Below are 975,175 nucleotides of genomic sequence, written 5' to 3' on the forward strand. Positions count from 1 at the left end.
GAGTTGGTAAATGGCAAGTGCAGGGACCTCAAGTCACGTCTTCTTGATTTTGTTTGGACATCTCTGTTATGTCCCTATCTCATAAACAATAGCACAGCATATTAGAGTTGACAAAGATCCTCTAAATCAGCTAGTGTAATCTGCTAATCTACAGGTAAGGAAATGGGGCCCAGAGAGGTGAGGTTCTTGCCAAAGGTCAGAACAGAATTCAACTAAAATGTATTGACCTCTAGACCAGTGCCCTCACCTTATTGCCATGGATAAACATGCTTTATCAAATTTAGTTGTAATTACAAGTCATCCCACCATTTAATTTCTATCAAAGGATGAGCAAACTCACAAATACTCAGTCATTATCAGGGAAATCCTGGCAATGTGTAAAGTCTGGTAGTAAAATCCGTGAGAGTAACAGGGTCTCTGAATCAAGTAAGTGCATGGTCAAATGTAAGTAAACAACTGAGAAAAACTATAATCTTCCAGGTGTGTTGCGGTACTTTATCTCTTTCCACAGTCACTGAGATCTATGAGCTGCAGCTATTTCTGATACTGAAACCTCATTGGCTTTGGCAAGAAGACCCTTAAATGGCCTAAAGCATCAGTTCCCTTCTCAGTTCTTAGTTCCCAATTTATTCTGGCACAGTAGACAAGATTAAGCACAGAGTATTTGTGTTGTTATAGTTTAAAGTTCACTGCTTTCTAAATTCCTGTAGGATATGTGTTATATCAAGTAGAGACTGCATAACTGTAAGTAAGTCTCTTTCTGTGTGTGTGTCTCTCTCATTCTCTCTCTAAAAATTAGGGGAGTTACGTCGTTCTAGCTAAGGAATGGGGGAAGGTGAGAAGCAAGCCTCTGAGTTGCCTGTCCGCCTACAGGAGAACATTAACATTGTTAATCAGCATTACAGGCTTGGCCTTGCTTCCCAGGGAAATGGTTGGTAGAGATATGAAATGTTTCAATCCTTTCCAAGCAATGTTGTCCTTGGTGATAGCCAGGAAGGAGGGATTTTTTCCCATTTATACCTTTTTGCAACCTTGTAGTTTTGAAGGGCTAACAATAAGAACCAAATTAATGTCAAATCAGGTTAAAGAAGAATTACCAACTGCTTGTTCTATGCTCAACATGGGGCTAAACCCTACCAGACATATGAAAAATAATATGGTCTCTGCTCTTGAAGAGTTCACTATTTCCTGGAACAACAATATTTAATAACAAAAACAATAAAATGTTGTTGTCCCTTCAGTATAGTGAATTCTGGTAGGGCTGACCCCTATCCCATGTGGCATGACTCAGAGAGGCAGTCAGAAGGGCAGGGAGGAAACATGGTAGCTCTGAATAGTGAACACTGGGGTTATCTCACAGGAACTCATGAGCAGATCCAACCCAGATACCTGTGACTTCAACCACTGTTTTTTTCTAACCTGCTTTGGCTTTCTGTGACCAAGATTCTTGAGGCTGCAGTGTAAAGGATTCCTCTCCCCACGTTCTGTTCCTTAGTCCATCTGGGGCCTGTTGTTATTTGGTCTAAAAGAAGTGTTCCCAAAGTCTTGGAAAAATACTATGAGTGAGCCCCTTCATTACTTGCTCATAGCACCATGACTTTGGACTCAGGGACTGTTGTGAATCTGAACAGACCTTTCCTGTGATCCTGAGTGATTAGCCTTAGATCAGATCTGTAGTCTTCATTGTCTCATTCCTGTGAGTGAAATGTGATTTTTGTTTTTTGTTGCTGTTGTTGTTTTCCTTATTTTTCATCTCCCCAGCTAGTACCTTAGTCTTTTATGCAAATAATTTTCCTGATGAGTCCACCTATTTGTTCTTCAGTTACATTCTGACTTGTCTGAGTCTTGGGTAAACAAAGTAGAGACTACAGCTACCATCTTGGAATAAAAAATTGTGGTCAGTCAAACCATTAATCCCCATTGGAGCAAAGCAGATGTGCCTACCTGCCCTCAGTTCTAACCTATTGTCTCAGGCTCTGTTGCCGTTACTTTCAAGAGTTTTGGAGACAGAGTCAAGTTGTTGTTTTCCTAAATAAGGTATTTAGCCTCTTAGAGTCTGTCTTTCCTCCTCTCTAAATAGAGACAATAATAATCCTACCTCCTAACAATGTTGGGAGGATTAAACGAAGTACTACAGGCAAGGTGCTAAATACTGCACTTGGCCCATGGGTGAATATGCAATATTGTCTTTTATCTTCATCATTGTCCTTAATCTTGATCTGAGTATTCATTTCAATTCAATTTTACTGTATCAAAAAATGTTGTAAGTCAGAGGAAAGCTAAAATGTGATCAGCCAGCAGTAAAGGAAGGGAGCATGCTGACTTCAGTCATTCACAGGCATGAACCTGTAACAGATAAACTCTAACAGAACTTTTTATTTGTCGATCAGCACTGTAACAATACCAAAAGACAAAAATGTCAGTAAAGTACTTACTATTTCTCCACTCAACAGATCAACCATTATTTTCCTATATTCTTTATCAACGTTGTCTATATTCAACCATAATTTTGCAGTTGCTCTTAGAGCAATTTGGATTCATCCAAAAGGCAAATAGTCCCCTGATGAGCAAGTATTGATTGCCTGCTAAGTACCAGGCCCTATCCTAAGTAAATAGGAACACACCATTGCACTCTAGCTGGTGAGAATGAACACTTTGAAAAATTTACAGCCAACCTAAATAAAATATTGTTTTTTGTTTTGCTAGCATGTCTTTTCTTTCACAGCATAAGGAATTCCATATAGTGCTATGGAATTAGATGAATAGTTAAGAAACAGAAGGTAATGCCTATTTCAGGGCTGGTAGTAAAATAGAGAAGTGACTAAAGAATGCCTGACAAATTCATGTATACTAGGGTCCCATGGTAAGAGGCATCAGGAATTAATTATATTACAGAAAAGGTAAAGGTAAGAAAAATAATATTAAAAGAAAAAGAATGAAAGTTGTTCATGTAACATACTGTGAGATCCAGTGCATCATGGGATATCGACAATAGCGATGTCTTAGAAATAAACAGAAGTAAAGAGACAATTACAGTATTAAAAAGGGACTATTTATAAAATTGGGGCCTTAAGGAAATAAAAGAAAAGAAAAAGAAGCTCAGAAACTTAAAATTAAAATTATTTGTATTCACTATTACCTTAATGTTGATAGGTATCACAAAATAGGGATGTCAACCAAAAAAGAGAAATCTATCTATTAAGAGAATGGTAAGAATAAAATTACAATTTAAAAAAAATTGTTAGATGCCCAAACAACAAAAACTCCCTAAAAATAAGTGGGAACCTTTTTACACATTTAGTAAGACAATTTTTGAATCTCCTTTTTTACTTTGAATTGTCTTGCTGCTATTGCATTTCTTATGGGAATCACACAAACAATTACAATGTATGCAGGCTACATTGAGATCTTACTGATCCATGGTCTTTCTGAGAAGTATTCATTCTCATCAAAAAAGAAATGGTATAATTGATCATCAAGATAATTAACCTTCTTAAATCTTAGCAAACTCTCATCCAGAAATGAGAGAGTAAATGTATTTCACTTGCCTTAGTTAGATGACTACCTAACACTGCTAGAGAAGCAGAATACGAATTATTTTTGGTACAGGGGATGCCATAGGTTGAGTATTGGTGAATTTTATGTCTTTCCTCTGGTCAGTTGATGTCTGTTACTCACTAATAGGAGGGACAGTTTAATTAATGTCAGTCATTTTTATTAAAAGTAATCTTGCAAAAAATATCCCTTAAACTATCTTAAATCTTCATTAATTGACACAAAAAACTATCATTCCAATGTAATGGGATACAAATCAGCTGTTAACACAGACACACACAAATGTATTTTAAAATGTTATGGGAATCACATGAATAATTAGTATATATACACATCTCACAGATATGGAAAGATATTCAAGATAGGTATTAAATTTAAAAATTCTAGTTATATAATGGTATCATATGCATAATTTGATACTCTTTAAAAAAAAATACAGGCCAAGCATGGTGGCTCATACATATAATCCCTGCACTTTGGGAGGCCAAGGTGGGAGGATTATTGAGGCCAGGAGTTCAAGACCAGCCTGGGTAACAAAGCAGGATTCCAGCTCCTGAAAAAAAAATAATAATTAGCTGAATGTGGTGGCATGTACCTGTAGTCCTAGCTACTTGGGAGGCTGAGGCACGAGGATTCCTTGAACACAGAAGTTCGAGGTTACAGTGAGCTATGATCATGCCACTGTACTCTAGCTGGGGCAACAGTGTAAAACTCTGTTTCTAAAAAAAATTAAATTAATAAAAGGAAAATACATATATATAATTATTTCTGGAAGGATACACAAGAGATTATGAACAGTGACAATCTCTAGGAGTAAGACTGTGGCAAGAGGTGTATTTCTGCTTTTCAGTTTATATACTTTCATGTCTTTGAGTTTTTTAATTATGAGCATGAATTACCATAATATAAGCTATTTTAACACGAAAAATAATACAAAATCTGCAAGTGCAGCAAATGGCAAATATCAAATATATCAAAGAAAAAATTGAAGGCTTACGAAAGTGAAATCATTATTTAGTCCAAAAAATGAGATAATTTTAAATAAAAAGAAATGTCTTATGACTCTAAAATAAAACAACCAGAACATAAATGCTAAACAATACATTAAACACATAAGTTGCCATGTGTTAACAGCATTAAACTACAAACAAAACTATGAAGCGAACGGTTCCCTTTCAGTCAATTTGCTTTAATTATCAAGAATCAAATATATAAATGGAACTTTTCTCAAAGAACTTTATGAGTTTCCCCATGAATATGCATCTAAAAGACAGAAGGCCTCTTTTCCTTCTTTCTAACCACACTCACGCACACACAGCTCTGCCATGCACTATCAACATATGCTCACTCCTGAAGAGAAATTTAATTTCATGACCCACCTAAAATATCGACATCTAAATGTAGACATTCTTTTCATTGGAATAGCTGCTGCAACCATACCCTTACAAGGTAAAAAAAACACTTCAAATGAACATATACATTTCTGTGGCATGTCAAATGGTCGTTTAACATGTGACACATGCAAAAGGATAGACAGGCTTCAGGATGAGAGAAGCTGTTCCACTGCTTTACCCGCACTGGGCCAAATTGTGCCTGTTGTCATGACGTGTCAACTTTTGCACTCCTTTCAGCATTCATGTTGAAAACCACAGGAGATTCTCATAAATGCCTTACTTTGTTATAACAATGGCAAGACCAAAATAAGAATGCCTGAATTCTTATTTTGGCTTTTCAATTAATCTAATTAGTATTTACGATCCTGCCTATTTATTCCCCAGTCCACAATGGGGAATAAATAGGCAGGATCGTAAATAGTAATTGGACCTACAAGTATCATATGTTATTGTTCTGACCCTAACCTCCAAATCCTTCACCAAAGGATTGGTGAAGCCTTGAGCTGGTCCCATTTCAATCTTCTCTCATGTCCTTTTCTGCTCAAGTTACACACTGGCATAAGAAAAATTCCTCTTCCTTATATAAAAGATTTTGTGTGTTTATTGGTAAATATTATTACCAAAGATGAATCTTATAACCATTTATTGGTAACCTACTATATGTCAAGCACTGTACCAATGAAACTGCACATATTTTCCAAATTCTTTTAAAAAAATGCTCAGAGAGGTCACATAGTTTAATAATTGCCAAAACTATGAAGGCAAGGAAGTTAGTTACCTACAATAGGATCAGGAAATAGGATGGAAGTGATACAGAAGGGATACAGATATACTCTTTACATAGTTTTGACTTTTGAAAGCATGTTAATGTTTTACTAGTCAAAAATAAAATTAAATCAACCAAGATGAGAAGGGGAAATAACTAAAACAAAAAATAAACTGCAATTTTAATTTAAATGTAGGCCACAGCTAAACTGAAGCAGGCCAAAGAACTAATCTAAGTAATTTACAAACACTTAGTATTCTATGTGTTTGTAAATTATTTGACTATGTATTCTGTCTTGGTTGGGGGATGTAATGGGATAAATACTGAAAACAAATCCTGAATTCTGTTTAGTAGGTCTATTTGTTTATTTTGTAGTGATATGAGCAAAGCAATTTGGGGATCATTTTAGGCACATTACAGAATGAATAAGTGTGCTGATGTTGTTGAGATCCATGGTTCTCACTGTAGAAGAAGGAACTTACAAATATAGAACTGAAAAAGACAATAAAGAATCCTATGGGAATGAATTAAAATGAAAGCATCACTGTGAATTTATGATTTCTAAAATATTCATATGTATGTATAGGCATATATAAATACCCATGCATATGTACATGTGTGTATAGAGGTGTGTATGCCTATATCTACCAACATGCATATATTTCCTAGCTCTGGCTGGTGAAAGCACCTAGAAATAAAACCACCACAGCAGCAATGAGCACACTTATCTTGCCTATTTTGGTGTCTAATATTTCTCCCTAAAAGGAACCAGGGCTTCTCAAAGAGATGATTGATTACAAGAGTGGAGTGGGATAGGTACAAGATGTACCTACAATGTTTTGTTATAACAGAAGTAAAGTACCAGAAAAAAAAAAAGATGGAGGCCAGCTTGAAGGAGCTGATACTGGCCAAATCTGGAAAAATTTTAGTGACAAAATAAGTGAGTATAGTAATGAATTATAAACCAAATTACAAGACTGAAGTTCATGCATTCATACTGATAATAAATATTAGTAGAAAAATCCATAGGTAAAAAGTAAGGCCTTTTGCTTACAGTAGAATACTGTGTCAAGTGGCAAATGTGAAAGAAACACTGGAGTTGAATAATTATTTGCTGGCAAAGATCGATTCAGGCAAAAGTCACCAATGAATGCTAAATATAGGGGAAATTTTTATGAGGGGCAGGATGTTTTTTAAGCAAGTCTCAGGTTACTTACTAGTCACAATGGAAAAAATAATAATTATATAGTGAAAAAATAGTGTAACACCTTCACTGTGTCATCAAAATTAATATCACTCATGAAGGACAAATAGACATCATTTGTTTCCAGATGTGATACACTGAAGAAGGCACAACACTGCCTATGTGGTATTCTAGCCAGGAGTTTATAATTTGAATTAAGTCATGAGGAAATATCAAATAACCCCAAATAAGGAATATTGTATATTTTTGTGTACTTTAAAAACATCAATATGAGGGAAGACAAATAAAGCCTGTAAAAATATTCTAAAGAAAGATTAATAATTGAATGCAATATTTAATTATAGCCTGAACCCCACCCCCCACATACTAGAAGAAAAAAATGCTGTAAAGATGTTTAGTTATTGTGTTAATGGATAAAACAGACATCTAAATGGTAGACTAGGTAAAATTCATTGTTATATTTATTGAAGTTGAACATCATATTGCAGTTATATATATAAAAGTGTCTATTATAATGATATATACATTAAAATGGGGGTAAAGAGCACGATGTGTATGTATTACAAATTGTTCAGGAAAAATATGTATATGCACATACATACACACACTATGGAGATAGATGATAGATATTTTCTTACATTGAGGAGTTAGCTCAAGAATGAACAAAATTTTAACAGGAAGAACATGAGATTGTAAATTATAGCACATTTATATATAGCTTCAACATTTTATGTTAAATAAATGATAATATGTGAGAGTAAACAAACTACTTCACTTTCCATGGTACAGATATATCTTGAGAAGACAAAAAGCAAAATTTACAATGCTTCTTTAGAAACAGTCATTGTCCTCTTGTATTTTCCTGTGAGTTACCTCAGAAATTAATCCAATTCTCTGCTCCATTTTAATTGTGTCTTTCCTTGTGTCTCCTGTCCTCATTGTGGGTTAACAATAATGCAAAGATTCTCTGAATGCCAGGAACTGCAAACATGCCCACGTGCTCATCCACTTAGATTTGTTTTATTTCTGTTTTAGGATTATTTGATGGCAATTTCATGAAGCCACTAATTTGTAATTGAACTAGTCCCAAATGAAGGAGTAATCTCTAAGATCAATCAGTTAGAATCTTTAAAAATAGTCATATTCAGGTATATAAAATTGATTAAAACGCCACAAACCCCATGTAGACTATAGTATCCTAAGGCAATTTTAAAAATATTTATATTCCTACTGTATACTTTAGACGACTTAAGTTTTAAAACTATTTTATTATGGAAGAGCAGAGAGCATCATATAATGAACTCTCATGTACCTATAATGCAGCTTCACCAGTTATCAACATGGTTTCAACTATAAGCTCAATTCTTTTTTTTTCTTTTCCTTTTTTTTTTTTTTTTTTTGAGAGGAAGTTTCACTCTTGTTGCCCAGGCTGGAGTACAATGGCGCAATCTCGGCTCACCGCAACCTCCGCCTCCCAGGTTCAAGCAACTCTGCGGCTTCAACCTCCTGAGTAGCTGGGATTACAGGCATGCACCACCACACCTGGCTAATTTTGTAGTTTTTTGTTTTTTAGTAGAGATGGGGTTTCTCCATGTTGGTCAGGCTCGTCTCAAACTCGCAACCTCAGGTGATCCGCCCACCTCAGCCTCCCAAAGTGCTGGGATTACAAGCATGAGCTACCGCGCCCAGACTGCTTTTTTTCTTTAAAAAAACTTTCTATCTCTTGACCTTCTCCCCACTGCACTCCTCCCCTTCCCCTGATAACCTTAATTCTACTCTTAACTTGTAAGTTCAACTGTTTAGGATTTCATGCTAGGTGAGGTCATGCAGCACCTGTCTTTCTGGGCCTGGCTTCTTTCTCTTAACATAATGTCCTTCGGATTCATCCATGTTGTTACAAATGACAGGATTTCCTTCTTTTTTTAACGCTGGATGGTATTTCATTGTGTATATACCCTGACTAAATTATTACTGAAGCAAAGCTCAGATACTGTATCATTTCATTTATAAATACTTCAGCATGTATCTATTAGGAAAAAGTATCATGATTACATCAAATATTTTAATATTAATTTTAAAACAATTTTAAATTGAAATTGTACTTTCTTGTTTTTGTCTTTGTCTTGATGGCAATTCTTAATCTTTCTCTTTGATCTCTAACCCTCTCAGTATAATATTGAGACATACAAAGGCAGAGGCATTGCTTAAAGTCCAAGAAACCTCCTCCAGATTATAAATAGCCTACAGAGTTATGCTCAGAATCTGAAGCTGCATAGCCTTAACATTTTAAAAATCACTTTATTGTAAAATAAATGCAGATAGAGCAGTCTAGATGAATGCATAGCTCAACAATTATTAAAAGACAAACATCCTTTTAACCATCACCTCCTTGGTTACCTCAAAAGCCTCTCCATGTGATCAGTCTCAACCACAGTCATTCCCTTCCCAGAAAAGCAGCCACACACTTGATCTTTATAATTATTCTTATTCCCTCTTGCTTTGCTTTATAGTTTTATTATTCAAGCTTGCAAACCTAGATTCGATAGTTTAGTCTTGCACATTTTTTTAAAATCTTGGTATATGTTTCTGAAGTTCCAATCCCTTAAGACAGACTGCATGCTTATCCCATTGAATGTTCACTACCTTTCCCATCTATGAAAAGTAATTAGGTTTTATTGCTTTAAATATTTTTTCCTTCAGTGTATCATTACTACTGCTAAAATATAGTCAACCAAACCCACACAATGATTAAAAACAAACATTTTTTCCTGATGTAAGCAGACAAATTAGTCCAAAACACTTTGATTTAGATTGAGGTGGGAAGCACAAAGCACATTTTATAATCTCAGCCAACACTAGAAAAGCCTCACAGTAAGTATTCCATTGTATTTTGAATAATTTCTGATGGCAAAGTTTCCTTAGTTGTCATGACAATATTCACAATCTTTACAATACCAAAGCAATTACAGATTACCTTGGAGATTAAAAGAAAAAAAATAAAGAAATGAAAACTTCTAGAAAACAGTGTTGATTTAGGATAATTAGGGAGAACATGGACAAATACTTTTTTTTTTTTTTTGAGACGGAGTTTCGCTCTTGTTACCCAGGCTGGAGTGCAATGGCACGATCTCAGTTCATTGCAACCTCTGCCTCCTGGGTTCAGGCAATTCTCCTGCCTCAGCCTCCTGAGTAGCTTGGATTACAGGCACACGCCACCATGCCCAGCTAATTTTTTGTATTTTTAGTAGAGACGGGGTTTCACCATGTTGACCAGGAAGGTCTCGATCTCTCGATCCACCCGCCTCGGCCTCCCAAAGTGCTGTGATTACAGGCTTGAGCCACCGCACCTGGCCCGACAAATACATTTTTATCAGTTTGGAATACAACATTTTTTGAAAATTCTTCCATCTACACTATCGTTGATTAGGATAGCAATGTGGTAAAAATGACATGTGTGATTGAAGAAAAATATGAAAAAGGGCATACATTAAACTATCAATCCCCATTTTTGTATCCTGTCTTTTGACTGTCTGTTATGCTTACACATCATGAGAAAAAGTTCAGAAGCACAGCTTATGCTGCAAAAGATATTCATTTCAGGCAGGGTGTCAGCAAAAGCCTTCTTCCAGTAAGATAGTAAAATAACAAATTGTAAAATACTTTTCTTCATTTATGTTTTAGAGTCAGACCTAGATTAGAAAAAAACTGGGGAAAAAATATCTAACATTAGTCTTGATATTTGGTAAAGAGGATAACAATAACATTACATCAGTTGATTCTTGGCAAACGTTTTGTATCTTGGTGAAAGTAATAGGTCCTAGAATTTTATTCTTTTGTTTCCCTTCAAATTTCCTTCCTGCTACAACTCTAATGCACTAGAAGAAAAAAAAGTCTGCAATTTATTATCTATTAGCTCTAACATTATACTATTAACATAAAAGTTATTCCCCCCTTTTGAAATAGTTTTATGAGACCTGAAAAATTAATCCAGATTTTTAAATTCCTGAAGGTGCTAATAAACAGTAGCATTGTTTAATTTTCGTCATACTTATTACCCAAAACAGTACGAGGTGGGGAGATAACTATGATACTATTATGCATTTACATCAACTACGTTTATGTTAAGCTATATTTTCCATCAATATTAAATATGAAAATACAGGCACAACTGAGTAAACATATGAAATGGTGACGCATTTGTTAAAACGTGCTATAAATGTACTTCTCACTAAATCCTATCACGTATTTTTCCTTAAAAACTTAATGATTAGAGGTCATTGTTTATCTCTTGGATCTTGATATTACTTTAAGCTCTTGAAGAGCCTAGCAAAGATATGACCTCTGTCCTAAGTTTTATATTTCAAATTCCTCTAAGAGGGAAAAAATGACTTCAAGATCTGGTCACTATTTCCCAGCTGTGACAAATGTCTTTTTTCTGGTGGTAGAGAAATATCATATTGCACTGTTCTGTTTCAAGGTCATCTGTCAAGAGTCTCAATTTACCTGCAAGTCTTGATGGATCTTAAACATCAATAAATGACCCATTTCTACTTTGCAATATAAAACTGAGTCTGTTCTTGTGTCATCTAATAAGACTATGAGTGCTTTTTTAGCAGCATTGGCAGTAAATACTCAAAAGTATCACATCTAGTTCTTTTTTCTTTTTCTCTTGAGAGAGGACAAAGAGATCTCCTCCTAAGGAATAGGCACTCTCTGGCCTCATCTCTTTGTCAAACGATTCACCTCATAATGAAGCAATAACCTTTCTATATACAGAATCTTTTTTTAAAAAAGTTGTTCCTATTGTGAGAGAGGCACTATCTCTGCCTGGATTGTCCATAAGGCATTCCTTTTGTGTGCTTCCTCTCTATTCTCATGGAATGTAAAGCACTCTTTCACATTGATACACCAAAACAGCCATCTGGACCACACAGTAGTGAGCAGTTTATTAAAGGGAAGTTTTTAAAAAGGAAACGACAAGAGCACATTTTATTCTTTACATTGTAAGTGTAAGAACATCAAATGTCAATGAAATTTATTTTTGCATGATCCTGAGTACCTCTTTGCTGTTGTATGGAACACTCAGCATTTCTTTTCACCCAGGAAGCCTAAATAGGCTAATATATGACTGGATAAGTTATTAAATGTTTTTTTCATAATTATCATTAATGGTAATCATTGTCAAGGCACTATATTTTAAGTAAACTGAGTCTCTCCATCATATCCCCATCAATGCCATTATTTTTTATCCAACAGAGGTCCAGAAAATTCATTTATTTATTTATTCAGCCATCAAAAATATTTGTACTTCACGCAAGGCGTTCTTCTTAGTGTTAGAGAATACTCAAATAAATTATTTTTTAAAAGGCCCTTGTTTTCAAGGACCCTAGGCTTTTATAGAGACAGTAAGATGTGCTCTCAATAGAAAGCAATACTATCTGAGTGGTAAAGGGAAGAGAACTGTGTATTGATCATCTAAGTGTATTCACATGTGATCTCATATAATTCTTACAGCAACCCACCCTCAGGAGTATTATTATCATTCCCTTTGTTAAAAGATAAAAAATGACAGAACTTGCTGAAGCTCGTGGGATTTTAAAGTGGATCTCTCTGAGTCCAAAGCTCATGCTCAGTCTAGAAGGAACAGGCTTAAACTTTCAGGAAACGAAAAGGCTATGCCATGCTGATGTGGTCAGGGGCACCAAGACTAGAAAGAAAAGTGAGGTTTAGAGAGAAAGTATTCCAGGACTAGGGCACAGGGAAGGAAGTGAGGTGGGAGAGAGAAAGAACTCACTTAAGGACAGCAAGAAATAATGCAGATAAATAATGGAAAATGAGGCTAGAACTAGTAGCTGTGGGCCTGAGGAGTAAGACCATTTAGTGGGCAACTGTGAAGGTTGCACTTTTTCTGCAACCAGCAGTTTCACTGGAACATTCTGATCAAGGATAAACAATGCCGATTTTCAAAAAAAAAAAAAAAAAAAAAAAGAAAGAAAGAAAGAAAAAGAGAAGAAAAGAAAATTCTGCCAATAGAGTACAAAACATGACAGAGGGAAAAGGTACAAACTATTCCATCATTCCTGGTGCAAGCCACATTTCTGGTTTCTAGGTTGGCCCAGGAAGCTGCCAGTCATGCTTCCTGTGCTCTGTGGTGAACATGTTCATTCCTTCTTGTGTGAAACTGGCAGTTCCCTCTTAGGTCTAAATGTGTCATGGGGAAGTGCTCCTGTGGTGACAGGAAAAAAGCAGCAAGGCAAGAAAAAGAGTCAAACTTCTTTTGTTGTAGTTCAAATAATAATTTTACTCCCTGAGTAAGCTCAATTTTTGCATGCATTTTTTTTTTTACAAAAAGGTCGACGTTTATTCTAGGCATGATAGGAGGAGAGAGTCTGGGGTCATTGTCACTTCATAAATACCTTTCACAAAATCAAACCTAATAAAAGTTCTAGAAGGTCTAGATGGAGAGATTTAGAAGGGTAGCAACCAGCTTAAAAGGAAATGGCATTATTGGAGCTTCTGCAGCATACTAATTGAGGTTGAGGGAGGAGGTCAGTGCTAAGAGACATAGATACATCCAGATATTGCAGGAGTGCCCAAACCCTGAACCTAAACCACTCTCAATGTTCCTTTATCATAGGGTATTGGTTCTTTCCGCTGATTGCATATTAGAGTCACCTGGAGATTTTCGAAAATATACCTGTAATCCAGGCCCCACTATGAAGAGGTTCTAAATTACTTGATCTTGGGCATTCCTCCCCATCAACCCACCCACTCCCTTTTAAAAATGAGGTTTAATTTACATAGGGTAGTACACATAGATTTTTTGTCTAAAGTTTGATGAATGGGTACAATTTTTTAAACTTAGATGCCATAAAATTCAGAGGTGAACATTCTTTGACCTTCAAGTTGCCAGCTGTGTCTATAAGGATAGATGAAATTCAGAGACCTGGCAGAAATGGGAATAGCTGTTCAAATTACCTTTAAAATATATTTTGGACTGCACTTAGCCAGTACAGTTAGGCAAGGATCACTATATAGAATCGTTTGCATTTTAGGTTATGTATACTGAAACACTGGATTCACACTGCACATCAGTGAACTCTGAAGACAATGCATCAGGAGGACAGAAGATTCTTTCCCTTTGTGAATCATCCCACCGACATAACCTGAAAACTCATTATGGAGGAACCAGATTGTATAAAAAAGTGAGTCTAGAGGGCTGTTCTTGGTAGTACAATCTTGGCCCCAATGCTTTAATAAAGATCCTTGGATAATCCTGTTATTATGTTTGGAAATGATGGAAAAAGGAGCTCAGAGGGAATTCTGGCAGCAACAGCATATCTAAAGGCAAAAGCCTTGCCTTGTGTTGTGCTTCCAAACATAAAATCATCTGTGTGTAAACATACAGGGAGTATAAAGGAATCAAACCCAGAGGAGCACTAAGGTCGGGAAAACAGAATGAGGAACTTAGGACATTGTTTGATTGCCTTCTCACAATTAAAACTGCTTTGGAAACACTGATAAGAGAGAGGATCAAGAATTTTATAGGTATGAAAAGAGTGATTTTGGTAAACATGTTAAGCAATTAAACATGCAAGATATAACTTTATTGTTTGATGTTTATTTCTGGCATTCTTTCTGGGAGAATTGATGACACACTAAAACCTAATTTCTGGAACCAGTTTTTGGAAGCTCAGATTTTAAATTCTTATTGGTTATTGACAATAAGCAAACAAACTCTTAACAAAGCAAAGAAACCACACAGGATTTTCATTTCAACATTAGGCCTAGAAAAATATTGTCATAATTTTAACATTCTAATTTCAAAGGGATGGCTAAAATGAGTGAATAAATTTTATGTGTAAGTTTAGTTATCTAAAAGGAAGATTTTAGTATTTGGAAACGTAGGCACACCAATGAAACATCATAGAGTCATCATTTTCCTCGGTGACTATATATATAATTCACTATAGTTTACCATAGTTTTACCTTGTTTACCATACTAGGCCAGTTTTGAGAAAATTCTGATATAAATTATCTCATTTAATACAAGCTTTTATGGTGTTGGTCCTGTTTTTATTATTCCCTGTGTTACAGATGAAGGAACTGAGAAATTAAATAACAAATCCAAGGTCACCTACCTAGCAGAGGCAGATGCAGGACTGGACTCCAGGCGGTGCGATTTCAGACCCAGGGAGAAGCACAGAATTAATATGTCAAGTCCCCTCAATCATGTTCAACATACAGCATAAGTAATATACTCCGTGGCCTCCAGTGTAGCCTGTTCAGAAGCAGGATTGGGAAGGCAAGGAGTTGAAGCTCAACCCTGTCTTCATCTCCCCTCACCCTCTAGGGCTTGGCCAATCCTCACAAGAAGTATCAAACAATCAGGTAGTTGTTTTCTTTTTTTTCTCCAACCTCTCTCTTCAAAACAAGCAGAAGGACGGTCATAGCTGTGGACAAGGCCAGCAGTTGATGTGGTTCCCCTCTACATATGACCCTGGAAAGCAGAGGATGGATGATTCAGAACAGTGTCAGCAGCAGGCCCTGGGCTGTACCTAGGCTTGGATGAGTAGTTCTAAGGAGGCCTCTCTGTCTCTGCTGTGATTTGTCCCTGTGCTCTTAAACTAACTATTCAATTTTTGGACCAAAAAAATGTTTCCAGAGAAATGATAGTGAGACATAATACTAACTGCAGGTGTTGTTCAAAGCACTTCACATTTATAACTCCTCTCATCTTCATTGCAATCCTGTGAGGTAGGTAATAGGGTCACCAGCTCATCCCTCCTTGGTTAGGACATTCCTGATTTCAGCACTGAAAGTCCTATCACAGATAAACTGGCATGGTTTTTAGTTCAGGGATGTACTTTTCGCTATAAAGAAAACAGACTGAGAGAAGTGCAGTGACTTGCTCAAGACCACAGCATTAGCAAGTGCAGAGCCAGGACTGAAGCCAAGTGGTCCTACTCTAGAGCCTGCAGGCATAACCAATAATAATACATAAATTATCTTTCTTGAGGACAGGGGAAATTTAAGGATGGACCACAAAGACATTCGAGCTGGGAAATCAGAAAAGGGAAGAGATTATTGGGAACCTGACATTGTTTCACTGAACTCTCACAACTTTGAGTGTTAGGGGGTATTATTTTCATTTTGAGGATGAAGAAACAGAAACTCAGAAAAGTTCAGTCTTGCTTACAATCATAGAGGTGAATTTCAACTAACTCTTGCCATTTCTGAAGTCAAAGATACTTCATTGCATCTGTCTACTTTTAACAAGAACTAACATTTATGGAGCACTTTATAGTCTACAAAGCCCTGTCACATGCACCAACTCCTTTCACCCTCAGGAGCCCACCTGAGGTGAGCATAGCAGTAATAACATTTTCACTTTCCCGTGAAGGCACTGAAGATCGTAGAGGCTGCAGTTCTCTGAGGTCACAAGGATATCATGTGGCCGAACTGAGACTAGAAACCGGGTTTTCTGAAAAGGTAAGATTCCTTCATTCTTTTTTCCTAACCTTATTAGAATATATTCTGGAGGATATGCGTGAGCAAGGGGGCAATACAGTGGATAGTGAACTCTAGTTCCAGAAATAAAATAATGAAAGAAGTGGTAGGCAAGGAGGTAATTAACCATGGGAACTTCTAAATAGGCAAACAGGAGCAAGGAGAGAAGAGGCCTTGAGTTTTTGACATTTTGGCAAAGATGAGAACAAATAGTACACACTGTGTAAAAAAACTCTTCTGTCTCAAACTCTTCATTCATTCATTCAACAAATTCTTAATGAATGCTTAACATGTGTGAAGCAAGTGGGGTGGTCCAAGAGTGAGAAACGTGGATGCAGGACAACTGAGCATGCTGAGCTGACAGTGCGGTGAGGAAGCAGCCACTGCTTTTCATACCAATCCTGGCTCTTCTCACGCTGGCTAGAGGTTGGGGGCAGCTAGTTTGTGTAGCTAGTTTGCTAGATCATGGTGTAAATTCTCCCACCTATGGCTAATTGTAAGCTATCGAGGTGATGGGAACTGGCTCACAATTCCTGAGAATTTAACAATCAGTTCTCCAGGTTCAGCCCACCACTGAAACCATTCCCTACTCCACTCGTCCTACCCTCCTCACATAGTTAACAGTGGAAATTATTATTTCTTACAAGTTCTAAAGGATTTCAGGAACTGTTTCCAATACTAGGAAGGTAACATCAAACTGCACAGTAGTTTTGATTTCAGCCCAGAGGGATAGAAGTCAGGGCAAAGAAATGCAGTAATATTCCAAAGCATATCTGTTGAGTCTTGCAAGAAGAGAAGCTGAAGCGAATTTAGAGCCTGCCAAAGACATAGAAGTACGATCCCCTCTCCAGGAGATGGGCCACTTCAGTAAGCCCAAGTTTTATCGCATGAGTCTTAGCTGGGAGACAAAACACAGTGATCCACGAATGAACCACGTTGGTTTGCATTTGGCTGAAAATACATCCTTAAAATTGCCAGTAAGTAGATTGGACAGAGAGCAGGGTCTTGGTTCAGGAAGTGAGAAACTTGCGGGGAGAGAATGCAGGCGAGGGCCCAGAAGGCAGAGCAGGGAAAACACCAAAGCCTCATGAATCCTACTTCATAATTTTGCCTGAGGCTGGTGAAATATGCACATGTTGAGCTATCAACAGATATAAAGGGGTAATGATAATAAAATCCAGTCAAAAAATAAAGTAAGCTAACATGGAAGGATTTCTGGTCCCCCATCTTTTCTAATAACCTTGCAAAAGACATTTAACAACAAATAAGAGTTTACAGCTGTATGGCTTCCCATAGAGATTAAAGGCTAGGCTTGGCAATACTCTGCAGTACTTAGCAGCATGTGTGAAATTACTCATCATGGAAATGCTTCTCATTTTGTGCATTTTATTTATTTATTTTAACCACGGTATGAGACTGAATTCTTTCTAGATGCAGTAAAATTAACCGCCAGATTGTTTTCAGGGGTAGCACAAAAATTTCTACACACTGAAGGAAGTTAAAAACACTAAAAGTAATGTTTGCTATATAAAAGTTCCCGAAGACCTGCTCAATTGGAAATTGTTTATGTAATGCTTGAAGGCATTTAATAATCAGAAAATGTTGCGAATTCATAATGAGAAATTGGTTAAATGAGTTGGTGGTGACAATATATTAATTCTTTCATTAATACAAAATATATAAATAAAACAGTACAAGATCTTTGTTTGTTAAACAAATTACAAAAAAAAAGACAAAAAACCTAGACGAGTCAGCATTTAGCCTCAAGATGATCCCACAGCCTCTGCTATTCACACAGATGAAAAGATGATGGCAAAGGAGAGAAAGCACAAAATTCCAATATAATAGTTTATCATCATCTATTTGCCAATAACACTCACATAATGTTCGACTGGTTAAATAGCATAACTGACATACGCATAAAGACTCTTCTGAAACAATATATTATTGTAAATTTTGAGCACCTGGGATGGGTTCTACAACAATGTCTTGAAAAATTAGACATCAGTATATGAGGATATATTTTGTAATTCTTGGCTACAGTATCCACTTCTCCCTCCCCATAATTAGAAATTACAATTTGACAATATAACAAATGAACATCAAAATTCAATAGGTGCTTCTTTTAGAAGCTAGATTCTTCTTTTTTTATGTATTTATTACTACAACCATCCCCAGCTGTTATTCCAAATGACACTAAGTTCCAATACTCAGATAATCCAAGTTCCTAATAAAAATTAGAAAAAAACTGCACACCACTACAACAAAAAAATCAGAGACCCTCACAACATACAGCTCAAACAAGTTACCTGGGGAACCTTATTTAACTACTATTTTTATATGTTTCTTTTCTTTAAATTATAAAATCAACATCAAAGGAAAGTTTTTGAAAAGTTGAAAAAGTTAACTGTCTTTCTGGATACCAATATAATTATTTTCAGTTGTGTATCTGCTATTGCTTTCTTGGGCCTGGTGCATACATATCTTATATAGTCACAATTGTAGCACAAACTCAAATGTGTATTACTTTGATTATTTTCATGAATGCCTTTTAGTGGTTATTCGCTGTTTTTATTTTCCCCTCGGTGAATATCCATTAAGTACCTAAAACTGTACCTGGCACGTTGTAAATGTCATAAATAAATACTCTAATAAAAGATGCCTAGAATGTTAAAGTGCCCAGAAGCTCCTAAAAGGATGTTCAGTTTTATGCTAAACTGAATGCCCTCAGGTTCCAGGCAGAGCAGAGCCACAGTTGCTACTGAGAGAAAGAGTGAGTTAATGAATCACTCCATCCTTTGCACTTTCTTCTGAGCTGTTTCAAGTCTTTCCTCTGGCAGGATGCAGCAGCTTCAGGCCTGATAAGAGCTTCAGGTTCTGCCAGTGTGGCCTTGGGCTTGTTATTGAAGACTGTGCCTGCCATTGATTGTCATGGCTTTAAGGGGACAAGGAGGACACATTCTTCCTTTGCAACTACTGTTTGCTTTCCTCTGATAATGAGATCAAGCAGCCCACACTCTGGGCAATTGATGCTTGTGGGAGCAAACAGGGAGAGTTGATAGGAGTGGCAGGTGATAGTGAGGACTGCTGGGGCTGAAAGAAATCCATGCCACTTCAGTGTGGTGCAGCATGAAAAATGAACACCATGGGCTTCACCTAAATAAGCCACACTTTCCCAGTGCCAATGTAACTCTCTGCTTCAGGTGGTCTCCTGTGGTGGCTGCCTGAATCCACTCTACTACATTGTAAGGTGTATGAGTGTATTGAAATCGCAGGCACGAAAACAGTCCTGTACACATTCTCCCCTGGCCTGGTTCTCAATTAGGGTTGCGCATATTAAGAAAGTAAGTAGATTATTCTGATCACTTCCTATTGAACAGAATAGCTCAACAGTATCTCAAATACCACCTCAATGGACTGACTCAATTAATGTAATACTTCTTGGCTATTTAGAGGAACGAGTCAGGACATAGGATTTATACAAATCCAGGTTCAAATTCTGTCTCTGACACATAATACATTGTTTGTATTATGTCATATGACTAAACTTCTTAGCACCTCAGTGTCCCATCTTGGAAAATGGAAAGAATGCCAACACTGTAGAAGTGAGTTAAATAAGATAATTTGAAATAGCGTTAGTAGCACACAGTTTGCACTCAATCTCAGTTTTCCCCACATTTCCAGAGACAGTGGTCTTCCAGTTTGAAAATCATCACAAAAAATAGAAGTCTACAGCTATTTCAGAAATTTTAAAAGCTTGTTAGAAGTCTCTAACGCCCACTGCCTCTTTGTAATTATGTGAGATCAGTTGAGAGACTTGATTGTATTTATAGCCATGTGTGCAGCTGATCTAAGAAAACACCGGACTCCACCAGAAGACAGATCTTAGGCCTTCACGGGGTAACTTACACAAAGAGAAGCCCGACAGCAAATCCTGCAGAGCTCAGATTTCCTCTGATAGAATTCAGCTCTAGACATAAATTACATGGTGCTTACAAGGCAAATGAAACACAATCTATCAAGGTGGAATCACCAAGCTTGCACCTCGCAGCCAAAATGGATGTGATTGAAACAAGTTTCTTTGTAGAGTCTCATTTCGGATTCTGACATTTTCTTAGAGTTTGTTTAAAAGTTTTCTGAAGTAACTGAAGAGTAATTGTATTTTTTGGCAACATGGAATCCCTAGGAAAGCACTTAAAATGCAGCAACTGCTGGCATAGAAGAGGAAACTTTGCTTGATTGTAGATTTTCTGCCAGAGATTTAAAAGTATACTGAAAAATTGCAACTGAATTATCTGACTTTATGCAAATAACACTTTCTTTGCCTTCAACACAGAATGTAGTTAATTTACCAGTCTGCCAACAATTCTTGACCAGCCTATTCTCAGAATAAATAATAAAAGATTTGAAGAAAATCAGTGATGAGTAATAAAAATGCGAAGTTTTCAGAAAATAAGTGAAAGGATAAAACTAGAAGGATCTCCTTTATATATATATTAGTCAAGTCCAAAAGTCATGGTGATAGAAAGCTAAGCTCAACTGCTCTACTTGGTTTGTCTCCTTGTTTACTTGGTTTGTTTTGTGTTTAATTTTTCCTGATGGACTATTTGATTGTTTTTTACTTTGTATGGGTTTTTAATTCTACAAGTAATACATGTATATATTCTTTTCAAAAATAAACAGAACATTAATTTGAAAGGTAATGTCTCCATTGACTACCACTATTAATTTTGGTGTCTGCTCCTGCCCCACTAACAAGTTGGCATATCTCTCTCAAAACACAGATAATATATATTACTTTTTTTTGGTTGGGCTTTCTGTAAATGGAACTATACAATATGCATCATACTTAAACTTACTTTATTCACTCAATAAAAGTTTTTAGATCATTCCCTGTTCACATATATTCCATCCCTTTGAATTATTCTGTGGTACTCTATCATACGAATATGGCAACTTTTAGTTGGTCATTCCATTATAAACATTTAGATTGTTTCCAATTTTGCTACAATTAGCATCCATACATACTTCCTTAAACATATTTGTTAGTGTTTCCCTAAGCTAACTATACAGAAGTGGTAGGAACATTTAAAAATTTAAAATTTGTAGAATGTCCTCTGAAGAGACTGTACTACAACTTACTAGCCATGCGACTTTGACATAGTTACTTCCCTTTTCTGTGCCTCAGTTTCCACATCTCTAAAATGAGGGTGATTAGTATCTACCTCATGAGTTGTTCTGAGGATTAAAACTGTAAATGCATGTAAAGTGCTTAAAACAGTGCCCAGGACATCATAAACTGATATATCATTTCTTATTATCAATATTTCTGCTAACATGCATGAGAGTGCCTATAGCCCCACATTGTCTCCAGCACAGTCAACTATTCAGTTGTTTGATGTTCTCCCATCACATGGGGAAAATGTTGTATCTCCTTGTATCAACTACCAGGTATGAAAAGGTCCTCAGCTTCCCTCTCCAGCATCCTCATATGTCTCCATGGGAGGAAGGGGCTAGGCTTGGCAACCGGTATCCTGGCAGCTCATGTGGGATTCCTTATCACATCTGCAGTGACTTGGCAGGACACTCATCATCTACACAGCCTGTAAGGAGTGGTCCAGCTTGTCTTTATATTGACTGTGTGTTAGGGAAGGGCTGAGCTAGGGGCAGCAGTGGCTGGTATATGGTGTGGCCCTCATGGTGTGTCAGGGCCATAAAAAGGGAGCTCAAGTACAGAAATGCACTTCCTTCGGGCTGTTCACTCTCCTTGCACCAGAATCTATTCGTTAGAAATTAACGGGACAATCATGCCTGATAACCCATTTCACCTTTGTTATGTGCTCCTGGTCAAATGAGAGAAGACAAACAAGGAGATACCCTACCATGGGGCAGGGTAGTTCTTTAGGTAACTCCTATCACCAGTGTATAGGCAGGTAGATGATATTCTACTCTCTCACTTGCAAAGTCTCATCTATTGAATTTCTTATAATAAAATAATTTCTGTTCTACTAGAATGTAGCTCACTATGCTCTTGTTTCCTGAAATGATATCAAGTTTTAAAAACTATCCTTAACATTACTGTAAGATCAATTATCCTCTCCATTAGTTGACAGGTCTTAGCATCCACTATTTTGGCCTGACCGAGAGCTATTTTATCCCCCATGCTGTATAAGTATCTAAAGGTAGATTTGAGAAATCACCTTAGCATTCATTAATTCATTCAACAAACATTATTAAATACCTACTCCATGAAAAGCATTGTGCTAGGGTCTAGCAATAATAGCAAAAAATAAAATTTTGTTCTTGGCCTCAAGCAACTCATAGTAAAGGGCTGCCTTTCCTAAAGTGCATTGCAAAGAAAACATGTTTCTACCATTTCTACACACACATATACACACTCCCTGATCAAACATATTTAGGAAATGCTATACACAGGGCACATTAGCATATTAAAAGCTCTGAGTGTCTGGAGATAAAGGATCATGGAGCATTTAATTTGATTTCACCCGGGTAAGTTTAGGCATACCTTTTGAGTAACACCTGTTGACAGTCCAAGAACTAGCATTTCTCAAAATGCTTTTCTGGACATCTGGCCATTCTAGTGGAGGAAGACTATGAGGAAAACTCCAGGATCCTAGATTTCCCAAATAGATTACTGGATTCAGAGCGTTTTGAAGAGAGAATGTGTGTTATATATTTGAGAATATTGTATGTATGTTCAAGTTATGCATTATTGTCACATACGTAATTGCATTTGAAATTTCTAAACTCCTGTTAGGAAGGTTAAAAGGATGTCATAACAGACTACCTTTTGCTGAAAGCATGTAACTGTACTTCAGTGGTTTTCTCCTAATTTTGTAGATCTCTGGGCACAGTAAAGTGTCTAGGCCTTTATTTTTCATTATTTTCACTGTTGTAATTAACAAGATCTCAGAAAGATCATATGGTTAGCTGCCTGGCATGGGTTGGAAGCAGGAGTCCCCATCCTTTTGGGGAGCAAGGCTTACTGTTTTCTAATGCCTGGAACTCATTGAGGGATTCCTGATAGCATCTGGCTCTGTCACTTTCCTGCTTGAAATACTCTTGAGCAGCTGCCCCTCACAGCAGGGTGGCTCCATGTGACTGGCTGGGGATCCCTGTTATAAATGGCAGCTGCAGGGTGATTTTGGCCATGGCTGCCAAGAGGCAGAAGTCGAGTGAAAACATTATAGAATTTTTATTATTCACTGAGACAGTGTGTGCATAGCCAAACAAAGAGGGCACCAGTTGAATACAGAAAAAAAAAAAAAAAAAACATTGGGTCTGTTTCTTTTTTGAAAGCCTCACTGATTTCTTTCATTGCCAGAAAGTGGAACACAAACAAAAGAAAACAGAAGACACATTGAATATTTTAGCCCCCATCTATCCTGCCTAGTTTATACATTGTTAGCCTGAGAAACTGAATACCACTGCTGCTAATAACCCCTACCATTTATGGAGCATTTACCAGATAATCAGGCATCACTGTTCATAACAATTGTCTGAATATCTCTTCCCAACGTGCTTGTAGGGTAGCTGCCATAGCTGCCATTTTAGAGCTGAAAAACCTGAGATTTAGGGAAGTGCATAACTTGTCCAAGGTTGCATAGCCAGTAGCTGATAACGCAGATTCAAAGTGAGGCCAATTCAAACAAGGACTTACTCAGAAGTCCACGGCCCTGACCCACAACGGAGTGAGTTTCTAAAGTCCAAAAATAGTGACTGTCATTTAAATAGAGATGGCTTTTCTGGTCTGATCACAGAACTAAAGGAAGATGATATTTGAGGAAAAGATGAACAACAGAAGATGAATTTAGTGATGAAATTTCATTTTGGGCTGCTTTCCCCTTCAGTAAATAAAGCTAAAGATATTAGGCAACCATTTTGGACATGAAAATCACTACAGAACATCTCCCAAACCTCACGGTTTTCTTTAAGATGAAGGCAGCCTGATTATTGTTTGTTTGAGTACCTTGAGCACCATCTTGTCCCCTGACTGCATTGACAGGAAAGGGGGATCAGTCAAACTCTAGTCTCCCGCTGAGGGCACTGGGCTGGAGAATAGAATATATATGTGTGAATTGAGCCTGAAGTTTGTAGAATACAGTCATTATGGGAGGCAAAGCTCGGAAAGGTCATGATTCCTGCGGAAATGGAAGATACTGTGAGAGAAATGAAATTCAGGTTTCCATCCATGCTGAAAGTGTCACATTAACGCTAAGAGGTGGCAAGTGGGTGCGTTTCCTGGGAGTGCTTTTCCCTCTGAATCCTGCTTAGGATTTTCCTTATAGTTGCTCAAAGATTTCCCTTTCTTTTTCTTCCTTTTAGAAATTAAAAAACAAAACTATTTTATTTTTAAAGGACTCAGTTCCAGTGTGAGAAGTACAGCAATGTCCCGTTCTCTTTCACATGCCCCTCAGAGAACAGAAATTGGAGACTATTCTATTTATCTTCTGGCCACCACAGACGGTTTGACAAAGGTATTAGGTCTTCAGAAGACCTTCTGGCTGAGAAATCACATACTGCTTCTCTGAAATTGTGAGGTGAGGGGCTCAGCCCAGAAGTAATTGTGTTTTCTTGTGCTCACGGTTCTCACAGTTCATCCTGATTTCTTCATTGCCAAGTTTTGACACTGAAGTTTCTTTTCGATAAGGCTGAATGCTGAAGGCTGCTGCCCACCATTCTCACTGCAGCCAGAGATAAAGTACTGGTCAGTATTTGAAATAAACTTTTATTAGAGTATTTCCATTAAGATGCTTCAAGGCCATTACGTCAAGGAATGAGACACATCTATCTTGTTCTGGTTTAATTGCAGAAAGGAAGGTTGGTTTTATATGCTGTAAAGCCACTTTCAGGGAACATAGAGCTTGATATCTATAGTTACAGGGTTTCATTTTGTTTAAACCTTCAGTTTCTCTTCACACTGCTGAAATTATAATGCAGTTTCACTTTATGAGATTCCTACAATGGTGGCTACAGTCACTGCCCAGTTTACCAAATTGACAATGACATGTACAATATGAAGTGTTAGGAACCAGCTCAGCCAGATTCACAGCAGCAGTCCACAGGATTTGCTCGCACTGCCCTAAGAAAATGCAAGGAGAAAAGGGTTTATGCTAAAGGCTCATGCTGCTGCCTAACGGAGTTCTCTTCCCGTCCTTGACAATGTTGCTTTTCTCCTTAGCAGCTCAATAGAGTCCACCCACACCACGTTAGTGTGTCAGTCTTGAGTTCTTGACAAAGGTGCTCTGATGAACTCATCACCTCTACTTTTTCCTCTTTAGCTTTTCCTCATTCTCTTAGCCCAGATCAACTGAGTGTTGACTGCTGATAAAGGACATACCCAGGTGAAGAGAAGTCAGTGTCCTCACCTCCTAGCCCATTCAGCTGGCATTTTTGCCTCTAGTTTCACCCAAGTTTCCATGAATCCTAGAGAGAGTTTGAGCCACGGCAGTTTCAGCTACTGCTGCCATGACTACCCGTCTCTAGAGCACCATCATGTTTCTTGACTGCACTGACTGAAACGAGGATCAATCAATCCCCAGGCCATTGGTTCACTGAAGCAGAATTAACACGTTTTTTTTCAAAAGGAATTTTTTTATTTGAAAACCGAGTGAACATCAAACAAGTATCAAAGCATAGAATCTGACAAGTTTAAGACCTTTGCCCTGGCCCTTTCCACTTCAGAATCAGTGTTTTCCTATTGGACTAGTCATAGAGTTCTATTTTTTCAGATTATGAGAAGAGATAATTGGCATTCCTCAGGGTTGTCAATTCCCATTCAATTCTCTTAGTGCATCCTTAAGATATACCTAGAGAAGCCCTTTCCAAATCCATCATTAATCATAAAATGGCAAAACTGTGCATACTACAAGTATGTCAGGTCATTTCTATCTAGTTTTTTAAAAAAGGGATCTTTCTCTCCAATGCCCCAAAACAGGAACCTATTCATCTTCTTTCATTAGAGCTAGCTTAAAGTGCCAGAGTACCCAGTTAAATCGCATTTTGAAGGTAGCTCTATTCCACCCTTTGCATTAACCAAAATCCCAACTCTTATATAAGATTTTCCTTGATATCAAGTCTGGTTCTATCTCCCCTTTATTATACGCCAATTCATTGGTCCTGGTAATGGAAGAGCCTCTAAAGATGTCTATGTCCGTTCTTATTTCATTGTTGTTAATAACAGTAAAGGAAGTTCCATTATACCATTTATATGTATATTCATAAATTACTTGATATCCTACTGAGATTCTCAACTCCTTAAGGCCAAAGACTGTGCGTATTTAACAGTCTAATCTAGAGTTATAACATATATATTTGGCCTCTAAAAACATTATTTAATGACAATTGCATGGAACTGAAGAATTGAGAAGTACCTTAGTAAAAATATAGAGTTAATACTTTAGAATAATGAGTTATTTCCTTTTATGCATAATAGACTGACTCTAGGAAGTTTAAACATTTAAGAATAATATCATTTTGGGAAGAAAACATCAGAAGGCCACTAAACTAGGAATTAGTATAAGTAGAAATCAATCTATCTTATAAAATTCCATAGTGGCTGTACCTTTTCTGGCAAATATTAATTTCTATGTAGTTGAAGGTACAGACATAAGATTCCTAAGGGCAGTATCCCTGTTGTATCTTGATACATCTTGATCAAGTTACATCTTGATATCATCTTGATACACTCCTTGTATTTACATAGACACTATATTAGTCCATTTATCATGCACCAATAAAGACATACCTGAGACTAAGAAATTTACAAAAGAAAGAGGTTTAACTGGACTCACAGTTCCACGTGGCTGGGGAAGCCTCACAATCATGGTGAAAGGCAAGGATAAGCAAGTCATGTGGCATATGGATGGTGGCAGGCAAAGACAGAGTGAGAGCCAAGTGAAAGGTGCTTCTCCTTATAAAACCATCAGATCTCATGAGACTTATTCACTATCACAAGAACAGTATGGGGAAAACTGCCACCATGATTCAATTATCTCCCACCAGGTCCCTCCCACAACAATGGGAATCATGGAAGATACAATTAAAGGTGAGATTTGGGTGGGGACAGAGCCAGACGACAACATTCTACCCCTGGCCCTTCCCAAATCTCATGTTCTCACATTTCAAAACCAATCATGCCTTCCCAACAGTCTCCCAAAGTATTAACTGATTTCAGCATTAACTTAAAGTTCACAATACAAAGTCTCATCTGAGACAAGGCAAGTCCCTTCCACCTATGAGCCTGTAAAATCAAAAGAAAGTTAGTTGCTTCCTAGATACAATGTGGGTATAGGCATTGGGCAAATACAACCATTCCAAATGAGAGAAATTGGCCAAAACAAAGGGTCTACAGGCCCTCTGTAAGCTCGAAATCCAGCAGGACAGTCAAATTTTAAAGTTCCAAAATGATCTCCTTTGACTACATGTCTCATATACAGGTCGCACTGATGCAAGAGTGTGTGCAACATCACATGATGTTCCCATGGTCCTGGGCAGCTCTGCCCCTGTGGCTTTGCAAGGTACAACCTCCTTCCCAGCTGCTTTCATGGGCTTGTGTTATGACTGCAGCTTTTTCAGGTGCACAGTGCAAGCCGTTGGTGGATCTATCATTCTGTGGTCTGGAGGATGGCTGCGCCTTATCACAGCTCCACTAGGCAGTGCCCCCATAGGGACTCTGTGTGGGGGCTTCATCCCCACATTTCCCTTCTCTACTTCCCTAGCAGGGGTTCTGCATGACAACCCCGCCCCTGAGGGAAACTTTTGTCTGGACATCCAGGCATTTTCATACATCTTCTGAAATCTAGGTGGAAGTTCTCAAACCTCAATTCTTGACTTCTGTGTACTGGCAACTTGGAAGCTTCCACCACTTGGAAGCTTCTAAGGCTTGAGGCTCACACCCTCTCAAGCCATAGTCCAAGCTGTATTTTTTATAATAGTTACTTTTTCTGATCCTCTCCCTCCTCAATAGTTATTTTTTCTGACACTTTCCCTCCTCCCACCTTCCACCCTCAAGTAGGCCCCAGTATCTATTGTTCCCCTCTTTGTGTCCATGTGTTCTCATCATTTAGTTCCCACTTATAAGCGAGAACATGCAGTATTTGGTTTTTTGTTCATGCATTAATTTGCTAAGGATAGTGGCTTCCAGCTCCATCCATGTTCCTGCAAAGATATGATTTTATTCTTTTTTACTGCTGCAGAGTATTCCATGGTGTATATGTAGTACATTTTCTTTATCTAATCTTCCATTGATGGGCATTTAGGTTGATTCCATGTCTTTGTTATTGAGAACAGTGCTGCAATGAACATACACATGCATGAGTCTTTATGGCAGAATAATTTGTATTCCTTTGATATAACCAGGAGTGGAATTGCTGGACAAATAATAGTTCTGCTTTTATATCTTTGAGGAATCACAACACTGCTTTCCACAATGGTTGAACTCCTACACACTCTCACCAGCAGTGTGTAAATGTTCTACTTTTCTCTACAACCATGCCAGCATCTGTTATTTTTTGACTTTTTAATAGTAGCCATTCTAATTGGTGTGAGATGGTATCCCACTGAAGTTTAGATTTGCATTTCTCTAGTGACCAGTTATATTGAGCTTTTTTTCATATGTGGGTTGGTTGCATATATGACGTCTTTTGAAATGTGTTTGTGTCCTTTGTCCACTTTTTAATGGGTTTTTTCATTGTAAATTTTCTTATAAGTGCCGGATATTAGATCTTTGTCAGACACATAGTTTGAAAATATTTTCTTCTGTTCTGTAAGTAGTCTGTTACTCTGCTAATAGTTTGTGTTGCTCTGCAGATGCTCTTAAGTTTAATTAGATCCCATTTGTCAATTTTTGCTTTAGTTGTGATTGCTTTTGGCATCTTCATCCTGAAACCTTTGTCCATGCCTGTGTCCAGAATGGTATTGCCTAGTTTGTCTCCCAGGATTTTCATAGTTTGGGGTTTTACATTTAAGTCTTTAATTCATCTTGAGTTGATTTTTATATTTGGTATAAGGAAGAGGTCCAGTTTCAATCTTCTGCATATGGCTAGCCACTTATCCCAGCACCTACTTCTTGAATAGGGAGTCCTTTCTCCACTGCTTGGTCTTGTCAGCTTTGTCAAAGATCAGATGTTTGTAGATGTGCAGGCTTATCTGGGGACTCTCTATTCTGTTCCATTGGTCTATGTGTCTGTTTTTGTATCAGCACCATGCTGTCTTGGTCACTGTAGCCCTGTGGTATAGTTTGAGGTGAGGTTACATCATGTCTGCAGCTTTATTCTTTTTGGTTAGATTTGCCTTGGCTATTCAAGCTCTTTTTTGGTACCATATGAATTTTAAATCGTGGGTTTTTTTTTATTTCTTTGAAGAATGTCACTGGTATTTCCATAGGAATAGCACCAAATCTATAAATTGCTCTGAGCATTGTGGCCATTTTAATTATATTGAGTCTCCCTATCCATGAGCATGGAATATTTTTCCATTTGCTTCTGTCATCTCTGATTTCCTTGAGCAATGTTTTGTAGTTCTCCTTGTAGAAAACTTTCACCTCCCTGGTTATCTGTGTTTCTAGGTATTTTATTCTTTCTGTGGCAATTGGAAATGAGATTATGTTCCTGATTTAGCTCTCAGCTTGGCTGTTGTTGGTGTATAGGAATACTAGCGATTTTTTTATATGTTGATTTTGTATCCTGAATTTTTGCTGAAGTTGTTTACCAGCTGTAGGAGCTTTTGGGCTGAGACTATAGGAGTTTCTAGATATAGAATCATGTTGTCTGCAAACAGGAATAGTTTGACTTCCTCTCTTCTTATTTGAATGCCTTTTATTTCTTCTTTTGACTGATTGCTCTGGCCAGGACTTCCAAAACTACATTAAATAGGAGTGGTGAGAGACAGCATCCTTGTCTTGTGTCAGCTTTCAAGGGGAATGCTTCCAGCTTTTGCCCATTCAGTATGGTGTTGGCTGTGGGTTTGTCATATGTGGCCCTTATCATTTTGAGATATGTTCTTTCAATACCTAGTTTATTGACAGCTTTTGACACAAAGAGATGTTGAATTTTAACAAAAGCCTTTTCTGTATCAAGTTAATCATGTAGTTTTTGTCTTTAGTTCTGTTTATGTGATAAATCATATTTATTGAATTGTATATGTTGAACTAACCTTGCATCTCAGGGATAAAGCCTATTTGATTGTGGTAGATTAGCTTTTTGATGTGGTGCTGAATTCAGTTGGTAAATATTTTGTTGAGGATTTTTGTATCAATGTTCATAAAGAATATTGGCCAGAAGTTTTCCTTTTTTGTTGTGCCTCTGCCAGGTTTTGGTATCAAAATGATACCTCATAGAATGAATCAGGGAGGAGTTCTTTCTCCTCAATTTTTTGGAAAAGTTACAGTAGAAATGATACCAACTCTTCTTTGTACATCTGGTAGAATTTGGCTGTGAATCCATCTGGTCCTGGAAATTTTTTGTTGGTAGGCTATTTATTGCTGACTCAATTTCAGAGCTTGTTATTGGTCTGTTAAAGGAAACAATTTCTTCCTAGTTCAGTGTTGGGAGGGTGTTTGTGTCCAGAAATTTATCCATCGCTTCTAGGTGTTCTAGTTCATGTGCATAGAGGTGTTCATAGTAGTCACTGATGATTGTCTGTGTTTCTTTGGGGTCAGTGGTAACATCTTTTTATCATTTCAAATTGTTTATTTGGGTCTTTTCTCCTTCCCTTATCTATTCATCTATCTATCTTATTAATGTTTTCCTCTATCTTATTAATGCTTTTAAAAAACAAATTCCTGGATTTGTTGATATTTTGAGAGGTTTTTGTGTCAGAAACTCCTTCAGTTCAGCTCTGATTTTGGTTATTTCTTGTCTTTTTCTAGCTGTGGGGTTGTTTTGGTCTTGCATCTGAAGTTCCTTTAGTTGTGATGTCATATTATTATTTGAGATCTTTCTAACTTTTTGATGTGGACATTTAGTGCTATATGTCTAAACACTGCCTTAGTTATGTCCCAGGGATCCTGATACATTGTATCTTGGTTCTCATTACTTTCAAAGAACTTCTTGGTTTGTTTTCTTAATTTCATCATTTACCCCAAAGTCATTCAGGAGCAGGTTTTCAATGGGTGTCACTGCATGTGAGATGGGTCTTTTGAAGACAGCATACCATTGGGTCTTGCTTTTTTATCCAACTTGCCACTCTGTACCTTTTGATTGGGACATTTAGCTTGCATGATTTGAGGTACTTTTTTTAGTTTAGTTTAGTTTTTGGTTTTTTTTTTTTTTTGCTTTCTATTTATCTTGCACTGTGGTCCAAGGGTGTGTATGATATAATGTCAGTTATTTTGCATTTGCTGAGGATTGTTTTATGCCCAACTGTATGGTTGATTTTAGAGTATGTGCTATATAGTGATGAGAATGTATAGTCTGTCGTTTTGGGGTGGAGAGTTCTGTAGAGGTCTATCGCATGCATTTTGCCCAAGATCGACATCCTGAAAATCCTTGTTAATTTTCTGCCTTGGTGATCTTTTTAATAATGTCAGTGGTGTGTTGAAGTCTCCCACTATTATTGTGTGGGAGTCTAAGTCTCTTTGTAGATCTTTAAGAACTTGCTTTATAAATCTGGATGCTCCTGTGTTGGGTGCATATATATTTAAGAGAGTTAAGTCTCCTTGTTGAATTGAACCCTTTACCATTATGTAATACCCTTCTTTGTCTTTTTTGGTTCTTTGTTGGTTTAAAGTCTGTTTTGTCTGAAATTAATATTGCAATTTTTGCTTTTTATGATTTCTATTTTCTTGGTAGATTTTCCTCCATCTCTTTATTTTGTGCCTATTGGTGTCATTGCATGTGAGATGGGTCTTTTGAAGACAGCATACCATTGGATCTTGCTTTTTTATTTAGCTTGCCACTCTGTGCCTTTTAATTGGGGCATTTAGCTTGCTTACATTCAAGGTTAGTATTGATATGTGTGGATTTGACCCCATCATTGTACTGTTAGCTGGTTATTATGTTGGAGTGTTTCTGTGGTTGCTTTATAATGTCACTGGTGTGTGTATTTAAGTGTGTTTTTATATTGGCTAGCAAAGGTCTTTCCTTTCCATATTGAGTGCCTCTTTCAAGATCTGGTGGTAATAAACTCCCTCAACATTTGCCTATCTAAAAAGAATCTTGAGGAAGCTTAATTTGTCTGGATATAAAATTCTTGGTTGAAGACTTTTTTCTTTAAGATTATTGAATATAGCCTCCCAATCTCTTCTAGCTTGTAGGAGTTCTGCTGAAAGGTCTATCACTAGCCTGAAGGGGTTCACTTTGTAGATGGCCGGTCCTTTCCCTCTAGCTGCCTTTAACATTCTTTCTTTCATTTCAACCTTGGAAAATCTGATTATTATGTGTCTTGGGCATGATCTTCTTGTGTAGAATCCTGCAGAGCTTCTCTGTATTTGGTTGTTGGCAACTCTAGAAAGGTTGGTGATGTTTTCATGGACAATATCCTGAAGTATGGTTTCCAAGATGTTTGCTTTCTCCCTGTCCCTTTCATGGATGCCAATGTAATTTGGCATCTGTCAACTTGTCCTCTTTACATAATCTCATATTTCTCAGAGATTTTGTTCACTCCTTTCCATTCTTTTTTCTTTACTTTTGCCTGACTATCTTATTTCAGAGGGCAAGTCTTCAAGTTTCAAGATTCTTTCCTTGGTTTGGTCTATTCTGCTGTTAATATTTATGGTGACATTGTGAAATCCTTGTAGTGTGTTTTTTTAGCTCTATAAGATCAGTGAGGATCCTTTTTATACTGGCTATTTTGTCTGTCATCTCCTGTAACATTTTTTTTGAGATAGAATCTTTCTCTGTCACCCATGCTAGAGTGCAGCGGCATGACCTGAGCATATTGCAACCTCCACCTCCTGGGTTCATGCGATTCTCTTGCCTCAACCTCCCAAGTAGCTAGATTATAGGCGTGTGCTACCACACTCAGCTACTTTTTTTATTTTCATTAGAGATGCGGTTTCACCATGTTGGCCAGGCTGATCTCGAACTCCTGACCTCAGATGATCCACCTGTCTCTGCCTCCCAAAATGCTGGGATTATAGGCATGAGCCACCACCCTCAGCCTCCTGTAAGATTTTATCATGATTCTTAATTTCCTTACATTGAGTTTTGCTGTTCTCCTGACACTCAATGATCATTCCTATCCATATTCTCAATTCTATTTCTGTCATTTCAGCCAATTCAGCCTAGTTAAGAACCCTTGTTGGAGAACTACTGTAGTTGTTTGTAAGACATAAGACATTCTGGTCATTTGAGTTGTCAGAGTTCCTGCATTAATTCTTTCCTATCTCTCCATGTGTGTGTTCCTTTAACTGCTGGGCTGTCTCTGATTGAATTGGTCAGGCAGGGTCAGGGTGGCTGTGCTGGAGTCCCAGGTCAGACAGCTCTGCCCAGTGAGGAGAAGTGAGGACTGGGACCTTTTCCCTGAGCAAGATAGGCTCCTCTGGCTTCATATTTCTCTCAAGTAAGCAGGCATTGCTTTCCTCAATTCTCTGTGGGTTGAGTTGTTTTTTTTCTTTTTTGATGAATCCCAATGAGCATACCTGGATGTTTCAGTTTAAGGTTCTGTATTTACTCACCCCTTCTATTTCTCTCCATGAGAGTAGAGTACATTGATTACTTCTAGTCAGCCATCTTGGCCAGCCTCCTCTCTCTATTTCTAAAACCATTCCTCCCACACTGATTCCATTTCTTTCTACAGAGATGAATCATAAAGAGATGAAAAAGAGATAAAATAGGTAGATAGATACATTTATGGAGTGGGATGAAATATACCATACAGTTACTGGCCCAGTTTGTGTATACTTTAATGTCCTTTTCATGGGATATTTATTTGGTAATTTTAAATTAGCAGTTTATTTTCATGACAGGCTCTCCAGTTGTGTGATTAAATGCAGTATAATATGACAAAAACAGTTATAGGATGTTCAAGACATTCCTGGGTAATTGAAAAAATCTTAAACTTAGGTCGGGCACAGTGGCTCAAGCCTGTAATCCCAGCACTTTGGGAGGCAGAGAAGGGTGGATCACAAGGTCGAGAGATCGAGACCATCCTGGTCAACATCCCGTCTCTACTAAAAATACAAAAATTAGCTGGGCATGGTGGCGCGTGCCTGTAATCCCAGCTACTCGGGAGGCTGAGGTAGGAGAATTGCCTGAACCCAGGAGGCGGAGGTTGAGGTGAGCCGAGATCGCGCCATTGCACTCCAGCCTGGGTAACAAGAGCTAAACTCCGTCTCAAAAAAAAGAAAGAAAAAGAAAAAACCTTAAACTTAATTTCTCCTTTACTTTCACAAACCATTATTAAATACCAACTATATGCCCAACAACATATAGAACAATGAGTATACAAAGCTTTGAAGATATAATGTTTTTCCTCAGTAAGCTCCACAAAGTGGGAGGGTGAAGAAATGACAAAATCCCACCTCGAAAAGCCTAGGAAAATACTAGCTCTTCTGTCAAATTTTCTAGGAACCAACTTTGTTTTGTGGGAAAGTAATGCGCAAAATTTTTATCCCAGCACTCCAGGGTGTGTGTGTGTGTGTGTGTGTGTGTGTATGTGTGCGTGTGTGTGTGTGTGTGTTTTGTGGGAGAGTAATGCACAAACTTTTTATTCCAGCACTCCAGGATGTGTGGGCGGGGTTGAGGTTGGGTGGCAGAGAGAGAGAGAGAGAGCCTCATTCACCTGGAAGACACTGCCTTCAAATAGCTCTCCATGGAAGCTGGTTTTATGTGTACAGAGATTCTAATGCCTGAAGAGAGCATGGAAATGAATGGAGATGAAATGAAGTCACTGCAAATTCACTGGGGAAACCATGTAGATGAGTAAGGGGTAAGAATATGAGAAAAATAAGGAATATTCTCCTTAATATGGTAGGAGAGGGGTATTGAAATCCAAGTAAGATGTTTCTTAGGAAGCAGTTCTGAATTCTCTACACCACTTGAACCAGTGCTTAAGACCTCATTTCTACACTAGAGAGTAAGCTAAAATAAGTTTATGCCTCAAAAACATTTAGGCCCATGCTAAGCCAAAGGTAGGAAAAGTATTTGCCATAGATATTGTATCTCTTTCTATAAAGAGCTCCTTCAAACTAAAAAGAGCCAATACAAATTGAGTGGAAATTTCTATATGAACAATTCATATAAATGGACATACAAATAGCTCTTTCAAAAGGTTAAAAATACTCAACTTCGTTGACAATAAAATAAAAGCAAATTAAAATTAATCTGCTTTATCATTTTTATCTATTGGATTGTTAAGATCTAAACATTATATAGGCTGTGAGGAAACATGCACTCTTGTACATTACTGATAGGAGTGTAAATTGACATAACCTCTTTGGAAGACAATTTGTCAATATCTAACAAAATTACAATGCACATTACATTTTATCCAGCAATTCACCTTCTGGAAATTTAACCTACAGAAATGTACAAGGTTACTGCTGCAAGACTAAATTGCAAAATGAAAAAATGTCTGTATAGTAGCACCATTATATGCTATATCCATGCAGTAGAACACCAGGAAGCATTAAAAAGCATAGGGGGACTGTTTAATCTACTGATTTGGGATGATTTTCAAAATATATTGTTATTAAATATAGTTGGTATATATGTTTAACATGTACCCCTAAAAAGTTTATTGTTAAGGTATGTATAATGTTGTTTTTGACTTTTTAAATTTTTTAAGATCATGACTGAATATAGTCTATTGAAAAATCAATTAAAAACTAATGTTCCAGGCATTATTGCCAGTTGTCAAAAACAATCACAGAAATATTCTTTCACGAAATCCCATCCTAAGGCAAAATAACTTCCTTTGCCTACCTTCCTGGGTGCAAATGCAGTACCAAGTCTTCTTGCATGTTTACTTGCTCTGTATAAATATTAGCTATTGACCATTTCTACATGGGCAAATGTCATCAAAAATATTGACTGAAGTTTGGCTGCTCTAATTAATGGGAAACCACCCCTTCTCTACTGCCAACAGCAGAAGTACTAAACACACCGACTTCCTGAAAAGCTCTCCCACATTCCTCAACTTCCCCCTCCTTCCCTAACTTCTGATCCATTCTGGTCTTAGCCTACACATGAACTTCTCTGGAGAGTATTTCCTGACCCCTTCCGCACACTAAGCTTAGATTTCCCTTCAGTGTGCTCCCAAGTACCCCGTTATTAACTATCAGAGCGACTCTTATCCTTCTCTATTGCAGTCCCCTATTAATCTGTCTTTCTCTCCCAAAACCCTAGGTTTCCCAAGGGGCAAAGACCAGATTCCTCACTCACTGCCACATCCTTTGCATTTGTCACAGAACCTACTCAATAATTTGAATTCGATAAGCATTTGTTAAACAAAAGAGTGAGGAATAGTTTTGTCACCAAGGATTATTCCTAAGTCAGGATAAGAAAATCATGCTCTCAGCATAAGCTCTTGTTTATTTTTGGAGAGCAGGAAGGACATGAGGGAAAAGGTTGAATTTCTCAAAGAAAAACAAAACAAAACTCTTAGAAGCCATGTAATTTAAAATTATCAAAGATTAAATAGATCTTTACATTTTAAAGTTTATAAATAGACTTTAATTCTTAGAGCAACTTTAGGTTTGTAGCTAAATGAAGGAGAAGGTACAAAGATATTCCCCTATAGCCCCTGCCTCACACATGCATATCCCCCCCAAGTTACCAACATCCACTACCAGAGTGAGACATTTACTACAACTGACAATTCTACATTGACAAAGGATAATCTTCTTAAGTCCACAGTTTACATTAGGGTTTACTCTTGGTGTTACACCTTCTATGGGTTTGGGTAAATGTCATTTTTAGAGCAATGACCTATGTATGTATCCACCATTATAGTATCATATAGAGATGTTACACTACCCTAGAAGTCCTGTGCTTCACTTATTCATCCCTCCCTCCCTTAACCCAAGGTAACTACTAATTCTTCTATGTTTTAAAAAGTGTTGTCATTTATCTTGATTCACACACTCATACTTCTCTGTTTCGGGGGGAAGAAATGCTGACAGTGACATCTGCTGTATCCGTCTCTCCATTCCCAAGATAACCTAAACAGGGACCCAGAGCCCCTGTACTGAACTGAGAATATTGTGCTCACTGTGTTTGTATCCCTTCTATTCAAACAAATGGACTATTAATTTGAAGCATGGCATTTTTCAGAAGTTAAATAAATTTATGGAAAAGCACTTAAAATTAACGTTCAGAATTATTGTTAGAGGACCAATTTTCCTCCAACAAAAGTTTATGCAGCAACAGAATAATTGCAAGTCATGACAGGGCATGGAGCCAGTTTCTCATTCTTTCAAACTTTAGTGCTGACAATAATCCTTAAATTTTATGTTTATGTACACATGCACACTGCCCAATTTGGCTGCTGTTTCCTAAAAAGCTGGTAAACGTATGCTGACCAGTGTCTTCAGGCACAGCCAGAAAAGAAGAGAAACTTAAGCAGATAGATGCTGTAGTAACCAGAGCAAAAACTAACATTCATAAATTCTCTCTGACGTATACTTTTTATGATTAAGCCAAATACATAAGGGAAGGGAAGGACGATTTGTGGATGACTCTTTTGCTGTATCAAATACCTCTTGCCTTCTTAAGAATAGGTGTTAGCTCCAAAGCCTCAAGTTTGTGCTTCAATTTTAGCATGGGGTTTCCTTAACTCTCACTGTCTTTGGAAGTTCTTCCTTTAGAAGAAAATGTTTCAAGCTAACTTGACCGCTTTCTCTTGGCTGAATATTTTCTTTGCAATGGAAAGCCAGTAGAAAAGGTCTGGGAAGGCTTTAACCAAATAATCAAAACTACCTCCCTCTCCTCTCTATCAACTTTTGGTCTTGACTTTAGTTACTGCCAGAGGGTAAATGAGGCACAAATGAAGGAAATGCTCAACTCTTTTCTCTCTGCTTGAACTCATCCCTTAAGAGGCTGGCTCATGCCCTCTAGACCTCAGCAGGCAGGACTGTGCCTTCCTTCCCCACAACTCTCTGCAGGATTTTGTACATTCCCTGGGAGTAGAATAAGTGCTTTTAAACAGGCAGTGTGATGGTTGAAGCTTGGAGTGAAGCCCATTACAAGCTGAAAAGAATTCCCAGCTGCATTTCACTAGTCCCTGATCCCAGCTGCAGAAATGCACAGGGGACTCTATTTCTTAAGCCCTGTACTTATGTGTACATATTCACATCCATGTGTATAAGTGCACGACTTTGACACAGTTGGGAGGCCTTGAGCCTTAGAGATGAATTAATGTTCTTTGTAAGATAGGCTTGAGTATCTATAGGTATAGGATAAATACATTATACTTCTCTGTCTGTTAAATTGTAAAGGTTCTCAGTATGATTTCAAACATTCGGGGTATTAAAAGAAATCACAAGCACAGGTCTCCATGTCAAAGCAGATAAGGGCATGGAAACAAAAAAATAATTTTAGGTAAGTCAAAGAGTAGCAGCATACATTAAGAAAAAAGCTATGAGGTATAAAGTAGATTCAGGATTAGTGTATAAAGGGACTTCTCTCTGGCCTGAGATAACATAGAGGAAGTATGAATTTCTTCCTTACTGGGGGAACTTACTCTGATAAATACATGCCAAATTTCCCCTTAAGATTATTCTTAAGCAAAGGAGAGCTACTTATATCAAAACAAAAAGGAGAATTTGGAAGTGAGGTAAAGAAAGAAGGCAATATTCTTCTAAAGAAATAGGAAAATTAAAACTTTGGGTGTCCATAATTTTTCACTGGATTAACAGCTAATAAAGCTCAGGAGCCTAATCCAAAGACAAAGTGAGAGTTAAAGGAACATGATCTCCAACGTTCTTAGACAGTGTTTAACTGATAAGCAATGAAGCCCATCATTTACCACTTTGGTTTACAAAGTATAATCAGTCAAAATAAAAGCATCTGACCCTACATCCCCCATCATCATTCAAACATGATGCCATTTGTCTCTTGAGCTGTATTCCCCATCATCTGGCACCGCCAGTAACCCATGAGCGGTTTCTAACTGCCTGATCTTTTGACCTCCAATTTCTCTACCAGCTTTGAATGCCAATTTTCCCCAAACCCTAGGATGAATTTTGCTTTCTTTGCTTTATTGCTTTACCCAAAGTCATCACTATCTGTCAATTTAGGAGCTTTTGAAATATTGTCCCGCATGGGATCATTCACATCCTCGTAGAAAATCTTAATATATGAAAGAGGTCTTAAGGCTAAAGAGCAAACAACAAATTCCTCAACAAATATCAGGTAAAAAACTTAACAAAAGCTAAAATGATCAAATATCTAAATGTCCTCAAAAAACCTGAACAGGATGGAGGAGGAAGAAAGCAGTCTAGAAAAGGCATTGCTGTGCCTGGAAAGACAGTGATGATGTTTCAGCCTTAATTGTCCATAATTTTCTCTACATTCATTATGCTGATTCACAAGCCCAGTATTATTTTGATGTCATTATTCTGAAGATAGCTTTGTTTTTTAAAATACAAGAAAGGGATAAAAAAATCATCCTAAGTCTGTCAGGCAAACTGTTCTCAGAGCGAAAGAGTGGTTGACTCTATGTCACCAGAACTATTCATTACACACTATTTCTCCAGAGCTAGAAACCCAATGTCCAGAGTATGACTTTTCATCTCTTTGTCCTCACTATTGACAGAGGGGTTAAATTTGTGGTTTGATTCCTGAGCCTGTGTTGGGTCAAAACTCCTTGGCAGCAGCATTTTTATGATGAGAGCAAAACATGTAGCTTTAGAGTTTTGCTCAAGGTCAAAAGGGGCACCTTCATGCAACAAGATTCCTGGGAAAGCCCAGGGTACCAATAGAGTCAAAGCTATCTGTTAAGGCATATCAGCCAATCAAAAGCATCCATGAAGCACTGTTTGTAGAGAATTTAGGGAATTAAAGTGAAATAGAAGATTTGGCCTTGTCCTTTTAGGAGTGTGAAATCTAATGGAGGGAATAAAATACAGAGGCAAGAGAATGGGACAGTTACAAATGAAAATAGAAACATTTACAAGATAGCGCAGAAACATGCAAAGACGTTCACTGCTAATTGGACATGCATGGAGATGTACACTGTTGTGCTAAAGCCACCTGAGAGTGACTGAAGAACAGTCTGTGAAAATATGACCTTCATAGTTGAAAAATATGATTTTTAGAAGGATATTGCAGCCTCAGGTCAGATCCCCCAGCTGTGTATCCCCCCGTCCTCTGTCTGGTGTAGAGAATGACTGAACCCAAGGCCAGAGAATGTAATAGGAGAGGAGGCAGATACTTGGGATAGAGTGGATGAGGAAGGAGTTAAAAGAACATGAAGGAGAGGCTCCATGGGGAATCTGTAAGTAATTGATATGGTAAACACGTGTAGCTCCCCAGAAGGCTAGAAATGTGTCACCACCCCTACAGACAAGTTAGGGGAACAGTGTCAGCCCAACTAGAAGCACCCATACACTGTGGATTCTGTCCACAGTAGGTTATATTATCTGAATGTAAAGAAGTGATGGAATAATCTTAGGAATTTTTTTAACATTTGCCTGGCTGAGGGAGGAGAGAAACTGATTTCCCCCTTCCACTCCCTGTCCCTGGTGTATAGACATGCTCATTTCTACCAGAATGGATGGTGGATCAACCAATCCACTGCCTGGTGGAGACCAGCTGACTGTACCACCTGCACCACTTCTTGGTATGAGGCATAAGGCCCAGATTACAGAGATGCCAACAGATGTCAGTGTTAGGCATGTGGTGGAGAGAGGAGCTGACCTGGCTACAGCATGCTCACAGAGCACAAGGAGCATGACTTAATAAATCTACCCTTGGTTACATTTCCTGAGGTGTTTTCCAAGATCTTTCTGCACAGTTTAAACCACAAGCTGGATTTTGGTGAACAATTCTGGTTGGTTATGATAAAAAGCATGCCAAGATAACCTAGGCAATACCATCCAGGACTTAGTCATGGGCAAAGCCTTCATGATTAAAACACCAAAAGCAATGGCAACAAAAGCCAAAGTAAACAAATGGGATCTAATTAAACTCCAGAACTTCTTCATAGCAAAAAGAAGCTATCATCAGAGTGAACAGGCAACCTACAGAATGGGAGAAAATTTTTGCAATCTACCCACTTGACAAAGGACTAATATCCAGAATCTACAAAGAACTTAAGTAAATTTATAAGAAAAAAAAAAACAACCACATCAAAAAGTGGGCAAAGGATATGAACAAACACTTCTCTAAAGGAGACATTTATGCAGCCAACAAACATATTAAAAAAAAGCTCATCACTGGTCATTAGAGAAATACAAATCAAAACCACAATGAGATACCATCTCATGCCAGTTAGAATAGCTATCGTTAATAAATCTGTAGACAACAGATGCTGGAAAGGAAGTGGAGAAATAGGAACTCTTTTACAGTGTTGGTGGTAGTATAAATTAGTTCAACCATTGTAGAAGACAGTGTGGCAATTCCTCAAGAATCTAGAACTAGAAATACCATTTGACCCAGCAATCCCATTACTGAGTATATACCCAAAGGATTATAAATCATTCTTTTAGGAAGAGGCATGCACATTTATGTTTATTGTAGCACTGTTCACAATAGCAAAGACTTGGAACTAACTCAAATGCCCATCAATAATAGACTGGATAAAAAGAATATGGCACATATACACCATGGAATACTATGCAGCCATAAAAAAAGATGAGTTCATGTCCTTTGCAGGTACATGGATGAAGCTGGAAACCATCATTCTCAGCAAACTGACACTAGAGCAGAAAAACAAACACCACATGTCCTTACTCATAAGCGGGATTTGAACAATAAGAACATGTGGACACAGGGAAGGGAACATCACACACCAGGGCCTGTCTGGGGGTGGAGGACTAGGGTAGGGATAGCATTAGGAGAAATACCTAATGTAGATGACAGGGTGATAGATGCAGCAAACCACCGTGGCACGCTTGTACCAATGTAACAAATCTGCACATTCTGCACATGTACCCCAGAACCTAAAGTATAATAATAAAAATAAATGAATAAAATAAAATAAAATAATTAAAAAGCATGCCATTTTTATTTGCTTTGGAATTACATCCTAAACATACTCCATCTGGGGCATAATTCCCTGGGGTATGAACTGCAAAGGAGAAGGAAAAGGGCCTACAATTCCTCAGGCTGTGGTTCTCCCTCTTCTTGAGGCTTCACCATGAAGTAACCTTGTTTGTCCTAAATTCAAGGTAAAAAAATAGTGTAAAATATTCCATGAACCCACTCCAACAAGTTTCCATACAAATTTTGCCTAATAAAACAGTTCATGGTAACTGGATGTGGTGGCTCATGACTGTAATCCCAGCACTTTGGGAGGCTGAGGTGGGTGGATCACCGGAGGTCAGGAGTTCGAGACCAGCATGGCCAACATGTGAAAACCTGTCTCTACTAAAAATACAAAAAATTAGCCAGGCATGGTGGTGGGCACCTGTAATCCTAGCGACTCAGGAGGCTGAGGCAGGAGAATTGCTTGAACCTGGGAGGCAGAGACTGTAGTGAGCCAAGATTACACCACTGCACACCAGCCTGGGCAACAAGAGCAAAACTCCATCTCAAGAAAGAAAAAAAAACCACTTAACTGGTTTACACTGAGGATTATGATTATGTCAAAAAGTACACATTAAATAGTTCCTTAAAAGTATTATCCAGTTTATTTCCAAATAAATCCCCCCAAGAGACTTCAGGGACAGAGTTCTTCTCCTGTTGCCTTTTTATACAAAATCAATTGTTTTATACTTCATAGACAAAATTAATACTAAACACCATCAGAAAACGGTATGCCAAAAGGAGAATTAATCATATATCTTTGAAAAGATGCATCTATCAATACTTCTTTTTAAGTCATTAAATTATTTTTGTTTTCTTTCATAATGTTTGCATTTCAGAAAACAACTTTTAATTAGTAATCTTTTCTTAATGAGGGTTATTATGGGAAAATAATTTGTTCTAACAAAGAATGTTTTGAAACTTGTGCTTTTGCAAAAATGAACACTACAAGTGACATCAGGAATAATGAATTGCAAAACAGCAGTGGCAGAAAGCTTGGAGATCTTTCATGAAAGGGTGAGAATTACTACAGGCTTCCATTCTTAGCACTAGCAGCCTTCAACCATGACAGCCTTGAGATCATGTCATGGCCCCAAAACATTATGTGGAGAACCTCATCTGCAGAGCAGGTGTCAGGAAATAGCCCAGAATCCATATAATTGCCTTCACAATTAAAATTCTTCCTAACAGTTTATAAGTGGATCCATAAGAGGTTAATTCTGCAGTGAGCAGGAGGGAAATAACTATTAAATACAGGACAATCACAATTCACCACAGGAACATTTGCCAACATAAAATTTGGGCCCAAGGTACTAATATTGAGCTATGGATTATAGCCTTTAGTGTGACTATGGCCATCTACAATTAATTTAAAGGAAATGATTTCCTAATTAGGATTGCCACCCATCTAGAGCCTGCGGTTACAAAGTGGGAAAGGGAAAAAGAAAAGGAAAAAACCCACACACCTCTGCACACTAATTTCGTGATCTTTTCTATTTTTAATGTTCAGCTGGCTTAAAGTAGCTCTAAGAAAATGAGATCTATGACCTTAAAATTTAAGTATGGCATTAATTCTCTTTTTCAAAATTAGATTATTGATTCTCTAAACATTTGGTTGCTAATCAGCACTTGTCCCTAGGATAGAGTTTTATTGCATGATACTGAGTCTGTATTGAAATTAGGAAGGACTGAATTTCATTCCATGACTTTTAAGCATCCAAATATATGGGGCACTTACTCTTTGGGGCCCTATCTGTTCCTCCTTCTGTGGAAAGAAGTAAAGAGCATGGTGAAAAGAACACAGGCCTTGTTGTCAGGGGATCAGGGTCGAGGGTTCAATTTCCTAAAACCTTAGGCAAATCACTTAATCTCTTGAAGCCTCAGCTTCCACATTCATACAAAGGGGATAATTACCATCATTGATATCTATCTGAAAAATCATAATGAAGATTAACACATGCAAAACCGACTAACACAAAGAGGAGCAGATGACTTGGTTGCAGATGTTTATGCTGGCGTGCAACAGGTACTCGAAGAGTCGTTTGTTCCCTTGCCACCAAAGAACAGTGAGCTAGCCAGGAATCTTTTTACTCCAAATAATAGCAAACACACCTCAAAATGGCTTGCCCAAGAAAGAAAGTCATCAGCTCACATCTCAAAAAATCTGGGGATAAGATTGGCTTCAGGCATAGCTTAATCCAGAGACTGAAGTTATGTCCTTCAGCTCATTTCTCTATGTCCCAGGCTCAGTTTTCCCTCTGCCGGCTTCACACTCAGGCACTAGTCCAAAGCTTCACATCTACATGCTGGTATTAATATATTCTATAAGCAATGACAACAGCTACTTATTGATCCGTGTGTCAGGTGCCTTTCTGAGCAATATATAGGCATATTCCCTACTGCAATCTCATTATGTCTATTTTACAGATGACGAAACCAAGACACAGAGAGGTTAAGTAACATCCCCAAAGACCTTCAGCTAGATGGAGAGCAACCAGGACTGGAACCCAGTCTGGAGCTAAATTTCATGCTCATAACTTCTTTCCTGAGTTCCTCCTCTTATAACCCAAGCTAAGAGCTGCTGACAGCTATTGGTTTGGATTGGGTTATGTGCCCCTTCTTGAACTAATCACTGTGGGCTACTGATAACAGGATATGTTGATTGGCTTAAAGCAATTAGGACTCAACCCAGAGCCAGGAGTGTGGCCAGTCTATTGACAACACATGACTAAGGAAGGTGGAGAAATACTTGCCCACAGTGACTGTTAAGAGAAGAGGAATGGATACCAGGCAGCAAACAGCAAATGTTCCCTAAAGGGACATACATAGAAGCTGTAGGTGGAGTCTCCAATAGGCTTACAGTTTAGAAGGAAAGCAAAAGAGGTATGCAACAGCCACAATAGAATACACTCAACCATGTTCCTTTTAGCCCTGCAGCAGGCTACCCACTGTCATGCCATCAAGATGCCTACAGGTGGTCACTGGATGGTAAGGCCCCATTCCTGGCCTTCATCTGCCCTGAATGGCTTCTCGCCTATTTTTATACATCCATTCATTCTACTGATAACAGAACATCTATCTTGTGTCAGGCATTATTGACACTGGGAGTTCCAGAGTGAACAGTTAAGGGCACAGTCTCTGCTCACAAGCAGAAGGTGGAGGAGCTGTATTACAGTGAGAGTGCAACAAGCAGTTCCAATAGAGAGCCATGGTTGGGAAGGTACAGGGGAATGTACAAACCCGTAACAGTGGAATCTGACCCAGGTGTGGGTTCAGGACTGGTTTCCTGGAAGAAATGATATCTGAGAATCAAAGGACACTAAGGAGTTGACTAACCAAAAGTGGATGCAAATAGGAGCTTAGAAATATTACCCCCTCAATGCTCTGGCTGGCTCACTCCAGTGGAACCCTGAAGCAATGGCCCATGGCCTCACCATCCCCAAAGCTTCCATTGGAGCTCTCCTAAAGAAATCTAAAATGTGTGATTAACTTAATCCTGTATGCTATGTAAATCACATATCTTAAAGATACACATATGCTTTGTGTCGGGTAGGGCTGTGTTTTATTGAATCAAGTTCCTGAAACCCTAGGGTTCTACCAAGTTCTTGGGGGCTAAAGGAATGAAAGTGAGGGCTGGAGATGGAAAATTTATTACTTGGAAAGGGCAATGATACTAAGCTGGAAGACTTGTGGGTCTCTTTTTCCTGATTCAAACAGATAAGCTCTGCTTTTATGTCTAGTAAAATGTTATAGTGGAAAATATAGTTATATGTTATTGCAGGACAAGGTTCAATGGCTTAAAAAATAAAGTTTAAATAGCTCTGAGGTAAAATATGAATTTATTAGACAGCATTCCTTAAATGTGTTGTTTCTGAACATTTATCCATATACTTCAGTGATTAGGTTCTTGGCTAGAAGAATAACCATCATCATGACACAGTCTCCATGAGAAAGCTCTGACTTGGCTTAGATATGTCAGATTGCAACGCCTCCTCCACGATTGCAGCCCTCCATAAAACTGTCTGGGTGTAGCAAGGAAAACTGAGAGGTTCCAATGTGTGCTTTTCGATTTCAATGAAGAAGAGGTGGACTTTTTGCTGGTAGTGATCAGTGAGGCTTTCACAGAACGAGTGGCCTCAGAACCGCATTTTGCTGGATTTACATTGTTATAGGTAAGAAAAAGGAGAACTTTTCAGCTGAAAGCAAAAAAACGGAGAAACAATGGTGTTGGGAATGCAAAGCCATGTTTGGACAACAACAAGCAGAATAACTTGGCTGGAACCTGAGTATTGTGTGGAGGACTTGTCTGAGATTAAACCAAAATGCTAGCTTGGGTAAACACTGTACGGGGGCAAGAATGACAAATGATTCACCTGCCCTCCTCAGGGCATTTGCACGTGCTATTCTCTCTTTCCCCAGATCTCTGTACAACCTTCTCATTGATCAAGTCTTTAATTAAAGTCATTTCTTCTAGAGGTCTACCTTGATCAACCTGTTAAAGCAGTGCCGCCTCTCCTCTACAGTTTACCCTCTAATATAAAAATAATTCCATTATGTTTCACAGCATTAAATGATCTTGTTTGTTTGGTTACCTGTTTACTATCTTTTTACTAGAAAGCAAATGCCATGAAAACAGGAATCTTTTCTGTCTGGTTCATTGCTGAAACCCTAGCACTGAGCAAATGCATGGCACATAGTAGGTATTCCGTATATATTTGTTCAATGAATTAGTGTATAAGTTTTTTTTAGTCAATGAGTAATGAAGAGACATACAAGTTTTGAGTAAGGGAATGAGACAATCCCAGAAGTAATAAAGAAAAGTTCATTTGACAGCATATCTTATGAAAAAAGCAATATGAGATTAAAGGCAAGGAGATTAATTAGGTGGCCATTTTGATTGTCCAAATAAAGGTGGATAAGAGTCTAAACTCAGGCAGTGGCAGTAAGCATGGAAATATGGGATAGCTAAGAGAACTCTGAAGGTCAAAGGCACATTATGTGAGGACTGATTAGATATGGAGAGCAAAGGACCCCTGAGAATGGAGGGAACAGTGATGTCTTGCTTAGAAAGAGAGACTTCTAGAAAAGGAACTAATTTGGACAGAGTTCAACTTGAAGCATCTTGAACTTCAAGGGCCACAACGTGTGGAAATGAAGTAGGAAATCAAGTAGGCAATGTGTGCCCTTGCCTGGGAAGAGAAATTAGGGGAGGAAATAAAGATTTGAAAGTGGTAGTTGACCCCTTAGTAGAGCATAAGGTCTCAGAGGGAAGGTGTAGAGTGAAAAGAGCAGACAGCTGAGAATAGAAACATGGAGAGGGCTATATTTCAAGGATAGGAGAAAGGAAAAGAGCCAGCAGGATATGGGACGTGGGAGTGGTATGGTTCAGGAAGGAAAAAGTAAATTGAGAGGAAAGAGCATTTCAAGGTTGCCACAGGACAGATCTTATGAAAAGAGGCAGTATGAGATTAAAGGCAGGAGATAATTAAGAGGCAGAGGGCAACACAGGTTGAGGACAAGAGCCCACCCTTCCTATCCTTGAAATGGGGAGAGCATTGTGCAATGCACTGTTCCGTTTCTCATCACTAAGACCCTCTGCCGCATTGCCACTCTTCCTGGAACCCACGCCCATTTACCTGTCAATTGTACAGCTTTAAACCCCAGTTGCTCCTTAATGCTTTCCTGCACGTGATTTTTTTCTTAATACCCAAAGCCTTATGTTTGAAATCTAGTTTCAGTGTCTTAATTGCTAGACATTACTGAATACATCAAGAACAGAACCATGTAAATCACAATAACCATAATAATGATCCATAATAGTTATCATTTACATCTAGTCTCATTAACATTGCTATGGTTTATCCTCGATGTGGACGTATTATACAGGACATAAGAAGAAAATGATAATGACTTCTTTTTCCTTTTACAAAGTCATAGGCTATGTTTTGAGTCTTTTCTGGAATGTGTCCCTCTAACTCTTTTTTTTCTCTTTGCTGAGATCTCACTGAATTTAAATGAAAGTGGAAACTTTGGTTCAGAAGAAAATATGATCACACAAAATTTATGCAGAGTTATAACTAAGGAATGTTAGAGCTTTCACCCCCATCTTCAGGGTCCCCCTACCTAATATCAAGTTGTATGAAAACAACTGGTGCGCTACAGGAGTTTTTAAATTAGAGTAATCCAATTTCTCCTTGGTCAGAGCATGTTACACTTACTCAGCACATGCTATGTGTGTGCACAGGAAGTGTGAAGCATTTGAAAGGGAAGCACCAGCCGTGGGCAGCTCTCAAGTCTGAGGAAGAGCATGCTTAATACAACAATAATTATATCATGAGAAGTGAGTAGAGATCTGCGGCCTATGTCCCTGAGACCTTGGGGTGCTTTCTAGTACCAGTTTATGGGCAGCAAAAGATGGGACAGTTCGGCCATCAGTCAGGCTTGGTAGAGCCAATGTAAAAGCCAGAGAAGAATGAGGGTCTTTGTCAAAGTCCTGGATTCTTTCAATTCAAAACATCATGTATCACTAGGGACAACATGGATGAGAGTACAAGACTTAGGCAGCAAGTGGGCTAAACTACTCCTTCTGGAGAGTGAATACCAGTGGGGGCAGGGAAGCTGAAGTCTAGTGCCAGAGAGGAAATACAGTTCTGGTCTTCATTTTTATAACTCTTGGCATTGGTCCAAGAAGGATGCAGGGCAGGCATGTTGGCTGGTGTTCAAAAGATAAGAAGGTAGTTGTTGCCTGAAGTATTTGTCCTTTCGAGGTCTTCTAGGAGTCACTTGCAGTCTTTTCTGCCCTCTGAAGTTTAGAAAAACTTTCCTCATATCCCTAAGCTCATATGTAGAGTTTTGAAGACCCCTACCATGATTAATACACATTTCCAGACTTATTTTTTACGGTTTTCTCTGTTTCTACTCCTGCATCTATGTATGCATTTTAGGTTCCCGCAGAACTAACCCAGGAGTAGTACCCCGTCCTCATTAATTTTTACAAGAAACTCAGTCACACAGAGTATATGTATTTTAGGTTCCCACAGAGCTAACCCAGGCACAATACTCCATCCCTCATCAAGTTTTACAAGAAAGTCAGTTACAGAGAATATATTATAACTTCTGTAGTTTATTGAATATTTGTGGGGTCAAAAGGTAAGGGTTGGTCACATCCATTCATTTCTTGAGCACCCACTATGTTTTAATTGCTATAGATATAGTAGTGAACACAACAGACAAAATCCCTGTCTTCCTGGAGCTTCCAATACAGTGGGGGAAACAGATAACAAATTCCAAGGAGGGTGTGGCCACCTGCCAGCTTCTTTTTCTCCAACCATTTCCCCTCTCCTTCTCTAGAGAGGCTCTCTAAAGCCCGTGATCTGATACGTGACTCTGTAGCCCCACCACATTGCTTTTTTTTTTCACAAACCTTGAAATTCTGACAGAATGTCAGAATTCTGTTACATAAGTTAAATGTCTCCATTTTGTTATACAAGCTTCTCCAGTTCCACGGAGCCAGACTGACAAGAACTGACAAGTCACTGGGCCACCCCACTGCCAACTGGCATTGTTTAGGAGGCTGTGTGGGACGATGGAATCAACAGATAAATTTGGGATCGGAGGACTCTGGAGTCAAATTTCTGCCTCTTACGGATTGTACAACATTGAGTATGTTACTTATTCTTTCTGGGCTTTGATTTTCTCTTCTGTAAAGTGGATCATAAAAACTTCCTCTTATGATGGCGAAGACCAAATGTGATAACAAATCAAAGCCCCCAGCATAGGATAACTGCTCAAACATGACTAGTTCCTATACCCGGGGTTCTAGAAAGACTCTGAAGTATACAATGAAGATGAATTAATCAGAACTCTGGATGGGAGACAAGAAGAGTCACATGGTCAATATGAGAGGAGGAAGGTTAGCACTTCCTGTCCTTTGAGGCACAACATGAGTATTCATAGATCACCCTCATGGCCCTCTACTGAGCCCCAGGGTGACTCCCCTCCTGTACCATGAACTGAGTATGGGGCTTAACTAAACCTGCTCTACAACCTGGGGCTTAAGGTTGTAGCTCCCACTCCCGTTCAACAGGATTGTCTTAAGATAGAACTGAGGCAGAGGTGAACCTGCAAAGGCAGCCCATCAGTGGGCCCATTAAGTGAAATGCTGGCAAAGACAGAGAGGCAGGGCAGGTTGAGAAGATACCTTAAATGCTCAGAAGAAAGTCCCATCTAAGTGAGAGTCAAAGCCACGAAATGTGCCCCAAGAGGGAAGGATGCCCCAGGTAGCCAGGCTGGCAGAATTCTTACACAAGGGTAGAAGGAACAAGTGACTGGCCTCGTGGTGAATGGCTCGCCAGGGCCTGAGAAGCTTAGAGCTCCAGATTACAAGGGCTCTCTGGAAGATCATCCAGCCAAAGAATGACCTTCCAGAGCCCTTGCAAACTGGAGATTCTAAATTCATTCAGTTCCCAAACCTGCCCTGGACCCAGCACTACTGTATAAAAAGCCCCACGTTTGAACCAGGCCAAATACTTAAATACTCAGGTGATTCTCGTGGCCTGGGGTGAGGACCAGAAAGTCTGTATTTAAAACAAGCTCCAAGGAAATACCTATGCTACCAGTTCACGGACCACATTTTGAGTAGCAGGGTCCTAGGCTGACTCTGGCAGGTGCTTGAATCTTCTCTACTATATTCCCATCAAGAAGTCATTAGATGGACGCTGATTATCTCCTATTAAAGGAATCTCATTACCTCTGATGGGGCCCATTCAAACTTCATCCCTCCTAGCTGAACAGCTTGTGTGCGTATGCGAATTTCCTAGGTCCTGTTATTAAGTTTTGCAGCCTAGTCAATCCTTTTGTAGCTCTGGCAGAAAATGCTTACTTATATCTTTACACCATTTATCACTTCAAAGGTTATAACATTAACTATAGGTTTTTGGTAGAAAATACAGATGAATAAAGGGAAACATTCAGAATATCCATAATACTACCAATTAGTGATACCTGCTACTGAAATATTGGAGTGTTTCCTTCTAGCTCTTCCTTATTTTAATCTAAAATCTGATTCCTGTGTCTTTTCCTGGCAAAGTGTCACAGAACAAAGCCCAGCCTGAGGCCTTTTTTCTTACAGCTTAGGACAATGGCAACAATTCTCCACTGGCTGATGCAGGACAGCCAGCCTTTCCCACTAACCCTGAGTCTCCCAGTCCTCACAGGAGCAAAGTATGGGCGGAGATGACAAGAAAGAAAACTCAGGCCCACTGGGTGAAGATGACAATGCTGACATTGAGCTGTGGGCTGTTTTTCTGGTCATCGGGATGGCTTTACAATGAGCCATTCTGTTTCTTTTGCCTGATACTGCTTGTCACCAATAAGCATATATTTTAAGGAGTCTGTGACCCATCAAACAGAATATTTTTCAATGGGCAAAGTAGATTGGCTCATGGCCAATTATTTCCTCACCCTCACTTGGTTTCATTAGCATGATGATCAATTGAGTGTGGACTCCTGTGCTGGAATGCCTGCATTTACATTCTGTCTCCATCATTTATTACTAACTCTGAAAAGTTAGACTAGTTATTTAACCTCTGCTGCACCCCAGTTTCTCATCTTTAAATGAGGATAATGATACTAACCTACCCCACAGGATTCTTATGTGGATTAAATGTGTTAATATGCCTGTTTCCGAGAACAGTGTCTGACTTGTGGGAAGACTTAAGTAGATGATATCTAAAATGCATGCATACATGAACAGCCATAAAGTCAAGCTTAATGGTTAAAATATATTGGGACAAGGAGATAAGCTTGGTACTTATTTGCATATTTTAACCTCGAGAAATAATTTGGTAAGAAAAGGCTACCAAAGTTCCCAGAACTAGCTGTGATAATGAGTACATTCTGCCTCAGAAGTCAGGACCAAGCTTGTTATCCATGGCCCCAGACCTACAAGGAAGGGGCTAAGTGGCTGGAACAGTGCAGGGGCTCCATAAATGTTCAGCAGGAAGGACTGCTGTGGCCACCTCCCTTTCTATGGTTGGATTGGTTCTGCTTAGTAGGCAGCCTTAGAGATGGCCCCCAGTGCACAATGAGAGATCCAGGAAACCGGTAACATTTTTCAATTAGTACAGGTTCTCTAGGACAGGCCACTGAGGATTCCATGTCACTTTCTCTGCATGCTGCTGAGACCTCTGGCCAAGCAGCAGATGCTCCAAATCTTGAGAGCTGTGCCGAGACCCGTGGGAGTCACTGGCTTCTCTCTGGGCAATTAGAGTATTACTACAATTATAGCTGGTTTTCTAGAAAACCACTAAACGGTACCCTGATAACTAGAAAACGATTATGTTAGATCCTACATACCTAACCTTCCTATTAGAAAACTACTTAGCTACTAGACACAATCTGGATCATTAATAAATAAATTTGTTTCTATGTTTCCCAATCCAGACTATAAATAGTTTACCCCATACACTGATTCTTGGATTTATAACCCTTTTTTTTTCCCCATTTATCCTTCCTTTTATTTATTTTTTAACAGCTCGATTGAGGTATAATTGACATACAAAAACTATATGTATTTTAAGGATACAATCTGATAATTTTGAGATACAGATGTTTCTCAGTATCTGCCAGGGGTTGGTTCCAGGCCCCCATGAGGCGACCAAAATCTATTTAGTCATGTCCCACAGTCAGCTTTTTGGAACCCACATATAAGAAAAGTCAGTCCCCCATATATATGAGGGTTTCTCATTCTGTGAATACCGTATTTCTGATCCAAGTTTTGTCGAAAAAATTGACGTAAGTGGACCCATGCAGTTCAAACCCATGTTGTTCAAGGGTCTACTGTATTTTAAATTATCTCTAAACTACTTATAATACTCAATACAATGTAAACACTAATAGTGTCATACTGTGCAGTTTTTTATTTGTATTATTTTTACTGTTGTATCGTTATTTTTTGCTGTTTTTCCCCCAAATATTTTAGTACCTGGTTGTTTGAATCCATGGAGCCATTTTATTTCAATCCCATGGATATGGCTGGCCAACTGTATGTCATCTGTGAAAGCAACAGCAAAATCAAGTTAATAAACCTGTCAAGTCCATCACCCCCCAGAGTTTTCTCATGCCCCTGTGTAGTCCTTCCTTCCTTCCTACCTACCATTGTCTCAGGCAATCATCAGATCTGCTTTCTGTCACATTGGATTAGTTTACATTTTCCAGAACTTTATATAAATGAAACCATATCATAGGCACTCTTATTTCTTTCTTTTTTTTTTTTCTTTTTTTTCGGTCTTAGTGTTCTGGCTGGGACCTTCAATATGATATTGAATGGAATATGAGTGGTAAAAGCAGAAATCTTTGTTTTGTTTCTTATCTTGAGGGGAAAGCATTCAATTTTAACTCTTACCTGTGCCATTTTGATATCTGCTCTCTGAGGAGGCTCCTTTTTACTTCTTGTTTATTGAGAATTTTTAGAAATCAGGAATAGACACTTGATTTGTTCAGTAATTTTTCTGCATCTATTAAGACAACACAGAATAGGTTCATTAAAAGGGTTCATGACCTGACTTTTGAGTGCATAACCAAGTTTGCATTCTTGGGATAAACATCACTTGATCATGACATATTATTCTTTTTATCTATTGTTGGATTTGATTCACTAAAGTTATGCTTAGAATTTTTGTATCTATGTTCATGAGGAATGTGGATTAGTAGTTTCTTACAATGTCTTATTTATGATATCAGAATAATATTCTGGCAGCGTAAAATGAGTTGGGAACTATTACTGTCTTTTGTGTTTTCTGGAAGAACTTTTATAGAACTGATATTATTTCTTCCAATGCTTTATAGAATTCACCAATAAAGCCATCTAGACATGAAAATTTGAGAAAGGGAATTGTCAGGGAAGGGGGGTTTTAATTATTAAATCTATTGCTTTTCTTTAACAAATATACGACTATGTAGGTTGCTCATTTCTTCTTATGTAAAGGAATATGTTGTCTTTCAGGAACTTTGCCTATCTTAGCTAAGTTTTTAGATGTATTAGCTTATAGTTGTTTATAATATTTTAATATTTGTAGAATTTCTAATTATGCCACCTCTTTTATTTTTGATGTTGGTATGTATTACTCACTGATAACTCTCTTTTTATCTTGATTATTGAGGTTAAAGGTTTATCATTTCTATTGATCTTTTCTAAGAACAGGCTTATGATTGTGGTAGTTTTTTTCTATTGTATTTTTGTTTTCTATTTCATTGATTCCTACTCCAACCATTATTATTTCATTTGCTCTTCTTACTTTCAGTTTTAGCTGCTCTTCTCTTTCTAGTTTTTTAAGGTAGAATTTAAGATCATTGATTTGAGAACTTCCCTTTTTTTTTTAATAGATGTTTAGTGATGTAAATTTTCCTACCAGTAATACTCTAGTGGCATTGCAAAAACTAAAATGTATTTTTTTTCTTTTCTATTAGTTTGAAATGTTTTCCAATTTATCTTTTGATTTGTTCTTTGATCCATTGATTATTTAGAAGTACCTTATTCAATCTCAAAATATTTGGGAATTTTACAGAAATACTTCTGTCGTTTCTTTCTGATTCAATTATACTAGCTCTAGAGAACATACTTCATGTGACTTGAATCTTTTTCAACTTTATTAAGATTTATTTTATGGCTCAGAATATGGTCTACATGTCCAGTATGTATTTGAAAAGAATGCGAAATTTGTATTCGGCTGTTCTATAAATGTCAGTCAGGTCAATGGGTTAAAACTGTTTTTCAAATCTAAATACTCACTAAATTTGTCATCTTGTTTTATCCATTACTGAGAGAGGGGTACTGAAATCTCCACTATAAATGTGAAGTTTTATATTTCACCTTGAAGTTCTCTCAGTTTTGCTTCATGTATTTTGATGTTTGGTTATTAGGTGAATTAATGTTCAGGATTTATATATCATCTTAATAAATTGACCCCTTTATAATAAAGAAATAATCTTCTTTATCCATTATAGTATTTTGCTGTTCAGGAATCGATTTTAGTTTATAGAATAGTAGTAACATAGTAGCTGGTATCTTGCTACTTTTAAATTTAATCTATGTGTGTCTTTATATTTAAAGTAAGTTTATGGTAGGTGGAATTCATTTGGGTCCAACAATTTTTATCTTTTAATTGGGGTAGTTAGGTGATTTGCAATTAATGTGATTACTGGTATGGTTAGGTTTATATCCATTATCTTATCTGTTTTCTATTTTCCTCATTGTTTGTTTGCTCTCTTTTTCTTCCCTTCTGCTTTGTTGTTTTTTAAATAATTATTAACCTATTTAATTTTTTATTATTTTCATTTATCTCCTTAGTCATATTAAGAGTTAGTCTGCTCTGGCTCCTATAACAGAATATCATAGAATGGCCATGCACAGTAGCTCACACCTGTAATCCCAACACTTTGGGAGGCCGAGGGGGATGGATCACTTAAGGTCAGGAGTTCCAGACCAGCCTGACCAATATTGGCAACATGGAGAAACCCCGCCTATAATAAAAATACAAAACTTAGCTGGGAATGGTGGCACCGGTAATCCTAGCTACTCAGGAGGCTGAGGCACAAGAATCCCTTGAACCTGGGAGGTAGAGGTTGCAGTGAACCAAGATCACACTACTGCACTCTAGCCTGGGCAACAGAGTGAGACTCGATCTCAAAAAAAAAAAAAAAAAAAAAAAAAAATCATAGACTGGGTGGCTTAAACAGCAGGTATTTATTTTTCACAGTTCTGGAGGCTGTGAACAAAGTCCAAGATCAAGGTGCTGGTCAATTCAGCTTCTGGTCAGGCCCTCTTCCTGACTTGCAGATGGCTGCCTTTTGCTGTATCCTCACATGGTGGAGAGATGAATCTATGGTGTCTCTCTTCTTATAAGGGCACTGATATCACAAGGCTTCACCTTCACCCCATTATGAAGATGGAGCTTTATAACCTCATCTAAACCTAATTACCTCCCAAAGTCCCCACCTCCTAATTATCATTACATTAAGAGTTAGGGCTTCAATATATAAAGTTTGGAGTTACAAGAGTGTAAATATTCAGTGCATCCCACTTCCATTTCTTGCCACATGGTCTTTGTGCTATGGTTGTTCCATGTTTTGCTTCTCCTGTGTTTTAAACTGTATACTACATTGGTATTATCTGTGTTTAAATACTCAATTCTCTTTTAAAGAAATTTAATTAGTAAGAATATATATATATATAAATATATATTTACCCCTGTAGTTACCATTGCTAGTGTTCCTCAATTCATTTTTGTACGTCTTTTTTTTTCCAATCTGGCATTATTTTTTTTCTGCCTAAACAGGCATCATTTTTTTTCTGCCTAAACACTACCTTTAATATTTTCTGCCTAAACACTACCTTTAATACCACAAATATTTAAAAAAGCTAAAATCCTTTTAGCTTTTGTATGTCTGAAATTAATACTATTTTTCCTTTATTTTTGAAAGATATTTTCACTGCACATATAATTCTAGGTTGGCAACTTTTTTTTTCCAGTACTTTAAATCTGTTGTGTCACTGTCTTTTAGCTTGTATTGTTTCCAGTGAGAACATTCTCATCTCTACCTTTTTTCCACTTTAGGTAGTGTAACTTCCTTTACTGCCTACTTTTTAATATATTCTATTTATCTTTTTAAGCAATTCAATTACAATGTGCCTTGATGGAGCTTTCATCATGTTTCTTGTGTCTGAGGTTCATTGAGCTTCTTGGATCTATAAATTTATAATTTTCATCAAATTTAGAAAATGTTTAATTTTATTCCCTCAAATATTTTTTGTCTTCCTGCCCTTCAGGACTTCAGTTACACATATATCAGTTTGCTTAAAATTGTTCCATAGCTCATTAATGCTCTGCTCATTTAAAAATTAATCTGTTCTCTGTATTTCATTTCACATAGTTTCTATTGCTATGTCTTCAACTTCACTAATCTTTCCTTCTGCAATATCCAATGTGCTGATAATTCTGTGTAGTGTATTTTTCATCTTACCTATTGTAGTTATAATCTCTAGAAATTTGACTTGAATCTTTTTAAAATCTTAACCTTTTGAACATATGAAATGCAGTTATAATTGTTTTAATGTTCTTATCTGCTAATTCTAACATCTGTGTTAGTCCTGTGTCAGTTTAGGTGGGTTGATTTTCCTCCTTATCATGAGTCATATTTTCCTGTGTCTTTGCATGCCTTGCAATTTTTTATATGTGCCAGATCTTGTGACTTTTACCTTTTTGGGTCCTGGATATTTTTGTATGCCTATAAATATACTTGAGCTTTATTCTGGAAGGTGTTATTTTGAAATGGTTTGATCTTTTCAGATCTTACTTTTAAAATTTGGTAGAATTAGAGCAATGCTCAGTCTAGGGATATTCATTCCCACTACTGAGGTGAGATTTTTTGTGTATTTTGCTCAGCTCCTTACAAATGCTGAGGTTTTCTGTTCCAGCTGGAAGGACAAACACTGTTCCCAGCTCTGTGGGAGCCAGGTGAGCTTCCCTCTAGTCCTTTTGAAGGTTTCTTTCCCTTGCATCAGGTAGTCTCCTCACAGGTAATCTGCTCAGTGCTAACAAAGCCAAGTCTGCAGATCTCTGTAGTGTTCACTCTGTACAGCTGTCTCTCCTCTGGTATTCTGTCCCATGATCCCTCGACATCCAGCGCGCGCTCGCTCTCTCTCTCTCTCTCTCTCTCTCTCTCTCTCTCTCTCTCTCTCTCTCTCTCTCTCTCTCTCTCTCTCTCTCTCTCCTTTTTGAGATGGAATCTGGCTCTGTTGCCCAGGCTGGTGTGCAGTGGCGCGATCTCAGCTCACGGCAACCTCTGTCTCCCAATTCAAGCAATTCTCTTACCTCAGCCTCCCGAGTAGCTGGGATTAAACGCATGCACCACCACACCCAGCTAATTTTCGTATTTGGGACAAGCTGGTCTCGAACTCCTGACTTCAGGTATCTTCCCACCTCGGCCTCCCAAAGTGCTGGGATTACAAGCATCAGCCACCGTGCCAGGCCCCAGCTCCATCTCTTCAGCTCTAGGACGTTACAAGGATCTAAGTTCCCTCTCCCTTTGCCTCACCCTAAAAACACCCTCAAGGCAGTATGCTCTGACAACTGCAGGGCTCACCTTTTTGTTTCCCATCTCTCAAGGATCTTGGTCCTGTGTTGCCTTATAACCAGTGTCTTGCAAACCATCATTTCCTATATTGTATCCATTTTTGTTGTTTCATGTGAGAGAGTAAATCTGGTCCCTGGTATTCCATATTGGGTAAAAATGGAAGCTTTCACCATTTCTCTTTAAATGTACCTGATTATTTCTACTTTTGACAAATTAGCCTCTCACAGTTGGGTAGAATCTTTGAATGTCTGGGATGGTGTTTTGCATATAGCTTTTGTACAACTCTCTGGGAGTTCCTTTTGAAATTACCAATATGATCTAGAATGTGTTTTATTTCCCTAAGGTCTTTGTTTCCTTCCTTTGCCACTTAGCTAATGCTTCTCTTCTAATGGGTTCCTCCCTTACATTTGTAACATATGTGTCAGCTAAGCTAGTTATTCATAGCACAGGAGCTTTAAAGTTGTTATTGATTTTTTGATCATTTAAATAAGAAATATATGTATGAAACTACTTATGTGATTAAGTGTTTAATGGCTGATGTCCTTGTCTAGTGTCCTTGTACTCACTAGTGCCCAAGGGCAGAAAGACATATTAAAATCCTCTTGAAAGCAACTGAAATATCAACATTCTTTGATACATACTTTGTATCAAATGTCTTTTCTTTCTACATCCATCTCTGAACCTAATTTTTTTTTCTTGTTTTGGTGACAAGGATCTTGCTCCATCACCTAGGCTGGAGTGCAGTGGCACAATCATAGCATACTGCCTGAAAACCCTGGGCTCAAGCAATCCTCCAGCCCCAGCCTCCTGAGTAGCTGTGACTACAGGTGCACACCCCTGCAACCAGCTAGTTAAAAACAAATTTTTTTTTGTAGGGACAGTATCTCGCTATGTTGCTCAGGCTTGTCTCAAAATCCTGGCTTCAAGTGATCCTTCCACCTCAGCTTCCCAGTGCTGGGATTATGAGTATGCACCGTTATACTCAGCCACAACCTGAGTTATCTTTAAGCAACAGATAACTTAATAACTTCAAGTAATAAAGGCAGTGAATGAGACAGAACTTTTTTTTTATTTAGAAAAAGGTTTATTTGGCTCATCTAGAGTCAGCCCCGAAATAAATGCAAATGAATTAAATATCTAAGCATTAAAAATCGAAGTCATATTCAAATAAAATATTAGTAATTTTTCATAATCTAGACTTGTAAAATACGTTTCTAAGAATCAAAATCCAGATATCATACAAGGAAACAATTGACAACTGTGTAACATAATTTTTAAATTTACATTTGTACCAAACATACTCCAAAAACTCCAAAGGAAAATCAAGCAATAAAACTGAGAAGAACTATTTGTGACACTTATAACAAACAAAGAGTTAAATGTCCTTAATTGGACTGTCTTCAGCTTTATTCCCTAATGATTCTCAGAATTAACTTCAAACTGAGGCACCTGCTACAAGGAACTTTGTCTCCAGGCCACCATCCCTCTGGGTAAGTTCTTGAGTCTCTCCTCATCTACAGTTCCTCCCATCTTGAGGAATGTTAAACAAGCCTGGGATGAATTTCTGGCTCTGCCATTCGCAAGCTATATGGCAGTGGGCAAGCCTGTAAATCTCAGCTTGTTTAATGACGTGTGGTGGAGAGCAACAGTACTCAGCTCACAGGATTTTTGTTTGTTTCTGTGAGAATCACCTAGCATCATCTCTGGTTTATTCTAAGTATTAAACAAATGCTAGTCATTGATCTCTGTTAGAGCCTCAGTGCCAGGACATAGTCTGGCACATACAGACATACAGTAAGTATTTGTTAAATAAATACATAACTTTTATAAATCAATGAGAAAAAAAGATAACCCATAGAAAAATCAGCAAAAGATATGGTAGGAAATATACAGAAAAATGCAAATGTTTGTAGACACATGGAAAAAAGCCCAATTGCAGTAATTATAATAGAAATGCCAACTTCTATGAAATAACACAATGACAAATTGTCTTCTTTTTAACCTTCTAGATTGAAAAAAAAAGTTTTATTAACTGATCATCTCCGGTATAGGCAAGGTTGTAGGGAAATATTTTTATAAATGTTGATGAAGTTGAAAGTTATGGACTAGCCCTAGGAAGAATATTTGACAGTAGTTTTTAAAATTTAAATGTACACATTCAGCAATCCCATGTCTAGGAATCTAGCCTGCAGGAATAATACATGGGTATGGAAAACTCCACCTATAAGCATGTTCGCTGCACATTGTTTGAAATGGGAAAAAAAATTAGAAATAACCTAAATGTTCATTAACTGAGAACTATTTAAAAAGTAGAGATACATGGATGTAACTGGATGAACTAAACCAAGAAAAACTCTCATAATATATAGTTTTAAAGATATATATTTCAAGAGAGAGCAAACTGCAGAACGATATAATAACAAGCTAATAATTGTTGAGCACTTATGTGTTAGTGTGGGCAGCAATCTACATGAACTATCTTATTTAGTCACCCCCTATGGATTTCAGTATCTTCATCTGTAAAATTAGGGGACAGGACCAGATAAGCTCTAAGATTCTTCCCATCTTAGCCATAAAGTGCTACCTATACCAAGCTACATTTCTGAAAGCCATTTAGCCCTGGAAAAGGGTGAGCACAATGATGCCTGTGGGAGTTGGACAAGTAAACTGATACCTGTTCATTTGGTTCTTCCCATGGATTGGAAGGATCTTAGAGTTTATCTGGTCCCATCCCCTAATTCTGCTTCCTAGAAAGTATTCACAAACTTGTTTTCAAATGTTAAATGAAATGAGACCACTGTTAATTGGTAGAGAGTAACTTTTTTACTTTAGGGGGAACTGGCTTCTCCTGAAGTCCACCTATAAATAAAACAAAGTGAGCTTAAATCTCCTAAATGTGCAGGAAATCCCAACCACATAGTCTAATGAGTGTCTAACCACCTCAGGACCACCCAGTTGTGTGGAGGCTGACCTCGTGGTAGTCCTGGCTCTGTGATGTTGGCAAACATCACATTTCACACTGGCAGTTGGGCAGTGGAGAACGAGAGAGGTGAGGCATAGCCAGCTGAGAGCCAATTGCATGCCCACAGCAGATCTTTACCCGTGACCCACTCCCCATATATATCAGGAAGTGTGCAGAGATTTCTGGGTACCCTTAGGTCTGCCTTGTGGAGAAAGGGCAAGTAGTTTGAGTTGTGAACATGTGTAGGAATACAGAAAAGTGAGTAGTGAACTCAAGATTTTGACCACATACATTTCAGGAAGAATTTTATTATCTTTTGTGGAAATAAAGCCAAAAGGTTACTCTTACAAAGGCCCTAATTTGGATTTTTTTTCTTTTTTTAGCAACATAGGTGTATTCTGGATTAGTATCTGACAAAAATGTGTTTATCAGTAACTACAAATTCAAAGCAAGCACAAAATAGGCTATGATTTTTGTCTATTTGATGGAGGCTCTTTGTCAAATAAAAAACATTTATTGGCCAGGTGTGGTGGCTCACGCTTGTAATCCCATGACTTTGGGAAGCCGAGGTGGGTGAATCACAAGGTCAGGAGATCGAGACCATCCTCGTCATCATGGTGAAACCCCATCTCTACTAAAATCCAAAAATATCGCCAGGTGTGTTCATGCATGCCTGTAGTCCCAGCTCAGGAGGCTGAGGCAGGAGAATAACTTGAACCGCGAGGCAGAGGTTGCAGTGAGCCAAGATCACACCACTGCACTCCAGCCTGGGCAACAGAGCAAGACTCTGTCTCAAAAAAAAAAAATTACTGTGTAGTCATGTGCTAGACATTGCTTCTCCAGTTGTGCAATCTACTGGGAATTTTTTTGGATGCCATTAGTAGTACCAGCTTGGAAAATGGCCATCAGAAAGACTGAAAGATTTGGAATCACCTCTCCCCATAAGAATAAAGCTCACTTTCAGCACGTGTCAGGTGATACCGTCAATTTGAAAATTAATGATTGCCCCACTGCCAGCAGAGAGAAGCACAAACTTCTTTATGGACTACAGTCAACCCGTCCAAAAGTGGTGCTACCTAACTACAAGTTAAAAAGAAGGTGAGGCAGGAGGATGGAACACAAGCCAGTTTTCTAAAAAAAAATTTTTTAAGTTTAAAAATTCTTCTAGAAAATTTTAACTGCTTTATATACAGATCATTTCTACCAATGCTGACTCTCATGGTAGTATTAACATGCAGATACTGCAAGATTATCAATAATCAGGTATCTACATGATGCCTAAAGCTAATTGCTGTCTTTTGAGCCAAAGATTGAATAAAAGCCAATAAAATCACAAATAAATGAATACTCTTGCTGGTAGGTTTCCTTCCAAAGGCAATAGAGTATAACAGAAATCTATAGTGAACTAGCCATGCCTAAAGGCCACATATTCTTCACATAAGATGTTGGCTTTGAGAATTGCAGAACGCAGGTTAGTTTTCTCTGCTGTCAACAAGCTAATAATCAGGGACAAGATAGAAACAGGTGGTTCTGACATGAGGCAGAGGCTCTATGGGCCTCCTCTACTTCTCATTTGTATTATCTATCTATCATCTATCTATTTTTGAGACAGTCTCACTCTTTCACCCAGGCTGGAGTGCTGTGGCACAATCGTGGCTCATTGCAGCCTCCGCCTCCCGGGTTCAAGCAATTTTCCTACTTCAGCCTCCCGAGTAGCTGGGATTACAGGCATGTGCCACTAACCCAGCTAATTTTTTTATTTTTATAGAGATGTGGTTTTGCATGTTGGCCAGGCTAGTCTCGAACTCCTGGCCTCAAGTAATCCACCCGTCTCTGCCTCCCAAAGTGTTGGGTCTGCTTCTGACACTAGCCACATAGACCTGTGGCCATTGTAAAGACGTAGTTTGTTGCTAATTTGAACTCACTGCCAAGCCTCTGCTTCATACTTCACCATTCCCCAACTAGTTTTTCTGAAGGGGATAACATATCTCAAACTCACACCACATTTATGTGCCCCTCTGTTATATAAGCCAGAAGCAGGGCTACCTTGGGTTCTCAGGTTTCTCTTCCTTGAGTTTAGGAGCAAATCTCAAGAACAGAAAAGGATGGGGACAGAGGTGGAAAGACCAGAGAACATTCTAGCAGTGCACACTCATTATTGCATGCAAAATCCATCTGCAGAGATGATGTGCCTGCCTCAGTTCTGACTTCCTTAGGCTGAATTCCTTCCCATAAAGCTTATTCTCTACTCTTTGTCTACTCCAAATGTAATTATTCCCCTGGCGCTTCTCTGGAAACCTCACATACCTCTTGAACATGTCTGAATCTCCCAAGTAAACCTGGCCTAGGGCCTTACACTTGGGTCCCAGACAAATAGTAAGAACCATCTCCTTGAATTATGAGGATTGAAAGAAATACTGGCTACAGTGTTTTTTTGAAAAGGCTTGAAACTGTTAGCCAACTTGCCTAAATATTCTAGATCTGCTGTTCTTATTTACCCAGATGGAAGAATTCATTTCTCTTCAATTTTCCCAGTTCCATTTCAAACACAGTCCATCTTCCAAGGGTGCTCAGGAAGATGGACCATTTAAGTTTCCCAGTGCTATCAACAGTGGCTCCATTTTACAAGAGAATAGAAAGGCACAGCCATCTTTGTATCAGATAGAGGCTTAGGAGAGGGAAAAAGTGCTGTTTTCTGAACTTAAGCTTGTATTTATTTCTGTTGCATTATCAACTGATTTAAATTGAGAATAGTATTTTAATACAGAAAAAAATTAAAACAACAGCATATTTGACATTGAAATTATGCTGATTGGCTGCCACATTTTAAAGCATATTAAATAAGACAGGCATCAGTGTTTGACAGATTTTTATACAAAGTATATTGTAAAAAAACAAGTAAAAGAGAAAGTGTCAAGAAATTATTTTATGGAATTTAAAAGACAAATGCACAGAATTGCAGTAGGTGTATTAAGTCCATGCAGAATTTAAAATGACTTTTGTGGTTTATAATCCTTTTAAGATTCAATCTGGAAAATTGCGTTGGAACAATGAAAACCTGAAATCAAATCATAAAACAGACTAACGGATAAAGACTGTAATACAAATGGACATATTTTATCCTGCTATTTCAAAGTGAGAGCACATTTCTATTCCTTTTATAAGCACAAAGAAAGGTCCACATTAATTTTCTTTACAATAGTCATTATTTCCTTTGCAAAATTTTAAGTTATATTTTAAACTAATCTAGGTGTCATTTTTCTTTTCACTGTTATTTACTGATTTAATTTTTGTATGTATACCATAAAAAGAGTCAAAAATCAATGAATATTGATGGACGTAAAGCTGTGTGTTACAAAACAAGGATTGGATTGTATGCAGGGTTTTTAAGGGAGAGATTTTACTTCGAAATTATCATCTTTCGGTTTGAATTTCACTCATAATCAGCACCTACCAGGCAAAGACTAGGTAGAACAAGATCAGAAACCACCTCTTCTTGGTGGGCTTTTTTTCACCACTGTTTCTGTGCAACTTTTCAGAACACATTGAAATTCTCTGCTATAGTCTCTGTGTGACTGGATTTTAACGTATGGCAGCATGTCCCAAGGGCAGAGCAAATTATGCTACCTGAACACTTTATCTGTAAGCAGCAATACAACAGGGTGATGTAAAATAGAAGACAGATTTATTTAGACATAAACAATGTAAAAAATATTATTCGATACAAGAAACATAAAATCCAATATCCCAATAAATCTAGCTGGCAAGCCTTACCTTATTGCTAAATGATTGCACAAAAGAACAAACTTTCCTTTAATGTTTCCAGGTTGACAAATGCAATCTATTCTGTCTACAGCCTTCTAACTTTGTCAGAAGCTATAAAGTCCTTCTCTCTCGGGCGCTAGTGTTTCCGAGGAGGTTTACAGGATTTCAGTCTATCCTGTTGCAGCTTATTGGGGCCCTGGCCTTGTTTTTTGTCCCCTGATGTTTATAAAATCTACAGACACTGTTAGAGTGTAGTATTATAGAGTCGATCACATTTTGTCTTAAAATTACTAATCAATTATAAAAATGATTGGGTCCGGTGTATCTTAAACATTAATGTGCACACAAATCACCTGAAGATCTTGTAAAAAAAAGAAAAGAAAAACCAGACTCACAGTTGTTTGAATGAAGCCTGGGATTCCTTGTTTGGAAAAAGTTCACAGGTGTAGCCAATATTGTGTATCTGTGGTTCACATTTTGTGTTGTAAGGATCTATGACCTCGTTTTCAGAAGAAAACTATGACCCAGATGGTTTTAGAAACATAAGTTTCCACAAATACTTAGAACGTTTATTTTGGAGTGTTTAGACTCTTTTTATGTGCCAAGCCTGGCTTAGTCCATAGGGATGTGCAGATGAGGGGGCCACAGTCCTGTCATCACATAACTTAGAAGGTAATGGGGAGTCAGGGAAGAAAAGTGAATAACTTATATGTTGCTCAAAGCTGCAGACAGAATTCATGCTTTCCTGAACTCTAGTCCATGGCCCTGCATAGACTATCAGCCTCCTGCCTTCTTTACAGCTGTCTCCCACCCTCCCTGCCTTCTCCCACCTCATCAAGTCTCCTATTTTTAGCACGTTCTCCAAACTATATGATAAATTCCTCTAAATTACTAATTATTCCTTCGTAAGGGGTGTAAATATTAACCCGTAAGTAATGGGGCACCCTTGAAGGATTTTAGCAGGAAAATAGCACCAGAGGAGCTAAAGTATGGTCTGTGTTGTTGATTATTGTATCAGCACACTTAGGGCAGTATGTGGCAGTAAGAATTCCCCAAGTATCTGTTGAATGAAGGAATGTTCATATTCTGGATAGGCTAACTCCTTGAAGTGAGGGGAATGAACTGGTTGAGAATAGTTCTTGTTGTGAAAACTTAGGGAGAATGAGTTGACCATCTGTTCTATACCTCTACACCAAGCCCTGAGGCTGATTGTAATTTAACCTCATTAAATATTTCCAATAATCAGAGAGAACAGTAGCTACAAACTAGTCCTGTCTGGGTTTGAACCCTGGTCCCCTAATCCTAGCACTTTTGTTTCTTTAGCCCCCACTACTTCAAAAGCATGGTACATGTACAGTGTACATGTACCACAGTGCTGTGCACAACAAAGGCATATTGGACGCAACTGTAAAATGGCAACAGAAAGTGTGGCAAAATGAGTAAGCATCAGGCTTATGAATCAAACAGACCTGGTTTCTAATTCTGCCTCTACCACTTAGTAAGGAACGTGGGCAAGTTAATTAATCTGAATCAGGCTTCTCTTCTGTGAATAGTAGTAACAAGACCTACTTCACAGAACTGTTGTGAGAGAAAAAGTAATACAATGAACGGAACAAGTTTAGTAGCACTTAGCACATATCCAGTGTTCAGTACATTGAAATCTTGTATTAATTATTATTGTTGGTGATAAATGTGCTGAAATTTTATTTGAAGAGATATAGACTGAATTTTTTTTAAAAGAAAAACACTTTTCCATTAGAAGGTTGCAAATCAACCTTCAAGATTTTTTAGAATAAAATGCAGAACAACTTATTCCTGATGACTTAATTATGGTCTTACGAGGACTGTGCCTTGAAAATGCTTCCTAGGGCTACAATCCTTTGTTTCCTCAGCTAAATAAAAAGGGCAATCAGAATACTGACCTACAGCATAAATTTTGTGAAGAATGCCAAGCTTGAATGTCAAAATAGTTTGAAAAATGCAAAGTAATACATGCATTCTAACTAATCATTACCTTTTTCTCTGAGGACCAATCCGAAACTACTCTGGTAAGCTACCAACTGAACAGTCTTTCTCTATCAGCCACTTGTCAATCAGTACAGTGGAAATGCCCCCAAATAGTGTATGAATACATTTTGGGAAGTTTCCATGGCAACCTATACACCACTATAGAATGCCTTAAGTCTAGAAAGACTCAATTCTGTTATAATCAAGATAATCTCTCACAATATTAGACCAATTCCTAGTATAATTCAAGCCCATTTCCATTTTTACTGAGTACATCATACTTTATATAAAAATTTTTCCTCAGAGTATGCCTTTTACCTTATGTGAAAACACAATAACCTGCTCCATTTGACAACTACTATTCCATTGTTTATATCTAACCATATCTCATAAATAAATATTTATTTCTTAAATGTCTCTTTTCCTTGAAGATACCTGCCAGACTGAAATTTTGGAATACTGTTAAATTTCTCTATGTATTTTTACGCAAGACCAAAAGAAAACCTACTTATTTTTACAATTTTTGCAAGAAACATGATTTGATCATATCATGAGAGTTGTGTATTTTCCTTGAATTCAATTCTCAGTTAATCTAACTGATAATTGCTATTCATAGATCTACATATATAGAGAGATGACCAAGACAATAACATATGTAACACACTAACAATGTATGTTCCTAGCTGAGAAGAAGGCACAATTAAGTTGTTCTCATGAATCACACTACAAAAAGAGCACACAGTAGTACGCGTGTTGACAGTCTTAGTACCCATAAATAGAAAGAAACAATTCATTTAAAACCAATACTTAACTTCCAGGAAAGTTTTTGCATCATTGAGTAAGTTATGCCCTTAGAACATATTTCAGTTACACATCACAGCCCACTTTAGACAAATTCGAAAGCCTTTGTGGGCAGCTTTGAGTATATTTACCTATAGGTTCTGTGTGAACTTTAGGCTGCTTCTCCTCTCCCTCAGGAAAGCCTGTTCATGACAGTTGAAGAATTTTTTTTCTTTATGTTACTCTTAAAAATATTTACTAGATTTAAGAACTGTTACGGTTTTTAAATATTTATATAACAAGATCAAAATATTTAATTTGCCACAATTGCAGGGGAAAAAATACTTTTTCCAAGGCAGTTGAAGCAAGAAAGCAGGAAATAGAGTGTTGCAAAGCAGGAAAGAGGCTTTGGGAAGGCAGGAGGATCTGAGGAAGCAGACACAAACAGGGGCCAGTAGGATGGCACCAATGTGTTCCTGCCCTCAGAGCCCACAAACCTGCAGGGAAGCTCCAAATATTGTGATATAATTGATGGTTTGGAATTTCTCTTGGAACTCAGAAAGATGCTGTTGTTTGGTGGTTTGGAGCAAGAGCAGATTGGAAGAATCCTGCAAGGACTCAGAAGGGAAATCCGAAGGGCACCTGGAGAAATACATCAGGGGCTGGGTGGGCTAAGACTGTAAGGAAGACGATAGATGGCGAGATGGTTTATGAGGCCTTCCGGTGACAATGAAGAACAGCCCGTATGTGGCCAGAGGTTTGGAGGACTCTTTATTCCTACCTTTGCAATTGTTTCCAGATGGGAAGAGGTCGAAAACCATGTAAGCAGTTAAGGATCCAGAACAAATTATCCAGGTACTCAGAGCTTGAAATAATGTTCACACAAAAGCAGTTATGTTTAAATTAACATAAGGGACAGATTTGAAAGAAAAATATGGGCGCTATTTGACTTCAGAATAGGAAAAGGAAGGGGGGAGATCCCTTGAGTTTTGCTTTGGTGATAGTATATAAGTTTCAAATGGTTTTTATGTGCACTAAACTCTCATCTTCCCAAGTTGATGGAGAAGATTCTGCCTGCTCCATGTCCATTCATCACCATCATGTCCCCTACCCCAATTATATGTATGTGAGAATGCCCTGACTCATTTTATACTAAACAGAATGCCCTGACTCATTTTATACTAAACAGAATGCCCTGACTCATTTTATACTGAACAGAATGCCCCGACTCATTTTACACTAAACAGAATTATTTTCATCCTCATTATATTCACAGGGAATATACTAATTTTTCCCTCATGTAGTATGTGGGACACTAGACAAAGTACCTACTATGGGGATTACCTGCTTATCAAATATGCTTTAAAAAAATGGGTTGCTAAGGCAGGCATTTTTTCTGGAATGGGTTGTTAAGGCAGTCTCTTGGTGCCCCCTTCCTGGAAACTCTAAGCAGAACACCTTCCACTTTGACAGGTTTCAGACCCTGAAATCCGACCTTCTGGACTTGAGACATCTTCCCCATATGCTTTATTTTATTACACTCCAATGATGCTACCAAGGGTATATTAAAGCACATCACTTTCAAGTTAATTCTGAGTATTGAACTTTTCACCTTGTGATTCCCTGGATTATATGTGGGATGCCACAAAAATAAATGAAAATTCCTGGTCTAGGGATATTCACGTGGATTGATCCAACAGATGATTCAAGATTCTTTTGAGTTCTGCTATTTCATGAAATCTGAGCTCCAATGTTCAGCTTCCATTTAATCAGCAACATATTAGTCTTGGTATTTAGAAAGCAAAGGTAGAATACTTATGTTGGTTATATGGAATGAAGAGGAAAATATTCTGATTGGTTGTTAGGATAATAAAATCTCTGAAACTCTTCAGCACTATTTTTAGTGGCCAAATGTTCTAGTTCTCATCCAGCCATGAATCATCAACCAGTGTTTACCTAGGTACAAGATTTTCCAGAGATGAGAATGGTTGAATGGGGCCTGATTATAACAAATTGTTCTGTTTAAAAAAATTATCCTTTGAAAGCACTCTAGTTGTCTTCATATGGAAGCTGCAGATAAAGTTGTTTCATTTCTCGAAAACACTGAAACTTGCCAGACACTATGTACCCTAATAATAAAACATAAACCACCTCCATATTAAAACTGGCCTACTCAGGAAGACAGTTGTATTCTCTGATGAATTTTTAAAAGCCCAAGTAAATGGTCGTAAAGATGGCCAGGTTGGGAATAGAAGGTGCTCCACCTCTTATTTCAAAACTCTTCTCCTTAGAATTACTTCCAACTTGATTCTTAGTCTAGCCAGGAAACAAATCTTGGACCAGTGCTGGACTAAATTATGTGCTGCAGCAAACAGACTAATAATCTGACACTCCTTCACACCTATATTTTCTTAAACATTTTTTCCAATATTTATTTAAACATGGGGAGTGGAGGGAGACAGAAAAGAAAGAGCTGGGGGTCAGCTTCCTCCTTCTTCAATTTCCCTAGACAATTCAACTCCAGCTCAAACTCTCTTCCCCACTCAGCGAAAGGAAACTCATGTTGCTGTTGTTAGTTTCTCACCATCAACTGTTACTTAAGCATACTCCTTGATGTAGCCTTGACATAAAAAAGTGGAATCAAATAGGATCCAAGGAGAAAACAATGTTATTCTTTTACTTACTGTCCCTTAAATCCTCTCATGGGCTAGTTCTTTCCCTGGCCATGAATGAAATTTTGGCTTTTCTGTTCACTTGCAGATAATATCTTAAAAGTCCTCCAGGGCCAGGCGCAGTAGCTTACACCTATAATCCCAGCACTGTGGAAGGCTGAGGTAGGTGGATAACCTGAAGTCAGGAGTTCAAGACCAGCCTGGCCGAAACCCTGTCTCTACTAAAAATACAAAAATTAGCTAAGCATGGTGGCAGGCACCTGTAATTCCAGGTATTCGGGAGGCTGAGGCAGTAGCTGAATCCAGTAGGCAAAGGTTGCAGTGAGCTGAGATCGCGCCATCAAGCTCCAGCCTGGTGACAGAGCAAAACTCTGTATCAAAAAAAAAAAAGGTCCTCCAGGAACTTCTAGTCAAAGCTCAATATCATTTGTCATCAAAAGTGCAAACTTCCTTGTAAAGCTTCTCTCTTACTCCATATTGGGTGACTTCCAGCTGATAATCTCTAATGGCAAAGAGGATGCATGATCAGCCTTTTCTTTTTTCTCTGTACTTCTTTCAGAGAACTCCATTCTCAGACAGAGTCTGACTTCTGCTGTGGGGTGCTGTTGAAAGAGAAAGGCAACAGGAGAAGCTGTACTTGTTGGTACCTTATCACTTGTTGTGATAAGACATTCAGTCTCTGGGCTTGGTGGATGCTCAAAGCTGACTTTTTTCTTGTTGGTGGTTTCTGAGAGTTTTTCTGAGATTTCCCAATTGAGAACCTCCAACAATACTCCTTGTGTACCTCCTTCCACTTGCAGCTCCTGATTCCTGCCCTAGCCTCTGGTCTCTGCATGCAGTGGATCCCCACCCTGGGGGATCCCATCAACCCTCCAGACTATTCGTTCAAGCAAAATTTAAAGCAACCACTTCCCAATGCAGCCTTCTTCTACCTGTCATACCAAAGCAGACTGTGGGAAACAGCATCACCATAGCTCCTTGACCACCTTGAATGTTTCCACATGGGCCACAGTATGCAAGGTTTTATCAGTCTGACCCAAGTCTTTGCTGAAAGCCCTGTGATTCCTCCCAGAAGCAGAGGAAGAGAAGCAGCCTTACAAGGAGCTGCCGTGAGACAGCTTCACATCTGTCTTTCCATTTGGTGGGAGATAGCCACTATTTCTCATACATCTCCCTAATTTCAGTTGAGAACAGGGGTCTCTACCAGCTTCTCCCCTCCCCCACCCTCCTCTTAGAGTGTGGCTGCAGGATTCTGTGTACGTCTATGAATGTTCTGGGCTGTAGTTTAGAGTCTGCTCCTCAGCAGCAGAATATCCACTACCATACCACCACTCTCCTTCGGTGTCACCACCCCCTGGCCCTGTATTCCAGCATTAGAGCAGTGGGGAGCTAACACCATGCTGATCTTGCTTTTGCTGGTAGGAATCTACCTGAAACAACTTGGAAAAAACATTTCATGAGAGTTTGTAGCCTTACCTACTACCAGCTAAATCTCAAAGTGTGACCAGCCAGCCCAGCAGTCTGCATACTAGCCTCTGTGAGCCTTGTATCCACTGTGCTGCTTCGTCTCTTGATGGCAGCAAGCCAGCCGTAGTCTCCCACCTTTATACTTGTCCAGTCACAGCTCCCTACAAACCTCAGGAACAAAACTTTTTAAGTAATTCTCTTTAAATTCTTCTTCCTTAAGGTGGGAGTAAACACACTCTACCACCCTAACGTTGCCTAGGATGGGACAGCCACTGTACTCCTCTAACCTTCTCCAAAAACCACGACTCTTCCCCAACCCAACGTCTTCAACTCACGCCTGTCTATATCCTCAAATGGGTGTTTCCCTAAACCTGCAAAATTGGCGGACCTTCTTTGCATAATGGATTAGCACTTTAAGAATATGAGCAAAACTTGTTACCTGTAGCTCATTGTGTTATTCTCAGCTTTTGAAGTGTCAGCTTAAATGAAGACAGAAAGGGTTTTAAGAAAACTCTTTGGGTACTTTATCATCAACCTTATATAACATAAAAAGTTTCCTTCTAGCCCTAGAACAGTCTTCCTGAAAGAAATTCTGGTTCGAGACCATGTTTACTCATTTTGTGACGTCATGAGTGATGGTTTATCAGCCCTCACAGATTGCAAGTCTAGGTTCACACCCTAACTGGCCACCACTTCATCTGGCTCTGCTGCCAACCATGAAAAGGTTATATTCTAGGAGCCATGTTTTGTTTTAGCCCACCAAGCAGGCAGATTTAGTTTAAAGAATTTTTAATGTCTGATGTTCTCTTCTCAGTTGCCTGTGAAGGGAAGAGTTAACATCTGAGCACATTAATCTCAATCACAAAGTTGTTGAATTTATAACCCTCTTGTTTGCCTTGATTAAATAACTGCAAAGTCTGGAAATTGCACTGAGCTTTTTAAAAGCTTAAAGCCCTGGGAGCTTTCATGCACCTTATTTGTCTCTAGCTAAACGTGGGTGCAGTAAAGCTAAAATGTGGTTGGCCCTTTGGGGGAAAAATGTGAAATGGCTGCTTTGATATCAACACCTCTAGTGCCCCCTTTTGTTGCCTTCCCTCCCATCAGAAGCACCTAATGCCCACATATTTTCACTAAGACCTGCCCTCTCAGGGCTGAGCCCTGGCTCTGAACCAATTTTCCCCACTTCCTATGAAACTCACCTATTGTGCCTTTCAGTTGTTCTGATAAGTACCTGTTCTGGCCCTATAAACAAGGCTCTAGCTTTCTTTGCTTAGTTTTCTCTTTTCTCCTCTCAAACTAAGAAATTTTGCTTCTCCACATAAATTCCTTTGGGTTTTCACAATGAGAATGCAGGAAAAAGAAGAAGGAATGGAAAATATTACTAAATTTGTTCTAAAGTGGTAATATCCCTTAATTACAATGTATTATTCATTCCCAGCATATTCAAAGAAATTGGACCTAATGGTATCAACAAGTGGTACACTTGTTACAATTGATGAACTTACACCGTCACATCATTATCACCCAAAATCCTTAGTTCACATTACAAGTCACTCTTGGTGGTGCACATTCTAAGGACAGTCTGGGCAAATGAACAATGACATATATCTACCATCATAGTATCATTTTGTTGACCTCTGAACTTTTTATTGGCCTCCTGCTCCCTAAAGGGTACCCCGCTTCTGCTGGGGTACCTTCAGAACTTTGGTGTTGTTAGTCTCAGACATCGCTTTGCCATCTACAATCCGGCAGGTAGTGGTCTTTTGGATGGTTTGCATGGAGTTGCTGCTGTCCAGGCATCACCAAGATTGAAGTGCTCGCCATATTCCAGCAGGTGGCGGTAGGTGGCGATCTCTGCCTCCAGCTTGACCTTGATATTCAGCAGGGCCTCATACTCCTGGGCCTGGCACTGCCCCTCTGCCTGGGTCTGTGCCAGCTCTCACTCCAGGTGCAACGGGATCCTGGTGAGCTGCTCCATCTTCAGGGTATAGCGGGCCTCCACCTCCCTCAGGCTGTTCTCCAAGCTGGCCTTCAGGTATCTCACGGAGTCCCGGTCAATCTCCAAAAACTGGACTATACGTCTTAGTCCCGTGAGCGTCATCTCAGCAGCTCCAACCTCGGCGGACTGCGTGGTGACCACTGTGATCCTCTCCTCAATCTGCTGAGACCAGTACTTGTCCAGCTCCTCGCTTCTTCCAAGCCAGCTCATCATATTGGGCCGGATGTCGGCCATGATCTTGGCGAGCTCCTGAGATCTGGGGGCATCTTATCTCCACGGTCAACCCAGAGCTGGCAATATGGGCTTGTAGGCCTTCTACTTACTCTTCACGGTTCTTCTTCATGAAGAGCAGCTCCTCCTTGAAAAAGCCTCGATCTCTGTCTCCAGCTGCAGACGAGTGACATTGGTGTCATCAATGACCTTCGCGGAGCCCATGGATGTCGCTCCCCACAGACCGGCGCATTGTCCAAAGTATTTGCAAAGATCTGAGCCCTCAGGTCCTCAATGGTCTTGATATAATGGCTCCAGTCTCTGACCCAGGATCCCTTCTTCTCCAGGTGCTCTGGGATTTTGCTCTCCAGCTTCCTGTTCTCTGTCTCCAGGCTCCTTACTCCGTCCAGGTAGGAGGCCAGGTGGTCGTTCAGGCTTTGCATGGTCTCCTTGTCATTCTGGATGCCTCCCATTCTTGCCAGACCCACGGTCATTCCCATGCCAGGCCCCTGGACCCCATGTCGCCCCAGAAGCTGGTGGAGCAGAACATGGAGACCTGGGAACCAGAGCCCCTGGCACCTGCATAGACGCTGGCCACACTGCTGACTAGTAGGGCGCCGTAGCTGGGCACCTGGACAGAGCCCAGGGACCAGTAGTTAGTGGAGAAGGTGGAGCTCATGCTGCCCAGGGAGGAGAGTAAGAGGACAGGACTCAGGCTTTGCCGGATAACAGTATCGTGTACTCTTTTTACCCTAAAAATTCTCTGTGATCTGCCTATTCATTCTCCCAACCACAACCCCAACTTTTGGTGACTAGTGATCTTTATACTGGTTCCATAATTGTGCCTCTTCCAGAATGTGATAGAGCTGGAACCGTATAGTAATGTAGCCTTTTCAGATTGACTTCCTTCACTTAATAATATGCGTTTAAGTTTTCTTCACATGTGTTTGTGCTTGATAGCTTATTTCTTTCTAGTGCTGAATAATATCCCACTGTGTGGATGTACCACGGTTTACGTATTCATTTGCTTTTGAAGAAGGTCTTGATTGCTTCCAGGTTTTGACAATTATGAATAAGATTGCCAGAAATATCCATGTGCAGGTTTTTGTGTGGACATAAGTTTTCAACTCCTTGTAAACGCCAAGGAGCATGATTGTTGGTTCATATGGTAAATGTTTAGTTTTGCAAAAAACTGCCAAGTATGTTGATAAGGGGGAAGTTTATGCATGTGTGAGGTAGGGAATACAAGGGAAATCTCTTTATCTTCTGCTCAGTTTTGCTGGGAACCTAAAGCAATCTCTCTATAGAAATAAAGTCTGTAAAATAAATAAACATGTGTGTGTGTGTGCATATTTAGAGAAAAATAATTTTACTTTATTTATTTATTTTATTTCTGGGCCTGAGAATTAAATTGACAGACGAATTAACAGGAGAAAAGCATACAAAATTATTTAACGTTTTACATGATACTCCATAAAGAAACGAAGACACAAAAAAGTGACAAAATCTAAATGCATTTCTAATAGGTTCCACAAAGGTAACTTTGATGAAAAAGTTACTAAACTATGAGCAGAGGATAAAGAAGACATGAATTATTAACAGAGTCTGTACAGAATTATCTTGGCCACAAGTTCCCATCCTTGTGGATGATATTACTTTCCTTCTGACACAGGGAGAACATCTTCCATATGGAGGTTTGATCTCCTGATTTCAGGAAGAAAAACAGGGGGCCAGAGCACACTTCTTGCACCTGCTGTTGGTGGTGGTGATTTTTTACGTGCTTTGGCTCACAATAATTATCTGCCAAAGTGGCATATTTTGAGGTGGCATATTCTGCTATGTCTATATATACATATACATGTATTCTAATCTCAAACAGATATGTGGTTGAAAAAGAAATAAATATTTTAATAACTATTTCAGATAGCTGTGGATATTCTTCTTTGATACTACACCAAAATTCAGTAAGTTGCGGTTAGTTAAAAGTGAGTTGTAATGCAGCATATGAAACTATATCAGTGACCTCTCAGCACTCCATTACATTAAAATCTATTAGTCTGTTTTGTCCACTCTGATGGCATCTTTCACCCATACTTGATTTTGTGACATTATGCATTGATCATTTGGAAAATATTAGTTCACTGAGTTATGCACGTCTTCTAAATGTTGACATACTTCATTATCTAATACAAAAACATCACATAATTACTATCACCACTAATCCCATCATAAAAGTCTTTAAGTACTGGGAAGCTGTACTTAAAGCTCATAGTTTTGGCACAAGATTTTTTAAATGTTAATTTTTATTCAAAATCTTGAATTTTATCATTGGCAACACGTAGTGTAAATTATTTTTCTTAAAGTAATAGACTCATTTTGTTCATTTTGGAGACCGTGTTTGCCAAATCCCCTAGTCTGAATAATGATAGTCTGCCTTAAATTGTTCTTTCAAATAAAAATGATGGTCTGTGAACTGGGTAGTTTGGCTCACAACACAGTCACAGGAGTGCATTTCCTTGAGATATTATATGTTGATATGCCGCAGAAGCACTTCACAGAGAGACTTCTCATTTTGTCCCACAGAATGCTAAAATGATGCATGTCCAAGGATTGAGATTCAATAAAATAATCTTCACTACTTTATCATGGATATTAAGTGGAATTTAATTCACTTTGTTTCCTTTTTGAAATGCAAATGCATGGTGCTGAAGAACATACTGACTCAGGTACAGCTTGGTGCCATTGCTATGGTTCTTGCTAAATTGCCAGTATTTTTTACCCACCATTGTTTTTGCACATTAGTAGAAATTTTGGCATGCTGAGTAAAGGCAAACAATATCTTCATGTTACAAAGAAGGTAATTTTGACCTCATAGCATCCCTGCAAGCTTGTTGGGGACTTCTAGGGACCTGTGGAGCACACTTGGAGAATCTCCGCCATAAACAAACATACAAACAAAATACAACCAAAAGGTATTTCAAAATGACTAAAATCATTTGTGTTTCTTAAGCACCATGAATTAAACATATATTCAAAACAATGGTTCTAAAAGTCATTTTCCCCTTCCATCCAAAGCTCTCAAATTGTAACTAAGCTTGTGCCTTTCTCTCCACCCCTTCTAAAAGCTCCCCCTTAGTCACTGCCCAATGTCCCGAAATCCTTTCCTATATACCTCTTACCTGCTTAGTCTCATCTTAAAGGCTCAAAATAACTGGTCAGAGACAGGAGGAAAATAAGCAGCAGATCATGAGAACACTATAACCCTATACATATTGGAAAGGCAATAAGAAAAATGAATGGTCATATATTATCTTGGATGCCATATTTTAAATATTTTTGAGACACTGGTGGTTATATATTGTGCCAAATATTGACTGTCCATAATGTCTATTTGAATATCCATAACTCTTCCCTACACAACAGGGTCTAGAAGCCTGCAAAAATATATTACTTCAACTCTCTCACTGCTAGTAACAAAGTATCTTGCATAATATTTGGAAGGCAGAAGAGAACACAGCCATTATTCTTCCCTAGCTGTGGCTGGTAGATACCCGAGTTGATAGCAAACATGAAGTTTACAGCTCCTTTTGAGTGAGCTCTTGTGAATCACCTACTTGAGTTCTTCAAGCAGTTGTAATAACCAGTCACTTACTGTGGTTCCTCAATTTTCACATTTCTTCAAAGCAAGCAGTGTTTCTATGAACCTTAATTGCCCCAGTCCTCCAACAGCTTTATAAGTTAGTAATTCCCTTTGTATTTAATCATCTCTTCCTGCTGAGCCTAGAGAAGCAAGTACTTTCCTGGGGAAACTCTGACTGATAACAGTTTGTTTCCAAAAGTAGTTCCAAGATGCAGAAGCTCAAAGACAGGAATTAGGGATTTAGTTATCTGACCTTGTTAGATTGCAAAGCAATTACGACCTCATCACCAGTGAAAGATGGGATACTGGCCATCTACGGAAAGCAGTGGCAAAATAATTATCTATAGCTTTGAGGAATGAAGTGTTTATTGTAGAAGAACCTTTGAGAGATTGCTATTACAATAGGATTTTAAGAGGAAATAAAGACTGTAAGGACTGTGAAATGGGCTGGCTGCATCTAAATAAAAGGTTAGGATTTCATATTCTCAGCTCAATGCTCAGTCAGAGAACCAGAGAGCTTCTAGGACTGCCCTAAAAATATCTCTGTCTTATAGCCATATGGCTAATGTAAAAAATTTTTTTCATCTGTAGGTTGGATAATTATAACTGAAATGAAATTCACAGACTTGCCAGGTCTCTTATGTAAAAGTTAGGGCATTGATTGAGAAAGAGTGAAAATTGGAATGAGGACATTTGGATAGATTCCAATGACTCTGAGAATCACGAACTTCCAAATGCCTATCAACTTCCCCTCTTTTCTATTTGAGATTAGCCTCCCCTTGCCTTAAGACCTGAAACAATTACCTTGCACAGGGATACAGTCATGATTCACCTCCATCACTTCTTATTGCCCCCAGATTTATAGTTAGCATCACAGACCAATATACCCTGGGAAGGTAAGTATGGAGTCTGACAAAGAAGGATGTAATGTGCTCACTGAAGAATTTCAATATTTATATTACCAGAAACCTGGAAAACAATTGTGGGAATGCAATCTAATGATTTTAGACAAGAGAGGAAGAAACAGTTTTGGATATAACCAAATTTGTTAATGTGAATGCAGTTACCATAAATTTTAGATTCAGTAATTAGTTTGAGGGCTAGGAATAAATTATAAAGAATTGGTTCAATTGGTTGACTAAAACCTGACCCAACAATGGTCTTTGTTAAATAAAATTTATATAGTAAGAAAAAATGCAAATGTTTAGGAAGATTAAATTTTTGGTGTAGATCAATCATATGTAACCTTATACCCACCCCTTCTTATGGCCCAGAGGACACTCCAATCGTGAAGACATTAAGAAATATATTTGTGAAAGGATAACAAGTATCCTTGAAAATCTCAGTGGTTTTTGTCCTTTTGCAGATCAGAGGTGATCATATAGTATAACACTATTCAGATTGGCTACCAATAGTTACAGAGGCCAGTTGACAGCACTTAGCCACAAGAGATAAGGTGGCCAAGTGGTCTTATATTGTTGAATAAAAGACCAAAGTCTCTATCCAAGTGGATATTTGGATTCACAGATATCTTTGGCAGTGACTTCTTTTTTTTATCATAGTGTTTCTGGAATTCAAATGGTTTTCAGCCTGATAAAGTCTTAGTTTACCTGCAAACATTTTAAAAATTAAGTCTAGTGTACAGATATCTGACTTAAATAGCCGTAATGAAGAGGAGAGAACTCTCACCAGTTTTGAGAAATGAGCCAGTTGATAAAATCCCTTAAAAGAAAGGGGGGTTGGACCTCTTAAGAAAGGATCCAATAAGGTTACAACAAGAACATAAAATTTCCTTGTAGCTTTGCCCAAAAAGAAGTGTACCTATTTATCAGGGTGATTATACTCTGGGGAAAGGAAAATACCCAGATGATTCTAGGTTTCTGGACACTGGCTCTGAATGACTAATCTTTAGATAACCTCCAAATTTTAGGACCAGCCAGTTAGACTCTGGCTTATGGATGTCAGATAACACAAGAAGTTTTGGCTTAAATACATCTTCCAGTGGGCCAAGTCGGTCTCTCAGAGATATTTTCCCAGGTTCCAAAAACATATTTGGCAACTGGAAGAACTCCCACTTCCTGACCCTTGAAGTAAGAGCTATTGCAATAGGAAGAGCCAAGAGGAAGCCCTTGAACCATCCCCCTTCTACCAAAGTAACACATTAATAATAATTACACAACCTGGGAGACCTTCAGAGATTAATATCATCATCAAAAATCTGAAAGTTACAGGGGCAGTGATTTCTATCTCATTCACATAAATCTCTCCTATTTGTCTTGCGTAGAAGAAAAATGAATTTTGGAGAGTAACAGTAAATTATTTTAAACTTAATCAGGTTGTGACACCAATTATAATTACTGCCCCAAAACACTGTCTTTTCGGAGCAAATCAATGCATCCTCTGGCATCAGGTATGCTACCATTGATCTTGTAAATGCTTTCTTCTATATACCAATTCATAAAGACTACTTGTTGCAAATAGAAATGCTGCATTAAGCCTCTGCAAATCCAGATAAGAGAATTACAGTGCAGACCCTTTGGAGTTTTTGAGAAAAAAATCATGTTCTTTTCCACAGATGATTCTTCTCTTTGTAAGGAATAACTTCTGGAGTAGTTCTGAACCCAAGCAGAGATTGAATGACTGAACAAGGTCCATCAAACAACCACAGAGCCTGAGCTGCCCATCAGGAACTGGAGTTACCTAATGCCCCAGACTTGGGTTCGGCATCAGCACTCCAGAACCAAGTGCAAGTACCATTGACGGTTAAACAACACAGGTTTGAACTGCATGAGTCCACTTAGATGTGTTTTTTTAATAAATAAATCTCCCCTGCCTCCCTTTCCACTTCCTCCATGTCTTCCTCCTCTGCCCCCCTGAGATGGCAAAACCAACCCCTCCTTTTCCTTCTCCTCTTCAGGCTACTTAATGTGAAGACTATGAGAGTGAAAACTTTTATGATGATCCACTTCCACTTAATGAATAACAAATATATTTTCTCTTCTTCATGATTTTCTTAGTAACATTTTCTTCAGCTTATTTTATTGTAAGTATATAGCATATGATACATATATCATAGAAAATAGCTGTTAATTATTTATGTTCTTGGTAAGCCTTCTGGCCAACAGTAAGCTATTCATAGTTAAGTTTTGGGGGATTCAAAAGACATCACAAATTGTCAGCTGTGCAGGGAGTCAATGCCCTTAACCCACTCATTGTTCAAGGGCCAACTCTAGTATAAGCAAGACCATGCTCAAGCAGGACTTGAAGGTGCAGATAAGCTATGCGAGCAGTTGGCTCAGATTCCTGGGTACCTACTCCCTGCTCATTGTCACTTTTCCCCTGGCCCACACTTATAGCCCTATGATCAGTTGGCTGAGAAAGAAACAACTTGGATCTGATTCTGAGACGATCTGATTTTGAGATAATTCTGCATGGTGTATGGCACTACCCCAAAGGGGAGTGGTAGGGCATTTCAGCTTTCTTCATGGGTGGTCCTCAAGAGCATAGTGAATGGTCCGTGATGGATATAAGAAGGAGCCACCGAAAGAATCAGAAAGAGATACTTACATTAGTCTCCCTGATGCCCAGATTCAACATTACATCTTATGTATCAGAGCTTAAGACTCCAGTGTTGTCCTATCACACACCCACTGCTATTCCCCTCCACGGCCCTTGAATCTGGCTACCATTTATTCACTACTATTCACTTTCCCACCTTCAGGACTTGTTTCAAGATGGTGCTTCTCTCTGATTGACCTTTCTCACCCAACTCACAATGCCATCACCTGATTAGCCTTTCTAGATTTCCCACTAATTACCACTCTCTTTCTTATACCTATACAATTTCTTCCATGTGTTCCTGTCTTGCACCAATACGCCCTAAACAAGGGGCCTGAAATTCAAATGCTTCAAGAGATGAGGCAGGTTGCTTAAATGTGTGACAAAGGCCTGGCAGTTGCACCTTATATCCATTGGGTTATTTTTATTTCTCTATGGGATATGCTGTCTTCCATATTTCTTAAAAGATTGGGTCCTTTGGACCTTTCATTTCCCACTTTTGATACAGACATGGGTACAAAAATATTTCCCTAGTGTTTTTTCATACTTGTTAACAAATGGCCACTAAGATGCTACCTCCACGCTGGGAAACAAAGACTGGTGATGACTGTGGCAGATTGAAAACCTCATCCAGTCAAAATGGAGAGGCTGCACTCAGTTCCTGGTGAGTGGACGGTGGAATAATGGGACCAGATCTTGTTGTGTGTGTGTGTGTGTTTTTTTTTTTTTTTTTTTTTGTAGAAACTGGAAATTCAGATTTGAATTTATTTGAAATAGTACAATTTCGAGTTCAGTCTCAAACTTCCTACAGCAGTGTGCCAGTCAGAAAGGAAAGGAAAGGAATCCACAGGCAGGAGTGGACCTCCAGGCAACAATTTGCAACTTCTGCCTGTGGTAGCATGAGTTCCTCGAGGGCAAGGACTGGTTCTTATTCGCTTGTGTATAAGAGCTCAAGACAATAACTGGCACATAATACCTTCTCATTAAATATTTGTTAGCTTTAGTTAAGTTTTCAAAGCCCAAATAAAATTGTGTCTTGTCTAATTCTATAGCTAGAAACCCTTACCAAAAGGATTTTTTCCTACTCTTTTTATATACGCCCCAGAGCCTAGCACGTCTCCTATACACTGTAGATGCTCAAACAAGGTTTGAGTTGCTGAAGTGTAACATGCCAAGTGTCATTAACAACTAGGTCTGATTTTGCTTATAAGATGAAAAGCAAGCTACGTCCTAAGGCTTAAGGTTAGGGAACCTAAGACGGATGATTTTGATAAGGAGAAACAGGTCAAAAGAGATACTAAATACTGCCCTCAGGAGGTTTAATAAGCATCTCAGTGATTTCTGAACAAGAATGGCAATGTGTGAGAACCCCTGGGCCTACGGGGGACTTGGTGACACAATTAACCCTGCTTACTGTTATTCATTTGGTTTCCTTTGTAAATGCACTGCTTGCTAATTTTATTTTTAAAACATCATAACTTTAGAGTTATTGTTCTTTGAAAACATTTATAACTCTAGGCATTTTTTTCAACTTGAAAAACTCAAAAAGCAAGTCCCCAGGTCTTGTACAAGTGTCTTCGGCCCCGGGGTTATAGTGATGCTTAAGGCTTTGCTTCTGCAATCCCAAGCAGTGCTGTGGCTGCCACTGCTGAATATGACTTATCAGGAAGGCTGCTGATTTGCGATGGTCACCTTAAACATAGCTTTAAATGTCCACTCCGAATGGAACCATAACATGAAGAAAGGTTTGCAAAAAAGGCTAAAGAAATGGACTTGCTTTTTGAATTTCTCAAGTTGAAAAAAACAGCCCAGAGTTATAAATATTTTCAAAGAGTAATAACTCAAAAATAATGATTTTTAAAAACAGAATTAGCAAGCATGTATTTACAAAGGAAACCAAATAAATAATAGCAGTATATCTACTCATATACACTACTGCTATATAATGCGGCTAAAAGTGAAAAAAAAAACGATATTAAATAAACTGCAAAGAAGACCGATAATTTGTTGTGTCAATATTAAGTTGCACCCAATTTATTTTAAAGAGATCAATTGCAAATATTTCCTGTTAAATTATCTTACTGTACATCAAGTATTTGCCTTGTCTAATATACAATGAAACATTTTTTGTAAATTTTGCCGTGTTATGCATTTCAGATTCATAATAGTGACAGTACTTTATTATGCATATACAAAACTCATATGAATTTGACGACCATATAGAATATGGAAATTTTGGTAAGCAAAACTTTGGTTCCAAAATGTCATTTTATGGGACTTTAGATCTTATTTACTTGTGATAACTAGCCCCTCACCCTCTACAACAAATATTTCTAATTTTATACCATATAAGCAAGAAAATATTCAATTGAATACAGAATTAAATAATAGTTCTTAGCATATGAATTTAGATCAAAACATCTTAATATCCCACAGTAGTCATGCTACCTTATAAACTGGCACATATTCAATAAAAATTAGCCAGGCATGGAGGCGTGTACCTGTCATCCCAGCTACTAGGGAGGCTGAGGTAGGAGGTTCACTTGAGCCCAGGAGTTCAAAGTCAGGCTCGGCAAACCAGCCAGACCTCATCTCAAAAAAACTTACTTTAATAAATATTTGCTGAGTGCCTATTGTGTGTTGGACACTGTAGGCACTGAGACGGTATCAATGTACAGACAAAAAGTCAGCCCACCTGGAGCTTAAATTCTAAGCCATTAGATGTTTTTAACCCTGTTTGCTATTTTGTGCTTATTAGATATTCTGAAATAATAATATAATTATTTATAATTTATATATGTTTATAATTAGAATCATAAAATATAGTGCTTAAGTTTTCAAAGTTAAATTTGAAAACTTTCAAATGCAGGCACAAAGTGTCTTATTGTGTTTCACTTCGTTGTGCTTTTCAGACATTGGTTTTTTTACAAATTGAAGGTTTGTGGCAATGCTACGTCAAGCAAGTCTATCAAGAGCACCATTTTTCCAACAGCATGTGTTCATTTGGTGTAGCTGTGTCACATTTTGAGAATTCTCGCAATATTGCAGGACTCTTCATTTTTATTATATCTGTTATGGTGATCTGTATTCAGGGACTTTTTGTGTAACTATTTAAATAGTTTTGGGGTTCCATGAACTACATCCATATAAGATGGCAAACTTAATGGATAAGTGCCACGTGTGTTCTGACTGCTCCACCGATTAGCCTTTGCCCCATCTCTGTCCTCCTCTTCAGCCCTCCCTATTCCCCGAGATACAATGATATTGAAATGAGGCCAATAAACAGCCCTACATTGGCTTCTAAGTGTTTAAAAGAAAGAGTTGCATATCTCTCTCACTTTAAGTCAAAGCTAGAAATAATTAAGCTTATGAGGAAGACACATTGAAAGCTGAGATAAGCCAAAAGAAAGGTTTCTTACATAAAAGAGCTGGCCAAGTTGTGAATGTAAAGGAAGAATTTATGAAGGAAATGGAAAGTGCTACTCCAGTGAACACATGAATGGTAAGAAAGCAAAGCAGCCTTATTGCTGATATGGAGAAAGTTTGCATGGTCTGAATAGAAGATTAAACCAGATCCAACATTCCTTTAAACCAAAGCCTAATCCAGAGCAAAGCCCTAACTCTCTTCAAATCTAGCAAGACTGAGAGAGATAATGAATCTGCTGAAGAAAAGCTGAAGCTACAAGGGGTTGGTCCATGAGGCTTAAGGAAAGAAGCTGTCTTTATAATATAAAAGTGCAAGGTGAAGCAGCAAGTGCTGATGGTGACTGCAGCTAGTTATGCAGAATATGTAGCTAAGATCATTGACAGGGGTGACCACTCTAAACAACACATTTTCATTGGGATGAAACAGCTTCTATTGGAAGAAAATGCCATCTAGGACTTTCATAGCTAGAGAGGCGATGCCAATGCCTGACTTCAAATCTACAAAGGACAGGCTGACTCTTGTTATAGATAATGCAGCTGCTGACTTTACCATGAAGCCAGGGCTCATTTACCATTTGAAATATCCTAGGACCCTAAAGATTGATGCTAAATCTATTCTGCCTGTGCTCTAGAAATGGAACAACAAAATCTGGAGGGCAGCACATCCATTTTCAGCATGGTTTACTCAGTATTTTAAGCCCACTGTTGAGACTTACTGCTCACACACACACACACACACACACACAAACTTTCAAAATATTACTATATTGATAATGTACCTTTTCACCAAAGAGATCTGACAGAGATGTACAAGGAGATTGATGTTGGTTTCATGCCTGATAACACAATATCCATTCTTCAGCTTGTGGGATCAAGGAGTAATTTCAACTTTCAAGTATGATTTAAGAAATACATTGTATAAGGCTATAGAAGCCATAGATAGTGATTCTTCTAATGAATCTGGGCAAATTAAATTAAAAGCCTTCTGGAAAACATTCACATTAAGGCCATTCATGATTCGTGAGAGGAGGTTAAAATATCAACATTAAAGAATTTGGAAGAAGTTGATTTTAACCCTCATGAGTGATTTTAGGGAGTTCTGGACTATGGTGGAGGAAGTAACTACAGATATGGTGGAAATAGCAAGAGAAATGGAATTAGAAATGAAGCCTAAAGATCTGACTGAATTGCTGCAATCTCACGACAAAATGTGAGTAATGAGAAGTTGCTTCTTATGGATGAGCAAAGAAAGTAATTTCTTGAGACGGAATCTACTTATGGTGAAAATTGTTGAAATGACAACAAAGGATTTACAATACTACATAATCTTGGCTGGTAAAGCAGCAGAAGGGTTTGAGAAGAGTAAGTTAATAACCAAGATCACACAGCTACAGATTTTGAAAGAAGTTCCACTGTGAGTAAAATGCTATCAAACAGCATCACATATTACAGAGACATCTTTTGTAAAAAAATCAATTAATGGGCTAACTTCAATGTCGTCTTATTTTAAGAAATTGCCACAGCCACCTCAACCTCCCACAACCACTGCCCTGATCAGTCAGCAGCCGTCAACATCGAGGCGAGACCCTCCACCAGCAAAACGATTACAACTCACTGAAGGCTCAGATGATCGGTAGCATTTTTTAGCAATAAATAACTTTTTAAATTAAGTATGTTTTTTAGACATAATGCTATTGTACACTTAATAGGCTACAGTATAGTATAAAAAATTATAATCCATTTAAATTTTTATGGATTTGGAAACCAAAAAAATTGCATAACTCCCATGGTTACAATATCATTTCACTGTAGTGGGCTCAAACTGAACCTGCAATATCTCTGAGATATGCCTGCACATTCTCAGTTAATTTTCACATGTCCCTGGCCTTGAGGTAAACTTGGCAGATGTTACTATCTCTCTGTTACAGGTGAGAAAACTGTAAATGATCTATTTCTGTAGCCACTGTCCTAGGACCCATATCATCTCTCTCCAATCTACACAACTGTGAGAGCACTACAAAGAGGCAGAGTCAGAGGTTGAATAAAAGCTTGAAATAGTTGCCACAAAGAGAGAGTGAGAGCAAGAGAGAGAGAAGGAGAAAGTGTTAACTGGAGAAACTTATTAAAAATGCCAGGAACAGTTGAGATTGATGGCTGTGGCAGTCATTGGCTGTTCATAAATACTAGTATTTGGTTCTTATTATTCCTGGTCCCTGATAAGATTTTACTTTTCCAAACTCTTGAATGCAGAAAAGGCTACTTGAAGTTCTTTGGCTGATGAAAGATGAACAGAAGCCTTTCCCCTTGTTGCAGGGGCTGTGGATAGTGAGCTGAGGTGAGCGTCCATCATCCTGAATCCTTGAATGTCTAAGAGGAGCAGAGCCCCTGCCAGCCCTCTCTGGACTGGCAATATAAGAAAGTAATTTGTATCATGTCAAGCCCTTGATTTTCAGATTTATTGTTTCACTTATGTTTTGTTTTGCTTTTTCTTGTTTTAGTTTACTTGTTACTGCAGCAGAACCTAGTCTAACCTGATAGATAAAAATGATGGGTTTATACTGATATGTTTGTCCGGTTGTGGGATTTCTTATCCTACAGCTGTGTTCTGCAGCTCAGTTGTAGGTTGTAGGCACAGTGAGCAGATAGTGAATTCATCTGGGGCTGGAATTTTGTCAGGTGATTGTAAGAAAAGGATTTTAGGATTTTGACAAGACAGTGATTGAAACTATAGACCATGAAATCACAGCTTGACTAGGAAGGAGGTCAAGCAAGAGGAGGCCAGTGAGCAAAGAGAAAGTAGATAGGTCAAGGGACTGGCTGGTTTGTTAAAGTGGACAATTACTTTTGGGGAAAGTAAATGAAGAGTCAAGCTTTTAAAATAAGGAGTTGTGATCAAACCATAGGGTGGTTTAATTTGAGATTTTTGAAGGTTCTGAGGTTCTAACAAAACCTATGGTCATGAAGAAGTATAAGATGTGAAAATGGAACTGAGTGGTTCAGCTGGAAAGGTGTTTGAACAACAAAGGTCATAGAATAAAGAGGCTGTGTGCTAAGCAGGACAGCAGCATGCACACTTGAATTCCCCACATGCACATTTGAATGGTGCCAGGAATTAAGGTAGAGAAGAAGACAGTGAGCTTGTTGCCAATGTCATCAGTTGATGAGTGGGGAGAGGTATGTGGGCTACAGACCCTACCTTTCAATTCTGAGCTTCACAGGGTATGGCAGAGAAAAAGCAGCCTGTAAGCAAAAAGGCTGTGGGACAAGTGGTCTTACCAGGTGATGGTCAAATATCTGTGACGGTGAAACAACTGAGGAAATGCTCCCTGAAGAAATGGGTGAAGGCCATGATTTGGGGCCATGGAAGTGGAGTTTAAAGGGTTTAAGGAAAGAGTTTAATAGGTGTGGGGAGAAATGAGAAACTGGACCAGGGAGAAGAAGGACAAAGCATTATTTAGTATGGAAGTCAGTGAGGTGAAGCATGACCAGAAAGGTGTCCTTGGGCAGTGGCCAAGGAAAATAGGCATTTGTGGCAGGAAGGAATTAGGTAGTTCTTAGGGCTGTAAAGAAGGTAGAGTCAGTTAGGACAGTGTGCTCTCAGAGTCTTTTGAGCTCAGTTGTGCGCTGGCAGGGAGGACTAGTAACTATGCTCTGCAAATACACATTTCTTTTCTGCAAGCACAGATCTCATACAGGCTTGAAGCCTGTACCTGTCAAGGGATGCTTTCAGGAAACTGATCTTTGTTTCATTCAATCTCATATAAAATATTCAGCAAAGTGTTAAGATTGCTTTGCACTGGTTGCTAGAAGTCAGTCTCCAGAACAATCAGGTGGGAGATGATTAATCTGAACCTCTCGTTTATTAGATGAGAAAACTGAGGCCCTAAGAATGGTTCAGACTGTATCAATAGTTTGTCACAGAGCTGGGTTTACAGCTCAGGTCTCCTGATTCTTGCTCTCTCTCCACTCAAAATACCCAGTCTCCTGGAAGTGCAATGGCAGGCCATTGTCACAGAGTAATAACTGAAAGCTACAGCTAATACTTGTTAAGAATTCACCAATAGCCAAGCTCTGCACATTCCACCGAATTCTCCTAACAACCCCATGTGATGTAGGTCCTGTCATTATCTTTATTCTAATACATACGTGGCCACCCAGTATTAAATAAGTTAAGTAACCAAGATCACACAGCTACAAAGTGGCAGATCTGGGATTCACCCTTCCACTACAGAGGCCTTGCTCTTAGCCAATATAGTATGCTTTATCAGTCACTGTCACCTATGTTATGGTTTGCTCAACCTCCTTTTTTAATGGAGTCAGATAGAAAAATAGTGGGTTTCCTCCTTGATAAATATATAATTTCACATAACAGTACATGCTCTACTCAGACACCTCCATAACTTGGACATGCAAACATCTGCTTGGGGACAAGTGTAATTCCTGAACATCACTTGGCTATCAGTTTCAGGAGCTACTCAATTCTGGGGAATGAAGCAAGAAGGGAGAAGGGTACTAACATAAGTTTGAGGCACCACATTTTAAAGATTTCTTTTGGTTTCTGGATTTATCAGTATTATCTGAGAGTGGTACTTCCCTCCTCTTTCATTGTAGAAAAGTAGCAGAGTGGCTTTAAAACTGCTTGCATTTTTGGAATTCTTAGGTAGTCATCTATAGTTTCCATAGTTTGGGGAGAGCTGTGCCGAAGTCAGCTTTGGGATAAAACTGGAAGGTGTTGGAGAAGGCAGGCACACATCCAAGATGTCTGCTGTTTCCTAAAGTCTCTTCCAAGACAGAGAATCTCTGACTAGCGGAAAGAAGGGCTGTCAGTTGCAACAGAAGCCAGTCTGCTTCTTGGCACAGGTGGTATTTATTCAGCAAATGTTTAATGAAGTCCTTTTGTGTTTTAGGCACGTGCTAGGTGCCCTTCAGAAATCACATTCCTGTTGGGCAGACCAAATGAGTGAACAGAAACCTGCAATGCTATGTGGCAACTTCTACATGATGAGCACATGCAGGATGTTAGAGAAACCCAGAGGAGCAGCTTAGGCATCCTCAGAAGCCCCCTTCCCAGAGATATCATGGAACCATAATGACAAGAAGGCAACCATCTTCCCTCACAGAAGCAGAATAAGCATACCATTGGGCAATTTATTAGTTTTTAATTCATTGGGATAGGCAAAGTCACATTTTGATCATGAGCTGATGTTTGTATGCAGGTCCCAGAACCTACAGTGTGCACTAGAGGAAAACTGGCAGGCAAGATACTACATCCACTCCCCCAGCCTTTCACAATTAATAAAGTTACCCTCTTTTGTTTCCCTGCCACTTGGAAGCCATGCGGGATTGCCTCTGAATTGTTTCACGGATGTGCTGTTTTGTTCCTTTGAGTACTCCATACTTTAGGTGCCAATTTACTTTTTCCTCTCATAAAGAACAGTCAGGAAAAAGAACAAGAGGAATGGCTGAACAATTGAAAAACCAGCATATTGAAAAGGTCATGGCACCATCACATACTATTTTACTTTCTAAATGTTTTAGGCTTTGTAAGTATTTTTTTGACACTTTATTCTACTGACAAATACTAAAAAGGGAGTGGGAAGGGCACATATTTTTTCAACTGGTTGTAAAACATAATGAGAAGAGTAGAAATGGTACCCAATTAATCCATTATTTATGTAGCATTTTCATTTGGAGTTCTGTTTTGAAATTGTCGTTCTGTGAAAAAAGGTAACAGTTGTTACCTATGGTACTTACCACAGTGATAGAGAAGAAAGTACACATTCCTTTAAGTAAGTCAACATTTAAACCTTCTTTTTTTCTTCTTCTACTAGTTTATATTACTGGTTCTCACAGAGCACATGCTTAGCAAGTGCTTAGCTTCCCAGAAACTTTCAACTAGCCCAGGAGTAATTAACATTTGCCCAGAATTATCATTATACAAAGTGGTTATGGCGGACAGTGTTACCCAGTCTCCTTCTGTCCCTTGCTCTCTCTGAATAGAGGCTGAAAAACCAAATCCTGTTGAATCTTTCTTGCACAAGGTGGGGAGCCATGCCATCCAGTTCTGGACTATAACACATAAGTGAAAGTCTGCTGAGAGGATTCTGAGAAAAGGGAAACAGAAACAATGCACCCTTTAACCTTCTTCCTGCATGGGACTTGGGAATGATTTCTAGAGATTCAGCAGCTATGTTGTGACCATGAAGCAATTAGCCAACTTGCTAAGGAAGCTGGAATAGAAAGATAAAAGGATCCTGAGTCACTGATGCTGCCATGGAGCTCTGTAATTACCTGCTTACCTACCTGGGAGAAAAGGATAAATGCCTGTTTGTTCAGGGTATTGGAATTTTGATTTTCTGGTACTTGTAGTTGGTCCAAGATTTAGGTTCTAGGAATCTCAAATTCTGTTTTTTCTACCATTCCCTTGTCCCCATCTGGACTAAGAACTTGAATCTACATTGGAAGGAAAGACAAATAATCTGTTAGTAAACTGTTTGATCTATCCACTGAATGACTTCAGCCTCTTCTCTCACTCTTCAATTACTGAAGTGGTAGTTGGTGCGTCATGCCTCTGCTTCCTCTATTTGGGTGCCATGTTTATGCAGTATTTTTCCCATGAAGTTTAAGAGCCTAGGGTTAAATTAAAACTAGACACATAAAAAATTTCTCTGAATGCAGGTAACCACAATGAACCTTTTTCATAACTAGAAATAGGGGCAGTATTATGAATATATCTTATTGAAGATAGTCAAAATGAGCAGTCAAAATGAACGGTTTATCCTACAGTGGATGCTGTTGGTGACCAATCCAAGATCCTCCTCTCTTCCCTTTGCCAGCAGAGCAAGGTGTTTGTCTATCCTTCCTCCTGGTGACTGAAGAGATTCCCCAGTTACAGGGCTTCTGTCAACTCTAATCATAGCAGTTCCATTTCCCTTGCCGGTGGTTGGCCTAGGAGTTACCTAGTTCTCATCAATAAGACAGGAGAAAAGGTCTTCTATAGAAAATGATTTCTTCTTCCTCTGTACATTATCGGATCTGGCTGTAACTCCTATCCTGTGACCAGACAAAACCAACTCACTATGGATGGCAGAGGGTTAAAAGGGAAAACCCAGATCCTCGATGATGGTGTTGAGTCACTGAATTTAATCCTGAAATTCTCCTAACTTTAAACATCTTTTTGTGTTAAATACTACATTTTGTAATTGTTTAAACAAAATTGAGTCAGCTGAAGGCATTGTATCTGACTACAGTTTTCTGATCGCAGTGGAAATTTGGCACAATTTAAAAGCACTGCAAGTTGGTTGCTTTCTGAGACCACTCAGCCTCAGACAACATGGGGAAGCTCCCTTCAGGCAAGATCTGAAAATCTCCCTGCATACTGGTTCTTCCAGGTGGTGTGAAAATTCATCACTGCTCCACACAATAGCCATGGCACCACCCCTGGCTGGAGAAATCCAGCAGACAAATTGCAAAACTGAATCTAACTATTGTGAAGTAGAATTGCTTAAAATAGAACAGTTACTGCTGGAAGCTGAACTGAGTAGGTTGTAGAACACACCTCATTTTGTGCACCAAAGTCTAAATGGTTTATTTTCTTAAGAATTAACACAATGTTTGGATATTTTACTTTCTTGAAAATAGGATAGTGGGCCCAGTGTGGTGGCTCACACCTGTAATACCAGCACTTTGGGAGGCCAAGATGGGCAGATCACATGAGATCAAGAGGTTGAGACTAGCCTGACCAAGATGGTAAAACCCTGTCTCTACTAAAAATACAAAATTAGCCAGGTGCGATGGCGGGCGCCTGTAATCCCAGCTACTTCTAAGGCAGGAGAGTGAACTGAGATTATGCCATTGCACTCCAGGCTGGGCAACATGAGTGAAACTCCATCTCAAAAAATAATAATAAAAAGAAAAAGAAAAAACAGAAATTAGCTGGGCGTAGTGGCACACACCTATAATCCCAGCTACTCAGGAGGCTGAGGCATGAGAATCACTTGAGCCAGGGAGGCGGAGGTTGCAGTAAGCGGAGATGGACCAACTGCATTCCAGCCTGGATGACAGAGCAAGACTCTGTCTCAAAAACAAAAAGAAGAAGAAGAAAGAGAAGGAGAAGGAGAAGGAGAAGGAAGAAAGAAGAAAGAAGAAAGAAGGAAGAAGGAAGAAGGAGAAGAAAAAGGTGTAGAATATGAGTCTGGTTTTGAGTGAAAGCTGCCGGGATTCAAATCCCATCATTAAGCACTGTTACGCTGAGTAGGTTATAGTACTTTTCTGTGCCTCTATTTCCCCATCTATAAAATGGGCATAATAATAGCACTTTATAAGTAATAATGAGCATAAAAATAACAACTGCAGAGGATTGTTGTGAGGATCTAATCATTTTTATCATGTAGTAGCTGCCATGTAATTGTTCGCTAGCATCATTATGCATGGGCTGGACTGCAGATATCTTCTTTCTTCACTATCCTCTTGGGTGACAAGTAGTCTTGCATTCATTAAGCTCTGAATTAATGCAGCTTGGATTTAAGTTTTCTATGCCTCTGTCTCTGGAAAATTTTGACTACAGTATGATTTACCTTATCATTATCTACTTCATTACTGGAGAAAATAATATCTTGAATATGAATTATGCTATGTTCTACCTTTTATAATTAATGCTGTTACTACTAATAGCATCACTAAAAAGTGCTTTTGATCATAGAATCTTTACTTTTGTCAGCTGGTAAATAAGTCCTGGATTACCTTAATCTTAATTTTTAAAGTTATGTAAATGATAATTTATTTCTGTAAAAGACTATGGCAATTTCCCTCACTTGAGCTCATATTTCTCAGTGACTCACTATTCTTGTGGTAGCTATCATTCATCTCTATGCTGTAATTTAAAATTTTCTCCTCAAAGTGTAGCCATGACCCTGACAAATGCTTTCTCAATGGGATATCTTTCCTCGATGGTCTAACAGTCTACTCTTCTTTGCATATAATTTAATTGTACACTTTGGAGAAAATTGTTTCCAAATACCTTGAAAGCAAAAAGTCTGGAAGGAAAATTATAGTACCTGGGTTTTCTTTCTAAGCACTTGAACTGCAGAACTCTACAGCAGAATAAAGACTCCTGTTTATTACAGTCATCTTATCTGTAGAAAACAGTAACTCACATTTTTAGATAAGACCACTGGATGTTTTGGCATTAAAACCATAATTACATTGTAAAGATTAATCTCTTTCTTGGATAATTTTTTTCTTTCATATAGCTTCAGTTTTTTCCATAAATTCTTACCCATAAACTTATAAGTACTGACATTTTTGTTCTGCATAAAAATCCTTTATTTATTCATTTAAAATTATACTACTTAGTTTATTATACCAGGTGTTATATTAAGCACTGGGGACAGAAAAATGAAGTGAACATACATATAGAATGTATTTTCTATAACTTCTGTAATTAATTAGAATATTAGAATTAGGAATACACATAATCACCTCTTAACTATGAGAGTGCAAGAGAATGGCATAAATACTATTTAAATAACATGCAAATATGTTTCTGAATTCCTAGCTTCTACAAGAAACATCTTTTTCTAAATGTTAAAAGAAAAAAGAAAAGCTGTTCTCTGTTGTATTTAAATGTTTCTAAAGAAAAAGCAGGGGCAAATTTAAGAATGGTCCCCCCAAAATTTGGGAAGAGCCATGCTGGTTGTAACATTTTTGCAAAAGGTAGAAATTCCATCTGTTATAGAATGGCAAGATTGAAGATGTGGAATAACAATACAATGATGCAAGAGACACAGATAATTTTTTCATGACCAAGGAAACAGGGTAACAAATGTTGTAAAAATAATAGTTTGATTATTTTTTTAATTGATGGAAGAGAGAAAAAATGGCAATATGTTCTATATGACAGGGAAAAAGGCCAAAATGGCCCGAGAGACCCATAGATAGCAAGCAACAAGAGCTTATCTCTGAGAGATTTAGAACATTAATTAAAAGTCATCATTCCATCAACAAGAAATCCTAGCTACAGGCACAGCCTGAACCCCAGAGTTGGGGAAGCAGGGCAGCTCTTGGGCATCTGATTCTAAAGGAGGGAAAGGAGAATACGGGGCATCTACTATGTGGCAGGGACTGTGTCAGTGCTTACCTATCATTTCATTTACATCCTCCTCTGAATGATCCTCAGAGATCATTATTACCAATGAGAAAACTGATGAGCAGAGAGGCCATGAGACTTGTGCAAGCTCACTGTGGAATTTTAACATGTAGTTTGGAATCTCCTTCGAGCCTCTCTCACGTGGGACATCTCTTCAGTGCCTCCTTCAGAGATTCTCCTTTTCTTCTTCCCACCTTACTTACATATCTGCATCCTGTGGATACTCTTCCAGGTCCAGCCAGAGACACTAAAGGGCCTTCAGGGAATACACCTGCCTTTTCTGGCTGTAGGAATTTATCTCTCCCTGTCTGTACAAGAAGCAGATCAGTGCTGACTCCTGTTAAAGCAATATTCATGCAAAATAATTGTGTCTCTCAAAGACAACTAATGTTATTTAGGGGTTGATCACCCACTCTGTGAATTGAGAGTGGATGATGAAACCTTGTCAATAATATTTCTTTGAATTCATAATCTGTCATCTAAAAGGGTTTTGTAGTTAAGAGGTGAGTGATTACTTAGATTTTTAGTAAGTTCTAGGTTGGAGCTGAGAAAATAAATTAGAGTTATGGATTTCCATAACATACTTTATGTGCAATGTATTTGCAATAATTTCTACTTCTATGCTGAACTTTTCTAACTATTCACGAAAGGTTTAAAGTGTTACAGTCCTTTCTTCAGTTGAGAGTTTAGCAACATGGTTTTGCTAAGTTCTTATAAATCAATAAGGATAATAATAACTAATGTTTGTACAGTGCTTTTAACTTGTAGTCCTCTTTCCCTGGCAGACAAGAATATTGCTTCATTTTTCAGATGGAAAAATGAAGGTGGACAATATACCCACGTTCGCCCAGCTAATAAGTGTCAAGTCTGGTTCTTTCTATTGTGCATGAATGACCTTTCTCCTGCCTCCCACTCCCCTAAGTTCCAGTGTATGATACATTCCTCGGATGTGAGTTAGCTCCTCAAGTCAGAGATATTTCCTGGCAACAGATGGGCATTCAAAACTGTTTGTTTAATAACTAAGTAAATGAATAGTAAAGCATTGTTACTTGTTTCCATTTAGTTCATTTTCATATTTCATATTCCTGTCATAACCAGAAGCCTACCTGTATAGAAAGCAACGGAGATCCAGAGAGGTTAATTAAGTGCCGAGAGCCCTGCATGTGATTTAGTAGCAGAACAAGAAACACTGAGCTCTAGTTCTATCTCATCTGAGTCAATCTTGGCCAGTCTACTTCCAGCCTCCTGTTTTCCAGTGCATTCACTTTCCTGGTAATAGGTAACCAGGAAATGCTTTCTTTCTAGGATACCTAGCCAAAAATACATTAATGGAAGAGCATGATACATACTATGTTAACAAGATAGCATTTGTTGCTGAGTGTTTCCCATTTGGATCTCAACATCTCATTCTAACCGAACAGCATCAGTAAGGTTTGTTGATGATCAAGTACCAGGCAAACAACTCCATTTTAAACATTACTTACACTACAAAAAAAGGATTTGTGGAAAATAACCAGTACAGATTTTTTAAATAAAGCTAAAGAATTTCATATAATTGCAGGAGATAGTGGCAACTTGCATTAGGTGAAACACATTACTTGGATTTGTATAACAATAAAAAATATGAGTAATAAATATATCTAGTTTTGAAAAGTCTCTGGCTCCACAAAACATATTGTAAATAGCAATAAAAAAAAAACAGATATTTCTCATTATTTTAATGGAGTAAGTAGCAATCAAGATGATCCAAATTAATTTTCTCTTCTAAAAAAGATAAGTTACTTTGAATGAATACTGAGTAGTGAGATTGCTGGGTAATGCAGTTGTTCTATTTTTAATTTCCTGAGGATCTTCCATACTGTTCTCCATAATGACTGTATTGATATATGTTCCCACCAACAGTGTACAAGTGTTCCCTTTTCTCCACATCCTTGCCAACGCTAGTTATTCTTTGTCTTTTTTATGATAGCTATTCTCACAGGTGTGATGTGATTTGTCACAGATATCTGCACTCCCATGCTCATTGCAGCATTATTCACAATAGCAAGATATGGAATCAAAGTGTCCGTTAACAGATGCCTGAATAAAGAAAATGTACAGAGCAATCTACAGATCCAATGCAATCTCTATCAAAAATACCAATGACATTTTTCACAGAAATATTTTTAAAATCTCCAAATTGGTAAGGAGCCATGAAAGGCCCCAAATAGCCAAAGCAATCATGAGTAAAAAGAATAAAGCTGCAGGCATCATACTAGCAGCCTTCAAAATATATTACAAGCTGCAGTAACTAAAACAGCATGGTGCTGGCATAAAAACAGACATGGAGACCAATGGAACAGAACAGAGCACAGAGCGATTAATTCATGTATCTACAGTCAACTGACTTTCAACAAAGACACCAAGAACATACATTAGGGTAAGGACAGTTGCTTCAATAAGTGGTGCTGGGAAAACTGGAGTTTCATATGCAGAAGAATGAAGCTAGACTCTCCTTTCACTTTATATAAAAATTAACTCAAAATGGGTCCAAGACATAAATGTAAGACCTGAAACTATAAAACTACTGGAATAAAACAGCAGAAATGCTCCAGGACATTGGTCTTGGAAAAGATTTTATGAATAAGACCTCAAAAGCACAGGCGACATAAGCACAAAGAAACAAATGGATTATGTCAAACTAAAAGGCTTTTGGACAATAAAGGAAAGAATTCATAGAGTGAAAAGACAATCTACAGAATGAGAGAAAATATTTTTGAACTACTCATCCAACAGATTAATATCCAGAATATACCAAAAACTCAAAAGAACTCAACAGCAAAAAAACAAACAAGCAATATGATTTTAAAATGAGCCAATTGCAGCACTATTTACAATAGCAAAGACTTGGAACCAACCCAAATGCCCGTCAGTGATAGAGTGGATAAAGAAAAGGGGGCACATATACACCATGGAATACTATGCAGCCATAAAAAAGAATGAGTTCATGTCCTTTGTAGGGACATGGATGAAGCTGGAAGCCATCATTCTCAGCAAACTAACACAGGAACAGAAAACCAAACATCAAATGTTCTCACTCATAAGTGGGAGTTGAACAATGAGAACGTGTGGACACAAGGAGGGGAACATCACACACCAGGACCTTTGTGGGGTGGGGGAAAAGGGGAGGGAGAGCATTAGGACAAATACCTAATGCATAAGGGGCTTAAAACCTAGATGATGGGTTGATGGGTACAGCATATAAGATGGCACATGTGTACCTATGTAAAAAACCTGCATGTTCTGCACATGTATCCCAGAACTTAAAGTATAATCATAATCATAATCATAATAAATGAGCCAATAATCTCGACAGACATTTCACAAAAGAAAACAAAGAGTGGCCAAAAAATATATGAATAAATGCTCAGTATTACTAGTCGTCAGGGAAATACGAATCAAAATCACCCCAGTCAGAATGGCTACTACCAAAAAGACAGAAAATAACAAATGCTAGCAAGTATGTGGAGGAAGGAGAATGCTTGTACATTGTTTGTGGAAATATAAGCTAGTACAGCCACTATGGAGAACAGTATGGGGGTTCCCCAAAAACAGAGCTACCATATAATCCAGGAATCCCACTGGTAGCCACTTATCCAAGGGAAAGGAAATCAGTATATCAAAGTGACATCTGCACCCTAATATTTATTGTAGCATTATTAACAATAGCCAAAGCATGGAAATTTAAATGTTATATATACATATATGCAGATAGATAGATACGCACAATGGAGTACTATTCAGCCATAAAAATAAGGAAATCCTGTCATTTGTGGCAACATGGATGGAACTGTAAGACGTTATGCTATGTGAGATAAGCCAGGAACAGAAAGCTAAACACCACATGTTCTCATTCATATGTGGAAGCTAAAAAAAAAAAAAAAAAGTTGTTCTCAGAGAAGTAAAAGACAGAACAGAGTATTCTAGAGGCTAGGGTAGTGAGAAGGGGAGGAGAGGGAGGAACCTCTTAAGGATACAAAATTACAGCTAGAAAGGAAAAAACTTTCTAGTGTTCTATGGCACTATAGGATAACTATAGTTAACAATAATGTATTAGCTTCACATCACTAGAAGGAGGATATTGAATGCTCCCAACACAAAGAAATGATATATGTTTAAATTATCGATATGCTAATTACCCTGATCTGATCACTATACACTATATATATTGCAACATCTCTACATGCTATACCCCATTCAATTATTATGTCCAATTTAAATTTTTTAATTAAAGAAAGGAAAATGTGGTATAGACACACAATGAACTATCTTTAAAAGAAGGAAAGTCTATCATTTAGCAACATGGATGAACCTGGAGGACATTATGCTAAGTGAAATAAACTGCAAAGGGAAAGACAAGTATCACATGATTTCACTTCTATGTTGAATCTCAAAAAGTTGAGCCCACCGAAGCAGAGAGTAGAATGGTATTTACCTGGGGCTGGAGTGTCAGGGTCACTGGGGAAATGTTGGTCAAAGGATACGAAATTTCAGCTGGACAAGAGCTATGAGTTCAAGAGATCTATTGTACAACAGGTTGACTGTAGTTAATAACAAAGTATAGTATCTTGAACATTGCTGAGTAGATTTTAAATGTTCTCACCAGAAAAAAAATGTTAAGTACATGAGATAATGCTTACATTATTAAACCAAATTTAGTTATCCCACTGTGTATGCATATTTTAAAACATCATGTTGTATACCATGAATATCTACTATTTAAAAGAATAATTAAAAAATGGAAAAGGGAAGTTGGAAATTAAACCCAGTTTTATTTAAAATAACACTTGCCTTAATAATAAAGTGTAATAAATCTAGTGTTCTTCTGTTTTCCTTCTATTGGAGAATTCGAATTTACAAATAGAATAAAAATGATTTATACCCCATGCTCATTAATTTCCTTTGTACCAGTCACTTTCATTTTTATGTTACTGATATTTCTGTTACAAATGGTGTCCTATAAAAACGAGATTTTACTTTTTTTATCAAAAGAAGGCGATTTCATTTTCTACCTCGGAGAGAATCCAATGCAAAAGAGAGCCAGCATAATTATATACATACTATTATAACTTCAATATCATAATATTTTGATTTTGCTTTACATCGCACACTTTCCCAGCTGGTGGGCAGCTTCTGTTTTAGCTTTGTGGATTATATTAGTAACGAGGAAAGAGACATCATACACATTGTGAAACTAATGAGCCCGACATTTTGGTGTCATTTGAGGATACAATAATACATCTGTTTGATAAGTCTTTGACTTGTTTTGTTGTTATAACTCCTGGAATCCAGGCACAGTGACATTTATAGCATGCTGGGGCTCAGGCAGCAGCAGCAGAGTGTAAGGGCAAAGTGGGTAGGCAGGAAAGGAGAAAGGCTTAGGAAGTCCTGATGACGGAGGCTTACACCTGGAGAGAGTCAAACCAGACAATGCAAACAAAGACAAATCCCTGGTGTATATGACAAAAAACCAGGACGGCAGCACCAGAGAATACTTGGAGAGTAGGTCTCTATCTTTAGGGCCAAATAAGGATTAAGAGTAGAGACGATTTCTTGTTTCACCTTTAGAAACAGGCTGGTCTCGCCTGGGTAACATAGTGAAACCAGTGTCTACTAAAAAATACAAAAAAAAAAAAAAAATTAACTGCACATGGTGGCATGCGCCTGCAGTCCCAGATACTCAGGAGGCCGAGGCAAGAGAATTGCTTGAAACCAGGAGGCGGAGGTTGCAGTGAGCTGAGATCGCACCACTGCACTCCAGCCCAGGCGACAGAGCCAGACTCGGTCTCAAAAAAAAAAAAAAAAGAAAAAGAAATAGAAAAAAAGAGACAGGCTGATCTCATGGGAGGTAAATCTTCAATCTACTGCTTCTAAACCTTGATGTGAATCTCACCCCAGTTAGAATGGCTATTTTCAAAAAGGCAAAAAATAACAAATGCTGGCAAGGATGTGGAGAAAAGGCAGCTTCTATACACTATTGGTGGGAATGTAAACTAGGACAGCCATTATGGAAAACAGTGTGGAGGTTTCTCAAAAAACTTAAAATAGAACTACCATATGATCCACCAATTCTACTACTGGGTATTTATCCAGAGGAAAGGAAATCGATATATCGAAGAGATATCTGCATCTCCGTTTATTGCAGCACTCTTCACAATAACTAAGGTATGGAAGCAACCTAAATGTACATCAACAGAGAATGGATAAAGGAAATATACTATATATCCACAATGAAATTTTATACTATTTGGCCCTAAAAAAGACTGAGATCCTATTATTCGTGGCAACGCGGATGAGCGTGGAGGACATTATGTTAAGTGAAAAAAGTCAAGCATAGAAAGGTAGACGCCATATGTTCTTACTCTTATGGGACTAAAAAACATGCTGGAGTTCATGGAAGTAGAAGGTATACTGTGGATACTAGAGGCTTGGAGGTGTTGGGATGGGAGAGACTTGGAAGAGGTTGGTTTATAGACACAAAACCACAGCTAGATAGGAGGAAAAGGTTCTGGTGTTCTGCATTACAGGGTGAGTACGATTAACTAATTTAGTGTATATTTTCAAAAAGCTGTGAGAAGATTTTGAATGTTCACAACACAAAGAAATGATAAATGTTTAAAGTGATGGATATATACTTATTTCCCTGATTTGATCATTATACATTCATAATGTCACTCTGCATCCCATAAATATGTACAATTATTACAGCTCAACTAAAAATAGAGAGAACAAAAAGTGTACATGTGAATACTTCAGAGATCTTTTAAAATGCAGATAATGATTCCGGAGGTCTGAGATGGGGCCTGTGATTCTCATTTCTAACAAGCTTTAGATGACACGGATGTTGCTGCTGATACAAGAACCATGTATTGTTCAGAAAAGTCTTAAACCAGCCCAGAGACAGGCAAAGCAGAAAAGGAAAAGAGCCGACTGGGGTGAGGGGAATGAAGTTGGTGGGGCAGAGGTGTTGGGGGAGTACAGTTCCTAAAAAAAAGGCAGGATTTGAAAATTTAATGTATCTCAGATGACAAAGTAAACTTTGTTGATGACTGCTTGTTATGGGTTGAATTGTGTCCACCCAAAAAGATATGTTGAAGTCCTAATCCCAGTACCTCAGAATGTGACCTTATTTGGAAACTGGGGCTTAAGAGTTAATTGAGTTAAACTGAGGTCATTAGCATAGGTTCTAATTCGATATGCTTGATGTTGTCATCAAAAGGGGAAATTTGGATACAAAAACAGGCATGCGCAGAGGGAGATGATGTGAAGACCCACAGGGAGAAGATGGCCATTTGATTTCAGTGAAGCAACTACCAGATAACGCGTGCCAAGGATCGCCAGGGAACAGCAGAAGCTGGAAGAGGCCAAGAAGGGTTTTCCCCGAGAGCCGCCCCAGAGTGCAGCCCTGCTCACATCTTGATTTCTAAATCTTAGCCACCAGAACCATGAGAAAAATGTTGCTGTTGTTCTAAGCCACCTAGTTTTGGGTACTTTGTTATGGCCAGCCTAGGAAATTGATTCACTGAATAATAAGAATATTGACTGGTCATTCTTTGAACAAATATTAAACAAAGAAGAAACTTCAAATCTAGAAATACTTGATTAATGTACCAGACTATGTACTATATAATAGAAGGCCTGGAAACCAGGCATCCTAGTTGTCAGTCAAAACCGTTGCACTGTAATACCCTGCTTCCCAAGAACAGGCACTAATGGACTAATCAATAACATCTCCCAAACTGGTGTTCTGCGGAAGCTTTTTCAGGGTTTTGTTAACGGGCACTACAAAAGGCTGAATGGTTAAGTAAATTATAAAACACTCCAAATTCACAATACATCACAATGTAATAAAAGATCTACGTAAAACCCACCAGAAAACCAAATCATAGGAAAAATTTATGAAATCTGCAAAATGTGTTGAGCTAGCAGCTCCCTAATTTTCACAGCACAGAATACTTTTCCTGCCATACTACTCTTAGCAGCCTACAGAATACCACTTTGGGAAATGCTGGAGGAGAGGATAAGGTTCACAGCAACTGAGAAAATTCATGCCAACAAAACGGCTACTTTCAAATTTAATTATATTTTACTCTAAGTTATCCAGGAGACTACCTGGGTTATTTGTTGTTGTTTCCTCAAGGCAGGAAAAATGATGCTTTCTGGGACGAACTTAAAGAATGAATTTAAAGGTTTATCATAAAAATGAAATAAGAGATCAGTCAGAGTGATATGGGCAAAATGGAACCGAGCAAAACTGATGGGGTTTGGGGAGAAGAAATGAGAAAAGGGAAATCAAATATTTACGTCCTGTGTATGTGGCTACAGTTTTTTTCAGAAAAATCCCACTGATCATAAAGAAAGATTTTTGATATTTACTGTTCTTTGTATCACTGGTGAAGAAAAACCACTGCAAAGTATGCAATGGGCCATACGTTTTTGGTGTTATATCTGGTACACATCCCAGGGTGCACCACTGTAGACATTTGGGCAGATACAATGGCACCACTCATGGGGCACTATTGACATTGTGGGTGTTATACACTTGTGGAACTATCAGGACAATTTTGGCAGCACAATTCTCTTTTTTTGTTAATATATATTTTATTGCATTTTAGGTTTTGGGGTACATGTAAAGAACGAGCAGGACTGTTGCATAGGTACATACATAGCAATGTGGTTTGCTGCCTTCCTCCTCATCACCTATATTTGGCATTTCTCCCCACGTTATCCCTCCCCAACTCCCCATTCCCCCTGTCCCTCCTCTGTCTCCCCCCAGCAGACCCCAGTGTGTGATGCTCCCCTCCCTGTGTCCATGTGTTCTCATTGTTCAACACCCACCTATGAGTGAGAACATTCGGTGTTTCATTTTCTGTTCTTGTGTCAGCTAGCTGAAAATGATGGTTTCCAGGTTCATCCATGTCCCAATAAAGGACACGAACTCATCGTTTTTTATGGCTGGCAGCACAATTCTAACAAAAGTAATAGTAATATTACAATAACTTGCAGAGAGAAGTAAAGTATTTTGAGGAAGAGGTGCCTTTTTCTAAGCCACCAATGTCAGTGCATGAGTTAACAGCAGCCTTGAGATCCCTCCTCACTCTCTATAAAGTTCAGAACCCCATTTTAACTAGGAAAATATTCTGATACCACCATTTAACACTTGGATAACAAAAGAATGCAATAAAGAAAAATATTGTTGCATCACCCAGCAAACTTTCACTTTGTGTGGAGATCTGGGCCATGTGCCCTCCCTCACCCTGTGGAGTCAAGAATCTGACCAGACGTAAAGAAAACAATTCCTGTTATGGAACATTCACGAATTCTTCAAAAATGTTTATTCTAGATCTATTAATAAAAGATGCTGTGTTAGGAAATAGAAGCAGTTGCTACAGAGCTTGAGTCCTAAATGCCATTTTCATATACTAAAATGTTAAAGGCAAGAATTTTGAACACTTTCATCATATTACTTACTTACAACAGAAACGTGAAATTGATCAGTACATGCCAGGCATTATTTTACCTGTTGGAGACAGAAAGGCGACAAAATAGGCATAACCTCACCGCCATGGAGCTTACAAGCTAGTGATGAAGACAGACTTTAAGCAGATTGTCACACAAACAGTAGAGCTACAATTACAAAAATCTTAAGGAGGAAAATTGCACAGTACTCTAAAAGCTTATGAGAGAAGGTCCCATGAGGACCAGGGGGTCAGGAAATCCCTTCCTGGAGAAGGCATCTTTAAGCTGAGATGTGAAGAATGAGCAGAAGCTAAATGGTAAGGTGTGGGAATGAGGGTTCCAGGGTCTGAAGACAGCAAGAGTTGATGCTGAGGCAGGAAATGGCTGAGGGTATTTAAGAATCAGAATAAACCTCACTGACCACAGCATTATAAGTGAAAGGGAAGGGGTTAGAGGAGACCAATGAATGAGATTATTCAGGTCCTTCTAAGATAGGTTAAATAGTTTCCATTCTTTCATGAGGGCAAAAGAAAGCCTTTGAAGCTTTTTAAACAGAAAAGAAATACCAGATTTTTAAAAGCCTGTTCTGGCTGCTGTGTACACAAATGTTGAAAGACCCAAGAATAGAGCAGGGAGACCAGTTAGAAAGCTATTCTGATTGTCCAGGTGGAAGATGGTAGTTCAGTCTTGCATTGTGTCAGTAGAGATGGAGAGAAGTGGACAGGTCAGAGACATATGCTGCAGGGAGAATCTATGGAAAATATAATTAGATATAAAATGAGTTAGTTGTGCTAACAAAGGAGCATGAGCAAAAATAGGATCTTTATTAAATGTGTATATTTACTCTGTTATTAATATAATGATAATTCATATTTCTATGGTGCATGGCAGTCTACTAAGCATTTTTGCAAAGATGAAAAATATTAATTGAGTGCCTCTGATGAGCCAGATGATGTTGTAAGCACTGAAAATACAGGTGCACATAACATAGAGAAAGTCCATACCCTCATAAAGCTTGCCTTCTGATGATGGAGACAACAGTTTAGAAAGAAGCCAACAAAGGACAAAGGTATGCAAGAAGGATTATAAGACAAGGTAAAGCAGAGTAAGGAGATGGGGGAGATTGGACAGGTCTCTCCTCGCTCCTGTACATGACAGGGAAGGCCTCTCTGAGGAGGTAACATTTGGACTAAGACCTGACTGAAGTTAGAGAATGAGGCATGCAAAGATGTGAGGAGAGAATAGTAGGAGATGAGATTGAAGAGTGAGATGGAACCAAATTCTGTAGAATCCTGTTGTCAGGAAATTTATTCCTTAGCATCCTCCCTGTGAAGTTATCATAGACTGGCTGGGTCCCTCCATCCAACATCATTGTTCTCCCAGGGTGCTCTAGTTCCAACACAACGAACACTCTTTCTTCCAGGACTGGAAATGGGGGCAGCCTTGCCCATGCCGGCCCTGGGGTCCTGTGCTGTTGCTTAAAGTTTCCTTCTACCCTACCCTCCTCTTTGTAAATACACTCTCCTCAAATTATGCTACTTGCATGTACTATCTGTTTCCTCTTGGAAGTCCAGCTGAAACTATGTTCAACAAATGTTTAGATAGGAAGTGGAACAGAATGGTGGTCCGGAATTACATTTGGATTGTAATTATTTTATGGAAAATCCACAAAGTACATTTATAGATGCTGATTCAAAGTTAAACACAAGGCCACCCATCTTTCCTTGAGTGCTTTAATTTTTTCTATTTACTTAAATTTAAAACAAACATATTTAAGATAACTCTACACTCCCAGTAGAAACTTCAAATTTGCTTCAGTTCTTGATTTGGAACACTGAATACCAAGTTATTTTCATTTCTACTTTAAAATGTTAGGCTTTTACTGAATTCGTATTCCATATAAAAGCAATTTCTCTGATAGAAAGAAACCATTCACTGATGAAAATCTGTTCAACCTAATTGGTAATCAAAGAAATGCATTTATCAAAATAATAAAATTGACCAAAATTGGCTTACGATTATAATATTTACTACTATTTGGTGGCAATTCAGGAAAACTGGGAGTCATACATGCTGGTGCTAGAATACTTTGACAAAACATTTCTAGAAGATAATTTGGCAATCAAAAACCTTCAGTTGAACTGAACCAGCAATTTTACTCCTAAAAATTTAATCTTAGTAGATAATCAGAGTTGTATACACAAATAGATACTCACCACAGAATTACTTATCTTCTCCTCCCCAAAAAAGGGAGAACAACATAAATGTCTAATAATATTGGAAACAAATTAAGTTATGGTATATGCATAGGATATAATTATATGCATCTATTTATAATGTTACCCAACCTCTGCCTGAGTAGTCTAAATCCTGGCTGTACACTACTGTATTATTATAATTATTATTTTTTGAGATGGAATTTTGCTCTTGGTGCCCAAGCTGGAGTGCAATGACGTGATTTCAGCTAACTGCAACCTCCACCTCCCAGGTTCGACCGATTCTCCTGCCTCAGCCTCCCAAGTAGCTGGGATTACAGGCAGGTGCTGCCACACCCGGCTAATTTTTGTATTTTTAGTAGAGATGGGGTTTCACCATGTAGCCAGGATGGTATCGAACTCCTGACCTCAGGCGATCTGCTCATCTTGGCCTCCCAAAGTGCTAAGATTACAGGCATGAGCCACCACGCCCAGCACTACTGTATTTTTTAAAAGTACAAATGCCTAGCTCCATCTAAAGAGAGTCAAATCACTAGAACTGTAGTAAAATCCAGATTTCTGTATTTTTAAAAATTCACACAAGTGATTCTATGAAGAACTAAAAACCATTAAATACAGTACAATACATAACAACATGGGGAAATGTTCCAGAATAATACCAAAGGTGGAAAGCCTGTTATAATGAAACCTTCCTAAATGCAGGCTCAGAAAATAAACTGTGAGGAATAGACTCAAATTCTTACACTGGTAGGTTTTAATCTCTGGGTAGTAGGATCATGAGTGATTTTTACATTTTTTATTCCTCCCTGTAGTTTTCAAATTTTCTACAATTAGACATATTCTTTTTAATTAAAAATAGAAAGAAAGCATCCATTCTTAGTTCATATTGTCGTTTATGCTTCCCCAAGACCTTCTGTCACTGGCCTTATTTCTATCTCTATCTACAATTGTAGTTATAAATTTTTAATAAGTTAAAGAACATGCCCACTAATTTTAGGGGCATTTAAAGCCTAATTCCAAATCTGACAATGCATGTTTTTATATCTGTCCCTTTCCCTTCTTTTGTGACAAGCACTTTTATCAACATGGGATATTGTTTTTCCGCTGGCCCCTCTTCAGTAGCAGGACAAATGTGATTAAACAAGAAATACTTCAGCTCTCTTTCACTTTTTTAGAACATAGTGTTCACAAGGAAATAGTCATTTCCTTAAATGCACTTTAAAGAGACACAATAAAGAACAAAGGAAATGCTCATTATAAATGTTAAAAAGTATTTTTCTATAATGTCACATTAACGTACAACCTGCCTTTCCTATGAGAGAAATAAAAATTCCTAGATGATAAGGCTACTTAGCACTTTGGATAACAAACATTTTTAACTTTTATGGGGAAATAATTTTGTTGCTCTGCTATTCCTTTAACTGGCAGGTGCTCCTACCTAGGTCTTCCTATGAGTCTTATTCAAACAATTTTTATTGAAGTAATACACACACACACATGCAAAACTCATAAATATACAGCTCAATTAATTCCTGTGCTGTGAGCACAACTTTGTAATTGCCACACAAATCAAGAAACAGAGCCTTCCCAGCACAACACGAGTAATCTTTGTGTTCCCTTTTAGCAGCCCTTTTATACTCCAAAGGTAACACCCATTCAGATCTCCAGTGCCACAGATGAGTCTTAACTGCTTTTGACCTTTGTATAAATGGAATTATACACTATTTACTCTTTTATATTTGTCCTTCTCCCTTAATACTACATTTTTGAAGTGAGTTTATGTTGCTATGCATAGCAGTTATTTGTTCTTTTTCATGAAGACACATGCACACATGCACACTTACCTTCCTTGCAGCACTATTCACAATAGCAAGAACGTGGAATTAACCTGAATTTCCTTAAATAATAGACTGGATAAAGACAATGAAGTCCATATACACAGTGGAATACTGTGCAGCCATAAAAAAGAATGAGCTGGAAGCCATTATCCTTAGCAAACGAATGCAGGAACACAAAACCAAATACCACATTTTCTTACTCATAAATGAGAGCTAAACAATAAGAACACATGGACACCCATAGAGGGGAACAACACACCCTATTGGAGGGAAGGGAGTGGTCGGAGGGAGGGGGTAGGAGGAGGGAGGGCATCAGGAAAAATAACCAACAATTATTAGGCTTAATCCCTGGGTGATAAAATAATCTGCATAACAAACCTCCATGACACACGTTTACCTACGTAATAAACCTGAGCATGTACCCCTGAATTTAAAATAAAAGTTAAAATAATAATAGCAATAATAGACCAGGTGTGGTGGCTCATGTCTGTAATCCTAGCACTTTGGGAGGCTGAGGTGGGCGGATCATTTGAACTCAGGAGTTCAAGACCAGCCTGGCCAACCTGGTGAAACCCATCTTTACTAAAAATACAAAAATTAGCCTGGTGTGGTGGTAGGCACCTGTAATCCCAGCTACTCAGGAGGTTGAGGCAGGAAAATCATTGGAACCCAGGAAGTGGAGATTGCAGTGAGACGAGACTCTGCCACTGCAATCCAGCTGGGTGACAGAGTGAGACTCTGTCTCAAAATAAATAAATATATTAAAATAATAATAATTTTATGTCTAAAAGAAACCCTCACTGGTATTTTGATAAGACTTGTGTTAAATGTGTATATAATTTTGGGGAGGATTGACACTTTTACTATATTTTGATACAATGATAATTGACATACTATATATTACTATATCTTAAATATCTGTACTCATTCAAATTATGTCTTTAATTTTATTTAGATCTTTAATTTTTAACAACATTTTTTATTTTTTAACATACAAGTACTATACATGTTTTGTTAGATTTACACCTATTTCATTTTCTTGGAGCAATTATAAATGGTAGTGCATTTTAAATCTTGATGTACATATGTTCATTTTTAGTATATGTAAATACAGTTGATTTTTTGTTTCAATGTTCACCTTATATCCTGCAACTTTACTAAACTCACTTATTAGTTGTAGGAATTTTTCTACAGATTCTTTAGGACTATATAGATAGATAATTATGTCATCTGCAGATAGAAACAGTTTTTTGTTTGTTTGTTTGTTTTGAGACGGAGTTTCGCTCTTGTTACCCAGGCTGGAGTGTAATGGCGGGATCTTGGCTCACCGCAACCTCCGCCTCCTGGGTTCAGGCAATTCTCCTGCCTCAGCCTCCTGAGTAGCTGGGACTACAGGCGTGCACCACGACACCCAGCTAATTTTTTGTATTTTTAGTAGAGATGGGGTTTCACCATGTTGACCAGGATGGTCTCAATCTCTTGACCTCGTGATCCACCCGCCTCGGCCTCCCAAAGTGCTGGGATTACAGGCATGAGCCACCGTGTCCGGCCAGGAACAGTTTTATTTCTTTCTTTCAAATCTGTATTTTTATTTCCTTTTCTTGCCTTATTGCACTGGCTAGAACAGCAAGCACTATACTGAATATAGTTGGTAAGAGTGAATATCCTTGCCCTGTTCTGAATGTTAGGGAGAAAGCATTCAATCTTTCACCATTAAGTATAATTTTAGGTGTAGGTTTTTATAGATGGTCTTTATCCCATTTTTCCTGAGAGCTTGTATCATAAATTAATTTTAACTTTTGTCAAATGTTTTACCTGTATCAACTGATGTGCTCATGTAGTTCTTCTACTTTAGCCTGTTAATATGTTGAATTATATTGAATGATTTATAAATACTGGACCAGACTTATATTCCTGTACTAAACTCCACTTGGTTAAGATATAGAATTCTTATACTTCTGAATTCTATTTGCTACTATTTTACTAAGGGGTTTTGCATCTATATGCATTAAGGTTATCGTTCTGTAGTTTTCTTTATATGTGTTTTTTCTGGTTTGGGTCCAAGGTAAGACTAGCTTCATGAACTAAATTGAGAAGTGTTCATTCCTCTTCTATTTCCTGGAAGACATTGTATAGAACTGCTATTAATTGTTCTTTTAATATTTATACAGGTTCTTTAGTAAAATTATCTGAATCTAGAGGTTGCTTTTGTGAAAGTTCGTAATTATGAATTTAATTTTCTTTTTTTTTAATTGCATTTTAGGTTTTGGGGTATATGCGCAGAACATGCAAGATAGTTGCATAGGTACACATGTGGCAGTGTGTTTTGCTGCATTCCTCCCCTTCACCCACATTTGGCATTTCTCCCCATGCTATCCCTCCCCAGCTCCCCCGCGCTGTCCCTCCGCTATTCCCCCCAAGAGATCCCAGTATGTAGTGCTCCCTTCCCTGTGTCCATGTGTTCTCATTGTTCATCATCCGCCTATGAGTGAGAATATGCAGTATTTCATTTTCTATTCTTGTGTCAGTTTGCTGAGAATGATGTTCTCCAGATTCATCCATGTCCCTACAAAGGACACGAACTCATCATTTCTGATTGCTGCATAATATTCCATGGTGTATATGTGCCACATTTTCCCAATCCAGTCTATCATCGATGGGCATTTGGGTTGGTTCCAGGTCTTTGCTATTGTAAACAGTGCTGCAATGAACATTTGTGTGCGTGTGTCATTATAGAAGACCGATTTATAGTCCTGTGGATATATATCCAGTAATGGGATTGCTGGGTCAAATGGAATTTCTATTTATAAGGCCTTGAGGAATCGCCAGACTGTCTTCCACAATGGTTGAACTAATTTACACTCTGACCAGCAGTGTAGAACTGTTCCTATTTCTACACATCCTCTCCAGCATCTGTTGTCTCCAGATTTTTTAATGATCGCCATTCTAACTGGCGTGAGATTGTATCTCAACGTGGTTTTGATTTGCATCTCTCTAATGACCAGTGATGATGAGCATTTTTTCATATGCTTGTTGGCCTCATGTATGTCTTCTTTTGTAAAGTGTCTGTTCATATCCTTTGCCCATTTTTGAATGGGCTTGTTTGTTTTTTTCTTGTAAATCTGTTTGAGTTCTTTGTAAATTCTGGATATCAGCCCTTTGTCAGATGGGTAAACTGCAAAAAATTTTTCCCATTCTGTTTGTTGCCAATTCACTCTAGTGACTGTTTCTTTTGCCGTGCAGAAGCTGTGGAGTTTGATTAGGTCCCATTTGTCTATTTTGGCTTTTGTTGCCAATGCTTTTGGTGTTTTGTTCATGAAGTCCTTGCCTACTCCTATGTCCTGGATGGTTTTGCCTAGATTTTCTTCTAGGGTTTTTATGGTGCTGGGTTTTATGTTTAAGTCTTTAATCCATCTGGAGTTAATTTTAGTGTAAGGTGTCAGTCAGGAAGGGGTCCAGTTTCTGCTTTCTGCACATGGCTAGCCAGTTTTCCCAACACCATTTATTAAACAGGGAATCCTTTCCCCATTGCTTGTTTTTGTCAGGTTTATCAAAGATTGTATGGTTGTAGATATGTTGTGTTGCCTCTGACGCCTCTGTTCTGTTCCATTGGTGTATATCTCTGTTTTGGTACCAGTACCATGCTGTTTTGGTTACTGTAGCCTTGTAGTATAGTTTGAAGTCCAGTAGTGTGATGCCTCCTGCTGTGTTCTTTTTGCTTAGAATTGACTTGGCTATGCGGGCTCTCTTTTGGTTCCATATGAAGTTCAAGGTGGTTTTTTCCAGTTCTGTGAAGAAAGTCAATGGTAGCTTGATGGGGATAGCATTGAGTGTGTAAATTACTTTGGGCAGTATGGCCATTTTCACGATATTGATTCTTCCTAACCAGGAACATGGAATGTTTCTCCATCTGTTTGTGTCCTCTCTGATTTCGTTGAGCAGTGGTTTGTAGTTTTCCTTGAAGAGGTCCCTTACGTTCCTTGTAAGTTGGATTCCTAGGTATTTTATTCTTTTTGTAGCAATTGTGAATGGCAGTTCGTTCTTGATTTGGCTCTCTTTAAGTCTGTTATTGGTGTATAGAAATGCTTGTGATTTTTGCACATTGATTTTATATCCTGAGATTTTGCTGAAGTTGCTTATCAGTTTCAGGAGTTTTGGGGCTGAGATGATGGGGTCTTCTAGATATACTATCATGTCATCTGCAAATAGAGACAATTTGGCTTCCTCCTTTCCTATTTGAATACCCTTTATTTCTTTTCGTGCCTGACTACTCTGGCTAGAACTCTCAGTACTATATTGAATAGGAGTGGTGAAAGAGGGCATCCTTGTCTAGTGCCAGATTTCAAAGGGAATGCTTCCAGTTTTTGCCCATTCAGTATGATATTGGCTGTTGGTTTGTCTTAAATAGCTTTTATTATTTTGAGATACGTTCCATCAATACCGAGTTTATTGAGGGTTTTTAGCATAAACGGCTGTTGAATTTTTGTCAAATGCCTTCTCTGCGTCAATTGAGATAATCATGTGGTTTTTGGTTTTGGTCCTGTTTTTTTTTTTTGAGACGGAGTTTCGCGCTTGTTACCCAGGCTGGAGTGCAATGGCGTGATCTTGTCTCACTGCAACCTCCGCCTTCTGGGTTCAGGCAATTCTCCTGCCTCAGCCTCCTGAGTAGCTGGGATTACAGGCACACGCCGCCATGCCCAGCTAATTTTTTGTATATTTTTTAGTAGAGCCAGGGTTTCACCATGTTGACCAGGATGGTCTCGATCTCCTGACCTTATGATCCACCTGCCTCGGCCTCCCAAAGTGCTGGGATTACAGGCTTGAGCCACCGCACCCAGCCTTTTGGTCCTGTTTATGTGGTGAATTACGTTTATAGACTTGCGTATGTTGAACCAGCCTTGCATCCCCGGTTTGAATCCTACTTGATCATGACGGAAAAGCTTTTTGATGTGCTGTTGCAATCAGCTTGCCAATATTTTATTGAAGATTTTTGCATCTATGTTCATCATGGATATTGGCCTCAAGTTTTCTTCTCTTGTTGAGTCTCTGCCGGGTTTTGGTATCAGGATGATGTTGGTCTCATAAAATGATTTGGGAAGGATTCCCTCTTTTTGGATTATTTGGAATGGTTTCAGAAGGAATGGTACCAGCTCCTCTTTGTGTGTCTGGTAGAATTCGGCTGTGAGCCCATCTGGACCTGGGCTTTTTTTGTGTGGTAGGCTCTTAATTGCTGCCTCAACTTCAGACCTTGTTATTGGTCTGTTCATAGTTTCGGCTTCCTCCTGGTTTAGGCTTGGGAGGACACAGGAGTCCAGGAATTTATCCATTTCTTCCAGGTTTACTAGTTTATGTGCATAGAGTTGTTTGTAATATTCTCTGATGATGGTTTGAATTTCTGTGGAATCTGTGGTGATTTCCCCTTTATCGTTTTTTATTGCACCTATTTGGTTATTCTCTCTTTTCTTTTTTATCAGTCTGGCTAGTGGTCTATTTTGTTGATCTTTTCAAAAAACCATCTCTTGGATATATTGATTTTTTGAAGGGTTTATTGTGTCTCTGTCTCCTTCAGTTCAGCTCTGATCTTAGTTATTTCTTGTCTTCTGCTAGGTTTTGAGTTTTTTGATCTTGCTCCTCTAGCTCTTTCAATTTTGACGATAGGGTGTCAATTTTGGATCTCTCCACTCTTCTCATGTGGGCACTTATTGCTACATATTTTCCTCTAGAGACTGCTTTAAATGTGTCCCAGAGATTCTGGTATGTTGTGTCTTCGTTCTCATTGGTTTTGAAAAACTTCTTTATTTCCGCCTTCATTTCATTGTTTATCCAGTCAACATTCAAGAGCCAGTTGTTCAGTTTCCATCAAGCTGTGCGGTTCTGAGTTAGTTTCTGAATTCTGAGTTCTAACTTGATTGCACTATGGTCTGAGAGACTGTTATGATTTCAGTTGTTGTACATTTGCTGAGCAGTGCTTTACTTCCAATTATGTGGTCAATTTTAGAGTAGGTGTGATGTGGTGCTGAGAAGAATGTATATTCTGTGGATTTGGGGTGGAGAGTTCTGTAAATGTCTATCAGGTTTGCTTGTTCCAGGTCTGAGTTCAAGCCCTGGATATCCTTGTTAATTTTCTGTCTGGTTGATCTGCCTAATATTGACAGTGGAGTGTTAAAGTCTCCCACTATTTTTGTGTGGGAGTCTAAGTCTCTTTGTAAGTCTTTAAGAACTTGCCTTATATATCTGGGTACTCCTGTATTGGGTCCATGTATATTTAGGATCATTAGTTCTTTTTGTATCGATCCTTTTACCATTATATAATGTCCTTCTTTGCCTCTTTTGATCTTAGTTGCTTTAAAGTCTATTTTATCAGAGACGAGAATTGCAACTCCTGCTTTTTTTGCTCTCCATTTGCTTGGTAAATCTTTCTCCATCCCTTTATTTTGAGCCTTTGTGTATCCTTACATGTGAGATGGGTTTTCTGGATACAGCACACCAATGGGTTTTGGCTTTTTATCCAATTTGCCAATCTGTGTCTTTTAATTGGTGCATTTAGCCCATTTACATTTAGGGTTAATATTGTTATGTGTGAATTTGATACTGCCATTTTGATGCTAGCTGGTTGTTTTGCCCGTTAGTTGATGCAGATTCTTCTTTTTGTTGATGCTCTTTAGCATTTGGTATGTTTTTGGAATGGCTGGTACTGGTTGTTCCTTTCTATGTGTAGGGCCTCTTTCAGGAGCTCTTGTAAAGCAGGCCTGGTGGTGACAAAATCTCTGAGTCCTTGCTTGCTTGCCAAGGATTTTATTTTTCCTTCACTTCTGAAGCTCAGTTTGGCTGGATATGAAATTCTGGGTTGAAAGTTCTTTTCTTTAAGGGTGTTGAATATTGGCCCCCACTCTCTTCTGGCTTGTAGGGTTTCTGCTGAGAGATCTGCTGTGAGTCTGATGGGCTTCCCTTTGTGGGTAACCCAACCTTTCTCTCTGGCTGTTTTTAGCATATTCTCCTTCATTTCAACCCTGGTGAATCTGAGGATTATGTGCCTTGGGGTTGCTCTTCTTGAGGAATATCTTTGTGGTGTTCTCTGTATTTCCTGGACTTGAATATTGGCCTTCCTTGCTAGGTTGGGGAAATTTTACTGGATAATATCCTGAAGAGTATTTTCCAGCTTGGATTCATTCTCTTCGTCACATTCAGGTACACCTATGAAACGTAGATTTGGTCTCTTCACATAGTCCCACATTTCTTGGAGACTTTGTTCATTCCTTTTTGCGCTTTTTTCTCTAATCTTGGCTTCTCATTTTATTTCATTGAGTTGATCTTTGACTTCTGATATGCTTTCTTCTGCTTGGTCAATTCAGCTGTTGAAACTTGTGCATGCTTCGCGAAGTTCTCATGTTGTGTTTTTCAGCTCCTTCAATTCACTCATATTCCTCTCTAAGTTGTCCATTCTTGTTATCATTTCCTCAAATCTTTTTTCAAATCTTTTTTCAAGGTTCTTAGTTTCTTTCCATTGATTTAGAACATGTTCTTTTAGCTCACAGAAGTTTCTCATTACCCACCGTCTGAAGTCTGATTTCGTCATTTCATCACACTCATTCTCCGTCCAGCTTTGTTCCCTTGCTGGTGAGGAGTTTTGGTCCTGTGTAGGAGGCAAGGTGTTCTGGTTTTGGGTGTTTTCCTCCTTTTTGCACTGGTTTCTTCCCATCTTTGTGGATTTTTCCACCTATCGTCTGAGTTGTTGCTGATTTTCTGATTGGGTCTCTGAGTGGACGTCCAGATTGGTGATGATGAAGTATTTCTGTTTCTTAGTTTTCATTCTAACAGTCTGGCTCCACTGCTGTAGGACTGCTGAGGTCCACTCCAGGCCCTGCTTGCCTGGGGAACTCCTGTAGCAGCTGCAGAACCATGAGGGTTGCTACCACATTCTTCTTCTGCTATCTTTGTCCCTGAATGATCCCCGCCAAATGTCAGTCAGATCAGTCCTCTGTGAGGTGACTCTTTGGATATACGGGGGTCAGGGAGCTGCTTGAGGAGATTGCCTGTACTTTATAGGAGCTCAAGTGCTGAGCTGTGAGCTCCATTGTTCATTCAGGGCTGCTAGGCAGGTACGTTTAAGTCTGCTGCAGCAGAACTCATAAAGCCCCTTTTTTTCCCTCAGGTGCTCTGTCCCAGGGAGTTAGGGCTCCATTTATGAGTATCGGTTGCACTGTCCTGCCCAGCAAGGGGGCAGTTTAATCACTGCTTGCCTGCAGTGGCTATGCTGAGCTGCCATGGGCTCCGCCCTGCTGCTGTGGGCTCCACCCTGCTGCTGTGTGTAATTTCCTGTAGTCCTGTTTATTTGGGTGTGGTTAGAGCTGCCCTGGTGATGGTGGCTGGCCTCTGTAGTGGCGGACTCTCTCTGTTATTGCAGGTTGCCCTGGCAATGGCAGGTTGCCTCAGCAACGGCAGGCTGCATCAGCAATGGCAGTGTAGCTCTGTAGGGGTCCAGTGCCTCGGTAATGGCGGACACCCCTCCCCCTCCGAGCTGTACCATCCTGGGTTCCGCTGTGCTTGCTGTGAAACTCTCAACCCCAAGCACTTCCAATTGCTGTTTTGTTTGTTTTTGTGGGGGTGGGACCCGCCGAGCCTGATTACCTGGCTCCCTGCCTCAGAGCCCTTTTTTTTTTTTTAAGTTGAATGGTTGACTCTCTCCCAGGTGTTCCAGTCACCTGCTGCAAGGGCGCCGGGATCTGTGTGATTTCCCTTGCAGTGACCCACTGCGCCCGCTCAAACCACGTTGCTGCCTGGGAATCTCCTGGGCTGGCTTTCTGTTTAAGTCTCATTTAATCAGATAAATGTGCTAATCTGCCTTCCAAAATCTCCAATGGCTGGTTTAACAGGGCAACCAAACCAGTGTATTTTGTATGGAGTGTCGCTGTGCTGCAGCCTTGGCCCAAACAGCTGCGCTGGCCCAAACAGCTGCGCCGGCCTAAACTGCTGCGCTGGCAGCCCATGGGAATCTCCTTACACCTGGGAATCTCCTAGTCTGTGGACAATAAAGATCCATATGGAAATGCGGCGTCCACTCACCCTCTGCGGATTGACTGGGAGCTGCAATCCTGAGTTGGTCCTACAGTGCCATCTTCCCTCTCCTTTCGAATTTAATTTTCTTAATAGTGAATGAACAATTCAAATTATTTCATGTTGGGTAGATTTCAGTAGTTTGTATTTTTTAAAGAACTGATACATTTCACCTAAGTTGTCAAATTTATGAATGTGAAGTTCATAGTATTATCTTATTATCCTTTTGATATTTGCAGTGTCTGGGATGATATCCCTTGTTTTTTTCCTGATACTGGTAATTTGTGTCTTCTTTTTTTTTCCTCTGTTAGTTTTGGTAGAAGTTTCTGAATTGTATTGATCTTTTTAAAGAACCAGTTCTTTCACTAATATTCTCTGTTACTTTTTCATTTTCAATTTCAATAACTTCTGCTTGTATTTTTATAATTTCTTTCCTCATGCTTGCTTTGAATGTATTTTACTCTTTTATGTTCTTGAGGTGAAAGTTTAGATTATTTATTTGAGACATTTTCTCTTCTCATATATGCATTTAATGCTATAAATTTCCCTCTTGGCACTACTTTAGCCGTGTCCCACAAAGTTTGATGTTGTTGTTTCCTTTTAATTTTGTTCAACTTTTCTCCCCTGAGACATTCTCTTTAACCTATGCATTATTTGGACGTGTGTCATTAATTTCCAATTGTTTGGAGACTGTTATTTTTAAACTATTTGTTTCTAGTTTGACTTAATATTGATTCTTCTGAATAAGTCAATTCTTTTAAGATTTTTGGATTTGTTTAATGGCCCAGGATGTAGTGTAACTTGGTATATGCTCTGTAGACATTTGAGAATAATGTGTATTCTACTGTTGCTCACTATAGTGTTCCATAAATATAGATTAGATCCTATTGGTTAATGATGTTGGGTTTTCTACATTCTTGATTTTCTACTTGTTTTTTCAATTGTTGAAAAATAAGTGTTAAAGATTTGAATATAATTGTTGATTTGTCTATTTCCTCTTTCAGTTCCATCAGTTTTTACTTAATATATATTTTAGCTCTCTTGTTTGTTGCATACAAATTTGGGATTGCGATGTCTTCTTGGTAAAGTAATCCTTTCACTATTATATAATGTCACTCTCTTTCTTAATATTCCTTTTATCTGAAGTCTACTGTATCTGATATTAACATAGCTATTTCTACTTTCTTTGCTTAATATTTGCATAATAGAACTTTCATCTTTTGACTTTAAACCTCCCTATTTTGCTACATTTGAAGAAAGGTTTTTACAGATGCAGATGGGTTATATTTTAATCCACTCTGTCAATCTCTATCTTCTAATGAGTGTACTATACTATTTGCATTAATGTAATTATTGATCTGTTAGGGCTTCAATTTGCCATCTTATTTTTTTATTTTCTGTTTGTTTGATCTTTGTTGTTCTGTTTTCTTTTTTCTGTTCTCCTTGTGGGTTATTTGAAACTTCTTTAGAATTTCTTCTTAATTTATCTAAATTGTTGTAATATGTATCTCTTTATATAGCTTTTCCAGTGGTTGTATTATCTGTTACATCATTACATTATACTTACATAACTGATCACAGTCTATTGGTGTTTTTCCTTGGTACCCAAGGTCCCTAGCTGGTGTGCTTTCTCTCTACTTCTCAGTCTTATGTTTGTTTTATGCATTAAAGGCCAGAGTTTTTCATTGTAATAGTGAAGAATGTGTCTATTTATGTTTAAATATGGCTTGGTGAAAAATGTGTTCCAAGAAGGAGAAATTCATTTCTGAGAATTGTGACAAACACATATAGTCATGTAACAACTACCACATCCAAATTTAGCTTTAATTTAGCATTTAATCATTCCCCGAACTCTCCCATACCCCTTTTTGTTCAACTCCTTCCTTCACTCTGCTAATCTGTTTTCTGTCCCTATAGTTTTGCCTTTTCTAGAATGTCATATAAATAGAATCACACAACATGTATGTGATCTTTTGATACTGGCTTCTTTAACTCAGCACAGAGCATGTGAGAGTCATCCATGTTGTCATGTGTATCAATACCTTGTCTTTTTCTATTGCTGGGTAGCATTAAATTCAAAGTTTGTACTGTAGTTTGTTTATCCAATTCCAGGTGAAAGATATTTGGGTTGTTTCCAGTTTGGGATAACTATAAGTAAAGCCACTAAACATATTATAAGTTCTGGTATAAATATAAATTTTCATTTAACATGGGAAAATAAGAAAGGCATAGGATTGCTAGGTCATATTTTAACGGTATGCACAACTTTGTAAGAAACAGTGAATTTTGTTTTCCAAAGTGACTATACCATTTTCCTTCCCGCCAGTAATATATGACAGTACCAGCAACTTCACATCCTTGCAAGTATTTTGTTTTGTCTATTTTTGGCCATTATAACTGGTATGTGGTAATATCTTGTGATTTTTATTTAAATTTTCCTAATGACTGATGATGTTGAACATTTTTATGGCTTAGTTGTCATCTACATATTGTTTTGGTGAAGTGTCCTTTCAAACCTTTTGCCCATTTTACAAATTGAATTGCTTCTTTTCCTATTACTGTGTTTTAAGAGTTCTTTACATATTCTGGATACAAGTTCTTTATGAGAAAAGTGATTTGCAAATACTTTCTTCTATTCTGTAGCTATCTTTTCATTCTCTTAACAATGTCTTCTGAAAAACAAAAGGTCTCATTTTTAAGAAAGTTTAATATATCAATTTGTTCTTTGATAGATTGTGCTTTTGGAACCATGTTTAAGAAATCTTTGCCTAAACCAGACTGATAAAGACTTTTTTCTGTATTTTATCCAGCGAATTTGTTATTAAATGCCAGACATTGTTTTTGAAAGACTGTAGAGATAATTTGAGGTTCTGGATGATGTCACCTTCCTCCTAGAGAGAATATACTTCAGCTTCTGTCAGGCAATTAGGTTAGAAGCAGATCACTTTAATCTAATTGGGGACTGAGGTGACTCAACTCTTGGTTTTTGTCTTTGTGAGGCCTGGTCTATTTCTTACATGCTTTAAGGTTTAAGTCATGAAGTGCGGGGGAGTCAGTGAAGGGTGGGGATTGAAAGCCTGAAGTTTCTAATGAGCTCTCTTCTTCCTTGGGTCTTATACTCCAATTTTTATCTCATCATCCCTGTGAGCTTGCCAAAAGCTCCACTTGGCTTCTCTGTTATTTCAGCCACTGCTTATAAATAAGAAAATGGCTCCGATGAAATTTTGAGCCAAATGTCAGCCTCTTTCTGTGCTTCCCTTCTGTCTGGCATCACAGTCTCTCAAGCACGGAGAGAAAGCTCTTGGATCCCTTCAAACATTTTTCTTTATCTAGCTTTTATAATTTTATTGAATGGGAGGGTTGGTTTAATACAAGCTAATTTGATATGACCAGAAGCAGAACTCTTCCCATCAATTTTTACATTGAGGTTCTAGAGGTGTATTTTTAACTCAGCGTCCCAGAGATTAATTTCCCTTTAGCTCAATTAGCCTATATTGGAAACTGAGACATTATAAACTTATAGGTTCACTTAGCTGTGGGAAATGACTTTAGTTCCATGAGGAAGCTGAGGTGAAGAAAAGTGTGTATTCCTCTCTGTTTCTGGGAAAATGTGTTTTACCAGCTTAGAATGAGAGAATCTGGTATTTAACCACCTGCATCAGTTAACAACTTTCTTCACCTAAGTAGCATCAAAAATTTAATTACTTTCTCCTTCAGTTATTTTATGTGCTTATTCCCCCACCTCCTATCCTCTCTAAAAGGTTACTGCTAGCAAACAAATCTGTCAGGTAATATCTGGCATTCCATCCAGTACCTGATAGTGTGGTTCCCCAGGACGATCCAGGATAAAGGAATTTGTCTTCAAAGTGTCAGATAAGAGAGATCAAAAGTTTCAACAATCAACATTAAATTTTTGATAGCAACTCAAAAATAATTGAAATAAAAAATACCAGGTATGAATGCACATGCACCAGCCTTCAAAATCAAAAGTAAAATCCTTCTAAGAACCCTGAATAAAGATGCCATAGAGCTCATCAGGCCTGCACCGCTACTTGGACCAAGTCCAGTGAGATTAAAAGTGAAGGGAGAAGTAAAGGTAAATATGCAAGATGCAGAAATAGAAACAAAGACAAAGGTAGAAAAGAAACTGTTAAAGGTACAAGGAGTATTTGGTCATAAGAAGAAATAATATATATAGCTGAGGAATGAGCAGTTTGACAGAAAGAAATAGCTAAACAAAGATCCATAAAGTATGGACATTCTGAGCTGTCTGTAAGGCCTGTTGCCTCGCCGGGAGGCTGGACACACCCACCTCTGCACTCAGCACCTGACTCTGCACCCAGCATCAGGCTCTGCACTCTGCACCTAGCTCTGCCGCATGACTCCCCTGGAAGGCTCCAGCTAATGCAACCCACCGGAAAACCCACCCAACAACCCGCCAACCAATAGCAGCCTGCCCCATCCCAATCCCACTCCCCTGGAGCCAATCAGAGCACCCAGCTGTTGCTGGTTCCTCATAGCCATATAAACCCCACACCCCAGGAAGTCAGGGCAACTTCTCTGTTTCCCCCAACCAGGGAAACTTTCCCGGGAGCTGAATAAACTGGCATTTAATTTTCTTATACTGGCCTCAGTTTCCTCATTTTAAACTTGGCAATAACCCTTACACTGTCTAAACTGTCTAAACTGTCTAAACTGAACACCTTTAAAAGACCAGTAGCAGATATTATCTGGGTCTGTTTTCTCCACATTTCTTCACAAAGTACAGAATCTTAGGGATTAATTGACTAAAGAAGAGAATTAGAATCCTAGCTTTGCTATTAATTCATGGAGTGACCTTGACAAGGTCACTTATTTTTCTTTAGGCTCTGCAAAATGGCAGATTTTTAATGAACTACCTTTTAGGTTTCTTAAAGTTCTGTGTGGGTATAACTCAATTTTAAATATTGACATAAAGAAAAATTGGGGACATATTATATACTTTCCCTGACATTTTTGCATTTAACAAAATTTATTATGGTGAGATTTAGGTTGTTTTTATAAACATAGAAGCATGGTTTATACAATGTATACTTTTCTCACAATTGTCAGGCATTTAATAAATACAAATCAAACTGTAAATACAAATATGTATAATTTGTAGAAAACTTGCATCCATACACATAATTGTCCATGGAAGTCATTACCTCAGACTCATACTGAGCTAAGTTTTGTAAATAATTTTATCCTCTATGTAGTGATTTTTGGATAAGTGGCATATTTACCTTTCTCAGAAGAAAAGAGACTTTGTCACCAAATACTTACAAAGAAACTACAATTTCATATCAGCTGCTTTAAACGACCCAATGTTAACTCCATGCTGTACCTGATGTTGGCTTAATTCACTTTTCATTTTTATATTCTAATTTTGAAACAAAAATCTTATCACTGAGGCTATGATAACTCAAAATCGATCTACAAAACTTATCCTAAAGACTTTCATGTTCCTTTTAGAAATGCTACGATAATTTATGTTATCAAAGTCCTGCCCTCTCACTTAAAACGCAAGTTACACTAATATACCTGCCTTAAAATTTCACAACCATTTAGAGCACACAGGGATCTTTGAAGACAATGTAAGCCAAGCCTATCATCATACAGCTAAGGAATCAGAAACCCAACATAGGTAAGTCACTTAGCCAAGGGGACACACCCTTGTTGCCATGATAATTCTGTCCTGGCTTCCTGTTAACTGATCTTAAAGTCTAACAAGCTTATCAAAACCCATTGTGTGTAAACCACCTTACCTGGGGTTTAGAGGACATTACACAACAAACAAAAAAAGCTGTCCTGAATGCCCCAGGACAACTAGATCCATACTTGGCTTATTTATTACCCGGCTTAGTGCCTGGCACATGATAAGTGCTCCATCAGGGTTTAGGCTGAGCTAAGCCTTCCAATTCTTATACCCATCATCTCGTTCATATGAATAATCATCTTTTTAGCCCTGATTGTGTATAAGATGCACACTTTCATTTCATGAACAGTGAATGAGTAATGGGAACCACTTTCATTTCATGAACAGTGAATGAATAATGGAAACTGCCCCCTTCCCTGACTATCCACAGGCAAGGGGCCTGGGGCTCTCCATGGAGCCTGAAGAAACTTGTTTGATGAGTGTGATAAGTGAATATTTAGGAGCTGTACTGACAAATTGTGCAGGTGAACAAATACAGAGTTTGGCTAATTAGAATGGGAACTGGAAGAGAAGAGATGCTAATGTGTATTGAGCACAATTACATGCTAAGCATTTTACCTAAACTAGCTCATTTAGTCCTCATAGCAATCAGATGAAGTTAAAAACTGTTATCCCCTTTAAAGTTGGAGGACTGGCCAGCCTCGGTGGTTCATGCCTATAATCCCAGCACTTTGGGAGGCTGAGGTGGGAGGATTGCTTGAGGTCAGGAGTTTGTGACCAGCCTGAGCAACAGAGTGAGACCCCATTACTACAAAAAAAATTTTTTTTAATTAGCCAGGCATGTTGGCACATGCCTGTAGTCCCAGCTACTTGGGAGGCTGAGCCAAGAGGATTGCTTGAGCTCAGGGGTTAGAGGTTGGAGTGAGCTATAATCACACCAACTGCATTCCACTGGGCAACAAAGTGAGACCCCACCTATAAAACAATATATATAATATTATAATATATTTACATATATTACATATATTATCTTAAAATATATAATATATACATATATATATATGTGTATATATATATATAGTTGCCGTTGTTAGAGGGAGTCTCACTGTGTTGCCAGGCTGGAATGCAGTGCCGCAATCTCCACTCATTGCAACCTCCAACTTTTACATTTAAAGTGATTCTCCTGCCTCAGCCTCTGGAGTAGCTGTGATTACAGGCACTCACCACCATGCCCAGCTAATTTTTGCATTTGTAGTAGAGATGGGGTTTCACCATGATGGCCAGGACAGTCTCTGTCTCTTGACCTTGTGATCTGCCCGCCTCAGCCTCTCAAAGTGCTGGGATTACAGGCATGAGTCACCATTCCTGGCCCAAAACAATATATTTTTTCACAAATTTTTAAGTGGAGGGTTGAGAGGGTTAAGTATTTTGCAAGATTGCACAACGTCTATAAACAGCAAAAGTAGGGGTCAGAATTTGTCCTCCTACTTCACTAGACCAAATGCTGCATCAAGACAAGGAGATGAGTTGAAGGCAGGCATGCTGTGGACTATAGTGCAACGAACTAATACAGAACACATCACATCTCTCTTCCAGAGACAAGCAGGACCAGAAAAGGAAGCAAACAGCACAATGCATAGGCCATGATGTGGCTCATAAGCTATGGCTGAGTGCAAAGAAGTCAAGAAGCCTATGAAAAGGCACCAGGCCAAAGGCGGAGCCTGCAGCTCGGCTTCCTGCCAGAGAGAACAACTGGACTGGTGAGGCTTCTTGGAGACTGCAGGCTATTTTTTTTTTTGAAAAAAGCGCAGTTGAGTTCCTCTTCAGCAGGCACAACATGGAGGGAAGCCCAGTAAACAGAACTGAACTTGAAGGGCCCAGTGAAATCATAGTTGGAAGCACTGCCCAGACCTGCAGCAGCTTTTTCCACTTAGACCATATGTAAACAGAAGAAATGAAGTCAGAATTTAGTGATCTCCTGATTCAAGTTTTTAGACCAACTCTGTTTGTTTCCATATTATTTCTACACTCTGAGTAATTGCCCTAACTTTTGAGTTTGGGATTGGATCTTATTCCTGCTTTCATGCCCTTACTTCAGGGCACTTCTTATGGTAAGGTTTAGTAAGCATGGAATGAATGAATAATATTCCTATTACGTACTGCATACCTTGAAATTTTAATTATACAACCACTAGAAAAATCAGACTAGGACTCTATAGGCTGTTTCTTGCCTTTCCTTCACCTTTAATGGAGACTTGAGGCTCAGAGTTTTCACTTCATATTGGTTCAGTGGATGAATGGGACCCAATTTAGGTGTACTTCTGATGTTCGCTATTCATTAATAAGCCAGAGGCCTTTAAAAAAGTTCTCAAATATATATATCACAAATTTAACATAATATATGATACCATAAATTTACATATTTTATATATATGTTGCCACAAGGCCAATTTTTTTTTTATTTTGAGATGGACTTCCACTGTGTCACCCAGGTTGCAGTACAGTGGCACAATGTCAGCTCACTGCAACCTCCACTTCCCAGGTTCAAGCAATTCTCCTGCCTCAGCCTCACGAGTAGCTGAGACTACAGGCACACACCACCATCCCCAGCCAATTTTTGTATTTTTGGTAGAGACAGGGGTTTCATCATGTTGGCCAAAACTTCATGTCCTTAGATGATCCACCTGCCTCCCAAACTGCTGGGATTATACGCATGAGCCACCGTGCCCAGCCCCATGGCCAATTATGATGAACTGCTACTTCCAAGATGACTTCTCTCATGCAGCAAGCTTCTTCAAAGAGGAAATTCATCAAGGAACCACAGCAAGCACAACCCCAGGAGCTCTCATGGCCTTTCCAAATGTTGCCAAAATAATCCCTCATTCAATTGTGTCACTTTCCACCTGAATAAAACTGAATTTTTCTTTACTTCCAAAATTGTTATCAAAATTGTGCATGGCTAACAAATATCTGCTATTAATACTTAATGCCAAAAAAATTAATGGTCATCTGAATGCTCTCTTTGGTATCACCATCAAATTTCAGTCTTTAAACATCTAGTTCTCAAACTCACACACTAGAGATTGAATGCAGTAAATACGACAGGAAAGGGCTTTTGTTCCAAGAGGTTGCAGAAACTATTTCCTTAGCAAATAAAGTCTTTTTTGGTTTCATTAATCTCTTACTCAGCAAATTATTTAAGATCTTTTCTTAGCAAGTTGTTGGAGACCCAAATGTTACAAATGCTCGTAAGACTTTCTAACTCTAATATAAATCCATGATACAATGAATAATGAGGCTTCAATATAGCATTACAAATATAATCTATAGTCAGCATTGCCAAAGGTTATCCCAAATTTACCAACAGAAACAAAGAAATGTGACACATAAAGGCAATGTATTTGCCTCAATGTGACTACATGAAGAAGGAACTATTATAAAAACATTCATAAGATGCCCCCCAAAGATCTCATGGTTTGTTCCTGAAACTTATGCAAGCAATTTCAATTATTTTCTTGTTTTTTTAAAAATGAAGTCTTAGGAAAAGAAATAAATTAAAGGCATATGCCTGCATGCAGGACTAATCCATGATATAAAATAGCCTGTCAGACTGAAATTAAAATGAAAGCAGTATTATAAACATATAAATTTCAGCTTTCACTTGGGACAATTAGTAACTGGGATTAACAATATTAGAGACCCAGAAACTGATTTGGCCTAATTTTTTTTGTGCTGAATAAATGCTTATTAAGGGTAGTGCCTGTGTGTTATCCTTGAGGCAATTAGGCAGTTGTCATCCCTAGAGTTGAAGCAGCTCTTATCTGTCAGCCACTTACTCAACAAACATTTCAGCATCATCCATGTGTCGTGGCAGAGGGATACAATAATAGGCAGGTGTGACCCTCACCTCAAGAAACTGCCAGTTTGGGATCCACTCAGATCCACATTTGCAGCCCTGTATGAGGAGGACTGTCTGTAAGGGTTTGGAACTGACTCCTACAACAGCCCCTCATAGGCTCAAGAGGAATATTTACATTCATTTTATAGACAAGAGAAGCACAGAGACATTTTCACCTCCAAATCACACAACTATTAGTGGTGAGATGAGACTCTGTTTCTGTCTCCTGGTTCTGGCCTTGGCTTGAATCTAGTAAAGTCACCCCTCTTTGATCTCAAGGTTTTGAGTTTAGACTTGAGAATGGAGGCACCAACATCAGAAACATGGTATCTGAGAAAAGAACCTGGCGATCAGGTGAGATGGAGACATAAATCTAAAAGCTATGAAGTGATCATGACATTTATGCATATAAAAAGCAAACTCTAAGAAGAAAATCCAATGCTACTGGGTAAGAATAAAAGCAGCATTCACTACGTCATGAATTTATATTAGATTTAGAAAGTCTTACAAGCACTGATAACATTTAGGCTTCCAGTAGCATGCACATGCCTGGCACTGTTGTAAGAATTTTTGTGTGCATTAATTCCCTCTAAAAAAAAAACCCTGTGAGATAGTTTTAATCCCCACTGTAGAAATGAGGAAATGAAAACACAGAGAAGTTCAATAATTTTCCCAAGATCACACAGCGAGTAAACGACCATGGCAGATTTGGCACTAGGTAGTTTGACCCTGGAGTCTATGAGTTTAACCGTTATGCTGCACCGCCTCTTCTAAGAAAGAGGCAAAAGCTCTGGAATGATATTTGTCTGCCACTCACATGTGCTTTTATTCCTTCAGTTATGGTGTACAAGATGACAACCACCATTTCTTTCTCTCTGCTTCACAGCACTGTTATGGGCTTTTATAGGTGAATATACATTCTTCTCTTGTCTCCTAGGGAAAGCTCAGTGCCCTTTACCCAGGAATGGGGGAAAGTTGTTCCTATATTCCATTCACTTACAACTAGCTTTGCCCTAACTGCACATTTCTTTGTATTCCTTTTCCAGCATTAGCCTTTGTGACCTTCAAAATCAATAGTGTCTTATCCTGAAGGGATATCAGAAAATCAAAGCTGTAGGCAAGTATAGGACTGTCATTGGCTAAGAAAAATGCCATGACCTTAACAGCACTGTGGCCACACAAAATGGAATTGACCTGCATAGAAAGCAAAGGGCTTTGCTCTAAAATAAGAGAGCTAGAATTCTTTTGGTTATTAAGAAATGGAATTTATAAAATCACATTACCAATAAGTCCAAGAGTAAACTCGTTTTTCAGGTATCTTGATATAAGAATCATTGTGTTTGAACTTGCTAATTAGCCAGTCATGGGGCCAGTTCCACTTTGGTACCAGCCACCTAAATCTGATGGCCAAGAGTCAGAGAAGAGTGGCTTCTAAAAGTAAAATCATTGCTTTTGCTATTTTAAAAAGCAAATAAAATAAGAATGGATGAAGCAGATAAAAACCCACAGCAGGCCATTATGGGAGCCCCATCTCCAACTCCCAGCTTGAGAAACTGAAGCAAACTGAAGCAAACTTTGCTTGCCTGATAGCATATTGGAGAGTGTGGGTCTAGCCAATGACTTTCCCTATGCAAAGTAGATCAAACGGAGGAGGGAAGACAACAGTTTAGAGCAGTCTAGTGCCAAGCACAGTACTGGGTGGGGGATTGTTCACCTACTCAGAACTACTTCTGGCTTTACCACAATTTTCTTTGCAAATTATCACAAGAGACTGTTTTGTTATTCAGCCTGAATAACTATATTGATACTTAGAATTCCCTAATTGTGTTGAGGAAAAAAATCAACAATCATTTGGTTTTCATGAAATGAATATTTGATCATCTCAAAAAGACTATGAAATGGTAAAGTTGCATTTTGATTTTTATGTTGTTTCTGCTGTCAAGTCATCAGAGGCTGTATCTGGTTGGAAATTAAGTCAATGCCATGGGATTGGGTGACCAAAAAGTCCATTTTTGAAAGTGTCCTCATTAATACATCTGTCAGGCACAAAAAAGGGTCCAGCCACTTCAATCCAATCCTGAATGGTCTCTCTGAAGACATTTGTCAAATCTTGATAGGTCCTCACTAGACTCCATGCAACCACCTTTGCCTACATGTTTTAACTGTTTCAGTTGTTGTGAGTCTCTTGATTACTCACAAAATCTAAATACTAAATTTGAAGGAGATGTAAAAAATTTACAGATGAGAGACCAGAGGCCCTAAAAGCTGGGAATAAAATTCAGGGCATTTCATATCAGGGGAAAAATTCAATGTAAACAAACAAGTATTAGCATTTAGCCCTAGCCTAAGATTAGGTCTAGCATAGTGGTGAAGAGTGAGATCATCTTTCTATGATATAGTTTTATATTCCACTTTCTTTGGGAAAAATCAGTTTCTCATCAAACTCTAAGCATTTATTAACTCAGAACCTTACACTGAGCAAAGGTGAGATGAAGCACTCATGCCACTCAACATGCTGGGACCACATTCCCAGAGAGCAGAAATATTAATACAGTTTCTGTGGATAGAGGTAAATAAACAGAACACATCTTCCTGGTCTGTGGTCCATCTTCATGGCCTCTGGATTGTGTGGGCTGGACCAGCCCAAAGCACACTGTTTCCTCTGCAGGAGGGCGGGGCTCAGTGCATGGCTTCTCTATGCAAATCCATTAGACTGCACACTCTAGCCAGCCCTACACGGAGGGACCATTCTTGCAAAGCATTCAGTATAATTTGCAATGACAGCTTCTTGTGGCAACTGGGCAATTGGTGCATGCCCAAAGTCACTCTTGAGGTATGTCCAGTGTTTATGAAATTATGTGACAGAAGAATGACACAATTCTGCTTTTTCACCTTTGTTGGATTTCATTTGCTGCCATTATTTTTATCTGCCATTGGTCTTGAAATGAGAAGAGAAATGGACTCTCGAAGATAAAATAGCCTTCAAAGCCTCATTCCTACATTCTTACTGTTTTGACTGAAGACACTGCTGCTAACAAGATTAGTACTTTTGCTTCTGCTCATCTTCTAGCAGAATTAGTTGCTGCTTTTACACCCTCTGCTGCTAATTTTGCTGGCAAATCTCTGGAGGATTCTAGCCTAATTTTCTGCTACTAGAAGCAGAACTGCTGTTCTAGTGGGTTGCCTAATGTTATTTAATTCCTTTAGGGGATATTGAAGAATAAAACATATAGAAGTAATTCAGACACAAACATCAAATACAAATTAGGGACTAATTTTTCAGACAGACAGGAAAATTAATTGCTTTGAACCAGATAATTCCTATTTCCCTTGATCTTTGTGCCATAGTGTTGATGTAAGAAGGGTGTAGATAGATAGCTAGAGATGTTATATTATTAATAATATTCTATATGTTATGTTATACTATATTACATTATGCCTTAGTATGTATTCAAATATAACAATTACTGTTTCTGACACATTAAAATAAATTTTAAAGCTTTTAAAGCAACAGGACCAGTTTAAGTTCTCTAATTATATATCTAAGTAATCCTTTGCTCATTTGGGTCTTGAAATATGTAGACTACATAGAATAAGGATTTTGCAAGCACCTTTCAGTTTATTCTCTGCTGTTGATTCTCCCTTATTTTTTTTTTCATTTCTTATACTTCAAAAGTGCTGTCAAAAAGAATACAAGAAAAGACACATGTGAAGCATTTTAAATTTTGCCAGACCAACACTATCAATGGAATATGAGATGTCTTGACAAGTATCTGTATTGCCAGGTATGATGAAAACTGGGAACTGGCAAAGTGAAGGATGTCCAAAATCCATGCTGGTATGCTCCGTTCGATGTCCATTTGATCCACACCCCAAGGCAGTGTTTTGTGAAAGAAAGGTATCGGTGATGGGGACTTAGAATGAGTCATGAAGAACCATTACGGTAAGGAGGAGAAATTTAAAATGTATCAGGAAATATTCATAAAAAATGGAAGGAAACATGCCCAGAATGGAGATGGGGATCATTCATGGCACTTCTATGCTAAATTCAGACAAATGTCTTTATCTTTTTGGAGGTGAGAGCCAATGACAAACACAGGGGATTTTGCCCTAGGTTATTAAAACCACTGATCAGTCTCTGGCAATACCCTTGACAAGATACTGGTTAAGAAACATTTGTGAGAAGGTTTGGTGCCTTGTACCTATAGTCCCAGGAAGGCAGAGGTGGGAGGATTGCTTGAGTCCAAGAGTTTGAGGCTGCAGTGAGCTATGATTGCACTACTTTACTCCAGCCTGGGTGACAGAGTGAGACCCTGTACCTTAAGAAAAACAAAGAAGCAAACAGAAAACATTTTGTCTTAAGTAACTACCACATGTTCTCACTTATAAGTGGGAGCTAAACATTGAGTACACATAAACATAAAGGTGGCAACAGTAGACAGTGGGAACCACTCAAAGAGGAAAGGAGAGAAGTGAACAAGGGTTGAAAACTAACTGTTGAGGACTAAGCGCAGTACCTGGGTGATAGAATCATTCATACTCAAACCTCAGCATTATGCGACATACCCAGGTAACAAACCTGTACATGTACCACCAAATTGAAAATAAAAGTTGAAAAAAATCTGAAAAACAAAACAAAACAAATATTAGAAGATTAACAAAACACTAATTCTGTTTTTTTTTTTAAGAGAAACACACACACACACACACACACACACACACACAACTCCACTGGTAAAGCATGGAGCCGTAGCTAATTTATACTAAATGATGTAAGACTTGTGGCAGCAGGGCCATTAACAGGATAAAAGCTCAATAAGGTGATCGTATAACTCACAAATCAGCACTACCAGATGCCACAGGATGATTTGTAGATATAATAGACTAGAATGGAGAGTGTTGTACATTAACTAGCTTATGGACTGAATCATTTGGGAAACATTATAATTGTGGAAAGTAGCAATTAATGTTAGCTAGTTATAAAGTTGTGTTTAAATTTGTAGTTATTTAGAATTTATTGCAGATTACTTAGAAAGATACTGGAAGCTTAAGTGGACATCACAACAAAGGAATATCAGCAATAACATAGCCTGATCTCCTCAATAGAAAGTAAAGAAAGGAAGGAGGATGTAGCAAAACACGCTGGGGTCTTGGCTGAGTGTTAGCGTTGCTCACAGAAAAACTTCCAACCAGGATATTTTAAGACTGTTTTTCTGATACTGTTTAACCTAAATCCACATGCTTCAGTCATAACATCATGACTTACTGTGTTTTAATATCAACTATTGCCTAATATATTTGCTGATAATACTCAATACATACCAAACATATGTAATGGTTTATCTTTTTATCTGAAATTAGAGAGACTTCAAAATTATCTTTAGCCTGATGCCATTACCTTTTACTAAAATACCAAACTCTTTCTTGAGTGAGAAGAGAAAGAAGTTTCCTGAAGAATGAGAAGATTTAAGTGAGGTGAAAGTAGAGAAAGGGGGTGGGGTAGGGGGAAGAAAGAAGGGGAAAGAGGATTTTCCCAATTTAAGAGTTAATTTTAAGTATTAACTTGACTGGGCCATGGAATGCCTAGATATTTGGATAAACATTATTTTTGGATGTGTCTATGGCAATATTTGTGGAGATATGAACATTTGAATTGGTGAACTAAGTAAAGCAGATGACCCTTTCCAATGTGGGAAGGCATCATCCGATCAGTTGAAACCTGAACAGAACAAAAAAGCCGAGGAAAGTTGAATTCACCCTCTGCCTGACATCTTGAACTAGAACATTGATCTCTTGCCCTCAGTGCTACTGATTTTCAGGTTTTTAAACTCAGACTAGAATCTACACCATTGTCTCCTTGGCTCTCAGGCCTTCTAACTGCACCACTGGCTTTCCTGGGTCTGCGCAATCTCATTTTGTGTGATATATATGTGTGCACAGATATAGACATGTATTAGATATAGATGTAGATACAGATGTATCTCCTATTTTCTGTTTGTTTCTCTGGAGAACCTGGACAAATACACCCAATTGACTTGATTATGGAATATGCCCCCCATTATTTCATGCAATGTATACTACACTTCCTTGTAGCAGGGCACGTCCCAGACAAAACCTCTCAGATACCAGGTCTATTAAGGAAGTGGCTTTTTATTCAGCCAGGAGTCTCGGCAGACTCGCTTCTCAAGAACCAAGCTCCCTGACTAAAAACTCGTGGCCTGTTTTAAAGGCTCACAGTCTTTGAGAGTACATGTGAGAGGGTCATGATCGATGAGGTAAGCAAGGGGTATGTGACTTAGGTGGGGGAGCGGGGTTCATTGTGATTAAGCAAGAACAATGCCTTTCCGGGAAGATTCCTCCATACCCTGCCTGTGATCTATAGATAGGGTGGGAACTAGGGTGGGGGATTTGATCTTTAAACTCTGGGTCCGGCTAGAGGCACTGGTTTTGTCTCCTCCACTGACCTTGTGCCTTCTATTTTCAACTTTTACTCCTCCTTTTGAAATGCAATGCAGAAGGCTAAGGAGAAGCAGTCTTAGAAGCTTAAGAGGGAGGGGTCTCCTTCCTCATCCTGAAATTCTGTGGTAGGCATTTCTCATTTTTATTGACTGACAAGTACCTGACCCTCTTTCCTATTTTGAGAGACCCCACTTTATGAGACATGGTTCAATTCCCCTGAGATAAATCGAAAAAAATCTCAGACATTTTTCCAGCCTCCTCTGTAGCCAGTGCACAGACAAAAGCTGTAGGCTTGGCTAATCTGATGAGTCTACTTAGAATTTGGTTCAGAAGCTGCTGACATGAAGAATCACAGATTGCCAAGGCCTCAATTCTGCCAAGGTGACACCTAGAGACCACAAGGTGGGTGATCTGGTAGTGTCTTTCTGTCTCCCAGATCAGAAAAGCTGCCTGTGCCCACTGCAAAAGCAGGGGTGTGGCTCTCAATAGTTCTCAGGCTTATTTTGCAGCATTTTTTCCTGATTATGTAGTCTCCAAGTCTGGTTCTCAAGATTTCCTGGAAATTGTATAATCTGCCCAATATCCATTAATTAAATAATTTTCTGCTTGAATCAGCCAAAGTTAAAGTTTCTGTTGCTTGCAGTCACGAACCTTGACTGAGACAAATGACCTTAGGAAACTCAGTTATGTGCAATTTTAAAAAGTACTGATAGGGCCAGGTGCCATGGCTCATGCCTATAATCCTGTCACTCTGAGAGGCTGAAGTGGGTTGATGGCCTGAGCTCAGGAGTTCAAGACCAGCCTGCGCAACATGGTGAAACCCCATCTCTACAAAAAATACAAAAATTAGCTGGGCACGGTGGCATGCACCTGTAGTCCTAGATACATTTGGAGCTGAGGCAAGAGGGTTGCTTGGGTCCGTGAGGTTGAGGCTACAGTGAGCTGTGTTTGTACCACTGCACTCCAGCCTAGGTGACAAAGCAAGAACCTGTCTCAAAAAGAAAAAACAGTGATAAAATATAAGATCCCACTGACTACAGAGGAAGATTAAGTACAAAGAAATGGGGGAGGCCAGGTGCGATGACTCAAGCCTGTAATCTCTGCACTTTGGGAGGCCAAGACGGGCAGATCATGAGGCCAAGAGATCGAGACCATCCTGGTCAACATGGTGAAACCTCATCTCTACTAAAAATACAAAAATTAGCTGGGCATGGTGGTGTGTGCCTGTAGTCCCAGCTATCAGGGAGGCTGAAGCAGGAGAATTGCTTGACCCCGGAAGTAGAGGTTGCAGTGAGCCGAGATTGTGCCACTGCACTATAGCCTGGCTCCTGCAGACAGAATGAGACTCTGTCTCAAAAAAAAAAAGAAGTGGGGAAAGTTGATTTATTAAATGTTACTGGTAATTAGCACTATGATTTAGGTTTTATTATAAACAATTATACAATTATTAGTATTCCAAGTTTAGAGATGGAAAAAACAAGATTCAGAGAGGTTTTGCCTAAAGTCAGTAAGCAAAAATCAGAATTCAAATACAGCACTAATTTTGTGGCCTATTCCGAGGAATCAGGCTAAATAACACTAGCAACTTACATTAAAAGGTTCAAATTTAATAGAGTTACACAGGACATATGGCTTATGGTGATAATAAGTCTTTGTAGCAAATATGGCAAAATGCAAGCCACCAAGTGTGAAAAAAGGCGGCTCCTGAACTGGTTTAGTAATTGCACACAAAAGATGAAGTGCGGAGTATACGAGTTCCCCGTGTCCCCCTTGTCCTTCTCCTGTGATTGCATCACAAACTGAAGATAATTTCTTTTTTGAAATTTTATTTTTAATTGACAAATAATAATAATATATATTTGTGGGGTACAACGGATAGGGACCATAATAAATACTAATGTACATTTTAAAATTGCTGAGAGAGTAGATTTTAAATGTTCTTGCCACAAAAAACTGAAGGTAATTAACAGCAGTTAGTGCTCAGAGAGACAGAGGAACACATTAAGGAGGTAATTAACCCCTGCACAAAGTCAACCAGCTGAAAATTAGCTAGTTTGATTGTCCAGAGCTGTGAAAAGTGCCTGGGGCACCTTGTGGGTGTTAAAAAGGATTGGTTATAAACTCGTAATTGACAGATTAGAAATAAAATTATTCATTTGGTAGTTAAAAATTGATTTTTCTTTTAACCATTGCTCTAAATAGAGTATTAGTTACTCTCAGATTTAAAAATCTAGACAAAGAACTATACGCTGTTTTATAAATGGAATCTAGTTTGTGTGAAGAGTGCAAAAGTAAGGAGTGAGTGTTGTATCCCTGGTGGCTTCCTGTGTCCAACCTTGAAGAAAACCTGGCTGTTGGCCTCAAGTCGTGCTAAACCAACTGTCAGGCCATGGGTTCTGAGAGTCAGCGCTATATATTAAGGCATACTTAGAGAAGTATCATTTTCTTCTCATCCTTACTACTCCATTTCAATTTCAGCTATTCTTTCTTCCCCCATGCCCCATAGGTAACCAGTTTCTTTAGGGTCAGGATTATCTTTTCTTTTTTGTACAAATTGGCAGATGCACATACATTTTCTTATGCAGGCATACCTTGGAGATATTGAAGGTCTAGAATAAAGTGAGTCACCAAAAACCAAGTTTTTGGTTCCTTAGTATATATAAAAGTTGTGTTTACACTACACTGTAGTCAATAATGTACAATAGCATGTCTAATAAAGCAATGTAAAAATATTTTGGGGCATGGTGGCTCATGCCTGTAATCCCAGCACTTTAGGAGGCCAAGGAGGGAGGATCACTTGAGACCAGGAGTTCAAGGCCAGCCTGGGCAACATAGTGAGACCCCCCATCTTTATAAAAAAATTTAAAAATTAGCCAAGTGTGACTGTAGTACCAGCTACTTGGGAGGCTGAAGTGGAAGGATCACTTGAGCTCAGGAGGTTGAGGCTGCCGTAAGCCATGATCACACTGCTACTCCCACCTGGGTGACAGAGAAGACCCTGCCAAAAAAAAAAAGAGAGAGAGAGAAAGAGAAGAAAAGGAAGGAAGAATAGAAGGAAGGAAGGAAGGAAGGAAGGAAGGAAGGAAGGAAGGAAGGAAGGAAGGAAGGAAGGAAAGAAGGAAGGAAGGAAGGAAAGACAGACCTAAAACAAGAAAACTTTATTGCTAAAAATGCTAATGATCATCTGAGCCTTCAGCAAGCTGTAAACTTTTTGCTGGTGGAAGCTCTTGCCTCGACATTGATGGCTACTGACTGATCAGAGTGGTAGTTGCTGAAAGTTGGGGTGTCTATAGCAATTTCTTAAAATAAGATAATGATGAAGTTTGTCATGTAGATTGACTTTTCCTTCCATGAAAGAGTTCTCTGTAGCAATGCTACAGAGAATGCCGTTTGATAGTATTTTACCCATGGTAGAATTTATTTCAGAATTGGAGTCAGTTCTCCAATCCTGCTGCTGTTTTATTAACTAAATTTACGTAATATTCTAAATCTTTTGTTGCCATTTCAACAATATTCATAGCCTCTTCACCAAGATTCACTTCCATCTCAGACAATCACTTTCTTTGTTTATCCCATAAGAATCCTGCAATGTTCTAAGGCTTTCCAGTTGGACTATTTTATTATCTACATATAGAGATAGTTCTTTTTTCTTTAATCTATTGTTGTGCCTCTACTTGATTTCTCTGGTATATTTGCATTGGCTAATGGCATACTATAGGGTTAAATAGGAACAGAGGTAGTGGGCATTCTTTGCTTGTTCCTGGGATTAGTGGAATTGCCGCTAGTGTTTCCCCATTACATAATATACTAGATTGAAGACTAAGGTGTGTACGTGTGTGTGTGCACATCAATTTTATCATGTGAGAAAGTATTCCTCAATTCCTGTTTCTGAGTATTTTTATTGTGAATGGGTTTTAAATTTTGTCATAGACTTTTTTAGCATCTATGGAGATAATCATGTGATTTCTTTTTCTTTAGAACTATTGATACAGTATAGGATGATATCAATGGATTTACTAATATTGAACAAACTTTGCATTCCTAGAATAAATATGACTTGGTTAGGTGTATTTCTTAATGTGGCATTGGATTCTGCTTGCTAATATTTATTTGGTATTTTCATATTGAAACTTAAGAATATATTACTCTGTAGTTTTTTATGCACTGCCCTTCTTTGCCTTTCTTCCATTTCTATTCCTTTCTCTTGACTATTTTTACTTTTATTCTCTCATTTAATTTCCTGCTTTCCTTCTATGCCCATTGAATCTTCTTGTGTGTCTATTCTTCCTCGAGTATTTTGTAATTTATTCTTTCTTTCTTGGATAATTTTATATTTTTCTTCCATTTCTTTCCTGAGTTCAGTCAATTCTGTTTTTATTTTTTTCCCTTGCGAAGCCCTTGTGAAGTTTTTATTTCCGTTCTTAATTTTTGAGTTTCTAATTCAAGCATTTTTTCCATATTCTCACATGCTTGAATGAGTGTACATGATCCGGTTTAGAATGCTGGCTTACAGAATTTTGCTGCTTCGGGGTTTTACTCAATGGAGTATGGGGGTTGTTACTTGGAGGATATATGTAGGATTGTCTTCCCTGCTTTTCTGGCCATGGCTCTGGATGAATCTCTTGATGTATCTTTTCATTTTTATGGTATTATAATCATAGGATTCCTAGTTTAACAGCTTCATTCATTAGCAATATAGTGAAATTTATATGCTTCAGTGGTCATTTGTACATTGTTTTAGTGGTGGGAAGAAGAGCTACAAACCTTCCAATGTTGCATTTCTCTTTGATTTTGCAAGACCCTAAACTTTATACCTATTGCTTATCTCCCCTTCACCGTCCAATTACAAAGAGTGCTTCCCCCTTCCTTTTTGTCTTTTTTTCTGCCATTTAACAATATGTTTTGAATAATGCCCTTTAAATAACTCCTGACCTTGTTAATCACATGTACTCTGAAGTTCTTTCCCTGTACTCCACTCTGTGCTCTGCCAGGACATTTTTAAAGTATTCCCATAAGTAAGGTCAACTTGGTCTTTTTGATGGTACTTTTTTGTGAACTTTAGGCCCTTTTGCGTTTCCCTTTTTTTTTTAACTTTCCTGAAGTTTTTCTCAGTCTGTCTTTACTCTCTAAAGAGCCTTGTGCAATACAGGGATCAAGCCAGAGTACAAGAGATCTTACATTGGAATGTGGTGATTTTCTCTGTTTAGTCACAGTCATTTTATTTATTTTATTTTTGAGACAGAGTCTTACTCTATCATCCAGGCTAGAGTGCAGTGGGGCTATCTTGGCTCACTGCAAACTCTGCCTCCTGCATTCAAGCAATTCTCGTGCCTCAGCGTCCCAATAGCTGGGATTACAGCTATGCACCACCATGCCTGGCTAATTTTGTTCTATTTTTAGTAGAGAAAGGGTTTCACCATGTTAGCCAGGCTGGTATCAAACTCCTGGCCTCAAGTGATCCACCTGCCTCAGCCTCCCAAAGAGCTGGTATTACAGGTATAAGCCACTGCACCCAACCTAGTCATGGTCATTTTAATATTTTGGCATTCTCTATCTTCAGGTTACACTGAAGGCATGGTTTTGTCTATATTAACGTATTGGTCGGTTTTAATTCTTTAGGAAGGCAATATAGGGAGGCATATAGCTAAATGGTGCAGCTGTTAGGCCCTTAGCTATCCAGACGTCCCAATTATGGTTGTTTTAAAGTTCTTGTCTGTTAACTTCAATTATGTGGATCATCTATTTGCTTTTATTGCCTTCTTCTCTTGATTATTGGTCATATGACAGTGCTGCTTTGCATGTGTAGTGACTCATATTTGTAGGTAGAATGTCATGTGTAAAGGACTGGGGCGATTTCAAATATTATATTTTACACAAAAATAATGTGTCTTCTTGCTGTAAACTGAATTATGTTCTCCTAAATTCATATGTTAAGGCCTTAACACCCAATGTGACTCTATTTAAAGATGAGGCCTCTGAGGAAGTAATCAAGGTTAAATTAGGTCATAAGGGTGGGACTTTGATCTCACAAGATTGGTGGCCTTATAAGAAGAAAAAGAGAGAGAAGTCATCTCTCTCTCTCTCCCCACCCCCCACTGCCCCCGTGAGCATACACCGAGGAAAGACCTTGTGAGGGTGTAATGAGAAGGCAGCAGCCTGCAAGCCAGAAAGAGAGCCCTCCCCAGAAACCCAACTAACCAGAATGCTGACCATGGACTTCCCAGTCTTCAAAACTGGGAGAAATAAATTTTCTCTTGTTTCAGCCACCCAGTCTGTGGTATTTTGTTATGGCAGCTCAGGCAGACTAATACATCTTTGTTAGGCACATAAAAGGGTCCAGACACTTCAATCCAATCATGAATTGAACAGAGATAAAGTTTTAGTAAAAGTCAGTCTACTTCTGGCTTAATTATGTTCCTGAGGCATGGCTCTCCCAGGCTTTTCATTGCAAACATAGTGGGTCTTTGCCTCTTCCACGTATTGAAAGGCTGTAGGAGATACATTTCTGCCCTTCAGAAGTTTTTATCTTACTTTTTGGCCTCCTTCCCCATGCAACTTCAAGATTTGATAAATGTCTTCAGAGGGAGATTGGGCATGTGTTTGAAGCAGGGCTCTTCCTGAGGAGTCTTTGTTTTCCAAGCTCTATGAGCTTTCAGTACAATGGAGAGAAACAGGCATGCGATTGAGTTTCCAGTGCTCCACAGGATTGTTAAAAGTTTCACTGGTTTCTCTTTGTTCAGCAGAGTCCCTCTATCTGGGTGAAGCCCAACACATCAGTGTAATCCCACAACCAACAAAATATCCTGAGAGAAAAATAGCTGCCAATCATCAGATCACCTTGAAATTGTTCTCTCTGTCTCTCTCTGGAATTTTAGTTCATTTAGTCTTCGCTGCTTTTACAGCTCTCAGGTGCCTTTGAAAATGACTTCTGTAATGTTTTCCATTTGTTCCGATAAGAGTATTGGCCTTTCACATCTTGCCCAAAAGCAGAAGTCTTTCTGTATATAGTTTTTAATCTTTACAATTCAGGTCTTCCAAAAGTATGTAACATGGCGAATACATGTTTGGATGAATAAACTATTAATGCTAATTTTGCCTGTTTTGCAGTTTTAGCTGGGCCAAGTTTTGCCACTCTGTGAGTAGACAGTGTTATTTTGGTGAGACAATAAAAGTGCTATGGCCAAGATTCAGGAATTTGTGGTACAGGGAATCTTTTTTAAGTACGAACCAGTGGGACCCAGTTAGTCTTGAACTCTCAACCTTAATTTTCACCTGTTTTTGCTTTTTAGCTTCTCCTTTACCACCCCAAGAGGGGAAACAGTGGGTGGGATACTTGCTCATTAGATGCTTACCGTCTAATGTTAGTGTGTTCCCCACTGAACTCTATGAGGGTAAGGATTTTGTCTTGCCTATTTTATCCTCAGTATCTCGTACAGTGCCTCCTGTAATAGGCACTCAAATCATTTCAATGAATGAATGGATATCACAGTCTGGCTTGTTAGCAGATTAACATAATTATATGCAGAAAATAGAAGATGAACAAGAGTTTAGTAGAATTTATCGACAATAATTAATACTATATATAATATGTCTTTTAGAAACGTAAGGGCCAGGTCTGGTGACTCAAGCCTGTAATCCCAGCACTTTGGGAGGCAAAGAGGGGCAAATCACTTGAGATCAGGAATTGAAGACCAGCCTGGCCAACAGGGTGAAACCCCATCTCTACTAAAAATACAAAAATTAGCTGGGTATGGTGGTGCACGCCTGTAATCCCAGCTCCTCCGGAGGCTGAGGCAAGAGAATCGCTTGAACCCAGGACGGGGAGGTTGCAGTGAGCCAAGATTACACACTGTGCTCCAGCCTGGATGACAGAGAAAGACTCCACCTCAAAAAAGAAAAGGAAACAAAAGAAATGAAAAGAAAAGAGAAACTTGAGAAGCACTTCAGCAGTAACTTTGATCTTAAAAAACAGAAGTTCAGGGATATATTCTATTTTAGAATCAAGTATTATTTATGTGATTAGAAAGAATCCTTTAAATAAAATGAAATCCTGTTCACAGAATAAATGGCAACCAAAACTTCACAATATAGGTAAACTTAGAAATATGTTCAGCCTACAGTGCTAACTATAGTTATTGGCCATTTGGAACCTGGCATAGGATCTTTTTCAATGGTTGTATTTACACATACTAATGCCACTAAGATCATACAAACTAAACTAATGGCAGATGTTATTTTCGCAAAACTAGAGTTAACCTTGTACGTTACGTATTACTTGATTTTTCTCCCCTGGAGGGTATATTTTGACAAGATCTGTATGTAGAAGCAGCATAATTTTCTAAAAACTTTCAAGGCTCTATTTAGTAATTCTTATTAAAAGTCTGAAGAGAAAGCAAATCAATTTTAGCTGAAATAATAATAAATATGATAATGTGTGAACATGTATACTTTATTTATATGTTATTGAAAATGTTCCACAGGAGGGTAATTGGCCATAGAGTATGATTAATGTTAAGTAATCAAAAAAGTCCAATCTCTTGTAATTTAATTTCCTAAATCAACCATAAATGAACCAGTCATGAGCGGACCACAGAGTATGGAGTAAAGCCTGTATGCTTTGTAATAAATCAGTTCTGAATTGGAATGTTTGCTCTACGTTCTGAGTCATGTAACTAACTTCTCTGAACCTCACTGTCTTCATTTGTAGCATGGGAATTATTGAGAGAGCTCAGAAGGGCCACCTGCAGTTCAGGAGGAAGATCAGGGTAAACTAATAGGAATAGTGGAAGTTGATCTAATTAAAGAGAGAAGTGGGTCGAGCAGGCAGAACACAGGGAGAGAGAAAGACAAAACAAGGAGAGGATGTAGGCAGAACTATGCATGATTTCCATTTTGTAAACTCCAAGACAGACAGAAATGAAAATCTTGGTCAAAAATCTGTACAGATTGCCCTGACAGTAGGATCCTGGCTTTAACATAATGACGGTTCAAAGAAAACAGTTCCTTCTAATGGAATTCACTTTGCTTTAAAAATTATCTGTGAGGGAATTTGAAAGAGGATTACAGCAGAGACAAAAATTCATGTCAGAAGGAAGAATACCATTTCTGTAGGAAAGTGTTATCTCACGCCTCAGCATGGGAGGACATGTGGTACTGATAACCTACTGCTTCTTGGGGCTGATTTTTGGGGAGTCAGAGGTAAGTCATAAGTTAGGTAGGTGAACATGTACATTGTGCCATCTAGTCTAATCAGAATACTGCTTGGAAGGAAACCCCAGAAATCAGGAGGACTGGAAATGGCGAGGGCTCACTCTCCTGCACCTGCCTGTCGAGGTGTGGAACATCCAGGCCTGTAGAGAGGGCTCCTCTACGCTTTAAAACTGCCTTAGAGGATGGAGCCTGCCTAGTGGGGAGAGGAGAATGGGTCCACATGGATTATACAGCGCCAGCCTCACAAGGTGTTGTGAGAGCTAATAACGGAAATTTATTATAAAAGTACTTAGCACGCTAGCACATAGCATGTGTTGGCCTCCTTGCCACTTCTCTTTTAGCATTACCATGGTTACACATTTACTCTCCTATAAAGTATCAATAGTGTTTTCATGTTTTATTTTAAACCCTAGCCTACTCATCAAGGCAATGTTAGAGATATATGTTTATGGGTTACCAAAACCAGACAAGCCAGCTTATTTGCCTTATGAAAGGCCTTATGAAAGTTTCTAATTTAAACTGCCTACCTAAAATTCAACCTATAATGTGGGATCTGGGAATTTTCCAACGAAAGCATTAAAAATATCACTGGGATGTTTAAAGTAAAGAAAACCCTGCAATAATTGACATATTCACTCTTCTCTGCCACTACTCAATGGTGAGAATGTGTCTCACTAATGTGTGTACCGAGTCTGTAGTTCCTCAGAAACTCTGTTGCTGCCACTGTTGGATGAAGGAAATAATTAATGAACAAAGAGAAAAGAAAAGCTAATTGAGAAACTATTTCTACCATGGGGATTTCAGATGCAATTCTCTAGAGACCTTCACTTTGAGAAACAATTCCTTCCTTTTCAGTTCCACATATTAAGCAAACCATATAAAACTAGGTTCTCATGGAATTTGACTGAAACCTAACATACTTTTTTTTTTTCAGAGAAATTAGCAGGATTAAAAAGATTACAAGGAAGAGAGTAGAGTATTGAGATGAAATCAGTGTAGCAGATTTATTGGGTAAATTTTAAATGACTGTGATCTTTAAAATTAAAGATTGTATTTTATTATAGTGTCTGAAAATGCCATTAACTTTGTAAGCATTTAACTGTTTCTGGTCTCAGGATTTCATAATAAATTTTACTTTTCATTAGGAAATAAAATGATAAATCTTTCTAGGCTACGTTTTCCCAAGAACATATTTCAGTTGCTCACTAAACGTCAACAAAAGGGGCAAGGCTGAGTCTTGTGGATTGCACACCATGTATGGATCTAAGGATTCATGGTCTCAATGGTCACTGTCTCAAATAATATATAATTTTTCCAACAGAAATATATAACAGCTTTCCCTTATAATCTATAATTTTTTAAACAAAGAAAGAAAATCACTGGGATGAATTCTTAGTGGCAAGTGACAGAAACACATGGAACTTGTTGAAAGAGAAGGAGAAAGAGAAAATGAACAAGAAAAGGAATTTACTGACTTACGGATCTGAGTAATACAGAGATAGCTCTCACTTCAGACATGGCCAGGCCCAGAGTTTCAAATGATGATATTAATAATTGGGACCCAGTTTTCTTCATTTCTTAACTCAGATGTTCTCTGTATTGGCTTAACTCTCAGACACGTTCTATGTTGTGGCCCTTATAACCTCTAGATTTATGATCGCCCTGTGGCAAATTGAGCAAGAGAGAGAGAGAGAGAGAGAGAGGAAAGAAAGAAAGACCAAAGGAAGAAAGAAAAAGAGAAAAAAGAAGAACGAAAGAAAGAGGGAAAGAAAAGCTTTTTTTTTTTTTGAGACAAAGTTTCACTCTTGTTGTCTAGGCCGGAGTGCAATGGCATAATCTCCAGCCTCCAGGGTTCAAGCAATTCTCCTGCCTCAGCCTCCTGAGCAGCTGAGATTATAGGTACAAGCCACCATACCCAGAAAATTATCTTTAGTAGAGACAGGGTTTCACCATGTTGACCAGGCTGTTCTTGAACTCCTGAACTCAGGTGATCCTCCCGCCTCAGCCTCCCAAAGTGCTGGGATTACAGCTGTAAGTCACTATGCCCAGACTCTTTTTTCTTTATAATACCTACAACATACAGAGCATAAATGAGTCCCAAAAATTGAGCTTCATTGCTCTAGCTGTACAATGTATCCAATGGTATCCAGAACGCGGAAGCCTTTTTTTGGTCAATTCTAGGCTATATCATACATCACCCCAGAGGTGAGAAGGTAGAAGATAAGGGTGAAGTCCTACCCAAACCTGATGTTATTTGTTTATAATTCCAGGAACTATGTGTGTGTTTTTTCCAGCCCAGGCCTGGCCTCTCCACCATGCATGTTTAAATTCTATTTTTGGGTAAATCACTCCTAAGCAGTCAATCAGCTTCTATTGTTATATCAGTGATACATACCTAGCCTTATCTCTTTCTCAAGTTTATCACAATTTGGTTTGCTGTATATTAAAATTTGGCTCTGCAGGAAACACCATAATAATTTTGGTTGTTGCAGGAAAGGAAAATACATGGTAATGATAACATCATTAGGAAGATGTACATTAGTTTGCTTTGAGAAATGATCTGATTCTTCCTGCATGGGGCTTAATTAGATTTTGAAGCTTTCTTCTGCTGAAAAGCCACAGCTATAGAAAGTTTTGGGGCATAGTATACGCTTGTTTTTCTGTTATTAACAGATAAAGGGAATAAAATAATATCATATTTAGTGAATTTGTCCTTCTATGAACATACTTCATGGTTCATGACACAGATGTCAAGAGTCAGTAAAGTGATCACATCAGCAACGATGCCCCCAGGAGCTTCTCAGGGAAGAACATTAGCACCGTGTAGCATAGCAATGAGAGGCACGTTGACTTGGAGCTATAAGACTGGGTTTGTGTCTTAGTTCTACACTCACTATTTGCAAGGCCCTGAACAATTCACTTTACATTATGCAAGCCTCCATTTCTTTATCTATAAAGTAAGAATAATAACGTCTGTGATCTCTTGAGAATAAAAAAATGTTTTTAACGTGAAACAATACTCCCCTGATATTTACCAAACTTCATTTTAATTGTAATTGATTTGTGCCAAAAGATAAAAGAAATGAACTAGGGCATGCTATTAGAAATACTGGCAAGGGAATATATTTGATAAAACTAGCAATGATTGAGTATGGAATGAAAGATTGTCTTAAAATCAGAAACAAAATAAATTTTAAATTTTAAAATTTTTTATTTAAAAAAACTACCTAGGTCTATAAGGATTAAAATTTTATTTTTAAAAAATATTTTTCATATCCAGAACATATAAAGTAATCTTCTATAAAAAAAATTCAGTACCACCTGTACTTTGGACAATGACAACCATGTGTTCATTTTATACAGGAAATTCTGCCTTGGTTTGAACCATGTCTCTGCACATAGGAAAAGCTACTTATTTACAGTCATTACCCGCATGCTACAGCGGCAGGAGAAGGGTGTCTCTGTGTCTTTGTTATACTTATTTCTCTGGGTTTTCACTCTTCCTTGTTTTCCATGCACCTATTTTTACATCCTTGGAACTAGGCATTGCCATGAAGGGTAAACAGTTGTGGGATGGAGTGAGGAAGGGCTTCACTGAGGCAGAATAATTCTAGTATGGCAATTAGCAAAAATTGTTGGACATAATCCTTTTCCTAAAGGACCTCTTACAAACTACTTAGGAGAAAATATTTGGATACATATAATGGAAAATAATACAATACTGGATTGCTAAGTATAAATAAAATATATTAAAGTATATCTACTATGTAGAAAAACAATAAGGGTAGTATGTGTTGTCTCCAAAGATTATTGCTCTTTGTTGAATTTATTTTTCCTGGAAACTCAAATTTTACATTCAATTTTTACATTCATTTGTAACATTTAAATGTGAGAATTAAATGAACATATTTTAAGAAAGAAAACGTTTTATATTTAAAATAGAATAACAGCATCTGTCCCACCCAACAGGGTTGGCATGAGGTTCAAATGAAATAAAGTTTGTTCATTCCCTTGTTCCTCCTATAAATGAAATGCCTCATAGACTGTGACCTATTCATCTTTGTGAGTATCAGTGTCTAACCCTGTGCCTGGCAGTCAAAGTCTGATCACAAATGTTTGTTGGATGAACAGATAAATAAGAAAATAAATGATCAAACAGATGAATGAATGAATGATAGCCATGACATAGAAGAAATAACAAATATTGTTCAGCACTGGCTCAGGGTGGTTCTGGTTCTGAGGTTAAACAATATTTTAACAGTATTGCAGATTCCTGAATTTGACTCTGCACATTTTTTCCTGGGCTTCCTTTAGTAGAAAAGAAGCTAAAGTTCAAGATTTAGAAAGGACAGTGACTGCCGTAACAAGGACATCACCAAGAAAATCACTGCTCTTTTAACTCAAACAGAAACATTAATTAGGTAAGACATGGGCAAGAAATAAGACGTAAGACTTATAAGAGTGAACTGTATTATAATTAACACATTAATTTTCCTAAATTTTAGAGCGTGACTATCTTTTTGCGGGAGTTTTTGAATTATTTAATGTATTTCTGAAAGAAGCCTTTGAAATCCCTGAAGATGACGTTTTAAGTTTTTATACAGGTTCTTTCCACTCCCATCTAGATTCTCTATGTGAGTTCACGTATGGAACATGTGCAATAAGTACCCTGGGAAAATTGGAATGGATTTAGGTAAATCTGAAATGGCCCTGCTTATCGATATTAACATTGACATTGACTAGGCAGTCTCCGCCATGGAAAAATATTCCATATGTGTGATTGTATGATTTCCAGAATTATGTAGACCGAACATAATTTCATAATTCTTAAATTTTTCTTTGTTTAATCATTTCCAATGAGAGACATAGCTCTCCGATTACTCTTTTTAAATTTGGGTGAGCATAGAGTCCAATATCTATACAAAACTGAGTGTGTGCATTTTGTGAATGGGGAAGTAAATGCTGCTGGTGGGGGAGTAAGGCAGAAAGATTTTGAAACATATACTAAAAGATATTGTACTCTTACTCTTGGTTCTTCTGATTAAAACATTTGTATACTATTACTATACTGCACTGTGGCTATAACTACATAGAATACATAGTAGAAACACACTCATGTGTTTGTCCAGTCACAAGCACAAGGGCAAAACAGATTTCCAGCAAAAACCTCTACAATTTGTGTCAAGGAAGAGAAACACAAGGAAAGAGGAAAAGATCACAATCGTATTTTCTCAGAATACCCTGTAAGAAGGAAATGTTTCTTAGCTCCATACCCGCAATTTAGGATGTGGAGGTGGAAGGGAGAATCTTGGTTTTATGCCTCCTAAAAATATTCTTTTTCACTTTCCCAGCACAGAGTATCTAGGGAAGAATCAGAATTGTCATGACAATATCTAGACTGGTAGCAAAGTCAATGTCTATGAAGGGTGAGGGGGGTATGCAGGTCTTCATCACCCACTTTCATTTATAGGGATAATAACTTGCTCCATGGATTTGTGGGAGGAGTCAACAAATAAACTCATTACAGAAATAAATTTCCCCATCCAATGAAAATGGGCAAAGAAGAACTAACAGTTCACACACACACACACACACACACACACACAAATTTAGTGGATTTTAAACACATGAAAATTAACTAGATCTCTCTAATAAAGAAAAAACAACATAAAAGAATATTAGCACAGTTACTAAGACCCAAACATTTAATGGTTCATTGGATGGAAGAGGGTAAACACGAGTAAGTACTATTGTGATGGGGATGGAAATTGACAAACTTGTTGAAAATCTATTTGGAAATATATACAAAATATATAATGTACACACATCTCTAGGGCTTTTCTTATATATATAATCACCCTAATGTGTAAAACTATATTTACAATGATATTTATCATAGCACTGAATTCTGTTTGTGAGAATAAAAGATTATGGACAATTTAAACATCTGACAATGGTAAAACGGTTCAATAAACTAAAAACTTATACAATAGAATATTATGTAGTCACCATATAGAAGGAGTGTATTAGCTCAGGCTGTTATAACAAAATATCACTATTAAGACTGGCTGGCTTAAACTACAGGCATTTGTTTCTCACAGTTCTGGAGGCTGGGGTGTCCAACATTAGAATGCAGCAGAGTTGGTTCTAGTGAAGGCTCTCTTCTTGGCTTATAGATGGCTGCCTTCTTGCTCTATCTTTATTTGGTGAAGAGAAGAAACCCTGGTGTCTCTTTCTATTTTTATAAGGGCACTCATCCCATAATAGGGGGCTTCATTCTCATGATGTCATCTAAACTTAATTACCTCCCAAAGGCCCCACCTCCTAATGCCATCACAATGGGGGTCAGGGCTTCAACATATGAATGGGGTGGAGGGATACAAACATTCAGTTTATATTATAGAAGTTCTGATATGGACGGATTTCCAAGATCTTTTGTGAAATGAAAGGAATCAGATGCAGGACAATGTGCGTGTGTTCTGTCACCTTCCCATCATTCACTGTCTTCTAGCCACACTGACCTTTCTGTCTCAGATATGCCAAGCTCATTGCATCTCTTCTGTCTGGAATGTCGTCCTGATTTTCATATACCCAGCTTCTGCTCATATCTCAGGTCTCAACACAAATTCCACCTCTTTAAAGAGGCCTTCTAGGCACTAGCAGCTTTATCTTACTGAAAGAATCAGCCCATTTTGCTAGAAACTGTGTCTGTCACTAACATGTTTATAAAGCAGAATTTATAATAGCTAGAGTGCACCACCCTCATCACTTGTATTGAGCCACACTCTTCAATTTTTTTATAGGCATTAATTGAAAATATCTCATTTTTAAATTTGTTTTGGCTGAGTGTGGTGGGTCACACGTGAAATCCCAGTACTTTGGGAGGATCACTTGGGGCCAGGAGTTCTCTACAAAGAATAAAAACTATGCAGCCATAAAAAATGATGAGTTCGTGTCCTTTGTAGGGACATGAATGAATCTAGCAACAATCATTCTCAGCAAACTGACACAAGAACAGAAAATCAAACACCACATGTTCTCACTCATAGAGGGGTGTTGAACAATTAGAACACATAGACACAGGGAGAGGAGCATCACACATCACACACTGGGGTCTGTTGTGGGTGCTACGGAAGGGACAACAGAGGGTGGGGAGGTTGGGGAGGGATAACATGGGGAGAAATGCCAGATATAGGTGACAGAGGGATGGAGGCAGCAAACCACCTTGCCATGTATGTACCTATGCAACAATTCTGCATGATCTGCACATGTACCCCAGAACCTAAAGTACAATAAAAAAAATTAGCCAGATGTGGTGGTGGACCCTTATAGCCCCAGCTACTTGGGAGGCTGAGGCAGGAGGATTGCTTGAGCCCAGGAGTTCAAGATTACATCAAGCTATGATCCTACCACTATACTCCAACCTGGGCCACAGAGTGAGACCGTGTCTCTAAAAACAAACAAACAAATAAATTGTTTGACATGTTGATTACTAATCCTTCCGTCCAACCCACTCCAGCTTCCTAGGCTCTAAGGTCCATTAGGTCAGGAATATTGTCATGTTCATCCACATGCCTCCAACGTCTAGACCTATAGAGTAGGCTCCCAGTTAATGTTGAATACATGAGCGAATATGTGAATAAAGAGATAAATGCCTACACCAATATATACAAAAAACATTTCCAGAAAGTTATCAAGAATGTTATGCTGGTACTTTCAGGGAAGGAACCGAAAGGAATCTCATGTTGTGTTTTTAGCATGAGAGAGAAACTAGGTTAAACACCACGCCTGAGTTAGGTCTGCTCCGTAGGTGAGGAGGTTTCACTTTGCCCTTGCAGAGCCATCAGTATAATGCCTCCATTCTATATTCATACAAGAATTGCATACCTATCATGAAAGCAGTTTTCCCCCCACTTTAAAAATTATGGAATCATAGAAGCTGTCCCTCAGCTCAAGCCCACCATCTCTATACACTGCTCTACTATGCAGGGCTACAACTACTTAAACTACATTTCTCAAGCTCCTTTACCAGATGAGTCCCTGTTAGCATTTACCAATGGAAATCACCAGAAAATATTGGAAGCCAGAAGGAGGAGAGGAGGATCTTACTTCCTATTTTCTATTTCCTGTTAGGAATCTTCAGTAGCAGCCTCATCTGGCTGCAACTTCCAATTCTTCTGGTCCTCCGATTTTCACCAAGCCACCTAGGAGCAGCCAACCCAAGACCCCTAGCAGCCTCGGTATCGTCCACACTGCATTCCCTCACCAACCAAGCTATCCTTCCTGAGCCCAGGGAGAACCCTCTAGACCACATCCCTCCTCAGACAGTCAGGCACCAGCTTCATGGGGTTTTCTCCTAGAGGCCCAAGCATTAGTTCTTTAGTCTCCTCCCTGCTCATAGGTTCTGCTTATAGGCGCTCTTCCTTATATTCTCTAGTCTCGAAGATGGGAGGTGCTTCCTGTTGTCATTAATCTCAGTGTTAACTCGCTGTCCTCCTTTTGCTCTTTTAGCCTTTCAGCATATGTATAACAAATTCCCAGTAATTATAACTAATATGGTTTCTGGTTTTCTACTTGAAACATTACCAATGCAATAGTTCTTTGGGGCATTCTCTTGGTCTACATTCTTTCCCTGGGTAAACTTAACCTAGTCCCATTTATATGTTCAAGATGCATATCCAACTTCTTATTTGTGATTTACGTATAAAAGTCTAATTGCTCAGATTTATCTTGTCAAAAGATGAGCTCCTAGTCAGGCATGGCGGTTTGTGCCTGAAATCTCCGCTATTGTCAGGAATATCGTCGTGTTCATCCCCACGCCTCCAACGTCTAGACCTATGCCAAATACAGAGTAGGCACTCAGATAATGTTGTTTAAGAATTGTTTAAGGCTGTGAGTTTGAGGCTGCAGTGAACTATGACCATGCCACTGCACTCCAGATTATGCATCAAAGTGAGATCTGTCTAAAAACAAACAAAACAAAACAAAAAAACGAGAGCTTCTGATACACCAACCTCCAACCTATTCTACCAGCAGAATTTTCCATCTCAGTAAGTAGCATCTCTATCCATTTATTTCTTCAATTTGAAAATCCTAAAATCCTAGAAGTCAGTCTTGCTTCTTATCCTTCCCTGATTATTCATATTCAGGGCATTAGTATGTCATCGTTATATCACCAAAACTACACGTTATTTATTTCTCTCCATCTCTTCTGTCATTACCCTGATCCATCCCTGTCTATCACCTTCCTTGACTACTATGGTTGTCTTCTAAGTGATCTCCATCTTTCAACTCTTACCTTCCTAAGGTTGTTTTCTACATCATAGCCATAATAATACTTTAAAAGTGAACATCACAATGAAAGTTAAATTGAAACTTCTTACAATGGCTCTATAGGATCTGCTTCCTGCCAACACCTCTAACTTCATCTCCTTCCACTAACTTTGCTCTGGACACAGAAGCCTGCTACCTTGAATTTGTCTTTTTCTCTGTTGGTTGTCCAACTCTACAGAATAGGCATGTTGTTATTTACAATTGCAGCCCCAGCATCTCCAGATTATGCATCAAAGTGAGATCTGTCTAAAAACAAACAAAACAAAACAAAAAGACAAGAGCTTCTGATACACCAACCTCCAACCTATTCTACCACCAGAATTTTCCATCTCAGTAAGTAGCATCTCTATCCATTTATTTCTTCAATTTAAAAATCCTAAAATCCCTATTCCCTAAAAGATGCTCAGCAAATATTTATTGACCAAATTAATAAGTAAATGCTTTTAATATCCTCCTGTTTGTGTTTAAAGTATCTCAGCATAAAAGACTTGGAAGTATATAAAACTTCTACCACTTTGGAATGAAAATCTGCAGTACTAGATTTGTATCCTATTTGCTTTCCTTTCCTTTCACACTTCCTAGGAAATTTCTTGAGGAAAAGGAGCTTACAGAATCAAGACTTAATAACACGGCTGATATTTCCTTTGGATAAATAATACATGAATCAAAGAGGCCAAAGAATCTACAAGATTTTTACGATAGTGAGATTCATGGCCTTTAAAAATATGTAGAACAAGATGAAACAAATGTTTTCAGTAGATGTTCAGGTGCTCTTTTCTAAGAATAACATACGTAACCACAAATCAATGTTTAAAGCCAGATGGTTAATGAAGGCCAGCCAGGAAACTCCTATAATTCACGATAATGAGTATGGTAATGAGCTCCCATTATAAACCAAACTGCAGCATGACACACTGTATCTATTTCAAATAAGAGCAATTTGATTATTTCATATTTTTCAAAGCTCCAAAGCTTGATTTACAGGGAAAAACGTTAGAAAGTCTGAGTGATTTAGTTAATCACACCCAGTTAATTATATGGAAGGTAGCCTAAATTTTATTAACAAAACCTCTTTAAATGTCAGATGTCATCACAAAGAAAATAATACTCAAAGCCATATAAAGGTTAAAATCTTTCAAAACATGAAAGAAGTATCATTACTATGGTTGAAAAGAAATGTTTTTCCTTCAACTCTGTGATTTCTTTCCTTTTCAAATAGGACCCTAGGAAAGGTTATGTTCTGTTGAGCAGAATGCATTAGGGACCCTGTCACAACAAAAAAAATGCCAGGGATTGAAAAAGCAAATAAATATTTGCTTTTGATACTAAAGTTCACCTAAATCTAAAGTTCACCTGATCTCAGAAAGGTAGCCTGAAAAGCATTTCAAGACACTTAAAATGATATGGTCAGAAGCACAGCACATGTACACACCCAGTGGTTCTTGGGAGACATGACACACTGGGCTACCTTCTTATAAAAGGATAGGATGCTCAGAGATGAGTGTGAGAAAGCAAAGGTTTCAATACCCATCATCATTTCCATCCAATGTGAGTTAGGCTGCACACTGTGTGTTTGGAATACAAGCCGTTACAACTGACATGTATATCTGATGCTCCGTATTTTTATATTATTTTTATTAAACTGTTATTTGCTGTGAGGAATTCTGAAGTATGTTTTCCCCCAAAATGTGACAGGGCTGCAGATAGACAAGCTTGGATAAATTCTGACCTATACAGTTTCTGAATAGACCTAAGTTATATTTACTGAGGACTGGAAGTTCATTTTCTGAAGTGTATGAGACAGAGGGTTTCTGGTCTAAAAGCAAAAAGATAAAATCAAATTTCTGAGGACTACATTGAAAACTAGAGGATTACGTGAATGTACCCATCTTCTCCCATTCAACTCCCTATGTGCTGGATAGCCAGCCTTTTACCATCATCCAGAGAAAAGATTGACAGTCTCTGGAAAATCATACCAACCCAAAAAGAAAGTTCTAAAGATTTTAATATCAGAAGTTTCTCAAGTAAATAGCCCAACTTGATCACCCCATAATGAAATTCACAATCCATAGGCCTATTTATGCAAAGTGGCCAGTGACTGTATTTAAAAATAACTAGAGGAGTGGAATTGGAATGTTCCCAACACAAAGAAATGATCAATGTTTGAGGTGATGGATATCCCAGTTACCCTAATTTGATCATTACACATTGTGTGCTTGTATCAAAACATCACATGTACCTTACAAAGATTTACAACTGTAATGTATTCATAAAAATAAAAATAAATCAAAGAAGCTTGCTTAGAGAAAACATTGGCCAGTGAGCTAGAAAATAACTATAAAATATGAATAGACAATACGTGTCAAATAATATATACATATATATGTGCATGCATAATTATATATAAAATACTATAAAATATGAGAAGACAGCCTCTTATTAGGCATTGGAAGCCAACATATAACTTGAAAGACAAAAACCAAAACAAAGAGATTGAAAGCAACATGGAAAACAGAGAGTATGCAGGAAAAAGAAACCCAAAAATAAAAACAAAACAGCATCAATCTGCAGAGAGATAAGAGAAGATCATGCAAACAAAAACAAGAATAGGCTGCTATAATAAGGAAATACTCAAATAACAAGAGCTTTTACAAAATAAAACTATTACAGTTAAAAATAAAAACTCAGTGGTAAGATTTCTCAGGAAGCCTCCAGAGAGAAGATTTAGAAAATTGTTGAGGTGTGAGAAGTGGAGTAGTGATTAAAGACATGAGAAACACAGAAGCACAGGAAAACAACTTTAACTCCAGGGAAAACAAAACGCTGTGCAGGAAAGAAATCGTGCTCAGAGGTCTCCACTATGAATTGAATTTACGCTGTCATAATATATTGATATGTAATATTAACAAAAATTATAACATAGCTCTACTGGAGGAAAAGGGAATGAGAAGATTACACATGTGGAGAAGACTGGGGGAGTGGAGAAAAGGGAGCCAGATAGAGCCTCATCTTACATAGCTGGAAATCAGTTAACAAAGCCAGAAACTGAAAAATCAACAAGAATGCTATTTGGAGTCGTGAAGCCTAGATGAGAATATAGTCAGTAAAAGAGATCAAAGTGATTGCTTAGGGAAAGGATGAAAACTTGAAAAGGGGTGAGGCAATACTGCGTTTCGTAGCAAACCTTGTGGACAACTGGAGCCTTTAGATGTGTATGATTAACCTTAATAAAAATAAAAATTAAAAGAAAAAAAGGATGAGGCAAGGTTGGAAGCAGTAACAAGCCTCAGCAGAAGAGCACGCACAGGGAAGATGAGATCTGGGTTGGTGATGGCTGGTACAGCTCTGTCTCCAGGACCAGTATGATGCATGGCAAAAGTGGGTGCCCACGTGGTGAGCAGAGGTACCTGAGGTAGTACAAGCCAGCAGTGGGATTGAAGGATCCCTGGCTTCCAGCTGTGTCTCATTTATTAATTCCTAGCTCTGCCTCTGAATAGATGGGTGACCTTGGACAACCTCTGTGTACCCTGACAGCCTGGCTGTTTCTCATCCTTCTCACATTCTTCACAGCTGGCAGCAGAGAGCTTTGTAGAGAGTAAGCACCCCAATGCTTCCTTACAGATTATTTGGATTGCTGTTTTCTTTGGGAAAATGTCCCCTAAATGTAAATAAATTGATAAAATGAATTTGTGTAGAATAACCTATTTGGAGACTGACAAAACACAGAAAGTTTCAAGTAATCATCCTATGAAGCTTATGACATAATCATCTAAACATGGTAGCATGTTCGAAATTTCTATGTTGTAATATACTTTAAAAACCAAATCATTTTTTAATGATTTGTGACTATTTTTTGAATTGTGAAATATACACACTTATTACTGAAAACTTTGGAAAATACAGAAACACATACAGAATTAATGTTGATTCCACCACACAAAAATAATTATTAAAATGTTTAGGGATAAACTTTATCTTATTTACCTGTATATGCACATATATGTTTTACAAATTTGTAAATAGACTACACATATTCTATAACCTGATTTTTCAATTAATATAAGTATTTTTCCTTATCATTAAATGTTATTCTCACCACCATTTCAGTGGCTTCATAGTGTTCAAGATGTATGATAATTTATTGCTGGGTACGTCTCAGTACTTTCCCTGGTTTGCTTTTATAAATAACACAGTAGCTGTGCAACCTTGTACATAAATTTTTGCACCTATCTGTTTGCTTTTATGGACAAAATTCCCACAGGTAGAATTTCTAGAAAAAAAGAGAATGTATATTTTTTAAAACTCTTGATACTTAACTACCAAAATATGTCTCCAATTGACACATTTATCCACAGCCTGCACTTAATACTTTTTAAAATGGAGAAATATTTGTGCACATTTATGAGGCATAATGTGATGTTTTGATATATGTGTACATTGTAGAATGACCAAATCAAATTCACTAATATAGCTATCACCTTCTATACTTTTTTTTGGTGAGAACATTTAAAACCTCTTTTAGCAATTTTGAAATATACATTACTATTAACCATGATCATAGAATCCAAAAAAGTCAAACTCATACTTTTGAATACCCTCAAACTGGAAAAATCTTGATTTTTGGAAACAATTCAATTCATCACGAGATACCATATTTCCACCACTAGAGTATAAACTTCTTGAACTCAGAGAACATATCCTAAAAATTCATGTTTTGTATTCCCCAAAATATGAAGAAAAATAATTTTATGTTAATACCCGATAGATAAGGTCAGAATCAAACTGGATGATGCTGTTTGACTCAAATCAATGTGACTATAAAATAATAACACTGATTGTGTATATTGCCAACCAGCTTTGAAACATCAACAAATTCTTACTCATAAGCACAGAGAACCATTATTATTGAAAACAAATGGAAGATACATGGGCTTACCTGTTTCCTCAGGTAGTGTCTTCAAATTGGTGAGATTTTTTCTGATTATTCGGAGATGATACTCATAAAAAGAAATCCCAAAAGAACCGAGCATGCAGATAATGACAGAAGCGCATTCTGGTAAGTGTTATTTTACACAATGAGACAAAATTGAAGTACACACATAAACATAGATGAATAAAACAAATCTCAATGAAAGGTCTGGCAGAAAAATAAGTATTGCTTTTTTCTTGTGTTTTTGTCTTCTAACAATGACAAAAAAAAAAAGACCACAGTTGAATTCCAAAAGTGGCTTGCAAAACAAGCTTCCTTCAACTGCTGCCTAAGAGAGCTACCCAGGACTTCACAACACTAGGATGTGTATCCGTGGGCATTTGCACCACAGCAGGACAAACAGAAGCCAGAGCCATACTTTTCCAGGTCAGTGAGAAGGTGGTTGGAAGTCAGACCCAGCTGTTAAAGATAAGCTATTTCTCCTCAACACAGTGGCAACAGGGCTTTGTGCTTCATAAATCTGTTCAGCCTCTGGAAAGCCCTGGAGTTTTACCTTGTCTGACCTCTCCAACTGAAGTCATCGTTAGCAATCAACCTGGGGCACCTGCCTCAGATCTAGGTGGTACAAAACCTTTCTTCTGTAACTGGAACCTTCTTTCCTTCATCTCTCTTGACTATATCCTAGATCAAACCAACCAAGGGTGATGTTGGAAGAAACCAAGCTCACACTTTGGTGAAGAGAGAGCAGCGATATTTCTTGCCTTCTGCACAGGCAGAGCCCTGGTAGGCTGCCCATCGAGAGTTCAGTCTGCAAGGTGAATTATGCAAAGAGATAGGGCTGAAAGAATGTATCCTGTACTTTATTTAAATGTCTGTGGCTAGGTGTTGAGGTCTCTGAGTCAGTAAAACATGGCCCTATGGTCAAAATTGTAGAAAGGATAAAGTTTGTCTTCAATTAGGAAAAAATTAGGGATCCTTTAGCACCTACTTTAGTTCAGTTTTCACATTTCTCAGCTCCTTTGAATCTGACAGCATTCCAGGGAGATGAGCTTACTATTCCCACTTTAGCAGATGAAGAAACTGAGCTAAAAAGGAGGAAGTCGTGTATCCAAAGTTAGCCAGTTAATAAATGGAAGGGCCAAAATACAACCTGTGTGTTATTATTTCTAAGATCCCTTTTAATATACCCTCCTCATTTTCTATTCGCTTCTTGGTGTCTTTTTTCTGAGCTTTTCCTGTTCAAATAGACTTTCAGCCAGCTACCATGTTAGAATGCATTTGATAATACAGTTCTCAGGGTATTACCTTTCTAAAGTTTTGATTGCGGCTTAGGACGAAATTCCAGTGGTAAAATGTTATAAATCAGTTTAATACAAGAGGTATTTCAAGATTATGGTCTCAAAAGAGGAAGCCAAGTTTTCTAGTGGGACAATTGATAGTCTCAATTCTAGGAGATGTCTAAGACAAAAATGTCTTTGTCCATCTCTGTTTTGTGACATGGACAGAATGTGCTTTAAAAATGCTTTTGATAAGAATTATGAAAAACTGGGCTTGGGTTTCAAAGAAAAAATATATCTGAAGGAAAAGAGAGTAGGAGAATAAGAATTCCGTTGTATGGATATCAACATAATTTGCACCATTTTTTCCAGCCTCTCAAAAAAATCACTATAAACTTAAAACCGCACCTATCTCTTCAATCCTTGGTTCATTAACATGAACACTAAGGATAATAGAGTGGGAGAAAGTGAAACATTTTTCTTGTCACTAGACAAGAATATGTGCTACGCAATCCTCTTAAGTGTACATTCTGGTAATGCTAAAAGAAATTGTGAATTAGAAGTAAAAGAAAAATGATTTTTTTCCCTGATTTTACATAGAAAAATGTCAATGCAGACATAATATTAAATATGCAACTTAAAAGTCCATAGAGCAGATATTTAGCACCCAGGGGGAAAAATAAGTATATGAGATCTGAGCCCACTAGGGAGAATTTAGTTGTCGTCCTCAATAACCAAAAAAAAACCATTATTGAGCATCTAATATGTATAAAACTCTGAGCTAGTGAGTGAAAACTTAAAGGTAGATGGTCTTAAACTCGATTTTGAGAGACAAACTGTACTTACTGACCCACTTGCACAAAGCGAAGTGGATGTTACTGTGTTAAATGTCTTTCTATAAGTGACCTCATTTTAACCTCTGTTTCCATGATATTACATAAGCATTCTTGCTTATGAAATCTGTTGTATTTTCATTTCTTTACTTTATATCCTAACATAAAAAAATAAAACCAAAGTTTTATTTTGATTAATAAACTCACAATTTTCTTTTAAGATCGCGTTAGGAAGATTTTTAAAAAACTAGTACAGAGAGTTTCCATGTACCCTTCATTCAGCTTCCCCTGTGTTAACATCTTACATAACCAATGCACTTATCTCTAAGAAACTACTCTATGTACAATGCTATTAAACTACAGATTTTGTCTGGACTTAAATTTAGTTTCTCTACAAACATTATTTCTGTAAATAGTACAGGATCTAATTTAGGATCCTACATTGCATTTGGTTTGTCATGCATCCTTAGCCAGATCCCGGATTGACAGTTCCTCAGTCGTTTTTCATCTTTCATTAATGCTTCTGAAGAGTACTGGTCAATTATTTTTTAGAATGTTCCTCTACTTAGGTTTGTTTGGTATCTTCCGCTACTTAGACTGAGATATGCATGACTAGGAGAATACCACAAAAGTGATGTGGCCGTCATCACCGTAGCATATCAGGGGCACATGATGTGGACATGTAAAATTATTGGTTATGATAATCTTGATGAAGACTGTCTGCCAGATTTCTCCACTATAAATTTACTATTTTTCCCTTTGTAATTAATAAGTATTTATTTACTTACCAGAGATACCATGAGATTATGCAAATGTCCTATTTCTCCTTCAATTTTATCCACCAAACAACTCACTTTTGGGAAAAAAAAAAAGGCAGGGGCAAACTTAATCTATAAGAGTGAGGCCAGAAGCCAGAAGTGATTGGTGGCTGTTATGGCAATCCTCAAGTAAAGAATCTTAAAATTGCTAAACACAGGGCATGTAAAACCAAAAGCACCCTCAAAAGGGAATAAAGGCTGGGTGCAGTGGCTCACACCTGGAATCTCAGCATTTTGGGTATCTAAGGCAGGTGGATCACTTGAAGTCAGGAGTTTGAGACCAGCCTGGCTAACACGATGAAACCCGGTCTTTTACCAAAAATACAAAAATTAGCCAGGCATGGTGGTGCATGCCTGTATGAGAATTGCTTGAAGCCCAGAAGCACAGGCTGCAGTGAGCCAAGACCACACCACTGCACTCCAGCCTGGGCAAGACAGTCAGACTCCATCTCAGAAAAAAGACTGAGGGGTTGCGGGGAATAAAGAGTCACACAATTTGCCAGTAGTGTCGAAGATTCCCTCCTCTTTTCAGTAATTTGAAGAAAAAGCTAAAATAAATGGATAAGATGCAAAATGAAACAAGTTATTCCAGACGATTCCTCAGTTATCAGAGCTACGTAATCATTTGTATTTCTTAAATCATTTTTGTATCAGTAAGTTATTATGGTTCACAGATGGTTTAAATTTATATTTCCAGTATTCCTCAGATCAAGTACACCAAGAACTATAGGCTTTGGGTTTTTGAGTCACTCCAATTTGGCAGGCTACTGAATGATGCTTGTTTGATTGGTTTATTAATTTTCTCCTTCAACACTGAATGTTGCAAAATTGATATTCAAGTTACACTGTAAATCTTTTTCAGAGTTATTTCTATACCACCTGCTTTAGCCATACAGATAAAATATTCATAAATTCAATCTTTTCAGAATGTACTTGACCCTCCAAGAATTCCGACTGAACCAACTGAAGCGTACACAAAGTAATATCACTATTCGGTAATTTATCACTTGAACAAAAGCAATCTGAAGGTAATTCATGTAACATACCAAATTACCTACATTATTAATGGACTATTTATGTCTATTTTTTATCTAGGACAGTACTACCATCACTATCCAATATATATTTTATACTTTGTACCAATCCCTAAGTAAGTTCTTTACATAAATTATTTCATTTAATTGGCACAGCTAGATGAGGTGGCAAGAACTGTGAAGATTCTGTGATTTTACTCTACTTGCAAGCCAACAAGTTTAGCCTGTTAGAGTTTCCTGAATGCTGGCAGAGCACCAGATACTCTTGGGTTAGAGACCGAGGACTTTATCACTCACAGAAGTAGCAGTGACCAGAGGATCAGCATGTTCTTGCACCAGGTCTTCAAACTCCAATTCCCACAGACAACACAAAGAGAGTTCGATGAGCCCTGGGCAAACAGTAGGCTGCATTACAGAAAAGGAAAACATTCAGGGAACGAAAATCTTTTAAAATGGACAGTAATTATGCTGTTATGTACTGCAGAGGGAGTCACTGTCAGTATCTTCCAAGGCTATTTACTGAACACACATAAGTGGACAAATAGTCCGGAACGAAGGCAGTTAGTGCGAGTGCTTGCAAGACGTGCAGAAGTGTGAGGCTCATCCATGGAGAATTATCTCCCAACATGACGGGATATTATCACTATTCCTCTTACAAATGAATAACTTTAAGCCTAGAGAGAACTATATGAATTTAAGGAGACATTCAAATGTAAGGTAAAGGTATTTGCTTTTTTGTGGATACGTTTTAGTATTTATGAGTTTGTTTAGTTTATTACATGAAATATGCTCCCCCTAAGGTATTGCAAATTGCACCCACTTGCAAACTGTAAAGAAGTAAGGTTGCAAAGGTACAGCTTGCAAACTGCGAAGAAGTAAGGTTGAGCATAAAGATACACCCAAGATAAACTTTTCCCTGGGTGTTGTGAAAAATATATTGTCCTTTCCTCTCTGTGAGATAATTTTTTGAATGTAAATTTTAACTTCCATATATAATTTCAGACATACTATGCTCAAGGAGGAAGTAAGCTGCAGTGGAAGAAACACGAGCCCTGAAGTCAGACAATGATCACGTTGGGATTCCAGTATACACTTACTAACCTCCCTCAGACTCAGTTTTCCCATCTCTGAAAAGAGAATCTCTCGTAGTGTCACTGCAGGAATTGAATGAGATCATGGCTGTGAAGCTCCCACCACAGTATTCTGGTGCACAGTTAGGTGGTCAACAATAGACAACAGTAATAATGACCGGTAGGATGGTTGTAAGCAAAGTCCCTGTAACATCCATTGATTTCAAAATTTGAAAAATTCAAGAATAAAACCAGAAGATTTTTAAAGCCCAGTTTTTCTATGTAAAAGCTTTTTCAGGCATTGGGGTTGTGTCATTTGTGTTTAACTTTTTTCATTCAAAGATTAATTTTAAACGCGGGGTAAAAACTCTTCCAGCTGTCAAAGCATTAGCTTTTAGCAATGGAATGGATGTTGATCTTTTAAAAGGTCTCCTAGTATTTCTTTTAATGACTTCAAGCGGGAAAGCTGGTCATTTTCTCTAACACAATATGAATAAAACGCAAATATATGGTGGGACCCAGAGTCAAGAGGAGCTCAGCAATCTACATTTGCCATAATGTGTGTCCTAGTGATCAATTGAAAGGGCCTTGTGACTTTACATAGAACATTGCGCTATGTTAGAGACAGCTCTGTTGATCTTTTATCCATTCACATGGAGAACTGTTAGAAGATGAAATTGTTTTTTATATTCACTTAAAAGTTACACCACAGCCATTAGATAAAAGCAAGAATAACTGCTTGCGCAGTGGGCAGGCTGCTACAAAGCAAGCAACATGCTCATCAAACAGTTGTGTTCTTCAGCTTTGGCAGATGGAACATCACGTTCTTTGGTGCGTTCTTCTACCCTGTAAAACTTAATGATTTGCCCTCCCTGCAGATTGCTGAAAAAATTATTGTCCACGATAGCTTGATGTCGATTTGCTTTGGAAAGCCTCTCAACTTTAACTAATAGTTGCAATCCAAATTAACAATAACCAAGGAAGGATGGAAATTATGGGTGCATTCTGGTAATTCACTACAAACTAAGCTTGTTATCTGCATGAAATACAACTGTGGATCCATGAATAATTCTCAAAATTGTTGAATTTAAAATGAGCACTGGGTAGGATAAATAATGCTTAAATTCCACCATCTGGTATTCTAGTATTTTAATGTGAACTGAATTCTTTTATTAGGTGTTTATTTGAGATTCTTTCTGTATGGATTCTTTCCTTATGCAGAAAGAGCTCCATAAATTGGGACGTAGTAAGAGTTATGATTCAGGACAGCTTTCTTTTATAGTAATTCTCTTAAAGGGAAACACAAGTGTTAAAATCTCAGCTGTTTTCCCAAAGGGGCTACTGAATAATTCCTGAGAGAGTTTGTTTAAATTCAGAGAATTGATTTGTAAGCCTTCATAGGTTGGTGCATTTAGAAGAGAATGTCACTCAGGCAGTAGGGGAAAAATGCATAGTAAAGATTAATGACAGGAAGCAAACAAAAATGATTAGTAATAGGAGCACAGCAAGATACCAAAAAATAATATGCATTCATGATCTTGGGAGAAAAATGAAAGAATAAGATAAAAAATATTTTTAAAAAGGTGAAAGAGGCATCATAAAAAAAAAGATTTAATGGTCTCATCACACTTGGAAAAAATGTCAAAGAATATATTTTCCTAAAAGTTTTATACCAAGCTATTCCAATGACTTAATTTGAATTTCACATGAGAATTGGTTTTTTTTTTTTCCTGATCTGAGACATTCAATACAAAGTTACATGAAAGAAGCAGGAGACAGTAATAATGACATTTACATAGTTCCTTACTATTTTCCAAAATATTTTAACATGCATTATGCCCTGTGATAGACACAGTGTCTGGAGAGGGGAAGTGGAGCTGATCTTATCATTCCCATTCCACATATGAAGAAGTTCAGCCAGCTGCCTGCTGAGTGACAGTACCTTAAGGTCAGTCTTATTTTTCAATACACTTAACTTTATTTGTTATATTTCAAATTCATACTAACCAAAGTGGGAAGATATTCTGGGTATATGCCAAGCAAATTATGATCTACTTGAAACCCACCTTCTTTCAGTACTCCAAATTCAATATTTATTTAATTACACTGTACCTCCTGAAGAAATTTGGCTCTGCCACTGACTAAAAAAGATGCTCATAACTTCTCTACACATCAGTTTCCTGGATTGGCATTGCTAGAGAAGTTAAAATTTCACAATGCACTTTGGCATTCAGCATCTCATTTAATGCCCACCAAAACCGTAAATATTTTTAAATGGAGTAAATTTTAATTCAGTTGGTTATTTATTCTCCCAACATCATACTAATAATAAATGTTAGATCCAGATTTCTGGTCGACTGCCTTACTATGAAACCTGGAATTGGGTCAGGTGCTTCTAAGATATCTTCCAGTTCTATCTTCCCTGACTTCAAAGACTGGGAGAATATAATGTTATTTATACATCAATAGTATTTTACTGATAAATAGTGTAATTCTTGGAACAAAAATAAAATATTTTACTGACTCATTATTAAAGTAATTCCTGACACTGGCTTTCTGCAAGAAATTGTGCTTTCAAGTATGTTGGGAAGGACAAAAGATGAGCCAACACCCATTTCTACCCTTGAGGAGTGCATGCTCTAGTTTGAGACATAATAACATCAACTTCCATAAAAGCACCACAAAGTGCTCTGAAAGTTAGAGAAAAGAGGTGGCCTGAAGCCTTAAGCCACATAATGAGTTTAAACATTCAGACATTGGAGCAAAGGAGCAGAAGAATGATAACCCAGAAAAACTTTATGTGCCATCCGCCTGGTTAGCATACCTCGTCAGTACCAAAAAGACATTAGAATGTGTCTTCTTGTAAATGAGAATAAAAACAGCATTATTGTCATCTTTTTTATTACTATGAATGTAGCCCTCCTGGCAAAATTAAGTTAGGCAACTGCCATTTGATACCTGAAATATGTTAACACATGTTCTCAAATCTACTGAGAATCACAAATCCTAGAGCATGAAAGTTTTAGGTCCCAGCTTCACCACTGTCTTCAAAGCAATATATTCTTCTGTTTTCTGGTGTCTTTATCTAGATCTGCCAAAAGCCATTCCGATGACCAGTTCAAATTTTTCTTCCTTTTTATCTAACTTCCAAAATTACTAAAGAACATTGGCATGAATAAAAGGCAAAGGGAAAGGATGAAAAAACAACAGAAACAAAGGGCCAAGGCCAATTGTCACCAAATAATTGAGAACGGACAAACTTTTCCACTATCAATAATAACTGTGTGCCCTTATTAAGTTGTAACCTAAGAAATGATTCCAAAGCCAAGACAACTTGCCCATTTATGCTTAACTTGTAACAATGTACATACTGCAGATTTTCTCCATGAAACAAGTAAGATGGATGTCAGAGCAGGCCTTGGGATATATTGAAAACTGAAAACGTGATAGTGGATTGCACTGGCAGCAGATTAAATAAGTAATACATGAGTATCAATTCCAAACACCCTTTCCATTTAAATTTCTGCACCGAATCCAACATCTGGCAACTGTCTAAGATGAAGCAGGACCAAAGCAAGAAGGAAATTATAATAATGTAGCTTGCAATATAACTTCATTTCAAACAGCATCTCTCATATGAACTGGTATCTAAAGTGCTTTACCGAATAAAATAGTACAAGAAAATGGACAGAGTGTGGTATAAATTACAGAAACGGTGTGAGGATATTATATGTGGAGCAAATTAAAGCATTCCATTATCAAGCCAGGAGCAATGGGAGAAAACATGAAAAGGTACAGCAAAGTGTACAATTTTAGATGAGGTGTAAGAAACTTGGACGTTGATAAGAAAGCCATTTTTATCCCCACTTGTGTTTTTAAAAATGAAGTACTTTACCATTCTCTTTTAGTAGAAGGCTTTAAGCTGTATTTGATAAAGCTGAATTTTAGAGTGCTTTAGCTTGAACATTGCAATCAACCAGAAAGAATGAGGAATCCTGTGTGAATAACCAAACACCCCCCAAAATAGGATGATTATCTAGAAGTACCAAGTCTTCAGGTGGCAAAATCCTCCTACAGGCATTTACAACACAAGTAGTTTAGAGCATGGGCATTGTAATCAAGTGAATCAGATTCATGCCTTAACTCTGTCACTTAAGAGCTGTATGGCTCTATACACTGTATCACCTCTCTGTGCCTCAATTTCCTTGTCTCTAATATGAGAATTTCAATAGTACCTATGTAATAGGATTGTCATAAATTAAAATTCAGCCTGGCATAGTGGCTCACGCCTGTAATCCCAGACCTTTGGGAGGCCGAGGCAGGCAGATCACAAGGTCAGGAAATCAAGACCATCTTGGACAACATGGTGAAACCCAGTCTCTACTAAAATACACACACACACAAAAAAAACAAAGATTAGCCAGGCATGGTGGTGCGTGCCTGTAGTCCCAGGTACTCAGGAGGCTGAGGCAGGAGAATTGCTCTAACCCAGGTGGTAGAGGTTGCAGTGAGCCAAGATTGTGTCACTGCACTCCAGCTTGGCAACAGAGAAAGACTTCATCTCAAAAAATAAAAATAAAAATAAATTTAAAATATTTAAAAAACAAAATTCAAACAAAATATTTAGCATAGGGTCAGTAGCACAGCCATTTAAAATGTTAGCCACTCTAAATATCAGGTAGAAAGACAATGTCTGAGTCCCCGTCAGAACTCCAGAAGCACAGGTGAGAACCTCCAGGTTTGTCACAGCCCAGTGGTATTCAGATAAAGTAGCCAGGATTCACTTCAGAACACTCCTCCACAAGGCTAAGCCACTCACACACCTATTTCCAGGGGTGCTACAGCAAAGCCCAGGCACTGAAGTACATGAATTGGCCAGTCGTGGCGGCTCATAGCTGTAAATTCCAGCACTTTGGGAGGCTGAGGTGGGCAAATCACTTGAGGCCAGGAGTTTGAGACCAGCCTGGCCAACATACTGAAACCCCGTCACTAAGAAAAATAAAAAAAAAAATAGCCGGATGTGGTGGCATGCATTGTAATCTCAGCTACTCTGGAGGCTGAGGCAAGAGAATTGCTTGAACCCAGAAGGCAGAGGTTGCAATGACCGAAGACCGTGCCACTGCACTCCAGCCTGGGCAACAGAGTGAGAGTCCTTCTCAAAAAAAAAATAAATAAATAAAGAGTGAATCGCTGATGTCACATGACTTTTAGTTTTGTGATCAAGAATCTGAAACAACAGAAAACAGACACTCCTTACATTCCAGTAGAATACCTTGAACAGGTGTTTTGTTAAAAGAGGTTCATGAAGCGACGTTAGGGCATGGGAGCGCAGATGCCCTAGATTATGACTCTGTTGCGTGGCCTTGCTTAATCCTCTCTTCTTAGGTGACTTTCCTGAGTGTACTCCCTGTGGCGACCCGCAGTGTCCACCATTCTACGTGGGATTAGTTACATATCCCTGAGTAACGAATTTGCCCTGAACTCAGCACCTTAAGACAAGAAACATTCATCACTTACCTAGCACTGTGTCTAAGGGCCAGGAATCTAGGAGTGGCTTGGTTTTGTGGTCTGGCTCAGGGTTCCTCATGAGGTCTCTACAAAGTCAAGCTGCTGGCAAGGACTGCAGGATCTGTTTCCAAGTTCACTGGTGTGGCGGTTGGCTGGAATCCTCAGTTCCTCACCATGTGGCCCCTTTACAGGACAGCTCATATATGCGAGCTAACTTTCCCCAGCACAAGTGATCCAAGAAAGTGAGAGACCGAGGCAAAAGCCACAGTGTAATCCATAACCCGATCTCAGAGTGACATACCATTATTTCTGCCATATTCCATGAGTCACAAAAACACACCAAGCCTGGTAGAATGTGGAAGCTGCTACACCAAAGTGTGAGTAGAGGAGGCCAGGCATATTGAGGCTGGCTCCCACACTCCCTTGGTGGTTAACTGTCCTTCTACCTGGGTGACATCTGGACATTTTTAGTCTATTGATAACTATGCCACAGTCTGTGTCCATTTTTCTGTTCCTTCCAGACTAACCTATTATTAAACTACTGTCTGATGCTGAAGTTTTCCTTTCTCAAGGCACCAAGCAAAACATTGACCCTATTACCTATAGCATGAGGACCTGAAGGCCTTTCATCTGTTGTTCCTCCAAGTAAACCTGAATATGTTGATTGAAATGCATTTGCTTCTAGAACCCAAGGATCACAGGGCTGGGGATGACTATACAGCATGTAGCATGTCACCAAGGTAAAGAGGTAGTACTGGAAGTCAGTATATTTAGTGAGGCATGGTGAAAAACCCCACAGGAGAAGGAGTCCCAAACCATTATTTTTAAATGTGAACTTTGCAACAGTCATAGGAAATTTCATTCCTAGGAACCTAGCATAATGGGTTTCCCTTACTGGAACCAGTAAATGTTTACTTTCCCGCAATGCCTGACTGTCAATGAGACAGCATGATATTTCAAAGCTGCTTGCTCAGTGACCTCATGGACTCCATCCAAACTTGGCTTTGCATCAGGCAGAGCTTAGCATGTTCCCAGCAGCAATGGGGGCAGTACTGATCCTAGTTTCCACGGCCTGACCCGGGGTTTCCTCAGCCTTTACTTGCTCAGCACTTCTCAGGGACTGAAACCCTGAACTTGTCTGCTTCTGTGTATAGGATATTCTTATCTCTCTTTTGATTATAAAAACAATGTAGCAGCTTTCAAGCACATTTAAAAAAAAATACTGGGAGAAAACAAAACTCTAACAGTTCCATTACCCAACTACCCAAGGGCCAGAGTCTGAGAGTATCTAATCCTGTGTTCTGTGTGTTTAGCAAATAAGTGCAAGTTCACTAACTCCTTTTGCTTTCCCTGTTAAAATCGTTCCTTGTGTCTGCATGCACCTGTAAACCACACCCACACACCCTCCTTTTCTTTCCTTTTCTTTTATGAACTGTTTCCTGATTTTCTTAGTTTCTGGGACACAAAAGTGAGTAGCACACAACATGTGTTCCCTTCCAATTCTTTCTGCATCTGTAAAGGAAGTTTTCACATCACTGAATCACAGTGTGCAGACAGTTTTCTACTCTTCTTTTTGCAGTTAACATAAAATCATAGCAATTTTTCAATGTTGCTGCAGAACCTTCATAAATCAGTGCAGGAATTTTTGGTTTTTAACCGACCTGGGGTCAGGTCTCACCTCTGTCATTTAGTAGCTGTGTTACCTTGGACAATGAATTAACCTCTCTGGGAATCATTTTATCTCTAAATGGGTGTTTACACTATCTGCCTCATGCTGCTGGGAGTAATAAATGAGACGCAGGATGCAAAGTCTCAATGTCCAATCAATTCTAGCTAAAAATAATAACCTTCTTAAAATATGTTTATGGTTGCACAATATTCCATCAAGTGGAAAATAAAAGTTATTTTTGAGATTATAGCCACTCTGAGACATGAGGAGGAAATGTTTATTATGCACCCACAAACTCTTTAAATTCCAATTTTAGCCACTTGAGTTGATGCCAACCTATTGTCCCTGAGTGTAGTGACCTCTCTCTCTAGGCACAGTCCTTTCATGTGGGAATGTATTTCAATTTATTCCAGTCTGTTCTTTCCTTCCTTCATCCTGCATACACATTTCTCTCCAGTAGAGCTAATAAAGAATATTTGCCTGCTGCATTAATGTTCACATTGAGGGTAGTCACAGGAAGATTCCGAAATTTTTTGTGTGATAGTCAACATTGCATGTAGTTTGAAGGTAGAATTTCAGAATATTTATGTATTATCCCAATAAATGGTTAAGAACTTGGCAAGTGAATGGAAGGCCTTGCAAGGTCAGACGTGTTAATGAGGAAGTTGTTAACTTCACAGGTTCCCTTTGAAGGCTCTGTGAAGGATTTGTGAAACCACAGAAGCAGGAAGAATGAATTCTGCTGATCACTGCAGAGGGAGGGGAAGAGCTTTTGGCTGGAAAGCTCTGAGTTTTATTTTTATTACTAAACCTCTGCAAGTAAATAAATAGCACCAATTTACATTAAATTATCTTGTCAATATCTATCAATTCTGGTGATAATTAAACAATGAGCAGTGAAATTTTACTAGGGTTGGGCTCTATTTTGTCTTGTTTTCAGGGGGGAGGAAGTGTTGCCATTGGAATGATAGGCTGGGTAGAGCCTATCATCTTACTTGTAACCTACAGAATCCACTTTTGCAAATTTGAGCCGAAACAGAATTGATGGATGGATGTTAGATAGCTCACAGAATATTTGGTAGGACCAGAGGATCAGATGACAAGTTTGAGCATCCAAGAGCCATGATAACCACCCCTTCTCTAACAGAAACACCACAGATGCTAGCACTTGGCACTTATGATGCTCAGGACTGAATTCCAGAAACACTGCCACCCCCAGCCCCAGAACTGAATCCCTGCACCAGGCCTGCCAAAAGACTAATTTTCCTAGCTGCTTCTGCCTCCTTCCAAGAACTCTTCCCAGTATGTCATTCCATTGCTAACACTCCCTTCCTCCTCAAAATAAAACAAAATAAGACCCAACCCTAATAAAACTTTAATTGCTCCTTGTTTAATTAATTCAAGACTGTCTTTCAGGGACAGTCTGATTAGAGTGAGTGAGGTCACATGGCTGTACCCTAATACAAGGGGTTTGTGAATGCAAATTTTCTGGCTCCCACTTTAGGAATGTGAGACACATTATGTAGGAAATTATCACAGTGTAGGCCACATGTTCAAAGACACTGAGTAGCTCAAGCGATGAATGAACATTATAGGGTCAGTCATTTTGAGTGTTCTGCATACAGTAACTATGGATTTCTGTCTCTGAGAAGAAACTTCTGCCATCAAGTACTTCTCAGCATGCTAGTGATGGACTCTACATTCCTCAGATTCCAAGACTGTTCAAACCCTTTGCTGCCACAAAGTCATGAAACATATAGCCCCACTCCCTTCTTTGCTCCCATCTCTAACATACATGAAGATAATCATAAAACAGCATTAGCATGGAGCTCTAAAGATGATACAAATTAATGTGTGTGTATGTGTGTGGGGATACTACTAAATATCATATGTTGTCAGGGATGGCAGGTTCATCACCTCACCTCTGGTGTATGGTTAGATATAGTTGTAACAATAGAAAAAGGAATATATTATTTCTTAGAAAAAAAAATTTTTTTTGAGATGGAGTCTTGCTCTGTAGCCCAGGCTGGAGTGTAGTGGTGTGATCTTGGCTCACTGCTACCTCTGCCTCCCAGGTTCAAGCAAGTCTCCTGCCTCAGCCTCCAGAGTAGCTGGGACTGCAGGCATACCCCACTACAACCTGCTAATTTTTGTATTTTTTGTAGGGACAGATTTTTACCATGTTGGCCAGGCTGGTCTCAAACTCCTGACTTTAGTGATCCACCTGCCTCGGCCGCCCTAAGTGTTTGGATTACAGGCATGAGCCACCACAACCCAGCCTGTTTTTCATAAATTTGGTGGCATAAGAAAGAAATAGAATGCATGGGTAAGATAATTAATTATAAAATGTCTTGGAATGCAAGAAAATCATATAAGATTTCACCATTATTAGGCATCCAAATCTAAGGCAGAATACTAATTACTCACTCTAATTTAAAATATAATGATTAAAATGGTTAGTGTTTCCAAATAATAACTGCAGAATAGATAGGAGGAAAATAAACCTATTCTTCAGTAGTGTATTTCGAAACCTTATCAATCTTTGACATTCATAGCTAAGAAGGATTCAATCTGCTTTGCAAATTTAATTGCAAGCCAAATAATTAGCATAAGGAGAAAATTAATAAAAATATGTCGAGGTAATCACAAACCAGCTTTGAATAACTGATTTAACTAATGATGAGTTTTTCATTGAATCATTTGTATACACTGGAGAGTTTCTCTAATATTATTTAATAGATTTTAAAACATCTTGTAAAATTACAAATGCAGTATGTTTATTACAGAAAATTTAGAAACCTAGATAAGCAAAAAAAGAAATTACTCATTACCTCATGTATATTAGTCTGCTCAGGAGGCCACAACAAAATACCATAGACCAAGTGGCATAAGCAGCAGACATTTATTTTCTTACAGTTCTGGAGGCTAGTCCCAGATCAGGTGCCAGTCAATTCAGTCCTGATGAGGGTTTTCCTCCTGGCTTGTGGACGGCCACCTTCTTGCTGTGTTTTCACATGGGTGAGTGTAGGGAAAGGCTGGAGAGCGTGTGCCCAGAAGCTCTCTGATGTCTCAGAAGCATTATTTCCACCCTGAGAGCCCCACTCGTATGACCTGTTTTGACCTTAATTGCTTTTCAAAGGCCCTGTTACATTGGTGGTTCAGACTTCAACATATGAATCTGGGAGGACACAACATTCAGCATATATCATGTTCAGAATATAATTCCTGTTGTATGTCATCATTCTGCATTTTGCATAAGGAAGGAAATAAATTTTGTAAAAAATGAAAATATACTGATTTGAAACTCTCTGCTTTTCATCTAATACTCTTCTGAGAATATCTTTCCACTTAATTGAGTAACTACATAATTAAATATGTAAAAAGTATTTTAAATGTCTTCCACAATTATTCTGTAATATTAGGGTTAATAACAGCATAACTGTTAATAATAATGTATAGTTAGTAACTTCATGCTGTTATTAGTTTTCCAGTTCACCTCTTGATGAACATTTCCATTTTTCTAATTTGTAATATTTTACAAATAGTTCGATGAAGTGCTGTGAAGAACATTCTTGTGACTATTTCTTTGTTGTATCCCTATAATTATTCTGAGTAGCAGATTTCTGGGGCAAAGACTATACATATTTTAAGACTTTCAATAACATTGCCAAATGTCCCTTGATAAAGTTTATTCCAAATACATTCCCAAGTAGCAAAATAAGAATGCCTATTTTTGATGCATTTGCCCTTAACTTTTGCTAAGGCAGGGCATTGCCGTTTAAAAAATTTTACCAGAGATATTACACTGTCACTTTCGTTTAATATTTAAATGTCCTATGGAAATTTTAATCAACCTTTACTCTTAGAGGTTCTATCATCAGAAAAGTCTTCCCCACCAAAAAATTAAATAAGCTTTCATATATATTTTGCTCTAAAATTTTAAAGCCTGGTTGCATACACTTATATTTTTAATTCATCTTGAATGTATTTTAAACTTTTTTCAAGTGATTAGTAAGTTGTTCCTATTTTTTTGAAATTGAGTTGAATTATGCATAATATTTTGTTATTTCCCACACAAAAAAGGACTCTAATTAGTAAGATATAAAAATAGGCCTTATGTTAAAGGATCCTTTATAAAGTAGTCCTCATGGTATAGACTCATAGGATCAGTTTGTTATAAAGACCATGTAGATTGACTCCAGCCAGCTGTTGGTAATTTTATTTTTTTTTAAACATGATGTGAACATGAACTATGATAACTCCCTGAATAACAATCTTGAAAATTAAATCTTCACATACACTATTGGGCTTCAAAATGAAAGATTGTAGATAAGTTTCTCATAAGCATAACCTCATTCTAATCTTGAAATCAGCAACATTAAAGACTACAGGCATAATTAATTTTGATATGTCAAATTAATTCTTGCTGTTTCTTGGCATTTCAAGAAGGATATTGATTGCTATCATAATTTTTTTTAACACAAATAGTTATCCAGCAAAATCTGGAAATGCATTTTACAATTTACTTAGAACTTCAAACTGCCACTAGATGGTGTCATTAAGTCTTTGCCAAACTAGGTCCAATATAATGTAAAGCAAAAGATCTGAACTTTTTACTTAGCACTTCTATGTAGTTAATGATTAAGTCATCTCTAGACAACTGTGACTTTAGCTGAATTAAAATGGATGTCAAATTGTTATTAAAAGTGTGTGCTAGTAAACAATGCAAGTGGCCTTAACTTATTCTTACAATGAGTATATAAAAATTAATATTGCTATATATATTCACAAGAACCAATTTAAAAACAATATACAAGATGATCCCATTGATTATGGCTACAAAATGTACAAGGCACCCAGGAATAATTTTAACAAAATATTGCAATGCCTTTATACAGAAAATTCTCAGGCATTATTAAACAGCATTTTGAAAGTCCTAAAAAAAAAGGAATATACAATGTTCATGGATGGAAACACTAAATAGTGTCTCCAAATTATCAAAAAGAAATTGATTGAAATGGTGTCTAATACAATTGTATAAATTAACAAGTTGTTACTTAATTCATGCATAATAACACAAGACTTTACATAATCTGTTAAACTTGAAGAACAAAATGGGAGTAACTTGTCTTACTTGACCAATAAAACAGTATATAAATCCAAGAAAAAAAAATCTATGGTGGCATCCCAAAAATAAGAGAAAAGGCAGAATTGGTTATTCATATGAGAAAAAATTAAATCTAAACAAAATTAATTCCAAGACAACGAAGAACTTCAATATTTTAAACCATAGCTTTAAAACTGTAAGAAGAAAATGTAGACATTTGTTGTGTTATCTAAGGATAAGGAAGAATTTATTAAATAAGACATTAAAAGCACAAAATAAAAAGTGATAAATTTTTCCATGTTAAAACTCCTGTGTATCAATAGATACCACAAATAAGGAACAACAGACAAACCCTGGACTATAAAGACATTTTTGGAAACTGTAAGTATCAAATTAGTGGTAGTGGTTGTTTCCAGGGAGCTTAGGAAAGAAAACATAGAAAACTTTGTTTCATTTCTTTTACAAAATAAATTTTTAAACAAATAGGCAAAATGTGCAATATGTTGAGAATTGATAAAGTTGTGTAATAAGTACATATTTTTATATATTTAAAAATCTTAAGATTTTATTCCAACCAATTTTTATATTTAAAGAAATAGAAATGTATTTTGACATGACACAACAGTTCAGCCAGCTGCCCCTAATAGCTTTACAGTGGGTTTTTTTTCTTTTACAGTCACTTTTACAATGCTATCTTATTTTTACATTTGGGGAGAAATTCTTGTCAAAAATAATAAAGTGAGTCCTTTTGGGTTTTTAAAAATGATTACTTCTAGCACTTTCTCAAAGGAACTAAGTTTTCATTTTGGCTTTTCCATTTGAGAAACAGTGATACCTCTAGAGGCATGCAGACTATTAAAATCATGTTTCCAAAGTCCTATTAAATCATTGCAAGTTTTTTAAAAGTATAGTTTCTGTTATCTGATTGGTTATCAGAGCTACTTATCTTGCAGCTACCCTTGGCCAGCCACAAAAAATACATTATAATTTTACCCTTTGTGGAGCAAAGCTGCAGCTCTGCTGACCAGATTCCTTTGTATCATGCTTCTTTCTCTTTCATACTCACGACTTGCCGTTTTTATATAACAAACTTAGGGCTCCAATATGCAAATAACTATACTACATTATACACTAAGTATAATAGAAAAAAACAAAAAACTTAGCGATAGCTCTCCAGAAACTTGAATCGAGTGACAAGAGCTATTTTTCTCAAATGGTTATCGGTCTTCACAAAATACAATCAACTTATAAGAGGTATTTTGCTTTTAGCATCCCATAAATTTTACTCCAGTAACCTGAAGTCATGGGAGAAAAGTTTTAGGAAATCACTTTTATTTATGAGGGAAAAAAATTGACATTTTTATTCCTTCATACTATTCTCACCCTAAGTCAACTATTCTCTGTGTCACTGTTCCTCAAAAACCATGAAATTTATATACCTTTTGGTATGATCAAGGGAAAATTTTAAAGCATAAAGGCCAACTTTGTCTCCCATCTTAGAAATCTGTGAGGAGGAAAAAAAGGCAAATATGAGAATCACTGAGGGAGAAGATGCTTGTATGAAAGAAAATTTTCTTTTCCTTTTAAATATTGCTTTGAAGAATTATTCATTTGCTTAAGAAGTATATTGATTTCAGGTGTTCAACTATGGCTGAGGTTTAGGAGAACATGAGATGGGTCCTTTCCTGGTTTCTGGTTTACATGGTATACTAAGTTACCATTAATGATGAGTCAAATTTGCCATTTAGACATACTGTAAGAGTTGCCTGTGGAATTATTTATATACAATCTTTTTCTGATTATTGTAGAAAATTTGGAAAACACAGTTCAATGTGTTCACTTAGCACTGCATGGTGAAGAAGACATTTTAAATAGAAGTAAATGTTTAAAATTTTCAGATTTGAAAATTGAATCAAATGGAAAATTTAAGTAAAATAATATGTGCTCTAGTCATGTTTTACTGGAATGGCTACATAGAAGGTAATTAGTCTAAGAAATTATCTACTCCATTCTGTCTTGAACATACTTCTCAAAAATCATTTGTTTAAGTAAAATTCTATTACATTTCAAAGCATTTAATTGTTCTTGATGCAATACATTGTTTATTAAGAATTCATTGTAATCCCAGCTACTTGGGAAGCTGAGGCAGGAGAATCGCTTGAACCCGGGAGGTGGAGGTTGCGGTGAGCCGAGATGGTGCCATTGCACTCCAGCCTGGGCAACAAGGGCGAAACTCCATCTCAAAAAAATAGTACACTGAGAGCCAAATTGTTCCAGCTCTTCCTGATCCTTCCAACTCTTTTTGTCACAGGATTAAGAAAAACAATTATCCACCTATAGAATCATAAACAAAGATAAGTCAGGGAACAATATGTTAAATTCCTTTTAAAAGTGCTTTTATCCCAAGTTGCACTAAGACCATCATTTGTCTTGCACCCTGAACCAGTGGTTGGTTTCAGCATGCATTTCAGTGTTCATTCACTCAAATGCTGGTTTGTATCATTTCCACCCCCTGCAAGAGTACAGACAGTTCTTGTTTGTGTTCACAATGCATTCCTGGAAATTATAACATACAGGGATCAGTGGTAACACAGACCACTCCCCACTGCCACCTTCCAGGACCAGTATTATAATTGAGGATCATAAACCTAAATAATGGTTATAAAAACAAATAAACTGTAGCTATTTCCAGAACACTTGCCGTAAAAACAAAGATTCAACAATGAGATACATCCATAATAATTTTAAACAGTAAAATTCATAATCCACATCTTATACTGTTGTCAGGAGGCTTACATCTACATTGATGAAAAAATATACTTATAGCACATACAAGAAATAAAATTCTGCTATAATACATTAACCATAAGTGAATTTAATGAATTCAATCAGCCAAATTTTCTCTTCTCTTAGAATTTCAAGGAATAGGGTAATTGGTGGTTTTTTGGCCCAGAGCTTTTTAAAAAGAAACCCAAGTTATCCACAACTGTTTCTTCTTTTATTTCTTTATAAATTTCCATATACAGTCATTTAAAATAACTCCATAAGCCAGGTGTGGTGGCTTATACCTGTAATTCCAGCACTTTGGGAGGCCAAGGCAGATGGATCACTTGAGGCCAGGAGTTTGAGACCAGCCTAGCCAACATGGTATAAAAAAAAAGCCCTGTCCCTACTAAAAATTAAAAAAAAAATTAGCTGGGCATGACGGAGGAAACCTGTAATCTCAGCTACTCAGAAGACTTAGGCAGGGGAATTGCTTGAACTGGGAGGCGGAGGTTGCGGAGAGCTCAGATCTTGCCATTGCACTCCAGCCAGGGCAACAGAGTGAGACTGTCTCAAAGGAAAAAAGAGAGAGAGAGAAAATCACGAGTAAAAATAAAAGTTTAGTGAATGATTTTATGGGTGATTATAAGAAAAAAGATGACAATGGCAATGGTGGAACCTCCCATGAAAGCGTCTTTTTCCTTCAACCTCTCCCAGGGTCTCAGTTAATTCAAAGTTGACTTTGTGTCATTTTGAGTCAGTCCAGCACATTCCTGAAAGGGTCTTATACATCTCCTTCCCTGATTCATTGGCACTGCTGATGAAGTTTTTTTCTGGTCTGTACAAGAAAATTTGAGTGGATAATAGCATGAAGAATGGATTTGAGAGATGTTGTGATGGTAGACGTAGCAGGACTTGGATAAAAACAGGACATGGTAAATTACAAATGTCTTGAAATTCTGTTACTCTTTCCTTTAAGAGACTCCTTTTTCCTGCCTTGAATCTCAGCTAAGTGACTCGCTTGATTGATGTGGCAAAGGTGGCATTCTGAGACTTGAAGCTGGGTCGGAAGTTTTGTAGCTTCCTGCTGGGCCTCTTGAAACACATTTCTTTTCTGAGTTTCCTCTACTCAGCCTCCATTTTGTGAAGAAGCCAAACAAACTCAGAGGAGGGGTCCACACAGAGAGGAACAGAGGTCCCCAAATGACAACCCAGCTAAGCTCCCAGCCTACAGCCAGCACTATCTTGCTACATGTGATTGAGTCATCTTGAGCCCCGCCAGCTGACACCACGTGGAGAAGGGAGGGGCTATCCCTGCTAGCCCTACCCCAATCGCAGATTCGTCAGCAATTAATTAAAAAGTAATACATAATAGTTGTTTTGAGCTAACAGGTTTTGGAGTGGTTTGTTTCACAGCAGTAGATAACTGAAAAGATATGAGGGGCAAAGAAAAGAATAAATTTAATATTTCAAATCTGAAGTAACGAGAAGATAATGCTTTTTTAAAAAAGAAAGTAAAGGGGGAAGTAGAACATTTGATTGAAATAGTGTGGAAAAACCTAGTGTATGAAGAGTTCTGCTGGAGACTAGTGAAAATTATAATTTGGATTTAGTCTTGTTTATTTTATTAGCCATGATATCATATCTACCTCTACAAAAACCAAAGCTCAATGAAATCTACAGGGAGCTGCAAGTTTATTCGAGAATATACATGGTAGAGAGTTAAAGCTTTTAAAGTAAGAGAATATTAAATCCATTATTAAATCATTTCACTGCATGGTATATTATAATTATCTTCAATAGGATATGAATTGTGTAAATAATGTGCAAGATTGACATCGATCTCCAGTTCTTCCCAGGAAGTAAATCAGCTCAATGTGCATGAAATAGTAACATCCAAAACTACCCTGATTTTCTGTTTCTAACGGGTTTAAGGAGGCTTTAAGATTTTGTACATTCAATCAATACCCTGAAGAGGTTATTCTTATGAGAATATACAATCCCAAAAATGAGTCTCAAGAGACAATTCTTGTATTTCAGGAAAAATATATTTTGCTGTAATCAAGTGATGTATCTATTAAATGGCATTGGCCAGGATTATGCCTATGAAGGTATTATTTAAATGTAGCCATATGAAAACAGTAGCCCTCTTTCCTCCAAAAGTAGGCAAAATGCCCAAGTAATTTGCTACTTTAATCAATGTTTAGAGAAACACTATTGCATAATAACATGAAGATAAATAGGTAGAACTACAACTTTTATGCTTACTCATAGCTCATACTACCAAATGGTTTCCAATAAATGACTTGTCAACCCATTCAGTAGGGAAGGTTTGCATTTTGCACGCCATCCACTTTCTTAAGGAGGATGATGGCAACTATTTTTTCAAAAGGTTTCAGTAAATAGACTTTAAAGTTTAAATTGGAGTTATTTAATATTTTTCATGTGTCAAAAGTTTTGGGGACATAACTCATAGCATCTCTCCAGTGAACCAAAAGTTAATGCATTTTTACAGTACTTAACTTTTCATGGAATGGCTTTCACCTTTTTCACAGCAGGTCAATAAAGAAAAAATATTGGAATCCATTTCATCTGCTATTTCATCAACTGTAAATATTCCTTATATGTACAGTGCCTGGCACACTTTACAATAGTAAGGGAGGGAAGCAAGGAGAGAGAGGGGAGGAATTCTTTAGAAATCTACTGCTGCATCACACTGAGAATTAACCTGAGACTCACTCTTCTGCTCAGTCACTGTGATTTACAGTTCCTGTAGATAATACATGCAGGGCCAGGCACGGTACCTCAGGCCTGTAATCCCAGCACTCTTGGAGGCCGAGGCAGGTGGATTGCTTGAGCCCAGGAGTTTGAAACCAGCCATGGGCAACTTGGCAAAACTCCATCTCTACAAAAAATACAAAAAAATTAGCCAAGCTTGCTAGTATGCACCTGTAGTCCCAGCTACTCCAGAAGCTGAGGTGGGAGGATTGCTTGAATCTGGGGGGTCAGGGCTGCAGTGAGCCAAGATTGTGCCACTGCCCTTCAGCCTAGGTGACATAGTGAGCTACTGTCAAAAATGAAACAGAAAGAAAAGAAAGAGACAGAGAGAGAATGAAAGAAAGAGAGAGAAGAAAGAAAGAAAGAAAGAAAGAAAGAAAGAAAGAAAGAAGAAAGAAAGAAAGAGAAAGAAAGAAAGGAAGGAAGGAAAGAAAGAAAGAAAGAAAAGAAAGAAAGGAGGGAGGGAGGGAAGGAAGAGGAAGGGAGAAGGGAAGAAAGACAAAGAAAGGAGGGAAGGGGGGGAGGACTCAAGATGGCGCTGTGAGAACATCCCAGGATTGAAGCTCTCATTGAATCCTCGGAGAGGTGAGTCTGAGCTGCATTTCCAGACTGATCTTTGTTGCCCACAGAATGGGGAAATTCCAAAGTATAAAAGAGACGCGGGACGCCAGGCAGAGTTACCGCCTGGCGAAGCTGGCAGCCGGGGTGGTGGTGGCCAGCTTTTCCCAGCGTTCCCCTCAGGGCGCGCTTGTCCGGGTGCCCTGTTGAACCAGCAACCTGAGACTTGAGAGGGCTGGACTTGAGACTGAACGGGACTCGGAAAGTGGGCCAGCCCAGGGGATTGCAGGGACAGAGGGTTTGGGGTAGCCCAGTGGGACGGACAAAACCGCGATTCCAAACGCTTCCCTGCAGACAGTCCCAGAGACGCTCTGTGGGGGAGGGCTGTCCACCATTACCGAGGCAACCCGCCTCTACTGAGATACACGCCCACTGCTGACGCAGCCTGCTATTGCCGAGACAACCCGCTACAACAGAGAGACTCCGCTGCAGGGCGTAGCCCGGCGGAGACCTCAGCAGAAGAACAGAGTCTGCAGTAACAGGGCGAACCACACATCAGCAGGGTGGTGCCACGGCAGGCAAATAGTGACTAGACTGTCTCCGAGCTGGGCAGAACACCTCAACGGACATCCAAAAATAAAGCCCAAACCCCCAAGACAGAGCATTTGAGAAAAAAAGGGTTTTTTTAATGAGCTCTGTTGCAGCAGAATCAAACATAGCAGCCTAACAGCCCTGAATGAACAACAGAGCTCAAAGCTCAGCAATTGAGCTCATATAAAGTACAGACTGTCTCCTCAAGCAGCTCCCTGACCCCTCTATGTCCAAAAGACTGACATTTGGCAGGCATCATCCTGGGACAAAAATAGCAGAAAGAGAAACTGGTAGCATCCCTCACTGTTCCACAGCTGCTATACATGCACCCCAGACAAGCAGGGCCTGGAGTGGACCTCAGCAGTCGTACAGCGAAGGGGCTAGACGGGTACAAGGAAAACCAAGTAACAGAAATACTTCATCATCAACAATCTAGGTGTCCACTCAGAGACCCAATCGAAAAGTCAGCAAAAACGCAGACGACAAGTGGATAAATCCACAAAGATGAGAAGAAACCAGCGCAAAAAGGAGGAAAACACCCGAAACCAGAACACCTCAGCTCCTACAAAGGACCAAAACTCCTCACCAGCAAGGGAACAAAGCTGGACAGAGAATGACTGTAACGAAATGACGGAATTAGACTTCAGAAGGTGGATAATGAGAAACTTTGGTGAGCTAAAAGTACATGTATTAAATCAATGCAAAGAAACTAAGGAACTTGAAAAAAGATATGAAAAAAGATTTGAGGAAATGATAACAAGAATGGATAACTTAGAGAGGAATATGAATGAATTAAAGGAGCCGAAAAACACAATACAAGAACTTTGCGAAGCATGCACAAGTTTCAATAGCCGAACTGACCAAGCAGAAGAAAGAATATCTGAAGTTGAAGACCAACTCAATGAAATAAAACGAGAAACCAAGATCAGAGAAAAAAGCGCAAAAAGGAATAAACAAAGTCTCCAAGAAATGTGGGACTATGTGAAAAGACCTAACCTACGTTTGATAGGTGTACCAGAAGAAGACGAAGAGAATGAATCCAAGCTGGAAAATACTCTTCAGGACATCATCCAGGAAAATTTCCCCCACCTAGCAAGACAGGCCAACTCTCAATTGCAGGAAATACAGAGAACACCACAAAGATATTCCACAAGAAGAGCAACCCCAAGGCACATAATCGTCAGATTCAACAAGGTTGAAATAAAGGAGAAAATACTAAGGGCAGCCAGAGAGAAAGGTCGGGTCACCCACAAAGGGAAGCCCATCAGACTCACAGCAGATCTCTCGGCAGAAACACTACAAGCCAGAAGAGAATGAGGGCCAATATTCAACATTCTTAAAGAAAAGAACTTTCAACCCAGAATTTCATATCCAGCCAAACTGAGCTTCAGAAGTGAAGGAAAAATAAAATCCTTTGCGAACAAGCAAGTACTGAGAGATTTTGTCACCACCAGGCCTGCTTTACAAGAGCTCCTAAAAGAGGCACTACACATAGAAAGGAACAACCAGTACCAGCCATTCCAAAATCACACTAAAAGCTAAAGCGCATCAACATAATGAAGAATCTGCAACAACTAACAGGCAAAAAAGCCACTTAGCATCAAAATGGCAGTATCAAATTCACACATAACAATATTAACCCTAAATGTAAATGGAATAAATGCACCAATCAAAAGACACAGACTGGCAAATTGGATAAAAATCCAAAACCCATCAGTGTGCTGTATCCAGGAAACCCATCTCACATGCAAGGATACACAAAGGCTCAAAATAAAGGGATGGAGGAAGATTTACCAAGCAAATGGAGAGCAAAAAAAAGCAGAAGTTGCAATTCTCATCTATGATAAAATTGACTTTAAAGCAACTAAGATCAAAAGAGACAAAGAACGACATTACATAATGGTAAAAGGATCGATACAACAAGACGAGCTAACGATCCTAAACATATATGGACCCAACACAGGAGCACCCAGATACATAAGGCAAGTTCTTAATGACTTACAAAGAGACTTAGACTCCCACACAATAATAGTGGGAGACTTTAACACTCCACTGTCAATATTAGACAGATCAACCAGACAGAAAATCAACAAGGATATCCAGGGCTTGAACTCAGACCTGGAGCAAGCAAACCTGATAGACATTTACAGAACTCTCCACCCCAAATCCACAGAATACACATTCTTCTCAGCACCACATCACACCTACTCTAAAATTGACCACATAATTGGAAGTAAAGCACTGCTCATCAAATGCAAAACAACTGAAATTATAACAAACAGCCTCTCTGACCATAGTGCAATCAAGTTAGAACTCAGAATTCAGAAACCAATCCAGAACTGCACAGCTTCATGGAAACTGAACAACTGGCTCTTGAATGTTGACTGGGTAAACAATGAAATGAAGACAAAAATAAAGAAGTTCTTCGAAACCAACAAGAACGAAGACACAACATGCCAGAATCTCTGGGACACATTTAAAGCAGTCTCTAGAGGAAAGTATATAGCAATAAGTGCCCGTAGAGGAGAATGGAGAGATCCAAAATTGACACCCTATTGTCAAAATTGAAAGAGCTAGAGGAGCAAGATCAAAAAAACTCAAAACCCAGCAGAAGACAAGAAATAACTAAGATCAGAGCTGAAATGAAGGAGATTGAGACACGAAAACCCTCCAAAAAATCAATAAATCGAAGAGCTGGTTTTTTGAAAAGATCAACAAAATAGACAGACCACTAGCCAGATTGATTAAAAAGAAAAGAGAGAACAACCAAATAGATGCAATAAAAAATGATAAAGGGGAAATCACCACAGATTCCACAGAAATTCAAACCATCATCAGAGAATATTACAAACAACTCTATGCGCATAAACTAGTAAACCTGGAAGAAATGGATAAATTCCTGGACTCCTGTGTCCTCCCAAGCCTAAACCAGGAGGAAGCTGAAACTATGAATAGACCAATAACAAGGTCAGAAGTCGAGGCAGCAATTGAGAGCCTACCACACAAAAAAAGCCCGGGTCCAGATGGGTTCACAGCTGAATTCTACCAGACACACAAAGAGGAGTTGGTACCATTCCTTCTAAAACTATTCCAAATAATCCAAAAAGAGGGAATCCTTCCCAAATCATTTTACGAGACCAACATCATCCTGATACCAAAACCCAGCAGAGACCCAACAAGAAAAGAAAACTTCAGGCCAATATCCATGATGAACATAGATGCAAAAATCTTCAATAAAATATTGGCAAGCCGATTGCAAGAGCAAATCAAAAAACTTAATTATCATGATCAAGTAGGATTCATCCCAGGGACGCAAGGCTGGTTCAACATACGCAAGTCTATCAACGTAATTCACCACATAAACAGAACCAAAAACAAAAACCACATGACTATCTCAATTGACGCAGAAAAGGCATTTGACAAAATTCAACAGCCCTTTATGCTAAAAACCCTCAATAAACTCGGTATTGATGGAACGTATCTCAAAGTAATAAAAGCTATTTATGACAAACCAACAGCCAATATCATACTGAATGGGCAAAAACTGGAAGCATTCCCTTTGAAATCTGGCACTAGACAAGGATGCCCTCTTTCACCACTCCTATTCAATATAGTACTGGAAGTTCTAGCCACAGCAATCAGGCAAGAAAAAGAAATAAAGAGTATTCAAATAGGAAAGGTGGAAGCCAAATTGTCTCTATTTGCAGACGACATGATAGTATATCTAGAAGACCCCATCGCCTCAGCCCAAAAACTCCTGAAACTGATAAGCAACTTCAGCAAAGTCTCAGGATATAAAATCAATGTGCAAAAATCACAAGCAATCCTATACACCGATAACAGACTTAAAGAAAGCCAAATCAAGAACGAACTGCCATTCACAATTGCTACAAAAAGAATAAAATACCTTGGAATACAACTCACAAGGAACGTAAGGGACCTCTTCAAGGAGAACTACAAACCACTGCTCAACGAAGTCAGAGAGGACACAAACAGATGGAGAAACATTCCATGTTCATGGTTAGGAAGAATTAATATCGTGAAAATGGCTATACTGCCCAAAGTAATTTACAGAATCAACGCTATCCCCATCAAGCTACCGTTGACTTTCTTCACAGAACTGGAAAAAACCACCATGAATTTCATATGGAACCAAAAGAGAGCCCGCATAGCCAAGTCAATTCTAAGCAAAAAGAACACAGTGGGGGGCATCACAATACCGGATTACAAACTATACTACAAGGCTACAGTAATCAAAACAGCATAATACTGGTACCAAAACAGAGATATAGACCAATGGAACAGAACAGAGGCACCGGAGGCAACACAGCATATCTACAACTATACAATCTTTGATAAACCTGACGAAAACAAGCCATGGGGAAAGGATTCCCTGTTTAACAAATGGTGTTGGGAAAACTGGCTAGCCATGTGCAGAAAGCAGAAACTGGACCCCTTCCTGACACCTTACACTAAAATTAACTCCAGATGGATTAAAGACTTAAACATAAGACCTGGCACCATAAAAACCCTAGAAGGAAATCTAGGCAAAACTATCCAGGACATAGGAGTAGGCAAGGACTTCATGAACAAAACACCAAAAGCATTGGCAACAAAAGCCAAATAGACAAATGGGACCTAATGAAACTCCACAGCTTCTGCACGGCAAAAGAAACAGTCACTAGAGTGAATCGGCAACCAACAGAATGGGAAAAAATTTTTGCAGTTTACCCATCCGACAAAGGGCTGATATCCAGAATTTACAAAGAACTCCAACAGATTTACAGGAAAAAAACAAACAAGCCCATTCAAAAGTGGGCAAAGGATATGAACAGACACTTTACGAAAGAAGACATATATGAGGCCAACAATCATATGAAAAAATGCTCATCGTCGCTGGTCATCAGAGAGATGCAAATCAAAACCACATTGAGATACCATCTCACTCCAGTTAGAATGGCGATCATTAAAAAATCTGGAGACAACAGATGCTGGAGAGGATGTGGAGAAAAAGGAACACTTTTACACTGTTGGTGGGAGTGTAAATTAGTTCAACCATTGTGGAAGACAGCGTGGCGATTCCTCAAGGCCTTAGAAATAGAAATACCATTTTACCCAGCAATCCCATTTCTGGGTATATATCCAAAAGACTATAAATCGTTCTACTACAAGGACACATGTACACGAATGTTCATTGCAGCACTGTTTACAATAGCAAAGACCTGGAATCCACCAAAATGCCCACTGGTAATAGACTGGATTGGAAAAATGTGGCACATATACACCATGGAATATTATGCAGCCATCAGAAATGATGAGTTTGTGTCATTTGTAGGGACATGGATGAATCTGGAGAACATCATCCTCAGCAAACTGACACAAGAACAGAAAATGAAACACCGCATATTCTCACTCATAGGCGGGTGATGAAAAATGAGAACACATGGACACAGGGAGGGGAGTACTAAACACAGGGGTCTATTGGGGGGAAAAGGGGTGGGCCAGTGGGAGGGGGAGTGGGGAGGGATAACCTGGGGAGAAATGCCAAATGTGGGTGAAGGGGAGAAAGGAAGCAAAACACACTGCCATGTGTGTACCTACGCAACTGTCTTGCATGCTCTGCTCATGTACCCCAAAACCTAAAATGCAATAAAAAATATATATATATATATAAAAAAAAAGAAAGGAGGGAAGGAGGGAGGGAGGAAGGAAGGAAGGAGGAGGGGGGAGGAAGGTAGGGAAAAGAAAAAGAAAATAAAAGAAAGGAACAGAAGTATGCATGTATGGAAATATACACATTTACCTGTAGGGTCTATAGTTATGGTTCTGCTATATTGACTAACACAACACAAGGTGAGTTTAGCTTTAACTTAATAAAGCTTTAAAGGGTTTGGGTTACATGTAATTTGAGTGTTCTCTGAATTATTAGAGCAGCTAATATCAGGAATCGTTATAAGAAGGATCATCATGATTGCTACTTAGTAAGTGACGTCAAGTACCAGATATTTTGCTAAGCTTTTGTGTACATTATTATTGTACCGAATTTATTATAACAACCCTGCATCATAGTATTATGCCTATCTTGCAGATAAAAAAGTAGAGGTTAAATGATTTTGTAAGGAGTGAATCCAGGATTTCAACTCCAGACTATCGGTCTCCAAAGTTTCTTCTCTTTCCATAACCCTTACAATTATATTCAGAACCACTGTCTTCACTGAAAAGTTATTGAGCAGCCATCACCATAAATGGTGTTTGGTTTATAGTGCATCCAAAATTTATTTAGAGAGACCTACCATCCAAATTTCCTTACGAAAGTTCAAGTAAGTCCTAGAACTTACTTCTTCTTTCTTTACCAAAATCAATTTGATAGTTTTTAAAATTTATGTAAGGCTATTCAAGATACCTCACTTTTAGGACTCTAAAAGTAAATTTTGGATCTCAGAATCTTGGGACAAAATTGATTCATTCATTCTCTACTGATTGCATATGCAGCACTTGGCTTGACATTGAGGATATAGCAATAACAACATGAAGCTAGCCTTGTTCTAAACAAGCCCACAATGATATCTCTACTTTAAAGTCCAATGAAATAAAATCCAATAATGTTATTGGGATGGAGAGAATGTATTAAAAGGCACAAATGACACCAATAATTTGCAGGCTCCAAATTACTATGTCTGAACATTGCTAAATGTTTATAAGCACTAGATTACTTTAGGGCAAGCAAAAATGCTGATTTCTCCCAGGACAAACACTTAGGCTCCTTCTTTCAAAAATAAATGTCAAAATATTATTCTGTTATGAATTCCCAGACAGAAATTGAAGTTCACTGATGCACTTTAAATTGCATCAAAGGATTAAAAAGGAGAAGAAATGTTAGAGAAGCTTTGGACATGGTTGGGTACTCTTAGATATGGGTAATACATTTTAATTCTGCTTTCAAATACTCTTGATATTGAATAACAAGGATGGATTAAGATGTAGCATAGTGAAGCATGCTTTGCCAGGAGAAGGTGTTTAATCTGTGACGTATGACATTGACTCTCTTTTATAATATTTCTTTTTGAAATCTTTCTCTGCTGTATTGTCACATAACTGTAAATATATCATTCTGTTTATTCCTCCTTCTCTGTGCTTCCATTCATGTATCTCCTTCAAGTTAGGAAAATAGGCTACCCTAGAGTAAAAATATGACTGACAACTCCGAAGTGAAAACAATTCTAATGGGAAATACCTCGGCACTATTGGAAGGGCTGCCAGTGCGCTGTTTCTAGCTATCAGTTAGAAACCAGCAGATGTTAAATTGACATATGTTAGGAAATAGCTTTCAGAAACTCATGTTTCAAAATGTATGACAGAAAAACAGATGATGCCACCTTTTTTGGCTTAAACTAGATAACTAGAAGATCACACCAGATGTGTTAGGATGTTTCTCTTCTAAAATATGTTCTGTTTCCTGAGAACGAATGCTCAAAAGCCGAAATGAGAGATGTCTTCCTCAAAATGAACTTTGGTCTTCCTTTCATAAATTTAAAATTTTTATTGTGATTAAAATATTTGACAAAGATCAATGGGCAAAAACAATGAATTCAGTATTTTTATCGTTGTTATAGATTTTATAAACTGATTACTCAATTCTCCATGAGTATTGGTCAGTGGAGATCTAAGCAGCCCTGGGAGTGAACAAGTCATGACAAAGCCTGGAAAACGTAGAACAATCGGATAACTTGAGAATTGAAATGTTAATCTCACTTGTCTGACAATTGCATTGTGAATGATTCATTCTCACATAGTATCTAAGTCCTTTTTTGTTACTATAAAAGAATGCCCAAGGGTGGGTAATTTATTTTTTTAAAAAAGAGGTTTATTTATCTCACAGTTCTGCAGACTGTACAGGAAGCATGCACTGACATCTTCTGGTGAGGACTTCAGGCTGCTTCCACTCATGGCAGAAGGGAAAAGGGACCGGCTGTGCAGAGATGACATGGCTGGAGAGGAAGCAGGGAGCAGGGAGGTGCTAGGCTCTTTCAACAATCATCTCTCTAGGGAACTAATAGAGTGGAAACTCACTCACCCCCAAGGAAGGGCACTAATCTATTCATGCAGGCTCTGCCTCCATGACACATATACTTCCCACTAGGCTTTGCATCTCAACACCACCGCATTGGGGATTAAATTTCAACATGAGATTTGTTGGATGCAAACATACAAACCATAGCACATAGGTAAAGTATTAACACAAGAAAATATATTTAGAAGTTGTTGTTCTCACTGTACAGATTACAAGTTGACAGGAACACATGTTTTTGCTTGCCCAGTATTCATTCTCCCTCTTCAATTCATAGCACTTTTAATGAATACATTCAAGGAACACCCCTTTTTCACACACCACATAGCTGTTCACTATGACCAGATTGGTCTCTTGGGGACCAAGTGTGCAATCTGAGATTGGCCAATCAGTGGATTCTAACCTCAGTGGCTACAATGACTGATTCCGTGTTGGGCAAATGACCCAGGTTAGGCTAGTCATATCTTGGATCTTTTGGTAGGATCACTGAGAAAACAAAGTAATGCTTCCTGATATCTTTTAGTCTGTGGGTCCAACTTATTTGTGAACTTCTAAATTAATTGAGCTCCAATTCTCTTTGTTTAAACCCCATTTGAGCTGTGTTTCATTCTGATGCAATCAAGAGAGCATGATGATTATATGAGAGATCACTTTGGCTGAGGGAATCAGGGAAACTTCCACGGAAGATGTAGCCCTGGGTAGGATCTTGAAAAAAGCTAGATAGGAGGAAGCAGGGATGGAGAGAGAGGCATTGCTGATGGTGCAGCTGCATGAGTTAAGGAACTGGGGTTAATCTGAAAAGAAACATGGTTACAGGGGTCTCTGAAGCTCAGGGTACATGAAAGACTCCAGGTCTCTGCTCTTAGCCACCACATCCAAACTCCAGCCAGTCCTGTTGACTCCACAGTATTCCGTGGAATGGGATGTACTGCTAAGGAGAATGAATGTGACTTCGTGTCTAGAGACACACAGCCTGGAGCTGGCATGAATAGAGACAATGTAATGGTAATGGAGACAAAAGCAGAGAGACCAACCTTCAAAAGTAAGAACCCCACATCCATAATGAGAAACTTCTGGGTCAAGCAGCATAGAAACTTCAAGTCTTCCTTTTTAATATCTTGGTTGCTCAAGAACGGTGGAAGAATAGATTGTCTGAGAAAGGTCCCCACTGAGGATGGTGACTTCCTAAGATTTTTGACAAAGAAAGACATATCAGAACACATAAGAATATTTTTAAAATCAGGAATTCATACAACAGTATTTATCTTTATTTACCTTTACTACTTGTTATGTACTCTGATAGTTTCTATTCTTTCTTGTTTTTATTTTTTTTAATGCTGGTTGGACCCACTACAATTGGTTCCATTGCCCACTTTGAAATCAAGTTTGAAAAACAGTGACCTCACAGTGCTGTTGGGAAGCACCAGCAGATGTCACTGTAGGTGACCACACCAGTGTAACAGCTGCAGCCAGTGACCATGGCAACGTTGGCTCCCTGCCAAGTGGCATAACTTAACTGTGTTTATTTTACTCTTGTTTTTTGTTTTTTTTTTTGTATAGCCCATGTAGTTATAAGGTTCTACATTTCAAAATATGAAAGGGCACAGAGGGAAAACTCTCCTTCCCATTCCTACCTCTTGGTCACCTGGTTTTCTTTCTCAAGGGCAAATAATGTTACTAGTTTCTTCTGCTTTCTTCCAAAGATATCTTATGCATGTGCAAGTGTGCATGCACACACACATACACACATACACACACACACACACACACACACACACACACACACATTTCCTCTTCTTTTAGAAAAGGATAGCATAATTATAACACTGTCCTGTACCTTTCTTGTCTTTCCTTAGCATGTATTAGGGATTATTCTACCAACACACACAAAAAGAAGTCATCCCCATTATGTTCATAGTTGCATAGTATTCCACTGTACATACTGCCATTATTAAAACAGGTATCTGCTGACTACACATTCATTTTATGTCCAGTCTTTTGCTTGTACAAACAATGCTGCAAGGAATAACTTTGCTGACTCTTCATTTTACACATATGAGCATATTGATCCCAGAATCCTTGGAAGTGGAATTCTTGAAAGAAAGGGTATTTATATTTTAATTTTGATAGATATTACCAAATTGCTGTCTAGAAGTTTTTCTAGTTTGTACTAGTTTTACACTTCCATGTTCTTGAAACTACTATTATTAAGTTTCTTGATCTTGCCAATTAATAAGTAAAAACCACATCTCAGTGTGGTTTTTTGTTTGTTTGTTTTTTACCCATCAGCTTTCATGAGATTCAGTGTGGTTTTAATTTACATTTCTTTTATTATGAATAAGGTTGGGTATCTGATCCATATACCTAAGAACCAATGGTGTATGGGTGTGTGTGTGTGTGTGTGTGTGTGTGTGTTTGTGTGTTTTAAGACGAAGTTTTTGCTCTTGTTGCCCAGGCTGGAGTGCAATGGCACAATCTCTGCTCACTGCAACCTCCACCTCCCATGTGCAAGCAATTCTCCTGCCTCGGCCTACCAACTAGCTTGGATTACAGGCATGCACCACCACACCCAGCTAATTTTTTGTATTTAATAGAGACGGAGTTTCACCATGTTGTTCAGGCTGGTCTTGAACTCCTGACCTCAGGTGATCAAGCTGCCTCAGTCTCCCAAAGTGCTGAAATTACAGACTTAAGCCACCGTGCCAGGCTCCAATTGTATACTCTCTTTTCATATCCTTTACATCCACTTTAAAGAGGAGACATCAGCCATCAGCTGTTAAATAAAGCAAGCAGTACCACTTGGCTCAGCTTGTCTAAATATCAAGTAATTGTGTATGTATTAAGCAAAAACTAGATCCTTGCTGAGCATTGTGCAAATTACTATGGAGCAGGCAAGATACATATTCTAGGAATCATTCATCTGTATGGAGCCGACATAATTATTTTAGCCACCTTTTCACCTAATACACTCTCAAAGTCTAGATACTACCAGTATGACAGCAATTGCTAGGGCAGATAACATAATTTGTCACCTAAATTCCTGTTAGAAACAACTACTATGCTAGATACTGGTGATACAAAGATGAATATGACAGTTTTTAGTGAAAAAACAAAGCAACAGAATTAAAGGTATATATGCTGAAAACTGTTCATGGTAGATCAGTGGATAAAGATGGACATGGTCAATTCTGCTGGAGTGGAATAGTTTATAAAGGAGCCATATGGTAGATAAGGCCACTGGGCTCTTCCTCGAGCTGGCTTGGTTAAGTACATACTTAGTTCACTCCACTATCTTTGCCCGCTTGACTTTCCAAAACACAGCTGGTTTTCTCCACAACAGAGTTTTTTAACTTTGCTCATTCCCCCAAATTATTTCCCATATTTGCTTTACTCTAGGGTCCTGATAATGTTCTGTAGTCCAGGATTCTCTCATAATTAACACACTTGAAGAGAATGGTCCTTCAGTGGCTTCTGAGCAGAAGTTAGGCCTGGCTTTGACATCAGCAGTGTTGTACCTGCAAAGAATGGCTTTGGCTGACCAATAATGTGGTAAGTAGAGTGACCACCACCAGAGAAAGCTTTTCCTACCACTGCCTTCACCTGAAAGGCAACGATTAGGTCTTACTCAGACAGAGCCTACACAATGTAGGCATTCAATAAATACCCTTGAATTTGTGAAAGGATGGCAGGTACAGCACTAGGCTGATGTCAAAGCCAGGCCGAACCTTGGCTCAGAAGCCACTGAGGGACCTATCTCTCTAAGAATGTTACTTATGGAAGAATGCCTGACTACAGAACATTATTAGGACTGTAGACTATCAAACGGTCACATCTGGATCAGGCAGGTGATTTCGTTTTTATAGTATCTCAAAGGGTTATTTAATTCATAACTTTGGAAAACAGACAAGTAATAAGAACATATACCAACCACCAACTTAATTATATGGAAAAATATATATCCCAAATGTCAGCTATTGGTATCGCCTTATTAACTATGAATCTTATCTTACCTGGGAGTTATAACTCTCTAGCCATGAGTTGAGGACCTCAATTACGAATCACTGTGTTTTCTTCTGTTACTCACCCTGCCCCCTTCCACACTGGTTCTTGCCAATTAGATAAATGATTTTCAGCCTCTCTCTACATTAGCTCAGTACCTAATGATTGAATTAGAAGGTTTGATAACGTTGGGTGCAGGACTGCTCTTTGTCATTGCTGTATCTGGAGTCTCCTGGCATCTTCTGTTCTTCTGGACATCACACATCACGGTACTGTGTGTTGGACTCACCTCACATAGTCCTTTCTTGATCAATATTTCTGGTTTTCAAGACAATACTCTGGTCACTTATTCTAAGGTATTTCTTTGTTTTGTAATAATTGAGGTGGTTTATTGGCTTAGAACTTTTAAAAACAGCTAAGAAGAAATAAGACAAAAATATTGGTAAATGATATTTATTTTTATTAAATCTTTAAGTTTGGCATATATTTCCCCAAGTTTCCAAGACACACACACACACACACACACACACTTTTTAATAAACAGCTAAAACAGCTAGTGTTCCTTTTATAAGTATCTGATCATCAAAGGGACCATAATCTTGAGCCACCAGCTGGAAAGTCCATAACTTATTCTTTAAGCCTTACAACTAAGGACATTTTCAGATGTCTTCCCCATCTCTCTTATCATATAGCCCATCTTCACTCCAATGGCTAAGACATCGACCCAATTTGGTCCCATGACTGGTTTTGGCCACACAACGTTCCATGACTGGTTCTCTCTTGGCTCCTCTGACCATTGGCCTTAGCTATTCCTGAGGTTTATGTCTCAGGATAATGCAGAAAGCTATGTCTACTCCCCCATATTTTGAGACAAGAAAGAGTAGCTTACAGAAGAGAGCTAAGGTCTTCAAGTTCTTTTCCTCTTTCATTAAAAATTGTCCCTTAACTTCCTGGTTTACAGTTATGGCTTTGAGCCATAAGGCTGAGAGCAGAAATTAAACAAAAACCTTTATGTTTTCAGCTTGAAGCTAAGAGCTCAAAAATATGCTTTTCCCCACTTTTCTCATTCATCCTTAGCTTTTGCCATCGATGTTGTTAATGACAAAATAAAATAAATCTCTTCTGTGGAATTACTTTTAAAAGTTTCATTTGCTTGTTTGTTTGGCTAACGTATAACTTTGCCTCACTCCTAACAGTAGAGTTACTTTTTTAACTTTCACCTGTTACTTATTTGAGTCAAGGAGCAAAGCTAGAATTCATAAATATTGTACCAATGCTCAGACCTGCCAGGCCAGCTACCATATATAATCCTGCTGTTGTACCCAGTAGGTCAACCCACAGACCTCAAATGACAGCTATATGGCCCCTTCCAAATGTGTAGTGTGTCAAGGAAAAATCTTGGTATGTTAGATAAACAACCATTGATTCTTCTTTTTACTCAAAATGTCTTCACATTAATAAAGCAAACCCACAGCAAATATTTCTGCCTTCTCTGACTACACTTTAAACTTTGAAAGGAAGATTTCGTTTTGAAGAAATAATTCTGGTTGAGTTCAAAATAGCTTGAAACTATAAAATTTGGAGAAAGTTTTGGTTCTTATTTTAAGTTAAAAATGCCTGCAGAAGAGATAACAATTTTAGTTTATGAAAATACCTCATTTATCTTTGTTACATTTATAGAGTATTTTTATTAAATATAGTTTCATTTTCATTAATATAAGTTCTCAACTTCATCAATTGCTAATGCAATAGAAGTTGTATGACCATATTTATTATCAGAGATGTACAAACCATTTTTTATGGTAATATTTTCAAAAAGCTAACCTGAAGTCATGATGGGAGACTTTACTTGGCAATACTATGAACTGATAAGGTTCTTATATCTCGAGTCCATCTCCATTTTCAATATCCAATCAAAACAAATCATGACATTAAATCTTGAAGGCAATAATAAAACAGGGTTGTTCCAAATTCCATGATTAGATCGTTAATTACATGTGAATACATGCTTTGTTTCCAGTTTCCATCATGTTCAGGAGGAATCAGGGATGAGTAACAAGGTTAATTTGGTTCTCCTTTTCCAAGGATAACTGGTACAAGAAAAAGTACTTTCAAAGAGTATACTTAAAACTGTGGCAAAGGCAATGCTTTGCATTCACCTAATCCTGTTTTCTATTCTTTTCCTGACCAGAAGAAAAAATAGTATTTCATAACTTTCCTTGTAGCTAGGTCAGAGAACATGCAACTAATTCTGGTCAATGGCCTATAAGTCAAAGGAAAGGTGCCTCTGCCACAGTAATTGAGGCCATGTGTTGAGAGTGCAGCACCTCAAGATGGAAGTCACCTGAATCCTGCAGTCACCACATACTGGTTAGAATCCTTCTTGCATTGGAATTTTTATGAAAAGGAAAGGTACTTTTGTTGTGTTAAGTCATAGAGATTTCAGAATATCTATCACAGCAGGATAGCCTAGCCTGTCCTAATGCAATCCAGAAACAAATTTTCAATATAAATAATGGAAAAAATCTTTGATTGACACTTTATCCTAAAAGAAAATCAAAATTGTGAAAATGAGTTTCTCTTTAATGTTATAAAATATATGTTATATTGCAATTATAATTGTATTTATGCCTAAAATAGAAAGTGAATCAAATGTTGGGCTTTTGGCAGGTTCTGTTTAAGGACCCTTATATTCCTAATAGCTTCTGAAGGCTCCGCTAAAGATGGAGTATGTCTCTCTCTCAATCTTTGGAATTACTAAGTTGAAATGTAATACACATCCATTTAGAATGTCTCTTAGGTAAAAGTATGAAACTTAACGATTGGATATTAGAGAAAGTCTTACATTTAAAAAAGGTTTAGAACCGTTCAAGTTCTTAGAAAATCCTTTTAGGAGTTGTATAAAAGTTCACATATAAGAAAATAACATTTTTATGCTTCTTCAAAAGAATAGCTACAGTACTATTATTTTACTGAACTTCAGAAAGTCATAAAAATTCCTAATTCTGGCTTTTTATTAAAAAATAAATTGGAGTTTATTTCAGACTATTCAGGTAAAATCAGTAAAAAGCAATCTCTTATTTAGCTATAAATAAACCCAGGAGGGGGGATCTGATAGGTCGAATGTCCTCCCAAGGCTGCTAGAGACCAAACTTTTCCCACAAGGGGGCTTTAATACAGAAAGAGACAGAGACAGCAGCAAATGGGATAGACATATTTTAGTTTTAAGACACGAAACTTACTGTATGAAACCAATATATTTTTAAAAGTGTTTCAATAATAAGATCCATAAGAACAGAGTATATCACACGTAAAACAAGAAAAGAAAATCTTTGGTTTACCTGTTTGGATATTTTGGAAACTAACACTTCAACAAATGTTCCTTCGAAATCAGAGTTCTATCATTTTCATTACTTCATTTCCCCAAATGGAAAACTGTCTTTTTAACATTCTTACTTTATTAGATAAAGTACATGATGAACATAAAATTTTATCCCTCCTTAGGTACATGTAAATCTTGTATTTCTGTTGTACTACACCTACCTTAAAAGAAAAAAGAAAAGTAAAGTAAGAAAAGATTACACAAGCTTTGTAGCATTGAGATAATGCATTATAAGATTTTGGAATATTTTGTTTGCTTGACTGAGAGCCAAAAATGATTAAACAGTAAAATATAAATAAAATGTTTATCAATCCAAATGGATTGGAAAAGATCTTCTGTTTTCCAATACAGTATAATTAACAAATGCAATCATAATTTTTAACCAAGGATTCATTACATGAATGTCATTGAAATGTTGATTTAGATCATTTGACCCATTAAACCCAATTTTAATTTCATATAAAAATTTTGGAAGTTTGTATATACAGCTAATTTGATATGAATATTAGAGCATTATAGTCTAAATTGTTTTCTTTCATTTAGTTTAAAAAATATTTAGAGATGTGTTCTTGCTATGTTTGTACAGGTGTGAGTCTAAATAATTTTGATTTAATGTGTTTAATACATATTATGTTCACATAGTTCAAACCTCAGAAAGTTTAGAAGGTATGCAAAATATAAAAGTCTACCTTCTATACATGATCCTCAGCTGCCCAGTGCCACTCACCTCGTGAGTAACCACTGTTAGATTCTTATGAATCATTCTAGTGTTATTCTGTGTGCAAATGAGCAGGTACAAGTATAGACCAATGCCGCATTCCATTTCTCAGTTTCCTTGTCTTCTCTGTAGCAGTGATTAGAGCTTACCATGCTCTGCATGTAGAAACAGCTATCCCTTGGCCTTTCTCCTGGCTCTCTCCTCCCTCTCTAGCACTCCTCTCCCTTCTCCCCGGCAGGCACTGCTTCCTTTGTGTCCTGTACAAACCAGTTCTGTTTTCACATGACATATTCTTCCTGAGTGATCTCATCTATTCCCATCAGGCATAAATAAAGGTATTAGCATCAAAGCCATTTGTGGACAAGAAAAGTCTTTTCAGAAAAGATGAGTCTGCAGAAAAAAGGAGGAGGTTGTTAGAAAAGAGCAACAGTAAGGGGATTTCTAAATGGAGGGAACAGCATATAGAAAAGCCAAATGGATAAAAGAGGGGCAAGACCACAAACTGAGTTACCAGGTCAATGTGTAACCTAAAAAATATTGGTTGCAAATGTTGAACCAAATAATGAAGAATGTCCAAGGAATATTTTTTACCAAAAGTAATTTTGCTAAATCAACCATACAAATTATAGAAACTGAAATGAAACTCAACCTAAAAGAACTGAGTCTGCTTGCAAAGTGAAATGTGAATAAAATTGAAAACTAACACGTGCACTAAGACTAAACTAGTGTCTCACCCTCCTGGTCATTGCCAGCATACTGCTCTGCTTAGGTCACCTCTACATGTGGAGAGGTCATCCAAGCAGCTTTGCAGATTGGCAATTTGTGAACCTGTCTCAAGATCTATAAAGCATATTGCAACAGAACTTCAAAGCACACTTTGCCACATGGATGGAAGACCTTCGTTTCCATGTTTTTCTGCTTTTTAAGTCTATAAACCATAATAAGGGCATGTCAAAATCCAGTTGCTTTCTAATGCAACACAACAATGACATATTAAGTAGTAAGAAAGGCATTTGCTTTCTTTTTGGAAACCATTTTTTAAAATAAACATTTTCTTTTTCTTAGATTTGTCATTCTTTCCGCTGAGAGAATAGTCTTCCAATGTTACAAATTCTTGCCCAAAAGCCAGAAGGAAAAGAAGTCATTCTGAACATAGTTTGGCTGAAGAACATTTCTGCCCCTGTGAGGACAGTGTTCTGACTATCTAGATCACAGAATTTTTGCATTTAGTGTAATACTTTCAGTTAACAAACCTTTATAATCTAAATTGATTATTTCCATGCCTGTAAGAGTCTCATAGCTATATCTATAAAGGACTAAGAAGGAACCCGGGAAACTCGTTCCTACTGCAGAAACAGACTGTGGTCATAGTCTTGTCACTTCATTTCCCTGGATTCCACTGTGTTCAACTATGCTAACATCACAGAACTGGGAAGAGAATCAGAAAAAATAAAATTACTTTTAAATCATAGATGCTATCATACAGTTGTAGGAATATTCTAAACTTGGACTTACCTCTTGTTTGGGGTGATGCCATACTTATATTTCTTTTTATTGCAATGAGATGGAAATAGCAGAATACCAACAGATAAAGCATTTCATATTCCCTTAATTCTCTGTGTGGTGCAATGATTGACAATAGCTAGATTGCCTCATGTTCTCTGCCTAAAGGTGGAACTCTTCATCCATCTGTCCTGAGCTCCAGGACCAAGGTCTCTTAGTTGGTAGCTGGGGAATAGATGACAAAAGCTTTTCTCCAAAGTTTAAAATACAAGTCTCTGTGGGAACCCCACATAAGAAACAGTACATTCTGACTGTTTTCATCCTTTCCCCAGGGCAGAACTATGACCTCAGTGAGAAATACAATTATAGCTTCATTGCAGGAGATTTACAGATATTATCCACATACTCTCACTATAGTCTCTCTTTCAGAAAAAGGCACGGTGACTGTGGCTTACTTTGCTGAAGAACAAGGTCTTGACCTAACGATCTTCAGTGAGAAGAAAAAAATCATTACATGGAAATGGCAGAGGTCTCAAACCGATTTGGAAATTTTCGGGAAAGTGTTCTCATAACAAGTAGTGTGGTATGATTTAAAAAGAATTGTCCTAAAGTGATATCTGAATTCTAGTCTGGCTACCTGACTTTGTGCTGTGTAACCTTCATAAGTTCCAACATTTGCAGTATCAGCTTCCTTACCACCAATGCATGCCCACCATCTCTAAGTCCGCTTACAAGGCCAACACACTATGGTCTTTCTAATCATAGCTGTCTTTAATGTTTGCATCCTGATTTGACATACTGGAGGGGAGAACAAAATGAAGTTGGAGTCTCTGAATCTTTCTCAGTTAGTTTTTAAAAACTAAACTTTTTAATTGAGAGGCAAAATCTTAGTGAGGCTAATAAAGGCCTAACAATGACTTTCTTCTTTTCAAGCAAATGTGGAAGGACGCTCTCTACATATGAGCTAATTTTGTCCACCACTGAACCAGAACAGACCCAATGAACTATGCCTGAATGTCTGTCTCAGTGAGACTTCAAGGGGCACTGATGAATAAGAGTTAAGAGGAGAGGAGATGAGGTCTCTACATCAAACAAATGATCTATTTCTATCTAAAAGCCACTGTATCATGTTTTTGAAAGAGAAAAATATTCTCTGGCTACTTTAAATGCTATGAAGCAATTTTGGAGTTTCTATTCAACAGAACAAAAAGCAAGAACCAAGAGTTGTTTGCTTGCTTGTTTTTGAGAGAGTCTCACTCTGTCACCAAACTGGAGTGCAGTGGCACACTATATCAACTCACTGCAACCTCTGCCTCCCAGTTCAAGCAATTCTCCTGCCTCAGCCTCCTGAGTAGCTGGGATTACAGGCACGCACTACCATGCCCAGCTAATTTTTGTATTTTTAGTAGAGACAGGGTTTCATCATGTTGGCCAGGATAGTCTCTATCACTTAACCTCATGATACACCTGCCTCCCAAAGTAATAGGATTATAGGCATGATCCTATACCTTAGGCCCAGCCAACCAAGAGTTTTAAGTTCAGTTCAGACTTCAAATACTTGAGCATCAGCATTTTAATAAATACAGACTAAAGGCACAGCTTCCCTTACATCAATGTCTCTCAGTTTACATACAATGTAAAAAGAAGAACTTGAGGCAGCATCAGTCAAAGGTTTCTTAACATATTCTTTTAAAGTAATGAGATAAGGAGTTAAGTACAGGGAAGTCATCTCCCAGAAGGGTGGATTTTAACAACAACAAAAACAAGTCTTGATTTACTCTAGACAAAGGTAATCTTGGTAAATTCAGATAAACAAAAAATAGAAATAATGAAAATCACCAAATGAACTGGAAACCAACAGAATGGGAAAAAAATTTTTGCAATCTACCCATCCAACAAAGGGCTAATAACCAGAATCTACAACAAACTTAAACAAATTTACAAGAAAGAAAAAAACCATCAAAACCGGGTGAAGGATATGAACAGACACTTCTCAAAAGAAGACATTCAAGCATCCAACAAAGATATGAAAAAAAGCTCATCATCACTGGTCATTAGAGAAATGCAAATCAAAGCCACATTGAGATATCATCTCATGCCAGTTAGAATGGCGATCATTAAAAAATCTGGAGACAACAGATGCTGGAGAGGATGTGGAGAAATAGGAACACTTTTACACTGTTGGTGCGAGCGTAAATTAGTTCAACCATTGTGGAAGACAGTGTGGCAATTCCTCAAGGATCTAGAACTAGAAATACCATTTGACCCAGCAATCCCATTACTGGGTATATACCAAAGGATTATAAATTGTTCTGTTATAAGACACATGCACACATATGTTCACTGTGGCACCATTTACATTAGCAAAGACTTGAAACCAACCCAAATGCCCATCAATGATAGACTGGATAAAGAAAATGTGGCACATACACACCGTGGAATACTATGCAGCATAAAAAATGATGAGTTCATGTCCTTTGCAGGGACATGGATGAACCTGGAAACTATCTTTCTCAGCAAACTGACACAAGAACAGAAAACCAAACACCACATGTTCTCACTCATAAGTGGATGTTGAACAATGAGAACATGAACACAAGGAGGGGAACATCACACACCGGGGCCTGTTGGGCGTCGGGGGGACTAGGGGAGAGATAGCAGGGGCTGGGGGAGATTGGGGAGGGATAACATTAGGAGAAATACCTAATGTAGGTGACAGGGGGATGGATGTAGCAAATCACCATGGCACATGTATACCTATGTAAAAAACCTGCACATTCTGCACGTGTATTCCAGAACTTAAAGTATAATAAAAAATAAATCAATAATCACCTGCAAGTCTGGCAATATGTTATTATTTCCATGTGTTTCCTTATATTCTTTTTTCATGAATATATGCCTGTTTTTTTAACAAAAATGGGATCACAGTGTACGTACTAATATTTAAACTGTTTTTCTCACAAACACTATCTATTGAACATCTTTATATGTCCCTAAGTTTTCATGTGTAATCAGCTTTGTACTGCCACTCCAAGAAGACCTAGTGCTTCCTCTGAGATGCTTGAGGGGTTTCAGGATTTGAAGAATGGCCGAGTGGACAGAGTTCCATTTTTCCACCTCCATCCCAATCTCTACCTTCATCAGCAGAACCTATTTTTTTTATTGCATTTTAGGTTTTGGGGTACGTGTGAAGAACATGCAAGATAGTTGCATAGGTACACACATGGCAGTATGATTTGCTGCCTTCCTCCCCTTCACCCATAACTGGCATTTCTCCCCATGCTATCTCTCCCCAACTCCCCACCCCCCACTGTCCCTCTCCTATTCCCCCCAACAGATCCCAGTGTGTAGTGCTCCCCTCCCTGTGTCCATGTGTTCTCATTCTTCAACGCCCACCTATGAGTGAGAACATATGATATTTCATTTTCTGTTCTTGTGTCAGTTTGCTGAGAATGATGTTCTCCAGGTTCATCCATGTCCCTACAAAGGACACGAATTCATTGTTTTTGATTGCTGCATAATATTCCATGGTGTATATGTGCCACATTTTCCTTGTCCAGTCTATCATCGATGGGCATTTGGGTTGATTCCAGGTCTTTGCTATTGTAAACAGTGCTGCAATGAACATTCGTGTGCATGTGTCCTTAAAGAACGATTTATAGTCCTTTGGATATATACCCAGTAGTGGGATTGCTGGGTCAAATGGAATTTCTATTTCTAGGTCCTTGAGGAATCACCACACTGTCTTCCACAATGGTTGAACTAATTTACCCTCCCACCAGCAGTGTAAAAGTGTTCCTATTTCTCCACATCCTCTCCAGCATCTGTTGTCTCCAGATTTTTTAATGGTTGCCATTCTAACTGGCATGAGATGGTATCTCAATGTAGTTTTGATTTACATTTCTTTAATGACCAGTGATGATGAGCATTTTTTCATGTGTTTGTTGGCCTCGTGTAGGTCTTCTTTTGTAAATTGTCTGTTCATATTCTTTGCCCATTTTTGAATGGGATTGTTTGTTTTGTTCTTGTAAATCTGTTTTAGTTCTTTGTAAATTCTGGATATCAGCTCTTTGTCAGAAGGGTAAACTGCAAAAATATTTTCCCATTCCGTTGGTTGCCAATTCACTCTAATGACTGTTTCTTTTGCTGTGCAGAAACTGTGGAGTTTGATTAGGTCCCATTTGTCTATTTTGGCTTTTGTTGCCAATGCTTTTGGTGTTTTGTTCATGAAATCCTTGCCTACTCCTATGTCCTGAATGGTTTTGCCTAGATTTTCTTCTAGGGTTTTTATGGTGTTAGGTCTTATGTTTAAGTCTTTAATCCATCTGGAGTTAATTTTAGTGTAAGGTGTCAGGAAGGGGTTCAGTTTCTGCTTTCTGCACATAGCTAGCCAGTTTTCCCAACACCATTTATTAAACAGGCAATCCTTTCCCCATTGCTTGTTTTTGTCAGCTTTATCAAAGATTGTATGGCTGTAGATATGTTGTGTTGCCTCCGATGCCTCTGTTCTGTTCCATTGGTCTTTATCTCTGTTTTGGTAGCAGTATCATGCTGTTTTGATTACTAGGCAGACCACTAGCCAGATTAATAAAAAAAGAAAAGAGAGAATAACCAAATAGATGCAATAAAAAACGATAATGGGGAAATCACCACAGATTCCATAGAAATTCAAACCATCATCAGAGATTATTACAAACAACTCTATGCACATAAACTAGTAAACCTAGAAGAAATTGATAAATTCCTGGACACTTGCGTCCTCCCAAGCTTAAACCAGGAAGAAGTCAAAACCATGAATAGACCAATAACAAAATCTGAAGTTAAGGCAGCAATTAAGAACCTACCACACAAAAAAAGCCCAGGTCCAGATGGGTTCATTCTACCAGACACACAAAGAGGAACTGTTACCATTCCTTCTGAAACTATTCCAAATAATCCAAAAAGAGGGAATCCTTCCTAAATCATTTTCTGAGACCAACATTATCCTGATACCAAAACCCGGCAGAGACTCAACAGAAAAGAAAACTTTGGGCCAATATGCATGATGAGCATAGACGCAAAAATCTTCAATAAAATACGGGCAAGCCAATTGCAACAGCACATCAAAAATCTTATCCACCATGATCAAGTAGGATTCATCCCGGGGATGCAAGGCTGGTTCAACATACGCAAGTCTATAAACCTAATTCACCACATAAACAGAACCAAAGAGAAAAACCACATGATTATCTCAGTTGATGCAGAGAAGGCCTTTGACAAAATTCAACAGCCCTTTATGCTAAAAACCCTCAATAAACTCGGTATCGACGGAACGTATCTCAAAATAATAAAAGCTATTTATGACAAACCAACAGCCAATATCATACTGAATGGGCAAAAACTGGAAGCATTCCCTTTGAAATCTGGCACTAGACAAGGATGCCCTCTCTCACCACGCCTATTCAATATAGTACTGGAAGTTCTAGCCAGAGCAGTCAGGCAGGAAAAAGAAATAAAGGGTATTCAAATAGGAAAGGAGGAAGCCAAATTGTCTCTATTTGCAGACAACATGATAGTATATCTAGAAGACCCCATCGTCTCAGCCCAAAATCTCCTGAAACTGATAAGCAACTTCAGCAAAGTCTCAGGATATAAAATCAATGTGCAAAAATCACAAGCATTCCTATACACCAATAACAGACTGAAAGAGAGCCAAATCAAGAACAAACTGGCATTCATAATTGCTACGAAGAGAATAAAATACCTAGGAATAGAACTAACAAGGAACGTAAAGGACCTCTTCAAGGAGAACTACAAACCACTGCTCAATGAAATAAGAGAGGACACAAACAGATGGAGAAACATTCCATGTTCCTGGTTAGGAAGAATCAATATCGTGAAAATGGCCATACTGCCCAAAGTAATTTACAGAATCAATGCTATCCCCATCAAGCTACCAATGACCTTCTTCACCGAACTGGAAAAAACCACTTTAAACTTCATATGGAACCAAAAGAGAGCCCGCATCGCCAAGTCAATTCTAAGCAAAAAGAACACAGCGGGAGGCATCACACTACTGGACTTTAAGCAGAACCTATTTTTAAAAAAGAAAATGTGCTCTAGGTATATCTTCTACTTATAAAAGATCTGGTGCTAGCCAGGCACAGTGGCTCATGCCTATAATCCCAGCACTTTGGGAGGCCAAGGCAGATGGATCACATAAAGTCAGGAGTTTGAGACCAGCCTGACCAACATAGTGAAACCCCATCTCTTCTAAAAAAAAAAAAAAAATACAAAAATTGGCCAAGCGTTGTGGTGGATGCTTATAATCCCAGCTACTAAGGAGAATGAGGCAGGAGATTGCTTGAACCTGTGAGGTAGAGGTTGCCATGAGCCAAGATCTCACCACTGCACTCCAGCCTGGGTGACAGAGTGAGACCTATTCTCGAAAAAAAAAATAAAAGGGTCTGGTGCTAAAGAGGAAAATCGATAATCACTGTTTTATATCATTTTTAACATCAATCATTTGGGACACATATATATGTTTCACATCCTGATGAATAGATCCCCTTTGGCACAGTAGGTAGGATGCAGGTTTCCTAGATTTGAATCCCAATTCTACCACTGACCAGCTGTCTGATTATGTTGGTTTTAAAATATGTCCGTAAGTTCTTCAGCACTCCTCTCATCAAACTGTGGAGTCTAATTCTCTTCCTCTGGAATATCGACCAGACTTATTGACTCAGCTCTTTTTTGTTTTGTTTTTTGATAGTCTTGTTCTGTTGCCCAGGTTGGAGTGCAGTGGTACAATCTCAGCTCACTGCAAACTCTGCTTCCTGGCTTCAAGCAATTCTCATGCCTCAATCTCCCAAATAGCTGAGATCGCAGGTGCCCGCCCCTATGCCCAGCTAATTTTTGTATTTTCAGTAGAGATGGCATATCACCATGTTAGGCAGGCTGGTCTCGAACTCTTGACCTCAGGTGATCCACCTGCCTCGACCTCCCAAAGTGCTGGGATTGCAGGAGTGAGCCACTGTGCTGGACCTGACTCAGTTCTAAAGAGACTGCAGCAGAAGTGGCTTGGCATGGCTTCCAAGGCTAGATCCTGACAGGTTTCATGACTGAAGTAGAGTATTCACTTCTCTTTTCCTCACTTTCCTTATCTGTGAGATGAGAAAAAATAATAGTCTCAATTTCATAGGATTCTTTTTATAATTTCATAGTTAATATACATGAAAGCCTTATCACATGTGGCTTGTAAGCAATATAAAATTACAATCTCCTATTAAGTTGATTTTTACTTTTTAGAAATTTCTGCCTGTATGTGGTATATATATTCATATGTAGCTAAAGCTCTGCTGGTAACCATGACTATTTTCTTAGAAATTTATACACATAGAATTGCTATATCAAGATGTATGCATTCCTTCAGGAAACATTGTCATTGAACTCAATTCTCACTTTGGAATGAGAAACATCATTCTATTTAATCATAAAAGGGGCACATGGCATCAATTAGTCCTGATTTTTTGGGTGGATGTTCCCATCACTTCTAAATCAGCTCTCATATTTTTATTAAAACATTACAAATCAGCCAGGCGCAGTGGCTCACGCCTGTAATTCCAGCACTTTGGGAGGCCAAGGCGGGCGATCATGAGGTCAAGAGATCGAGACCATCCTGGCCAAGATGGTGAATGCTGTCTGTACTAAAAAATACAAAAATTAGCTGGGTATGGTGGCGTGCCCCGTAGTCCCAGCTATTCAGGAGGCTGAGGCAGGAAAATTGCTTGAACTCAGGAGGTGGAGGTTGCAGTGAGCCGAGATCACACCACTGCACTCCAGCCTGGCACCTGGCAACAAAGTGAGACTCTGTCTCAAAAAAAAAAAAAAAAAAAAAATTAGAAATCAAGAGCATCTTTTCATATGTTTGTTGGCTGCATAAATGTCTTCTTTTTAAAAATGTCTGTTCATATCCCTTACCCACTTTTTTATGGGGTTGTTTTTTCTCGTAAATTTGTTTAAGTTCCTTGTAGAATCTGGATATTAGCTCTTTGTCAGATGGGTAGATTACAAAAACATTTTCCCATTCTGTTGGTTGCTGGTTCACTCTAATGATAGTTTCTTTTGCTGTGCAGAATCTCTTAAGTTTATATAGATCCCATTTGTCTATTTTAGCTTCTGTTGCCATTGCTGTTTGTGTTTTAGTTATGAAGTTCTTGCCCATGTCTATTTCCTGAATGGTATTGCCTAGGTTTTCTTCTAGGGTTTCACAGTATTAGGTCTTATGTTTAAATCTTTAATCCATCTGGAGTTAATTTTTGTATAAAGTGTAAGGAAGGGATCCAGTTTCAGCTTTCTGAATATGGCTAGCCAGTTTTCCCAACACCATTTATTAAACAGGGAATCCTTTCCCCACTGCTTGTTTTTGTCAGGATTGTCAAAGATCAGAAGGTTGTAGATGTGTGGTGTTACTTCTGAGGCCTCTGTTCTGTTCCATTGGTCTATAACTCTGTTTTGGTACCAGTACCATGCTGTTTTGATTACTGTAGGCTTGTAGCATAGTCTGAAGTTAGGTAGCATAATGCCTCCAGGTTTTTGTTTTTTTGTTTTTTGTTTTTTGCTTTTTTTGCTTGGAATTGTCTTGGCTATGTGGGCATTTTTTTGATTCCATATGAAGTTTAATGTGTTTTTTTTCCAGTTTTGTAATGCTCATCACTTGTCATTACAGAAATGCAAATCAAAACCACATTAAGAAACCATCTCATGCCAGTTAGAATGGCGATCATTAAAAAAATCAGACGACAACAGATGCTGGAGAAGATGTGGAGAAATAGGAACACTTTTACACTGTTGGTGGGAGTGTAAATTAGTTCAACCATTGTGAAAGACAGTGTGGTGATTCCTCAAGGATCTAGAACTAGAAATACCATTTGACCCAGCAATCCCATTACTGGATATATACCCAAAGGATTATAAATTGTTCTGTTATAAAGACACATGCACACATATGTTCACTGTGGCACTGTTTACAATAGCAAAGACTTGGAACCAACCCAAATGCCCATCAATGATAGACTGGATAAAGAAAATGTGGCACATATACACCCTGGAATACTATGCAGCCATAAAAAATGATGAGTCCATGTCCTTTGCAGGGACATGGATGAACCTGGAAACTATCATTCTCAGCAAACTGACACAAGAACAGAAAACCAAACACATGTTCTCACTCATAAGTGAGTGCTGAACAATGAGAACACACAGACACAAGGAGGGGAACATCACACACTGGGGCCTATTGAGGGGTGAGGGGGGTAGGGGAGGGATGGCAGGAGATTGGGGGATTGGGGAAGGATAACATTAGGAGAAATACCTAATGTAGATGATGGGGGATAGATGCAGCAAACCACCATGGCATGTGTATACCTATGTAACAGTCCTGCACTATCTGCACATGCACCCCAGAACTTAAAGTGTATTAACAAAAAAAATAAAAATAAAGATAAAAGCAAAACATACTTCAGTTAGCAAGAAATCTTAGAAACTTCTATGTCTTTGCTATAGAACTAACAAGACGGAGTTTTGTTAGTTTGTAGCAAGATGGAGTTAGTTTGTATAAAGTATCTAATTATGGGCCTGGGAATGGATGTGAATACAATGTAAAAAGATATTACAGAGTCAGGCCAGGCGCAGTGTCTCAAGCCTATAATCCCAACACTTTGGGAGGCCGAGGCAGGTGGATCACGAGGTCAAGAGATTGAGACCATCCTGGCCAACTTGGTGAAACCCCATCTCTACTAAAAATCCAAAAAATTAGCTGGGCATGGTGGCACGTGCCTGTAATCCCAGCTACTCAGGAGGCTGAGGCAGGAAAATTGCCTGAAACCAGGAGGTGGAGGTTGCAGTGAGCTGAGATTGCGCCATTGCACTCCAGCCTGGGTAACAAGAGCGAAACTCGGTCTCAAAAAAAAAAAAAAAAAAGATGTTACAATGACAAGTTGACTCATGCCTATAATCCCAGCCCTTTGGGAGGCTGAGGCAGGCAGATCATGTAAGGTTCAGAGTTCAAGACCAGCTTGGTCAACACAGTGAAATCCCATCTCTACTAAAAACACAATAATTAGCTGGGCTTGGTGGTTCAAACCTGTAATCACAGCTACTCAAAAGGCTGAGGCATGAGACTCTCCTGAACCCAGGAAGCGGAGGTTGTAGTGAGCTAAGATGGCACCACTGCACTCCATAAATGAAGAGCCTATATGAGTCAGGATGCCTTGAATTCCAGTGACAGATAGCTCAACCCAAAATGACTTAAGAAAAACAAATCATCAACTTATATGTGTATTCATATTAGCTTCAGGCAAGGCTGGGTCCAGTATTCATCAAATCTCATTTTGTCGCTAAATCTTCATTTCTCAGCCATGCTTTCTTCTATGCTAACTTCGTTTCCCATTGGCCTATCTTCAGGTCAGGGCCCCTGAAATTCCCAGGTTTATGTCTTCCAGTTTTATGACATTATAGTCAAAGTTCTCACTTGTAACTGCTCACTCTGACCCTGAGGATTAAACAGAAAAGGAGTTCGTTAAAAGACTACTTTGCAGGCTACAGAATTGTTGTAAAGGCCATAGAACCTTGCCTGCAGCCAAACTTCCAACATGCACAGTTTAAAGAAACTACAGCCAGCACCACCACTGCCTCTGCCACCAACACTGACGGCTTTCTTTGCACTGGTGGCAAGAGTTCAAATACTACTGGCATCGAAGCCGTTACAGGCCCAGGAATTCAATCATGTAATCAGTGCCACTCCCAAAGCTGCACATCTCAGTTGCCATCCTCACCAAATAGTGCCCCAAGAGCTTCCTTCTTTAAGTTGTTGACTTCTCAGTCTAACTTTCCCATATCTGAGTGATTGGTGAAGTCATCTAACTCACGTACCTGTTTCCTACAGCAAAAAGGATGGGGATAGTAGCAAGTTTTCCATGTTCTACCTTGGTGAAATAAGCCTCACGTAGAGAAAATTCTCTGAAACTTAAGAATTTTGCTCACAGTGGGTGGGCCAGAAAACATGAGGAATGTCTGGAAGAATAGATCCAGGAGAGAGAGAGTCTTTTAATGTGTTCTGCCAAAAATCTAGGATCTAATTTTCATGGTCGTGGCAAAGGTCATGTATCGCCGCTGAGCAATCACTCTCCTGATTTGGGAACCCCTGATTTGTCACATGCCCACTCCTAGAGCTTGATGTCACAGCCAGTCCCATTTGAACTCATAATAGAACTGATAGTCAAGGAACAATAGACACTGACAGCAAAATCACCCAGTGGCCGCCACAGCACCCCGCCCTGGTTTTTACAGGGTTCCACCGAACCCCAGAGCCGTTGTCTCTACCTGCCTCTCCCTGCTGTTCCCTGAACTACAATTCATGACTAATTCAGTCTGCAGATCCCTGGCCACACTCCTGCAGAGCCAGGACAGCAGCATTATGCAAATCATACGTATTCTTCTACCTGGGTTCTGGGACCAAAAGATACAGAGGTAGGAAGAGAGAAGAGAATTCCTCTGGAGGAACTACTCTGGTGACTAATGAGAATTGAAGGGGCAAAAAAAAAGAAAGAAACAATGAAAAGTTTGTTTCTTAAAGGCAGAGGTTTTGCTCTCCCTTCCATAAGTTGCAAAGGTTTAGGCTATCTACTTTTCTTGTTCTACTCTAGATTTACCTGCATATTTAGGGTGCTTAGCAAAAGAGGAAGAAAGAAAAGCAGACAGAAGTGAAAGAAAAGAATCTGATGGCTCTGCTCAGAGCCATTTCTGAGAAGGATGTGGCACCACCTTGCACTGCTTCCTATGCCTATGGGTGTATGTGTATATATGTGATTAATATAATATATACATACATATGATGCTCGATTTTATTTCTTCTTGCACTCTAAAACGTTAGTGAGACAGCAAGTGATATCAGGTGAACTGTTTTTAAGCTCACATTTCAAAAATTGCACATTGAACAACCCAGCTAAAAATATGAGACAGAAGAAAAACACAATCAGCATTATTGACATATTAGAGTACTTCTAGAACGTACCAACAATTCAAAACTGAAGAATTGGTTTCTCTTGCTTAATTTCAAGAAGTGTTCACATGTTATTATTGTGCAATTTTAGTTTATTTTTTCTTTGACAAATCTGCAGTTTAAATTTTTCTTTTGACCCAATAGTTGGTCAAACTAATAATGAAGTCTAATTACTAACAATTTGAATGTTTAAGAGCCTTTTAAAAGTTTGTTATTGGCTGGGCATGACCACTCAGCCTGTAATCCCAACACTTCAGAAGGCCAAGGCAGGAGAATCACTTGAGCCCAGGAGTTCAAGACTAGCCTGGGCAACATAGGGAGACCCTGTCTCTGCAAAAATTAAAAAATAGAAAATAGCCAGGAGGCAGCTAGCACCTGTGGTCTCAGCTACTTGAGAGGTGGAGGTGGGAGGATTGCTTGCCCCTGCCAGGTCAAGGCTGCAGTGAACCATGGCACCACTGCACTAGCTTAGGCCAGGCATGTAATCCAAATACTTCAGTAAGCCGAGGCAGGCAGAGTATTTGAGCCCAGGAGTTTGAGACCAGCCTGGGCAACATGATGAATCCCCATTTCTACCAAAAAGATGCAAAAATTAGCCAGGAATGGTGGGCACACCTGAAGTCCCAGCTAGTCAGGCGGCTGAGGTGGGAGGATGGCTTGAGCCAAGGAAATGGAAGTTGCAGTGAACTGAAACCATGCCACCGCAGTCCAGCCTAGGCAACAGAGTAAGACCCTGTCTCAAAAAAAAAGTTTATTACTAATTTATAATTTTATTGCTTTATGTTCAGAAAGTGCTGTTGATATTATTTCAGTTCTTTGAAGTTTACTAAGGGGTGTGTGTGTGTGTGTGTCTGTCTGTGTGCATTTCTGTGGCCTAAGATATGGTAAATTTTCATGAATGTTCCCTATGCACCTGAAAATAAGACACAAGTTCTGTCTTATTTGTAATTCTGGACCTGATCCAGCAATCTGTTAAAGCATAATGGGTCATTATGAAGTTCTAGGCATGCAGAGAAAGTCCACACCCACAGATATTAAAAAGGCATATCAGCTGGGTGTGGTGGCTCATACCCATAATCCCAGCACTTTGGGAGGCCTAGACGGGTGAATCATTTGAGGTCAGGAGATCAAGATCAATCTGGCCAATATGGTGAAACCCCATGTCTACTAAAAATAATAATTTTTTTTTAAATACAAAAAATTAGCCAGGCATAGTGGCATGTACCTGTTATCCCAGCTACTAAGGAGGCTGAGGCAGGAGAATCGCTTGAACCTGGGAGGTGGAGGTAGCAGTGAGCTGAGATCATGCACTGTTCTCCAGCCTAGGCACCAGAATGAGACTACATCTCAAAAAAAAAAAAGCATACCAGAAACTGACACTGAAGTGGCACTCAAAGAAAAATCCTGAGAATAAAGAAGCAGAGAGAAAATGCAAACAAGTAGCTGAGTCATATGAAGTGCTGTCAGATGCTAAAAAACCAAACACCTATGAAAAATATGGCAAAGAAGGATTAAATGGTGGAGGAGAAGGTGGAAGTCATTTTGACAATATGTTTAAGTTTGGCTTCACATTTCAACCCAACTGCTCTCTTCAGGGAATTTTTTGGTGGAAGGGACCCATTTTTATCTTCTTTGATGACCCATTTGAGGACTTTTTGGGAATCCAATGAGTCCCTAAAGAAGCAGAAGCCAAGAAATGGGGACATTTTTCTCTCTGCTTTCAGTGGATTTCCATCTTCTGGAAGTTGATTTTCTTCTTTTGGTGCAGGATTTACTTCATTTGAGTCAGCAAGTCATGGGGCCTCAATTTATTCTGTTTCACATCATTTGGTCATAACGGGATAGAGAGCTTCAACTATATATCAACTTCTACTAAAATAGTTAATGGCAGAAAAATCACTATGAAGAGAATTGTCAAGAATGATCAAGAAAGAGTAGAAGCTGAAAAAAGATGGCCAGGTAATGTCCTCAACAAAAGATGGTAAGGAACAACTGCTGTGCTTGGATAACGAGCAATTCAATGCTCACATTTAATGTTAAACTATAGCAAGCACCATTTGAGGATTAACAGAAACATTTTTTGAACATTTCAAATGCTTTCAGCTTTCAGTATAATTGCACTTAATCTAAAGTATTTATAAACAGCTATCAGAGCCCGTATTTGTTATAGACTTTTGAGTTTATTGTTTGTACCAAGTATCAGATTGGTGCAAAAGTAATTGTGGCTTTTGCCATTACTTATAATAATAGGACCATTTATTTGGTCTTTGAAATTGTTGTGAATATCCATATGCACTTTGCCTTAAAAGCAAATACTACAAAATGAGCCATGATCTTAAGAAGTAAACGGACAAGACTAACACCAGCATGGATCTACTTTCCCAGCGTGTCTGAAACCTGCTGTGAAGTTGACATTGCTAAGACAAGTCTTCTACAAAAATAATTTCAAATTTTTTCAGTATTTGGTAGAGAAAAATATTAATGCATTAGTGGTAATACATTTCTGGTTTAATATCAACTAAGAATGTTTTCCAGTTATGCATGAATGTTGGCAACTTAGTAAGTTCTGACAAAACTATGTAATGTTAAACTTAGGTTTAAGAAAGTAAAGCTAGTAAGTTGAATCTCTGTCATCTGCTTAAAAATAAGAAACATAAATATGTTCAGTACATTAAAGAAATATAACATTACAATGAGTTGATGACATTTCATACATTTAAACTTCACCTAATTAAAAAATAATTGAGATTTATCACTACCTCTTATGTGGAAACTTCTAGAAAAAAAAAAAATAATGTACAGGCACCAGCATGAGAACAGTTCTTAGTGGATAATCTAATTCCTTTGGTATTGCTAACACTGTTTTGATCATTCACTCCAGTATAGGCTGTGGTCTTCCCAAGAAAGTTTTAGAACATTAGTTATTCATTCTAAAAACAAATTTATCCTGATCTGATGCTGATCACTATAATTATTAAGATTAAAATTCATCGAATGTTAAAAGTTAATTAAGTCACAGAAAACACAATGAGTGGTCAAAAGTATTGCTCCCCGTCTAGGTTGAGAACAATTTTCTCCTTTGATGATTTTATGGATATATCTTTTACAGTTAATTTAATTTGGCGACTGAACATTTTTGTACCTATTACATTTTATAATAGAAAGAAAAATTTCTGAGGCTATCACCTATCAGTTTCTTGCGTGTTTTTCTGCATATGGCAACAAATTGAAAATGTTGTGCTTATGAGAAGCTAGATATGGTGTGTACTGAGAATTGCATATTGTAATTGTGGTTTCCTGGGTAGTGGCCCTCAAGAACTCAAAAATTATGGCAATAGAGTTCTTTGTTAGACTTCAACTGTAAAATGAACACAATTATTAGATATTTTTGTAGGAGATTGTAATCCAGAAAGGAAAAGTCATGGAGAACAGTTTGGTTTCCAGCATGCACAAATGACAGATGTAGAGGGCACAATCCATCTCAGCAGATTCTTGAGGAAAGGGAATCCTGGGTATCATATTTTGAGTACCCTGCTCCCTATGGCAAGACTATGCCCATAAAGATATGGACATATCAATCTTGATATTAACAAACATTTGATTTATCAAATGCCTGTTGTTAAGATTTCTATGTCTACCACATAACCTTCTAATCAGAGGTACCTTACATGAGAGAATAAGCTCTTCACTCTGATTATGTCTTTTTATTCCCATGATAGTTATTTTTCACTTTAAGTTAATAAATTTGCATTCCAACATTTCCTGCAGTTTCCTGGGTAGTTCAGGTTTAATCAGTGACACAGGACTTCTAGAAATTGACAATTATTAGCAGACTCTGCCTAATCCCACTTATAAATGTTTGTCTGTTTGGGGATTTATACACTGAGATGAGAAACTAAGCCACCATAGCTACAATATTAAAAATGAGAAAGTCTGTAAACAAAGTGAGAATCCACAGTTTACTAGGAATAAGGTAATCAGAAGTGGCTGATAACACAAGCTGAATTTCACCATCACCACTCATCTAAAACCCAATCATCTAAAACCTACGAATGAACATTTTCTCAGAGCCAGGGACAGAAGTGAATGTGGCTCAAATGGCCTCTGATGTAAGATATTCTTCCCCACACACTTTCAATTTTATGATGAACAGATAGTGTGTGTCAGAGAGAGGGAACCTCTTAATGGGTTTTCTTGATGATTAGCTTAGAAATCAAGCTAATAGCAGCCCAAACATGTCACTGCAGTGGCTGATATAATAGATACTGATCATGCAAGTAGGAAAGAGGGAGCAGAGTCAGGGAAACTTTCAATCTAACTACATAGCATATATCTTGGGCCTGACCCAGTAAAGAACTTGTATGTCCTAATTCACATATAAATTATTCTGCCAACATGGCTGCTTCCACTATATCTACCGTAGTGAATATTAACTAACCTCTTTTCAATCTCCCAGACCTACAAGGGGACCATGTTTCAATTTCTGGATAAACTATGGACTTTAGTTAATAATAATGTGTTGATACTGCCTCATTAACTGTAAGCTATGTACCATACTAATGTAATAGATGTATGAATAGAAATTTTCTCAAGTGTAGGTTTTGCCACAGGCAGAAAACAAGTCACTAGCTAACAATAACTGAGTGATTAGTATGTGTCAGCTGGTTATGACTGATAGTTTTATTTTATTTTATTTTATTTTATTTTATTTTATTTTATTTTGAGATGGAGTCTCACTCTGTCGCCCAGGCTAGAGCACAGTGGCACAATCATGGCTCAATGCAGCCTCAGACTCTTGACCTCAAGTGATCCTACCACCTCAGCCTCCCAAAGTGGTAGGATTACAGGCATGAGCCACTACTCCTGGCACAACTGATAGTTTTAACTAGAACAAAGGATAAAGTAGGGTGAGAGACAACTTTTCAACAAAAGAGGATGCTGTCTTCAAAACAGAAAAGGTTTTGCAGAGACAAAATAAAAGTTTTAATTTGCATTTCTCTAATTGTGAGATTGAACATCTTTTCATATATTTAAGTGTAATTTTATATCTTCTTTGTGAGTTATCTATTTCTGTCTTTTTCCCATTTTTCTAATGATTAGTTATACTCTTCCCCATAATATATATATATATTTTTTTCTTTTTTTTTTTTTTGAGATGGAGTTTCGCTCTTGTTACCCAGGCTGGAGTGCACTGGCGCGATCTCGGCTCACCGCAACCTCCGCCTCCTGGGTTCAGGCAATTCTCCTGCCTCAGCCTCCTGAGTAGCTGGGATTACAGGCACGCGCCACCATGCCCAGCTAATTTTTTGTATTTTTAGTAGAGACAGGGTTTCACCATGTTGACCAGGATGGTCCCAATATCTTGAACTCATGATCCACCCACCTTGGATCCTCCCAAAGTGCTGGGATTACAGCATATTTTTATTTTAATTTGCAAAATAGAATTAGAAATAGATGTTTTAGAACAATTGTAGGTTTATAGAAATCTTGAGAAGATTATACAGATAGTTGCCATATACCACACACCCAGTTTTCCCTATTATTAACATTTTACATTAGTATGGTACAAAGTTTACAATTAAGGAACCAACATTGATACATGATTATCAGTATGGTATATTAATGTTATAAAGTCCATAGTTTATCCCGATTTTCTTAGCTTTTACCTAATGTGTTTTTCTCTGCTAGGATCACCTCTAGGATACAATATAGCATTTAATTGTGTATCTACTCAGGCTCCTGTTGGCTGTGCAGTTTCTCAGACTTTGCTTCCTTTTGATAATTTTGACAGTTTGGAGGAACTGGTTAGGTATTTTGTAGGATGCTGCACTATTAGAATTTGTCTGACATTTTTCTCATGATAAGACTGGGGTTATTGGTTTTGTGGGGAAAGACCTCACAGGAAGAGTGCCGCTCTCATCACATCATAGGGTACATTCTACCCACAAGTGATAGATGAATATTGATGTTGACCTCAATAACCTGGCTTAAGTAGTAGTGTTTGTCAGTAGATAACTACTGTAGAAATACTTTTTCCTCCTTCTTTTATACTGTACTCTTTGCAATGAGGTCACTATGCACAGTCCACACTTTCTGGATGGGGAATTATACTGCATCTCCTTGAGGGTGAGATAACTACACAAATTATTTTAAATTCTTCCACACAGGAGATTTGTTCCTTCTCATCCATTTATTACTTTATTCAATCATTTATTTATATCAGTATAGACTCATGAATATGTATTTTGTACTAGGCTATCATCCAAATCCAATACCCTTTTATTTATTTTGTTGCTCATATTGATTCAACTTCGGCCAGTAAGAACTCTTCCAAGTTGGCTCCTATGCATCTTTGACACATCCTCATGGATATGGGTTTCAGGTTTTTTGCCTCGTGTGTGTGTGTGTGTAGTATTTCCTTAGTTTCTGCTATCACAAGATGCTCCAGGCTCATCTTGCATAGTATTTGCCCAGGTGGTAGAATCAGCCATTTCTCCAAGGTGCCCTGGTTTCTTTCATTGGAGAATGGTATGAGAAATCATGATCTGGGTACTAAGTGTGCTTTTTAATACTGCTATGTTTTCCCTTCTATTTTATAGAAAGAGTTATTTTATATTTGCAAGATAAATCCTTCATCTCTGCTATATGTTTTATCTAGTTTGTCAGTTATCTTTTGAGGTTGTGATGTTTATGATATGTAAACATTTTATATTCATTTAATATATCAATCTTTTCTGTTACTGCATTTTGACTCACAGAAAGTTTTTGTAAATACTGATGCTAAAAAGTAATTCACACATATTTTCTTCCAGTATTTGTATAGTTTCATTTATGTATAAATCCATATGAATTTTTAATCAACTTTTCATTTTCTTCACAAATAAAAAGTCAATTAGAATTACGATTGGGATGAAACTGAAAATATAGATCACCTGAGGAAGATTATTATCTTAACAATATTGTAACAATCTGTAAACATAATTAGAGCTCTCCATTTATTTAGGTCTTTATAAGTTTCCTTTTCAATATTCCGTAGTTTTCGATGTACATGTCTTGCATGGCTCTCATTAACTTTATTCCACAATATTTTAAATTTCATTGTAAATAGAGTTTTAAAATTTTTTATTGATTGACTATTGTCTGCTAGTATATAGAAATCCAATTTACAAATATTGATTTTGTATTCTGCAAATCTTAAATTCCTGTAACACCTCTAGTACCTTGTTTGTAACCTCCTTAGGATTTTTTATGTATACAGTCAGGTCATCTGCAAATGAGGACCATTTAACTTCTTCCATTTCAATTTTTGTAGTTTTTAACCCTGTTTTTCTTTTTGTATTATATTAGTTAGGCCCTTCAGTGCAATGTTAAAGTAGTAAGAATGGACATAACTTAGTTTGTTCCTAATCATAAATACAAATAACTGGGCTGTTTTCCATTCATAATGGTGTTAACTGTGGGGGTGGGGGGTTGTTTTTGTTTTTGTTTTGACAGAGTCTCACTCTGTTGCCAGGCACCAGACTGGAGTGCAGTGGCACAATCTCGGCTCACTGCAACCTCCGCCTTCCAGTTTCAAGCAATTCTCCTGCCTCAGCCTCCCGAGTAGCTGAGATTACAGGCACACACCACCACGCCCAGCTAATTTTTGTATTTTTAGTAGAGACGGGGTTTCACCATGTTGGCCAGGATGGTCTTGATCTCTTGACCTCGTGATAGGCACACCTCGGCCTCCCAAAGTGCTGGGATTATAGGCGTGAGCCACCGCGCCTGGCGACGTGGGGTTTTTTATTTTTTATTTTATTTTATTTTATTTTGAGACGGAGTTTCGCTGTTGTTACCCAGACTGGAGTGCAATGGCACGATCTCGGCTCACGGCAACCTCCGCCTTCTGGGTTCAAGAGATTCTCCTGCCTCAGCCTCCCGAGTAGCTGGGATTACAGGCGCGCACCACCATGCCCAGCTAATTTTTGTATTTTTGGTAGAGACGGGGTTTCACCTTGTTGACCACGCTGGTCTCGACTTCTTAACCTCGTGATCCACCCGCCTTGGCCTCCCAAAGTGCTGGGATTATAGGCGTGAGTCAGCGCGCCTGGCGACGTGGGGTTTTTTAATAAGTAACCCTAGTTAATTTGAGGAAAGCCTCTTCTATTCTCAGTTTGCTGCAAGTTTTTAATCATAAAACAGTCTTGAATTTAAAAGAAATGTTTTGGTGTGGGTTGAGATGACCATGTGGCTTTTCCTTTTATTTTAATAATGCAGTGAATTACATTGATTAATTTTCAGATTTTTAGCCAACCTTGCACTTTCCAAATAAACCTACTTGGTCATAATGCATTATTCTTTTTATACGTTGTTAGATTTGATTTAATAATATTTTTGTTGAGGATGTTTATTTCTGTTTGCAAGATATTTTTCTCCGTATTTCTGTTCTTTGGTTTTGGCATCAAAGTAATTTTATCTTCATAAAATGGGTTGATAAGTATTCCTTCCTCTTCTACTTTCCAAAAAGAATTTGTGTCTAATTGGTATGAATTCTTCGTTAACTGTTTGATAAAATTTACCAGTGAATAATCTGATGTGAAGTTTTCTTTGGGGTAAAGTTTTAAAGTACAAATTCAATTTATTTCACTGATATAGAGCTGTTTAAGTTTTCTATTCCTTCTTGGGACAGTTTTTATATTTTAAGTAATTTGAATTTAACGACTGTGCTTTTTAAAAGATATTTCTATATTCCATCTAGATTACCAAATTTATTAAAGTATTATAACATTCTTCATAAGATCACCATAATATTTATTAAATGTCTATGGTAGCTATGATCTGCAATAGTAACTCTCCCTTTAATGCTATCAATAATTTATGTCTTTCTTTTTATCTTGATAATTCTGGCAAGAGCATTATCAGTTGTATTTATTTTTTAAAGAAATAGATTTTTGTTTCACTGTATTGCTGGGATTACGGGCACACACCACTAAACCCAGCTAATGTTTGCATTTTAGTAGAGACGGGATTTCACCATGTTGGCGAGGCAGGTCTCAAACTCCTGACCTCAGGTGACTGGCTCACCTTAGCCTCCCAAAGTGCTGGGATTACAGGCATGAGCCACCACACCTGGTGGCAAACTTAATTTTATCTGCAACTCTAATTCTCCCTTGCCATGTAGCATAAGACACTCACAGGTTATGGGGATTAGGATGCGGACTCTTTAGGGAGCCATTATTCTGCCTACCCTAGGGTCCATCAGTATTGTTTGTTTACAAGCAATAGAAAGTGTCTCTAACTGAAGCAGATAGGGAACTTACCAGATGTATAAAGGCTTAGATCACTGAATTACAGAAAAGCTGTATAATTTTGTGTTGAAAAGATGTGAAATCTAGATGTCTAGCAAGTAGAAGATAATTGGCAATCTCTTTTAATAAACACCACTATCTTGATGAATCGGCTGCAAGCATTTGTATTCTTATGCTGCTCAAGATTCAAATTCTAGGGAGAGATTTGGACTGGCTTATCTTGTGTAATTGATCCAGTTTTATATATCAGGCAGTGGGGGAATGAGCAACTTGACCGAGATACCAACCAAGATTGTTTGCAATGAAAGGAGGTTCATCCTCAATGGAAAATCTAGACATTAATACCAGAAGAGAAAATTTTTGTTAGGCAGGTACAAAACAGAAATTCCCATTATAGTGGAGAAAGGCATTTTGGGTGACAAGAGCAGTGTCAGCAAGTGTATAGTTTAATCCTAATAAAGTATGTCTTGTATAGACAAGTTTAGTTTGGCTAGCATAGTACACATAAATACCCCTCACAGGATAACAACAGGAAAATAGGCTCTGCTGTGTAGACCTGTCTCAGAATGCCCAGGGGAAGGATTTTTCCCAATGTTAGAGTGAATGGGCAGTTATCAAATATTTTAGGATAGAGAAATAATATGGTTGAAACTATCATTTAGGAAATTCAGGTTAGTGACTTTATTAGCAAATGGAATCAGAAGTTAGATTCAGAGGTACAACTATGCCACTAATAGGTATGAATAAATCTTACTTGGTTATTAATATTTTCAATTCTTTCTCATATTAGAAGCTGAACTTCTGGTTAGTGACAAACTAGTGTACTTTCCTAGAAATCAATGACTTCTTCAGATCTTTGGGGAAGGAGACAAGATTCAAAATTATCTGTGACTACATGGAATCAACCCAAATGCCCATCAATGATAGACTGGATAAAGAAAATGTGGTACATATACACCATGGATTACTGTGCAACCATAAAAAAGAACAAGATCATGTCCTTTGAAGGGACATGGATGAAGCTGAAAGCCATTATCCTCAGCAAACTAACACAGGAACAGAAAACCAAAGACTGCCTGTTCTCACTTATAAAAGGGAACGGAACAATGATAACATGTGGACACAGGGAGGGGAACAACACACAATGGGACCTGTTGGGGGAGAGCAGTGGGGGACAGAGAGAATCAGGAAAAATAACTAACGCATGCTGGGCTTAAAACCTAGGTGATAGTTTGATAGGTGCAGCAAACCGCCATGGCGCACATTTACCTTTTTAACAAACCTGCATGTCCTGCATGTACCCTGGATCAAATAAAATAAAATATTTTTAAAAAGGAAATAAACGCAAAACTATCTGCAACTACATACCTAAAAGCCCCTACACACAGACTCACCGAAACCATAACCACACATAATTACAACCATAGAAAAAAACATACATAAAACTCTCCTCCTCATACTTTTCATTTTTGTCTATCAGACCCCATAATTTTCCATCTCATTGTTCTTCCTATTCAGTAGGCATTTTTCCCAGTTATTCAGTGAAGGACCTATATGTTACTCCTAACCACATTTGTAAATTAGAACATACTTCATATAAAATTACTAGATGATTTTAAAGGAAAGTAATAAAAATGTCACATGTTCGAAGGATAATCTTTCATCTCCACAAAGAGAAATTACCAAAATAAATTATTTGAAGGTCAAAATGTTTACAATTTATATACATGAGAAAGATAAAAAGAATTCCTGCTAAGAACTACTACTCTTAGGAAACTGGAAGCAATGTGAAACTCAAGCTGTGAATCTGAAAAGGAATATAAAGTATTAACAAGCACTATCAATGTCCTATCATCACTGCCTAGAAATATTTTCTCCTTGCCTCTGAAACGTCGTCCATTTTTATCTGGATTATAACAGCTCCTCTTCTGTCTCCTTTGTTTTGCCGGCCAGTGGACGAGATGAGTCATTTCACCATCTGGGCTAAAGGAAAGGGAGATGTATGGCTGAATAAAGCTGAATATTATCTGCATAATAATGGCCATACAGTCCAAAATATCTCTCATTCTCAGTGTCCTCGTCTACACTTAGTATCTCTCCAAAACAAAATTAGGGGGTATTCTACAAAAGCAATTTCTGGCTACTTATTTCCATGTCTAAGTCAACATTGCCAAACATTTGGCAATAGAAACTCCAGGCAACGTTAACTTTTTCTTTCTTTCTTTCTTTTTTCTCTGCATGTAATGTGATCTTCTGATTGTAAACTTCTTTTTTTTTTAAGCAGAGTTTCAGTCTGTTTTCCAGGCTGGAGTGCAGTGGCACAATCATAGCTCACTTCAGCCTCACACCCCTGGGCTCAAACAGTGCCTCAGCCTCCTGAGTAGCTGGGACCACAAGCATGTATCACCATGCTTGGCTAACTTTTATTTTTTGTAGAAATTGGGTGTCCCTGTGTTGCCCAGACAGGCCTTGAACCTCTGGCCTCAGGCAATCCTCCAGGCCTGGACTTCCAAAGTGCTGGGATTGGGCATAAGCCGACATGCTTGGCCAATGTTAATGATCTGAGGTTTGGTAATGGCTGAGAAACCCGGATTAGATTAATTTAACAAAATACATAGCATCATATGATTTGTTTGTTTGTTTTGAAGTGCCATTCAAAATTCTAAATAACACCACTTTCGAAAAGCAAGGTCAACACTTGAAAGTTTTGGCTTGTAGGTAAAAATTAAGGTTGCCCAAATGATGCGTTTTCCACATAGCACGTGTGTGTGTGTGTGTGTGTGTGTGTTTGCACGTGTGCACGTGCACGCATGTAGACTCCACTAGACAGCAGGAAACTGATGAAGAAATAGGTGTATATCTTACCTTCATAGAGTTTATAGATGATTGTGATAAAAATATAAACTATATGTAAAAGGTACATATATTTCTAGGAATGAGACTTGTACTTAACATGTTATAATCAAGTCTTTCTTATCTAAGATTACTTTCTATCATAAAGAACCAATGCAAGCTATATAGTTCATTGCTTTATATTGCTGTATTTTGTATTATAGCTTTATATTCTATTTTCAACTTTTAAAACATGAATAAGAATTTCAGATATTTGAAGAAACAAGCCTGATAATGCAATATAACCTGAATACTACAGCCTAAAAGTGACACAAACATTGCAGAGGAAAGGTGACAAAGTTTATGATGAATCTGTAATCAAATTAGGTGATATTATAATATAAATATTTAGTATTTGTCTCAGTCCTTGTCACACAGGTCCAAAAACCTTTGTAATTCCCCAAGCAATAAGGGTTCTAGGAGCATTTTTTTTTTCCCTAATATTTGGTCTTTTTTTTTTTTTTTTTTTTTGAGATGGAGTTTCACTCTTGTTACCCAGGCTGGAGTGTCATGGAGCAATCTCGGCTCACCGCAACCTCCGCCTCCTGGGATCAGGCAATTCTCCTGCCTCAGCCTCCTGAGTAGCTGGGATTACAGGCACGCGCCACCATGCCCAGCTAGTTTTTTGTATTTTTAGTAGAGACGGGGTTTCATCATGTTGACCAGGATGGTCTCGATCTTTTGACCTCGTGATCCACCCGCCTCAGCCTCCCAAAGTGCTGGGATTACAGGCTTGAGCCATCGCGCCTGGCCATATTTGGTCTTTTAATCCTGGTTCCTGACACAGAACTGTTAAATCCCTTTGAATTTCCTCAGTGATAGGAACATCTTTTGTTCTAATGAAGCAACTCCTGATAAGCTCCTGAGTAGCTTCAGGATAGTGGATGGTCACCAGAAAGACTAAGACATGATTAGAAGCTTAGAATTTTTAGTCCCAGCCATTATCCAGGAAGGGGAGAGGAGAGAAGGGCAGGATATTGAGTTAAGAATTAATTATGCCTACGTGATGAAGCTTCCGTAAAAATCCCTACAGTACAGGCTTTGGAAAGTTTCCAAGGTGGTGAAAACATCATATGCCAGGAAGGTGATGCAGTACAGCTCCACAGGGGTAGAAGTGCCCTAGCGCAGGACCCTTCTGAACCTTGCCCTGTATACTTTTTCATCTGACTGTTCATTAGTGTTCCTCATCAAACCCTTTACATTTAACCTGCAAGCATGCTTCCAAGTTCTGTGACCTATCGTAGCAAATTAATGAACATGAGGAGAGGGTTGGTGGAACCCTGATTTGCATCCAAATCTTGCATTCTGTAAGACAGAAGCGTGGGTGTCCTGGGGACCCAGTACTTGCAATCGTCATCTGAATGTGGGAGCAGTCTTATGGGACTGAACTCTTAACCATGTGGGATCTGACACTCCAGGTAGTGTCAGAATTGAATTGACATGTAGGATGCCAGCTGGTGCCTAAGAATTGATCAGTGTGGGAAAACCCCTGATACATTTGGTCACAGAAATGTTGGAAATGTTGATTGCATAGAAGAAACAGTTTCTTTCCCTTTTTAGTTTCCTATACAAGTTAGATAAGGTATACAGTAGCTCCTCTTATCCATGGTTTCACTTTCCACAGTTTCAGTTACCTGCAGTCAAAGGAGGTCTGAAAATATTAAATGCAAAATTCCAGATATAAACAATTGGTAAAATTTAAATTTTGCCTTGTTCTGATTAGTGTGATAAAATCTTGTTCCCTCCTGCTCCAACCAGCTTCGGACATGAATGATCCTCTGTCCAGCGGATCCACACTGTATACACTGCCTGCTCTTCAGTATGCACAGCTTACCGCTAGGCTTTTGAAGATTTCATTCCAGACCATGGCAATGAAGTGAATATTGCAATAAATTGAATAACACAATTTTTTGGCTTTCCAGTGCATATAAAAGTTACATGGCTGGGCACAGTGGCTCATGCCTGTAATCCCAGCACTTTGGGAGCCCAAGGTAGGTAGATCACAAGATCAGGAGTTTGAGACCAGCCTGGCCAACATGGTGAAATCCTGTCGCTACTAAAAATACAAAAATTAGCGGACCTGGTGGCATGCATTTGTAGTCCAAGCTGCTTGGGAGGCTGAGGCAGGAGGATCACTAGAACCCCGGAGGCAAAGGTTGCAGTGAGCCGAGATCTCACCACTACACACAGCCTGAGTGACAGAGAAAGACTCTATCTCAAAAAAAAAAGTTATATTTACATTATACTGCAGTTTATTAAGTGTGCAATAGCATTATGTCTAAAAAGAATCAATGTACCTACCTTAATTTAAAATACTTTATTGCTTTAAAATGCCAACAATCATCTGGGCCTTCAGCTAGTCAATCTTTTTGCTGGTGGAGGATGTTGACTCGATGTTGATGGCTGCTGAATGAGGTGGTGGTTGCTCAAGGTTAGGGTGGCTGCGGCAATTCCTTAAAATAAGACAAATATGAAGTTTGCCACATTTATTGACTCTTCCTTTCACAAAATATTTGTACATAGCATACAATGCCATTTGATAGCATTTGACCCAAAGTAGAAATTTTTTCAAAAGTTGAGTAAATCCTCTCAAACCCTGCCCCTGCTTTTTTTTTTTTTTTTTTAAAGAAAAGATAGCCTTTAATATTACATTGGCTAAGGGGAAAAAAAAGAATGTATTCAGTGCCTTTCAACAGCAAGGCTAAGTTCACAACACAGTTTTGCATACTTTATGTATTAGTCTTTATTAATTTTTAATTTGTTTATTTTTTATTTTTGTGGGTACATAGTAGGTATATATATTTATGGGGTACATGAGATGTTTTGTTACAGACATGCCATTTGTAATAATCACATCATGTGGAATGTAGTATTCATCCCCTCAAGCATTTAGCCTTTGTGTTACAATCTAATTATACTCTTAGTTATTTTAAAATGTGCAGTTAGATTATTATTGGCTATAGTCACCCTGTTGTGCTATCAAATACTAGATCTTTTCCATTCTTTCTAAGTTTTTTTGTAAAAAAGAAAAAAAAAAAAAGGCCGGGTGCGGTGGCTCAAGCCTGTAATCCCAGCACTTTGGGAGGCTGAGGCGGGTGGATCACGAGGTCAAGAGATAGAGACCATCCTGGTCAACAAGGTGAAACCCCATTTCTACTAAAAATACAAAAAATTAGCTGGGCATGGTGGCGCGTGCCTGTAATCCCAGCTGCTCAGGAGGCTGAGGCAGGAGAATTGCCTGATCCCAGGAGGCGGAGGTTGCAGTGAGCCGAGATCGCGCCATTGCACTCCAGTCCGGGTAACAAGAGCAAAACTCCGTCTCAAAAAAAAAAAAAAAAGACCCTCTTCAGCCTATGATAACCATCTTCCTACTTTCTATGCCCGTAAGTTCAATTGTCTTGATTTTTAGATCACACAAATAAGTGAGAACATGTGATGCTTGTCTTTCTGTGCCTGGCTTATTTCACTTAACATAATGATCTCCAGTCCATCTATGCTGTTGGAACTGACAAGAGCCATTCCTTTTTATGACTGAATAGTACTTCATTGTGCATATGAACCACAACTTCTTTATCCATTTCTCTGTTGATGGACACTTAGGTTATTTCCAAATCTTGGCTATTATGCTGCAACAAACATGGGAGTGCAGATATCTCTTCAATACGCTGACTTCCTTTCTTTTGGGTATATACCCAGAAGTGGGATTGCTGAATCACATAATAGGTCTATTTTTAGCATTTTGAGGAATTTCTAAACTGTTCTCCATAGTAGTTGTGCTAACTTACCTTCCCACAAACAGTGTACAAGGGTTCCCTTTTCTCCACATTCTCACCAGCATTTGTTATTGCCTGTCTTTTTGATAGACACCATTTTAACTGAGGTGAAATAATATCTAACTGTAGTTTTTGTTTGCAATTCTCTGATGAGCAATAATGTTGAGCACTTTTTTACATGCCTATTTGCCACTTGTATGTCTTCTTTTGAGAAATGTCAATTCAAATGTTTTACCCATTTTTTTTTATCAGTTTTTTTTTTTTTTTTTTTTTTGAGACAGAGTCTTTCTCTGTCACCCAGGCTGGAGTGCAATGGCAGGAGCTCGGCTCACTGCAAACTCTGCCTCCTGGTTTCAAGAGCGATTCTCCTGTTTCAGCCTCCTGAGTAGCTGGAATTACAGGTGTGTGCCACCAAGCCCTGCTAATTTTTGTATTTTTAGTAGAGACAGAATTTTGCCATGTTGGTCAGGCTGGTCTCAAACTCCTGACCTCAGGTGATCCGCCTGCCTTGGCCTCCCAAAGTACTGGGATTATAGACGTGAGCCACTGGGCCTGGCCTGATCAGATTATTAGATTTTTTCCTATAGAGTTATTTGAGCTCCTTTTATATTCTGGTTATTAATCCCTTGTCATGTAAGTATTTGGCAAATATTTTCTCCCATTCTGTGAGTTGTCTCTTCACTTTGTTGTTTGTTTCCTTGGCTGTGCAGAAGATTTTTAACTTGATATAATCCCATTTGTCCATTTGGCTTCAGTTGCCTGTGTTTGTGGAATATTGCTCAAGAAATGTTTGCCCAAACTAATGTCCTAGAGCATTTACCCAATGTTGTCTTGTAGTAGTCTCATAGTTTGAGTTCTTAGCTTTAACTCTTTTATCCATTTTGATTTGATCTTTATATATGGTGAAAGATAGGGTTTTAGTTTCATCCTTCTGTACACAGATATCCATTATTCCCAGCACCATTTATTAAAGACACTGTCTTTACTGCAATGTATACTCTTGGCACCTTTGTCAAAAACAGGTTCACTTTAGGTATGTGGTTTTGTTTCTGGGTTCTCTATTCTGTTCCATTGTTCTGTTTTTAAGCCAGGACCATGCTGTTTTGGTTTACTTTAGCACTATAGTATAATTTGAAGTCAGGTAATTTGATTCCTCCACTTTTGTTCCTTTTGCTTAGCATAGCTTTGGCTATTCTGGGTTTTTTGTGGATCCATATAAAATGTAGGATTTTACTTCTATTTATGTGAAGAATGTCATTGGTATTTTGAAAGGAATTACACTGAATCTGTAGATTGCTTTGGGCAGTATGGACATTTTAACAGTATTGATTCTTTCAATCTGTGAACATAGACTATTTTTCCATTTTTTGGTGTCGTCTTCAATTTCTTTTATCAGTGTTTGATAGTTTTCATAATAAAGATCTTTTACTCCTTTGGTTAATTCATAGGTATTTAATTTTATCTTCAGCTATTATAAATGGGATTACTTATTTATCTTTCACATTGTTCACTGTCAACATATAGAAACATTACTGATTTTTGTATATTGATTTTGTATCCTGCAATTGGACTGAATTTTGTTTATCAGTTCTAATAATTTTTTAGTGGTGTCTTTAGGTTTTTCTGAATATTAAACTGTATCATCTGCAAATAAGGATAATTTGATTTATTTCATTCCAGTTTGGATATCCTTTATATCTTTCTCTTGTCTGATGGTCTGACATATATAACCATTATGTTGAACTATATTCCTCCTATACTCAGGTTTTTGGGGGTTTTTATCATGAAGGGATGTTGAATTCTATCAAATGTTTTCTCAGCATCAATTGAAATAATCATATTTTTTTTCCTTCATTCTGTTGATATGATGTATCACGTTGATTTATTTGCATATGTTGAACCATCCTTGCATCCCAGGGATAAATCCCACTGGGTCGTGGTGAATGATCTTTCTAATGCATTGTAGAATTCAGTTTGCTAGTATTTTATTGAGGGTTTTTACATCAATATTCATCAGAGATGGCCTGGAGATTTTTTTTTTAGATGTGTCTTGTCTGGTTTTCTATCAGGGTAATACTTACTTCATAGAATGAGTTTGTGAGTATTCCCTCCTCCTCAGTTTTTTGGGAATAAATTGGATAGTGTTGATATTAGTTGTTCTTTAAATGTTTTGTAGCATTTAGCAGTGAAGCCATCAAGTCTTTCTTTACTGGAAGATTTTTTGGTGTAGCTTCAATGTCATTATTTGTTATAGGTCTGTTCAGGTTTTGGATTCTTTCTTGGTTCAATCTTGGTAGGTGGCACGTGTCTAGAAATTTGTCAGTTTCTTCTAGATTTTCCAATTTATTGGCATAAAGTTGCTCATAGTAGCCACTAATGATCCTTTGAATCTCTGCAGTATCAGTTGTAATGTCTCCTTTTCCATTTCTGATTTTATTTATTTTTATTGTCTCTGATCTTAATTAGTTGGGCAAAAAGCTTATTAATTTTGTTTAACTTTTAAAAACCCCAACTTTTTGTTTTCTTGACCTTTTGTATTTTTTTATTTCAATTTCATTTATTTCTGCTCTAATCTTTATTCTTTTCTTCTACTAATTTTGGATTTGGTTTGCTCTTGTTGTTCTAATTCTTTAAGATGCATCATTAGATTATTTGAATTTTTTTTCTCTTCTTTGATGTAGGCACTTACAGATATATACTTCTCTATTAGCACTGCTTTTGCTGTAAACCACAGGTTTTGGTATGTTGTGTTTCCATTATTATTTGTTTCAAGAAATTTTTTTGTTTTCTTCTTAATATCTTCATTGTCCCACTGGTCATTCAGGGTCATATTGTTTAATTTCCATTTATTTGTGTGATTACCAAATTTTTTGTTGTTATTAAATTCTAGTTTTATTCTGTTGTGGTCAGAGAAGATGCTTGATATTATTTCAATTTTTATTTTTACTTTTTGAGATGGAGTCTCACTCTGTCACCCAGGCTAGAGTGCAGCAGCATGATCTCAGACTCACTGTAATTTTTGCCTCCCAGGTTCAAGCAATTCTCCTGCCTCAGCCTCCTGAGTAGCTGGGATTATAGGTGTATGCCACCACGCCTGCCTAATTTTTCTATTTTTAGTAGAGGCTAAAACATGGTTTCACCATGTTGGCCAGGCTGGTCTCAAACTCCTGACCTCAGGTGATCTGCCCATCTTGGCTTCCCAAAGTGCTGGGATTACAGGTATGAGCCATCACGCCTGGCCTTGAATGTTTTAAGATTTGTTTTTTTGACCTAACCTATGGTCTGTCCTTAAAAATAACATATGTGCTGAGGAAAAGAATGTGTATTCTGCAGTCATTGGATGAAGTGTTCTGTAAATATCTATTAGATCCATTTGGTCTATAATGCAGATTAATCCAACGTTTCTTTGATTATTTTCTGTCTGGAAGATCTGTTCAATTTGAAAGTGTGGTGTTGAAGTCTCCAGGTATTATTGTGTTGGAGCCTATCTCTCTCTTTAGCTCTAATAGTATTTGCTTTATATATCTGGGTGCTTCAGTGTTGGGTGCATATATTTAAAATTGTTATATTCTCTTACTGAATTGACCCCTTCATCATTATACAGTGACCATATTTGTCTCTTTATATAGTTTTTGTCTTGAAATCTATTTTGTCTGATATGGATATAACTATTCCTGTTCTTTTTTTGTTTGCATTGGCATGGAAATCTTTTTCCATTCCTTCATTTTTTATCTATATGTGTCTTTATAGGTGAAGTGTGTTTCTTGTAGGCAATAGATCAATGGGTCTTGTTTTTTCATCCATTCTTCTGCTCTGTCTTTAGAATTCAGTCCATTTACATTCAATGTTATTACTGATAAGACTTACTCCAACCATTTTGTTGTTTGTTTTCTGGTCTTCTCGTCCTTCTTTTTTTCCTTCTTGTCTTCCTTTAGTGAAGGTGATATTCTCTGGTGATATGATTTAATTTCTTGCTTTTTTGTGTGTATCTGTTGCATTTTTTTGGTTTGAGGTTACCAAGAAGCTTAAAACTACTATCTTGTAACCCATTATTTTAAGCTGATAACAACACTGTTTGTGTAAATAAGCAAGCAAAAAGAAAACTAATAAAAACTCCACACCTTAACTTTGTCTCTTCACTTTTTAGCTTTTTGTCATTTCCATTTATACCTTATTGTACTGTCCATGTCTTGAAAAATTTTAGTTATTATTTTTTATTGGTTCATCATTTAGTCTTTCTATATAGGATAAGAATAGGTTACACACCACACTTACAGTGTGATAATATTCCATGTTTCTCTGTGTGCTTACTATTACCAGTGAACTTTATCCCTTCACATGATTACTTATTCCTCATTAGTGTCTTTTCCTTTCTGAATAAAGTGATTCTTTGAGCATTTCTTGTAGAACAAATATGGTGTTGCTGAAACCATACTTGTAGGACAAGTACAGTGTTGATGAAAACATACTGAGAAACCAAAGGAAAGTATTTCTTTCTCCTTCATGTTTGAAGAATATTTTCACTGGATATACTATTCTAGGGTAAAAGGTTTTTTTTTTTCCTTCATCACTTTAAATATGTCACACCACTCTCTCCCAGACTGTAAAGTTTCCACCAAAAGGTCTGCTGCCAGACATATTAGAAATCTATTCTATGTTATCTGTTTCTTTCTTCTTGTTGCTTTTAGAATCCTTTCCTTATCCTTGACCATTGGGAGCTTGATTATTAAATTCCCCGAAGTAAGTCTTCTTTATATCTTTCTCTAGGTTTGAGAAGTTCTGTGTTATTACCCCTTTGAACAAACTTTCTATTCTTATCTCTTTCTCCCTCTCTAAGGCCAATGACTCTTAGATTTGCCCTTTTGAGGCTATTTTCTAGATCCTTTAGGAGTGGTTCTTTGTTTCTTATTCTTTTTTCTCTCGTTTCTTCTGACTGCCTATTTTCAAATAGCCTGTCTTCAAGCTCACTAATTCTTTCTTCTGCTTGATCAATTCTGCTATCAAAAGACTTTGATGTACTCTTCACTCTTCAGTATGCCGATTACATTTTTCAGCTGTAGAATTTTGCTTCCTCCTTATTTCAATCTCTTTGTTAGATTTATTTAATAGAGTTCTGAATGCCGTCTCTGTTTTAAACAGAATTTCTTTGAGTTTCTTAAACACAGCTGTTTTAAATTTTCTGTCTGGAAAGTCACATATCTCTGTTTCTCCAGGATTGGTCCCTGGTGCCTTATTTAGTTCATTTGATGAAGTCATGTTTTCCTGGATTATCTTGATACTTATCGATGTTTGTCTGTGTCTGAGCATTAAAGAGTTGGGTATTTATTGTAGTGGCCACTGTCTGGCTTATTTGTACCCATCCTTTCTTGGGATGGCTTTCCAGATATTTGAAAAGACTTGAGTGATGTGATCTAAGCTGTATGTGTTTTATGGGGCACCCCAAGCCCAGTAACACTGTGGTTCTTGCAGACTCATATAGGTACTACCTTGATGGTTCCAGGACAAGATCTTGGACAAGATCCAGGAGAATTATCTAGATTAACAGGCAGAGACTTGTTCTCTTCCCTTACTTTCTCCCAAACAAATGATGTCTCTCTCTGTTCTGAGCTACCTGAAGCTGGAGACGGAGTGGCCACAACACTGTCTGTGTTGAGTAAGACTTGAAGCCAGCATAGCACTGCGTCGCACCCAAGGCCTCTGCTGTATCCACTTCCTGACTACTGCCTATCTCTACTCAAGGCCTTGGGGCTCTATAATCAGCAGGTAGCAAAGACAACCAGGCATGTGTCCTTCCTTTCAGGGCTGTGATGTTCCCCAGGTCCCAAGTGGGTCAGAGGTGTTGTCCAGGAGCCAGGGATTAGAGTCACAAGCCTTAGAAGGCTACCTAGTACTCTGTTGTACTGTGGCTTAGCTATAACTCAAACCACAAGGTGCAGTCCTTTTCACTCTTCCCTCTGCTTTCCAAGTGCAGAGAAGCCTTACCCTGTGGTCACTGCCACCACAAGCCCATGAGGAGCACTGCCAGACTACCACCAGTGTTCCCTGAAGGCCCCAGGGCTCTTAAGTCAGCTGGTGGTGAATGCTTCCTGGCCTAGGACTCACCCTTCAGGGCAGTGGGCTCCGCTCTGGCTCAGGGCTGGTCCAGAATGCCATCTAAAAGTCAAGTTCTAGACCTGGAGACCCCAAGAGCCCACCTGGTGTTCTACCCTTCTGTGGCTGGGGTAGTAACTAAGGTTCAGGACAAAGTCTCCTTTACTTTTTCCTCTGCTTTTCTCAAGAAGGAGTTTAACCTCATAGCCATCACAGATCAGGTCACTGCATTCCAGCCTGGGCAATGGAGTGAGACTCCATCTCAAAAAAAAAAAAAAAAACAACTGAAAGTTCAATGTTCTTTTTCCGTCATCATGCTGAATTTCCATGGCAGCTGACTTTTTACTTTGGAAATGCTATCATCATAATCATCGTTATGAGGTCACCTGTGATCAGGAATTCAAGAACAGCCTAACCAACGTGGTAAAATCCTGTCTCTACTAAAAATACAAAAATTAGCTGAGTATGGTGGTGGGCAAAGGTTGCAGTGAGCCGAAATTGTGCATCTGCACTCTAGCCTGGTGACAGGAATGAAACTCCTTCTCCAACATCAACAACAACAAAACCCCATTACTGCTGGTGAGTCTAAGATTGTTCTAGCATCAATAGACTTGCACCCGTTTTTGCTAAGGCTATTTCAAGGAAGGCAGTAAGTCCCCATAGGGTGATTTTGTGGTAAGTAGAACCTCCTCAAGGGCAGAGTTCTGATGGTTTCCACAACTCCAGCCACAATAAGTGCTAGGGCTTTTGTTCTTCTAGAATGAAATTCTGGATTGGAAGTTATGTTAAAGGCAGTGATTTGTGTGAAAGCTGTTTTTCTCAGCGTATAATCACAATAATGAAGAGAATTATCAAGGTGGGTTAGGGCCAAAACTTGAAAAGGGTTTAAATAATTATTATTAATAGCAGTGCCAAAAAATGATAAGAGCCCAAGAGGGGAAGGTAATATATTGTTGAGGATTCCTGGACTAAAATGGTCACTGCTGCTAAGGCTCTTAAGTAGGAAGGGGGGCAACCCTGGGATAGTAGGTTTCAAGTTTTTGAAAAATATGCTATAGGGCAAATTAGAGGACTCCAGATCTTAAACTCCCAAAGCTATTCCCTTCATTTGTGTGCATACAACAAGAAAGGCTTAGTCAGATTTCACAGGGCTAAGGCTAGGGCTGAGATAAAAGCCTGTTTTAAAGTGTTAAGACTTAGCTGAGTGAAGTGGTTCATGCCTATAATCCCAGCACTTTGGGAGACCAAGGCAAGCAGATCACTTGAGGTCAGGATTTCAAGACTAGCCTGGCTAACATAACCCTTCTCTACTAAAAATACAAAAATATTAGCAAGCTATGGTGGCATGCACCTGTAATCCCGGATACTTGGGAGCCTGAGGCATAAGAATCGCTTGAACCTGGGAGGCAGAGGCTGCAGTGAGCCAAAGTCGTACCACTGCACTCCAGCCTGGGTGACAAAGCAAGACACAGTCAAAAAAACAATTACATTCTGGCTTCAGAATGTAAAGGTTTTGCTATTAATCCAAAGGACAGAATTCATCTTCTGCAACACCTATCCATATTCAAAGTGTTTAGACTGCCAGAGGTGTCCAATCTATTGGCTTCCCAGGGTCACATTGAAAGAAGAATTGTCTTGGGCTACACATAAAATACACTAACCATAACAATAGCGGATGAGCTAAAAAAAAAAAAAAAGAAAAAAAATTGTGAAAAAAATCTCATAATGTTCTAAGAAAGTTTATAAATTTGCATTGGGCTGCATTTGAAGCCTTCCTGGGCCACATGCAGCCCGTAGGCCACAGGTTAGACAAGCCTTATTTAGAGCATGCTTCCTAGCATTAGTCCAGGATAGAGGCTGTTCTTCAGTTCCCTTGAGGGCTTCAGAATGTAAAGGTTTTGCTATTAATCCAAAGGACAGAATTCATCTTCTGCAACACCTATCCATATTCAAAAAAGACAGCAGCTGCTTTTTAGTTACTGGAGTATCATGTTTAGGATAAGATCTTTATGAGTACTAGAGAGGCTTTTTGTACCAGATGTTAAAATAGGACCCCAAAGATTGAACTCTCTGTGTGGATATTTGTGTCTTAGAAGGAGATACTTTGTACCCATAATCAGCAAGTTTGTTTAGTACTGATACTATATCTTGGTCTGAAATAGCCTTGTTAGGACTACAGCTAGTAGGTCATCCACATACTGGAACAGACTGCTATCTGGAAAAAGCTTTAGGGAGGTCAAGTCCTGGGCTAGGGCCTGTCCAAAAAAGGTGGGGACTATCTCTGAATCCCTGTGGCAGAACTGGCCAAGTTAACTATTGAGTGATGTGTGTATCTCAGCGTTGCCATTCAAATGCAAACAAAGATTGGCTATCTGGGTGTACAGGAATGCAGAAAAAGGCATTCTTAAGCTCAAGCACAGTAAACTAAGCTGTGGTGGGGGGAATGTGTTCAGAAAGGGTGTACAGATTTGGGACAACAGAATAAATAGGGATAACGGCTTCTTTAATAATTCTAAGATCCTGTACTAGTTAGTAGGAGTCATCTGGTTTCTTTACAGCTAACATGGGAGTGTTGCAAGGTAAGTTGCATTCACACAATAATCTGTGGGTTAAAACTTTTGTTATTCAGGGATTTAACTCTTTTCATGCGTCTGGTTTCAAAGGGTATTCAGGAGTTTATTGGGAATTTATTGGAATTTTTAAACTGAATAACCTCAGGAGTAGCTGATATTTAGTGGCCAGATAGAGAGATATTCCAGGCCTCAAGTGGCACTTTTGTAGAATGTGAGGTTTTACAGACAGTAGCTGCTCTTTTGGTGAAGAGTGTTAATACAGTTAGAAGTTGGGGGCCTTAGCTATAAATTAGCTTGTCATTTTGTGAGTAAGTCGTGACCTAATAATGACAGAACAGCTTTAAAGAATTAAAAAGGAGTGAGTAAAGGAATAACTTTCCATTTAACTAGGTAGTGGAGATGTGAAACATGTGAAAACCCCAATGGGGTTTTCCATTAACACCCGTGAGGAAAACGGAGCACTGCACATTGGGCCGTAGTAAACGTTTAAAGCTGAATAATTGGCCTCTGTATCTACGATAAACGTTATCTGTTGTTCAGTCACAATTAGATTTGCCTGAGGCTCATCCGTAGACGTAGAAAAGATGGGGCCCAGAAGGCCTCAAGGCCCCATCTGAAATCTAGAGGATGATTTTCAGAGGCTTGATCATAATCCAGGAAAGGAGTTAGAGGTGCTTGTCCTTGTCCTTGCCCTTGCCCTTGCCCTTGCTCTAGTCCTCATTCTGCAGAACCCCATTGTTGGGTAGGTTGGCAAAGTTGTGGCCGTGACAGCCCAGAAGGAAGAGGTGGCCCCCTTCATGAGGGAGACAGGAACACTTGCTCTTCAGATGATCCTCTTGTTTGCAATGAGGCCAAGGTCCTGAGGGCAGCTTGTAACCTGGAGGTTTGTGTTCTCTATTTCAGTATCCTGGATTCATGCAGTAATGACAGGCCTCAGTTCTGTTAGTATTACAGGGTCTAGCCTTGGGGTTACTGGCTAACAAAAAAGATGCTGTTGCCATGTAATTAGCTGGTGACGGCATTTTTCCTCCTCCAGTTGAGCATTTTTTATTTTTGACATTTCCTCCCAGTTATTGAGAACCTTAAAGGCTGCAATTTAATTAAGTAGGAAAGGGAGATTGTGGGCCTTGCTCTAATGTTTTGTGTTTTTGTCTAATGCCTGGGGAAGCCTGAATTATAAAATGTATGGTCAGAGTGTATTAGCCCTCAGGGCTTTCAGGGTCTAAATTTCTATATTTATGCATGGCCTTCACCAGTCTAACTTGGAAAGGGGTAGGGTTCTCAGATGGCTCCTGAGTGATTTCTTGTAGTTTAGAAAAATTAACAAATTAACAGGTTTTATTACAGCCTTTTTCATTCCTTCCAATAAGCAAGTTATCATATAATCTTGTCTGCCCCTGCCTCTGTTTGGGCTGGCATCAGCAGCCCGATATTGCCAGTTGGGTTCTGTGTTGGGGACAGCTTCTCTATTTTCGTTAGGATTACAAGCATGAGCTTCATTTGCCTAAGCTCTAGCTAAAGACCATATGCGGGACTTTTCTTCATGGGAAAAGCAAGTAGTTATTACCACAAATATGTTTTGCCAGGTTAAATCAAAGGCAACAGTTAAAACCTGATATTCTTGAACTTAGAGGAATCCTGACTAAATGAACCCAACTTGGATTGAATTTGTGAAAGATCAGACATTGGAAAAGGGACACGAACTCAAATTGCTTTTAAATCTCCATTTGCCACCTCGCAGAGAGGCAAAATATTTCAGGGATTTTCTGAGGACTCTGTGCCAGTGGCATTTGTGATTCCCATGCCAGTATGTAAGGAAGATAAAGTATGGCTATGGGATAGGGGCTTACTGGGGGATGGAGCAGATGGAGAGGGTATAGGTGAAGTGGGGGCAGGCTGAGAAAAGTGTGACAGGCAAAAGGAAGGATAATCTAAGACATCAGAATCAGGGAGAGAGGAAGTTTGTTGGAAGCATGCATGACAATTTGTGCATATTTGGGTTTTGGGTTTGGGGATAAAACCAAAAAGACCTGAACATATGGAACCTCTGAATACAAAATAAAATTATATGCTTCTTTCTGAGAGTTGTGGGTCAAAACGGGATTAATTTTTAAGCATACAATCTAAGGATAAGTAGGAATTAATTGAAGAATGGATTGAACCCATGTTGGGTTTAAGTAAGGGACTGCAAGATCCCCAGGGCCTCCTTTTGTCTCCCTACATCCCACCATGGATAGAGAGCTTGCCCTTGTTTAGGTGGTCAGCTCAAACCTAATGTGAAGGAGAACTCACCGTAACTTATAATGCAGTGTCTGTGATGAAGTTGAATTCAAAATTGGGTGCACCACCAGTGGAGTGTGTCTGCGCAGAGTTGAGGTTGCTGCTGCTCATTTCCAAGGCACAGTTTACAGAGCATTAAAGTGAAAGTGAACTTGCCACCCTGACAGGCAATGGCAAATCTGTCCTTTTATCTTGTCCTTTGGGTAATACCAGGGAGTGCCTTCGGCCAGAAATCCTCAAATACCAAAGAGTATTCAAGGTGGCTCACTGGCAGTCAAAAAATAGAAAAGAACCCTGGCCAGTCTCTCACCTCTAAGAACAGTGACAGACAGATATCCCTTCTCTAGGGCTTCAGGATCCCACCAAAGAGTGGCCTCAGCCAGGGATTTGACGCTGAATTGATGAATTCCCATGAGTAAAGAACCAGCCCACCAAGGGAAGCAGTGAGAAAAAAAAAGGGAAATTTTCAGTAAAGTCTCCATACAGGCCACCAAGATGCCCAGCAGGGTGTCAGAGTCCCGGTATTGGAAAGTTATTGACTTATGGCTTGGTAAGAATTTACCAACAACAGTATAGATTTGAAAAGGAAAGTTTTATTAGTAGAATTGCCTGATAGACCCTGATGCCCACTGACTTGACAGGGCCAATTTATCAGGACCGGAGAATAGCAATAGAGAAAGAGTAATTCACACAGAACTGGCTGTGCAGAAGTTCAGAGTTTTATTATTATTCAAATCAATCTCCCTGAGCATTTGGGGAACAGAGGTTTTAAGGATAATTTGGTGTATGGGGGAAGGCCAGTGAGTCAAGAGTGCTGGTTGGTTGGGTCAGAGATTAAATCATTGGGAGTTGAAGCTGTCCTCTTGTGCTAAGTAATTCCTGGGTGGAGCTCACAAGATCAGATGAGGTTTATGGATTTGGGTGGTGCCAGCTCATCCATGAAGTGCAGGTTCTGCAAAATATCTCAAGCACTGATTTTAGGAATAGTTAAGGGAGGGTCAGAATCTTATAGCCTCCAGCTGCATGACTCCTAAACCATACTTTCTACTCTTTTGCCTAATCTGTTAGTCCTACAAAGGCAGTCCCCAGGCAAGGAGTTGGTCAGATCTCCTTTACTGTCTCAGTTATAATTTTGCAATGGCAGTTTTATGAGATAAAAAGAATGCTGCAGGAGGGTGCAGCAGGGCACCTCAGCAAAAGAGGACTGAGCACGCCACAGTGAATTTTTCCTTAGGTGTATTTATGGACCTTCAAGTGGGAGTGTTTAAACCATATTAGCCAAGTAAGTCATGACAAATGATTACATTTGCAGATATTTTAGTGTTGGCCAGGGTTGTACAACAAGTCTTGACATGCATGCATTCTGGAGATGTATATAAATTCTAGTTGCTTATACATTTTTGGAAAAGACATCTGGAATTAGATGCCTATTTTAGGTCATAGGGAAGTCTAATTGCTACTGAATTCCTCAGTTAAGGAATTTTGCCTCTGGATGGTCTGCTTGTTGGCCACCAGGTGATCTTAGCTCTCCTCAGTCATCATCATCATCATCATCATCTAATAAGTGATCATTGTCACTAATTATCGAATGCTCATTATGTGCTAGTTACTCACCTAACTGCTAATTATTGCACCATTCCTCACTTCCCCACAATAACTCTTTAGGGTTAGGTACTGTTATACTCTTCATTTTCCAGATGTAGAGAAAACAAGAATTAGGTCACCCAGTTATTAAGAAACAAATACAGACTACAGACAAAACTTTTTTTTTTTTAGAGACAGAGTCTCACTCTGCCGGGCTGGAGTGCAGTGGTGCTAACTTGGCTCACTGCAACCTCTGCCTCCTGGGTTTAAGCAATTCTCCTGTCTCAGCCTCCCCAGTAGCTGGGACTATAGGCACATGCCAGCATTCCTGGCTAATTTTTGTATTTTTAGTAGAGATGGGATTTCACTATGTTGGCCAGGCTGGTCTCAAACTCCTGACCTCAGGTGATGCATCTGCCTTGGCCTCCCAAAGTGCTGGGATTAGAGGTGTGAGCCACTGCTCTTGGCCAGACAAAACTTTTAACTACTATATTCTGCTCTTAATAACTAGAGCCATCAGATCTAAAACTCATGGGTGGATGTTATAAAGGAGGAAGATTTTGGCCGGGCATGGTGGTGCACACCTGTAATCCCTGCTGCTTGGGAGGCTGAGGGAGAAGAATCACTTGAACCGGGAAGGTGGAGGTTTCAGTGAGCTGAGATTGCACCACTGCACTCCAGCCTGGGTGATAAAAGTGAAAGTCTGTCAAATAAATAAAGGAGGAAGACTTTATCTTACCTAAGAAAGAAATTTCTAACATTCTACTTCTAACAGTTCGGAGTTGGAATAAAACCTTATCTCAATAAGCTCCCAAAATATTGTTGTGTTGAATAGACCTTGGGAAAGGATGTCTGCATTGTCTAAAAAGCTGGACCAATCAACATCGATTCTTCCTTCAAATTCTTCAGAATGTTTTGTCTTTTCCCTAACAGATGATACCGTGCTATGGATCTCATAGCCTATTTGCCTAGGCATTTTGCAATTACTACAATTAGAATATGTATATATATATTTAGACAGAGTCTTGCTCTGTCGCCAGGCTGGAGTGCAGTGGTGCTATCTCAGTGCACTGCAACCTCCGCCTTCTGAGTTCAAGTGATTCTCCTGCCTCAGCCTCCCAAGTAGCTGGGATTACAGGCACGCGCCACCACACCCAGCTAATTTTTGTATTTTTAGTAGAGACGGGGTTTCACCATGTTGGCCAGGTTGGTCTCAATCTCTTGACTTTGTGATCCGCCCACCTTGGCCTCCCAAAGTGCTGGAATTATAGGCATGTGCCACCATGCCCAGCCTAGAATATATATTTTAAAGGTACTAAACATTCTTATTATATTTTTAAGAGTTATGCTGAAAGTTTGTTCTGATGTTGGCTACGTGCCCTGCCATGGGCATCTGTCATTCCTGTTGCCTTCCTGGAATCTGAACTTCTTTGCTGTTTGAGGAATTCCCTGCCATACAAATCTTAAGTGGAAGCCAAACTTCCCATTACTGTATAGTAGCAGAAAATATCAAATACATGCTCTCCTACCCTCCACTGGCACATGACTTAGGCTCTAATAATCAGCTACCCCTCCAGCGACTTTTACTCAGAAGCTAGTGATGTAAAGAAGCACGGTCAGGGAAGACTGTTTTGGGAGCAACAGCAGCCAGTTTTGAGTGGCAGACTTGCTGGAAGCACCATCCTGCGTTGGTGCAGGCTGTGTCAGCTGAGCTCAGTGGAGCAGTGACAGTGTCCTCAGCCTGCTTAGGCAGATTGCCTCAGGCTAGGAGTCTATGTACCTAGCCTCCCTCTGTTCCTGTAAGTCTCCCAAGCCTGATTTTTCAGTCTTCTCAAGGCTACCTAATATTTTTCCAGTAATTTCCTTTTCTTATTTAATCAGCTGGTTTTGGTTAATTACAACCCTAAAGGGTGCTGTTCCCATCATAAGCAAATAGAATTCATCATTGTCACCTTGACTTTACACTCTCTTTCTCATACAAGTGTGAGATTTATTAGAAGTTAAATGAATCTCTTCTGTTCACACAGTGCTCTGTACTAGGTAGTGCTGAGGACATGCCTGGACATACGGCCTGGAGAAAGTCCTCTAGGCTTAATCTACATGTCAAAGAGTATCTAGGAGGCACCATATTATCTCTTCTTCCTCCTGAATCTACATTAAAATAATATTTCAGGGCCGGGCATGGTGGCTCATGCCTGTAATCCCAGCACTTGGGGAGGCCGGGTGGATCACGAGGTCATGAGATTGAGAGACCATCCTGGTCAACATGGTGAAAACCCATCTCTACTAAAAATACAAAAAATTAGCTGGGCAGTGCCTGTAATCCCAGCTACTCAGGAGGCTGAGGCAGGAGAATTGCCTGAACCCAGGAGGCGGAGGTTGCGGTGAGCCAAGATCGCGCCATTGCACTCCAGCCTGGGTAACAAGAGCGAAACTCCATCTCAAAAAAAAAAATTTTTTTTCAAAGATTTAAAAGCATAAAACCTAAATAACAAACATAATGAGAAGAAGAATATCAGCATATGAGAGATTTCAAGAAATTTTAAGAAAACAGTTCAAATGGAGGACTATAACTGTTAGGGCCAGGCAGAGAAAGCTAAAAATCCAAGGATTCTTGGGAAGAGTTATAGCTGAGATGGGAAACTGGCAAACTTAAAGAACACCAGAGATATTCAGGATTTCAGAATGCTAGGTATCAGCATTACAAACGGCAGAAGTAAGATATAGAACTATAAACAGAGATCATTGAAAGCTTTATTCAAACTGAACAACAGATACTTTAGGTCACATATATGTTTAAATTTTCTAGTAGCCAAATTTAAAAAAGTAAAAAGAAATAGGTGAAATAATTTTTAATATATTTTATTTAACTAACATGTAAGACACTAATATTTTAATATGTAATCAATATAAAATTGCTAATGAGATATATATATATATATATATATAGAGAGAGAGAGAGAGAGAGAGAGAGAAAGCACACTAAATCTTCAAAATATGGTGTGTATTTTATACTTCCATGCATCTAAATTAAGACTAGCCACATTTCAAATGCTCAATAGCCATATGTGGCTAGTGGCTACTATATTGGAAAACAGCTCATATGAAGTTCCGTGTAGAAAAATAAAACAGCGCAGTGTCTATTCTCCCATACAGAGAAGTTAAAGGTGTTTTTCTTTTCTAAAGAAATGTAACAGTCCTGCTGGGCGTGGTGGCTGATGCCTGTAATCCCAGCACTTTGGGAGGCCGAGGCAAGTAGATAACTAGGTCAGGAGTTCAAGACCAGCCTGGCCAACATGGTGAAACCCCGTCTCTACTAAAAATACAAAAATTAGCCAGGCGTGGTAGCAGGCACCTGTAATCCCAGCTACTCGGGAGACTGAGGCAGGTGAATCACTTGAACCATCTCGGTGAGCTGAGATGGCGCCATTGCACTCTAGCCTGGTGATACAGCAAGACTCTTTCTCGAAAGGAAGGAAGGAAGGAAGGAAGGAAGGAAGGAAGGAAGGAAGGAAGGGAGGGAGGGAGGGAGGGAGGAAGGAAGGAAGGAAGGAAGGAAGGAAGGAAGGAAGGAAGGAAGGAAGGAAGGGAAGGAAGGAAATCTCAGACCAAGGTGGGCAGATCACCTGAGGTCACGAGTTTGAAACCAACCTGGCCAATGTGGTGAAACCCTGTCTCTACCAAAATTACAAAAGTTAGCCAGGCATGGTGGCATGTGCCTGTAATCCCAGCTACTCAGGAGGCTGAGGCAGGAGAATCACTTGAACCCAGGAATTCAGAAGGTGGAGGTTGCAGTGAGTCGAGATTATGCCACTGAACTCCAGCCTGGTCAACAGAGAGATTCTGTCTAAAAGAAGAAAGAAGAAGAAGAAGAAGAGGAGGAGGAGGACGAGGAGAAGGAGGAAGAGGAAATGTAACAACCCTGAAGCAAAGTTTTGGCATTCTAGTACTTACGGTTTTTCCAGCAAAACACTTAGTTCCCCTTAAAGTAAGCCTGACAGTCAGCAAGTCCCACCCATATTCATGGACCCTCCAATTAATTTATTATTCAAATAAGAACACAAATAAAGGATTATCACTTATTTGAAGAAAGTTTACAATAAGAAAGAGAAACATTAAAATTAAAAAATACTGTGAATGACACTGAAAGAAACCAACATGGTTCAAGGAACAGAAGGTATCTTTGCAAAGGAAAAAAAAAATCTCTAATTAGAATCTCTGTACTGCACTCCAGCCTGGGTGACAGAGTGAGACTCTGTCTCAAAAAAAAAAAAAAAATTTGGAGAAATTCAAGAAAAGATTATATCCATAATATAAGAGCAATATGTCATGAAAAAGAAGAAATCATAGGAATTAAAAAGACAATAGTTGAAAAATGCTGGCCAGGTACAGTGGCTCATGCCTGTAATCCCAGCACTTTGGGAAGCTGAGGCAGGCGGATCACCTGAGCTCAGGAGTTTGAGACCATCCTGGGCAACATGGTGAAACCTCATCTCTACTAAAATACAAAAAATTAGCTGGGTGTGGTGGCACACGCCTGTAATACCAGCTACTTAGGAGGCTGAGGCATGAAAATCACTTTATCCCCGAAAGAAGAGGTTGCAGTGAGCTGAGATGGCACCACTGCACTCCAGCTTGGGCAACAGAGTAAGACTCTGTCTCAAAAGAAAAAGTCAATAAAAGTAATAAAATACAAAGTTTATGAATTCCCCAAGAAATCTGAACAAAAAGAAGATGAAAGAGTGAGAGAAAACAATTGGAAGATATCTAGAGAGGAAAAGAAAAGAGAATGAAGGAAATTATCAATGTAATAATATAAGAAAATTTCCCTGGGCTCAAAGATTTAAGTACTTATACAGAATAGGATTTACCTAATGCTTAGCATATGAGTTTAAAAAAACTCCACATTTATAACAAATTTGTGCAAAATTTTAGAACACAAAATGTACTAAAACTTTTTTGACAGAAAAAAATCAGATTACCTACTGTATCATTTAGAAATAGTTGTAGAGAACTTAACCCACTCTAGCAAGTTTAGCCAGAAAAAGAAGCGTATTACTGTTATAAAATGTCTCACACTGCTGTTGGGAAGGCTGATGAAATACGCTCTAATATGAGCTTCCATATTAGGGAACTACCCCTAAAGTCACACTACAGTACTGGGCCAAAAGAACTTGTGCCCTTACCATAAGCACCAAAAGCAGCTTGGCAATTCAAGGAAAACTTTATGTCACTCCCAGCTCCTGTGCCACACAATCTCTAGCACAATTCATACCAACAAGATGATGTCCCAACCTGCCTCTGGACTGCCACAGAACTCAATATCAGTCACTAGATCTTTGCCACAGCTGCTAGAGATAATTTCAATTCCTCCAAATTGGGTCTGCAGCAGAAACAGCTAAAACAGCAGAATGGTAGCTTTGACTTATGACATTCACTTCACCTTCCAAATTTCATGTGGGTACATGTAATTGGCAGAACCTCAATGTTATCTGGCAGTCTAACAGCAAAGGAATCTAAGAAATGGAATCCTAAGAAAAGCTGTCTCCCATACTTAAAGGCATGTGAAAAGCTTGTAATGAAGGTTGTCTATCACTGTGGTAGTTCGAGAGTTATATACTTGACTATGTGCCTGCAAAGTCTGAAACTCCAAGGGAAAAGGTTTGAAAACTATAGAATAGTAGAAGTGTGTATTATTATTGATTGCTTAACAAAGTATAAGGTGAAGGAGATATGCTCAGATGAGAAATGGCTATTTACAAATAGAAATGAAACAGACATTCCAGAAGTTTGGGGCTGCAAATGACTGGAAAAGTGAATTTCCACTACTAGACCCTAAACTGTCAGCTAAAAACCAAGAAAGGTTTTGATCAACAAAGACCAATTAAGACCAACCTTTATGGAAAAAATTCAGTTTAAGAGCATGGCTTTCCCATTCCAAGCCTGATGTTATCAAGGTATAGTCTCCATTAAATTGAAAGAGAGAGACATGGAAATGAGGAAGCAAAGAATTAAACCGGACTTGAGAATTAAATCTAGGAAAGAACTTTGAATATGGCAAATGACTCATAGAACTACCTAAAAGGAAAAATATCAGAAATTTATTAAGAATTGGAAGGAATTATACTGCTGAAGAACCATGAGTCTGGACTTTAAAAATGCATTTCCCTGTTAAAACTTTAGAACACCTGTCTGATGGACTTCCGGTTGAATTCTGCTACTAATTAACTCCTATCAGACTAACTTACCCACTGACAGCAACAATAAGCACTGGAAAAATATATACAACAAATGTTTGAAGCCATAAAAAATCAGCAATGTTGGCCGGGGGCGGTGGCTCATGCCTGTAATCCCAGCACTTTGGGAGGTTGAGGCAGGTGGATCATGAGGTTGGGAGATCGAGACCATCATGGCCATGGTGAAACCCTGTCTCTACTAAAATATGAAAAAAAGTTAGCCGAGCATGATGGCGTGCGCCTGTAGTCCCAGCTACTCAGGAGGCTGAGGCAGGGGAATCGCCTGAATCTGGGAGATGGAGGTTGCACTGAGCTGAGATCGTGCCACTGCACTCCAGCCTGGTGAAAGAGAAAGACTCTGTCTCAAAAAGAAAAAAAAATTAGCAATGTTGGAAAGACTTGAGAGCCTATGATCCTTGAGAAAAGGGTAATGCATGAAGTGAGCTTCACATTCATACAGACTTTTTCCCTAAGACCAATTTGGTTTTTACCAAATTTACCAAACTGTGATACCAAAAATAGTTCAACCAGAAAGTGGCATGTACCAAGAACCCTTAGTTCACAGAAGAGAGAGAGGTAAGAGTGCAAGGTTGCCAAAATGGCTGAATTCAAGAGGAAATACCCGCAAGAGGAGAAAACTGCAAAGAAGGAAACTGAAAACCTTTATACAGGTTTCCCTCAAGTTATTAGCTGACTCCTAAATGATTTATGCAAAGAGCAAGACTACAGAAAATACCAGAAGAAAATACCAACTGAACCTATAATAAAAAGCTGAGAAGGTTTTAGCAGTCATATGGCCCAGGAGTCAAAGATAGGAATGTAAGTCCTGCCAAGAGAGAGCGAGACCTTGGTAAATATCCCAGGCTTTCAGTTGAGACCCCAGAAGGGTAACTGTGAGTCAGGACCACCACCTAGGAATAAAGAATATGTCCTAGCAATAAAGGCAAAACTGAAATAGAGCAATTCTAACATAGCCCAACAGCAAGCCTCCACAGAGTCAAGGTGCTCTGCAGCAGATCATGATTGCTAATGACAATGACTTGCCTGCTAGATCAACACAAACCTCAGAAATATTTCAAACTCACTTTCTCCATGCTTCCTTCATTCTATTGGCTGGATATTGAGGCTCAGACTGATAATGAAAGGCACATGTTAAAGATGATAGATCTCAGTTTCCTGAATGTGAAGCAAAGCATCCCACTCATCCCGCTAAGTGGCTTTAAATAACAAACAATATTGTGTGGTGCTACTAAGACTCGAGAGCTTTGTTTATTACAGTGACTAATATATAACTAATACAACCTCTCTATAGTCACCACCTCATTTAAATGGTATGACACAAGTATTATGTTATTATCTCTATTTTCTAGCTCAGGAAACTAAGGCTCAAGCAAAGTAAATAATCAACCCAAGTTCATAAATGAAAAGGCTAAGATTAGATTTCCTGTATCTTCATGAGTCAGTTTTAGTAGTTTGTGCCTTTCCAGAGATTTGTCATTTTATAGGTTTTCTAGCCTCTCAGCATACAAATGTTCTCAGTATTTCCTTATGATAACCTTTTATTTCTGTAATGTCAGTAGTAACGTCCCCTCTAACATTCCTGATTTTAGGAATTTGAGTCTTTTTTCTTTTTCTCTTGTTCAGTCTAGTGAAAGACTCATTATTTAAAAAAATATATTTTTTAAGAACCAACTTTTGGTTCTATTGAAAACCAGACATGTAAAAAATATGATATGTGGTGCTGAGAAAAATGTATATTCTGTGGATTTGGGATGGAGGGTTCTGTATATGTCTATTAGATCTGCTTGGTCTAGCTCTGCATTCAAGTCCTGGATATCCTTGTTAATTTTCTGTCTCGTTTATCTGTCTAATATTGACAGTGGAGTATTGAAGTCTCCCACTATTATTGTGGTACATATGCACCATGGAATGCTACACAGCCATAAAAAGCAATGAGTTCGTGTCCTTTGTAGGGACTTAAATGAATCTGGAAACCATCATTCTCAGCAAACTGACCCAAGAACAGAAAGCCAAGAACCATATGTTCTCCCTCATAGGTAGGTGCTGAACAATGAGAACACGTGGACTCAGGGAGAAAAGCATCACACACAGGGGACAGTTGGGGGGGGGCTTGGGGAGAGACAATGGCAGGTGGGGAGGGAGGGGATGGTTGGGAGGGATAACATGGGAGAAATGCCAGATATAGTATGCACCTAAAGTAAAATAAATTTAAAAAAAAAAGAAATGATTGAACTATAATAGGGCTTAAATTTTTTTTTTTAATTTTTTTGCTAGAGAAGCCACTATTTCCCTTAGAGGACATTTTCCAGCATAATCACCCCACATAACAGAAAGAAATAATTGGTCCCATACTTTCTGCCATTTAATATTAGCCTGTCATTTGACTGAGCTGAGTTTTATTTTCCCATGAACATACTCAGCTTTGTCTGTCTCTATGCCTGTCTTTATGTAGTGCCCTTGCCTAAAGATTCCCCCTTATATTATGAAAATTCTGCTTCCATAGATCATTTCAAGTCTTGTCTCCTGGATAAAATCTTTTGGCTGAATACTCCAAAACCCATCCACTTTTCAACTGCTAGATCCTGTCATTTAACTCTCAGCTGTTTATATGCTGTCTTGTTTTGTTCACTGTTGTTTTCCCATGCAAACCTTATCTTTCCAAATGTATAATCTGTTGTATATTGAAAAAAAATGATATGGCAACTCCAGAAAACAGTCTTTCTCCTTCCTGGTGTTGTTGCTGCTGCTTATTATTGCTTATTTAGTAACTTTTCTTTCTCTTTCCTTCCCTCCTTTCTTTCTTTCTTCTCTCTCTCTTCTTTCTTTCTTAGCCTCCAAAGTAGCTAGGATTACAGGCATGTGCTACCATGCCCAGCTAAATTTGTATTTTTTAGTAAAGATGAGGTTTCTCCATTGGTCAGGCTGGTCTCAAATTCCTGATCTCAGGTGATCTGTCCCCCTCAGCCTCCCAAAGTGCTGGGATTACAGGTGTGAGCCACCACACCCAGCTTTAGTCACTTTTCTGAACTACTTCTATAAAGTCTATAATCTTTGTCCTGTGTGGCCACTGGCACTGCTTCCTTAGTTTAATGTTTCTGCTTGCTTAGCTTAGTGTTCTGCTAATGAGTAGACATATTTTCTTAAAGGTCTGGAAACAATGTATCTCCCAGTGTTTACTGAGGGTCCATGTGACTGTACTGAAGCATGGCTTCAACACTAAGGCAGGCAGTTAATAACTCTCCCTTATCCTTCACTTCCCACTTATGTAGAGCCTCAAGGTCAGCCTAAGGGGAATGCTTGGGGTCTTCACAGGTATTCCTGAGTGTATGAACAGTTTCACATAGTGGTGGGCATGTGTGTGAGCTTCTAGATCCCCAGGAGTAAGTTGGAGTTTGTATTAGGGCATTTTCACCCTGCTGATAAAAGCATACCTGAGATTGGGCAATTTACAAACAAAAGAGGTTTACCGGACTTACAGTTTCACATGGCTAGGGAGGCTTCACAATCATGGCAGAAGGTGAAAAGCATGTCTCACATGGCTTCGGACAAGAGAAGAGAGCTTGTGCAGGGAAACTTCCCTTTTTAAAACCATCAGATCTTGTGAGACTTATTCACTGTCATGAGAACAGTATGGGAAAGACCTGCCCCCAATACTCCACATCCCACCAGGTCTTTTCTATAACACATGGGAATTCAAGATGAGATTTGTGTGGTGACACAGCCAAACTATATCATTCTGCCACTGGCCCCTCCCAAATATCATGTTTCAAAACCAATCATGCCTTCCCAACAGTCCCCAAAAGTCTTAACTCATTTCAGCATTAACTCAAAAGTCCTCAGTCCAAAGTCTCATGTGAAACAAAGCAAGTCCCTTCTGCCTATGAGCCTGTAAAATCAAAAGCAAGTTAGTTACTTCCTAGATACAATGGGGGTACAGGCATTGGGTAAATATAGCCATTCCAAATGGGAGAAATTGGCCAAAACAAGGGGGCTACAGGCCCCAGGCAAGTCTGAAATCCAGCAGGGCAGTCAAATCTAAAAGCTCCAAAATAATTTCTTTTCACTCCATGTCTCGTATCCAGATCACGCTGATACAAGAGGTGGGTTCCCATTGTCTTGGGCAGCTCTGTCCCTGTGGCTTTACAGGGTACAGCCTCCCTCTCAGCTGCTTTCATGGGCTGGCATTCAGCGTCTATGGCTTGCGCCAGGCACATGGTGCAAGCTGTCAGGGGATCTACCATTCTGGGGTCTGGAGGAGGTAGCCCTCTTCTCATAGCTCCCCTAGGTGGTGCCCCAGTAGGGACTCTGAATGGGGGCTCCAACCCCACATTTTCCTTCCTCACTGCACTAGCAGTGGTTTTCCATGAGGGTCTTGGTCCTGCAGCAAACTTTTGACTGGGTGTCAGGCATTTCTACACATCTTCTGAAATCTAGGCAGAGGTTCCTAAACCTCAATTCTTGATTTCTGTGCACTCACAGGCACAACACCACATGGAAGCTGCCAAAGCTAGGGGCTTGCAGCCTTTGAAACCATGGCCTGAGCTCTACATTGGCCCCTTTCAGTAATGGCTAGAGTGGCTGGAACACAGGGCACCAAGTCTATAGATTGCACATAGCACAGTGACCAAAACTATTTTTTCCTCCTAGGCCTCCAGGCCTGTGAAGGAAGGGACTACCATAAAGATATCTGACATCCCCTGGAGACATTTTCCCCATTGGCTCCTTGTTACTTATGCAAATTTATGCAGCCAGCCTGAATTTCTCCTCAGAAAATGGGATTTTCTTTTCTATCACATTGTCAAGTTGCAAATTTCCCAAACTTTTATGCTCTGCTTCCCTTACAACACTGAATGCCTTTAACAGCACCCAAGCCACCTCTTGAATGCTTTGCTGCTTAGAAATTTCTTCTGCCAGATAACCTAAATCATCTCTATCAGGTTCCAAGTTCCACAAATCTTTAGGGCAGTGGCAAAATACCACAAGTCTGTTTGCTAAAACAGAACAAGAGTCACCTTTGCTCCAGTTCCCAACAAGTTCTTCATTTCCATCGGAGACCACCTGAGTCTGGATTTCATTGTCCATATCACTATCAGCATTTTTGTCAAAGCCATTCAACAAGGCTCTATGAAGTTCCTAACTTCTCCACATTTTCCTGTCTTCTTCTGAGTCTCCAAAATGTTCCAGCCTCTGTCTTTTACCCAGTACCAAAGCCACTTCCACATTTTCAGTTAACTTTTCAGAAATGTTCAACTCTACTGGTACCAAGTCACTGTATTAGTCTATTTTCACACCACTGATAAAAACATACCTGGGATTGGCCAATTTACAAAAGAAAGACGTTTATTGGACTTACAGTTTCACGTGGCTGGGGAGGCCTCACAATCATGGCAGAAGGTAAAAGTCATGTCTCACGTGGCAGCAGACAAGAGAAGAGAGTTTGTGTAAAGAAACTCCCCCTTTTAAAACCAACAGACCTTTTGAGACTTATTCACTATCATGAGAACAACACAGGAAAGACCTGCCCCAGAGATTCAACCACCTCCCACCAGATCCCTCCTACAACACATGGAAATTTAAGATGAGATTTGGGTGGGGACATAGACAAACCATATCAGAGTTTTCCAAAGTTCTTATGGACATCTCATTCTCCAGTTTTTCTTTTTGAGGTAGGAGATTAGCAGGACTTGTTTTTTGAGCATTGGTGACTGCCCCTGTCACTACTGTACTTATCAGAGCAGGATCTGATAGAAACAGAGTGCAGTACAGAACCCGGCTGAAACCAGCAAAGGGCAACACAACTTACCTCTAGCTGCCCACGCTGTTCATTAGTATAAAGACACTCCCACTGGGACCATGACAGTTTACAAATGCCATGGCAATGAGCCATGGCAATGGCCTGAAAGTTACCTTATATGGGTCCAAAAAATCCTCACCCCTTTTCTAGAAAGTTTCAATAACACACCTCTTAATTAGCATATAATTAAAAGTGAATATAAATACAGCTTCCAACAGCCCATATGCTGCTACTCTGGGCACACTGCCCATGGGTTAGCCCTGCTCTGAAAGGAGCAGTATCTTTGCTGCTGCTGTACCCTGCCACTTCAATAAAAATTGCTATCTAACACCAGCAGCTTGCCATTGAATTATTCCCTGGATGAAGCAAAGAACCTTCCTGGGCTAAGCCCCAGTTTTGGGGCCCACTTGCCCTATATCATATTCAAGTGTTTGGTTAAGCTGTCTTTGTCCCCAGCTGTTTCCACTGCCTAAGACAGTGGCAAAGCTAATCAATGTTTTTGTTTTTGACAAAAATCTTTGCATTGGGTGAGTCTGGAGTGAAATCAAATAACAGCAGCCTTGCAAGATCTGCAAAACGACCAGATGGGTCAAATAATGACAGTTCTCTGGAAATTGGACTCTTTAAAAGAGCTCCAACACCATTCTACTTCCCCTGCTGGCTACCAGCCTGCTCATTTTCACAATTGTGAGCTGCTGGTTTTCAAAGCTACAGTGGAGTAGGACATGTTGCTATTAGATAAGGGCAAGTCAAAATGGCCCCAAACTGGCTTTTCTTAGAGATTCCACTGTTTGAATAAATGCTCCTTGGACTTCTGCAAATCTTCGGTAAATTTTCAGAGTGCTATAAAAGTTAGTTCTGACAATTTTGCCAGTGTTCTCACTGCTGAAGAGAATTTTCAGAGGTCCTTACATCTTCATTTTGGCTGACATCACTCCAAGGCTATGATTAGAACACTCCTTGACCTCCTTGACCAAGCCTTCTTCTATTTAAATAGAAGCCTTCTTCTCACTAAATTAGTGAGATCCTCTCACTCCTTGACCAAGCCTTCTTCTATTTAAATTAGTGGTCATCAGACTTTATGTATATCAGAATTAGCTGGGAGACTTGTAAAAAAATATACCTGGGCAATATACCTAGAGTTTCTGCTTCAAATCTGAGGTTGAACCTGATAAGTTGCATTTTATGTATTTATTTTTTTATTTTTATTTTTATTTTTATTGAGATAGTCTTGCTCTGTGTCTAGGCTGGAGTGCAGTGGCACGATGTCAGCTCACTGTAACCTCCGCCTTCAGGGTTCAAGCGATTCTCCTGAGTATCTGGGACTACAGGTGTGTTCCACCATGCCCAGCTAATTTTTGTATTTTTGGGTACAGATGGGGTTTCGCCATGTAGGCCAGGCTGGTGTTGAACTCCTGACCTCAAGTGATTCTGGCATCTCAGCCTCCCAAAATACTGGGATTACAGGCAAGAGCCACCAAGGGGGCCAGAATTTGCTGTTACAAAAAGTTCCCAAGTAATGCTGATGCTGTTGGTATAGGAATTATAATACTCTTTAGGAACCACTGCAGTATATCATGTAGTACCTTCAATCCATTGCCTTAGGTAGTAGTTTCCAATCCTTGAATCAACAATAATACATGTAAGCTAATAATATATACTATTACCTCTATATAATAATACAATACATAAGCTAAAATATATTTAGTACTTCATTGTGGGTATATGCTTTACATTGATTGAGTTATTTAATCTATACAACTCATGAATTGGTATTATTACTTTCCCATATTTATAATAAATTAGAAACCGAGGTCAGAGAACAAAGCAGATTGCGCAGAGGCACATGGCTACAAATGCAGGAGCCAGTTTGTGAAAGTGTCTGCTTGATTCTAGAGCACAGGCTTTTTCAGCCTCCATACCAGTGTTTCTCAGAGTAACATAGTTCACTTACGATGCCTTGGTTAACTGTAGTTGGGACATGCATGCAGGATTAAAAACGATGATTCATATAGTGAGAAAGTGATTGCTATTCTGACTCTATTTTTACTATCCCTTAATGATAAAAATACCATTTGAGTGCTGTATTTTTAATGTGTCTAATGCTTCGTAACTCACCCTTTTAACAGAGTTAGATTTAGTGCCTTTAGTGGGCAACAGTTGCTAGCCACACTGTAAAAACATTGTTTTGCATCTATTTTTCTTACAGTTACTTTCAGCTTATGATAGGTGATGCTAGTTTTCCATTTATACTATTTTTATAAAATCTCCCTCTTAAAGAAATTAAAGAAAATACACATTTATTTAAAGAAAAATGATAGTGGATAATATACACAGACACAGTGTGAAAAAGGTTGAAATTTGGAAATCCCTGCCTTCCAGAACAGGTTGATTTATCCGATTTGACCAATGTGAAACACCCTAAAGGGAAATTAGGGAAATGTTATTAAAATACGATTTTTTTTTCAAAGAGGGACGTACTTGGATGGTTAGAGTCAGAACTCCTACAGCAACACGTGTAAAGGCAGAGTAATATCAAGTGAGGAATAGTTTCTTCGTAAGATATATACTACAGGAGTGGGCTGGGATTCAGACTGGATTTCACAAAATGTGTGGCAAATTCTCATAACCTAAATTTCTACAGTAAATTTTGGATAATTTGTTTCCACTAACAGCGAAAAAATTAGTCTCAGTTCACTGGCAAGAGAGTTTGCAGTTGTCAAGGGTACAGTACAAGAACTGGGGCTCTTAATTCGTGGGGGAGGGGTCGCAATGACTATATCCTGGGCACTGGGCGACAGGTCGGGGGTGGGGAATAAGTGAACATAGAGGGACTGTAATCAGAGAAGCGGACATGTTTCAAGATGAAAAAAGAGAACGTGTGCGGAACGAAGAAACAATTTTGTATCACTGACATAATTAACTAAACTGTTTCCCAGGTTTAAATTAAGCAAGGTGTCCTGCGACTACAGCTGTTGTATTTATTTTGGTTGCATGTGATGGGAGCTGTTACTTACAGGCTTGACAAATGATCAGCCTCAAGATACAAGCTGGAAGGCTGTGGTCTTGCCAAGGCTATAGAGAGGAAAGGCGGGCCTCCTCTGAACCCCGCCCCAGCAGAATCAGAAGCGAGGGGCAAAGGTCAGCGCGGGGAGAGTGGAAAGCGCCATATAGCGCCCAGGATCCGGGTGGGTAAATGATCCCTTCCTCCTTCTGTTATTTTATTTTCCTCCCATCGATATCTGAATTGTAACTGAACTTTATGCAAGGAGACCCTAACCCTGTTAATCAGGTTTCCAATCAAATCAGGATCGATTTTAATACCTCCATTTTAGTTGCTGCTGTTGGAATTTCCGAAAAAGCCTAACTGCGCCAGTCTTTCTGTTAGTTCTCCACACCCCCTTCCCTTTCCCTGAGGCCCCGCCCTTTTCTCTCAGCCCAAACCACAAAAGGCCGTGCTGTTTCGGCTCCAACACAGCGCTCCGCCCCCTACCCAAACGTCGCAATGCTGCAGGGAAAGGAGGTGGGTCCGGCTGGGCGGGGACGGACTCGGCTTAGTCTTTCCGCTCTCCAGCCAATTGGTGAAGTCCCCTTGAGGGATACGGGGGGAGCAGTCAGTAGAGACGGTCCAAGTATTTTTCCCTTTTTCTGCCACGTCCCAACCATTGACGTGAGCCCACTCCTCAGGTTCCGATTGGGCGTATGTATTGTCCCCCCAGCAGAGGTCCTGTACGCCGATTGGTTAGCTCTGCCACGGGGGCGGGGCTTGCATACTCTCCGCCTTCGCCTCCACCGCGGCGCAAGGGGCGGGACTCACTGCCCCCGCCTCTGCTTCCGCCGCCGTCGTCGCCGCCGCCGCTGCCGCCGCTGCCGCCGCCGTCGCCGCCGCAGCCGCCAGCCGCCAGCCGTAGCGCGTTCGGCGGGGGAGGAGTCGGAGGCGGAGAAGAAGGCGGTGGTGGCGGGTGGAGGTTCGAGCGCTGTTCTCGCTCCGGAGCCGCTGCACATTTCGGTGAGGGTTTTTTTTTTTTCAATCTGGCTTGTTCCGCCGTCGGGAATGTGGGGGTCGGGGCGAGGAAATTGCTGCGTTCAGGGCCTCAGTTTCTCTGTCTCTTTCCTCGGGAAGGAGCGAGGCCTGTCCCTGGCCCGCTGCGCCGGCCATGGTGGGTGGGGTTGATGGCCGTAGGAGGCTTTCTTCGCCTCCTAGGCCCTGTCCAGCCCCGACTCGGGCCGCGCTCCTGTCCGGGACCGTCGCGCCCGCCGCCCCCCGACGGATGACATCGGTTGGTATCTGGGGTCTCCGCTGCCGCTCTTTTCCGCTGCTGCTTTTGCTGTCCTTGGTGACTTGGCCAAGGATCCCGCTGCCTTCCCCCGACACTCGCCACTGTCCAAGTGTGTGCCCCGCAACCAACACCTCACACCCGCCTTCTGCTGGTTTCCAGTCACCCCGCGTAGAGCGGAACCGTACTACGCCACAGGCCTGCAGCCCCCCTCCCCCGAGGAGCCTTCCGTTGCCGTATTCGCTCTGCCGGGTGCCTGCATTTTCCCCGATTGTCAGTGAGGCTCGGCACGCAGATAGCTCGCACGAGCCGCAGCAGTCGCTCTACTCCCGGGATCCGCACCCTTCCCTCCAGGGCTGCTCGCAGTTAGCAATGTCAGGCCAGAGGTCCTCTCGCAGATGCCCCTTTAATTTGGCCTCCCTCAGATGACTGTTAATCATTTTGCGCACATTCAAAATGGTGAGCCTAAAGACGCTCAGACCAAGTTGAAGCAAAGGGAAGGTGATAAATAGTCATTTTGCAGGAAGATTAATCTGGGAGTTCTCTCTCCGGACATTTAAAAAAAAAAAATTTACATCCGCATAGACGCTTCTTTGGAGTCTGCTGGTTCTGTGAAGTTTAAAATTTTCATTACAGGCTTAATGTATTCTGTTTTATCATGCAATATTTGGTCACATTTCTTTAAAATGGCAGTCACCTTTGCTGAAGGCTACAGATCATTCTAAGTGTATGTGCATAAACCTGAGGATAACAGCAATAAACGTTTAATCTATATTTTTCAGTGTTGTGATTGTCTTCTGGGATTCATGTCATTTTTGTATGAGAACCATTTAATTTTAAAAATTTATTACAGACATGCAAGTTTGATGTACATGTCAACAATATAAATAACGGACCATTAGATAAAATTTGAATATTTCTTTTCATCTCCTAGTCCCACTCCAGGATAAAGTTGACAGGTTAGTGTTCATTTTTCAAAATCCTCTTACAAACGCACTTCTAAAGACATACAGGTACATGTAAAGGTTTGTTTTGAGGCCGGACGCGGTGGCTCAAGCCTGTAATCCCAGCACTTTGGGAGGCCGAGGCGGGTGGATCACGAGGTCAAGAGATCGAGACCATCCTGGTCAACATGGTGAAACCCCGTCTCTACTAAAAATACAAAAAATTAGCTGGGCATGGTGGCGTGTGCCTGTAATCCCAGCTACTCAGGAGGCTGAGGCAGGAGAATTGCCTGAACCCAGGAGGCGGAGGTTGCAGTGAGCCGAGATCGCGCCAGTGCACTCCAGCCTGGGTAACAAGAGCGAAACTCCGTCTCCAAAAAAAAAAAAAAATGGTTTGTTTTGTTTTTTTGAGGGAGGCTATACAAAACATGTTTTCATACCACTTGCTTATTGACTTAATTATGTATCTTGAACATCTTTCCTTGTCAAATATAGGTCTCCCTAATACTTTTTTTTTTTTTTTTTGAGACGGAGTTTCGCTCTTGTTACCCAGGCTGGAGTGCAATGGCGCGATCTCCGCTCACTGCAACCTCCGCCTCCTGGGTTCAGGCAATTCTGCTGCCTCAGCCTCCCGAGTAGCTGGGATTACAGGCCCGCGTTACCATGCCCAGCTAATTTTTTGTATTTTTTAAGTAGAGACGGAGTTTCACCACGTTGACCAGGATGGTCTCGATCTCTTGACCTTGTGATCCACCCGCCTCGGCCTCCCAAAGTGCTGGGATTACAGGTGTGAGCCACCGCGCCCGGCCCCTAATGTTTTTAAAAGGCTAACTGGTATCTCATCAGTTTGAATGGGCTATAAGTAATTTATTCCCTTATTTAAAGACATTTAAATTAATTGCAGTTTCTTTTTGCTGTCACAAATAATTTATAATGAAAATAGTTTTCCAATTTATTAATCGATGTTTAATAACAAACTTTAACTCTTCCTTGATTTAAAAAATTAAACAGTGTGGAAGAATGTAAAGTAAAAGGTACAGCTTCCATCTGTAGTCCTGCTTGCATCCTGATTCAGTCAGCCACTGTTAAAACAATTCAGTAAACTTCCTCTATGTGTGATTATTTCTGAAGCATGGGTTTCTATAAGTGGAGTTGCTCAGTTAAAAATTATGCATATTTAAAATTTTGATAACCGTTTCTCCCTCTTTATTACTGTTGTTGAAAATATTGTTGGCTATTTCTTATGCATTTCCTATAGGTAAACTTTAGACTCAACTAAAAATCCTTAGCTGTTTTGAATAAGGTTATATTGAAATTTTAGATGAATTTGGAGAGACCTGGACTTTATAGTATAAGTCTGTCTCCTCAGAATGTGGCCTCTCCATTTTATTCACATCTTCTTTTATATTCTTAGGGAAAGTTACAGTTTTTCTTCATATGTATAACATTCCTTCCCAGTATTCCTAGCTATTTTATGGTTTGATTGGTGTGGTGGAAGGAGACTTTCAGTGACATTTCTCTCTCTCTCTTTTTTCTAGTTATAGGAAAGCTTTTGAGTTTTCTGTTTATTGTGTATCAAATTATTTTATTGAGTTATCAGGAGATATTCATAGTTTTGTGGTTTTCTTTCTAATTTTTGTAACTTACATGTTTTTCTCATTGCTTTTGCAGTTATACATCCTATAAGAAACTGAGTACTGGCAGATAAAAACAAACAGCACTGTTAGCTAAAAACATGGTGTTCTTTCTGACTTTAAGGGGGAATGCTTCTAATGTTTTAGCATTAATTACGAAGTTTACTGAAGCTTTCTGGTAAAGCCTCCGATATTAAAATATTTCCTTCTACTCTTGGCTTTCCAAGATGATTATATTGTTGTTGTTGTTGTTGTTGTTGTTGTTGTTGTTGTTTTTGCCTTTTTAGAAAACCATAAATGAGTTTTCTTATGTATATTTTTTGACATCTTTTGAGTTAGGTATATGTGGGCATCACCAGTATTCCCTGGTTTATATTTTCCTGTGAGAGCACCCTCTTCGAAAATCAGCCTTATTGAGGATAACTTAGATGCAATAAAATGTACTTATTTAAAATGCATAGTGTATTTTGTTTTGACAAATGTGTTCTCTGTGACTACCACCACGGTCAAGAGTGGGATGTTTTTTAAAAAAAAGTGGAATATTTTCATACTACAGTTAAGATATAGAATATTTTCATCTTCCGCAAAGTTGCATTTTACAGTCAATCACAATTTCACCCTCAGTACTATGAAAGCACTCATCCTCTTTTTGTTGCTATAAATTGGTATCATTTTCTCTAGAATTTCATATAAGTGGAATTATGTAATATATACTCTGTATCTGGCTTTTTCTCTTGGCATGTTTTACAGGATTATGCGTGTTTTTCTGTACTTAACTGGTTCATCTATTTTTATTGCTGAATAGTAGTCCATGGTATTGATTTACTGGTTTTTTGAACAGTCCACCTGTTTACAGATACTTGGATTGTTTCCAGTTTGGGGCTGTTATCAATAACCTTCATTTATTGAACATTCATTTCTTCAGTGAACATTCATTTATTCTGAATTTTTGTGAACATTTTTTTTCTCCTGGTAAATACCTAAAAATGGAACTTGTTGGGTTGTATGATAAGTGGATGTTTAACCTTTTAAGAAACTGCCATATCCAGCAGCAGTTTAGGACAGTTCCAGTTACTCCATGTCATTTTCAGCATTTGGTTATTTCAGTCTTTTAAATTTTAGCTGCTTTAGTGGGTATATAGCAGTATCATACTGGGATTTTAATTTGCGTTTACCAGATGACTGATAATACTGAGAATTTGCTTGAGTGTATGTCTTCCTTTGTGAAGTGTCTGTTCACATCTTTTGCTCGTTAAAAAAAAAATGGGTAGTTTGTCTTACTGAGTTGTATGCATTTTTTAATACATTATACAACTCATTTGACACACAGAGACACATAAACACACACACACTGAAATCTCAAGCCTTTTTTTTTTTTTTCATTTTCCTAGCTTTAAAAGAAGAGCTTTTCATTTTGATAAATTCAGCTAATCAACTTTTTCTTATGATTGGTGCTTCTGTGTTCTAAGAACTGTTTGCCTAATGCAAAGTTGTGCAGATTTATTCTAATAATTTTCTATAAGTTTTCTAGTTTTGGCTTTTATGTCAAGGTACATTATCCATTTTGGGTTAGTTTTCGGATACTGTGTATAATAAGGGTCAAGGCTCATTTTCTTCTCAAATGTATATGTAGTTCTAGCACCATTTGTTGGGACTGCTTTCTTTTCCCCATGAATTAACTTTGTCAAAAATCAGTTGACCATATATGTGAATCTGTTTCTGTACTATTCTCTTCTCTTTGTGTCTATAATTTTGCTAATACTAAGTTGAAGTTGTCATGTGGTTTTTTTTTTTTTAACTTTATAATAAGTGTTGAAATTAGGCAATATGACTCACTGAACTTTATTCGTTTTCAAAATTGCCTTGGCTATTCTAGCTTTACGTAAAACTTTTAGAGGCAGCTTGTTCGTTTCTACAAAAAGTCCTGAAGGGCTTTTAATTTAGCTTGTGTTGAATGCATAGATCAATTTAGGAAGAATTGACATCTTGAGTCTTCCAATTCATGAACACAGGTTGCCTCCATTTATTTAGGTCTTCTTTCATATCCTTTGTCAGCATTTTTAGTTGCAGCATAAAGATGTTGCTCATTTTGTTAGATTTATATCTAATATTTAATAATTGATACTATTATAAAAGATAATTTTCTTAAATTTTAGTTTCCAGTTGTTTACTACTATATATAAAAATACAGTTTATTTTTGCATATTTGATTCTTGAAACCTTGCTAAATTTATTTATTCTAGTAAATTTTTGTAGATTCTTTGGAATTGTCCTATGCAGACAATCGTATTATTTGCAAATATAGATCAGTTTTATTCTTTCTTAATTTGTATGTAACTCCCTCCATCTTTTTTCTTATTAGACTAGCTAAGACCTCCAGTATGATGTTGAGTAGCAGTGGTGAAGGCAGATATCCTTCTTTTGTTCCTGATCTTAAGAAGAAAGGATTCAGTCTTTAATTATTGAGTGTTACAGAGTGGTGCTATGGATTGAATGCTTATGTCCCTTCCAAAATTCATAGTATTGAAACATAATCCCCATCTTGAGGCTATTTGGAGGTGGGGTTTCAGAGACATGATTAGATTGTGAGGCCTCTGCCTACATTAATGGATTCGTGTGCTTATAAAAGAGATCCTAGAGAGCTCCCATCCCCTGACACCATATGAGAACACTGTGAAAAAATTGCAGTCCATGAACCAGGAAGTGACCCTCAGCAAACACTGAATCTACCAGTACCTTGATTTTGGACTTGCTGGCCTCCAGAACTGTGAGGAATAAATTTCTGTTGTTTATAAGCCACTTCAGTCTATGGGAAGCTTGTTACAGCAGTACTGAGGAAATAAGACAAGTGGCCTTTTATCACATTGAGGATGTTCCCATTCTAAGATTGCTGGGAGGTTTTTTTTTTTTTTGGTTCTTTTGTTCTTTTTTATTTTTTATTTTTGAGATGGAGTCTTGCTCTGTCGCACAGGCTGGAGTGCAATGGCATGATCTCATCTTGCTGCAACCTCCGCCCCCCAGATTCAAGCGATTCTTCTGCCTCAGCCTCCTGAGTAGCTGGGATTACAGGTGCACACCACCATGCCCGGCTAAAAGGTTGTTTTTCTGTTTTGTTTTTATCATGAGTGGATGTTGAGTTTAGTCAGGTGTTTTTACTGTATTTATTGAAATGATCATATGGTTGGTTGCTCTGTTAATGTGATGAATTACATTAACTTATTTTTTAATGTTGAATCATCTTCCATTCTCTGGTTTAACATCATTTGTGATGGTGTATTGTCTACTATCATTTTTATAGATTGGTGAAATATTTTGTTTTGCATCTTATGTTCATGAAAGATACTTTTTCATGTAATTATACTGCTGGTTTCATAGAGTTGGGAAGTGTTTCTTCTTACATTTTTGAAAAAAATTTTATTAGGATTTGTATTATTTGTCTTATAAATTTTTTAGAGTTTGCAAGTGAACTCTTCTGGTCCTAGAGTTTTCTTTGTTGGAAGGTTTCAAAGGATAAGTCTAATTGCTTTAGTAGATACAGGATTATTAGGGTTATGTATTTCTTCTTGAAAGCTTTTAGTCTTTGACTATATGAGTCATTTTCACTCACTCTATGAGCTGTATTAGTTGTTTTTGTCTTTCAGGGCATTTGTCTTTATTTTTATTCAGTGTCATAAAGTTGTTTCTTAATTATTCTTTTCATGCCTAAATCATCTGTAGTGATGTCTTTCCTTTCATTCTTCTTATTAGCAATATGACCTCTCTCATTTTTGTTTGTTTGGTTCCAGGTTTTTTTATTAATCTTTTCAGAGTCAACTTTTTATTTGATTGCTTTTTAAAATTTTTATTTTTATCGATTTCTGCTCCTTACTATTTCTTTCAGTATGCTTTGGGTTTAAATTCCTCTGTGTTAATTTGTTAAGGTGTATGCTTAGGTCATTGACTTGAGACCTTTTTTCTTTTCCTTCCAAGCGCTGCCTGAGGTGCTCACAGGATTTGATGCACTGATTTTTTTTTTTAAAGTTCTTATGTGACTTCCACTTTGACCCGTAAAGATTGCTGCTTAATTTCCAAATATTTGATGATTTTGTATGTCTATTTCTTTTTATAATTTATTTTAAATTCTTTGATGTTTGTTTTATGACCAGAATATGGTTAATCTCAGTAAATGTTTCATGTACACTTCAAAATAATGTGTATTCTGCTGTTTAGGGATGGGGTATTCTATAAATGCCAGTTAGGTCAAGTTGTTTTGAAGTGCTTGTTAGGCCTTCTATTTCCTTACTGAATTTTTGTTTACTTGTTTCGTTCATAATTGAGAGAACAGTTGAAGTTTCCAAGTAAAATGGTGAGTTTTTCCATTTCTCCTTCTCTTTTTCACAGTATGTATATTGAACCTCCTGTTAGGTGCATGTAAATTTAGGATTGTTAAACCTTTTCGGTGAACTAACTCCTTTATCATTATGTAATGCCTTCTTTATCTCTGTTAGTATTCCTCATTCCAAAGTCTACTTTATCTAATATTAATATAGCCTCTCCAGCTTTCTTTTAGTGTTTGTATGATATATTATTTTCCATCCTTTTAATCTGTCTTTTATTTAAAGTCGGTTTGTTCTGGCCAATCTTTTTAAATTCATCTTGAAAAATCTGTTTTCAAATTGAAGTGTTGAGACTATTTACATTTAATATAATTATTGATGTAGTTGGATTTAAATCTAGGACCTTAATTGTTTTCTACTTATGTGCTCGCTGATCCCTGTTTTTGAGTCTATTTTATCTTCACCATTGGGTAATTACTGACACTTATTTTGTCTCTCTTTTAAAAAGTTATTGGCTTCTCTCTGATTTGTATTAGACATCTTTAATAATAGACCGTATTGGACAAATATTATACCACATTTATTTTATTTTATTTTATTTTTTATAAAGACGGGGTTTCACCATGTTGGTCAGGCTGGTCTGAAACTCTTGACCACAGGTGATCCACCCGCCTTGCGGATCACACCTCCAGGTGTGAGCCACCACACCCGGCTGTACCATATTTTGTATAGTCTCAGAGCTGTACAACAGAATATTTACAATTTCTCCTTATTTCTTGTGTTCTTACTGTCTTACCTTTTACAAATGCCATGAATACATATACCTTATAATGTTTGCTTTATTCCTGTGCTGTCTAGTATGATAGTCATTAGCCAGTATAGCTATTTAAATTTGAATTTATAGTAGTTAGTATAAGTTAAATTAAAAGTAATTTTCTTTATTATAGTAGCCTCTTTTCCAGTGCTTATTCCTTCTGCATGAAGAACTTCCTTTCACATTTCTTGCACTTCCAAGTCTACTGGTAACAAAGTTCTGAAGATTGTCTCACAAATAACTTTGTTTCACTTTTTCTTTTGGAAGATTTTGCTGGATATAAATTCATTGTTCACAGTGTTTTTCTAATATTAAGGATACTATTCATTATCTTTTGACATGGACAGTTTCAAAAAGGAAGTTGGCTGTGATTCTTTAGTTCCTCTTTTCTACTGTCAGCATCAAATATGTTTTATCAGTGGTTTTTAAATTTTATTTTATTTATTTGTTTTCTTAGACAAGGTCTCGCTCTGTTGCCCAAGCTGGAGTGCAGCGGTGCAAGCTTGTCTTACTGTAGCCTGGAGCTTCTAGACTCAAGCAGTTCTCCCACCTTAGTCTCCAGAAATGCTTTGATTACAGGCCTGAGCCACTGTGCCTAGGCTGTCATTGGTCGTGGTGGTGGTGGTGGTTTTTGAGACAGTCTGTTGCCCAGGCTGGAGTGCAGTGGTGCCATCTCAGCTCACTGCAAGCCTCACCTCCTGGGTTCAAGTGATTCTCATGCCTCAGCCTCCTGAGTAGCTCAGATCATAGGCTCCTGCCACCACGCCTGGCTAATTTTTGTGTTTTTAGTAGAGACAGGGTTTCACCATATTGGCCAGGCTAGTGTCAAACTCCTGTCCTCAAGTAGTCTGCCCGCCCTGACTTTCCAGAGTACTAGGATTACAGGTATGTATCATTCATTTTTTATGGCAGGTTAAGGATGTTACATCTTGGGATATTTGTACATTTTTGTGTGTTTTATATTTACACTGCTTTTGTTGGAGGGGGAGTCACTGAGCTTCTTGGATTTATGATCTTTTAAATAATGTTTGGAAAATTTACAGTATCTTTCTCTTGTAATGTTTCTGCCTCCCCCGCCCCGACATTTGCTCTCTTTTTGTGGGATTCCAGTTAAACACATGGTGGTTCATTTAATGCAGTCCCACAACTCTTCAAGGCTCCTGGTTTTTGTTGCTGCTGTTGTTTTTTAACTTGCTTCTTTTCACTTAAATTATTTTTTATCTAGGCTTGGGTCATTTCTTTTGACTTACATCTTTTTTTTTTTTTTTTTTTTTTGAATCTGAGTCCTAGTTCATCACCCAGGCTGGAGTGCAGTGGTGTGATCTTGGCTCACTGCAACCTCCACTTCCTGAGTTCAAGTGATTGTCATGCCTCAGCCTCCTGAGTAGTTGGAATTATGGGCACGTGACACCATGTCTCACTATTTGTTTGTATTTTTAGTAGAGATGGGTTTCATTATGTTGGTCAGGCTGCTCTTCAACTCCTGACCTAAAGTGATCTGCCCACCTTGGCCTCCCAAAATGCTGGGATCACAGGCATGAGCCACTGAGCCTGGCCTAACATACCTTGAGCTCGCTAAAATTTTCCACCCCTAGTTTTTCACTGAGCCCATAGAGTGCATTCTTCATTTCTGTTACTGTGTTTTTTATTTTATGAATTTCCATTTTCATCGCTCCTGAAATTTCTTGTGTATTCATGTATGTTTCTGCCTTTGTGCTAGAGCCTTTAACAGGGTAATCATAGTTATTTTAATTTTCTTTTCTGATAGTTCTGTTAATTGCTTGATCCAGTTCTGTCATTGCTGTCTGTTGATAAAGAGGGTTTTTCCCCCTTAGCTTTGTTGTCTTGTAATTTTTTATTGAATGGCAGACTTTGTATGCAGAAAAGTAGAGATTGTGGCAAATACTTCTTAGGTCTGGATATGAGTCTGCTTCTTTATCTGCTAGGCTTTTAGTGTGATGTGGGGTTGATTCCATCTAATTTGTGACTGAGCGGGGTTTGGATTTTGTTTCTGTGGTTACATTGTGCTTAGCGTTACCTTATGCTTAGTGTGGCAGCTGAAGTGCCTGATCTTTCTTAGTGTTCCTAATTCACTGTCAACTTTCAGCTTTCTCTATGTGCCCATACTTCAGTGGTGAAGTTTCTCCACATGCTGTCATTATCCCCAGCAGTAGACTGTTGTTTCTTGATGCTGACTGCCTTGGGGATGGAGGCAGAGTTTTATTTGTCTTCTTCATCTGTGCTCAGTGTTACACCAGCCCTGTGTCTCTTGTTTTTGGATAAGAGCCAGTGATGCTGTACCTTCTCTCCATGGTAGCCAAACTCTGCTTCATACTTTTTTTTTTTTTTTTGAGACCGAGTTTGACTCTTGTCATCCAGACTGCAGTTCAGTGGTGTGATCTCAGCTCTCTGCAACCTTCACCTGACAGGTTCAAGTCGTTCTCCTGTCTCAGCCTCCCAAGTAGCTGGGATTACAGCCATGTGCCACCACACCCAGCTAGTTTTGTATTTGTAGTAGAGATGGGGTTTCACCACATTGGCCAGCCTGGTCTCAAACTCCTGACCTCAGGTGATCCTCCTGCCTTGGCCTCCCAAAGTGCTGGGAATTACAGGCATGAGCCCCATGCCTGACCCCATTTCTTTGGTAGGTTTTGTACAGGAGAGATTTTGTGCCCCTTCCCCAGTGGTAGCAAATATTTAATATACTGCCGTAGGAACCTGTACTGCAAACTGTTTCCTAACTGTGCTCTAGGATCGAAGATCTTTTTCCTTTATTCACACCCTAGCCAGAATGGAGGACAAAGATTGCTGCCCTTCCCCTGTGGTTTAAAGTTGTTGGCCATTTGCCTTGTTATGTCTGTAATCCCAGCATTTTGAGAGGCTGAGGGGGGGATCACTTAAGGTCAGGAGTTCAAGACCAGCCTGGCCAACATTGTAAAACCCTCTCTCTACTGAAAAAAAATATATATATAAAAAACAGCCAGGCCTGGTGGCAGCTACTTGGGAGGATGAGGCAGGAGAATTGCTTGAACCTGAGAGGCTAAGGTTGCAGTGAGCCAAGATCACACTGCCTGGGTGAGAAAATGAGACTGTCTCAAAATAAATAAATAAAGTTTTTGTTTTTGTTTTCTATTGGGGAGAAGTTTTGAGGAAGGGTTTCATTCCTTTCCTGGTTGGCAGCCACTCCCTTTCACAACTGAAATGGGAATTTGGGAGGATGAGGCAGGAGAATTGCTTGAACCTGAGAGGCTAAGGTTGCAGTGAGCCAAGATCACACTGCCTGGGTGAGAAAATGAGACTGTCTCAAAATAAATAAATAAAGTTTTTGTTTTTGTTTTCTATTGGGGAGAAGTTTTGAGGAAGGGTTTCATTCCTTTCCTGGTTGGCAGCCACTCCCTTTCACAACTGAAATGGGAATGACACTCCAGCTTTCTGTACCCTGGGCAGAAGTGGAACTCCTACAAATGGTATATTTCTAAAATTACTTTTTATAGCTGCTTACTGTAGTGACTTTTGTATTTTGATGTTACAGCTCTCTGTCTTAATCTTTTCCTGCTGCTATAACAAAATACCTTAAGCCTGGGTAATTTATAAGGAAAATAGATTTATTTATTTCTCACAATTCTAGAGCCTGGATGTTCAAAATCAAGGTACCAGTGGGTTTAGTGTTTGATGAGGGCTGCTCTCTGCTTCCAAGATGGCACCTGTTGCTTGTCTTCACACAGCAGAAGATGAAAGAGCAAAAAGGCCTAAGTATTTCCCTCCAGCCTTTTTAGAAGGTACTAATCCATTTATAAGGGCAGAGCCTTATCACTTTTGAAAGACCCCACCTCTTAATACTATCACAATGTGGATTGAGAATTTTAATTAATATTTTAATTTTCATCTCCATTGTGTAATGGTAACTTGTTTTAATTTGTGATTTCAGCCAGTTTATGAAATTGATAACTTTTCATATGTTTCTTAGCCGTTTGGGTATCGTTTTCTGGAGTGTGTCTCATCAGGTTATCACATTTCTTTTGGATTATATTCTTTTTTATATTTAGGAGTATGTTATATATTTTGTATGTGAGCACTTTGTTACTTACTTGAAATGTAAATTTCTTTTCTCATTTGTGGCTTTCCTTTTCAGTCTCTGAATATCTCTTTATAAATAGAAATTTTAAATTCCATTGTGCAGTTCATTGGCCCTTTATTTCCTTAGGAAATTTTCCTTTTTGTTCCTTGCTTTAAAAAATATTTTTTTACCCCAGCATTATAAAGATTTCTCCTTATCTTTTAATGGATTTATTGTTTTACCTTTTACATTTAGGTCTACAATCCTTTTGGAATTGAGTTTTGCATTTTATGGGAAACAGACTAAATTTTGTGTCTGCATCAGTATTGAATTAAGTCTAGTGTGTTCAGTGAAAAAATGTATCTTTCCCTAGAGCTCTGTAATGTAACATTGTTATAAGTCTGTTGTATGTAATATGTATCCATTTTAAGACTCTGTTCCTGTGTTGGTCCAAATGATACTAGCTACATGTGGCTGTTTAAGATTAAAATTAATAGAGGTTTGAACACTGCAGAGTTTCATCATCACAGAAAGTTCTGTTGTTTCACACTCTTTGGTTTTCTCATTTTCTTTTTTCTTTCTTTTTTTTTTTTTTTTTTGATATAGTGTCTCGCTCTTTCACCCAGGCTAGAGTGCACTGGCACAATCTCAGCTCACTACAACTTCTACCTCCTGGGTTCAAGTGATTCTTCTGCCTCAGCCTCCTGAGTAGCTGGCATGCACCACTATGTGTGGCGAATTTTTGTATTTTTAGTAGAGACAGGGTTTTACCATGTTGGCCAGGCTGGTCTCAGACTCCTGGCCTCAAGTGATCTGCCCTCCTTGGCCCTCCAAACTGCTGCAATTTCAGGCATGAGCCACCACACCTAGTCTCTTTGACACTTTTCCATCCTATTCCATTGGTATATTTGTCTGCTTATTCCCTAACAAGCGTCTTATGATCATAGGTTTTTAAGGTTTGTCTTCTGAAAGAGTTACTCTTTGTACCTTGTTCTTTTAATGACTACTTTGTTTATTCTTGGCCGTTTTAGGCCTACTTACATTTTAGAATCATCTTGTCTATTTCCCACCAAAATATGCCTGCTGGGATTTTATTAGGATTACATTTAACCCATAGATTATTTAAGGAGAATTGAAATTTATAAAATTGAATCTTTCAAGCCAATGAGTGTGTTATTTTCTTCCATTACTTATGTCTTCTAAAATTTCTGTGAGTAATATTCTGCATCTTTCATTAGGTTTATTTCTAGGGATTTGATGTTTGTGATTCCTATTGTAAACAATGTCCTTTTTAAAAAAGGTAATATTAGTAATAAATTTAGTTTTCTAGCTATGTGTTAAAATGTGATAATACATTTTTATATTGACTTTGTCATCTAAAGCCTATCACTATAGAACTTTACTTGTAAGTAGTTCCAGTTTTTTCATATGTATTCATGTTGTCTGTGAATAATGATATTTTTCCTTCCTTTCCAATTCTTAAACTTTGTTTTTCCTCTTTATTTCACTGACAAACACACTCACTTGGTAGGTGTTTAGATACATGTATTCAGCCTAAATGACATGGACTTCTTAATAGAAACTGTGGAATCCAGAAAACAATAGGGGTACATCTTTATAATGCTTCAAAAAAGAAAAAAGAAGGCATCTAACGTAGAATACTATTCTCATTTGAATATCCTTCAAAAAGAAAGACAGTTTTAGACAGACAGAGCGGAGAGAGAGAGGTTGTTGCCGGCGTACTCATAAGAAACATTAAAGGATGTTATTTAGGCTGAAGGAACATCAGACAGATGGAAGCATGGAAATGGAATAAGTAGACATTTTCAGAAAGGGTTATTGAAGATTATTTGGTATTTGAAACAGTCTTGATAATGTTTGGTGGGGCTTATATGTAGGGTGAGCTATATGAAAATAACTACGGACATGAAGGAGTTAAACTGTTATATGAGTTTCTTGCATTTTTGGGGACCTGGTAAAAGAACTACAAGTGCTCAGCTGGTTCAGTTCATGATTTTTCAACTTTACAATGGGTTTAGTAGGGTTTTAAATGCATTTTCAACTTAATGATATTTTCATTTTACAGTGGATTTGTCAGGACATAATCCCATTATAAGTCAAGGAGCATCTGTAGTTTGAAGTAGACAGTAAAAGTGTAGGTCACATTTTGATATAAGGAGAAGCTGAAATGGACTTGCCCAAACATAAACCAAAACCAGGCTTCTATGATGTTAAGAAAATCAACTTGCAGTATAATTGCCTGCCAGAAGAAAACTTAAAATACTCATTAGAGAAAGGTAACTTATTTAGAGCTTCTGGGAAATATCCAGCATACATCAAGGATACATTGTGTAATTTCTAGGAAAACCACTAAGAGAGTGATATTTTAAAGAATATATCAAAAAAGCTAGTAGATAAAAATGGAATAATTAAAAATATATATCAATACCAAGGAAGTCAAGAAAGGGGGAATAAAGGACAGGTGAGATGATTGAAAATATTAGCAAGATGGTAGACTTAAACCAGACTACATTGGTAATTATGTTAAATGTGAATGGATTAAACTTTCCAACAAAAAGAGAAGGCTAATCAGATATTATATATAAGTGAATAAAACCTACCTATAATATTCTGTTTATAAGAAAAGTACTTTAAAGGTAAAGACACAGGTAAAATTAAAAGATATAATCAGTATTGTTGCAAATACCAAAAGAAAGCTGAAAGCTGATGTGGCTATATTAATACTAGACAAAATAGACTTAAGAGAAGAATCATTATGAGAGATAAGGAAAAAAAATAACATGATAAGTGGGCCAATTTATCAAGAAGGCATAATTCTAAATATGTGTTCACACAGTATCACAGCTTCCAAATATGTAAGACAGAAGCTAATATAACTAAAAGAAAGATAGATCTGTATTCCTAGCTGGAGATTTTAAATATATTCAAAGTAACTGGTAGAACAATATGGTTAAGAAAAAAAGTATTAGTAAAGGAATAGGAAATTTCAATGGCATGATTAATCAACTTGACTTAATTGATATTTATAGAACATTATATTCAATAGCCGAAGGCTTTACATTATTTTTAAGTGCATATGGGACATTTGCAAAAATACTCTGGGTCATAAAGTATCATTAATTTTCAAGGAATTTAAATTATACAGTGCGTATTTTCTGATCACTGTAGAATTATATTACAACCCAATAACAAAAATATAGACCCAATAACTCAAAATATTTGGAAATTAAGCAACACATTTCTGAGTAGCCTGTGGATGAAAAACAAAATCACTTTGGTAATGTGAAAGCATTTTAATCTGAAAAATAATAAAAATATTACATAGCAAAAGTTTTGGAATACAGCTGAAGCAATACCTAGAGGTAACCTTATAGCTTTAGATGCATAAAATTAGTAAGGAAGAAAGGTTCAAAATCAGTAGTCTAAGCTGTTATCTCAAGGGAGCAATGAATTAAAACCCAAGGAAGTAGAAAGAAGGAAATAGTATAAAAGCAGTTTCAATGAAACAGGAAAGTTTTATAGTAAATTAGTTAAGAGAACTTTTTAAAAATGAAAACCTGTAATGACTTGATTAAGAAAAATGAGAGAAAACACAAATTACTAATATCAGGGATAAAAAAAGAGACATCACTGCAGATCCTCTCTATATTAAATTGTTCATAAAAGGGAATTGTGTACAGCTTAATATTAATACATTTGACAACTTGAATGAAAGATCATAATCCCTGAAAAAAAAATTTACTCAGCTGACATATAAAGAAATAGAAAATCTGAGTTGTTCTGTGTCTATTATGTTAGTTGAATTTATCAGAAACCGTTCCACAGAGAAAATCCTAGACCTGATGGCTTCACTGACAAACCACCTCACATTTAAGTAAGATATAATCCTGGATTTACCCAGGCCCATCGAGAGAACAAGAAGAAGATAGAAATATTTCTTTGCATATTTTATGACTTTAATATAATCTTAATAGTAAAACTTGACAAGAGATGACAAAAAGAGACAATTTTAAGACAGTATTTCTCATGAACATAGATAAAAGAATAATCCAGTGAGATATAAAAAGGTTAATGTATTATGACCAGTATGGATTTGTTTGGGGAATATGAAGTTAAGTTGGTTTAATGTTTTAAAATTAATCATTTGGCCAGGTGCAATGGCTCATGCTTATAATCCCAGCACTTTGGAAGGTCAAGGCAGAAGGATCATTTGAGCCCAGGAGTTCAAGACCAGTCTGGATAACATGGTGGGACCCTGTCTCTACAAAAAATTTTAAAAATTAGCTGGCTGTGGTTCCTGCTGGTGATCCCAGCTATTCAGTAGGCTAAGGTGGGAGGATCTCTTTAAGCGGAGGTTGAAGCTGCGGTGAGCCTTGATCTGGCCACTGCACTCTACCCTGTGTAAGACTGTGTCTCAAAAATAAAAAATAAAATTAATCAATGTAATTTATCACTTTTACTGAATAATGTAGTAAATTCATAGGTCCATACAGAAAAAAATTTGTAAATTTTGTACAGTTTACAAAATAAAATCATTTGACATAATTCAGCCTGTGTTTATCTTTAGAAACCCTCTGGGATGTAAAAAAAAGTTCCTCTTCAGAGTTTCCTTTCTCGTTTAAAAAAAAATTCCTAAGTGTTAAAAATAATAGTTTAAACACTTTCTTTAAAAGCCTTTTTGCCAGAAGCACTATACTATGTAGCTGTTAGACATGCTTACAGGCACATAGTACATTCTATGTCCTTGTACTTTAACCGACGTATATGTGCTGAATGTGCTCACAGGCATGTCCCAGCTCACAGCCTATGCCCCTTCCTTATTTGGACTTCCCCCTTTTGCTCTCCATGCTTTTACCTGTTTAAAAAAGTTTCAAGTTATTAGCCAATTGAGTTTTAGTTTAGATTGTGAAGTCTGGCTCCAACCAACAAAGGATCAGACACAGCAGTAAGGACAACCCCAAATGTATAAAAAATAAATATGTCTGCTTTCCTTTGTGTTCTATTCTTGTGGCAAGATTGCTGTGGGAGTACCCTTTCTGCAGGAAGGAAAAAGAATTGCTTTGCTGAGAAAACCTTTGTCCCAGTACTAGTTTTTCTTTGCAGCACCGAGCAGCTGTTTCCAACAAACCCTCATCAATTTATGATGAGGTATTCCATTCTCAATTTGCCAAGGTGTATCAAAAAAACCCTATAGCTAACATATTCAGTGAAAAAACACTGATTCATGTGTAATGTATCTCTCCCTCTATTCAACATTGCATTGGACCTTCCCTTCCCTTCCTTCCTTCCTTCCTCCCTCCCTCCCTCCCTCCCTCCCTCCCTCCCTCCCTCCCTCCCTCCTTCCTTCCCTCCCTCCCTCCCTCCTTCCTTCCTTCCTTCCTTCCTTCTTTACTTACATCCATCCATCTCAGCTCACTGCAACCTCCGCCAGGTTCAAGCTATTCTCCTGCCTCAGCCTTTTTAGTAGCTGGGATTACAGGCATGCACCACCATGTCTGGCTAATTTTGCATTTTTAGTAGAGTAATTTTTGTATCTTTAGTAGAAATGGGATTTCTCCATATTGGTCAGGCTGGTCTCCAACTCCCAGCCTCAGGTGATCAGCCTGCCTTGGCCTCCCAAAGTGCTGGGATTACAGGCATAAGCCACTGCACCCAGCCACATTGGACTTGTAACCAGTATGCTCAGCCAAAAAAATAATATAAAATTTAGAAAAAGTAAACCCCAAATACATTTGCCATCAAACTATTAAAATAAGTGAAGTTAGCAAGGGGATTGGATTCCAGGCCAATAAAATATATGTACTAGCAACCAAAAAGTATAAAAGTTTTTAAGATATATGTAGAATAGTATTGAAATATGTGAGATGGCTAATAATAAAGTCAGTAAACTTGAACCAGACTTTTGTACTGAAAATTATAGAAAAGTGCTGAGAGGCATTTTTAAATCCTTAAATGGGGAAATTACTCCATGTTTATATAGGAAATTCAATATTATTATTTACAGCAAAACATAGGAACAACTTCACCTCATTCCTTATTTATTGTTTATCTACTAATTAGAAAATAATATCTATTGGACGATTTTGCATTTATTTGTATGTGTAGGCAGTCGAGCTTGTAGATAGAAGATAGAAATCTGAAGATAGATTTAAAATATGTAAGTGTGGGAAATAATTTAAATATAAGCTTTGATTGTTATTCAAAATAGATACCTTATTTACACTTTGGATATTTATTTTGCCTTCGCAGTTAATAGAAAAATGAGATGTTAGTAAGCTAAGTTAAAATGTAGTTGATTCCAACATATATATAAAATAGCTTTCTAATAATATTTGTCATAGTTTGTCATAAATGCATTTTGTCAAAGTTTGTAGTTTTGAATTTATATCTCAGTTGTAGTAATAGGTGTAAATTACCAAACTTCTGTATGTCTAAGGAATTCATTTACTATAAGGAAATGCAGGGTAGGTAATTATAGAAGACTGATTTAAGAGGAATTTTAAGAAATGTTTTTAGGGCATTTTGGAGGCATATATATAAAGATAAATATGAGATAATATAAAATACATACTCCAATGGACTTAGAAGAGTAATCAAGGCTTCTCCTTTAAGTAAGAATCAAATTGTGTTTGTTTCTCAACTAACCTTTGTTTTTCTAGAAAAGATACTTTGAAAGTGAGTTATTTCTGGCTCCCAGCAGATGGGTCATAAGGGTGTAGATTCACACTATCAGTTGAAGGAAATTCATTATTACAGAAAAATACAGGAACAACTTCACCTCATTCCTTATTTATTGTATATCTACTAGTTAGTAAATAAGATCTACTAGACGATTTTGCAGTTGTGTGTACATGTAGGTAGTCATCTGCTTGTGGATAGAAGATAGATTAAAAAGAATATGCAAGTGTGAGAAATAATTGAAATACAAGTTTTGATTGTTATTCAAAATAGATACTTTATTTACTCTTTGGACATTTATTTTGCCTTTACCTCATTCCTTATTTTCCTGCAGTAGACATAGCAACTCAGACGTTTATCATCTCACAGTCCCAGTGGGTTAGAAATTCAGGAGCCCAGCCTGGTTGCTGATATTGCTTGAAATCTCTCATGAGGTTGCAGTCAAAATGTATGCTGGGACTGTAGTCATCTGAAGGCTTGACTAGGGCTGAGATACCTGCTTTCCAGGTGGCTCATCCATGTGGCTGTTGCTGGAAGACATTAGTTTCTTGTGGATTTTGTCAAAACAGTCAATATTTCACCATGTGGGCTTTCCATGGGTCTACTTGAATGATCTCATGATGTGGCAGCTGGTTTCTTCCAGCAAGAGTGAGCAGAGAGATTACGGAGGAAGCCACAATTTCTTTTATTACCCTATTTTTGTACATCACACACAATCACATCCATCATACTGTTTTCATTAGAAACAAGTCATAAGAGAGGTTTCTAATACTGAGAACAGTTTATTAACTTGCTTAAATATTGAAGTTGAAGTTTGAATACATGTGTGCCAAAAACTTAGCTCTCCTTTTTCATTATATGACCACATTTCCATCACAGAAAGGAGCACAGAATTATCTCATTCCTTCGTTCATTTGTTCAGCAGCTGTTTTACTATACTGTCAGACAATGTACTAGACAAAGTGTATTTAAATAAAAATTTAAAAAGGCCTTTGTCTTTAAACTCACTAGTTTACTGTGAGAAGTGTATATCCCATGTCCATGTTCTTCCTTGTATTCTTTTAAAGATTATTCCTATTGTCTGTCCAGAGCTCCTGGCATAATATCCTAGTTAAAATGATAAAGTGATGACTTCTAGGTTAATAAGTGAGAGACCTAGAATTAATACATCCCTGATTCACTCCGTTACTTCTTAGCAGCAAATTTATGTGTGGTTTTTTTTTTTTTTTTTTTTTTTAGTATTTGTAAGAAGTATTTAAAAAACCCAAATTGTTTGAAGTAACTGTCACAAGTAGAGAGGAATTAAAATGTAGTTGATTCCAACTTCATTTTGTTGGAATTGTAGTTGATTCCAACTACATTTGTTTGAACGTGTTGTTGTTAGGTGAATAGCACATGGAGCAAACAACTAATCAGCAAAGGAAATGTCTATTTAGAGAAAAACTGTGTTCCCAATTTACCACAGATACAAATTTAGACTGATTAATCATTTTAATCCTGTCCTCAGCTATGGTCTTTATTCCCTACTTGTATCTTCCTTATTTGCTTTTTTTCTTATTTTTTATACTTAGAGATAGAAATGAGATAACACTGTCATAGACAGAATATAGAGGTCTCAAATTAAATAGAAATAATTAGTATCTACAGAGAGATTCTAGTCTGTATTTATAAAATAAGAACCACTATTGTTAAATAATCACAGAATAAGAAAGTATAAGAAATTAAAAATATAATTACAGAGAATAATGAAAGGCTAAGTGAAAGAAGTAAAAGTGAGTTAAATTCCCAGTCTGTAGAGTGAAAATATGAAAGAAAAGTTTAGAGACAAATGATTAACCCATTTGGGCCAAATAAAGAGAATTTAGGAAGGAAAGAAAAGATATATTTGAGACATGTACAAGAGTCTCTAATCAAAATAGCCCTTCCAGTGCTGTGTAGGAAAAACTAAAAAAATGGCCTGCCCCAAACAAGCCTTTGTGAAATTATAGATTACCAGCTATTGAGACAAGATCATAAATACTCCAGACAGAAAAATTTGGTGTTTCTACAAAAGAAGGATAAATCAGTTGACAGGTAGGACACAGTGCCTTTCAGAGTTTAGAAAAAATGATTTTGTATTGAACTGTACTAAAGTATGAGGGAAAGATAGTATTTTCAGACATCCAAGGACTCAGGGTTTGTCTTTTACATATACTTACTGAAACTATTATTTGAGCATCTTCCAGTAAAGGGAAAAAAAAAAGATAAAGACATGAAATTCAAAGTAGGGGAGTTACCTAAACAGGTTGTACAATCAAAAGATTACCACAGAAATAGCTGAGTAATAGCCCTTGAAAACAGGTAAACTGAATTTAGATGAGGATGTTAGATGGTTTGGAAAAGCGTATCTTTAAGAAGGAAAGTGGAATCACATTAAAGAAAAGTTTAAGAAGTAGGGTGATTTCCATGATTTCTGTACTCTTTCCAATTCCTTTCCTCTCTTTAACAGCATTCCAGTCAAGTATTTGCACCAACCATGCTACCAAAGGTGCCGCCATTCGCCATTATCTTTGTGCTAAGTGGTCAGTGATAGGTCTTCATACTTTTTTTGACACAGTTAGTCAGTTCTACCTGAAATACTTTCTTCACTTGGCATTCATACTTCAGGATTTTTGTTTTTTCTTGCTAGCCTCTGTGCTATTTTTTCTGGTACAGGTTAAGCATCCCTAATTTGAAAATTTTAACATTTGAAAAATCCAATATCTGAATTTTTTTTTTTTTTTTTTTTTTTTGAGACAGAGTCTTACTGACCTCACATGATTGCTTGCCTTGGCCTTTCAAAGTGTTGGGATTACAGGTGTGAGCAACCACATCTGGCCCCAAAATCTGAAACATTTTTACTGTCAATATGACACCATAAGTGTAACATTCCACACATTAGTACTTAAGAGAACATTGTTTCATGTACCCAGTTATTAAAAGTATTGCATAAAATTACTTTCAGACACTGTGTGTTAGATGTGTAGGAAATAAGTGAATTTTGTGTTTAGACTTGGATCTCATCCCCAAGATAACTCATTATGTATATGCAGATATTCAAAGAGTTGAAAAAAACCCCAAATCTGAAACACTTCTGGTTCCAAGCATTTCGGAAAAGGGATACTTAATCTCTGCTTCTTTTTCCCTGGCCTCTTCATATTTGATTTTCTCAGAGCTTAACTTTATTCTCCATGTACACTTAGAGATCTCATCCAAGTTCATACCTGTTTTAGTATAATCTATATACTGACAAGTCCCAAATTATACTAACAGCTCATAATTCTTCAGTCAACTCAACTCCTGTTTAATGTTTCCACTTGAATGTCTAATAGATATCTCAAACTTAATTCATCTAAAACTGAACCGAAGATATTTTCTTCAAACCTGTCTCGTCAACAATTTTTCCTACATTAGTTGAAGTTAACTCTTCCCATCGCCCAGCCTATAAGTCCTGGAGTCAACCTCAATTCCTTACCTTCTTCCACATCCTATATTAGTAAATTCTGTTGATTCTATTTTTACATTATGTCCAGAACCTAGTCGTTTCTTACCACTTTTATTTTAATCCTAGTCTAAACCCTATGATCTCTTGCCAGTATTATTTTGATAGTTCTGTAGTAGTGCTCCCTGCCTTTGACCTCATTCCCTTTCATGATGTTCAACACAGTAGCTAGAGCGTTCTTATTAAAACAGAAGTCAAATAATGTCTCTTCTCTGCTCAGAACTTCAGTGGTTTTCTGTCTCAGAATGAAACCCACATTTCAGCCAGCCACTGTGGCTCACACGTGTAATCCCAGCACTTTGGGAGGCTGAGGTGGGCAGATTGCTTGAGTCCAGGAGTTCAAGACCAGCCTGGGCAATATGACCAAACGTGTGTCTATAAAAAAAAAAAAGAAAAAGAAAAAGAAAAACCCCACATTGCTCACATTTCTTGCATTAGTATGTAAAGACCTTTGATTTGTTCTGCTTTACTCCTCCCCTTTTCCTAATTAATTTTCTGACTTCATCTTACTTGCTTGCTAATTTCATCCCAGACTTCTTAGTATTTACTTGATCACTTCTGGAAGTTCTCACTTTAGAAAGTTCTCAATTTTGGATCATTTGTTTATTCCTAGAATGCTCTTTCCCTAGATTTACTCATTTTCTCCCCTCACTGCAGGTGTTTGCTCAAATGAAGCCTTCCCTAACCAAGCTATTTTAAATTTGTATTCCCAACAGTTTTTTTTTGTTTTTTTTTTTCTGCAGACAGGATCTCACTTGGTCACCCAGGCTGGAATGCAGTGGTGCTGTTGTGGCTCAATGCAACTTTAAATTCCTGGGCTCAAGGGATCTTCCCATCTTAGCCTCCCAAGTAGCTGGGACTATAGGCACATGCCACCTCACCAGCTAATTTTAACATTTTTTGTAGAGATGGGGTCTTGCTTTGTTGTCCAGGCTGGTCTCAAACTCCTGGGCTCGAGTGACCCTCATGACTTGGCCTCCGCCTCCCAAAGTGGTGGGATTACAGGGATAAGCCATTGCACCCAGCCCCCAAAACTCTTTACTCTGCTTTATTTTGCTCTGTAAGTACCTATTGTTTAACATATTAGATAAGTATTTATTTCTTATTTGCTTAGTGTTTATACCTCATATTATAATTTAACGAGGGCAGGAATATTTGTCCATTTTGTACATTATTGTGTCCCTAGCTCTGAAAATCGTACTTGGAACATGGTAGAATAAGGCTTTATTCCAAAGAAAAGACTGGGCAAGATACTCATTATATGAACGTAAATCCATGGTCATCTTTTAAGATTGCCATGTGCTGTACTGTGATCTGTAAAGATTCAGATTATTTCAGATTTTAAAAAATTGAAACAATGTTAATTAGCACCTGTCTTTTTGCCAGTATGTTAAGATTATTTTTTTTTTAGTATTCCTTTTCTCTTTAGCTGTTGCTAACAGTCTCTTTTGATTCAGATAGTTTAGAGGATCACAACTTGTGGCAAAATTTATATTTTACATAGGTGAATGTGTGTACTCTTACATATGTTAATATATATCTGTCCGTGATTAGACAGGTAACATATACAGTTAAACTCATTTGCAGAGCTATTGTCTAATAAATTTGCATTAATGACAGGCAATTAGCAATAGCTCAAGTATTTAAATAAATCAGGTGTTTAAATGAAAAACTTGCCAAACTGTCCAAAAAAAAAAAACCACCACAGGTTGCTTTTTAAATAGTAAATAAATTCATTAATTTCAAAACAGAAATTCTTTTTGTATTTGTTCCATGATAAATTGTAGCTTTTCCTGATTGAAAATAGGTTATTTGGGATTAATATCTAATAGTTGACTATTGCAAAGAATAGATACCATTATTTACCCACATTAATTATTAATTGTTATAAGTCATTATACATTTTTAAGAAATGTTTAAGTTTGTGTTCTTAGAGTTACCTTCTTTTTTTTTTTTTTGCCAATCAGTTTGAGCTAATGAGGTTGCTCAGGTAGTTTGAGCTAATGAGGTTGCTCAGGTTAGCCTTGAACTGATCACCTCGCCTTCGCGAGCGCCATGAGTTCGGCGGGAGCCACTTTGGACCCCAAGAGTTACCTTCTTTTAGCAATTCCAGGGCTAAAGGAACTTTAGTGCTTGACAGAGAAGCAATAATAGTATGGTGTAATAGTTTGTTTACATACCCAAGTCAGTACTTCTAATATTTTTGTTTGTTTACTTATAAATTAGGTATGTGTTGTTGTCATTGACAGTCTTAAGAATGATACATACTTAGGCAAGGTTTATCAAGAGCAGATGTAAATCTGTATTTCAGATAGCCATTTTGGTATTTCTAAGGGGTTTTGATTGGCTTGTCAAATCATGTTGTATTTTTCTTGTTTTTATTTATTTATTTTTTGAGATGGGATCTCACTCTGTCACCCAGGCCTGGAATGCAGAGGCCTGATCTCAGCCTACCGCAAGTTTGATGTCCTGGGCTCAAGCAATCCTCCCATCTCAGCCTCTCAAGGGACTACAGGTGTGCACCACCACACCTGGCTAATTTTTTTTCTTGTAGAGACAGGGTTTCGCCATGTTGACCAGGTTGGTCTCAAATTCCTGAGCTCAAAGTGATTTGCCTGCACTGGCCTGCCAAAGTGCTATAATCCAAGATTGATAACAAGCATGTGCCACCATGCCTGGCCACATCACTTTGTATTTTTCGAAGTTTTCTTATAAGGCTAATAAAGCTTCTCTAGGAGGAGCAGATGTATCAGTTTTGCTATTTTTGTGCTTTTTTTATTGATACATTGTTTAATTCATTGTTTCTTTGTAGGAATCTTCTGCGGCTTATCCATAGTTTGAATAAAAACTAAATCACATCTATAATTCTACTGAACTGGTCACACAGACACTGCCATATATGTCACTGTACACTGAAAAGGAGTCAGCAGGTAAGGAAAGTCAGTTCTTCTACATTGAGCACTTTGTGTTTTTCTCTTTGGGTACCTTCAGTGCCAATAAGTGACATGTGATTATCTGACATATGGTCTTACTAAAGGCTGGTTTTGAGCCATATATTGAATATTTGTAAAGCTTAGTTTCTAATATTTGATATGAAATAGGTAAAAATAGAAATTCTGATATTTTCTTCCACACCCCTTTAGCTTGGGAGGCTTTATGCTTTCCACTTTGGAGACTGTTCTTTTGTTAGAACTGTTAAGGGCATTGGTTCTGGAATCATACTATTGGATTATTAGGCAAGTTATCCAACACTTAATTTTAAATTTAATTTTTCAATTTTAAAAATAGAATATAGTATCTATCTCAAGGTTACTGATGGTGTTAAGTAAGTGTAACACTTGATATTGTGCATGTATTATAAATACATTTGTTTCCTTATGAAAGTGATTATATTTCTTATTTTGATGCAACTAAAAAATTATGTAACTGTTTCATTCATTCGTTTATTTATCTATTTATCTTTTTGAGACACAGTCTCTGTCACCCAAGCTGGAATGTACTAGTGCAACCGTGGCTCACTGCAACCTCCGCCCCCTGGGTTTGAGCAATTCTTGTGCCTCAGCCTCCTGAGTAGCTGGGATTACAGGCATGTGCCACCACACCTGGCTAATTTTTGTAGTTTTAGTAAAGACGGTTTTACCCTGTTGGCTAGGCTGATCTAGAAGTCCAGGCCTCAAGTGATCAACTGCCTCAGCCTCCCAAAGTACTGGGATTACAGGCATGAGCTACCACGGCCAGCAGCTGCTCCATTTATTGACTATACTATATGCTGTGAGAAAATATTTTGTTTGGTTCTTGCATAGTTCATGTAATATATAATCGATCAGTCAAACTTACATTTAATATATGTATGTGTGTGTATAATAAAGTACTACTTAGTGAAAATTGCTGCTGTTTACTACTATATACCCCACAGTCATCAAGACTTAGTAGTCAAATTATTTAAATGTTGTTGGCTTTTCTTACAATAATATATACCATTCATGGTAGTTTTGAAGGCAGGGTAGTCTGTGTTTGACCTGGCTCATTGTTGTTTTCTTTTGGATGTTTTCATCTTACGTTAATCTTTGGAACATATTTATCGTAGTCTAGTTGATTCATCATAGTATGGATACCATTTAAAGGGGTTACCTTTTATCTTTGACATAAATGTTTTAATTCTTAAAGTAATTGATATACTTTACAATCATATCATATGCTAGTAATTGAGCACTTATAATAATATAAAAAGTTTTTATATAACTTAGAAGATCTCTAATCCATAAAGAGCTTTGGCAGTATAATTTGACATATGAAAAATATTTTTGGTGGGCTTAATTTTAAAAATCTGGAATACCGTAAAGGAACCAAATTTTAAAACATATTTTTTGAAGGAAAGAGGCCACTAACTCTTATTATATAGTCCTTCATGTTTAATTTTCTAGTGTGTGAAGAATAATGTTTTATAGTACTAGTAAGGTACACCTGATGTTCAGTAATATATGATTTGATAAATAATAACATACAGAAAGAAGTAGTTTTCCCCAGCAGGTTGCCAGAATAAAGCTCATTGCTGTTGCTGTTTTAATTTTTTAACATTTTTTTCAGCAATGGACCAGGATTCTGGTAAGGCTGCTTGGCCCAAACCAGCAGGAGGATATCAGACAATTACAGGCAGGAGATATGGAAGAAGACATGCGTATGTCAGTTTTAAACCATGTATGACCAGGCATGAAAGAAGCTTAGGTCGGGCTGGTGATGACTATGAAGTGTTGGAACTAGATGATGTTCCAAAGGAAAATTCCTCAGGTGTGTAACATATAATTATTTAAAAGTTATTAATGTTATATTGGAATTGATCTTGTAATTAAATTTTTGGGTGGGTATTATGCATGTCTGTAAGTGTAAATACAGCACACTTCCTATCAAGAAATTTTATTTTGAAATTCTTATTGAATTTAATATTAATGGTATATATATTTAAACAGAAGAAAATAGAATACAGCCAATCATTAAAATATATCTAACTGTCACAGTAGTGATTACATTGTCACCCTCCAGCCAAAGAAAATAATTTTTGAATCAAAAAGAATTTTTTTGAAATTTTAAAAAATGTGGATGAAGTAGGGACATTTTTCTCTGCATGCTATATTGAATTAACTTTTCTTTTTTTCTTTTTCTTTTTTTTTGAGATGGGAGTCACACTGTGTCACGCACGATGGAGTGTAGTGGTGCAATCTCCGCTCACTGCAACCTCTGCCTCCCGGGTCAAATGATTCTCATGCCTCAACCTCCCTAGTAGCTGGGACTACAGGTGTGTGTCACCACACCCAGCCAATTTTTATATTTTTAGTAGAGACAGGGTTTTACCACATTGACCAGGCTGGTCTTGAACTCTTGACCTCTCAAGTGATCCACCTGCCTTGGCTTCTTAAAGTGCTGGAATTACAGGTGTGAGTCACTGCACCTGGCCTTTCTGTTTTTTTTTTTGGAACCTAGTCTTGCTCTGTCATCCAGGCTGGAGTGCAGTGGCATGATCTCAGCTGCCTATAACCTCTGTCTCGTGGGTTCAAGTGGTTCTCCTGCCTCAGCCTCCCAAGTAGCTGGGACTATAGGCATGCACCTTCAAATCTGACTTATTTTTGCATTTTTTGGGAGAGATGGGGTTTTGCCTTGTTACCCAGGCAGGTCTCGAACTCCTGACCTCAGGTGGTCCCTCATCCTCCCAAAGTGCTGGGATTGTAGGTGTGGGTCATTGTGCTTAGCCTGCTATAAAACTTTTAATTTTATTTCTAAATTTAGCTTGGCTTGTTTATTTTTTCATCATTTTACAAAATACAAAAGACAAGAAAGGCTTATTCAATTAAAATTTCTTAATCAGTGGTTTTGAAAAAGTATTTTGCAGCTCTCTATGGTATTAGGATTTAGACAGAAAATTGCCAAAGACATGAGGGAGATGATAGTGAAAGGCTACACATTGACATAAATGAACTCATAGGGTAACTAGTTTGCACTCACAGTTGTTATGGAACATAGAAGCACTCTTGGTAAATATGTTTACCTGTATTGGCAAGTAGGTGATAATTGGTATGATTTCCACCTAACTGATGGTTATTATATAAAATTTTATCTAAATTAATCCTTCAAAATCTATTTTCTTTTGTTTTCTCTGAAGGTTCCAATCCTTTGGATCAAGTTGATTCTTCTTTACCCAGTGAACCTATATTTGAAAAAAGTGAAACAGAAATTCCCATTTGTGGTTCAGCATTGAATCAAACCATTGAGAGCAGTCAGTCCTTTCCTGCAGTACATCATAGTGAGGAAGGCAGGGATACCTTAGGAAGCAGTACAAATCTTCATAATCACTCTGAGGGAGAGTATACTTCAGGAGCTTGTAATGCTTCAAGTGTCCAAAATGGAATTGCATTGGTTCATACAGACTCTTACGATCCAGATGGCAAACATGGAGAAGATAATGACCATCTTCAACTTCCTGCAGAAGTCGTGGAAGGTAGTAGATATCAGGAATCATTAGTTAATACAACATTTGAGTTGGAAAACAGAGAGGCAGAGGCATACACTGGTCTTTCACCACCAGTTCCCTCATTTAACTGTGAAGTAAGAGATGAGTTTGAAGAGGTAGATTCTGTACCTTTAGTGAAAAGTTCTGCTGGTGATACTGAGTTTGTCCATCAGAACAGCCAGGAAATTCAGATGTCTTCTCAAGATGAAGTGGTTAGAAAGAAACAGCAAAATAATACTAGCCAGCAAAGACAGACGGAAAATTCACCTGAAGATGCAGGCTGTGGTCCAGGGCATGTCTGTAGTGAAAGGAATACCAGTGATAGGGAAAAGAACCATGGAAGTTCTCCTGAACAGGTAGTGAGGCCAAAAGTTAGAAAACTGATAAGTGCAAGCCAGGTGGACCAAGAAACAGGTTTTAATAGGCATGAGGCAAAACAAAGAAGTGTTCAAAGATGGAGGGAGGCTTTGGAAGTTGAGGAAAGTGGTCCAGATGACCTCTTAATAAAATGTGAAGAATATGATGGAGAGCATGACTGTATGTTCTTGGATCCACCATACTCAAGAGTTATTATTACACCAAGGGAAACAGAAAATAACCAAATAACACCAGAAAGTGGAGCCACAGCAGGAAGGCAAGAAGTGGGTAACACCTTTTGGAATGGCTGTGGAGATTATTACCAACTCTATGACAAAGATGAAGATAGGTAAGGTCATATCTAGTACTTTGTCAGATTGAGTAGTAAATGAAGTGGCTTATTTCCAGAACCATGTTTGATGGGCTATTTGGTATGATCAGGAAATTAGACACTTTGACTTACCAAATACTCTCATTTACTGAATGCTAACCTTACATGCAAATTACTTATTAGAATTTTTCACAAAAAAATGTTTTTGAGATTTTTTTAGTAGTTTACCAAAGTAAGTTCAGATAATGATTATTAGTTATTATAAAGGGATAGAGATGCTAGTTAGTTCATGGTATTTCAGTTAATGAAATGTAAGGTAAACATTTATTGTATTTTTAAAAAACCTGCATTAAGCTTGTCTGGGTTTTTTAAGTGATTAATATCACAAATTATTGATTGGTAATACTTCATTAACATTGCCAGTAGTTACTAATATTACTTGTTTCCCTTTTTATCTGTTCTTCCTATGGCTTTTCCTATCATTAAGTTTATTTTTTACTTGTTTTTTCTTAGCATGTAATTCTCATTAACAGCTCTATGTGGTAGGTTCCATTATTTCCCTCATTTGTAAATAAGGAAAATGAGGCACAGAGTGTTAAATAACTTCCTAAGTTCACAGAGCAACTAAATGGTAGAGCTGGACTTCGAGTACCTAATGAAATACTCCAGAGACTGTTCATCACTCTATTGCAGTTTTCAAGGGAACGTAAAACTTATAATAAGCATTCTGATTCATCTTACAAACCTGTATCTTTTTTTTCCCAAACCATAAGACAACAGAAAGAAGAAAAAAGTGGAGAATTGCTTTGTTCAGTTGCTGAATTTCCATTACCCTAGTGTCCAGATCTTCCTGAATCCTTGTAAGCTAGTTGCACCCCTGACACTGTTCAATTAGAGTACAATTGCAAGATTTTATTAGCTAGTAGAAATAATTGTGTGGGTTTTTTTTTTTTTTTTTTTTTAGCTAGAAAGTACTACAAAGGAAGAAATGTACCGTTTTTAATATGAATACATTTTATTTCATGTCATAAAACAATTCATTTGATTTTCTTTGGATGTATGAATTAAGCTACTATAATACAGAATGTGTAATTTATTACAGAAAATACTTAAAATATAATTTCTGCTGCACTGTCAAAGTTTGTAAATTTTAAGGGTTAGGAAGTAATTTTTGTATGATATACTCTTTTTAAGCTAAGGGTAAAGTTTTTTTTAGTTCAAGCCCACAGTCTTTTATTCAGTATCCAAACTTCTAAAAACAAAAATTGGCCACAAAGCCTTACCTGATATTAACTTTCTGGATAAGTAGATCTGGATCTGAATTGAAATGAGGGTATTTTTTCAAATATTTGTATATTTTGCTGCAGAAATGTAATTATGTTTGATTGCTGCATACTGGCCTGGACCCCACTGCGAATTGTTAAGTAGTGTTTCTAAATCTGGGAAAAATATATCAAAATTCCAAAACACATTCAGCCCTAAGATTTTGAATTAAATTGTGAGTCTCTAATATTACATCTCTAAGTTATAATTGTTTAAAAAGACAAAACTTATAATCTTTGATAATTTTTTTTTTTGAAAATGTAAGGTGCTTGTGTTTTTTTCCCCCCAGTTACACTTTTCTTCTTTAAAGAGAATCATTTAATTTGATTGTTCCTCTGTCATTTTGGGCAAAATAAATACCTCTCTTCTGCTTGCTTTTTATCGTCAGTTATAATGTCATATGATAAAGTTGATGCAATTGTTACATTGTTTGCCAACCCCTAGAGAAAGGATAGTCTTCTTGACTCCTGGTTTTTAAATTGATTTTATTTGTTGAGGGTGGTTGGCAGTAGAAGTATATTCTTAGCCTTGAAGGACCCTTGACTTTTGATAGTTTTAAGATATTTTCTTAGTTATTTATAATTCTTGTTCTTATTTATTTTTAATTTTTTTAAGTGATGTCAATATTCTGAACAATGATAGTTTTTTTTTTTTTTTTTTTACGAACAGGATGTATAGATGAGAAAAACATTTATAGTTAATAGAAACTTTGTCCTTTTACCTTGCTAGTAATATATTGACTACAGAGCCTGTGGTTAGGGTATGCCAAAATGATGGAACTACTTTGTTTTGTTTTGTTTTAAGAATCATAGAATAAATTCCAAAGGATAATGGTTCTGCCTAGGACTGTACTTATATTTTTATCCATAAGCCTTAAGATGTGTTTTAGGATCTCATTTCAAACTGTCTATACAGTTTTCTGTACAGACTATTCCATTTCTGTACAGAAACTCCATTTATATGCTGCTGTTTCCTATGCCTCTACCCTAATCCCTGCAAAGGATTATAGTTGCCAGGGTGCCTTTTTAATATGGTGCCAGCTAAGGTTGAAATTTAATAGCTATATACTTCTATTTAGTTTCATTTTGCCCTTGTTCATCTCCCTGATGTTTCATTGTCGTTCTCCTATTAGTAGATTGGAGAAATGGTAACACTAGTCTTCTCAGGTTTGGATGGAAAGTATAAGAACTTAATTTGCTTAATTTGAGTCTCTTAACTTTTTTTTTTTTTTTTTAGTTTTTTTTGCTTTGTAGTGCTTAAAAGCTGATACATTTTAAAAGGTTTTTTGGTCATGTTTATAATAACCAAAATAGAACTCATTAAAAATATAACTAAAATTCATTTTGGCATTTTAATTTAATTATTTAGAGACAGAGTTTTGCTCTGTTGCCCAGGCTGGGGTGCGTGCGGTGGCGTGATCACTGCTTAATGCAACCTCCACCTCCTAGGTTCAAGCAGTTCTTTTGCCTCAGCCTCTTCAGTAACTGGGACCACAGGCATGCGACTGTGCCCAGCTAATTTTTATATTTTCAGTAGTGACAGGGTTTCACCACATTGGTCAGGCTGGTCTTGAACTCCTGACCTCAAGTGATCCTCCTCAGCCTCCCAGAGTGCTGGGATTACAGACCTGAGCCACCACGCCTGGCCGGCATTTTCAGATATAGGAAATTTGTCTGCATATTTTAAAATATGGATTATATATTCTTTATAAGTAGAAAAGTATTTTAATGAATTCATGATTGCCTTCTTTCCTGAAAAATTCGAAATGATCACTTAATCACATCTGAAATGTTACATTCAATGGGATAAGCATTTGTAGCCAGTAGCATTTGCTCTGAGCTGTTTGACAAGAACTGAGCAGAGCATCACCTTATTAAATTAGAACTGCAAGGGGAATTTTAATAGGCAGCATATAATTACCAGACTTAGAATTAGACCAAAGAGCTAAGGTTAGTACCCTGCTCTTTTGAAATACACCTTGAGAAGTTTAGGAACTGTTTGAAGATAAGATCTTGAGTTTATAAAAAACCTTTCAGCAATATTAATACGTCTTAATTAACCTTGGGCCTGACTGCTCTGAAGAGAGGCATGCCATCTACTGACCATTCCTTATAGCATTTGAGGTATCTTGCAGAATCTTTGTGTCCTTAGGACTTAACTTTGCTTAAAATAAAAAAAAAAAACTTACTTAAGGTAAAATGTTGGGACAACTTGTTTTGTTGATGTTGCTGGGAAGTAAGATGAATATTAGCCATTTAGTTGACTTCACTCTTATATATTAAAGGATTTGTTGAAATCCTCTTACATGCCAGACTTTGTTCCATGTACCCTGTTAATACAAACTATAATGGTCCCTGTTCCCACAGGGTTCACTAGCTTTATGAAGAAGACAAGATATACGTATTTATCATTGTGAGACTGAATTAAGTGCCTTTCCTATTCTGTGTAGGTTACCTGAAAGCCATGAAGAAAGAGTTTCTCTGACAACCCGGTACTGGGTACTGCCCTCAACAAATAAAACATCTATATGCAGCCAAGGGACAGATCTTAAAGCACATGCTCTGACATTTTAGCAAACCTTTTTATCTTGTTTTCAAGTTAATAGAAGTTTGGAAGGAGCACATTAGGTATAAATGTGTTTGTTCTGCAGATGAGCTAGGGAGTTCATGGGATTACAGTATCCTGATATTAAGAAAAAAAGACCAGAAAGTGACAAAAGGCAGATACAAGTGAAAAATGATAGCCATCTGGGCCTTGTTAATGAAATTAAGCAGCCTTATAGATTTGGAAAAAATCCATTTGTATCACTGTATTACATTACAGTTCAGTGTTAATAGTGATGAAATGTTCCAGAATGCTTAGATTATGTCAAATAATAAAATATCTAAAATTTCACTTTTTCCTGGGCTCCTATAGTGGATGTGATAAATGACAGAAAGAACAAACTAACAAGTACCTTGTGGAGTTAGGCAATGAAAGATTGCTTTTGATTGGTCTTATGTTTCCATAGCTTATTTCTGCCTAGGATTTGTGCAAAAATTTTGTCTATACTTTCGTTCTTTATATGAAGTTTTTTTAGTTCATTCACAATTGAATGGGTAGAGTAACATTTGAGTAAATTATAATTGTCTGCTTTTTAAATACAACTCTTAAGTGCTAAAAGGGGTCAATACCAGTGAGGGATCATGTAAGGATCAAAGTGGTACTTTAGTTTTTACTTTGAGAACTTTTTATTTATTTATTTATTTTTTGAGACTGAATTTTGTTCTGTCACCAGGCTGGAGTGCAGTGGCATTATCTGGGCTCACTGCAACTTCTGCCTCCTGGGTTCAAGTGATTCTCCTGCTTCATCCTCCTGAGTAGCTGGGATTACAGGCATGTGCCACCACGCCCAGCTAATTTTGTATTTTTAGTAGAGATGAGGTTTCTTCATGTTGGTCAGGCTGGTCTTGAACTCCCAACCTCAGGTGATCCACCCACCTCAGCCTCTCAAGTACTGGGACTACAGGCGTGAGCCACCACGTCCAGTTGTAAATCCTTTCTTAGTTTCTATTCTTTCTCTGCACAATGGTTCTTATAGTCTAGTTCCTTTTTCTCCATTTTTCTTAAAATGAAAAACCCTGGTTGACATGCTTTTCTCCAAATTAGACCTATATAGTCAATTATTAATTGGTGTTCCTAAATTTAATTCCACCTCAGAATACATTCTGAATACTACCATCACTTCAATTTATATATCAAAGATAGTACTTTTATAGTATTAATCCAAAAAAGGCAGAGGTTGTGGTGAGCCATGATTGCACCATTGCACTCCAGACTGGACAACAAGAGCAAAACTCCATCTCAAAAAAAAAAAAAAAAGGCCTGTAATCCCAGCACTTTGGGAGGCCGAGGCGGGTGGATCATGAGGTTATGAGATCGAGACCATCCTGGTCAAAATGGTGAAACCCCGGCTCTACTAAAGATACAAAAAATTAGCTGGGCATGGTGGCGCGTGCCTATGATCCCAGCTACTCGGGAGGCTGAGGCTGCAGTGAGCCGAGGTCGCGCCATTGCACTCCAGCCTGGGTAACAAGAGCGAAACTCCGTCTCAAAAAAAAAGAAAGGGTTTGAATGTGGGGAGTTTGTGAAGGGTCAAAAAATAAGTGTTTCCAGAATGAGAGCATGGCGATAGCATTAAAAAATAACAAATCAAGACTGGGCATAGCGGCTCATACCTATAATCCCAGCACTTTAGGAGGGTGGGGGTGGTTGGATCACCTGAGGTCAGGAGTTCAAGACCAGTCTGTCCAACATGGTGAAACCCCCGATTCTACTAAAAATGCAAAAGTTCACCAGGCGTGGTGGTGCCTGCCTGAAATCCCAGCTACTCAGGAAGCTGAGGCAGGAGTGTCGCCTGAATCTGGGAGGTAGAGGTTGCAGTGAGCTGAGATTGTGCCATTGTACTCCAGCCTGGGCAGCAAGAGTGAAACTCTGTTTCAGGGAAAAAAAGAAGATAACAAATCAAGAAAGGGATTCATCTGACAGATGAATTTTATAATATAACTTTTGACAAGGAAGGTGAAAAATCTCAAAATGCTTAGAGGGTACTTCGTGATTGTGAAGCTTAGTGTGGTGATTGGGGCTGGGGACATACATTTAAAAGTTGTCTCCTTAGCCTTGAAGGTTAGGTATCATGAGTAATAATGATATAAGCCTGGGGTCTGCAAACTTTTTCTTACAGGAGCAGACGGTAAATATTTTAGGCTTTGCTGACCAAGAGGCGAAATTAAAGATAAACATGTAAAACCATTTTTAGCTCACAAACCATTAAAAAACAGGCAGCAGAGCCAGGTTTGGACCCAAGCCTGTAGTAGTTTGCCAATCCATAACATAGGCTTCTCTTGATTATTGATCATGGACATTCCTTTTAAATTGAAATTTAAAGATATTCCATGAGTTATTTGATTAATCTGGAAAAGTGGGGACTTCTTTATCTTATCTTTCTGGAATATCATACTTTGAGTGAAATATTAAAAAAAAAAAATGAGTTTCTCTTTTTTTTTTTTTTATTGAGACAGAATTTTGCTCTTGTTGACTAGGCTGGAGTGCAATGACACAATCTCACCACAACCTCTGCCTCCCAGGGTTTAAGCGATGCTCCTGCCTCAGCCTCCCAGGTAGCTGTGATTACAGGCACCTGCCACTATGCCTGGCTAATTTTGTATTTTTAGTAGAGGCGGGGTTTTTCCATGTTGGTCAGTTTGGTCTTGAACCCCCAACCTCAGGTGATCCATCCACCTCAGCCTCCCAATGTGCTGGGATTACAGGTGTGAGCCACTGCACCCGGCAAGCTCCTCTTTTATATATATGTTAAGAATTGCCACAAATTTATATAAAAATCTTACCCTAATTGTTAAAAACATATTATAATGGGAGTTGGTAATTTAGCTTGAATTTTAGAAGATTCTCAGTCAAGGAAACTTACTTAGCTCAATAAGCTCCTTTAAAACTATTTTCTGTGTTGGATTTTTAGCACTTATATAAGTCTAGAAATTGTTTATTTTAGATTATTCTTTGGGTCACAGAAAACTGTATAGAATACAAGAAATTTTGGCCCAGGCGCAGTTGAAAGAACACATTTTAGTTGCTCTGTCTAGCTATTTAGCTTTCCTTTTCAAGGATGTGAGTGCCCTGCCGTCCATTGTTTACTGGAAATTGGCAGTTGATTTTATGCTTTTGCTTCTATTAAACTTCTCAGAGCTTAGATTAGTGCTGCTATTTGTTAATAGCATCTTGATCTTTTGAGTTCATCTGTCAATAAAAGAAATCACTAACTACATATAAATGACATAATCATCATTAAACATGTAATTTCCTACCGATTATCACTTTCTTTCAAAAATGTGAACTAAAATTATTTTTGATTTTCCAAGTCAAGTGAACATAGAGAAATCTTTGAGGAGATTCTTCACCAGAATAGTTGATATGGTTGGAGGGGGCATTTAAGACTTATTTTCAACCTTGATAAGTAATATTTTAGCCTTTGATAGTATAAGATGACTAATTCTTTAAAACCTAAGCATAATTAAATGTAACCAAATTGCCTAACGCTAGATGCAATTAAAAGTAATTTTCTGTGCTTCCTTATTAATCCTATTTAGTGTACCTTTTGTTAATTTAACTGTTCTCTTGAACTGAAATTTATTTTGTATTCACAGTCCTACCTAAGGATAGTGAAGTTTTGCCAGTACTGGTTTTTATGCATTTGAATATCACTTCTTTGAAAGTTCTTTGAGAAAAAAGAAGGAAAAAAGACAGTTAACTTTTTACTAAGTGGTAATAGTAGGAATTTATTCATAGAAAATATGTCATTAGTTGCCAGTATACAATTTGAAAGTTGTTTTAGTCATGTTAGATATATAGTAAGTCTACTTACATTTATTCCAGGTAGCATTTAAGATTATCAAATGGTATTTAAAAAGTTATTTAGAAGCATGTCTAAAATATGACAAGCCTTTATCTAGGTACTCTGAATGTAGTGAAAGAAGAAGTAAAGTAGCCGGGTGCAGTGGCTCACACCTGTAATCCTAGCACTTTGGGAGGCCAAGGCAGGTGGGTCACCTGAGGTCAGGAGTTCAAGACCAGCCTGACCAACATGGAGAAACCCATTCTCTACTAAAAATACAAAATTAGCCACGCATGGTGGCACATGCCTGTAATTCCAGCTATTCCGGAGGCTGAGGCAGGAGAATGGCTTGAACCCAGAAGGCAGAGGTTGTGTTGAACCAAGATTGCGCCATTGCACTCCAGTCTGGGCAGCAAGAGCAAAATTCAGTCTAAAAACAAAACAAAAAAATCATCACTTAAAAAAAAAAGAACAAAAAAAGAAAAAGTAAAGTGATATATTCTATAACTTGCCATATGCCATATTGTTTTGAAAGTTATACTCTGCTGCATGTATTTACTTTTTTCATATTCTAAAGATTGAATTAGCACCTGATGAAGCATGTGTGGCATCAGCACGCCACTCTATGCCATGATGTCTTGTGTATTAGTTCATCCTTGCATTGCTATAAACAAATACTGAAAACTGGGAATTTAAAGAGGTTTAATTGGCTCACAGTTCAACAGGCTGTATAGGAAGCATAGTGGCTTCTGCTTTTTAGGGGGCCTCAGGAAGCTCCCAGTCGTGGTGGAAGGCAGAAGAGGAAACAAGGTGTTGCACTTGGTGGGAGCAGGTGTGAGAAACAGTGAGAGGGGTGGTGCCACTGCCACACACTTTTAAACCACCAGATCTGGTGGAAACTCACTTACTGTCACAAGAACAGTACCAAGGGGATAGTGCTAAACTCTTCATGAAGGATTCACCCCGATGATCTTGTCCCCTCCCACCAGGCTCCATCGCCAACATTGCAGATTACAGTTCAACATGAGATTTGGTGGGGACACAGATCCAAACCATATCATCTGGTTAACACCCCAAATGATAAAAGTAACACATAACGATAGTATATTTCTCTCTGATTTGCAGTTCTGAATGCAGTGATGGGGAATGGTCTGCTTCTTTGCCTCATCGATTTTCTGGTACAGAAAAAGATCAGTCCTCAAGTGATGAAAGCTGGGAGACTCTGCCAGGAAAAGATGAGAATGAACCTGAACTACACAGTGATAGCAGTGGCCCTGAAGAAGAAAACCAAGAATTATCTCTTCAGGAAGGGTATGTTTAACAGTAAGATTTATTTTTCTGTATATTGTACAAGAATGGTATCTATCACATTCAAATGTTGGATATACTATTAATTGGATTTATAAGCCTTATGTAGAACCAATAGGCCCCCCTGATTTTTTCATTATGCTTTTGGTATTTTAAAAAGAACAGTTAAGTTGAAAATACTGATAACTTCAGTATCCTCTATTGATATAGAATATGTGTCTCCACTTTGCTTTAATAAGAAAAGTTGGGCACCTAAAATGTCATTTTGGTTAAGTTAGGAATGGGTGATTCCTAACTTAACTGTCATTGCTCAAAGAAAAAAGGATAGCCTCAAGAGGGAAATTAGTGATGCATTCACAGAAATGGAGACAGTTGCAAGAGCTAGTGTTCGTATTCTTGTCTAATTGCATTGGATGGTATCTCCAAAATACCAGTGATTGATGGTAATCATTTTGGTTCTTTCCTGATTTTAATGGGAAGGCTCTAATACTCTAAGAGTTGTCAAACATACTATGAAGGGTTAGATAATAACTATTTTTGGCTTTGTGTCCAGTCTGTGTTGCAGCTACTTACCTCTACTGTTGGCAGTGTAAAAGTAGCCATAGACAAGATATAAATGAATGGGTATAGCTGTCTTCCAACCTTTTATTATTTTATGGGTTTCTAGCAAGAAAGTTTGTTGAATTTTTTTAAAGTCTTTTCAACATCAATGGAAATGATTATGGGTTTCTAGCAAGAAAGTTTGTTGAATTTTTTTAAAGTCTTTTCAACATCAATGGAAATGATCATAATGATTTTTCACTTTTGCCCTGATCCTGAGGAATTGTTCTATAACTAGATTTGCTAATATTCAACTTCCCTTGCTCCTTGAAATAAACCAAATATGATCACAATCATGGTTTAGTGTTATTTTAATGGGCTTCTATATTCTAATATTTTACATGAGATTTTTATATTGAGATTCCTAAATGCAAATTACCTTTCAGTTTTTTGTTTCAATATCAGTTTGGTACTTGCTTTGCTAAAAGAATGTGTATGCTTTCCTTTTTCTTTTTCTGTTCTTTGCATCTGTTGCTTAAATAGCTTTTTTATTCTTTTAAAGTTTGTTAGTATTCACTTGTGAAACCATCTAGGCCTCTTGTTTTATTGTAGGAGAATATCTTTTTGATATTTTAAATTTTTTTCTTTGATAATTGATTCTAATTCTTAGTCTCTGGGAACTATTTGATAAATTATGATTTTTTAGGAAAAGAACTCTTCCAGTCTAGACTAATATTAAAACTTGTACTCCTCCCCATATACATTTTCAGCTTGAGATTGATTAATCTTATAAGAAAATCTAGAAATCAAATATGTAGAGAAATCTATAAGAAAGAAATTCACAAACATAATTGATTATGACAGCGGTAGGTTGAGCTGACATTTTTTTCCTCTTCATGGCATATATATGTATACACACACACATATGTGTACATATAAATGTATATATAAAAATATACATATAAAATATATATGTAATTTATTTTTTTTGGTATTAAAAAGTCTTTTAAAAAATAAATATATGGTGTTATGTTATTTTAAAAAAAATGTATTATATTTATTTTTGGTATTAAAAATAGTCCGTTTTCTATTAAAAATAAGTATATATTTATATATAAATATATATACATACATGTGTGTGTTTTTTGTGTGTGTGTGTTTGTTTGAGACTGAGTCTCGGTCTCTGTTGCCCAGGCTGGAGTGCAGTGACACGATCTTGGCTCACTGCAGCCTCTGCCTCTCACATTCAAGTGACTCTGCTGCCTCAACCTCCCAAGTAGCTGGGACTACAGGTGCCCACCACCTGGCTAATTTTTGTATTTGTAGTAGAGATGGGGTTTCACCACATTGGCCAGGCTGGTATTGAACTCCTGACCTCAGGTGATCTGCCTGCCTCTGCCTCCCAAAGTGCTGGGATTATAGGCGTAAGCCACTGCGCCCAGCCTCTTGATTTTATATTTGATTGCTTTTAATCACTATTAGTTTAGTTTACTAAGTATTAATTATTCGTATGTCATTGATAGTTTCTGAAATACCAGTAAGAGTCAATACAAATTTACCTTTTAATGATACAAGTTTTAGTGCTTTGGAAATATTCAATGAATTGCTAACAGTTTATTGCTTGGGTAGCTATTTCTGGTTGAACTTCTCTTGATAAACAGATGAAGTTATAATTGTTTTAAAAATAAGGATTTATACACAATAAAAAGTGAATTTAGACAGTATGGAAAGACCAATTAAAAATCACTATAACCAGCTTCCTTTTTGAACTTACAAAGATCTTCTATACATATAAAAGCATAATATGTGTACACATTCCATTTCACTTTTTTATACAACTGGTAACACATTGTGTAGACATATGTATACACCTTGCCTTTGTTATTTGTTTTGTTTATAGGTCTGTTTTTTAGATTGTTCCATATTCATACATATAGATTTCCTTTATTCTTTTTAAAAATCTGCATAGTACTACCTTGTTTTGCTTAAAGTCACAGTTTCTAAAAAGTTGTCTATAAAGTTAAGTGAGAACTTACTGTGTATTACTACCTGGGTGTACCAGTTTCATTTGGTGGACAGTTTTGGCAACTGTAAGTAGTATTGAAAAAGAAAATTGTGCATACTTGTTTAAGAGAAATAACTGGCAGCAGAACCACTAGGTCAGTGAGTATGCACAAATTTAATCTATAGCTATTGCCAAGTTTCTCTACAAAGAACTTAAATTAGTTACTTTCTTACCAACACTATATGAATTGCCTTTCTTCAAAGCTTCTAGGGTACTAACAAAATTTTTTATTTTAGCTAATAGTTGAAACATATTTCGCTGTTGTTGTTTTTTTTTTTTTTGAGTCGGAGTTTCACTCTTATTACCCAGGCTGGAGTGCAATGGCGCAATCTCGGCTCACCGCAACCTCCACCTCCTGGGTTCAGGCAATTCTCCTGCCTCAGCCTCCTGAGTAGCTGGGATTACAGGCATGTACCACCGTGCCCAGCTAATTTTTTGTATTTTTAGTAGAGACGGGGTTTCACCATGTTGACCAAGATGGTCTCGATCTCTTGACCTCATGATCCACCCGCCTCGGCCTCCCAAAGTACTGGGATTACAGGCTTGAGCCACCGCGCCCGGCCCGCTGCTGTTTTAATTTAAATTTTGCTTAATGTAAATGAGGCAGAGCATCTCTATATATGTAATGGCTATTTGAGTTTCCTTTTCTGCTAACTAATTATATTCTTTGCCCCTTTCTGTTGATACATTTTAATCTTTTTCTTACAGTTTGGTTTTATATTTTAAGCTTCTATTTATTCAGGAAAAGCCCTTTGTCTCTCTTGTATTACAGTTTACTTTTCTTAATTTGAGTTTTGTATTGAGATTTTTGGTGTTTTGACTTTTCTGTATCTTCTTTAATGTGAATGTTGTAGAATTTATGAGTCTGTTTGTGACTTCGGGGTTTTATATCATGCTTAGAATGACACGGAAATTTTTGTACAGTTTTCTTTCTTGATTCTTCTAGTATTTATTTCTTAAGTGAGAGTGGGGGTACATATGCACATGTACTTTAAAACAGTATAACAAAAGTTTAAGGGATTTAACCTCCTTCCCTCCAGGCAAATACCCAGTTGTCCCAATATCGTTTGTTGATGAGGTCTTTTTTTGTTTTGGTTTTTGAGACAGAGTCTTACTCTGTTGCCTAGGCTGGAGTGCAGTGGCGTGATCTCAGCTCACTGCAACCTCTGCCTCCTGAGTTCAAGTGATTCTCATGCCTCAGCTTCCTAAGTAGCTGGAATTACAGGTGTGCGCCCAGCTAATTTGTTGTACGTTTAGTAGAGTCAGGGTTTCACTGTGTTGTCCAGGCTGGTCTCCAACTCCTGGTCTCAAGTGATCCGCCTACCTTGGCCTCCCAAAGTGCTGGGATTACAGGTGTGAGCCACCATGGCCAGGCTAATGAGTCCTTTTTTTTCTTCCTGTTTTAAAATGCTTCCTTTATATCCTCCTTATTTTCTTGATCTTTATGATTGATTTGTATGTCTGTTTCTGTGTAGTTAGATTCTAGTAGGAATAGACTGACAGTAAACAAATAAGAAAATGTTGAGCAAAAATAAATTTTATAATTTAAGTAAGCAGAGCTATGTGGTAATCAGCAACTGGAGAGCTACTTAAACTGACTGTTCAAGACAGTCTTGCCTGAGGAGGTGACTTATAATCTAACATGAACATCAAGAAGGAAGTAAGTAGCAAGGTAAAAATCCAGTGAAAGAACATTTTAGGTAGAGGAAATGGCCCCAAGGTAGAGATGATCCCCATGTGTTACAAAAGTAGAAAGAAGAGTAGGAGTATAGTAGCTGGGGGAAGAGTGCTGAGAGATGCCATTGGAGAAGTGGGCTGAGCAGAAAGCATGTGTTATTTAGGGATTTGTAGGCCAGGTTGAGCAATTCAGATTTTATTTTAACCGTGAAGGGAAAGTACTCAAGAGCAGTGTTTTAAAATTCAAATCATTGGGGATGGATTTTTCTTATGTTTCTCCTTTTACAAAAGGAGAAGATGGCGTAGATAATTTGTAAATCCAATAAATATGTTTCTAGGTAATTAGGAACCATTTCTGTATACATATGACTCTACAACTGATTTCTTTCTTTTTTATATAATTCTGCAGTTAAGAAAGAGTTTTTTAGAATCATAAAAGTACCAAGAGCTTAGAACTCAATAGAGTCTACTTGCATGGAATAGAATTAAACACAGTGTTATGGTATGTTTAAAAACAATATTTTTTTTCTTCTTTTAAAATGTTTGTACTAGGGAACAGACATCCTTGGAGGAGGGAGAAATTCCTTGGTTACAGTACAATGAAGTCAATGAAAGCAGCAGTGATGAAGGAAATGAACCTGCCAATGAATTTGCACAGCCAGCTTTCATGTTGGATGGTAACAATAACCTGGAGGATGACTCCAGTGTGAGTGAAGACTTAGATGTGGATTGGAGGTATGTAGCACAATGTTATCAGCATGCTTAATTAGCTTCCTTAAGTAGAATGAGTTCACGATTCTAAATTATGAAAATTAAATCTCTGCTAGCTAAGAAATATTCTAATTTTCCCATCTGTTAGTCCTCTTCTTTAAAACTCATTTCAAATGTTACTTCCTACTTGGACCCTTTCCTGCTTCCTCCAGTCAGTGAACTCTTAACTTTGACTGTTAGCTCTCTTGAAGCTCACCTTCTATCCTAGTTATTTATATACTTTTTTTGAATTTTGGATTTCTGACTTTTAAATTTTTCCTTTATATGTCCTGTAGCACTTAGCATAATTCTTTAAAAAAAAACAGCTTCTTGATGAATACTACTTGAATTTTAAAACCTGTGGTTGAATCAGAAAATCATAAGACCAGTTTTCCTGCCCTGTTCTTCCTTTTCCTTCTGTGTGTAAAATATGGACAATAAAATTTTACTTTCCTAGAGATGTTGAAAGCATTTAATTTACTTTATGCGTGACAAAGAATAGTGAGCTTCAAATGAAAGTAACATATAAGTGAAGTGTATTGTAGAATTGTTACTTATGATATAATGCTCTGAATTTAACTGTTTTGGTTTATAGTATCTTTAAAGTATATAGTAGTACAATGAAAGCAGGTAACTATTGAGATGTAGAAAGGATGTCCTAACTGATCCCTTTTGTTACTTTTTCTGGGGCAAAAAAGTTATCTTGGTAGACTTTCCCTAGTTTCTTTCTCTGTACGAATTTGTCTTGTTTTTCCAGTTAAAATTCCATTTCAGAAAATTCAGAAAAATCAATAAGAAAAAACTCACTTATGTTCCTTGATATCTCTTCAGGTTTCCAGAACATGTGTTTTTTGTTTGTTGGTTGGTTAGGTTTTTTTTGTTGTTGTTGTTCTGAGCCGGAGTCTTGCTCTGTTGCCCAGACTGGAGTACAGTGGTGTGGTCTCAGCTCACTGCAGCTGCCGTCCCAGGTTCAAGCCATTTTCCTGCCTCAGCCTCCAGGTGCCTGCCACAATGCCTGGCTAATTTTTTTCTATTTTTAGTAGAGACGGATTTCACCAGATTGGCCAAGCTGGTCTCGAACTCTTGACCTTGTGATCCACCCACCTCGGCCTCCCAAAGTGCTGGGATTACAGGTGTGAGCCATTGTGCCTGGCCTAGAACACATGTTTTAAGGCCTCCTTTGTGTCTTTAGTTTCTCTTTCTGTGTGTGCTAGCTACTTCTCCAAATTGTTCCAGATGGGAAACTGAACATCATCTTGAGATCTTTCTTGCCCTTTCCTGTTCTTACTCCCTAAAGGGGGAAAATGTGTGGAAAACAGACTTTATCACCATTTTGTGGAAGTAGAAATGGGATTTCATTACAGCTATGCAATTTGTGATTCTACCTTAAACATTCCCAGACTCTAAACACATTTTCTGGCTTTCCATACATTATGGGGAATAAGTGGATTTACCTAGTCCCAGTATTGCTGATCTTGATGCTTCTCTCATTTCCTCACTCTCTTATGTCTCCCCATTTCCTTCCTATTGAACTCCTTATTAATTTGGAAGTCTTCTCTCTCCATTATGCAAACTAATTCCTCAAAGTGTTCAGCAGATGAAAGAATCATCTGTTTAGCTTCATTGCCTATGCATGTTGGGAGGCAATTATGGTTTCATGTGAAGGAATTTTTTCTGTTGTACATTTTCAAGACTCTAAAAATATTTTTTTACAGCTCCATTATGAAGATGATCCTTCCTATAGGGGCACTAAGATTTAACAGATTATTGACTCATTGAAATAGTGCAGTGAACTTTTTCTTTCCCATCCTCCATAAAACTTGTTCTGTATTTCTGGTTATTCCTTTAGGACAAATACTTGAAGGTGATATTACTGAGATATGTGGTATTTTTCAAGGTATGGATACACATTTACAAATAACTTGCAAAAAGCAGGTTGTTCCACCTAAATATTTGAAGGAATAATGGAAATCTTTACTGAATATAATTTGTTTGTGTGGCTTTTTTTGTTCGTTTGTTTGTTTTGAGACACTGGAGTCTTGTTCTGTTGCCCAGGCTGGAGTGCAGTGGTGTAGTCTCAGCTCACTGCAACCTCCGCCTCCCAGGTTCAAGTAATTCTCCTGCCTCAGCCTCCTGAGTAGTTGGGATTACAGGTCCTGCCACCCCGCCTGGCTAGTTTTTGTATTTTCAGTACAGAAGGGGTTTCACTCTGTTGGCCAGGCTGGTCTCGAACTCTTGACCTCAAGTGATCTGCCCACCTTGGCCTCCCAAAGATTACAGATGTGAGCCACCATGCCTGGCCTCTGAATATAATTTGAACTTAAATTTGAGAAACTATTACTTTAGGTTCTAATTCATTGATGAGCTTTGTAGGTATGGCTGTTATGTTAAGGTTTTAGAAATCTTACTAGTGGCCCCAAAATGTGCAGAGCTTCAAAGTACTTTTTTTTTTAATTATAGAAAACATTTTAGCATTAATTTTAAGACACAAATTTTGAAGGTTGTTCTATGTCAACACCTCGGTATTTGCTTATGTGGTACTATACTAATTTATGTGGCAGTGTCTAAAAGTTGACAAGGTGAAAATGTAGTTTCACTTCTGTATTAAAATAGCACGCTACCTTGACAGCTAAAAGGAAAGCCATGGCAAAGAGCAGCAGTTCTTGCCTCTAAAATCATACTTTAACACTTCTTTTTGTTTTGCCACTGCTTAAGCAAAAAAGTGAAGCCTTTAGTTTCCTTAATTTAGTTTAAAGGAAAATGGAAGAAGTCCTCTATGAAGTTTCTTTGTTTACTTGTTTGTATTGAAGTTGCATTAGTGTTCAGAATACTCGAGTATCTGATAGCTCGATGTGGTAGGAAGTAACACAGAGAAATCATGGTTTTAGATACAGACAAATCCCAACTGTACTGTTTATTTATTCTTTGATAACTCCTTAACTTCTCTGTCTTCCTGTAAGAAATTAGAGTTCTTACTACTAACCTAATAAGATGTGAGAAGTTAATTCTGTGTTGATATAACTGTGCCATAATAGAATTTTTAAATAGTTTTGATAGAATTCTAGAGTTTCAGAAAAGTGGCGAAAAATAGTACAAGAATCCACATATATTCCTCACTAAGATTTCCTACATGCTAACATTTTAAAACTGTGTTTGTGTTACCATTCTCTCTTTCCTTTCTCTATACTTATAGTAAGGTCTATTTCTGACCCACTTATGAGTAAGTTGCAGGCATGATGTCCCTTTACCTGTAAATATTCTAGAATGAATTTCCTATATCCAAGACCATTTTCTTATATAACACAGTAAAATTGTCAAAGTCAGCAAATTAATGCAAATACAATATTATCTAATCTACAGACCTTACTTGGATGTTCATAGTTGTTCCACCAGTGCTATTAGATCTGTTCTAATCTTTGTATTAGATCTTTCATTGTATTTAGGTAGCAAGTTTCTTTAGTCTCTTTTAATGCAGACATTTCCTCAGTCTTTGTTTTTCATAACCCTGAAATTTTTTTAAAGTACAGGTCATTTATTTTTTAGAATGTCCCTTAGGATGTATTTGTCTGTCAATTTGAGTTGTGAATTTTTAGCAGAAACATCCAGAAGTGATGTTCTATCTTTTGCAGTACGTATCAGAAAACACATGGTATCAAATCAACCCATTACTGGTGATATAAAATCTGATTTGATTGTAGTGTTACCTTTCAGATTTTTTTACATTTGTCATTTGTCCTTTTATACATCTGAGCCTTGAACAACACAGGGTTTAGGGGTGCTGATCCCTGTGCAATAGGAAATCCAAGCATAACTTTTGACTCTCCAGAAGCCTAACTACTGATAGCCTACTGTTGACCAGAAGCCTCACTGATAACATAAACAGTTGATTGACACATATTTTTGTATTTGATATGTATTATATACTATATTCTTATAATATAGCAAGCTAGAGAAAAGAAAATGCTGAAAAAAATCATAAAAGAGAAAATATGTTTACTCGTCATTAATTGGAAATAGATCATCATAAAGGTCTTCATCCTTGCTGTCTTCATGTTGAGTAGTAAGCTGAAGAGGAAGAGGAGGGATTGGTCTTGCTACCGCAGAGGTGGAAGAAAAACTAAGTTTAAGGGTACCCACTCACCCAGCTCAAGCCCCTGTTGTTCAAGGGTCCGTTGTAATCAATAGGCTTCTCATGTGAAGATACTTTGAGACTGTAAATAACCTGTTTCTTCTTAAACTGTCAAACTTCCATCCACTAGTTTTAGCATCTATTAGTCATTCTTGTCTGAAACAATTTTTGTTTTTTGTTTTTTTGAGATAGGGTGTCATTCTGTTGCCTAGACTGGAGTGCAGTGGCGCAATCTTGACACACTGCAACCTCTGCTTCCCAGGCTCAAGTGATTCTCCAGCTTCAGCCTCCTATGTAGCTGGGACTATAGGCATGAGCCAATGCCTGGCTAATTTTTGTATTTTTTGTAGATACAGGGTTTCGCCATGTTACCCAGGCTAGTCTTGAACTCCTTTGGAGCTCAAAGTGATCCGCCCATTTCGGCCTCCCAAAGTGCTAGGATTATAGCCACCACACCCGGCCTGAAACAGTTATTACCATGGTGACTGCCAAGTACATGATATTAGAATTTTTAACTGATTATTTGTAGTGGTCGAATCACAACTGGATGTTATGCTTTGAATATCTAGATTTGCTTAGCAAATAATTATTGGGAGATGTTTTCAGTCATTTGAAGGGTTTTTTTGTTTTGTTTTGTTTTGTTTTGTTTTGCAAACAGTAGGAAGACACAATTTATGTTGCTTCAGCAGGCAGAATTACAGCAACAGGGCAAAAGTTGCAAGTAGGAATACTTCAGTACTTGATATGATTTTAACTTCTAGTAGTGCTCTCCCACACTGGCACATACCACCTTAGAAAGCAGTGTATTTTCTGCCTGGAGGGAATGTTTCTTCTGTTTCTTGAATGTCTACTATGGTACCATCTCTGTGCCAGTCACCCTTGTACATCTACTCATTTAATTGGTTTTATAGATGAAGGAAGAGTCAGTTGCACAATTCAGCTAAATCCATGTCTTACTGATTTCAGGGCTCTTCCTCTTTGTACTATATTTTATGGCTAGATGAGGAAGTTTTAATATTTCAACGGTGGGATGGATTCAGTAATTCTTAATATCATTTCCAAAACCTGTGATTCTATGAGTATGTCTGTTGCTTTGTATCATGTGCTACTTGATTTCCAGATACTGCTAAACTATAACATACTATTTTCTTTAAGACTAGTCAAGTAAAGCAGTGGGAGTGGAGAAGCAACAAAGAAATCTATAACTGGTTGTGATCAATTAGTTGTAAACACCACTGCACTCAGACCAGCCTATAACATATTCTTTTTAAGAACCGTTTCTGTGTCTCTCAGCAGTAGATTTGTAATTTTAATTATGGCACATGGGTTGACATCAAAATTATTTTTGAGCTAGGTTGTTTAACTGTGGATGTTTAGGACTTTGATATTCAAATTCTGATAAGATATGGAAGTCAGCAAGTTTGCCTTTAGACAAAATAAGCTCGGTTTTGGATCTCTTGGACTTAAGAGGTGGTAGGAGTACATTACTCAAAGTGCCCCTCAGACAACTAGAAATGTAGGTCAAGAGCTTCAGGGAGAGTTTAGGAATTAGGTAGAGATTTAGGAATTACCTGCAGAGAGGATAATTGAAGAAAATGGGTTTGAATATATAAATAATTTCCAAGGGAGCAAGATTAGAGAGGATAGGACCAAGGACATACTTTCAGTTTTCAAATTTTGAAATACTTAGTATTTCCAAGACTAGAGGAAGAGGAGGAATGTCGATATGTCTAGGGATGGAGGAAGGAGAGTAAGACCAAAGTGAGACAGGTTTTTCTTCTAGGAGCTTAACAGTTTTTTAGAAAAAATTATAATAAAAATGAACAGTTGGGAGCTAGATACTTTTCAAGCTGTATCATAATGGAGGTGGCCTAATCTTAGAAGAGGAAGAGAGAGATTAATGAGAAAGGCTTGAAATAACAAAATATTTTAAAATACAGAGTTATTAAGCAATACAAAATGATAGAAGAAAAAAGAGGCTATGAGAAATGATAGAATTAAAATAATTGTAGTTATTTCCTTTATCAAAGTCTCACCTACATGGAGATTGGAAACTGAAAAACAGAAGAAGAAATATGTGGGAAATAATAGGGTGGGAAAAAGTACCGTATCCCTCAGCTGAAATGTTTGGTACCAGAAGTGTTTGGGATTTGGGATTTTTTTCCTGGATTTTGGAATATTTGCATATACTTTTAGTTGAGGATTCCAAATTTGAAAATTCAGAATCAGTGGTTCAAAATCTGAAACTTTTTGAGTGCCAGTATGACATACAAAGAAAATACTCATTGGCACATTTTGGATTTCAGATTTTCAGATTTGAGATGTGCAATCTATACCTTTAAGCAGTCTCTAGAGTTAGAGCTAGAAACACAAAAGAGAATTCTTCTACAAACTTTGTGCATTGAGTGTGGCGGCATATTGGATGAGGTAGTGGTATCTTAACTACTCATCTTTAGCATCTCACTTTTCTGTTGGGTTCCTCCTGCCCCAAACCCTATAAGTTGACACTAAAATATTTTAAGGTTTTATGTTCACAGCATGCTTATTGGCTTGCCAGTATGCTAATATAATTATGTCCTCAGCATAAGATTTCCTGAATTATAGTTGTGAGTTTTGTTTTTCTGTTCTTTTTTTTTTTTTCTCCAGCCTATTTGATGGCTTTGCAGATGGACTAGGAGTTGCCGAAGCTATTTCATATGTGGATCCTCAGTTCCTTACCTACATGGCACTAGAAGAACGCTTAGCCCAGGCTATGGAGGTAATGTTCGCAACTCTGATGTCCATATATAAATCTATGGGATACAAAATGATAACAGTTAAAGGTTTAAAGGGTTTTTAGACTGCTCTTAAGAAAAGGTGAATCTTTTTCCTATGAGTTTAGTAACAGTTATTGAATAATGATTGTCACCAGTTTGTGTATACAAATTATGCTTGATATCCTACTAGTTTGCCTCAAATTGCAGTATTTCTTAGTTTTCATTACAGAATAGAAAACATCTTGCTTAGATTTAGAAAATGTATTTTTTTTCTATTGAATTATACAAGTATGAGAGTGAATGTCTTATATACACATGCACAGGTGTATTTGTGAAATGCAGTTGAAGCTAGGGATATATTACAAATCTTACTCTTTTTTTCTTATGGCTTCTAAATACTATCCAGCTGCCAAATACAGTTAGGAAATTTGGCCCCCTTTATCTTCACAGACATATACACACTTAAATGAGGCGTACTTGCTGCCTACATTTCTCTTGTTTTCTTTTTGTTATTTAACTAAAAGAGAAAAACTTGTTCTTAAATGTATATGTCTAAGTTCAAAGCCCAAGTATTTTAACGTTTGGGAACTACCACTATACCAGTGGATTTCATTAAAAGAAGTCTTTCTTTAAATCACTATTTCCAAAGTGATTTTCAAAATATAGGTACAGAAATAACTCGTGAATGAGCCACAGGTGAGAGTACAAAAATTTTGATAAGAACTTTTAGGAGCACTGTAGTATATTTTGTCTTTAAATTTTTAGAAAGTCCAGTTTATGTATTTATTTATTTTCGAGACATGATCTTGCTCTGTCACTCAGGCTGGAGTGCAGTGGTGTAGTCATAGCTTACTACAGCCCTGAACTTCTGGGCTCAAAGGATCAGCCCATTTTAGCCTCTCCCAAGTAGCAGGGACTATGGGTATTGGCTGTCACACCTGGTTTGGGTTTTTTATGGAGTATTTTGGTAGAGATAATACTCATTATGTTACCCAGGCTGGTCTCAAACTCCTGCCCTGAAGCAATCTTTGGTCTCCCTCTGGGATTAGAGACATGAGCCCAGCCAGAAAGTCTAGTTTAGATAGACAAATTAGATAGCGGGTACCTATCTAATATCTATATATTTAATAATGTATTTATATATCTAACATATTATGACTATATAATATATAGATTAGATCTATTATATCTCTATTAGATATATTTGTCTTTAAATTATCTCTAATATGTAACATATATGAGAGGTCTGTTAGCTATATAATAATATATAACATCTATCAATTTATATCTAATATCTGTAGATACTAGATAGCTATTTATCTGCTCACACATGTATGCATGCACATACATGTTCACATACATTTATGCTAGCTCTGCTTTGTCGTTACCTTTTTTAACGTATGTCATTTTCCATGGAGATTGCTTTCAATCATGCTTTACGGTGAATGTTTTTCTCAAAGTAACCGTAGCAGAAATACTCTGTACTAGGAAAAAAGTCAGAAAGAACATCATGAGACATGATACACTTAGGTTTTTCCCAGATTGTTTAACCTGCCTTGGAAAATTCTGACACATAAGAAATAGTGGTATAGTATGGAAACTTGTATCAAAACTATAATATATAAAGATTAAGAATTACTCATATCTTTTAGCTAAATAGCCCTTTGAGTGATCTGTTCTAGGGTCTGATTTCACAATTCTTAGTCTTTCATTTTATGCTGGTGGTTTGTGATTTCCTACAATATCGAGATAACTTTAAAAAGAAGTGTTTAGAATAAAATGTTTTATTATTTATTATTAATGGGGAATGTGACATTTGGCATCTTGAAAGAAGAGCCTGAGAGATTGGTCTTGAGAGGTCATACTAGTTAAAGGCATTAGCAGTGAACTAAGACAAGAGGCAAGCAAGAGCTTACAGTCTCAAACATTGCTGGCTTCTACTAATAGTGAACCAGTGGCATTATTCCTACCAGCCTGTACTTCTGCCTCTGTTTAATGGGCTTTAAGCATCTCCCTTCTCTAAAGCTTATCAGCTTCTTCACATTTTAATGCTCTGATTTAATTTATTCGAATTTGATTGAGATGTTTCACTCCTAGAAAATCAGTACAGTTATGTCACTCTCCAGAAGTCTATTGTCTATATTCAGTATGGATTTGTTTAATCATTTTTTTTAAATGAAACACAAATAATATATGATTATTTCTTTTATATTTAACACTAACATTCTTAAATGAAACAAAAACAAAACAAACTGCTTGCTTTTGTTTGTTTCTCAAGCAACCCTGTACCTTTTTGGAAGGTAAACCTTTTCATTCTGTTGTTTTTCCAATACTAGATTGAGCTTTCTTTTCAGGTAGTGGCTTTTGGTGAAAATATTGGCAGTGTGTATTTGTCTCCTTATGTCTGTGTCTCTAATTTGAGTGACGAGAGGGTAAAACATCAAACATTTTTAACTTTTTGAAATGATATTAAAGTTTCTACTTTTCAGAATGGATTTTGAAAAAATATCCCCTTGCACATTTATGTTGACACCTAAAAATTTTCAGCATAAATCTAGGTAGCATTATTTACTTTGCTAGAAAAATGTTTAAAATTTCTAATGTAAAAAGTGGTTAAATAGAGTTACAATTAAGGAAATTCATCTAATGAGATGGAGGAATTTTTTTTTCTCCCCACCCTTCTCAGGAGTTTTTCTTTCTCAATTATGAGTGATTTTTATTACTGGAATGAAACACATTTCAGCATAACTTTTACTTCTGATTTCCATCTTAATGAATGTAAGGTTGAAAAACCATGTTCACCTAAATAAATTAACAGGAATAGAAGGAGTAACGGCATTGTCACTAAATTCTTTTGAGATATTTGCCCAAAATCACATCAACTTAACAAGCTGTTTAGATGTTCCTTAGATTCCTTCAGTTGTTTTTTTTAAAAAAGCAAAGGATTGGAAACCACTCAAAAAGATTTGTTATTTAGTCATTAGAGTTCAGTTCTACCCCAGTACTTCACATTGTCCCTCTGAATGGATAAGAAGTATGCTTTTTTTGATAAAGTGGAAGAAAGGCAAGTATGAACAGAATGTTAGAACAGAGAACCAGCTTGATATACTGCAGGTGCATTCTTATGTGGATCAGTTTGAAGAAAGATTACCTATGAAACCTTACTGAAACTGATTATCCTAAGACTGTCCATACCCATGGCGGGGGTGGGGGAGCTGTTGTAAAGTCTTTACATACTCACAATAACACTTGTATACACCCAGGTGTAGGCACTAGGAAGGCAGTGAGGTGGAGGTTAAGAAGCTTTTGTGTTAAAGAGTTAGGCTGCATGACCTGGGACCATTCGTTTAACCTCTCTAAGCTTTAGCTGCCTCATTTAAAATAGGAATAATAAAATCTACTTCATGGGTTATTGTGAGATTGTGTTAAAGCCTTTAACAAAATACCTTGGTTGTATTGGGAAGCTCTCAGTAAATGGTGTATTCATATAGGTTTATTCAAATCAACAGGGAACTAACTGGTGTAATCAGTCAACAAATCTGGATTCAGGGTGGTCATTCTGAATCAGTATTGCTATCTTCATTCTTTAAAACCTGAATTGTATTTTATTTTTTAGAACAAAATATTGTGCTGATAAAGGATTATGCAACTTTAACCCTACATGTATTCCAGATTGAATGATTTCAGTTATTTAGTTGTCTTTCTGACTCTTGGACTAACTTTTGTAAATACACTGTACTGCTTAAAGGTGTAGATAGTTTTTATTATTATTATCATAGATTTTCATAGCAGTTGCTATAAAATGGTCTCTTTTGCTTGTGTTGCTTATAAGTGATCCTGAATCATCTTAAATATATGACAGTACCAAGGTAATAAATTATTTTTACATATATGAAATTCAGGTGTTATTAGCACTGCAAATGTGCAGTATCATTAGAAAGAGATAACCCATTGAGATAAACATATATCAAAGCATAATTAGCCTGGAGTAACCTCCAAAATTGGAAGTTACTATAAATAATATCCTGTATTCTGTTTATGTGTAGCACATCTGAGTTCTTGCAAGCAGGTTCTATCTTGAGTAGTACATGGGGAATTAGAGGAGATTCATAATTGTAGCTGTGTGAGAAGGAAAGGGACAGATAACAGGATCTTACCTCCCATTTCCTGTCTCCCAAAGGGAAAGTTCAGTTTAAAGAATTCTAAACTAGAACAAAGAAATAGAGTAACAAGGGATTGACTAGGAGGAAATAAAGATAATTCTAAAGAATATGGGAAAAGCACATATAAGGAGCAGCCACCATCTGTCAGGCAAAGCTAGGACACCAGGGAAGAGTCCCTAGTCCATCTCAGGGCTGAGGTCCAGACCTTGATGGAAATGGCATAGGTGGCTTGCTATATGACAGAGAAGTCACTATGGGAGGTGGTGGTGGCAGTTGCTGAAAGTGAGCTCTCTTAGGGTACTGAGGAAAGCTGTTCATAGGAAGGTGTCTAACTGGAATTGCTGTGCTGCAGAAGTATTTAACAGGGGTGTTGGGGGAGGCTGCTGGCTACTAAGTGCATTACAGGAACTGGCCGCTGGAGAAGCTGTGTGCACTGTAGGAATCTAGTGCTAGAGAAAGCCACAAACATCACACTAGTCCTGGTGTGCTCTCTGTCAAGCAAGCACACTGGGACAAAAGAAAAGCCCTTTCCTCCAGGAGTGTTCTTCAGCATCCTCTATGAACAAAGCTTAGCATCATGCCAGCTGTTAGGAGGGAAAGTATTAAAATGGTCCGGATTTTCACAGAGCTGACACAATAGTAAATTTGGATTTGTAGAGCAATAATTCCATAAATGGAACATTCCAGCCCTTTGACAACTTGGCTTCCATGTATACCTTTCAATGAACATTTAAATTTCCATCCATCAATACAATTGTATTTCCACCCAACAAAATACAGCTATTAGTTTCACTCATTACCCAGAATGAGCAGATGGCTAGTTCCATCACTAGCTATGCATTACTCCACAAATTCATAGTCACACTGAATATTATCTTATATAAAGACTAAATTGCAAATTTATCTTACAGCAACTGGCATATGAAATAGAAATAGGAAAGAGAAAAAGTAAATTGTTAACATATACAAATAAGCACATACATAAAAGAAGCAAATAAAAAATAATACGCAGAATTACTAATCCTTGTTTCTGTATTTGGTCATGAGGCTGTAAATGATAACTAACTACAACTTCCTTCTTCTATGACCCATTCATATTTTCCTTGCCCTCATCCAGAAGCTTACTCAGCTGGCTAGGATTCTTTACTTGGTAGAGTAACCCAGACATTGTTTATATCTTCCGTTGTTGTTGTTGTTGTTTGGCTGCTGCAGTTTTCTGGTAACTTTCCTGTTGGGCATGAAAGTAGTAAGAGATTCACACTCCAGGTGAGATTATCACAGGGTTCGTAAGCAGAGGAAGCCTTGTCTGTGGAGGGCAGACTATTTCCACTAGTAACAGGAGGCTCAGAGTGACTTGGGGACTCAAGATTATCAGTTTCCTCAGAGTTCAACCAGATGTCCTCATTCCAGGTTTCAGAATCTTATTCCTTAACCAATCAATGGTAAAACTTTTGAGAAATTTGATGAGACTGAGAAGTCAACTCATTTTAATTTAGCAATCCACATAATTACATTTTGTGTTTGATTTTTAGGAGCAAGAGCTTCTTTTAGGGCTGGTCATGGATGCTTTCTGGCTCTCAAACCCTGTTGTATGAGACCTGAGTTTGTAATTTTTTCTGTAAGTGCACAAGGGCACTCCTAATAATTCTTCTCACATCACAGTTTTTATAGTTAAATCACTATTGCCATAAGGTCAAGTATAGCAGTTGTCTGGGCCCCCAAGACACATGCTTCAGTTGGCCCTTCATCCCTCTCAACCACAGTGATACCTTGATAAATTATGATGCTACTACAGACTATGGATTAATAGCATCCCAATCTCATTGGCAAAGAGCTCAGCACTGAGCTCCTCACAGGCCCAAACAAACCAATCCCAAAATCCTTTTCTTGCTGTTCTATGTCCTGGGACCACTCCTTAGCCTCCCAAAGTGCTGAGATTACAGGTGTGAGCCACTGCATCCAGCTTCAGTATTTGTATTTTTAGCAGAGACAGGGTTTTACTATATTTGCCAGGCTGGTCTCAAACGCCTAACCTCAAGTGATCCACCTGCGTCAGCCTCCCAAAGTGCTAGGATCACAGGCATGAGCCACCATGCTTGGCCCGGACAAGGTAGATTTTTATTTCACTTGTAGAAAGTTGAACTCTGTGTGTACGTTTACTGTTTTATTTTCATGGCGATGGTGGTGGCTCCTTCTGAAGAGGCAAAAGGAGCAAAGGACTAAGGCAAAAGAAACTAACAAGAAGAGAATAATGGTGGTATAATTTTGGAGATACCCTAAAAAATAGTTTTCTGTTACTATTTTAAAGTATTTCCTAACAAAGAAATGTACCTTTTGTTTTTCAGACTGCCCTGGCACATTTAGAGTCTCTTGCAGTGGATGTTGAGGTGGCCAATCCACCAGCCAGTAAGGAAAGCATTGATGGTCTTCCAGAGACCCTTGTTCTTGAAGATCACACTGGTAAGGGCAAAGCTGATCTCAAATGTTCAAAGAGCATGTTGCACATTTAAGTATATTATTTACCTAGATGATGAAATACTTGCTTATTAGAATGTATACCTAGATGATGAAATACTTGCTTATTAGAAACTTTGACTAGATTTTTTTAACAGAAGCCAGATGCTCACAAACTTTCACCTCATATAAGAATATTTTTAATTTTCAAATGATAGGCTGAGACAAATCTTCTGTCAGCTTTTTTACAAAAGCAATATTTATTAGATTCCAAATTGTCAAGTATTAGACAGAAATGCTTGCCAGTTAACTGATCAAAGACCGTCTCTTTTGTCTTTCAGAGATATCATCTATAAGTATAATATGTTGCTTTTAGGTTTTATTAAAATTGAACTATGTGTGAGTGATCTAAATTATTTGTCATTTTCAGCTATTGGTCAGGAGCAGTGCTGTCCAATCTGTTGCAGTGAGTATATTAAGGATGATATAGCAACAGAGTTGCCCTGTCACCATTTCTTTCACAAACCTTGTGTCTCAATTTGGTTACAAAAGGTGAGTGATAGGATAATTCATTTAAAAATTTAAAAACTTTTAATAGTGTCTTCTGCAAGTGAGTAGTAGTAGCGTCTTTTAAACCTGTTTTATTTAGCTACAAATTTGTAGTACTTTTTAATTCATTGTTAAAAACTGATTGCCTTTAATGATTACAGATTAGGGATAATATGGAAGTATTTTATTACCATTGTCTAAAAAACAACACAGGCAACAATAACATGTTTTTAATCATAACCCTGAAATTTGGTGTTTTCAAAAGTATCACAAGCACAGAAGCCTTTGGCACTACTCAAAGTACTATAACAATATACAGCTATTCTTCTAATATGGGTTGGTGTTTCTGAAATGTGTATGAGAGATATTTAATAACCTACCATCTAGCTCTCATTCCAGTTTTTATATATTGTCTTTAAATATTTAACCAATAAATCTTAAGCATATTTGAATTATTTAAACGAAGGAAGTGTTTTACTTAAGTCTTTTTTGTGAATTCTGTTTTCGCATAAAGGATATTTACCATCCAGCTCACTAGGAATACCCAAATCACTTTCCTAGGTTATCCACTGAGAAATACAACTCCTTTTCTTCCCTATAACCCGTGCTTTTTTTTCCTCTACCCCTTTTCCCTTTCCTTTCCTTCCTTCCCATCTCTTTCCTTTTCCTGTCTTTGCTGTTCCTCTGTTTCTGTTTGCCGCTTTATTCTTCTCAAAACTCCACTTTTAAAATGTCTGAAATCCAATTTAGAAATGTTCACTGTTATTTTATAAAATATCTCTATATGAGATAATGTGCCTGAAAAGTAGTAAGTGCCCAGTAAATATTTTACAAATCATAGCAGATGAAAGCTGTTATTAGAAATTAGAGAGGTTTTTATTTTATTAATAACAAAATCACAAATATGAACTTAATTTATGATGCAAGTTACAAAGACCAGCCAGCTGTCTTCCGTGAAGAGCATGTGCTAACGTGCTATTTGAGGAGTATTGCCTGTGTAGATATCATATGTGTCTCAAGTCTCATGAGACTTCCTGATGTTCTAGATTGAGGTATAATCTTTGATTCTGAATTAGTTTTAAAATACTGCTTTCCTTCCAGAACATAATTTGGGAAATAATATTTTAGATGATTTTTCTTAACCTATTTATCTGGCATTTTGTTAATGCAGCCTAGATGGCTGTAATGTACAGTATACCAACCTTTAGGGTTTTTATAAGTGTTAAAGTAGATAATCCATGAAATTTAATATAATATTTGGCACATAGTAAACACATAGTGTAGGAAAAGTAGTGATAAACTTATTAGTAATTAAAGTTAGAATTCAGTAGAAAATGACTTCCAGTGTCTCTACACAATGGTGGTAGTAGTAGAAGTAGGTGTTATTAAAATTAGTGGGGAAGCAGAAAATGCAGAGCCACCAACTCTTAACAATTTTGAGCATGGCTGAATCTGTGAGGTCCATTCCCTCATTTCATTTCCACTCCCATACATTAGACCTTCAACCTTCGTTGTCTTAACTACTGTTGTTACCGACTTTATTTCCTTACTCCCTTTAGAGATACTTCCTTTTCCTGTCTTTTTTATTTATATAAATCGATGGGGTAAATGTGTAGCTTTGTTACATGCATAGGTTATGTAGTGGTCAAGTCAGGGCTTTTGGGGTATCGCATCACCCAGATAACATACATTATACTCATTAACTAATTTCTCATCACCTTCTCCCGCTTCTTTCAAATCTTCGTTGTCTATCATTCCACCATTAAAAACATTTTCTGAAATGCAGTTCTGATCATGTACTTCCCTTCTCATAAAAGAGAGAGACCTTCAGTCACCTGTGGAATTTTATCTTGACCTTCAAGGCCTTCTGTGATTTAGACTCCAAACTATTTCTTCAGATTCTGTATATTTGCTCATGTTTTTATACATTTGCTCCTGAAGTCTGGCATAATTTTTTCCTATACCATCTGTAAGATTAGATGATCTAGGCAAATGCAGTTTAAGTCCCACCCTTTCTGTCCTTAATAAATGCTGCCTTTAAACTCCCATGTTAGTTTCAGAGACTTAAGAAGCAGTGTTTTGTGTACTTGCTGTGTGTCAGTCACTGTTAGATGATTCCTCTGGATTCATGATTTCTCATTTAATCCTCACAGTACTCTAGGACTTATTGGTATCCTTATTCCTGTTTTCTAATTATTGTTGCTTGTCTAAATTTAAATAACTAGTATGTAGTTCACCAAGACCACCTCATCCATTTGACTCCAAAATGTTACTGTTGAGGCCCAGTCTGCATGGCGAGTACACAATGCATGTCTGCTGAAATGAATTTTTTTTTTGAGACAGAGTCTTGCTCTGTTGCCCAGGTTGGAATGCAGCCTCGGCTCACTGCGACCTCCACCTCCTGAGTTCAAGCAATTCTCCTACCTCAGCCCTCCAGGTAGCTGGGACTACAGGTGCACACCACCTCACCTGGCTAATTTTTTGTATTTTAATAGAGATAGTTGTGAACTCCTGAGCTCAGGCAGTCCATCTGCCTTGGCCTCCCAGAGTGCTGGGGGCAGGTGGTATTACAGGCATGAGCCACTGCACCCAGCCTGAAATCAATTCTTAAACAGTAAACATAATATATGTTTTACAGTCCTGAATTATACTTGAGACTTTGCTATAACCCAAGGTAACAGTCTCTTCATTTTCTCTCCTGTCAGGAAATAGCTTAGTGTGAAGCCTTTCCTGTTTTTTTTTTTTTTTCCTGGGAAGAACATTCCCAAGATACAGTTTTTTGTCTCCTTCAACAGCACGATCTCTTCAGCCCCCCTTTCAGCAGGGAGTTCTCTTTTTTTGGGAAAAAGACCAGATTTGCAAGGAGATAATCTGTCACCAGATGACATATCTCTATAATCGTCTATAGGTCCTAAAATGTTGTGCTCTTAGGTATAACTTCTTTCCCCTTCCCACCTTCCCTCCAAGGACTGTGGTTGATTGTTCTGTCATTTAGAAGGCACCTGATGCTCTCTTTTTGGAAAGAAATATGGCTTAGAAAGAAAGTCTGAAGTCCATCTGCTTTGATATATCTGTGCCACCTTAAAATAAGGCTTTAATTTGCCATATACCTACTTTAGTTCACACCAGATCATACTGTAGACCTTCTTAATTCACACCAGATCATAAATGATAAATCATAAATGACTTTGGTGTGAATTAAAGTAGGTCTGTGATTTCTGTAATAAATGCATAATAGACTAAATTATGATAATTCAATTCAGATTATTGTTGAGCTAAACTCTAACCTTCATGCGAACATGTGCCATGATTCTTTGCACACCCTCTGCCATTGCATCAGTGCTGAGTTTAGAGGCTCTTGATTAAAACTCACTCAATGAAAGATGAATGACATTAAAGATACGAATATGAATTAAAAATAGAAACTTTTCTCCATAAATTTAATTTCCATAAATTGAATCTGTAAAGTCTATTCCTATTCCCAATTCACTGACGAAAGGAGGGGAAATTTTAAACAGTCCTTTCCAAGTTGAGAAATTCCTAGATAAAAGCAAATAAAGTTACTTATAGCTGAGTCAGGATTAAAGGAGGGATACTCCAGTACCTTAATTTCACAGTACCACTTAGGAAAGCTGTTTCAACAAATTACAGTTTATGTTGCCAAACAGAGTCTTACTTGAGATGTATTGCTTTATTTTTCAATTATAAGTGGTTTTCTGCTATTAAAAAAAAAGATACGAACATGAATAAGAGACATTGTTTACCCTCAAAGAAATTAGAGTCTGATTGGGCACAGAGAAAGTACTATTAAAATTATGTCTTTCTGCATTGTGTAGGTTTGAAGTTTATTTGCTTTTTTTGTTAAGATACTTATAATTAGGATAGTGATACTGTTTTATTCTTTGTTAAGTTACTTGTGTGGCAGTTAAGATGATTCTGGTGGCTCTTAACATTTTTTTTCCTTCAGTCGGGAACATGCCCTGTGTGCCGCCGTCATTTCCCACCTGCAGTTATTGAAGCATCTGCAGCTGCTTCCTCCGAGCCTGATCCTGATGCCCCACCTTCAAATGACAGTACTGCAGAAGCACCCTAAACCTTAACAGTTGAAATGAGATCAGTCTATTGAAGTAAATCTGCAAATTCCTTCTAAATCTCATGTGCAAATAATTATATATAAATATATTTAAAAATGCTATATATAGTATATGCTGTAGTTTAGAAAGAGAATATTAACCTTTCTAAACTAAATTTAGGTTTGCAGAAAGTATTAAACATTTTCAAGCTGAATGTTGAGACAGTGCATCCACTTTCTTTAGTTGAATATGTTTGTATTAATTGTAAAGTCAAGCTTATCAGTTGACCCTCTCCAAAAAAAAAAAAATCATCCTGTGTGGCATACATTATTGGCTTTGTCTACAATACTGCCACTAAGTGATTATAATTAAACTCTCCTGTTTGCATCACATGTAAAGACTGTGTTCACAACATTAGTAAAATTTGGTTTCATTGGAAATAAATTCTAAAGTATGCTTTTTCACTAGTCCCTTTGGTTTTGCATAGCCTCTTAGTTCATAATGCTGAGAAAGTTTTCAGAAAGTCCATTTTTGACTTTTCACAATGTCAAATGAAGGCTAAAATTTTGGCCAGAACATCACAAAAGTTTTATATCTTAGATGTAACACCACCCCCAACCCCCCCACCCCACCCCCAAAATAAAGTTAGGTAGTAAAATCCTTAATGAAACCAGTGGATGTGCTTAATGTAAAGTTAGTAAAGCATACTAAGAATCTAGTGTGCTCAGTGCTTGGTACAATGAGCTGAATTAGATGGCCTTGTGAAACCCTTTCTAACCTCTTACCCAACCCGTTTCTTGGTTAAAATTATACTTGAAGGCCCAGAACACTCACGGAATGTTTGTTTAATGTTGGATATAGTTAAAGGTAATTTTGCATCTACAGTATTTTGGAAGGTCTGAAAACTTGCACGGGGTCATCTTTGTAATTATGTAACCCCAAACTAAGATGCACAGTGTCTCCTTTAGGTGATTACACACAGTAGACAAGTATGTGCAAACATGGACATAATAGTTCAGTTACAAATGTGATTTGATGTTAACACTAGAGAATGGTGACTGTTAGAATATCACATTTGAGCAAGTAAAATAGTAAAGCACATAGTGAATGTATGTCCATCTAATTGGTCCATTGATAATTTAGTTTGGGCACATAAAAGGAATATTTATATGGTTTCCCAAATGCAGAGTTATGTTTTATTTGTGTAATTCCTCTGAGTATTTATATCCCATCTCTTTTTTTCATTCTTAAAAATAAATGAATTTTCACTGTTGGCACATTTGAGGCTTAAATAAAAGGAACATAACACTTGCATTCTAATTTTTGCATATATTGTAAATGTGTCTGGTATTACAGCAAAATACTGTGTATCCTTTTATGGGTAAAACAAAAGTGAACATTGCATGCATGTAATGTGATGAATTTGTAATTTAGGAGTTCTTTGGGGCTTCTGTGATTTTGGAAATGCTTACATTCAGGCCTTAATGTTGCATTAGCTAGCATGTTTTCCCTCTGATGTATATAGTCACTGTTGTATAAACTAATCTTTGCTTGTTTTTTACTCTGTGATCTTTCCATGCCATATTTCATTAATAATCAGTTAGTGTCAAGGAGTCAGATCAGATTAAAATTAATTTCATGTGTATATTGTGGAAATTTGTGGCTAGTGTGATTTTTGTTTGTTTCCTTTTAAGTACTGTTGATCAGTTGTGACACTTACTGGTTAAACTTACGTTGCTAAAGATTTCTCTGTAATAAGCCACACATTATATTTAGGCTGTATTAAGGGACCTTGGTTTTCTTCAAGATAGCAGTTGTCCCAAAGAAAATATTTCTTCTTTTCCTGTTAAGATTTAGCTGTTATCTGCCAGTTGTTAAGAGGTTTTGGTTCCAAACTCAACCAGCAATGTTGAGAGCTGAACTTAAGATAGCTGTTGTACTTTTTGCTTTCCATCTGTTACTGTCCTTCATTCTTGGCTCCCTACTATCTATAAACAGCTGCTGTGAAGGAGAAAAATTGAATAAGAGTTGGCTTAAATTTTAAAAAGGAAAAAGAAAATTGAGCTTTTAGGATTTTCACGGTAACAAGAGCTGATATAAGCTAAGGCTGACAAGTTCAGATACCAGAATATTATTTGGACATATCTTGGATCTTTTTGAAAAAGTTAAGACTATATGAAGGTAAATTAGAAGTATGAATATTAATAAAATATCATTTATCTTATTTCTCTATGTTGTGACTTAACCTAATTTTATTTTTTTAACATTTTCTTATTTCTTATAATATGAATGCTGATATTTAAAGGTAGATCTATATGGTTTTCTTTTGTGTTTCTTAATTGTTTAACTCTTGAGATTATTTGTGATCTGGATTTATGTATTTGTTTAGATACATATGAATTGTTAAGATGAAATGCAAGTTTTTCAAAAGCCCAGGTCTAAATGTAATGGTTGGTTTATTGTTCTACAACCCCAGCCCATCATTTTCTGTGTAAATCATAAACAATAAACAAGATATACTCGGTGGTCATTTCTAATATTTAATTGTGTGATTGTATCACTTGTATAATGTAACCTCTGAAGGATTTAGAGTTAATGACATATAACACTAATGAGCATGTGATATTAAAGTTCTTGAACTGTGATCTAAGAAAGCCCTGGAAAGAGCCAGACAGAAGTAGTTGATGGACTTTTTTCTGCTGGAGGGTCTCTGAGTCCTTGCCCTCTCCTGCCTGTCATCCCTGATTTCCACACTGACTCAGGACTGCAGAAACCCTTAAAGGAAGGGAGCCCACCTTACGTCAGTGGTTTTCTCCAAATCAGGCATGGGAATATTATTAAATCTTTAATATTTTTATTAACTAATTTATTTTATTAAATTATTAAATTTAGCAAGATTCCTCATGGTTCCCAAACAGTTCAGAGAACTCACTCCTTTGAAAAGTGTCAATTGGATGCTGATAAATTAAGCCATTCAGTTAGACAAAGACTAGCCAGGCATGGTGGTGTGTCTATAATTCCAGCTATTTAGGAGGCTTGAGGCGGGAGGATTGCTTGAGCCCAGAAGTTTAAGAGCAGCCTGAGCAACATAGTGAGACTCTGTCTCAAAAAAATAAATTTAAATTTAAAAGGACAAAAACTAATCATTTTGTTTAGATGCTTAGAAAGTTTAGAATTCTCATTCTCATCTAATAGAATAAATATCTACTAGAAAAATAGTCTCAGAGCTAGAAACATCAGTGATATACCTCTACTGTCGATGCTTTTATTATTTCATCATTATTTTCATTCAGCCACTGCTGGATGGAGCCATTTGGCATCCTTGCATAGGATGAATTTCACTGTTGGAAGATTGTCACCAAATTTATTTTTAAATAGCACACATGTGAACTTAGGTAGAAAGTCCTTTTTCTTCTGTGTGGCCACCTCTTCATATTCTTCAGGCTTCATACGTCCTGAAATCTTACCTGATATCTATTCCAAACCAGCCAAGGGTTGGCTCTTTCACTTCTCTTAAAGTGTGCTGCCCAGAATTAAACATAGTCCTGTGGTCGAACTAGGGCAGGGTTCAGGGGCACTGCTGCCAACTTCAGAGTGATTCTCTTATGGCTGTTATGGTTGGTATATGTAATTATTATTATTACCACCATCATTATTAGCCAGGCTGTCATACTGTTGGTTGTCTCCTGAGCTTCACAGGTATTGCTGGTAAGCCTAGTCCACACCTAATCTTTACGTAAACAATCTCTTATTAACCTAATTGAAGGTAGCATTCATCCTTACTGAATTTAGTTTGTGAAGACTCTTGTGAATTCAGGTTTTTCCTCTTAGCTTTGCATCAGTTCCAGTTTGATAAAGCATGCCTTTGGTATTTAGTGGCTTTGTCTAAGTTGTTGATATATGCCGAATTGAACAGGATCCAACACAGACCCTCTTCAGAATGCCACTATACACAGCACTTCAGGTGAGTGATCCCTTAATTAGTACTTTGGATACAGTTGTTACAGTACTTACCAGTCATTTTATATGCCCCTGCTTCTTCATCTCTCCTAAAAAGGACACTAAAAATTTTGTCATTTGTGGCAGACAGAGGTACTATGCACTGTCTTTGGAAGTAGCCCAATGTGCTAGTATATTAAATAAAGAAAGGAATTCAGCTGGTAACGCCTCATTCTTAGTGAAACCATACTATCTCCTTTTCTAACTGCTTACATGCCATCTGTTTAATAATCTCCCTTAGAATTTAGCAAGTGATCAATGTCGCTCATTTTAATAATTTTTGGATTCCACCTTTTCCCATCAAAATTATGTCAAAAAATTGACAAAGTCACTTAATCACTCTGCTTCTGTTTTCTCTATCAAGTAATGAGTCCAAATTACAGGTTCAGTACTACCACTATCTGTGCATGAATAAGAGTTTGAAAAAAAACATGTTTTACATTGATGTGCAGAGTCATGGGGAAATATACTTGGTTTCCATCGTTGTTTATAGCACTACTTTTTGGAGATTGATGAAAGTTTCAGATTAAACTCCTAAAACATATTAATTACCTTTCAAGAGGTGAGAATTTGACAGCGAAACTTTATTAAGTCAAAGTAACATGTAATTTTCAAAATTTTACTAAAAGGCTGCAACTTAACACACTAATAAATATAGTTGGTGATTTATTGCATCTTATATTGTTAGTACATAGTCAGTATACAGTTTTTATAGTGAACATTGACAGAGAGGAGGTCTTTATCTTATCTTTTTAGAAAGATACTACTTGTTACTGTCGGTAAAAGAAATTCTGCCAGTCACTGTGATTTCCTTAGATTATAACATTTCTTCTTAATATTAATTTTTTCAATGCATTTTTGCATTATTATAGTTCCTATTTTATGAAGTACGAACTAAGTATTAGGCATAGTTTTAGGCTCTCTATTTTCATAATAAGTTTGCAGGGTTGATTTATTGTCTTAACTTTACAGATTTAAAAAAATAATAATAATTGAGCCCCAGACATGGTCAGAGAGCCCTGGTTCTTAAGCAAGATGCTGTGGGTTCTGTCCACTTCATGCTGCCTTCCTGGGTAGGAACAGCCTACCTGATTGGTTTTATCAGCATTATTATTTAAGTACATTGCTTGAGATGCGTCTGTTTTTTTTTTTTTTTAATCAGAAAACATTTGAATCTGTTAAGTTTGAGAAATGTTTTTTTCTTGTTATATTATTTTGCTAACATGTTAGATATTTGTGTACTGATGACCAAGATTCTAACGTGGCCCTGATTAGTGAAGTTTCATAGTCACCAGTAAGATCTAATGAGAACTTCCTACCTTTGCCTGGTAATTTGGGATTCTTAAACTGTTCTGCAGACTGTCTTTGGCCTGAAAGATACATAGCATCCTGTTGTTTCTTAGCCATTGAGAGCTAACTATGCAGACACCTGTCTACAAACAATTTGTGCTACCCTTTGCAGAGGCCTGATTTCGGGTCCTCAAGAAGGCATAGACATTTGCCCTCCACAATTGCAAATACTCCAAAGAGTATAGAACCTACCCCCAAAAGTTGTTTCATCCTTAGGACGGGATACTTGACAGGGCTTTCCTTTTGATTTCAGTTCTTAATAAATGCCATTTTAAGTTCTTTTTTAAAGAATTTTTTAAAAACTTGAGCTATTTAAATTATGCCCTAGTTCTATTAGTTTAGTCCCAATGCCTTGTGAAGAGAACCCAAGTGTTAGAAACAGTTGTTACAAGGGACTTCTCTACGTGCCATCATACCAACTTGGTTTTGTTCTCAACACATAATTCTTCCTCTTCACCTGGACCAAGGATCCCTCAACCTTGACATTGCAGTATTCTAGGTTTGTTGCCATTCTAGAATATTAGACTTTTTATTTCTGTTTAAATCAACCTTCAAAGCAGGTGAAGATAGAGATGAGGAGCTTACAGATCAACCTTGTCTGGAAAGCAAGTTCTAGCCCCATTGAATGATGATGAAGCTATTCACAAGTGAGCACCTTGGTTACAACCCCACATCTAAATGAGTAAATACTACCTGAAAGAAAATGTTTAAGAATTTTCAAATTAGGGAGCTTATGAAAGTAGTATATTAGGACATATCAAATGGAAATTCTTTCTCAATCTGCTGAAAAACACCTTCAACAAATTGAATATTTTCATAACCTGAGCTGCTGTTCATTTAATGTTTATCAAGTGCCTACTCACAAACCTGTGAACAAAACAGACAAGATCCCTGGCCTCCTGAAGTGTCCATTGTAGTGTTACATGTGACCACCCCCAACACACTGGATTTACTCCTTAGAAAGGCTTTCATCTTAGCCTGGGGAATGCCTGACACACAGGGCCTTAGAGTCTCTTCTGTGGTTACCCAAGCTAGATACAAAAGCAGGGAAAGAATAAGTGATGAGCCCCCTAAGGTGACTTTTAACTACCAGCACGTACTCTCAAGCCCAAAGATCTATAGCTATATTGAGATATTTATAGGATGAAGATCTAAGAGGTTGTATGCCCTGTGGCCCACAGGAGGTCATGATGTCTCACAACCAGGGAGATTTGAAAAGAATTTTATTATATTTTACTTTATTTTGAGATCGAGTCTCACCCAGACTGGAGTGTTATGGCGCAATCTTGGCTCACTGCAACCTCCACCTCCCTGGATCAAGCAATTCTCCTGCCTCATCCTCCTGAGTAGATGGGATTACACACGTGTCAGCACGCCTGGCTAATTTTTGTATTTTTAGTAGAGCTAGGGTTTCACCATGTTGGCCAGGCTGGTCTCAAACTCCTGACCTCAGGTGATCCACCTGCCTCAGCCTCCCAAAGTACTGGGATTACAGGATGTGCCACCATACCTGGCCAAGAGTTTATTTTCTAGAGATGGCGCTGAGTTGAATAGAGAGAAGCAAAACTCCAGTGTTTGACCTTATATCCTGTGCTTTATTTTTGCTACCTTTCTTTTCTCCCTGTGCTAAGGCATTCACACATATACATCCATTGTGGTTTTATCCAGAAAATAGAACATAAAGCAGGGAGCATTGCTTTTATGCTGGCCATGTAGCCTCTGATACAAAATATAATTTTTTTTTTGTAACTATGCTGGCAGACCAGCACTAACACAATGAACCCTGCAAACTGTCTTACAGTCTTAACAGGCCTTAACAAGGAGTAAGTACCATGGTGAAATTGTCAAACTTGCTGTATTGTCACTCTCACAGAAGCTGAATGGGCCAAATGAAAGGCATTGGGCATTAAGGGAAATAAATGCTATGCAGATGGAAAGCCATGTTAAGACAGTCCCCATTCCCAACTTAGCAGCAGTACCATGGTATAGCAGAGGTGCCAAATCTGAGCAAAACTGAGGCTCACTCAGGGAGAGCAGAAATATTGCACAATCCTTTGTGTTCTTCTTCCCCCAGCCTCCATACAGTATAACGCACTTTGTCCCAAAACTAAAGGACCTGAAGAACCATCTAAAGCTTCATTTACATGTAGGTGAAACTCAGTAGAAGGGGAAGCAGAAGAGAATGCTGCATTGGATGGATTTATCACAGTGCCTGCAAGGACCATTCTACCTGAAGGAGAATATCCTTTTTCATTGTCAAGGACTGCAGAGGGTTCAGGGTTTTTTCCCCTGCTTGCGAGCTAATAAGTTTCTTCGATCCCAGGAGTATATACGAGACTTCTGGATCACAGACAAAGGACTTCATTTCTCATAGCACAGTGGGCAGCATGAGTTTCATAATTACATCAGTTTGCTTTCCCCTCAATGTTCCTTTGGGGTGCTGTGCACACTGTGATTTTTTTTGGGGGGGTCACAGCTGAGGAAATTCGAGCTTAGGAAACCCAGTCTTAGGGGACTGCTGGAAACCTGCCCCAGAAGAAGACATTATCTTTATCTTGGTCAGGAAACAAATCTGTCCTCTGACCTGGGAGGGGAGTAGGGGACAATATATCTGACCCCTAAGACTATTTGCTATACAAACGTCTTTGAAAAGACAGGACAGGACAAAGCTGTTCATGCTTCTTGCTCGGAAGATGTGCGGAAACACAATAAATCCAGGAAGAGTTGTCTCAACACCATAGCCCCTGCTAAAGGGATGGGACAACACAGGCCACAAAACCCCACTCCTCCCAGCCACAGCAGATTGGACTGTTGGGCACCCAACTCAAGGCTCCGCACTCAGAGGTTGACCAGCAACCTGGTGCTGGAGCTAAAAGGCCCGTCAGTTTCTCTCATTCACTTATGTTGGAAAATAGGAAATTCCCAACAGGAAATGGGAGGTGAGGCAAAAGGGTTGCAGGAGGAGGGATATTAAAGTTGTAAGTAGTCATGACATGCTGAAGTGATGAGGAAGCAGAAACTAAGAACAGTTGAAAACTGAAAGGGAGAAAATATATAAGAATGAATTCGAGAGGAAGCCAACTGTAGTGGGAGAGAAGGAAGCCGAGCCTCATGTCCAATGGAACACCAGAATGAAGTAGTCATAGTGCCTTCCTTTCCTGAGGCATCTTTTTACTTTGATCCCCATCTGCCACCCATACCAACCATGGATATCCTTATAACAACACATACACACTGGAGAGAATTTGAGTGAGCCTCAGTTTTAGTTAAGTAAGCTCTTTGGTTATAAAGAACAGAAGAGGTACAAAATAATGTTGCAGCACAGTGACTGAAAACTAGTTAATATTTATTGAGTGCATACTATGTGTTGGGAACATTTTTGGGTTAATATACAATATCTTAGTTAATCTAAGAAAACTTAGAAGTAACACTATTATAATCCCCCAAAGACACCAAAAGATTAAGTAGCTGCCAAGGCTCACATAGCTAGTAAATAAGGGAGTCAGGAGTCCAACCCGATGCCCTTAACTGCTTTGTTGTATTGCTTACTGCATAGCTGAGTGAGTTAACACTTAAGTACAAATAAAATAAATTTTAGTGACATCACTAATGGTTCTTGCAGACTAACCTTGCAAGCTCAATATCCCTTTAAACTTTATTTCATCGGGGATGAAAATACTAAACATTTGAACCAAAAATTACTTAGAAGTTGGTAAATATTTGTATTAATAAACACAGAGAGCCCAAAGAAGTTAAGGAGAGGACCCTGAACATTAAATTGATTTATTCTCTTACCTGGAAAAAAAAAAACAACCTGATGTCAGCAGATGCAGTTTATGTTACTTTCATATCCACTGCAGACAGAATTCTCCCTCCAGCATTTATTTTTTCTTGTCAGCCCCTATGGTGTCCACAGTGTCAGTGACCACTTTCTGCACCTGCAAATAGGTAAGAACAATGATGTGATCAAAAGAAGCCTGTTGTATTTCTACAGAATGGTAAGGCCTGGAGAGAAAGCAAGTTGTGATTGACCGGGGTGAACGTCAGGTCCCTGCTGTGTCTCACACTAAATCCACTCTACATGATCTTGTTCTGTCCTAATTGGTCCCTGTCCCAAATGGCTAATCCCTTTGGTTAATGAATACCCATGGCCTCATCATCTCTAGGAACAGGGGCCTACCACAGGAGCCTGAGAGTGCTGCCAAAGCAACTTGGCAAGGGATACTTGTCTGTTCATCGACTGCTTTGTACTGAGAATTAATGTAAAAAACAATCATCTAAATAACCACTGTATTAGCTCCCTTAAGGAAGAAATGGTGGCTTGCCCAAGATCATACAGCTAGCCAGTGTCAGAGCCAGGACTTGAATTCAGTTCTTCTGACTACTAAAGTTTTCTCTACTATGCGAAATACTGTTCCTGCTTTCCTTTTGCCTGTACTCACTGTAATTCTCTGGTGATTCAAGGCAGCAGCTAAAATAAGATCTGAAACAAAGGCCTTCATTGAATAGGTCTCATTTGCCTACAAACCTGCTTTGTCCCAGATACTCTTCCGCCAGCAAAGTGTAAATAATGACTTAAATAAGCCAAGCAAACCCTCTGTGAGTTTCTGTTTCTCTGCGTCCGTTTTGGTTCAGTTTTAAGAGGCTTGGCATGGGGAAGCAGGGACATTTCTGAGAGCTTGCTCTGCAGCCAGCATTTATGAAAATAGAAGTACAGGATGAAATTTTGAGCTCTTTAAGGATGACAACACTGATTGATGATCACTAGGAGCCGGTAATTGCCTCCTGGTCTTAAAGTAGGAAACCTGCTGGGTAAAAAAATAAAGATAATGAAGGGAACATTTTGTCTTATAAATTGAGTAACAGCATTCTCTGGCGACCTGTTAATGTCAGAGATGATCTCTACAAAAGTGAAGATGAGTTTGATTGTACCCAGAAGGAATATTTTTTCCTTTCAAATGGAAATACAAATTTAAGGTTTTTCTGGGCAAACTTTGTTGAGTTTAAAAAGAGGCAAGCTGAGACAAGATTTATTTACAAGTTAGAAGGAACTAAATAATCCTGCCGGTTGCTCTAGTGGTGACAGGCATTGCCTTTTCTCACTTTTCTTCTTCCCTCCTTCCCTTCCTCCTGTCTCTCCTTCCTTCACTCCTTCTTTCCTTCATCAGCCGGGCTGAGTTTAAATCCTAGTCCTACCATTAACTAGCTGTGAAGTCTTGAGCAGCTTACTCAACCTCCACGTACCTGCTGCCTCGTCTATAGAACATGGACAGATGGTTACCTATCTAGGGTTCTTTTGAACACCAAGAGTTCACATATGTAAAGTACTTCGGATGTGGCACACAGTCAGGGTTGGACAGGAACATGTCTTCCCCATTCCTGATGTTTCCTTCTACATGGAAGGACTTCTTTACTCATTATTTGATCTAAATCTTCAATGACAAATCACAGTATCACAAATGGGTTCATGAATTTTGTAATATATTTTTAAGTCAATTGTTTGTTTAGACAGAAACCCAACAAAAACATTTTCCCAGGGCCTTGGTACCCTAGAAGTGGCCCTGGAGAGAAGCATTTGCCTACAGAAATAAACGATTTTCTTCCTCAGCCTATATCAGTAACAAAGGTGCAGCTTTGGCCACTATCTGCCATTCCTTTGTCTTATTCCTCAGTTTGTTTAGAAGCTGATCAGGGAAGAGGGACGCCGTTTCCTCAGATCCGGCAAAGTCCCAATAAGCACTCAGTGAGCATTAGCTGTAATCATTTTTCATGCTTTCAGGTTGTACTTGATTTTCCATTTTTCTCCTTGCCTTTCATTCCAAAAAGCCTCCTTTCTTTGATTCTATAAGTTCTTCTTTGGTCCCTGAGAGATTCCTGTTTATTTTTGTTTCTTTTTTTACAATTTTTCCAGAGACCTGGATAATCTCTAGCACAGAAAAAAAAAATATCCCCTTCATTCTTAGCATCCTTCGGGATCTGGACTCAGTGCAAATTCCACTGCCCCCCGCCCTTCGCAGCACTGCTCTGCAGGCCAGTAAGCTGTACCAGGGCCCTGACTTGAGAGGAAGATCACAAGAGAAGAGCATTCAGTCGGTTAATAAAAACGGGAATCTACCTCCGGATTGGATCCAAAAGGTCAAAGCGTTCAAGGAATGAAGGTATTCAACATGGCAACACTGGGAGCAAAGTAAACGTTCAATAGTTGGATGATGATAAAGTAAGTGACTGTGAGACCAACAGGGCAACGTGGAGCTCATTACCATTATGTTTAGGGAGACCCAGAGGAGACATGGCATATGGCTTATGTGGAATGAAGAAGGAAGGGGGAGACAATTTATAAATGCATGTCCTGTGATTATGTAAAATTAGGCATCCGTAAAAAAGGTGGGAATCAGGTAATACTAGAGTTAACATGTTGGAGTAGTTGGATAACAGTATTAGTTGTTCCTCTTCTTGAACTGAATATAATATAGTTATATTACTTTTATAATTTAATAAACTTGTTCTTTTCAAAGGAGGCACAGGCCTGCCTTTCTCCCAGCTATCTGCAGCTCAGCAATGAGGGTTCTGGGCTCCCCAGGCTTGCATCTCCACACCCAGTTAGTCAAGGTGTCAATCACTTGTCTACTGTAGCTGCTGCCTTAGCATCCACTCTTAGACCCAGCATTAGCTGTGTGAAACCCAGTCTCGCCCTGCCACCTTTGGTCTAGGTGTGACTTCCCCTCCCTACAGGGGCATGAGAGAGTCCATGTGTTTCTTTTTTTCTTCTTTTTGTTTTTGAGATGGAGTCTCACTCTCACCCAGGCTGGAGTGCAGTGGCACAATCTCAGCTCACTGCAACCTCTGCCTCCCCGTTTCAAGCAATTCTCTTGCCTCAGCCTCCAAGTAGCTGGGAGGTATACCACCACACCTAGCTAATTTTTGTATTTTTAGTAGGGACGGGGTTTTACCATATTGGTCTGGAACTCCTGACCTCACGTGATCCACCCACCTCCCAAAGTGCTGGGATTACAGGCATGAGTCACCGTGTCCAGAGGAGCCCATGTGTTTCTCATCTCACCAACCCAAAGCCCAACTCACTCCACATGGTCAGCAGCTGTGGTGTGAATTGGGCTTTGGGTCGGTCAGGTCAATAAGCCCCCAACCCCCACACAATTATTTTATTTAAACTGGCCAATCTACGACTCCCAGAGGAAAGCCCGTGGGCCTTAACAGAGGCCTAGTCTCAAGCCCTTGCTTACACTCCCCGCCTGCCAGTCAAGCGCCCAAGTCTCTGGACTTCCCATCGGCCATCAGGGACGTGTAAGTAACAAAATGCTTCTCTCATTTCTTATATTTTGTTGTGTGGCCACCTTTGTGTCTCACCTGACCAACATGCCCGAATCTAATTCTCCTCTTGCTCGGGGCTCTTCTACAGAGTGGCTATCCTGGTGGGAATAAATTGGCCCTGGGTCAGACAAGAGCCACAAGAACTTGTGCCAGTGTTTCCTGTGAGAGGGACACTTGGTCATGGGTCACACTTAGGCATTAGGCTGTCTACCAAGATAAATAAGTATCCTGACTGGGTGCAGTGGCTTGCACCTGTAATCTAGCACTTTGGGAGGTTGAGGCGGGTGGATTGCCTGAGCCCAGGAGTTCGAGACCAGCCTGGGCAACGTGACAAAATTTCCTCACTACAAAACATTAGCCAGGAGTGGTTGTGCATGCCTGTAGTCCCAACTACTTAGAAGGCTGAGGTGGGAGGATTGCTTGAACCCAGGTGGCGGAGGTTTCAGTGAGCCAAGACCATACTGCTGCATGACCACTTTCCCTGGAGGACATGGCTAGAGTTTACAGACACTCTCCAGAATGACCTCAAGACCAAATCGGAGGAAAATCACAACTTAAGGGTAGAGAAGGCGCCGAAAGCGAAGGCAGTAGTAATAAGCTAGCCCTGAGGAGGAAGGTGGAAATGGAGAACTTATTTTGGTAACTGCTCCTACATGCTGATGGCTTCACCTAAGGTAAATTGTGCCTTCCAGTTTTAGGATCTCATCTAGAATCATTATAATATGGGTGGGGGTACACTAACTGTGGGTCCAGTCCAAGGTTCAAATCCTGGCTTAATTTATTTTGCTGATTATCTACATTTGGTATCCTGCTTGATCTTTCATCAGCTGTGGCATGTGCTGCTAGTACCTCCGCTCTCCACTCACCAGTTCTTTCTCACTAGTAGAACTTCAATCCTGTTCAGATGATGCTGTATCTAGCCTTCCTGCCTCTGTGCTGGTTCCGTGACAAAATAAACACCTTTCTTGAAAAAGCCGCTGTAGTTATATCTCACTGTGAGCCAAGATCACGCCACTGCACTCCAGCCTGGGCAACGAGAGCAAAACTGTCTCAAAAAAAATAATAATAATTTTAAAAATGGGGTTAATGATGCCTGCCTCAAAGGGCTGAATGGAAGGTTAGATCAAATGACATGTGAAGTGCCTCTAAATGGTAGAAGAGAAAGTTGAATACATGTTGCTTTCTCAGTTGCTTCCCTCAACCAATTTAATCCTGTCCAAAGAGGATCATGCTTTTCCTTGGTATTCTATTCATGCTCGATTAAGCAAGCTGGCTAAAGTAACCACCTTCAGGTTTGGCTGGCTAGTAATCTGCAGGTGTTCAACAATACAAAGGAAACTCCAAGTGATGTCATTTTAGGGGACTAATGGGGAGGATATTTTGTAGTAGCGGTTGGAGAGTAGGAGAAAGCTGTTGAAGTTTCTAGGAATCCCTCAGCCATCCATTTGAGCCACCAGCCTTCCTGTAACTGGCAGGATAATGGGGAAGACCTTGCCACCCAGCTTTCTGGACTCTCCTGAATAAGCCTGAACTTCCAATGAGTTTTCTCAACTTACCAATTAGGATCAAATCTGTTAAATTTTATGGGAAGGACTTATCTCTTAGAAATTCAGCCAGGTGCAGTGGCTAATGCCTGTAATCCCAGCACTTTGGGAGGCCAAGGCGGGCAGATCACTTGAAGTCAGGAGTTCAAGACCAGCCTGGCCAACATGGCAAAACCCCATCTCTACCAAAAAGAAAAAGAAAAAAAAAGAAAGCCAGGGCAGAGGTTGCAGTGAGCTGAGATCGCACCATTCCACTCCAGCCTGGGTGACAGAGTAAGACCCTGTCTCAAAAAAAAAAATTTATCTGTCATCACTATGGTCTACCTTCAGCATTTTATAAGGCAAACTTATCCATATTATTAACATAGTGAGCCAATGACCTAAAATTCATATTTTTACTATGTCTAATAAAACAAGTCTCACAATTTTATAAAAACACACTTATAGATTTCATGCTGCTTTCACTTTGATTAAGTAAAAATAGTAATCGTTAGCTTACAAAATGTTCCTGAGCTGTAAGATCTTTTTCAGTCAGGGTACACCTTGATTATAATTCCAAGTTTAGTTCACTGGTGGTTTTCCCATTTTATTTTAGTTGCTTTTTTGGAAGATAGATTTCTCATAGCCTCATGCCCAGAATTAGATTCCAGAGAACTGGGGTTTATACCTTCTTGCACCATCCTTGGGATTTTGGGAATCTCTTTGTTGGGTAGTCTCTGAATGTGACCCCTGGAGTTATGCAATACAAGCACCAGTTGTAGAGTTATTCTCAGAAGCTTTTGAAATTTGGTTACCTAAGAGACAGCTACCTGTAATACTCATCCGGAATACAAAAATACAAAAATTAGCCGGGTGTGGCAGTTGGCGCCTGTAATCCCAGCTATTTGGAAGGCTCAGGCAGGAGAAACTCTTGAACCTGGAAGGGAGAGGTGGCAGTGAGCCGAGATGGTGCCACTGCACTCCAGCTGGGCAACAGAGCGAAACTCCATCTCAAAACAAAACAACAACAGAAAAAGAATGTGAGTGCTGGAACTTGCCTCAGTTTTGAAATATATTCAAAACTCAAGGGCAAGTACATTTGTTTGGGATTATTTTGTTCCGAGTGATAGAAACTGAGTTCAGACTGGAGCTAAGCAGGGAATTTATTGGCTGACAGCTGAAGAGTCAGAGGTCACCTGGCATTCAGCATGGCTGGGTTCAGAGCTTAAATGGGGCCTCTAGGATTCAGTTTCTCTTCAATGTCTGGCTGTCTTCATTCTCAGGCTTCTCCAGATGATGTCTGAAACCTCCTTTCCTCTCAAGGTAGTAAAACAGCTACATCCTCACACCCTCCTGAGTTTGGCTCTAGAAAAAGTCTCTTCAGTATCCTCCCAGAAAGTCCAGCGACTCACCATCCACTCTGGTCATACCCATTAGTCTTCAAGTCACTGTGAACAAAAGGAGATGGTGTCATGATTGGTGTGATTATATGCAGAGTTGCGTGTTTAAGCAGAGTCCACCTGTGGAGCCTTGGATGGCATCACATAGACTGATAATGGGGAAGGGATGGATCCCAATGAAAAATGGGAGCTACTACTAAATGAGGAGAAATAATTGCTGGGGAAACTAGTAACAAAAATGTATATCCTTACATAGCCATTAGAACCTGCATATTTCTTCTGAGATTAATTTACTTTCACTTCTGTATAATTTTTGAAAATCTGATTTTAATAAGCTCATGGCAATTCAACAGAAAGTAATTCCGATTGCCAGTTACTCTATTTATGTTCAGTTTTCATCTAAATACTGGCATATACTTGAATTGGTAAACTGTACCCCACCTTCGTTTTTTGTTGTTGTTTTGTTTTGTTTTGTTTTTTGAGACAGAGTCTGACTTTGTTTCCCAGGCTGGAGTGCACTAGTGTAAGCTTACCTCCCAGGTTAATGCAGTTCTCATGCCTCAGTCTCCTGAGTAGCTGGGATTACAAGTGTGTGCCACCATGCCCAGCTAATTTTTGTATTTTTAGTAGAGATGGAATTTTACCACGTTGGCCAGGCTGGTCTCAAACTCCTGGCTTCAAGTGATCTACCTTCCTTGTCCTCTCAAAGTGCTGGGATTTCAGTCGTGAGCCACCGCATTCAGCCTGGTCATTGTTTTTCTACACTGCTTCAATCATTCACATGTCTCTTACTATATGTTACAAAGTATGGCCTGCTAAGGAGCCCAACAAATTTGATCTCCTGGAATCCATTAAAATTCCAAATATTTCTATGAGAAATCAGCTCAGTGAATCGCTTTAACAGGTTTCCATGTCCTAGCCTCTGATTCTATTTGAATTAACTCAGTCTCCATAACCTACTTCAAGTTTTTACATCAAGTTCTCAGACCCCACACTGAAAGACAGGTTCTATTTGACTAAGAGTGCTAAATAAAAAATATAAACAAATTCCTAAAACCCTGGGCTTTAGCCCATCCCCCACTGAACATTGTCACTCAAGCTTTAATGAGTTCAGGCATACACTAGTATAGTACTATCATGCCAGATTTCCCTATCTTGAGTCCCTCCATTTCTGATGAGTAGATGAAGAATAAATGTGACTCAAATCTAGTAAGTCTGTCAAAAGAGATTCTAAAGAGCCTTGAAAGTGGAGCTGATCCATCAAAGTAATGTTCTTTCTTGTATTTGCTATTACAAGAATATTACACTGTGGTCTTTTTAGAGTGTATTTACTGTTTAGTCTCTAATAAAGTTATAGCTGTGAGATGCCAAGGTTTAGAATAATTGTGTAAGAATCCAAGTTACTATTCTCGGAAAGCTGCCTCACTCTTCCTGTATTAAATAGTACATGCTGTTTTTGTCTTCCTAGCCTGATATTTACAATGATTTTTAGTCGTATTACTAATATAGCATAGTAGTGATGTTTTAATTCCTTAAAAATAGATTCAGCTGAGTGTCCAGTATTTCTAATGATTTGCAATTGTGTATATATCATTAAGTCTTCCACACAGCATCCTGGCTCCCCTGAAACCATAAACTTAAAACAAATCTTTATTTTCTTCAAACAAGTTTCAAGGAGTTTCTGGAGAGTAGATTGTCTGTTAGAATAGATGGATTACTGACCTACATTTCAGCACTGACTACAGGTAACAGTTCATAGACCTTCCCCCAGCCTGGTTTAGTCCAGTCTTCTACTTTTATTCCCCACTGAGAATTTGACCCAGGCAAAATCGGAAACCAGAGAATGTAAATGCTGGGAGCAACTTTAGAAACCACGTGAGAGACCTTAGATTTGAGGTTTGGACTCTTGAATTCAAGGAAATGTTTAAGCACACTCCCTCAGAACATGCACATTAAAGCATTTATACAGAAACCTGTGGATCCCAAAAAAATAGACTGGTTTTCTTGAGCTTGGAAGACAGAGTGACTTGGTCAAGACCAGCATGCACGTTGATGGAGTTAGGACTCAAGCCTGAAGTAGGGGTCCTTGATAAGTCCAGAGTTCATTCTCACAGCCTTGCTGCTGTTGACTGTTGGCATGAAGGACTTGAAAGATGCTATCTAATAGACTGAAGTCATGAAATTCTTCCCTGTTCAAATATTCTCCATTTAGTGTTCATTCCCACCAATCACATCAGTGTCTTTATTTAGGTTCCAGTATGATTGGTGGTCTGGAATATTCAAGGCACTGCTAATACAATGCTAATTGACCTGCAAAATAAAAATGTAAATTTTGTGAAATATGCAGGATTGCATAAAAGGAATGTTTGATGGGAGTGATGTTACAGGACTGCTCAAGATTGCACACGCTGAGGCTGTCATCCTCTTTGTGGTCATGTTGTAAGAAAAGCATTAAGTAAAATACGGTATATGCTGAACTACAATTTTGTTGGAAGGCTATGCCAAAATCCGGTTTTTAATTTGATCAAACCTTTGTTCTCATCACTTACTGTGAAATTCTGGTTGCTACTGCAAGTGAATTCACCTTAAGTAGGTTTTGGTCTTTTACTGATTCTTAGATAATGAATATTTCCTATATTCAAGAAAGCAGATACTTCAAGAAGCAGATACTTTCATGTGTTGATCTTTAGCTACGTCTTTCTTACTCCAAATCACAAAGTTCCTTGAGAACCATCATTTTACAAATCTCTGGGATTTTTAAAATCAGGTTCTTAGACATGAAGTGGTGGTGATGACCCCTGGAAAATAAGATTGTTGTGCTACAGATTGAGTACATTTTGATTAACTCAGAACATTTCTGAAATTCCATGTGCAGTGTAACTCAGCATTCTGAAAAACAAGTGTCGTTGAAACCAAGGGCATAGATGAGAAATAGATAAATTCTAGGTTATTTATTGAATGTGTCTTACAGATAGATTTTTATAAAGTTTTATGTGGTTTGGATAATTTGTGACTATGCATGCTTCTGTTTCTAGATATTTTAATCATTAGTCTGCAGTATAAAACAAAGACATTTATGCTGTTTGGTAATCTAAGAACAGATTACAAAATTACCTTTATAACTGGATTGTTTGGGTTTACCCAGCAGAATAGAGTTTGCATTAATTTGAATTGGAAATAACTAGCAGTTTCTCGCTGCGCCTTCACGATGGTGATCAAATCCAGGGACTTGGATTGAGGCATCTCAGGCATCTCTCCTGCTTAGCTGTTCAACATTTCCAAAGTGTTTTTGCCCCAACACATTTAAGCCTGAGTGTCAGCGGAGACATAGGCCTATTGGTAGGGTACATTATAACTTATTTAAACTGGTTCAGTTTTGAGAGGGGCACTCTTCATTACACTGACAACAGCTGTAAACAAGGATGGTCCCAGCAAACAACTTGTGGCTACTCTACCTGCTGAAGACCTGTTGCTCAGCAACCAGAGAACCTGACTTTCATTATTTGCAAAGCGCCCAATACTCAACCCCATCTGCCTGAGACCCAGGTCCTACCTTATTTGGGTATGCGGCCCTTGAAGGCGACCTCCCCAGGAGCCCAGTACACACAGAAGGAGGTGAGCTGTGCTGTCAAAGGGTCGGACAGGGTCCCAGCCCTCTGGGCTCTCACCTCTATTTAATTCCTTGTCTATTTTGATTTAAACACTTCTAAAAAGTCAAGGCTAAATGATGTAGCAGGATTAAAATGGGGTAAATCTCACCTGAGCACAGAACATGAAGTGGGGTTTGTGTGTAAAATAAATAATAAAATGGGGAAGTGAAATGAAATATTACCATGAGTTCTTCTCCTTCACTAATGGTGAAAACCATTTCGTTAAGGCTAACCAAAGGTGAACTTCTTTGAGCCCCTGTTTCTCCTATGTAGAATAGAGATGGTGATAACCTTCATCTGATAGGCTTATGACAAGGTCTCAGACTGCCCACTGTTCCCTACATCTAGTCTCCTCTTCCTTCTAGTAACAACTTGCCAAGTTTTAATTGGGCACACATTCCCCAAACTAGTTTCTCCTGTATCTCTAGTGAAGGCAGTGTATGCAACTTCCTTATCATGTCTTCCTAAGGAAGCTTTGGGCTCTCCACTCCCTCTTTCCCCCTTTCTACTGGCTGGGAAATGCCAACAACTGGGACAGCCAGCTTGGATCCAGGGATGGATGTCACCTTCTGACTGACAGACACCGAATTCTGTAGTAACACGTGAGAGAAAAGTGTTTATTTAAGCCACTGTACTTGGGGAGGTTGAGCACTTCCCAATCACAGTCATAAATCATATATACAGCAATAGTCAATTTGTAAAGCCAATGACTTAGCTTCAAGGGGTGTATGTTATAGTCCTGTTGCTTGCATATCCTTGGACTTTTTTTTAAGTTCTGGGATACATGTGCAGAATGTGCAGGTTTGCTGCATAGATATACATGTGCCATGGTGGTTTTGCTGCACCTATCAACCCATCATCTAGGTCTCCCTCCCCTTGCGCCCCCACCCCTTGACAGGCCCTGGTATGTGATGTTCTCCTCCCTGTGTCCATGTGTTCTCATTGTTCGGCTCCCACTTATGAGTGAAGACATGTGGTGTTTAGTTTTCTGTTCCCGTGTTAGTTTGCTGAGAATGATGGTTTCCAGCTTTGTGGTAATTCCTCAAGGATTCAGAACCAGAAATACCCATTTGACCCAGCAATCCCATTACTGGGTATATATGCAAAGGATTGTAAACTATTCTATAAAGACACATGCACACATATGTTTATTGCAGCTGTATTTCTTTTTGTCCTCTGGTTACAGACAGCATATTGCAGCCATATTTGCAAAAGCAAAACTTGGAACCAACTCAAATGCTCCTCCTTGCACTTTTAACCTTCACTTTGTTCATCTTGAAATTTAAGTAGAAATAACAACTGAAACATGGGCGAGTATAAAATAATGAATATACTGTTATTACTTTTCTGAACCAGGTTTCATCTCCATGAACTCATTAATTTGGAAAACATTTAAGGAGCCAGATAGTACAGGCATAAAATTATCTTGCATTGCATAAAATAGCAGAAGTTTCCAACCATCATGTGGACAGAGTAAACTGATAACAAATATCAGCTAGTGATGAATCTGACAGTGACAAGAAGACAAGTGGTGATTGAGAGACTGAGCGGGGAGCCATGCTGGGGCATGCTCAGAAAAAGGACTCGGACATTTCTGTTGAATGAATAACAGGAGCCAATCTGTAACGATGTGGGGAGAGGACTCCAGATGGAAGACATAGGGCAAAGAACCTGTGGGGGAGAGAATGTAACTTGGCAAAGAAAAAGCCAGTGTGGCTGGAGCAGAGTGAGAACGTGGTGGATAGTAAAAAATCAAACCAGAGGTACGAGGGGGTCAGATAGTCTGTCTCCATAGTTCACGGATTCCAGACAAATGCGAAGTTGTTAGGGGGCTTTAAACAGGGATAATACAAAGACAGCACCCCAGGCAGACTTCTGAGTTGCGAATACTATACCTCAGTGCAGGCAGCTCATGTGGAAACCGATTTTACAAGTTGGACAGCTTCTTAAAGTAGGGGACCAGGTTCTAGCTGCCAGGCATCTGAGAGCACATGAGGATATCAGTAAGAAAAACCTTTCAACACAGGGCTGACACTGTTGCTAATTGTCCTTTATCATCCTTGAGGTGAGTAGCTTGGAATTTGATGTCAGAAACAACTGGCTTTGAATCCCAGCTGCTGTACCACTAGATGTGGCCTTAGATAAAATACCCTGCCTCTGGGAGTTTCATTTGTCCTCATCCATAAAATGTGGACAGTAACATCCATCAAGGCAGTGCTGTAAGGCCTTGATGAGAGATTATATGTAAATTGCCTGGCACACTGTAAATACTCAGTAAAAAGGTACATGTATTTCAAGTTTTTGTGCAGTTTTAGAACTCATTAAAAAATGAGGAGGCCAGTCCCTCAGGCCACAGAGGTGCTGAGGCAAGAACTGAAGAATTCAAGACTCTCCTCCCACCCCACCTGGAACTTGCTAAAATCTTCTTATACTCCCATCTGCACCCAACTTCTTCCAGAGCCCACACTGCCTTCTCCCTCCTCTGAACTCCTGTCCCACGGATGCACTCTGCAGTCCTCTGCTTGGCAGCTTAGCACTTATTTTGGCATTCTGTGTGGTGATACCTTGTCTTCCCATTCAATTAAAAGCACCCTGAAAGAAAGGGCCATTTACCATGCTTTACCTATGTCTCCCAAGGCGCTTTCACTTATAGAAGGTGTTCAGCAAGTAACATGTCTGAATGAAGGAATGAACAAAGATGAATGGGAGCATTCAGTGGACCACCCCTGTCTCCCTGCATCCTCCTCATTTGCTGCAAATCTTCCATTTGCCTTGGGATCCCATGGCCACCCTGCTCTGTGCCCCCAGAGGCTACCTCAGCAGGCTCCTTTGCCTTCTGGCTTGTGACAGGAGCTTCTGGCAGGAGACTGGAGGGTGGGCAGAGGGTGAGCCCTGGGCAAGGATAGCTCTGCACGTAGCCATTCTTCCTGGGGTGCTGTAACTGCCCCATCCCCCTCTCTGACCAAGAGTAGTGACTCTCTTCTGTTGCTAGCCCTGGGAATTTCCTTCTAATTCCTAACACCCTGTCTACACCACTGTAAGTAGTTTTTAAAACTCTTCAAATTACCCAGTTTAGATCTGCCATCTTTTCCCCCAAAGAAAATGATACATCCTACACATTATGTCAGGCAAATGTATCACACCAGGTAGAACTAAATGTACCCTAGTCTAGAATAGGACTTGGACGTTTTATTCTAGGAGAACAGGTGCCACTGCCTCCCTTGGTAAACCAAGGGACACCCACCAGGTGTCTGTGAGCCTGCTGTGACTGAGGCAAACAAATTTAGATGAAGCTGTTCATTGTCTTGAACAGAATTGTTCATAGGAATCACAGAACTTAGTAGACATGAACCATTGCTGACAGTTAAATGTTTTTTTTACAATAATAAAATAAGTTGCTTCATGGAAGAAACTAAAAATACTTTTGAAAGTATATGTCGTGCGTGAGTTTTTCTACTCCGAGTTGCCAGGCTGTGGGAGTTAAACACTTGAGAAGATTTGGTCTGTCATGTTTAGACAGTGGGTGGCAAAAATTGCTAGGTTAAAAGAAATCAAGATATTCACTCCATTGTCTCTTAAGTGTGAATTGTAAAAGATCGTTTCCATAAACTTTTTTGTGCTGGGCATGGCCAAGACTAACTGGCCACTCCCAAGGGAGGACAGGCTATTGTAGACTAGATCTTCAAACCATCTCTGTCTTGCCACTCAAGACTCTACCTTGATCACTCTTGCAACTGACTGCCATGAAGACAGGGCATTCTCTGTCAAATACAATCTTAGAAACGGCCAACGAAAGTCCAATGAATTTGGATTTCTGTAGGAAAAAGCTGCAATATATTTTTCATTCGCAACATTGATCTGTCAGAATATGAGAGTTATTAAAGATCAATGAGAAAGCAAAAGGGAGAAGATGAGCAGGCTTTTGATCAGTTACTCTGAGAAGTCACATTGCCCTGACACTGGCTTAATAAACATGTACCTTTGGTTCCCTAACTTGACATCATGGAGCCCTGGACACTGCATGGAGCATCTACTTGCTGTGTAGTGAAGATCCCTACCCCACTTGGCACTGGCCCACCATTGGCTCTTCTCTACCACCTTCCCAGCTTCCCAATATGATGCGCACAGTGGCCTATGATTCAGTTTGAGGCTGAACCAAGTGACCTCTCCCCAAGGTGAGCCCAGCTCGCAGACCACCAACTCTTGTTGGTGCTCATTGCTCTGGTGGTGAGGGGACCTTATGCTGGGTCAGGTGCTGCATTCATTCCACCTTCCAGTCTCATAAGAAGCAGACACAGGCTAGTCACAGATTTCCCTTCTCTTCCCAGCTTTAAAGCTAGTTATTTGTTGTTTATTCAGTGAAAGTTCTAGGCATTGGGGAATATATCCTTGACCCAATCAAATTAGTTCTTTCTCATTATGGAAAGGGAAGTTAGATAATAAATAACAAAACAACTACAAAGTCCAATCCCTGTTCCCCGATTTCAAAAAAAGACAAAAACATTTTTTTTGTATGAAAATGAAAGCCAAGTCCTTGGCCACTACCATGACAACACCCTCTGCTGCCAGACACAGCCACACCCTCTCCTACAGAGACATTGGAGACACACCTGAGAAAGCAGTCTAAATTGCAAATGCATTTGAGGGCTGAACGTTAATACAGAACCAGTGCCGTCAGAGCATCTGACCTGTAGGCAGGACTTGGCCCTCTTGAGCACAGAGAAAGCCATACAGTTGCCAGAGATTCCGGGAAGGGAATGTTTGTGCCTGCCCTCGGTAAAATAGTTGAAGTGGGATGACCTTCAGTGACAAGGTACTTGTCTTTGTGTCTAAACCAAATTCATTGTATTTCATGCTGTTCTCAGGAGGAAATGAGACCAGCTGTTCCCGTTCTGTAAGGAAACAAACTTTCATACAATTGTGAGTTAATAGCATATAATCCCCTAAATTTCTTCCTAGTTTCATGCATCTATATTATGCAAAACTTAAGATTTTGGCAAATGAGTATTACTTGGAAGGGGACTATCCTGGAGCTGTTAGTTGTCAGTTTACCACCCCTTGGAGAGAGCCTAGCTGAAAGTAAAGCCAAGACCAAGGAATGCAAAGCTCAGGCACAGAAAAAGAAACAGATATCTGATGATGAAGGTATTATTGTTACTGTCGTAGGCATCTGGAGCAGAAATTCCATTTGGAATGACAGCTTAGAGTTCAGTGTTACGGGTGGTTCCCAATGCTGGTTGCCCATCTGAATTGCTTGGGGAGTTTATCAAGGACCTATTTAGAGTTCCCCATCTTGGATATCCTGATTAAGAAGTCTGATGTGGGGCCCAACAATCTTCAGTTCAAAGAAATTCAAGTGATTCTGAAGTACAGCCAGCTTCAAGAACCGCTGCTCTGGGCCAGTTTTGTCCTCCACTCCAGGAGAACATCTGTGACTCCCCACGGAAACATCAGTGCCATGAGGTTCCCAAGGTCATTCATCCCACTAGTGAGCAACTCCAGGTACAAACTGAATCCCATTATCACGCTAAAATCAATCCCTTCGTACTTTTCCACTTTGATCCTAACTCTCTGCCCAGGAACAGTATAGGATCAATTTTTTTCCTCTTTTTAAAAATTGTTTTTGTTTTACAGCTGGGGTGGGCAGAAGGAAAGGCCCTCTCAGCTTTATTGTGCCACAGGAATGACCATTCAAGTCCCATTGCAGAAAGGTATTCAAGCAAATGTATGAAAGGTCAGACAAGGTGAAGGAGAAGCAGGAGAACTGTCACATGTAACTGCAGGACACATTATGCTCACCAAAGGTGTTTATGCTAAAAACTGTGATTACACATAAACAGAGAGCCTTCAGGGTCAGCCAAGAAATACATTAATGCTGCAGTATAACCCCAAATCCAATAATGTGATAGAAAATACGTCCTATACATTTTGGAAAAGCAGAGTTGTCAAAACAGGTCTATAAATAGACACCAATATTCTCACCAATAGACACATACTGTGCAGCTAACTGTGTTGAAACGATAAAGCTTGTTAGAATAAACACTCCGAAGAGCACGAAAAGACAAAGGCATGTGTGAGTGGATTCAATGGAGTTACCAATGAGAGACTGATTGCTGTCAAACTCTAATTGGATTTACTTCAAACTGGGATGGTTCCGTACTTTAGTTAAAAATCTTTAAGGAAAAATGCAATTTCAGCATCCTCTTAGGTGTGTACATGCACACATGTGCACATCTACACATGATATTTTGAGTTAGGAAGTATTTCTGGGTACATGGCAGTTTACCAAAACATACATTTTAAAAATACATAAAACGTCTGTTAAGGCTGGGTACAGTGGCTCATGTGCATAATCCCAGCACTTTGGGAGGCCAAGGTGAGAGGATTGCTTGAGCCTGAGCAACATAGCAAGATCCTGTCTCTCTAAAAATAAAAAAAAAATAGCTGGGCATGGTGGCATATACCTGTAGTCAGTCCCAGCTCCTCAGAAGACTGAGGTGGGAGGATGACTTGAGCCCAAGAGTTTGAGGCTGTTATGAGCTACGATTACACCACTGAATTCTAGTGTGGGTAACAGAGCGAGACCCTGTCTCAAAAAATAAAATAGAGTTTAAGGCCAGGGTTGCCCATTATAGAAGAGAGAACAAAGAAGTCTGAGGAAGCCAGGCAGGGCTGCTATACCTTCATGGTTTTAAAATACAGCTCCCAGCCCGTACCCTCAGGTAATATAGAAAGCATGGGCTGGTACTTCTCTTTGGCCACTTAGAGGAGCATAAGTCTACAGTGGTTGTTCAATATGAGACAATATAATCACGGAATAACTAAATACAATCTGCTACATTTCCAAAGGCAGCGGAAATGGGAGCATCTGTCACCCTGTCTGTTATTAATACGTGATGTACATTGGGGGAACGTAGGTGCATGGGAGGGAACAGGGAAATGTCAGTGTTAAGGCTGGGAAACAGATGGCATCTTCATTTAAACATGTTTTCTTGTCAACTTTGATAGAACAAATGTTCTTGCTATACTTCAATTTGTTAAAGTATGTATTTGTTTTAAAGGCAGGAATGTCTACCACATAAGGAAAAAACTTAATAGCAGTTCAGTGTTTCTTAAAAATGATTTATCTTTCATGCAGTACTTTCTGAGCCAAATAGCCAATTTTATTTGGAAATTGAAAAATGACAGAGGATTATTTTTAAAGCAATTTCTCTACTCATGCCCTGTAACCTCTGAAGAAGTCAGGCTTATGAGGACATACACAGAGAGCAAAAAGTTATCACCATCTATATTTATTCTTTGAAGTGGACCATCCAATCAGACATTAGATAATGGCTTTATGACCACAATTCTCAAGTAGACAAAACTTCATCTCAACACTTTTAGATTTATGATTTATGGCTCCCTTCAGCTTATTTTTCACTCAGTGTGTCTATTAGGTTTCCTTTTAAAGATTTTTTTTTTTAAATTTGACTAAACGTAAAATCTGAAAAAGATTTGGGAAACTGGCAAAAAAAGTTTGAGGTAGAAAATCTTGGGAGGGAACATATATTTTGGACACAGAACTGCTATTTCTCCTAGGCTACGATATGCTTTCTTCATCTCTACGGCCTGTGGCTACCTGCCTTGGAAGTCCAGAGAGAGGCCAGGCATGACCCAGAACTTGAAGCTGAGTGAGCAGCAGCCTCCTGGGCTTCGGTAAGTAGTCAGCTTCACCTTCTGTTGTCAGTATCTCATGGGAGCTGGACCAGAGAGGCATCCAGAACTGTGCAGCCTCCTTCCATAAATGGACTTCTCTTACTCCTCACTTCTCGGCATCTAAGGGAAAACTGCACTGATTTATGTACTTGCTCATAAACATCTGGTGACTTTTAGCTGCCAGAGAAAAGCTGCTCAGAACCCTGAGACCGGCCTTCAGGGTTTTCCCCAACTGAACATGACTTTCCTTTGTCCTTATCTCCCTCTGCTGCTCCTGAAGTGTGTCATGTGTTTTACTGAATGGAAAATCTACCATATTTTTCCTTCCCAACATCTCTAAGTCTTTGCCCCTATTGTCCCCTGGCAGGAATGTATTTCCCACATCTTACTAAGATCCTGCCTAGTCTCCTATATTGGCTTAACCCCCACCTCCTCCAAATAGAATTACTGTCTTTACTGGAAGTCGTATTGGCTGTCTGCATATATATCTGTCTTCCCCCTAGACCAGAAGCTCCTTATGGATGGGTCACCATGTCAGCTGTTCTAACATCTCATATCCCCAACATAGAAAAGCTGCTCCAAGAGGGTGGGCGGCGCCTCATCCAGGGATTCCTTGAGCTCCCACACTCACATCCGCCAGCCCGTCCTGCGTGTGCATGTGCATGTGCGTGTTTGATTGGGGCCCATGCGGGGGCTCAGGCGCAAGTGCGCCTGTGCGTCTGTGTGCCCTCAGAGTGCGCCCCGTGTGCCCGGGTCCCACCCCCACCCCTGGGTCCGCCGCAGGGCCCGGCCTGCCCGAGGCTGGCGTGCCCAGAGCTGCCGGGCGGCTCCAACCAGGAATGGAGACACCATTGGATGTTTTGTCCAGGGCAGCATCTTTGGTGCATGCTGATGATGAAAAACAGCCTGCAGGTAGCTGGTCTTCCCCAGGAGAGCATTAATACCAGACAGGAAGCCTGCAGTGGTGTCCCCTGTTGATTGGCCCAGTCTTTTATTCCAAACTGTGAATGCACATCAAAGGATCACCAGATGATTAAGAACGGCTTTAGATGACCGACTCAAGATGGCACAGTGAGAACAACCCAGGATTGAAGCTCTCGGTGAACGCGCAGAGGGTGAGTCAGGGCCGCATTTCCAGACGGATCTTTGTTGCCCACAGAACGAGGAAAGTCCCAGGTATAAAAGAGATGCAGGACGCCAGTGCAGGGGTTTTGGCAGGTGCAGCCGGTGGCCGGCGCTACAGCGCAGCTGCGCTCCACAGCACTCCACACAAAGCGCACTGGTCCAGGTGCCCTGTTTAACCAGCAATCTGAGACTTGAGAGGGCAGATTGGCATACCCATGTGATTGAACGGGACTTGGACAGTGAGCCAGGCCAGGAGATTCCAGGGAAACAGCGTTTGGGCCAGCGCAGTGGGACAAACAAAACGGTGATTCCAAATGCTCAGGATGGAGAGTTTCACTGCGGGCACAGCTGAACCCAGGACGGTGCAGCTCGGTGGGGGAGGGGCATCTGCCATTACTGAGGCAATCCGCCCCTACTGAGGTTTATTCCCATTACAGACGCACCCTGCCGTTGCCCAGGCAACCCGCCACAACAGAGAGACTCCGCTGCAGGGCGTAGCCCGTGGCAGCAGGGCGGAGACTGCAGCAGCAGGGCAGAGCCTGCAGCAACAGGGCGGACCTCACACCAGCAGGGCGGAGCCTCAGCAGGCAAATAGTGACTAGACTGCCTCCTAGCTGGGCAGGACAGTGCAACGGACACTCATAAAGAAAGCCACAACCCCCCGAGACAGAGCATCTGAAAAAAAAGGGGTATTTTTAAGAGTTCTGCTGCAGCAGAATTAAACATAGCAGCCTAACAGCCCTGAATGAACAACAGAGCTCACAGCTCAGCAATTGAGTTCCTATAAAGTACAGAATGTCTCCTAAATCAGCTCCCTGACCCCTCTATATCCAGAAGACTGACATTTTGCAGGCATCATTCTGGGAGAAAGATAGCAGAAAAAGAAACTGGTAGCATCCCTCACTGTTCCGCAGCTGCTATAGGTGCACCCCAGACAAGCAGGGCCTGGAGTGGACCTCAGCAGTCATACAGTGGAGGGCCTAGACGGGTAGAAGGAAAACCAAGAACAGAAATACTTCATCATCAACAATCTGGGTGTCCACTCAGAGACCCAATCGAAAAGTCAGCAACTACTCAGACGACAGGTGGATAAATCCACAAAGATGGGAAGAAACCAGCGCAAAAAGGAGGAAAACACCCGAAACCAGAACACCTCAGCTCCTACAAAGGACCAAAACTCCTCACCAACAAGGGAACAAAGCTGGACGGAGAATGACTGTGACGAAATGACGGAATTAGACTTCAGAAGGTGGATAATGAGAAACTTTTGTGAGCTAAAAGAACATGTTTTAAATCAATGCAAAGAAACTAAGAACCTTGAAAAAAGATTCGAGGAAATGATAACAAGAATGGATAACTTAGAGAGGAATATGAATGAATTAAAGGAGCTGAAAAACACAATACGAGAACTTCACAAAGCATGCACAAGTTTCAACAGCCGAATTGACCAAGCAGAAGAAAGAATATCAGAAGTCAAAGATTAACTCAATGAAATAAAATGAGAAACCAAGATGAGAGAAAAAAGCTCAAAAAGGAATGAACAAAGTCTCCAAGAAATGTGAAACTATGTGAAGAGACCTAACCTACATTTGATAGGTGTACCAGAATGTGACGAAGAAAATGAATCCAAGGTAGAAAATACTCTTCAGGATATTACCCAGGAAAATTTACCCCACCTAGCAAGGCAGGCAAACACTCAAATGCAGGAAATACAGAGAACACCACAAAGATATTCTGCAAGAAGAGCAACCCCAAGGCACATAATTGTCAGATTCACCAGGGTTGAAATAAAGGAGAAAATACTGAGGACAGCCAGAGAGAAAGGTCGGGTCACCCACAAAGGGAAGCCCATCAGACTCACAGCAGATATCTCGGCAGAAACTCTACAAGCCAGAAGAGAGTGGGGCCCAATATTCAACATCCTTAAGGAAAAGAACTTTCAACCTAGAATTTCATATCCAGCCAAACTGAGCTTCATAAGTGAAGGAAAAATAAAATCCTTTGCGAACAAGCAAGTACTCAGAGATTTTGTCACCACCAGGCCTGCTTTACAAGAGCTCCTAAAAGAGGCACTACACATAGAAAGGAACAACCAGTACCAGCCATTCCAAAAATCACACTAAATGATAAAGAGCATCAACATAATGAAGAATCTACATCAACTAACGGGCAAAACAGCCAGCTAGCATCAAAATGGCAGTAGCAAATTCACACATAACAATATTAACCCTAAATGTAAATGGACTAAATGCACCAATCAAAAGACACAGACTGGCAAATTGGATAAAAAGCCAAAACCCATCAGTGTGCTGTATCCAGGAAACCCATCTCACATGTAAGGATACACAAAGGTTCAAAATAAAGGGATGGAGGAAGATTTACCAAGCAAATGGAGAGCAAAAAAAAAGCAGGAGTGGCAATTCTCATCTCTGATAAAATAGACTTTAAAGAAACAAAGATCAAAAGAGACAAAGAAGGTCATTACATAATGGTAAAAGGATCGATACAACAAGAAGAGCTAACGATCCTAAACATATATGGACCCAATGCAGGAGCACCCAGATACATAAGGCAAGTTCTTAAGGACTTACAAAGAGACTTACACTCCCACACAATAATAGTGGGAGACTTTAACACTCCACTGTCAATATTAGACAGATCAACTAGACAGAAAATCAACAAGGATATCCAGGGCCTGAACTCAGACCTGGAACAAGCAAACCTGATAGACATTTACAGAACTCTCCACCCCAAGTCCACAGAGTATACATTCTTCTCAGCACCACATCACACCTACTCTAAAATTGACCACATAATTGGAAGTAAAGCACTCCTCAGCAAATGCAAAACAACTGAAATCATAACAAATAGTCTCTCAGACCATAGTGCAATCAAGTTAGAACTCAGAATTCAGAAACCAACTCAGAACCACACAGCTTCATGGAAACTGAACAACTGGCTCTTGAATGTTGACTGGATAAACAATGAAAGGAAGGCAGAAATAAAGAAGGTCTTCGAAACCAATGAGAACGAAGACACAACATGCCAGAATCTCTGGGACACATTTAAAGCAGTCTCTAGAGGAAAGTATATAGCAATAAGTGCCCATATGAGGAGAATGGAGAGATCCAAAATTGACACCCTATCATCAAAATGCAAAGAGCTAGAGGAGCAAGATCAAAAAAACTCAAAACCTAGCAGAAGACAAGAAATAACTAAGATCAGAGCTGAACTGAAGGAGATAGAGACACAAAAAACCCTTCAAAAAATCAATATATCCAAGAGCTGGTTTTTTGAAAAGATCAACAAAATAGACAGACCACTAGCCAGACTGATTAAAAAGAAAAGAGAGAACAACCAAATAGATGCAATCAAAAATGACAAAGGGGAAATCACCACAGGTTCCACAGAAATTCAAACCATCATCAGAGAATATTACAAACAACTCTATGCACATAAACTAGTAAACCTGGAAGAAATGGATAAATTCCTGGACTCCTGTGTCCTCCCAAGCCTAAACCAGGAGGAAGCTGAAACTATGAATAGACCAATAACAAGGTCAGAAGTCGAGGCAGCAATTAAGAGCCTACCACACAAAAAAAGCCCAGGTCCAGACGGGTTCACAGCCGAATTCTACCAGACACACAAAGAGGAGCTAATACCATTACTTCTGAAACTATTCCAAATAATCAAAAAAGAGGGAATCCTTCCCAAATCATTTTATGAGACCAACATCATCCTGATACCAAAACCCGGCAGAGACCCAACAAGAAAAGAAAACTTCAGGCCAATATCCATGATGAACATAGATGCAAAAATCTTCAATAAAATATTGGCAAGCCAATTGCAACAGCAAATCAAAAAACTTATCCATCATGATCAAGTAGGATTCATCCCGGGGACGCAAGGCTGGTTCAACATACGCAAGTCTATCAACGTAATTCACCACATAAACAGAACCAAAAACAAAAACCACATGATTATCTCAATTGACGCAGAGAAGGCATTTGACAAAATTCAACAGCCCTTTATGCTAAAAACCCTCAATAAACTTGGTATCAGTGGAACATATCTCAAAGTAATAAAAGCTATTTATGACAAACCAACAGCCAATATCATACTGAATGGGCAAAAACTGGAAGCATTTTCTTTGAAATCTGGCACTAGACAAGGATGCTCTCTTTCACCACTCCTATTCAATATAGTACTGGAAGTTCTAGCCACATCAATCAGGCAAGAAAAAGAAATAAAGAGTATTCAAATAGGAAAGGAGGAAGCCAAATTGTCTCTATTTGCAGACGACATGATAGTATACCTAGAAGACCCCATCGCCTCAGCCCAAAAACTCCTGAAACTGATAAGCAACTTCAGCAAAAGTCTCAGGATATAAAATCAATGTGCAAAAATCACAAGCATTCCTCTACACCAATAACAGACTTAAAGAGAGCCAAATCAAGAACGAACTGCCATTCACAATTGCTACAAAAAGAATAAAATACCTAGGAATACAACTCACAAGGAACGTAAGGGACCTCTTCAAGGAAAACTACAGACCGCTGCTCAACGAAATAAGAGAGGACACAAACAGATGGAGAAACATTCCATGTTCATGGTTAGGAAGAATCAATATTGTGAAAATGGCTATACTGCCCAAAGTAATTTACAGAATCAACGCTATCCCCATCAAGCTACCATTGACTTTCTTCACAGAACTGGAAAAAACCACCATGAACTTCATATGGAACCAAAAGAGAGCCCACGTAGCCAAGTCAATTCTAAGCAAAAAGGACACAGCGGGGGACATCACACTACCGGATTTCAAACTATACTACAAGGCTACAGTAATCAAAACAGCATGGTACTGGTACGAAAATAGAGATATAGACCAATGGAACAAAACAGAGGCATTGGAGGCAACACAACATATCTACAACCATACAATCTTTGATAAACCTGACAAAAACAAGCAATGGGGAAAGGATTCTCTGTTTAATAAATGGTGTTGGGAAAACTGGCTAGCCATGTGCAGAAAGCAGAAACTGGACCCCTTCCTGACACCTTACACTAAAATTAACTCCAGATGGATTAAAGACTTAAACATAAGACCTGGCACCATAAAAACCCTAGAAGGAAATCTAGGCAAAACCATCCAGGACATAGGAGTAGGCAAGGACTTCATGAACAAAACACCAAAAGCATTGGCAACAAAAGCCAAATAGACAAATGGGACCTAACCAAACTCCACAGCTTCTGCACAGCAAAAGAAACAGTCACTAGAGTGGATCGGCAACCAACAGAATGGGAAAAAATTTCTGCATTCTACCCATCTGATGAAGGGCTGATATCCAGAATTTACAAAGAACTCAAACAGATTTACAGGAAAAAAACAAACAAGCCCATTCAAAAATGGGCAAAGGATATGAACAGACACTTTACAAAAGAAGACATATATGAGGCCAACAATCATATGAAAAAATGCTCATCATCACTGGTCATTAGAGAGATGCAAATCAAAACCACATTGAGATACCATCTCACGCCAGTTAGAATGGCGATCATTAAAAAATCTGGAGACAACAGAGGCTGGAGAGGATGTGGAGAAAAAGGAACACTTTTACACTGTTGGTGGGAGTGTAAATTAGTTCAACCATTGTGGAAGACAGTGTGACAATTCCTCAAGGCCTTAGAAATAGAAATTCCATTTGACCCAGCAATCCCATTACTGGGTATATATCCAAAGGACTATAAATCGTTCTACTATAAGGACACATGCATACGAATGTTCATTGCAGCACTGTTTACAATAGCAAAGACCTGGAACCAACCCAAATGCCCATTGATGATAGACTGGACTGGGAAAATGTGGCACATATACACCATGGAATATTATGCAGCAATCAGAAATGATGAGTTCATGTCGTTTGTAGGGACATGGATGAATCTGGAGAACATCATTCTCAGCAAACTGACACAAGAACAGAAAATGAAATACCACATATTCTCACTCATAGGCGGGTGATGAAAAATGAGAACACATGGACACAGGGAGGGGAGTACTAAACACTGGGGTCTATTGGGGGGAAAAGGGGAGGGCCAGCAGGGGGCGGAGCTGGGGAGGGATAGCCTGGGGAGAAATGCCAAATTTGGGTGAAGGGGAGAAAGGAAGCAAAACACACTGCCATGTGTGTACCTATGCAACTGTCTTGCATGTTCTACACATGTACCCCAAAACCTAAAATGCAATAAAAAATTAAAAATACATAAATAAATTAATTAAAAAAAAAAAAAAGAAAAGCTGCTCCAAGAAGCTTGGTTCAATCTGCTGCCCTTGATCCCTATTTTAGGAAGTTGAGAGTGAGGAGTTCTAACCCAGAGTGTGCTAAGGGGAAAAGACAACCTTGGATACCTCCATTGTCAGTACTGTAACATAAGCCTGTCTTCTGCAGGCACCACAGCATCACAGCCACACAAGCTTGATGTAATCACAGTGTGTTTCTGCCATTTTCCTTAACTCCATCTTCCCTAAGATCAGCTGGTCTCTGGGCCTAGACAGTTTACAGGCTATCCTGATCGTCTTGCTCTGGCTCTTCTAGCACTATTAAAGTCCATCATAACTCTAACCAAATGCATCAGCAGCAGCAACCACCTTCCCTGCTTGGGAGCCTTTGACGCATTCTGAATTAGTTACTGCCTTGTGTCCTGCTGTTCAGCAGATCTGTGTGCAATTCTGCTGCTTCCCCCTTCACCATTATCTCCTGAATCTATTCCCATCCAACTGATTTTTCCAGCTGGGCTTCCACCTACTCCTCCTTTCTAAACCCACCCTACCTCACCATGGGATCTTCTGTCAAAATTACGGCTCTGGCAATTGGAACTCTTTGTTCCCTTCATGCAAGGCTCAATTTTTCACCGAGTTGCAGAAACACACAAAGAGAGTAGATGAAGCTGGAGATAATTTATTAGGAAAAGACAACCTATTGAAATTTACCTTTTTTTCCTTTTGAAATGGAGTTTCACTTGTGTCACCCAGGCTGGAGTGCAATAGCATGATCTCTGCTCACTGCAACCTCCGCCTCCTGGGTTCAAGTTCCTGCCTCAGCCTTCTGAATAGCTGGGATTGCAGACATGTGCCACCATGCCCAGATAATTTTGTATTTTTAGTAGAGACAGGGTTTCTCCATGTTGGTCAGGCTGGTCTCAAACTCCTGACCTTGGGTGATCTACCTGTGTCTGCCTCCCAAAGTGCTGGGATTACAGGCATTAGCTACTGTATACAGCCAAAACTTACTTTTTAATGCATTTTTACTTACATTTATTTCCCTTTCATTTATTCATACTATAATGACTAAACGGAACACCTGCTGTGGACCTGACACTTGCTCAGCACATGGGATATACATTGGAGAAATGCACATTCCCACCCTCATGGTGAAGCACTAGAGATAGACACTAAGCAAATAAACTTAGTAAATAAGTTATATAATTTGTTATGGGTGAAAGGATGGAGTCAGAATCTGGGCCGTGGGAAATTGTGGGGCAGAATGTGCAGGTTGCTGGGGCAGGGGAAGTTTAAGCAGATTTGATGGAGGTGCAAAATGAGGCTGGGGAAATGGAGAAGAAGAGCAGTGCAGACAGAGTGACAGGGATTTTGGTGTGTCTGAGGACAGCGGGCAGGCTGGGGGGCTCCCTAACCCAAGAGCAGGAGAACAATATAGGAGGTTTGTGCAGAGCAATAACAGGAATAGGGCCTTATAGCAGGTGTAAAGACTCCAGGGTTTGTCTTTTTAAAATAAGAACAATGAAAAGGAGAAAGAAGGGTACTTTGAGACAGCTGCCCTAAATGGAGACATGGAATCAGTCTTCACTCACTCTAGAGACTGCCATGTAAAACACACGATGCTCTCACAGAATGCACTGGTATTTTTTGGTAACCCTAAAAGGCAGACTCGGGGAGAGGGGAATGCAAGTTATTCAAGTGGGAACAGGTTTGGGATTCAACTGAAACATTTATTAAGCACCACAGTGTACAAGAAGGGCTTTCTAACAGAGAAGACTGTTCGATAATAATGGTCTGGACAGCAGGAGGACAATAGGCATTAGGAAAGAAGGCAAATTGCAAAATGGTTACTTAGATGCTTAGGAGAAAATGAGAAGCTCACACAGAATGATGCTATGCCCTCATATAACTACGTGCCAGAAACTGTCTAGAAAAAGAAAACACACTGTAAAGAAAGCAGCTTGATGACTACAATTCTATAGGTGCACAGAACGCTAGCTGGATTAGAAGTCATGGAGTCATGGCTATAGCATCATGGTGCAGACAAATAACGTTAGCAAGAGTAAAGGCGAAGTCTATAAATCAGAAATTATGGCTAATTATAGAAATTCATTAAGCTGGCAGGAGTATGATGTGGAGGAAGGACATTTGGCTGAAGTTAGAGAGAGGAATCACAAATGATAGCTAATCCTGCCTAGTTCCATCAGTTAAAATGTTTGCTAACAATTTAGCATATTATGCTTAATAAACGTAGCATAAACTCATCCAGAAGGATGGTGCCCTTATTTTTGCATGTTGCCTGGAAACTATTGTTCTATCCTTACTCCAATGGGAGAATTTTAAAAAGGAGAAAGGGGATAAAAAAGAATACATGCTACAAAGCTAGTCTTGGTTTTTCCTTCCCGCAACACACAGCACAGGGTGCCCTGATGTGATTTCTAGCACCAGCATGGGCAGAATTGTGAGTGGGTGATGTGTGTCTCATGACTCAATCCTCATAGCCTCCTAGTATCCACTTTGTATAATCTCCCTCAGATAGAGGGAGCTGCTGCCTCTATCTGCCAGCTTCTGCCTCATCCTAGTGAAATCCCAGGGTGATCGAAAACACCCAGAGTAGCCAAGAGGTCAAGTGAGATTCAAACTGAAAGGTATCCCTTGGATTCAAAAACCAAGAGGCTGTTTGTGCTCTAGGCAAGGGCAGTTTTCATGGAGTGACCGGTCAGGCTGCATCTGGGTTGAAGAAGGAATGCGAAGTGAGGAATTAAAACCAGCAATTGTCAAATCCAACTGTGAAAAGACAGAAGAGCCTTGAGCACGTTTAAATGTTCCATGTTAGTGGAAAGGACAATCAATAGCAAAAGGTTCTTGGTCCAGCTGGGATTTTGGTACAAGCTGAGAAGTGATTTTGGCCTGGCCTTTTGACCTGATGCTGAGATCCAGCAAAGAAGTCCAGGGAATCATTTCCAGTTGTTCCATTACATTTAAGAAGCTTAAGCATCACCATTAAATAGGATCCTGAGCATTGGAGCCATTTAATAAGTCTAAGGGAAATGACAGGTCCTCTGCATCTAAAATTTATGGTCAAGAAAAGGATCCCTGTACTCTAATACATGTATAGCATTTGCTTAATGTCCTCTGAGGTCTAGCTTGTATTGTGATAAACCACTTGAACCATTTCTGAAAGCCATTTCTACACATTAATATTATCCGATTGATTTTCATTATCCTGGGAACTTTTTTTTGGAAGATATATTATGTTCGCTCTGCCTTTAATTGTTTTAAAAACAAGCATCATTTCAAAGCAAGACATTTATGGAGGCACAGATTAGTTTGACCCAAACTCAGACCTCTGATTTCAAGAGGGCTTAGCTCTGACAAAGACCTGGGCCAAAGAGATATACTGGTCAGCACTGTTATTCAGTTATGTCAGCATTAATGGTTTCATTGCCAAGGAGAATCCCACAGATAGTGCAGATGGAACAGAATCACAGAGCCATCCAAAATCGAGACTATAATTAGTCCCAGAATTCATATTCCAGTAGCTTTTTTTAAATCTTGCGAGCTTTGAATACTACTCCTCTCCCACCTAAAAGCAAGTATGGATAATTTTAAAATAAAACTGTCTCATGGCAGCACGGGTAGCTTCATGAGGACACAGAGGCAGGGCCAGTCTGCCCCAGTGTGCAGTCGGGATGCTGTTCCAGGCTGTGACCAGTGGCCAGCACATCATGTGGCACAGTGATGGAAAGCAGAGTACTTTTTGCAGTCTAGCAGAGATTCTGTAATCCACGGAACACTGAACTGAAGAGGCTGACAATTTTCTGCAAGTGAATGAGGAGCCTCAGAATGAAGGAGGATAATGAACACCTTTGACAGCTATGGGACATCCACAGAGCTTGACAACAAGAGACTCCTGGTCCAGTCCAGAAGAGGTGTGAGTCCCCAGTCACAGTGGATCAAATGTTCTCAATAATCACTCGGTGATAATGTATTAGACGCTAATATTCTGATGAGCGGCGAGTACAGTTATTGAAGCTACTGCCTGTCACACGTGGTTGTCATTGCAGTGTGGATCCAGCATTCCTGTTTCTTTCTTCTAGTAAGAATCTTCATCAGTTATTAGTAATAACAATAGCTGGATTGAATGTACTCAAGCTTATTTCAGGCAAGACTCTGCCTTGTATAGAATTTGCCTTATTTCTAAGAGTGCTACATGTTATGCTAGACATTGATTTCCGTTTTACAAAAGAAGACTTTCCTACTAAGGCTCAGTGAAGCATTTATAATTCTTTTCAGAACACTATGTTTTTATATCTACAAATAATGTCAAAGCTGGGTCATGTTGCATTACGGATTCAACATGATACAGGCCAGTAAAGGAGGAAATTTTACGGTATTAAAAGTGGACTGAGACTCATAAAGTAGATATATTAGAATTTGTTTGATACTAGACTGACCCTTGCTGTGAGAATCTTACCGGACTTTAAGGTGTTTTGACAGTCTGTTAGATAAAATATTTTTGTCTGTTTCACTTGGAGGAGTTCCTGGGTGAATCTTGCGTATGTGAACAATAGCTTCAGTTTGCACTTTGGTGAAGGTCCCTGATAATTTTGTCCAATGTAGACTACTATAGCCACTCATAGCAGACACTCCGAAGCCATTATGCCAGATCCAGTGAATTCCCTTGGGTGCTACTACATTTGGCTCTGAATTTTAGAAACAACCAAACCTTGACCCCACTCTAGAAGTGCACTGTGGGAGAGCAGCCCAGAGTGCCCTGAGAGCACGTTAACTTAATTCCAACAGAGCCTTATATCAGGCGCTGCAACCAGTCCTCCTGCCTCTGTTGGCACCGACTAGAGCTTTCTTAGAAAAGGATTTGGCTTCTGTTTTAGGCACAGGGAAAGACATCCAAAGGAATGCAAAGCAAATCATCTTGATTTGGGTTCTTCCAGAATCTGACCCTGAGATAAGTATTTAAGTGCAAGTAGTTTATGTGGAGGCTGATCCCAGAAAACCCTGATAAGGAAGTAGAAGAATGAGAAAGGGATAAGGAAGATGATAAGGGGCCTGTAAAGCCTGTTACTGCTGTGAGAAATTGGGGCTCAGTCCTGCCAGAGATCTCTGGGAGACAATGTAGAACACACCTCACAGTTAGCACACCCTTGGGAGGGAGTTGGCAAAAAAGCAGAGATACTGATACACCAGTTCCCCATCCATCATTGGTTGAGGGCTGCCTCCATGAGCATTAACTCATTGCCACTTGCTTGTTGCACAGGCTCTTGCAGCAAGGAAAATGCTTAGGCAGAGTGGCAGGCATTGGCAGTAAGCAGCCTTGGTGTGCAGAGGTGATGCTGAGGGGGAACTGCCTCACCTGGAAAAGGCTAAGCAAATGGCAATCTTTTCCTTATATTTCTCTTTCTCTCTCTCTCTCCAACCCCCTGCCCCCCTTCACTCACACATATATGCATAGCTGCTAGTGCATTCTCCATGGCCAGCACAATCAAGGGGAAAATCTTTAAACACAGATAATTTGATTAGACAAAATATAAACAATTATTGAGCACTTATATGCAAGGTACTGTTATGATAATAAAACATTTTTTCCCTCTCTCAAGGAGCTGGACATCAAGCAGGAGAGAGAAAATATTAAAAACAACTTTTTAAGATGCCCAAGTTCTCTATTAGAGGTAGTGGTACACGTTAAGAAATCAGTGCTTTCTAAAGATTGCAGAGAAAAGACAGCCAGAGAGCAAGTGAGCACAAACTCTAGAAAGTGTGTCCAGTGCCTTTTGGAATGGGTCGGGGATGAAGGGAGGTAAGGGTGGGGTTTACAGAGAAAATGAGGTTTAAATTGAGGCCTGAAGTAACAGTGGGATTTAGATGAGGGAGAGGGGCATCACAGCACAGTGGAGGGGGGTATGAATTTTTCAGATATAAGAAATAAGTTGACTTTTTTTGGAGGATTAAACACCAAAAAAGACAAACCATGAAACAAATGAAATACTGGGTTCTCTGCCTCCAGACAGTGTTCAGTGTTCTCCAGAAATCCTTCGGTATTGTTCCTGATGTGTGTGGCTGTATCAGAACCGAGGTGACGGCTGGAACAGGATGAGACATAGGATGGGCAGCCAAGATACACATTCAGAACTTAAAGTCAAAACCCCAAAGTAAACTAACTGGCCCATCTGTGTCAGTGGGGGTAAGGGCCATCTGAAAGCTGCCCAGGCTATTGCCCAGGTGCAGGGGGCAAGGGATTGCCATCAGGGAGGCTACCAGCCAGTCCTACAGACCCTGTTGTGAGAAATAGGGCAAAGGACAGAAAGCTCAATCCAGGGCCAGGGCCTCGTGGGCCTGGAAGTGTCAGAAGCATCATGAACCCTGCATGGAGCTGTGATGCTGCTCTTAGAAACCAGTGGTTTCACAGTCTGCCTCTTGCCTGCAGCAGACCTGGAGTCCTAGGGTGCTTCAAGAGAAAACTGTGGCAACTCAGTAACAAAATTAGCAGTCCAGGAAAAAGGTACACAACATTTTTTGTTTTAATTTTTTGTGGGTACATAGTTGTATATATTTATGGAGTTCATGAGAGAATTTGATACAGGCATTTGATTCATAATAATCACTTGATGAAAAATGAGGTATTCATCCCCTCAAGAATTTATCCTTTGTGTTACAAACCATTTATGCTCTTTTAATTGAAATGTACAATTATTTTGACTATAGCTACCCAGTTGTGCTATCAAATACTAGACATTATTAGGTGTTATTCATTCTTATTATTTTTTATCCATTAACCATTCCTGCTCACTCCCGTCCCTGCCGCTACCCTTTCCAGCCTCTGGTAACCATCCTTCTACTCTCTGTCTCCATGTGTTCAGTCATTTTGATTTTTGAATCTCACAAGTAAATGCGACCATGTGATGCTTGTCTTTCTGTGCCTGGCTTATTTCACTTAACATAATGATCTCCAGTTCCATCCCTTGTTGCAAATGACAGGATCTCGTTCCTTATGCTGAATTGTACTCCATTGTGTATATGTACCACATTTTCTTTTTTCTCAATTTTTTAAAATTTCAATGCTTTGGGGGTACAAGTGGTTTTTGGTTACATGGATGAATTATACAGTAGTGAAGTCCAACATTTTAGTGCACCTGTCACCCAAGTAATGTATGTTGTACCCAATATGCAGGTTTTTATTCCTTACTCACCCTCCTGTCTCCTGCTGCTGAGTCTCCACAGTTCATTATATCACTCTAGGCCTTTGTGTACCCATCCCTTAGGTCTCCCTTGTAAATGTGAATATGCAGTATTTGATTTTCCATTCCTTAGTTACGTCACTTAGAATAATGGTTTCCAGTTCCAACCAAGTTCCTGCAAAAGACATTATTCCATTCTTTTTTATGACTGAGTGGTGTTACATGGTGTATATATACATTTTCTTTTTTAAGTTCAGGGATACATATGCAGGTTTGTTACATAGGTACATTTGTGTCCTGGCAGTTTTTGTATAGATTATTTCATCACCCAGGTATTAAACATAGTATTCATTAGTTCTTTTTCCTGGTCCTCTACCTCTTCCCACTCTCCAAGGATCCCCAGTGTCTGTTCCCCTCTGTGTGTTCATATGTTCTCATCATTTAGGTCCCACTTACAAGTGAGAAGATGCAGTATTTTCTTTTCTGTTCCTGTGTTTGCTAAGGATAAGAGCCTCCAGTTCCATCCTTTTCCCTGCAGAGGACACAATCTCATTCTTTTTTAGGACTGTGACGTATTCCATAATGTATATGTAGCACATTATCTTTATCCAGTCTATCATTAATAGGCATTTAGGTTGATTCCACATATTTGCTACTCTGAATAATGCAGCAATGAACATACATGTACAATGGGATTGCTGGGTTGAATGGTAGTTCTGTCTTTAGGTCTTTGAGGAATTGTCATACTGTCTTCCACAATGGTTGAACTGACTTACACTTTCACTAATAGTGTACAAGTATTCCTTTTTCTCCACCATCTTGCCAGCATCTGTTATTTTTTACTTTTAAAATAATCATTCTGACTGATAGGAGATGGTACCTCATTGTGGTTTTGATTTGTATTTCCCTAATGATCAGAAATATCGAACTTTTTCAAATGATTGTTGGTTGCATGCATGCCATCTTTTGAAAAATGTCTGTTCATGCCCTTTGCCCACTTTTTAATGGGACTATTAGGGTTGTTTTTTTTTTCTTGTAAATATAAGTTCCTTTTAGATGCTGGATATTAGACCTTTGTCAGATGCATAGTCCGCAAAAATTTTCTCCCTCTCTGTATGTTGTCTGTTTCCTCTCATAGTTTATTTCACTGCACAGAAGTTCTTTAGTTTAATTAGATCCCATTTGTCAATTTTTGCTTTTGTTGCAATTGCTTTTGTTGTCTGCATCACGAAATCTTTGACTGTACCTACATCCTGAATGGTATTGTCTAGGTTGTCTTCCAGAATTTTTATAGTTTTGGGTTTTACATTTAAGTTTTAATCTAGCTTGAGTTAATTTTTGTATAGAGTGTAAGGAATGGGTTCAGTTTCAATCTTCTGCATATGGCTAGCCAGTTATCTCAGTACCATTAATTGAATAGGCAATCTTGTTTCATTGCTTATTTTTGTCAGGTTTATCAAAGATCAGATGGTTGTAGGTGTGTGGTCTTATTTCTGGATTATCTATTCTATTGGTGGGTATGTCTGCTTTTGTACCAGTACCATGCAATTTTGGTTACTGTAGCCCTGTGGTATAAAGTTGGGTAGTTTGATGCCTCCAGCTTTGTTCTTTTGGCTTAGGATTTCCTTGACATTTGGGTTCGGTTTTGGCTCCATATGAATTTTAAAATAGTTTTTTCTAATTCTGTGAAGAAAGTCAATGGTAGTTTAATGGGAATAGCATTGAATCTGTAAATTACTTTGGGCCATCTATGCAATATTGATTCTTCCTATTCATGAGCATGGAATGTTTTTTCATTTGTTTGTGTCATCTGACTTTTCTGAGCAGTGGCTTGTAGTCCTCTTTGTAGTTATCTTTCACCTCCCTAGTTAGCTGTGTTTCTAGGTAATTTATTCTTTTTGTAGCATTTAGGAATAGGAGTTTGTTTCTGACTTGACTCTTGGCTTGCCTGTTGTTGGTGTATGGGAACGCTAGTGACTTTTGCACACTGTATTCTGAGACTTTGCTGAAGTTATCAGCTTAAGAAAGTTTTGAGGGCTGAGGCTATGGGATTTTCTAGATAACGAAGCATGTCATCTACAGACAGAGGTAGTTTGATTTCTCCTCTTCCTAATTGGATGCCCTTTATTTTTCTCTTTTGTCTGATTCCCCTGACCGGGACTTCCAATACTATGTTGACTTCCAATACTGTGTTGAATAGGAGTGGTGAGAGAGGGCATTCTTGTTTTGGGCCAGTTTTCAAGGAGAATGCTTCCAGCTTTTGCCCATTCAGTAAGATGTTGACCGTGGGTTTGTCATATATGGCTCTTATTATTTTGAGGCATGTTCCTTTAATACCTAGTTTATTGAGAATTTTTAGCATGAAGTTATGTTGAATTTTACTGAAAGCCTTTTCTGCATCTATTGAGATAATCATGTGGTTTTTGTCCTCTCTCTATGTGATGAGTTTAATTTATTGAGTTGTGTATGTTGAACCACCTTGCATCCCAGGAATAAAGCCTACTTGATCGTGGTGGATAAGCTTTTTGATGTGCTGCTGGATTTGGCTTGCCAGTATTTTGTTGAGGGGTGTTGCATCAATATTCATAAAGAATATTGATCTGAGGCTCACTTTTTTCGTTGTATCTTTGCCAGCTTTCAGTAACAGGATAATGCTGGCCTCATAGAATGAGTTCAGGAGGAGTTCTTCTTCCTCAATTTTTTGGAAATATTTCTGTAAAAATTGTACCACCTCTTCTTTGTACCTCTGGTAGAATTCAGCTGTGAATATATATGGTCCTGGGCTTGCCTGCTTTCTTTTTTCTTTTTTTTCCTTTTCTTTTTTTTTTTTTTGGTAGGCTATTTATTACTGCCTCAATTTCAGAGCTCATTGCATGTCTGTTCACGGATTCAACTTCTTTCTACTTTCATTTTGGGAGGATTTATATGTCCAGGAATTTATCTATTTCTTCTAGTTTTTCTAGTTTACGTTTGTAGAGGTGTTCATAATATTCTCTCATGGTCATATTTCTACGGGGTCAGTGGTAACATCCTGCTTGTCATTTCTGATCATGTTTATTTGAATCTTTTCTCTTTGCCCCTTTATTAGTCTAGCTAGCAGTCCATTTTATTTTATTTATTTATTTTTTTCAAAAATCCAGCTCCTGGATTCATTGATTTTTTTTTGAATGGTTTTTAATGTCTCTCCTTCAGTTTAGTTCTGATTATTTTTATTTCTTGTCTTCTGCTAGCTTTGGGATTTAATTGCTCTTGGTTCTCTAGTTCTTTTAGATGCAACGTTAGGTTGTTAACTTGATCTTTCTATTTTTTGACATGGCCACTTAGTGCTATAAATTTCCCTCTTAGCACTGCTTTAGCTGGGTCCCAGAGATTCTGGTATGTTGTACTCTTGCTCTTGCTAGTTTCAAGGAACTCTTAACTTCTGCCTTAATTTCATTATTTACCCAAAAGTCATTCAGGAGCAGTTTATTCACTTTTAATGTAACTGTATGTATTTCGATGAATTTCTTAGTCCTGATTCCTAATTTGAGTGTGCTGTTATCTGAGAGACTTATGATTTCCATCCTTTGTATTTGCTGAGGAGTATTTTACTTCTGATTATGTAATCAACTTTAGAGTATGTGCCATGTGGCAAAGAGAAGAATGCATATTCTGTTTTGGGGTGAAGAATTCTGTAGATATCTTCTATCAGGTCCATTTGATCTAATGCTGAGTTCAGATCCTGAATATCTTTGTTAATTTTCTGTCTTGATCTGTCTAATATTGTCAGTGGGGTGTTAGACTCCCACATGGTAAAAGTGGGAGACTTTAAGTCTCTTATAAAGTCTTTAAGAACTTGTTTTATGAATCTGGGTACTCCTGTGTTGGATGCATATATACTTAGGATAGTTTGTTCTTCAACAAGAAGAACAAACTTCACCACTATGTAATGCCCTTCGTCATCTTTTCTTTTTTAATCTTTGTTGGTTTAAAGTTTATTTTGTTGGAAACTAGGATTGTAACCCCTGCTCTTTTGTTTTCCATTTGCTTGGTAGATTTTCCTTCATCCCTTCATTTTGAGCCTGTGTATGTCATTCATTTGAGATGGATAGCTTGAAGCCAGCATAGCAATGGGTCTTAGTTCGTTATCAAGCTTGCCACTCTGTGTCTTTTAATTGGGGCATTTGGCCCATTTACATTTAAGGTTAATATAAATATGTGTGGATTTGATCCTGTTATCATGTTAGCTGGTTATTTTGCAGACTTATATGGTTGTGTCATAGTGTAACTGCTCTGCGTTTTTGTAGTGGCTGGTAAAAGTCTTTCCATGTTTCCTTCAGGAGCTTTTATAAGGCAGATCTGGTGCCTTACAAATTCCCTCAGGCTTTGCTTGTCTGAAAAGGATCTTATTTCTCCTTTACTTGTGAAGCTGATATGACATTCAGGGTTGGAATTTCTTTTAATGTTGGCCCTGATCTCTTGTGGCTTATAGAGTTTCATCTGAGAGGTCTGCATTAGTCTGATGGGCTGCCCTTTATATGTGATCTGACTTTTCTCTCTAACTACTTTTAACGTTTTTCTTTTATTTCAACTTTGAATAATTTGATTATGTGTCTTGGATGATCTTCTTGTGAAGCATCTTACTGGGGTTCTCTGTATTTCCTAAATTTGAATGTTGGCCTCTCTGTCTAGGTTGCAGAATTTCTCATGGATGATATCCTGAAATGTTTTCCAAGTTGGTGTCATTCTTCCCATCTCTTTCAAGTTCACCAATCAGTTGTAGGTTTTATCTCTTTTTCAGCTCTATCCAGTCAGTTATGTTGTTCTTTTTTTTTTTTTTTTTGAGACAGAGTTTCCCTTTTGTTACCCAGGCTGGAGTGCAATGGCACAATCTCGGCTCACTGCAACCTCCGCCTCCTGGGTACAGGCAATTCTCCTGCCTCAGCCTCCTGTATGTTCTTCTTTATCCTGGCTATTTTACTACCAGCTTCTGCCATGCTTTATCATGATTTTTAGCTTCCTTGCATTGGGTTATAACATACTCCTGTAGCTCAATGAACTTTGTACCCATCCATATTCTGAATTCTACTTCTGTCATTTCAGCTACTGTAGCCTCGGCCTGGTTCCGAACCCATGCTGGAGAGGTGATACAGTCATTTAAAGAGAAGAAGGCACTCTGGCTTTTTGAGTTTTGAGTGTGCTGATGCTGACTCTCATCTTTGTGGACTTATCTACCTTCAATCTTTGAGGTTGCTGACATTTGGATGGGTTTCTCTTTTATCCTATTTGACCTTGAGGGTTTGATTGTGGTATAGTGTGGATTCAGCTGACTGGCTTTGTTTCTGGGAGATTTTAGGAGGCCAGTGCTCAGCTCCCAATTCCTGGACTCCGTGTTTTAACTGTGGGGGACTTGTATTGGGCTCCAGCTTGGTTCTCTGGCTCAAGGCTTGAAGTCCACTGCACTGGGCCGGGGGTGCAAATTGTGGCGGCTTTAGCAGAGTGCTAGCATATGTAGGGGTGCTTGCCTCCCTGCAGGCATTCACCATAGTGGAGGCAGAGGGGACCCCTGCTGGAGACCGTGTACTCTTGTACTGGAGGTGGTGTTGGCTTAGTGTATGGTGCTGGCCAGCACAGGTCTGGCTGCCTTCTTTGTGTCCCACAAACAGGAGTGATCACTCAGCATGTGGGAGAATCCATTTTCTGTGCAACATTAGCACAAGGGGGGGATGCTGGCAGAGGAGGGGCTTGCTGGTTCTGTGCCCACCAAAGCTTCATCTGCAATGGCAGTTGCTGGGAGTGGGGACATACTGCAGTCTTGCATGCTGGCAGAGCAAGTGATGCAAAACCCACCTATGGAGACACACACCAGCAACATGATGTGGGGAGCTGCTGTGGGCTTGTGGGAAACTGCAGTGTGGGGAGGGAAAGTGAGGGCTGGTGCATGGCCACAGGGACCAGCTCACTGGAGCTCTCCACTGGTCAAGCATGGTCCACAGAAGCTATGATGTGGGCCCCCAGGGCACCCAAGACAGCCCTGTAAGCACGCATGGTCAGGCTGGGGCCCCAGGAGAGGCCAGCAGACCAAGGAGTACTCAGGTTGGAGCAGCCCAGTCTGATGACCAAGACTGCCCTGCATTTGCCCATAGTGTCAACAACATTTTTTCTCCACTGTTTTATTATATGGATTGAATAGTTCAGGCCTGAATACTTCACCTCCCAGGAAGAGGAGGTATCCCTGGGTAGAAACCAGTTAGTTGTGGTTAAATCAGGTTAGCAAATGCAATACCCAATGGTGGGCTGAGGTCACCAGTGGCTGGATGAACTCTCAGTGAAACACACTGGGGCCATATCAGGGGGAAGAGTGGGAGCCACCTAAGTTCCCCTGCCAGGCCAGCAGAAAAGCAATCTACTTCTCAGACACACTCCTGACCCAGTGTTCTAGCTATTCAGATCAGACAAGCACCTCTTTTCATATGCAGAAATTTGATATTCCAAGTAGACAGGAGTTGTGACTGTACCTCTTATTCAAATCTGAACCTGGAGGGCACTCCATCTGTGGAGATGCAGTCACCCTGAAGTGTTTCAAAAGTGTTGCCTATAGGTGTGCCTATGCTGAGCTCCCATGAGAGAAGCCCCAGTTGTTTCTGCTGTAGTGGATGAGGTTGAAGAGAAATCTCCTTCTCCAAGACTCTTCATGAGCAGCAGGGCTGCCTGTTAGCGTAGAGCTGCAGACGTTCCCTGCTGAGCCCAGCACTGCACCTGTGCCTCTGATGAAAGAGACTTTTCACCAGAAGAAAGTTCTGGGACTCAAGATGTGCCATCCAGATTCCTTCGTCTCAAAGGGTATTCCCTTGATATGTTTCCCTCTCTCTTCTTCCAGAAGTAGGAGTCCCTTAGGGCCAGACTACTGTGAATACTGCTGTTCCTCTGGGTCTAGCCACAAAGTAGGGTTGCCACACTCCAGGCTGATGTTGGGAAATATCTGAAATGGATCTAGTGAAGTGACCAGTCCTTAAGGCTCCCAGCAGTGGGTACCAGCATCTACTGTGATAGGGGTGGTAGGGAAGTGATGTAGCCTCTATGAGATTAGTTGGTTGTAAATAGCCTTAGTATGTTGGCTTTCTCAAATGCTGGTTGTATTGGTAATAAACTGGTTACATGGACAGATTCAGACCTCCTAGTTAGCCAGAATGGTGCAGGCAATGGGGATAGCTGAGGTCATGCACAAGTTTTCCCCTTCCTGGGTGCAGTGTTGTTCTACCTATAGAGGCTATAATGACTCTGTCTCTTGGCCTCCAGCCAGGAGGTAATATTTTCAAAAGAGCACAAGCTGTGGTAGAAGTGGTAGGATTTGTGCTTGCCTTATGTTACCCAGGGGATGTATCCTGGTTTCTCAGGTGATGGGTGGGCTACAGGGCTCCCAAAAGTTTCTGTTCTTTGTGTTAACCTACCAGGGTGAGTGAAGGGGCAAAGCCAGGTGGGAGCTGGGTCAAGCAGATCTGCTGGCTCTCCACATGGAGGGTAAGTAGAGGCCCCTGTGGGCATGGGGGCAGGGGCAGAAAGTTCTCTGGCCACTGGGGTAATGTTTCATGAAGGGGTGTAGCTGCTTCTGCTGCACAGAAGAGTTCATGCAGGGAGTAGGGTATAGCAGGTGGCAGTAAGCCTCACCCAACTCCCATACCCTTGACAAGGCAGGTCTCTCTTCGGCAGTGTTTGCCAGCAGCAGCTAGCTAAATTCCAGGCCATCTATGCTCAGAACTGAAATGGACAAGGCCATAAGCCTTCCCCTTAGAAATGGCAACTGTGGCTTTCAGGCCATGCCCCTCCTCAGCTGCCTCCAAAGCTGGGGTGCCCAGCTGCTGTGCCTGTGGCTACAGCACACTACTTCCCACTTACTTGCCCGTTCTGGCCAAGGGAGTTCATTCCCACTTTGCAATTATATTGTGAATTTCATTTGGGAACTTCTTTCAAACTGTGACTACTGCCTATGTTAGTTGGCAGACTTATGTGAGGTCCCCGGTGATGCAGAATAGGGAATGGCTTCTCTTGGTCCATGCTGGAGACTGGGAATGTACACAAGGCTGTTCTCATTGCTCCTACTTTTGTATTCCCCACTGCTCCCTAAGTCAGTTCCAGCACTGGATAGGGTTAAGGCCTTCCCCCATGGACTGGACTGCCAGATTCCCTGGTAGGGGTGTATAACCTGGAGGCAAACCCTCCCCCATCACACTCTGGGAACTTAGTTTTTCTCCTGGCTCATGGTGTAGGTTGTAGCCTGCTGCTTCTTTCAAATATTTTGGTTTTGTTTATTTTTCCTAAGTTCCTGCATTGCTTCTTGGAAAAAAGTTCAGAGTATAAATCTCTGTTTACCACTTTATCTTTCCAAATGGGAAAGGCATGCTAACAATACTTCTAATCTGCCATCTTTAAAATTATTTTAGTAAATGAATCCCACATTACTCATCTGTTGATGGACACTTAGGTTGCTTCCAAATTTTGGCTACTATGAACTGTGCTGCAACAAACATAGGAGTTCAGATATTGTTTTGATATACGAATTTATTTTGGGTATATACCCAGCAGTGAGACTGTTGGATCATATAGTAGCAATGTGTTTTCAGTTTTTTGAAGAACATCCAAACTGTTCCCATGGTAATTGTGCTACTTTACGTTCCCACCAACAGGGTAGCAGGGTTTCCTTTTCTCCACGTCTTCACCAGCATTTGTTATGCCTGTCTTTTGGATAAAAGCCATTTTAGCTGAAGTGAGATAATATCTCCTTGTAGTTTTGATTTGCATTTCTCTGATGTTCAGTGATGTCGAGCACCTTTTTATACACCTGTTTGCCTTTTATGTTTTCTTTTGAGAAATAGCTATTCAGATTTTTTGCCCCTTTTTAAATTGGGTTTTTAGACTTTTTCCTGTAGCATTGTTTGAGCTCCTTATATATTCTGGCTATTAATCCCTTGTGAGATAAATTGTTTGCAAATATTTTTTCCCATTCTGTGGGTTGCTTCTTTGTTTCCTTCAATAATAAATGTACAACAGATTTGAACAGATACTTCACAAAACAAGATTTATGGGTGGCAAATGAGCACATAAAAAGATATGGGAAAACTGGCTGGGATGTTCCAATATTCCCCTCTCATATTTCCAGCCATTTCCCCACCTTAGCTGCGACTTTGACAGTGACAAGTGCTCACAGGACTCCTGAGGCTGAGGTGCATTCACGACGCTCTGATTGTCAGGCTGGGCCAGCTGGGGAGGCAGCCCTGCCACACAGTTGCCAAGCCCCTTTACCCCCAGAGCCTGTGTCCTTATGACAATGTGCTCATCTCTTGGACCAGATGATGTGAGGTTAGGCTCTTCCAAGGTGATCCTAGGTTGGCTGTGGACACAGTGAGGATTTGCTTGCTTTGGTTTCTTTGTAGTGATTTCTACCTCCTCATGGTTGTTCATGTCTCAGGAAAACCTGGAAAACTTAAAATGAATGGAGAGAATGGGTCTCTGGTCAAGAGTAGAGAATCACGATGATTCTCACGTTGCTGTCATCTAGAAAATTCAGATGTCACTCATTTCTAACCCGCTTCTGCCCTGGACTTGAATCAAGGGAGGAAAACATAACATTCTGTCACAGTGAGTACCAACATGGAAATGTCAAGAGAAAAGAACCCATGTGGCGGGCGCAGTGGCTCAAGCCTGTAATCCCAGCACTTTGGGAGGCCGAGGCGGGTGGATCACAAGGTCAAGAGATCGAGACTATCCTGGTCAACATGGTGAAACCCCTTTTCTACTAAAAAGACAAAAAATTAGCTGGGCATGGTGGCGCGTGCCTGTAATCCCAGCTACTCAGGAGGCTTAGGCAGGAGAATTGTCTGAATCCGGGAGGTGGAGGTTGCGGTGAGCCGAGATCGCGCCATTGCACTCCAACCTGGGTAACAAGAGCGAAACTCCGTCTCAAAAAAAAAAAAAAAAAAAAAGAACCCATGTAAATAGTGATACAATTTTCTCAAAAAAGGCAATTTGGGAGAACTTAGTGGAATTCCAACAGAATGATTGGGTGTAAATGTGCATAAGGCTCCAACGTTGCATTTCTCATTTGCACCTTTGTGCCGTCTCCCAGAAACAGGAAGCATAACTGTAATCTCCTAATACATATGTGTTTTTCATGTATTGCAATCCTTCAGTTAGATGCTGTATCTTACCGTTTTACCTGAATTCCATTTGCTGGTTATGTTTGTAGGTGGCACACTATTGAAATGCAAAGAGGCTTTTCCAAATATTTAACCCTATGCAATTACTTTCTTTCACGTTAATGGAAACTTATTTTGCTTTCTATGGGACTTGGGGTTGGTTTTGCTTTTTTTTTTTTTTACTTTGTCTTTCATGAAAGAAGCCAAGAAATTTTAAATGGTGTACATTGAAGACCCAGGATTACCAGTCTAGCAGCAGCTCTGCCTGATTATCTGTTTTACACATTTGAAAATTATCTCCCTATATGGATTAGGAGAAAGCATATCCTTCTCAGCAAGTGATTCAGTGAAACTTCCATGAGTGAAAGAGGCACTTTGTCACAGGAGCAGAAGTGGCCTTGCCACAGTGGAAAGGAGAAGATGCGTAACTCCTCATGTTAAAACAGAGGCTTTCTTTAAATGGTAAGGAAAGAAGAGGATGTAGAGAAATTGGAACCCTTCTGAACTGTTAAGAACATAGAACGGTGCAGCCACTATGGAAAAGAGTATGGCAGTCTCTCAAAAAATAAAAAATAGAACTACCATATGATCCAACAATCCCACTTCTGGGTATATATCCAAAAGAACTTTTAAAAAGGGTCTGGAAGAAATATATACACACCACCATGTTTATTGCGGCGTGATTCATAATAGCCAAGAGGCTGAAACAGTACCATGTCTATTGACAGATGAACAGATAAACAAAATGTAATGTATCCATGCAATGGGATATTATTCAGCCTTAAAAAGGAATAAAGTTTGGATACATGCTACAACATGGATAAATCTTGAGGACTTACGATATGTGAAATAGGCCAGTCACAAAAAGGCAAATACTGTATGATTCCATTTATAAGAGTGTATAAATTAGTTGAATTCATAGAGACAGGAAGTAGAATGGTGGTTGCTGGGGACTTGTTTTGTAATGGGTAGAGAGTTTATATGCAAGATTAAGAAGTTTTGGAGATCTAATTTTACAACAATGCAAATGTGCTTAACGCTATGGAAACACATACTTTAAAATTATTAAGATGGTAAATTTTATATTATATGTTTTGTGGAGTTTTCATTTCTGGAAGTGGAGGAAATAAGAACAATTGTTCACTTGCATTTTGTTCTTACTGTATTGACAATCAATAGTCACTCACTCCATGAGTAACTTCAAAGAAACAGGTATCTCTGAGCTTACAGCTCCAAGCACAAGAACAGTAAAGAATCCTCGAAGAAGATAAAACAGTTCTATGGTCTCTGAACAAAGCTTCCAATGTCTAGGGCATTGCGGGTGCCCAATTTTATATACAACAGGCTTGTCTCGTACAATTGTGTCGTTGTCTCTCTCTCTCTTTAAATAGTCTATTTTTGTTTCCATGTTCCATTTGTATGTATTTGGTAGAGTTAGTTCCTTCCCTGGAGAAGAGCTGGGTATCCCATAAATTTCCTGGTCACACTTATGTAACAAATCTTGTGGTTATTCTAAGTTTCAGCACAGACTTTATAAATTGTAAGCCCAGTACCCTGTAATCAAAACTATGAACTTGATTTAAAATGGAGGCATCCCCCCCATGCCAAGCTTGGGTCAGCTCCAACTAGAAAGCAGAGGGGGATCATGGGTAGTTTCTCTCTCCCTTCCCTAGAGCTATTCTACTCATCTCACCTCAGCTGCTAAGCTCAGTTCATCGTGCCTTCTAGGCTTGCTGTTGCCAATGTATAACGAATGAAGTACTTTTTAATGGGAAAAAATCACAGAGCTAGGATAATGATTTATGTCACTTTGTAGCCAGGAGAGGCAGTGGTGAATAAGATCCAAAATTTGGAATTAGGGTGCTTAGCTTTGAATCCTGACTACAATTTAGCTATGTGATCGTGGACACATTAATTTCTTCACATCCTCAGTTTTCCCATCTGTAGAATGGGCATAATAACAATAGTACTGTATTTGTTGGGTCCCCCTAGAAAAGCAGAACCAGTAGCAAATAGAGTTTTTAAAACATGTATTAATTGGAACTGGCTTATGCAATTGTAGTGGCTGGCCAAGAAAGTCCAAAACCCGTAGGTGCTGTCCTGCCCATGGTTGGAATTCTGCCTCTAACCCCCATGTCTCTCTCTGAAGCCTGAGCTCTGCCTTAAGGTCTATCCAGATAATCTAGGATAATTTCCATTACTTAAGGTCAACTAACTATGGACCTATTGCATCTTTAAAAAATACTTCACAGCAACACATTCTTTTTTTTCTTTTTCTTTTTAAAATTTTCAAATAAAAATATATTAGAAACATGTTCTGAAATATGTACACATCGTGGATGGCTCAACTGAGCTAATTGATATATGCATTACCTCACATTATTTATTGTTTTTGTGGTGAGAACACTTAAGATCTACTCTCATCGACTTTTCAAGAATGCATTGCTATTAAGGATAGTCACCATGTGTACAATAGATCTCTTTTTCTTTTCAAACCTAAATTTACATCCTTCGAACAATATTTCCCTAACTTTCTCTCTGCTCCCAGCCCCTGGTGACCACTGCTTTATTCTTCTACATAGAATCCACATGTGAGATCATATGATATTTGTCTTTCTGTGCCTGGCTTATTTTAGTTTGTCTTCTAGTTTCATCCATAGTGTTGCAAATTAAAGGATTTTTTTCTTTTTAAAGGCAGAATAGTATTCTGTCGTGTGTGTATATTTACCACATTTTCTTATCCTTTCATCTACTGATGGGCACTTCGGTTGATTCTGTCTTGGCTAGTGTGAATAGTGATGCAGTAAACATGGGGATGTAGATATCTCTTTGGCATACTGATTTTATTCCCTTCAGGTATATAGCCAGCAGTGGGATTGCTGCTTCATAGGGTAGTTCTATTTTTAATTTTTGGAGAAACAGCCATACTGTTTTCCATAATGTCTGTACTAATTTACATTCCCACCAACAGTGTGCACAGGTTCGCTTTTCTTCATAGCCTCACCAGTACTTTTGTCTTCTTGATAATAGTTATTCTAACAGGTGTGAGGTAATATCGTTGTGGTTTTAATATGTATTTTCTGATTAGTGATGCTGAGTGATTTCTTACACAACCATTGTTCACTTGTATGTCTGTCTTTGAGAAATTTCTGTTTAGGTCCTTTGTACATTTTTAATAGGGTTATTATCTTACAATTGAGGGTTTTAAGTTCCTTATATATTTTGGATATTTATTCATTATCAGATGTATAGTTTGTGAATGTTTTCTTCCATTCTCTAGGTTGTCTCTTCACTTTCACGTCCTTTGCTGTACAGAGCTTTTTAGTTTGACACAATCCCATTTGTCTACTTTTGCTTTAATTAGCTATGATTTTGGGGTTGTAGCCAAAAGACTCAATGCCCAGGCCCATATCATGGAGCTTTTCCTCTATTTTTCATAGTTTTCTATAGTTTCAGGCCTTCTGTTTAAGTCTTTCATTCATTTGCAGATTTTTTATATGCAATGTGAAGAGGTCTAATTTTATTCTTCTGCACATGGATATCTAGTTTTACCAACATTATTTATTGAAGAGACTATTTTCCCCCATTATGTGTTTCTGGCAACTTTGTTTTAAAAAATTGACTATAAATGTGTGGGTTTATTTCTGGGTTCTCTAGTCTGTTCTGCTAGTGTATGTGCCTATTTTTCTGCCAGTATCATGCTGCTTGATTACTGAATCTCTACAGAATATTTTAAAGTTAGAGAATGTGATGCCTCCTGCTTTGTTCTTCTTGTTCAATATTGCCTTGGCTGTTCAGGGCCTTTTGTGGTTCCATACAAATTTTAGGGTAATTTTCTTGTATTTCCGTGAGAAATGTCATTGGAATTCTAACAGAGATGGTTCTGAACCTGTATATCACTTTGGGTAGTATGGATTTTAATAATCTTCCAATCCATGAACACACGTTTTCATTTGTCTTTTTAAATTTCTTTCATCAACAATTTTTTTTCTTTTTGTTTCATCAACATTTTATAGTTTCAGTTGTACAGGTCTTTTACTTTCTTGGCTAAATTTATTACTATGTATTTTTTTGTAGCTGCTGTAAATGGGATTAGGTTCTTGATTTAATTTTTCAATAGTTACTATATAAAAAACTACCGATTTTTATACGTTGATTTTGTATACTGCAGTTTTACTAAATTCGATCTGAAAGTTTTTTGGTGGAGTTAGTATTTTCTATATGTAAGATGTCATCTGTAAACAAGGACAATCTAAATTGTTTGTTTTTAAGTTTTTTTGTAATATTTTTGTCTGGTTTTGGTACGCACATAATGTTGCCCTCATAAAATATAGAATGATTTCCTCTTCTTCAATTCTTTGGAAGAGTTTGAGAAGTGGTTTTATTTCTTCTTTAAATGTTTGGAATTCAAAAGTGAAGCCATCAGATTCTGAGGTTTTCTTTCACGGGAGACTTTTTATTAGTGATTTAATCTCCTTATTGATCTGTTGAGATGTTCCACTCCTTCATGATTCAGTCCTGGCAGGTTTTATGTATTTAGGAATTTATCCATTTCTTCTGGCTTATTTAATTTATTTTTATTATACTTTAAGTTCTGGGATACATGTGCAGAACGTGCAGGTTTGTTACATAGGTATACACGTGCCACAGTGGTTTGTTGCACCCATCAACCCATCATCTAAATTAAGTAGTTCCCCTAATGCTATCCTTCTCCAACCTCCCCATCCCCAACAGGCCCTGGTGTGTGATGTTCCCCTCCCTGTGTTCATGTTCTCATTGTTCAACTCCCACTTATGAGTGAGAACATATGGTGTCTGGTGTTCTGTTCCTGTGTCAGTTTGCTAAGAATGATGGCTTCCAGCTTTATCCATGTCCCTGCAAAGGACATGGACTCATCCTTCGTTATGGCTCCACTGGTATTCCATGGTGTATATGTGTCACATTTTTTTACCTAGTCTGTCATTGATGGGCATTTGAGTTGGTTCCAAGTCTTTGCTATTGTGAACAGTGCTGCAATACACATATGTGTACATGTGTCTTTATAATAGAACGATTTATAAGCCTTTGGGTATATACCCAGTAATGGGATTGCTGGGTCAAATGGTATTTCTGGATCGATCCTTAAGGATTCACCACACTGTCTTCCTTCATGCTAAAAACTCTCAATAAACTGGGTATTGATGGAATGTATCTTAAAATAATAAGAGCTATTTATGACAAACCCACGGCCAATATCATACTGAATAGGCAAAAACTAGAAGCATTCCCTTTGAAAACCAGCACAAGATAAGGATGCCCTCTCTCACCACTCTTATTTAACATGGTATTGGACATTCTGGCCAGGCAATCAGGAAAGAGAAAGAAAGTGTATTCAAACAGGAAGAGAGGAAGTCAAATTGTCTCTGTCTGTAGGTGACATGATTGTATATTTAGAAAACCTCATAGTCTCAGCCCAAAATCTCCTAAGATGATAAGCAACTTCAGCAAAGTCTCGGGATGCAAAATTAATGTGCAAAAATCACAAGCATTTCTATACACCAATAATAATAATAGAGAGCCAAGTCCAGTGAACTCCCATTTCCAATTGCTACAAAGAGAATAAAATACCTAGGAATACAACTTACAAGGGATGTAAAGAACTGCTCAAAGAAATAAGAGGACACAAACAAATGGAAAAACATTCCGTTTTTGGTCATATTGCCCAAAGTAATTTTTAGATTCAATGCAATCCCCATCACACTACCATTGACTTTCTTCACAGAATTCAAAAACACTACTTTAAATTTCATATGGAACCAAATAAGAGCCCATATAGCCAGACAATCCTAACCAAAAACAACAAAGCCAGAGGCATCATGCTGCCTGAATTCAAACTGTACTACAATGCTGCAATAACCAAAACAGCATGGCACTGGTACCAAAACAGATATATAGACCAATGGAACAGAACAGAGGCCACAGAAATAACACCACACATCTATAACCGTCTGATCTTTGACAAACCTGAAAAAAGCAATGGGGAAAGGATTCTCTATTTAATAAAGTGTTGGGAAAACTGGCTAGCAATACGCACAAAACTGAAACTGGACCCCTTCCTTACACATTTTACAAAAATTAACTCGAGATGGATTAAATATGTAAATATAAGACCTAAAAACATAAAAACCCTGAAAGAAAACCTAGGCAATACTATTCAGGACATAGGCATGGGCAAAGACTTTAAGACTAAAACACCAAAAGCAATGGCAACAAAGCCAAAATTGACAAATGGGATCTACTTAAACTAAAGAGCTTCTGCACAGCAAAAGAAACTATCATCAGAGTGAACAGGCAAACTACAGATTGGGAGAAAATTTTTGCAATCTATCTGACAAAGGATTAACATCCAGAATCTACAGGGAACTTAGACAATTTACAAGAATAAAACAACCCCATCAAAAAATGGGCAAAGGATATGAACAGACACATCTCAAAAAAAGACATTTATGTGGCCAACAAACCTATAAAAAAAAGCTCATCATCACTGATCATTAGAGAAATACAAGTCAAAACCACAATGAGATACCATCTCACACCAGTTAGAATGGCAGTCGTTAAAAAGTCAGGAAACAACAGATACTGCAGAGAATGTGGAGAAATAGGAATGCTTTTATACTGTTTGTGGGAGTGTGAATCAGATTATTTAATTTATTGATGTGTGTTAGTATTCCCTTATGTTCATTTGTATTTCTGTAGTATTGTAATTTCTCCCTTCATTTCTAGTTTGTTAAGTTTGTTTTCATAAAACCAACTTAGTTTCATTGGTCTTCTCTATTGTTTTTCTAGGCTCTGTTTAGTTCTTCTCTGATCTTCATTTCCTTACACTAACTTTGGGCTTGGTCTGTTCTTTGTCTAATTTCTTGAGGAGCAACTTTAGGTTGTTCAAATAAAATCTTTTTGATGTATATGGTTATTGCTATAAGCTTTCCTCTTGGAATTGCTATTGCTGCCTCCTCTACGTTTTGGTATATTGTGTTTTCATTTTTGTTTTAATTTCTTCATTGACCCATTGGTTGTTTGGAGTTTGTTGTTTAATTTCCATGTATGTGTGAGTTTTCCAAAATTTTTGATGATATTTATTTTTAGTTTTATACCATTGTGATTGGAAAAATACTTGACATTTCAATCTTCCTTAATTTGAGACTTGTTTTGTGGCCTAACATGATCTATCCTAAAGAATATATCATTTGCACCTGAGAAGAATGTGTTGGCTGGAATGCTCTTGTTCATGTCTGTTAGGTCCATTTGGTCTAATGTGTAAGTTTGATTTTTTAAAATTGATTTTGTTTGAATGACTATTCATTGTTGAAAGTGAGGTACTAAAGTCCCCTACAGATAGATTGTAGTCTATGTTTCCCTTAATATCTATTCATATTTATTTTATATATAGGTACTCTAGTGTTAGGTTCATATATATTTAAAATTGTTATATCCTCTGAATCGACTCTGAATCACTATAGAATGACTTTCTTTGTATTTTTTTTTAGCTTTTTACTTAGTTTATTTTATCTGAAGCAATTATAGGTATGCTTGCTCTCTTGGTTTTTATTTGCATGGAATATATTTTTCCATCTCTTCACTTTTAGCATATGTATATCCTTAAGTGTGACATATATATATACTAGATGTGACATACATACACCTGTAAGCAGCATATAGTTGGGTCTTGTTTTTAATCCATTCATCCACTCTTTCAATTGAATATAATCCATTTACATCCAAGGAAATTGATAAGTAAGAACTTACTACTGACATTTTATTGTTTTCTGGTTGGCTTATAGATTCGTTTTTTTTCTTATTACCTCCCTTGATGTCTTCTTTTGTGTTCAGGTGACTTTTCTCTAGAAGTATGCTTTGATTCCTTAGTTTTTACCATTTGTGTATCCACTCTAGATTCCTGCTTTCTAGTTACCATGAGGTAACCATAAAACATCTTACAGTTATAACAGGCTATTTTAAGCTGATAACAACTTAACTTTTATTGCATATGAAAACTCTACACTTTTACTTCTTATCCCTCCACATTTTACTGTCACAATTTACATCTTCTTATATTGTAACAAATTATTGTATCTATTTTTAAGTATTGTCTTTTCACCTTCATGCTAAAGATATTATTGATTTATACTTTACCATTACAGTATTAGAGTACCATGAATTTGACAATGTACTTACTTTTAACAGTGAGTTGTGGACTTTAACACATTTTCATGTTACTGGTGTCCTTTCAGCTTGAATTCCTTTTAGATTTTCTTGTAAGACAAGTCTGGGAGCGTCTTTCTTTCTTTCATTTCTGAAGGACAACTTTGTTGCATTCTTGTTTGTGCTTTATAATATGTCTGAATATAATCTTCTTTGGATTGAATCTTTTTGGAGCTCTTTGGCTTCCCTATACCTGGATATCTACATTTTCTGCTTTTCGTTAACCTTTCCACCTTTTTCTCTTTTTTCTCCTTTTTGAACACCTACAACTTAGCTTTTTTGATGGTGTTCCATAAATTCCGTAAACTTTCTTTGTTTTTATATTTTTCTTCTCTGGCTGTGTATTTTCAAATAGTCTGTCTTTGAATTCAGATTCTTTCTTATGTTGATCAGTTCTGTGGTTGATGCTCTCTATTTCATATTAAATTTCATTCACTATATTTTTCAGCAATAGAATTTTTAAAACATAATTTTACTCTTAAATGGATAATTTTGGTTTATTTCATTGAATTGTTTGTTTGGTTTATTTCATTGAATTGTGTGTATATATATATATATATATATATATATATATATATATATATATTTTCAAGTGTACCAGATTTCTTTAAATTATTTCAAATTATTGCCAGGCAGCTTATAAATCTTTTGGGTTAGCCATTGGGAGACTGTTGTGTTCTTTTAGTGGTATATTTTCTTGGTTTTTCATTTCTTATTGCCTAAATTGATGTCCACCCAACTGAAGAAATAAGAACTTACTATAGCCTTTGCCAAGTGGCTTTAAGAAAGCTCTTTAGCACTCAGCCTATGCAGAGATTTTAGGTAGGCTATGTGGCATGGTCCGTAGGCTGGTTTGCTGGGAGTCAGCTGTCCTGGTCCTGGGTCAGCAGGTGGGTGGACCTGAAGCCTAGAATCATGGGCATATATCTGTTAATTGGGTCCCTAGGAATAGGCCTTGAGGCTGGGTCAACAAGTATGAGCCTATATCCTGTGTCTGTGGGGGTTGACTTGGATCCTGGGTCCATACTGTCTGATCTGGTGCTGGGATGGGCCTTGAACCTAAGTCTGTAGGAGCCAGCCAGGTCCTGGGATGGACCTCACACCTGGCTCACTGGGTTGGGCCTGGAGCCTGAGCCCATGGGGGTTGTCCTGGCACTGGGACAGGCCTGAGTCTGAGGGTGTGGGTGTAGGTGCTGGTTTTGTAGGAATAGGGCTGGAACCTCAGACTGTGGTGGCTGGACTGGGACTGTTTTACTGAGATGGACCTAAACTCAGTCTGCTGAAGGAGAGCTGGACCCTGGGCTGCTAGAATTTGCAGCTGCAGGGATTGGCCTTGCACTGTGCAGGCCTGGGGTTTATGTCCATAAGTGCCAGCCTGATGCCTAAGGCCTGGAGCACAGACTTGGTATGGGGACTCTAGCAGCTCTCTTGACTTATAGATAGTCTGGAAATTAGCTGGGCTGGAGCCTTGGACTGTAGGGACTGGCTTGGTGCTAGATGAGCCTGGAAACTATCCACAGACGACCAACCTGGAGGCTAGGTCTGTAGGTGGTGATCTGTTGACTAGGTCTTTAGGGGCTGGCTTGGTGCTGAGGCAGGTCAGCCTGGTTCTGGTGGCAGTCCAAAGCCTGAGGTCACTGGGGCCAGCTTGGCCCTGAGGTGGCCCTAGAGTCTGAGTCCATGGGGGCTGGCCTGACACTGGAGAAGGCCTAAAGTCTGGAACTGCTAGGGCTGGCCTGGTGCTGGGGCCTAGGATTACTGGGGTCAGTCTGGCAGCAGGACAGGCCCAGAGACTTCATCTACCAGGCAGGCCTGGGGCTGCAGGATCAGATCTGGCACTAGGGTAATCCTGGAGGCACACTCCATGGGTACTGGCCAAGAGTCTGGGGCCATGGGGGTCAGCCTGTGGCTTTGGGAATTGCCTGGAACCTGAGTTTGTGGGGGTTGGCCTAGTGCTAGGGTAAGATTAAAGTTCAGGGCTGCTGAGGTTGATTTGGAGCCTGCAGCTGCTGGGGTCAGCCTGATGTGGGACAGGCCTGGAGATGAAATTCACAGGGCAGGCCTGAAATTGTGGGATTCCCCATGGCAGCTGGGGTGAGCCTGTAAGCTCAGTCCATGGGTACCAATCTGAAGCCTGGGGCCATGAGGACCTGCCACTGTTGGTTTTTACTGGGGTGGGCCTGGCATTGGAGTCAATAGCAAAGTCCATTGCTCATCTCCCTTCTCTTCCCCCACACAGAAAGTTTCTCTCTACAAGCTGTGCTACCTGGAGGGGTGGTGAGGGTGGTGTAAAACTGTTCTTTCTGCACTCTTCAATGCATCTTCTCTTATTTCTGTATTACCTCCAGATGCTATAATCTCTCTTCTGAGTCCTTAGTTCTCATGCAGGTATGTTTGTGCATGGGTGGTTGTTCCGATTGCAGGGAGCAAGCTCTGGAGAGAGTCCTATTCTGCCATCTTCCTGATGCCAGTCCTCCCAGAATAGCAACTTTACTGAATAATTGGAGACTGTGGGCTGGCCAAGTTGACACGTCAAAACAACCATCACATATACCCACTTTTCAGTCACTGAAAAGATTAAGCGGCATTTGTAAATCACTTTAACAGTGTCTGGCACATGATAAATAACTGTTAATTATCACTTATTTATATAATTAAACTTACATAATTATAAATAGTACCAGTTATATGACCTTGAGCCAATCATGTAACATGATTAATCTTCAATTTCTTCATCTGTCAAATGAGGGCATTGGAATACAAAGTTGCTAATGCATCTTCATTCTCTTAGAGTCTATGGTTTTTCTGGTCATGTTTGAGGAATGAAGGCTAAAGAAGCCAAAATTGGGAAGAGAAGTGAACTGAAGTAACACAGAGATAGGAAAAAAAGAGGAGGTCATGGCATAGGTGGAAGAATGTGACAACAAAGAAACTTCTAAACTCCACCAAACACCTTCTGAAGGCATAGATTGTTCCAGATGTTGTCAAATAGAATAGCCTGTGCCTATGGTCCTGACTCCTGGGTGCCCTGGTCCAGCATTGGACAATTCATGTCAGCAGTAATAAAAGCCCAACTTCCCTGCACGTTAGTCTTGTTTAGGTAATACTCAGCCAGCACCTACTCTGTGTCCGACCTTGGTTGATGTTGCTGTGACAAACTTGGGAGAAGATTCTTCATTCTTCATTAGCATGAAGCACTTCCTTCTGATAAACTACCTTTATTCTTTCCTGCCTTCATTTCTACAAAAAAGTGATCCTTCCAAGAAAGAGCCTCCAGGTTATATGCCAACCTGGGAGTCTGGGGACAATTAAGATAAGCACTCAGTGTTCCCAATTCCAGCTGGAAGCTTGAAACATAGTGCCATTTAGTATTTCAAAACAAAGGTCCTGACATTTCCCCAGTTATGGAAAGAAGAAAGGATGCGGGAATGATCCAAGATGGCTGATCGCTAACATCTTGGGATTGCAGGTCTCAGTGAAAGCACAGAGAACTAGAGGACGCCACACTTTCAGACAAACTCTGGTCACTCACGGAGCAGAAGATCCCCAGTGGAGGAGTCACACAGGTCGCCAGCGCGACTCTTGTGGCCGGCGCAGTGGTTTTGCCGGCACCTCGGCACGGCAGCTCTCGAAGCAGAGTAAACATGGCTGGGTCCTCTTCTGACTGAGGTTTGGAGGACCCACACAGGTCCCCCGCACGACTCCTGAGGCTGGAGCAGCGGCTGTGACGGCACCTTGGCACGGCAGCTCTCAGCGCAGAGTAAACGAGGCTGGTTCCCCTTCTGACCAAGGTTTGGAGCCCTGGGAAGGCAGAGTCGCCTATTACAAACATAAGAAGGAAGCCAGACAGGAGAATACTGGGCAGAAAAGCACCATCAGTCTTAACGCCGCTGTTCTGGCCCTGGGAACTAACAACTTGGACGTCCACTCAAGAGACCTAATCTGAAAGTTGGTAATTTCAAAGATGACAGGAGGATAAATTTACAATAATGGGAAGAAACCAGCATAAAAAGGCTGACAATACTCAAAATCAGAACACCTCTCCCTCTAAAGATGATCACAGTTCCACATCAATAATGGAACAAGGCTTGATAGAGAATGAGCGCATCCCAATAACAGAATCACGCTTCAGGGAATAAATAATAAAAAACTGTGAGTTAAAAGAACATGTTGTAGCCCAATGTAAAGAAACTAAGAACTTTGAAAAAAGGCTTGATGAAATCCTGTTGAGAATAGACAACTTAGGAATATAAGTGAATTAATGGAACTGAAGAATACAATACAGGAACTCCGAGAAGTATGCACAGGTTTAAACACTCGAATTGTTCAAGCAGAAGAAAGGATATCAGAGGTCAAAGTCCAACTTAATGAAATAAAACAAAAAGACAAGATTAGAGAAAAAAGGATAAAAAGGAATGAGCAAAGTCTCCAAGAAATGTGGGACTATGTGAAAAGACCAAATTTACGTTTGATAGGTGTACCTGAATGCAACAGAGAGAATGAATCCAAGCTGGAAAATACCCTTCAGGATATTATTCAGGAAAATTTTCCTAAACTAGAAAAGCAGGTCAATATTCAACCCCAGGTAATACAGAGAACACCACAAAGATATTCCTCAAGAAGAGCAACCCCAAGGCACATAATCGTTAGATTCACTAGGGTTGAAACGAAGGAGAAAATACTAAGGGCAGCCAGAGAGAAAGGTCAGGTTACCCACAAAGGCAAGCCTATCAGACTTACAACAGATCTCTCAGCAGAAACTCTACAAGCCAGAAGAGAGTGGGGGCCAATATTCAACATCCTCAAAGAACAGAACCTTCAGCCCAGAATTTCATATCCAGCCAAACTAAGCTTCACAACTGAAGGAAAAATAAAATCTTTTATGAACAAGCAAGTACTCAGAGATTTTATTACCACCAGGCCTGCTTTACAAGAGCTTCTGAAAGAAGCATTACACACAGAAAGAAACAACCAGTATTAGCCTTTCTAAAAATATACCAAAAAGTAAAGAGCACCAACATAAAGAAGAATTTACATCAACGAATGGATAAAACAGTCAGTTAACATCAAATGGCAGTAACCCTAAATTTAAATTGACTAAATCCCCCAATCAAAAGACACAGCCAAAACCCAACGGCATGTTACATCCAGACCTGTTTCACATGCAAGGATACACAAAGACTCAAAACAAAGGGATGGAGAAAGATTTACCAACCAAATGGAGAGCAAAAATAAATTAATAAAAAGCAGGAGTTGCAATTCTCGTAGCAAATAAAATAGATTTTAAAGCAACAAAGATATAGTGGTAAAAGGATCAATGCAACAACAAGAGCTAATGATCCTAACACCCAGATACATAGAGACTTAGATTCAATGAGACAGAAAATTAATAAGGATATCAAGGACCTGAACTCAGATACGGAGCAAGTAAACTTAATAAATATTTATAGAGCTCTCCACTTCAAATACACAAAATATACATTCTTGTCAATACCGCATCACACTTACTCATAGGTTTAAATGAAACATTGATTGGCCATTATTAATACCCATTTTTTTTCAGAATAAAGCAATATTTCCGTTCACCCTCCCTCTTTCTCTCCCTCTTTCTTTCTCTCCTTTACTCATTTTTTTCCTTCCTTCTCTCAAAAAAAAAAAAAAAAAGAAGAAAGGATGCATCAGAAATCAGTGGCTAAAAATGAGTCTAAAAGGGCTCAACCTGTCAAACTGTCCCCTGAGGAAAGTCGAAGTGCTGGGTTTGTAGTGATCTAAATACTCAATAGTTCTTCTTCTCACAAGGAAAGATGATGGTGGACAGCCTGGAGGAGGAAGGAAAAGGAGCTGCTAGGTATCTGATTGTTTGGAAAGTCACTACTCAAAAGTAAAATGAGACACCATTCTTTCTGATTTCTTAAAGAGAAATATTTTACTTGTGGAATTAAAACTCAAATTAAAAAACAAACAAAACTAGGCTGGCTGAGGTTCTGGCAGATGCTCTTATATAAGCCTCCACTGCTCATGGCTGGAAGATTTCAGGAGAATGGAACCCCAGGTTCCTAGGATTCCCAGCCTCAGCATAGGTCATATTAACAATAACTCACATTTCACAGGTCCCTGGCTTCACTGTCACACATGGGCATGATCCCTCTTCCTTCTCCTCTAGTTATTTCTGGGAGACTCCTGAGGGAATCAGTTATGTGCTTATGTCAAGATCAACAAGCCTTTTGAGTTTCCTTTGGCTTTCCATTCAGCGAGGTTTTTTCCAAGAACTCTGTGATCAACCTCTAACAGAGATGCTGAACGCCAGCTCCTGCAGCTCTGGTCTTGATACCCAGTTTCCACAAACTGCTCCCTCCCCATTTTCCTTTGTCCCAGGAGGTAGTAATAGCTCCTTCTCTTAAAATTTCTGGGGAAACCCACCATACTTGTGAGTTTTCTACAGTCAGCCCACACATTTGTGAATAGTTCCTTATTAAACTCTTCTCAAAGCATCCCATATGAGCATGGCATCCATTTCTTCTCGGTCTCTGTGGAATATGAAAGATGTGTCTGAATCTCAGTTTGAGCTTTAGACTAAGGCCTTTGTTTGTTACGCCATGAAGACACGGCAGGTACTATTCAACTGTTCGGAGAAAATGATTTAGAAGACTAAAGGATGATGTTTAAGACATTTTTAAAGTTAAAACCAAAATTGTAGTGTTTGCCTCATGACCTCGGAAACTTAATCAATTGGGTAAAAAATTGTCAGTGGCACAGCAAGGCCAATCATTGCCAAGTCCCCAAACGAAGAAGTCATATGTTCACCAGGAGACACAGGGCCTCCCGTATCTGAGCATGCAGAGGTAGAAGGATTGGTAGCTGCTGTTGGAGGTGTTTTCAAAATGCAGTGACCAGCTGGCCTGGCTCTACCAGAGCCAACACCACAAGGGATTTTAGGGTAAAGCCATGACAGGCAGTGTCACTAACTGCTTCTTCTTAATTCCTACAGATTCAGGGACCATACATTCCAATCTTCCACCTTGACTCACCTCATCAGGAACATGGAAAACCTCCACATTGTCTGTGTTGACATATTGACCTTACTCCAAGTTATGGGGAGCGTATGTTTTAAAATTCACTGGACATAGAATTACAGGTTCATCTTATGATTTCTCAATCTCTTTTATCATTTAAAAGTGTTTTTCTACTCCCTCCTGGCCTCTATAGTTTCCTATAAGAAGTCGCCCATTAATCTGATCATTGCTCCTCCACATGTAGTTACCATTTTTCTCTTGCTGCTTTCAAGATTTGCTCTTCATCTCAGTTTTCAACAGTTTGAGGATGTGCCTTGGTGTGGACTGACTTACATTTATTCTCCCTTGTGTTGTATTAAAACACAAACAGCTTTTGCTCCCAGGTATGATAGACAAAGATATTATTAGACAAAACATGCTACAGAAAACAACTATAACACCTGTATATATTTTTAAAAAAGCATGTAAAGGTCACGTGGGTGAACAGAAGCAGACAAATTCTTGAGGACAGAGTCAGATATTTCGACTAGACAAATTCAATTAGGAAACTCAATTATAAGAAGGCAATTCAGTGTTTAAAAATGAACAAAAGATTTGAACAGGTACCTCACTAAAGAAACTACACAAATGGGCTGGGTGCGGTGGCTCACACCTGTAATCCCAGCACTTTGGGAGGCCAAGGTGGGCGGATCATGAGGTCAAGAGATCGAGATCATCCTGGCCAACATGGTGAAACCCCGTCTCTACTAAAACATACAAAAAAAATTAACTGGGTGTGGTGGCACACGCCTGTAGTCCCAGCTACCTGGGAGGCTGAGTCAGGAGAATTGCTTGAACCTGGAAACCAGAGGTTTCAGTAAGCCGAGATCATACCACTACACTCCAGCCTGGCTCCTGGTGACCCAGCAGGACTCTGTCTCCAAAAAAAAAATACACAAATGGCCAATACATGCATGTAAATATTCCATATCTCTAGTCAAAATTAGTAAACATATCACTAGTAAAATTATCACTAATAAGTAGAAATTAAAACCATAATGAGATGGTTTTATATACCTACTAGAATGGTTAAGGTTAAAAAGACTGACAACACAAAATGTTGGCAGGGATGTAAAGGGACTAGAACTCTCGTCCCCCACTAGTGTGAATGTGTAATGGTAAACCACTTTGGAAAACAGAATGGCAGTATTTTTATAGAGTTAGACATACACTTAAGATACAACTTGGCAAGTTCACCCTGGGCAATTTTTCAAGTGAAACAAAACATATATCCATTCAAGAACAAGAGCATATTCAAAGATGCCTCATTCACAATATCCAAACTTAGAAGGAATCTAGATACTATCAAGTGGTAAATAGAGACATTGTGTAATATATTGAAACTATAAAACCCTACACAGACATAAAAAGGTGCACAATATTAATACATGTAACCACATGAGTGCGTCACAAACATGCATCAAGCACAACTACATATTTATGAGTCCACTTATGTAGAATTCTACATAAGGCAATACTATTAGGACAGAATTGGATCAGTGTTTGCCTGGAGCAGAGGGTGGGGGTTTGGGTCCCAAGGCAACTTTTCAGAAGGGGTGAACTGTTCAATATCTTGATTGTATGGCTACATGATTGTTTCCAATGACCCAAATTCATCAGACTGTACACTCAAATAGGTAAATTTCATTTGTCAATAGTCGTTGAAAATTTCCAACTTAAAAAATACACATTATCCCAGCACCCCACCCTAAAAAAAGGTTCTGCTACTTTTTCCATGGAGTCAAAAGAACATCAGTTTGACTCTAGACTCCCAGGATCTGATTCCCAGCTTAGGCAGTTTCTAGTTTCCTACATTTTGGTGCTTTATCTCACCCACAAGATAAAGACACTATTACTAACTTCACTGGGTTGCTGGAAGGATTAGAGGAGGCAATCAACACACATGCTCTGTGTTAGCTATCACTGCAGTATTATTTTTTTTTTTTTTTTTTTTTTTTTTGAGACAGAGTCTCACTCTGTCATCCAGGTTGGAGTGCAGCAACACGATCTCGGTTCACTGCACGCGGCTCCGCTCGGCTCACTGCACAATCTTGGCTCCGTCTCTAGGTTCAAGCAATTCTCCTACCTCAGCCTCCCAAGTAGCTGGGACTGCACATGTGCACTACCATGCCCAGCTAATTTTTTTGTATTTTTAGTAGAGATGGGGTTTCACCGTGTTAGCCAGGATATGGTCTTGATCTCCTGACCTCATGACCTGCCCGCCTCAGCCTCCCAAAGTGCTGGGATTATGAGCCACCACGCCCGGCCAGTCTTTTTTCTTAAAAATACATTTCTGGAGGTCCCTCTGGGACATTGGAGTAGTATCCAGTGCTTCAGTTGGACAGTTCCATCCAAGAAGGAACTTCACTGTGACCTGCAAAATCACAAGCCCTCTGGATCCAGCTGAACCCAGCAGAATGGAGTTGGGTTTTTGGTATCTGGGATTTAGCCAGAAAAGTGTGGCCCTCAGCTATCTAAATTTCCTGCTTATCTTCCTATTTCATGAAGCTTCAGGCACCAATGCTGTTTTTTTTAGGGTCATTTTCTCAGGTCAGTAGGACTGATTTACAAAGATAATTCTGGAAAGTCCCTTTTATCTGTTGCCCTCATATTTGCCTCTACTTCGTTGTGTAATACAGACTTTTACAGCAAGGAAATAGCCATCTGATTTGTTTAGTAAATAACTATTATGGTTGCATTTATCTGATAATAATTGTTTCCACTTTCAGATGGAGAAGCTAAGGCATTTCATCTAACTACAGCTCTCATATCACTTTATTAAACAATAGTATAAAGATTATAAGCAAGGTGTAAACAAGATTATAAAGCATGGTTCTATATGTGCTTTATTCTCTCCTCTTCCATATTTTCAAGCACAGATTTTGGGTTTGGGCTCCCTTTGCACAGCTGCCTTGGATGGTTGATGTGGAGTCCAGGCAGGAATCCTGACTCCTATAGCTTCCGAGGCATCTTACAGCGAGTTACCTTGTTCCTTATTCGCGTTACACTAGAGAAGGAGTTTGGTGCTCTGTTGCACATATAATGTAACTTATTTATAATTTATGTCACACTTTTGCATTGTAAAACATCAGATTCTCCAAGTTTTCTACGTACAATTTCAGACTTGTTATTGCAAATGAATTAACTTGTATTTTCTCCTTTTGCAAGGCTGAGGTGAAAACTAATGACATAGAGAACAGATTTTTCTCCCTCGGTAATTAGAAAGACTTTAGCTTCATCATTTAATCCCCAAGGACAGGGTAAGTGATTCCTCTGTATTGAATATGTTGCGGTCTACAGTTCCATTTCAATTAAATTTTTCTCACAGTGTGCCTTGTTAAATACCAGTAGCATAAGGGCTTGAGGACAAATGGTTTTTAAGAGTTCTATAAAATTATTACCCTATCACACTGATTCTCAGGAAGTTTATTAAATTTACAAAGGGAACATTGTTTCCCATAGTTATATTTTGGTGATATTTATGTTCTCATCTATTTTGTTCTGCAACCAATGGAATCTTTGTACGTGTTAAGTAACTGCCCCTGTGCTCCAAGGAATTCCATTTCTAAGAATTCATCTCAAGGAGGTAGGAACCTGGAATTAGATGTTGATGGGACAGGTCTATCCCATTGTCCACTTGGACGTCTCTGAGAACTGATGAACAGAGATGCAACTTAACTATCTCCCATGCTGGGCCTTGGCACATGTTGGCCTTTGTGTAACTTCTGAGGGCAATGTGAAAAGTGGGAAAATTACATCTGGCATTGGTTTCAGTGAGGCATTTGAATCAAATGCAGGCCAGATTAAACCTGTTCTGCAAGAGACGGGATGCCAATTTAGCTGTTACCTGAATCAATGAAACAAGCTGAATTTTTAAAGGTTGTGGAGGCTGCGATTAGAAAGTAGGTAATTGTCTGTTAGCAGGACAAGCCAGATATGTATTGATCAAGAAAGGAAAAAGTCTGACTTGATTAACAAACCTTCTCTGTGTCAATAAACTAATGGTTGGTTTTAAAATGGAATTTTGCTTCCATTCTTCAGTAAGGAGCCAAAAATAGGCCAGGGAAGGGCCGTGGAGAAAGTTAAAGTGTTTCTAAATAAGGAGCTTCCACGGATGTTTGGAGAAAACTGGTAATGGGAAAGGAAGGATAGATTACCTGTCTCAGGGAGAGGCTTTTCAATCCCTCCAATGGTGTATAACAGAATTCTGCCAAGTTTTACGCTGAAGGCTACAGCGTAAGACTTGTGGCTCTACGCTCAGCTCTAAAGTGATTTTTGTTGGAGGCAAATGTGTCAAGAAAGTGAAAACTTCTCTGTCAAGAAACCTCTTCCACAGCTGTGTCCCTCCAGGGACTCTCAGAACAATCCCTCCATGGGGACCTGAGACACCAGATCATAGCTTTTCCTTCTCTGGGAAGCAACCCGGATTGATGTACTGGGAATTATCTCTCTTGGCCTGAAGCAAAACACACCCAGGTCCGTGGGCCCTCGTCCCAGAGGAGGTTCCCTGTCTGTAGAATGGGAGAAGAACAGGTAGGATCTGCAGATTCCCCCACTCAGTGCCTCTGGGTTGGAAATTACAAGTACTGGCTTCTTAGGTTTCTAGTAAACAACAGGAAAAACATCTGCCCTTAGATGTCCCAAAGAAGTTGAAGTTAGGGATTTGAAACTGATGTGGACCCAGCCCACAGCTAGAGATTTGAAGAAAGTCGGAGAAGGTGTCTGAGCCCATCAGACTCCGGTCTCTCCCTCCCACCACCCACTGCTGTAGAAGCAACAGCATCAGAGCCAGTGCTGATTCGATGAGTAAAGAATCCCCCTCTAGGTAGGGAGCAAGAGCAATGTGGGTGCTCCCTGGGCATTAAATTGTATTTGACAGCCAGTGAAGAGCATAGCAAGCTCTCTGACCGCATCTGTCTTTGTGTCCTCTGACTTCTATCATCGCATGAAAACAGAATTGGTTTGACTGAGAGCAGGGGCTCTGAGTCCGATAAAACCTAAAACAATAACATTTTATTCTAATGGGAGAGTTGAGATGGAGAAAATGGAAGAAAAAAAATAAGAAGGTGAATCTGGGGGAATATGACTAAGTTGTTTCTTTGTGGGTTTAATGCCAACCACAACAAAACGTATTGCAAGGATAACACTTGGTTCCACAAAGGACTTCCTTATTTCAATACAACTGGGAGAGACAGCAGGAGAGGAGAGAGAGCCTATCACATTCCTAGACCAAAATGTTCTGGGTGCTCACGAATCTTGAGTCAGTACTTACTGGTTTTCTTCCCCATGCCATCATTTGTCCAGTTTTTTTTTGATCCACAACGTGGTGATTTGCCAGCACTTGGGGAGATGTTCTCAGACATCCAGCCCTCTCCAGGCTGTGTGGTTGCCCAGTTCTGTGACAGAAGCCACACCCCTATTTCTGCTTATCATGGTCACTGCCAAAGCCACCTCTAAAACTGCAGTGATCCTCTTCAAGGGCATCACTTTTTACCTTGAAGAGCTTGGATGTTAGCTCCTGAGACGTGTTGGGGTGTTTAGTGCCTCAGGAAAGAACCCTTGCTCTCTATGGGTCTGGCCTTCGCACCATAAGATAAAGTATTTAATGAGAATGTCCCAGCATTGAGTATAAATGGAAGCAAATGCCTTATCCCTTTCTTTGGTGGTGGTTGTTTTGCTTTTGATGTATTCAGTATTCCTGAAGCATGAGACAGTTTCTTAGGAAAAATTGTTGAGGAAATCCCTTGTGAAAATGGTGTGCAAGGCAGGAGGATGACGACCGGTATGCACGCGCATTTCGCCCCAGCTCCCAGTACTGCCTGCCATTTCTCTCCCAGGTTAAAGCTTTTGTACATACAATCCCCTCTCCCCAGAAAAAGAGGTCCAGGAATTTCTGCTAGCTATCTCAGAAGGCAATCAACTGCATTGTGCTCTGAGATGGGCTAGGAGAGACTGGTCAGCTCTGTCACTTGGGGTGGCAAGAAGGGAATTGGATGGCCGATGGTAGCAGGGGAAAGCCTTAGGCAGAAACTGGCTCTGTCAGCCACATGTGTGGGTAGGAACTAGCCTGAGGAAGGGGGTTTGTTGTTCTTAGAGGGATGAGGAAGCCCATTTGGCCCGGGAGAGGGAGGGAGGCTCAGTCTCCCTGTCTCTGGTAGACTGTCAGGTCAAGGCTTAGAACAAAAAGTGCTGACCAAAGGCCACCCTTGGAAAGTGGAGTCTGGCTGTTGAGATATGGGGAACTGTGTCGGAGTCTAGAGAGGAAGGGAGGCAGCCACAGGGGCCTGGGTGAGGGTATGCAGCAGGGCAGAGCTGGGCTGGCTGTGACAGTGGCCAAGTTCAAGTTGATGAGACCTAGGAGAAGATCCCCTGTGGGAAGGAGGGTGTGGGAGCCTCATGGCTATGGGAACCTGCCTCAACTGTTACCTCTGTTCCAATGAGCCACCTGGCTCCACACTGCCCTCCCACCCCCAGCAGAACAGAAGGCAGAATCCCAGCCACTTGTATCCCTGGTTGTGGAGCAGTACAGCCTGCTTTATGGAAATGCTGGAAGTCAGCACCAGCACAAGTTGCAGGAAGACAAGGACTGGTATTTTGCTGTGTATCACCAGCAACCTGGGAACCTGTTCTCAACTGTAGGAGCCTACCTTCTCCAAGGCACACTTGTTCACGGTGGCCTAGCAGAGCTACATGAATGGCTGTGTCGTGGCCCTCAGGCCAGAGACCCTTCCTCTGCCCCTCATTCCCCTGGTAAATGGTGTTAGCAGACTTTGAAAGCAATTTCATTGGTGATGCTCCCTAGTGAGTTTTCGTTTAGGAGGGGGATGACTTATCCTGCCCATAAGGAGGAGATACTCCATAGAGGAGGCTGGTCAGATTATTTGGAAGATGGCAAATTCTGGATGCTTTTTGTAAATAAGGAAAATAAAAGAACCTTCTTAATTCTATAGAACTATATAACTGAGGTGAAAAATGCCTTAGGCTTGGAATCAGGACACCTGTGTTTAACTTCTGGCTATGTCAATTGCTGACTTTGAGTCTGTGAGTTAAAGACTTAACATGTTTAAGCCTTTGGTCCTCAGTCCTTCCATCTGTAAGATGGACATAATCAGACCTAGTCCCCCTCTCTTAACAGCTTTACTCAAATAGTAGCAGTGCTGCTGCTGTTGATGCAGGTGATTGGTATCACACAGCGCTCACCACGCTTCAGGTACACCACATCTATTCGTTCATTTAATCCTCTTACCAGTTCTATGAGGATACAATTCTCATTTTATAGGAGGAAAAACTGAGGTAGCAGCTTACTTGCCTGAGGCTGAACAGCTGGCCAGGGGTGGCAGACGCAGAACTGAATCCTGGGGAGCCTGGCCCCAGGGCTGCGCCCCCCACCTCACACTGTGTCCTGTCCAACACGGTAGATGTGAAACTGTCTTAGAAATCTCCTGCCTCCAGGAAGGAAGTTTCCATCTCATCTCATAAAGAATCAAAGAAAGACTAAATGATTATATAAAGTGCTAAACACATAGAGATATCATTTTTATTACCACTAGAAATTGGGCAGTTGTGACCCCTCTGCAATAAAAAAAAACCCCAAATCTGAATTCTGCTCAGTGACCCAATGCCATTGTGTGGGAGGTGAGTCCTTGGCTGCAGGCCGCACCTGGCCAGGAGCAGGTCTGTGTGTGCGAGGGTGAGGACCGGGGGTCTGCAGGACAGATAGACAGCAACGGGCCTGGGAGCATGCTGATGGCTGCCCCAGAACAAGTAGGGAGTGCTCAGGCTTGAAACATTTTTTTTCAGGTGGCTGGGAAGGGGAATCTTTCATTCCAACAGACCATTTATTCTGATTGATGAAGAGAGTAGCTTCTGTTAGGAGACGCTGACAAAGGCCATTTACAAAGGGGCTAGAGAAGGAGGAATTGAGCCGTGTGCTGACACGGCAGATGGTGGCCAGGCGCAGTCCCCGGGGGCCTTGGTGCCGCATTGCAGACACATGTCAGCCCGCAATGTAAATGTGGCGGCAAGGGTTGTTTTACTCTTCAGCTATGACTGGGATCAATGGCCAGCAGCGCAGAAGCCATCCATCACCCTGGGAGCAGGCTGTGAGATATGGGGCTGAAATCCCAGCACTGATCCTGCCGACAGCCTCCTTTGCAGACTGGGTGATGCATGTGTGGGCCAGTCAGCACTCCAGACCAGGGGATGACCCAGGAGGGAACCCGAGTCAAAGGCCGGTTCTGAGACCTTGCTCAATGCCTTGGAGTGGTTAACCCTATTTCTGAAGGGCAGGAGATACTGTGGAGGAGCCACACTGCAGAGAGGCCCCTTAGGGAAGAATAGTGTTTCCCAAGGACCGCCTCTCCACACCACATATAACCTCTACCTATTAGCCCTCCCACAATTAAAAAGGGACGTCTTAATCCCCCCTCCTTATCCAGTAGTGTCTGTGCCAACCTCAGCAACCGCAACCACCACGTTGGGGGACCCGGAGATCTGGGAGCCACTCCTGGCCTGCCTTCAGTCCTCACATCCCATTGGCCATCAGGTACAATAGAGCTCCATCCACAGCAGCAGCTTTGAAACCCTTCCATGACCCACAGGGAGAAGTTTTATGTTGTGAGCCCGTATATCAAAAGACACGTGCAGATACATACCTGAAACAAATACTGTATGAAGCAATACTTACCTTTCCCACATGCAGCGCCTTCTCTGGTTTTATTTCATTCTACTTCACTAGAATCCTAGTCACAACTGAGTAAATTTTATGCCTACTAGTGTGTCAAGACCCACAGTTTGAAAAACACTGTCCTTTCAATCTCTTGGATCTAATGCCTTCCCTCTGTCTCCACTGACAGCTCCCTGTGCCAGTACCCAACATCTCCTGTCTGGATGACCCTGACAGCCTCCAAAGTGTTTTCCCCTGGATCATTCTTGCTCTCCTTCAATTCACTCCCAATCTTGACTCTCACAGAGTGAAACTACTGAAGATGAGATGTAATCATGCTGTTTCCATGGTTGGAACCCTAGTGCTTCTGTACAAAGTCTGACCCTCTTACCATCCTCCATCCCCCATATAATGTGGCCTCCACTTTTCAAGCCTTATCGTTGCCGATCCCTCTCTCCCTCTGTTTAAGCTGGTCATGCTGAATGTCTTCCAAGTCCTTGAACTTGCTGTGCTGTGCTGGGTCTGAGTCTTTGTACAGTCATGGTTTCCTCTTCTGGAATACTTCTTCCTCTCCTCTCCACTGGGTGTAATGGTCTACAGTAAGCAACAGTGATATGTCACATCTGCATTGGTGTAATGCAGATGGGAGACTCCAAAGACTTAGGATATGGGAAAGAATATTGGAGTCGCATTATCACATGCTCCCAGCTCAGGTGTGTCCCTTAAAGAAACAAGAACCCACTCCTTCACCACAGCATGCAGCACGGGTAAGGGTATGTTATGTGGTGGGTACTGGGAGTGTTGTGCCAAGATTCCCCTTGTGAGGCCAGAGCTTCTATTGCCCAGCTGTTTTGAGTGCTGTTGCCTTCTCGATAGAACCCCCTTCCACCAATCAGCCATTTCTCAGAGATCACATCTCTCCCATCATTTTCCTAAGCAGCCAGAAGCCAAAGACTGATCCAAATTCTCTAACCTGGTCCCTTTGCCTCAAAGTGGTACCAGCTTTGTGGCACAATTCACACTCCAGCACTCTCTGGGGACCAGCAGGGATAAGTATCCAGCCGAGACCACCTCTGTGCTTAGCTTCTTCCCCCTGCTATCTCCTGCTTCCCTTACTCCCCTTCTCCCATGAGCAGGCCCCAGTAAGTGATTTTCACAGGTAAACACTGTTCCAGCTCCACTTCCAGGAAACCTGAACTCTGACAGACCACATCTTGGAAAAGCATAGAGGTGGCTGTCCTCTGAGGGCCAGGACAAAGAAGGGAGATGCTGCCATTGAAAGAGCATATTTAATGGTTTCAATGTGAATATTTAGATTCCTGGGTGGTAGAGGCTAAGGAGAAGCAATTATCTGCTAGAGGCAAAGCTGGTGAGTTCTCTCATGGGTATGTGGCCCGGTGACATATAGAATGTTTGACCTGCAGGGACCTTTGTTTGTGGCTGATAGGTCCCAGTATCCCTAGGACTAAGAAGGATGGAAAGCCCGTGGAGGTGCTGGGTGGGTTGTGAAGCTGCAAAAGCTCTGTGTCTCATGAACAGGAGCCTAGCTTACAGTTCAAGGTTCCCCACCAGTGCCCAGGGCTCAGATAGGTCAGAGATCCAGAGCTTCCTGAGCAGAGAGGTGTGATGTATGCCCGAGCAAGGACCCAGTGATAAAAGGGTCTCCCTACCCCCTGCCACGGAGAACCATGCACTGGAAAAAGGAAATGCCCAGCCATTCAGTGAATTACTGGTCTTTGGCTCTTAGAAGACCGCTCTGGTCCACCATTCAGAAGGTGGGGATCAACAATGATGTTCTGGTCCAAGTTCTTGTTTTGGTTCAGGCTCTTGAGTGTGTAATTAGGAAAGACAAAATCGGCTGTCAGATTGGCCCTTTGTTGGCTGTCTGTCCTGTGGGGCAAGGTTTATTTTTAGGTAAGAAGAATAGAAGCCCTTGGGATAGTCCTTCTTTCATCAAAATAGAAAACCAAAAGCGATATCCCATTTCTGGGAATCCTCAAGGGCCAGCTATTTACATGTATCCTCTTATTTAATGCACGTGGCCACCATATGAGCTTGGTGTCACTGGCCTCGTCTTGCAGATAAGAAACCTGAGTTGCAGAGAAGTTGAAGAAGGCATTTCTGGAAACACTTCCTGTTTTCCATTCCAGATCTTGGCGAGGCTGCAGGTGCCGTCTGGCCCACTGTGGCCTGGAGTCGATCTCTGCCCATGATGCTGTTTGGCCACAGCAACTGGCTGTTTGTCAGCCTCCCAGCAGTTTGTCAAGTCCTTTACTCCTGATTAGATTTCTAATAAGAGTGGTGCTGAGGACTCTTTCTTTAATAGGTATTATCATGAAACATTATATTCCACACTTGCCTCCTGCTTGAAAACTGATTATGGGGACTGCAGTGAATTGTAGCAGAATCTTCACTAATGCATAATTAATGCATGCTGAGTCAATTAGAGTCCCCCCACTATTCTTGCCAAAAAAATTTACATTTATATTATAAAATTGACAAGAATGTGAGAAGGGAATAAAACTCGGGTGCTTCTGACCCTCTTCTCTTTGCTTTATCAGACGTGTTTTCTCTCAGCTTCTTGTATTTTTTTTATTACTTTAAAATGCTGCAGAAAGATGGGTGATGTTCTGGCTGCAGTGCTGTGGCAAGGGCCACCCTCCCAAAATCTATAGTCAGCAGGTCCACTTAGATGCCTCTCTCTTCCTCCCCATGCACAAGTAGCTTTTGCAGCATGCTTATTCTTCTTCCTACACAACCCTTCAGCGTGACATCTCTCTTCTAGCTTCACAGCCACCACCAGTTCATACCTGGACTTCACAAAACTCAAACCCATCTTTCTAGCTGCCATTTCCTTCCTCCCTTCCACTTTCTAACCTGTTGCCAGGACCATCCTTCTAAAACCAGCAGTAATACATACTTTCAGTATTTCCCTATAGAGAAAACACACTTTTTGGCCCTCAGTTTCACTTTGAGGAATTATCTGCCACCCTCTTCCCAACTCAAGGGGTGGGCATGTGATGAGGTCTGTCCCAGGTTACTCCAGCCCCAGTGGCTGGGTCAAGGATGCCCTGCCAACCTCACCAGGGTGAATCCAACTTTTCTTCCAAGACTTTCACTGGAGCTATGAGGGAAGCAGCACCCATTTCTCTCTGGGACCACTGATTTCCAGTGATCCATCACTTGAGGATCAACTATCTAAGAAAGACCCCAAGACCAAGGAAATATGGGCTGACAAAAGAAAAAGAAAGAAAGTAAGAAGGTGATGCTTTTTCTGTTATCTGACACCACAAAGTCCTAATGAACACATATCCTAGAACAGATAGGACAAATTCTAAGTTTTCTTGTCCTAGATTGCAGGACCTTCTCTGAGATTTGGCTCTTTGTCCTTGTCGATCTCATTTCATGGCCTCCTCCCCATCAGGCCCCCATCACACAGCTCTCCTCAGTCTCCTGGGTGTGATATTTGATTTCAGGACTCCATGTGTTTGTTCTGTGTTCCTCCTCTCAGGAAAATGGTCTCCCAGTTTGTGGCCTATCATCTCCCTCTTCTGTTTTCATACCCAACTCAAATGTCACCTTGCAGATCCCTACCTCTCTGCTATCACCATGGATTAAAGACCCTCATCCATGCTATAACACCATCATGACTACCTCTGTTACTAAGTCACAATTTCTTAAATTCCATTGATCTGTTTCTTTTACAGCCATATGTTAAATATACATTTATAACTGAATATTCCCAGGCCTTTCTAATGTATTTTTACTTAAAGCACAAGTTACATACAATAATATCTACAGATATTAACTTTTCAATGAGTTTTGGAAACAGTATACAGCCATGTAACTACCATGTAAAATGAGATCCAGAACCCCTTAGAAAGTTATCTGGGGCCTCTTCTTCTAGTCAATTCCTACCCCACCCCCTCTGGCACATACAGAGACAACCACTTTACAGCTTCTAGCCTCAGATTAATTTTTCCAGTCCTCTGATTTCATATAAACAAATTTATGTAATATGTGCTTTCTGTATATTGCATCTTTTGCTCATTTTCTTGTCGAAAATGTTTTTGAAATTCATCCATCCTGCTTCAAATATCAGCAGATGTTTCACTTTATTGCTAAGTAGTATTCAGTTGTGTGAATATGTCATAATTGCTTTATTATACCTTGTTCATGGATATTGGAGTTGTTTTCAGATTTTGAATGTTAAAAATAAGGTTGCCATGAACTTTCTTCTTGTGGACACATGTTTTTGTTACAGGCTGGGTTCTCTGGAACTCTGCTCTTTTCACAGCAGGGCTGCTTTACTTGTCCATTTGTACTCACAATTCAATACAGTACAAAGAGGTGCCTGAGAAAATCAGGTGGGCGCTACAGGAATTTCCCCCTGCTGCCATATATTACAGGAACCCTGCTCTCCACTGATAATAGGGATAATCCCTGCCAAGACAGTGACCCTTTTTCTTGCTTGCTGGCCCCTACATACAAGGAATATAAAGTACCCAAGTGACAGCTGTAGTTAATATTTTGATGGGACTCTTTTCATGCTCTCCAGACAAAGCATGCCCCTTTGAGGACTAGAACTTATTACCCTGCAGAACCCAAAGTTGCAGGAAGGAAAAGTACAAAATTTCCAAGTTATGAGGAGTGATTAGAGGGACCATTCCTATTTCTACCTCTTGGTTCCTTGACCTATATAGTCTTCCTGTTGGGAGGAGAAAATCATATAAAATCTTTGATTCAATTCACATACTCCATGCTGGATGGGCAGTACTGCATTCTGCAGAATATGACCTTTGAGCAGATATCTTGAGCAGGTAGCATGTTGATACAATCAGCAGATAGTCTGGTCATAGACCCTATGTGAATTTTTCTATTGCCATAATAATGAATTGACACAACACAATGGCTTTAAACAACACCAATTTATTACCTTACAGTTCTGGAAGTCAGAAGTCCACAGTGAGTCCTCATGGACCTTCTGGAAGTTCTAGGGGGAATCCTTGCTCTTTCCAGCCTTCAGGAGCTGCCTGCCTTACTTAGCATGTGCCATTTCTCCCTCTTCAAAGCTGGCAATATAGGGTCTGCAAGGCTCGTTCTCTCTGTCCTCTGCTTTCATCATTCCATTGCTGTCCCTCTTATAAGGAGCCCTGTAGTTACACTGGACCCATTGCATAATCCAGAATAATCCTCCCATCTCATTATCCTTAACTTAATCACAAAGTCCCTTTTGCCATATAAAGTAACATATTCACAGGCCCCAGGCATTAGGACGTGGCCATCTTTGGGGGAGTGTTATTGAGCCTACCATAGCCCCATCTGGTTTCCCTTTGCTATACAGCAGTAGTTCTCAACCGAGGGCAATTTTACCCCCCAGGCATCATCTGACAATATCTGGAGACATTTTTGGTTGTCACAGCGGAGGAGGTGCTCCTGGCTCTAGTGGGCCGAGGACAAGACGTGGAACAGACCCCCACAACAAAGAATCACTGGGCCCAAAATGTCAATGGTGCTAAGCTTAAGAAACACTCCTGTCAAGTGAGTCTCTTGCATCTTAAGAATCAGACTGTTATGTCAGTTTTCAGCAGCAATGTTAGCTATGTCTTTACAAGATTGTCTTTAGAGTTTTGAGGAAAAATGAGTTTAGTCCTAGAGTTTTGTGCCCAGCTGAAGTATCAATCAAGTGTGTGTGTATATGAGCTGGATGGGAAGGTGTGCATGTTTTAACCTGAAAGGACTTGTAAAATCTACCCCTTTCCCCTACAGTCATTTGAAAAAACCTATTTGAGGTGGTATCCCTCCCCGCTCAACAACACAAGAAGTCTAGAAGATTAATGGCATGGAAACAAGATGGAGACTGGAATGAGAGGCAAGGTGCATGAAGAAAGCTAGAGCAGGAAATCAAAACAAACACACTGGGCCTTCTGCACACAGAATCCTCACTCAAGAAGATAGTGTAAATTCAGGAGCTATCAGCTGTAGACATTTATAGTCACATGAACACCATTTAAAGTTGTGATGAAAGGTCACCAGAGGAATAAGAACAGAAACATAACACTGGGAAGAGATCATTTTATGCCCTACTCTGTAATTAGTGGTTTTTAAACTTGTCAATGCATTACTTATATAATAAAAACAAATTAGTTTAAAAATGTATGTTTAAAAAACAAAACTCTGAATCCCTATAATTCTGAATATACAATGAACCTTTATAAACATGCCCATTGTTATCTCAAAGGAAGAGTATTGGATGCAACCTGTGCGTCCATAACAGAGAACATTTACATCAGTTGTGATATATCGGCTCCATTATGTTGTTATTAAATGATGGCCTCACTGAAAACTAATATAGAAATATAAAAATGTTAAGAAATGTCAAAGATATATGTATGTTTTATAAAATTATTCCCATTTGAAAAGATTTTCCTAATGACAGGAGTACCTGTATCAGACTATTTGGCTTATAGATAATACATAATTCATATTTTTAACCATTTTCCTATTTTCTATATGGTTACTTTTATGATTAAAAAGCAGTTTCCATTAAAAAGAATAAGTCAGTATTTTTTTTAGACAGCCCAACGATGTCAAGGCACACAGCTCTGGTAATTCTTGTTTAGAGGAGGGCCCTCTGTCTCTTTTAAACAGGAGATTAGAAAATGACTACTTTTTGGTTAAAAAAGAAAACCACAGGCGTTCTAGCAACAAACCAAATCTGTGGTTATATCTTTCCTTTTTTTTTTTTTTTGGATGAATAAAAGAAATTCAGGAGCCTGTGTGTGTGTATCTGCTGTGTGAGTCAAGATATTAGGAACTAGACTGCTAGTACTGTTAATCTGATTAAGAACGGCTAGCGGCGTTCAGTAGGAAATGCAATGCTAGCCACTGGGGGAAATTTCAAGAGATTCTGACCCAAATTAGAAGTTTCAGAATCTGTATGCGCCTCTGGGATGGGTTGGATTTGAGGACAATAATGATTTCAAATAATTTAATGTGATACAGTAAAAACATGTATGTTTCAGGGACTGGAAGAAAGGGTGTGTTGCAGACACTACTGAACGTTCTTTAAAAAAAATCTGTTCGTCCTTGTGCTATTCTATAATAGAATTCTTTCCACACCTTTCTTTTGTGTGTGTGTGTGCTAGTCAGAGGACTTCCTAAAAGAAAAGACTGCATTTCCCACCCTCTTGAAGCTGGTGTGGCCTTGTGACCGAGTTCCCCCACTGAGATGTAGGCAGAAGCATGAGGTGCTTGTCACTTCTGAGGAGTAGCTTCACAGGAGAGGGCACTCCCAGTGCCTACATTTCTTCCTTTGAACTGAAACGGGAACATGACAGCTAGATTGGTGGCCTTAGAGATGGAAGCCACATGTAGCAGAGTGGCAAGATAGAACAAGCCTTGAGCCCTACTTGGCTGAGACCCCCACGCAAGCTCTGGCTCACCCAATTCCAGACTTGTATGTGAGAGAGAGAGTAAACTTCTACCTGTTTATGCTACATTTGGAGTTTCTGAAACCACATCATAATCACACCAGGAAGATGGCAGTGCAAGGTGGTTTCACTGTACCGCTTCAGGGTGATGATGGTTTGCCCAATGTCAAAAACCCTCTTAGAACCCCCGATAAATGTTGCTTTACAAAACAAATGAGAAATAGTAGCATAGACTTTTTCCCAGCACCACAGACAGAAAAATGACACTGAGACTATGGGGTGTGGAGACTAGTATCAGGCCCTGGCAGGGAATATGGGCGTTGGGGAATGAGAGTCTCCACTGAAGTAAGCGCTTAGGACATGAAAATGCATTTTCAGTTAGGATACATTTTGCATTCATGGGCACCTGAAGCAAAACATCATCCCAAGGCATTCTAGGTTGGGCCAGAGCAGCTGGGGAAGACAGATTACCAGTGTGAGGAAATGAAACTCCTGATGGCTGAGTTTGCAAATCAACCTTACCAACTGAGAACTACACCATCAATAGCAGCGCTGCAAGGGAAAGGGAGGAGTAGAGGGGAGGAGAAGGAGAAATGAAGGGAAACCAAGCTATGTGTGGGGCCATTCAGCCTGCAGAAGTCAAGAGGTACTGGCTGGCTACCATGTCTTCTGTGTTTATCTACAGACTCTTCATAGCATGGCTGGGGGATAATCTCTTTGGATAACAGGCTGTAGTTATTTTTAGGATCAGAGTAGAATCAGTGTTACATCCTGAGTTCAGAGCTAGGAGGTGTGCAAAGAAGGCCCGGTGTTCTACAAGCCCAAAGTTTCATTCTCTCCACTCCTCCAGGAGTTCATACACCGTCTTACTGCACAGTCATTTCCAGGCATTGGCACATCACTTCTGGACTCTTAGTCTCTCTCTCCCAGTAGATGACTGAGACCCAGTGTTCTCAATGCCCTTGCTTTATATGACCTCTGTCCTTTACCGCTTCTGTTTGTACAGTCCAAAGTTAGGAGAAGTGCTTGAAATCATTGCTTCAAACAAGCTTGGATTATTTGTGCATTTCCTGAACAATGTTTGGTTGTTACAGAGCAAAAACCCTTTCCCCATTTGCTGCTGCTTTATTTTCTGCTGATAGTGAGTTCACTGTCTCAGACAAGGTTCTTGCGGGATCTGAGCAAAAGATATTAAAAATCAATCTCCTGTGATTAATGAGACCCTCCAGGGTCCCGGAAGAGCAACTTGAGTCTCCATGATCCCCCCTGGGTCTAACGCCTGTTTCCAGCTCTGAGGCAGGCCTCTCCTCGTGGCAGGCTGTTCTCATGGCTTTTATACCCTGGGGAAGGAATGCAAGTGAGTCTCCCTTTCCTGGCAAAAGTAGTGTAACTTTGGAAACAAAAGGCTGCAAACCGCTGTCTGCTTGGGTGAGTTGTTGCAGGGAAGGCAGGGTGGAGGGTTGCAGACACACAAATACCTGATGCCTTTCTGGGCTGAGATTGTGACATTGCCATTTCAGGACCAAAAGGAAGAGAATCAACAACCTTCCATAGATGTTTTTCCATCACTTTGAGTAAGAAAGCCACAGTAAGGCAGCTTAACAATTCCAGAAGACTCAACAGCAGCCATCCCCCTACAAAACAATGGGAATGGGCAGGAACATGTGTGGGCCAAATAAATACATGTGAAGCCCCATGCTGTTGGCAAATCTTATCCAGAAAACTAGATATGAATACACTGTTCTAGATGTAATTAAAGCACCTTGGAACAATATAACCAGCAAGGAAAACTCAACTCATCAAGGAAAATGCTAATGTCTAATTGGAAGGCAGAAGCATCAAACTCGAAGCCAATAAACCAAAAAGCTGTAGTAGCACTTCGGTTTTTTTTTTTGACCATTAAAAATGATATATACTTAAATTATACAATTTGATGATTTTCTATACATATATACTTTGAAACAACACCACAATCAAGCTAATTAACATATCCATCACTTCAGATCATTGCTTTTTAAATTTTTTGATAAGGACACTAGAGATTACCATCACAGGAAATTTCAAGTATACAACAAAGTATTGTTAGCTATCAATACTTTATTTTATATTAGCTCTCCGGGAGTTAATAATTTTGCATAACTAAAACTTTTTACTCCTTGACGAAGAACTCCATAATTTCTCCATGCCTACTTCCCACTTTTTAAGGGCTGAATATCCTTCCATTGTGTGTGTGTCTGCACATATGTGTGTGTTTTGGTTTTTTCTTAATTTTTTTTATTTTATATATTTTATTGCATTTTAGGTTTGGGGTACATGTGAAGAACATGTAAGATTGTTGCATAGGTACACACATGGCAGTGTGGTTTGCTGCCTTCCTCCCCATCTCCACAACTTCCGCTGTCACTCCTCTAGGTCCCCCCCACAAACCCCAGTGTGTGATATTCCCCTCCCTGTGTCCATGTGTTCTCATTGTTCAACACCTGCCTATGAGTGAGAACATGTGGTGTTTGATTTTCTGTTCTTGTGTCAGTTTGCTGAAAATGATGGTTTTCAGGTTTATCCATGTCCCTACAAAGGACATGAACTCATCATTTTTTATGGCTGCATAGTATTCCATGGTGTATATGTGCCACATTTTCCCTGTCCAGTCTATCATCGATGGGCATTTGGGTTGGTTCCAAGGCTTTGCTATTGTAAACAGTGCTTCTATGAACATTCCTGTGCATATGTGTCCTTATAATAGAATGATTTATGATCCTTTGGATATATACTCAGTAATGGGATTGCTGGGTCAAATGGAATTTCTATTTCTAGGTCCTTGAGGGATCGCCACACTGTCTTCCTCAATGGTTGAACTAATTTACACTCCCACCAACAGTGTAAAAGTGTTCCTATTTCTCCATATCCTCTCCAGCATCTGTTGTCTCCATATTTTTTTTTTTTTTTTTGAGACGAAGTTTCACTCTTGTTACCCAGGCTGGAGTGCAATGGCACGATCTTGGCTCACTGCAACCTCCGCCTCCTGGGTTCAGGCAATTCTCCTGCCTCAGCCTCCTGAATAGCTGGGATTACAGGCACATGCCACCATGCCCAGCTAATTTTTTTGTATTTTTAGTAGAGACGGGGTTTCACCATGTTGACCAGGATGGTCTCGATCTCTTGACCTCGTGATCCACCCGCCTCAGCCTCCCAAAGTGCTGGGATTACAGGCATGAGCCACCGTGCCTGGCCTTTTCTCCAGATTTTTTAATGATCGCCATTCTAACGGGTGTGAGATGGTATCTCAATGTAGTTTTGATTTGCATTTCTCTAATGACCAGTGATGATGAGCATTTTTTCATATGTTTGTTGGCCTTATGTATGTCTTCTTTTGTAAAGTATCTGTTCATATCCTTCACTCACTTTTGAATGGGCTTTTTTTTTTTTCTGTAAATCTGTTTTAGTACTTTGTAGATTCTGGATACTAGCCCTTTGTTTGCCAAATTTTTTCCCATTCTGTTGGTTGCCAATTCACTCTAATGACTATTTATTTTGCTGTGCAGAAGCTCTGGAGTTTGATGATCTTCTAGGGTTTTTATGGTGTTAGGTCTTATGTTTAAGTCTTTAATCCATCTGGAGTTAATTTTAGTGTAAGGTGTCAGGAAGGGGTCTCGTTTCTGCTTTCTGCACATGGCTACCAGTTTTCCCAACACCACTTATTAAACAGGGAATATTTTCCCCATTGCTTGTTTTTGTCAGGTTTGTCAAAGATCACATGGTTGTAGATGTGTGGCATTGCCTCTGAGGCCTCTGTTCTGTTCCATTGGTCTATATCTCTGTTTTGGTACCAGTACCATGCTATTTTGATTACTGTAGCTTTGTAGTATAGTTTGAAGTCAGGTGGTGTGATGCCTCCAGCTTTGTTCTTTTTGCTTAGAATTGACTTGGCTGTGCAGGCTCTCTTTTGGATCCATATGAAGTTTAAGGTGGTTTTTTCCAGTTCTGTGAAGAGAAGGTCATTGGTAGCTTGATGGGGATAGCGTTGAATCTGTAAATTACTTTGGGCAGTATGGCCATTTTCACGATATTGATTCTTCCTAGCCATGAGCATGGAATGTTTCCCCATCTGTTTGTGTCCTTTCTTATTTCCTTGAGCAGTAATTTGTAGTTCTCCTTGAAGAGGTGCTTTGCATTCTTTGTTAGTTGTATTCCTAGGTATTTTCTTCTCTTTGTAGCAATTGTGAATGGCAGTTCGTTCTTGATTTGGCTCTCTTTAAGTCTGTTATTGGTGTATAGGAATGCTCGTGATTTCTGCACCTTGATTTTGTATCCTGTGACTTTGCTGAAGTTGCTTATCAGTTTCAGAAGATTTTGGGCTGAGATGATGGGGTCTTCTAAATATACAATCATGTCATCTGCAAATAGAGACAATTTGGCTTGCTCCTTTCCTAATTGATTTATTTCCTTTTCTTGCTTGATTTCTCTGGCTAGAACTTCCAATACTATATTGAATGGGAGTGGTGAGAGAGGGCATCCTTGTCTACTGCTAGATTTCAAAGGGAATGCTTCCAGTTTTTGCCCATTAAGTATGATACTGGCTGTGGGTTTGCCATAAATAACTTTTATTATTTTGTGATGTGTTCCATCAGTGCCTAGTTTATTGAGAGTTTTTAGCATAAAGGGCTGTTGAATTTTGTCAAAGGCCTTCTCTGCATCTATTGAGATAATCATGTGGTTTTTGTCTTTGGTTCTGTTTATGTGGTGAATTCTGTTTATAGAATTTCATATGTCGAACCAGCCTTGCATCCCCAGGATGAAGCCTACTTGATTATTGGGGATAAGCTTTTTGATGTGCTGTTGCAATTGGTTTGCCAGTATTTTACTGAAGAATTTTGCATCTATGTTCATCATGGATATTGGCCTGAAGTTTTCTTTTCTTGTTGAGTCTCTGCTGGGTTTTGGTATCAGGATGATGTTGATCTCATGAAATGAGTTGGGATGAATTCCCTCTTTTTGGATTTTTTGGAATAGTTTCAGAAGGAATGGTATAGCTCCTCTTTGTATGTCTGGTGGAATTCGGCTGTGAACTCATCTGGACCTGGGCTTTTTTTGGTTGGTAAGCCATTAATTGCTGCCTCAACTTCAGCCCTTGTTATTGGTCTATTCAGGGTTTTGACTTCTTCCTGGTTTAGGCTTGGGAGGATGCAAGTGTCCAGGAATTTATCGATTTCTTCCAAGTTTCCTAGTTTATATGCATAGAGTTCTTTGTAATAATCTCTGATGATGATTCGTATTTCTGTGGAATCTTTGGAGATATCTTGTTTATCATTTTTTACTGCATCTATTAATTATTCTCTCTTTTCTTTTTTTATTAATCTGGCTAGTGGTTTGTCTATTTTGTTAATCTTTTCAAAAAACCAACTCCTGGATTTATTGATTTTTTTGAAGGGTTTTTTGTGACTCTGTCTCTTTCAGTTCTGCTCTGATCTTAGTTATTTCTTGTCTTCTCCTAGGTTTTGAGTTTTTTTGATCTTGCTCCTGTAGTGCTTTCAATTTTGATAGGGTGTTCATTTTAGATCTTTCCTTGCTTCTCATGTGGGCATTTATTGCTATCTATTTTCCTCTAGACGTTGCTTTAAATGTGTCCCAGAGATTCTGGTATGTTGTGTCTTCATTCTTGTTGGTTTCAAAGGACATCTTTATATCAGGCTTCATTTCATTGTTTATCCAGTCAACATTCAAGAGCCAGTTGTTCCGTTTCCATGAAGCTGTGCAGTTCTGGGTTGGTTTCTGAATTCTGAGTTCTAACTTGATCGCACTATGGTCTGAGAGACTGTTTGTTATGATTTCAGTTGTTTTGCATTTGCTGAGGAGTGCTTTACTTCCAATTATGTGGTCAATTTTAGAGTAGGTGTGATGTGGTGCTGAGAAGAATGTATATTCTGTGGATTTGGGGTGGAGAGTTCTGTAAATGTCTATCAGGTTTGCTTGCTCCAGGTCTGAGTTCAAGCCCTGGATATCCTTGTTAATTTTCTGTCCGGTTGATCTGTCTAATATTGACAGTGGGGTGTTAAAGTCTCCCAGTATTATTGTGTGGGAGTCTAAGTCTCTTTGTAAGTCATTAAGAACTTGCCTTATGTATCTGGGTGCTCCTGTATTGGGTCCATATATGTTCAGGATCGTTAGCTCTTCTTGTTGTATCGATCCGTTTACCATTATGTAATGACCTTCTTTGTCTCTTTTTATCTTTGTTGCTTTAAAGTCTATTTTATCAGAGATGAGAATTGCAACTCCTGCTTTTTTTTGCTCTCCATTTGCTTGGTAAATCTTCCTCCTTTATTTTGAGCCTTTGTGTATCCTTGCATGTGAGATGGGTTTACTGGATACAGCACACTGATGGGTTTTGGATTTTTATCCAATTTGCCAGTCTGTGTCTTTTGATTGGTGCATTTAGTCCATTTACATTTAGGGTTAATATTGTTATGTGTGAATTTGTTACTGCCATTTTGATGCTAGCTGGCTGTTTTTCCCATTAGTTGTTGTAGATTCTTCATTATGTTGATGCTCTTTTGCATTTAGTGTGTTTTTGGAATGGCTGGTACTGGTTGTTCCTTTCTATGTGTAGTGCCTCTTTCAGGAGCTCTTGTAAAGCAGGCCTGGTGGTGACATAATCTCTGAGTACTTGCTTGTTCGCAAAGGATTTTATTCTTCCTTCACTTCTGAAGCTCAGTTTGGCTGGATATGAAATTCTGGGTTGAAAGTTCTTTTCTTTAAGGATGTTGAATATTGGCCCCTACTCTCTTCTGGCTTGTAGTGTTTCTGCCGAGAGATCTGCTGTGAGTCTGATGGGCTTCCCTTTGTGGGTGACCCGACCTTTCTCTCTGGCTGCCCTTAGTATTTTCTCCTTTATTTTACCCTTGTTGAATCTGACGATTATGTGCCTTGGGGTTGCTCTTCTTGTGGAATATCTTTGTGCTGTTCTCTGTATTTCCTGCATTTGAGTGTTGGCCTGTCTTGCTAGGTGGGGGAAATGTTCCTGGATAATGTCCTGAAGAGTATTTTCCAGCTTGGATTCATTCTCTTCGTCACATTCTGGTATGCCTATCAAACGTAGGTTAGGTCTCTTCACATAGTTTCACATTTCTTGGAGACTTTGTTCATTCCTTTTTGCGCTTTTTTTCTCTGATCTTGGTTTCTCGTTTTATTTCATTGAGTTGATCTTCGACTTCTGATATTCTTTCTTCTGCTTGGTCAATTCGGCTATTGAAACTTGTGCATGCTTCGCGAAGTTCTCGTATTGTGTTTTTCAGCTCCTTTAATTCTTTCATATTCCTCTCTAAGTTATCCATTCTTGTTATCATTTCCTCATATCTTTTTTTAAGTTCCTTAGTTTCTTTGCATTGATTTAATACATGTTCTTTTAGCTCACAAAAGTTTCTCATTATCCACCTTCTGAAGTCTAATTCCATCATTTCGTCACAGTCATTCTCCGTCCAGCTTTGTTCCCTTGCTGGTGAGGAGTTTTGGTCCTTTGTAGGAGGCGAGGTGTTCTGGTTTTGGGTGTTTTCCTCCTTTTTGCGCTGGTTTCTTCCCATCTTTGTGGATTTATCCACCTATCGTCTGAGTAGTTGCTGACTTTTCGATTGGGTCTCTGAGTGAACACCCAGATTGTTGATGATGAAGTATTTCTGTTCTTGGGTTTCCTTCTACCAGTCTAGCCCCTTCACTGTACGACTGCTGAGGCCCTGCTTGTCTGGGGTGCACCTATGCAGCTGCGGAACAGTAAGGGATGCTACCAGTTTCTTTTTCTGCTATCTTTGTCCCAGAATGATGCCTGCCAAATGTCAATCTTTTGGATATAGAGGGGTCAGGGAGCTGCTTGAGGAGACATTCTGTCCTTTATAGGAGCTCAATTGCTGAGCTGTGAGCTCTGTTGTTCATTCAGGGCTGTTAGGCTGCTATGTTTAATTCTGCTGCAACATAACTCATAAAAAAAACCCTTTTTTTCTCAGATGTTCTGTCTGGGGGGGGGTTGCGGCTTTCCTCGTGAGTGTCCGTTGTGCTGTCCTACCCAGCTAGGAGGCAGTCTAGTCACTATTTGCCTGCCGAGGCTCCGCCCTGCTGGTGTGAGGTTCGCCCTGTTGCTGCAGGCTCTGCCCTTCTGCTGCGGTCTCTGCCCTGCTGCCACAGGCTACGCCCTGCGGCGGAGTCTCTCTATTGTAGCAGGTTGCCTTGGCAACAGCAGGCTGCGTCAGCAATGGGCGTGTACCTCAGTAGGGGTGGTTTGCCTCGGTAATGGCAGACACCCCTCTTCCATGGAGCTTCGGTCTCAGGGAACCTCTCCACTGGGAGTGTTTGGAATTGCCGTTTTGTTTGTCCCACTGCACTACCCCAAACGCTGTGTCCCTGGAATCTTTTGGGCTGGCTCACTGTCCAAGTCCCGTTCAGTCTGAAGTTCAGCCCTCTCAAGTCTCAGGTTGCCAATTCAACAGGGCACCTGGACCAGTGTGCTTTGTGCAGAGCTGTAGCGCCACTACAGCGCGGGCCGCCGCCACACTGGCTGCTGGCTGCACCAGCCAAAACCTCTGCCTGGCATCCCGCGTCTCTTTTATACCTAGGAATTTCCCCGTTCTGTGGGCAACAAAGATCCGTCTGGAAATGCGGCCCTGACTCACCCTCTCTGTGCATTGACCATGAGCTTCAATCCTGGGTTGTTCTCACAGCGCCATCTTGAGTCCTCCTCGTGTGTAGTCTTTTATCCCTTGCCATCCCTCTTTCCCCCAAGTCCCCAAAGTCCAATGTATCATTCTTAATGCCTGTGCATCTCATAGCTTAGCTCCCACCTATGAGTGCCACCATACAATGTTTGATTTTCCATTCCTGAATTACTTCACTTAGAAAAATGGTCTCCAATTTCATACAGGTTGCTGTGAATACAATTATCTTTTTTTTTTAAGACAGATTTTCACTCTTGTTGCCCAGGCTGGAGGGCACTGGCATAATCTTGTTCACTGCAACCTCTGCCTCCTGGGTTCAAGTGATTCTCCTGCCTTAGCCTCCTGAGTAGCTGGGATTTCAGGCACCCACCCTCACACTGGCTAATTTTTTGTATTTTTAGTAGAGACAGCATTTTACCATGTTGGCCAGGCTTGTCTTGAACTCCTGACCTCAGGTGATCCACCAGCCTCAGCCTCCCAAAGTGCTGGGATTACAGGCATGAGCTGCTGCACCTAGCCTCATTTTTTTAGAAAAATGAGAGATGCTGTAGACTTTGTAACGACCAGATCTTCCCTATTGTGAAGACAGCACCAAACCATGAGGGATCCACCCCCACAACCCAAACACGTGCCACCAGGCCCCACCTCCAGCACTGAGGATTACAGCTCAACATGAGATTTGAATGGGGACAAATGGCTATATCATTCTGCCCTGGACCTCCAGATCTCATATTTTTCTCACATTGCAAAATACAATCATGCCTTCCCAATAATCCCCCAAAGTCTTGACTCATTCCGGCATTAACTCAATCCCAAGCTACATCTGGAGATGAGTTCTTTTCACCTATAAGCCTGTAAAAACAAGTTGGGAATTACAGTTCAATATGAGATTTGGTTGGGGTCAGATATCCAACTCTGTCAGCCAGTGCCATGAAGGTGATGCCATAGGTCTCCAGAAGGCATCAGCTGTTTTTTCATGCAGGGAGAGAACCCACAGTAGATTGGTACTTGCTCCTCCTATTCCTTGTCTCCTGGAAACAGGTGCTGGGACATACCGAGGTCGTCCAATGAGTTGAGGCTGCATTAGGACTAAAGTCTCCAAAGCCTGGGCATTACTAGTGCTGCTCCCTGGGGTTGGGGCTCACCTGCACCCACCACCTGCTCTCACAGGCAAGCAGGCTCCTGGGAGAACTCAAATCTCAGAGTAAGGATACTTGCTGTGCCATGTCTGACTTAGGCGAGAAGTGGCAAGCGGAGAGGCTAGGAATGGGAGTGCTCCATCGTACCTGACAGGTGGACCTATGAGAATTCAATTTTGAAAGGAAAGCTGTGCCCAGCAGCCAAACTTTCAGTGGTTGTCAGCCTTCCCTGACCCTTGGTCTCCCTGTTGATCCCCTCTGGGACCTCTATGTCCTTCCCCACCCCAGGCATTGCTGTGAGCCAGCTCCTGGACACACACAGTTCCCAGAGTGTGAACAGTATTTCCACTCCACCTTGGCACGGCTGAAGGGACAGGAGATATGAGCTGTCACCCACCAAGGATATAAGAGCAGAGCTTGCAACAAGAGGGTGTGCCTGGGATCAGAACAATGGCTCTGTCCTCTATGGAGCTCTCACATTTTTTTGGAGAAAGCTATGGATGCACATATGTGATTCTGGCAAGGGGAACACCAGACTTACGAACAGATTTGACTTTTTGATGAAGGTTGAGATGATAACCATTATTTTAAAAGTCAAAGATCCATCAGTAAAGGATCCTGGGTCTCTGTGTGCCTAGGACCACTGGCACACTCCACTTGCTACTGAGTGAGCAAGTGTTGGGGAGGAGAAGAGAGTCCATGACCTCAAGGAGCTCTGAATATGTAGAAAGGGATAAGCTACAGCCTCTGAAATTATTAGAGACCAGTCAGTCAGTCAATCCTGTCCACTACATCTTCAAAACCTATCCCAGTTCTGACTGATGCCTCCGTGTCCACTGTTACCCTCTTGACCTGAGCCACCATCAGGACCCACCTGCGGAAGCTTTCTGAATGAACTCTGTGCTGCTCCACCACCGAAGGATACGTTCTCCACACAGCAGCCATGAAAAACATAAAACAGGGATATACCCACACTTCAGGCTTCTCATGGCTTCCTTCCACACTTGAATACAACTGACATTTGTTAGGTGTATTTGGGGAACATTGGCATCTTAGCCATATTGAATTTTCCAATCCGTAAGCATTGTATCTCTCTGTTTATTTTGGTATTCCTTAATTTTTCAGCAATGTTCTTAGGTATCTTGGGTATTATTTACATACAGTAAAAGTCGCCCTTCTTAGGTATACAGTTTGAAATTTGACATATATATACAGTTATATAACCACTACAATAAAAAAATAGAATATTTCCATTATTTGAAAGTTTCCCCCTTTTGTTTAGTGAATCCTTTCCTCCCCTTTCAAACGCTGTTCTGCCTTTTCCTGGGCGCTGTGTAGGTAAGCTCACAGTGGTAGCCTTCTGTGCTTTGCTGCTTTGCTTTGTGTGATGCAGCTGATGCTTATCCATGCTTTATATGCATGAGTAGTTAATTACTTTTTAGGACTGAGTGGAATTCCATTGTATGAATGCGTCACAATTTATTCATCTTTGGATGGATATTTCAGGTGTTTCCAGTTTTAAGCTATTACACATACAAGTACATGACTTGAGGACAAGGCTGTGACAGCAGGTGTTTTAATTTCTCTTGAGTAAATACCTAGAAGCGAAATTGCTGGGTATTATGGTAAGTGTATGTTTAACGTTACGAAAATGTCTTCCAATGTGCTGTGCTATTTTTTCATTCTCACAATCAATGTTTGTGAGTTCCAGTTGTTGCACATGCTTGCTGGCACTTCGTATTGTCCAGCTTTTTTTTTTGGGATCCGCTGCAGTAGGTGTGTCGTACACCTCACTTCCCTACAGACGGAGAATGCTGAGCAGCTTTTAACTGTCCCTTTATTGGGAAAGTGTCTCTTCAAATAATTTACCATCTGCCCATTTTCATGTATAATTTTATTATTGAATTATGAATGTTCTTTCATGTATCTTAGATTAAGTCCTTTATCAGGTATACATTCCACAGATATTTCTCCCGGTCTGTTTCTCCCTCATGGTTTGGTGCCGTCTCCACAGTAGGGAAGATCTGGTCCTTAAAAAGTGTGTTGCATCTCTCATTAAATTTCTTCTAAAAATTTCTTACAGAATTTTTATCGTTTAATTTTTACAGTTAGATCTATGATCTGTTTCGTTGATTTTTGTCAATGCTGTGTGATAAAAGTTTGGCTGGGGGTTGGTTGGTTTTTGTAAATGGATGTCCAGCTGTTGCCAGCATCATTTGTTGAATAGGCTATTCTTTTCCCAACGAACTGCCACAGCAGCTTCATTTAAAAAATCAATTGAGCGTATAGGTGTGGAACTATTTCTGGGCTCTCTTCTGTTCCACTGATTTATATCTCTGTCTTCAGACTCATGCCACATGGTCTTGATTGCTGTGGTTTTAGGGCTGGTCTTGAAACCACATGGTAAGAATGCTCCAACTTTGTTCTTTTTCAAAATCATCTTGACTATTGTAGGTTCTTTGCAATTGCACATAAATTTTACTCTCAACTTGTGAAACTCTACCAGAAACATCCTGTTGGAATTTTTATTGAAATTGTACTAAATCTAAAGCCCTGTATCTATTAAGCTGAACCTGTAATTAAAAACCTGCCCACAAAAACTAGGTCAGCCTAGCTTCACTGATGAAATTTACCAAACATTAAAGAAGTCATACGAATTCTACACAAGCTCTTCTAGAATATAAAGGAGAATAGAACACTTCCCAGCTCATTAAATGAGGGCAACATCCTGACTTTTTAAAAGCCTGAGACCAAAACATTACAAGAAAAAGAAAACAAAAGATTGATATCCCTCATCGGAGACACAAAAATCCTTAACAAAATTTTAGCAAATGTCATCTAGTCCTAGCTCCAAGCGTTCCTTCCAAGATATCCTGAAAGAGCTACAGATTTATAGCAATACAAATTCCCTCAGTCTCCCGGGGCAGCTGGAGCCTCTAGGTCAGTTGCTTCCAGCTGCAAGCAGTCCATTTACCTGGTATGCCACTAAGTGCAAAGGGTTAGGAAGCACTGCCTGGATCTCACTGTCTATCACTTCAGTCCCCCTGGCTTTTGCCCTAAACTGTCTTGCCCTCTACCCTCATAGTTTCTCTTGTGTCTGCCCTCCAGTCCTCCCAACCCCCTCCAACCCCTTTGTTCACCTTCAGCCTGATGTCTCTGCTGCTTCCCACTACTGAGCACTGCTTAGGAAACCTTATTTATGTTTATATAGAGAGACAGGGTCTTGCTCTGTTGCCCAGGCTGGAGTGCAGTAGCGCAATCCTAGCTCATTGCATCCTCAAACTCAAGTAATTCTCCTCCTTAGTCTCCCAAGTATATAGAATTACAGGCAGACCACCATCCCCAGCAGGGCTTCACTTTTCATGTGGGACATGGCCACCAACCTTGACTGCCCCTTGGTGCTAGACAAGTTTTCCATGGATCTCAGCCAATGACCCCTCACATTTTCTTCAGTTATTTTTCTATTCTCAATTGCTTTTTAAAAAGCCACCTCTTCACCTGCAGCACCCTTTCTTCTCAGATAATCTTATTCAGTACTTTACCAAAGAGAAAAAATGGAAATAGCATTCCTAGCTATTTTCTCAGCCAGCCACAAGTTCATCAATGTTTGCACACATATGAGGAATGATTCTCCACAAATCCCTCAAGTCATTAGATGTCTAAGCACCAACAGCCAATGAGATTTAGACTGTCTTCTCAAGAATGTTATGGTAAGCAAGCAGCCTTGGAAAGATAGAAACGTCTCTTACATTACAAATTAGTAAAAATGGAGACATCTCCCTTACCTTGTCAAGGTGGATTTGCTTATATTTCCAGGTAACAAAGATCTCTCTTTCTGGAAAGGGAGATGGGCAGGTTTTCCGGAAACCCTTTTCCTTCCCATAACGCAACCCACCACGTGTGCCAGCCACACTTAGCCCTGATCATGTTGCCCTGTAAGAACTGGGATTTGGGAACTGGTGCCAGGTATTATTCTGCCTACTACTATTGCTGAGAGTAATCATCTGTTGTTTTGTCTCTGACCCAGAAGCCTGTGTTTTCTGCCAATATTTATGAAATGGGACAAGCTGTCTTGTTAACTTGCACATAGGACAGAATCTTAGACCCTCATAGCTTCTGACTTGGCGTATACTCTTTGTACCTACCCATCAGTCTCAGGAGATTTCTGGTCCCTCCTCCTCTACAAGGCTAGTCCCTTCTCTGGGCCTTTGGTTTCATCATTTCTCATCTCTTCAGGGACCTGCTCCATTGACAGGCCCTCCTGTCTGGCTTTCCCACCATCACACTAAACACCATGAAGTCTCTCCCAGTTAAAAACAAACATTTCCTCTCCTGCTACTGTTCTTTCTTTCTTCCTTCCTTACTGAAAGCTTGAGATGCCTCCTCTTAATGTCTTCATTTCCTACCTCCCATTCATTCCTCAGTTCACTGCAGTCTTATGAGTCTCCTCCACCTGGGTCTACCACAAAATCTGATCTCTGTATTATCTAGTAACAATCAACGTTTTATGTGGTAATCCTTCTTAGTGACGTTTGACAGACATGCTCCTTGATTTGTCCCCTGAATGTTGTGACATGTTTCAGTTTATCTCCTTTTCATTTTCTTTCATTGGTTCCCTTTCTCTCCTCACCTAAAGCATCTGTGAGGCTTAGTGCTTCACCCTCTGCCTCCTGCTCTGCTCACACCACACCCTCACTCTCTGGGGACTCTCATCCAAACTTATTCGAATCCATGGCTACCCTTATCCTCAGGAACAGATAAATCCCAAATTTATATTTCCAGTCCCATCTCCAGACCAATATACCCAACTGCCTCCTATGCCCCAGGTTGAACTCACTGCTTTTTCCCACACCTGTTCCTCCCTCGCATTCGTACCCCTCTTAGTGACGTCCTGCCAGTCTAGAAAGAGAAATCAGCAGCATCTTCCATGCCCTCATTTTGCTTTTTCCGTACTTAATCCTGAAGATTTACCCTTCAGATGTGCCTTGAATTCATGTCTTCCTCTCTATCTGCACAGTCATACTTTTAAGAGTTGAGTGCTAAATGCTCTGTTTCTCCCCCCAAAAATCTGGTCCCATCCCACACAGCTTCAAATTCTTCAAAGTTTGATGGTGTGATGATTAATTGTATGTGTCAGCTTCGGTGGGTTACAGGTTGCCCAGGTATTTAGTTACACATTATTCTGGATGAGTCTGTGAAGGCATTTTTGGAAGAGATTAATGTTTGAATTGGTAGACTGAGTAAAGCAGATTGTCCTCCCTAGTGTGGATGGGACTCATCCAAGCTTCTAAAGGCCTAAATGGAGGAAAGGCCTGAGGAAAGGAGAATTCTTTCTTTCTCCCCATCTTTGAGCTGCAGTTCCATCTACTGCCTTTAGACTTGGACTCCAACTAGAACTTATACCATTAGCTCTCTTGGTTCTCAGGTCTTTGGACATAGACTGAAACTATACCAATGGCTCTCCTGGGTCTCCAGCTTGCAAACTGTACATCTTGGACTTTTCAGCCTCCATAATCATATGAACCAGTACCATCTAGTAAATCTCACTAGATAGATAGATAATCTCTCACTCTCCCCCACCTCTCTCCTTTTCTGTCCCCACTGCTTCTCCTACCCTCATTGGTTCCATTTCTCTGGAGAACTCAGATTAATGCTAATACAGATGGACTAATACTAATCCATCCACACATTTCATATTAGCATGCAAAGCCCTTTGCATATGATCTCTCCAGCATCTTCCCTCTAGTCTTATTGCCTCCCCTTCACAAAGGCCCTTACCAGACCTTTGGAACCCCTTCCAGCTCCCTGTTCCAGCTCCCTGTGTGCCAGGCTTCTCAGCCATTGGACATGGTATTCTTTTTACTGGGGCTGCTCTTCTATCCTTCCTTTCCAACTCCCACCCACACTTCAAATCTCAGATCAGGAGCGCACAGTAAGTCTTTTTGGAACTTTCTGATCCATTGAGTTCGGCCAAGTCCTAAAGTTCTGTGCCTTTCTTTGATGTTTCTCATACTTTTCTCATACTTGGTGATGATGGTTGATTCATCTTTGGCACTCTTAACATTGAAACTTTCTTGATGATGTGGATTTTGTCTCATTTTTTTTTCTATACTGAGAACCCAGAATAGTTCTTTGCTCATATTAAGTGGTTTTAGTTTTTGGTTTAATGAAAAAAAAAATAGAGATTACAGCCATGCCCTGAGTCAACCTGGAGCCCAACAAAGGAGATAGGAAGAGGTCTCATTGGTTTCCCTTTCTCTGGTCTCTTACCCTTCAAATCCATCTTCCACACTGCCATGAGTTGGTATTTATCAAAAGAAGTGGGCATCTAAGTTGGCCCCTCTGAGAGGCTCTACTAATTGGAGACCATTTGAATGACAGACTCTTGGAACCTGAAATTGCTCCATCCTCCAGTACCAACTCACTGCTTCTCCTACCCTCATTGGTTCCATTTCTCTGGAGAACTCCTTAATCATCGGACTAGAGCCACACCAGCATTGCCCCACTGGTCCTCTAATTATCTTCAGCTTTGCCTGAGTCTTTTAGAGGCCCAGTCTGAGCTATAGCTGATGCCCAAATCCTACAGGAGATGCAGTATGACCAGCTGTGACCCCTGCCACATGCAGATAAGGCACTAACGCTTGAGATGCATGTCACTTGCTCACAGCACCCCCGCCCCAATAGCAAGCTATCTTTCTTCTGCGCTAGCCACCATCCCATCCGTTTTGCTCCCTCTGCCCGTACCCCCAACTGGCAAGCTTTCCCAAGTCCTCTGAGCAGCCCCTTGCCTTATAATCATTAACGAACAAAGTAGCCCAAGATGGCTGCCCTTGGGCTGACTGGATGTTGAGAAAAGCAGTTCATGGTGAAATATTACTGCATTTCAACAGCATTACATTGCTGGCTCTGAATTACATTGCCAATACCTTTTCATATAGTTCAATTCCAATGAGCAATACATTTATTTTCCCTACATGCCTTTTCAGATGAATTTTCTGGAAGGCTACACCTCTTATCCCAAGTGTATTGCATGCACCTAAATAAATCTCAATTTGTATAATTCCAGCATCACCTCACAAAATAAATCTGTTGCAGAAAACAGACTTTGAGACAGAAAGCACAGTCCAGCAGTGTTCCTGCAACTCTGGACTGGTGACCATACTTCCAGGGTAGTTGTGTTGTCCAGCTTGACTGTGAGGAGTGTCCCTTTCCACCGTCAGTATTGTCCTGTAAACCTTTACAACCCCCTCCCAGTCACCTTCCCAACGTTCCTTCATCATCTGTGGGCCACCAATCTGAAGCCATGGCTTCACTTGTGGCCATGAAGTTAGGCTAATTCTTGCAGACTCCATTAGTCCATACCACCTCTGTGTAGATTCCCAAACAAGGCAGGTCCTTGAGACTGTCTGTGCTGGAATTGCTTTGGATGAATAAAACAATAGATAGGGTAGGTCCTTGAAATGTAACTCAAGCTGCACTGCTGTAAAACATTCCAGTGGCTGTTATTATTGTGACTAGCATAAAAAAGCTGTAAAGTACATTCTAAGGTAAATATGTTCCAAACACTTACAACAGTGATGTAAATGAAAGGCTCCCAAGAAGAAGTGCATCAGCCACTTTCCCTTCCAACTCCTTGGTTCTCTGTGTCCCAGGACTTACAGAATATTCATTCCCACTGTTAGCTGTGCTGTCTCCTCTCCTGGGCTTCCAGGTGCCTAGACAGATGTGGCAAAGAAGGAACTGTGGGCCCAAGGGCTGACCACATTAGACCAACACATACTGAAACCCAGAGCTGCTTCGAGGAGCTTAGAATTTAGGAAGCTGAAAGCAAATCCTAGAAGCATGGCGGTTAGAGGAGAAGAGATGGTGGAAGAAGTTTCCAGCATGACATTATCCACTGGAAGGGTAAAAAGTGTTTCACATCTTTCAGAGAACTAAGCCAGATGGCTTTCCTCTACCAGTTTTATTTTTCTCAAACTTCACCAGATTTTGCTTTGGAATAAATAAGCAGATGTCAATTACCAACAAGCCATTACCAATGCCTTTGCCTTTGTGCGATGCGAATCTCCCTCCTCTTATTCCCCAGGCTGAGGCTGAGTTCTAGATGACCAGCCTTGAGCATCCCCTCTGCCCACCCCACCTGCCTCCTGGAGAGGTGGGTATCATAATGAGGTAGTAGAATCCCTCTGGACACATAAAATTGTGGTGTTGCTCTCCTGGACTTGCTGTGAGGCCCTGATTCATTTCCAGTGTCTTGGGGAACTCTAGGGCCAAAAGAAAGATTGATTTTTTTTTTAACTCATCATCTGAGTTGTTAAAAAGTATTTCCAAACTATTATAGATAGAAAATATCCCTTCCATAGAGATATAAAAATACCAATTTCCTCCCTTTAAAAATATACTTCGGAGGGATAGCGCGGCTGCAAATCAATCAAGAGAGTACATCATGGTTCTCTGCTCAGAGCTGAGCTTGCGCTGGGCTGGCGATGGGCCCGTGGACGTGCCCCAGACAGAACTCATTTGTTTCTGTTATCTTCAGCGTCAAGACTCTAGGCTTATTTTGTACTTTTTCACTGTCAAATTCTTGCCAGGAAAAATCCTGAGAAAAGGTTTTTAAAGCAGCCATGGTAATGTGTCAGCAGAGGAGGCTCTGAGGGCACGTCAAGTCAACAATCAGTGGGTTTTGAGTGAAACAGCCTTGTGTTTGATTGTCAGTGAAATCAGTATCATTAGTTTTTAAATCTCAAGACCAAACGTTCCTGACCGCTGTCATGTTTTAGTCTGTGGTCTGATACTTGGCGGCCACTCGTAAGGTTAAGGAGCTCATGCTCTGTGTGAAGCTGATCAACCGAGCACATAGAAGTCAAGTAGCTGGAGAACCAGCAAGGCTATTCTGAACACCATTCTTCAAGCTGTCTAAGAGCTTTGTTTACTGTAGAAGCCAAGAGGCACTGGGGTGGGTTGTGTGTGGTTGTCCTGAGAAAGAAAGTGTAATGCTACAGCATCACAGCACGTGGGGTGAAGCATCCTTGGGGGTAATAGCCAGGGTCTGCAGATGCCAGTCATCTGCAGTTGGCCCTGACAGTGCCCCTGTAGCCACGTATCACCTGAACTGGTGTTTATTGACTCCTGGAACAATATTCATTTTGTTTATTTTGAATGAAAATTATCCCTTTCGTCTGATGGGCTAGTTGCAATTTTTTATAACCATATATTAAAATAAATGCACACCTGTAACAATGATGTACCACCTGAATCGTTTGTAGGAATACTCAGTGGCTCACATGCCACTTTGAAGAAATACTGGGTATGCCTGGAAGGCCACACCAATAGCGCTGGGTGCCGTCACCTTTCTTTAATTCTCAGTGTCTTCCCTTCACTTGGTACTGCCCTGCTGGCTGTGCTGGGCAAAAACATTCACTTCTCAGTGTCTGACTGAAAGGTAACTCTAGTTGCATACTGCTGATTTCATAGGAAATTCAATTGACTGCTTTTTCATACATGATTTGGATAGACACACTACCAGAATGTGTGTGTGCTGGGAGTAATATAAATGGGTTGTTAGTGGTGGAAGTTTTGTTCAGATCACCCAGAATGGGTAGATGAAGAAGCTAAGCTTTAGAGAACTCTGGGAACACACGAAAGGGAGTGAGATCTGAAGCGCATGTACTCTGATGCCTGGCCACACAAACCCCTCTCCTCTGTGTCACCCGCTTCTGCCACTTCCCTCTCCCTCTCCCCAGGGCCAGTTGTTCTTGGCCACATCTGCATTAAATGGATGACCATGGCTCTTCCCAAGGAGTTGCAATTCCCCGACCCAAAGGAGGTACAAGGCAGAGAAATGGGCTGTGTTGCACTGGAATGATTCAGATGCTGAAATCTGTGCCCAGTGTGAGTGGTTAGGGAGCTACGTGCAGGGACCATGAGGCTTTTTCTTACTTTTTGTCCCCATTCAGGGCCAGATGAGGGCCTGGATGGTAGAAATGGTTCAATGAAAATGTGTGGAATAAGTGGGTGGAAGGGTGAGAACATGAAACGGAAAGTGCCTCCCATGTGTCGCCTACCACTCCTCGGGGACCCATCTTCCCTAAACAACACAGCCCGCATTGCTCCTCATTTCTTCCAAGAGCAAATGTCTTCTGAGGCCAGCACAGAGGTAGAGCCAGGAATTTTCATGTTGCCACACAGGCCACAGTTGACACACTTGGGCATATTTAGCATGGAGAAGAGAACTCTTCTGGAGTTCTCTTGGAGGGGACGTGCCACTTTTCCAGCCTGCAGCAGACATAACCTGAGATAACCACTGTGAGTCCTGCCCTTTTCTGATAACCCTGTCTGTAATGGTGTGGGTGGAACCTGTGACTGGCTTTTATTCAATAGAACATGGCAAAATTGATGGATGTCCCTCCCCCAATTAGATTACTTCATCTGGCAAATGCCACTCCTGTGATTGTATCTCACTCTATGACACTGTCCTTCCAGACTAGAGAGAAACCCTCCTGCTGGCCCTGAAGGAGCAGGCTGCTGTCTGCCATGCGAACTGCTGGGGAGGGGGTCGCATGACAGGAAAGTGGATGGTCCCTGGCCAACAGCCAGCAGTAGAACGGACCTTGGTGCTACAGTTGCAAGAAGATGAATCCTGCCCGTGACCAGAGGCTGTGTTTTGAGCCTCCTATGACGCTGCAGCCCTGCTCACACCAGCACTGCTGCCCAGTCGGCCCCTAGAGCAGACAGCCCAGCTAAGCTGTGCCTCCTGCTGGAAATGATATTTGGAATTTGGAAACAACAATACATGTGTTTCCTGCCTCTAAGTTTAAGGTGATTGTTATACAGCAACAGAAAACTAATGCCAAGACTTTCTCTTGGCCACATCCTGTGCTAGACATTTAAAAATGGATTATCTCACTTAATTTTCACAAGAACCATAAGAAGTAGACACCATAATTTCACGGGTTTTTAACCAATGTGGAAATCAGTGACAGATTGGAGCCCTGGTAAGCTTCAGGTAACTACTTGTGATTAGGCCAATGGTTCCCAAACTGTGCACTGAGCAACCCCATCAAACCCCCAGTGTGCCGCAGAAACTCACAGGCACCTCCATGGAACATTTTACATTTCTGAAGAAAATATCTGTTGGGTATTGTGTGAATGACTAGCTCAATGTGGTTTAGTTTCAACATTAAATCATATTTTATTCTATTTGATGAGATTAGGGCTTTGTAAAACAGTTTTCAGTGGTTGCTGCAATAAAAGCAAGTATAGAATAAAAATCAATATGGAACAGGAAATTGGGGTGGTTAGTCCAATTTGATTCCAAAGTTTGAGAAACTGTGCAGTGCTCATCATGCATCCATCCCATTAGTAAGTAATTGTGACTATTTAAGAACAAAACCAAAATATTTTTTCTTTCAATTTATGTGTGTTATCATATCACACAACTACTAAGTTGTTAGAAGATAAATTTCCATCAAGCTTCTATCCATCCAGTCCCTGAGAGTCTCCACCTAGAGCTCAGCACTGGAATTCTTGGTTCTTCCCACAGCTAGGCATTTCTAGGAACCTGGAACTCGAAGATCTGGGCATTAAAGGTAGAAAGTCCATATTAGCCCAATGGTAGACTAATATGCTGCCATAAAAAAGAGGCCCCAAACTACAGTGGGTTTCATGTGTTTCTCTTGCCGACCTCCTTGAGAACACTGGAGGGTGATCTAGGGTTGGAGCAGAGCTCTCTGCCATTTTCAACATGTGGTTTCCATCCCTGTCCAAGGAAGCTTCTCTGCTTGTAGCCATCTCCCAGCCAGCAGGAGGGAGGCAAAGGGACACAGAGTACAAGCAGCTTCCATTTGAAAGGCAAGGCCTAGGAGCTGCTGTGTGGCTTCCACTCATCTCACATCCTGCTGGCTCCACCTTGGTTTTATGGCTCAACCCCACTGCAAGGGAGGCTGTGAAATGTAGTCTTTGATCTGTTTAGCTATGACTAAAAGAATTCTATTTCTAAAGCAAAGAAGGAGAGAATGGATATTGTATTAGTGTGCTGGAGCTGCCATAACAAAATACTACAGGTTGGGTGGCTTAAATGATAGAAATTTATTTTCTCACAGTTCTGGAGGCTGGGAAGTCCAAGGCCCATGAGTCAGCAGGTCGGTTTCTTCTGAGGCCTCTCCGTCTTCGTGTTCACATGGCATTCTTTTTTATGCATATCTGTGTCCAAATTTTCTCTTCTGAGAAGGACATTAGTCATATTTTATTAGGATTTACCCTCATTACCTCATCTTAACCAAATTTCCTCTTTTAAAACACTGTCTTCAAAAATGGTCACATTGTGTGGTATTTGAGGTTGGGTCTTTAACATAGGAATTTCAAAGGGCCATAATTCAGGTTATAACAGATAGTGAAGGGCAATTCTCAGTCTTCCACAAGGGCCAAGGCCCAGAAGCCTCGCAGATACCCAGGCTGTAGCGATCATAGCAGAAACCAAGAGGAGGACATAAGAGGCAGGGAATGTTCAAAGGCATCTGTGTCAATCCCTCAGTTAATTCTAGTATCAGGTAAAGGAGCTCAGAAAAATGAGTACTAGGGATTTAGAGATTAGGGAGCCCACCTAAACTCATTCAAATTAAAAAATGTGAAAAATTGACTTGGAATACAGTGTAACTGTGGGTAGGATTTTGCCTGAAAGTCACCAAGGACAGAGCCTATGTGTGCCGGTCTTCCGGTCCTGAATTTATGTGGTGTGATGGCCTTTGGAAGGGCTGATGATGATATAGGTTACAGGCTTTTTGACTCACCATGAAAATTAAAATGAGGCCAAGCAGATGTCCCAGACAAGGCTATTTTTCAGGGCTTGTGTTTGAGCACAAGGAAGACAGTGGAGGTGCAAGGATCCTCTGGCAGATTCTCAAAATAAATAAATAAATAAATAAATAGCCAGTAGGGATCTTCTGGTTAGGTGAAGAGCAGGAATTGACATGGGGGTAGGGTATATGGACTGGGGTTGGGGATAGGGTATGCAGGTCAGCATATTGGGTTGCAATGGTTATCTTCAGTAATGGGCCACCTGATGGTCTGGCCAGCAGCACCAAGGCTGTAAATCAACTATTTAGCATTCTTTCCATAGGTGAAACACTCCACAACTTTGGTTTGATATTTGGATTTTCTAAGGCCAGTTTTTGGAATTCTTTTAGGTAAGTGGCATGGTTAAACAAGACATCAATGATGGACTGGATAAAGAAAATGTGGCACATATATACTATGGAATACTATGCAGCCATAAAAAAGGGTGAGTTCATGTCCTTTGCAGGGACACAGATAAAGCTGGAAACCATCATTCTAAGCAAACTGACACAAGAACAAAAAACCAAACACCGCATGTTCTCACTCATAAGTGAGTGTTGAACAACGAGAACACATGAACACAGGGAGGGGAATATCACACACTGGGGCCTGTTGTGGGGGAGGTAGGAAAGGGATGGTGGGGTAGGGAATGCATAGCAGGGGGTGGAGCGGGATTGGGGAGGGCTAACATTAGAGAAATACATAATGTCAATGACAGGGGGATGGATGCAGCAAACCACCATGGCATGTGTATACCTATAAAACAAACCTGCACTTTCTGCACATGTACCCCAGAACTTAAGTATAATTATAACAGATGACATCAGTGAGGCAGTGGTGTGGGTTTTGTGATGAGTAAGGATGTGTGAAAGAATGTTCTAGCAGGGGTGATCTGAAGCCACGCCCCATCCTATGCTGTTTCAAAGATAACTCATCTATTACTGATAGCTATGGTTCTTTGAACAGCGATAAATGCATGGCATTTACAAGGATTTTGAAGAGGAAATCTCTGGGCAAAGTTGAGAAAGGGGAGAGGAAACATTCATGGAGCACTTGTGGGTGCTTGGTGTTCCATTGTGCACCTTTACACACACTGCTCCTAATTAAAGTGCGTATCAGTAGGATGGGCATTATCTTTATTTTGCTGTTGGAGGATCCAAGGCTCAGAGGGACTGTGTTATTTTTTCAATGCTTCATGGTGTATGGAAGAGCCAGGATTTGAACTCAGGTCAATTTGATGCTGAAGCTCATGTGCTTTTTATTTTTTAATTTTTTGACCTCTTGCTTCTCCCCCTCATGTGCTTTTGCCCATTCCCTGCTGTCTCATATATGTTGAGGTGAAAATAATTGATAGCTGAACTTCCCTGACAGAAGACATTGTCAAGATAGACAAAGAGGGCCGGGCGCGGTGGCTCAAGCCTGAATCCCAGCACTTTGGGAGGCCGAGGCGGGTGGATCACAAGGTCAAGAGATCGAGACCATCATGGTCAACATGGTGAAACCCCGTCTCTACTAAAAATACAAAAAATTAGCTGGGCATGGTGGCGTGTGCCTGTAATCCCAGCTATTCAGGAGGCTGAGGCAGAAGAATTGCCTGAACCCAGGAGGCGGAGGTTGCGGTGAGCCGAGATCCTGCCATTGCACTCCAGCCTGGGTAACAAGAGCGAAACTCTGTCTCAAAAAAAAAGATAAAGAATCAGAGTGGCAGGCTTCAGAAACCCTGGGAAAGGGTTCCAGAGAACGAAAGAGTGGGAAGGGCTGCCACTGGCATCTCCTGGCACAATTCTATTTTGCCCACAGCTACCACTGGGCACTCTGAGACTTGGCTGTGTTTTCTTTTTTTTTTTTTAAATAAAATATATATTTATTTTCTTATAAAAACATCAACATCTACAACAAAATCATTTTATAGCTAGAGACTAAGTAAACAAATTAATTGGTAGGCTAAGAGAAAACATTCTTAACATATAAGAAAAAGGTTGAATATACTATATTCATCAGCACATATTAAATGCGTATACTGTATGTCAGGCACTGTTCTTTGTTGTGAGGATGTTGAACTGAACAGAATTGATTAACATTCCTGACTTCTATGCCCTAAACATTAAAAGATTAAACAGTTTTTAAAATTGATTTTTAAAGAGATAGCCCAAAAGAAAAACGGCAAATCTCAGAAGAAGAAATGAATATGTCTAAAAGTAAAGATATGAAAATGCAAGCAAAATATGGATACATAATTTCTTTTACATAGATTGGCAGAAATGATAACATCTAGTGTAGGCCAAAGTCTAAGGCTTTAGGCTCCCACGGCTGTGCTTTCTTGAGAGCCAAGGATTCCCCAACCTGCCCGAACAGGGAGGCTGGGACAGAATGGTTAATTGTGACATCAGGGACTGGTTTCATGAAAGACAGTTTTTCCATGGACAAGGGGGAATGTAGCAGGGTGGTTGGGAATGATAAGTCAAGTACATTACATTTATTGTATACTTTGTTATTACATTGTAATATACAATAACATACCATAATGTAGAATCAGTGGAAGCCCTGAGCTTGTTTTCCTGCAACTAAACGTTCCCTTCTGGGGGTGATAGGAGATTATCAAGCATTGGATTCTCCTCGCATGCACAGTTCACAATAGGGGTTGCCTGTCTATGTAATCTAATGCCACCATTTGATCTGGCAGGAGGTGGAGCTTAGGTGGGAATGTGAGCAGTGAGGAGCGGCTATAAACACAGATGAGGCTTCCCTCATTCACCTGCCACTCACCTTCTGCTGAGCGGCCCAGTTCCTAACAGGCCACGGATCAGCACTAGTCTGTGGCCCAGGGGTTGGGAATCCTTATTCTACAGCAACCCGCAGCCTGGCAGCCAGACAAGACCCAAATGTGGGGCCCCTGCAGGGTGCAGGAGGACCCCCACCCCACTTGCAGTCTGGGTGCTGCAGAGAACCGCTTTGTCCCACAGCACATGGGGCAAACCCATCATGTGTGGAGAATGATCTCCAGAGTAGCCCTTGTTATTTATGTTAGCATTCTTTAATTCCTTTCCTTCCTTCCAGTGATTTCTCTTCCCCAGTCTTCCCCATATGGGCACTGGCTCTCCCAGAGCCCAGGCTCAGCTCCGGAAAAGAGGAAGTGGAAGACTGGGGCCAGGAAGTGGAAGACTGGGGCCGGTCCGGCAAGGCTCTGATTAATTTCAAACATCTCACCCCTCCCAGGATGCTCCTTTCTAAGCCCATCCTCTTCTTAACATTCTATTTCTGTATTGTCTTGGCTGCTTTCCATGGAGATTCGGATTTCATTAGTGATGTGAGCTGATAAAGACAGACAACCCAGCCACAATTTTAAATTTGCTGCTCTAATTTAATCTGTCCTTCGATGTTTCTGCTTTAGAGGCAGCATCATCAGTTGAGTTTTCTTGGCTGATGTTCATAGCTCTAATTTTTAGCTCTGGGGTCAATGTCTTTGCCTTACTTGGCCTTTCCCCAGAGTAAGTGGTCTCAACAAGCATTCCACCCACTTGAGAAAAATGCTTTCTCTCTCATCTTCTAGTCTCATAAACTCCTAACCTCTTGTTCCATAATATGCTATGGGCATCTGGTAGACCAATGAGCCCTGATTGTGTTGACTGTGGTTGCCCTCAAGGTTCATGCCTCACTGGTGTTCAAGCATTCTCTGACAAATCTGAGCTGGCAGCTAGGCTGGGTGCTTACTTTTGAAGTGATATGAAAATGTGTTGCATGATACAGGTGAACATCGCATATCCATCTTAGGTTGCTGAGCTTAGGAAAACTCCTGTATGTGCTGGTGACTTCCTTTCCAGTGGCATCTCGTCACTGCAGCTCAGCCTCAGTTCAGAGCAAACATTACACAGCAGCTCCCTTTGGGAGGATCCTTGTCTGAGAAACTAGATGAGGTGGGTTAGAGGGGCCATTTACATGAAGACATCTGTGTACCACCACTGCCATCCTGTGTACCTGATTGAAAAATGTCCTGAGGAAAGGAGGCCACATGGACACTCTGGAGGTGGCTCCCTGAGATCACTCAGCACAGCCCTGTGTGGGTGAGTATGTGTGAGTGTGGCGTGGGGACAGGAGGGTAGATAAAGGTGTGGCTAAGACAAATCACACTAGAAAACCCATTTCGAACTAATTAAATTAGCATTGTAATTTTGTTATCAAATCTACAGTTTCAAGGCAAACTTCCCAGGAGCTCAACCATCTGCCTTTTTTCTTTTCTTCCAAAAACCTAAAAATGAATGACTTTCAAGCACAGAGGGCAGGAGAAATGAAGAGCTGGTCAACTAGATTTCCTAATCCTTTAATTCCTTCCTTGGGCAAATGGTTATCTTTTTTAAATTAGTTTTGAAATGGTTGCATATTTACATGATTCAAATTGCAAAACAATATCAAAAGGTACATGCTGACAAGTCCCCATCGACCCTGCTTATCTTTGCAGTATTTCTCAAGACAGATGTAAGCAAATGATGATATATATTCTTTGCTGTTTCTTAAATAAAAGATAGTATACTATAGATATAGTTCTGCCCCTTGCATTGTTAAAAACAATTACAACAAATTTCAAACAGAATAGTTGAAAGATTTTAACAAGATCAATCGTATGCCTAATATTCTACAATTATATATACACAATTATATATATATTAATATATATATATATATTATATATATTAATATATATATATATTATATATATATATATAAATCTAGAGTTGTATACATAGAGTTGTCCTATATTTTATCACATACCTAACCATTTTTCCATTGCTCTACCCTCCCATCAGGTCATAGTTTTTGCTATATTTCAGAATGAATTAGGTAATAAATTATGTCCTAATATAGCTCATTATATTTATCATTAGAGTTCAATATTTGTGTATTCTTTTCCTTTGATGTAAAGTTTATGAACAATGAAGTGCACAGATTTTAAATGTCCATTCACTGATTTTCACAAGTAGATACCTCTGTGAAACCCAAACCCTGTCAATACATGAAACATTATGATTTCCATACAGTGGTCCCGTATGTCTCTTAGTCAATCCTTGTTTCTACCCCAGAAGGAATTGTTCTGATTTTTTTTTCCACGACAGAGTAGTTTTGCCTAACCTCATGAAAATTGAATCTTCTAATATGTACTTTTTAATGTAAAATTTATTTCATGTAGTATAATGCTTTTGAGATTCATTCTGATCAGTAATTCATTCCTTTTTATTGTTGAATAAGATCCCATTGGGATATATTATACCACAGACCAGTTTATTCATGTTTGTATTTATGGCTACCCAATTTCTTACTAGTTTTTGGATTTTTTTTTTTTGAGATGGAGTTTTGCTCTTGTTACCCAGGCTGGAGTGCAATGGCACAATCTTGGCTCACCGCAACCTCCGCCTTCTGGGTTCAAGCAGTTCTCCTGCCTCAGCCTCCTGAGTAGCTGGGACTGCAGGCGTGCACCACCATGCCCAGCTAATTTTTGTATTTTTAGTAGAGACGGGTTTTCACCTTGTTGACCAGGATGGCCTCGGTCTCTTGACCTTGTGATCCACCTGCCTCAGCCTCCCAAAGTGCTGGGATTATAGGTGTGAGCCACTGCTCCCAGCCTAGTTTTTGGATATTATGAATAACATAAATGTTTTATTTTTTGTTGACATATGACATATGTTTTCATTTCTCTTGGGTAAATACCTAGGAGAGGAATTGCTGGGTTGTAAGGTAGATGTATGTTTGCTTTTATTCAAATTTGCCAGCTGTCTTCTAAAGTAGTTGGACCATTTTGCACTCCAACCAGCAGCGTATGAGAGTTCCAGCTGTTTCACATCCTTGCCAGCACTTGATATGGCCAGTCTATACTTTTAGCCATTCTGGGGATGTCTGGCAGAATTTATTATGGCTTTCATTTGCATTGCCCTGGTTACTGATGATGCTGGTTGTCTTTACATTGCTTATTCGCCATTCCTGTATATCTTCTTTTGTGAATTGTTTACATCTTTTGGCCAAATCTTTTTCCATTTGTCAATATTTATGCCAGTACTACACTTTACTGTACGTCCTCCTCCTTTATTCTTCTTTGATAGGACTGCTATGGATATTCCAGGTCCTTTAAATTTTCATACGTACAGCTATTTCAGAATCTGCTTGTTCTTGTTTCTTTTTTTTCAAAGTGTGACACTTTGCCAATCTGTTAGGTGTAAGAAATGGCATTTCAATGCAGTTTTAATTTTCATTTCTTTCATTAGATGTGAATTTGATCACTGAACAAACTTTCTAATAGTAAATAGAAAAATGCAGCCTGATGCTTTGGAAGAAGGCTGTGAGCTGGATTAGGTAAACTTTTGACAGAGAAGTATAGTCTTGCATGATGTAATGACAGGAATACATTCTGAGAAATGTATGTTGGGCAATTTTGTCATTGTGTGAACATCACAGCGTGTACTTACATAACCTAGATAGGATAGCCTACTACACACCCAGGTTATGTGGTATAGCCTATTGCTCCTAGAAATAAACCTGTGCAGCATGTAACTGAACTGAATACTGTAGGCCACTGGGTCACAATGATATGTATCTAAACACATCTAGACATAGAAAAGGTACAGTAAAACTGTGGTATTACAATCTTAGAGGAACCCTGTTGTATATGCGATCTTTTGTTGACTGAAATGTCATTTCAGGTAGCATGACTGTGTTTGTTAGAGGACTCGCAGCTGCCTGGCCTCCCACTCCCTTGCATGGCTGCCCTGCATTCATCGCTCCGTTTTCAGGACTTTCATCCCTGCCTGTAACCTGCCCTGGCCTTTGGTCTCTTCCGGGAGGTAGGGCTATAGGGTGCTTTATGGCAGCTCAGTAAAATAAGCAGCTTAAGAATAAATGTGGAAAGATGGACAAATTCACAGGAATAAAGTAGATGGCGGAGGTCTAGACTTTTGGTCAGAGGATTCGGAAGTGGGGAGGAAGGCTAAATGCCAAACCCTCCCCCGTGAGCTGTCAAAACTAGGACATTTGCTGAGCACTCTCCAGGCCAATGTGCACCCTCTCCATGGGCTCTTGTAGTCCCTTTGACTTGCCTGGACTAAGATGGCCAAACATGTTACAGCCTGAGAGTTGGAATAAAGGTCAACAGAGGATCATTCTTCACACTGAACCTTGCTATTTAAGCAAAGCTCTGGCATGGCTGAGAGAAAACAAGGAGATGGAATTATTTGTGGATAAAAGGCAGCCCTTCCAAGTGTCCTCTCTGTTCCCTGTGCCAGTCAAGTAAAGACATTACTCTTTAATGTGAATGGCAGTCTCGAGATGGTTCCTTAAAAGGTATTTTAGGCATAGAACATGCCATCTCATGGGACTGCTGTCCCATTTCAGTAGAACATTCTGTCTGCAGATAGGAAACATTTATTAGAGAAATGAGGTACTACAGGCATTGTCTCCGTATAGGAAAAATATTAAACCAATAAATACTTACTATTTTATATAAGGAAACTGATAAAATGTCTCTTTAGCACAGGAAAAGTGGTTCTAATACACAAATTTATAACTCAACTTATTCTCCTTATTACTTTTAACATTCCTTGTATTATGAATATATTTCTTACATACAGAGGCATATACTCTAGATAGTATAATAATAATATAGATATCAGCGTCGAGAGCACTTACCTTAAGAAGTAGAGGGTTAGGAGAGGACTTTTAAAGACCCTGCGAATCTCTCTCCATCATACTCATCTCCTCTTCCCCCATGAGTAACCGAGATTTAAAATTCTGCATTTTTTGACTTATGTTGTAGGATTAACTGTATACTTGTATATCCCAAAGCAATGCTGAAAATTTTACATGAAGTTTTGATCTTTATATAAATGGACTCATACTATGTCTTCTATGATTTGGTTTTCATTAAAAATTTTTGCTAGGTTTTTGAGGTATAGTTTACATATAATAAAACTCACCTTTGTAAGTGTGTGGTGCAAATGAGTGTTGATGAATGTACACAGCTGCACCATCATTCTCACACTGAGAGGAACGGCATTTCCACCATCTCACAGTTTCCTTGGGCCGCTTGTAGTCAAATGTCATTCTCTGGCAACCTCTGATCTGTTTTCTGTTACATATTTTTTGCCTTTTCCAGAATGTCATATAAATGGGATCATATGGCATAAAGTCTTTAGTGTTTGGCTTTTTTTTTTTCTCTTAGCATAAGGCTTTTGCACACAGGTCTTTCTGTGGTCTTTTGTTTTCATTTCTATCTAAAAGCAGATTTTCTGTGTCACATGATATATAGATGTTTACTTTTATAAGAAATGCTCAAACTGTTTTCTGTGCCGTTTTGCATCCACACTGGCAATATGTGAGAGTTCCAGCTGTCCAGTATCTTTGCCAGTGGTGGTAATGTCAGTCTTCTAAAGTTTAGCCGTTCTCTTGGCTGTGTAGTATTAAGGTCTTAACTAATATTTCTTTGACAACTAACAATATTAAGTTTTTATGTGTTTATCAGTTATTTGTAATTTTTCTTTGAGACATTGGTTCAGTTTTTTGGGTCTATTTTTGAAAAAGTGAAGTTGGTCTTATTAGTAAGGTGTAAAATTTCCATGCATATTTTGGAAATCTTTTTCAACTATATTTTGTGAATATTTTCACCCAGTTTGTCATTTGCCTTTTCATTGTATTAAAACTATCTTTCAAATAGCAAAAGCTTTTAATTTCAAGAAAGTCTGATTTATCATTTTTTCCTGGTTTATGTTTTTTGTATTTAAATTTTTTTTGCCTAACCTAAGATTGCAAAGGTTTTCTTCTGTGGTGTCTTCTAAACATTTTATAATTTTATCTTTGTGTTTAGGTGTATGTACCTTTCTGTTTATGATCCATTTAGTATTATTTCTTATTTGGTGAGAAGTAAGGGCAGTGGTTTCATGGCAAGGGTTTTTGCATAGGATGTCTAATTTGTTGGGCACCATGAGCCTATTTTGACATGTGAGTCTATTTTGGAAACACAATTTGATTTCAGTGATCTATACATATATCTTTATGCAAATACCAAATGCAAATACAACACCATTTTGAGAACTTGTAGATTTATAGTAAATTAGGTGTTATGAGTCTTTCTTTTTCAGTTTTTGTTTTTCTTTTTACTATCTTTAGTCAGTTGCCTTTACACATACATTATAGAATCAACTCAACCATATCTAAAAGTGACCTGCTGGAATTTTGATTGGGGTTGCATTGAATCTATGGATCATGTGGGGGTAACTGACTCTTAATCTTGCGTCTTTCAATCTATGACCATGATAACTCTCTCCACTAATTGCACTCAGCAACTTGTATGTTTTAGTGTATAGTTCTTACATCCATCTTGGTAAATTTAGCCTTAAGTATTTCATGTTTTTGATGCAGTTGTAAATAGTTTTTGTGAAATTTGTTTCCAACATTTATTTCTAGCATATAGAATCAGATTGATTTTGTATGTTCACCTTTCATCCTATGACCTTTCTTAATTCACTGAATAGTTCTAGCAGCTTTTTTTGTAATTTCTTAGGCTGTTTGATATGGATGATCATACTGCTGCAGATGAAGATGATTTTATTTTTTTGCTTTTCAGATTTTTTTTTTTTTTTTTTTTTTTTTTTTTAGACCGGGTCTTGCTCTGTTGCCCAGGCCGGAATGCAGTGGCATGATCAGGGCTCACTGCAGCCTCAGCTTTCTGGGCTGAAGCAACTGTCCCACCTCAGGCCCTCAAGTATTAATAACTGGGACTACAGGTATGTGCCACCAATCCTGGCTAATTTTTGTATTTTTTGTAGAGATGGAGCTTTGCCATGTTGGCCAGGCTGGACTCAAGGAATGTGCCCGCCTCAGCCTCCCAAAGTGCTGGGATTACAGGCATGAGCCACCGTGCCCAGCCTTATTTCTTTTTTTACATTATTATACTGATTATGACCTCCAAGACAATTACAAATAAAAATGGTGAGAATAGACATTCTCTCTTGCTTTATTCTTGATCTTAGGGGAAAAGACTTTTTTAGTATAAAATATTATATTTCCTGTAGACTTTTCAAAGATACCCTTTATCAGTTGAAGATATTTCTATTCCTAGTTTAAGCATTTTTACATTAGAGGATATTAAACTTTGTCAAATGTTTTTTCTGCACTTAATGAGATAATCATACGAGTTTTTTGGTCTGTCAATGTGGTTAATTCATTTTTAAAAGAAACTTTACTTTTGTTTGTTGAACCAACCTTGCAGTTCTGGGACAAAATCCATTTGTTACTAATTTATTATCTTTTTACATATCAGTAGATTTTATATGCTAATACTTTGTTAAGTTTTCTATCTATATGCCTGATTTATATTGGTCTGCAGTTTTCTTGAAATATCCTTCTAAGGTTCTGGTATCCATGTAATGCTGGCCTCTTCATATGACTTAAGAAACATTTCTTCCTTTTCTAGAGTCTAGAAGAGATTGTGTACTATTGTTATTATTTCTTCCATTAGTGTTTGGTAGATTTTGTTGGCGAAGCCATGTGGCCTAGAATTTTATTTGTGGATAGATTTTTAACTATAAATTCATTTTATCTAATAAAGCACTATTTGAGATTATTGCTTCTTGACTGAGCTTTCAGAGTTTGTATCTTTTGAGAAAATTGTTGATGTTATGTAAGTTGGCAGATTTATTGACATAAAGTTATTAATAGTATTTCTTATTTTCATGATAAGGTGTATAGAATTGGAGGGGTTATCCCATTATTACTGATATTGGTAATCTCTGCTTCCTGCCTTTCTTCGTTGATCAATCTGGTAGGCCTTTGTTGTTTTCATTGATTTTTTCCCCCTCTGCCAAGGAATGAGCATTTCATTTCATTGATTTTTCTCTTTCGATTTTCTATTTATTTCATTGAATTCTGCTATTACCTTATTTCCTTCCATCTGCTTACTTTGGTTTTAATTCTCTTTTCTTAGTTTCTTTAGGTCATTGATTTGAAGCATTACTTCTTTTCAGTGTAAGCATTAAAAGCTATAAATTTCTCTCTAGGTGTTGCTTTAGCTACATTCCACACACTGTTTTATGTTTCCATTTTCATTAAGTTCAAGGGTAAAGTTTTCTCAGCATTCCTGTCCCCTCCCTGATGGCAGACCACTTCCATTTTCCCCTAATGTGGGCTTAGCATACAGGGGGTTTCTGGCCTCAGAGGCAGATTTTTTTTTTTTTTTTTTAAATCACAGAAATGCATAACGTTTAGGGGATGGCCAAGTTTCTGCCTGTCCTTTAGCTGCAATCAGTTATAATCTTGTACTTCCACTGGGCTAAGATTGTAGATGGATTTCTCCTAGCATCTCTGTTCTACTCTCAAATGTTGGCAGTCTCTCCTGCCACCAAGAAGAATTTTCTCAAGTCTCCCACTCTCATGAGCACCTGGTGGACACCCATGGAAAAGAGATGGCAAGTGGGTGCAGATGCCCTTTGTGACTGGAGCTCCAAGACTGCCACATTATTTCATACTTTGCCTTTAAGTGCTTTCTATTTAACTGCAAATATGACTATCTCTTCCTCCTGTGCTCTCCCAAAGTAAAATAGTTTGTGTGTCTCATGTCTTCTTCAAGGACGAGTCACTCTTTGCAATTTAATTTACTTGGTTATATTACAGCATTAGTTCTCTGAAGGTCTACAAAAATTTATGGTTTTATGGATTTTTCAGGGTTATTTTTCATTGTTTATGGTAAGTGTGACATTTTCTTGTGGCTTCTACATCCTAAGCAAAAGCAGAAGCCTCTCAAAAATTTTATTTTCGAGATTTATTCATGTTGATTCTACTAAACACAGCTCATTAACTGACTGCTGTAAAGTATTTCATCATAAGAACATGTCACAATTTATTTTTTCATTCTCCTGTTGATGAACATTTCAGGGTTTTTGTTTGTTTCTATTTCTTTCTATTCTATTTTCACAAAACAATGTTACTGTGAACTTTTACTTTCTATTTTTAATTTTTTTGAGACAGGGTCCTGCTTGGTGGCCTCGGCTGGAGGGCAGTGGTGCAAAATGGTTCACTGCACCTTCAACCTCCTGGGCTCCATCAATTCTCCCGCTTTGGTCTCTCAAAGTTCTGAGGTTATAGGTGTGAGCCACTCTACCCAGCCTGCACTGTGGTTTAAATGTCTCTTGGAACACTTGTGCAAGTATTTCTCTTAGACATATACCTAGGAAAGGATTTTCTGAGTTACAGGCACAACCTGCCACTCTCTAAGAATTACTCTTTGTTCCATATCTTCATCTACACATAGTATTACCCAAGTTTTAAATTTTGCCAACCTTGTAGGAATCAAATTATATTTGCTTGTAGTTTCAATCTGCATTTCTCTAATTACTAAGGAAGTTGACGGTTTTTTTTTCCCTCATGTGTTTATGGGTCATTCATCTTTCTCTGTGAAATGGGTTTCATTTTTCTTTTGGGTTGTTTGTCATTTCTTATTGATCTGTAGGAGTCTTTTATATATTACTGATTATTAATTCTTTATCAGTTGCATGTATTATAAATATTGTCTAACAGTTTATGTTTGTCTTTTCACTTGTTCGTGATTCCTCTGAATTTACATGTTTTATTTTAATGTAATTGTGTTCAGCAATCTTTGCCTTTTGTGTCTTGTTTAGGAATCATTTATTGGCTCCAAAGTTGTAAAGATATCTATATTTTCTTCTGAAAGTTTCCAAGTTTTGCTTTTTATATTTAAGCTTTTGATATACTTGGCATTTTTTTTTTTTAGTATGTAGTGTATGAGGTAGGAATTTAATCTCATTCTCTCCCCATATGGATAAACTAATCTCTCTGCACTGTATAGTGAGTAGTCCATCTTTTCCCTACTGCTCTGCAGTGCTGCCTTTGCAATATATCAAATGTTTGCATTTGTTTTGGGTTTTTTGTTCTCTCTTTTCGGGTCCATCTTCCTGCTTGTTCATCTCTATGCTAATATCATACTCCAGCTTTACTAGAAGTCTCATCTCTTTAGGGTTATCATTGCTGTTCTTGATCCTTTGTTCTTCCATATAAATTTTAGAATCATCTTGTTAATTTATATAAGGAATTCTACTAGACATTAAGAATTACATTTTATTTGCAGTCAATTTAAAAATAATTTATATTTTTACATTATCTGAGTAAAAATGCATAATATTTTTATAAAATCTGAGTAAAAATGTACAATATTTTTACAGTATTTGGGTATTCCTAGCCGTGAAAAGTATGTCTCTCCATTTATTTATCTAATGGTCATCTTTAATGTTTTGAGGACTCTCTCCATAAAGGGCTTATAATTACAAAACTTGGGTTGCCATTGCAACTGAAATTTTAAAATTTAAAATTTAAATTAAAATGGTATTTTTAAAATACCGTGTATCTTATCCTTTGGTAAATAGAAAAATATTTTTTTCATGTTAATCTTGTATCTAGAAATTTAGCTAAACTCTTATTCACTTAAATAATGTATTTTCTAGGGTGTAAAATATAAGCAATCATATCTATGAAGAAGAATTTTTCTTTCCAATCATTATACCTTATACAGTATTTATTTTTCTTGTCTTTCTGTAGTAGCTGGAGTCTCCCATACAAGACTGGACAGAAATGGTGGTTGATATTCCCTTTCTGTGTCCCTTATTTATGTGCATAAATGGGGGGTGCATAGAGATGGGGTCTTCCTATGTTGTCCAGGCTGGTGGTCTCCAACTCTTGGCCTCAAGCAATCCTCCTACCTCAGCCTCCTGAGTAGCTGGAATTGCTTGTAGACACAAGCAATCATGTGTGGCTCTTGGCTCTTATTTTAAAAGGGATGCTTCTAATGCTTCATTGTTGTGGCCAATATTTGCTGTGGATTTTTGTAGATCTTTTTTATAATTTTAAAGAAGTTACATTTCTCCCCTAATTTTCTAAGTTTTTTTGATGGCCTGGAAGAATTTTATGTGTTTTTTTCTTCCTTGTTCTGTTAATGTGCTAATTTATATTAATAACTTTTATAAAAATCAACCTTTTATTCTTAGAATAAATCTAATTCAAAATTAATATTTTATATATTTTATTCATCACTGAGTTAACTTTGCCTTTACTTTGGGAGAAGTTAATCTATATTCATGATTAAGTTTGGCGTGTGTTTTTTTTGTATTTTCCTTGTACTTTGTTTTCAGTTATCTCGTTAGATAGATTAGAGAAGCATTGTCATTTGTTTTTTCTTTTTTCTGGAAGAGTTTGCAAAAATTATCTCTTCCTTGGAAGCATGGTGGATCACCTCCAAGTCCTATACCTCTTTATCTGGTGTTGTTTTTGTAGGAAGATTCTTGTTTTCTTATATAATCATTTTTTAAACTTTTCACTTTGAAATAATTATATATTTACAAGGGGTTGCAAAGGAATGCACAGGGAAATCCATGTATGTGTCTCCTGGCTGCCTCCAAGAACTTGACATGGGTATAACCCATAGAGCTTATTCAAATTGCATTGGTTATACATGTACCCATTGATGTGGTTGTGCACATGTAGCTCTGTAGCTCTATGCAGTTTTATCACATGTAGCCTTGTGAAACCAGCACTATAATCATGACACTGAACTGTGCCATCAGCACAAGACTGCCTCATGTTACTCATTCATAGCCTCCCTCATCCTTCTCCCCCATCTCTAGCTCCTGCCAATTGTTAATGTGTTCTCTAACTCTGTTGTTCTTTCATCAATGTTATATAAATGACGCAGTATTTATCCCTTTAAGATTGGCTTTTTTTTTTCTTAGCATGGTTTTCTTGAGATTCATCTAAGTTGTATCAATAATTTACTACTTTTTATTACTAAGTAGTATCTCATGGAAATGCTATAGTTTACAGCTCATCTACTGAAGAACATTTGGGAAGTTTCAAGTTTTTGGCTGTTTTGAAAAAAGCTTCTATGGACATTTTTGTACAACTTTATGTATAAAAACAAATCTTCAGTTCCCTGAAATAAATGCTGTGGCAACATTTTAGACTACTGATTTAAGTTCTTTAATGGTTATAGAACTACTCTGAATGTCTATTTCTTTTTGAGTTTGCTTTGGTATATTATATTTTTCCCAGGAATAAGTCAATCCATTTTAAGTTTTCTAATTTATTAGCATAAAGTTCATAGTATTCATTTACTACCTTTTCAGTCACTGCTGTTTCTGTAGGTTTTTATATCTGCTTTTTGAAAAAAAATCCTCATATGGTTTATTCTTTTTTTCTTGGTAAATCTCATTAGAGGATGGCCTTAAAGAACTAAGTCTTGGCTTTGCTAATCCTCTAGATTTTCTGTGTGTAAGCAATATATCAAATATGCCAAATTATGGGAAATACATTTTAAAACACTCTTATTTTTGTCTTCTCCTCTTCCTTTAAACTTTGTCCAGTTAGAGTGCTTTCCTGCTCCTGGATAGAAATTCAGATAGGCCCCATGACTCAAGGTTTCTCAGTCATGGTACTGCTGACACTTTGGGTCATATAACTCTTTGATATGGATCTAATCTGTGCACTGGAGGATGTTTAGTGGCAGCCCTGTCTTCTGTCTACTATATACCAGTAGTATTCCCAGTGTGACCATAGAAATATGTCTTCAGACATCGTCAGATGTCCCTTGGGGGTCAGAATGACTCCCAGCTGAGGACCATTGCCATGACTCATGCTCAATCTTAGAAAACATAAAGTCCTAGAATAACTTTTTTTCTGATCTTTTAAGTTAAATGCTTAATTCATTTTTCAGCCTTTTTCATTTTCTAATACAAGTACTCCTTCTTGTTTGTTTTGGTTCTCAAGAGATCCAGTGCCATTTATTGCCTAATTGCAGTAATTAACAAATTCCAGATGCTTGGTTTTTTTCCTGCTCTTTACAGTTAGATTTTATTTCTTATTCTCCTCTTTGACCTTATGCTTAATCTTGTGAATGATCTCTGGTCTTCCCAATAGAGACCAAAGATTATATTCTTGGAACATCTGCTTTGGGGCAAGAAACTGTGGCATATATTGATAGAGGACTCATTTCAGACCAGGAGAAAGATGTGCCTGAGAGAAAAGAAAAGGAAGAATGGGAGGGAGCAGTGAAGCTAAGAGTGGGAGGGATGGTGCTGGAAGTCGCTGGTCTCTCAGTTCCAAGTTTCTATATTCGTTAGACCTGCACAGGGGAGTGACTGCCATTAGTTTGACACAAAAAGAAACTTGGGGGTTAATCTGGCTGGAACAGATGGCTGCTCCTTTGCTTTACTTTACTGTTTGGGCATAAAAAGTAATGCCAGAACAGATAAGATGTCCCCATTACTGGTATTCCCTGGAAGACTAATGCAGTGTGCAATCCTGGAGGAGAAAATAAAGAAAAGCCTGCTTCCAAAGATTTGGCTGTTTTGATAGGATGATCCTCACTGTTCTAAGGCTATAAGACTATGAGCCTGGATGGGTCACCAGTGAGCAAATCCTTCACCTGCCCCACCAACTTCCTTACATAAGACACATGTATCCTAAGTACCTTCCTCAGAGACATGCTGTGCTGCATCGTGTCAGATTCATTCCTTGACATTTGGCAGGAGGACAAGAAGTGAGTGGAAGGCAGAGGGAAGGACTCCAGGAGCTATTTGGGAAATCAGCTTGGGATGAAATATCAACAGGCTTATTTATTGGCTTTTACCTAGGCTTAGAAGGAAACATTTTGTGAGTTTTTTATTTTCAGGAAAGGGAAAGGCCCTTCTGAATGTGGACTAAGAAGACTAAGCGTTACTGAGACAGAGGCCGTAAGAGAGTAGCTTCTAAGGCTGTCAGTATCTCAGCTTCCTATGACATTTGTTTTTCTATTAATTCTTGGCATTTATATTGCTGTGATAGATCAATTAGCCCCTCAAAATGTCTAGTCCATTGACCTTATCATTTAACTATCCTATGATACCACTGGTTACCACAGGGAGACTGCAAAAGAACCATTTATAATTTTGAATTACTTAACTTTAGAGCTGGGGGAAACATTAAAAAGCTTAGTTTGGATAATCAGCTGCACATTAGGTGAGGGAAACTTTCCTTTTTCTCATCACTCTTGAATTTCAACAGCCATGTTGTTTAAGGAAAGGAACAGACCTCACCCCATACAGCATTGGTGTTTGGATATTTGAGATGAGTCAAGAAGCCTTGGGAGATCACAGAATCTCAAAGCTGGAAGGTGTCTTAGAGATCGTCGCATAGGTCAGGAGCCTTGGCTCCTTGGCTCCATGGACTATGGATGACTTAAGTAAAAAACATGGGAATTCTCTACAAGGCTGTCATGGGCTCCAAAGTCAATGGGGAGGCTAGAGAATGGGGTTCGGAAATGGAAAAAACTAAGGGTGTCCTGGAGAACTGGGTAGTAGGAATTACAGCAACACTTTCCTAGGGGGAATGGACTCTGCTTTAGTGAATGCTCTCAGGCTGTTCCTTCTGTCCTTCAAGTATCAGTCCTGGGAGAAAGGATCCAATTGGATAAGTTTACAAACTAGCGAGAGTCCAACCAGGAATGAGATCCTGAGTTTCCCAGCTCCCAGCTTGGTGCTTATTTCAACACTAGACAGCTTTGGAACCCAGCACCATCAGCCTTCCTTGGGCATAATCACAAGTGTTAGAAGCAAAGTTTTGGTGTCACAAAAGAAATAGCACTTGAACATAAATCTCAGCAAGGCAATTTTTACTTCAATAAAAGGGTGCATCTCACAAATGAAGCAGTGACGAGAGCACACTTGAACAGGAGAGGGGGAGGTGTTCTTAACCCTGATGCAGGTCACCCCTACTGCTGTGTCATTTCCCTATTGGCCAGGGTTGGACTGCACATTTTAAGCTAATTCCTACTGGCTGTTTTAAAGACAGCAAGGGTAAGTGCCAGAGTGGCATGGTGAGAAGTTTTGGTGGGAATGACAGTTCGGAACAGGTGACTGAAGGTGATTCAGATCAGAGCAGGTGACCAGAGTGACTCAGGACAGAGCACATGACCAGGGTTACAGATATGAACTACTGATTAGAGCTGGCTGGAAGGTCATTTACTGAAACTAGAGGCAAGGAGAGGAAGGGAACAAGGAAGTTAAACATTAAAATGGAGAACAAAGAATGCAGAGACTGAACATACTGGTATACTTATTCTTTGAAGAGAAATTTGGAACTCACTGTACTCAACACAAGTTTGACCTAAGTGTGTTGGCCAGTCCACACGTACCACCACATCTGGGGAGTTTAAAAAAGCACTTCATCTAGACTTAGTTTTTAATTGAAGGGGGAACCATTGTTGCTGTTAATAGAAACTAGTTCTTACATTTGTTTTCTCTTTTCTTTTTTTCTACAAGCAACATCACCATTTGGCTGAAGAAATCAGCTAAAGCGGGGAGTGTGAAATGAAATGGGGGACTTTAAACACCAAAAGAACTACAGGATTTCAGGGTTGCTATTCATTCATCTTGGGGAATGGGATGGATTTCAGTCTGATAGCTAACCTTCCTTGGTGATGAATGCACCTGGTCCTAATTAATAGAAGTCAGTGAAAGCACAGGTTGTCTAGGAGACTGTGCCAGAAATCAAACCTGCTGGAGCAGAGGATGCAACTCCAGACAGACAATTAAGAGCTATGGGGAAAATGAATTCACCAAGGGCCCAGAAGCACACAGCTCTGGATAGGGGGTGCTGTGGAAGCAGGAGAGTGAAGAGGATTGCATGGATTCATTTTTTCTATCCTAAGCAGCTTTCGGCCTACCCCAGGAACAGTAAACAAGTGTGTTTTTGAGAAGCGGTGGTGATTGACTCTTCTAATCCAAGCTCAGGGATGAGGAGGGGGCATTGTTTAATACAAGGAAAGCATATATTGCTCAAAACCTGTGTAAAAGCAGGTGGTTTTACGAAGGTTATTGATTTGCCGACTGAAGGGTACACAGAAGTTAAGCGATGGCTCTGTGACCAGCTCAGTCCTGTATGGGACTGGCAAGGATATACATCTGAACTGCTCTAGGGTAGCAGGCTTCAGCCTGTTTTCCAAACATCTCTCTTAGCCATCTTTCTCCCCCAAATCCTTGTGTTATGTCTAAACAAATCTCATTATGAAAAGCAAAACAAAACAAAAAACAAAAGTAAAACACCAAAAAACAGGCAAGTAGCTACTTCATGCAGAGAACTGGGACTTGAGCTACATTACAGTTTTGATTTTTAAATAGGAAGCAGTGATTGGACTGTAAGCAACACACACCCAATATCATCAGAACTCATAAGTTTAATTACAGAGAAACTGAAAGCTAATAATTTTTATGCACTGTTACATCCCTAGGAGGCCACGGAAATCTTGCCTGCCTTTTCATCTACTTGGAGCATATTTACGTGGAAAAGGAACAGAAATGTAAACATGATGGAAAGACTGAATAAGACAAGGCACAGTTTGCTACAAATATTTTACATTTATTATAAGAATACAATAAAGAGGTTCTGCAGACATATGGGTAACTGGTCTATTGGAAAAGAACAGGCAATTAAAAAATGATCTCAGTTTACAAAAATGATGAAATCATGCTTTAAAAATGTAGAAACAAATTTTAAAAATCCTACAATGTTAGCCAAAGTTCAAAGTGTATTTCTTCTGGATGTAAAAACTACAAATAAATAAGTGTTAAATACAGATCTGAGTTAAAATGATGAGATAGACACAACCATTTTACATACTTAGCTCTCATTCATTTTCAGACTTGTTTATAAAGCCAGATACACTAGCCAAAGCCTTGTTTGTGTTTTACACTGAACTTTCCAGAAGAAGCACCCTATTTCCAGTGTTTATCCACTTCACAAATATATAATCTTAAAACAACAAAAATGATTAGAGGTGCTTTAGCCTGACATTCAATGGACCCTAAATTGGCAAGCCACAGCAGTGCTTGCTCAAAATGCTGCTTGCAGTGGAACGTCTTTACCAGAAGTGCCTGAGAGTCCCACTCCTACTCCATCATCTCAAACTCATCTATTAAAGGGGAAAAAGCAACTCAGAAAAATCACATTTCCACCACCACTCACTATGAGAGCCCTAGAGCATTTCCACCACCACTCACTGTCATGGTATGGGCACCATTTGTACATTTTGTCTTGGCTTTCAATTTGCTTGGGTTCCTGAAGAAGTCAGGGCTGTTGCTGGAATCTTGACAATTTGATTTTATTCTTCTGTTTTTTTCATCTCGGCTTTCTCATATGGTTGTATGTCTATGACTTTAGAGTGTTCCAATCTTTTAGGGCACTTGCCAGACACACAAAACCATGAAAAAACACAAAATGGTAACATAAAGCCAGCATAATTTGTACCACCACCAACCCCTACTATATTCACTCAGATGCTCAATTATGCCATCCAAGTTAATACATCTAAATGCAAATTTATGTAAAATCTGTTGGTGTCTGACTAAAGAAGCTGTTTCAGTGGGAAACCTCAATGCTCTGTGAAGAGTGATGAACCCAAATGGTCCCTGAATAAGCTCCTGGCCACTGGTCCACATTGACAGTCTGATCATGTCACAGGATGGAACTAGGTAACTGACATTTTGTACAGTGAAATGCTCAGCTGGTGTTAAGAGTTTCACGTCTTTGGCCACTGTGGTCATGGCTTTGAAATAACCGAGACCTCTCTCGACCAGTTTCCTTTTCCCTTTGATTTTGATTTGATGTGATGCTTAGAATCTATATTGGGGATTGAATTTAGAATCATAGGATTATAAAATTAGATGAACCTTTTAGAATCAATCCCTTTGACACTAAAGCCAAAAATAGTGAATTCCACTTGAATATGTACATATTCTGTATGCTGCAGGTATGAGAGGTCTAGAATCTAAGGTGCAATTATGACAAGCTCACTTCTGTTGGACTGGTCTTCTGATTGTTATTGAAGGAAAGCAATTCAAACTGGCCTGGCATGGGATAGGGCTCCACAGCATCTTAAAGTCTAAATATAAGCAACATACTTTAGGTAAAGAGAAAATATTCAAAGTCCTATTAAGCATGGTTCTGGTAACCTTTCCCTCTGCATTTGCTTGCAACAATCTGGCATTTAAGAGCAGGCAGGCAAGTTTATGTCTAACAAGTCAAATTATTTGTAAAAGGGAAATTCTTACATAAGAGGGTGTGTTTCTTTTTTCTTTTGGGCTTAAAAATAAAAGCAGGAACCAGTGAGCTACAAAACACTGTCAGGTTGGTTTTTACCTAGGATCTCAGTGATGCCAGATTCCAGATTCCCTCTTGGCCTCTAAGGCTTTGAATCCAGGTTAGAGATCTGATCCCCCCCTCCCCCACTGGGGGGAATTTAGTTTTTAGTTTCATAAATATTGTCCAGGCAATTCAAAGAAGACCCCAAGGTTATACCATTTGACAAGAGCTATATGAAAAAGGAGTTTGGACTATCACAGTTTTTTGTTCCTGTTCAGGTTTTTGCTGCTCCCTTGTATGAATGGAGATTTATTTTTTATGGCCTCTTAAATTTATTGTGTGTTGCTCAGAACACTGTTTCTCACTGATATCTGTCCTGTGCTTTCCAAAGAAGGTATGATCTTCTGGGATCAGACAAACTGCTTAAGTCGTTACAGCTTTTGCAAGTGTATTCTAACCAATGACAAAGGGGTAAAGTGGTATTTCTATTGTCTACTTTGGTTACAGTTTAAATCCGGCTTTTTACTGTGTCATTTTAGAACCTGCTTTGGATAGCATTTAGAAAATGCTTATTCCGATTCTTAGCAAATAGGAAAATAGTGTGATGTTTGGCATTTCAGGAAGAATACTGCTTTGGGGAACTGTAGAGTAGAGATACCTTCATGCAGTGGTGCTCTGGGGTCTGTATATCTAGGTAGAATGGCTTGTTTTGAATTTAAGGCTTCATATTTGCTGCCCTGTTTTCTGAAGCTATGTAAAGAACCCTTTAACATTACACAATTGAAATACTTTGAGACTTTTGCTAAACAAGAAGAGTGCGAAGAAAACAATAAAAGGTACTGGGAGTCGAACAGTGGAATGGAAGAATTGAGTATGTCCAGGAATTTAAGATAAAGCAATTATTGCTAGCGTTTTCATACTTCTTTAGCAGGTAGAGGAGGGCACCTGATCAGCTTACTTGGTCAAGTCAATAGACTGCCTTCCACGATACCTCTACTCACAGAAATCTTGCTGCATTGAGAAAATTTCCCAGGAGCTTCTGCTGGTAGTGTTACTCATCTAACAAGTGCCACGTGATCATCCTGTCTCCACATCTAGGATTCCAACCAGGTCTTTGTATTCTAACCTGCATCCATCATGGGGCTTCTTGCATACTGTGTGTGTAGCTGGCTTTGCTAAGTAGGTGCCTGGGAGTTCCTTAGAAGGCAGCACCCCCACCCCTCCCAAGCACCTGAGGAGAAACTTTTTGGTTGAGGCCAATTATGACATTATTCAATATAAGCTGATGATAAAGGCTTTACTATTTTGGTAAAGTAGAATCTTGAGAAACTAAAGATGAGAAAAGGAAATACTAATCAGAAGTCAAAAACAAACACTGGAAAAACTAGCACCTGGTACTATTCCCCCACCAACACACACCTCATGTAGTAGACGTTCAAGAACTTCCTGAATGAATACAGCTAAGGGAAAACATAACATTCCACTTCCAGCATCAACACTATTACGTAGAACAGTTTGTTACTTGGTAGAAAACTTGCATCTTGCTGGCCTCAATTATAATATTTGAGAAGATAGTTTAGAAATTCAGGATTTGAATCCCTTAGAGTGAATCCCAAATATTCACTTGTTTTGAGATTCTTACAAATTTGCTGACAAGAGGGAAGCTAAATCTGTCTTTGTGTCACAAACCTGCAAGAACTTTGTTCTTTATTAAAATAAAGTGTTCACAGCAATTTTCTTGAATGCTGGCTATCCTAGACATATGTGTTCCATTACTCAGCTTGCCACTGCTTAGGGAGAGGGCTGAACCACCATTGTGTGAGCCACCTCACAGAAAAACAGAGCAAGGGTAATTCTCATTCAATAATGGTAGTTACCTCTCAAGATTATAGGGAGCAAAGGGAAAATTAAACGAATGTTCAATTCAATGTCCTTTAAAAAAGTGTCGTAGAGACTTGAGAGGCATGTACTATTTAATAACACACAGCAGGAAGCTCCTCAGATCCTTTGTGAGGGATAGTTTCCCTTATTGCCATTGCATTTATTGTTGGCTTTGAGTCATTTTACATGGTGCTTTGTTACTGCCCTTCATTTCCATTCAACCTTCCTCTCTGGATGTCTCTTTCTCTGAATTTTCGTCTTACTTTAGCTGCACCCTGAGAAGCTTCAGGGCTTCAATTACCTTCCCTCAAATGTTACTAAAGACAAGGAACATTGCTACTTGTATTCTTCCATTTCTCTGCTGAATACTATGTTTCCCCACAGTGGCGCTCATCACAATAAGCTTCCTCTGTGGGGTAACTCTAGGAGCCATTTAGTTAATATTAGTCCAAAGGTGAAAAGGGCTGATCTAAGTGTGCTCTCATTTAGGAGACTTTAGCCCAGGTTAAGCCTCACTGTAACCAAAGATTTCTAATAATGTATAAATAATCAGTGATCTTAGTTTAAGAAATATTAAATATAACCAATGCAAATGTAAAGAGGCTTTGGGTAGTCTCTGAAAAACTGGAATACATATGACCAAATCCATTAGTTGGGAAAATAATAAATATAAGCACTGCTCAGCACACAGTCATCTCTGAGCTGGGAATATCACACTGTTCCTAACACAAAGAGAGGTATTTGGTTTGCTCTCTTGCTAAGGCCCACACACTGCATGACTACTTTTGCTTTAGCTCTGCTATCTTTTTTATTTTCCATAGGACAGGATGAGGCCTTGTAGTATGTTCTCCTCAGGCTTCCTAAGACATTGTCCAAGTTTTTGTTTCACTTTAATTCACACTGTGTGGGGTGCATCACTCTGCCTTGGAATAACTGGTTCCTCCCTCTTTTGCATTTGAATTTGCTTGCCTCAGCACCTTATTAACAAATATACTGAAGTCTATGCTTACTACTTCTATGTAGTTTAAAGTGATTAAGAATCTAGCACACCAGGATTTTTATGCCACCCAAGAATGTCAGTCCTTATTAGGTGGCTGATTGCTAATGCCTACACTAAATAGTTTGAAATTTAATCTCTGAATCAGTATAAGGCAGAGGATGGTTTTTAATGGGGTACTAAATATGTCCTTAAATTATGGCTAAGGCATATAGTTTATACACCTCTGTAGGACAGCATTATTTTTTAAAGGAGAAGTTTTGGGACTCTAGGAGTGTAATAAAATCTCCTTCAGGTAGGTCATTCTTGGTACATGAAATCCTGACTTTTAAAATCAGAGTATCTTCTTTTGCAGAAATAAATATGTGGTTTTGGATTCTTCCAAAATATACAGTATTCAGACTTGATATGAAACTAATCAAAACATAGAAAAATAAATGAAATTAAAATGTTTAATGAACATTCTGATATGTATAAGCAAATCAGAGTTAGTCATAAAAGAAGTAACACTTTATTTTGGTAAACTTTCACAACTAACTTAGTATAATGGAAATGTAATATAAATTCATTTTCATATATAATTTGATCCCATTTAGCTAAGATATGAATACCTAAAGAAAACATGTCTTTCCCAATTGTCGGTCTCTGCTGCTCTTATTTTGCACCATTCTTTGTTTTGTGGGAGGCTCTGACCTCCTAAATGCAAAAGCAAGTGTTTCCATGACTCACAGCACTAACTATGGGCAGCCAATTTTGTTGATAAGAAACAGCTAAAATAATAATAAAGGGAGTACATGTAAAAAGAAGAGGGCTGAGGCAAACAACCCTTTTTCAGAAAATATCAATCTTCAAAAGATACGTGGCCGTAAGTATACTAAGTAAGGTTTTCAGGTACACTCTTACAAATCTGATGACTCACAAGAATTAATTATAAAGTGGTATGACTGAAGTAACCCTGAACAACAGTGACTTATGATTCAGATATCTGTATTGTTACATCATAATTTATTTGGATTGTTGCATTTTAATTTTTATCCCATTACAAGGTCCTCAGTGGGTGGCATATGTTGAAACTAAAACACTGTCCTCTTGACATAATCTAACACTAGTATTGTGAGGCCCTAATTATTTTGTGGTACTAACCAAACTTCATAAAAATTATTTGGGAAAACTGAAATGAATATAATATAGATAGAAAAACCAAATTATGGTTTAAAGGAAATTAAAACGATTTCAATGACAAAGCATTTTGTTTTCTTTTCAAAATGATCTTAAAGTGAAAAACAACTGTGAAATGTGCACTGAAAATACCCAACAAATTAGGCTCTTGGTCTACACTTATCTGCTAATAAGATGTTTCAGTAATATTGTATGTGAATTATGGAAGGAGAATTTTATTGCCTACATTAAATTTGGGAGATAAAAGAGAAACAATTACAGGAGACCTTTCACTGGAGACCTCGTGGCAGGATGGGCTGAAATAAAGCTTCAGTTTCTGAAAGTTATACAAAGCCTGTCAATTTTATTATCATTTTCCTGGAAGAGAAAGAGTATGTTGGCTTTGGGAAGTAACCTTAGATTACATGGAATACAAAATTCATTTAGGTTTCACATGTGGGTAATAAATGTTAATCGTTGAAAAATTTCTTTCCTTGTAAAATGATGGACAACCTAAATTTTTGCATAAAGGCCTTAGTGATTCAAGGTAGAAAGACACCAGTGAGAGAGAGACTACTGTGTTTACTTCCCCCCATTTTAATAAACTGAAGGACTTATGAGAGGAACTATGCAGTAGTTATGTGTGTGTGTGTGTGTGTGTGTGTGTGTGTGTGTGAATAGATTATAGAAGATATATATATATCCTGTATAATATATATATCCTGTATAATCCATTAACACAAAGATTTGTGACTGGACTAATTACATCCAGACCTGAAGAAATTTTGGTTACAATTCTTTTCTTACTGAACAAATCATAGGATTGTGTACATTTCTGAAGCTTCCTTTCCCTACATCAACTTGTACATTCAGAACAGTATATGTGTGTTTCTTGGGCATGGATTAGCTTCCTACAGTACATAATTCCATTAATTATCAGTGACAGAAGGGATGAATAAATTATGCTTCAAGCACAACAAAATTAACAGTGAAAAACTGTTTGTATAAGTTCTTCTTAATGTATGTGCCTATATTAAATTTAATATTCTATATGACTGAGAGGATCCTGAGAGACTCTACGGAGTTACTAATCTTGAACTATGCCACTGCCTGCTTTTGGACAAAGAATAAAATGGAATTTAAATGCTACATGTCATGATGTGTTGAAAAGCTTTTTAAATTTAAGCACAGGGTAATGATGTGAATTGCAAATTCTAACAGACTGGATGAGTGAAATATCAATGCTGTGTTCATTCTTTATGCCAGAATGCAAGGATTAAGCTTTAGGTCTTGTTTATAAAACTGAAGCCAAAACCATCCTTCTCTCTCCTTGCTGAGAGCTTAGCATGAAGCCATTATGTGATGGCAGGCTGTTTTCTTTAAACAGACAAAGAATATTACAAACAGAGATTCACTTAGAAATACTGAAAAAAAACGGTAGGAATATCCCATTTTATTCTTACTTTTGAAGGCTGGCAAGTGCCTGAATATACCATAGCACTTAATATGTAAGTTTGTGCTTTGATTTACCATAGTATGCACCATCAAAAGAAAGTTCCCTTTAAGTCTGAATGTACTAATCGTTAAATATGTATGAAATCTGCAAGAAGATTGAAATGATTGATAGATACAAGTTACTTTTCTCTTCAGTATTGTCTTTGATACTCTTTAAAGTATAGTGTGAGTTCTGTGCAATGGTATAGGCAGCAAACAGCTAAGAAAGGGCAGGAGGAATTTTCTATCCCTAAGCTCTTCCAATGAATGCAGACCAAATAATCACTAAGGTGATGTTTATCTGGTCACAGGCCTGAGAACTTATAAAAGGCTTCCAGAACATATTTAGCCCTGAGCGTGACCATCTTCTATATACGTATTTATCCTGAGAGGCAACTATATACAGATCGTGGGGTAAGTTCCCTAGATAACAGTTAAGATGCAGAATCCTACTTTTAACTGAGTTACATTTTATCCACATGAGACATCTTCAGCACTATGCTCGCATACCTGTCAGCTAAGATGAATGTCCAGGGGGCAGTATACGGGAATTAGAAATGGGAGGGCTGACCCTATGTCATCATCTTCCTCATTAATATTCACCTGACTTCTAGACTGTCTACTTCATTCACATCTGTCTTGTACCTTGGTAGTGTGTGTGCGCATACACACATGAATGTGTTGATGAACTAGAATCATGAAATTCTGATAGCTCTAAAAACTGGTACAAATGAAGGAAATTGCATTTTGGAATGGCCCCTCTAAGGTGAAGATGTTTAACCAAAAGTATGCTCTTATTTCTGTGGATCTGTGCTTTACAGTTTCCTCTAAAATTTTTGTTACCATTAGGAGTCTATGAATTCCTAAAACACTTCTTAGGACCTTTTTGGTAAATTTAGACTATTAAATAGAATGTGTTTTTAAAAGCATAACTCTGATAAGGTTTATATTTTCCCTTTCTTCTTTACTTTGTCATTCTAGCTGCCCTTTTCTCCAGCCCACCCTCCTGTATAAACTTGTTTCTTGCTTCACAGCTCTCTATAACATCCTTGAAAAGTAACTGCCTCAACTCTAATAGGGTGCTCTTTGATAACGTTTCTTGCATTGCGGGTTTTTTTTTTTTTTTTTTTTTTTCAGTAGACATGGGGTTTCACCATGTTGCCAGGCTGGTCTCAAACCCACCTCTGCCTCCCAAAGTGCTGGGATTACAGGCATTGAGCCTCCATGCCCAGCCTATGTGTATTGTTTTCTGATACCCAGACAAAGGTGGAGGAAAATGACAACCTTACAAAAAATGTAGATACATGATGTTTCTTACATTGGGCTTATACCTAACAAGAAAGAAAAGAAAAACCCCAGGAGGTCCAAATAATTCCCAATATAAAATTCTGTTTACAAATATAATCTTGCCTTGGCAGAGGAGAAAGCCAACTGTGGTTGGAACATGTCCTGCAAACATGGCATTACCAATGCTGTTTATAGCACCAACTGAGTAGGGTCTGTGGAATAGGGTGGCAGCCCACAAACTGGGCCTGAAGTAGAAATAAGGTGTGAAAAATATCTTTTATCCTTCACACACTTAGAAGCCTGTGCTTTTCTATTATTTGCAATGGCCTGAAATGGTAGGATTGCTATGGTTAGCTAAGAAAGCCCTTGGTAGGACTGCCTATTTCTTTAATAAATTTGCCTTTGATTTTTACAAGTGAAACATACTTTTTAAAAACCCAGTTAATAAAAAAAAATAATGGTAGAAGACCATTGAAGGTAAATTCATTGTTAATGAGAACAATAATGTTACTCTGCTGGAGGACAGAGTTCAGAAGGCTGAGTTTGGCGCCATCCTGTCACTATGTGATTTTTCTTTCGATGATAACGAGCTCTTTCTGAAGTTCACTGAACTTAGGGCGGTTTTCAGGTTTATAATCCCAACACTTCATCATGATTTTAGAAATATCCTCTGGACAGTGCTGGGGAGCTGACATCCGGTATCCTAAAGACCCAAGAGAAGGAGAACAGTGTTCACACGGGGCATTATACAGTTATGAACGTTTAGCACCTCACGTTGTAGGTATACAGAAACAAAAACATCCATTTCAGGGCATGCTGATTTTTTATTTTCTACAGGTTATACAGAATTCAATATTACAGAGTCAGACTTCTAGTTCAAAGAACACATTTTTTAATTTGTTCATTTCTCAGAAAGTCTCATGTAAGATAGATACATCACATATAAGTGCATATTTTAGTTATGTGTGTTATGTATGTCCATCTAATTCACTTTCAGAATTAGATGCTGTGGGCAGTTTAAAAAATCATTTCTACAACCTATGTTTTTCAAGATCAAGGGAAGATGAGGATTTTTAAATGTGAATTCAATAGGGAAATAAAAATGAATGAGAGTCATATTCTTTTACAGTCTGTTGGTTGGCAGTGTTTCAGCAGTGAATTTGGTAGTGTGTGTGGGCCTGTGTGTGAGAGGTAGAAAGGAAGTTAAAAAGGCATCTTCCTACACCCAGTTCTACAACCCTGCCCCTCAATGGGGGCCTGACATTAGGACATTGCAATTTATCAAGAGCATTGTTTTTGTCGAGACTGTACACTACACAAGTGCATGCAAGCATTTCACCATTACTTAGTTATTCCCATAACCCCAAAGGGTTTCTTCGGCAGTGCTATGATGTTGTCACATTCTCAAAAATGTACTGAAGACTAACTATGTTTCAATTTGGAATATTATTTAAAAGGAGGCTTATCTGGCATAGAATACAAGAATTTGAGAAATGCCACTCTAATGATTTCTCTTAATGACAGTGAAGAGCACAATCCTGCAGATATCAGGCCAGGCAGAGAAAGGTAGAAGAAAAGCCTATATACCTCTCTCTCACACTGGAATCCTTTAGAGTGTTTGGCTGTGTTATGAGACCTTAACAACCCGCTCCCCAAGTAGACACACTATCAGCACTGCCTACCCTAAGGCTGGATATGAACACTAACAATGCATATATTTGGCTCACCTCTTTCTACTTGCTCTCTTGCTTGCTGATTTGTCAGTCCAGGGTACGGACAAACCCCTAAGCTGAAGGTCTCCCAGAGAAGGATGCCAAAGCTCCACACGTCACTCTCTGAACTGTATCTCCCTGGAAGGGGAACAACAACCATAACCAGGTGAGACCCAGTAGACAAGCAGGTGACCATTTCTGGTTATGTATGTCCATGTCAGTCACATATTACCAGCAGTCATGCACCACAGAGTGATGTTTGGTCAGTGATGAAGCACATATATGACAGCAGTCCCATTATAATGGAACTGAAAAGTTCCTATTGCCTAGTGATGTGGTAGCCATGGTAACATCAGAGTGTAGCATATTTGCTTTTCTATGTCTAGACACAAAAAAACTTACTATTGTCTTACAGTGACCTGCAGTATTCAATACAGTAACATGCTATATAGGTTTGTAGCCTAGATGTGTAGTAGGCTATCCTACTAAGTACATCCTATGATCATACAATGATGAAATTGCCTAATGACACATTTCGCAGAGTATATCCCTGTCATTAAGTGATACATGACTAAATTTAAACTTGCCAAAGGAGTTCGATATGCAGTCTTCCTATTCTCTTGACTGGTTTTATATTCCAGGTCTAGTAATATTATCAATTAAATAAGTATTCTTCAGGCTCCTGGTTTAATCAAACCAGTTTCCAAATCACTCTCCTTTCCCCCAAGAATAAATATGCAGCCAGCGTGCAAGCTTACTTTCCCTGTGGTATCTGAATGAGATGGATGGTTTATATAAAAAAGATATACGTTTGTACATATCTATCTTAGGAGATTAACCAAGTTGGATTCCTGCAATTTTGTCTTAGGCCTGTATCGTTTTCTTTCCACTAAAATTACAAACAAACTTACAGCAATTAGGAAAGTTTCTTAACTTCAGTTTTTCACTCATCACTGTTTACAGATGTTCTTACATGCTTAAAGGTCTCATTTTCTCCACTGAGTTTCATATATGAAAAATATTTTTGTGTGTTTTAAACAGAGTGGAAATTAACATAGTTGGCTAATAAGAATGTCTTTAAATTAAGGGTGCCTTGTTTTGTTGAATTATCTGGGTACACCTGTTTTACTGAGTTACATGAACTAAGCTTTTAGAATTTTTTGGTAGTCTCTTAGAGAAGCACGGAGATACAAACCAACACAGGGTATCTTGAGATGGTCGTGGAATCAAGTAGGGGAAGGAGAACAATCTTTTCCAATCTCTAGCCTCTCTAAGAAGCTAAGAGTTTCCAAGATGTTCCCAACGTATTTGTATTTTTTACTTATTTTTACATACACTACCATAACTAAACTCCATTTACAGTGGTGTTAAAGATTTCTTAAATCATTTCATTTTCTATCCCTCAAACTCTGCCACTGCAGGATTTAGAAATGCAACTCCTCCAAAACGGTCGTTACTTTAAAATAGGATGGTCTTTCTTAAAAAAAAAAAGAAAAATAAGTACCCAATGAAAACAAGAGTATGCCTGCTATGATAACTGCTTTGACAGCAGAGTGGGGTTGTACTAACTGATTATCAGCTCTAGCTCTGTGAATTAGCTTCCTTCTTAGTAGAAAGTAATTATGGACACTCACTGTGTTGTTTGGCAGGAAGATTAATTTTCTTGTCTGCACATCAACTCGTTTCATGCTTGGCATTCCATAATTTAATACTTTTCATCAAAGTCATTCTACAGCTATAAGTTAAGACTAATTCTTTAAGAAAATAAGTTATAGAGAGTCAAATAGCTTATTTTGTAGGATAATATTTGGGCAGAGATCAATAGAGGCATATTACATATAAACCAGGATCACACTCCAGAAGTGAAAGCTTATAACCTAGCTCCTAAACCTGGACCTTTGAACCTGGTTTTCCTGGATAATTTTACCAGACCAAGAGTAACTTACAATTGTACAGCATTTTGCTACTTTTCTATGTCTCATTTGATTTTCACAATACTCTGTAGGGAAAAGGTCCTATGGTTCTCATCTTAAAAATTAGGAAATTATGTGGAGTGGTAGATGGCTTGCCAAGGTCATGTAGCTAATGGCACAACTGGTTGGGAAACCTGATCACTAAAAATTCTGCCTCCCTCCCATTTCACAGCACTTTTACATCATGCTAATGTAACTAATTAGGGGATACATCTGCCCAAAATACCCAGGTGACAAAAGGAAAACTTCTGTTTGATAATTGATAGATGATTTCTTAGTTGCAGATCGGTCTTCCATTTTCCCTTTATAAAAACAGTACCTTTGGTGACAGCTGGGACTATGGATGGTAGCAATATATGCCAAATAGGCTTTGAGTATTCTACCATTTTGTATTTTTTTAAAAAGTATGTGAGAGAGACATATACAAAAAGATTTCTCAGCCATTGATGAGAAAACTATGAGACTGTAACAACAATATTTTCATCTAGGAAGAATGATCTGGCTAGTGATAGGGCTGGGTAATGATAGGTCCTTTAGTATTGCTTGATTTTTTTTTAAAGCCAAATACACAAAAACAATGACACTAATGATAAAGTAGTGACAACAGGTTTAATTTTATGCCACACTCCCTGCTTTTCTTGAGACAGGTTCTTGCTCTGTTGCCCAGGCTGGCGTGTAGTGGCATGATCATGGCTCTATGGCCCTAAGCCAGTTTCAGAGAGACTCCTTGGACTGGAGGTTTCTTTCACCTACCCTGACCCCATACTACATGGGAGATTTGAGAGTGTTTCACCTATTCTGAGGCAAGAGTGAAGAAAGAAGTATAGGATTGGGTACAGTGGCTCATGCCTATGATCCCAGCACTTGGGGAGACCAAAGCAGGTGCATCATTTGAGGTTAGCAGTTTGAGACCAGCCTGACCAACATGGTGAAACCCCACCTCTACCAAAAAATACAAATATTAGCCAGGCATCGTGGCGCACACCTGTAATCCCAGCTACAGAAGGCTAAGGCATGAGAATTGCTTGAACCCAGGCGGTGGAAGCTGCTGTGAGCTGAGATCACACCACTATACTCCAGCCTGGGCAACAGAGAGAGACCCTGTCTCAAAAAAAAAAAAAAAAAGTGTACCCACAGTAATAAGGACTTTCAAAAGATATTTATATTTTCTCTTATTAAAAAAAGCTAAGATTGGCTAGGTGCGGTGGCTTATACTTGTAATCCCAGCTCTCTGGGAGGTTGAGGTGGGTGGATCATCTGAGGTCAGGAGTTCAAGGCCAGCCTGACCAATATGGTGAAACCCCATCTCTACTAAAAATACAAAAATTAGCTGGGCGTGGTGGCATGCACCTGTAGTGCCAGCTACTGGGGAGGCTGAGACAGGAGAATTGCTTGTAACTGGAAAGCAGAGGTTGCAGTGAGCCTAGATCATACTGCTGCACTCCAGCCTGGGCAACGGAGTGAAACTCTGTCTCAAAGAAAAAAAAAACATGCTAGGATTTAGAGCCAATCTTCAGTAATTTTGGTCTGTGGGAACTAAACTTCTCTGGGTTGCTATGAGAAGGCTTGTAGAGTCTTTCAGGAACTGTCTCATCGGATTGGGTAATAAATACTACAAACATGTCCTCTATCAAAATCTCTCCTTCCTTGTCATATTAAGTTGTTCTGTGCTTTACAAAATTTACTAAAGGCTGCTAAAAAGTCCCTCACTGTTGATCAAAGAAAGATCTTTAGAGATCTTTGATCTCTGAAGTGGCTCATGCCTGCAGTCCCAGCTGCTCCAGAGGCTGATGTGGGAGGATTGTTTGAGCCCTGGAGGTTGAGGCTGCAGTGAGTCATAATCATGCCACTGCACTCCAGCCTGGGTGACAAAGTAAGATCCTGTTTCAATTAAAAAATACCTTTAGATTTGTCCTTATTACTTAAAATGCTTTAGGTTTGGCTGTTAATGTATCCAGAGTTAGAACTTTAATTTGTAAATACAGCACTTTAGTGAGCTTGAAATTAAAAAAATACAATGTGATCAAGAGGCAGAATTTAACTTGGCAAAAGTGTTTTTAACAGTAAGAGGAGTTACTGTTAAAACAGTAAGACTTACTCTATATAACATAGCGAATCTGGCAAACAGAATTAAGAGCAAAATCTAGAGAACTGGATTTTACTGGTAAGACTTAAGCACTCCCTTAGTGCTTAAAAATGTTTTGTCATCTAACAAAAACCTTTGTGTAAATATGAGTATTATAATCTATCTTTTATATAGATATAAAGATATCTTTTATATAGATATACTACCTTATATATAAGGTATATATATAAGTATATATAGTATATCTATACTAAGATATACTACCTTAGTAATATAATCCGACCCTAGAGTTAATAGCAGTCACCCCAGAGAGGAATCACTATGGAAAATAGTAGGCCTGCTATTTTCTCTGGATTCTAAGGCATAGTGGAACTGACTTGCAATCACTAAAAACTCATAAGAACCTTACTTGTTGACACACTGGAAAACAAACTAAGGGTGAGGGTTAGTATCTACGGTAGCTGTGTCAGCCCCAGCCAGCTTCTAAACCAATGACATTAGTGGTTCCTCAAAAAGTTAAAATTACCATATGACTTCTAGTATAAACCCAGAATAATTGAAAACTGCCCAAACATACAAAAATGGATAAATAGTTGTATATTCATACAATGGAATATTATTCAGTCCTAAAAAGGAATGAAGTACTGATACATGATACAACATAGATGAACCAAAAATCTTAAGCTAAGTGAAAGAAGCCAGACATAAGATATCACATACCATATAATTCCATTTAAATGAAATACCCAGAATAGGTAAATCCATAGAAATAAAAGGCAGATTGGTGGCTACTAGGGGGTAAGGGGATGGAAGAATTGGGGGAAAATGCTGATTGGAGAAAGGGTTTTATTTTGGAATGAGGAAAATGTTTTGAAATTAGATAGAGGTACTAATTATACAACATTGTCAATTGTACTGAATGCCAATGATTATTCACTGTAAAATTAATTTTATGGTATGTGAATTTCACCTCAATTTTTTAAAAAAGCTTTCTCCAATTTAGGAATTAAGGCATTTATAAATGCTTTACAAATTAGTTCCCATAATGAGGTAATTTTTCATTTTAAATCAACAAAGAATCATTTTATATTTTGATTCAAAACATACCATACCCCATTCACCAATCCATGGCTCATATGCTGCTTCCCTTAATGAAAATATAATTTCTAATTTCACTTGAAGCACACTCTTTTTTGTCTTAAATTCTTGAGTTGTCATCCATGTTCTTATGGCCCATTTCATCCCAACCACAGATAGTACAAGTTATATTTATTTCCAATTACAATTACACATAAAAATTCAAGTGAAAAAAATCCCTGCTGCTTTAATATGTAATTCCCATCTCCTTTTTGCTCAAGATTTATATCAGTTCCAGAGACTGAGATGCTAAGAAACCATATCAATTTCAGAGTGAAAAAGTAAAGAAGTGATTGACTTAATATTTTAGGAACCTAGCATTAGATGAGGTTATTGGACCAATTACAAGACAGTCAAAACAAATGGTCCAGAGCCACAGCAACACTTACTCTGTGTATAATCTATTAAAAAGTCATTTTTTGGTATAAAAAATCTTCTCAGATGGATAGTCATATTTAAAAGTACTTATATCTACCTTTTTTAATATAGCAATGTTACATATGGAAATCTGATCAATAATTTTAACAAATTAAAAGGTATAAAACTTACTCATTTGTGTTGATCCTCAAATCATTCTAATTTGTGTTCTGTGCTACCCCTTGTAATTATTGCGTGTGAATGTTTTGTGCTGAGGCAGTTCATTTTCACCACCAAGAAAAAATGTGGTCTATTCTTACCATAATTAAGAGCTTCTGGTGCTGTCCATTTAATGGGAATCTGCTTTAAGCCAGAAGATGAATACACTCCACCATCCTCTTGACGAGACATTCCAAAGTCACCTATTTTCAGAACATTATTTACACCCACCAGGCAGTTTCTTGCAGCAAGATCCCTAGGTTACAGTAAGACATAGAAAACGCCTATTAAAACAAATCGAAAGCCACTTTCACATTTATGATTTCCACACTTTGCATTTTTACATTTGCAATGTATTTATACTGAGGTTAAGAATGCTTGTGATTATTTACCAGTCCTCCTCATCTTTTCTGTCATAGGTAAAAAAACATGCATGAGAACATATGCATATGGAATAGGCCACATGCTAGTTTCCAGGTACCACATATATTTTCATTTAAATAGAAAAACACCGATTCTAGCTTTAAAAGAGAAAGTCACAGAGGAGAGGCTAAACAAACTTGGCATTATTTCTCCTTTGGCTTTCCTAGAACAGCACTTTCAACAGAACTTTCTGTGATGACGGAATGTTCTTATCTGTGCTGTCCAATAAAGTAGCCATCTGCCACATGTGCTGCCGGACACCTGCAACGTGGCTAGTGCGACCAAGAAACTGAATTTTTCAATTTATATACTTTTAGTTAATTACATTTAAATAGCTGTATGTGCCTAGTAGATGATACTGAGTAGACTCTGATACACTATTGTCAGGGCTTCCCAAAGGTTGGAAGGTGGCTGAGGTACTAGAGAGGTTGGCAACTCTCTTTCTACTGCATCTGGCCCTGTCTCTCTCTCTACCACCTCATCTTTCCAGTCATCCTGTCATTTACTGTATCCCAGCCATAGTGGGCTTCTTTTTGTCCTCAAATGCAGTATGAGTGAGTTCCCTAAATGAGGCAAGCTTATTTGCACTGTATACCCTTTGCACTTAGCTGTTCCCCTTCGCCTCCAGTATTCTTCCAGTTTTGCATAGCTGGCTTCTCTTCATTCATTCATAGCCCCAATAGTCTCTTCAGAGAGTTCTTTCCTGACCACTCTTATCTGCCAAAGTCTAATTCTGGTGGGGAGGACATTCAACAACCAAATTCATATACAGCGTTCCCTTGGGATCCATGATTGATTCCATGATCCCCCTCAGACACCAAAATCCAAGGATGCTCAAAACCCTGATATAAAACGGTGTAGATTTGCATAAGCACAGACTCCTGTATACTTTAAATCATCTCTAGATTACTTATAATGCATAATACATTGTAAATGATATGTAACAGTTGTTATATTTAGGGAATAATCACAAGGAAGTCTGTATATGTTCAGTACAGACACAACTATCCATTAAGAAAAAAACTCTATCTCTGGATGGTTGAATCCACAGATGAGGAACTTACAGATACAGAGAGTCATATATAAAAATAGTAACATATAACCAAGCAGAGCTTGTTCTAGTAACACAAAGTTGATTTAACACTTTAAAAGTAATTGATGTTATTTACTAGAGTAACAGAATGTAGGAAGAAAAAACCTGATAATTCCAATTGATACAGAAAAAGCATCAGACAAAAATTCAAACCCATTCATGATAAAATTCAACACCCTACAAATATTATGGAATTTATTTAACCTGACAAAGGGCTTATACAAAAAATTAAATCCCTAACATCACACACCTAATGGTGAAAGGCTAAATTGTTTTCTATTGAGGTCAAAGCAAGGATACCTGTTTTCACCTCTTCTAGTCAGAGGGATCTCTTAGAAATAGTTTTACTTCTTTTCTGATATCTGCCTCTCAATTTTTGTTTTCTCTTATGTCTTTTTCAATTTGAAAATCTGATGTTTTTTACATAGAAAATCTTTGGGAATGTTTATAAGTTTATAACAAGAACTAGAATTAATGAATTTTACATGGCTGCAAAAATACACAAAAAAGTATTCTTGTAAGCAGCAAAAAATTGGAAAACAAATTCCATTTACAGTAGTACCATAAAGCAAATACCTGAAAATAAATCTAACAAAAGATAAGTTCTTTACACTTCAAACTACAAAACTTGACTGGAAAAAATCATAAATATGTGAATAAGTGGAGAGATATTTCACATTCATGAAGTAGGAAACTCCTCAGTATCATTAATATCACAATTCTTCCCAAATTAATATATAGATTTAATGCACTTACAACCAAAAATTCTGGCAGATGTATTGTAGAACTAGATAAATGGATTCTAAAATGTATATGGAAATGAAGCATTCTATAATAATCAAAGTAATTTTAAGAAAGGTGTACAAAGTTGTAGGACTTATCTAACCTGATTTCAAATCCTAATAGAAAGCCGCAGTTCTCAATATGGTTTAGTATTGGTAAAAATGTTTATAGCTCAATTGAATAGAACAGAGAGAGGATCTAGAAATAGACCACATATGTATAGTCAACTAATTTTTTTTTGGTAGAGGTATAATGGCACTGTAGCACACATCTCCTAACTCTAGTCAGTGGACCAAATGCCATCACCCTTGGTCAGAATGAATTTTTAGTCACGGCAACACTTTAGTCATGTATAGGATTTCATTGCTAGTACTTTCTTCAGAGTAATATCTATGTTTTATAGCTACATACACTTCTGTTGTCATAACTATCTTCATTGCACCACCAGTTAACAGATTTGTCCTCTGAAATGAGGATTGTATTTCTATGAGAGGCCAATCTAAAACTAATTTAGAGATATCTCAATTCAGTGTAAATAAAATTTCAATAACATTTACAGAAAATGCTACTTCCTTCAGGCTGCACTGAGTTCAAGTGAGTGGAAATGGGATCTTTTAGAGATACTCTATGAATTACATAAAACCTTAGGCCTTTAGGCCATAAACATGCACTGCACAGTCAGTTTGCCAAATATTTTAGTAAGTATTAAAGGAGATAGAAGAAAGGATATGGTGTCTAAGAAACTGACAATCTAATTTGGAAGATAAATCAATCATATACCTTTCTTCTTCCTTTTCTCTCTATTCTCTTCTTTATTAAGCCTACTATTGCCCAGTCCTGAGTCACACTTTGGGAGACACAATAGTGCTCCTGGCCTCTTCATAGATGAAACTGCTAGAGAATAATCAGCATGAGCCTCTGTGTTACAGACTGCAAATCCTATAGGAATTCGGAGGTAAGAAATCTCAAAATAGGCTGGCGTTGTCATTCACTTGATGTATCAGAGATAGCTATATCTCACCATAGGCAGAGGGATATAACAGCAAGTGCTACTCACTGCCAAAAGGAGATGAAAATGTTCCACTTATGTCGGCCAAAAAATCTTATTTGAAGATTCAAACTTCTGAGTGTATACCAGAGGTACAAGTCATACATAACATGAGACACGCTAATTAGGGATCAAATAAGAACAGAGCAATTAAGGAACTCCAATGCCAGTGGGCAATGGAGATGAGTAAATTTTCTTCACTGTCCAGAAAGCACAATGGTGCACGTCTTGTTCTGTGGCAATGCTCACTCTTACAGCAAATCCTACAGTAAGCCAGGAAAAATAATGAGGCTGAGCCAGAGTTCTCCTTTGCAATGCTGTTTTGCCCCAAACATTATTTACTACTTGCTGCTATGATTCTACAAAGTCAGGATTTATTCCTCATGTAAAAACGAGTTAGAAAAATATATATTTTTTATATGAAAACTATTCCCAGTGGGTGTGGATAATATTGAGCCACAAATAACTACTAGCACTTACGAGAAGAAAACCTCTTTAAGGCCCTGGAGTTTCCTCATTCTGGTTGAAACATGGCATAAAACCAACAACCCAGTGAGTGGGGAATAAATGAAACATACTTCATTTGCTCTACTATATTCTGATAAAAAGGGGAGAATTATCTTATACAAAATTTAGCTACAAGCATATTTGGGGGGATATTACCATAGTTAAAAGCACCAACTTTTAAAAATATATGACTCACATAATTTTCCAATAATTGTTATATCACTTATACACAGATATATGTTCATTAAAAATTTAAACACAAAAGAATGTGACCAAATGTTTCCCATCATCAGACCTTGCCAATTTCATGATTCATTGTTATAAATTGAGATAGCCTTATTATATACACTTGTATCACATGTATATATTTATTCACACACCTGACTTTAATTGTACATTGCTTGTTCTGACATTTATTCTATTTTATATCTTTCGGAAAATGTTAATTTCCTCCATACAGACCAAGGGTATTGCTTGGTAGATTTATTTACTTTTTTATTGTTGACAATTATTGAGTATATATTTCCATTGCTTCTTTCTCCTATTCTTAGTTGACATATAATAATTGAACATATTTATGAGACAGTGATATTTTGATATGTATATACAATATGTAACAATCGAATCAGGGTAATTAGCATATCCATCATTTCAAATGTTTATTGTTTGTGTCATGAACACTGAAATCTTCCCTTCTAGCTTCTGGAATAAATTAACCATATTCATTCTACGCTGCTGCAGAACACCAGAACTCTTTTCATCCAGCTATAATTTTGGTATCTACTAACCAAATATTTTTTCATCCTCCCCACCTCTCTATCCTTCCCAGTCTCTTTTTTTTTTTTCACTTTTTTTTAGAGTTTATTAGCTTTTCTTTTAATGTAAACATAAGAAATAAAAGCCACATAAACTGTAGCACTGTTTTCTTTTTTTTTTTTTAATTTTTTATTGGATTATAGGTTTTGGGGTACATGAGCAGAGCATGCAAGACAGTTGCGTAGGTACACACATGGCAGTGTGCTTTGCTTTTCTTCTCCCCTTCACCCACATTTGGCATTTCTCCCCAGGCTATCCCTCCCCACCTCCCCCTCCCACTGGCCCTCCCCTTTTCCCCCCAATAGACCCCAGTGTTTAGTACTCCCCTTTCTGTGTCCATGTGTTCTCATTTTTCATCACCCACCTATGAGTGAGAATATGTGGTGTTTCATTTTCTGTTCTTGTGTCAGTTTGCTGAGGATGACGTTCTCCAGATTCATCCATGTCCCTACAAACGACACGAACTCATCATTTCTTATTGCTGCATAATATTCCATGGTGTATATGTGCCACATTTTTCCAATCCAGTCTATTATCAATGGGCATTTGGGTTGATTCCAGGTCTTTGCTATTGTAAACAGTGCTGCAATGAACATTCGTGTACATGTGTCCTTATAGTAGAATGATTTATAGTCTTTTGGATATATACCCAGTAATGGGATTGCTGGGTCAAATGGAATTTCTATTTCTAAGGCCTTGAGGAATCGCCACACTGTCTTCCCCAATGGTTGAACTAATTTACACTCCCACCAACAGTGTAAAAGTGTTCCTTTTTCTCCACATCCTCTCCAGCATCTGTTGTCTCCAGATTTTTTAATGATCGCCATTCTAACTGGCGTGAGATGGTATCTCAATGTGGTTTTGATTTGCATCTCTCTGATGACCAGTGACGATGAGCATTTTTTCATATGATTGTTGGCCTCATATATGTCTTCTTTCGTAAAGTGTCTGTTCATATCCTTTGCCCACTTTTGAATGGGCTTGTTTGTTTTTTTCCTGTAAATCTGTTTGAGTTCTTTGTAAATTCTGGATATCAGCCCTTTGTCAGATGGGTAGACTGCAAAAATTTTTTCCCATTCTGTTGGTTGCCGATCCACTCTAGTGACTGTTTCTTTTGCCGTGCAGAAGCTGTGGAGTTTGATTAGGTCCCATTTGTCTATTTTGGCTTTTGTTGCCAATGCTTTTGGTGTTTTGTTCATGAAGTCCTTGCCTACTCCTATGTCCTGGATAGTTTTGCCTAGATTTCCTTCTAGGGTTTTTATGGTGCCAGGTCTTATGTTTAAGTCTTTAATCCATCTGGAGTTAATTTTAGTGTAAGGTGTCAGGAAGGGGTCCAGTTTCTGCTTTCTGCACATGGCTAGCCAGTTTTCCCAACACCATTTGTTAAACATGGAATCCTTGCCCCATTGCTTGTTTTTGTCAGGTTTATCAAAGATTGTATAGTTGTATGTATGTTGTGTTGCCTCCGGTGCCTCTGTTTTGTTCCATTGGTCTATATCTCTGTTTTGGTACCAGTACCATGCTGTTTTGATTACTGTAGCCTTGTAGTATAGTTTGAAATCCGGTAGTGTGATGCCCCCCGCTGTGTTCTTTTTGCTTAGAATTGACTTGGCTATGCGGGCTCTCTTTTGGTTCCATATGAAGTTCATGGTGGTTTTTTCCAGTTCTGTGAAGAAAGTCAATGGTAGCTTGATGGGGATAGCGTTGATTCTGTAAATTACTTTGGGCAGTATAGCCATTTTCACGATATTAATTCTTCCTAACCATGAACATGGAATGTTTCTCCATCTGTTTGTGTCCTCTCTGATTTCGTTGAGCAGTGGTTTGTAGTTCTCCTTGAAGAGGTCCCTTACGTTCCTTGTGAGTTGTATTCCAAGGTATTTTATTCTTTTTGTAGCAATTGCGAATGGCAGTTCGCTCTTGATTTGGCTTTCTTTAAATCTGTTATTGGTGTAGACGAATGCTTGTGATTTTTGCACATTGATTTTATATCCTGAGACTTTGCTGAAGTTGTTTATTAGTTTCAGGAGTTTTTGGGCTGAGGCAATGGGGTCTTCTAGGTATACTATCATGTCGTCTGCAAATAGAGACAATTTGGCTTCCACCTTTCCTATTTGAATACCCTTTATTTCTCTTTCTTGCCTGATTGCTCTGAATTCTGAGTTCTAACTTGATTGCACTATGGTCTGAGAGGCTGTTTGTTATGATTTCAGTTGTTTTGCATTTGTTGAGCAGTGCTTTTCTTCCAATTATGTGGTCAATTTTAGAGTAGGTGTGATGTGGTGCTGAGAAGAATGTGTATTCTGTGGATTTGGGGTGGAGAGTTCTGTAAATGTCCACCAGGTTTGCTTGCTCCAGGTCTGAGTTCAAGCCCTGGATATCCTTGCTGATTTTCTGTCTGGTTGATCTGTCTAGTATTGACAGTGGAGTGTTAAAGTCTCCCACTATTATTGTGTGGGAGTCTAAGTCCTTTTGTAAGTCATTAAGAACTTGCCTTATGTATCTGGGTGCTCCTGTGTTGGGTCCATATATGTTTAGGATCGTTAGCTCTTCTTGTTGTATCGATCCTTTTACCATTATGTAATGGCCTTCTTTGTCTCTTTTGATCTTTGTTGCTTTAAAGTCTATTTTATCAGAGATGAGAATTGCAACTCCTGCTTTTTTTTGCTTTCCATTAGCTTGGTAAATCTTCCTCCATCCCTTTATTTTGAGCCTTTGTGTATCCTTGCATGTGAGATGGGTTTCCTGGATACAGCACACTGATGGGTTTTGGCTTTTTATCCAATTTGCCAGTCTGTGTCTTTTGATTGGTGCATTTAGTCCATTTACATTTAGGGTTAATATTGTTATGTGTGAATTTGATACTGCCATTTTGATGCTAAGTGGCTGTTTTGCCTGTTAGTTGATGTAGATTCTTCATTATGTTGCAGCTCTTTAGCATTCAGTGTGATTTTGGAATGGCTGGTACTGATTGATCCTTTCTATGTGTAGTGCCTCTTTTAGGAGCTCTTGTAAAGCAGGCCTGGTGGTGACAAAATCTCTGAGTACTTGCTTGTTCGCAAAGGATTTTATTCTTCCTTCACTTCTGAAGCTCAGTTTGGCTGGATATGAAATTCTGGGTTGAAAGTTCTTTTCTTTAAGAATGTTGAATATTGGCCCCCACTCTCTTCTGGCTTGTAGTGTTTCTGCCGAGAGATCTGCTGTGAGTCTGATGGGCTTCCCTTTGTGGGTGACCCGACCTTTCTCTCTGGCTGCCCTTAGTATTCTCTCCTTTATTTCAACCCTGTTGAATCTGACGATTATGTGCCTTGGGGTTGCTCTTCTTGCAGAATATCTTTGTGGTGTTCTCTGTATTTCCTGCAATTGAGTGTTGGCTTGTCTTGCTAGGTGGGGGAAATTTTCCTGGATGATGTCCTGAAGAGTATTTTCCAGCTTGGATTCATTCTCTTCGTCCCCTTCTGGTACACCTATCAAACGTAGGTTAGGTCTTTTCACATAGTCCCACATTTCTTGGAGACTTTGTTCATTCCTTTTTTGCGCTTTTTTTTCTGATCTTGGTTTCTCGTTTTATTTCATTGAGTTGGTCTTCGACTTCAGATATTCTTTCTTCTGCTTGGTCAATTCGGCTATTGAAACTTGTGCATGCTTCGCGAAGTTCTCGTATTGTGTTTTTCAGCTCCTTTAATTCATTCATATTCCTCTCTAAGGTATCCATTCTTGTTATCATTTCCTCGAATCTTTTTTCAAATCTTTTTTCAAGGTTCTTAGTTTCTTTGCATTGATTTAATACATGATCTTTTAGCTCACAAAAGTTTCTCATTATCCATCTTCTGAAGTCTAATTCCGTCATTTCGTCACAGTCATTCTCCGTCCAGCTTTGCTCCCTTGCTGGTGAGGAGTTTTGGTCCTTTCTAGGAGGCGAGGTGTTCTGGTTTTGGGTGTTTTCCTCGTTTTTGCGCTGGTTTCTTCCCATCTTTGTGGATTTGTCCGCTGGTTGTCTGCGTAGTTGCTGACTTTTCGTTTGGGTCTCTGAGTGGACACCCAGAATGTTGATGATGAAGTATTTCTGTTGCTTGGTTTTCTTTCTACCAGTCTAGCCCCTTCGCTGTACAACTGCTGAGGTCCGCTCCAGACCCTGCTTGTCTGGGGTGCACCTCTAGTAGCTGTGGCACAGCGAGGGATGCTACCAGTTTCTTTTTCTGCTCTCTTTGTCCCAGGATGATGCCTGCCTAATGTCAGTCTTTTGGATATAGAGGGGTCAGGGAGCTGCTTGAGGAGACAGTTTGTACTTTATAGGGGTTTAATTGCTGAGCTGTGCACTCTGTTGTTCATTCAGGGCTGTTAGGCTGCTATGTTTTATTCTGCTGCAACAGAGCTCATTAAAAAACCCTTTTTTTTTTTTTTTTTTCCTCAAATGCTCTGTGTTGAGGGGTTTGGGCTTTATTTTTGGATGTCCGATCAGGTGTCCTGCCCAGCTAGGACGCAGACTAGCCACTGTTTGGCTGTCGAGGCTCCGCCCTGCTGTTGTGTGATTCGCGCTGTTCCTGCCGGCTCTGCTGTGGTCTCCGCCACGCCCTGTGGCGGAGTCTCTTTGTTGTAGCGTGTTGCCTCAGCAACGGCAGGCTGCGTCAGCAGTGGGCGTGTATCTCAGTAGGGACGGGTTGCCTCGGCAACGGCTGGCTGCGTCAGCAATGGGCGTGTATCTCAGTTGGGGCGGGTTGCCTCGGCAACGGTTGGCTGCGTCAGCAGTGGGTGTGTATCTCAGTTGGGGCGGGTTGCCTCGGTAGTGGTGGACACCCCTCCCCCACAGAGCGTCTTGGACCGTCTGCTCGGGATAGTTTGAAATCGCGGTTTTGTTCGTCCCACTGGGTATCCCAATCCCTGCAATCCCCTGGGCTGGCCTACTGTCCAAGTCTCGTTCAGTCTCAAGTCCAGCCCTCTCAAGTCTCAGGTTGCCGGTTCAACAGGGCACCCGGACAAGCGCGCCCTGTGGGGATTGCTGGGTAGGGCCGGCCGCCGCCGCCCCGGCTGCCGGCTTTGCCAGGCAGACCTACTGCCTGGCGTCCCGTGTCTTTTTTATACTTGGGAGTTTTCCCGTTCTGTGGGCAACAAAGATCAGTCTGAAAATGCCGCTCTGACTCACCGTTTGCGGATTCAACGAGAAGAGCTCCAATCCTGGGTTGTTCTCACAGCGCCATCTTGAGTCCTCCCCCACTTCCCAGTCTCTTGTACCTTACAATTCTACTCTCTAACTCCAGGGGCTCAATTTTTTTTTTTTTTTAGCTCCCACATGAGTGAGAACATGCAGTATTTATCTTTCTGTACCTGACTTATTTTGCTTAACATAATGTACTCCAGGCTCATCCATGTTGTTGTAAATGACAGGATTTCATTCTTTTTTTTTTTAAGCAGGTAAACAGTATTCCATTGTGTATATATAAACATTTTCTTTGTCTGCTAATGGACATTTAGGTTGATTCCTTATCTTAGCTATTGTGAACAGTGCTTTAATAAACATAGGTATCCCTTTGATATACTGAGTTTCTTTCCATGACAGCATATTTTTTTTTGTTGTTTTTTTTTTTCTTTTTGAGATGGAATCTCACTCTGTCACCCAAGCTGGAGTGCAGTGGCATGATCTTGGCTCATTGCAACCTCCAGTTCCCAGGTTCATGTGATTCTCTCACCTTGGCCTCCTGAAGTGCTGTAATTACAGGTGTGAGCCACTGCACTTGGCATTTGTCTTTTGATGATAGCCATTCTAACTGTGGTGAGATGATGTCTCATTGTGGTTTTGACTTGCATTTCCTTATGATTAGTGTTGAGCTGTTTGAGTTCCTTGGATATTCTGGATTTTAGTCCCTTGTCAGATGAACAGTTTGCAAATATTTTCTCACATTCTATAGGTTGTCTCTTCACTATACTGATTGTTTCCTTTCCTGTGCAGAAACTTTTTAATAGTCCCATTTGTCTTTTTGCCTTAGTTGCCTACGCTGTTCAAGTCTTAGCCATAAAACCTTTGCTTAGACCGATATCCTGAAGCATTTCTAGTATGTTTTCTCAAGTAGTTTTATAGTTTCAGGTCTTATTTTAAGTCTTTAATCAATTTTCATATGTGGTAAATGCACCAACTTTTCAATATTATATCACTTATTAGGTCTTGGAGGTTTGGAAACTCATTTATTTTTTTTGTCTTTCGAGGCGGAGTTTTGCTCTTGTTGCCTAAGCTGGAGTGCAATGGCACAACCTCGGCTCACTGCAACTTCTGCCTCCCAGGTTCAGGAGGTTCTGCCTCAGCCTCCCGAGTAGCTGGGATTACAGTCACCTGCCACTGCCCCTGGCTAATTTTTTGTATTTTTAGTAGAGACAGGGTTTCACTATATTAGTCAAGCTGGTCTCAAACTCCTGACCTCAGGTGATCCGCCCACCTCGCCTCCCAAAGTGCTGAGATTACAGGCATGAGCCATTGCGCCTTGCCAGAAATTTACTTATTCTTAGCTTTAGTTTTCTCATTTGTGAAATGGGGATAATAATGTGTACCTACTACATGAGGTGAATGAAAATATGTAAACCACTTAGAGTAGTCAGTGTTCAATAAGATGTTAGTCACACTCAGATATAAAACTGTTTGTTTATCATAGGAAGACTTGAATTTAGCCTCAGAAACAATGCGTTAGGAAAGCTGTGCCTCTTTACCCTTTCTAATTAAACTATTTGACAATTTTGTGTTCATATAAATATAAAAGCCACTCAGTTTAGTTCTTCTAAAACCAACTTAAGTAGTATTTACTATATGCCAGGTACTACCAGAAGCACTTTTCATATGTTAAGTCACTCAGAAATTACTGTAGTTATGATCTGCATTCCTACAGATGATAAAACTGAAGCCCAGGAAGTTAATCAACTTGCTCAAGGTCACAAAGCCAGTAAGTAAAGGAAAGTAGAAACTGAATCCCAACACTGAAGCTCCAGAGTCTGTAAATTTAGCATCTACTATAATACTTTTCAATATAGCATATCATTCTCTTTCAGGATGTAATCAAACAACATATACCTTCATCCATGGCCAATGGCCATAACTTCTGAATTTTAAATAAGAGCCAAAATTGGTGACCTTTAGGAAAGGAAGTGACACTTCAAACTCCCTCCCTGCCCCCTTAAAAAAACAACAGAACAAATAGCCTATGTAATACACATATAAACATCTTGTTTTCTAATGAAAAGCCAAATGTCACCAACTGCTTTGAAACAATATATGACTGTCCTGATGGAAGGAGAGTAAGACTGACTGTTTCTTGCAAAATTTTGCATACAGTAACAGAGGTGGAACCATAAACAGTCTCTTAGAACATACCAGGAAACTGAGGTTGGGTAAGGTGGGGTGTCTGGCAACAAAGGTGCTACGTTGAGCCCTTTAAAAAAAAAAGGCAACACCATAGCCGCTATTTAGCTGAAAATGATGGGATCAGAGATTGACCAAAAAATAAATGGCTAGCCAGCTTCTTCTGTGAGTCAGATGTTGCTTATTCCTATTTCAGAATCTTATATTTCCTTTGAACAAAATATGTAAATATGAAATCTCTCTACATTCCTCATTTTCAGTGGCACTGCTGACTTCACTCTCAGTTTTCCATTCATTATATTGTTCCTCATCTCTTCTCTTCCCTTTGCAACCTCCTCTGCCAGACTGCTTACCTGTCTGGTAAGTTCTGTGCCCATTATTAATGGGGCACTTATTTCTAAAAGAGTCTCCAAAGAAAGCCTGCAGCTGCTAAACTGTGAAAATTAGTCCCACTGTTAAAGTGTGTCTGTTCTCTTTCTTTGAAAAATTGTTCCAGTTTCACACACTTCTGGGAGGACGAAAACAAAAGTCCTGCCTCTTTGAATGCAGTTATCAACCGATGTAGAGTGACAGCATAATTTGTGCTTTTTGTTCAGGGTTGGTTCAATGTCCTATAGATATTTACAGTGAGAGCAAATGACTGATTATTCTTGAAGGATCTTTCCTGCTACCTGTCAGTTCACGCAGAATACATAGTATTTGAGTCTTCTCTTTTACTTAAAGCCTCTGTTAAAATGCAAATATGTTACTTGTGGGGAGGGAGGTACATGTTATTATATCACTTACTCATATTTTAGCATAAATTATTTGAACAGATAATTGAACAGACTTCAAAGTCTTAAGGGATTAGGAGGACAGGGCTGATGATATGTTCTGGCAGTGGGAAAAAATAAGGGAAAATTGAATAGTAGAGCAAACTGGTTGAGCAGAGCAGGCTTGGGTAAGGCCTGAAGTAGGCTTTGAAGGAAAAGTCCATTTGGGCACTGGGTGAATTTTGAAGAATAAGGACTGGGTGGGAGCAGCAATGCAGATATAACTTACAGAAAATTTGTATTTTGCTAAGCCCTAAAGTATTTATTCTATATCTGGTTATTTCTTCTCAATAGCAGAGGGAGATCCCACTGGAGGCTTGGATGCCTCAACCACTGAGTCCGTTTACTATACTGGAGTAAGGTTCCTCTCTACGGAGAAACAGAGGCCTGCGGTGATTCCCTTTAATGAGGTTGCTGCCTGATGGCTGGGACACAAAACAACCAAGTTGTTGCCTGACAAGATGACTGAATGGGAACCACTTATGAAAAATACTGTAAGTCATCTGGCTTTCCTTATAATGGCCATGCTCAGCACAGAGAAGTATTTGCTTTGTGTCTCATTTCCTTGGGTGACTTCCCTATAAGAGAATTCTGGTTGGACATGTACAAGTGCAAATTCCACATATTCTTTTCTTTAAGCTTAGAAATCATATTCCTAGATAGTTAAAGAAAGGGAACTCATACTAAATATGAATGTTGAAGATAACTTGGAACCAAATACATAGTGATAAAGCTTGTCTTAAATTTACCCCCTAAAACCCAAGGGGACCTTTCTTTGCATTTAATTACTGTGATTAATCTGGATGGTTTATAGTTTATGAAATGGCTGCAAAATTTGTATAATCAGATATAAATCTCTCTCAATGTTTTCTGCTCCCTATCACCTGTGGACCACATTGTGAAGTGAGATACCAAATCTCCAGAGACTACCTCTGGGCACAAATTTTAAATCGGTAATGATCTATTGTGAAACCTCTTAATAAAGATTCTGGACTAGAGCAACTTGGTGGGGGTACAGATTAAAAACATTTAAGTAAATGTTTTAATCTTTTCAGTTCACGAAAACATCAAATATCACTGGGTAATTTAATAACAAAATTGAGCTTTGTCTTAAGCAAACAAATTAAAGGCCATTAGCTGTCCAAGGTTACAATAAAATGCACTGCAGGGACTTGGCTCAGAAGTTAGCCTCAGTATTGATGGTGAGAGCCTCTACTCCTAAAAACCTTCTGAAATATCCACCCACTCCCATTCTGAGACTATGAAGTACAAACAGAAGCTACTTGCCTGAATGGCAAATAACATAACATAAAATGTTATACTTGGATGCAATAAGTTACTCTGAGCAACAGACAGAAAAAAGTGACAAAACCCCTCCTTATTGAATAGCCATCATGATAATAGTTATCATTTATTGAGTGCCTTATATGTACCAGATACTATTTGAAATGTCTTTTATATAACCTATGCTCTTTCAGTACTCAACTTCATGCATACTAAGCTGTACACTAAACACTTCCACAGATTTTTTTGCATAAGCAATGATGCAAACATTTGCATTGTTGGAAGTTCTGGACTAGGGATTATAAGAGTTCTCACCTGGTGTTTTCTTTAATAAGCTGTATAAGCTTATATATTACACATTTTCCTGGACCTTGGAAATGAGAGCACCAGTTCTTGATTTCTTGAGCATGAGGGCTACTGAGTAATGTCAAACAATTTTATGATTCCTTTGCACTGCACATCAATCCTGATGTCACGTTTTATAATGGCTGACAGCAAAAATACAACATGATGAAAAGCTACTAAGAATGACAATGTTTTGAAGTGAATTTATACTAACCACAACAGTAAAAGGATATTGCATATAGATAGATATATGCAAGACATTTTTCTGCATCAGATGATGCTTGATGCACACTTGGAACACTTGCAATAATTTGGAGGAACTAGGGGTCCATGGTGCACCAGCTGGTGGCCAGTATACAACCCTTTCAATTCTAACATTTATACTCCAGGTTAAAGGTATTGTCTTCCTGAAACTAGCCAGATGAATCTAGCCTCACAGAGGTGGTGGATGGTCCTGGCAAAGAGCTTTCCATGTTGTCAGTACAACAGTGGGTGTCAGCTAACAAATGCAAGTCACATTCAAAGGGTTAAGTTAGAAGAGTTCCACTACCCAGGAGCTCAGCTATCACAATGCAGGTATCCCCTCACTTGCCTTTGCTAAATAACTGTGGGTTACAACCAAGAAATCATACTTCCCAACCCTATAAAAATATTGGTAATCATTGGAAGACACCTGTTATGTATCAGGCACAATGCTAGGAACTTAACCTATTATCCCTAATCCTAACAATCACACTCAGAGACATAGATGTCTTTATATATGGATACAGAAACAGGCTCAAAAATTAAATAGCCTGCCCAAGATCACATAGCTCGTAAGTGGCTGAGTATGGGATCTGTCTTGCTCCAAAGCCCTGGTTCTTTGTTTTCCACAGTGTTGAGTGTTCTTTTGGTTTCTTTGAAATAGTATTCATTTTATCTTGATACAGTTATACTCTTTAATCCCTGAGTAGGTTTCTGCCATTTTGTTCCTGAGAACTGTTTTCTTTTCCATTTAAGTTTAGTGAAATAAAGCCCCTGACTTGGTGCTTAGGCTATGGAATATATTGGAAGGACTAAAACAGGCATTATTTTTTCTACTCTATTTTCTATAAGAGCATATAACAATTCCTCCGTAATTTGTTATGGTTTATAATTTCATGAAGTGATATAGTCACACTAAGACCTAAATTATGATATAAAAGGCACATAAAGGTAGAGAGCAACTGTGTAATCTGTGATGCACAAGGTGCTATAAGGAGCCTCAGGATCATTTAAATTTTTATAGTCTGCAAAATGTTCAGCTACTAATGAACAAATACACTCAATTACAGTAGAATGCACCTAGATTTAGATGCTGAATGATCTGCAGTGATTAACTCTTTGTAGTATTTTCTTCAATAATGGGCTGTGTCCCCGAAATTCTCCCAACCAGACAGAGCTACATGGTCAGCTTGCACATTTACCACTGGTTTGGGAATGTTTAACTGACTCCTAGGCCACACTCCTGAGTGGCAGATGGCAAATTCCTCATCTGACATATCATCACAAAAAGCATTTTTAGAATAGTTTTGGTCCCTGTATACAAAGGGGAAACATATTTATTGTAGCACCAGTATTCCGTTAATGGAAAACAGTTTTCAATATTTATAGAAATTCAAAAGATGCAATGATTTTCTTTTATGTATCTCAACAGTTCTTTCCTTGCTTCCCATTTACATTCTTTTAAAATGAAATTTTCATTATTCCCATTTCAATTTCTAATGTTGCTTTCTATGTTTATGAAGTAATATTCCAGGTAACTTTATAATAAATTTCTCTTCAGTCCTATGATTGCTTGCAATATACAAAACTGAAATAGGAGAGTCAAAGTTATGAATACAGGTCTATTTTACAATAACTCATTTTTATCTTGAAACAAAGATCTCAAATTCAATTTCTTTTCTGTCTCCATATATATTCTTTCCATCGTTAGGAAAGGTTTATCTTTGTTCAATTTTAATCTGGATTATGTTTGATAAGACTTTATTTTTATGGTATTAAGAGTTGATTTCATATGCATACCTACTTTTCTTATAGCTCCACAAGATAAAGGTTTTAAAAAATATTTACCTAAAATAGTCACTAAATGTCTTTTTATGATTAGTTGTTACTCATATTGTGATTCATTGATGTAATCCACAAAAAATCTGGATTGTGCATTCATGAAGGATCACTTGTCTGAGCAAATATTAACTTTGCATATACATGTGTCCTTTTGGTCTCTTAATGAAATTTGCTTTTACTAACTTGCAGACCACAGTTACATAAAAGTGTCTGAAAGACTCCAGGTAGACAAAATAATTTATATAAATGTAAAACTTATCATGACTGAAAGGTTTAGTAGAATTTTGGCAAATTTATAGCAATTTCCAAATCACAAGAAGAAGGTGACAGCTGCTTAACAGCATTCAGCAACAGTGTACAGTAGTAGTAGAGGCAAGTGGGTATCCTGGTATCTTGGTGAAATTCAGTGTGAAAGAATTACCTGTGTAAGAACTAGGAAACAGGATTTTAAAATTCTATGAAATATCAAATGGTCATTTTAGTGTTATTAAGTAGTAGGCGTTTTAGATTATTCAAAATATTTTTATACATGCCATTTATGATAAATAATATCTCGAAGAATACAAATGAAGAGGTATGGGGAAGGGGCCTCCATGCCCTCTCTGGATATGCCATCCTCTAGAACCTCCCTCATCGTTAGCCATCAGGAAGTTCTGGAAACCCTGTCTTTTTGTGTTTTTTTTTTTTTCATGGATGCTTCAACACACAGGCATAATGGATTAAACCACTGGTAACCAATTTGTCTTCAGCCCACCTCTCCTCCTCAGAATTTGGGGGATGGAGACAAAAGTCCAACCCTCCACTCATGCCTTGATCTTTCTAGTGACCAGCCCCCATTCTGAAGCTACTTAGGGGTTGCCAGCTATCAGTCAGTCAACTCATTAGCATGTAAAAAGACATCATTTCTGCCAGGAAAAAGGGACAAAGACCAAATATATGTATCACAATATCAGAGTCCACTCCCAGTCTTCTAAAGGAATCTGTTATATCCAAAGGATATATAACCTAAAAGATACTAGGGCATTACTAGAACTCATTTAGTCATTAATGCTATAATTTGTCCAGTCCATCATATTGTATGAATACGTCTCCCAGAGTGCGGTCACTCAGGTTTTCAGGCTTCTAAAGCAGGAGTGATCTCAGCAAAGATACAGGTTCACTCTTTCAGGAATTTGGTATAATTAAGCTAAGAGATAATGTCATCATCTCTTGCTCTGAGCCTCTTTTAAGGTAATATAATACTGGTTTTCTCTCATATAACCCCTTTGTTCATTTCTTTACCCTCAGCTACTATTTTTCTTTCTGTTCATTCATACCAAAACTTTTCCACCTTTGGAAGGGACATTAGGTTTGGCTACCCTGCTTGTCTGGACGATAGCAAACAATCCTAGTCTAGCAAGTATCTCCCCCTCAGACCACTCCCATTCAGATAGACAGGGTAAGGTTACACTGGAGCAGAACTAGCAAGATATTTTTATATCAGGCAGTATAGTTGCACTCATTGTTAACTCCAATTTTGCTAGACAGGATGCCCTCTGGAATTCTGACGTAAGGTTTAGGAAGTGTAGTTACAGTCAGATCCAAGATGGCTGAATAGGAACAGCTCTGGAATGCAGTTCCCAGGAAGAACGCAGAGGATGAGTGATCACTGCATTTCCAAAGGAATTTTTACTGCCCACAGACCAGGAGATTCCCGGGCAGAAAAGTGCCACGAGTCTCCAGCATGGCTGTTTGAGCTGGTGCAGTGGGTCTCTGCACAAAAACTCACACAAATCTGGGCGCTGTTTCAACTGGTGCCTGAAATGCCTGGGAGAAAGAGTCGCCCATTCAACTGAAAAAGAGGAGCCTGAAACAGGGAGCCAGGTGATCTTGCTCAGTGGGTCCCACCCCCCACAAAGACCAGCAATCTGAAATGCTCTGGACTGAGTTTCACAGCAAGCACAGCTGGACCTGGGATGGTCCAGTACTTGGTGGGGAAGGGCATCTGCCACTACCGAGGCAGTCCACTACTACCGAGACAGTCCACCATTACTGAGGCAGACCGCCATTACTAAGGCAGTCCTAACTATACCTCTATAAACAAAACTCCAAGGAATTTCACACAGCAGGTGGGCAGAGCCCATGGCAGCCCAGCAATGCCTCTGCTGGCAGACTGTGACTAGGCTACCCCCTCACTGGGCATGGCATCTCTGAAAAAAGGCAGCAGTATGTCAGGAACTTCTTATAAATAAAGCCCCACCTTCCCAGGACAGAGCACCTGGGAGAAAAAGGCGGTTATGAGCTCTGCTGAAGCAGACTTAAATGTACCTGCCCAGCAGTTCTGAATGGAACAACAGAGTTCACAGCTCAGCACTTGAGCTCCTCTAAGGGACAGACTGCCTCCTCAAGCAGCTCCCTGACCCCCATATATCCAAAGAGACACCTCATAAAGAACAGCTCAGACTTACATCTGGCGGGTATCCTTCAGGGGCAAAGATAACAGAAGACAAAACTGGCAGCAACCCTTACTGCTCTGCAGCTGTTGCAGGTGATCCCTAGGCAAGCAGGGTCTGGAGTGGACCTGCAGCAGTCCTCCAGCAGAGGGGCCTGACTGTTAGAAGGAAAACTAAAAAACAAAGAAATAACTTCATCATCCACAAAAAGCATGTCCACTCAGAGACCCCATCTGAAAGTCACCAGCTACAAAGAACACAGGTAAATAAATCCACAAAGATAGGAAGAAACCAGCACAAAAGGATGAAAACACCCAAAACCAGAACGCCGGTCCTCATCCAAGGGGTCACAATTCCTCACCAGCAAGGGAACAAGGCTGGACAGAGAATGAGTCTGATGAATTGACAGAAACAGGCTTCAGAAAGTGGGTAATAACAAACTTCTCTGAGCTAAAAGAACATGTTCTAACCTATACAAGCACCAATGCAAAGAAACTAAGAACCTTGAGAAAAGGTTTGATGAAATGCTAAGTAGAATAAACAGCTTAGAAAAGAATATAAATGAATTGATGGAGCTGAAAAACACAACATGAGAACTTCTTGAAACATACACAAATTTCAGTAGACAAATCGACCAAGCAGAAGAAGGGATATCAGATACTGAAGATCAACTCAATGAAATAAAACGAGAAGGCAAGATTGAAGAAAAAAGAATGAAAATGAACAAAGCCTCCAAGAAATACAGGATTACGTGAAAAGACCTAATCTATGTTTGATAGGTGTACTTGAATGTCATGGAGAGAATGAATCCAACTGGAAAACACTCCTCAGGATACTATCCAGGAAAACTTCCCCAACCTAGCAAGGGAGGCCAATATTCAAGTCCAGGAAATACAGAGAACACTACAAATATATTCCTCAAGAAAAGCAACCCCAAGGCACATAATCGTCAGATTCATCAGGGTTGAAATGAAGGAGAAAATGCTAAGGGCAGCCAGAGAGAAAGGTTGGGTTACCCACAAAGGGAAGCCCATCAGACTCACAGCAGATCTCTCAGCAGAAACTCTACAAGCCAGAAGAGAGTGGGGGCCAATGTTCAACATCCTTAAAGAAAAGAACTTTCGACTCAAGATGGCGCTGTGAGAACAACCCAGGATTGGAGCTCTCATTGAATCCGCAAAGAGAGACCCAATCGAAAAGTCAGCAACTACGCAGATGACAAACGGATAAACCCACAAAGATGGGAAGAAACCAGCGAAAAAAGGAGGAAAACACCCGAAACCAGAACACCTCGCCTCCTAGAAAGGACCAAAACTCCTCACCAGCAAGGGAACAAAGCTGGACGGAGAATGACTGTGACGAAATGACGGAATTAGACTTCAGAAGGTGGATAATGAGAAACTTTTGTGAGCTAAAAGAACATGTATTAAATCAATGCAAAGAAACTAAGGAACTTAAAAAAAGACATGAGGAAATGATAACAAGAATGGATAACTTAGAGAGGAATATGAATGAATTAAAGGAGCTGAAAAACACAATACGAGAACTTCGCGAAGCATGCACAAGTTTCAACAGCCGAATTGACCAAGCAGAAGAAAGAATATCAGAAGTCGAAGATCAACTCAATGAAATAAAACGAGAAACCAAGATCAGAGAAAAAAGCGCAAAAAGGAATGAACAAAGTCTCCAAGAAATGTGGAACTATGTGAAGAGACCTAACCTACATTTGATAGGTGTACCAGAATGTGATGAAGAGAATGAATCCAAGCTGGAAAATACTCTTCAGGACATTATCCAGGAAAATTTCCCCCACCTAGCAAGACAGGCCAACACTCAAATGCAGGAAATACAGAGAACACCACAAAGATATTCTGCAAGAAGAGCAACCCCAAGGCACATAATCGTCAGATTCAACAAGGTTGAAATAAAGGAGAAAATACTAAGGGCAGCCAGAGAGAAAGGTCGAGTTATCCACAAAGGGAAGCCCATCAGACTCACAGCAGATCTCTCAGCAGAAACACTACAAGCCAGAAGAGAGTGGGGGCCAATATTCAACATTCTTAAAGAAAAGAACTTTCAACCCAGAATTTCATATCCAGCCAAACTGAGCTTCAGAAGTGAAGGAACAATAAAATCCTTTGTGAACAAGCAAGTACTCAGAGATTTTGTCACCACCAGGCCTGCTTTACAAGAGCTCCTAAAAGAGGCACTACACATAGAAAGGAACAAGCAGTACCAGCCATTCCAAAATCACACTAAATGCTAAAGAGCATCAACATAATGAAGAATCTACAACAACTAACAGGCAAAACAGCCACTTAGCATCAAAATGGCAGTATCAAATTCACACATAACAATATTAACCCTAAATGTAAATGGACTAAATGCACCAATCAAAAGACACAGACTGGCAAATTGGATAAAAAGCCAAAACCCATCAGTGTGCTGTATCCAGGAAACCCATCTCACATGCAAGGATACACAAAGGCTCAAAATAAAGGGATGGAGGAAGATTTACCAAGCAAATGGAGAGCAAAAAAAAGCAGGAGTTGCAATTCTCATCTCTGATAAAATAGACTTTAAAGCAACAAAGATCAAAAGAGACAAAGAAGGCCATTACATAATGGTAAAAGGATCGATAAAACAAGAAGAGCTAACGATCCTAAACATATAGGGGCCAATGCAGGAGCACCCAGATACATAAGGCAAATTCTTAATGACTTACAAAGAGACTTAGACTCCCACACAATAATAGTGGGAGACTTTAACACTCCACTGTCAATATTAGACAGATCAACCAGACAGAAAATCAACAAGGATATCCAGGGCTTGAACTCAGACCTGGAGCAAGCAAACCTGATAGACATTTACAGAACTCTCCACCCCAAATCCACAGAATATACATTCTTCTCAGCACCACATCACACCTACTCAAAAATTGACCACATAATTGGAAGTAAAGCACTGCTCAACAAATGCAAAACAACTGAAATCATAACAAACAGACCATAGTGCAATCAAGTTAGAACTCAGAATACAGAAACCAACTCAGAACCGCACAGCTTCATGGAAACTGAACAACTGGCTCTTCAATGTTGACTGGGTAAACAATGAAATGAAGTCAGAAATAAAGAAGTTCTTCAAAACCAATGAGAACGAAGACACAACATGCCAGAACCTCTGGGACACATTTAAAGCAGTCTCTAGAGGAAAGTATATAGCAATAAGTGCCCATATGAGGAGAATGGAGAGATCCAAAATTGACACCCTATCGTCAAAATTGAATGAGCTAGAGGAGCAAGATCAAAAAAACTCAAAACCCAGCAGAAGAAAAGAAATAACTAAGATCAGAGCTGAACTGAAGGAGATGGAGACACGAAAAACTGTTCAAAAAATCAATAAATCCAAGAGCTGGTTTTTTGAAAAGATCAACAAAATAGACAGACCACTAGCCAGATTGATTAAAAAGATAAGAGAGAACAACCAAATAGATGCAATAAAAAATGATAAAGGGGAAATCACCACAGATTCCACAGAAATTCAAACCATCATCAGAGAATATTACAAACAACTCTATGCACACAAACTAGTAAACCTGGAAGAAATGGATAAATTCCTGGACTCCTGCGTCCTCCCAAGCCTAAGCCAGGAGGAAGCTGAAACTATGAATAGACCAATAACAAGGTCAGAAGTCGAGTAAGCAATTAAGAGCCTACCACACAAAAAAAGCCCAGGTCCAGACGGGTTCACAGCCGAATTCTACCAGACACACAAAGAGGAGCTGGTACCATTCCTTCTAAAACTATTTCAAACAATCCAAAAAGAGGGAATACTTCCCAAATAATTTTACGAGACCAACATCATTCTGATACCAAAACCTGGCAGAGACCCAACGAGAAAAAAAAACTTCAGGCCAATATCCATGATGAACATAGATGCAAAAATCTTCGATAAAATATTGGCAAGCCGAATGCGACAGCAAATCAAAAAACTTATTCACCATGATCAAGTAGGATTCATCCCGGGGATGCAAGGCTGGTTCAACATACGCAAGTCTATAAACGTAATTCACCACATAAACAGAACCAAAAACAAAAACCACATGATTATCTCAATTGACACAGAGAAGGCATTTGACAAAATTCAACAGCCCTTTATGCTAAAAACCCTCAATAAACTCGGTATCGATGGAACGTATCTCAAAGTAATAAAAGCTATTTATGACAAACCAACAGCCAATATCATACTGAATGGGCAAAAACTGGAAGCATTCCCTTTGAAATCTGGCACTAGACAAGGATGCCCTCTTTCACCACTCCTATTCAATATAGTTCTGGAAGTTCTAGCCAGAGCAATCAGGCAAGAAAAAGAAATAAAGGGTATTCAAATAGGAAAGGAGGAAGCCAAATTGTCTCTATTTGCAGACAACATGATAGTATACCTAGAAGACCCCATCACCGCAGCCCAAAAACTCCTGAAACTGATAAGCAACTTCAGCAAAGTCTCAGGATATAAAATCAATGTGCAAAAATCACAAGCATTCGTCTACACCAAGAACAGACTTAAAGAAAGCCAAATCAAGAACGAACTGCCATTCACAATTGCTACAAAAAGAATAAAATACCTTGGAATACAACTCACAAGGAACATAAGGGACCTCTTCAAGGAGAACTACAAACCACTGCTCAACGAAATCAGAGAGGACACAAACAGATGGAGAAACATTCCATGTTCATGGTTAGGAAGAATTAACATCGTGAAAATGGCTATACTGCCCGAAGTAATTTACAGAATCAACGCTATCCCCATCAAGCTACCATTGACTTTCTTCACAGAACTGGAAAAAACCACCATGAACTTCATATGGAACCAAAAGAGAGCCCACATAGCCAAGTCAATTCTAAGCAAAAAGAACACAGCGGGGGGCATCACACTACCGGATTTCAAACTATACTACAAGGCTACAGTAATCAAAACAGCATGGTACTGGTACCAAAACAGAGATATAGACCAATGGAACAAAACAGAGGCACCGGAGGCAACACATCATATCTACAACTATACAATCTTTGATAAACCTGACAAAAACAAGCAAGGGGGAAAGGATTCCCTGTTTAACAAATGGTGTTGGGAAAACTGGCTAGCCATGTGCAGAAAGCAGAAACTGGACCCCTTCCTGACACCTTACACTAAAATTAACTCCAGATGGATTAAAGACTTAAACATAAGACCTGGCACCATAAAAACCCTAGAAGGAAATCTAGGCAAAACTATCCACCACATAGGAGTAGGCAAGGATTTCATGAACAAAACACCAAAAGCATTGGCAACAAAAGCCAAAATAGACAAATGGGACCTAATCAAACTCCACAGCTTCTGCACGGCAAAAGAAACAGTCACTAGAGTGGATCAGCAACCAACAGAATGGGAAAAAATTTTTGCAGTCTACCCATCTGACAAAGGGCTGATATCCAGAATTTACAAAGAACTCAAACAGATTTACAGGAAAAAAACAAACAAGCCCATTCAAAAGTGGGTAAAGGATATGAACAGACACTTTACGAAAGAAGACATATATGAGGCCAACAATCATATGAAAAAATGCTCATCGTCACTGGTCATCAGAGAGATGCAAATCAAAACCACATTGAGATACCATCTCACGCCAGTTAGAATGGTGATCATTAAAAAATCTGGAGACAACAGATGCTGGAGAGGATGTGGAGAAAAAGGAACACTTTTACACTGTTGGTGGGAGTGTAAATTAGTTCAACCATTGTGGAAGACAGTGTGGCGATTCCTCAAGGCCTTAGAAATAGAAATTCCATTTGACCCAGCAATCCCATTACTGGGTATATATCCAAAAGAGTATAAATCGTTCTACTACAAGGACACATGTACACGAATGTTCATTGCAGCACTGTTTACAATAGCAAAGACCTGGAATCAACCAAAATGCCCATTGATAATAGACTGGATTGGAAAAATGTGGCACATATACACCATGGAATATTATGCAGCAATCAGAAATGATGAGTTTGTGTCGTTTGTAGGGACATGGATGAATCTGGAGAACGTCATCCTCAGCAAACTGACACAAGAACAGAAAATGAAACACCGCATATTCTCACTCATAGGCGGGTGATGAAAATTGAGAACACATGGACACAGAAAGGGGAGTACTAAACACTGGGGTCTATTGGGGGGAAAAGGGGAGGGCCAGTGGGAGGGGGAGATGGGGAGGGATAGCCTGGGGAGAAATGCCAAATGTGGGTGAAGGGGAGAAGGAAAGAAAAGCACACTGCCATGTGTGTTCCTACGCAACTGTCTTGCATGCTCTGCTCATGTACCCCAAAACCTAAAATCCAATAAAAAATTAAAAAAAAAAGAAAAAAAAAAGAACTTTCAACCCAGAATTTCATATCCAGCCAAACTGAGCTTCATAAGTGAAGGAGAAATAAAATCCTTTATGAACAAGCAAGCACCGAGAGATTTCATCACCACCAGGCCTGCCTTACAAGAGCTCCTGAAAGAAGCACTAAACACAGATAGGAACAACCAGTACCAGCTACTCCAAAAACGTGCCTAATGGTAAGAAGCATTGACACAATGAAGAAACCGTGTCAACTAATGGGCAAAACACCCAGGTAGCATCAAAATGGCAGGATCAAATTCACACATAACAATAGTAACCTTAAATGTAAATGGACTAAATGCACCAATCAAAAGACACAGACTGGCAAATTGCATAAAAAGTCAAAAGCGATTGGTGTGCTGTATCCAGGAAACCCATCTCACATGCAAGGATACACAAAGGCTCAAAATAAAAAGGTATAGAGGAAGATTTACCAAGGAAATGGAGAGCCAAAAAAACCAGGAGTTGCAAACCTAGTCTGACACATCATGTCTGTCTTGTGAATCTATTAACATTATATGGCATTAGGCAAAAGAGGAAGGAATCTTTTGCATTTGTGTTGAGACAGTTTTCTTTAAACCAATGAAGATCAAAAGAGACAAAGAAGGGCATTTCATAATGGTAGAAGGATCAATGCAACAAGAAGAGCGAACGATCCTAAATATATATATATCCAATACAGGAGCACCCAGATACATATAGCAGGTTCTCAATGACCTACGAAGAGGCTTGGACTCCCACACAATAATAATGGAAGATTTTAACACTCCACTGTCAATATTAGACAGATCAATAAGACAGAAAATTAGAAGGATATTCAGGACTTGAACTCAGATCTGGCACAAGCAAACCTAATAGAAATTTACAGAACTCTCCACCCCAAATCCACAGAATATACATTCTTCTCAGCACCACATCACATCTACTCTAAACTGACCACATAATTGGAAGTAAATCACTCCTCAGCAAATGCAAAAGAACGGAAATCATAACCAACAGTCTCAGACCACAGTGCAATCTAATCAGAACTCAGGATTAAGAAACTAACTCAGAACCACACAACTTCATGGAAGCTGAACAACTGGCTCTTGAATGTTGACTGGATAAACAATGAAATGAAGGCAGAAATAAAGATGATCTTTGAAATCAACGAGAAGACACAACGTACCAGAATCTCTGGGACACATTTAAAGTGGTGTCTAGAGGAAAATTTATAGCAATAAAATGCCCACATGAGAAGCAAGGAAAGATCTAAAATTGATACCTATCATCAAAATTGAAAGAGTTAGAGGAGCAAGTTCAAAAAAACTCAAAAGCTAGCAGAAGACAAGAAATAACTAAGATCAGAGCAGAACTGAAGGAGACAGAGACACAAAAAACTCTTCAAAAAATTAATAAATCCAGGAGCTGTTTTTTTAAAAGATCAACAAAATAGACCACTAGCCAGATTAATAAAAAAGGAAAGAGAATAATCAAAAAGATGCAATAAAAAAGATAAAGGGGATATCGTCACCGATTGCACAGAAATACAAACCACCATCAGAGATTACTACAAACAACACTGTGTACATAAACCAGTAAACCTGGAATAAATGGATAAATTCCTGGACAGTTGCATCCTCTCAAGCCTAAACCAGGAAAAAGTTGAACCCTGAATAGACCAATAACAAGGGCTGAAGTTGAAGCAGCAATTAATAGCCTACCAACCAAAAAAAGCCCAGGTCCAGATGGGTTAACAGTCAAATTCTACAAGACATACAAAGAGAAGCGGGTACCATTCCTTCTGAAACTATTCCAAACAATCCAAAGGGAGGGAATCCTTCCCAAATAATCTCAGGATACAAAATCAATGTGCAGAAATCATAAGCATTCCTATACACCACTAACAGAAATACCTAGGAATACAACTAACAAAGGACGTAAAGGATATCTTCAAGAAGAACTACAAACCACTGCTCAACGAAATAAGGGAGGACACAAACAGAGGGAGAAAGGTTGCATGCTTATGGTTAGGAAGAATCAATGTCGTGAAAATGGCCATACTGCCCAAAGTAATTTACAGATTCAATGCTATCACCATCAAGCTACCAATGACCTTCTTCACAGAACTGGAAAAAAACACCTTAAACTTCATATGGAACAAAAACAGAGCCCGCACAGCCAAGTCAATTCTAAGCAAAAAGAACAAAGCTGGAGGCATCACACTACTGGACTCCAAACTATACTACAAGGCTACAGTAATCAAAACAGCACAGTACTGGTACCAAAACAGAGATATAGACCAATGGAAAAGAACAGTGGCCTTGGAGGCAACACCACACATCTACAACCATCTGATCTTTGACAAACATGACAAAAGCAATGGGGAAAGGATTCCCTATTTAATAAATGGTGTTGGGAAAACTGGCTAGCCATGTGCAGAAAGCTGAAACTGGACCACTTCCTGACATTTTACACTAAAATTAACTCCAGATGGATTAAATATTTAAACATAAGACCTAACACCATAAAAACCCTAGAAGAAAACCTAGGCAAAACCATTCAGGACATAGGCATAGGCAAGGACTTCAAGACTAAAACACCAAAAGCATTGGCAACAAAAGCCAAAATAGAAAAATGGGATCTAATTTAACTTAAGAGTTTCTGCACAGCAAAAGAAACAATCATTAGAGTGAACTGGCAACCAACAGAAACAGAAAAAATTTTTGCAATCTTCCCATCTGACAGAGGGCTAATATCCAGAATCTACAAAGAACGAAAACAGATTTACAAGAAAACAAACAAACAAACAAACCCAATCAAAAGTGGGTGAAGGATATGAACAGATACTTTTCAAAAAGAAGACACATATGAGGCCAACAATCATAGGAAAAAATGCTCATCATCTCTAGTCAGTAGAGAAATGCAAATCAAAACCACATTGAGATACCATCTCACGCCAGTTAGAATGGTGATCGTTAAAAAAATCTGGAGACAACAGATGCTGGAGAGGATGTGGAGAAATTGGAACACTTTCACACTGTTGGTGGGTGTGTAAATTAGTTCAACCATTGTGGAAGACAGTGTGGCAATTCCTCAAGGACCTAGAAATAGAAATTCCATTTGACCCAGCAATCCCATTACTGGGTATATATCCAAAGGATTAAAAACTCCTCTGTTATAAAGACACAGGCACATGTATGTTCACTGCAGCACTGTTTACAATAGCAAAGACCTGGAACCAACCCAAATGCCCATCGATGATAGACTGGACAGGGAAAATGTGGCACATATACACCATGGAATACTATGCAGCCATAAAAAATGATGAGTTCGTGTCCTTTGTAGGGACATGGATGAACCTGGATACCGTAATTCTCAGCAAGCTGACACAAGAACAGAAAAACACCACATGTTCTCACTCATAGGTGGGTGTTGAACAATGAGAACACATGGACACAGGGAGGGGAGCATCATACACTGGGGTCTGTTGAGGGGGATTAGGGGAGGGACAGTAGGGGGTAGGGAGTTGGGGAGGGATAATATGGGGGGAAATGCCGGATATGTAGGTGATGGGGATGGAGGCAGCAAACCATATTCCATGTATGTACGTACATATGCAACAATCCTGCATGTTCTTTACATGTACCCCAGAACCTGAAGTGCAATAAAATATATATATTAAAATAAAAGAAGTGTAGTTACAAAGTAATTAGCATCTACACTTGCAACCACTTTTCTTATGAAGATGTTGTTATTTTGTCACAAATGGTAATGAATCTGACTTTAAATACATGCCAAAGACAAAATGTAACTTAGACGAAAAAAGGTCCAAAATGTTTGATGACAAAGATCATGGAGAAAAGAAACAAAATCATTTCTCATTATTTGATCTGGGAACTGATTCTGGAAACATTACTAAATCTCTATTACACAGATGAATTTGTATGTTCTAGGAACACTGCCTTCTATGTTTATTGATGGACATATACACAAAAACCCTTACTATTTTAAAATGGAAAAGACATATTTCCAATTTACTTTGGAGTTTTTGCCAAGTACCATTTCTGTTAGTCTTATAATCACAGAATCTAGCCATGCAAAACAGGGTATTCTTTCATGTATATGTATGTACATATCAACCAGCTCGCTCACCATTCATTTATTGAGGTTTTACTCATACCAAGTCCTCTGTTACATACTGCAGATACAGATAAACTAGTTCCTTCTCTCAAAGAGTTCAATTCTATAAGAAGAAATATTTATGTAAACCCATAAATCACAATATTGAAAATTTCAAGTTTGAAGGTAATGCTAAGAGACAGGCTCTCAGAGACAGGTGTGGTATGAAAATGCAGCCATAAGATTTTGTACTTCTGCATCCTTTCATATCTAGGCTAACCTTGTAATTTTGATCAGTAGAATGTGGTAGAAGTGATGGTATAAGGTTTTGGTGTGTAGGCCACAAGAGATCTTGCAGCTTCCAATTTCTGTCTTTCTGCAATACTCCTGATACCATGTAAAGAAGTCCAAGTGAGAAACCATGTAGAATGAGAGGGACTCAACCTACAGCCAGCATAAAAACCCCAGACATGTAAGTGTGAGGGTATGTTATACTCTCCAGCCCTAGTAAGGCTACTGATGATTGAAGCTACTACAAAAGTGATTCCTGGCTAGAACAGTGGAAAACCATTCACCTGAGCGCAACACAAACTGTTGACCAAAACTGACAGAACAATAAGAAATAAGAAACAGTTTTGTGTTATAACACTATTCTTTCGGATGGTATTTTATGAATGAATAGACAACCAGTACAAGTCATTTATGCAGAGTGAGAATGATAGCTCAACAGTAAGAATGGGCAGAGTTGGGTTTAGAAATGGAAGAAAAATGATCACTGTTCAGAGAGGGAATGGACCTAATTACTTGCTTCTTTCTTATCCACTCAATAGAAAGCTGTTGCAGGGGCCTTCTCACTGGTGTAATAATGTCTTCTGTCTTGACTTCTCATCTTCAACTTTGAACTTGTTTTAACTCACTTGTTATGAGTTACAGATCTAAATTTTCCCTCTTCCAAGTTTTGCTGCACTGATGTCTGCCAGGCTATTAAATACTCCAACAGATAGACAAGATAAAAGCCTGTGGCTAACAGAAGTCAAATGAAAAAAAAAATCTCATGGCTAGCAGAATGAGGGGTTGGTCCCAATGTTGTTAATTGCCATAAGTTTTCCAGTAATCAAGCAGAAACCAGCTCCTGAAAAGCATTGCTGAAACAACTATATAGCTGGAAATTTTCCCAACCAACCCTGATAGACTGCTGGATGCCCGCCGACAACCCCTTTCCCCTGCCTCGCAGTCCTGCCATAACTCTGACTGGAAAGAGGACCGGTTTTATAAACATTATTTATTGATAGATAGCCAGTTTCAGTCAGCTGAAGTCTGCCTACAAATTGTCTTTATGTAAAAAGGGTGAACTATAGGGTACAAAGAGCCAAGTTCCACCTTTAATACTAAAACGCCACTCTAGAGCAAACATGGGATGTATGTTACAAATGTTTACCCCCTATGCAAGTGCCTGATTTCCCTCATGAATAGCCATAGATTTTCCCCAACATTGCTCAATATGTACGTGAGACATATGTATACCAGTTCCTTCTTCCCACTCGTGTGGTGTGCATTTTATTTCCCTGAAAGCAGCCATTCCCTGATCTGAGGATAGTTTCTCCCTCTGAAAATAATGTTGTCTCCTTTCCTTCCTCTCTGGATCTCATGGCCTTTGTTAACATCTTCTAGGCACTGCTTCTTGGAATACCTCTGGCCCCAGCAAATGGCATACCCTGAGGGTTCTACCTTTTCCCAAGTTTCTGTACTACCACTTCTAGGCTGATATAAAGAGAAGAAAAACTTAAACCTGGCATATTGAAACTATTTGATTTAGAGGGAATCAGATTAGAACAATATAGAGATAATGATGACCCTGAGTCATCAATAAAGGTCACCACTTATAGGGGTATACCTGGTGTCAAAAAGTAGTATCAAAAATTGATTCATTCAAAAAATATACATGTAGCATTTACTATTTGCCAGGCATTGTCCCAGGCAAGGCAGGGAACAACAAAGACAAGAATTCATGTCCTAATGGAACTTTTATGTTCCTCTGGTAGGACCTAGTTAAGCAATACATCATCAAATATTACACATGAAGAATTACTCAAAGACCTATTCCTTATAATGTAAAAAGACAATCTACAAAAGGGTAGCAAGAAACAGGAGTAAAGAAATGAGACAATTATGTCTAAATAATTGTTGATTCATCTGTTTAAAAAATGGAGACAAAATTTTAGATGACTTCAACATGCTAAGTGGAAGGGAGGAAGGAAAAGTAAAAATATGCCAAGGTTGCTCTCTTGTTCACAAACATGAAAATAAAGATTAGGATGTAAAAGGCAAGATTGTTAAGAAGTATATGCTACCAAACAGAAGGTGTGACAACATCACTGTCAGGAAGTGAAATCTGAGAAAAAAAGCATCAATTAGAATAAAAAGAACCATGTTTCTAAAAGTCTGAAATAATGAAAAAGATATGTTAATGATACTAAATGGCAATGCAGCAAATAGTGAAAACAAAAATCAAGACACATTATAAGACCAACAATAAAAGAAGCACAATTCAATACAGATATAGATATGAGTCAGTAAGGAGCAATGTATAAAACCTGTAATAGATGGAATGTCAGCAATATCAGCACAAATGGAATAGGCAGCATTAGAAGCAAGTATCAAACAGGGACCAGAAGATCTCCTTCTAAGCAAAGAGAAACTTAATAGTAAAGGAAAATGAAGCCACTTTAGACTATCTTAATACTATCACTAATGGAAGACAGGGTCATTCAAATTCCATCCAAGTGAAAACAATCAGTAATTATGGAATCACACACTATACCAGTGTGTGGTCTAATTATTAAATAGGTACTGATGTCATTCTGGGTAGAAGTTGTATCTGCTTTACTGCTCAGCTTATTATTCGAAGCAAGGCTGATCAAGGCCTCTGAAAACACCTTACTGGGAGCAAATGTGTCTCTGAGAAAGAATGAGCCAATCTACCAGGACTTTCCAGCTGTAATTTCAAACATTATTTTAAAACATTAACTGGTTTAGGTTTTATGCAGCTTAGGTGACTAATATAACAATAGGCAAAACAACCATTAAGCAGATAAGGAATTTATTTTCTGAATGTTTTCATAATCTATTAGCTATAGAATAGACAAATAAACCTCATCAAACTGCCATGAAGTTATTACCTAAAACCCTATCAGACATCCAGAATAGTTTATAAAGGTTTTCCTTATATTCTAAATCACATTTATGTTAGATGATCAAAGAATACACTAAGTAGCAGAAATATTTTTAAAGGAATGTTCAGTGTTTTATTCAAAAACTTCAGGCTGGGTGTAGTGGCTCATGCCTGTAATCCCAGTACTCTGGGAAGCTGAGCAGGAGGATCAAGTGTAGGAGTTCAAGACCAGTCTGGGCAACATAGTGGGCTCCTGTCTCTAATGTAAATTTAAACCACAATGAGATACCACTGTAGACCCACCAGAATGACTAAAAATCAATACCGACAGTAACAAGTGTTGACAAAGACATGAAGATATAGCAGCTTTCATACACTGTTGGTGGGCATATAAACTGGAACAGCCACTTTGGTAAACAATTCAGTAATTTCTTATAAAGCTAAATGTAAATTTTTTCCATAGAACCCCGCCATTCACCTTCTAGATATTTTCTGAAGAAAAATAACATATTGATACAAAGACTTACATATGACTATTCATAGCAGCTTTCTTCATAATGGCCCTAAACTGAAAATAACCCACCTGTTCATCAACTGGAGATTGAAAAACAAACTATAATATATTCATACAGTAAAATACTACTCAGAAATAAAAAAGCATAAACTAACATATGCAATAACATGGATCTGAAAAGCATAAGTAAGTAAAAAAAGCTAGAAAAAAACATACTGCATAGCTCTATCAAAACGAAAGTCTAAGCAACAGTAACAGATTAGTGGTTCTCTAGGGCCAGAGACAGGAAAAGGATACTGACTACAAAACAGTGCAAGGGAACTTTTGGGGATGGAGAAAGTGTGGTAATGATTACATGGCAATACGTATTTGGCAAAACTCATCAAACTGTACCTTAAAATTGGTGCATTCTATTCTATTTATAGTGCAATAAAGGTGATTAAAAAAGTATGCACCTTAAGATTCTTACAAATATATAATAGTCAATGCAAGTATTTGTGTGAATCTGTTATTTTTCATGAGTAATTATCTATTTGTAACTAAATAAAGCTATAAAGTTAATGGTGTTACTAATAAAGAACTTGGGATGGCATGTTACTGTGAATTTCTTTACATTGAATTGCAAAATAGGGGCCATACAATCAAATAATTTATTTTTAAGTTAACTTCAAGAAAATAAATATCATATAATGCTTCTGAGAATAAGTTTGCTGCTTTTTAAAAATTATCTTGGTGGGATTTTTGTTCAGCTATTTCTATAAGAACAGCACCCTTGTGGACCGTATTTGTGTGTGAGAGAGAGAGAGGCTTGCTGGGGAGTGTGAGGTTCTCATGTGGCTGTTTCTAATACTAAACAGGATCTATATGGCACTTACACTTTTCATTTTGGCCTTTTTTTTGTAAGACAGTACAAGTAAAATTCAAAAAACTATTTTTGTATTTTATTTTAAAAACAATATCCCATAAAATGGTATTTATATTAATATCCAAATAAAATAATGATAGACATGTCTTAAGGGATTATGACCAATTCTTTCAAGGGAAACAAAGAACTAGATAGAACTCTTATGAAACAGATTGAGTTAAACTATGCAATATTACTCATTTTTAGATTCCCAGTTTCAGTTTTCAAAAATATTGATAGTACAAAAATGACTTGAGAGTCCTGAAAAAGTACATATATATTTTAGACCCCTAAAAAACATTTTCAAGAAAAAAAAACCCAAACATCTCTATTAAAAAGTAGGCAAAGGACATGAACAGACTTTTCAAAAGACGATATACATGTGGCCAACAAGCATATGAAAATCTCAACATCACTGATAATTAAAGAAATGCAAAATAAACCACAATGAGATAAAACCTCACACCAGTCAGAATGGCTATTATCAAAAAGTAACAGATGCTAGTGAGGTGGTAGAGAGAAAGGAAGGTTTATATGTTGGTTGGAGTGTAAATAGTTCAATTTTTGTGGAAGACAGTGTGGTGATTCCTCAAAGACCTAGAAACAGAGCTACCATTGGACCCAACAATTGCATTAATGGATACGTACCCAAAGAAAAAATTGTTCTACCATAAAGACACATGTACCTATATATTCACTGCAGCAATATTCACAATAGCAAAGGCATGGAATCAACCTAAATGGCCATCAGTGGTAGACTGGATATAGAAAATGAACATATATGTCATGGAATACTATGCAGCTATAAAAAGGAATGAGATCATGTCTTTTGAAGGAACATCCTTAGCAAAGTAATGCAGGAAGAGAAAACCAAATACCGCATGTTCTCACTTGTAAGTGGTAGCTAAATGATGAGAACAAATGAATACACAGAGGGGAACAATATACAGTGGGGCTTGTTGAAGGGTGGGAGGAGGGAGAGGGTCAGGAAAAATAACTCTCTAAGTCTAGTAGGTACTAGACTTAATACCTGGGCGACAAAATACTCTGCACAATAAACCCCCATGACACAAGTTTACCTATCTAACAAACCTGCACACGTACCCCTGAACTTAAAATATTTAATATTTCAAGATTTTTATAGCCTCAGCATTTTAAATCTACAAATAATAATTACAAAAGCATCCTACAGAAACTATTTGAAAAGGATATTTAACGAACATTTTATAAACAATGAAGGTGTAAGAGGATTACATTAACAACATTCAGCATCATACTTTAAGCCATCGCTCCTATTTTTAATTTTACACATTACTTTTCTCTTGATCTTTGCACTTAGTGTTTACGTATGACAAGTACTCATAAAGCCTTTAGTGTACCTTGAAGAAACAGAATTTCAAAAAGGTCATTATGCTAAGAATGGCAAAGAATAAGATAATATATCAAGGTGTGGCTTATTCCCCAACTTCCACATGTAACATCCATCAGTCTCTCAGATTCCCAAGAGAAAGTTCAGGTACTAGAGGCCTATTTTTATCTTAAATTCAGAATTTAGACAGAAAAATTCTCTAGGTGTTTTTAAATAGCTACACAATTGGTCTGGTCCCAAAGGTTGGTTTGTTCCTTCTATGACCCAGACAGTTGACATTCTGCTTACAAAAACAGACTCAGAAGAACAGGCAGTGCTTCTCAAGGGCTGCCAAATTATGTCTACTTTGGCATTTTACAATCAGACAAAATTAAAGTCCACAGTAATGAAAACAATATCGAGACTGAAGAAGGAGGTTCATTGAACCAGGATTGGATGAATTTATTTAGTACAGAGAACCGAAATTTAACAGCTCTAAGAATAAATACCTAAAGTAGGGAAGACATTTTACAGGATGGGCTAGTATTTTGCAGAGCAAGTTATGACTATGTGCTTCCAGAACATAATTTTTCTTCTTATGAAATACAATGCCATTTGCAATTATGTATATAATATTCCTTCAGGAAAAGTTATTGAGATACTAATATAGAAAGGAGATGAGAAATAAACTGAACCATTTTGCATTTAGCACACAGCAGGGTTTCCTGGTGGACAGGATGCCTCATGAATCTCTTCTCCTCCCTGTCATTTGATTCATCACTTTCTCCCCATGTAGTCTGCAGACATGCCAATCAGTATCAGAGTCTGGAATCTGACTGAATCCCTAAGAGATACCTGTATCGTTTCATAGGCTAACTTTTAATTTTAGGGGAAGAAATCTATATGGAATGCCTTCTTTTTATTATACTACATCTGAACGTAGTAAGCATGAATGACATTCCAATCTATCACTAAATATTTATTTGATTTGAAACAGAAAGATATCTTTGGGTCATTTCTTTCCTCCCAGCAGATGCTTAAACCTTAAACAAGGTTTAAGTTGGGACCCCCACCTCCACCAAATGTAGTCTTTCTCTTTGTCACTTCAATAACCATTACTAGGAAAACAAAAGGTAGGTAAAGTAAAACTAGTCAATGACCTTTTATCATTGCAGATGATCTGCTTTGTAGATTACTGCTGCCACAGACTATTTTTGTGCAGAGCCTCAATGAAAGGCCTGGGGAGGGTGGGCTGGGAATATTCACAGACTGTAGTCCATGCCTCTGCATTCATAATTTTGACCTTCAAATGTTCCTGAAGTATATGTCCAAGTAAAACTGCTTCCTTTTGGTGCCTATCTCAGCCATAATCACTAAATCTCATTTTGTGAAACAGGATTCTACTGACCCTGTTAAAAGAAGTTCTTTAGTACTGATTGTACTACACACTCCACATTTATATACTCCTTGACGATTATTGTCTTATAAATTAACGTCTATTTTATATTTTTCTTGACATGCATTGTCTCTCTAATAAAGTTTTAAGCCCTTTAAAGAAAATAACTACTTCAAGTTGCCATTAGCATGCATGCGTTCATTCATTCAACAAACAGAGTGATGCCTGTTTATAGTCCCAATTGGTTACTGTGGGAGTTATAGCAGGTAATTAAAACATAACATAGAATGAGAGATGCTGCTAGAAACACAAAAATATGTGATAGACAGAAAAGGTAAAGATTATTTCTGAAGGGTGAATGGCAGGAAAATCTGTCCAGGAAAGACTAAGTTGAGCCACTTGAAAGAAGAGTGGGGTTTTTAGAACTATTTTAAAAGTTGAAAATAACATCTATTATTTTGTTTTCTAACTGTAAAAGCACAAGTTTACTGATAAAATACAGAAAGGCCAAAAGGGGGTGGGGGTAGGGGGAAGAGTAACTTTTATCCAACTAGCCAGAGATAATGACTGTTAATACCAGGTTGAATATGCCTAAAGTGTGCTCAGCAGTTCATTTTAAAATGTGATTAAAAATACTATATTATATCCCTTTTGTTTCATCTAGCAATATATTATCTTTTCATAATCAAAATTATTTTTAATGACTGAATTTAAAATTATTTTAATGATATTATAATTATTTTAAGTGACTTTCATAGGTATTCATGGACATACTAATAATTATTTCAGATATTTTAGCTTCTAAGAATTGGTATGATTTTAACCAGGTAAGATATGGCAGAAAAGGGAGAGTGACAGAAAGTTAGAGCATTCTAAATAGAATGTATAACCTGAGCAGAGGTAGAGATGAGAAAGTGAGAAGTTAGTTCAGGGAATGAGTACTTCAATTTTTGAGAGGATCAGTAGGTCCTAAATTCACAAAGATACTCCTAGATTCTGGAGAGCCTTGAATGCTAGCTATCATCTGAAGGCAATGTTGAGCCACTAAAGATTTCTCATGAGAGGTATGATGAACAGAACTGAAATTTAAAAGAATATTGAAGCAATAGTAAATGGTAGATTGAATGACAAAATAGAGGCTATAATTCTAGGAGATTGGTAGTCTTAAGTGAAACATTCTCCCTGCCATCATTTTTTTCTAACTTATCTATTTCACAGACTCCCACCTTCTTTATATAAAATAAAGACTAATTTTTACTTTTATTATTTTTTGAGACAGGGTCTCACTCTGTCACCCAGGCTAGAGTGAAGTAGCCTGATTAGAGCTCACTGCAGCCTTGACTTCCAGGCTCAGGTGATTCATCTGCCTCAACTGCCCGGACCCCGACCTCTGACCTCCAGTAGCTGAGAATAAGCATGTGCCACCAAGCCCAGCTAATTTTTGGTATTTTTTGTACAGACGGGGTTTCATCATGTTGCCCAGGCTGGTCTCTAATTCCTGGGCTCAAGCAATCTTCCCACCTCTGCCTCCCAAAGTGCTGGGATTACAGGCATGAGCCACCATGCCAGGCCTATTTAAAAACCACACACACACACCCTTTATTTTTCTTGTAAACCTAGCTCTCTCCCTTCGTCATCTAGCTAAATCCTATGAATTCTTCAAAACCTAAGTCGAGCATTGTTACTTTTGAAAAGGCTTTTCTGACTGTGTTACCATAGCAATATTCAGCATGTATCTCATTGAACAGTAATCACAGATTTGTCTCACGATCTCAAATGTCAGCTTCGTGCAGAACTTCTTATGTAAGTTGGAACCTCAATACCAAGGTACATGGTATACAGTAGTTCTCAATACATACTTGCTGAATAAATGCATCAAAGTTCCCAAGTCCCCAGTATTCAAATGCTACTTAAATTGTGAAACTAAATTTGTATCAGAGAAGATCTGGGCAGGTAAACTAAAATCCATAATTTTAGAAATAATGAAAATTCCATAAAAATGGAAAGTCACTAAGGAAAATAAATCAATTAGTTTTTGGAAGCATATTCTCACAGTGGAAAATCTATCAAAGTTCACAGCACTGGAGAACAGAGGCAGACTCATTAGGGAACAGTTTGAAATGCTCGATATCAGAAAAAAGAATATCAGAACTCATCACCAGTGATCAAATACAACCACTAGCAATGTGTATTTCAGCAGAAAATTCCAACAAGAAGATAAATCATTTATAAAAATTACAGTCCAGGCATGACAGATCAAAGGGAGTAGAATTTAGAACAGTGGAAATTTTATAGCCTTCCCCTATTACCTGATCACAGCAGTGAATTGTTTTTTTTTTTTTTTTTGGTGACCAAGTTTCGCTCTGTCACCCAGGCTGGTGTGCAGTGGCATGATCTCGGCTCACTGTAACCTCTGTCTCCTGGGTTTGAGTAACTCTGCTACCTCAGCCTCCCAAGTAGCTGGGATTACAGATGCCCATCACCATGCCCAGCTAATTTTTGCATTTTTAGTGGAGACGGGGGTTTCACCACATAGGTCAGGCTGGTCTCAAATTCCTAACCTCAAGAGATCCACCCACCTTGGCCTCCCAAAGTGAGTAAATTGCATTTTAAAGTGTTTTCATTGAAATAGTCACTAAGAAAATCTGCGTAACACTGAACTGCCAGCAGACTGAAAAATACAAGTGTCTCTCAGAAGGTAATAAAGATCTGATTCAGTTTAACTGTGTACATATTTTTGACTGATTGAAAAATAATAAGTTTACAGTTCTGATTAACTTGTGGAGAGAGTAAGAGGCCATACCAAGCTTCATCATGAATGCAACAAGCATGAAATCCACATAGCTTAGCAGTTTTCAAAAAATACTATGATATTCCTGGGTCAAATGGTCTAAGAGAAACAACTGGCTGAATCTCAGTTTAGCATAATTTACTTACCAAGTGTGTTCTACCCTCCTCTTTTCCATTGACTCTTTCCATTAGCATCTGAGCATTAAAAAATCTTACCTTTGAGCCCCTTCCAGATATCAACCCATTCTCTTTCTATTACTTCACCTCCTTTCTTGGCCCTCCATAATATTAATACGATTTTACCCCTGTCAGTTTATTGAAACTGCTCTAGCTTCATTGTGGCTACATGCTATGCATACTTAGGGCCTTATTTTTCTTGACATTCCAGTAGCACTTTACTCACCACTGCTTCTTTGAAACTGTTCCTTTAGCTTCTAAGACACTAGACCACCTTTGACTAGCCGTTTTTGCTCTCTTCTGCCCATACATTCCTTAAATGCTGATCTTCCCCCAGATTTGGTCCCAGGTACTCTTTTCTTTTCAGTCTATAGGGTTTCTGTAGATTATCTCTTATATTTCTGTGGCTCTTACTGTCATTGATATGCTCATGACTCCTAGAGATCTAGACCTAGATTTCTGCTCTAAATCCCTCCTTTGTTCCAGGCTCTACTAGATGCCTCCGGATAGACAGCTCTAGTTGGCTATCCCACAGCTACCTGAAATTTATCATAATTCAAATCCGCTTTCTTTATCAGCCAGTGGTACCACTATTCACTAATTTGCTCAAGTCATCTTCCTGAGTGTTGTGTTTGGTGTTTCACTCTATTTATACTCTGACATTCTATTAATGAAAACCCTGTCCACCTTATGAACTTAAGGTCTTTCAAGTTTGTCAACTACTGTCTAATTATACTGCAATTGCCTCAGTCCTGTCCACCATCACTTCTTACTTCCTGGCTTGTCTGTGGTATTAGCTTCCTTTAAGCATTGTCTACACTGCAGAAAAGTGTTATTTCCATAATGAAAATCTTATTTCTTAACCTTAGTAAATACAGATTACCATTTAAAAATCCCTTAATACAGCTTATAAGGATTTTCATGATTTGGATCTAGTTTATTTTTCTATTCTCATTTTTTTTTAAACCTTTCTCTTATTTGCTACTTGTTACAAATCCACTTAACTGTATTATCAATTAGAACGCCTTTCCTTATCTAGTCCTCAGAGATCTCATGAGAAACTTTGCCAAAAACCTTGGTGAAACTCTGATATAACCACACTGTTTCCATAATCTATCAGTATATAGGCTCACTCAGGAAAGGAAGAGAGAGAAGTGTTTTTGAGTTCATGCTGGCTTCAGTTCACCATTACTTTCCCTTCTATGGTCTCACAATCTATTTTATGATCCATTTCAGAATTGTGTAAGAGAGTATCATCAAGCCCCCTGACATGAAGAGTCTATGTTTTCACTCCTGTGAAAAATCAAGACAATATCTGCAGACTAGTGTTGTAGTTCCCTTTCTATTCTCCATGAGTGTTGAGATCACTATCAACAGTTTAGTGATCTCACTAGCAGGTTTTCTTTCAGTTTGGGCTACAATTCATCTTAAACAGTTCAAGCAGTTACACTTTCCTCATCACTCTTGAATTACAAGGACCTCTATGCAATTTCTGTTCGCTTCTGGTTTGCGTTGTCTCTTGTTAAAATGATCACATCTTTTCTAAGTATTGGCTCTATTCTTCCTAGTTTGAACACTAACCCCTAAAATGTTCATCTCACTTTTTAACTTGGCCATTCTTCATATTTTTCAATGACCTCAGCTCATTAAAATTTTTTAAACCTGCTTATTCTCACAGAAAGTTTCTCACCAGATAGGATCCTAGGCAGTAACGTATCAGTTACTTAAGAGGCATCAATATCTGGTTCTTCATTCCTGAGCATATGGAAGATAATTCCTAGCTTACTAAGAGCTAGGTGAGTCATGTGAGAAGAAAAATGTGAATGTGTAACATACCACTTTTGAACTAGGGAGTAAAAAGCTCCCATACAACTGTTTAGCGCTACTCTTACCATGGCAAATACATATTGAGATGTTAGAGTTACAAGATGAACTCACACTAGTTTCTCAGAGTTCCTGCTTGAGATGGAGATGCTCTGCAGTTACAGGACCCATAACAGATATTCCATGAGCAAGAGATACTGTTTTATAAGTCAAGCCTTTGAAATGCAGTATTTATTTCTTATAGCATATGTCTAACTTTTCTTAGCTAATAAGGATCTTTCACCATTATTTCAAAATTTCAGTTTTGAAGGGTCCCTATTCTGATGGAGTCATTTTTTCATTTTAGGGTTTTAAGATGATGTGGTAGGCTGAATAACACTTGTGGTAATTTGTTACAGCCACAACAGGAAAGTAATATAGATGTCGAATAGTACTTTTCCTTTCTCTGAACATTTTGAAAGTGGCTAAGGTATAAGTAAACTATGTCTTAAACTAGATCCTCTTTCCTTCCATCTTAATCTAAACATTAATGGTCAAGGGCTATAGGATGTGAGTTTTTTCTTCCTGTGTTCTTTAACCCACTCATTCTTCCATGTTCATCTTACAGGCATGGATTTTGTTTTCCTTTTACTTTCTATAAAAGTTTATTTTCTACTTCCAGTTCTGAATTATTTATCCTATCTTTCCTAATAAATTGGAACACAGAAATCAATTCATCAAGCCTTCTACCTTTTACATGGTAAAGATCAGCTTGCATTTAATATTCCTAAAGCTGGTGACACACTTCAGCAAGGAAGATAAACATAGCTAGTCTCTGAAGGTTTCTTCCCTGTTCCTTCAGTTATCATATTTCTGTAAAGGTTCGTAACTGTTATAGTTATCCCTGACACCTGTGAGAAGAAGCATAATGACTAAACATCTTTTACAGTTGTTTTCTGGTTCCAATTAGGAGACTTATCAGAACTGAACTCCTATGAAGGACAGACCCGTTCTTTGAGCAGCATGTGTTTTTTGCGTTAAGTATGCATATTAACTATACTCTTGGTAGTTTCTACAAACCTAGAGATCCTTAACCAAATATAAGACAATGATATGAGAAAGATCACTGAGAAGAATATAATTCACTGCTCCCTGCCACTTGATTCTTTGTGTTTCCAGGCAAACTGTCTGTAACATTCTGGAGCCAGTCCCTTTATTTTTGAGGTGAGAAAACAGAGGCTCTGATAATTGCAGTGACTTTCCCAACACGAGAGACAGCATATTGCTAATGGTTAAACACAAGGACTCCGGAGCCTGGGTTCAAATTCAGAGTCTGCCACTTATTACTACCTATACATCACTGGGCCTCATTTTCCTTAGCTATAAAATGGGGATAATGACATTACTTGCCTCACAGTGAGGATTAAATGAGTAAAATTTAGAATAGATCCTGGCCAACAGTAAATAATACAGAAGTGTTTACGACTATTGTGTTATGCAGTGAATGAAAGATAAAAGTTAGTATTAAGAAATGATTCTGGTGCTCGCTCTTTCTACTGCCCCATCCCTGATCTTTCAGTCAAATATGATATACCGGGAATTGTTAGCACCCTTTATTACTGAGAATACAACCGTAAGTCAAATCTTTTTTCCCTAGCTTTAAGATGATTTTTTTTGCTGTTGTAAAATAAGGCATTTTTAAAATAAAAAAAGCAATCATACAAAAGCACAATTGCATCAAGTCCTATACTGGAAATATCTCCGTATGTACAAGAAGAAGATGTAACTATATCGATGGATAATATTATTGATCATAACATAATACTGCTTTTTAGTAAAAACTCAGATGAGTGTCTGAATTGATTTTTTTTTACCATAAAATTCTGGTTTAGTAGTTTGCTTGAAAAACAGTACCACCACAGTATAATGAAATTTTCTCCACTTCATGAAATCATAAAAAGGGCTTCATGTTCATTTTCATTTTGAGTCTTGCTAATGAATAGATTTTTCTCATTCTAAAAAATAAATCACTTGAATTTAGCTGTGTACACATACCATATTTTAGCTACGGTATCTTCTTCCATACTCTTTTTTGATACACTCTAGTTCTGATCTATGTTTTGTAAATCCACTGTTTATTTTTAAAAGACAACATGAATGTTCTTAAAGCTCACTATTATAAAGTATCTTCAAAATGGCTTGGTCTTAAAAGCTTAATTTAAAATGAAAATTTTATTAAAATGGTAGTAATAAGATAGATAGTGCATAAAGCTACAGGTTCCACATTTCCTTCTTCGAAACAGTTTGAAAAACCCCCTTAAAGGGCTTTGCTTTCCTGGGCATGATAGCTAAACTGAAAATGCGGCCATAAATACAGTAAAGGCAGGCATATACAAATAATTTCACCATTAAGTTATTCTACAAATACTTGGAATTCAGTATGTATCTGATTATATTTGTTTTATATATTGTATACCCACACATATAAATGAGAGACATATGTTGACCTTTTTTTTTCCTGACAGCAATCATAATTCAATAATTTTCCAGAGGGCTGCACGAGTCCTAACCCTGACATTTATATTTATTAATGATTTATACCCTGCCTAATTCTAATGGGTTTATGGTATTGGCAATACCTCTAGCCTTATGTTGTTTTTTGAAAATTAAAACTGGTCTCCCCTCTGGATAGGAAAATGGATTGCAGGCTACATTTATTTCCCACGTACCCCCTAATACAGGGCACAATTTAGATAAATATATTATGAGTCTGGTAGATTAAAACAGATTTGAGATTTAAAAAAAATCTAGACCATCTTAAACTAAGAAGAGGAGCTAGCTGATGATACAGCAGATTTTATAACATTCAGGAACTGACTTTGATTTTACATTTTTGGCAGCTATGGCAGAAAGAGAAATATGTAGGGTTACATAGCCTTGTTTCCTCAAGTTCGTATAAATGTACAAAATCGTCTGTAAATTTTTACAGGCAAATTTTTCCTGTAAATATCAAATGGAGATAATATTTACCTCCTGGAATAAAACATCTTGACTATCTACAGCTATGGTTGCCCAAAAGTCTCAGAAATGCTGTGCAAATTGACAATTCATGCACTGATACTTCCTAAGAACAGGAGGCTCCACAATAAACCACACTGTATGAAGATGCATCTTTATGGAGCTAAAAGTAATGTAGTCATTTGCTTTCTGATTTTGCAAGTTATGAAACAAAGTTTGGAAAACCTTTTAGAATGTATATAAATATGTCCATTGGACTGATTCTAAAACATGAAAAAGATGAAATGCATTTTGAATAGGTGTTGGGCTGCTGTCAGATTATGCTTTGTCTACAGCTCTTGTGATGTATTTTCCAGATCATTGTAGCTGTTGCTGTAATGGCAACAATCTGTTTCTGAAAGTTTCTTTGCTGGAACAATCTCTCTGGAGTCAAGTTCTCCAGTAATTTCTACTATAGCAAATGCCCTAATTTATCAATGAAGGAAAATACATCCCATTAGCAAATGCAAAACAGAAATCACACACCCTGGTCGTGTTCTCTAACTCTCATATTTTTTTCATTTTTTACCTTAGGTAAACGTATGTCTATAACTTTTGTACCAGTTTGTAAATTTAGTAATCTCTGCACTTGCCTTTCTTGAGTTTCTTGTTTTATGGTCTTTGGAGTGAAAATTTAATATGCTGTCTATAAAGCAGAAAACCTGATTTTTCATTTGACTTTAATAGTCTTGCCACCAATTCATCTCAATTTAACCTTATGATCCAGTTCTTGTGTCTCAAAGTAATGTGTGGAAAAATATTACCTCTAATACTCAAAAATGGGTAAAACAAATATAGAAACAAATGATTTTTAAACAAATCTGAAACCTCCATCAAAAAAGTATAGCACAGCAGGAAAGCATCATTCAGTGAATGACAACAATTTTCTGTTCAGCAAAGCCATTTTAGACTATTTTTCCACTTTCAAAGGGAAAAGAAACTAGCAAAAGATACAGGTTGTTCAAAATATTTGGTCTATAATTCATTATTTTAGAGCCCGTTACTTATTTCTAATACAATAGAAATTTTATAAAATGCAACTTTGATTACCTTTAGTCATAATTAAATTATAATGTATTGTTTCGATGGCTCACAGTTGTGTACAATAAATTTGCAAAGGGCTCTAGTCCAAGGTCAAACATTTAAAATGCCACGAATAAGTGACAGATTGTTCTGATGATAATACAGCAAAGACACATGAAACTTCATTTTCAATAATGTCTCAGTAAATTTCAATGCAAGGAGAATATTAATCACAGGGAAGAAACATAAACAACTATCACTTTAAAGATATGCTGTCTCTTGAAACCCCAAGAGAGATAACTTATAGTTCTATTTCCTCTCGTAAGAACTAGCCAGCCCAATGCCATGCTATTCTATGGCTGTGTTTAGTGATCACCTAGTTTCTAGTTAAGTTACTATTTTGTATTCCAGAGGAGTGTCTGAAAAGTCTACTGAGGGAGAAACATAACTATGTAAACATCATAATTAGTGCAGTAAGTGCTATGAGAGGGCAATAAAGGGGGCAACTCAGCAATATTTGGTAGAGAAATGGGCTTGCTAAGGAAAATGAGGTCTAATTGGAACCTAAAGGAAGTAACAAGGTGAGATGGGTATAGGATGCTCCAGTGGAAGTGAACGTATGTTTAAAGGTGATGGAGCAAGAGAGGTATACTGGGAAAGGTAGCTTCAAAGGAAGAAGGGATGACTTAGAGGAAATGAGGAGCCAGCTCATCAGATGCTCAGTGGTACACTTACAGCACCAGGAACAGGTTTCATGGAAGGCAAATTTTCCATGAACGGGGGTGGCGGTTGGGGGCAGAGGGAATATTTTGGGGATGAAACTGTTTCACCTCAGACCATCAGGCAGTAGATTCTCCTAAGGAGTACGCAACCTCGCATATAGGTTCACTCTCCTTTGAGACTCTAATGCCTTGCTGATCTGACAAGAGGCGGAGCTAAGGTAGTATTGCTCACTAGCCCTTTGCTCACCTCCTGCTGTGCAGCCGCTTTCCAAACAGGCCATGAACCCATACTGGCATAAAGTAAGTATTTTTCACTTTTGAGTTCTGTGAAGTAACGGAAGCTTTTCATTTCATGTTTGCTACTGTTCCTGGAAACTTTATTCTCAGCCACATAGTTTCGTTGTGTTCCTATTCATAAGTGTGTTTTCATATTCTCCGAAAGCTAATTACCTATATTACTCCTTTTTAAATAAATCTTTTAAAACCTTTGTTTACTAGAATTTCCAACACTTGCCATTGTGAGGTCATGCCACTGTGAGTTTCTTGATTGACATTAAATTTGTTTCTCTATAGGTGTAGGTATACAAAACTAGATTTGTTTGAGGTCCCTTCAGGATATGTTCTCTGCAAGCAATTCTTTGTAGTTCAAAATAAAGAAATTGAGAGCTCCTCACAAGCTAAGACTTACAAAGACTCAAATAGTGCAGTTTTCTTTCTTTAGAGGGAGGCTGGGGACACCTGGTCTAACGGATAAGATTGTAGATGCTCAGAGAAATTTAAGGTGTCTCATGCTCGAGATACTCTTTTATCTGTTTTCTCTCCCATCCCTATTACAAGTGAACTACTTTTAGTCTTGTACTCTCTGTGGTGAGGGGAAGAATAGAAAAGCCATTTGTCAGACACCTTTTACGTTGAGGAAAGGCCTCAAATTTCGAGTTTTAAATCATCATCTTCAAATAGGTTACACATATGGTCACAGAATCATTCTAGTAAGATTAGAGAATAAAAAGAAGTCACAATTTTAAAATCTGGCTTGGCATTCCTTTTTAATATACCAGAGAAAATGAAAGTGACTTGATTACTATTTGGACCTTTTAGAGACCCTGATTGAACTAGGTTATGTAACAATTGATAGCAATGGTAAGACAAATGAAGTGTGGTCATATTTTACTCTCTTAAGTAGTAGTATAACCTAGGTTAAAATGCAGGTTTCTACAAGATTTTTATTTGATGATCTTTCTAATTCTTAGCATCTCCAAGACCATCTTACACACTCATTGCTACTCTGGTATTTACAACCCCTAGCATCAAAGCCTACTGCCAGCTACAAAGCTGTATGGTGAGAATACATACACACACACCAAAGCCCCATTTTGACTGTCTTGGCCAAAAAAAAAAAAAAGTATTTTACATAAGGAAATTATCCAAGTAACAGAGGGGTAACCTTTTGAAAAAAACCTTAAAATTTTTTTTTAGTGAAAAACTTTCTAAAATGTAGCACATACTTTCTTATACTCTTAAACAGAATGAAAATAGTATCCCACTGTCCCACACAACTCAAGGAAATCATTATGAATAGAACGACTAAACTTTGGTGTAAGAGAGTTGATGCATCAGAAAATTTAAGAGCAGGTTTCTTCTCACATGCTATCTTATGCTTTACGAACCTTGACCCTTTCCTTAACTGTCCTTTCAGTCTTTCTTTAAAAAAAAAACAAAACTTAAATTTCATATGGAACCAAAAAAGAGCCCACGTAGTCAAGACAATCCAAAGGGGAAAAAAAGCAAAGCTGGAAGCATTATGCTACCCGACCTCAAACTATACTACAAGGCTATAGTAATCAAAACAGTATGGTACTGGTACCAAAACAGAGATATAGACAAATGGAACAGAACAGAGGCCTCAGAAATAATGCCACTTATCTACAACCATTTGATCTTTGACAAACCTGACAAAAACAACCAATGGGGAAAGGATTCCCTGTTTAGCAAATGGTGTTGGGAAAACTGGCTAGCCATATGCAGAAAGCTGAAAGTGGATCCCTGTCTTAGACCTTATACAAAAATTAACTCAAGATGGTTAAAGATTTAAACATAAAACCTAAAGCCATAACAACCCTAGAAGAAAACGTAGGCAATACCCTTCAGGACGTATGTATGGGCAAAGACTTCATGACTGAACACCAAAAGCAATGGCAACAAAAGCCAAAATAGACCAATGGGATCTAATTAAACTAAACAGCTTCTGCACAGCAAAAGAAATTATCATCAGAGTGAAGAGAACTATAGAATGGAAGAAAATTTTTGCAAGCCACCCATCTGACAAAGGGCTAATATCTAGAATCTATGAAGAATTTAAATTTATAAGAAAAAAGCAAACAACCCAATCAAAAAGTGGGCAAAGGATATGAACAAACATGTCTCAAAAGGAGACATTTATGCAGCCAACAAATATGTGAAAAAAAGCTCATCATCACTGGTCATTAGAAAATGCAAATCAAAACCACAATGACATACACTCTCACGTCAGTTAGAATGACAATCATCAAAAAGTCAGGAGACAACAGATGCAGGAGAGGCTGTGGAGAAATAGGAACGCTTTTACTCTGTGGGTGGGAATGTGAATTAGTTCAACTACTGTGGAAGACAGTGTGACAACTCCTGAAGGATGCAGAACTAGAAAATTTGACCTAGCAATCCCATTACTGGGTAAACCCAAAGGATTGTAAATCATTCTGTTGTAAAGACACATGCACATGTATGTTCATTGTGGCACTGTTCACAATAGCAAATACTTGGAACCAACCCAAATGCCCATCAATGATAGCCTGGATTAAAAAAAAATATGGTACATATACACCATGGAATATTATGCAGCCATAAAAATGAATGAGTTTATGTCCTTTTCAGGGATATGGATATAGCTGGAAACCATAATTCTCAGCAAACTGACACAAGAACAGAAAAACAACAACTATATGTTCTCACTCATAAGTGGGAGCTGAACAACAAGAAAACATGGACACAGGGAGGGGAACATCAAACACCGGGGCCTTTCATTGGGTGGGGGGCTAAGGGAGGGATAGCATTAGGAGAAATACTTAATGTAGATGATGGGGTGATGGATGCAGCAAACCACTATGGCATGTGTATATCTATGTAACAAATCTGCATGTTCTACACATGTACCCCAGAACTTAAAGTATAATAATAATAATAATAAAGCATCTTTGTTTCTTTTCTCCCTGGACTGCACCTTCCCTGACTGCCTTTTTCTAATTTGCTGAATAAAATCTATGAGAACCTGAAAACCAAATTTATGAGACTTATGCTTAAAGTAAAAATAAACATACCCCAAAAAATCTCCTATATCTAAACTGTCAGTTTCAATTCAGGGAACTGTCTGGCATTTATTTAGGCTTTAGAGATCTTTCAGGGATTAATTATTCACTGGCCAGTTGGAGTTGCAGGATAATCACATCCCAGGTAACTAAAGTATTAAACAGATTCTAAAACCTACATGCACCCGGTTATGACAGATGTCCCTACTACATACTTAACCATCTATATATATGTACAACATTAAAAAAAAACCTATTAAACAAATACTTAATTGAAGCATTATTGACATGTAATTCAAAAATAAATACATTTTTGAATATGGATAAAAAAATTAATTTTTCTAATTACAAAAGCAATTGGTCAATAGAAAAAAAGAACAAGCGTATTTGGAACCTAACTAAAGATACCACTCAATATTTTGGTGTGTTGTACTAGTATTTCTCTCTCTCTCTTTCACCATCTCTCTCTCTCTCTCTCTCTCTCCCTCTATATATATATATATATATATATATATATATATATACTCTTTGTATAGAACATATATATTTGCATGTTTGTGTGCATAAATCATGAGCAAACTCCCATTCACAATTGCTACAAAGAGAATAAAATACCTAAGTATGCAACTAACAAAGGATGTGGAGGACCTCTTCAAGGAGAACTACAAACCACTGCTCAATGATTAAGAGAGGACACGAACAGATGGAAAAACACTCCACACTCATGATTAGGAAGAAGGGAGATCATGAAAATGGCCATACTGCCCAAAGTAATTTATAGATTCAATGCTATCCCCATCAAACTACCATTGACCTTCTTCAGAGAACTGGAAAAAACCACCTTAAACTTCATATGGAACCAAAAAAGAGCCCATATACTCAAGACAATCCTAAGCAAAAAGAACAAAGCTGGAGGCATCACGCTACCTGACTTCTAACTATACAAGGCCACAGTAATCAAAACAGCATGGTACTGGTACCAAAACAGAGATTCAGAACCATGGAACAGAAGAGAGGTCTCAGAAGTAATGCCATACATCTACAACCATCTGATCTTTGACAAACCAGACAAAAACAAGCAATGGGGAAAGGATTCCCTGTTTAATAAATGGTGTTGGGGAAAGTGGCTAGCCATGTGCAGAAGGTTAAACTGAAAACCTTCCTTAAACTATATATAAAAATTAACTCCAGATAGATTAAAGATTCAAATGTAAGACCTAACACCATAAAAACCCTAGAAGAAAACCTAGGCAATGCCGTTCAGGACATAGGCATAGGTGAGGACTTCATGACTAAAACACCAAAAGCAATGGCAACAATAGCAAAAATGGACAAATGGAATCTAATTAAACTTAAGAGCTTCTGCATAGCAAAACAAACTAACATTAGAGTGAACCCGGCAACCAACAGAATAGGAAAAAAAATTTGCAATCTACCCATCTGACAAAGGGCTAATATCCAGAATCTACAAAGAACTAAAACAAACATACAAGAAAAAAAGAGACAACCCCATCAAAAGGTGGGCAAAAGATATGAACAGGCAGTTTTAAAAAGAAGACATTTATGCTACAAATAAACATGAAAAAATGCTCATCATCATCACTGGTCATTAGAGAAATGCAAATCAAAATCACATTGAGATACCATCTCATGCCAGTTAGAATGGCAATCATTAAAAAAATCAAGAGACAGCAGATGCTGGAGAGGATGTGGAGAAATAGGAACACTTTTACTGTTGGTGGGAGTGTATATTAGTTCAACCACTGTGGAAGACATTGTGGGAATTCCTCAAGGATCTAGAAATAGAAATGCCATTTGACCCAGCAATCCCATTCGTAGATATATACCCAAAGGATTATAAATTGATCTATGATAATGATAAATGCACATGTATGTTCACTGCAGCACTGTTTACAATAGCAAAGACATGGAACCAACCCAAATGCCCATCCAAGAGACTGAATAAAGAAAAGGTGGCACATATACACCATGGAATACTACTCAGCCATAAACATGGATGAGTTCAGTCCTTTGCAGGGACATAGATGGAATCTGGAAAATATCATTCTCAGCCAACTGACACAAGAACAGAAAACCAAACACTGCATGTTACTCATAAGTGGTTGCCGAACAGTGAGAACACACGGACACAGGGAAGGGAACATCACACCCTGATGTCTGTTAGAAGGTGGGTGGCTAGGAGAGGGATAGCAGGCAGTGGGGAGATTGGGGAGGGATAACATTAAGAGAAATACCTAACGTAGGTGACCAGATGGAGGCAGCAAACCACCATGGCATGTGTATACCTATGTAACAATCCTGTAAGAGCCACACATATACCCCAGAAATTAAAGTAAAAAACAAAAAAAGTGATATCATAGATTCTGACATGTGGCCTGCCCTTTTCAGCTAGAAATAGAGTGTGAACATTTTCTCGTACCAACGCATTTTTTTATGGCACAGGATTTATAATGGTAGCACTTGTATTCTATTAATGGGCCTACTATTGTTTATAGAACTAATACTTGATTGTTGGATTTTGTTTTCAGGTTTTAATTTTTTTCCTTTTTTGAAAACTATTATGAATGATGTTGCATGTCTGTAGTCTTTCTGAATGTCTATAGTTTCACAGAATATATTCCTAGATATAAAACAGCTGGGATAAAGTAAAGGAAAACTTGCATGGTTTTAGAAATGTACGTCTAACTTACTACCCAAAGGGGCTCTGGAATTTACACTCCCACTGCTGGCATATCCATGTCTGTTTTCCCACATCCTTATTCACATTGATTCATAGTATTCTTTTAAATCCTTGCCAATTTGCAGCACACAAATATCTTATTTTTACTCTGTATTTCTTTAATGACTATTGAATTTTAGCATGTTTTAAAATTTAAAAACATTTAAATTTAACATTTTAAATGTTAAATTTTGGTATATTAATATGTTAATTCGATTTGTTTTCAATTTTTTTGAGAAGTTAGTGTAATCACTTTTCTGTTAATTGCCTTTCATCTCCTTTACCCATTTTTCCATTCAGTTGTTTATTTTGCTTATTTATATCTTTATGAATGGAAGTGGTTACTTACCACATATATTCTGTATTTCCTCAACATTTTGGTCTCAATTTATTCATGTTTTTAAAAATCTTCCCTTATCATATAACTAAATCTTCTGATAGATTTCTAAGGCTCTTCTCCATTATTTTGTTTTCAAATCTCCTCTGGACTTTCTCCATCAGCTCTGAGGTACTGACGCATACAACATAGCAAAGTCAAGTCTTGCCAATGCCATATTTGCCATATGGAGAAACATATTAACCTCTGTGGTTCATTCTGACTGCATCTGTGGCATATGGATATTTAAACCATTCAAGTCAATGTGTCACTTAGGGAAAGAACTTTGTCTTTTGTGAGGCACACATAATTACATGATATATATGATGTCTTATAGGTACTTCATATATGTTGAATACATTGATAAATGTCACAAAAAACATAATTTAAAAATTTTGGTATATAAGGAAATGTTACTGGATGTAGAAATCAAAAAACAAGCCACCTAAAACAATTATACAAATAACAGAGGAAATGTGGATAAAATATGGTTAGAACCTTGTAAAAGATTAGTAGTTAATCTATTAATAATATTACTTAAGTCACTAACTTTGGAATTTAGATATTTAACCTCTTTAATGCCAGCTGGATCAGGGGATTTCTACTTGGGTTCCCACAGGGAGAAAGGGCTGGACGTGGTTCTCTACTTCATTAGTAAAACAATTGAAAAACACTAGAAAAATGCTGACCCAAGATTTTTTTTTTTTTGGCTGCGAAATTCTGTAATTCTATCAGTCCCCCTCCCTCTGTTGTTTAAATTCAGACAATTAAAATGAAAAACTGTATTTTACAAATTATCTTTTTTTTTTTTTGAGACGGAGTTTCGCTCTTGTTACCCAGGCTGGAGTGCAATGGTGGGATCACGGCTCACCGCAACCTCTGCCTCCTGGGTTCAGGCAGTTCTCCTGCCTCAGCCTCCTGAGTAGCTGGGATTACAGGCATGCGCCACCATGCCCAGCTAATTTTTTGTATTTTTAGTGGAGACGGGGTTTCACCATGTTGACCGGGATGGTCTCGATCTCTTGACTTCGTGATCCACCCGCCTCGGCCTCCCAAAGTGCTGAGATTACAGGCATGAGCTGCCGTGCCTGGCTGAATTATCTTAATTTTATTGAGAAATCTCTACATTAAATAGTTCTTGACTGTTGCCTGGCATGTCATGTGTACATATCTTAAAAAGTAAATACCAAGATGTAAATCACCTAAGTTTCAATCTCTAAATTATTCACATAAAATTCTGGGAGATTATTGATCTTCTTAAAAAAATAATATACAGCTTATAAATTTTAAGATATATTTTCTAGGCAGCCATATATCTTCAATATTCAGCCCATCTACTCAAGGCCTTTAAAAAGCAAGTAGAAACACATTAGCATATATTTCCTGAGAAATGTAACATCAATGTGACAATAATAAAGTTCCAATAATAACATTCTATATGCAACAGCCTCTCTTCCACAAATCTCAAACTTCTTAAATAATCTCAGAAAATGTATTACCACACTTGAATAAAGATCTTCTTTTTAAAAAACATTTCTTTATTTTTGAATGTTAGATGTTGCTGGCAATCAAGATGCCTCCCAGTCTGCCTCCATCCAAAGATACTACTTGGTGCCAAGCAGTGCAAAGCACAGAGTAATTTAAACAGAGGGGAGAGAAGTTGCAGGGCTTGGAGGGAGAAAATTATTTACAACTCAGGCAAGAAAAAAACTGTAATGAAAACATAAATCACTGAAGCACATAATATGAAGATAAATTTAACTTCATAAAATGATATGAAAAAGTTTCTATAATCATCCTTTTCCTTCTTGATATTGTTGTAAAACTCAGCAAAGATGATTTTGCTATTTTTAAGTTTGGAGATTTCAAAGAGCATTTTCTTTGGGAAGAGAGGCACTTTCCTCTGTTTTGGCACTGCAAGTCCAAGTGAGAGTCACCTTGTTCTTCAGGACATACTGGGTGAAGTCAGTGACTTTATGCATGTGCAACACTGGAGCTATCAGAAAGTTTACCAGGAAGGGAGAGAGGGAACTTTGCTATGCAAAAGCTGAGTTTGCCATGCATTATTAGCACAAAGATGTGTCCTTAATTTGAAACATAATAGAGCTTAATTATGTTTCATTAAAAAAAACTAAAGAAATGAAAGAATCATGGTCAAATTTTTTGACCTTGAAAAACAGAGAGAGGAGATTTGAAGGAGAAAAACAGCACGAATCTCTTCATAGCTTGAAAATTCTTCATAGATGAAAGAATTAATGAGAAACTGTAACAAATTAAATACTGTATTTATTCTCATGTTCTCCAGTTTTCTTGATTTGAAATTAGAATCACTAGAAAAGATATTTGTTTATGTCCTCATATCTGCTATGGTTCCTTTCTTGCTCTGCAGATCCAAAAACCTCTTAAATGCTTTGTATCCTAGATCCGTTCAAACAACATTTGGTAACATCTTTCTGGCTCTTAGCTACTCCAAGAATGGAGGGAAATTGGCTAGGTCCTGTAAAGGCTCTTGTGTTCTGGTCAGCTACGTGTAGGAAAATCAAACCAAACCAAATCATCAAACCCCGAAACAAGCCAAATACACATTTCAGATATTATCACTATTAACGACCAGAATGAAAAACAGATCTAGGAATATGTAGATAACTAGAATTAGCATGCTACAGAGTACAAGGCTCTGAGAGGATGCACTGTAACCTTGATTTCCATAGGAAGACTCGGATCTCAAGGAAGCCAGAACTCCAAGGCTGGCCAGGGACATCACCAATTCAGAATGCACGTTCACTGACTCTTGTTAAATATCTCCCACATAGCCTCTGATATAAGGAGGCTCTCTGATATCCAATTGATAAAATTAATCAATTTCTTGTTTACTTTTTAAAAAACCTATTGGTAAAAATGGTAAGAGGATGATTATGAAGAACAGAACAGAGCAAGGAAGTTAGGATTCAGAGTCTAGAGAACTCTCTACCTTCAGCTACCTGAAATAACTTCACCAGGAAAAATGGTTCCAAATCATACTTTTGTGATTTATGTTACTGAAACACAGCAATAAACAAGGCAAATTCCTTTCCTCATGGAGCTTAAAAATTGTTGGCAAAAGCCAGTGTGTTGGCGTGCACCTCTAGTCTCAGCCTCCAAGGAGACTGAAATGGGAGGATAGCTTGAGCCAAGTAGTTCAAATCCAGCCTTGGCCACATAGTGAGATCTTTTTTAAACAAACAAACAAACAAATAAAAGATTGGTGGAAGACAAAAAAAATTAACAAGTAAATAAGTAGTACAGTGTCTGACAGTTATATCTGTTCTAAGAAAAAACAGGGGAGGTTTGGGGGCAGAGTGTAAGGGAGGTGGGGTGAAGACTATTTTAATGGGGTTCACAGATAAGGCCTCTGAGGAAGTGATGTCTGAACGAGAGGAGATCTTTGAATTCTGAAATTTAATTTACAGTTATGCTGGTAGAAAGATCTGACATAAAAAATAGGTCAAGTGAAAGAAAAACTTATTCACACTGGATCCTAGTTTGCTGTCTTTAACTCAATACTCAGAGGCTGATTAGACAATCTACTTCTTAGGCTGGCAAGAAGACAAGTAAATTTATGTGTCTAGAGTCAAGGACTTTATGAGATAGAGTAAACTCTTTTCTTTGTATAAGTAGATTGGGCTAGAGTAGTGAAGTACCTTGTTCCCTGATATAACTCTTGCTGATGCTTCTGAGATTGCTGCAAATGCTGACTCTGACTGTCCATGTTACTTAATGGGATGACAGAGCTGCTAGCATTTTTCACTGACCCTGAACTCCTTCTTAATGAAACAGGAACATGTGACTCACAATAGATGGGTCCTTGCCTAAATTAAAGTGGCCAGAAGTGATGCAAGGTTGCTGCTTTTGCCATAAAATAATCACATCCCATCTTCAGTGACAGGATAAAAAAAGACCCATTTTTCACTGGCTGACCATCAAATCTCCCTAACATTGAAGAGGTAAAATTATTAGGCTTCCTCAGTATCATCTACTAGCATACAATCTACAATTCTAATACTCTGCATACCTCATATTTTTATATAGAACACTACCTTTCACAGAGAAGGAGGTCAAGGCTAAAATATATATTGACTGGTCACTGAGAGCTCTGTTGCTACCTTTTTTTCTATTTCTATGTCCTTTTTTCTGTTTCTATGTCTGTCCTCTTCTCTTTTGTTAGTCAAATTTGCCTTTGATACCTTTGGCCAATCTCCCTCCAGACTTCTTCCAAACCATACCATATGCTGTATATGCTCTCTTTGTAAATGTTTACTTTTCTGTGGATCTGTGTCACCTAGCACAGAGTCCATCATACAGTAGTGGCTTAATAAATGTTCCTCAAAGGTATGCCCTTCTTTTCATTTCCCTCAAGCATGGCTCTTGTTATTTTAATTATAAAAATAAGTTTTATAGACCCTAGAATCCTACCTCTTCTATGAAAATTTTCCAGATTGGAGCCTGCCTGTTTGTATAATTCCCATACCCATTCAGTGGCTCACCATCAAACAATACATTTATCCTTGTCATATTAGAGAAGGAAATTAGGGTCAGATTATTAAATAAAAGAAGTAAAACTGAGTTTTCAAATGTTCCGACAACTTTATTATTATTACTTTGAGACGGAGTTTTGCTCCTGTTGCCCAGGCTGGAGTGCAATGGCACTATCTGGCTCTCTGCAGCCTCCACCTCCTGGGTTCAAGAAATTCTGTCTCAGCCTCCTGAGTAGCTAGGATTACAGGCACTCACCCCTATGTCCAGTTAATTTTTGGTACTTTTAGTAGTGAGGAGGTTTCACCATGTTGGCCAGGCTGGTCTCAAACTCCTGCCTTGGCCTCCCAAAGTGCTGGGATTACAAGTGTTAGCCCCAATTGTTTTTAATCTCTTCCTAACTCACATTAAAAGCAATTCTCAGAAAATTCCCATTATGTAAATAATAGAACACAAACAGGTTTTTATGGCAGTCTCTGTATCCTCCTTCCCACTCTATCTTCACCCTCTTAAAAGAGATTACAAATGCCTTTTCTTCCTGAGCCCAAAGTTGCTATGTGAAGGGAGCTGATAATGTTGATGGAAAATTCAGTGGTACTAACAAACCAAGAAAAACAGACCTTTGAATCCGCACTCTGGTGGCGACACTGGGAAGAACAGGCCATGAAGTCCAAAGCCTCTTCCACTTGATGAGTCTTTAGACTTTTATGCTGGTGGTTTTAAAACCACAATAAACCCATTCTGAAACCTCCTCTCTACTGGCATAGCAAATAGAAATGGAAGTTTGGTGGTTATATTGTTGGCCACAGATATACAGTACCTCTCTCGAGGAGGATTACATATCCCCACCACACTGAATGTAGGCATGGCTGTGTAACTTGATTTAGTGAGTGATATCTGAGCAGAAGTGATGACTGTTACTTCTAGGGAGTAGCTTTAAGAACCAGTGCACAGCTTGGCAAGCTCTCTGCCTCCGTGATTGTGGAAGTAACTGACTCTCCATCTTCCAATGTCCCTAAGTTGCTACTGTGCCCAGAGCTCCTTTTCTGACACATGGAAGCAAGAAATAAATTTAGCTGTGTTTAAGCTCCTAACATTTTCATGTTGTTTGTTATGCATCATAATCTAGCCTATCCTAACTGATACAGAAGTCAAAACTTTTCTAGCTTCTTTGATGGATGGAATATGGGTGACATTTGCAGTTAGTACAGCCTGTGGCTTTTCACTTTAGTGAACCATCAATCAAGCCCAATGCAAAGGAAAAAAAGAATGCTGCCTTTATCTTCAAGTATTTTATTGTAACTTAAAACTCTTGTGAGCTTTTCTTATTCCTAATATTTCAGATATTCATAAAATACTAATATGGCTTATAAAAATTGAGAAAGGAAGTTGAATTTATATTTTCAAAATAGGAAATCTTGGTTTTCTCCTGAAAAATGCCCTCCCTAGTATTATGTAGACTTCTTAACATTAGGTATACAAGGTAAAAGGGGTCACCTCTATGTCATCTGAAGATGCTGACCTGGTTAGGTCTCCATTAAGTGTTATACCTGAAATAAAGACCTCAGAGCTGCTCATGTGTAGGTAACTAGTTCTTATAAGTTTTCTAAGTCTCTGAACATGGTATGCTCGAGATATGGAAGAATAGGAGCTATCATGAAATATGGGTCCAGGATTGTATCTTGGAAGACTTCTCAATGGACTCTGTTACTTTGTATATTGAGGGGACTGTTCTTGAAAATTCTTCACTCAGATAAATGATAAAGGATTTTTGTATCTGCTATATACTAATGTCTTACCTCCCAATTCATTATTATTTAAATATACTCTACCCTATTATCAGACGGTTCAAACTATGAAAGGCATTTTTATTAATAATGTGTCCAGTTATAAGATATAAGGCTTAACATTTTTTATTATTAGCAGCATTATTAAAGGAAAAAGCATTTGAAGTCCAAGACTTTCATAAGGGTAGCATAAAACACTGAAATCATTTTAACAGGCTTTTGTATTTAATAATTATTTTCTTGCTTGCTTTCTTAAAAGTCATTAATAGCTTTCTGATGACAATTTTAAAAAGCCATATATTCTAGCTACATAAGTCTTTCCTAGTATTGTTTTTGTTTCCTGGGTTCATAGTAACATACCACTGATCATACTCTTATAAATTATAGCCAAACTTTTTTCAAGGCAATGCAGATAAAAAACTAGGCCAATATGAGCACAAGATGAACTGGCCTTATAAGCAATGGTATAGTTTGATGCCAATCCCAGATGCCATTAATGGTGCTTCAGAAAGGATATGTTTTCTACTGTTTCCTTATTTGTATTTTAAAAATGATTTTAGTTTATTGAAGGTGAAATTCTGTTCTACTGAAATCTATTCTTTTCTATTTAGAGTTTTAAGAGCCACTCAAATAATCAATTTTTAATATGCATTTTTTTGTGTACATAGAATTTTTAAAAAGGATTAATTTGCTAGTAAAGAAAAACTAAATACTTTGTTTACGATAATATTTCACATTATACAAGGTAGCATTGCTTACCAGGCACTAAAGATATTTGCAATTTGACCTTTTTTGGAATAAAAGTGCTTTGGCTTTTATTTCTGATATGATTCAATAACATACTTGCCAGGTGGACAATAATTGATAGCAGTATACTGTGTTTAATTCAATTTTTTTATTGCAATCCATCTCACACTGTGTAGATCCTGTCAGCTAATTGGCCGCCCACCTCCCTAACCAATACTTTCTTCAGCCAATGTAAAATTGAGACGTTTTCAATCGTTATTCCCGGGTTGATTCATCAAAATATTAAGCATTAGAACATGTCAGCAAAATGTGTGATCCCATATCAATGTATCATATCCAGAAGAAAACTGGGGGTTTGCTTTCATAACAGGGCATATAGTAACTAGAATTTTTATGCTGACTTATAAGAAAACCTTAAATCTTAATGGGCAAAAAAGTGAAATAAAAACCAGATCTGACATCTGAAAATGAAGTCATAGTCAAACTGTATTTCCTTAAAAGTGCTTTCTTTCAACATTTTCCTTAAAAATTGCTATCTTTTAGCAATGTCCATAGGTTATAAAGAAAGAGAAGTAAACACATAGACCCTGTCCTTTAGGCATACAGAGTGGGGGTGGGAATTTTCTGCAGAGTTGACAGCAAGACAGATTCAGGAAGGAATCTGTGGGAGACAAGGAAGTGATTTTGAGAGACAATATTAAGGAAAAGACCCGAGACTCCTATATACTGTCCTTGAATCACTTAGCCCCTCTGTGTTCCTTCTGAGCCTCTCTCAATGGCTCTCCTTCTTCCTATTCCTTAAATGTTGCTCTAGTCTAGGCCGACTTCTCTTCACATTCTCTGGCAAACATCCTCTCCCATGGTTATAGTTACCATAAAGGCATCCCTGGATCTCATTTTTATACCCTCCACGCCAATATTTCAGCTAGACTCTTCTGGATTTCTCTTCTTACATGACCTACAGGTACCTCAAATTCAACAAAGTCAAATCTTTGTTGCCTCTGAAACCTGCTCTTAACCCTTGTGCCCTATGTCTTAATTCATAGATTGCCATGGGCCCTCTATTCCTGTTAGAAATCTAATCTCGATATCTTCTTTGATTCTTCCCTCTCCTTTACCTTGTCATATCAATAATTTGTATTTATTATATCTCTGAAAAAGCTTTTGAATTCAACTCTTCGACCCCTTCTTTGGCACTCACATTGCACCCGACATAGTTCAAACTCTTTCTGGAATAGCTGTAATAGTTTCCTAACTGCTTGAAGAGGGTAAGTGACTTCACAGCCCTCAATCTGTGAAGTATCAGATGGAAACACAAGGACAGCTGACTGATACCAACAGAGTGAGAAGAACTGGAGAAATCAAGAATTTGTGAGGCAACAACATTTCTTCAAACAAACAAACAAAAAAATCCCAGAAAGGGTGGAAGAGAGTAACTATGTCTAAGGCTTTTAGTTGACATCAAGGTCTTGAATTTTTCTTCTTTTACATTTTAAACAATTTAATTGACAAAGGTGAATATATTCAAGGTGTATAACATGATGATTGGACATACATATATATTATGTAATGATTTCTTAAGTAAACTAAGAGACTGGGAAACACTATTAAAAGGCACAGCACTAAATTATACAGACAAGTTGTATAGCCTGTATTATCTGAATGTTACATTAGGATAAGGCTTTGTTGCTTCAAATTGATATCAAAATTACTTTTACACCCATAAAAAATACTGCAGGTTACCTGAATAATTATCACAGAGTTGGGATGTTACTTGGTTTATACAAATGCCACAGAAGTTAAAGCTTGGACTAGAGACTCATGTATCTCTAGTATTAGCTAGCATTAATAAAATAAGATTTTGATTTATGAAATCCATAAATGTGAAAAGGCTTTGCATTGTAGGGAAAAAAAGACTAGACCTGAAGGTAGAAAACCTTGACTGAAGCTCTGAAAACACATGTATCTTCACTAAATCTATGTTCTTTCATCTACAATATGGTGATAATTACCTCACTAGGCTACTGTGAAGATCAAATGAAAATCTGTATATGAAAGTAATTTGTATGCTATAACTAGCTAAAGAAATGTAGTTGCTATTATTATTCTCAAGATTGTCTTTCTAAAGAGTACGGATTAAAGAATAACTGTGAGAAACATTATGAAATCATTTTTATATGATATTTATGTGCTACCCATACTTGGAGACATTTCTAAAACATAAAACCAGAAGAGACCTAATTAAAACACTATTTTTATGTATTTTAACTATTTAAAACTTCTCTTATGCTTGAAGTTATCTTCTGTTCAATCCTTTTTAAAATTATTTAATTTTAATTTTAATTTTTAATTTTTAGATGGGTCTAGTTCTGTCAACCAGGCTGAAGCACACTGGTTTGATCTCAGCTCATTGCAACCTCTGCCTCCTGGCTTCAAGCGATTCTCCCACCTCAGCCTCCCAAGTAGGGTTCAAGTGATTCTCTCACCTCAGCCTTTCAAGTAGCTGGGATTACATGTGAGTGCCACTACACCTGACTAATTTTTATATTTTTAGTAAAGATGGGGTTTCGCCATGTTGTCCAGGCTGGTCTCAAACTCCTGACTGCAAGTGATCTACCAGCCTTGGCCTCCCAAAGTACGGGGATTATAGGCGTGAGCCACTGTGCCTGGTTCATTCTTACAGCAATATGTTTTATGGGCAGACCTGGGATGGCCCAGGCCAAGCTGAAGGAAGCAAGGTCATATAAAAAAGCTTTACAAATAATTGCTTTTCTTTCTTTTCCATTTTTGAGCATTTGTTATTAGAATCTTACCTTATACCAGAAACAGAAAGGTGAGTGTCAGTTAAAGGCAATGGAACTGGTAAAACCAAAGGAGTAAGTTCAAAGGGTAAGGAATTAGGTCAATTTACAAAGAAATGGGAAAATGTCAGGCGTAGAGTGGGAGACCTGGATAACTGGACAACAGAGGTCCTTGTTTTTAAGGGAATTTTGGTGAGTTAGGGAGGCTACAGTCCACTGCCCACCAAAATCTTGCTTCCCTTGTTCACATCCCTTCACTGGTTCCATCTATACTTATAATATCCAAATTCTTCTGCATGACATTAGGTTAACTATTTGAAATTATCAATATTTAACCATTTTTGACTGCAAAAATGTCAGTTATGTATGTCTAATTAAATACAAAAAGCTCCAAACTATTAAGAACATAATCTTGGAGCCAGATTGCCTGGGTTCAAGAGCTGGTTCTGCCCTAAGTTGCTTATATGATCTGGAGCAAATCACTTAATCTCTCTGTATTTCAGTTTCCACATATGTAAAAATGGAATAATAATAATAATAATAATAGTACATCCTTCAGGGATTCTGTGAGGATTTAAGTGAATGAATAGACATAAGGTGCCTAAAATTGTGTGTGGTGCAGTAAATGCTGCATAAATGTTACCTGTCATTATTATCATCTCCAAAAAGGCACTTCTCTTTGTAACAAAAGTGCTTAAAATCTAAACTTGAATCTTGTACCTACATAAAGTTTCAAGAAATGGTAAAGAACCACAGACTAGCTTTAATATCAAGTTTCCAAGCAAAATTGTCCAAGAATTTATTTGCAATACCTTACATGTGAATTGAAACAAACTTGGCAAACTATAATCGTACTGAAGTTTTAAAACAAAAATTCAAATCGGCCTACTGGCAATTTCCAGATAGGTCTTCTATCACAATTTTAAGTATTATGTTGCCCACCAACCTTTGAATCATGATTGTGTAAACTAGATGCACCACTTACCCTTTGGGCAGAAGAAATTAGCAGAAATTAAGTCTCAACTATGACAACAACTTGTAACATAAGCACAATACATGGGACTGAGAGGCATCTGAAATAATACACTCCAATCTGCAGTAATTACCGAATTTTTCCCCATGGGTTTTAAGACTTTCGTGCCTTGATTCTATTGAAATGCGAGCATAATATCTGGAAAATTCGCTGCCTGCCTTCTGCTTCTCAAATCTTTCTTGTTAAATTTTTCAATGTTTTCACTGAAATCTGAGTCAAGAATCTTGATGATCAGCCTGTTTTATAAGAAACTCTCGTCAAGTTAATCTCAGTAGATATGTGTCTCTGAAGCATGACGGATGGTATATTACTAATTACACTTTGCCTTCCTGCAGTTTTTTCTCTGCTCTTGACCTCCACATCATAGCATCCCCCTTTATTTCCAGTGGTCTTCTCTAGCTGCTTAGTTTTGTAATTTTGTTTAAATTACAGTTTTATGAAAGCATATTTTATTTACTTGATGTTGAAATAGCCCTGATAGGGAATCCTCCCTAACTCATTTTGTGAGACCAACATCATCCTGGTACCAAAACCTGGCAGAGATACCACTAAAAAAGAAAACTTAAGGCCAATATCCATGATGGACACTGATGCAAAAATCTTCAATAAAATACTGGCAAACCAAATGCAACAGCACATCAAAAAGCTTATCCATAATGATCAAGTAGGCTTCATTCCAGGGATGCAAGTCTGGTTCAACATATGCAAATCTATAAATGTAATCCATCACATAACAGAACCAAAGATAAAAATCACATGATTATCTCAACAGATGCAGAAAAAAACCTTCAACAAAATTGAATGGCTCTTTATGCTAAAAACTCTCAATAAACTAGATATCAATGGAACATATCTCAAAATAATAAAAGCTATTTATGAAACTCACAGCCAATATAATATTGAACGGCCAAAAACTAGAATCATTCCCTTTGAAAACTGGCACTAAACAATGATGCCCTCTCTCACCACTCCTATTCAATACAGTATTGGAAGTTCTAGCCAGAACAATTAAGCAAGAAAAAGAAATAAAGCGTATTCAGTTAGAAAAAGAGGAAGTCAAACTGTCTCTATTTGCAGACGACATGATTGTATATCTAGAAGACCCCATCATCTCAGCCCCAAATCTTCTGAAACTGATAAGCAACTTCAGCAAAGTCTCAGGATACAAAATCAATGTGCAAAAATCACAAGCATTCCTATACACCAATATCAGACTTAAAGAGAGCCAAATCAAGAATGAACTGGCATTCACAGTTGCTACAAAGAGAATAAAATACCTAGGAATACAACTAACAAGAAACATATAGGACCTCTTCAAGGAGAACTACAAACCACTGCTCAAGGAAATAAGAGGACAAAAACAGATGAAGAAACGTTCCATGCTCATGGTTAGGAAGAATCAATATTGTGAAAATGGCCATACTGCCCAAAGTAATTTATAGATTCAATGTTATCCCATCAGGCTGATATTGACCTTCACAGAACTGAAAAAAACCACCTTAAACTTCATATGGAACCAAAAGAAAGCCCTCATATCCAAGACAATCTTAAGCAAAAGGAACAAAGTGGGAGGCATCATGCTACCAGACTTCAAATAATACTACAAGGCTACAGTAATCAAAACAGCATGGTACTGGTACCAAAACAGAGATATAGACCAATGGAACACAACAGAGGCTTTGGAGGTACCACACATCTACAACTACCTTATCTTTGACCAATATGAGAAAAACAGGCAATGGGGAAAGGATTCACTGTTCAATAAAGGGTGTTGGGAAAACTGGCTAACCATGTGCAGAAAGCTGAACTGGACACCTATCTTACACCCTACACTAAAATTAACTCCAAATTAATTAAGATTAAAGATTTAAACATAAGACCTAACACGATAAAAACTCTAGAAGAAAACCTAGGCAATACCATTCAGACATAGGAATAGTCAAGGACTTCAAGACTAAAACACCAAAAACATTTGCAACAAAAGTTGAAATAGACAAATGGGATCTAATTAAACTTAAGAGCTTCTGCACAGCAGAAGAAACAATCATTAGAGTGAACTGGCAACCAACAGAATGGGAAAAAATTTTTGCCATCTACCCATCTGACAAAGGGCTAATATTCAGAATCTACAAAGAACTAAAACAGATTTATAAGAAAACAAACAAACAAACCCATTCAAAAGTGGGTGAAGGATATGAACAGACACTTTTTAAAGAAGACATATATGAGGCCAACAGTCATAGGAAAAAATGCTCATTATCACTGGTAATTAGAGAAATGTAAATCAAAACCACATTGAGATACCATCTCATGCCAGTTAGAATGGCGATCATTAAATAATCTGGAGGCAACAGGTGCTGGAGAGGATGTGGAGAAATAGGAACACTTTTACACTGTTGGTGGGAGTGTAAATTAGTTCAACCATTGTGGAAGACAGTGTAGTGATTCCTCAAGGATATAGAAATAGAAATTCCATTTGACCCAGCCATCCAATTACTGGGTATATAACCAAAGGATTATAAATCATTCTACTATAAAGACACATGCACATGTTTGTTCATTAAGGCACTGTTTACAATAGCAAACACCAACCCAAATGCCCATCGATGATAGAATGGACTGGAAAAATGTGGCACATTATACACCATGGAATATTATGCATCAATCAAAAACGATGAGTTCGTGTCCTTTGTAGGGACATGGATGAATCTGGAGAACATCATTCTCAGCAAACTGACACAAGAACAGAAAACCAAACACCACATGTTCTCACTCATAGGTGCCTGTGAGGAGAACATGTGGGCACAGGGAGGGGAATATCACACACTGGGGTAAGTTGGGGGGTGGGAGACTAGGGGAGGGACAACAGGGGGTGGGGAGGCTGGAGAGGGAAAACACTGGGAGAAATGCCTGACTGCAAACCACCATGGCATGTGTGTACATATGCAACAACCCTATGGGATGTTCACATGTATCCCAGAGCTTAAAGTACAATAAAAAAAAAAAAATTAAAATTAAATTTAAAAAAGAAAAAAAAATAAGAAATAGCTCTCATAAAACCTAAGCACTTAGAAACACAATAATAATATTAACTAAAAAATTTCAGAGAACAGCCTTTTAACTTGTTTACCCCAAAACAAGTGTGATTTAGCATTCATACTAGTTGGATTTTTTAATAGAACTTTTATTCTTTTTATAAAACTGTAACATTGACTGGGATATATATTATTCTGTGTGTAGTGTTAAAAGCATGACAGACTAATCGAGTTACAAAATATTACATAGTGTGAAACTTTTCTTTCGGTATTCAAGCTTTTATTATACCAACACAGTGAAATATTTTTAATATTCATTTACTTTTCCACGCTTCAACTTCATAGGAAAACTAAATCAATACAGAAAACACTATTTTGTCTTTTCAAATGAGAGAAATGAGATATTTAGGAAACTGATATATTTCTTTAAAAATAGAAAAATTACTTATCATAACAACTTAGGAAGAGGGAAAAATTATTCCTGATGACTTAGTCAGTCTCTTCAGCTATCAATAATTAAGGACACAATTATTAACCAGAGGTTAAAAAAAAATAACATCTCTGATTAAAATGCTGGTCTTTAAGAACAAATATCAGATTTGAAATATATTTTTAAGAAAAACTATCAGCTGCATTTGATGCAATCTTTTACACCAAATTTTGTTTATAGGCTTTACAAGAGTGCTGGAAATGGCAGACACTAAAGAGAAATTAGTTGACTGACAGGAAATATATAGAATATAGTTTTGTTACATAAATTTGGGTATAGGGAATAATCACACAAGAAACAGCATCAATTTTTCTTAACATGGTCTTGCTTCAACTTTAATTTTTCAAATAGTCAAATGTGTTTTCTTTTTTATCTCAGAGATATAGATAACTATTTTTAAGATCTAGGTAATTATGTAGTACCTTATAAAATTTCTGCCATTTAAAACTGTAAATAAACAAATATTTTTAAAAATATTGTCTTTACTACCTTTAAAAAATCAGTCAAACTCATCATACTATTATCATTTATAAATATTTAGAAATAATTAAGTCTTGAAATAGCTAATGGAATAATTTTGACTGTTACTTTACTTGTTTTTGCTGCTGCTGAAAGTTTAATTTTAATAGTTAATGATAAACTTTTTCTGTTTTTCTGTAAATTGCATTATCAAGCTTTCTAGCATGGTTTGCATTATCTTTACAAGTGTTTTTCTCCTCTAAAAGGAATACTTTCTGAAATGGAAGCCAGGACATTATTGTCTGACTTATCTCCTATAGTCACGTTCACATTTATCAATTTATGATCTGCACTTTATCAAGCTAGATAATCCTTTGCTCAAGAACATACTAATGTTTACTTTCCAATAAAACTGAAAGTTACAGGATGACAAAAATCCCAACTTAAATACTATGAACATCTTCTACAATGACTTATACACGTAGATAGGAATCATTTTGGAAACTACAAATGAGTACATATGGTTTGGTTATTCAGCAACAGGCTTCCCTCAGCATCCCTTCTACCTGCCCACAGCTCTTCTCCCAACCACTATACATTCAGTCTTTGTTCCTGATTTGTTCTTTATTTCAGTTCTCTACTAAGAGGAGCCTGAAGTCTACCCTCAATTCCCATCAATCGATTTGGGCTCAGATGACCTGACAGTCCCCTTTCACCAGGTGCTGCCATCTGAGCTATATTCCGAATTGTAGGAATTCCTTTTCAGTAAGTACAGCCCATCCTCCAACCCAGAAACCTATATTCTCCATAGACTGATAGAGGCCTCTTGAACATCAACAACAACTTGAACTGGACTAAAGGGTACCTGTTTCCTCAGACAGTAGCCATTACATTTTTGCCTGATGGTCTCCTGTCCTGGGATCTAGGCCTTTTAACAGTCAAAGTGGAACTGACTTCCTTTTCCTGGCTCCACCTGTTTCTAGCATACTCTTCTCCCATCCTCACAGCAGAACTTGCTGAGGTTAAGGTTATAAGCCTAAATTTCTCCAGAAAGACTATAATGAAGGAATTTTTGTTTTGTTCACTGATGCATACCAGGTTCTTAGAATAGCTCCTGCCACATAGTAAGCACTCAATAGATTAAATGAATAAATAAAACTGAATGCCTTAGCTGTATTTTAATTTTAGTTGCCCCTTTTCTGGAACTTCCTCTTTCTTATATCTTTCTAATGGAAAAAGATTGAGAAGTCACAGACCATGATATCAAGATGTGCTCTTTGGCTTAGTACCAGTTGCCTATTTTAGTTTTATTTTTAGAAATGGGGTAATTTTTAAGTTTCTGGAAATGCCCAGCATTTAGATCCCAATGCTGACAACAGAGTATTCGGTAGTTTCTTTAGAAAAGACAATAATATTAATGATAATAAAATTAATTGCTTATTGCACATTTACTGTAGACACATACTTTAGGCACATTTATCTCATAGAATTCTTCCAACAACTTTACGAAATGGGTAACATATAGATGAGATTGAGAAGATGCTGGACGAGGAGCAAAGCCTGAATTTTAAGTAGATCTGTTTGACAGCAAAGCTGTTTTAATGTAAATGTCTGGCTACTTTAACAAGGAATATCCATGATGCTAACATGGCTAAACAATGACTCCTAGGCCCTTAATCTAATAATAAAACCATTAGCTAAGAGTCCATCAGAGAACAAATATAGATTATTTTCTGTCCTTAGCAACAAATACCATAATGGCATATGATAGCTGCTCAGTTATTATTACTGACAAACTAAAAGCACTCACCAGTATATTTATAACATCAGTTACGTGGGGAAAAGATCTCTCACATACCCAATAAATAAAAACATTATTGATCTCATCTTTCCTATTAGGAGAAAAATTGAAATATCCCATGATGTAAATGTTAAATTTAGTGTTCTACGTTTTACATAAAGAAAGTTGAAGCTAACTATCATGAGTAATATTACTAATGTCAAAGCTTACTATATGATTAATGCTAACCAACTGTTGTCTGTCTTCCCTGAAGATCACAGGAAAAAAAAATCTTATGTTACAGCAAAGGATTATTAAGACTGACAGAGAGAACTCAGTAGCTGTAAAATTTATTCAATACAGAACAAGGTTGTATTAAGTAAGGTCGATAAATCTCTAACCCTTAGAGATATTTAAAAATAAAATCAGCAATCACCCATTTTTGATGGCTTAATCTAAAGCAAAAATAAATGAATAGTTGAGGTCTTTCAATTTCTACTGCTAAATAATCCTACAATTTTGAACTTGTGAGATTTAATATGAAATATTCAAGAGATGATTTACCAGAAAAAAGTTCTTTGAAGTAAAAAATTAGTTTCTTTATTCTCTAACTTCTTTGCGACAAACATATAGAGTATCTTCTATGTCAGGGATATAAAGCTGTTAAAACATGGTTATTATGTCGAAGAGCACACAATTTAAGAGATAAGCATGTAAACATAAAGTATGAAACAGCAAGTGATACCACAGAAATTGCAAATAAACTTTGTTTGGGGAAGTAAATTCAAACATTAAAAAGTGTTTGTTAAATTCCAAGCACTGAATTAGGGGCTGGAGTGAAAAAAGATTTCCTTGTCCTCAGAGAGCTTACAGTCTAATACTTCATTAACAAATTTCACACGAATTGCATGTTAAAATAGTAATTTTTTCATGTATCTGTATTGAGTTAATATATTATTTAAACTAATTTTATCTGTTTCTTTTTATATCATATTATTGTTTATATTTTTAATGTGGCTACTAAAAATTTTTAAATTATATGTGCAGTTCATACTACATATCTTGGATAACGCTTATAGGAGATACAGACAAATTAACAGAGGACTATATACACTATGATAATGTAGTGTTCTGGTAGTGTGGTACAGGGGAGAAGGAAATACAGAAAAGCCTTCTCAAGGGAAAACTGGTTTCTCTTAAGCATCAAAATGTGAGAAAGAAATCAATTAAAACTCATAAATTATCATATGTCTCAAATTAAATGCCAAGTTTTCTATTAAGCAGACATATTTTAAATGTAATATTTACTATGATATAAAATCCCTAACAATCATTTATATCATTTTTTAAAAAATGAGATGTTTTTTAAAACTACAGAGGTATTTCTACTCTGAATCACTCTGAAAGCAAGTGTAACTACAAATATAAAAAAGAAGAACCTACCCACATTTATTAATACATTGTCCTTCTAAAAGATTCATGTATAAATATGAAAATACAAATTTATTTGTATAAAAGTAGAGCATACTACAACTGTTATTTGGTATTGTGATTATTTCTCTTAATAGTGAAAGAAGGAACTCATATATGTTGAGATACAGGATATTTCCAAAAATTTGTCATTATATCAATAATATGGATAACTAAAAACAAACATATTAGATGTTTTGATTATTGCCTTAAGGCGAATTCTTAGGAGTTGAATTGCAGTGTAAAGGGTATACATTTTTAAAGATGCTTTGCACATTTTAATAATTCCTATACAAAATCCTTGTACCAATATATACATCTGCCTAGAGCACATAAGAGTATGTTCTAAATTAATTTCCTGTTCACGTTCTTTGCTCATTTTTACATTTGCTTCATTTTGTTTTATAAGAGCTTTTTATTATGTTATGAAATATTAAAATTTAGTTTATCAAATATGTTTCAAATCCTTTTGTCCAGGTTTCTAGATCATCATTTAACAATGGCTGGTTGACGGTTATATGGAAGTAGAAAGTAAAGATGTATTTTGTGACATTAAACTCTTAGACTTTAACAAATTTTCTGTATTCTCCAATACCTATTATTCAAACAGAACAAACTGCTGAAAAGTAGAATTATTTATTGAGGATTCTCCATTTGGAATTTATTTTGTCATAAGATAGGGTATGAGTATCTGACTTTATTCCTCTGCCACCACTCCAGCTCTACCCACAATAGTTACATAATTGGAACAATTATGTAATTGTTCTAACACCATTTATTTAAAATAACTGTTTTTCCACTGATTTAAAATACCATTTTCCTGTATTCTAAATCTTTATATATTAGTCTATTTCTTGACATTATACTCTATTTCCATATATACTAAAAATACTTCTCATTTTTACCATATCCAAGTCTACCCACTATTGCTTTAATTATTATAGCTTTATAAAATGTTTTAACATATATATGGGAAAGTTCTTTTTTATCCCTCTTTATTTTACAATGTTGTCTCAATTTCTGTGACATATTTATTTTTCTATGTATTAAATGTATGCTCCATTTATTAAAATAATTTTAACTCATTTAAATTTGCATAACATGTGTATTTATTTTAGGCACATTAACACCTACATACTATAGAAATTTATGCTCAATTAACCTATGGGTATGTTGACTATTAGTGTGGGCATCTTAATACAATCCATCCCCACTCTGTGTTGCTACACTGGGGCTTAACACATGGTGAGAAGTGCATGCTACAAGAGAACAAACACCAGAATGACAAGCTATCCCAACTCCTTTTACCTTATTTTTATTAGGTAACTCTTAAATATGAATTAGAAATGTCATCATATTATTGAGACTAAAGGTAACTGTCGAAAATCACATATTGATAGTAGAAGTGTTTATTGTGAAGGACTTATTTTATTCTAAGTTCCCAACACTTACAATTAAAAGTTGTCATAAATATTTATAATATGCCAAAGTCATGATTACATGTACAAATGTAAGAATCTGGGCACTGAAAGAGTACTAGTTCATGATTAAGAAATAGTTCTCAGTATGTCTCTCATAAAAAAAAAACTTGTGTATCTCACAAAGGTATGATGATAATGATTTGTGTAATCAGTAATTGGGTGAGGAAGGAGAGGCTGGGAAAATATGTTTCTTGTCCATGGCTAGGATAAACTTAACCTTGAGCACTGTATCAGCTCAGTGCCACTTATACATTTCACATCTCAATTTAAATGCTAAATCAAAGGCTTATAAAATTTCTGACTTACAGTTTTCAATAGAACAGGGAAAATATGGATAAATTGTAATATCAAATATGGATAAAGCAGTAATGTTAAAAAAAACATAAGATAGTTGGTCTATAAACAGTGTTTATACTAGCAAAACTAGTAAGAACATACATTGAAATTTCAATATTATGAAAAATAACTTAATTAGAGAACATAAATATTGATTTTCAGGAGCCTACTTCTGAACATCTGGCTGATTCTGGGTCCCTAGGAAAATGTAAAAATTAAGTTTAAACGGGCAGGGTGTGGTGGCTCACGCCTGTAATCCCAGCACTTTGGGAGGATGCAGCAGGAAGATCAGGAGGTCAAGAGATCGAGACCATCCTGGCCAATGTGGTGAAAACCTGTCTCTTCTGAAAATATAAAAATTAGCTGGGTGTGGTGGCGAGTGCCTGTAGTCCCAGCAGCTCAGGAGGATGAGGCAGGAGAATCACTTGAACCCGAGAGGCGGAGGTTGCAGTAAGCCAAGATCATGCCACTGCAGTCCAGCCTGGTGACAGAGCGAGACTTCCTCTCAAAAAAAATTAACTTTGAACATAAAAATATTTTCATTTTTAATGACTCCCCACTCAGTGAGTTAGTAACTATTAGTTAGTTAATTAGTAATATTTTTCTAAAGAATAATCTTTAAAAATAAAAATTGAGGCTGGGCATGGTGGCTCACGCCTGTAATCCCAGCATTTTCGGAAGCCAAGGCAGGTGGATCACGAGGTCAGGAGATTGAAACCATCCTGGCCAACATGGGGTGAAACCCTGTCTCTAATACAAATACAAAAAAAAAAAAAAAATTAGCTGAGTGTGGTGGTGTGTACCTGTAATCCCTGCTACCTGGGAGGCTCAGGCAGGAGAATTGCTTGAATCCGGGAGGCAGAGATTGCAGTGAGCTGAGATTGTGCCACTGTACTCCAGCCTGGTGACAGAGTTAGACTCCATCTCAAAAAAATAAAAATTGAAAATGGAAACACAGTTGAGGCATACATTATATGAACATTAATATAGTTATTTTAGGTAATACAGACATACAGTACACACAGAGACACACTCTCAAGTCTTTATTATATGTTCTAATGAAATAGTAGTATAAATAATCCCCAAAGGTGGATAGTTTTAAAATAATGTATCTTCGGATTTTTGTATTGGTATTCAACACAGATATGTGACAAAGCCCTTGTTCCCCAAAGTAACTCTATATTGAAAGATAATCCATGATTAGATGGAAGTACATACAATAAATGCCAATAAATATTTAAAACATTGTGAGATACAGTCTTGGAACTTTCCCAACAAAAGAATCCAGCAGTTAGGTTTCTTTGTATTGGAAATATGTGATTTCATAAAGGCTAAGATAGAGCCTATTATAACCTTTTCTGCTGGTTGGTAAATCCCTGAATAACTTTTGAAACAGCCTGGAAGCACGTGCTTCCTAATCTTCACGTCGCTAACTCCCTCACTCTCACTAAAATGTATACTCCTCAAAAGTCTCTTCTGACTTCCTATACTTCTATGTAGTTTATGCTTTACAATCTACCTTGTTTGCTTCTATCACAGCATTTCTCAAAACGAGTGCATACCTAATTATTTGTTTCTTTACCAGCTTTTTATCTGCCTCCCTTACCTAATTTTCAGTTACATAATGAGAAGGAGCAATTCAGCCAGTACTTAGTGTGACGCTTGGCACATAATAAACAATCCAGTATCTGTTAATAGAATGAAAAAAAAAGTAGAGATCAGAGCTGAGAAGGCTTTTCTCTTTTCACTAAAGTTCATACCTGTGAGAGACAGAATTGACAATAAATTCTCATTCATTAATCAATCCCTTTCTTGAAAATTACATATTATCTTTTTAACTTACAATATTTTCTTGGTAACCAAGCTTGGGTTTTGATGGACACAGCCCTGAAATCAAGATCATAACTTCCTTTTCTTCCAAGGACCTTCTGTGTAGTGGCTCCATGTACAATGGATAAGGTGAATATGTAAACAGAGGATACAAGCAAAAGAGTATTTGCTCCTGTTGCTTTAGCCCTTCCAAGAAGAATGAAGGCTAGAGTGCTTAAAGATACAGCAAGCATGCAGTTAGGTTTCTTTGCATGCTTGCTGTATCTTTAAGCACTCTAGCCTTCATTCTTCTTGGAAGGGCTAAAGCAACAGGACTAGATGAACAGGTGCAAGGAAGGAGGAAAGAAAGTGCCCTTTGCACCTAAGCAGCTATCCCACCTACACTGTGAGTGTTTGGAGGCACTTTTCTGTGTTTTACAGGTAAGAACTACAATTATATCCAAGTACATAATTCCAATTATCTGCAGAGAATTCCAAAAAGATCAGGGAGTCTGATGGAAAGCGTGGTTTCTTCAACTCAGCTAATTACAAGCTGTAACAGAAAAGAAAAAACAGCTATAGATAAAAGTTCTGAGCACTAAGAAATGAATCAGCCATCTGTGGATGTAGCAGTTCCAGCCTTCATTGTTTCATCCTTTCTGACAAGATAGAAGAACAGAGTCTCGAAGAAGTCGGGTTATGCCTAAAAAGAATTTCCAGTTTAGGAAAAAGGATAAGAACCACCTGAGAATGTTGTTATTCTAAAACTCCTATCTCTGAATAACAAAGTCTTACATGAGATGATTTACAATAGAAAACACTTGGGATTATCAGGTTTTTAGAAGGACTATATGAAGAGAGACAGAAAAAAATCCAGTTCTGCTACCTTAACATTTCAGAAACAATACTGCTCCTACTAAGACCAACTCACATTTACTGAATGATTAAAATGTTCTAAGCACTGTGCTAAACACTTTACATTGAATCTTCACTAATCTTCTATAAGTGCTATTATTGTCCTAATTTCAAAGACTGTGTTATATTTGAGTTTGGGGAGGGAAAAACAGTTATTTAAAAAAAACGTTATTTTTAAAATATGACTGAAGTAGGAAGAGACAGTAAACTCAATCACAGATGTTTACAGGTTTGAACATAAGACACTTCCAAGAAAAATTCTGTAAACTTATGTAAAACAAGTTACCTAAATAAAATACTTAAATCACAATTAATTTTCAGTGATTATAATTTTATGATTATGTAATTATCTAAATAATACTTCACAAAACATTGGAATTTACCATATTATATAAAGAGTTCTAATGTTTGTAGATAAGAGGAAAATACAGGTTAGTCTCAAACTCCTGAACTCAAGTGATCCACCTTGGTTTCCCAAAGTGCTGGGTTTACAGGCATGAGCCACTGTGCCATGCTCTTTTAATATTTCTTGCATTATAAATGTAAACATAATGTAAACATACAAAAACATAGAAAAACATAAGCCCACAGTATAACCAGATACTAAGATGTTCAGTAACAGGTTAAAATATTCACCAGATAAAAGAAGCAATGACGAAAATGTAAATTCACCTTCTTTTACCCAACAGTCACTGATCATAGAATTAAATTTCAGTTTGATTGATAATATAAAAAGATAGAAATAATAAAAAGTTAGAAAGCAGGAGAATGGAGTTAAAGTATAGAATTTCTTTTAGTTTTCTCTTTGCTTGTTTGTTTATATAATCAGTGATAAGTTGACATCAGTTTAAATAAAATGATGGGTTATGAGATATTTGGAAGCCTCATAACCTCAAATTTAAAAACATAAAAAAGATATACAAAAAATAAAAAGCAAAAAATTAAAATATACCACCAGAGAAAATCACTTTCACTAAAAAAAAAAAGTGAGGAAGGAAGAAACTAAGCAAGAGGGAACCACAAAACAACCAGCAAACAAATAACAAAATGGCAGGAGTAAGTCCTTACTTATCAATAATAACATTGAATGTAAATGGACTAAACTCTCCAGTCAAAACAAATAGACTGGCTGAATGGATTAAAAAAAAACAAGACCCAATGTTTTATTGCCTACAAGAAAAACACTTCACCTATAAAGACAAACATAGCTTGAAAATAAAGGGATGAAAAAAGATACTCTGTGCAAACAGAAACCAAAAACTAGCAAAGGTAGCTATACTTACATCAGAACAAATAGGTTTCAAGACAAAAACTATAAAAAGAGACAAAGAAGGTGGTTACATAATGAAAAAGAGGTCAATTCAGTGAGATATAAACAAGTATAAATATATATGCACCCAACATTGAGAACCCAGCTATATAAAGCAAATATTATTAGAGCTAAAGAAAAAGACCCCAATACAACAATAGCCAGAGCTGCCAACATCCCACTTTCACCATTGGACATATCATAAATACAGAAAATAAACAAAGACTCATTGGACTTAATGGGCAATATAGACCAAATGGACATATTAGATATTTACAGAACATTTCATCCAAAGGCTGCAGAACACACATTTTTTTTTTCTCAGCCGTTGGATCATTCTCAAGGACAAACCTTATATTAGGAAGCAAAGTAAGTCTTAAGACAGTATTAAAAATTAAAATAAAGTACATCTCTGACAACAACTGAATAAAACTAGAAATCAACAACAAAAAGAATTTTGGAAACTATACAAACAAATGAAAATTAAACAATATGTTCCCAAATAACCAGTGAATCAATGAAGAAATTAAAAAGGAAATTTTAAAAGGTCCTGATACAAATGATAATGGAAACAAAACATACCAAAACCTATAAGATACAGCAAAAGCAGTACTAAGAGGGAAGTTTAGAGCTATAAGGGCCTATATCAACAGAGTAGAAAAATTTCAAATAAACAGCTTAATGATGCATCTTAAGGAATTAGAAAAGTGAGAGCACACTAAACCAAAATTACAGGACATATTAACCATCAGGGATGATAAATAAAATTGAAATAAAAAAATCACAAAAGGCCAACAAACAAAAAGTTGTTTTTTTTTTTAAGATAAAACGGATAAACTTTTAGCCAGACTGTCAGAAAAAAAAAAAAAGAGAAGACCCAAATAAAATCAGAGATGAAAAAGGAGACATTATGTCTGATACTGCCAAAATTCAAAGGATCATTAGTGGCTACTACAAGGAATTATAAGCCAATAAATTAAAAAACTTAAAAGAGATGGATAAATTCCTAGATGCATAAAACCTACTAAGATTGAACCATAAAGAAATACAAAATCTGAACAGACCAATAAGTATGAGAGTGAAGCCATTACAAAAATCTCCCAGTAAAGAAAATCCTAGGACCTGAAGGCTTCGCTGCTGAATTTTACCAAACGTTTAAAGAAGAATACTAATCCTACTCAAACTATTCCAAAATAAATAAATAAACACAGGAAGAAAGAATACTTTCAAACTCATTCTGTGAGGCCACTATTACCCTGATACCAAAACCACATAAAGACACATCAAAAAAAGAAGACTACAGGTCAGTATCCCTGATGAACATTGCTGCAAAAATCTTCAAAGAGTAAACTGAATTTAGTGACACATTAAAAAGATCATTCATCATGATCAAGTAAGGTTTATATCAGGGTGCAAAGATGGTCCGATATACATGCAACTGGATCAATGTGACATACCATATCAACAGAATGGAGGACAAAAACCATATTATCATTTCAATTAATGCTGAAAATATATTTGACAAAATTCAACATGTTATCATGATAAAAACCCTCAAAAAACTTGGTATAGAAGAAACATACCAAAACATATTAAAAACTGTATGTGACAGACCCATTGCTAGTATAATGGTGAACAGGGAAAAACTGAAAGCCTTTCCTGTAAGAACTAGAACATGACAAGGATGCCTACTTTCATTAGAGTTATTCAACATAATATGGAAGTCTTAGCTAGAGCAATCAGACAAGAGAAAGAAATAAAGAGCATCCAAACTGGAAAAGAATAAGGCAAATTATCCTTGTTTGATGATGACATAATCTCATATTTGAAAATACCTGAAGACTCCACCAAAAAAATGTTAGAACTGACATTCAGTAAGGTTACAGGATAAAAAAATCAACATATACTAATTAGTAGCATTTCCATATGCCAAAAGCAAACAAGTTGAAAAAGAAATCAAAGTAGTTTCATTTACAATAGCTACAAATAAAATTAAATAGCTAGGAATTAACCAAATAAGTGAAAGATGTCTACATTGAAAACTATAAAACACTAATGAAAGAAACTGAAGAGAACACAAAAAATGAAAAAATATTCCATGTTCATGAATTGAAGAAATCAATATTGTTAAAAGGTCAATAAACCCAAAGCAATCAACAAATTCATTGAAATTCCTATCTAAATACCAATGCCATTCTTCACAAAAACAAAAAGCAAACCTAAAATTTATATGGAGCTATAAAAGACCCACAATAGTCAATGCTTTCCTGAGCAAAAAGAATAGAATTGTAGGAAACACAGTGCCTGACTTAAAAATATACTACAGAGCTATAGTGGCGAAAACAGCATCATATTGGCATTAAAAATAGACACACAGACCAATTCAACAATATAGAGAACACAGAAACAAATCCATACATCTACAGTGAACTCACTTTTGACAAAGAGAGTATACATTAGGGAAAGGGCAGTCTCTTCAACAAGTGGTGCTGAGGAAACTGGAGATCCATGTGCAGAAGAATGAAACTAAACTCCTATCTTTTGCCATATAAAATAAAATCAAATGAAAGTGGAAAAAAGACTTAAATCTACGACTTCAGTTTGTGAAATCACTAAAAGAAAACACTGGAGAAACTCTCCGGGACATTGGGCTGATCGAAGATTTCTTGAGTAATACCTCACAAGCACAGGCAACCAAAGCAAACATGAACAAATGTGATCACATCAAGTCAAAAACGTTCTGCACAGCAAAGAAAATAAAGTGGAGATAAAGAATAGAAGAAAATACTTGCTAACTATCCTTCTGAGAAGGGGTTAATAACCGGAATATAGAAGGAGCTCAGACAACCTAATGATCCAATTTAAAAACTGGCAAAAGATCTGAACAGACATTTTTTCCAAAGAAGACATAAAAATGGCAAACAGGCATATGAAAAAGTGTTCAACATCACTGACCATTAGAGAAATGCAAATCCAAGCTAAAATAAGATAATCATCTCACTCCAGTTAAAATGACTTTTATTTAAAAGACAGGCAATCACAAATGCTGGTGAAGATGTGCAGAAAAAGGAACCCATGGTAAACTCTGTGTAGAAATAAAAATTAATACAACCACTATGGAGAACAGTTTGTAGGTTCCAAAAACAAAACAAAACAAAACTAAACTAAAAATAGAGCTAATATATGATTCAGCAATCTCACTGCTAGGTACATACCCAAAAGGAAATCAGTGCATTAAAGAGATATCTGCTCTCCTATGTTTACTGCAGCACTGTTCACAATAGCCAAGATTTGGAAACAAGTGTCCATCAACAGATGAGTGGATAAAGAAAATGTAATTGAGAGATAGCTAGATAGACAAATAATGGAGTACTATTCAGCCACACACACACACAAAATTCAGATCCTGTCATTTGTAACAGCATGAATGGAAATGGAGATCATTATGTTAAGTGAAATAAGCCAGGCACAGAAAGACAAATTTCGAATGTTATCACTTATTTGTGGGAGCTAAAAATTAAAACAATTGAACTCATGGAGATAGATAGTAGAAGGATGGCTACTAGAGGCTGGGAAAGGTGGTTGGGGAGCTTGGGGAAGGGAGATAGCAGGGAAGTGTGGATGGTTATTAGGCACAAAAAATAGAATAAATAAGATCTAGTATTTGATAGCACAACAGTGTGACTACAGTCAATAATTTAATTGTACACTATAAAAAGAATTATCCAAAACTATAATTGAACTGTTTGTAAAACAAAAGAGAAATGCTTGAGTGGGAGATGCCCCATTTATTCTGATGTGATTATTGTACATTGTATGCTTGTATCAAAATATCTCATGTAACCTATAAATATACATACTGACTACACAAAAATTTAAAATTAACTTAAAAAATTTCAGTCTGAAATAGGTCACAAAATAATTACCGTGCTTTTAATTTGAAAGTAAATGTGAGTGCAATGATATTAAGTGAAGAAAATAAGTAAAAATATGTGAAACGTATTTTTCATGGGTATAAAATTTGTCAGTTACACTTGAGTACATTAGGATAAATATCTACCCCAGAAGGAGAACATAATTATTTGATTTTCTATTTTTATTTTAACTAATTAGCTTCTAGATCTGATCCTGTACAATTAAAGTAATAACAACAGCTATTTGTATAGTTCACCATTTATACATTATTTTCATTTATATTATCACATTATGATTCAGTAAATAAACATTTGATATAGTACCTCCTTATGAAAAATCCCTTGCTAAGTGGCTCAGAAGTAGAGCTATCATCAAATTTCACTATCTAGGGAAGAAATCAAAATAATATACAGCTAAGTATTATAAAAATTAGGCATTTAAAATTTTATTTCCAGAAGCCTCATTTTACATAAGAATGACACGAGTTAATCACAAAATGATAGAAGTACGCAACAATGTCCTTATGGTTTATAAGAGCTTGGTATTTCCCTGTTTCACATGAAATCGTAGAATTTATAGGGTATAGAGAATTACCAACACATGAATTATTATTTTGTAATCACTATTTCTTCTGACCCACAGAATCTTTTACAATTATTTCATCCAATGGATAGAGAAATAGACTTAAATAGACTAAACATTTAATGGTAAAAGTCATTATTAAATTGTTCTGATTTGCCATTCTAGAATGTATTCCTGAAGGAAAAAGAATCTTTCTGAATTGTAACATTATGAGTATAATGGAGTTAACATACTATATCTGAGAAAGAATAACTGATGTCAACAAAGTCCCTTAAAATAAAGGTAAAATCTCTTATGAAAGACGAAATGGAAAGCTAAAAGCCTGGACAAGTTGTCTCACAAAATGTTCCTTTCCAAGAGTTCTGACATTTATAACAGAAAATAGCAAAATCATAAACTTAAAAATTCCATTCATATTCTGTTCTTTGGCATTTTTAAAAAGGATAATAAAAAATATGAATTTTTAAATTATTCATTTCACTTCAGTCTTTACTCTGAACTACTGATAATTTTCATTCATAGAAAAAGTAGAAAATAACATTATGTTTAAAAATGCCATTTGTCTTTAAACTACTTGTCTTTACTTACAAAGAGTGACATCCTGAAGGCAAAATGCAATGCAAATGTTTTATCTGTATAAAGACATGCTGTATCATTAACAATTATCTTGAAATATGGTGGCAGCCTACAATCAATGACATCAGCACAAGCAACATGTCAACAGAATAAGGCAAAATAGCAACATTTTTAATGAATAACTTGATGCAGATTTGGTTTAATTCACCAGGTAGGCTTTAGAACTGAAGGAATCGTTGATTCCTTAACATTTTCAGTGATACACACATTGTCAAAATAAACTGGCAAACAGAAATGAAACAATACATTGACACTGTTATTTTGTTCTTTTGATAATCTGACAGAGCCTTCTCCATAAAAAGGGAAAAGAGAAAATCTAGGAAGCAACAGAAACAAAGTTTTTAACAAAGGCTATAGATAAAATAGTTCTTTTATAACTGAGGTCTAGAGTCAGTACTACTACATTGCTTGTCTGTGGGTGGAAAGTCTCATTAAGTGCCAAAAGAAGGAGACTGAAGCCTCGGCCAGTTCCTGTTTCATAAATAGAATATAGAAAGAAGAATATAGTTAGGAATAAGTAGCATGAGTGATTAGATATTAATCTTATTGAACATTAAGCCTTGATTAAAGCCTTCTTGTACTTTATGCATGATTATCTAGGAACCTTGGGTTGCTATGGTCAGGGACTGATAGGGGATACAATGGAATGTGGCCACAAACAAGAGCATTAATACCTGTCAAATATCGACTGGTGGCGATCAGCAGGAACGACCTGTTGAATGCTGAAACCAAGCCCTCTATCACCCTGCATAAGGGTTACTGGAGGGCATCTAGAATCTCTACAGTAGCACCAATGCTTGGGGAAGCACCCGCTACTCAGCAAACCATGGAAGGGAACATCCCCTGTCCTTGGGCGAGTCCAGGTACACTCCATTCCCTGACACTCTTGTGGAAGGACTGATACCAGTCAGCCCAACCCGCAGCTACCCAGGGGTTTAATTGTCTCTATGTGGTGCTGGGCTATATTGGTTACAATCTGTGTCTGCTTTCACTCCCTACTTCTGCACCTGGTTCCTCTTTTGTAGATAGTAAGAAGTAGCATAATTCTTGAAGCCTTTGTTCTTACTTGACGGGCATAACATAAAGTGCTGACCCTGCTTCAGCTACTTGCAAGCCCTGGGCCCGTTGTTCCTCAGACACACGATCTGCTTGACCCTATCAATAACTGTGGAGGACTCACCCTACTTACCCTGCTCTCCTATTTTGTACCCAATAAAATCAGAGTGTCCAGGCCATCGAGGCTACTACCAGTTTCTGCATACTGGTGGTAGTGGTCCCCTGAGCCGAACTATTTTTCTCTTGATTTCGGTGTATCATGTCTTTATTTTTATAGTCTCTTATTTCCGCACCCGTAGAGAATACCCTCTAGACCCAGCAGGGCTGGACTCTGCTCTTGTCAACATCTATGGGTAAAGAAAACTGGCAAAGATCATTTCACAGGTTTCCATCTCCCAGTATAGGTTAACATTTTTGGAAGCATGGCGACCTCTTCAGGACGCTAGTACCACTAGACCCAGGTGGCCAAAGGAACACAGATACTGTGACTCACACAGGGCCCCAGACAAACTCCCTTTGGGTTCATGTATCCAATCTGTTGAAAGAAATATTTCTCCAATTCAAGCCACTTTAATTTCTTTGGTAACTCAACATTTCATGTTGTTATATATGCCAGTTGCATATATATGTCTCACATCTTCTTTTATATGAAAAACCCCTTGATGGAAGAGAGTTTTTTGTTCATTACAGAATTCTCTGTTAGAACTAACACTACGCCTACCACTGAGTAGACCAACAAGGCTTGAGAAAGGAATGAGAGGGGTAAGAAAAAACAGAAGGAGCTTACTGTAGTATTTGTGTAAGTGATATTTTTATAATTTTGAATTATAAAAAGAAAGCATCTACAATATTTAAGAATAAAAATACCACAAACCACAAAACAATTCGAAGCTGAAAATTCTGATTTTTCTGAAAGAACAGAGGAGTCTTGCCAAACAAACAAACAAACAAACAAACAAACAAACAAACAAACAAACAAAAACTGCATAAAATCTGCCTGGCAGAGTACTAGCAGAAAGCTTACTTACAGAGATGTCTAAAAATAACTTGAACTATTTACATAATTTTAAGTTGAATGACCTGAGGATAAGATAAACATTATTATAAATAAACATCAAAAATCTCCTAAGTGTAGAGATAATTAGTTAAGACACCACTTACTTTGCTATGCCCATTCAAGTTCTTTTCCACTTAGAACTGCCTAGGACAAGGCAGTGAAAATACCTGGTTTCAAACTGGATCTGAGAAACCTAGGAGTCACCTTCACCCACCATGGCCAACCTATCAATAAATCATGTTGATTCTACTTCCTAAATAGTCTTTAATTTTTTATCTCCTTTCTATCACTACTACAGTTTAGGCCTTTCTCATCTTTTGCCTAACAGGTCTCCCTGTTCTTATATGTTTACAAATTTTCATGATAAAAATGCTAAACTCTTCATTAACAATGAGCACTTAATGACTACTATGTTAGTGCCTAAGAAATTTAAATAAAATAATTACTCATAATATATGAGGACAGTCAAGAATTAAATTCATTATTAGCAACCAAATATCTACTGGCTTCTCCATTAAGAACCAACGTGGAGGAGGGAGGAATGGTAGAATGGAGGGAAGAAAAGAGGGAAAGAAGGAAGAAAGCAATCTATACACTTAAATGGCTAACAAAAGTAGTTGGTCAAACCAACACCTTCATTTTAGAAGATATCAGGATATAATACAAACAACAGGGACAGAAAGAATGAAGGAAGCTGATGAGACGGAGAACAGGATTTGAGCACATTCTCAGAGAAAAATTAAAGATAGGTTGAGAAGAGGGATGCTTTTAGTTCTCATTTTAGAGCATTAGTCTGCAAAAACATGGCCTATGATCCAAATCTAGTCTGCTTTATTTTTTTGGTAAATAAAGTTTTATTAGAACACAGACATATTTCTTTGTTTACATATTTTCTGTAATTTCCTTCAGTATACTATAATGGCAGAGTTGAGTAATTGTGACGGAAACCATATGACCTAGAAAGCCTGAAATATTTAATACAGTATTTGGCCCTGAAGAAAAATTTATAGAGCAAGGGTTCACCCATTTTTTTTCTCATCTGTTTATTATCCTCAAAAGTTCCAAGTTAAAATCCTGCATGATTATAGATAGCTTCATAAGCAGCAAGGTCTTCATATAAAGCATATAAAAATGAGAAGAGCAGTATCATTGACTTTAATATCTATATTAAATATTATTTTAATAAAGTTTACTTCTTTCTACTCAAACATCTGCAGAATTTCACAATTCAAAAGTGATAAATGAAAAATCAATAATTGATAGCTAACGGGAAATAATTTACTTATATTAAATTTAGTCCTGGGTATGCTACAATCACCATTTGCATATATAGTAGTTACAAAAGACATAGCTTATAAATGAAATTAATCAAGTCCTTTAACATTAAAGTGAGGGACATTAGTTCAGTGACTAGGGAAGTAAGTACCCATCACTTCCATTATACAGTTCACTGAGTGGACACACAGACTTTCAATTCTAAGAATGTGAACTTAGCACCAATCATCATTAGCACATTTACTTAGAAAGCATTAAGGGCAATAGCATAAGAATGGCTTTTCTATTTTTTTAAATCTTGTTTCATCTGTCATCTATTTCCCATGACTTTTCTCTTGCATAGTAAATAATTTAACATTAGATAATGTTTTAAGTTAACATTAGATAATGTTTAATGTTTTAAGTTTTAATTTATGCTCTTTGGAGCAAATTAGGGAAATCGTCTTTTTCCACTAAATGCCATTATCAATGAGTAAGCATTTACAAAGGTCGAACATACTTTATGCTGAAAAGATTAAGATTCCTTAAGACGTAACCTACCATTAATTCTTTTATGCATGAGTTACTCAGTTGTACTATGTGTCAGGCACTGTGCTAGGCAAGGGGAATAGGACCTCAACATGAATATAGTTCTGCCCTTCAAGAGGTTCCCAGCTTGTGCTGTGCATGCATGTACATATAAAGCAAACAACTTCAGAAGGACTCAGTAGCTTGAAAAGAAGAGTTTCATATGAAAAATTTAAGTCAATTTCTGTTGCCCCAAGAAGTGAAAAGAGAATGTCTTTCCACAGATACTGCTTAAAAGTAGTGGTTCTCACATCTTTTAATCTGGTAATATAAAAAGATTACTGAAATATCCTCTTCCCTTTGCTTCTTAGTGTTTACAAAATTAGGAAAAGAAATATATTTGAGTAGGTAAATATAATCCACACCTTTTCTGTATCTTTTCCTCCTGCTTAATTTAGGACTCCCGATGTCTTCAAGTCATATATATGTAAGCAGAGGTTCCTAGGGTAGATCAAGATCAGGCCAAAAAAACCAGTTTTCACTCCAGCAAGCCCCTCTCATATTATTAACCTGTTACTATTAACTGAGCAATTGTGGAAGATGAACTTTATATTATTCTGACATCATCAGGCTGGTTCTAGTTTCAGCAGTGATGGGAGCGTATTCTTTTTTCAAAACCCAGAGGATTATAGACCATGGCCACGTTTTCTTGCAGTAGAAAACACAGCCAGACAGGCAGATGGATCAGGAAAGACAGATGATTCAAGAGGGCATGGATATCTGTTAAAAGGTAAAAGGTTTCATACTACTGAGAAAAGGCTGTATATTTGATATATCAGATCAGAAAACTGTCTGTCTACTCTTCTGCAGGAGGATGCAGACTAACCGCATCAAGAATAGGAAGTTAGAAACTGCCCTGCTGGAAACTGCAGTGACACCTCTGCATTAGACATTCATTTTTAAGCAGTTTTCAAATGTTTCCTAATATGGGTTCAACTAAACTCTAAAACAGCAATTTAATAAAGATAATGGGAAAAAAGCTAATTCCCCTCTCTCCTCATAAAGACAAGAAAACTAAGGCCCAAACACACCAGCTAAAACTTTCTTAATGTTGTAGCATTTTTCTTCCAGGTAAATAAAATGTTGAAGGTGGAAATATGGAGGCGGAGAGAGAGAGAGAGAGAGAGAGAGAGAGAGAGAGAGAGAGAGAGAGAGAGAGAGAGAGAGAGCCAGCCTGCCTGCCCACCTGCCCCTCTGGGCATAGTGATCTCTCTCAGAACCTTCTTTGAAGCAGTGGCCCACCAGGGACAGCCCACTGAGATGACAGGCACTGGATGCCAACAGTACGTTTTATCTCAGCTACATTACAGTTGACACTGGGTTCCTTTGCAGTGGATATATAAAGAGGCTACATTCTTAATTAGAATAATGATCACTATCTGAATTTAATCCAATTCAAACTCTTTTTAACTTGTACCTTCTTCAACCCATTTATTCCTTCATCATCTTTGTTTTCTTTTCATTTTCTAATATACCTTGGTGTCTAACTCCCTCTTCATCTACAACTGGATAGTAATTTCATATACTACTCTAATTTGAACTGTGATTTAGTTTTCTCAAAGGCTTTTCTATCTCTTAATTTAACCTTAAAACAACAGTGACTGCGAGGTGGGTTACCATTAACTCTCTTATAACAGGTGACAGTTAGAAAAAGCCTTTGGATATTAATTCATATACTTTTTTCACAAGACAATTATTTTTGTCTCTAAATTTGTTTTTATCATAGAAAAACCAAGAAGATGTCTCTATTTTAGGTGAACCAATATGCATGCCTTGAGATGTAAAAAAATAGTGAGAGACAGTTTTGTAGTTGCCATTGTTAAATTCTGGCCACTGGAGAATAGCAGTACCAAGCTGTATTTCCTGTTAACATACTTCACTGTTATGTTATTTCAAATTTTACTAGAAGTTCTGTTAATTATTTAGCAAGACTCTCAAGAAGAAAAAATCAGTTACTCTCCTGATTTTCTTCTCTAAGAAAAATTTCCAAAAGAAATACTTTTATTTTTATGAATGTTACTTTTATGAATTTCTTTTTCCTACTGGTAGTTTATTTGGACAGAACTGGAGAAATTTCTGACAACAATGCTAATATATTTTTCATTTTTATTTTCTAGTTGCTGCTATTATTTGTGGAACTTTTTAAAATTTTAAAGAAAACACTTGACCAGAGTAGTTACTTAAGTGAGCAAATAAATCAATTAAACAGTATTCCAGAATTACTTTTCTGCCAGACTGCACTAATGGTACTAGAAATAACAAATATTGGGTGTTACTATCATAAATTATCAAATTTCCACCTTTTAAAAATCTAGAGGCAAAACTGTGAGTTTTCAAACATATATGTAGAGTTCAGAAAATCAGATATATTCTTCCATGTTATTTTCTTAGCTTGAAATATGTCTTTCATTGATTCACTAATTATTTCAAAGCTTCATTGATTCACTCATCTATTTATTCTTTCATTATTTCCACATTGTCATCAGGAGGTCAAACAGTTTCCCTGAGTTCTGGTTCTAAATCCTCACCTGTCTACTCAATAGCTTCATAAATATTTTATGGGTCCTTCAGAATCAACATCTCCCAAATTAAATTTTAAACTCGTAATATTCATTCACTGTGACCATTCACTCCCTCCATTTGAAAAAAAAATTTTTTTGCTCCAGTGTGTCCTCAGTGAATCCCTATTATCCAGGTGTGCAAACCAGATACCTGGAAAATGTTTTGAAAACACCCTCTCTAAAAATTTCTCTTCCCTGTATCTACTCTTCCATCAGTCTGGTCATATACTACAGCCAGAGTGATCTACATGAAACATGAATCTGATTTCTTCTAATTAAAACCCTACAGTGGCTTCTCATTGCAACCAGAGTAGAGATGAACCTCCCAATGTGGCCTATCCTCACAGGGTTTGGTCCCTGCCACCTCCCTGGTTGCAATTCAAGTCAGTATTTAACCCAGTCAGATTGATTTCCTTTCACTGTCTTGAAATTCTCTTTTCTACTTCCATGCTTCTTTCTCTCTTAATTGATTATTTCTCTCTTCTCTTCCACCGTCCTGTAGTTACTTCTTAACTTTCAGTTCAAATATCACCTGTTCTGGGATGCCTTTTGCAGACTCATGATGGTGTCAATCCCACTTTTAAATGCTCTCTTGGATGAACATCTGCTAATGTGTATCACACATACTAGACTTTTCAGCACCAGACGTCAAAGGCCCCATCTTAAATGCCCAGCATTACAAATGTAATTTGTGAGATATAGAGAGGCTTTAGAAATTATAAATAAAGTGAGAACTTTGACCAGATGAGATATATAAAAGCAAAAATATAGAAATTAACAAATAACACCTGTTTCTAGTAGGACATGTACTTAAGTAAAAGTTCATATGAAAATCAAACTTTGTTGAAAAACACTTTTCTTTCCTTCACATAATAAATGTTTGAGAAAAAGTAAGTCTTAATTTATAATATGGCACCATGTAATTTTTTTAAAAGGGCAACTACCTAAATGACATGCCAAATATGTTTTCATATGGTTATAAAAAGGTTTATAGATGATTTGTATATCATCTCGTATGGTTATGTTCTGCATGGGGTTTTTAAAGATCTTAAGTAATGAATACAATTTTTAAATGTTATTCCTTCATTAATTTATATAGGTAAACAGAAGCCTAATTTTAAAGAGTCAAATAGGAATTTAAGTGCTAAAAACAGTAATGAATGCTATTAGAAAAATGCTGAAATGGGAAAGAATAAATGAAAGTTATATTATTTATGAAAAAAGATTAAAGGGAGAAATATTACTCAATGGGAATTGATGTTACTTGTTGCATGCTCTCCATCTTAAATGTATGGAACCAAGTACCCTGGCACTGTTCTAGCCATGGCATTCACTTTCTTACAAATTTACATAATGAATGGGGAGAGGGCATATAAGAGAGAAAGAAGCTAAATGAAATATGTGCCTCTTGAGCACTCTTTTTTTTGTTGTTGTTGTTGCTATGTTGTTATTATTTTTTTACTTTTTGTTATTGCATTTTAGGTTTTGGGGTACATATGAAGAACATGCAAGATTGTTGCATAGGTACACACACGGCAGTGTGATTTGCTGCCTTCCTTCCCATCACCTATATCTGGCATTTCTCCCCATGCTATCTCTCCCCAATTCCTCACCCCCACCACTGTCCCTCCCCTATTTCCCCCCAACAGACCCCACTATGTGATGTTCCCCTCCCTGTGTCCATGTGTTCTCATTGTTCAACATCTGCCAACGAGTGAGAACACTCAGTGTTTGATTTTCTGTTCCTGTGTCAGTTTGCTGAGAATGATGCTTTCCAGGTTCATCCATGTCCCTACAAAGGACACACTTATCGTTTTTTATGGTGCATAGTATTCCATGGTGTATGTGTGCCACATTTTCCCTGTCTGTCATCGATGGGCATTTGGGTTGGTTCCCGGTCTTTCCTATTGTAAACAGTGCTGCAATGAACATTCGTGTGCATGTGTCCTTATGGTAGAACAATTTATAATCCTTTGGATATATACCCAGTAATGGGATTGCTGGGTCAAATGGAATTTCTATTTCTAGGCCCTTGAGGAATTGCCACACTGTCTTCTACAATGTCTGAACTAATTTACACTCCCACCAACAGTGTAAAAGTGTTCCTATTTCTCCACATCCTCTCCAGCATCTATTGTCTCCAGATTTTTTAATGATCACCATTCTAACTGGCATGAGATGGTATCTCAATGTAGTTTTGATTTGCATTTCTCTAATGACCAGTGATGGTGAGCATTTTTTCATATGTTTGTTGGCCTCATGTATGTCTTCTTTCGTAAAGTGTCTGTTTATATCCTTCTCCCACTTTCAAATTGGCTTATTTGTTTTTTCTTGTAAATCTGTTTTAGTTCTTTGTAGATTCTGGATATTAGCCCTTGGTCAGATGGGTAGATTGCAAAAATTTTTTCCCAATTTGTTGGTTGTCAATTCACTCTAATGACTGTTTCTTTTGCTATGCAGAACCTGTGGAGTTTGATGGGGTCCCATTTGTCTATTTTGGCCTTTGTTGCCAACGCTTTTGGTGTTTTGGTCATGAAGTCCTTGCCTACGCCTATGTACTGAATGGTTTTGCCTAGGTTTTCTTCTAGGGTTTTATAGTGTTAAGTCTTATGTTTAAGTCTTTAATACATCTGGAATTAATTTTAGTGTAAGGTGTCAGGAAGGGGTCCAGTTTCTGCTTTCTGCACATGGGTAGCCAGTTTTCCCAACACCATTTATTAAACAGGAAATCTTTTCCCCATTACTTGTTTTTGTCAGGTTTGTCAAAGATCAAATGGTTTTAGATGTGTGGTGTAGCCTCTGAGGCCTCTGTTCTGTTCCATTAGTCTATATCTCTGTCATGGGACCAGTACCATGCTGTTTTGATTACTGCAGCCTTGTAGTATAGTTTGAAGTTCAGCAGTGTGATGCCTCCCGCTTTGTTCTTTTTGCTTAGAATTGACTTGGCTATGCGGGCTCTCTTTTGGTTCCATATGAAGTTTAAGGTGGTTTTTTTCAGTTCTGTGAAGAAAGTCATTGGTAGCTTGATGGTGATAGCATTGAATCTGTAAATTACTTTGGGCAGTATGGCCATTTTCACGATATTGATTCTTCCTAACCATGAACATGGAATGTTTCTCCATTTATTTGTGTCCTCTCTTATTTCCTTGAGCAGTCATTTGTAGTTCTCCTTGAAGAGGTCCTTTATGTTCCTTGTTAGTTGTATTCCTAGGTATTTTATTCTCTTTGTAGCAACTGTGAATGGCAGTTTGTTCTTGATTTGGCTCTAAGTCTGTTACTGGTGTATAGGAATGCTTGTGATTTTTGCACATTGATTTTGTATCCTGAGACTTTGTTGAAGTTGCTTATCAGTTTCAGGAGATTTTGGGCTGAGCCGACGAGGTCTTCTAAATACACAATCATGTCGTCTGCAAATAGAGACAATTTGGCTTGCTCCTTTCCTATTTGAATACCCTTTATTTCTTTTTCTTGCCGGATTGCTCTGGCTAGGACTTCCAATACTATATTGAATAGGAGTGGTAAGAAAGGACATCCTTATCTAGTTCCAGATTTCAAAGGGAATGCTTCCAGTTTTCACCCATTCAGTATGATATTGGCTGTTGGTCTGTTGTACATAGCTTTTATTATTTTGAGATACATTCCATCAATATCTAGTTTATTGAGGGCTTCTAGCATAAAGTGCTGTTGAATTTTGTCAAAGGCTTTCTCTGCATCAATTGAGATAATCATGTGGTTTTTGTCTTTGGTTCTGTTTATGTGGTGAATTATGTTTACAGACTTGCATATGCTCAACCAGTCTTGCATCCCCAGGATGAAGCCTACTTGATCATGGTAGATAAGCTTTTTGATGTGCTGTTGCAATCAGTTTGCCAGTATTTTATTGAAGAATTTTGCATGTATGTTCATCATGGATATTGGCCTGAAGTTTTCTTTTCTTGTTGAGTCTCTGCCGGGTTTTGGTATCAGGATAATGTTGGTCTCATAAAATGATTTGGGAAGGATTCCCTCTTTTTGGATTGTTTGGAATAGTTTCAGAAGGAATGGTACCAGCTCCTCTTTGTATGTCTGGTAGAATCAGCTGTGAACCCAACTGGACCTGGGCTTTTTTTCGGTAGTAGGCTCTTAATTGCTGCCTCAATTTCAGATCTTGTTATTGGTCTATTTGGGGTTTCAACTTCTTCCTTGTTTAGGCTTGGGAGGAGGCAAGTGTCAAGGAATTTATCCGTTTCTTCCAGGTTTACTAGTTTATGTGCATAGAGTTGTTTGTAATAATCTCTGATGATGGTTTGTATTTCTGTGGAATCTGTGGTGATATCCCCTTTATCCTTTTTTATTGCTTCTATTTGATTATTTTCTCTTTTCTTTTTTATTAATCTGGCTAGTGGTCTATTTTGTTGATCTTTTCGAAAAACTGGCTCCTGGATTTATTGATTTTTTTGAAGGGTTTTTTTTTGTCTCTGTCTCCTTCAGTTCTGCTCTGATTGTAGTTATTTCTTGTCTTCTGCTATCTTTTGAGTTTTTTTTTTTTTTTTGATCTTGCTCCTCTAGCTCTTTCAATTTTGATGATAGGGTGTCAATTTTAGATCTTTCCTTACTTCTCATGTGGGCATTTATTGCTAAATATTTTCCACTAGACACAGCTTTAAATGTGTCCCAGAGATTGTGGTATGTTGTGTCTTTGTTCTCATTGGTTTCGAAGAACATCTTTATTTCTGTCTTCATTTCATTATTTATCCAGTCAGCATTCAAGAGCCAGTTGTTCAGTTTCCATGAAGCTGTGCGGTTCTGAGTTAGTTTCTGAATTCTGAGTTCTAACTTGATTGCACTGTGGTCTGAGAGACTGTTGGTTATGATTTCCATTCTTTTGCATTTGCTGAGGAGTGATTTACTTCCAATTACTTGGTAAGTTTTAGAGTACCTGTACTGTGATGCTGAGAAGAATGTATATTCTGTGGATTTGGGGTGGAGAGTTCTGTAAATGTCTATTAGGTTTGCTTGGTCCAAGTCCGAGTTCAAGTCCTGGATATGCTTGTTAACTTTCTGTCTTGTTGATCTGTCTAATATTGACAATGGGGTGTTAAAGTCTCCCACTATTATTGTGTGGGAGTCTAACTCTCTTTGTAAGTCATTAAGAACTTGCTTTATGTATCTGGGCGCTCCTGTATTGGGTCTGTGTATATTTAGGATCGTTAGCTCTTCTTGTTGCATTGATGCTTTTACCATTATGTAATTTCCTTCTTTGTCTCTTTTGATCTTTGTTGGTTTAAAGTCTATTTTATCAGAGACGAGAATTGCAACTCCTGCTTTATTTTGCTCTCCAATTGCTTGGTAAATCTCCCTCCATTCCTTTATTTTGAGCTTTTGTGTATCCTTGCATGTGAGATGGGCTTCCTGAATACAGCACACTGATAGGTTTTGGCTTTTTATCCAGTTTACCAGTCTGTGTCTATTGATTGGTGCATTTAGCCCATTTACATTTAGGGTTAATATTGTTACGTGTAAATTTGATCCTGCCATTTTCATGCTAGCTGGCTATTTTGACCGTTAGTTGACGCCGTTTCTTCATTGTCTTGATGCTCTTTACCATTTAGTATGTTTTTGGAGTGGCTGTACTGGTTGTTCCTTTCTATGTTTATGCCCCTTTCAGCAGCTCTTGTAAAGTAGGCCAGTGGTGATGAAATCTCTGAGTACTTGCTTGTTCATAAAGGATTTTATTTCTCCTTCACTTATGAAGCTGAGTTTGGCTGGATATGAAATTCTGGGTTGAAAGTTCTTTTCTTTAAGCATGTTGAATACTGGCCCCCACTCTCTTCTGGCTTGTAGGGTTTCTGCCGAGAGATCTGCTGTGAGTCTGATGGGCTTCCCTTTGTGGGTGACCCGACCTTTCTCTCTGGCTGCCCTTAGCATTTTCTCCTTCATTTCAACCCTGGTGAATCTGATAATTATGGGCCTTGGGATTACTCTTCCTGAGGAATATCTTTGTGGTGTTCTCTGTATTTCCTGGACTTGAATACTGGCATGCCTTGCTAGGCTGGGGAAGCTTTCCTGGATAATATCCTGAAGAGTATTTTCCAACTTGGATTCATTCTCTCCGTCACATTCAGGTACACCTATCAAACGTAGATTAGGTCTCATCACATAGTCCCATATTTCTTGGAGACTTTGTTCATTCCTTTTTACCCTTTTTTCTCTAATCTTGCCTTCTCGTTTCATTTCATTGAGTTGATCTGAGACCTCTGATATCCTTTCTACTGCTTGGCCAATTCTGCTGTTGAAACTTGTGCATGCTTTGTGAAATTCTCATGTTGTGTTTTTCAGCTCCATCAATTCACTTATATTCCTCTGTAAGTTGTTTATTCTAGTTAGCATTTCGTCAAATATTTTTTCAAGGTTCCTAGTTTCTTTGCATTGTGTTAGAACATGTTCTTTTAGCTCACAGAAGTTTCTCATTACCCACCTTCTGAAGCCTAATTCTGTCAATTCATCACACTCATTCTCCATCCAGTCTCATTTCCTTGCTGGTGAGGAGTTGTGATCCCTTGTAGGAGGAGAGGAGTTCTGGTTTTAAGTGTTTTCATCCTTTTTTGCACTGGTTTCTTCCCATCTTTGTGGGTTTATCCACCTGTCGTCTTTGTAGTTGTTGGCTTTTAGATTGGGTCTCTGAGTAGACGTCCAGTTTGTTGATGATGAAGTTATTTCTTTCTGTTTCTTAGTTTTCCTTCTAACAGTCTAGCCCCTCTGCTTTAGGACTGCTGAGGTCCACTCCAGGCCTTGCTTGTCTTGGGATCACCTGCAGCAGCTGCAGAACAGTAAGGGTTGCTACCAGTTTCTACTTCTGCTATCTTTGTCCCATTAGGATACCTGCCAGATGTCAGTCTGAGCTGTCCTTTATGAGGTGACTCTTTGGATATACAGGGGTCAAGGAGCTGCTTGAGGAGACAGTCTGTCCTTTATAGGAGCTCCAGTGCTAAGCTGTGAGCTCCATTGTTCATTCAGAGCTGCTGGGCAGGTACGTTTAAGTCTGCTGCAGCAGAACTCATAAATCCCCCCCCTTTTTTTTCTCACCAGGTGCTCTGTCCCGGGGAGTTAGGGCTTTATTTATGAATTTCTGTTGTGCTGCTGCCTTCTTTCAAGGCTGCCCTGCCCAGCGAGGAGGCGGCCTAGTCACTGTCTGCCTGCAGACGCTTTGCTGAGCTGCTGTGGGCTCTGCCAAGCTGCTGTGTGAACTTCCCTGCAGTACTGTTTATACAGGTATAGTTAGAACTGCCTTGGCAATGGTGGCCCACCTGTATAATGGCAGACTCTCTCTGTAATGGCGGGCTGCCTCAGCAATGGCCGGCTGCCTCAGCAATGGCGGCCTACCTCTGTAGTGGTGAACTGCCTCGGTAATGGTGGACGCCCTCCCCCACAGGGCTGGACCTTTCTTGGTTCAGCTGTGCTTGCTGTGAAACTCTCAATCCAGAGTGTTTCAGATTGCTGTTTTTTTTTTTTTGTGGGGTTGGGACCAGCCGAGCCTGATCACCTGGCTCCCTGCCTCAGAGCCCTTTTTTTTTTCAGTTGAATTGGTGACTCTGTCTCCCAGGAGCTTCCATCACAAGCTAAAAGGTCTCCCGGACCCAAGTATTTTGTGTGGAGAACCGCCATGCTGGGGTGTCAGCCAAAACAGCTGCACCAGCCAAAACAGCCACGCCGGCAAAAACAGCTGCACTGGCGGCCCGTGGAGCTCCTCCACCTGGGAATCTCCTGGTCTGTGGGCAATAAAAATCCATCTGGAAATGTGGTGTCTACTCACCCTCCGTGCTTTCAGTGGGAGCTGCAATCCTGAGCTACTCCTAATCAGCCATCTTGGATCTGTCTCCAAGCATTCTTATAAATAATAATATACCTGTTGTTTACTGTCAATTGTTTCAAAGAACACATTAAATATTAATACTTCTGGCATGTTAGAAACCACTGCTTCTTTCGTAAGCCCTGAGCATTGTGTGAGCTAGGGCAGAGTCAATATAAAAAATAAGTACTATTAGATGAAAATGGATTGAAGTAGGATATTATTCACCTTCTCTGACCCTCGGAGAATGACAGTATTCTAAAAAGGGCACTGACGATGTCACACTATAAGCCTGGATGAATTCAAACAATTCAAAAAATGCTCTAAGTATTCCAAAGGCTTTACTAACTTGTGACAGAAAAAGAACTTTGGACTGTATGTATAATGTATACAAGTTTATATGATATATAATTATTTCTGTTTCCCTCTGTGCATTATAAAGAAATCAACTGGTAAAAATTAAAAATGGAAGATTAACATTTATGGATGAAATACAATTATTGTTCTATAAAGTCTTTAGTCATCTAATAGCAATCAATCAACACTTCAGACTTATTTGATGTATTCATTAATTTATCAATTCATTCATTAGGTCAGCTGTTTATTAAACTACTACTATGTGAAAAACGCCCACTGAAAAACATTCACAGCAAATTTGCATTACTTCTTTCCCCACAAAAAGCAAATCAAACTGTGTGATAAAAGAAGTTCAGCATTAAAAGGTGAATTTAAGGGCACAATAATCAGGTGTTTTTGTTCTATAATAAAAATATCTGTCCATAAGAAGTAAAAATAGGCACACCAGACCACAAATAGTAACCATTCTAAGTTATTTTATACAAGAATTTCTTAGGGCTTGGCTCTGTGTCCCCACTATAATCTCATGTTGAATTGTAATTCCCTATGGTGGGGAGGAACCTGGTGGGAGGTGTTTGGATCATGAGGATGGTGTTCCCCCTGCTGTTCTCATAATAGTGAGGTCTCATGATATTTGATGGTTTAAAAGTATGTAGCACTTCCCGCCTTACTCTTTCTCTCTCCTGCTGCCATGTGAAGAAAGTGCTTACTCCCTTTTCCCCTTCTGCCATGATTGTAAATTTCCTGAGGCCTCCCAATCATGCTTCCTGTTAAGCCTGTGGAATTGTGAGTCAATTAAACCTCTTTTCTTCATAAATTACCCAGTCTCAGGTAGTTCTTTATGGCAGTGTGAGAATGAACTAACACATATTTTTTTTTATAAGGTTGGTGCAAAAGCAATTGTGATTTTTGCCAGTATTTCCAATGGCAAAAACTGCAATTGTTTTTGCATGAGCCTATATAGTAGAGTTTATTTTGCTTTATAGTACATAATCTTTCTTTAGAAGGGAATGGCCTTTTTCTATACCAAACATAATAGTAAATAAATGACCTCTTCTCTTTCATGTCACCTTAGTTCTACAGATGACACTGATTCTCCAAAAATTAGGCATAATCTGTTGTTTTTATTAATTAGCAACAACAGAGTTATTCACTTAGGTAAATAATAATTATCTGTGTTCATTCACAAGTCATAAAACCAGAGACCCCAGATGGAAAATATAACCCTATATTAATTATACATATATTTAATTTTACTTATCTCTCTAAATCAATGGGTCTATGAACTAGGATACTATTAACAAAATATCTAGAACTTATTTGGGAAACATATACCCAACTTAAATACAAAATTTGTAGAAAAGATCCTGAGCGCCATTAATTTCAAGGTATTACTTTTACTTCCATTAGAAGAATACTGTGGTAAACAGTGCCAGGAGGAATGCTATTCTGTCCATCTTGCTCCTGATTATATCACCAGTAGCACAGTAATCACCATATAGTAGCTTCCCAGTAGAAAGGAAGTTATGAGTTATATTTTCCTTTCATTTGGCTCATTTTTGTTTGAAGCAGTAATATGTTAAAATTATTACAATAAATATAAAAAAGAATTTCACTGATTATTCGTAAACCTGGGACAGATCAAATTGCCATCAATTACTCCCACCTCGTGAAGACTAAAAGCTACAGCCCTTTCAATGGCTTATAAGACCTGTGTGATCTAGCCAACAACAGCTGACCTAACTTTCTGACCTTGCTGGCCTACTTTGAAACACCTAGCATGCCCCGTCTGTCTTTTTTTGTAGTTCCAACATTCATTGCCAGGAAGGCTCTTCTCACTGATATTCATTCACATGGCTCGCTCTTTTATCTCCCTTAGGTCTTCTCTTAACACCCTATATATAATGGTGCCCATCTCCACCATCTCTTTCTTTTTTGTCCTATTATTCTCTATATCACTTATCAACACATGGAACATTTTACATTTGCTTATTATTTTTAAAAAATGTGTTTATTATCAACTTCCCCAATTAACTAAAGTTCCCTGAGGGCAGAGCTTTGTTTCATTCAACACTACAGCCATAGAATCTTGAAGAATGCTTGGCCCAAACATACTCAGTATTGGTAACACTTAGGTAAAGGGGTAATGAAAGCAAGGTAGCAGACTATGGAAACATGGGTGGAGACAGAGATACAGGGTCTAGAGACACCCCACCTTTAACTTTGCATTTTCCCAGAAGTGAGGATTCAACCTTGTTAATGCTGGATTTGGCACAGAAACCGGTATAGCCCCATGCTGAAAACTTTCCATTCAACAAAAATACATAGAAGTATAAGTATACCCTGAATGGGCGTATAATTGGCAAGAAAATGAGCATCTCAGATTCAACAAAGCCCTACCCTTTTTAGATAGTGTCACTATTAGAAACTCTGGGGACCACGGTAGAGTGAACTGAAATATCCTGCATCAACTCTTGCTTTATGTGGCCATCTTTTCCTGGAACATTTCTGTGTCGTCAGCTAAACAGACAACTTAATCTAATCTTAAAATGGTCTGGGGATGTATGATTTCTTCCTGTTAAGTTGTGGTCTCCCTGAAATGCTGTGGGGAGATGAGAGCCTTCAGATACTGTGGCCTTGCCTTCTCTAAATCAAATCAGTGTTCTGAAGTGAATATTATCATCCTGATTTTATACTGGAAGAAACGAAGCATAGTAAGTAACTTCATTCATTCATTCATTCATTCAACAAATTTTTGTTGAGGACTGACTAGAAGCTGATAAAGGAAACTAATATGGGAACAAAAGACCAAATATTGCATATTCTCACTTATAAGTGTGAACTAAAGGATGAGAACATAGGGACACAAATAAAGAAAGAACAGACACTGAGGTCTACTTGAGGGTGGAGGGTGAGAAGAGGAAGAGGAGCAGAAAAAATAACTACTAGGTACTAGGTTTAATATGTGGGTAATGCAACAATCTGTACAACAAACCCCTGTGAGGTGAGTTTACCTGTATAAGAAACCTTCACATGTACCCTGTGAACCTAAAATAAAAGTTAAAAGAAAAACTCTTATGGCTTAAAGTAGTTTCTGTTCCTTGTAATCAAATATTCCCTAAAAGAAAAAGGTAACTGTAATCATTTGTAATTGTTTAATGTAAAAGATCACTTTTTTGACACTCTGAATCCAAAATGTACTTACTGAAATTGACTGGAAAAAAGTCAGAAATAAGGAGGAATATGTGACATCAGCCAATTTTCTCTTCTATCATATTTGTGTAACACAGGACATGGCTAGCCCTAACCCAACCATGAAATAGCCTTAATGTACTCCTATTCCCTTCATTCCCTCTCCTCTCACTCTCAATGACTTTCAGTGTGTTCACTGGACTGCCCTTAAGTCCTGAACAGTCTCTGCATATGCTGCATCTTTCTTACCAGTAACCATAAATCAAAAGTTAACTACTATCCTCTGACCCAAATCTCTCATTTTTGTTTCCTAAAGAAGCAGCTAGATATGCTGATACATTAACCCAAGCCAAAATGTTAATTGGCTAACATAAAGGAAGTTCTCTTTTTCATTCCTGGAAACATATTATACATGGATCTTAAGAGAAAAGTGCTTAATTAAAATGAGTAAAACTAGTGGTGGGAAATTTTCACACTGAATAAAGTAGTAGGATAAATAATTTTTATAAAGGCATTCACTTGTGTTATCTTTTATATGATAATTGCACTGCATATACAATACCAAATTTGTAATAGAAGAAAAGGGCTAAAGAAGGACTATATATTCTTGACACATTTAAAATTATTGAGCGGTCCTCTCTGTATTTCAGCAAAATTGGTTTCTAAGCTAAAAATAAAAATACAGCTTAATATATTCAAAATTATAATCAAATGTTAGAACAAGAAAATCAGTCAGAAATGCTCAGTCAACTAACTGAGATTATCACCTCTGTATGCTAATCTTGTGTGTTTAATTAACAGATAAAGCATAAGGGGGTATTCTAAACAATAGTATATGAAAATGAAAAAAGTAAATTTTCAAGCTCTAATTAAATCAAGAAGTAATAACAAAATGCTGCTGTATTTCAGCAACTGTTCATTAAATGACGAAAACCTCTTGGTTTGTCTTTCTAAAATTATATTCCACAGCCTTCAGAACCCTCTTCTGTTTTTGCTCATTACAGAGTCCAGATGCTGAATATAAGCTTAGCCATCACACCAAATACTATTTGGCCTTCTGCCCTGACTTTCCTAGCTAATCAGAAGATACCTCTATTGTGCAAGGCAGTAGAGTAGATTCAGTGTGTGGGATTCATTGAGAATATAAAAACCATACATGAATGCCATTATCACATATATCAAGTATAATGTCAATCCTGAATCCCCTAACTTCAAAACCAGAATATTCTTTATAGAGTGACATCTAACCATCTAGGAACATCCCTTTGTAAGTAAACATACACATACCACATGTACACTAACCATCAAGTTTATCAGTGTATTTTAAACAGTTTATAAAGTACAAGTAGGAAAGAAAATTTCACACTGGCCTGTAGAATAGTTTTAAAGAAAATGCCGTTGATTAAAACTAACCCAAAATTCCAACTATACAACAATCCTTAAGCTGTAAACAGAAACAGTTTCCATTAGAAACTTAAAGTAGCAAGAGAACTCTTCTCAAGTTACATGGAAATTAAAACAAGAACATTTCTAAATGCAAGTCATTTCTTAATGCAGTAACCTCTTTCCATTTTATAGCTGTCATAATTGTTTTCCTATAATGAAACATTGCTCTTCTCGTCTCATATTAATCAAAACAAAGCTAAAGAAAGAATATGTGTCCCTCAAAAGTTAAAAATATTATTTTGGGAAAAGAAAATTGGAAATATTTTCAAGTTTGTATTGAGTTCCGGTGACCTCCAATCAGTGAACAGGACAAAATTTGTAAGTTAATAAATAATGTAAAGCAGATTTGAAATATTTGCTTGGATTTATTGGACACAGACTTTGTAATGCATAGATGTGCATTTATTTTTGTTATGTTTTGGCATATCAAAAATGGGACTTAGTACCTTTGCTCATTACCTGAAAAACAAAACGAACTTTTAATTATGTTTTACATTGTTTTAATTAATTTTTGAAATGCTTCATTAGAAATTTTTTCAGTGAGGAAAAAACTTTTAACTATATCAAATCCTATATGTTTTTCTTTGATATTTCTTAGGAGCAAAAACACAATCTATGTCTTAACTCTAAATCAAGAAAAATTCTATTGCAATGACTACTATTCCCGAATAAAGAGCTGCATAGGCTGGCACATAGAAACAGGGTTCTACAGCACTTTTCACTACTAAGAAAATTTCAACACAAAGAATATTTTATTTTCTTAATACAATACTACAAATTGGTGAGGTATTAAAATGAAAAAATTAATTTATCCAAAAGAGCATTTAATGAGTCTAAAGAGGAACAAAGAACCACAAGTTGGAGATGCCATAAAATTCATCTAGCACTCATGATTAACAAGGAAATATGAAAGCAGATAGTTTAGAAGAATTCAATGAAAGTAATTAAAGAAAAATATTATATTATTGCTATATTATGACCAGTAAGGAAAAGTCATAACATTTTTCAACATCCAGAAAAGTATTTATAAGAATAAAGACAAAAAGAAGATATTCTATGCCAAGGATGACAAATTTGGGGCATGTGTGTTAATACTCGTGAGTACCCTGGCAGATATGACTAATTGATCACTGGACTCTTTGTGGCTGTTCCTGGAATTCTTCTCAACATATACATGGAGAGCCACTACCTTTCACTAAAAGTTGGTGCTAGTGCTGAAACCTATTTATCAAACCCGCTCTCACTGACATTGTTCAAGATGTTCAACTGGGAAACCATCCCACTAGGCAAATGGCATAGGTCTATGTGCAGCCTGCTAGGATATGCAGTCAAGAAAGGGTTACTTTAAAAATTTTTTTAATGCATGAAAATTCTTAAAAAGCAAAATGGGAAAATAACATTATAGCAGATAATATTATGATTTAGAGAGGAAAATGAATTCAGAAAAGCTAAATGCTTTCTACAATGTAGAAAAGTTTCAATTATCATGATACAGGCATTTACACAGATCCATTTTTGAATAAAATAATCACTACAAAAAGTAGCAAGAGATTGAAACAATTGGCCCCTTAACTGCAATGCCCCAGAAATTAAAGAATATTCATGGTAACTGACAATTTAATAAAAGTTTCAATAATGTATATTCATTACAGTTTAAAACCACAGGTGGTCTAATGGTATGAAAGAAATCAGAGACAAAATGAGTAATTACCAGAGAGAATTTAAAGCACCTCAATACCTCAGCAATCAAAATTACACTTTTCTCCAAATGAAGAGCAAAGCCGTTACGGTTAATTTTAACACAGTGTTTACCACTAATGAAATTAATGATAGCAAAATTTTTATCTAGAATCAAATGCTTTTAAGTCAATTCTTATCTATAGTCACAGAAAGTAAATCAGAAATACAATGATAATGTCTTATTTTTAGTTCTTAATTTCCAAAAAATAGTACCTCCAAAGAAATGAATTTTAAAATATGTGCAACTGTTGAACCATATTTTAAACAGTGGTCATAATAGTTTCAGAATAAAGCTGAGCAGTAACTAAAATGTGGGATGGGGGTTGGGGCAATTAAGTAAAAAATATCTATTAAGATAAGTATTGTACAGTTAAGGTGAAGGTAACTTTGTTTTCCTTTAATTTATATATATATATATATATATATATATATATATATATATATATATATATATATTTTATTTTATTTTATTTTATTTTTTTTGAGACAGAGTTTCGCTCCTGTTACCCAGGCTGGAGTGCAATGGCGCGATCTCGGCTGACCGCAACCTCCACCTCCTGGGTTCAGGCAATTCTCCTGCCTCAGCCTCCTGAGTAGCTGGGATTACAGGCACGTGCATATTATACAACCTCACTAGAATGTTAAAGCAAAGCCTGGACAATGATACGTTTTAGAGAAAAGTATATTTTAGTAACAAAACCAGTTAGATAAAGTCTACGACAGTGCAATCCAACAATGAACCCTGCTCCACCTTAAACAGTATTATGCACAGTTTCTGGTGCATAAAAATGGCATCAGTTCTCCACTTCATTGTGCTTACTTATACTTAGCCATATTTAGGATTTGACATTAATTCTGCAACAAATCATAAGTTGTACTGACATTTAGCACTAAAAAGCACTTTCAGTTACAAGCAACTAAAACCACAATGCATAAAACATTAACACCAGGTCACTACATATAATCAGAAAAAATAAAATCTCCTTTGAAATAACTAGCATTTATTTTCTCAATACAATGGCATAATCAGTGAAGTACTAAAATGAAAAGAAAAAATTAATTTGTCCCAAAGAGCATTAAATAAGTCTGAAAATCTTTTACCCTTTACCAAATTCAATGTCATGAATTGCTGTTTTACAACTATGCTTTTCCAAGTTTATATGTAATTTCTTTGGAAAATAAGAATAGACAACACATGAAACAATCTTATTTGATTATAAGGCTGTAGTTTCTTATATTACTAAATTGTAGTACATTCCATGTTACTGTTGTTCATGATTATTATATAACAAATTCTAACTAGTAGGCAAATCATTGTCTAACTACATACTCACTTCAAGTTAAGAGGAAAAACAAGTGTTCCTATAAAGTACCTAAACAACTAGAAGAGGACATTTTCATACAAAATACAGAAACCAACAAGAAAAGACCTAAGTTTCATGAAAATTAGCTTCTGTATCATAGCAAATACATCAGTATTCCAGCATTCTATTAATAAAACCAAAAAATGCTTTAAAAATGTTCTCCTTACCTGTGTATACAGTTTTTACTCTCAAGATAGGACATACCAGAAGCAGCATCTAGTGAAAATTTCACTAACTGTTTGAGTTTTAGTTCATCCTTCTTCTTTCTCAGAAAGGAGAGGAAATCACCTCCTAGAGGAATTAACAGATGAACAATGAGACAAAGTTATGATGAAAGGAACATGTATCATCTATTCTGATCTATTAGGAATATTTGATAGAGAAAAATGAATGCATTACACATTTGGCCATGCTTTTTGCCCAATTTGAGGTGAGGATAAAAGAAAACATGAAAAAAAAACATCATATTAGAAAAAAACACCATAATCTCTTCTACATACAGTTTAAGTACTTTAAATATTTCATACTGTACATTATCTAGGTCACAATTATATTCAAAAACATACTTTTTCCTTTAGCACTATTTTTACGAATTTGCTTCACTAAAATTTTCAATGGAATTTGATTTTTTCTAATACCAAATAAAAACTATATTATTATGAGTTAAATGAGTATGTAAAAAGTAAATTATAAAAGCTACTTTAAAAAGTAAATTACTTTGGATTAGCTATTAGATTCAGTGATTGCTTGAAAAATAAGACTATTAACACCACCATAATTGTTAGCAATGTCCAGACAGAGAGAAAAAGGAAAATGCTATGATTTTGGCCTGATTTACTCACTGACCCAGATTGCAATTTTGTGCATCAAATAAATTCCAGTGAGGTCTTAGAAAAACTTAAACCGTTATGGTTCAAGACATATATAACATGAGCCAAGTAGTAATTTGAAGTTTACTAGTAGCCACAATTTTAAAAAGGCTTGTTAAAAACGTGCAATTGATTTTAATATGGTTTTCTTGAACCTGATATATCCAAAACATTCAACATGTGTCAACTGAAAATTTTTGATATTTTACATTTAAAATCACACTCTGTGAAATACTGTATTTATTCTACATTTATGGCACATCTTAATTTAGATGTAAATTTCATCTGAAATATTTGATCTATAGATTTCATTCAAGTTACAACTGAAAAGTAGATTTACATACCCAAGATATTTCAAACACGCCTAAAATTTTCCAATAACTGAATCAATATCAGTATTTTAAGTTAAAATTAAATGAAATTTAAAATTCAGTTTTTTAGAAGCACCGGCCACATTTTAAGAGCTCAAGAGCCTCATAGGGTCAGTGGCTACCCTACTGAATAATGCAACATTAAACTTTGCATTCATTCTTAATGTAGCATTAAAACCTTCAGCTTATTTTACTTTTTACTTTATAGTTTATTGCACTATTAAAAAAAGAGTTAAAGTATATTAAAATACATATTCTCTATAAACAATCTTTCCCACTTTCTCTATTAAGTCCCCAGATATTAAGCCAGAATTTTGCAAGAAGGATTAGCATTTTATTCACCATTTCTTGACTTTTTTCCTTTTACTTTCATCATCAGGTATTTTTATGCTTTCTAAAGTAGAAAAGCTATAGAGGTGAAGACTTAATGGCTTTTTCCTTAATGAGCGTACCTAGAAAATAAACATCTGCCTAATTCTTCTCTTCTTTTCTAACCTTTTCTCTTACTCACATATTAAGTATTATACAAGTTTAGGTGAGGCATTAACAAAATCAAATAAACTAAATGCTTTAAACATAAACTTAATGGTGTCAATTATTTTCCTGTTCTTTTTAAGTAAATACTAATTCTTCGCTTCTTTTCTAACCTTTTCTCTTACTCACATATTAAGTATTATACAAGTTTAGGTGAGGCATTAACAAAATCAAATAAACTAAATGCTTTAAACATAAACTTAATGGTGTCAATTATTTTCCTGTTCTTTTAAGTAAATACCAAATATATTCAATTACTAGGATGAAGAGTGAAATAGTTTCTATCAAGCTTTACTTAAAATTTGGAAGAAAACCTGATTTCAATTGTGAAAAGTAAAATTCCACTAATTCATCAACTTTAATAGGTACCAAAATGCCTATTAAAATAGACTTGAAATTAATATTTAGTTCAAGCTATTACTTGAAGCAATATTCACATAATAATTCTTTTGTTAGAGATATGTACCTGTTTTAGAAAACGTGTACCCTTCTGGTTTTGAAACCACATAGTATCTTGTCTGAGCTATAGAATAACTTTTCAATGAAATAATCTTTTCTGCAATTTGATTTAAAAGCAGCACATGACATAACCCCAGTGTTGTTCTGTAGAATTCTGATAATATTTTTTTCCAGTTAGCACTTTTTCATCTGCCTCCTGCCTTTTAAAAATTTACTTATTGATATAACTGCTTGTACTCCCAACTGACTACGATCATTATTCAATAAATTTTTTTAACAAATAAACTTATTCAACAAATTGCCAAATATTGTTTAATAATATTACATAACATATTAATAAAGAAAAACACAACACTTAAATAGCATTAAATATTGAATGAAAACTCATGTCTAGTAAATAAAGTACTAGGAAGGTAGAGTTATATACAATTCTTTCCAAATACTCTAACACATTCAAAGATACAGAAGGGGTTTCTGATTATTCTGTAGTTAATCCAACAATATTTCTGCCTTAGAACAACTTCTTGCTTAAAGTCATTAAATCTAGGAAACTAAATTTTAATTTATTTCCAGTTTATAGTTATTTAAGCCACAGGCATAGTAATACTAAGCAAAGGAACACAGCTCCACCATTCCACAAGCCTAGTCAGCTTTTTGCAGATAACTAGAGGGATGCAAAGACCTTGATAAAAATTAAATAATTATGAATCATTATTGAAAGCCCAAGTCTTGTGCAAGTACAAGCATTAAGAACCCTGAAGCAAGAAATAAACTCCACAGGGGGGCAGAATATGGAACTAGAGTTAGGATACCTCGAAAATAACTCACTGGGCCAGAGATATTCCTTTAGGCACAATACTCAATTATCACCATTAAGTGATGAACTGAAGATTGACATTGGATGACATAGTCTTTAATGTTCACTGTGAAGTTATTTTAGAAGGCAGAGCCTGTCCTTTTCAACTTGTTCTTTTGTCATTTTCATTAAATGCCAATATAAAAACATCTCTTATAATTTGTAATCTATGCAATACTCATTCATACATGCAGCACACAGGTATATATATAATGTATATGGATGCATATAGCATAGAATATCCTACCTGACCACTGCAATAAGGATCTTGGTGCTCAATGTGGGCAAAAAAAAAACCAAAAACAAAACAAAACCTCACTCTCCATTATTAATTCTGGCTTATCAAGATTTATTTCTATATGGGTATGCTGCACATTAAACCAAAATGGGATAGACTATTTCCAGAGAATTCTATAATAAATTCTAAATTCTATAATAATAAATTTCTAAGACAATACTTAAAATGTTTTTAATAGTCAGCTTTTGGCTTACTAGACAGATAGCATGACTTGGTGAAAAAACATGGACATTTAAGTCAGACTGACCTAGGTCTGATTAACCATGTGGCCTTCAATCATTCTAAACATCTAGAAAACATAGATTTAATACTATTTATTTCTCAAGAGGCTTTGAAGACTAAAATGTATCTAAAGTATCAAGCATGTGCCTAGTATGTAGTACACACAATAAATACTATTACTATTTATTATTGTTGTTGTTAAAGTATTTTATAAAAAACAAATGAGAAATAGTTATATTAGGGACTCGCTGTTCGCTGTATAACATCTGTTTTCCCTGATTCATCCCAATTTCCTTTATGGGACTGCTCCTCTACCGTTTTGGAGGGTATTAACCTGACCCTCAATAATAAGTGTGATCCTAGATTGACCTAACCCAATCAATTAAATCTATTCCCCTGCCCAAGTGGCTGGTTCAGGAAAAGGCACAAATTTTAGGAAGATTAAATACCACTGAGAATCAAAGATGCTTGAAGAGTGAAAAAAATTTTTTTGACAAAAGTACCAGGAAAGAAGTATAAGCAGACATTAACATGCCATCACATACTGTTGTGAAGATTGACAGCCTTAGGATGAAAGCATTCTAAGATATATTCATGAAAAGCAGAAAAGAGTGAAGGAAAGAGACTAGCCTTTGGTGACATGCCTGAGCTGCTGGATCACATACTGCCTGTAGTGTGACTTCTCTCTAGATTTTTCAATTAACTGAAGAAAGTCTCTAGAGTATTTTTATATATCTTCTGTCCCAGCAATTTAAAGATATCTACTGGATAAAATAATATCTGTATCAGAAGGTCACTTTGAGGATTAAAAATATGTATTAAATGTCTGAAACGAGTAGGGAACACAGTAAATAGAAGTGTTTATTATTGTTTGCAGCCAACTTTTAATAGGAGCATAGATGGTTATTATTTTCAACAGCTATTTCTCAAAGATGTCTGTTACTCTGTGCTATGAAAATTTGATCTTACCTGTTCTTTCAGTATTAATGGGGCTCAAAGGAACTGATCACACTAAGCATAAACTCAGTGAGATTATTATATAACAAGAATATTTATAATTTTGTTATGAGAGAAAAGGGATCATCAGGGCAATGCCACTACTGACTTCTTGTCATTGAATCATAGAGATCTTAATTTATCTTCAATCAACTTCAGAGTTTATTCAATTAAGATATATCAGTCTCCAGTGATGTATAAAATATATAATTAATTACCCTTGTTTTGAGGATACCAATTTGTTTCCTGAGAAGTTTGTTCAGTTTAGGTACATTCAATTATTCATTAAAAAATAGGCTAGTAATAAGAGCAAATACTATATCAGAGAGAGCTATTTTGGGGGCTCCATTTATGTCATTATTTAGAATTCTTATTTTTAAAATGTGGCACTTTTTAACCAGCAGTGATGAGAATTACAGCTGTTAGCCAGTCCATCAGAAATGAGGGGGAAAAAATTTGATGACAAATATAAACAATGAATGCTGATGCAAACTGCACCCCATAAAACACAGAACAGATTCCATACAATAGGATATAAACCCAAACAAGTTCCTGAAGCAGAGAGGACCAATGCAAACACTAAAGCAGAGGATACTGGCTGCTATGTATAGGGTATATTTATGCGAGATGGGCTGCACAGAAAGGGAGATTAGCCAGGAGAGGGCTCTAGTTGCTGAGTGAAGATGGCTTGTACCCAAAACAAACTATAGAAACAAACTAAAACTTTAGATCTGAACACACTCAGTAATAAGCGAGAAATGGGTTGGTTTGTGGGAAAGATGAGGAAGATTAAATATTAAGCACCAGAAAATGGCTCCAAAAACATACTGGTTTTCCTGCTTCCTTTTCTGGCCTCCTCCCTTCACACATACTGGATTCGGTACAAAATGTCGGTGTGGTCCCCTATGAAGTATTGGGTCGGGGAGGGAGAGGGAGCTTTGTGTTAAGTGCCAACTAGAAATGCACTGTGGGGTTTTTTTTCCTGTATGGGAAACTATGCCAAGTTTTCCCCACTTCCTATATTTATCTCATCTGGTTAGCTGCCTCTGCTTCCAGCTTTGTGTAATTCTCTTTGCCAGCTGCACAAAGATGATTTTTTCCAAACTCTTAAGACTGAGCTCACCTGGCTAGATTGTTGTGTGTTTTGTTGAAATTTTTCAAAATATAACATCGTATTGTTTTAAAAATGAAAGGATTACTAATAAGTCTTAAAAGTTCCTTCATGAATAAGATTTTTTTCCCCAGTTACTGGGCTTAACTGCTGTACATTAATTAGATGTCCATACTGTATCCTGTTTTCATTAAGTCATTTTCTTTTTGACTTAGTATGCGGCACATAATGTGGTTTCGTACTACAACATTTGCGTTAATTTAAGTACTAAGTATGCAGGTTTCCTGGTACCAATGAGTTGCTGCTATTAAAGCTCACACATGAAATGGCTAAAAGTTACAGTGTGTGAATTATGACTGCACGAGCCTTAGAAAATAAAATGTATAAAGGGCAACACATGAGCTGTCAAACAGTGTTAGGTATGTGTTTATATGTACAGAGTTGTGCATAGCAATAATTTTATTTAAGTTGATATGCAGTCTACTCACCTTTTCATTATTTAGCAATTTTGTACAAAAATAGCGGTTAATTTGTAAACACTGCTGGAATACTTTCTAGCTGGTTTGTAATTTTTTAAAAGTGTTGTTTTGTTGTTTTTTTGTTCATTATTATGGTTTTTGTTTTCATTTTTGTTGTATATGTAGATCTGTAAATAAAATTGTAGTATTTAAAGCTTAAACTTTCAGGAAAAAGAAAAGAATTCAGTGTGTGCATGACAACCCGTGTGTATGAGAAGGAAGGATTTGAAGGAAGATGTCTTTCAGAGTAAGTTGAATTGTGGGTGTGGGAACTGTCAGGGTGTGGGAATTTCTTTTCCAACGAGATACATGATTTTGTAAAAAGGAATTATTTCTCACCAAATTGTGAGTAGGCAAACTACTAATCAGTTTAGCTTTGTGTTGTATGCTAAAGAAGAAAATATGTAATATAATGTAAAAAAAAACCAAAAAAAGCTTTTATAATGGATTTTGTAAATAGATTTGTTATAGAGTGACCTGTTTTCTAGCTGTGATCATACCACTTCAAATGGGTGTAATTTGAATAAATTTTGTATGGTAAAAGATCAATAAAATGATTTTTCTTAAGGAAAAAAAAGTACTTCCTGAACAGCTTGCTACTCAAGTAACAGAATTCAGCTAGACCAAATGCAGAGCTGAATGTGTGGGTATCCTAATTTAGTCTAATAAATATCATCGGTCTTTTCAGATGAGGTTCCTTAATGGCCATGTGCTGCTAACACTGCAGAACAGCATGAACCTTTTGCATTTTTCCTTGGCAGATGATCTCTGAGCATATAACCCAATAGCAGTTATGATAACAGTTCTGTGAAATAAAAGAGTACATTTCACTGAATTTTTAATTTGCTTGTTCAAGAGGCAACAGCTGTACTTTTGCCAGACATGAAGTAAACTACCAGGAGAGATGCCATAGTCAACTCTGGCAAACACTAAGAATGTTTGCACTAGAAGGGACTTTGGAGATAATCTAATCCAGCCTTTTCACATTATAGAGAAGGGAATTGAACTTACTTGACTTATATTTTTAAGGTGGTGATTTTGGTGATATTACTGAAATTTTAAGGCAGGTGTCTGCAAACCATGGCTTTGAGCCAAATCCAGCCTATTGCCTGTTTTTGTGAATAAAATTTTATTGGAGAACAACCACGTTAACTCCTTTACATATGGCAGAGTTGTGATGGCCCACAGAGTCTGTATGGCCCACAAAATCTAAACATTACCTGCCCCTTTATCAAAAATGTTTGTCAACCACTGTTCTAAAGTACAGAGTAGTATCTCTTATATGAAATGACTTGGACAAGAAGTGTTTCAGATTTTGGAATATTTGCATTATATTTACTGGTTGAGCATTCCAACTGCTCCAATGAGCGTTTCCTTTGAGTATCATGTTGGCCCTCAAAAAGATTCAGATTCGGAGGAGCATTTTGAATTTCAGATTTGGGATGCTTAACCTGTATTACTCAGTATTCCATATAGCTGTAGTTCCTTTCACTGAAACAGTGTTTATGATTGTTTTGTCTATTTTCAAGCAATATTTTAGTTTTCACTCTGTTTTTATAGCACCAGAGTTCAGTAGTATTGTTATTTCTGAATTCTCAAAATGGAAGCTGGAAACGGAAAGGTGAATTTACCATTTAATTTTTTTATGTCTGGAGGCTGATACAAATTTACATACAAATACACATACACATATTGAGACCATAAGTCCTCTCCCACCCTCCTCATCCACAACCCACTGTTTGCTACCAAGGGAAAGAAGTTCAACTGTCTATCTCCCTACTTGGATGCTAAACTACTCACTTTTGTATTTATTTATTTTGGCTTCTTATCTCTCTCGAAGATGCCTTTGATATACATTGTAAAGGCAAGAATTAACAAAAAAGGAAAAGTCAGATGTATAAGATGTTGGCTGTAAACCCTCCCAGGTACCCTTCAATACTTAAATGCTACAATGGTTTTTTTTTTTAAACAAACAAAAAATCAATGGAATATTCATTTTGATACCTATCTGCTACAGGAAAACCTGCAGATGAAAAAAAGAAGGCATCAATTCAAGCTTCCTTACATTTTTAAAAGCGATGTGAGATACAATGATATCCACAAGTACATTTAAATTTAATAAGGGTAAAATATTTACAAATGTCAATATTTTCAGAAACTGAATGTATCATACCCTAGTTATTTTAGGAATATTAGGGTTCCCAAATCAATGACATCAGTGGATGTCATACACTCTTATTATTTAAATATTTAAAAACAGAAAATGTCAATCTTATTTAAATAATTAAAAACATAAATTTTCTTATTTATGAGAATTTGTTGGTCATAGTCAGAATTTACATGATGTAAAGGTTTTTATCAGAAATACATTCACCAATTATAAAACTGCTTCTATTAGTTTATAAAAATATTACAATAAATTAATACTTATAAAGAACACATTGTAGCAAGAGTTGAAAATGTCTATATTTTAAAAAGGCTGAATAAACAAGAGTCTTCTTTCTTTTTATTGTGGTAAAAATCAAATTTACTGTTACCAATTTTTAAACATACAGTACAATCTTGTTAACATATTGCATATTGTTGTACAACACATGTCTAGAACTTTTAGTTCTACTTAATTGAAAGTCTACACTCAAACAACAACTCTGTTTTCCCTCCTTGCAACCCCTGGTAACCATCATTCTACTTTGTTTCTATAAGTTTGACTACTACAGATATCCCATATAAGTGGAATTATGCAGTATTTGTCTTTCTTGGGCTGTCTTATTTCACTTAGCATAACGTCTTCAAGGTTTATCTATGTTGTAGCATTTGGCAAGATTTCCTTCTCTAAGGCTGAATAATATTCTATTTTATGTATATACCCCATTTTCTTTATCCATGTATGTGTCCATGTACATTACACTGCTTTTACTTCTTGGCTTTTGTGAATAATGCTGAAATGAAAAGTGTAAAAGTATCTTTTCTTCTTTTTTTAAAGTATCTTTTCAAAATATTTTTTCCAATTCTTTTGAATATATATCCAGACATGTAATGGCTTAATTATACAGTAGTTCTGTTTTTAATTTTCTGATGAAGGTCCATACTGTTTGCTATCACAGTTTTACTTTTTTACAATTATAACAACAATGCCCAGGATTTTGTTTTTTCCACATCCTCACAAAAACTTTTTATCTTCTACTTTTTTTTTACAGCGGCCATCTTAACAGATGTAAAGTGATACCTTATTATGGTTTTGATTGTATTGTCCTGATGCTTATTTATTTAGAAAATCTTCCCATTTGCTTATCTATGTGTATATCTTCCTTGGAGAAAATGTCTATGTAAGTCCTTTGCCCATTTTTTTAATTGGGTTGTTTACTTTTTGTTGAGTTGCAGAAATTCTTTATGTATTCTGGTTATTAACCCTTTATCAGATATGTGGTTTGTGAACTTTTCTCTCATTCTTCAGGTTGCTTTTCCCCTCTGATAGTCTGTTTGCCGTCAGAAGTTTTTAAATTTGATGTAGTCTCCTTGTCTATTATTGCATTAGTTGCCTATGCTTTTGGTGTCATATCCAGATATCACTGTCCAGTCAAATATCATGTTTTCTTCTAGTTTTATACTTTCAGAGTTTATACTTAGGTCATTTCAGGCAAGTCCAAGATAAGAGGCCAGCAGACTTGGTGTCTGGGTGGGGGCCTGATCTCTGGTTCCAAGATGGTACTTTGAAAGCTGTGTCCTCTGGAGAGGACAAACACTGTGCCCTCACATTATAGAAGGGACAGAAGGGCAAAAGAAGACCCCTAGATAGTCCCTGCCAGCTTTTTTTATACAGTCACTACTCTCCATCATAATATGATAGTATTTCTTAATAAATACTAAAGAGAGCTCTTCCCTCTATATTTATTTACCTCTGAAGCCTTCATCTCTTAATATGATCACATTGAGTCTTAGGTTCCAATGTAAGAAGTGTGTGTGTGTCTGGGGAGCCAGTGGTGGGGTGGTGTAGATTCACACCACAACATGCATCTCCTGGCTCCTGGAAGTTCATGACACATTGTTGTGGGTTATTCCCCCAAGACCTTGGGTAGCCCTACACTCATGGCTCGGCTATGTGCAGCTCTCAAGGGTTGGGGTTGGGTACCTGCAGTTCTCTCAAGCTAGCTTTACATGCTGGTGGCTCTACAGGTCTGGAGTTTTGGGAGTAGCACTGAGCCCATGATTCTGCTGGGCATTGTTCTTGTGGGGGCTCTCTGTGGTGGCTCTGTGCCCATGGCAGTTATCTGCCAAGGCTCTGAGGTTTTCCATGGGATCTGAGTGGAGGCATCCATGCTTCCACAGCATGCGCACATTGCATATCTGCAGTTAGCACCAGATGGACACCACCAAGGTTGATGGTACTTTCCAGCACTTGGGCACACTGGAGCCATACCTGGGGTGACTGAGGAGCACTACATCAGGATGCAAGAATAAGAAACTTGAAGCATCCCTGGAAAACACCCTCCAAGGTCCAGTAGGTTCCCAAGCCCCCTTAAAAGTGTACAGCTCTCAAGTTCTGATTAATATAGGCCTATGATGGGAGGGGCAGCCTCAAAGATCTTGAAATGCATTGTTTTGATGAATAGCCTCTGTCTTCCTTCCATCCAGACTAATCTCCTTATTAAATTGGTTCAACCATACCTTCAGTAATTTCTCCCAAACATTCTTTTACAACCTGATGAGGCTGATAGTTTTCCAAATATTTATGCTCTGTTCCCCTTTCGATTACAAATGTCATCTTTATTTTTTTATTTTTATTTTTATTTTTGAAACGGAGTCTCACTTTGTCACCAGGCTGGAGTATAGTGGTGCAATCTCGGCTCACTGCAACCTCTGCCTCGTGGGTTCAAGCAATTCTCCTGCTTCAGCCTCTTAAGTAGCTGGGACTATAGATGCAAACCACCATGCCCGGCTAAGTTTTGTATTTTTAGTAGAGACAGGGTTTCACCATGTTGGATAGGATGGTCTCGATCTCCTGACCTTGTGATCGGCCCTCCTCACTCTCCCAAAGTGCTGGGGTTATAGGCATGAGCCACCACGCCCAGCCTACAGATTTCATCTTTAATCTGTATCGGTCTTCTCACATCTTCCTAGAAGCATTGAAGAGAAGCAATATAGCACTCCAAGCTCTCTGTCCCATTCTCTTTCTTACATCATTCTGAAAATCCCCTAAAGTGTATACTGGTCCACTTGATGGTGTCTCCTAAGTCCCTTAAGTTTTCTTCACTTTTCCTCCATTTTTTTTCTTTTTACTCCTTGGATTTGGTAATTTCAAATGATATATCTTTGAGTTTACTGATTCTTTCCTATATTTAGTCAAGATTGCTATTGAATTCTACTACTAAATTTTTCTATTCAGTTATGGTATTCTTTTGCTCTAGAATTTCTGCTTCTTTTTATAGTTTTCCTCTTTTGGGGTATTCTCATTTTGTTCATTGTTTTCCTGATATTTTTTGTTTAATTGTCTGTGTTCCCATGCAAAGCACTGAACTTTATATTGAATTATTTGTCAGGTAATTAATAAATCCCTATTTCTTTGGGGGTTGGCCTGTAAATTTACTCTGGTCCTTTGATTGGATCGTGTTTCCCTGTTTCTTCATGTGTCTTGTGATTTTTTTTGCTAAGTTTTATGCATTTACAAAAACAGCCACCACTACTATCTTTAGAGATTGGCTTTATACAGAGGAATATATACATCATTTAGCCCAGCTTGATATTTGGAAAATCTCTGAAACCTTTTTGTGGGGGTGTGACTTCTTTGAGATTATGCATCTAATTTCCGACCTAGAGAAGCTTGCAGGTGTCTTTTCCAAGAGCCTGTAGTCTCTCGCTCCATTTGCTGTCTGCTGTAATACCGCAGGTTCTATGGCATTGCCACAGCAAGACACTCTGCTCTTCTTGGTTCTCAGTGCCCCCAGTGATCCATGAAACACTGGCTCCTCATCAGTGGTGAGTAGGCAACACAGACACCAGTCCCTCAGACAGACCTCCAAAAAGCCATAATACTGGATGCATACTCTACTAATCTTACTCCCTCCTGAAGAAGAAACCACATTTTGGGTGCTTCCTACCAAAGGCACCAAGCCAAGCCAGACTTGTCTGCAGCACTCTAGGTCCTCTGGTGCCATAGGAAGCCACTTCTACTCTCCCTTGTTTTCAGTGGCCTCAGGCATCTAATCTATGCTTGTTTCATCAGTGCTTTGGGTCAGTTGAGACAGAAACCAGTTCTCTGGGGAGATCTCTAAAAAGCTGGAACACCGGCTAAACATTTAATTCACTTCCTCAAACCCAGGAGAAGTAGCAAGCTATGAAATTCGCTCCTGGCACTAAGGTATGCTGGCTTATTAGTAAAGTAAAACTGTTTTTTTTTTTTTTAAACCCATTTCAAGATGGCTATTCTTGGCTTTGTACTGGCCTGGTGTACTGCAACTTTTTATCTGGTTTCTGGAATTCTCATAAAGTATTTTAATCCATATAATATATTGCTATTACATCAGTGTCTCAGTAGAGGATCCAGGACTGAGACTTTCTATTCTGCCAAGTTGCGTATGTCACCTTCTCATTTCTCACTTTTGACTTACAAAATGTTAACCAGCAGGCTACTGGGTACTAGCACGTCATCATTTTCACATTTCTCATGGAGATGCTGCCCTCCTTAAATTCAATGGTAAAAACGATGAGTCAGCCAGAGGACTCAAGATGGCGCTGTGAGAACAACCCAGGATTGGAGCTCTCCTTGAATCCGCGGAGAGGTGAGTCGGAGCTGCATTTCCAGACTGATCTTTGTTGCCCACAGAACGAGAAAATTCCCAAGTATAAAGGAGACGCGGGACGCCAGGCAGTATCTCTGCATGGCAAAGCTGGCAGCCGGGGTGGTGGTGGCTGGCCCTACCCAGCACTTCCCACAGGGTGCGCTTGTCCGGGTGCCCTGTTGAACCAGCAACCTGAGACTTCAGAGGGCTGGACTTGAGACTGAACGAGACGTGGACAGTGGGCCAGCCCAGGGGATTGCAGGGACAGAGCGTCTCGGGTAGCCCAGTGGGACGAACAAAACCGCGATTTCAAACGATCTCTGTGCAGACGGTCCGAGATGCTCTGTGGGGGAGGGGCGTCCACCATTACCGAGGCAACCCGCCCCAACTGAGATACATGCCCACTGCTGACGCAGTTAGCCGTTGCCGAGGCAACCCGTCCCTACTGAGATACACGCCCACTGCTGACGCAGCCTGCCATTGCCGAGGCAACCCGCTACAACAGAGAGACTCCGCCGCAGGGCGTGGCGGAGACCAGAGCAGAACAGCAGAGCCTGCAGCAACAGGGCGAACCACACAACAGCAGGGTGTAGCCTCGGCAGGCAAACAGTGGCCAGTCTGCCTCCTAGCTGGGCAGAACACTTCAACGCACATCCAAAAATAAAGCCCGAACCCCCCACTACAAAGCATTTGAGAAAAAAAGAATTTTTTTAATGAGCTCTGTTGCAGCAGAATCAAACATAGCAGCCTAACAGCCCTGAATGAACAACAGAGCTCACAGCTCAGCAATTGAGCTCCTATAAAGTACAGACTGTCTCCTCAAGCAGCTCCCTGAAGCCTCTATATCCAAAAGACTGACATTTGGCAGGCATCATCCTGGGACAAAGATAGCAGAAAAAGAAACTGGTAGCATCCCTCACTGTGCCACAGCTGCTAGAGGTGCACCCCAGACAAGCAGGGCCTGGAGTGGACCTCAGCAGTCGTACAGCGAAGGGGATAGACTGGTAGAAGGAAAACCAAGTAACAGAAATACTTCATCATCAACAATCTGGGTGTCCACTCAGAGACCCAATCGAAAAGTCAGCAACTACGCAGACGACAAGCGGATAAATCCACAAAGATGGGAAGAAACCAGCGAAAAAAGGAGAAAAAAACCCGAAACCAGAACACTTCGCCTCCTAGAAAGGACCAAAACTCCTCACCAGCAAGGGAACAAAGCTGGACGAAGAATGTCTGTGACAAAATGATGGAATTAGACTTCAGAAGGTGGATAATGAGAAACTTTTATGAGCTAAAAGAACATGTATTAAATCAATGCAAAGAAACTAAGGAACTTGAAGAAAGATATGAGGAAATGATAACAAGAATAGATAACGTAGAGAGGAATATGAATGAATTAAAAGAGCTGAAAAACACAAGACGAGAACTTCGCGAAGCATGCACAAGTTTCAATAGCCGAATTGACCAAGCAGAAGAAAGAACATCTGAAGTCGAAGACCAACTCAATGAAATTAAACGAGAAACCAAGATTAGAGAAAAAAGCGCAAAAAGGAATGAACAAAGTCTCCAAGAAATGTGGGACTATGTGAAAAGACCTAACCTACGTTTGATAGGTGTACCAGAGGAGGACGAAGAGAATGAATCCAAGCTGGAAAATACTCTTCAGGATATCATCCAGGAAAATTTCCCCCACCTAGCAAGACAGGCCAACACTCAACTGCAGGAAATACAGAGAACACCACAAAGATATTCTGCAAGAAGAGCAACCCCAAGGCACATAATCGTCAGATTCAACAAGATCAAAAGAGACAAAGAAGGCCATTACATAATGGTAAAAGGATCGATAAAACAAGAAGAGCTAACGATCCTGAACATATATGGACCCAATGCAGGAGCACCCAGATACATAAGGCAAGTTCTTAAAGACTTACAAAGAGACTTAGACTCCCACACAATAATAGTGGGAGATTTTAACACTCCACTGTCAATATTAGACAGATCAACCAGACAGAAAATTAACAAGGATATCCAGGGTTTGAACTCAGACCGAAAACAAGCAAACCTGATAGACATTTACAGAACTCTCCACCCCAAATCCACAGAATACACATTCTTCTCAGCACCACATCACACCTACTCTAAAATTGACCACATAATTGGAAGGAAAGCACTGCTCAGCAAATGCAAAACAACTGAAATCATAACAAACAGCCTCTCAGACCATAGTGCAATCAAGTTAGAACTCAGAATACAGAAACCAACCCAGAACCGCACAGCTTCATGGAAACTGAACAACTGGCTCTTGAATGTTGACTGGGTAAACAATGAAATGGAGACAGAAATAAAGAAGTTCTTCAAAACCAATGAGAATGAAGATACAACATGCCAGAACCTCTGGGACACATTTAAAGCAGTCTCTAGAGGAAAGTATATAGCAATAAGTGCCCATATGAGGAGAATGGAGGGATCCAAAATTGACACCCTATCGTCAAAATTGAAAGAGCTAGAGGAGCAAGATCAAAAAAACTCAAAACCCAGCAGAAGATAAGAAATAACTAAGATCAGAGCTGAACTAAAGGAGACGGAGACACGCAAAACCCTTCAAAAAAATCAATAAATCCAAGAGCTGGCTTTTTGAAAAGATCAACAAAATAGACAGACCACTAGCCAGATTGATTAAAAAGAAAAGAGAGAACAACCAAATAGATGCAATAAAAAATGATAAAGGGGAAATCACCACAGATCCCACAGAAATTCAAACCATCATCAGAGAATATTACAAACAACTCTATGCACATAAACTAGTAAACCTGGAAGAAATGGACAAATTCCTGAACTCCTGTGTCCTCCCAAGCCTAAACCAGGAGGAAGCTGAAACTATGAATAGACCAATAACAAGGTCAGAAGTTGAGGCAGCAATTAAGAGCCTACCACACAAAAAAAGCCCAGGTCCAGATGGATTCACAGCCGAATTCTACCAGACACACAAAGAGGAGAAGGTACTGTTCCTTCTAAAACTATTTCAAACAATCCAAAAAGAGGGAAGCCTTCCCAAATCATTTTACGAGACCAACATCATTCTGATACCAAAACCCAGCAGAGACCCAACAAGAAAAGAAAACTTCCGGCCAATATCCATGATGAACATAGATGCAAAAATCTTCAATAAAATATTGGCAGGCCGATTGCAACAGAAAATTAAAAAACTTATTCATCATGATCAAGAAGGATTCATCCCGGGGATGCAAGGCTGGTTCAACATACGCAAGTCTATCAACGTAATTCACCACATAAACAGAACCAAGGACAAAAACCACATGATTATCTCAACTGACGCAGAGAAGGCATTTGACAAAATTCAACAGCCCTTTATGCTAAAAACCCTCAATAAACTCGGTATCGATGGAACGTACCTCAAAGTAATAAAAGCTATTTATGACAAACCAACAGCCAATATCATACTGAATGGACAAAAACTGGAAGCATTCCCTTTGAAATCTGGCACTAGACAAGGATGCCCTCTTTCACCACTCCAATATAGTACTGGAAGTTCTAGCCAGAGCAATCAGGCCAGAAAAAGAAATAAAGGGTATTCAAATAGGAAAGGTGGAAGCCAAGTTGTCTCTATTTGCAGACGACATGATAGTATACCTAGAAGACCCCATCGCCTCAGCCCAAAAAGTCCTGAAACTGATAAGCAACTTCAGCAAAGTCTCAGGATATAAAATCAATGTGCAAAAATCACAAGCATTCGTCTACACCAAGAACAGACTTAAAGAAAGCCAAATCAAGAACGAACTGCCATTCACAATTGCTACAAAAAGAATAAAATACCTTGGAATACAACTCACAAGGAACATAAGGGACCTCTTCAAGGAGAACTACAAACCACTGCTCAACGAAATCAGAGAGGACACAAACAGATGAAGAAACATTCCATGTTCATGGTTAGGAAGAATTAACATCGTGAAAATGGCTATACTGCCCAAAGTAATTTACAGAATCAACGCTATCCCCATCAAGCTACCATTGATTTTCTTCACAGAACTGGAAAAAACCACCATGAACTTCATATGGAACCAAAAGAGAGCCCGCATAGCCAAGTCAATTCTAAGCAAAAGGAACACAACGGGGGGCATCACACTACCGGATTTCAAACTATACTACAAGGCTACAGTAATCAAAACAGCATGGTACTGGTACCAAAACAGAGATCTAGACCAATGGAACAAAACAGAGGCACCGGAGGCAACACAACATATCTACAACTATACAATCTTTGATAAACCTGACAAAAACAAGCAACGGGGAAAGGATTCCCTGTTTAACAAATGGTGTTGGGAAAACTGGCTAGCCATGTGCAGAAAGCAGAAACTGGACCCCTTCCTGACACCTTACACTAAAATTAACTCCAGATGGATTAAAGACTTAAACATAAGACCTGGCACCATAAAAACCCTAGAAGGAAATCTAGGCAAAACTATCCAGGAAATAGGAGTAGGCAAGGACTTCATGAACAAAACACCAAAAGCATTGGCAACAAAAGCCAAAATAGACAAATGGGACCTAATGAAACTCCACAGCTTCTGCACGGCAAAAGAAACAGTCACTAGAGTGGATCGGCAACCAACAGAATGGGAAAAAATTTTTGCAGTTTACCCATCTGACAAAGGGCTGATATTCAGAATTACAAAGAACTCAAACAGATTTACAGGAAAAAAACAAACAAGCCCATTCAAAAGTGGGCAAAGGATATGAACAGACACTTTATGAAAGAAGACATATATGAGGCCAACAATCATATGAAAAAATGCTCATCGTCACTGGTCATCAGAGAGATGCAAATCAAAACCACGTTGAGATACCATCTCACGCCAGTTAGAATGGCGATCATTAAAAAATGCCAAATGTGGGTGAAGGGGAGAAGAAAAGCAAAGCACACTGCCATGTGTGTACCTACGCAACTGTCTTGCATGCTCTGCTCATGTACCCCAAAACCTATAATCCAATAAAAAATTAAAAAAAAAAAAAAAAAAAATCTGGAGACAACAGATGCTGGAGAGGATGTGGAGAAAAAGGAACACTTTTACACTGTTGGTGGGAGTGTAAATTAGTTCAACCATTGTGGAAGACAGTGTGGCGATTCCTCAAGGCCATAGAAATAGAAACTCCATTTGACCCAGCAATCCCATTACTGGGTATATATCCAAAGGACTATAAATCGTTCTACTATAAGGACACATGTACACGAATGTTCATTGCAGCACTGTTTACAATAGCAAAGACCTGGAATCAACCCAAATGCCCATTGATGATAGACTGGATTGGAAAAATGTGGCACATATACACCATGGAATATTATGCAGCAATCAGAAATGATGAGTTCGTGTCGTTTGTAGGGACATGGATGAATCTGGGAACATCCTCAGCAAACTGACACAAGAACAGAAAATGAAACACTGCATATTCTCACTCATAGGCGGGTGATGAAAAATGAGAACACATGGACACAGAAAGGGGAGTACTAAACACTGGGGTCTATTGGGGGGAAAAGGGGAGGGCCAGTGGGAGGGGGAGGTCGGGAGGGATAGCCTGGGGAGAAATGCCAAATGTGGGTGAAGGGGAGAAGGAAAGCAAAGCACACTGCCATGTGTGTACCTATGCAACTGTCTTGCATGCTCTGCTCATGTACCCCAAAACCTAAAATCCAATAAAAAATTAAAAAAAAACAAAAAACCATGAGTCAGCCCTTTGTACTTCAGCATTTGTTTACAGTGCTTCGAAAGATGTTAAGGGATAAACAATTCCATCTTAGCCGTATTTCCCTTTTCAGTATATGTTTTTTGCACCAGGGTTCAACAGTGCTATTTTTAAAAAATTCTCAAAGAGGAAGCCTGGAAAGTGGCTTCACCAATTTCTAAATATGTAATGAGGCTGATACACACATTTACAGACAAATACACACATACGTTGAGATCTTGATCTGCCACTCGCCCTATGCACAGCCCACTGTCTGCAACTAAGGCAACAAAGTCTGACTGTCTCTCACCCTATTTCCATGCCAAATACAAACTGCCATTTTTACACTTCAGGGATCAAATTATACACATTTTAAAATCATTCCTCAGAAATCTAGGGTAGCTTACTACAGAATCTCTCCTAACTTTGTGAATCTCTATCCTTAATATCTTTTTCTTTAGGTTAAACCACATGTCTCACTGCAGTTATCTTCATGTAACAGTTTTCTCTATAAGAGGCTGTTCTTTTACAAAGGAGCTCCTGATAACTGCATCCATCTGGGTTGTATTGTCTATAATTCCCCTTGAATGATACTGGCTAACTCAAGAGATAGGGTACTACCTAATACATAAACCAGAAATAAACAAATTAGCCCGTTATATAATTTCTCTTAAAATAATTTATTTATCTTAATGATTTATGCATATGGAAGAGGATTAATAACAATAAAACTTTGACTTCCTCAATTACTAGCTATGTAAGAAAAACAATACTTCTCATCTTTGTATCTTTGCAATTAGCAAATAATTCTCTTCCATTTCTCACCTCAACCCCAATATGCAACCACACCACGTTTATGAAATATTGTTCACCTAAAAATTTTCTGATGCTACTCCGATGATTCTATTTGTACCTAAGAGGGAGGAAAATGCCTCCTTAAATATTTCTCATTGATTATCAGAAATGAGATTCCATCTTTTTAAAAAATGATTAAATAATTTAGTACCTTAAATACAAAGACAGAGAAAACTACTGTGGAACTAAAATGCAAACAAGAAAATTAGATTAGCAACTTACTGCCTGGACCAAATGATAAACCTAGGAGATATAACTCTTAAGTTCAATCTAGGTTTTAAAAACAAAAAAATAAACAATGGAAACATGAACCTACCACTTCAGAATCAAATGCTTTCTCTCTAGATCTGTGACCATGACCCATAAAACGTAATACATTTTTCAGTATGATCCCAAGTGCAAATATTCCTATGTATATAAAACTGAATAAATATTAATAAAGAAAGATTTACTATGGCCAGTATACTTTCATGTCTCCTATGGTATTTGATTTATAAATGCATATGAAATCCACTAAATTCATACTATTACCTATTAATGGGTCATGAGCCACTTACTAAAAACATTGCTATAATACTTTATAAAAATAGATTTTGAAATATTCAGGGGTGGTCCCCAGGGAAAGAAATTCAGGTAGTCGTTACTATATTCTGGAAAATCATGAACATCTTTAATAATGTGATAAAAGTTATAGATATTCTATTCAGATGCTTACACATACATACAACATGTTGCATGAAATTGTTGAGGCTGACTAATATTTAAAGTCCACACACTGAGGCCAAATAAGCAAATAAATTCCCTCCTACTACCAAAACCCAAACAAAAAACCATAATAAGTGCACTGAGGATTGGAAATTGAATTTTTTTTTCAATGATAAGCCTATTATACATCCACGAATGTGTTCAGAGATGGAAAACACACATGTAGCATTAAATAGAAGATGATAGCCCGAACATTTAAAAGTAAATGAAGAAAAATTGATAAAATTAAGATAGAAAGACAAGCAAATAATCAGTGTTAAATATTTAAACAATCTTTTTCTCAATAATTAATAGAATAAGTAGAGCAAAAAGCAATGAAGATTTAGAAGATTTTAGTATGTTATCAACAAACTGAATATAACCGAATATAGAATTCTACACTCAACAACTACAAAAGACACATTCATTTCAAGTGTGTACTGAACATTCACCAAAACAGACCATGTACCTGGCAATTAAGTCTGAATAAATATAAAGGAACAAAAGTCATACAGAATATTTGACTACAAATTAATTCAGTTAGAATTAATAACAAAAGGGTTTCAAGAAAATGTCCAAATATTTAAACATTGAGGACCACATTTTTAAATAATACATATGTTATGGGCTGAAATTGGTCTCTCTAAAATTCTTATATTTAAGTCCTAACCCTCAGTACCTCAGAATGTGATAATTGGAGATAGGTTCTTTAAAAAGAGAATTCAGTTAAAATAAAGTCCCAGGATAGTTCCTAATCTAGTATGACTGGCATCCTTATAAAAGGAGGAGATTACACACAGACACAGACAAAGGGAAGATCATGTGAAGACACACAGAAAAGATGGCCATACACAAGGTAATAGAGGCCTTGGAAGAAACCAACTCTGCTGATGTTTTAAATTTCTAGCTTCTAAAACTGTGGGAAAGTAAATTTTTGTTAAGCCACTTAGTACCCTGTATGGCAGCCCTAGCAAACTAATATATCATGGAAAGAAAGGAAAGAAAAGAACGAAAGAAACCACAAGAAAAATTAGAACATGATTCAAACTAGAGTATAATCACAATTTATTGTATACAGCTAAATAGTGCTAAGAGGGAAATTTACAGCATTCAATGCTTATATCAGAAAAGGATAGGAATGAAAATCAATCTACATACCTTTCTACAAGAAAAAGCAAGGCAGGAAAAGGCAAATTTAACTAAAAGTAGGAAGAAGGAAATAGTAAAGGGCAGCAATCAACAATGAGAAAAAATATTAAAAAATTAACAAAGCTAAAAGTTGTTTAATAGAGTAAATAAAGTTGATAAACACCTAGGAAGACTGATCTCCTCCATTCCCACATCCCACCACCAAAAAAACAGGAGAAAACACAATTTACGAATACCAGAACTCAAAGATGAAACATTTCCATGGGACTAACAGATGGGAAAAGAATAATTAGGGGATATAATTAATAACTTTATGGCATACACTTGACAAATGAGATATAAGAACCAATATCTTGAAAAGACAACTAAAGTGAACACAAAATAAAATTTAAAAAATTTAAATAGCTCATATTTTTAAGAACACTGAATTTGTAGCTAAAACACATCCTATAAAGAAAACTCTAGGCCCAGATGGCATCATTGGTAAATTCTATAAAATATTTACAAAAAAAAAAAAATAATAATAGAATGAGTCATATACAGACTTTCTTAGAAAAGAAGGAGAAAATGTTTCTAACTCATATTTATGAGTCCTGTATAACCCTGATACTAAAATCTTATAAGGACACTATAAGAAAAGTTAATTATAAAACAATGTCACTTGACAAATTTTATAAACAAAATATATATTATCATTAGAATGCAGCAATACTTTGAAAAGGTACTACAACATGATGAAGTAGGTTTTATCCCAGTAAATGTTTATGTTTAACATTTAAAAATCAATCTACAGGGCTGGGCGTGGTGGCTCACGCCTGTAATCCCAGGACTTTGGGAGGCCGAGGCGGGTGGATCACGAGGTCAAGAGATTGAGACCATCCTGGTCAACATGGTGAAACCCTGTCTCTACTAAAAATACAAAAAATTAGCTGGGCATGGTGGCATGTGCCTGTAATCCCAGCTACTCAGGAGGTTGAGGCAGAACTGCCTGAACCCAGGAGGCGGAGGTTGCGGTGAGCCGAGATGGCGCCATTGCACTCCAGCCTGGGTAACAAGAGCGAAACTCCATCTCAAAAAAAAAAAAAAAAAAATCGATCTACAGCAATTCAACATCATAAGGGCAAAAGGAGAAAAATCATGTAATCTTATCAATAGATACAGGAAAGCATTAAATAAATTCAACCTAACATCTACCAATGATTTTTAAAAACCTCTCAGCAAACTAGGGAAGGAAGAGAACTTCCTAGGTCCTACAAGGAACACGTATGGAGAAGCTGCATCTATCACCATACTTAATGGTAAAATATTGAACAGTTACATCTCAGAATCAGGACCAGGGCAAGAATGCCTGTTCTTACTACTTACTATCTATCATTTTACTGAATATCTAAGCCAGTGCTATAATTCAGGAAAAAATGGGAATAAAAATTAGAAAGAAATAAAATCTTTTTGCAGAAAACTGTGAGTACACAGGAAAAAAAAAAAAAAAAACTAGAACAGCAGCAAAAAAATCCACCAGATTTGGCAGAACAGTGAATTTATGAAGGTCACAGAATACAAAGTCAATATCCAAATATCAATTATATCTCTATATGCCAGAAAAAATACTTGAAAAATAAATTAGAAAAACATCCTTTATAACATCAAAGAACAAAATACTTTGGAGAAATATTAAAGAGGAATGTGTTTCATCTTTATACTGGTAACTACAAAACGTTGCTAAAAGAAGTGAAAGGAGAGCAAAATAAATGGAACAATATATCAAGTCCATAAACTGGAAGGCTTAATATTATAAATTTTCCCCATATTGATTTATGGCATTAATATAATTTCAACCAAATTCCTAGGAGGCTTTTTCTATTGAATTTGACAAGCTACTTCTAAATTTTTCCACAGAACTATAAAGGTCTACAATAGAAAAAATGTTGCAGAAGAACAACTGTGATGAGTTTGACTATCCAGTTTTAAGAATTACTACAGCATTTCAATCTAAAAAGTACATTTTTTGGATTCAAGATAATTACATAGATCAATGGAACAAAGTCCAGAAATGGCCCACAATTCATATATAACAAAGACATGAAAGTAACTCAATAAGGAAAGTCTTTTAAAGAACTGATAGTTGGAAGAACTAGATAACTGCATGCGGAAAATATAATTTCAACCCCTCTGTCACATCGTAGGTGTAATTAGTTTCAAATGATTTATAGAGTTAAAGTACAAGGCTCCTAAAAGAAAACACAGGAAAGTATTTTTGGGATCTTGGAGTATGTAAAAATTTCTTAGGACTCAAAAGCAGTAACCACAAAGGAGGGGTAGCAGGGAGAAAATGAGAGTTCATCCAAAAATATATTTTTTTAAAGAACTTTTACTTATCAAAATATATCATTACATAAGTAATAAGGAAGCCATAGAATTTGCTGTTTAAAATTATTTTTTTATTTTTAATTGTGGTAAAAATAAAACCACATAGCAAAATTTGTCATCTTTATCATTTTTAAGTGTACCATTCAGTAGTGTTGGGTATATTCACATTGTTGTACAACGGATCTCCAGAACTTTCAGAATTGGCTTTTATTCAAGTTTTATACGGAAATCTAATTCAGTAACAAATAGGTAAGAAACACAATAAATATGGTCAAAAGAAACTTCAAAAAGATGATGTATGTGTTCAAGGTCATTTACATACAGTTCAAAAATAAGCAAAATTAATCTATTTTAAAAGTCAAAAAAGTGCTTACTCCTGGTATTGAAGGTGGTTAGGAATGGGTGGGAGTGACCAGGAAGGTGTATGAAAAGAGGATTCAAGAGTCATGTCCTATTTCTCAATCAGGGTAGAAGTAACATGATTGTAAATACTTAGTGATAATTTGAGCTCTATACTTAAGATCTGTGTTCTCTTCCGTGTGTTATACTTCATTAGGTCTGGGATTTTACCTTGTTTATAAGTTAATAAGCTAGCCTGTTACTTTTTCATTGATGCTGGCAGAAGGCATGAATCACAGGTCAGAGACAAAGGACTTTATTATTCATAGCATAGCATGGTACTATTGGAGATGAGCCTAGATGTATACCTGAACACAGAGTAAGTTTTAATCTTTGAGTCTGGGATGCCTGCCATTTTACAGAAGGCAGTAAGTGAGCCTACTCTTTGTCTTACAGGGAGACATTATTTCATCTTTCAAAGTTGCTCACTGAAGACACATCCATGAGAAATGGCCTGGGTCAAGATCAGTCAGGGTCTTGCATTCTTGATATACCCAGTAAGATGTGGAGACATGCAAGTGATCTATGGAAAAGCATCTCTTCATATTTTTCAACAAAAAGGTTATCAGATATTTTTATACTATAAAAAAAGGAGATTAGAGGAATGCCATAAATAAAATGCAACTAGATTTCAGCCAAGCCATTTACCTATCACTACAATCTTTAGGTTAAAATGGAGATGAAGTGAGATGGATAGAACTGTAGTTAAGTGGATTTGTAGGTTGAACAATAATTGCCATGGGATACTGATTTAATGTTTGTTAGAGATCTGTCATAATGTTATCAGTGGTATGATGTGGGACTGCATGCTTAATCTCCTTTTCAATATTTTCGTTAAGAACTGGATGAAGACCTACAAGGCATGTAACACACAGGATTAACATTATAAATAAAATTAATTCTCATATCCTGGAAATATTAAAAGTATTTGAATAGAAACCAAAGCTGCTCTCAAATAAGTGAAGAGATTTTTTATATGAAATAAGAACTTGATTATTTTCTGTGTAACTTCAGGTTTCACGTACTAGGGCAGCATATCATTAATTATTTCTTCAAGAACACTAAAGGAAATCTTCAAGTAGAGGTTCAACACCTATCTTTTCACCTTCAAATACTTGGTTCAAGAGAATTTAAACTGCCTCTACCTTTTTTTCTTCTTCTTTTTGGTTCAGAACAGAAAGGTATCTTGCTTAGCATTTAAAATAGAAAAGTGCAAAGGGGTTTCTTTCGTTGGTCTGACAAATTTTCACATGAACAGTCAATAATAAAAAAGATCATTTCTCATACTGGATAAAGACTTTTGAGGTACTAAAATTTCCTAGGATGGATGATATTTCAAGCCAATTAAATTCTTAACTTGATCTATCACAGGACAACACAGAAGATTGTTGACATTCTAATAAAGTACAGTAAACAGAATTATTTTGGTAGTATCTGATTACAAGTAGTACTTAGCCCACAAACACTTGGGAATTTAATGATAATCAGAAAAAAATTCCTTTCTCTAAGAAGTAAAACTCACAGTAGGAGTTTGTTTAGTATAAAAAGTTTGTCTTTCATGTTTTTAATAGTTTACATTTGCTGTTACAGGCATTATCTCATTGAGCTCTCTTAATAATATGTAAGTATTGACTTTCCCAACAACGTACTATAAGTCAGGGGCTGGGCTGGGTCTCAAATCCATGTATTTTATCTAGAGAGCAGAATCTTATAGACTAGAGCAGTTTCGCAGGCTTAGAGTAGTGTCTGTGTTCTGAAAGGGCATGCATTTGACATATGTCACGTGAGGCATATGACAGTGAGAAATACATCTTCCACAAAAGAGAGTACTGGGTGGGGGGTAGTGCAGCCTCTCAAGTCACAGAGAAAGCTCTTCAGCTAGCAATCTCACAAAATGTCTCCTGTGACACATTAGGCAAGAGTAGGGGAGTCCTATCTAGACATGAATAAAGAAAGAATAATGCTCAAAGGAGTTTAGAGTAGAAAAATTTAGACAAAAAATAGGTGCTTATTTCAGGCAAATTGCTGAAGGTCTTCTAACTTATGATTAAAGCACATCTTTGCCCCCCAGTTCAAATTTTATACATAAACTATAATAAGATATAGTGAAATAATGGCTACACAGACACACAAGTGATATGTTATATGATCCAGAAACCTTCAATGGATCTGAAGGGGTAGGAGAGGTATCCAGAGAGCAGGTAAGAATGGAGCATTCCTCCTTCCTTCATTGAGAGTAAACAAAGAAGCACCTTTATTTTAAAGTACTTGAGGATACAGTAATAAAGTAATAAATGTTGTTTTAGGATAAAGTAATAAATACTTTACGAGTATTTATTTTAAAGGAGATGTATTCAATCAAAACAAAGAAAAAGCTCATGAGAATTAAGCATCCATAGAACTAGGTTCCAAGACTGACATTTCTGTTTATTTATATTTTCCTGTTGCTGAAATTTCTGTGCTAAATAGGTACTCCCACTGACAACTATTGAAGTTTCCTCCTAAGTAACTGCTTAGGAGAAAAAGCCAAATTGAGTGCACTATAATACTGAGAAAATCTTTTTCCTTAGATGTCATCCAGGGTATGAAATAAATGTTAATGCCTTATTTGGAGTTTTTCTATTAGAATTTAAGTCTGTGATAGAAACAATTATGATCCTCTAGAAGCAGAAAAATGTTTGGCCATAAACAGATGTTCCTCATAATTCAGATAATAATGAAAGAGGTTCCCAATTACACTTAATTTTCTCACATCTAAGTGAGGGGGAAAAAGATAAAAGTAATTTGTTTTAAATGTTTTTCTTAGGACAAGTACTTTCAGGAAAGAGGTAAGAATCAGGCAGCCAATAAAATTCTAGTTATTTAAAAGAAAAAGACCCATTCTATATTCATTTAGGATTAACTTTATAGAGTTTTACTACATAAACTTGAAGATTGTCTTCTTTTTTCACTCCAACTTTGTAAGTAATCAGTTGTTTCTTTTTTTAAAGAAAGAAAGAAAGAGAAAGAAAAGGCAGGTAGAGAACAGGAGTCTTGCTCTATTGCCCAGGCTGGAATGCAATCTAGAAATAGGTATTAAAAACCTCTTTTATGCTGATGATTGCGCTTTACAGTGGAGACAGGAAGAAATAAGGAAAGAAAATAACAGCCAACCAGTATTTCGTTTAAATCTGTGAAATGCTGTGCAAGTGCTGAAGAGTGATTTGCTTCCATTTATGTGGTCGCTTTCAAAATAGGTGTAATGTGATACTAAAAAAAAGTATGTTCTGTGGACCTGGGGTGTTGAATTCTATAAATATTCACTGAGTTTACTTGTTCCAGGTTTGAGTTCAAATCATAAATTTCTCTGTTAATTTTCTATCTCATTGATCCGTCGAATATTAACAATGTGGTGTCAAAGTCTCCTGCTATTAGTGTGGGAGTCCAAGTCTCTTTATAAGTCATTGAAAACTTGTCTTATATATCTGGGTGCCCCTATATTGGGTACATATATATTTATGATCATCGACTCCTATTGTTGCATTGATCTTTTTATCATTATGTAATGTCCTTCTTTGTTTCTTTTAGTCTTGGTTACTATGGTAGTCTATTTTGTCAGAGATGAAAGTTACGACTCCTGTTTTTGTTTGTTTGTTTTGTTTTTCTTTCCTCTCCATTTGATTGGTGAGTCTTCCTCCAACCTTTTGTTTTGAGTCTTTGTGTGTCCTTGCTTATGAGATGGATCTGGATACAGAATGCCGATGTGTTTTGACTTTTTATTCAGTTTGCATGTCTGTGTCTTTGATTGTGGTGTTTAATCCATTTAAATCCAGGATTAATATTGATATTTGTGAGTTTAATACTGTCATTTAATGCTGGCTATTTTACCCATTAGTTGATATAAATACTTCATTATGGAGATACTCTTTATCTTTTGGTAAGTTTTTGGGATGACTGATACTGGTTGTTCCTTTCTGTGTGTAGTGCTTCTTTCAGAAGCTCTTGTAAAGCAGGCCTGGTGGCGATGAAATCTCTGAGTGCTTGCTTGTTCGTGAAAAACTTTTTTTCCTTCATTTATAAAGCTTAGTTTGGCTGGAAATGAGATTCTGGGTTGAAAATTGTTTTCTTTGAGGATATTGAATATTAACCCCCACTCTCTTCTAGCTTATAGGGTTTCTGCTGAGAGATCTGCTGTGAGTCTGATAGGCTTCCCTTTATGGGTAACCTGACCTTTCTCTCTAGCTGCCCTTAGAATTTTCTCCTTTATTTCAACCCTGGTCAATCTAACAATTATGTGTCTTGGGGTTGCTCCACTTGAGGAATATCTTTGTGGTGTTCTCTGCATTACCTGGACATGAGTATTGTCCCACCTTACTAGGTTAGGGAAGTTTTCCTGAATAACATCCTGAAGAATACTTTCCAGCTTGGATTCATTCTCTTCATGACATTCAGGTACACCTATCAAACGTAAATTAGGTCTTTTCACATAGCCCCATATTTCTTGGAGACTTTGCTCATTCCTTTTTACTTTTTGTTCTCTAATCTTGTCTTCTCGTTTCATTTCATTAAGTTGGTCTTCAACCTCTGATATCCTTTATTCTGCTTGATCAATTTGAGTGTTAAAACCTGTGCATACTTCTTGGAGTTCTCGTATAGTATTCTTCAGTTCCATTAATTCACTTATATTCCTCTCTAAATTGTCTATTCTCGTTATGATTTTGTCAAATCTTTTTTCAAAATTCTTAGTTTCTTTACATTGGGCTAGACCATGTTCTTTTAACTCACAGAAGTTTCTTATTATCCACCTTCTGAAGCCTAATTCTGTTATTGGAATGCACTTGTTTTCCATCAGGCCTTGTTCCCCTGTTGATGAGGAACTGTGATCCTCTATAGAGGGAGAGGCATTCTGATTTTGAGTATTCTCAGCCTTTTTACGCTGGTTTCTTCCCATCGTTGTAAATTTATCCACCTGTCATCTTTGTAATTACCAACTTTCAAATTAGGTCTCTTAGTGGAAGTCCAACTTGTTAATTCCCAGGGCCGAAATGTGAGCAACCCACTGCGCCGGCTAAAACAGTGGCATCAAGATTCTTGGTGCTTTTCTGTCCGGGAATCTCCCGTCTGGCTTCCCTCCTGAATCCCTTCTTCAATCAGCTCCAAACGTCGGCCAAAAGAGGAACCAGTCCCGTTTACTCTGCACCAAGAACTGCCACGCCGGGGCACCGGCAAAAACCGCAGAGCCAGCTGCAAGAGTCATGCTGGCGACCCGTGGGGCTCCTCCTCTGGGAATCTCCTGGTCCTTCTGCAAGAAAGATTCGTCTGAAAGTGTGGCGTCCTCTCGTTCTCTGCGCTTTCACTGGGAGCTACAAGCCTGAGCTGCTAGTGGTCAGCCATCTTGGATCTCTCTCCCGTAAGTAATCAGTTGTATGAGCTTGGACAAGTTGCCCAATTTTTCTGGATTTCATTCATTACATAAAGAGATAAGGTTAGAATGCTCTCTAAAGTCCATTCTAGACCCGGAAGCTCAGCCCAATAGGGAAGTGTGACTGTGGAGATTATTTAACCACTGTCTCTGGATTCCCCATTTTCATATGCTCTACTTTGAACACTCTGCATGAAATCATGTTTTATTATTTGTAAAAGTCTTCCATTCTCGCCACCCAGCACTGTCCCTCTTTACCTCAAGACTGTGGCACTGTTAACTGTGCATACGTGATCTGTTGAAAAGCTGGAACTTCTCTGCAATTCTTCTCCATTCTCAACTCTCTATCCAACCTAATAATCAATCTCTGATCTACGATTCAAGCAATCTGAGAATAATATTTTATTCATTATCATTGTTTATTCTGTATATACAATGCACAATCTTCTTCCTTGCTCCTATCATTTAGACTTTACTGTCATTGTCCCTATTTTTAGCCCAAGTTCAGATCCATTTACTTTTGGACTCATAAGAACTTTATAGATCTCAAACCCCAATAAATGGGAAAATATTGCCTTATAGATTGCCAGCTAACTCACTCCCATAATTCAGACTTAAAATTTGTAAGAATTACCTTCCTGATTCAACAAAAGTTGACTTTCACCGAAATCCAAAAATCAAAATGGGTAACGGATTGTTTATTCCTTTACAACTCAAATAACTTTATTTTTTTAAAGCAGTAAATATTTCATTAACTCTTTATATAAATTTTTAATTAATTTATTAACTATGTGACCTTTTCACATTCACTCACATGGAGTATTCCATCCCAGGTCTTTCATCAATTCCCAGAAAGCACAAACTATTAAGCTACTCTGCACAATACTATGTGCAAATAAGTAATTAAAATTGTTTTCATTAAAATGATAGGTTAAATGCCAGAGACAGCATAAAAAGAATTTAGATTACACAGCCATTCCTTTCAAATTACATAGGTTATTTTTTACAGGGTGTTATTTTCATGTTATGACATGCATATAAGTTTAATGAGCAAGCAGACAGAAAAATGCCATGTATAATTGGGATTTTCTTTTTCACTCTAGATATACTTTATTCATTTAGCCACAGGGGGAAAATGTATTTAACAAAAAAAGTAGCAGTTTTATTAAACTATTAAGCCTATACACTTAAATGTAGAGCATAGCGAATTTTCTGTAAGTAATAAATTACCAGAAACTGCTCCAAAAGCATGTAGCATTAAGTCTAGAAATGGGATCAGGATTAGGAGAGAACTGTGGGGTTGGCATTGGCTCAGCTATAGGGTCTGAAGGCCACGCTGTAGGGCAGCTTACACAGGGAAAGGTCTAAAAATCTGCAGAATCTAATCTAACGTGATACTTTATGTGTGGAACAGATTTTTTTGAGGTAACTATAACCTTTGTTGGGTATCATTTTCTTAGCCCTCAAGCCAGAATTTTACTTAGAGGTTCTGGCATCTACACTGGTAGGTGTTCTTTCTAAAGCAGAACAATATTGGTAAGACTTCCAACTGTACATATGGGGGAAGATACTGTATTAATGCTAGGAAAAAATGAGAAAAAAACTAAAATTACTATGTTTTACAATTAATTCACTCAGTAAATATGGTCTAATATGACACCATAAGACAGTTGGATTTATGATGAAAGAATAAATGTTTCATTCCACACTTCAGAGCACCAATCTGGAGTTATCAAAGTCAAACAAGTCTTCAACTGCTTCCCAATATCTCCCACTTTCCAACAGAAAGGAAGGTGCTCACCTCCCCACCCCCGTGGCATAAATATTACCCCTTGTGAAAGTTTTCTCTCCACCTTTATAGACAGTTTCTTCTCTCTTCCCTTCGCCCTATGTGGAGCAGTGGTTAGGACACTTCCATAATAACAACATCTTATAAAATTTATTTTAACAGGGTTTTTCTTTACAACTAACAAGATAAAATAGGTCTGGTAAATATCTATTTGTCTCAATCTTGGAACATCACCACTAGAAAAAAATAAACAAGGAGAATTTGCACAAATTCATCTTTAAACATCCCCCATAATTCACTCCATCTGATAGTCAACTGTGTGGATATAGTGGTGGTAAGACTGAGGATCTCAAATATGGTCTGCAGATACACGAGAACAAATAAAGGTGAATACAATGTCATATGTTCTCTTCTTTCCATCCAAGATATCAGGTAAGAATTTTGGCAAAAAGATTTACCTAGTAGCTGTAGATTAAAACCCAATTACTAATGTTCTTCTCTCATGGACTTATTCAGTCATAAGGGGACAAACTCTGACAGTATTCAAAGCATGTGAAAATAATGGAGACCTTCTATGTCACCTGTTGGCAAATTTTTGCAGATATTCACTTCCACAGGGTATACATACACCCTTTTATATTCCTAATGTGTGACTACACCCATCATTTGAGTAATTGGTCAATATTTACTAAATGTAAAACTACTTTTTACAACAGTTGTCTATTCAAAAGAAGTTTATCAACTTCTCATTGAGTGGATGATGTGAAAGAAGGAGAGTTTGTAAACAAAAGCATATTCCTCTTTCTTGAGGTAAGCTCAAGAGAAAAAAGAAAACTAGCACAGCTGGCTCAATTCTCCAGATCTAACCAGGTCGACAAAGAAAGAAAAAGAAACTGGAATGTCTACTAAATTAAGACAGATGTAGAGAAACCACCCAGAGATGGAGCTACATAAATAATGCAATATTAAAGTAGTCATGCAGATTTTAATCATCTTGTCAGTGGAGAAGGAAAAACAAATATTTCTGGCTAGTAATAAACTAATAAACTACCTCTCCACAGCATTATTTTTAAGATTACCACTGCTGTGATAGTTTATAGATTCCACAGACATATCCTTGAGCCTTTAGCTGCTGAATATAGGGAGTAAAGAGGGATGTAACTAGTGGCATATATGACTTTAATTTTGCTCCTTTTGTATTCTTATACTGTAAGTGTTCTTCACACAGATGTTGCTGAACCATTCTGAAGCACTCCCGTATACTTCTTGGGCCCACAAGTCCAAGGGATACTGGTGATTGCTGACACTAGTACTGCTTGATATTAGTTTATTTCAAAAACTTTTCTGATCTGTAAGCTTACACTAAATAATCTTTTGATCCATAATTTCCTCCTGTGTAAAGTAGAAATTAAAATAATACTTAAGTATTATATAGGACGAAACAAATCAGATTACTTATGATTACAAAATCTAATCAGATGGGTTTGAAAGTTCTTTATAAAGCTCCTTTGTCAAATTTGAAAACATTTTTAAAAACCAGGAACAATATTAACTGTGTGATATGCAGTTCTTTTTCATTGTTCCTTAATATGGTTGGCTATTATTAGTGAGAAAAGTGACACACATAGTGGTTACTAGCTATGAGAAAAGGAAAGTCAGATAAATATATTAAAGACAAGACAATAAAACTACATAGAAGAGGAAGGAGGGTAAGGAATAAAAATGGGGTTGTGGGCTATCAGGAAAAGGGCAGGAAACCAGAAGTATTGCCCAGATGGATGGCCTAGAGTAAATGATCTACTTTTGTTAGGTTTATGACAGAGAGTTTACAAAGACCCTGCAATGCAAATGGACCATAACAAATTGATAAAATGCCTTAAAATGAATGGTAACTGGGAAGAATAAATTTAGAAAGCTAAATTCCATACTCTTAATTTTGAAAAGGAATTCCCATTAATAAGATATGTATATTATTTTAAAAGATTATTTGGAATGTAGAAAGTATTGATATTTATTAATAATTATTTAAAGTTAAGGTATTTTTTAAAGGCTTCTTAGTTAATTGGCCAGACTAGACTTGATTTAGCAGTTCATTCATATAATAAGGAAAAATCAAGGTTGATATAAAAATCTAAAAAAAACATTCATTTTGAGTAACTTGTTCAATATTTACTAAATGTATGACTAGTTTCTACAACAGCTGTTTATTCTAAAGCAGTTTATCAACTTCTCATTGTGTAGAAGATGTGAAAGAGCCAGAGTCAGTAAACAGACCCAATCAAAGTCATATTCCTCTTTCAGTTGCTCATGTGCGCTAAATAGGATTTCCCTTGAAACAGTTCTTGATGATTCCTCACTCTCTGAAAGAGTGATTCACAAACATTTTTGCCCCACAATGCCTCATCATTTTTCATTTTAGCTCTATTGTTAAAATTGGTTCTATGCAGTTTCATTATTACTTTAAATAATATAGCTGATATTAAAGACAGTATATAAAAGGCAGATGAGGCAGCTGACATTTATGACAGTATATAAAAGGCAGACGAGTGTAAGAGATGTGAAGAAGATTGGCCTGTCCAATTCAGAGGCTCTCTGTGATAAATACCTTAGCTCAGTGTACTGGCTCCATAGGGCCTCAGGCTTATCATCATCCATTACGATGGCATAATAGCTACCTCACAGGGCTGTAGTGTAGATTCAAAAGTGATTAGCACAGTGTCTGAAATATAGAAAGCTAAAAACTCAAGATATCTTTGCTGTTACTGTTGCTGTTGTTACTATATGTTATTATTGCTATTATAGGGAACTTAACCCAGACTTCCAGTTTGAAAACAACCTTACAGGCCAGGTACAGTGGCTCACATCTGTAATCCCAACACTTTGGGAAGCCAAGGCAGGTGGATCACATAAGCACAGGAATTCCAGACCAGCTTGGGCAACATAGTGAAATTCCATTTCTACTAAAATTACAAAAGGTAGGCAGGTGTGGTGGCATGCACCTGTAGTCACAGCTACTTAAGAGGCTGAGTGGGGAGGAATGGAGGATCGCTTGAGCCAGGGAGGCGGAGGTTATGTAGTAAGCCATTACTACACCACTGTACTCCAAGCCTGGGTGATAGAGCAAGACCCTGTCTCAAAAAAAGAAAAAACAAACAAAAAAACAGATACAGCAGAATGCTATAAAAAATACATGAATACACTAATTATCAAGTGGGCACTCATTCAGAATTACCACTAAAATAAAATAATAAAAGAGTAAACCATACTTCAATGAAAGTATACTGAGAAAGTTTTCTTTTAGTCTAATATTAGTAATGTCACTACATAATAGTTTCTGTCACTGTTTTGTTACATGATAGAAGATAACTTTGAAAGTCTTGTTTCTAAGATTTCACTGATTTCTTGTTTTGAGCTCTGCTCTCTGCCCTTTCCTTGTCTATCTTTCTCCTTACATATAATTTGGCTTTTGTGATGATAGAAATTGTTAGAAAGAATAGCCATGAAAAAGCTACACATAATTAATGTAAAAATGTAGGTGGGTGTTATAAAGCTCCAATTGGAAAAACATATAATAATAAAAACTGAGAGATAATGTTAAAGAGTATGTGTTCCTCTGAAATTGCTTCTAACTGATGTTTTCATTTTTCTTTTCTGAAGATGCATTATAAAAATAATTAGTGTTTATATACTTTATTATGATTATGAATATACATATCACTCCTATGTGGAGAATCCCAGATAATTATTTTTTAGAAGGGAAACAACATTTCAAATTTAAAAAAAAATATTCCTTATGACAAAATATATTTATAGCAATCTCTAACTATGATTAGCTTCTAACCATGATTAATTTAGGTATGTTTTAAAGTGGTAGGCAGGTACATATTAAAAATGCTAAGTAAAAGTCATTACAAAGGTATTTTTAGCCAAGAAACAATCTAGAAAATAATGTTCAAAAGTTATGTGCTTTCATATATTTGATATTTGTTTAAAGATCAGTTTTATAACTAGATGTAATTAACATACCATGCTTAGATAAAAATAGAAAAGTGGCAAGCAATCGTATTAATGGAATAACTACATTTTTTACATTATTTTTTTCTAAGTCTTAACTAGTCAGAATTGTTGGAATTACTCCTTAAGAAAGAACAAGAAAAGAGAGATGAGAGTAAACAAGAGACAAGAGAGGGACTGAAGGATGTGCAAGGGGCAGTGTATAGAGGAGACAAAGGAAAAGTTAGAAAGCTAATCTCATATATACGCACAGAATTTCGATACTTAAAAACTGATTTTATTAAATTAGCAATACCTAGTTTAGATATATATAACTTCAGTTTGATGGATTCCATATTGATATATAGAATACTATTAACAAGTTACCAAATCATTAGTATTGTTTGTTTATATTTCCAAAGAATCATTTGTTTTTTGGTCAAGTTGTATGTTAGTATCAGTGAATATCTAACACAGCAAACTAACATTTACTCACGTTTTCACACCACTTACTACACAACATATTGTATCTGAAAAATGATTCATGCCAAGGAATATGACCGAAACTCTGCTTTCGCAAAAGTCAGCAAAGCCTTGGTTCCAAAAGATACCTATGCAACTCTTTCATTTCTATTAAGATTCTAAATAGTACTTTGATGCTTTTATGAAATCAGGTTTCCTGACCACCCTCTTTACTTAGATGTGCTCCAAAAGACAGCTGTAAAACTCACTACTGAATTTACTGTACTGCAGAGAAGAACTCCAAGTATATGGAATTCCAGGCTTTAGGGCCAAGTATAGCTATGGGTCCAAGGAAAATTAAAATTAAATTTTGTAGTCACTAAAAATGTAGTAGCGTTTATTGAGTTTCCATCTTTGATTCACTTCTAAATATGTTAGAAATTAATTTGAGACCCAACTCTAGCAATCCTGCATGATATTATAATGTGTCTTTCGATACAACAGCTCTATTCAGGTTTCACCATAAGGTTGTGATTCAGAGAACTGGCACTGGATTCTGCCTTGATATGAATTCTGACAAGTGGCAACTAAAAGGTGTGGAATCTTGGACAACAAATTAGTCTCGCTCTGCTACAGTTTCCTTATCTGTAAACTGAGGATAACAATATTTTAAAGAACTATGGTAATGTCAAAGAAGTTCCATGTTAAGTGCTTATAACAGTGTTTTGCACACAACATACTCTCTAGATATTATTTGGCCCTGCTAGCTTTTTATTTTTCCTTCACTACAATTTCTTATGTTCTTTGCATTTTAGCCAACCTCAAGTTTCAAATACAGTTTTGAGTCAGACAGAATAAGCGTGTATAAAATATAAAATGAAAAGTGTAAAATTTTTAAGTAATGATTCTTTTACTCAATATTAAAGCTTTATCCACGTAAACACAAATAAATAATTTTTTGTTAAGAGTTTAACAATTTGTTACTTTTCCTTCCTAAGTGTAGCATAATATAGTTAACCCTTGAACAACTTGGGTTTGAACTGTGCAGGTCCACTTATATGTGGATTTTTTTCAAAGGCCGACTTTTCATATAAGTGGGTTCTGCAGGGCCTACTGCAGGACCTGAGTATGCATGAATTTTGGTATATGTGGAAGGAAAAGGGGATTGATTTACAAAGGGACAAGTATAATCATTATTTGGATATGAAAGTATGACATTCATAAAGGCTAGGTGCTAAAGTTCACAAATTCCTTGTTTTCCTCATTAAATATTTAAATAATGGTAAGATAAACAACACAAAACAAAGGTATGCTAAAGTATAGATATTGGTCCCTTAGCTAGGATCAATTACTGCATAAATGATTCACAGCCTCACACTAGCCTCAGAGCTCATATTATCTTTAAATAAATTATGAAAGACTACATGGCCATGAGGATGGAGATGGTCATCAATGCTCTGACCATTGGCCAAATTCAAGGTGTCTGGAGTCTTGGTGAAAGCTGAGCTTGGACAGCATAGCTCCTAAAGTATCTCAAATAATCAGATGTATCATGGATTTAGCAGAACATAAACTATTGTTTTGTAACTATCTTCCAATGTAACATAACCCAATAAATTACATAGGTTTATTAATTAAAACAGCGTATACTAGGTTGAATATTCTGCCCCCAAAATTCATGTCTACCTGGGACTTTAAAATATTATTTGGGAATAAGATTTTCGCATATGTAATTACCTATTATGTAATCACACTAGATTAGGGTGGGCCCTTAAACCAGTGACTAGTGTCTTTATAAAACAAAGAAAAGAGATTTGAATATAGAGACCACAAAGACACATAGAGTGAAGAAGGCTATGTGACTACAAAGACAGAAATTGAATGGTATACTTGCAAATTAAGAAATACCAAGGATTGCTGGGAATTGCCAGAAGCTAGGAAGAGGCAGGAATAAATTATTCCCCAGAGTTTTGGAGGCAGCATGGCCCTAATTTTGAATTTTGATTCTAAACTTTCTAGTATGACCTTGATTGTGAACTTTCTAGCCGCCAGAATTTTGAGACAATAAATTTCTGTTGTTTTAACCACACAGTTTGTAATATTTTGATACTTCAGTACTAGCAAGCTAATACAGAGTATACCACACTTATCATCCAGCAGATTTCATTTTTACGTTGTATCTCCACATCCTGATAGCTGGATGTGGAAAGAGAAACATAGCTTTAACTCACTATCACTAAAAAACTGCTTTAAAGTGAAACACAACATCGCTGGCCTACTGCTTTTTCTGGGATCACTTGATAAAGGCATATGATTTCATTTATTTTTTGTTGTAATAACAAAAATATGTTATTTTTTTATATGTTTTGTAATAACAAAAAATATCACAATATCTGAGTGTTCAAAGTCCTTGGAACAAATCCAGAGGGAATAATTACTCTGAAAAACATTAGGTTGGTACAGAAGAAATTGCAGTTCTTGCCATTAGAAGTTTTTATCATTACTTTTAAGGCAACACCACAATTACTTCTGCATCAACCTAATACGGTAGATGACTATCTTTTGAAATACATTGCCAACTCACATGATTTAGTTTTCATTCACTAGCACAAAATAGAGGTTTTTTTGTGTGTTCTGTTTCTAATTGCACTCAAGTAGCAAAGTAAAAATCAAGCCTGCTTGAAAGCAGAAATATCATAAGGGTAAACAATTTTCTTAAAAGATCTAATTAGTTACATCCTAATTATTTATATCAAACAGTACAATATATACACAATCAAGGTCTTATTTATATGAAAACAAAGTGAACCTAAAATATCTGATTTATATCTCTGTATGAAGAATTAGGTTCATAATATAACTCACACTCAAAATTAGATAGCCACTGAGACCATAGTAAAAAAATGCCATATCACTAGCAAATATTCAGGAAGAAAAATTCCCTCATGAGGGTAGAACTATATAAACATAGCTATGTAAAACTTTTCACAGTTAATGGCTTTTTTCCAGCTTTCCTGTTCATTAGATTTTTTTTTACTTAGAAAAATGATAGCTAAAAATTTCTGGACATATGATGTTCAGATTGTCAATTATATATGTTTCCTAAAATTATTTTGCATTACCAATGAAAGATAAAAATTCCCTATGTTCTCTTCTTATATACTATGTTTTTGAATTGGAACAAGGAAAAAAAACCCAAATTTTGTTAGCTTTTTAAAGATAAGACTGTATACTGTTATTGATGGATTTGTGGGAACACTATATCTTTTTTTTTTTTTTTTTTTTTTTGAGACGGAGTTTCGCTCTTGTTACCCCGGCTGGAGTGCAATGGCGCAATCTCGGCTCACCGCAACCTCCGCCTCCTGGGCTCAGGCAATTCTCCTGCCTCAGCCTCCTGAGTAGCTGGGATTACAGGCACACGCCACCATGCCCAGCTAATTTTTTGTATTTTTAGTAGAGACGGGGTTTCATCATATTGACCAGGATGGTCTCGATCTCTTGACCTCGTGATCCACCTGCCTCGGCCTCCCAAAGTGCTGGGATTACAGGCGTGAGCCACCGCGCCCGGCCGGGAACACTATATCTTAAAAGGAATTGTCTGATTCTAGGATCTCTGTATATTTTCAACTACTACGCAACTGAAAAAGTATATGAAAAAAAATGATACATGTACAAATAAAATTACAAGGCATTTATTTGTCACTATAAAATGATTTACTCAAGTGATGTAGGTTTCTATTAACAGTGATGTCATGTGGATATGATGTACCCCCTGATAGGATGTAATGAGAGGGGCATTTTGCCTGTGTGGTTTTTTTCAAAAACCTGTATGTTCAGTCTACTTATAGGGAGAAAAAAAAAATCAGACAAACCCTGATTGGCAAAACATTTTAATGGACATCTAGCTAATATTCTTCAAGACTGTTAAGATGATGAAAAACAAGGACAGACTGAGAAACTCTCATAGACTAGAGAAGACTGAAGAGATAGGACAACTAAATACATACAACATAATGCCTTCTATTGTAACGTGGAACAGAAAGAGGGCATTACAGAAAAACCAGTGAATTTTAATTAAAGTGTAATGTTTGGCTTGAGAAATGTTTTTACTGATATTCTCATCAATAGAATATAGACATACACAAATTTGGAACATTTGCACTTATAGAAAATACAATATAGAATTCATGGTATATATTATCCACACCAAAGCTGCCATAGAATAGGTACTTGATATGTACCTGTTGGTCAAAAGATAGATGAATGATAATATGTATTTTTAAAAACTCTATTTTCAGTGAAAGATACATGAAATAATCATGTTTGTATTACAAAACAACTGCATTAATTATAATCAAATTTTCTCTATTCCATTGCAAATAATCCTGAAATGTTTTTGAATTATGTTATTTACATTTCTAAATTTGTCCTTTTTTCTAAATAACACAGAAAAGCCTTATCTATACTGTGACTTATTTTTAACAGACTTATTTTCTTCTTTACTTTCTTTTCCCAAGTACTGAGTCTAAATCATATTGACTAGAGCCAAGAGCCAAATTCTTTTTCTACAATTTAACAACAGGTCCACCTTGTAATTCACTTAACCTCCCAAAGCATATTTTTCCATCAGTAAAATGGCATACAATAAGTGTTATATTATTATGGAACTACTGTTATTATGTTGCTCATCATAGGGAACACCTAAATGGCATAGGTTTTTCTTTTTAGTATTTCCAAAGTTAAATATCTTCTAAGGAAAAGGGGTAGACATACTCATCACCAAACATGGTGATGTTTAAAATATTCACTTTCAAAATATACTGTTCCCTCAAATCAGTCTGTAAGGGTATCATTTTCCAACATATTATACTGAACTGGAGACCTTACATCTAAAAGCAGGTGGCATGTCTTATGTTCTTTCATTTATATGAATAAATAAAATGTTTTTATCTTCTTTTCTCTTAATGTTTTCAATAAACTATTCCCAGCTTTATTTAAAAGCTATTTCTGGATCTTGCTGAGACAAATGTTTGGGGAGATGAAAAAAATAAACATTTATTATTAAAAAGGTTATCAGGTAATAATTGCTCCCCCCAAACAAGCACATAAATGGACTGCCATTGAGTTTGATTTACATTCGACAGGGAGAATAGGCAAATCCCAACATTTAAGATCCACTACTGTAAAAAGTTATAAAAGCACAATCTTAGAATTGTTCCATAGTCTAAGTTTATGCGTGGCTGTAGATTATATAAAACAACTTTACCATCCATTAACACTAAAAATTACAAATGTATAACAAATGAAGTAAAACAGATCAAATATTTTAGTCATCATCTATTACATTTAAAGTTTTTATTTCCTTAGCCACTTAGAATTCAAACAGAAAAAAAGAGTTCCTATGTCATCTTCCTAGAGTAAATAACACAGGTACCTCAATGCTGTATTGGAAACCGAAGGGCATTTTGAACAGTCTTTGACATCAACACCTTTTTTTCTTTTGGCAACAACCTTGTCATTTTCTCTGGAATACAACCAGAATCTATCCTAATTTGGACTCAAAAGCTACTCTTCATACCACAATCATTTCCCACTGCAACTATTAAAATTAAACTCTTCATAAATCTATCTTCAGTATCCTCAGGGGGTGGAGACATGTAGCCAACTTATATTATCATTTAACCCTGTCTTACATACTCTGGTTTTCTATGTGTCTCAGCACATTTCAGAAATTGTTCTTTTTTTTTTTTTTGAGACGGAGTTTCGCTCTTGTTACCCCGGCTGGAGTGCAATGGCACGATCTCGGCTCACCGCAACCTCCGCCTCCTGGGTTCAGGCAATTCTCCTGCCTCAGCCTCCTGAGTAACTGGGATTACAGGCACGTGCCATCATGCCCAGCTAAGTTTTTGTATTTTTAGTAGAGATGGGGTTTCACCATGCTGACCAGATGGTCTCGATATCTTGACCTCATGATCCACCCGCCTCAGCCTCCCAAAGTGCTGGGGAGTATTTTCTTTTTAGTATTTCTAAAATATTAAATATCTTTATATTTAACTTTGGATTACAGGCTTTAGCCACCGCGCATGGCCCAGAAATTGTTCTTCTATTCATTCCTATTCATTTCTGAAAATTTAAAAGCTCTCTAAAGATCCCTTGTCCTCTAAGCCACCTATTAACTATCCGCTTGTCATCTGGCTTTGTCTACCTCTTACTATCTTTGACACTGTAATTTTGCTTAGCCAAACAGCCTTCCAAACTCTTTCCTGTTACAAATAATTCTTTTTTATATTTCATCTCAGAAACATATTCCTTTTTATACATATGGCTGACTTTTATAAAATGTTTGGTCTATTGAAAGCTGCTATTTGTAATTGTATTGTGTTTGTATGATTTTTTTCCCTAAAATCTAAAGATTTAATATTTGCAAATATCAAGACAAGGGTTATTGATCTACATATTAATAGCATTCTTTCTCTGAAATTAAAATTTGTTTGGTAATAGTCTACTAGGAAAAGAAAGAAATAAAGGTCCCAGACTCATTTTTTAATTAGTTAGTTAATATCTGAACTAAAGTCTGAGCCAAAATGGGTGACTAGTACTGCTGTGAAAATACCGAGTTTTCAAAAGGTTGGATAGCATTTATTCTGAAATATTTAGGCACTACAAGAATATAATAGCTCATTGAACTGAAAATCCAATCTATACATAATGTTCTCACTTCAGATTAATTTACCAGCAGGTAATATTTACTAAGAATTTAGAATGAGTTAAGAACTGAGCCACATTCTTTACATATTTCAGTTAACCCTTTGAGCATTATATTCTTTCTCCATGTGTGGTGGGTTCTTTCTTTTTTTTTTGATACAAAGTTCTGCTCTTGTTGCCCAGCTGAAGTGCAATGGCATGGCATGATCTTGGCTCACTGCAACCTCTGCCTCCTAGGTTCAAGTGATTCTTCTGCCTCAGCCTCCCAAGTAGCTGGGATTAAAGCCATGTGCCACCATGCCCGTCCACTTTTGTATTTTTAGTAGAGACGTGGCTTCTCCATGTTGGTCAGGTTGGTCTCAAACTCCCAACCTCAGGTGATCTGCCCACCTCAGCCTCCCAAAGTGCTGAGATTTCAGGTGTAAGCCACTGTACCCAGCCTCTTTCCCCATTTTATAAGTAAAAATGTTGAGGCTTAGAGACAAATAGCATACTTAATGTCACAAAGATGGTAGTAGAGCAAGAATTTAAAACCACATATGGTTCCAAAGCCACAGTGGTCATGTTTAGGCCGGCAAAAGTCACTTCCAAGTTTAACAGCATTTAAATAAGAAATTACAGTGCATTTTGCATTCTACTGAGCATTTCTTTTTGTAAGTGTTAAAGTGGGTAATAACAGAGCATGATGACTGAGTGAACTTAAATACTTTGAGAGCAGGTATGTTTCACACTGGGATTTCTCAGTTCTCTAAAGAAATTCTGACTCCATAATCAAGTACTCTGGAATACAATAAATTTGGTAAGAGGTGAAATTATATAGAAGTATCAGAAAAAATACTTTCTGATCTTCTTATTAATAAAGAGTAAAATTTCTTATATGATCATGACTAGATATGGGGTTTGTTTGACTATTTGTAAACTCATCAACTATACATACCTGCTTTTCTTTTTTTTTTTTGGAGATGGAGTCTCACTCTGTCACCCAGGCTGGTGTGCAGTGGCGCGATCTCAGCTCACTGCAACCTCTGCCTCCCGGGCTCAAGCAATTCTCCTGCTTCAGCCTCCTAAGTAGCTGGGATTACAGGGACATGCTACCACACTCAACTAATTTTTGTATTTTTATTAGAAGTGGGGTTTCACCACATTGATCAGGCTGGTCTCAAACTTCTGACCATGTAATCCACCCATCTGCGCTTCCCAAAGTGCTGGGATTACAGGCATGAGCCACCTCACCCCGCCAAATACCTGCTTTTATATAAAACATTATAAAGCTTCTGGAAGCACAGCTCCACTGGGTGCCACTATCTTTTCTAGAAATCTCTTGAGTTCAAATTGAATGCTGCCTGAACTGTGACTCTGGAAGTATAAATTTTTGGGAATGTTCATGAATTTTTCCTATACCATATCTATTTAGATATTCAAGAGAGTAGAATTTAACCCAAAATATATATCTACAAGAAAGAAAATATAGATGTACAAAATTTTGACTGAATCACTCTGTATTACTACATAGTAGCAAATGATTAGAAAACATATCAAGGAGGCATAAACAGATACTACCCAATTGTTAAAAGAATTAAATCTACATATACCGATATAAATAACTCCCAAGATATTTTATCAAATAAAAAAATAAAGAGGGCAGAACAATGTATAAAATAAGCTATCATTTGTGTGATAAAAAGATGTATATGTATACATGTCTCCACTTGCATATAAAAGCCCTGGAAGAATAAAAACAAAATTAAACAAACAAAAATAACAACAATAAAATCCTACAAAAAGTAAGAGGAGCTATCTCCAAGAAGAGATACTAAGGAGAAAAGGGGTTAAGGACAGAAAGATGGGTTTTGTGTCCCTTATGTAATCTCTGAAAATTAAAAAACAAAACAAAACAAAAAACACCACACCCCAGAAAATCTAATCACTCCACTCCCTAACACACAATTGACTGCACAGCAAATAAAATTCAAGTGCTTACCCTGACCTGTAAGGTCCTACCTTTCCAATCTTACAGCAGTCTCTCCAAGGCTCACTGAGCCCCAGTCACTCTACCCTTCTGCTCCCCAAACACAAAAGCCTTGTCCCACCTCAGGCTTTTGCATTTGCTATTACCTGAGCATTTCCCTAGCTCTTTGCAAAGGTTATTTTGATCTTCCAGATCTTAACACAAATGTCACCTCCAGATGATGTTCCCCATGGCTCCTAAAACAAATTAGGTTCTACCTGCTACCATCGCTCTGATCACTTTTTTTAATAGCAAAATTTGAAATAAATTTGTGATTATTATTAAACATATGTTTCTCCCACTATACTGTGACTTCTTTGAGAAAAGAGATCACTGATATATTTTTTACCAGTGTATTTTGTATGGAACAAAGCTGGTGCTCAGTAAGTATTTAACAAAGTATAATTAATCCAAATCTTAAAATAATAGGTTTATAAAGAACAGAAAGTCTTGAAGAAAAACACATGTATTTCTAAGTTTCAGTCACTTAAATACAGGGTAACTCATTTGTTTCCAATAAATAATAAATTAATCATTGCACGGCCTGGGTGTATTTTTATCAGAACTGACTGGTTTCAACTATTTTTGAAATAATGAAGCTCCATCAAATTACAGACTCATTAGTTTAGAAATTCCACTTTAAAAGATTTAGAAGTATAAGGTTGATTCTTAAAAGCAAATAATTTCAATGATATAACATTAATAAATTTTGTGCTAATTATCTATATACAAAATCTTTTTTTAAAAAGCACTTTTAAAGATTTAAAAAATCGTAAAACAATATATATTTGACTCTTTTACCCTATTCAACAAATGGCATGAAATCATGATAGGTGTTAATTATAAAAAGGGCTTATTTCTTCATCTATAGCAGCCAAGATAGAAAATACAGAGATTCAACCACTTGCTGGTAGCAAATATCATCTGAGACAAATTCATTTTGAAGTCTTAACGATCTTGTAGACTCCTCATACTACAACAGACAAACATAGAAGAAGAAAAAGGTCTTAAAGAAACAGATTCTAGAGAGGACTCAAGATGGTGCTGTGAGAACAACCCAGGATTGAAGCTCGAAGTCAATGCGCGGAGGGGGTGAGTCAGGGCTGCATTTCCAGACGGATCTTTGTTGCCCACAGAACGGGGAAATTCCTAGGTATAGAGGAGACACGGGACGCCAGGCAGAGGTTTTGGCTGGTGCAGCTGGTGGCCCGCGCTGTGGCGGCGCTACACAGCACTCCACACGAAGCGCGCTCGTCTGGGTGCCCTGTTGGGCCGGCAATCTGAGACTCGAGAGGGCTGAACTTGAGACAGAACGGGACTTGAACAGTGAGCCAGCCCAGGAGATTCCAGGGTCACAGCGTTTGGGGTAGCGCCGTGGGACAAACAAAACGCCAATTACAAACGCTCCCTGTGGAGGGATTCCCTGAGGCCGCAGCTCCGTGGGGGAGGAGCGTCCGCCATGACCGAGGCAAACCACCCCTACTGAGGTACACGCCCATTGCTGACGCAGCCTGCCATTGCTGAGGCAACCCACTACAACAGAGAGACTCCGCTGGAGGGCATAGCCCATGGCAGCAGGGCGGAGACCGCAGCAGAAGGGCAGAGCCTGCAGCAACAGGGCGAACCTCACACCAGCAGGGCGGAGCCTCGGCAGGCAAATAGTGATTAGACTGCCTCCTAGCTGGGCAGGACAGCGTGGCGGACACTCACAAGGAAAGCCCCAACCCCTCCCAGACAGAGCATCTGAGAAAAAAAGGGTTTTTTTATGAGTTATGTTGCAGCAGAATTAAACATAGCAGCACAACAGCCCTGAATGAACAACAGAGCTCACAGCTCAGCACTTGAGCTCCTATAATGTACAGACTGTCTCCTCAAGCAGCTCCCTGACCCCTCTATATCCAAAAGACTGACATTTGGCAGGCATCATTCTGGGACAAAGATAGCAGAAAAAGAAACTGTTAGCATCCCTTACTGTTCCGCAGCTGCTATAGGTGCACCCCAGACAAGCAGAACCTGGAGTGGACCTCAGTAGTCGTAAAGTGAAGGGGCTAGACTGGTAGAAGGAAAACCAAGTAACAGAAATACTTTATCATCAACAATCTGGGTGTCCACTCAGAGACCCAATCGAAAAGTCAGCAACTACACAGACAACAGGTGGATAAATCCACAAAGATGGGAAGAAACCAGCGAAAAAAAAAGGAAAACACCCGAAACCAGAACACCTCACCTCCTAGAAAGGACCAAAATTCCTCACCAGCAAGGGAACAAAGCTGGACGGAGAATGACTGTGACGAAATGATGGAATTAGACTTCAGAAGGTGGATAATGAGAAACTTTTGTGAGCTAAAAAAACATGTTTTAAATCAATGCAAAGAAACTAAGAACGTTGAAAAAAGATATGAAAAAAGATTCGAGGAAATGATAACAAGAATGGATAACTTAGAGAGGAATATGAATAAATTGAAGGAGCTGAAAAACACAATATGAGAACTTCGCGAAGCATGCACAAGTTTCAATAGCTGAATTGACCAAGCAGAAGAAAGAATTTCAGAAGTCAAAGATCAACTCAATGAAATAAAATGAGAAACCAAGATCAGAGAAAAAAGCACAAAAAGGAATGAACAAAGTCTCCAAGAAATGTGGGACTATGTGAAGAGACCTAACCTACGTTTGATAGGCGTACCAGAATGTGATGAAGAGAATGAATCCAAGCTGGAAAATACTCTTCAGGACATTGTCCAGGAAAATTTCCCCCACCTAGCAAGACAGGCCAACACTCAATTGCAGGAAATACAGAGAACACCACAAAGATATTCCGCAAAAAGAGCAACCCCAAGGCACATAATTGTCAGATTCAACAAGGTTGAAATGAAGGAGAAAATACTAAGGGCAGCCAGAGAGAAAGGTCGGGTCACCCACAAAGGGAAGCCCATCAGACTCACAGCAGATCTCTCGGCAGAAACTCTACAAGCCAGAAGAGAGTGGGGGCCGATATTCAACATCCTTAAAGAAAAGAACTTTCAACCCAGAATTTCTTATCCAGCCAAACTGAGCTTCAGAAGTGAAGGAAAAATAAAATCCTTTGCGAACAAGCAAGTACTCAGAGATTTTGTCACCACCAGGCCTGCTTTACAAGAGCTCCTGAAAGAGGCACTACACATAGAAAGGAACAAGCAGTACCAGCCTTTCCAAAATCACACTAAATGCTAAAGAGCATCAACATAATGAAGAATCTACAAGAACTAACGGGAAAAACAGCCAGCTAGCATCAAAATGGCAGTATCAAATTCACACATAACAATATTAACCCTAAATGGAAATGGACTAAATGCACCAGTCAAAAGACACAGACTGGCAAATTGGATAAAAATCCAAAACCCATCAGTGTGCTGTATCCAGGAAACCCATCTCACAGGCAAGGATACACAAAGGCTCAAAATAAAGGGATGGAGGAAGATTTACCAAGCAAATGGAGAGCAAAAAAAAGCAGGAGTTGCAATTCTCATCTCTGATAAAATAGACTTGAAAGCAACAAAGATCAAAAGAGACAAAGAAGGCCATTAAATAATGGTAAAAGGATCAATACAACAAGAAGAGCTAATGATCCTAAACATATATGGACCCAATACAGGAGCACCCAGATACATAAGGCAAGTTCTTAACGACTTACAAAAAGACTTAGACTCCCACACAATAATAGTGGGAGACTTTAACACTCCACTGTCAATATTAGACAGATCAACCAGACAGAAAATCAACAAGGATATCCAGGGCTTGAACTCAGACCTAAAGGAAGCAAACCTGATAGACATTTACAGAACTCTCCACCCCAAATCCACAGAATACACATTCTTCTCAGCACCACATCACACCTACTCTAAAATTGACCACATAATTGGAAGTAAAGCACTGCTCAGCAAATGGAAAACAACTGAAATCATAACAAACAGCCTCTCAGACCATAGTGCAATCAAGTTAGAACTCAGAATTCAGAAACCAACCCAGAACCGCACAGCTTCATGGAAGCTGAACAACTGGCTCCTGAATGTTGACTGGATAAACAACGAAATGAAGGCAGAAATAAAGAAGTTCTTCAAAACCAATGAGAACGAAGACACAACATGCCAGAATCTCTGGGACACATTTAAAGCAGTCTCTAGAGGAAAGTATATAGCAATAAGTGCCCATATGAGAAGAATGGAGAGATCCAAAATTGACACCCTATCGTCAAAATTGAAAGAGCTAGAGGAGCAAGATCAAAAAAAACTCAAAACCCAGCAGAAGACAAGAAATAACTAAGATCAGAGCTGAACTGAAGGAGATTGAGACACAAAAAACCCTCCAAAAAATCAATAAATCCAAGAGCTGGTTTTTTGAAAAGATCAACAAAATAGACAGACCACTAGCCAGATTGATTAAAAAGAAAAGAGAGAACAACCAAATAGATGCAATAAAAAATGATAAAGGGGAAATCACCATAGATTCCACAGAAATTCAAACCATCATAAGAGAATATTACAAACCAACTCTATGCACATAAACTAGTAAACCTGGAAGAAATGGATAAATTCCTGAACTCCTGTGTCCTCCCAAGCCTAAATCAGGAGGAAGCTGAAACTATGAATAGACCAATAACAAGGGCAGAAGTCGAGGCAGCAATTAAGAGCCTACCACACAAAAAAAGCCCAGGTCCAGACGGGTTCACAGCCGAATTCTACCAGACACACAAAGAGGAGCTGGTACCATTCCTTCTGAAACTATTCCAAATAATCCAAAAAGAAGGAATCCTTCCCAAATCATTCTATGAGACCAATATCATCCTGATACCAAAACCCGGCAGAGACCCAACGAGAAAAGAAAACTTCAGGCCAATATCCATGATGAACATAGATGCAAAAATCTTCAATAAAATATTGGCAAGCCAATTGCAACAGCAAATCAAAAAACTTATTCATCATGATCAAGTAGGATTCATCCCCGGGATGCAAGGCTGGTTCAACATACGCAAGTCTATCAACGTAATTCACCACATAAACAGAACCAAAAACAAAAACCACATGATTATCTCAATTGATGCAGGGAAGGCATTTGACAAAATTCAACAGCCCTTTATGCTAAAAACCCTCAATAAACTCGGTATCGATGGAACGTATCTCAAAGTAATAAAAGCTATTTATGACAAACCAACAGCCAATATCATACTGAATGGGCAAAAACTGGAAGCATTCCCTTTGAAATCCGGCACTAGACAAGGATGCCCTCTTTCACCACTCCTATTCAATATAGTACTGGAAGTTCTAGCCAGAGCAATCAGGCAAGAAAAAGATATAAACGGTATTCAAATAGGAAAGGTGGAAGCCAAATTGTCTCTATTTGCAGACGACATGATAGTATACCTAGAAGACCCCATCGCCTCAGCCCAAAAACTCCTGAAACTGATAAGCAACTTCAGCAAAGTCTCAGGATATAAAATCAATGTGCAAAAATCACAAGCATTCGTCTACACCAATAACAGACTTAAAGAAAGCCAAATCAAGAACAAACTGCCATTCACAATTGCTATAAAAAGAATAAAATACCTTGGAATACATCTCACAAGGAATGTAAGGGACCTCTTCAAGGAGAACTACAAACCACTGCTCCATGAAATCAGAGAGGACACAAACAGATGGAGAAACATTCCATGTTCATGGTTAGGAAGCATTAATATCGTGAAAATGGCTATACTGCCCAAAGTAATTTACAGAATCAATGCTATACCCATCAAGCTACCATTGACTTTCTTCACAGAACTGGAAAAAACCACCATGAACTTCATATGGAACCAAAAGAGAGCCCGCATAGCCAAGTCAATTCTAAGCAAATAGAACACAGCGGGGGGCATCACACTACCGGATTTCAAACTATACTACAAGGCTACAGTAATCAAAACAGCATGGTACTGGTACCAAAACAGAGATCTAGACCAATGGAACAGAACAGAGGCATCGGAGGCAACACAACATATCTACAACCATACAATCTTTGATAAACCTGACAAAAATAAGCAATGGGGAAAGGATTCCCTGTTTAACAAATGGTATTGGGAAAACTGGCTAGCCATGTGCAGAAAGCAGAAACTGGACCCCTTCCTGACACCTTACACCTAAATTAACACCAGATGGATTAAAGACTTAAACATAAGACCTGACACCATAAAAACCTTAGAGGAAAATCTAGGCAAAACCGTCCAAGACATAGGAGTAGGCAAGGACTTCATGAACAAAACACCAAAAGCATTGGCAACAAAGGCCAAAATAGACAAATGGGACCTAATCAAACTCCACATCTTCTGCACGGCAAAAGAAATACTCACTAGAGTGAATCGGCAACCAACAGAATGGGAAAAAATTTTTGTAGTTTACCCATCTGACAAAGGGCTGATATCCAGAATTTACAAAGAACTCAAACAGATTTACAGGAAAAAAAACAAACAAGCCCATTCAAAAGTGGGCAAAGGATATGAACAGACACTTTACGAAAGAAGACATATATGAGGCCAACAATCATATGAAAAAACGCTCATCATCACTGGTCATCAGAGAGATGCAAATCAAAACCACATTGAGATACCATCTCACGCCAGTTAGAATGGCGATCATTAAAAAATCTGGAGACAACAGATGCTGGAGAGGATGTGGAGAAAAAGGAACACTTTTACACTGTTGGTGGGAGTGTAAATTAGTCCAACCATTGTGGAAGATGGTGTGGCGATTCCTCAAGGCCTTAGAAATAGAAATTCCATTTGACCCAGCAATCCCATTACTGGGTATATATCCAAAGGACTATAAATCGTTCTACTGTAAGGACACATGCACATGAATGGTCGTTGCAGCACTGTTTACAATAGCAAAGACCTGGAATCAACCAAAATGCCCATCGATGATAGACTGGATTGGGAAAATGTGGCATATATACACTATGGAATATTATGCAGCAATCAGAAATGATGAGTTCGTGTTGTTTGTAGGGACATGGATGAATCTGGAGAACATCATTCTCAGCAAACTGACACAAGAACAGAAAATGAAACACCACATATTCTCACTCATAGGCGGGTGATGGGAAATGAGAACACATGGACACAAGGAGGGGAGTACTAAACACTGGGGTCTATTGGGCGGAAAGGGGGAGGGCCAGCGGGAGGGGGAGGTGGGGAGGAATAGCCTGGGGAGAAATGCCAAATGTTGGTGAAGGGGAGAAAGGAAGCAAAACACACTGCCATGTGTGTACCTATGCAATTGTCTTGCATGTTCTGCACATGTACCCCAAAACCTAAAACGCAATAAAAAATTAAAAAAAAAAAACAAAAAAAACCAGATTCTAATCTGAAAATATTTAATATATGTAATCTCATAATAAAAAGTTAAAGACACTATAGCAAGTCACTTCTTTAATCACTTTCAGTTTGTTATATAAAGTCTTTAAATTTGAATGTGGATGTGATCAAATGTGATAATGTTTTCTCAAATTTGACCCCTCAAAATTTAGGCAAATTTACTCCTTCAAGCAAAGATTACATTTTCTGGGTACATTTATTAGACTCTCAATCTCAGGCACAGGTTTGTCAGGTATTGAATCATATTCCTTCTGGAAATGAAATGCACACCTACAAATAGGTACCAATGACGATCTATCTAGTTTTACAGAAAATGACAAACGAAAGCAAATAAAGAATTAAAAACTTCCACATTTACTAAACCTTGTTATGACAGTTTCCAATATTATTTTCACATTTCACTGACAAAATGCTATACAATGCTTACTATAATGTGAAATCCTTCAAAATGAATTTGTGAATCCCTGGGCTCAAGCACTCCACCCTTCTTGGTCTCCCAAAGTGGTAAGATTACAGGATGAGCCACTAAGCCCAGCTGATTTACCTTCTTTAATATTAATGCATAAGGTTAATTGCTTCCACAAACTTGAGAAGAGTTCCAAAATTTTGCATCCTCATCATTTGTGAATACAAAGGCCAGTAGTAAAAGTAGCATTACCATATCTTTGGCTAATGCTGACAAGATCGTGGCTTATTTGGTTTCTACATAATAGAATCTGAATATATATGCTATATCAGTGCAAGTAGGAAAAAAATCAACAGAATATTAACTTTCAACTTTCAGCATGAATTCAACAAATTTTTTTAAAAACTTTGATTCGAATGATTTTTCAGCTGTCTTTTAATCTTGGAAAAACAGTATGGGCTCTGAACTGTTTTAATGAAATTATGGTTTTCCTTACAATTCTGATAAAATGAAAACTTCATACTGATAAGCCCTGTTAGATTCATACATATTGGATAGATTATTGGTAAAAAACCTATTTGTAAAAACAAGCCATTTTATGTAAAATTTGTTTATTTCAGTTGAATTCACCACAGTTATTCTAACATTTGCACCAAATATAAGTAGACTGCCAATAATAAAGTAAATTTTCTTATTAAATACATTAAACGAGGACTCAAGATGGCGCTGTGAGAACAACCCAGGATTGGAGCTCTTGTTGTGTCCGCGGAGAGCCAGCCGTTGCCGAGGCAACCCGTCCCTACTGAGATACAGGCCCACTGCTGACACAGCCAGCCGTTGCTGGGGCAACCCGTCCCTACTGAGATACACGCCCACTGCTGACGCAGCCAGCCGTTGCTGGGGCAACCCGTCCCTTCTGAGATACACGCCCACTGCTGACACAGCCAGCCGTTGCTGGGGCAACCCGTCCCTACTGAGATACACGCCCACTGCTGGCGCAGCCTGCCGTGGTCCAGGCAACCCGCTACAACAGAGAGACTCCGCCGCAGGGCATGGCGGGGAACACAGCAGAGCCGGCAGGAACAGGGCGAATCACACAACAGCAGGGCGGAGCCTCGGCAGGCAAACAGTGGCTAGTCTGCGTCCTAGCTGGGCAGGACCTCAATGGACATCCAAAAATAAAGCCCAAACCCCTCAACACAGAGCATTTGAGAAAAAAAAAGGGTTTTTTAATGAGCTCTGTTGCAGCAGAATCAAACATAGCAGCCTAACAGCCCTGAATGAACAACAGAGCTCACAGCTCAGCAATTAATCCCCTATAAAGTACAAACTGTCTCCTCAAGCAGCTCCCTGACCCCTCTAATTCCAAAAGACTGACATTAGGCAGGCATCATCCTGGGACAAAGATAGCAGAAAAAGAAACTGGTAGCATCCCTCGCTGTGCCACAGCTGCTAGAGGTGCACCCCAGACAAGCAGGGTCTGGAGCGGACCTCAGCAGTCGTACAGCAAAGGGGCTAGACTGGTAGAAGGAAAACCAAGCAACAGAAATACTTCATCATCAACATTCTGGGTGTCCACCCAGAGACCCAATCGAAAAGTCAGCAACTACGCAGACGACCAGCGGACAAATCCACAAAGATGAAAAGAAACCAGCGCAAAAAGGAGGAAAACACCCGAAACCAGAACACCTCGCCTTCTAAAAAGGACCAAAACTCCTCACCAGCAAGGGAACAAAGCAGGACGGAGAATGACTGTGACGAAATGACGGAATTAGACTTCAGAAGATGGATAATGAGAAACTTTTGTGAGCTAAAAGATCATGTATTAAATCAATGCAAAGAAACTAAGAACCTTGAAAAAAGATTTGAAAAAAGATTCGAGGAAATGATAACAAGAATGGATAACTTAGAGAGGAATATGAATGAATTAAAGGAGCTGAAAAACACAATACGAGAACTTCACGAAGTAAACACAAGTTTCAATAGCCGAATTGACAAAGCAGAAGAAAGAATATCTGAAGTCGAAGACCAACTCAATGAAATAAAACGAGAAACCAAGAATAGAGAAAAAAGCGCAAAAAGGAATGAACAAAGTCTCCAAGAAATGTGGGACTATGTGAGAAGACCTAACCAACGTTTGATAGGTGTACCAGAAGGGGACGAAGAGAATGAATCCAAGCTGGAAAATACTCTTCAGGACATCATCCAGGAAAATTTCCCCAACCTAGCAAGACAGGCCAACACTCAAATGCAGGAAATACAGAGAACACCACAAAGATATTCCACAAGAAGAGCAACCCCAAGGCACATAATCGTCAGATTCAACAGGGTTGAAATAAAGGAGAGAATACTAAGGGCAGCCAGAGAGAAAGGTCGGGTCACCCACAAAGGGAAGCCCATCAGGCTCACAGCAGATCTCTCGGCAGAAACTCTACAAGCCAGAAGAGAGTGGGGGCCAATATTCAACATTCTTAAAGAAAAGAACTTTCAACCCAGAATTTCATATCCAGCCAAACTGAGCTTCAGAAGTGAAGGAAAAATAAGATCCTTTGCGAACAAGCAAGTAATCAGAGATTTTGTCACCACCAGACCTGCTTTACAAGAGCTCCTAAAAGAGGCACTACACATAGAAAGGAACAAGAAGTACCAGCCATTCCAAAATCACACTGAATGCTAAAGAGCATCAACATAATGAAGAATCTACAACAACTAACAGGCAATACAGCCACTTAGCATCAAAATGGCAGTATCAAATTCACACATAACAATATTAACCCTAAATGTAAATGGACTAAATGCACCAATCAAAAGACACAGACTGGCAAATTGGATAAAAAGCCAAAACCCATCAGTGTGCTGTATCCAGGAAACGCATCTCACATGCAAGGATACACAAAGGCTCAAAATAAAGGGATGGAGGAAGATTTACCAAGCTAATGGAAAGCAAAAAAAAGCAGGAGTTGCAATTCTCATCTCTGATAAAATAGACTTGAAAGCAACAAAGATCAAAAGAGACAAAGAAGGCCATTACGTAATGGTAAAAGGATCGATACAACAAGAAGAGCTAACGATCCTAAACATATATGGACCCAATGCAGGAGCACCCAGATACATAAGGCAAGTTCTTAATGACTTACAAAAGGACTTAGACTCCCACACAATAATAGTGGGAGACTTTAACACTCCACTGTCAATACTAGACAGATCAACCAGACAGAAAATCAACAAGGATATCCAGGGCTTGAACTCAGACCTGGAGCAAGCAAACCTGATAGACATTTACAGAACTCTCCACCCCAAATCCACAGAATACACATTCTTCTCAGTACCACATCACACCTACTCTAAAATTGACCACATAATTGGAAGGAAAGCACTGCTCAACAAATGCAAAACAACTGAAATCATAACAAACAGCCTCTCAGACCATAGTGCAATCAAGTTAGAACTCAGAATTCAGAAACCGACCCAGAACCGCACAGCTTCATGGAAACTGAACAACTGGCTCCTGAATGTTGACTGGGTAAACAATGAAATGAAGGCAGAAATAAAGAAGTTCTTCGAAACCAATGAGAACGAAGACACAATGTGCCAGAACCTCTGGGACACATTTAAAGCGGTCTCTAGAGGAATGTATATAGCAATAAGTGCCCATATGAGGAGAATGGAGAGATCCAAAATTGACACCCTATCTTCAAAATTGAAAGAGCTAGAGGAGCAAAATCAAAAAAACTCAAAACTCAGCAGAAGACAAGAAATAACTAAGATCAGAGCTGAGCTGAAGGAGATTGAGACACGAAAAACCCTCCAAAAAATCAATAAATCCAAGAGCTGGTTTTTTGAAAAGATCAACAAAATAGACAGACCACTAGCCAGATTGATTAAAAAGAAAAGAGAGAACAACCAAATAGATGCAATAAAAAATGATAAAAGGGAAATCACCACAGATTCCACAGAAATTCAAACCATCATCAGAGAATATTACAAACAACTCTATGCGCATAAACTAGTAAACCTGGAAGAAATGGATAAATTCCTGGACTCCTGTGTCCTCCCAAGCCTAAACCAGGAGGAAGCTGAAACTATGAATAGACCAATAACAAGGTCTGAAGTTGAGGCAGCAATTAAGAGCCTACCACACAAAAAAAGCCCAGGTCCAGACGGGTTCACAGCCGAATTCTACCAGACACACAAGGAGGAGCTGGTACCATTCCTTCTAAAACTATTTCAAACAATCCAAAAAGAGGGAATCCTTCCCAAATCATTTTATGAGACCAACATCATCCTGATACCAAAACCCGGCAGAGACCCAACGAGAAAAGAAAACTTCAGGCCAATATCCATGATGAACATAGATGCAAAAATCTTCAGTAAAATATTGGCAAGCCGATTGCAACAGCAAATCAAAAAACTTATTCATCATGATCAAGTAGGATTCATCCCGGGGATGCAAGGCTGGTTCAACATACGCAAGTCTATAAACGTAATTCACCACATAAACAGAACCAAAAACAAAAACCACATTATTATCTCAATTGACGCAGAGAAGGCATTTGACAAAATTCAACAGCCCTTTATGCTAAAAACCCTCAATAAACTCGGTATCGATGGAACGTATCTCAAAGTAATAAAAGCTATTTATGACAAACCAACAGCCAATATCATACTGAATGGGCAAAAACTGGAAGCATTCCCTTTGAAATCCGGCACTAGACAAGGATGCCCTCTTTCACCACTCCTATTCAATATAGTACTGGAAGTTCTAGCCAGAGCAATCAGGCAAGAAAAAGATATAAACGGTATTCAAATAGGAAAGGTGGAAGCCAAATTGTCTCTATTTGCAGACGACATGATAGTATACCTAGAAGACCCCATCGCCTCAGCCCAAAAACTCCTGAAACTGATAAGCAACTTCAGCAAAGTCTCAGGATATAAAATCAATGTGCAAAAATCACAAGCATTCGTCTACACCAATAACAGACTTAAAGAAAGCCAAATCAAGAGCGAACTGCCATTCGCAACTGCTACAAAAAGAATAAAATACCTTGGAATACAACTCACAAGGAACGTAAGAGACCTCTTCAAGGAGAACTACAAACCACTGCTCAACGAAATCAGAGAGGACACAAACAGATGGAGAAACATTCCATGTTCATGGTTAGGAAGAATTACTATCGTGAAAATGGCTATACTGCCCAAAGTAATTTACAGAATCAACGCTATCCCCATCAAGCTACCATTGACTTTCTTCACAGAACTGGAAAAAACCACCATGAACTTCATATGGAACCAAAAGAGAGCCCGCATAGCCAAGTCAATTCTAAGCAAAAAGAACACAGCGGGGGGCATCACACTACCAGATTACAAACTATACTACAAGGCTACAGTAATCAAAACAGCATGGTACTGGTACCAAAACAGAGATCTAGACCAATGGAACAGAACAGAGGCACTGGAGGCAACACAACATATCTACAACTATACAATCTTTGATAAACCTGACAAAAACAAGCAATGGGGAAAGGATTCCATGTTTAACAAATGGTGTTGGGAAAACTGGCTAGCCTTGTGCAGGAAGCAGAAACTGGACCCCTTCCTGACACCTTACACTAAAATTAACTCCAGATGGATTAAAGACTTAAACATAAAACCTGGCACCATAAAAACCCTAGAAGGAAATCTAGGCAAAACTATCCAGGACATAGGAGTAGGCAAGGACTTCATGAACAAAACACCAAAAGCATTGGCAACAAAAGCCAAAATAGACAAATGGGACCTAATCAAACTCCACAGCTTCTGCACGGCAAAAGAAACAGTCACTAGAGTGGATCGGCAACCAACAGAATGGGAAAAAATTTTCGCAGTCTACCCATCTGACAAAGGGCTGATATCCAGAACTTACAAAGAACTCAAACAGATTTACAGGAAAAAAACAAACAAGCCCATTCAATAGTTGGCAAAGGATATGAACAGATACTTTATGAAAGAAGACATATATGAGGCCAACAATCATATGAAAAAATGCTCATCATCCAGAGAGATGCAAATCAAAACCACATTGAGATACCATCTCACGCCAGTTAGAATGGCGATCATTAAAAAATCTGGAGACAACAGATGCTGGAGAGGATGTGGAGAAAAAGGAACACTTTTACACTGTTGGTGGGAGTGTAAATTAGTTCAACCATTGTGGAAGACAGTGTGGTGATTCCTCAAGGACTTAGAAATAGAAATTCCATTTGACCCAGCAATCCCATTACTGGGTATATATCCAAAAGACTATAAATCGTTCTACTATAAGGACACATGTACACGAATGTTCATTGCAGCACTGTTTACAATAGCAAAGACCTGGAATCAACCAAAATGCCCATTGATAATAGACTGGATTGGAAAAATGTGGCACATAAACACCATGGAATATTATGCAGCAATCAGAAATGATGAGTTTGTGTCGTTTGTAGGGACATGGATGAATCTGGAGAACGTCATCCTCAGCAAACTGACACAAGAACAGAAAATGAAACACCGCATATTCTCACTCATAGGTGGGTGATGAAAAATGAGAACACATGGACACAGAAAGGGGAGTACTAAACACTGGGGTCTATTGGGGGGAAAAGGGGAGGGCCAGTGGGAGGGGGAGGTGGGGAGGGATAGCCTGGGGAGAAATGCCAAATGTGGGTGAAGGGGAGAAGAAAAGCAAAGCACACTGCCATGTGTGTACCTACGCAACTGTCTTGCATGCTCTGCTCATGTACCCCAAAACCTAAAATCCAATAAAAAATTAAAAAAAAAAAATACATTAAACTTTGTTCATGTTTTGGAATTTTAAGACTTTTCCATGTATAGTGACAAAAACGTAAAAATGATCACCTATGAAGCCAACAGCGAAACTCACAGTACCTTTAAAGAAATGTTCATTCATTTGGAAGGATACATATATATTCATAACTCCTATACTCTTTTCAATTGTTAAGGAACTTCAAATACCATAAAGTCATTTAAAAAACAGAATCTAACAACAAGAGTGGTTCAGAACATGCTTTGTCCTGCTCACCATGCCAGCTGTCTCTTTGCTGGAGGTACTTACTCATAGATATAAATGCCATCAGAAGCTCAGAACATTAAAAAGCATATGAGTAATACTAATTGGGCATACATAATGCATCTGTGGCTCAAATGTACCATGAAAACTGAATGTTTATTACAACATATCAACATTTCCTCATTGAGAGAAAAAAATACCTTAGCACCCTTAAAAACCACTGATTGAAGTGGTGACAGAGTAATAATTTATATTTTTTCTTTACAGGAGCAATCCTATTAACTGAAATAGTTATATGTTTATTTTATTCCTCACATTCTTCTTCTGGGTTAATGTCTTTATCATTTTGCTCTACCTCTGGGAAAGAATATACACTACTAGAAGAGAGGCCTACTGAAAAAAGAGTAGCCTACTTAGGTCTACCTAAAAATCAACAGGAAAAAAGGTCAATAACACATGTGTGGAATACCAATAGGTTACCAACTTATGTCACATGTAAATTAAATTAACTTCAATTTACAAGGATATTAGTGATTTTAGTATCTGGAGAAATGACTGGTTTAAACTATTCCATCTGTATCTGCTTAGAAATATCAAGTAGCAAATGAAACACTAAAGTAATTCAAGGTGTCACTGGGGTCAGAAAGAAATATCAATTTAAAGAAGCCATCTTTCTAAAGATGGCTGTTTTGAAAATACTTTACATTATATCAAACATATTATGTATGATGTAAAATGACAACCAAAAGCATAATATTTTGACTTTCAGTAATGTAATACTCTTAAATTACAAAATAAAAATGAGAATGCCTAGGTTTAGATGTTACAACATCAGTTAACATATAAAAGAAAAAATTACTCATTCTCCCAAATTGAAACATATTGTGCACTAATTTATAATCACATGCATTTAGGATCAGATCAAAGTTGTTTTAAAGGAATATTCTACCATCATCTTCAAACAACACAAAATAATCAACTCCACAGAATTAGGTTTTCCTTAATTTGTTTGCGACATTAAAAAATTCAGCCTGTGACTTGCTATATTTTAAATTTTTTAATGAAATTTTAATTTGAGAATTACTATATTGTTCTTTTGATCAACCTCAAAACTGATTACTATGAATGAATATTGTTATATAATTGGCAATGGGTTAAACTATGTTAGGAAAGGCATCAGTTCAGACTTTGAGGGCTCTCTTTCAGTGAGTATGAGGCAGGAGTCACATTCCTTAATCCTTTGTTGGCACAATTTATCCTTTCCACATTTATCAGGAGTAAAAGAAACAAATGCCAGGCAAGTATCCTGACTCTAAATGCTGGGATTTGTTACCAAAACAGCTGAAACTGTCATTGCCAGTTAACTACCATAGTAACCCTTCTATAACTATGAAGTCACGTAACTAAAATTGACTGTTAAAAGCACGTAAAAATACAAAATTTCACAATAAATGGGAAGAGTAAAATGTTTATTTTTAAACGAATTTAACTTTTTGTCAGACTAGTGAAATGTACTATAGAAATTAAAAATGGAAACGAAAAATTTAAAGAAAAGCAATTTTGACAATTGAAAGATTTATATAAAAATCCTAAAGATGTTTATAAGAATAATACAAATAACCATGTCTAGATTTCTATGCCTAAAATTTCTAAGCCTAAAATAAACTGAATGAGCTGAATTACATTTTTTTAAAACCATAAATAAAATGTCATGTTACGGAGGTGAGATATATATTGACAACATCTTAAGCCTGGTGAAAACTCTTCAAAAATTCTATAAGTTCCAAAGCCATAAGTCATTTTAAAATTAAGATGAGTTTGAGGATTGCCAAGGGCCATGCATCTGTGTGAGCTCAGCAGTGTACCAGATAATATAACATTTAATTAGTTCCAGGAAGTTCTGAACTCAAAAAGAACATTCAGGTCAAAAAGAAGGGGGCAGTTACTAATCTCTAGTGAAAGAAAAAGTTGAAACTGACTTTTTTTTAAGGCTTTCTAAAATTAATCAGCTTTACGCAGGGTCTGTACAGGTATTATTTTACCTGGGGGTTAAGGTGCTCAGTCTCCTATCCATCATGGTATCTTTTATTGCAGTCTTAATTTAACTACATATATAAAAACAAATGACAGCTGCCTAGACTATAATATTATATATATATATTTTTTTCTTTTGAGACAGAGTCTTACTCTGTCACCCAGGCTGAAGTGCTGTGGCACAATCCTGGTTCACTGTAATCTCTGCCTCCTGGATTCAAGCAATTTTCTTGACTCAGCCTCCAAGTAGCTGAGATTACAGATGTGCACCACCACGCCCAGCTAGTTTTTTGCATTTTTAGTAGAGATGCGGTTTTTGTTATGTTGAGCAGGCTGGTCTCGAAATCCTGACTTCAAGTGGTCCAACCCACCTTGGCTTCCCAAAGTGCTGAAATTACAGGCCTCTATGCCCAGCTATGACTAGAAATATTCTTTTAATTCATGGCTTGTCACTTTAGAAAGTCCTCTCCTAATTTGAATTTCTAAGTAATAAACAACTTGCCTATAAAATAAGGGGTCATCTTTGAGCATATTAGAGTTTTCTCCATTTTTCATATTACCTATTGCCATTTAGAGCTGACTTTTGTTTGATTTTACCTATCCAGCAATTCATAAGCAAGCAAAGTATTCATAATTCAAGAGATGACTCAAACAAAGACAGGATCATCTTGGACTGCTCACTGTAAACCTGAATTCTCAAATGCTTATAATCTCTTCAAACATTACTCTGGTTAAAATATATTTTGGATTTATGATTCCAAAAGGGTTCAGTTATCTGACAAGAACAGGAGCATATTAAATCTTTGCATAATACATTTTAGAAATGGTTTGTATATGAGACACTAGGCAGTTATTAAATTTTGCTTTTAACCTAACAGTTTTCTAAATCTTCCCTCCACAGCTTGATTCCCAGTAGAGAAAAAAGTAACTCAAACAGAAATTTTCCTGTTTACTGAAACAAGCTATTTACTTATCTATGCACAAGCTTGAGAAATTATGAAATACGGATTCATATTTTCATCCATAGAGTATCTTGCATAGACATTTTGCTTGTTTCATTTCATATAAGAATTATTTATTTTGACCCACATAAAAATCTAATAATAGTAGAAACAGAATACTATTAGCCTACTTTCTATTTACCTGATGTTGACAAGTCACTTCAAGCTCTCTGTACTTCACATATTTAATAATTGTTTTGTAAATGGAAATAACTTCTAGTCGAATAACTGACATAATGTTTAAGTGCTTTCACAACTGTAAAATATTATGCAAATGTAAGATATTACATATTATGGTGTTAGTTTTATAATAATAAAGACTAGCTGGTTATTTACCAATTATGTCTTTTATAAAAAGAAGACAAACAATTTTGAAGTCTTAGAGTTTATGAGAGGTTTCAAGTTTTCAAAAAAAATTAGTAACAATGAAACAATTAAAGGCTATCACTAAAATTTAGAGGTCAGGTAATTCAACCACTTCAGTTTTACATATGAAGAAAATGACATCTTATGAAGGCTAAACATGAAAACCTACAAGCACAAATGATGGTAAAAGGGAAGAACTGAAGACAAACTGTGCTTTCAAATTTGTTTTTAGGTCATTCGTGACCACCAAAGTATCGGGTTAGGATAAGAGCTACAGGCAGGGGCAGGAGCAGGTTCAGTCTGCGTTAAAGTTCTGGCTGGATTATAGCAGGCATTTTAATTAGTCACTTTTTTCCTTCTCAGTCAATTGCAAACTATTACAATAATATTGATGATTATGATGAGCATAAACACATAGTGCTTATTATGTATCAAGCACTCGAAGATATTTATGTAGATGTCTACATATGTGTGTTTTATACACACACACACACACACACACACAATCACAGTAAATAAAAACCCTATTCTTATTTTACAGATAAGGAAAATAAGGCACAGAGAGATTAACCGTAAGTTGAGTAAGGTTATACAACTTATAAGAGACTGAGCTAAGCTTTCAGTTAAGACTGCCTGGCTCTTGAGTTTTTTGTTTTGCTTTTCTTAAGAGGTATATTGAAGTTTAGTCTAAATACGTAAGTTCCACCCAGCTTAGTGTACAACTCAATTGAGTGTTGACAGATTTAAAATAAATTCATCACTCCAAAAAGAACCCTCATGCCTGTCTATTGTCAATCCCCATCTGTACCCCGGCCCCAGGAAAACATAATCTTTTTCTATAGATTTGTCTTTTCTGGATATTTCATATAAATGCAATCATACTTTGTGTAGTCTTTTGACTTCACTTGGGATAAAGTTTTTGAGGTTCATCTATGTTGTAGCATATATTAGTAGCTCATTTCTCTTCATTGCTTAATAGTTATCTACTGTATGGATATATCACATTTTGGTTATCCATCCATCAGTTGATGGACATTTGGGTTCTACTGTTGGGCAATTATAAATGATGCTTCTATGAACATTTACATGTAAGTATTTGCATGGACAGAGGTTTTTATTTCTCTTGCATAGATGCCTAGGAGTGGAATTCTTAGGTCATATGAAAAATTTTTATTTAACTTAACTTTTTGAGAAGACATGAAATTCTCTTCCAAAGTGACTGTATCATTTTACATTCTACCATTAATGTATGAGTGTTCTGATTTTCCCAGTTTTTATCAACACTTATTAGAGCTCCACTCTTCATCACTAACCTCTACTGCCTTTCAATCACCCTGTACATTTGTCACTGCATGCTGAAATTAGAGAGAGAGAAGAACTAAGTAAAGAAATAAGGGAAGGAGGCAGAGATCCCATAATTCTTAAAAGCTAACCAAGTCTATTTAGTTTCTTTCATGCTTTTCCTAACTATGTATTTATAATGTTTTGATTTTGTAGTAGAAATTTTTTCAAAGGGACTTTATGCTTTTCTACTAATTTATCTTTACAAATTCTGAGATGTACATCTGCTCTTTGATGAGAACAGAAAGTGGTATGGCAGAAGTTAAACAGCAGTATATTTATAGAAGTAGAAAGCAGGAAGAGGTTGTTACCAAGGCTTAACTTGAAAATAGCATAAAACTGGCTGGGCATGGTGGCTCATGCCTATAATCCCAGCTCTTTGGGAGGCTGAGGTCAGGATTTCCACACCAGCCTGACCAGCATAGTAAAACTGTCTTGCCTAAAAAATACAAAAATTAGCTGGGTATAGTGGTGGGACCCTGTAATCCAAGCTACTTGAAAGGCTGAGGAAGGAGAACTCTTGAACTCCCGAGACAGAGGATGCAGCAAGCCAAGATCACACCATTGCACTCCAGCCTGGGTGACAGAGCAAGACTCCGTTTCAAAAGAAACAAAGAAAGTGGCATAAAATTATATCATTTTCAAACTTGATATTTTGGACCAATTTTCCTGATAACATTAGGAAGTTAGATATAACTTAAGACTAGAGGATTCAAAGCCATGTCTAAAGAGAACATCACTGGAGACAAGGAAGCATATAATTTGTCAACTATAGATTACCAAAAAGTTTAACACAAAAACTAATTACTTTTAAGTTTTGTAGAGTTTATACCACATAATCTTATAATAATATAGTATAGTATCTTACTATTTTAATTTTAAATACTGACAAAAATATGGTAGCAAAGAAAAAATACTTCAAACAATTAAAAGACGCCTTTTACTTTTTTCCTCTTTATTACACCAGCTAGAACACACAGTACAGTAAGAGAAGTGGTGAGTGCCAGCATATCTATTTTATTTCTGATATAAAGGGGGAAAACATTTAGTCATTTGTCATTCATTAAGTATAATGTTAGCTACGAGTTTCTCTTAGAAGCCCTTTATCATAATGGTAAGTTTTCTATTCCTTGTTTACAGAGAATTTTATTAAATCAGGAATGGATGCTGGATTTTGCCAAATGTTTTTTTCTGCATTTTAAATAATCATACAATTTCTATTTTATCTACATAATTAATTATATTGATTTATTTATGAAAGTTAATCAGTTTTCAATCCTGGGATAAATCCCACTTGATCATAATTAATTTTTATATATTGCTAAATTTGCTTTGTTAAAACTGTGCTTAGAATTTTTAAATCTACGATCATGAATGATATTGGTCTGCAGTTTTCTTTTCCTGTAATCTTTCTGTCTCATTTTAAAATCAGGGTAATACTGGTTTTAAATAATGAGGTGGGAAATACTCTTCTATTTCAACTTTCTCAATAGGTTTACATAGACTTGGTAATTTTTTCTTCTTAAAAGTTTGGTATAATTCATCAGAAAAGCCATCTGGGCCTGGAGTTTTCTTTGAGGAATGGTTATTTAAATGAGAAATTCAATTCTTAAAAGAAATGGTACTATGCAGGTTCCTTATTGCTTCAGGAATGAGATTAGGTAGTTTGTATCTTCAAGAAAGCTTGTCCATTTCATCTAAGTTACCAAATTCCAGGAGGCTGTGGCAGAGGATTGCTTGTGACCAAGAGCAAGGCTACACTGAGCTATGATCACACTGCTGCATTCCAGCAGGTGACAGAGTGAGACCCTGTCTCTAAAAATAAATAATACTTGCACAAAGTTATTCAGAATATTCCTTTATTACCCTTCTAATATTGGTATGTTCTGTGGTGATATCACCTCTCTCTTCATATTGGTAATTTCTACCTTATTTTTCTGAAAAGTCTGAGGAGAAGTTCACTGATTTTACTAATCTTCTCAAAGGACTAGTTTTTAGTTTTATCACTATTCCCTATTTTTGTATTTTCCATTTCATTGATTTCTGCCAACATCTATATTCTTTCTTTTCTTCTACTTATTTTGGTTTAATTTGTTCTTACTCTTCTAATTTCTTAAGGTAGAAGCTGAAGTTGTTACCTTGAGTCCTTTCTTCTTTTAGTGGTAAATCAGTGATAAATCTGACAAAAGATAAAGAGTCCTGTAGGTTAAACTATAGAACCTTACTTAAAAAATTGAAGACAATCTATATAACTACAGAGATACACTATGTACATGGATCAGGAGACTTAATATTGTTAGAAAGTCTATTTTCCCAAAATTGATATATTGATAAAATAAAATTTCACTCTACATTCTACCAAGCCTTTCTATAGAAACTGAAAAACGAATACAAAAATTAATATGGAAATGCAAAGGACTTCTAAAAGAATTTGAAAAATAATAAACTAGACTAACATTACCTGATTTTAAGTCTTTTTAAGGAACTTTTATTGCATATATTAAAGGTATACAACATATTATAGAATAAATACTGATAGTAAAAAGAATACTATAATGAAGCAAATTATGTATCTATCAACTTAACATAGTTCCGCATTTTTTATGTGTGACAAGAACAGCTAAACTCTACTCATTTAGCATCAATCCCGTATACAGAACAATTTTATTACCTATAGTTCTCATGTTGTAAATTACATCTCTAGGCTTGATCATTCTACGTATTTCCTACTTTGCATCCTCTGACCTACAGCTTCCCATTTCCTCTGTGCCTGCCCTCTGCCCTAGTGACCCCTGTTTTGTTCTCTATCTCTGTATATTTGACTTTTTTAAGACTTCATATATAAGTAAAATCACGTAACATTTTTCTTTCTGTGTCTGGCTTATTTCACTTAGCATAATGTCCCCCAGGCTCATCTGTGTTTTGGCAAATGTTAAGATATTGCTCCTTTTTATGGCTGAAGAATATGTCTCTGTACACATGTAACATATTTTCTTTATCCATTTCTCTGCTGACAGGCATTTAGTTTCCATATCTAAGCTATTCTGAATAACACAATTAACACTGCAAGATACATAGGAGTACACATTTCTTTTTCTTTTAGATGGAGTTTCCTGTTGTTACCCAGGCTGGAGGGCAATGGTGCGATCTCAGCTCACCGCACCCTCTGCCTCCTAGATTCAGGCAATTCTCCTGCCTCAGCCTCCCGAGTAGCTGGGATTACAGGCATGCGCCACCATGCCCAGCTAATTTTTTGTATTTTTAGTAGAGATGGGGTTTCACCATGTTGACCAGGATGGTCTCGATTTCTCAACCTCGTGATCCACTTGCCTTGGCCTCCCAAAGTGCTGGGATTATAGGCTTGAGCCACCGTGCCCGGCCGAGTACACATTTCTTTACAAGGTGGTGATTAAATTTGCTTTGGGTATATACCCAGAAGAGGGATTACTGAGATACACAGTAGCATCATTTTTAATTCTTTTAGAAACCTTCATACTGTTTTTCATAATGGCTGTACCAATCTTCATTCCTTCCAACAGTATATAAGGGTTTCTCCATACCCCTGCCAATATTTGTTATCTTTTCACTTTTTAAAAACAGCCATCCTAATGGGAATAAGGTTCTATCTCACAGTGGTTTTGATTTGCATTTCCCTGATGATTAACAATGTTGAGCACCTTTCATATACCTGTTGGCCATTTTTATGTCTTGTTTGGAAAACTGTCTATTCACGCCTATTAACCATTTTTTTAAAACTATTTTTTATTGTTGTTTTGTTTTTGGGGGTTTGAGACAATGCTCTGTTATGGCACATCTGTTGTATGTGATTTTTTTTTTTTTGAGGCAAGATATCACTCTGTTGTGGCACATCTATTGTGATCAGTGGCACAATTACAGCTCACTGAAGACTAAACCTCCCTGGCTCAAATGATCCTTCCATCTTGGCCTCCTGAATAGCTGGGACTACAGGCATATGTCAACATGTCTGGTTAATTTTATTTTAATTCACAGAGACAGTATCTTATTATGTTGCCCATGCTGGTCTGATCTCCTAGATCCAGTGATCCTTCTGCCTCAGTCTCCCAAAGTGCTGGGATTATAGGTGTGAGCCACTGCATCCAGCCTCTTCTGCCCATCTTTACATTGAGTTATTTGCTTTTCTACTACTGAGTTGTAGGAGTTCATTATAAATGTTGGCTATTAACGCCTTATCAGATATACGATTTTCAAGTAGTTTTTGCAGTCTGTAGGCTGCTGTTTCATTTTGCTGATTGTTTCCTTTGCTGTGCAGAAGATTTTCAGTTTAATATAGTCTTACTTATTTTTGCTTTTGTGGCCTGAGCTTTTGCTGTAATATCCAAAAAATCATCACCAAGGCCAATGTCGCAGAGTTTTCCCCATGTTCTCTTCGGGAAGTTTTATCGTTTCTGGTTTTTTCTTGCATCCAATTTGAAATTATTTTTGTGTATGGTATAAAGTAAGGGTCCCATTTCATTCTTTGCATGTGGAAATGCAGTTTCCCCAGAACCATTTATCGGACAGACAATCCTTTCCCCTTTGTGTCTTCTTGTCAAAAATCAGTTGACTGTGTATGTTTGGATTTATTTCTCAGTCAAGGCTTATGATAAAGCTACTGTCATCAAGACATTGTGGTATTGGCATGGAGACAAAAACGACTGACAGAAAATAACGCAGTTCAAAAATAGAGTCACAGGTTAAGTATGAAAAAATGAATTTTATAGGAAGGGAAAAAGATAAGTCAAGAGAAAAAGAACAGTCATTTAAAACAAGTGGTGCTGGAAAAACTGGATATCTACATGCCAAAAATATAAACTTCTAACCATTTCTCACACCAAATACAATAATTAACTCGAAATGTGTCCTAGACTCAAACATAAATTTTAAAACTACAAAAATTCTAAAAGTAAACTTAAGAAAAAGCTTTTATGACCTTGGGTTCAACAAAGTTTTCTTAGATACACTATCAAAAGTATGATCCATAAAAGAAATGATAAATTAAACTTCATCAAAATAAAAATATGTTTTTCAAAAGACACTGCTAAGAGAATGAAAAGGCAAGACGCAGATTGAGAGAAAAAGGATTTGTAACCAGAATATGTAAAGAACCAAGACTCAATTATAAGAAAACAAACAACTCAATTTTTAAAATGAGCAAATTATTTGGACACTTGACCAATGAAGATATACAAACATCAAATAAGCACATGAAAAGATGCTCAACATTAGTATTCAGTGGGAAAGGGCAAATTAAAATCACAAGAAGGTACAGAAGTATTAGAAAGGCTAACAACTAACCAGACCCAGTTTTGGCAAGGATGTGGAGGAACTGAAACTATCATAGACTACTGTTGGGAATGTAAACTAGTACAAACACTTTAGAAAGTAATTTGGTCATTTCTTAAAAAACTTAACATGCAAATGCCATATGGTCCATTCATTCCATTACTAGGCAGTTTCCCAGAAGAATGAATGCATTTGTCCAGATGAGGCTTGTACAGGAATGTTTACAGCAACTTCATTTAGAATAGCCCCAAACTGGAAAGAATCCAGAATTCTATCAACAGCTGAATGGATAAACTGTAGTATAGCCATTAAATAAAACTCCACAAAAGAATGACCTATTGACACACATTATAATATGAATTAATCTTAAAATAATTATGCTGAGTGAATCTTTGTTCTCATTGGTTTCAAAGAACATCTTTATTTCTGCCTTAATTTGATTATTTATCCAGTAGTCATTCAAGAGCAGGTTGTTCAGTTTCCATGTAGTTGTACAGTTTTGAGTGAGTTTCTTAATCCTGAATTCTAATTTGATTGCACTGTGGTCTGAGAGACTGTTTGTTATGATATCCGTTCTTTTGCATTTGCATCATCACTGGTCATTAGAGAAATGCAAATCAAAACCACATTGTGATACCAGTTAGAATGGCAATCATTAAAAAATCAGGAGACAACAGACAGATGCTAGAGGATGTGGAGAAATAGGAACGCTTTTAAACTGTTGGTGAGAGTATAAATTAGTTCAACCATTGTGGAAGACAGTGTGCCAATTTCTCAAGGATCTAGAACTAGAAATACCATTTGACCGAGCAATTCCATTACTGGGTATATACCCAAAGGATTATAAATCATTCCATTATAAAGACACACACACATATGTTTATTGCGGCACTGTTCACAATAGCAAAGAGTTGGAACCAACCAAAATGTCCACCAATGATAGCCTCGATAAAGAAAATGTGGCACATATATATATCGTGGAATACTATGCAGCCATAAAAAAGGATGAGTTCATGTGCTTTGCAGGAACATGAATGAAACTGGAAACCATCATTCTCGGCAAACTGACACAAGAACAGAAAACCAAACATTGCATGTTCTCACTCATAAGTGGGTGTTGAACAATGAGAACACATGGACACAGCAGGGGGAGGGGTATATTACATACCGGGGCTTGTTGGAGGATGGGGGGGTAGGGGTGCGATAGCAGGGGGTTGGGTGGATAGGGGAGGGATAACATTAGGAAAAATACCTAAGGCAGATGATGGGGTGATGGATGCCAAGGTATACCATGGCACGTGTATACCTATGTAACAAACCTGCACATTCTGTTCATGCGCGCCAGAACTTAAAGTATAATAATAAAAAAGAAAGAAAAACAAATATTATGCTGAGTGAAAAAAGTGCTTACTGTATGATTCCATTTTTGAAGAGTTCTAAGAAATGCTAACTAATATACAGTGACAGAAAGCAGATCAGTAGTTGGCTGTGACAGAGTAGTAAAGGGTAGAAGAAAGGAATTACAAAGAGGCATGAGAAAATTTGGATGCTATAGATTTGTTCTTAACATGTATTTGCCACCATGAGTTTGACAGCCTCCATTACTTTTCTTTTCGTTTTTGAAAAGGAGTCTCACTCTTTCGCTGAGGCTGGAGTCCAGTGGCACGATCTTGGCTGATTGCAACCTCTGCCTTCTGGGTTCAAGCGATTCTCCTGCCTCAGCCTCTCTGGTAGCTGGGATTGCCATGCCACCATGCCCAGCTAATTTTTGTATTTTTAGTAGAGATGGGTTTTACCATGTTGGCCAGGCTGGTCTTGAAGTCCTGACCTCATGATCCACCCACCTTGGCCTCCCAAAGTGCTGGGATTATAGGCGTGAGTCACCGTGCCCAGCCACCTCCATTACTTTTCTGATGAGATTTGTGACATTAATGATTATGTGATATTACATAATGAATTATATCAATATTTGAAATATCTACATAATCTCGTGATCTGATATTTTCCAAATGACTGAAGCATGATGCTACAAAATCATGCATGGGTAAAAGATGCATTCAAATTGCAAGATTAGCCAATGAACTTAAATGTAACTGAGTATGAAAAGTTCATTAATAAGGTCTGAGATTCCACACTGCAAATAGCCGTTAGGAAAATAGAGCCAAATCTACTGTGGTAGATAGAATTTTAATATGGCCTCTCAAATATGTCCTAGTCTAATACCTGGATCCTATGAGTGTAAGCACTACCCTCATATATACAGTTGACCTTAAAATAAGACTATTTAGGTGTACCTGATCTAATCATACAAACCCTTTTAAAGTAGAGAGTTTTTACCTAGTAACATAAAAGAAAACTAGAAAAATTCAAAACACTTGAAGGATTTAGCAGGCCAGTGCTGGCTTTGAAGATAGAAAGACCATGTCAAAAGGAAGGTCAAAAGGAAGCTTTAGGAGCTAAGAGATGCCCCTGGCAGATAGCAGGTAAAGAAATGGGAACTTCAGACATATACCTTCAAGGGACACAATTCTGCCAGCAACTGAATGAGTTTGGTAGCAGATTCTTCCCCAGTCTCAAGATAACAGCTCAGCCTGACATCTTGATTTTGGCTTTGTGAAACCCTAAGCAGAAAACACAGTCAAGGCTGCCAGGACATCTAGCCTACAGAACTGTCATGTAAAAAATGGGTGTCACTTTAAGCACTCAGTTTAAGCACACATAAGTCAAAACACACAGAAACTCAGATCCAACAATCTCTACTGAATGTTTACCTACAGATACACTTCCAAATGATTCTTACAGTAAGTCCAAGGATATTCAGTTAACACTGTTTGTAAAAACAAATAATAAAAATAAAAATGACCAAAGTATTCACTTATAAAGTTGTGGTTGAATAAAATAAGTAAATCCACAAAATGAAATATTCTGTAACTATTACCAAAAAAAGGCAGAACTGTATAGAAAACTGCAAAAGAGTAAAACCATCATACATTATATTAATAAAAAACAAAAGCAAGATCTGAAACAGTGTTGGAATATAATTTGTTTCATAATTAAATTTATAGCATCTGCATGGAGTCAAGGTAACTGCATTTAACATTTTCCTGAAAAAAAATTAAAAAACTGTAAGTAGCAATTAGCTTTGGGATATAATTGGATTGTTTAGTGGAGGGTTTCATTTTCAATTTTCTATCTTTCATTATATTTTTAATTTTCTACCTTTCATTATATTTTTAATTTTCTAATGAAGTTTATTATTCTTATTCATTTAAAAACTACTAACAGAGGTTACCAGTCAGAGTCTAGATAAATAAACACTTGCTTGGCTCCTGTACAAAGCTATCCTGTTTCGTTTTATTCAACTTAAACTTGCCATCTGGAAATTGCATCTATGATCCTTTAACAATTAAAGTAAGACACAAATCACCTTTCCTCAAGTCTGTCCCACCTCCCAAATCTAAGTTTTTCAGTGGTATTCCTTATTATTCAGGGGCTTCCTTTGCACCCATGTAAATGTTAATATGTATTTATAATATTTACACATTTAAACCATTAAAACATACAATGTACCTAACACAGACAATGTCATCTTGATGAGGATAAAGATGATAATGATCTAAGTATTCTGGATGGTAATATTGAGAAATATTTCAACAGCAAGCAAAGTAGTAGAATAAAACAGGACCAATAATTATAAATAGTAAAAAAGAATTCTGTAAACAGATATTAACAAGCAATCTACAATAGTAGGGTTACTTAATATATTTTAATTAAAATTAGAAGCTTTTTTCCTATTTCTTTAAATTTATCTTAAAATGAGTAAATAATTGTTAAAGGTAAAGCAAATCCCTTTCAGTTATTAAATATTCTATTTGTAAAGTTTATGAGATCAAATTTTACTTCTGATTGTATTTTCCATAATAGGAAGTTGACAATGGAAAAAAACTTTAAAACATACTATTCATATATCACTTCAAAGTTTTCTTTTTTTGTTGTCAAAAGTTGTTAACATAAAGGTGTTGAAAGTCACCAGAAATAAATATCAAGACATATTCCTAAACTAATCACCCTTTTGTGTGTCCACATATGAAAGAAGTTCATAATTCAAAAGTGACTCAAAGCATTGTGAGATTACTATATGTAACCATCCAAAAAGAGGTTGTGCAGGGTGCTGTGGCTCATGCCTGTAATCCCAGCACTTTAGGAGGCCAAGGCAGGAGAATCACATGAGCCCAGAAGTTCAAGATCAGCCTGAGCAACATAGTGAAACTCTCTCTCTACAAAAAAAAGTTATTGAAATTAATTTAAAAATTTAGAAGAGAGGTTGTGTGGAGACATACTGGTAAAATGAAATACAATGAACTAAATATAAGATACTACTATCACTGTTATAAAGTCTAAGTACACTGCTTTTGTCTAAAGAGTTTTTTGCACATAAAGATTATATATAACTGAATTCCATGTGTACCTACATTCTAATAATAAATCTGTCTTTTTAAAAAAGCAGTTGACATTTTCTAGAAAAGTATTCTAGCCTATAAGAATACTGAGTATAGGTACAGGCTCCTTTGTTATCTGGAAATGTTAAACAAAATCCTTGGAAAGTTTACAAGGAGAAATCAAAGACACTGGACATATAAAATCAATAAAACATGACATTAAAACGCCATCATGCAAAATTCTCAGATCACATTACCTGAAACTAGTTCCATAATGATGTAGACAGGCTGTCTTTGTGTGCAAACTCCTATAAGTTTGACAATATTGGGATGATCATACTGCTTGAGAATTCTAGATGAGAGGAAAGTACAAGAATAGTTATCATTTGAATAATAAATCATTAATTTATGATCACAAATAGTGTTTACAACTAGAATATTCTTGAATCATAATTCAGTTTTTAAAATTTCAATACAACCCAAATTATGATAAATTAGATGTATATAAACCAGTGAACTCTTCCCTCAGTAACTGCAGGAGACTGGTTGCAGGACCCCCATGGATACTAAAATCTATGCATGTTCAAGTCTCTTATACAAGATGGTGTGATATTTTTATATAACCTACATGTATCCTCTTGTATACTTTAAACCATCTTCAGATTACTTACAAGACCTAATATAATGTAAATGCTACATAAATAGTTGTTATACTGTATTGTTTGGAGAATGACAAGAAAAAAATCTGTACATGTTCAGTACAGATGCAATCATCAACTTTTTCCCCCTAATATTTTTGTTCTGTGGTTGATCAAATCCACAGACACAGAACTCATGGAGACAGAGGCTCAATCATTTGATACATATTGGCAACATAACATGGATGCAAATAAGTGAATTCTCCTTAATTTAATTAAATATTCTTTTCAAAATTATTACCTACTCTGAATGATTGACAACCAAGTAAAATAGGAATTAACTAGTTAATCTAAAACATATACAACTCCCTTCAAATTATACCATCTGGTTTTAGCCACTACCACAAAAGTATAGCTGAAAAGTATTAGTGGACCAAAAATTGTGAACTGCTGGGGTAGCATATATACATATAGTTTTAACATACTATAACATAAAATCATTTTTACATAAAATCATCGATTTTAAAACACATAAAATAAGAAATCATTTTATACTGGTAAATGCTACAGGTTAACCCTTTCATTGGATTTTGTAGTAAATACTTTCTAGATCAGCATCAATTTCAAAATGGTAGAAACAAAAGTTCTGAGAAGGTTGGCAAACAATTAATTGAATATTAGAGTTTCAACAGAGACTTCAGCTGAAGCAGAGTAGACTTTGCTTGGATAAGGACAAAATTTCATCAGAAGGCTATAAAAGGAGGGTAGACTGACTTGAAACCATGTCCCAAAGAGTTAAGAAAAAAATACACAACACAGCAATGACTAACAAAAATTATTGAGTTTGCAGAATAACACATAAAAAAAGAAACAACTTGCTCAATCACCGAAACTCCCGTTGTTTATAAAAAGAACTACCTGAAATCAGTTAGAACAAATATGGCCAACTGGCATCTGTGCAGAACAAGCTTGCTATCATCACAGCCTGAATTTCCACTGCATGGTTCAGACTAACTCCCCCTAGATTTGCACATATGAACCATGAGACTGCATGAAGAGATAACCATGTGTTGCTCATGCTGGTCTAGAACTTCTGAGCTCATGTGATTCTCCTGACTCGGCCTCCTAAAGTGCTGGGATTACAGGCATGAGCCACAGCACCCTGCACAACCTTTTTTTGGATGGTTATATATATTAATCTCACAATGCTTTGAGTCACTTTTGAATTATGAACTTCTTTCATATGTGGACACACAAAAGGGTGATTAGTTTAGGAATATGTCTTGATATTTATTTCTGGTGACTTTCAACACCTTTATGTTAACAACTTTTGACAACAAAAAAAGAAAACTTTGAAGTGATATATGAATAGTATGTTTTAAAGTTTTTTTTTCCAGACCTCCGATTTCCCTTCCACCAATCACTTAGTAAATTCAGAATCTATCCCCTCAACCTTTTCTAATAAAAATATTACTTTAAAATCTCCACAGGGAGACAGAAATTTGCACAAAGCAGCATGAACTCAGATAATATTAAATATCTAAATATATAGTTCTAGAGTCTACTAAAGGACATTTGGAAGTCTGCATGAATGTAAGTTTCATTTTTAACATAAAACTATCATTTCACCTATAAGAAAAAATTAAACTCTTTAGCTTGCAATAAAACAATCACAAGTTAGAATGCAAGAAATTTGAATATTTTTCAAATTATGTGAGACACAGCCTTTACCTTAATACTTATGAAGAACTAAAAAATAATAAGACTGTGAATTTCAGTTGTGTTAGTATGCCTTTTAGTTCACCATCAGAATTTCTTTTCTGACTTGCCAACAATGTACATGAAAAAGGTTTACCACTTTATTCTACAAATAATATTTTATAAATGCATCCAACTAGTTTAGCCATTGCTATTAGTATTCATTTAGATGATGAATTAGAAGATATACAACAAAATGCTCTATGCCGTGTAACTTATGAATAGTTCTCTCATTGCCATGACACTATTCTCCCATTGCACTTTCCTTTTAATAGACAAAATTGAATGGATCCAGGTATCCTCTTCCTTCCCCATCCATCCATCTGTCCATCAATTCATCCATGTGCCACCCACTTGTTCATTCAACTTGCTCTTTCCAAAGTGGCTTTCTATTTGTTTTGTGTTTTGTTATATAGACTCAAGTTTACTACTAACAGAAGAGTTTTAACTATGTGCAACATATGTGCAACATAGGTATCAAGTATTGTTTTCTAATATTTAGCTAATAATAAAAAAAAAGAGAACCAATCATCTTAGAAGATCAATTAGAAAGAAAAAAAACACGCTAACTTTAGAAGAAATGCCAGTTACTAAGCTGAAGAAGAAATATGAGGTCCTCCAAAATGAAACCTAACAGCTGAGAAAACAGAAGCAAGCAGTACTATCTAAGGATGGTAGGATAGATATAATTATATATTTAAATGTGTATGTAAGCTATACAGTTTATGTATATAATACAGTAACATTTTTATTATAAGCACAGTATTACATACATACATTTATGTATAAGTACGTGTGATGAAAGCAAAATATTATAATATTTTAAGAACTTAAATAATACTACTTTTTAATACCTGGTTCTTTGACTATGATTGCTGAATTGATCTGCAGACTATCACAAAAGCATAAACTTTTGGATTCCACATTGTAAAACTGCTTACCCCTACTACTTGAGCAAATCACAATTTAAGATGTCTTCAGACTTAAACTTTAACAAATCATTTACATAATAAATACATATTTTGTATCACTTTAAGTAACTCACTTGGCTTCTTGTAAAAATTTTATTTTCAGTTCCTGAGGAAGATCTTCTTTGCATGTTTTAACAGCAACAGCAGTTTTATCCTTTAACGTGCCCTTATATACTTCACCAAAATTTCCCTGAAAATAGAAATACAATCATTGTCTGGGGTAAATGACAGCAGATAAATCTTTGCCAAATACAAGAAAAGGTACCAAGGAGGAGGAGGTTCTTACCTAAATAAATGTCAATATCACCTGTGATGAACCAATTTCTATCAGTCATATGAACTTCTAACTTTACTCAATGGCTAGGACATATTTTGGCATAAAATGCTTGATTTTTACTGTATTTATTTTAGAAGAGAAGAAATTTTGAAGTCTATTTTTAAGAATTAAATTCAAAATATTACAGAGAAGATAAATAAGGCCAACATACTAGCACAACTGCTAATGCTGAGTATTCTCTTAGTCTTTTAACACTGCATATGTATTTTTTACACAGCTATAATCACATTATGCAAACATTTTATAATAAACTTTAATGCTATTGTTTAGCAAGAAATAAACAAACTAGAAGTCTGCTATACTTACTGAGTTTTAGAGCTCTAAGATGAATGTAACTCTTAAAGTTTAAAGTTCACAAGTTAAAATTTATACCTTGAACTACTGCTTATTAATAATTTAAAATTATTAGAATTAAAAAACCATTTTTTAAAAATTGCAATTCATGCTCTGGGGTATATGTGCACATCCTCTTTCCTGCAGGATTGTTGCATAGGTATATACATGCCATGGTGGTTTGCTGTCTCCATGGCATGTATATACCTACATCAGGCATTTCTCCCGGTATTATTCCTCCCCATCCTCTCCCACCCACTGTTCCTCTCCTCCACCCCCCACCTAGCCCAGTGAGTGTTGCTCTCTTCCCTGTGCCCAAGTGTTCTCATTGTTCATCACCCACCTATGAGTGAAAACATGTGGTGTTTGGTTTTCTGTTCTTGTGTCTATTTGCTGAGAATGATGGTTTCTAGATTTATCCATGTCTCTACAAAGGACACAAACTTGTCAATTTTTATGGCTGCATAATATTCCATGGTATATATGTGCCACATTTTCTTTTTCCAGTCTATCATTGATGGGCATTTGGGTTGGTTGCAGGTCTTTGCTATCGTAAACAGCGCCACAATGAACATACATGTGCATGTGTCTTTATAATAAAATGATTTATAATCCTTTGGGTATATACCCAGTAATGAGATTTAAAAAGAGTCTTATATTCAGTTTTTACTATTTAATCTAACAGTCAGATCAAATATTTATAAAACAATGGCCAATCACATTTTCATAAAAAGTAAACATACTTTAACAGTAAACATTCATAAATTTAAAAAACAAAAATTTGAGCTTCACATCATTATTCTCAAAAGATTGTCTTGTACCCACAATTATCAGATTATTTATTATATCAGAGATAGAACTCAGAGAAGATATTATTAATTTACATGATTACTGCTGGGCCTCCACTTACCTAAAACACTTACAATTCAGCTTGTCTAAAACTTACAGTTTTATTAATCAAAAGATTGTTCATGGCTATATTACTATTACTTTTTTCAGTTACTAGAACCATCACTTGCCTTGTAAATATTCAGCCCTTACCTTCATAATACTTTTTGTCTTACCCTTTGCATTTCAAAAAGGTTACCCTGATTTGGGATCTCAATTCTGTCACCTAAGCTGATCTTCAGTCCCTTACCTCTCCAATCCACCTACAACATTGCCGATTAATCTTTCCTAAGGAAAATGTTGATTATGCTACTGCTTTGCTTAAGAAACATTCTTTAATTACCTTCACTTTCTTAGCCTCAATATAGCTCCACATTATAACCCCCAACTGTTATATGTGTTCTGAACTCAAATATATAGTGATCCCTAAATATGTGTCATGCCTTTTCTACATTTTCCCTCTGTGGAAAACTCCCACCTCCAAATGGAAGGTGCTACCTCATCTTTAAGTCCATTTCTTATGACCCTCCTTCATGGAGACTTTCTTGATCTTCCCAAAATTATGTCCCCTATTCCTGAATATGCATCTCCTCATTGCCCTTTGTGTCTTTCTAATAGTTTCTGCCCTATTTTAAGTGGTATTGGTACATACTAGGCATTTGAAAAATTTAAATATTAATTTAGCAACCATTATCCAGAGAACGTAACTCTATCAGTGGTGATCAGGGGGACAAACTTCAAACACCAAGAAATGACTATATTTTCCCAGACTACGTCTTCTCTATCCAAAGAGGTAAGGAGGAAGCCCAGGACACTCATCACTCTGTATCATTCAATCATCATTCAACAAGAACCTTTGATTTAAAGGAGAGGTGAGGAACTGAATATGAGATCATCTTAGGTGCCAGAATTGAGATCCTGAATCAGAGTAACCTTTCTAAGACGTAAGGGATATGACAAAAAGTCATGAAGCATGATTTCATCTTTGCTGCTGCCCTTCAGTCCCTGAGGACAAATCTTATGTCCTTTGACTGTGTTTATGTCAGTCAGCATAGGATGACCTTGGTCCTACGTTAATCTTCATCTCTCCCTCTCTAGCCCTCTTAGATTCAGCATACTTCTAATTTAATCCTCCTTTCTCATCTATTCCCAACTTGCGTAGTGCCTTCTGGAATTCATAGTCCATCATCATCAAAATTATATTTTCAATCTATCCGTCGATCATTTCCTTTAATGTCTTCTTCTAACAAAATCCTGGCTCTCACTTGAGAAGATACAAATGCTGATGAACTTCCTATTGCCATCTAAACTTAAGTGATCAAGGAGTTTTCCAAGATGGCGCAGTAGGAACAACTCGGGATTACAGCTCTCATTGAAGGCTCAGAGGGTGAGTCCTAGTCGCATTTCCAGACAGATCTTTGTTGCCCACAGAACAGGGAAATTCCCAGGTGTAGGAAAATCACAGGAAGCCAGCACAGCCCTCTTGGCTTGCGCCTGCGGTTTAGGCCAGCGCCGCAGCGCAGCGGCACCCTGCACAAAACGTACTGATCTGGGTGCCCTGTTAAGCCGGCAATCTGAGATCTGGGAGGGCAGATTACCATATCCATCTGATTAAACGAAACTTGGACAGTGAGCCAGACAAGGAAATTCCTGGGAAGCGACATTTGAGCCGGTGCAGTGGGCCTCTGCATGGGAAATCACTCAGATCCCTGTGCCCTACCAGCAGGCGACTAAAACACCTGGGAGAGAGTCATCCGTTCAACTTAAAAAAAAAAAAAAAAAAAAAAAAGAGGGAGAAAGGGCTCTGAGGCAGGAAGCCAGCTGATCAGGCTCTGCAGGTCCCACCCACACAGGGACAAACAAAACGACGATTCTAAACGCTAGGGGTTCAGAGTTTCACTGCAGGCACAGCTGAATACAGGACAGTGCAGCTCCGTGGGGGAGGGGTGTCCGCCACTACCAAGGCATTCTGACCCTACTGAGGTACACACCCATTGCTGACACAGCCTGCCGTTGCCAAGGCAACTCGCCATAACAGAGAGACTCTGCCTACAGGGAGGAGCCCACAACAGCAGTGCGGAGCCCACAGCAGCAGAGACTGGAGTGGACCTCAGCAGTCCTACAGCAGAGGGGCTAGACTGTTAAAAGAAAAACTAAGTAACAGAAATACTTCAGCATCAACAATCTAGGTGTACACTCAGAGACCCAATCAAAAAGCCAGCAACTACTCAGATGACAGGTGGATAAATCCACAAAGATGGGAAGAAATCAGCACAAAAAGGAGGAAAACACCCAAAACCAAAACACCTCGCCTCCTACAAAGGACCAAAACTCCTCACCAGCAAGCGAACAAGGCTGGATGGAGAATGAGTGTAATGAAATGACGGAATCAGACTTCAGAAGGTGGATAATGAGAAACTTTTGTGAGCTAAAAGAACATGTTCTAAATCAACGGAAAGAAACTAAGAACCTTGAAAAAAGATTTGAAAAAAGATTCGAGGAAATGATAACAAGAATGAACAGCTTAGAGAGGACTATGAATGAATTGAAGGAGCTGAAAAACACAACACGAGAACTTCGTGAAGAATGCACAAGTTTCAACAGCCGAATTGACCAAGCAGAAGAAAGAGTATCAGAAGTCGAAGATCAACTCAAGAAAATTAAACGAGAAACCAAGATTAAAGAAAAAAGTGCAAAGAAGAATAAACAAAGTCTCCAAAAAATGTGGGACTATGTGAAGAGACCTAACCTACGTTTGATAGGTGTACCAGAATGTGACGAAGAGAATGAATCCAAGCTGGAAAATACTCTTCAGGACATCATCCAGGAAAATTTCCCCAACCTAGCAAGGCAGGCCAGTATTCAAGTCCAGGAAATACAGAGAACACCAAAAGAGAATTCCGCAAGAAGAACAACCCCAAGGCACATAATCGTCAGAATCACCAGGGTTGAAATGAAGGAGAAAATATTAAGAGCAGCCAGAGAGAAAGGTCGGGTCACCCACAAAGGGAAGCCCATCAGACTCACAGCAGATCTCTCGGCAGAAACTCTACAAGCCAGAAGAGAGTGGGGGCCAATATTCAACATCCTTAAAGAAAAGAACTTTCAACCCAGAATCTCATATCCAGCCAAACTGAGCTTCATAAGTGAAGGAAAAATAAAATCCTTGGCAAACAAGCAAGGACTCAGAGATTTTGTCACCACCAGGCCTGCTTTACAAGAGCTCCTGAAAGAGGCACTATACATAGAAAGGAACAACCAGTACCAGCCATTCCAAAAACATACCAAATGGTAAAGAACATCAACAAAAAGAAGAATCTGCATCAACTAACAGGCAAAACAGCCAGCTAGCATCAAAATGGCAGTAGCAAATTCACACATAACAATATTAACCCTAAATGTAAATGGACTAAATGCACCAATCAAAAGACACAGACTGGCAAACTGGATAAAAATCCAAAACCCATCAGTGTGCTGTATCCAGGAAACCCATGCATATGCAAGGATACACAAAGGCGCAAAATAAAGGGATGGAGGAAGATTTACCAAGCAAAGGGAGAGAAAAAAAAGCTGGAGTTGCAATTCTCATCTCTGATAAAATAGACTTGAAAGAAACAAAGATCCAAAGAGACAAAGAAGGTCATTACATAATGGTAAAAGGATTGATACAACAAGAAGAGCTAACGATCCTAAATATATATGGACCCAATACAGGATCACCCAGATATATAAGGCAAGTTCTTAACGACTTACAAAGAGACTTAGACTCCCACACAATCATAGTGGGAGACTTTAACACTCCACTGTCAATATTAGACAGATCAACCAGACAGAAAATTAACAAGGATATCCAGGGCTTGAACTCAGACCTGGAGCAAGCAAACCTGATAGACATTTACAGAACTCTCCACCCCAAAACCACAGAATATACATTCTTCTCAGCACCACATCACACCTACTCTAAAATTGACCACATAGGAAGTAAAGCACTCCTCAACAAATGCAAAACACTGAAATAATAACAAACAGTTTCAGACCATAGCGCAATCAAGTTAGAAATCAGGATTCAGAAACTAACTCAGAACCACACAGGTTCATGGAAACTGAACAAATGGCTCTTGAATGTTGACTGGATAAACAATGAAATGAAGGCAGAAATTAAGAAGTTCTTCGAAACCAACAAGAATGAAGACACAACATACCAGAATCTCTGGGACACATTTAAAGCAGTCTCTAGAGGAAAATATATAGCAATAAGTGCCCACATGAGAAGAGTGGAGAGATCCAAAATTGACACACTATCGTCAAAATGGAAAGACCTAGAGGAGCAAGATCAAAAAAACTCAAAACCTAGCAGAGGACAAGAAATAACTAAGATCAGAGCAGAACTGAAGGAGATAGAGACACGAAAAAAACCTTCAAAAAATCAATATATCCAAGAGCTGGTTTTTTGAAAAGATCAACAAAATAGACAGACCACTAGCCAGACTGATAAAAAAGAAAAGAGAGAACAACCAAATAGATGCAATAAAAAATGATAAAGGGGAAATCACCACAGATTCCACAGAAATTCAAACCATCATCAGATAATACTACAAACAACTCTATGCACATAAACTAGTAAACCTAGAAGAAATGGATAAATTCCTCGATATCTGTGTCCTCCCAGGTCTAAACCAGGAGGAAGCCGAAACTATGAATAGACCAAGAACAAGGTCTGAAGTCGAGGCAGCAATTAAGAGCCTACCACACAAAAAAAGCCCAGGTCTAGATGGGTTCACAGCTGAATTCTACCAGACACACAAAGAGGAGCTGGTACCATTCCTTCTGAAACTATTCCAAATAATCCAAAAAGAGGGAATCCTTCCCAAATCATTTTATGAGACCAACATCATCCTGATATCAAAACCCAGCAGAGACTCAACAAGAAAAGAAAACTTCAGGCCGATATCCATGATGAACACAGATGCAAAAATCTTCAATAAAATACTGGCAAGCCGATTGCAACAGCACATCAAAAAGCTTATCCACCATGATCAAGTAGGATTCTTCCCGGGGATGCAAGGCTGGTTCAACATACGCAAGTCTATAAACGTAATTCACCACATAAACAGAACCAAAACCAAAACCACGTAATTATCTCAATTGATACAGAGAAGGCATTTGACAAAATTCAACAGCCCTTTATGCTAAAAACCCTCAATAAACTCAGTATTGATGGAACGTATCTCAAAGTAATAAAAGCTAATTACGACAAACCAACAGCCAATATCATACTTAATGGACAAAAACTGGAAGCATTCCCTTTGAAATCTGGCACTAGACAAGGATGCCCTCTCACCACTCCTATTCAATATAGTACTGGAAGTTCGAGCCAGAACAATCAGGAAAGAAAAAGAAACAAAGGGTATTCAAACAGGAAAGGAGAAAGCCAAATTGTCTCTATTTGCAGATGACATGATAGTATACCTAGAAGACCCCATCGCCTCAGCCCAAAAACTCCTGAAACTGATAAGCAACTTCAGCAAAGTCTCAGGATATAAAACCAATGTGCAAAAATCACAAGCATTCCTATACACCAATAACAGACTTAAAGAGAGCCAAATCAAGAACAAACTGCCATTCACAATTGCTACAAAAACAATAAAATACCTAGGAATACAACTTACAAAGAAAGTAAGGGACCTCTCCAAGGAAAACTACAAACCACTGCTCAACGAAATAAGAGAGGAAACAAACAGATGGAGAAACATTCCATGTTCATGGTTAGGAAGAATCAATATCGTGAAAATGGCTATACTGCCCAAAGTAATTTACAGAATCAACGCTATCCCCATCAAGCTACCATTGACTTTCTTCACAGAACTCGAAAAATCTACCATGAACTTCATATGGAACCAAAAGAGAGCCCGCATAGCCAAGTCAATTCTAAGCAAAAAGAACACAGCAGGAGGCATCACACTACCAAACTTCAAACTATATTACAAGGCTATAGTAATCAAAACAGCATGGTACTGGTACCAAAACAGAGATCTAGACCAATGGAACAGAACAGAGGCACTGGAGGCAACACAACATATCTACAACCATACAATCTTTGATAAACCTGAAAAAAACAAGCAATGGGGAAAGGATTCCCTGTTTAATAAATGGTGTTGGGAAAACTGGCTAGCCATGTGCAGAAAGCAGAAACTGGACCCCTTCCTGACACCTTACACTAATATTAACTCCAGATGGATTAAAAACTTAGACATAAGACCTGGCACCATAAAAACCCTAGAAGAAAATCTAGGCAAAACCATTCAGGACATAGGAGTAGGCAAGGACTTCATGACCAAAACACCAAAAGCATGGGCAATAAAAGCCAAAATAGACAAATGGGACCTAATCAAACTCCACAGTTTCTGCATGGCAAAAGAAAACAGTCACTAGAGTGAATTGGCAACCAACAGAATGGGAAAAAATTTTTGCGGTTTACCCATCTGACAAAGGGCTGATATCAAGAATTTACAAAGAACTCAAACAGATTTACAAGAAAAAAACAAACAAGCCCATGCAAAAATGGGAAAAGGATATGAACAGACACTTTACAAAAGAAGACATACATGAGGCCAACAAACGTATGAAAAAATGCTCATCATCACTGGTCATTAGAGATATGCAAATCAAAACCACATTGAGATACCATCTCACGCCAGTTAGAATGGCGATCATTAAAAAATCTGGAGACAACAGATGCTGGAGAGGATGTGGAGAAATAGGAATACTTTTACACTGTTGGTGGGAGTGTAAATTAGTTCAACCATTGTGGAAGACAGTGTGGGATTCCTCAAGGCCTTAGAAATAGAAATTCCATTTGACCCAGCATTCCCATTAATAGGTATATATCCAAAGGAGTATAAATCATTCTACTATAAGGACACATGCACATGTATGTTCATTGCAGCACTGTTTACAATAGCCAAGACCTGGAACCAACCCAAATGCCCATCGATGATAGATTGGACTGGGAAAATGTGGCACATATACACCATAGAATACTATGCAGCAATCAAAAATGATGAGTTTGTGTCCTTTGTAAGGACATGGATGAAACTGGAGAACATCATTCTCAGCAAACTGACACAAGAACAGAAAATGAAATACCACATATTCTCATTCATAAGCGGGTGAGGAAAAATGGGAACACATGGACACAGGGAAGGGAGTACTACACATCGAGGTCTTTTGGGGGGAATGGGGAGGGACAGCGTCAGGGGAACTGGGGAGGGATAGCCTGGAGAGAAATGCCAAATGTGGGTGAGGGGCAAGAAGGCAGCAAAACACACTGCCATGTGTGTACCTATGCAACTATTTTGCACGTTCTGCACATGTACCCCAAAACCTAAAATGCAATAAAAAATATATAAATAAATAAACTTAAGTGATTACTTATTTTCCCCACATATAATGCAACCACAGTCCTGCAGGTAGCAGGACTGTGTTCTATTAATATTAATACAGTGTTCTATTACCTACTTATCACTTGCTTTAAACCATTCTCTCTCCCACATTCTGATAACTCTCAGCTTTGAAAATATGGCACTCTATTATAGTATCCACTATTCCTCATTCTGGTTGTCAACTACTGATTTGAAAATATTTTGCTTATTGATAGTTTGCTTATTGATAGCTTATTGATAGTTTGAGCCCTTGGGTCACTGTCAGTCTACCCAGTGTCCAATTTCTTTATAATTTCAACAGACACTGAAAGGGCCTTCCAATGATTGAAACTCTCAGTTTCTTCAGAGTCTCTCCTCCAATTATCTTGCACTAGAATATATTTTCTAGGGTCATATCTTAAACTCTGCCACACTGTTAATGCAAATCCTCTATAACATCTGTCTCATTCATCTCATCTTCTGGTTGGCTTCTATCTTTCTAGCTCCCTTCCTCTTCGTTTTTGGAGTACTTATCCAGACTTCAAAAGTCCTTTGACTTTATAGGAACTGCCAGTCTTTAGGTTCTATCACTTATTACATCACTTTCTTATTATATTCTCCTCCTTCTGTATTCCACCTTAAATTCCATGGTCAGTAATTATATCTGCCTTCCCATACACTCTCAATTTCTTTGCTTCTTTGTTAATCTGTAAAACTCCCTTAGGAAATCTATAAGTCTGATTAAATCCAAAACTCCACCTACTCTGCACCTATGAAGCCAATATGGCTCAAGAAAAAACATAATCATGCAGATTAACTTTAAATTCATGAACACAAACTCTTAGGAGGCCCTTAATGCTACTCAATAATCATATTACATTTCTTTAGACCATTCACACTCCCAGTTTTCTGGATGACTGCTTCTCTTCTATTCTCTTTTCAAATCTCCCGTCCTCATTCTTAGCTGATGCTTTTGCTCCCTACTTCAAGAACTGAAGTAATGTAAAAAGAACTTTGGGCTCCTGCCCCTATACTGACCCACCTACCAATCTTCCCCCACTGTTATAAAAAGTGAACTACTGTGTTTCTATTAAGGTCAAAACTCCATTGTGAACTAAACTGCATCCCCTCTTACCTACTCAAGGATGATGTTCTAGCAATTTTCATCTCTCTCTTAAATCATGAATTTTCACTAGATCATTCCGAACTGCAAACTCGTATGCTATTATTTTTCTCAAGTTAAATATTAAGAATGACAAAACACAAATCATTCTCTTGAAACTACCAGCCCACATCTCTGATGTCTTTTGCAGCAAAATTTCGAAGAATTACATCTTTGCTATCTCTAATTCTTTCCTCTCATTCCTCTTAAATCCATTCCAATCTAGCTTTCACCTAAAGCATCCCAAGGAAACTGCATAGCTAAGTCACTAGTGATCTCCTCATTGCTGAATCCCATCTTGTTTGACTTCTCAGTATCATCTGACACCAATGATCACTCTCTTCCTTAGTATATACTTTCTCCTCTCGGCTTCCAAGGCATCATATCTCCTGGTGCCTTTCTAATTGGCTGCTCTTTTCAAACTCCTTTGAGGATTGTTCTCTTTCCCCTACCTCTTAATGTTCAAGTGAGCCAGGCTCAATCCTTGATCCTCTTTTCTTCATCTAGACTCACTCCATTGTTGAATCCATCTAATTGTATTAAGTAACATCTATACACTAACAACTACCAGATTTGTACTTTTGATTCGGACCTCTCTTCTCCAACTCCAGACCTGATACCCAGTAGTTTCCATCATCCCCACTTGGAAGTCTAATAGAAAATACATCTAAAACTGAACACCTAATCTCATTTCCTGAAATCTTTTACATTTGGAACTGATGTCTTTCTCTAATGCTCCACATACAGAATCCATCAGGATATTCAATTGGTTCAATTTCAAAAAATACATCCAGAAATCATCACTTCATACCATCTCCATTGCCATCATCTTAATCTAGCATCATTACCTTTTAGTCAGGTAAGTTCAAGTGCCTCTTAACCTTTTATCAACATATTTTAACCACAACTCCCAGAGTGACTTTTTAAAAAAGATCGTGCCATTCCTCCACTCAGAATTGCCCACCAGCTCTCCAGGTCATTCATAATCAAAGCAAGTCATTACAATGACTTACAAGGCCTATGTAATCTATACCCTCATTATCTTACAGACTTCCTCTCTTATCATATAACCCCTTACTTCCTCTGTTACAACCAAAATGCCTCCCTTGCACCTCAAACAAATTTTGCATTGGCTGTTTACTCTGCCTAGAACCGTCTTCCCTCAGATATCCACAAGGCTAATTTTCCCACCTTCAAGTTTTTATTCAAAAGTAAACGTAAGATAATCAGGTTTATCTGGGTTTCCTACTAAAAACTGCAACTACAACTAGTTATGCTCCCAATCTGTCCATTTCTCACAGGACTTAGCTCCCTCTAACATTGTAAAATTTACCTACTTATTATGCTTATTGTTTATCTTCTCCTCCTAGATAGAATACTAAGTTCCATAAGAGAAAGAATTCCTGGCTACTTGCTCGTTGATACTGTAAAATGTCCCTAGAAGAGTGCATCACACATAGAAGGATTCAACAAACACTGGATGATTGAATATTTATTGAAAACCAACTATCAAGTATAGCTGCACCTGATACTGTATATTAAGTACATTCTACCAAAAAAAACAGTGCTGAATTGAAACACACACACACACAACTCAGAGTTCCTACCACTACCTTATACTATAACTACACTCCAAAGTCTCTAACAATAGAAACCATGGCTAATTGTCTTAATTACCCAGGCACTTTTAAGCAGTATACTGTAAATAATTATTTTAAATAGGCAGTGAAAAACATTAAATAATGATTTTCTTATACTTAAAAATATTAGCTGAAATTAAGCTACACACTGCCTCAAAGTCATAGTCTTTTAATAAATTCATTGAGGCTGACATATTACTTGTCACTGAGAAAATAATTATTCTTTGAAAGAGTCTTACTAAGGAGCTAAATTCCTCCTAATACTTTATAGTATAAACCAAACACAAAAATAATAGAAATATTTCTCTTTAAAAATATTTTTTCCATAGTACTACAAAGTTTGTCCTTCTCAACACATTCTGCCTTTATTTCAGTAAATGCTTTTGTTTTATAATTTTGTTTTACTATTCAATTGTATCATGGAAATTAATCTTTGTAATAATTTTTGGCCCCATCACTGCTATTGAGTTACCTAGAGCAAGGGAAAGAAGAAATATTTCCTTACGGATGAGGAAAGAAACCCAGAGTAAATAATATAAGAGTCACTGCTTTTAGCTTGAGGTTCTTTAGAATTTACTTAATATATATGCCAATAAAAATCTGCTTTCCCATAACAATATGATGCTTCCATTTGGGAAAGGTATTTTAAAATAGTAAGTAATAAGAATGCTGCAAACTAGATTATTTCAACAAGATTTACTTTCTCAGAGATTTTTTTTTTAATAGGGGGAAATAGCCAATTCATCAAATTTACATTTAAATAAAAAAATAATCATTTATCTAAAATGTTGACCTTTAATTAAGTTCAGTCCTAATCACTCTTATGTTAGCTTTTCCTAAATGTATAGATTCTATACTAGTTTTTTGTATCACATCATGAAGCTAAACTGAATTAAAACTTTTATGTATTAACAGAAACATCACTAATTAAGTCATTTACCAAAAAATGAATACCTATTCATTGGAACTCAATTATAAATAAAACTATTTTTAATAAAATTCAAATAGTCCATTTGGTTATTTCTCAAATATCTGCCATTATTGTTAAATATCATATACTTGACTATGGCCTGTGAGTTCAAAGAAACTTCCAACTATATTGGAAGAAAAGGGATTTTATTATATATAGTTGCCTTCTCTGATTAATAGAAGTAGTTATAAAATTAACATTTATATTGAAACAAGTGTCTTGTCTACATTTTTAGATTGCAGTATGTCCAGTGTTGTTACATACTGTAATTCTACATACAATCCTGAAATTGTATGTAGAGGCAGTACTCATTTTTTTCTGAACTGTCACATGTAACCAGAAACAAATGGAACAAGACTATTGAGTATTTACTTAAACTCTTATTATCTCACTGTTTCTTTTCAAATCTCCATTCACTAGTTTAGACTTTACTGCACACTGTAATAAAATCATTATGATTTTTGGTCCTTCCAGGGGAAAAAACACATATAATGTTTTTAAAAGTTAAGAATCATCCTTAAACCTTTCAAAGACTTTCACACATCTATTTCAGAAAGCATCACAATATTGATAACAGATAAAGTATTGTGTTCTAGTTAATGTGTAATGTGCCTTGTGGCAATATAAGAAAAGCTTTGAAGAAAATGAAAAAAATCTATAGTCTTCACAATCAATATAGAGACTTCTGGTTATTTAGCTCAGTTGATTACATACCTTGCCCAGTAATTCTCCCAATGTGACATCTTCATGATTGAGAATCCATTTCTTGTCCTACAGCAAAGAATAAGAACAGTTTTTTAGTACAAGCCAGGGTACACTTCTTGAAGTTGCATTTGAGCCAGTGGAAAATAGACCTAAAGGGACATTTCATTCAGATCATTCAATCAACAGCACACTAAGAAATTACAACCCCAAGATGTTATAAAACAAATTTAAGAAATGATACTACACAATAGGATATTAAAGAATACATTAAAGCAAAATTCTATCAGAAATCTCAGCTTCTGAAATGACAGTATCCCTGTAATTAGAACATAGCATGCACTTTCCACCAACCGTAAAGTTTATGTGATGCTATTATATGTCATTTCAAAAAGCTGTCATAAGTACATGAGGGAGTTTGATCTTAAAATGCAAAATTTTCAGTTGTCATTTAATCTTACAAATTATTTTTCTCCTTAAATCATATTACTAAGAGTTAATTTTTCCACATATAAATGGGCCATGAGTTATAGCTGTCTATGACACTTCATATAGTCCCATATCATTCCCAAGTAATTTCCTGTGGTATAATAAGGCAACAAACATCAATTACAATATTACTAGAGTGCATAAGCCCTGTGATACAAACATATCATTGGAAAAGAGTATTCATTATCTGATCTCAAGCACTGATTACTACCTAGAGAACATTTTATCATCTAAAAAAAAAAAAAAACTATGAAACCCCTAATACCATAATGTAAGAAAAAATGTGTTTATGGCTGGCATTTTGGCTCATGCCTATAATCCCAGCACTTTGGCAGTCCAAAGTGGGCAAATCATGAGGTCAGGAGTTCAACACCAGCCTGGCCAAAATGGTGAAACCCTGTCTCTAGTAAAAATGCAAAAATTAGCTGGGCGTGGTGGCAGGTGCCTGTAATTCCAGCTAACTGGAACTGTAACTCTGGGAGGCTAAGGCAGGAGAATCATTTGAACCCAGGAGGTGGAGTTTTCACTGAGCCGAGATTGCACCATTGCACTCCAGTCTGGGTGACAGGGCCAGACTCCATCTCAAAGAAAAAAAAAAGAAAATTTATTAATGGAGGAAGGAAAAAGGAATAAAGTAAGAGAAAAGGAGGAGAGGAATAGAAAGGAAAGAAAGAGAGGAAGGGAAGAAAAAAAAAAAGGAGGGAAGTAGGAAGGAGGAGGCAGAGGAATAGTATCCTGGGTAATACACTTTATTTATGAGTTAGGTTGCTTATTAATGTTAGTTAGTTTCCCCCATAGCAAAGACAGATTGAAATGCAGTCATGATCTATGAGTTGTAACAAGTAATCAGACTTTAAGTAAATATCCATCCTAACTATGACTTTAAAGTGTCCTGGACAGTTATTTGAAGTGCTTTACCTTCTGAAATACCATGTGGCAAACATTCAACCAACACTCTCTGTTAGGTCAACAAAGGGACAACACAGATTTTAATACAATTGTTTATAAGCACAGTTTTTCTACCTAAAGTTAATGCTATAAGGATCCTGGAAGAAAACTTAGGAGGATAACCTCATGACAAAGTGGGTAAGCAAAGGTTTCTCAGAAAAGCACACACACACACAAAAAAATTAAAAACATTTATTCAAAAGTATCATTTAAAAAACAAAAAGACAAACTACAACCTAGGAGAACATTTTTGCAATACTGAATTTCTATCTGATAAAGCATTTCTATGAAAAACACATAAAAAAACTCATATTTCAATAACAAAACAAAGAACCCAGCTCAAGAAATTGTGTAAAAAAAGTTAAGAAAAGATGGACAAATAGCCAGTAAGAACATAAAAATATGCTTAACATCATTAGTCATCAGTGATATACAAATACAAGTCATAGTAAGATGGTACTTCGTACCCATTAGGATACTAAACTTAAAAAGACTATAAATATCAAGAGATTGTGAGGATGTGGAGCAATTGGAATCTTCATGTATTGCTGGAGAAAATGCAAAAGCATACAGCCATTTGGGAAAATAATTTGGAAGTTTCTCATAATGTTAAACATACACATCTTATGACTCAAATTGCTCTCTTAGATATTTAAAAAAGATAAATGAAAACATACATCCACAAAAAGATTGATCAAAAAATCAATCTTTGAAGCAGGTCTATTTATAATAGCCAAAAACTAGAAACAACTCGGATATCCATCAAAAAGAAAACTGATAAAAAACATTTTGGTATATTCATAAACTGATTACTATTCAGCAATAAAAAGGAACTTATTACAGATGCATACGACAACAGAGCACTTGCAAATCATTTTGCTGAGCTAATAAATCTAGACAAACTTTACGTATGTAGATACTAATTCCATTTACATAAAATTCTAGAGGAGGACAATTAATCTATAATGCTAGATATCATAGAAATGGTTGCTTGGGGCAGGAGTTGAGAAAGACTGACTGCAAAAGGTAAAGAAGCAACTGTAGGGGGGTGGTTATAAGAATGTCCAATTTCTTGGTATTTCATTGAACTACGTATTTAAAACCTCTGAAATTTTATTTTATATAAATTACATATTCAGAAGTTCATTTTTTAATAAAAAATAAAAAAGCTGTACTTTCCATTTGAGTAGCAGTTCTGGGGTTTAATTCTCTACCCCATACCATATATATATATATAATACCCTATATATATTTTTTATATATATATTTATATATATATAAAATAAATATTATTCTTCAAAGAGTGTCATCTGGCAGTCAGGAAAGTAATTTTAAGGTTGCAAACTGGTTCTTGAATAGCTTTTCCACTTTAGACAATGATAACCTAGACGGTTCAGCCCAATCCTTGTACTGCAATCCACTGAAAAAACAGGATGAAATTTAAAAACAAAACAAAAACACAAAAAGAAAAAACAACCAAACAAAGAAAATCCCTGAACATCCATTTCAAGGAACTAGAAAGCTACTAAAATAGTGCAGTACTGAGAGACTAAAGTTAGGTTAAGAAGAGAAGTCATGTCAAGGATTTATGGGCTACTTTTACCCTTGAGTGCATTTGGTCATTGTAAAAGCAGAAGCCAATAGGTTAAAAAATACAGAGAGAGTTCAGGGCCTGCAAGAAGAGGCTCTTATAAAACACCCTAGGCTTTTAATAAATCCCAAACATACCACACTGTGGTATAAAAAGTAACCTGGAAATGAAAAGAAGTAAGCCTACCTTCTAAACATATCCAGCATGGATTAAACCAAATTATGGATTGCCAAACTAAGCCTACAGATCAAACTGGCTCTGTTTCTAATTAAAATACAAATGAACAAACAAAAAATGAATAGAAAATAAAGATATTTTCAGATGAAGAAAGCCTAAAAGGATGTAGGTAAAACCAAAACTAAACATAGTCCTACCTTGTTTAACTTTCACAATAACTCTGTATGAGGAAACTTTAACAAAGTAGGTCTATTTCAATTACTTTCTGCTTTTCTGTATGCTCTTGATAACCCTTGGTGAAACTGAGAACTAAACTACTGGAATGTTCGAAAGTTATGGAGTAATGTTAGTCCATAATGCCTGAAATGTCAGGTCAAAATGAACTAGGTTGTTAGCACGTTTAAAGCAAACATAAAGCTTCATTCTATACACGTGGTGCCTGGTTTGGGGCCTCACCATGGTTGGTCATCTAACAGGTATGTGATCAGCTCCTGGTAAGAACTTTGGACTCCAAAACTTAAATGGGATTTCCTGAGCAACAGTGTCTACAAACACATGGCCCTGCAGTTTATACAGAGAAGGAGACATACCAATACAATTCCTGCCATAAACAGTGCAAGAAAACCTCTTTGACCTAGCTTTTGCTGTTCCTATATGAGTCCTTTGTGATAATAAATCCTAGCCTTGAGTATAACTTTATATTAACTTATATGAGCCTTTCTAGTGAATCACTGAACTTGTGAGTGTTAGTAGGACTATCAAGCCAGGACTCTGAGGTTTCTGAGACACAGGCTACTCTGACAGCAAATGGCAGAAACAATGTTTGAACTCTATCTGTCTGACTCTAAACTTACGTCCTTTCTAACAAATTAAACTGTTACCCAAAAGAGAGTAATTTATTTAAAGCAATGCATATGATTCTTTCAAGTTCAGAGATAATGAAGCAATCAATTTTAACTGAAAAACAATGAGTTACAAATTCTATTTCACGTTCCAAGTTCTAGCCCTAACAGATTTTTCAACTTATGATTTACATACTTTGTTTGTTATTTCTATGCAAATAAATTACAGATTGCTCTTCATTCACTGCATCATTAGATTATAATCTAAAGCTTTGCATTTTGCACATTCACAATTTTTGTGTCAAAAAATAAAATCACAAAAAGCTTTACAGTTGGAATCAAGTATGTCTTAACATAACTGTCAGATTTATGAGTTAATTTCGTATAACCTTTATGGAATCTGTAACTAAAAAAAATGACTCATACTTTGGTCTCTTTACCACTTATTTCCACTAGATAAATGATAAATATTGCATTTTCCCACAATAACTCTGTACCATATTTTCTATAAAATATAAAATCACTTAAAAATAAGGTTTCAACAAAATTAATCATTAATATAGTACTTTTCAATAAAAACACTATGTTCTTGTAAATCCCACATTTCTATACAAGTAGATATGATAGTAAGCGAAAGCTATAAAAATAACTGAAAATAAAATCTACAGCTTTAAAATGTTAAAACCTAAATCTTAGAATTTTGTCTCACAAATGTAGTCATTTTAAATAAAGTAAGTAAGTAGCAAACAAGCAACATTTCCTTTGTTTACCTGAAGACAACCAGCAGTCTGCCCAGGCTGCAGGGGACTAATTGTGCTTCTTGTTGGACTGCCACAGGGTACAGATGGTCATTATTTGTTATGTCAATCAACTCCTGCCAAATCTCTTTGGATGGGTGTGAATTTCCTCCTAAAGTTATCCCTTTAAAGAGCTTTATGGGGCAAAGGGAAATATTTGAAATTTGATCTCAAGTAGGTAAGTCAGAGTGATTAGAAGTGTGACTTAAATGAACACTTCCCTTTGATTCACAGTTCTCCAGGAAGAATGCCCACCAAAAGAAAATAGTACTAATTGTAAAGAACAATCTTATTTTATTCCTGTGTATCTTCCCAACATTCAAAACTCAAATAGAAGTTCTTGCTTCCACATGACTAAGTTATATTTTTAATTCGATATTTTCATTTTTAAATCATTGTTTTCTATAAATAATTCTACCTTAAATATAGGCCAGTTCACTAGCACAGTAATACAAACTATTTCTCAGCAAGAGTCAATGTAGTGCAGGTTCAACATGCGAATTTATTAGCAAAAATATTGGAAATATAAGCTTTGTCCATACCCTGGTCAAGGGGATAGTGGTAATTATCCAGTGTAATAGTTTGAAAGAAAGAAAAAAAAAGCAAAATTTAAATACAGACCTAAAAAAAATTATCATTTCACTACAAAGATTTAATACTTGTATCCAATGAATTTCTAAACATATTGACAACATGATATTTAGGAGTTAATGTACAAAGACCAACACATAATCCTTAGAAAGATTAACAAAATGTTACAATACATAAGAAGATTCTTGGAGATTTTTCTAATAGTCATACTGAAAAATAGTTGCCATCTCTATTTTTCTTTTATACACAGGTTTTTAGTCACCCTGTTTAATTATCTCCCTAGCCGGCTCAACACATTTATTCCACTCAATGTCTCAGCCATAGCATCTTTTTATAATCCAAGAATTATTCAGAATTTGATCAGCTTTGTCATTAAAGTTATCAGGGTTGCTTTGCGGGGGGGGTGGGGAACCTTATTGAAAAGTAGTTGCCCATCTGGAATCCATTTGAGAAGATTTTAGTAACTCTTTGTTTAAATGTTCTATAAATTCATTCTAAATAATCCAAAAGCACTTTCATCCCAAATAGTTCTTATTTAGGAAACATATACCTTATCACCTTAGAAAATATTTCATTTTATTTGCAAGCTACATAAAATAGTTCTTATATGTTTACAGTTTACTTTTATCTTATCATTCTAGAAAGGATTTTAATTGTTCTTATTTTTTTATTTATGTCTACTCGATTTCCCTACTTATATAATAAACTTATTTATTATAGGATACTACTAATTAAACAAAAGATTGTACAATTTTCTGTACATATATAAATATTTTCTAACTCATTTTCATTCATCTCAACTTTAGAATGTCTCATTTTTCTTGACTAAAAAATTCTCAGAGCCAACCATTATGCCCTCCCTCCAACGGAAGCAGTACAGGTGATAATAAGTGAAAAAATGCTGATTCAGACCCTTTCCAGGTTCTGGCAACTGTGTGACTAAAAACAGCTAACTAGAAAAATATGTAGGTTCAACACAGTCTATCAAATTCCTACAAAAAACATCTTATTATTCACCCCTAAATACTATGTAATAGATTTATCCCTGGTGCTGATAATTCTTTAACAAACATGACATGAAAGGCACAGGGGCTCATTAAAATGAAAGCAAAATATAGGTATATTTTGCTCTCAGGAGTTTATTATCCAGTAAGAATTGGAAAAAGAAAGGGAGATTGGACAGTATCTTTATCTTCAGAGCAAAATAAGATGAGACTCCTGGCTTTTCCCTTTCATTCTTGGCATCTACCCACCCTCTTCCATATCTCACACACTCTGGTCATTATGAAGAAGGGATAACTATCAGATGGGTTTGGCATTGTCACCAGTGATTGCCAGAAAAGAGGAGACCTGCCTTTGAGTTGAAGTGAATCAGGATCTTGCTCCCAGGGACCTCTCTCCACTGGCTTTTTCTTTCTTTCTCTTTCCATTCCACTCTGTATAGGATGGGAGTCTTATGAGGAAGAGTTATGCAAGGAGTGACCCTTGTCCAGGCTTCAAGGAATATATAGAACTTTGCTGGGCTATTGGAAGGTGACACTGGCAAGAGGTGTCTGAGTAGTATTATGTAATATTCCACTGAGTTTATCAGAATCTTCTTCAAAAGCACCAAAGGCTAAGGAATACAGCACTGCAGAAATAGTCTTCTGTTCTACCTATTTGTTAAGAGAGAAGGCTATGGAGTCAAACTGCTTGGGCTTTAAACATGGCTGTTCTGCACTAGCTGTGTAACTTTCAGCAATATGGTTTCTTTCAGCCTCAGCTTCCTTATCTGCAAAATAAAGATAAAAAGAGTAGCTACTATATAGGGTGGTACTAAATATAAAATGAGATCCTAATAAAGTACTGAGTCAGTGCCTAACATATAATAAGTGCTTCATAAACATTAACCATTCTTCCTCTTACTCAAGATCCCTCAAATCTTTGGAAAAGGGGAGTCATCTCTCATAGCACCTCTCATAGCCGTCTACTTCTAGCACCTTGTCTTTTCTTTCAAGCAAACCACAACTGCTCATTCATTCATTCAATCAACAAGTATTTACTGAATATCTATCAAGTGATAGGCACTGTGCTAGGCAATGGCTAAATAGGGTAAGTGAAGCAAAGTCCCTCTTCATGAAGAGAAGAAAAAGTGAAAACATTTGCAATTTTTTTTAATTACAAAAAATTCACAAACAATACCGAGAAAGAATAAAAATGGAGATAAGAGAACCATTTAGATAGAATGGCATTTAACCAGGCAGAAGTAGGAAGGAATATTGCAGACAAAAGGAACAACTGGAACTAAGGCTGCGAGACATGGGAAGCATGTGGTATGTTTAAGAAATAAAAGGGGAGTCCACATTGTTCCTCTGAGTTCAATTTGGATGTATCCAAGTGCCTACTTGAAATTTCCACTTGATTATGTAATAGTATCTTGACCTAACCATGTTCACAATAGAACTCTCAATTCGTATTTCCACTAAAAATTGTGTTTCTCTCATAGCATTCTCTAATTCAGTAAGTGTAACTACTATTCATCCAGTTTCTCAATCCCAAAATATTACGAATCATTCTTGATTATTTTCCCTGCCTCATCCTCCACATACAATGCATCAGGAAAACACTGGATCTACTTGCAAAACATCACTCAATACATACACTTTCTGTCTATCTCTACTCCTACCAGTTAAGAACAAGCAAACATCATTCCTTCCACAGATCACTACAACAGTCTTTTAACCTGATCTCATGCTTCCATCCTCCATTTACAAAAGTTTTACACATAACAGTTGTGGTTTCTTTAAAAAGATGTAATTAACAACCTGCCATTCTCTCATTAAAACCCCCATTGCTCTTAGAATAAAAATCAAGCTATTTTCTACAGCATAATAGGGCATAATCTAGTCCCTGCAGATTTCTATCCTTATGTTATTTCATTTCTTCCTCTGAGGACCTCTTTTGATTCTTTCTGAAGATGAAGCATCTAGTTATTGTTGATTTTTAACCTCTGTATATATGTATGACATAGTTATTCTAGCTGGAATACCCTCTAGTTAGAACTTATTTGCTTTCCTCTACAAGTTCATGTTTCAGGTCTTGACTCAAATTGTGTCTCCTAAGAGAAACTGTATCTGAAGTAACCTTCAAAAGGTAATAATATATTTCTTTTTTTTTTTTTTTTTTTTTTTTTTGAGACGGAGTTTCACTCTTGTTACCCAGACTGGAGCGTAATGGTGCGATCTCGGCTCACCGCAACCTCCGCCTCCTGGGTTCAGGCAATTCTCCTGCCTCAGCCTCCTGAGTAGCTGGGATTACAGGCATGCGCCACCATGCCCAGCCAATTTTTTGTATTTTCAGTAGAGAGAGGGTTTCACCATGTTGACCAGGATGGTTTCGATCTCTTGACCTAGTGATCCACCCGCCTCGGCCTCCCAAAGTGCTGGGATTACAGGCATGAGCCACTGCGCCCAGCATATATTTCTATATATTATGTCATTAGCCTTTGTGGGGCCAAATGTCACAAGTCTAAATATGTAAAACTTAAATATCAAGTTAACAAATTATTAAAGGTGACATGTTCTATTTCATCACTTTGACAAATATACCTCCCTAATAACCTGGAAAGTCAAATATTCACTTCAAGACTTCTGCACTAGAACATGGGAGTATAGGAAAAGTCTCCCCAAGTCCTACACTGCAAGCCTACTCACCTCTCTTCTCATTACTGGTTCCTTTAAGCTCCTCATGTAGCCTAGTATATGATATCTCTACACTCTCCTTCCTACATATCAAGCTGCAACCATGTGTTCCTCAAATCTATTGGCCACCCTCCTGTGGTTTACCCTTGAGACAATGAACCTGAGTCATTAGCTTGGGCAGGGCATGGAAGTGGGCTCAGGTTGCTGGAACGGGAAATGTGAAGTTCTACAGATTCTGAGATAGAATGCATGGACTGTACATGGGCACATATTCCAGGTACTTTAAACTTCTCAACTGTAAGGAGAGTGCAACTGGTAGGGTGCCAAAATGGAACCAGAGCTGTAGCCCTCCTTTTGGATCTAATGACATTATTACTTTGCTTGTTTCCTTTCTAGCATGATCATTCTACAATTATCTTATAAATTATTTGTTTATCTTTCTCTATCTTCTTCCTCTGAAAGGTAAGCTGCATATCTAAAGCATACAGCGGTTTTATCTGTCTTGTAAAGCTTAATATATGGTAGGCATACTTTGGATTTTACTTCTTATAGTGATGCAACATGAAATAACAACTTTTAGGAACAAAATGCACATATTTCACAAGGTAATGTTTCATAAATATCTATCCAATCTAAGAAAGCTAGTTTTCTTGCATTTTAATTAATCATATCCTTAGAAGACATATAGTTTAGTATAAAACTACTTTATAGTAATGAGATGGGATATATGTTGTTTATTCTAAAGCCTTAGAAATGTTATAAAGTATTAAAATAAGCACTAAGAATCCTTCATTATAAACTAAAAGCTAGCAGATAAGAAAAAATTGGCCAAGAAAACTTACTTTAAGGAAAAAACTTTTATTCTAATAGATTCTAATATTCAGAATATACCTCTAGCAAATATTAGAATACTAAAAATGAAAAAAGCAATTCCCACTTGTGAGCTTACAATCCATTAAATGGCTAGATAATTACGTTAAGAATACCCTTATACTATGCATATGTACTTTAAAAAAAAATATATGTAGAAGTTTGCTGATTTTAACACTAAAGGAAGCATCCAGAAAGACTTCTTACAGGGAACTCAACATTATAGTCCCTGATCTCACTCTTATTCAGATCAAATAAATCTAAAGCCTACAATTAGTAAAAATTTAAATGCTACTATACTCCTGCACACCTGCTAAAAATGAAGTTCACTGATTAAAATAGTAATAGGAAAACACTGAGTATAGCAAATATATGTATTATATATATTTGCCTTTTTGGATCGGATCATGAGGTGAGTGTGAAGTATTTTGGCATTTCTGATAACAGATGTGTAAAGTAGCTACAGTAAAATTATTCTACTATGATGCAAAACACTTAAAATAACTTGAATTTATAAAGGTAAAATGGTTCCTTAACTCTTGGTTATAAGCATACCAATGACATGCTGGTCTTTATGCTTGCAGTGTTAAAAACAAACAAGCAAGCAAGCAAAAAAAAAAAAAAAAAAAAAGAACTGAAAAACATTTCATTCAAATTAGTCCCAAATCAAACAGTACCATTTAGAAAATTTCAAAACTATTGAAATAATTATTTCACTACAGTTCTTCAACAATTAAAATGAACAAAAGAAGTTTTATCAGTACAAGGCCTGTTGGCAAACTGGCTGAAAACCAATTTTGTGGTGTTTTTACAGTGTTCATAAAAGGCAGAGTGCAATCTCTACTTTTGAACTTCAGGATACAAAAACAAAGTCCGAAGGCAAAGCTCAGCAACAAACTGTGTGCCAAAAGTTCACAAGGGGATATATAATAGCTGGATAAAACATTGTCATCCATCAATTTCTCTAACTAGCAAAGATTTCCAGCAAGCCAACTTTAGTAACCCAAAAATTCCAAGTCATATAGAAAAAAACTGTGATCTAAAAGTAGCTATAATAATACTAACTTCTTTTCTTCCTCAATCTAACAAGTTAATGATCTGAAAGAATATTCCTTTTTATTAAACAACAAAGAATAAAAGGGATGTTGTTTGTTCACTTCTCTTTTAAGTTGATTTTTGGAAATAAAAAAAAAAGAAATTTTGGTCTTATTTCTAGAACTGTGGTAGAGACCAGAGAAATGAGTCAAATTTATACTTGATTGTATATGGCTATAAAATAATATTACTGATTTTTTAAAAGTATAATTTCGAAGTAAACATTCTACAATAATTCTACAAATGCTGATCTTGCTCAAAGCAAGAGGTTTTAAGACTGATTTTAAAATTAATTGCCAAATGTAGGAAGTTGGAAATTCATTTTTAAATCTGCCTTCAAACAATTTAATTCCAATGTCAGCAGATTATCAATGTACATACAATTAATTTTCAGAAAGTCAATCAATAAGTGTCAAATCTGGCGGGTAAGTTAGGAGGTCATACTAGGTGAAAAACATTTGCACTGCAAAGCAATAAGACCCATTTTACTTTGAATTAAAAGTTACCTTGATGCAAATTCTAAAATAAACTAATTGCAAAGTATGTCAGAAAAAGGCAGCACTGCTACAATTTGTTTTTTCTCCAAGATGATGTTGAGGATAATGTTTATATTATTACCATCAGCATTTTAAAATCAGTCTTAAAACATTTTATATATATAGATATATCTACAGATATATAAAGAAATAGGTTAAGTTTGGAAAGTAAAAGGTTATTGTGAGGTATGTGACTCACTTCTTCCCTAGGTTGCCGGGAAGAATGCCAGAAGGAATGAATGATCTCTACCAGATTTATTTATAAAGTTATTAAAAAGTGTTCTGCAAACTTTAGCCTGCATCAGAAGCATATGGAGAGCTTGTAAAACATGACTGATGTCTCATCCTCAAAATTTCTGATTCAGTAGGTCTGGCATCGGGCCCAAGAATTTGTATTTTTAATAAGTTCCCTCCTGATATCGATTATCACTGGTCAGGTGATCACACTTTGACAATATTGCTGATACTTTGAACAGATAGTAGTTTGTTAATCATACTTTGACAGTACTCATAATGATACTAATAATGACTATACTTTGACAATACTAACAATGATACTTTCGTATTTACTTGAGAGAAAGTTCCTAGGAAGGACCTATCTATATAAAATGTTTTCAGCAGGATATATTAGTGGTCTTCTAGACTGTCATTGTAAATAAAACCATAATTTTAAATTTTATGATGGTATGGGCAGTTAGAGAATATGACATAATCACATAAGAAATTTTCATTTAATGAAATCATGGAATATAAAACTAAAGAGTTCCAAAACCAAAACAGCATACATTGGAGCCCATCTGTTAATCCAAAACCAAAACCTAATCAAATGTGGATAAAGACATTTTGGGGGCTATGATAGATCCAAGCTGCTCTGGAAAGAAATATTACATTTGTGCCTGGTTTTGCTTGTATCTTTTGAATTATTAGGACAATGTGGTGTTAGATAATACCTATGATTCATATGAATCAGCTTTGACAATTCAATCTTTTATGTTACATAAGTGAAGTGTTGAAGTCACATGGCTCAACAGCATTACTACCCACAGTAATCAAGGTTTCCTATTCTGTTTTACATTTTCCTCTATTATTTGTCCCAACAAGGGCTTGGGGAAAATATTCAGAAAACAATGTGGGTGAAATCCAACTCTATTACTTAAGTCCCTTCTAAAGGTTCATATTTTGCTTAGAGAACTTGATTAATTCTTAACAATGTTGTGGGAAATTATTATTACATCTATGCCATTTTAGATGTTTATTATATACCAAACACTGTAACGTTTACACACATATGATTCAGAGGATTACATGATCCCATTAAAATCTGCACAAACCTACCATAGAACCACAATTTACAGATGAGGAAATGGAAGCTCAGACTGATAAAGTAATTTAACCATTTTACATATCCACTATTGTAGGGCAAGTTTTTGATACTGAAATCTGTATTCTTCACCACCAAACCATACATAAAATTGTGAAAAGGCAAATTAAAATGAAAATAAAGGTGTAAAAACCTTGCTTCTCCAAGCTTCTCTACATGTGTAGTCCCAATGGTAGGATATCAATTATTTTAACTTCATATTAAAGCCATATTGAATTTTTGATTGGTTATCAGTCCTAAATATGTATATAATGATTAGAAGACAATCTCTTTCTAAGTGAACAGGATAAAGCAAAACCATTCAATGACTATCACTGATATTACTAATTTCCAGTCAGTGTTAAGTAATTTTCATGGAAAATTTGTGGACCTTTAAAATTATTTCAGCCTGTTATAGTTTGTCTCAGTGTGACTTTTTTTTCTCCATATGTCTCCAACTCAGTGAAAATGTCATAAGTAAAAAATCCAAAATATTAAGTCATTTGACTAGGCATTCTAACTAAAACAGAAAGGAGACAAAAGGTTGCCCATATATATGATGCTTTCCCTACTATTACAAAGTAAGATGTTAGAAAATAGGGTTTTAAAAAAGAGTATCCAAAGGGTTTGTTATTATAAGATCCCAACAATCATGCATGTGATCACAGACGGAGGTTGTCAGGGAAAGAAAATGGTAGTGACTCTCTACAATGCATTAGTTCTCATAGTTGAGGGAAAACAAGCAGGTTTTGTGAATTTCTTGGATAATGATCATTAAAGTACTCACATTTCTAAGGATTTGGTCTCTGTTAAGATTTACATCTTATCCTAAATAAAATAAATAAATTAAATAACTATAACAACGTTTAAGGCCAATGATGATATATATCCTCCAAAACTTGTCAACAAAATAAAAGCAAAATGAATTTTATTTTGATTTGAACCCAAGCTAAAAGAATTAAAATTTATGATATGCAAGTAAGTTCTCCCTCTTTTTTTGAGACAGAGTCTCCCTGTGTCACCCAGCCTGGAGTGCAGTGGCGAGATCTCGGCTCACTGTAACCTCCATCTCCCAGGTTCAAGCAATTCTCTGCCTCAGCCTCCCGAGTAGTTGGAATTACATGCACCCACCACAACTCCCGGCTAATTTTTGTATTTTTAGTAGAGATGGGGTTTCACCATGTTAGCTAGGCTGGTCTTGAAGTCCTGATCTCATGATCTATGTGCCTTGGCCTCCCAAAGTGCTGGGATTACAGGTATGGGCCACCATGCCCAGCCTCTCTTTTCTTTTCGATTACATTTTTTTCAAGACAAAGAGTTCAAAAATGAATAACAAAAAGTCTGTAGTTGAATATACAAGACTTATTTATAAGGCATGAAGACCTTCACTATGTCATTTGGGTATTTCTGCAGCAATCATGAATAGAGGACATCGTATCCAACATTTTGCATCAAAACAAAACAATCCAAAGCAATTCTTAAAACAATATGCTCTGTATTTGTAATGTATGAAATAAGATACTTTAAATTCTGTCTTCTCTAATGATTTTTGATGTGCAAAATGTACAACATATGTTTTTGAAAAATTTGAATAAACCTAGGAATATTTTTCTTTCCATGCCCCTCATTGGTTCTGCAATCCTCTCAGGCTCACATTTCAAAAGGCCACATAAAATAACTGTCTCATTTTAGTAAGAAGCCTGCAATATTCAAATTCCTAAAATAACTATGCAATAGAAATAAGAAAACAGGACATTTATTACATGCTGTATTGGGCAGCTTAGGCTCCCATAACAAAATATAATAGATTGGATGGCTTAAACAACAGAATCTGCTGAGAGCTTTCTCACTGGATTGCAACCTGCCTTCTTCCCACTGTGTCCTCACATGGCTGTTCCTAGGCATATTCACAGGTAGAGATAGGTCTCCCTCTTATAAGACCACAGAACCTACTGAATTAGGAGCCCATTCTGATAATCTTATTTAACCTTAATTACCTCCATAAAGCCCTACCTGCAAATAAAGACAGGTTCAACATATGAATCTGGGAGGAACATAATTATGTGCATACCACATAATAAAAATCTAGAATAATATTGTGGAATATATATATATATTCCAAATAAAGAATAGATTCTAAATGTTGACTAAGTATACACAAACAGATTTCAAAGTTTTGCTACAGCTTTGCAACAAAAGCTTTTTGACTGAAAAGTGATCTATAATTAAGTCATTAGATTTACATTTGTGGTCATGGTTTTATCAGTAATAAGAGAAAGCTGGTCTGATATCAGAGACACCAAAAAGAAAGTACACAAGTGTGTATGGATTAAAGCTGTCCTTGGTTAAAGTGAAACCGGTTTTTTACATACATTGCTTGCAACTTCACTTTGCTTTTAGGATTTGCTCAATCCTCTTGTCTTTATTCATACTCAACAAAAATACAAATCAGAGTGGCTGATGCACAGTGAATTTTTAATCATCAAAGACAACCTTGAAATACTCAGAAACTAATCCTCCAGCATTCTATCACCTGGCCTTGTCATCTTCAAGCTTATCATCAGCCTATAGAATGGATTGGATAAAGTTGTCCAAAATTAACAATATATTGTATGCTCCCCTACACAAGTTACCCTGGAACACATAAAGATCTCATAGAAATAGATACTGACAGGGCTATAACATTAGTATGTAATTATAGTCTCTGGACAGTGAAGAAATACACAACTTAGTTCAGATACAGAGGGGAAAATTCACCTAGAAAAGGGCATTCTCAGCTCCTAGTGCCTTGGTTTTCCTCTTTACTAAAACGAAATGTGGCCCAGTCTTCCAAGAGGAGCAAAGGAAATACAAATAGTCACCTCCATTCAGGAGCATCCAAAGCCACAGAAAGTAAATCTCAGATGCAATATGACATACATAGTGGTTCAAACATTAAAGACATTCTTGGGAGTATGAAGAAGAGGGGAGTGGGGAAGTGAAAAAAGGCACACATGCTGACAATATAGAAAAAAAGCCCATTTCTAAATGACAGCAACTCATTCAAAACTAAAATTTCAGTGAAAAGAAGGCTTATAGTAAGAAAATCATATTTCTGCTTTAATATATAGGGTTGCTCATGATCCCATTTCATTTTGAATTACCATATTTAATTCTGTCTCCTGCTTCCCCCAGGCATGACGTACTGATCCTGCTCTAGTGCTTCCACAGTTCTGTTCATGCTTATGTCACCTGTCAGCTTGGATTATAATCATCTGTTTACCTGTCAGGCTCTACTGGCAGACTGGAAGCTCCTTGAGGGAAAAGACTATGTCTCAGTTACCAGTATAGCTGCAGAGTCTATCAAGAAGCTGTCACATAATGGGCATTCAATTAATGTGGCATGAAGGAAAAAATGAATATATACTCCCTCCAACTACTATTTAAAAAAAAAAAAAGAAGAAGTTAAGCATTTGCCCCTCTACTCAATCTTAACCATTTTTAACTTATCTAAAAGTCAGTTTTAAAAGAAAGTATCATTTGATGCTAATAACTGGTATTTCAAGTTTTACCATAAAAGAAACTGGTATAGCAGAGTTTTTAAAAGTGCTGAACAGCAAAACCAAAATGGAATGATACCACTGTGGTGACTGCAAAGGGGCTAGCAGATGTTGCTTTAATAAAAAAGCCATATTACTATATGTTAGAAATAAGGAGCTTATCAAATCGTATATATACCAAAAAATCAAAATGTATGTAACTATCAAACATAAACACAACTTTTTTCTATAACTAGACTGAGTCTGAAATTATTCCTGAAGACACAAATTCCATACTTTCAAATTAACACCTACAGAGACATTTAGAACAAAACGGTCTTTTAAAAAATTCCATATCAAGAAGATAACTTTAAAAGCAAAGATAACACTAAAGCCAAAATGCATTTAACACTTAATAACTATTCTAGTAACAGGTAATTCTGCTCCACATGTTTGGCCAAGTGAGAAATAAGTGAGTTAAATATTCAGTGAGAATCTTTACTTCCAATGTGCCTTGCTTTTGTCATTTTAAGTCTCTCAAGTATGACTTTGGTAGTTTTTAACTTGTATTTCATTATTCATCATACTGTCATAGACTTTTCCAGTATTTATACTTATTGATTTTTCTTTTCCATTTTGGCAAAAGGGAAAAAAAGGTATTTCATAATTTAAAAGATATTGTAATTAGCAGTTATTATGCACCACACCTCTACATTCACTTAATGTCCTATCAAGACAAAATATTTCTTTGAACAAACCTCTGATAGCAAGTTCTACATATACCACTGATGTAGTGCCATCACAATGACACCACACAGGTCTCAAACTTTTGGAAAGGCTTTATGGAATCATATCACATGAATAAAAGTTACCGATTTAAAAATAAAAGCTTTTACTTTGAAACAAATCAATAAAGAGTGGATGAGAGGCAAGAATAAATATATCTTTAAAATAATTAAATCCGTATTGGAATTTCATGTTTAGTCTCAAAATACATACATAAAACTTTAATTGCAACACGTGAAACATGCCATTAACTGAAGGCAATGTTGCCACCCTTCCCATGAGAAGCTTACTAAATAAGCAACTCACCAATTCTCCACAACAGTTGCTCAACATTTAGTCACTAAACGGGCTGAGTTGTATAGCTCTATTGTGAACACTACCTCTAAGGTAATCACGATCTTTACTAAATTTGCTAAGCATTTTAAGCAAACCTATAACATGGCCAGGTTATGTGAATACAGTCTCTACCTGCAAGAAAGTTACAATCACACACCTCTTCACAATAAGTAAATACAAGAAAAGAACTAAGTGCGGAGCACCAAAGAGAGTGTGGAGAATGCAGAAAAGAGACAGTTACTTTGATCGAGGACAGAGGGCTAAGGATGGCTGCACAGCAGAGAAGTAGGCTCTGCTGGGGAGAAAAGGGAAGAGCAAGAGGGCAACAGTCCAGGAAAAGAAAACAGCATGAGCAAAATAACTGAAGCATGAGTGTTCATAGTGACTATTAGGAAGAGAGGCTGAAGAAGGGAATAATCAGAATTAGGTAAATTAGATACACTAGATTTCCACAATCAAAGAAAATTGTATCAGCTCCCTACCGTTTTGGAGGTCTTTTGTCCCAAAGAAGGCGGGGGAAAAAAACAGGAAGCTGCCTGAATCTGTGCATGTCTGTAGACTTATTGGGTTTAATTTGAAATGAAGAAAAAATGATCAAATTGCCCTGAATGCATGCAGGCAAAATTATATTCAAAAGAAGTAAAAGCAAGATAAAGCCCTGCTAAGAACATAAACATGCAAAAAAGTAGAAAAGAATGCCTTGTGAAAGAAGGATAACCAAGAGAGTTTAGGAGAAAACTCAAACAGGCTAGCTCAGTAAGTCCAGGAAGTTAAAGGAAAAATCACAAATGGTGTGCCAATAACAAAGGGATAACAAAAGAAAGAAGTGAGGAAGAAAAGTAACTGGGAGAGATAAGAAATAAATTCCAGTTAATGCATTGAAAACAAAGACACTATCAGAAAGTAACTTATCTCACTAATTTTCTGTCTAAAATTAATTTTCTCCTCTGATATTAACATTAGAGGTCCTGCTTTCTTTGTGCATGCATTTTGCTGTATCTACCTCTAATCTTTAGCCTGATGATATTTACATCTTCTCAATATCTCACTGAATTTTGTTTTCTGTCCCACTTTATAAAGTCTTATAATAATTTCTAATAATATGCATCAAAAGAAGCTAATTATATAGTTTGAAAAAAACAGATAAAAACAATACCTATAGCATTACACATTTAAAAAACAAGCAGAAAATGTTTTAAATGTAATGTATTTGTACCTTAGATATGCATATTTAAAAATCTAAGTGTATACACACAAAGCGTAATACTGTGTACATCTGAGTGAGGCTCATGGGTAATTTTTAATTCCTTTTATGTCTTTCCATATCTTTGTTCCTCATTTTTTCAAAATCAACTCATTTTTTATTTCACAAAATAAACTCATTTCATTTCACTTTTGCCAAAAAATAAATATTCAAAACTCAAAAACAATGTAAAGCTAATACTCAAATACAGAGAATAATGGAAACCTGAATAATGACTCTAAGGCAGAAAATAAGAGAGAGCAGATGTCCAAAATTTGTAGTCAGCAGCACTTTATAAGCAACTGAATATGAAAGGTAAGAAAAGATACAAAAATAATCTGGTTTGCATAATTGCAGATAACGCCATGGACCAAGAATCAAGACATAACTTCAGGAAGAGAAGAGAAGGTGTGGAGTGAGGAATAGGGATTATGAATTTTCCTTTGGACTATCTTAATTTGGATCACCCACAGGAAACCCAGCTGTTGATCCTCGGAGACAATTACAAATATTGGTGAGAACCTTATGAAACTGGCAGGAGAATAGGAATACAAAACATTTTAAGAAGGATAGAAAGAGAAACTTAAGAGTAACAAAATAAGAAATATAGTAGACTGTTTAATATCCACACTTTTCCCATCCAAGTACAGACAACTCTTTGAAATGTGATCTTGCTGTTTCTCCCATCCAGAGATAGTGTCTCTTTCTCACTTTGACTCTGAGTTAGTCTTGTTACTTACTTTGACCAACAGATTGTGGCAGAAGTGATACTGTGAAAATTACAAAATTTAGACCTAAAGAGGCCTTGAAGTTTTCATCTTCACTGTCTTAAAACACTACCCTGAGATCATGATGCTATTAAGCCTGGGCTTAAAAGACGAGCCATTTCAACTGTCTCAACTAAGCCTGTCCCTTAATCAACCTGTCAGCTGAATGCAAATACACGAGTAAGCCCAGGGTAAATCAGCAGAACCTCCACCTAGTCAACCCACAGAATCATCAGAAACATAGAACATTATTTTTTTAAGACACTAAAGTTTTGGGTGGTGACTTATACAGGAATAAGTAACTGAAACAAGAACAAACAGAATTGTGTCTTGAAAGAAGCAAAATGCAAAGAACGAAGGTAGACTCTATAAGAGTAGTGAGACTCTTTCAAAAGTAGCAGACATTTCAAACAGGCTGAGGGCTGCGAATAGGTCATTAATGCTAGCTGTCTCCAACATGTGCTATTTAAATTTCAGTAAGGTGGTCAGATGAGAAAAATCAACAAAGTAAGATATATAATGCTTATAAGTTACTTCATAAAAAAGGAAAGTCATGAGCTATTACAAAGACTGAAGAGGAAGACTAGTGAAATTAAAGCTTTGGCTATTATTGTCTAAGATAAGGACAGAGTGGCTGAGGAAAAAGACTAAGGAAATATGCAAAATATTTTTCTAGAGCAGAGAAAAATGATAAATCAAAGGCACAGGGAAGGTTGAGAAGAGAAGGGACAAGATAGATGAGTTAACCAGAGAAAAATGAAAAAATCTAAGACTTGGGTGAGGTGAGAGGAGCTGCAATAACACAGAGAGAAAATTAAGACAGGCGATAATAACTGCTGGTGGAGTGTGCAAGTGTTTCTTCTTCAGGTTCTTAGTAAAAGAAGGAAGCAAGGTCCCTGGTGAATATTAAAGAAACCAGAGAGTTTAAGAACTTGAGGAAAAATGGTAAATGTTGATAATAGCTGTGGGAAATGGGGAGAGGAATCAATTAGACATGAGAACTATTATTTCAAGGAACATAGCAAACATCTTTAATGATAGGAGTTGTAGTCAGGGAGCATAATTGCTATTATGTCATTTAAATAAACAATAAAATGATTGTATCCATTTTATGTACTAATAAACTCAATAATGTAAGGGTAAAGAGATACACTTTATTTCCTCCGTGAGTACAAGATTATAATTGTAATCCACTAGTTTCTGTATTTCTGGGGTTGTCACAAGTGCCCACAAAGAAGACATATAGATCACAAATAACTACATGAAATGATGCTCAACATCTTTAGTCATTAAGGAAATGCAAATTAAAACTACAATGAGATACCACTATTCATATCTATTAGAGCAGCTAAAAGTAATTATCTCATTTATTTATTTTAAACCGAGAAAACTAACAGCTGGTAAAAATGTGGAGTCACTAGAATTCTTGCACATTGTTGATGAGAATGCAAAAGTACAGCCACTTTAGAATACAATTTGGCAGTTTCTTATTGTATTGAACACTTACTGGACAAACCACCAATCTCATTCCTAAGTATATACTTGAGAAATGAAAAATTAATGTTCACACAAAACACTTTAAATGAATGTTTATAGGAGTTTTATTCATAATTATTAAAAATTCAAAAACTCAACTGAGGAATGAATAAACAAATGGTGGTACATCATAAGGAAATGTTATTCAGAATAAAAGGAGGAAATTGCTGATTTGTCCAACAATACAGACGAATCCCAACTGTACTTTGCTAAATAAAAGAAGTCAAATTGAAAAGAGCGCATACTCTAAGACTGCATACTACATGTATATGACATTCTCAGTTTGCAAAAGTTGGGTAGCTGGGTGGACTAGAAGGGGGCATAGAAGAATTGTTGGGAGCTGATGAAATTGTCCTATAATTTGATTGTGGTGGTAAACAACTATCTGCCTTTGTCCAAACTCAGTAGAACTATATGCTAAAAAGAATGAATTTAACTTCTCTATGTAAAGTTTACCCCTCAATAAGCTGACTAAAACAATGTCAAGTGCCTTTTCAAAATGAAAGGACACTGTAAAGCTTGTCTCCTACTTTGGGTTAAAATACAACAGGATCACAATACCAATATAATGTTAATGCCTCATATATCTTAGAATGTGAGCTATTACTTCAAAACTGCATTTGACCAATATCAATAGATGACATAATTAAAACTTCTTAAATCATAAATAACAATTTCTCAATTTTCTGAATAACCCATCTAATATAAACCTCTGAGCAACATCAGAATATACAAAGTACAGGTTCCATAGCATGTTAATTTCATTCAGTACAAAAGTTAAGTAACCTTCTGAAGCAAAGAACTGAAGACAACCTCTACCGAAGTTTTACAACCTCTAGAATTGTGCTTAGTATCAATATATTGCTTTAAAAATCTTAATTAAGTGGAGGTGAGGCAGGTAAGATTTTTTTCCCCACTATACAGGCATCACATTCACTTTAGGCTAATTTCTGAGGACAATTGTGGTAAAATAAAATTAGGTTTGTTAAAAAAAAAAACTTAGATTACAATTTTTTACTCATCTTTAGGAATCACATATAAATAACAATTCTCCTTCCATTTCTGTTATAGTTCTAAAAGCAAAAACAAAAAGCAAAAAAGCTAACAGAGCTGCTTTCATCACAGGTACATGTAAAACACAAAAAGCAAAACCTTGCTTACTGTTTGAATTAGTCTAATCTCACACTGCTAATAAAGACATACCCGAGACTGGGTAATTTATAAAGGAAAGAGGTTTAATGCACTCACAGTCCCACATGGCTGGGGAGGCCTCGCAATCATGGTGGAAAGCAAAGGAGAATCTAAGGTTCATTTTACATGGTGGCAGGCAAGAGAGTATGTGGAGGTGAACTCCCCTTTATAAAACTATCAGCTCTCCGGTGGCTCACGCCTGTAATCCCAGCATTTGGGAGGCCGAGGTGGTTGGATCACCAGGTCAAGAGATTGAGACCATCCTGGTCAACATGGTGAAACCCCGTCTCTACTAAAAATACAAAATATTAGCTGGGCATGGTGGCGTGTGCCTGTAATCCCAGCTACTCGGCGGGGCTGAGGCAGGAGAATTGCCTGAACCCAGGAGGCGGAGGTTGTGGTGAGCCGAGATGGCGCCATTGCACTCCAGCCTAGGTAACAAGAGCGAAACTCCGTCTCAAAACAAAACAAAAAAAAAACTATCAGCTCTCATGAGACTTATTCACTATCAGGAGAACAAGACAGGAAAGACTCATCCCTATGATTCATTACCTCCTACCAGGATCCTCCCACAACAGGTGGGAATTATAGGAACTATGATTCAAGATGAGATTTGGGTGGGGGCACAGCCAAATCATATACATGCTCGTTGAAAAATCTTCACAGCTTTCTTCATTTCACTGTCTCATTACAGAAGGGTAGAAAGAAAAAGGAAAATTGTTTAACCTCCCCAAGATTCAATGTCATCATTTGTGAAATTCTCCTAATGATGCTTCTCTCTACATCATGAAGCTGTTACAAAGAGCATGTAAGTAGCTTTGTGAAGTACCCTAAATCATATGTTCCTGCAGTATATCTGAGTTAATTATTACTAGTTAAAAGCAATAAATATTTTTAAAATGTACAGTTGCTTTCCATTCAATTAATTGTTCTAAAAGTGGTCTCCAAATGAATACAAATTTGTCTCAAGTTATACTCTGTTGAGTAAAAATAATATTTAAATGGAATGTTTAATTCATGCATTCTTATAACAATGAGACACTTCCTGGGTGTGAAGCATTGTACAAGAGTTTACAAAGCACGGGAAGATAGAACACAGTCCTTGCTGTTAAGGAACTTCAACTGAAGGGTAATTTAAACTCTGTGTTTAGTATGCTTTCACTTGTGTGCAAGAGCATGTGTATCTAAAACAAGCATTACCTAAATGTTCCCTAGCTATATTTTGGAACTCCTCTGTCTAAACCAGAATTCTTTTCCAACTAGTTCAGTTGTTTTCTATATTTACTAGAATGTAAATATCTTGTATATTTTCATGTTTGCATGTGTCTAGGAGTATGCACAAATGTTGTAATCTTCCATAAATAGACGACACATGCTTATACATATATGAATCACACCTCATGTAAATATAATACCAACCATTAACAGCATATGCATGTGTTACTTAAGTATGTTTGAATAAACACACACAGAGAAATACACACTTGCATGTGCACACACACACATACACACACGGGCTAGATTTTTTCCATTTGCCAACCTGCCTCCCTTTCTAAGCCCTTCTGTGCTCTTCCCTGCTTGGCTCTATTCCATGTCCCAGGAGGCTGACTCCTCAGACTTCACTTGAGGACTGTCTTATTGATGAACCGCCAGTTAGAGTCCAACATGAGTTCCAAGGATGGAAGAAAAGAGATCTGATTTATTTCCCACTCCTTTCCTCTTCTGTGTTTAGGGCAGCTGCATCATCTCTTCATGATTAATGCTTCTGCTAGGCAGCCCCACTTGCAAAGTTCCAGCATACACTGGATTCTGGTAACCATTTCTGCCTCTTGTCCCTTTATCCCTAGGAATAGATAGTAATAAGTTCCCACTGTGTCTGGTTTCTGAGAAATTAGCTATCCCCAGTCAGTTTGTTCCTTAATCCCAGAATGCTTTTATGAGTAGTTCTTTTATTCAAAGCAAAACAAAAATAACAACAATTAAAAAAAAAGAGCTTTTCATTTGAACCATCTGGATTAAATTCTGTTTTCTACCAGGCTTCACACATACACACAAAGACATATCACTCATACATATGTAATATGATACTTAACAATAAATATGTAAGTATGTCAACCACCACTAAATTTCAAATGAAACTACCTAAAATGAACACAATTACTAATGTTTCATGAGGTTCGAAATCAGGTTCCAAACCAACATACTTTACTTTTTTTTTTTACTATGAAAGTAGCATATTATGATAGAAAACATTGTAAAAAACAAAAATCACCAACACTACCACACTCTGTAATGCAAATTTTAAAATATTTTAAATTTGTAATCATATGGTAAATTTGTGGTCATGCTGTTATATGGCCTGTCTGCTCAATTAACAGCATATTGTGAACATATCACCATGACATTTATCCAAACACTTATTTTTAATAGGCTGCATAATATCCTTTCATATAAATTTATAATCATTTACTGCTCCTTGACGTGGGCATTTGGATTTTTTCCAATTTTTTACTGTTGTTTTCAATGTTTTGGTTAGGATCCTTAAACTGCTAATATTTATTTATAATACATTTCTAGAAATGAGGGTATTTGAAAAAGGATATGAATATTTTGAAACTACTAAGTGATATCCAGTAAAATATTCTGTGATTAGGGAAATGTTATTTCTGCTGTATGCAATATGCAGCCACAGGCCACATGGGGCTGTTGAGCAATTAAACTGTGGTTACTGAAACTGAGGACATAAATGTTTAAGTAGCCAATCTAGCTGGTGGCCATTTAGAGCACAGCATTGCTTAAGATTCTTACTGTCCGACTGTCATTCAGAAAAGTTGTAGTGATTTACATTTGCATCAGCAGAGTATAAGAGTGTTCACTTCCTCATACCATTATTAGCAATGACAGTTATTATTTTCTAATATTTGTCAATTTGACAAAAAAAAATTGGTATAATTGGTTTGTTGTTGTTTGTTTTGTTTTGTTTCTTGAGACAGGGTCTTACCCTGTTGCCCAGGCTGAAGTGCAGTGGCATGATCACAGCTCACTGCAACCTCAACCTCCTGGGCTCAAGTGATCCTCCTGCCTTGGCATCCCAAGTAGCTTGGACTCCAGGTGTGTGCACCATGCCCAGCGAACTTTAAATTTTTTGTAGAGATGGGTGTCTCTCCATGATGCTTAGGCTGATCTTGAATTCCTGGGTCCAAGCAATTCTCCCACTTCTCCCAAAGTGCTGGGATTACTTGTGTGAGAAACTATGCCTGGCTGTAATTTTTAAATTTTTCAAATTTAAATTTTTGAATGCTTAGGATAACTATTTTTTAAATCTGTTTTCTACCCATTTGTTTTTCTTTCATGAATTGTTTTCTTTCTTTGCCCACTTTTTTACTAAAGAATGAGTCTGTTTTTCTTAGAACAAATATACTCTATGCATGAAATAAATTAATGTCTGGTTATATATCAGTGGCAGATAATTTTAAAATTCTGTTTCTGATGCTTTTTAATAAACACAAGTTTCACATCTTACATTTGTGTCTTTATTCCAAGTCAATTTAGTCTTGAATCAACTTATATATATTACAGATCATTTTTATGAAAATAAAAGGTCAAGATTAACCAGTAAATATGTACATTAAAAGACTATCCCAGCCTCCAACACATAGGAATGTAGATTAAATATAAAGAGAAAGAAACAAATACTCTGCTAGACTCAGAAACAAAATACATATTTTCAAAGAAGAGAAATGTGGAGTTAATGCTCCAAACCAGCTGTATTTCTGTGTGCTGTGTGGGTGAAATTAGACAGTTACAGTAAAGTGCTTTTTCCTCCTATTTAATATGAGAGACTAAAAACAAATCCATAATCCCAGCTTGAAGCAAATTTATACAGTAATTCACACAGGTGGAAAACAGAAGAGCTAATACATAATTGGTAAAGATGTTAAATCATTCTAGTAATCAAGAAATATAATCTAATAATGTAATTGAAACCATACCTACCAGAATAACAAAAAATAGTAAGTATGGCAAAGGTGTACATAATGCAAACTATTTCGCCATACTGATAGGAATATAAATTGGTACAAACACATTGGGAAGCAATTTAGTAACATCTAACAAAATTAAAGATGTCTTTATTTCAACATAGTATTGGAAGTTCTTTATTTCAACATAGTACTGGAAGTTCCAGCCAAGGCAATCAGTCAAGAGAAAGAAATAGAAGGAATATGAATAGGAAGAGAGGAAGTCAAACTGTCTTTGTTTGCAGATGACAGGATCCTATATCTAGAAAACCTGACTGTCTCAGCCCAAAAGCTTCTTAAGCTGATAAGTGACCTCAGCAAAGCCTGAGGATACAAAATCGATATGCAAAAATCACAAGCATTCCTATATACAAACCATAGACAAGCAGAGTGCCAAATCATGAATAAATTCCCACTGACAATTGCTACAAAGAGAATAAAATATCTATGAATACAGCTAACAAGGGAAGTGAAGGATCTCTTCAAGGAGAACTAAAAACCACTGCTCAAGGAAATAAGAGAGGACACAAACAAATGGAAAAACATTCTATGCTCATGGATGGAAACAATCAATATCATGAAAATGACCATACTGTCCAAAGCAATTTATAGATTCAATGATATTCCAATGAAACTACAAATGATATTCTTCACAGAATTAGAAAACTACTTTAAAATTCATATGTAACCAAAAAAGACCCCAAATAGCCAAGATAATCATAAGCAAAAAGAACAAAGCTGAAGGAATCATGCTACCAACCCAACTTCAAACTATACTAAAAGACTACACTAACCAAAACAGCATGGTACTAGCACAAAAACAGATGCACAGACAAATGAAACAGAATCAAGCTCTCAGAAATAAGACTGCATATCTAAAATCATCTGATCTCCAACAAACCTGCCAAAAACAAGCAATGGGGAAAGGATTCCCTGCTTAATAAATGGTGCTTGGAGAACTGGCTAGCCCTCTGCAGAAAACTGAAACTGCACCGCTCCCTTACATGTTATATAAAAATTAACTCAAGGTAGATTAAAGACTTAAATGTAAAACCCAAAACTATAAAAACTCTGGAAGATAATCTAGGCAACACCATTCAGGGCATAGGCAAGGGCAAATATTTCATGATGAAAATATCAAAAGCAGTTGCAACAAGAGCAAAAACTGACAAATGGGATATAATTAAACTAAAGAGCTTCTGCACAGTAAAGGGAACTATCATCAGAGTGAACAGACAATCTACAGAATGGGAGAAAATTTTTGCAATCTATCCATCTGACAAAGGTCTAATATCTAGAAACTACAAGGAACTTAAAGAGATTTACAAGAAAAAAACACCATCATTAAAAAAGAACAAAGAGCATGAACAGGCACTTCTGAAAAGAAGACATTTAAGTGGCTAACAAACATGAAAAACAGCTCATCACTGATCATCAGAGAAATGCAAATCAAAACCAAAAAGATACCATCTCACACCAGTCAGAATGGCAATTATTAAAAGTTAAGACAGAACAGATGCTGGCAAGGCTATGGAGAAATAGAAATGCTTTTACACTGTTGGGGAAAATCACTCAAGTGATAACATCAGAACATCCTCATCTTGTATTTGAACATATGAAGAAGAAAAGAAACTAGAATTATTCAGCCAAAGAAAGAGAAAGCTTTGAAATAATGTAATATATTTCTGTGGCTAAGTTATATCTTGAGAGCTTTAAATTACTTAGAAAAAACTTTTACTGAGTAAAATAACAAGTGCTAAAAAAAAATCAGCACTTAAAAACTTACTGAATAAACAAATGAATGAGGAATGATATCTTGAAATACAGAAAAAATGTTTATCTGCTTGGGATTATAAATTTTACACAAATATGATATAAATGACCATCCTGAAATAAATGTTTAACCCATACAAAAATAAGAGATCAAAGTTGGTCTACTATCTGAAAAGCTGCTTATTTCTTTTAATGCTATATCTTTTCATTAAATTATAAAGCCTTTCATACAGATGAACAAATCAGTAATTTTCAGTAATCTGAGTGTTAAAAATTTGTCTGTTTTGGAGGGACACCTCATTGACTATAATCACTTAAGATTATAAAATACACCTATATTTTTTTCTTTGCCTTAACAATAATTAGAGTAATTAAACTATCTATAATCCAAACAACTGCATTATCCAGAATCCAGAAGCCAGCTGAAATACATGCATACCCATATGTACATGCATGTACATAAGCAAAATGAGATAGGCATGCTATATTCATCTTGGTACTTAATTTTAATATTGACACTTTCTTTTTTATACTTAATAGTTTCCTTACTTTCTCACTGTCTCATTACAAATAAGAGTACCATTGTTTAAGATATATATGTATATACATACATATACATATATATCTAAATATTAAATATTTATGTCAAACTCAGAAGCACAATATGCAAATACATCTTCATTCTAATTCTTAAAGCCTTACTTCTTGCTTAAGTTATGTACATATTTTAATATTAAAAGTAGAGTACTGGGTATTTTAGCGGTATCAGTGAAAAATCATGAATGTAAAATTTAGGAAAATATTTCATTTCTGCACTATTCTTGGGTAGAGAATCTCTGTATTGCTTGATTTCATTTAAGCTTCCTTTATTTTAAAGATGTTAATGAAGATAACTCATCTCTCTATTTCACTGAATAATTACTCGTTTTCTCTCTCATTTCTGGATTTATAAAGATGTATTTCCTGTGTCTCTCTCTTAAGACTATTTCATCTGTTTCAACTCTCAAAATAGCATTCTTATTAATACTTCTAAAATATTTATACATTATTACAATGCTTTCTGTTATCCTCTCATCTATTTCCTTCATTTTCTTTTCAACTGTAATTTTTTTTGTAATTATCCTTACCTTTACATTTGATTTCTTTGAAATGTATTAAGTGGGCAGTTAGGATGAGATTATACACACATACACTCATGCATACACCAATAGAGGTATGTTTTATCATAATTTTGTAAGCTGAAATATTGATATACATAAATCAAGATGTAATATACAGTTTTTTAGAAAACTCTGAGTCTAGTATTTTGAAACTTATCCATCATATTTTTTAAAGTATGATTTAATATCTATCTATACAAGAAGAACTCAAATGAAAATCACCAAGTTAATAAAACAAGTTAGCAAAATCATGTTTCCTTTTAATACTGTGTAAATACTAGCTTCCTTTCAGTTTCATCAACATTTTAATTCAATGACTAAGCTAATTTAAAATTCATGTTTGCTTGTACTAACATACACTAATGTTAAAAAGCTGCTTACTTTTATATGATTGTGAAAGAAAAAATTAAATGAATGTATCTGTGGCATGGCCCAAAAAACCTAATCAATTCTTTCGAAATTTACTGAGTATCTAGTAAGTACAAGGCACTCTAGGGACACAAGAAGTATTATGACATATTCCTGACCTGAGACTGACTAAAGGGAAAATGTGACTGCTTACAACAGCTAAAACAAACATTAGTGAATATACTACAAACTATTTTCTTCAAATTGAAATAAATGTATTAAATGCCTAGCTATATCATATTATTGTACTTCCTATTAATGTATTCTCATACTTACACCATATAGAAGTTTTATGAAGGAAATACTACTACAATAATAAGTATAATAGCTTTCTTGGGCATTTTTCAAAGCTTATACTAATCATCAAGATGCAATGGGAGAGAAATTGTTATAAATACATGATAGCAAAATGTTTAGAAAATCCTAATGTAATCAAATAAAGAAAAAATACAAATGTAGTATTACTTAAATTCATCTATTAAAACAAAAATGGAAAGATGGATAGTATTTCACAGCCAGAAAAAAAGGAATATGCTAAATAACCTAGGATTTTTCAAAGCATCCAGGAAGCTCATAAATATGCCCATATTTCATTGGATTCATAATAAAAAGTTTTAATAACTTACTATTTCTTAATAATTGTTAATATTTCTTAATAATTTTCATTTGATTTTTTCTAATATAAAGCAAACTGAAGAATATTAAAGAATGCAGTTTGGCAAAGGATATTAGTCTTAAGAAATACCGAAAGATCAACGATCAGCATTATCCATCCTCATGCACTCCCATAATCTTTTTTCATAAAGACTAGTTCTGAATTTTTTCTATTATATTAAAAAAAATATGAGTAAAAGCACCCAGCTTTTACACATTTGAAGATTGTTTCAGTAGGACTGACTCTTGGTAGTAAGATTAAAAGGTTAACAGTAAAATACAATTGGAAATCAACTCCAAAAGGAACCCTCAAAACCACGCAAATACATAGAAATTAAATAACCTGCTCATGAATGATTGTTGATTCAACAATGAAATCAAGGTGGAAATTTAAAAATTATTTGAACTGAACAATAATAATGACAAGGTACCAAAACCTTTGGGATACAGCCTAAGTAGTATTAAGAGGAAAATTCCCAGCCTTAAGGGCCTACATCAAAAAGTCTGAAAGAGCACAAATAGACAATTTAAGGTCACACCTCAAGGAACTAGAGAAACAAGAATGAACCAAATCCAAACCTAGAACAAGAAAAGAAATAACAAAGATCAGATCCAAACTAAATGAAACTGACACAAACATCAACAAAAACAAAAAACAAAAAATAAATGAAACAAGAAGCTGGTTCTTTGCAAAGATATATAAAATTAATAGACCATTAGCAACATTAACCCAGAAAATAAGAGAAAAGATTCAAATAAGCTCAATTATAATCAAAATGGGAGATATTAAAATCAATACCACAGAAATACGAAAGATCATTCAAGGCGACTACGAACACCTTTATGTACACAAATTAGAAAACCCAGAGAAAATGGATAAATTCCTGGGAATAAGAAACAGAAACTCTGAGCAAATCTGTAACAATGAATCAGACTGAAATGGTAATAAAAAATTGCCAACAACAAAAAATTCCAGGACCAGATGGATTCACAGCTAAATTCTACCAGACATTCAAAAAAGAACTGAACCAATCCTAGTGACATTATTCCACAAAGTAAAGAGAAAATCCTCCCTAACTCATTCTAAATCCAGTATCATCCTAATACCAAAACCAGAAAAGAACATAGCAAAAAAAGAAAAACTACAGACCCATATCTCTGATGAACATCGATGCAAAAATCCTTTAAAGAAATTTTTTTTGGCCTTTTTTGTTTTTTACCTAACCGAATCCAATAGAATATCAAAAAAAAAAAAAATCCAGGGGGAGGACTCAAGATGGCGCTGTGAGAACAACCAAGGATTGAAGCTCGCAGTCAATGTGCGAAGGGGGTGAGTCAGGGCCGCATTTCCAGATGGATCTTTGTTGCCCACAGAACGGGAAAATTCCTAGGTATAGGGAGACGCGGGATGCCAGGCAGAGGTTTTGGCTGGCGCAGCCGGCGGCGGGTGTGGAGGCGGCCCGTGCAGTGGCAGCGCGCCAACCGCACAAAGCGCGCTTGTCTGGGTGCCCTGTTGGGCCGGCAACCAGAGACTTGGGAGGGCTGAACTTGAGACTGAACGGGACATGGACAGTGAGCCAGCCCAGGAGATTGCGGGGTCACAGCGTTTGGGGTAGCACTGTGGGACAAACAAAATGCCGATTACAAACGCTCCCCGTGGAGGGATTCCCTGAGGCCGCAGCTCCATGGGGGAGGGGCGTCTGCCATTACCAGGCAAACCGCCACTACTGAGGTACACGCCCATTGCTGACGCAGCCTGCCATTGCCGAGGCAACCAGCTACAACAGAGAAACTCCGCTGCAGGGCGTAGCCCATGGCTGCAGGGCGAAAACCGCAGCAGAAGGGCAGAGCCTGCAGCAACAGGGCGAACCTCACACCAGCAGGGCGGAGCCTCGGCAGGCAAATAGTGACTAGACTGCCTCCTAACTGGGCAGGACAGTGCGGCGGACACTCACAAGGAAAGCCCCAACCCCCCCCAGACAGAGCATCTGAGAAAAAAAGGGTTTTTTTATGAGTTATGTTGCAACAGAATTAAACATAGCAGCCTCACAGCCCTGAATGAACAACAGAGCTCACAGCTTAGCACTTGAGCTCCTATAAAGTACAGACTGTCTCCTCAAGCAGCTCCCTGACCCCTCTATATCCAAAAGACTGACATTTGGCAGGCATCATTTTGGGACAAAGATAGCAGAAAAAGAAACTGGTAGCATCCCTTACTGTTCTGCAGCTGCTATAGGCGCACCCCAGACAAGCAGGGCCTGGAGGGGACCTCAGCAGTTCTAAAGTGAAGGGGCTAGACTGGTAGAAGGAAAACCAAGTAACAGAAATACTTCATCAGCAACAATCTGGGTGTCCACTCAGAGACCCAATCGAAAAGTCAGCAACTACACAGATGACAGGAGGATAAACCCACAAAGATGGGAAGAAACCAGCGCACAAAGGAGGAAAACACCTGAAACCAGAACACCTCGCCTCCTAGAAAAAACCAAAAACTCCTCACCAGCAATAAAACAAAGCTGGATGGAGAATGACTGTGACAAAATGACGGAATTAGACTTCAGAAGGTGGATAATGAGAAACTTTTGTGAGCTAAAAGAACATGTTTTAAATGAATGCAAAGAAACTAAGAACCTTGAAAAAAGATACGAAAAAAGATTCGAGGAAATGATAACAAGAATGGATACCTTAGAGAGAAATATGAATGAATTAAAGGAGCTGAAAAACACAATACGAGAACGTCGCGAACCATGCACAAGTTTCAATAGCCGAATTGACCAAGCAGAAGAAAGAATATCAGAAGTCGAAGATCAACTCAATGAAATACGAGAAACCAAGATCAGAGAAAAAGGCGCATAAAGGAATGAACAAAGTCTCCAAGATATGTGGGATTATGTGAAGAGACCTAACCTACGTTTGATAGGCGTACCAGAATGTGACAAAAAGAATGAATCCAAGCTGGAAAATACTCTTCAGGACATTATCCAGAAAAATTTCCCACTCCTAGCAAGACAGGCCAACACTCAATTGCAGGAAATACAGAGAACACCACAAAGATATACTGCAAGAAGAGCAACGCCAAGGCACATAATCGTCAGATTCAACAAGGTTGAAAAAAAGGAGAAAATACTAAGGGCAGCCAGGGAGAAAGGTCGGGTCACCCACAAAGGGAAGCCCATCAGACTCACAGCAGATCTCTCAGCAGAAACACTACAAGCCAGAAGAGAGTGGGGGCCAATATTCAACATCCTTTAAGAAAAAAACTTTCAACTCAGAATTTCATATCCAGCCAAACTGAGCTTCAGAAGTGAAGGAAAAATAAAACCCTCTGCGAACAAGCAAGTACTCAGAGATTTTGTCACCACCAGGTCTGCTTTACAAGAGCTCCTGAAAGAGGCACTACACATAGAAAGGAACAAGCAGTACCAGCCATTCCAAAATCACACTAAATGCTAAAGAGCATCAATGTAATGAAGAATCTACAAGAACTAACGGGAAAAACAGCCAGCTAGCATCAAAATGGCAGTATCAAATTCACACATAACAATATTAACCCTAAATGTAAATGGACTAAATGCACCAATCAAAAGACACAGACTGGCAAATTGGATAAAAATCCAAAACCCATCAGTGTGCTGTATCCAGGAAACCCATCTCACATGCAAGGATACACAAAGGCTCAAAATAAAGGGATGGAGGAAGATTTACCAAGCAAATGGAGAGCAAAAAAAAGCTGTAGTTGCAATTCTCATCTCTGATAAAATAGACTTGAAAGCAACAAAGATCAAAAGAGACGAAGAAGGCCATGACATAATGGTAAAAGGATCGATACAACAAGAAGAGCTAATGATCCTAAACATATATGGACCCAATACAGGAGCACCCAGATACATAAGGCAAGCTGTTAACGACTTACAAAGAGACTTAGACTCCCACACAATAATAGTGGGAGGCTTTAACACTCCACTGTCAATATTAGACAGATCAACCAGACAGAAAATCAACAAGGATATCCAGGGCTTGAACTCAGACCTGGAGCAAGCAAACCTGATAGACATTTACAGAATTCTCCACCCAAAATCCACAGAATATACATTCTTCTCAGCACCACATCACACCTACTCTAAAACTGACCACATAATTGGAAGTAAAGCACTGCTCAGCAAATGCAAAACAACTGAAACCATAACAAACAGCCTCTCACACCATAGTGCAATCAAGTTAGAACTCAGAATTCATAAACCAACCCAGAACCACACAGCTTCATGGAAACTGAACAACTGGCTCTTGAATGTTGACTTGATAAACAATGAAATAAAGGCAGAAATAAAGAAGTTCTTCGAAACCAATGAGAACGAAGACACAACATGCCAGAATCTCTGGGACACATTTAAAGCAGTCTCTAGAGAAAAATATATAGCAATAAGTGCCCATATGAGAATGGAGAGATCCAAAATTGACACCCTATCGTCAAAATTGAAAGAGCTAGAGGAGCAAGATCAAAAAAACTCAAAACCCAGCAGAAGACAAGAAATAACTAAGATCAGAGCTGAACTGAAGGAGATTGAGACACGAAAAACCCTCCAAAAAAATCAATAAATCCAAGAGCTGGTTTTTTGAAAAGATCAACAAAATAGACAGACCACTAGCCAGATTGATTAAAAATAAGAGAGAACAACCAAATAGATGCAATAAAAAAATGATAAAGGGGAAATCACCACAGATTCCACAGAAATTCAAACCATCATCAGAGAATATTACAAACAACTTTATGCACATAAACTAGTAAATCTGGAAGAAATGGATAAATTCCTGGACTCCTGTGTCCTCCCAAGCCTAAACCAGGAGGAAGCTGAAACTATGAATAGACCAATAACAACGGGAGAAGTCGAGGCAGCAATTAAGGGCCTACGACACAAAAAAAGCCCAGGTCCAGACGGGTTCACAGCCGAATTCTACCAGACACACAAAGAGGAGCTGGTACCATTCCTTCTGAAACTATTCCAAATAATCCAAAAAGAAGGAATCCTTCCCAAATCATTCTATGAGACCAATATCATCCTGATACCAAAACCCGGCAGAGACCCAACAAGAAAAGAAAACTTCAGGCCAATATCCATGATGAACATAGATGCAAAAATCTGCAATAAAATATTGGCAAGCTGATTGCAACAGCAAATCAAAAACTTATTCATCATGATCAAGTAGGATTCATCCCGGGGATGCAAGGCTGGTTCAACATACGCAAGTCTATCAACGTAATTCACCACATAAACAGAAGCAAGGACACAAACCACATGATTATCTCAATTGATGCAGAGAAGGCATTTGACAAAATTCAACAGCTGTTTATGCTAAAAACCCTCAATAAACTTGGTATCGAGGGAACGTATCTCAAAGTAATAAAAGCTATTTATGACAAACCAACAGCCAATATCATACTGAATGGGCAAAAACTGGAAGCATTCCCTTTGAAATCCGGCACTAGACAAGGATGCCCTCTTTCACCACTCCTATTCAATATAGTACTGGAAGTTCTAGCCAGAGCAATCAGGCAAGAAAAAGAAACAAAGGGTATTCAAATAGGAAAGGTGGAAACCAAATTGTCTCTATTTGCAGACGACATGATAGTATACCTAGAAGACCCCATCGCCTCAGCCCAAAAACTCCTGAAACTGATAAGCAACTTCAGCAAAGTCTCAGGATATAAAATCAATGTGCAAAAATCACAAGCATTCCTCTACACCGATAACAGACTAAAAGAAAGCCAAATCAAGAACGAACTGCCATTCACAATTGCTACAAAAAGAATAAAATACCTTGGAATACAACTCACAAGGAACGTAAGGGACCTCTTCAAGGAAGACTACAAACCACTGCTCAACGAAATCAGAGAGGACACAAACAGATGGAGAAACATTCCATGTTCAGGGTTAGGAAGAATTAATATCGTGAAAATGGCTATACTGCCCAAAGTAATTTACAGAATCAACGCTATACCCATCAAGCTACCATTGACTTTCTTCACAGAACTGGAAAAAACCACCATGAACTTCATATGGAACCAAAAGAGAGCCCGCATAGCCAAGTCAATTCTAAGCAAAAAGAACACAGCGGGGGGCATCACACTACTGAATTTAAAACTATACTACAAGGCTACAGTAATCAAAACAGCATGGTACTGGTACCAAAACAGAGATATAGACCAATGGAACAGAACAGAGGCATCGGAGGCAACACAACATATCTACAACCATACAATCTTGGATAAACCCGACAAAAACAAGCAATGGGGAAAGGATTCCCTGTTTAACAAATGGTGTTGGGAAAACTGGCTAGCCATGTGTAGAAAGCAGAAACTGGACCCCTTCCTGACACCTTACACTAAAATTAACTCTAGATGGATTAAAGACTTAAGCATAAGACCTGGCACCATAAAAACCCTAGAGGAAAATCTAGGCAAAACCATCCAAGACATAGGAGTAGGCAAGGACTTCATGAACAAAACACCAAAAGCATTGGCAACAAAGGCCAAAATAGACAAATGGAACCTAATCAAACTCCACAGCTTCTGCACGGCAAAAGAAACAGTCACTAGAGTGGATCGGCAACCAACAGAATGTGAAAAAATTTTTGCAGTTTACCCATCTGACAAAGGGCTGATATCCAGAATTTACAAAGAACTCAAACGAATTTACAGGAAAAAAACAAACAAGCCCATTCAAAAGTGGGCAAAGGATATGAACAGACACTTTACGAAAGAAGACATATATGAGGCCAACAATCATATGAAAAAATGCTCATCGTCACTGGTCATCAGAGAGATGCAAATCAAAACCGCATTGAGATACCATCTCACGCCAGTTCGAATGGCGATCATTAAAAAATCTGGAGACAACAGATGCTGGAGAGGATGTGGAGGAAAAGGAACACTTTTACACTGTTGGTGGGAGTGTAAATTAGTTCAACCATTGTGGAAGACAGTGTGGCAATTCCTCAAGGCCTTAGAAATAGAAATTCCATTTGACCCAGCAATCCCATTACTGGGTATATACCCAAAGGACTATAAATCGTTCTACTATAAGGACACACGCACACGAATGTTCATTGCAGCACTGTTTACAATAGCAAAGACCTGGAATCAACCAAAATGCCCATCGATGATAGACTGGATTGGGGAAATGTGGCACATATACACTATGTAATATTATGCAGCAATCAGAAATTATGAGTTTGTGTCATTTGTAGAGACAAGGATGAATCTGGAGAACGTCATTCTCAGCAAACTGACACAAGAACAGAAAATGAAACACCGCATATTCTCACTCATAGGCGGGTGATGAAAAATGAGAACACATGGACACAGGTAGGGGAGTACTAAACATTGGGGTCTATTTGGGGGGAAAGGGGAGGGCCAGCGGGAGGGGGAGGTGCGGAGGGATATCCTGGGGAGAAATGCCAAATGTGGCTGAAGGGGAGAAAGGAAGCAAAACACACTGCCATGTGTGTACCTATGCAACTCTCTCGCATGTTCTGCACATGTACCTCCAAACCTGAAATGCAATTAAAAAAAAAAAATCCACCATGACCAAGTTGGTTTCATACCAGGGATGCAGGGATGGTTCTACATACACAAGTCAATAAATGACACCACATGAACAATTAAAAACAGAAATCACATCATCTCAAAAAATGTAGAAAAAGCATTTGACAAAATTCAGCATCCCTTTGTGATTACCACCTTCAGCAAGATAGGCAGAGAAGGGATACACCTTAACATAATAAAAGCCATCTAGGACAAACCCACTGCCGTCTTAGTACCAAATGGGAAAAAGCTGAATGCATTCCCTCTGAGAACTAGAGCAAGACAAGGATGCCCACTCTCATCACTTCTATTGAACATAGAACTGTAACTCCTAGCCAGAGCAAACATACAAGAGAAAAAAATAAAGGGCATCCAAATTGGTAAAGAGGATGTTAAACTGCTGTTGTTTGCTGATGATAAGATCGTATGCCTAGAAAACCCTAAAGACTCCTCCAAAATCTTTCAGAACTGGTAAATGAATACAGCAAAGTTTCAGGAAACAAAGTTAATGTACACAAATCAGTAGCTCTTCTACACACCAACAGTGACCAAGCTGAGAAGGAAATCAAGAACTAAAACCCCTTTACAAAGGAATATACAAAATCACTAAGGTGAAAGACCTCTACAGGACGATTTTGTTGTTGTTGTTATTTTTCTGTTTTTTTGGTTTTTAGTTTTTTTGAGACAGAGTTTTGCTCTTGTCACCCAGGCTGGAGTATAATGGTGCAATCCCAGCTCACTGCAACCTCCGCCTTCCGGGTTCAAGCGATTCTCTTGCCTCTACCTCCCAAGTAGCTGGGATTACAGTTGTCCACCAGCACGCCTGGCTAATTTTTGTATTTTTAGTAGAGACAGTGTTTCCCTCTAAAGACGGGGTTGGCCAGGCTGGTCTCAAACTTCTGACCTCAGGTGATCCACCTACCTCAGCTTCCCAGAGTGCTGGGATAACAGGCATGAGCCACCACGTCCAGCCTCTAAAAGGTTGCAAGACTAAAAAACATTGCTGAAAGAAATCACAGATAAAACAAACAAATAAAAACGTAACTCAAGCTCATGGATGAGGTAGAATCAATATTGTGAAAATAACCATATCACCAAAATTAATCTACAAATTCAATGCAATTTCCATCAAAATACCACCATCAATGTTGACAGAACTAAAAAAATAATAATAATCCTAAAACTCACATGAAACCCGAAAAGAGCCCTCATAGCCAAAGCAAGAGTAAACAAAAAGAACAAATCTGCAGGCATCACATTACATGACTTCAAATTATACTATAAGGCCATAGTCAACAAAACAGCATGGTACTGGTATAAAAGTAGGTATTGACAAATGAAAGAGAATAGAGAACCCAGAAATAAACCCAACTACTGACAAGCAACTGATCTTTGACAAACCAAACAAAAACATAAAGTGGGGAAAGAATACCCTATTGAACAAATGATGCTGGGATAACTGGCTAGTCACATGTAAGAGAATGAAACTGGATCCTCGTTTCTCACCTTATATAAAAATCAACTCATGATGGATTAAGGAATTAATTTTAATATGTGCAACTATAAAAATTCTAAAAAAAGCATCTGAAATGCCCTTCTAGACACTGGCTTAGGCAAAGACTGACTTCAGGACCAAGAACCCAAAAGCAAATGCTAGAAGAACAAAGATAAAAATATAAGATTTAATTAAACTGAAAAGCTTCTGTACAGAAAAAAAAACATTCAGCAGAATAAACAAACACCCCACGGAATGGGAGAAAATCTTCACTATACATCTGACAAAAGACGAATATCCAGAATATATAATGAACTCAAACAAATCAGCAAAAAAATAAAAAAAATCAAAAGTGGGCTAAGTAAATGAATAGACAATTCTGAAAAGAAGATATACAAATAGCCAACAAATATATGAAAAAATGCTCAGCATCACTAGTGATTTGTGAAACAAAAATCAAAACCACAGTGCAATACCACCTTATTCCTACAAGAATGGCCATAATAAAAAAATCAAAATATAACACATGTTGGCATAGATGTGGTAAAAAGAGAACACTTCTACACTACTGGTGGGAATGTAAACTAGTACAACACCTATGGAAAACAGTGTGCAGATTCCTAAAAGAAGTAAAAGTAGAACTACCATTTGATCTAGCAATCCCACTATTGTGTATCTATTCAGAGGAAAAGAAGTCATTGTATGAAAAAGATATTTATATATGCATGTTCACAGCAGCACAATTTGCAATTGCAAAAATATGGAAGCAACCCAAATGCCCATCAATTAATGAGTGGCTACAGAAATTTTAGTATATATACCATGGAATACTACTTAGCCTTAAAATGGAATGAAATAATGGCATTCACAGCCACCTGGATGCAACTGGAGACCACTATTCTAAGTGAAGTAACTGAGGAATTGAAAACCAAACATCAGGACTTCTTAGCTCTTCCTACCAAGGCAGAGGGAGATTTACATAAGGAAAAGCAGAACTGGCATATTTCTTTGGGCCTGGAGCACGTGGAAAAGCTGTTTCCAGTTCCGTGGACCTGAGAGGCTTCAATAATTGTTTCTTGAGTTGGAATGAACTGAAATAAAGAAATAAAGATCTTATATCATCTACTGAAATCTTTAAAGGGGGAGGATCCAAGATGGCCAAATAGGAACAGCTCCGAACTGTAGTTCCTAGTGAAAATGCAGAGCGTAAGTGATCACCGCATTTCCAAATGAGTTTTTACTGCCCACAGACCAGGAGATGCCCTGGCAAAAAAGCACAATGAGTTTCCAGAATCTCTGTTTCACCCAGTACAGTGGGTCTCTGTACAAAAACTCATGCAAATCTGGGCAGCCATTTCAACACCTGCATGGAATACCTGGGAGACAGAGTCACCCATTCAAATGAAAAAGCGGGGGCTGAAAGAGGGAGCCAGGTGATCTTCTGGCTTGGTGGGTCCCACCCACACAAAGATCAGCAATCTGAAATGCACTGGATTGAGTTTCACAGCAAGCACAGCTAGACTCAGGAAGGTCCAGCTCTGTGGGGTGAAGGGCATCCACCATTACCAAGGCAATCCACCACTACTGAAGCAGTCCACCATTACTGAGGAAGTCCACCATTACTGAGGCAGACCACCATTACTGAGGTAGATCTAACTATTCCTCTATAAACAAAACTGCAAGTCACAGCAGCTGGGCAGAGCCCACGGCAGCTCAGGAAAGCCTCTGCTGGCAGACTGTGACTAGGCTACCTCCTTACTGAGGAGGGCATCTCAGAAAAAAGGAAGCAATACAACAGAAACTTATAAATAAAGCCCTACCTTCCCAAGACAGAGAACCTGGGGAAAAAAGGCGGTATGAGTTCCACTGCAACAGACTTAAAAGTACCTGCCTGGCAGCTCTCAACGGAAGAGCGAAGCTCACAGCTCAGCACTTGAGTTCCTATAAGGGACAGACTGTCTCCTCAAGCAGTTCCAAGACCCCTGCTTAACCAAAGAGACACCTTGAAAAGCAGAGCTCAGGCTGACATCTGGCTGGAATCCTTCTGGGACAAAGATAACAGAAGAAAAAACTGGCAGAAAACCTTACTGCTCTGCAGCTGTAACAGGTGATACCCAGGCAAGTAGGTTCCGGAGTAGACCTCCAGCAGTCCTACAGCAGAGGGGCCTGTTAGAGGGAAAACTAAAAAACAGAAAGAAATAACTTCATCATCAAAAAAAAGTATATCCACTCAGAGACCCTGTCCAAGAGTCACCAACTACAAAGACCACATGTAGATAAATCCACAAAGATGGGAAGAAACCAGCACAAAAAAAATGAAAACACCCAAAACCAGAATGCCTCTCCTCTTCCAAGGGATCACAATTCCTCACCAGCAGGGGAACAGTGCTGGATGGAGAATGAGTCTGATGAATTGACAGAAACATACTTCAGAAAGTGGGTAATAACAAACTTCTCTGAGCTAAACAACATGTCACAACCCAATGAAAAGAAAGTAAGAAACTTGATAAAAGGTTTGATGAAATGCTAAAGAGAATGAACAGCTTAGAGAAGAATATAAATGAATTGATGGAGCTGAAAAACACAACATGAGAACTCTGTGAAGCATACACAAGTTTCACTAGCTGAATTGACCAAGCAGAAGAAAGGATATCAGAGACTGAGGATAAACTCAATGAAATAAAATGAGAAGGCAAAATGAGAGAAAAAAGAGTGAAAAGAAATGAACAAAGCCTCCAAGAAATATGGTATTATGTGAAAAGACCTAGTCTATGTTTGATAGGTGTAGCTGAATGAGACAGGGAGAACGAATCCAAAGAGGAAAACACTCTTCAAGATATTCCAGGAGAACTACCCCAACCTAGCAAGGCAGGCCAACATACAAGTCCAGGAAATGCAGAGAACACCACAAAGACATTCGTCACGAAGAGGAACACCAAGGCACATAATCGTCAGATTCACCAGGGTTGAAAGGAAGGAAAAATGCTAACGGCAGCCAGAAAGAAACGCCAGGTTACCCACAAAGGGAAGCCCATCAGACTCATAGCAGATCTCTCAGCAGAAACCCAACAAGCCAGAAGAGAGTGGGGGCCAATATTCAGCATTCTTTAAGAAAAGAACTTTCAACGTAGGATTTCATATCCAGCCAAACTAAGTATAATAAGTAAAGAAGAAATAAAATTCTTTACAAACAAGAAATTGCTTAAAGATTTCATCGCCACCAGGCCTGCCTTACAAGAGCTCCTGAAAGAACTAAACATGGAGAGGAACAACCAGTACAACCCACTACAAAAACTTACCAAATGGTAAAGAGCATCAACACGATGAAGAAGCTGTGCCTACTAATGGGTAAAAAAACCAGCTAGCATCAAAATGGTAGGATCAACTTCACACATTAACAATATTAACCTTAAATGTAAATGGGCTAAATGCCCCAATCAAAAGACACACTGAAAAACCAGATAAAAGTCAAAACCCATCAGTGTCCTGTGTCCAGGAAACCCATCTTATGTGCAAGGACACACATAGGGTCAAAATAAAGGGATGAAGGAAGATTCACCAAGCAAATGGAGACCCAAAAAAAGCAGGAGTTGCAATCCTAGTCTCTGATAAAATAGACCTTAAACCAACAAAGACCAAAAGAGACAAAGAAGAGCATTACATAATGGAAAAGGATCAATGCAATGAGAAGACCTAACGATCCTAAATATATACGCACCCAATATACAGAAGCACCCAGACACATAAAACAAGTTCTTAACAATCTACAAAGAGATTTAGAATCCCACACAATAATAGTGGGAGATTTTAACACTCCACTGTCAATACCAGACAGATCAACGGGAGAAAAAATTTACAAAGATATTTAGGGCTTGAACTCAGATCTAGACCAAGCAAACCTAATAGACATTTACAGAACTCTCCACCCCAAATCCATAGAATATACATCCTTCTCAGCACCACATCACACCTACTCTAAAACTGACAACATAATTGGAAGTAAATCACTCCTCAGCAAAAGCAAAAGAATGGAAATCGTAACAGTCTCTCAGACCACAGTGCAATCTAATTAGAACTCAGAATCGAGAAACTCATTCAGAACCACACAATTTCATGGAAAATGAACAACTGGCTCTTGAATGTTGACTGGGAAAACAATGAAATGAAGGCAGAAATAAAGATGTTTTTGGAAAATATGGAAAATGAAGACATAACATATCAGAATTTCTGGAACACATTTAAAGTAGTGTCTACCGGAAAATTTAATAGCCATAAATGCCCACATGAGGAGCAAGGAAAGATATAAAATCGATACTCTATCATCAAAATTGAAAGAGCTACAGGAGCAAGATCAAAAAAACTCAACACCTAGCAGAAGACAAGAAATAACTAAGATCAGAGCAGAACTGAAGGAGACAGAGATACAAAAAAACCTTCAAAAAATCAATAAATCCAGAAGCTGGTTTTTTTGAAAGGATCAACAAAATAGAACCCCAGCCAAAGTAATGGAAAAGAAAAGAGAGGGGAAGGGATCCAAGGTGGCCGATTAGGAACAGCTCAGGATTGTAGCTCCCAGTGAAAGCGCAGAGGGTGAGTGGATGCCGCACTTAAAGATGGATTTTTATTGCCCTCAGACCAGGAGATTCCCAGGCGGAGGAGCCCCACGGGTCGACAGCAAGGCTGGTTTGGCTAGCACAGCTCTCTTCGCCAGCCCGGCTGTATTGGCCAGCGTGGCTGTTTTGCCAGCAGCCCAGCGCAGTGGTTCTCCATACAAAATACATGGGTCCGGGCGCTGTTTTAGCTGGCTATTAGAGCTCCGGGAAGGCAGAGTTGCCCATTCATCTGATTAAAAAGGGGACTGAAACAGGGAGCCAGGCCAGGAGATTCCCTGGCAAAAAAGCGCCACAAATCTCAGCACCGCTGCTGTTTCAGCCAGCGCAGTGGCTGAAACCACACAGGTCACCGCACAGGAAATCACACAGATCCTGGCTCCTTTTCAACAGCCAGCTGGAACACCTGGGAGACAGTCGACCATTCAACCAAAAAAAAAAAAAAGGCTCTGAGGCAAGGAGCCAGGTGATTAGGCTTGGCTGGTCCCACCCCACCCTCCCACAAAAAAAAAAAAAAAAACAGCAATCTGAAACACTCTGGTTTGAGAGTTTCACAGCAAGAACAGCTGAACCTGGGAAGGTCCAGCTCTGAAGGCGAGGGTCATTCGCCATTACAGAGGCAGTCCACCACTATGGAGGTAGTTTGCCATTGCTGAGGCAGCCCGCCATTGCCAAGGCAGCCCACCATTATCCGCCATTATACAGGTGGACTGCCATTGCTGAGGCAGTTCTAACCACACCCATACAAACAGGACTGCAGGGAAGTTCACACAGCAGCTGGGCAGAGCCCACAGCAGCTCAGCAAAGCCTCTGCAAGCAGACAGTGACTAGGCTGCCTCCTTACTGGGCAGGGCAGCCCTGAAAAAAGTCAGCAGCACAACAGAAACTGATAAATAAAGCCCTAACTCCTGGGACAGAGCCCCTGGGGAAAAAAAAGTGGGGGGTCTATGAGTTCTGCTTCAGCAGACTTAAATGTACCTGCCCAACTGCTCTGAATGAACAACGAAGCTCACAGCTCAGCATGTGAGCTCCTATAAAGGTCAGACTGTCTTCTCAAGCAGCTCCCTGACCCCCGTATATCCAAAGAGTCACCTCATAAAGGAGAGCCCAGACTGATATCCTGCGGGTATCTTTCTGGGACAAGGATAGCAGAAGAAGAAACTGGCCGCAACCCTTACTGTTCTGCAGCTGCTGCAGGTGATCCCCAGGCAAGCAGGGCCTGGAGTGGACCTCAGCAGTTCTACAGCAGAGGGGCCAGACTGTTAGAAGGAAAACTAAGAAACAGAAAGAAATAACTTCATCATCAACAAACTGGACGTCCACTCAGAGACCCAATCTGAAAGTCAGCAACTATGAAGACGACCGGTGGATAAATCCACAAAGATGGGAAGAAACGAGCACAAAAAGGATGAAAACACCCAAAACCAGAAAGCCTCTCCTCCTACAAGAGATTACAACTCCTCACCAGCAAGGGAACAAGGCTGGATGGAGAATGAGTGTGATGAATTGACAGAATCAGGCTTCAGAAGGTGGGTAATGAGAAACTTCTGTGAGCTAAAGAACATGTTCTAACCCAATGCAAAGAAACTAAGAACCTTGAGAAAAGATTTGACTAATTGCTAACAAGAATAAACAACTTCCCCAACCTAGCAAGGCAGGCCAGTATTAAAGTCCAGGAAATACACAGAAAACCACAAAGATATTCCTCAAGAAGATCAACCCCAAGGCCCATAATTGTCAGATTCATCATGGTTGAAATGAAGGAGAAAATGCTAAGGGCAGCCAGAGAGAAAGGTCTGCTTTCCAAGGGAAGCCCGTCAGACTTACAGCAGATCTCTCCGCAGAAACCCTACAAGCCAGAAGAGAGTGGGGGCCAATATTCAACATCCTTAAAGAAAAGAACTTTCAACCCAGAATATCATATCCAGCCAAACTGAGCTTCATAAGTGAGAAGAATCAAATAGATGCAATAAAAAATGATAACAGGGCTATCACCACAGATTCCACAGAAATACAAATGACCATCAGAGATTACTACAAGCAACTCTGTGCACATTACCTAGTAAAACAGGAATAAATGGATGAATTTCTGTGCACTTGCAACCTCCCAAGCCTAAACCAGGAAGAAGTCGAAACCCTGAATAGATTAGTAACAAGGGCTGAAGTTGAGGCAGCAATTTATAACCTACCAACCAACCAAAGTCCAGATCCAGACGGGTTCACAGGTGAATCCTACCAGACATACAAAGAGGAGCTGGTACCACTCCTTCTGAAACTATCTCAAACAATACAAAAAGAGGAAATCCTTCCCAAATCATTTTGTAAGACCAACATCATCCTGATAACAAAACCAGGCAGAGACTCAACAAGAAAAGAAAACTTCAGGCCAATATCCATCATGAACACAGATGTAAAAATCTTCAATAAAATACTGGCAAACTGATTGCAACAGCACACCACAAAGCTTATCCATCAAGTAGCCTTCACCCTGGGGATGCAAGGCTGGTTCAACATACACAAGTTTATAAATGTAATTCACCACATAAACAGAACCAAAGACAAAAACCACATGATTATCTCAATAGATACAGAGAAGGGGCTCGAAAAACTGAACAGCCCTTTACACTAAAACCTCTCAATAAACTAGGTATCGATGGAACGCATCTCAAAATAATGGAAGCTATTTACAACAAACCCACACCAATATCATAGTGAATGGGCAAAAACTGGAAGCATTCCCTTTGAAATGTGGCACTAGACAAGGATGCCCTCTCTTACCACTCTTATTCAATATAGTATTGGAAGTTCTAGCTGGAGCAATCAGGCAAGAAAAAGAAATAAAAAGTATTCAATTAGGAAAGGAGGAAGTCAAATTGTCTCTATTTGCAGATGACATGTTTGTATATTTAGAAGACCAGATTGTCTCAGCCCAAAAGCTCCTTAAGCTGATAAGCAACTTCAGCAAAGTCTCAGAATACAAAATCAATGTGCAGAAATCACAAGCATTCCTATACACCAACAACAGACAGAGAGCCAAATCAAAAGCAAACTCCCATTCACAATTGCTACAAAGAGAATAAAATACCTAGGAATACAACTAACAAAGGATGCAAAGGACCTTTTCAAGGAGAACTACAAACCACTGCTCAACGAAATAAGAGAGGATACAAACAGATGGAAAAACATTCCATGCTCATGGTTAAGAAGAATGGATATTGTCAAAATGGCCATACTACCCAAAGTAATTTACAGATTCAACTCTATCCCCATCAAGCTACCTATGACCCTCGTCACAGAACTGGAAAAAAAACACCTTAAACTTCATATGGAACCAAAAGAGAGCCTGCATAGTCAAGTGAATTCTAAGTAGAAAGAACGAAGTTGGAGGCAACAAGCTATCTGACTTGAAACTACACTACAAGGCTAGTGTATTCAAAACAGCATGGTACTGGTACCAAAACAGAGATACAGACCAATGGAACAGAACGAAGGCCTTGGAGGCAATGCCACATATTGACAACCATCTGATCTTTGACAAACCTGACAAAAACAAGCAATGGGGGAAAGGATTCCCTGTTTAATAAATGGTGTTGGGGAAACTAGCTAGCCATGTGCAGAAAGCAGAAACTGGATCCATTCCAGATACCATACACTAAAATTAACTCCAGATGAATTAAAGACTTAAATGTATGATCTAACACTACAAAAACTCTGGAAGAAAACCTAGGCAAAACCATTCAGCACAAAGGCATAGGCAAGGACTTCATGTCTAAAACACCAAAAGCATGGTCAGCAAAAGCCAAAATAGACAAATGGGATCTAATGAAACTCCAGAGCTTCTGCACAGCAAAAGAAAGAATCATTAGAGTGAACCAGCAACCAACAGAATGAGAAAAAATTTTTACAATCTACCCATCTGACAAAGGACTAATATCCAGAATCTACAATGAACTAAAACAGATTTACAAAAAAAAAAAAAAAAAAAAAAAAACTTAAGGAATACAAAGATATTCCTCAAGAAGAGCAACCCCAAGGCACATAATCGTTAGATTCACCAGGGTTGAAAAAAAGGAGAAAATACTAAGGGCAGCCAGAGAGAAAGGTCAGGTTACCCACAAAGGGAAGCCTATTAGACTTACAGCAGATCTCTCAGTGGAAACCCTACAAGCCAGAAGAGAGTGGGGGCTGATATTCAACATCCTTAAAGAACAGAACCTTCAGCCCAGAATTTCATATCCTGCCAAACTAAGCTTCACAATTGAAGGAAAAATAAAATCTTTTATGAACAAGCAAGTACTCAGAGATTTTATTACCACCAGGCCAGCTTTACAAAAGCTTCTGAAAGAAATATTATACATAGAAAGGAAAAACCAGTATTAGCCTTTCTAAAAATATACCAAAAAGTAAAGAGCATCAACATAAAGAAGAATTTACATGAACGAATGTATAAAATAGCCAGTTAACATCAAATGGCAGTAACCCTAAATTTAAGTTGACTAAACCCCCCAATCAAAAGATACAGCCAAAACCTAACAATATGCTACATCCAGACCCATTTTATGTCCAAAGATACACAGAGAGTTAAAACAAAGGGATGGAGAAAGATTTACCAACCAAATGAAGAGCAAAAATAAATAACTAAATAAAAAGCAGGAGTTGCAATTCTCGCATCTGATAAAATAGATTTCAAAGCAACAAAGATATAGTGGTAAAAGGATCAATGCAACAATAAGAGCTAATGATCCTAACACCCAGATGCATAAGACTCATAAAGAGATTTAGACTCAACGAGACAGAAAATTAATAAGGATATCCAGGACTTGAACTCAGATCCAGAACAAGTAAACTCAATAAATATTTATAGAGCTCTCCACTTTAAATACACAAAATATACATTCTCCACCTTAAATACACAAAATATGAATAAGCCATTATTAATACCCATTTTTAGAATAAAGCTACATTCCCATTCTCTCTCCCTCTTTTTCTTCCTCTTTCTTCCTGTCCTTCACTCCTTTTTTTTCCTTTCTTTCAAAAAAAAAAAAAACCATTCAAAAGTGGGCAAAGGACATGAACAGACACTTTTCAAAAGAAGACATGTATGAGGCCACAACATGAAAAAATGCTAATCATCACTGCTTATTAGAGAAATAAAAATCAAAACCACATTGAGATACCATTTCACATCAGTTAGAATGGCAAACATTAAAAACTCTGGAGACAACAGATGCTGGGGAGGATGTGGAGAAATAGGAACACTTTTACACTGTTGGTGGGAGTGTAAATTAGTTCAGCCATTGTAGAAGACAGTGTGGCAATTCCTCAAGAACCTAGAAATAGAAATTTCATTTGAACCAGCAATCCCATTGCTGGGTATATATCCAAAGGATATAAATCATTTTGTTATAAAGACACATGTACACAAATGTTCACTGTGGCACTGTCTACAATAGCAAACCTGGAACCAACCCAAATGCCCACTGTTGATAGACTGAACAAGGAAAATGTGGCACACATACACCATGAAATACTATGCAGCCACAAAAAAGGATGAGTTTGTGGCCTTTGTAGGGATATGGATGAGTCTGGAAACCTCAGCAAACTGACACAAGAACAGAAAATCAAACATTGCATTTTCTTCACTCACAGGCAGGTGTTGTACAATGAGAACACATGGACACAGGGAGGGTAGCATCACACACTGGTGTCTGCTTGTGGGGACTAGGGGAGGGATGGCAGTGGGTAGGGAGTTGGGGAGGGATAACATGGGAAGAAATGCCAGATATAGGTGATGGGCAGATGGAGGCAGCCAACCATATTGCCATGTGTGTATCTATGAAACAATCCTGCATTTTCTGCACATGTACCCCAGAACCTAAACATATATATATCTATGAGAAACAAAAAAACAAACATTGTGTGTTCTCATTTGTAAGTTCGAGCTAAGCTATGAGGATACAAAGGCATAAGAATGACACAATAAGCTTTGGGGACTTGTGGAAATGGGTGGGAGGGAATGAGGGATAAAAGACTACATACTAGGTACAGGTATACTGCTTGGGTTATGGGTGTACCAAAATCTCAGAAATCACCACTTAAGACCTTACTCATGTAAGCAACCACCACCTCTTCCTCAGAAACCTATTGAAAAAAAATAAAGAAAAGAAACTTTTAAAAAGTGGAAAGAAGTAAATCGTGACTGTCAGATTAACTGGATCAAAAAAAAAAGACTAAAAGGTCAAAGAGTAGAACAATTCACGTTACTATTTACTGTAAAGATTTCATCCCATTATGATCCAGCTTTTTAGTTTTGCTAAAAATGTTTCAAAAAACGAGATTATTCTGTTTACTTGCACATATAGTTACACTGAATTGTTATACTTTACATTTATTTTTTAAAGCAATTTTAGTCACTGTCTTGTGACCTGTCAGCCCATGTCCACTCTCCATTTAAACATTGGATTTTTAGTATGCTTCTGCCTATTTTTATGAGTTATTTGCATGAAAAGCACTCATCTTAATCTGTGATTGATCTTATTATCTTGGAATTTTTCTCTTAATATTTTAGATTAGTATATCATTACACAAAAATGCTAACATTAACCTTTATTATTTTTTGTGGGTTTTCTAACCTTTAAATGTCTTATCTCCATGTCTAAAAGTTTCTAAATATTAAATTATATTTTATTCTTTATCAAAACTTGATTTTACATGTAATTCTAATTCAGTTTAAAAGTATAATACAATATCTAAACTGTTGCTTTACCAAACTGCTACCAGTTTATCTCACCACCACAAATTGAGAGACGATTCCCTTTCCAGTTGATTTTTTACATATCCTTTGTCACAGCTTCCCCATGTACTTTCGGATAAATGACAATGTCATATTTGTGTGTTTTTGAGTGCAATAAAAAGACATGAGCATAATACTCAATGAATAAAAAGTGCTGAATTATTCTCAATGAAATACAACTCAATGAATAATACAGAATGTAAGAAGAAATAACTGTTGTGGCATTTACTTATTTTCCAGCATCATATTTGGGATAAGAATAATTTCAGCTCCCAGTTAGTTTTCTTTTTTTTTTTTTTTTTTGAGACGGAGTTTCGCTCTTATTACCCAGGTTGGAGTGCAATGGCGCAATCTCGGCTCACCGCAACCTCTGCCTCCTGGGTTCAGGCAATTCTCCTGCCTCAGCCTCCTGAGTAGCTGGGATCACAGGCACGCGCCACCGTGCCCAGCTAATTTTTGCATTTTTAGTAGAGACGGGGTTTCACCATGTTGACCAGGATGGTCTCGATCTCTTGACCTCGTGATCCACCTGCCTTGGCCTCCCAAAGTGCTGGGACTACAGGCGTGAGCCACTGCGCCCGGCTCCCCAGTTAGTTTTCTTACATAGTATTTTAAAATATGCTTTGACAATCCTTCAAACAAATTTTATACTCTTCAGCTTTATTCCCAGGATATTTAAACATGTATATATAATAACTTGGATTTCATGGAACATTTTATAGAATTTTTATATTTAAATCTTCTGAGTTATTAACTTGACTAATTGAATTGTTTCTGCAAAACTGGTGAACATATTCTCAGTTTCTTCTTCTATAATCCTCTAGATCTTTGCCTCCAGTAACTTTAACTCCCCACAAAGAGAATTTTAAGAGATAAGAAAGGTAAGACAGAATTCTGGGAAATCTTTTAGGGATCTTTTATTTTTGAAAAGTAAAAGGTAAGGCAAGCAAAGGAAAGGACAGAAAACTGCTAGCAGAACTTGTTGACTTAAAACAATATTTTTGAAAAATTAAATGAATACCCAGAGTGTACATTTCAAGAAGAGGAGGCATCACATCTGTTTTGTTTTTTACTGTATTGACAGCACCACAGGCAAAATAGGTGCTCTATGAATAGTTGCTGACTGCATGAAAGAAACCAAGAGAGCAGAGTGAAAGAGAGAGAGGATGATAGAGCAAACAGGGTACAAATGCATAAGCGCAAGTATACAGGTGTGTTAGCTTGCTCTGAGTAGCTTTTTAAGGTGTCTCACAATTCTACCCATTTTTGGAAGAAGAATCTGGGTAACGCATTTTAGCTGACCTAGAAGGACTTGAAATCAGGAGCTGTTTAAATCACCATTTTTCTCTTGCTCCTCTGTGACCTTGATTCTGCCATTAAAATTGTAAACTGCCTAAAGTAAAATTTTACTCAGACTCCAGATGAGTAACTCCAATGTTCCTTCTGCTCTCAACTTAGGAATTCCATATGGCTTAGAAATACCACTCATCTGCTTAGTGTGTTGATGGAACTGCTAAGGATGATTGTCATGTCAGAAACTTCGCTGTCATAAGAGGACAATTTACTACTTTATATATATTTCACACCAAGAAATATATGAATATATGAATACCTATGAATCAGCTGCTCATATTTCTGCCCAAAATCAACCCAATTCTAAAATATATTAGATTTCAACATGGTTTAGATAAAAAGCAGAAAGTCATTTTAAGGAAGCATTCATAGAGTAAAAGAATAGGGGTTTTGAGGAAGCAGTAAAGAGCTCAGACTGAGAAAAAGTGTTAAATCACAGTCTAAGTATAAATCTTAGTCAGAGATGCTGTGGATTTTGTAATTTTGTGCTAACTCCTTTTCCAGAAGTGACATTGAACAGAAGTGTTCAATATGATGCTCAATTATGTTCAAAATTGTTCCTGACCCCATATATATTTCCATATTGTCATAGCATTTCATCAAGATTAGAATGATTCAATTTATCCATTCACTCATTCAACAAATATTTATTGAATACATATTAAGTGCTAGGGAACACAATAGCACAAAATATGTACCATCAGTGGCATCAGAGGGCTTACAGTGTAGTGGTATTATTCTACTACTAGTAGTAATAAACAAATAAAAGCAACAGTTAACATATACAGTATGCATACCATTTAAAACAACAGAATAAATGAGGTAAAATTATCACTACTTTATAGATGAGAAAATGAGGTTTAACCAGATATACACTAGTAAATGCATAATTACCAAAAAAAAAGAAAAAGAAAAAGAAAAATGTTGAAAAGCAAAACTAATGTGTACAGGGGCATATCTGATAATTGCCTAGGAGTTAGGGACATATTTCTGAAGAAATAATCTTCACAGTAGCTTTCTCAACTCAACCTAAAATATGACAGACCAAACATAGGCTTAAGAATTATAATTCTTACATAGATGAACTTTACTATTTACTGTTTTCAAATCACTTCAGAACAATCACAGTGAATAGTTTGTAAGAGGAATATAGGTTTCATGCAGAATATTATTTTAGATACCTTTCTTTTGAGTTCTGTAAGACTGGAAACATCCATTTTGGAATATCAACTTCACCAAAAAGCCATAAAATAGGCATTTCTGCACCACTGATTCTTGTTCATTAGGATGCTTGGAGATAATTAAAGTTTAAAGAGGTTATTGCTTATACCTCAAATAATTACCAGACTAGTCCCTGATAAATGCATTTTTTTCTCTTACTACCAAAAGTAGAATGCACGTGCTTTTACTCCAAATTCTTATTATATTCTCCATCTAAAGTACAAAGATAAGGTAATAACGGTAACTTACAGGCTCTGGGTATCTTTTTTTCTTTCCATTTAGATTAGTTTATGCTAGAGTTCTCATACTTTAGGAAGCATCCAAATCACCTTGAAGGGTCATTAAAACACAGAAAGCTGACTCTGAAGGTGTGAGGTGGAGTCGGAAAATTTGCATTTCTAACAAGTTCCCATATGATGCTGACTTTACTGGTCCACAGCCTGCACTTTCAAAACCACTGATCTAGGAGGTGAACCACGGGTACATCTGTGAGTAAAAGTGGGAAAGTACTCATATTTCCCAGTGTCAGGGGTCCTTAGTTAGCACATTGATGGTTATAAGAAACAGTCACATAAAACTCAATAAACTCTTACTATGAACATGAAATTACAGGCACTATCCTCTTACGTGCCACTTGGAGAGGTAGCACAGCACAATGTTGAAGACCATATACCCTCAAGTTAAATTGTCTGGTTGGAATCTAAGCTCTGCCACTAAAGAGTTATGCGGTCTTGAGCAAATTATGTAACTTTTCTCTGCCTCAATTTCCTCATCCATAAAATTAGGAAAATAATATCCACCACATAAGATGTTTACAAAAATGTAATGAGTAAAGCACTTAGAACAATGTCTGAATTATATTACATATAAATGTTTATTAAATAAATGCTAGTCTTCTGATTAACGCCTTACAAAAGCTGTGATCAGGACTATGCACAGCTGATCTCTTCAGCACCTTCATTTTTCACTTTGTTGTTTATTCATTAAGAACTGAATGTCTAGCCTATATCAACTTTAGAGGAACCTTTATTTATTTATTTATTTTTGAGACGGAGTTTCGTTCTTGTTGCCCAGGCTGGAGTGCAATGGCGCGATCTCGGCTCACCGCAACCTCCGCCTCCTGGGTTCAGGCAATTCTCCTGCCTCAGCCCCTCAAGTAGCTGGGACTACAGGCACGCGCCACCATGCCCAGCTAATTTTTTATATTTTTAGTAGAGACGGGGTTTCACCATGTTGACCAGGATGGTCTCAATCTCTTGACCTCATGATCCGCCCGCCTCGGCCTCCCAAAGTGCTGGGATTACAGGCATGAGCCACCGCGCCCGGCCTTATTTTTACCTTATATAAGGAGGGCATATATACTTATACCCTCCTTATATTATACCCTCCTTAAAATATATATATATACCATATATATATGTATTTACTTTTTCTCTTCTTTCCAGTTTCAACATCCCCTCATTTTTAGCCTGTTTTATTTAACATAGCTTTGCAAATTTCTCCCTGTCCTTTATTGGAATAAAGGAAGATATACAAATCAATCACCCCATAAATATACTGATTTTCCCTGTATTTAAATACTACAATTATTAAACAATGGAAGTAAACTAAAACACATTAAGCTTTAGTTATGAACTAAAAAAAACAACTTCAGCTATTGCATATTATCTTTTACACAATAATGGGCTATAATACAGGCTTACCTTATTTTATTTGGCTTCACTTTATTATGATTTTTAGATATTACATTTCTTACAAATTGAAGGTTTGTGGCATCCGTGGGTCAATCAAGTCTATTGATGTCATTTTCCAACAGCACTTTTTCTCTAAAAACCCTACCCCTACCAAAGTTATTCTTTTCCCCTTTAAACAAAAACTTTTTTTTAGTTTTTTCTAAAATTTTATCACATGACAAGAAATCTCAATTACAGGTTGCATGTCATATCTGTCCAACAAAACACTTGTTTCTTTTGCTTCTTCACGTAATAATTCGGTAATTATGGGTCCGACCCATAGAGGATATTCAACAATAACTCATGGACTATGGCAATCAGGTGACAATAATGAAAATGCTCAGTTTTCTGAAGGGAATTTGGAAATTCATTCTGTTACTGGTCTAAACCTATAAACATTGTCTCTTCACTATGACTTCTAAATGCTTCCTGTGATCTTGCAAAAGGCCTGAAAAACCAACCAATTTCAAAACAATTTCAAATAGATTTGCCTGTGACATGGGAATTGAGGATGAAATTTCACATTTCTATATACTTGGGGTGAAAGAGCATTGAAGAAATGATAATAAGTGTTATTTTGGCTTGGAATATTTCTGTTAGATAGAGGAATCAAAACAATTACAAGAGTTTATCAAAACAGGAGATACTCTCCTGTATAGAATAATACTGAATATCTAATTCATGCAAACATTTTAAGTCTTTGTAAATATCTTTAGTCTTTACTCTTCTCTATGGCCTTCCTCTTTTCCTAAGATTTCAGACCTCAAAGATTCCAATGCTTTTTGCTTTTTTACTCTCTCCTGGCCTTCCAGTATCAATTTACACATAGGAGCATGGAACATGTGTGAAATAAAATGTCATTCCCAATTAGATTTTCCCTGAATCAGGCATTTGTAATTTCAGCCTTTTGATCTCACTCACAGAAAAAAATATTTGTTTTTGTTTTTGATGTTGTTTGTTTTGTTTTAAGGGTTTGTTTCCATTCCTCATCTTCATTGAAGCAACTGATAAGTATGGGCTGAACAAAATTTTTAAAAAAGTTTTATAATTTAGAACAGTGCTTCTCAAACTACAGATCATTTTAATGACAATTACTTGGTATCTTTTTGAAAATTAGATCTTGGTGCCCCATCCCATATTCACTGAATCCTAATCTCCATTGAAATGGTCCTAGAACCTCCACATCTCACAAACATGCAAATGATCTTCCCATATCTAAACACTAAACGCTACTATCTGAGGGTAATTATTCAACTTGTATTCATGTAAAAAGGCAATGTCATACTAAAAGGATTTCTTCTAAAATAAACTTTTTATAAGAAAAAAAAAGAACATAATAGGAGATTAACGCCTTTCATGGTCCTTAGTCAACATGGAAAATAGCCTTGTAAGACGCATTATTTTTCACTAGTAATAGAGAGAAACTACTATTGTATTGTATCAGGTATGAACAAGATTAGAATTATCTTACGTTACATTTAATGATATACTTAGCAAATAGATATTTTAATAAGAATTATTTTTAATCTTTTAAAATTAAGCCTTTCTCTTTACTTAAAATAATGCCATGCAACATTTCTTGAACTCTAATTTGACTTACTATATAAATGCTTAACACATCTATCATTCAACTTGTAACTTACACACACTGACTTTCTAATTTCTTTATTTTGGAGTTAATGTTTTCACAGCCTTGCCCTTCCAACAACACTGTGAAGTAGGTACAGAAAATAAAATTTAGGGAAAGAGATTAAGCATATTGTCCAATGTCTCACGGGAAAAACAAATAATCTAGCATGGATACAGTTGGTACAGAAGGTGTCAAGCTGAATCAACCTCTAAACAGGCTTTCCTGCCAGCTTTCTTTCAGAAAATAGGAAGAACTTTACAGAAAAGTATATTGTTTTAATTGTCTATAATCACAACCTAGGATTTCTAAGGGTAAAGAAAATGCAATTTGCCAACAATCAAAAAGATAACTCAGGCCTCTCCAAATATCTAAGAAAATAGTTTGATTCACAAGATCTATGATATTGAGAATAATACAAATAGCTCTACAGGAATGACACACATAAGTAATCACTGAATCATTAAACAGTAATCATTTCCTTACCTATAGGTAGTTGCATAACACTTTCAAATTAGTAATCCTAATAATTTCTCCAATCTGGATCTTTTTTAGTTTCATTGGCCCTTTCTTGAAGGTGACTGCTAGAATTATAATCTAAGGGATGTAAGTGCTACTCTTACCATTGAGTAAAAACCAGACTACTGCCTCTGATTGATTCATTATAATATTCCCATTAATGCCTAGATTATTTTGGACTTCATGTACACATTTTGCCTCTATAACTATATATAGTCCTACGTTCTTTGAAACAGTCTCATAATACTAAACCCATATTTACTGAGTACCTTTTATGTGCCACCATTAAACCAGGCTCAAGGAAGACAAAGATGAATTAATATACTCCCTGACTTCACAAATTCACAACAGAACTATTTTTTAAAGTAATTTCAATACTACAAAATAAGTAATGTAATCATGGTTGTGAATTCTATGCAAGCACAGGGAAAGGAGCGCCTAATTTGAACTGGTGGATTTAAGAAAGATATTAAACAGAATTGATGCCCAAAATATATTCCCAGGAAAGGCAGAAACATTATAAAGATAGAAAGGTATAAAATAACAGACCACATTCTCAGAAGTTAAAGGGATTTAGGTAAATTGTAGCTTCAGACATGCGAAGCATTGTCAGGAAGAACAATTGGAAAAACTGAAAAAAGCTATACAGGATTTTTGTATGTTAGAATGTGTCAACCTGACCAATAGGTAATGTAGATTCACAAGAGTATTTTAAACATTTAAATAACATAATCAGTCATTACTTTAGATATTCAAAACATCTAAACATGACAAAGATAAGCAGAAGACACAGGAGTCAGCTGGGCGCCAAGGCTCATGCCTGTAATCCCAGCACTTTAGGAGGCCAAGGCAGGCAGATTGCTTGAGCTCAGGAGTTCAAGATCAGCCTGCGCAACATGATGAAACTCCATCTCTACTAAAAGTACAAAAATTAGCCATGTGTGGTGGCATGCATCAATGGTTCCAGCTACTTAGGAGGCTGAGGCAGGAGGATCACTTGGGCCCAGGAGGCAGAGGTTGCAGTGAGCTGAGATCACGCCACTGCACTCCAGCTGGGTTACAGAGTGAGACTCCGTCTAAACACAAAAGAGAGAGAGAGAGAGAGAGAGAGAGAGAGAGAGACACAGACAGACAGATTGAGGAGAGAAACAGGAGTCTTTGACCCACAGTGGGGAAGGCGTCAGGTCAGACAGCCGCAGCAAGGGCATAAAGCAAGTAACAAATCTCAAAGCCATGTATGAGGTTTGAGTTATATGAATTCATGACTCATTAAATGTGAAGGGTGAGGAAAAGGGAGTATATGAATATTCCAAATATATTTTTATGCCAGAATGTATAATGTTAACAAAGACCCAAACTGAAAAGCAGGGGCAGTAGGGAGCAGAGAAGTCAATCAACATAATGAGTTCATGCCTATAAATGCTGAGTTTCAGGTTCTATATTCATATACAGTTGACCCTTGAAATACATAGGTTTGAACTGTGTGGATTCATTTATACATGGTTTTTTTTTTAGATTAAATACATTGGAAAATACTTTTGGAAATCTGAAACAACTTGAAAAAGCAGATGAATTGCCTAGCCTAGAAATATTGAGAAAAAAGAATGTCATGAGTTCATAAAATATATGTAAATATTAGCTTATCTTATCATTTACTACCATAAGATATATACAAACCTATTATAAAAAGTTAAAATTCCCAGCACTTTGGGAGGCTGAGGTGGGTGGATCACTAGGTCAAGAGATCAAGACCATCCTGGTCAACATGGTGAAACCCCGTCTCTACTAAAAATACAAAAAATTAGCTAAGCATGGTGGCGCATGCCTGTAATCCCAGCTACTCAGGAGGCTGAGGGAGGAGAATTGCCTGAACCCAGGAGGTGGAGGTTGCGGTGAGCCGAGATCGCGCCATTGCACTCCAGCCTGGGTAACAAGAGCGAAACTCTGTCTCAAAAAAAAAAAAAAAAAAAAAAAGTTAAAATCATCAGAACTTATACACACACAGAGACCATACATGGTGTCATTTGCAGTTGAGAAAAATATGAACATAAAAATGCAGTACAAAATCACAACTGCATAAAATTAACTGTAATATATACATTACTACTGTAATAATTTTGTAGTCACCTCTCATTGCTGTTGTGTTGAGCTCAAGTGTTGCAAATATCTGCTTAAAACGCTGTGTGATACTAATCATCTCTGTGTGAGCAGTCTGTCTCTCTATTAAACTGTGTATCACAGTAAAAAGTGCTCTCTTCTGCTTCTTGCTAATTTTTCATCATGTTTAATGCAACACTATAAATATTGAATAACACCATGGGACCCATACAAAGTACCAGTAGTGATGCTGGAAATGCTCCCAGCAGAGAAAAGTCATCATATAACAAGAGAATGTTGAATTGCTTGATATGCACAATAGATTGAGGTCTACAGCTATAGATACCCACCATGTCAGCGAGATAATTCATCTTGTAAACAGATGATGCAAATTTATGCTATCGATAAATATGGTACAACATTGTAAATGTATTATCCCTTCCTTGTGATTGTTAAAGAAATATTTTCTTTTCTCTACCTTACTTTATTGTAAGAATATAGTATGGACATATAGCATACAAAATATGTGTTAACTATATTATCGGCAAGGCTTCTGGTCAATAGTAGGCTATTAGTAGTTATTTCTGGAAAGTCAAAACTCATATGTAGACTTTTTACTATGCAGGGGGTCAGCACCCTTCATCCCCAGGTTGTTCAAGGGTCCACTGTATATGCATTCTAACAAGATGGCAAAAAAAAAAAGGGAACAAAGGAAAAAGGGGCTAAATTGGGCAGGTGAACTAGGATCCCATCTTAGAAAATCTTGAGAAGACTAAGAGGCCTGCACTGCTTCAAAAAGCAAAAGACGTATCATAGGTTTTAAAAATAGCAACCTGATAGAATAAAATATTATTTTAGAAGGATAATTCTAGTGAGAAGAGGGAGGAAAAGATCTTAAAGGAAAGAGAAGTAGATGAGTTATCAGCAGTCTAGGTTTAAAGTGATGAAAGCCTTTATAAATAAGGCAGCCACATGAGTGAAAGGAAGAAATAAGTGAGAAAGAACAATGGGGCCTCCTCTTCTTCCATCCCTGGATTAACTGTCATAGCCCCTCTTCACATGCTAAATATTTTCTTATTTAAGCCAAACCTTCAGGTATTTTTTCTACATATTGGTGACTCCCATATCTGTATCTGTGGCCCTGAGGTTGCTCCTAAATTCCAGATATGTATATCCATCAGCCTACAGGACACAGCTATCTGCAAATGTCACATATATGTAAAACAGCATGCCCTAAATTTTCTCCCTAACCTGGCTTCCTATAGAATCTCGGTCTATGACATCATCAACTAGCTGCTGAATTATAAACCTGAAAGTAATCCTTAAAATCTCTCTTTCACCCATCACCTTCTTTGCCAAGTTTTGCTGATTCTGACAGATAACTAAGCTAGTAATTCACAATTTTACTTAACAATCAATACTCCCACAAATACTGAATCATTCTCTAAATCCCAAATTTACATTTTTACATCTCATTGTCACTTCCATCTCTCACCTGTCAATAACTCACTAAGTGGTTTCCAAGATGAAGCTGTAATTATCCTTAAAAAACACAAATTTGATCATGACTTTTTCTCATATAATACCATTCAAAATTTCCTATTGCCCCCAAAGATCAAACCCTTTAGGATGAAATGTTATTATTTGGCACCTTTTACCTTTTCCAACCTCATTTCCTGTATTAGTTTTCCATTGCCAACAAATTGTCACATGTTTAGTAGCTTAAAGCAACACAAATTTTTTATTTTATTTTGCCTTAAGTTCTGGGATACGTGTGCAGAATGTGCAGGTTTGTTACATAGGTACATATGTATCATGGTGGTTTGCTGCACCTATCAAGCCGTCATCTAGGTTTTAAGCCCTGCATGCATTAGCTATTTGTCCTAATATTCTCCTCTCCTTTGTCCCCCACCCCCCGACCCCCAGTGTGTAATGTTCCCCTCACTGTGTCCATGGGTTCTCATTGCTCAACAACCACTTATGAGTGAGATCATGTGGTGCTTGGTTTTCTATTCCTGTGTTGGTTTGCTGAGAATGGTTTCCAGCTTCATCCATATCCCTGCAAATGACATAAACTTACTCTTTTTTATGGCTGCATAGTATTCCATGGTGTATATGTGCCGTATTTTCTTTATCCAGTCTATCATTGGTGTACATTTGGGTTGGTTCCAAGTCTTTGCTATTGTAAACAGTGCCGCAATAAATACACATGTGCATGTGTCATTACAGTAAACACAAATTTATTATAATACAATTCTGGAGGTTAAAACTCCAGAATGAGTCTCTTGGGGTAAAATCACCATGTTCACAGAGCTATGTTCTTTTTGCAGGCTATAAGGAAGGAATCTATTTCTTGTCTTTTCCAGTTTCTAGAGGCTGCCATCATTCCTTGGATCTTGGCCATGTAACTACTTTTGTAGTCATACTATAGCCATATCTCCTTGTCTGACTATGACTTCTACCTCCCTCTTCCATGCAAGAATACTTGTGAGTAGAAGAGGTCCACGTGGATAATCCAGAATTATCCCCCCATCACAAAATTGTTAACATAAACACATCTGAAAAATTCCTTTTACTTTGTAATAGAACCTATTCACAGATGCCAGCGATTAGGATGAAGACACATTTGGGGAGAAATTATTCTGCCTACCATGCCTCTTTTCCCCTCTTTCCCTAATGAGTAATGTAGTCTCCACTCCAGGTGTGTAAAATGGAATCCTTCAAATAGTCCTTCAAACACGCCACAAAATTTTTCATCCCAAGATCAGACGCAGTTCCTCTGCCTGAAAAACTAAACTGTGTCAGGCCCTTCAACAGTACAGTCATCGTTATCCTTCACAAGTCAGCCTACCATTTATCCTTTCCTCAACTGTCTAACATACCATGTCCCCTAAACTACTATAACATTCCTCTAAAGTGGGGTTCATTACTTCACTCATAAGTGAATTCTTACTAATCTGTCTTCCCAACCAGACTCTTAATTTCTTTTGAGGCAAAGACTGTCACAGTCACCACTGTTTCCTCAGAACCTAATATAATTTTTATGATATACTAGGCAACTAAATACATATTTGCTGAATCCTAACTCAAGAGACAGTCAAAAAGATACCTAAAGTTGTGGGATTCCTCGACAAATTTCACCGATTTATTTCAGATGAACATTGATGACCTTCCTGAAAACCCACATTCAAAACTGCAATAGACGTGAAGAAGTCTTTTCAAACTTATTTCTAGAGAAGACTCAGAAAACTTTATTGACTACCATATGATCCAGTATTATGGACATGAAGAAATAATTCTTAAGGTCTCCAACTGAAGTGATTCTAGAGTCAAAAAAGGATATAGATTTATTATTTAAAAACGAATATAGCATTACTAGAAAGTAGTGGGAAAATCATACCTCTTAGAGGCAACCATTAGGAAATATCACTCACAGTAAGCCCATGAAACAATGAGCGCTATGGTGTGAAGATGAGGGTCTTTGATTACTAAGAGACACACAAGAAATTATAACTGGTTTTTACTGGGGTTGATTCTATTTCTCATTAATTTAAATAACTATCAGTCAGGGTTCAAGGATGTCCACAAGATTATAATTTCTCTCTATGGGTATTCCTGTTACAAAAATCTCATTTTTTGGTATAGTTGTAACATATACAATTTGTTACATAAATAACAAAAAAATGAACATGAAGTTTCGGTTTTCTACAAAGCTTATAAATACATAAGAATGAGGTATCTCATTTTTAAAAATCACTTGTAGATATCTTTTTAATATCTTTGGTTTTTCTAATTTGAATCCTAGTATTTTGATGTCATTAAAATTCTTACCATGCAAACGTAGTCTGCATAAAACAGACTGTGGGACAAGCCTTTTGTGGCACCATTAAATCGTTCCATTCAAGGACAAGGTAGCAGATGAACACTAATTTAGTTAATGTGATAAAGATAAATGATGTTTTGTAAAGTTAAAACAAGTATGCCTGTTCTTGTATATCATTTTCACTTTTCAAATGGGTTAATATGGGGCTTTAATTTGTAAATAAGAAATATTAAATATTACATAAGACTGTGTCACCATTTTAATATCAGAGAGAAATCTCATCAAGGTGTCAAATAAATTTAATGGAAACAATTAAACATAGTTTGTAGTAATATAAAATACAGAGAAGCTGAATAGAGCACAACCAGAAATATTTTCTATCTGTACTCAAAAACATTTATGAAGTTTTCTAAGAGCATGGTAACTACATGGAAAACTCACTTCAAATATAAAATAATAAAAAAATATAGAAAATAAATTATTGTACAAATAGAATTGAAACTGAATATATCTTATTTCCAAAGAGATGTCATCCATAAATCTAAACCAAGCCCAACGATGGAATCATTAAAAGCCAACATTTCTACATTATTCTGAAAATAGAATATGAAAGTCTTCTGTTTATATTTTTGAAATATTATATTGAGCACTTATTAGATGTCTAGATTTTTTTCAAAAATAATATCAAGTATTTAATGAATGCATATTATATGTAAGACTCTGAGAGATACAAAGTGGTGAATAAAAATATCCTTATGGTTCGCAAACAGCTTATTATCTAATGGGCATGGCAGATATGCAAAACTAACAATATTAGACTGAATAAAGTAAGTGCCATAACTACTTCAAAGCTCAATGTAAGCTGAGGAAGAAGACATTTTTATGACATGCTATATAAATATGTACGTCAAGTAAAGTAGACTAATAATGAAAACAGCATAATGAAAATATCACGCGAGGTGTTCCACCTCAGGAGTATATGTGAGCTGCAGATAGGGACAGATGGAAGAGACTACTAAGGAAAAAGCGTTATGTGGGTCAAAGAGACCAATCCACATCAGAGGCTGAGAAGGCACTCTCTTCTCCCTTTCATACTCTTACTTCTCATTGACTCACCCCACCCACACTCCTTATCACTTCTCATCTGTCCCTACTTTCTATCAACCACTTTTCTTCTGCTTCAAGTATAGAAGGACAAACACTAATAATACTTGCACCAGAATTCCTCTGTTCTTTGGGGATTTACAGAATAGTAAATGCATCCTCAATGTCTAATCCCCATCAAACTACCACTGACCCTCTTCACAGAACTGGAAAAACAATCTTAAACTTTATATGGAACCAAAAAAGAGCCCATATAGCTAAAGAAATCCTAATCAAAAAAAAAAAACATGGTACTGGTACCAAAACAGAGATTCACCAGTGGAATAGAACAGAGGCCTCAGAAGTAACACCACACATCCACAACCATCTGATCTTTGACAAACCTGACAAAAACAAGCAATGGGGAAAGGATTTCCTGTTTAATAAATGGTGGTGGGATAACTGGCTAGGCATGTGCAGACAGCTGAAACTGGACCCCTTCCTTATACCTTATACAAAAATTAACTCTAGATGGACTAAAGACTTAAACATAAGACCTAACATCATAAAAACCCTAGAAGAAAACCCAGGTAATACCATTCAGGACATAGGCATAGGCAAGGACTTCGTGACTAAAACACCAAAAGCATGGGCAACAAAAGCCAAAATAGACAAATGGGATCTAATTAAATTTAAGAGCTTCTGCATAGCAGAAGGTACTATCATTAGAGTGAACCAGCAACCAACAGAATGGGAAAACATTTTTGCAATCTACCCATCTGACAAAGGGCTAATATTGAGAATCTACAAAGAACTAAAACAAATTTACAACAAAAAACCCAACAACCCCATTAAGAAGTGGGTGAAGGATATGAACAGACACTTTCCAAAAGAAGACATTTATGAGGACAACAAACATATGAGGTTCATCAACACTGGTCATTAGACAAATGCAAATCAAAACCCCCTTGAGATACCATCTCATGCCAGTTAGAATGGTGATCATTAAAAAATCTGGAGACAAAAACAGATGCTGGAGATGATGTGGAGAAACAGGAACACTTTTACACTGTTGGTGGAAGTGTAAATCAGTTCAGCCATTGTGGAAGACAGTGTGGCGATTCCTCAAGGATCCAGAAATAGAAATACCATTTGACCCAGCAATCCCATTACTGGGTATATACTCAAAGGACTGTAAATCGTTCTATTATAAAGACACATGCAAACATATGTTCACTGTGGCACTGTTTACAACAGCAAAGACTTGAAACCAACCCAAATGCACATCAATGATAGACTGGATAAAGAAAATATGACACATATACACCATGGAATACCATGCAGCCATAAAAAAGGATGAGTTCATGTCCTTTGCAGGGACATGGATGAAACTGGAAACCATCATTCTCAGTAAACTGACAGAAGAACAGAAAACAAACACTGCATGTTCTCACTCATAAGTAGTTGTTGAACAATGAGAACCCATGGACCCAGGGAAGGGAACATCACACACTGGAGCCTATAGGGGGATGGGAGAGCTAGGGGAGGGATAATATTGGGTGGGGGGATTGTGGAGGGATAACATTAGGAGAAATAAGTAATGTAGATGACGGGGTAATGGAAGAGTAAACCACCATGCCATGTGTATACCTATGCAACAATCCTGCATGAACTGCACATGTACCCCACAACTTAAAGTATAATTAAAAAAAAAAAAACTAAAGAGCAAAACATTAAAAAAAGATGGTGACCCACCATTAAATTAAGTAACTTGGAACTAATAATTTATAAAATAAAATAAAATATTGGAAACATTTTTTGAAAAGTGCAATGCCTAAAGGGAAAAAAAAACTTCAACAATTCATTCCATCTTAATGTTTGTTTTCACTCAGCATGTGAATTCTCTACCAACTTGGCTAAATATTAAACTGTTCAGGTATATAAATATCATGAGATATTTGTAAATGTCACAGTTACAACCCTTGGTATTCTAATGGCTGTTTAAACTTTTTAATGTATTTAATGCTAATGTTTATTAATATTATGATGATTAAGTCTAGAGTCCTAGAATTTTACGTATTGAGGAAAAATTGAAAATAGGGGGAAAATGCTGATATAGAATGTTCTTTATTAAGCTTTAATAGTATGCCCTTGGCTACATTTAAAGGATGCTAAAATCAACAACCTATGAAATCTGTTTCCAAAGTTTTACAGAAATACTGTTGAGGACACTGTTATCTAAAATCCCAAGACAGAAATTTCCCTTAGAACTTACTGGCAGTAAAATTTTCCTTTACTAACTCTTTTTCTGTAACAGCTTCCTAGAAGCTTACAGCTAAAGTTTAAGCTCAACACAGAATGTATACATAGGCCTTTAGGAGCCTGTATTTTATATTTTGTTTACTATTTCTGAATTTCTACCATTACTTATTTTTCCCCAGTATTGACAATTTGTTTCTTTCATTTTTTTGTTTTTGTTTGTTTGTTTTTTGTTTTTTTGACAGGCTCAAGTAATCCTCCCACCTCGGCCTCCCAAAGTGCTGAGATTACAGGTGTAATCTCACTAAGCCTGGACATTATGTTTCTATTTCTATTTTAACATTACTATAATATGATTTTGTTTTAGCTACACAAGTACTATTTAAAATACGGTAAAATGAAAATTGACGTTTTTCTGTTAAGTGTACCAATAAATTCCTTAACTTTTTCCTACAATGAAAAATCAAAATAGCTTTCAATGTTTTCATATGAGGTATGAGGTATGTGGTATCACCACTATATTTAGGATGTGCTTATATCACATTCATCATTTGCTTATAAACCTTCAGCAGTGGCATTTTCCATCACAGTTCTGATATTCAAGTCTCTCAAAAATCTGATTTTAACCTAAACTTTTCAGATTATTCACCTTTCCAAATTGTCTGCTTCTGTCAAACTGATCTTGCCTTCCTTAAAACAGGTCTAGAAGTTTTCCATGTTTAGCTTCTCCTCTTATTAAACAATTGCCCTCCTTCTGCCTATTCTCAAGACCTACTCGGAGTTTATCTTTGAACCATTCCCAGCTGAATTGTTCCTCTCTTCTGATTCCCGTAACACATACTGTGACTTTAGAAATAGTTTTTGTTGGTTTTTTTTAACAACGCTTTATATAAATACTTTTCAAATTGAGGCTCATAAAACAAACTTATTGGCTATAAACGCTTTTAAAAATAAAATATAACACAGCTCATTTAGGAAGCTAAAACAGTGTTTTGTAAAACTTGTTTTAGTTACACACACACATATAGATCAATACTCCCAAGTTTGTGTTTCCTGGGTCTTCAAATAAAATGGAATTTCTTCCTATAAGTTATGGAAAAAATAGTTTTTAAAACATTGCATTACAGTGTTCTACAAAACATTAGCATGTAATATTATTTTAGAAAATTTTCATATTACAAACATAACAACATGTTCAATGAAAAATATTTTTAAACTATCCCCAAATCACCCATAACTACTCCAATCCAAGATAATCATAATTAATATCCTGGAGTATAGCCTTTAGACTTTTTCTATGTATTTGGATATCTATACCTTATTTTATAAAAATCAGATAAATACCATAATCCTATTTAATAAACTGCTTTCCTGCTTTAATAATATATAGCATGAATATTTTCTTATAAATAATTTCTCAATAAAGCATCATCCTAAAAATTTATAATTGCTTGAGGACAGGTACCATTTTTCAATATTTTTTAACCTTAACCTTTCAATAGATAATACATTCACAGTGTTAAAAAAAATTAAAATGTTAACAAGTAAAAAGTTTCCTTTAAACCTCTGCTTTCAATTTCAACACCCTCTCCAAACATGTAATCTCTGTTATTAGATTCTTGTATTATTTTTGAAGTTTTTTTAATCACACAAAAGCAAATTCAGATTTATAATCTATACTATACTAAGTAGTGGCTAACTATTCAAATATCACCTTGTATTTCCTTTAGCACAACATGCTCATAGTCTCTACTAGACTTTCATGTGAGTTGGAAAAATAACTGTTAAGTTCACTCATATCCTAGTGCTAAAATATCGGAGTATAGAAAAAAAATTTTGATAAGCTATTGACATTAATCAGATAGTAGAGATTATAATTTATGCTAGCTGGAGTTGTAATTAAAAGATGATAAACAGAACAGAATCCCTTTCTGATAACGACTCTGAAACTTACAGTAAATTTAATTTAGGGTAAATTATAATGTCTATGTTTCCTTTTCTAATATTGGGAATAATATTAATACTCAAATTCACAGGTGTTGAAAAGATTTAATAAAATAATTGAGCTAGAGTATTCTCAACAGTATTCAATAAGTGTTTTTTTCCTTCTTTCACAATTTAAAATGCTCCAAATTTGCTTTCTGCTACTTATCTATCTTGTAAAAAATACTTTCAAACAAAAAAGTATATGCTATTTTACAGTTTCCAACATATAACTCCAGAGATTTTCCCACATGATCTTTATAACAAGAGAGCTTATTGTAGGCTACAGATACATTAGAAGGCTGGCTTGCCTAAGATGTGGCTGATTATAATAAAAATTGGGATTTAAAAATGGACTGTCTGCGCCCAAATATAAGGCCCACATGGAGCTTTATATATTCCTGATAAATTTTCTAGAAAAGAACATTTTGTAATTTTTTTGTGCTCTTCCATGCTTAATAGACCTAATTAATTTAAGTAAAAGAGCCAATTAAATAGAAATCTTGACATTTAGTATTCTAGTTCAGAATGGTTTTTTTTTCAAACTGTGAGTTTCCATGACTGAAATTCCAATTTGATAAGATATTTAATTATCTCATTTTAAAGAGCTAAAAATAAAGATCACTCTTATCTCTTTTCGAACCTTAAACACACAGCACTTTTTGAAAAGCCCATACAAGCGGCAGCAAAAAATGATTAACTGCAAAAGCACAGCTAGCTAGATGCTTCCAAAAATAATATTATGGGAAAAAAGTTCTTAGAAATTAAAAACATGGGATTTACTGTAATTTATTTGGATGGTCTATTCTACCAAATATATTCCCTTGAAATTCACTATCACTATTAAACATAAATCTTTTGTTTTAAGAGACCCACTATGAAAACTTGTAAACTTTTATGCTGAGTTTCTACTCAAATGAAATGAATTTCTTAAATTATACAAAGAAAAATGCCTTTTATGATGATATGTATTAGTTATTAAATGAATTGAAATCTGTATTCATCTCCCAGCACTCTCAATTTTGATGATGCTGCTTCTCCCATACTAACATCTGTAGTTCTTCAGTCACACCAGGAAACACTCTTCCCCAAATATGCAAGGAGAATATACAGTCAGTAAACACCTCTATGGCTCTTCCAGTTGCTTACTGCTAGCATCTGTTCTGATAGGTTGATACTCATGCTGTACTAACTGCTAAACACTTTCACTGTTACCCCAGGATACAACCACACAGATAACTGCTTGTTTTGATTTACATCTTTGTCCAAATTTCATTAGAAGTCTTTCTTTGCTAATGATATTTTTAAAATTGGCCATCTTCATACACACACAATCTAAACGTTGTCGTCAACACAGTCTAGTACCTCATTATCTCCTTATCCTACTCCATTTCTTAACATTTATTCACTCAAACATAATAAAGAACACACTCAGCACACAGTGAGTACTTAGTAAATATTTACTAAATGAATACTGAATCACATCTATTTTTATTCCTTTCGTTCTTAAAAAAATTTAATTATTTTTTAAATTACCCTACAGCTCTTAGTGAATTAAAGAATGTGGATATAGACTTAAGGAAAAAGAAGACTTTAATTTCATAAAGTGACAAATTGAAAAAACTTCAACATATCAATAAGTATATCATAAGCCTCTATGAAATGAAAATCATTCAAAAGTAATATCGGAAGAAGCAAGCTGTATTAGGTATAAGATAAAATAGTCTTGGGGGGAGATCCAAGATGGCCAAATAAGAACAACTCTGGAGTGCAGTCTCCAGCAAGAGCAATGTAAAGGGTAACTTATCACTGCATTTACAAATGAGGTACCAGGTGCATCTCAATGGGACTATCTGCACAGGGGGTATAGCCCAAGAAGGGCGAGTCAAAGCAGGGTAGGGCCCTGCCTCGCCTGGGACATGCAATCCCTAGAGGACCCCCCTCCCTACCCAAAGAAGGCCATCGGTGGCTTTTCTATCCACTCCAGCACTCTAGTTAAGATACTGCTGCTTCTGCTGCAGGTTTTGCCACCCAGAAACCAGGAAATTACAAGGCTGAAAAGCACCAGGAGTTTCCAGCACGGCTATCTCATCCAGCGCCTTGGGTTTCTGCATAAAAACTCACACAAGGGGCCGGGCGCGGTGGCTCAAGCCTGTAATCCCAGCACTTTGGGAGGCCGAGGCGGGTGGATCACGAGGTCAACAGATCGAGACCATCCTGGTCAACATGGTGAAACCCCGTCTCTACTAAAAATTACAAAAAATTAGCTGGGCACGGTGGTGCGTGCCTGTAATCCCAGCTACTCAGGAGGCTGAGGCAGGAGAATTGCCTGAACCCAGGGGGCGGAGGTTGCGGTGAGCCGAGATTGCGCCATTGCACTCCAGCCTGGGTAACAAGAGCGAAACTCCGTCTCAAAAAAAAAAAAAAAAAAAAAAAAAAACTCACACAAATCTGGACGGCCGTATCAACTGGCACCTGGAACGCCTGGAAGACAGAGCTGCCCATTCAACTGAAAAAGAGAAGCTGAAAGCAGGGAGCCAGGTGATCTGGCTTGGTGGATCCCACCCTGACAAAGACCAGCAATCTGAAATGCTCTGAATTCATTTTCTCAGCAAGTGCAGCTGGACTCAGGATGGTCCATCTCTGTGTGGGGAAGGGCATGCGGCATTACCGAAGCAGTCTACCATTACCAAGGCAGTCCACAAACACCAAGGCACTCTGCCATTACCAAGGCAGTTCTAACTGTACCTCTATACACAAAACAGCAAGGAAGTTTACACAGCAGCTGGTCAGAGCCTGTGTCAGCTCAGCAATACCTCTGCTGGCAGACTGTGATTGGACTACCTCCTTGCTGGGCAGGTCATCTCTGAAAAAAGGCAGCAGCACATCTGAAACTTATAAAGCCCCACCTTCCCAAGACAGAGCACGTGGGTAAAGAGATGGTTATGAGTTCTGCTGTAGCAGACTTAAACGTATCTGCCCAGCAGCTCGAAACAGAACAGAGTTCCCAACACAACACTTGAGCTCTGACATAGGACAGACTGTTCCCTCAAGGGGCTCCCCAATCACCATAGATCAAAAGAGGCACCTTATAAACAAGAGCTCTAGCTGACATCTGGTGGGTACTCTGGGATAAAGACAACAGAATAAGAAACTGGCAGCAACCCTTACTGTTCTGCAGCCCCCGTGGGTGATTCCCAGGCAAGCAGGGTCTGGAGTGGAACTCCAGCAGTCCTGCAGCAGAGGGGCCTGAGTGTCAGAAGGAAAACTGAAAAACAGAAATAGCTTCAACATCAACAAAAAGAACATCAACTCAGAGACCCCATCTGAAAGTCACCAACTACAAAGACCACAGGTAGATAAATTCACAAAGATGGGAAGAAACCAGCACAAAAAGGATGAAAACACCCAAAACCAGAACACCTCTCCTCCTCTAAGGGATCACAACTCCTCACCAGCAAAGGAACAATGCTGGATGGAGAATGAGTCTGATGAATTCACAGAAGCAGGCTTCAGAAGGTGGGTTGAAATGAAGGAAAAAATGCTAAGGGCAGCCAGAGAGAGACGGTAGGGTTACCCACAAAGGGAATCCCATCAGACTCACAGCAGATCTCTCCACAGAAACCCTACAGGCCAGAAGAGAGTGGGGGCTAATATTCAACCTCCTTAAGGAAAAGAACTTTCAACCTAGAATTTCATATCCAGCCAAACTAAGCTTCATAAGCAAAGGAGAAGTAAAATCCTTTATGGACAAGCAATTGCTGAGAGATTTCGTCACCACCAAGCCTGCCTTATAAGAGCTCCTGAAAGAAGCACTAAACATGGAAAGGAACAACCAGTACAACCCACTCCAAAAATGTACCAAATGGTAAAGAGCATCGACACAATGAAGAAACCGTGTCAACTAAGAGGTGAAACAATGAGCTAGCATCAAAATGGCAGGATCAAATTCACAGATAACAATATTACCCTTAAATGTAAATGGGCTAAATGCCCCAATTAAAAGACAGACTGGCAAACTGGATAAAAGTCTAAACCCATCAGTGTGCTGTATTCAGGAAACCCATCTCACATACAAGGACATGCATAGGCTCAAAATTATGGGATGAAGGAAGATTTACCAAGCAAATGGAGAGCAAAAAAAAAGCAGGAGTTGCAATCCTAGTCTCTGATAAAGTGGACTTTAAACCAACAAAGATCAAAAGAGACAAAGAACTGCATTACATAATGGTAATAGAATCAATGCAACAAGAAGAACTAATGATCCTAAATATATATGCACCTAATACAAGAGCACCCAGATACATAAAGGAAGCTCTTAATGACCAACAAAAAGACTTAGACTCCCACAAAACAATAGTGAGAGACTTTTAACACTCCACTGTCAATATCAGACATATCAATGAGACAGAAAATTAACAAGGATATCCAGGACTTGAACTCAGCTTTGAACGAAGCAGACCTAATAGACATTTACAGAACTCTCCACCCCAAATCCACAGATTATACACTCTTCTCAGCACCATGTCGCACCTATTTTAAAACTGACCACATAATTGGAAGTAAGTCACTCCTCAGCAAATGCAAAAAACGGAAATCATAACAAACATTCTCTCAGACCACAGTGCAATCAAAGTAGAACTCAGGATTAAAAAACTCAGAACTACACAACCTCATGGAAATTGAACAACTGGCTCCTGAATGTCAACTGGATAAATGAAATGATGGCAGAAATAAAGATGTTTTTGAAACCAATGAGAACGAGGACACAACATACCAGAATCTCTGGGACACATTTAAAGCAGTCTCTAGAGGGAAATTTACAGCAAAAATGCCCACATGAGAAGTGAGGAAAGATCTAAAATCGACACCCTGTCGTCAAAATTGAAAGAGATAGAGGAGCAAGATAAAAAAAAAAAAAAACCTCAAAAGCTAGCAGAAGACAAGAAATAACTAAGATCACAGCAGAATTGAAGAGACAGAGACACAAAGAATCCTTTCAAAAAAAATCAATAAATTCAGGAGCTGGTTTTTTGAAAAGATCAACAAAATAAACCACTAGCCATATTAATAAAAAAAGAAAGAGAGAGAGAAGAATCAAATAGATGCCATAAAAAACGATAAAGGGGATATCACCACTGGTTCCACAGAAATACAAATTACCATCAGAGATAACTACAAACAACTCTATGAACACAAACCGGTAATCCTGGAAGAAACGTATAAACTTCTTTCACCCTTCCAAGCCTAATCCAGGAAGAAGTTGAAACCCTAAATAGACCAACAACAAGGGTTGACATTCAGGCAGAAATTAATAGCCTACCAACCAAAAAGATTCCAGGTCCAGAAGGGTTCACAGCTGAATTCTACCAAATTCTTTGTAGAATTCACAGCTGAATTCTACAAACAGGAGCTGATACCACTCCTTCTGAAACTATTCCGAACAATACAAAAAGAGGGAATCCTTCCAAATCATTTTATGAGACCAACATCATCCTGACACCAAAACCTGGCAGAGAGTCAACAAGAAAAGAAAGCTTCAGGCCAATATCCATGATGAACAAAGATGCAAAAATCTTCAGTAAAATATTGGCAAATAGATTGCAACAGCACATTAAAAGGCTTATCCATCACGATCAAGTAGGCTTCATCCCGGAGATGCAAAGCTGTTTCAACATACACAAGGCTATAATGTAATCTACCACATAAACAGAACCAAAGACCAAAAAACAATGATTATCTCAATAGATACAGAGAAGGCCTTTGATAAACTTCAACAGCTCGTTATGCTAAAACCTCTCAATAAACTAGGTACCAATGGAACTTATCTCAAAATAATAAAAGCTATTTACGACAAACCCACAGCCAATATTATACTGAATGGGCAAAACCTGGAAGCATTCCCTCTGAAATCTGGCACTAGGCAAGGATACCCTCTCTCACCACTCCTATTCAATATAGTATTGAAGGTTCTAGCCAGAGAAATCAGGCAAGAAAAAGAAATAAAGAGGATTCAATTAGGAAAGGAGGAAGGCAAATTGTCTCTATTTGCAGAAAACATGACTATATATTTAGAAGACCCCATCATCTCAGCCAAAAACCACCTTAAGCTGATAAGCGACTTCAGCAAGTCACAGGATACAAAATCAATGTGCAGAAATCACCACCATTCCTATACACCAATAACAGACTAACAGAGCCAAGTCAAGAGCAAACTCCCATTCGCAATTGCTACAACTAGAGGGAGTACAAATAACAAAGAATGCAAAGGACCTCTTCAAGGAAAATTACAAACCACTGCACAAGAAAGTAAGAGAGGACACAAACAAATGACGAAACATTCCATGCTCATGGTTAGAAAGAATCAATACTGTGAAAATGGTCATACTGCCCAAAGTAATTTATAGATTCAATGCTATCCCAATCAAGCTACCAATGACCTTCTTCACAGAACTGGAAAAAAACCACCTTAAACTTCATATGAAACCAAAAGAGAGCCCACAAGGCCAAGACAATCCTTAGAAAAAAGAACTAAGCTGGAGGTATGCTACCTGACTTCAAACTATACTACAAGGCTACAGTAATCAAAACAGCATGGTACTGGTACCAAAACAGAGATATAGACCAATGGAACAGAACAGATGCCTCAGAGGCAACACCACACATCTACAACCATCTGATCTATGACAAAAACAAGCAATGGGAAAAGGATTCCCTGTTTAATAAATGGTGTTGGGATAACTGGCTGGCCATGTGCAGAAAACAGAAACTGGACCCCTTCCTGACACTTTACACTAAAATTAACTCCAGATGGATTAAAGACTTAAACATAAGACCTAACACTATAAAAACCCTAGAAGAAAACCTAGGCAAAACCATTCAGGACATAGGCATAGGCAAGGACTTCATGACTAAAACACTAAAAGCATGGGCAACAAAAGCCAAAATAGACAAATGGGATCCAATGAAACTCTAGAGCTTCTGCACAGCAAAAGAAACAACCATTAGAGTGAACCAGCAACAAACAGAATGGGAAAAAACTTTTGCAATCTACCCATCTGACAAAGCACTATTATCCAGAATCTACAATGAACTAAAACAGATTTACAAAAAAAAAAAAAATTCAAAAGTGGGCAAAGGACATGAACAGACACTTTTCAAAAGGAGACATGTATGAGGCCACAAACATGAAAAAATGCTCATCATCACTGGTCATTAGAGAAATGCAAATCAAGACCACACTGAAATACCATCTCACGCCAGTAGAATGGCGATCATTAAAAAATCTGGAGACAACAGGTGCTGGAGAGGATGTGGAGAAATAGGAACACTTTTACACTGTTGGTGGTAGTGTAAATTAGTTCAGCCATTGTGGAAGACCATGTGGCCATTCCTCAAGGACGTAGAAATAGAAATTCCATTTGACCCAGCAATTCCATTACTGGGTATATGCCGAAAGGATTATAAATTGTTCTATTATAAAGACATATGCACATGCATGTTAACTGGAGCACTATTTACAATAGCAAAGACCTGGAACCAACCCAAATGCCCACTGATGATACACTGGACTAGAAAAATGTGGCACATATACACCATGGAATACTATGCAGCCATAAAAAACAATGAGTTTGTGTCCTTTGCAGAGACATGGATAAATCTGGAAACCATCATTCTCAGCAATCTGACACAAGAACAGAAAATCAAACACTGCATTTTCTCACTCATAGGCAGGTGTTGAACAATGAGAACACGTGGACACAGTGAGGGAAACATCACATACTGGGGTCTGTTGGGGGCGCTAGGGGAGGAACAGCGACGGGTGTGGAGGTTGGGGAAGGATGACATCAGGAGAAATACCAGATATAGGTGACGGGGGGATGGAGGCATCAAACCACCTTGCCATGTGTTTATCTATGAAACAATCCTGCATGTTCTGCACATGTACCCCAGAACCTAAAGTGCAATAAAAAAAGATAAAATAGTCTTTAAATCATCTAAAACTAACAATATGAACAGTGCACTTAATTTAAATTATAGTTTCTTGATGATCATGAATGTTGTTGCCATGAACCTGTCTTCCTAGAACAAGTTAGTAGTTTCAGCCATAGAGACTTACTCTCCTCTCACAAATCTGACTGTAATATACTGACAATCTATATGACATTTTTGGTAAAAAGCTACAATTACAATTATTGAATTTAAGCTGGTTGCCTAAGGTTCAAATTAGTTGCACTCTGCCTATCTAATGTACATTTTTTTTTTTTTTACATAGAATTTCACTTTGTCACCCAAGTTGGAGTGCAGTGACACGATCTTGGCTCACCGCAACCTCTGCCTTCCAGGTTCAAGTGATTCTTCTCCCTTAGCCTCCCAAGTAGCTGGGATTACCGGTGTGTGCCACCATGCCTGGCTAATTTTTATATTTCTGGTAGAGACAGGGTTTCACTAGGTTGGCCAGATTGATCTCAAACTCCTTACCTCAAGCGATCCACCCATCTCAGACTCCCAAAGTGCTGGGATTACAGGCACAAGCCACTACACCCAGCCTAATCTACATTTAATCATAACTTTTTGTTTTACTTTCCATTCAGAAAGAGGTTTCTTTCTTTAAAACATCTAAATATTAAGAAATACTAAACTTAACAAAGCAAGTAACTTCTACAAGTGCCATTTAAATGTTAAACTAGATGTCTTTCTTAAGTATTTAACCAATCCCTATACTTTAGCTCAAATGACAGCTTTGCCTATCCAACATTACTGTTCAATAATTTTTCTTTTTATAGTAACTAATAGTTTTTGATATGTTAAAATCTTGTTCAAGTTAAAATTTTATAGAATGAAAGAGACTTCCTTAAACTCACATTCATATTAATTAAAATAAACAGTTTATTTTAGCCTCTGAAGTCTAGACTCTACAATCTGGACAAATAGATAGTGGTTAAGAATGTAGGCTCAGGCTAGGTACAGTGGCTCACGCTTGTAATCCCAGTACTCTGGGAGGTCAAGATGGCGGATCATGAGTTCAGGAGATTGAGACCATCCTGGTCAACATGGTGAAACCTCATCTCTACTAAAATCAAAAAAATTAGCCGGGCGTGGTGGTGCACACCTCTAGTCCCAGCTACTTGGGAGACTGGGGCAGGGAATCTCTTGAACCTGCGAGGTGAAGGTTGCAGTGATCCAAGATTGTGCCACTGCACTCCAGCCTGGCAACAAAGCAAGACTCCATCTTCAAAAAAAAAAAAAGGATGTGGGTTCAAACCCAAGGTCTACCTCTTATTAGTTCTGTTTTCTTGAGGAATTCACTTACCATTTTAATCGTTAGCTCTTCATTCATAATATTTTATAGTAATAACAGCAACAATAAAAGTATATGAGGTTAACAATTTTTATTAATATTTTATAGGAATATGTGAGGTTAAGTGAGATGACGCATATCAAAAGCTCAGCAATTACCTGGGCTCGTAGCAATTGCTCAGTGAATTCAATCCTTCAACAAATATTTATTGAATATCACTCTGGGTCAGCTACACTAATTGTTAAATACAATTGTGGCCCTGTGGAAGTTATTTCCATTGGGGGAGAAAAAATGTTAAAAAATAAATATAATATAATGTCACTTAAACGTAAGCATGATGAATAGAAATAAAGGCAGAGGCAGGGGGAGCAAAAGGGTTGGATGGATGTGTTATTTTATACATAGTAGTCAGAGTCAGCCTCTCTGATGAAGTGACATTTGAGTTGAAACTGACTTAAGTAAAGAACAGGTCATATACATGTCCAAGGTGTTTGCTAATACAAGAATGATGATAATGGGTGATTAATAACCCCTCTTTACAACGATTTGTTCCATCTTCCATATCTTTACAAAAGCTTTGGAGATAGTGTAGAAAAAATCAGGGAGAGGGATGGGTGGCTCAGGCACCCACTAGTTTTAATACAGTGAGAAAGTTAAACAATTTAATTCTGTCTCGTTTTCTGTACCTCTGAGTGAATACGCATAAAATACAAAGATAAGTTAGAGATTACTTTGGCCATTCTGTCCTCAAGCTAGGCATCGTGATGATAAACATATTTTTATGGGTAAGAGCAGAGATAAATGGGAAGAAAAATAAATGGGAAATAGAAATTACAATGAAACCAAAGTGGAATTCTTTATGCAGGCTAAAAATGAGTCTAGCAAGATAGAAATTAAATATTTTATAATACATTATACTTATATAATAAAAGATATTAACTTCTTACAGAAATTAAATCAAGAAATAGATTCAATTATAAGAGTACAAATAACTCAAAGGAAGATATATAACAGACACTACCACCATAACAAAATCCATATCAATTTGTTATGTACTCATAGCTGAAAATTATCGAACTCACAGCTTCTGCCTTGTGATATTCTATTTAAAAAGTAACATGATCCTTTAAATCTAGTGTATAACATTTACAACAAACTGAGATCATGATTTGCATATTTCAAATATCAGTACTTTCAATTAGGTTAATAGCCAGATATACATTAAACTTCTACCTCATAAAACAATCATATATAACCTTTTAAACTTCTACAGCATCCAGTAGATATTTATTTTCATAGCTAGTTCTATCAGATAATGAGATAATCAACTCCAAAGTGTTGGGAGTTGGAAAAACATTAATTAACCATGTAATAGTCCAAAGAATCTATTATTAAGGTTTTATAGAAAATTTTATATTGTAAGGAGTATAGCTTTAAATGAAATTTTGTATTCCCATTCAAACTCATATCTGCATTGTTATTTCTTTCTTTAATGGATTTGGTCTCCCAATTTAGACTTGGCTAATAAGACTGCAGCAAATGCAGATATTTGGTTAGCTTTTGAAATGGGATATCAGTGTCTTTGAATTCCTATTTGTATATTTTGTTAAACTAATCTAGATAAAAAATATCTTCCTGCACTGAAGTTTATTCATACTGATATATACTGGAAGTGAATTTCATACTTCCGCATGAATAATTAAGCATACAAAACTCTTTATTTAGAGACAGGGTCTCACTCTGCCTAGGTTGGAATGCAGTGGCACAATCATAGCTCACTACAGCCTCAACCCCTCAGGTTCAAGCAATCCTCCCACCTCAAGCAATCCTCCCACCTCAAGCTGGATTGCTCAAGCAATCCAGCCCCCCAAGTAGCTGGGACTACAGGCATGTGCCACTACCCTCAGCTAATTTTTGTATTTTTAAGAGATATATACTTAATTGTAACCTAGAGTGCTAGAGGGAGAGCAGTGATGAAGAAGAAAGAGATGTCAAAGATGACCCCTTAATTTATTACTTGAGAAGTTGGGTATTTGGTGGTATCATTTATTTAAAAAGAAATAACACATTTTGCAGTTAAAAGTGATAAGCTCAGTTTGACATGGAAAGTAGAACAATTTGAGTTCTGGAAACGAGAAATCTGAGTTAGAAATATAAATTCGCAAATTGTTGATGTATAAATAGTAAATAAAGCCATAAGACTAGATCACATTGACTAAAGAATAAATGCCTTATTCATACTGATATATACTGGAATATATACTGGAATATAACAATCGCATTCATTTACAGATGAAAGAGGAAATATTAGAAGACATATATATATATAAATCTGTTAATTTTTTTATTTTTCAACAATTTAGATTTAAACACTGTGAAAATTAATTTATCGAGCACAAGGTAGAATTTTCAAACATGTCAGAGTTTCATTTATCTATTTATATTTTTATCATCTTAACCATTTTTAAATGTATAGTTCAGTAGTGTTAAGTATATTCATGTTGTTATATAATCACAGTTGTTTTTTTTTAAGAATGGAATTTAAATTTATCAATGAATGTAGCCTTTCTAAAGCAATGCCTTCACATTTATTCTACCTTATTCGTACAGCATTAGTTTGCTTTCTTTAATGGAGTAGTCATTTGTTATTCATTACCAAAAACACTGATTCACACATCTTTGGTGAAAAATTAAGATGCACCAGTGACAAAACTTCAGATATCAACATGCTCAAATCTTAACACTTTTTAATATATGTATATTTGCTTTAGAAAAAATGTGACAATCTATTTCAGAATGAAAAAGAATTTTTTATGGTTTTTGGTAATTAAGGGTAGAAAATGAATAGAAAAACATTAACAAAGAATAAACCAATTTCATAATTCTAGAAAATTATTGAAGAGCCAGTTCCTTAGCCAGAGAATTAGAATGTTTAACAAACAACTGTCAAAATCTTCTGTGAGAGAAGTATTAAAGGTCATCCTCTCAGTGAAAATTCAGTCATATAATAAAAGTATATATATATATAGACATTATTTCCCAGACTAAAAATGGAAAATAAAATGATTGTTTTTTAAATTTCCAAATCGCTAAATCTGGACTATGTACCAGCATTCTTGGAACTGGCACTTACTTCAAATTGAAAGCAATACCTAAATGTATAAAAGTCATATCAACAAATATTAATCTAGCAACTTGTATGGTTTTCCTATTTCTACACCGTTCTTCATGTTAGACAGTCCCGAAAGTAAAGAGCTCTTGCCAATACCAACCCAACACCTAAAACATCAAAAGTGCTCAGAAATTAAGTCAGCTCCATTGTTCCATTTTGGTTTAAGTCCCAAGGATTTTACCTTTAAAACACAAACCTTCCACATACCCATTTCCTATTGGACAAATGTACAGCACATGAAAGTAGTGTTTTCTGTGATAGATCTTAGAGGTAAAAATGACCTAAGACAATCTCTTATTCAACTACCTGGCTCCACATAGACAAGTTTACTGCTTCTGTGAAGAGTAGTCAAGTTTTTAATAGTTCCAATATCTTATAATACATTGTAAATGTAGCATCCCAAACTGAAACTCTAATTTATTCCTAATTGCTGGACATTTTCTTTGACTTCTACAACTTAGAATTTTTATAACCTGAACCTTTCAAAGTATGAACCTCATAAAGTGAAGAAAAGCCTCAAGTCTTTGAAGAAAAACTAGGAAAGAAAGAAACAAACTATTTGTATACTTGCAAGTACTGAATAAGAAAACAGCCCATTTTAATAAAATCAAAGAAATTTCATGTTTTAGTTGTATTAGTAACAAAAGCCAGAAAAACAAAAACAAAACTTTTTTTTCTGATACCAGCAAATAATCTAAAAACTTTATTTACTGTTGGAAATGTTAACTCACCAGGAATTCTTTTAAAACAAACATAGAAAAAAGTATATGTGCACTTACCTTAGGAATAGGATTCAACAGAACTACACCCGATTTCTTAGTGATGACCTGTTTCGTTGTATAGTGATGATCTATAAGTTGAGGAATGTTTGAAAACCCAGTGCCCTCAAATCGATACATGTTCTGGAGAGAAAATAATAAGGTAAAATAAATATGAAGACACTGCTTTAGAAAGGCTATTTTCATTGATAAATTCCATTCTTGAAAAACTATAATTACACCACAACAGGAATATACTTAACACTATTGAACTATACATTTAAAAATGGTTAAGATGACAAAAATATAAATAAATAAAACTGACATGTTTTAAAATTCTACCTTGTGCCAGATTAAATAATTTCCACAATGTTTAAATCTAAATCAAATTGTTGAAAAATAAAAAAATCTAACAAACAGACCTGAAACTCATTTTGTTAAAATGCTAATGACAGAAAAGAAAGCATGGGATACACCTCAGTTAACAGACAAGATACATGTTTACACATGTCTACAAATGTGTTCCATTTGATAAAACTTTCAATATCAAAAATAATGTCAAAAGTATAAGGAAGGATATCCAATCTGATGGTAAATATTTTAATACATCTGATCATTTATTTTCTATTTGTTGATACAGCATTAGTTTGCTTTCTTTAGTGGAGTACTCATTTATTATTCATTACCAAAAGCACTCATTCATACATCTTTGGTGAAGAAATAAGATGCACCAGTGACAAAACTGCTCAAATCAACATGCTCAAATCTTAATACTTTTTAATTGCATATCACCAGGTAAGCTGCCATTTTCCCAAACTCCTCCAAGACCCCTTTTCTCTTGTTTTCATATTTCAGATTGGTAGGTTGTCATATGGATAAATTGATAGCAATAAACCTGGCAGATCAAAAATATCCTATTGGCCACATTTTTTAATGCAAGAAGCATTGCCATGCAATGTAACAAGAGCTTCCAACTGATAGTTCTCATAACCAGGAGATATATACAGATACAGATATGGGAGTACCCCCATTTTAAGAAAACACTGTGAAGAAATAAGAATGTTTAAAACCGTCTAAATTCCGACATTATTTGCATTACTGGAAGATTACTTTCCCATTTTGAAGTTTAAAAACTCAAAGCTCTTTTTCCATACTATAAAATAAAAAAAGATTCAATGTATCAAAGTTTAATTTATATAAAACTTTTTAAATGAATACATCTGTTTCATTGAGTGATGAACAAACTCTCATTAGTATTCTTTAACTATGGAGTATAAGTCAACTCAAGGAAGCTAGTGTTTCAGTCAGTTCAAAGCAGTTGTTAATACATTGCTTAAAGAACTTTTGTACATAGTAGGCAGACATCCTATGATATATTAGCACTGCTGCTTAAGAACATTTCATGCTGAAGGTACTAATATATTTCTATTTCTAATAATATACGTTCTAAGTACGTAAAACACTGAGCAAGATCTCTCAGTATCTCAGGCTGTTCATTAGTTAAACCGAGATAATACTTGTATTTCCTCACAGAGTAACAGTATGGGTTGAATAAGTATTAACATGCAAACCACTTTACCCAGTATATGGTACGTGTACTGGCACACACTCAATTATCAAATCACCAGCCAAATAATAAATGTTAATGGATATTTAGATTGATTCCTTATCTTCGCTACTGTAAATAGTACTACAATAAGCATAGGAGTACAGGTATCCCTTTGGTATACTGATTTACTTTCCTTTGGATAAATACCCAGTAGGGGGATTGCTGGATCACATGGCAGTTCTATTTTAGCTTTTTGAGAAATCTCCATACCGATTTCCATAAGATTTTACTAATTTACATTCCCACCCACAGTGTATAATAAGAGTTCCCCTTTCTCTACATCCTTGCCTGCACTTACTAATTTTGTCTTTTTAATAGTAGCCATTCTAACTAGGATAAAATGATAACTTATTGTGGTTTTAATTTGTAATTTTCTGATGATTAGTGACATTGAGCATCCTTCATAATACCTATTGCTCATTTGCACAGCTTTTTTTAGAAATGTCTATTAGTATTTTGTATTAAATGTTGTATTCAACGTCTTGAGTGCACATTTCTACACTGCCTTACTGGTTTATTTAATTTTACATCCTGCAAAGTATGTATTCACTGATTTGATTCTCACAAAAAATCTTTAAGAAATCAACCCCCTTTATTTCCTAGACCACAGACAGAGCTGGGTGTGAACAACAAATAAGGACAGAGCTGGGACTGAAAGCCAAGTGTTCTGTCTCCAAATTCAGTGCTTTTTTTTTATTGATCTACCATTTAATATTTTCCCTCTTCTAAAATCTTGTATTACTTTATATCCTCCTCTCTTAGAACACTTGTTACCTCATTAATTTACAGATTCTATAATATAAACTCCTTCATTACACTACAATAGGTACTCATTATATATGTTAATGAATTTCCCCATTTATTGACCCCTTCTAGGCAACAGGTATATGAGGAAATAAATAATTTTAGCTCATGGAGAATTCACCTACAGAATAAAAAAGAATTAAAGCTGTCAATATCATCTTAAACTGTTTGCAACTGCTTGAGGAGTTCAACATTATATAGCAAAAACTCACTAGAATAAAATTAGGCAGCAGAAAATCTGAGGCATTTTCTGAAAAATAAATGTTCTCATCTTTAACAGTGATATTCGAAAAATTTCAGTGACAGAAGGAAACCAGATAAAACTATCAAATGAGAACTTATAACATCGTATTTTTAGCATATACTGTTCTTTTAGCCACTTAAAACAAAATGCGAATATTAAAAACAAGCAATAATTTGCAAGTTGACCCTTTCCTTTTTGTTTCTATGAATGCTAATTTAAATTCTTATAGTTAAATTTTAAACTGGAAGTGATAAAAAAGATAAATATTTCAGTCTAACATAATGTATATTTCAAAAATAGTTACATTTAGAGCCTGCAAAATAAAATGAAATATTCATATAAGTTGTGATTAACAAGTTTATATTTTATCTACAATCTTTCCTTCCACAATTCTCATACCATGTAATAAATATTGCCAACATGGTCACAAATTGTAGTAGAGTAGGTTACCTACATTCATAACCTAAAGACATATATATACAAATTACAAAAAAGAATTTGCCAAGGAAATAAAAAATGACACTATTAGAAACTGCATAGTTTTCAAAACAGTAGGTTAGATGTATGCAAGTGGGAAAAAAATGATTATCAAGTTGAGGTCTGAATACTATGCAAAATTTACAAATAATGTGAACATTATGATAGTGGAAATACTTTAATGGATATATTCCTTTTAACCCATTAGATGGTATCTACTTTCATTTAGCTATAATTACTAGATGTAAATGTACTAAATGCCACTGAATCCTACACTTTAAAATGATTAATTGTATGGTATGTGAATGTCATCCCAAAAAGAAATATAGAGATATATTATATATATATATATATATATACACATATCTTAGTAAGAGGTGCATGTGCGTGTGTGCGCACATGTGTGTTTGTGTGTGTGTACATATACCTGTTACTAAATTATCGAAGCCCTCAGCTTCATCTAATCATCATGGTTCAATTTTTTATAAAGCAAATAGTATCACACAAGTCTCTAGACATAAAGTGAAATCCTTCAGATACCAATCTTGAAAATGCATGCCATTTGAAATAATGGGAATGGAAAACAAATAGAGGCATCAATTCCTTCATGTGCCAAAAACATTGAAATACCTTAGTGGGTAAAGTTAAATTCTGAAATTACACTTCATCTGTTTAAGGCTCAATAAAGAAATGTAACAAATATAGAAAGTAGTTTAGCAATACTTAAACAAATTTCAAAAAAATAAATTAGCTTTAGAATAATCAATGTTAATAGACTATTTTTAATTCTTCATTAATTTCTATTTATTTTGAATGCCAATAAACAGCTTATATATAAAAGAAGAAAAACTATATATACTCATTTCAAAATGACTCTACAATGCAGAAACAAAAGTATGAGTTGTTGTAGAAATTGACAATTTTAATAAATTCAATTTTTGTAAATTCAATAAAAATCAGATCTCTATATTTTGAAAATAATATTTACTTCCTATCTCACATAAAGATACAGTCAAATTCCAATTAAATATGAAATGAATACGACTTCTAAAGGAAAATTTAAAAGGATGTCTTTACGTAATAGCATACAAAAAGCATAAACCAAAAGGGAGGGTTGGTAACCTGGACCACACTAATTATAAGAAAGGGAATAAAATGGTAATTAAGAATAAAAAGAAAAGAGAAAAAAAAAACTTAATCTTTAATGACTCAAAAACCAATTCAATAATCATCCCATTCATTAAGAAATTTCATTATCACTACTGGGTAAAAAATTTCTTAAAATTATTTCATGGCACCATTCTAAAAGCAATTTGAAGCTCCAATTTCAAAAGTACAAGTTTCATAAACTTAAGTTTTTCCTGAAAAAAAAATTTATGATAATCACATTGTTTTAGGTTTCAATTCGAAATATCTTTAATGTTCAAATTTAACAACATATTTTAAATAGCTATATATTTTGGTTTTATAAACACTATTTTAAATTAAAATATTGCTAAATACATGTTTCTTTAAAAGTATTTAAATGTTAGTAAATTTTGAAGTACTGTATTTAAGAAATTCAGAAAAAAAATAAGTGTTAAATTTCACGTTTTGCAGGCATTAATCAGAAACCATTCATTATTTTAATATAATGATTAAATGAACTACATCAAAATATACATATGAACTAAACTGAAAACGTACATCAACATATTGTATGATAAAATGTCTCCTCTGTCCATCAGAATATACAGAAAGGACATATTCACCAGGTTTCCCATGACTCTCTCGCACCAAGAAGTCTCCTTGTTGTTTTAACAGTTCTTGAGCTTCTATTCTGGGAATTGCACCATGGTACCAGTCCTGTTCTGCCAGAGGCTTCTCACTGTTGCAGATCATATCAGAAAACTTAAACAAATATTAAAAAAAAAACTCAATTAGAGAAAACACTATTTTCTAATAATATTCATAGCAAATATAAAAGCTTCTTACAAATGTTCCTCCCTTTAATTGACCAATTAAAAGTTATATGATGAACCTAAAATGTTCATAATTGCTAAAGAAAATATCTTTTCAAGTACTGGTGCTCAAGTTTACCACAAACACATATGCTTCAATACTTTGTCTTATCTATCATGCAACGGTAGCTACAATATTAGCATTTAGAGTTAGCATGGACAATTTTATTCACCATGTCCTAAAATAAATCTATATATTAAATTTTATCAACCAGAGAAATTATGACGAAACGGGGAAATAACAGAGAAGTGTATCACAAAACAACTTAAGTTTTATGTAAATGAAAAGCTAAGTTATTTCTTTTTCATATAATTAACTCTTGATCACAGAGGTTGTGAGCAATGTCACATGTTCCAGGAACACTATCTCACGTTTTATTTGATGCTGCCTTGCTGCTGTGCCTTCCTGTCCTTATCTTCACACATCTGACTTACCTGTGCCACATAGCTGGTCCTGCTTCTACACAGCAAAGATAGATAAAGCCCTGGGAGAGACAGCATCACTGAAAACCACCAACATACAATTACAAACACATGGCAAAAACAAGGAAGGGTTATAAACCATGAGCATGGCAGAAAAAGCAAATTATCTGTTATTTTAAGAGGCCAAATGCTAACACCAAGGCAGAGATAATTAAGAGGTGACTGTATTTCCTTGAAATGTGCTGATAGTAGAATAAATCACACATTTTCTGATTACAATTAAAAATGTTGTTGTTGTTCTTTTTATGGCACACAGGAACTAAACTGTACCAGATAGAGAGTACTCTGTGGATACGGTGCAATAATTTGCACTAACTTTTAAGGTTCTCAAAATACAATACGGACATTGCCTCATGAGAAAGTAATTTATAAATTGGAAAAATCAGAATTAATAATAAATGAAAAGCAAATATTCATATATGAAGTTTTACAGGCTGACATAAATTCTATGTAGGGCCAAAGTATAGTAATTTTGTATTAAGTAAAAAATAGTTTTGAATATAGCCTTCATTGTTTCATACCACTGAAGAGGCTCAAAACTTACTGCTCAAAGTTCTATTTCATATTATCCAAAACCCATTCTGTTAGTTAAAAGAACAAAACAAAACAAAAAAAACTTGAAAAGTCCCAAACAGACCTCAAAGAAGAGTCTACATTCTGATTCTTACTCCTTCCACTTGCACTAAATAAGATTTTTCAATTTTTAAAATATATTTAGGTTGTGACTATACATGAAAATTTTGGTAAACTAAGTATTTGGATTTCTGTGCAAACTATGATAAATATTATTACATCATATTTATAAGATGATAGTTTATTTCAAAAAAAGTTTTAATGTATTCCTAAATATTGTTTTAAAGAACAAACTATCTAAAGAACTACCCAGAACTATATGAAGTAAAAGAGCATTGCTTTTAAAAACAAACACTAAATCTACATGAAATTAACATTTCTATGTATACTAATACTAATAATTTACAATTATTAAAGAAGTTATCAAAAATCAAATGTTTTGTTTTTAGAATCAAAAATTTTATTTTAAAATTTTATCACTGTGCATCTAATTATAGTAAATCCTGAAATTTTTACTATAATATAAATATTTCTGTCTCACCAATAGCAAAAGTGCTTATTTATTCAAAAGTTATTACTGAATATAAGAAATTTGATGCAGCATCTTTGCAAAGGACTTATTTTTGTCATTGTCTCTCAAAAAGGTCTACATCCCAAACAAGGTATGTAACCCAAGCAAGTATCCCAAACAAGGATGCTACATGTTGATTTCTTGTCCTAGCCAACCCATCCTTCCAAATTTGCATTTATTTCCAACTGAGAGAATGCAGAGTTTGATGAACTAATTACGGTTTAGGTATATGAAGTACAAAAGCTCAGCCATTACTCCACGAAATTCATTTAAGCATATGATGAAGAATATGTTTGGGGGAAAAGTCATACATGTTTGGGAGAAAGTATCTGAGTTTTGCTATGTTTTTAAAAAACTGAATAGTAAGGAACTTATATTGCTATCTCATAAAGATCACACTTCAGTTCTATAGGCTTCTTAGTTTCTTTGAAATAGGAAGGGAAGCTCAAAAATCTGTTATTCCTCATCCCCTATACAACAGTGTTATGAAATGTAAGCTGAACTTACTGTGAGTGTATGTGTGTATATACACGTGTATACACACATACACAGGGAAAAGTCACACATATCCCTTGCCTGGGTATATCAAGTCTTTCAAAGACTTGTCTGGAAGCACTGGAAGGAATATTTTTATCAATATGATTTCAATAAAATTCCAATACAATTTTACAAGCTTGATAATAATATATGTAGGATGTATCAGCAACAAAACGCAATATCCCAGGAGCCCATCATAATGACATCACAGATGAAAGGAAGCTTTTTACCTCAAATATTCCCATCTTTCTCAGCTTCAGGAGACAGGTTTTTCTTCTTTAGTAAATTATCTGAGATTTTTTGCCAAAGATATGGGGGTAGAAGGGAAGCCTCCTTTTTAAAACTTAAATGAATCCAGTACATTTAATAAGCTGTATTTAATAAGTTCTGATTGATTGGGCTAGCTGTTTAGCCAGTTATTTTCCCTAGATCTTGTTCCTACAGAATAGTTCAGCAAAAACATACTGGAATTAGTGAAAAGAGATTATTTTAAATAAAAAGGCAATAAGGAGGCAACACTAGAAAATATTTTTTTCTTGGGGAAAGAAAAACAGATTACTTTTTCTCCTTACCTAGTCCAGGCTAATTCTCAAGTATGTAATGAAGATTTGTATACCTTTACTCAATCATCTGAGTAACAAGGTACACTTCTTTTTGGAAAGCAAAACAAAAAGTGTTTTTTTTTTAAATCTGGTCTGGATTCTATTAAAATTAATTACCCAATAAACCATGTTGAAAAAAGCAAAATGAGAATAAAACAGCATTGGAAATATACAAGTAAACCTCTTACTGAGCTTGAACAATCTAAATAAAACTTCAACACTAACTTTTTTAAATTCTGAATTTTTAACAACCATAAAAATGACATTTAATTGTCTTTTCTATTTTTATGTAAATTTAGTTATTAACATTAATTTAATACTCTAACCAATTATTCCAAATCTAGTTTAGTAATATATTGGAGTGACTATGAGTAATTCACAAGATTTTAAATATTTCTCAAAAATTCCATAAGACTCAGTCAGTAGAGTAGCCAAGCGGTCTAAAGCACTGGATTAAGACTTGACTGGGCACAGTGGCTCTAGCCTGTAACAGCATTTTGGGAGGTCAAGGTGGGAAGACTGCTTAAGTCAGGAGTTCAAGACCCGTCTGGGCAATATAGTAAGACCCTATCTCTATAAATTTTTATTTATTTATTTTTGAGATGGAGTCTTGCCCTGTCACCCAGGCTAGAATGCAATGGCACAATCTCTGCTCACCGAAACCTCCATCTCCTAGGTTCAAGTGATTCTCCTGACTCGATCTTCCAAGTAGCTGCGATTACAGGCGCATGCCACCACACCCAGTTAATTTTTTTTGTACTTGTAGTAGAGATAGAATGTCACCATGTTAGCCAAGCTGGTCTTGAACTCCTGACCTCATGATCTGCCCGCCTCAGCCTCCCCAAGTGCTTAGATTACAGGGATGAGCCACTGCACCCGGCCCTACAAATTTATTCTTTTTTAATTCCATAAGACCCCTTTCATTTTAAAGTTATATATTACTTAGGAATTTTGGGAGGGGATGAAAAATCAAATGTTTACAAAAGATGGGAAACACTGATCTACTGAATGTGCCTGACATTAGCAAAACTTATTTTCAGTGAAAGGGAAGTGTAATCATAGGTAGGAAAATGTATTTTATGCCATTTCTAGTTTGATAAGTAAACATAATGTTTTAATTTATACAGATATACTAAATGTTTAATATAAAATGAAAATTAAATATAATGTTCTTTCTTCCAGTTTTAAAAAATTTCTAAATAGTTATAGTTTGAATCTACTGAATCAATTTTAAAATAATGAAAAATAAGGTATTTTGGATATTTGTACCCCAGGATCATTTGTGTTCAGGCTAGACAAACAGGAATTAGCCTGTTTGTCTGAAGTATTCTGCAAATAAGTTAAAATAGTGGTTCTTTGACACTAAATGACTAGCTATAATTCTACAAATTCTTATTTTTTAGCAATAAAGCTGAATTGGCAGTTTTTTCATGTACTGATATCATTAACCAAAAACATACTTTACCTAATATTTGCATTCTATAATAAAACTAGCCACAAAACTCTTATTCATAAATTTCTTAACAATTTTTTCTACTACAGTATTTGAGAATTTAAATTTGTTTGGTTTTTAGGCAACAATAAAACTGTTCTTTAGCATCAAAGCTATATAGAATTACATGCTAATCAGAGATGAGTGTTAATATACAATTCTTTCTAAAACTTACATTAAACAAACAAAAATAAACAACTCAGCAAACTCAATTATCAGGTTACTTCCACAGCTTCCCATTTCCTGGACTGTCTTTTTGTACCCCTTCCTGGGTCTTTGATAAGAGACACTATCTTTACCAAAATTTTCTTTTACCTTCCTTTCTTTCTAACAGTTCTGCTTCCTTCAGTACCTTCTGGTTTCCTCCAACTTCTTTTTTGCCGACTTCTTTAGTTCCCTTACTCATCTTTTATTGGTAATGACATGCTTTTCTCTCTTTGTTATTTTTACCCAGTTACTTTTCCTATTGTGCCTGTGACTCTCACTAATCCTCTTTCATCACTTTACCACATTTTTGCTATAGTTTTATTTTTTCAGTATCAAATATTCTTTCCTTAAGCTCATATATTTTACACATAAAATGTGTCACAATATAAGAACACATTTTCATCAGTTAACTATATTCAGTGCCAATATCTTATCACACATTTAAACTAATACTACTATATCATTACACTGTGTCAATATGCAATCACATTTCAGTAAATTTAACAAGTTGGGATTGCCTATGTAAACTATACTATCAGTCTGACATGATCTCTGTCACCTGTGTTAAGCATCTGAGCAAACACATAAATGATAAATTTGCTCTTCTACAGTACAAATTATAGAATATCAATCTCAATAAGTCCTTTTAGAAAATTACGTGATACTGCAAATGATTCAAAACTTGCAATTAATAGAATAATACTTAATTTTCCTCAACATGACAGAATTCAGTGTGTAGGAGTAATATAATGCAAAACAACTTTATTTTTCCTTGTTAATCACTCTTTACATCTTAATGAATAGGGAGGAAGGTAAATTAAGACCTTAAGAATAACAAAAAACAACTCAGATTTAAAATGTATACTATTTAACCTGAACTTAACAACATGCCTTTATTAAAAGAAGTACAAGGCCACTTTTCTAGACTCAAAGAAGAACACTAAAAAATACAAGCAGTTTATGTTATACACAAAGATAGTTACATTCCCCTATGCCACTAGTGGAAGCCAAGCATCATAACACTATATTACAACTGATGTACAACTTAACAGAACAGAATGACATTTCTAAAAAGCAAGCAAGCAAGCAAATCTTACTTACAATATTACTCTATATAAAAGGAAGCACATTTTTATTTTCCAATATTTTGATTTTCTAAATTCCAGTAGAAGTAATTCTAAAATTAAAATAACATCTATGCCAACACAGTGTATATGAATTTTAAAGAGACTGCTGTTGAATACTTTAATAATTCTTCTGATAGCTACATAAAGAACAAATCATTTGGACCAAAATGTGCTTTATTTTTGTTTTAAAGGATTTTTTTCAAAGAGTGCTACTATCAGAGTGCTACATTATTCACTCGATATATCAGTGATACAACTAGTATTCATGACTGGCTGTAAGATGCAACAAGTGATTTGCTCAGCCACTAATTATACAAATTCTGCAGTAGATAGATGGCCCTAGAGAAAGGACAATATTCTTGACATGCCTGGAATAGATCTCATTAAATATAATATGATTTAAAAGGCTTTCAATTGAAATGGACCCTCATGATTGCAGTAAGCTTTAACACCTCTGGCCTTAGCTTCAGAGGCAATCTCTGAAGAATAGTTCTCAATGCAAAATTATAATCTCCTTAAGATGGGAAGAAGCTAATGTGAATGTAGTCTCAGTTGTCTGAGATACTACTAATAGTGTTTTTAAACCCTTTAGTACACTGGAAAGGAAAGCACATACTTGTAGCTGATATATTAAAATACGATTCTGATCATAACAATAAATATTAAACAACTGATGACATCAAATACAATATTCAGATAAAAATAAATTCAACTATTAGCTAAAGCCTTAAGTTCTTTCTTCTATCAAGATTGTTGATCTAAGTGTTCCATTAGACTGTCTTTAAAGGGAGCTCTACATTTTAATGATACTGTTAAAAACAGGCAAATCAATATGCCAATAAAAAACATTATGATTAATTCTTATTTCATTTTACTACCTATAATGCATTTGCTTTATTTTATTTAAAATTATGCTTTAACATTCTAATTTCTGTATATTTATTTGTATAAACAGTGATTCATATTTGTTGCATTTTAAAGATTTTAAGTTAAATATGCTTCCATATGCAAAAGAATGAATTTGAACTCTTAGGGAGACCAAAGAAGGAGGATAACTTGAGCTCAGGAATTCAATACCAGCCTGGGCAATATGGTGAAACATCATATCAAAATAAATAAATATAAATTAATTAATTAATTAAAATAAATTTGAACCTGTACCTCACTCCATATACAAAAATTTAAAAACCATAAAACTCTAAGAAGAAAACAAAAATGAATTATCAGCATAACCTTGGATTGGACAACTTTTTTTTTTTTGGACACCAAAAGCACACACAGTCAAGGAAAAAATAAATTGTTCTTCATCAAAATCAAAAACTTAAGAATGCTAAAGGACATTATCAAGAAAGGAAAAAAAAATCCAAACAGTGAGAAAAATATTTGTAGATTACATGTATAAGGAGCTTATTTTTAGAATATATACTCTTACAACTCAACAATAAATGAACAATTTTAAAACATGCAAAGAATAGTAATAAACACATTTCCAAAGAACACATATAAGTGCCCATAAGAACATGAAAAAATGCTCAACATCATTAGTCAGTAGGAAAATGGAAATTAAAACTACAGTAACATACTACTGCATATCCACTAGAATGCCTATATTACGAAAAAATTGAAATACCAAGTGTTGGCAAAAATGCGGAGAAATCAAATATTCATTTATTGCTGATAGGAATGTAAAATGGTATCATTACTATGAAAAACACTTTGGCAGTTCCTCAAAAGCTGAAATAGAGAATTACCATATACCCAGAAATTCTACTCCTGGGTTCACAATCAAGAGAACTGAAAACATATATTCACATAAACTCATGAAAATGAATGTTCATAGCAGCATTAATAGCCAAAAAGCTGAAACAACCAAATGTCCATCCAATGATGAATAAACAATATGTGATAAATCTATACAATGTAATATTACTCTGTCATAAAAAGGAATGAAGTACTATCACACTGTATAACATGAATGAACCTTGGAAGAATTATAAATGAAACAAACTACATACAAAAGGTCACATATTGTATAATTTTATTTATGTGAAATATCCAGTATAGGTAAATCCATCAGGATCAAAATTAGACTAGTAGTTGTAGGGAGTGTATAGAGTGTATAGACAGGAGTACCTCTGTATTTAAGGGAAAAAAAATCTCCTTCTCTAAATAAATAGAAGACCTAATGCTTTAGAGAAATGCTTCTGTGTGTTTGTTCATGTGTATCTTAGATGGCCAAGCTGGCTGCTGCTACTAAAGATTACTAATACTCTAGCACTACTGTGATATGTCCAACCCACATTTCAATGATTAATCTATCATACAGATTTCAATTTCATAACCAAAATGTTTTTTAAACTATGAATATACATATAAACAAATATATTATATATATGTATATATATATATACATATATATATTTAAACGGAGTCTTGCTCTGTCACCAGGCTGGAGTGTAGTGGCATGATCTCAGCTCACTGCAATCTCCACCTCCTCGGTTCAAGCTATTCTCCTGCCTCAGCCTCCTGAGTGGCTTGAACTACAGGTATGCACCACCACTCTCGGCTAATTTTTGTATTTTTAGTAGAGACTGGGTTTCACCATGTTGGTCAGGCTGGTCTTGAACTCCTGACCTCATGATTCACCTGCCTGAGCCTCCCAAAGTGCTGGGATTACAGGCATGAGCCAATACGCCCAGCCAAACAAATATATTTTTAAAATATAAAGAGTAATCCTTATGGTAAAAATGTTATGCGTCACTAGAAAAGAATTATTTATACTATTCTCCCAATAATACCCCAAAGTACATAAAATGTTCCTCATAATTATTTGTATATAGTACATAAATCCTATAATTCAAGTTTATTTCTGTCTTTCCTATGTTAACGTTACATAGGGTTTTACTATATACATATATAGACAGACTGATATGCACACAAAAAGATTATGCACTTACCTTTCCATTTGTAAGTACAAATTTATTTATACCTACATACATACACACACACACACACACACACACACACACATCAGTATATCAGAAAGAAGATAGACAATGACCATTTTCAGTAGCAAAGAGAGTTAATCCTACTTACTGCCGAAGAGCCCAGTGCTGATTTTGGAGACCTAATTATTCCAGCAATTGAATGACGAATAGATTCAAATTTGGATAGCCTCTCCTTTCTTTCCTGGAGGAATTAAGAAACACGGTTTCAGCAACAGTAAACTATCCAATATGTATATACATTTACGTATTTAGGTACTTATCCACAGCTTATCCATCATGTCTTCCAACTAAATAAAATATGAACGTCCTGACATTAAAGATAACCAAATACACATAAACTCTATGACATTTTACTTTACTGACCCCTCAACAAATGTCTTGATTTAGGGGAAAGAATAAGAAAAAACAGAAATTCATACAGAGATTCATAAAGAATTCATGCAGATAAAAACAAGAAATGCAAAGGAAATTCACAGAAAACCAAGTACTAAATAACACACACAAAAAAGAACACAAGGTATAAGGAAACTACCTAACATAGAATATTTCAGATAGCACTATAGTTGTGAGGGGATTTCAAATAAGAAAAAATAATCACAAAAAAAAAAACAGGAAGAAAAGTATATGGAGCACATTTTTTAAAAGTGAATTTCACTTCAGTACCTAGGAAGTTTCTCTAAGATTCACATGATGATGATGACCATCATAATGATCCTGCTGATGGGGAGAAAGGCAGGTGGGAGGAGGATGAAATAAAATAAGATGGTAATGACAGACCTATCTACCACCAATCCTCCCAAATCCAGATTGCTATTTGCTAAAAATACATATTTCTAAATATCACATATCATAATGAAGAAAACTTGTCCTAAAATTTCTTATCTTTAGATCCATTTTACAAGTATAAGTGAATGGGGTAGGTAAGAGGATGGAAAAAACAAGGGAAAAAAGAAAAAAAATCAAAACTAGGACATAAGAAAAACACCAACAGCAAAGCATGTGTGGTTTGTAAATATTCCAATGATGACTACATTTCAACTGCTAATCAGCAGCAGACAGAAGAAAAAGTGATCCTTTTGTCAAGCACACTATATCTGTTTGTCTTCCAGCAGTAGTGATGCCCAATTTTACTTATGGAAAACAACTAAAGCAGGCCACAAATAACATCTGTTTCTTTCGTCTCCAATACCTAGGGTATATCTCTATAATACTAAATGTAGACATTCTTGGCCACATGCTTTCTCCCAAAACTCTTCAGTAATATCAAAACAAAACGTTTTCTAGTGGGTAATACTAAAATTACCCAATGGATTAGAATTATGTAATGAATAGGTCCAGTTATGGGATAAAGAAGACTTTAAAAATTGCTCCTTTATATTAAGTTACAAAACATAATATATTGTGTGTTAGATGGGATACAATTAGTGAAAACACCTTTCCATATGAAGTTTCTTTTTAGATAGGTAGGCCTAAAAATATATTATCAAAAATAATAATGAGACCTTAAGTTTTATATAGCAATAGTCAAAATGCAAATAGGGTTAATAAAACACTCCAACCAATGCCAGCTCATTTGCTGCCCAGATTTCTACAAATAAAACATGAAACTCATTTGCCATGTAGTTCCTGTCTACATAACATCTAATATCTGCTTCAAATTACAGTCTACCTAAGAACACATTGCTCTGTGCTGAGTTCACTGACAGGTAGATTTTTACATCAAAGGATCAACTGGCTACTTTTAAAAATTAAAATTAAGGCTGGGCACGGTGGCTCATACCTATAATCCCAGCACTTTGGGAGGCCAAGGCGGATGGATCACAAGATAGAGAGTTCAAGACCAGCCTGGCCACCATGGTGAAACCCCATCTCTACTAAAAATACAAAAATCATCTGGGCATGATAGCACATGCCTGTAATCCCAGCTATTCAGGAGCTGAGGAAGGAGAATCACTGGAACCCAGGAAGCAGAGGCTGCAATGAGCCAAGATCGTACCACTGTACTCCAGCCGGGGTGACAGAGCAAGACTCCATCTCAATCAATCAATCAATAAAAATTAAAATTAAAAAATTTCCTTTCAATTGCCATGAATACAGTGCCTAAATTTGTTTGTAGGCCTGCTGGGCTGGTGATGATATACTCATTTCACTCATCTCAAGTAATGGCAAGCTACAAAGAAATTTTTCCAGATAAAGTAGGTGTAGGAATTAGTTCTAACAAAAGGATGGCCCCCTCACAATGGAAGTAGCAGGGGACTGATGAAGGGGTGAAGGGAGAGGTAATGTTTTTAAATAATACCTGACATTATGAAATAATATTCTGATGAGATGCTCAGAAAAAGTGCTATAAGTACAGCTATAAGTACATGTATTGATCATTAATGGAAACCCCAGAAAAGAGTTTCATGGTACCAAGTTGGCAATCAGTACTTTCCTTAGAGTGCTTAGTCACAGTTTGCCTGAGGTACCCTTAGAATATGAACCAATGAGAAGGCTGATCGTAAAAGGAACACTTTTTTTGTTGTTGTTAATAATGAGTCTTTAAAACAAAAATCAAATATTATTTCTCACAGACTTATATAAATAAACCCAATCTAATAACATTCTTGGACAGAACAATGAAAGTGATTATTTGGCCCTGCAGGAACAGTCAGCTACTTATTAAAATCAGGAGGCAATAAGAATCAAGAAAAAGATAATATTAATGCTCAAACTCCAGGCTCAGTGCCAAATATCTTAGGGGCATCTTATGCAAAACAGCCATAAAATTTAGAGGGATTTTGTGAGAAATAACTACAGGGAAATTATAACTCCAGAGAAGACTGCTTTCTGAAAAAATTCTACGTTATAGATCACTCCATAATGTAAATGAAATACTGTAAATATCAGTATGTCCTTCATTTTTAAAAGTACATTTATAAGTTAACAAGTAACTTAAGGTTTTGAATATGCTTATTTGCTGGGCACAGTGAAAGATACATAGTTTCTATTCCCATCAGGTCAGAATACAGAATTTAAGTATTAAAACAGTTTCTAAATGATGTATTTTAGCAATAGGGTTTCTGACTAAAAGCAAATCATTTTAGAAGTATTCACTCCCTAGTATCTCAGTTTGTCATGCTGTCTGTTCCCTTTGATGCTTGCATATTTAAGAATATTTTTTAAAAGAAAGACAACCCCCTTGCTAAGTCAAGCTTATTCATTTTCTGAAATAACGAAATTAGACACCAAATGCACAAAAGAAACAACTGAATGATTATTAAGATCTTGTTTAAAATAACAATGCTAAGGAAACCTATAATGTAACAGAATAGAGTTTGGTGAGATTCAGAATAGAGTTTAGTGTAAAATGTCTTAAATTATTCTTCTTGTTTTCTTAAATAAGATGTCTCTAGGGAAGTAAGACCCAAGAAGAAGGATATAATTAGCTCTCGTCCCATTCAATAGCCAGTTAATGTTCCATGGTGCTTTTCCCAAATATGTGACCAAAATGGATAAACATATTTTTTAAGACTTCTTTCTAGAACAGTTTTAGGTTCATATCACAAGCAGGAAGAAGGAACAGATTTTCTCATATGTCCTCTGCCCCAACACATGCACAGCATCCATTATAAACATCCCCCTCCAGTGTGGAACCTGTGTTACAACTGAGAACCTTTGCATCATTATCACTCAGAGTCCATAGTTTTCATTAGGGTTTGCTTTTATTGTTTGTTGTACATTCTGTGGGTTTGGACAAATGTTTAATGACATGTAGCCAACACTGTCTTAAAAATCCTCTGTGTTCTGCCTATTCATTCATCCCTCTATCAAAATATGTTTTTTTGTAAACTATCCAGTACTACAAGATGTACACCAAACAGCTTCTTGATGAGCATCTCATTGATTTAACAACTCAAGAGAAGACAGACTTTGCTCAGTAAACAACCATGTAATTTGTTTTTATGAAAAATTATAACTATTACAAATTAAATTATTAATGTACCTTAAGATTCTGCTTTTAGTACAATTAAAGGACATAATAATACAGCATAAATTTATCTATTTGCCTTAAATTAATAAATTATGAGACAAGGAATACCTTATAATAAGAGTGAAAGTATTATTTAATTAAATACCTCAAGGTCTAGCAATGGAGGTATTTTACCAGTTTAAGTCACCCTGAAATTCCCAGCTTTTCAGACATATTTTCCATCTTCTCCACTAGATTCTTATTAATGAATGCCTCATAATTCCAAGATCTGGGCCATCTCTGAGCCCATTTATTTTCTTGGCTGTGGGTCACATTTCTCTCTCACTTTTTGGTATGTCGTATAATCTTTGATTGCAGGTCAAACAGTTTGTATGAAAGAACAGTAGAGTCTAAATTCAAGAATATTTTCCTCAAGAAAGAGGCATACCCACTCCTTTCTTTGTCAGGCTGCTGGAGAGCTGTAGCTGTAGTTGATAAGTTGGGTCTAGCCTTTGCGGCAGTTTTAGTTTAAATCAACTGCCACAGGCTTCAATCAAATACTTTGAGAGATAGCAGTTTTCCTTCATCTACTAATAGAGCTGAGCCAAGATGAGATCCTAGCATCCTCCCTCTGCTTCAAAGCTGATCCACCAGCTTCAGGAGATACAGGAGATCTCTCCCAGCTTTACGGCCTCTTGGGGGCAGGGAGGGAAGTCTCTTTGCTCTCACCCACTATTTTATGTACCTAAGAAGACAACTTTCAGCTCTAATACCCATTCCCCAGCCTAGCCTTGGTGGGCCATTGCCCTAGACTGTGAAGACCCAGCAAATTAGCATCTTCAAAACCTTACAGAGAATCAGTTTGGAAAGGGGCTCTTAGATTATTTTGTAATAGAGTGCTCAGTTCTTCTACCTCATCCCCTCAACACACACACCTCACACACCACCTTTCTGATGTGTTGCAGATTTCATTTGAAGTATCTCTCTCAAGTTTCCTTCTATGATCTCCTGCTTCACTCAGTGAAAACACTTGAGTAAAAGCTGGTGGGTAGATAGTGCTTTGCTCTGTGGGTTAGGCTCCTCTGGATTCTAATCTGTCACATCAGCCTACACTTGATGCTACAAATCTGTTAAAAATTTTTGAGAGGCCGGGCACAGTGGCTTACGCCTATAATCCCAGCCCTTTGGGAGCCTGAGGCGGGTGGATCACGAGGTCAAGAGATTGAGACCATCCTGGTCAACATGGTGAAACTCCGTCTCTACTAAAAAAATAAATAAATAAAAATAAAAAAATTAGCTGGGCATGGTGGTGCGTGCCTATAGTCCCAGCTACCCAGGAAGCTGAGGCAGGAGAATTGCCTGAACCCAGGAGGCAAGGTTGCGGTGAGCTGAGATCGTGCCATTGCACTCCAGCCTGGGCAACAAGAGCGAAACTCCGTCTCAAAAAAAAAAAAAAAAAACTTTTGAGAATTCATCTGCTCATACAGTTCCACCAAGGATGGAAGTAATCATGGGTCTATTTTTTCCTATAAAAGGCCTGTCACTTTCTGGATGTTGGTTTATTTAGGTTTATTTCTGTCCTTAGCTCTCTGATGAGGTTTTTAAAAACCATTATTTTGTATCCTATTTTGGTTGTTAGGTAGAAATGATGGAGACGTCTCTTATTACTTTCCAGATCCAAACTGGATATAAATGTCATATGCTTTTCATTAAGGCCAGTTATTTATTTAATACTAGTCGTCATTCTACTTTCCTTTATTTATAAACCAGAAAAACACAAAAACACAGTTTATGGTTATTCACTAAAAAGTCCATCAAAAAAGACCACTAATTTTTCCAAAGCTACAGATTTAATTTTGACTACCATTTCCTACAAGAGTCAATTACTACACAGTTAAAGGCTACATTCTTCAGAAAATAATTTAACAAGTTAAAGGCCAAATGTCTCAAAAGTATTATGTGTTATTTTGTGGGGGTTTGTTTTCCTTTATTCATGGCTTTCGGGGGATAAGAAAGATTAGTTTTACAGGTTTTGTATTTGTTGCAGAGGACCCCAAAAGGAAACAATAAAGACTACTAAGTACATATCTCATTTTTGTAAATGTTTTAAGTTTCCAACTTTATCTAAAAAGTTCCTGAATGGTTTTAATGTTTAGTATTCTTGTACTGCACATGCATCAATAATCCTCTTATCTGCTCAGGGGTCCTTTTGTTACTGGAACTAGTAATTGGGAACATTTAGAGTTTCAAGGCCTCAGTCAAGATTTTGTTTATTAGAATGGAATAAGAAATGTAAAGACTTAAAAGAAAATCCTAAGATTTAATAAAAATATAGAAAAATTTAAAATTTAAAATAAAGAAATGTAGTGGTTATAATATTGTACCTCTATTATCAGCTAATAAAATCCAACCAGGGGATGCATTTTAGAAAGAAGTCAGTCAGATTCTGAGTGCCTGTCCCATCCTCAGCCTCTCTGAGAGAAACTGTCACATTATGGGACATTGGTATGTCCTGTCTAAGAATGAAGTCAATACAATAGAAGATAGAGTTGAGAAATATGAAAACAAATCATTGACGACATGGTTTGAACTTCTGTGAATATCCAACATGAGTGGATAAACTCTTTTTCATTTTAACTAATCCAACATGGGTAACTATTATATACAACTCATATAGCAGGCTTTCCTGGAGTATCTATTACTAATTAAAGATTTTCTTTTCTTTCTTTTTCTTTTCTTCTTAGGAATTTATAATTGTTTTACTTTATATATATAGATATACATATATATCATTGAACTTTAGGTTCTGGTATAAAGATTTTCAACAAGCAACTTCAAATGTCACAATGGTCACTAACAAAACAATATACTAACCTACATTTTTAGGTTTCAGAAACATTTCATTTTAATCTTTTGATATTGAAATACATTAATGTAGATTAGACATTCTTCATAAACTAAACACATATGTTGTGATAATTATTCTCACTTATTCCCATTAATTTAACAGTTTCAGCATACAAGAAAACAACTGCTCAAGTATGGGAAAACCCTAGTTTAGACAGTTATTAATAGATCATAGTACAAAAGGTTCAGTAGTCCCATAGATTTTAGAAGTGCACAGTTAAACAAATTTAAACAGATTCATTAATGCAATATGTCTCAGAGCCTTAATAATGAATTGCTACTTGCATCTTTTGGGAGAGAAAATATTCTGCAAAATACACCTCCAAAGATGCTGTCACAAAGCTTTCGATCTGTAGGGGTGGGGGAGGAAACACGTTTGTCCACTCTGTATCAGTCATGGCCTTTTCTTAGACACTATCATCACATGGAATAGCTCTAAATTAAAGCTCCCCTCTTTTTGGCCATATCTCCTATCCCATCAGTTTGCTTTCAACCAGTTCTGCTGTAACCATTTTTCAATCTCACTGGAACTCTTAAGTCTTGGAGTCTCCTCCTTTCTCCCAATCAATCATCATCTCTTTTCTTCTCTCTTTATCTAACTTAGATACCATGCTATATCATTTTCAGTGATACTCTTGCCAATACTCTAAATTCCCTTGCTATCCTGTCTCTTAGGTGCACCCATGTGGCAAAATCCAACCCTGGATGGATCCAACTGTTTGCTCTCTTTGAGCTTGTACTCAAGCAATTAAACACTGTTATGGAGTATCACATGATCAGTAACTTCAAATGGGCCCTAAATATCTGGCCAACTCATTTCTTATTCTCCACTGTCATTGTCAACCATTTCAAACTTTTCTTACTTTTCTTATGTCTAAAACAACCTTTTTCCATACCTTCTAGCTTCTTTAGAAAGAATCTACAAAGTTAGGAACCTCTTTATCTTGCCTTTTCAAAGCTACAAACCCACTACTTATCTATCTATTATTTTCTCCTTCCCTTTTTTGAAACATGGAGCAGATATCTCCTATCTAAGGATTACCACTCCAGTTACCTTTGGATCTCATTGCTTCCTCACCTCCCAAGAACCTTACACCTTACAAGAACCTAACAGATCTCTGAGGTATTTTCAACCATCCCTTCTCAAATGGTTCTTTCCCATCAGCCCCATTGGTTTTGAGAGCGAGAGCAAGAGTGTGAGAGAGAGAGAGAGAGAGAGAGAGAGGGAGAGAGAGAGAGAGAGAGCCCCACCAGCTTTTAGAGAGAGAGAGAGAGAGCTCTTAGGGAAAAAAAAGGAGAGAAGTGAGTAGGAGATAAAGAAGGAAAGAGCAGAAGAAAGGGAAGGATGAACCTCTCCCTTCACCACATAGTCTGTTCAAGCTACTGCTTATTCTTTATAAACAAAATTCCTTAAAGAGTTATATCTGCTCGCTGTCTCCATTTTCTCTACTCCCACTCATTCCTCACCCTGCTCTTATTTGGCTATCTCCCCATAACTACACCAAAGCAGATGTTGTTATAAAACCAACAGACTCCATTTCATCAATCCAACAGACATTATTTCTCACTTCTCTGACTTGACCTCTCAACAGAATTCCACTCTTGATCATTTATGCCTACGTGAAACATTTATTCCCCTAGCACACTCTCCTCCAACCTCTCAGACTATACATTCTCAGTTTCCTCAGCTGGCTCACCCTCCTCTATCAGGTCATTAAATGGTAATGTGATTCTAGGCTCTACTGGTTCCAGATTTCTTTTCTCACTCTCTACTTCCTCACTAAGTAATCTCTTACGTGTCCCAAATTCAATTAACACCTGAACCAAGTCTACTCACAAATTTAAATCTGCAACTTAAACTTTTTCCATTGAGCTCCAAACTTGTATGTTGAAACATCCATGTGACTTCTAGTTAGATATCACAAAAGACAGATAAAAGTCAATATAATGCTGAATTCATAATTCCCAAACTTGGCCTTTTATCAGTTTCCCATTTCAATGAATGGTACTAATACCTCTGTTATACAAGCCAAATATCTGGAGGCCAAAGCATGCACTCACACTATAATCTAAGCTACAAGAGGGCAGGGAGATTTATTGGTTTTTTAACTCAAATTATTAAACTATTAAAATAAATGCTATATATTAATGATGAAGTAAAGCAAGAAAGGAGCTATTAGACCTCATTTAAATAGTAAATAAAAGGGAATATATTTACTTGAACTATTGCTTTGTGCTAAGAAACCTCAAATGACACATAAGAAAAAAATGAAATTAATGTACTTAAATTTAACCCAAGTCATTCCAATTACACATAATATTTTAAACTCAGACTGATTTTAAGAATCCGTAGTTATCCTTATTTAAATACCAGGAAATTCTCAAAAACAACAGAAGAATACTATCTTGGGAGTTAAAAGATATTTTCCTTTGTGTTTTTCAAAAAGATCAATTTTTCCAATTATTTTATTTTGAAAACTAGTTTGTTGTAGTTATCAATAGCTCAGAGTGTTAATACAGAGAATATTTAACTTCTTAATAAAAACAACATCAAGAAAGCCCTAGTATGTACCTAGAAATAAAAATGTTTTATTTAATCTAGACATTACCAATTACCAAATCTTATATACCACCTCCAGGGCTTAATTTTTATCAATATGAATGTAAGTTAGAAATTTTAGGACCAGGTCTTTATTTCTTTGTAATAGGCTCTAGTCTGCTTGAGTTAATAAAGCACCCATGAGAACTGTTGTACACTGGGAATTTTCAGAAATTCACTAACTATTACATAAACAGATAATAAGCATAGAAGAATCAATAAGAAATAAACAACATATTAAACCATTTTTAATGGTTTAATGGCCATTGCAGCCATTGTGTAACTCCAAATATCAGACTTATAACCATGAAGACCTCTAATTAAGAGGCATCATCCAAACTACAATTATTCATCTAAAAATTAAGAATGGGTATTCACCAAAAAACTATATCAAAGGTTTAGCAAAATTATTAAAAGTAGAATAATAGCCATTGTTATTTGAAATTGTACTTTTTAGATTAAGCAGAATCATTTTCCTTCAACAAAAAGTTTAAAGATTGAGAATTTGAAAATCCCTTTAATCCCTTTGCTCCCAATGAATCCCCAGGGATTTTCAAAATAGCATGAGCCAGGATTGTCAGCCCCAGAAATACTAAGCGATTTGCTGAAGGTCAAGTGGTCAAACAGTCGAAATTTAAGTTAAGCTTTAATACAAAATTATGGCTATTAATCATTACGTTATTTTGCCTACCTTGAATATTTCTTGCCAGACCCAGACCTCATATTTCCCAAGGACTCTTTCCCAAACCACTCAAAAAGTGATGCTGTTTAAAGCCTGCTCAATAAATATATATTTAGTTGCTCCATTAATGTAATAAACAGAGGACTTTCTGGTTTCATAATACAGATGCAATCACTTGATTCAGAATGTATGTTCTAGGCCTGGCTTTGACTATAACTCAGAGTTGAACCATAAACAACCTATCTGTGCTCCTGGCAAAATGATTTTTTTTTCTTTTAATTCTTTTTTTTAAAGTTGGGGTTTCACCTTATTGGTCAGGCTGGTCTTAAACTCCTGACCTCAGGTGATCTACCCACCTCAGCCTCCCAAAGTGCGGGGATTACAGGCATAAGCCACTGCGCCCGGCGAAAATTTTTTTTTTTTTTTTTTTGAGACAGAGTCTTGTTTTGTCGCCAGGTGCCAGGCTGGAGGGCAGTGGCATGACCTCAGCTCACTGCAACCTCTGCCTCCCAGGTTCAAGCAATTCTCCTGCCTCAGCTTCCCAAGTAGCTGGGACTACAGGCTGCGTGCCACCACGCCCAGCTAATTTTTGTATTTTTTAGTAGAGATGGGGTTTCACCATGCTGGCCAGGATGGTCTTGATCTCTTGACCTTGTGATCTGCCCGCCTCGGCCTCCCAAAGAGCTGGGATTACAGGCATGAGCCACTGTGCCCGGCCAAAATGAAAATATTTTATAGTATCTTCCAGTCCCAAAATATTATGACTCGCAGAGTAGTACTCAAAAACTTACTTGAATAAAAAAGGAGAAAGAATCAGCTTCTCTCAAAGGTAAGGCTCTCACCCACAACCAAAGTTTTACTTTCTGAGAATTTTCTTGATAATTAAACAGAAGACAGGTAGGAACTCTAGGTGGGTTGGATGGTGACCCCCATCCTGTTCATAAGATATTTTCACTAAGAACCTATGAATGTAACCTTAATTGGAGAAAGGAGTTTTGCAGATTTAATTAAGTCAAGGGTCTCAACATGAGATCATCCAGGATTATTCAGTGGGCCCGAAATCAAATGACCAGTTTCCTCATAAGAAGACACAGAAGAGGAAGAAATACAGAAGAGAAGGTGATGTGAAGATAGAGAGAGAGTGATGGAAGGTGACATGAAGGAGACAGATTAGAGTGATGGGTTTACAAATCAAGGAAAGACAAGGATCTTCAGCAGCCACCAGAAGCTAGGATAGAGGCATCGAACAATCCTCATTCAAAGCCTCCTGAAAAACTCAACTGTGGCAAAACCTTTATTTTGGACTTGTGGCCTCCAGAAAGGTGAAAGAAGAAATTTCTGTTGTTTTCAGCCACCAAATTGGTGGTGATTTTTTATGGAGGTCCTAGGCAACTAATACATAGCTGGCAAAGAATCACTGCATATTTACCTTATAAATGTCCAAGAAAAGAAAAATCACCCTTACATGCAATATATTAATCAGAAAATTGATTAAGAATTGCATGATTTGTGTAAATTCCATACAATAAAAATGTGCATATATGCTTTTTTCCAATTGTTTCTTCTATAGATACATGCATTTTTCAATCTTTCATTTCTCGTCCAGTTTTTAGAACATTATCTCTAACTAAAGCAACACCTTGCCCCAAAATCCACTGTCAGAAATATAGCTGTAGTCCCAAAGATATTTTTTCTCAGCAGGAGCCCTGATAATTCCAGGAAACTGTACAGCAACATTTACAGCTCAGCAGTAGCAAGGTCACTGGATGATCTCCCTCTGGCTATTCACCCACCTACAGTGCAGTAGCTGGAAAACTAGCTAACTTTCAATTTGCTTTCCTACCATTTATTTTCACAGTAATTAGCACATGTGGTTTGAAGTTTCTTCTCATATTTTGGAGTCCAATATAGTTTCTGATAATAAGATATAAGCAAAGAAAGGACTTTAAAAAGCAACCATTTCCCAAGACAAAAACAAGTTGTTGGTCAATATACGTTTATGTAAACTGGGCATTACTAAAATGAACAACATTAAAAATAAGTGTGAAAATTACTGGGCCATGATTTTTATTCTATCACATTTTTAACAAAGCTATCACATAATAAAATGGCCTTAAATAGAGTCATGGGTAGAAGGACCCTTCTGTGTTAAAGATGTTCTACTGCAGCTTTTTCACTTCATAATAAATGAGAAAATGAAGGTCAGAGGAGGTGAAATGACTTACCCCAATATATACAGAAGATGACAAAGTAACTCTTTGCTTACTGTCTTTGTACTATACTAGGTTGCCTAGATTATATGCTGAAAGGCAATCAAATGCTGGGTATCAGTCATTCATTCAAAACCAACACAAGGATGCCCTCTCTCACCACTCCAATTCAACATAGTATTGAAAATTCTGGCCAGGGCAATCAACCAAGAGAAAGAAATACAGGGTATTCAAATAGGAAAAGAAGCAGTCAATTCTCTCTGTTTGCAGATAACATGATTGCATTTTGAGAAAACCCCATCATATAAGCCCAAAATCTCCTTGCTGATACACAACTTCAGCAAAGTCTCAGGATACAAAATCAATAAGCAAAAATCACAAGCATTCTTATACACCAGTAACAGACAAACAGAGAGTCAAATCATGAGTGAACTCCCATTCACAATTACTACAAAGAGAATGGAATACAACTTACAAGGGATGTGAAGGACCTCTTCAGGAAGATATACAAACCACTGCTCAAGGAAATAAGAGAGGACAGAAACAAATGGAAAAACAATCCATGTTCATGGATAGGAAGAATCAATATCATAAAAATGGCCATACTACACAAAGTAATTTAAAGATTCAATGCTATTCCCAGCAAGCTACCATTGACCTTCTTCACAGGATTAGAAAAAACTACTTTAAATTTCATATGAAACCAAAAATGAGCCCATAGAGCCAAGACAATCCTGATCAAAAGGAACAAATATGGAAGTATCATGCTATCTGACTCCAAACTATACCAAAAGGCTACAGTAACCAAAACAACATGGTACTGGTACCAAAACAGAGATATAGACGAATGGAACAGAACAGAGGCCTCAGAAATAATGCTACATATCAACAACCACCTGATCTTTGACAAACCTGACAAAAACAAGCAATGGGGAAATGATTCCCTATTTAATAAATGGTGCTGGGAAAACTGGCTAGCCCTATGCAGAAAAAGCTAAGACAGGAGAATCACTTGAACTCAGGACCTAGAAATAGAAATACCTTTTGACCCAGCAATCCCATTACTGGGTATATACCCAAAGAATTATAAATTGTTCTGTTATAAAGACACATGCACACGTATGTTCACTGCGGCACTGTTTACAATAGCAAAAACTTGGAACCAACCCTAATGTCCATCAAAGACAGACGGCATCACACACTCCTGTCAGCTGGAAGGGGTGGGGTTAAGGGTGGGACAGCAGGGAGTGGGGGGAAAATACCAGATATAGGTGATGGGGGATGAGGGTGGTAACCCACCTTGCCATGTATGTACCTACACAACAATCCTGCATGATCTGCACATGTACCCCAGAATCTAAAGTACAATTAAAAAAAAGATCAAAAACTGTTTATATGTATATAAGATTTAGATATATATGTATATGTACACATATTAAACAGTTTATATACATATATATGCATGTATATGCTTTCAAGGGAGATGCTATATAAAAATTATACCATTCATAGCTAGAATAAATCTTTTGCTAGAAGTTAATTAGAAAATGAGCATCCAAAGCAATACCTAAAATTAAACAATCAGAAAGGGCAATGTGAAATACAATTACCTTATTTTCTCTGCATATATTTAACAGCCATTAAAATCAATTCCTTACAATATTTGTTTTATTCCTATAAAAAGCTGAGTCCTATAATATATTTCAAGAACTCAAGAATTTATTTGCATATATACTGTTATCACATCACTAAACACTGAAATATATACATAACCTTAAAATATTTTGTGACATGATTGCCAATCAGCAGCAGTAAAAACTTCCTAGGAATTCAATCAGAAAGTAGGGAGCTGGCAGACCTTCAAAATACAGATATTTATAAAAGTATGGTGTGATAGCCAGATTTTAAAATCCACCACAACATCTAATTGATAAACTAGAATTTTTCTACCTTCATAAACTTACTGCCACAAGAAGCCCCTGTGTTTGGGAGCAAGCAACTTCTAAAGCAGGAACAAACAAACTACAATGATGAAACTAGCAGTGCTATGCTAAGTCACATTATCTATTTTCACCAAAATTTTACTTAGTCTTTCAGTTAGCGTTGCTTTCAGCTACTGTGGCAGAAATATGTCTAAAATTAACCTACATAAATAAGATTTTATGTCTTTCATGAAATGAAATTTGTAAAGGAAGCAGAGTTGGTACCAGTTACTCAACAGAAACAAGAACACAAGAGCCTTCTTCTGTCTGTCTTAGAAAAAATATCTTGACCTAAATTTTCTTATCAACAACCATCCCTCGATCAACACTATTTTAGATCAATAAATGTAGAAACTAAAGTTTTGGATGGGTCTTCCACATGACTGCTAAAGTCATCCCAAATTGCCCAAAGGTAGAAAAGGACTAAATCAGAGAGCACATGCATTTGATGAATAAAGAGGAATGAACAGAAGTTCCAAAGATTTTGACAATGAGAAGGGATAGAATGTAGTACAACCAAGCTCCACAGCCTTAAAAACACAAAGACTTTCACATGAGGGTAAAGGAATAATAAAACCCACATTAAGAGCCACTTTTCAATGTTGAATTGCATGATATATGGGAGAATGAGCAATCTTCTGTTGAAAAGAAGTTTGCTTACCAGAATGAGCTTTCAAAGGCCAAATTTTAAAATTCTTAGAAGATGGAAAATTGCATTATAAAAGGTGAGGGAAGTGAAAGCCCAAGAAAGAATGGATCTACCATTTATAATGCAGTATCGATATGACACACTACTTGGAAGGAACAGATGGTCCAGAAAGGCAACATGAGGGGTGATGGCTTACCAGAAAACTAGGTCTAGACTAGTCCCATCTCCAGAGGAATGTCAGTTTCTGTCAAAAGGACAACTTCTGCCTAAAATACACTCTTGTGAGTCAGTATGTACCTTATGGTGGTAAGAATTCACTGAAAAAATGATAAAAGAATACCAGAAAATAAAAACAAAAGATGTCAGAACATCTCTATAAAACACAGAGGCTAAATAGTAACTCCATGAGAATACAAATGGTTTCTATGATCAATTCAGGTGTGGAATCACCACATAAGCTAGTATGTGTGACTGAATATGTATGTCTCCAAATGAGTGTAGTAACATCTGGCTAAGTAGACTGACAATGAGAAGGATTTAAAAGCCTATTTTTTGGTTTATCAGGAAGTTTCATTATACTTAGGTCAGCATTAGCTAATAACCAAAGATAAAGCATCAAGGCTATGGGTAGAAGCTCATAATTATGAGAGTTCAATTAAGTATATACTTGTTAATTTAAAAAAATTTCAAGAGTCAGTGTGCAGTATATACTTGAATTGTTTTAAAATTTCAAGAGACAATATGCATCCCTGTATGTAATGCATGGTGGCTGATAGCCATCAAACAAAAACTCTTATTCCATTTACTGTAAATAAAATTTACATAAATAATAAAAGTAATAAAATTGTAACCTTTTCTACTTTGAACATATGTCATAGAACTAATATAAAAGAAAAAGTTAATAAAATTTAAGAGGATTAAGAACAATTTCAAAAATAAATAAAAAGTACTCAATTGATTTGAAAAGACAATGATGGTATATATAAAAGAATAAAAATATACACAGAAAAATATTAAAGGATCATAAATAAATATATATATGTGTATATATATATGTGTGTGTGTGTGTGTGTGTGTGTGTATATATATATATATATATATATATATATATATATATATATATATATATATCAGAGATTGAAGAGCAAAAAGAAAGTAAGATTGGAACCAACCCAAATGCCCATCAATGATAGACTGGATAAAGAAAATGTGCCACATATACACCATGGAATACTATGCAACCATTAAAAAGGATGAGTTCGTGTCCTTTGCAGGGACATGGATGAAACTGGAAACCATCATTCTCAGCAAACTGACACAAGAACAGAAAACCAAACATCACATGTTCTCACTCATAAGTGGGTGTTGAACATTGAGAACCCCCAGACACAGGGAGGAAAACATCACACACTGGGCCTGGGGGTTGGGGGTCTAGGGGAGGAATAGCAGGGGTTGGGGAAATTGGGGGGGGGATAGCATTAGCAGAAATACCTAATGTCAATGACAGGGTGATGGATGCAGCAAACCAGCACCATGACCTATGCATACCTATGTAACAAACCTGCACAATCTGCATACGTACCCTAGAACTTAAAGTATAACAAATAAATTTTTTTTAAGTGAGACTTCTTTTAAAGTTAAAAAAAATTAAGTTGTACAAGTCACTAGCTAGCTCTGTGAGTCATTAATTATCTCAGGCTTCAGAGACATTATTATGTATAAAATCATAAATTAGACAAGATGATCCCAGTGGATTCAATATCTTCTAATATTTTTATAAATCTATAAGCCAGATAACACAAAACTTATGCACACAAGTAATGGTCCTTATACTTACAAACAGTATTTATCCAATAATATAGGATGCATATTTAGAATACCATAACCCAAATACTGAATGTGGTAACATTAAACCAAGAATTGTTTATGTATTTCAACTCTCTTCAAAATAAAGAAAATATATAATGGCATTTACAATTCTTATTTGAAGGCCAGAATTAGCTTTTCCTAATATAGTGAATCTGGAAAAAGAAAGCCTAAAAAAGAGAGGCATTAAATAAAGGACTCAGAGAATGCAGGCAATTAAGTTTCAATTGCAAAATGACATGTAAATATAACTCTTTACCAACATAACACATTTAAAATAAAGCTATATTCCTATTAGAAAGAGAAATTATATATTATACATTAAAAGATTAAGGAATTAGTGTATTCCAGGTTACTAAATTAAACCACAAACACTGATTATAAAATTAGCATTGAACATATCATAATGAAAATCTTTACCATTGTCACCAACTATTAAATACATATGTTCAAGAAAAATATTATTTTCCTTTTCTGACAGATATTGAAAATAAGAAGCCTAAATGGAGCTCACAAGCCAGAACAGAAACTGAAATTTGAAAAATAGAAATCTTAATACCATTTTTGTTGAATATTTCAGGAGAAACATGGCTCAGATTTTAAACTGAGCCATGTTTCTCCTCAAATACTCAATAAAACTACACTCTCTTTTACCTTCCATGTACTGAAATACTAGAAAAGGCATATATTTCTCAAATCTGAGAGGTGAATAAAGGAAACAAATGAAATAAAATACAAATGGAAAAGAAGTCACTTTCATTTTTTAAATGACTTTGACTCAGCGTCTGAATGATATAGCATTGTTCAAAAGAATTTTGTTTACCACCAGATTCAGAAGTCAAGAGAAATTATCCTTCCCATTGACGCAACCACAGAAAATAAAACCTACTGACCTCTTAGATAATGTCTAGGCCCTGGCTAAAGTAGGCCTGAGACAGAACTTGCCCTTACCTGATCTCTGTGGACTTCTGATGTGGAAGGCTCAGAGCTGAACATTAAAGAACATGTTTCACAGTACTGGGAACCGAAATCAGGCTCCAGCTGACCCTTACAATGAGAACATCTCAGCTAAGAGATTGTGAGGTGGGCCCAATAAAGTCAATTTGCCAACAAACCTTCCTGTCTGAGGCAAAAGCAAGATAGAAGACAGGTGCAAATCTAGATCTCCTATTTCATACTATCTCCCCCTGCTGGCACGGAGGTATACTAGTCAGCTCTGGCTTAAAGGAACAGACATGCCCAACAAATGTTGGGTTTTTAACCAACAAAGAGAAAATCCTTGTACTTTAATTGAAGAGACACTAACTAAGAAATAAATCTCTGTTCTACTTTTTTTTTTTTGAGACAGAGTTTCATTCTTGTTATCCAGGCTGGAGTGCAATGGCACAATGTCGTCTCACTGCAACCTTCACCTCCTGGGTTCAAGTGATTCTCCTGCCTCAACGTCCTGAGTAGCTGGGATTTCAGGCACCTACTACCACAACCGGCTAATTCTTTTTTGTATTTTTAGTAGAGACGGGGTTTCATTACGTTGGCCAGGCTAGTCTCAAACTCCTGATCTCAGGTGATCTGCCCACCTTGGCTTTCCAAAGTGCTGGGATTACAGGCATGAGCCACCGCATGTGGCCTTTTTAATTAGATAAATAAAACACCTGATTTTATTCCTAAGCAACATATAGAAGTCTTCTTATTTTAGGTTTTGGATTTCGAGGTCTCTGAGAATAAACCAAACTTTCAAGCACATCCTGAAGCAAAACCTTAGCTGTACTTCAAAGCTTTTCTTAATCCAATGTGTTTTAATTTTTTTAATTTTGTATTTAGGTGTAATTCTCCAATACTTTATAATTCTTCTGTTCAAAGGTAAATAATATAAATTACGTGCAAATGATCTCTAAGGTTTCAACAGAAATAACAATTTTAAATTTTCTTGCCACAAGAATGTAGTGCGCTTAACACACAATGAAGTGGCAGGGCTAGAGAGGAAGTAGAGTGGGATACTCAAAACCATAAATGTTTAATTGGAAAGTAAGACTCCACTTTTGATAACCTGTTCTATAATAAGTTTTAATTACTTTATAAATCCCTGCCTTATTCATTCATTTTTTTTAAACGAAGGTACTATGCAACTACTAGATGGCAGGCATCATATTCAGGTATTTTATAGAACATTCTTTTTAATGGACCAAAGTTCAAGAAACTTCACGAAAGCAAATAAGAAAAACAGAAAAGGCCAACAGAGTCAAAAGTATTACTCAGTAAAACTTTCCTGGGTCACAATTCTGACATACACATCTCCTTCTTTAAACCTTTGGCTCCCTTTATAATTAGATGCACTCAAAAAATTTTTTTAATTTTCTTGCCTTTTTGCATAACTTCCTCTGGTTTCCTTGTGTATTCACTTTTTCAATTTTGTTGGCCACAACAACCATTCTTTATATTACATCTATCAAAATAAATCATTTTATACACTGACAATAATTTTATAAAATTTTACATTTAATAAACAATGACAGACAACATAGGGTAAAGAATTTCTTATGAGCAGGTATTGTTCTCTGGATTATCTAATTCCCCACATTAACCCTATAAGGTAGTTTCTTTTTTTTTTTAATTTTAATTTTTTTTTATTGCATTTTAGGTTTTGGGGTACATTTGAAGAACATGCAAGATAGTTGCACAGGTACACACGTGGCAGTGTGATTTGTTGCCTTCCTCCCCTTCACCTATATCTGGCATTTCTCCCATGCTCTCTCTCCCCAACTCCCCACCCCCAACTGTCCCTCCCCTATTCCCCCCAACAAACTCCAGTGTGTAGTGCTCCCCTCCCTGTGTCCATGTGTTCTCATTGTTCAACACCTACCTATGAGTGAGAACATGCGGTATTTCATTCTCTGTTCTTGTGTCAGTTTGCTGAGAATGATGGTCTACAGTTTCTACTACAAGCCCCGGTTTATAGATAAAAAAAATTGAGGTACAGAAATGTTAATAACTTGCCCAAGGTTACACAGCCGAAAAATGGCTGATGCCACATATTCAAATCCAAGCAACTTTGCTCCAGAATCTATGCAATTAACTATTATACTATATTTCTTAGGTTAGGTCCCTATTCCATTTCACCAAAGGCATTATTTGGCCAAAAAAGAGTCTCAAAAGATACATTAACAATTTATTAATTTTGTTTTTCTACTTAAGTGTTGATATATTTAGTAATCAATGCTTATTGTTTCTCAATATTTTTTCCCTGCACTTATTTTTCCCTAGCTAACTGTAAACATAATTTGAATTTTATGCTAGAATAGCTTTATATTTACATTAAAATAAAATTATATTTTCCTATATTTTATTCCCTGATTGGTTTCACTTATTTATTTTTTAAATATTCATTGATGATTCAGGCTCATAAAATCATAAAACATTAAATCTGGAAGAAATTTTCTACATTAAATGAGACAAAATCAAATCTTACAAGAATATAAAATCTTAAGATGCTGGATTTGTTCTTTGGTTTAGCCCAGAGAGAAGCTAATTTTGGTGTTTCTCTGTTCATCATCTATACTCACTGGTTTTGCTCTTCACAACTAGAAAAATTTAATGTCATCCAGATACCTCACTAGGAAGATCCTTCTCTTTCAGATCATTTACAAAGACAATAATCACAACAGATATTGTATTAATTCCCTATGGCTGCTGTAACATAGTACCAGAAATCGGTGACTTAAAACAACAGAAACTTATTCTCCTACAGTTCTGGAGGCCAGAAGTCTGATAATCAAGGTGTTAGTAAAGCCAAGCTCCCTCCAAAACTTCTAGGGTATAACCCTTCCTTACCTCCTATAGCTTCTGGTAGCCCCAGGCATTCCTTTGCTTGTGATAGCATAATTCCAATATCTGCCTCTGTCTTCACAGAGCTGTCTTCCCCTGTGTATCAGTCTCTCTTCTCTTATAATGGCACCAGTCACACTGGATGAGAGCCCACTCTAACAACTTTATATTAACTAGTTTACAACTATACACCCTATTTCCAAATTAGGTCATATTCACAGGTATTAAGTATTACAACTTAAAGATATCTTTTGGGGGCACATAATTCAAACCACAAAAGATGTGATAATCAATTGCTGGGGCATCTTGATCTTTATACTTTTCTAGTCAAATAAACATCTATTCCTACCTTTTGATTTCTAATTTTAAACCTGTTCTTGGGCCATGATAAAAGCATATTTCCCATTCCAGCAGTGATTTAACATTTAGTAACCTTTGGTTAAAAAAAAAAATTGTCAATGTCTTTTCTAAAACCTAAGTATCTTATTTTATATACTCCAATATCTTCATATAAAAAAGACTCTAAGAACGATCGGTCAGATATGACTGCTTTCATTGAAATGTTCCCTATACCCTAGAAGATTATTTTACATAAATATTTGATAACTCTATTTGTTGTTATGAGTTCTAAGAGCTTGTCCAATAGTCAGAAAATATTTATTTAGCCTCCTTTACATAGCAAGCACTATACCAGGCAGAGGAAATAGCAGTAAACATAATGAAAGTGCCTACCTTCTTAGAGCAACAGTTTGAGGAGCAGGCAGGGATTACAGTAGAAGATAGATAATAAAAACATACATACATACACAGCATAATCTAATGAGTTCATATATATCAAAGTACATATATTAATATTCAATGCATGGAAATATTTAGAACTAACTTACCACAGAGTAAATTCTAACCAACAAAATAGTAATTGTAGTAATAGTAGAAATGGTAAAGCTACTGAAGTAAGTGCTTTGCAAGAAAAGGGAAAAGGGAGTAAGATATATAACGATGGCAAGGGGTGAGGGGTCAGATAGGGCCTATTACAGCTGAAGTAGTCAGAGATCTCTCAAGGAAGTGTAATTTGACCTGAAATTATCAAAAGAAAGCAGTTGGTCATATGAAGATCTAGGGAATAAATATTAAAAAGAGATAAAACAGAAAGTCCCAGAGATAAAAAGAAACTTGGTGTACTCAAAGGACAGTAAGACCACAATGGCTGGAGTGTGATGGATAAGGAGTGGTAGGAAGTAACGAGGGGAAGCAGGCAGAAATGAGATCATGTAATTTAGTCCATGGTGAGGATTAGAATTTTATTCTAGTTAGATAGGAATACCAACAGAGGGTCATAAGCAGGAGAAATGTAAAATCACATTTACACATTAAGATAACTCTAATTATTATACAGAAAATAAAACGTACAAAGGGCAAGAGAACGAACAGGTAAACTGGCTGAAGTAGTTCAGACCTTAATTTATGGAGTATTAACTAGGATGATCACAATGGGTATGTTATCAAGAGGTCAGATTTGGGATGTATTTTGGAAATAATACCAAGACAACTTGCTAATAGGATGTAGAAAAAAGTGAAAAAAAGGGCGATACCCAAGATTCCGACTTAAGCAATTGACTGAAGACACCCTTTACTAAGAAGTAGAAGATTGTGTGAATGGCAGATTTGAGGATTTTGACATGTTAAATTTAAGTTTATCAGTCTAATTATTTCATTGTATAAAGTGATCAAATTGGAAGACAATCTTTATAAATTAAGTTCACATTAAAAATGTCTTATTCATGCAAATGAACCATCACAACTTATGTATGGCACCAGATACAGAAAATAATGTAAAATAATTATAACAAAAGCATTTTTTCTACATATTCAAAAACTATGTTGCAAGGTGATAAGTATTAGTAGGTAGGATTTAAAAAGAAGGGCTTCAAATAAAAATTTTAAAACTATATGCATTTACTTAATTTTATTTTTAAAACTAAGATGATAAAATACCTCAATTTCAGAATTTGTTTTTTCTGACACTGAGCTCCACCTGCTGGTAATTTCTTACCTTTAGGTATTACATAACTTAAAATAATTATAATACTTAAGGGGAATGCAGTCTCCAAAATAAAAATACTGAAAAACTATCTTTAGGAGACATGAAGAAAACATTTTCTTTCTTTACAGCTACCATTTATTGAACTTAGCTATATACCAGGCACTGTATTAAAATAAATATTTTTCCAAATATCACTTCATTTAACTTTCAAGACAATTTTATGAGGTTTCTATGATTTGCCACTTCTAACAACTAAGAGAGGTTATGTGATTTTTGCCTATGGTCATACATTAATAGCACAAGGGATCTGAACTAAAGTCCCTTCGACTACACATCTGTTGCCTTAGTAACCATGCAACACTCATTGTATAAAATAGAAACTTCATTGTCAGGAAGGTTTTTTTGTGTTTGAATCTGCCACACTGATTCTGATAAAGTTCCTTAATCTCTTCAGGCTTCACTGTTCCTGTCTGAAAGGTTGGAATAACTCCTTTGCAGGACTGTTTGCCAGTAGTAAACGAAGTATGTTATATATCTAGCATACTGTTTACCACAAAGTAAACAGTAATTAAGGATTAGTTCTTTTCTTTTCGTAATTTTTGTTAAATGACATAATTTTAACTTAAGATGTGAGGCTTTATTGACAAATGTCAATGAATCAAATTAACTATTTCTCAAAGGATCTTTTGGAAATTTAAAAATTTTCCATTTTAATACTAAATAAGTTTATTTAGAAAAACTCTCCCTCCAAAGCAGAACATGTTTCATACAATAGCTAAATTTTCCACACTCTTTACTCAGCTCTAAAAGCTATAGAAGTGTTGATCATCGATAAAGCCATCAAAAAAAAATCTACAAAGTGAAATCAAGAATAACCAAGTAGAATTATTAGATCCAATTCTGATTTAAAAAAAAAAAAAAAACAGGAGTAGACATAGAAAGTTATCAATGAGTAAAATGTAACATGAAAATTACAAGCAAAAGTTGAAGTTTAACAATGAAAATTGCCCTTCAATCATCAGTAATATTTTTAAATCCTAACAAGGGAAACAATTTGAATAATTTGTGGGAGTTATAATTTCATAAATATAAACATTTTTAACATAGAAATTATCTAATAATTGTTTAAAAATACAGCTTCAAAAATTTTTAAACTGAGCTAATGAATTAACTAATTAATCCTACTAATTTTACAGATCCATCCTCAAACAAGTATAGAATACAGGCAGTAGAGAACTAACTCCCCTCAGAATACAACTGAGGACTCCCCATAGAATACATTATCCATTGCATATATAAAATTTAGCTAAGAAAAGTGACACTATGAAAGAATTGTTAAAAACACACCCAATCTACCCCCATTATTCTAAATCTACATTATATTCTTGGATAAAATCAATTTAGAGACACCTGCATTCTTAGGCCCACATAGAACTGATTTTGATGTCATGGCCTCCACGTTCACTGATGGATTCTAGATTCTGCAAGAGATGTCCTTATGAATCTCCTTGCATTAGCTTTAGTGATCCTGTCAAGGGCACTGCCACTACAAAAGTCATAGTCAAAACCTCCAATAAGAAATTCTATTAGGGCTAAATACAATGAAAAGCTTTGCTTCCCCTGCAATGTGACATGTTTTCTTTTATTTAAGAGTGTTATATGACTTCATCTCCCTTTTCATTTTGGCCTTTGGAAAGCTTAGAGACAAAAATAATAGCTCTAGGTTAGTAACTCTACATACATCCTATGAACTATAGTCTTGATATCCTGTTACAACTTATATTATTCCTGGTTCTCATTTTATTTTATATTTATATATTCCTGAATGTTGCTGCCATTAGCTGCCTCAAATACTCTGGGGAACACGACAGGAAATGAATAAAAGAATAAATGAACACAAGCATGTAAATATTTTACAAAAAGCCCTGCAATGTGAGGTTTACTTATTCCAGGAGCTTTAACAGTCTTACTGCTGAACAATTTAAAACAAAACCCTGATTACCAAGAGATGGTGATATCACACTCTTTGGCATCATCGGACCCCTAGACATGGTCATTCTACTGAGCTGCCTCTTTTAGAAGTAATAAAGCTGAAGCTTAAAGCATCAGATTTTTCATACTTTTCTGTTAATCATTTGTTTGACTCAAAGAAAAATTAGAAGGACACAGAAGTTTCCTTTGTGCTCTTTAGTTTTTAGTATCCTAATCCCAAATCACATCATACACCTACTCAGCAAGAAGTCAAAGCTGTCTCTGACTTGGGAAATGAGAAAGAGGCAACATCCCCAAATATCACACAGGAACACAATAAGAAATAGCAGACAAAAATTAAATTAGGTCTACTTAAAATGACTTATCTGAAAAAAAATTGAATTAGGCTTTCATATTCCTATGGAGAACAAAGTACCAGCATTTCATTGGTCTACTGTGACTAGTTGATGCTTATTTTACTCCCCATATACCAAATTATTTTGAGTATTTGCACTAATTACTCCATTATCTTAAAAGCATGACTTATCTTTAAAAATAGAAACAATTATGATTCAATTCCTCAGCACAAGTTACAAATTATAATGAGCAACCACTAAGTTAAAATGAGGCCTCTAAATTGTATGCTATTATTAAATGTTATAAAACACATAAGTATTAATTTCTGTTGGTTAAATAGCCAGCAAAAAGTCAAAATCAACATGTCTACAAATCATCTTTGTATCATATTTCTTTGGAATAAAAGGAAGCCTCATGGATTTTCATTGTTATTTTATAAAGACTGGCAACAAAACTTTGTGACTAAATACATGTTTAATACACAAAGACAATTATACAAATGGAATATGATACAGAATGCCATATCATACTAGAAAATGCTAACAGATCTAAATACAGAATCCTATGTTCAACTAATTTGTATTTGATTTAATATAGGAATTAAATCCTTGAAAACATGATCAAATATAATATGAAATTGATGGCAGTTACCCAAAAAGTCTATATAATTCTATTATACACAAAGGGAGGACAAAAATGAATCTCAGTAAGTGTTTTCATGATTTGAATTTCATCTTCTGCCATCCAATCATGAGTGAATATGATAGAGTTATCTGGCCATGTTCTTTTCTAATAACACACCTACACTGGGGTGTAATAAACAGCAAAAACTATGAATATTTTATAAGTAATAAAATTGGAAAAGGTTCACTATATCAAAAAGTACAGCTATCTGTAATAATTATATAATACTGCTAATATAAGCGATATCTAAATACCCACAACATAATTAAAAGCAAATTGAAGTAACTGTATATGTAATGCAAGTCTATACTCATCCAGGCCCCAACCCATCCAATGCTACACTTAACTACATTTCAGATTTCCATTTGGCGGGGGTTGGAGGGTGCCTAAATCTTTAAGGTAAACATCTAAATTTCCCATTTCATTTTATCTTACTAAACACCTCCCAATAAAAGCTTTTGGGAATCAACAATTTGGAACGAATCAAAGAAGTACATATAAACCAATTTTCTTAAAATTTTGTACTAGGTTCTTGACTTAAAACTTGAATCAGGGCAAGGCAAGGTGGCCATGCCTGTAATCCAAGCACTTGGGGAGGCCAAGGCGGGCAGATCACAAGGTCAGACATTCAAGACCAGCCTGGCCAACATGGTGAAACCCTATCTCTACTAAAAATACAAAAATTAGCCAGGCGTGGTGGCGTGCAGCTGTAATCCTAGCTACTCAGGAGGCTGAGACAGGAAAATCGCTTGAACCGAGGAGGTGGAGGTTGCAGTGAGCCAAGATCACACCACTACACTCCAGCCTGGGTGACAGAGCAAGACTCCATCTCAAAAAAAAAAAAAAAACTTGAAACAAGTATGATAATGAATTTTCCTAAGTATCTGAACCACAAATTGTATCCACATATTAGAGTTTATTAAACTATAAAGGAAGAGTTTTTGATACCTTTAAGTAAGATTAGTTAAACAAATATTTTTATTTTAAATTCCAAATACCTTTGAGAATGCAAATATAATCAAAGCCTTTTGTCTATAAATTCTTACCTTGTACACTTCCAGTTTAAAAAAGAAACAGAGAAAAAGTTCTCAAGTCAGTAGTCAATAAAAATGGAAACCTAGAGAGTAAAGCAGGAGAGAAGAGGGAAGTTGGTCATATCATAGTACCCTGAGTCAAGCAGGGGAGTGGAGGAAAAGTGAGAGAACAGGGAATGAAAAGCTTTTCTTTTCTCAGACCCTCTTCTCCATCTCCTTTTTCCTACTCCCTTTTTGTTGGTCCTTTTACCTGCCTCTCATTTCTGTATTCTCTTTCTTTCTTGTTCTTTACCTTTCATCTTCCTCACCTTTCTTTAGTGATCTTCTTCCTTCCCTCACCTGGTGCTCTTGCTACCTTTCTTCTGACATATATCTCCTTTTCCCTCTTTCTACATTGTTCCTTAATGGCCTTAGCAACAAAAAACAGGGGGAAAGAAAAGAGTTCCTACCAAAATTAAATTTTCATTAAGACTGACTAATTTATTCCCAAGCCAAAAAAACCAAAAGTCTTTTGTAAAATAAGAACAATGTTCAGGCTCCATAAAAACTGTGCCTTATTATAAACAAACAGAAAAATAAGAGCCATTTAACTACCAGAGTTTCAAAAAGTAGCTATTTTGTTGTCATTGTTTTTGTTTTGAGATGGAGTATCACTCTTGTCACCCAGGCTGCATAGTACAATGGGGAGATCTTGGCTCACTGCAACCTCTGCCTCCCAGGTTCAAGCAATTCACCTGCCTCAGCCTCCTGAGTACCTGGGATTATAGGTGCTCACCACCATACTAATTTTTATACTGTTAGTGGAAATGGGGTTTCGCCATGTTGGCCAGGCTGGTCTCAAACTCCTTACCCTCAGGTGATCCAACCATCTTGGCCTGCCAAAGTGCTGGGATTACAGGCATGAGCCACCATGCCTGGCCAAAAGTAGCCATTTCTAATGATTGTGTAATGATTCTGTAAAGATTAGGGAAACTCTTTGGTTAACTAAATCTCTCAAAAGACAACTAAAGCTTTTTCTTACCAACTGGATTCCATCTCTACCTGACCTTCTTAGTCCTTTGTTCACTGACTTCTGAAACCAGGAGTCTTTCATAATCCATATCTTACTTCAACTCCTTCCAAGTTACATGCCTAACCCATATCCTCCTTTTCCTTGCTAACCCCTCTACTTCTACCTACAGCCACACCATTCGTGGCTATACTACAGAAAAGAAATGAGTTCTTCTTTCCAAAATTTCAAGACCTTTTCCTTAGCCTTCTCCTGTATTCTAAATTTCAAGACCTTTTCCTTAGCCTTCTCCTGTATTCTAAATTACTTTTTGCTATATATCTATCTTAACCTAAATTACTTTTGAAAAGGAAAGAGCTAGGCTTACACAAATTTATGAAATGGGCTAAATCCATCTTCAGCAACTTTTCACCTTCCCTTCCAACACTATGCCCCTCACTAGCCTGCCTATCAGAATCAAGACTATTATTCAAAGTATAATTTCACATGCTTGTGCAATCTAGTTCCAGGCTGCTTCCACCTCTTCTGAAATCCCCAAGCCCCTGATTTGAGTTACATTATTAATGTCTGATGACGCTTAACATGCTATTTCTCCAAGAGGCATTCAGAATTTAATAAGGATCTTTAAGACAAAAATCCTTTGCCCAATAGTCCTCATTTTTCAACCACAAGAGATCTGAAAAATACAACACTTGGTAATAAAAAATAATAGCGAACTATAGTTTCTCAGTAAAACAGAAAGAAGAGGAGGTACATGGTCCATAGAAAAAATATAATAATAATGGTTAGTGAGAAATATAATAATGGTAACAGAAAAAAGTTAAGTATGGCATAATACTTAAATACAGTTTAAAAAGCTCCTTCCCTCTCCCAGGTAATTCTGAAAAGATAGCAACAGAAAGCTCAACACACGTATACAAACTAACACACATACACAAATACACGCACATACACAAACACACACACACACACACACACACAGAGAGAGAGAGACAGAGAGAGAAGTTAAGCAACCTTTCATTTTGGTCCTATGCTAAGTTAGAACAATTTTTTTCTAAAATTTTTCATTGAAATGCAAGATGAATATAGCGAAGTTTACAAATCAAAAGTGAGCGGTTATAAATTTCTGTAGATTGAAGAAGTCCCTGTAACCAGAACACAGATCAAGAAACAAGTCACTATTTACAACGTTCCTGTGTGTACTCTTTCAGTCACTATACCCACCCCACCAAGAAGAACCACTATTCTAACTTTAAATGTCATTGATTGCTTTTACCTCTTCTGAATTCCATATAAATGAAATCACAGAATATGTAGTCTGGTGTCTTCTTACTTAACATTACTTGTGTAGGATTCAGCCATACTGCTGTATATAGCTATAATCTGTTCATTTTCATTACTGCAAAGTATTTCACTGTGTAAGGATCCCAGAATTTATGTATTCTACTGTTGGTTGACATTTGGAGTTTCTAGTTGAGGTCATTATAAACGGTGCTCCTGTGAATATTCTTATACATGTCTTTTTGAGAATATATGTATGTATTTCTGTTGGGTATACACCCAGAAGTGGCTATAGTGAATCACAGGGTGTGCACATGTCCTTCTTTAGTAGATATCACCCAATGGGCTTTCTTTTTTTTTTTAATTGCATTTTAGGTTTTGGGGTACATGTGCAGAACATGCAAGATAGTTGCATAGGTACACACATGGCAGTGTGTTTTGCTGCCTTCCTCCCCTTCACCCACAGTTGGCATTTCTCCCCCGGCTACCCTCCCAAGCTCCCCCACCACTGTCCTTCCCCTATTCTCCCAATAGACCCCAGTGTGCAGTACCCCCTTCCCTGTGTTCATGTGTTCTCATTTTTCATCACCCGAGTATGAGTGAGAATACGCAATGTTTCATTTTCTATTCTTGTGTCAGTTTGCTGAGAATGATGTTCTCCAGATTCATCCATGTCCCTACAAAGAACATGAACTCATCAATTTTGATTGCTGCATAATATTCCATGGTGTATATGTGCCACATTTTCCCAGTCCAGTCTATCATCGATGGGCATTTGGGTTGGTTCCAGGTCTTGGCTATTGCAAACAGTGCTGCGATGAACATTCGTGTGCATGTGTCCTTATAGTAGAACGATTTATAGTCCTTTGGATATATACCCAGTAATAGGATTGCTGGGTCAAATGAAATTTCTATTTCTAGGTCCTTGACGACTCACCACACTGTCTTCCACAATGGTTGAACTAATTTACACTCCCACCAACAGTGTAAAAGTATTCCTATTTCTCCACATCCTCTCCAGCATCTATTCTCTCCAGATTTTTTAATGATCGCCATTCTAACTGGCGTGAGATGGTATCTCAATGTGGTTTTGATTTGCATCTCTCTAATGACCAGTGATGATGAGCATTTTTTCATACGTTTGTTGGCCTCATGTATGTCTTCTTTTGTAAAGCGTCTGTTCATATCCTTTGCCCATTTTTGCATGCGTTTGTTTGTTTTTTTCTTGTAAATCTGTTTGAGTTCTTTGTAAATTCTGGATATCAGCCCTTTGTCAGATGGGTAAACTGCAAAAATTTTTTCCCATTCTGTTGGTTGCCGATTCACTCTAGTGACTGTTTCTTTTGCTGTGTAGAAGCTGTGGAGTTTGATTAGGTCCCATTTGTCTATTTTGGCTTTTGTTGCCAATGCTTTTGGTGTTTTGGTCATGAAGTCCTTGCCTACTCCTATGTCCTGGATGGTTTTGCCTAGATTTTCTTCTAGGGTTTTTATGGTGCCAGGTCTTATGTTTAAGTCTTTAATCCATCTGGAGTTAATTTTAGTACAAGGTGTCAGGAGGGGGTCCAGTTTCTGCTTTCTGCACATGGCTAGCCAGTTTTCCCAACACCATTTATTAAAAAGGGAATCCTTTCCCCATTGCTTGTTTTTGTCAGGTTTATAAAAGATTGTATGGTTGTAGATATGTTGTGTTGTCTCCGATGCCTCTGTTTTGTTCCATTGGTCTATATCTCTGTTTTGGTACCAGTACCATGCTGTTTTGATTACTGTAGCCTTGCAGTATAGTTTGAAGTCCGATAGTGTGATACCTTCTGCTGTGTTCTTTTTGCTTAGAATTGACCTGGCTATGCGGGCTCTCTTTTGGTTCCATATGAAGTTCATGGTGCTTTTTTCCAGTTCTGTGAAGAAAGTCAATGGCAGCTTGATGGGGATAGGGTTGATTCTATAAATTACTTTGGGCAGTATAGCCATTTTCATGATATTGATTCTTCCTAACCATGAACATGGAATGTTTCTCCATCTGTTTGTGTCCTCTCTTATTTTGTTGAGCATTGGTTTGTAGTTTTCCTTGAAGAGGTCCCTTACGTTCCATGTGAGTTGTATTCCTAGGTATTTTATTGTTTTTGTAGCAGTTGTGAATGGCAGTTCGTTCTTGATTTGGCTGTCTTTAAGTCTATTATTGGTGTATAGGAATGCTTGTGATTTTTGCATATTGCTTTTATATCCTGAGACTTTGCTGAAGTTGCTTATCAGTTTCAGGAGTTTTTGGGCTGAGGCGATGGGGTCTTCTAGGTATACTATCATGTCATCTGCAAATAGAGACAATTTGGCTTCCACCTTTCCTGTTTGAATACCCTTTATTTCTTTTTCTTGCCTGATTTCTCTGGCTAGAACTTCCAGTACTATATTGAATAAAAGTGGTGAAAGAGGGCATCCTTGTCTAGTGCCGGATTTCAAAGGGAATGCTTCCAGTTTTTGCCCATTCAGTATGATATTGGCTGTTTGTTTGTCGTAAAAACCTTTTATTACTTTGAGACACGTTCCATCGATACCGAGTTTATTGAGGGTTTTTAGCATAAAGGGCTGTTGAATTTTGTCGAATGCCTTCTCTGCGTCAATTGAGATATCATGTGGTTTTTGTTTTTGGTTCTGTTTATGTGGTGAATTACGTTGATAGACTTGTGCATGTTGAACCAGCCTGCATCCCTGGGATGAATCCTACTTGATCATGATGAAAAAGCTTTTTGATGTGCTGTTACAACAGGCTTGCCAGTACTTTATTGAAAATTTTTGGATCTATGTTCATCATGGATATTGGCCTGAAGTTTTCTTTTCTTGTTGAGTCTCTGCCGGGTTTTGGTATCAGGATGATGTTGGTCTCATAAAATGCTTTGGAAAGGATTCCCTCTTTCTGGATTATTTGCAATAGTTTCAGAAGGAACGGTACCAGCTCCTCTTTGTGTGTCTGGTAGAATTCGCTGTGAACCCAACTGGACCTGGGTTTTTTGTGTGTGGTAGGCTCTTAATTGCTGCCTCGATTTCAGACCTTGTTATTGGTCTATTCATCCTTTCGGCTTCCCCCTCGTTTAGGCTTGGGAGGACACAGATATCCAGGAATTTATCCATTTCTTCCAGGTTTACTAGTTTATGTGCATAGAGTTGTTTGTAATATTCTCTGATGATGGTTTGAATTTCTGTGGAATCTGTGGTGATTTCCCCTTTAGCGTTTTTTATTGCATCTATTTGGTTGTTCTCTCTTTTCTTTTTTATCAGTCTGGCTAGTGGTCTGTCTATTTTGTTGATCTTTTCAAAAAAACAGCTCTTGGATTTATTGATCTTTTTGAAGGTTTTTTTCGTGTCTCTATCTCCTTCAGTTCTCTGATCTTAGTTATTTCTTTTCTTCTGCTATGTTTTGAGATTTTTTGATCTTGCTTCTCTAGCTCTTTCAATTTTGATGATAGGGTGTCAATTTTGATGATAGGGTGTCAATTTTGGATCTCTCTAGTCTTCTCATATGGGCACTTATTGCTATATACTTTCCTCTAGAGACTGCTTTAAATGTGTCCCAGTGATTCTGGTATGTTGTATCTTCGTTCTCATTGGTTTCGAAGAACTTCTTTATTTCTGCCTTCATTTCATTGTTTACCCAGTCAACATTCAAGAGCCACTTGTTCAGTTTCCATGAAGCTGTGTGGGTCTGAGTTAGTTTCTGAATTCTGAGTTCTAACTTGATTGCACTGTGGTCTGAGAGACTGTTTGTTATGATTTCCATTCTTTTGCATTTGCTGAGGAGTGATTTACTTCCAATTATGTGGTCAATTTTAGAGTAGGTGTGATGTGGTGCTAAGAAGAATGTATATTCTATGGATTTGGGGTGGAGAGTTCTGTAAATGTCTATCAGGTTTGCTTGCTCCAGGTCTGAGTTCAAGCCCTGGATATCCTTGTTGATTTTCTGTCTGGTTGATCTGTCTAATATTGACAGTGGAGTGTTAAAGTCTCCCACTATTATTGTGTGGGTGTCTAAGTCTCTTTGTAAGTCGTTAAGAACTTGCCTTATATTTCTGGGTGATCCTGTTTTGGGTCCATATATATTTAGGATTGTTAGCTCTTCTTGTTGTATCGATCCTTTTACCATTATGTAATGACCTTCTTTGTCTCTTTTGATCTTTGTTTCTTTAAAGTCTATTTTATCAGAGATGAGAATTGCAACTCCTGCTTTTTTTTGCTCTCCATTTGCTTGGTAAATCTTTCTCCATCCCTTTATTTTGAGCCTTTGTGTGTCCTTGCATGTGAAATGCATTTTTTGGATACAGCACACCGATGGGTTTTGGTTTTTTATCCAATTTGCCAGTCTGTATCTTTTGATTGGTGCATTTAGCCCTTTTACGTTTAGGGTTAATATTGTTATGTGTGGATTTGCTACTGCCATTTTGATGCTAGCTGGCTGTTTTGCCTGTTAGTTGATGCAGAGTCTTCATTTTGTTGACGCTCTTTAGCATTTGGTATGTTTTTGGAATGGCTGGTACTGGTTGTTCCTTTCTATGTGTAGTGCCTCTTTCAGGAGCTCTTGTAAAGCAGGCCTGGTGGTGACAAAATCTCTGAGTCCTTGCTTGTTTGTCAAGGATTTTATTTTTTCTTCACTTATGAAGCTCAGTTTGGCCAGATATGAAATTCTGGGTTGAAAGTTCTTTTCTTTAAGTATGTTGAATATTGGCCCCCACTCTCTTCTGGCTTGTAGTTTCTGCCAAGAGATCTGCTGTGAGTCTGATGGGCTTCCGTTTGTGAGTAACCCGACCTTTCTCTCTGGCTGCCCTTAGTATTTTCTCCTTCATTTCAACCCTGGTGAATCTGATGATTATGTTCCTTGGGGTTGCTCTTCTTGCGGAATATCTTTGTGGTGTTCTCTGTATTTCCTGCATTTGAGTGTTGGCCTGCCTTGCTAGGTGGGAGAAATTTTCCTGGATAATATCCTCAAGAGTATTTTCCAGCTTGGATTCGTTCTCTTTGTCACATTCTGGTATACCTATCAAACGTAGGTTAGGTCTCTTCACATAGTCCCACATTTCTTGGAGACTTTGTTCATTCCTTTTTGCGTTTTTTTCTCTAATCTTGGTTTCTCATTTTATTTCACTGAGTTGATCTTTGACTTCTGCTATTCTTTCTTCTGCTTGGTCAATTTGGCTGTTGAAACTTGTGCATGCTTCGCGAAGTTCTCGTGTTGTGTTTTTCAGCTCCTTCAATTCATTCATATTCCTCTCTAAGTTGTCCATTCTTGTTATCATTTCCTCGAATCTTTTTCCAACGTTCTTATTTCTTTGCATTGATTTGGAACATGGTCTTTTAGCTCACAGAAGTTTCTCATTACCCACCTTCTGAAGCCTGATTCCGTCATTTTGTCACACTCATTTTCCCTCCAGCTTTGTTCCCGTGCTGCTGAGGAGTTTTGGTCCTTTGTAGGAGGCAAGGTGTTTTGGTTTCGGGTGTTTTCCTCCTTTTTGTGCTGGTTTCTTTCCATCTTTGTTGGTTTGTCCACCTGTCGTCTGAGTAGTTGCTGACTTTTTGATTGGGTCTCTGAGTGCATGCCCAGATTGTTGATGATGAAGTATTTCTGTTACTTAGTTTTCCTTCTAATAGTCTTGCCCCTCTGCTGTATGACTGCTGAGGTCCACTTCAGGCCCTGCTTCTCTGGGGTACACCTGTAGCAGCTGCGGAACAGTGAGGGATGCTACCAGTTTCTTCTTCTGCTATATTTGTCCCAGAATGATGCCTGCCAAATGTCAGTCTGATCCATCCTTTTTGAGGTGACTCTTTGGATATACAGGGGTCAGGGAGCTGTTTGAGGAGGCGGTCAGTACTTTATAGGAGCTCAAGTGCTGAGCTGTGAGCTCCATTGATCATTCAGGGCTGTTAGGCAGGTATGTTTAAGTCTGCTGCAGCAGAACTCATAAAACCCCTTTTTTTCCTCAGATGCTCTGTCTCAGGGAGTTAGGGCTTTCTTTATGAGTATCTCTTGCACTGTCCTGTCCAGCTAGGAGGCAGTCTAGTCACTATTTGACTGCCAAGGCTCTGCCCTGCTGCCGTGGGGTCCGTCCTGCTGCCGTGGGCTCTGCCCTGTTGCTGTGGGCTCCGCCTTGTTGCCGTGGGCTCCTCCCTGCTGCCGTGGGCTCCACCCTGTTGGCGGAGTCTCTCTGTTGTTGCGGGTTGCCTCGGCAACGGCAGGCTGCTTCAGCAATGGGAGTGTACCTCAGTAGGGGTAGAATGCCTCGGTAATGGCGGATGCCCCTCCCCCACTGAGCTTCTCCATCCTGGGTTCAGCTGTACCCGCAGTGAAACTCTCAACTGTGAGCATTTCGAATCACCGTTTTGTTTGTCCCTGTGGGGGTGAGTCCTGCCAAGCCTGATCACCTGGCTCCCTGCCTCAGAGCCCTTTTTTTTTTTTTTTTTTAAGTTGAACGGTTGACTCTCTCCCAGGTGTTTCAGTCGCCTGCTGATAGGGCATTGGGATCTGTGTGATTTCCCATGCAGCGACCCACTGCACCGGCTCAAACATCGCTTCCTGGGAATCTCCTGGTCTGGCTCACTGTCCAAATCCCGTTTAATCAGATGGATATGCTAATATGCCCTCCCAAATCTCAGATTGCCAGTTTAACAGGGCACCCAGACCAGTGCATTTTGTGTGGAGTGCCACTGCACTGCAGCGCTGGCCGAAATGGCCGCGCCAGCCGAAGCAGCTGCGCTGTCATCCCGAGTCTCTCCTACATCTGGAAATTTCCCCATTCTGTGGACAACAAAGATCCATCTGGAAATGCAGCTTTCACTCACCCTCTGCATCTTCACTGAGAGCTGCAATCCTGAGTTGCTCCTCCTGTGCCATCTTCTTTTTCCTCTCATCCCAATAGGCTTTCTAAAATAATGGCTGTGGCTAAGATATTTTAGAGGACATAGTTCATTCTGGCCCTGCTTAAATAAAAAGGCATGCCAAATTTCTACTTTGCCTATGTATAAATGATGGCCATGTTAGTCGAGACTATCACTCTGTATCCTTTCCTTTCTGTCATAATTATGAGTTTATTACTTTGTAACACAGATTCTAGATAATTTAACCCAATACATTAGCTGAGTGTTTTGTTTTGTTTGCTATTTATACACAAGGAATATGTAGAGAGAGTATTACATATTTAACTAAAAACTACAACCTAGATGCTGATGGTTTCATTTTGCAACATCAAGCACATTCAAGAAAAATTTATTGAACACCTACTCTTCACCAGGTACTGTGTTAAGCAGTAAAAGTTCATATAGTAAATAATTATAAGAGATGTAGCAGTTATAATAATAGCATAAATGAAATCATTTGTGGACATTTACATTCTCAATACTCTCATCTACCTCTCAGACACTCTCTTTCATTTACTCAGGTATTTGGCAAGTAGCCTAAGATTATTTTGTTTCCAGCTCAACCCCCAAAATTATTGTAAATGATTCTTAGATCCAAGGCCGCAAAGCTCCTTGGATGGCTTCATCTCCAAAAATACTGATCTATGCTCAACTTCAACAACTCAATCTACCATTTGTAACTTGGAACTTACCAGTCAGAATTTCTTCACTTGTAAGATTTCAGACCACACTTGATAGCTACTTACTCCAACTATACTTGTTCATAACTGAGCTGATACAACCAGCCCAGGTAAAACTCCCAAAAATTTTTCTCCCAGGACTTCAATCCCTGTATCTTCCTTTCTTGTTTTGCTCTTCTTTCAGAGTGTCATGTCTGTAGTTATAACCATTCAGATCAGTTGGAGTCCATAAGGCAAGGTGCAGTGGCTCACGCCTGTAATCAATTTAGCACTTTGGGAGGTCAAGGCAGGTGGATCACCTGAGTTCAGTAGTTGGAAACCAGCCTGGCAAACATGGTGAAACTCCATCTCTACTAAAAATAAAAAAATTAGCCAGATGTGGTGGTAGGCGCCTGTAATCCCAGCTACTCCGGAGACTGAGGCATGAGAATCTCTTGAACCTGGGAGACAGAGGTTGCAGTGAGCCAAGATCATGTCACTGCACTCCAGCCTGGGTGACAGAGTGAAAAATTTGTCTCAAGTAAAAAGAAAAAAAAAAGTCAATGGTAGGGACAAGATAAAGTAAACCCTTTAAGTAGGTCATTTAAAGAAATTTGTGGTTTAATCCTAAGTAAAAAGAACAAATCTGGAGGCATCACATTACCTGACTTTAGATTACAAGACTACAATAGCTTGTATTAGTTCATTTTCACATTGCTGATAAAGAAATACCCAAGAATGGGTAATTTAAAGAAAAAGAGGCTCTACTCACAGTTCCACATGGCTGAGGAGGCCTCACAATCATGACAGAAGTCAGAAGGTGAAAGAAACTTTTTACATGACAGCAGATGAGAGAATGAGAGCCAAGGAAAAGAGGAAATCCCTTATAAAACCCATCAGATCCTGTGAGACTTACTCACTACCACAAGAACAGTATGGAGGAAACTGCCCAAGTTTTTCAATTATCTCCAACTGGGTACCTGACACAACATATGGAAATGAGCTACAATTCAAGATGAGATTTGGGTGGGGACACAGTCAAATCATATCATAACTAAAACTGCATGCTACTTGTACAAATACAGACACAGATCAATGCAGCAGAATAGAGATCCCAAAAATAAATCCATATACCTACAACCAACTGACCTTTGACAAAACTGACAAAAATAAACACAATAAGGAAAGGCTCTCCTATTCAATAAATGGTGCTGGGAAAATTTGCTGGCCATATGCAAAAGAATAAAACTAGACCACTATCACTCACCACATACAAAAGTCAACTTAATATGGATAAAAGACTTAAACGTAAACCTGAGACTATAAAAATTCCAGAAGAAAACCTAAGAAACACTCTTCCAGACATTGGCCTAAACCAAGAATTTACAACAACCCCGAAAGCCAATGCAACAAAAACCAACATAGATAAATGGGACTCAGTTAAACTAAAAAGGTTTTACCCATCAAAATAAATAATCAACAGAGCAAACATGCAATCTACAGAATGGGAGAAAATATTTGCAAGTTGTGACTCTGAGAGAGTACTAATATCCAGAATCTATAGGGAAATGAAACAACACAACAAGAAAAAAAAAAAAAAAAAACGAACAACCCCATTAAAAAGTAGGCAAAGGACATGAACACATATTTCTCAAAAGAAGACATACACATGGCTAGGAAACGTATGAAGAAAAGCTCAACATCATTAATCATCAGAGAAATGCATATGAAAACCACAATGAGATATCATTTTACACTAGTCAGAATGGCTATTTTGAAAATGTCAAAAACAACAGATGTTAGTGTGGATGTCGTGAAAAGAAAATGTTATACACTGTTGGTGGGAATGTAAATTAATCTTCCATGAAAAACAATAGGGAGATTTTTCAAAGAACTAAAAATAGAACTACCACTATTTTACCCAGTAATCCCACTACTGGGTAACTAACCAAAAGAAAAAAAAAATCATCTTATCAAAAAGATACCTGTACTCATATGTTTATTGTAGTAGTGTTCACAATAGTCATGGAGTTAACCTAAATATCCACCAGTAGTTGACTGGATAAAGGAAATGTGGTATATATACACTATGGAATACTATTCAGCCATAAAAAATAATGAAATAATGTCCTTTGCAGCAACAAGACAGAGCTGGAGGCCATGATCCATTATGGGATTATGTGCTATTTTTATAAAAATTACATCATGTAAAAATTTAAACACAAATATTAATAATGTATGATAAAGGAAAAGAGCAGACATCTAACAGTTAAACTAATAACACTAAAAATGTTATTTGAAAAATTAACTGATCAACTCTAATAACATCATAAAAGGGCTATTATAAAGGCAATGCCTAAGTCATAAGTTAATTACATGACAGTTTTTTAAAAAATGTTTTCCAATCTATTGTGGCTAAAGGACAACAATATTTCAAGTACAGAGAACAGTAGATCCTAAACATGCTTACCGATCATCTAAATATTAAGAGTTTGCATTTTTAAAAGAAAGGATTTATGCTTAATGAAAAAACAATATCAAGAATAGGGGGAAAAGACCAGCAAAAAAGCACACGCATTAACTTATTATTGCTTCTGTAATGTTTAATCAATCAGATATTAGACATTACTAATTTACTAAGTGACAAGCACCATTCTACATGCTTTAAATGTATAAACTTAATTATTCCCGCAACAAACCCAAGAGCAGGTAACACTGTAATTTCATTGTACACATTGGGAAATGAGGACAGAAAAGTCGCATAACTTGTCTTACACCCTGCATTTAAGTGGTGGGGCAAGGATTCAAACCCAAGAAGACTGGCTCTACAGCTGGGCCTCTCCCTAGAGCAACAATTCTATCACAACCACTCATTTGTCATTATCTCTGTAACTACTCCAGATTTTGTCACCCTGTGAGAATACCATTGCCACATTTACTTATTAATAAAGTGGGAAATATTTGATAAAAACAATTTTAACATTTAAACCATTTCAAAAATTGTTATCAATTTTAACCTGCTTTTGAAATTCTATACCTATTCATCTATAAACATTTACTGGAAAGTGTGTACACACACACACACACACACACACACACACACACACATAGGTATAGCTAAACACCTACATACTTAAAATATTTTTTAATGCATAAATACATACAAGTCAAAATTCAGCCAACTTTCAATTAATTGCTAAATCAATTACTTGTGCTACGTCTCTCTGATCAAATCCTGTAACAGCTTCTAAATCTCTTTGACCCACCTTTCCCACAAAACCCCATTACATAATATTCCTGTAGTAAGTAATCACTAAGCACTGTTGAATCCCAAGTGACTGAATAAATTAATCTGAGGAATTATTTTCTATTTGCATTAATCATAATAGATATTTAATTCTTACCTAACTTTATCTTCTCTCTCCTTTTATTATATCCTTCTAGTTCACCCCTGGCCAGTTAGTTTATGCTAAGAAATTAAGAAATCCATAATTAAGAAGACAAATTTGAACTTTCTCTCTCTCTTTCTCTCTCTCTCTCCAAACACACACGCACACAACACACACACACACACACTTTCCAAAACCAAATGGAAAAGCTAATTTTTATTTACTTCATTTTGGCCTATATATCCACTTCATTTGAATATGAACACAGATAACAGTTAAAATATAAGCTAAAACACGCTTTGAAAGTATATGCATTGCTTTTCTCTCCTGTCACTGAAGATACTGTGGCCTAATGAAAAAGTGTGTTTCTGGCATCATCCATTGGCTAATGTGATGAGAAATGACTTCATTTATATGAGCCAAAGAAAAATGGCTATTAAATGGAATCTTGACCTGAATCATTTAGAAAATGAAAATAATCATAATCGCTTCCTGCTTATCTGTTTTATAAGTTCAAAATTTATATATCAAACTTATATACATATAACATACACCTGTAAATATGCTTTAGGTATCAAATTCATAGACGAATTTAATAATAGTAATGGTTTATTAAGACACTGAAGTTCAACATAGTAAAAGGCATGCTACAGAAAAGCTGGAAGCAAACAAACATTTACTAATCCACAAAACTGAAGTATTAATGTCATAATTAATATATATAACTGACATTGTTCTCAGGTTCAGAAACTTTTCAATGATTTGACAGCAAAATCTAAACCTATATAACCTGAACAAAACCTAAAATGTATCTTACACATGAACTCCATATATATACATAATAGTATTATAAGGATTTTCACTGAAGATGTCCTTACAATAAAATATTGAAAACCATGTAAAAATGTCATTCCTTCACTCAGAATGCTCAATGATTTCTAATCTCTCTATGAGTTAGCCCTGAAGTCTCACTCAAGTCTGCATGACTTTGTGATCTAAATGCCCATTACTTCTCAGACCCAATCTCCTATTACTTCTTCTCTCTTCAGCCACACTGGCTTCCTTTTGGTTCCTCCTTCCATCTGCTCTTCCCAGTGCCTGAAATATTCTCACCACAAGAAGTCTCGTTTGCTCTCCGAATTCTTCCAGATATCTGCACAAATGCTACTTTACCAAGGAATCCTTCCTTAACTACTCTATGTATAAAAATACCTCCCAGCGCTCATTGCCTTATTGCGCCCAGTCTTGCTGTCTTTTTTTCAAAAGAATTTACCACCACCTGACATACTTAGTATTTACTTGTTTGTTTATTGACTGTCTCCTCCAATTAGAGTAAAAGGCCCATAACGGTAAAAAAAAAAAAAATTCTATTTTGTTCACTACTGTATCCCAAAACCTAAAATGATACCTGATACCTGACATTAAATAAATATTTGCATGTTGAATGAATAAATGAAACTGAAGTAACTGTACATCCACTATTATAAATTGATACCTAACATGCATTAAGTAAAAAAGCAAGATACAGAACAATACTGTTGTATGCTCTAACACTGTGTAAAAAGAACAGGAGGCATTACGTTTACACTTGTGTTTTCATTTGCATACAACACTTCTGGAAGATTACCTCTAAGGAAGAGAACTGGGACGTTAAGAAAGGACGCGTAAACCCACGTACATATGCATGTACTACCCATCTAAAAAAAGTAAGGTTTTTCCTTTACAAATAAGAAATATATAAAATAATCCTACAGAAAATCTAAAATTCATACTGAAGAACTCAGTGAATATCAATTAATTTACCTGTAAACTAAGGTACATTTTTAGAAAAACTGAAATAGAATCTGATATGTTTTCCACAGAATATTAAAAGACACAAAATATGCTTATATACATTATCTCATTCAGTGTCACCGAAAATCCTGTAAGGCAAAAAGGGTATATATTCATTTCCTCCCTCTAAGGAAAAGAAAATTCAGAAAGGTTAAGGAAACCTAATCACACAGCAGAGACAAAGCTCAACTCAGGTTTCCTTATCTTAGTCTGGTACTTTCTCCAGTTTATTATCATTTGGTAAGGCTGGGAATTAACATTATTCTTAGATATTTAGACAAAAAAAATGTACCTGATGATAAAAGCAGATAAAATTTCAGTGATGTTGCCAATGATGTCCCAATTTATTTCAATCCAGTTTTAGTGTTCTAAGCATAAAACTGAAATGTCAGAAAATAACAATACTATAAAATAGATTACTATTAAGTCAAAATGACAGACTATTTTTTTTTTCTGCAGTGGTATGACCTTGGCTCACTGCAACCTCCACCTCTCAGGTTCAAGCGATTCTCCTGCCTCGAACTCCTGAGTAGCTGAGATTATAGGTGCTTATCACCACATCTGGTTAATCTTTGTATTTTTAGTAGAGAAAGGGCTTCACCATGTTGGCCAGGCTGGTCTCAAACTGCTGACCTCAAGTGATCGGCTGGCCTCAGCCTCCAAAAATGCTGGGATTACAGATACAAACCACTGTGCCTGGCCTGATAATTTTTAGCCTACAAATTAGATGTGCTATTGGTTGAAAATGTAACAAAACATATTTTACTGATATGCTGCTCAATTAAGCAAAACTAAGTAAGATGTGTAGAGAAGAAAAATCTATGTTGCATGTTGGTCTAGCAAGTTTGAGCGAAATGTGCAATTTCAGAAACAACAAAGGCAATTATCACATAGAATAGCTAATTATATTTATAAAGTAGAAATTCATTTTATGGTGCCATCAATTCTAGACATATTTGACACATAAGGAAGATTCTTTCAACAAAAATTATGTTTGGTCCAAAGCATATGTTGTATAAAGTAAAATAACCAGATTATTCTATAATGAAAACAAAGTCCAATTCTCCAATTCAGCATATACTGATTGAAAACTTATGTTCTTACAACTAGATAGCTTAAAAAAAGAATGCAGAATATGTCTCTTAATAAATAAATATAATAAAGTCAGCAGCAGATGTTTACTTGGTTATTAGAAAATTCTGATATTCTCATCACTATCCAAAAGCAGTCAACAGAGTTTACCCTCCTAATTTTCCCCAGAAGGCAGATTCTTCTACCCCAAAGAGTCAGAATTCAAATAGTATATAAAATAATCCTTAAGTTCACAGAACACATAAGCAATTCAAAATGTCTTCAGAATTATTAGACATTTAATCTGTCATTATCCCAATTCAACAAGAATGAATTTCTCTTGCAGCTCAGCATTTCCCAAAGTATGCCGCATTATACTACAGACCCCTCAGAAGCCTCCTTGAAAGGGAATTGGGGCAATATTTTCAGAAACAGTGCATTCCATATACTATTTCCCTTCTTGAACATTTAACAGTCAAGGATTAGAAAGTTCCTGCAGTCAATATTACTGCTTCTTTTGGCTTCACTCAACCTGACTCAAATTCTGCAACTCACTTCTCCATGGAACACTTCTTAACATCCCACAAACTAATGGGAAATACACAGAGAAAATAAAGAAGTTATCTAATCTAATGAATCAAATCAATACAACAAAACTCAGACTAGTACTATTGCCAGCCTAGCAGAATAAATACGACTGACACTGCTAGGAAAACTTTCCATGAATTATCACTGCACTTTTCCTTTTGCAATTATAATGGCCTCAAAGATATTTTCTCTAAATGCTCTAAAGATGTGTATTCTTTTTTTTTTAACTTTACCACAAAAACTATCTACAGGAAAAAGATGTGTATTCCTATAGGTCATTTTTTTCCTGTTTAATAGAGTATTGTCAAAGTTCAAATGAATGTATTCCCCTCCAGTAGTCTATAAGCTTGATGGCATAACAGAAAAGACTAATCTTTCCAAAGTTATCATAAGTGTTAGAAAGTTCTCTTAAGTTCAGAGAAGTAGAGTGAACCTATTATACAGCTTTAATTCTTTAATCATTATAATCACTTTCTTACATGCATCTTCCCTCCTCTTCCCCTCTCTTACTTAATTCATCATACTTATAACCATAACTTTAAAGAAATCCAACTCTCTGCCCACTCTGCATCATACCAGGATGGATGAATGCACTTGATAGAAAAAAGTACAATCATACTGACAAGTCCCACCTTAAACTTATGATCCAAGTACTACATACCCACCATATATTCTTGGTTGTACTGTGCAGAACCACAATCTTAGGTGAACCATTACTAACACTCAGCAATCACACTGCATTGTCCTAGTCCATTCATTCTCCAGTCCCCTAGATGATTTCCCACCTTCTTCAAACATTCAGTACCCTCTTCCCTCATCTTCACTCTCATCCAGTGACCTTGACCTTGATTCTACTTCACTGAGAACACAAAGCAATCAGAAGAGGACATTCACAAAATCCCCAACCACATATTAGGAATTACCATCCTGTTTGCCAATTATTGTGTCAATATTAAAGCCAATCCATGTGGATACTAGATCCCATCTTCTCTCACTTATTAAGACATTTATTCTGGGCCAGGAATGGTGAATCACGCCCATAATCCCAGAACTTTGGGTGGCTGAGGCAGCAGCATCACTTGAAGCCAGAAGTTCAAGACCAGCCTGGGTAACATAGCAAGACACCATCTCCACAAAAATTGAAAAATAAAAATTAGGCATGGTGGCTTGCACCTTAAGTCCTAGCTATTCATGAGGCTGAGACAGAAGGATCACTTGAAGTCCAGGAGTTTGAGGATGCAGTGAGCCATGCCTGTGCTGCTGTACTCCAACCTGGGAAACAGCAATACCTTCTCTCTAGCTTTTTTTCCTAAGTGCATCATTTCTTCTCAAAATGATTAGTTTTTCCCTTTCTAATGGACTGTACCTTTAACATTCAGATATAATAATTTTTCCTCCTCTTAAATACCCTAATGTTCCCAAATTTACTGTCTTATTTTTTTTATGCTTTTGCTGTATAAGTCCATGAAAAATATGTCTATGCTCACCATAGACAATCATTCTCTTTTCTTTCTCTTAGGCTCACCCTAATCAGTGATTTATCCCCACCATTCCATTAAAACTGCTAACCAATGACCTCTGTATTGCTAACTCCAATGCTCAACAATCAGTTCCCACCTTACTGCACCCAACAACAACATTAAATACAATGGATCACCCTCTCTGCTTTGAAATACTTTCCTCACTTGACTTTCAGGACACCAGATTATCTTCATTTTCTCTTTCACTGGTTTCTCCTTTTCAGTCTCTTCTATGGATTCCTCTTCTCCTAGACCTCTTAACTTGACTTCAATTTTTGTTTCTCTTTTCTTCTCTATTCTTTCTCACTTGATGACCTCTTATAGTCAAATGGTTTTAAGTACCATCTAATGTCTACAACTCTCAAATTTATATCTCGAGTTCAAATCATACTCCTGAACTCCAGGCCCGATTACCAAAATTACAAAAAATTTTGTCGTTTTTGAAAGACAAACCGAAGTCTTAATCTTCCTCATCAAAGCTGCTCTATGTGTAGTCTTTCCATCACACTTGAAACCAATTTAATTCCTTCAGTGCTCTGGTTAAAAACCTTAAAGTCATTGTAGACTCCTCTCTCTCACACTCCACATCCACAGAAAATCTCATGGCCTCAAGCTTCACAATAAATATATGCAGGAACTAAACACTTCTGACTAACAGTGCTACCTTGCCACCCCTGCTCAAGCTGTCATTTCTATCACATAAGATACTGCAATTGTCTCATTTTTCCATCATCACTCCGCACTTAAGGTTATTCTCAACACGGTTGCCATAGCTATTCAATTTAAATCGAAAGTCAGAGCGTATCATTCCTCTGTTATAACCCTCCTACCCAATGGCTCCCTATTTCATTCTGAGAAAATTAATAATCCAAGGCCCCAAGATCTGTTCTCCATTACTTTTCTAACCTCATTCCCCATACTTCCACATTTCCTTCTACTTAGACTTTCTTGCTAAACCTTGAACAGTCCAGACATGCACTTGTTTTACACTCTCTGTAACAGATACACCCTCTGGCTGGAATGTTCTTTCCCCCCAAAATTGAAGTAGTTTATTAGCTCCCTGTTTCAAGTCTTTCTTCAAATGTCACCCTTTCAATGATGCTTATCCTGACTTGCATTTAAAATTGGGTCCCAAACTCCCACCCTTCTCTGTTTTTACTCCTTGCCACTTATTTTCCAACATTCTATATAATTTACTTATTAACTGCCATTCATCGCAGACTATTAACCTCCAAAAGATAAGAATGTTTATTAGTTTTATTCACTAATGTATTCCATGCACCTAGAAATGTGCTTGGTACACAGTAGGTACTCAATAAAGACTGTCTGAGTAAATAAATGAAATAGACTTACCCACAGACAATAGTGAACTGCTGTGCAATACTTAAAATTAATCATTTTCTCCTTTGTATCTTGGGCAGATTAATGTGAAGAAAGACAACATTAGAGGGATGTTCAGTCCTGATGAAGATGATTTATCTCTGTCTACAAATTTTTTAGATATTTGTAAATTAATAGATAGGTGTCTTAGGCCATTTTTGTCCTTTTATAACAGAATACCTAAGACTGGGTAATTTATAAAAAACAGAAATTTATTTCCTCATTAGTACAGTTATGAGGGAAAAAAAAGAAAGAAATCAATTTTTCACAGTTCCACAGGCTGGGAAGTCCAAGATCAAGGTGCTAGCAGACGTGGTATCTGAAAAGAGCCCAATCCCAAATTCCAAGATGGACCATTGAACACTGCATCCTCCAAAGGGAAAAAATCCTTTGGCTTCACATGACAGGGGAAGGGGAGAACAAAGAGGTAAAGGGGGACCGAACTCACTCCTCACTCTTCTATAAAGACATTAATCACACCCTTAGGGTGAAGCCCTCCTGATGTAATTACCTCTCAAAGGTACCACCTCTTAACATTCTAACAATGGCAATTAAATTTCCACATGAGTTTTGAGAGAACAAACATTCAAACCATAGCAATGAACTTTAACTCTCACTGAATTATAGAGCCAAAATAAACATCAATACATCTAAGAACTTGACTATACAACCCCAACCCTGATTATACATTTGATCATTTGAAATCTTTATTGGAATACTCAAGGCATGGCACATTTCAATGGTACAGTTCCTTAAAGCACTCTTCCACAGAAGCATTTACCACTGAAGAGCTGTTATTTTGGGTAACATTGCCATTAACTAAGATCATAGAGTATGGTCTTGAACTATCAAATTAAGGTGAATTTCAAGTTGGGGAATCTAAATGTATTTATTGTAGTTTAAGGATCACATTTATGAGCAGAAAAAAACTTTTCAAACTAAATAAGTATTTTGTATTTTAAAAACAACAAATATACCAGCAATCTCAGATATACAGGATTCTATTTTTCTTAAGAAGAAAAAAATTAATAAACAGCTTTCTTCTTATTGTTTACTTCTCTGTTAAGAATAAGACCCTACCAGAAGGGTGCAGTGGCTCACGCCTATAATCCCAGCACTTTGGGAGGCCGAGACGAACAGATCACAAGGTCAGGAGTTTGAGACCCGCCTGGCCAATACGGTGAAACCCCATCACTACTAAAAATACAAAAATTAGCCGGGCATGGTGTCTGGGGACTGTAGTCTCAGCTACTCGGGAGGCTGAGGCAGGAGAATTGCTTGAACCTGGGAGGCGGAGGTTGCAGTGAGCCAAGATGTACCAGTGACTCCAGCCTGGGTGACAGAGTGAGACTCTGTCTAACAAAAAAAACCCAAAAAGAATAAGACTCTACCTTCCTGCTGTCTCCCAGGAATAAAAATAACTGCAGTCTTTCCTTTCAGTTTTGAAGGCAAGAGAAGATCGTTTTCCTCTGACTCTACAGGTAGTTCCTGAAAGTGATCGCCAGGTGACCGGAAGTAACCGACAAGTCTATTTTGCATTTACAAACAAGTTTAATAGGACCTGCATATTAACAAGAGTAATAATTTGTTATAGCAAACTGGAATAATTTTTCTGTTCACTTATTACCTAGACACTACTCTTCCAAGTTTCTTATTGATTATTCTTTAGCTTACCATAGATGTAACTGATCGTGCATCTTCTTCATAATTGACTACTGGAGGCGGTTCTTTCCCATCATTTTCTTGCACTTTTTGCTCTAGTAATTCCTTCTGTGCTGAAAACTTTGCTTCAGTGCATCTCAGCTGCTGGACTGACTGTTTCAGTTCTTCAAGTGTCTGTTTTTGGCTTAGCAAAAGCACAATACTAAAAGAGAATAAATTAAATATAAATGATTTTGACTTCATTAAGAAGACATTAAGGAAACCTCATATATGTAAATTATGGTTTTCTTTTCTTTTATATCATTTTTATAAGAGCCCGTTAAAATCATTAAAAAATATAAAACTAACCAGACTTTAAGTCATCACAGTATTTATTAAACACTAGCATTAACAAAATAGAAGAATGTTTGGAGTCAAATCCAAATTCAAGACGCTTTCAAATATATTATGATCTATGACATTCACTTTATTTTAGCTAAACCATATACGTCACAGAGTAGACACTTATATTGAGAAGTGTAGGGCCTAGAATAAATTAAAATGGCAGAAGTAGAATCTTAAATTTACTTTAAGTATCAAAGACAATATAACTAGGGTCAGATCTGTGCCTACGGTAAAATAAATCAAATCAAGGTGACAGCCTGGACACCAAGCTTGTGTATATGTTGTGAGGGATGTATGTCTGGAGGCAGGGGAACTACTATGACAAGGACTAAGGGCTAAGATATAACTGGGAGAATGAGCAAAACGAAGGTCCCCAAATCTTTCCAACATCACCAATATAAAGACGGTAGACTTCCCCATCCCTCCTGTACAGTACAAGGCCACAGGTTGTCTTATTGTGACTTTTTAACGCTTGGAAGCTGCCTTCAATGGGAATTTCAAGCTAATTTACCCACATTAAAGCCACAGGTAAAGAGGTAGTAGCCACTTCTGGAAATAGCCCACAGTAAATATTACAATAATTTCCAAAAAGGACTGTGCCATGTACTGCTGAAAGTAAGTTATTAATATGTAAGAGACAACAGATTATAAATTAGAGAAAATGTCAAAATTGGAAAATAAGGTCAGAAAATATTCTTACCTTGAAACTGTAAGGTTCAACATAAACTGAATAAATATTCACAGGCAGAAGTAACCCACACTAACAGAGATTTATTTATAAATATGATGCTGATCAATATTTTGATAACTAAATTTAAATTTAATTGAGCAGGGTTCAACCTCAGTGACTGCTATAAAGAAAGTGGTAATCTCTTTATTATAGCAAGTTTCAGGTGAGTGTCCTAACAAACAGTAGAGAACAAAGGCTAAGAAAAGTAAAACTAATGAGTAAGAATATTTGTAAGAGACATAGTAATGTTCAGAAGACAGACCTCTCCAGGGAATTCAATAAATGGTAATCAGCATTTATATCATTATCATTGAAAAATCTGTAAGCTGTGTTCTAAATTCACATAGATTTCTTGATAAATTCATGCTGGTTTATTAGTTAGTCACTCCTTTTAAATAATAAACGGCATCTCTGATTTCTCAGTAATTTTGAGAGAAAGTTGATTTTTTAGAACAATCATTTTTGTGAACATAAATTTATAAGAACCAGGTCCTGAAAAAGACTGCTCCCACTGTGTACTTAAATCTTCCAGAGGGTTTCCCCTTTGCATCTCCTATCTACCAAGAAAAAAAAAAAGACTTCAATAATGACATCAATACAAGAAAGAATTTAAAGCACACAAGGTAAAGTGGAAAAATATTTTTTCATGTAGATCTGGATTATCTGTCACAAAAAGGTGAATGATTTCAAAAATGTGGGCAAAATCAACAGGGAGGTATTCTTCAAAATAACAATCCTCTAAAGTAGTATTGTTACAGTAATTTTACACAAACAAATTTCATAAAGACTACCAGGAAAAATTTTTAAAAAGATTTACAAGAATAAAAATAAACTTTGAATTTTATTCAAATATGAATGAAATGACATGGAATGAAATCAGAAATGACAAGGAACAAAGCAAGTAAATAGTAACTGAACATCTGAATATAATTCAAAAACATTTATTTATGGAAATAAACCATATACATTTTACTCTATCTTAAACCTATGGTCAGCTGAATAATGACTCCCAAAAGATAACCACATCCTTATGCCCAGAACCTGTAGTGTTTGTTAGCTTACATGGCAAATAAACTTTTCTGATATGATTAAGTTAAGGATGTAGAGATGTCAGATTATCTGAGATTATCCAGATGAGTCTAGAGTAATCATAAGAACACTTAAGAGAAGGAGACAAGATGAACAACGTCACAAAAGGTGATGTGACCATGGAAACAGTGAAAGAAAAGGCAGTGCAACCTGGGACCAAGAGCAAAGTAATGAGGACACTGTCAAGAAACTGGAAAAGGCAAAGGAAGCAAATTCTCTCCTAGAGTGTCCAGAAGAACCCAGCCCTATAAAAAGCATATCATTAGGCCAGTGAAACTCATTTCTGACTTGTGACCTCCAGAACTATAAGAGAATAAATCTGTGTTATTTAAAGCTACTATATTTGTGGCAATTTGCTACAGCAGTAAGATGAAAGTAATACAAACCCTGATAGATACCATATTCATTTTATGTTCATTTAAAAGGAAAAGATTAAACTATCATTAAAAGTTAAATTGTTGAAAAAAGATTTCAAGTCATATATATACACTAAAGTTTAGAGAAATAGCTTTACTTTAACAAATGATTTCTCATGATGATTGCAAACTCTATGCCTTACTGTTATTTCACCTTTATGTTACCCTGGATAATAAATGGGATCTTCAAATGATTCAAAACATTTGTATAATTTTTTTAATCACTAATAACTGATTCTCTAACTAGAACAATCCATTTTCTCTGATCCTCACTGGGAACCTGAACAGCCCCTGATGTGATTTGGCTGTGCCCCGACCCAAATCTCAAATTGTAGCTCCCATAATTCCCACGTGTCGTGAGAGAGTCCTCTTGGGAGGTAACAGAATCATGGTGGCAGGTCTTTTTTGTGCTGTTCTCATGATAGTACATAAGTCTCATGAGATCTGATGGTTTTACAAAGGGGAGATCCCCTGCACATGCTCTCTTGCTTGGCTGCAGCCATGTAAGATGTGTCTTGCTTCTCCTGCACCTTCCATCATGATTGTGAGGTCTCCCCAGCCATGTAGAACTGTGAGTCAATTAAACCTCTTTCCTTCTCCCTGCCCTCTTCCCGCTCTAGCCCATGGCACCAGCACCATGCTTTTTCTATTGTTTTCTCAAGTCCCTTGTGGGCAAGGATGTGGTTGTGGAACTCAAGAATGACCTGAGCATCTGTGGAACTCTCCATTCTGTGGATCAGTTATCTCAGCATCAGACTAACTGACATCATTGTCACAGACCCTGAGAAATATCCTCACATTTTATCAGTGAAGAACTGCTTCATTCTGGGCTCAATGGTCCGATACGTGCAGTTGCCAGCAAACAAGGTCCACACAGTTGCTACAGGATACAGCAAGGAAGGAAGCCCTGCAGCAGAAACAGTGATGGCTCCTCCTCCTCTTCTCCTTCCTCTTTCATTGGTGACCCATAACCCCAAGTCCCAGCCTGAACTCCTAATCCCCAATACTTGAAGGGGTTTTGGTTTTTTTGTTTGTTTTCTTTTACTAATCATGGTTTTGTAGGGTTTTTAAAGGGATGAGTAGATGAGAGAAATAATAGAAAACAGCTATTCTCTGTTGAGAAGGTAAGGAAAAGTAGGCTGGAAAATTTCAAAGCCTTCTAGGCCCCAGCACCTGCCTTTTTTACTACTTCCCTGGAAATGGTGGGAGAATTTCCTAGGTCTTTCCAGGGCAGCATGTGATTCATTTGGGGATGAAAGAAATCTGTCCTGCATGGAGAATAAAATTTATGATGCAAAAAGAAAAGAAAGAAAAAAAAAAAAACCTCTGTCCTTTATAAATTACCAGTCTTGGGTATGTCTTTATTAGCAGTGTGAGAAAAGACTAATACAGCCCCTACCAGTTCTAATTATTATTATTTAAATATCTGCTCATGGAATCCTCCAATTCAAGTAGGAACATTTTCTTTAAAAAATGACTATTCATTGGTTTTTGTGCTCTTAGAACCATCCAAGATCAAGCTCTTAGAACCTTAAGGCCTTTTTTCCCTTTCCTTTTGCTTGCTCCACACAGTTGCCTTTAGTCTTGTTGCTATTAATCATTCAGCCACTCACACAAATATGAGGGGAGAGTTATGGGGACACTGCCACCTAGAATGTTGAACATGCTGCCTGTGGGATTCTTTTGTTCTTATTGTTGTTGTTTTCATGTGGTATCCTCATTACTATGTCTGCTTTTGTGAGACATTTTGGGCAGATTATAAAACTACATCACAAGATCCCCTACTTCTAGGAAGATAGAATGTACTGACTCTGCAGAAAAGAGTTAACATAGATTTAAATGTAAAATCTCAAACTATTTAACTTTTAGGAAAAAAAAAAAAAAAACAGAAAAAAAACTTTGAGATCTAGGACTAGGCAAAGACTTCTAGACTTCTTAGACTTAACACCAAAGTACCAACCACAAATGTTAAAATAAATAAAATGGACTTTTTTTTGTAAGACTAGTCAAGTGCAGAAGTGAGAAGGGGAGAAGGAATAAAACAAGGAGTTCTATCTATAACTGACTGTGAACAATCAATTGAGTTATCCACTACCTTCGGACCTGCCTAAAATGGACTTCTTTAAAATTAAAAAATTCTGTTCTATGAAAAAGACACTGTCTCTTGAGAAGATGAAACGACAAGTTACAGACTGGGAGAAAACTATTTACAAATGACATATCTGTCAAAGAACTAGAATATATAAAGGTCTAGAAAATAGAAAGGGTGTAAGAGTAAAAAAACAAAAACAAAACAAAACAACCAAACATCCAATTAGAAAATGAGCAAAAGAGGTGAACAGGTATTTTACTAAAACAGGATATACAAATGACAAGCCAACACATTGAAAAGATGTTCCAGAACATCATTCATTAGGGAAATACATATTTTTAAAAAATGAGATATCGCTACATAACTATTAGAGTCGCTAAAATAAAATATAGTGAAAAGGTGACAACACCAAATGTTGGCAAGAATGATAAAAAAAAACTGGATCACTTATACATTGCTGGTGGAAATGTACAATCGTACAAAACTAAACTAAACATGCAATTACCATACAATTGCAGGTAACTGCTCCTAGACAGTTACCACAGAGAAATTATAATTTATGTTCACATAAAAACCTATACATAAATGTTTGTAGCACCTTTATTTGTACTAGCCCCAAACTAAAAACAAACCAGATGTTCTTCAAGGGCTGATGATTAGACAAGGTGTGGTATATCCATACTGTTAGGATTTGAATTGTATCTCCCAGAAAGATGTGCTCAAGTCCTAATGCCTGAAACCTCAGAATGTGACCCTATTTGGAAACAGGGCTGTTGCAGATATAATTAAGATGAAGTCATACAGGAGTAGGATAGGCCATTAATTGATAAGACTGTTGCCCCTGAAGGAAGAGGAAAATTTGGATACAGAGAAGAGACATACAGGCAGAGGGCCATATGGAGACAGAGGCAGATACTAGAATAAAGGTTGTACAAATGAGGAAATGTCAAGGATCGTCAGCCATCACCAGAAGCCAGGAGACAGGCATGAAACCAATTATCCTTTAGAGTGCTCAGAAGGAACCAACACTGTCAACAGCTCATTACAACTTTTACCCTTCAAAACTGAGAGAGAATAAATTTATGTTGCTTTAAGCTACCCGCGGTGCAGTATTTTATTACAGCAACCCTAAGAAATGGATACACATACTGTGGAACAGTGTACTACTCAACAGTAAAAAGGAATGAAAGTAGCTGGATTAATCTCCAATGCTGAGTATAAAAAGCCAATGCCAAAAGGTTACATACAACATAACTCCATTTATATAACATTCTTTAAAAAACAAACTATAGAAATGGGGAACAGACTAATGGTTTCTAGGGGTTACTAAGGAGGTAGAAGGACTGAGGAAGTGTGGCTATAAAAGTCCAACATGAGAGATCCTTGCAGTGATGGAAATGTTCTGTATCTTAACTGTGTCAATGTCAGTATCTGGGTTGTGATATTATTTATTGTTTTGCAAGCTGCTACCACTGAGGAAAACTGAGTATAGGGTACATGGGATCTCTCTGTATTATTTTTAACAACTAAATGTCAATTCATAATTATCTCAAAATATAAAATTCAATTAAAAAATATATATCACTGCTGCTATATCATACTTCCTTTGGTGAGGTCAGGAATTTTTTATTTTTGTAGGTACATAATGGTATATATATATATTTATGAAGTACATGAGATATTTTGATAAAGGCATACAATGTGTTATAATCACATCAGGGTAAAGGGGGTAACCATCACCTGAAGCATTTATCCTTTGTGTTACAATATATCCTACTATACTCTTTTAGTTATTTTTAAATGTATAATTAAATTATTATTGACTACAGTTACCCTGCTGTGCTATAAAATACTAGGTCTCATTCATTCTTTCTATTTTTTGTACCCTTGCCCTACACTTCCCACTACTCTTCCCAGCCTCCAGTAACCATCCTTCTACTCTCTACCTCCAGGAGTTCCAATGTTTTAATTCTTCTTGCTCCCACAAACAAGCGAAAATACACAAAGTTTGTCTTTCTGTGCCTGGCTTATTTCACTTAACATAATGACCTCCAGAGCCATTCATGTTGTTGAAAATGACAGGAAATGGCAGAAAATGACAGGATCTCATTCTTCTTTAAATGGCTGAATAGTCCATTATGTGTATGTACCACATTTCCTTTGTCTGTTGATGGATACTTAGGTTGCTTCCAACTCTTGCCTATTGTTAACAGTGCTACAATAAACATGGGAGTGTAAGTATCTCTTTGATATAATGATTTCCACTCTTTGAGTATATACCTAGCAGTGAGATGGCTGCTGGATGGCATGGTAGCTCTAGTTTTAGTTTTTTCAGGTACCTCCAAACTGTCCTATAGTGATTATACTAACTGAGGTGAGATTTTTTTATCCTCTCATATGCCTTGGGCTCCTAAATAAACTGTTTTGGAGGAAAGTCTTTTTTATTTTCCTTCAGAAGTTGTAAGTTTCTACTGTATTGTACCATACTGGTAATCAGACACTCAGAGACACTATCATAATACCAAGAATAAAATTAAAATGTAAATTTCCTAGTTTTGATTTTTAGTGGTTTTTAAAGACAATGAGAGTTGCAGGGGGTGAATGCCTCTAGTCCTAACATTTTAAAATCAACATGTCTAATCATGAAATCAATTAGAAAAATTCACTTCTTTCAATTAATCCCATTTTACTACTTATCTATAATGACATACGTAATTGCTCATACATTAACATTGTGGTAATTCACTCAGGGTGGTGGCAAAAATATTAGCGATAGCTTTAAGGAACAACCACAAACCTTGGAAGGCTGAGAGATTTTTGCATAGAAGTTTTGGCTAAAGGCAGCCTAAATCCCCTTTACATTTAGTTAATAAGAAAAGCAAATAGCTAGGATATGTGGGGGAGTTTATCTATATAACTTGTTTACTCATGTGGTCCTAAAACTAACTGTTGAGCCAGATGGCCCTCTGGAAGGAGGTAGATCAAGGAGATTACCCTCTAAAGGTGTTTGCGTTAGGCCCTGGAATCTGGCCTTTAATCTTTTTCCACAAGTGTGTTGACTTAGAGCCTCTGTTATTAAATCTGCACTGAATAAATTTGGAGAGGGCTGACTAATCAGAGCGGTGTAGCTGCAACCTCTCTGTGTGAGTGGCACACGACCCCCAGCCCACTCGTTCACTGGAAATTTGTGTCTGAGTACATTCATTCATCTATCATGCAGCTGGGGTCTGTGGGACAGACCGACCCTGGCAGTAATTATTGAACACGTACCTTTTGTTCAATAATTACTGAAAAAAAAGTATTGCTGGTCTCACTATGTAACATACTATACAATTATGTTATAATACCAATGAGCAAATAAGCAATACATATTTCAATAAGTAGAAATTATGATTTTACCTATTGATTACTTTAAATTTATGATTATTTAGTACAAAGATGCACAGGAGGCAAATAAATTTAAAATATAGAAGCTTCCAGGACCCTTGTATATGCTACTTCCTATCTCTGAATACTCTTTCCATGTACTCTTGACATGCAGGGTATCTTCAGCCCATCTCCTAGGAGACCTCTGACCATCTTTCTTAAGTAGCTGTTCCTCTGTTATTCTTCTATCTGAACCCTGATATAAGGGTATAATTGATACTAATTATCATAATTGGTAATTATGTATTGGTCTCCTCCATGAAAGTATAAGCTTCATGAGCCATGTGACCATATGGCTCTCTGCATTCACATACCTCTCTGCACTCACAGCAACTGGTAGATGCACAATCAATATTGTTGAATGAACTCCTTATTTACATAGCATTTTTTTTTTAAATCACGTATTTCAAATACTCTGAGCCAAAGGAAAAAAAGAAAGGTTCCTGGATTTCAAAACTAGAACTACTCTTGATTATTTAAGTCTTACCTTTACCAGAAGCTAAATGTGACATTTTGCAAGTCTCTTAAAATTTCCAGACTTCAGATGTCACATTATTTGAAAGGCAGTGAAGCTAAATCAAACAATCTCTTAAGATTCTGCATAGCTCTAAGAGTTACAATTTTATAATATATAAGGTATTTTTAAATACTAAGTGATAGTGGTATACAACAGGTTAAGACAATACAAAATTAAATAATCATTTACTTTTTGTAAATCAAACCAAGCATTGAAACCAACAGTAACATAACTAGGTTTTTATGCTGCCAAGTCATAAATGACATACGCTTGGTTTTTTTTCCTATAACTTTTTTTTAAATACGGAAGTCAAGGACTACAAATCAGGAAACGATTGGTATTATATCCATTTGAATAAACAGACTTTAGAAGTAATGAGTGAAGGTATATAATAGACTAATGGTTTGTGTTGTATTAAAGTATATTTAGTGTATATTATACAATACAAAATTCGAGTGTATTAAATACACTGAATACACCAAAGTACACTAAATGTATTTAATTTAGCATATTCCATGTATTTAATACTTTAACATTTTCTGTAAAAATTTCAAGTGGTTGGTTTTATTCCTTTCATTCTATATTTTTTAAATAAAATTCTGCAATAGCTGCATTTCAACTAAGACCTGTATTACTCATATAAGTTTGAACTCTGTTCTTGTTAATGTGCGAATTTAAAATCACATAAAAGCCATTCTTGAAGTGTATTTTTCATTTCATATTTTTCAATTATAAGAACCAAAGCTATCAAACGATTTATTATGTAATTTATTTTTTCACTGTCTTTATATGTTTTAGAGACATCTAATTCAAATAATAAAAATTTGATTTTATTCTCATATTTTGATATGACAAATACTGGTATTTCTATTAAGTAAACATTCAATATAATTCCATTAATTTTTAAATTATTTAAGAATCCAAATATCTAACATGGACTATTTTTGGTATGTGGGAAGAAATGCTGTTTTACTTTTCTTACTTTCAAATAACACAGTATATGAAACTAACAAAGTGTTGAGAAGTAAAGATAATGTAAGTTTATTATTAAAACTAGATAAAAATTGCTTTTAATTATATATGCATATTTAAACATATACATGCAGATATATATACACACACACGTACACAATAAAAGGAAATGCTTAAGAAATATTAAATTAAAATGCAAACATTTGCCCTAGAATCCCTTTCACCTATTCAGAAAAATATGTTAACATATAATTCAAAGGCAAACTTCAACCCTACCAATGTCCGCATTAATAAAATTTACCAGTAACTCTTTACTTATATAAATATACTTAACATTTTTAAGATTATGCCTTGATTCTAACAATAAAAACTCAGTGGTAAATAAGGTTAATAAGATTTGGATTAAACAGTTCTCATCCCCTGAAAAGCTTGGCATACTTACCCCTGCTAACTTATTCTCTAAAGAATGCTGTTAAAATCGTAAGATCAAGCAAACAATATAATCGAAAAAGACAGATGCTAAGGAATCAGCAACTCATATGTTTTCTACCATTTACTAAGTATGTGATTGTAAGTAAGTTATCTAAACTCTGAAAGACCTGAAACGTCAAACACAGGCTACTATACAAAGGCACAGAAAGATAATATTCTATGAGTTACATATATATATGTGTAAACTCATATGTATATAACATATATATAAATACATATATAACATATATATGTTAACTCATTGAATGTATATATGCTGGATATAAAATATCCAGCATAATATGTGGCACAAAGTAAAAACTCAAGAAATATTATTTTCCATGTATCCACTACCCTTCAAGGCTCCTCTCTTACATCCATTCTCATGTCCTGATAAACATAAACAGGTAGAGGAACATAGATTACACACCCATTATGTAGATAAACACAGAGACAAAGATTTGAATCAAGACAACATGCCAAAAATTCAAAGAATCTCACAACTTCCATATTAGGGAGTCCTTAAAGATCATCTCCAACAACTTATAGTCAGACATTCTGGTGAGAGGGTTAGCATTTTTATTTTCTTTCTTTATATCCACTACATTTTAAAACAGGAGTCATTTATAATGTGTGCTTTTGCAAAATTATAAAAAGTAGAGCCTCTTGGTCACCTACAAACATGAAGAGATTCATACACAAAACAGAAAAGCAAAAGATAATTCTTTTGTTTAATTTTACATGTGTAATGGGTGATGTTTTATTTTATCATTCAAATAAAATCTTCTGTTAATGAAACACTAAAAATTTGCAGATTTAGTAAAGGAATGATTAGAGTAACTCAAGTTCTCCTGTTCTCTCACCTTTAAAAGGCTCATCGATTCCCATTTGATTTTGCAATGGACTGAATGTTTCTTGCTGCCAAAATTCAGATATTGAAAACCCCTAATACAATGGTATTAGGAGGTTGGAAGGTAATTAAGTCATGAAGGTAGAGCCCTTATCAATGGGATCAGTGCCTTTATAAAAGAGATCCCAGTGAGCTCTTACCCTCTTCTGCCATGTGAGGTTACAATGAGAAGATAGCAGTATGCACTTTGGAAGACCATCCTCACAAGAACCCAATCATGCTGGCACCCTGATTTCAGATTTACAGCCTCCAGAACTGTGAGAAATAAATTCTGCTCTTTGTTAAGTCACCTAGTCTATGGTACATTGTTATAGCAGACCAAACTGACCAAGACAAAAATTTAACACCAATTGTAATAACAACTATAGTATAAATGAGAAAAGTAGCACTCTTAAAATTTGATGTGGTATAATAGAATAGATGATATCGCCATTCACTGAAATAAAGAATACTAAGAGTGAACTAGGTTAGGTTGTATTTGGTTGGGTTGTACGGAGATTTTTTAATTCAGCCTTAGACATGGGGAATTTAGGATACTTCTAAGACATTCAAAGAGGCATGGCAAGTAGGCAATTGGTTACATGGCCACAGAGTTCAGAAAATAAATCTGAGAGAGAGTAATAAATAGATCATCTTCAGGAAATCACTTAGGGAAAGAGTTCAGGGAGAAGAGTGAGACAGCCTAGGGCCATGCCTTCCATGAATCTAAAATGGATTGACTGAGTGGAAGAGAATGAGTTTGCAAAGGAGTGAGTTCAAAGGCCAAGGGGGGAAAAAACCACACACACACATGAAGTCAGTAAATTCAGATACTATTAAGAGGTCAAGTAAGATATTTTCTAAATTTAGCTAGTGATGCAGACATCATTATGATCTTAGAGATATCCATTTCTATAGCGATAGGGCAAAAAGCCAGACTTTAAAAACTAAGTGGGAATTGAGGAAATGAGTGAGCATAATCACTCTTGGAACAAGTCTGAACAGAAAGAAAGATAATACTTGGAAAAAAATACGGAGATTTTAAAAGAATTATCTGGGGCGGGTAGGGAGGTGGAGATTGTTTTTATGAGTCAAGACTAAAGTATATGTAAAAAGTGAACACAAGGACCCAGTTGAGAAGGAATGGTGAACGTAATATATAAATTATATAAAATCTGAGAAAGTACAGATGATAAAATTAAAAATAAACACCATAAGAAATAGACTTAGGACAAAGAACAGTTCCTCTATTGAAGTAAGGAAGGAGAACAAGTACAAATTTGGGTGGGTCTGGAACTCTAATCTCAGAAAAGAAGAAAAATATCACCCAATGTTTCTAATTTTTTTTCTGGGATGTGGATGTCCATCTGCTGACTATGATGAGGGAGATATGTAATCAGAGATATGAAATAAGTGGATAATATATGAAAAGTTGTGCAGAAAGTAAGCGCAGGTATAAACCAGAGAAAACCTATGTATCACAAATTCCTTGAGACTCTTTATAAAGAATACGTGGGAGTATAATAGCAAGAAATCTATAAAGTCTAGTCAGGATTAGAAAAACCACACCAGCAACCACTGTTGTAGATGCAATTAATAAAGGCAGATTAGAAACCTGAATTTTAGATTAAAATTTAAATTTTTAAGCAGTAGAAAGCATAATGAACTCAGTAAAAGAAGAGTATACCAACACAAGTCTGTGGACCTAGGAAGATATTTACAAATCCAGAAATAAGCAAGACAAAAGAGCACAGCTAATCCCTGAGTGGTTTTTATCTGTTTTCTAATCAGTCTGTTTGCTCCCTTCTAACACTGTAGAGCCAATTTATAGGTAATATTGGTCTGCCACTTTCTTAACAGGGAAATTCACAATGGGTCTGGTGAAAATGGATGTGGAGAAGTAAAGACAGCTTTTAACAATGAAAGATAGTTCAAACTGTTAAAACGTTGAGACATACGACCAGGATGCTATATTTACAAAAACACATAATTATTTTTCCCAAGGACTCTACATTTTTTAAAACCACAGAATTATTTTTCTAGAATCCTAGAAATTAATTATACAAAGCTTTATATTTAAAATGAAAGTTTCTGTTTCTAGAAATGTTAAGCCCACACTGCCATGTGGCTAAAATATTTTTGTAAAATTACAATTAAACATTCTTCCTTCAAATTGTGTCTCTTTTACTTACTCAGACTTCTTCTCACAAGTCTCAGAAGATTCTTCAATTCTTTTCTCTAACTCCAAAACAGCCTCCTCCTTGTTTAAAAGCATCTGCTGTGTCTGCATAAGTTCTTCTGCTATTGTTTTCAACCTAGAATAAACAGTATCCTCAATATCAATCAACACATTAATTACATTAACTTCATACATATCAAAAAAGTATTAATACATCTTATGTTGCAATGTCTAAAACTGTAGCCACATAAAATTTGATTTAAACTAAAGTAAAATTTCAGTTCCTTGGTTGCATTAGCCACATTTCAAGTGCTAAACAGAAATGCAGCTATTGGCTACCTTATTGGTGGTAGAAAAAGAATATTTCAATAATCACAGTAAGTACTCAAGCAATACTGGTCTACAGTCTTCTTTCACCAAAAAGAAAACGAGAAGTAGGTAAAGAAAAGAGAACTTTGGTAGACACTGAGTAAATGGTAAGCAGTATTATTTGCAGATGTTATCTCATTTACTCTTCACAACAATCTTATAAGATACATACTATTTAAAGAAATGAAAGTGAGACTCAGTTATTTGAAATTTTAAATTCATAGTAAGCTCTTTCTATTTTCACATATTGTAATAATGCTTTAGCAGTATTTTCTATATAGATTTGAAGACAATTTATTACATAAATTAATACATACCAGATAATTTGTTTAAATAAAAATAAACCAGATAATTTATGTTTGGATAAAATGCATTGAGTCTGTAATGGAAATATTTCTACCACAAAAACATACATGGCTATCATATCACTTTAAAATTGTTATCTTCAGCCTTTCAAAGCAAGACATAAAACCCAAAAGATAAAAAGAAAATATTAAATAATCTAACTCTATAAAAATGTAAATTTATTTGAACTTAGAGATCATAAAGTCAAAAATAAAATTCATACCAAAAAAATATATGCAGTGCAAATTGCCAGGAAAATCCCCTTTCATGCAGAAAAACTCTTAGAAAAAAGACAAACTAACAGGAAAATGAACAACAAAACAAAGGAAGTTCACCAAGACAAAATTAAATAATAAGCATATGACATTATTACAACTTGACTGGATATATAATAAGTTATTTTTCACCTACTAAAATTGACAGGCATGAAAAATACTTGTAATATCCAGTATTAGCAATATTATTTTTTTAAAATGGAAACAATTATACACCACTGATGTGAAAAAATGAACACAAATTTTTTAGGGATCATCTTGGAACTGTCTCTCAAATTTCAAATCAGAAAATTTTTTGACCATCTAAAAATGTGTCTTTCAAAACACTTGTACAATATGAACCAAGTCTGTTCATACAAAAATATTTGCTGCAATATTTATTATAAAACAAAAAAATACAAAAGATTTAAATACCCTAGTATAGCATACAGCCACTAAGAAAGAATTAGGCACACATATATAAGGTTTTTCTAAGACATACTTTTAAATTAAAAGGCAAGATATAGCAAAATGCATATAGCACTGTTCTAATTATATTAAAGCACAGATACATGCATATGTTCTATGAACTGAATGAGGACCCCAGAATTCATCTGCTGGGGCCCTAATCCCCAATATAATGGTATTTGGAGACTGAACCTCTGTTAGGTAAATAGGATTTGATGAAGTCATGAGGGTGGGGTCCTCAGCATGGGATTAGGGCCCTTATAAGAAGAAACAGCACCGAACTCACTATCTCTTCTCTCTCTTATTCCTCATGTACACAAAGAAGACGTCATCTGAGCATACAGCAAGAACTACCTATCTACAAGTCAGAAAAACAGCCCTCGCCAGTAACCAACTCAGGTGGCATCTTGATCCTGGACTTCCCAGCATCCATATCTATGAGAAATAAATTTCTGTTATTTCAGCCATCCAGCCTATGGTAATTTGTATGACAGTCTGATATGGTTTGGCTGTGTCCCCACCCGAATTTCATCTTGAATTGTAACTCCCACAATTCCCATGTGTTGTGAGAGGGACCCAGTGGGAGGTAATTGAATCATGGGGCAGGTCTTTTTCCTGCTCTTCTCACAACAGTGAGTAAGTCTTAAGAGATCTGATGGTTTTAAAATGAAAGTTCTCCTGTACAACTCTCTCTCTTTGCCTGCTGCCATCCATGTAAACATGACTTGCTCCTCCTTGCCTTCCACCATGATTGTGAGGCCTCCCCAGCTATGTGGAACTGTAAGTCCATTAAATTTCTTTTTCTTCCAGGTTCAGAAGTCTTTATTAGCAGCATGAAAATGGATTAATCTACAATCCAAGCAGAATAACATGTATATGTTCATGTGGTATGTATTTATACATGAGTGCACAGGATAAGAAACAGATGACTACAAACCAAAGCTTTATCAATACTCTGAGAGGTGTGGAATTGGAGCAGGGGGTGATTTAAGGCCAAAGAAGTTTTCATAGTTTACTCTCTATAGATCAATATTGTTTGAATCTCTTATAACAAGAATAGATTTTTTTGAATCATTAAATAATAGGAAATAGAGATAAGAGAGGCAGAAAAACTATCACACATAATCAGAAAACTCTAAATACAGCAATCAAGATTAGTTCATTTTTCACAATGGTTGAACTAATTTATACTCCCACCAACAATCTAAAGTGTTCCTATTTCTCCACATCCTCTCCAGCATCTGTTTTTGTCTCCAGATTTTTTAATGATCACCATTCTAACTGGCTTGAGATGGTATCTCAATGGGGTTTTGATTTTCATTTCTCTAATGACCAGTGGTGATGAGCATTTTTTTCATATTTTTGTTGGCCTCATATGTGTCTTCTTTTGAAAAGTGTCTGTTCATATCATTCGCCCACTTTTTATTGGGTTTGTTTTTTTCCTTGTAAATCAACTTTAGTTCTTTGTAGATTCTGGATATTATCCCTTTGTCAGATGGGTAGACTGTGAAAATTTTTTCCCATTCTGTTTAGACTGAAACAACATAATAAATTTCAGTAAGCCTCTGAGGGCATTCAATATTAAAGCAAAATAAAAGCAATAATACTTATAATAATGATCGAGAGTCATCAGGGAAAGGTCGGATTTAATATTTTTCTTTAATCATATGTATATATATTCATAAAATATTTGTATCAAACCTAGTAAAATTATGTTTTTGAATGCCATGGAGATAGAGGTTTCAGTTATTGACAGAATTCACTTACATGGAATAGTTCATACTCTGACTATCAGATAAAGAAAACATTACTGTATTAAGATTCAAGATCATTCTCAATAAAGCTACATTTCAACCACTGGCTTCAACTTCCTTATTAATTAATTAAAAATAAGAAAGTAAATAACACATAATGGTTTCCTGTTTATTAAACTCTGCCTTACATATAATCTCATTTAATCCAAATGAAAGTTTAGAACACAGAGCTCTGCCTCAGAATGTGTCCCAACCACTTTTGAAACCCAAGTCTGGTGGGAACAGAAAAAACAACCAGCTTCTTATCACTGCCTTGAGCATGCTACATCAAAGCTGAATTTAATAAAAAGTCTTTCTTCTCCTTATCACTTTCTTCTGTTTTATCCTTTTAAAATGTGTTTTATCCTACAAATTTTATCCTTTTATCCTTTAAAAATGTTTTTTATCCTTCTAAAATGTGTTTTATCCTACACATTTCCCTCATTCTCTTCTTCTCTTCCTGGTTAGTTTTCCATTCATCTCTCTTCTCACACTTCAGTCATTCACTTAAGTGTTTATTTAGCACATTCCTTCTGTCAGACACTCTGTTAGACAGTAGGGATATAATAATAAGCAAGTTTGCCCTCAGGGAGCTTACATTTTACTAGACAGATATCAAAGAAGAAAAGACAAATGATTTAGAAAAATAAAAGTATACGGGGAAACCGAGAGCAGTGGCTCAAACTTGCAACCCCAATGCTTTGGGAGGTTGAGTCGGGTGGATCACTTGAGGTCAGGGGCTCAAGACCAGCTTGGCCAACATGGTGAAACTTCATCCCTACTAAAAATACAAACATTAGTCAAGCATGGTGGCAGGCAACTGTAATCCCAGCTACTGAAGAGGCTGAGGCAGGAGAATCGCTTTAACCCGAGAAGTGCAAGTTGCGGTGAGCTGCGATTGTTCCACGGCACTCTAGCCTGGGCAACAGAGCAAGACTTTGTCTCATATATACACATTTGTCTCAAAAAGAGAGAGAGAGAGAGAAAAAAAAAATTATATATATGGGGAAAGTATTTCCCCTTTCTTACCATTATCCCCTTTAAAAAACCAAAATGAAAAACCTGTACTGTGTGAATTAAGTAAAGAGAAAAACATCAGAGTAATTATAGTTCATGTACAGATAACATAATACATGTAAGAATAGTTCAAAAATTTCAGAGTACAATGTTTACTATCATGTTATTACATGTTTCCTATACAAAAGTAATAGTAACAGTTTAAATGAGAACACATAGATACAGGGAGGAAAACAACACACTGGGGTCTTGAGGGGGAGGGCAATGGGGTGAGGAAGAGCATCAGGATACATAAGTAATGCATGGAAGACTTAACATCTGGGTGATGGGTCGATAAGTGCAGCAAACCACCATGGCACACATTTACTTATATAACAAACTTGCACGTACTGCACATGTATCCGGAGCTAAACTAAAATAAAATATAGTAGCAGTTCAAATAGGTTATTATTTACATTTTTTAATTAATTATTGTAATATTATAATACAAAGAAGTTAAAAGTCATAGCATGGTACTGGTACCAAAACAGAGATATAGATCAATGGAACAGAACAGAGACAACGCCACACATCTAGAACCATCTGATCTTTGACAAACCTGACAAAAACAAGCAATGGGAAAAGGATTCCCTATTTAATAAATGGTGTTGGGAAAACTGGTTAGCCATATGCAGAAAGCTGAAACTGGATCCCTTCCTTACACCTTATACATAAATTAACTCAAGATGGATTAAAGATTTAAATGTAAGACCCAAAAACATAAAAACCCTAAAAGAAAACTGAGGCAAAACCATTCAGGACATAGGCATAGGCAAGGACTTCGTGACTGAAACACCAAAAGCAACGGCAACAAAAGCCAAAATTGAAAAATGGGATCTAATTAAACTTAAGAGCCTCTGTACAGCAAAAGAGACAATCATTAGAGTGAACCAACAACCAACAGAATGGGAAAAAAATTTTGCAATCTACCCATCTGACAAAGGGATAACAGAATCTACAAAGAACTTAAACAAATTTACAAAAAAAAAAAAATCAAAAAGTAGGCAAAGGTTATGAACAGACACTTCTCAAAAAGAAACATTTATGCAGCCAACAAACACATGAAAAAAGCTCTCATCATCACTGGTCATTAGAGAAATGCAAATCAAAACCACATTGATATACCACCTCATGCCAGCTAGAATGGCCATCATTAAAAAATCAAGAGACAACAGAGGCTGGAGAGGATGTGGAGAAATAGGAACACTTTTACACTATTGGTGGGAGTGTAAATTACTTCAACCATTGTGGAAGACAGTGTGGCAATTCCTCAAGGATCTAGAAATGGAAATTCCATTTGACCCAGCAATCCCACTACTGGGTATATAACCAAAGAATTATAAATCATTCCATTATAAAGACACATGCACACATATGTTTACTGCAGCACTGTTCACAATAGCAAAGATTTGGAACCAACACAGATGCCCATCAATAATAGACAAGATAAAGAAGATGCAGCACATATATACAATGGAATACTATGTGGCCATAAAAAAGGATGAGTTAATGTCCTTTTCTGGGACATGAATGAAGCTGGAAACCATCATTCTCAGCAAACTAACACAAGAACAGAAAACCAAACACAGCATCTTCTCACTTGTAAGTGAGAGTTCAACAATGAAAACACATGGACACAGGGAGGGTAATATCAAACATCAAGGCCTGTTGGGGGTTGGGGGGCTAGGGGAGAGATAGCATTAGGAGAAATACCTAATGTAGATGACGGGGTGATAGATGCAGCCAACCACATGGCACATGTATACCTATGTAACAAACCAGCACATTCTGCACATGTACCAAGAACTAAAGTATAATAAAAAAGCAAAGTCATTAAAATGACCCTGCCTGGAAAAAGTTCATAAAATGACATAATACTTAACATTTATTGAGTACCAAGCATAGCTTTAAGCACTTTATAAATAAGCACTTAAATTTATGTAATTCTTTTTTTTTTTTTTTTTTGGAGACGGAGTTTTGCTCTTGTTACCCAGGCTGGAGTGCAATGACGCGATCTCGGCTCACCGCAACTTCTGCCTCCTGGGTTCAGGCAATTCTCCTGCCTCAGCCTCCTGAGTAGCTGGGATTACAGGCATGCGCCACCATGCCCAGCTAATTTTTTGTATTTTTAGTAGAGACGGGGTTTCACCATGTTGACTAGGATGGTCTCGATCTCTTGACCTCATGATCCACCCGCCTTGGCCTCCCAAAGTGCTGGGATTACAGGCTTGAGCCACCGCGCCCGGCCAAATTTATGTAATTCTTACAACACCCTTATTGTCTCCACTTACATAGGAAAAACTGAGGCAGAGAGGTTAAGCCTCTTGTCCAAGGTCACAGATCTGGTAAGTGGGAAAAGCTAATAATAGAGCCCAGGCAGCTTAAAACCTGAATCCACACTCTTAACACCTAATATCCTGCCTTAATAATTACACATCCTAGAATTCATCCTATATATATGCTTCAACAAGTATACAAAGATATAAATACAAGAATGGTTATTGTATAATCACAATAAACCAAAGTAAATGTGTCATGATGCTAATGATGCTTAATTCTCAGGTGCCTCACTTGCATCATCCCTTCCAAGCCTCTATACTTAATTTTGCATTTGTAAGTTTGTATAGGTTTTCTTAAAGATGTTCCCCTCACTCCAATTTCATAAGCTTAGAGTCCAACAAAACCTAGCTCTAACTCTGGCAATGGAAAAAACTAGAAATAACCTAAATGCCTGTCAATAAATAACAAAATTAAAGAAATAATGTTATATACAAGTAGTAAAACACTGTATACATTAAGAAGATTTAATACATGTTTAAAAAAAGAGGATGATGTAAAGGAATATGCATAAAATAACTTGCTAATACAGAATAAAACAACTGATACACATATATATGCTTGTATATACATGCTGGAAAAATACACACACTTTTTTCATGAGTTAAGTCTGGAAGACAGTAATGGTGGTCAACAAAAAGAAGAAAGGAAAATTTGGATTTTTATTGTATACTCTTTTGTAAGATTTTACAGATTTTATCATCTGTATGCATTAGTTAGGTAATTTTTAAAGATTTAAATGTATTAAAAGATACAGAGGCATGTTGGCTCACGCTGTAATCCCAGCACTCTGGGAGGCTGCAGTGGGTGTATCACTTAATGTCAGAAGTTCGAGACTAGCCTGGCCAACATGGTGAAACCCCAGCTCTAATAAAAATACAAAAAATTAGCCAAGCATGGTGATGCGCACCTACATTCCCAACTACTCATAAACCTGGGGATAGGAAAGTCACTTGAAACTGGGAGGTCGAGGTTGCAGTGAGCCAAGATTGTGTTACTGCACGCCAGCCTGGGCAACAGAGTAACATTCCATCTCAAAGAGGAAAAAAAAAAAAAAAAAAAGACACAAAGGCCTAAAACCTTCATTGTGGATAATAAAAAGTTTCCAATACTTATCCAACACTTTTTATATCATAATCATGTGATGTCATGATCTAAATCTTAAAACACTCTTAAAGGGACCAAACTTTAAATTTCCAAAAAAATTATGACTTGACAAACAAATCATCTTAACTTTTACTTCTTACATTAAATTTGCAGTGTTGTAATTTTAAGTGTGATATTTAAGTTAATTTAAAAAACAGATGGAATTTACAGTTGCCTGAAGCAACTTTTCTGACAACTCTTTTTCTCTATTGCTGCAATATATATTGAAAACAAACTGTTTCTTGCCATCTCTTTCTTAAAATATAATTGCAAGAGCACAGAATTTTATGTATGACATTCTACACTGTGACACAAATCTTTATGAGCTTTGCTCAAGAGTAAACAGAAGATGGCTTCTACAAGCAAAAGTTATGAGTTTCTGTTAAATATAGTCACCTCCTAATACCCACTTAATCCACCTCCAATCCAACAAATCCATCTGCTTTCTTCCACACAACTTTCTTTCCTTTACTCAAATGGCCCTTCCAACATGTTGCCTAACTTCAATAATTTATATTTTTCCAAATATTTCCAACTCACTCCAAAAGTATTCCCCTAACACACCCTGAGAAAATTCTAATACTCTATATGTTCAACCAGAGACCAAACGAGCTAATTCTATAAATAAGAACAGATTTGATAAAACCAAGGTTCTATGTAAGAGGTGAAGTATCTGACACCCCATAAAATACAAGGTGGATTCAGATAGTTGGATGAGTTAAACTGGTATCATCCTCTACAACAGGAGTCGGTAACCATTTTCTCATAAGAGCGCAGGGAGTAAATATTTTAGACTTTACCACCAAGAGGCAAAAGCAAGCAAAGTATATAGGTATTTATATTACAAAAGAGAAAAACATATTCACAAATATTTTGCTGGCAAATTCAAAATATAGTAATAACTGGGTATATGTTATTATAATGCCAGTCTCCTAATGAGAAGAATGAAAATCTTTTGATGGCCGTAATACTTCCCATCCCTGCAGTTCAAAGTTAGTGTTTATAATCAAAATCAACTGTAAATGTTCACCTGCTAATGCAGATATTTAATAAGATTTTATGTCTTTCATATTTGTAAATGTCATTTTCACAGAGACTGGTACCGACAAATACCAACATCAATCCACGAGCATAAAATTTTAATTAAGAATATTCAGTGCTTAGCAGGCATGGTGCAACTGCATAATAAACACAATGTTTTTTGACCTAATTCAATAACAATATAATCCACACTCTGCTGTGCCTTAAAAGTGCCACATTTGAAATCCATTTTTTCTTCTTCTTTTGACACTATAGGCATCAACTGATAATAAAAATCATATGCCACAGTAGTACCCTGATACATGTGATACTCGGAATGCTGTTGAGTTATAACTGTGCCACTGTGATTTGTATATTGCCAAGCAGCAGTGTGAAGTGATGAGTGTAACACATATGGTCTTTGGCACAACTTCTTGGCTCTGTCACTGTAGCAGGAAATCACTTACAGACAGCAGGTAAATGAATGAGCATGGCTGTGTCCCAATAAAACTTTATTTATGTACTCTGATATTTAAATATCATGTAATTTTTGTGTGTCACAAAATATAATTCTTTCTTTGATTTTTTTCCAACCATTTAAAATACAAACAGCATTCTTAGCTTGTGGGCTGCACAAAAAATAGACAGCTAGCTGGATTTGCCTCCTGGGCTATAGTTTGCTGACTCATGCCCTACAAGATCCAAGAGAATCACTTTTCCACATAAAGAATTACCATTCTTCAGCTGAGAGATCCTATCTATATTCTATTATAAAAGCTAAGCATGTTCTGATTTTAAAGTTTAAGAAACGCACTGGAAAACATAAGGCCTGAGACTAGATTATAGTTTAGAATACAAGACTATACATTTTACACAATCATGGTATTCAAATATATCTCCTACTGATAGGTAGTAATAACTTATAATAAAGAGACCACATTTGAAACCAGAAAACAGATTCAACAGAATAACTAAATAGGATCTTAATTCTTTACCATTTTATAAACATTAATCAAAATTCCTTCATTTGCAGACAAGTTTATGCTTATACTATTTTGGAATAAGGCCTGCTATCTCTAATTTGTTATACTTACTGATGTGTTGATTCAAAACTCCATTTAAGTTTGCAATAGGTCACAATTAGATGACTCATCTATCCATAATGACAAAAAGCACACAATGACACTTAAATATATTCTTCTAATGTTCAAAATTGTGTAGACTTTACTTTTTCAAGTAATTTGATGAACTAAAATTACTGAATCCCAAATCGGTCAATGACAAAAAGCACACAGCAGATAAATATATTCTTCTAATGTTCAAAATTGTGTAGACTTTAGTTTTTCAAGTAATTTGATAAACTAAAATTACTGAGTCCCAAATTAGTCAATTAAATAGTAACTAGATGAGAAGAAATATTTGCACATATACTTTTAATCAATAGATGATTAAAAATAAATTAAGCACAAAAGCCCTTTCAGCATTTGGCAAATTAGATGCAAAAAAAGAGACATATGGGAGATAGGCAATAGGGTTGGTAGGGAAGGAGAGAGATTGTATTATAGATAACAGATAAAAAGAAAGCAACTTCAGATTTAGGCCTGAAAATAGTGTAGCCTAAAAGTATGTGTGATGCGAAGTACACAGCCTTGAGTGTCCAATACTAGAAGTTATATGAAGCTAAGAAATACCCTTAGACCAGATGGTAAGATACCATCCAAAAACTTTCCTATAAATAGGAGATAATCCTACACATAACTCAGTTTAACTCTCTTATGTATTTAGACCTTGATAAATATGGTTGGTAGATAAATAATGAGATCACAATAAAATGCTTTGTGGTACATATTCAGATGGGTAAAGGTGGTAACTTTATCATGTACATGTCATATTGTTAGATTTCCATTACAGAAGGGTTAAGTAATCTGTCCAGTTTCACAAACATAATTTGCCAAATTATACTCCAAAAATGTTATAACAACTTACATATTTAGCAACACTTTATAAGAGGGGTTATCTATCTGTACTTTATACAACACTGGGTATTATCCAATTATTTTATCTTTGCTAATCTGGTAAGTGAAATAGCCTATTTCTTTTTAATTTATATTTAACTGTCAATGAAGAATATCTTTTCCAAGTACTATTGGTAATTTGCATTTCTTTTTCCAGGAACTAACTGTTCATTTGTTTCTTTCACTATGAAAATAATATTACAACACAATCTACAACTAAATTAACAATATTAATGCCTTCAGGAAAGAAAGTATGTTTAACTTTAAAGCACTAATATGTTTGAAAAAGAAAGATTTTCCTAAGTCTTAAATTACATTCAAAAAATACATACAGTTTCAATAGTATTACCTTATGTTTATTTGAAAGTGCCAACAGAGATACTGAATAACTCTCTGGGAATAAAATTCTTGAAGAAACCCTGATCTTAAACTCATAACCTGAATACAGACACCGTTCAGTGAAATGTAACTAAATTTTTATCTCAGTAAAATGTGAGCAGTTAAACTTTCTATCACATTATCAAAGATTTATTACCTTTAATTTATTGCATTTTTGTTTATTGCTTCATCACTATAATTAAGACACAATGATTTATGACCACAACAAATGTTTCTTAGACCATAGAAAGCTATAAAACAAAGTCTTCTTTAGTCAGAAATTCTCTGATTTTACATTAGCTTATAACAATCTCAACACTACTGATTTTTAATTTTACTACTTTATATTCCAATATCTATATACTCATTCTTTTTGGTGTTTATTAAAACACATTAATCAATTTCAGTGTAAACTCCTTGAAGGTATTAACTCTTACAACCTTAGATATACAGAAAATATACTAGATGAATAAATTAGTAAATTATTTGGGAGCAATATCATGATAACAAAAAAATCCAGGAGTAATCTATACCACATTCCTTCATCACCAGCACACGAATTGAGAAATGAAATGTCTCACTGCACAAGAACTGAGAAACTCTGCTATCCATTTTGTACCATACATTCAACTCTATTGTTTAGAGCAGAGTCTCTCAACCTCAACACTACTGATATTTTCACCAGATAATTCTTTGTTTGGGGAGGCTGTCCTACACATTGCAGGATGTTCAGCAGCATCTATAGCTAATGTCTCCAGATACCGTCAAATGTCCTCTGGAGTATAAAATCACCCCAGACAAGGACTACTGGTTTAGAGACAGCTGACATTGTAAATATCAATGGTCAGAAACCTAGTGAAAGTGAGACCCCTATGTAGGACATGAAAAACTTAGGAACAGCTTCAAAAATCCCAATAAGGCTGCTAGAAAAATACTCTCTAATGCAGGGTACTCCCATGCCTCCATTGCTCTTATCAGTAGTTAACAATCAGTATACCATAATTATTCAGCCTTCATCTTGTACATGTGATTTGTGGACAAACATTTGTTAGTTTCTCCAATTCTATCTAGCCAGCTTTAAAGAGTCCAAACACCTGATGGGCATGGTGGCTCACAGCTGTAATCCCAGCACTTCGGGAGGCTGGGATGAGTGGATCACTTGAAGTCAGGAATTTGAGATCAGCCTGGCCAACAGGGCAAAACCCTATCACTACAAAAAATAAAAAAATTAGCCAAGCATGGTGGCACATGCCTGTAATCCCAGCTACTTGGGAGGCTGAGGCCCAGGAATCACTTGAACTGGGAGGCAGAGGTTACAGTGGGTAGAGATAGCGCCACCGTATTCCAGCCTGGGCAACAGAGAAAGACCTCATCTCAAAAGCAAAATGAAATAAAATGAAACAAACAAAAAAAAGATTCCAAATCCCTTTCCAAGAGCCAGTCCAAGTTTCCTACCTTAGCTAATTACCTGTACCGCTACGATGTTACTGAACAATAGAAAGGAAATTGTTCAATTATATTAGGACATTTGGCTAAGTCATTTAAGGTAAAATTCTAACAGGTGATATAACATAACATGTGTAATACTGAAGAGCAATGAGTGCATAATCATTTATAGCTGTGGTTCTGTCATAAAGATAAACACATGCAATGTTTGTTAATAAATATATTTCCTTGTGTTTCTCCTAAACAAAATCAGGAGATAGGTTAAATATTTAGAAGTACATGTTATGTTTTCTAAATTGAAATGTTTTAGAATGTTTATGTTTTCGAAATTCAAAAATGTACTACTAATTGCCTTTAATGCTTGAAAAAAAAAAGCTAAAAACACATTGAGACTTCTCAAAATTCCTTAAATATTTTATGCAAAAAAAAAAACAAAGTGAAGAAAGAATTAATTTGATAGCCTGTAACAGAAGACATCCCTGCATCAAGAGAAAATAATTCAATTAAAAGTCAATTTTTTGTATTAAATGCTCCGACAACAACTCACTTACCTCTAACAGCAGATAACCTAATTTCCAAAATAGTTCTTCCAATAAATTCTGAAGATGAAATGAGATTTAAAAATATATATAAATTTTGAAAAGCATGAAGCATTATTGTAATGTCAAATATTAACAACAATTGGGCAAATGAATGTAACATCACACAAAACTTTCATCTTCAGAATTACCAAAAGTAGTAATGAAAATGAGTAAAATTAACATATTTCTCAAAACATATCACTCTAACTCCAAACGTTTACTTTTCATTACTTGTAAAAATAATTGAAATTTTAAATCTGATAGAGTACAACTATAAAGCAGTAATAATACTAGTATTTAAACTGTTCATATTTTATACTTACATTCCTTGCAAACTCTCTGCTGTTAAATTATTCCACATTATCTCATTTGCCTGAAGATTTTCATTTTCTTCCAATAAAGAAGTATCAAACTCTAGTTCTTGTTCTTTAGCAGCTGTTGTTCTATCAAAGCATGCCAAATAATTTTGATTATTATAAATACAGTATCATAATATATCTCAGTATACACTGAAGGCAGAATATTTGTCTTTATCCAAATTATGTTAAAAAAGTAAGCACAAATAGTATAAATCAAACTAAATACTGGGTTTTAAGGTTGTGTAACTTGAGACTTAAGTTTCCTTATTAGTAGAATTCAGGTATTAACCTGCTTTATTCCAGTCACAATTGTAATAAGCATATAATAAAATGCCATGGAAGAGTATCTTCTGCATCATAAAGTTTAATATACATATAAAGTCATCACATTATTATATAAGCATTAGGAAGAAAATATAATTTCATGGATTAAATACGGATTTATGTATTTAAGCATGGATTAAATACGGAGTAACAACTAACAAATTTTTACACATCAGAAACTATACATTAGATAGTCATTATCATTGCCAAAAACCTTTTTAAATTAAAAATAGACAAAATAATCTGAAATATTCTATGTCTTGATATGATCTTTAATATTTTTTAAAGAGGAATAAAAATGTCATACCTGTGAACATCTATGAAATTATTATATTCTGTACTAGGATCTATCTGTTCAACCGACATTTGAATTTCTTTATGGACGTTCACTATTTCCTCTGTGACAAGACTAGTTATCTGGCTGTATTCATCAAATATACCTTTCCTGAAAACAAAAATAAAATTTTACAGCATTTTAAAGTTTTATCAAGAGAAATACCATCTCAAAAAGGATTGAGAACAATAAGCATAAGAAATGTAATATCAAAATTTACAGATGGTTGCTTCCTGTACCACCTTATTTCATATCTGGAGAGTAAAGTGGAAAGATTATATAAATGTACAGATCAGCAATTTATATTTGATATAATAAAATAATTACAAATGATCTAGAATAAGGCATTACCTTTTCAAATACGTATTTGATAAGTCCAAAATGTAGGGCCAGAGTTGATAACTTTCTATGTCTAAAAATTCTCATATAAATTTTGGGTTGTACAACATGGAACTCTGATCAACACCTGACTCTTTAATGTTGCTCTCCAGTGTCAGCCACTTCCTCTCGTGCTCTACCTGTCTGGTTCTTCCTGCTCCTCGGGGACTCTGCTTTTTTTTTGTATACTTAGTTCAACCAGTTCTGTACCTTGAATGACATCTAAATTTTTTCTCTTGACCTCCAGCCAGTAGCAAAAATGCCATCAAAGTTATTAGCCTGGTCTAGTAAATGCAAAAGAGGAAAAAACTATTTGTTGCAAAGTCCAGATTCCTACTTAAAAATGCTATATTGTAAAAACATGCCATTGGTTAGTAGTGGCCTCAACAGCAGATGTAGACAGACAAGCTTATCCTGCATATGCTGAAATAAATATAAAGCGTGGTTTGTTTTTCTTTCCCACAATCATTACTTATAAAAAGGTATCCTTACAAAAGCTCCTTTATTGTAAAGTATTCTCTCAATTACTTTACTTTAAATAGGAAAATATCATTTGGGGAAAAAAATGAGGTTTAAACTGCTTCAGGCAATGCTAGTTTCAAATAATTAGAGAAATCTCCTGAAAGACACAATTTAAAGAAAAGAAGAGGCAGAAAAATTTAATACAGATTTAGTCAATATCTCTGGGATTAAAATCTCATAAGTAAGAGTATTGAATATTGTTAATATAAATGAGCCTATCCAAATAACTCTTTTAAAGCAATACAGTAAATAGTTGTAATATAGAGATCATTAACATTTGCCTTTAATACAAACAAGGAAAAATGAAAAAAATCTCCTAATATTTATACGTATGGGTATTTGTTTCATGAGATTCAACTGAGGTGATATAATCATGCTTGAATTTTTAAAATTCTAAATCTAAAATGTTAGAAAGTAGAGAGAACATACTGTGGGAAACTATTATATGTCTCAAAACGATATTCCAGTGATGATGAAGATACTATTATTGAAAATTCATGTGAACAGGTTAAAAATATGTTTATTAATAAATGAAAGTAGGAAAGGAAATATTGCTAAATCAACAGTACATACATTAGAGATAAGTAAATTTATGAATCAAATATTTAAGTAGACATTTCACTTTTATCAACACTAAAACGTATACATATTAAAATTAACTTAAAACACTTTATCTTCTTAATGTGAATACAGAGGATAACCTAAAATTTAGTCTTACCTACACACAAGTATATACTATCCAATTATCTTTACCTTCACCTAAGGAGAAGTAAAAGTCACTCAAGCAGACTCTGGAAGGCAGCAAAGACAAATTTGTTCTTCTAATTTCAGAGGCTGTGGAAGTCAGTAGCCCAAGAAATACTATCCCTAATCTGAAATATTTGTATGTAAATGGAATAATGTAACACAATAATAGCTAGTTATACTAACTCTATCATGGCACTAGGGAGCCCTTCAAAGAAAACAATGCCAGTCTTTGCCTGTGTCTTCACAAGGCCTTCTCTGTCTCTCTGTGTCCTTCCTCTCGTCTTCTTATAAGGATTCCAGTCATTGGATTTAGGACCTACTGTAAATCCAGAATGATTTCATCTTGAGATTCTTGACTAAATACATCTGCAAAGACCCTATTTCCAAATAAGGTCACATTCTGAGATTCTGGATACATAGGAATTTTGAGGGAACATTCTTCAAATCATTACATTCCTCTCACAGAGAGTGCAGGGTTAGTCAGAAGATTCAAGCTTCAAGTTTCAGATCTGGGTCCATTCTCACTTGTCTGTCACAGATATACCCTGGATATAACCTGCACTTCCTAATTCTACAGGATACTATAAGGAATAAGTGAGCAAATGCACATGAAAGTGCTTTGCAAACTGCAATGTGGTGTATAAATAAAATGTTTTGTTTTAGGAACTATCATTTTACCTTTAACAGTTACTTTGGCACCTATTAACCCATTTATGCCTAAAGTTCCATTACTGGGATCTAAGCTTATGGGAGTTATTTATATCCTACTGCTCAAGGTTATTGCCAAGGTCTGATTTTTCACACACAAAAAAATTTGTAACCTCTAGCATAAATGGGTTAACTTATTTAATATTCAGGTTTCCTCTTATACCATAACCTGAAAAATGCACATAATAATTTTTCATATTAATTTACCACTAAATTTCAAAATACACTAAACCTAAGAGCTCATGTGCTAATTTATGTAATTACACATAAATTAACTACAATATATTAATCTGGCCCAAGTTCCTTTTTTCATAGTTCACTACTTATATGTGAACTTTATCTCCACTTGAGAGATAACCACTTATTTCTTCTCTAACTCTCTTTCATTACTACACCATTCTTCAACCCTACTTATAGTTCACAGCAACTCCAACACTGAAGAATTCCCCTACACAATTTTCAGTGAAAGAAAATTGAATTTAGTTATTTGGAAAGCACTAAAACAGCTAAGCAAGGAGATAAGGTCTACCAAAGGATGGCTTGTTTTTTCTGTCATTTTGTATCAGTGTAAATGATAAATACGTGCACATCTGACTTACTAATTAAAGTATATTGTTAGATCAGGAAAGGTGAGAAGTGTGGCTTGCTCATCTCTATATTCCTAAGCATCAGGTAGTGTGCTTTGCTTACGTAAAACTTCAATAAACATATGTTGATTTTAATCTTATACAGAAAAGAACAAGGAGCTGGCAAATAAACCTTCAAAAAAATCTCTTCCTTGAGCCTTTTCAGTTGTTCAAGATTTATTTAAATACCCAACTCTCTAGAAGCAGATATTCACTTCCTAACACTTGTCAACTAATAATTTTTTTTTTCATTTAAATTTCCAGCTAATGGAACAAAACAAAAACATATGAAAGAAGGACCATTTTGGAAGCTAGCTAGAAGGTTCAGGGGATAAGCACAAACTGAAGAGACATCAAAAGTGACAATCAAGAATAATCAAGCTCTGAAATACTCATTGGACTGGGTCAAAAATAAAATTTACGAAGCAACACTTAAACTAGAGAGAAAATACGTTGAAATCATTTTGTGAAGGGATTTTATGATGAAAAGAAAATGTATCTTACAGTGCTTTTATCATTTCTTCTTGCATCTTTTGTAAAGAATCCAGAAGCAGGGGAAGTGTGATATCATAATACTGATTCTGATGGAGCTGTGCCCCTTTCAATGCCAATACATACTGATTGTGCAACATATGAAGTTTCATTGTGGCTTTGTCATATCGTTCCTTGGCCTTTTCAGTTTCCTTCCCTGAAAAAAAAAAAATGAAGAAAGTTAGTGAAGAAAAAAGAAAAAAAATTATCTTCACTATATACAAACTGAATTACTACTGTTTTATGTTATTTCACACATTTTATAAATAACAAAATTTTATTGAACATATACTAAGTGCTTAGCTTTATGCAAGGTACTGTTGATTTGCCAATCCTTATTATAAAGGCTGCCATGAAGGAGGTATGTAGGATATGGTAAATAAAGGTCAAAGGAAAACACAAAACATACAGATATATCATCCTTTTCTTCTTTAAGAGGCTTATACCAAATTAAAACAACAGTGCACATAAAACTGTAAAACCAAGAAACCAAGAAAGTTTGTAAATAATATTAAATTTTGAGGTCTGTGTTTGAGATATCAACAAAGACAAGGGTAGTCAGAGGAGGCTTTGTAGAGAAGACAAACCTTAAAATATGGGACATGTCTGAAAAAGTATAAGAAAGGTAAGAACAGATAATAGTTCCTTCCTCTCACCTTTTTTCCTTCACTCCTTCCTTTCATTCAATGAATATTGTTAGCTGAACACTGCTAGGAACTGTGCTAAATATTGGGAATTCAGTATTTGGCAAAATAGTCCTTGACACAGAGCCTTGAAACTGGAATATTGAGTGAATATATGGAAAGAACAAAGTTACATAGGCAAGCAACTAGATAAGCTTGTCTAAAGACAGTAACTTTTGAGGAAGGTCAAGAAATAGGTCTGTTTAGGTAGGGCAGTTTTAGATGCTGAATGACTTGAAAATCAAGCAGAGAAATTTAGACTTCATGAGGAAGAAGTCTGAGAAATACTGATAATATTATGAGTTAAAATATTTTATGGTTCCCTTACTAGTCATTCAGAAAATATTTACAGATTGCCAATATATATGAATGACTATATAAATAAATGAAAGCAGATCTTAAACTTTTGATGTAAATTACACAAATATTTTTTGTCAATCTAGATTCAGAAAACAAACTGTTCAAGATATTCACTAATTTCTGCCCTCTTTCCAAAGAAGTCCTCCAAATGAATCCTCTCCGCAGAAAGAGATCTTAAGTTGAGAATTTCTGACAGCAGGCTCCCTTCTGTTGCCATTCTGCTTAGGCTCAGCAATAATCTGAGTACTCCTTTCTAAAGAATCTCAGTACCCAAGAGCAAAGAGCAGAGAAAACGTGAGGGTTTTTGCAAAAAGGGACCATTTCAGACCCTCAGACCATTCCAAGGAAGAACAACAGAATGAAGAATAGAATTCCCTTGGTTTCTCATCATCCCTCCAATTCTGAGGCTCAGGAACTACATCGACATGGTACAAACAGAAACAAACAAACCTTCTGGCAGATTTGTATGTCTCTACTATCAACAAATTCTAGTGTTCAGAAATACTAGAATCACCACTGACTTCTAGGGAGCAACACATTAATTATTTCAAAGAGTTTAATTCTGTACCCATAGTCCATTCACTGGCTCTTGCACATGAGGATATTAATAACTGTCCAAGTTATTAACATAGTGTTGCCCAGATAATCTATTTCACTTTATAACATAAAGAACTTCACAATAAGAAAATAATCTTTTCTCCTGAGTATCTCTCCTAACCCCTGTCACTTCTCACTAGAAACATGTTCTAAATCTAGAGTGGCAGGAGGGAAGCAAGTACATTAATTCAGTTCTCACCTAAGGAAAAAAAAAATCGTTTAATCACTAAAGTAGTAGTTTTTCAAACTTTTTAACTATAACCCACAAAATAATACATTTTATGTTATGAACCAGTTAATAATCATATATGTGTTTATATAACTTTAATATAAAATGATCATTCTTACTATGAGGTATGCCCTGTGGTTTTTCAGAAAGTCTAATCTATTAGAATTTTAAATGAATTTTTTAAATGTTTCTCAGAATCCAGTTAAAATAATCCCTAGAGATTTATCTCACTCTGCATGATACTTGGAACAATTTTATTAACTTAGCAATTAATAAAATGACTTCAGTAATACTAACCATGAATGATTCTTAATGTTCTTAGGAACATACCCTCCCACATGATCGGTTACTATAATAATTTTTTTAATAAAATAATTGCTTTTTTATCCATGAATATTACTACTCAGCATTCTTCTTACAGAAATATGTTTCATTAAAAGTCCCCGAAAGTGAATGCAATTAGTTGGGTGTGGTGGCTCACATGTAATCCCAACACTTTGGGAGGCTGAGGCAGACAGATTACTTGAGGTCAGGAGTTCGAGAGCAGCCTGGCGAAGACAGTGAAACCCTGTCCCTACTAAAAATACAAAAAATTTAGCCAGGTGTAATGGAGCGTGCCTGTGGTCCCAGCTACTGGGGACACTGAAGCAGAAGAATCACTTTAAGAGGCAGAGATTGCAGTGAGCCAAGATCGAGCCATTGCACTCTAGCCTGTGGGAGAGAATGAGGCTCTCAAAAAAGAAAAGTCAATGCAGCCAGGTGCGGTGGCTCAAGCTTGTAATCCCAGCACTTTGGAAGGCCGAGGCGGGTGGATCACGAGGTCAAGAGATCGAGACCATCCTGGTCAACATGGTAAAACCCCGTCTCTACTAAAAATACAAAAAATTAGCTGGGCATGGTGATGCATGCCTGTAATCCCAGCTACTCAGGAGGCTGAGGCAGGAGAATTGCCTGAACCCAGGAGGCGGAGGTTGTGGTGAGCCGAAATCGCGCCATTGCACTCTAGCCTGGGTAACAAGCGAAACTCCGCCTCAAAAAAAGGAGAGAGAGAGAGAGAGAGAGAGAGAGAGAGAGAGAGAGAGAGAGAGAGAGAGAGAGACATGTACAATTATTGTGATAAATGAATTCCAAGTAAAAAAGACACTTTCTACAGTCCACATGTTCATAATAATAAATCAAGTGTCCCCAAGCAAGATGGCCAACTAGGAACAGCTCCAGTGAGAGATCTATGCAGAAGGCAGGTGATATCCACATTTCCAACTCAGGTACCTGGTTCATCTCATTGGAACTGGTTGGACAGCCCAAGGAGGGTGAGCTGAAGCAGGATGGGGCATCACCTCACCAGGGAAGGGCAAAGGGCCAGGGAACTCCCCTCTCCTAGCCTAGGGAAGCCGTGAGGGAATTCTTATTTAAGAATCTCAAAACCCCTGCACTCCAGCCCAGATATTGCACTTTTCCCACAGTCTTCAAAACCCGCAGACCATGAGATTCCCTCCAGTACCTACACAACCACCAGGGCCCTGGTTTCTGGCATGCAACTAGGTGGCCGTTTAGACAGAAACCGAGCTAGGCCCAGCAGTTTTTCTGTTTATGCCCCAGTGGCGCATGGAAAGCCAGCAAGACAGAACCATTCACTCCCCTAAAAAAGGGAATGAAGCCAGGAAGCCAAGTAGTCTGGTCCCATCCCTATGGAAAACAGCAAGCTAAGATCCACTGGCTTGAAATTCTTATAGCCAGTGCAGTAGTCTGAGCTCCACCTGGGACATTTGAACTCGATGGAAGGAGAGGCATCCACCATTGCTGAGGCTCCACCATTGCTGAGGCTTGAATAGGCAGGTAGTTTCAACCTCACAGTGTAAGCAAGGCTGCTGGTAAGTTTGAACTGTTTGGAGCCCAACACAGCTCAGTAGCTGCAGGCAGACTGTCTCACTAGATGTCCTGGCTGGGAAGGGCATCTCTGAAAAAAGGCAGCAGCCCATCACAGACTTATGAATAAAGCCCCACCTTCCTGGGACAGAGCACCTGGGAAAAGAGGCCCTGTGGGTACAGCTTCAACAGACCTAAATGTCCCTGCCTGGCAGCTCTGAAGAGAGTAGGGGATATCCCAACACAGCATTCAAGCTCTGATAAGGGACTGACTGCCTCCTCAAGTGGATCCCTGAACAGTTTATCCTGACTGGCAGACACCTCCCAGTATGGGCTGACAGATACCTTGTACAGGAGAATCTGGCTGGCATCTGGCAGGTACACCTCTGGTATGGAGCTACCAGAGGAAGAAACAGGCAGCAATCTTTGCTGATCTGCAGCCTCCACTGGTGATTCCCAGGCAAGCAGGGTCTGGAGTGGACCTCCAGCAAAATCCAGCAGAATTGCAGCAGAGGAGCCTGACTGGTAGAAGGAAAACTAGCAAACAGAAAGAAACAGTCTCAACATCAACAAAAAGGACATCTACTAAGAGACCCTATCCAAAGGTCACCAACCTCAAAGACCAACAGTAGACAAATCCATGCAGATGGGAAGAAACCAGCATAGAAAGGCTGAAAACTCCAAAAACCAGAACACCTCTTCTCCTCCAAGGGATTACAACTCCTAACCATCAAGGAAAAAAACTGGATGGAGAATGGGTTTGACGAACTGAGAGAAGCAGGCTTGAGAAGATGGGTAATAACAAACTTCTCCGAGCTAAAGGAGCATGTTCTAACCCATGGCAAGAAAGCTAAGAAACTTGAGAAAAGGTAGACAAAATGCTAACAAGAATAACAAGTTTAGAGAAGAATATCAACGACATGGTGGAGCTGAAAAACACAGCACGAAAACTTCTTGAAGCATACACAAATTTCAATAGCTGAATCGATCAAATGGAAGAAAAGATATCAGAGATTGAAGATCAACTCAATGAAATAAAGCAAGAAGACAAGATTAGAGAAAAAAACAGTATGAAAAGAAAAAGGCCTCCAAGAAATATGGAATTACATGATAATACCAAACCTATGTTTAATTAGGAGACCTGAAAGTAAAGGGGAGAATGAAACCAAGTTAGAAAACACTCTTTAGGATAACCCAGGAGAACTTCCCCAACCTAGCAAGACAGGCCAGCATTCAAATTCAGGACACACAAAGACCATCACAAAGATGCTCCTTGAGAATAATAACCCCAACACACATAATAATCAGATTCACCAATGTTGAAATAAAGGAAAAAAATGCTAAGGGCAGCCAGAGAGAAAGGTCAGGTTACCCAAAAAGGGAAGCACATCAGAATCACAGCAGATCTCTCGGCAGAAACCCTATAAGCCAGAAGAGAGTGATGGCCAATATTCAACATTCTTAAAGAAAAGAAAATCCAGAAATTCATATCCAGCCAAACCTTCACAAGTGAAAGAGAAAGAAAATCCTTTACAGACAAGAAAATGCTGAGAGATTTTGTCACCACCAGACCTGCCTTAGAAGAGGTCCTGAAGGAAGCACTAAACATGGAAAGGAACACCCAGTATCGGACACTGCAAAAAATACCAAATTGTAAAGACCACTGATGCCAGGAAGAAACTACATCAACCAATGGGCAAAATATCCAGCTAGCATCATAATGGCAGGATCAAATTCACACCTAATAATATTAACTTTAAATGTTAGTGTGCTAATGCCCCAAGTAAAAGACACAGACTGGCAAATTGGACGAAGAGTCAAGACCCATCAGTGTGCTGTATTCAGGAGACCCATCTCACATGCAAAGACAAACACACCTCAAAATAAAGGGATGGAGGAATATTTACCAAGCAAATGGAAAGCAGAAAGCAAAAAAAAAAAAAAAAAAAGGCAGGGTTTACAATCCTAGTCTCTGATGAAACAGACTAAACCATCAAAGAAGGGCATTACATTATGGTAAAGGGATCAATGTAACAAGAGCTAACTATCCTAAATATATATGCACCCAATAAGGAAGCACTCAGATTCATAAAACAAGTTCTTAGAAACCTACAAAAAGACTTAGACTCCCACACAATAATAATGAGAGACTTTAACACCCCAATGTAAACATTAGACAGATCAACAAGACAGAAAATTAATAAGGATATCCAGGACTTGAATTCAGCTCTGGACCAAGCAAATCTAATAGAAATCTACAGAACTCTCCAACCCATATTGACAGAATATACATTCTTCTCAGCACCACATCACACCTATTCTAAAATCGACCACATAATTGGAAGTAAAACACTCCTCAGCAAATGAAAAGGAAAGGAAATCATAACAAACAGTCTCTTAGACCACAGTGCAATCAAATTAGAACTCAGGACTAAGAAACTCACTCAAAATCACATATCTGCATGGGAACTGAACACCTTGCTCCTAATGACTACTGGATAAATAACTAAATGAAGGCAGAAATAAAGATATTCTTTGACCAATGAAAACAAAGACACAACACACCAAAATCTCTGAGATACATTTAAAGCAGTGTCTAGAGGGAAATTTATAGCATTAAATGCCCTCAGACAAAGCAGGAATGATCTAAAATCAATACCCTAACATCACAATTAAAAGAACTAGAGAAGCAAGAACAAACAAATTCAAAACCCAGCAGAAGACAAGAAATAACTAAGATCAGAGCAGAACTGAAGGAAACAGAGACATGAAAAGCCCTTCAAAAAAAAAAAAAACCAAGGAATCCAGGAGCTGGTTTTTTGAAAAGATCAACAAAATAGACCACTAGCCAGACTAATAAAGAAGAAAAGAGAGAAAAATCAAATAGATGCAATGAAAATGATAAAGGTGACATCACCACTGATCCCACAGAAATACAAACTATAATCTGAGAATACTATAAACACCCCTATGCAAATAAACCAGAAAATCTAGAAGAAATGGATAAATTCCTGGACACTTATACTCTCTCAAGACTAAACCAGGAAGAGTCAAATCCCTGAATAGACCAATAACAGGGTCTGAAATTGAGGCAGAAATTAATAGCCTACCAACCAAAAAAAAAAGTCCAGGACCACACAGTTTCACAGCTGAATTCTACCAGAGGTACAACGAGAAGCTGGTACCATTCCTTCTGAAACTATTCCAAACGACAGGAAAAGGGGGAGTCCTCCCTAACTCATTTTATGAGGCCAATATCATCCTGATACCAGAGCCTGGCAGAGACACAAGTAAAAAAGAAAATTTTAGGCCAATATCTCCAATGAATATCAATGCAAAAATCCTCAATAAAATACTGGCAAACCAAATCCAACAGCACATCAAGAAGCTATCCATCTCGATCAAGTCAGCTTCATCCCTGGGATGCAAGGCTGGTTCAACATGCGCAAATCAATAAACGTAATCCATTACACAAACAGAATGAAAGACAAAACACACATGATTATCTCAATGCAGAGAGGCCTTCAACAAAATCCAACAGCCCTTTGTGCTAAAAACTCTGAATAAACTAGGTATTGATAAAATGTATCTCAAAATAATAAGAGCTATTTATGACAAACCCATGGCCAATATCATACTGAATGGGCAAAAACTGGAAGCATTCCCTTTGAAAACTGGCACAAGATAAGGATGCCCTCTCTTACCACTCCTATTCAACATACTATTAAAAGTTCGGGCCAGGACAATCAGGCAAGATAAAGAAATAAAGGGGTATTCAAATAGGAAAAGAAGAAGTCAAATTTTCTCTATTTGCATACAACATGATTGTATATTTAGAAGACTCCATCTTCTGAGCCAAAATCTCCCTAAGCTAATAAGCAACTTCATCAAAATCTCAGGATACAAAATCAATATGTAAAAATCACAAGTATTCCTATACACCAATAACAGACAAACAGAGCCAAATCATGAGTGAACTCCCATTCACAATTGCTACAAAGAGAATAAAATACTTAGGAATACAACTAACAAGGGATGTGAAGGACATCTTCAAGGAGAACTACAAACCACTACTCAAGGAAATAAGAGAGGATACAAACAAATGGAAAAATATTCCATGCTCATGCTTACAAAAAATCAGTATCATGAAAATGGTCATACAGCCCAAAGTAATTTATAGATTCAATGCTATCCCCATCAAGCTACCACTGACTTTCTTCACAGAACTGGGGGAAAACCACCTTAAATTTCATATGAAACATTTTGGAAGACAGTATGGCAATTCCTCAAGGATCTAGAACCAGAAATACCATTTAACCCAGCAATCCCAATACTGGGTATAAACCCAAAAAATTATAAATCATTCTATTATAAAGACATATGCACACATATGTTTATTGCAGCACATTCACAATAGCAAAGACTTGGAACCAACCCAAATGCCCATCAATAACAGACTGGATAAAGAAAATGTGGCATATATACACCACGGAATACTATGCAGCCATAAAGAAAGATGAGTTCATGTCCTTTGCAGGGACATGGATGAAGCTGGAAACCATCATTCTTAGCAAACTAACACAAGAACAGAAAACAAAACACCATATGTTCTCACTCAAAAGTGGCTGTTGAACAATGAGAACACATGGACACAGGGAAGGGAACATCACACACTGAGGCCTGTCAGGGATGAGGAGCTAAAGGGGGTAAAGCATTAGGAGAAGTACCTAATGTACATGACAGAGTGATGGATGCAGCCAACCACTATGGCATGTGTATACATACCTATGTAAGAAACCTGGATGTTCTGCACATGTAACCCAGAACTTAACATACAATAAAAAACAAACAAACAAATAACACATGTAGTTATCATGCAAGTGAATTTGAGTATTGCGTTCTAAGATGTTACTTTTTACTGTCAGTTCAAAAGCTATAATCAGTTCACTGAATTTGATATTTTGCCTCCATTTAAAAACTTCGTTATATTAACTATTATTCCTAGTTAATTCCCTAAATTTTTTAGTCTAACTTTAGAAGACAATCTCCACACATTTTCACTGAGACATTTAAACCATTTAAACCACCCATCTGTCCTCCCATTTGCACAGATATTTAAACTGCACACTATCCATCTGTCTTTCTAGCTGGTGTAAAATGATTCACTAAATACACAACACTCAACTCACTAAAATTTTATGTGCCAAGAAAACATTAGACAATGTACAAATTTCCCAGATAGTTTTTCTTTATTAAACATAGTATATAACAAACAAGTTGAAGCCAATAGAGCCAAAATTTAATCACCAACAGCTTATCAATGGTCATTAACAATAGTTACAAAAATATTTAATGCCTTTGGAAACATCCAATGCAGAATCCATTGTATTAAAATAATAATAATAATAATAATAATAATAATAAATTCTCAAAACCACTTTCAGGTTTAAATCCAGATTTGAGTTTATGTTTAAACAGATTTTGGGGGAAGAATACTCCACAGCTCACATACACTTCTACATTTGGTTATAAAGCATACTTACGCATGCATATTATCAATCATTCTTTATCTCTCTCCCTTACAGGTATAAACAAAGAGTTTTAAAAATACCCTCACTTACCATGATTTGGAAAGGGATTCTATGCTACTTTGTACTGATTTGTTTTAAACAAATGTTTAGGGTGCAATACACAATATGTAAGTCAATTCCAGAATTGTTAATACTATACAAAAACCAATGTTACAAATAAAAAATTTTTAATTGCTTTTACTTAACAAAATTATTGCAAAAAATAACCTAATGCAATTAGATTTAGTTCAAAATATTTCAGACCACTAATATACTTTCTTAACATTTAAATAAATACATATGATCTTAAAACTAATGTGAAGTACATAGAATGAAAAAATTCTTATTTTTCATTCATCAAACACAGAATCCTATCTTTGTTGCTGTGTGCTTTTTCCTTTTTTTTTTTTTTGTAAGGATGACAGGCATTGGAGCAGGGCATGGAGTTTCTATATGTCAATCAACAAGGAGGAAAACATCCAATTTTTCCTCCTCCACATAAGAAAATTCACAGAGATTAAATCATAATTATTTTGCCACAACTGTTGACAAATCTATTTAATGTTTTGTAATAAAAGAATATATAAACAACATGTCATACATAAACAATATTATGAAGCTAACAAAACTCATTTACGTAAGTCTGACATTTACAAGAGAAAGGCCAGACTACTCACTAAGCTAGTCTAAAAAGTCATTTTTTTACTATAAACTTCTGAAGTGTTTGCCATTTGTGAAATATTATGGTAGAAAGCCTGCTGATAATAAATAAGAAGTGACTATTTTCTAAAAATAAAGTGCCTACAAGCAGACTCTGCTTTGATTTGGATAACTAAACATTCTACCATCTTGTAATTTTCCTTTCTTTTATAACATTCCTCATTAATATAGTTTGGCTCTGTGTCCTCACCCAAATCTCATCTGGAATTTTAATCCCTATAATCCCCATGTCAAAGGAAGGACCAGGTGGGAGGTGATTGGATCATAAAGGGTTTTTTTTGCCCCATGTTGTTCTCGTGATAGTGAGTTCTCACAAGATCTGTTTAATAAGGCAGTTTTCCCTGCTATTGCTCAGTCTCTTACCTGTTTCCATGAAGTCGTGCCTCTTCCCCTTCCACCATGTTTGTAAATTTCCTGAGGCCTCCCCAGTAATGTGGAACTGTTAGCCAATTAAACTTCTTTTCTTTCTAAATTACCCATGAATTATATGTCTCTTTAGCAGCGGGAAAAGAGACTAATACACCATCAACTTCACAGTTTTACTTATTACTCTACAAATTCTCATCTAGGTACACTGAGTATGAGAAGAATGAACAGGAATTCATATTGACTTATAGTTACCTGGGTCAAATGTATACACGTGTTTTTTTCACATGGAAGTTAAATTCAAGTGTGATATATAGAAACAATCAAGGAGCTACCTTTATTACTCAGTGTGGTTCTCACAAGAACAATATTAAAAAGTCAATTTTAGTCTCAGTTTTTCCTTTGATTAGCTGTGCAGCCCCAAGCAAATCATTTAATCTAAATTTTAGTTTCTAAGTTTTAAACAAAGGAGTTCAATTATCTGCCCTGTTTAATTCACTGGGTTGTGATGGAGATCAAATGGCAGAGAACTGACAAAATGCAGTAATAGCAAAAGCTAAATAAAGACAGTATTTGGAAAGACAACAGCAACAACAACAATAAAAAAAAAAAAAAACCTTTGTGTTTATATGCTCCTATAAAGCATTAAAAAAATAACAGGTATATCTGGGTGCAGTGTCTCATGCCTGTAATCTCAGCACTTTGAAAGGCCAAGGCAGGCAGATCATAAGGTCAGGAGTTCAAGACCAGCCTGGTCAATATGGTGAAACCCCATCTCTACTAAAAAATACAAAAATTAGTCAAGCGTGATGGTGCGCACCTGCAGAACCAGCTACTCAACAGGCTGAAGCAAGAGAACTGCTGCAACCCAGGAGGCAGAGGTTGCAGTGAGCCAAGATTGTGCCACTGCACTCGAGCCTGAGTAAAAGCAAGACTCCATCTCCAAAAATAATAATAATAATAATAGGTATATACATACTTTGGTACTTCTAATAAATTTCCTGGTATAAGAAATTTTGATTTGTCAAGAAACATTTATTAAACATTTTATGGGTTTTGAACTGTTTAGATAATTGAAATAGTGATACTGTATTTTAAAAGTCAATATAAAACACCTTTAAACAGCAAGTTCTCAAACTTGTGTAATATAATTTCCCTGCATATAGTGATTGCTACATTCAACTGACCCACAGTCTTTTAACAACCTGTAAATTGAATGATGTACCATGTCCAAATCTACATTCCATAATTTAACAAAATTGTGAATGAGGGAATTCTGGGTAGCTGGGTGGTGGCAGCAGCATAATTCTGAATCTCCGACATACCACTCAAAAATGTAATAAAGAATATAATGAAAGACATAACTCATATCCTCAGCATAAAAGGCAGAGAAAATCCAAATTGTAAATTGGCTATTAGTAGAAAAGTAAACACCACATCTCTACAAATGATCTCTCCCTCTCCCATAGCAAGCTTTATGAAGACCAAAGGCTGTTGTGTTGGTGGGGGTGGGTGTTGGGGTGAGGCAGGGGCGGGTTTGAAGACAAGTAACCACAGCATGCTTAAGTCTGATCTGAAAACAACCATTAGAAAATGAAGGTCTGCTCTACATGTGAAAATACTGAAAAAATATAGTGGTAGATCACAGCAGCAACAGCAATGTCAGAGTTAAAGAAAGGAACTGAGATACTATTTCTCATCTACCAAATTGAGAAACACTGTTGGTGACACGGAGAAAAAAAATTCATACATTTCTGGTGGAAATGCAAATTGGTATACTCCTTATAGAAGGAAATTTGGCAATATCTAACAAAATCACATATAAGTATACCTTTTAACCCAGCAATCACATTTCTTATAATGTATATCTCACTTCTGGGGATTCATTCCTCCAGTCACACACACAAACACACACACATACAAAACACATACATAAGGTTATTTATAGTAGCAGTGTATCTAATTAGAAAAATGAGAAATAACCTATATGTCCACATGTAGGAAAGGGCTTAAATAATCTTAAAGTGGCACGCAGCTGTTGAAAAAAATGAAAAACTAGCAAGAGACTATGAGAACAGAAAAAAAAAAAATGAAAAAACTATCTACCAACTTGAATGTTGTGATTTTCAGGATGCATTATCAATGCAGAAGCAAAGGAAAAAGAATATTATATGATGGCATTGTTGTGTAAGAAGGAGAGGAAATAAAAACAAAAGAGTCCTCTATATGGTTTTGAACAGTGTTAACTGTGTTAACTTTTGGAATCACTAAAGTTTCACTCAGAAATAAATAAACAAAATCAACAAGGATAAAAGGGAGACGGGAAATTAAAATGAGATACAACAGAAACAAACCAAACTGTATTTCCAGTGCATAACATTAACCACACTAAAGTAGGGAAGAAAAAACTAAGTAACTTTGGAAAACAATATTTGATTACAATGGAAGGCTAAAGACAAAAAAAGCTTTAAACAAATACCAAACTCTACTTTTTAAGTTTCATTTTTCAGAGGCATGAGTTAGGAACACCGAAATTACTTTCTGTGTATTCTAGCATTTGAGCAAGTAAGTAAAATATTGTGAATAACAGAAGCTAGGTTTCCACTCTCAGAGAAAGCAGTTGCAAATATATAAATAGGAAAAGAAGGAATGAACTTTATGGTATTGGATTGGAATTTGAGGTATCAATGTGAACCGCTCAGTCTTTCCCTAGATAGACCAACAGATAACAGAAAAAGGCACAGGTGTACTTGAGTCTGTGCATGTTGCTTATTTCCTGTCTCTGTCAATTAAAAGGACCTAAAACAAGATACTGCACTAGCAATGAGCACACCAGTATGTGCTCCAATTGTTTTCCAAATACAATTCTCCAATAAAAGGAACTAGGGTTTCATAGAGAAACAGAACCTGAACTAGAAAAAGTGTAACATAAGCCAGAAAATATGTACTCAATGAACAACAGAAATGTGTCAAAAGGACAGAGGAGCCAGTTCCAAGTGGCTCCTACTGGCCAAATCTGAGCATGATAGTATATAATAATGATAGTAGATTATAATCTATGAATAAAAATCAGAATATGTGAGTTCATTCTAACACTTTAATACATAAATTTATAAAATAAACTGGAGAGAAAAGCCCTTCCTTACATTAAAAACAAATTAATAAATGTAAAAGCAACAATGGAATTAGAAAATTACCATTTCACAATTGCCATAATAATAAATGATTTTGACAAGAACCACTGATAGACATAAAAATTAGTGAGTGAAAATCTGAAGGTTAACACCATATTTACATAGTGTCAATGTTTTCCCTACAACACTTAGTAACTACAATGGAAAATGAAATTGTAACTTTAGTGTGGAGAAATCAAGCAAATACCGCCTCACTCCAATGTTCAAATTAATATCCAATAATGGGATGAACTGACATCATAGATCTGATATAAAGCACCAATAACAGAACATCATTTCTATGGTATTCCAATGAAAAATAAACCACAAATATTATGCAGAAAAACAAATCAAGGAATACTCCACAAAATAACTGTCTTATACTACTAAAAAAATGTCAATTTGTGAACCATAAAGACTATTAACTATTTCAGTATAAAGGCAACTGAAAATATATAACAACTGAATAAATATACATTTACTTTTTTTTTTTTGAGACGGAGTTTTGCTCTTGTTACCCAGGCTGGAGTGCAATGGCGCAATCTCGGCTCACCACAACCTCCGCCTCCTGGGTTCAGGCAATTCTCCTGCCTCAGCCTCCTGAGCAGCTGGGATTACAGGCACACGCCGCCATACCCAGCTAATTTTTTGTAATTTTAGTAGAGACAGGCTTTCACCATGTTGACCAGGATGGTCTCGATCTTTTGACCTCGTGATCCACCCGTCTCAGCCTCCCAAAGTGCCAGGACTACAGGCTTGAGCCAATACATTTACATTTTTATATTTATGCATACATATATGTGCACCACATACAGAGACAGAAAAACATAAAGTAAATGTGGTAAAATGTGGACATCTGGGAAACATCAGTGAAGGGAATTCTTTGTACTATTCTTTCAGCATTTCTGCAGGACTGAAATGATGGTAAAATATAGTTAACAGAAAGCTGTGAAAATTAGATAAAAATTTAAAAGTATCAGAATAGTCATTATATCTAAAAAACTGGTATTATTTAGCCTACAGATAAAAAACATCAACAATTTGTTCTTTAAATATCAAAACACTGATTTCCTAGTTCAGAAAAGAAAATTTAGTTTTAATTTGCATTCCTCTAGCAGGTATGTTTCCACTATAAGTAATATTAACAGACAAAGAAGCCATACTATAAAAAAAAAAAAAAGATTTAATTCTACTTTAGAAGACCAGTCAAATGTGTGGAAGATCAACATTTACAGAAAATTTAGAGCATTCATCCTTTAAATGTTTATCCACAATCCATGCATGGTGTTCTAGGTTATGTGAGGGATGCATAGTTATAGTCTCTTTCTAAAAGATATTTGACAAGAAAATTAAAATGAATGGTCACCAAAGAGTCATCATGTTAGGATATAACTGTAGAAGAAGTGCAGAAATCATCATTAATTAAACAACCACACACTAACCTCTAACTCCTAATATGTACTATGTTACGAAAGGTATCTAATAAGTTGATGAACACACTTAATAAACTGGCTTAAAAGCTACATGTTATATATAAAATATCTCTAGAAAAAGCAGATAATATCTGTTGCCTCTGGAGAAAACAAAATGAATAATGAGTGGGGAAAAAAAACCTTTTCATTGTATACTTAATGATTTGTACCTTACGATTTTGAAATCTGAACCATGTTAGCGTGAAGAGGGAGTCTGTGAACCCCATTTTTTAAAATTACTCTGAAGAGAACTTCTAAAAGCTTTCACTAGCGTATCTAACCTTTTCATCTGAATCTATCTCTCTCCATCTCTCCTAAACTATTACTTATAAATAAACTGTTCTTGTTCAAAGTAAGACTAAATCTATTTATTTGGATACTAGATGTATCCTCTCTCACCTACTCAGGAACATGTCTCCAGTATTCTTCCTTCATTCCTGCTGCCTCAACTGTTTTCCTTCTCTAGAAGGGCCCTTTCATCAGCAAACAAGCTGTAATACCTCCCAATCTTTAAAAGGAAAAAACAAAAACAAAAAAACCTCCCCTTACTCCACTTCTTCCAGTTACTTTAATATTTCTCTCCTCCCCTTTACTGCAGAACTAATAATAGATATCTCCAGTTTCTTTTATCTCCTTCTTTCTTAAATCCAACCCATTTAGGGTTTTCTCTCTACTATTCCACTGAAACTTCTCGTCAAAATCACCAATAACTTACACTTTCCTAATTTCAAATCTTAGTTCTCACCTTATGTTAGCAGTATTCAACCTAGTTGAAATCTATCTTTCCACGTATCTTCCAGAATAGTACATTCATTTAGTTTTCCTTTTATATTGGTCTTTTTCATTCTTTTTAACTCTTTATTTCCCTGACTTCTTAATGCTGGCCTCCGTCTTTGTTAAGACTCTTCTCTTTTTTATCTTCATTCATACTACTAGTAATGTCATAAAATCTCATGGCTTTAAATAACAATTAACATTCATATTTTACAGTTCTACTCGAGACTTCTCTCTGGAACTACCAAACTCGAGATTAAATTTAACATCTCCACTGGAGTATCTAATAAGACTCTCAGTCTTGCTCTTCACCTACAAAACTGTTCATCTCACATTTTTCCCCATTTCAGTTAATAACAATACCATCCTTCCAGCTGCTCAGGCCAAACATCTTGGAATCAGTCTTTTCTTCTTTATCTCACAAACTATATCCAATTCAATGGCAAATCCTCTAGGCTCTATTTTTGAGAGAGTGTCTTGCTCTGTCACCCCAGCTGGAGTGCAGTGGGGGCAATCTCGGCTCACTGTAACTTCCACCTCCTGGTTCAGGCAATTCCGGTGCCTCAGTCTCCCTGGTAGCTGGGACTACAGGCATGCGTCACCACACTTGGCTAATGTTTTGTATCTTTAGTAGAGAGGAGATTTCACCATGATGGCCAGTGGCCAGGCTGGTCTCAAACTCCTGGCCTCAAGTGATCCACCTGCCTCGGCCTCCCAAAGTGCTGGAATTACAGGCATGAGCCACTGTGCCTAGCCAGCTCTACTTTCGATATAGAGTAGATCCTCATTATTTGTGAACGTTGTACTCCTGAATTTACCTACTGAGTAAAATTTCTTTATAACCCCCCAAAACAATACATGCATTACATTCCAGGTCAATTATGGACATACCATGTATAGAGTAGCAAAAAATTTGAGTAAAGGCACAAGTTCTTATCTGAGGTTGAACAAGGTTAGGCTCTGTTTTTTGTTTCAGCTTTCACAATGTGAACAATTTTCCTTTTGCAGTCTATGTAGGGTATTTTTCACATTTTTGTGCATTTTTTGGTGATTCCACTGTTTGAAAAAGCCCTAGTGCTGAAGTCTGTCTAATGGTCCTACACTCATAAAGGCTGTCATGACCCTTAAAAAGAAGATACCTGTATTAGATAAGTTTCATTTAGTCATGAGTTATAGCACCATTGGTTGTGACTTCAATGTTAAATAAGGTGTTTTTAAATGAAAACACGCAAAGTTATATACTGTTCAGTTGCTGAAAATGTTGTGCCACTGCTTGCAGAAAACAAAGCTTTCTGTCCTCTAGGCACAACAAGTCAGTACTAACTAATTCAGTGTATGCAATGATTTTATCAAACCACCACAAATAACAAGAAATGCTTATAGAGAATTTGAGCACTTCTCAGCACTTTTTTTGCTACCAACCAGGTCTAAACCAGCATGACCCCTTGCCTAAAATACTGCAACAGCCTGGAAGTAACTGTCTCCTTACTTCTGTCCTTCCTCTCCCATTTCAGATTATTCTCAAAAAGGTTACAACAATTATCCTGTTAAAATGTAAGTTGATTCATGTCCCATCCTACTTGAGTAAAACTCAGTGTTTTAAAAGAACTACCAAGATCCTACATAATCTATGCACTGCCTGTCAACTACCATCATTCTTCCTCTCTGACCTCATCTCATACCTCCACACCTCTCCCTTATCAATCAACTCAGTTACAGCCAAACAGGCATCTATACTGATCTTCAAATATGCCAGAAATGATAAAGTCTCAAAGACTTTGTTATTCCCTCTACCTAGAGTACTCTTTCCTACAGATGATCACCTGGTTAACGCCATCAATTCCTTCACTCTTTATTTAGATGTTTCTTTCCCCATGAGGTATATGCGATCATCCTCACAAGACCCAATCTTCCCACCTTGTTTCATTTTTTCCCCATGGTATTTATCACCATTTTACATACTATGCTTCACTTACTTATTTTATGAATCAGCCTTCCTCTGCTCTAAAATGTAAGCCTCAAGTTGGCTGGGATTTTTGTATGTTATTTTATCTACAATATCCCAAATTAAGACAACAGTGACTAGCATATAGCAAGAACTCAACAAATAGTTCTTGAATACATAAATTGATACAGCTCTTATTTTAAAAAAAAAAAGAAATTTAAACAAATCAATTGTTTCAAAGTTATACAAAGATTATAATTTTACCTTGTATTGTTTAGATCACACTGTTTGTATTATCAACTCTACCCTCTGGTATTTATATCATCTTTTTAATAATGAAATCCAAAACTAATATTGCTAAGAGGCTTACCAATAAAATATTGAAGAAAATCAGCAAAAAGATATAACTTCTCTTAATCTCTTCATGTGTGGACCTTAGCTTTCTTGACTTAACAAAACTAAGCAAAATATAAACAAAATTAGGAAGTTATATACATAATATAAATGAATCATATAGGATATTCTATCCCATGTATTTTGCCATTTAATGAGATTATTATAACTGTCATTTCAATTTCTGCACAGCTTTAACTCAATGCAAATTACATTAAAGCTAAGAGTGCCATTACTTTGTGGGGTTTTTTGTTTCTTCTTTATATATATGTGTGTGTGTATATATATATATATATATTTTTTTTTTTATTGCACTTTAGGTTATGGGGTACATGTGCACAACATGCAGGACTGTTGCACAGATACCTACATGGCAATGTGGTTTGCTGCCTCCATCCTCCCGTCACCTATATCTGGCATTTCTCCCGATGTCATCCCTCCCCAACCTCCCTATCCCCTACTGTCCCACCCCTAGTCCACCCCAAAAAACGACAGTGTGTGATGTTCCCCTCCCTGTGTCCATGTGTTCTCATTGTTCAACACCCGCCTATGAGTGAGAACACGCAGTGTTCAATTTTCTGTTCTTGTGTCAGTTTGCTGAGAATGGTGGTTTCCAGATTCATCCACGTCCCTACAAAGGACACAAACTCATCGTTTTTTATGGCTACATAGTATTCCATGGTGTATATGTGCCACATTTTCCTTGTCCAGTCTGTCGTCACTGGGCATTTGGGTTGGTTCCAGGTCTTTGCTATTGTAAACAGTGCCACAGTGAACATATGTGTGCATGTGTCTTTATAATAAAATGATTTATAATCCTTTGGATAGACACCCAGTAATGGGATTGCTGGGTCAAATGGGATTTCTGTTTCTAGGTCCTTGAGGAATCAACACACTGTCTTCCACAATGGTTGAACTAATTTACACTCCCGCCAGCAGTGTAAAAGTGTTCCTATTTCTCCACTTCCCTCCAGCATCTGTTGTCTCCAGATTTTTTAATGATCACCATTCTAACTGGCATGAGATGGTATCTCAATGTGGTTTTGATTTGCATTTCTCTAATGACCAGTGATGATGAGCATTTTTTCATATGTGTGTTGGCTTCATATATGACTTCTTTTGAAAAGTGTCTGTTCATATCCTTTGCCCACTTCTGAATGGGTTTGTTTGTTATTTTCTTGTAAATCTGTTTTAGTTCTTTGTAGATTCTAGATATTAGCCTTTGTCAGATGGGTAGATTACAAAAATTTTTTCCCATTCTGTTGGTGGCCGGTTCACTCTGATGATTGTTTCTTTTGCTGTGCAGAGGCTCTGGAGTTTCATTAGATCCCATTTGTCTATTTTGTCTTTTATTGCCATTGCTTTGGTGTTTTAGTCATGAAGTCCTTGCCTATGCCTATGTCCTGGATGGTTTTGCCTAGGTTTTCTTCTAGGGTTTTTATGGTGTTAAGTCTTATGTTTAAGTCTTTAATACATCTGAAGTTAATTTTAGTGCAAGATGTCAGGAAGGGATTCAGTTTCTGGTTACTGCTTTCTGCACATAGCTAGCAAGTTTTCCCAAACACCATTTATTAAATAGGGAATCCTTTCCCCATTGCTTGTTTTTGTCAGTTTTGTCAAAGATCAGATGGTTGTAGACAGGTGACATTGCCTCTGAGGCTTCGGTTCTGTTCCACTGGTCTGTATCTCCGTTTTGGTACCAGTACCATGCTGTTTTGATACTGTAGCCTTTCAGTATAGTTTGAAGTCAGGTAACATGATGCCTCCAGATTTGTTCTTTTTGCTTAGGATTGTGTTGGACACACAGGCTTTCTTTGTTTCCACATGAAGTTTAAGGTTATTTTTACCAGTTCTGTGCAGAGGTTCATAGGTAGCTTGATAGGGATGGCATTGAATCTATAAATTACTTTGGACAGTATGGCCATTTTCACAATATTGATTCTTACTAACCATAAGCATGGAATGTTTTTCCATCTACTTATGTCCTCTATGTTCCTTGATCAGTGGCTTGTAGTTCTCCTTGCAGAGGTCCTTTACATCCTTTGTTAGTTGTATTTCTAGGTATTTTATTCTCTTTGTAGCAATTGTGAATGGCAGTTTGTTCTTGCTTGGCTCTCTTTAAGTCTGTTATTGGTGTATAGGAATGCTGTGACTTCTGCACACTGATTTTGTATCCTGAGACATTGCTGAAGTTGCTTATCAGTTTCAGGTTTTGGGCTGAGACGATGAAATCTTCTAAATTTACAATCATGTCGTCTACAAATAAAGACAATTTTACTTCCTCCTTTCCTATTTGAATGCCCTTTATTTCTTTTTCTTGCCTGATTGCTCTGGCTAGAAGTTCCAGTACTATATTGAATAGGAGTGGTGAGAGAGGGCATCCTTGTCTAGTGCCAGATTTCAAAGGGAATGCTTCCAGTTTTTGCCCATTCAGGATGATACTGGCTGTGGGTTTGTTGTAAATAGCTTTCATTATTTTGAGATACAGTCCATTGATATCTAGTTTATTGAGAGGTTTTAGCATAAAGGGCTGTTGAAATTTTTGAAGGCCTTCTCTTCATCTATTGAGATAATCATGTGGTTTTTGTCTTTGGTTCTGTTTATGTGGTGAAATACATTTATAGACTTGCATATGTTGAGATGAAACCTACTTGATCATGATAGATAAGCTTTTTGATGTGCTGCTGCAATTGGTCTGCTGGTATTTTACTGAAGACTTTTGCATCTGTGTTCATCCTGGATATTGGCCTGAAGTTTTCTTTTCTTGTTGAGTCTCTACCAGGCTTTGGTATCAGGATGATGTTGGTCTCATAAAATGATTTGGGAAGGGTTCCTCTTTTTGGATTGTTTGGAATAGTTTCAGAAGGAATGGTACCAGCTCCTCTTTGTATGTCCGGTAGAATTCAACTGTGAACCCATCTGGACAAGGGCTTCTTTAGGTTGGTAGGCTGTTAATTGCTGCCTCAACTTCAGCCCTTGTTATTGGTCTATTCAGGGTTTCGACTTCTTCCTGGTTTAGGTGTGGGAGGCTGCAAGCATCCAGGAATTTATTCATTTCTTCTAGGTTTACTGGTTTATGTGCATATAGTTGTTTGTAGTAATATCTGATGGTAGTTTGCATTTCTGTGGAATCGTTGGTGATATCAACTCTATCGTTTTTATTGCAGCTATTTGATTCTTCTCTCTTTTATTTTTTATTAATCTAGCTAGCAGTCTGTCTATTTTGTTGATCTTTTTAAAAATCAGCTCCTGGATTTATTGATTTTTTGAAGGGTTTTTTTTGTGTGTGTGCTCTGTCTCCTTCAGTTCGGCTCTGATCTTAGTTATTTCTTATCTTCTGCTGGCTTTTGATATTTTTTGATCATACTCCCCTAGCTCTTTCAAATTTGATCGCAGGGTGTCAATTTTAGAACTTTCCTTGCTTCTAATGTTGGCACTTATTGCTATAAGTCTCCCTCTAGACACTGCTTACATGTGTCACATAGGATCTGGTGTCTTCATTCTCATTGGTTTCAAAGAACATTGTAATTTCTGCCTTCATTTCATTGTTTATCCATTCATCATTCAGGAGCAAGTTGTTCAGCAAATGTATTTAAAAATGAAAAATATAGTTGATTTAAAAGCAAACATGCTGTTCATTTGTTTATAGACTTTCAAAGTTTTTATTAATTGTTTTGTCTATACACTGCTTTAATTATGTCACAGAGATTCTGGTATGTTGTGTCTTCTTTCTTGTTGGTTTTGAAGAACATCTTTATGTCTGCCTTCATTTCATTGTTTATCCAGTCAACATTCAAGAGCCAGTTGTTCAGTTTCCATGAAGTTGTACAGTTCTGAGTTAGTTTCTTAATCTGAGTTCTAATTTGATTACACTGTGGTCTGAGTGACTGCTCATTATGATTTCCATTCTTTTGCATTTGCTGAGGAGTAATTTACTTCCAATTACGTGGTCAGTTTTAGAGTAGCTGTAACATGATGCTGAGAAAAATGTATATTCTGTGGATTTGGGGTGGAGAGTTCTGTAAATGTCTATTAGGTTTGCTTGGTCCACATCTGAGTTCAAGTCCTGGATATCCTCATTAATTTTCTGTCTCGTTGATCTAATATTGATAGTAGAGTGTTATTGTGTTGGAATCTAAGTCTCTTTGCAGGTTGTTAAGAACTTGCCTTATGCATCTTGGTTCTCCTGTATTGGGTGTGTATATATTTAGCATCTTGGTTCTCCTGTATTGGGTGTGTATCATCTTGGTTCTCCTGTATTGGCTGTGTATATATTTAGGATCATTAGCTCTTCTTGTAGCATTGATCCTTTGACCATTATGTAATGCCCTTCTTTGTCTCTTTTGATCTTTGTTGATTTAAAGTCTATTTTATCAGAGACTAGGATTGCAACTCCTGCTCTTTTTTTGCTCTCCATTTGCTTGGTAAATTTTCTTGCAACCTTTATTTTGACCCTATGTATGTCCTTGCACTTGAGATGGGTTTCCTGGATGCAGCACATCAATGAGTTCTGACTTTTTATCCAATTTGCCAGTGTCTTTTGATTGAGGCATTTAGCCCATTTACATTTAAGGTTAATATTGGTATGTGTGAATTTGATCCTGCCATTTTGATGCTAGCTGGTTGTTTTGCCTGTTAGTTGATGCAGTTTATTCATTGTGTTGATGCTCTTTACCATTTGGTACATTTTTGGAGTGGCTAGTACGGGTTGTTCCTTTCTATATTTAGTGCTTCTTTCAGGAGCTCTTGTAAGGCAGGCCTGGTGGTTGACAAAATCTCTCAGCAGTTGCTTGTTTGTAAAGGATTTTAATTCTCCTTTGTTTTGAAGCTTAGTTTGGCTGGATATGAAATTGTAGGTTGAAAGTTCTTTACTTTAAGGATGCCAAATATTGGCCCCCACTGTCTTTGGGCTTGTAGGGTTTCTGCTGAGAGATCTGCTGTGAGTCTGATGGGCTTCCCTTTGTGGATAACCCGACCTTTCTCTCTGGCTGCCCTTAGCATTTTTTCTTTCATTTCAACCCTGTGAATCTGACAATTACGTGCCTTGGTGTTGCTCTTCTTGAGGAATATCTTTGTGGTGTTCTGTGTATTTCCTGGACTTGAATATTGTCCTGCCTTGCTAGTCTGGGGAAGTTCTCCTGGATAATATTCTGAAGAGTGTTTTCCAGCTTGGATTCATTCTCTCCATCACATTCATGTACACCTATCAAACATAGATTAGGTCTTTTCATATAATCCCATATTTCTTCAAGGCTTTGTTCATTCCTTTTCACTCTTTTTTCTCTAATCTTGCCTTCTCCTTTGATTTCATTGAATTGATCTTCAATCTCTGATATCCTTTCTTCTGCTTGGTTGATTCAGCTACTGAAACTTGTGTATGCTTCACAAAGTTCTTGTGCTGTGTTTTTCAGCTTCCTTAATTCATTTATGTTCTTCTCTAAATTCATTATTCCAGTTTGCATTTCATCTAACCATTTTTCAAGGTTTCTAGTTTCTTTGCATGGGGTTAGAACATGTTCTTTTAGCTCAGAGAAGTTTGTTATTACCCACCTTCTGAACGCTGCTTCTGTCAATTCATCAGACTCATTCTCCATACAGCCTTGTTCCCTTGCTGGTGAGGGGGTGTGATCCCTTGGAGGAGGAGAAGCATTCTGGTTTTTGGTGTTTTAATCCTTTTTAACACTGGTTCTTCCCATCTTTGTGGATTTATTTGCCTGTGGTCTCTGTGGTAGGTGACTTTAAGATGGGGTCTCTGAATCGACATCCTTTTTGTTAATGATTTATTTATTTATTTCTGTTTTTTAGTTTTTCCTTCTAACAGGCCCCTCTGCTATAGGACTGCTGGAGGTCCACTGCAGACCTTGCTTGCCTGGGGATCACCTGTGGCAGCTACAGAACAGTAAGAGTTTCTGCCAGTTTCTTCTTCTGTACCTTAGTCCCAGAAGGATACGCACCAGATGTCAGCCTGAGCTTTCCTTTATAAGGTGTCTCTTTGGATATACAGCAGTCAGGTAGCTGCTTCAGGAGAGACTCTGATCCTTATAGGAGCTCAAGTGCCGTACTGTGAGCTCCGTTATTTTGTTCAGAGATGCTGAGAAGGTACATTTATGTCTGCTGCTGCAGAGCTCATAACCACCTTTTTTCCCAGGTCCTCTGTCCTGGGAAGGTTTGGCTCTATTTATAAGTTCCCGATGTGCTGTCAGCTTTTTTCAGAGATGCCCTGCCCAGAGAGGAGGTAGCCTAGTCACAGTCTGTCAGCAGAGGCATTGTTGAGCTGCTGTGGGCTCTGCTCAGCTGCTGTGTGAACTTCCCCGTGGTTTTGTTCATAGAGGTATAGTTAGAACTGCCTTGGTAATGGCGGTCTGCCTCAGTAATGGTGGACTTTCTCTGTAATGGCGGACTTCCTCTGTAATGGCAGGTTGCCTTGGTAATGGCAGACTGCCTTGGTAATGCGAGACTGCTTCAGTAGTGGTGCACTGCCTTGGTAATGGCAAATGTCCTCCTCCCCACAGAGCTAGACCATCCCGGGTTCAGCTGTGCTTGCTGTGAAACTCTCAATCCAGAATATTTCAGATTGCTTGTCTTTGTGGAGGTGGGACCTGTCAAGCCAGATCACCTGGCTCCCTGTTACAGCCCCCTTTTTTTCAGTTGAATGTGTGGGTCTGTCTCCCAGGCATTCCAGGTGCCAACTGAAATGGTCACCCAGGTTTGTGTGAGTTTTTGTGTGGAGACCCACTGCGCCGGCTGCAACAGCCATGCTGGAAACTTATGGTGCTTTTCAGCCTGGGAATCTCCTAGTCTGTGGGCAGTAATAACTTGTTTGGAAATGTGGTGATCACTCACCCCCTGCATTGTTCTCACTGGGAACTGCACTCCAGAGCTGTTCCTATTCAGCCATCTTGGATCTGCCAGAGTGCCATTACTTTTAACGAACTTGTAAAGTTCCTATCACATCAAGGCAATTTCAGTGCATTTATGGAGTAAAAAGCATTATTCCATAAGTTAGCTACTGATATATATTCAGCACTAGATCCAAAAATAACAGGAAACTCTCATTTGCAGGTCACTTCAATAGAACTCATAACCTATAACTGCAGATTAAACTCTCTTTAACACCTCCTATGTCCAAAATGAACTTTTCCATATGTTAAACTGAGAGAGAAATTTGAATTCCAGAATATTTTCTAGAGGACCTCTATTAATCACCCAGACATGAATTTGATATTTAAATATTGCCAAAAAATAGAGATATTGAATAAGAAGGCTAGTTGCCATTCTTGGTGAACTCAAATTGAGGAACTCAACTAAAAGAGCTTTTAAAAAGTCATATTCATTTTTTAAAATGTGGATTTATTTAAACCTAAATTTAGCCTTCTGTCTCAAGGCTGGACTCATTTCAAACTGGTTTTCATAATTAAAGTACTCTACAGAGAGAACTCAACAGATCTAATCAATTTTAATTGGCTATAAAATATCACAAACTATTCATAATGCATGAAGAGGCAATTTAAGAAAATCTACTTCCCAATTACAGAAAAATTTACTTTTGAATGAGACTTGCAGCTACTCCCCACAGTTCTAGCAGTAGGTATCCTCTTATTCTGTCTGCTTAGGGTAAATGATGGCTTATAAATTATCAAAGGGTTTACCAATCCCTTAGCACTCTTTTTTTTTATCATAGAGAAAGGATAATTAGGAAGATAGTTTGTTTCATCACTCTTGTGATAAAAGAGGGTGAAGAGCATTCCTTTCAAGTGCCTCCAGACTGATTGACATGAGTATGCATAATGTGGAGTAGCTATCTGTTTTCTTTCTTTTTCCTGAACATGATGTGTGATAAAGCAGAAGCATTCAGACTCCTACTTACGTAAGAGAAGGCCTCATAAATACTATGATGGGTATTTTAAGCCTTGGTAAACATAAAATCCTATCATAATTCTAGCCATACAGAATCAATTAAGTAGGCTATATCTAAATATATAATTAGAAGGCAGTTATTTTTAACATCTTTTCTGATACTTAAGAATATCTTTGAGTAAACTATAAAACTTCAAAACAAAATCACATTTGAAATTATTAAATTCAATACTATAGAGTTCAACATGATTTTGCTTATATATTATAAAATTACCATTCATTGCATTTACTTTTTTTTTTTTTTACTTTGAATAAAGTACTACATGGCATCTGCACAAGAACCTGCATGTGTATATATACATGAAGGTGACTGACATGGTTTGGCTGTGTCTCCACCCAAATCTCATCTTGAATTCCCACATGTTGTGGGAGGGACCCGGTGGGAGGTAAGTGACTCCTAAGGGCAGGTCATCCCAAGCTGTTCTCGTGATAGTGAGTAAGTCTTGCAATATCTGATGGCTTTATAAGGCAGAGTTTCCCTGACGAATCTCTCTCCTTACCTGCAGCTATCCATGTAAGACATGACTGGCTCCTCCTTTCCTTCTGCCATGATTGTGAGGCCTTCCCAGCCATGTGAAACTGTAAGTCCATTTAACCTCTTTCTTTTGTAAATTGCCCAGTCTCAGGTATGTCTTTCAGCAGCATGAAAACAGACTAATACAATGATATTTATTAGCTACAACATGAACAAGTTGAGGAAATTGTGAGCCCAAAATATCTGGGAATAAATAAACTCATATAACTCTCAGAACAAATTAGGAAGGATGATAAAGTCCACTAAGACTCTAAAACTTAGAATGTGTTTTGGTCTTTCATTATCACTAACAAAGTTTAATTTAATTCATAGGTCAACAAGGCTATGGACACTGAAATCAGACAGATTTGGCTTCAACTATTTCTTTATTCTCCCAATCATGTACTTAAAAACTGTTTGTCTATTAGAAATTTCCAGAGAAACTAAAATGTGGCACATATACACCATGGAATATTATGCAACCATCAAAAACAATGAGTTCATGTCCTTTGTAGGGACATGGATGAATCTAGAGAACATCATTCTCAGCAAACTGACACAAGAACAGAAAATGAAATACCGCATATTCTCACTCATAGGTGGGTGATGAACAATGAGAACACATGGACACAGGGAGGGGAGCACTACACACTGGGGTCTATTGGGGGGAATAGGGGAGGGACAGCGGAGGGGGAGCTGGGGAGGGATAGCATGGGGAGAAATGCCAGATGTGGGTGAAGGGGAGGAAGACAACAAATCACACTGCCACATGTGTACCTATGCAACTATCTTGCATGTTCTGCACATGTACCCCAAAATCTAAACTGCAATTAAAAAAAAAAAAATTTCCAAAGAAACTATCTAATATTGTAAGTGGCCATTTTTAATTTTTTTGAATACTGTGAAATAACAAGGTAATAAAATCAATATGATCTGCCCTAAATGAACAGAAAATTACTGTAATAAACAGAATACACAGATATTCTTTGCAGCATTACTTCTGAAATCCCTTGACAAGGAATTAAAGAATAAATCTTAAAAGTTTAAGGTTTTCTAATAGAAAAACAAATAAATAGTATCCCAACTTAAAAAAATAGATAAGGCCAGGAGCAGTGGCTCACACATAAAATCTTAGCACTTTGGGAGGCTGAGGCAGGCAAACTGCCTGAGCTCAGAAGTTCCAGACCAGCCTGAGCAACATGGTGAAATCCCATCTCTACTAAAATACAAAAAATTAACCAGGCACGGTGGCACGCACCTGTGGTCCCAACTACTTGGGAGGCTGAGGCAGGAGATTGCTTGAGCCTGGGATGCAGAGATTGCAGTGAGCCTAGACAGCACCACTGCACTTCAGCCTGGGCAACAGGAGTGAGACTCCATCTCCAAAAAATAAAAAATAAATAAAAAAGATAAAACATTTTTCTTCAAGTTTTATATAAAAAATTTTCTCGTTTCACATGAGATTGAAAGACAAAATACTTAAAATTATTTGTGTGTAGTGATAAACCTAAACTTACAGAATCCCTTGAAAAATCAAGCACTACAAAGGGATTATCTAAGTACAGTATACAAAAACTTCAATTATTTAACTTATGCAAAAGAAAAATCAGAAACATCTTAATTGGAATCCTTAGATTAATATATGAAACAAAACAAACACATGAAAAAGTATATTATAGCTATCATATAGAAAAACAGTAGAGAATCACTATGAATTTTGAGAGGAAAAACAGGCTCAAAACAGGCACTAATAATATGATTTTTAAGCTTCCATCACTTCACAAACAAAAACTAATTATTTTTCTATCATGAATCAAGGAAATGTTCTATATTTTCTCCTTGGACTAGAAGTCTTACAGCTTTATCAAAAGTGTTAATGAGACCCAATCTGACAAGTTTAAAACTCACCATGTATGGCATCTCATCAAAGTCATCAGGCATTCAAAGAAGAAAAATATCTACCCAAAATGAGGGGACAAATCAATTAACCAAAAGTGACACAGATGATAGAACTGGGTGATAAAGATTTCAAAACAGTTATTATAATGGCATTCAGTATGTTCAAAAAGTGAAGTCAATATATAAAAACTTAAGAAAAAACCCAAATCATACTTGAGCAGGCAAAACCTATACTGCCTGAGACAAAAACAAACAACAACAATTAAAAAAAAACACACATTAGATGGAATTAAAGGCAATTAGGCACTGCAGAAGAAAAGACTGCTACACTTTTAGGCATAGCCAAAGAAACCAGCCAAAATGAAACAGAAAAAAAAGAAAAGGGGAAAAAAATAAACAGAGCATTAGGAGTCTGTAAGAGAACTACAAGCAGCCTAATGTATCTGTAACTAGAGTCTCCGAAAGCAAGCAGAAAGAAAGGGGGATACAGAAAATGTATGTAAAGAAATAATCGCTGAAAGTTTTCCAAATTTGATGAAAACTAAAAACTCAGATACAAGAAGCTCAAAAAATGCAAACATGAATTAAAAATTTTTTTAAAGCCTACAGCAAAGTAAATCATGATCAAATTGCTTAAATCCAATTATAAAACATTAGAAAAAAGAAAATCTTAAAAGCTGCCAAAGAAAAATGAAATGTGCAGAGCAACCAAGATAAGGATTACAGATATCTTTGTGACAGGTGATGGAGAAACATCTTTAAAAACATGAAGGAGCAAAAATCTGTTAAAATAAAATTCTATATCCCCAAAAATATATTTAAAACATGAAAGGGAAATAAATATTTTTTCAGACATATAGAAGCCTAAAGAATTCATTACATGCAGACCTATATTACAAGAAATGTTAAAAGTAAGACATTCAGGCAAAAGTAAAATGATACCAAACAGAAACAGAGACATAGATTAATAAATGAAGAATGATGGAAAAGATAAGTACAAGGATAAATATATGAAATATTTTGCTTATTATTGAAGATAATTTACTATTTAAACAAAACAAAAACATTAACAATGTAGTGTGTAGTTTAAAACATAAGCAAAAGTAAAATATATTTAAAAATCCCAATAGCGCAAAGACAGGAAAGGAAGAAACAGAACTATCCTACTGTAAGATTCCCATACTACATACATGATATATATACAAAGTGGCATAATACCACTCAAAAGTATACTATGGTAAATTACATATAAAACAAAACATTAGAGCTAACGAATCAGCAAAAGAGACAAGAATCTTCAGAAAAATGTTCAATTAATCCAGAGAAAGGTAGACTAAAGGAAAAGTGAAATACAGAATACATGGAACAAAGAGAAAACAAACTGCAAAATGACAGATTAAACCTAACATTATAAAAAAATTACATTTAAATATTGGTCTAAATGCCACTAAAAAAGGTGGGGATTATCAAGAAACAAAAGCAAGAGATAAGCTGTTTGCAAGAAATCCATTTCAGAAATAAAGACTGATGGACGTGGTGGCTCATACCTGTACCCTCAATACTTTGGGAGGACCAGGCAGGCAGATAACTTGAGTTCAGGGGTTGGAGACTAGCCTGGGGAACATGGCAAAACCCTATCTCTATAAAAAGTTAGCTGGACGTGGCAGCGCATGTTTGTATTCTCAGCTATGCAGATGGCTGAGACAGGAGGATCACTTGAGCCCAGGAGTTTAAGGCTGCAGCAAGCTATGATCGCACCACCACTGCACTCCAACCTGGGCAACAGAGTGAGATCCTGTTGTAAAAAAATATAAAATTAAATTAAAAAGGAAAAAGAAAAAAAGAATATATTATGTAAACACTAATCAAAAGAAAGCTGGAATGGCTATATTAGTACCAAACAGAATAAATAACAGAGCAAAGAATATTATTACCAAGCATAATAAAAGTCATTTCATATTAATAAAGCAGTCAGGTCATCAAAAGACTATAATAATCATAAATGCTTACATACCAATAACAGTTTCAAAACACGTAAGAAAAAATAGACAAATCCACAATTATAGTTGGAGATTGCAATATCCTTCTTTCAATAACAGATACAACATATAGACAAAAAATTTGTAAGAACATAATAAATTTGAATAATACTCTTAAATAACTGGACCAAGTTGACAAGATAGATCACGCCAAAGAACAATAGCAGATAGCACATTCTTATGAAGTGCACACAAAGCACTTACCAGAATAAACATTTACTGGCCAAAATAAAGTATTACATAAATGTAAAAGAAATAAAGTAATAAAAAAGATTCTCAGACCACAATGAAATTAAATTTTAAAAAATTTTAAAACTCTAGAAAAATGATAATAGACAACACTCTTCTAAATAACCCATGAATCAAAGAAAAACACATAAAAAACATAATCAAAGGAAATCATAAAGTATTTTGACTGGAATAAAAATAGAAACACAATAAATAAAATTGATGGGATATTGCAAAAATAGTATTCAAGGAACTTTATAGTGCCAAATGCTAGCATTTGAAAAGAGGATAGTTCTCAAATCAATGACCTCAGCTTCCACATTTAGAAAACAGTAAAAGTGTAAACTAAGCCTAAAGCAAGCAGAGGAAGGAAATAAGAAGGATCAGAGCAGAAATCATTAAAGTAGAAATCACAAAAATAGAAGAAAAACATCAATGAAGCTAAAAGCTGGTCTTTAAGAAGATTAGTAAAACTGATAAACCTCTAGTCACAATGATCAAGAAACATGAGAAAAAGTACTAACACCAAGAATGAGAAAGGAAATGTTACTACACATTCTATAAATATAAAAAGGTGAATAAAGGACTATCATGAACAAATTACTATCAATACATTCTATAACTTATATGAAATGGACAAATTCCTGAAAAGACAACCTACCAAACCTAAAATAAAAAGAAACAAACTAAGTAGCCTCATTTTTTTTTTCTTAAGAGACAAGGTCTCACTTTGTCGCCTAGTCTGGGGTGCAATGGTATGATCATAGCGCACTATAACTTCGAACTCCTGGGCTCAAGCTATCCTCCCCTCTCAGCCTCCCAAGTAGTTAGAACTACTAACACATGCCATCATGCCTGGCTAAAATAGCCTTATATTGATTACAGAAAGTGAATTTATACTTTAAAAACTTATCCAAAAAGAAAAAATAAAAACAAGCTGATCCAGATGGCTTCACAAGTAAACTCCACAAATATTTAAGAAAGAAATAATACCAACTCAACACAAATCTTCCCAGAAAATTGGTGAGGAGGTAATTACTCTGAGGCCAGCATATGAAAATGAGACAAAGATATTACAAAAAACATAGACATAGGTGAAAAGTTATAAACAAAAACTTAGCAAATCACATCCAACAATATAAAAAGTAATAATACATCATGACTTAGAAAATTGTATCCTTAGTCATGACTAGGGAGATATTACGCAAGGCTGATAAAATATTTGAAATGTGAAAATCAGTCAAAATAATTAACCATATTAACAAAAAAACTATGTACACATTTATCTCAATAGACACAGAAAGAGCATTTGACAAGATCCAACATTCATTCTAACACAGAAATAGAAAAAAAAAATCAGTTCCGTATGATTTTTTTTTTAATCTTTAGAAAACTATAACAAATTTCACACTTGAAGGTGAAAGACAAAATGCTTTATGCCTAAGTACAGGAACAAGGCAAGCCAACACTGTTTGCTCCTCTCACTTCTATTCAACATTATACTAGAGGGTCTAGGCAGGGCAATTAGGCAAGAAAAAGAAGGAGAAGGAGAAAAAAAGTCATCTAGATTGAAAAGGTAAAAGTAACACTATCAGAGAGAGATCCAAGATGGCCGGTTACTAGCAGCTCAGGAATGTAGCTCCCAGTGAAAGCGCAGAGAACGAGAGGACGCCACACTTTCAGGAGAATTTTTGTTGCTCATGGACCAGGAGATTCCCTGTGGAGGAGTCCCACGGGTCACCAGCACGACTCTTCTGGCCGGCATGGCAGTTCTTGGTGCAGAGTAAACAGGACTAGGTCCCCTTCTGGTCGAGGTTTGGAGCTCTGGGAAGGCAGAGTCGCCTACTCAGCTGATTGAAAAAGAAGGAAGCCAGACTGGAGATTCCTGGGCAGAAAAGCACCATGAATCTTAACGCTGCTGTTTTAGCCGGCACAGTGGGTTGCTCAGATTCTGGCACTGGGAATCAACAAGTTGGACGTCCACTCAGAGACCTAATTTGAAAGTTGTAATTACAAAGATGACAGGTGGATAAATTTACAATTACGGGAAGAAACCAGCATAAAAAGGCTGAGAATACCCAAAATCAGAATGCCTCTCCCTCTATAGGGAATCATAGTTCCTTATCAACAAGGGAACAAGGCCTGATGGAGAACGAGTGTGTTCCATTAACAGAATTAGGCTTCAAAAGGTGGATAATAAGAAACTTCTGTGAGTTAAAAGTACATGTTCTAGCCCAATGTAAAGAAACTAAGAACCTTGAAAAAAGGTTTGACAAAATCTTAATGAGAATAGACAATTTAGAGAGAAATATAAGTGAATTAATGGAACTGAAGAATACAATACAAGAACTCTGTGAAGTATGCACAGTTTTTAACAGTCAAATTGATCAAGCAGAAGAAAGGATATCAGAGGTTGAAGACCAACTTAATGAAATGAGAAGACAAGATTAGAGAACAAAGAGTAAAAAGGTATGAGCAAAGTCTCCAAGAAATATGGGACTATGTGAAAAGACCTAATTTACATTTGATAGGTGTACCTGAATGTCATAAAGAGAATGAATCCAAGCTGGAAAATATTCTTCAGGATATTATTCAGGAAAACGTTCCTAACCTAGTAACGCAGGACAATACTCAACTCCAGGTAATACAGAGAACACCACAAAGATATTCCTCAAGTAGAGCAACCCCAAGACACATAATCATTAAATTCACCAGGGTGAAATAAAGAAGAAAATTCTAAGGGCAGCTAGAGAGAAAGGTCAGGTTACCCAAAAAGGGAAGCCTATCAGATTCATAGCAGATCTCTCAGCAGAAACTCTACAGACTAAAGAGAGTGGGGGTCAATATTCAATATCCTCAAAGAAAAGAATTTTCAACCCAGAATCTCATATCCAGCCAAACTAAGCTTCATAAATGAAGGAAAAATAAAATTTTTCGTGAATAAGCAAGCACTCAGAGATTTCATCACCACCAGGCGTGCTTTACAAGAGCGTTGGAAAGAAGCACTATACACAGAAAGGAACAACCAGTATCAATCATCACAAAAACTAACCAAAAGGTAAAGAGTATCTCCATAATGAAGAATCCATATCAACTAATGGGCAAAATAGCCAGCTAGCATTAAATGACAATATTAAACTCACAAATATCTATATTAATCCCAAATTTAAATGGATTAAATGCCCCAATCAAAGACACAGACAGGCAAATTGAATAAAAAGTCAAAACTCATCAATACACTCTATCCAGATCCATTTCATAAGCAAGGACACACAAAGACTCAAAACAAAGGGTTGGTGGAAGACTTACCAATCAAATGGAGAGAAAAAAAAAAACAGGTGTTTTAACTTTCATCTCTGACAAAATAGACTTTAATAGTAACAAAGACTAAAAGAAACAAAGAAGGACATCACATAATGGTAAAAGGATCAATGCAACAACAGGAGTCAATGATCATAAATAAATACGCACCCAATATAGGAACACCCAGATACATAACACAAGTTCTTAATAACTTATAAAGAGACTCGGACTCCTGCACAATAATAGCGGGAGACTTTGACACCACATTGTTAATATTCGACGGATCAACGAGATAGAAAATTAACAGGTAAATCTATGATTTCAACTCAGACCTGGAATAAGTAAACTCAGTGAATATTTATAGAATTCTTCACCCGAGGTCCACAGAATATAGATTTTTCTCAGTATCACATTACACCTATTTTGAAAGTGACCACATAATTTGAAGTAAATCACTCTTCAGCACTTGCATAGCATTTCACAGACTTAAATGAAATATTGGTTGGCTGTTTGTTTGTTATTTTCTTCCCTTATTCCTTCCTGTCTCTGCTGTTAAGCACAATTATTGGCATAAAAGAGGTTTTTAATACCTATTTTTAGATTGCATTCCAGCCTGGGCAATAGAGCAAGACTCCCGTTCTCCTTCCTCTTTCTCTCTTTCTTAAAAAAAAAAAAAAAAAAAAAAGTAAAACTATCTTTATACATAGATAACATGATCCTACAAGTATAAAATCCTAAGAAATTAATTTTTAAAAACCAATTAGAGGCCAGGCACAGTGGCTCTCACCTATAACCCCAGCACTTTGGTAAGCCAAGGTTGGCAGATACTTGAGGTCAGGAGTTCAAGACCAGCCTGACCAATGTGGTGAAACCTTATCTCTACTGAAAAAAGTACTAGTAGGGAGTGGTGGCAGGTTCCTGTAGTCCCAGCTACTCAGAAGGCTGAGCCAAGAGAATCACTTGAACCTGACAGACAGAGGTTGCAGTGAGCCGAGATGGTGCCACTGCACTCCAGCCTGTTGACAGAGCAAGACAGACACTCTCCAAAAAACAAAAACACTAGAATTAGTAAACAAGTTCAGTAAGTCCACAGGATAAAAGTTAATATTCAAAAATCAACTGTATTTCTATATATACACCAGCAATGAAGAATCCAAAAATAAAATTAAGGAAACAATACCATCCAGAATAGCACCAAAAATAAAGAAAGGTAAAACTTGCATGGAGAAACATTCCATGTTCACTGATAAGAAGACTCAATATTGTCAAGAAGTCAACTCTTCCCTACTTCATCTATAAGTTCAATGCAATCCCTATCAAAACCCTAGCAGGCTGTTTTACAGAAATTATCCACAGATCCAAAATGTATATAAAAATGCAAAGGATCTAGATATCCAAAACAACTTCAAAGAAGAAAAAAGTGAGAGAGCTGACACTATCTGATTTTAAGAATTATAAAGCTATAGTGCTACGGTCTGAGTGTTTGCGTCCCCCTACAATTCATATATTGAAATACTAACACCTGCAAGGTGATGGTATTAAGAGGTGGAATGTTTAGTGGGGTGACTGGATCATAAAGGCAGAGCCCTCATGGATGGCATTAGTGCCTTTATAAAGTAGGCCTAAGGAAGCTCATTTGTTCCTTCTACCATGTGAGGACACAGGGAGAAGGTACCACCTTAGAACCAGAAAACAGGCCTTCACCAAACATCAAATCTACTGGTGCTTTGGTATTACATTTTCCAACCTCAAGAACTGTGAGAAGGAGGACTCAAGATGGCGCTGTGAGAACAACCCAGGATTGGAGCTCTCGTTGAATCCGCGGAGACGTGAGTCGGAGCTGCATTTCCAGACAGATCTTTATTGCCCACAGAACAGGGAAATTCCCAAGTATAAAGGAGACGCAAGACGCCAGGCAGTACTTCTGCCTGGTGAAGCCGGCAGCCGGCGGGGCGGCGGCCGGCCCTACCCAGCGCTCCCCACAGGGCGTGCTTGTCTGGGTGCCCTGTTGAACCGGCAACCTGAGACTTGAGAGGGCTGGACTTGAGACTGAATGAGACTTGGACAGTGGGCCAGCCGAGGGGATTGCAGGGACACAGCGTTTGGGGTAGCCCAGTGAGACGAACAAAACCGCGATTTCAAATGATCCCCGTGCAGACAGTCCGAGACGCTCTGTGGGAGAGGGGCATCCACCATTACCGAGGCAACCCGCCCCAACTGAGATACACGCCCACTGCTGACACAGCCAGCCATTGCCGAGGCAACCCGTCCCTACTGAGATACACGCCCACTGCTGATGCAGCCTGCAGTTGCCGAGGCAACCCGCTACAACAGAGAGACTTTGCCACAGGGCGTGGCGGAAACCACAGCAGAACAGCAGAGCCTGCAGCAACAGGGTGAACCACACAACAGCAGGGCGGAGCCTCGGCAGGCAAACTGTGGCTAGTCTGCCTCCTAGCTGGGCAGGACACCTCAACAGACATCCAAAAATAAAGCCCGAACCCCCCAACACAGATCATTTGAGAAAAAAAGGGTTTTTTAATGAGCTCTGTTGCAGCAGAATCAAACATAGCAGCCTAACAGCCCTGAATGAACAACAGAGCTCACAGCTCAGCAATTGAGCTCATATAAAGTACAGACTGTCTCCTCAAGCAGCTCCCTGACCCCTCTATATCCAAAAGACTGACATTTGGCAGGCATCATCCTGGAACAAAGATAGCAGAAAAAGAAACTGGTAGCATCCCTCGCTGTGCCACAGCTGCTAGAGGTGCACCCCAGACAAGCAGGGCCTGGAGTGGACCTCAGCAGTCGTACAGCGAAGGGGATAGACTGGTAGAAAAAGAACCAAGTAACAGAAATACTTCATCATCAACAATCTGGGTGTCCACTATGAGACCCAATCAAAAAGTCAGCAACTATGCAGAGGACAAGCGGATAAATCCACAAAGATGGAAAGAAACCAGCGAAAAAAGGAGGAAAACACCTGAAACCAGAACACCTCGCCTCCTAGAAAGGACCAAAACTCCTCACCAGCAAGGGAACAAAGCTGGATGGAGAATGACTGTCTTCAGAAGGTGGATAATGAGAATTTTTGTGAGATAAAGGAACATGTATTAAATCAATGCAAAGAAACTAAGGAACTTAAAAAAAGATATGAGGAAATGATAACAAGAATGGATAACTTAGAGAGGAATATGAACGAATTAAAGGAGCTGAAAAACACAATACGAGAACTTCGCGAAGCATGCACAAGTTTCAATAGCCGAATTGACCAAGCAGAAGAAAGAATATCTGAAGTCGAAGACCAACTCAATGAAATAAAACGAGAAACCAAGATTAGAGAAAAAAGCGCAAAAAGGAATGAACAAAGTCTCCAAGAAATGTGTGACTATGTGAAAAGACCTAACCTACGTTTGATAGGTGTACCAGAAGGGGATGAAGACAAGGAATCCAAGCTGGAAAATACTCTTCAGGACATCATCCAGGAAAATTTCCCCCACCTAGCAAGACAGGCCAACACTCAAATGCAGGAAATACAGAGAACACCACAAAGATATTCTGCAAGAAGAGCAACCCCAAGGCACATAATCGTCAGATTCAACAAGGTTGAAATAAAGGAGAAAATACTAAGGGCAGCCAGAGAGAAAGGTCGGGTCACCCACAAAGGGAAGCCCATCAGACTCACAGCAGATCTCTCGGCAGAAACACTACAAGTCAGAAGAGAGTGGGGGCCAATATTCAACATTCTTAAAGAAAAGAACTTTCAACCAAGAATTTCATATCCAGTCAAACTGAGTTTCAGAAATGAAGGAAAAATAAAATCCTTTGCGAACAAGCAAGTACTTAGAGATTTTGTCACCACCAGGCCTGCTTTACAAGAGCTCCTAAAAGAGGCACTACACATAGAAAGGAACAACCAGTACCAGCCATTCCAAAATCACACTGAATGCTAAAGAGCATCAACATAATGAAGAATCTACAACAACTAACGGGCAAAACAGCCACTTAGCATCAAAATGGATGTATCAAATTCACACATAACAATATTAACCCTAAAGGTAAATGGACTAAATGCACCAATCAAAAGACACAGACTGGCAAATTGGATAAAAATCCAAAACCCATCAGTGTGCTGTATCCAGGAAACCCATCTCACATGCAAGGATACACAAAGGCTCAAAATAAAGGGATGAAGGAAGATTTACCAAACAAATGGAGAGCAAAAAAAATCAGGAGTTGCAATTCTCATCTCTGATAAAATAGACTTTAAAGAAACAAAGATCAAAAGAGACAAAGAAGGCCATTACGTAATGGTAAAAGGATCGATACAACAAGAAGAGCTAACGATCCTGAACATATATGGACCCAATGCAGGAGCACCCAGATACATAAGGCAAGTTCTTAATGACTTACAAAGAGACTTAGACTCCCACACAATAATAGTGGGAGACTTTAACACTCCACTGTCAATATTAGACAGATCAACCAGACAGAAAATGAACAAGGATATCCAGGGCTTGAACTCAGACCTGGAGCAAGCAAACCTGATAGACATTTACAGAATTCTCCACCCCAAATCCACAGAATCCACATTCTTCTCAGCACCACATCACACCTACTCTAAAATTGACCACATAATTGGAAGGAAAGCACTGCTCAACAAATGCAAAACAACTGAAATCATAACAAACAACCTCTCAGATCATAGTGCAATCAAGTTAGAACTCAGAATACAGAAACCAACCGAGAACCGCACAGCTTCATGGAAACTGAACAACTGGCTCTTGAATGTTGACTGGGTAAACAATGAAATGAAGACAGAAATAAAGAAGTTCTTCGAAACCAATGAGAACGAAGACACAACATGCCAGAACATCTGGGACACATTTAAAGCAGTCTCTAGAGGAAAGTATATAGCAATAAGTGCCCATATGAGGAGAATGGAGAGATCCAAAATTGACACCCTATCGTCAAAATTGAAAGAGCTAGCAGAGCAAGATCAAAAAAACTCAAAACCCAGCAGAAGACAAGAAATAACTAAGATCAGAGCTGAACTGAAGGAGATGGAGACACAAAAACCCTCCAAAAAATCAATACATCCAAGAGCTGGTTTTTTTAAAAGATCAACAAAATAGACAGACCACTAGCCAGATTGATTAAAAAGAAAAGAGAGAACAACGAAATAGATGCAATAAAAAATGATAAAGGGGAAATCACCACAGATTCCACAGAAATTAAAACCATCATCAGAGAATATTACAAACAACTCTATGCACATAAACTAGTAAACCTGGAAGAAATGGATAAATTCCTGGACTCCTGTGTCCTCCCAAGCCTAAACCAGGAGGAAGCTGAAACTATGAATAGACCAATAACAAGGTCAGAAGTCAAGGCAGCAATTAAAAGCCTACCACTCAAAAAAAGCCCAGGACCAGACGGGTTCACAGCCGAATTCTACCAGATACACAAAGAGGAGCTGGTACCATTCCCTCTAAAACTTTCAAACAATCCAAAAAGAGGGAAGCCTTCCCAAATCATTTTACGAGACCAACATCATTCTGATACCAAAACCTGGCAGAGACCCAACAAGAAAAGAAAACTTCAGGCCAATATCCATGATGAACATAGATGCAAAAATCTTCAATAAAATATTGGCAAGCTGATTGTAACAGCAAATCAAAAAACTTATTCATCATGATCAAGTAGGATTCATCCCGGGGATGCAAGGCTGGTTCAACATACGCAAGTCTATCAACGTAATTCACCACATAAACAGAACCAAAAACAAAAACCACATGATTATCTCAATTGACGCAGAGAAGGCATTTGACAAAATTCAACAGCCCTTTATGCTAAAAACCCTCAATAAACTCGGTATTGATAGAACATATCTCAAAGTAATAAAAGCTATTTATGACAAACCAACAGCCAATATCATACTGAATGGGCAAAAACTGGAAGCATTCCTTTTGAAATCTGGCACTAGACAAGGATGCCCTCTTTCACCACTCCTATTCAATATAGTACTGGAAGTTCTAGCCAGAGCAATCAGGTAAGAAAGAGAAATAAAGGGTATTCAAATAGGAAAGGTGGAAGCCAAATTGTCTCTATTTGCAGACGACATGATAGTACACCTAAAGACCCCATCGCCTCAGCCCAAAAACTCCTGAAACTGAGGAGCAACTTCAGCAAACTCTCAGGATATAAAATCAATGTGCAAAAATCACAAGCATTCGTCTACACCAATAACAGACTTAAAGAAAGCCAAATCAAGAACGAATTGCCATTCACAATTGCTACAAAAAGAATAAAATACCTTGGAATACAACTCACAAGGAACGTAAGGGACCTCTTCAAGGAGAACTACAAACCACTGCTCAATGAAATCAGAGAGGACACAAACAGATGGAGAAACATTCCATGTTCATGGTTAGGAAGAATCAATATTGTGAAAATGGCTATACTGCCCAAAGTAATTTACAGAATCAACGCTATCCCCATCAAGCTACCATTGACTTTCTTCACAGAACTGGAAAAAGCCACCATGAACTTCATATGGAACCAAAAGAGAGCCCGCATAGCCAAGTCAATTCTAAGCAAAAAGAACACAGTGGGGGGCATTACACTACCAGATTTCAAACTATACTACAAGGCTACAGTAATCAAAACAGCATGGTACTGGTACCAAAACAGAGATATAGACCAATGGAACAAAACAGAGGCACCGGAGGCAACACAACATATCTACAACTATACAATCTTTGATAAACCTGACAAAAACAAGCAATGGGGAAAGGATTCCCTTTTTAACAAATGGTGTTGGGAAAACTGGCTAGCCATGTGCAGAAAGCAGAAACTGGAAGCCTTCTTGACACCTTACACTAAAATTAACTCCAGATGGATTAAAGACTTAAACATAAGACCCGGCACCATAAAAACCCTAGAAGGAAATCTAGGCAAAACTATCCAGGACATAGGAGTAGGCAAGGACTTCATGAACAAAACACCAAAAGCATTAGCAACAAAAGTCAAAATAGACAAACGGGACCTAATCAAACTCCACAGCTTCTGCACGGCAAAAGAAACAGTCACTAGAGTGAATCGGCAACCAACAGAATGGGAAAAAATTTTTGCAGTTTACCCATCTGACAAAGGGCTGATATCCAGAATTTACAAAGAACTCAAACAGATTAACAGGAAAAAAACAAGCCCATTAAAAAGTGGGCAAAGGATATGAACAGACACTTTACGAAAGAAGACATATATGACGCCAACAATCATATGAAAAAATGCTCATCGTCACTGGTCATCAGAGAGATGCAAATCAAAACCACATTGAGATACCATCTCACGCCAGTTAGAATGGCGATCATTAAAAAATCTGGAGACAACAGATGCTGGAGAGGATGTGGAGAAAAAGGAACACTTCTACACTGTTGGTGGGAGTGTAAATTAGTTCAACCATTGTGGAAGTCAGTGTGGCGATTCCTCAAGGCCTTAGAAATAGAAATTCCATTTGACCCAGCAATCCCATTACTGGGTATATATCCAAAAGACTATAGATCGTTCTACTATAAGGACACATGTACACGAATGTTCATTGCAGCACTGCTTACAATAGCAAAGACCTGGAATCAACCCAAAAGCCCAATGATGATAGACTGGATTGGAAAAATGTGGCACATATACACCATGGAATATTATGCAGCAATCAGAAATGATGAGTTTGTGTTGTTTGTAGGGACATGGATGAATCTGGAGAACATCATCCTCAGCAAACTGACACAAGAACAGAAAATGAAACACCGCATATTCTCACTCATAGGCGGATGATGAAAAATGAGAACACATGGACACAGAAAGGGGAGTACTAAACACTGGGGTCTATTGGCGGGAAAAGGGGAGGGCCAGTGGGAGGGGAAGGTGGGGAGGGATAGCCTGGGGAGAAAGGCCAAATGTGGGTGAAGGGGAGAAGGAAAGCAAAGCACACTGCCATGTGTGTACCTACGCAACTGTCTTGCATGCTCTGCTCATGTACCCCAAAACCTAAAATCCAATAAAAAATTTAAAAAAAAAAAGAACTGTGAGGTATAAATTATTGTTGTTTTTAAGCCACCCAGGTTATGGTATTTTGGTTACAGCAGCCCAAATTGACTAAGACATAAAGACAATCAAAATAGTGTCGTACTGACAGACAGACCAATAGGTCAGTGGAAAATAATCCAGAAATACACTTGCACATATATGGTCAATTGGTTTTTTACAAGGATGTCAAAGCAGTTCAGTAGGGAAAGGATGGTCTTTTCAACAAATCGAGTTGGAAAAACTGAATATTCATGTGGAAGAGATAAATTTAAACCTTTACCTCCTTTGCCTCAAATTGTGCATAAAAATTAAGCCAAAAGAGATCACAGACGTAAATGTAAAAACTAAAATTATAAAAATTTTAGAAGAAAACACTGGGGAAAATCATAGTGACCTTAAATTAGGTAAATATTTATTAGCTGTAACACCAAAAGACAATTCATATAAGAAACAATAAGTGAATTAGACTTCTTCAAAGTTACAAATATTTGTACCTAAGTCACCATTAAAAAATACAAGCACCAAATGACAAGAAAATTTAAAAATCTTATTTCTAATAAACAACTTACATGCAGAAAATACAAAGAACTCTCAAAAATCAGTAATAAGAAACCAACTCAACTTAAAAATAGGCAACAGATTTGAACAGGTACTTCACTAAAGAAGATATGAATAGCAAGCAAGCACACAAAATATGTTCAACATCATCGGTCATTAGGAAAATAAAAAGTAAAACTGGAGTGAAAATCAAAGGCTGGTCATATCAAGTACTCCCAACCTGTGGAGAAAAGAACTCTCATACACTAATAGAAAGAATGCAAAATGATACAGATACTTTCAGAAAATGTTTGGTAAGCTTCTCAAAAGTTAAACATACCTCAATATATGATTTAGTCATTCCCCCTCTAGGTATTAATATAAGAAAAATGAAACCACATATCCATACAAATATTTGCACATAAATGTTCACAGTCATTTTATTTGTAATGTCCCTATACCAGGAACAACCCAAATGCCTATTAACAGGAAAGCCGATAAGCCAACTATAGGAGATCCATACAATAGAGTCCCAATGCGCAATTTTAAAAAGTGAATTACTGATACATGCACCAACATGGATGGATTTCAAAATAACTATTCTGAACAAATGAAAGCAGACAAAATAGAGTGCATACTGTATGCTTCCTTTTTAAAATATTCTCAAAAATAAAAACCAAACTAGATAGTGACAGAAAGCAGTTCAGTAGTTGCCTGGGGATACAAGATGGAAGATCTAGAGATGTGGAAGACAGGGATTACAAAGAGGCACTAGTAATCCTCCAGGGCGAAAGACATGTTCATTATCTTGACTGTAGTGATAATTTTACAGGTGTGTACATATGTCAAAATTTATCAAAATAAATATTTTAAATATGGGCAGTCTGCTGTATGTTAATTATATCACCATAAACCTGTGAAAACATAAACAGAATAGGAGAAATTCTTCTACATGGCAATTAAACACAATATATAATTCTTTATTTGGACCCTGGATCCAAAACAAACAACACAAGGTTATAAGGGCATTTCTGTAATAAATTTGAAAACAGATTATGTATGTAATTTTATTAGTGTATCAAAATTTAATTTTTTAGGCATGTTAAATTGGGGTTGTGCTGGCAAATATAGTTCTTAGGAAATATATGCTTAGGTATTTAAAAGGAAATGTTATGATGTTACAATATACTTTCAAGTGGTTCATCAAAAGCAAACTTTATGTACATATATATATACATATATATATATATATTCATACATACATACATAGAAAGAGACAAAAACAGAGAGAACAAAAGCCCAGTCATGACAAAATTTTGGCAATTTGTGAATCCAGGTAAAAAGTATGCAGGAGTTTATGTTTTCATTTCAATTTTTCTATGGGCTTGGATTTTTTTTAATTCTGTAAAAATTTCATTTTATAAAACTTTCAACTCTCAATGGCTTGAAGGTACGGTCCACATCCTTTTCACTTTTATATCTCTGATATTTACTAAACAAAAGAAATTCTTATTAAATGAGTGATTAATGAAGGAATTAATAAATTTATTAGTATATAAATATAAAATGGTATAGATTCAGAATAACAAATAGTTGCCCCCAATGAGGATCATCTGAGATCTTTCATTTATTTTTTTGTTTCCATAAGTTATTGGGGTACAAGCGGTATTTGGTTACATGAGTAAGTTCTTTAGCGGAGATTTGTGAGATCCTGGTGCACCCATCACCCAACAGTTTGCACTGCACCATATTTGTTGTGTTTTATCCCTCGCCTGCTCGCACTCTTCCCCTCAAATCCCCAAAGTCCATAAATCATTCTTATGCCTTTGCATCCTCATAACTTAGCTCCCACACATCAGTGAGAACACTACTCAGGTTTTCCATTTCTGAGTTACTTCACTTAGAATAATAGTCTCCAATCTCATCCAGGTCACTGCAAATGCTATTAATTCATTCTTTTTTATGGCAAGTAATATTCCACTGTACATATATACTACCGTTTATTTATCGACTCTGACTGATGAATATTTGGGTTGGTTCCACAATTTTGCAACTGTGAACTGTACTGCTATAAACATGCGTGTGCAAGTATCTTTTTCATATAATGATTTCTTTCCTTCTGGGTGGATACCCAGTAGTGGGACTGCTAGATCAAATGGTAGTTCTACTTTTAGTTCTTTAAGTAATCACCACACTTTTCCATAGAGGCTGTACTAATTTACATTCCCACCAGTGTGGAAGTATTCCCTAACCACTGTATCCACACCAATTCCTACTGTTTTCTTTTTTTTTTTTTTTTTATTATTATGGCCATTCTTGAAGGAGTAAGATGGCATCACATTGTGGTTTTGATTTGCATTTCCCTATTCATTAGTGAAGTTGAGCATTATTTCATCTGTTTGTTGGCCATTTGTACATCTTCTTTTGAGAATTATCTATTCATGTCTATTCATGTCCTTAGCCCACTTTTTGATGGGATTTTTTTGTTGTTGTTACTGATTCATTGTAGATTCTGGATATTAGTCCTTTGTTAGATGCATAGATTGTGAAGATTTTCTCCCACTCTGTGGGCTGTCTGTTTACTTGCTGACTGTTCCTTTTGCTGTGCAAAAGCTCTTTAGTTTAATTAGGTCCCAGCTATTTATCTTTGTTTTTATTGCATTTGCTTTTGGGTTTTTGGTCATGAAATCCTTGCCTACACCAGTATCTACTTTTCCTTCATTTCCTATGGTGACATTCTTTATTTTTATATAATTATTGTGGAAAAATTCAAACCTATGCAAAAGTAGAAAGAATTGTTCAATAACTCCATGTACATAACAACTAGTTTGAACAAACATCAACTCATGACCAATCACATTTCAGCTATACTTCCATCTACTTACTCCCTATTCTTTAGATTATTTTGAAGCAAATCTCAGATATCACATCATTTCAGCTGTAAATATTTCTGCATTTACTTCAAAAATACAGAACCTCAAGAAAATAACTGTAATATCATTACCAAACCTATAATGCAACAAGAATTCCTTAATATTAAATATCCTGTCTGTGTAAAATTTCTGAAATTATCTCGTAATTTCAATAGTTGATTTTCAAAAAAGGACCTAAACAGCATCCATATACTAAATACCAAATACATACTAAAATACTAATCCTTACAAATCTCAGGTACTTACTACTAATTTATTGCCACAACCAACCATCACTTCTTCAGTGACAAGAAAAAGGAAAAACAGAAAGGAAAGCTGAGTATTTTGCACACCATTGATCCAGAAAGACCTCCCACTCGGCTCTCACTCTCACCTGATGGCACAAAACAGACGCAGGTTCAGCAGCTATAATACCACTTTGTTACTCCTGACACAAACCTTCACTATTCATGATTTTTTTAATTAATTAACAGACTAAAACCCACATTAGAATTATTTCCCATGGAAATCAACAGTATTGATGATAGTCAAAAGGAGTTGTTAAGGCACATTGTGGCAAACAATACCTGAATTCCCCATATTTGCCAGAACCCCAACAAACCTCTGGATGTCTCCTAAGAGATAAATCTCAGAGTATTATTTATTTACTAAATATACAATTTAAAAGATTTTTTTAAATAGATTATTTCCTTTATACTACTTACTGCAGATGCAAGCTTTATGGATTCACAAAACTGTTTTATGGCTAAAGCTAACCATGTGTTTAACCAACTAAAAGTATTCAGAATTTAATCTGCAGTAGGAAGGTAAAATCTGTATTCTGCATTTAAGTACCTGTTATTCTATGCTGCTGTCAAGAAACACCTCTAACTAAAATGCATTCACTTCTTACCAAAGATACAGGCCTGAGCAAGAGGCTTTATTTGCTCACTGCTTCAAGCCAGCATTACTTTAAAGAGTTCATGACTTTGGAAAGGGTTAAATGTAAAAAGAGAAGGGTACCAGAAAAGCTTTTGGAATTGTTTTCCCATTCCCAGCTTTTTATTCCTTCTTTTTTTTTTGAGACGGAGTTTCGCTCTTGTTACCCAGGCTGGAGTGCAATGGCACAATCACGGCTCACTGAAACCTCCGCCCCCTGGGTTCAGGCAATTCTCCTGCCTCAGCCTCCAGAGTAGCTGGGATTACAGGCACCCACCACCGTGCCCAGCTAATTTTTTGCAATTTTAGTAGAGACGGGGTTTCACCATGTTGACCAGGATGGTCTCGATCTGTTGACCTCATGATCCACCCGCCTTGGCCTCCCAAAGTGCTGGGATTACAGGCTTGAGCCACCACGCCCGGCCCTTATTCCTTCTTTACACTGTTCTGTTTCTTCTCTCAACCCTCCTATCTCCTCCCAGCCATCTGCTAGGCATTTTACAAATGATTGTCTGTTAATGTAACATTGTTACTGGCAAGGATTATCAATGGATGCCAAACCATTGAAAAGAAGGTTGTTAGGGTATACACATACCAGTGTATCACTCTGGAGTTACTTACCAATTTCACTTCAAAATGGAGAGACCTGGCAGTCACCACTTGACTTAAGTGATCAAACTTGACTGAGCACTAAGAGCAAGACAAGCCAACTTCATGTGCCTCTCAACAGGATGCAACATAAAGTATATATACATCATCATCTACGAGGCAGTCCTGTCAAAAACACTTAACCTGAATTGAATCAAGCCTCTACATCTATCCATAAATTTACAGGAAATATAGGGGATAGATTAGGGACAAGTCAAACAGAAGTCATAAGAATGAAATCAGACAATCTAGCATATGAGAAATTTTACAAGAAAACCATCCTGGACTCTTGAGAAAAAAAAAATACATCATGAGTAAAATGTGGAGGACTGTTCTAGATGAAAAGATTAAGAGTGTAGAGACACACCAATCAAATGTGGTATGTTTACTTTGATCAGATACTAGTTCAAAGCAACAACGAAGAAAATGATGGACAGAAAAAAAAAACTATTAGGTTGGTGCAAAAGTAACTCTGGTTTTTGGCATTATTTTCAATGGTGAGAGCAGCAAGTACTTTTGCACCAATCTGTATAAGTGACATTATGAGGAGACTAGAATATGGACCGGATATTAGAAGATAATAGAGAATTATTTATTTTTAATCTTATTAGATATGATAATTGCATTGCGGGTTTTAGAAGAATGTCTTTATTCGCAGCAGATGCAAGCTGAAGCATTTACCAATCAAGAATATGATGCCTGAAACATGCATTCAAATGATTCTGCCAGTGTGGCAGAAGGTTAACAGTTGATGAATCTAGTATGCATATTCACTGTCCCATACTTCTAATCTCTATGGTTGTTTTAATTTTTTTATTTAAAAAAAGGGTTGGAAAATAAAATGAAAGGCTCCCTGGTGGGGCTAAGAGTAGATGTTTTTTCAATCTGCGTAAATTAAACTCAGTCCCGATAAAGAATCTGATTAACTACTTTTAGAAAATGGCATGGGGTTGGGGTATGAGGCATTTCTCAGTGGCTTCTTTCTGCTTCCTGTTCTATTCATTCTTTTTCCCACTGGATATTTATAGGTACTTTCCATTCCCTTCTACTCACTCAGAGAAGGCTTCAGGTACTTGACTAGCCTAACTCCTCACATCTTCTCTTTCTATCTGGACCAACTTGGTCCCTTTTAACTTTTGACTTGACAATCACCTAGAATCCCTTTAATTTTTGGCTCATCCCACACTATTTCCTTCACCTGATTTGTGGGAGTGACAATCCTTCACCCATGGTTTGTTCTGCTTGGTCACCTCTTCTTACTCATTCTGAAAGAACATTTAGAGGCATTTGCATTTTTATTAAATCTATTAGAGGTGATTTCTGTCTATAAGAAGGACTGACATGGGCCATGAACAGCTATAGGTAGGTATGTGTTTGGTAGTGATGGTAACACTAAAGGTGGAATCCTTTACCACTTTTTGTACTTCTTTGTATCAAAGGGTCTTTGCTTCTAAAGTAAGTGTTTGTTCAGGAAATGAAAAAAAAATCACCTCTAAGTTATTAACTTCAGCTCAATAGGCTAAAATTATTTTGGTTGTCCTCAGCATGCATTATAAGTAACTATCACTAGACTAATGTTCAAATGAGTCTAAGTCAATTTAAGACAAAATGCAATACACATTTGCTCCCTCAATATAGCACACAGCAATGCACATAATGTTTAAGGTCTATTATTTTTAAAGAATTTAAATGATGCTAAATTCATATTGCAAATGAATGTAACATTTTACATTATACTAAACATAAACTAGTGTTCCTTTGTATATAAATTTTAACATTCAAAATTTAAAATATTAGTTTAATTTATATAACAGGGGTCAGGAGTTTGGAGTTTCAGCATTAACTCAGCCTTCCTGCTGGTTTACTACTGCTGCTGAACTCCCAGTTATAGGAACTGAGCCCTTGAATCCAAATCCATTTCTTGATCAAATATAGAATTTATCCTACTATAAAAATTATTTTCAGGCCTAGTTTCCCCAAGGCCTTGTCTTCTCCAATTGGATGTTCTATGTTAGACTGGTATTGTAAATACGTTTCCTAAGACCTTCCAATGTCTAAAGTAATGACTCTGGATGCCAGAACAGTATCTGGGTAGCTATTGTAAGCACCCCATAGACTCTAGGGTCCATTCCAAAAGTGTTCTAATCTGGCCTATGTAGGTGAACTAAGGTTCTGACATTAAAGCCTATAAATGTTGGAAAACTTTGCCATTACAATCCAACATCCTTGTAAAGAGTAAATAACTCCACAAAACAACTCCTGTTTTCATAAAAACAGAAACAGTGTGAAACATAATTTTTCGAAAATAAAATTTTATACTTTTTCATTTAAATATGAGTACAAACATAGTTTTAATTATAAAAATGTACCTATCTTTCATGTGTGAAGTGAACATATAAAAGCACTTATTTTAAAAATAACTATATATTCTATAGGATTTAATGTGAGAAATCAAATTCTTGAAAACAGAAAAATACTACCATGAATACCTTTAGAAAGACAAATAAGTGTCTATAATTTTTTTTTAAATTCAAATACTTCTTAAAATTTATTAGAAGTAGGGCCTTCAGATTCTCTTGTTACCTTCCAACTATGACTACAATGCTAAATGGTGTTTCATCTGAATCAGAAGTAATAAAGAATAATGATAATATTTTCTAATAAAAGCATTAGGTACAAGAATTATTTAAAACTTTGACATCACTATTAGATTTTACTTTAAAAAAATAAACGATATCATTAAAAACAGATCTCAAAGACTTGAGAGTAATCACATATTTCTTTTACTTATTAATAATTCTCCAACAGATATAAACCTAGTGTGAAAGACACAGCATAGCTGGATTACAATATGGTTTCTGTGGGTGAAGTCAGATAACAGTATTTACAATGTAATTTAATTAACTTGAGAATGCTAGCCAGGCATGAAGCAATGAACTTTATAAAATTAACTATTTTGCCAGATAAAGAAGTAATATTTAATGTACAAAGTTATTTTTAAACTATTCTTGATGATTTACCAAGGGATCTCTTATGAAAAAGCTAAATTTTGAAAAAGAATGAGAATTGAAGTCCTCAAGTAATTGAGTCAGACTGTAAGCTCCTTGAATGCCTGGCAAATATTGTTTTGAAGCTCAGTAACTTAAAAATAGCAAGTCCCCAGTAAATATTTCTTGGTTGTCTAAAGCACACCTAAAATAACAAAGGAATAATAATTAGCTATTGAAAGTTTGAAAATCTACAAAATAATCACACAATGTTGGAACTTAAATCCAAGACTATCTGTCTCTAAAGCCTGTGCTCTTTCCACTGTCATTTCTTTCTTTGCTTCACTGAAATAATTTAGATAATTTAAAAACAAAGGTTTTCAAAAAATATATCTACATAATCTCAAAGTCTTGGCTGAGTTACATGACACATAAGTAAGGCAACTGTGAACATGCATACAACTTCCCTAGTAAATTGTGGGGAGCATGGAGAAAAGGAGACACAAAGTAGATGTTGGGGGTAAGACAGGGAGGAGGAAGAGAGAGAACGGGGAGAAACAGGGAGACCAAGGGAGAGAAAAGAAGCTGGGAGGAAGAAGATAAGGAAGAGAAGAAAAGGAGAGAGAAAGGAAGGAGAAAAGAAAAAACTGCATTTAAATCAGTATCACCGCTAGTGTACTGGGAATAACAACAATATTTTCATTGTGCAAGATATAGCCAAAGAGAGGAGCTGTTTACTTCATTTACTATGACACAATAGCAAAAGAATATTTAACAAATAAAAGACAAAGAGAAAATGTATTAATAAAAGAGAAAGGTAAATTTAAGAACCAAAGGAAAATAGGGATTCTAATAAAGGCTGTACTTAGCTAGAGAGAAAATTAACAAAACAAAAAGAAAACTCTTCCAACTTTTATAAAGAAAAAATATATAAATATGAACGGTTTAGGCACATTTAAACATAAGGAAAATATTGCCCAATTATAGCAACAGCCAAAGAAGTTTCTATTCATAAACTATGCTTAATCTTTACTGAAATCTAACATTTAAAAATTTAGATACAAAATCACCTAAGTATTTAATAAAAAACTATAACAACAAATCTCTGTTTGAAACATAAATAATATACTTCTCTTTCCATTTATTTTTAAGACTCCTTACAAAAATATTAGGACAATATAGACACATAAAGTTGAGCTTTTATAAAAAGAACATAATGCTATAAAATGATGTTGTGGTTTTAATGACTTTTAAATAATACATGTAAAGAAGAAGATTTTAAAAGTTTCTAATAAATATACCCCTATTTTTCTTATTTAAGCATTCTGTAATTAAATAAGTAAATATGGTGCAAGAGAGAAAATTTTTAACATTCTTTCAATTCTATTACACATGCTACATAATTCCATTTAGTATGAACTATTCAAAAATACTTTATTTAAAGCAATGAAAAATTAATAAGACTTACTACACAGTTTGGCAATTAGCCTATCTTGGCTTATTTTGAGTTTTTTATATGTGAAATGCTCTAAATGGAATCATTCCACTACTTACAAAGATAACTTTCTAATAATAAGAATAAAAGTCACCTAAGTAAACAATTTTAATAATTTTGCCTTACCTTTAGCTAAAGCTTCCTTATATTTCTCTTTGGCAGAATTCATTTCTTTTATTAATTGTCTATAGCTGGATTTTAATTTCTCCAATTCTGTTTTTGTAACCTGTCAAAGAAACAAAAAGCAGAATTTTTTTTTAATGTTTAAATTTAAATTGTTCAATGAGAACACAGGGAGGGGAACATCACACACTGGGGCCTGTTGCGGGGTGGGGGGCTAGGGGAGGGATAGCATTAGGAGAAATACCTAATGTAGATGACTGGTTGATGGGTGCAGCAAACCACCACGGCACATGTATACCTATGAAGCAAACCTGCACATTCTGCACATGTACCCTAGAACTTAAAGTATAATAAAAAATAAATTAAATTGTTCAAGAACTTAAGTTCCAAAGCAATAACTGATGTGTATTTTACTACTTACAGGTCAGAGTTGCTCTTTAATATATAATTATAGAAAATAAACTACAAACATGTTTTAAAAATCAGTACTAAATTCAATAGCATGTGAAAACAAATTTATTAAAAAGAATAGCAAATCAGGCCAGGTACAATGGCTCACACCTGTAATCCTAGCACTTTGGGAGGCTGAAACAGGTGTATCACTTGAGACCAGCTCAGAACCAGCCTGGCCAATACAGTGAAAACCTGTCTCTACTAAAAATACAAAAAATAAGCAGCGCCATGGCAGTGCACACCTACAATCCCAGCTGCTCGGGAGGATGAAAGACAAGAATTGCTTGAACCTAGCAGGCAGAAGTTGCAGTGAGCCAAGATCATGCCACTGAACTCCAGCGTGGCTAAAACTAGTCTCAAAAATAAAAAAAGAAAAGTAAATAAAGAATGCCACTGCCATTACCTAATTTTTTTTAATTAACTTGGTATGTGCAGAAATATTTTCTGTGATTAAAAAAATTAAGATATTTATTATTTTTATGGCACAATGAAACAAATGCAAGTCCTTGACTCTAGTCAAAAAGCCATATAAATGCAATTTAAGGAAAAAATATGTGCCTCAGATCTTGTCTACAATCTTCAAACTTGCCATTTGAGAAAATTTAAAAAGAGAAAGCATCAAAACCTTGCAAAAGGGGTCATCAGCAACTTGCAAGATAATGTAAGGGCCCTTTTTAAAGAAATTCTGTATCACCAATGTTCTTGATGACACAGATAATGACACTGTGTGGATAAACAAAAATAACTGCAATATACATATAAATGAGTTCAAATCATTCTCCATTCAAGAAAAAACTCACTGGTTAACTTTGTAAAACTATTAGGTAAAAGGCTGATAGATATAAAACTTTTTTTTGTTTTGAGACAGAGTCTCACTCTGTTGCCCAGGCTGTTGGGCAGTGGCATAATCTCAGCTCACTGCAACCTCTGTCTCCAGCGTTCAAGCAATTCTCGTGTCTTAGCCTCCTGAGTAGCTGGGATTACAGATGTGCACCACCACACCTGGCTAAATTTTGTATTTTTAGTAGAGATGGGGTTTTCACTGTGTTGGCCAGGCTGGTCTTGAACTCCTGACCTCATTTGATCAAGGCCTACCTTGAGCTCCCAAAATTATGGGATTACAGGCATGATCCACCACACAGAGCCAGAAAACTTTTTAAATAGATTGATCAGGTTGATAACACCAGAACCAATTAGTCAAGATTCACATAATAAAAAGATAAACCGACATTATAAACCACAAAAAGTGTATACCACCACCTATGATGTATTCTTGCCCAAGATAAACAGCCAGAATCTTATCAAGCCTCTAGATCTAAATTCCAATTTACAGAAAAAAGTAAAGATGAAGGAATATATGAGAAATCACATCATCAGATGTTAACAGAAAAACTCAAAATAAAGTAAATTCAATCATATAGAACAAATTATCTAGTTTCTTTCTTCCACAAATAAATGACATTTTATTAAAAACTGGGCAGGAAAGAGAACCTATATATTTTTTTAAATTGTCATTCAAATGCAATGTGTAGATGGTATTTGGATCCTGATTCAACTCAATCAACTATAAAAAAAATTTAAACAATAACCATTTCAACACAGAATACTCAATAACATGAAGGAATTATTATTATTAGGTGAATTAATGATAATAGAGTTACATTTTTAACAAGAACACTTATTTTGGCTATCCATTCTAAAATATTTATGGATAAAATGATATCCGAGGATTTCCTTAAAATGATCTATTTTTTTATAAAAAAAAAGTGAGTGGGAGTATAGAAAAAACAGTGACTATTTAAGTGATGGGTAGGTGGCAGTTCATTTTACTACTCTCTCTTCTTTTATACATTTACAAATTTCTATAATAAAAATAATTTTTAAAAAAGTATGCAGAAGAGACAAACTGAATGTAAGCAAAATTAGGGATATGTAAATTTAAGAATACCAAAGTCATTTTGCCCATATTTTCTTTTTTATTTATGCAGAGTAGTAGATAAGACAAATTTGTTTTTAAAAGACTAAAAGAACTATTTCAGTAAATAAAAACTAAGAATCCTAAGTGTAATAAAGCAATGTGTCGTAGTCTAATTGGCAGCCTCTTTTTCCTTTCTTTCTTAGGAGTATATACAGTAACAGTGTATCCTATAACCGATGTTTTACATTCAATAAAAATATTACTTTTAGAGACCACAAACCTATTTCTTGTTGGGAAATGACAAATAAATAATTTTAAAAGTCAAATAAGATAAAATGGCTCAAAGAATTTGAAAAACAATTTAAAGAAAGAACTTCAATATAGAAAAACGAACCTTGATCATCTCTGCCTCTATCTGCTGATGAACACCTATGTAACTTTTCTTCACCTGCTGCTTGTCCTTAATCATCATAGTGAGTCTGTGTAAGGGTCCAGAGTTCAAGTCCTCTGCATGTGTCTTCATTATCCTACTAAGTTGTTCTGTCTGCTGAATCATAAGTAGCCAAGACTTATAAAAAAAAAATAAAAAAAATTAACATTTGCATTAATGGTTTTCATTTGGCTGTGCTTTAAGAGTTCAAAACTTTAAATATTTTGTTTTACATAAATTATTACATTAATATAATAGGTTCCTGACAACTGTGCAAAGATCTATGAATGGTTCGTATTTAACGTCTTCAACTTCAACTACAAATGCCTCAAAATTCTATAATCAGAGACCACACAGAAAACTAAGAAAAAGATTAGGGGACTCTTAAGTGTCCACACTTGCAGTCTTCATTTTATCACTTCTCATTTGTTTTCCAACACACTGAAATATTGCTCTGCCAGACCATTCCAATGCCCCACTATGGTCTCCAGTTCCCAACGGTCAAATGCAATAGACATTTTCCCATCTTCATCTTAACCTGCCTCTCTGTGAAATCTGATCCAACTTCATACTGAAACTGTCATACTCAACTTCATACTGAAACTGTCTTTGTGAAGGCTCGCTTAGCTTCTTATTTCCAACATTCCTGGCTTGTTTTCCTCCCTTTCTAAAATTTCCTTTCCCATCTTTGGTGCCTGTTCTTTTGTCGCCTGTGTAAATACTGGTACTCTATGAATTTCTATCTATAGCTCTATTCTTTCCTTAACAAATACCTTTACATTTCAATAGATATTCTAGCACAATACACTAAAGGGCACAACACACTGCCTCAATAGCAAAAGGCATGTAATTGTAGGTTTGGGACCAGTGGCCATATGGAGACTGAGAGAAGAACAAATCATTTACAAGTTAGACTTCTGACATATATACTGAAAAAAAAAAGTAACAAAGAAATGCTCTTCACTATAGGTATTTAATATTCTATCCAGAAACAATATTGAAGACCTATGATAGGTTGGGTCCAAAAGATATTTTCTAAATGGACAAGATTTGGTTTCCAATATTGACAACAGTAATTTTCTACTATTTCTACAATTATTTTTGACCTGTGAAGGAAGAGAATTATCTTTCTGTTAATATTCCAGTGTAATAATCAAAAACCAAAATTCATAAGAATCCAAAGCAAAATTATAGCCTAAAGAAAGCAAATTTTTAGTTACAATACACACTTGCCAGGATCTGACTTGTCAATCTTGTTTCTTATATACTGTATTATATGTATTTTTAAAATAACAACCTTTGAGAACAGTTATTTTAGGGAGGGGACTCATTTTTAGTTGTGAAATGATATCATCAACATGGAACATATGTGTGACCTATAAACCCATCATATTTACTTTTAAGTATGAAAATATAATCACTAACATGCTCTTAACCCCAAAGCAATTTAAAACTAATATAGTCCTTATTTTAAAATCTAAAATTTAACAAAGATGCAAACAATATAAAACTATACAAACCTGGATTAAAAACATAAACTAAATAGCTATATGTAGCTTTGCCTTTTTCATGTAGCATTTTCACTTCAAACTATGCAGTATTGAAAAAACATTCTATGGCATGAGCAGAATGTTAACACTACAAAAAAACACAAAGTAACAGGAGTCAGTGTTCGTGCTCGTGCTCTACGTTCAAAAAATAAATATTCTTTAAGTGCTTTGTAGAAATAACTTTTTGTAATTCTTTGTAGGAGTCCTTGCAGCCTAGAGGAGAAGCTTTCTTGGAAGCCAAAAAAAAACCATAGTTAATTGCCCTACTCTCCCAGAAAGGCACATCCCAACCTTCCTAAAAGCCCTGTTCACTGTAGTCACTACAGGAAGTCTAAGGTCTCAACGCATATATTGCCACTCTGTCAACCCCACGTTGCCCTCAGTATCTCCTAATCCAACTCAAACCACTATCTATAGAACCCTGTATCGTCAAGAACTCTGGCTCTGTAATTAGAAAACTCTTCATACCTCTTATCAGAACTTTCAATTTATCTTCTAGCTTTAACAAAAGCCTGGCTCTGTCTCACTCCCAACACCCCAGTGCTACTAATAAACATTCTTTGTGTTTCTGCAGAAGTCCCTGCTCCTTTCAATCTCAGGACACCCTTCTCCATGAACAATTCATCAGCAAGTCTATCAGATTCTGCCTCAAAAGTCAATTACAAATCCATCGGCTTCTCTCCATCTCCACTGTCACTCCTTTGAAGGTTATGATCCTCTCTGACTTAGACTATTCATACCTCCCTGAAATGGTGCACCCTCATGCTCCTTTCCAATCCATTCTCTTTAAAATAGCAATAATAATGATAAAATAAAAATTAAAAAATAATATAACTGACTTCCTTAAAACACTACATTGGCTGTCCTTTTCATTTAAAGAAAAATCCAAACTCCCTTCTTTTATGTTGAGATGGAGTCTTTCTCTGTCACCCAGGCTGGAGTGCAGTGGCACGATCTCCACTCACTACAACCTCCACCTCCCAGGTTCAAGTGATTCTCGTGTCTCAGCCTCCCAAGTAGCTGGGACTACAGGTGTGAGCCACTACACTTGGCTAATTTTTGTATTTTTAGTAGAGACGGGGTTTTGCCATGTTGCCCAGGCTGGTCTCAAACTCCTGGCCTCAAGTGATCCAACAACCTCAGCCTCCAAAAGTTCTAGGATTGCAGGCATAAGCCACTGCACCCAGCCCAAACTCCTAAGATTTATAAAGTCTCCCATTATCTGTTCTCTAATCTATGCTTCCAACTTCATGTTTTGCCATTCTCTACCAAGCTAAATAAATGCTAGAAATATTGTTCTTTCTTCAGTTTGCTGAACATATCAAGCTCCAATCTCTTTCTGAAAGTTTTCTCTTCTACCCGGAAGCTCTTCCACACCTTCACCTGGCAAGACCCATCTCTTCCTTTAGTAATCTGCTAAATCTCCTGTAAATCTAATCCTTGCTATTCTGTCTTACTCTTTCTCAGCATTTAAAACAATTATTTATCTGTATGTATACTTGGTGGTTTGGTTTCTTTATAATGTCTCCTCAACTAAAATGAAAGCTCCATGAAGGCAGTACCATGGTTAATATTTTGAGTATTTACTGTGATATTTGAGATAAGAGGGAGGGAAAGAAGGAAGAAGTAGGAAAGAAGATTTTAAAAAAGGAAAGATGATTGCAGAATAAAACCACGAATTAAACATATGCCATAAAAGTGGTTTAAAAATTTTTTTTGAGACAGGGTCTCACCCTGTCACCCAGGCTGGAGTGCAATGGAACAATCATGGCTCACTGCAGCTTCAAACTCCCAGGCTCAAGTGATTCTCCCACTTCAGCTTTCCAAAGAGCTGTGATTACAGGCATGCACCACTAGGTTCAGATAATTATTCTGATGTTTAGTAAAGACAAGGTCTCACTATGTTGCCCAGGCTGATCTTGAACTCCTGAGCTCAAGTGATCTTCCCATCTCAGCTTCCCAAAGTGCTGGGATTATGGGTGTGAGCCACTATGCATCATACTTCCTTGTCCCAAACTATATTTACAAAGTTACATTAATCAAAATAGGATGATACTAGCATAAAAACAGATACATGGCTAATGGAAGAATAGAGAGAGCCCAGAAATAAACCCACACATATACAATCAACTCATCTTTGACAAGGGCAGCAAGAATACACAATAGAAAAAGGATAGTCTCTTAAATAAACAGTGTTGGGAAAACTAGATATCCACATGCAAGAGAATGAAACTCGATCCCCATCTTACACCATACATAAAAATCAACTCGAAAAGAACTAAAGACTTAAATATAAGACCTGAATCTGTAAAACTCCTAGAAGAAAAAATAAAGGACATTCCTTGACATTGCTGTTGGCAATGATTTTTTGAAGATGACACCAAAAGCACAGGCAACAAAAGCAAAATTTAAAAAGTAAGATTACAGTAAACTAAAAAGCTTCTGAACAACAAAGGAAATAACCAAATAAAAAGATAATCAGAAGAATGTGAGAAAATATCTGCAAATTATATAACCTATAAGGGAACTAATACAAATATGTAAGGAACTAATACAATTCAATAGCACAAAAAATATAGCTCAATTTTCAAAATCTGCAAAGGACCTGAGCAGATATTTTTCCAAAGAAGATACATAAATGACCAAAAGATGTATGAAAAAGTGCATCACTAATCATCAGGTAACTACATATCAAAACCACAATGACATATTCCTCACACCTATTAAGATGGCTCTTATAAAAAAGACAAAAAATAACAAGGGTGGACAAAGATGTAAAGAAAAGGGAGCACTATACACTGTTGGTGGAAATATAAATTAGGACACCATTATGTAAAATATATGGAGGTTCCTCAAAAAATCAAAAACAGAACTGTTATATGATCTAACAAGCCCTCTTCTGGTTACATAGTCAAAGAAAATGAAATTGATATGACAAAAAGACACCTGTACTCTCATGTTCATTGTAACACTGCTACAGCTTGCATATTGTTTGTCCCCACAAAACTCATGTTAAAGTTTGATACCCAGGCCAGGCGTGGAGGCTCATCCCTGTAATCCCAGCACTTTGGAAGGCCAAGGCAGGCAGATCACTTAAGGTCAGAAGTTTGAGACCAGCCTGGCCAACACCAACATGGTGAAACCCTGTCTCTACTAAAACTACAAAAATTAGCTGGGCATGGTGGCAGGTGCCTGTAAGCCCAGCCACTCAGGAGGCTGAGGCAGAAGAATCCCTTGAACCCAAGAGGCAGAGGCTGCAGTGAGCTGAGATCGCAGCATTGCACTCCAGCCTGTCTCAAAAATAAGATGATAAGATAAAATTGCATCCTCAATGTGGTGGTACTAGTAGGTGGGGCCTAGTAGAAGGTGTTTGGGTCATGAGGGCTCCTTCTATGTGGGTGGCTTGGTCCCATTCTCACAATGAGTTTTCACTCTGGCAAGACTGGATTAGCCCTTGTAGCAATGGGTTAGTTCCCACAAAAGTGGATTATTATAAAGTCCCTGGGTTTTCTCTCTTTGCATGTCTCCATTTCCCTTTATTTTTCTCCTAGTTTTATGACACAGCACAAAAGTTCTCACCAGAAGCCAGGGCTATGACGTTGAACTTCCCTGCCTGCAGAACTATAAGCTAAATAAGCCTCTTTCTTTATAAAATGCCCAATATTAGGAATTCTATTATAGCAGCATAACTTGGACTAGGACAGGCATCATTCATAATAGGCGAGATGTAGGAACAATCCTCAACAGATGAACTGATAAAGAAATGGCAGTAAATATAATCTGTGTGTGCATGTGTGTATACACACATACAGTGGAATATTATTCAATCATAAAAAAGAAGAAAATCTGGTCATTTTTGAGAACAGGGATTAATCCAGAGGCCATTATGCTAAGTGAAAAGGCCAGGCATAAAAAGACAAATATACAATCTCACCCATATGTGGAATTTTAAAACGTCAAACTCAGAAAAAGAAAATAGAATGATGGTTGCTAGGGGCTAAGGGTGAAGAAAATGGGGAAATTTTGGTCAAAGGGAACAAAGTTGCAGTTATGCAGGATCAATACGTCCTGGAGATCTAATGTACAGTATGATTACTAGAGTTAATAATAATTTATTATATACTTTGAATTTGCTAAGAGAGTATGTATCTTAAGTGTTTTCCTCATCAAAAGAAATAATAACTATGTAAGTGATAGATAAGTTAATTAACTTGATTGTGATAATCATTACATAATATATATCAACATACAAGGCATACCATAAATACAATTTTTATAAAAAATAATTATAGAATTTTAATAACGAAAATAGTATGTGTATGTGGAAACTTCTAAGGAGACAGAGGGAGAGACAAGGAAAGTACTCAAGGAATAAAGGCTAAATTTTTTCAAAATCTGATGAAAAATAAATACAGATCAAAGAAGCTCAATGAACCCAAGCACAAGATGCAAGAAAAAGGCAACACTACCAGTACCATATTTGTGTCAGCCTTGGGATATTCAAATTTTCATAATGATAATATAATAATTTTCAAAAACTGGTTATATATATATATATATATATATGAACTCCTTCAAAGGCATAACTCATTGTAATGAGTTCTTGGATATTTTCATTTTTCTTACAAGATTTTAAAATTTTTCCCCTATAAATACAGCAGGAATTGACTAGTCTCCTTTCCTGCATCATTTATCTCATGGTGTCCAGAATTATAAGCATGTTCCTATCTGGTGAATGTTTTCAAAAAACCAAAGGACTAAGGTTATTGATAAATCAGAGGAATATGAATCATCTGAGTTAACTATGTCCTTCAATGTCAGCAGAATTTCACTTTCTCTTAAAGCCTTTCTAACAACAGAAAGGTTGAAACTTTTGAGACCTTGTCCTTTTTTTGAGAGAGAGTCTCACTCTATCACCCAGGCTGGAGTACAGTGGAGTGTTCTCGGCTCACTGCATCCTCCACCTCCAGGTTCAAGTGATTATCTTGCCTCAGCCTCCCAAGTAGCTGGAATAACAGGCATGTGCCACCAAAACCGGCTTATTTTTGTATTTTTAGTAGAGTCGGAGTTTCACCATGTTGGCCAGGCTGGTCCCAAGTGATTTGCCCACCTCGGCCTCCCAAAGTGCTGGGATTACAGGTGTGACCGACCACACCTGGCATAAGACCCCGTTATTTCAAGTATTACATATTCTCAGATCATCAAACACTAATAACCAAAATGAATACAAATAAAAACAAAAATACTATGTGGACAAAGAACAATTAAATATTTTTAAATAAAATTAATATAATCAAATTAAACGATTAGTTTCTAATGACTGGTACCAAAGATGCTGAGCTGCATGAGCTCAGTCACTGTTCAATCGCAAAAGTTAGAGAACCATATGACTACCAGGATATTACTGCTATGTAAAAAGTAAATCTAAGTATCTAAACACAGATTAGGCCAGAAAATAAATCAAAAAATTATATTAGCTTTTCTTTCCCAGTAATTTTCCAGCTTCTTGGTGTTCAATTGCTTTTATTCCTCTTGGACTTAAGGGCTACCTTACTTGTTTTTCTGAAGACCAGTAACCTGAATGGCCATAGTCACCTCTATTCTTCAGAAGTAAATTACCTAACCTCAGTGGTTTTCTCCTACCAAAAATTAAGTGTTGAATAAAAGACCTTCACAATCCCTTTCAGTGCCAGCACCCTGTGATCTTTTCCTATTTATTAATAGCTACTTCCTTATTGAGTGCCATTCTCACAAACTCCTTGAGTTTTATAGCTCATATCCAGAGAAGATTCCTCTGTTGATCCAGCTCTAGTAGAGCATTGTTAAAACAGTAATGGCCTATTTGAAAATTTTAAAGAAAAGAATGAACTATAGTTAGGATTCTGGGAGATTTTTATCTCTTCTTTAGCTTCTTTTTTTTACATTCCTGCTCTCCACTCTTTCCCATTCCCTTTCCACATCCTAGACAAGCTGTTCTGTTATTTCCAATTTCCTGTACTTCCAGATTCTCCTTCATTGACTCCATCAGCTCAACGTTTTTTTAAAAAAACAAAGTACTCTCTTTCCTCCTCCAACCCAATTAACCTTTTCATCTACTGCCTTATCCATCTTTTTTCAAACCCCTCAAATAGACTTCTAGGGAAAAAAAAATTTTAACTCAGTACTTATTCCCAGAAGATATAAACTAGTCTGTACCCTCAGGACAGTTCCTTCTTCTGAATCTCTATTAAAAAACGCTTTTTTTCTCTCTCACATAGAACCAACAGGTGGAAATGATGGTCTCCATTAGCTCTTTCCAACCCCACTCCTATTAAAGCTAACTTTGCTTATCTAAATGACCCCCTGCTTCTCCTCATTAATATTACCAACCTCTTGCAGACTCACCAACTTTCAATAAACACTGAAAATAAGTCAACAAGATAACTCAAAACTCCTACAGGCTGAGGCAGGAGGATCACTTGAGCCCAAAACTTCAAAACGAGCCTGAGACCCTGGCTCTAAAAGTTAAAAAAAAAAAAAGCTGGACACAGTGGTGCACACCTGCAGTTCCTGCTACTTGGGAAGCTGAGGTGAGAGGATCACTTAAGCCCAGGAGTTAAAGGCAATAGTGAGCTATGAGCACACCACTACACTCCACTGATACTCCTTTCATCAACACTATGAAGAAAATATCTTCATCTTATAAATGTCCAGTTTGAATGTCAGAGAAATTAATCTGTCTAAAGTCACACATTTAAACAATGGAAGAGCTCAGATTCTAATATAAAACTTTTTTTTGAGACCGGGTTTCACTCTTGTTGCCCAAGCTGGAGTGGAACAGCACAATCTCGGCTCACCCTCTGCCTCCAGGGTTCAAGCAATTCTCCTGCCTCAGCCTCCCAAGTTGCTAGGATTACAGGAATGTGCCACCACACCCAGCTAATTTTGCATTTTTAGTAGAGATGCCATGTCTCCATGTGGGTCATGCTGGTCTCAAACTCCTGATATCAGGTGATCCACCCACCTCAGCCTCCCAAAGTGCTGGGATTACAGGCGTGAGCTACTGCGCCTGGCCATAAAACTAATTCTTAATGTGCTAGACCTGACACAACCTGATGCTTGGAGGGAAAAGTGTGGGAACCTAAAGGTTTTAATATCTAAAAACTACTTTAAGAAGAACTACCTAGACAGGTGCAGTGGGACACACCTACATCCCAGTACTTTGGGATTACAGGCTGAGGCAGGAGGATCACTTGAGCCCAAAACTTCAAGACGAGCCTTGGCAACATAGTGAGACCCTGGCTTTAAAAATTCAAAAAAATAAAATAAAATAGCTGGGCACAGTGGTGCACACCTGCAGTCCCTGCTACTTGGTAGGCTGAGGTGAGAGGATCACTTAAGCCCAGGAGTTAAAGGCAACAGTGAGCTATGAGCACACCACTGCACTCCAGCCTAAGCGACAGAGCTAGACCCTGTTTCTAAAAATAAAAAAGATAAACTAAGGTAAACTAAACAGAATATTTTTAAACTGGCTACAAATTACAGAGTAATCTTTAATCTTTATTTAGTACTTAATCATTAAAAGTGAAGAGCCATAAGGAAAAGCACTCTACTACTTTAGGCTACCAATTTTGCAGTATGAGTATATGTAAAGAGAAGTCATTCTAGGGCAAGATTAGTGAGTCACTCTTCATATGACATGCTCTGTGAGAAGCTATGGATATGAAAATGAAAGAGGCCTCTCACTGTAACTGCCTTTCTAACTAAAATAATGACCTACCCCTCAAATCTCCCTAAAAAGAACAATTACATAAAATCATCATCTTACCTAACCAGCCACAATACGTCACTGGATAATTAGAAATAGGACTGACTACTTTGTGACAAAGACAACACACATTTCCCAGAAAATAAATTACTGATTTGAGATTTTTTAATTTTAGAATATTTTTCAGAATTCTGAGTTGTAAATTAATATTATTTAAAATATTGCTTTTATCTGAAATATAAAATGTAATTTTAAAAGATTTATGCTTTTCCTTTTTTTTTTTTTTTTTTTGGAAGACAGTCTTGCTCTGTCACCCAATGGCACAATCACAGCTCACTGAAGCCTTGACTTCCCAGACTCAGGCGATTCTCTCACCTCAGCACCCCAAGTAGCTGAGATCAAATACACACACTGCACACCACCAAGCCCAGCTAATTTTCTTCTTGTATTTTTTGTAGAGATGAGGTTTCACCATGATGTCTACTCAGGCTGGTCTAGAACTCCTGGACTCAAGCAATCCACCTGTCTTTACCTCCCAAAGTGCTAAGATTACAGGTATATGGCTGATTGTGTAAATTCTTAAATGTGACTTTTTTGGAAGGTTTGTTTTGTGACCAAAAATAAAATGATTCCTAGAAATAAACACATCACTTATTTCATAATAAAAAAGAGGAATAACAATTGAATTTGCAGAAATTTTATTCTCATCTACCCTCAAAAAAGAGATCAGCTGCATATATTAAATAGCATCTCAGGTTTCTAAAATAGTTAACATGAATCCTACAATGCCTATTTCATGCTTAGGAAGCCTATAGAAGTAAATAATACCAGTTATACTAAGATTAAGACATGAAATAAAGAAAGTAAACTTTGTACTCAGCTCTTGAAAAATATAAAACTACATACAAGGGGAAAATGTGTATCTTTTAGAAATGCATAGTATCTCCTTTCTTGCTTTCTACCTTTGAACTACTAGCTGTGTAGTGAGGTAAATCTGTATTCCACAAACAGGTAGTAATTTAAGTGTACTAAGTTTATTAAACCAAAAAGTATTCATTCTACAACACTGGATCAAAGAACAAACTACCACTGGAGTTATAATTATAATAAAACATTGAAAATAAATCAACAAGGTAACTCAAGCTAGAAAAATATCTAAATAATAGTTTCATAAATAGCTTTTCACTGCAGAGTTATACCTCCAACTACTTGTTTGCTTTCTTCTTGCTTGAATTTTTTAAAAATGCAACATAAAAATTCCATGAAGAATACACCACACAATAACTCAAAATGAACGGTTCTGTGAAGCAACAGTTTTTATTGTGAGTTTGCCCATTATATAAGAAGAATGTGTTTAGAGTCTCTGTGTCCTTATGGAATATAGAAATCCAGAAAACAACTCCTTAAATTTCCCTAAAACTGAAGATTTCAAATACTCATTTGCAACTTCAAAGGAAATTTTAGATACTTTCCATTCATAAGAGCCTCTCTTCATTTTCTTCAAAGCCTCTCGGTTTCCCTAGACTAGTGGTTCACAACTCTGACTGCAATAAGAAGCAACTGCAAGCTTTTTTTTTTTCTTTTGAGACAGTGTCTTGCTCTGTTGCCCAGGCTGGAGTGCAGTGACACGATTTCTGCTAACTGCAACTTCTGCCTCCTGGCTGGGACTACAGGACCAGGCCACCATGCTCAGCTAATTTTCCTTTATTTTTGGTAGAGACAGGGTTTTGCCATGTTGCCCAGGCTGGTCTTGAACTCCTGCACTCAAGTGATCTGCCCACCTCAGCCTCCCAGAACACTAGGATTACAGGTGTGAGCAACCATGCCCTGCCCAGCAACTGCAAGCTTTTTAAAAATACCAATTATTGGCTCTATGGCCATAGATTCTTATATAATAGGCTTTGGATGGGGTCTACACATCAGTACTTTAAAGCTCCACCACTAATTCTAACATTTAAGTTTTGCTGTAACAAAATATTTCATGCCTAATAATCATGGAATTGTACAAAAATTACAAAGTAAAAACCACAGGGCTTATGGACAAATGGGGTTAGAGGCATAATACTCAAGAAATTAATCAGGGACACATTTTTTAAAAATAGAAACCTAATTTTAAAAACTTTGCATAGTTTTATACATATTAAATGTTAAGAAGCACATGACTACTATATTAACATGGCACTTTATTTTGAAAAGACCTGAAGTTTGCTTGTATCAAAGAAGGTTTCAGAAAGGTTGTAACTTGTGAATTACTATAAAGTGGGAGAGTTATCCATAATTTGATAACTCTCAAATAAAAGTTAAAATACCACATGTGGATGAGTGTAGCGCATAAGAAAAAGGTAAAGGAAGGTAGCCAGTAAAAGACTGAAGTGTGTGTCTACTATGTATTCCTACACAGGTTGATTCAGCTCGTTATAGTTTTCTGCATTCACCTAGTACTTCTTCAGGTTTCAATATAAACAAATGCAAAATTAGTATTAAGTTCACACGTTCCTAATATGTCAATTGTGTGGGAACAAATTCATGTTTTTTAAAATAGATTAAAGCATGTATGTATACGTGGGTGTGTGGGTGGGTGTGTGTAGTTAGCCAGTTATTAGTTAGTTAAGACAGGGTCTTGCTATGTTACCCAGGCTGGCCTTGAATTTGCGGCATCAAGTAAGCGATCCTCTCATTTTAACCAAGTTTTCAAATGTTGAAATGACTTCAACCAAGATTTCAATGTTTTCATATCCAGTGGTATAGCAGAGGTGGCTCTATAGCTGGGCTTAAAAATTACTGCTTTAAAGATACATATAGTTGAAACCCTAGTTGTACAGACTCAAGTTATACTCTATATATATATACACACACACACACACACACACACACACACATGTATATACACACACATATGTATATTATGTGACCACTAAATAAGAAGACTGATTCATCTTCTTATTGATGTAAGCATTTTTCATTACTTTTTATTCCTATGTGGTATATGTAAAATTACCAATATTTCAATTCACTTCATGTTTAAAAGGTAAGGCATACTTCCTCTTAAATACCTTGCATTGAGGATTATAAATATCACTGTACTATTTCAGAAGCTGACTACGCTATGCAGACAGATGTAATTTTACATGAATAAGGACACAAAGTCAAATTCAATTTCAGCATAGAAAATAGGTCTTCAAATATAATAACTGTTAAACAAATGAAAAGATGTTTAATTTCACTCTTTTTAGAGAAATATAAAATAAAAGCACCCTAGATATTATTTTTTACCTATCGGAATAACAAGAAGACAAAAGTCTGAGAAAAAACTCTGTTGCCCAGATTAAGTAGACACTTACATCTTCCTATGTTTCTGCTGAATGGAAAATGATACAAGACACATAGAGGAAATTTATATAAATATAAATTTATAATTATATTGGCAATATATAACAAAAATAGGTAAGAGGTACATTTACATTTTGGCCTGGAAATATCATTTCCAAAAATTCACCCTGAAGACACCCATGTTGCAAAAATACATCTGTTCAAAGATATCCATTGCAGCATTATTTGTAATTGCAAATACTGTGAAACCTACAATTCCATACACAGTAAATTGATTGAATATTCAAACATTTTCTCCAATAAAAGAAACCAGGACTCCTAGGAAAAAGGGTTTATGCCAAGAATGTAGAAAAGAAAATTAAAGATGAGATTGGAATATCTCATTATGTCAAGAAGTGAACAAGTGCTCAAAGAATAATGGAAAAATAGACACCAGGTAGTTGGGGGAAAAAAAGAAGGCTACTTAGGTCTCTATCTTCTAATATTTCCTCCAATAGGAATGCAAAAGAATAAAAAAAGGAAAATACACCCTCAGGATTAAAGACAGAATGCACACACTTCAAAATAACTATAAATGTCAAAGGCATTCAAACCAGAATGACTCCATTTTGAGTAGGAAAAATGAGGCTGGGACTTGCTGAGCTGCATTCCCAGAAAGTTAGGTATTTCTAGCCTCTAGATGTTTATGGTTAAGGGAACAGATTGATAACGTTTACTAAACAGATCTAGACTTAGGAGTGTCCTGATAACCCGGCCTGGAGAACAGAAACATTTGTAATTTTGCTTTAAAGATAATAATATCAATTATTGCAAAATACAGTATCCTTTATCACAAAATCTTATATCTGAGCACATCTCCCCATGATCTTTTTTTAATCCTGTATATAAACAAGTATTGTACCTAGGGTGGACACGTTCCTCCTTTTACTTTCAGGAATGCCCTACTCTGTCTATGGAGTAGCTGTACTTTCCCCACTTTACCTGCTTAATAAACCTGCTTTCGCTTTGCACTGTGGACCTGTCCTGAATTCTTTCTTGTACGATATCCAATAACCCTCCCTTGGGATCTGCACTGAGACCCCTTTCCTGTAACATAAACAAAAAATGAAAAATTACCAAATCACAGGTTCGTGTGATTTCCATGTTCATGTTTTAAATAAAAAGTCACTAAAGAGATATAACAACTATTAAATAAATGAAATTAGTGACTGTGTAATGAATTCTGGATCAGAGTGAAAAAATAATTGCCAAAAAAGGACAGTATTGGGACAGTTGACTAAAGTTGGATATGGACTGTATTTTCAGAAATAGCATATGACAATGCTAAATTTCTCAAATGTGATCATTACATTGTGGATATGCTCTTTAAAAATATATGTGTCACTAGGAATAAAGGAACATGATACCTTCAACTAATTCACTAATGGTTTAGGAAAACCAGTAATAGATATTTATATTAAGAGAGAAGGAAAGCCACAGAGCAAATATGGTAAAACGTTAACAACTGATGAATCAAGTAAAGAACACAGAGAAGTTCTTTGTTTTATTCTTGAAATTCTGCTGTAATTTTTAATTTTTTAAAAATAAAGATATAAAAAATCACTAATTCCAAGACTTCCATTTCCAGTCAAGATGGAAAAACAGGAAATGACTTATCCTCTGCCTAGAGCAACTACAAACTAAACAAAAATATAATGAAACAGCATTCAAGACACAGGACACTAGCGTATGAGGACACTGATTCCTGAGAGACTATAAACAAACAAATTGAGCCCAGCTCACTAAATAGAGAAAATGTCCAGGCTACAACATAGGAAGGAAGAGCCAGTCCAAACCCAGTAATTTCTGTGTGTTGAGGAGACTGAGTTCAGAGCGCACACACATGAAAGTAATCAGAGTACTGAAGAAAGGTCATGAGTTACTAGAGAAAAGAGATCTGCACAAAGAGAAAACTCAGGAGATCAGCAAAGATTTCCCTCGATTATTTAGCTAAGTACTGATCAGCTCAAGGGTGCCAGGAAACAACTCAATACCCAAGAAACAACCACATAAAAAAAATTATAAGATACCATCTAGAACTCACACAGGGCTATGAATCCTATCAGGTCTCAAGAACAAAAGTTTAAAACCTGATAACACAGGGAGCTTCCCTTTGAGTACTGAGAATGTTTTTATCTCATTAGAGGTGCCTCTTGTAACACCTAACAAATATAAAAGAAAGAGCCAAAAGGATCAAATTGGCTGGGTGCAGTGGCTCATGCCTGTAATCCCAGAACTTTGGGAGGCAAGGTGGGGGATCACTTGAGATTAAGAGTTGAAGACCAACCTGATCAACATGGTGAAATCATATCTCTACTAAAAAATACAAAAATTAGCCAGGCGTGGTGGCACATGCCTGTAATCCCAGCTACTCAGGAGGCTGAGAGAGAGCCAGGAGAATCACTTGAACCTGGGATGCAAAGGTTGCAGTGAGCCAAGATCGTGCCACTGCACTTCAGCCTAGATGGCAGAGCGAGAATCTGGCTCAAAAAAAAGGATCAAACTATTTTCATGTAACTTAAGCATATCCCAAAACAAAATTGAAAAAATGTTAAAATATATATATATATATCCAGTACCTAAAAAAGGTAAAATTCATAATGCCAGGCACTGGATCAATGATTACCAGGTGGGAAATGCAGAAAAATACAACTCAAAATGAGAAGAAAAATCAATCAATCAAAACTAAATCAGAAGTAACACATGATAAAACGCAGAAACAATGAAAGTTACTATGACTGTATTCCATATATTCACGAAACTAGAGAAAGGAATAAATATATTAAGCCGAGAGATACAAGATATAAAAGGAATTCAAATCAAACTTCTAGAGATATTTTTGACTTGTTCATTTTTAACATGGAAATGGCCCACATACTTGATTTCTGTTTATTCTCTAAAATTGTTCCACCCTAAACAATGGGTGTGGAGCAAAAGGAAGAGCTGGGTTTTGGCAGGTACACAGGCATAATTTAAATTTAAATACTGGCAAGAAAGAAAGTAATGTTGACAGAAAAGGAGTGAAAGAGGAAGAGACACTGCTGGAAATAATCGGTCAGGGAAAGAATTAAAGTTAACCTCATTAATAGGGTCACTAAAGGAAGTTGGAAATAAAAATATCCAAGCTGAAAAATACAGTGGGCAAAATTAACTACAGATTAGACACTGAATAAAAGTAAAATTAGTGAAGTAGTAGACAACAATAAAAACTAATCACAATAAAACACAGAGAAGAAAAAAATACAGCATAGTAAACTGCAGGAAAACGTTAAACAGCCAAATCCACAAGTAATCAGGGTCCTCAAAGAGGATAAAAGGAAGAGGGAGCACTAAAAAACAATTTTTTTCAATAATGCCTGAAAATTTTCCAAAGTTGATGAAAACTGTAGTAGCCCAAGGGTTTAAGAAGGTCAACAAGGCCCCAGCACAAATATGTAGAGAAAAACTACATAAAGGCAGATAACAAATTGCTTAACATCAGTAACAGAGGCAAAATCTTAAGTGCAGTCACAGGGGAAAAAAAACATTAGGTGCAAGTTTTTCATCAGAAACAACGCAAGCAAGATGATAATACAGCAACATCTTTAAAATATGTAAAGAAACTGCCAAACAGTACTTTTATACATGTAAAAAGTTGTTTTCAAAACAGTTTTTTTACACTTTCAATATAAAGATATTTTTACAGTTTCAAACCTAAAAAAAAAAAACAATTTTCAGTATAGACTTGCACTGTAAGAAATGTGAAGGTTCTTCAAGCAGAAAGAAAATAATACCAGATAGAAACCTAAATGTACATAAAGAAATGAAAAGTACCATACATTGTAACTTAATGAGAAAATATAAGGACTATGTACTTATTATTATTGGCTCTTCGTTTGGCAGAACTTCTCCATCTAGAATACCATAGTCAGACCTGGTCCAAGGCTCACATAGTTAATTACAGGCCCTACAACTCTAGGGCATATTCCTATGATGAGAAGTGGAGTGGGGGAGAAGGCTCAGGTCCCGAGGGCATTGTTCTGTCTTGGCCATGTGGGCAACCATTACCTTCTTTAAGATTGTTGTGCTTAGAGGCTCTTCTCAAGGAGTTTATTCTCCTAGGGCAGTTTTATGGTCAGGCCTATGTTAACTGAACTCTTGCTAGGGAATATTGGCACCCATTGCCTAAGCCTCACTGGCCTAGTTCTTCAAGGACGCGCTGGTACAGGGCCACTAAGCCCAGCAGTCCTCATGTCCTTAAGGTGGCCAAAAAGGACGTTAGACAGTGATGGTGTGCCCATGATGCCGGTAAGTTGATTAAACCTAGCACATGGTGGGGGGTGGTCCCAGAAGATGATCAGGCATCTAGGGTGCAAGGAAAACTGCAAGGTGCTAGAACTGGAGGACGCCTCAGGGCTAGCAGTTGCAAGGAATAACCAGGGATGCAGGCACCCCTGTGTTCAATTTCAGATGGGTGCTACTCTTCCCAAGGCAATATCACCCTTAAGGTGTATCCTGGATGACTAGGACCAATTTAACCCACAATCTTTGAAGAAGCAGCAGCTCATTTTTTCTGTCAAACAGCGTGGCTGTGATACCCTCTGCTGAGTGGAGAAATCTGGCCTCCGAAGGGAAGTATAAATTATAACTATAAACATAAATTATAAACATAAATAAGTATAAATTATAAACACTTCTACAATTAGACCTTCGACAATTAGACCTTTTCTGTCCCCTATATGCAAGGTTTTTTTTCTCTAAGGGAATAATCCTCAGCTATGTAAGGCCTGTAACCTATACCCTACTGGTCGCTTCTCAGGACTACCCCCATATCCAGGACTCCCTATGGCTCCTCCCTTCACCGATATGGACTAGGTCTCCTCAGCTCTATAACCCAAGAGGAATCAGGGAAGGCTGAAATGGCCAAGGCACCTCAGGCTACTAGAATACCCCAACTCTGCCCCTACAGGCAGTAGAAGGAGAATTTGGCCCATCCAAAGTACACAGTCCCTTTTCACTTTCTGACTTAAAGCAAATCAAGGAACACTTAGGAAAATTTTCAGATGACCTGGACAAGTACATAGATGTTCTACAGAGCCTGGGTTAGTCCTTTGAATTAGATTGGAAAGATAATCATGTTATTGCTTAGTCAGAGCCTAACCAGTAATGAAAGAGAGGCTGCTCTAGTAGCAGCTCAAGAGTGGGGACCCCTGGTACCTCAGTCAAGTACATAACCAAATGATATCAGAGGAGAAGAATAGATTCCCTACATGTAGACAGGCAGTCCCCAGCATGGACCCTTGCTGGGATTCTGACTTAGAACATGGGGACTGGAGTTATAGGCACCTATTGACCTGCATACTTGAGGGATTAAGGTGAACTAGGAAAAAGCCCATGAATGATGCAATGTTATCCACCACAACTCAGAGAAAGGAAGAAAACCCAACAGCCTTCCTTGAGCAGTTATGGGAAGCCTTAAGAAAGTCTACTCCCCTGTTACCAGACTCCATCAAGGGTCAGCTAATACTAAAAGACAGATTTATTACACAATCAGCAGCAGACATTAGGAGGAAGCTCCAGAAGCTGGCCCTGGGGCCAGAACAGAGTCTAAAATTATTACTGAATCTAGCAACCTTGGTGTTCTATATGAGACCAGGAGCAACAGGCTAAAAGGGACAGGAGGGACAAGAAAAAGGCCCTAGTCATGGGCTTTAGGCAAGCAGAACTAAGAGGCTTGGAAAAGGGAAAGAATGGGTTAGCCACCAGTCTGGCAGAGCTTGCTACCACTGCAGCCTATCAGGACACTTGAGACAGAGACTCATACTGTCACTCAGGCTGTAGTGCAGTGGCATGATCTCGGCTCACTGCAATCTCTGCCTCCTAGGTTCAAGCAATTCTCCTGCCTCAGTCTCCTGAGTTGCTGGGAACTACAGGCATGTGTCACCATGCCCACCTAATTTTTTGGTATTTTTAGTAGAGACGGGGTTTCACCATGTTGGCCAGAATGGGATCAATCTCCTGATCTCGTGGTCTGCACACCTTGGGCTCCTACAGTGCTGGGATTAGAGGCATGAGCCACCACGCCCGGCCCCTACCAGGACACTTTAAGAAAGACTGTCTCCAGTGGAATGGACCACCTCCTCGTCCTCGCCCACTGTGCCAAGGGGATCACTGGAAGAAACACTGTCCCAGGGGATGAAGGTTCCCAGGGCCCGAGGTGGCTAACCAGATGACCCAACAGCAGGACCAAGGGTGCCCAGGGCAAGTGCCAAAACAAGCCATCATCCTCACTGAGTCCCAGGTAAAGCTAACCATAGAGAACCAGGAGGTCAATCTTCTCCTGGACACTGGCATAGCCTTCTCAGTTTTGCTTTCCTGTCCTGGATGGTTGTCCTCCAAGTTTGTAACTATCTGAGGAGTCCTAGGACAAGGCATCTCCTGATATTTCTCCCAGCCCCTAAGCTGTAACTTATGCCTTCTCATAAGTTCCCTCTTCTCCCATGGCTTCCTCATCATGCCTGAAGGTCCCACTCCCTTACTAGGGCGGGACCTGTTAGCCAGAGCAGGAACCATTATCTATATGAATGTCAGAGACAAAATCCCTTTCTGCTGCCCATTATTTTAAGAAGGGATTAATCCCAAGGTTTGGACAATGGAGGAACAATTTGGGCAGGCAAAGAATGCCTGCCCAATTCGAATAAGGCTAAAGGATCCCACCTTTTTTCCTTATGAAAGACGGTACCCTCCTAAGACCAGAAGCCAAAAAAGGGGCTACAGGATACTGTAAGGAACTTAAAAGTTCAGGGTCTAGTGAGGTCCTATAAACAGCACTTATAATACTCCAACTTTAGGAGTACAAAACCTAATGGACAATGGAGGCTAATGCAGGATCTCAGGCTTATTAATGAAGCTGTGATCCCTTTATACCCAACTGTACCCAACCCATATACCTTGCTCTCTCAAATACCAGGAAAGGGACAATGGTTTACAGTCCTGGACGTTAAGGATGCCTTTTTCTATGTTCCATGACATCTGTACTCCCAGTTGTTGTTCATCTTAGAAGACTCTTAAGACAAGACTTCTCAACTCACCTGGACACTGTTACCCGAGAGCTTTCAAGGTAGCTCCCACCTGTTTGACCGGGCTCTAGCTCAGGACCAGGCTCTACCTCCAGGTACCCTGGTTCATCAATATATGTATGACTTACTTTTAACTGCTAACTCAGAAACCCAGTGTCAGCAGGCCACTAAGCACCTCCTAAACTTTCTAGCCACCTGTGGATATAAAGTTTCCAAATTCAAAGGCTAACTTTGTAGGCAAGAGGTAAAATACAAGGGCTTGTCTTATCTAAGGGCACTCGGGCCTGACGGAGAATGTCTCCAACCCATACTGGCCTTCCCCCATCCAAAAACCTTAAAACAGTTCCAAGGACAGGGATTCTTAGGAATAACTGGTTTCTCCGATTGCGGATTCCCAGATATGGTGAAATAGTCAAACCCCTCTATACTTTGGTTAAGGAAATCCAAAAAGCTAACACCCATCTAATACAATGGGACCCTATAGCTGAGACAGCATTTCAGATTCTGAAGCAGGCACTACTACAGGCTCCAGCTCTAAGCCTTTCTACAGGGAACTTCTCCCTATATGTTACAGAAATGTCAGGAGTGGCACTGGGGTTCTCACCCAGACTTAGGGGACCACGCCACAACCGGTGGCATATCTAAGTAAGGAAACTGATGCAGTGAGTAGCAAAAGGCTGACCACATAATTGTATCTGTGGTGGCTATATTGGTCTCAGAAGCTGTTAAAATAGTGCAGGGCAAAGATCTAACTGTACGGACTTCGTATGATGTAGCTGGAATTCTAGCCTCTAAAGGAGGCTTATAGCTGTCCAAACCGCTTACTCAAATATCAGGCCTTAATGTTCGAAGGGCCTGTACTTCAGCTGTGCACAAGTGCAGCCCTCAATCCAGCTACTTTTCTTCCTGAGAAAGGGGCAGACAAAGAACATGACTGTCAGCAGGTTATAAAGAAACATAAAAAAAATGCCAGCAGGTTAAAGCCCAAAACTATGCGGCTCGAGAGGATCTCTTAGATACTCCTCTAGCCAATCCTGACCTTAACCTATACACTGATGGAAGTTCAATTATGGGAAAATGGAGTTCAAAAGGCAGGATATGCAGTAACCAGTGATCAAACAGTGCTTGAAAATAATTCCCTTCCTCCTGGAACTAGTGCTCAACTGGCAGAACTAGTAGCCCTCACTCAAGTTCTAAAATTAGGAAAAGGAAAGAGAATAAACATACACACAGATTCCAAACGTGCTTACCTGGTTCTCCACACTCATGCTGTCATATGGAAGGAAAGAGAGTTCTTAATCTCGGCAGGAACTACCATTAAGGAAATTTTAGGTTTATTACAAGCTGTCCAAGAACCCAAAGAGGCAGACTTACACTGCCAAGGTCACCAGAAAGGAGATGAGAAGGAAGCATAGGGCAATCACTGAATTGACCTAGAAGCAAAACGGGCAGCTAGACAAGAATTTATAGAAGGACCTTAAATATGGAAAACCCCTCTCCAGGGAACTAGACCTCAATACTCATCAGAAGAGGTAGAGTGGGCAATCTCCCAGGGACATAATCTTCTTCCTTCAGGATGGTTAGGTATTAAGGAGGGAAAAGTACGCCTACCTGCTGCCAGCTGGTGGAAAGTACTTAACACCCTACATCAAACTTTCCATATAGGTATAGAGAATACATATCAAATGGCCAAATCTATATTTATAGAAAAAGGTCTCTTCAAGGCTGTCCAACAAACAGTCAAAGGATGTGAAATATGCCAGAAAAATAATCCTTTGGTACATCACAAAGTTCCTCCTGGGGAACAGCAAATGGCTCATTACCCAGGTGAGGACTGGCAAATGGACTTTACCCCATGCCTAAGTCTCGGGATATCAATATCTGTTAGTATGCGTAGATACCTACACAACCTGGGTTGAGGTTTCCCCTGTAGGACAGAAAAAGCCCAAGAGTTCCAATTAATGAAATAATCTCTAGATTCGGACTCCCTCGCTGTTTTCAAGCAATAATGGCCCTGTCTGCAAGGCTGCAGCAACCCAAGGAATTTCCAAAGCGTTAGGAATACAGTATCATCTCCACTGTGCTTGGAGGCCTCGGTACTCAGGGATAGTAGAGAAGATGAATGAAATTCTTAAGAGACACTTAAAAAAACTGGCACAGGAAAGTGGAGAAGATGAACGAAATTCTTAAGAGACACTTAAAAAAACTGGCACAGAAAACCCACCTCCCATGGCCTTCTCTATTACCAACAGCACTCTTAAGGACTCGAAACTCTCCTCAGAAAATAGGACTCAGTTCTTATGAGCTGATTTATGGATGGCCCTTTCTTACCAATTATCTCATATTAGACATGGAAACAGCAGATCTAATAAAAGATATAACCTTCTTGGCTAAGTACCAACTGGCTCTTTGGACCTTACCTGAAGGACACCCTAGGGAAAAAAGGAAAGAGTTGTTCTGCCCTGGAGACTTAGTGCTTGTTAAGTCCCTCCCCTTAGACTCTCCCTCTCTAGGTCCATCTTGGCAAAGACCATTTTCAGTTATTCTGTCTTCCCCAACAGCAGTTAGGTGGTAGGAATTAACTTGTGGATTCATCATACTAGGCTGAAGCCTCAGACATCTCCTGAAGAAAATCATAGGCTCTCCACTCCACAGCCTGAAGTTCAGGAGATGGCCGTTCATATACCTGCAAGCCTTTAGAGGATCTATGTTTGCTCTTTTGACAAGATCCCCAAGAAAGTAACTATTCATGAGTCTAACTTACATCTTGGCATTAACAGGAGTATCATTCTTAACTTTACTATCTGCAACCGGGCTCTATGTGATCGCCCCTGCAGACTGGCCTACATCTCATAAACTCTCCTTATCTATGGCCTACTGCCTAATTATACTTCTAATAGCTCTCCTTTTCTCCCTCTGATATTATCCCTCCCTTACCAAGACCTCTCTTGTGGTTCTCATTATCTTCTTTTTAGCTGCACTCCTCCTCTCAACTTGTGCACACCCTACATGTAACTGCAAAGCTCACAGTATCTTGGTGCTCATTTAACAACTGGCTGTCCTGGCTCTACCCTCCTCTAGGCCCGTTTATAACCATTCTGTTATTGGTGGCCTTTGGGCCTCTCATCTTTAACCTTCTTGTCAAATTCATTTCTTCTAGAATTAAGGCCATGAGGCTACAAATGGTCCTGCAAATGGAATCCTGGATGGCCTTGGCTCATGAGTTCTATTGTGGACCTCTGGATTGATCTGCACCCCTGGAAGACTCCCCTCTGGAGGAAACCTCAACTGCAGGGACCCTTCTATGCCCCAATTCAGTGGAAGAAGTTAATGAGTGATCAACGCCTGTGTCCCAACAGCAGTTGGACTTTCCTGTTCAGAGGGGGTACTAAGGGACTGTGTTAAAGAACCTTCTCTTCTCAGGTCTGCTAGGGCAGGGGTTTCAAATGCAGGAATTTCCCGGCTCCACACTGCCATCCGGAGACCAGAGGGGTTACAAATGTAAAATTCTTTGTCTGGTTTTCCCATGCACAGGCCAGGTAGGGAAAGCCAGCTGGGGATCTTTTGTCCCAAATTCCCACGGAAATCTCTGGGCAGAGGGGGCTCTGTAACTTAGTGTTGTAGACCAAGTAGCCAATCCAGTATCAGAGTCAAAGATCAATCACTACAGAGGAAGTCTGAAAGAACTCCTCTCATTGGATGAGAACATGAATGGGGAGGGAATAACTCAAGGGTTAAAACTTCAGCTGCTCCTACCCGAACAGATTTCCCGCTCTGGGTTCCCTCCCACAACAGCATGAGAGCTGTCTTCTCTTCTTCTCTCTCTTGCTTTGCTCTTCTCTCTCTCTCTCTCTCTCTCTCTCTGTAGGGGTGTGTGTGTGTGTGTGTGTGTGTGTGTAATAAATCACTCTCCAAACTCTTTGGGTCCATGATTTTATTCAAACGGTAAACTCACCGAGCCTCCAGGGCCCCTTTCCCCATTCTTTGGGGTTAGAGAGGCCAAGAATCTACAAGCTCTGGGAGCTGGGTACACCTCTCGATTACAACATGATTATGTAGACAATACAACAAAATCTAAAACAAGCTACAAATAGATGTGTTTCTCAACGTTTAGGACACAAGATTAGCATATGGGAGCAATAAATAATTGAAAACTGAAATTTAGAAAAAATATCATTTACAAGAGCATCAAAAATATTAAATACCTATACATGAATCTGAAAGACCTGTATACTAATAACTAAAACACTATTCAAAAAAACTCAAGACTTTTTATTTTTTTAAGACAGTGGAGTATCTTTAGAATGTCTCAACCACTTGGAAATAGCAAAACAGTATATAAAAATCAACTCTGCGAGCTTTAATTTAAGAAGGCACCTGAAAATCCACTGGAATCATGAAGGAAACCCCAGATTCCAGGGAGGAGAATGCAGGCAAACAGTCCCATGACAACATTCAGCTGATAAAAGGGAGTAAAGTCCCAGTAGGTAAAAGAGGCAGAGCCTCTCTCTGTCACCCACCTTTCCACTGGCGATCTGAACAACCCAAGATAAGGGAGAACACTTTGTTTCTCCCAAGCCCTGGAGTTAACTTAAAGAGAGGGTTAGAGACGCTGAGAGGGAAAGACACCAGAAAAAGATGCAGGCATTGTACCAGATCTCCATTGTACCATCCTCCTAAGAGGAGGACGCCATTTTTAATCCAGTTGGAAACAGTAACAGTTATTCTTTGGTGACCCAGTGATGTGACTAAACAGGAATTTTACTCTTGCATCACAGACTGGGAAGCTTGCTCTGGAGCAGGGTAGGGGCTTCCATAGCCAGAATTATGGAAAGCACCTCGGCAGTAGGCACTGGAACTATGCTCTCCCCTGTCACAGGCCTGGGGCAGGAAGAAAGCTCTTATAAGCTGCAGTTTCTCCGGAACCGTAAGACTTCCAAGCAAGTCCTGCTTAGCTACATGGAAGCAGTCTGTTTGTCATTACTGAGTGTCCCAGCCAGCTCCCCTGAGACTGTGGCACAGTGGGACCTTCTCCACCCCCAGGCAGAACTCCAGGCATTCGAAGCACCCACTTGCCTGGACTAGCAGCCTAAGCCACCCCAACTTTCCTGAGCATAGAACATGATGCAGCACAGCTTTCTCCAATCTACGCCCCAGCATATCTCCAGGCATTCAGAGCACCCACTTGCCTGGTTCCACAGCCTGAGCTGGCCCACCTTTCCTAGGCATACAACATGGTATTTGGGGGCCCACTCCACTCCATAACCAGGCAGATCTCTAGGCATCAGGAGCATCCAGTTGCTTGGATCAGCAGTGTGGCCTGCCCTACCCTTCCCGTTCACAGGTCCTGGTGCAAGGAGGCCCTCTCCACTTTACACCTAGGCAGACCTCCAGGCATTCAGAGTACCCACTTCCTTGTTTCAGCGGCCTGGGATGTCCTATCCTTCCTGGACATAGATCATAGGGCAGAAGCACCAGGCAGATCTCCAGGCACTTGCTCACCTGGAGAAGCAGCCTGACCCACCCACCCTTCCTGTGCATACAACATGGGGCAATATGGGCCTCTCTGCTCCTCACCAGGGCATATGTCCAGCCATTTAAAGAACCTGCATGCTGGCCAGCACTGGTGGCTCACACCTGTAATTCCAACACTTTGGGAGGCTGATGTGGGCAGATTACAAGGTCAGGAGATCGAGACCATCCTGGCCAACATGGTGAAACCCCATCTCTACTAAAAATACAAAAAAGAAAATTAGCTGGGTGTGGAAGGGCATGCCTGTAATCCCAGCTACTTAGAAGGCTGGGGCAGGAGAATCACTTGAGCCAGGTAGTTGGAGATTGCAGTGAGCCAAGATTGCGCCACTACATTCCAGCCTGGTGACAGAGCAGAACTCCGTCTCCAAAAAATAAAAAAAAGAACCTGCATGCCCAGATTGGAACCATGAGCCATCCCACCCTCTGTGCAAAGATACAGGTAAAGGAGGGCCCTCTCTTCTTTACTCCCAGGCAGATCTCCAAATAGCTGAAATACCTGCTCACCTGGGTCAGCAGACTGAGTATCTAATCCTTCCTATGAAGACACCGTGTTGCAGACAGGCCCTCTCTGTTCGACACCAATGCAGATCTCCATTGCAAACACCTACTAGCCTGAATCAGCAACCTGAGCTGCCCCACCATTCCTGTGCAGAGATTGTGGTGCGTCAGTGCACTCCATGTCCAGGCCGATCTCGAGGCATCTGGAGTACCTTCTCTCCTGGATTAGGAGTTTGGACAACTCTCCCTCCCCTGGCAGAGAACTTGGGGCTGAGGTTTCCTGGGCACAACTCTGAACACTTGGTGGATAATCACTGGATTTTCCCTCAGTGCTGGTGCTTCTGCCTGCCACTGGGTGACTTATAGGCAAGCCTGGCCAGTCCAGCCCATTGCATCTTGCTCCCCAGCCCAGAGAGCTGAGCAGGGAGCTGAGACCACTCTGCACTCCATGGATCAATCAATTACCTGAGGCACCAGAGAGCTTCTCTCAGTAAGGATCAAGTATACACCCAGCTATGTTAGCCACAGCCACTTCTTACCTATAAACACTATCTACTGGCGTATATATAAAGAAAGTCCAATACAAAAACCCAGTATAAAACCTGGCAACAGAAGTCCATAGAGCAGAGCCAAAAAGACATTACTGAACATTCTCTACAGTCACCCTACCTAGGAAGGAGGGGAAAGGAAAAGGGAGACTACAAATAATAATATCACAAGTAAAGAAAGAAAAACAAAAAATTCCTACCCACACAAAAATTATTATAAAAATTAGAAGTGCCAGCTCCTCCACATGAGAAGGAACCAGCACAAGAATTATGGCATTATGAAAAGTCTGAATGTAGTAACACCACCAAAGGATCACACCAGCTCTCCAGTTGGTCTGTAACCAAACTAGAAACTCAGTTAAATGACAGATAAAGAATTTAAGCACAGGCTTGGCTCACACCTGTAATCACAGCATTTTGCGATGCCAAGGCAGAAGGATCGCTTGAGCCCAGAGGTTTGAGAACAGCCTGGGAAACACGGCAATATCCCATCTCTACAAAATATACAAAAATTACCCAGGCATGGTGGTACACACTTGTAGTCCCAGCTACTCAGGAAGCTAAGGTAGGAGCTTGAACCCATCACTTGAACCCAGAAGATGAAGGCTACAGAGAGCAGTGATCATGCCACTGCACACCAACCTGGGTGACAGAGCAAGAACCTGTCTTAAAAAAAAAAAATTCAAAGCCTGGATAAGCATGTATCCAAGACAAAGATGAAATTCAACACAAAGAAACTTCGAAAGCAATTCAGGCAACGAACTAATACATAAGCATCTTAAAGAGAAATCAATCAGAGCTTATGGATTTAAAAAACATACTTAAGGAGTTTCAAAAGACAACTGCAAGCTTCGGAGGAAAGAACTTCAGAGTCTAAAGGGTCTGAAGAACTAACAGTTAGACACAAATAAATTTAAAAGATTTTTTTAAACAAACAAACTCTCTGAGAAATACACATTATGTAAAGCAACCAAACGTACAAATTATTGTCATTCCTGAGAAAGAAGGAGAAAAAGTAAACAACCTGAAAAACATAAGAAAAGAAATTCCAGTCAAGAATTTCACATCTCACCAAACTAAGCAACATAAGCAAAGGAGGAATAAAATCTTTTCCGGACAAGCAAGTGCTGAGGGAATTCAATACCACTAGACCAGCCTCACAAGAGATCCTTAGGGGAATTCTAACCAAGGAAACAACAACAACAAAAATACCTGCTACCACAAAAAACATAGATACAGGCCATATAAAGGAACCACACAACAGAAACTACAAAGCAGTCATCCAATAACGTCACAATAGAATCAAAATGTCACATATTAATATTAATATTGAATGTAAACTGTCCAAATACCCCACTTAAAAGGCACAGAGTTGCAAGTTGGATTAAAAAAAGAAATCCAAACATCTGCTATCTTCAAGAGATCCATTCTCACATGTTGACGCCCACAGGCTCACAGTATGGGGTTAGAGAAAGATCTATCACACAAACAGAAAACAAAATCTTATATGAGATATAACAAATGTTGGACCAACAAAGAAAAAATGGACAAAGACGTAATAACGATAATAATGATAAAGAATTTAATTCAACAAGAAGACTTAACTATACTAAATATATGTGCACCCAACACTGAAGCACCTCGATTCATGAAACAAGATCATTGAGACAGAAAACTAACAAAGAAATTCTGACCTTAAATTCAACACTTAACCAACTGGATGTAATACAAATCCACAAAATACTCCATGTATCATACACAGAATACACATTATTCTCATCTGACATGGAACATAATCAAATATCAACCACATGCTTGGTCATAAAACAAATCCCAGTTAAAAAAAAAAATCTAAATCATTCCAACAACACTCTTGGACAAAGTGAAATAAAAGTAGAAATCAATACCAAGAAGATCTCTCAAAACCACACAATTACAAGGAAATTAAACAACTTGCTCCAGAATGACTTGAGGGTAAACAATGAAATTAAGGCAGAAATAAAAAATTATTTGAAATAAATAAAAACAGAGAAACAGCATACCAGAATCTCTGGGATGGAACAAAAGCAGTGATCAGAGAAAAGTTTATAGCACTAAACACCATCCCAAATAAGTAGAAAGATCTCAAATTTAAAGTCTAACACTATACCTAGAAGATCAAGAAAAAACTAACCCTAAAGAGAGCAAAAAAATAAGTAACTAAAACTAAAGAAGAAATGAATTAAATTGATGCCCAATCATCCACACAAAGAAACAACAAAACAAAAACTTGGTTCTTCGAAAGGACAAACAAGGTTGATAGATCACTAGCTAGACTAACAAAGAAAAAGACAGAAGATACAAAATAAGCAGAATAAGAAATCACAAAAGTGACATTACAACTGAGCCACAGAAATACGGAAGATCCTCAGAGACTATTATGAATGCCTCTATGCAAACAAACTGGAAAATTTATAGGAAATGGACAAATTCCTGGAAACACACAACTTCTCAAGATTGAATCAGGAATGTATTAGTCTGTTTTCACACCGCTGATAAAGACATACCAGAGACAGGCCAATTTACAAAGAAAAGAGGTTTTACTGAACTTACAATTCCACGTTGCCTGGGGAGGCCTCACAAACATGGTGGAAGGCAAGGGGGAGCAGATCACATCTTATGTGGATGGTGGCAAGCAAAAAGAGAGCTTGCGCAGAAAAATTCCCATTTTTAAAACCATCGGATCTCATGAGACTCATTCACTGTCACGATAACAGCACAGGAAAGACCCGCCCAATAATTCAGTCACCTCCCACTGCGTTCCTCCCACAACACATGGAAATTGTGGCAGTTAGAATTCAATATGAGATTTGAGTTGGGACACAGCTAAACCATATCATTCTGCCTTGGGCCCCTCCCAAATCTCATGTCCTCACATTTCAAAACCAATCATGCCTTCCCAACAGTCCCCCAAAGTCTTAACTCATTTCAGCATTAACTCAGAAGTCCACAGTCCAATGTCTCATCTGAAACAAGGCAAGTCCCTTCTGCCTATGAGCCTGTAAAATCAAAAGCAAGTTGGTTACTTCCTAAGATACAATGGGGGTACAAGCATTAGGAAAATATAGCCATTTCAAAAGGGAGACATTGGCCAAAACAAAGAAGCTACAGGGCCCATGCAAGCCTGAAATCCAGTGGGCCAATCAAATCTCAAAGCTCTAAAATGATCTCCTTTGACCCCATGTCTCACATCTGGGTCATGTTGACACAAGAGGTGGGTTCACCCACGGTCTTGGGTAGCTCTGCCCTTGTTGCTTTGCACTCCCAGCTGCTTTCAAGGGTTGGTGCTGAGTGTCTGCAGCTTTTCCAGGAGCACAGTGCAAGCTGTCAGTGCATCTACCATTCTGAGGTCTGGAGGATGGTGTCCCTCTTCTCACCGTTTCACTAGGTAGCGCCCAGTAGGGACTCTATGTGAGGGCTCTGACCCCACATTTCCCTTCCACACTGCCCTAGCAGAGGTTCTCCATGAGAGCCCCCTCCCTGCCCTTGCAGCAAACTTCTGCCTAGAAATCCAGCCATTTCCATACATCCTCTGAAATCTAGGAAGAGATTCCCAAACCTCAATTCTTGACTTCTGTGCACTGACAGGCTCATCACCACATGGAAGCTACCAAGGCACGGAGCTTGCACCATCTGAAGCCACAGCCTGAGCTGGACCTTAGCCCTTTTTAGTCATGGCTGGAGCAGCTGAGACGCAGGGCACCAAGTCCTTAGAATGCACACAGCACAGGGACCCTGGCCTAGCCCACAATACTATGTTTTCCTCCTACACCTCTGGGCCTGTGACTGAAGGGGCTGCCATGAAGGCATATGACATACCCTGAAGACATTTTCCCCATTGTCTTGGTGATTAATATTCAATGCCTCATTTATGCAGATTTCTTGAATTTCTCTCAGAAAATGGGATTTTCTTTTCTATCACATTGTCAGGCTGCAAACTTTTATCCTCTGATTCTCTTATGCCTTTAAAAGCACCTAAGTCACCTCTTGAATGCTCTGCTGCTTAGAAATTTCTTCCGCCAGATACGCAGTCATCTCTCTCAAGTTCAAATTTCCATAAATCTCTAGGGCGGGGGAAAAATTCCACCAGTCTCTTTGCTGAAACATAACAAGAGTCACCATTGCTCCAGTTTGCAACAAGTTCCTCATCTCCATCTGAGACCATCTCAGCCTGGACCTTACTGTTCATATCACTATCAGTATTTTTGTCAAAGCTGTTCAACAAGTCTCTAGGAAGTTCCAAACTGTCCCACATTTTCCTGTCTTCTTCTGAGCCTTCCAAACTGTTCTAACTTCTGCCTGTTACCCAGTTCTGCCTGGTAGTGAAAATGTGTGACTACCACATTTTCAGGTATCTCTTCAGCAATGCCCCACTCTACTGGTACCAATTTACTTTATTAATCTGTTTTCTTGCTGCTGATACCCAAGACTGGCCAATTTACAAAAGAAAGAGATTTAACTGGACTTACAGTTCCACGTGGCTGAGGAGGCCTCATAAACATGGCAGAAGGTAAGGAGGAGCAAATCACATCTTATGTGAATGGTGGCAGGCAAAAGAGACCTTGTGCAGGAAAATTCCCTTTTTTAAAACCATCAGATCTTGTGAGATTCATTCACTATCACAAGATCAGTGCAGGAGAGACCCAATCCCATAATTCAATCACCTCCCACGACACATGGGAATTATGGGAGTTACAATTCAAGATGAGATCTGAGTGAGGACACAGCCAAACCATATCAAGGAAGAAACTGAAACCTTGAAAAGACCAACATCCAATTACAAATTGAATCAGTAATTAAAACCCTACCAACTAAATTAAAAAAAAAAAAAAACTAAATGGATTTATAGACAAATTCTATTAGATGTACAAAGAAGAGGTACAATTCTACAGAAACTTCCAAAAATCAAGTAGGAGGGAATTCTACCTAATTTATTCTAAAAAGCCAGCACCACAATGACACCAAAACTTGGCAAAGACACAACAAAAGCAGGTAACTACAGGTCCATATCCATGATGAATAAAAACACAAAAATCCCCAATGCATTACTATTAATAGCAAACTGTATCAAGCAGCACATCAAAAAATTAATTCACCATGATCCAGAAGGCTTCATTCCTGTGATGCAAGGTTGGTTAAACATATACAAATCAATAACTGTAATTTGCCACATGAACACAATTAGAAACAAAACCATATAATCTCAGTTGATGCAGAAGAAGCTCTTGATAAAATCCATCATCACTTCATGATAAAAATCCTCAATAAACTAGGCATAGAAGGAACATAACTTAAAATAGCAAGAGCCATTTATGACAAACACACAGCCCACATCATATGAAGGGCATATGCTTGAATTATTCCCCTTGAGAACTGGACAAGACAAGGAAGCCCACACTCACCACTCCTATTCAATATAGTACTAGAAGTACTAGCCAGAACAACCAGAGAAGAGAAAAAAAAAAAACAAAAGGCACCCATATAGGAAAATAAGTCAAACTATCTCTCTTCATGGATGATATGTGTCGATAACTACAAAACCCTAAGGACTCCACCAAAAGGCTCTGGAAACTGATAAATGACTTCAGTAAAGAATCCGGATATAAAATCAATTAGAAAAATCAGTATCATTTCTATACACCACCAACATTCAAGCTGATAGCCAAATTAAGAATGCAATGCCATTTACAATAGCTACAAAAATAAAATAAAATAAAACACTTAGAGATACATTTAACCAAGAGTGTAAAAGACCCCCTACAAGGAGAACTAAAAGACACTGCTGAAAAGAAATCATAGATGACACAAACAAATGGAAAAACATTTTGTGCTTATGGACTGAAAGAATCAATATCACTAAATGCCCATACTGCCCAAAGCAATCTGCAGATTTAACACTATTCCTATCAAACTACAATGTTATTTTTCACAGAACTAGGAAAAAACTATTCTAAAATTCATATGCAACCAAAAAGTAGCCCAAATAGTCAAACCAGTCCTAAGTAAAAACAACAAAGCCCGTGGCTTGACATTACACAAGTTCAAACCATACTATAAAGCTGCAATAACCAAAACAGCATGGTAGTGGTACAAAAACAGACCCATAGAACAATGGAATAGATAAGAAAACACAGAAATAAAAAAACTGCACACCTACAGCCATCTGATCTTTGATCAAAAATAAGCAAAAGGGAAAGGACTCCCTATTCAATAAATGGTGCTGGGATAGCTGACTAGCCTTATGCAGAAGAATAAAACTTGTCCCCTACCTTTCATCATGTACAAAAATTAAGTCAGAATGGATTAAAGATTTAAATCCTCAAACTATAAGAATTCTAAAAGAAAACCTAGGAAACACCATCCTGGGTATCAGCTTTAGGAAGAAATATATTTATAACTAAATTCTCAAAAGCAATTGCAACAAAAATGAAAATTGATAAATGGGACTTAATTAAGCTAAAGAGCTTCTTTACAACAAAAGTAACTATCAATATAGTAAACAGACAACCAATAGAATGGGAGAAAATAATCATAAACCATTCATCCAACAAAGGACTAATGTTCTATACAGAACTTAAACAAATCATCAAGAAAACAAAATTTTTAAGTGGGCATAGGACATTAACAGATAATTCTCAAAGCAAGACATACAAGTGGTCAACAAATACATGATAAAATGCTAAACATCACTAATAATCAGAAAAATGCAAATCAAGACCACAATGAGATAACATCTCGCACCAGTAAGAATGGCTATTACTAAAAAGTGCAAAAAAACAAACACATGCTCATGATGTTGTGGAGAGACAGGAACACTTATACATTGTTGGTGGAAATGTAAATTAGTTCAGCCACTAGAGAAAGCAGTTTAGAGATTTCTCAAAGAAATTAAAACCGAACTACCATTAGACCAGCAGTCCCATTAGTGGCTATATAGCCAAAGGAAAATAAATAGTTCTACCGAACAGACACCTACATTTGTATGTTCATCATAGCACTATTCACAGTAGCAAAGACATGGAATCAACCTCAGTGCCTATCAATGGTGGATTAGATAAAGCAAATGCAGTACATATTCACCATAGAATACTACATGGTCAAAAAAAAAAGAATGAAATCATGCCCTTTGCAGCAACATGAATGCAGCTGGAGGCCATTATACTAAGCAAATTAACACAGGAACAAAAAACCACAGACTATATGTTCTCACTTATAAGTGGCAGCTAAACACTGGGTACACAAAGATATAAAGATGGAAACAATGGGCACTGCAGAATATTAGAGGGGAGAGGGAAGAATGGGGGAAAAGGCCGAAAACTAACTATTGGGTATTATGCTCACTACTTTGGTAAAGTATCCTAAACCTCAGTATCACACAAAATATCCAGGTAACAAACCTGCATGTGTACTCCCAGAATCTAAAATAAAAGTTGAATTATTTTTTAAAAATTTAAAATGTATACCATTTTTACTCATTGGAAGACCCAATACTGATATATAGATTTGCCCCAAATTTATCTATACATTCAATATAATTCCAAGCAAAATCCTAGTAGCCTTTTTAAAAAAATAAAAATTGGTAAGGTGCTTCTAAAACACATAAGGAGTTGCACAGGATTTAGAAAAGCCAAAATAATTTTGGAAAAAAAAAAACAAGTTCAGTAGTACCCCTTAATCTGTTGTTTTGCTTCCTGCAGTTTCGACTGCACATAGTCCAGAAAGGGAAAATTCCAGAAATAAACAATTCCTTAGTTTTAAGGTGACACCACTCTGAGTAGTATGATGAAATATCTAGCCTTCCCACGCTGTCCTGCCCAGGACATGAATCATCCTTTTGTCTAGTGTATCCATGCTGTATATGCTACTTGCACATTACTCACTTAGTAACTCAGTTCTCAGATCAACTGTCTTGCTATAGCAGTGCTTGTGTTTGAGGAATCTTTACTTAACTTAATAATGGTGCCAAACTTCAAGGATAGTGATGTTGGTAATTTGGATAGGCCAAAAAGTCAGAAAGTGTCTCCTTAAAGGAATGAAAAGTTCTCAACTTAAGAAAAAAACATGCTGAGGTTGCTAAGGGCTATGGTAACAGTGAATATTCTATCCACCCCACTGTGAAGAAGAAAAAGGAAATCTGTGCCTTTGAATTTTTGATGTTATATTTCAAACTGCAAAAGTTATATGCATAGTGTGCAATCAGTCCTTAGTAAGATGGAAAAGGCATTAAATTTGTGGATAAAAAGCATGAACAGAAGCATATTCTGATTGACAACAATGGATGTTCAGTACTATTCACAGCTTCAGGCAGGCATCTACTAGAGATCTTAGAACATATCCCCCATAAATAAGGGATGACTACTATACACTACTTGACTTTGACATTATTACGTATAATCAAATATTTTACTGGTGTCATGACAGACAAAAATCTGAATGAAACAGAATAAAGAGTACAGAAATAGACTCACATTATGGTCAACTGATTTTAAACAAAGATCCAAGGCAATTAAACGGAGAAAATTTAGTACATTCAACAAATGGTGTTAGAACAAATGGATATCATAAAGCAAAAATATAAATAAATAAACTTCAATCCATAGCTTGCCATATATATAAAAATTAACAAAAAATAGGCCGGGCGCGGTGGCTCATGCCTGTAATCCCAGCACTTTGGGAGGCCGAGGCGGGTGGATAACGAGGTCAAGAAAGCGAGACAATCCTGGTCAACATGGTGAAACCCCGTCTCTACTAAAAATATAAAAAATTAGCTGGGCATGGTGGTGCGTGCCTGTAATCCCAGCTACTCAGGAGGCTGAGGCAGGAGAATCGCCCGAACCCAGGGGGCGAGATCACACCATTGCACCACAGCCTGGGTAACAAGAGCGAAACTCTGTCTCAAAAAAAAAAAAAATTAACCAAAAATAAATTATAGACCTAAACACAAAACTTAAAATGATATAATTTCCAGATGACAATATAGGCAAACTTTAACTTTGTGTCAGGCAAAGATTTTTTAATATATAACAGAAGCACAATCCTCTTTAAAAAATTATAAATTTGACTTTACTTATAGTTGGAATAAATGATAATTTTCCTGTGTTAAGAGGAAATAATGGCTGGGCACAGTGGCTCATGCCTGTAATTCCAGAGCCTTTGGAGGCCAAGGCAGGAGGATTTCTTAACCCCAGAAGTTCAAGGTTAGCCTGGGCAACATACGAAGATCCCGTTTCTACAAAATAAAAAATAAAATTAGCCAGGCATGGTGGCACATGCCTACAGTCCCAGCTCCTCAGAAGGCAAAGGTGGAAGGATTGCTTGAGCCTGGGAGGTCAAGGCTGCAAAGAGCCATGACTACACTACTGCACTCCAGTCTCGATGCCAGAGCAAGATCGTAAAACAAAAAAAAAGGAGGAAAAGCTAACATACTCCTTGATTTTCTGTGAGTTCCCACTCATCGTTCAACTGATAATTTAATGTATAAATTAATAACAAAGAAAATAGAAACTATGAGACAATGGTAAATAAGACATGTCAACAGAACATAAGAAAATGAAAAGCAGGTAAGTGGTAACTAATTAGCACATGAGGAGAAGTGAAAACGTTAAGTGTCCTGCAAAAGGGAGGTCAAGATTTATGAGGTCAGATGACTCCAGTAAAGCTCAGGAACTGGAGACAGCTGGGACAAATGGAGGAAGAGAAGAGCATGCTAAAACAGAGGGATTGATTCCAAGTCTACATAAGAAGCAGGAGACCAGGTACAGTGGCTCACTCTTAGCCTCAAGCAATCCTCCCCTCAGCCTTCCAAGTAGCTGGTGCTACAGGCGCCTGCCATTGCACCCAACTAATATTTTACATTTTTTAAAAAACTATTTCATATTGTGGATCAGTTCATTCTGTAACTTGGAAAAAATATCACTTTTGCTTCTGAATGCATTGTGACAATTTTTTTAAATCTTTTCTCATCAAAAATTCCTGTTGGTAGGCCAGGCACAGTTGCTCACACCTGTAATACCAGCACTTTGGGAGGCCGAGGCATGTAGATCATTTCAGGTTAGGAGTTCAAGACCAGCCTAGTCTACATGGTGAAACCCCATCTGTACTAAAAATACAAAAATTAGCCAGGTGTAGTGGTACCCTGCTTGTAATCCCAGCTACTTGAGAGTCTGAGATACAAGAATCGCCTGAACCCAGGGGTGGAGGCTGTAGTGAGCCAAGATTGCACCACTGTACTCCAGACTGAATGAGAGAGTAAGACTACATCTCAAAAAAAAAAAAAAAGAAAAGAAAAGAAAACGAGAGGGATATATGAAGCAGAAAGCCTTTGGAATCAGAGACACCGAGCAGCTTACCAAAAACAAGAAGACTGAATGAAATGTGACTCTTAAAATATCAAAAGTACTTTCCCTATCTATTCCCATTAACATAATGGCAGGCTTATACCCACAGATAACGAGGCAAATAAAATAAAGAATATCCAGTTAGATTCAAATTTCAGATAAATAACAAATAATTTTTAATGTATGTTTGTCCTAAATACTGCATGCAAATTTAAATGGTGTCTTGTATTTTTTGTGGCCATCCTGGCAGCTCTACCTTCAAACCAGAGACTGGCCCAGAAAGGAAGTTAAAGATATGAACATTAGCGACCCCTCTTTTTGTTTGTTTTAGGTGGATTCTCGCTCTGTCACCTAGGCTGGACTGTAGTGGTGCAATCTTGGCTCACTTCAACCTCTGCCTTCTGGGTTCATGCAATTCTTCTGCCTCAGCTTCCCGAGTAATTGGGATTACAGGTGTGTGCCACCATGCCTGGCTAATTTTTGTATTTTTAGTAGAGGTGGGATTTCACCATGATGGCCAGGCTGGTTTTGAACTCCTGACCTCAAGTGATCCACCCACCTAGGCCTCCAAAAGTACTGGGATTACAGGTGTGAGCCACCCGGCCCAGTCAAGTGGGCTTTTAACAAAATCACAAATCAAACACTATATATGCATTCTCCACGGGTAACAGTTTTCCTCTAAAATTTACTCAAATCCTAAGACCCAAAAGTGAAAGAAAATTAATTTAATATTCTAAAGTAAAAAAGATTTATTTTTAACTTAGAATAAATATAGTGAAATATGATATTAAATTAAGACATTGGAAGTAACAAAGCAAGAATCCAAGAACTATTAGAGTTTAATATTTCTTCTTCAATGTTTTCAAAGAACAATTAACAGTACAATTCTGGCCCTTATTTTTATATGGTAGAATAATCTTGGATTAAAAATTCATTATTCATCCAATAGATGTTTTAAAAGTGACTAACTCGACAATATACTAATATTTTTGTACTGAAATGATAGCAAATAACAACTACACGCTAAAATATTCCATATGATTCACAACACTCCCAGAAGAATTCAGGGAGTGGTCTATAACTAAAGTTTGTGCAAAAGGGAAAAATAGCAGGGTTCAAATGACCCAAAACCAAAAGAGTTAATAAATCAAAATGTGTAACAATGGTTCTCAAACCTGACCCATTAAGTCAGAATATTAGAGAGATACAGCCACCAATTTTTTGTTTTGGTTTGGTTTTTGAGACAGGGTCTCGCTCTGTCACCCGTAGCTCACTGCAGCCTTGACTGAACAGGCGCAAGCAATCCTCCCACCTCAACCTCCCAAATAGCTAGGACTTCTGGCACATGTTACCATGCCCAGCTAATTTTTGTATTTTTTTGTAGAGACAAGATTTCACCACGTTTCCCAGGCTGGTCTCAAACTCCTGGGCTAAAGTGACATTCCCGCCTCAGCCTTCCAAAGTGCTAGGATTACAGATGTGAGCCAACATGCCCGGCAATCTCAAACTTTATAATTTTTAAAAACTTCTCCGTGAGATTCTCATAGTCTATAAAATTGTGGAATCACTGCTTTAGAATGCTGACTTGAGTATGCTCATTCAATACTATGATCTACTGCATTTTAAGGACAATTATGATGCTATAAATAACAAATGATGAAAATATTCTTCTTACCTTGGACATATTGCTGACATAATTCATTTGGACAGTACTTTCCTTATCAACTTGATTACAAAGGTTCTGTAAAGTAGATGCATATTCTTTGTCACTTTTTATTCTCAGGGCCATAAATTTCTTTACTGTTTCCAGTAACCGTAATTCACAGTCTTGCAATTTTAACACTGCTTCATGTGAATTCTTCAGGTCACTCCCAAACCCCATTTTTGTAAGGCACTGGTTATCCTCCACACTGCACAAGCGAGCCTTCTAATCAGCACATATCTGTGTATGCAAACAGAAGAGAAAAACTCTTAAATAAAAAGGAAATTTGTCCTCAAAAAAAAAAAGTTATGATAGATTCTTCTTTGGGGTAAAAAAAAAAAAATCACAACTGAATACTTTCTTCCAAAGATCAGAAACAAGATGAGGAGGTCCACTCTATTGTGGCTTCAACATTACACTGAGGTCTTAGCCATTATAATGAAATAAATGAAATAAAAGGAGCATTCAGATTGGAAAGGATGAAGTAAAACTATCTTAATTTGCAAATTATATCATCTTATATGAAGAAAATCCTATGTAATGCAACAAAAACACTACTAAAATAAATGACTAAAAGCCTCCACCAATTGTGCCCCCGCCCCCCTGCCTGCAGGAACACCTAATTTAACAACTATTTACACACCCAAAAATCACCTTCATAAGAACCAGAAATCAGCTGAGAAATCAGAGTACGAGGTTTAACTTCCTATTGCTGAAAGAGGTACTGAAAAGGGTAGAAAACACAGTCTTGAATCATCAAGACCAGTCCTCTCCCATTCCCTGGGAGTGGTCACATGGTACACAGAGTATGTTTGGAGGAGAGAGAGAGAGCACCAAGATTGTGGGACTCTGCAATAAACTCACTGCTGCCCTGTCACAGCAGAAAGCAAAACCAGGATGAACTCAGCCAATGCCCACCCAGGAAGGAAGCATTTAGACCAGCCATAGCCAGAGGGCAATTGGCCATACCAGCAGTCAGAACTTGAGTTTCAGCAACCTAGAGACACATGAGAGAGGGAGACTACAGGAGGGCTTGCAACACCCCTTCTGCACCCCAGCCAGCATAGCTTGCAGCAACCAAAGTGACTCCATCCTTCTGCTTGAGGAGACGAGACAAAGAGTAAAGAGAATGTTGTCTTGCCTCTTGGATACCAGCTCAGCCACAGTAGTACAGGGCACTGGCAGAGTCATTATACCTCCATTACAGGCCCTACCTCCTGAATGACATTTCTAAACATAACCTGGGCCCAAAAAAAGCCTGCTGCCTTAAAAGACAGGACCCAGTCCTAGTAGGTAGGCTTCAGCACCTGCTGACTTAAGAGCCTCTGATCCCTGAATAACCACCAGTGATACCCAGGTAGTACACTGTGGGCCCTGGGTCAGACTCAGACATGATAACCTCAGGTGAAACCCACACATTCCCAGCTGTAGTGGCTATGGTGAGAGACTTCTGCTTGAGAAAAATGAAGAGAAAGGTAAAGGGTACTTTGTCTTACACGTTAGGTACCAGCTCGAACACAGTAGGGTAGAGTATCAACCACATTCTCACAGCCCAATTCCAGGCCTTGCCTCTTGGACGTTACTTCTAGACCTGCTCTTGGCCAGATAAGGGCCTACTGCCCTGCAGGTTAAGTCCCAGGCCTGGCAGCATTCACCACAGTCTGACTGAAGAAACCTTGACCCCTACGTCAACATCAGCAGTAGCCTGGCAGTGCTTCCTGTGGGCCTGTGGTGGTGGTGGCCAGGGAGAGAGGCTCTTCTACCTGTGGAAAGGAGAGAGAAGAGCAGGAAAGACTTTGTCTTGTAGCTTGAGTGCCAGTTTGGCCATGGTAGAACAGGGCACCAGGTAGATTTCTAAGGTTTTGACTCCACTCCCTGGCTAACAGACAGCATCTCTGGACCCACCTGGAGCCTGTAGAAACTCACTGCCCTTGAGGAAAGAACACAAGCCTGGCTGACTTCTCTACCTGTTGATTAGAAAGCTCTAGGGCCTTGAGCAAACATAAGCAGGAGTCAGCAATTACAGCAGGCCTTGGGCATGACCCAGTGCTATGCTGGCTTCGGGTCTGACCCAGTGCAGTTCCAGTACTGGTAGCAACACAGTGACTGTTTCACCCCACCCCTAGCTCCAGGTGAGTCAAAACAGAGAGAGAGACTCATTTTGTTTGGGAGAAAGTAACAAAAGAGAACAAGAATTTCTGCCTGGTAATGCAGAGAATCCTTTCAGATCTTACCCAGGACGACAAAGGCAGTACCGCTACAAGTCTGTATGAATCATAGTGTTACTGGGCTTGGAGTGGCCCCTAATGCAGATACAGCTTAGATCACAACATCCAAGTACCTTGAATTACCTGGAAAGCTTTCCCAAGAATGACAGGTAGAAATAAAGCACAGAATTGAAGACTACTGTTGAATGGACAGACTCTGACAAACATCCACGAGATTCAAGACCATCCAAGGAAACAGGACCTCCATGCGCAAACTAAGTAAGGCACCAGGAACCAAGCCTGGCCTGAACGATTCGGGACCTTTCACACAGAGAATTCAAAACAGCTGTTTAAAAAAAACTCAAAGAAATTCAAGATAACAAAGAGCTGGAATTTAGAATTCTATCTAGATAAATTTAACCGAGATTGAAATAAATAAAAAGAATGAAGCACAAATTCTATAGTTGAAAAATGCAACTGACTTACTGAAGAATGCATCAGTGTCTCTTAATATCAGAATAGATGAAACAGAAGAAGAATTAGTCAGCTTGAAGACAGGCTATTTAAAAATACCAGTCAGAGGGAAAAAAAGAATAAAAGAGAATAAACCATGCCTAAAAGAACTATAAAATAACCTCAAAAGGGCAAATCTTCTTCCCCCGCCGCCACCCCCAGACACAGTCTCTCTGTGACCCAGGCTGGAGTACAGTGGCACAATCACAACTCACTGTAGCCTCAACCTCCTGGGCTCAAGAGATCCTCTTCTCAGCCTCCCGAGTAGCTGGGACTACAAGTATATGTCATCACACTCAGCTAATCTTAATTTTTTTTTTTTTTGTAGAGAAGGGGGTCACACTTTGTTGCTCAGGCTGCAGTCAAACTCTTATGTGCAAGCAATTTTCCCACCTTGGCTTTCCAAAGTGCTGGGATTATAGGCATGAACCACCATGCCCAGCCAAAGAAAGGCAAATCTAAGAGTAATTAGAATTAAAAAGGAGGTACAGAAAGAGATTGGGGTAGTAAGTTTATTCAAAGAGATAATAACGGAGAACTTTCCAAACCTAGAGAAAGATACAAGCAGATTTAACCTAAAGACTATCTCAAGGCATTTCATAATCAAACACCCAAAGGTCAAGAATAAAGAAAGGATCTTAAAAGCAGCAAGAGAAAAGAAACAAATAACATCCAATGGAGATCCCATATGTGTGGCAGTAGCCTTTTCAGTGGAAATCTTACACGGCAGGAGAGAGTGGCATAAAATATTCAAAGTGCTGAAGGGAAAAAAAAAAAGCTTTCACCCGAGAATAGCATATCTGGTAAAAATATCCTTTAAGCAGAAAAAAGAAATAAAGATGTTCCCAGACAAACAAAAGCTGAAGAACTGCATCAACACCACATTTATCCTAGAAAAAATGCTGGGGGCGGGGGGGCAGGCACAGTGGCTCAACACCTGTAATCCCAGCACTTTAGGAGACCAAGGTGGATGGATCATCTGAGGTCAGGAGTTCGAGACCAACCTGGCCAAAATGGCGAAATCCCATCTCTATTAAAAATACAAAAATTAGGCAGGCATAGTGGCAGGTTCCTGTAATCTTAGCTACTTAGGAGGCTGAGGCAGGAGAACTGCTTGAACCCGGGAGGCAGAGGTCATAGTGAGCCAAGATCATGCCATTGCTCTTCAGCCTGGGCAACAAGAGTGAAGCTCCATCTCAAAAATCACTTGAACCTGGAAAGCAGAGGTTGCAGTGAGCCAAGATCATGCCACTGCACTCCAACCTGAGCAACAGAGTGAGACACTGTCTTTAAAAGAAAAAAAGGAAAATTCCTGTTGGTAGATATTTCAGATATCTCCTGGGTTTTTGTTGTTGTTGTTGCAAATATTACTGCAAATTAATTAAAATTGGAATCACCCAGAAAATTTCTTAGAAATGGCAATATATAAATTAGGACTGAAATAGTGACCATGATTTAGACTACAAAAAGTCAAATGGGAAATGTAGTTCAGGAAATAGAGCAGTATAGGGCAAAAAAAAAAAACAGTGAGTATGAGGTATAGTAAAAAAAAAACCAAATGTCTCCAAAATCAAACTCTATGTGACAAGTAGTGAAAGATGGCATGCCAAATTATCTTCTGCTAGTCCTCTGCTCAAGAAACTAATAAGCCCAAACTCCATGAATTAATTTGTGTCAGCACAAGGTTACAATTTTTGAAAACCAAGATCATGAACACAACAGTTTAAAAAGATTAATTTGTTGGTGCTAGTTAAGCAAGTATGTTGAGTTTATGAAATTCATCAAGCTGAGCACTTGATTTGTACATGTACGTATGTTATAGTTCAATAAAAAGACAGAGACACAAAGATAAATTTTGATTTGGCAGCTAATGGGACATAAGAACCCATTATAGCAATATAGCTTGAGAAATGAAGATCTAAAATTGACACTGTCAATGAGAATTAAAATGAAAGATTCTTAATCTAATGAATGGATTTAGTGAACGAAAGAGACAATTCAATGTGATTTTTAAGGCTTTAGAAATAAAAAATCATGACAGTATCAACAGAAATGAAAGAACAGGGGCCAGGCGCAGTGGCTCAAGCCTGTAATCCCAGCACTTTGGGAGGCCGAGGCGGGTGGATCATGAGGTCAAGAGATCGAGACCAACCTGGTCAACATGGTGAAACCCTGTCTCTACTAAAAATATAAAAAATTAGCTGGGCATGGTGGCGCATGCCTGTGATCCCAGCTACTCAGGAGGCTAAGGCAGGAGAATTGCCTGAACCCAGGAGGCAGAGGTTGCAGTGAGCTGAGATCGCACCATTGCACTCCAGTCTGGGTAACAAGAGCGAAACTCCGTCTCAAAAAAAAAAAAAGAAATGAAAGAACAAGAATACAGAGCTACTTTGAGTAAACTATATTCATTTCAGCTGGAAATTTTACCTGTAGGTAAAATACTAAGGATAAAAATCCAAATTTGAGAGTCAATTACTTAAAGGTGACTGATGAAACCAACAAACTGAATGCTGACAGAAAAGCAGAGAGTCAAGGACAAAACCCATGAGTCCAGGGAGTAAGAGCAGGTACTTTCAAGCCTCCTCCAAGATTGAAAGAAGGAGAAGCCAACCAAAGGATAGAAATTAAGTAAGCAAAAATATAACAGGGGCCTGGCAGAGTCACAGATGTCAGGAGGAAAAAAAAGATACCTCTGTCACAGGATCCTTTGGGTATTGCTTTGCCAGCCAGAAACCTCTGTGGCCAGTGCTGCCTTGACTTGGGTTTTGCTTGTGCCAGCTGAGCTCATTCCATCCACTTGGCCCAGCAGGCTGCACTCAGCTCACACTACTGGCCTGGATCCCACACCTGCCAAGGGTGAGCCAGGCATGGAGCAGCAAGGGGTTTGTGAGCAAGCAAGTGCAAGATACATCTACTGCACATAGCCAGGCGCACCAGCTGCAACAGGACAGGCAGCTCCAGGCACCAGCTCTGTGCGAGACTGAACCTGGACCACACGTACCACAGGTGGCTTCTGTAGCGTCTGGACAGGTAGGACGTGATGGCACCAGAAAGCTCAGAGACACCAGGAACCACAGAGTCCCAAAATAGGTGTTACAGAGTGTAATAGTCCTGGCTCAGGGGGTTCCAAGTCTGGGATCCTAGAAGTGCCACAGCTTTTCTCTCTTTGTCATCACACACAATGTGACAATCAGGGAGCATGTTTTCACCGTGTTTGTGTTATAACTCTTTTAGTCCCACCACTAGTAGGTCCCAAGTTCTTGTCCCTTGTCCAGAAATAATGAAATATGCAGACAACTGGGGAATGAGTGAGGCAGAGAGGAGCTTCATTGAGCAACAAAATAGCTCTCAGGAGGCCAATAGGTCCTTTCTTTAGGCAGGTTGTCCTAATGTGTGCCCAACTCTCAGCAGGTAGAAGACCTGTAGTGGGTAGCTCCTTCCACAGGCAATTTGTCCTGACGAGCATCCAGCTCTCAGTAAAAGAGACCTGTAGTGAGTAGCTCTTTTCTGCAAGCAGGTCATCTGGATAAGTGTGTGAGTCTGGCTAAGCCTGGGGTTTTTATGTGCTCAGAATCAAAGAACTGCATACTAATTGGTCCATGGACAGCCACAAGTGGGCCTGGAAAAAGCACCATCCAATTAGCTAAATGGTTGTCAATGAAGTTCTCACTCGGGCACAGACATCAACTGGAACTGAGAGCCCAGCACCCAGGCTTCAGGCCATCCCTGGCCCATGGTGAGGTTTTACCGGGGACCCACCACTTTCTGCCTAGGAACCTGTCTGCCTTTAACAAGCCATCCATATCACCCAAACTGTCTGTGCCAAGAGGTGCCTGCAGGCCAGTCCAAAGCCATCCTCAGCCCCTGTGGCACCCCCTCCCATGCTCATCAGTACCTAAAGTCTAGAGGGGGCCACAGTAGCAAGGGGCTGGCATGTCAGCACCACCAAGCACACACATACCTGGCCGGGTTGCAACAGTGCCTGGGCTTGACCACAACTTTGCTCCACCGTAGAGCGGGGCCAGGAGCAAGAAGAGATCAAGGAGTGAGAGCAGGCACTTTTAAACCTGCAGGGCCAGGGGGCTTCCTGGGCCCCGAGAGTGCAGGGATGCTTGGGTCCAGAGCCACAGTCAGACAGCAGCAGATGCACCCAGGAGCACAAGGCTCCCGCCTGTTCCCAGCCCCTGCTAGCTCTGCAGAGTGCACAGCCCCAGCTGGTGCAGCCCTGGCCACACTTCCTCACACACAGTTGGCATCCCACAGCAGTTGCTCCAGATGGGTTGCCGCTGCCATCATTAGCAATGTCAAAAGTCAAAGGAAAATGTAAAAACTGCAAAAATCTCATCATCAAGCTATACTTCAAAAGCTCTACTGAGAACAGTGAAAAAAAAATTTTAAGAAAAAACAAAAATTTAAACATATCACCAACAAATAAAGGAGTATGACCTTATGCTATAAGTTTCACACCATAGTTTTAGTGAGTCCAATACTACCCCAACCAGAAGATATTCTGGCAAAGAAAAGTTAACAAAATCCTGAGAATTCACAATAGATACTCCAATATGAAAAGAAGCAGGCAGAGTTAATAGACTAAACTAGGGAAAGTCAAGCAAATATCTAAAGATAGGGTAGGGATTTAGAAAACACAGGGAGGACAGCACTGAATTACAATTTTCCAGAGCTTTGTGATGAACTTGTAAGTGAAATTTAAGTCCAGGAGTACAGGATGAACTCTTTTAAATGTGAATAAATCTCCGGGCCTCCAACAATGCCAAACTCAATCCCAGCCAGTATTTCTCCACTCGTTTACCTCCACACTCACATGCCACAGAAATGGAAATTAGAAGGAAAACCCAGCTTGCGGTCCAGACAAGATGGCATAGACCATTTTTCCCATTCCTCCCCATTAACTACAAATATAAACAGATAATGCAAGTGATAACCAAAGAACTCTGGAAGGTGGAAAGAAGGCAGCAAACTCTTTTGAAACCCTACAACTAGAAGAACAACACAGAGGCAGGATATCTTATGCCTACCTCACCTAAGTGAAGAAGACCACCCACACATGGTTTCTCTCAGCCACTACCTAGTAGCAGAAGGCAGCCCACATAAGTTATTCCTCCCAGAATAGAATAGGTGTCCTTCTGACAATACTGAGAAAGCCAGACACCACCAGCAGGAAAGATTAATTAGGAACCTCAACAACAACAACAAAAAATAGCTAGGGGAAACACTCTCCTTCCCTGTGAGACCTGAGACTCCCCACTTTTTTTTCCAGTTTTTCTGTTTTTTAATTTCTAAAGCTCTGCCACAAACTTCTAGCAGGTGCCCATGTCATTTGACACACTCACACCAGGTTGTCTGTGTAGCCAGCAAACAATCTGACCATCAACAGACCAGGCCAGGCAGGTACACCAGGGCATTCTGCCATGCTGCCAGTACTGATAACTTCTTGCTTCAGTTCACCTATGATGATATTGACCACTAAGTCCCAGATATTGATGCTGGGGCCCATAGCAGCACAGAGCCAGCAGCAGTTGCAGCTGAAGCACAGGGTGTTGATGATGAAGCTCCCACCATCAGCATATAAAGGTGCTTGCCTTCATTGAGATCCCACAGCATGGCCTGGCCATCTTTGCCTCCAGATGCACAGGGGAATCCAACTGGAGACAGTCACAGTGTTCAGATAACCTATGGCCAGTGTGGTTAGTCTTCAGCTTGCAGTTAGCCAGACTGCATAACTTCACCAGCTTGTCCCAGCTATAGGAGATAGTGATAGGGTTGCTGCTATTAGGCGAGAAGCGAACACAAGATACGCAATCTCTGGCTCTCATACTAAACAGTGTATCTGATACATAACTTGATGGTTTTAGCTCACAATCCACAGATAATCTGCTGGTTGTCAGGGGAGGCCACTTTCAGCATGCCCTTGGTACGGCCCACAAATCATCTCATGGTGATGTCCACTGTGAGATCCCAGAGGCACAGCGTTCCAGCCAAGGAGCCTGAGAGGGCAATCTGGCCATCTAAGGAGATGAACATGTCACTAAAAAAGTGGGAGTGACCTTGCAAAGCATGTTGTAGGATGCCATAGTTGGTATCTTCCCTGCTCAGTTGCTACATAATGATGCTCCTGTCTTGAGAGGCAGACAGGATCATGTTCAAGAACTATGGAGTAGCAGCAATCGGGGTTATCCAGCCATTGGGGCCCTGAGGGTGCCACAAAGGGTAAGCTGCTCAGTCACAGTGATAGCAAGTCAAGATTCCCCTTTTCCATCAAGAGAAACAAAGGCAAGCAGGAAGAACCAGAAGAGAGACAGCCTGGTCAGAAATGTCTGTCTCCACAAGCAGCCCAGTCAAGAATCTCGGTTTCACAAGTCTCAGGATCTCCTTCTCTACCCAGAGACATCAGAACAGGCTAGTCAGAACCGGCAAGCCGAACCCAGTTTTGCTAGATAGCCAATCTCAGGAAGTCTCTTGTTCTCCACATATCCAAGACTCTCCTCCCTTGTCCAGAGACAACTGAGTAGCAGAGAGCATGGTAAGGAAATCCCAGCCCATCCCTTCCCCAGCAATAGATATATACTAACTCAGCATAAGAAAGAATCTCCTACTCCCTCAAGCAGCACCTGCAGAGACGAGTGGGAGCCCTAGTGCCAACCAGATACAAGAAGCCAACCAAAACAGCAGTGCAGACTCAAAATTAAACTATCATTGGAATCACAACCCCAAAAAATACAGGCTAAGACTTGCATGATAACACCTAAACAGGATGACAGCCTGTGAAAATAAAAGGTTGAACTAGCCCTCAGAATCTCTCAACATATTAGAAAAAATATCTAAGTTTCAAATGTAAATCACCTGTCATACCAAGAACTAAGAAAAATCATAACTTGAGTGAGAAAAGACAATCAACCCATGCAAACACCTAGATAAATCAGATGTTGAAATGATCTGACGATAATTTTAAAACAATCATCATAAAAATGCTTCAACAATTATAAAGTATCTTAAAACAAATGTGAAAATAGAAGATCTAAGCAAAGAAATACAAGTTAAAAAAATAACCAGATGAAAATTATGTAACTAAATAATGCAATAACAAAGACAAGATAGATAGATTCAGAAGTAGAGTGAAGATGACACAGGATACAATCAACGAGCTTATGGACAGCACACCAGAATTCACCCAATCCAAACAACACAGAAAAAAAATTAACAAAGCCTCATGGACCTGTGGGACAACAATAGATCCATCATTTGTATCATCAGAGTGAAAGAAGAAGAGAGAGTCAGACTGAAAGAAAATTCAAAGAAATATGATCCAGCCTGCCATATAGCTAAAGAAATCAAGACAGTGTGCCATTAGCAGGAGACAGACAATAGATCAATGAAACAGAAAAGTGAATCCAGAAATAACCAACACAAATATGTTCAACTGATTTTTGACAGAGAGCTAATAGTAATTTAACAAAAGAAGAATCGCCTTCTCAACAAACAGTATAGGAGCAATTAGGCATCTACTGGCAGAAAAGAAGAAAGAAAAAACAACTGTTAAAAATAAACCCAGGCCTGGCACAGGGGCTCACACCTGTAATCCCAGCACTTTGGGAGGCCAAAGCAGGCATCCTGCTTGAGCCCAGGAGTTCAAGATCACCCTGGCAACAAAGCACAACCACATCTCTACCAAAAATAAAAATAAAAAGGAAACAAAAATTTAACTCAAAAGGATTATGGACTTAAATGTAAACATAAAGCTGCTAAAGTTTAGAGAAAAAAAATATAGAAGGAAATCTTTAAGATCTAAAACTAGGTGGATTTCTTGGAGTTGACACCAAAACCACAACCCAAAAAAGAAAAAAATGAATAAAATGGACCTCATTGAAAATAAAATATTTTGCTCATGTGAACAAGATGAAAAGAAGCTGCAACTTCTGCTTCTAGTGGGCATCTAAGAAACTTGGGCTATGCAGGAGGTTGAGGCAGGAGGATCACTTAAGGCCAGGAGTTCCAGTTCAGCTTGGGCAATATAGCAAGATGCCATCTCTAAAAAAATTAAATAAATAAATAATAAAAAAATAAAACTTGGAAGTCACTAAGCCACCCTACCAACAAGAAAAGCTAAACAAACTGAAAAATCTATGACTCTTCTCAGATCAGCAAGAGAAATGAAGACACACAGCAAACCACTGCCCCATAAATTGTAGAAACAGGTGACCACAGATAATCCCATCACACTGAAGCAGAAAACTCTACAGGAAAAAGTGCAGGGTAGGAAAGACTGAACTTTAATTGACAAACTGCTGAAGGCTCCATGTGGACAAGTGGGAAACTTAAAAATGCCAGGGGGACTCAGTCGTAGGACAGCCTTCATACTTTTATTAGTTTTACCTCCAGGAAACCAATATGGTTCTCACAATATATATTAGAGGGGAAATAAAACCCTCAAGTTTATGACAGAGGGAGGGAAAACAAAATCATCTTTAAATAAGCCAGAGCATTCTGTTCTTAATAACGTCTTTCCCTCAGGAGAAACTATTTAACCAGAGCCTGCTGGGGTTTATCAGAGCCTAATTAACTTGCAGGAAGGGAACTAGGAAATACTCATTGCAGCCCATACTAGTCATGCTGTCTTACCTGGGGACACAGGGGAGTAAGTCCTAAGAAACATCTGTGAAGGTCACAGCCAGAGACACAGAGACTCATCAAAAGACTGGGATCTAATCATTGGGGTGGATCACCTAAGGTCAGGAGTTTCAGACCAGCCTGACCAACATAGTGAAATGCTGCCTCTACTAAAAACACAAAAATTAGCCAGGTATGGTGGCAGGTGCCTGTAATCCCAGCTACTTGGGAGGCTGAGGCAGGACAATCGCTTGAACCCAGGAAGCAGAGATTACAGTGTGCCAAGACTGCACCATTGCACTCCAGCCTAGTTGACCGTGAGACTCCATCTCAAACAAACAAAAACACACAGTCTGAAGAGAGCTAGTATAAGAACCAGACTCAGATATAGCAGAGGATGTGAGAATCATCAGATCAATTACTAAAAAAAAACATGGTAAATATACTAAGGTTTCTAATGGATAAAATAGACTGCATACAAGAAGAGATAGGCAATGTAAGCAGAGAAATAGAAATTCTAAGAAAGAACCAAAATTAGAGATCAAAAACACCATAAGAGAAATGAAGAAGGCCTATGCTGAGTTCAATTAGGTTGATAAGTTCAGTCTAGTAACCTGGACACAGCTGAGGAAAGAATATCTAGAGGATATCCCCCAATAGATACCTTAAAAAAACTACAAGGAAACAGAAAAAAGACTAAAAATATATAGAACAGAATACACAAAATTGGGGGACAACTATAAAAGGTGTAACATACATGTAATAGGAATACCAAAAGAAGAAAGAGAAAAACACAAAAAATATTTGATACAATAATAAACACAGTTTCACCAAATCAATGTCAAGCACTAAACCACCAATGCAAAAAGCTTAGAAAACTCCAAGCAGGACAATGACTAAAAAAAAAAAAAAAAAAAAAAGTTTACACCTAGCCATATCACAATTCAAACTACAGAAAATAAAAGATGAAGGAAAAAACCCTGAAAGAAGCCAATGGAAAAAAGACATTACCTATCAAAAAGCTAAGAGAACAGTTACATCGACATTACCCCCAAAACCGTATAAGCAAGAAGAAAGTGAAGTGAAATATTTAAACTGTTAAGATAAAAATTTAAAAAAACAACTAATCTAGAATTATGTGCCTTGCAAAATTATCCTTCAAAAGTGAAAGAGAAACAGTTTCTCAAACATAAAAATTGAGGGAATTTGTTGCCAGTAGATCCAATGTGCAAGAAATATCCAAAAGAAAAGTTCTTCAGGGGAAGGAAAATGATACTGGCCAGAAACCAAGATTATATAAAGAAAAGTACTGGAGAGGGAGAGATCGAAGATGGCTGGATAGGAACAGCTCTGGAATGCAGCTCCCAGTGAGAACAATGCAGAGGGTAAGTGATTACTGCATTTCCAAACGAGTTTTTACTGTTCACACACCAAGAGATCTCCGGTGTGTAAAGCACCACAAATACCCAGCACAGCCGCGCTGCAGGTCTCCACACAATAACACACACAAATCCAGTGGCCGTTTCAACAGGCACCTGGAACACCTGGGAGACAGAGCTGCCCATTCAACTGAAAAAAAGGGGGCTGAAACAGGGAGCCAGGTGATCTGACTCCACAGGTCCCACCCCTATAAAGATAAGCAATCTGAAACACTCTGGATGGAGAGTTTCAAAGCAAGTGCAGCAGAACCGGGACCATCCAGCTCGATGGGGGGAAGGGCATTAGCCATTACTGAGGCAGTTCACAATTACCAAGGCAGTCCACCATTATGAAGGCAGTCTGCCATTACCAAGGCAATCTGCCTTTACTGAGGCAGTCCATCATTATTGAGGCCGTTATAATTGTACCTCTGTAAACAAAACCACAAGGAAGTTCACACAGCAGCTGGGCAAAGCCCACAGCAGCTCAGTAATGCCTCTGCTGGCACAGAGTGACTAGACTATCTCCTTCCTGAGCAGGACATCTCTGAAAAAAGGCAGCAACACGTCAGAAACTTATAAACAAAGCCCCTTCCCAGAACAGAGCACCTGGAGAAAAAGGCATTTATGGGTTCCGCTAAAGGAGCCTTAAATATACATACCCAGAAGCTCTGAATAGAACAACAAAGGTCCCAGCTCAGCACTTAAGCTCCTATAAGGGACAGACTATCTCCTCAAGCAGCTCCCTGACCCGTATATATCCACAGAGACACCTCAGAAAGGAGAGTACAGGCTGACATCTGGCGGGTACCCTTCTGGGATGAAGATAACAGAAGAAGAAACTGGCAGCAACCCTTGCTGTTCTGCAGCCACCTCAGGTGATCCAGGCAAGCAGGATCTTGAGTGGACCTCCAGCAGTCCTACAGTAAAGGGGCCTCACTGTTAGAAGGAAAACTAAAAAATAGAAATAACTTCAACATCAACAAAAAGGATACCCACTCAGAGACCCTATCCAAGAGTCACCAACTACAAAGACCACAGGTAGATAAATCCACAAAGATGGGAAGAAACCAGCACAAAAGGGATGAAAACACCAAAAATCAGAATGCCTCTCCTCCTCCAAGGGATCAAAATTCTTCACCAGCAAGGGAACAAGGCTCGATGGAGATGAGTCTGACGAATTGACAGAAACAGGCTTCAGAAGGTGAGTAATATCAAACATTTCTGAGCTAAAAGAACGTGTTCTAACCCAATGCAAAGAAACTAGGAACCTCGAAAAAAGGTGAGATGAAAAGCTAATGAGAATATACAGCTTAGAGAAGAATATAAATGAATTGATGGAGCTGAAAAACACAACACGAGAACTGTGTGAAGCGTACACAAGTTTCAACAGCCCAACTGACCAAGCAGAAGAAAGGATAACAGAGGTCAAAAATCAACTCAATGAAATAAAACGAGAAGGCAAGGATAGAGAAAAAAGAGTAAAAAGAAATGAACAAAGCCTCCAAGAAATATGGGATTATGTCAAAAGCACTAATCTACATTTGATAGGTGTACATGAATGTGATGGAGAGAATGAATCCAAACTGGAAAACACTCCTCAGGATATTATCCAGGAGAACTTCCCGAACCAAGCAAGGCTGGCCACATTCAACTCCAGGAAATGTGGAACACCACAGAGAACACCACAAAGACATTCCTCAAGAAGAGCACCCCAAGGCACATAATCAACAGATTCACCAGGATTGAAATGAAGGAAATAATGCTAAGGGCAGCCAGAGAGAAAGGTCAGATTACCCACAAAGGGAAGCACACAGACTCACAGCAGATCTTTTGGCAGAAACCCTACAAGCCAGAAGAGAGTGGGGGCCAATATTCCACATCCCTAAGGAAAAGAACTTTTAACCTAGAATTTCATATCCAGCCAAACTAAGCTTCATAAGCAAAGGAGAAATAAAATCCTTTCCAAACGAGATATTGCTGAGAGATATCATTACCACCAGACCTGCCTTACAAGAGCTCCTGAAAGAAGCACTAAACATGGAAAGGAATAACCAGTACCAGTCACTCCAAAAAGGTACCAACTGGTAAAGACCATCCATACAATGAAGAATCTGCATCAACTAATGGGCAAAATAAACTAGCATCAAAATGGCAGGATAAAACTCACATGTAACAATATTTTTTTTTTTTTTTTTTTTTGAGACGGAGTTTCGCTCTTGCTACCCAGGCTGGAGTGCAATGGCGCGATCTCGGCTCACCGCAATCTCCACCTCCTGGGTTCGGGCAATTCTCCTGCCTCAGCCTCCCAAGCAGCTGGGACTACAGGCACGCACCACTGTGCCCAGCTAATTTTTTGTAATTTTAGTAGAGACGGGGTTTCACCATGTTGACCAAGATGGTCTCGATCTGTTGACCTCGTGATCCACCCGCCTCAGCCTCCCAAAGTGCTGGGATTACAGGCTTGAGCCACCGCGCCCGGCCTACATGTAACAATATTAACCTTAAATGTAAATGCTAAATGGCCCAATTAAAAGACACAGACTGGTAAATTGAATAAAAAGTCAAAACCCATTAGTGTGCTGTATTCAGTAAACCCATCTCACATGCAAGGACACACATAGGCTCAAAATAAAGGAATGGAGGAAGATTTACCAAGCAAATGGATAGCAAAAAAAGCAGGAGTTGAGATCCTAGTCTCTGATAAAACAGACTTTAAACCAATAAAGATCAAAAGAGACAAAGAAGGGCATTACTAATGGTAAAAGGATCGATGCAACAAGAAGAGCTAACGATCCTAAATATATACATACCCAATACAGGAGCACCCAGATACATAAAGCAAGTTCTTAACAACCTACAAAGAGACTTAGATTCACACAAGACAATAGTGGGAGACTTTAACACTCCACTCTCAATATTAGACAGATCAATGAGACAAAAAATTAACAAGGATATCCAGGACTTGAACTCAGATCTGGACCAAGCAAACCTAATAGACATCTACAGAACTCTCCACCCCAAATCCACAGAATATACATTCTCAGCACCACATCATATCTACTCTAAAATTGAACACATAATTGGAAGTAAATCACTTCTCAGCAAGTGCAAAAGAACGGAAATCATAACAGTCTCTCAGACCACACAGCAATCAAATTAGAACTCAGGAGTAAGAAACTCATTCAGAACCACATAACTTCATGGAAACTGAACAACTGGCTCTTGAATGTTGACTGGATAAACAGTGAAATGAAGGCAGAAATAAAGATGTTCTTTGAAATCAACGAGAACAAAGACACAACATACCAGAATCTCTGGGACATATTTAAAGCACTGTCTGAAGGAAAATTTACAGCAAAAATGCCCATATGAGAAGCGAAGAAAGATCTAAAATCGACACCCTATCATCAAAATTGAAAGAGCTAGAGGAGAAATATCAAAAAAATGCAAAACCTAGCAGGGGACAAGAAATAACTAAGATCAGAGCAGAACTGAAGGAGATAGAGACACAAAAAAATCCTTCAAAGAATTAATAATTCCAGGAGCTGGTTTTTTAAAAAGATCAACAAACTAGACAGACCACTAGCTAGATTAATAAAAAAGAAAAGAGAGAAGAATCAAATAGATTCAATAAAAAAAGATAAAGGGGATTTCACCACCGAGTCCACAGAATTACAAACTAGCAACAGAAATTACTATAAACAACTTGCCGGCCGCGGTGGCTCACCCCTGTAATCCTAGCACTTTGGGAGGCTGAGGCGGACGGATCACCTAAGGTCAGGAGTTCAAGACCAGCCTGACCAATATATATGCTGAAACCCCATCATTTAAAAAAAAAATTAAAAAATAAACAACTCTATATACATAAACCAGTAAACCTGGAAGAAATGAATAAATTCCTGGACACGTGCATTCTTCCAAGCCTAAACCAGGGAGAGGCTGAAACCCTGAACAGCCTAATAAAAAGGGCTAAAGTTGAGGCAGCAATTAATAGCCTATCAACCATAAAAAAGCCCAGGTCCAGATGGGTTCACAGCCGAATTCTACCAACCATATGAAGAGGAATTAGTACCACTCCTTATGAAACTATTCCAAACAATCCAAAAAGAGAGAATCCTTCCCAAATCATTTTATGAGACCAACATCATCCTGATACCAAAACCTGCCAGAGACTCAACAAGAAAAGAAAACTTCAGATCAATATCCATGATGAACACAGATGCAAAAATCTTCAATAAGATACTGGGAAACCAACTGCAACAGCACATCAAAAAGTGTATCCATCATGATCAAGTAGGTTTCATTCCAGGGATGCAAGGCTAGATCAACATATGCCAGTCTATAAACGTAATCCACCACATAAACAGAACCAAAGACAAAAACCACATGATGATCTCAGTAGATTCAAAGAAGGCCTTCAACAAAATTCAACAGTGCTTTATGCTAAAAACTCTCAATAAACTAGGTATTGATGGAACATATCTCAAAATAATAAAAGTTATTTATGACAAACCCACAGCCAAAATGATACTGAATGGGCAAAAACTGGAAGCATCTCCTTTGAAATCTGGCACTAGACAATGATGCCCTCTCTCACCACTCCTATTCAATATAGTATTGGAAGTTCTAGCCAGAGCAATCAGGCACGAATAAGAAATAAAGCATATTCAATTAGGAAAGGATAAAGTCAAATTGTCTCTATTTGCAGACAACATGATTGTATATTTAGAAGACCCCATCATCTCAGCCCAAAATCTCCTGAAACTGATAAGCAACTTCAGCAAAGTCTCAAGATACAAAATTAATGTGCAGAAATCACAAGCATTCCTATACACCAATAACAGACTAAAAGAGAACCAAATCAAGAGTGAACTCCCATTCACAATTGCTACAAAGAGAATAAAATACCTAGGAATACAACTAACAAAGGATGTAAAGGACCTCTTCAAGGAGAACCACAAACCACTGCTCAAGGAAATAATAGAGGACACAAACAGATGCAAAAACATTCCATGCTCATGGATAGGAAGCATCAATATTGTAAAAATGGCCATACTGCCCAAAGTAATTTATAGATTCAATGCTATCCCATCAAGCTACCTATGACCCTCTTCACAGAACTGGAAGAAAATCCACCTAAACCTTGTGTGGAACCAAAAGACAGCCCACATAGCCAAGACAATCCTAAGCAAAAAGAACAAAGCTGGAGGCATCATGCTGCCTGATGTCAAACTATATTACAAGGCTACAGTAATCAAAACAGCATGGTATTGGTACCAAAACAAAGTTATAGACCAATGGAACAGAACAGAGGCCTCAGAGGCAACGCCACACATCTACAACCAACTGATCTTTGACAAACATGACAAAAACAAGCAACGGGGAAAGGATTCCTTGTTTAGTATATGGTGTTGGGAAAACTGGCTAGCCATGTGCAGAAAACAGAAACTGGACCCCTTCCTGACACCTTATACTAAAATTAACTCCAGATGGATTAAAGACTTAAACATAAGACCTAACACCATAAAAATCCTAGGAGAAAACCTAGGCAAAACCATCAGGACATAGGTATAGGCAAGGACTTCATGACTAAAACACCAAAAGCATTGGCAATAAAAGACAAAACAGACAAATGGGATCTAATTAAACTCCAGAGCTTCTGCACAGCAAAATAAACACTCATTAGAGTGAACCGGCAACCAACAGAATGGGAAAAAATTTTTGCAATCTATACATCTGATAAAGGGCTAATATACAGAATCTACAAAGTACTAAAACAGATTTATAAGAAAAATAAAAAGCGATTCAAAAGTAGGTGAAGGACATGAAGAGACACTTTCAAAAGAAGACGTATATGAGACCAACAAACATATGAAAAAATGCTCATCATCACTGGTCATTAGAGAAATGCAAATCAAAACCACATTGAGATACCATCTCATGCCAGTTAGACTGGCAGTCATTAAAAAATCTGAAGACAACATGCTGGAGAGGATGTGGAAAAGTAGGAACACGTTTACACTGTTCCTGGGAGTGTAAATTATTTCACCCATTGTGGAAGACAGAGTGGTAATTCTTCAAGGAACTAGAAATAGAAATTCCATTTGACCCAGCAATCCCATTACTGGGTATATATCCAAAGGATTATAAATCATTCTATTATAAAGACACATGCACACATATGTTCATCGCGGCACTGTTTATAATAGCAAAGACCTGGAACCAACTTAAATGCCCAACGATGATAGATTGGACAAGGAAAATGTGGCACATATACACCATGGAATACTATACAGCTATAAAAAACGATGAGTTCGTGTCCTTTGCAGGGACATGGATGAATCTGTAAACCATCATTCTCAGCAAACTGACACAAGAACAGAAAATCAAACACCACATGTTCTCACTCATAGGCAGGTGTTGAACAATGAGAAGACATGAACACAGGGACAGGGGCATCACAAACTGGGGGTCTGTTTGGGGGGTCTAGGAGAGAGACAGCGGGGTGTAGGGAGGTTGGAGATGGTTAACATGAGGAGAAATGCCAGACATAGGTGACAGGGGGATGGAGGCAGCAAACCACATGGCCATATATGTACCTATGCAATAATCCTGCATGATCTGCACATGTACCCCAGAACCTAAAGTAGTATTTTTAAAAAAAGAAGAAAAGAAAAGAAAAGTACTGGAGAGTAATAAGTGAAGGTAAGATTTAAAAACCATTTGTTTTTCTTACTCAGTTGATCTAACACATAAGCATTTGTTCAAATAGCAACAATATATTCGATTATGTGTGTGTATACAGATATATACTTATGTATATTTATCCGTAAGTATAATAAATAACAACAATGCTAAAAGGGATGGAGGAGGTAGTTTGTATTTTATTATTTTGATCCTACTAAAATCTGGAACAAGACAAAATTGTCCCCTGTCACCTCTCCTTCTCAACATCTTACTGAAAGTCCTAGCTAATGCAGTAAGAAGTTAAAATGTACTGATTGTGAAAAATAAAATAAAACTGTGTTTGTTCACAGATGACAAAACTGTCTATGTAGAAAATCTGAAAGAACTGATGCGAAGAACTTTTTAAACTAATAAGTAATTACGGTAATGGCAGGCTACAAGGTTAATACACAAAAGTCAATTGCTTTCCCATATACCAGCAATGAACAAGTAAAATTTGAAAGTAAAAACAAAATACCATTTATATTTGTAGCCTCCAAAACGGAATACTTACATATAAATCTAACAAAGTATGTTCAAGATCCATGAGAAAAACTTACACACTTCTGATTAAAGAAATCGAAGAACAAAATAAATGAAGAGATATTCCATGTTCATGGACAAGAAGAGTCAATACTGTCAAAATGTCAATTCTTCCCAATTTCATTTATTAGATTCGATTTAATCTCAATCAAGATCTCAAACAGATTCTGATAAAAGACCCAGAATAGCCAACAGAGCATTAAAAAAAAAGAAGAAAGTTGGAGGACTGACGCTGCTCAATTTCAAGACTTACAATAAAGTTACAGTAATCAAGACAAGTGTGGTATGGGCAAAAGAACAAATAGATCAATGGAACAGAATACAGAGTACAGAAATAGACCAAGAAAAATACAGTCAACTGATCGTTGACAAAGAAAGCAATACAACCAAGAAAAAGATAGACTTTTCAACATATGGTGCTAAAACAAATTGGACATCCACTTGTCAAAAAAAAAAAAAAAAGAGCCTAGACACAGATCTTACATACTTCACAAAAATTAACTCAAAATTAATCATAGCCCTAAACGTAAAATGCAAAACTCAAACTCCTAGAGGACAACATAGGAGAAAATTTAGATTCCCTTGAATCTGAATATGACTTTTAAAATGTAATACCAAAGACACAATCTATGAAGAAAATAAGCTGGACTTCATTAAAATTATACTTTCTGCTCTTTGAAACACATTGCCAAGAAAATGAAAAGGCAAACCACAAACTGGGAAAATATATTTATAAGAGATCTCTCTGATAAAGGACTGTTATCCAGAATATACAAAGAATAAAAAGAAAACAAACAAGCAAATTTAAAAATGGGGCACAGACCTTAACAGACAACTCAGCAAAGAATATAGACAAACAGCAAATAAGCATTCAAAAAGATGCTCCACATCACATGACTTCCAGGAAATGCACATTAAAACAACAATGAGGTACCACCGTACATTTATCAGAATAGCCAAAATCCAGGACACTACTAATCCTCAATGCTGGTGAGGATGTGGACCAACAGGAGCTCTCATTTATTGCTGTTAAGAATGCAAAATAGTATAGCCACTTTGAAAGAGTGTTTGGCAGTTTCTTACAAAACTAAACACACTCTTACCATACAAAATATGATCATATTAACTACAACTAAATTAAATGCCCCATAAATTCTTGGTATGGAAAGAGTTAAAATTTTATAGGCACACAAAAACTTGAACATCGAACATCAATGTTTACAGCAGATTTGTTCATAATTACCAAAACTTGGAAGCAACCGAGATGTCTTTCAATAGGTGAACAGATGAACTGTGGTAAATGCAAATGATGGAATATTGTTCAGCACTAAAAACAACTGAACTATCAAGCCATGAAAAAACATGGAGAAATTTAAAGACACACTACTAAATGAAAGAAGCCCATCCGAAAAGGCCATATATGGTACAATTATAACTATTTGACATTCTGAGAGAAGCTACACTATGAAGACAGTTGATGTGTTGTGGAACGGACCCAGTGGGAGATGACTGAATCATGGGGGTGGGTCTTTCCATTGCTATTCTCATGAATAGTGAATGAGTCTCACGAAATCTGATGGTTTTAAAAATGGGAGTTTCTCTGCACAAACTCTCTTTGCGTGCTGCCAACCATATAAGATTTGGCTTGCTCCTCCTCTCTCCTTCCACCATGACTCTGAGGCCTCCACACTCATGTGGAACTGTAAGTCCAATAAACCTCTTTCTTTTGTAAAATTTCCAGTCTCAGGTATGTCTCTATCAGCAACATGAAAATGGACTAATACAACAGTAAAAAGATCAGTGGTTGCCAGGGTTTACAGGGAAGAGAGGAATGAATAGTTGGAGCACGAAGAATTTTTAGGACAGTAAAACTAGCCTCTATATGCTATAATGGTGGATACATGTCACTGTACATTTTTCCAAACCCATAAAATGTACACCACCAAGAGTGAACCCTAATATAAACTATAGTCTTTGGGGGATAATGACATATCAGTGTAGGTTCACCAATTATAAATACACCACTCTGGTGAGAAATATTGGTAATAAAGAATGTGTAGTGGGTGGAGGTACAGGGAAATCTGTACATTTCTCCAAATTTTGCTGTGAACTTAAAACTGCTCTAAAAAATTCCATTAGATAAAAATAAAAATAAGAATAAGACCAGCTACAGACTGGGAGAAAATATTGGCAAGCCATATATATGACAAAGGACTACAATTTAGAGCTATAAAGATCTTTCCAAATTCACCAGTTTAAAAAAAACAACAACAATCACGGACTGGTCTCCAACTCCTGGCCTCAAGCAATCTTCCCACCTCGGCCTCCCAAAATGCTGGGATTACAGGCATAGGCCAACATGCCCGGCCTGCAGAAGTCAATAAAATGAGATTTTTAAACAGTAATCTCTATAATTTCCTGGATAGTAAGTATAAATCAGGCAGAAACAGAATATTATACAAAAGTGCATGTTATTAACAACAGTACCTAGTTTTAAAAAATATATTTCTAAAAAGTGAAAGTAGTAAAAATCCTACTAAAGTATTGACTATGTAGATTTATTTAAATCTATCTTATTTAATGTTCTTTAATTTGGTAACTAGTATTAAGTGAGTGCTTACATGTTGGATTTTCAATTCACCATAAATAGTGATTTAAAACTTTTTTTAAAACCATTAAAATTGCTATTTTCTAAAATGAGAAGTTTAATTTACATAAAATAAATCTGTAAATACATAATCGAGGTTTTTTGTTTGTTTGTTTTCTTTCTTGGTTTTTTTGAGACAGAGTTTTGCTCTTGTTGCCCAGGCTAGAGTTCAATGGCGCGATCTCGGCTCACTGCAACCTCCTCCACCTCTCAGATTCGAGCAATTCTCCGCCTCAGCCTCCCCAGTAGCTGGGATTACAGTCATGCACCACCAGTCTGCCTAATTTTGTATTTTTGGTAGACGGGGTTTCTCCATGTTGGTGAGTCTGGTCTCAAACTCTTGACCTCAGGTGATTTGTCCACCTTGACCTCCCAAGTGCTGGGATTACAGGCATGATCCACCACACCCAGTCTAAATACATAGTTTTTCAAAAAAATGGAAGTTACTAAATGGCAAAATGTAAAACAGATAACTAGTTTCCTTGGCAGGATAATAGCATTCCCACAGTATTTCTTGTGAATATAAGGGTATATGCAAGCATCTGTATAAAATGTCTCCTTTTTTTAAACTTTTGCCTCCACAACTGGCAACTTTTACATTTTCCAAGTATAAAGATGTAAATATTGTTTTTATATAACATGAAATTTAATCAGTTTTGAGCATTTGCTTTCAAGAAAGGGCAATTTATTTTTTAATAGCAGTATGTCTTAGGGTTGAAAACATTTATTTATTTCCTTTATTTTAACATCGATAAAGAGATTCAACTATACTACTGAAAGTATGCTAACTTATAAAAATCAGAAATACATGAATAAAAACTATGTAATAGAAACAGGAATTCCTTCATTCTTCCCCCAACATATATTCTTATGAATTAGAAGGAAATTCAATACAGCTTAAATTTATAATCCTTGACTAATAAAAACCTTTCAACATTAGTTTATGGTTCAAGTTACATTATCAGAATATGTTTGTATAGTAATAAAGACTATAAAATGATTAACCAGTTAAAGTATAATATTAATTACCATAAGGTATGTCTTACCTTTTACATGCTTTAATATTGACAGAAGTCACAAATAGAGTGACTGTGTTTGAATAAAATATTAAGCTGCCCAGCAAGATAGAAACAAAGTCACAAAAAGCCACTAAGCATGCAAGTACAAACCAGAAAAATGACTTTCCAAGAATACAAAGTGAGGTCTTTTTTCAGAAGCACTTAAACACAGAAATGAACACTCACCAAAGCTTATCTACCAAAATACCACCATTCATTACCAATTAATATATTCTGATCTTTGTTACCTATGGACATAATATTTAAAACTCCTCCTATGCTTTCTTTATTTTTTTTTTAAAGTGTTGGTTATAATTCAATTTAAAATAAAAGTTACATGCAAGTGAAACAGCACCAGACTGCCCAGCCTATTGGAGCAACATTATTGAATCATGATCTCCCACTGAGAGAAAACAATTAATAAAAACTTTGAAAGTCTATAAATAAATGAACAACATGTTTGCTTTTAAATCAACTATAATATTTTTAGTTTTAAAGTACATTTGAAGTACTGATATTTAAAAGTATTAAAAAGAACAGAATTATTAACAGAAATGTTTTCTTTAAGGTATTGATATAAATCAACAGGCATTTATTAATATGAAAGATAACTGTTAGGATATAAAGGTAAATAAAATCTAGATTATTCCTTTCAAATAATTTACAGTGTAGTAAAAATAACTAGACAAGTTCACGAGTAATGAGAATACAATTAATTCATTCAAAATTTGCTCAGTGAATCTGTATGTGAGCAACTACTCGCCAAGCATATTAGCACCAAGAATAAGATGAGTAAGTCTCTAGCTTCCAAAAGCTCAGAACCTACTAAAGGTGACAAACATGGAAATAAAAATAGTCTCCAGACAAGTGCAGAGAACAAAGAATAAAAAGGAATTAACAAAACTTCCAAGAAATACAAGACTTCATAAAAAGTCCTATAAACCAACGATTAACTGGAGTACCTGAAGGAGACAGGGAGAATGGAATTAAGCTAGAAAACACACTTCAGGAAATTATCCAGGAGAACTTCCCCAACCTATCAAGACAGGCCAGCATACAAATTCAAGAAATAAAGAGAACACCATTAAGATACTCCATGAGAAGATCAATCCCAGGACACATAATCATCAGATTCTCCAACGTTGAAATGAAGGAAAAAATGTTAAGGACAGCCGGAGAGAAAGGCCAGGTCACCTACAAAGGGAAGCCATTACACTAACAGTGGACCTCTCAGCAGAAACTCTACAAGGAAGAAGAACATGGAGGCCACTATTCAGTATTCTTAAAGAAAATAATTTTCAATCCAGAATTTCATATCCAGCCAAACTAAGCTTCATAAGTGAAGAAGAAATAAAATCCTTTCCAGATAAGCAAATGCTGAGAGATTTCATTACCACTACACCTGCCTTGCAAGAGATCCTGAAAGAAGCACTAAGTAAGGAAAGGAAAAACCAGTCCTAGCCATGCAAAAACACACCAAAATATAAAGACCAATGACACTATGAAGAAACTGTATCAACTAGTGTGCAAAATAACCAGCTAGCATCATGATGACAGGATCAAACTCACACATAACAATACTAACCTTAAATGTAAATGGGCTAAATGCCCCAATCAAAAGACACAGACTGGCAAATTGGATAAATAGTCAAGACTCATTGGTGTGCTGTATTTAGGAGACCCATCTCACAGGAAAAGATACACATAGGCTCAAAATAAAGGGATGGAGGAAAATTCACCAAGCAAATGGAAAGCCAAAAAAAGCTGCGGTTGCAATCCTAACTTCTGACAAAACAGACTTTCAACCAACAAAGATCAAAAGAGACAAAGAAGGGCATTACATAATGGTAAAGGGATTGATTCAACAAGAAGAGCTAACTATTCTAAATATATATGCACCCAATTCAGAAGCACCCAGATTCATAAAACAAGTTCTTAGAGACCTACAAAGAGACTTAGACTCCCGCAGAATAAGAGGGGGAGACTTTAATAACCCACTGTCAATATTAGACAGATCAACGAAACAGAAAATTAACAAGTATATTCAGGACTTGAACTTACCTCTGGATCAAGTGGATCTAAAAGATATCTACAGAACTCTTCAGCTTAAATCAACAGAATACACATTCTTCTTAGTGCCACATATAACTGACCACATAATTGGGAGGAAAAAAACTCCTCAGCAAATGCAAAAGAACTGAAATCTTAACAAACAGCCTCTCAGACCACAGTGCAATCAAATTAGAACTCAGTATTAAGAAATTCACTCAAAACCACACAATTACACAGAAATTGAACAACCTGCTCCTGAATAACTACTGGGTAGATAGTAAAATTAAGGCAGAAATCAAGAAGTTCTTTGAAACCATGGAGAACAAAGAGACAAAGAGACAATGTATCAGGACCGACACAGCTAAGTAGTGTCAAGAAGTAAATCTGTAGCATTAAATGCCCACATCAGAAAGCTAGAAAGATCTCAGATCAACACACTAAAATTACAATTAAAAGAGCTAGAGAGGCAAGAGCAAATTAATCTAAAAGCTAGCAGAAAACAAAAAATAACTAAGATCAGGGCAGAACTGAAGAAGACAAAGACATGAAAAACCATTCAAAACAATTAATGAATCCAGGAACTGGTTTTTTTTTAATTAACAAAATAGACCACTAGCTAGACTAATAAAGAAAAAAGAAAAGAATCAAATAGACACAATAAAAAATGCTACAGGGGTTATCACCACTAACCCCACAGAAATAACAAACTACTATCAGAGAATATTATAAATACCTGAATGTAAAAAAAATAAAATAAAATCTAAAAGAAATAGATAAATTCCTGGACATATACACTCTACCAAGACTAATCCAGAAGGAGGTCAAATCCCTGAATAGACAGACCAGTAACAAGTTTTTTGAAATTGAGGCAGTAAGTAATAGCCTACCAATCAAAAAGATTCCAGGACCAGACAGATTGACAGCCAAATTCTACCAGAAATACAAACAGGAGCTGCTACCATTCTTTCTGAAACAATTCCAAATAATTAAAAAGGAGGGACTCCTCCCTACTTCATTTTATGAAGCCAGCATCATCCTGATAGAAAAACCAGGAAGAGGCATAACAAAAAAAAAAAAAAGAAAATTTCATGCCAATATCCCTGATAAACATCAATGCAAAAATCATCAATAAAAAACTGGCAAACTGAATCCAGCAGCACATCAAAAAGTTTATAGTCAGCTTCATCCCTGGGATGAAAGGCTGGTCAATATACACTAATCAATAAACATAATTCATCACATAAACTGAAGTAAAGGGAAAAAAACCACATGATTACCTCAGTAGATACAGGGAAAAAACCTTTGATAAAATTCAACATCCCTTCATGTGAAAAACTCTCACTAAACTAGGTATTGATGGAACATATCTCAAAATAATAACAGCTATTTATGACAAACCCACAGCCAACATCATATAAAAAAGGGCAAAAGCTGGAAGCATTCCCTCTGAAAACGGGTACAAGACAAGGATGCCCTTTCTCACCTCTCCTATCCAACACAGTATTGGAAGTTCTGGCCAGGGCAATTAGGCAAGAGGAAGAAACCGGCCGGGAGTGGTGGCTTACGCCTGTAATCCAAGCACTTTGGAGGCCAAGGCAGGGCAGATCACCTGAGGTCGGGAGTTCAAGACCAGCCTGACCAACATGGTGAAACCCCATCTTTAAAAAAAAAAAAAAAAAAAAGAGGAAGAAATAAAGAGTATTCAAATAGGAAGAGAGAAAGTCAAACTATCTCTGTTTGCTGAAATCTCTCAGCATTTGCTTGTTGGGAAAGGATTTTATTTCTTTTTCACTTATAAAGCTTAGTTTGGCTGGATATGAAATAAAGGGTATTCATACAGGAAGAAAGTCAAACTGTCTCTGGACATGATTTTATATTTAGAAAATCCCATTGTCTCAGCCCAAAAACTCCTTAAGCTGATAAGCAACTTCAGCAAAGTCTTAGTATACAAAAACAATGTTTACACCAACAACAGACAAGCAGAGAGCCAAATCATGAATGAACTCTCATTCACAACTGCTCCAAAGAAAATAAATTCCTAGGAATATAGCTAACAAGGGATGTAAAGGGCATCTTCAAGGAAAACTACAAACCACTGCTCAAGGAAATAAGAGAAGACACAAAAAAATGGAAAAACATTCCATCCTCATGGATAGAAAGAATCAATATGGTGAAAATGGCCATATTGCCCAAAGTAATTTATGATTCCGTGCTATTCCCATTAAGCTACCATTGACTTTCTCCACAGAATTAGAAAAAAAACTACTTGAAATTTCATATAGAATCAAAGAAGACCCTATATAGCCAAGACAATCCTAAGCAAAAAGAACAAAGCTGAAGGTATCACATTATCTGACTTCAACCCATACTAAAAGGCTACAGTAACCAAAGCAGCATGGTACTGATACCAAAACAGACATACAGACAAATGGAACAGAACACAGACCACAGAAATAACACATCTACAACCATCTGATCTTTGACAAACCTGACAAAAACAAGCAATGGGGAAAGAATCTCCTATTCAATAAATGGTGCTGGGAAAACTGGCTAGCCATATGCAAAAAACTGAAACTGGACCCCCTTCCTTACACCATATACAAAAATTTACTCAAGATGGATTAAAGACTTAAATGTAAAACAAAAAACCATAAGAATTCTAGCAGAAAACCTAGGCAATACCATTTAGGACATAGACATGGACAAAGACTGCATCATGAAAATGACAAAAGCAATTGCAACAAAAGCCAAAACTGACAAATGGGATCTAATCAAACTAAAGAGCTTCTGCACAGCAAAAGAAACTATCATCAGAGCAAACAGGCAACAGAATGGGACAAAATCTTTGCAATCTACCCATATGACAAAAATCTAATATCCAGAATTTACAACATAAAACATTTACAAGAAAAAGAAAAAGGATCTAAAAGTGAGCAAAGGATATGAACAGACTCTTCTCAAAAGAAGACATTTATGTAGCCAACAAACATATGAAAAAAACCTCCACATCACTGATCATTAGAGAAATGCAAACCAAAACCAGAATGAGATACCCTCTTGTGCCAGTCAGAATGAAATGGCGAGGCTGTGGAGAAACAGGAATGCTTTTACACTGCTGCTGGGAATGTAAATTCAACCACTGTGGAAGACAGTATGGCAATTTCTCAAGGATCTAGAACCAAAAATATCATTTGACCCAGAAATCCCATTATTGGGTATATACTCAAAGGAATATACATCATTCCACTATAAAGACACACACACACACACACACACACACACACACACACACACACACACACATTTATTGCAGCACTATTTATAATAACAAAGTCATGGAACCAACCCGAATGCCCATCAATATTAGACTGGATAAAGAAATATGGTATATATATACCATGGAATACTACACAGCCATAAAAAGGAATGAGATCATATCTTTTGCAGGGATATGGATGAAGCTAGAAGCCATTATCCTCAGCAAACTAACACAGGAACAGAAAACCAAACACCGAATGTTCTCACTCATAAGTGGGAGCAGAATAATCAGAACACAAGGACACAGGGAGAGGAACAACACACACCAGGGCCTGTTGGGGGTTGGGGAGTGAGGAGAGGTAACTTAGAGTACGGGTCAATAGGTGCAGCAAACCACCATGGCACACATATACCTATATAATAAACCTGCACATTCTGCACATGTATCCCAAAACTTAAAGTAAAATAAATAAACAAACAATGAGATACCATCTCACAACAGTCAAAATGACTATTATTAAAAAGTCAAAAACCAACAGATGCTGGTGAAGTTGTGGAGAAAAATGAATGCTTTTACACCATTGGTGAGAGTGAAAATTAGTTCAACCATTGTAGAAACAGTGTGGCGATTCCTCAAAGACCTAGAGACAAAAATACCATTTGACCCAGCAATCCCATTACTGGATATATATCCAATATTCTATTATAAAGATACATGCACACATGTGTTCACTCCCATACTATTCACAATAGCAAAGATATGAAATCAACCTAAATGCCCATCAATGACAGAATGGATAAAGAAAATGTGGTACATATACACCAAGGAAAACTATGCAGCCATAAAAAGGAACGAGATTATGTCCTTATAAAGGACATGCATTGGCCATGTGGACCATGCATGGCCACATGGTAAAAGAGAACACTCACTGAGTGACAATTCTACACAAGTACCAGAGAAAGAATTTAATTAAATCTTTTCTTATTGTGCTTAGCTCTGAGTGTCTCTGTGTACTTGCTTACACATCATTTGCATTTTAATCTATTTCTGATTTGAAAGTTTGCATTTTTGAAAGACTACACTACTACTGCTTTATAATGTCCAAAGCTACTATTAATAGATACATATTCCTAGATAGAATTCCTGCTTTGAAGGTGGGTACAGGCAATGGAGGGTGGAGGAGGAACTCCTTGAATTTCAATTGCTGACTAGTGCCAGCAGATCAAGTCCAACATACATCTCCCAGTTTTCTTATCTTTAACTAAATGCAACCAATTATAAAAACCTCAGCCAATGCAGTGTATATTTAAAGTTGAAATTATGTTTTGGAAAAAAAAAGCAGACAAGACAGAAGATTGATCCAAGACAGCTGATCCAAGATAGCTCCTGGTGAAAGGGCAGAGAACAAGAAGACGCCACACTTTCAGACGAATTTTTGTTGCTCATGGACCAGGAGATTCCCAGCGGAGGAGCCCCATGGGTTGCCAGCACGACTCTTGAGGCCAGACGGCCGTTTTGCCGCCTCAGTGCGGCGGTTCTTGGTGCAGAATAAACTGGACTGGTTCCCCTTTTGACCGATGTTTGGAGCTCCAGGAAGGCAGAGTCATCTATTCAGTTGCCAGCGGATTGAAGGACGGACTCAAGAAGGAAGCCAGACCGGAGATTCCCGGGCAGAAAAGCACCATCAATCTTAACGCCGCTGTTTCAGCTGGCACAGTGGGTTGCTCAGATTCCGGCACTGGGAATCAATAAATTGGACGTCCACTCAGAAACATAATTAGGAAGGCAGTAATTACAAAGACGACAGATGGATAAATTTATAACGAAGGGAAGAAACCAGCCTAAAAAGGCTGAGAATACCCAAAATCAGAATGCCTCTCCCTCTACAGGGGATTACAGTTCCTCATCAGCAATGGAACAAGGCCTGATGGAGAAAGACTGTGTTCCATTAACAGAGGTAGGCTTCAGAAGGTGGATAATATGAAACCTCTGGGAGTTAAAAGAACTTGCTCTAACCCAATGCAAAGAAACCAAGAACTTTGAAAAAAAGGTTTGATGAAATGCTAACAAGAATAGACAATATAGAGAGGAATATAAGTGAATTAATGGAGTTGAAAAACACAACACGGGAACTTCGTGAAGTATGCACAAGTTTTAACAGTCGAATTGATCAAGCAGAAGAAAAAATATCAGAGGTCGAAGACCAACTTAATGAAATAAAACGAGAAGATAAGAATAGAGAAAAAAGGATAAAAAGGAATGAGCAAAGTCTCCAAGAAATATGGGACTATGTGAAAAGACCTAATTTACGTTTAATAGGTGTACCTGAATACAACGAAGAGAATGAATCCAAGCTGGAAAATACTCCTCAGGATATTATTCAGGAAAACTTTCCCAACCTAGCAAGGCAGAACAATATTCAACTCCAGGTAATACAGAGAACACCACAAAGATATTCCTCAAGAAGAGCAACCCCAAGGCACATAATCGTTAGATTCACCAGGGTTGAAATGAAGGAGAAAATACTAAGGTCAGCTAGAGAGAAAGGTCAGGTCACCCTTAAAGGGAAACCTATCAGACTTATAGCAGATCTCTCAGCAGAAACCCTACAAGCCAGAAGAGAGTGGGGGCCAATATACAACATCCTTAAAGAAAAAAACTTTAAACCCAGAATTTCATTTACAGCCAAACTAAGCTTCACAAGCAAAGAAAAAATGAAATCTTTTATGAACAAGCAAGTACTCAAATTTCATTACCACCAGGCCTGCTTTACAAGAGCTTCTGAAGGAAGCATTATACATAGAAAGGAACAGCCAGTATTAGCCTTTCCAAAAATATACCAAAAAGTAAAGAGCATCAACATAATGAAGAATTTACATCAACTAATGGGCAAAACAGCCAGCTAACATCAAATGGCAGTAGTCCTAAATTTAAATAGACTAAATCCCCCAATCAAAAGATACAGCCAGGCCGGAGCGGTGGCTCACGCCTATAATCCCAGCACTTTGGGAGGCCAAGGCGGGTGGATCACGAGGTCAAGAGATCGAGACCATCCTGGTCAACAAGGTGAAACCCCATCTCTACTAAAAATACAAAAATTAGCTGGGCAGGGTGGTGCGCACCTGTAGTTCCAGCTACTCGGGAGGCTGAGGCAGGAGAATTGCTTGAACCCAGAAGGCAGAGGTTGCAGTGAGCCGAGATCCTGCCATTGCACTCCAGTCTGGGTAACAACAGCGAAACTCCATATCAAAAAAAAAAAAAAAAAAGATACAGCCAAAATCCATCGGTATGCTGCATCCAGACCCATGTCACATGCAAGGACTCAGAACAAAGGGATGGAGAGAGATTTGCCAACCAAATGGAGAGCAAAAATAGATAAATAAATAAAAAGCAGGAGTTGCAATTCTCGCCTCTGATAAAATAAGATTTTAAAGCAACAAAGATATAATGGTAAAAGGATCAATGCAACAAGAAGAGCTAATGATCCTAAATATATACGCACCCAATACAGGAGCACCCAGATACATAAGACCTATAAAGAGACTTAGACTCCCACACAATAATAGTGGGAGACTTCAACATCAATATTAGATAGATCAACAAGACAGAAAATTAATAAAGAGATCCAGGACTTGAACTCAGATCTGGAACAAGAAAACTTAATAAACATTTATAGAACTCTCCACTTTAAATACACAGAATATACACTCTTATCAGTACCACATCACACCTACTCACAGGTTTAAATGAAATACTGTTTGGCCATTATTAAGCACAATTATTGGCATAGAATAAAGCAACACTCCCATTCTCTCTCCCTATTCCTCTTTGTTCCTCCCCTTCATTCCTTTTTTTTCTTTCTTTCTTTTTTTTTCAAAAAAAAAAAACTATGAAGTAGATAATTCTAGTAGCTTCTTAAAAGTTCTCTGCACCTTTATTCTCCTTCCCTTTTATAATCTTTCCACTACCTGGCCAAAAAAAAAAAAAAAAAAGAAACAGACAAGACAAAGAACAGGTAAACAAATAAACAAAAGTAAACTAGATCATTTCATACAGTCAAGTATAATGATAAAAATAAAACGAAGGTGTATGAGAAAACTAAAAAAAGGAAAAAAAAAGCTTAGAAATGACAATGTTATCTCCAGCTATCTCAGAGAATTTAAACAAAAAAGCAAACTGCAAATAAATTTTAAATGAATAGTACTCTAAGAAACCAGGCAATTCCCAGGAGAGATGTTAAGTACATACAAATTTTATCTCTGAAAATACAGATCACAGAAAAGAAAAAAAAGCAAGCAGCTGTTTGAAAATAAAAAAGAATAAAGAGGCATAAGAACCAAATGCAACCCATGAAACCTATTTGAATCCTGTAACAAATATATATATAATCAAATAGGTGATTAGGCCATGAATGATCTGTACTCATATAGAATTAATGCCCTATAAAAGAGGCTACAGAGAGCTGCATTCTCCCTTCGTAGTTCCATCCCTCCTATCATATGAGGTCATCAAAAAGGAACATCTATGAAGAACAAGCCTCCTCCAGACACTAAACCTGCTGATGTTAGGCCGGGTGCGGTGGCTCAAGCCTGTAATCCCAGCACTTTGGAGGCCGAGGCGGGTGGATCACGAGGTCAAGAGATCGAGACCATCCTGGTCAACATGGTGAAACCCTGTCTCTACTAAAAATACAAAAAATTAGCTGGGCATGGTGGCGCGTGCCTGTAATCCCAGCTACTCAGGAGGCTGAGGCAGAATTGCTTGAACCCAGGAGGCGGAGGTTGAGGTAAGCCAAGATCGCGCCATTGCACTCCAGCCTGGGTAACAAGAGCGAAACTCCATCTCAAAAAAAAAAAAAAAAAAAAAAACACCTGCTGATGTCTTGATGTTGGACTTCCTAGACTCCATAACTATGAGAAATAAATTTCCATTGTTTATAAATTACCCTGTCCCAGGTATTTTCTCATAGCAGCCAAAACAAACTAAGACAAATATATTCTTAATAGTTATTTTCTTATATATGACATTGGTACTATAATTATGTAGAAAATTATCCATTTTCTTAGGATCTACATGCTAAAAGTTTTAAGTTATCTTGATGTCTTTAATATTGTTTCAAATGGTTTTTTAAATATATAAATAGGTAAAAAGAGAAAATGTGACAAAATGCCAACAGTGAGTCCAGATAAATGGTAATATAGGTGTTCATTGTCCTATACATTCAATTTTGATGTAGCACTGAACATTTTCAAAATGAATGTTGAAAGGAGAGAAATACAGAAAGCATGAGAGGAGGACCATTTTAAGCATGATGAATTAAAGCAGCACTAATCTCAACAATCATGAAAACCACCTACATCGTCTTGGGCAGGTCACAGAACCTCTCTAGGTCCCAGCTAAAGGAGAAGGAAGTGGAATAATCTCCAAAGCATTTTTCAGTTATACAATCCCATTATTCTAGTAGTACCTCTCAGCTCTAAAACTCAAAAGATAACCATATGCAAAGAAGAAAAAATACTGTTGTAAAGATAAAAATAAAATAGTTAAAACAGACAACCAAAAATGCCTTTTATATAGAGGACAAACAACTACTAACTCTTTTTTTTTTGAGATGGAGTTTCGCTCTTGTTACCCAGGCTGGAGCGCAATGGCGAGATCTCAGCTCACCGCAACCTCCGCCTCCTGGGTTCAGGCAATTCTCCTGCCTCAGCCTCCTGAGTAGCTGGGATTACAGACACGCCCCACCATGCCCAGCTAATTTTTTGTATTTTTAGCAGAGTCGGGGTTTCACCATGTTGACCAGGATGGTCTCGATATCTTGACCTAATGATCCACCCTCCTTGGCCTCCCAAAGTGCTGGGATTACAGGTGTGAGCCACCGTGCCCAGCCCACAACTACTAACTCTTTTTTGAGAAAATATATAAAAAATTCTTCAGAGGGGCTGGGTGCAGTAGCTCACGCCTGTAATCCTAGCACTTTGAGAGGCCAAGGTGGGTGTATCATGAGATCAGGAGTTCAAGACCAGCCTGGCCAACACAGTGAAACCCTTTCTACTAAAAATACAAAAATTAGCCAGGCATGGTTGCAGGAGCCTGTAATCCCAGCTACTCCAGAAGCTGAGGTAGAGAATTGCTTGAACCTGGGAGACAGAGGCCACAGTGAGCTGAGATCGCACCACTGCACTCCAGCCAGGGTGACAGAGTGAGACTCCATCTAAAAAAAAAAAATTCTTCAGAGAAAAAATGAAACATAGGACTAGGACTACTGATGAATTTAGAAGAAACAAATAATACATAGATTTATTTTAATGTTTATTCCATTTCATTTTACACCTAAAATAACAATCCTAAGAAGTTGAATATAAATATCCTCTGATGAAGCTTTAAAACCAAAAAGATAATAAATGAACTTCCTAGGAATTTAGACAAGCTAGATGCTTTCAATTGAGGTTAGTATGACATATATCTAAGGATGGGATGCTTGAAAATCTCCAAATAGGCCAGGTGCTGTAGCTCACATCTGATTTCCCAACACTTTGGGAGGCTGAGGTGGGAGGATGGCTTGTGCTTAGGAGACCAGCCTAGGCAACCTAACTAAACTCTGTCTTCGTCTCAAGGCTGCAATGAGCTGTGACTGCAACTGCACTCCAGCCTGGGCAATACAGCGAGACTCTGTCCCACAGAGAAAGAAAAAAGAAAATATTCAAAATAAAATAATAATAAAATTACATATTAGAACTTTGAATTAACAGTCTGGGGAGATTTCAGACTTGCCAAAAATCTTAAAACAATTATCTCTTTTAAAAGAGCACAAGGGAGAGTAGACTTAAAACTCAATATAAAAATACAGACCAATTATTTTCACTTCCAGAAAGACTGTGAAGTCACATAAAATTCAACTCATAATTAATTAAAAATCATACAGGGCTGGCTGGGCGCGGTGGCTCACACCTATAATCCCAGCACTTTGGGAGGCCGAGGCAGGCAGATCACCTGAAGTTGGGAGTTCAAGACCAACCTGATCAACATGGAGAAACTCCATCTCATCTAAAAATACAAAATCAGCTGGGTGTGATGGCATATGTCTGTAATCCCAGCTACTCGGGAGGCTGAGGCAGGAGAATTGCTTGAACCCAGAAGGTGGAGGTTACAATGACCCAAGATCGTGCCATTGCACTCCAGCCTAGGAAACAAGAGCGAAAATCCATCTCAAAACAAAACAAAATCAAATCATACTAAACTAATTATCAGTGGGAAAAAAAACAAAATAAAGTACTAACTAGCATATATTACAAATTTGCCAGATGCTTTATTTCCAGCACTAACATTATTTCTAGCACTATAGCTAATTGCCTTTTAGTAAAATAAGCAATCCATCAGTTAACAGAAAAGATAGTTTTCTTTTCTTTTTTTTTTTTTTTCTTTTTTTGAGGAAGGCAGAAAGGGAAGAAGGAAGGGATGAAGGAAGGAAGGGAGGAAGGGGGGAGGGAGGGAGGGAGGGAGGGAAGGGAAGGAAGGAAAGCAATGAGAGAAACATTGCTGACCTGGATCTAGAGGCTTACAAGTTGATTTCTTTTTTTTTTTTTTTTTTTTTTGAGAGAAGGAAAGAAAAAAAAAAAGAGTAAAGGAGAGGAAGAAAGAGGAAGAGAAAGAGGGAGGGTGAACGGAAATATTGCTTTATTCCGAAAAAAAAAACGGGTATTAATAATGGCCAATCAATGTTTCATTTAAATCTATGAGTAGGTGTGATGTGGTATTGACAAGAATGTATATTTTGTCAATTTGAAGTGGAGAGCTCTATAAATATTTAAGTTTACTTGCTCCGAATCTGAGTTTGAGTCCTTGATATCCTTATTAATTTTCTGTCTCATTGAATCTAAGTCTCTATGTATCTGGGTGTTAGGATCGTTAGCTCTTGTTGTTACATTGATCCTTTTACCACTATATCTTTGTTGCTTTAAAATCTATTTTATCCGATACGAGAATTGCAACTCCTGCTTCTTATTTATTTATTCATTTATTTTTGCTCTCCATTTGGTTGGTAAATCTTTCTCCATCCCTTCGTTTTGAGTCTTTGTGTACCCTTGCATGTGAAACAGATCTGGATGTAACAAGCCGTTGGGTTTCGGCTGTGTCTTTTGATTGGGGGATTTAGTCGATTTAAATTTAGAGTTACTGCCATTTGATGTTAACTGGCTATTTGATCCATTTGTTGATGTAAATTCTTCTTTATGTTGGTGCTCTTTACTTTTTGGTATATTTTTAGTAAGGCTAATACTGGTTGTTTCTTTCTGTGTGTAATGCTTCTTTCAGAAGCTCTTGTAAAGCAGGCCTGGTGGTAATAAAATCTCTGAGTACTTGCTTGTTCATAAAAGATTTTATTTTTCCTTCAGTTGTGAAGCTTAGTTTGGCTGGATATGAAATTCTGGGCTGAAGGTTCTGTTCTTTGAGGATGTTGAATATTGGCCCCCACTCTCTTCTGGCTTGTAGAGTTTCTGCTGAGAGATCTGCTGTAAGTCTGATAGGCTTGCCTTTGTGGGTAACCTGACATTTCTCTCTGGCTGCCCGTAGTATTTTCTCCTTCGTTTCAACCCTGGTGAATCTAACGATTATGTGCCTTGGGGTTGCTCTTCTTGAGGAATATCTTTGTGGTGTTCTCTGTATTACCTGGGGTTGAATATTGACCTGCTTTGCTAGTTTAGGAAAATTTTCCTGAATAATATCCTGAAGGGTATTTTCCATCTTGGATTCATTCTCTCCGCCACATTCAGGTACACCTATCAAACGTAAATTTGGTCTTTTCACATAGTCCCACATTTCTTGGAGACTTTGCTCATTTTTTTTATCCTTTTTTCTCAAATCTTGTCTTCTTGTTTTATTTCATTAAGTTGGACTTTGACCTCTGATATTCTTTCTTCTGCTTAAACAATTCGAGTGTTTAAATCTGTGCATACTTCTCGGAGTTCCTGTATTGTATTCTTCAGTTCCATTAATTCACTTATATTCCTCTCTAAGTTGTCTATTCTCAATAGGATTTCAGGAAAGATAGTTTTCTAAAAGGTTTCTGTACATCAGCTTCTAATCAGCTGCTTAAAAACCAAAATTCTTGAAGTCATCCTTGATATCTCTTTCTTTCCATGCCCAAACAATATATAAGTCCTATGAGTTCTGTCTCAAAAAAACACACACAAAAAATGAATATCTAATCCATCCATCTCACCCTTATTGCAACCACCATCATGCAGGCCACCACTATCTTACCTCAGCTCCTAAAAGCCAGCCTTCACTTTCATTTCAACCAGTCCATGTCTCACAAAGTAGGTAAAATGATATAAAATGCAAACTTCGGGCCAAAACCTTCAAAGCCCTAAATATTTTTATAACCTCTTCCTACCCACATATGCCCCTTTTACTGCGTCAACAGCACTGGTATTTTTTGGTCCCTCAAATTCACCAAGCTCTTTCGTCATTCAGGGTCTCTGCACACAGTATTCCTTCTAATGAGAATGCTCTTCCAATCAAAAACAACTCCCTTCCCCTGCCCCAACACACATACACTACTCACTCTTTAAATAGTTCCTTCTCATACAATAGGTCTCATCTTAAATATCAATCCCTCAGAGGAGCCTTATATGAACCTATCTAAAGTAGATTCCATTCCCTCATTTCCAAATTATCTGTTTTTGTGCTTTCCTTAAAAAATTATAGTGTAATTCATAATTGTTTTGTCAACTTATTATTTTTTTTTTGAGACGGAGTTTCGCTCTTGTTACCCAGGCTAGAGTGCAATGGCGTGATCTCGGCTCACCGCAACCTCCACCTCCTGGGTTCAGGCAATTCTCCTGCCTCAGCCTCCTGAGCAGCTGAGATTACAGGCACGTGCCACCATGCCCAGCTAATTTTTTGTATTTTTAGTAGAGACGGGGTTTCACCATGTTGACCAGGATGGTCTCGATCTCTTGACCTCGTGATCCACCTGCCTCGGCCTCCCACAGGCTTGAGCCACTGCGCCCAGCCTGTCAATGTATTTTTTAACCTGTCCCCTCCCCGCAGAACGTAAGAGTGAAAATAAGGATGAAACATCCAGCATATTCATTATTATATTCACTGAAGCACCACATTGTACGATACTTAGAAGAATAGCAATGCACCTCGAATGAATTAATGAAACAGTCAATGAATATGTGACTAGACAATGAGGTTAATAATGCTATTAATGCAAATACAGAAACCAGAACAAAGTGCAAGTATTTGAGAAGAAAAATATGATATGTTCAGTTTGGTGCCAAGTGGTAAAACATAGGACTGGTGGGCACACAGGTTGAGGAAGAGATATAGATTGGGGTTCTGCTAATTATAAGTGTTAGCTAAGAAAAATAATTATGTCACAAATGAGATAAAATCACTGAGATAAATGACAAGCAAAAAATAAATAAACACAAATACAAAATGATCATAGCCTACAAGGACAGGAAAATAATCTAACATAAAGAATACTACAAAATCAAGACAAGTCATAATTTCAGAGACCCAAAATAAAAAATGCTTTATTAACTTACTAAGAAGAGTAAAGTAATCCTACCTTACTACTGTTCATTGCTGGTCATGCCTTAGGTAAAGTAGCGACTCCATGTTGAGATGTCACACATTAGGGACGAAGAAGACACTTGAGAAAACGTCCGGTGAAGTCTAGTTAAAATGATCATAGGTCTAGCCAAAAAACATGAGCTGCAAGAAGAAATTCAAGAAGTCAGAACTGTTCACTACAGATAAAGAGATAAAAATGTACACTTTCGGTATACTTGGCTATTCCTGAAAATGAACTGTGGCAGCTTATAACAATTGCTACGTTAAGAACGCTACACGTACTTATCTATCCATCGCTTACTCCCTCCCCTATCTTTCTCTAACTTTCCAAAAGAGTAATGTATTTTTACCTTCTCCTCCAATCTATTCCCTCAATTTTCAAGAGATAATTCATGTTTTTCTCCATTTTTACATCATAAAACTAACTTCAGGTTTGAAACACACCAGGCACAGTGGCTCTCATCTGTAATCCCAACACTTTGGGAGGCCAAAGTGGGAGGACAGCCTGAGTCAAGGAGTTCAAGTCCAGCCTGGGCAATATACTGAAACCCAGTCTCTACAAAAAGTTTAAAAATTAGTTATGCATGGTGGCACACACCTGTAGTCCCAGCTATCTGGGAAGATGAGGTGGGAAGATTACTTGAGCCAAGGAGGTTGAGGCTGCAGTGAGCCATGATCACACCACTGCACTTCAGCTTGGGTGACAGATCAAGACACTGTCTCAAACACCAGTTTGAAAGGCATCAGAAGAAGCCAGTGATTATGCTCATTAAAATATTATTACAGGCTAAACTAGTAATTTAGTACATAAGAAAAACTTTTTCAAAGGCTGGGGAAGGTTGGGGAAGGATCCCCCCAGCAAACACAAACTTTTTTTCTGCCTCATATGCTTTGGTTGGTTGTTTGTTTGTTTGAGATGGCATCTCACTGTGTCGCCCAGGCTGGAGTGCTATGGCATGATCTCGACCCACTGCAGCCTCTGCCTCCCAGGTTCAAGTGATTTATTGTGTTTCAGCCTCCCAAACAGCTGGGATTATAGGCATGTGCCACCAGCTGATTTTTGTATTTTTAGTACAAACAGGATTTTACCATGTTAGCCAGGCTGGTCTTCAACTCCTGACCTCAGGTGATCAGCCCGCCTCAGCCTCCCAAAGTGCTAAGATTACAGGTGTGAGCCACCGCATCTGGCCTCTGCCTCATATGCTTTAGTATGCCAAAGTATGACCCTTGAATTAACTATTCTCCCCTCAGTCCTTAAAAACTGTGAACTCGGCCGGGCACGGTGGCTCAAGCCTGTAATCCCAGCACTTAGGGAGGCCGAGGCAGGTGGATCACGAGGTCAAGATATCGAGACCATCCTGGTCAACATGGTGAAACCCCGTCTCTACTAAAGATACAAAAAATTAGCTGGGCACGGTGGCGCGTGCCTGTAATCCCAGCTACTCAGGAGGCTGAGGCAGGAGAATTGCCTGAACCCAGGAGGCGGAGGTTGCGGTGAGCCGAGATCACGCCATTGCACTCCAGCCTGGGTAACAAGAGCGAAACTCCGTCTCAAAAAAAAAAAAAAAAAAAACTGTGAACTCTTCTGAGAGGTTTTTTGGTCACTGACTCTCTCCTTTATCACTGATGTCAATATATGCAGTTTATAGCCCTGTACAACTTCTCACTTTTTGCTTGTATCCTCCTATTTTTAATCCCAACTTCCTGGTTTATCATAAGCTCTCCCCTTCTTCCAAGCTCTTTTTTTTTTTGTTTGCCTATTCTGTTTCCCGTCATTTCCCCTACTTCCTTGGCTTTCACGTGAATCAGATGACATTCCATGAATGTTACCAACAAGATTACTCCTTTCCTTCTGGTCAGGAAACAGATCAAACACAGTAAGTCAGGCATATTCTCCAAGTCTACTTTTCTAATATTTTAACCATTTCCAAAGGGTGCCTTTGTCCCCAGGAAAGCATTTTATTCCCTTCTAGATATAGCAAAGCTCCTAAAACTAGAATTGGTTGGAAATCTAAAGTGTTAATATATTTCTCTTCTTCCACAAAACTGTGACATGATTGAGACAGAAATTTCCTTATCTTAATATAGCAGCTTGCACAGTACCTGGAACACAGTAGCCATCAAACAAGTGACTACCAAATGAATGAAATTCCAAAATGAATTATGATTTCCTCTGATTTGTACACTTTGGTGTAAAGTTAGGCTTCAACAAGAGTTGTTATATAAAATGATAAAATTCATGACAATATTATTTTTAAATATAAAAATTTTAATGATGGCCAGGTAAGGTGGCTCATACCAGTAACCTCAGCACTTTGGGAGGCCAAGGCAGGAGGATCACTTGAGTCTAGGAGTTCCAAATCCTCCTGAATAGCATATTGAGAGCTCATCTCTACAAAAAAAAAATACAAAAATTATGGCATGGTGGCATGTACCCAGAGTCCCTGCTACTTGAGAATTTAAGGTGGGAGGATCACCTGAGGCCAGAAAGTTGAGGCTGCAGTGAACAATGAGTGTGCCACTGCACTCCAGCCTAGGCAAAAGAGTAAGACCCTGCCTTAAAAAAAAGAAAATAAATTCAGTCATGACTTCACTTTTATACTGCTTTCAATATATCATCTTTAATTAAACCCCCAGGATATAGTTCAGTAAACAGTATTACTCATACAGCTTTCTGAGGAACAAAACACTATATGTCAAATTCTACTCCAAAGACAAACCCAAAAATCACTGGATCATCCAATTTGTATTAAAAATGTTTAAACTCTCTATCAGCAAAGATAGTTGCATTATTTAGAATTCCCTGTTCTGGTCTCTCACTTTGCAATGGAAATAGTTATTTTCACAGACCTAAGTTAAAGAAAGACAATCATTCAACTGAGATTCCATTCCTAATATTGAGCAGTGTCAAGTTTCTTGCTCAGGAAAGCTAGTCAATGGTAGTCCCAGCTATTCAGGAAGCTAAGACAGAAGGATCAGTTGAGCCCAGGAGGTCAAGGCTACAGTGAGCTGTGATAGCACTACTGTACTACAGCCTGGGTAAGAGAGCAATACCCTGTCGAAAGAAAGAAAAGAAAAAAGGAAGGAAGGAAGGAAAGAAAGAAAGAAAAGAAAGAAAGAAAGAAAGAAAGCAAAGCAAAGAGAAAAGAAAGCCAGCTAGTCAAACCACCCATGTATTATGCCTCAATCTCCAACTCAGTCTTTTCCGTAATTTTTATTTTTCAATTAAATAAGAAGCATTTTTCTTTGATATTGAAATGATGTGGGTTAAAAGTAACAACTTTTTTGGTGGCATCTCTAAATGGAACTTTTTTTAAAAATCAAACTACTATAAACCCATGAATCAAAAAAATTATATTCCTTGTGTTACTTCAAAGGTATTATCATGCTTACTAGACTCAGCAAAGGTTTCCACATAACAGTTGAAAATGCATAATTACTACTTTCTAGTGTACCTTAATCTTCCCCCGCCAACTTCCTCAGTTACACATACTATCATCTCTAACTCACATTCATAGTCAAAAAGCAGTGCCTATTCCTTAAAATATGCTTCTCTTCACAAATGGGACTAGGGTGACGCAAGAGAAATACCTGGGGTGCAAAATTTAAGGAGATATTCTCAGGATCATGCAAGTGCCACCCTGCAGCTGCATGACCCTAAAAGTGATTATGTCTCACATTTTGTGTCCTTAGGCAATTCTGTTGTTGCCTTACCCTAGTCCTGGATCTACTTCTCTTTCCCATCTCTACTCTCCCCACTTCTCTAATAAATATCCCCTTAGTTTTTCAAAACCCAATTTTGATAAACCAAATATCTATTTTAAACAATGAATTTAAGTATACTTTCACAACAATTTAAAATTAGGTTTTCAAAGAAAATTTCTTATTCATGATATGTGGTAGGTGAAAAAAAGATGAAGTAGTTATACTTATATATGGTAAGAATCTATTTTTTTAAATGTGAGTTGTATGTGCATGTAAGTAACAGCCCTGTGTTGGTTTTTTATTCTGAAGCATCTATCTCCCTTTCTTTTGGTAGCAGCATCTTAATTTTCTTTTCCCAAACTATCCTCTTATCATCAACTCACATGGTTTGGGTCGCATTAATCACTAGCATTCTAATGTTTCTGGGATAGAAACAAAACCCAGATCTAGGAAATGAGCATATTCCTTCTCACAAGCAGTAGTTCAGGAATAGGTACATTACCTAAATTGGACAGATAATACTGAACGTCAACATTTTTTGCAGAAGCTAATCAGGAAGGAAAGATATCTTTCAGCCAAGGTTGCTAAACTAAAAGACGATAAGTACCTACTGGACAATCAAGCAACCTAAACAAAGAACCAAGAGAAGAGAAATAGAGAAATGTCTGAAAATATTTTGTCCCTAAATTTGAGTTCAGATGTAAATAGATGTTAACTGCTGAAATTCAAAATTACTGCAGGGAAACAATTCACTCTGCATTTCTTATGTTCCTGCACAGAATCTTCTGAGAAAAATGTACTACAAATGGGTATTTGCATAACAGACAGTCTTGGAAGCTAGAGATAGTATCTCCCTAAAGATAGAAACCTCCAAAAAGCTTTGGAGAAATTAAGCCCTCTCCCTTCCCTCCCTGGAAGCATTTACTTATATTCTAGGGTAAGAAACCTAAAGATACCTTCTCCCTCACCTCTGGAAGAGATGTGCTTAATGAGTAATCTCTCTTGCTCTGCAGGGGAGGATGACAGATGTGCCAACACCCTATACAAGCTTGGAGTCTCCTAATTTCAAGGTTCTTCTCCTGTGATGCAAATCTGCTGCATGTGTGGGTAGATGTCTCACCTGCATCACATTGCTCTGTCACAGGGATGCAGCAGGGAGAACCAGCACTAAGATATTTCTCTGGCAACTGCTTTTGCTGTAATAAACCGTCTGAGTCTCTGACCCAGGCTCTTCTATTAATGTCACCTATATAAAAGTATGGCAAGGTAACTTGCTTGTTTGCAAGCAGGGTATTCTCAGTCCCATCAGAGTTAATGGTCACCTAAGGCAACACATTATTTTTTTTAATGTCTTAATTAACTCGGAGTTTCAGAGTTAATGGCCACTTAAGGTGACACATTATATTTTGTTAATTTGTTCAACAAATACTTGCTGAAAGCCTACTAAGCTATCTGTGTGCCATGAGTTTTCCTATGCAACAGGTAAAAATTCTTTCCTTCCACATATACACCATGGAATACTATGCAGCCACAAAAAAAGGATGAGTTCATGTCCTTTGCAGAGACATAGATAAAACTGGAAACCATCATTCTCAGCAAACTGACACAAGAACAGAAAACCAACCACCACATGTTCTCACCTATAAGTGGGTGATGAACAATGAGAACACACAAACACAAGGAGGGGAACATCACACACTGTGCCTGGGGGGTTAGGGGGTTAGAGGAAGAGGAAGAGAAATACCTAATGTAGATGATGGGGCAATGGATGCAGCAAACCACCACCATGGCTCGTGTATACCTATGTAACAAACCTGCACGATCTGCACATGAACCCCAGAACTAAAAGTATAATATAAATAAATAAATAAGATATAGACACAAGACGGTTAGACAGGAGCATGAATATTTTAGGGTCTTGCTTCTAATAAGAAGAAGTTATCTCAGCAAAACTGCAAATATTTCAACACAGACCTTCAGAATTGCTCCCAAATAGCTGAAACTTCTATTAAATCCAAGACCATTAGTAGTTTACTATATTCAGACTTTTGCCATTTACATTTATTTCAGGTTTAGAGTATGAAACACCCAAATTCAAATCCCAGTATCATTTTATAACTCCTTGAATAAGTGATATGACCTAATATTGGTTCCAGATCACAAAAAGAAAATGCAAGCCATCAAATTCATAAACTCAAAAGAAATGTACAAAAGTGCATTGTACTTTTGTAGGCACTAAAGAAATGTTAGTGCCACCACCATTATCATATATCTGAATCAATGTAATTTACTAAAAGACTTAAGCCTTATATTGACAGAAACTGTTTCTACCTGAGAAGTTAAAATGTTGAGGAGGAGAAAAAAAAACTATATAAACAAACAAACAAAAAAAAAATGTGTGTGGGGGTAGGAGGAAAGAACTGGCTTCCTGCTTTGTAAAAAGTTTCTATCATTTACAAATCTACATAAAGATTCTTACACATCATCCTCAACATAAATGCTTGCAAATAACTGGAATACTGACCTACCATTAATTAATTTTATGTTATCATATTATTAATAGGTTATATGGATCCATAATTAGGTAATTACATATTATCATTATATGTTATCATTAATAATTATCTGAAACTACATTGTTTAGTTCCTCTTAATTTCTCTATTATAGCAAATTTATTAAATATATAAAAAGTAAACAGGCATCACAAAGTAATGGTACTTAGCCAGATATATAAATTTGCAGTAGATTCAGAATGGATGGAAAATGTAATAGTGACTGAAATTGCCATATTAGAAAGTCCACCACATACTTCTATACTGAAACAAATAAAAAGGTGATGCCTGAAAATATTTTCTTTGTTCCTGGAAAAGCAAAGTTTGCGAAACCCTAGTGAAAATTAAAATGATGGTTAATGTATATAAGAATGTACATAGAAACCATGTAAGTCTAAAAGAACTAGGATTCAAGAGAAAGTCAAGATACCATATATTTTCTTTTTTTTTTTTTTGAGACAGAATTTCTCACTCTTGTCACCCACGCTGGAGTGCCATGGGACGATCTCGGCTCACTGCAACCTCTGCCTCCCAGGTTCAAGCAATTCTCCCACCTCAGCCTCCCAAGTAACTGGAATTCCAGGCATGTGCCACAACGCCCAGCTAATTTTTATATATTTTTAGTAGAGACAGGGTTTCACTGTGTTGGCCAGGCTGGTCTCAAACTCCTGACCTCAGGTGATCCACCCACCTTAGCCTCCCAAAGTGCTGGGATAACAGGGGTGAGCCACAGCACCCAGCCAACACCATATATTTTCATGAAACAAGATATGGTATAGCTGCTAGGGTGGCTACTGACCCATTTGTTATCAAAACTGAACACTGCTAGAAGTGTCAAATGCACTTTTATTTGTTTAATGTGAAACTAACAAGAGAGCCAACAGGACACATACTACAGAAGTGTTCAACTCAAAGAAGAAAACATCCAAGAAACAGCAGCATACAGAAAGCATTACAGCAACCAAGGACTAACCATTGTGACAATGCAGGAATCTTTGTGATTAAGCCATAAATGCTCTTTTATTCAAACCATAAGTATACAAGGGTCAAGAATAAGAACATTTGCCTGTATACATATAATGTAATGCAAGGTTGTCTAGCCTTCATTTCAGAAGCAAAAAAATTAATAGTTTTAATGACTTGGGTCATACTTACAGGACTGTACAAGTCTGAAGGGATCATTTAAATTTTCCCACTAAATTTGACCATATTTTACGCAAGCGCTTATATCCTAGATTCACAAAGGTTTCAGGAAATACCACTTGCAAATATCAAAGGTCTACCGAACATAGTTTTTTAAGTCTTCACTTAGAACTGTATATTATACATCGTACTTCTACTAGGATGAGTGATTTAAGTTCTATTCATGGTAATGCAAAGATACTTTTCTGACTGAGCCAATGTAAAGAGCATTTTTATATTCTAAGTGCCTAGAAAATAAAAATTCTAGTACTGTTTCTACTTCACCTATTACTGTGAGTCCCACTATAGAAATAGCCTTTTTGCAAGTAAAATGATTTATACCGGAAAACTAACTTCAATTTTTCCAAAATAATTAGTGTTATTCTAGTCAGAAGAAAGACTGAGGTACTGTCACCCATATATTTTTAAATGTTCATTAAGTTATTTGAACTTTTAGATGCAGGACTCTATTAATTACATAAAATTAGTATAATAGTTTATTCTGTCACATTATAAGAATTTTTAAAATAGAGGGACATTCATTTTAGAAAAATGTGGAAATAACTTGGGTCTCTAAAGAATTGTAAGGTATGTCTTCAATATTTGTTACTAACAATACTTATACACTTTATTTTTTTTGAGACAGGGAATCACTCTGTTGCCCAGGCTGAAGCACAGTGTTGCTATGATAGCTCAATGCAGTCTTGAACTCTGGGCTCAAGGAATCCTCCTACCTTAGCCTCCTGAGTAGTAGTACAAGCACATGCCATGATATCTGGCTGATTTTTGTTTATTTTTTTGTAGAGATGGGGTCTCATTATGTTATCCAGGCTGTCCTCGAACTTCTAAGCTCAAGTGATCCTCTCATTTCAGCCTTCCAAAGTACTGTGATTATAGGCATGAGCTACTGCACTCAGCCCACATTTTTTAATGACTCACTTTCTCCAATAAATCAGAGTAGATTCAAGTAAATACAAGAGGAGATAAAATCAATGCAACCATGTAAGTAACTGAATACAGAAGATGAATACTTCCAAAATCTTACCTATGTTGTCTCATTTCTTCTATGTAGCAAGCTAGTGCAGTAATTTTAATATCCCTATTTAATAGATGAGAAAATGATGACTTGAAGAGATAAAATAACTTGTCAAGATCCCCCAGAACAGAAACTGGAACTAAAACCCCAATTATCTGACTCTAAAATACATGGCTCTTCTTTTCACTACACTTTGCAACCTAGTAAGGAACACCTACATAAAATGTCCAGTCTTTTAATACCTACTAAAAAAAGTGACAATATGAAGTTTATAATGAATGGTGATAATGAACAGACTAAAAATTAGTAATAATCTAATACAAATATTTAAGAAATTATTCCAAATTATGCATGACATTAAATTTTTTAAAGCTGAATTATGCAATATCCTCCAAAAATTGAGAGATCTGAAATATTCATTGAAAAGGACCAAGTAAACTTTGTTTTACCTAGATATTCTGAATTCCAAGAAAAAATATGGCCCCATATTTTGTCAGCCATACAGCAGTTTTATATGGTAAACTAAAATTATACTTACAGAATAAGAAAAAGTAACTGCTTGGGTCTAATTCCTTTGTTCTGACTCTAATCTGCCCTCTCTTTATTCTTCACCATTTTTCCCCCAGATCTAGGAGGCCTCTTCTAATTTAGGGTAGCAGCCTTCAGTTCCAGAACTCTAACAGATTTTGATGCAAATATAGATACACAGAAATGAAAACTATAAAACTGCAACAATTGGTAGAGTATTACAGAAGATATCAAAGTTTTGGTTAGTTTCCAAATCATTAACTATGGTAGAATAATGGGTGACTTCTCTTTCTTCTCTATATCAATTTATTCTGAATTGATTATAAGGCATTTAACTTTTATAATCAAATAAAAATAAGAAAGGAGTAAAAAAAGGGAAGAAGGTAGGGAGGGAAGGGAAAATTGTAGCCTTGATTTAAAAAAAACCTAATTGTTTCTGAATTCACTGAATCTACAACTAAAGTTATAAAACTGTGTCCTACTTGTTCCCCCTCTCAATAGCATGATAGGTTAACCATAAATAAGCATGCCAAAGACAAATAAAATGTGAAAAATATTAATAAAGCAATCAAGAGATCTATAAATTCTGAGACATAGCTCTTAATATTTAAGAAATTACTATATGAATGAGGTAAGTATGAAAAACCTACTTAGGGTACACAAAAACTAAAAATCAAGATTCAAATAATTAAAGAAGTATGCAGGAATTTCCCAGGTATAGAAAAATTACAAATATACAAATGTGTGAATTTACCCATTTCCACTTACTTCTTTAGTATAAATTGAAGGTTTATATCAAAATATTCCTTAGAACCATGAGACAACACCTAAGATAGTTGAAATACTAACTTCAATGTCTCTAGATAATTACTTCAGTCTCCATGAAGCAGTTCTACTAAAAGAAAGTTCACATTTGTAAGTTTTTTCCATTACAAAAGTACATTCTTATTCCAAATGAACAGACATAAGATTGATCCAATTTATCAAGTTTGTTACCAAAATTTCGCATAGTTGATAGTTCCTTGGACTTCCCTCCAAAAAATGTTCATTTATAAATCAAATACAAAACTATAATCTATTTACACAAGAGTCCAATTTTAAAGCAAAACTTTTATTTATTCATCAAATTTCCTTTTTTCTGATTACCAAAATGCAGTTTACTCATTTGGGTCTTGATTACAAAGACGATGACTTCCTACTCACTCACAAGATTGCCTTGAACAGTCTCATGTAATTAAGTTACTATAGTTTTAATAAGTACAATTCCCATTTACAAATTTAAAAAAGCACCTTATGATAATTTGGTAGGGTGTATATACACGAATATTACATATCCGTGTATATACGTATGCCGAGTTTTTTCTTTTTCTTTTTTTGAGACAGAGTTTCGTTCCTGCTGCCCAGGCTGTAGTGCCATGGTGTGATCTCGGCTCACTGCAACCTCTCCGTTCCCAGTTCAAGCGATTTTCCTGCCTCAGCCTCCCAAGTTGCTGGGATTACAGGCATGCGCCACCACGCCCCGCTAATTTCGTATTTTTAGTAGAGACGGGGTTTCTCCATGTTGGTCAGCTGGTCTTGAACTCCCCGTAATCCTCCTGCCTCGGCCACCCAAAGTGCTGGGATTGCAGGCATAAGCCACCATGCCAGCTCACAAATGCTGGGTTTTTTAAGCTTGATCATTTTAGTCCCTCTATTCCTTAATGTTTACTGTGTAACAGTGGTCTTGGAATAATTATTGCTAAATATATAGGTGGTAGGTACAACTCGACTCTTCTGCATTGTTTGAAATTTTTCATAGCAAAATAGTTGAGAAAAAAACTGGCAAATTTGAAATGTTCACAGTCCAGAGTTACAGTAACATCTACACCGAAGATGAAATGTGATTTGTCTACCAAAACCTGAATTATTTCTTTTGGATTAACGACATCAACCTTTGAAGTAGTACAGAAGCTGCATAAACTGACGCTATATAGTTTTAGATGATGCTAAAACTTTGTAGTTTAACTATGTTAGTTTTAACTATGTTAATGCTGTCAACAATCAATGCAGAAGAGAAACAGATCTTCACCCAAGATCTTTCAAAGATGAAAACAGAATTATGCCTGTGTACTCTCTTAATATATTCCCAACATCTTTGGAAGGATAATACTCTTGGCTCAAAAGTACTAGCAGAAAAGCTTTCGTGAACAACAAAAAGATACACTCCACCTTCCGGTGCAGTGACTGACAAACCTGGAGCTATTCACAAATGTCTTCTTAAAGGCAACATAAGTATACCAGGACTACAAATTAACACACTATATAGATTTTGCAATACTTTTTTTTAATCCTGTTCTCATTCCACATGTAGATTGAAAGGTATTTTCTAATCTTTAATCACTAAAATAGTTTTGATCTGTTCTTACTGATTTTTCTGTTACACTTTCATATAGGTGACTTCATCTGAGAAATGTATCTTAAAATATCTGGAGAAAAGGAAAATGGCGGTACACCTTTACAGCAGTTTATGTCAAAGTGATAGTGAGATCATCATTAATACATGCAACTTTATCTGAATTAAACAGATTAAAAAGCTTCTCCTTTTTTAACCATAAGGCGAAGGAAAAATGTAAGGCTACCAGGCTTAACAAATTACTAGATTTTGGATTACACTGCAGTGGATAGCAAAATTGCAAACATACGAAGTAAAAAGTGCCCACCTCACAATAAACTCAATTTGTAGAAGTACCCTGGCCCTATTAACACAACCCAATGAGCGTATGCAGAAACATCAATCCTAAGAGAAACTCTAAGGCAGAAAGATGACCCCCGAAGGTGCCGCCAAACACCTCCCCAATAACCGGCAAAGAGACCACAGAGCAGAAACTACCAACAACAGCACTAGCTTCACACTTAAGAGTCTATCTCTTGATTAGACTCTTGGAGGACACCTCTAGCCAAAACCAGAGGAGAAAGATGAGGTGGGGGATAAAAGCGGGAGAAGGTGACACATAGGAGGAGAGCTGGGGAAGACCCAGCGGGTCAACGGAGACTGCCTGCGGGACTCCAGAGGCAGGAAGGGATTGGAAGAACACAAGGGGTTGAGGGTGCCCCCCCAGCGGGAGGGCGGCGCCCAGGCGATGACTGCTGCCGAAAAAAGGGGTGCGGGTGCGAGCAAGATTGGGCGTTGCCCAGTCCTCCTCACCCCACCTCACGCCCAGCAGCCCCCAGACCCCGAGACAGGGCGGAGCTACTGCGCCCGCCACAGCCTGTTCGCGCCGGCACCCGCCCCCTCAGTCTTCGGTCCCGGGATGGTGGGAGGGGCGGGCCTCGTGGGGCTGGGTGTGTAGCCCGGCCCAAGCCCCAAGCAGGAATGCTCCGCCGCGGGCGGGAGGATGGGCGGGTGACCCTGCAGCCTGGGACAGGGTTGGGGGGGCGATGGCTGAGGGCGGAGGAAGAGCCTCGGCGCAGCCCACAACGCCCGGGCCGAATCCTGGGCGCCCTTCGCGGGCAGAGATTGTTGCCCCCGCTCTAGCCTTGCCTTCCCTCCACTTCCCCCCTTCCCCCGCGTTGCCCCGGGCAACAGCGCCTGCCGCAGGCGGCGCGAAACGCACCTACCTAGAACCTGACAAGCCCGAGCCCCTCAGACTCCGGAGCCAGTCACCACCCCGCGTCACGGGGGCTGCCACAGCCAATAGGCGCCACTGTCACGAACCTCTGCAACCAATCCAGCTGTGCTCCGGTCTCCGGGCACCCTTGAGGCTTCAGCCAATGGGCAAGAGTGGAAGGCGGGCGCTGCCGCCCGGCCCCCAACCCCCTCCTCCACTACCTCCCAGGAGGCGGGGAGCGGCCGATTGGCCCCGGCCCCGAAGGGGCAGGACTTGGGCCCTAGGCTGGGTGGGCGCGCGCTTAGCCCAGGCTGCGGGCGCTGGGAGTAGAGGCGCGGAGCTGCGGCCGCCGCCTTCTGGGCTCGCTCCCCCCAGCCCGGGTGGAGTCCCGAGGTCTGCGCGTCTGTGCCGCTCTCCCCGCCTCGGTAACCTGCTCCTCCCTGGCCGGTGTCCTGGGGTGCCGGGGTGAGATGGGGCTGGAGGCGGCGTCACAGGAAACTTTGGGAGGCTCGCCTGGCCGCGGCCGGGAAGTGGCCGGACCGGGGGGGATGATAAGCTGAGGCCGCCTGGAAGGGACTACACTGCGGGTCGGCAGCCGGAAAGGAATTCAGAGAGTGGGGGCGGAGGAGTGATTACAATGTAAAGTGTGCCCGCAGGGCGCTGGGCGATCCCCGGAGCTGAAATCCCCGGGAAGGGAAGCCGCTTTAGGGCCGCGGGACCCCTACCCCTAAAATAGGCGCTTTTCAGCCTCAGAATTGGTCACTTTTTCCTGTACCTTCCCACATTTTACTTGTTTCTATTGTGGATTGCTTTAGAATGATCTGCAGCAACTCCGGTTTACTCTGAGTCCCTTAAGGGCAAGAATTGTCTTTCAGTCCTGTATTCTCAGTGCCTGAGCCGGCCTAAAAATGTTAGAAACTCCATGCTGCAATTGTAATGGATCTTGCTTAAAAGCAGGTACTGGGAATGGCCCCCTATAATAAATTCTTACCTCTTCGAGAGTCTAGAATGCGTGGAGAACCCAAACGTGTTTGCTCTTCAGTGATGGTCGTTTCTGAAGCGTCCTTCACCAAAAGAATTTGGTGAAAAATGAGTAATGTGAACCCTGTAGGGTTATTACTAGGTAATCAGTAACAGTAGGATAAGTATTTGTCGTTATTTGAGGGTGTGATCCTCCCATGTTCCTGTAGTAGGCTTTTTAAAGCGGTGTATCTTTTGCATTGGTTGAAACCACAGAACCTCAATCCGTATTTCCCCTCCCTCTAAAAAACTGAGTAGGAGCCAAAGCAGAGTGGTGAATACTTTCTCTAGGCAGGGTTATTTATTTAACCATAGAGAACAGCCCTACACGTAGAAAAACATAAATCTTAGATTGGACTTTTTTTTAAGTCTGCTGTTTTAAAGCTAAAGAAAACCAACATAGAAATTTTAAGTAAGAGATTTCATTCTTCCTACTGAAACTGGTGGATGAAATTTCCCGTCCCTTTTTCTCCGAACATCAGCCTTAGAAAACTTAAGTACTTTCTTATTTAATTGTTAAGTGCTTTCTCAACTCTTTGAAATGTGCATAAATCCATCTGATGACTAGATAGGACTTAAGGTGGAAGCTTTTTTTTTTTTTTTTTTTTTTTTAAATGCTTCAGGGAGTTAGCATCCTTCCCCATCTCCCAGTTTTCCTGAATAGGAACGTAACTTCCGTGGGCAACTTGCTCCAAGTTGCAAAACTACCTTCTGTCATAAAGACAGGATAAGTTTGTTTTTCTCCCTCTGGATAAAACCAATTAACTAACACAGATGGTCACCCCAATTGCTAAGAA

General features: G+C 37.6%; 2 protein-coding genes, 2 long non-coding RNA genes and 3 pseudogenes across 19 annotated transcripts; 3 read left to right on the plus strand and 4 right to left on the minus strand.

Annotated features, from left to right (window-relative positions):
* Positions 1–74,291: 74,291 nt before the first annotated feature.
* Positions 74,292–75,933, minus strand: LOC118148839 (keratin, type I cytoskeletal 18 pseudogene; annotated as a pseudogene).
* Positions 75,934–175,087: 99,154 nt separating this feature from the next.
* LOC118151430 (uncharacterized) lies at positions 175,088–191,117 on the minus strand. 2 transcript variants are annotated; one of them, XR_013532178.1, is made up of 3 exons: positions 190,809–191,114; positions 190,568–190,718; positions 175,088–177,109 (listed from the first exon to the last, which is right to left on the minus strand). It is a non-coding gene; the product is annotated as an uncharacterized LOC118151430 (long non-coding RNA). The 2 variants fall into 2 exon arrangements; XR_004739737.3 differs by lacking the exon at positions 175,088–177,109 and adding an exon at positions 187,285–189,453 and having other exon boundaries at positions 190,809–191,117.
* A 64,524-nt stretch (positions 191,118–255,641) lies between these two features.
* PJA2 (praja ring finger ubiquitin ligase 2) lies at positions 255,642–319,873 on the plus strand. Of its 2 annotated transcripts, XM_035291115.3 has the most exons (11): positions 255,642–255,717; positions 256,920–256,944; positions 280,782–280,899; positions 282,557–282,757; positions 284,124–285,177; positions 293,996–294,181; positions 299,013–299,195; positions 305,986–306,097; positions 312,604–312,718; positions 313,143–313,264; positions 317,229–319,873. In XM_035291115.3, the coding sequence occupies exons 3-11, from the start codon at positions 280,869–280,871 to the stop codon at positions 317,352–317,354; spliced, it is 2,130 nt and encodes a 709-aa protein (XP_035147006.1). In that variant the 5' UTR covers positions 255,642–255,717; positions 256,920–256,944; positions 280,782–280,868; the 3' UTR covers positions 317,355–319,873. The 2 variants fall into 2 exon arrangements, with proteins under 2 accessions (XP_035147006.1, XP_002744711.1); XM_002744665.6 differs by lacking the exon at positions 256,920–256,944.
* Positions 319,874–423,292: 103,419 nt separating this feature from the next.
* Positions 423,293–474,678, plus strand: LOC118151432 (uncharacterized). The gene is made up of 4 exons (XR_004739742.3): positions 423,293–423,558; positions 442,417–452,961; positions 461,687–461,821; positions 471,686–474,678. It is a non-coding gene; the product is annotated as an uncharacterized LOC118151432 (long non-coding RNA).
* FER (FER tyrosine kinase) lies at positions 442,524–973,422 on the minus strand. 14 transcript variants are annotated; one of them, XM_008991718.5, is made up of 21 exons: positions 973,369–973,422; positions 960,763–960,908; positions 922,626–922,892; positions 921,103–921,369; positions 882,711–882,884; positions 879,949–880,048; positions 828,145–828,328; positions 824,633–824,770; positions 823,966–824,085; positions 810,448–810,570; positions 797,282–797,471; positions 749,313–749,405; positions 740,311–740,514; positions 735,512–735,634; positions 653,727–653,783; positions 640,336–640,451; positions 637,152–637,246; positions 563,124–563,247; positions 458,669–458,823; positions 452,811–452,933; positions 442,524–451,786 (listed from the first exon to the last, which is right to left on the minus strand). In XM_008991718.5, the coding sequence occupies exons 4-21, from the start codon at positions 921,307–921,309 to the stop codon at positions 451,644–451,646; spliced, it is 2,469 nt and encodes an 822-aa protein (XP_008989966.1). In that variant the 5' UTR covers positions 921,310–921,369; positions 922,626–922,892; positions 960,763–960,908; positions 973,369–973,422; the 3' UTR covers positions 442,524–451,643. The 14 variants fall into 14 exon arrangements, 11 of the variants coding, with proteins under 11 accessions (XP_008989966.1, XP_078221190.1, XP_017825240.1 ...); XR_013532179.1 differs by lacking the exon at positions 922,626–922,892 and having other exon boundaries at positions 740,376–740,514; XM_078365064.1 differs by lacking the exon at positions 922,626–922,892 and having other exon boundaries at positions 921,103–921,168.
* LOC118148969 (U6 snRNA-associated Sm-like protein LSm2 pseudogene) lies at positions 800,512–800,868 on the plus strand (annotated as a pseudogene).
* On the minus strand, positions 929,140–930,819 carry LOC108590600 (small ribosomal subunit protein RACK1 pseudogene; annotated as a pseudogene).
* Positions 973,423–975,175: the final 1,753 nt, after the last annotated feature.

Source organism: Callithrix jacchus, chromosome 2 (assembly GCF_049354715.1).
Source record: "Callithrix jacchus isolate 240 chromosome 2, calJac240_pri, whole genome shotgun sequence".
NCBI classification, from domain to species: Eukaryota; Metazoa; Chordata; class Mammalia; order Primates; family Cebidae; genus Callithrix; species Callithrix jacchus.

Bases quoted from the DNA above. Each gene is read 5' to 3' on its own strand.
- PJA2 (XM_035291115.3), top strand. From the start codon at position 280,869: ATGTCACTGTACACTGAAAAGGAGTCAGCAG. The intron at 280,900-282,556 runs GTAAGGAAAGTC...CATTTTTTTCAG, and splicing joins CACTGAAAAGGAGTCAGCAG to CAATGGACCAGGATTCTGGT. The intron at 282,758-284,123 runs GTGTGTAACATA...TTTTCTCTGAAG, and splicing joins TCCAAAGGAAAATTCCTCAG to GTTCCAATCCTTTGGATCAA.
- FER (XM_017969751.4), bottom strand. From the start codon at position 921,309: ATGGGGTTTGGGAGTGACCTGAAGAATTCACATGAAGCAGTGTTAAAA. The intron at 749,406-797,281 runs GTAAGCTAAAGA...TAATTCCTCCAG, and splicing joins CACGATCAGTTACATCTATG to GAAAGAAAGGAGAGGCTATC. The intron at 653,784-735,511 runs GTAAGTGCACAT...TCTTTGCTGTAG, and splicing joins TGTTGAATCCTATTCCTAAG to GACAAGAAATGGATTCTCAA.